General features: G+C 39.1%; 3 protein-coding genes, 2 long non-coding RNA genes and 2 pseudogenes across 47 annotated transcripts; 5 read left to right on the forward strand and 2 right to left on the reverse strand.

The window, feature by feature from the left end:
• The first annotated feature begins 120,929 nt into the window (after nt 1-120,929).
• AKT3 (AKT serine/threonine kinase 3) lies at nt 120,930-480,517 on the forward strand. Of its 10 annotated transcripts, none has more exons than XM_054550217.2 (17): nt 162,945-165,669; nt 174,334-174,512; nt 244,521-244,679; nt 268,840-268,980; nt 269,787-269,905; nt 283,887-284,012; nt 314,801-314,912; nt 329,776-329,920; nt 338,318-338,449; nt 368,249-368,314; nt 369,670-369,738; nt 410,458-410,580; nt 419,683-419,811; nt 430,584-430,798; nt 437,909-437,996; nt 469,559-469,661; nt 476,769-480,517. In XM_054550217.2, the coding sequence occupies exons 7-17, from the start codon at nt 314,812-314,814 to the stop codon at nt 476,852-476,854; spliced, it is 1,257 nt and encodes a 418-aa protein (XP_054406192.1). In that variant the 5' UTR covers nt 162,945-165,669; nt 174,334-174,512; nt 244,521-244,679; nt 268,840-268,980; nt 269,787-269,905; nt 283,887-284,012; nt 314,801-314,811; the 3' UTR covers nt 476,855-480,517. The 10 variants fall into 10 exon arrangements, with proteins under 10 accessions (XP_054406158.1, XP_024089813.1, XP_054406178.1 ...); XM_054550221.2 differs by lacking the exons at nt 162,945-165,669; nt 174,334-174,512 and adding exons at nt 237,833-237,867; nt 240,019-240,109; XM_054550183.2 differs by lacking the exons at nt 162,945-165,669; nt 174,334-174,512; nt 244,521-244,679; nt 268,840-268,980; nt 269,787-269,905 and adding exons at nt 120,930-120,948; nt 133,052-133,209.
• LOC129058220 (uncharacterized) lies at nt 174,506-193,625 on the forward strand. The gene is made up of 2 exons (XR_008523199.1): nt 174,506-191,210; nt 191,686-193,625. It is a non-coding gene; the product is annotated as an uncharacterized LOC129058220 (long non-coding RNA).
• On the reverse strand, nt 460,974-726,470 carry SDCCAG8 (SHH signaling and ciliogenesis regulator SDCCAG8). 4 transcript variants are annotated; one of them, XM_054550178.2, is made up of 18 exons: nt 726,199-726,470; nt 712,287-712,452; nt 711,483-711,568; nt 707,879-707,992; nt 696,161-696,286; nt 689,357-689,485; nt 677,982-678,046; nt 674,584-674,772; nt 665,878-666,016; nt 651,762-651,914; nt 641,642-641,776; nt 638,493-638,609; nt 604,771-604,913; nt 567,815-567,942; nt 565,568-565,676; nt 557,132-557,263; nt 493,073-493,199; nt 460,974-465,291 (listed from the first exon to the last, which is right to left on the reverse strand). In XM_054550178.2, exons 3-18 carry the CDS (start codon nt 711,492-711,494, stop codon nt 465,232-465,234), a joined length of 1,878 nt encoding a protein of 625 aa, XP_054406153.1. In that variant the 5' UTR covers nt 711,495-711,568; nt 712,287-712,452; nt 726,199-726,470; the 3' UTR covers nt 460,974-465,231. The 4 variants fall into 4 exon arrangements, with proteins under 4 accessions (XP_054406153.1, XP_054406148.1, XP_009246096.2 ...); XM_054550173.2 differs by having other exon boundaries at nt 460,979-465,291; nt 712,287-712,439; nt 726,199-726,467; XM_009247821.4 differs by lacking the exon at nt 460,974-465,291 and adding an exon at nt 482,171-482,506.
• Nucleotides 714,318-714,775, forward strand: LOC112129448 (rRNA-processing protein FCF1 homolog; annotated as a pseudogene).
• Nucleotides 726,471-726,538: 68 nt separating the features above from the next.
• Nucleotides 726,539-856,921, forward strand: CEP170 (centrosomal protein 170). 31 transcript variants are annotated; one of them, XM_063724385.1, is made up of 21 exons: nt 726,652-727,394; nt 755,599-755,744; nt 759,076-759,165; nt 769,219-769,297; nt 780,305-780,363; nt 780,460-780,622; nt 781,939-782,073; nt 789,730-790,206; nt 794,805-794,968; nt 795,155-795,448; nt 808,432-808,581; nt 811,533-811,659; nt 815,186-817,018; nt 824,967-825,093; nt 838,824-838,971; nt 841,189-841,359; nt 845,053-845,141; nt 851,842-851,935; nt 853,010-853,061; nt 854,608-854,733; nt 855,213-856,921. In XM_063724385.1, exons 2-21 carry the CDS (start codon nt 755,640-755,642, stop codon nt 855,221-855,223), a joined length of 4,494 nt encoding a protein of 1,497 aa, XP_063580455.1. In that variant the 5' UTR covers nt 726,652-727,394; nt 755,599-755,639; the 3' UTR covers nt 855,224-856,921. The 31 variants fall into 31 exon arrangements, with proteins under 31 accessions (XP_054406147.1, XP_063580469.1, XP_063580455.1 ...); XM_009247533.3 differs by having other exon boundaries at nt 727,206-727,394; nt 824,859-825,093; nt 838,824-839,001; XM_054550169.1 differs by having other exon boundaries at nt 727,206-727,394; nt 824,859-825,093.
• Nucleotides 856,922-901,128: 44,207 nt separating this feature from the next.
• LOC100449911 (uncharacterized) lies at nt 901,129-920,285 on the reverse strand (annotated as a pseudogene).
• A 5,749-nt stretch (nt 920,286-926,034) lies between these two features.
• Nucleotides 926,035-927,674, forward strand: LOC103892114 (uncharacterized). The gene is made up of 3 exons (XR_656345.2): nt 926,035-926,125; nt 926,821-927,087; nt 927,230-927,674. It is a non-coding gene; the product is annotated as an uncharacterized LOC103892114 (long non-coding RNA).
• The last annotated feature ends 216,688 nt before the right edge of the window (nt 927,675-1,144,362 follow it).

The raw sequence follows: 1,144,362 nt of genomic DNA on the forward strand, positions 1-1,144,362 counted from the left end.
TGAAGTCAGGAGTTCGAGACAAGCCCGACTAACATGGTGAAACTTGATCTCTACTAAAAATACAAAAATGAGCCAGGCATCGTGGTGCATGCCTGTAATCCCAGCTACTCGGAAGGCTAAGGCAGGAGAATCATTTGAACCCAGGAGGCGGAGGCTGCAGTGAGCTGAAACCGCACCACTGCACTCCAGCCTGGGCAACAGAGTGAGACTCCGTCTCAAAAAAAAAAAAAAAAAAAATTGGGGGGGCACATTCCATGTAGAAGCAACAGCAAGTACAAAGTTCCTAAGGCAAAGAAGACTATAATATTCAAGCCAGAGAAGGAGGGCAGGGGTACAGCACAGGATTGGAGATGTGGACAGCTGTCACATCACACAGGGCCTTGGGGACCATGGTAAGGAGGTTGCATTTGATGATGAAAACATGTCTAACATATCAGCAACTCACACCACAGTCTGGGCTCCCCACGAAGATCCTTCCTTCCTTTCATATGGCAGACACTTCCTCCAACTTTAACAATAATTGCCTACACCAGAATTTTTCAACAATGCTAAATTAAAGAAGAAAAAGCAGAGGAAGGAAGCAAGTTTTAAAGAAACTTTGCCAATCTAGATGGAAAGGGGAAAAAATACATCTTGAGTCCCTGTGCTCCTATTTTTAAAGCTGTGGTGACTCTCATCTGGTGTGTTAAAGATGACAAAGATTGGTCAGTGAACAGTAAATTCAGTTCCTTTGAGTAACAGTTTTAATTGCTTTAATGTGAATTCTGGGTATCAGAAAGAGAAAAGTTTATCTGTTACAGACCCATTCAAAATTCCAGACACAATTCATTAATTCTTTTAGATAAATAATGTAGTTTGTTCCTTGTTCCATGACCTGAACTTAAATTGAGATAAGACTGGGGTAGCTAATTTCTCTGTTATGCACTAAAAAATCAGAGTCCAGTGTTAAGAAGCAAAACCTAGAGTAAAAGGGCGGCATAAATCCCTTAGATAAACTAGATATTAAATGCTTCACTCTGTATAATTTGTTAATGTAGGCATTAAATATCATTGCCCCATTAAGAGAGTATCTATTTCTTCTAGATTGTGGTGCAAACTGTTATTTTAAATAGCTGATCAAATAGTACTTAGAAGAGGAATGCCATTTAGTTTTCAAGGTCTTTTATTATTTGCTTTAATTTATCTTAAGATCCTGCTCTGCTCTGTGTAACATTCAAAATGAAAAGGAAGACCACACAGGAACGTTCACTGTCCCCACCACAGTGAAGAGAGGAAAAAGAGAAACCCCTTGACTTAGGAATATGAACTTTCTCCCTGGCAGATTTAATTAAATATCTAAATGTTAATAAAGCATTTGTCAGTGGACTATTTAATTACTTTGAAAGCAATTCACTCCCCCACAATTCATTTTCAGATGAGAAAGTGGAGAATCACAATGATTTAGGAAATAATCTCTAGCACAATGCATTTTGTAATCTCTAGCCAGAAAGAAAACATCTTACTTTGTTTTCTTTCTTATAAAATTAATGCTAATCATTGTCCTTTCGCGTATTTGAAGGCTGGAAGTGAAGATCTCCTCAAATTTAGAGAAAAAAAAATCACTTTCCTAACAGCTCCTCTTAGAACAGGCTCCAAATTGCAAAATAAAAATTACAGCATATATCTCTTCTCTGTATTTATATCTTCTGTATTTACATCAGAAGTGAATTTTAATTTAAGAGGCACAGCAACTTGTATTTTAAGAACAAATTAGCCTCATTAGCTAGTGCAAAATGCTGCTCCTCCAGCTATCATTTTGAGATCCTTAAAAATTAGATTTATCTTCCCTTTGCCATCAGAAGCCAATCCTCGGATTAAATGACAGCCTTCAGCCACACATAGAGCTAATATTGGCAGATCAGTTGTTGCTTTTGGTCACTGCCTTTGCAGACATCCAAGTACTAAAAAGGAGGAAAAGCGAAGCCATCTGACACCAGCATTTGTCTGGGGAGCGTTACTAAAACCAAATTTTAAAATGGCTCCTTCTGAGAGGAACTTTGTAGAGGAACAAGCATCCAGGAAGCTTTCTGGGGTCCTGAGAGATGAGCAGTTCCACTGAATTCTTCAGTGTCGAAGGTCGTGGTCAGGGTAAATCTAACGGCTTTGGAATGAAAAGTATGATAACAATGTAAACTCATTTGTTTTTCAGCCGTGGCCCTTCTTTCACTCCCCTAAAAAGACACTTTAATAATCTCATAGCCAGTTTCCCTCCTTGCAAATTTTAGTTCTCCCTTGTAAACTACAGTATATACTTTCACTCTAATTACACTTCAATAATTCTTGAGTTTTCTAGAAAAAAGATCAGGAAAACACTCTTCCATTTCAATGCTCCATTCCTGTTACTTTTAGGCCCAATCACACAGTCCATTTTTCTCATAAATCAGCCCATCGTGTTAATCACTTTTGTTGCTTTATGCTGATTTCCCTCTAGTTCTTCCATGTCTGTCTGCTCCCAAGATACACAGATCTGAACACAATATTCCAGGTGTGTCTTTGCCAAATGCACTAAATTACTCCACCTTTCCCTCATGACATGATGTCTCTACACATATAGGCCCAAATCACATTAGCTTCTGTGGCATATTGCAAACTCGTCTAATTTGTTGTCCTGTCCAGTCTCCCCCAGTCCCTCTGGCATTACTGTGTTCTGGATTTTTCCCTCTCACTGGTTACCTTTACAGCTTTTCCCCTCTCTAAATCATTGAGGCTACACCTGTCTGACTTAATTCTCATTTCGTTTGATCCTTTCTATATTTTTAACCTCAGAAACCCGTGTAGCATTTCTCTTTATTCACTGGTGTGTTTCCAATACTTCCTGATTTAATTTCATCTGCAAATCTAATTAACATGCTGTTTACTACATTTTTTTTTCACGTTAGAAATGGACATGCTCAGAAAAAAAATAGCACTAACAGGGATTCCCGGGGCTCTTCTCAGCTCCTCTCCTACCGGGATAGCCTCAGAAAGTGCAATTAACTTTCTCCGGCCCAGGGGATGGCTGTTTCAGCCACTTTATACCATTTTGATGGACAGCTGTGTCTCTACCCTAATCAGCCAATTTGGAGATAGAACAATTACAAAAGACAGCAATTACGGAATGCAGTCTGTCATTGTGAAGATGGAGGTTGAGAGAAGGAAGAGGAAAGAAGAAATGACCCAAATTCAGAGTCAGATGCTAAAAAGATTTCAACCTACTGAGGGAGTGGACCCAAACAGGGGACTCTGAGAAGCAATGAAACTCCTAGATTCAGGGAGGGGAAAATGCAGACCTGCTTTTCTAGTAAACCTCCAGCCCATCTCCCAGATTTCCAGTAATCAAAGACCATTGATTGTTTTTTGTTGTTCTTAAAGATTCCAAGAGTTTCTTAAAATCGTGCTCTGCTATTTAAACAATTACTCTTAGGCCAGGGACAGTGGCTCACACCTTATAATCCCAGCACTTTGGGAGGCCAAGGCAGGTGGATCATCTGAAGTCAGAAGTTCAAGACCAGCCTGGCCAACATGGTGAAACCCCATCTCTACTAGAAATACAAAAATTAGCCAGGCGTGGTGGTGCGCACCTGTAATTCCAGCTACTCAGGAGTCTGAGGCAGGAGAATCACTTGAACCCGGGAGGCAGAGGTTGCAATGAGCCAAGATCATGCCATTGCACTCCAGCCTGGGTAACAAGAGTGAAACTCTGTCTCAAAACAACAACAACAACAAAACAATAAACAATTATTCTTAAGGTGTTGTGTTATATCTCTCTGATTTTTTGTTACCATGTAAGTATAATCCACTTTGTTTTTTAAAGTAAATAAATGACTGGCAAGATCTGTTTCAGAATGATTACAAATCATAGGGCTTTGAAGAGATGTCCTTTTACTGTTTCTTCTTTGGGCTCAGTACTTTCAAGTTCTTGATCTTTTGCTATTCACTTTAGCAATTGTCTCAAAAGCAACGCATACTTTCTCCATATCCAGTGAAAAGATCTAAAAGTGGGATACTAACCAATGAGAAAATATTATTTCCCAATTTTAATGGTTATAGTCTTATCAAAAGATTAGAAAAACATCATAAGAAACATAATATGTATCTCCATTTAAATATGTATTTAATTAGAATGCTTTCTAATTAAATGTATTTTTAACATGGAAGCAGAAGAAGAAAAAAGGCAATATGTTTTTTAAAATCAGGTCTCTGGAAGAAGTCATGTTGGAAACTTGTGGAGCTTAATAAAGAAATCCTTCCCAACATAGATTGTACAAACATCAGGAAGGAGAGAGAAATGAACTAAAAGGATTGGTTGCCAGGGAAAACTTTTTCATATTTTTGGGGGAGAAAATCACATTACAGGATCTAATGAATATTTTACAAAAGTCTTGTACCTTACTTCTCTCCAACTTTCTTCCCTTCTTATAAAATAAGGAAAATGAAGTAGGAAACTACTTAAAAATCCAGCTTTCCTGTGAGTATAGAAAAGGAAGAAAAGGGTTATAGACAAGAGATGCCCAAGACAGACAAGAATTATGAAGACAACCAAATGTTCTCTATCAGGTAAGCTGAAAACAGATTGTAGAAAACTTTTGACAGCAAACTTTCCTGGAACCCTGAAGCAAGTGAGTGTGCTCAAACCGGAAGCTTCCACAATGCCTTGGACAGACCCAGGCTTCAGAACATCTGTAGGTGAAAGGAAACTAAACATTTTATCAAGAACAAAATGAGGTAAGTCCAAATTACATTGAGCATTGACTGTGCTTACTGCCTTTGTCCTTTCTTGGACATAAGATAACTGCTCTCTTTCTATCTCAGCTTTCTCATCTGTTAAATCTACTCAAATATCCTCTCCCACTGGATTATAGTAATGATCAATTGAATTGATGGAAGTGAAACTTCAAACTTCGTACAGAAATAAGACATTTTTCCTAATCAAGATTTCACAAAAAAGCCGAGCACGGTGGCTCAAGCCTGTAATCCCAGCACTTTAGGAGGTTGAGGAGGGCTGATCTCCTGAGCTCAAGAATTTGAGACCAGCCTGGCCAACATGGCGAAACCCTGTCTCTACAAAAAATACAGAAGTTAGCCGGGTGTGGTGGTGTGTGCCTGTAATACCAGCTACTCAGGAGGCTGAGGCAGGAGAATTGCTTGAGCCTAGGAGGCAGAGGTTGCACTGAGCCGAGATGACGCCATTGCACTCCAGCCTGGGCAACAGGGCAAGACTTTGTCTCAAAAAAAAAAAAAAAAAGATTTCTCAAAAAATGGCCAGGCTTGACAGTTCATGCCTATAATGCCAGCAATTTAGGAGGCCAAGGCAGGAGGATGACTTGAGCCCAGGAGTTCAAGACCAGCCTGGGCAACACAGTGAGATCCTGTCTCTCCAGAAAAAAAAAAAAAAAAAAGCTAGGCATGGTGGCCCATAATCCCAGCTACTTGGGAGGCTGAGGTAGGAGCATAACGTGAGCCCAAGAGTTTGAAGTTGCAGTGAACTATGATCGTGCCACCGCACTTCAGCATGGGTGACAGAGTGAGATCCTGCCTCTTTAAAAAAAGAAAAAAAAAAAGATTTCACAACAACTTGAAATGTTTTATTGTTACTGAGAGTGTTTATGGTTACTATTAATCACCACTGGAAAAACATTCAATTCTGTATTTATTAATCCTAAACCAATGATATTAACACTTCCATTTTCAGACAAGGGAACAAATAAGGATTAAAAATATTTAAAATATTCAGAATGTCTATTTAATACTTCATTGCATATAATTCTGATTCTATTTATTCAGTAACAATCTGTTTGGAACAATCAAACTTAGTATGCATTTTTCGTAGGATTTCAATTATGAATGTTTATATTTTGGAATTATCCTATCATTTAACTGCTTCTAAGTAGTTTGCTATATTTCCATGTATTCTACTTCTTTTCTTTTCTTTTTTTCTTTTTTTTTTTTTTTGAGACGGAGTCTCGCTCTGTCACCCAGGCTGGAGTGCAGTGGCACCATCTTGGCTCACTGCAACCTCCACCTCCCAGGTTCAAGTGATTCTTGTGCCTCAGCCTTCTGATTAGCTGGGATTACAGGTGCCCACCACCATGACTCACTAATTTTTGTATTTCTAGTAGAGATGGGGTTTCACCATGTTGGCCAGGCTGGTCTCAAACTCCTGACCTCAGGTAATTCACCCACCTTGGCCTCCCAAAGCGCTGGGATTACAGGCGTGAAGCACCGCGCCTGGCCCATGTGTTCTATTTATGACCACATACTTATTACCAATGATGTGAAGTAAAGAGCAAGTCATGCAATACTGACTATATTGAAATTACCAAACATTTGATAGTCATAGTTGAACTGCCAAGCAATGAATGATATAGCAGTATAGTTAAGTTCATTTAGCCACTAGGATTCCTGCAACAACTGGATCAACCATTTTTAGACTGGTTACATATCAATGAACAGTTGATGAACTTTGGTTGCAAATATGACTAAAATTACCCAGACTACAAATATTTACTTTGATTCCTGCAATTGTTACTGATCATGTATTGATCTAACCTAGTATTCATTGGTTAACCTGAAAATGGTCATGCATTTAGACACACAAAGTGTGTTATAATTTAGTTTTAACCTCCAATGATATATAGGCAAGAAAAATACATGTAAAATGTGCTATGAAAAAATTCCAGATATATGTGTGTGTGTGTATGGAAAGCTGGTATTGCCCATTGGAAGTTTGCTAATAAAATGAATATCAAAGAATATTTGTTAACAATTGAAGGACTCCCTGGTGATTATACAAAGAGATTGAGATAAAATTAGCAATATCCATATGTGAAAAGAAGCTTGAAAACAGATGAATACAGTCTTAAGCATCAAAAATATATATCAGCTGAACTCACTGAGCAATCTTAGCACCACTAAACATGGGATGACTAGGTATTATTTGCCCCATAATGTGTTGCAATAGGAAATACACAGCACCAGCTATGAAGTATTCTTGCCTAAAAAATTGAACTTGAATCCTAACAAGCCTAGAGATCTAAATACCAATTCACAGGAAATACAGGAGATAAAAGACCAGGCTAAATGTCTTTACAAGCCAACAACAGGCCAAACTCAGAATGCAAGGCACTCTATGGACAAATGACCTGGTTTATCTAAATAATCAGTAAAAATAAAAAAAGGAGAGAAAATAAACCATAGAGCCATTATCAGAACCTCGTTCGGGTCCTGATTTGAACAAACTAACTGTACAAATGTACCACTGAGACAAACAGAGGACTCTGAGGCTAGACTAGGAATTAGATGATGTTGAAGAAATATTATTCTGGGTTGTTGTGTGTTTTTAATTGCCCTTGCCCATTAAAAATGAACATTGAAGTATTTCAGGGTAAAATGACATTTCAAATTTACTTAAAAACACTCCAGGAAAGTGGGGAGAAAATATGTGTGTGGATGGCAGGGAGAAAGATGAGACAAAGTTAGCAAAATGTTAGTAATGGTTAAACCTGCGTGATGGGTACCTGAGTCTGTCTACCATCTACTTCTTTAGTATGTCTTACATTTTTTCACACTGAAACATTTTTAAATGAGTAAATGAATCTACACTCCATTTAATTGTTTATTTACATAACACGGTGATAGATATCAGCACAGTAGTTTAGGGGAATAGATGGCAGCTTAAATCTTGATTTGCTTGCAAGTTCTAAATCATGAATCTTCAGTAAGTTCAATTTTAAACTGTAGTGAAACAATAGCCCAATAATCTCCATACAGGACTGCTCTGGTTTTCATTAAAAACAAAACAAAAAACACCGAATTCTTACCTATCTCTCTTTTCCTCTTTTCCCACTTCCAGCAGACTCAGAAGAATGAGTTGCTTTACAGCTACATGATTGTGTCTTCATAACCATCCCACAGCCCTCCTGGTGGGGCAAGGGAGGGAAAACAGTGCCTTAGCACAAACAAGCTCATTGCTAACACGCCTAGGGGCTATGTCTGATCCATGAATTGATGCTTTTCATTCAAAAAAGAGCTGGGGCTGGGGTCTTGTTAGGGGTCTGTAGCTGGTGCATGAGGAGAATGCAGAGAAAGCCGAAGAAGATGAGGTCTTAAAATTAATATATAAATTTCTCTTTAATTTTGTTTTGCTTTTGTAGATGGTTTTATTTTAGGTAAATAGGCTTTACTTTATTCACCACCTCTCCAACACAGTTATTTTTTAAGCCTAGGAAAAAAAATGTATTCCAGTTTACCATGGGCAGAAAAGACAAGCTGCCCCGTATGAAGGTGCCCCCGTTCACATCCCGTTCCCACAAATCCCAGCTCACAAAGTACTCAAAAGCCCTCCAGGGACAGCAGAGAGGTGTAATGCAGAGCAACCATTTGAAGGGTGGAAGAAAAGCACATCCTGATGTCTCAGAGCTAAGAGAAGGAAAAGGATATTTACACAAGATGAGACACCAATACATTGGGAAGTTCAATGTGCTTAGAAATAGACAGTGGCTGGGACAAGTATAGGGGAATCAAATTGCTCCAACAGATTGCATGTTTCACGTTTAATTTTCCTTTAATTCCTGAAGACGGCAGGCGCTCAAGGGAATGACTCACCCTCATCCTCATTCTTCAGAAAAACTTTTACTGACCCCTCAAACATCAAGGCCTAGAAATATCCTTATTTGCTCCCCTGGATTGATCATTTTCCATAAAGTACTTATTGATGAGGACAAGTGTTCATTTGAGATTCAGCCACAGAGTAGTGTTTCAGACCAAGGCAAGATGTACAGGGTGGACATGTCCAGCCTCTTCCTCTGAACTGATTTATCTCTCATCATCTTTGTGCCCTGAGGGAACAGGAAGCCCTCTCACCACCTCCTCCATCTCCTAGTTGATCTATGTCACAAAAGTACAATTAACAAATTAATGTATCTGTTTTAAGCAGAAACATTTTTGTCAGCTCAGTCAAGAAATGAAGTAAAGCCAAGTGATAGAACTGAAGTTCTGAATAATAAGAATAGTTTTGTTGGGTTCAACATGAGGTTATAACAAAGTAGAAGTAATGGAGAAACTACAATCAGATATGTTTAAATGCCTTTAACTTATTGGGTTTTTTTATTAAATAAGGTAATATATGCAGGGCCAACTGGAAATAAAGACAGCATGTTGTTAATGGTCAAGAACTTGACACCAGGGAGAATTAATTAACCTTTAATGCAGTGGTTCCCCAAGTCTCCAAATACATCTAAAACATTCACTGCACTGCAATGATCACGAATAGAAGCTGATTTATGGTGCTGATTTAGTTCAATATTAACTGGAAAATCTAAATAATTATGAATTTCCTTGGGGACATAGAGTAGGTGACATCCAACCAGTTTTTCTCATTTATAATTTCCCTTGGGGGAAAGAAGCTAGCTAAAATATATGTATAAAATTTAAGACTTTAAGGAAGACTGAGGCCTGATTTGTTTTGCTTCTTTCTAATAGAAGTTTAGTTATTATTGGTGAGGGTGATTTTTTTTAAATTCTGAACATTGATATTTCTTAGACCATAGGTTCATTTTTTCAACAAGAATTTGTGGGGTACCTACCATGTTCAAGAGCATGTGCTTCTAGATTTAAGAACCCATTATTTAATCCCTTGTTTTGTTTTTATAATTTTTTACAAGGTAATCGCTTTTAGCCTTCCTGTGACATGACTAGACTTTAGTGACAATAAAAATATTAGAATAATAATTTCTAGCCGCTAACAAAAAAGTTGCTTTGTTCTTTCAACTTTACATCTGATATTAAATGTCATTGCCCAAAAGATTATACTATATTGTATTTTTATTCAAGCCCAACTTACAGCACTTTAGAGGAAATTAGAGCCAAGTCCCATTGGTATTTGAAAGTGGCAATATCATGATTTCTCCATATTTTGTATTCCAGCATTTTTTCTCTTTTCCCAACCTGTTCTGCAGACAGGTTTCCAATTTTGTACCACATCTTCAAGTGTGATTCTACAGAAAATTTTATATAATTGGGGAATACTCATGATATTTCAGAAACAAATAACCCTCTAAGTTGATAACAAATAAATTTTGGTTTAAATGCAAAGTGTACTTTCATTTCCAAAAATCTGACCTTTATTTTTCACAAAACTCCTATGAAGAAGTCCCATTCATGAATTTTATGTATATCATAACAAAAATATCTAATTGCCTCTTCTATGAAATCTGTATTTATCAATTATGGCTTTCTCGGGGAAATTCTAATTTGCAAAAATGCTCCATATTCCAAGCTTTAACAGTTGGAGGTGGATGTCCTTAAGGATGGAGGGGAAAAAAGTTCTTTTTTAAATGGCACATTTACTAATTATAAAATGCTCTTATCTCTCTGTAGCCAAAGCCAAAATGAACATGTGCCTTGTACTAAGAAATCCCAGGATTGTCACAACTTGTGCCAGCTGTTGAGGTTGTGACACCTGTGCCAGCATCGCCAGCTCTGCCCACTGTCATCTGTTCCAACTGTTCCATCTGCACTGTTTGTACCAATTCTCCCATTTCTGCATCTGCACCTTCTGCAGAAACGTTTCCAACAATGCCAGCTGTGTCATTGGTGCCAAATACGCCAGATGTTCTATTTGTCCACCCTGGGCCAAATCAATGCAGTTTTGTGCTCATTAGTTTTAGCTGGTAGATTCTATTTTACAATTTTTTGATTTGTATTTTGATTGAATCCAGGCAAAATCCCCCTTTCAGCGATTTTGCATCTATCTATCCATCTTTTTGCAACCCCAACTTTATATCTGACAACATGAAGTTGGTCAATGTTATTCTGATCTTATTAAAACAGCTCAATATTAAGTGTGGTAGAGCATTTCCTACCGTGTAAGACTATATATTGCAAAAGCCATAAAACATAGGGATAAGTTGGCAAAGTAATTAAAAAAGAATACACTTGGTTCTGATAAACAAATTGAGAATGCTCAGAAATCAATATGTTGAGCCGATTAGAGTCATCTATGGCATAATGTCCTATTAAGCTGCCTGTTTATTGGTCTTTTAATTGACGGAGTTATACATGCGGATTAATGTTTATGTTACAGACTCCCATTTTCTGGGTTCTGCTCTAGAGAGTATTAACCAAGGGTGCACACAGGTGGTAGGGCCAGACCTCCTGCCCTTGCTGTTTCCTGGTAGAACTAAGCAAGCTCAAAATCTGGTCCTCCGGCTTGAAGCTAGCTTCTCTCTCCTCTCCCAAATGTCAACTCTGCTGCTGCCAGCACAAGCCATTCTTATTCATATGCTCTTCCAGCTTTACAGTTGAAAAAAAAAAGTACTTTCGTACTCACAACCCTAATATTCTCCATCACCACACACCAAAAAATAGCGTTTTTTTTCTTTTCCTTTTTCATTCAGGGAAGTCTTTTTAAGGCATCCTAACATTCATCTCTGAATTTTAACCCAAATTCTTTCTTCTCAAATCACTTGCAGATGTGGAGGCTGAGCCCAGCGTTTGCCATTTGAAAAGCAATGGCTTACCAGGAATGGGGGTTCCAGAGGACACAAGGCTACCTCCTATTTGCCCACCCTGGATCATTTAACTTGCTCTTTCCAATAATGAAAGTTGCATCCATACACTAATGCTTGAAAGTGTTAATGATAACATTCTTGACAACGGATAATAAGTCAGCTTACAATCATGTCCAAAGATTTGCACGGGGTTTATATACGTGATGACATGCAGTGAGGAAATATCTCAACAACTTCATTAGGTTTTCAAAATCCACACAGAAAACACTAAGTTTCAGACAGGTGCTGGCTCATGCCTGTAATCCCAACACTTTGGGAGACCTAGGCGGGTGGATCACCTGAGGTCAAGAGTTTGAGACCAGCCTGACCAAAATGGAGAAACCCTGTCTCTACTAAAAATACAAAAATTAGCCAGGCGTGGTGGCACCGCCTGTAATCCCAGTTACTGGGGAGGCTGAGGCAGGAGAATAGCTTGAACCCAGGAGGCGGAGGTTGCAGTGAGCTGAGATCAGGCCACTGCACTCCAGCCTGGGTGACAGAGTAAGACTCTGTCTCAAAAAAAAAAAAAAAAAAAAAAAAAAGAAAAAGAAAAAAGAAAAAAAAGAAAACACTGTTTCCACAGTGAATCCCCAAGTTCCTCTAAAACAAATGAATTTATCAAGGTCTTTGGCTAAAAAATCCCAGTGATAGCTTATCTTCCCAAACAAAGGTCTGTATGCTGAGGTGCCACCCCCACGTGGCAACTGTCTCAGCATGTGCCAGTATTCCTGTATGAGTCCAGCACCTTCCACTCAATCATACTCTTCCTTTATAGGGCCACTGATTATTTCTTTCTTTTTCTTTTTCTTTTTTGTTTTCCTTTTCTTTTTATTTTTTTTGAGATGGAGTTTCACTCTTGTTGCCCAGGCTGGCATGCAGTGGTGCGATCTCTGCTCACTGCAACCTCCACCTCCCGGGTTCAAGTCATTCTCCTGCCTCAGCCTCCCGGGTAGCTGGGATTACAGGCACCTGCCACCACGCCTGGCTAATTTTGTATTTTTAGTAGAGATGGGGTTTCTTCATGTTGATCAGACTGGTCTCGAACTCCCAACCTCAGGTGATCTGCCCGCCTCGGCCTCCCAAAGTGCTAGGATTACAGGTATGAGCCACCGCGCCCAGTCTCCGACTATTTCTTAATATACCGAGTCCTTCACTCTTCTCTCCAAGTTTTATCTGTTTCTGATCCTTTCACTTTGAACCTTTTCCTAATCTTCTCTGAATACGTAGAGGAGATTGACTAAATATCACTTAATTGAATTGGTGGCTCTCTATCAAAATGTGCCCAGCTCCTAACTTAAGAGATCCCATCTGAGCCTGCTGACCCTACTTCTAGAAATGCCACAGACGTTTCTATTCTAATTCCCTGCAGTACAAGATGCCAGGAGGCAACATCCTTATTTAGGATTAAAATAATTTGTAACTTGTTGGGAGGGCACCCTGTGCCTTCTTAGTACATTTTAATTAATATAACTTCTGCTCCCTGCTGACAAAGATGTTTCTGATGGTGTTTGGGTCCAACATATTCACCGCCTTCATTGATGTGAGTCACCTGAATCCTTGCAGGAATCCACAAACTTCCTGGTTTCATGGAAAATAGAGAATTGAGTGTTAGAAGTGCCAGGTAGGCATACAGAGCTGAGAATGTTCTTCTTCATCTATCTGGCCCCTTTTATATAAGCTCTTAATATGGTGACCATGAGAACCTTCTGATTTGCAGATAAAATAGAAAATCACACATTTTCAGGTTCCAGTGCAAAGCAGAAAAAGGCCCTGAATGTTTATAGAAATGTGAGATCATTATGTTTAGCTTCCCCTTTTAGATAGTTGTTTCTCTGGAATGAGTAAGTCACCGTGGAGAAAAAGACTGTCTATTGATCCTCTGGACATCTGGAGTAAACAGAGAACCTTAGTCCTCTTAAATTTCTCAAGTACTGTTCTACCTGCTTCCCTAATCTTGCTGTCCACACTTTCAAATCTGGAAAAGAATGGAAAATTTTAGCTTCTTCATTGCATCATTATTGGGTGTATTGGTATACTATAAATTTCATTCTTTGAATCACAAGTATAGTAGCTGCTCTATATTAACATTCGTGAAAATAATGTAAAATGTATTCATTAAAATAGTGTCAGCACAACAACTTACACTGGGTACCATGACCCAGCTGCTACTTCAGTTACTACGTGCTTCAGTTCAGTACTTCAGCTCATTTTCATCATTTTCTCACTCATTTCTATACTATTATTTTTTAAGGAAAATGACACTATTTGACTCACTAAAGTTCTAAGATTTGCATTTGGCTCCTAAATGGAAGTCCTCAAACTCCAATTCTGATGTACATAGATAAACTCTCTACCTCTAGAAATGAAACCTATCAAAATGTAGAAGATTCTCCAGATGTTTTTAATAAGGAAAAGAATGTAGAAGAGTTTGAAGGAAAAGAAACAGAGGTTAATAGAAAACAAAGTAGGGTAAGGACAGAAAAAGAATAAATCACTGCACCAAATCAATAGGATATATGGGCAGAAGTGGAATGTCCTGGTTAAATGAAACAGAGATCAGAGATCATTAGGAATGAATGACTCACAAAGTTACTGAACCATCGAGTAGAAAGGAGTTGAAGAAATGCACTAATCCAACCAGAAAACTGAGATCCTGAAAGGTTAAGTGGTGTATCCAAGCTCACATAGCTCATTAATGGCAAATCAAGCCTCGAAAGCATCTCTTTGTGCCTTAGTTTCTTGATCTGTAATGCACGGATGATAATAGTAGTACCTAACCCATAGAGTTGTTGTGAAGATTAAATGAGTTAATGGGAGTAAAGCACTTAGAATAGGGTCTGACAGATTGTAAACACTGTGCATTAGCTATCATCATCATCATCATCATTATCATTAGGATACTTCAACCTGTGTGATTTAACTTCTCTAGGCTCCTACTAACTGAATCTTGCAAATCTCAGCATCAATTTAAAGTCCTACTTTTGTCCTAGCTACTCAGAAGGCTGAGGCAGGAGGATGGCTTCAGCCCAGGAGTTCGAGGTTGCAGTGAGCTATGATGGCGCCACTGCACTCCAGCCTGAGCGACAGAGTGAGACCTTGTTTCTAAAAAATATTAAAATTAAATAAAGTCCGACGTTTATCTTGGGCTATAGGATCATCTTATTTGCATAGTTTTATTCTGACCATCAAATTTTGCATTATGAACAAAGAAGTTGGAATCTGAGTCTGGAAGTAAGCAATGGCCCCACCACTTGATTTCCTGTGTACTCTCTGGCACAGGACGCAGACATCCAACTGACGGAGGGGACTCAGAACTGTCCAAGTTCATGGAAGGAAGCAAAGTCACAATGAATCTAGACTGAGAAACGACACAACAGTATTATCTGGCTTTAGAAAGAAAGCACACTCTCCATCAGTAGCACCCTCGCACGTGCCCAGGAAGATACTTCTCAGTTACGTCTTCTGTGCCGGTCACAGGTATGTGGGTTCTTGCTGAGCAATAGAAAGAATGAGGCCACAGGGATTCCAGGAAAAATAAAACAAAAAACAAAAAAACTCCACTCAAAATGGAATGAGTTAACCATGTTGAGAAATTAAGAGAAGACAGAAAAGAAATTATAGTAGCATATCATAAAAATAATGTCTCATAATTGCAAAGCACTTTATACTTCCCAGTTGTTTACTATGAGCTTCTGATTCCAGGCTTCAGTATTTGCTAGCACACTAGAATCCCCTGGGTGGGCAGCCTCTGAAAAGTAGAATGCTGGACCAATTGACTCACAATCTCTTAGGGATGAAGACCACGTATCTGTGTTTGTCAGAAGCTCGCCAGGCTATTCTGATGCACCGAGAGGGTTGAGAAACCACTTTTCTAAGCTCAGTCTCTTCATGAGAGCGGCCTCCAAACAGATAAATTTCAATGCATTTAAATTAATTATTTAGAACTTCAGAAGTTTGAACTCCAAACATGAAATGTTGCTTCATTGAAAAGGTTGGTTTAAATTGGGTTAACTTTTCCTTTCTAGGCTCCTGTTCTCAGATTTTTCTTGCTTCATCTGAATCCATTCAAGTTGGACTGAATCTCAAAAGCAAGAGATAGAACATTAGCTCCTGAGTTAGCTCCATATGCTCCTGTAGGAGTTTGCATCTCTGTTAACCTTGTTACAACTCAAGATCCATTACAACAAGTCTTGTGATGAGTGATGATACAGACGGAAACGTGTTAGAGAGGCAAGCCATTGCACTGATATTCAGCACTATCACAAATACACAGTGATACCTAAACCTCATTCATAGCATCAAAGTAGGAATCCATAGTGTGTTGGACATATACTAGATAACTTTTCCAAGCAAATGTTTCAAATCATAATTAAAGCAGTTCATAGCACTTTTGTGCATGTAAGCAGAGTTTCCTAACCTGTGGACTGTGGCACACTTACGTGGCCCAGATGGCTCACGGGAGTGCCAAGATAGTAACCCCTTCATCCTGGGGACAGCCGGAGCTTCTGGGCTACTTACCTTCAGACATTAGCAGTCTCACTCCATTGGCCAAGTATTACCATCTTCTGTATGTGCCACGACGTGAAGAATGTTGGACCCCTGAATAGCGCAAGCCAACCACTGGAGCAGCACCCTCTAGACATCCAGATTCCTAGACCAGTAACATGTTTAGAAGAAGGAGGAGGAGAAAGAGGAAGAGGAGGAGGAGGCAGCAGCAGTAACAATGTGGGGTTCACACGTTTTTATTTTGGATATTAATACAAAGAAACTATCATCTATGACTATAATTCCATAAAAGAAAGAGGATTGTTGTGCTATTTCGAAAATGCTTTCGTTTTAAAGTACTTTACATCATGCAAGAGTCTGCAGCCCAAAGATATGGTACCGATAAAATATTTCACCAAGAGGAATTGAATCTTTTCCTCCCGAATTTTATTTTGAAAACTTCTAATCCTATTGAAAAGCTAAGATAATCACGATGAATATCAATAGCCCCCTTAGCTATATTCACACATCGTTTACATTTTTGCTTTATCTCCATCTAACTTTTCTTCCTAAAGAACAATTTGAAAGTTACAGAAGTCATGTCACTTCACCCCTAAATATTTTCTCATGCATCTCTAAAGAAAAGAATATTCTCCAAAACAATCACAATACTGTTGTCTCACCTAAGACAATTAGCATAAATTCTAATAATCTAATAGGCAGTTCATATTTGAATTTCCCCAGCTGTTTAGAAGTGTCCTTTATAGATCTTTTTCCTTCCAAGATTTAATCCAGTTCCATTTATTACACTTGGTTGTTATGTCTCCATAAGTCCTTCAGTCTGGAATCCTCCCTGCACATTTAAAAAAAAATGGTTTTCCATGACCTTGACTCTTTGAAGAAAGAGAAGTTGTCTTGTAGAATGCTCCAGCTCCACATTCTAAATTTGCCCATTTGCTCATTCAGGTAGAAAGAGCATTTTTAAAAACTCTGCAATAAAGAGGAAGGATACAATCTCAGACTAAGTGAATCCGTTGATTTTAATGGAGACATTCTCTCCATAGTCTCTCTTCTACTCCCTGTGAAGCGTCAATAACTTAGTCGCAGAATGGCACTTTCCACAGGCCAGCATTAGGCAACCTTCATCCTACAGAATAAAAATGACTCCACCACAGTCCATCTACCAGTCAGTGATATCCCTAGAATAAGCCCCCAGGTCTTCAGAGGACCGGCCTGAGTTCTGCCAAGGTTCACTTAGATATGCACTAGGGCAGTTGCTCCTTCCAATCAATCTAGTAGGCTAAGATGATTTCATCTTGCACTGGATGTTGTCTGTGCGCAAAGGAAAATGTTCTGGGGCTCAGGGTCTACTGAACAGTTAACTAAAGAGACTAGAATTCTGCATCGGCTGACTTGCCCACGAGCCCCATGCTTTAAAGAGGTGCAAGGCACCCGGGGTACTGCTGAGGACTGGAGCAAGGCTTGCAGATGCCACAGGGTGGAGAGGCTCACGGTGCTCTATCGCCCCCTCGCCTGCTTCCTGAACTTGCTTGGTGCCAGGAATGTCCGAATTATCATATGCCCCATTTATTGCAGATCTCTCAAGTCCTGGACGATAAAACAGAAACACTCAAGCATGAGTGAAGCTCTATCATGGCACCCTGACTTTCATCAAGGGACTTCTTTAGTGATGCTGATGAGGAGGACAGCGCATGCACACAGAATTCAGGACAGAGAACGACTCCAGGCAGGGCCATTGATTCCTCCTGGGACCCATCCACCAGTGTTTGTGGGGTGCCAGTTGTCTTCCTCTCAGGGGCAAGACTGCGGCCCCCCCAGATGCTGTTCTCCATGCCATCTGGAGCTTTCCCTGCATCCTGTAAGGTGCATTCCATGGCCAGGGAAGACAGAAGACTTGCAGCTGCTTCTGTTTCAATAGGTGGTCACTCTATTCCTGAAGCTGCACCTGCACCTTGCTGATGAGGACGGAATACGGTGAATACGTCAAGAACAGAGCTCACCTAAGTATCATAATTCAGGTGCCAATTTCTTTCAAATGGGCACTCATCTGCTTCTAAAAAAGACTTGCCGTGGATTACAACTGACATTGCCCACCTCAGGCCCTCCACTTCCAGCCAGCTGCTCTTGCGTCTGCTTTGTGCCATCCCTGAACTCAGTGCTTCTCCGAGGCCTTGGTGGCTGCATCTGAGGCTAGGTTCAGCCAGAGACGGCAGAGACTGCGCTTGGTGGCCCCATCGCCCTCCCCTCGGCCGGCATAGTGTCCTTTCATTGCTTTCATCAGCGTGTCCTCGTCATCCACCGTATCTCAACAGGCTGGAGACCGAGCACTGGGTATTTACAGGTGAATAAGACAGGGCTTCTGGTTGAGGGGTTTTAATCAGGCTGGGGAGACATATGATAATGACCATAGAAGCTCGTGAGAATTTTAATAGAGGGAGGAATTCGAGCTGCCTGGGGGAGGTGGGGAAGATTTCTGCTCAAGCCATGTGGTGGGGAAGCATCAGGCCTTCCCATTTCAGGCAAACTAGACAGTGTGTGCTTTTTATTTCAGGGAATTGTAAGCTTGATGAGCTTGATATGGTGATTGATGAGATATGCAGAGTATCAGAGGGAAGAATCATCAACTTAGAGGTTTCTAGCTTGCAAACATTAGTGCCATTCACTAATAAAGGAAATTCTGAGCAATTGGGTTTGGGGCAGGACAGATGAGCCATTTATTCATTTATCTTTCAAAAATATTTATTTTTTTGTTTGTCTGAGACAGAGTTTCACTCTTGTTGTCCAGGCTGGAGTGCAGTGGCGCCATCTCAGCTCAACGCAACCTCCACCTCCCAGGTTCAAGCGATTCTCCTGCCTCAATCTCCGGAGTAGCTGGGATTACAGGGGCCCGCCACCACACCCAGCTAATTTTTTTGTATCAAAAATATTTCTTTAGCACCTGCTGAACTGTGCTAGTTTGGGACATACTGGTTTTCAGTACCATCAGAATACCGAGATGAAATGTTAGTTTAACTCATCTTAAACATGAATCAAGCTCAAAAGGGCAATAGAGACGGAGATATCCATTAAGAAGTCATCAAGGCCAGACACGGCAGCTCAGGTATGGAATCACAGCAGCTCAGGTGTGGAATCCCGGCACTTTGGGAGGCCGAGGAGGGCGGGTCACTTGAGCTCAGGAGTTAGAAACCAGCCTGGGCAACATGGTGAAACTCCATCTCTGCTAAAAAATACAAAAATTAGCCGGGCGTGGTGGTGCACGCCTGTGGTCCCAGCTACTCAGGTGGCTGAGGCGGAAGGATTGCTTGAGCCTGGGAGGTCAAGACTGAAGTAAGCTAAGATTCTGCCACTGCACTCCAGCCTGGGTGGGAAAACAAAACAAAGCAAAAAAAAGTCATCAGTGTTTTTCCCAGGAACAAATTCTCCTTCTTCGAACCCTATTTTCTGTTTTGACCATATCCTTTCTGTGGACACATGGTCTCACTAGCTGGGCTAGTGAATATTTATTTAGCATAGTTAGTCACGGAATGGCCCCTGTTCTGTGGGTCTGGGAGAAAGCCTGCATCTTCCTATGATTCAACTTGATGTTCTGAGTTTTGGAGGTATCCCTTCCATCCCAGCCTATACTCTCCAAATTCATTCTGGAATTTTTTTTTTAAGAAGCGTCTGAGTACAAGACTGAGACTTAAATAACTACATAACGCTTAGAAATCTCCTATATAAAAAGATCAAACTGTACAGAGGAGTTTATTTTCTTATCACCTGCTATAAGATTATTCATTGTTGTTTTATGGCCAGTATGTTTATCTGGTTTGATAATGGCTATTTTGGCAAAATAAAATAAAATAAATAAAATGTGGTTGTCGTCTAGATCTTAGGCAAAACATATGAATTATTTCAGTGATGAGACAAGATGCCACCAGGCATCATGAGACAGCCTATCCGGATTGCGGGGGAGGCTCTTGCAGGGAGAAGGGGAGGCAAAAGAAATCTGACTACTGAAACTTGCAAACCACAAATTATAAAACAATAAAAACATATCAAATGCCACCACCTCCTTTATGGAACCCATTAAACCATGGTCAAAACAAGGAGCTACATTTCTTGAAGATAAACCAGGCAGCCTGTGTTGTCATCACTTAATTGAACTCAAATCCTTCATTGGTATCCCAAGATGATCAGATACCTTGTAATGGAAATTCCCCAGTTATTAACAGCACAGGAGCACTATTGTGAGCCTAAGTTCTCAACTTGGGTAACAAACAGCATTGCAATCCTCCCTGACTCATCTCTTGGGCTGTTTCACTAGGGCCCAGTAAACTGAGACTTTGGCTCTTGGCCGCTAACATTCCTCTGGGATTCTGTGTGTCCCACAAGACAAGAAGTCATTTGTAAGATCCAACATGCCTAGCTCAGAAATAAGCACGGGTGTTCACAAACCCTTCAAAAGGTAAACACTGTATTAGGGACCCAATATCTAATAGGTGAATTTAGGGGAAGCAAAGTGTGTTTGTTTCCTAGGTCTGCCACAATAAATGTGCCACTAACTGAGTGGTTTAAAACAACAGATATTTGACTGGGCGCCATGGCTCACGCCTGTAAACCCAGCACTTTGGGAGGCCAAGGCAGGTGGATCATGAGGTCAGGAGTTCAAGACCAGCCTGGCCAACATAGTGAAACCCCGTCTCTACTAAAAATACAAAAATCAGCTGTGCATGGTTGCACGTGCCTGTAGTCCCAGCTACTCTGGAGGCTGAGGCAGGAGAATCACTTGAACCCAGGAGGTGGAGGTTGCAGTGAGCTGAGATTGTGTCACTGCATTCCAGCCTGGGCAACAGAGTGAGACTCTATCTCAAAAAAAAAAAAAAAAAAAAAAAAAACACACACACATACACACCAGATATTTAACCTCTTACAATTCTGGAAGATTGAAGTCCTAATTCATAACCTGCAGGTGTCTGCCGGGCCATGCTTGTTCCAAAGGCTCCAAGGGAGGAGACTTCTTTGCCGTCCTAGCTTCTGGTGATTGCCCGCAATCTTTGGCATTCCTTCGTTTGCGGCCTTGTGTGTCTGTGTCCCTATGTCCAAATTTCCTTCTTCTTATAAGAACACCAGTCATTGGATTAGTGCCCACCTTAATCCAGGACAATCTCATTTTAACTTTATTTAACTTTCAAAGATCCTGTTTTAAAATAAGGTCACATTCACAGGTATCAGGGATTAGGACTTAAATCTTTCTGGGGGGACACATTTCAACCCACAATAGAAGTGAACTGCAGGTTTTTGGCCTTTGTTCTTTGTCACAAAAGACATAAAAAATTGTATTTTTTACAAATCCTGGAGGCTGCAAATTTTAAGAAAAAAACAGTTTCAAAGTTATGTGAAGCAGAGAGGTATTTTACCATAATTTTAAAATGCATTCTAAATAATTTTAAAAATCCACAAATTTGAAAATGTTATTAGCATTATTTAATTTTATTTTGAACTTTTAACATGTGAGTCAAACATGCTAATAGGACTGATGAAGACGTACAGAGACAGAACCCCCATAGGGTGGCAGTTGTTGGGATCACTGTGCAGACATGCACGCGGAAGTAAAAACAATTCTTTGAGCCCCCAAAGATTAGGAATTGGCAGTAATGCTTTTAGCACCTCCATATCCTATCAGTCATTTTAAACATCTAAGACTCCCATTGCAGAAACATGGCACACAGAGTCAGGAAACTAAGGTTATATAGATATTTGCAACCTGTAACTGTCCTAGTGTCAATCACAAGAAATTCAGTAGGTGCCTCACATAACTAAGCACTGACCATTGATACTAAGCCCAGACATGTGATCTAAATTAGCAAAGACACACTCCATGCTGCTTTGAAAAGAATCACCATAGATGTTATGCTTTTACATGGTCATCTCTTTCAGCAACACCAAATTGCTCTATCACCCTTCAATTCAGATCTCCACAGTAACATGTTTTTAAAGCAATTTGCAGCATTTCACTTTCTGTGGGCCACACCCTGCCTGGACAGTCCCTTTTATAATCATGACTTTCTCATGGAGTTAAACAGGTGAGGATCAGCCCCAGGATACTAGAATCTGGAACAAATGGATTTACAGCCACTCTAAAATTGCAGGTAGGCTCTGTCACTCCCACTAATATCTACAAGTCATTGCAAATAGAAAGGACAGCAGGACTGGCCAAATCTATCTTTGGCTTTCTAAAGTCAGTCTCACTGTGCACTGCTCTCTACCAGAGTAAGACTCAAGAATAAATGATTTTAGTGAATCAGTTTTTTAAAATAAATTAATGAATTAACAATTTAAAAAGAGTAAGTGAGCAGCCGTTTTTTTCTGCCATTCATCTGAGCTCCTGTGAAATAGTTCCAAGCAAGATTCTGCCCAGTTAAGAGGAGGAAGAGACCTCAGAAGTTGTCTGGACAGGCCAGGCATGGTGGTTGACACCTGTAATCCCAGCACTTTGGAAGGCTGAGGTGGGAGGATCACCTGAGGTCAGGAGTTCGAGACCAACCTGGCCAACATAGTGAAACCCCGTCTCTACAAAAATATAAAAATTAGCTGGGCATGATGGCAGGTGCCTGCAATCCCGGCTCCTGGGGAGGCTGAGGTGGGAGAATTGTTCGAACCCGGGAGATGGAGCTTGCAGTGAGCCGAGATCCAGCCATTGCACTCCAGCCTGGGCGACAGAATGAGACTCCATCTCAAAAACAAAACCAAGAACAAGAACAAAAACAAAACAAAACAAAACAAAAAAAAAACAGAAAAGACATTATCTGGACAAGGGCAGAAAATACTTAAGACTTGTGAACTAAGCCTCCCAAGTCAGTACCCAGTTGCACTCCAGCCTGGGTGACCGAGCGAGACTCCATCTCAAAAAAAAAAAAAAAAAAAAACAGGCTGGGCGCGGTGGCTCACGCCTGTAATCCCAGCACTTTGGGAGGCCGAGGCGGGCGGATCACGAGGTCAGGAGATCAAGACCATCCTGGCTAACATGCTGAAATCCCGTCTCTACTAAAAATACAAAAAGTTAGCCGGGCGTGGTGGCGGGTGCCTGTAGTCCCAGCTACTCGGGAGGCTGAGGCAGGAGAATGGCATGAACTCGGGAGGCGGAGCTTGCAGTGAGCTGAGATAGCACCACTGCACTCCGGCCTGGGTGAAAGAGCGAGACTCCATCTCAAAAAAAAAAAAAAAAAAAGAAAGAAAGAAAGAAAAAAAACAACAAAAACAAAGACATTGTCTGCCTGGACAGGGGCAGAAAATACTTAAGACTTGTGAACTAAGCTTCCCAAGTCAGTGCCCATCACGTTGATTGGCCACGCTGCACTAGGAGACTCTCCATAGGAGAGCATGTAGAGCACATGCTAAGGTTCTCTATCCTAGAGTAGACCCCTGCCAGCTGGAACTAGCATTTAAGTTTCTCAACAATTAACAGTCACCCTTGCTTTCTTTCCAGGACGCTCTTTCCAAATGCCCTGACTGCGCTCTGCACAGATCACTGAGTCTGCTTTTTCCTCTGGGTGACAGATTCCTCCAGGCAGGGACCTTCTCATAGTCACCCCTTAATTCAGTATCTGATGCATACTAAATGCTCAGTAAATTTTTGCTCAATGAAAAAAAAAACACTATTTCTAGAAAAGACAGTATATGAGGCCTACCTTTCCAATTTGAGTATAAATTCATTGTATTAGAGTTTAATCAAAGTAGTTAGTTCACAGATTACTAAGACAACGAGATGTGATTTGTGTGCTTATGTTTTCATAGGGACAGCAGGAGGAGTGGAGTTAAAGTTTAGGGATCTATTTTGGAAAATTATAGGTTTGACGGCAAACTAATTGCCAGCAGAGTAGGATGAGGGGTTGGAGTCGGGGTGGGTGAGCGCTAGGGGGCACTGGGGCCCTGGAAGCAAGCATTTCTCCACTTTCATAAATGACTTAGGCTGTTTCTACGGTTGCTCTTCTCAGAAGGTCAGGCCCGTTTAAGGGTAGCCTAAGGTATACCTCTCATGTGCTAATTACCAACAACAATGGCAATCTTTTTTTAGAGGTGAAGCTAGTAGAAGTTCCTAAGTGGAGAAAGCATCCCTGCTACCTGCAGCGGAGGCGGCGGAAGACTTGTCACCTGTCTGTCTTGCTTCCCTCTCGTCATCCTGTCCCTGCAGCAGGCAGCAGCTGTGTTCCAGTTTTGCCCTCATGGCCTCTGAGACACTTAACTCCAACCTATCTGGTTCTTTTTTCTCCCCACACTCTCTCTCCACCATCACAGCAGAGACTCAACGTGTGATCCAAGTTTAGTGCCTTTTTTCCATGCCAAGCAAAGTGAAGTCATTTGGCCTTGGATGAGGTGTCTGGTACACAGGCACAGGTAGCATGCAGCAAATGAGGTTTAAGATTCAGGGACCCTCACTTGAGGATTCTTCTGAGGCTCTGGGAGGGTGCTCAACAATGTTGTATTTCTCATCGTGTAAAGTTCTTCATACGTGTGTAGACACAGACATACATACATAGACACACGTTCTATAAACTTAGGCCCCCATGCCAGGATCCATCCCTGGTCTTGCATAAAAGCTCTTCTTGGACTAACACACTGTGAGGGCAGCCTGACCTGGACTAGAAAATTCCATTCTCCAAATCCAATCCCTTAGGCTCTTCCCAGGCCCCACCATCAGTAGCCCTCCGTGTCTCCCCATCTGTTTATCAGAGATTACAACTCCTCTCTGATCTCGCTGAGCTTTTCTTGACCAGAATCTGGGGTTGTGCAGATAAGAGCTTTGTGTCTGCCTTGGCTTGCTTCTTTGTTTTTTCTAAGACTTCCTTTTTCTAGTTTTTTGGTTTTTTTGCCATGGAGAATCCGCAGTTCTCTCCTGTTTTTAAAGGCACATGTCATGATACAAAATACAATTCCATTTGGTAGTAAAAATCACAGAACTACTGAAAGGTTTATTTTGTTTTGTTTTGTTTTGTTTTGTTTGAAGCAAGGTTTCATTCTGACACCCCGGCTGGAGTGCAGTGGTGCAATCCTAGCTCACTGCAGCCTTGACCTTTTGGACTCAAGCAATCCTCCTGCCTCAGCCTCCTGAGTAGCTAGGACTACAGATGCACACCACCATGCCTGGCTAGATTTGTGCGTGTGTGTATTTTTTTGTAGACGTAGGATCTCACTATGTTGCCCAGGCTGGTCTCAAGCTCCTGGCCTCAAGCAGTCCTCCCACCTTGGCCTCCCAAAGTGCTGGGATTACAGGCATGAGCCAGGGTGCCAGGCCTGAAAGTCTTAATGTAAAACTAGGCAGCAGGATTCAAGGGTAGCCTGGTTAAGACAGATTCCTGAGCATTTGTACCTCTCTTTGAAATGATAATTTGGATTAAACTTCAGATTACTAGTTACCATCAGTTACTCGATGAGTCCGTCTTCATCTGGGCATCTCTCCTTCCACTGGGTGGTATTCGGGAAGCAGCTCTTATGACGTCATCTCAGAGAAGCCTTCTCTAAGTTCATCAAAGGAGCAAGCTCTTTCCTACCCCAAGGCATTTGAACTCACTTTTCCCTCAGCCCAAAGTACTCTTATTCCACACTCATGAGTGGGCTGGTTCCTTCTCATCCATCACAACACACTATTAAACATCACTCTGGCTGGGCGCGGTGGCTTACCTCTGTAATGTCAGCATTTTGGGAGGCCGAGGCAGGCAGATCACGAGGTCAGGAATTCGAGACCAGCCTAGCCAACATGGTGAAACCCCATCTCTACTAAAAATACAAAAATTAGCAGGGCGTGGTGGTGCACACCTGTAATCTCAGTTACTCTGGAGGCTGAGGCAGGAGAATCGCTTGAACCCAGGAGGCGGAGGTTGCAGTGAGCCGAGATCGCGCCGCTGCACCCCAGCCTGGGCGACAGTGAAACTGTCTCAAAATAAATAAATAAATAAACGTCACTCTTTTGAGTGGTCTTACCTGTCTACAGTAAATTTGCTGTCATTCTCTCGGGCACATTTGTTTCCTTCCCAGACTACATAATTATATATGTATTTGTTTGTTTACTTCTCTTTTTTTCTGAGTCTTCCTTTATACCATAAGCTCCATGAAGGCAAGAATTGAGGCCATCTTTTCCTGCATTGTGTCCGCAGCACACACCACAGTCTCTAGCACAGCATACGGCGGGCTCTCCGTCGATGTCTGCGGAAGGGCTGCTATTGCCATGACGACAGGCCAGATCATTTCATTTGTCCTGGCTTTTTTAGTAATCCAGACAACAGAGGCGTAGCACATTTGTCCCAGGCTCGTAACAGAGCTCTCCCTAAATAGTCAGAAACAAGGGAACTCAGTTATTATCAGAGTCTCTTTCCGAGTTCAGGAGTTTTCCTTTGCGAGGTTCCTGGTGTTAGTGTGGCATCTCCAAGGCCTCTATTTTCTCTCCTACACACACCTTCCCCAACAAGCTGGCCTGCGTACTGACCCAGCAAGGGCAGGCCAAGGGAGATGCACAGCGTTCCGACTGAATGGTCTCACCACGTTCCACCGAGGGCTCCCTCCACTACCTGAGACGGTGGAGTTCCCAGAGACGCAGGCGTTATTTACGTAACTCTCCCCTGCAGAGGAGACAAGCAGCCGAGGTTTGCTTCAACACCAAGGACAGCTCTTCTGAAACGGGGGCAGGGAAACCTTGCGCCCTGGTGCTGAACAAGCTTCCCCGGACTCAGCCCTGTGCCCCACTCCTTCCTCTGTTAGGGTTCTGGGCCCCTCTTCCTCTGTCATAGCCTCAGAGGTTCAGAGGGCCACTAGAAGGTTATACTGGGTTCAACGCCAGGTTTCACTCAGCCCTGAGCTCAGGGACTCTCCCTTGGAATGCTGTATCTCAGACTTACACCTGAGTACACGGAGAATGGAGTATAGGCGGGGCCTAGGGGGATGGGTGGAGGAGGGGAATCCCAGCTTCTTCCATCAGGAATTTACAGTCTGGTCCAGTCTGTGTTAGTCTTGGCAAAATATTAACTTGGAAGTTATTTGTTCCGGCTGCCTTTTCCTTCTGTTCATTCCTACAGAATGGGGTGTTTATGTGAATGCTGGCTCAGATATCTCAGAAGCTAGAGCTTGCGTCTAAGATTAATGGGAAAAAAGTAGGGTCCTCGTATGTCTTGGGAAGCTCGAGGACCCCACTCCTCTATTAGCCATTAAGGGTATGGACATCCTCAGAGACTTGAATCAAAACATGGCTTGGAACCAGAGACTGTTCCCCTTGGAACTGTCCCCATGAGGCAGTCATGACATGGTTAGTGGCTCTGAGGCCAGTGTAACTCTGCAGTCCATTTGCCTCAAGAGAGCAATAGAGACAGTTCAGAGGGGGTGAACTCTCACACCCCTGCCTATGGCAGCTGGCAGGAGAAACTTCCAGCAAAGGGTCACATTGGGCAGAATGAACTGTTTCTTAGGAGTTTTGCCACTGCTGTCAGAGTGCTGCAACCCGAGGGAGCCGGCAGATCCGTGAGTGCTGGGCAGTGCAGACAACGACTGCAAAAGAGGCCTTGCTCAGATGTCAACACTGTGCTGTGTTGTACTTGGACTTTTGGCATCCATTGAGTGATTGAGAAGATATACAGTGACAAAAAGATGCTATGAATTCAGTAATGCTTTTAAATGGATCTCTATCTCATTAGATACAGAAGCATCTGTACACATTTTCAAAACATAATGAAGATATTTCTATAAGACATTCCACATATAAATCTTGGTGGATATGTAGATGCCTAAATTCTTTGCAATGCCCCTGCACTGTCCAGGCATCTACAGCCCTCATATTCTAACCATTGGTCCAACATACTATGTCAAAGGGCCTAGCCCTTCAGGTATGATGCAGCCAGCCATCAATATGCTTTATTCAATGTGGTGACAAACCCAGGCAGTAGCCATCCCCTCAGGAACCAGAGGCCAGGCAGAGGCTGAGACTGCTGACCTAGTGTTGGGGGTGGGCACAGGCCATGGATCAGCTCCAGGGAGGAAGGCTAGCGAGAGCCATGTACCATGCAAGAAATCCACCCGGGAGGCTGGGGCTCAGGTCAAGGACTCTGCTTAATAGGGGCTATTAGAGGTAGGGGTGCTAGAACAAGGCAGGCAGTCATCGACGGATGCAGCATCACAGGGCACAGTGGGATGCAGAAATTCAAGGGGCTTACAGGAGATCAGGGCTTACCCTTGGAGCTGGTTGGCAGCAAAGGACATTGGCAGGCATAGAAAGTTAGCAGACGTGGCACAGCGTGGCATTCTGAATCTGCAGGGGCATTTGATTGAATTCTCAGAGCTACTGGATGGGGAATCGGGCTGAGATTGCAGACATCTTTCTATCATCAGGATTGATTCTAGGACCTGGGGGCAGACGGAGCCAGCCAGCGAGGGTGTCAGAACAGTCAGCAAGGGGGACTGAAGACCGCGGCGTCGGAGGCCATCAGGCGCTGCTGGCAAGCCTGAGAAAATGGCAGAACACCTCAGCCTCATAAGACAGGATCACTCAGACTCAGAATGTATCAGCACATGCTCCCAAAGCTTCTGAGAACTCAAGTAAGTTATTCAGGGAAAAAAAATAGAGCTATGGAATAATTTCTGAGTTTCCCCTCTTTTTGCACTCTACATACATCATTGCATTCCGTGGGGGAAAACATTAATACTTGGGGCCTCACTTCCAAAAAAAGAAAATGAGAGTGAAACAGCTTTATGGGCAGAATCTTTGTGGGCTCTCTTGATTCAAATCCTTATTGTAATTCAGGAGCCAGAAGCTTTGCCACGCCGCCCCCACAACTCAGACTGAAGCTGCCTCTCCAGACTGGAAGAAACAGCTCCTAGAAACAGCCCTCTCCCCAAGCCCTATAGAAACAGTTCCACATCCTTTGTCTATGCATCAAAAACAGGATGATTAATGTAGATGATGGTGGTGCTTAAAAAAGGACCACTGAGACCTGGGGATGTTATCTAACAGCAAGTTTCTCAAAAACGCTTTTCACAAACCTCAAAGCACTCCCCGCATCAAACATAACTAATGGAGCAGCCATAGAAGGCCAGGAAAATACATTGAGATGAGTAGTGTTCAGAATAGTAAAAAGTTCTAGGGATGACCTAAAGTCAAGACAATGCACCATGGTGGGGAGGGAATTCTGCTCTGAGACTGGCATTCATGGATGTCATAAATAAAAACTTTAATAAGAAGGAAAAAGCACAGCCCAGGAGAAGGGCAAGCACATAGCTGGTCGGGAGTCTCATGGTTGCTCTGATAGGTGGCACACACTGCCAGTCCCATCTGAAAAGGACGACTTTTTGGCAAGAGAGGATTATAATTAATTCAAAAGGGAATTTTCTTAGCCAAGCAAGGTGGCATGCACCTGTAGTTCCAGCTGCTCCAGAGGCTGAGGCAGGAAGATCACTTGAGCCCAGGAGTTCAAGGCTGTAGTGAGCTAGGATTGCACCACTGCACTCCAGCCTGGGTGACAGGGTGAGACCCTGTCTCTACCAAACAAAACAAAACAAAAACAAAACAGAAAGGATTTTCAGGTGAAGCTCATAACCTTCCTTCTCTTTCATGCTAGCTCCAAAATCCCATTGAGGCAGTAAGGATTCCTACTCAGGCTAGAGTTCCCACACAGCTCGTGCCCTAAGATATGCACCTGCCTCCACCCTGGGCCTGGCACAGGTACGTCTTCTACAAATCAGATGGGGTGCCCTCCTTATTTTCTTTCCTGCTGGCCACTCTCATTATAGGATAAAGTTTCCATAGGCAAGAGGAGGCAAGGCTGGTCCCCTTCCCTCTTCATCCCCTCCCTCCCCAACACAGCTAAAGTTTAAAAGGTATAGTTAGTCCCACATGTCAGCAGGGCTTAACAAATAATAAGAATGGCCCCAAGGGCTGGTCATTTACCATCTGCTGCATACGGGCTCTGTGCCGTGTGCTTCACCTGGGAGATACTGCCTACTGGTTTCTTGTGTGAAGGATACATTTGGCTGCCCACCCGACCCATCCACTCCTCTCTTCTTTTCTCCTAAGGGAATCCTGACGAACCTCTCCCCCATGAAACTCAAGTGACACATGGGAAATGGACTCCGACCCATCTCCAGAGCGAGGTGCTGATGGGTCTAAATGAATCATAGTGAGCACGTTCTCCCTGCCAGAGATGAACTGGGGAATGCAGACACAAGCTTATGGCCTTCCTTACCAACTGTGCTAGCCTAGGGACAGGCACATGAGTATGAACCAAGTTGACCAATTGGCCTGAAGGACAGGACCCCTGATCCATGCTTTCTCTCACTCTCTCCATCTGGATGTAAACAGAGGAGCACATTCCCCCTGTTGCTGTTGGTGGTCATCTGGGTACCATGGGGGAAGCCGTTCTGAGAACACAGCTGACACATGGAGACAGGTTAGGTAAGGAATCATTGAGAAGCAGAGCCAGAGCCCTAATCATCTACACCTGGAGCCTGCCCTGCCTCGGAACTTCTTGATATGCGAGATGATAAATACCCAGATTATTTAAGCCAGTTTGAGTCAAATGTTACTTGCAGCCAAAAGCATTCAACTGTTGTATCTGGAGTAAAATCCTTCTCCCTCCATCCCTCTCTCTGTCGCTCCCTCTCTTCATTCCTTTCTTCTATCTCCCATCCTCCCTTCTCAGTCTAGCTTTTCTGCTTTTCCAGCTGTGTGACCTTGGGCAAATCCTTTAACCTCCTGGTTTTCAGTGTCCTCATATTGAATGAAGGAGCTGGACTAGAATAAACTGTAAGATCCCTTCAAACTCTAACATTTATAATAAAAAGATTATATCATATAATACTTCTATGAAAAAGACAAGTATCATTATTAAGTAGGTAAACCGCTGAGATTAGTTCAAACTAGTTCAAGCTGAAAGCAGAGAGTTGCCAAGGCAGAAAAAAAAAAAAAAAAAAAAAAAAAAAGATGGCTTGAGAAGATGTGAAGTAACCTCCCATAAACAGCAGGCTTCAAGTCAATGAACACAGAAAATCAATGAGACGAAAATCATGTACCCCTGAGAATGAATGAGGTGAAAATAAATTGACCACAAAATCGTATATTCCCTTTTATACTCAGCCAAATACAGTCACTCTGTTGTGCCTCCTGGCTCTGTCTACCCAAAGAAGATAAGGAGAAAGGGCCCCGAAGCCTTATTCATGAGAAAAGGACAGCAGAAAACACTGGAATGATTGGAGAAAGGAGTGTTATATGGGTCAAGAGCCTCTGAGAGTCCATCTCTGAGCCATTTTTTTCCCTTCTGCATTCACATGGATATTCTGCTCATTCTGAGTCTCTAGTATTGCATGCCGCAATGACGAAAGACTGTTTCAGCTCAGAATAGGTTTGCCCCAATAAATAACTGTTTGGGGAGGCTGCTGCCCCTACCTATCTACTGCTTTCAGTAGTAGGGATATAGTCAATAAATCATGAGTACAAGTAATTCGGGGATAAGAACAGGGAAACATTATCCTTAAGAACCCAGGGACAAGCAAGGCATTCTATGTCCCAGGTAGCAATGACAGTGAGAGTCTGGGAACAGCGCCTTTGGGATCCAAATAAGGAAGGAAAGAGAATGCTTAGTCATGCAGGAAGGAAAGAGAATGCTTAGTCATGCAGGAAGGAAAGAGAATGCTTAGTCATGCTATCTGGGATCCTCTAAAGAGGCCCTCCATCATGTAGCATGATTCTGGCATAAAAAGAAGTTCTACAAATAGTTGTTGCATTGATGACTAAATTGGGTAAAAATACATCTAAGTGAGTGGAGATACTTTATAGCAACCAGGTAGAGGGGAAATTGAACAAAGGCAGGAGTGGTTGGGGATTGTGTCTGAAAATAATAATGGAGGGGGTCCAGTGCAGCAGCAAAATAGTTATACTAGTGCTTCTCAACCCTGGTTGCCCTTAGAATCACCTGAGGAGATTGAAAAATAATAGCCATGATACTTGAACCCCAGCCCAAGTAATTTTTATTCAGCTGGTCTGCTGTGGGGCTCAAGTTCAGGACCTCTGGAGGAGGTAAAAACATGGTTTGAATCAGCTCTTACAATTGACTTTTCAAGCACAGAGTTTTCACAAGCAGCTGCTAGGGTGTTCAGTGTGATATGAGCATGTTTTTGCTTTTGTCTCTGCCCACCACCGAAGACCTCTCCTCCACAACCACATAGCATCCTCTTTACTTACAGGTTAAACATCCTGGAACACGGTGGAAGTGGTGGCTCACCCTGTAATCCCAGCACTTTGGGAGGCTGAGGTGGGAGGATCGCTTGAGCCCAGGAGTTTAAAACCGGCCTGGGCAACATAGTGAGACTCTGTCTCTACAAAAAAAAAAAAAAAATTTTTTTTAATTAGCTGGGTATGGTGGTGGGCATGTATAGTCCCAGCTACTCAGGAGGCTGAGACAGGAGCATCACTTAAGCTCAGGACTTTGAAGTTACATTGAGTCATGATTGCACCACTGCACTCCAGCACCTGCCGTCCAGAGACCCTGTCTGAAATAATAATAATGATAAGAATTCCGGAACAAATCAATGGCTTTCTTATGCCTTCCTTAGTTGCGATTCATCAACAGCAATGTCATCCTTCACAGTTTGACATGTCCCAGGGAAATTTCTGAACTCCAAAAATGATGATTAAAAAGAAAAAACAAAACTTTTCAGGAAATTGAGTCATGAGCACTTGTCAAAGTTTCCTTTCAAATTTGATTCAAAAGAAGAGTCCAGAAACAGACCAATTGAAAGGATTTCTCTCTTGGTAGACACATTTGTAGGGGCAAAGAGAGGTTTTTGGAAAAGAAGACCTGGTTCAAGATCATTAAATTCTTGGCTGACAGTCAATTGAGCGGGTAGAATGCTAATTTCTCAAAGGTAGGCTCTCTAAGCTCATTAAAGTCTATTTTAAAATTGCTTAAGCATTTTATCAGAAATTTTAGTTTCTTCCCAGAAGGAAATGGAGACATACATCATGAGAAAAGTTTTCCCCAGACCAGGTCTGGGACAATTTTTCCTCTAGAGTAAATATCTTGCAACTCTCAGACAAGAGGGCATTCCCCTTTTAAAGCAAAGGAAATCATTTGGCACTATCCTCTACTCAACCCTAACACCCATGAGCCATGTTTTCAGACTTTGTAGGAAAAAAAGTTGTCTGATCCAAGATTTCTATACCTGACAACAAATTTTTCATATGTGAGGGCAAACTAAAAATATTTTTGTTCTGCAGGGATTCTAAGTGTATTCCACTTTATTCTCTTTCTGTAAAACTCACGCAAGGAAGTACTCTAACAAAACAAAAATTAAATTGAAACAAATTTCTAGAAAGAGGGAAGCAACCTGTAAAATAATTACAATGAATAATTAAGTAAAATTTAGAGTTAAATAGGTGATGAAATGTTTTTGTAAAATATAAAATAAGACTCCTTAAAATAGAAACTGTTGTAAACAAACAACAGTAAAAAACAGCACCATCACCTCCAGTCTCTTCTGTGACATCTGTTCCCTGTCATGTGGCACGAGAAAGTATATACTTGAGAGGCCCATGAGTCTCCTGCCTGGTAGACTGAATTCTTTTTCACTAACTGATCTTGGCTTTTAGCAAAATGCCTCTTCCCTCAAGCAGCACCAAAGGTTGAGATGTTCTAAGCTCACTCCTAAGCATGGCGGTCCTTAGGAATAATCCTGAAAAGACTATGAATAAAACCAGAGATTATAGTAAGGGTATAAATACAAAAATGCCCTCCTAATCTCAACGCAGAGAGCAATTTTCAACTCCTCCAAAACAGCTTCTACAAAGAGGCCAGAAAAGCAATTGCCTAGTGCATAGTAGGCAATCCATATGTTTTTTTGAAGGGAATCAATAGAGTTTACCTGGCTGACTTACCTTTCCACTGCAGTGATGTAAAAGAATATATTGGTAAGTAGCATACAACCACAGTAAGAAATTGTAACGCTATCTTGTTATGTAATTTCTTATAAGTCAAATCATAAGATTTGAGGGCAATAACTTTATTCCTGACTACATGTCTACATGTTTGTGGGCTCCGGAAAGCTGTCATGAAGCCTGCAGATGCTCAATGAGCCAAAGGAAGAATGCTTCCCCAGATATTGTGCTGTGGAGGGTCAGGCGTGGCGTTTGATTCATGAGATTGTATTTTCAAATACATTCATTCAGCGGAACAAAGTACAGGTAGCCCCTTGTATCTGTGGGTTGCACATCCATAAATTCAACCAATTACAGATAAAAAATATTCGGGAAAAATGCGTACTGAACAGGTACAGACGTTTCTGTCATGTCATTACTCTCTAAACAACACAGTATAACATCTATTTATATAGCATTTACATGATATTAGATGTTATAAGTAACTAGAGATGATTTAAAGTGTACAGGAGGATGTGAATAGGTTATATGCAAATACCACTCTATTTTACATAAAGGAATTGAACATGCATAAATTTTGGTATTTGCAGGAAGTCCTGGAACGAATCCCCCACAGATACTGAGGGATGACTGTAGTGTGTGTTATTCAAACACAGTTTACTTAAACACTTATTGAGCCTTTAGGCAGTGCAAGCATAGTGTTGAGTACTTGGTCTCTACATTTTCTGAATTATTATTATGCCTTCTCATCTGACCGTCATAAAATCCTGGGAAGGAAGCATGGATGATTATCACCATTTTACAGAAGAGAGAACTGAGATCCTGCAGGGTCAACTCTCTGGTCCAGAGTTAAACTTTGTAGCACCAGGATTGAAAGGTGGATCTTTTGACATATAGTCCAAGGACTAGAAGGAAAAAACAAAGAATGCAAGATGCAGCTACCCAATGACCTAGAAGAGATGGCCATGAGCACATAAGGTAGGTGGTCCCACTGCAAAGCCCCAGCCCCTCACCATGCAGCCCTCCCAGCATCTGATTCTACTTAGTTCACATATACTATGTGTGAGGTACAATGCCAAGGAGTTACATGCACATTTTTTCATTTAAACTAATAATCTCTGTGAACCTGCATGGCTATCCTTTCTCTCCCTTGAATATTTCAAGCTTTTCCCCATCTTTAGACGTTTGTTCTCACATTTCCTTTCGTGGAATGCTCTTCCTCTGGGTCTCAACACTCCCCAGAAAGGCCTCCCTTGAATACCTCATTTCAAAGTTCTCAAATATTTTGACTATTTCTCAGGACTCTTTTTCTATCAAAAAGACAGAGGGATTTTGTTTATATGAGTTATATCCCATCAATATTTCCTTAATAAGAATTAAAACTGAGAAATTTTAAAAATTTTGTTAATCCACTTAAAATAACAACTTCATTACATGACAACATAAATCACATATTTTTATGAGAAATGAGTAGATTTGTCCAGAGCAGTTAGTGAGAAGAGTAGCATTGGTTTACAGTTTTGCAACTTTCTTTAATGTCTAGCCTAAGAGAAAACAACTCAATTCTCATCAGTATCTCTCTCATCATTCAGTCTGCTGGGATGCATTCTTTTGGTTGAAGTAATATGAAGAAAATTTGATCTTGCGCAGTTATATAATTGGAAAAAGGAGGAGTATGTTAATAGCTTTTTCAGATAGTTGTGTATATTTTTCTTTGATATTATACCAACATTTGATATGTGGGAGTTTCTAAAAGCTTAGTGGCAATGTGGAATCTGAAATTGTATCAATGAATGTTTCTACTCTATTACACTAAAATCCATTGGCACACATGCACTTAGAATGGATCTTTTTCCCATTTATGATTTTGTAACATTGTGCACTGATCATTTGAAAAATAGTAGTTGACTGAGCTATGGAGATCTCTCAAATGTTGACACATTGTATTACACAAAGTTTAAAAAACCATGTTCATTAATATCAACATTGATCTCATCAGAAAAGTATTTAAGCACTGAGATTCTGTCAAGTTCAAGGCGGAAGATATAAGATTTCTAAAATTCCAATTTTCACTTGTAAGTTCAAACTTTATTACTGGCAACAAATACTTTCAGTTATTATTTTTTTTTTTTGAGAAAATGTCTACCAGTTATCCAAGTCAGAATAACAATAATTTTTCTGTCAATCATCTTTTAAGTAAAAGTGGTATTCCATGATATAAGCAGCTAGTTTAGCTAGCAACTCAAACAATTGCACAAATGCTTTTCCTCAAGATAACTATAGTATTTTGGTATGTAGCAGAAATACTATATGCATACTTCCCATTTTCCTCCAGAATATTTTTAAATGCGTATTCAAGGGTTGAGATTTAATAAAATTTAAACACTTCAGTATTTCATCAAGAAAACTCATAAATGAAAGTGGCATACTATTTGTTTGTTTTTAAGAACGTATGGTGGTAAGAGGTACAATCGCTATTAGTACAGTTTGGTGGTATTGCTTCACTCTTGCTGAGGTGCAAGCAGTTTTACTCATTATGACTTTTATTTCATCAGTGCAAATGTAAATACAATGAAAAAAGGAGGCCAGGCATGGTGGCTTATGCCTGTAATCACGGCATTTTGGGAGGCTGAGGCAGGAGGATTGCTTGAGTCCAGCAATTTGAGACCAGCACTAGCAACATAGTAAGACTCTGTCTCTACAAAAAATTAATAAATAAATTAGCTGGGCATGGTGGCATGCACTTGTAGTCCCAGCTACTCAGGAGGCTGAGATGAGAGAATTGCTTGAGCCTAGGAGGTCGAGGCTGCAGTGAGCCATGATCATGCCACTGCACTCCAGCCTGGGCAACAGAGCAAAACTCTGTCTCAAAAAAAAGGAAAGGAAAGGGAGGGGAGGGGATGAGAGGGGAAGGGAGGGGAAGGAAGGGGAAGGGAAGGCAGGGGAAGGGAACGGGAGGGGAATGGAGGGAAGGGGAGGGGAGGGGAAGGGAGGGGAAGGGAGGGGAAGGGAGGGGAAGGGAGAGGAAGGGAAGGGGAGGGAAGAGGAGGGGAGGGGAGATAAAGGTAGGGGATGGGAGGGGAAGGGGAGGGGAAGGGAGGGGAGATGAAGGAAGGGGATGACAGGGGAAGGGAAGGGAAAGGGAGAGAAGGGGAGGGGAGGGGAGATGAAGGAAGAGGATAAGAGGGGAAGGGGAGGGGAGGGGAAGGGACAGGAGGGGAAGGGAGGGAAGGAGAGGGAAGGGGAGGGGAGGGGAGGGAGGGGAAGGGAGAGGAAGGGAGGGAGGGAGAGGGAAAAGAAGGGAGGGAGGGGGAGGGAGGGGAAGGGAATGGCAGGGGAGGGGAGGGGAAGGGGAAGGGGAGGAAAACATCTTAGCATTATTATAAAAATTATCTTGACTTTGTGGGCTCCCTGAAAGGGTTTCAACCTCTGCCACTACTCCCTGCTAAGAGTCTGCAGACCACATTTTGGAAAGTGCTTCTCTTTCTGAAAGGGTCACCTGTGATTGTGGCTCACCGTGGTCACTTTCGTCATCGTACTCACTATAATATGTAATTCTCATCGTGTCTCTTACCTAATATCTGTTTTCCCCATTTGAATATAAGTTCCATGTGAGAACTATGTCTCCAGGCTTAGTAATTGCCACGTTGTAAATTTTTAATTATTTTTGGTTGATCAATGCATTTTTCTCATTTTCCATATAAACAGGCCAACACTAGAGGGGTTAATGCCTTGTTCCAGGCTCATAGTAAGAGGAAAAGGTAGGACCAAAGTTTGAAAGTCAGTCTCCTGCTTACTCTTCTGGACTAGTCATCAAAAACCGTAAGTTAATTATTAAAAAAAAGCTTCCACAAAATCACATTTTATTCTTAGCTATAATAAAAAGAAGATTTCCATGTGTGCAAGACCTAAAGGATGTCTTTCTGACGTTTGTTTGGTCAGCTGGTTTTACTGTGGGAAATAATGCCATCATGCCGTTAGAACCCTGGTTTTTAGTGGGAGTGCGCTTCTGCCTATCTATGAGCTTGGGGCAGAGATGTTTGAGAGCGGAGGGCCAGGTGGCAAGGAATTGTTCATAGTTCATAGCATGGGGGGGGGGAGTTACATGCCCAGACAGAGACAGTTCAGTCCTAGCTATCCCCTACTGCCCATAGCTCACAATCTCCGGCCCTACCTTCTCTCTAGCCAAAGGGAATTTGAAATTCAGAGGACCCACGAGAATGCAGCAGTAGTGAGAGGTTACCAACTTCATACCACTCACAGACACGTAAAATGTTAAACTAAGAACCTAATTCAGACACACACATACCTTCTCTCTCACCTATCCACTCCCGTCCGGGTTCAGTACCCACTCCAATATTCTGAATTTTCCAAAGGCTACATGGACAGAGGCACAAAAGGACCTGAGGTCATGTGGCTCAGAGTGACCAGGCTTCAACCCACCTACTTTTGTTGTTGGTTGTTTTTTTGTTTCGTTTTGTTTTTCTTTTTGAGACAGAGTTTTGCTCTTGTTGCCCAGGCTGGAGTACAGTGGCACGATCTCATCTCACCACAACCTTCACCTCCCGGGTTCAAGTGATTCTCCTGCTTCAGCCTCCCGAGTAGCTGGGATTACAGTTGCCGGCCACCACACCCAGCTAACTTTTTTTGTACTTTTGGTAGAGACGGAGTTTTACCATGTTGGCCAGAATGGTCTCGAACTCCTGACCTCAGGTGCTCTACCCGCCTCAGCCTCCCAAAGTGCTGAGATTACAGGCGTGAGCCAACGTGCCCAGCCTGTTGTTGTTTTAAGAGACAGGCTGGAGTGAAATCCTAGCTCATTGCAGCCTTGAATCCCTGGGTTCAAGTGATCCTCCTGCCTCAGCCTCTGCAGTGGCTGGGACTACAGGTGCATCACCATGCCCTGCTACTTTTTAAATTTTTTATAGAGATGGGGTCTTGCTGTGTTGCCCAGGTTGGTCTCAAATTCCTGGCTCAAGCGATCCTCCTGCCTTCGTCTCCCAAAGTGCTGGGTGACCTACTTTAAAAGGCATAGTAGTAAGCCAGAGACCCGGGTTGTAATCCTAGTCATGTAGTCATTTTCTCCACCTCAGTCCTCTTACCTGTAAACTGATAGATTATGCACATAAAAGGCCAAGCATCAAATGTTTGTTCCGTTCTAAGATAAGTCACGGAAAGGTCTGCAGCAGAGTGAAATCCCTATGCCATCAGATCTGAATCTGCATTTTAAGAAAACTCCAGCGTATGCTTGGAGTTTTCTCTTTTGCACATCACCTACCTTTTTCATAAGCTGGCCCTCCTTAACCACCCCGCAGTTCCGCCGCATGCTGTGCAGCTGGCCCGGGCGGTAAGCAATCAGAAACAAGGAATGGGCACCGCGCTCCCCTCTATTTGGAATCACGAGGAGGGCCTGGGGCGGCTAACATGGACCGAGCTGCGGGGAATCACAGGCCCCTGGGCCTCCTGGAGCCTCCTGGATGCAGAGCCCGGTGCCCGCGGGGAGGGCGCAGCGGCTACAGGTGGGGCCTGCCAGGGGCCGCGGTGGTGCCCTACCGTCCACGGGATTGTGTTCCTGCGCCACTGGCTGCAGGGAAATCTTCAAAGGCATGAGCGGAATGAGCCGAGGCTGCAGTAGTGCATTATCAGCCGGCTCGCCCCCTTTCACAGCCAGGCCATAATCCCCTCTTTGTGCTCCCTGAGTCATTTATAATTCCTTTCCCTTTCTAGGTCCAAAGACGCGCAGGAGACCAGCCTCCTTCATTCGTTAAGTCCCTCTCTGTCATGCACGGGGTAGCTCTGGGCCCCGTGGCAGAGATTCCAGCGAGTTCCTCGACCCACAGCGTCCCAGGCAGCTCTTCCCACACTCTCCAGTCTGGGGGTGGTGGTGCATTCTGATGAGGGGAGGAAGCGGCCCGGCCGTAGCCTGGGGCCCGAGAGGGGGCCTTCCAACCCAGCCCTTTCAAGAAAACACTTTGGGGGCCCCTTAAAAGTTAAAGTGGCTGTGCTCAAACAAACCAACAACAACAACAACAAAAACGGAAGCCACACTAAGAGGTCCCAGGGGAAAGGATTAGAATTAGCCCTCTCTTTCAGACTCACTGGCTGCTCAGGATGGCAGGATCTGGTCCAAAATTGCAGGGTTAGGAGGAAAACAGGGCAGCTGGGACTGAATTTTCTACTCCTGGGATGACTATTGTCTCTAATATTCCACAGAATGCCACCGGGTAAAACTTAGAATAAGAAAGGCCTTCAAGAGAGAAGCAGAGAGAAAGATTCCAGCAGGGTGCGTGGTGGCTCACGCCTGTAATCCCAACACGTTGGGAGGCCTAGGTGGGTGCATCACTTGAGGTCAGGAGTTCGAGACCAGCCTGGCCAACATGGCAAAACCCCGTCTCTACCAAAAGTACAAAAATCAGCCAGGCATAGTGGCAGGTGCCTGTAATCCCAGCTACTCTGGAGGCCGAGGCAGGGGAATCGCTGGAACCCAGGAGGCGGAGGTTGCAGTGAGCTGAGATCCCACCACTGCACTTCAGCCTGGACAACAGAGCGAGACTCTGTAAGCAAGCAAGCAAGGAAGCAAGATTCAAAGGTGGAGGTTGGCAACCAGTAAGGAAAGAAACGAAGATAAAATGATAGCAAGCCTTCCTTGAACACTGTCTAGATCTAGATGCCAGGTACAGATAGGGTTCGAATTGCACCACATTCTCTGAGTGTGAGATAGATCATGTTATTCCCATTTTGCAGATGAGGACGCCAAAGCACAGAGGTATGTGTTAAACGAATTTGGGATTGAATGGAGGAACTCTGCTTAGTACCACTCCTTGTCTGTTTTGCAAAACCTGGCTAGTTGGCAGGCCCTCAGGAATTTAACGGTTTGAGGAAAATTCTAGCTCCAAAGCTTACACAGGCCACATAATCTCTTTGAGCTCCAGTTTCTTCATCAGAAATGAGGGTGATAATTGTTGACTTTTCAGGTATGTTGTGAAAATCAAATGAGATCATGTGTTTGCATGAACTTTGCAAAGTAGAAAGCATTTAGCAAATAGAAAATAATTTCCCATTATCCTAGTCCATCCCTGGAGGGAAGGCCTTAACCATATCTGCCGAGAAGGGCACCCATGTGTACTCATCATCCACCAGAGAAATTTCTACCTCCACCATTTGTTATATAGACATTGGAAAAGCCCCTTTTCCAAGGGGGCCTCCTTCTTTAACAGAATTCCTTCTTCAGCATGTTGAATGTACTACTGAATTTCAGTTGCCTCCCACAGGTATTTCCTTATAACTTAGAAGCAAATTAGCAGGCATCATGATGATTCTATGGTTAATGATGATTCTATGGATTTTAAGGGAAAAAAAACAAAAAAACAAAAAAACAAGCCTGGCTTTTTTAAGCCCGGGGGCTGAGCTAGGGAAGTCACTGACTATGTCTTTATTTGCTGCTCTGGTCACAGCTCTACGATAATTGGGGTGAGGTTTTCTCAGGCCCCCCCCTTCCTTTTAAATCCTGTATGAGGGCATGTCTGAGAAAATCAGTCAGGAAAGCTTGGTAGAGATGCTTCTGGAAAGAAAAAGGGAGCATGCAAGATTCTGCACATATCTGGACCGGAAAGGGAGTGTGTCTTCCGCAACATAGTTGAAGGCAAATGCTTCCCTAGAACTCTAGAACTGGCATACGAAGATCTAAGCCCATACAACAGAGTGGAAGAAATGGTTTCCGCAAGGTACACTGTGGCATGGGCTCAAGAGCACTTCAGACTTGTGGATATTGCTGTATGCACACAGCAGGAAGACTTTTAATGGATTTATTGGTAAAGTTATTGCCTGTTGCCTATTACATGAGTATCTGTGGCCTATGAAGGGCAAGCCAGGCTGGGTGTGGTGGCTCACGCCTGTAATCCCAGCCCTTTGGGAGGTGGGCAGATCACCTGAGGTCAGGAGTTTGAGACGAGCCTGGCCAACATGGTGAAACCCCGTCTCTACTAAAAGTACAAAACTTAGCCAGGCATGGTGGTGCACCCCTGCAATCCCAGCTATTCGGGAGGCTGAGGCAGGAGAATCACTGGAACTCAGGAGATGGAGGTTGCAGTGAGCCAAGATCATGCCATTGCACTCCAACCTGGGTGACAGAGCAAGAATCCATCTCAAAAAAAAAAAAAAAAAAAAAAGATGCAAGCCAGAACTCTTTTTTTTTTTTAAGACAGAGTTTCACTCTTGTTGCCCAGGCTGGAGTGCAATGGCACGATCTTGGCTCACTGCAACCTCCGCCTCCCAGGTTTAAGTGATTCTCCTGCCTCAACCTCCTGAGTAGCTGGGATTACAGGCTCATGCCACCACGCCTGGCTAATTTTGTATTTTTAGTAGAGACAGGGTTTCACCATGTTGGTCAGGCTGGTCTCAAACTCCTGACCTCAGGTGATCTGCCCGCCTCAGCCTCCCAAAGTGCTGGGATTACAGGCGTGAGCCACCGCACCTGGTCACAAGCCAGAACTCTTATGAAGACCTGAGAGTCAGGAAAAATTTGCATCTTTTTAAAGCGGCATGCTTTTTTCTGTATGAAAATTTGAATTCTGAAGTTGAGAATATGTTCCTTAATTTTACAGTTTACCATATTTCCCATTTTCCTCTGGTAACCAAGAAACTGAGTTCCAAATTTGTCAGTCCATTTTAGCAGAAGTGAAGATTTTATGATTTTTGGATTGTGGTCCTCCTATCCTATCCATATTTTCCATAGCCCTGATTCAATATTTTGTCCGGTACTATATAATATATATGGTAGATACTGTACCCAGACCATCACGGAATGTGGTAAAAAAAAAAAAAAAAAAAAAATATATATATATATATATATATATATAAAATAAATGTTTCTAGGACCATCTAAGTGGGACCCTGGGGTTAAGAAACATCTAAGAAGAGCTGGCTGGCACTGGGAGCCTGGCTCTTCCACTTACCCATGAAGGCATTGACTTTATAGGAATTCAGTGAGAATTAATGATGCAGCTGCTTCAGAGAACTGCAAGCTACTTTAGAAGCAGAGAACTTCTCAGTAAAGCCCCCAAACCAAAGAAGTTCATATTCTTCTGAATCCTCGTGATGGTCCAGCTCTTGATGAATGCGACCTTGCCTCAACCCCTGCCGTGCTCTGTTCCTTCCCATCCACCTCAGCCCCGTGGCTCCTGTTGCTTTGTTTTCACAAGGTGGTTTGTTTTTCATATAACTTACAAAATTGTCCCTTGGGCTTCTGAATTGAGAATGTCTAGGTGGCAAAGCAAAATCCAAATGATAAGATGCAATAGTATGTATTATTATCATTATTTGGTATATGAAAGAGTCTGCTTGTGTTTTGTAATGGAAGACTGGCAAGTAAGGTACTGCTGTCTGAATATTTCCCATTAAGGTGGCAGGAGATGAGAAGCACCAGGGTCAGTGCCACCTGAAGCTAAATTATCACTTAATATACATAGTGAGCAGCTGATGTCCAGAAGTGAGCATCAAGCTCCTTGCTAACATGATGAGCAATGACCATCTGTCCCCACAAAGCCAGGCAGCATGACCTTCAGTCCCAGGCGTTGCTAGCATCATTCTTTCCCATGATGAAGGACAAGAGAAAGAGCTGCTCTGGTAATTCTCTGTTATTAGCAACAAGAAAAACCAAAGTTCTTGTCCCTGTTTTTATTACATATTTTCTCCTAAAAAAAGAAACAGAGGGAGAATCAAATGGGAACCTGGACAGCAAGTTAAAGCTTAGAGCTGTATAATTCTATTTCCTTAGAAGGAAGACATATGCGTACACTTAATAAGCAATCAAAGAGCAAAGCAGCGCACATGCATTATACTGGAAATTCCTTCATGTTTTATTAATTTAACTACATGAAAATATCTAGCTGGAACAAAAGCCACAGCTCGAAACCTCAGGCCACTGAACCTCTATTGACAAACGGCGAGAGTCACTCTAATCTCTGACTACTGTTGTTGGCATAGAGAAAGTAAACAATAATAGAAGGAGGTGAGAACAAATCACTGCAAAGATATAACCTTGCCAGTGAGGGGTTTGTAATCTGGATTGACTCATTAAATTCTTATGTGAATTGAATGCATTCCCCCATTTGTGTCCTGCATTCTTTTCTGTGTCTGTCATACAAGGGATCGTTAGCATCATCAGAACAAAAAGTGAGGGAAAAGTAAGCGGCTGCTTCTCGGTGGGAATCCAGCATTTGACAGAGAGCAAGATAACCATGTCCAAGATCAACAACACCAGACATTAAAAAATGTTTCTCTAAGCCTGAGCAGTTCTCACAATATCAAGCAAATATGTATGCAGTGTGTTATTTTTGTAAAGAATTCTATTTTTCCATAACCTTTTACTTAGCTCTCAGGATTTTTTTAAGTTTTTTTTTTTTTTAAAGAAAAATGTAAGTCATTTCCTAAGAACTTGGTTTAATAGACCACTTAAAGAAATAGGAAACATATAATATAGGAGTTGCTTGGTGCATCCCCTTAGCATGTGTTAGATCAGGAGAAAAAAACAATTAGCCATGGCTTAACAGTAAGGATTATTCACTGTTGCCCTCACGAGAGTCTGGAGGGGTGGGTGGGTGCAGGGTAGTTCAGCAGCTCAAGGGTCCCCTCACGGGCCAGACTGTTCCTGTTCCTCTGTTCCACCATGCTCTGTGGATTGGTTTTTCATTCTAATATTTGTCAGCTCAGAATCCAAAGTTAGCTAACAAAGCTTCCGGTATCGTATTCTCTCACCGGCATCCCCAGCAAGTGAGAACTGGGCAGAGGCAAAAACATTTTGCCCTTGCTGGGCTCCCTTTGGATTCAGGAAGGGAAGCCCTCTGTAGACTTCTCTTTGCATCTTGTTGGCTGCACTGGGTCTCATGGCCATACCCAGATCAATCACTTAACACAACGAAAATAAGTTCAGGCCCATCATGACTCACTCCTGGAATAACATCTTTGCCCAATACCTGCTGGAGGTGGGGGGTGGCGGGGGAAATTATGGGCAAATGGCTATTACGTAGGCAGGGAACCCTATCCCGATGTCTATCTCAATAACCCAGGTTGCCTCCTCCTCATTCTCCAAAACCGTTCCATCCCATGGCACTTCCTTGAACCTTCTCAAGAATGGCTCATGTAAAGTAGCTGCACACAAGGTGGGATATTATATTTCAAATCTGTTTCCTTTATGTGTTTCCATATATTTTCCTATTATTTTTCATTCTTCTGTTGGTCTATGTATGTGTGTAATTTTGCTTCTGGCAGCATCTGTCTCTTACTCTTTTGTTTGTCTCTGAGCCTTCTCTCCTATCACCTCTCATGTTTAATAATATTTTACTTGTACATCTACTCATCCTATACTTCTGTTTCACTAAAAGTACAGAAATGCAGGTAAGTCTGCTTATGGCTCCTATATTCAGGATTATATTGTTAAAGCTGTGACTTCGGTCTCTGGGATCAGAGCTGCCAAGAGCAAGACAAGTTCCCTGGCCAAGCGCTCTCGAGGGCAACAGAGAGTGGGGCCAGAGGCCAGAGCTCAGCACTCTCTATGGGGGCTTGCGGCTGGGTTGGGAAGCCCAAGAGGGTCCCTTACTCATTTATCACCCATGAGCAACCGATACACTTAGTTGAGAAACACACACACACACACACACACACACACACACATAATCTTCTTTGAAAGAAGGGTTCCTATCAGACTGTCCAGTCAATAACGGCTACTTTTCTCCCCCTTCCCCTGCGCAGGGCGCAGCTCTGTACCAGGTCCCAAGAACAAACCTGACCTGAAGCAGGACAGGCTCAAACAGCTCAGCTCCCACACCCTGGCTCTTAGGGTTTGTCCAATCCCAATAGAACATAATAAGGAAACTGCTGATTTCCTTAAAAAAGAAAAAAAAAAAAAAAAAGAAAGAAATCCAAATCTGCTTAGGTTAACAAAGAAGGGAGGTTCTCCCTGTAGGAAGAGGCAGCAGGATTTTGAAGCCCAGATTATTGTTCTCTGCAAAGGCTCACTAATTATCAACCGCCCCACAGCCAAGGCTGGCCTTGCCGGGGCAGGTCGGCAGAGGGGCTGCAATCCCTCCCCTTGTGCCCATGTCATCTGCTTTTTGACCTCCTGGGTTACAGCTGAGGTGAGGTTGCAACACATAAACAAGAATTTTCTAAAGAGACAAGAAGATGGCAGTAAACAGAAACGACTTCAATTTAGCTTCCTGCAAGTCTCCTCAGGGTCTGCCTGCAGCCTGGCTCTAGCTCCCGTATATCAGAAGCCATCTACCACAGAATAACAAAAGGGGGCTCTGTGGAATGCCAAATGCCAAAAGCAGCTCAAGACACCACAGCAGTGCTCCTCAACCAGGAGCAATTTTGCCCTCCAAGAGGTATTTCACAATGTCTGGAGACATCCTTGGTTGTCACAACCGGAGGTGATACTACTGGAAATTAGTGAGCAGAGGCCAGGGATGTTGCTAAACATCCTGAAATGCACGGGGCAGGCCTCACAGCATGGAATTTTCTGGCCCCAAATGTCAGTAGGGCTGTGGTTGAGAAACGCTGCCCTGGAGGAAGACACTAGTTCACCTTTGTAAGAAAAACAGGGGACTGTGAACTGATTCTGCTAGCATGAGCCCAGCACCGTAACCAACCTGGAGGCTTCTAGGGGAGGAGAAGAAGGGCAAGAAGGACTGTGTATTAGAAAGTCACCAGTAATCACTGCAGCTCACAGGAGAGGAAGGGTGTGGTTGCCCCACATTAAGCCTGAGTAAGAGCAGACTTCAAGAAATCCATACCAGCAGCTTGACACGGGTCCTCTGGAATTTAGGAGAAAGAGGAGCTGGTAACCGGCTCTTCCAGGGTACACATCTAAACACAGGAGTCTGACTAGCATTGGCAGAGCAACCAGAGGAAAGGCTTCAGAGGAAGGAAGCTACACTTCTACCCACAGCACAAAAGGGCTGGGCTAGGGGTGCCATTAAAAAAAAAAAAAAAAGACTCTACCTACAAGGACCCTCTGGAGGAACAGACATCCCCCTGCACGGGGACAGATTGCTAGGATCCCAGGGGTTGAGCATGACCCACAAACACATAGCCAGAGGAAAAGCATTGCCAGAAACAGATTCCAAAAAGGAATTTTTTAAAGACATGGGGTCTTGCTCTGTTGCCCAGTCTGGAGTGCAGTGGTGCAATCATAACTCACTGCAGCTTTGACCTCCCAGGCTCAAGCAGTCCTGCCTCAGTCTCCCCAATAGCTGGAGAAAGGATTTCTGAGAAACTCGCAAAAGGCCTCAAGGAGAGAAAGTCATTTTGGACATAAGTCCCACCCAGAAGGGACCACTGCCAGACGTCAATGGTGTCCCTAACTCCTTGCACCCCACCCAGTGCCTGACCCTGGGGAGCCAAAGCAGCCAGCCAGTGAGCGTGAGATGAGGGAAAGCAAGGAGGGAGAATGAGCCAGCCGTGTCCCTCCCTGGCGGGTTTCTAAGTAGAAAGAAGGCCCAAGCTGCGGAGGAGAGAAGCTGTTGTATGATAAAAATATCACTTTGAAACTGCACCAGGCTGAACCAGAGACATATGATTGTCAGACTGGACTGGGATTTTGGTTCTCTGAGAATAACGATCCAGGAATGTAAAATGGCACAGCTTCGGTGGAAAACAGTATAGCGGTTTCTCAAAAAGTTAAAAATAGCATTACTATATGATTCAGCAATTCCACTTCTGGGTATACACCCAAAAGAATGGAAAGCAGGGAACTTGAATAAAGACATTTGCACACCCATGTTCACATCAGCAGGGTTCACAATAGCTGAAAGGTGGAAGCAACCAATGTATCCAACGACAGATCAAAGGACACACAAAATGTGGTACATACCTACAGTGAAATATGATTTGGCCTTAAAAAGGAAGGAAATTCCAACACACACTACAACATGGATGAGTCCTTAGGACGTTATGCTAAGTAGTATAAGCCAGTGACAAAAGGACAAACATTGTATGGTTCCATTTATATGAAGTACATGGTCAAATTCATAGAAACAAAGTAGAATGGTGGTTGCCGAGGGTTGGGGGAGGGGAGAATGGACAGCTAATGGGTCGTGGGTGCAGAGTTTCAGTTTGGGAAGATGGAAAGAGTTCTGAAGACAGGTGGTGGGGATGGCTGTACAATGATGTGAATCTACTTAAAAATGGTTAAAACGGTAAACTTTATGTTACACATATTTTACCACAATTTTTTTAAAAATTGGAAACAAAGAAACAAATAATAACCACCAAGGTTATGTGATCTGACCAAGACTTCTTCCAAAGAGCAAGTTAGAGTGAGGTCATAGAGTAAGTTCAATGGGATCACTGGGGTGAAAATGAAGTCTGTTTCCACTTGCCTCTTGAGAAGTTCTGACCTCTTTAATAAACTAGTTACTCCTCTTTAATTCTCTGCCATTTGACAACGCCCCAGACTCCAAGCATCTTTTTGCTGCCAGCCCCTCAACCTGTCTTCTGAGTGCTAATTTGTGACCAGGACCTCCATGTCCTTGGATACTTATCATTGGTGGTGTCAAGGAAAGGAAACCACATTTCCAGAGGGGCACACCTTTGCAGTGACCCAGCTGGGCTTTCTCTTTACATTAAGTAAAATTGACTCTTTTTTTTTTTTTTTTTTGGTACATAGTTCTGTGACTCTTAACACATGTGACAGCTTTGCTTTTAAAATCACAATTATACCAGAACCCCTCGTAGTTATGGAGTGAGGAATCAAGATTACCTTACAGTAACAAAGAAGAGCCCTGTATCCCAGTCCTATGGCTGAAGTTCCTAATACTTTCTCCCAGGACATTCAGGTGCAAAACCTTCACCTGCCTTGCCCCTTCTTCTACTCATTCCCACATTCAGGGCTGCAGCACACATCAGGTGGGTTGTAGGTGGGTTGTAGGGTGGGCACAATTTTCTGAGGGCTGGAGGGAGCTCCACCCTCTTCCCTCCCACAACAGAAAGCAAACACACTGGAATGCAAGTTCATGAGAGCGACTTTATGTAGGCATAGCCTTGAATCTGTCCTCACACATTTCAACGTTGGTGCCTTGTTATTTGTCATAAATTGTTTAATGGATATGCTACGCAACAGATATCAACAACCTGATGACTGAGAAGCAATGCCAGCTATTAGAGAGAACTTTGATCTGGTTTCATATCCTAGCTCTACCACTTCCTAGCAGGGCTTTGTCCTTGAAATCTTGGTGCTTCACAGTTTTCATCTGTAAAGTAGGTCTACAGTTGTTATGGGGATTAATAAGATAAAGCACTTCACACAGAATAGGTATTCAATAAATGACAGCCTTCTGTGCATGTAGGTGTGAACTAAAATGGAACCATGGAATTGCAACAAATAAAACTTCTCTCTACTTTTACTCGGGGTCTTATAGAAGAAAATTAAGAGACTCTTTCTGCTCCCATCACAAGACTAATGTACATGTCACAGTGCTTCCCTGGATTACATGTATCTGTTAGGGTGCTTTCAGTTACGAGAACAGAAAACACAGCTAAATGTACCCGAAACCATAGAGCAGGTACTATCTCGCACAGTAAGACTATAGGTGGAACAGTTTTAGGGTTAATCAGTGACTGGACCCACACCTATGCAATTAAGGGCCTGGAATCTTCCCTGCTTTCTCAGTGCAGTGACTTTTGTCTTCAGGATGGTTGCTGCATGGTCCCAGGATGTCTGCAATAGCTCCAAGGACTTTATCCTTATACAATAACACACAGGGTGAAGAAAAAGAGAAGTTTCTCTAATGTGTTCTTTTGAAAAACAAAAAAAATCCTTTCACAGAAGACCACCACTCAGCAATTTTCCTTTTATATCTAGTTGACCAGAATTGGGAAATGTATCACATGCCCCTGCTTAACCAATTACTAGCAAGGGGAATGAGACCAGCTGGAATGGCTTGGGCCAATCAAAATTCACCTCAGGAGTGAGGTGGGGCTTCTTCCCTGAGTAGGCCGGAGAATGAGTAGAAAAACAATTACCAAAAATAACATCTCTGAGGGCAGGGACCAAATCTAATGTTGCATTTTTGCTTAACAGAGGGCTGTTTAATAGATGCTCAATAGACGATAATTGACATAGCCATTCAGAGCCTTACAAAAGCAACAGACTGGTATAATGAAAGACTTTAAAAGCATAGGTATATCTCTGATTACTAATCACAGACAGCAAATGTTTGGTAAGTCCCCCCTACATCCCTTGGTAGAAAAGCATGTCTCCTGGCCTCTCAGAAGGAGTTACTGGTCTAAGGAAAGATGGTATTTCCAATTTATGAAAATCTGTAGTTATTCACTAATTTGGCAAATATTATTGAACAATTATATGTGCTAGATTTGAGGATACATTGTTGAACTTGATACATATGGTCTGCATCCTCAGGAGCTTAAGGGAGTGAAAAAGAGACATTAAACAACAAACACTATATTTATGGGCAATTCAGGAGAAGACTTGTAAGTGCTAATGAGGACCAGGATCCAAGAAAGGTCTAGGAATCAGAAAAGGTTTTACTGAGGAGCGGCTATTTAATGTAACAGCTGAAGAGGAAGTTCCCTTCATTCAATTAGAAAAAGTTCCACTGGAAGGTTAGATTTAAGGAAATCTTTGCATGCAGGTGTAGAGTTAAATGTTAATGCAGACAGAAGGAATGACTTATTTAAAACATTCAGCACTGAATTAAGAATAAGGAAGAAAAAATAACCAGAGGTGACATGTATTACCGTAGTGTTTGTCAGAAGACTTGAAGCTTTAATTATGAAACAGAAAATCAAGTTTGAATACCTCCTTAGTTGAGAAAATTTAATAAATCTCTCTATTCTCATACTTCAACACTTCATATCACTGGCTAGTTACAAGGCTTAAAATAGAAAGGGTCAGTTGCTTTACAATTCAGTTCTGTAAAATAACTTTTCCCCCACAAGCATCTCAAAGGCTTTTTTTTTCTGTCACAGCTGATTACATGGAAAGCCTTTATGACTACATATTTTATGATGCAGTTGCAAAATAATTATTTACTTATAAAATAAATATTCAGCCGTTAATCTAGTTTTTAAAAATAAGAATTCACCTTTTATGTAAGACTTTGTATGAGATATCTGGCAACTCTTAGAAAAACAGGTCTCTCTCATTATGGTAACTGGATACATTTCAGCAGTGTGTTTGTGTGTGCTTGTCTTGCTGGAGAGGGGCCCTAAATCAAGCCGGCAGGTCCTCAAATACCGTCATTTTATTCAACATCTTTTCAAAATAACATTGATGAGAAAGGCCAGGTGCGGTGGCTCATGCCTGTAATCCCAGCACTTTGGGAGGCCGAGGTGGGGGGGATTGCTGGAGGCTGGGAGTTTGAGACCAGCCTGGCCAACATGGCAAAACCCCGTCTCTACTAAAAATACAAAAATTAGCTAGGTGTGGTGACGTGCACCTGTAATCCAGCTACTGGGGAGGCCGAGGCATGAGAATCACTCAAGCCCCTGAGGTGGAGGTTGCAGTGAGCCGAGATCGCACCACTGCACTCCAGCCTGGGCAACAGAGTAAGACTCTGCCTCAAAAAAACACTGATGAGAAAAAAGAATTGCTTCCCCACCAGGGCCACCGTCTGTGTGAGTTTGCACATTCTTCCCATGTCTGTATGAGTCTTCTCCAGGTACTCGGTTTTCTCCCACATCCCAAAGATGTGCATGTTAGATAAATTGGTGTGTCTACAATATGCCAGTGTGAGTGTGGCTGTGTGTGTGAATGCACTCTGCAATGGGATGGCATCCCATCCAGGGTCCAGGGAGGGTTCCCAACTGCTGCTCTGAGCAACCAAGACGGGCTCTGGCCACACTCAATCCTGAACTGGAATAATCAGGTAAATAATTCTTACTTGTTTTTATTAATCTTTCTTAAGTGTGTCTATAGCTCGCATTTATTTCAATATTTAATATTAGAAGGGCGTTGAGTCTTTATTTAGAATTTTGGTAATGTTTTTGTGACCAGAAATATGCCGTAAGGACTTGCTTGTTTATATCATTTAGCCTATGGTAAATATTTTTGTTATACTTCGTTTCACTTAAAGTTGCAGTTTCCAAGAGCTATCGACCACGTTCAGACTTAACTGTACTGTAATGTGTGTTTTTTCTCCATTGATTCCTACTAGGGTAATAAAATTGTCAACCTAAGAGAACAAATAAATTCTAGAAGTAAAGGCTTTCTACGCAGTTGTTGCAGGAATACCAACCACAGGCTCTTGAGACGAATGGTTTAACAACTCACCATTGGCCAAATAAGGTCTCTCTCACCCCTGCTGTATTTGCACATGCTGTTCCATTAGCCCTAAACCATTCCTCTCACGCCACTGTTACTCACGCTTTCAATGGGACCAAAGGCTCAGCTGACCACCGTAGAGTCAGCGAAGTCGCTTGTGAAATACAAGTTCCCTGCCCTAGCTTCGGAGATTCTATTATAACTTGGTAGGGGAGGCGGGCAAAGAATGTGAATTTTTGTCCCCTCCCTAAGTACCTTCCAAAGCACGAGCAAATTGAGAACCAACGCTAACACCCTCTCCAAATACCACTTTCTCTGGAAATCTCACCCAATCCTCTCAGCTTCCTCTCTGTTCTCCTAAACATCATATACTTGTAACCCGACTTTGTCACTCCGCACACCCAACCATGTGCTTCCCTGCCTCTCCTCATCCTCTCCCCGTGAACCCCTCAAAAGTAGGTCCATCCGATTCCTCTTCCAATACTTAGCACAAGGCTCAGAATCTTTGACCCCTTCATACATGGTTATGGAATGAATCAGTAAATAAACAACTTAGGAAAAACACGTTCACTATTTCTTGAAGATAAACAGGTTTCGTTGGGGGCTGGTGCTTTGGTACTCAGGTGTGTCTGCCGGAACCCTCTAATGTTGCGCCTTTCGGGTGGGCTCTGTCTCCAGGAGCAGATCACCTCCCTGCGGCCCCACGGGGATAGCCCTTCTTCTGTGAGCTCTGACTTCAGGCTCAACTCCAGGATGCTTTCGCTTTCCTTTGACTAGGAGTGGAGTTAAAACAGTATTAAACTTTAACAACAGACGTTTAATTGCACAAATTGCAGCCTTGAGAGTCCAGGTTCTCAAAGGCATCAAATTTGAATGAAAGAGAAACATGTGTGATTTGGGGGAGAATTCTGAGTACATTTTAATAGGGTTCTACCAATTAATTTATCTCCTGGCTTCCACAAACACCATAATAAACTTGTCATTTTCTGAGAATTAACTCTTCGATTAGACGTGTCTGGACAATTGCATATTAACAATCTTCTGAACTCGTCGCCATAATAGGAGGGCAAAGTGGATGAATGCAGAAAGAAGAAACAAAACAGGGGCCGGCAGCGTTGGGGTGCGCTTCTGCGGCAGCGCTACAGCCGCGCTGCTGTGAGGGGACTGAATAAATGGGAGGCAACGCTGCCTCTTCCAAAAAACCCGAGAAAGCAACCGGAGGACTCAGCCGCTCAGGAATGCCTACGTCGTGATGCTTATTGACCATCGCAGAGCTTAAGTCTCGCTGCCTACGCGTTCACAATATAAACAGGAAGGATTAGGGTGACCCCACGTCCCCAAAGACTGAAGCAGTCCGGGAAAGCTCTGGTTACCTTGCATCCTGAGCAGCCTGCCCCTTGATGACAAATGTCCCAGATTCGGGCATTCTTTTGTGGTTCATGGGAAAGCACGGCTAATCCGTGCGAGCCCGCGCGCACACATCTCGGCTGCATTCAGCTCGCTCGCACAATGCGCTGGCGGAGCTCCCCGGCCTCAGGGGCCCGCGGGACGCCGGCTCCCCCCACCCACCCCCGGCCCCGACCTCGCCGCTGGGCTTGGCGTCACCTCCACGTGCGTGCGCGCCTCGAGGTTCTCGGTGCAGAAGCGGGTGGGTGTGGGCGTGCGGCGAGAGTGAGAAAGAAAAGTGCTGGCTGCATGGAGAAAAGGGGAAAGCAAGACGGATCAGGCTGGTGTTTTTCTTCCAACCTGTTCTTGCTCGCTTCTCTGTTCTACCCAGGCTCTCCCCCACTTTTTAAGCCCTCCCTTCCCCGCGCTTCTCTCCTTTTCCATTCTCTTCGCACTTTTCAATGCACCAGGCTATAACAGCCTTGCAGGGAGTGGCTGAATTGTAAAGACTCTGTGAAGTAGGTACATTTTGCAGATGAGGAAACTGAGGCACACACGAGCCCAGGGGGCACTGGATGTGGAACCAGGCCTCCAGAGCGTGCTTTCTCCACCACTAAGCTACAAGTTGCTGATGTCACTAGCAAGGACTTCCCTGTTACCTGCACTGTCACCCTGTCATAAACACATCTATGTTTCCATCTCAACGGCCTCATTTAGAGAGAGCAACGAGTTCACACGCCAGTCGAATGGAGAAGACGTGGAACAGACGGTTTCGTTTATTAAAGCATTTTCCACCAGCAAAACCTGGCCCGGGTGGAAGTTCTCTTGCTTCAATAAGGATGCAGTTTCAATGAGCGCTGTCACCTCTACCAGCTCCACTTTCCCCTCAAGGAACTGAGGAAGAAGGGGGTTTAAAAGCCAAGCTGTGAAAAACAGGGATGAAAGAGGGGGTTATTAATAGATGACAAATGATCTCCTTGGTATTCTGGAAAATACCGGAAATAATATGCTGCATACCTGGGAACCATGCAGTAATTCTGAAAACAACAAGGCAGGAAACAAAATCCGGAAAGTTCAGGGAGATTTGTAAAGATTTTGGAGCATGAGTCAGAAAACTGTGTTGAATATGTTGGAGCAGGGAGAGGGGGACGTTTCAATTTCATTACAGATTAAAGACATGAAACAGCACAGAGATAGCAGATTTCACCTATGAAACAGGGAGTGGAGATAAGATCTAATGATGTAGAATGTGCCATCTCATATGTTGCTGGTGGGAGTGCACTTCAGAGATGATTTGGAAATACTTATCAAATGCCTCAAAATATGTGTATTTTTGACCCAATAGTTCTATTTATGGAGTTTTATCCTAAGATCATAATTTACAATATGCCAGATAACTTGGATAGAAGAAGGGTCAATGTGCTGTTCTTAATACCAAAAGAATGGAAACAGATCCACATGCCCATCAACAGGAAACTGTTTAGAAATGTTGCAGTAATCCATACAAACGAAAACTATTGGCGATATATTGGTAACAGAAAGAAAGCGAATTTGCATATCTCAGTACCTTTTTTGAAAAAAAAAAAAGCATAAGGAAATATGTCTGGAAGAGCATGTAAAATGTTAGCTGTGCTTAAAGGCTGTGAATGAGTTTTATGTTGTCCTGTGTTTCCATATTTTCCAATGTATCATCAATGAATACCTATTATATGAGTAATAAAGAAAATTGAAATATTGATTTTTGAGGAAAACACAAATTTATCTTTCTCGTTAATAATTGATGAGAGCAGCCTCTGACTCGAAGGCAGGACAGTCCTCCAAGGAGGCAAGAATACTCATCCTGCTATGTGACTTTCATCATGGAATGAGAATCTTGCCACATGGGTGTCAGGTACCCATGCATAAGCATGTCCTTCAGTCAACAACAGAGAGTCCATGGGTCTTAGGTTCACATCGGGGAATTTAACTGAAAAGTGTTGTTATCCCATGCTTGGGCAATGCCTATCCAAGAGAAGTGATATTCACAGAAGACAGTCCAGGCGGTTTGCTGACCACTTGCTCCTGCAGGTGTGCTTAGCACAAACCTCATTCAACGAGCACTGCACAGAAATGCCTTTCCTGGGTTATGCTTTTATGTTTTACCCTTGACTTCCTTCTGGGTTTGAAATGAAGAGACCTTTTCTAATGGGTGCAGCACACCAACATGGCACATGTATACATATGTAACTAACCTGCACGTTGTGCACATGTACCCTAAAACTTAAAGTATAATAAAAAAAAAAAACTTCAAAAAAAAAAAAAAAGAAAAAGAAAAATACCTTTTCTATAAATCCCTTGCTGCAGAGGTTTTGAATGTTGTACACTGTCTCTGTGTATTGACCCTCCTGATAAAATCCCCCCAGAGCAGTGATGTTTAAACCGAGCTCCCAGAAGCTGCTGTGGGGGCTGAGGGACCAAGCTCCTTTTCCACCAGAGGACTCTACCTTTACTTGTTCCATCGCAGATGCCAAATACATGGCAACCACAGAGCTGCTTAGGAAAGACACAATCTGATACCACCTTGATCAGAGCTAGTTTGGGATGCTTTAAAAGAGGGAAAAGAAATTCAACACAGATTTAAGTCACTGCTTCTGGAGGTATGACCTCACAATTGGAAGATTCTAAATGTCACTGAAACAAGCCAAAGATCGTTTTTTTAAAAGAAACAATAAAATGGCCAGATGTGGTGGCTCACACCTTTTAATCCCAGCACTTTGGGAGGCCGAGGCAGGCGGATCACGAGGTCAGGAGATCAAGCCCATCCTGGCTAACATGGTGAAACCCCGTCTCCACTAAAAATACAAAAAATTAGCCAGGCATGGGGGTGGGCGCCTGTAGTCCCAGCTACTCGGGAGGCTGAGGCAGGAGAATGGCGTGAACCCAGGAGGCGGAGCTTGCAGTGAGCTGAGATCATGCCACTGCACTCCAGCCTGGGCAACAGAGCCAGACTCCATCTCAAAAAACAAAAAAACAAAACAAAAAAAAACAAACAAAAAAAGAAACAATAAAATAAGCCAGGCATGGTGGTGCACACCTGTAATCCCAGCACTTTGGGTGGCCAATGCTGGAGGATTACTTGAGCCCAGGAGTTTGAGACCAGCCCAGGAAACATGGTGAGACCTTAGTCTCTTTAAAAAATAAAAAGGAATAAAACAAATGATGTGAAAATCACAAATATATACTACATTTGTCTCCCAGGACTATAGTAACAAAGTACCACAAACTGGGTGGGTTAAAACAACAGAAATACATTGCCTCAAGATTCTGGAGGTTAGAAATCTGATGAAGGTGTTCACAGTGCCATGCTCCCCGACACAGATAGGGGAGAATCCTTCCTCGCATCTTTTAACTTCTGGTGTTGGTTGGCAGTCCCTGGCATTCCTTGGTTGGTCGATACATCATTTCAGTCTCTGGCTTCATCACCACATGCCTATCTTTTCCTCATGTGTTTCTCTGCTTTTCTTGTAAGGACACCAGCCATATTGGATTAAGGGTCCATCCTACTCTAGTATGACCTCACCTTAAGTAATTACAACTACAACAACCGTATTCCAAGTAAGGTCATATTTTGATGGGCTAGGGCTTAAGACTTCCACATATCTTTTAAGGGGACACAATTCAACCCATAACATTTTCCTACAGAGCTAACTTTTTTAAAACCAACTCTCTGGTCTTGTGTAAATGATATTTGTATCTTGAAATAAAATTCCAACCACTACATCATACATAGATTAAAAAGCTATATCCCAATGGCCAGGCGTGGTGGCTCACACCTGTAATCCCAGCACTTTGGGAGGCCGAGGCAGGTAGATCACCTGAGGTCAGGAGTTGGAGACCAGCCTGACCAACATGGAGAAACTCCATCTCTACTAAAAATACAAAATTAGCTGGGCATGGTGGCTCATGCCTGTAATCCCAGCTACTCCAGAGGCTGAGGCAGGAGAATTGCTTGAACCCGGGAGGCAGAGGTTGTGGTGAGCCAAGATTGCACCACTGCACTCCAGCCTGGGTGACAAGAGTGAAACCCCATCTCAAAAAAAAAAAAAAAAATCAATGTTTAGCTTCTTCATATCTAACCTGAACAGGGATGGACTAGAATAGAAAAAAAAAAATAGAGTGTGCTTCCAATGAAGCCATTAAAACAAACTCCAAAGCCATGACTATGAACAGAGGGGAGCCACTGTGGGACTGTGGGCCTCAGTATTTGGGGTCCTGGAGTGCATCGTCTGTCTGTGCAGTGGCTCACTGGGCACATCATCCACTGTGAGCACATCACCCACTACCATAAGCCTGCTCTTCCACTATTCTCCTTGACCCAAAATGGCACCACCATCTGCTAGGTTATTCAGACAAACCGTCTTGACTCCTTCCTATCCATCTCTTCTACCAAATTAATCTCCAAGACTTGCCAGTTCTCCCTTATAAGTATCTTTTGAATCGATGTGCTATTAAAAATAAAGATTGGAGACCAGCCTGACCAACATGGAGAAACTCCATCTCTACTAAAAATACAAAATTAGCTGGGCATGGTGGCTCATGCCTGTAATCCCAGCTACTCCAGAGGCTGAGGCAGGAGAATTGCTTGAACCCGGGAGGCAGAGGTTGTGGTGAGCCAAGATTGCACCACTGCACTCCAGCCTGGGTGACAAGAGTGAAACCCCATCTCAAAAAAAAAAAAAAAAAAATCAATGTTTAGCTTCTTCATATCTAACCTGAACAGGGATGGACTAGAATAGAAAAAAAAAAATAGAGTGTGCTTCCAATGAAGCCATTAAAACAAACTCCAAAGCCATGACTATGAACAGAGGGGAGCCACTGTGGGACTGTGGGCCTCAGTATTTGGGGTCCTGGAGTGCATCGTCTGTCTGTGCAGTGGCTCACTGGGCACATCATCCACTGTGAGCACATCACCCACTACCATAAGCCTGCTCTTCCACTATTCTCCTTGACCCAAAATGGCACCACCATCTGCTAGGTTATTCAGACAAACCGTCTTGACTCCTTCCTATCCATCTCTTCTACCAAATTAATCTCCAAGACTTGCCAGTTCTCCCTTATAAGTATCTTTTGAATCGATGTGCTATTAAAAATAAAGATTGGCATTTAATACACACTTAGCTCATCTCAGGCACAATTCAAGTGCTTGATTTGTATTAACTGTTTTAATTCTGAGTACAACTCTATGTAGTAGGTACAAAGACTATGTTGATTCTAAAGATGAGGACATGGAGGCACATAAGGTAATATTAAATAACATTCTCAATGTCATACAGTAAAAAAAAGACAGAGCCTGGATTCAAACCACAGATGACTGCCTTCTGAACCCATGCCTCTTCTTAATGACAGTCATGTACAGCCCGGAAAGCCTGTTACTCTTCCCTAAAGTTGGTATTCCCCATCAGAGTTGAGCGTTTTATACCTCCCATTACCCCTTTCCTCCCTCCCTACCCTCAGCTGATGACCTTGCTTTCCTAGAGAAACTAGAAGCCACCAAATCTATGAACTGGCGTTCGTCAGTTCCCAGCTTTTCTTTTCCTTTCTTTTCTTTTCCTTTCTTTCTTTCTTTCTTTCTTTCTTTCTTTCCTTCCTTCTTTCTTTCCTTCTTTCTTCTTTCTTTCTTTTCTCTTTTTCTTTCTTTCCTTTTCTCTCTCTTTCTTTCTTTTCTCTCTCCTTCCCACCTTCCTTCCTTCCTTCCTTCCTTCCTTCTTTCCTTCATAGAGACAGGGTCTGGCTCTGTCCCTTAGGCTGGAGTACAGTGGCACAAACTTGGCTCACTGTAGCTTCAAACTCCTGGCCTCTAGTGATCCTCCCACTTCAGCCTCCTGAGTAGCTAGGATTACAGGCGTGTGCCACCATGCCTGGCTAACTTTTGTTTGGGGTTATTTTTTGGGGGGATAGAGATGGGGGTCTCACTATGTTGCACAGGCTGGTCTTGAACTTCTGGGCTCAAGTGATCCTCCCACTTCGGCCTCCTAAAGTGCTAGGATTACAGGCCTGAGCCACTGTGCCCAGCCAGTTCCCGTCTTTTCTACCACCCCAGTTATAATGGAAGAAATATCTTTCCTTGCTCTTATAAAAGCCAGATTTTGATTTATTTATTTATTTATTTGTGATGAGGTTGGAACTGTCACACATTGAAGACTACATTTCTTTCTTTCTTTTTTTGTGCCGGGGCTAATCCTTTTATTACCGGTATAATATGGTTGAAGTTGTTTTTTTTTTTGTTTTTTTTTTTTTTAATTTTACTTTAAGTTCTGGGATACACGGGCAGAACATGCAGATTTGTTACATAGGTATACATGTGCCATGGTGGTTTGCTTCACCCATCAACCCTTCATCTAGGTTTTAAGCCCCACACGTATTAGGTATTTCTCCTAATGCTCTCTCTCCCCTTACCCCACACCTCCCTACAGGCCCCGGTGTGTGATGTTCCCCTCCCTGTGTCCATGGGTTCTCATTGTTCAACTCCCACTTATGAGTGAGGACATGCGGTGTTTGTTTTTCTGTTCCTGTGTTAGTTTACTAAAAGCAATAATAAAAGCCAGATTCTTAACCTGGGGTCCAGAGACCCACAAGAGGCTCACAGGGAGAATTCAAATGTTTTGTAAATTTCGGTGGGAAAAATATTACATCTCTATTTCCACTAATCCAACAAACCACAGTCATATTAGTAAGACTTTCACCTCTGAGCAATAGAAATCACAGATGTTTTGACATTACACTATAGTTTTATGGATATCTCCAAAGATCAAGTACATCACAATGCTCATCACAATTTCAAAATTATAGTAGTTATTAGACCCATACATATTACTATATATGGTTGTCTTTTGGGGGGGCTATTTTTACTATTAACCCCCTCCCCAATCTGTAGATTCATAAAGCCAACTCTCTCCTATCATCTCTAGTTGACTGTCTAATAAATATCTCAAAGTTAATCCATCCAAAATAGAGCTCTTGATTCTCCTCCCCAAACCTGCTGCCCATATCTCAGTATAGAGGTTCCATCATCCATTCAGTGTCTTACACCCAAACCTAGGAGTCATTCTTCATTTCTTCCTCCCTTTCTTTCATCCCCCATTAGCAAGTTCTGTATGTTACGGCTGCCAACTTCTTAGTCCACCCCCTTGGAACCTCCTGTGGCTCTGATCGCTCCACTCAGCCTCGCAGAACTCCTTTCTGTCCCCGAACTCTCCAGGCCTGCTGTCCCCTTGGGGTCATTGCACTCACTGTTGCTTCCTTTTGCCTCTCCAGATTCTCATGTGTCTTTCACTTCCTTATCCTCCGGGCCTCAGCTCAAACGTCATCGACAGCATATTTTCCAACCTGTCACTGTATTTCCACACAAGTCGCTTGCTTGTTTCTTGTCCGTTTCTCCCTGCTAGAATGTGAGCTCCATGAAGGCAAGAATCTTGTCTGTCTCATTCGTTGATCACATAAGAGACCATTAACAATGTGTTAAATGAATAAATACTTAACCAGCCACTTAATATGCAGTTCTTTTGAAGATTAATCAAAACAATGCAAGTTCATCCCTCAAACTGTCCCACCTCATGGCGAGTGCTCAGTCAGTTCTCCCCTGACAGAGTCCTCACTTTCTCATGATACCAGCACCACCATGGAGATGATCCATGCTTGGTCTGACAAATGCGTCCTCCTAGTGACACAAACACAAAACTGGAAATCAATTGAAGTCACAAAAGAGAATATGGCATGCACAAATAGAAATGCCTTTGGGGAATGCAGGGTCACTTTGCTAAAATAAATGCAGATCAGAAAGAATACAAATTTTGGAGGCAGGAGATCCTTTCTGGGTTCAAGTCCCTGTTCCTTTCCTTCCCACCATAGTATGTTAGCAATTTATTCAATGCCTCTGAGCCTCAATGTCCTAAGCTGTACACAAGGGTAACAATATGTACCTTACAGGTTGTGAATGCTGGGTGAGATAACAGACTTAGAGTACAATAGCAAACTCTCTCTATAGTATCATTTTCATTTACCACTATAGCGAATCCCCTAAAAAGAAGCAAGCACTTACAGTTGCAAGGAACCTTACAGAGCTCCTATTTTGTCTTATTTTATGGTATTTAATGTCAGAAATAATGAAGATTAAAAAAAAAAAAATCCATACACGGCCGGGCGCAGTGGCTCATGCCTGTAATCCCAGCACTTTGGGAGGCCGAGGCGGGCAGATCAAGAGGTCAGGAGATCGAGACCATCCTGGTTAACACAGTGAAACCCCCGTCTCTACTAAAAATACAAAAATTAGCCAGGCGTGGTGGCGGGCGCCTGTAGTCCCGGCTACTCGGGAGGCTGAGGCAGGAGAATGGCGTGAACCCGGGAGGCGGAGCTTGCAGTGAGCCGAGATCGGGCCACTGCACTCCAGCCTGGGTGACAGAGCAAGACTCCGTCTCAAAAAACAAAAACAAAAACAAAAAAAAACCCCAAAAAACAAAAACCTCCACACACTTTACAGAATAGGCAGTTGCAAACAAGGAATTTATGAAGAATTTTTTTAAGGCCGTAACAAACTTATTTCTTTCTTCCTAGCACTGCATTTGAACAAATCCTTTCCCCAGCAATCATGCTGACTTGGATTCATATCTGTATTCAGCTTAGACTCCCACTGTTCTTTATGGGTAATTTTCAAATCTTTCTACAAAAATCGACATGCAGTTCCCATTGATAAATAACAGCCTCAGAGCTTTTACCTCCTGCACACTATTTTGACACATCACCACCCTGAGGAAGACTTATGTTTAAAAAAAGTAATTTGTCTAAAGGAAGAGGGTATTTTCAAACCATACTTCTAAAAAATGTCAAATAACAGGAATAAAAGAAGAAATGAGCTTTCGAGTAAAAGAAAGCACCTGAATAAAATAAGTCTCAAAAAGAATAAAAAGATCAAGAGATAACATAAAAAGGAAAATTAGGATCTAAACATTTATTAGAAGTAGAAAATGAAAGTGTAGCTGCATTCTTCTCCAGTTGGGTCAAGTGACATGAAAATGTTCATGAAACAGGAAAAGCGACGATTTCAAACCAGTGGCTTTACCCTTTGAAAGACTCTCTCTCTCTCTCTTTTTTTTTTTTTTTTTTTTTTTTTAGAATTTCAGGATTATGAGAACAAATTGCTGGAGTTAATATGCAGATACAAGTCCTTCATTATAGGTGATTTCCATTAGTAACTTTAATAAAAGTTATTACAACTTCAAATAAATACAGGTAAGAAGTCAAGTTATAATCTAACCCTAACTACAAAATGTGAATCACTAAGGCATTCTATTCAGTGAAGAACCTAGTAATTTGAGGGTGCTCAAAGATAAAAATTGTAAGTGCCACCACAGTTATTCCTACACAATTTTGGCCCATAGTCGCCTTTTTTTCCTGGATAATAGGATTTTGTTAAAGAACCCCAAACAGCCGCTGATGTTAGAAGGGAATCTCTTATTGATCGAAGCCCTTGAAACCAGTTTCTTAATTAAAGGGAAAACTTTTTCCCCAAGAACTTATTACTTAGCAACACTTCATTGTTTATGTGAATCTATCCTGAAGTCTCTCATTTTAATTAAAAAGAAAAAATCATTTGCCATTCTATTCCTCAATGTTTGGTTCTGTTGCAAATACTGTTCCACGTTCCATCTCCCTGCCCTAAAAAATACATTCTTTTTTTGTTAGAAGCACCTTCACATGGGGCCAGGTATGGTGGCTCACGCCTGTAATCCCAGCACTTTGGGAGGCTGAGGCAGGCTGATCACTTGAGTCCAGGAGTTCAAGACCAGCCTGGCCAACATGGCGAAACCCCATCTGTACTAAAAATATATTTTAATAAACTAGCAGAGTGTGGTAGTGCATGCCTGTAATCACAGCTACTTGGGAGGCTGAGGCATGAGAATTGCTTGCACCTGGGAGGCGGAGGTTGCAGTGAGCCAAGATTGTGACTACACTCCAGCCTGGGCAACAGGGCAACAGAGCGAGATTCAGAAATAAAGAAAGAAAGAAAAAGAGAGAGAGAGAGAAAGAAAAAAAGAAAGGAGGGAGGGATGGAGGAAGGAAGGAAGGAAAGAAGAGAGGGAGGGAGGGAGGGAAAGAAGGAAGAAAGGAAGGAAGGAAAGGAGAGAAAGGAGGGAGGGAGGGAAGGAAAGAAGGAAGGAAGGGAGAGAAAGGAGGGAGGGAGGGAGGAAGGAAGGAAGGAAAGAAGAGAGGGAGGGAGGGAAAGAAGGAAGGAAGGAAGGAGGGAAGGAAGGAAGGAAGGAGGGAGGGAAGAAAGGAAGGAAGGAGGGAAGGAAGGAGGGAAGGAAGGAAGGAAGGAGGGAAGGAAGGAAGGAAGGAAGGAAGGAAGGAAGGAAGGAGGAAAGGAAGGAAGGAAGGAAGGAAGGAAGGAAGGAGGGAAGGAAGGAAGGAAGGAGGGAGGGACCCTTCACATGGGCAATAAGCTAGGACCTTCATTCCAATCAACCCGTTCCTGCAGCTGTTTAAATCTTCATGCTCTAGTTTTGTTTGTCCATATTAGGGCTTTTGCCCATCAAGCTCTTTTGGTTTGGTGGCTAGTTATAGAAAAGAGGTTAATTTGAGGGAAGACTATTGGGTACCCAATAAAACTGATATCCCTTTGGATGCTTCTAGGCTAACATTCTAGTTATTTTCCCTTAAGTCAAGGTACTTATACAACTTCCAAAAGGTTTGCACAACTTACTACTGGTATACAGATTATAGAATTAAGTAATATAGAAAAAAATAACAGTCATATCAAACCATAAAGCAATAATTTGGACTAAAGTTTGGATTTTTTTTTAAGTATTAAAAGATGCTGGCCAGATGCGGTGGCTCACACCTGTAATCCCAGCACTTTGGGAGGCTGAGGTGGGCACATTGCTTGAGCCCAGGAGTTTGAGACCAGCCTGGGCAACATGGTGAAAGCCTGTCTCTACAAAAAATACAAAAATTAGCCATGTGTGGTGGTATGTGCCTGTAGTGCCAACCACTCAGGAGGCTGAAGTAGGAGAATCACTTGAGCCCAGGAGGTTGAGGCTGCAGTGAGCTGTGTTCACACCTCACAGCACTGTACTCCAGTCTGGGTGACAGAGTGGGACCCTGCCAAGAAAGAAAGAAAAGAAAAGAAAAGAAGGAAAGAAAGAGAAAGAAAGAAAGAAAGCAAGAAAGAAAGAAAGAAAAGAAAAGAAAAGAAGGAAAGAAAGAGAAAGAAAGAAAGAAAGAAAGAAAGAAAGAAAGAAAGAAAGAAAGAAAGAAAGAAAAGAAAAGAAAAGAAAAGAGAAAATGATGTTAGCTTCACGTGAAAGATTATTATATTAATTATATGTCTGTGTCTGTCATGGTTCTCCATAACAAAATATCCCAAAAGACTAACATCTATTGGTTTAAGCTGATTTTGACAATAGACAGTACAAAGCACATTTGGTTTTGTTAGCTATAAAAAGATTGAGCTTGCATATAAGACACAAGTTCCTGAACAGAAAGGCACAAGAATAACGAGAGGCTACCACAGCCACCCCTGGAACAATGGTGAGCACTCAATTCTTTTCAGGAAACGTGAGAATCATAAATGGAGACATTTGCAAACAGGAGAGGCAAATTTAAATTCTGAATGTTAGGACCACACTAGCTAGTCACAGGAACTTGTAATAGGTGAATTTTTGAGGGTCCTCATACCTCAGCCTTCTACATCTGTATATATGTATTCTTAAATAAAGAGTTGTAATTTAAAAATTCAATCAGTCCTTATTATCTAGTCTGTATTTGAGATTTTAAAAAACAGGTATCTGGAAACCTCATTTAATGCCACGAAGAGAGAAAGAAATTATACTAGCCTGAAGCACTATAAGCCTGCCACCTTATAGAGCACTCATATTCTCAATTACTAAAATAATTTAAAATAAAGTTGGTCATTTTCTTCCCTGTTTGAGTAGCATATGTTACAGTCAAGAGATTTGCTCACAAGTTTTGCCATCTTTCTGAATTTTCCTGTCCTCATTATTTTTTAAACATGTCAATAAGAGCAAACATAGATTGTGCACTTTACTATGTCCTAGATACGATATGAAAACACTTCGTGTACACTCTTTCCCCTGCCATAGCGTCCATTTGACAGATAAGAAGCCTGAGGCATGTAAAGAATAAGTCACTTGCCCAAGGTTTTTCAAGGATGGATCTGGGATTTGGGTTTCTGGTGAAGCAGTCAAGATTCTTAGTGGCAAAAATAGAAACTGACTAGCTGGTTTTAGCGAAAAGAAAAAATTATTTAAAAGATGATATGGAATTTCCGGGAGGGCTACAAAAACAGCCATGAGAAAATGGACAGGAACGGCCAAGCAAGGTGGCTCACGTCTGTCATCCCAATACTTTGGGAGGCTGAGGTGGGCGGATCACAAGGTCAGGAGTTCGAGACCAGCTTGGCCAATATGGTGAAACCCCATCTCTACTAAAAATACAAAAATTAGCCGAGCGTGGTGGTGGGCACCTGTAGTCCCAGCTACTTGGGAGGCTAAGGCAGGAGAATTGCTTGAACCCCAGAGGTGGAGTTGCAGTGAGCCGAGATCGTACCACTGCACTCCAGCCTGGGCAACAGAGAGAGACGCCATCAAAAAAAAAAAAAAAAAAAAAAAAAAAAGTGGACAGGAACAAAGGGAAGCTATGTAGGAAGAATCACAGGCCCAATCATGCTACTAAACCAGCCTGGCTGATTCCACTGTGCAGTCACATTAGACATGAGTGGCAGCGACCTGCAGCCCCAACAATGCTAGCACTGGGCACTGGACATTGATGCCAGCACCACTGCTCTTCGATACCTTGGAAATTGGGTTTTGCAGCTACCACTGCTGCCACCAGAAAGAATCTTTCACTCTACCTACATTTTTGTATCACCAGATCCTAATCCGAAATCTGGAACAGGTGAGTCCAATTGGCTGAGTCTAGGTCATGGGCCAGATGCCAGCTGCAAGGAAGACTGAGAAATGAGTAGTCTTACCCTTTCAGCTTCTCAATAGTGAGGGTGGGATCTAACTTGCACCAAGATTCCCATGGTGAGAAATCTCCTCCTAAGAAGAAAAAGGCCAGGTTTTTTTGTTCATCACCATATCTTAACCCATTTATGCCTAGTATTCCATTATTGGAACTTTAAGCTTGTGGGAGTTATTTATATCCTACTGCTCAAGGTCATCGCCAAGGTCTGATTTTTCACAAAAAAATTTTGCAACCTCCAGCATAAGTGGGTTTTAAGCATTTAGCATAATACCTACCACTAAGTAGATGTTTAACTAATATATGTGAAATGAAGAAATGAATGTATGATCCAGTTATCTCTGGGAGGGACACAGGGAAAAGCAGGAAAACACTATCAATAGCTAATAACATGATTGACACGGGCAAACCAGAAAGCGCACGCAAGTGAAAGTTACAGGTAGTGGACGAGTTAGCATGGAGCCCCTCCTGCAGCACACGTGGAAACTACCAAGGCTAGCACTGGTCTGCTTCCTTACGCCCTGGGTATGTCACCTCTACTGGCGGTCCAGATCCCCACCCACAGCAAGAAGGCAAATCTGAAGAGCCCCAAACTCTCAGTACTGGAGACTACAGCTGTTGCCAAGCGGACCAGAAACAACTCTTTTGAAAGCATGGAGAAAGCAGTGAGTGCCGCCTAGGTACAAAAGGTTTTCCAGGCATTATCTCATGTAATCAGAACTTCAACATTGTGAAGTAGCTACTCTTTTTTTTTTTTTTTTTTTTTTTTTGAGACAGAGTCTCGCTCAGTCGCCCAGGCTGGAGTGCAGTGGGGCTATCTCAGCTCACTACAAGCTTCGCCTCCCGGGTTCACGCCATTCTCCTGCCTCAGCCTCCGGAGCGAGTAGCTGGGACTACAGGCACCCGCCACCACGCCCAGCTAATTTTTTGTATTTTTAGTAGAGACGGGGTTTCACCATGTTAGCCAGGATGATCTCGATTTCCTGACCTCGTGATCCGCCTGCCTCGGCCTCCCAAAGTGCTGGGATTATAGGCGTGAGCCACCGCGCCCAGCCGAAGTAGCTACTCTTTGCAGCTCCATTTTACAGACTAGAAGAGCTAAGGCTCGGGGAGATCAGCTTGCCCAACGTTATATAACTAGGAACTGGCAGAATCTGGCTTTGAGTCATATCTCATTGGCTCCACATCCATCCTCTTAAGCGCTACACAACACTATACAACGGAAACTTAAAACTATAAAAATAGGTCATTGCGGAAGGCATTTCTGTTACAGAATTTACTAGCTTCACTGTCAACTTATCTCATTATTTCTTATTTCACATTTTTACAGGAGAAATCAGCCTACACTTGAGCTGGCTCCAGTGAGGGAAATGGAGGGCTGCGCTTGATGCTCTCCAAGGTTCTGAAAACCAATGTTTGAAATTTAAAATTTAACTGCCAGAGTAAAGGTAGCATCATTTTATATTGGCTCTTCAATTTTTACACCCAGGGCAAAGCCATCTGTGAGCGGATGAAAATGAAATAATTATGAAATTTAGGCAGTTCTTAAGAAACTAAGTTTTCAACACACCCACATCCATTCACTAAAATTAAGGGATATGAACTCTGAAAACAGACTTCCTTTATACATTTTTGGCTTTTCTCCACAGTTATGAAAGTCAATCCATGCCAGTAATGTCTAAAATCACGATGGGAATTTTTTGAGTGCCGCAGTAAATATATTCTCTTGGATATGTATCATCAGTCCTGGAATGTTGCTGAGGCCAGAGTAAGCATCTGGAACCAGGGTACCTGGTGGCATAGGCAAGAAACAGCCACTGGGGTGAGGATCGGAATCAGAATTGGCAGCCAGAGAGTCTGGAATAAGAAAAGAAATCAAAAGGAAAGGAGGGGAGTAAAGATCTGAAATAAAGAAAAAAATACCCTAAAAGCTTGAAAGGGGCCAGGCAGAAAGGAGATGAGGCTGTGGCCAGTGGCAAGTCATGGCTTTCAATTCATGGGGAGAAAGGTATCATCTGCTGTCTCTTTACTCCTAATACCAACTGCAGCGATGCTGTTTCTTTCCAAGTCTTTCTACATAGCTCCACGGGGGTTGACATTGGGCTGGACTGACATCTGCTGCTACTTCTTGCTGCATTCTGTGCTATTTGGAGATATTCTATTGATATCATCCTTCTTTGACCTTGCTTCACTCTTCCCCCTCCCAACTCTCCTTCCGCTGTCCTATTTGTAGCAACCGCTTTAGTCCACTAACAAGGGCTCTTTTATCTATTGGTCCTGCTCTTGCTTTTGTTTCTCTTGTCTATTTGGAGTTAGCTTCTTGATAGAAAGCCAGCACGAATTCTCTCTTGTCCTTGAGAAACTGTTGAACATAGCTGACTTGTTATAACCAGCAGGTAAAAGGATAAGCTAATTCTATATTTCATAGTAGTCTGTTTAGCAGCCTTAAACTTTAGCTAAGCAAATAACCATTTTCCTTTGCAGAAATTGTCATCCTGCCCTTATAATAACAATCCCAAGCCACTGAGTTGCAGAGACCACATGTGTTTAGAATAAATAAATAAAAAGAACTGAGCTCCTGTCATATGGATTCTGGCTTAGGCTGTTTGGATCCTGCCACTGCAGCTGAAGATGGGTTGCTGCTTACAGAATACTAATTGCTATTACTATTCTGAACTGATCTCTCGTGAAAGAAAAAAATATGAGAGAAAGCTGATTCTGGGTTGGTCACTCGAAATCCTAATCTAAGTTGGGAGAAATTCTATGTGCCACCTATATACATGTACTCACATAGGTAGATAGATAGATAGATAGATATTACACACAGATGCAAATATAAATGTATAAACATATATATATATATATATATATATATATATATGTATCCAGAATTTTTACTGAGATTCTTTTGTGGGTTTGTACTAAGTCAGAAGTATCATGTCTTTATAGTTACAAGTTTTGTGTGCTAACTTTGTCACAGCAGCCTGTCAACAATATTTACTGTGAGCTCATGTGTACACAGAACAGTAGAGGGCTGATCTTATTGTTTGCTTGGCTCTATTTAGATAGAACAAATTGACCTGAAAGTCTGTTTACCAGAGATTTATCATTGATCATGTATTCTTTGATGTACCCTCTCTTTCGTGGATTTAACATCAGATGTTAGCAAACCTGAAGATAAGAGGAAAAGTATTTATCCTTGTACCTGGAGAGAGGTTTTTCTGGTTTGGTGGGAAAGCTAGGAATTTGGAATCAGGGGACCTGGGATTGAACCCTGGCCCTGCTACGTTGCTGGAGCATAGGCAAGTGACTGACTATTTTTGAGCTCTAGTTTACCACCTATAAAATAAAGGTAAAATCCCTCTCCTGACTATATCACAGGATTATCGTCAGGATTAAGTGAGACCATAATATGAACCAGCTTTGTAAACTAAAATACTCTACAAAGCAAGGGATTAGTAACTATGATAACAATTTAACACAGTGGCTATGAAATGGTACAAGCTGTCAAGATTAAGGATCACAGTTCAGAGGATAGCCACTTTAAATTACTGTCAACCTATTTTCCCAAGCACCAGTTAATACTATTATAATAAATTCAAAATACACTTCAATTTTCTCCTGCTGGGATTTCATTCCATCGGATGAATTGTTCAAAACTGAAAAATCATTAGAAGGGGAAGGAAGTAATTTGATTCAACAAAAATCTTTTCATTTTAACAATATTCTTTCTAATGCATATACGGTAAAGAGGATCATTAAAATAATCTAGAATATATCTGAAAAAGGCTTACCAAAAAATGAAACAGTTCTGCATATTTTCTGGTTAATTACCTCCTCTCAGGTACCAAATTTATAATAGGACCATTAGGGAGATTTCTAGAGAGATACATCCTCAGTGAAGAGTATTTGAGTACTTGAATGTTCTAAGAGACATTAAAGAGCATTCTGAGAGCATTCTCTTCAGAGGCATGCTCTTCAGGAGATGGTCCTTCCTCGTTTCTGGCAAAGACTAAATGAACTCACCACAGAAGAATGGAGGAGGGGGTTCAAATACTAGATCAAGGTTTGGGCTAGATCAGTAGTTACCATTTTAGGCTTGTCAACCTTTTCCCGCAAGTTAAAAAAAAATCATCAGCTATCACCATCGTTTCATTTTAAAAAATGCAGAGGGTATCTTAACACTGAAAAAGTGGAATAGGTATAATCACAGGATAAACAACAATCCTCCAAATACAGACAGTCCCTGATTTAACAATGGTTCCACTTCACAATGGTGTGACAGTGATACGCCGTTTGGTAGAAACCATACTTCGAGTACCCATACAACCATTCTTTTTTTCATAGTCAGTATAGTATTCAATAAATTGCATGAGTTGCTCAACACTTTGTCATTAAGTAGGCTTTGTGTTAGATGATTTTGTCCAATCATATGCTAATGTAAGTCTTCTGAGCATGTTTAAAGTAGGCTAAGCTAAGCTATGATCTTTGGTAGGCTGGGTGTATTAATGCATTTCCAACTTACAATATTCTCAACTTATGATGGGTTTATCAGGGTGTACCCCATCATACGTCAAGGAGCATCTGTATAATCATTTAGCTTTTATTGAAGAACTGACTACATTGTTCTTAGAGTTCTTGTTTTATTGTGAACCTGAAAAACTTCCTCTGAGGCCAGCGCCTGTTGTTGGGCTAATATTTGGTAGTAGTTGGGAAGTCCTTTCAACCTGAAGATACTATGATCACATAAACATATTTAAACAAAATTATTTACTATTTTTCTAGCACAAAATAACACTTTTCAATTAGAGTATGTGAGCAGCTATTTGTAAAGCTATGGATGACTTCAAATTTTGAGAGTCTCTGCCATCAGTGAGAGTTTTGATGAAAAACAGTTTGATACTTTCATCACTTAATTCTGGTTACTCACCATCATACAATGAATTCACTTAAATAGCTAACAGAAAGAAACTAGAAAAAAATCGATTGCAGATTGTTCTCTATTGATAAAATTGCACAAGCTGTTCAGATATTGTAACAGAGGACATTTGACATTTTCCCCCAGGTGTAAGGAGGTGGCAGGTTCAATTTCTCAGGATGTTGCACCGGTGATTTCAGTTGCTCTTTGCCAGCGGTGTGGAATTCATCTGCTGTTTTCTATTTCTATTAGCTGTGAGTTTCTCTGCATTCAAGTTCCATCTGAGAACCCGACTAAACTTAGCTCATTTTAGAGAGAACAGCTCCCACTGGGAAAGTGTCACTGGATAAAGTCTCATGACCTAGGTGTCTGAGAAATACAAGCTCTGCAGTTTCGTTCCTTAGGAAAGAGAAAAAAAATATGAAAATATCATCTTTGTTTTTCCTAGCCATCATCAGATATTTACTAGGCTGGGCCATTTTATACAGAAGCACAAGAATTATGATAAATTGTTTCTCAACAGAACAAAGAATTTTTTAAAACAACTGATGTGTTTCCTAAGTGGAATGAACAAGATTGTGGCTGTGTGATAATATTCAGAACTTTATAAATGTGCTATACATAGCCTTTTCATTTCGTGTTTTAGGCATTCTCTGCCCAGTAGAGTGGCTGAAATGCATAATAATTGTTTCTGTCTAAATCAGGTTTCCTTTTTTAAAGCTCCTGGAGGGACTGAGTTGATTTCTTGTCCTTATTTTCTCCCCGTATTACAGCCTATCCTGAACATCAGCAAATGTAGGATAATGAGTTCAGGGAAAATTAACCCATACTATACTAAGGCTCATACATTCATTCAATCATTTACTTGACCATCATTTGCTGCATGTCTACCCCAAGCAAGGCACTGTGCTAAATTCTGGGGTTACCAAGGTGAAAAAAAGATTTCACCGTGTGATGGGATCTAGGTTGGCATGTATCAATCCAAAAGTGGTCAGGCCAGTGTTTCTCAAAGTCGAAACTTTTTTTTAACCACAATCTACTGTAAGAAAAAAATTTAATATCTCAACCCTGTACTCGTATACACGCATATACACATCTTCATGCGCAGGTATTTGTACAAACACAGGCACACCACACACAACTGAAACAAAATCTTTACAAATCAAACTTCCTCTTTCTATCTGTGACACAGTGCATTATTTTCTCTTCTATTTCATTTAATTTGTTTTAAAGACTTATATGGCCAATTAAGTTGATTTTACAGCCCACTAATTAGTCACAATTTGCAATTTGAAAAACAGCAGTCTGGGAGTCTTTTGCTGTAGCTCCGTAAGCCACTAAAAATATCAAGAAGTATATTGGACATAAAAACAAAAGACATTACTGAATTATGTTAGAGTACTTCTCCTCATTTACCTTAAGAAAGATATTGCTCATCAGAAAATATGGGACATTCTTCGACGTGGAAGTGGTAAGCGTAGATCCAATTAGGTACCACTTTATAAAGGGTAGTTAAGGCCTTGATTATATAGCAAATGATGGTATATGTGGGAAGAAATGAACAGATAAAAATTCCTTAAATTTAATCTTTTGTTCTGTTTCCATTTGCCACACTTGCACACTACAAGTAAAAGATGCACACTACATCTTTTACAGTCTAAGGGGAAGATCAAAGTGATGCAAATATCTGACACAGTTAGAAGTTTTCAGACATATGTCCAAACATTGCATGAAGCAGCAGAGGAAAATCCAAGACATAAATGTGTTAATTTTTAAATACATTCAGAGACTAATTGATAAATTGCCTCATCAATGTCTAAAATATTAGTGTTATAACTGTTTCATATTTTTCTCAGATATAACTGCCTGGTTACTTCATCTCAGTCTCCATTGAATTGCCCACCGTGGCTTGCTCCCTGGATTGCTTTTTTTTTTTTTCCTGCATATTCTCTTTAGGGGATCCATCCATTCTCTTGCTTTGAACTTTCTCCTGAATGCTGAGGACGGGACAGCCAACCCAGATCTCCTCCAGACCCGTTAATCAACTGCCTATTAGGCTGATCAACCTGGGGGTTCTATAGATACCAGAAAACAAACATATCTGAAGCCAAACTGCCCTCTTCTCCCATGATAAATTATTGCTTCTTTCCCAGTGCTTCCTAACTCACTAAATATTACTAGATCAAATCAGCCTGTTTCTACCTAGGAGTCATCCTTTCTCAGGTCCCAAAGCCAATCAATCAAGTCCCTCAGTTCTGTCAATTCTGCCTTCTCAATATATGCTTTAATTCACCCCTTCTTCTTCACACACATTGCTGCTGTCAGTTCTGGCCCTTGCCACCTCTCACTGGTGCAAAAGTCTTCCAGTTAGTCTCCTGCCCCTGCCTAAGCCCCTGAGCCACACAAGCCAGGTGGAGGGTCTTTCAGCTCCACTGTCTTTGGGAAGCTTCAAAGTGCCTGCCATACCCACTACCCTCCTCCTAGGGCATTCTTAAGCCAAATTGCTTGTATGTTACCACAAGCCCCACACCTGGCCACAGCTGATGACGGAATCTGCCCCAGTAGTAGCTGATGGATCCCAGACCTAGGAGGAGATCCAGCATCAGAGACCTGCCCAAAAGTGGGTAGGGGTGGGTGATGTGATTTGGCTGTGTCCCCACCCAAATCTCGTCTTGAATTGTAGCTCCCATAATTCCTATTTGTCACGGGAGGGACCTAGTGGGAGGTAATTGAATCATGGGGGTGGGTCTTTCCTGTGCTGTTCTCATGATAGTGAATATGTCTCATGAGATCTGATGGTTTTATAAAGGGGAGTTCCCCTACACAAGCTCTCTTGCCTGCTGCCATGTAAGATGTGACCTTGCACCTCATTCTCCTTCAGCCATGATTGTGAGGCCTCCCAGCCACGTGGAACTGTGAGTCCATTAAACCTCTTTCCTTTATAAATTACCCAGTCTTGGGTATGTCTTTATTAGCAACATGAGAATAGACTAACACAGTGGGGATGCTTTGCACTGGATTAAAAGTGGCTGCCAACAAAATCCTCCCTCTTGGAGAGCTAAGACACACAAAGAAGCTGCAAAAAGCAGTTGCATCTCTGCATGAGGAGGCACCAGGGACTGCCCAAAGCTGAATGGGCAATAGGACAGCACAGGGGCCAGAGCTGTCTAAACAAGAAAAACGGGAACAACGTCATTCCTGTTTTTATGATGTCTAGCTGTGCAGAGACAGACATGGTTAGATGTCTTCCCTACTCTCCTCATGAATCCTTTCAATTATCCCCCATGAATTAAGCAAGGTTCTATTGCTTAAACCTCTAAGGAGCCCAACATTGCTTACCTCTTCCAATCCATCTCCTATGTGGCTGTAAATGAGTCTCCAAAATACAAACATGGGGTTCGTTCCTGCCTTACAATTCCTTAAAACTTCTCCTCCCTTACAGGACAAATATCTCGAGTCCTGAGCATGTCATACCATCTGGGCCTGGCTTTTCTCCCTGGCCCAAGGCTTCTGCCTACACTCCAGCCCAGATGAACTCTAGCCTATGCTGTGCTGTCTCACATGCCTGACTCTATGCACCCTTCCTTCGGCCTCAATCCACCCTCTTGTCCCCCTGATAAATTCATTTTTCAAGTTTCAGCTCACACACTCTTCCCTCAGTAACACCTTTCCCCCGGTAACACTGTTTCCCAGGCAGTGCCTTCTACAGACTCCCAAGAAAGCGATCATCATGTACATTGTAAACTTTCAAAAACTTGTAGTTAGTCTGATATTGCCTCCAGCTCCAGCCTCTGATATGCCTCCAGCTGGAATGGGAAAGCAGGGCTTTGTTTAGTAATTCCTAGCAGCCTTAATTCCCTCCCTTATTGAGCAAATATTTACTGGACACTTACATGCACAAGGCTTTGAGGATGCAACCATGAACAAGACAGGCACAGTCCTTGTTTTCCCAGAGCTACGGTGTGGCAGGGACAATCAGCATTCAATAACACAGTGTGGTGGGTGTTATGTCAAGAGCAAAAGACGGTATGTGGGAGGCAACAGCACAATTGGAGAAGGCTGTTGTAACCTACAGATATTCACATGAGACCTAAGTGAGGAGCAGGGCTCCACAGGAAAGTTTTGTCAAAAGAAGAAAAGGGGAAAAAACAAAGAAAGATGTCAGCAGAAAAGGAGGCAGCACACGTAAAACCATTAAGGTAAGAGAAAGCTTGGTACGTTCATATAAAAAAATAAGCTCTGTGGAGCTTAGAGTGTCCAAAGGTGAGTGGCAGGTGTCGAGTGGGAGAGAGGGCAGTAGTCAACCCACTGGAGGCATTTGGGTCATGCTCTTGACTTGGCATTTTATTCTAAGGGCCAGTGAAGGCTTTTAATCAGGGAATCTGATTTTACTTTTAATGATCAACTAACTTTTGTATCAGTTAGAGGTGAGGCAGGCAGGTGAGTTAGAGGGCCATTAGAATAACTTAGGTAATCTATGGTGGCAGTGGAGGTAAGGGAAGTGAATGAAATGGGGAGATGAAGGGGCTGAATGATCAGGACTTGGTGACTGGTTCAATGTAGGTGTGGTGGCCTTGTAATGTGTCCACTTGGCTGAGCTGAACTACCCATCCTGGAATTCCCTTCTGTGTATATTTCCCAAGAAGGTGGCCCATGAGAGAGATTCTGGTGGGAGACTTGGAGGATGGAAGTGAAGCGACAGCCGTCTTGTAACTCACACACACTTCATTGGTGGAGGTAGTGGCTGGGCCTGCTACTGCTCCACCCTCTCCTGGAGCCTTCAGCTCACACTACCACGATCAGAGGCAACAAGACCTGACCCGGATCTCACTCTGTCCGAGGGTGCTCCAGCTCACGTTTATGGGTTCCAGGTTATTTTTGTTGTCCTCTTTACATCTACCTTTCCCTTTTGACTGCCCATTTAGAGGACTTTAAGCTCCAACATCAAATGCAAAGAGAACAGCCTTTCAGAGATGCATAACCATAACACTATGTAAGATCAAGTCCCTGTAACAAGTCCTTTAAAACGTGTGTATGTACATGTGTGCTTTCTACTTAAATCTATCAATAAATTAATATATATGTAAAATACACACACACAAATCTTTTGGCAGTTCTGTTCTCTGATAGAACTCTGGCTGATGTAGTAGGGTTGAGAGATACTGGTATCAAGAATAATTTCTAGGTTTCAGATTTGGGCAACAGGGTGGATGGTGATGTTATTTTGAGAAAGAGAAATCTTGGGTAAAGAACATGTTTGAGGAGAAGACGAAGAATTCTCTTTTGGCCGGGGGAAGTATGAGGTACACGCAAGACATTCAATTCAGCAGGTGGTCAAACAAGGCAGGTCTGATCTTGAGACTTAAGCAAACAGCATCAAACATGCCCAGTCACAGTAACAAAATTTCAAAATAAAAAGAACCCAATGAAAAGCCTCTTTAATAAATTTTAATAATTCTGTACAATAAAACTCTAAGGCATCAGGGTTTCTTCTTATTCAGTATACAGTGAACATTAAAAAAAGTGTTGAATAGTTTAGAGGCAAATTTAGTGTTTTAGAACATGATAATAGCATGTGGCTTGCTAGTTGCTTATGGATAACCCAACTTTCTAATAGTTTTCGTAAGTTACTAGAACACAAGCTTCATTAAAATTATAAAAATTATATCCATTTTCTTTAATAAAGAGTAATAAAGATTCTCCTCCCTAGCTCCAATTAGGACTTTGATAGTCTCATGAGATTCCCACTCCCACTTTTCCCAGATTAAGAGATCACAAGCAACTGCTTTTACATATGTCCTCTAAAGATCCCTCCCAAAGGGAAATGCTCATGACAATGAAAAATGGAGTAGGAAGAGAAGGAGATGATGTATCTCAACTTCATTTATACCTACTAACCTATTTTCTCCCTATGATAATCTGTTTTTTTTAACTGACAAATAAAAATTGTGGCCGGGGCAGTGGCTCACGCCTGTAATCCCAGCACTTTGGGAAGCCAAAGTGGGCAGATCACAAGGTCAAGAAATTGAGACCATCGTGGCCAACATGGTGAAACCCTGTCTCTACTAAAATACAAAAAATTAGCCGGCCGTGGTGGCACATGCCTGTAGTCCCAGCTACTCAGGAGGCTGAGGCAGGAGAATCACTTGAACTCAGGAGGTGGAGCTTGCAGTGAGCCGAGATTGCGCCACTGCACTCCAGCCTGGGTGACAGAGCGAGACTCCGTCTCAAAAAAAACTGTATATATTTATGGTGTATACCCTGATATTCTGATATACTTACACATTGTGGAATGACTAAGTCAAAATAATTAACATATCCATCACCTCACATACTTATTTTTGTGCGTGTGATGAGAGCATTTAAAATCTCCTCTCAGCAGTTTTCAAGGATACAGTACATCATTATTAGCTACAGTCACTATGCTGTATGATAGATCTCTGGAACTTACTCTTCTAACTGAAACTTCCTACCCTTTGACCAACATCTCCCCATTCCCCGGGCACACTAACCTATTTTTATGATGTGTGTCTGATGCTATTTTTTAAAAATTGATTGTGTCCTGAATTCTTTCAGCTCTCAGGCCTTTAGATTATGGTGCTTCTTTTTCAAATGACAGCAATGACCTAGCAACCTATGCAAATTATTAAATCTTTCAAAATGTGCTCATTTTTCTAAGGGAATAATACATGTGTGGAGAGCCTGTCTTATTACAAAAATGCTCTTGAGATTCCTTCAACTGCTCTAAATAAATAGTTGCATGGCTCATATTTGCACAGACTCAGTTTCAATATCAGGATGCCACTATAAAAAGAACCCACCCAAAAATGCCTTTAATAAATTTTAAGAATTCTATATAATAAAAATCTGAAGCCTGGGCATGGTGGCTCATGTCTGTCATCCCAGCACTTTGGGAGGCTGAGGTGGGCGGATCACCTGAGGTCAGGAGTTCAAAGCCAGCCTGGCCAACATGGTGAAACCCCGTCTCTACTAAAAATACAAAAATTAGCTGGACGTGCTGGTGGGTGCCTGTAATCCTAGCTACTTGGGAGGCTGAGGCAGGAGGATTGCTTGAACCCTGGAGGCAGAAGTTACAGTGAGTCACGATCGCACCACTGCACTCCAGCCTGGGCAACAGAGTGAGATTCTATCTCAAATAAATAAATAAATAAATAAATCTGAAGCCTAAGGCTTTTATAGAGTAAAAATATCACATGATCTCCATATCCTTCATAATAGATCGTTAAGTTTCATTGCACTGTGTAAGACAGGTCAGTATTCAGTTCTCATTCTCTCCAGGGATGAAGGAATACACAGAAATCAGGTGACATGTGGTAACGTAGAAAGCAGCTGTGTCAAAACTAGAATTTACAACTTTTAATTCTTAATACTCAGGCTATTCAAACCACAGTCCTGCAAAGTCTGCTTTCCCGATAATAAATGTCGACTACATTATTTATCTGAATTGTAAAATGAAATCTACTATAGAATTCCATTTATTGTTTTAACTAGAAAATTGAAAAAATACAATCCGCGTGAATACAAATATTAAAACTGTAGATAATCTTTTTTTACAAATTGAAAACAGCTTAATTAAACCAACAGAGCAGGTAAGGCAATTCTGTTATTTAATGACAACCCTCATCTGTTTGAAATAACCACCTTAATAATCAATACCGTGTTGAGACTTTCACCTAGCATTTATTTTAAGGGATGTCTTGTTTTGAACAATCATTTTAAATCCTAGTAAACTGAAGAATTAATTAGCAAGCACGGAGGCTCAGCAAACTAATGCTTTAGTCTGTCAAACCATCTGCTCAGGAGCACCCTTCTCCAAATCTTGGCATTATTGAGGATGGGGGAGCACACTGCTTTCGATGCTTCTGCTGGTAGACAAGTTGCTCCTTGATATTTAACCATTCCATCTTCCAAATACACAGGAAGAAATTCAGTCTCAGAAAAGAGTTCATCAAAGTTCTGGCTCCCTTGGAACTCACAGTTAGAAAGACAGTAAAGCTAAGCTTTCTTTAAGGGCAGGGACTACATGTTAAGATAGCTTATCTATGCAAATGAGTATTGTCCCTCTCAAAGTAGGGTCTATTTTAATCCAACAATTCTTCTATTCGTGTCATTTTAAAAATTCCATTCTTGGAATTTTCTTTCACATTATTTTGCATATTTATTCTCAAACAGTGGGAAAGAATCCTAATCTATTTAATATGGTTGGGTATTTCATGGTAAAATGTTATGTAATTGTACACACCAACAAGACAAAATTTTATTTTATTGTTTTTAAACTGACTCAGGAGGCAATTCAAAAAAGGAGTTCCAAAAATACGTTGAGCCAAAGACAACATGATTTGAATAAACATATAGCTTCTTCTGGGGGCTGCTCATATTTGGGTGTAAAGAACTATCTCAAAAAAAAAAAAAGAGTTTCATGTCCCTAAATATACCCAAAATATTGACCAGTTGAAGTGTAAACCTGTTGCTTCCCTCTTCTGATAACAGTACACTGATCTCCTTTGAAAAAAGCCTCTCTCACCCACTCTCAGTGCATTTAGCTTGGGGAGGGCTGGGGCGAGGGCAAGGGAAGTGCACAACTCAGACCAGATCAACCAGACACGTTCCATCACCCATGGCTGCAATAATTGGTTCAGGGATGGGCCCTAACCCCTAGCTAGGCTAATGAAATTTAGTTCCAGGACTTTGGCTGAAATTATTGAAAGAGATAAACTTGCTTTCTTTTACATTCTTACCAAGTTAAGAATGTAAACCTGTAATTTCTATTATGGGGTTCATTATGGGGAGACCTTCCTGACAATGTAGCCAGTACAGAGTAAGGCGGAGCTGAAAGATGGAGAAAGAGAATCCTGATAACATCAAGTTGCTAGATCCAGCTCAGCCTGAAGCTAGCTCCCTGAGCTTTTCAATTATATGAGCCAACACATTTATTTTCTGGATTTATATCCACTTGTGCGTTTCCATGTGTATGGGTTCAGTCAAGGAAAAACCAAAATGTTGTAGCTTCTATGCACATATACAAACATAGTGTGGCTTATGTTGTGCCCACTTAACTTGTTATTGAGTTACTGCTATCTTTAAGCACTTGCGTGGTTCATTTTCCAATTTCATAGCTGCACGAAGTGTTTTTAATTTCTGATCTATTTTACAGTGCTGTAGATTTACTGGTGGGGATGGGGAAGAAAAGGTGGTTAATCTTTAAGGTAATTTTCATCAATGACCCCTTGTGTTTGAAATAAAATGATTTTGAGTAAGATCAAAATCAAAGCCAGCCATTTTAACTTACCAGGCTAAGAGAATTTAAACCAGAAATCAACCCTGACATCTTTTACTTTCCCTGTGTGTTACAGCCTTCCTTTTGCCACGCAGGTCAGCAGCCCTTCAAGTCTCTCTGGCAGGATAGTTCCTCGGCTATCATAAAAGACACTCCTGGTCTATGATATCTCAGCACAGTAAACCCATTACAGGCTGTTTTTCTGCAAGAATCTGATCAATAGATCCATTTCCCCAGGGGTAGAGAAAGAACTAACAGTGAGTTCTGATAAACCTTCTCTGGCATTGCTCATTTCCTCAAGTGCTATACATGGAACACACTTATTACTTCAGTCCTCTGCTATTAATAAGCCCTTCTTGAGGAAAAGCTAAAAGCTCTAATTCCATCCAGATGCAAGCAGTGTGCAACACCAAGCACCTCTTTCCTGAAGTTCTAGCAAAATTACTAAGAGTACATCATGACTCATGCGTTCTCAAGCATTCCTCTCTGCACTAAAATCTGAATCCAGGGAATTTGGAGCAAGTTGCCTCTTGGCAATGGACTTTTCAGAGACTGTAACTCACGCTGTGGCTCTGCAATATACGATCTCTCCTCACAGAGAAAGGCAGTTACCATTGAAAAATTCACTCAGGAGTTCAGTTGCACATCTTCAAAGTCCCTCAGAGAAAAAATGCAATGCGGCTCACTGCAAACCCACAGCATCTTCAAAAGATTTGTAAACAAGTCCTTTGCTGCAGACTCCATAATACCACCACTCCACATGCAAGGAGTCCAAAAAGCTTTCTTCTGTTAGATTCAGTGGAGATAAATAAGCATGCATCAAGCAGCCTTATGCATTGAACCGAACGCTCAGACACAATACAATTATGTGTCTAAAATTTCTACCTGTTCCTTTTTCTACCAGAAACCCAGTCTCTTGAGTACCTCACTTGCTCTGTGAAACTTGCCTCTCTGTCCTTTCTCTCTCTGTTCCTTTCCACAGTGATATTCTGGATAGTAAGTGCTTCTGAGAGGCAATAATAGTATTGGATAGCTTCAGTACAGTTTTCAAGAAGAATATTCTGGAATCTTTGTGATAGAACGTTTAGGAAAAAATATTTCAACTATCAAAACTTATATGAAGAGCTTTAACTAGAACCTACCCTACCCTACCCCATCTCACTCCCAAGTAAGGCTACGTTAAGGGGAATACCTGTTCAAAGGAAAAACAAGTATATGGGAAGCTATCGCCTCTGGCTTGGAATAAGTACTGCCTGTTTGCATAAAATTATAGCAGGGAGAGGAAGAAAGTAACCCCTAGGAAGTGTGAAAAGGGCAGGGTGTTTCTAGAATACTCTTTTTCCTATGAAGTCTATTTTGGGGAGGGCAGATAAGGGGAAGAGGTAAATGTTTTATTAAAAGTGTGGATGTTGATATACAACATTGTTAAGGAAAACACTACTTAGTCCAAAAGTTGCCTCTTATTCTTGGATTCATTTCAAATAAAACTTTCTGTTTAAGATCTTTGAAATAATTGTATTTATTTATTTATTTTGAGACAGGGTTTCACTCTGTAGCCCTGGCTCACCGAAAACTCAGGCTTCTGGGCTCCAACCAGCCTCCCGTGACAGCCTCCCAAGTAGCTGGGACTACAGTTGCACACCTCCACATCCAGCTGATTTTTCTTTTTCTTTTTTCTTTTTTTTTTTTTTTTTTGAGATAGTCTTGCTCTGTCGCCCAGGCTGGAGTGCAGTGGCATGATCTCGGCTCACTGCAACCTCCACCTCCCAGGTTCAAGCAATTATCCTGCCTCAGCCTCCTGAGTAGCTGAGATTACAGGTGTGTGCCACCACACCTGGCTAATTTTTGTATTTTTAGTAGAGACAGGGTTTCACCATGTTGGCCAGGCTGGTCTTGAACTCTTGACCTTGTGATTCACCCGCCTTGGCCTCCCAAAGTGCTGGGATTACAGGTGTGAGCCACTGTGCCCGGCCCACATCCAGCTAATTTTTAAATGTTTTGTAGAGATGGGGTCTTGCTATGTTGCGCAGGCTGGTCTCAAACTCCAGGCCTCAAGCAATCCTCCTGCCTCAGCCTCTCAAAATGCTGGGATTACAGGCGTAAGCCACCATGGCCAGGCTTTAAAAGAAATTTCTACACGTTACCCTAATAGTTGGTTTGAGTTTTCTTTTATTATTAGGTAATTTCCAACTTTGAGGAAACTACTAGTATTTATAGGTAGAATTCACAAATTACGCAAATTGAAAATATAAGAAATCTTTAGTTGCAACATTCACATCACCACCTAGAGTGACTAATTTTTCCAAATTAGTAAAGGAAGTTAGAACAATGAGTCAGTGAGTGGATCACCCTAATGAATAAAAATAAAATTTATGTTTTTCCCAGATAGGCTGTATTTTAAAAATATTTATTAAGGTTTATTAATTTTCTGCCTAGATCTTGTTAATAGTTTTTCTCCATATGTGATTCAACTCTTCAGTATGCTATAATATTTATACATGCACAATCCAATATTAAGTCATAGACATGGAATGGACCTTGATAGATAATCCAGACATACAAATAGTGAAGTATATTTTGATTTACTCAGGACTACAAACAGGCTAGCACCTTCTCTTGCCACACTTGAGAACCGTTTCAATATTTAACACAACCTTTAAGAAAGAAAGTCCGTGCTGCTTATCTAAATACCATCTACTACACTATAAATACAGTGAAACCATTTATATGTCTGTTTTTTAGACCTTGTCAAATTTTACACATAATTAGATTGGCGTAGCAGCTCTGACTCTATGTTAAGGAAATGCCCTTATTATAGACGGCAGCAAGTATATGAACACACTTAAGCATTGTTTCTTTCTTTATTCAAGAAGCAAAGCTTCTTGAGCACCTGCTATGTGTACAGCACTGTTGTAAGTGCTGTGGTGACTGAAGAAGACATGGTCTCCGTCTTCAGAGAGATGCATCAGTATAGAGGTGGCTGTGTAAACAGCATCACGGTAAAAGCTTTCCAAAAGCATGAGGGAATGGCTGTTGAGTGACTTGTGCACAAACTAGAAATTATAAGCCTCCAGTTTGTTTTTTGTTTGTTTGTTTGTTTTGAGATGGAGTCTCGCTCGGTCGCCCAGGCTGGAGTGCAGTGGCGCGATCTCAGCTCACTGCAAGCTCCGCCTCCTGGGTTCACGCCATTCTCCTGCCTCAGCCTCCCGAGTAGCTGGGACTACAGGTGCCCGCCACCACGCCCTGCTAATTTTTGTATCTTTAGTAGAGACGGGGTTTGCACCATATTGGGCAGTCTGGTCTCAAACTCCTGACCTTGTGATCCACCCGCCTCAGCCTCCCAAAGTGCTGGGATTACAGGCGTGACCACCGCGCCCAGCCGCCTCTAGTTTTAAGGGACGAAGAGTTAAGAACAAGAGAGGCAGCTGGGCTAACGATAAATAAACTTTTAGGTAAAAAACAAACAAACAAACAACAAAAAAACGCGAGGCGCGGTGGCTCACGCCTTTTAATCGCAGCACTTTGGGAGGCCGAGGCGGGCGGATCACGAGGTCAAGAGATCGAGACCATCCTGGCCAACACGGTGAAACCCCGTCTGTACTGAAAATACAAAAAATTAGCCGGGCGTGGTGGCGGGTGCCTGTAGTCCCAGCTACTCGGGAGGCTGAGGCAGGAGAATGGCATGAACCTGGGAGGCGGAGCTTGCAGTGAGCCGAGATCAGGCCACTGCACTCCAGCCCGGGCGACAGAACGAGACTCCATCTCAAAAAAAAAAAAAAGCACCAAAATTAGATTAATAGTGTGGCCATAATCTTTTCTTGAAGAGAAAAGTTGAAGTTTGAAGGGAAAGACGCTAAAAATCCTCAGGGAATCAGTTTAGTAGCAAAGCAATGTGGAGATTGAGAGCACACAACACGTGCTATGAAAGAGTCTACGGGACTCAAACATCAAAGTTCAGGAGCTGCGTAGAAGCCCAGGTATATTTCACACAAGCCTAAGCAGATGAGTGCGGTGGAATCAAAGAGAATAATAAAGTCCCCTCTTAATTAGAGTAGCTGAGTCTTGTAACCCAGAAACCTGTTAATGCCGACCTGGCTTAAAGTCTCAGAACTCTCCTAGAAGTGGTCTGACTCCAAAAGAGTTAAGGATCCTTGAGTTCGATTTCCTTCCTTCTATCGCTTGTTGCAAATTCTACAGGAAAATTGGGGCTGGAGGAAATCGTGATTACAAATAGATTAATTGTAAAGGTGCTATATTTGCCTAGATATTTATATTTCTTTACATTTTACTCTAGTGTAGTCCAACTGACTATACTATTCTTTAACACACGTGCAAAGCCCTTGCAATTAAGAAATATATTTGTATAAAAATATATGTGATTAAAATTAATAATGTTTTTAACTCAGTTAATTATGCTTATGGGATTCTTGGCTCTTCCGGGGCTGAAGTACCATAAATCTGCACCCCCTCCACACACACTCATACCTGTAAAGGCAGCTTATCTTAAACGCAGGCAAGATGAAATAACAGGAACAGCTAACATCCGTTGATTTTTGCTATATGGCAGACACTGTATTAATTATTTTGCATGTTGTATTTTAATTAATTCTCTCAACTACCTCAGAATCTAGGAACCATAATTATCATCATTTTATATCTCAGGAAACTAAAAGGAAATTTGCACGAGTTTGCACAGTTGGCAAGTAGCAGAGCCAGAATTCCAGGCCATGGGAGATCTGACCCCAGAGACCACTCTGTCCAGGATCACACGGTACAAATTTACCTCCTTTTTTGAAATATAAGCAGCAGGTAGGTACTGTCTTCCGAGGAGCAAAAAGGAAAGTAAACTAACATGGGTTAGAAATGTGAAAGTGGAAAATGAATGAAAGTTGTGAAGAACAGAGAGACAAAGAGCAGAGCTCAAACAAGACACATAGAGGCAGGGCATGGTAGTTCATACCTATAATCCCAGCACACTGGGAGACTGGGGCTGGAGGACTGCTTGAGGCCAGGAGGTGAAGACCAGCCTGGGCAACATAGTGAGACCCTCGTTTCTTAAAAAAAAAAAAGAAAGAAAAGAAGAAAAAGAAAGGAAAAGAAAGAAAGAAAATTTATAAAGGCAAATAACAAGAATGTCATTAAAAATAATTTTAGTGAGGTTAGCCAGGGTTCTCTAGAAAAGTAGAACCAATAGGAGATAGATAGACACATGATAGATAGATAGATAGATAGATAGATAGATAGATAGATAGATAAGATAGATGATAGATGAGATAGATAACAGAGAGATTAGATAGATAGATAGATAGAGATTTATTATGAGGGATTGGCTCAGGTGATTATGGGAGCTGATAAGTTCCACAATTTGCCATCTGTAAGCTGGAAGCCCAGGAATGTCAGTGGTATAGTTTGAATCCAAACCCAAAGCCCCAAGAACCAGGGCAGCCAATGTTTGTCCCAGTCCAAGTCCAATGCTAGAGAACCAGGAGCACCAATGTCCAAGGTTAGGAAACATGAATGTCCCAGCTCAAGAAAAGAGAGCAAATTCACTCTTTCTCCACTTTTTACTCTGTTGGGTCCTCAGTGAATTGGATAATGCCCACCTGCACCGGTGAGGGCAAATCTTCTTTACTCAGTCTACCAACTCAAATGCTGATCTCCTCCAGAAGCATCCTCATAGACGCACCCAGAAATAATGTTTGACCAGCTACCTGGGCATCCTTTCGCCCAGTCAAGTTGACACATAAAATTAATTGTTACATTCCATGACTACCTTGCTCCCTTCCTATCTTGTTCCACATTGTTGAACTCTATTTTATTCGAGATACCTATCACAGCTTGTATTTTTGCTTCTTTTTAATCTTGATCACTTCCCACACTGGTAGTTCTGTTTCCCCTCAGTGTACATATAGCACAAAGCTATACCTCGCACATAATCAGCACACAAGAAGCACTTATTGAATTAGCGATTGAATCAATTGACTAATGTAATTTTCAAAACTACAGGCTCTGTTCCCAATAATGTCTTTACCAGTCAACTATAATTTATGTTTGTTCTTCTCTAACAACAGGAGACACTACCTAGCACTTATTCTCATGGCTTTCATCTCTGCCTCTTGGGCTTGTAATTCATATTTGCATAGCAGTCAAGACCCAGGGCATATGGAAAGGAGGAGGTTGCACTTAAAGAGGGAAGTATGGATCTCATTGAGATCAAAGAGAGACTATTTTTGTTAGTAGCTTCTGTGCTACTTAAATTTGTTATTAAAATCATTTCAGAATCACCTCCTCAGAAGAGGTGAGCTTTTTTGAAGGAATACGTAGGAAAAAGGTGATGTCAGATGGATAAGAGAATTTTGTTGCCACCATCTAGGGCCATGTGGAAGCACACGAGGAGGTGGAAGTAGAAGGCAAGAGTGGGAGTGTTAAGCAGTTGTGATTTAAGAGCGTGGAGGTAGCAAATGTGGGAAGATGAGGGAATGACAGCACTCAGTTGAGCAGTGGGCTTAGCAATCTGGCAATAAACTGGGAGCTAACAAGGCCCACCTGGAGTGGTTAGTGACAAAAGAAACATTTGTAGCTCACCGAGAAGATTTAATTGAGGAGAAAATAATATGATGTTTGGCTAGCATGAAACTCATGCTGTATCTTGGACCCAACTTCTTTTGGAATTTTGAAACGGGCAAGAAATGACTGACATGTTTGTGCTTCTGGACTGAAAACTTGTTTCTTTGGTGATATTTTAGCACCCATGCCAGCATTATCGTTATTTGCTCCATACTGATTGTATCCTGATTTTCATGTTTCTTAACATGAGACATTTCATTATTACGATCTTTCTTATTAAAATTGTTTTATTTTATTATTCGATTAACTTCTTGGCACAGATGTACTTTTTATGCTAATCATAGATTTGTGCCTTTTTAACTTTTTATTTTCCATCTTTTTCATGATAGTTCAACTTTGCTTGGTTATTTTATTTTTTTGTTGAATACTTATAAAACCTGTCTTCCATATTTAGTCACAAAAGATTCATTCACCTTAGAGATTCCAATATTCATTTTTTTAGAAGCCTACAGTCCATCTGTTACCATCTCCTCAGATATTAAATTTTATTACCCTTTGTTGTTTCCTGCAACTTTTGGCAGAAGAGACTATTCTCCAATAAGCTCACTTACTTCATATGGCAAGAAATGTATCAAGTTTTTGTCAGAATTCACTATAGACAAATTATTAAGCATGTCCAAAAAATGTTTATATTTACCACTTTTTATGTCATGGGTGCAGTGTGTAGGGTGGGGGATAAGTAGATCACAGATACAAAGGAAAGTCATGGAAATTGGAGTGCTATATTGGTTTTCTATCACGCTGTAACAAATTACCACAACAATGGCTTAAAACAACATACATGTATTATCTCACAGTTTCTGTAGGTCAGGAGTCTGGCATAGCTTAGCTGAGTCATCTCCTCAGGGTCTAGGCTGCCATCAATGCATCGGGTGGGGTGCATTCCTTTCTGAAACTCAGGACCTTCTTCCAAGCTCATGTGGTTATTGGCACTCTCTTATCCTTTAAAGCTGTAGGACTGGGGCTGGCTTTCAGCAAACCCGCTCATAACTCCTAGAGACCATATACAGTTCCTTGCCATGTGGCCCCCTCACCGGCCTTTTCACGACATGATACCTTGCCTCTCAATGGCAGCAGGACACCTCATCCATTCTGATAAGGTAGAGTCCCATAAAACCTAATGCATACTCACAAGAGTAACCGTCCCCATCATCTTTGTGACACTAGGAGTCGATAAAGATCACCCTGACTCGGTGGAATGAGACGCTCCTCCCTTTCTCCTCTGGAGTTATGTCAGGGGAGGCCTAGAGGCCAGTAGAGGAGATTCAGGGCTTCCATGATCATCTATCATGCTATGGACTAAACTGTGTCCCCACAAAATTCCCATGTTGAGGCCCTAACACCCAAAGTGACTGTATTTGCAGATGAGACCCATAAAAAGGTAACTAGGGTTAAATGAGGTCATAATGGTGGGCCTCTGATATGATAGGATTAGTGTCCTTATAAAAAGGGACACCAAGCTGGGCGCAGTGGTTCACACCTGTAATCTCAGCAGTTGGGAAGGCTGAAGCAGGAGAATTGCTGGAGCCCAGGAGTTTGAGACCAGCCTGGGAAACCTAGGGAGATACTGTCTCTACAAAAAGAATCTGTTTTTTTTTTAATTAGCTAGGTTTGGTGGCACACCAAGCTGGTGGTACCAGCTACTTGGGAGACTGAGACTGGAGGATCACTTTAAGCCCAGGAGGTCGAGGCTGCAGCCTGGGCAACAGATCAAGACCCTGTCTCAAGAAAAAAAAGAAACGACATCAGAGAACTAGCACATGTGCATGTGTCCTGCCAAGTGTCAGGTTCCAGCCCATGCTGAGGTCCGAGGGGAGTGGGTGGATGGGTAGTGGATAGCTGAAAGAACACTCAAAGCGGGCATAGGCAGGTGAAATATGGCTTTTATTATGTTCTCTCTCTGCCAGCCTTTGTCTCGGCTGCCTGATCCAGCTGCAGCCCTTCTCAGCAGCTGGCTCTGCGGCTCTTGCCACCCCTACGGCTTTTCCTTACAGGGTTAGCAGCTTCACTCTCTCTCTCTGGGTGTGAGCCATATGTACAGTGTCAGCAGGGCAGTTATACCTTTTACAGACAACAGTGGCCCAGAGTAAGTATGAGCTTACACAAACAGGTTATATAATGAGTGGAGTTGGGCGCCTGTGCTCCAAACTTGCTGAGTCACACTGGCCCAGATGTCTGCCTTGACCTATTCTTGACTAAAGCACATCTATTTTCCTTACAGCATTCTCTTTCTCTCTCTCTCTCTCTGTATCTCCTTTACTCATGTATCTGACAAAGGACTAGTACCTAGAGTATATAAAGGACTATCAGTTCTTTAAAAACTCAACAGTTCAAAACCAAACAACAGCAAAAAATCCAATTAGAAAGTAGACAAAGGACAATACATTTCACTCAAGAGGATATGTGAATGGCAATATGTACATAAAAAGATGGTCAACATCACTAGCTGTTAGGGAAATGGAATCTAAGACCACAATGTGCTATCACTACATATCTATTAGACCAGCTAAAATGAAAAATAGTGACAACATCAAATGCTGACAAGGACACAGGGAAGATGGATCTTTCATACATTTACATTACTGATGGGAATGTAAAATAGGACAACCACTCTGGACAATACTTTAGCAGTTTCTTTAAAATCTAAATATACATTTACCCTGTGACTCAGCAATAGCACTCCTGAGCATTTATCTCAGAGAAATGAAAACTTATATCCACACAAAGACCTATACCTGATTATTCATAGCAACTGGATTTTTTAATAGCCCCAAACTGGAAACAATCAAAATGTTCTACAATAGGTAAAGAGTCAAATAAATTGTGATACATCCATACTATGGCGTACGATTCCACAATAAAAAGGAACAAACTATTAGCACATGCAACAACTTGGATAAATCTCAAAAGCATTATGCTGAGTGGGAAAAAAATAATCTCAAATGGAATACTTCATGATTCTATTCATGAAATATTCTCAAAATGAAAAAATATTATAGCAATGAAGAACAAATTAATGGTTGACAAGGGTTATGGATAGTTGGGAGGCAGGGTGTGTGTGTGACTATAAACCAGTAGCACAAAGGAGATCTTTATGGTGATGAAATAGATCTGCATCTTGATTGTGATGGTTGTTATATGAATCTACATATGTAATAAAATGACATAGAACTATACATGCACATTATGACAGTGTAAATTTCCTGGTTTTGCTGTGGTACTATTGTTACATAAGATGTAACCAATGGGGAAAACTGGGTGATGAATACAGAAGACCCCTCTGAACCATCATTGCAATTTGCTGTCACTCTACAATTATTCCAAAAATAAAAAGTTTCAAAATTTGAAAACACATGTGCGTTTATGTATGTATGTATGTATCTATTTACTGGTAAAATTACTACAACCTTTAGGTGTTTTGTTTTGTTTTAATGAATTTTGAAGCCACTAATTTAGGATAAGAATATTTCTGTACCTCTACTGTATTACCCAGTCTGTGTATTGGTGGGATGACCTTGAGTAAACTCCCTGAACTTCTGTTTCTGTAGTTGTAAAATTGGGATAGTTATACTTTACATGCCCACTGAGTTTTTCTAAGGGTCAAACAAGGTAATGTGAAAACCCCAACCCTCTACCTGATAAATGACAGACACTGAGTGAAAATTAATTTCTTTCCTTCCTTCTTGTTTTTCTTTCACTTTGTATTGCATTACTTGATGAATCCTTATTTTCACCTGGGTTTCAAGTACAATTCTGGCTCCATTATATCATAGTTTTCCCCTTTCTCTTTGATATGACACTTTTCTTTGGTCAAGGTACAGTGGCTTTAACTGAGAGAGTTTCTACAATTATGAAACTTCTTGAAGAGGACTTGCTTAGGTTTTGGGGGTTTTGTAAAATTCTTTTTTTTTCCCCTTTTTTGAAAATTTCAGATGGCTCTTTTCCAATGCTTTGCTTAGGTTTTTAAAGGAAATGATTTAGCTGGGTACAGTGGCTCATGCTCCTGTAATCCCAATACTTTGGGGGGCTGAGGCAGGAGGATTGCTTATGGCCAGGAGTTCAAGACCAGCCTGGGCAGCACAGTGAGACTCCATCTGTACAAAAAGTAAAAAAAAAAAAAAAATAGCCAAGTATGATGGTGCGTGCCCAGGAGCTTGAGGCTGTGGTGAGCTACGATTGCACTATTGCACTCAGGCTTGGGTGACAGAGCCAGACCGTGTCCACCCCCAACCCCTCCAAAAAAAATAAAAAATAAAGATAATGATTCATAGCTTAGATAGATAAACTAAAAGTCTGACGGATAAAAGGAATGGAAGCTCTTTGTAGAAATGTTCATTCAAAGACTGGAGCAGGCGATGACTAAGATAAGCCTTGAGTGTCCCTTTGTGCCATAAGGTAAGAAAATTATCCAGAACTAATGAGATCATGTCTAAAGGAAACAGAAGCCTAATCAAATGTATTTCCACAGGTTAAAAATGGCACAAATTGGGCATCAAAAAGAATTAGTAAGAAGGAGGCATCCAAGACAGTATAATCTCCTTAAATTCCCCGAAAAACATAAACAGCAACTAAGATAGCGAAACAGAAGACTCATGAGTGATCTCTCACAATAATTCTAGGTGACAAGTATTTTTGTGGTCCCCCAAGTACACAACACCCTCACCTACAGGATGTGAGCAGTATCAGTATTTGCATTGGAGGAAAAAAGTAATGACTAATGATCCTCTAATGGCCTTGAGATCATGACAGCAACAAAAGTCACCATGTGGTACTCACTACAACGTGCAAGTTCATCTGAGAACAATGGCTGAAACTGACAGGGGGGTCTGCAGGTTAAAACTTATGGGCAAATTCACAGGGATCATGTTGTAATCAGGCCTAATGATAGAAAAGATCAAATGGAGCAGTCGGGGTCTCATAAACTCTCAAAATTAACAAACTAAACCTCCTCTACAAGACAAAATTCTGCACTGAGGGCAAACTACTGAAAAGAGAATTCAGATTAGGCAGGATTTGAACTACAAGGGCAAATAAAGAGAAGATCTAGTTAAAAGTTGGAAAGCAAAGTAAGGAGAAGAAGGAAACAAATCTTAGAAATTACTCTTTGTCACTTTGGAGGAAAAAAACCCCACACAGATTTTTTAGATCTATAGAGCAAGAAAATCTCTTCTGCGCTTCTCCTAAAAGTATAGGAAAAAAGATTACAGTAAAATTTCATGCAAAGTTATTATAAGAAAAAAAGAAAACAAGGGTAGAATAACATGCCTGTAGATAATAAAATCATGCCAGAAAAACGAGCCCATAAAAAACCCATGAAAATTATAATTTAGTATTTTTAAAAACTAAAAAAAAAGCATGGTAAAAGTTATTAGATGACAACACATATCAAAATTAGCAAAATTGAAAAAATCAGATAATTATTGAAAACAAATATTTAAGAAAACAGGTGACAGAACTCAAGAAAGAATTAGAAAAAATAAAAATAATTTTAGAAATAAAAACAAAACCAGAAGGAACACACATATGCTTTAAGAGAAATAGAAAATGGAAATGTAAAAGTTTCAAAAAATAATAATAAAAAAACACATTAAGGAAAAGATAAGAATTTGAAAGAAAGACAAATATAGAAGATAAACAAAAGGCTAACATTCATGTAACAGGAACCTGAAAGAGAAAATCAAAACAATAGAACAGAATAAATATTAAAAATTGTAATTCAAGGCCCAGCACGGTGGCTCTTATCTGTAATCCCAGCACTTTGGGAGGCCAAGGCAGGAGGATCTCTTGAGGTCAGGAGTTCGAGACCAACCTGGCCAACATGGTGAAGCCCCATCTCTACTAAAAATACAAAAATTAGCCAGGCATGGTGGTGGGCGCCTGTAATCCCACCTACTCGGGAGGCTGAGGCAGGAGAATTGCTTGAACCCAGGAGGCAGAGGTTGCAGTGAGCTGAGATTGCACCACTGCACTCTAGCCTGGGCAACAAGAGTGAGACCCTGTCTCAAACAAAACAAAACAAAACAAAAGTTTTCTTTAATTCAAAAAAACTTTTTGAAATAAAAAATGACTTGAAACTATATATTGAAAGGGTACACAGCTAGTAAAAATGTTGGATTTTTTTTGTAAAAACAATGCTTCAGATATCAAACAAAAAACTAAGACTCTTGTAAGGAAGGATAAAAGGCAGATTGTCATCAGACTTTTCTACAGCAGAAAATGTAAATCATGGATTTAATATCCAGGCAAAATTAATTTCAAGTAGGAAGGTCACAGGTAAATTGCTACAAACAGGCAAGAACTTGCATAATACTATTCCCATAGGGACATCCAGAAAAATCTACCAGGGCTTCAAAAAATAAAAAAGACTAGAGAAACATCAAAACAAGAACTAGTGTTGAGCCCTATATAAGTAAATAGTCACATGAAGAACTGAGACCAAATGACAGGGTCTACAATCATGATCTTACAAGGTCAAATCCAGAATAAAATAGCATAAAAAGTGATGTTAAAAGCACTTTATAGTGTTAAAGGCTACAATCACAATGAAGATATAATAGTTATTGATAGTTATATACCTAATAAAATAGTACAAATTTTCACAGATCAGGAACACAGAAAAGAAAAGGAGAATTAACAAACATGCAAATAATAGAAAAATTTAGCAGATTCTTAAAAGAAAGAGATAGATATAGAAGATAGACAAAAGCCAATATACATATAATAGGAACCAAAAAGAGGAAACCGAAGCAATAGAACAGAGCAGAAAAGGCGAATTAAGAAACATACAAATTTTTGCAATCTACTCATCTGACAAAGGGCTAATATCCAGAATCTACAATGAACTCAAACAAATTTACAAGAAAAAAACAAACAACCCCATCAAAAAGTGGGCAAAGGATATGAACAGACACTTCTCAAAAGAAGACATTTATGCAGCCAAAAGACACATGAAAAAATGCTCATCACTGGCCATCAGAGAAATGGCCATCAGAGAAATGCAAATCAAAATCACAATGAGATACCATCTCACACCAGTTAGAATGGCGATCATTAAAAAGTCAAGAAACAACAGGTGCTGGAGAGGATGTGGAGAAATAGGAACACTTTTACACTGTTGGTGGGACTGTAAACTAGTTCAGCCATTGTGGAAGTCAGTGTGGCAATTCCTCAGGGATCTAGAACTAGAAATACTATTTGACCCAGCCATCCCATTACTGGGTACATACCCAAAGGATTATAAATCATGTTGCTATAAAGACACATGCACACGTATGTTTATTGTGGCACTATTCACAATAGCAAAGACTTGGAACCAATCCAAATGTCCAAGAATGATAGACTGGATTAAGAAAATGTGGCACATATATACCATGGAATACTATGCATCCATAAAAAAGGATGAGTTCATGTCCTTTGTAGGGACATGGATGAAGCTGGAAACCATCATTTTCAGCAAACTATCACAAGGACGAAAAACCAAACACCGCATGTTCTCACTCATAGGTGGGAATTGAACAATGAGAACACATGGACACAGGAAGGGGAACATCACACACCAGGGCCTGTGGTGGGGTAGGGGGATGGGGGAGGGATAGCATTAGAAGATATACCTAATGTTAAATGACGAGCTAATGGGTGCAGCACACCAACATGGCACATGTATACATATGTAACTAACCTGCACATTGTGCACATGTACCCTAAAACTTAAAGTATAATAAAAACAAAGAAACATACAAATAATAGAACATTTTAACATAGTTCTCAAACCAAGACAGATCACAGGGATAACAATGTTAGTGAAGCCACAGAAAACCTGAATACAAAAATCAATGAGGTAGATGTACAGGTATATATTGAGCTCTCAAGCCCAATACTAGAAACTACCTATTTCTTAAATTCTCATCAATGCTCATGAAAAATGATCATATCAGGCCATAAAGAAAACCTCAATAAATTCCAAAGAATTGTCTGACAATAATGCAATCCAACTAAAAAATAATGAAATTTAAAAAACCAGAAATCTCTTTCCTCCAGAAACATTCAGTTACAACATTTGATTCAAAGAAGACATACAGGCTGGACACGGTGGCTCAGGCCTGTAATCCCAGCACTTTGGGAGGATGAGGCAGGTGGAGCACTTGAGGTCAGGAGTTTGAGACCAGCCTGGCCAACATAGTGAAACCCTGTCTCTATGAAAAAATTAGCTGGGCATGGTGGCAGGAGCCTGTAATCCCAGCTACTCGGGAGGCTGAGGCACAAGAATCACTTGAACCCAGGAAGCGGAGGTTGCAGTGAGCCAAGATTACACCACTGCAGCCTGGGTGACAGAGCGAGACTCCATCTCAAAAGATAAAAATAAATAAATTAATTAAATAAAATAAGATAACAACACAAACAACATACTTTTTGGACAAATAACTATATTTTTCAAAACAAAAATATTTAGGGAGAATAACAACATCGTTTCACATTTTTGCAAACTTCTTTAATGTCTAGCTTAATGTAAGACAACTGGATACTCCTCTCTGTTTCTGCATTCAATTTGTTGCAATATGTTGTTTTGGTTGAGGTATGTGAAGATAATCTGGCTTCACACAGTTATGTAGGTGGAAAAAAGAGGAATATGTTAATATCTTTTTTGTATACATGTGGATATTCATCTTTGATACTATACTAAAACTTGGCAAGTGGTAGTTTCTTAAATGTTAGTTAAAATGTAATCAGATCAATTGAACTTCTCACTGTTAAGTCCATTAAGATCCAATTGTCTATCTAGCAATTTGAATGGTTTTTTACCGACATGGCATCATGCATTCATCATTTGGAAAGTATTGGCTCGCTGAGTTTTGTAGATACATTACGTTATACAATATTGAAAAAATATAGTTGTTCATATCACTACCGATCTCATCTATTGTAAGCTGTCAAGTTCATGGTGACAAGTGCAATTTTTCCAAACTTCGAATTTTTACTTGAGAGCTCAAATGTTACCATTGGCAAAAAATACAGCAGTTGTTTTCCTTGAAGTGTCAGGATCACTACATTGATTTTTGAGAAAATTGCTGCCATATATCCAAGTTTGAATTAACATATTTTGTTAGCTGTTCTTTCAAGTAAAAGTGGTATTCCATTTAAACATTTAAAAAGTGGCTAGTTCAGCTTGCAACTAAAATAATCCCACAAATGCTTTTACTTAGGACATTATACTTCAATATGCAGCAGAAGTGCCTTATATGTATTTCCAACTCAATAAATCGAATATTTAAGTGACATGTATTCAATAAAGTTAATATTTTACTCCTTGACCCAGAGATTTTTAAGTGAAATTTGAATTTTTTTTTTTTTTTTGCAAGTACACGTTGAATGGCACTGACTACACTACAGTTTGTTGTGAATGCCTTGATTTATGCTAAGGCAGTTTTCTCCACCATCACTTTTACACAATTAGTGCAAATGTCCCTACATGAACAAGGAAAATAAACTTCTAGTATTATTATGAAGATGGTTTTCATCTCACAAACACCCCTGAAAGGCCTTTGGATTTCCAGGGGTCCATAGACTACACATTAATGAGCACTGGCCTAAACTCTCCAATTAAAAGGCAGAGGCTATCATACAGAGTTAAAAAAAAAAAAAAAAAAAAGCAAGACCAAACTATATGCTGTCTACAAGAAAGACACTTTAAGTATAAAAACACAAATTGGTTAAGTAGATGAATAATAAAAATATGCCATACAAACACTGATCCTGAAGCAGCTGGAATGGCTATACTAATATCAGATGAAGTAGACATCATGAAAAAGTATATGCTCATTAGTAAAAAGGGACATTTCATAATGATAAAGGATCAATTTATTGAGAAGACATTATAATCCTGAATGTGTATGCTCCCAGTAACAATGATACTAAAGACATGAAGAAAATATGGCATAACTAAAAGGAGAAATGGTCAAATCCCCAATTATATTTGGAAATTTCAACAGCCCTCTCTCAGCAATTGATAAAAAAAGTAGATATAAAATTTGTAAAGCTATAGAAGCCTCAAATAACATTAACAACAAACCTGACCTAGCTGACATTTGCAAAACAATATATCCCACAACAGAAAATATTCTTTCTTTTGGCCAGGAGCTGTGGCTCATGCCTGTAATCCCAGCACTTTGGGAGGCTGAGGCAGGTGGATCACTTGAGGTCAGGACCCACCGGGTCTCTTCCACAACACGTGGGAATTATTGGAGTACAATTCAAGATGAGATTTGGGTAAGGACACAGAGCCAAACCATATCAGCTTCCATCTCAACAAACTGAAACAAATTAAACTCAAAGCAATTAGAAAGAAGAAAATAACGAAGACCAGACCAGAAATCAATAAAAATAGAAAATAGAAAAGCAATAGAGAAAATGAAGTCAAAAGATGGTTCTATACTTCTACGAAAATATTTAAAATATTTTTCTTTTTGTCTTTTAAAAACATAATATTTGTATTAAAATTAATAAACTTCTATCTTGACTGATTAAAAAATAAATGAGATTCAAATTACCAGTATCAGGAATGAAGGAAGGGCTATCGCTATAAACATATTGATTTTAGGAGGAGTGTAAAAGAATGTTATGATTAACTTTATGCCAATAAATCCAACAATTTACCTGAAATAGAAAAATTTACTAAAAGACATGAAATGCCAAAACTGACACAAGAAGAAACAGAAAATCTGAATACCTCCATATCCATTCAATAAACTGAATTTTTCAAAGCCTTCCCACAGAAAAAGAACTCCATGCCTACAGAGCTTTACTGGTGAATTCCATTAAATATTTGAGGTAGAAATAATACCATTTATACACAAGCTCTTTCAGAAAATAGAGTAAAAGGAACACTTTGCAATTCATTTTATGAGGACAAAATAACCCTGAAAACAAGACATTACAAGAAAAGAATACTACAGACCAATATCTTTTATGAACAGAGATGTAAAATTCTTTTAAAGAATAGCAACTCAAAACCAGCAATATATAGAAAGGATAATACATTGTGACCAAATGGGATTTATCCAGGGAATGCAACGTTGGTTTAACATTCAAAAATCAACTAACATAATTTACCAACTTAACAGAACAAAAGTAAAAACTAAATAAGTATCCCAATAGATGCAAAACAATGCTTCAAACAAAATTCAACATAAATTTATAATAAAAATTCGTAGCAAACTAGGAATAGAAGGAATTTTTCTCAACCTTATAAAAGTCCCCAACGAAAAAACTACAACTAACATTTTACTTAATGGTGAAATACCCCACCTCCCCTTACCATTTCTATTCAGCGTTATACTGGAGATTCTAACCAGAATAATGAGGTAAAGACATAAAAAGCATACTTATTTGAAAGAAACAATCAAATTGCCTATATTTGCAGATGACAAGATCATATACATATGGAGCTTACATAAAAGCTATTAGAAATTAATAAGTCATTTAGCAAAGTCTTATGATATAAGATCAATACACAAGTATCAATTCGATTTCTACATGCTGGCAACAAATTACCCGGAATTTTTTACTTTGTTAAAAAAGTACCATTTATAATAGCTTCAAAGACCATGGAATACTCAAGAATAAAATTAACAAGTATATGTAAGACCTGTAAATTGAAAACTAAAAAAAAAATTGTTAAGGAAAAATTTAAACTACCTAAATCAGTGAGATATGCCATCATTATGAATTAGAAATTCAATTTCTTTTTTTTCTAGAAATTTGATTTCTTTTTTGCTTTTTTTTTTGTTGTTGTTGTTTGTTTGTTTTTTGAGACACGGTCTCACTCTGTTACCTGGGCTAGAGTGCAGTAGCGCCATCTTGTCTCACTGCAACCTCCACCTCCCGAGCTCAAGTGATCTTCCCACCTCAGCCTCCTGAGTAGCTAGGACTACAGGTGTGCACCACTATGCCCAGTTAATTTTTCTGTTTGCAGAGACCAATCTGGGCAACATGGTGAAACCCCAGCTCTACAAAAAATACAAAAATTAACTGGGTGTGGTAAAGCAAGCCTGTAGTCCCAGCTACTCCAGAGGCAGAGGTGGGAGAATCACTTGAGCCTGGGAAGTCAAGGTTGCAGTGAGCTGTGATTGTGCCACTGCACTCCAGCCTGGGCGACAGAATGAAGTTAAGCAAATGGCCCATATAGTCCAGCTATTGCACTCCTAGGTATTTACTAAAGAGAAAAGAAAACATACTTCTACCCAAAGACCTGTATGGGAATATGCATAGTAGTTTTATTCATCATAACCAAAGTCTGGGAATAACTACAATGTCCATCAATAGATGAATAAACAAATTTTGGGATATCCACACCATGACTCCCAGCAGTATTATGGAATAAATAACTGACACACACAGCATGGTCGACTCTCAAGAACAGGATGCTCCGCAAAGAAAGCCAGATACAAAAGAGTACATACTGCATGATTCCCTTTACATGAAATTCCAGAAAGGGCAAAACAAAGCTATAGTTACTGAAAGCAGATAAATAGTTCCCTGGGACCAGTTTCCTGGTGAGAGGTTGACTGCAAAAAGGCACAAGGGAGCCTTGTTCGGTGGGTGGAAATGTTCTTTATTTTGACTATGGTCATTGTTACACAGGTCTATACATTTGTACAAATCTCTTGGGACTGTACATTTAAAATAGCCAGACATGGTGGCACTCACCTGTAGTCCCAACTACTTGGGAGGCTGAGGTGGGAGGATCACTGTAATCCAGGAGTTCGAGGCTGCAGGAGCTATGATTGCACCACTGCACTCCAGCCTGGGCGACAGAGTGAGACCCTGTCTCAAATAAATAAATAAATAAGATGTTGTATCTTATATAAATAATCCTTGAATAAAGTTGATTTTTTAAAAAGAAGCTAGAAATTCAAATTTTTAAACTATGACATTTGCTGGGTGTGGTAGCTCACACCTGTCATCCCAGCACTTTGGGAGGCTGAGGCAGGAGGATTGCTTATGGCCAGGAGTTTGAGACCAGCTTGGGCAACATAACAAGATGTCATCTCAACAGAAAAAAAATTAAAAATAAAATTAAAAGTTAAAAAAAAAGACACCTAATTCAAACTTAAAAAAAACCTTTTAAACTAAGGTCATATATCTGTGACCCAGAATTCTGCTCTACAGTTTACCAAGTGTAGTAGCCAAGGTTTTCCAGAGAAATAGAACCAATGGGAGATATAAAATATATATATATTATGTATAATATATACATATATATGTAAGATGTATAATGTATGTGTTTGTGTGTGTGTGTGTATATATATATACAGAGAGAGAGAGAGAGACAGAGACAGAGAGATTTATTATGAGGAATTGGTCCACATGATTATGGAGGCTGAGAAGTCCCACAATCTGCTGTCTGCAAGCTAGAGACCCAGGGAAGCCAGTCGTGTAATTTAGTCCAAATCCATGACCCTGAGAACCAGGGGAGTGGGTGGTGTACCTCCCAGTCAAGTCTGAAGGCGTGAGAAGGGGGTTTCAGGGCTGGGGAAGTGGAGTGTGGGGGATAGGAGCACTGGCATAAGTTCTGGAGTCCAAAGGCCTGACAACCAAGCACTCTGATGTCCCAGGGTGAGAGATGATGGATGACCCAGCTCAAGAAGAGTGAATTTGTCCTTCCTCCACCTTTTTGTTCTATCGGGTTTTCAACAGATTAAATGATGCTGTCCCACATTGGTGAGGGCAATTTTCTTTACTCAGTCTTCCAGAAACATCCTCACAGACACAGCCAGAAACAATGTGTTACTAGCTCTCTGGGCCTTCCGGAGCCCAGTTGTGACCCAGAAAATTAACAATCACACCAAGTTTTCTGACAAGTCTCTTATGTTAACTTTACAACAACTATTGATTTAAATACTATTATTATCTCAATTTTACAATGAAGTCTCATTACATATTTTTCCCAATTTCACATAACTCTTATATAGCAAAGCTGGGACTCAAACCAGAATCTCAACTTCTCAAATCCTTTGTCTGATCCATTCCATTTTATAGTTATTAACAGGTTTTTCTAAAAAAAAATTAAGAATCCTAAGTCTCTTCTTCCTTAACACAATGATGAAATTAATGAGCAAGTGATCTCGAGCTACATCTAATTTCCTTTTTTCCTATTGTTCAACAGGAATAGTCTTGTACTTAGCATCAGCATAGATCCCTTGAGTCCTTAACTTACTTAATACATTTTTAATGCAGTAAGTCTCTCCCCAGTTCAAGTTTCTCTTCTTAGGAATCTCTTATGACTTCCCTCATTTTGTACTCACAGTATTAGATCTCTTTTATATCGCATACTGTTAACAGGTGTAACATGGCAGCCGAAGTCCTAAACTCCATGATCTAACTAAAGAATAGAGAAACATAAAATATTATGTAATTAACATCTTTAGAAAAAAACACTGTTCCTCCACATTATATCAATGTAAGGTGGGCTACTGGAAAAGGGGTTATCAAATGGCAAAATAATATTTAATAATAAGACAAATATAACAATGTATCTATAAATAGTTATGCTTATAAATATGTACACACACATGTGCCTCAGAGTTCCTGTACTCAAAACGAATTTGGAACTTAATAAAATGTATATTAAAATTCTGAATGTATTTCTAAGTAGGAATTCTTAATCAACCTGGAACAAGAGACCCTCCTACGAAATACAAAGTAATAACAGGAATTCCTGTTTCCAGTTGTTGTGATACAAAAAAACACAAAGTGTTTTTCCTAGTCTTTCACTCAACAATCAACATGGAATATTTCTGTGACCTCGGTCGCCGAAATCTTTGGAGATTTCTCCCTACCAAGCAATCTTCATAGCCTCTCCTGTGGATACCAGCTGGGTGTCCTCTATTCAATTCAATTATGACTCTATCTACCTGGAGATAGCATTACATCCTATAGGTTGAGGGCTCAGTCCTACAAGACTTCCCCCAAATTCAGATGCTAATCATAAGTAGTAGGCTGTCACTTACTCTTCTAACTGGCTATAAATTGGGATTCTCACAGCCCCCTCCTTGCATTCTTAATTTGCTGGAGCAGTTCACAGAACTCAGGGAAACTTTTCACTAAGGAAAATATTAAGCAGTGCTCCTCAAAGTCAGGTCCATGGATTAATGTCAGCCTGTGAGGGTTTGCTTCCAGTGCAGAAGACAGAAGTCCAGGAACTGAAAGGAAGCATTCTGAAAACTTTACAACAATTTGACAGAGTACCTTTATGTCTGTCGAATCCAAAAATAAACATGTGGGGTTTGTATTTTGCATGTCTTTGTTTTTTTCATTTAATTTTTTCCCCTAGTAATTCATATTATTGTACTTTAAAAAAATACTGGGCTGTGATGATTAAAAGAAAAAAAAGACAAGTCTTTCACCACAGATACTTTAAGAAGCACTCTATTAAAGGAGGTACTTCCGGAAGGATGATCCAAGATGCATGAAATAATGGAGAGGAAAGAAAATGGTAACTATTTGTATAAACAAAACAATTAGTGACTGTATCAACATTAATAATAATATCTTGTGGGGATTTTAAAAAATGATATTTAAAGATACACTATTGCAAAAATATATTCAGTTGGTAGGTGTGGAGATAATAGGGTTCAAGCATTACGATTATGGAGACCAAAAAAGAATTTTTTTGTTGTTGGTTTTTATCCCTTCCATCACTGTAGGAAGAGGGTAAAGGTACTGATTACCTTTAGGCTTCAAAACTGTAATTGTGTGTGTTGTGATTTCTAAAGTCATTACTAAAATAATAGACAATGAGATTAGTTGCCAAATTCATAGAGGAAAGAAAATGACAAGAAGAAATCAGTCAAAAAAAAGGTAAGAACAGTGTCAGGCTAAGGGTCATACACACATGCACCACTAACAGGCCAGGACACAAATGCAAAGTCAGGTGTATTAGGGAAACTTGAAGGCAGAGAGCAGCTGTAAATACCACCCAGGCTCTCACTTCTCAGTATCACACAGGAAGGCACGCCTGAGGAGCAGAGCTCCAGCAGAAGGATCCTGTCCTCTGCAATTCTATGTACTCATGAGGGACATGGAAGGAGGCAGGGGTCACCAATGAGGCCCTCTAATAGTCAAGATTTCCTGGTCAAGAAAATGATTTTAGGTTGGGGGTTCTGGAACTCAGCTAATAGTATTTTCCAGAAACTTTATGTGCTTTTATTGAGCTAGTTTCTTCCAAATGAGCTGCTTGTTAAGCTACAGAAAGTGAAGGTGAAAATTAGGACCATCTCTTTTAAAAGGAGAGGAAAAGAAGTCTAGAATAGGCAGAACTAACAGAAACCGTCAAATAGGATAGTGATTTTTTAAAAACACAGTTTTGTCAATTGTTATATTAAATGTAAATGAACTAAACCCTCTGGTTAAAAGACAAAAATTTCAGACTTCACTTTAAAAATCCATACAAAGCATAAGTATATAAAAAGGTTTAAAATAAAAGGACAAAAAAGGGTGCTCTATGTAAATACTAACCAAATAAAAGCTGATATAGTCACACATACATACACACACACTCAGATATATATGTATATTACATGTATATACATATATGTATATATGTGTGTATATATATACTTATAACCATATATGTGTATATAGCTCTGTTGTGCTCTGTCTCTTCTCTCTATGCACACACACACACACACACATGTGTGCACACACAAACACACAGGAACACATGCACTCATGCATTGTTTAATGACAGGGATGTATTTTGAGAAATCTTTCATTAGTCAATTTTGTCATTGTGCAAACATCATAGAATGTACTTACACAAACCTAGATGGTATGGCCTACTATATACCTAGGCCTACTACACACCTATTGCTCCTATACTGCAAACCTGTACAGCATGTTACTGTGCTGAATACCATAGGCTTACTGGTAAGCATAACATAATGGTAAGTGTTTGTGTATCTAAACATAGAAAAGGTATAGTAAAAATACAGTATTATAATCTTATGGGACGACTGTCATATTTGTGGTCCATTATTGACCAAAATGTTATTATGTGGCACATGACTGTGTGTGTGTGCGTGTGTGTATATGTGTGTGTATAGTTTTCAACATGAGACGAAATAGATACTATGGTCAAAAGCATTATTAAAGAGGGTCTCTTCATAATAATAAAAGGTTCAATTCATCAGGAAGCCATAAGAATTCTAAATTTATATGTTTCTAATAACATTGCCTTAAAATACATAAATAAAAAATTGACAAAATGTCAAGAAAAATAGACAAATTCACATCAGAGTGAGAGATTTTAACATTCCTCTCTCAGTAATTGATAGATTATGGGGACCAAAAAAGATCAGTAAAGATATAAAAAATTTTAACAATATGCTTATAATTTTAAAAAAATGTTATAATGAACATATATAGAAAACAACACCCAACGGCTGCAGAATGCATATTCTTTTCAAGCATACACGTAGAATATTTACAAAAATTTACAAAAAGCTGGGACTGGGACACAAACCAAGCCTTAATAAATTTTAGGATTGAAATTGTGCAAAGTATATTCTCATATTTTGGAGAATTGAGAAATAAAATTCTAAGGAGAAATCATAACACAAAAATTTTTTTGAACTAAAAGATAATTAAAATATGACATCTCAAACATATAAGACGTCACTAAATAAGTTACTAGAGAAAAATGTATAGATGTACATCCATATGTTGAAAAAGAAGGTGGGCACGGTAGCTTACACTTGTAATCTCAGCACTTTGGGAGGCCAAGGCTGGAGGATTGTTTGAGAAGAAAGGCTGAAAGTGAATAAGCTATTCATCTATCTCAAGAAGTTAGAAAAAGAACAGCAAAATAAAACAAAGAAAGTAGAAGACAATAATAAAGACAGCAGCAATCAACGAATTACAAAACAAGTATAAAATAAAGATAGTCAACTAACCCCACATTTGCATTTTTTAAAACACTGGTAAAATTGACAAACCTCTGGTGAGAATCAACCAGGAGAAAGAGAAGGAGAAAGAGAGTGCATTAATAACCAATATCAGGAATGAAAAAGAGGATATTACAGATTCTTAGACATTAAAAAGAAAATAAGGAAGTATTATAAAATCGTTGTCAATAAATTTGAGTTTAAATGAAATAAATTCCTAAAATAATCATGATATATTCATTCAATAAAATATCATGTAGCAGTAAAATGAAAAAATACAGCCACTAACAATATAGATGAAACTTAAATACACATTATTGAGAACAAGGAGAAAATCAAAAATAAACTTACATATGAACTGATACATCAGAGGAAACACCATGATGAAAACTAAAGAAATGATTATCCCAAAGATGGGGGGAGTGGGTAGTGGTTACTCTTGAGGGGAGAGGGGCTATGATTGGAGAAGAGCACAGTGCATCCCGGAGTTCGGCTTATGCTGCTTTCTGGACCTGGGTGGTATTAATAGTTACATAGGTGTTTGCTTTAAAATGATTGGATTGGGCGGATCACGAGGTCAGGATATCGAGACCGTCCTGGCCAACATGGTGAAACCCCCTCTCTACTAAAAAAAACCAAAAAACAAAAAGAAAAAACCGGCCAGGCGCGGTGGTTCACGCCTGTAATCCCAGCACTTTGGGAGGCCGAGGCGGGTGGATCAAGAGGTCAGGAAATCGAGACCATCCTGGCTAACACTGTGAAACTCCGTCTCTACTAAAAATACAAAAGCATTAGCCGGGCGTAGTGTCGGGTGCCTGTAGTCCCAGCTACTCGGGAGGCTGAGGCAGGAGAATGGCTTGAACCCGGGAGGCGGAGCTTGCAGTGAGCGGAGATCGCACCACTGCACTCCAGCCTGGGTAACAGAGCAAGACTCTGTCTCAAACAAACAAACAAACAAACAAACAAACAAAACTAGCCAGGCTTGCTGGTGCGCACTTGTAGTCCCAGTTACTTGGGAGGCCGAAGCAGGGGAATCACTTGAACCTGGGAGGCGGAGGTTGCAGTGAGCCAAGATTGCACCACTGCACTCCAGCCTGGCAACAGAGCCGGACTCCATCTCAAAAAACAAAAACGAAACAAACAAAAAAAAACAACAAAAAAAGATATTTGCCAATCTACATACATGTTTTATATACTTTCTACATAAATATTACATTCCATAATTTTTTAAAAAATAATCAATACAGAACTAAAAAGAAAATCATGTGGGTACATTATTTCACTCATTAGTTCTCTCTCATTCAAACACAGTATGTTGCACACTCTAACAAAAGCATTCTTTTCAAAGTTATTAACACATGATTATGGAGGCTGAGACACCCCATGATTTGCCCTCTGCAAGCTGAAGACGGAGGAATGCCAGCGGTACAATTTGAAGGCCTGAGAACAGAGAACCAATGGTGTAGATCAAGCTTGTCCAACCTGCGGCCTGGGGGTGGAATGGGGCCCAGGGTGGCTTTGAAGGCATCTGAACACAAATTTGTAAACTTTCTTAAAGCATTATGAGATTTTTTTTCTTTTCTTTTCTTTTTTTTTTTTTTTTCTAGCTCATCAGCTATGATTAGTGTTAGCGTATTTTATGTCTGTGTGGCCCAAGACAATTCTTCTTCTTCCAGTGTGGCCCAGGGAAGTCAGAAGATTGGACACCCCTGTAGATTCTAGTCCTAGTCTGAAGGCCTGGGAACCAGGAGCACCAAGGGCAGTTCCAGCTCATCAGGCAGAGAGTGAGAGATTCCTCCCTTCCTCCACTTCTTGTTTTATTCAGGCCCTCTATGGGAGGGACTATGATCAAGCCACACCCAGGGAGGGCATGTGCTTTACTCAGTCTACTGATTGACATGCTAATAATCTCTTCCAGAAACCCCTTTACAGACACACCCAGAAAGAATGCTCACTAGATGTCTGGACGTCCTCTTAAACATAATTAGCTGAGGGTGGTGGTGCACACCTGTAGTCCAAGCTACTCAGGAGGCTGAGGTGGGAGGATCACCTGAGCTCAGGAGTTTAAGGCTGCAGTGAGCTATGATCATGCCACGGCACTCTGGCCTGGGCAACAGAGCCAGACCCTATCTCTAAAAAAAAATTGAAAATTAAAAGAAAACTCTTAGCCAATAGAATAGGGCTAAAATATAATCTCTTTTTGGAGTCTAGTCTGTGTAACTCTTCTCTTTTTGTCAAAGTTCTGCCAATGCTTTTCTAGTATCTCACACTTTTTTATTGGTCTATGCTTCTCTGCCACTTCCTCATGTTTGGTTCTTTATTATTATTTGTGAGAAATGCTCCGTGTTTCTGTGACTGCTCAAAGATTACTTCTTTTGAAAATCTTTTTGGAAGGAAAAAATAGCTTCTAACTGGAGAGTTAGGTAATGAAAATGCTTTTCTATTGGATATAAATGTTGCCAGCTGGTGCATCATTATCCAGCCTTTCTAGGGTTCCTATATCATGTCCACCATGTTATAGTCTCTACCACAGCACACTTAACTAACAATTTGGGGCTCGTTTTTACATGCATTAGTTAGATATTAAGTATCAGGTGAATGGGAGAAAAGCATCAGGTTAATTATGAAATAAATGGAGAGAAAATGTAAATGGATCTAAAAAGAGTTTTTGAATTTGAGTATGTTGTATTGTCGAGATATGTCCTTTAAGTCTGAATTGAAGGATGTGGCAAATAGGGGTGTGTTTTTTTTTTTTATTTCAAAGTCAGGACGTGAATCATGTAATTGGTAAATGGATTTAAAAAGCACTCTGGCGTCAGGATTTACGAAAGGCTTCTGGTGAACGTAGAAACAAAGGAAGATCAAGTGAGGGAAAAACCGAGTTCCATCTTAAAATCTGATGTTTTGGAAAAGAGCTGGGGGTAGCTGCAGGTGGCAACCCTTGAAACCGTCATTGGGCAGTCAGGGGTGGGAGTCTGAAGGCATGTTTTGAAAATTTAAAAGTAATTCTGGAATAAGGTATCTAATGGGAAACAGACTTGCTTCCTGTTGTTTCCCATGGCACAGGGATAATCATTTAAGAAGAATTGGCAATAGAATAATTGTTATTTAATTTATAATGATTTTCTTACAGTGATTTGGGTCGATATATTTAAAAATTTACCTCTTCCTCTTTCTGAAGTCATGATATTACGATTTGAAAAGACATTGAATTTGGGGCGGTCCTCAAACACGACTAGATTCAAAAGCTGAATAGATGGGTTGACAAATGAGGACACTGTTACCAGTTTAATCCCCATATGGGCCAATTAGTTTCACATAGAGAAGAACTCTGTTCCAAAGCCACAGATTGCACCATTAACCCCAGTCAGCCGTCTCCAAATTGAGTGTCATTGATCACAAGAGGCCCAGGTATGAGTGTCGATAGCTCAGCACAAACCCATCATCACCTCTGAGAGCAGAGCCCTCCTGTTATCTCATACATCCCTCATCCCAGACACGCCAGAGAATGTTACAGTAGGTTGGAGAAGTTGAAGGTCCCTCTGTGCCTCCACTTCCTGCACCCCACAATGTTACTATAAAAGGTGAAAAATTGTATTTACGTAGCTTCCACTTTTGCATGAAATCTACATGCTTTAGAGGAAATTGATAATAGCATTATTGATAAACAATATGACTGACAAGCAACAAATGATTTACGAATTCATTTCATTAACACTTAAGGGTACCTCAGAAATTCTACCATCGCCTCAAACAGCTGAGAAAAGCCAAATACATGTTTTATATTAGAACCTTATGACTTCTGGCTAGTTCGTAGAGTAATAAAATTTAATGTCAGGAGTAGAATTACATTAAATGTGAAATCTGTAAAAGATGACACCTAAAGCACTCGACTGGTCTAAAATGTAAATTTTTCTTAATCTTGTTTATTCTCAAAACAAACCAAATCATACCTAACTTCTTGCTACAGAAAAATTTCAGCGCCATCCTTAACTTGGGACTCAGCTCAGCCTGCAAAATCATCTCAAGGAGTAATTTGGGGTAAAATGAGGTCAAATTAAGGTAATTTAAAAATAGACATTAATAAAAATAGTGCATCCCTACCATCACTTCTACAAACCTATAACAGATGTTGTGATATGTGGATTCATTTAGCATACTTATCTTTTGGTAATAAAATGTAATTAACTTCATGATAAAACTGATTTTAGCAAAAAGCTGATGCAGTTTTTCTGTGTAACAGAGCCAATACGCTTGGTTTTTTTATGCATCTTTTGAACAAAGCCAAACATTTGGAGAATAAAGGAACAATGATTTAAATCCAATGGCTGGGGACCTGGGTAGATTTGTGATCCACTCCTTCTCAGGCAGGAATTACCTGCATACAGGACTAGAGTTCATGGATATTTTCTAAATGTTGAAACGACTGTATTTTTCTTTATCTTCTGTCTGTGTGATGTTTCTTTTTTGCATTCCTTGTCACTCTTGACTTGCTGTTTCTTATCCTAAAGAGACACCCAAACACTAAACAGTTTTCCCTCCCTTCCAAAAGTACTATAGTAAAGGTTTCAGAGAATTAAATAGCTAACCCTTTCTCCCCCTTGTAAATGTGGATCCCAATTGAGAAATACAATACAAAAAAAATGGACACTGGCAAAGAAAATAGCAGCTTGACATTAGTAAAAGCTGGATTGGAGGATGTGTATTAGGCCTACAGACAAATGGGCTTGCAAACACTTTCCCCTAGAACCAGAACAGTACATGCCACACCACAGGACAGGCCTCTTTTGGTATGAGGGAGCATTTGGGCCAACCTGTCTTCCAAACAGGGGACCCCAGAATGGGCTAAGTGCCCAGTACTTTCCCCCGGACTCCTCCATCGGATAAGTCTCTGGTGAGGCGGGAGTCAGGGATGACCCAGGCTAGGAATGTAACTTTCATCCACATGGAAACAAGAGGGCAGAAAGAAAGGAGATTGTCCCACCACACAGCTATTCGTTCTTTAAACTTGGATTTTCCCAAGGCATGATGGAGTTCCTTCCTACAGTACTGACTGTGATTCTGAGGGACCAGTGCTGTCATAAGGCTGATGTGTTTTCTCAAGTTGGATTCCCAGTGAGACAGACTCTGGGATGGAGACAGCATTGCAGGAAGTTTGTGGGGTGTGCTCTCACAATCAATGCCTATCGGGGGTGAAGGAGGCAGGATTAGGCAGGGGGAAAGTGCTGTGCAGTCACAACAAAGACTCCAGCTGATCTCCTGGTAGGGGCTGTGGGGATGGGAGAGACACGCCCAGTGTGCCCATCTATATAGGCCAGCAGACTCCTCCTGAACTGAGGCAAGGGGGCTGGACTTTCCACCTTCAGACCGTACGGTCACTGAGAAGGGGGTGTAATTTGTGGTAGAGTGGCTCTCTCAGTAGATGGCAATTCCTAGAAAAGGGGCTTAAGTGTCAGTGGCCAACAGTTCCAGCAGCTGGTGAAGTGGCTGCTTCCATCCTGAAAGGAGGGGGCTGCGGATCCCGGCAGTGACTGCAGCATCCACTACTTCATTGAAGGAAGTCGAACGCAAGACATATACCACCTAATGCTCAAGGAACTAAAATGTGTTATGGTTCTGTCTTCATCCTACGTTATTTCCAACAGGCATCCAACAAGCATTGCCACGTGGCCCTTTCTCCTCCATGCCATGAAGCATGAAACCTGTCACATTTCTCCCAGCTCTCTACAGAACTCTGTCTACGCACATCCTTTTCACATACACTCTTGTCTTCCAGAGGTGTACACCTTCCCTTCAAGGTGTATCCCTTTCTGTTGATTTTCCTCCCATATCCTTCAGAATCATTCCTTAGTATGTGATCTATTTTTCCTTCATTTTCAAGCTCTCCCTCTCAACTAGTTCTTTCCTTTCCCCCATTTATATTATCTAGTTTCTCTCATTCTTTTTTAAAAATTATTTAAAAAATTTTTAAAGAGATGGGGTCTCACTGTGTTGCCCAGGCTGGCCTCAAACTTATGGTCTCAAAGGATCCCCTCACCTCAGCCTCCCGAGTAGCTGGAACACCATGCCTGGCTCTTCATTCTTAATTTTTTTTAAAAAAGAAGTTTCATCACCTTGGATCCCTTTCTGGCTATCATTCATTTCCCAAATTCAGGTGTGTAGGAAATGTAACATTATTTCTAGAACTCAACTCCATTTCTATTTTGAGCCTCCATTTTGCCGCGTGGTTGGAAAGTTCCTATCTGCCTGGGATTGTGATGATGCTCTGGAGGGAAGGCAGTGGGGAGAGCGACTTGCATGGGAGCAATTCATCTAGACAGAGAAGGGCTACTTGTCTTCGTTGTCTGTTCATACTGTTGTCCTCTGAGATATTGGTCATCTTGATTGCCCCTTGATTGTCGGTCCTTAAAGTTACTTCTGATCTGTTCCTCTGTCCCCTCATTTCCATTTGCTGGTGTGCTGGAACCATGATGCTGATCCTGCACCATTGTAGGGCATGGAATCTCAGAAATCGTCCTAAAGCCTGTGCAAACTCAGAAATCCTGATCGCACAGGGATTACTGTGTTGCTGCCCAGGTTACACTGGGCCCCAGGATGCCCCGAGGGGCCATCAGGACATATCTACGTCTGGTCCTTCCTTCCATCCAGGCTTCCTTAAGGAAAGGAAGCACAACTTCCCTCTTCTTTGGGAATCCTGAAGCCTGTCAGGTTGTTGACTCACCCTCTTTCTTGTGCTGTCACCATGGGGCAGATAATAGAACCAACCCTTCCCCAGAGACCCATCCATCTACTCCTGTCCTCTCTTCCTCCTGCTAGACTGAAATTCTTTCTAGTGGCGGTGGTGGTGATGTGCACGAAACCTTGTTCTTACAGCATCACGTCTTCTCCCTCATCCACTGTTTTAAGCCCCAGAGTCATTTCTATTTCCCACTGAGGGCTAGGCTTCTGAAACTAAAAAGCCAGAAAAGGTCCTTTCCTCATCTCTCTGCTCTGTCATCTGCTTCCTGAGGCAAGGATCTTCTAGCTCACTCGACAGCCGGTAAGGGCCATGGGGAGTCAGAAACTAGGGAACAACAGTTAATATCCCAGACTACTGTAACGTGCAGCTACATGTAAGCAAAGTGCCGGCACAGAACTTGGCTCCCAGCAGGTTTCAATAAATATCGGTTTCTCCCCTCATCTCTCCTTGTTTCCCTCTTCCTCAATTTAAATGCAGTTCAACAAAGCTTTCAATCCCATTACACCATGAAATTACTTCAACCAAGGTAAGCAATGACTTCCCAATTGTAAAATTCAGTAGGCACTTATCAGAGTTGATCTTTTATTTCACCTCCGTGCAACATTCCCACTGCCAAATGCTGCCCTTTCTTGACATTCTGTCCCACCTTGGCTTTCATAACTCGTTTTGTTTCTCTTCCCACCTATTTGACTTTTTTTCCTCCACCTCCTTTTGCCCTCCAGTGTTAGTGCTTCCTAAGGTTTGGTTCTTATATCACATTGCTGTTCATAGCCACTTACCCCACGCTCTGATGCAAGCCTACATCCAGACCAAGTCTTTTAGTCAGATCCCTCCATTTCCATATTCAAAAATGCTTCTGATATTAAATCAGTAGAGTGCTCAGTGGAGCACTTGGCACAAAGTAAGAACTCAACCATGTTAGCTATAGTGTGGATTGCTCTGTCTACCTGGAAGTCTCACAGGTGCATTTGCATTTTAACATGTCCAAAATGACTCATCTTCTTTTCTCTTCATAACTCGGCCTCTTGCCAATCTTATTCTCCAAAATTAGCAACAATAACCATAGTGTGTGCATGTTTGTCCACACACACACAGTCCATTCCTCCTCCCAGTGCCAGGGAGGAGAGAATTCTGGGCATCATCCTTCACTCCTTCTTCTATTTACCACCCCTCTGCCCACCAACTGATCACTCATTCCTGTTGATTCTATACCATAAGTTATTTCAGAGTCTTCCTTCTCCCTCTCCACTGCTCCTGCATTCATATAGACAGCTCAAACTGGACTTGAATTATCGTATCACTCATGTCACTGAGACCTTCCCCCACCTATTTTATTTTCTTGGAGTCCCCGGTGTTATTCTCTTGTGCTTTTGGGGGTGCTCTTTTCACTGCAGGAATGTCCTCCTCCCTCCGCCTGATCAACTTTGGACCTCATTTTAATGCTCAGCTAAAATATCAGTAACCTGTCTTTAGGTTGACCTGACTTACTCCCTCTCATTTCACTATTAATTACTCCCAATGGTGTGTTCTCATATCGTTTTATACATATTTCTCTCATAGCACTTATTTGTTTTATAGTTACTTATTCATGTTGGTCTCCCTGGTAGCTGGAGCTTCTTGGAAGGAGACTCTGTGTTGAACTTAAATCTATCTCTAGACCTTTATCTATAGAGAGAGTCAAGAAACGTTTATGGAATTAAGTTGAAGTGAATGCCAAAATAGGAACTGTATGATCTAAGGCTTAAAGCATTTTATCAGGGAAGACAATGGGACTAGGTAAATATGCAAATAAGTTTTATGATACCCTGAGTGGAGATTTAAGAAAAAGAGGGTTATCATAACCATCATTAAGGAGAGAGTGCATAAAGAGTAATGAAAGTTGCAGTCTTTTTCCTCACTCTTCGTAAGTTTTCCCTTATGGATTATCTGAAGAAGCTTCTGCTCATAAATACGATTTCTAGATGTCACATAACTCAAAGACTTTCTCAGATATTTGGAAGAAGAAGACAGCTATAAGTAAGTAACTTTTCAGAAGATGAGGGGTGGAAAGAGACATGGTAGGCAAACATGACATGGGTATTTAGCGAATTGTTATTCTCTGAACATTGTTTACTCAAGGATCCCAATAGCACTTTGAAAGAAGCAAGAAAAAGTTAAGGAGTTTAAACTATGCCCCAAAGTCCAATATTTTCTCAATTTTTAATACCTTGATAAAGAACAAAGGAAGGCAAACCCTCTCTTTGGTAATCATAGATATTAAAGGGAAATCAAGGCAGTCTTACATTATTTTTAAAAATCTGGCCAGGTGTGATGGCTCATGCCTGTAATCCCAGCACTTTGGGAGGCCAAGGCGGGAGGATCACCTGAGGTCAGGAGTTCGAGACCAGCCTGGCCAACATGGCAAAACCCCCGTCTACTAAAAGTACAAAAAAAATTAGCCAGGCATGGTGGCACACACCTGTAGTCCCAGCTACTCGGGAGGCTGAGGCAGGAGAATCACTTGAACCTGGGAGGCGGAGGGTGCAGTGAGCCAAGAACGTGCCACTCCACTCCAGCCTAGGCAACAGAGCAAGACTCCATCTCAAAAAAAAGTATGTAAAAAATTCATCATTTATGATTCATGCCTGTATCTAGAGGTTTTCATAGCTCAGCATGACCTTTGTGCAAGTGACCGACTCTCATACAAATTGTACATTTATCCTTTTTTATACTTGATTTTGTGGCAGCTATATCATAGCATCTTCTGAGATAAAATTTCAAAGTGTTCAACTTTAAATTGCTTAATAAAAAATTTGAGAAATTAGCTAAGGGCAAGAGTCTCTAAAAATATTTAATAGTAACTTAGGTAATAATATATGAAAAAGGCAGTTTGTTGGAACATATTTATCAAACAGAAATACAAATATGTAGAGAAGACACTATTTTAATTAATTTTGTGCCTTGAACACCTGTTAAATAAATATCTTATTCAGTAATAGCTGATAATTTTTTAATACATGTGAGCACACATCTAAATAAGCAACAGAGAAAATAGTTATAGCACAGAGAAGATTTTTTTTTTTTCTTTTTTTGAGATAGAGACGTGCTCTGTCACCCAGGCTGCAGTGCAGTGGTGCAATCATAGCTCACTGCAGCCTCAACCACCCGGGCTCACGTTATCCTCTCACCTCAACCCCTTCAACCACCAATAGCTGGGACTACAGGCATGAACCACAATGCCTGGATAATTAAAAAAAATAACCTTGGTAGAGATAAGGTCTCGCTATGTAGTCCAGGCTAGTCTTGAACTCCTGAGCTCAAGTGATTCTCCTGCCTTGGCCTCCCAAAATGCTGGGATTACAGGCATGAGCCACCGCACTTTGAATGAAGCAAGAGAATATGCTTTTTAATAGGAATTTTAAATTGAAGTTTCAACTGAGATCTCAAGATACAAAAGTACGAAATTTCAAGCTTGGTCACTATTATGAAGGAAAGAATTCAAAACTGAATCTATGACTCAAATATTCTCATCCACTTAAAACATATACAATAGTGGAGAAAATTCGAGATAGGTTTGTGGAGGGGAGCCTTGCGCTCATCACCTCCTGTGCAGAGAAAATGGAGGATGTTTCTTCGGCTCATGCTGGGGGCTTCCACGGGTGTCTACGGATTGTGTGGAGAGCTTGGAATGTGTTTCCTGCAATGGGGGCTGGATGCAGGGCAGGGGCATTTTGTGGACTGGGATCTGACTCCCATTCAGAAAACTGGGAAACAGGCTGCCCAACTGCTTGGAAGAGAATGGCCTGCTGGGCAAAGGATGTTCCAATGTTTTCTGTAGCCCAGAGTCCTGTGGGAGGGAGAGAACTTGCCTGGAGCCATCTGGAGTTGCACCTATGAGACTTTCTCCCAGAGGGGTGAGAAGACTCCAATAGGACTGAAGAAACTAAAGCTGAGAGGCCATCAGGAGCGCCGGCTGAAGGTAAGGGTGCATTACCCACATCACAGAGATTGCAGTTAGGGTAGCCCAGAAGCAACTCTCTGAAAAGCCCCTGGACAGCTAGCATGAAGCACATGCCGGCAGACTCATGGGCGTGCTACCTGTATGGAATACAGGCTTGTGTACTTGGCTTAATGCTCTGCTCTCAAAGTTTTAAATTCTTAACTCTTCTCCAGCAAGGGGCCCAGCATTTTCATTATGCACTGGGCCTTGCAAATCGGGTAGCTGGTTCTGTGTGCTAGGCTGAGAGAGTGCAAAGCTGGCTGACAACAGTACCAGCTGGGTGAGAACTGTTTTGTCCTTCACCCAGAGACTGACTTGTGGAGTGGAAGAGGAAAATAAGATAGAGAAATAGAGAAGCTGAGCCCGCCTGCTTTCCCCACTACAAAGTTTGAATTCTAAATCAAATTCAGAGCTTTGATTCAAATCCAATTACTGAATCGAGATAGTGTTTGCAATTTAAAATGGTCATAGTTCTGTCTAGTCAACAGAAAAATTCTGAGACTGATTTTCTCCTACTATAAAAAGCCAGTATTATTTAACAAAATAGCACAGAATCAACAATTGAAGGACTTCATAGAGGGTTAAAATAGTGAGATGTAGATTTGAAACTTTTCAGTTAATTGTGAAAGTGTTTTGATTGGCAGAAGAAACTGTGTTTTAAAATGGATGGGGAAACTTTCTGGAACAGGACAGTATTTACATGAGATAACCGAGGAAGAAGTTGACGTAATTATCCAGGTGAAGGTTGGAAATTTACTGTTGTTATTTCACTGCTAGCTGTTGCATGGGAAAGTCCAATCCCCATAGAGCCGATTCAGAAACAACTAGAAATGCGCACCACTTCAGGAAGTTAACATTACATACTAAAATGAGGCTGTAGGATTCTAATATGTATTAATTTATCGCATACCACGATTCTGCTGCACAGCTAGGAATAATAATTGTGTATGCTTGTTGCTTTGGAATTAGAACATGAATTCTAGCTCAATGCTCCACAAGCAGTTATTTATTCGTGGTCAGTAACTTTTTGTGACCCAAGTGTCCTGAAATATTAAATGTAACGTCCAGAGACTGCTTAAGTTGCTAACAGATTTAGCTGTCTGACAATGAGAATATGAATGAAAAAAATTCATTCATACTCTAATAACACAGCAAAAAATAAAACCTAAGAACAAAATAAGAGGGAGGTTTCCACGGGGCTTTAAGTATCCCAGATTCACACAGCACCAGATTAGTGATATTTCTGGCCCTTGGCTACGCTCATATGTTCTTGTACTGGCAGCTGGCCTGTGCCTTAAGAAAGACATTAGGACTTTGGGAGGCTGAGGTGGGCGGATCACGAGGTCAGGAGATCGAGACCATCCTGGCCAACATGGAGAAACCCCATCTCTACTAAAAATACAAAAATTAGCTGGGCGTGGTGGCGGGCGCCTGTAATCCCAGCTACTCGGGAGGCTAAGGCAGGAGAATCGCTTGAACCCAGGAGGTGAAGGTTGCAGTGAGCCGAGATCATGCCACTGCACTCCAGCGTGGTGACAGAACAAGACTCTGTCTAAAAAAAACAGACAGACAGACAGACAGACATCAGGGAAAGGGAGAAAAAGACAATTAGCACTGATAACTATTGTAATAAACTGTATGCCTTAGTCAGTTCGGGATGCTATAAGAAAAATATCACAGACTGGGAGGCTTAACCAACAGAAATTTAAGCTATACTCTTTTAGAAATTGTTCTATTAATCATCTAGGATATATTCACTAATTACAGCTGTAGACTTAACGTGGTTATTTCAGAACCAACTGTGGCAGAGAGTGCCAATACAGATTTTTGTATTTGTTTGTAGCAGCTATTGTTAGTTTAACATAAATATATTCACATTTATGATAAAGGAATCTTAGCTTGCTGACCACTCACTGTGTTTTAGATACTAATATTTCATAAAATTTAATTCACATAAGTTGTTGAAGTAGTTGTAACTGCCATTTCACAAATAAGGAAATATAAGGCTTAGAAAAATTAAGCAACTTGCCTGAGATGAGACAAACTATGCAGAGAGAGGATTTGAACTCTGGTCTGCAAGTCTCCAAAGCACTTTTATGTTCTTTCCAACAAATCACTTTACATCCCAAGAGGAAAACTATATAAACTGTACATAGTACACAGATTTATTAGAGCCTTCATTAGAACATTAGAACATGCATTTCTTCCACAAACAGGTATTCTGTGTCTGCTTTGTTCCAGGCCCTCTCCTAGGATGACACACCCTTTCTATTAAGACAGAAGAGCAGTCACTTCATTTTTGTTATGTGATGCCCTGGTCTGAATTTTTGTGTTTCCCCAAATTCATAGATTGAAATCCTAACTTCCAAAGTGTGTTAGTAGATGGGGCCTTTGGGAGGTGATTAAGTCATGAGGGTTTGAGCCCTCAAGAATGGGATTAGTGCCCTTATAAAAGAGGCTCAAGATGGCTGGGAACATTAACTCATGCTTGTAGTCTCAGCTACTCAGGAGGCTGAGGCAGGAGGGTTGCCTGAGCCTAGGAGTTCCTGGCTACAGTGAGCTATGATCATGCCACTGCACTCCAGCCTGGGTGACAGAATGAGACCCTGTCTCTAAATAAATAAATAAAGAAAGAAAGAAAGAAAGAAAAAGAAAAAGAAAAAGAGGTCCAAGAGAGTTCCCTCACTCTTTCTAAAATGTGAAGACACAGCAAGAAGTCACCATCTACAAACCAGGAAACAGAACCCTCTTTAGACACCAAATCTGCTGGTGCCTTGATCTTGGACTTCCCAGCCTCCAGAACTGTGAGAAATAAATTTCTGTTCTTTATAAGCTACCTAGTTCATGGTATTTTGTTATAGTAGCCTGAATGGACTAAGACATTAGATGCTCTGAAATTCTAAATATCCTTCCAGTTTTAGTTACTCCCAAGAAATGGGGGAAGTACCAAGAAATAGCTCAGTATCAAACCTAGTCATTGGTAGTAAAGAAGAATGAACATTTTTCTTAAAATGCATAATAACTAATACTGAGAAATGTTAATCTTAAGAATATTTGGTGTAATAAAGAATGAAGGCTTTCTTTGCAAAATTTAGGAGGGACATTCCCAGGGATGAACATGCTGGCTGCACTCCATATTACTGGATGTGATGACAAAATAGGGAAGAAATCTAGCACACACTCTGTATGGAGTACCGACATACCACAATCGGCAGATTCTACCAAATTCATACCGGCATAGTCTAAGAGAAAGAACAACGTTATTTAAATAAATAATATCCCTAATTAACAGTAATTCAATAATAAAATCAAACAGGCTTTTATTATGGAAACTTATGAAACTACTATAGTCCACAAGCAAAAATAGAACAGAAATAAAAACTTATAATTCTTCAAATACATGAAGCCGAGAGTATATAATCCATTCTCACATACTGAATTTTAGGGTTTAATCCACCCAAGATTTAATGCAATCTGACCAGACTGGGAGAAATATTTTGAGGTAGTATGGCTCATAAGACACATTCAGTTCTTGTAAATATATTGATGTTAAATTTGGGAACAAATGAGCATCTCACTGATAAGAGATATCTAGTAATTCAGTAATTCCGGATACTCCAACTCTCAAAAGTCAAGTATTTAAAGTTTCAGACACTCTTTTTAGTGCTGGTGTCATAAGGGACTATTTTCTTAAAAACAAAAAGCAAGTTGGGGTACTATGGAATAAAAATATGACCCACTTTTGTGTTTTACAGCAAGAAACCTGTAACCCAATAATTTTACCAATAGTGACTGTGAGAGGTTTGATAATTATGGGAATACGTTATGTACATTTTATAGATAAAACGAAAATAGGACAGTCTGTTTATTCATCAGCTCATAGCATGCTGGGAAGTATGGCAAAAGGGGAAAGGCATGGTGCAGGACTTTCTCTCAGACGGACTGTGTTATCTTAAAATGGCAAATTTTGCTCCAGGGTGGTCAGGGAAACAAGTTTCCCTTACAAACGGAGAAAACTGACTTTTTAAAAAACCCTTTTATTTGGTTTCCTACTCCTGTCCACAATCCCAACAGATGCGCAGTTCATAAAAGATGTGAACCTGGAAGTATAAATATTAATACCACAGAGTATGTAAATACCAGGGGGCTACAGTATAAGAAAGTGACTACCATCAGAGAGTCGTCAAGACATAGAAAAGCAGAGAATGAAGTGCATGTCAGGAGGAACTCTTCTGCAGAAAGAAGACACAGACATTAACAAAAATGTTGCAATGGGAGAAAACAGGTACATCAACAAGGCTAGAGCCACGTGGCGGGATAATAGGGATGCTGGCCAGGTGTTTCCAGAAGCGACAAAACTTGTAAACTTTTATAATTTTCTGAAGTGCGCTGCATGGTAAAATATGGTCATTGTGCAAAAAAGTGTCCCCAATGCAGTCTCAGGAGTCACTGACTTCAAAATAAAGAAACGGTCTCTTCGTAGTAAATGTAGTACCTCGTGGCTTTCCCAAAGTCATTGAAAACGAATATCCCTAAAAAGGGTGTGATTTTAAGAGTGAATTACGATCCGCCCGCAATCTGTGTACCGTGTGTGGACGAATGCTTGCAGCGAGCGGTGCGGAAGGCTGTTTGGAGAGGTGTTCTTGGTCTGCCGTGGTCTCCTGGGATAGTCAGAAATGATTCGTGCTACGGACTGACCCGGGTTCCCTCTTCCCCGAGGTGCAGGGGGTGGGGTCGGCTCCTGGACGGCTCCGCGCTCTCCGGTTCCTTCCTCATTGGGCACCGCCCACCTCGTGGGCTTCCAGGTGCGAGCCCTCGCGCCGGGCCCATCTCCCCGAGGGGCCGCGGCGGGCTGGAGGAGACGCCTGGGGCCTGGCGGCGCGCGCGTCCGCGGCCAGGGCGGGTGGGTGGATGCGCCGAGGAAGCGGCTGGGCGAGGAGCCTCCGCTCCCGGGCCTCGGGTGCCCGCCAAGGGCCACGCGGGCGAGGGGGAAACCCAGAACTTCCCGCCCGGGAGCGACTGCCCCCGCTCCCGGCTCTGGCTGGCTAGGGGGATGTTCTCGCGAGAGGAGAGGGGGCGCGGGGCGCCGCGGGTTTGGGGGCGCGGGGAAGCCTGAGGACGAGGGCCGGGCAGGGAGGGGAGCAGAGGCGGCGGGCAGGGCCGGGGACGCGGGGAAGCCGCTCCCGCCAGTCGCCGAGAGCCAGCCCCTGACGTCAGGAGTTTTCCTCAAAGTCAACAACAAGCCCCGCGGCGGCGGCGAGAACCGATCGGCGGCGGCCCCGAGCGGGAGGAAGAAGGGGGCGGGGAGGCGGCGGGGGTCCCCTCAGCGAGGCGCAGCCCGGGAGGAGGCCGCAGACCCCCTTCCTGCGCCGGGCGCGCCCCGGGGCCCAGAGCCGCCGCCCCGCCGGCGTGACCCGGCCCCCGCCCGAGCGGTGTTTTCTGGTGATGAATTTGTAGCCGATATCCGATTCCCATGTAGAGTCTCCGCCTCCTCCTCTCCCCGCCGCCGCCCTCTCTCCTCCCTCCCCCTCCCGCCGCCGCCGCCGCCGCCGCCTCCCGCTCCAGCTCCGCGGCCCGGCCCGGCCGGCTCCCTCCCTCCCTCCCCTGCAGCCCTTCGATTGCCCTCCCGCCGGCCGCACCGGGCTCCAGGAGGCCAGAGGCTCTGTGGGGTGGGGGGAGGACAGGAGGGGAGGAGGAGGGAGGGGGGACCCCCGAGTCGCCCCCTCTCCTCCCCCCGCCCCCCCCGGCTCCATCCTCCGCCGCCGCCCGAGCAGCTGCGGGGCCGCAGCCGCCGCCGCCGCCGTTGCAGGTAACAGCCACCGCCCCCACTCTTGCCCCCTCCCCGCCTGGCCTCCACTCCCTCCGGGCCCCGGGCCCCGGTCCGCCCTCCCTGCCTCCCTCAGGCGGGGGATGGCGGCGGGGTGGGGTGAGGCGGGGGCTTCTGGGTTGTCACCGCGCCGGGGGCGTGGGCGGGGGCTGGGTCACCGGAGGCTTCGGGTGTGGGTGTGGAGGCCGGGGGATGCCCAGCGCGGTTGACACTGACACCCCCCGCTTTCCGGGGGAAGCTGGGGGGCGGCGGTGCGCAGCGGGCCGGGGGAGGGGTGTTCCCGGCCTAGCGGTACCGTCTGTGTCTGGGCTGCCCCGGCCCGGCGCCTGCTGTCTCTGCGCAACTCTCGCTCCTTCCCCTCGCCCCTCCCCGCCCGGGCCGCGCGGCATGGGGAGGGGGCGCCCGCCTGGACCGGGGGCGGCGGCGAGGTTATATAACGCGTGGAGCGCCGGTGTCAATGTGTTTGGGTTGGGGGGAGGGAGCCGTCTGTCGCGCGCCCTGGCGCTGAGGCTGTCTGCGCGTGGGGTGGGGTGAAGGCGAGGATGCACAGGCGTCCCCGGGGTCTCCTTCTTTCCCCCACCCTTCCCCGCCACTGGCGCGCAGGAAAAGACGGCACTGGTGGGGTGGGGGGTGTGTGTGGGAGGTGGGTAACGTGCTTGTCTGTGTTTTTAATAGTAGTGGGGTTTTGATCCGCTTGGGAGTTGTGTGCTAAGAATAGAAATGTGCGGAAGATGCTGGGTTTGGCTGATCCAGTGATGCTGTCGCTGCTGTCGGCGGCGGCAGCTCTGGCTGCAAGTAAACAAACCAGCCTCTTCCTTGTCCACCTCCTCCGGCGCATCGGTCCGCATCAGCCATGATGCCGGTGGGGCCCTTCAGAGCCCAAAGTTGAAGCCTAGCTGGTTGCTGTGTTGACCCTGACGCCGAGGCGGGGTCACCATCCCTTGTTTGGGATTTCCCGGGAATCTACAGTTAGCCTAGAGATAAAGAATCTCGTTGGGGCCAGGTTTTTCCAATACCGGTATTTACTGTTTATGTTCTGAAAGCAGGGGAAATGCTTACCCACAAGTCAAAGCTGGGATGCTCACATTTCTTCCATCAAAATAATGTTTTTATGAAAATAAAACCAACTCATTTCACCAATGTGGCATTTTGGTTGAAAGCCTGGTAGTTTGCAATTGATGAAGTTTCCAAATAGAAAGTCAACAGTGAAACCTATGTATCTATATTGGGTAATTTCTAGCTATAATAAAGTGTTCACACTTTGATTTTAGTTGAGGCTAAAGTATAAAATAATGGCTTTTTGTAGTTAATACATTGGCAGTTGTCTCAAGTCAACAGTTTAGACATGTGTTCCATATTTGATAAAGCATGGTCATATATATCTTTTAGTAGAACTATAAATCACTAGGCAACTACTGGGTTTTGTCAGTGTTTGAAGCTGACAAATGAGTGAAACTCATTGGTTTAGGTTATGTATTTACTTAGGAAACCGAAGGTGGAAGAGTAATTAATAAAGAAAAGATGGTGTAGGAAATGAAGATTAGTCTTCAGAACTTGAGTATCACTTGCAAAATATGTATAAACGAATACAAACATTCCAGGAGGTGGTTGTCTAAAACATGAAAATATTTTATAATTAAAATAGCAACTTATTACTGAGTTACTAGTTTTCCAAGGTTTATGACCTAATGCACAATTATATGCAAGATATATATCCAGACTGTAATTGTTTTCCTTTTGCCAGTACATTATCTTGACTTGGAAAGTTTACCAAGGAGATAGTACTTGAAAGTTTACAGGGAGATGGTACTTGAAGATCTTTTTGTTTTCCTTACTGGGGTTGACCCCAATATCTTTGATTGGCTTGAAGTTCCAGTTTTAAAGTGAGGGAGGACAAATATTACGTGAATGAGACAATGTTGAAATTTAGATGAATGTAGGGTTTTAGTTTTCAGTTGTGTGTTTGCATTGTGGATTTGCAGCATGTTTTCTTACAGCGTTTTAAAAATAGTCCAAAGTAATCCTGCAAAAATTGTGAAATTATTATTTGTATTCATTTGGTTTTCTTTCCATAATTATTACTGGAGTGAATTGTTTTCCCATTTAAAATTAATTTTTGGCTTAATAATCTTGACATCGACTCTAAGTTGTATATGTCAGAGTACTTTAAGGTTTTGCTTTGGACTTTTAAAAAATTAATTTTATAGCTGTAAAATATTTTAAATAAGATTATATTTAACAAATACTGGAGTGAACTGTGTGCTGGTTTAATTAAAAACTTTTAATATTTACATTTCATTCAGAAAATCGCTGTCAGAAGTAATTTGTTTTCAGAATCACTGCAAATCTAAATAAATGTGTTGATTAAACTTACTAGGGAGCAAATGAACTTAGCATAGAGACTTGTGGAAAGTAAGGACTTATTTTTTAAACTGTAGCTTTTGTTGTAAACATATGAGAAATTTTCTCATAAAAATTCAGTGGAAGTTTCCAGCTATCTGCGTTTCTTTAAAATGAGGAACCTGTTTTACAAATTGATTTTGTGGAAGTTTAGCCTTTACTTAAACTTTGTGTATTTTTGTGAAAAGATAGCTATGCTTTCTTTTGTTATGATATCTTTTAGTTCAAGAATTTGTCCTTGGGAAGATAAGGCAATCACTGTTAACAACTTGTTAGTTGGATGCTTAGCATGATTTGATAGGAGCTTGTCTTTATAGTGTGATTAAGTTTGAAGTGTTAAAAAGAAAAATTTAAAACTATCTTAGATTTGAGCAACAAAATGCAAGAACTGAAAAACCATTTTCATTTTGTTTTGAGCAAATCAGTCTTGTGATCTGACTGGCATTTTTATTTTTAAGTTAATATGCATTAATAATACAATTAATTTTTGTTAGAAGATTTGTGTTACTCCAGCTTTCAGCATGTGCATCAGTATTTTAAATCCTGGTCACACAGCATACCTTCTTTTGAAAGATAGTCTTGAATCTTCGACAACAAATACTTTGTCCTGATCTTTTACATGTGATAGGATTAGATTCAGTTTAGAGTTCATGCTAACCAATGCCTGGTAAGCAGTTGCCATGTGCCAGGCACTGTTCTATGTGCTTTACCTGTATTCATTTAATCTTTCAAACAACCCCTGCTACACTTTTGAAAGTGGTTTTCACATAAGAAAAACTTATTGTGGCATTCTAAAAATACCTTTTATTTAAACTTTCCTAATTCTGCAACATTTCTAGTGTTTTTCTTAACTTGTTTGTACCTATTATTAGAGTTAACAGTGACAATTCTAAATTTGCATAATTTGGTACAATAATTTCCATAGCATCAAGTTAATAAAAGTGTATTGACTGGCCCATTAACATCCCCTTTCATTTGTTTAAAATGCCAAATTAAATAACTCAAATGTTTACATATTTTATTATAGCATCATAGTCTTTCATCAAATTAGATGTAAACTCATTTTGTCTGCCAAGTAATCTTTGAATACTAATGGGTAGATAAAATTAATATATGCTTCTTGACTTGTTGATGTGTTTTTTAGTTCTGTTTCTTTTCAGTACTCTATCACCAACTACAGATATTTCTCATTTCTAAATATTATGAGGGGAAAGTAAAAAGATTTACTAGAAGAAAACACTAGAATTTCAAATGATAATTTTTCTTCCCTATATTAGATAATTCCTATATATATATGGATGGATTTAAACAAATTTATAATTAGGGAGATTCCCAAGACAGATTTTAGGAGGATTTTATGTGTATATTGGAATCTGTATTAGAAAGCCTCTGACTATATTTGGGGGACTAGGGGATGGGAGGGGAAGGAGGACAGTATTTTTCCAATAACGGAGCTTAGCCCAAATTTTGTCTTAGTTGAAATGCTGTTTGAATGTTTTATCTTCCAATTATCAAACTTTTGAGGACATGAACTATGTATGTATAATCATGTCTTTCACTTATGATGCCATCCGTAGATTTTAACTTGCAGAATCATAAATATTAGCTCTGGAAGAGCTATAAAGCTATTCAGAGTTCATCTAATGCTACACTTTCATTTTTATGGCTCCGGAAACTGAGGCACAGATAATTAAAGTGACCTTATACAGCATCACTCTGGGTGGGGCAGGGACTCAAGTTTCTTGGTCTTTCTGGTGCTCTTCCTAATACACCATTGTGATGAACCTTGTTATGGGATTCCATACCTGTTGGGTAGCTCAGTTTAATCTGGGGGTAAATTCTGTCAAGCTGATTCTTGGTGTTTCATGGACCGTATATCAATTGCATTTTATATGTATGGATGGATTTTTAAAAATTTATAATTAGGCTCCCAAGACAGATTTTAAAATGATTTTACATGTATATTAGAAAAATATGGCCAACTGTGCAACCAAATTCTTTTTCTTTTTCTTTTTTTTCTTTTGAGACAGGTTCTCACTGTGTCACCCAGGCATGGTCACCACTCAGCATAGCCTAGACTTCCTGGGCTCAGGTGATCCTCCCACCTCAGCCTCCTGAGTAGCTGGGACTACAGGTGCCTGCCACCACTCCCAGCTAATTTTTGTATTTTTTGTAGAGATGGGTTTTGCCATGTTGCCCAGGCTGGTTGTGAACTCCTGGGCTCAAGTGATCTGCCCGCTTCAGCCTCCCAAACTGCTAGGATTACAGGCGTGTGCCACTGTGCCTGGCCACCTGAAATTCTTTTAGTAGCAGTTCCCAACCTGTCCATGGTATTATAGATGCCTTCACATAGAGGCAGCCTACTCTTTACATGAGAAATGGAGGGAATAATTTATCAATAGCTTGTTCAGTGATTTAGGTAAAATAGGAATCTAATAAGCATTTTTCTATTAGTTTCAAATTAAAATGTTAAGTATATCATGCAGTGCAAGTTGCTTTTTTATTTTTAATAACGGACATGTTGATTGAAATGGCACTCAGATGCCCTAAACAGGAGTAGGGAAACGGCCAAGAAAATGCTTCATGTTTTTGTAGAAATGTTTTAAAGTTAATAAAATTGATTTTTCAGAATTGGCAGTTTGGAAGAACTGATAACGTTGTTTGAAAGTAGGAATTTTGCCTATTCAGGTATTTTGCCATATTCTGAACCTCAGTGAAGTTATCTATAGAAAGAGCTTTAAGAAAATCCCACAAAGTGCTCTTAAGAGAGAAAAGATATCCAAAGTATATAGTTTATGTGTCTCACTTTCTCTATATGATGTGTTTTTTAACAGGATAACAACTCTGAAAATAAGGACAGACTGCCTTGGAATTATTTGAAGTGTAGAGCAAATTGCCTTGAATTTCCTTTCCATTTCAGAATGTTTCTTGTCCCTCATATCCTTCTAAAAGTTTGATATAGCCCTGTGTATTTGTTATGGTACATATTAGTTTCACTTACTTCTTGAAATCAGAAAATGCCACAGAATTATATTGTGGTTACCCTTGACCATCATTTGTTTGCAACAGTCTGTTGTATTTGAACTTCAGATGTCCTTTACTAATTCACTTTGGCTATCATATATAAAGAATATTAAAAAATTGTGGGGAGCAAATACATTCTACATAGTATTAATTACACAGAGATTAGAGAAAGTTGTATTATTGAATTGTATTCTGGCTTTTAACTTAGAAATTAACTTATAGGAAACTATTAACCTATGAATTTTGTCCTTATTCATAAAAAACAGAGTTGTTGGGAGACTTAGCTTTATGTTAACCTACTTTTAGTCTTCTGTTATTTCATTTGTGATGCTTTAGTTATATTTAATTTTTAATTTATTTGAAAACATTTTACTTTTTGGACTTTTGAAAAATCTGATAAAAAATGTTCAGAACTATTTGCAAATGTTAATTACATGTTTTTGAGAGTTCATATTATGTTACTTGGTAGAAAGCATACCAAGTTGATAGAAGACTTGAAGGTAGTCACTTTTTTTTTTTACCTGTTGCTAACTTATTGTAACTAGGGGAAGTAATGTTATTATTAGTTGGTCACAGGTTCAAAATTGTGGCTGTAATAACTATGGCACAGATTTGTTTTTTAGAGTCAAATGAATTGATATATGTGAAAACTCTTTGATAAGTTACAAGTTTGGAAAAGATTTTTAAAGAAACCACTTAGTTTTACTTACCTCTGTAATAATCCTTCTCACAGAGTAGACAATCAATACATATTTATTGACTGAATAAGTATATGTATGTTACAAATTTTTTGAGTTAATATTTTCAAAAGATGTTTGAAGTAGTTTACTTTTTGCTTAAAATTGAATGGCTGGTTACTATAAGCAAACACGTATCTTTTACAAATTCTTAAAAGTATCATTAAGAAAATATGCCATTCTTTCCCATTTTTCTTCCCATAATTGATAATTTTGGTTAGATTAATGCTATAATATATATCGATATATTATAAACGTATCTTTTTTACCATTTTTTTTGAGATCAAGTTTCAACTTCAAACAAAACCACCATCAGTACTATAAATATATTATCAATATGTTATTATCAATATATTGATATGTATTTATAGTACTATATATTTATAGTACTGATGGTGGTTTTGTTTGAAGTTGAAACTTGATCTCAACAAAAATGGTGAAAAAGATACGTTTATTGTGTTCTAGTCCTTGTAATTAATGGAGGTCTGTAGGAAACATATCTTAAGGAATAGGGCAGAGTATTTATTATAATTTTAATTATAATTTCTATATAAGTGCTTTTTTAATGTTTAAATTCAGTTTTATTTTTAAGATGGCTTAAGACCATTCTCTCTGCTGATTTATATTTGTTTGCTTAGCCTGTTCTTTGTTAGTTATCTAAGGCTGCATCTTCATCATTCATCCACTCATTGATTTGTTCCATATTTGCCGGCATCGCGTAAGTGCTAGGCACTGTCAGATTGCTTTACTAAATTATAATGTGATTGAATGAAGTAAAATATGCAAAATGTTTTGTAAATTATAAAATGATGTTCAAATGCCATTACTATTATCATCAAATTCTCAAGCAGTCAGTTCTGAATGAAGATACCTTTAGTGTAATTGTTTTGTGTAAAATCTAAATGGAATCTGTCAAGAATTTTGTGTGAAACTTTATAAGAATGGGAAGAATTAAATTAGCAATGAAATGTTTAATGCAATAAGCTAAAAAGAGAAACCAAATTTTGTTATAGTTCGTTGGATGGAACACATTTGTAGAAAAGTTAGGACTGTAGAAGGAGGTGAACTTTTGTCTACCCTTGGAAACAGATGACAAAGTTCCAGCTCATCTTGTGGATTACTGTTTTTAGTTAATATGGAAGACTGAATGGGACAGTGTATATGCTGTGGTGCAGGAGTGTTGCTGCTGTAGGAAAATTAAAGAACATGGTTTGCTGCTTACTAGTCAATATAATTGTTTATTTCTAACTTATTGATCATAATTCCAGAGTAGTGTACCTGTGACATCTTTTAAGTTATTTTCAAAGAATGTATCATTTTAGCCGGTAAAGACCCAGGAGCAATTTTTAAAGCTGAAAATTATGGGTAATATTTGATAATAGTTTTAAGTGAAAATGGGTAAAGCCATCTCTATAACGTATGCTTGGGTTCACTGCCTCTGATGAAGATTGTAAATTCTGTCCTGTTGATTTAACATACATCTTAACAGTTTAATCTTACACATATGAGCACTGATAAAAAAAATTTATCTAAAGCACTAGTTTTTAGAAACAGTTTTGTTATAAAAGAAAATTCATTGATTTTTGGGTTGGTCTGGATATTTCAGTGTATCGTTTTATACTGAAGAAGTAATGTGAGTGTAAATAGCATATGCCTGGTTGTCTGGTCCTGGTTGGCCATTTGGTGACTGTTTGATCTTGGGCAAGTTACTTCATCTGTCTTGGTCTCTGTTTCTTCAGCTATAAAATGATGGTCCCTCCGGCTTTAATATTCTGATAATAAAATGTTCACTTCAAAATACAGAATCAATTTTGAAAATTTTTTAGTGTTCTTTAAAAAGATACTGTAATACAAGCCATTTTAATAGGAAAGCATGTATTTTGTATATGTTTATTGGATATGTATTATTTTTGTTGTTACTAAGTATTACCCTGACCTCTCTCTGCCGTTCCCACTCCAGGAGTGGAAAGACCTGAGTTGTGTCTTACTCATTTTATATAGTTTTTAGTACAAAACCAGGAATGCTCCTAATAGAGGTTGAGCCCCTTGCTCAACACCAGCAAAGTATTACCAAAGAGAAGGGCAGCAGTGCAGCTCTTCTGGAGATACCATGCACCAGTGTCTGCTGGTATTTAACTTATAATTCTTTATGCAGTGTAAGTAGTTAACCCTTTCATTTATCTAGCCCTATATTATGTAGGCAGTTGGCCATGTTGGATTCTTTAGGATGTTACATCAAATTAAAATGATGTTTAGATTCTTTATTGAAGGTTTTTTGGCTTTTTTTTTTTAACGTGTGTGGTGAAATGAGTCTTATTATGTGGCCATTTCCTATGACAGTAATAAATTTAGACTTTGCTGACATAAAGTTATACATATTTCTTTATTTTAGAACCTTTAATATGCCAATAGTGATGTTTCAAGAGAATATGATTTGTGGAATATCCCACTTACTAGCCCACAGAATTTCTCTTTTTCTTTATTTTCATTATTTTTCTAGAATTTCTCTAATTTAATATTCTGTCAAACAAATATATTTTGGGAAAATACATCCGGATTCTAATACCCCCTTTTTTTTTTTTTTTAAAGAAGAGACAGGGTCTTGCTCTGTTGCCCAGGCTGGAGTGTGGTGGTGCAATCATAGCTCACCGCAGCCTTAAACTTCTGGGCTCAAGTGATTTCTCCCACCTCAGCCTCCCAAGCAGCTGGGACTGCAGGTTCATGTCATGATGCCCAGCAAATTTTAAATTTTTTTTTTTTTTTTTTTTTTTTGTATGGACATAGTCTCACTTTGTTGCCCAGGCTGGCCTTGAACTCCTGGACATAAGCGATCCTCCTGCCCTGGCCTCCCAAAGTGCTGGGATTACAAGCTAATATCCCTTTTTGCACTCTACAGCAACAGACTCATGGTGATTTTGAGGAGTCTCAGCCTTACCTATAGGTTCTGCCTGTGACCTCATAATACATGAGGCTGGTGGTCTTGCATTCAGCTACGTAGCTTTTGTCAGGCTATTTAGTCAGGCTGTCTAGAGAATGTTTAGTCTTGATTCCTGACTGCTGAACTGCTAGGCTCCACACTTAATTTGCATTGAAGAAAGACCTGTAGTCTAATTTAGCACTAGGTTGGGAGTCTAACACTGAACTTAACTGCTATGTATCATTTATCACAACCCAAGTTGAGAGAGTATGTTTGTGTAGTCCATCTGTCCATTTTTCTAGTTATCTAAAATATATGATTCTTGACCACGTAACACTGGTGTACCTGGACCACATTTTTTGGTCCTCTTCTGTGCAAATGGATTTACTAATTTTATGTTGGCATTTTCCTTTTTAGTTTGAGAGTGACAATGAGCAATGCCCCTGTAAAACTCATTGCTGTATATGGGAGGATGTTTTTGAGGACTTTCCCGCACATCTTATGAAGAAGACCCATGGGATAAATTCGATTTTTGTCCCAGGAAAAGTTGTATTTCTTCTGAGGAACTTTTTTTGCTTTTTAAAAAAATTCGTGCAGCGTGGACAATATAGCGGGACCCCATCTCTACAAAATTTTTTTTAAAAAATTAGCTAGGCACGGTGTTGCCTGCCTGTAGTCCAGCTACTCAGGAGGCTGAGGTGGGAGGATTGCTTGAGCCCCATTGGAGGCTGCAGTGAGCTATGATTGTACCACTCTACTCTAGCCTGGATGATGGGGGGAAACCCCATCTCAAAAAAAATTTTTTTTTGGATACTGTAAATAGGAAAGCCTATTGTGTTTTCTTATTTGCATTGTCTTCCCAAGAGCTCCATGCCAAATTTGTGACGTATCTTTCCCAAATATGTATGCCTTTACTCTGACTTCTTTTTATCTTAAGGCAGTGTAGTTTTGGAATGCAGGCTCTGGAGTCAGACAGCCTGGGTTCAGATCTTGGCTCCACATTTAGGAGGTGTGTTGAAATCGAGCAAGTTGGTTTATCTGTGTGAGCCTCAGTTTCCTTATCTGTGAAATGGAATTAATAGTATCCTCATAAGGTCATCAAGATCACGTAAGAATAATAGATGGAATCACCTGTAACAGTTCTTGGCACATCTTGAATACTCAATTTTTTTTCTACTTTCATATTCCCTTTGTTTCACTTTACTTTATAATAAGTACATAATATGAAATCAATTATTTTTTAATCTCCTTAAAATATTTCTTGGAACAGGCAGAGTAAGAATACATAAATGATGATTTCTTGGTACATTGTATTTTATATCACTAAAAGTATTATGACTGGTTGTGGTGGTTCACTTCTGTAATCCCAGCACTTTGGGAGGCTGAGGCGGGTGGATCACGAGGTCAGGAGTTCGAGACCAGTCTGGCCAATATGGGGAAACCCCGTTTCTACTAAAAATACAAAAATTAGCAGGCCGTGGTGGCACACACCTGTAGTCCCAGCTGCTTGGGAGGCTGAGGCAGAAGAATCGCTTGAACCTGGGAGGTGGAGGTTGCAGTGAGCAGAGATCGCTCCACTGTACTCCAGCCTGGTGACAGAGTGAGACTCCGTTTCAAAAAAAAAAAAAAAAATTCACAATTGCTTCTGAAACTACAGGGATTTAGGGCAATTAACTTTCATTCTCTTCCCTCTTCACCTCAAATACACACCACCAAACAAATTTTCTGTATTATTTGGGTAGGCGTGACTGGTTTTCTTAAGACTTTTTTTGTTGCAGCCTCTTAGGTTAAAAGTTTCACTATCATTTGAAATTGGTCATAAGACTAGGGAAGTGCTTTCATTATAGAACTATTTAATAAATAAGTTCCCCAGTTTGAAGAGCCAGACTTTTATGTGAGGTCAGGCCAGTTGAAGACATTTACAAAGAATTAGTTGTTTGTTATTGCTCTGTGAGTTGCAAGAATGGAAAAAAAGAAATTCTTTCTTCAATACTTCCTTCCAGGCTGAGTCATCACTAGAGAGAGGGAAGGGCAGCAGCAGCAGAGAATCCCAACCCTAAAGCTGATATCACAAAGTACCATTTCTCCAAGCTGGGGGCTCAGAGGGGAGTCATCATGAGCGATGTTACCATTGTGAAAGAAGGTTGGGTTCAGAAGAGGGGTAAGTGCTCCACAAACCAAAAATAATACGGTTGGTAAGAGTGCTAGCAGTGAGTGGTGTCTTAGAAGTTGATCTTTTTTCTGATGCTGTTAAACTGTGACATGCTGTGTCTAGTAAGAGAGAAATGATATATTTAACATGTGTGTTAGGAATTTGCTTGTTATTAAGGGATTTCTTTGTAATTCTTGATTTTGAGCATTTATAGTCTAGTTAAGTTAGGTTTGACTTTCTGGTATGTTGTGTGTATGCATGTTACAGAAAGTGTTGTATTTTTCTGTGGTGTCTACAGGTTCTATAATCTGGAGAGATATCTTTAGAATCATTTAATATATGTAAAAGTACTATCCCATATGCATTTAATCACATGTAAATATATAAATAAGAGAATTAAGCCAGTTTGAATGGTTGTAGGGGAATGGCTTAAAGTAGAAAAGGGGAAAGGGTTCACCCACAAACTCATGGATTAATCCCATAAATTTGGTAAGTAAAGTCCTGACATAAAAGGCCAAATGAGGACAAGGATTTTTTGTGTGTGTATGTTTATGTTTAATGTCATATTTTTATTTTTCATTATCTAGGTTTAATATACCTTGTTCACTCCTACTTTAGATAAATAACTTAAGCACATTATTATTTTTTATTATTAAAGGAAGAACTCTTCGATGTAAAGCAGTTAATCATCTGAGATCACCTGCTTATGTGGTCAATGTATTTATTAGAAATTTAGTGTTTAGATTAGTTGCTAGGCAACTACTGTTTACCCACATGGCCACGTTGAGTAGGATGAGGACTGTTCCATTCTCAGAACCTTTTAGTTCCTGTATATCTACTTTATGGTTACAAGTTCCCTCCTAAATATTGATTTTAATATTTTTTGAAGGTCTGTAGTAAATACCTATGCTGAAAAGCTGTTGTTATAGTTAAATGTGATTATGGATTATTTTTAAAATGAGCCTTATTGAGTTGTAACCTACATAATAAAATTAAGCAATGTAAAGTTATAATTTGATGAGTTTTGCCAGAGATATACAGTAGTGTAACAAACACTGATCGCGATGTAGTGGTTATTTTCATTACCCCGAGAAGTTCCTTTGTTCTCCCTTGCAGCCAGTCCTCATCCCTTAACCCTGGCAACCACTTTATCTGCTGTTACTATAATTTTGCTTTTCTAGAATTTCATATAAATGGAATCGTGCAATACATGGTTTTTTTATGGCTGATTTCTTTTACATAGCATAATACTGTTAATATTCATCCATGTCTTGTATATCGTTAGCTTTTTTTTATGGTTGAGTAGTAGTTCATGGTCTGGATATATCACAATTTATCTGTTAATCACTCGTGGACATTGGGGCTGCTTCTAGCTTTTAGTTAGTACGAATAAAGAGTCTGGACGTTAGAGTGCATGTCTTTGTGTAATGTGTTTTCATTTGTCTTGGGTAATAACTTAGGAATGATATTGCTGGGTCATATGGTAAGTGTATGTTTAACTTTATGAGAAGTATGTTTAACAAACTGCCCAGCTGTTTTCCGATGTGCCTGACCATTTTTATTGTCAAGCGTAATTTCTTTCAATGTCATTCTCCTGTTGTAAATTACGAAAGCATTTTCAGATTTCAGTGCTTTATAAAGGCTTTTTTGGTTTACTTTTTAAACGTATTTATATTATTCTACTTTTTTTTGGAGGGGGATGGCAAATCACTTGAACCTTTTTGAGTTTTACTTTACTAATCTCTAAAATCTGCTTTCACAAGATGATTTTGAGGGTTAAATGAGATGATGGTTGTGGATGTATTTTGACAGTTCTAACACAGTGTAAGCTGTTGCTATCTCCACATATTTATCAAAGGTTTAGGATGATTCTTGAGTGTTTAATTAATTATATCTTTGAAATACCATAATAGAAAGTATTTAGTCCATGGACTATAGAAAAAAAGATGAATAAGAATTTCCCATCATTTTTCCTGTAGTAGTCAGGGAAAGTGTATGTGTTTATTTTGAGATGAATAGTTGCATAAACATAAGAATTTGAATAACACACAAAGGTATAAAATGAAAAATAAAAATCTCCCTATCTTTTCTACCTCCTTTGTCAGAGAGAATCATTTTAGAACTTTTTTCCTATTTTTAATCTTCTCATCATTATGCCAATTTTTTATATAATATACTAAACTTTAACCTTTAGTAACCTAATATCTCCCCATTGTGAAAAATAGAAGGATTTAACTTTTAATACTGATTCTGCCTTCTTCCTTTTATTTATTTTTTGGTTGCCTTTATGATTACACTTATATCTGTTTGACAGTTAACTTTAGAGTGTTCAGACATTGTCTCTAAACTTGCCACTTTATAAGTTGTAAAAAAAATTAGCTTTCCTCCTCATCTTTCCCTTGAATTCCTCACATTCCCTTTCCAGTTTTTCAGCTATAACATTTATTTTATATGTCAGGGTTTATAATAGTTACACTTGCTGATTCTGAAAAGCATTTAAAATATTACATTATATAAATAATATGGCTAAACAAAGTGGTATGATGAGATTCTTAGAGAGCAAATGGATTTATTTTATTTTACTTTAAGTTCTAGGATACATGTGCAGAATGTGCAGGTTTGTTACATAGGTATACATGTGCCATGGTGGTTTGCTGCACCTGTCAACCTGTCACCTAGGTTTTAAGCCCCCCATGCATTAGGTCCTAATGCTCTCCCTTACTTTGCCCCCAACCCCCGACAGGCCCTGGTGTGTGATGTTCCCCTCCTTGTGTCCATGTGTTCTCATTGGAGAACAAATGGATTTCTTACACTCTCTTTGTACTCCAGAGCTGCCATACTTTAATTTGGTTTCTAGTTTGGACTGTGGCTATTTTTCCTGGATTTTCTTTATTTTTATTTTATTTTATTTTATATTTTGAGACAGAGTCTCATTCTGTCACCCAGGCTGGAATGCAGTGGCATGATCTCGGCTCACTGCAACCTCTGCCTCCCAGGTTCAAGTGATTCCCCTGCCTCAGCCTCCCGAGTAGCTGGGATTACAGGCGCCTGCCACCATGCCGGGCTAATTTTTTGTATTTTCAGTAGAGACGAGATTTCATCGTGTTAGCCAGGATGGTGTCTATCTCCTGACCTCGTGATCTGCCTGCCTTGGCCTCCCAAAATGCTGGGATTACAGGTGTGAGCTACCGCACTGGTCCTTTTCCTGTATCTTCTGTTTTTTTTTTTTTTTTGAGATGGAGTCTTGTTCTGTTGCCCAGGCTGGAGTGCAGTGGTGCAATCTTGGCTCACATCCTGTATTTTCTAATTGCCACATTTACCCCCCGTTGGTGGAAGAGTTCATGCCTTCATTATGTCACCTGGTTATCCAGCTTTTTAATCATACTGTTTGTTGACATTCTAGTATGACGTTACTTCTTTTTGGATATGATGCTCAACTAACATCATGTTATTTGATTTAATTCTTGGACAAATTCTATACTTTCTTAGATCTTACATCTTTCCATTTTAGATTTGTTTTACCATTCTCTAGAGTACTTCCTGAAGTAACTTTTTCAGGAGGAATGTGTGTGGGTACTTGTCAATATAATGTTTGAAAACGTCTTCTCCTTAAGCTGATAAGCAACTTCAGCAAAGTCTCAGGATACAAAATCAATGTGCAAAAATCACAAGCATTCTTATACATAAATAACAGACAGACAGAGAGCCAAATCATGAGTGAACTCCCATTCACAATTGCTTCAAAGAGAATAAAATACCTAGGAATCCAACTTACAAGGGATGTGAAAGACCTCTTCAAGGAGAACTACAAACCACTGCTCAAGGAAATAAAAGAGGATACAAACAAATGGAAGAACATTCCATGCTCATGGGTAGGAAGAATCAATATCATGAAAATGGCCATCCTTCCCAAGGTAATTTACAGATTCAATGCCATCCCCATCAAGCTACCAATGACTTTCTTCACAGAATTGGAAAAAACTACTTTAAAGTTCATATGGAACCAAAAAAGAGCCCGCATTGCCAAGTCAGTCCTAAGCCAGAAGAACAAAGCTGGAGGCATCACACTACCTGACTTCAAACTATACTACAAGGCTACAGTAACCAAAACAGCATGGTACTGGTACCAAAACAGAGATATAGATCAATGGAACAGAACAGAGCCGTCAGAAATAATGCCACATATCTACAAGTATCTGATCTTTGACAAACCTGACAAAAACAAGAAATGGGGAAAGGATTCCCTATTTAATAAATGGTGCTGGGAAAACTGGCTAGCCATATGTAGAAAGCTGAAACTGGATCCCTTCCTTACACCTTATACAAAAATCAATTCAAGATGGATTAAAGACTTAAATGTTAGACCTAAAACCATAAAAACCCTAGAAGAAAACCTAGGCATTACCATTCAGGACATAGGCATGGGCAAGGACTTCATGTCTAAAACACCAAAAGCAATGGCAACAAAAGCCAAAATTGACAAATGGGATCTAATTAAACTCAAGAGCTTCTGTACAGCAAAAGAAACTACCATCAGAGTGAACAGGCAACCTACAAAATGGGAGAAAATTTTCGCAACCTACTCATCTGACAAAGGGCTAATATCCAGAATCTACAATGAACTCCAACAAATTTACAAGAAAAAAACAACCCCATCAAAAAGTGGGTGAAGGACATGAACAGACACTTCTCAAAAGAAGACATTTATGCAGCCAAAAAACACATGAAAAAATGCTCACCATCGCTGGCCATCAGAGAAATGCAAATCAAAACCACAATGAGATACCATCTCACACCAGTTAGAATGGCAATCATTAAAAAGTCAGGAAACAACAGGTGCTGGAGAGGATGTGGAGAAATAGGAACACTTTTACACTGTTGGTGGGGTTGTAAACTAGTTCAACCCTTGTGGAAGTCAGTGTGGCGATTCCTCAGGGATCTAGAACTAGAAATTCCATTTGACCCAGCCATCCCATTACTGGGTATATACCCAAAGGACTATAAATCATGCTGCTATAAAGACACATGCACACGTATGTTTATTGCCGCATTATTCACAATAGCAAAGACTTGGAACCAACCCAAATGTCCAACAATGATAGACTGGATTAAGAAAATGTGGCACATATACACCATGGAATACTATGCAGCCATAAAAAATGATGAGTTCATGTCCTTTGTAGGGACATGGATGAAATTGGAAATCATCATTCTCAGTAAACCATCGCAGGAACAAAAAACCAAACACCGCATATTCTCATTCATAGGTGGGAATTGAACAATGAGAACACATGGACACAGGAAGGGGAACATCACACTTCGGGGACTGTTGTGGGGTGGGGGGAGGGGGGAGGGATAGCATTGAGAGATATACCTAATGCTAGATGACGAGTTGGTGGGTGCAGCGCACCAGCATGGCACATGTATACATATGTAACTTACCTGCACATTGCGCACATGTACCATAAAACCTAAAGTATAATAATAATAATAATAATAAAAGAAAACAAAAAAAAACGTCTTTTTCACTTTCACACCTGATACATACATTGGCTGGGTATAGAATTAAAGTTTAAAATAATTCTCCTTCAGAATTTTGAAGGTTGCATTCCTTCCACTGCCTTTTAGTAATCGGTTTTACTGATAAGGGATTTGATGCTAATATGAACCATTTCTTTGTAGGTAACTTGTTTTTGTTCTCCAGAAGCTTTTTGTGTTGATGACTCCTTCTCCTTGGAATTATAAAATTTAAGGAGGATGAGTTACAGTCCTTTTTAAAATTGTTATTTATTTTTGAAATTAAAAATTTATTTTTTTAAAGATAGTCTTGCTATGTTGTCCAGACTGGATTTGAACCCCTGTGCCCAAGATCCTCCTGCCTCAGCCTCTCCGAGGTAGGACTACAGTCTGTAGTCCTTTTTATGTTCATCCTGTAAATGTTGGTGAACCCTTTGAATATGAAAGTTTAGGTTTTTCTTCCATTCTGGGAAATCTTCTATAATTCTTTGATTACTTCTTTCCTTGTATCTTCTCTGTATTTATTTATTTTTCTGGAGCTTCGGTATAATTTTTCTTTCATTTTCCATGTCTTTTCCTTCTCTCTCTTTTTTTAAGTGGGAGATTTCCTTGACTTTTTCTTCCAGCCCTTTACTGATTTGTTTATTTCAGCTGTTACTTTATATTTCTGGGAACTTTTTCTAGTCATAGTCACCTACTTTTATAGATGTAAGCTTTAATACTGGGACACTACATAGATTTCACATTTTTTTCTCCTCTTTGAATAACTCTTTCAATTTGTTATAGTTCTTTTTTGGGTGGTGTTTTCTTCAGATGTCTGGTAATCTCTGCCTGTACATTTATGAAAAGTACTAGATTTACTAGTAGTACCCTCTATTTTTTATTTTTCCCTGTATTTATAACAAGTCAGATTCACTGAATGAGGATTTGTGATGGTAGTAATTAATTGTACCCTTGAAAGCATTCATTGAAATACTAGGGGAAACTAAATTTGACATGTTTTTCCTCTACTATTTTTAATTTATTCCTTTAGAGATTTTCAGTATTATTTTAGCAATAATTTTTTATTTTAGTCAACGAAATTTGCCTATATAGTTAATTGTAATTTGGCTGAATTTTGGTTCAAAGAATTTCTCCCAGAATAGCATTATTAGTTACTGCCAATTTATCCTGGGCAGAATATTATCACCTGAACTTTGGTGTACTCATTTGAAAATAAATATGATAAAATCTGTCTTCTTTACCTCACAGTGTGGTTGTAAGCATTATGAGATAATGTGCATAGAGTGTTTTAAAATTATGTGCTCAATAAAAGATACTGATATAGGCCAGGCACGGTGGCTCATGCCTGTAATCCCTGCACTTTGGGAGGCTGAGGCGGGCAGATCACCAGGTCAGGAGATCGAGACCATCCTGGCTAACATGGTGAAACCCCGTCTCTACTAAAATACAGAAAAATTAGCTGGGCGTGGTGGCGGGCGCCTGTAGTCCCAGCTACTCGGGAGGCTGAGGCAGGAGAATGGCATGAACCCGCGAGGCAGAGCTTGCAGTGAGCCGAGATTGCGCCACTGCACTCCAGCCTGGGTGACAGAGCAAGACTCTGTCTCATCAACAACAACAACAAAAAATTGATATAATAAAGTTATAATATAGTTATTACTTTGAATATTAGTCTTTTTTCTTAAGACTATATGCATCAATTCTTGTTATCTCCAGATATAATCTGATTTGTGTTTTTAATGTGAATAAGTTGCTTTTCAGTAAATATCTTCTTGGAAAATAAAAAAAGGGCTGAAAGATAAATATTCATTATTATGTAGGGTAAATGCTTTCCTAACCTTGGTTATTAGTGATATATTAATAGTGAAATCCTATTTTTTACACTTTTCTGGACAGTTGAAAATGATAAGTATTAATTAACACATTACCATAGTATTGTTGGTGTTAGAAATGGCAATAAAAGAAACATCATGGAGCAAACATCAAATAAAGTATTGTCTGCGTTTTCCTCCTTGATGGATCCAGGACAGCTCCTTACAACTTGGTTGCATATCAGCATAGGAGGCATCTATGTATATATTAAATACTTATGAAATTATCTTACTCAAAGATGAGCCTGTAGGTATGTTCTGGGTGACTCTAAATCTCTAAATTCGATTTCAGCACTTCTCTTAATTTTTTCCCTTGTAGGTAGTGGTAATATTTACTATGAAGGTACTTAGTGTATTAATAAAGTAGGAAATTTAGCCAGTTTAAAAGGTCTAAATTATAGAATTAAATAAATTGCAATAGTATTAAGGGCTTATTATAATTTATTAACTTTCATTTGCTTAATAAAATTTCATAAAAACCTAAGTAGTCTTTTATAAATGTGGAAAGCTAGTTCCTTGATAATAAGTTAAAATATAATGTGTAACTAGTCAATTCATAATGTTACTGTTTTGAGATTGTCATAACTCTAAGAGGTGATTTTTATCATTAAAAGCATTTTGATGAAAATGCTGCATGCTCGTGTTACTTTATTCTACTTTTTGTATTAGTATCTAACAAATTGAACTTTCATGTTTTATTCTCTATGTGTAACCAGTTTTGGCTTTCACATAACTTTTTCCCTTAGTTTTCCTTGTACTGACATTATCCTTTGAATAATATTTTTCTTATATTCCATGAAATGGTTTATTTAGATGAACTACAGTGTTGGTATGTGGTAATTCCAGGGTAAAGATTTTGTGTCTATGAGTTGTCTCACAAGATAGCTTAGTTCTGCTGAGCAAAATATACTTTAGCAACATAAAGATTGTGAACTTGGTTATGCTGTAAGATGTGATTGTTGTTACCTAGTCAAATTTAACAAGTTGTTACAGACAACAATTTACATTTTTGAGTGTTTATCTAAGTCCAGGGGCCTTTTCTTCTCCTTTATTTTGTGCATGCATGTGTTTTTTTTTGTTCATTTTTTATTCACAAAATGACTTTAGAAATAAGTTATAAAATGATTAGGAGAAAGAAAATGACAGTATGATTTCCTGTTTACTACCCAGCAGTAAGCTTTTTCCATAGAGAGTAAAGAGCTGTGGTAGTGACTGTGTAAACCACATGGTACATTGGAGAAGTTCACTTTGACTGTTGAGGTTATACATGGAGAGTAAACATAAGAAAATTAAATTTATTTTCTAATGGTATTGAAACTCTGAGATTTAACTAATGTATTTACAATACTGTGAAATTAGCTTTTCTTAGAGTTTCAATATATTATTTTTGAAAGTTTCAACCAATAGAACCACATGGAGCAAACCATCAAATAAGCTTTCATATACATTTTAGAGTTATTTATAGAATTGTAAAGTTGCTGTTACACACACACTTGCTCCTTCTCAATCAACAATCAAGTTTTATGTATTGATTTTGTAAGTTGAAGTCTTAATGAAATTCACTTATTAATGTTAGTTTAAAGATTTTCTACATAGATGGTCAAGTTATCTGCAAACATCCACAGTTCTACTTTTTCCTTTCCAATCTTTATGCCTCTAATTTCTTTTTCTGATCATATTTCACTGGATAGGACCTCCAGTACATTGTTGAATAAAAGTGGTAAGAGTGGATATTTTGCTTTATTGCTCATCTTATTGGGAAAGCATTTATTTTACCACTTAAGTATTACATTAGCTGTTCCTTTTCTCTTGCTGCCCTTTATCAGGTTGAAAAAATTCCCTACTATTTCTAGTTCAGAGAGTTTTTATCATGAGTGGGTGGTCAGTTTTTTGTAAAGATTTTACTGCTTCTATTGAAATGGTCATTTGATTTTTTCCTTTTATTCTCTTAATATGGTGAATTACTTTCATTGCTGGAATAAATTCCATTTGGTCATGATGTATTTAAAAAAATATATTACCAATTTGGACTTACTGATATTTTGCTAAGGGTTTTTTTGCATTTACAAGAGTATTGATCTGTAAATTTCTTTTCAGTTTTGATATAATGGTTATACTGGATTCATAAAATAGGTTGGGAAGCACTTGTTTCTCATAAGGTGGATTGTATTTTTTCTTCAGTGTTTGACAAAATGTATCAGTGAAGCCATGTGGGTTGGAGCTTTCTTTGTGGGAAGATTTTTGATAATAAATGAGATTTCTTTAGATACAAGGCTATCCATATTTTCTATTTCCTCTTGTGTCATTTTTGGTAAATTGTATTTTTTAAGGATTTCCTTTTCATCCAAGATGTTCGTCTAAGTTACTGGGTATAAAGTTTTTAATATTCCCTTATCCTTATTTTTATTTTTTTAGTAGAGCCAAGATTTGCTCCATTGCCCAGGCTGACCTTGACGTCCCGGGCACAAGTGATCCTCCCACCTTGGCCTCCCCGAGTGCTGGGATTACAGGCTCCCTCATCTTTTGAATGTCTGTAAGATCTTAGCGATATCTCCTTATTAAATCCTGATATTGGTAAATTATGTACTTGCTCTCTTTTCCTTTGATAATCTTGCTAGGAGTTTATTCATTTTATGAAACCTTTTTTTTTTTTTTTTTTGAGATGGAGTCTCGCTCTGTCACCAAGCTGGAGTGCAGTGGCGCAATCTCAGCTCACTGCAACCTCTGCCTCCTGGATTCAAGCCAATTCTCCTGCCTCAGCCTCCTGAGTAGCTGGGATTTACAGTCATGTGCCACCATGCCCGGCTAATTTTCTACTTTTAGTAGAGACAGGGTTTCTCCATTTTGGTCAGGCTGGTCTTGAACTCCTGACCTCAGGTGATCCACCCACCTTGGCCTTCCAAAGTGCTGGGATTACAGGCGTGAGCCACTGCACCCGGCCAACTTTTTAATGATTTTTTAAATGATCCATTATGTGGTCTATCATTTGGTCTGTCTTTATTTTATTTTTTGGGGGTATAGTGTTATAAATATCTAGTCAAGATGATTGGTAATGGGTCATAGTCTTCTGTGTCTTTACTGACTGTTTTTTTTTTCCTCTAGTTCTGTGACTCAGTGTTATAGTCTCCAACTATGATTGTGAATTTATCTGTTTCTCTCTTTAGTCCTACCTTTTTAATTTTATATATTTTGAAGCTCTATTATTAGAGCCTTTATTGTTGTTATATCTTCTTGATGTATTGCTTCTTTTATCCTTATGAAATGTTCACCATTTTCTTAAGTGATACTCTTTATTTTGGAATTCAGTTTGTGTGATATTAATATAGTAACTCCTGATTTTTTATGATTAGTGTTTGCATCTTGTATCTTTTCAAATGTCCTATTATATTTAGTCTTTGTTTTGTATTTAAACTGTTTCTCTCGTAGACAGCATATGTTTGGGTCTTGTCTTTTTTAAAAAATCTAATTTGACAATCTTTACCTTTTAAATGGGAGTTTTTAGGCCAGTCATATTTAATGTAATTATTGATATGATTGAGTTTTCTGTTTGTGTCATGTGTTCTTTGTATCTTTTTCCTATTTTTTTGCCTTTGTTAGGATTTAGTATCTCTTCAATATCCTATTTTATCTCTCCTATTGGCTTGTTATTTATGTGTCTTATTTTAAAGCAATTTAAAAATTTATAGTTAATGTTATTGTTAGTGTGGTTGAACTTAGGCATATTGTTATTTTTTTAAAAAAAATTCCTCTCTTCATACTTTCTTATCTTCTTTTGAGTTAATTGAATTTTTTTCAGTATATTCCACTAACAGTATGCATTCTCAACAGGAGTGGTAATTCTCCTACAGGGCAATCATAGGTTCTTGGAAAAGGGTACAGAATATCCTTTTATATTACAATTGTTTGTGGCTCTCCAATCCCATTATATAAACAGATATATCTGTGGTATTAAAATTTCTTGGTGGGGACCGAAGTGATTTAGAGGGAGTTTTCTAAAGAGGCTCCTTAGGTGAGCCAAGGAAAAACCTTTGATAAACAGTTCTGTTGTCATTTTAGCTTGCATTGCTTTTTTAGGTATCGTTCCAAGGTAGCGGAATACAGAATACATGTACAGGTTTGTTATATGGGTAAATAACATGTTGTAGGGGTTTGGTATACAGATTATTTCATCATTCAGGTAATAAGCATAGTACCCTACAGGTAGTTTTAAGATCCTCACTTTTCTGCCACTCTCCACCCTCAAAATACATCCTCAGTGTATACTCTCTAAAGTACAACCAGGGTGATTTTGGTCCCCAGAGGACATTTGGCAATGTCTGGAGACATGTTTGAAATGATGTGGGGATGGGATTGCTGTTGGCATGTAGTGGGTAGAGGCCAGATATGCTGCTGAATGTTCTATAATGGATGGAACAGTATCCCATGACAAAAAATTTTCCAGTTCAAAATGTTAGTAGTGCTGAGGTTGAGAAACTCTATTCTTGAGATTACAATATTCATTCTTAATTTATTACAGTCTATATAGGGTTAGTATTTTACTACTCCATATAAAATATAAGACTCTTGCAATACTATATTTATTTTTGCACCCACTTCTGAGAGTGCCTTGTGCTGTTGTTCTCCTGTATAGTATATCACCATGTTATAAACTCTGTTATAATGTTATATATTTTTTGCTTTATTCATACGTCTTTTGAAAAAGAGCAGGAAAATATGGTCTTTTACACTAATATACCTGTTTACAGTTAAAAAATTTTTTTCGTATAGATTTCATTTTCTGTCTGATATTTTTTTTCACCTGAAGAACTTTTCCTTAGCATTTTTTTTAAACTTTTAGTTTCCAGAATACATTATTGGTTAGATGTTATATGGGTAAATTGCGTGTTGAGGGGGTTTGGTATACACACTGTTTTGTCATCTGGGTAATAAGCATAGTACCCTATAGGTAGTTTTAAGATCCTCACGTTTCTCCCACCCTCCACCCTCAAAATACACTCTCGGTGTATACTCTCTAAAGTAGTGTGTACTCAAATGTGTACTCAATGTGTACACAAAGTACACCCTCAGTGTGTACTTGAAACATTGAGTATACATTGTCCATGTGTACTCAGTGTTTACCTCCCATTTACAAGTGAGAACATGTAATATTTGGTTTTCTACTCCTTCATTAGTTTACTTACGTAATACCCTCCAGCTCCATCCATGTTGCTGCAAAGGACATGATCTCATTCTTTTTTATGGCTGCATAATATTCCATGGTGTGTATGTACCACATTTTCGTCTGCTGTTGTTGGGCATTTAGGTTGATTCTGTGTCTTTTCTGTTGTCAGTAGTGCTGTGATGAACATATGTGTACATGTGTCTTTATGATATATGTATGATTTATATTCCTTTGGTCATATTTTCAATAATGGAATTGCTGGGTTGAATGGTAGTTCTCTTTTAAGTTCATTGAGAAATTGCTGAACTGCTTTCCACAGCAGCTGAACTAATTTACATTCCGACCAGCTATCGAATTAGAATCCTATACAATTTAAAAAATCCTTCAAAAATGAAGATGAGCCCAGCCACAGTGGCTCAAATTAGAATCCAAACTATCAAATTAGAATCCTGTATACAGTTTTAAAAATCGTATATGTGCCCGGCTAATTTTGTAAATTTTTTTTTATAGAGCTGGAGTCTCAGTATGTTGTCCAGGCTGGTCTCAAACTCCTGACCTCAAGCGATCCTCCCACCTTTTCCTCTCAAAGTGCTAGGATTGCATGTGTGAGCCACTGTGGCATGGCTCATCTTCATTTTTGAAGGATTTTTTAAATTGTATATAGGATTCTAATTTGATAATTGTGGTTTTTTTTCATCATTTTAAATATGTCATTTCATTTTCTTCTGGCTGCCATTGTTTCTGATGAAAAGTCACCTGTTGTTATTTTGACTTGCTGTTTCCTTATATTGCCATTTATATGGTTAGGCTTTGTGTCCCCACCCAAATCTCATCTTAAAAATTGTAATCGCTACGGGTCAAGGGAGAGACCAGGCGGAGGTAATTGAATCATGGGGGCAGTTTCCCCCATGCTGTTCTCGTGTTACCGAGTTCTCATGAGATCTGATGGTTTCATAAGGGGTTCTTCCCCTTTAACCCGGCCTTCCTGCCGCCCTGTGAAGAAGGTGCCTTCTTCCCCTCACCTTATGCCATGATTGTAAGTTTCCTGAAGCCTCCCTAGCCATGCTGAACTATAAGTCAATTAAACTTCTTTCCTTTGTTAATTACCCAGTCTCTGGCAGGTTTTTTTTTTGTTTGTTTTTTGATATGGAGTCTTGCTCTGTCACCCAGGCTGAAATGCAGTGGTGTGATCTTGGCTCACTGCAGCCTCCGCCTTTCAGGTTCAAACAATTCTCCTGCCTCAGCCTCCCGTAGCTGGGACTACAGGTGTGTGCCACTGTGCCTGGCTAATTTTTGTATTTTCATTAGCGACGGGGTTTCACCGTGTTGGCCAGGCTGGTCTTGAACTCCTGACCTTAGGTGATCCACCCATCTCAGCCTCCCAAAGTGCTGGGTTTACAGGTGTGAGCCACTGCGTCCGGCCTCGGGCAGTTCTTTATAGCAGTATGAAAATGGACTAATATAGCCATATAATGATGTTTTGGTCCATAACAGATTGCTAATGATGGTGGTCCCATAAGATTATAATACCATATTTTTACTGTACCTTTTCTATGTTTAGATATGTTTAGATACACTAATCCTTAACATTATGTGTCAGCTGCCTACAGTATTCAGTACAGTAACGTGCTGTACTGAGATCTTCCTCTCACTTTCCAGCTATTTTGGCAGCTCTGAACTCTGTCCCTTCAAACTAGTAAGACTTTCTGAGTTCTCGCCATTCCACTCTAGTTACAAGGAATGGGAGAGCGCCTTGAGTAAAAAGCCGCATCAGTGCGAATCTCATTTGTAGCTCCCTTCTTTACAGTCAGTTTCCTTCAATTTTTGCCTGCTTTTGCAGCTTTTCTATTGCCTTCAAATTGTCGTTCTTTATATTTTATACAGAGTTTATAATTTTATATATAGGAAGGTTAGTCTGATACAAGTTACTATACTACTACTGGAAGTGAAATTTTGCTAGGTATGTGTTTTAATGTATAGATACACAAATTTATTTAAGCTTCATGATTCACATACTGCTGTATTCCAATTTAATGCTTAAATTATGAGGAGAAGTTTATGAGAAGTAGGAGTGCAGTTTATAAAAATTTATCAGAAATTATGAGTACTACAAGTTATGAGGCGTATGAAACTAATAGTTTAAATCAACTGAGGTTGAATCACTTATCTAGAAAGATAGCTTTTTCTTAAGCTCATATGTAGAATTTCAAGCTAGAAGTGACTTTAAAAGCTATCTAGTCTTTTTTTTTTTTTTTTAATTTTAGAGATGAGTCTTTTTATGTTGCTCAGGCTGGTCTCCAACTCCTGGCCTTCAAGAGTCCTCATGCCTCGGCCTCCCAAAATGTTGGGATTACAGGCAGGAGCCACTGTTGGTGGCCTCTCTAGTCTTATATCCATTCATCTGACAGACTTCAAAACTGAGGCCATATTTCAAGTTAGGTATAGAGCCAGGACTAGTACCTGAGATTTCTTTTTTGCTGATCTTAGATACTTCACATTTTGTTTCTTTCTTGACGTTTAGGAATAGATTGAATTTCTTCAAAAAATATTTTGTATCTTGTTGGGGAGGGGCTCAGAAGTTTTGGGTGGAAAGATTTAAAATCCTCTGAGTATGGAAAAGGGGGAGTATCTTCCACCTTGTGGAATCCTCACACTGTTTGAGTAATATTATTCACTGCTCTATTTCCCAGTGGAGAATGCAGAGAAGCTGCACCTCTTGAACTTGTGTTTTCTCTCTTTGAGTAACTGTTTCCATAGTTTCTATATCCTTTGACATAGAGAAACTTTCTTTAGTCTGTGTTCGCATTTTATAATCAATCACATTACCTTTTTGTGTGTGATAGCCATGCACCTACCACCAATTTTCTGTGTTTTTGGTTATGCTAGTTTTTCTGCTTGGCATGTTTTTTCCCCTCTGTCTTTTTAAGTGACAAATCTCCTGTGTCCTTCAAAGCTAAGTTATTTACCCAGATCATGGTCTTACAAAATTAGAATGATTTCTTTTGTCTGTATAATATTGCAACAGTTTCCTATCTTGGCCTCCTTATGACTTTCTATTGTCTTGTTATTACATAGATCTGTTATTTCTCCTTTCCACTGTAACCTCCTCGACAGCACTGTGTCCAATACAACTTTATATTTTGTACAGTTTTTAATTTTCCTTCTGAAATACAGTTCACCATTATTTTGAGCACAGTAGTCTTTTAATCAGTATGTGATACAAAAATGGGGAAGAAAATAATGATTCTAGAAGTTCAGATAACAGTATGTCACAGATATTAGGGCAAGGAACTAGAACTGGGACAGCTGAGGCAAGGTAGGAAACAGACTAGATCACAGTTATGAAAGCAGTCTAGTGTTCAGGAGAGGGTTTCGGTAAGGGCAGCACTGGAATTCTAGAACCATGTTATATATCTGTCAGGTTTTTGTGTAGCAAAACAGAACTGACTGTTTTGCTAGGATAGGTAGGAATTGGTAGATTTGACTGAATGGTTATTCCTGACAAAGATAGTGGGTTGTACCCTGATTGTCCCAGAATGGACTAGTAAATAAGGTGTCTAAATTAGGTAAGTAGAATAAAAGATTGGGAATATTGTAGTGTTTATGGTTTGGAAGATTAATGCATATTTTAAGGGTAATTTTTGCTTTACTCTTAGAACTGTAAAGTACCTCTGATTTCATGAAACCTAACTTTCTAAGCCTATAAGAAGAATCTTTTCTACTGTGTTTCTAATGGATCACTTATCTTAGATATTGTGGGCAACTAAAGTTGCACTATTATCTGTTTCATTATTTAACAGCTCTGAGCACTGGTGGTCTTTGTTTGCCCTCCTGAGCAATATAAAACAAGTTCTGTTTTCCAGTTTATAGGCCCTCGGATTTTTCGAGATTGCTATCCTGTCTTCCCGAAAATCCCTCTTTCTGAGCAAAGTGCTCTCAATTCTTTATTATGTTTATAATTATTATAAGACAGGGTTTGCAGCCCTCTCATACATGGTACAGTTGTCCCCCAGTATCCATGGGGGGTTGGTTCCAGGACTTCCTGGAGATACCAAAATCTGCCGATGCTCAAATCCCTTACATAAAATGGTGTAGTATTTGCATACAACCTGCACACACCCTCCTGTATGCTTTAAATCATCTTTAAATTACTTACAATACCTAATCCACTGCAAATGCTATGTAAAGATTCTATGTAAGTGGTTGTTACACTGTCCTGTTTAGGGAATAATGACAAGAAAAAAAGTCTGTTCAGTACAGATGATTTCTTTTTCCTGAATATTTTTGATCTGTGGTTGGTTGAATCCACAGATGGGGAACCCACAGATATGGAGGGCTGACTGTATTGGTGTCTTACTGTGGAAATAGCTCAGTTTGTCAATGCTTCTCTTACAACGTAGTGCCCAGAAGTGAATGTGTTATTGCAGATGTGATCGGTGCAGGGAAAAAGCACAGTGAGACTGTTAGCCTCTTTTCATAGTCTGTCACTGTAGTGGCCTTCAGTGCAATTAAAGGCTGCAGCCACTTTTTCTCAGTTTCACTCTTTAAGGAAACTTTTATTATGTTTTGATTATATAAATCATTTACAAAGTCAGTTTATTGTCCAGATGTTACCAGTTTACGTTCCTAGCGCTAATACGTGAAGGTTTCTACTTTCTTATACCGTAGCCATTGCTGGGTGTTATTCTTTCTAGTTTTTGCCATTTTATTGCTGTTTTATTTTACATTTCTTTGTTACTGAGGTTTAACGTTGCTTAAATGAATTATTATTCTTGTTCTTAGTTAAGTTTTAAATATGAGGCCTATCCTTAAACAGGTATAAATTTTATGTTCTTATTTATTGGTAAGAGCTTTTTGTGTATTGAGAATACTTTTATTTGATTAATCTTTTTTGTTGTGAATATTTTTCTAGTTTGAATATACCTTTTAATGTTACGGTATATTTTTGCCTTGTAAAATTTTTTAGTTGTTAAGTAGTTTAATATGTCAGACTTTTCCCATTCAAGGAGACCATTGAGGTCATACTTATAAACTGTTCACCTTTTTCCTTTGAGCATCATTATGATGAAAACATTTTGTATTATCTAAGTAATATATTCTCCTTTAAAAGAGCCAAGCAGTAAATATATAGGGTATGGTGTGATTCCTTTCTTCCATATTCTTTCTCAGAAATAACCACTGCCAAGTATGTCATGCCAAAATAAAGCTAAAATTTTTAAGAAGTACTTAAGAACTAGAAGAAAATGCCAAATTATAGGTAGTATTAGCCCTTGTCAAGAGATTCGGCAGGGACAGGAAGGGGGATAATTAAGAAAATGAGACTTTTACACTTTATTCTGTGTAAACATTGCATCTTTCTGTTTTGCCTCACATTACATAAATGATACCGTAATCACTTACTATGTCTTGGAGATTTATCCATGCCATGGGAACCTGGAACTCAAAAAAGAAAAAAGTGACTAGTTTGACTTAACCTGCTCTTAGTGAATCTATTCTTACTTCTTGTCCATCTGCAATTTCAAAGTACATCTGATGCTTGAAACAACACAGGAGTTAGGGGCACAGACCACCTGCACAGTCAAAAATGCGCATATCACTTTTGACTCCCTTACAACTTAACTATTAATAGCTTGCTGTTGACTGGAAGCCTCGCTGATAACATAAACAGTCTATTAACACACATTTTATATATAATGTACTGTATTTTTACAATGAAGTAAGAAAAAATGTTATTAAGAAAATGTATTTATTTTTCATCAAGGGGAAGTGGATCATCATAAAGGTCTTCATCCTTGATGTCTTCAAGTCAAGTAGGCTGAAGAGGAAGAGAAAGGGTTGGTATTGCTATCTCAGGAGTGGCTGAGGCAGAAGGAACAAATCCAGGTACAAGTGGAGTCATTCAGTTAAACCCATGTTATTAAGGGTCAGCTGTACCTATATATGTCATTTGAGCGTAATGGTTAAGAGGATGGGACTGAATTCCAAATCCTGGCTTTGCCATTTGTTAGTGTCTGTGGGCAAAATCCTTAATCTGTCTTAAATTTCTCATCTGTAAAATGGAGATGATAAAAGTGGCTACTTTATATGGGTGTAAGAATCCAAGCTCATAATGTGTGATTAGCTCTTATCAGACTGCATGGGACATATTAAATAGTAAATAACTAATCTGTAGAATATTACTAGTTTGACATCAACTTTACTAATATTTAGTATTTAACTCACCCATTGTTTACTTCTATATAGACAGTCAGGATACTTGCCCTTTTAAGTTTTTTTTTTGGTTGTTGTTGTTGTTGTTGTTTTTAAAAAATTATTCAAATGCTTTTACATTGATCAAAAATCACTGATGCTGACCGGAACTCAAAGTGATAATCTACTTGCTAACTATCAATATCAACGTTTTCATTATGATATTTCTCTTTGGAGAAGACCACTGTAAAAGAGGAGTTGATCAGTATTCCTTTCCTGTCAACTGACCTTCATGTTGTACTCTCTTCCTCAGGCTTCATCTTTCATAATTTAAAAACTCATGTTTGTCTGTAGTAATTACAAAAATTCATTATAGGATTTCCAAGTTCTAATAGTTGTTTTCTAGATTTGGTCTTCATTATGATACTGCTTCTATATTTTTCAACACTTTTTCTTAAATGAAATAGTACTAAAGCAACAAGTACATACATACATTTTTTTCCTCTCACTCAGGATTGGGTAAGGCCAAATAGTCATATTTTAATTCTTTGGTTAAACTTTATGATTAAAAATGCTTGCTGTATAAGAACACTAATTTCCTTATCTTACACAGTTAGGAGCTAAGACATTTCCATCTAAAATTCCTGGGTCAAGAAATAGAGGCTTAAGTGTATTTTTTTTAATGTAGAATACAAACCAGTAGAAAAGTTAAAAATGAAAATGAAAGTAACAAAAATTGGGAAGAAAGGGCAGAGGGTATCTTAATTTCTCAATCTTTATAGTAAGAAGTCAGTTGATGTGGTTAATAGGTGATAAATCAAGAAACATCCACAATGCCAAAAGTATTAAAAGTGGCTGTTTTTGAGAAGTGGAATGGAGAATGAGGGCTTGTGTATATGTGGTCCTGTGTGTATGGGAATGGTGGAAGAGATACTTTTATTTTTGAGTCTTACATGCTTTTATGTACTACTGAGTTATCACTTTCTACCTGTATTAGTTAATAAAACATCCTACAGGATTCCAGTTTATAAAGATAAAAGCATACTTTTATATGTTGATATATGTATAAAAATGAATTGGATGGAAATATACCAAAATATTATAAGTGGTTATTTCTGGGTATTGAGTTTTTTCCTTCCTTATATTATTTTGTATTTTGTAAAATTTCTAAAATGCATGTATTTTATTAATTTATATAAAAAATTATTAAGAGAAGTTATTTAGGACTTCCTAACATTTAATTTAATTTGTCCCGGGTTTAATTTGTCACACTTATTTGGCATTAGAATGTTTGCTTTTTATTTGTACAATTACTAGAACTTTTTTAAATTAAAGGAATTGTACATCATAGTCTTTGCATGCTTAGTAAGGTTGGCATTCTGCTGAAAATAACAGAAAACCTAGCGAACAGTAACAACAAAAAAGGACATTTTCTTTTTTTCCACTGAAGGGTATAGGTGGGCGGTTATAGTTAGCAGATCAGGATAGAATCATCAAAGATTGAAGCTATCTCTGGTCCATCACCGTTACCTTGTTTGCTTTTCATATACTTGTTGCTTCAAGGTTTCAAGATGGCTGTGGTAATGGGCATTACATCTCTGTTGAAGGCAGTCAAATGGGAGATGGCTGGCGTCAGCCACACTGTGGTCCCTTATGTTAGGAATGCAAAAGCTTTCTCCGAAGCTCGCTATCAGACTTACTTTTCCAGAACTAGGTTATGTGCCACTCCTAGCTGTTAGAAAGTGAATATTTGGCTTTCAATTTCTGTAGCAGGAGATGGCAAGAGTAAAGGGGTTTGGTAATTGATGTTGTGTTAGACAACCAGCAGTCTGCTACAAAAAGTTTTGGCAAATATAACTAATGTTTGTACTTCAGTTCTCAATCAGATACCCAGGAGAGACAGTAGCCTTTCTAGAGGTCAGATTGAAAATTTGACACACCAACATTCTCTAAAATTTACCCTTGTCGCGGGTTATTCTGAAATGTAGCCATATTGTCTGGTCCTAGGAGTACTAGGTTTATGCTCCTTTCTTTTTTTTTTTTTTTTTTTTTTTTTTTTTTGAGATGAAGTCTCGCTCTGTCGCCCGGGCTGGAGTGCAGAGGTGCGATCTCGGCTCACTGCAACCTTTGTCTCCCGGGTTCAAGTGATTCTCCTGCCTCAGCCTCCCAAGTACCTGGGATTACAGGCACCCGCCACAACACCTGGCTAATTTTTGTATTTTTAGTAGAGATGGGTTTCGCCATGTTGGCTAGGCTGACCTCGAACTCCTGACCTCAGGTGATCCGCCCGCCTTGGCCTCCCAAAGTGCTGGGTTTACAGGTGTGAGCCACCGCGCCTGGCTATGCTCCCTTCTTAAAAAAAAGATAGTTTTGGTATCCTGAAGTGATAATGAATTATGGGGTATGTTTGGTAAATTATTTCAATTAGTTTTATTCCCCTTGTAGAATCCAAATTCGTGTTTCTAGCCGGTAATCTGAGGATTGTGAATTTTTAATGTAACAAGTCAATTATGTAAGGGTTTTCATTTTTGTTTTTAAGTTACAGTATGCGATGAAACGGATAGTCACAGGTTTTATAGCTTATGACTCCACCTCTACCAACCCAAATAATGGTCAGCCAAAAATATCCAAATTACATAGTTTGAAGTATTAGGTGTTTTAGTTACTTGGATTGTCTTAAATCCACATATTTTAATGGTTATTATCCCTCATTTTCTTATTCCTCTGTCACTGACTCCTTTTAAAATACTTTATGATGCAGATTTGAATAGTTGTCATTGTGATTTTTTTTTTTTTTAAGTTCTGGGATGCATGTGCAGGACATGCAGGTTTGTAACATAAGTAAACGTGTGCCATGGTGGTTTGCTGCACCTGTCAACCCATCATTTAGGTATTAAGCCCAACATGCATTAGCTATTTATCCTGATGCTCTTTCTCCCCTCATCCCTGACAGGCCACAGTGTGTGTTGTTCCCCTCCCTGTGTCCATGTGTTCTCATTGTTCAGCTCCTACTTAGAAGTGAGAACATGTGGTATTTGGTTTTCTGTTCCTGTGTTAGTTTGCTGAGGATAATGGCTTCCTGCTCCATCCATGCCCCTGCAAAGGACATGATCTTGTTCCTTTTTAGGGCTATATAGTATTCCATGGTGTATATGTACCACATTTTCTTTATTCAGTCTATCATTGATGGCCATTTGGGTTGATTCCATGTCTTTGCTATCAGGAATAGTGCTGCAATGAACATACACCTGCATGTATCTTTATAATAGATTGATTTATATTCCTTTGGATATATACCCAGTAATGGGATTGCTGGGTCAAATGGTATTTCTGGTTCTAGGTCTTTGAGGAATAGCCACACTATCTTCCACAATGGTTGAACTAATTTGCTTTCCCACCAATGGTGTAAAAGTGTTCCTCTTTCTCCACAGCCTCACTAGCATCTGTTGTTTCTTGACATTTTAATAATTGCCATTCTAACTGGTGTGAGATGGTATCTCCTTGTGATTTTGATTTGAATTTCTCGAATGATCAGTGATGTTGAGCTTTTTTTTTCATGTTTGTTGGCTGCATGTATGCCTTCTTTTGAAAAGTGTCTGTTTATGTTCTTTGCCCACTTTCGAATAAGGTTTTTTTTGTCTTCTAAATTTGTTTAACGTCTTTGTAGATTCTGAATATTAGCTCTTTGTCAGGTGGATAGATTGCAAAAATTTTCTCCCTGTACGTTGTCTGTTCACTCTGATGATAGTTTCTTTTGCTGTGCAGAAGCTCTTTAGTTTAATTAGATCCCATTCATCAATTTTTGCTTTTGTTGCAATTGGTTTTGACGTTTTCATCATGAAAATTTTGCCCATGCCTATGTCCTGAATGGAATCGCCTAGATTTTCTTCTAGAGTTTTTATAGTTTTGGGTTTTATGTTTAAGTCTTTAAATCTGTATTGAGTTAATTTTTGTGTATGATGTAAGGAAGGGGCCCAGTTTCAATTTTCTGCATATGGCTAGCCAGTTCTCCTAGCATCATTTGTTAAATAGGGAATCCTTTCCCCATTGCTTGTTTTTGTCAGGTTTGTCAAAGATCAGATGGTTGTAGACCTGTGGTCTTATATCTGAGATTTCTATTTTGTTCCCTTGGTCTATGTGTCTGTTTCGGTACCAGTACCATGCTGTTATGGTTTCCGTAGCCATGTAGTATAGTTTGAAGTCAGGTAGTGTGATGCCTCCAGCTTTGTTCTTTTTGCTTAGGATTGTCTTGGCTATTCAGGCTCTTTTTTGGTTCCATATGAATTTTAAAGTAGTTTTTTCTTATTCTGTGAAGAAACTCAATGGTAGTTCAATGGGAATAGTATTGAACCTATAAATTATTTTGGGCAGTATGACCATTTTCACGATATTGATTCTTCTTATCCATGAGCATGGGATGTTTTTCTATTTGTTTGTGTCCTCTCTGATTTCCTTGAGTTCTCCTTGAAAAGATCCTTCACTTCCCTTATTAGCTCTATTCCTATGTATTTTATTCTCTTTGTAGCAATTATGAATGGGAGTTCCTTCATGATTTGGCTCTCTGCTTGTCTGTTGTTGGTGTACAGGAATGCTTGTGATTTTTACACATTGATTTTATATCCTGAGACTTTGCTGAAGTTGCTTATTAGCTTAAGAAGCTTTTAGGCTGAGATGATGGGATTTTCCAGATACAGGGTCATGTCATCTGCAAACAAGACAGTTTGACTTCCTCTCTTCCTGTTTGAATACACTTAATTTCTCTCTCTTGCATGATTGCCTTGGCCAGAACTTCCAATACTATGTTAAATAGGAATAGTGGGAGAGGGCATCCTTGTCTTGTGCCAGTTTTCAAGGGGAATGTTTCCAACTTTTGCCCATTCAGTAAGATACTGGCTGTGATTTTATCATAAATGGCTTGTATTATTTAGAGCTATGTTCCATAAATACCTAATTTATTGAGAGTTTTTAACATTAAGGAATGTTGAATTTTATTAAAGGCCTTTTCTGAGTCTTTTGAGATAATCATGTGGTTTTGTTTTTAGTTCTTTTGATGTAATGAATTATGTTTATTAATTTGCATATGTTGAACCAGCGTTGCATCCTGGGAATGAAGCTGACTTGATCGTGGTGAATAAGCTTTTTGATGTGCTGCTGGATTCACTTTGCCAGCGTTTTATTGAGGATTTTTGCATTAATGTTCATCAGGGATATTGGCTGAAGTTTTGTTTTTTGTTTCATCTCTCCTGGGTTTTGGTATCAGGTTGTTGCTGGCCTCATAAAATAAGTTAGGGAGAAGTCCTTCCTTTTCAATTGTTGGGAATAGTTTCAGAAGAAGTGGTACTAGCTCCTCTTTGTACCTCTGGTAGAATTCAGCTGTAAATCCATCTGGTCCTGGGCTTTTTTTGGTTAGTATGCCATTTATTACTGCCTCAATTTCAGAACCTGTATTGGTCTATTTCTGGATTCAACTTCTTCCTGGTTCAGTCTTGGGAGGGTGTATGTATCCAGGAATTTATCCATTTCTTCTAGACTTTCTAGTTTATTTGCATAGAGGTGTTTATAGTATTCTCTGATGGTAGTTTGTGTTTCTGTGGGGTCAGTGGTGATGTGGTGATATCCCCTTTATCATTTTTTATTGAATCTATTTGATTCTTCTCTCTTTTCTTCTTTATTAATCTAGCTGGCGTTCTATCTATTTTATGAATTTTTTCAAAAAACCAGCTCCTGGATTTGTTTTTTTTTTTTTTTGAAGGGTTTTTAGTGTCTCTGTCTCCTTCAGCTCTGCCCTGATCTCGGTTATTTCTTGTCTTCTGCTAGCTTTGTGGTTTGTTTGCTCTTGTTGCTCTAGTTCTTTTAGTTGTGATGTTAGGTTGTCAACTTGAGATCTTTCTAATATTTTGATGTGGTCATTTAGTGCTATAAATTTCCCTCTTAACACTGCTTTAGCTGCATCCCAGAGATTCTGGTACATTGTCTCTTTGTTCTCATTGATTTCAAGGAACTTCTTGATTTCTGCTTTAATTTCATCATTTACCCAGGAGTCATTCAGGAGCAAGTTATTCAATTTCCATGTAGTTGTGTGGTTTTGAGTGAGTTTCTTAATCTTGAGTTCTGATTTGATTGTGCTGTTGTCTGAGAGACTGTTAGGATTTCAGTTTTCCTGCATTTGCTTAGAAGTGTTTTACTTCCAATTATGTGATTGATTTTAGAGTACGTGCCATGTGGCACCAAGAAGAATGTATGTTCTGTTGTCTTTGGGTGGAGAGTTCTATAGATATCTATCAGGTCCAGTTGATCCAGAGCTGAGTTCAGGTCCTGAATATCCTTGTTAATTTTCTGTCTTGATGATCTATCTAATATTGATGGTGGGGTGTTAATAAAAGTCTCCCACTGTTATTGTATGGGAGTCTTAGTCTCTTTTTAGGTCTCTAAGAACTTGTTTTATGAATCTTGATGCTCCTATATTGGGTGCATATATATTTAGGATGGTTAGTTCTTCTTGTTGATTTAATCCCTTTAACATTATGTAATGTCCTTTGTCTTTTTTGATCTTTGTTGGTTTAAAGTCTGTTTTGTCAGAAACTAGGATTGCAACCTCTGCTTTTTACTGCTTTCCATTTGCTTGGTAAATTTTCCTCCACTCCTTTGTTTTGAGCTTATGTGTGTCTTTGCCCATGAGATGGGTCTCTTGAATACAGCACACTGATGGGTCTTGACTGTTTATGCAGCTAGCCATTCTGTGTCTTTTAATTGGGACATTTGGCCCATTTACATTTAAGGCTAATACTGTTATTTGTAAATTTGATTCTGTCATCACGATGTTAGCTGGTGGTTTTGCAGATGTGTTGATGTAGCTGTTTCGTAGTGTCATTGGTCTTTGTATTTCAGTGTATTTTTGCAGTGGCTGGTAATGGTTTTTCCTTTTCATATTTAGTCTTCCTTTAGGAGCTCTTGCAAAGCAGGCCTGGTGGTGGTGAATTCTCTCAGCATTTGCTTGTGTGAAAAGGATTTTATTTTTCCAAACTAAGCCTATGAAGCTTAGTTTGGCTGGACATGAAATTCTGGGTTGGAAATTTTTTTCTTAATGTTGAATATTGGTCCCCAATCTCTTTTAGCTTGTAGGGTTTCTGCTGAGAAGTCTGCTGTTTGTCTGATGGGCTTCCCTTGTAGGTGACCTGGCCTTTCTCTCTGGCTGCTTTTAACATTTTTTCTTTGATTTTTGACCTTGGAGAATCTGATGACTGTGTGTCTTGAGGTTGATCTTCTCATGGAGTATCTTACTGGAGTTCTCTGGATTTCCTGAATTTGAATGTTGGCCTGTCTTATTAGGTTGGGGAAGTTCTCCTGGATGATATCCTGAAGTATATATTCCAACTTGGTTCCATTTTCCCCATCTCTTTCAGGTACCCTAATCAGTCATAGATTTGGTCTTCTTACATAGTCCCATAGTTCTCAGAGGTTTTCTTTGTTCCTTTTCATTCCTTTTTCTCTAATCTTGGGAAGATAGTCTTCAAGCTCTGAAATTCTTTCCTCCGCTTGGTCTCTTTGGCTATTTGTACTTGTGGTTGCATTGTGAAGTTCTCGTGTTGTGTTTTTCAGTTCTATTGGGTCATTATGTTTCTCTCTAAACTGGTTATTCTGGTTAACAGCTCCTGTAATGTTTTATCATGGTTCATAGCTTCTTTGCATTGGGTTTGAACATGCTCCTTTAGCTCAGTGAAGTTTGTTATTACCCACCTTCTGAAGTCTACTTCTGTCAGTTCATCTAAGCGTTCATCTAGTTGTGTGCCCTTGCTAGAGAGGTGTTGTGATCATTTGGAGGAGAAGAGGCAGTCTGGATTTTGGGTTCTCGATGTTTTTTTTGTTGATTCTTTCTTATCTTCATGGGTTTATCCAGCTTCGATCTTTGAGGCTGCTGAGCTTTAGATGGCGTTTTTGTGGGGACTTTTTTGTTGATGCTGCTGTTGTTGCTTTCTGTTAGTTTCTCTTTTAACAGTTAGGGCTGGGTGTGATGGCTCACGCCTGTAATCCCAGCACTTTGGGAGGCCGAGGCAGGCGGATCATGAGATCAGGAGATCGAGACCATCCTGGCTAACACAGTGAAACCCTGTCTCTACTAAAAAATACAAAAAATTAGCTGGGCGTGGTGGCATGCGCATATAGTCCCAGCTACTCAGGAGGCTGAGGCAGGAGAATTGCTCGAACCTGGGAGGCGGAGGTTGCAGTGAGCCAAGATGGTGCCACTGCACTCCAGCCTGAGTGACAGAGCAAGACCCCATCTCAAAACAAAACAAAAACAGGCCTCTCTCCCATAGGGCTGCTGCAGTTTGCTGGGGGCCCATTCCAGACCCTATGCGCTTGGATCCCTCCCACACCTGGAGGTGTCACCAGTTGGGGCTGCAGAACAGCAAAGATGGCTGCCTACTCCTTCCTCTTTGATTTCTGTCCCAGAGGGGCACCGACCTGATGCCAGCAGGAATGCTCCTATATAAGGTGTCTGGTGACCCCTGTTGAGGCGGGGGGGTCTCTCTCAGTCAGGAGGCACAAGATCCAGGACCTGCTTGATGAAATCGTCCAGCTATCCCTTGGCGGAGGGGATGCACTGTGCTGGGGATTGTCGCACTCCTCTGGACTACCTGGATTCCTCAGAGCCAGCAGGGGGAAAGACTAAGTCTGCTGATCCACAGAGACAGCGACTGCCTCTCCCCGTAGGGGCTGAGTCCCAGGGAGAGCAGAGTTCTATTCCTAAACCCCTGCTGGAGTTGCTAAAATTCCTGCAGGGAGGCCCTGCCCAGTGAGGAAGGATGGGTCAGGATCTGGCCTAAAGAGGCAGTCTGGCCACAGTCTGCCACAGCCGGTGTCCTTTGCTGTGGGGAATTTCTCCTGGGTCCAAGCCGTCCAGTCTCCCTGGCACCAGCAGGGAAAAAACGGCGAACTGGAGCTACAGTGTTGGCTGCTGCCCTTCCGGAGCTCAGTCAGCTTAGGCAGCAGGCAGCTGCAGTGATGGCTGCTCTCCCTTCCCTGGGGAGCTTAGTCATCTTGGACAGCAGGCAGCCGCAGTGATGACGGTGGCCCCTTTCCCTGGGAATTCGGTAGTCTTAGGCGTTCTCCAGTTGAGTGGCCGCCAAGCATCTGCACAGCTCTGTGCTTGGGACCCAAGGCCCTGGTGGCATCAGCTCATGAGGGGGATATCCTGACCTGACCCACGGGTTGCACAGATCTGTGGAAAAAACATGGTTTCCCGGGTAGGGTAGCACAGTTACTCACTGCCTCCCTTGGCTGGGGGTGGGAGCTCCCCTTGCTCCATTGTGGCTCCCATGTGGGCCATTGCATCACCGTTCTTTTCCTCACTCTCCATGGGTCGCGCCAACTGCTTAGTCAGTCCCAGTGAGCGAACCTGGATACCTCTGTTGCTGGTGCAGGATTCACTGGCCGGTTTTGTTCTTGGTGGGAGCCTCTGGCCATAGCTGTTTCTAGTTGGCCATCTTGGCGCCTGTCATTGTGATTTTTATGGACTTCTGCATAACATATTGCTGAATAAAATTATCAAATTAGACTTGTTTAAAAAATTTAAGTCTTAATTGTTTTCATCAATTGTTGGGTAAACTTTATGTTAAGTTTTCTTACCAGTTAGAGATACTATATTTATTGAACCCAAGCCATTTTTTCTTAGTCCAAAAAAGTGTTATTGCCTTATACTCTTGAGGAGTAAAAAATTGTTCTTGTAAATGAGCATGTTTGTATCTAGTTTTTGGACAAACTAATTTCTTTATTTACTTCTAGCGAAATATGTGCCAGAAACTGGGATGTGTGAGATACTGAGATGAAGAAACACTTGCCCTCATGGAGTCTAGAGTCTAGTGGGGAAAAAAGACTTCAAGATGAGTCAGTTTCCTCATTGATAAAATGGGGGTAATAGTACCTATCTACCTCATGAAGGTTATTGTGAGGATTAACTGAATTAAATTATGTAATAATGACTTAGAATTTTGCCAGGTACGTAGTAAGTGTTCCATAAATGTTGGCTGCTGTTATTATTTCTGCAAAATCGAGATTTGTATAAAGTGCTGTGGAAGTGCACACTAAGCAGGTGTTGACTTACTAGAAAGTTAGGGGAGTGATCCCATTTTAATCTGCTCTCAATCCTACTTCATAGTTTCCTTGTGCATAGTAAGTCCTCAAAAACTGTTGGATGAATGAATGAAGCAAAGAATAAGAATATACTTACCTAAGTGGGATTGTTAAGACAGTTTCTTTAAACATCTTAAAATAGATGTCAATAAAATTTGAAGATGCAATATTACAATTTAGCATTTATCTTCCATGTCTGAGTTAATTCATGGATAGAATTTAGAATATTTTTTCAAGTAAGTAAATAATGGAAGATAGTTTAAGAAATAAAAAAGCTATTACTTTCAGCCAGGTTTTTGAAACAAGCTGGGTTTTCAAACTGTTTGTTTGTTTGCTTATTTATTTATTTGAGACAGAGTCTCACTCTATCACCCATTCTGGAGTGCAGTGGCGCAATCTCGGCTCACTGCAACCTCTGCCTTCTGGGTTGAAGCGATTCTCCTGTCTCAGCCTCCTCAGTAGCTGGGACTACAGCCATGGGCCACCACGCCTGGCTAATTTTTGCATTTTTAGTAGAGATGAGCTTTCACCATGTTGGCCAGGCTGGTCACAAACTCCTGAACTCAAGTGATTCGCCTGCCTCAGTTTCCCAAAGTGCCGGGATTACAGGCATGAGCCACCATGCCTGGCCTCAAACAGTTTAAAAGATTATTTTCTGGCAGGGTCTTGAAATACAAATATCTTATACTACAGACTACATATATTATTCATATATTTTGGCAGTGTCATGTTGTTGTAGATCATTATAGCTACATCAATTACCAGTGCTGTGTAATGGACTACCCCAATGTTTATTGCCTTAAAACAACAATTTATCCTTTTTTCATGATTCTGTGGTTTGAGTCCATGGTTCTCTGGGAGATGTCACCTAGAGTCATTCCTGTGGGTGCACTTAGAAGGGTAGCCGCACTGAATTGAAGGATGATAGAATGGTTTATTCCCATATTTGGGTCCTTGGTGCTTGAATGTTGGCTCATAGTGCCTCAGTTCTCCTCCATGTTGCCTCTCTCTAGCAGGACATCCTGGATGACTTTAGAGCATGTTACTAACTTCTAAAAATGGAAGCCACCAGTTCTTCTAAAGACTAGTTGCAGAAGTGGCAGATCATTGTTCCAATACATTTTATTCGTGCAACAAGTCACAAGATTCACCAGCTCAGATTCAAGAGGAGGAGAAATGGAGTCCATCTCCTCATAGGAAGAATGATAAGGAATATGTGGCCTCCTGTAATCCACCATGGTAGCATAGCACGTTATTATCTTTGATTAGACGTTTGTAGCCTATCCTCCTTATCTGTCCTTTCTCCCCTTGTAAGTTTTATGTTTTATCTTTTTGTCCTTAATTTTCCATGAATATTTATAGTTTGTCTTCTGTTTCACTGGTTCAGATTTCTATTCTCTTGATACAGTTTCTTTCTACAGTGGATTTTTGTTCTGCCTTTGTGTTGTTTTACTTTGCCTATATGCTTTTCTTATCTTTTCTAGTTTACTAGTCATGTATCCTACATTTTAGATGCCTTTTCTTGATATCATTTAATTTTAACTTTATGTAATCTATTTAAAAATTTTTCTCAGAATATAAATAATAGTTGCAGTGGTAGAACTAAAGGTAGTGTCAGAAACAGTAGGGTGGTGCCTACCATGTTATGTTAGTGACCCTGTGTCTTTGGTTTGGGGATCTAGTGGAACATGACCAGCTATCCCCTTTTGCCTGAGATACCCTCAGCTTTTGATCATCGCTACTGAGTTTTTACATGTTTTAGTGAAACTATGAATTACTCAAATGTTGTGATTTAAAATGTGGTAGATAAGCTGTTGATATGCTAGTTCAAAAAGCAATTCAAACTGCTGTGTGACCTAGAAAAACACCATCTTGACCCATCTAAAGGTGGAATGGCCATTAAGCTCCTATTCCCACCAGAAATGGAGTTATAAGCCAAAAACTATCTTGAACTTTTCCATCATGTGAGCAAGCCATAGTAGAAACCAAATAGGGTCTTCTGATGACTACATCCTTTGCTAACATATTGTCTGCAATTTCATGACCCTGGTGCAGAACCATCCAGCTAAGTCACTCCTTTCCCACAGAAACTGTATAATAAAACCTTATTGTATTGAAAATGCTAATTTTGGGGGTAATTATAGCAATAGATAATAGAGATTTTGAGCAGGGCACATTGGCACACAGCTGTAACCCCAGCACTTTGGGAGGCTGAGGTGGGTGGATCACTTGAGCTCAGGAGTTTAAGATCAGCATGGGCAAGATGGTCAAACCTCATCTCTACAAAAAAACAAACAAACAAAAAAACTAGCTGGGCGTGGTGGTGCACACCTGTGGTCCCAGCTACTTGGGAGATTGAGGTGGGAGGATCGCTATCTCTAAGTTCTTGAGCCTGGGAGGCGGGGGTTGCAGTGAGCTAAGATTGTGCTACTGCCCTCCATCCTGAGTGACAGAGTGAGATCCTGCCAAAAAAAAAAAAAAGCAATATAGATTTTGGCATCAGAGTGGTTTTGTTTTGTTGTAACAAAAATGTAGTACTGTCTTTTGAATTTGGAAGTGGCTACAGGCTTGAAGGATTTTGAAGCATTAGTGAAAGCATGTAGAGCCTTGAGTTGACTGTTAGTAGAAGTTTGATGTAGAAGTAGAAGCCTTTGAGAAGGCTTTGCTTGAGGCCTTAAAGGAAAGTGAGAAAAATATTAACGGAAACAGGAGGAAAGGGGATCCTTGTTCTGTGGTGGCAGAAAGTTTAGCAACTCTGTCATGTGCAATAAGATGGAAAATAGAAAAATGTAACCTATGAATGAAGTGATTTAGCTAAGGAGATTTCTTATCAGAATGTTGAAGAAGCTACCTGGTTTCTTCTTGCTACTTATATATAAAATGTAAAAGGAGAGAGATAAGCGAAATGAAATACTGTTAAAGAAAAAAGAGCAGGGAACTGTAGGGCTTGAAAATTCCCAGCCTCTTCAATATGATCATTGATACTAAAATTAAGAAATGGATTCTAGAAAAGATCCAATCTAGGACACTCATGGGAAAACATGATCTACAGATCAAGCTGAAGATGTGACTTTAATGTCCTTTAAGACCTTAGAAATATCCAGGTGTTTTGAAGTTGTGACTTTAAAGTCCTTTCAGATCTTAGAAAGATCCAAAGTGTTGCCTCAAAACACCTGCTGGATTTCAGAATTGCTGTGGGTCAGTGACTCCCACGCACCTCCTAATTGTCCTTTGTTTGAACAGGAGTGCTGATCATAGTTTTGCTATGCCTTTTGCATCACTGGTCTTGAATTCCTGACCCAACAGAAACTGTGAGATCATAAAGGCTTATTGTTATTTTAAAGCACTGAGTTTTGTGGTAATCTGTTATGCAGTGATAGATAGCTAATGGAGTGACAGTTAAGTTGAATTTGGGAGGCTGATAAGATGGCAGCCTTGCAACAGAGGCAGGTAGTGGGGTTGGGGGAGAACATCTGATGCAGAGTAAAAATAAGATCTCTGATTCCAAAGGTCATGAATTGTTAGATCATGGGATGACTGTGTATCATTGGAAGATGTAAGCTCAAGAATATTCATGAATATATGTTCTATTAAACATTGGTAAGAAGAGTTTTCTGACCAATAATTATTTCTAAGAACTACAAGATTTTATGTGTAGAATGAGGAAGAATTTTTTCCATTTGTTTTATACTTAGATTGTGAAGTTATGTTGGCATAGCTTATATTCTCAGGTTAGTTTATTTATTTTGTAAAAGTATTTAAAATAAATGTTAGATATAATAGGGTTCTATACTTAATCTAAACTAAATCTCTTCAAGATAAGCTCCTCTATCAATTTACTAATATTTACAGTGATTGGAAAGAAGAGAAAATTACTTTCACTTTTAACTTTTTATTTTGAAGATTTAAAAATATATAGAAAAGCTGAATGTATTGTGTTCATGAGCACAAAAATATCCTTAACATTTTGTCACATTTGCTTTACATATATTTAAAAATTTTATTTTGTGACCTGATCTCACTCTGTTGCTTAGGCTGGAGTGGATCAAAGCTCAGTGCAGCCTCTAACTCCTGGGCTCAAGCGATCCTCCTGTATGAGCCTCCCAAGTAGCTGGGACTACAGGTGTGCACCACCACCTGGCTAATGTTTTAATTTTTAAGAGATGAGGTCTCCCTAGATTGTCCAGGCTAATCTTGACCTCCTTGGCTCAAGTGATCCTCCTGCCTTGGCCTCCGAAAATGCTGGGATTACAGGTGTGAGCCACTGTTCCCAGTCCATATACTTTTTAAAATTTTTAATTGAATCATTTGAATGGAAGCTGTAGATATCACTTTATCTCTTAAGTTCTTCTAGCCTGAATTTCCAAGGGTAGGCTATTCATAATCACAGTATCATTAACACAACTAAGAAAAAACATATTTCATAATTATGCCTAATATGATAGTCCATAAAAGTTTATACATTTTTTAAAATCCAGGGTCCTTACAGTATATTTGGTTATGTCACCTGAGACTGTTTTATTCTAGAAAATAAAAATCTAACATTATATTGCTTTCTATGACATTGATTCTAATTTTTTTTTATTATGTACTTTTTTTCTTTTTTTAATTTCCATAGGCGTTTGGGGAACAGGTGGTATTTGGTTACACAAGTAAGCTCTTTAGTGGTGACTTGTGAGATTTTGGTACACCCATCACCCAAGCAATATACACTGAACCCGATTTTGATTCTAATTTTTTTGAGGATTTTATATCAGTTGTTTTGTGAATATACCACATTCTGAATTTGTCCAATTTTTCCTCATTGTTAGATTCAGGTTGAACCTTTTTTGGTGAGAATACTGCATACATGATACATACTTAATCAAGAAGGTGACTGCTGGATCTTTTCACTGTAAAGATATATATTTCTCTTTTTTTTTTATACTTTAAGTTCTAGGGTACATGTGCACAACGTGCAGGTTTGTTACATATGTATACATGTGCCATGTTGGTGTGCTGCACCCATTAACTCGTCATTTACATTAGGTATATCTCCTAATGCTATCCCTCCCCCCTCCCCCCACCCCACAACAGGCCCCGGTGTGTGATGTCCCCCTTCCTGTGTCCAAGTGTTCTCATCGTTCACTTCCCACCTATGCCACCTATGAGTGAGAACATGCGATGTTTGGTTTTTTGTCCTTGCGATAGTTTGCTGAGAATGATGGTTTCCAGCTTCATCCATGTCCCTACAAAGGACATGAACTCATCATTTTTTATGGCTGCATAGTATTCCATGGTGTATATGTGCCACATTTTCTTAATCCAGTCTATCATTGTTGGACATTTGGGTTGGTTCCAAGTCTTTGCTATTGTGAATAGTGCCACAATAAACATACGTGTGCATGTGTCTTTATAGCAGCATGATTTATAATCCTTTGGGTATGTACCCAGTAATGGGATGGCTGGGTCAAATGGTATTTCTAGTTCTAGATCCCTGAGGAATCGCCACACTGTCTTCCACAATGGTTGAGCCAGTTTACAGTGCCACCAACAGTGTAAAAGTGTTATTTCTCCACATCCTCTCCAGCACCTGTTGTTTCCTGACTTTTTAGTGATCGGCATTCTAACTGGTGTGAGATGGTATCACATTGTGGTTTTGATTTGCATTTCTCTGATGGCCAGTGATGATGAGCATTTTTTGATGTGTCTTTTGGCTGCATAAATGTCTTCTTTTGAGAAGTGTGTGTTCATATCCTTCGCCCACTTGTTGATGGGGTTGTTTGTTTTTTTCTTGTAAATTTGTTGGAGTTCATTGTAGATTCTGGATATTAGCCCTTTGTCAGATGAGTAGATTGCAAAAATTTTCTCCCATTCTGTAGGTTGCCTGTTCACTCTGATGGTAGTTTCTTTTGCTGTGCAGAAGCTCTTTAGTTTAATGAGATTCCATTTGTCAATTTTGGCTTTTGTTGCCATTGCTTTTGGTGTTTTAGACATGAAGTCCTTGCCCATGCCTATGTCCTGAATGGTATTGCCCAGGTTTTCTTGTAGGGTTTTTATGGTTTTAGGTCTAACATTTAAGTCTTTAATCCATTTTGAATTAATTTTTGTATAAGGCATAAGGAAGGGATCCAGTTTCAGCTTTCTACATATGGTTAGCCAGTTTTCCCAGCACCATTTGTTAAATAGGGAATCCTTTCCCCATTTCTTGTTTTTGTCAGGTTTGTCAAAGATCAGATGGTTGTAGATGTGTGGTATTATTTCTGAGGGCTCTATTCTGTTCCATTGGTCTGTATCTCTGTATTGGTACCAGTACCATGCTGTTTTGGTTACTGTAGCCTTGTAGTATAATTTGAAGACAGGTAGTATGATGCCTCCAGCTTTGTTCTTCTGGCTTAGGACTGACTTGGCAATGCGGGCTCTTTTTTGGTTCCATATGAACTTTAAAGTAGTTTTTTCCAATTCTGTAAAGAAAGTCATTGGTAGCTTGATGGGGATGGCATTGAATCTATAAATTACTTCAGGCAGTATGGCCATTTTCACTATATTGATTCTTCCTGTCCATGAGCATGGAATGTTCTTCCATTTGTTTGTATCCTCTCTTATTTCGTTGAGCTGTGGTTTGTAGTTCTCCTTGAAGGAGGTCCTTCACATCCCTTGTAAGTTGGATTCCTAGGTGTTTTATTCTCTTTGAAGCAATTGTGAATGGGAGTTCACTCATGATTTGGCTCTTTGTTAGTCTGTTATTGGTGTATAAGAATGCTTGTGATTTTTGCACATTGATTTTGTATTCTGAGACTTTGCTGAAGTTGCTTATCAGCTTAAGGAGAGTTTGGGCTGAGACGATGGGGTTTTCTAGATATACAATCATGTCATCTGCAAATAGGGACAATTTGACTTCCTCCTTTCCTAACTGAATACCCTTTATTTCTTTCTCCTGCCTGATTGCCCTGGCCAGAACTTCCAACACTATGTTGAATAGGAGTGGTGAGAGAGGGCATCCCTGTCTTGTGCCAGTTTTCAAAGGGAATGCTTCCAGTTTTTGCCCATTCAGTATGATATTGGCTGTGGGTTTGTCATAAATAGCTCTTACTATTTTGAGATACATCCCATCAATACCTAATTTATTGAGAGTTTTTAGCATGAAGGCTGTTGAATTTTGTCAAAGGCCTTTTCTGCATCTATTGAGATAATCATGTGGTTTTTGTCATTGGTTCTGTTTATATGCTGGATTACTTTTATTGATTGCATATGTTGAGCCAGCCTTGCATCCCAGGGATGAAGCCCACTTGATCATGGTGGATAAGCTTTTTGATGTGCTGCTGAATTCGGTTTGCCAGTATTTTATTGAGGATTTTTGCATCGATGTTCATCAGGGATATTGGTCTAAAATTCTCTTTTTTTTGTTGTGTCTCTGCCAGGCTTTGGTATCAGGATGATGCTGGCCTCATAAAATGAGTTAGGGAGGATTCCCTCTTTTTCTATTGATTGGAATAGTTTCAGAAAATGGTACCAGCTCCTCCTTGTACCTCTGGTAGAATTCGGCTGTGAATCCGTCTGGTCCTGGACTTTTTTTGGTTGGTAAGCTATTAATTATTGCCTCAATTTCAGAGCCTGTTATTGGTCTATTCAGAGATTCAACTTCTTCCTGGTTTAGTCTTGGGGGAGTGTATGTGTCGAGGAATTTATCCATTTCTTCTAGATTTTCTAGTTTATTTGTGTAGAGGTGTTTATAGTATTCTCTGATGGTAGTTTGTATTTCTGTGGGATCGGTGGTGATATCTCCTTTATCATGTTTTATTGTGTCTATTTGATTCTTCTCTCTTTTCTTCTTTATTAGTCTTGCTAGTGGTCTGTCAATTTTGTTGATCTTTTCAAAAAACCAGCTCCTGGATTCGTTGATGTTTTGAAGGGTTTTTTGTGTCTCTATCTCCTTCAGTTCTGCTCTGATCTTGGTTATTTCTTACCTTCTGCTAGCTTTTGAGTGTGTTTGCTCTTGCTTCTCTAGTTCTTTTAATTGTAATGTTAGGGTGTCAATTTTAGATCTTTCCTGTTTTCTCTTTTGGGCATTTAGTGCTATAAATTTCTCTCTACACACTGCTTTAAATGTGTCCCAGAGATTCTGGTATGTTGTGTCTTTGTTCTCATTGGTTTCAAAGAAGATCTTTATTTCTGCCTTCATTTCATTATGTACCCAGTAGTCATTCAGGAGCAGGTTGTTCAGTTTCCATGTAGTTGTGTGATTTTGAGTGAATTTCTTAATCCTGAGTTCTAGTTTGGTTGCACTGTGGTCTGAGAGACAGTTTGTTATAATTTCTGTTCTTTTACATTTGCTGAGGAGTGCTTTACTTCCAACTACGTGGTCAGTTTTGGAATAAGTGTGGTGTGGTGCTGAGAAGAATGTATAATCTGTTTATTTGGGGTGGAGAGTTCTGTAGATGTCTATTAGGTCCGCTTGGTGCAGAGCTGAGTTCGATTCCTGGATATCCTTGTTAACTTTCTGTCTCATTGATCTGTCTAATGTTGACAGTGGGGTGTTAGAGTCTCCCATTATTATTGTGTGGGAGTCTAAGTCTCTTTGTAGGTGTGTGAGGACTTGCTTTATGAATCTGGGTGCTCCTGTATTGGGTGCATGTATATTTAGGACAGTTAGCTCTTCTTGTTGAATTGATCCCTTTACCATTATGTAATGGCCTTCTTTGTCTCTTTTGATTTTTGTTGGTTTAAAGTCTGTTTTATCAGAGACTAGGATTGCAGCCCCTTCCTTTTTTTTATTTTCCATTTGCTTGGTAGATCTTCCTCCATCCCTTTATTTTGAGCCTATGTGTGTCTCTGCACGTGAGATGGGTTTCCTGAATACAGCACACTGATGGGTCTTGACTCTTTATCCAATTTGCCAGTCTGTGTCTTTTAATTGGAGCATTTAGCCCATTTACATTTAAGGTTAATACTGTTGTGTGTGCATTTGATCCTGTCATTATGATGTTATCTGGTTATTTTGCTTGTTAGTTGATGCAGTTTCTTCCTAGCCTCGATGGTCTTTACAATTTGGCATGTTTTTGCAGTGGCTGGTACCAGTTGTTCCTTTCCATGTTTAGTGCTTCCTTCAGGAGCTCTTTTAGGGCAGGCCTGGTGGTGACAAAATCTCTCAGCATTTGCTTGTCTGTAAAGTATTTTATTTCTCCTTCACTTATGAAGCTTAGTTTGGATGGATATGAAATTCTGGGTTGAAAATTCTTTTCTTTAAGAATGTTGAATATTGGCCCCTACACTCTTCTGGCTTATAGTGTTTCTGCTGAGAGATCAGCTGTTAGTCTGATGGGCTTCCCTTTTGTGGGTAACCCGACCTTTCTCTCTGGCTGCCCTTAACATTTTTTCGTTCATCTCAACTTTGGTGAATCTGACAATTATGTGTCTTGGAGTTGCTCTTCTCGAGGAGTATCTTTGTGGCGTTCTCTGTATTTCCTGAATCTGAATGTTGGCCTGCCTTGCTAGATTGGGGAAGTTCTCCTGGATAATATCCTGCAGAGTGTTTTCCAACTTGGTTCCATTCTCCCCGTCACTTTCAGGTACACCAATCAGACGTAGATTTGGTCTTTTCACATAGTCCCATATTTCTTGGAGGCTTTGTTCATTTCTTTTTTTTCTTTTTTCTCTAAACTTCTCTTCTCGCTTCATTTCATTCATTTGATCTTCCATCACTGATACCCTTTCTTCCAGTTGATTGAATTGGCTACTGAAGCTTGTGCGTTCGTCACGTAGTTCTCGTGCCATGGTTTTCAGCTCCATCAGGTCCTTTAAGGGCTTCTCTGCATTGGTTATTCTAGTTAGCCATTCGTCTAATCTTTTTTCAAGGTTTTTAACTTCTTTGTGTTGCGTTCGAACTTCCTCCTTTAGCTCTGAGAAGTTTGATTGTCTGAAGCCTTCTTCTCTCAACTCGTCAAAGTCATTTTCCGTCCAGCTTTGTTCTGTTCCTGGTGAGGAGCTGCGTTCCTTTGGAGGAGGAAGAGATGCGCTCTGATTTTTAGAATTTTCAGTTTTTCTGCTCTGTTTTTTCCCCATCTTTGTGGTTTTATCTGCCTTTGGTCTTTGATGATGGTGATGTACAGATGTGTTTTTGGTGTGGATGTCCTTTCTGTTTGTTAGTTTTCCTTCTAACAGTCAGGACCCTCAGCTGCAGGTCTGTTGGAGTTTGCTGGAGGTCCACTCTAGACCCTGTTTGCCTGGGTGTCAGCAGCAGAGGCTGCAGAACAGCGAATATTGGTGAACAGCAAATGTTGCTGCCTGATTGTTCCTCTGGAAGTTTCGTCTCAGAGGGGTGCCCGGCTGTGTGAGATGTCAGTCTGCCCCTGCTGGGGGTTGCCTCCCAGTTAGGCTACTCGGGGGTCAGGGACCCGCTTAAGGAGGCAGTCTGTCTGTTCTCAGATCTCAAGCTCCATGCTGGGAGAACCACTACTATCTTCCAAGCTGTCAGACAGGGACATTTAAGTATGCAGAGGTTTCTGCTGCCTTTTGTTTGGCTATGCCCTGCCCCCAGAGGTGGAGTCTACAGAGGCAGGCAGGTCTCCTTGAGCTGTGGTGGGCTCCACCCAGTTCGAGCTTCCCGGCTGCTTTGTTTACCTGCTCAAGCCTCAGCAATGGTGGGCGCCCCTCCCCCAGCCTTGCTGCCATGTTGCAGTTTGATCTCTGACTGCTGTGCTAGCAATGAGCGAGGCTCTGTGGTCATAGGACCCTCCCAGCCAGGCATGGGATATAATCTCCTGGTGTGCCATTTGCTAAGTCCATTGGAAAAGCACAGTATTAGGGTGGGAGTGACCCGATTTTCCAGGTGCTGTTTGTCACCCCTTCCCTTGGCTAGGAAAGGGAATTCCCTGACCCCTTGTGCTTCCTGGGTGAGGCGATGCCTCGCCTTGCTTCGGCTCACGCTTGGTGCGCTGCACCCACTCTCCTGCACCCACTGTCCGACAATCACCATTGAGATGAACCCGGTACCTCAGTTGGAAATGCAGAAATCACCTGTCTTCTGTGTCGCTCACACTGGGAGCTGTAGACTGGAGCTTTTCCTATTCGGCCGTCTTGGAACCGCTCCCTATTTTTCTCATTTATAAATCTGTGGGATGATAGTTCCCAATAGCCTTTTACCTCCATTGATGATATTGCCTGAATCAGTTTTTACGTTATGAATTATAGGGAAATTGCTTTTTAATGGCCATATGTAATCCATATTTGAGATCCATATTTGCAAGGAAAGATGCATTACTACCACTGAAAGAACCCACTCTTGTCTTTTCTTTTTAAAAGTTAATATATTATTTGGATAATGGATTTGAAGGTATTTGAGTTCCATGTATGCATATTTTCCTTAATGAGTAATTTTGAAAAACTTTGATTTAATTTAAGACAATAAGTTAATGACATCTCTCAGATAGTTTTAGAACTCCTAACAATGAGACACATCAAATAGCAATGTGATATTTATTGAGACCGTACTAAGGTACAAGGAATCACACTAGATAATATAATGTACTTAACATTAAAAGTTGTAGCCTGCAAGTACTTATCCATTTAAGAAGATAAGACACATATGCATGTAAAGATAGAAGTATATTTGTGGCAGGAAACCAAAATGCTGAATGACTGGTGTAGTCAGTTAATGCTTTTGGTATTCACAAAGCTAGCACTTTCAACTTTGACGCGTGCAAAGCACTGCAGGTATATGAAGTGTCTTGATTATGTTTCTGACATTCTGAACTGGGACCTTTCAAGCATTTTTTTTTCCCCTAATAAATACTTACCAAGTACATGCCTATCATGTTATAGCAACTAAAGAAACAAAAGGAATAAAACGTGCTCCTGGCACCTGGACATAGTTATTGGGTGAGATGAGAAACACAGCAACCTAAAATCATTTAAAAAGTGCTATAGTGAAGGTATCTACTTAGTGCCATGGTTCTATAGAAGGGAGAACTAGGAAGTCATGTTCATTGGGTGACGGGTGTGTGGCAGGAAAGGCTTCACAGATGAAGGGGTATTTGAGACTGATAGGAATTTTTTCGGGTTAGAAAGGAAGAAGGGTGTTCTAGGCAATAGAAAATAGGAAGCATGCTGAGGAGTGTGTGTGCGCATGCCATGGTTTTAGGGAAGACAAGTGATGCCATTTTCAGAAAATTTGGGAGTAGTCCTAATTTGGGAGGGAAAATGGTTATTCAGCCTTTTGTGTGTGTGTTGTAATTTTGCCTTATATTGGAGAACAACACAGTTTTAATGGTAGATATAATTTTTCAGAGAAAGCATATGGAAAATGAACATTGAAGAATGGACTGAAGAGTGAACATGAGAAACACACACTTTACTAAAAGGGAAGGAGAGGAAAAGGAGACCTCTTTAGAGAAGTACAAAAGCAAGAGAGCTAAAATGGATTATAATGTCATTGAACCAATGGGCAAGTTTTTACAAGAGGATAGGTAAATAACGCCACATACAGCAGTGTGCATGAGGAAATGAAACTAAAGGGATTGGATTTGACAATAAAAGAAATATCACGAATTCAGTTTCAGGGATTTGAGGGGAGGGAGGAAGCTAGACTTTTGGGGAATAAGGGAAGAGTGATGCTTAAATACCAGATTTAAACCATTCATTTGAAAAATCTGTCAGTGAAAAGTAGGAGAGCAATAAAGTGAGCAGCTTGGTCAAGTGAAATTTTTTTTTAAGTTAGAGAAAATTTTTGTATATGTGATGGCAGAGGGGAACGTGCTAGTGTGGTAGGAAATACTATAGCTGGCAGAGAAAGAATAAGATGGAGTGAAGGTTGGGAGGAGATGAGAACGTAGGTGACGGGGTTAATCTTTGAAAGGAGGAGAGGCAAACTCCCAGTTGGTCCAGAGGGAAGGTGAGCATGAGGGATGAGCAGAGGGAAGGAAGAATTACTGAGGAACAGAAGAGGGAAAAAGAGGAACTTCTCTGTGATGGTTGTGATGTTCTCTGTGAATTTGGAGAAGGCAGAATCATCACGGTTTTAGAACTTCCTCTTCTATTTATGTATCCCGGGAGTGTGAATGAAGAAATCTCTGCCCACCTGACGTAACCTATAGTTGGTGAGTGGTATGGCAGAAGTTTGAAAAGGCAAGGGAGTAAAGTTGTGGTATGTTCTACCATTAGAAAAATGTTAATACAAACAAAATATCAGGCAATGTAACACTCTAATACTATTTACAAATGCAGTTATTATACAGCATGGTAACTACAGTTAATAATGTGTATTGTATTCTTTTTTTGTTTGATTGTTTGTTTTTTTTTGAGATGGAGTCTCGCTCTGTCACGCAGGCTGGAGTGCAGTGGTGCGATCTCAGCTCACTGCAAGCTCCATCTCCCAGGTTCATGCCATTCTCCTGCCTCAGCCTCCCGAGTAGCTGGGACTACAGGCGCCTGCCACCACGCCCGGCTAATTTTTTGTATTTTTAGTAGAGACGGGGTTTCACTGTGTTAGCCAGGATGGTCTCGATCTCCTGACCTCGTGATCCACCCGCCTCGGCCTCCCAAAGTGCTGGGATTACAGGCATGAGCCACCGTGCCCGGCCATGTATATTGTATTCTTGAAAAATGCAGATATAGTGGATATTAAGTGTTCTCACCTCAAAAATGATAACTATGTGAGGTAATGCATTTGTTAGCTAGATTTAACTATTCTACAATGTGTATATACTTCAAAATATCATGTTGTACGTGGTAAATAAGTGCAATTATTGCTAATACATAAAGATTTAGAATAACCTTATTTAGGAACACTAAATGTATTACTAGTTTAATTTTAAAAGTTTTGTTACAGTAATTTAAAAGTATATTTTAGATAGACAAAATGATTAATTGACCTAATTTTAAAATGTTTCAAATTTTGCAGTGTAGTGTTATTTTTTAACTGAGGACTTCTCTCTGAGACTAGTCAGTACTATTAAAATTTTAAGCAGCACAAATCCAACTCAAGCAGTCAAGCAAAAAAGTAAAAGACAGTGGATATATTAGATTAAGTAAATGGGCATCCAAGATGGACTGATCTCAGGCATGCGTGGATCTAGAACCCTGATGATGATGTCAAGGTCCTCTTCTGCTGTGTGGGCTGGCTCTGTTTCCACCTGCTGTGGCTTCATTCTCAAGCAGGCTTCTGTTGTGTGGTTATAGCCTCAGGGCAACATCATCACGGCTCACTATCTGAAAGGAAGGAAGACTCCTTCTCACCAGTTATATGGTAAATTTCAGAGGTGACTCTGTGTTGCTCCTTATGTCAGTTTTTCATCCCTTAATGTATCACGGTAGCCAGGGGTCAGGGGGACGGCAAACTTGATTGTCTGGATCCTGGGTTATGTGCTCATTTCTTGAAGGAGGTCACTGTGGTTATGAGTTGTCGGGGAGTAGTGGCTTTTAACATTTTTGGCACATTTCCTTTCAGTCTTATGTATGTATGTCTGTGTGTGTGTGTGTATGTACATGTACATCTTTGTTCTGTAACAAACCAAGTGGTCAAATGAAAGCCTTGTGTTAAAATCACATTCCTTAGGAAGGAATTAATCTTTGATTGCTTATATAAGTGAGTCTTCACAACTTTTTTAGTTTATGTTTTCATAAAGATACAGTGGAAGCCTTTTCTTTTTTATAAGTAAAAGTGTTTTTCATGTACATAACCTAATATTTTTAAGTCCTTCACAAAAATGAAGTAACTCTACGTGGATAACTTCAGTAGTAACAAAAAGAAACAAAACAACCATCCTGTCCCCGACTTGCCCTACCAACCTGGATTTCTCCTTGGGATTATGAAAGCAGTATGATGGAAGGGAAGGTACAGCTGGCTTTGGAGGCAGATAGATCTGGACTTTTAATGTTGTTGGGAGGATTTGAGATTATTACATAGAATCTTTAATATAGTAGTGCTAGGCTCATAATAGGTGTTTGATAAGTGATAACTGTTATAATTTTTTAAAAAAATTTATTGAGACAGGGTCTCACTCTGTCACCCAGGTTGGAGTGCGATCATAGCGCACTGCAACCTTGAACTCCTGGGCTCAGGACATCCTCCTGCCACAGCCTCCCTAGTAGCTGGGACTACAGATGTATGCAACCATGCCTGCTAATTTTAAATTTTTTTGTAGAGATGGGGTCTTGCTGTGTTTCCCAGGTTGGTCTTAAACTCCTGGCCTCAAGCGATCCTCCCACCTTGGCCTCCGAAAGTGCCAGGATTATGGGCATGAGCCACCGTGCCTGGCCTGTTAAAATTCTTACTGATAAGCATTGACTTTTTTGTTTTGCTGAAAAGCACTGGATGTGAATCAAGTCCTGGGTTTTAGTCCTAACTCTTTTGGTAACCAAGTGTATGCAACCAAAGTATAAAACTACTTGACACACTGGGCCTTTGTTTTCTTGCCTGTAAAAATAAATGGATGGATTAGAAATTTTGTCTAGCTCAAATTTCTACTATTTAATAGAGTAATTTGGGTTACACAAAAATATAAAATAGAAGGAATCCTAGTATACTATAGGAAAATTAATGATCTTGGTTTTGATGTAAAACCAAGAATTCCAGCTTCTCTTCCCAAACTTGCCAAACTTTGTCTCTTTAAGAACAACAATAATGACTGGAAAGTTTACAGTAAAAATGCATCTTATTTATGTTCAGTAAAATTTTGTTTTGATTAGTGTCCCTAAAGTCTCTTCTAGTTCCAATATTTGATATTTCCTTTCCAATAAATTCTAGCCAGGAATATTACTTTAAATTATAAATGTATAGCTACTTTCGTCATAGCTGCCTGTCATGGTTTCATTTGCTACCATGTCGTGTAGCGTAGAGGGGTCATATGGAACTTTTCGTAACAGAATTTGACTCTACCTTACCAGTAGTTAGGCTTAATAGTGTATTGTGTTGGAGTATACCTGAGGAAAGAGAAATTATGCCAGCAGAAAAGTATACAAACTTACAAAAAGGAAGATTCTGACCAGGCATTTGGAAATGAGCTGTGGCCTTGGGGTCTGTTAAGATTCCTACAGTCAAGCGGGTATTATTTAAGATGATTGTGAAAACCAAAGGAAAGAATGTATGCAAACTTTTTAGCATAGTATTTTCCATATGTATGAGCCCCCACTATTGTTTTTATCCTATAGGAATATTTTTCCTCATAACAGATTTCAGGAACTAACGTAAGATCAGAAAGAATAAAATTATAGTTTGGGGTTTCGATTGGCCTTCTTCAGTTTTTGGATATAAGATTCCAGTAGCATCCATATAAAAATTGCATTAGATTTTCCCTTGGATATTTGCTGTTGACTAAATGTGGCTCGATAATTTTTGCAGGTCACTACTATAAGACTAGTGCTTCAGCTTTTTTGAAAGAGTTGATTAAATTGGTAAATATGCAAAACTGCACCTGGTTTTTTGATGCTCCCTTCTGCAAATTCTGCTTTATGGCTATCATGATCTGAATTTGTTTCTTTATTTCTAAGTAGCTCTTCTTGAACTCTGTTTCAAAGAGTTTCCCTAACCTCAGAATTCTCACACCTGGCCGATTGGCCTCTAGGGAGTATTCAGAAGGCAGTCTTTGCGCTATTATACTTTTTTGTTGGCTGGATAAACATCAGTAGTGTTTAAATAAAATATTTAATAACCCTGAAAAGATTTTTATTACTGTCTTTAAAACTTTATCCATGGCATGGCAAGTCCTGTTTCATCATTTACATATGAAATACATGGGTTGATGGAATTATTAGCTCAAAAATGGCTTTTAATGATTTTTAAGTAGTGAACAAGAAAATTTGAATTACCTTTTTTTCTTTTAAGGATTTCATTCTTTGTTACAATCTCCATATCTCTCATAGTTCAGAGATAATAGAAATTGTTTTTAGTATTCATTCATTCATTCATTCATTCATTCAAGAAATGTTTATTTAATACTCATTATGGGATAGGCCCTGAGGAATAACATAGATAACATACCTTATATTTTAAAAAGCTAGTAGCTCATTTTAATTTCATTTCAGAATAACTTTGTAGTTGCAAAATAAGACTAATTTAAGCTATAAAGTCAATTAGCACACCAGTGACTTTTGGGTAGGCTAGATGGTAAACTTCATCTTTCCAACATACTTAGCTTTATTTAACTTGATGTTTCTGAAGTGTTTTGACCTATTCAACCATCACCCCTACTGAACCCACTTTCAGAAATAATAGTTAAGTATTTGCTAGGTTTTCATTAACTGGAACTGAACATTATTAGGTTAATTATGTGATATTTATAGGACAGAAATGGTGCATATCATCGTATTTTATGGCTTATCCTAACTAGTTGGGTGATACTGTCTTAATTTGCCTGAGGTAGTTCTGGCTTACTCTTTTTGCTCCAGTGTGATTATTAATACATAAGCTCTTCTTTTTTTTTTTTTTTTTTTTTCTTGAGACTGAGTCTCATTCTGTCGCCGGGCTGGAGTGCAATGGCGCGATCTTGGCTCACTGCAACCTCTGCCTTGTGGGTTCAAGCAGTTCTCCTGCCTCAGCCTCCCGAGTAGCTGGGACTACAGGTGTGCGCCACTACACCCAGCTAATGTTTGTATTTTTAGTAGAGACGGGGTTTCACCATGTTGGCCAGGATGGTCTTGATCTCTTGACCTCATGATCCGCCCACCTTGGCCTCCCAAAGTGCTGGCATTACAGGTGTGAGCCACTGCACCTGGCCCATAATCTCTTCTTTAAATCTTAGAAGTGCCGTGGGTAAATTATATGGCCCTCTTATAGCTAACACTCTTAGTTAGAAAACGTATTATGTGCCAGGCAGCATTGTAAGCATTTGATATATATTAACTCAGTCCTCACAACAGCCCTGTAAGGTTGGCACTGCTTTATCCTTGATTTACAGATGAGTAGACTGAGGTACAGAAAAGTTAAGTAACTTGTCTAAGGTTGTACACCTAGCAAGTAGTAGGGTCAGGATTCAAACACAGGCACATTTGGTCCTAGAAGGTATACTCCTAAACAGTGTGCTTTTCTGCTACAGATGAGATTGCTCAGTGAACATGTTTAAGAGAAGGATGAGAGGATAGCACTCTGGAGAATACTGACATTTAAAGCAAGTAAAGGAAATAGAAACTTGGAAATAAGACAGAGAATAAGAGCTAAAAAAAAATGAACTTTAAGTTATATACAGAATTCAGTTACTTGGATCCCCCCACTCCCCAAGAATTGTCTTCATCGTTTTTTAACTAGAAAGAAATATTTTTCTTTTCACTATTTAATAAGTGCCCCAAAGTGCTAGATAGTTTTCCTTTGAAATATAGTAAAAGAGCATTTATTGAAAACAGCTTGTTTATGTGTGCTTTCTTTAAAAATTAGAGACATTTTATTTTTTCTTAAGTAACAGAAATCAGACTTTCAAAAAAGCTGTTTAAACCTAGAGTAACTTATTTATGACAATTTTGTCATATATTTGAAAGTTAATTTTAGGAAAATTACAGAGCCTTTTAACCACCCTATGGCCAGACTTCAGTGTTGTTCTTTTTATTTCTACCTCATTTCATGTTGAGTCTAACTTCGCTGTCTCTCTTTATCATCCCCTACCACCAGTCTGAATGTTGAAGAATGCTAAAGTATATTTTATTGCTTCATTGACTAAAACTATGTTTCTAAAACTATGAATTTGCTTAATGAGTCAGCAACTATAACTATAATTAACAGTATATTTTTTACAACCATAGCTTTGTGGTAAATGTGCAGTTCTCAGAATTTAAATGTAAACGTTCAATGAAATTAAACAAAACCCAAATCTTCATGCAATAGGTAGTATATATGTATTCAGTAAGAGTCACCAAACATTAATTGAGGTTCTATTATGGTTAACTTTTCTACTTTGTACTTAGGGATAAAAAGATGAGTAAAATTGTTTCCTGCATTTTTCCCCACCCATTCTCTCCCCATTTTCTTTCTTTCCTACCTTCCACAGCCCCATTGAGTGTCTGCTTAATGTGCCAAGCACACAGTATATAAAGATATAAAGAGCTCAAGGATGTAAAGATAAATGAGGATCTAGTGCCTGCCCTAGTTCAGTTATCCCTTAGGAAGACAGACCAGTCCTATGTCAGCCAGCTCAGAAAAGTGCAGTAACTGTTGAAGCTAGGGCCACACCCAGTCTTGTCTGGGTTCACTACCCCACTTTCCACTCATACTTTAAGGATGAACAGAATTTAAGTCATCTAAAAGGAGGAGCAAGATTAAAACAGTGAAGGAGGTATGATGAGTAACAGAAAGGAGCTCATTGGTGACTAATGAGAGAGCAACTGCTGTGTTAAGGGGTTGATGACCATGTTCGCCAGTGTGGAGTTGGGGGTTAAGGAGTGAATGGGAAATGAGAAAGTAGACTTCAAAAAAGCTGGATGTTGTGGAGAGGAATAGAGAAAATTAGAGGTTGAACATGTAGTAAGAGTGAGTGAATATTTTTTAGAATGGGGAGATACGTGTGTTTGTTTGCTGTCTAGGAGTGAGCTATAGAACTGTCCAGGTGAGATGGAAAGATAAGAGAGAGAAGATATGAGAACAAAATCCTGTAGGAAATTAGATAATATCAAGAACATAAATAGAAGGCTGGGCACAAAGTCTCATGCCTATGATCCCAGCACTTTGGGAGGCTGAGGCAGGCAGATTGCTTGAGCCCAGGAGTTTGAGACCAGCCTGTAACATAGCAAAACCACATCTCTACCAAAAAAAAAAAAAAAAAAAAAAAAAAAAAAATTAAAAATTAGGCAGGTGTAGTGGTGCATGCCTGTAGTCCCAGCTACATGGGAGATCAGGATGCTGAGGTGGGATAATCGCTTGAGTCCAGGAGGTCAGGCTGCAGTGAGCAGTGGTCATGCCACTGCAGCACTCCAGTCTGGGTGACACAGTGAGACCCTGTCTTAAAAAAAAAAAAAAAAAAAAAGTCCTGGCGCGGTGGCTCACGCCTGTAATCCCAGCACTTTGAGAGGCCTGTAATCCGAGCACTTTGGGAGGCCAAGGCAGGCGGATCACCAGGTCAGGAGATCGAGACCATCCTGGCTAACATGGTGAAACCCCGTCTCTACTAAAAATACAAAAAATTAGCCGGGCGTGGTGGTGGGTGCCTGTAGTCCCAGCTACTTGGGAGGCTGAGGCAGAAGAATGGCGTGAACCCAGGAGGCGGAGCTTTTAGTGAGCCAAGATCACACCACTGCACTCCAGCCTGGGTGACAGAGCGAGACTCCATCTCAAAAAAAAAACAAAAACAAAAACAAAAAAAAAAGAAAAACTGTTTTTTTTTCTATCCTAACTTTTGAATTACTTCATAAAGATGTTTAGTGATCTGTTTTATTATGTGGAAGCTCTTCTAATAGTTATACATGCTTAATCATTTAAGAAAAATTAAAGGAACTATATTGTCATGTTATGAGGCGTTCCTATATGAAAATGTTAGAAACTCCTCTTTCATCTATACCTTCCCCACTGTTTAACCCTCCAATCAAAAGCGCATATTTGTGGTAAAAACAGAGAATATCTATTTTAAAGGTCATTTGTGTCAAATTGTCCTAACAGCTGTTGGGATTGGGAGGTGCTGTTTGGGTCATAAATAACAAGTTTTCTCTCCCAATAAAGCAATGTCTGAGAATCCCAAGATTCCCATTTAGTGGATCTGGGTTGAGACCTAGAAGATAGTTAATTCATTTAGCCACCAAATGTGTATTGAGTGTCTTCCTATCATATATTGATTACCATATTGTGTAGGTAGTGTTAGAAGACATCCCAGGTGCCTACTCTGTAATTGGCAGACAGATAATAAACAAACAGGATAATTTTATATAGTGGTAAGTTCTAGGAAGAAAGTATATCATGATATGTGCCAGATAATTACCTGGCAGGGGAAAGGAGAGCGAGAGCTTTGCATAGAGTGATCTTGGGAGGTGTCTTTTGAAGAGATAACTCTTATTTTTTATCTTGCTTTTTTAAAAAAAGTATTTTTTAAGTTGTAGTAAAATATATATAACGTAAAATTTACCATTTTAACCATTTATAAGTGCGCGTTTCAGTGGCATCAAGTACATGCACATTGTTTTGCAACCATTCACCACCATCTGCCTCCAGAACTTTTTTCATGTTGTGAAACTGAAACTCTGCAGCCATTAAACAGTAATTTTTTGTTTTCTCTCTCCTCTCAGCCCCTAACAACAACCATTCTTTCTGCTTCTATAAATTTGACTGCTTTAGTGCCTCATGTAAGTGGATCGTACAATATTTGTGTGACTAGCTTATTTCACTTAGCGTAGTGTCTTCGAGGTTTATCCATGCTGTGGCACGTGTCCGCATCTCCTTCCTTTTTAAGGCTAAATAACACTCCATAATATGGATGTACCACATTTTGTCTGTCCACCTTGGAACTGAGATCTGAAGAATGAGAAGGGGCCATGCAAAGAACTAGAAGAAGAACATTACAAGCAGAGGAAAGAACATGTGCAAAGGCCCTGAGATAGCAATAAACTGGTTGGTGGTCTAGGAATAAGCAGAAGGCCAGTGTTGTCAGGATATATTAATAGTAGAGAAAAGTGGCTGGAAAGAATGGTATTAAATGGGATCAGAGATAGACAGACATTGGCCATATCATTTTAGGCTTTGAAAGACCTTGGCTTTTAAGTGGAGTGAGAAGCTGCTTATTAGGAAGTTTTAAGTGGGGGAGTGACTTAATCTGATTTCCATGTAACAGCAAAAGCAAAAATCACCCAGACTGCTGTGTGGACAAGCATCCTTGTGGATTCTAATGCAAGTCTGTGATCGGACTTTGAGAAATACTAATTTAGTCCTTAAGTCAGTATCCTGAGATAGCTGATTTCAAAAGAGCTCTCTCAGGGCTTCTGACCAAAAATGACAGATTGGCTACACCTGTACATCTCTTCTTATTTCCTAATCCCTGCCTAAATGGAAGAAAGAAAACAAAGAGACTGGGAGAGGTTACAAAAGGAGACAGAAGCTGCTATACCTCTTTCAAATGAGCAGATGGACAGGTAGTGACTGACTTTGCAGAGGAATCACACAGTACCTGTAAGTGCACAAAAATACCCGTAAGAAATGCAATACTGTGTCTGTCCAAAGCTCCCAAGAGGCTCAGCATTTGGAGGCACCAGATACTAAGGAAGATAGGGGTCAGAAATGGAGCTGAAAACAGGGAAGCTGGTTGGAAAATCTGTGTACACTGACAGGTGGAATCCTACGATTTTCTCCCTATGTGCCCTTGTGGGTAGGTGAGTCCCTTCACTACCAACTCCCTGGCCTCAGGAGAACAAGGTTTATTCTCTGCGAAATTAATGAAGAGCTGTCTGGACTTTGAAACCAGGAGCAGTGGATTGTTGCTTGGTTTAAAACAAGGAGATCAAGGGAAATCTACGCCTGAACTATAGAACTGTTAGCTCTCTTCCTCTGCTCTCCTTCCAGAACTGCACAGTCAAGCCTGTCCTATCCTCCTCCTGTGGAAGACTGAAGATAACAGCATCTTCAGATACTGATAGGCTTTCTGCTGAGAGTACCTTAAGTGAATTCTACCAATCGTTAAGCCCTGTTCTCCCACACAGATCTTTCAGTTAGTTGTTTTCAGGGGCTTATTCTTAAATATGAACGAACAGTCTAACACCATTGGTCATCTGGGGGAAGACTCCAACATTAAAAAAAAAATAGACATAGAGAGGTGGAGAGGGAGTGATACTTGGAACACTGGGAGAAAACAGGTACCATAAGGGATCAAAAGAAAACTTAAAAAATCTCCAGTATTATCAGAGAAGACATGTATTTCCCTCCCCACTCAAATGATAGTGAACACATATAAAAGCAGAAATCCATGAGGGTAAAGAGAACGAGATGAGAGATGACAGCAGGCAAACAACGTCAACTAAATATTGGAAGCTGAGAACCTGGTGCGTGAGTGGTAACAGAATTTAGCAGAGCTGAGAAAGCAGAAAGTCCTGTGGTGTGGGTAGTTGTGTAAAAACTGGTATTCTTTTAATTAATGATGTGCTTTGCTCTATTTGGACTGCTGGGTTCTTTTATTTGAGCAGTATGCTCTCTCCCAGTTGAAGCTGTTAATGGGCTGTCCACCAATGGAGAAATCAGAATGATTAAAATGTAGTTCTTGTATTTTTATGGTTCTCTTAAGCAGTCATGCATTATACTCTTCTTCTTGTGTCTGAGCCAACATTTCATAGGAGTAGATAACACCCATTTCTGGTGGCACTGACAGCAGGGTTGAAAAGAATGTTATAAAAGAAAATATGAATAACATTTAACTTAAGAATATGTTCCAAATTTTGTTTGTAAAGTAGTTGTTTAAAACTTGGTAGTTCTTTTTGATATAATGTTATAAATGGCAGTTATCATAGACCAAACTTTAAAAGATGTTTCATTAGCAATTAGATGGGCATTTGTAAGTTCCCAGGGAAACCTAACCGCATTGTATAGTATTTTTTAATGAAGAAACACTGGCTGGGTACAGTGGCTTACGCCTGTAATCCCAGCACTTTGGGAGGCCAAGGTAGATGAATAGCTTGAGTCCAGAAGTTTGAGACCAGCCTGGGCAACGTGGTGAAACCTCATCTCTACAAAAAAATACAGAAAAATTAGGTGGGCATGGTGGCTTGCACCTGTAGTCCCAGCTACTTGGGAGGCTGAGGCGAGAGGATCACCTACCCCTGGGAGGTTGAGGCTGCAATGCGCTGAGCTGTGATCGTGCTACTGCACTGCAGCCTGGGTGACAGAATGAGACCCTGTCTCAAAAAAAGAAAAAATGCTTTTTAATGGTAAAATGGCTACATGGATTTAGATTTAGACTTGAATTCAAATCCTACTTCTGCCATTTTTCTGCTATGTAACCATAAGTAAATTTTCTAGTGTTTCTGGGTCTCAGTAGAATGAGAATAATATCTAAGCAGAGGGTAGTTGTGATGATTAATGGATATTAAAGTAGATAAGCCACTCAGTCGAGCTCCTAGACCCTAGGGAGTCAATAAATAGTCGTTTTCTTCACCTCTTTTTTTTTTTGAGGCAGTTTTGCTGTGTTGTTCAGGCTGGAGTGCAGTGGTGCGATCATAGCTCACAGCAGCCTTGATCTTCTGGGCTCAAGGAATCCTCCCTTCTAAGCCTCCTGAGGAGCTAGGGCTACAGGTGTGCACCATTGTGTCTGGCTAATTTTATTTTTTTATAGATACAGGGTTTCACTATGTTGCCCAGGCTGGTCTTGAACCCCTGGCCTCAAGAGATCCTCTTACTTCAGCCTCCCATAGCATGTGGGATTATCGGTGTGAGCTACTGTGCCCAGCTGTTGTTTTAAATTTCACTCTTCTGTGGTATGTGGTAAGAGGGAGCATTTGTTTTTTAGAGCCTGCGGCATGTGTGGGTCAGTTGAAAATGTATAAAAATTTTGAGTTACGCATGGTGGCTTGTGCCTGTAATCCCAATACTTTGGGAGGCTGAGGAGGGAGGACTGCTTGCGCCAGGAGTTTAAGACTAGCCTGGGCAACATAGTGAGACCCTGTCCCTAAAAATATTTTAAAAAAATTTAAAAATAAAAATTTTGAAATGCAATTTGTATCTTAAAATTCTGCCTTATTTATTTGCAACGTGTGTTTCTTGTCATGTATTTGCTGCTGTATGCTGGTAGAAAAAGCATAGAGAGTGGACTCAGGCAGTCCAAGCTCTAGCCTCCTGTTCTACTCTGAACTAGATGTGTGACATTGTAAGTGCTGCTTCTTCACTTTGGGTGTTACTCCTGATTTGCACAGTGAAAAGAGTTTTATTACAAGATGATTTCTAGAAGTTTGTTTCTGTTCTAACATTAGATGACCAGTAATATGTGAAGCTTAAGACATCTTTTTTCATTACTGGGCTTATACGGGGTGTTGAGGCTTGTGATACATTTACTGTTATAAATTCATTTTAATGTGTTTGGAGGATTTGAGATGATTGGAGATTATTAGATTGATAGCTGATGTTTGGCTTTATTATTGGAAAATAATTCTAGCTACGAAACCTGTTTTTGAGTGAAAGTATGCTAGGAATGGCCATTGCTTTTCTTCCTACAGAGATAAGTGATCTCCTGGTGTTGCACACATGAAGCTCTCACCTTTATTTTTAAAGTCATGGATTTTACCTTGGCTCCTATAAACTCTTCTCCCCTCCTCCACGTAGCTGTAAGCATTCCTACTCCTAGGATGATTTGGAATGTGTGTTTCTCAAATCATGTTTAGTGATTGTAAGGCTAATCTCAGCTTAATTATCACTGCTAAAGGAATCCTCTGACCCCCAGGGCCAGATCATGTTGTTTGCTTTCATGGTATATTTTTCCCTTTTCATAGTCCGGGTTTTATATGTGTGTATATATATATATATATATATATAAAACTTCATAATATCTTGTCAGCAAAACTGGAAGCTCTGGGAGGGCAGTGACTGTATCTCTTTTGCTGACTTTTATCTGTAATGTCAGGCACATGATTAGCAGCATTGGGGACATATTTTTGAGTAAGTGAATAAATTGTTTCCCCACAAATAATAAATTGATAGAAATTTAATGGTAAATAAAAGCTCAGAATGTTTATTAGAATCATGATGGTAGTCTTTGTTATTACTGAACAGTGAATTTAAAAGGAAAGAATAACCAAGGTGTTTGTATAAATGATTTTTATTATTGTTTGTGCAAGAACAGTGAACGTTCCCTAGTACAGGAAGCAGCTTTAAAAAACTGCTGGCAGAACTAAGAAGTCAGACTGTCCTTGACCCCTAGATCAAATGTTTTTGAGCCTGAGTTTCCTTAAATCTTCTTCAGTTGAGAATAAACATTTTGACAAAATAGAAGATTTATTCTGTTAATTTTTGGTCTTCATAAACCTAACTAAATTTGCTAAAACAACAAAAACTTTCTAATTTTTACTAGTTTCATTTTTTAAAAAGTTTGTTTCCTTTTAAGTGCATAACACTTTAAAATGAGCTCAGCTATATTAGCAGATAAACATGTTGATTCATTTGGTCCAGAGCTACTGAATGAAGCTTGCAGGAGCACAGTTTGTTCTTTATGCCGCCCAGGGGCAGAATGTTTCTCTTCCTCTCCTCCTTATTGAGAGAAGGGGACTGGAATAAGTGACTCCCCTTATTTAGGTTTGTCCGAATTGTTTATGAGGGAAGGAGGCAAGATTTCTTCACCATTTATCCTTCGTCTCATTTAAATTCTGGTCATTAACATAAAGTATATACAGTCATACTGTAATATACATGTTGAATTATTAACTTAGTGTCATGTATTTACAGTTTTTACAAAACCATTTTACTTAATGCTCTGGTTTGAGTAATCTGTTGTTTAAAGGTATAATGAATCAGAGTTGTTTTTAGGCGTATTGTGTTTTTGAGGATGGACTTAATTTTGGAAGCAAAGAGAAGCATGTTCTATCCAGTGGAGTGGAGTTGAGATAATAGGTATGCAGTTCGCCTCTCATACCCGTCGTGGGTTCTGCATCTGTGGTTCTATCAATCGTGTGTCAAAAATACTTGAGGAAAAAAAAAAAAAGAATGGTTACGTTCATACTGAACATGTGTATACGTTTTTCCCTTATTTTCCCCTAAACGATACAGTGTGACAACTATTTATATAGTATCTACATTGTATTAGGTGTTTTAAATAATCTAGAGATGATTTAAAGTACAGGCCTACCTTGTTTTATTGCACTTTGCTAATACTGCATTTCTTACAAATTGAAGATTTGTGGCAACCTTGAGTTGAGGCAGTCTGTCAGTGCCATTTTTCCAAGAGCATGTGCTTATGTTGTGTCTCTGTGTCACATTTTGGGTAATTCTTGCAGTATTTCAACTTTTTCATTATTATTATACTGGTTATGGTGACCTATGATCAGTGATCTTTGATGTTACTGTTGGAATTGTTTTGGGGCACCATGAACTGTTACCCATGTGAGGTGATGAACTTAATAAATGTGTATGTTCTTAATGCTCCAGCAACTGGCTTGTACCCCTGTCTCTCTCACTCCTGAGGCACAACAATATTGAAATTAGTCCAGTCAGTAACTCTAAAATGGCCTCTACATGTTCAAGTGAAAGGAAGAGTCACACGTCTCTCTGGAAATGAAAAGCTAGAAATGATGAAGCATAGTGAGGAAGCGATGTTGAAAGCCAAGAGAGGTGAAAAGCTAGTCCTCTTGAGCCAAGTGAATGCAAAGGGAAATTTCTTGAAGGAAATGAAAAGTGCTATTCCAGTGAACCCATGAACGATAAGAAAGCGAAACAGCCATATTGCTGATAAGGAGAAAGTTTGAGTGGTCTGGACAGATCAAACCAGCCACAACATTTCCCTAAACCAAAGCCTGATCCAGAGGCAGGCCCTAACTCTCTTTAATTCTATGAAGAGAGGTGAGAAAGCTGCAGAAGAAAAGTTGGAAGCTAACAGAGGTTGATTCATGAGGTTTAAGGAAAGAAGCCGTCTCCGTAACATAAAAATGCAAGGTGAAGCAATCAGTGCTGATGTAGAAGCTGCAACAAGTTATCCAGAAGATCTAGCGAAGATCGTTGATGAAGGTGTTTACGCTAAACAATAGATTTTCAGTGTAAACAAAACACTCTTCTATTTGATGAAGAAGATGTTATCCAGGACTTCTATAGCTAGAGAGAAGTCAATGCCTGCCTTCAAAGCTTCAAAGGATAGTGACTTTCTTGGTCGTAGCTAATGCAGCTGGTGACTTTAAGTTGAAGTCAGTGCTCCTTTACCATTCCAAAAATCCTAGGGCCCTTAAGAATTACAGTAAATCTGTATTCTGCCTGTGCTCTATCAGTGGAAAAACAGAGCCTGGAAGCCAGCACATCTGTTCATAGCATGGTTTACTATTTTAAGCTTACTGTGGAGACCTACTGCTCAGAAAGATTCCTTTCAAAATATTACTGCTCATTGACAGTGGACCTGGTCACCCAAGAGCTCTGATAGAGATGGACAAGGAGATGAATGTTGTTTTCATGCCTGCTAACACAACATTTATTCTGCAGCCCAGGTATCAAGGACTAATTTCAACTTTCAAGTCTTATTATTTAAGAAATACATTTTCTAAGGGTATGGCTGCTGCCATAGGTAGCGATTCCTCTGATGGCCCTGAGCAAAGTCAATGAAAAACTTTCCGGAAAGGATTCACCATTCTAGATGCCATTAAGAACATTCATGAATCATGGGAGGAGGTCAGAATATCAACATTAACAAGAGTTTGGAAAAAGTTGAATTTCAACTCTCATGGATGACTTTGAGGGATTCAAGACTTTAAAGAAGGAAGTAACTGCAGATGTGGTGGAAATAGCAAGAGAACTAGAATTAGCAGTGGAGCCTGAAGATGGAACTGAATTGTTACAGTATTATGATAAAACATTAATGGATGAGGAGTTGCTGTTTTTTATCTGTTTATTAAAAAATTTTTTTTAGAGACAAAGTCTCATTCTGTTAGGCTGGAGCAGAATACAGTGGCATGATCCTAGCTCACTGCAGCCTTGAACTCCCTGGCTACAGCGATCCTCCCTTCTCAGCCTCCTAAGTAGCTAGGACCACAGTCACACATCACTGTGCCTGGCTGATTTTTTAAAAAAATTATCTTTTGTACATACAGGGTCTCGCTTTCTTGCCCAGGCTGTTTTCGAACTCCTAGCTTCAAGCGATCCTCCTGCGTCCGCCTCCCAGAGTGCTGGGAATACAGGTGTGAGCTACCACCCCTGGCCAGGCATTGCTTCTTATGGATGAGCAAAGTAGGTAGTTTCTTGAGATGGATTCTACTCCTTGAGAAGATGCTGTGAACATTGTTGAAATGACAACAAAAGGATTTAGAATATTACATAAACTTAATTGATACAGCAATGACATGGTGTGAGAGGATTAACTCAAATTTTGAAGAAAGTTTTACTGTGGATAAATAGTATGACACATTACAGAGATACATTTCATAAGGAAGAGTCAATTGATATGGCAAACTTTATTGTCTCATTTTAAGAAATTGCCACAGCCACTCTAACCTTCAGCAACTGCCACCCCAATCAGTCAGCAGCCGTCAAGGCAAGACCTTCTACCAGCAAAAAGATTATGACTTGCTGAAGGCTCAGATGATGCTTAATTAAGGTATGTGCATTTTAAAATCATAATGCTGTTACACAGAAGACTATAGTATAGTGTAAACATAACTGTCGTATGCACTGGGAATCCAAAAAATTTGTGTTACTCACTTTATTGTGGTGGTCTGGAACAGAACCTGCAATGTCTCAAGGTATGCCTGTATACAGGATAATGTGTGTAGGTTATATGCAAATACTATACCATTTGATATAAGAGACTTGAATATCTGTGGATTTTAGTATCCTTAGTGGGTCCCGGAATCAGTCCCCCCACGAATACCCAGGGATAGCTGCACTCACACATAATGAATTTATAGTGGAGATTCTATGAAATGTATATAGAGTTGTTATAATATACCTAGGATGATCATTGGTACTTTGAAATAGCTTTTAGAATATGACCAAGATATATGACATCTACTATTATATAAACCTGTGTTTGTTTCAGCATGTGTTTTTTCCTATGTTTTGTTCCATGTTAGATGTCATGAGTTTGCAAAGGATAATAAGCTATATTCCCTGCCTTCAAGTGGCTTACCATCCATGTACCATTTCCCAAAGTGTACATCATTAGCAGGTAGGTATTCCTCAAAAATAGATTATTGTCTCTGATTAAGTTTCAGAGATACCTGGATTAATCAAAATTGAAAGTTTTTTTAGAATAGGGTTCTCAAATATATACATTAGGGAATTCCAGAAAGCGACTGTATGTTGCAAGGTTTTCCAAGCTTTGTCGACACACTTTTTTTTTCCCATGAAACTTTTGTGGTGGGATCTGAGGGGAATGGAGGTGGGGGAGAGAGTGGCAGTGGTGTTTTTAGGAGGAAGATTAATGTAGGAGAGGAGTGGGTGGAACACCTAGGACAGTAGCTGTGTACCTGGCCCAGGTTCCTCAGTCCAGATGGTAGCAAGTCTGAAGACAGGGAGAGACTTCTTCCAGAAGATGAAATTGATAGAAACCTGAGGCAAATTGGTATACTCAAAGGAGCTTTGTCAGACTGGAGAGTCTGGGGTGAATTGGGATAAATATATAGTAGATAAGTATGTAGAAAACTAAATAAGTGGGAAACCCATTATTAATTGCAAGGGAAACAAAATGTTATGCAGGAAAAGAAAAGTAATTATTGTTTACTGCTTGGTTCAGCTCTGAATACACTGTGTAGTTATAATGACATAAGCCTCAAATATTGATCTAACCAAAGTTAGGATTGTGTTGAGATGTCGGGGGTGGGAAGTGTGGAGGATGCCAGGACCAGGAAACAGCTATATCTCAAACTTCCTCAACTGACAGTCACTGAATAAACTAAAGAAAGCTTTTGGGAAAAGGAAATATTGGAGAGGGAGCAGGGACTAGTTTTTCATAACGAGCCTTGTAGATCTAGTTAATTTAAAAAAATGTGCATGGGTAACATTTATTTTTACCTTTATCAGATATTTTTCTAGATCAAAATTTTTACACTTGTTTTAGCTTCTCATTGAAATGTTGTCTTACTAGGTTAAAGTTTCACAGTGTGTAATTGGATTTGAAAAATGTAAATTCACTTTGTCGTTGCCTTTATGATTTAGCTACAAAGATCTTACTTATGGATGAGATGATGACTGGCAGTTATTCCACACCAGCCACTCTGGGACCAAGGTTTTCTAGATTAACCTAATCCTACAGTCCTTTTATTCTGTGTTTCCCACTCCTAAATTTTAAACTTTGTATCTGTATTCTCTTATGTGCATGTTACATTACACACTGTGTTCTCAGGTCAGTTCTTACATGGGCCTCTTCCTTTTTGCCTTCTTTAATTTCCTTTTCTTCACAGCTTTTTTAGCATGTCAGTAGCAGGGCTGACTTTGTGTAGTGAGAAGCTACTGTGTGCTTCTCTCTTGACCCTTCTCCCCAAACATGGATGGGAGGGCAGAGCAAGAGACCTGTGGGTGAGTAGGAAGGACTGAGGAATGCCATCACCCTCCAGCATTTCTGGTTCAACAGCTTCTAATCATTTTTACCATCTCCACCGCGCACCCCCCCGCCCTGTGCTTTTAATAACTTCAGGGTTCATGATTGACTGGTTTACTTTTATTTGCTTATTACATACTTATTTGTTGGATTCAGAGCTCTTAATTGTTTGTAGAAATGAACTTACTATTTAACTTTTGCTAATTTAAGTATAAAAAGAATTAATTGAAGATATTTGTGGTCTCTTGAGCTGATGGAAAGGGCCAGGCTATTAAGATTGGGGCAGCACAGCTAGGAACAACAATACCACCATTCCTAAAATAGCTGTAGAACAACACTTAATAACTGACTATCCTGCTTTTAAAGACTGCTATTCTTTTTTTTTTACAAACTTGTAGGTTTGTAAAACCTACAAGTTTCTCTACAAGTAGAGAAATTATTACTTCTATTTTCAATTAGAAGTCTTTGGGAAAATTATGGGATGACTGGATTTGTGTATATCTATAATCCAGAGATAAGGAAAAAGAGGAAACCCAGATTTTCAGGAGATGGAAGCATAACTTTGTTCTACTTTGTGCTTGAATACCTCTTTTTGATCAGGGTTAGAGGATAACCTTAGGTCAGTGCATTTCCCTGTGTGTTTTTGTTAAAACATAGTTCAGATCCCTTGATTAAAACCCTCCACTGGTTTCTTGTCTCATGAAGAAGAAAAAATCTTAACTGTTCTTGATGATCTTTAAGGCTCAGAATGATCTGGACAGAGGTATTTACCTTGAAGCTCATAAAGCATAGGCCTTTCTCACTTGCAGAGTATCTTTCTGAAGCTGGACTAAATTGGTTAAGGCCATTGTAGTTTTCCACTTTGTCTTCTTTCCTGTCACACACCTTATCCTTTCAGGCTGTGTTGGGATGGACAAAGACAGTTCTGGAGTCCTAAGGAGAAGATGAGTGGGATATGTTTCTGTGACCTGCAGTCATTTTAAAGTTTAGCTGTTGCTAGCTGACTCCATGTAAGAATACCTTCCAGGAATTTGATGGCTGTGCACTCTGCCAGTGCAGCTGGCATGGTTATAGGATGCTTGGCCGAAGGTTTGCATAGCAATATGAATGCATCCTATGACACATCTAGCCAACACTGGAAGGCTGTGGGTAATGGACGAGAAACCAAGATTGACTTTTTGCAAGTTTTTAAAAATAATCTTCTAATCTTATAACTCACATGTGAAAGAAACATGAGAGTTTTTCACAAATTCAGTAATTTGAGACATTTACATAGCATCACCAATAGTTGTGAAGCTGAAACTTTTCTAAACTGTAAGTAGTAAAAAATAAACGTTGATTCTCTATTGTAAACAAAAGACTGAACTATTTTCTGTGTTCTCTCTGTAGAAAATTATATTATAAAATTGAGTTGGGACTGGGCGCGGTGGCTCACGCCTGTAATCCCAACACTTTGGGAGGCCGAGGCAGGCGGATCACAAGGTCAGGAGATCGAGACCATCCTGACTAACATGGTGAAACCCCGTCTCTACTAAAAACACAAGAAAAAAAAAAAATTAGCTGGGCATGGTGGCTGGCGCCTGTAGTCCCAGCTACTCACACCTGAGGCTGAGGCAGGAGAGTGGTGTGAACCCAGGAGGTGGAGCTTGCAGTGAGCTGAGATTGCACCACTGCCCTCCAGCCTGGGCGACAGAGCAAGACTCCATCTCAAAAAAAAAAAAAAAAAAAAAAAATTGAGTTGGACAGTGGCTTGCACCTGTAATCCCAGCTACGGGGGAGGCTGAGGCAGGAGGATCACTTAAGCCAGGAGTTCAAATCCAGTCTGGGCAATATCATGAGACTGTGTCTCTACAGAGATAATAATAAAAAATAGCTAGGCGTGGTGGTGCACTCCTGTAGTCCCGGCTACTCGGGAGGCTGAGGTAGGAGGATCCCTTGAGCCCAGGCCTTTGTGGCTGCAATGAGCTATGATTGCGCCACTGCACTCCAGCCTAGGGGTGGGAAGGGGAGCACAGGAGGCCGTGAGGGCCAGCCCTGCTGGCTGTGGCTACTGTGCATGGACCAAGAGCATGTGCAGCATGAGGGCTATGGTGGTGCCCAGAGAGCAGTGCCCAGCGTGAGGGAGATCGTGGTGGCTGGAGAGCTGGCAGTATCACCTGGCATGAGGGAGATGCTGGTGCACCGGCTGTGGGTGTGAGCTTGCCTGGTGCCAGAACTCGGAGGAGCCAGACTCTTATTTAGTATTTTTTGATGTAATTGGCAGCTTCTAAAAATTTGTAATTTGATATCGTTTTCTTTCTTATTCTGAATAAATATTCAGTTTAGGACCTAAATTTGTTTTTATAGTTTTGTGTTCCTTTTTTTTGAAGAGGGCTCTTCTCCCAATTTTATAAGCTTTAAAATTCCGTTAAAACCTGGATTCACCCCTGGATTTCCTTGTCTGCCTTTTTAATCTTGTCTCATACTCACGCCCTCATTCCCTGCAGTCTAGGCACTTTAATCTTTCTATTCCTCAAATGGATTATGTTTGTTCTCATGTCAGGATTTCTGCACTTGCCTGGTCTCCTCTTTCCTTAGCTTTTTGAAGGATTTTTCATTATGTACTTCTCAGGACAGGTGTCTTCTCAGACAGTCTTAGAACACCCAGTCTAAAGTATCTTTTCTCCCTCCCTCATCTCTGTCATGTCATCCATTTTGTTTTCATAGCATTTATCAGCATCTTACTTTTTTATTTGTTTATATTTTTGTTGGCTGTCTCTGCCTTTTAGAATATAAGTTCAGTCTATTAATATGAGAGCTGTATTGTTCACTGCTGTCTTCCCAGAGTCTAGCATAATGGCTGGACTTATTAGCACTCAACAGGTATTTTTTGGATGAAAAATTACTAAAGAGCTGGAATTTGTACATTTTCCCATGGGTTTATTTATAATACTAGCATAATTTCTTATTGTTAATTTTGTGTTTGTGTGTGGTACTGCTTTCTATGATCAATTGTATAAACTCGTTTGATCTTTTCTGCTGAAAGTGTTGACTAAGTTATTATTTACCATTCATTTTGTTTAAACATATTTTGTTATAGACTATTCAAGCAGCCAGAAGACTATAGAGAAGAATAAAGTGAGCACTAAAGTACCCATGTCCTAGCTTTGTCATACTTTGTCACCAGATTTTTTTTTAATTAAGAATTAAAAATTTTTTAAGTTAACTTTTCATTTACAAATTTTAAAATTTTTTTAAAAAATTCACCTTAATTAACTGAAGTTTATGCATTCTTCTCTCATCTTACTCCTCGTTTTTCCCTACTTACCCAGAGGTGTACCTAGTCCAGATGAAGATATAGGGTGAGGTACAGAAGGGGCCTGAGCACAGGAGCTTCTGTCCTGTGGAGTTAGGGTACGTCACCCTGCTGGCACATGGATGCCATCACTAACCCAGAAGTTCTTCAAGCCCCATGGTTTTGGCTTTTATGTGTAGACATGATTAATCAAATCATTGGCCATCGATGATCAACTCAATTTCTAGCTCCTCTTTCCTTCCCAGAGGTTGAGGGTGAGGTGAAGCTGAAAGTTCTAACCCTCTAATCATGCTTTATTTAGTCTTTCTAGTCACTGGCCATTATCCTGAACCGATCTAGGGGCCCCACTCACCAGTTGACTTCATTAATATACAAAGGACACTCTTGTCACTCCAGAAATTCTTAGAAGCTCTTGTTTTAGGAACTGGGGATTGAGATCAAATTTATAATAAAAGATGCTTTATCACTCCTATTACTCAGGAAGTGGGAAGAGTTTTAGGAGCTCTGTGCTAGGGACCCAGGAGCTTGGGAGAAAGATAAAAATATTTATTTCTTGTAATATTACAATATTACAGGCTTGAATACCAGGGTGTGAGGATCATTAGAAACCATCTTGGAGGGTAGCTACCAGAGTCTCATATATTTCCTTATAAAATACCTAAAGTTCTTTCACATTTACTGCTTCTTTAATCCACTCAGAATGGGGTGTGTATGTGTGCATGCGTGAGTGCCCATACATGTATTGTGTATGGTGTTAAAGGAATCTAATCTTTTATTCTTTCAAAGATATGCTTATCGTCCCAATTCCATTTGTTAAACAATTCATCAGCATTGTTCCATTTATATATGGGTTTGCTTCTGGGTTCTCTGTACTTCTCTGCTATGATCTGAATGTTTGTGCCTCCCTACCTCCCCAAATTCCTATGTCGAAACCTAATCCCGGATATGATAGTGTTAAGAAAAGGGGCTTTGGGTGAGGTGATTAGGTCATGAGGGCTCTGCCCTCATAAATGGGGGCAAGAAGGTACCCCAGTGAAGTAGTTAGCTGCTTCTTCTGTATGAGGACACAACAAGAAGAGTGCCATCTATGAAGAATGGGCCCTTCCCAATCATTGAATTTGCTGGTGCCTTGTACTTGGATTTCCAGCCTCCAGAACTATGAGAAATAAATAAGTTGTTTCCTATGTTTATAAGCTCCCTACTTTATGGCATTTTTGTTATAGTTGCCCAAGCAGACTTAAGATGTTTTCCTTTAGCCTATTTTTCTATTCTTATGCCAATACCGCTTTACAAGTGTTGATCTCTCTTAGGCAAGTCTCCCCTTTTTGTTCTTCATGTTTGGCTTGGTTCTCTTGTCTCCAAAGGGCCATTAAGAGAGACTAGTTGGCTGGGTGTAGTGGCTCACACCTGTAATCCCAGCACCTTGAGAGGCTAAGGTGGGCAGATCACTTAGCCCAGGAGTTTGAAACCAGGCTGAACAACATAGCAAGACTCCACTTCTACAAAAAATACAAAAATTAGCTGGGCATGGTGGTGTGCACTTGTAGTCCCAGCTGCTCAGAGGGTTGAGGTAGGAGGATTGCTTGGGCTCAGAAGGTCGAGGCTGCAGTGAGCTGTGATTGTGCCACTGTGCAGCAGCAGCCTGGGCGACTGAGCAAGACACTGTCTAAAAAAGGAATGATTAAATAAATCCATCAATCCATGTGAATTTTAGAATCAGTTTTCCAGGTTTCATCAAAAATCTTGTTGGAATTTTGCTTATTTTAAGGAATATAAAAATCTGACCTTTTTAACTTGTAATAGATACTTACTAAAGGTATTAGATACATTTAAAAAGCTGTTAAAAAAATCCATAGGTCTGTCACTCAAACATCAACATTATTGTGGCATTAGGAATCCATAAAGATTTGATATTGTAAAAGTGAAATCATCTCTACAACAAAAGATAGATACTGGGTAAAAAATAGGGTTAATATTCTTATACAATGTGTTTCTATAAGTCATTAAGAAAATGATAAATGACCCAATAGAAGAAAGGACAAAGAACGTGAAGAGGCATTCGACAGAGGAGGGAAGTACAAATGGCTAAGAACAAATAAAAAGAGGAGGAAAATGTGAAGTGAAACAAAATGAACCAACGCTTCCCCATTTTTACAGCATAGTATATGAAATGAAAAAAGTTAGAGACAGTCTTAAGTACTCACCAAAAGACGAATGGACAAATGCATTCATTAGTACTATGGAATTCTAACCAACCATTAAAAAAAGATTATGTGCTAACATGAAAGAATGTCTACGGTTAACTTTAAAAATGTAAAGTAAAACAATAGTTTATATATGTGGTATCATGTTTATAAAGAAAATTATATATACATAATTTTTTCCATAGAAAAAAATTTTAGAAGGCTGTATAGCTCTATTAACAGTAGTTACCAAGAGTGTAGGAGTATGCCAGAGAAGAGACTTTAACTCTATTATTTGGATTTTTTAAAAACAATTATGCCCTACTTTGCAATTAAAACACATTTAAAACATTTTTGGTGTAGTTCCTCTTAGTGTTTGTTTTTTTCCCTAGGCATAAGTTTATTTACTTATTTTTTTAAACAGTAGTAATCTATAGAAAGGAACAGTTGTGTTCTTAAAATTTTTCACTCAGTGGAAGGATTCATTCAAAGGAATATTTGAATGCAAATTGGAGTTAGAATCAATCTAGGTTATAATTCCAGATCTACTGAAAATTTTATCTTGACATAATTCAGCCCTATATAAAAGTTAGAACAATTACAAAGTTTGTATGCTCATTACTCAAATTTTAACATTTTTCCACAGTTATATTATCTTTCTTTTTTCCTCTTCTTCCTTTCTTCCCTCTGTTCCCTCTCTCTCTCTCCCCTTCTGTATGTATTTTAAATATATTTATATAGATTTTAAGCATATTTTTAAATACTTAAATATATTTATGTTCAAATACAGAATTTTTTCCTGAACCATTTTAGGGTAAATTTGAGACATGATGCCTCCTTTAGTCTTATATACTTAAGTGCATGTTTCCTGAAACAAAAGTGGTATCCTACATAATTATAGTTACCAAAATCAAGAAATTAACATTGATATAATATGGTTATGCAGATATTGCCAATAATTGCCTTTATAGCTCTCACTCTACAAAAAATAATCTTGAATCGTATGTTGAATTCAATTGCTGTGTCTTTCTAATCATCTTTAATCAGGAGGCACATCATATTGATTTGTCCTAGTCCTGGTAGTGTTAATTTTGATCACCTGGTTACAGTAGTGTTTACCAACTTTCTTCTTCATTATAAAGTTATTTTTCCTTCTTTATAATTAATAGGAATCTTGTAGTATGATTCTTTGAGATTATGTGAATATCTGGTTGCTCCTCAAACTTTGGCCCACCAATTTTGGCATCCATTTAGCGTTCTTACTTGAATACATTATTAATGATTTATGGTAATTTTCTAATTCTGACATTCCTTTTTCATTTTAGTTGGCTTTTTATTATAAGGAGGAAATTTCTTTCTCCCTCATGAATTCTGTCTTACTCAATTGGGTTATAATCTTTTACTATCATCATTTATTTTGAAATGCTTAAATGATTCTAGATTGGGCTCATGAAGGCACTTTCAGGCTAGCTCTTAAGTTCTTTTGACATGTCTCCATCAAGTTTTGAGGACTTGCTGGGACAACAAGTTATTCCAGGCTCGTCATATACTTTCCTAGCTCTAGAAGCAGCTCTCTAGGGAGCTCTGGTTCTTCTTAGTGGAGAATAGTATTAACTTTCCTTTATTTTTAATTCTTTTATTTACCTTTGTTCTTCATGCAGTATTTTTCTTTTCCTTATCCTGTCCTGATCCATTCTATTTTTGCATGAATACCATACTGTTTTAATCATTTAGGTTTTGTATTTTGGTTAATTATTTGTCTTATTAAATATTTCTATGTATTTGACACTGGTGAGAAACCACTCTTGCTTGTTCCCTGGAACCTCATGATCTCCTGTTTCTTTTTGATCTCTTTGAATGTTCTTCTCATTCTTCTTTTGAATTCTTCCTGGATGAGATTTTTAAAGGGTAGAGTTCCCTAGGATTCTCTTTTTGCTCTGGAAAACCAGGCATTGTCACTGCTCAGATATTGCTAGAGGAGAATCTACATTGTAGGAGTCCCTACAAACTTTAGAGACAGTTTGACAATATATATCAAACTTACAAATGTATCTTCTCATTTCTGGAAGTGGATCTTATAGGTAAACTTAGGAATGTTTGTTATGTGATATATACAAGGTGATTCGTACAACTATTGTGTGTAACAGCAAAAGATTTGAATATTATCAACAGTAATCCAAAAAGTTTGTTAACATTTTTCTCCCTTTTTCTATTCATATCTGCATAAGGCTGGATTTTCTTCATATATGCCAAGACAACATACAGCAGCAGAGTAGGGAAAAGCCCAAATGTCCATTAATAGGAAATTGGTTAAGTAAATCATGGTACAGCAATACAATGGAATATTACATAGTTGAAAAAGAATGGTAGGATGAGGTCCATTCAGTGACAAGAAAAAAAAAGAATAGGAAGAATAGTATTTATATGGAAAATCATGGAAAAATCACCTCAATTTATGTAAAGGGGAGGAAATAAGATGTTATAGTTGTATTTGCTTATATTGTCATAAACTCTGGAATGAAAAACAACTAATATTTTATCCAGAAAACAGGGTTAAACAGGCAGATGGATGGGTGTGATGAGACTTTTTACTGTATGCCTTTTTAATGTTTGATTTTTGACATATACATGTACAATCTGTTTAATTCAGTTTTAAAAAATGATTTCCAGTATAACTTAAACCTAGTTTTGACACAGCACACACTTATACTTTGTACCTCTAAACCATTGGCCTACAGCACAGTATTCTTAACACAGTATGGAAAGCCTTTTGTCTGTCTCTATAGGATGATACTCTGCCACTTCCAGCTTCATCCTTTACATTCTAGTGACACTGAATTTCTGGTAGTAGTTCCCCACATGTGGTACTGTTTTATATTTGTGTATGCTTTACGTATATCTTCTTCGAATCAGTTTGTGTCATCTTCTCTGGGAAGCTGGCCTCAACCTTTGCACGGCTTCGTTGAGTGATTCAGTCATAATACTCTGTATAGTTGTCTATTATTGCTCTTATATTGCATTGTAATGATTAGCTTTTTTATTGTACTTAGACACAGATAACCAAAGATTTGCTTTAGTGTATTTTTTTCACTGTATTCCTAGTAGAAAAGCATTAATGTATGTTATTTGATGTCTTTTTCTGCAGGGTAGTTGCCATGCCTGAAACAACTTACAGTCTTTAATGGAGACATGTAGGAATGCAACTAACATAAGAGGGAGTGTAATAAGCAAGGTCATAGGCAAGGTCATACTTTCAAAGGAAGCCAGTCTTTGAAATGAATCTTGAAGATGGTCCCAGAGTCCAGATGGAAACATTCTAACAGGGCCTATTTAGGAGCCCCAGATAATGTGGGGGTAGCTGCAGTATAAGGGATTCATGCCTCAAGGTGAGTCAGGGAGAAAAGGAAAAACAGGGACAGATTGTGAGAGGTCTAACATTCCATTCTAAGGAATTTGAATTTGAATATTATCTTGTGGGCGGAGTAGGATTGTTTAATGCTTTTGAACGAGGAATCAGTATCTGTACTTTCAGGGTGATTTTATGCTTTGTGTAATGTCTTCCAAAAAAGATGAGAGATGGGGCACCTGTTAATATATTTTATATTATAAAGTACAGTGTTGAATATGGGATCAAAAAAGGAACAGCCAGTCACATTTCCAAATCCCATGTTTTTGACCAGATAGTCCCTTCAACCTAGAATTATGTCTCATTCAAGCAGTGTGATTCTGTTCATCTCAAGTTGTCATGAGAAAGACAACGTATATGTTACTTCCACTAGTGATCCCTGATAAATTCCTTCCAAATGTTATTAATAACTGTATCCTGTTCTGACTGCATTGTATTTATTTCTGTTAGAATTTTTCTCATACCCTACCTGTTTTACAGTGCAGGGGTCCCCAACACCCGAGCTGTGGACCAGTACCAGTCCATGGCCTGTTAGGACCGCCCCGCCGCCGGGCCACATGGCAGGAGGTGTGCATTACCACCTGAGCTCCACCTCCTGTCAGATCAGCTGTGGTGTTAGATTCTCATAGGGATGCAAACCCTATTGTGAACTGTGCACGCGATGGATCTAGGTTGCGCGCTCCTTATGAGAATTTAATGATAAATGTAATGTGCTTGCATCATCCCCAAACCATCTTCACTCCCCACTGCCCCCGTCTCCCCCCAATCCCATGGAAAAATTGTCTTCCATGAAACCGGTCCCTGGTGCCAAAAAGGTTGAGGGCCGCTGTTAAAGTGTTTGCCTTAATCACAACCACAATTGCTTCCTCCTGGAAACCCTTGTTTTACTTTATTTAACACACTTGTATAACACTTATTACATTGTATTACTGTCTGATGGTTTTCTGTTTATTTCATCAAACATTTCTTAGATGCCAGACCTCAAGGAAGTCATTCTTTGTCAGTTCATGTGTTTGACTATATTACTTGATTATCATTAGATATACGAATTCCTTAAGGGCACCTTATCTTTTTTTATTGCACTTAGCACAACTCATGATACATTTAGGCACTCAATCATATCAGAGACATCAGCGGAACAGTACTGGTTAAAAGTTGGGTTTAAATTCTGGCCCTATCACTGTCTCTTAGATCCACTGTAGGGAGGTTATTTAGTCTCTGTAAGCTATAATTTTTTCTTCTGTAAAATGGGGGAAATAATAGTTTCCATCTGAATTAGTCTGTTCAACCTGCCATAACAAAATTTCATAGTCTAGGTGTTTTCTCACAGTTCTGGAGGCTGGATGTTTGAGATAAGATGCCAGCATGATGGGGTTCTGGTGAGGGCTCTCTTTGTGGCTTCTTGCTGTGCCTCACATGATGGAGAGTGAGCAAGCTCTCTTGGGTCTCTTCTGATAAGGGCACTAATCTTATGAGGGTGAGGGCCCCACCCTCCTGAACTTCATCTAACTCTAATCTTTTCCCAAAGGCCTCATTTCAAATATCACACTGGGGGTTAGCGTTTCAACATACGGATTTTGTTACAGTCTTCAGTGGAGACAAGCAGGATTAATTAATTTATGGAAAGCATTCAGCAGTGTGCCTCTAACATAAAAAATGTCTTATTTAACCTATCATCATCATCATCATTTTGACTTGGCCTAAAATTTCGCATATGGGATAGTGGAGAAAAATCAGAACTAATTTGGTGATTTTGCTCTCCATTGATGGAAAGTAAGTGATAACATTCATTAAGAACGGCAGTGTAGGAAGAAAGAGACAGTTGTAGGCATGCTGTGGAGAGATGCTTTCTTCACTGTATCAATAGAGAAGAAGATGGTTGTCAACCTCAGGTTTATGGATGAATCCTCAGTATGCTGTGAATAGAAGAAAAGAGATGCTTTAGTGTTCTTTATATTTATGTGGCCTTTAAAATACAGTCCTTTAATTTGTTTTTATTCAAATCTTTATTTTTTATTTTCTTTTCTCTGATTTAATTGATAGATTGGGTTTTTCAGTGAGCCTGGGAAAGCAGAAATACCATTTTTATCTTTGTCTATAAATAGTACTAAATTTATTTTGCTGGATTTTGTAAAGTTCTGTATTAAACATTTTGGATCTTAAATATATTTTGGTATTTTAAAATTAGAGTATAATCAGTTTCTGTTCTCTAGCCTTTGGATTTAGACTTTTTCTTCTCTAAGTTAATGAGTCCAGGACTGATTTTGTTAGCCTTTCTGGAGCTGTTAATAATTCCTATTCTTTCGTTTTTGGCAGTAATTGTCTCCACATTTGCTTTATAGAGTCCTCTTTGGTGGATCCCACAGGTTGGGAGGGGAGACAGGATTCATAAGATGGCCCGGTGGGTGAGTGACTTAGAATTTGGGTTAGAACTGGCCAGGTGCGGTGGCTCACGCCTGTAATCCCAGCACTTTGGGAGGCCGAGGTGGGCAGATCACGAGGTCAGGAGATCGAGACCATCCTGGCTAATAAGGTAAAACCCCATCTCTACTAAAAATACAAAAGATTAGCTGGGCGTGGTGGCAGGCGCCTGTAGTCCCAGCTACTCGGGAGGCTGAGGCAGGAGCATGGCGTGAACCCGGGAGGCAGAGCTTGCAGTGAGCTGAGATTGCGCCATTGCATTCTAGCCCAGGAGACAGTGTGAGACTCTGTCTCAAAACAAACAAACAAACAAATAATAGGAATAAGGACGGGTGTGGTAGCTCACGCTTGTAATGCTAACACTCTGGGAATTTGAGGCAGGAGGATTACTTGAGTCCAGAAGTGTGAGACCATACTGGGGAACATGACGAAACCTCGTCTTTACAAAAAATACAAAAATTAGCTAGGCATGATGGCACGTACCTGTAGTCCTAGCTGCTCAGGTGGCTGAGGTGGGAGGATCCCTTGAGCCTGGGAGGTCGAGGCTGCAGAGAGCCATATTTGCACCAATGCGTTCCAGCCTGGGTGACAGAGCAAGACCCTGTCTCAATATTAATAATAATGGGAATAAAATGTGAAATTTGGACATTACATTGTCTTGGTGAAATCTGTAAATACAATGTAATGGTTTTGAGTTTTTTCTTTATGTTAATTTTATTAATAATTTATATGGCAGAGCTATCATGCCGTCTGTATGTACTAGGATGTTACCAAAATACATGCAGTTAACAGTTTGGGGAAGCATAGAGCAAATAGTATACCCTAAGTAGATCTTTTCTTTGGCTGTAGTGGTTAAAAAGATATCCTTAAATTGTGGTTTGGGGCTTTTCTTTTTTTTAAACAACAAAAATTTCAACTCTTAATAAATACTATTTTACTTGTGATAAGAAGGCAGGTATGCTTCTGGAACCACAGAAATCAAACTTGAGAGAAAAAATACAAACAATTATAGAGAGAGAGTCTCTGATTAACATGAACATAAAATAACCATGAGGTGACAAACCTTTTCACAAGAAAAATGATCTGTGCCCAAAATCAATTTTATAGATATTAACTCAAAGCTGTGATTTTATACACAAAGCAGTATTGTAGCAATGGTATAAACACAGGAAAAATTCTTGTGAAAGGAGTGGAGCCTGCAAATGTGGAATTATGTGAAAAAGGGAAAAGTTTGTAGTATGTAGAACTATGGCAGGTGTTTATATTTCACAGTGTAAAAAATAAATTGATATACTGGTTTACTAATGAATTTATGAATTTTTGATGAATTTATGTAGAGGTTATTCTGTTAGATGGGACTAATAGTAAATACTACAAAGTAGGAAAAGTTTGTCTCTAGCACCCTTTTGTGACCTTTTTTTCCTTGCTCTTTCAAACTCCTCATGTAGTGGTCACCATCCATAGATCCTTCTCTGTTCACTCTGTTCAAAAGAGATCTCCAGGACCTGTAGGCTTTGTTAAGTTATCTTTAAAATGATGAATAAACACACTAAAGTATTGATGGATTGTTTCACATTTAATTGGGACTCTTGAAAGTCCAAACAGAATTTTCTTATGGTAAAATTCAAACATTGACATCTGTTAGGGGAGATATTTATAGAGAAGAGAACTTTTTGAGTCTGCCCCGTAATTTACAACCTGTTGTCAGTTGGGAAGGAAATTAACATTGTTAAATGCTTATTATATGCTAGTGTCTGGGTGTCTGTGCTAGGTCATACACAGTATAATTTGATTCTCACAATGAGCTTGTGAGTATGACATTCTTATTCTCATTTTTTAAAACTTTTTTTTTTGTGTGGGGTGTTGGGGTCTCACTATGTTGCCCAGGCTGGGGCGCAGTCACTATTCACAGGTGTGGTCATGGCTCACAGCAGCCTGGAACTCCTGGGCTCAAGCTATCTTCCCACCTCTCCCTCCCCAGTAGCTGGGACTACAGCTTATTCAAGTTTTATAAGAGATAAACTAAAAGAGGCACAGAAAGATGAAGTGACCTTCCTAAAGAGGTCACAGTGGAGGTAAATCATTACAATCAGGATTTCAGATTTCAAAGCCTCTACTTTTACCACCAAGCCAGTATTTCATAGTCATTTTACTCTTCTGTTTTACTCATACTCGGTGAACATGGCAGTATCTTTAATTACCCTCCAGAATTCCTTTACATGCCTCTGAAGAGATGATTCTTCAGTTTCTTTTTGTTTTTTATATATATATATATATTTTTTTTTAATTATACTTTAAGTTCTAGGGTACATGTGCACAATGTGCAGGTTTGTTACATATGTATACGTGTGCCATGTTGGTGTGCTGCACCCGTTAACTCGTCATTTACATTAGGTATATTTCCTAATGCTATCCCTCCCCGCTCCCCCCACCCTACAACAGCCCCCGGTGTGTGGTGTTCCCCTTCCTGTGTCCAAGTGTTCTCATTGTTCAATTCCCACCTATGAGTGAGAACATGCAGTGTTTGGTTTTTTGTCCTTGTGATAGTTTGCTGAGAATGATGGTTTCCAGCTTCATCCATGTCCCTACAAAGAACAAGAACTCATCATTTTTTATGGCTGCATAGTATTCCATGGTGTATATGTGCCACATTTTCTTAATCCAGTCTATCATTGTTGGACATTTGGGTTGGTTCCAAGTCTTTGCTGTTGTGAGTAGTGCTGCAATAAACATACGTATGCATGTGTCTTTATAGCAGCATGATTTATATTCCTTTGGGTATATACCCAGTAATGGGATGGCTGGGTCAAATGGTATTTCTAGTTCTAGATCCCTGAGGAATCGCCACACTGACTTCCAGAATGGTTGAACCAGTTTACAGTCCCACCAACAGTGTAAAAGTGTTCCTATTTCTCCACATCCTCTCCAGCACCTGTTGTTTCCTGACTTTTCAGTGATCGCCATTCTAACTGGTGTGAGATGATATCTCATTGTGGTTTTGATTTGCATTTCTCTGATAGCCAGTGATGGTGAGCATTTTTTAATGTGTCTTTTGCCTGCATAAGTGTCTTCTTTTGAGAAGTGTCTGTTCATATCCTTCGCCTGTTTTTTGATGGGATTGTTTTTTTCTTGTAAATTTGTTTGAGTTCTTTGTAGATTCTGGATATTAGCCCTTTGTCAGATGAGTAGATTGCAAAAATTTTCTCCCATTCTGTAGGTTGCCTTTTCACTCTGATGGTAGTTTCTTTTGCTGTGCAGAAGCTCTTTAGTTTAATGAGATTCCATTTGTCAATTTTGGCTTTTGTTGCCATTGCTTTTGGTGTTTTAGACATGAAGTCCTTGCCCATGCCTATGTCCTGAATGGTATTGCCTAGGTTTTCTTCTAGTGTTTTTATGGTTTTAGGTCTAACATGTAAGTCTTTAATCCATCTTGAATTAATTTTTGTATAAGGTGTAAGGAAGGGTTCCAGTTTCAGCTTTCTACATATGGCTAGCCAGTTTTCCCAGCACCATTTGTTAAATAGGGAATCCTTTCCCCATTTCTTGTTTTTGTCAGGTTTGTCAAAGATCAGATAGTTGTAGATGTGTGGTATTATTTCTGAGGGCTCTGTTTTGTTCCATTGGTCTATATCTCTGTTTTGGTACCAGTACCATGCTGTTTTGGTTACTGTAGCCTTGTAGTATAGTTTGAAGTCAGGTAGCGTGGCATCCAGTTTCTTTTTGAATCACCAGATGAGACCGTTCTGCTTGTCATTGATTAGTCTTACTTGAACCTTTTGTGGTATTTTTAGCTAAGAGTATATAGAAATGCCTTATTAGCAGAGATGACTGACAACTACAATATTCAGTTCTAAGTATATTGTTAGGTTTTTGTTTTGTTTTGCTTTTTGCAGATTAGCTAACTCTGAAGTTTGTACTTAGAGCAAGTAAGTATTGGCAAGTTATGTGTGAATAATGTTTGGAATTATTACAGCAAGAATTAACAAATTTCTTGTTATTAACACTTTAGAATAGATGTATTCAGTATCATAAGCAGTCTTAAAATATCCATTCAACAAAGAGTTACAAAGTACTTACATGTGCCAGGGCTGTGTTAGGTTCTGCACAGAATAGAACATGGAAAACACATGGTCTGTGCCCTCAGTGAGAACGTAGTTTAGGAGGGAGGCAAATATGATGTAATTAATAGAATACAGTCTAATAATCATAGTAATGGAGGTGTGTAGTAGGAAGAGTGGGAGCAATAGGAAAGGAATAGTTAACTGTGTTTGAGGGACTCTGGGAAAGATTCAGAGAAGAGGTTGTAGTTTCAACTGAGGCTTAAATATTTTGACTACAAGAAAATTCATGGTCTGCTTATACATTTTACATATACAACATTTGCACAAACAGCATTTCCCTCACATGTACATATGAATGCAGTATTTAGCTTGAACATCTAGCCTTTTCCTTTTTCCCTGAAATCATGCATGATCATGTAGATTCTCCTCCCCCCATATATCTTTTTAGAAGACTTCTGTCAGAGCTTCTCAGTTGTTTCCCTTTAGTTCTCTGCTCTCCAGCTTTTAAATTTCTCTGGCTTTTGGAAGCAGGCAGACTCTGTTTCTGCAGTCTTTAAAACATTAATGAATGAAGAATGACAACGGTGGTGGGAAATGTAGAAGAGAACAGAGTAATGGAACTAGGTCCCTGAATATTTCATCATTTTTGCTGTCACAAAAATGGTTTTCTTCTATTTAGAACAATCTCCAGGCTTAAAAGTGTGACTAGGTATCTCTAGGAAACAGCTGTCTGGAAAGGAACATTGTATTCTGTGGTATACTATTTTCTGGCACATTTTGGTTGTAAGGCTTTTTGGTGATACGAAGGATTCCACTCTGATTGAGCTTACATATACATGCCTATCTCTGTCTTCTCATGTACATGTAGCTTCTCCCAGACAGGCACATTGGTGGATGTTAAAGCAATTAGTTTTACTTGAAAAACAGCATGATATTATGGCAAGAGCTCTGGATTGGAATTGGGAGACTGAAATTCAGGTCCTACTTTGACCTATGATTTATTTGTTCTTTTTGAGTTAGTCAGTTAACCTCTCTTAGGTTTCAGTTTTCCTGTTTATTAAATAATGGGATAGGATAATACCCTCTAAGGCTTTTCCTACCCCAGAAATTCTATCATTTTATTATTGATGGAGTTGGCTGTTCAACTCACAAATCTGTATTGAGTGCTTCCCACCTTCAGGCCCCGTGCTAGGTGCAGTCAAAAAGAGACATAGAGGAGAGATGTAGATCAATGGAATATAATTGAGAATCTGGAATTTAAACCATACATATATGGCTAATTGGTATTCAACAAGGATGGCAAGGCGATTCAGTGTGGAAGAAGAGTCTTCAAGAAATGATGATGGGACAACCCGATTTCCACATACGAAAGAATGAATTTGGACTCCTTACCTCACACCATATATAAAAATTAATGCAATGTGTATTAAACACCTAAATTATAAGAACTAAAACTCTTAGAAGAAAACATAGGGGTGAATCTTTGTAATTTTGGATTGGGCAATGGTTTATTACATTTGACACCAAAAGCACAAGCAGTCAATGAAAAAGAAAGTATACTTCATCAAAATAAAAAACTTGTATGTCAAAGGCCACTGTCAAGAAAGTGAGAGGGTCTTCAGGAAACAACAATTTTTAAGAAAGTGAAAAGAATACAGTATGGGAGAAAATATTTGTAAATCATGAATCTGATAAGGGCCTAGTATCCAGAATATATTAGAAATTCTTATATCTCAACAATGAAAAGACAACCCAATTAACAAATCTGAATAGACAATCTGAATATTTTCTCCAAAGAAGATAATCAAATGGCCAGTAATACATGAAAAGTTGCTCGTCATTAGCCATCAGAGAAATGCAAATTAAAATCATGTGAGATATCAACTCACCTATTAGGATGTCTGTAAACAATGATAAAAAGTGTTGGTTAGGATATGGAAAATTGGAATCCCCATAAGCTGCTGGTAGGTTTGTAAAATGGTACAGCTGCTTTGGAAAACAGCAGTTCCTCAAAAACTTAAAACATAGAGTTATAGGTCTCAGCAGTCTACACCTGGGTGTATTTCTAAGGGCATCAAAGTCATATGGTTGTACAAAACTTGTATGTGAATGTTTGTAGTAGTAGTATTTGTAATTGCCTCCCAAACCACAAATGTCCAATCAACTGTAGAGTGGATAAGCAAATTATGATTATCCATAAAATGGAGCGTTATTCAGACAGAAAAGAAATGAAATAACCTTGAAAGGCTCGGCTAAGTGAAAAAAAAAAACTACACACAAAAGGCTACATATTGTATGATTCATTAATATGAAATGTCCAAAATAGGAAAATCCGTAGGGACAGAAAGTGGTTTCATGGTCAGGAGATGAGGGGACGAGGGAATGGAGAATGACTGCTAATGAGTTCTGGATTTATATTTGGGGTGATGAAAAGTTCTGGAATTAGTAGTGATAGTTGCACTGCCTTGTGAATATAATAAAAACTATGGCTTGTGTACTTTAAAATGGTGATTTTTATGGTATGTGAACTATCTCTCTCTCTTTTTTTTTTGGGGGGGCGGATCACTGTCTTGCCCAGGCTGTAGTACACAGGCGTGATCTTCGCTCACTGCAACCTCTGCCTCCCCGGTTCAAGCGATTCTCCTGCTTCAGCCTCCTGAGTAGCTGGGATTACAGGCACGTGCCTCTACACCCTGCTAATTTTTGTATTTTTAGTAGAGATGGAGTTTCACCATGTTGGACATGCTAGTCTCGAACTCCTGACCTGTGATCTGCCCACCTCTGCCTCCCAAAGTGCTGGGATTACAGACGTGAGCTACCACGCCCGGCCTATATCTCAGTTTTTTAAAAGATGTGGCACCTAACTAAAATGAACTATCTTTGGTAGGGATAGAGAAGGGTTCTGTAGGAGTATACAGAATGACATTTTGACCTACTGTGTGAAGTTGACAGCAAACTCCTGAAATAAGTAATATTTCAACAGAGAACTGAAAAATGAATTGGAGTTACTCATGTGAAAAAACTGTTAGCAATGGAAATGAGGAAACATCTAAGAATATATCAGTTAAAATTAACAGCCAAAAGCCAATTTTAGCTGTAACAGGTATAAGATCGTACTTCTGTCACTATGTAAGATTTTGTCAAAGACTTTTTGCCTTAAGTAATGTAATTATCCCATGGAGAACCATAGCAATATAATATTTGTTATAAAATATATATATATGTATCTATATGTATGTATATCTCCTAGCTTCTGGGGAAAACAGGGCATTTATTTTTTATTTTTTGATTCTAAATATTTTTAAATTATAGTATATGGCATTTTATAATTTTAAATATTCTTGAAGCCAGAACTAAATTCTAGAATCTGTTTATGCTTGATTTTTTCCCCCTCTCTATATATTTTATAAGGCAATTTTCTAAGCTTTGATCCTATAGAAATTTTACTGTTTTCATTACTTTTGACAGTTTGAGATTAGTTTCAGAACCCTGTAAGCAAATAGTAAATATAATTAGGGAAAATTAAAATATTTCTGTTTCTTGGTAGGCAATAAGACATTAAGAAAAAAATTCAAACTTATACCAAAGTAGAGAGGCAAGTATAATCAGCACCCATGTAATCATCACCAGCTTCAAAAATTTTCAACTCGTGACCAATCTTATTTTATCTATATATCCACTTACTTCTTTACCCACTGGATTATTTTGAAGCAAATCTCAGATATTGTATCATTTTATGTGTAAATTTTATTATCTCTAAATGACAAATCTTTTAAAAAATATATACTATTGGGTATTTTTTTTAACTTGAAGATACTTCTTTCTTGTGAAGAAGTATTAATTAAAAAGTTATAATACTCTGTATAATTTTTTATTTGCTTATATGTCCATTCTAATAAATATTAGGTATGTTTATAAAAATAATAAAATTGAGGTTATGAGAATGTGGTTCATATATTAGTCTATGCTCATCTTTGTGATTAATTATGATGAACAAAACCATAGGCATGATAAAACTCTTCTCTATAGCCACTGATTATCTCCTCGTATCATAACCAATGGCCTTAACTCTGTTTTGCCTTCTGGGTGTATCTATCATTTAATTTATTGATTGCCCCCTCCTCATTGAAACATTCGTCTCCCATGGCTTCCCTGATGTTTGGCTTTCCTGGTTCATCCCTGCATTGGCCTGTGCTCTTTTACTGACATACTTTCTTTTGATACCTACATAATGTGACTATATCCCATCCTTACTCTGTTCTTGAGCCTTTTCTGCCCTCTGCAAAGTCTTAGCTCTTCTGCTGTCATGGCTACAAATCTTCTTTGTGTATCAGTGAATTCCAGGTACTTATTAAAATAACAAATTGAAGAACTTCTCTTTAGTGTTGTAGTTGAAAAAAACTTCCCCATGGGTATGCCATTGTCATCATAAGTTCAGATTTTTTAAAACTGACAATATCTTCGTTTTCATTAATATCAGTTCCCTTTCAGCTTTCCTCTACTGACAAATCGCCAGACTAGAAACATTCATACCTTCTACCTACTTCAGTCCCCTGTGCACGTGCTGTTATCGTCTACTGTTAATTATTCCTTCAAAATACATGTTATTTATGTTTTATTGCCTATTCTAGGCATTTTCTTCTTCTAGGAAACTTTTCTTCACTACTCTGGTTGGCTAAATGTTCATCTCTGTGATTCCATAAAGTCTATGTGTTCTCCACAATCAAGATAATATTTTTATGTGTCTTTTACTCATTTGAATTCAAGCTCTTGAGTGGCTGAGATTGGAGATTGGGGGTTGTTTATATTTGTGCCATAGAACATGAGACATTTTAATGTTTGTTAAATGTTAATTGAACTCCTAATCTCTTTACCTGTATTACTGCAATATCTACCTAAGGTCTTGCCTTTCCCTGGCAGAACATTGTGTATAAAGTGATCTTAATTCTTTGTGAAGCCAATGAAGACAGTAGATTCTCTATTAAAGTACCCTGTACATTTCCATCATAGGACTAATTGCAATTTAAAATTATTGTTAATTTTCTTTCTCCCCCTGGGATGCCCTCTGTAATGGTAGCCTTACACACAGTAGGGCCTTAGTAAATGTTTATTGAATATGAATGGATGCCCCTCCTCACCAGTTGAGAGCAGTGCACATATACGTAATACAAATTATTTAACAGTGATTACAAACCTTAAGCCTTTGCTCTATTTGCTACCAGACTGATCTTTCTAAAATAGTGTTTTTAAAAGTTCACTCAAACTTACTCTGTGCCAGACTTACAATAAGTTTTGAGAATACAGGCACAAATAAAGACATAATTCCTGCATTTTATGGAATTTGGAAATAAAGAGGAAGAAATGCTTAAGTCTCCTTGGACAGGCCAAGAAAAATTTTGTAGAGGACACCTGATATCTTTAAGGTTCTTTTCAGCCAAAAAATTGTATAATTCACAGGTGCCCTTTTCTGTGGCAGTAGGTAAAAACCTTGGTAGCTGCAAAGAGAAAACAGATAGCTGCCAGCAGGGTGTTTTTGGCTGTTCTGAGGCTGCCCTCATTCTGATTAACTTGAACGTTTACTTCAGCCTGAGGAGTAACTTTGTAATTTAAATCTAATTCCTTACTAAATAGAGATTATTTTTAGATTATCCATTATTTTGTTAGCAGAGATAATTGAAAGGAGAATTTAGTAATGTTTTATGTGACTTTACTGAAGCCAGTTCAAGCTTTATTGTTTAATTTTTGTTTGGTTAACAAGGGAATCAGGAGACATTAGCACTTCCCACTAATACATCATGTAACTTATTTATCCTGTTAATTTTCCCTTTCAGTCCTGCTAGAATATAAACTCTATAAGAAGGGATTTTTGTTCTTTGCTCAATAAATATTTGTGAAATGAATACTTAGGAAGTCATTGGTAGCCTTACCAGGGTAGTTTAAATAAAGTGGTGGAGATGGAAGCTGGTTTTACATGGTTGAGGGTTGCCTGGGCTTGCGGTTCAAAATCAAACAGTAATAGTAGTACTTTTTCTTTTTCTTTTTCTTTTCCTTTTGAAAGTTTGGTGGTAAGGAAGATATTTATGAAAATTCTCTTCTTAGTCACTTCTATTTCTTTTTACTGCTGGTAACTTATAAAGGCTTTTAAAATTAACAAGTCGTCTTGTTTCTTTTTAAAATTTAAATAAGTTTTATACACATTAAATGTATTACTGTAAGCCATATAATCTCAAATACTTAGAACTTTTTAGATTTTTAGAAAAAGTAAAACTTTTAGGTATTTTTCTCTTTACCCTAAACACAGCTGTGAAATGATATATCAATAAGTGGTTTTGGATTATTTTTTAACATCAATAAATATGCACCAAAAGTAAATATATGTATAAATGAATTTACATTATTCAGAATTCTAGAATTAGACATCTGTCTAATGAATGCTGTTCTAAATGTTGCTAAATGATTAATAGTAATTAAAAGGTTAAATACAAGCTGAAGAAAGCTTTGAATTTTGAAATGTTTGCAACAGCTAGTAATCTGACTGATGCAGACGTTTTTGTCAAAGTTGAAAAAGTTAGAGCTAATTAATTTCTTGGGAGACATATGATGAGATTGTAGGTGTGATAACATATTTGAGTAACATATGGTAGTTATGGGGCACCTTTCTAATGACTGAGCAGCCAGTTAAATATAGACTTTTTTGGTTTTATTTATTTTATTACCATTCTTTGTACTGTGTATTTTTAAACCAATTTTGTTTTCTGTAATAGAGGTCAGTACTTGGGATTTTAACAATCTATACTTAAAATATTAATAGGAATACGATACTTCTCTTTGAAATTGAAACAAATTTTAGTGAAAGTTTTCTTAAAAATACAGCTATTTCCTACCAATGTATTTGTGTATTATACTTTTAAGATTAAATCAAATGTATAGGGAATTGTACTCTCAGTACACAGTGTTTCGCTGAGATTACTATTGAATGAGGACTTAAAAAATGTTACTTTTGATACACAGCACAAATGTATTTTTTTCCCATAAGGATTCATTATTTGCATGTTGACTAATTTTCTTCCAGCCCCTTTTACTTTATAGAGTTTTATTTCAGTTTCTGAATATTAATAATGACAAATGACAACAGATTAAAAGGGAATTAAAATTATTTTTATATCTGTTATTAAAATAGTATCTTAACACCTTGGTAGAGAAAATTTTGACATGAGAATTTTGCAAATAGAGGCATAAAGTAGCGACTTAGATGTTTTTATTTTTAAAGTTTGGAATTTTACCAAAATTTATGTGATTGTAATCTGTTGTATAAGCCCCAAATTTTCTGTCATTCAGAAATATCCACAGTGGAATCCGAGTTCAGGGTAAAAATGTTTCTGTTGTGCTGCAGAGCCAGCCACTGGAGGGTGTTCATGTTAACTTCTTAGTCTCAGTATTCTGCTGATTAGATTGATTAAAAAGTGAAGACTGTCCATTTACAAGTCTTTTGAAATTAAAGCAAAAGTACTATTTGTGTCTAAAATGGAAATAAACAGAAAAGGAATTTTAAACCTTAAAGGAAATATGATATTTAAATTCTAAAATTAGTAAGCAAATAACTTTCTTTTGCTTTTTACTCAAAGACACTGGTCAGTAATAACTGTAATTTTGAATATGCTTAAAAAATTATATGCAGTTATGAGGTTCTGATAAGTATAGAAACATCCCAAATTTATTTACTAAAGTTTTTTTGACATTGTTCTAATCGTTTTCATTTAAATTTGAGTATGCTATAGAATTTTGATGTGTACATCTGCTCTGTGACTCCTTCCTTATTTTAAATCTGTTGCAAAATTTTCCCCAATCAGTTGGCATGCTTTTAGCCAATAGTGATACACAGATATCCATGAAGGGCTGGTTGGTAGAGTCTGTTGTCCTGAATGGGTTTTGAGCTCAAGCCTAAAGGCAGATATTAAGGTGAACTTCCAAGTGATTCACAGTAAAGCACTAGCTTCTCATTCATTGAATACGATTGATAAAATTTATATTATTACATAGTTATGATAGGATTTTAAAGACAGCAGGATTCTCTGAAATATAGCTTACCAATTGGAAAATTACTTTAGGGTGATGTATTCTGAGGCTATAAAGTTTATATCATTTTTAATTGATAAAATTGTTCTTATTAGAATCTTGAGAAACAAAAATTCTACTGAGTAGGCTATTTATACACTTTTTAAAAGTGTATGCGAATTTCAGTAGAATAAAATGATGATTTAGAAATTGGTTTTAGTTTATTAGTTAACAGTAGTAAAATAAACTTTTTATCATTTTTCTTTATTAGAGAATAAGCCGTACAATTTTGTATAGCTAGTAGGCAATACTTAATGGAGAATGAGGGGATAATTTTTCATTCAGTAGAAAAATTTGATATTTGATTTCATAGTTGAGTAATTATACTTAGAAATATCAATTTTTTGCTTTCATAAGTTGTTAAAATATTTTCTACTCAGATAAGTCTGTCTTTATGTCATAAAGTAAGTAAATGACAGATATCAGATCCATAAGCCAACATTAAAATTCACTATAATATACTTGGCCCTAATCCTGAAAGCTCTGGTTCATTCTAGAAATGTTTCTGGAACAGTGAGTACATGATTTTGGGAGATTAGAAGATTTACATTTTAAATACAGTGTCAATGATCTTTACCTTGCCATGCATAAATTGTGTTGCCAGATGTGCTTAGGTCAATGTTTTAACCATTCACATATCTTATTTATTTTATGAAATTATTTCATGAGTCTTGAAGTGGGACTTATGATTGAAACGAAGGGTTTGAAAGAAAGTATTTTAATAGTCTTATTAATAGTACGGAAAACAGTCCGTTTGGAGCATGATGCACTCTGTCACATAGAAACAGTTTTTGGATGCTTTCATAGCCATCTGTAGAGGGTGGATCATTGATTATACATCAGTCAGATAAAAAAGATAATTTTGACATTATCTCTTCTTCCTGAAATACCTTGCTTCTGAAAAATGTGTGTTAGCTTGATCAAATTATTACAAAGGAGTTTCAAAGGGGGCATTTAATACACATATTACATAGCAAATTTATTGTCTATGATTTTTAGTATTTTCTGTTGACATAAATTTAGGAACAGATGATCAGCAATCTAAACAGAATAAATGATTATTTTTCCCCTCTAGGAATGAAAGATAACTTTAATAAACATAATTTAAGTATCCATTTCACATGATTTAGTCACTAAATACATGCCAGAAATTCTTAGACACTCAGAATTCCTAAGAAGATATTAAACGTATTCTTCAGAAATTTGGGGGTAACTGTAGATGTTTTTATTCATTTACAGTTGCCAGGTATCCTGACCAAAATGTGTTGTTTTGATTTAGAAATTGTTCTAGCATCCCAATTTTTTATGAGGTACTCAATTTGGATTAGTGACAGTGCAACGTTGAGACAAGAGAGATTCCAGGATAAAGGAATCAAAATTCTGTGCATTTTTGCTTCAGTAAGAAAATACTTATTATATTTCTTAAAATGTATACATATTTTTTAAAGTACATTCATCTTTCCTTAAAAAATTTAACATCATTAAGTTAATGGTATCTCTTCCCAGCTAACATTTACTTCTTATTAAATATCCAACATGGTGCTATGGGCTTTGCTTGCAGTTGTCATTTAATGTGTTTAAATGGTTAAGGATAAAGTAACTCATGTAAGTGGGATCATACAGTATTTTTCCCTTTGTGACTGGCCTATTTCATTTAGCTTAATGTCTTTAGGGTTCACCCATTTTGTACCATGTGTCAAAATTTCTTTTTTTAAGACTGAGTAATGTTCTATTGTATATATATGCCACATATTGTTTATCCATTTATCCATTGATAGTCTTTTAGTTTTTATTTGTGTGAAAATGCATTCATTTTTTCCATATTTTTAAAGGATGTTTTTACTGAGTAAGACCGTTCTAGGTCAGGGTTTATTTTCTTTTACTCACTGAAGATAACATTCCTCTATCTAAATTATGATATTTAGCTTGTCCATTGAGGCTTTATTTTTGGACATCGTATTTTTCAGTTCTCAAAATTTGTTTCTCTCCCAAATTAGACATGTCTCTTGTATAGTTTTATATTTCACTGAGGAAAATTTCAAGTTTGGCTTCTGTTTTCTTGTACATAGAGTAAATGTAGTTGTTTCATTTACACTCTGTGTCTGATACTTCCAGTATTTGAAGTCCCTGCTCTGGTGTCTTGGCTGATTAGGTGCTGGTTGTAAATACTGGCTATGCTGGTTATTATTCATGTTAGTTATGTTACATAAAGGGGCCACAGATACTGACCCATTGCTCTAGGTGAAATACAGGGCTGGGTTCTTGCAAGTCTCTGGTCACGTCTTCATCAGCTGATCAATTACATAACCTTGTTTTGTGTGTGTTTCTGTTTGAGGACATCTTATTTAATATTATTTATTCATTAACATTGAACTCATGGCCACGAACACTATAACTGATGCCTGAATGAAGCTTATTTAAACAAACATTTATTCTCTATAAGGCATATCATAGCCTTCTTTTGCTGAGAAACACTAGATGAGACTTCAACACTACCCATGAGGGCCATTAAACTGAAATCACCAACAGGAAGCACAAAAATGTGAAAAACATGGCACTAAATACCGTGAAAAGGACATTGTTTGTAATAGGAGAGCTGAAGGAAGAAGGCTGAGTGGCACCTTGTTCAGCCTCATGTGAGAACATGGGCATCGGTTTATTCAAATTTCTTTGCTGCTCTATGCCTGCAAATGACCCCTAAAGCACCCAGATTTTTTATCACAAATAATTTTAGGTGAGTAGGTGAATTTGCAAATACAGAATCCATGAATAATGAGGATTAAATGTGTTTGCTGGACATGGTATTTGAAAATTATTTGTAGAAATAATGAAGCCTTAGGTTGGACATGGTGGCTCCCATGGTAATCCCAGCACTTTGGGAGGCTGAAGCTGGAGGATCACTTGAGCCTAGGAGTTCAAGACTAGCCTGGGCAACATAGCAATATCCTGTCTCCATGAAAAAAAAAAAAAGCCAGATACAGAGGTACATGCCTGTAGTCCCAGCTATTTGAGAGGCTGAGATAGGAGGATGCTTGAGCCCAGGAGGTTGAGGCTGCAGTGGGCGAAGGCCACACCATTGTACTCCCGTCTGGGCAACAGAGGGAGACCCTGTCTCTAAAAAGACAAAAAGAAAATGAAGCCTTGAGTAAAGTTACCTTCATTTTGTATCTGCTGGATGCCTTGGATAGCAATCTAGGAGTAGCCTAACCCAAGTTTAAAGCCTAAAGTTTCCTGGTCCACTCAGTTGACATGAATCTAGGGTGCAGATCTGTGCAAGATTTAGTTTATTTTTTGGTTCCCCATTGACATTAACGATTAGCCATTTGTGATTCCCGCTTAATGTGGGAATTGACTTATCAGAGTCCTAATTTTGTCTTACATTTTAAATTGTTCTCAGTGGAGTATTCATCTGAATTATTCAATCTGATATTTACAGAAGCAGAACCTTCCTTTTATCCTTCTTAATTTTAATTTCTCCTGCCTTGTGATTTTCATATTACCATCTCCTCTTTTTCCGTCTTCTTTCCTAGGTTTGTGAAGCATTTACTACAGTTGTTATAAGATTAAATAACTGTTCTCATTTAAGTACATTTCTTAGACTTACACTAAGATGTGGCCTTCAGATTACTTTAATAATGTAAGAAATAAGTTCATTGATTTTAAAAAGAAATCTGGATGTTGGAACAAGACCTTGAATTTTTATTTTTATTTTTTCTTTTTAATTCCTAATAATATTCATTACCCATCATGTTATTTTGGAAAGGTATAGCATAAAATATGATTTAGTAATTTAGCTTTCACCTAAGTTTTTATTGTACTTTATAATATAGGACTGGCTGTCATGAAAAAGTTAAATTTGATGGACATTCTCTCATCAAATTTGTCCTTGTATTATTTAATTTAAATTTAAATTAAATTAAATTAAATTTTATTTTATTTTATTTTATTTTTTGGTGAGACAGGGTTTTACTCTATTGCTCAGGCTGGAGTGCAGTGCAGTGCTCCGATCATAGCTCACTTCAGCCTCGACCTCCTGGGCTCAAGCTCCCCTCCCACCTCAGTTTCCCGAGTATCTGGGACTACTGGTGCACACCACCACGCCCAGCTAATTTTTGTAGTTTTTTATAGAGATGAGGTTTTGGCATTTTGCCCAGGCTGGTCTTGAACTCCTGGACCCAAGTGATCCTCCTGCCTTGGCCTCCCAAAGTGCTGGGATTACAGGCATGAGCCACATCCCTTTATTCTGTTTTTCAGGGAGCAGCCCCACTGATCTTACTTAAGTCAGAATGATTTGACCCTTCTGCTCAGAAACCTCCTGTAGCATCCCATCTTAGTAAAAGCCAAAAGTCCTTTCAGGGATCTATAGGACTCTAGATGAGGTGTCCCCAACCCCCAGCCGGTGGACAAGTACTGGTCCCTGGCCTGTTAGGACCTGGGACACACAGCAAGAGGTGAGCGAGCATTACCACCTAAGCTCTGCCTCCTGTCAGATCAGATGCGACGTTAGATTCTCATAGGAGTGTGAACCCTATTATGAACTCTGCATGCGAGGGATCTAGGTTGCATGCTCCTTACTAAATCTGACTAATGAATCTAATGAAATCTAATGCCTGATGATCTGAGTGGAACAGTTTCAGCCCGACACCTTCTCCCCCTACCTCTTCCAAGGTCTATGGAAAAATTGTCTTCCATGAAACTGGTCCCTGGTGCTAAAAAGGTTGGGGACTGCTGCTGTAGATGATCTGGCTCCTCATTACCTCTCTGATCTCAGTTTCTACTACTTCCTCCCTTTGCTTCATGCTCTTATTGCAGCTTTTTTGTCTTCCTGGAACATGTCAGGCATTTTCCATCTTAAAGCCTTGCTATTCCCTATGTCAAGAAAGCTCTTTCCCACAGGTATCTATATCGAGCCTCCTCACATCGTTTTAATTTTCCTTAAAAGTTACCTTCTCAGTGAGACTTCCCTTGGTTACTTTAGTCTTCCCCAAAGTATTATATTCCCTCCTTTGCTATATTTTTCTCCTAGCATTTTTCATACTATATAACCTTTTTTCTCCCCCATGGAAATATAAACTCCATGAAAGCAGTGATTTTTGTCTACCGTCCTCCCAGTGCCTGTCAAATAGTCTGGCAGTTAGTATTTGTCAAGTGAATAACAAATGAATGAAATTTATTACCATAACCCATTTAAGAGCTTTAAGTATTAACTAGATAGCTGGGTGTGGTGGCTCATGCCCGTGATCCCAGCACTTTGGGAGGCTGAGGCGGGCGGATCACCTGAGGTCAGGAGTTCGAGAACAGCCTGGCCAACATGGCGAAACTCCGTCTCTACTAAAAATACAAAAAAATAAGCTGGGTGTGGTGGCGTGTACCTGTATTCCTAGCTATTCGGGACGCTGAAGCACCAGAATCGCTCAAACCTGAGAGGCAGAGGTTGCAGTGAGCCGAGATCGCGCCACTATACTCCAGCCTGGGTGAAAGAGCAAGACTCCATATGGAAAAAAAAAAAAGTATTAATTAGATAAATCTGTATCAAAAAGTAAGTAGAGACTACAAGTGTAAGAACTTTGACATTGCATTTATTTTTATTTTGAAATAATTTCAAACTTACAGAAAAGTTCTAAGAATAATGCTTTATCTTCTTTATCTTTTTTTCTGAGATGGAGTTTCGCTCTTTGCTGCCCGGGCTGGAGTGAAGTGGCACGATCTTGGCTCACTGCAGCGTCCGCCTCACGGGTTCAAGCGATTCTCATGTCTCAGCCTCCTGAGTAGCAGGGATTACATGTGCCTGATACCACGCCGGGCTAATTTTTGTATTTTTAGTAGAGATGGGGTTTCACCATGTTGGCCAGGCTGGTTTCAAAGTCCTGACCTCAGGTGATCCGCCCGCTTCAGCCTCCCAAAGTGCTGGGTTTACAGGCATGAGCCAGTGCACTGAGCCAATAATGCTTTTTCTAATGAACCATTTGAGAATGAGATGCTCCTTTACTGTTGATTACTTTGGTGCATTTTTGTAGCATTGACATTCTCTTATGTAAAAAGAGTATAACTATTAAAGCAAGATATTAATAGTGATATATCAGTCACTACCATCTGATCATCAGACCCCATTCAGATTTTGCCAATTCTTTCGATAATGTCTTTCATTGCAGAATTCTAACCCAGGATCTGTGCATTTGATTGTCAGGGCTCTTCAGTCTCTTCATGTGGAATGGCTTCATAGTCTTTCCTTTTATGACTTTTGTGCTTTTAAAGATTACATGCCAGTTATTTTGTAGAGCATCCCATAATTAGGGTTTGTCTAATGTTTCTTCCTGATTAGATGTAGGTTATACATTTTTGGCAGCAATATCACAAAAGTGATGTTTTGTTCTTACTGTATTTGGAATTGATACTCAATTTTGGTTTATTCCATTATTACTGATGTTAACTTTGATCACCTGAAGGTAGTGACTACTAGTTTTCTCCACTGTAGAGGTACTCTTTTGTCCTTTGTTATTATTTCCTAAGGAGGTAATTTGAGACTATGTAAATATTATGTTTCTCTTTGACTCATTAGTTTTAGCATTTATTGATGTTTCTTGCCTAACTTAGTTGTGACTAAGATGAATGTCAAGTGGTGACTTTCTAATTTGTTGTTTCTTCAACATTCATTAGTTGGGATTCTCTTGTAAGGAATCTCTCCATTCGTAGATTCATTATTTATTTTTATCAATATGGGCTCATGGATTCTTGTTTTATTCAACAAATGAGTCATAATGTTTTAGTATTATGTATTTTGATGTCCAGATTGTCTCAGATTTGGCCAGTGGGATTCCCTTCAAACTTCTATGCCCTTTAACATGTCTCCATCATTCTTTGAGCACCTTCTTACTCTGGCACAATAAGATGTTCCCAGCTCTGCTTGTGATATCTCTGCTTCAGCCCTGGAATCAGCAGTTTTCCAGAGACTCCTGATTCCTTTTTGTGTGGAGAATGGTATTTAGAACGCTAAATCTGGGTATTAATTGTGTTCCCTGTATTGAGTGTCACTGTTGTCAAGCTCTTTCATTAAAAATAAAATTAGGAAATAATTGTATGACATACTCACTTATGCTTATGATTTCTGCATCTGTATATTAAAAACTGAATTTGCATTATTTCAATTTCTATCTCACACCAAAGAGTTCATTCTAGCTTCATCCTTTTTATATTTGTAACTTCCAGTGAGAAACAGGGGTTCAGTTATCTACAATATATGACTTACATGGTTCATCTCCTGTATATAACCAATCTCTCAATCATGCTGGCCACTACTTCTTGTGGTCACTTCCTTGATTGGGCTTGACCCTTTCTCCTAGCTTCCCCCTACAGTACCAGCAGATTCTTACTTCCTTTGGCCATGCCTAAATACTTAAGAAAAGAAAGGCCTTCACATTTTAATGCATACTTTGGGGATTCCCGTATCCCACCAAAGCTTATGCTTTGATCTTTAGGTGGAATTGCTTTATGATAAAAGGGTTCTTTTACTGTCCATTTTGGATGATGTGGATGAGTCTTAGGGTTTTGTTCTGGTCTTTACAAATATGATTTGCTATTTTCTAAACTTATCTAATGACTAACTTAAGGCTTGTTATGATAAGGTTATAAGAAAACACTTTGGGGAATCTTGAGAGTTTTCTTTGTAATTTATTATAATTTATAATTCTGTAACATAGAGAACACGATTAACATGAAGTTCTAAATTTATCCAGTAGTTTTGCTTTCTTATCAGTGAATCTATCAGTATACTATACTAGTAGTAATTGGAGAATTTCAAAGATATGCTTACACTTTAAACCTCAATTTCCAGTGCTTCAGGTGGGTTTGCACATATGACAAGACAGGCAAGGAGTAAGAAGGAGCCAGTATAAGAATTAAAAAGGAGACTGGGCGCGGCGACTTATGCCTGTAATCCTGGCACTTTGGGTGGCCGAGGCAGGCAGATCACTTGGGCTCAGGAGTTCGAGACCACCCTGGGCAACATGGCTAAACCCTGTCTCTACTAAAAAAAAAAAAAAAAATTAACCAGGCGTGGTGTTGCCCACCTGTAATCCCCGCTGCTCTGGAGGCTGAGGCATGAGAATTGCTTGAACCTGGGAGGGGGAGGTGGCAGTGAGCCAAGATTGTGCCACTGCACTCCAGCCTGGGGGACACAGCAAGACTCTGTCTCCAAAAAAAACCAATAATAATTAAAAAGGACTTGAGTGATGCATTTATTAATTTGGCAAATATTTATTGATGATTTCATACATATCAAGCAGTTCTGCTGGAAGATTGTGAGTCAAAATAGGGTTCTTGACTTCATGGAATAGTTTTTTCACTTCAGCATTTTTGAACCAGATAATTCTTCTTCGTCATAGCAGGCTGTCCTGTGCATTATAAGATGTTTAGCAGCATCCCTGGCTTCTGCCCACGAGATCAGCTGTCTCCAGCCTTTTTGGCACCAGGGGCGGGTTTCATGGAAGACAGTTTTTCTATGAACCTGGGTGGTGTGTGTGGGGGGGATGGTTTTGGGATGAAACTGTTGCACTTCAGACCATCAGGCATTAATTAGGTTCTCAAAGGAGCATGCAACCTAGATCCCTCGCTTGCACAGTTCACAATGGGGTTCGTACTCCTATGAGAATCTATTGCCGCAGCTGATCTGATAGGAGGTGGAGCTCAGGTGGTAATGCTCGCTCACCTGCTGCTCACCTCTTGCTGCGTGGCCTGGTTCCTAACAGCCACCATCCGCGGCCCAGGCGTGGGGACCCTGCACTCGATAACAGCACCTCCTACCTCTCCATCCCTCAGCACATTGGCAGTAACCAAGAATGTCTCTATATGTTGTCAAATGTCCAGTGAGGGTGGGGAGCACATCACTACTCCTGGTTTTGAGTACCACTGCTCACGGTAAAATCAAATGCAGATACAGACATTCTACAGCTAATCATTCAATGTAATTATCAACCGTGGTAAATGCTAATTATGGAAAGTACAGAGGGCCATGAGACTGTAACCAATAAAATAATGACTCCATAATGAATTTGGAGTTCAGTCAAACAAATCAAAGTTTCTCTTGAGTATATAGTAGGTATTTGATGTGAGAAAAGAAACTCAAGACATGGTCTTTTACTTTAATGATAAGCTGGCTGTGTATCTTCCAAACCAGTACCCTTTTGAGAGTGAAAGAGTGCTCTATTAATAAGGAAACTGGGAAAATAAATAGAGATGAGGCAAATTGTACATAATCTACTTCCATGCTTTCATTATCTACCCAGAGAATAAGACCAGTATATGAAACACACAGAGAATAATTCAAGACAGTATATACATTAAGTGCTAACCTATGTCACATTATTAGAAGAGAGGATTCACTGTTACTTCTCCATCTTTGCTTTATAGAAGGCTTCATGGGAAAAGATGGGATTCTAGCTCTTCAATTTAGTTCTGGAGGTTTGCCATAAAATATCTCAATGTTCCTATTCAGTTATTTTACACTCTACTTCCTAAGCCCCTAACCTGTTCAAGAGTTGTGTTTGACATAGCAGACAATAGAGAACAACTGGAGAGTCTTGATGAGGAATATATTATGATGAAATGGTTACAACTCCTAGAAGAAACATTCATTTCTCTACCAACCTTGATCAGCATCGAGGTACAAAAGAACAGTATTATACAACTATCAGATGTACATACTGAAAGACCATTTCTTTCTTAAACCAAATTCTGGAAGTTTTTAATTGAAAACAGATTTCCTAGGATCATTTGTGTGTATATATATCTAAATGGACATTGTTGGCTTGTTTCTCTTTCAATTTTTAGGGTCAATTTTGAAGATACTAGATTTTGAGAAACTATGTTTAGGGGGAAAGGGGAAGAAACTGTAGGAAAGTGAAAAAGCATACACTTTTAGGTTAGTGCTAATCTGCTTACGTAGGAACTTTCTCCATCCAAATACCTTGCTTTATATTCCCTAGCTTTCTTTTTAAAATGTTGCTTTTACTTTAATTTTTTACACTGCTTAAGACCCCGTAGATTATACATTTATTTAAGTTCATAGTCATGGTACTTAATTACTTTTAAAAAGGTTTAGGCATGTTCATTCACTTACTCCTTAGAAGCAGTTCGCATTCTTTGTGCTGCCTGTGAAATTGGGTGGTGATGTAGGGCTTAAATTTTGAAATATGGGACATTTGGAGAACTTAAGGCAAATCAAAATGGCATAACATGATGGAGGAAGCATGAAAACCTTGCGACTGGTAGAAACAACAAAAGGATGTAGGAAAAGAATTTGTATTGGGAAAGGGGGTAGGAATTATGCCAAAGTTCCATTTGCCCACTTCAAATGTCTGCTTGGGACGAAGTCTGTGCCTGGGAAAAGGGATGAAAACTTTAACTTCCTTTCCCCCATGCTTTCATCCCAAGAGCCTAGAGTTAGAGCTGATTTAATGGTACTAACTAGTACTGTTAAACTAACTAGTACTGTTAATAGGCCTTTATGACAGCATCCTCAGAGTTAACTATTTATATAATTGTTCTCTGGAGCAAAGCATTCAGAGTTCCCAGAAGCTACAGTGAATTTCACACCACTTATAAACCAAGGGACTACCTGCAAAGTGTTTCTGTTATTTTAAAATCTAAAGTCTATTTGAATTTGAAAAAATAAAATGAAAAGTTGGAAATACCAAATCTAAGACTTGTGTGTAATTGAAATGAGGTTGTTTTAGAAAATTAAATTTGGCAAGTGATTAATGCTTAATAAGGAGTAATTGTTTTATCTATTTTAGGGAAAAATTAATTTAACAAACCTATTATTATGTGAAATTTAGGTAATGAACATGGGCAGTACATAATTTCCGTAACATTTATAGCATCGACCACAAAAAGGCTGAATTAGTGTCATCAAATACAAAGAATGTTCATTTCAGAATCAAAGCTGTTCGGAAAGCACTGCTCATGGTTACTATAATTAATTCAACATTTCAGGACTATTTAAAATTGTTATGTCATATCACTTTAATAGATATACCTTTCAGATGCATATATGCCTGATTTTGGATAAGTATATTTTTTGTACTTTTCAGTATAAACATTTTTTTCTTAGTTAAAAATGTTCTCTCATTTAATGATTTTTGGTTTTGTATCAAAAGCAAAGAAACTTTCAGTTATCTCTTAAATAATAAAACAGAGGTCGCCCAACTTGCACTGTTTTGGACCCTGTATACAGCATTAACCCAGCTCAACAGCTGGCTGTGATTGGCTAGCCAATCAGAGTGCCAATTCTGTAGTGTCCTCCACCTTTCCCTGAAGCTAGTAGAGTTTTGGTTGAGTGGGGTATAAATGTGAATAGCAGATTAGCTAATTAAAATGGTCCTAGATAGTCGTAGGCTCCAGTGCTGAAGTTCCTGGAGGATAATCCAACCTCCCTAAACTCTCTTGATACCAAAGAACTCACCTGGAATAGCTACAGCCTACTTTTCTGTCCCCCTCCCCACCTTCCCTGCAAGCTCTGTTCCCCTGTGGGCTGGGTCCTGTTTCAGCTCTTCCATGCATGTCTCAGGAACTATTCCTGTAGACAAAGGTCCATTCAGCAATAGAATGCTTTTTCCAGGCTGCATTTCTAAATCTGAGTCCCTATGTATCTTCCAGATCAAAGTGCCCCTCTCCCCACAGCAATGGACTAGATTTGCCAGGGCCTCATAGCAGAATATCCTGTCTGACTCTCTCTTCACTAGACTAAGGAGAAAAAGAAAATAACAAAACAAAAATGAAAAATTTATTTTAAAAGATGAATATAGCATTCCCCCCTCCCCTAAAAAGAAATGAGCAACTATTACTTACACAAAATGTAGATACAACTGTATTCCTTATAGGATTACTTAATAAAGCTTTCTTGATACGTAAATCTAAATCCAAGCGTTTGGCATGAATGTCTGCTTCATTTATCATTGCCTTGGATATGCTTTAAAGAGTCTGTCACAGCTGGTCTACAAATGGATTTTTGCACACACCAAAACTTGCCTTGTGGCAAATGTTTTATAAAAGTTGTATAGATGCTTCAAATATTGTTCTTCATGATTCTGTGCTGCTAATTTTCCAGAAGTCCTTCTCTTTCAGAGTCTCTTTTTTTTTTTTTTTTTGAGAAGCATGTAAGAAAATTATGTTGAGTTTGGTGTAAATTAGAGTTGTGACAAATTATAGAGCAGTTTTCACAAGTAAAATTGGGCCAGTTAGCTCAGAATTAGAAAATTAATCTTTTTCCAAAGCATTATCTCACTTTCTGTGTGTTTATAGTGTTTGTAGACTAATAGTATCAGTACCAACAGCTAAAACAAAAGTCAGTTTTTTTCTTTTAAAAAACATTATCATTTCTTTTTAATGAACAGTTATTGAAGTATTAGCCTTAATTGGCTAGGTGTGGTGGCTCATACCTGTAATCCCAGCACTTTGGGAGGCCAAGGCGGGCGGATCACCTGAGGTCAGGAGTTTGAGGTCAGCCTGCCCAACACAGTGAAACTCCGTCTCTACTAAAAATACCAAAATTAGCCAGGTGTGATGGCAGGCGCCTGTAGTCCCAGCTGCTCAAGAAGCTGAGGCAGGAGAATCGCTTGGACCCTGGAGGCAGAGGTTGCAGTGAGCTGAGATTGCGCCACTGCACTCCAGCCTGGGTGACAGAGCAAGACTCTGTCTCAAAAAAAAAAAAAAAAAAAAAAAAAAAAAGAAGATTAGCCTTAATCAACAAGCATTTACTAATAACTTACTGGTAAAGAGTAGTATATTCAGATTTAAAACATTTTGAAGAAATGCCCAGAAGTGGAGGACAAAGGCATTGAGTTTGCTGTCCTTGTAAAATACCGTGTGTGTGTGTGTGTACGTGCATGCATGTGAGAGGGGAGAGAAGGTGGGAGAAGGAGGCATACAGTAGTTGCAAGTTAACGTAATAGAGAATTTTTAAAACCTTAGGACACATCTAAAGATGATACAAAATGTATGTTAATGCAAGATAAAATTTGGTTTATTAGGGACAGTGAATTATGATTGGAAATAATTAGGGCAAATTTAACCAAGTAGGGTTAAAGCGTTCCTTTGAAGGAAAGGAGGGTAGTAAGCAGTACATAATTTTGAGCTAAATTCATAGGCAAATCAATTTCTATTTAGAAACTGAAGCACTTTCTTTATAAAAGCAAGACTTTGCCTCTTTATTTGCTCAAGTATATACGAGGCCATATTGCATTTAGCCTGTATGAGAAGGAGAAGAAAGCAGAGAAGGAGTTATGAGGGAGATTGGAAGAGAATAAAAAGATCACTGCACTTTACATCCCAAGCAAGAGCAATTATTACAGCATTATTTCAGGATTCAAGGACAACAGGCCTGTAAAGAGGCCACTGATAACCTCATTGGTGACTTTCTGGAGATCAGTAGTAGTGATGGTAAACAGCAAATTGGCAGGAGTTGAAGAGTGAATGGATATTGAAGAAATGGAGACAGTAATCATAGGTTTTTCTTCTGAGTTATTTTTTGATGAAAGAAAATAGATTACAGCAAGCCAAAGAAAGATGATTTTTGGATGGGGTGTTTTGAGCATGTTCATAGGTTGAAGGAATGGAGTCAAAATACAGAGGGAAATTCAGAAAGATCCAAGAGAGAGATTCATCATTTGACATAATCAAATCTTAGATGACAGTAAAGATGGGACACAAGAAAGAGGGGTTAGTTTTTAAAAACTAGAATGTATATGACTTCCTTTGTTATAAGTAAAGGGGGTATTCTGAATGTTTCAAGTAGAGAGCTGGGAAGTTGAAGTTATTCACATTTAATGGTTTCCCTGCTTTCTAGGAAGTAAGGATATTATAAAATGAGAAAGATGGGGTTGGGGGAGAGAGGTTTGAAGAGGGGTAAAGAAGATGTGGCATGATTCCTTTAGAAAACAATCATGATCAAGTCAACTAGAGATGAATGAAATAATTTCCCAGGTTTGCATGAATTATGATAGATTTATTTGGTTTAGTTTCATGATTTAGTATAGCAGCAGTCAGAAGAGTTCCACGTAAAATAGATTATATCATATACCTAGGATGGAGACTGATAAGATGTGTATAATGAAAGAAAAAGCGGATTAGAAAAATATAGAATGATCAGGGATTCCATAGAATGAGACAAGTAGAAGGGAACTTTTCAACTGAGAAAATAGGGAGAGAATGAAGGACTAGAAGTGGTAAGGAAAAGGAAGGAGGAAGTTGAGTAGAACTGAGGAAATTATAATATTAGCTTAAAATATTAAAGTATTCATGCAACAGTATGTGAGGGCCTGCCATATGCTAGGTACCGTTCATTTGTATTTACAACAGATGAAGTACCAAGTAGTACTTCAATGGAGTTGCCACTAGATGTCACTCTGATTCGTATGGTAAGGCTAACCTTGACACGTACTCAAGATTGGGGCTTTGAAAGTCAGACCTGTATAAACAGGCAATTTTTAATAGCCTATGCAGATCAATTATTATCCAGAAATCTTACTCATATAACTAAACTACTTTTGAGAGAATATTCTCATTAGAACAAAAACCCTCAAATTTGAAAACTTCAAGTGATGAATACTGTCTTTGCATTATTGATTTATTTTTATTATCTTAATCACACTAAATAGTATTTCTCAGTGAACTTTAACATTTTCTGAACTTCTACATTAAAGTTTGTGAATTTATTTTCTTTATATTGTTTTATTTACTTATCTGCTGAATTGGTTCTGGTTTTATAGGGACTAATGAATTTTTATAAGCACTAATAAAGCTGCTGCTTTCTAAGTGGTGAAGATTGTGCATGTGAACACCAAAGTTGTGAGTATAGTTTTACTCTGTGTGGCCTTCCTATCAACTGGAAGGAAGAACACTGTCTATCCAACTCTTTTTTTTTTTTAAGTCTCATTCTTGTTTTCTGTTCAATCAGTATAGCTTTGCCTCTTTATCTTCATGTTGAAATAAAGGGTCATGTTGAGAAAGCTTGTCAGAATTCCTGCCTACCCACAATTTTTTACAACTTGGTTCTTTCAAAACTCTGAACAATTTTGGATAGCTATGCAATATAAATATTAAACAAAACGCAAAAAACCAGACACACCAACAAACCACGTTGATTTCCCCAGAAACATATAAACAATACCCAGGCATACTACATGTTTTAAAAGATATATTTATGTTTGTGTATATTTTAATTTTTTCTTCATTTGACAGGGGAAAGATGTGAGATTATACAGCATTGCTAGAACCATTGGGCCTTAGTGTAAAACAATTTACAGGTCATTATGGTCGAAAAAGCATAGCATCACATTTTTTGCATGTGCTATGCCTAGGTATGTTCCAGTGCTTGCTTCAGACATCATTTCATTATTGACTCTTACCGATCCTTGTTATTCATTACGGTCTTAAGTAATTTTTAGCCATGTTTGCAAGAATCCTATACTGTGTCTTAAGTGAACTGTCTTACATTTATCCCTTTTGAATTTTTTTGTGATTATGGATAAAGTCAGTTTACAATAATGTGGTTTTCTATGGTAACTCCCAATGTAATACTAAGAGTTTGGAAAGGTACCTATTTACTAAGCATGTTGTTAGGTAACATTTTGGTCTGTTCATTGAAGATATCTCCCTTTAATCTCTTCATTGTCTCTTGGGAAAGAAGTCATTTTGCTTTAGACAAGTGAACGTGAACATGCTGCATTTGCTGGGCTGTACTGGGTAGAATACAAATACAAGAGAGAAGGTCAGTTAAAACTGAGCAGCAATGGCAATGTAATTTTACTTTCCCCAAATTTTGTTGAAGCAGTCATTAAGAATTACACTCTATAATAAAAAAAGATGAAAATATGATGCAAAAATCTCCGTTAATGAAATTCCTCTTGAAATTATCCTCTAATTCCCTTTTAATTCTCAAATTCACTTTGCCATATAACTTTCAAAATGAAACTTCTGACGTTTTTGTTTGTTCTTGGAAAAAGTGTTCATTTCTTTGCAGTTTTACGGTGAAAATAATATCCTATATTTCTTTTTAGGAATATATTCCTTTGTTATGCTAGGAACAATAAGTTTATTTAGATAATAGCCATCTACACTCTCTATCTCTAATCCCCAAAGGCCTTAACCTCCATTAGGAATAAATGTAGATTTTTGTTTGCTTGAAATAGCTTCCTGGGCATGTAAAAACCCCCTTGACATCATTATTTAGGGGCTCCCATCCTCCCAGTGGAATCACAGCCTAATACAAAAACTTTGCAGCTGGTGAGCTCCCAAAGCCCCTTTTGATGATTGTTGTTAAACTCAGCATGGCAGCTTGCAGTTGTTCCTTTCCTGTACTGCCCCCCACCCTCCATGTTCATGTTCTTCATGACGATAAGAATTCTCCAGAGGTAAAACACAGGGCTGAAAATTTCTGATGCCTCCTTCATCCTCTGTTTCTTCTCATTCATTTCCATTCTAAGTGTATTTATAAAGTTTAGTGGAGATTATCATGGGAAAGATTCGTTCTCTCTCTGTCTCTCTCATGCTTTACTGTCTCTAATAAACTAATTTCTTTAAAAACAAAACAAACAATTAAATATCAAAGCATTGAATATGCAGAGGTTATGAGACCCCTCATCTTTTCTGTAGAGCATGTTAGTTTCAGGTAAATTAGAAATCAGAGGTCCTGGCTGTGACTTAGTTAAAACTTGGAAGTTTCTTATGTCATACTATGTTCTTTATTGATAAAATGAGGGTACAATTAACCCAAGCAAGTGGTAATTAAATGATTTATTAACTCAGTGACACACTAATTGACCAGAAATTTTCTCTAAAGTTTTTGTTCTAACTTTAACTGGCTGTATCAAGTATAGGCTTATGTTGGTATTATTTAGGGGAAAAAATATTTATCGCTCAAGATAAAGCATGTTTAGCTCATTGAAATGTAAAGACAGAATACCTTTTAATAGACCAATTACATATGATATGATTTAGATATTATGAAAATAACAACCATAATTGAGAAAGATCTAAAAAGACCTGGGACTGATAGGCAAGTTAGAAATGGACGTTAAATTATTGAAAAAAATATACGGAGACAAACATGTTAGAAAATAAAGTACTCCCTATGTTTGAGTTTAGTAAAATAAGCATTAAAATAGGGCGAAATGGAAACAGAAACAAAGCAAAGTGAAAAATCATCGAATGAACCTGAAAGATCTTTTTGATTCCACATAGGGAATTTGTTTTTTTGAAGTTTTTGATACTTGCATTAAAGCTGTATTTCAGAGTTAATGTAGATTTTGCTATATTAATTTTTTTGAAGTTCTGAATGCATTGAGTTTTGGAAACTATTTTCAGGATGAATACTACGGGTACTGCGGATGCTCACTTTATATAATTATGTGTCTTGAATTAATTAAATCCAACTTCAAAGGCATGTATCGGAAATTCCTTTGCATAATAAAACCTCCATTCCTAGGGCCAGTGATAAAATGAGCAGCAGAATGGTTTAGCAGGGGTGTCCAGTCTTGTGACTTCCCTGGGACACATTGGAAGAAGAATTGTCTTGGGCCACACGATGAGCTAAAAAAAATTCAAAATAAATCCCATAATGTTTTAAGTTTGTGAATTGTGTTGAGGTGCATTCAAAGCTGTTCTGGGCTGCATGTGGCCTGAGGGTCACAGGTTGGACAAGCTTGGTTTAAAGGGAATAGGGACAAATTCTCATTCCAGAGAGCTGAGTACTGACTAATATCATCTATTACCACATACTTTTGTGACCCTGGGCAAATCACTTTTCCTGTTTCTGTAAAATAAGAAGGATTGATCAAAATCATCTCTAAATCCGTACATGTTTTTAGTATGCTCTGATCATTTTAAAATAAATAATTTTGATGTCATATCTCATTTTCTTAAAAATTGATATGCCCAATACTCTTATTTTATTTTTGAGACAGGATCTCCCTCTGTTGCCCAGGCTGGAGTGCGGTGGCATGATCTTAGCTCACTGCAGCCTCAACCTCCTGAGCTCAAGTAATCCTTCCACCTCAGCCTCTTGAGTAGCTGGGACTGTACAGGTGCACACCACCACGCCTGGCTAATTTTTAAATTTTTCGTAGAGGACGGGGTCACCATATTGCCCAGGCTGGTCTTGAACTCCTGGGCTCAAGTGATCTTCTTGCGTCAGCCTCCCCCCTCCCAAAAAAAATCCTGCTAGGATTACAGGCCTGAGCCACTGCCCCCAGCCTACTTTTATTTTAGAACTGAGAGCTTCAGTAAGATCATAACAGGAAAATTTAAAATCTCCCCCATTACTTGTAAAAGAACATCTTTTTGAGAAATTAAAACAATTTTTTTATTTTTTTTAATGAGCCAAGGACTCATGAATACAGTGATCACAAATGAGATCCCCTCATGGTGATGAGAATAGCCATTTCAGAAATTACCACTGAACATAGTAAAGAATACTGGAACTAATAGTTGGTGGTGTAAAATGTGATCAATCAGGAGAGTCTATTTCTGTTATGTATAATAATTTTTTAAGGTAAACTTTTTCTTAAAGTATGAGGTACATAAAAGTGAAAGAATCATAAGAATATGGCTCTGTAAATATTCATGAAGTAAGCACACCATGTAACACCTATATTTAAAAAAAAACAGAATATTACCACTACCTTATAAGCCTTCCCTTCCTCTACCCTTCCAGTCACTATGTCCCACCAAGCAAACAGGATGACTTCTACAGCATATATTAGTTTTGCCTGCTTTTGAGTGTGAAATCATATGGCGGCTTTTTCAAAATTTTATTTGTGAGATTTATTGATGTTGTTGTTTGTACTAACAGTTCATTCAGGCCCATTGCTGTATTATATTTCCACTACATGACTAGACCCCAGTTTATCTGTTCTATTTTTGGATTTGTTTTGTTTTTACATTTTGGCTGTATGTCTTTGGGTGTGCATACACACACATTTCTGTTGGCTATGTACCTAGAAGTGGGACTGCTGGATCATAGAACGTGCATATGTTCAACTTTTGTAGATGCTGCTAGATGCGTTCCTTAAGTGTTTATTCTTTATATTCCAGCAGCAGTTTGTAAGTTTCGTTTGTTCTATATCTTCACCAACACTTGGTGATATTTTTGGTAGAGATGCACCTCTCCCTATGGTTGCTGAGGCTGGTCTTAAACTCCTGGGTGTAAGCAATCCTTCCAAAGTGCTGGGATTACAGGCATGACAGGTGTAGCATCAACCCTGGCCAGTAATGTGGTTTTAATTTGTATTCCCCTGATAACTGATGAAGTGGAACTCTTTTTCATATATTTACTATTCATTTGGAGTACTAAAAAAATTTTATGACACTTGCATTTTAAAATATTAAACTTTCCTATGTTAAGAAGGGCTGTTGTAAATTAGTTATTTTCTAAAACATTTGGCATAATCCTTCGGTCTATCTCTGTATTTGATAAGTTGTGAAATTCTTTGAAAATATTTTTCTCCTTAATAAAACTATGTATTTCAAACCATGGAATTGATTTCAAATGCTACCTTCTAAGTGTTATTAAGACTATTTATTGATATTTTTGAAAACAAGACTAGAAAAAATGAAGTGGTTTAAACAAACAGTAGTTTTTCCTTCCAGAGAAGTCTTCTCCAGGGAATTTCTTTGCTGGGATGGTCAAGTCCCTTATATACAAAGTTTTTCCTTCCAGGGTAAAATTATTAGGCATTGTAGAGGGTATAATTAAAAGTTGATCTGCCTAATTTTAGGTTTACTGGCCAATTACAACCTTATCATTGAACACAGAGTTTGGAAGATTCTTGAGCAGTATTTTAGAGCTGTTTTTGAGATGGAGACCAACTTTTCTATGTGCTCCTACATTTTCGAGCCTTCCGTGCACTTCCTTTGGATCTATGTGACTAATTTCTGGCCAGTGGATTGGGAGTGAAAATAGTATGTGTCACTTTGGCCTGAGTCAGTTAAGAGCTACCTCCTTCTGACCTCTTCTGTTGCAGTGGTGAACATGTACATGTTCTAAAGTTTATGTATTAAGCCAGTGTTTGTTGTTGCAGTCAATGTTAAGTAACCTAATAGAGTTTCATTTTAGTAAATGGTCTACACATTAAAAAAAAAAAAAAAGATACCCTGGAGCCCCTGAAATATTTTTATGCCCATAATTTTTTGTGAGTAGAGTGCTGCTTTTAAAAAAAGACCACGGTTTGGAGAATATTCTTATGAGGAGAAATCGGTTTATGATGGGAAAATGAAAAAGGACAAACGTTTGTTTTATCATTCTACCAAACGAGAAGAAAACTTTCACAAAAAGAAATGTTTAAGGTTTCTGATTATCAGAGTTTTATTTATTTATTGAGATGGAGTCTCGCTCTGTCGCCCAGGCTGGCGTGCAGTGGTGCCATCTCAACTCACTGCAACCTCCACCTCCTGGGTTCAAGCGATTATCCTGCCTCAGCCTCCCAAGTAGCTGGAATTACAGACACCCAGCACCATGCCCGGCTAATTTTTGTATTTTTAGTAGAGACGGGGTTTCGCCATATTAGCCAGGCTGGTCTTGAACTCCTGACCTTAGGTGATCCGCCTGCCTCAGCTTCCCAAAGTGCTGGGATTACAGGTGTGAACCACCATGGCTGATCTCAGAGTATATTTGTTATTTACATAAAATCCGATTATTTTTATAACATTAAAATGATTTTAACTAGTTTTGCTTTTTAAAAAAAATTTTCAATTTAGCAAGGTGGTAACTATCAGAGAGGCATATGACACAGACATAGTGGCCCCTTGGTATCCACAGGGGATTGGTTCTAGGTCCCTTGCGGATACCAAATTCCAAGGATGCTCAAGTCCCTTATATACAATGGTGTAACATTTGCATATATTGTTCTATTGTTATTTTTTACTGTTTTTTTTTTTTTTTTTAAATTTTCTATCTGTAGTTGTTTGAATCTGTGCATGAGAAACTCATGGGTTCAGAATGGCCTATCACAAACTGACGATTATGGAAAAATACTGTAGTTTACAGGTATTTTTTTGAATACTGTTAATACACAGATTACTCATAGTCTAATTGGAATAAAAATACTGAGAAAAATAAAGTTCTTTTCATCTTTTTAATTTCTAATTCTTTGCACAAAAGTAATGTTTTGGAAAAGCTGTTTCTTATACTTGGTTTCATTTTAGAATTCCCAGCAACCAAAAGTAAGCCTGAGTTTGTACCAAGGTAGGAAGTATTTTATATTTTATCATGTCTGCTAGTCTTGTTCTATTAAATTTCTTAAGCAACTTTTTGTTATAGGAAATTTGGAAATGTGGGATGTTTAGCGCAAGGAAATGATCTTAAATGGAACAAAACTGGTTAAGAAATTGAAATGAATAAAAAGCATGTTATGAAAATATGCAACACTCTCATTGACCTAATTAAAATAGCTTATATAAGATTATTGTTGGACTCTGTCTTATAAACTTACAAGGGAAATCTTGATTCCCTCTCTTTAACTCCTTATAGTTATTGCCAAGATTAATATTCTTACATGTATATTTTTACAAATATGTATGATAGAATTGTCACTGTAAAAAAGTTTTATTTTTAAAAACATTGGCATGAGAAAAAGGTGAATGCTTCTTAATAAAGTATTGGAATAATTATTTATTAGTGTTACTGGATATGAGTGATTTAGTGTCACTTTTTGGGTAATGTGGATGTTTTGAGAGAGAAACAGAGAAACACTCAGGGAAACAAAAACAACAAAGACTAACAAAATTTCTGCAGAGAATACAGGTATGTGCTTGCATGAAACAAAGGTCCTATCATGAAAATACTAAAAGTCTTTGAAGAACTAGGCTGGAGTTTATACTGCTAGTGTTCTTTATTGACGATATAAGGAACATACAGTTATATATGTGATGAAGTTAACATTAATGATATAAATTTCCCAGATGTAGGGCTAACACTTCTTCAAAAATCAGATTTTCAGGTATTTCATAGCTTGAACAAATATTTGATGAGACCCCTCCCCTGAAATTTTATACCCTAGAACTTAATAAACATGCCTGGAAATTTTATGTAGATGAAGGATTGGGGTTTCTAGAGGTCATGGTGTAAGTCGTTCTTTCCTACCTGGCCTTCGTACAATACCAGATACAAAATGAAGAGTAAAGATAAGAGGCCAGAACGTACCTACTAATGATAAAAGTCCAAGTGGAGGTCTGAGTTTGAGAGCCAAATGACCTGCTGATTGAATTGCAGAACCAGGCCAACTTTTTCAAGCACTCTTCAGGTAATATAAATAAGACAGTGCCATAGAGCAGGGATCTTTATGGTTTTGGTTGCAATTGTAGCTACTCTGTGATTGTGATGCAAGAAAACAGCCATAGACAACAGGTAAGCTAATGAGTGTTCCAATAAAACTTTATTTAGAAAAATAGGCATCAGCCTTTTGTAGTTTGCTGCTCTCTTGCATAGAAGAAAAAGGCACATTTGCATTTTCTGCAGCCTCCTAGTTTCAACAGGAAGAAAAGGGGCCCAGCAGAATCCTGCATACCGAGGATTTTTCCTCACCAGTTTTTCACCAGATAAAATACTCCATCTTACCAGAATTAGAGGGAGTAAAGGGAGAGAAAGAAACCTGAAATAATACTAATGAGCTATCCTTGAAAGAAGTGGGGCAAACGCTTTTCTCACAAGTCCCTTGACACTAGAATTTACTCTGTTACTCAGGTATACTGCCCTTCCAGTGGACTAAAAAGAACCTATAAAACACAAAGTATTACTTTGTACTGCATTTTCCAGACTTGAGAGTCTAAGTGTTTTGGTGCTAATTTTGGCATAGTTTCTCTCATTTTTTGGTTAGTGATAGTAAAACCATGTAATGAGCTCCCAGGAAGACCCTTCTCTTCCGGCCACATGTGGTGACATGAGGACATGCCTTTGGCCTATTTTGGGCAGCTCAGATTACTCTGTGGATTGATTCATATTTTTTGAGTGCCTACAAAATATTAGGCATTTTGATAAATGCTGGGGATACAATAATGAGCAATAGTGATCCAGTTCTTACCCTCACAAGAGCTTGTGGTGTGTAACAGAAAGGGCTCTAAAAAGAAAAAGTGATTTCTAATTTGAAACCTGAGGGACTAGCAGCACATGCCAAAGGGGACAAAGTTCAGCATGTTCCGGGATTTGGAGAAAGCATTGTTTACCTGGGGAACAGAGAGTAAGGGGAAAGTGGAGACAGCTGAGGCTGGAAAAGGAGGAGGGAGCCTAGGTTGTAAAACCTGTGTAAGCACTTGGGTTTTGTCAGATCAGCGGGACGTGGTTGAGGGGCTTTAAAGCCATAAGATGATGTGAATGATCTCTATTTTTGAATATGTTTAGTCTAGGTTAGAAGAGGCAAAAATTGAAGACCTACATTTGTACTGTTCAACAAAGTAGCCATGGGCCAAAGTGGCTGTTGAGCACTTGAAAGGTAACTAGTGTGATGAGGAGTGAGTTTTTACATTTTCGTTAATTTTTATTTAAAAATTTAACTTAAAATTTTAAGCAATATGTTTTCCTTTAACTTTAGTATTTTGATTGGACTACATTTCACATAAGTTATTGAAAAATTAGAGTGCAAATTGACCTATATTATAGGTGTAAAATTCACACTGGATTTTGAGTTCAAGATATAAAAAACAAGAATGTAAAATATCTCAATTTTTTCTATTGGTTATATGTTGAAATGATCATATTTTGGATATATTTGGTAAAATATATTATTCAATTAAATTTTACTCTTTCTTTTTGCTCTTTTATGTATGGTTTTTAGAAAATTTAAAATTACATGTATATGTCACATTATGTGTCTTATTGGACTACTCTGGCCAGATTCCAGTTCAGAGGCTCTCATAAGAATCTAGATGAGAGATCACCGTGATCTGTGCTAGGGTTGTGGCAACAGGATAAAGTGGGTGAATTTGAGAGTGATCTAGGAAATAAAACATAGGATTTGCCATTTGATTAAATGAGAGATGGTGAATTCGTTATAAAGAAGGAAAAGGGAGCCTCCAAGCACAAAAATACAAGAAAATGTATGGTAGCGGAATGACAGATTCAGACATGTAAACAAGCAAAAACAATGCATGTTATTTTTTATTGACAAACTAAAATAATGTAGTTAAAACAATATTCTCCTGCCATTGGATTTTAGCATTTTTAATGTTTGCTTTTTAGTATATGCTACCTAATTGCTTCTTTAGAGTTATGTAGTTTTGCATTTCTTAGATTGTAACTGAACACTAAATTTTACAGTGTAATGGTTTACCATCTTTACTTCCGTGTCATTATCTATTCATCCTCAACCAGTACTAAGTGGGAAGTGGGACTGGAGACATTTATGTATACTTTTGAGCATATAAATCCTCTAAACATTTTCAAATTTGATAATATAAAATTTATTTACATTTTCTTTAAGATGAAGCTTATTCCTTCTTAAAAGAACAAGTACTTTATTTACATGTGAAGGTTTACTAGACCCCTCCTTAAAGTTGAAGCCCTAACAGTATCTGATGAATGTTAAACGTTTAATACTTTCCCCCATTGTCCTCCTAAGAAATAAGATGCATTTCTAGCTTCATTTTCCAGTCTCTTAAGCTTATGAAAGTAGTCGAGACAGTTTGTTGACCCTAAAGAGACCTTTTAGTCTCTGGCTTGTTAGACAACAGGGTCTGTACTCTTCATTGGCATTCAGATCACAGGCAGCCACTGGGCTCAGTGCAAAGCCAAGCACAGCTTTAGGATTTAGACAAAGCCAACCTGGCAAAGGAACCCAGTTGTCAGGGTAGCTGGCTGTATTGTAAAGAACTGTTGCATAATGGAGAAACCAAGTAGAACTATTAGGATGCAAATGTGAAAAAAATGGTGGAGCTAACCTGCAAAAACAAACATTTCTTTTTTGGTGAAGAGTCTAGTCATTGTTGCTTTCTTCTGTTTTAACTTCTCTGGGCCAGGGATGTAGTTGGTGCAATTTGAGTATATTAGTTATCTTCAGTCATAATGCTATCCTGTATTACTTTAAAATGAACAGTTAATTTGTAGGAAGAGACCATGTTTTGGAATCTTTTCATAATTTACAAGTGCATCCTACTTTAGTCTAGATCAATTTTATATGTGATTTTTATTCTAGATTAGATGGGAAATCCTTTTTGCTCTTGATTTTATTTCATCTGATTTATAACAAAATATTGTTCTAGTCATTGTCATCCAATGACTTCTCCCAGTGGATTCTCATAGTTGTCCTATTTATTGTAGAATTTTTGGCTCAAGAGGAAAGCTACTGAAATCCTTAAAACAAGAATTGCTTTATTTTACTAATGTCTTAAGGAAGTCTACCCTGTCCCTTTTCTCCTTTTCACTTTCTTTTGTTTGTTCATCCCTGTATTGAGTGGTCACTTTTTCTTTTGCTTTCTACTTCTTCCTTAGTTCTTTTCTTTCTACTTTTCATCTTTCTTAGCAAAACATTGTAGAACCCACACTTTGATAAATGCTGTGGTAGGGAAAGGGAAATAATACTAGTAAGAAGAAGAAAGAATAACAGAAGGGGCTCCTAGCCTGGATTTAGGAGTCAGGGAATAACAATTACACCCATGCCTTACTGAGCTGTTACTACATGCCAAGCACTATTTTAGGTGTTTTACCTGAATCAATCTCATTTAATTCTCATAGCAACCTTGTGAGGAAAGCGCTATCATACCTATTTTGCAGATGAGTATATGAGGCACAGAGAAATAAAGTGACTTGTCCAAACTCACATTTTGTGTATGATAGAGCCAAGAAAGGCTTTCTAGAAGTTTTGAGCGTGAAGCTGAGATCCAAAGGTAGAGTAAGAGTTGCCTGGTACACTGTGAATGGGAAGCAGGTTATGGGAAGAGGGACCAGCAAAAGTGTGACAGAAAGGACTCTTGCACCTTTCTGGAAGTGAAAGTAGATTAGTAGGGTTTGAGGGATTCTGTGAGAGAGGGACTAGTGAGAAATGATGCTGGAAAGATTACTCTGTGTTCAGATAATTTACATATGTTATTTGTATGTGATGGTTCATTTATTCAGCAAATACTTGTGTCTATGAAATGCCAGTTGTGTGGCTGTTATCTGTTGGGAAGGTGGAAAGAAAATAGCAAAATAGGGGTGGCATACATCTGCATGGAGTTACATGGACTTTGAGGTGTTTTAAAGTAGATGAATCTTAAGCAAAGTCTTAGTATGTCTGTTTTGTTTCAAATCAGCATATGCCTTGACTTTCTCATTTTGTTATGAGGCTTCCATTTCTTTATCTTTGAACTTAGTACTTGCAAGGCTCCTAATTTCTTTAAGATTGCTGTATAATACCACTCACTTCATTCTTGTTTTGATTTGCCTTTGAAATAGCTTTAAGAACAAAATACCTCTATAGCTGTGATTTTTCTGACTTTTAAACCTTTATTGGTAGAGTCGTTCTTTTTTCTAATTCTTGCTTCTCATTTTCTTCCGGGACTATGATTCCTTCAGCCTTCTTTAGTTCCTTTCTTTCTAGTAAATTCCATTAACATTGGGCATCAAGTACAGCCATTTAAGGCCTTTTATGTTTTTCTTGACCCCAGGTTTTTGGAATCTGAATATTGATCTATCACTACGACAATGATTGGCAATTGTAATTTCTAACATTGATTACTCACTATGGTATGTGCCAGGCACTATGCTAATTGATTTATATAAAATAACTTAAGCTTTATAACAACTTTCTGTGGTAGGTGTTACCAAATTATTATCATCCAGTTTTGTAGTGAAAGAAATGGGAGTTTCAGAGGGATTAATGTTATCCAGGTTACACTGATAATAAGTGGCAGAGCCAGGATTTGAATCCATGTATTTGACTACAAAGCATATACTTTTTACCCCCATCTCAAGCTTTCTGTCTAGCACTTGCATTTTCTTATTTTTACAGATTAAAAAAAGTATGTGGCAGATGGTTTAGGCTAAATATAACCAAAGCTAAATGCATCTCCCCCTAAATTACTTACCGCTGTACTTAATATTTATTTAGGATGTATTTTGTGTTTAGCACTAGCAAAAGGAAGAATAATTTTACTTTTTAATAATATTTGAAATACTTACTTTGAACTTCAAATTCATTCTCTCATTCTATTTATTCTTCCATGGCACTGTCTGAAATACCTGTCATTGGCTTCTCTCCTCTACAGTTTGACCCATTAGTTGGGTTTACATTGGTTTCCCACAGGTGATTGTGGTGAGCATGCACCCACTTTTGCAGCTATCTAATAAAAAGATGGAAATAGTTGGACAACTCGTATAAACTGTGAGAATGACTGGTGATGACTGATAGTAAGAGCTGGCTACTCAAGCTAATGTTTGTTGCTAGGTATGCTACAGTAGTCTCTAATAAAAATGGTGAAAAATGTTATGAGAGGAAACACAACGAAATATTTTTCTGGGTATAAAGTAATGTTACAAATTGCTTTTGGTATGAGTAGCCTGTTAAAGTTTCAAATATCATACTTAGATGATATTTTTAGAAACATCCTGAAAAATAGTCATGTGGTGCAGAATGATGTTTCAGTCAATGATGGATTGCATATATGACAGCGATCCCATAAGATTATAATGGAACTAAAAAATTCTTATTGCTTAGTGACGTAACATCATAGCACAATGCATTACGTTTTTATGGTGATGGTGGTGTAAACCAACCTATTGCATTGCCAGTTTTGTATAAAAGTATAGCACATACAATTATATACAGTACATAGTACTTGATAATAAATGACCATGTTACTGGTTTATGTATTTATTATACTGTTGTCATTTCAGAGTGTACTCTCTCTGCTTTTTTTTCTTTTTCAAAGGTTAACTGTAAACCAGTCTCATGCAGGTCCTTCAGGAGGTATTACAGAAGAAGGCGTTGTTACTGGAGATGACAGCCCCATGCACATTATTGCCCCCAAAAGCCCTCTGCTGGGACAGGATGTGGAGGAGGACAATGATATTGATGATCCTGACCCTGTGTAGGTCTAGGCTAATATATATGTTTATATCTAAGTTTTTAACAAAAAAGTAAAAAAAATTTAAGTAGAAAAAAGCTTATAGAATAAGGACCTAAAGAAAATACTTTTGTACAGCTGTACAGTGTATTTGTGCTTTAAGCTGTGTTATTACCAGAGTCAAAAAGCTATAAAATTTATTAAAAAGTTTATGAAGTAAAAAAGTTATAGTAAGCTAAGGTGAATTTATTATTGAAGAAAGAAAAATATTTTGTTATTGTAGCCTAAGTGTACAGTGTTTATGAAGTCCACAGTAGTCTACAGTAATATACTACACCTTCATAGTCACTCACCACTGATTCACCCAGAGTCACTTCTAGTCCTACAAGCCCCATTCGTGGTAAGTGCCCTATAGAGGTGCACCACTTTTTTTTTTTTTACCCTGTGTACTGTATTTTTACTGTACCTTCTCTATGTTTAGATTTGTCTAGATACACAGATACCATTGTGTTAGAGCTGCATATTCAGTACAGTAACATGTTCAGATTTGTAGCCTAAAAACTAGGTGTTTCTATGATGTTCAGTCAGTGAGGAAATTGCCTAATGATGCATTTCTCAGAATGTATCCCCATCATTAAGCAATGCATGACTGTAATGGAGTAATGTGACCTGGTATTCTTTTTCCTTTTTGTAGTTCACACTGTATATTTTTAAACAATACTTCAGTGTTTCAGTTTATTTGTGAACTTTGATTTGTGCACTCATTTACACATTCATACATGCATTCATTCACTCCTTCATAAATACTTTATTGATGAAATATTACTTACTGGAAGTGCCAGTGAGGTACAGGAGATACAGCAGTATACAGTGCTGAAATAGTCACAGCCCTCATGGACTTGACAGTCTGTTTATCATTGGATTGGATTTAAGAGAATTAGCTAATTTTTTTCTGTTGAGAGTTCATGCCATATTTGACTTTTGGATTTTCTGAGATTTAATACATTTGAAAATTTTGGTTTTAGAATTAGGCTAATGGTTACAGGTGCACCTCAGTTTATTGTGCTTTGTTTAATTGCACTTTGCACATACTGCATTTTGTACAAATTGAAGGTTTGTGGCAACTCTGTTGAGCAAGTCTATCTGTGTCATTTTTTCCAACAGCATATGCTCACTTCATTAGCATTTTTAGCAATAATGTTTTTAATTAAGATACATACTTTTTAAAAGACATGATGCTATTGCACATTTAATAGACTATAGTGTAGTGTAAATATAACTTTTATATGAGCTGGGAAACCAGAATTTCATATAACTTGTTTTATTGCCATATTTATTGTAGAGGTCTGTAACTGAACCCAAAAGTTCCCTGAGATATAACTTGTATATAGATTTTGATTTGGTCACTACATATGTTTATGATTGTTAGCTTATACTTATTGGCATTCTGAAATTTTCCTTTTTTCACTTAATATTGTTTTTGTGCTCTGTCCGTGTGCAATGTAGTTACAGCTGTAGCTAAAGCTATTGGTAGGTTATGCCTTTTAGCTGCTGTATAGTATTCCATTTTGAATATGTAGCACTACTTTTTATTTATTCTTTAATCGATAGACTTTTAGAATATTTCCCCTTTTCCTCTTCTAGTCAGTTAATACTACAATAATTGAGGTCTGTTATGAGTCAAAACTTTAAACAGCTTTGAAAAAGAGCTATCTTTTGTCTCATTAATGTAATTTTAAAATAGAAGTATTTGAATTTTGCCTTTAGTATTTTTGATATTTTGCAGAAAGTTCCAGTTGACTTAGTTTAAATGGAGTCTAGTTTGTGTGCTTTTCATACCTTACCAGTAAAAGTCCTGAACTGGTCATTTTACTTGGAGTGTATGAATTGGCACAGCACAGTACTGAACAGGTAAAAGGAAACAAAGTATAGGAAAGCAGCTAATTATAGTAATTGCAGCTGGTTTCAAAGTACTTCTAACAGTTTGTGCATAATGCTTACTTGAAAGCATCAAATGGGTGCTAGTTGTGAAATAGAACACCTGTTTGTTGTTGAGCATGTGTTTATGCAGATGATTGTTGTTGTCAAAGCACCTTGATGTAGAGTAGTCCTGTTTACATTTACATTCTCCCCAAAGGATTAACAGTGTTCTCTCAATAAATTTGCAGTCTATTCTCCTCTCAAAGGCTGCTGTTTGGAGGGTGGTGTGAAAGAGGCAACAAGTGCTTGCTAATCACTTGAATATACATAATTAGCTACAGTCTGGTGCACTGGATTCTTTGTGGAACCATAACAATACTGATTGGCAAATGCACATAACAATAGATATGTCACCATATAGTCCTTGAGAGTGCTTGTTGTTTGTTCATTGGTATTTATTACTTATTTTTCTCAACATGAGTTAAATTTTTATTATCAGTACACAAACTGTTTTCCTGTTCTTTTAAATGAACCAGTGTGTTATATAACAACTCTGTCATCACTAAGAAGCAGTGTTGTAAATTTCTAGACTACCTAGAGTCTGAGGGTATTATTTAAAAACACATTTGCTGTATTTAGTAATTCCAAAGATTGAGAAACATCCAATCAGCCACCATCTCTTCCCTTTGGTAGGCTCAGCAAGGGAGTGGAGAAGCTTTTTAATGGAAGAAAGAGGCAGCTTTAGGTATGCTGTGGTTGGAAGGCTATTGGCATGGGAAAGCTGGAGGTGTGGGTATCTTGTGTGACTGGTCTGGGGAGCATCTTAGCTTTTTCTGTTTGGTCCTTGGTTGTCATTGCCCAAGTCCTGACCGTTCTGGGCTCTTGGCTGCAGAGCTTGTGGTTTGCCATCCTGCGTTGGTTGCAAAGGTTGTGGCTCAGAGTTCTGTGGTTATACATGATCTCACTGTTGTCCATTTTATATTCAGCCTCTCAGTGGGTAGTGTTGTTAAGATGAGGCGAAATTTATTTAGAAAAAAATATGTAAATCTATATGAAGAACAATATTAAGTAAATAATGTAGATGGCATGTGAATATGACACAAATTGTGAAGGTGGTAAATGAAATTAGGAAGAAAGGAAAAACCGTTACATGGTAATTACATATGAGGCATTTCACTGAGTGTTTTCCCATTTTATTTCATCTTATCCTCTTCAAAACTCTGTAAGTACAATATCATAATCCTGAAATTATAAATGAGGATTCTGAGGGTTAGTGAAGTACATTGGTCCATGGTTGCGCAGCTAATAAACAGGAGCTAGAATTCCAACCCAGAGCTTACTGACCTGAGCTTACTGACTTTTGACTCAAAAGAGGCACAAACTATTAGTTTACAAATGTGATCATTCCGTGAACTGAGATCTTTCAGTGCTTCACTTCTAGTGCCTTCTATTTCTCTTCACAGAACACTCTTTTTGGATAAAGAGGGTTTAAAAAATAATCTCTCTATTGATTTTTAAATAGCTGCGGTGGCTAGCTTCCAAGTCTGCAACTATGTACTTCCTTGTTTCAAGTTGGCCTCACTATGTGCGTAGAGGACGCCTTGGCTTATCCTAGTTACTGTTGCTGTACTGAGACCATCCGGTAAGAGTGACTCAGAGCTTGCTCATTACCTCTTCTTGCCCCTTAGTTCTTGCTGTATATCAAAGCAACTGTTTTCTAAATTCTTGTAGACTCTTTGTTCTCTATTGCCTTATTATTGGTGATATTGCATGCCATTTATCTTAAAAGTATGGATGGTAGAAAACATGAACTGCTACAACAACATAATATATATCTACAGCAGGCTATTATATATTTTTTTGCTTTCATTTTGGCTTGTGGTAGATACTTACATATAAGAGTTTATGCTATGAGCAGAAATAATCGAAATGTCACGGGATCCTTCAGGTGTCACTTTGCCAGCCGGGAACCATTGTGGCCTGTGGCGCCCCTGCTTGAGTTTCACTCACTCCCACTGTGCTCGTTCCCCCCACTCAGCCCGGCAGGCTGCACTCAGTTCGCCCAACCCGGATCCCACGCCTGACGAGGGCAAGCCAGGCTCAGAGCAGTGAAGGGTGTGTGAGAGAGCTAACACAGCGTCCGGCCAGCTGTGGTGGGGCAGGCAGCTCTGGGTGCTGGCACAGGTGCCAGCTCCTTGCCAGGCTGCAGCTGGACCAGGCGTACTACACGCAGTTTCTGGTGCAGGTGCTGGTGTCTGGAAGAGGGGCATGCGGTGGCACCCAAAAACTTGGGGACGCCAGCAACTGCAGAGCCTCAAGGAGTGGGTGAGGCGTGCTCTCTCATTCTCGCCACCCGCGGCTCGGCGAGCAGGGGGAGCATGTTTCAGCTTGTATCAGTCCCACCACCTCACCCCAGCCCACGGCTCCCAGGCTGGCCCAGCTCCACTGCCACTTCCTGTCACATGGGGCAGCTGCCCAATGCAGGCAGAAGGCAGGAGGGCTATAGTGTTACCGCTCTGGCTTGGGAAATCCTGATATCTGGGCCCCCAGAAGTGTCACTGCTCTTCACTCCTGCAGTCCAGCAAATGGGAGCATGTCACCACCCACAGTTTGGTGAGCTGGCCAGGAAAGCATTGCAGCCCTTTTCATGCCCACTGTTGGGTGGGTCCCGAATTCTGGTCCTTTGTCCAGGAAGAATGAGGTTATGTGGACAACTGGAAGGTGAGCAAGGTGGAGAAGTTTTACTGAGTGGCAGAACAGCTCAGCAGAGAGGAGACCCAAAGTGGGCAGCTCCTAAGGGTAGTCTTGACTTACCTTGAGTCCAGCTGAAGCTGGGGTTTTTATGGGCTCAGAATGGAGGAAGTGCGTTCTGATTGGTCCCTGGGCAGGAGGAAGTGCGTGCTGAGTGGTCCATGGGTGGACCTGGAAAAAACACCATTTGATTGGCTGAAAGGCATAAAGGAAATTCTCCCTCCAGGTTGTGGATTCCACCTAGAACTGGCAGCCAGGTTTTCAGGCTTCATGCTGTGTGTGGCCTGAAGGTTGGGTTTCACTGGGGACCTGTCCCAATCTGCCTAGGAATTTGTCTGCTTCCTGCCACTATCACAGTTTTATTTCTGAAATACACAAATATTTAAAGCTGTTAGGAAGGTGTCAGTAGAGAGACTTGGAAAATGCAGGCAAGATGAAAGTAAATTATTCTGGTAATAAAATAACCCATTCTTATTAGGGAAAATGAAAAATATATATAAAGAAGAACACTGTAATTTATAATCTGTTGTCCAGAGATATTACTAATATTTTATGTCTCCTTAATCTTTTGTCTATGCACGTATTTTTATATTTTTAAAATACAACATTTGGAATTTTATATCTTTTTTCTCTTAATATTATAAACGTTTTCCCATATCATTAAGGACTTTTAATAGCATTTTATAATTATTTACCTAACAGTTCTCCCTGATCATTAGACAGTTAAGATAGATTTCAGATCTTTTTTTAAGGTAGATTTTTATGAGTGAAATTACTGGCTCAAAGGATATGGTTACTTTCATGTCTCTTTATAATCTATGAGGTACTTGATTTTTTTCCTGGAAAGGCTGTACCAATTTATGTTCTCACCATAGTCTCATGCTTTAAACTCAGTGCATATGCTCTTATTTTCACTAGTATGTTGAATTCCATCTTTTTAATCTTTTCGAAATCTCAAATCATTCCCTCTCTTGTATTACCAGTCTGTCCCTCTCTGCTTTATCATTCACACCAGCATATAAAGGTGCAATAGTATCTTCCATCCTAAAAAGAAAAGCCCCCTCTTAACATATTGCTTCCCATTCCACTACTGCCTCTATTTCTGCTTCTCTTTTAATAAAATTTATTGCATGGTTTGTCCACACTGGCATCTTTCATATTCTCACCTTGTAGTTAATTTTCTGCCCTAAACTCTAGTTTATTTGGATTTCTTACTCCTCTGAAGAGTCTAGCAAAAATCATTGACATCCGCGTGATGAACATTTTTCTCTTTCTTTTTCTCTATCTCTTAATATCATTCAGCACAAGTAGCAGCTCAATTCTTGAAACCCAGTCTTGGTTTCTCCTAACTCATTGGCTCTTCCTTTCTGATCTTGTATCAGTTCTTGATACACTACGTGATGCCTACTTATTGGAGGGCCATGTTGCTCCATGGAGGACTCCTTTCCCTAAGGAAAAACTAAGTTTCCCTGAAGTCCTTTTTGTCTCTAATAACTTTTTTCCTCTTCTGGGATGTCTGGCATATGACTCTTGCCTTAGAGTCCATAGACTGCAAATGAGTTTGTGCTTTTAGTGACATGTACTTTAAAACTCATTGATCTTAGTTTTATTAAGGCTTTAGATTTTTGAAAATTTTCTTTCAAGTGGTTATTCTTTGAAATCGTGAAGAACTGACAGCATATGACCAGACAGTTTTTCTACAAAAGCATTGGGATTGCCTGTCCTGTCCTATCTGTTCCCATAAAGTTTTAGGTGAAATACAAAGTTTTATGATCTAAATTCACAATTGCTAGTATGATGCATTAGCACGCCATGAGTTCACAAGAACTCTTTGCATTATATTCCTGAATGATTAAAACTTACAACTGGCATAGTATCAAGTGCTGGCTGCCCAAGTGTCTCCCTCACAACCTATAGATAGAGTTTATTGCCTGTCACAGAAAGGGAGTACACCACCTGGTTAGAACTTTGGCAGTTTCTTGGAGGGAAGAAAGCAAGAATAGTATGTACTGAGAATCAAAGTTTGGTTGAGGTTGAGTCAATACTGGGTGTGTGTGTGTTTGATTAAGATTGGATGATGACCATTATGCAACAGAAAGCAAGTCCAAGAATCTTTCATACTGTTGGAGCTTTCTATTGAATCGTTGATGCGTGTTTCAGGAGTTTGCTGTGATGAACAATCAAACCGTTTGCCAGGGTGAGGCTCTCCCTGAATAGTCAAGTCATGTTAACGTACACTATAAGTTGTTTAGGGAGTTGGTAGTTTTAGTCTTCAAGTTGTATGTGGTTTCCGTTAAACTATTAATGTCATAGGACTACAACATATTACTTCAAGCTCTTAGAATGTCTTTCACTTATTTTTGAGAGATGTAGCTGAGTGCTGCTTATAGGTAGGTCAATTCTTATAAAATGCCAACATCCCTCTATGCCTAAATATCAAATCAGTGTTATAATTATTTTTTTAAACTAAGATTATATCAAATTTTTTAGTTTGATACTTACAAAATAGTTATGATGCTTTTTTTTCTTGGTTCTCTTTTTTTGTTTGCTAGAAAGACTTTGAACTATAAGGGTGGAGGTTCCTTTTCTGTAGACTTAAGAAAGAGGATGTGAAACTTGGTTTCATGAGTTCTAAATACCTCAAGTTATTGTTGCAAGAATAGGGTTTTCAGTTTTGCAATTTCAGCCTATAAATTACAATGAAGAGTAAGAGTCCTTATAATAATAAACTTTTGGGGCTGGGAGCAGTGGCTCACACCTGTAATCCTGGCACTTTGGGAGGCTGAGGTGGGAGGATCATTTGAGGCCAAGAGTTCTAGACCTTCCTGGGCAACATAGCAAGACCGTATCTCCACAAAAAGTGAACAAAATTAGCCACGCATGGTAGTGCATGCCTGAAGTCGCAGCTACTTGGGAGGATTGCTTGAGTCAGGAGGTCAATGCTGTGTTGAGCTGAGATTGTACCATTGCACTCCAGCCTGGGCAACAGAGCAAGACCCTGTCTCAATCAAGCAATCAATCAATCAATCAACTAACTTACTTTTGGTATTGTATGCTGATTTGTGAAGGCTGAACCTAGGATTAAGTGTTGTTTTTTTGTCTGCCCTTTATTTTTCTTCCCTTAAGAGATGCCATGTTGAGCTGCCTTGTCCTGATTTTGACCCACAGTGTGTATTCAGCCTCAGCACTTATTATGTAGGTTAGGCTCCTTTTAAATGTTAATGTTTCACATTTATGCTTGTGTGAATTGCTCATTTTCTGTCATAACCTGGGGGTATGGAAGGAATCTGTTGAAGACCAAGGAGGTAGACTTTACCACAATACTGACATCTCTCTTCTCAGCTCAGGCAGGAAGCCTTGGCTAGGCCACCTATTGCCACTGCTTAAGTAGAAGGTGATTGGTAGAATCTTATCTGCTTTGCTTTGACTTTTCATTGCCAGAGTTTGTTGAAGGATGCCAGATGTTTGGGAAAACAAGTTTCTTTCTGCTTTCTATCCCTACTCTTGTCAAATTCTTACCTGTTTTTTCATGAGGATGCCCTGGCTTGCAAGAAAAAGCAAGAAAAATAAAAACATAAATTTGATTCTTAATTTGAGCATTCTGACCCATTTTCAGCTTTATATATCCTTGGTCCATTTTTCTTCCTGTTATTTTGACAACTCTCATGGCTGTGGGACTGAGTGCTTGTTCATAGATAAATTTTAACTTTCTTTTGGGTTGAAAAAGAGAATATTGGTTGATAAGTTGAGCAACCACAGACTGAGATTTTCAGAAAATTGATAACTTCTTTTGAGAATTTACTGTTGTAAGTTATAGAAACTGAACTTAAATATTACCAAACAACCATATTAAATATTTGCCATATTTTGGATTGTTCCCTGCATTAATTGAGTTCACTTTATAGGTGTAAAATATTTTTACATTTAGTAAGTAGATCAAATAATATTAACCCCACAATTTTTTCCCACACGTTAAAAAACACCTGACTCTTCATCCAGATAATTTTTCCCAATTTCACCACCGGAATTTACTTATACATCCTTTAATACCTAAATAATCAGTCTTGTTCTGTTATTACCTGCCTTTCGTAAATAATTGAAATGGATTTGGCTTACATATTGGGGCGTGGGTTAACCTCCAGTTGGAACTCTAAATTTATCAGACTTAAGATCCATTATAATGCCCAGCAGCAGAATAATTAAAACAGATTTGAAAAGATGAGTAGCACCCACCAGCATACTAGATATTAATGTTGGAGGTATGAAATTTCAGACATTAATGTTGGAGGCATGAAATTCCAGAGCTGCCTGCACTAGGCCTTTATGAGAACTAACCTTTTAAAAAGGCCAGTAGCTTTCCTAGTCTTCTACGAAGTGCCAGATAGATGAGTGAATGTGCATAAACACCTTTCTGTGTGTACTTTTTAGCTATTACTTTGAAAATTGTAACAACATATATATTGCTTATCCATTTTGAATCAACTGTGACATCTTTTAGCCATGTATATGTGGCATATGTATTGTTTTCATTAAATCATTGAAATTATATAAGCCAGTTACCACTTTCACTGATTTTTCTTGGCAATGGTGTTTTGGAAGAATTAAATATATTTGAACTGTATATTGAAGTAGTCAAAATGACCTTCAAAAGGAATGTAATGATCTTAAACATAATATTTTATCTTATTTAGTTGTCACAAGGACCTTATTTCTGTGGTTATGCCCCCGACCCTTAACCCTTGCAGTGAGCAGTGTTACTGCTGTAGTATATTATTCTTGTCTCTGAAGTAGAGACACAAAAAAGGCTGAGTTCTGTTCGGTTATTCTGCTAGATTGGTCACATATTCCTGGAGAGTGGTGTTATAATTTTTTTTTCCTGCATCTTTGCAGATAGCACGGTGCCCCCATGGAATACTTCATTCACTCTAGTCACTGGTGAAGTCCTACTCATCAACCCTTCAAGTTATAGCTCAAGTTTCACCTCTTGTATCTTGTCTTCCCTTGTCACCATTTGAAAGTAAACTCTTCCTTCAGAAACTGTCAACACTTTCCAGAACTTTTCTTACTGCCCTTATTGCAGTTTCATTTCTTTTTCTCTCTTTTTTTTTTTCTTTAAAGACAAGGCCTCGCTATATCTCTGAGGCTGGAATGCAGTGGCCTTATCATAGCTCACTGCATCCTCAAACTCCTGGGCTCAAGCTAACCTCCCGAGTAGCTAGAACTACGGGCATGCATCATCATGCCAGGCTAATTTAATTTTTTTTTTTTTTGGTCTAGACAAGGTCTTGCTATGTTGCCCAGGCTGGTCCTGGACTCCTGGCCTCAAGTGATCCTCCTGCCTCAGCCTCCCAAAGTTCTGGGATTATAGGTGTGAGCCACTGTGCCTAACCCTACTTTTGTTTCTTGTGTACCTGATTTTTCTTCTGTATTGTAGGATATTTTATAACAATAGTTGCCTTTTCTTCATCTTTTTTCCCTCAGAAACTGGAAAGTATTTTGTTGGCCAGAGATTTGAATGATTTAAGAATGATTTTAATTTAAAATTCAGTTTTTTCTCCCAGGAGATACTCAGCTCTTAAGTTAGTATTTCTTAAAGGGAGGGCAATAGTCCACCTGTATTAGAACCCCCTTAATCCTTTGTAAAAGTGTAGTTTTCCAGAAAATGAAATTAGTACTTGTAGGTCTGGATCCTAGAAGATTGATGCATTTGTATTAAGTGCCATGGTAAGTCATATTTACACGAAAACTTAAGATTCATTGCCTTAAATTATTATGGAAATAAATAAACATTAAGATACCATAAGTCTTACAATGTAGAAAAAAATTCCTTACTTTTGCATTTGAAAAAAGTATGCCTTTGAAAACTAAATTCCTTATTGATTCTCAGTTTTTGGTCTTGATTACTGATTTGCTCACCTAATAGTTCTCTAATGTATGTAGGTTTAAGGAACTAAAAATAAAGGTATTACTGACTGAACTAGTTGGTATGTAAAGTAGAAAATAGTACAACTGCATACTCAGTAACGGGTAGTCTTACCTTTTCTGGATTCTTTGTTTTTTCTTTTTTTCCTCAGTTTTTCTAGATTTTGGCCTACCTTGTATTATCTTATTTGTTTGTTTGGTGTAACTTCTTCTTTTGAGGACTGCAGGGATGACGTTCTTGTTTTCCTTCCTGTATCACACAGCATTGTTACAGTGGCTCAGAAAGGCATTTCTGAGTAACTTGAGGATTATTTATGTTTGTTATAAAATGAAATTTGTTGTTTCTGACTTGGAAAATAAGGATATAAATTTCATGGGAATTCATTTTAAATGAAGTTTCTTGAGAGAGACAGCTTTAACTTGAATTTTGCAGCAGCATCTAAAACGAAGCCAATAAAAACACCTTTTTTTCCCCAGGCAGATATTACTCTGTCTCCCAGGCTGGAGTGCACTGGTGCATTATGGCTCACGGTATCCTCCACTTCCTGTGCTCAAGTGATCTTCCATCTCAGACTCCCAAGTAGCTGGAACTGCTGACAGGTTCCACTATTCTTGGCTAATTTTTTTTGTATTTTTTGTAGAGACAGGATCTACCCAAGTCTCAAACTCGTGTCGTGTCCTCAAGCCCTCCCGCCTTGGCCCCTAGAGTGCTGAGATGACATGAATCACAGTGCCTGGCCTCAGTGGAGACACCTTATTCTTGATTGTGCCATTTTCCATAGGGATTGGTGGCTGGATTGTACTTTCTAGTGGTGAAAGTAACGGTGAGGTAATGGCTTTGAGTCTAGGGATCAGATCCTTGAATCAGTAGTACTATAAGTGAGAAGTATTAATATGACATAGTGAATTATCTATAATTTCTAGAGAACGTTTAACTTGCATTCTTAGATCTGGAGATGGAGGGCCGGTTGATTCAGACTACATTGGCTTCAAAGTGATAAATTCTATATTCGCCTCTACTAGGACATATAGAAAAAGAAAATAGCTTTGAAAGTATGGCTCTTTCTTTCTTCTTTTTCTGAATAGTGACAGGCATCTATGAATAGTGATGAATTCAGGAAAACTCCTAGGCTAGACGTTATCTTGACAGTTGGTGGACAGATGCTCCTGATTTGAGTGTGAGACTGAGGTATTCAGAAAGTACTTCAAAACACTCTCCTATGCCAGCTAACATTATTTTCGTTATATTGTGATTGAGTTTTTAGTTGCTTTGTAATAATCCCTCAGATAAAGGGCCTGGTGTGAGCTGGAAAAATATTTATCATTTATTTTGAGCATAACAGCATATAGTCATTTTTATAAATTGTTTTTCAGACCTTATTACTACTTATAAACTAATGTATTAAAACACATATTAACAATTTCACCTTGAACATTTTAAATGAAAATAATAAATGTTAATGTTTAAATGAAAAGTGTTTAAATTTCAGAATTGATAATTTTGAAAATGGGTGCCCAGACTTACTGCATTTCTCGAGAAAGATTAATTGCTTCCTAGACAAGGTTCTTATGGTGATAGTTGTTTTTACATTGCTCATGTCTAATATGATATTTGAGGTGTAATTTGCCATGGTATTTCTTTTTCTGAGTTAGTTGATGTTTTATTGAAGACATGAATCATTATGTGATTCTCTCCATTTAGGAAAAAATTTTCCATCTTTTTCAGTGGGGATTGGGCAGGTCACTCTCATCCAGGGTTCTCTAGTTTAGAATTTGTTCTTCTTAGTCTGAAGGAAGTTGTTGACTTTCTATGTGTATTATAAGGGCCTTTTTTAACTTCATGCATTGGTCTGGGGGTGTGATGATCATTAGAAATGGTGAAGTTATGTGATGGGGGAAATACCTTTTATAAAACAAATTTTGGCAATTATGTTGTTTTCCCCTTAGCATTTTATTCATATGCATGTACTCAGAAGCATGCACAGAATATTTAGACATGTTAAAATTTACGTGGAGCTGCTTTAATGGAACTTTATATCATAAAGTAAATTTAGGTTGTTGCTATTTTAATGTATATCTTTTTCTCTGAAGTTTTATAGTATAATGTTTCTTTTTTATGATAACCAGTTCAAATGTAAGCATAATATAATAAAACCTTAAGCTCGCAGTCTAGTCCTTGCAACACGAATATAGCAGATGTGTCAAAATATATGAATTGTTCTTAATGTTAAACTTTTGTTCGTGAGAATAACGTAACACCTGCTGTGACCTACTAAGCTGTGTAAATTTTAATGACTGTAAAACTAAAATGTATTCATAGCCAAAATGTGTTTGGAAATTATTTGGAATGTCTTATGCTTGGCTCCTTTAGAGATTTTATTATATAATATGTAGAAATTTAAGTCTGCTATAAAAGTTGAAAATTATTATAACGTCTATGTTACTTAAAAGTTACCTAGAAAATTATAATACCTAGGTTACTTTTATCTTTTCTTAAAAAAGTTATCTGTAGGGTAATCTCACCTCTGATGTGCCTTGCCTGGAAGCAACAGAAGTGTTATCTAATACTACACAAATTTGTTTCTTTTTAGCAGTGGCATTGTTTAATTCTACAAATATTTTGATACCTTCTAAAAGTAGGTAGGATTACATTGGCATAGTAAATTTCCCAGAGTTATTAACTCCTTTTTCTCTCCATTATGTAAAAAATAGTAAGACAACATAAGAATTATAAGGGTACTACTAGTTTATATTTGCCAGTATAGTAGTGGAAAGGGAATGATCCCTTTCCTCCTCGTCATAAGGGTTATGGCCAACACTCCTATAACAAAATACAGATTAATAAGAGAAAAGCATAACAAATCTATTTAATTATAGTTTTACATGACACAGGAGCCTTCAGCATGAAGACCCCAAACATATGGGACAACTATCCATTTTTCAGTGCTTAGGTTCAGTGAAAAATGGACAGCTATGTAGAAATAGGACTGGACAAAAAGGTTATGATCTAATATTAATAGACTGCATGTAAAAACTCACCAAGACCTGTCTGTTCAGATTCTTCTTGGCCTCTCTCTTGTAATGTTTCTTCCTCCCAGGTATGGGACAGGACCCCTCTGATGAGGGTCTTATGACCTGTATTATTGGGACAAGGGTAGGTCAGAGAATTTCTAGACAGAATTTCTGTCTAGGCCAGTTCCTAGACAGAAAGGTGAGGGGAAGGTTAGAGTAGTAATTGTAGTTTTTTTGGCTGGCTTTGGAGGAGAGAGTTCTAGTCTTTATTATCTGCCTTGGTGAGGAGGAGTTCTGGTGTCTGTACTTGCTTTGGGGGAGAATGAGGGGCAAGAGACAGGAGGGCAGGAGAAGATGAGAGAGATCTGGGTTCTGAGGCTGCTTCTGATGCCTTCCAGTGTCCTTTAGTGCAAAGTACTTTGTGTGCTGAAGTGCCATATTTTGGAGTATTGTTTTCTGAGCGCCAGCATTAACCCTATTTGCCAATGGAATATGGTGTGGCGGTGTGGCGAGTACTTTAAAAGAATGGTTTACATGCTTGTTTTCCCAAGAGTATATACCGAGAGCTTTTCGGAATAGTTGGACCATCTGGGAATACGTAAAAAATAAAAGGAAAAGGACAAGAGATTGTTGCATTTTGATTGGCTCCAAATTGCATTAACCCTTATTATTTATCTACTTTATAATTTTAAGATACTAATATTTGAGGAGATCTCTTTATTCAAATTACTGGTTTAAGATAATATTGTGATATTAACAAGTCTCTTTTTTTCTCCTCACATCTTTTAGACCAGAGCAGACAGGCCAAGTCAGGCTGAGATCCTATTTACGATAAAAATCATAGAACTCTGTGTAGTATTGATAAAACACATGAAGATTATATTATACTTAGCTTTTAATTATATTTTGACATTTGCTCATGTTTGATTTAGAACTTTTTTATTTTCTTTTTTACTATTTCTTTTGGTCTCATCAAAAAGATTTTAAGATCCTTTTTATTTTGGCAAAATATATGTAACATAAAATTTACCATTTTAACCATTTTTATTTTTATTTTATTTTTAATTTTTTTTGAGTTTGAGTTTTGTTCTTGTTGCCCAGGCTGGAGTGCAATGGCACGGTCTTGGCTCACTGCACCCTCACCTCCTGGGTTCAAGTGATTGTCCTCCCTCAGCCTCCCGAGTAGCTGGGATTACAGGCATGTGCCACCATGCCTGGGCAATTTTGTATTTTTAGTAGAGATGGGGTCAGGCTGGTCTCGACCTCCTGATCTCAGGTGATCTGCCCACTACGGCCTCCCAGAGTGCTGGGATTACAGGTGTGAGCCACCACGCCCAGCCACCATTTTTAGATATACAGTTGCTTTCATTTCTTACGTCTCTCTCTTAACACCAAGGTTATTAAGTAAGTATTTAAGAACATACAAGAGATGTTCAGTGTAGCAGAGATTGGCCAAATCCGTTTGCACATAATACACCTACTCTGCCCTAGCACCAGTCTAGACTGTTTTTTGCAGCTGTCTTGGAGTTAGGTGTGGCCATACGACTGCGTTCTGGCCACTCACATGTGAGCAGAATTCATGCATGCCTCCTCTAGGCTTGGGTCGTGAACATCTCTGTTCAGTGTTCTTTCTCTCTTCCCTTCTGATGGCAGTCATGAAACCAAGGAGATGGAAGAGCCTCTAAAAGGGAGGAGTCTAGGTCCTTCAGTCACTGCCATTGAAAGGAAACATTGTTTTGACCTTACATGAGCCAGAAACAAAGCTTTCATTGTAGTAAAGCACTAAGTTGTCATGATTTACCTCTCTCAGCAGCCGGCATTACCTTCAGTGATACACTCAACAGTGATTTGAGTACGTAATTTAGTTTACTCAAAGTATACTTCTCGTTTCTTAGCAATTGGAATTGGTAGTCAGGAAAACTAAAGTTGAACTGAGGAGCGAGAAATTGGGGTGTGACTCCAGTTGGAGGAAGACTTGGTGTGGAACTCGATGAGATGAATAAAAGATAGTGAGAACAATTTGGAATGTTTTGTTAGGGAATTGATACAAAAAACTTAGAGTTAGCGGAGAGTTATAGTATGAATAAATAAGAGTAATTTTGGGAGTTGTAGGAGTAGGGGGGCATTATGAAATAAGAAAAGTCTCTGAGAGTTGGGATAGGATTTAAACACTATCGGTTTTTTTAAAAAGGAATTTTGCCACATTCCACATGCAGCTTGCAAATGTTTTTGCAATGACTCTCTTGACATACGTGATACTCAGAAGAAGGTGGAATGTTTAAATGAATAGAACTGTATACCTATATATCTTGTTTGCTGGGAGTTAGATTCATTACTTGAATAATTTCCCTAATGAGTCATTCCCTTAGGGGAATTATCCATAAGGGAATTATCCCCTTAGGGAATGACTTATCCCATGAAAATAATTGGATTATGGCTTGTTTTGTGCACATATGAAATCCAGTTTGTTGGACTTCTACAACACCTAAATATAGGTGAAATTTACCTTGTGTTTTGGACAGGCAAAATATTGGATAGAATATTTAAAAAGAAAAAATTCATCAATTCATTTTGCTAGCGTTTACTCTTCATAATTGAAGCTGAGGCTGGGCGTGGTGGCTCATGCCTGTAATCCCAGCACTTTGGGAGGCCGAGGCGGGCAGATCACGAGGTCAGGAGATCGAGACCATCCTGGCTAACATGGTGAAACCCCGTCTCTACTAAAAAAAATACGAAAAAAAAAATTATCCGGGCGTGGTGGTGAGGGCCTGTAATCCCAGCTATAAGGGTAGCAGCCTCGGGAGGCTGAGGCAGGAGAATCACTTGAATCCAGAAGGCAGAGATCGCAGTGAGCCAAGGTCATGCCACTGCACTCCAGCCTGGGCGACAGAGCAAGACTCTGTCTGAAAAAAAAAAAAAAAAAAAAAACAGTAGATAGGTAAAATGTTTGTGGCTTTAGATAGCTTTTTTTTTAAAGAAAGCTTTAAAGTGAAGATTTAATAATTATAAATTAAAAATACACTACATGACTCACTTGATGTTTCCAATTTTCATCTCCTATGTAAATAACAATACAGAGAATGCATACAATCATTGACTTGTGGACACCCATGTCCCCAGTTGTGTGTATGTTGGAAATGGTTATAAGACATGGGGATTTTCTTACCTCCTGTTCATAATTGCTTCAGCTACAGATCAGATTCCCTTCTAAACAAATGGTAAGAGACCACCTCAACTGAGCCTTGGGTGGTGTTTTAGAAGCAATTGCTACCTCTAATTGAAGAGGAAAGGTCCTCTGTTTTCTTATGCATAGCATCCAATGTAAAATGAATGTAGCTCTCTTCTTTGACCTTACTCTTATTTGCATACTTTAATGGGTGTAATCATAGAAATGTTGCATATTCAGCATAACTGGATTCTAACTTATAATTTATTTTAAAAATAAAAGTCCTATTAAAAGGGATTTGAGATTCCAGGATTTCTTACAAGTATAATGTAGAATGTATGTTTTATGATCGAAATTAGCTGGACTTGAAGTCAAAAGAACTAGTTCAATAACATGTGTCTTAACCTGAAATCTTGGTTCCCTAATCTGTGAAATCACCAATATCCTAGAATCTTGGTGTTGAAAGTAACCTGTGGGGCAGTTTGATGCCACCTTTAACTCAGAACTCAAATTTCTTTAGTAACATCTTTGATATGTGGCCGTCCAATGATAGGGTGCTCAATGTCTCATTCTTTAATCAGGTGCTTGTAGCTTTGAAACTCTTGAGCATAGAATACTGATGATAATATTAATATCTGACTTGTCTCTCTCATATGAAGTAAGGAGAATGAAAGCAAATATTAAAGTAGCAAGTAGTATTTAGATATACAGTGCTTTTTTAACTAATGACATGTGGGAACTAGTTACCATTTGTATTAATAATTTTTTAAAATGATAAACTAAATTTGAAATCTCTGACAATGACCATTGGAACCCAGCCTGTTTATCAGGTGAAGTCTGCCAGTGCTTCCAGTATTTTTGATACTACCTAGTCCTTGAAAATTAAAAATCTTGACCCACAATTTAAAAGCCACTGGGTATGACTCTTGGGAAGACATTTCAATTACCTAGTATACAATAATAGTAACTAAAAGACTTTAATACAAATTGAAATTATATGGAAGTTACTTAAACATTTCTAAAGTAACACTAAACCACATTCTTTAATGTATTATGTGTCATCGGTAGCATTGCCTGTAAGAGGTAGCAGCAAGCTGAGTTTATGAAGGAAAAAAACTTCTGAGTGAGCTAAGGAGCTGGTGGGTAGAGTGTGGAAGATGGAGCAGACAGACTGAGATCCATCCAGGCCTGGGAGGGGAATGGGAGAGAGACCAGAGACGGAAGCCAGACTTGACACAATCCCTGAAGAAGATAAAACAAAGTGATTTAATCACCTTCCAGATCTTACTTGCAAAAGGGCTACCTATATTCTTTGGATGAAGTGTTAGTATTATTAGAATGACCCATTTTTACTTGTATTAGCTTCAGTGGATCTTTGTTCCTTGTAACTGAAAGAGCTCTAATAGAGCACTAAGGTTAAAGACAAGTATCAGGGGTAAATATTTGGCTGAGGCCTACTTCTGAATAGTATTCTAGACATGACCTCTCCTCTTTTCATTCCTTTTTCCACATCATCATTATAAAATATGAAGTAATCATTTTTAATTTCTTGTCTTTCTGAATTTAAAATTCTATGTTAGGTATTCTCATTGCTTGATTTGTGTTTATTATAGAAATGAAGAGTTTGTTTTAAACTATGCATTACTTGAATTTCTGCTGAGGAAGTCCATACGCATATGTTAGGTTTTTTGCATCCCAAAGTCTTGGATTAGGTTTTGCCATCATTGTTAGTGTATCAATAGACCACTGCATTATTTTCTTAGTGGTATGTCAGTCTTTGGCTTAATATTTGCAAGTATTTAATAATACCCCATACATTATAAATTAAATTGTATTTGGTACCTGCTAGACCTTATGAGAAATTATTCACATTTAATAAGAAAACAGCAACTTGTTACTTTTGTGGCAGATATGAGCTCTTAAAAGATGCAGCGTAGGTAAATAAAAATGAGAATGTTTACCAGACCCACTAGGATCATTTGGTTCTGTAATTCTTATTTATGAACATTTTCTTACAGCTTTGTTCTAATTTAATTATCCCTATTCCCCTTTAGGTAAAGGATATCAGAATTGTGATTATATGAAGAAGGGTTCTTCTTAAAAATCATGTATTCTTGGCAAATATTTCTTATTAGAAGCTTTTAAAACAGTCTTAATTTTTCCTTACAGACAAATTTTTCTGCAGTGTTGTCATTGATATAATCAAAATGGTTTCAGGTAGTTCAGAAATTGTTGACAGATTAACGAAGAAAAACTTTTGATCAAATGCTGTAACAACACCTTTCCTGGACAAAGTCATCATTATTCTGTTAAATTTTCAGATCTTATATTCACATCCCATTTACCCTAAGTATTATCACTAAATGGAGTATTCAGCTTACAGACATATCCCTCAACTTGATTTTCCTAAATGGAAACAATTTTTTTTTTCTCCACTAAGAATGGCTTTTTATTCATATGTGATAAAAAGATAAGTCATTTGGTAACACCTTTGAACCTGTTTTCAAAATAATGAAAATTTTCTCTTCTAAAAATACTTTTTTCTTTCCCTCATTTATTTAACAAGAAGAGTTATTATGTAATGTTTTTCTGCAAATTTTTAGAAAAAGAATGATCTCCCCCCACTTTGTAGAGAATGATCCCATTTTTTGTTTAACACCAGATAGTATCATGACATTGTTAATACAGTAGGATTCACCCAGTTTGAAAGTATACAGAATCAGACTTCTGTTGTTGGTCACATATTTCTCAATCAAAACATCTGTCTATGTCAAAACCAAAGTCAGCCCAGTATAATGAACTTTTAAGACCCATGTTAATATTTAAAAATATTTAGTAAACTGTAAAGCAGTATACAAAAGTGAATATTTTTATCCAAGGTGTAAATTGGTCATATGGCCCAATACCAGTAGCATAAAGGGAAGCCACTATACTAGTAGTGGGTGACAAAGTTTATTTCTGTTAAGCCAAAATGGAGATTTATTATAGAAAATTATTAGTGGTACTTTTTGGATGAAGCCATTCCTTCTTAATTTAATTACGCCCAATTTCCTGGGTAGAGTCACAGTCTTTCTTCTAAAGACAGATTACTTCAAGCTTTAGTAGGGACTCTTAGTTCTGTCTTGAACTAACAATACCTTAAAATATTCTGCTTTTTCATGTCCCCAAAATATTGATCAGAAGGATACTTGTGGTCAAATGGATGCTGTAGAAATTCAAACCAGTGATTTTACTCCACTTGAAATTTAAAGGATTCATATGAGTTCAGTTGAGTATGTCAGTTTTAGAACATAGTTTATATTGAGTAAACACAGAATATTTTACCTAAAAGGGGCACACAGATGTCATTACAGTGAATTTACTTCTGATTAAACTAATCTTGTTCCCTATATATTTTGATATATATTGTGCCATGATAACCAGTGTACTACTAGTGTTATTAAAGTCTTTCTTCAAATAGTAGACAGATTTTTATAGAATTTTGAAGTAGACAAAATAAAGTCAATTTATGTTTAGATTTTAAAAAAACGTGAAAGCTTTTCTATATTCTCCTCCCCATGCCAGCTAGGTGCTTGGCACATAGTACTTAATAACTATTTAATAAATGACAGAATTTCTTTTCCTAAAATTTTTAGGACATATGCAAGGAAATTCTCTTGTATCTAGGTTTACTGATGTGTGTGAGGAAGAGTTACATCTGCTTCAGTGAAATACAAAATTAAACCAGGTGATCTTTCTGAAAAATTATTCTTATGGTGACATATCAGAAATCTTATCAACAGCTGTAGTTTATTCTGTTGGAATTTTCAAAATATACTGTACCTTAACTTAGAAACACTCCAATGAACCTGTATTCATTAGTTTTTTGTTATGTTAAAGAAAAAATATTTTTACAAAGTGGACACATTGTTTAATTTTGTTTTGCATTTTACTAGATTGCAGTGCAAGGCCAATAAATTAAACCTAGGCAGTTCTGTTGCTAATTACACACAACTTCTCTTGAGTATCAGATATTCAAATCCATTTTATGAATATGGTAGAGAGAATAACAACTGTAAAACAAAGCAGTGTGCATGTAAGTGACTGTTAGCGTGCATTTCAGAAAGGATAAATGCTCACCATATGGTACAATTACTGTGTCCAAGTTTTCAAATTAGCTTCTCTCATCCTCCTTATTACTGTCTTTAAAAAGAGAGGAAAAAACCCAACATGATTTATCTACTCTGCAGCAGAACTCTTGACGCAAAACAGCAGCCCAGTTCTGTCCAGTTTTTTTTTCCCTTAGCATAATAGAGGCTGTCGGACTTTTTTATACTAATTACTGTGTGAGCCTCAGATGAACCCCCTTCAATTCACAGGGCTTTGTTAAGGGAGGAGCTGTCAATGTGTCTGCCCGTTTGCAGCTGTGCTGTGGCTTTAGCTTGCTTAACATTATGCTGCTTTTTAGACTTGACAGAAGGGAATTTTTTTTTTTTTTTTTTTTTTTTTTATTAAGGCAAAGCAGCCTTGTAGCGAAATGGTTTAAGCAGCTGCATTGTAGGGAAGCACAAAGAAGTTATTATTGTGTCTGTTTAGGGGGGTAGGATGGAGGGGGAGATATTCGGCTGCTGTTGATGCCGATTGTTGACTTGCCATCTGCCAGATAGGGAGAAGAAAAAAATGACAGCTCCAGCAGGGTGTTCAAGAGGTTGTTTGGAGAGACGCATAAACATGTGCAGATGTCGAACTGAATAATGGCTAGAACTTGAGACGGTTTATGATGCTGCTGATGTTTGTGCATATACAGAATGAATGTATGTGTGGATTTGGTTAACCAAGGGTACATACTAATTATCATTGTTTTCCTGCATCCCCCCTCCCTTATTTCGTTAATTAGTTTAGGGGTTTAATACTTCCTCTTCTCTCCCTTATTCATGTCTAGTTTTAGAAAGCAACTTCTTTAAATGGCAATACAAACTTTCTTATTGCTCCGTGTTGATGGTAGATAACCTGTTTGGCTAATGTTAGGTGTGTACTGCTAACTGACAAGAAGAGCTTTTGATTAAGGAATCAGTCAGGTGATTTGGTATGATCTTAATGCATACATGAAGGTTTTAACACTAGTCAGCACATAAACTATTTTAAACTGAATCGATTTGTTTTATAGCCTACCACTAGGGGTGAGGTAGAGAAGTACGCAGTTTATTTTGTAAGTAATTCCATAATACTTTGAACTTAAATGTCCTTAGTTGTGAAACAAAGTTATATAGTAACCTGGCCTTTTTGATGAGTATGTACTCTTTTTCTTGTGGTTGTCATGGATTCTATAAATGACAAGCATGCATTTTTATCAAGCATTAATGAGTTGGTCGTATATTTCCTTCTGGTATATTCTTGTCATTAGGTGTTAGAGATTTGATATATCTGGAATGTTTTCAAATGCTGTGATAACATTTATATTTAGATGGAAGTGAGTATGTTTACTTAAATGTCTGGTTTATTACTTTCACCTTAAATAATTGAAACAGTGACCCTAGGTAAAATTTTTCCATATTACTTATTTTCTAGAACACCAAAAATTTTTGTAACATTTCAGAACCAATCAATATGAATGGAATAACTAGAAAACAAAAAAGAGAAGCTCTGACTTTTCTCCTTTTTTCTTTTTTCCACCCAATGTGGACTTATATTTCAAAAAAAAATATGTGTGGAGAATTAAAAAGTGCTTATTTTGACTTTTGGAACTCATGCCTTCCTAAAACATTTAAGGTTTTGTTGCATAATTATCAAGCAGAAATTGCCTAAAGCATGGTTGAAAGGCCAATGTACTGACAGAGCTTTGTGTCCAGAGTAATGTCTTTCTGAAAGGATTAAAGGAAGGTTATCTGTTATTTTCTGCTTTTCATAAAGAAATAGAGGTCAGTTCTATCTAGAAAAACTTTCTCTCTCACCGTCAATTTTTACTCAAGTGACTCTAATCCGTGTTTGCTGAAAAGGCATAGAAAATCATCAGCCACCTTGACTTTTCCTTTGTCTCATGTCTTTATTTCTTTTATATAGGTGGCCATGAATATATCCATATTTGTGTGTAGGATTATGTCCATGTATTTATAGTTTCATAGTCAATCCTAATATCCCTACCAAGTTTGGAGGCGAGCAGTATGCCATTTTTTAAGTAGAAGGTGTTTGTTATTAAAGTGAGAGAGTATGGTTTGTCAGTGGCCAGGATATTAATGAGTGACTGGGAAAAGCAAGCTTGTACCAACTTTTATACACAAGCAAACTTTCGGGTCTATGCTTTATTAATCATATGTTACTTCTAATTCTTTCAGAGCCATTTGCTAAATTTTAGTAGTACAGGCAAGTATACATATTAAGGTGATTGAAATATTAGAGGCAGAATGTCTTTGAAGTTACAAAGACCAGATTTAAATATCACTTAACTTAGATGAGTGAATTTACTCATAGTCACTTAAACTATTTAAATGTGAATTTCTTCATCTTTTGAAAGAAGGAAACAATACTTGCTATTCAAGGATCTTGTGAAGACAAAATGAGATAATATATTTAGAATGTCTTGAATGAATTCAGTAGTAGCTGTTAGTATTTTTATTAGGTGTTGTGTGCAAGTCTAGAGCTCTGTAGCTATTACAATTGGAGTACTTATATAATGCTCTGACTATTATAAAATAAGAATACCAAGCTATAGAGGCTGTTTGAGAGAATGGTCACAGATAGAAGGTTGTTTCTTGGAACCTTATGTTTATTTAGGAATTTATGATTGTTTTATAAATATGGAGGGAAATAAATTATTTAAAGAAAATATAAAGAGAACAGTTGGATAAAAGTATTTTGGATATATGATATTAGTGGTTATTTAGTGATGATGATTTCAAATTTTGTTCTTTTGTTTGTTTGTTTTTGAGATGGAGTCTCACTCCATCACCCAGGCTGGAGTGCAATGGCATGGTCTGAGCTCCCTGCAACCTCCACCTCCTGGGTTCAAGGGGTTCAAGTGATTCTCCTGCCTCAGCCTCCCGAGTAGCTGGGACTACAGGCACGTGCCACCACACCTGGCTAATTTTTGTATTTTTAGTAGAGACGGGGTTTCACTTTGTTGGCGAGGCTTGTCTGTAACTCCTGACCTTGTGAACCACCCGCCTTGGCCTTCCAAAGTGCTGGGATTACAGGCGTGAGCCACTGTGCCTGGCCAGCTGATTTCACATTTTGTTATACAAAATTATTTTTCATACTTAAAAAAGTAACCTCAACTTATTTTGGAGCTGAACTTTTCTCTGCTACGGCCAATACATAAGCAGTATTTGGGTTATTATCTTTAAAATGAGACTTTGGAACACATAGCTAAAAATAATATTTCTTCTCCTCCTGGAGGTTTAAAGCATTATTTGATTGTCACAACTCTTTATTTTGCAGATGAAGAAACTAATCAAGCTCACATAGGGATGAAAGTGCTGAGATAAGCAGAAGTGTTTTCTTAGAGAAGTAAAGAGGATATGGCTTGGTCGACATGAGGAAGTCAGTAAACTCAAGAGTGTGATTAATTCCCATACAGATGTAGGTGGTGGTTCTTTACATTTTTCTTTTCAAATTGTTTTCGTCCGGCATTCCACGCTAGTAAATATTACTGAATAATTTTGGATGATGAGTCAAGGGATGTTGTACCTGGGAGAGCCACCTAATTTAGTATTTAAGAGTCTTTCATAGGACGGGGTATAGTGAGTAAGAACTTCTATTTTGGTTTAAAAGAATAAATTGGTTACACTAGAAAAATAACCCTCACTTTTGAATGGAGTGCTAGTAGCTTCATATAAGGATATTTTAATGTTTAATGGCACATGGTGATGGATGCCAGTATTTCTAGACAGATAGTTAAGTGTTACAGTCTAAATTTATAAACAAATAATTTTTGTTGTTTTTTATAAAAAACAAGTTATAGTACCAAAGATGTGGAAATATCCATAGCCTATGAAATATATCACAAATGAGGATGAAACTGTGAGGACATTTTCACAAGTAAATGAAACCATACTTGATATATTTTCAGGATAATTCAGAAAACTTCAGAAACTTCTAGCTTTAATGTATATTTCAATTGTGCCTTATCAAAATACTGCATGAATAGTAATTTTTAAAAATATTGGCCAGTATGTTGGAAACAGAGTATTTCACTGTCTGACATATTCTTTAAGGCATCTTGCTAAATGTTTTGGCTTAAATTTTTTAATGTGTTTTAGTTCAAAAAAATCTGATTAAAGATGTGGGTAAACGTGGTAGCACTTTTTAGAACAGAAGATGATTAAGATACAAAGGCAGGAAAAGCATAAATCGTGAAGTTTGTCTATTTTTTTTGGCCAAGCAAGTCACTTATTTGCTTGAGACTGGAACACAGCATCAAAGTTCATAATTTTATACTTCTAAGCAAGAACGCATAGAACAGCAGTTGTTGTTTCCTGGCATCTTTTTGAAGAGATATTTAAACGTAAGTATATATATTTATTATAGAAAAGAATTTTATCAAATGACCTTCTTTCCCTTCCCTGAATTTGTAGTATGTTCAACTGTTAAGCTAGTTCCTTTTACCTTCTGTTTTAGTAAAGAAGGATTTTAAATATAATTTAAAATTTTTTGATCTTAAAATATCCATGATATTATATACTTTAAAAAGAACAAAACTGTTTAGTAGTTCAAATTTAAAAAATCTAATTTACTCAAAGTTATGCTAAATAATGGCATAGTTCCTGAGTGGAGAACTACTATACTTTGAATTATAGAAGCAAGGACTTTTTTGAAAAAGTAAATACAAAACCTAAATAAAACACATTTTTGCTAAATGGCAATCAGTGTCATCCACCTGAGATCTTGCTGTGTGAAAGTAAATTTGCTGTTTACCTGCTTGTAATAATTTTTATCTTCCTTCAATAGAAGCTCTTTTTTTTTTTTTCTGTTAATGCTAGGTTTTGTTTTTTTTTTTCTATGTGGGAGAAGTGGTGGGACCTGGAAAGTTGGATAGTTACTAATTAACTTATATGTAAAACTCTGACATAAAGATTAGCACTTTTTATATTCTTAAATTAAAGGTCTATCATGCCACTGGATTATATAGGGTTAGTTACTCAGTGTTTTGTATATAAAAAAAAAACTTTGATAAGTGAATGCTAGAAAACTTTTCCTTTCTGTGAAATAGCAAAAGGAATAAAACACCCAGTGTACGTTGATTGACTTAGTTTCTAGAATGGATAATCCTTATGCTACGTAAAGATTCTTAGTGTAAGAATCAGTTATGAAAACTCAGTGGGTGCTTCAACTCCACATTGCCAATTTGTCATTTGCATTATATTTCATTAATAAATGAGTGATTTCTAACAAATGAGTGTATTGGTATTGGCTGCTTTTAAGAAGACACTTTGGAACTGAATTGTTATCCTCCTCAAATTACTTTGTCTTTACTGAAAGATTGTATATTTTGATGTCCTGCAGTTTTTAAAAACAAATTATTCTACAGAGAGCAAAATAGGAACTTAGACTATTTATGCAATGTAAAATTCTTATATACTTTTTTGTTTTATTGTATTTTGGATGACTTCAATGATACTGATGATTCCATGCATTTTCCTTCCTGATGCCTTGGTTTTAAGAAAATCTTTCCTTTCAAAGTCGCTGGAAACATTTGAAAACAGCATTATTATGCTTATTGAGGTGCAGATAATGATGAAGAAAGAAATATGTATGTATAATGAGCAAATATGCCCATTTCATTTTAAAAAATTTGTTTTTATTAGAATGATAGGTAAAGATTGTTTTCTGAAATTTCTATGTGTTAGGTAATACTGCCCTCAGAGGGCCAAGGTAAGTAAATTCATTTTTAACATTGAGAAGCAGCTTTTCTATTTATATTATCTATAAGCTTTCTTTGGGGAGTACTCTATTTATTTGAGTAATTGAATAGTGTTTGATTTGTGGTTGCATTTCTTTGATTTGTTGTGTTCTTTTAAAATGTTAGATATATCTGTGCCCTTCAATTCGACGATGTTATTTAAACATATTCAGTTCTATTCTAAGAAAATGTTAACATGACTGGCCATAAATTGTCAAATTAGATGGGTTCATAGAGAGTATAAGAAAATTACCTGGAAAAGTTAAGATGATTTTACTTGGCGGGTGCGTTTTACTTTTTGTGTCTTTGATAGCAGATATTCTAGTATTCAAAATTATTCGAAGCCACACTTTTGAATATAGAGCAGTATTCATTAAAATGGAAGCATAGATTCCCTTCAGTTTTAAAAACTTAAGCATAATCACATCTTTCAAATATAATATGAATCAAGAGTAATTTACTTTGCTGTATATGCAATGGCTATATATAAATATACTAGAAGTTGAAATATACTGTTATTCCTGTGCACTTATAAAAGCATACATTTTTAAAGTAGAGGTAAAGACCTAATATTGATGTATGGCTTAACACTTCTTTGAATTCAGAATACTGGGGATTAAATGATGATTAATTTTTGTAATAAGAAAGGAAGAGTGGGGAAGGCCTGATGTCAAAATAATGAGGTGTTCAGCATCATGCTGTATATCCATGTAACAGATCTGCACATGTACCTTCTGAATCTAAAATTTAAAACCAGAGTAATGAGGTGTGTCCTTTTTTCTTTTTGTATGGAGTAACTTTCTTATAATTTGAAAGAAACATTGCAATGTTTAGTAGTAAATTCAGTGGAACGCTTTTGATTTTTTTGCCCTATAGTTGCTTGTTATTGAGTTAAGAAAGATGATTTCTGTGACAGTTGGTATTGTCAGTTTTTCACTAGAGATTTCAATGAGTTAAACATAAGCGACACTCAGTTCATTATTCTTAGTAATAATGAGGGATGAAGACAGGACATAAGCAAAGTGAATAACAAAAATATAAATTTTATCCACAAAAAATCAATACCTCCTTTGCTCAGCTAATGTGCAATAGTGATAGTCTAGACAAATTAAATAAATTCCATTTTATTTTAAGCACTCTAGTTACTTTTGTGTAGTCTAACATATTGTACATATTAGGTACTCACTAAATCTCCTTTGATTGGTTTCCTTAGCCTTACTCTGAGATGTTTTATTCAGTTAACAAATGCTTACATAATGCTTGCTGTGAGCTAGATGTTGTTCTACATGCTTTACAAACTTTAATTTATTTCTCCATTATTATTGTCCCCATTTTCCAGAAGAGGAAGCTGAGACCCAGAGAGATTAAACAGCATTCACTGTCTCTCACACAGCTAGTGAGTGACAGAACTGGCATTTGAACCCAGGCAGTCCAGCTTGAGAGTGTGCTCTCCCAACCACTCTTTGAATCTTAACTCTGTCCTTTACTAGCTTGTCCCAGTGTCTCAGAGCCTCAGCATGGCTCTCTGTGAAAAGTGAGAATACTGCAGCACCAGTCTCAGTGTTGCTGTGAAGAGGGCTCTGTAAGTGAAGCCTGAGCACAGTGCCTGGCTGAGGACATTCATGTTTCCTTTTCTTCCTTGTTCTTACCTCTTCTTCCTTTCACCACTTAACATGCTGTGGTACAAGTCTCAATCAGTACATTGTCTAAGGAAAACAAAGCAGGGAAGAGAGGAGTTATGAAGGGCATGGATTCATCCTCAGAATAGTGGAGCTCTCGGTTTGATGCAGTGCCATTTTAGGGTCCATACTACAGATTTTTATTAGAGGAAAAACTGATTGGTAAGAGTCTAATAAAGTCCTATTAGTTTTTATTCTGTAGAGCATTGATGTTAGTATAGGAGTGGGATGGGTGGGTTGAACCACCTGAGAGTTTTTTCAGATGGCACAGGCCACCTCCTGATGAGCAAGCACTACAGCCTGCCTTCTCTGCAAACTCCCAATTACTGCTGTAGTGAGGCACCATTATTGTTATTTGTCATATCCATCAGGCATGTTCTAACAGAAAAGTGGATTGAACCATACGAGGTTGTGTTATAGAGAGACTTCTCTGTTTGAGAGAGCTTTTCTGACAGGAGTATAGTCTTTGTTTCAAATGGTGGTAGGTTTATTTAGTCATTGAATTAATGGTTATTGCTCACCTCTGTGGTAGTTTCTTGCATTATGGACTCACTGCTTCCATATTTGGTATTCATTAAGGTTATTTACTGCAGTGTATATACTACGTATGATATTATGTTTAGATAATATAAGGTGGTAAAATGGGAAATATTTACAATAAGGAAGTTTTAAAGTTTCTGATGAAATTATCTTTTTTAAATTGGTCTATATTTATAATACTTTAAAATTCTATGACTATACTTTTTGAAAATGGTGCAAGAATGACTTTGTGTTAAATCCGGTGTGTGGAACTGGAAACTTTGCTCTAATGCAGAAAACAGATTTTTAAAAAGAAAGCTCTGCTTTCACAGCCTACAAGCGCGCAAATGTAAGAAAAATAATAACTTAGCTCACACTTAACCCAGCAGGAGGCTGCGTACAGATTGAGTAATTCTCCACAACATATCTACTGCTATGTAAACTAAAGTCACGGTTTATTCTTCATTAAATTGCCAGGATGCTTTCTGTTGGCTAGTCTGTGTAGATGCTTTGTTCTCTGTGTCTCCACCCAATGCCCCTGTGCCTTCCTCACTCACCTTGCTTTTCTCTTAGAGTAAAACTGGGTACTATAACTCTATTAAGATGTTATTGTGTTTAAGAGAATAATTTAAAAGCATCGCTTTGGTTAAAAATGTAATGTTTCCTAAAAACAAGTAGAACAAGGATTTGATTAATCAATTTACCGAATATCATGAAACAAATACCAGGATACTTAAGGGTAGATGGTAATTATGCAGTTTTCTGGAAAACAAAAGAAAATTGTAAAGCAGATAAAAGTACTAACAAACCAGCCATACTGAGATCTTAGAGAAGTTGGCATTCTAACATCTTGTGGTTGGTATTCAATGCATAGGTATTTTTCTCGTCATCTCATCAGCTTCAAAGCAAAACATGGACCCCAGCTTTCTTTAGGAAGCCGATATGAAAACTGTACTTCACAATATTGCTTCTCGGACTTTTGGCTAAGATCAAGTGAAAACTATACTTAATGTAAAAATGACAAGTTCATGCATTATGCATTAGAATGAGAGTTTCTTGACTATAATATACTTTTCAAAATAATCATGAAGGAACATATGTGGCAAAGCAGAGGAATGTGGGTACATCTGGAAAGCCTTTAAGCCATCTCGGAAGCACAACACAAAATCACGAAAATTGTAAACACCTTCCATGTGGCCAGCTGCAGTGGCAACATTGACCAGTCCAAGAGCAGACAAACATCTCTATGACCCAGAGTTTACCGGGTGAAATAACCGTAAAGAGAAATTCAGGTGTTTAAAAATCTGACCTTATTAATCAGTATTATGCAGAAATCAGTGAGAAAGACAAGAATGGGCAATATCTTAAAACCTGAAATGTAAAGATGTGTTATTTATTATTCTAGATGAAAAGCATCGTAAGCCTATTGCCATGCTTTTGCTTGTATTATCGTGAGGCTTCAAGGAGGAATGGGTACAGTGCCTCATCTTGGAATCAACATAGCAGCAAATCGAAGAATCCTATGTTGTTATTCTTCCCAGTCCCTTCCCCACAGTTATACGTCAAACCAACAAATATCATCGACTACCTTTTTCTGAAGCCACATGAGATGCTATTTAGAAATGCCAAGGAATAGGGGCTATTGCCATCACCAGTATGACACTCTGGATCACTAAGAATGGTTAAAGAAATGGGAGAAATTTTCACTTAAAATTTTAATTAGTCAACTCATCCCCTTTTCTTCTCCACCTCTCACAGCTGCCTACTAGACTTAAAGCTCCACGAGGGCTGGGACTATGCTTGTATCATTTATTAAAGCTCCACGAGGGCTGGGACTATGCTTGTATCATTTATTGCTGCCTTCTTAGTACTTGTACATATTTTGACACTCACCGAGTATTTTTGATTGAATAACTATTAGCCCATTTTTCTGAAATCTAAGTAAAGATGTTTCAAGTGGCTTTTTTCATCTAGGTGCTCTTGAGCAGCAGCACCTTAAAATGAGTGAGCTGGGCAGGAGTTCATAATGCTTAGACATTGCTCAATTTTCACAGACTATCAACACACATCCAAAGCTGGTTGATGACAAGTGGTCAAAGACATTGCATAGACATCAGAATAGAATTTAACACTTTTAAGTTGACTGAGGGCAAGGAAAGAACATGTTTCAAGACTCAATAAAAGATAAATGATAACCTAAAAATTCAGGTTTTTAGGAGTTGGAAAATCTAATCAATATATATATTTAATAAGTACCTATAATATGCAAAATCACTTTAAAAAGTTACATTTCATATTGTCCCTGTGCAGTTGAAAACTTACGCTAGTTTATTGCAATGTAGATAATATAAACAAAATTCTTCAGGATTTTTTTTTTTTTTTTTTTTTTGAGACGGAGTCTTGCTGTGTTGCTGAGATTGGAGTGCAGTGGCACAATCTCAGCTCACTGCCACCTCCCGCTTCCCGGGTTCAAGCAATTCTCTTGCCTCAGCCTCCCGAGTAGCTGGGATTATTAGGGCCCGCCACAACGCCCGGCTAATTTTTATATTTTTAGTAGAGACGGTCTTGCCATGTTGGCCAGGCTGGGCCTCAAGTGATCTGCCTGCCTCAGCCTCTCAAAGTGCTGGGATTACAGGAGTGAGCCAACCACACCTGGCCCAGAATTATTTTTAAGACATCAATAAAACATGGTTATGATAAGTTGAGTGAGAAGCACATTTCTTTGACTCCCTAAGAGACATGAATAGGCTTCCACTCAGAACTAATTGTACTCCTCTGTATAAAACTGTAATCAGTAATTTTAAAGACTGCGGATGTCTTATTATATTTATCGTCATGCATTTCTTCAGTAACTATAATTGATTACTGATACTTAAGATGTATCACATAATTATGGACTATACAGTATTTTTTGTGCTAATATTTATTTATGAAATCCATTAGTAGAAAAGATTTTGCCATATTCTTCTCTAGGTAGTTCATATGTGAAAATTTGGTGTCTGTCAACAGGCAACTAAATATTTACTACATTGTGAATTATGAAATTAAATAGATTTTATGCTGAAATTAACATTATATCTGGTTTTTGTCTCAGGTAAAAATTGGCTCATGAAGACTTCTATTTAAGGAGTATTGCCAAAGATAGTTTTTTAAAGCATGTATATTTATTTTTACTGAAAACTGCCTTTTTTTTTGGTTTAAAGCTGCTCTTTGAAAATTCATAAAATGTTTGTATTTTTATGGCACTGTACATTTGTGTGTATCATTTATAAAAATTCAGAAGAATCTGACTTTTGCTCTTTTCTTTGGAAGACTAGTTTACCCCTCTGATATCCAAAAGAAGTAAAAGTATTAATCAAATTAATACTGTGTTTAGATGTTGGATAACCTCTTCATTTCTTTACATAAGATACATGTTTTATATACCTGACACTAGCCAAAGAGACTTAAAAAAATTAATTGTTACCTCATTTATGTAAATACTTCTGAATAAGTGCAATACTGATTAGTAGAAAATTTAATGTGTGGTTTGTAGTTGGATTATAAATTATATTATCATAAGTGGTATTAGTATTAGTATCACTTGATAGCAACCAAATCAAATGCTTGAAATATGCCAGGCAATGTTCTAAGGGCTTTTTACATTATGTCCTTACAAAAACCCTTTGGTGGATAAAAACTATGATTTCTGTTTTTCAGATGAGGACCCTGAGATGTAAAGAGGTTAGGTTCATGCATCTAATAAATGATGTGATTAGGATTCAAACCCAAGCTGTGTGACTCCAGAGTCCTTGCTCTTAACCATTACATTGTTCTACCTGGAGCATTTTAATGATGAGGTTGAGTGGGAAAGAAACTGAAGGCTAATTTGAGAAGTTTGTTGACCTCATATTGATCACAACAATTTGTTGTACCTTTTGTTACACAACATAGCATTTGTTTACATTAAAATTTCTTTTGTTCTGAAAATGTGACCACATGCTTTTCACATTGACAGTATGGCCAGCTTCTTTTTTTTTTTTTGCGTAAATTCTATGGCTCTCTCCCTCTGTAAATAATGAAGATTGTGAAAGAGGCTATTTTTTCATTAACACATGCATTAAGTATAGATGTAATCTATACATTTTTTTCCTCAGAGATGTATAAGGACAAATAATCATACATGGTAAAAACTTTGTGACTTTGCTTGTGATTAAACATGAAAATTAAATATTTAAAATACAGCATTCTGAGGAAAGCTAAGCTTATACTTGTTTCAGCTTTATGATGAAACAGTAACATCTATTCCTGACATACTTGTGAGGATGCTCCCACCATCTTCCTTATGCAGTGATTAGCTTTGAAGCCTATGTTACAACAAGTTTGAGTGAGCATTGGTATCTTAAAAAGCTAGCACCTGTATCAGAAAATTAGAATTTTTGTTTGTTATGCAACTCTTGATAATTAGGGTCTTTTTTTTTTTTTTTGCATTTTATCTTAGGTAAGAAGCATATTTTTAAAATGGTGATTGTGTTGTTTCTAATTGAATTCTAAATGAACTAAATGAATTTCAAATGAATTTTATGGGATTTGTGAAAAACAGTGCTATGGTTTTATAGATTTCTTTTCAATTGGATTGTATCTATATTTGTTGAATTACATCTCAGTGAATCTGCCCGATTGTGTTTTTAGCATAGTCCGTGACAGTTGAAGGTAGAGATGAGTATTTCTGCAGTATTCTCAACCAGTACCCAGCTCACCTCACATCTTTCTACCTTTCATGAAGTTAGGATTAGAACTAGGTTCTGGAACACGATGTAGCCTTAAAAAGGATCAGATATTCATCAACATGATCTGTTTGTGAGGTCACAAGGCTGAATTATTTCTGAAGGTCTTTTCCATTTGCATGTCTGAACAAATCTACATATTCCTTAGTTATTCTAGATGAAAGACTGTTTGCACATTTTAATCAATCACTGTTTAGTCCAGAGACGTACACTTCTAGCTTCTGCTTTGGCACTTACGACTTCAGCTTTTACACTTATGACTTAAGCTTTTAAAAAATCAAAATGTGATTCTCAGTAGAGTGTTGATGAATAATGAAATAAAATCTTTATATATGGACTAATTTAGGTTGAAGATTATTAAGTAAAAATACAGTTTGTTGTTATCAGGTGAATGGTAGGAAGTGAACACTGTCAACTTTTTGGTGAGCTCTGGTTTGAGAGTATATAATCTGTGATAAAGATGATTTATTTGAATATCCTATCCGGATCTTTTAGGTGGAAAGTGAGCATGAGTCTAAACTCATACCAGGTCCCATCTCAGGTTGTTATTAAAGACTAAGCCTGGCCGGGCGTGGTAGCTCACGCCTGTAATCCCACCACTTTGGGATGCCAAGGCAGGTGGATCATGAGGTCAAGGGATCGAGACCATCCTGGCCAACATGGTGAAACCCCGTCTCTACTAAAAATACAAAAAATGGGTGGGTGTGGTGGTGTGCACCTGTAATCCCAGCTACTCGGGAGGCTGAGGCAGGAGAATCGCTTGAACCTGGGAGGCAGAGGTTGCAGTGAGCCAAGATTGCACCACTGCACTCTAGCCTGGCGACAGAGCAAGACTGTGTCTCAAAAAAAAAAAAAAGACTAAGCCTGAGGTCCAAAATAATGCAGTATTTTTACTCAGCTGTGGAAATTCAGGATGTTTTCTATGGCCAAAATTTACTCAAAACCATTGAGATCGTTTGTTTTAACTACAGGGAATGTTATTAAGTGAGGTAAGAAAGGTGGCAAAGGTCCAGAATCTGAAGTTATTAGGACTAAGTAAAACCATGAATTCTAGCAGTTTTTTCCACCCTCATAATTCACAAATAGGATTCTCTACCATTTACAGTAGTGATGTGGATTTTCCTCTTTGCATTCAGAAGGTACTAACTGAATCTGTACATGTCCTATGCCAAGAACTCAATGAGTAAGTAGTAGTTTTTGGCTCCGTTAGCAAGCCATTGGTCATAGTGTTCAGGAGCTGGATTTCCTAGGACTGCTGTCACAAATTAATAAAAAGTGGGTGGCATAAAACAACAGAAATTTATTCTGCCACAATTCTGGAGGCCAGAAGTTAGAAATCAAGGTGTCAGCAGATTCACACTCCCTGAGAAGGCTCCAGGGGAGAACCCACTTGTTGTCTCTTCTTGCTTCTGGTGGCTCTAGGTGCTCCTTGGCTTTTGGCCCATAGTTCCAATCTTTGCTTCTGTGGCCATGTTCCCCCTTCCTTTTCTCTGTGTGTTCAGTTTACTCTTAAAAGGACATTTGTAATTGGATTTAGGGCTTACCCAGATAATTCTCCAGGGGAAAAGTCCCTCTTCTCAGAATCCTTAATTGTTAATCACATGTGTTGCCATACAAGGTAATAGTCATTCTTTTTTACCATAAGGTAATATTCGCAGGTTCCTGGGATTAGGGTGTATACATCATTCGAGGGTCCACCATTCACCTCACTACCGGAAGCCAGTATACCAGAATCCTTGTTGGGAAATGTATTTGTTTTGGTATTGATAACAGCATACTTTAACATAGATATAGCTTCCAGCCAAAGAATGTGAGAAAGAAGTGGAAGCACCCATGAAGATTATATATATATATAAAGTGGAAGAGGTTGGGTTGGAAGTCTTAACCAGTTGTGACTGCAGTGCTTGCTGAAGGTTTATCTTGACGATACATTTATTATTTGGATGTATATTGGTGGGTGTCCATTGAACAATCTCTTTGGGATACTTGGCACATCATAAATGCTTCTTTTTTGACAAGACTTTCCATTATAACCAGGTTGTGTTTTAAATTAGTTGAAACCTATGGGCCATAAACATAAAAGTACGATGCAATTTGGGTTTGATGCATCATGTGTAAACTTAGATGCAAATTCTGTGTTTAAAATAAAAGATTGACTTCTAGCAGTCTGTCTTAAAAGGATTGGTGGCAGGGAGGGTACTTTGTTCTGGGTACTTAGCCTCATAAAAGCTAGGACTTTCTGTCCATATTTTAGAACAACCTGACAACATGTGCCTTATCTGAACTCGCACTGCTTCAACTTCTGAGCTAGAGACGAAAGTGTTCAGTTCCTTTTTGAACAGCTAGGCACCTGAAATCTGGTATAATACTGGAATTAAGCTCTATTAAGTTGTCTTTTTTTTTTTTTTGGTCCAGCCTCTGTAACAAATTAATAATGAATGCATTCTAAGCATCTTCTCAGAAAGTTCATTCGTATTATAGATAAAAAATGACAAGAAAATAGATTTAGGAGTCTTTATTGGAAGTTAGAGATCTACTTCTGGCTTAGTATCACAGTATAATTGTTGATTAACCAAATCAATTTAAAATTATTTAAAAAGTTTGTGAGAAATAATACTTTTTTTAAGGAAGAAGGGAAATTCTTATTTTTAAATTTTTCTTCCATGTGAGTGAGTATATCACTATCTTGGTATACTGTATTATGTTTAAAGGATGCATAATACATTTATTTTTAAATAGCTTTTTGGCAACCAGAAGTCCTGCTACAGGTCACAGAAAATATTTTAAAAATTTAAAAATCTGCCTAATAAAAAAGATACAAGATTTATATAATGATGTTTTTGTGTTTTTCATCTGAGCATGTACGTAGAGGGAAATTATGCTTAGAATTGAAAATTTGATTTCTTTTAAGTTTACATTTCTTGAATAAGTGTATTCAGTACTATTTTAAAATAAGAAGAAATGGTGTTATTCTGTGTTTTCTATTTTTCAAATGGATTTGATTCATTTTATCTTTGGTATAATTATTAAACTATTGTGATTTACCTTGACAGAGTTACAGCATTTTGTACCAGTATAAATCTCTTATTGCTGTACAACAACATTTGAAGTCTAAATATGTCATTAATTGGAGAATTAATACCTAATGATTTTGAATTTTATATAGGAATAAATGAAATGGAAAAATAAAATAAGAGCAATTAAGGCATTATTTTATTTTTCAACATGGGAATTGTGTATTAGGCATTCTAGTTTTATAAATTGGCTTAAGTCATGTGCTTATTAATATTAGGGCCGTATTTTTTCAGTAAAATAAAGTGAAGAGCATCACTTTTTTTTCTTTTCTCTTTAAATTTCTTTTTTGCCCTTACATACTTATGTGGAAGATACTGATCTACATATCCTCTACTTATTCATTTGTTTAATAAATCATGATTGAGCATTAAGTGGTGGGCACCAGCTTGGGCATGTAGAGTATTATCGCTGCAAGGAAAACAACTGACAGTATATGCTATCAGTGATGGAAATTGAGCTTTTAAGCAAAGATTAAATTTGGGAAAACAGATCTCTCGTCATGAGCTTGTCAGCTTTCCAATGTTTACTTTTTTCATGAGACTGGTATTGATAACAAATGTGATTGTATAATGAAATGTGTCAACATTAGGAAGATCAGCGTAGCACGATAAGCCAGGGTTTTCTGTGTGACCAATGCATAATGTTATAAAATTATAGACAGTGTTAAAATATTCATTCAAAGTCCAATATAGATCAATGGATTTTCACATAATAGTACAGAAAGTTCATTGATAAAGTTTCAAGTTCTACATTGCAACTAACCTTTTAGAAACTATCCCTTGTTGAATTCTGGTGTAGTATCAAAGAATGATATCCATAACTATCTGAATATTCTTCCCTTTTTCAGCTTCATATCTGTTTAAGCCAGATTTTTTCCCCCTAAATTTAAACCAAAACAACATACTGCAGCAGGATGTTGAAGGCAGGAACAGCTAAGAAAATTCAGCTGTCTTCTATTAAGCCAGACATTAAATAGATTTGTAAAAATGGAAAGCAGTGCTGGTCTTTGCATTTTTCTTTCTTTTTCTTTTTTTTTTTTTAGAAAATAGTTATTTTTAATAAAAATATGTTATTTGTTATATGTTATATATAATAAATTTATTTTCAAATGAAGTAAAAAATTTATAAAATCTATTTTCAATTTCGAATACAGTAAACATAGATAAAAATCTACATAATTTGTTGGTGCTCTAAGTAATATTTAAGGGTATAAAGAGGTTCTAAGAAGTTTAAGAATTGCTGACTCAGAGGAATGATTCCACATCTGAAATACATGTTGGGGCGAGATTGCCTTTTATAGTAAAAGATTTGGATTACATTTTATGGTAAGAGACTGGACTTTACAGTAAGCAGTAAGGAGTCACAGGATATTTTGAGCAGAAAAGTGATAAAGTGGTACACACAAGATTAATCTGGAGGTGATAGATACATTAGGATGGAAGTGGGGAATGTGTGGAGTGGGGAAAAACAGTGTTAACAGAAGAGGAGATATAACATATTAAGGGTTCAGTTGATTGGGCTCAGTCAGAGAGACTTGTGATGACAGCACTGACCTAACTGTGATAAGGAGGGAACCGTCAGATGTTGGGTTTGAGTTTGGGCCACAAGAAGAAGCTGATTTGTAGGGAAAATAGAACTGTTTTCAATTTTTTTGTAATTCTTTGCCTAAGCATTTGAGATTTAATTAGCAGGTAGAAATAACCAGTAGAGAACGGAATCAATACCAGATAGCCTTCTAGCTCTTGTAGCATCATGGAGCACCTCTGTTGCTTAAAATTATAAGTTGTCCTTTAGTAGGTAGGCAAATTGTAATGTGGTTGCTAAAAATGTGTATTTTGGTCGCTAGGTGGTACCTTATGTTAAGTTCTAATAAAGTATACATTTATTGACTATTATGTACTTGACACTGTACCATATATTAATAGTTACTATGTTTGTGTATGTGTGAGTTTGCATATCGTTTAAAGCCCTGTTAACCCATGTTCTTTCGTTTTCTTAAGTACAGCATTGCAAAAAGGTTATTTTTCTATGAAGAACAATAAAGTGTTGCTTAAACAAGTTATAGTCAAGATTTATTAATGAAAATAGACTTTTTTCTTTCTTTTTTGGAAAAAAAAAGACACAATTAGTGGAAGAGAAACATCTATTTCTTTCCCCTCTTATGATAAATGTTTTTAATGGAAATTCATTGATACTGTGTGGATGATTTACCAAGGCTTTTTAAAACAGCTGAAAATATGCTCTAACAACCATCTGATAAAATGAAAAACTGAACAAAATGTGTACTCAGATGATTCTCTGAAGGAATAATTGTGCAAATGAATTATCAAAGTGTGAAATCATTAAAAACAAAACATGTTTGGGTTTTTATTGACTCTTAATTGTAGGCTTATGTATTTTCTTTTGTAAGCTAAGTTAAAAGAAAATTGCATAACTAAATTTTTGGAGGCCAGTGTTGTAGGACATATATTGTACCAAAATTTATTTTTTGCATAAAAGCTGCTGTTCATTTTTTTCAGCATTAACATGCGTGCTTTCCTCATGTAGGAGAATATATAAAAAACTGGAGGCCAAGATACTTCCTTTTGAAGACAGATGGCTCATTCATAGGATATAAAGAGAAACCTCAAGATGTGGATTTACCTTATCCCCTCAACAACTTTTCAGTGGCAAGTAAGTTAATTATAATTGTTGATTCACCTTGTATTTATTTATTTTTATGATTTTATGTGTCAGATATCTTAGGCTATATGAGAAACCTGTGAAAAAGTTTTGGTTTATATTTAATAGAGAAATTTTCAGCTTTGATAGAATTTTGATTCCTTAGCATAGAGGTTATCGATAATATTTGGTCTTATACAATGCAATAGAGTTTAATATTTTTATGTAGAACTTGAATGTGATAAATATAATTACCCAAATATATACTTCAAGTTTTTCTTTATAACATAAAAACAAGGACCTTTGAACTTGGTTGTTCGATTTAGCATGGTTATAAGATGTTGTGGTACTTAATGCATTTTAATCAGTTTCCTGTCATAATCTTAGCTCTTTTGATTGTGTGATGAGAAACAGGTGATTTATATTAGAAATCGTCTTCTGGGGAAGTTTTATGTTTGTAGTTAAATTTTTCTTCCTTGCAAATATCTAACAAAAATGTTTAAAACTTACTTAGAAATTTTGTATTTGCATGAACATAGGACAAAATAAACTGAAAGATGACAATGATGATAATGACAATGATTATTATTGTTATGTTATTACCAGGCTCTTCCAACTTTTCAAATATATTGATTAATCAATTAGAGAATCTTTGTGTTAATTCGGAAGTAAAGTGTTTTAAATTACGCTAAGTTAAATAAACTTGTCTAAGATCTAGCTAGTCTGTATTATTAAGCTAAAATCTTTAACGAGACAATATCCTTAATTTTGATTTTGATTATATGTTATCTATTAGCCATATTTGGGAAAAAAAGATATAAGGGAAATTTGAAGCTAAAAAATGCAATAATATAACAAAAAATTCAAGAAAATAAGTCTTTGAATGTTATAAATTTCATTTTACCATTATAAAAGCCGTGATCTTTTTTTACTCCTATTGTTTAATTCAGGTTAGCCCTTGTTAGTGGGTTAGAATGGCTACTGTATTTTTTTTTTTTTTTAAGAAAAAGATAAAACAATAAACCAAAGGTTTAAAAGATTTGTGAAGTCATTTGAACGATATGGATACTAACTTATAAAAAAGGCTTTCTCTGTTTATATTAGTGGATTCTTATATAGATATTTTTTAAATGAAATCACTATGAAGTATGTGTGTTAGTTAAGGAAAACATCTTTTTTCCTACCAAAATGCTCATTAGATAATAATGGTTTTCTTTCAATAGAAAATTGTTTTTTAAACCCTGTTGTCAACTGAAATAATGTGTTGTATTTTATATTGACTTAAGAACACATTTTCATTTTAAAGACTTTTTGGGTGAACATTTGCTTTAAAGTGATAGAAATTAGCTTTTAGAACATAAGCAGCATACATTATCTAAATGCCCTACCTAAAGCCAGTGTAGCTTTTTAGTTTATCCATTTTACTAGCAAATGTTATTGGTTTTTGTGAAATAATTTATAAAAGTACAGAATTCTTGTATCTGCTGATCAAAATGCAGCATTTTTTGACCTTATGAAATTTCACACCCCAACGAGTTTTAAAGACATACTGTATGTCACAGTCTGCCAACATCTGCTCCAACACTTCCACTGGCAGAGGCTGAAATAAATGCTGCACTCTTGGGGAAGGATCCTATTTAGTGACTGACAGTCAGCTTATTTATCCATGAAATAAATATTATTTGACATCTGTAATCTTGTATAATCAAGTAGCTGTAGGTAGTTGACTCAAACTAACAAGTAAGTTGTAGGTCAGCTCCTTAGTTTTAAAAAGTATTAGTAACATGGATCTTACACTAAATAATTTTTAAAAATTGATTATTACTAAAGCTTGACTTACTGCAATCTTAAATTCTGTAAATAACAATTATGTGAGGAAATAATGAGTCTACTGAAATGGGTACTAGTTGAAGAAGTAGTTCAAATTCCAACCTGGCCACAAGCTGCAAGTAATAGGACCTTGGGCAGATTATTCTCTGAAACCCTGACCTTTATTTGGTTTCTTCATCAGCATGTTAGAAACATTTGGATTCAGTGGATCTTTGTCCCTCATATTCTGTGATTCTGTGAGGTGGACTTTGAGCAGGTCCTTGAAGAGTGAGTAGGAGTTAAGCAAATTAAAACCGAGAAGAAGGGTATTCCAGGCAGAGGGCAATGAAGAATGTCTTTATGAGGAATTAAGGAAAGAACAGTTGGTGCAAGAGAGGGTTACTTCACCATTGCTTTTCCCTTTGCCCTAGCCCCCTTTAGTACATTTTTAAAAAGATAATTTTACAAGGTATTTCTAAGGTATGTTGGGAAATGTTATATATATATGTATCAAATTGTAGCTACCAAAGGGATATATATATCCCTTATTTTTCTGATAATTAAAGATATTACTTCATATTTAATCAATATGGGTTTCAATGAAATTTTACCAAAATAGGCTTTTTATCTATATGGAAAAAAACAGAGTATGAGAACTGTAAGGGGCTTGAGAACTTCCAATCTTAATTAAATTTTGAGTTGCTTCCCTCCTGATTTAAATTTTTCAAAAAGATAGTCTTATACTCATTGTTTCCACTTCGTATCCCACTGCAGTCTAGCTTCCTCCCTTACTCACTTGATTGAAACTACTTATAATAAATTATTGAGTGACCACTTAATTGCTAATGTAGGGGAAAACAAATATCTTTTCTTCCCATTTTAGGTTCATGGCTGAGGCTCCTATAACAAAAGGAAGACTAACAAGAGAAAAACACACAAATTTAAGTAATAAAACTTTTATGTGACAATTCAGCCTTTGGAATTGAAGACCCAAATGAACACATAAATTTTTTTTTTTTTAGACAGTCTCACTCTGTCGCCTGGGCTGGAGTGCAATGGCGCGACCTTGGCTCACTGCAACCTCCGCCTTCTGGGTTCAAGTGATTCTCCTGCCTCAGCCTCCCAAGTAGCTGGGATTATAGGCACACACCACCACGCCTGGCTAATTTTTGTATTTTTTTTTTTAGTAGAGATGGGGTTTCACCATGTTGGCCAGGCTGGTCTCAAACTCCTGACCTCGGGTGATCCACCTGCCTCAGCCTCTCAAAGTGCTGGAATTACAGGCATGAGCCACCATGCCTGGCCAAACTTGTGTATTTTTATGCTTAGGGATGATGAAGAGGTGGATAGTCATAGGGACTAAGGGGTTATAATGGTAATAAACTGAAGGGAACTTAGTAAGGCTTGTTTGTCAGATTCTTTTCTCTGTCCCTGTGTCTTCAGAAATAAGGATATTCCTTCCCTCTGGGTATAGGATGGGCATCTCTCATATGGGGATCTTACACCTATTTCAGGGGAAGGTCAAAAAATTCTTGCTAAGTTTTATGACCTGTCTCAGATGAGAAAGATGAGAGGAAGGTAAGAAAGGCCTTCCTGCTTTTGCTGTTTTCTCAAATGCTAAGGTGCTATCTTTTGGGAGATCATGTCATGAACCCTGTCAGTAAGTCTAGTAGATACCTTTCAGTTCTTATTTTTCCTGGATTTATAGCTGGGCTGCATTTTATACTGTTGATCACCATCTCCTTTTTGACCACTCCCACTGTGTTCTGGGATATACCTGTCTCCTGTTCCCCCCTACCCCTTAGGCTAATGCACAGTTCTGGTATTTAACAGGGTTCTGGTTGAAGACCCTTCACACTTTGTACCTTCTCTTGGGCGGACACGTTGACTTTTGGGGTTTCAGTTGCAACCTTGTATGCAGCTTACTCCCACACTTAAATCTCTAGGCTAGGCCTCTCTCCTGAGCATTAGGTTACTCTGTTCAATTGGCTGGACATCTCTACCTAGATATTTTTTGACCGGGTGTGTCCTAAGCTAAACTCAAGATAATTTTGTCTGTTTCTTCCTTTATACTCAGTATCTGAGTTCTGTCTCTGCCTGATCAAAAACATGGCTCCTTTCCATGCCTTTTTTTCTCCTTCACATCTTTACCCCACTCCCAATCCATTTCTAGTCCTGCTGATTCTGCATATTTCTTGAACCTGTGATCCTTTTCTATAATCACCCCAGAATGAGGCCTCATCATATCTGCTGTAGATTCTTAACTAGCTTCCCTGTTTCTAGTTTGTACCACTCATACTCTTTCTTCACGTGGGTATCAAAGTGGTCTTTCTTAAAATTATATCATAACTATGCCATTCCCCTGTGAAAGCCCTGCCTTGGATCATCATTGCCTACTGGATAAAGTTCAGCTTCCTTAATACATCATAGATCTCTTCAATCTGGCCACTACTTTCAACTCTTGCAAGATCTCTCTTCTGCTCTACAATTATGTATCAGCAATACTGAACTGTTTATAATTCTCTGTATAACCTATGCTGCTTTTCCACTCTGAGGCTTTGTTTATGCTCTTCCCTTTGATTGGAATGTCCTTTGGTCCTCTGTTTGCCTGGATAATTTTCTGTCTTCTAAGACTTAATTCAGATTTTAATTCCCATCCCTATTCCTTGCTAAATTAGTCCTCTCTGCCCTTCTTAAATCTATTATCTTCTGCTGTTAACACATTGTTTCTTGGTTATCTTGTTCCTGTGCATGTCTCATTCACTGATCAGTAAGTTATTTCAGGGTAAAGAGCTTAGTCTTATTTATCTTATATCTCCTAGTGCCTGTATTTTATGACTTAATAACTTTTTAAGTGAACATCTGAAACATCTAGTCTGGATTTCTCTTTTTTTAGGTGAGAAAAATGAAGGCTTTAGAAATTCAGTGATCTTTTTAAGGTTGCCTTACTAGGTAGTGGTAGTTAAGTATCAAGAATAAAACTCAAGTGTCTTTACTATCACTTAAATATTACTCCCCTCCCTCACCCCTATATTATAACATTTCCCCTAGATTTATGGTGATGAGACCTGATTTTGGGCCCCATTTCCAGCACTTAAATTGCTAGGTATCCTTTGACATGGAGCATGGAAACTCCACAAGCCCTATAGAATGTGGATAGCAATATTTGACATTCACCCTTCTTTGGGTGGATCACATATGAACTATTAATATATAGGTGCCAATGTAGTGCTATAGAAATGTAAGTAAAAATAAGGTTTTTCAAGCATAGTACATCTCTAATCAGAATTATGGTTTGATGGATTTCTAAGGATTGTAGATTGAGATAATCTGTATACAAGAAACATGCACTTTAAAAAATAATATAGGGTACATACATTGTCTCAGGGCTGCATTTTATTTTATTTTGAGTAAAACAGTTTGTCTGTCCAGGAGTCATGGTCTTGCTAACATTTTGACAATTTGTATGAACTTCTCTTGAGTTTACTAGCTTGCTCAGTTCCAGAGTGGGAATAGTTCCCACATGGAGGACGTGTGCATTTGCCCCTATGTCTTGGGCTTATCCTACTTCTGATCAATTCCTTCTTACTCTCTGTGGTGGGATGGGAGAAGTGCTAGCCTGTGTCCTAAGAAGCCTCTCCTAGAATTCTACCTTATTCTATGCTGCAAATATTGTCCCACCCTGACAATATGCTTTTCTTCTCTGAAACCTTTCTTCAGTCCCTTCTTAAAAAATAGGTCATTTCTGCATTTATAAGCACAATTTTAAAAGATGAAATGAAATATTTACTCTTTTTTTTCTTTTTTCTTTTTTGTTTTTTAAGACAAGATCTCACTCTGTCACTCAGGCTGGAGTACAGTGGCACAGTTACAGCTCTCTGTAGCCTCAATCTCCCAAGCTTAAGTGATCCTCCCACCTCAGCATCCTGAGTAGTGGGGACTACAGCTGCATGCCACCTCATCTGGCCAATTTTTTGTAGAGACAGGGTTTCACCATTTTGTTCAGGCTGGTCTTGAACTCCTGGGCTCATCAAGTGATCCACACCTTGACCTCCCAAAGTGCTAGGATTATAGGCATGAGCTACTGTGCATGACCAAAGTATTTACTCTCTAACCGACTTTTCTCTCTCTCTTTGAAAGTAAGGGAATTATGGGACTTAAACCTACTAATGAACATCTTTATCTCATCCCAGCTGCTTGGGTGGCTAAGGTGGGAGGATTGTTTCAGACCGGCCTGGGCAACATAGAGGGACCCTGTCTCTTTAAAAAAAAAAAAACTTTGAATAAATATTATATGCAGAGATTTTAAGTATTTAGAAAAATCAGTTGATTCCTATTAATGCTTCTAGTGGACATACATGGGGATAGAGAAAAAGCTTATGACTTGATTCTTAGTCGTGTGTAACAGATAATACAACCTAGAATAATAACCTTGTAATTCTAGAAAAACTATAGACTATGTAAATATATACTATATAAATGTATATGAGTTATGAGAGATCAGAATAATTCACCTTTGAAGTGTTGATTGATCATTATACCCATACCTGATAGTGAAAGGAGTATATAATAAAATTTTTATATGTAAGAATTTGTCATTGACTGTGGAAGACATTCACATAGAACATAGAGCAGTGGGAGGAAAAATAGGATTAATTGCCAAAATGAATTCTGTAGAAAGTAGCAGCTGTAGAAGTTGAGAGAAGCAATAGGTAAGTGTTAGCAAGGGTGACTAAGAATTTACTCATGAGATGGGGTTAACATGAGCCCTGAAGAAGAAGATTTGATTATGTTTTTGGAAGACAGAGGACATTCTCAGTGAGGTTAACGACATAAGCAAACAAATGAAGGCAAGTATTAAGGAGTAGCTTGTTTTGTGAATAGTATAGGCAATATCCTAGATGGATGGAGAATTTATGCTGGAGGAAAAAAAATGCTCAGATTAGAGAGTTAGTAATCAGATTATGGAAAGTCTTGAATATCAATGTGATGAAATTTTTGAACATCTGGTTTCCAAATCAGTATTCAATTTTTTTAAAAGGACGTACCTGGTTATAGTGTGCAGTGGAGGGGATACATCCTTAAACAAACAGGCTGTGAGTCAGTCAGCAAGATACAGTTTAGTCCTCATCCTTTTCAGTCTTACTGCTACCATCTCAGTGCTCCATCACTTCCTTTCTGGATTATGTTAAGTCTCCTAATCAAGCTGTTACCTTCAAATATTATCTTTTCTGGAATATTTGGAAACAATACATAGGATAGATTCATCTCCAAAAAAAGTTCCTTTGCAAATACTGTTCTCCTTGCTTAGAAAAATTTCAGATGTTCTCCATTTTTGACAAGGAAAAGCTGAATTATTTTTTAATATATATCCACAATTAAACACTTGCCCAAATAATAACTGTGTTTATACCCTATATCTTTTCATTCTTTTTTTTCTGTTACTCTTTAATGTTCTATACATTTTCTTTTTGACATACATTGCTATATTCTGGTCAGGTTTAATTACATACAAAATTCCTAACCCTGTGTTTGTTTTTAATGATTTTTAGATATGTAATCATTTGATCACTTGAAGATTTGGTGCTTTTTTTTCTTGATTTACTTTATTTAAAAAACATTTTAATTGATACATATTAGATGTACATATTTTCGGGTACATGTGATTATTTGATACATTCATATAATGAAATCAAGGTAATTGATAAATCTATCACCTTAGATACTTGTTTTTTTCTTTATGCTATCAAATTTTTAGACAAATGAAAAGTTATATCTGTTAACAGGTGTATCCACTGTAAGGAATAGCTGCCTTATCTTAAGAAGTGAATTACCATAAATTTAATCAAATTTTGCTTCTCGCTTCTATTTTCATAGGTGGTGTTACGTTCACATATTTGCAGAATTTAACCTTAAACCAAGTTTAGAATTGGGAATGGAGAAAACCTTTGTAAAAATTATTTTAAAATGAGATCATTTTTAAGAGAACTATAATGTAACAATGTCACATATTTCCTTCTTCAGGCTCCAATTCAAATCATACTCCAATTTGACAAGAACAGAAATTCCACAAAATGTTCATTCTTTCCTACTTTTTCCTTACATTATACAACAAATGTGGAAAGAAAAAAAAAAAAACAGAAAAAGTGTATCCCATCTTAATGAAAATGACTGCAGCAGTCAAGAGTTTCAAATCCAGCTGCTAGGGGTGAAAGCAACCCTCTGCATCTCTGAAAGATTTCATCAGTGTTATTTTCCTTTATAATCATAACTTTTCATGTGTATCATCTGAGTTTCGTATTAAATAATCTCACTGTTTTAATAATTCCTTCATTATAACACTACAGGTGACCTGATCAGATTTCTGTTTTAGAGCCTGCTTCCTCTTCTCTAGTAGCTTCCATGATCTCCCAGCCCTTTCCTGATTTGTATTCCCAACCCTATCATTTTAGTTACAGTCTTTACTTTCTGAACTTCTTTCATCAAAATATAAGGAATGTGGGGTCTTATTTAGAATCAAAGGGAATGGTAAACTTGTAGAAGACAGTGACCGCGCATACTCATTTTAAAAATGTCCCACAGTATTTATTACAATATCTGGTATACTGGAACATCATCGGACTTGTAGTCAGAAGACCTGACTTTGGGACTTGGTTCTACTGCTTTACTAGCTATGTGATCTTGGGCAAATCACATAACTTCTCTGATTTTCATTTTGCTCATCTTTGAACAATGGAGCTAATAATACCTTCTTCACAGGCTTACAGTGAGGATCAAGTAAGATCATATAGCCGGGTGGTGTGGCTCACGCTTGTAATCCCAGAACTTTGGGAGGCTGAGGTGGGTGAATCACTTGAGATCAGGAGTTTGAGACCAGCCTGGCCAACATGATGAAACCCCCATCTCTACTAAAAATACAAAGATTAGCTGGGCTTGGTGGGGCACACCTATAGTCCCAGCTACTGGGCTGAAGCAGGAGAATTGCTTGAACCCGGGAGGTGGAAGTTGCAGTGAGCCAAGACCATGCCACTGTACTCCAGCCTTGGCGACAGAGCAAGACTTTGTCTCAAAAAAAAAAAAAAAAATATATATATATATACGTATATATATGTATATATATGTATATAATATATATATAAAATATATGTATATATATGAAAACAATTCGTGTGTTGTAAAATGCTATCCAAATAGTATTAACATAAGATAGAAGGTACTTAGTAATGTTTGCTGAATTAACTGGCAGTCATTCCTCCTTTAGCTAAATTACATTGGAGTGAGGAGGAAACCACTTTACTGAGCTTTCTTTCAAGAGTCTTAAAGGTTTTAGAGAACTTGCTTACAACAGTCTGTTGCAGTTGAAGCCAAATACTATTGTTTGGTTGGAGGTAAATTTCTAGTTTCATTTAATGCCTAGGACTTTGATTAGTCAGGGCTGTTCTTTCTTAATGACTAAACAGAGTGAGGTACATTCCCAAACCCTGCTCATGGCCTCCTTCTGGCCAAAAAGGAAGACATCACTGTGGCTAAAGAAGTAACACCTAATTCTGTGAAGAAAGTCAGTGGTAGCTTGATGGGGATAGCATTGAACCTATAAATTACTTTGGGCAGTATGGCCATTTTCATGATATTGATCCTTTCTATCCATGAACATGGAATGTTTTTCCATTTGTTTGTGTCCTCTCTTATTTCCTTGAGCAGTGATTTGTAGCCTTCCGTGAAGAGGTCCTTCACATCCCTTGTAAGTTGTATTCCTAGGTATTTTGTTCTCTGTGTAGCAATTGTGAATAGGAGTTCACTCATGATTTGGCGCTCTGTTTGTCTGTTACTGGTGTGTAGGAATGCTTGTGATTTTTGCACATTGATTTTGTATCCTGAGACTTTACTGAAGTTGCTTATCAGCTTAAGGAGATCTGGGGCTGAGATGAAGGGTTTTTCTAAATATACAATCATGGCATCTGCAAACAGAGATAATTTGACTTCCTCTCTTCCTGTTTGAATACCCTTTATTTCTTTATCTTGCCTGATTTCCCTAGCCAGAACTTCCAATACTATGTTGAATAGGAGTGGTGAGAGAGGGCATCCTTGTCTTGTGCCGGTTTTCAAAGGGAATGCCAAGAAAGAGCCCATATAGCCAAAACAGTCCTAAGTGAAAAGAACAAAGCTGGAGGCATCACGCTGCCTGACTTCAAACTATACTACAAGGCTACAGTAACAAAAACAGCATGCTGCTGGTACCAAAACAGACATGTAGACCAATGGAACACAACAGAGGCCTCAGAAATAACACCACACATCTACAATCATCTGATCTTTGACAAACCTGACAAAAACAAGCAATGGGGAAAGGATTCTCTTATTTAATAAATGGTGTTGGGAAAACTGGCTAGCCATATGCAGAAAACTGAAACTGGACCCCTTCCTTACACTTTATACAAAAATTAACTCAAGAGGGATTAAAGACTTAAATGTAAGACCAAAAACCATAAAAACCCTAAAACTGTAAAACCATAAAAACCCTGGAAGAAAACTTAGGCAATACTATTCAGGACATAGGTATGGGCAAAGACTTCATGTCTAAAACACCAAAAGCAATGGCAACAAAAGCCAAAATTGACAAACGGGATTTAATTAAACTAAAGAGCTTCTGCACAGCGAAAGAAACTATCATTAGAGTGAACAGGCAGCCTACAGAATGGGAGAGAATTTTCGCAATCTATCCACCTGTCAAAGGGATAATATCCAGAATCTACAAGGAACTTAAACAAATCTACAGGAAAAAAGTACCCCATCAAAAAGTGGGCAAAGGATATGAACAAACACTATGCAAAAGAAGACATTTATGTGGCCAACCAATATATGAAAAAAAGCTCATCATCACTGGTCATTAGAGAAATACAAATCAAAACACAATGAGATACCATCCCATGCCAGTTAGAATGGCGATCAATTAAAAAGTCAGGAAACAACAGATGCTGGAGAGGATGTGGAGAAATAGGAATGCTTTTACACTGTTGGTGGAAGTGTAAATTAGTTCAACCATTGTGGAAGACAGTGTGGCGATTCCTCAAGGATCTAGAACTAGAAATACCATTTGACCCAGCAATTCCATTACTGGGTGTACACCCAAAGGATTATAAATCATGCTGCTATAAAGACACATGCACACGTATGTTTATTGCAGCACTATTCACAATAGCAAAGACTTGGAACCAACCCAAATGCCCATCAATGATAGACTGGATAAAGAAAGTGTGGCACATACACACCATGGAATACTATGCAGCCATAAAAAATGATGAGTTCATGTCCTTTGCAGGGACATGGATGAATCTGGAAACCATCATTCTGAGAAAACTGTCACAGGAACAGATAACCAAACACCGCATGTTCTCATTCATAAGTGGGAGTTGAACAATGAGAACACATGTACACAGGGAGGGAAACATCTCACACCGGGGCCTGTTGAGGGGTTGGGGGCTAGGGGAGGGATAGCATTAGGAGAAATACCTAATATAGATGACAGGTTGATGGGTACAGCAAGCCACCATGGCACGTGTATACCTTTGTAACAAACCTGCACGTTCTATACATGTACCTGAGGACTTAAAGTATAATTAAAAAATGTAAAAAACATTTATACAAAAAAAAGTATTCAATTAACATATATTGATTGCTAAAAAAAATAAATAAATAAGATCTAACACCATTGGATCAGAGACAAGAGTTTGGGTGAGGGCAAGAGGAACGGGGTATAGACCAAATTCTTCAAAACTTGGGCTTTGGAAGACAAAGCTGCTGCAGGCTGAGAAAGACCCGTGTGTGACTATTGTTATTCCCTTTTTAGTCAGAAGTTGTTTTTTTCTAAAAGTAATAAAATCCTTCAGTATTTTTCTGACTGGTTGAAGAGGATCCCATCCATTGGAGGAAAAATTAAAGGTAATTTGCTTCCTAGATTACTGCTTTATTGAAAGGTGGAGGATGCAATGGGGATTGTTTAAATTTAAAGGAAGGCAGGCAAGTAGTTATCAGCTTCAATAGTTTATACTGAGGACATAGAAGAGATTCCAGCATGACCACCTTCCTTTATTCCTTTCTTTTTCCCTCCTTCCTTTCCTCTGTATCTGCCTTCCCCCTTTTCTCTCTCACTCAACTTTTTCAAAGGTCAGCAATCAACTATTACTTGTCGATAGGTGCTTAAGTAAGGGAACACCCTACATATAATTAGTATCACTCAATTATTTTTAAATACTTCTGACTCCTTCCTTGATTTTCTTTTCTAGTCATCTCAAATAACAACCATTTGCACCTACTGTGTTTTGAAGTTTTCTACCTTGTGTGTATGTGTTTGACTCAAAGTAACACAATTTGGAAACATAGGAGCCATCAAAATTAATATTTAAATATATTTTTTAGGAAGTCTAAATTGTAATGAATATTTAGGAAGTTTTTATTGAGGGTTATTATGTTCTCAACATTGTACCAGGTACTGAGGGGAAAAAAGAAGGAAATAAGGAAACCAACCTTTCTTTGAGCGTTACTATGTATCAAGCCCTTTCACATATGTTTTCTCATTTTATCTTCACAACACGGTGAGGTAAGTATTATGCTCCCCATTTTAAAGGAACTCAGAGTGGTTATATGACTTGCTTAGGCCACTATTTGGCAAATGGCAGAGCCCACAGCATGAACCCATGTCTAACAGAGTGAACCTAGAGTTTTGTGTTCATTTTCTTATTCCATAGATACGAGATCTAGCCCTTGGCTTTGAAGAATTTATAGTCTAGTAGCAAAAATATGCCACAGACCCTTGGAATTGGTATTTTGAGATGTTTTATGGCTAAGTTTTGAAGTGAGTTTTGCAATTAATATATGCAGTTACAATTTAGGAAAAAGAGGTTTCATTAAAGATGGGATCATCAAGAAAAGCTTCTTTGGAAATTGAGATTGTTTGGAGAAATAGAAAGATTTCAGAAGATAAAGGTTACTTTCCAGGTAACAAGAATAGCATTAATTTGAAAAATTATTTCTGAGAAACTTTGGCTGAATTTCTTTTCATCTTGTCGAAGTAAGTGGGTATGAAATCTTCAGAAATGAATGAAAGCTCCAGATGGTATGTTATTTCCTTATCCCTGTATAGAGTGAAAAATATCAAATGAGGAAAAAGAATAAATGATAGGAATAAATATGGCATTTGAAATACTTAGCAGAATGCCCTAATCATGTCAGACATTGTTTTCTCAGGGCCACAGTTAGGCACTAGCTACCCTGTTTGTTAGCTTACCTCGTGTTTTATTTGTAGTTTCTGTAGTAACATTGCTGTTCATCTTCTCTCCTGGTAGAATATAAAATAATTTTACTGACAAATAAATACTCCATTTTAAAATCCTACCTACAGAGTTTTTAAAATTTAAGCTAAAAAGGTTATAAACTGTAGCTTGGAAAGGGGTACATTATCTCTTTATATATTTATTTTTAAAAAATTTGCCTTCTTTTATGTAGGGAAGTTGGAGTATTGTGGATGGGAAGTGGAGGGTGGGGTAGGAGGATCACCACCTGCAGCCTGTGTGTGATAAGGCAACTGTAGTGTATTTACTGTATAATTTTTTTATGACCTTATTAAATGTATAGATTATTTTGGTTAAGTTGAATGTAGATAACTACTTGATTTACTTGTTGAAATTTTTTTTTTTTGGTGTATCATTTTAAACTTAAATGTTTAGTTTCTAGAAAGAGGATTGTGTGTAATTAGTTTTTGAAATTGTAATTAGAAAGATGATGTTTGCCCATTATATTTGGTGTTTTAATCCCATTTTATAATTAATACATTGGAAATTAGGAGAGCAATTAAGGAAGTAAGGGAAGAAAATTAACATTTTTCAACAGCCTGCTTTTTACAAGGTGTTTTATTTGTGTAATTGCATTTTGTCATCACATGAAAAACATGAAATAAATATTATTACTTAAAGGAAAAAAAACTAGATAATCTGAGACCTAGAGAGACTGAAAAACTTTCCCAGAACCTCAAAGCAAGTACATTTCAGAACTGTGATTTGAACTCTCACCTGGTTTGAATGCATTTAATCATATATGGTGTTCAGAGATGACAACTCTCTTCAAGTAATACGTAGTCAGCACCCATAGAACTTTCGTGCTATGCCAAGTATCACCCAGTGGGTTAATAGTGGACTCTCATTGTTGTCAAGAGTTGTATTATATATAATAGCGATACTTCTTTCTGCTAGAGCAAAGGAACAAATATAGATGTTGTAGATGGGTGGCTGATAAATTTGATAAGAGTTTTATTATGTAATGTTGGGCCAGTCGCTTAACCATACTGGGACTCAGAATTTTGTCATCTGTAGAGTGAGGGAGTTAGAGTGAAGGATCTCTAAAGTCCTTTCTTCTAAATTCAGTGGTTTGCCTATCAGCAGCAGATAATTATGTCTTGAAATATTGAGTATATTGTGGAGTAGTATAGTAATAAATTACCACTTGTTGAGTACCTTCTGCCTCGTACTTTACATACATACATATATATGTACATACATACATATATGTACATACATACACATGTATATGTACATACATATATGTACATACATACACATGTATATGTACATACATACACATATATGTGTGTATTAGTAAGATATATTTAATCTTACTAACATCCTTGGAGGACAAACAGTCTATTTTATAGCTGTAGAAACTAGGCTCATGGAATTTCCCAGTGGCAAGGAATTCTTTCAGAGATGGAGCTGGGAGATAAACCCGCAGCTTTCAAGTTTCCAGACCAGTGCTTTTTCCATATTCCTACTTAACTAAAGGATCTCTGACTACCTTACATTAGGGCCTTGAGGTGAGAGGTTGTCTAGTGTGGGCAATTCAGAAGATATGGGTTTTCCATGCCTCTAGATTAGTCTGTCTGTCTGTATCATGGATCAGATCTTGTCATTCTTGACTAATACATGAAGATGTATTTGAGAACTTTTGGATAACATTTAGGGAAACAGCAGCTTAATGTAGATGATTCACTAGTATGTGAAGATTTCAACATTGCTTTTCCAGCTAAGTCATAGAAGCCATAGGGGAGACACTGATCTTTTTAGAGGCAGAATCATCTGAATATTTGCAGTAAGTTATATAATCATTGCATTTTTCACAAGTTGAACTTGAGGGACATGTTTTGTTGCTTCCTCTGAGTTGATACATGCTAAATTATTGGCTTTCTGATTTTTTCACCCCTATATCTTTATTTTAATTTAAAAGCATTTATTATACTTTGAGTAAAGTTAAATGAGGCCTAAGGCCACATTGGGAGGAAGGACCTTTAAGCCTTGGAATTTAGGAAAGATATAGAGGCGTTCTTTTGGGTTGGAAATAATACATAATCAAGCAGATGCTAATGAAAAAATGAAATGCAGGGGAAGAGAAAAGAGACTAGGGTGCCTGTTTGGAAGTTTTATAGAGGAGAGTACATTGCCCCTTTATTACAATAATGTTTCTGAACTATAATAAGGTCTTTCATTGCAAGTTCAGCTTTTTTCATTCATTTGTTTTGTGCTCTGCTTCCTCTGTTACTAATTGTCAGCACAATAGTCTTCCAACTATGAAGTCTCAATGTCCTTTTGGACCAATTTGTCATTGTCTTTCTCCCTCACCCCCCAACCCATGCACTCAGAATCTATTACTATGGTTGCATTTTTAGACATTTTTAATGTTTTAAAATGGCACTGCTGTTGAAACCTGCCAGAATAGTTCATGATAACTGAATCATCCAACCAGCAACAGTTATTGCTTCCAAAAGCACACTGATAAAGTTTCTGTCTCTGTAGGGTGTTCTTATAAGATAATTAAAAATAAACATGTAATAATCTTTGCAGCACTATTTCGTATGCATTGTTTCCTTTGAACTTCACGTTAGTCCTGTGTAACATTTTGTTAAAATATTTTTGTTAAACTGTATTATTTACAGATTTACTGTTTGCTTCATAAATTGTTTGATATTTCTATGCCTCTAGGAAGTTCCATCTCTCTTCTTTACCTATTGATGGGTCTTTATTTTTATAGACAGATTATTTTATTATGACTAAGGAATCACCAAAGTTGGCTTAGACTGACAAGCCTGAATAAATTACGATATTAGACTCCGGGCAACTTTAGTTACATGTTAATTCATGTTAGATTTTTAACATTTTGGCCAATGAACACTTTAAATGTGTTCTCAGCCTTGTTCCAATAATCTGATATTGACAGAAAGACATTATTTAAATACAACTTCTATAAAGAAGTCCTGAAGCAGTATAATATTACTTGACAGCTTATCTGTCACTTACAGAACTTTGTCTTATGTGATCAGAGCTTGTTGGGGCTTTTAAATATAATGTCAATGAGGATGGCAGTTATTTTTAATGCATGAATACTAAATAAAAGATTGGTCAGTTTTCTCTGGGAGAAAACATATTTCAGCTCTCTGTCACCTGTTTGTATCAATTTAATTCACATAAAACTAGAAAGTGAAATACAGTTGACCCTTGAGCAGTGCAAAGTTTAGGGGCTTCAACCCTTGTATAGTCAAACATCCTTGTTCTAACTTTTGACTCCCCCAAACTTAGCTACCAATATCCTACTCTTGCCCAGAAGCTTTACCAATAACCTAAACAGTTAATTGATACATAGTTTGTGTATTACATGTACTGTATACCATATTCTTATAATGTAAGCAAGAGAAAATGTTATTAAGAAAATCATAAGGAAGAGAAAATATATTTGCTATTCATTAAGTGGAAGTGGATCATCATAAAAGTCTTCATCTTCATTGTCTTCTTGTTGAGTAGGCTGAGGAGGAGGAGAAAGAGAAGGCGTTAGTCTTTCTGTCTTGGGTGGCAGAGATGAAGAGATATGGAGCAGGTGGAAGGAGAAGGCAGGAGAGATAGGCACACTTGGTGTACTATTACTGAAAAAAATCCATGTATAAGTGGAACTGCGCAGTTCAGACCTGTGTTTTCCGAGAGTCAACTGTGTATAAAGGTTATTAGAAAGAAAGAAAACTTTACTTCCTTTCATAAACAACCAACATCCTAAAAACAGTATGTGATACGAAAAGAGACATGAATTTAGAGCTAGAAAACCTGGATTTGAGACTCAGTTTTACCACATTAATGGCTTGAGGATTTTGAATAAGTGATTTAGACATTAAATAGCTTCCTTTTTAAAAAATTTGTGAACTGGAAATGACCATACTTTAGAACTCAGCTGAGAGGATTAAGTGAGGAATAATGTATATGAAATCTTAATGTTGTGAAGCAACTGATAATATGCTAAGATAATTACTTAGTAGTTACTATTTAAAAAATAAGTTTTGGAGAAAGATATAATAGAAAGCAAAATTTTCCTGCTGATTTAAATTGGCAGAGGTTTAAGATGAGATTTTCCCCCCGTTCTTCTAGAGATCAGTGAATGAGCTGATTCTTTTACTTTACTTCATATAGCTTGCTATCTATCAAACCAGATTTTAAAATAAAGTGTTTTTGTTGTTTTTGTTGTTGTTGCTGTAGTAAATACCCAAGAGGCCTTTTTATGTCTGTGGTTGGAACCATCTTTCAAAGCCAGGCTACCTTATTTGGAGTTAGAATTCCTAAATGCAAAGAAAACACATCTGTACCTTCCCCTTAAAGTTTAAAGAAGTTAGAGAGTGCTTTCCAAAGAGGTGGTATTCTGATAATGACTGATAGGCTATCTCTATATTTGACTTTTTTTGTTTGTTTGTGAGACAAGAGTCTCGCTCTGTTGCCCAGGCTGGAGTGGAATGGTGCGATCTTGGCTCACTGCAACCTTCACCTCCCGGGTTCAAGCATTTCTGCCTCAGCCTCCCAAGTAGATGGGATTACAGGCACCCGCCACCACGCCCAGCTAATTTTTTGTATTTTTAGTAGAGATGGGGTTTCTCCATGTTGGCCAGGCTGGTCTCGAACTCCTGACCTCAGGTAATCCACCTGCCTCAGTCTCCCAAAGTGCTGGGATTACAGGCATGAGCCACCGCACCTGCCCTCTATAGTTGATTTTAATGGAATTACTTGATTTGTTTATAATCCTCCACAATTCATTGTTTATTTGGACAGTGCTTTACTCAGGATAAGTAGACCTACCTTTTTATTTTTCTCCAAGGGGGAAAAATCCTTTATTCTTTACATCTAATCCTTTCAACTTTTCCTATGGAAAGAAAAATATCTCAAGTATTAGAGCTGTTGCTCCAAAATCAAGAATATGATTAGGATTCAAAAATATATATATTTTAAAAAATATATTTTTTGAAAAAATATTTTTTCATATATATGAAATATATAAATATATATTTTATATATAAATACAAATTTTATGAGAAAAAAATAAGTTGTGAGAAATTATATTGTTTCTGAAATGTTTCCTGAAGCTTTTCCTAGAATTCAGTCTGTATGTGCTTAGATTTTGATGAATAGAAAAGAACTATGAGAAGTATTCCAAATTCCCTGAAACTTATAGTTAAGGAGTTCCACTCAAAACAGTCAAATAAATCACAGCATATGATGAAGTACCACCATATGGGATACAAATAAGTGTAGTAGATCTTCAGGGATAGAGAGTATGAGTTGGAATAAGAGAAGATCTTGAGTGACTAGAATCTAAGTAAAAAGGAAGGGAGTATGTCAGGTGAGAGAAACAGCATGAGTTGTTAAATCCTGAAGTTAATAATAATCAGATAATTTTTAGGGGACAGTGAAGAGACATGTTTATTAGCAGAAAGTACTCATAGTTTGACAGTGAGGAATACAGTTTGAAACTTTTTGTTTTAATTAATGGGGCTTCCTTATGAATAGCTTTGAAAGTCAGGCTAAGAAATGTATTTGAACATTGTCCTGCAGACAGGAAAATATGTTTGAAAAGAATGAAATATAGTTTAAGAATTTGGGTAGGACTCATCTTACTAATAGTATGTAGGACAACTTAGGGAGAAGGGTAGAAAAGGGAGACCACCTGAGAGGTCATTTCAGTGATGAGGATTTTGATAATAAGTTCCCAGGTTGGGTGTCAGCAGTGGAAAAAAAAGGATGATTCCAAGAGTCATAATGAACAAACTGTTAACATGAATGAATGTTGGTGGGTTAGCCATGAGGGTTGAAAGAGAAGGACGAGTCAAAGATGACTGAGGAAGTGTTTCTTGGGTGATTAGGAAGATGATATGGAAATAAAATAGAAAAACTGTACTGGTACAGTGATTTTCAACTTGGAAGCTGAAACAAGCAAAAACAAAACCCTTTTGGATATCTTGAGGATGAGGCAGTATAGGGCATCAAAGGAGATGCTAGTTTTGCCATATGGGGATGGAGCTTGATGAGAAGGGCCGGGACTGAAGAAGCAGGTTTGAGAGTCATCAGCCATCAGGTGTCAGTTGATGCAGAGCTACTGGAGAGCCTATCTATAATTAAATCCAAAGTCCTTACCAACTCATTGAAGATCTTTCTAACCTCATCTCCTACCTTTTTTCCTAACTTACTTGACTCCAATTACACTGGGCTTCTTGCTGTTTCACAAATCCATCTGTGAAATCCCTCCAGCTGTGAGTCTGCACTTAATGTTCATTCTGTGTAACTTACTCTTCCCAAAGGTAATCTGCATCGGGCCTCTCATTTCGTTAGAGACACCCTTTTTAATTAATCTTTTGAAAATAGTATCACTTCCCTGTCACTTCAACTCGTTGACCTGCCTTATTTTTCTTCATATTGTTTACAAGCACCTACTATATTATAAATTAATTGTTTTGCTTGTTTATTGTTTGACTACTCGTCCCCTCAGTAAAATATAAGCTTTATGGAAAATAGGGACTTTGTTTTGTTCACTGCTATTCAATGCCTAGGTTATTGGCTGATATACTGTGGATACCTGACAAATATTTTGTAATTAATGTCTAGATTTACTGTGGGAAAAAATGTCAAAAATAAAAGCATAACAGAAAGGTCTGAGCCTTTGGAAGGTAAAGGTCTGAGCCTCTACTTTGGAAGTAGAGGCCCTAAGAAAAACTAATGCATGGTATGGGATGGTAGTAAAACCAGGCAAGGCAGTGTCATGGAGGTCAAGGAAAAGGAACTCAAAGGATAGGGAGCCAAGAACATCAAATGCTGCAAAGAAATGAAAATGAGAACAAGGAAAATATATCTGATGAAAAGGAGACTGCAGTAGAGTGGTGGAAACCAGAATTTAGCTAATTGGTTAAGGCATAGGTAACAGAGGCCAGCCTTGTAGATTATTTTGAGTGGTTTACCAGCAAAATGAAGGAGAGGAATGGGGCAGTTAGGGGGAAGAGGAGCAGCATTTAATACAAGTGCTTTAAAGAGTGACTTTGAGGCTGGGTGTGGTGGCTCACACCTGTAATCCCAGCACTTTGGGAAGTGGAGGCGGGCTGATCACCTGAGGTCAGGAGTTTGAGACCAGCCTGGCCAACATGGTGAAACCCCATCTCTACTAAAAATACAAAAAATTAGCTGGGCATGGTAGTGTGCGCCTGTAATCCCAGTTACACTCAGGAGGCTGAGGCAGGAGAATGGCGTGAGCCCAGGAGGCAGAGGTTGCAGTGAGCTGAGATTGTGCCACTGCACTCCATCATGGGTGACAAAGCAAGACTCCATCTCAAAAAAAAAAAGTGACTTTGAATCTGCATCTTGGTCTTTGTATATGTTTATTGTTTATTTCGCTGTGGTATGTGTGCACTGATAAGCTACTTTGAAGATACGTGAGTAGAAATTGTCTCATTGGTACAGATGGAAATCTTGAGGCATTTAAGTTGTAAGTTACTTCTAAGTGGGACCTATACAATTGGTACATATGGACATAAAGGTGGAAATAATAGACACTGGGGACTCCAAAAAGGAGAAGGGTGGGACAAGGACCAGAAAACTACCTGTTGAGTGCTATGGTCATTATTTGGGTGATGAGTTCACTAGAAGCCCATATCTCAGCTTTATACAATATACCCATATAACAAACCTGCACATGTACTTCATGAATTGAAAATTTTTTTAAAAAGCTGTATCACAATCACATCTAATAAAACTAATCTTTAGTATTACCAAGTACAAATTCATATTCAGATTTCCCGTTTGTTGCCTAAAACTGGTTTGTTTAGACCAGAATGCATTAAGGAAGACCACGCATTGCATGTGGTTTTTATAAATCTTTTAAGTCCCTACTAGTCCAGCAACGTATTAGACTACCTTCCTCACCCCTCTTTTGGGTACATTCACTTATTAAAGAGACTACGTCATTTGTCCTGTGAAAGTTCTGTCTTCTGGAATTCTCTGATTGTTTCTACAAGGTGTCATTTAACTTTTCCTTTACCTCTGTATTTACTGTAAAAGGAAGTTAGATCTAAGGATTCTATCAGATTCATACTCAGAATTTTTATCAAGATTGTTTCCTTGGTGAGTCTGTGTACTTCATATTGCGTTATGTCAAGAGGTACCTAGTATTTGGTTGACCAGCTGTTGGTAATGCTATCATTGTTCGCTGGATTACGGTGGTGACGGTGTCATCTCTTCATTATAAACTTAAGTTTCTCTCATGTGGTTACCAGATAATCTGTGGTTTGACATGTTGGCACTGTGCAATATTTAGTCTTAATTAGTTATTTACCAAATGATTTTACCATTGGTGATTTTTGTCTGAATTAATTGTTTTATTAGGGGTAGATTATCTTTTAGGTATTTTTTAATGTGATTTCAATTAGCCAAGGCACAGATAAATTGGGGCAGTGTGTTAGTCACTCTGTACTTATTTGAGACCAGCCCTTTTTAGGCATAGTACCAGAAATCAAATAGTATGGACCTTCCCCTAAGGGAATTTTCAATCTAATGTACATTCTTGTTGAATTGTTAAAAAATTTTGTTATCAAATCCCAGTTTCATCATGTTTCAAATATAAATAGCTTTTCTTAAAAATAGAACGGGCACAGTGGCTCACGCCTGTAATCCCAGCACTTTGGGAGGCTGAGGTGGGCGGATCATGAGGTCAAGAGACAGACCATCCTGGCCAACATGATGAAACACCGTCCCTACTAAAAATACGAAAATTAGCTGGGCCTAGTGGCGCACGCCTGTAGTCCCAGCTACTCCGGAGGCTGAGGCAGGAGATGCTTGAAATCCAGGCGTTGGAGGTTGCAGTGAGCCGAGATCGCACCACTGCACTCCAGCCTGGTGAAAGAGCAAGACTCCATCTCAAAAAAAAAAAAACATAATTATTTTTCAGATTTTACCATGTTATTCAGTAGCATGTTATGTAATGAATGGTTAAATATCCTGTGTACATCTGAGTAATTTACTTCTGTTTCGTGCATTATGACTATAAATAAACTGCTTATTCTGGTGTATGAGTACAATGGAGTTTTATGCCACTATTAAATATAATGATGTAGATCTTTATTTACTGAAATGGAAAATATCCAAAACATATAATATCATCAATAATGGTCTCATTTTTATTTTTAAAAAGTGCTTAGAAAAGGTCTAAAAATGTATATATTCAAACACTAATAATGGTTATACCTGAATGGTAGGATTATGAGTATTTTTATTTTGCCTATACTTATTTATGTATTTTTCTGTATTAAGCATGGATGATTTATACAGTGAAAGCAAATCAAGAAATATGTTTGAAAACCATCTTGCCCACACAACAATTTGAATTTAGTAATGTCACCAAGCTGTATACTTAAAATGGTTAAAATGGTACATTTTATGTTATGTATATTTTACTACATTTTTAAAAAGCCCATGACTGTTATACTGCAAAAACCAAAATCAAAGCCAAAAAACCAACATGCCTAATTCCTTGAGTCCACTAGATGTTTGCATGCCTCTTATAATTCTTTTAGTAAATGCCTTATGTCATTTTTATATTTTAACTATTGTCTCAAAATGACCACAGCATGTTTATTTGGAATTTCAAGTAGGCAGAAAGTATGCAAAGAACAGTTGTTCCAGAAGACTCTTGAGGTGTATGTTTGTTTAATTAGAGGCAGGATTCGGTGGGCAAACAAGATAGAGAGATGTTGATAGGGAAAATATTGGCTCTGTAAATGTGCTTTTGGTAAATGGTAGTATCTGTAGTGACCAAATTCAAAAAAGAAAAATGTGTTAGGAGAAGTTCACATTAACATATCGTGACTTCAAATTCAACTCAAGTTCGTAAATAGTATTTCATGTTAATTCCAAAGTGGTGGTTTATGATAATTAAAATGTCACAATTTGGAATGTGGATGATAAAGTGAAAAACATCTTCTAGAGGGAAGTGTAATGTTAGTAATCCAGTCTGACTCCCATTATTTATTGAACCCCTTGTATTATGGAATCAAATGTAAGAACTTTGTTTTCTCTCCTGTTTGCTTATGTGGAGAGAGATATGTTGAGTTTGGGTGATAAAACGCAAATGGTTCAGACAAAAATAAGTAGCAATGTGGAGCTGGATTCATGTGAGTCTGCAGATCACTTTTCCATTATTAGTAATTGAACTTTTTTTAATCATTAACTTCATTGGTATTGGAGAATGTGAGAGCCAGCAGTGAAAGAACCCAAAGGCTCTCTTGCCTTCCTTTCTGCTATCCTTACCACTTTCTTTCCCTTCAGCTTCTCATTCTAAACCACCTCCCATTACTCCTACCTGGAGAAACGAGATGTCAAGGATCAGCATCCTGCTAGGGGATAACCCTCATTCCTGTCCATCCCTACACTGTGGAGAGAACCAGATGCAAACACACTGGAGCCCTCTCCCGCTCAAACACTGTTATCAGTTGAAACTTATCCTGGATTTCCTTATATGACAAAAAGTGTCATAGATGGGAGAAGGGCCAAGCACAGGGAAGGTATAGAGAAGGTATAGAAGAGGGAACAGACAGTCCTATGGCTTTGACAGATGATTACTGATTTTTAAGGCACTTTTCCTAGCAGTGTATTCTGTTCAGAAGAGCATGGGATTGGGATTGAGGTAGACTTGGAATAAATCCTTATATAATGACTCACAGTTGTGTGTTTTGGGGCAAGTTATTTAGCTTGCCTGAGTCTTGTAAATTTGCCCATTTATAAAATGGAAGATAATAACACCTTTTAGGTTTTTCCTTTGCATTAAATGAGTAACATTTGTGCACCACTCTTTGTGCAGTGCCTGGAATGTAGTGATCGCTCAACAATTATCTGCTGCTGGAATTGCTCTCTACCAGGACACCTGCCTCACCTAAGTCACCTTCCGCTCATTGGATTAAATGAATCTCTTAAAGGTTGATGTATTGAGTCTTAAATAGGTATTATGCTTTTTTGCCCTTAGTGCAAACATTAAACAAAAGATAGAAATGCTTTTTGTCCCCTTCAAAGAACCTCCATGGTGTATCATATTTTTAAGACCTGAAAAATAAACTTGATTTATGGTCATCATAACTCACAGCCAGCATTATTTCATTATGTGATTTAATAAAAAACGGAATCTGGCCGGGCGCAGTGGCTCACGCCTGTAATCCCAGCACTTTGGGAGACCGAGGTGGGCGGATCATGAGGTCAGGAGATTGAGACCATCCTGGCTAACAAAGTGAAACCCCGCCTCTACTAAAAATAGAAGAAAATTAGCCGGGCATGGTGGTGGGCACCTGTAGTCCCAGCTACTCGGGAGGCTGAGGCAGGAGAATGGCATGAACCCGGGAGGTGGAGCTTGCATGAGCAGAGATTGTGCCATTGCACTCCAGCCCGGGCAACAGAGCGAGACTCTGTCTCAAAAAAAAAAAAAAAAAAGGAATCTATTATTATGCCTTTGTTTTTCACATTGGATATTATTTTAGAAAGAATAAAATTAGTGTTTAAATGGCTAAAGAGGTTGGTTGAAATGAAACCTTTAAACGTTTTAATCTAAACAGATGATCTCTATATTTTTTTGGTCTGACATGTTGCAGTCTCTCTAATTGGGTTTCAGGTTTGCAGAGTAATTACAGCTTTGTACAGACTTTGTCATCTGTGGCTCAGAATGGTGTAAAGTAAGCAGAACATTTAAAATTCAGCTTGTGGTTCATGTTGCTCAGGAGAGTTTAACTAGTTTATAACTATCTTAATATAAGTAACAGTGTAACAAATAACACTGAGAGTATATGTTATAATAAAAGTTAGCTACCTGGCATTTTGTATAAGCACACTTACTTTACTGATGCATATTAAATGATTCTAAAAATCATAGATAATCATTTGGTTAATAGCTTTTTAGAAGCTCTATCCAAAGTTTCTACTTCTGATTATTAAAATTTAAATTGCCCTACCTTGCTTTGGGAATCTTTACGTAACCAAAAGGAAAATATCCTTCTAAAGAAGTATTGGCTAATCCATTTATTAACCACCATTTCCTTTAAGAATCACGTGTTTCCGATTCCTTATTGCGAACATGCAAGAACTCAAAAGTTTTTCTATTTACTCGATCACTGGTTTTAACATGGTAATTTAGAGTTTTAACGTTTTTGAATTTGGATTCAGCTTTTTAAATTACATTTGTTTTGTACAGCAACAAACCATAAGACATTGTGATATTCTCTTGGTAGTGATCCAACTACCACTTGAATATTTTGGTGTAGAGATCAAATGTGTTTATAGAGTGTTTCATACTGAGACCTATAAAATATAGGTTTATTTCTATTATACTGTTTATTTGTAATTACACGTAACATTATTTTTGTTGGACTAGAGGGTTCATAGGACCTGATTAAATCCTTTATAGCATAAATGAAATACTGCTTTATAATTACATGGGCAGAATGATTAGTAGTATGGTGTGTGCCATGAGCTCATAGAGTTTCCTACTCATTTTTGTGTGCCCAGCATTTTGCATAGTGCCTGGTCCATAACTGACATTTCATATATGTCATTTGGTTCATGAATACAAGTTTAGTAAGTTTAGTAAGTTTAGCAAGAACAGTGAAGTTGTGCATAACTACTTAGTCATTATGTTACTATTTTAATATTTTTCCAAACCACTCCATACATAAATACAGGTATTTTATTCTTTTCTAAGCCATTCCTTTTCAGTGATCCTTTTCAGTGATCTGCTTGAGAATGGTAATTATAGTAATATCTTTTATTGTTTTTAGCAGCCTTATAAATTATAGTAATTGATATTTGGAATCTTATAACAGCACTTTGAGTAGCTTCTAACAGTCTAGTGTTGAGAAGTTCTTTAAATTATAGCATTTAAACTTCATTTAGGTATAGTGTTGAAAATATGCTTTTAATTCATGATAGTGCTTTTAAAGATGATGAACCTGAGGGCTTAGATATAAAGTACTTTCAAAAGGGTCACACAGCTGATTGTGTTAGAACCTGGATTTGAATTTCTTATTCTGATTGCAAAGTCGATTATCTTAATTACCTTGTCACCATAATGGGAACCTGAAGTAAAACTGAAGTAGTGAACCTCAGACCGGGCATTCTTTCTTTGCTTCTGTGCTGTATTTCTCTGTACCCCATAGTATTTCTCTTGGGCACGCCCCTCATTTAAGTGTCTGTCCTCCGTTCTTTACATTTAAAGCCAGCCAATCAGTTGCCCAATCATCAGGTATTTATTGTATACTCCTATGTCCTATCACTGTCCTAGGTGCTATAAGAAGAACTGTGCACGCAATTCCTAACTTTTAAGTAATTTAGCTCGTGAATTACTGGCTGGAAATTTAATAGGACTTTTGAAAAGAAGGATATGGGGAGGAACAGTTGGCTTCAAAGAGAATGAGACTGATGGGCAGTCAGTCATAGGAATTGGTTGGCTCTTTATTAGTATAAATTAGTATAATGTCTTTGGTATTTTAAAACTTACATCTTTCAAATGAACAATATTTTTGCTTATTTTTTATGGAATATATATTTTGTATTTTTTAACTTTCATATTTCAAAAAATATGTCATGCTGCTATACAAAGTTGAATTGTGATATAATAGATTTTATGACCTATTGATTCTACCACCTTTTCATTATCTTGTACATCCCCAGGTTCTCACTTTCCTCCATACCCATTTTAAGTTTCTTAGTTGAGTATCATAAATCACTCCCTTGCCTTGCATTCTCTATTCTTTTCTGTCTTCTTGCTTTGACAAACTTACTTGGTTAAAGTACAGCCTTGCTTAAATTCATTACTCTATGTTCCTCACCTGTACACATGCAGCTGAATATATCTGGGAGAAAATAAACAACCATGATCTCTGTTATTACTTTAAGTTCTTCATTATTAAATTCAGGTTGGTCCTTCATCCTTCTCGGCAGTCATGGTAGGTCTCCTTAGCCTATTTGTACTTTCATTTTCCCAGAGTGCTATTTCATATCTTTTTTTTCTTCAAAGCCTGATGGATCCTTTTGCAACCTTATTCCCGATGACTTTATATCCTAATTCACTGAAAAAAACAGAAGCAGTGAGAAAATAATTTCTATCAGCTCTTACTTGCTTCTGTACTTCTAATTGCATTTGGGCCCTTATATCTTCTCTCTTATTTCATTACTAAACTATTTATACTCCTGATTAGAGCTACCCCTTTACTTGTCCAGTAAATTTAATCTGTTCTTGCTTATATAGGAACATTGCTTTAGAAATTATCTTTTGGTAGCATCAAAATTACCTTCTTTGTTGGATTATTACTATCAGAATTCATTTGGAAAATATTTATTGAGTACCTACTATGTGTCTGGCATAGTTCTAAGTGCTAAGAATATGTGAATGGAGCTTACAATCTAGTTGAAAAGACAATAAGCAAAAAATATACTAAAAAACTTCATATCAAATGTTAGAAAATGGTAACATGCTATGGAAAATAAAAAATAGAGCAGGTAAGAGAAGATGGAGGGAGAGTCCTAGGTAAGGGGTGCAGACTGCAGTATTAAATAGGATGTTTAAGGTAGGCAGCTGTGCGGATGTGTGAGGGAGGAAAGAATGTTAGGCAGAGGGCAAAAAGCTCTAAAGCAGAAAGAGTGTAGTGCATTGTTGAGGAAATGCAGGGAAGCCAGGGTGGCTGGCAGAGCAGCCTGAAAGAGAGTACTAGGGAAGTAGGTCAGAAACTTCAGTGGGGTCAGTGGGAGGGTCAGATCACGTAGGACACCTGCTGATCACTTAAAGGCCTTACTCGTCTATTCTTAGTGAACTGAAACACTGCAGAGCTTTTGCAGATCTTCATTTTAAGAAGATTTCTGGCTGCTGTGTTGAGAACAGACTGCAATGAGGGGCAGGGAAAAGCTATTCTAAGGTTTTTGGAATCATCAGGTGAGAGACAATGATGGCTTAGTCTGAGGTAGTGGAGGTGGTGAGAAGTTATCAGAAGCTGGTTATGTTTTTAAAGTAGAAACACCAGGATTTGCAGGAGGAGTGAATGCGGTGTCAGAGAAGAGAGGACTCCAAGGGGATTCTTGGGTTTTCAGCTTGGGCAATTGAAAGGATGGAGGTGTCATGTCAGATAGAGGAAGCCACAGTAGAGGTTGGCAGAAGAAGGAGCACGGTTGAGAGAGGTCAAGAGTTCACGTTCAGACATGTTCAGATGTCTCCCAGAGCACAGTTTCTGTCTTTAACTTATATAGTCGCTCAGCATCTCTAAATAGGAAGCATCTCGTCTTAGGGCAGCCGGGAGGTTTAGGCATTGGGCACAAAGAATGTGAAGTAGAGTTACAGCAGTGGAAAACCAGTTACGAATGGTCTCCCATTTACCGTAGTTCAATGTAACGATGTCTTTTACTTTACCATGCTCCTGACAGCAGTACACACTCAATGGAAATTGTATTTCAAATTTTATCTTTTCCTGGGGTAGTGATTTGCTGTGTGATACTCCCTAGTGATGCTGGGCAGCAGCAGCAAATCACAGCTTGCAGTCAGCCACGTGATCACAACATGCACAGTAGATACTCTACAGTGTACTGTGTTGCCAGCATTTTTCTGGATGCTCTTAGTTTTTGTGTTTTCGCATCTCATCATGTCGACAAAACACCCATCTATATGTAGTATTCAATACTCTACTACAAAACAGGCTTTGTGTTAGATGATTTTTGTCCAACGCTAGGCTAATGGAAGTGTTCTGAGCATGTTTAGAGTAGGTCAGGCTAACCTATGATGTTGGGTAGTCTGGGTGTATTAAATGCATATTTGCCTTACAATATTTTTGACTTAACGATGGATGTATTGGAATGTAACACAGTCATAAGTCGAGCACCTGTAATGACAAATAGTACCAGTATCAAAAAGGAAGATCACTTTATGTTTCAGCCTGGGTGATGGAAAAATTATGAAAGCCAGGAGGAGGAATGAATTTTAGGGGGAAAATACTGAGTTTGGTTTTAGGGGTGGTCCAGTAATTCAACCAGCTAGAAATATTCACTATGTGTTTAGACATGTGTGTCTTAAAGTAGAACTGCAAGGTGAAAAAAGTTTGGATTTTGATATTGGTAACCAGAGATGATTGCTGAAAATATGAAAACTGTTAGAAAACTAAGCAGAGACCCTTGGGTGAATGATTTGTCTCAGTGTAAAGGGCCAATAAAGAGCTAATCTGGGGCTGGGCACGGTGGATCAATCCTGTAATCCCAGCACTTTGGGAGGCCGAGGCGGTTGGATCACTTGAGGTCAGGAGTTCGAGATCAGCTTGGCCAACATGGTGAAACCCCGTCTCTACTAAAATTAGAAAAAATAGCTGGGCGTGGTGGTGCACACCTGTAATCACAGCTACTTGGGTGGCTGAGGCATGACAATCACTTGAACCCAGCAGGCAGAGGTTACAGTGAGCCGAGATCGCACCACTGCACTCCAGCCTGGGTGACAGAGCGAGATTCTGTCTCAAACAAACAAACGAACAAAAACACAGCTAATCTGAGTAAAGAATTGGAACTATAAAGACATAGAAATGGTAGTTGATAGTTGCTAATGATGGAGATAGGACACAGCAGATAAGCACTAAGAAAAGACTTGAAGTTTTCAACGGAGATAAATTAGTTTCTTCCAAAAGAGCAGAGTCAGCAGACAACCCTACCCTGTTTTTTCTTGGTGTCCAATACCATTTATCCTTTAAAGCCCAGCTCAGATGTATGCCAAATAATAGTTAATGTTTGTTGAAAGCTTACAGGTCTCATATTATGCTAATATTACATGAACTTATTATTAATTCCTACATCAATTCTATGATGTAGATACTGTTTCCCACTTAACTGTTGAAGACTAGAGAGTTTAATTAATTTGTCCAAGTTTGTATAGTTAATGGTATGAAAAAATAATTGAATCCAGGCACACCAGTGTCAGAGAATCCATACTTTAGGCTCATATTTGTTGACATCTTCCTAGTTATTCACTAACAGAATTTAATCATGTTTAGACTGACTGGCTCTTGGGGCTGTGGATACTAAGAGTTACAGGCAGTTTATATTGTCAAAAGGCTTATAATCTAGGTAAGGATAAGTGATATTTGTCATTTTCTTAAAATGATAAGTAATACTGTAAGGTAGTCTATGGTAAGTGACACATGAGGGATATGGTAATAAGTAAAGAGAATAGAGAGGATGAAATGGTAAGTCTAGGGCCAGGTGTTACGGAAGGTTTCATGGAAGGAATAATATTTGATCTGGACCTTCAAGGATCAGTACTGTTGTGACTGCAGGTGATGCATATGGATAGAGGTAAAATAAGTGGGGAAAGTATTTTAGATAGCAAGAACAGCTGGAGCAAAGGCATAAATAAATGAAAGAGTAAGATGTGTTTGGGGAAAATTATATAGTCCAGTTGAGGTGGTTAATGTGGCCAGAATGGGTGAAGGATTGGAAAGGAAGACTAAGGTCAGGCTGTAAATAATCTTGAGTGGAGATCCATAGAAAGCTGTGAGTTCGCACTGGGTTTTGTTTAAAATAGAACTCTGTAGTTCTCAATTATTTACTTCTTGTTTTAAATATATCCATATTTAAAGAAACATTTTATTTTATTCTTAGAATGCCAGTTAATGAAAACAGAACGACCAAAGCCAAACACATTTATAATCAGATGTCTCCAATGGACCACTGTTATAGAGAGAACATTTCATGTAGATACTCCAGAGGAAAGGTAAGAAATTCATTTGTTTTCATTTTGTGAAAAAGCAACACTCAATCTAAAGATGTATTCGTATCTGACTTTATTATTTGTAAATACATATAAATATATTTTTTAAATGCTATAGTCTCTAAATTCTTGCTTCTGGCATAATACATGAATAACAGTGGCTTACAAAATAATATTTAATATATCAGAACCTCTGGGCATGCTAGAAGATATACTTTCAGAGAAACAGAACATTTAAAGGTTAAAATATAAATTTAAAAAGACATTTTTGGCCTGGTGTGGTGGCTCACGCCTGTAATCCCAGCACTCTGGGAGGCCGAGGTGGGTGGATCACAAGGTCAGGAGATCGAGACCGTCCTGGCTGACATGGTGAAACCCTGTCGCTACTAAAAAAATACAAAAAAAATCAGCCGGGCGTGGTGGCGGGCGCCTGTAGTCCCAGCTACTCAGGAGGCTGAGGCAGGAGAATGGCGTGAACCTGGGAGGTGGAGCTTGCATGAGCCGAGATTGCGCCACTGCACTCCAGCCTGGGCGACAGAGCGAGACTTCGTCTCAAAAAAAAAAAAAAAAGGCATTTTTATAGCCAAACTACCTTTTTAAAAAAATTGTATGATTGATTGTATTCATACTTGAAATTCCAAGGCTAGTGATAGTAAAAGATTTCAAGTAACATGCCATTCTAAATTAGTTGTAAGTGGCTGTCTGGAGCACTAAGTTGCTAAGGATTCTGAGATTGGGTCTAAGGAGCGGGAGAGAGGATTAATTAGCATTGACTGTCATTATTGCTAAAGTGGGTAGTGACAACACTGTAGTAATCAACTCATCAACTTCATCAGGTCCACATTTTTATCCTCCTGATCTATCAGTTTTTACAACCACTTCCCAATTCTTTATCTGCTCACTCTGATACTGAGTTAGGTCCAGCTAACAAAACCATCATCCTGCACATTATTATATTTGATCCTAATCAGCAACTTTGTTAAGTTAAATCTTATTAGCCTTATTTTCCAAATGAATACATTAAGTTTTAACATTCTTGTCTAAAATTTTAATAAAAGCAGAATGGTAAAGTATTATTTTAATAACACTTTTGATCAGTAGAGTAAATGGTAATGTATGATTGATTAAGAAATATAGAAAAGAATTAAACACTGATAATATTTTCTTTTGTGCACTTCCAATCTTACTCTGTGCAGATGTAATTAGGCCTTTCATATAGATACAGTTCTGGGTATGGGTCCCCCAACTCCTACCCTGCCTGCACACCCTCCCCTCCCTGCACACCCTCCCTCCCTGCACACCCTCCCCTCCCCACCATCAATCCTGGGCCTTTTCTCGCTTGATAATTAATACTGAGCTTTCAGTTTGTTGATGTGTCCACCCATAATCCATAACCACTGTGTTGGGCTAATTCCTATGTATCTTTTCAGATCTGAGCTTAAAATGTTATTTTTCCTACAAAACCTCTGACTCTTATAGACTAGGCAGGTTCCCCTGCTAGGTACTTAGATATTTTTCTTTGTACCTTTTCTATCAATTATATTATAACTGTAATCCTTGTTTGCCTTTCTCACTAAACTTTAAGATTCTTGACAGCAAAGATCATCGCTTCCTTGCTCATTTAAAAAATCTTTAGCACATAGTCCATGGCCCAACACAGTATTTATTGACTGGCTGGATGAATGGAACTTTTCCCATGTCAATATATATTCTTTGAAAATGTTATTCTTAGTGGATTTTTAACATCTATTGAAGCACAATTCATTTTGCCATTTGTGTTTACAAAGCTGGATTTCTGTCAGATCTTAAGACTCTAAAATCCCTCTGCTATTCCTGTAATAATACACTACTCTTCTGAACAATCAGTTTTCATTTGCATTTATAACTATAAGAAAAAATAGTATTAATACAAATGAAAAACAGCATACTCATATTTGCCATTGGTATGTGCATTTCTATATACCTCTAGAATTTGGTGTTTGGACATTCTATATGACTTTAGTGTACTATCATTGAAGACTTAGAGAGGGTTAGTGTGAGTTAGAAAAACTCTATTTTTAATATTCTGCCCAGTCTAAAATTTTTACCTGTCATAAACTAAATGTATATCTCTCACCTATCTTATATTTATTTCAGTACATGATATAAGGTTGGACTCTTACTTTTTTCTCAATGGCGAGCCCATTGTCTCATCTCCATTTATTAGATAATCCATTTTTTTCTCACTGATTGTGGATAACACATATACATATTTGGGCTTTTAGGATTTAGTCTTTTTTTCCCCTTTGACCTTTCTGTATTCTAGCATTAACACCACATGGCTTTAATTAGAGAAAACTATAAAATTTTTAACTGTTAATATAGCAACATATCCCTTTTTTTAATAAAAATGTTCTTAGCTACATTAGTGCATTCTTTTAAAAAATTATGGTAAAAATTACATAATGTGAAATCCTCTTTCATTTTTAAGGGTATAATAGAGTATTGTTAACTATGTGCATGTTGTTGTACAGCAGATCTCTAGAATGTTTTCATCTGGCATGACTGAACCTCTGTTCCCATTGAACAGCAGCTCTCCGTTCCTGTACCCCCAGCCCCTGGAAACCACCATTCTACTTTCTGCTTCTGTGAATTCGACTACTTTAGACACGTCACATAAGTGGAATCATACAGTGTTTGTCCTGTTACTGTCTTACTTCACTTAGTATAATGTCTTCAAAGTTAATCCATGTTGCAGCATATTAGAGGATTTTCTTTTTTAAGGCTGAATAATATTCCATTGTATGTATATAACATATTTGCCTTCTTTCTTTTTTTTGAGACAAGGTCTTGCTCTGTCAGCCAGGCTGGAGTGCAGTGGTGTGATCATGGCTTACTGCAGCCTGGAACTCAGGCCCAAGGGATCCTCCCAGCTTAGCCTCCCCAGTAGCTGGGACTACAGCCACACACGCAACTAATTTAATTTTTTTTTTTTTTTTTTTTTGTAGAGACAAGGTTTCTCTATGTTGCCAGGGCTTGTCTGGAACTCCTGGCCTCAAGCAATACTCCTCCCTTGGCTGGAATTACAGGCATGAGCCACACTGCCAGCCAATACATTTTCTTTATTCATTCATCTGCTGATAGATATTTAGATTGTTTCCACCTCTTGGCTATTGCGAATAATGCAACAATGAGCATGAGAGGGCAGATATTTATTTAAGTTCCTCATTTCACTTTGTTTGAATAAATATCCAGAAATGTGATTGCTGGTTCGTATAGTAGTTCTACTTTTAAGTTTTTGAAGAATCTCCATACTGTTTTCTATAGCAGCTACGTTATTTTACCTTCCCAACAATAGTGTACAAGGTTTTAATTTCTCCACATCCCTGCTGACACTTACTTATTTATTTTTTATGTTGTTGTTTTTTAAAAATAACAGCCATCCTGGCAGGTGTAAGGTGATATTTCATCATGGTTTTGATTTGTACTTCCCTGATAATTCGTAATGCTAAGCATTTTTCAAATACCTGTGTATCATTTGTCTGCTTTGAAGAAATGTCTATTCAAGTCTTTTGCCAAGTTTTTACTTGTGTTTCTGTTTTTTGTTTTCGCTATTGAGTTGTAGGAGTTCCTTATACATTTTGAATATTAAGCCCTTATCAGACATATGGTTTGGAAATATATTCTCTCATTCTGTAGTTTGTTGTTTTGTTCAGTTGTTTGCTGTGCAGAAGCTTTTTATTTTGATATATTTCTACTCATCTATTACTGCTTTTGTCAGCATCAAGAAATCATTTCTAAGGACCAAGTTATGAAGCTTTTCTCCTGTGTTTTTTTCTTAGGAGTTTGTAGTTTCATGTCTTATATTTATTCTTTGATCCATTTTGAGTTGGTTTTGTGTGTGGTGTAAAATAAGGCTCCACTTTTATTCTTTTGCATGTTGATACCCAGTTTTCCCAGCAGCATTATATTTCCACATTGTGTTAGTCGTGGCACCCTTGTCAAAGATCATTTGACTGTATATATATGGTTTTATTACCTGGGCTCTCTGTTCTGTTCCATTAGTCTATATGTCTTTATGCCAGTACCAATCTGTTTTAATTACTGAAGCTTTAGAATGCGTTTTGAAGTCAGGAGGTATGAAGCCCTCAGCTTTTTGCTTTCTCAAGATTGTTTCAGCTGTTTGGGATTCTTTATGGTTTCCATACGAATTTTAGGATTTTTTTTTTCTGTTTCTGCAAAAATGCTGTAGGATTTTGAAAAGGATTGCATTGAATCTGTAGCTTACTTTGTGGTATTGACATCTTAACAATATTAAACCTTCCAGTGCATGAACATGGGATGTCTTTCCATTTATTTGTGTCTCCTTTCATTTCTTTCAGCAATGTTTTGTAGTTTTCAGTGTACAGATCTTTCACCTTCTTGGTTAAGTTTATTCCTAAAGTACTTTATTCTTTTTGATGCTTTTGTAAATGGGATTTGCCTTAGTCCCTTTGGGCTGCTACAACAAAATATCATAAACCGAGTAGCTTATAAACAATAGAAATTCATTTCTCACAGTTCTGGAGGCCAGGTGTTTAAGTTCAAGGTGCTGGAAAACTCAGTGTCTAGAGAGGGGGCCCTCTTCACGGTTCATAGAAGGTGTCTTTTCCCTGTATTGTCACCTAGTAAAAGTGCCAGAGGAACTCTCTGAGGACTTTTCTATAAATGCACTAATTTAATTTATGAGTTCTATCATGACCTCACAAAGGCCCACTTCCTAATACCATCACCTCTGGGGTTAAGTAACCCAAAACATTTGTTCTTTGTAGACCTAGTATCTGCAGACAATAACAATTTTATCTCTTCATTTCTGATAGTTTTATGTATTATTTCTGTGTGTTTTTAAGCAATGTTTAATAATTTTGATCATAGCAATATACCTTTTTTTCTTAATTTATTGGATACACTTCACTAATTTACTGTTAAATATGATTTGTATATGTACTTTATTATGCTGCACGTGACCATCCACAATATAGACAAAGGTCATTTTTCTTTCTTAACAGCTAACTACTTTCACTGTCACAGCCATGGCCACTACACTCACACTCACATACAGAGACACATGTGCGCACACATATGCCTCACCCCCACCATGTTCCAGATACATTGAACTCCTTGTTGTTTCCCAAGTACTAATGCTATACTGTGCTCTTACATTACCTGTAGCTCTTTCCTTCTTGCCCTTTTGCCCCTACTGCTAGGAACACCTCATATCCTTTGCTTGTCTCTTGCTCATCCTGGTAAGTACCAATTCATTTTTCACATCTACATTCAAGAATTACCTTTCTTTTTTTGGGTTCCCATCACAAACTATTATTATTGTTAGGATACCACTGTACTTAGCGTATACTTGTATCATTTTGCCCATAACATTTTATTATACTTCCCTACAATACCAAGGCTCCCCCTATCAGACTGTAAGTTCTTCCTAAGCCATTCCTTTTTTAAACTTTAGTAGCACACATGTATTAGACATTTAATTAAATATTTATTAGTAAGTAAATTATCAGTTGGTGAAAATTGATTTCTGTATAAGTAGTATGTGTACTTTTAAAAGATTAATGTACTTGTTTCATAGGGATCTCCATTCTGTTTTTCAAATTAATTACATTTTTAAACATTACTTAGGAATTAAAAGATTGGATGCCCTCTTTCAATTAGTCAGGTACTTTGGCCTGATACTCTTTTGCAGGAATTACCTCCCCACACCCCTCCCACCCTCACCAAATGGTGTAGGGTTATAGTTTAAGTATCATGAATTATGGTGAATTAGGTAATTTGGGTCAGTAGTCCAGCTAACTACCACTAGTAAAGCTGGAAAAGACTTCTGTTTGTTTTTGTTTTTTAAAAAGACACCAGGGAGCTGATAAGGCTAAGATTTATTGGGCCAAAACTTTATTGAAGAAAGAAACCCAGAGAGTGAGCCTACTTTTCCTTTTGGGTTACCTGCTAGTTCTTGAAGTGGTATTGGAGATGGAGAGATTTTGAGTAGCTCCCAGAGCTGGGAGTGATATTTTGGAATCTAGGATCTGCCAAAGAGGAGACATGGTAAACCACTACATTTTGGTATTGGTAGCTTAAAGGACTGTACCCTATAAGAAAGAGTAAACTGGAAATAGATTTGCTTTGAGAGGATTGACATATAACTATAAATTATTTCAGTCCTGAAATTGAGTGAAGGTGATTCAACTTTGCTAGTTTTCTAGGGGCTTGCTAAAAGCAAATGTAAATTCTCTCTAACAGAAGATTATATCTTCCTAGACCTCACATTACCTCAATTTTCATGTGTTGTGTCCAGGACTTGTTAAAAAATGAGTACACAAAAGTTCGATGCAATGTGGCCAAAATAATAGAGGGAAAAAAAAAGACAATAGAATCATATTCATAGGAACTCTAGATAAAAGAACTATACATTAATTAGTATGTTCAAGTATGTTAAGATTGTTTGATTCTGCAGAGGGAAAGTATAAAAAAGAAACAAATGGATAATAGCTTTCATTTGTAATCAAGGTAAAATTAAAAAGAAAGAGCACCATAGAAATTCTAAAATTGAAAACAAAACATTTGGAATTATGAGTTCTAGCAGATGGCTTTAATAGCAAACTAGACCTCACATTAGAGAAAATTAGCGGACTCAAAAATACGTCAGAACAGAACGTTTATAGTGAAACATGCAAAGATAAGAGGATAGAAAATAAAAATAATTAAGAATAGAATGTAAGATAAAAACAATGTAGTGAGCATGTCTTACATATATTTAATTGGAGCCTTAGAGAGGAGAGAATAGAGCAAAAAGTATTTGAAAATATAATGATTGAAATTTTTTAAAAATGGCTAAAGATACCAAACCATAGTTTCAAAAGTCCTATAAATCTCAAGTAGGAAAAATATGAAGAAAATCCCTAATCTCATTAGACTATTAAAAAACAAAGATAGTGGGAAAATCCCCAATGTAGACAGAGAAAAAATGTTTGCTTTCAGAGCAGCAGCACATAGACCAAAAGGTAATGTCAATATGTGGGATGGAATAATAATGAAATATAATGGAATAATGTTCCCAAATAATGGAATATTTCCAAAGATGATGAAATGATATCCCCAAAGTTCTGAAAGAAAATGAGTGCTAAGAAACAACTATTTTCCATGAATAAAAGTAAAATGAAAATATTTTCAGTAAAAAGTTGATAGAGGCTGGGCATTGTGTCTTATGCCTATAATCCCAGCACCTTGAAAGGCTGAGGCAGGAGGATCACTTGAGCCCAGGAGCTCAAGACCAGCCTAGGCAACATAGTGAGATCCTGTCTCTACTCCCCTCACCCCCCAATAATTTGATAAGATTTGTCACTGGCACACCTGTAATAACTAACCTAGTATTCTTTAGACACAATAAGAATAATCTCAGATAAGAGGATAAGTATAGAATGGAATGAAAAACAAAATGCTTAAATAAACCAATAAATAAAAATAAGCCTTGATTTTTAAATAATTTATGTTGTGTTTTAATTATATAAGTGAAAAATATCTGAAGTAATAACATAAATTGAGATCCTGACAAAAATGGAGTTATTTTTTGTGAGGTTGCTGTATTTTCTGGTAAGAGTTAAAAATATGGACATTTTAGACTTTGCGAAGTCACAGTTAAATATTATAATTTAAGTTACAACTACTAAAAAGATAGTGAGAGTATGATGGCTACCAGGCTAATTGGAGGAGAAATGGAATTAGAAATTATTCTGGCATATATTACATAAGTGGACCATGTAAAGCTAAGGATATATATATAAATAATTGCAAAAAACGATGACTGAAAAGCCAACAGGAAAATTAAAATGGAATTCTGAAAAAGTGTAAAATAATTAAAAAACAGGCAGGAAAGGAGAAAAAGATAAAGATATAGGTTGAAAATAAATAGATTGAAAAAGATTGATCATGGAAACAGTAAGCATAAGAAGAATGGATTGCTGTATTATATCATTTCAAATTAAATGTATTACCATAGATTACTAGGATACTTTATAATGAGAAAAGTGTCTGTTGAACAGGATGATATAGCAGTCATCAACGCATATAACAGAATTAAAGGGATAAAAATGGGCAATTTCACAACCATATTTGGAGATTTAAAAATTCTCAGCACTTGGTAGAGGAGCTACACAAAAAACTAGCTAAGGCACAGAATAACACTATCAACCACCTTGATATACCTAATATTTATAGAACACTACACTCAAAAGTGGCAGAGGAGACATTATTTTCAGGTAAGCATGGTACATTGATCAGGATGGAACATATTCTTATCAGGATAATGCAGTCCTCATAAAATGAGTTAGGGAAGATTCCCTCTTTTTCTATTGTTTGGAATAGTTTCAGAAGGAATGGGACCAGCTCCTCTTTGTACCTCTGGTAAAATTCAGCTGTGAATCCGTCTGGTCTTGGACTTTTTCTGGTTGGTAGGCTGTTAATTGCGGCCTGCATTTCAGAACTTGTTGTTGGTCTATTCAGGGATTCAACTTCTTCCTGGTTTAGTCTTGGGAGGTTGTATGTGTCCAGGAATTTATCCATTTCTTCTAGATTTTCTAGTTTATTTGCATAGAAATATTTATAGTATTCTCTGATGGTAGTTTGTATTTCTGTGGGATCGATGGTGATATCCCCTTTATCATTTTTTATTGTGTCTATTTGATTTTTCTCTCTTTTCTTCTTTATTAGTCTGGCTAGAGGTCTATCTATTTTGTTGATCTTTTAAAAAAACCAGCTCCTGGATTCATTGATTTTTTTTTTTGAAGGGTTTTTTCGTGTCTCTTTCTCCTTCAGTTCTGCTCTGATCTTAGTTATTTCTTGCCTTCTGCTAGCTTTTGAATTTGTTTGCCGTTGTTTCTCTAGTTCTTCCAATTTTGATGTTAGGGTGTCAATTGTAGATCTTTCCTGCTTTCTTTTGTGGGCAGTTAGTGCTATAATTTTCTTTACACACTGCTTTAAATGTGTCCCAGAGATTCTGGTACATTGTGTCTTCATTTCTGCCTTCATTTCGTTACTTATCCAGTAGTCATTCAGGAGCAGGTTGTTCAGTTTCCATGTAGTTGAGCGGTTTTGAGTGAGTTTCTTAATCCTGAGTTCTAATTTGATTGCACTGTGTGGTCTGGGAGACTGTTTGTTATGGTTTTCATTCTTTTGCATTTGCTGAGGAGTATTTTACTTCCAATTATGTGGTCAATTTTAGAATAAGTGCGATGAGGCACTGAGAAGAATGTATTTTCTGTTGATTTGGGGTGAAGAGTTCTGTAGATGTCTATCAGGTTCACTTGGTCCAGAGCTGAGTTCTGTCTCATTGATCTGTCTAATATTGACAGTGGGGTGTTAAAGTCTCCCACTATTATTGTGTGGGAGTCTAAGTCTCTTTGTAGGTCTCTAAGAACTTGCTTTATGAATCTGAGTGCTCCTGTGTTGGATGCGTCTATATTTAGGATAGTTAGCTCTTCTTGTTGCATCGATCCCTTTACCATTATGTAATGCCTTTCTTTGTCTCTTATGATCTTTGTTGGTTTAAAGTCTGTTTTATCAGAGATTAGGATTGCAACTCCTGCTTTTTTTTTTTTGCTTTCTATTTGCTTGGTAAATATTCCTTCATCCCTTTATTTTGAGCCTGTGTGTGTCTGCACGAGAGATGGGTCTCCTGAATACAGCACATTGATGGGTCTTGACTCTTTATCCAGTTTGCCAGTCTGTGTCTTGTCATTGGGGCATTTAGCCCATTTACATTTAAGGTTAATATTGTTACCTGTGAATTTGATGCTTTATGATGCTAGCTGGTTAGTTTGCCTGTTAGTTGATGCAGTTTCTTCATAGTGTTGGTAGTCTTTTCAATTTGGCTGTTTTTGCAGTGGCTGGCATCAGTTGTTCCTTTGCATGTTTAGTGCCTTGTAGTGGTTACGAAATCTCTCAGCATTTGCTTGTCTGTAAAGCATTTTATTTCTACTTCACTTACGAAGCTTAGTTTGGCTGGATATGAAATTCTGGGTTGAAAATTCTTTTCTTGCCTGTAATCCCAGCACTTTGGGAGGCCAAGGAGGGTGGATCACCTGAGGTCAGGAGTTCGAGATCAGCCTGGCCAACATGGCAAAACTGCAACTCTACTAAAAATACAAAAAAAAATTAGCCAAGCATGGGGGCAGACACCTGTACTCTCAGCTACTCGGGAGGCTGAGGCAGAGAATCTCTTGAACCCAGGAGGCAGAGGTTGCAGTGAGCCAAGATTGCACTACTACATTCCAGCCTGGGCGACAGAGTGAGACTCCGTCTCAAAGAAAAAAAAAAAAAGAGAATTATTTTCTGTAAGGATGTTGAGTGTTGGCCCTCACTCTCTTTTGGCTTGTAGGGTTTCTGCAGAGAGATCCGCTGTTAGTCTGATGGGCTTCCCATTGTGGGAAACCCGACCTTTCTCTCTGGCTGCCGTCAACATTTTTTCCTTCATTTTAACCTTGGTGAAACCTGGCAGAGACACAACAAAAAAGGAAAATGTCAGGCCAGTATCCCTGATGAACATGGATGCAAAAATCCTCAGTAAAATACTGGCAAACCGAATCCAGCAGCACATCAAAAAGCTTATCCACCACGATCAAGTCAGCTTCATCCCTGGGATGCAAGGCTGGTGCAACATATGCAAATCAATAAATGTAATCCATCACATAAACAGAACCAATGACAAAAACCACATGATTATCTCAATAGATGCAGAAACGGCTTTCAACAAAACTCAACTCCCCTTCATGCTAAAAACTCTCAATAAACTAAGTATCGATGGAATGTATCTCAAAATAATAAGAGCTATTTAAGACAAACTTACAGCAAATACCATACTGAATGGGCAAAAACTGGAAGCATTCCCTTTGAAAACTGGCACAATACAAGGATGCCCTCTCTCACCACTCCTATTCAACATAGTATTGAAAGTTCTGGCCAGGGAAATCGGGCAAGAGAAAGAAATAAAGGATATTCAAATAGGAAGAGAGGAAGTCAAATTGTTTCTGTTTGCAGATGACATGATCGTAGTTTAGAAAACCCCATTGTCTCAGCCCCAAATCTCCTTAAGCTGATATGCAACTTCAGCAAAGTCTCAGGATACAAAATCAATGTGCAAAAATCACAAGCATTCCTATACACCAATAATAAACAGCCAAATCATGAGTGAACTCCCATTCACAATTGCTACAAAGAGAATAAAGTACCTAGGAATCCAAATTACAAGGTATGTGAAGGACCTCTTCAAGGAGAACTACAAACCACTGCTCAAGGAAATAAGAGGACACAAACAAATGGAAAAACATCCCATGCTCATGGATAGGAAGAATCAATATCAAGAAAATGGTCATACTGCCCAAAGTAATTTATAGGTTCAATGCTATCCCCATTAAGCTACCATTGACTTTTTTCACAGAACTGGAAAAAACTACTTTAAACTTCATATGGAACCAAAAAATAGCCCGCATAGCCAAGACAATCCTAAGCAAAAAGAACAAAGCTGGAGGCATCATGCTACCTGACTTCAAACTATACTACAAGGCTACAGTAACAAAAACAGCATGCTACTGGTACCAAAACAGATAGATAGACCAATGGAACAGAACAGAGGCCTCAGAAATAATACCACACATCTACAACCATCTGATCTTTGACAAACTTGACCAAAAAGCAATGGGGAAAGGATCCCCTATTTAATAAATGGTGTTGGGAAAACTGGCTAGCCATATGCAGAAAACTGAAACTGGACCCCTTACTGACACCTTATACAAAAATCAACCCAAGATGGATTAAAGACTTAAATGTAAGACCTAAAACCGTAAAAGTCCTAGAAGAAAACCTAGGCAGTACCATTAAGGACATAGGCATGGGCAAAGACTTCATGTCTAAAACACCAAAAGCAATGGCAACAAAAGCCAAAATTGACAAATGGGATTTAATTAAACTAAAGAGCTTCTGCACAGCGAAAGAAACTATCATCAGAGAGAACAGGCAACCTACAGAATGGGAGAAAATTTTTGCAATCTGTCCGTCTGACAAAGGGCTAATATCCAAAATCTACAAAGAACTTAAACAAATGTATAAGAAGAAAACAACCCCATCAAAAAGTGGGCAAAGGATATGAACAGGCACTTCTCAAAAGACATTTATGCAGCCGACAAACGTATGAAAAAATGCTCATCATCACTGGTCATTAGAGAAATGCAAATCAAAACACAATGAGATACCACCTCACGCCGGTTAGAATGGCAATCATTAAAAAGTCAGGAAACAACAGATGCTGGAGAGGATGTGGAGAAATAGGAATGCTTTTACACTATTGGTGGGAGTGTAAATTAGTTCAACCATTGTGGAAGACAGTGTGGCGATTCCTCAAGGATCTAGAACTAGAAATACCATTTGACCCAGAAATCCCGTTACTGGGTATATACCCAAAGGATTATAAGTCATTCTACCATAAAGACACATGCACATGTATGTTTATTGTGGCACTATTCACAGTAGCAAAGACTTGGAACCAACCCAAATGTCCATCAGTGATAGACTGGATAAAAAAAGTTTGGCACATATACACCATGGAATACTATGGTGGATGAAGCTGGAAACCATCATTCTCAACGAACTATCACAAGAATAGAAAACCAAACATCCCATGTTCTCACTCATAAGTGGGAGTTGAACAATGAGAATACATGGACACAGGGAGGGGAACATCACACACTGGGGCCTGTCAGGGAGTGGGGGGCTAGGGGAGGGATAGCATTAGCAGAAATACCTAATATAGGTGACGGGTTGATGGGCACAGCAAACCACCATGGCACGTGTATACCCATGTAAGAAAACTGCACGTTCTGCACATGTACCCCAGAACTTAAAGTGTGTATATATGTGTGTATGTGTGTATATATATATATATACACACACACAACATATATATATATATACATATACACATAACATATTCTTGGTCATAAAATAATTCTGAGTACATTTTGGAAGATGAAAGTTATACAGTGTATGTTCTGTAATCACGGTAGAATTAATTAGAAATCAATAACAATAAGACAATAGATGCCAATTACTGGAAATTAACATAATTTTTTATAATCATGGTGTCAAAAAACAAGAGCCATTAGAAAATAATTTTAAATGAACAATAATGAAAATAATACATATCAAAATTTGTGGGGTGTAGCTAAATGAATGCTTAGAAGGAAATTTGTAGCCTTAAATACCTGTATTTGAAAAGAAGAAAGTTCTCACATTGTTAACTTAAGCTTCTATCTTAAGAAACCAGAAAAATAAACCAAAAGAAAACAGAAAGAATAGCAATCAGAAATTAGTGAAATAGAAAACAGAAAAATAGTAGAGAATAATTAATAAAACCAAAAGTACTTCTTTGAAAAAAATTAATAGAATTGAAAAACGTTTTGGGGTATTGTTAAAGGAAAAAGAGGGAAGACACAAATTACTGACACCCAAGAAAACATTAGAAAACCCAATATCAGTGAATGGTAGTGACAATTGTAATGCAATGGTAAGTATTCATGTATCTAAACATATAAGCATAGGAAAGGTACAGTAAAAATACAGTGTAATAATCTTAGGGTAACGCCATCGTATATGCAGTCCATCATTGACTGAAACATTGTTATGTGGTGCATGATTGTATGTAGGAATAAATTCAGTTAAAGATGTGAAAGATCTTTACACAGAAAATTACAAACATTGCATTGAGAAATTAAAGACCTATATAAATGTAGAGCTATGCCATGTTCATGGATTGGAAGATTTAAATGATTAAGATGGTAGTTTTCCCAAAATTTATCTACAGATTTAATGTAATTCCAGTCAAAATCCAAATAGACTTTAAGAAGTAGACAAGCTGATTTTAAAATTCACATGGAAAAATAATGATCCTTGGTCTGATAGACACTATAAATGCTTGATATAAGTGCTCCTGAGACTGATTGTTCAAACTACAAGCTGTGTCCTTTTTTTTTTTTCCTAAGAAATTTACTATGATCTGGAAACAATGAAAGGTTTTGGCTTTGAAAACCTTTCCTTGGAATGTCTGTTGGACCTCATAGAAATCTTCAGGATGTCAATGATGGACTTAAAATCGCTAAGCAAAACACTTTTAAAAACTGCAGCAAACTTTTAGGGGGTCAGCTTAATAGTTAGGATTGGCCAAGTGTGATGGCTCATGCCTGTAATCCCAGCACTTTGGGAGGCCGTGGCGGATGGATCACTTGAGGTCAGGAGTTCGAGACCAGCCTGGCCAACATGGTGAAACCCCGTCTCTACTAAAAATACAAAAATTAGTCAGGCGTTGTGGCACATGCCTGTAATTTCGACTACTCAGGAGGCTGAGACAGGAGAATCGCTTGAACCCAGGAGGCGGAGGTTGCAGTGAGCTGGGATCATGCCATTGAACTCCAGCTCGGGCGACAGAGTGAGACCTTTTACAAAAAAAAAAAAAAAAAAAAAAGATATATATATATATATATATATACACACAGACAAACAAAATTTAACTTTTCATGTAAATGATTTTAACTCGAGTTTTCAACAATTTTTTTCTTCTCTTTTTTTCTTTAACATACTTCCAAAAAATGCTACTACAGACTTTAGGCGTGTGGTGAATGAAATGCTGTTAGGATTATTTTCACTTTGGGGTGATGGTGAGAGTGTATGCTCATGTGTGTTGAGTGTGTTTGATCTCTGAATAGATTTTATTTGTATTGATTTTGTATTTTATAAAAGGAAATATTTAAATCATTTACTATCTTCTATTAATGGGAAATTTTACTCATTTTTATAGGGAAGAATGGACAGAAGCTATCCAGGCTGTAGCGGACAGACTGCAGAGGCAAGAAGAGGAGAGAATGAATTGTAGTCCAACTTCACAAATTGATAATATAGGAGAGGAAGAGATGGATGCTTCTACAACCCATCATAAAAGAAAGGTAGAAAATAATAACTTACTCCCAGCACAGCATTCATTTGTCTGGAAGAAGCATATTAAAAGCTACCATTTGCGGAAAGATGTCAGCCAGTTTTCTTACAATATGTAAATATAGTGGTGGGTCTTATTCACATGAATCTGAAATACCTGTTGTTTAAAACCAAATAGGTGAACATCGTTTCAGTGATTCAGCACTTTAGCACTGAATGCTGATAGGGCTCATGTGTGACTGATGTGCCATCACACTACTTTATAATTTGCATTTTTTCCTTATTATTTTTAATACAATTTTAGAAACTTTGTAATAAAATGTTTTCCCTGATGATTTGTTCTTTTCCATTTCGCATTTCATATTCTCCCGAAAAGCACGAGCAGTAATGGCTCGGGTGTACTTCCTGATTGGTGCCCTCAGTCGTAGTAAAGTCAGCAGGAAAGTGAACAATCTTGGAAACAATAACTCTTATTTAATGGCTGCTTCTGAGTCAGTAGGGAAGTAGACTTTTCCTTCTCTCAGTGTTCCAGCATAATAAGTACCAGTTTATATTTTTATGTGAAATATAAATTTTGTTTTTCATTGCTATAGAAAATTGAAAAGCAATTTCCTTATTACAAAAATGATATTTTCATGATTAATCTAAAGATAGAGGTGTTGAGATAAGCTTGCCATTTATCACTTTAGAATATGTTTGATTTAATAGGTTGTAAATTAATCTTCAGGTAGGAAAACACAAATTTTCAAGGTATTATCCATGAAATTTGGTATTAGCACAGTGATTAAGAACTCTTTGGAGACAGACTGCCTAAGTTCATATCTTCCCTTTTCCACGTTAAACTTGTGGACTTGGTGAAGTTATACAGCCACAACATAAAGTTAATTATCCTTTCCTTATGTGAATAAGAATAATATTCTATACTTGATCTGGGCCAAATGTCTGAGATCCCTTTCTGTCTTCATTGTAAATTTCTTCTCTATTTGTTTGTTGAACTGAATCCCTCTTTTCTTTTATGTCAGTTTAATCTGCCTTGTTCCTCCATCATTGCAAAAAGAAAAACAAAGTCTAGCTACACCCACCTACCTACTCAGAGATAAGAAAGCTTCTTTTGTACATGTGTAAATTATTTCATTTAAAATGAAATGAAATGAAGAATAGTGTAAATCTGATATGGTTAAGTAATTGAACCCCAAATTCAAAATACTTCTATGAATTTTTCATTTTGGAGACTCAGTTGGAGTAAAAAAATTCCCAGAGAATCTGTTTTAGAGTGATGTTTATGTTTAATTATCTTTATGTGGACAAAGAATAGTAGCTAACTTTAATAGCTAATATTTATTGAGCACGTATTACATAAACAATTTAAACATTTTTTTTCATTTTGAACTTCCAACTATAAGTTGAGTACCATTATTATTCCTGTTTTATAGTTAAGGGAAATAAAGGATGGAAGGATTAAGAAATTTTCCCCTTAATTACACATGGGGTGGGAGCCAGTACTTAAACCCAGGCAGTAAGATCTGAACTCCTAACTTTCTAGCACTATGTTGTGATACTAAAGTTCTACTGATTTTTCCAAGAGTTTACAAGCTTTATTATCAGTTGAAATTAACTAATATCCAAATGTCATATAAGGACAACAGTTTTTCATATTTTGAGAAACAAGAGTATAGTCATAAGAGAATATCTGCATAATTTTATTTCTAATATAACTTCATTATAAGCATAAAAATTATAGAGATTAGAGAGGCTCAAGATATATGAACCAAGAAAAAGAAATAAGCTGTATATTGACATGTTACAGTATACAGTTAAAAGATCATATATGTTTGAGGTTCTGTTATCTTTTTTGAAATAATTTAAAATAGTTCTGAATTACTGCAGAAGTTAGGGCAGAAGAAGAACATTTGTACCACTACTAACTCTATAACGGTCCTAATGACTTAGCCTCACGTGGCAAAATATTACTGTCATTTTCATAAGATAAATGATTCTAGAGCTATACCCTTATGTATATCAATTATCATGCAAAGAATTGCAGAAGTTTGGATTATTTTTAAGACTATAACCACACATTGTGAAATAAGAATATTGTTCTAATAATTTATAGGATACATTTCCTTCTTTAATTTTTGCCAAATGGCAATAGGATTAAAAGAATAGGTACTGATTATGGTGGCTATGGTGAGAGTGGTCAGACTGCTATTTCTTGCATGAAATAGGGTTCATTACCTCCCTTAGTGGTAGACTATCACTACAGTGTCTGCACTGCCAGTTAAAAACTCAATTGGAAAGGAAGGATGTTGGGTAGTAAAGAGGCAAGGGCCTCACAGACAGATTTAAGTGCTCTTCTGTGTTTGAATTAAAAGAAAATGTGGTTCTATGTTTTAATTAAAAGATAGTGTTTCAGAGGAATTTGCTTCGAGAACCCAGCAGTGCCTAATCTTGGTCAGCCAAGCTGCCATTCTTGTATGCTTTGTCAAGTGTGCGAAGGACATAGCATAAAAGGGTGAAAAGCCAAGTGAGAGTCCAAGTTCTGCTTCATTTTTAAAGACTAGCGTAAGCTTCTCTGGGATCAACTGGCTATAATCTCATGATTTACGTTTAAAGTATAAGCAGTGCCTCCTGCTTTCCCAGTAAGTTTGACTCCAGTTCTTGGGATTGTATCACCTAATTCCTGGCTGCAGTAACTCATACCAGTGGCCAGTATCCAGAGAAAAAGAGAAGGAAAAAAAGAACAGACAATGGCCAGGCCTGCTGAAATCTAATGATTTCACACTGCATGAATCTGCTTATTTAAAAGGGAGAAGCGACGTAACCACTGTAGAAGTTGACTAATAACATTAGCTCCACCTCTTCCCGTGAGAAAGAGCACCAGGAGAAGTGGGCAGAGACGGAGGCAGAGGAGTGAACCTCGTCAGAGCTCTTCTCCTCTTTTTACTTACTTGGTTTTGCTATTACACTGTAAATGTATCTGGAATTTATCTTTTTTTGACCAAATATGCTAATACTGTGGTATTCTTAGAAGTTCTTTATGTTCCTCATTGATTATTTGTTTATTTTTAATCTAATTTGTGGGCTAGACAGTGTCTTATATTCTGGTGTGCCTGATTTGAACACATTTATTAAGCATTTGTTATATATGCCCATGTATCTCTTTACTTAAAACAGCTACGTAAACAGTAAAGGGAAGAGTGTAACTGTAAAGTATTTTCCCAATAAATTCTTAAGATCAGGCTTTGGTGGAGGATTATTTTTCTGGAGAGTATTCATACTCCTATATTTTTATTAAAGACTTAACTGTGGCTGGGCGTGGTGGCTCACGCCTGTAATCCCAGGACTTTGGGAGGCCAAGGCGAGCAGATCCACAAGGTCAGGAGATCGAGACCATCCTGGCTAACACGGTGAAACCCTGTCTCTACTAAAAATACAAAAAATTAGCCAGGCGTGGTGGCGGGTGCCTGTAGTCCCAGCTACTCAGGAGGCTGAGGCAGGAGAATGGCGTGATCCTGGGAGGCGGAGCTTGCAGTGAGCCTAGATCGCGCCACCGCACTCCAGCCTGGGCGACAGAGCGACACTCCGTCTCAAAACAAAACAAAACAAAAAAGGACTTACTGTATCTTTTTCCATAACATCATCCAGGAGAACAAAACATTTTGTAATAGCGAACATTTCTTTTGTAAAGACTACACAATTACTGTGTATACCATTCTGAACATGAGCATTTGATAGCAAAGATACCTTACCTTTTTAATTTCCTGAAGTTTTGTCAAAATAGATGGGAAATATGTTTCTGATTTTATCACATACAGTGCTTTTTAACTAATAATAATTTCCATGTAAATTATCTTTTTTTTAAAGATTGAGAGTCAAACTGACAAGCTGTGAAGTTCAGAGTGAAGGCTGTCATACTTTTTTTTAACCTCATTGTTCCTAAGAATTGCAATTTTACTATTTACTTATTTATTTATTTTCATTTGAGACAAGGTCTCACTCCTATCACTTAGGCTGGAGTGCAGTGGCACAATCGTGACTCACTGCAGCCTTGACTTCACAGGCTCAGGTAATCCTCCCAACTCAGCGTCCCAGGTAGCTGGGACTACAGGCACCTGCCACCGCACTTGGCTAATTTTTGTATTTTTTTGTAGAGACAGGGTTTTGCCATGTTGCCCAGACTGGTCTCAAACTCATGCACTCAAGTGATCCACCTGCCTTGGCCTTTCAAATTGTGGGATTACAGGTGTGAGCCACCACACCCAGCCAAGAATAAGGATTGCAATTCTTAAGGAATATAGTAGTATTTTATAATTAAATATTGTTTTTCGTCTGAAAATGTCATATAGCATTTTACAGATTGTTTTCTAATTTTTACCCCCCAATAATTCAAATTTCATTTTCTATGATATTTAGTAATAGGGCACAGCAAGTATTATTTTCTAGTGCTTTTAAATAAAAAAATGAGGAACATACTGTCCAAATGAAACTTTGAGCAATAAATTGACACTCTGACCTGGTTATGAAAATAATGTTTCTGAGTTACTTGCCATGTGTATTAGTCAGGTTTCTCTAGAGGGACAGAACTAATAGTATATATATGTGTGTATGTATGTATATATATATGTGTGTATGTATGTATATATGTGTTTATGCACATGCGTATACACGTGTATATATATACATGTGTGTATACATATATACACGTGCGTATATATACACATGTATACACGTGCGTATGTATACACGTGTATACACGTGCGTATGTGTGTATGTGTATACACGTGTGTATATATGTGTGTATGTACGTGAGTATATATATACACACTCATGTATATATATATGTGTGTATGTATGTGTGTATATATATACACACACGTATATATATATGTGTGTGTGTGTATATATATATATATGGAGTTTATTAAGGAGTATTAAACGCACGATCACAAGCTTCCACAATAGGCCATCTGCAAACTGAGGAGCAAGGAAGCCAGTTTGAGTCCTAGTGCTGAAGAACTTGGAGTTGATGTTCGAGGGCAGGGAGCATCCAGCACGGCAGAAAGACATAGGCTGGGAGGCTAAGCCAGTCTAGCCTTTTCATGTTTTTCTGCCTGCTTTATATTCTAGCCACACTGGCAGCTGATTAGATGGTGCCCACTTGGCTTAAGGGTGGGTATGCCTTTCCCAGCCCACTGACTCAAATATTAATCTCCTTTGGCAACACCCTCACAGATACACCCAGAATCAATATTTTGCATCTTTCAATACAATCAAATTGACACTTGGTATTAACCCTCACACTGTGGAACAAACTACCTGAAATTTAGTGTCTTAAAACAATAGCCTTGTAAATATCTCATGATTTTGTAGTTTGGGCCATTCTGTTGGTCTTGCATGCATGTCTCTCAAGTAGCTGCCTACAGCTTATACATGAGTGGGCTGGAAAATCCAACAAAACCTTCCTTACGTGTCTGGGGTCTTGGTGCTGACTGTTGGCTATGGTGTCTTGGTTCTCCTCCACTTGGTCTCTCTCGGAGTGGTAATTTATCTTCCAAGGTCTCTCCACATGGCCTCTCTCTCCAGCAGGATAATATGGACTAACTGACAGCATTAGAGCTGGCTTTCTAGGGCTTTCCAAGAGAGAGAATGCATAAACTGCCAGGCTTAGAGGCTTTGTCTGTTACTGGCATAGTATCAGTTTGATCATATTCTGTGTTCAAAGCAAGATACAGGGATAGCCCAGGGAGAGAGGAAGTTGACTCCACCACCCCTTCATGGGAAGAGTGGAATATGCATACAGGGAGAAATGGGAATTTGTGGCAGCCATCTTTGCAGACTACCTAGCACAAATAGCTTGTTATGTAGTATTCCCTGATTTTTTTCTACTCTATTAATGCAATTAAATCTAATATTACCTGTTATTTGTTCAGATGACACTAGCTGATTTACTATATTTGATATTTAGAGCTACATGTTTGATTTTTAGCTGAATTAATATATCTTATTTTCCCTGCTATCTCTTTGCTACTTTATCTTTGGACTAGAGATATTATTGAATGGAAGACACTCTAATTTGACATTTGGGGAAAATTATCAAAATTATGAGCAGCAAAAAATGTTGAAAGTGAACATAGGCATTAATTTATAAAATTTTAAGAATTTTTATGTAATATACATGAGAGATATTGGGATGTAGTTTTCTTGCATTGTTTTCCTCTCATTTTGGTATTGTCAAAAAATTGGGGTTCAGCCTGGGAGACCACATGGGTTCTTGGCTTCACACAAGAAGGAATTCAAGAGCAAGCAACAGAATAAAGTGAAAGCAAGTTTGTTAAGAAAGTAAAAGAATAAAAGGTGGCTACTCCATAGGCAGAGCAGCCCTGAAGGCTACTGGTTGGCTATTTTTGTGGTTATTTTTTAATCATATGCTAAACAAGGGGTGGATTACTCATGAGTTTTCTGGTGAAGGGGAAGGGAATTCCCAGAACTGACAGTTTCCCCCGTTTTCAGAGCATGCAGGGCAACTTCCTGATATGCCATGGCATTTGTAAACTGTCATGGCACTGATGGGAGGTTCCTTTGGCATGATAATATATTATAATTAATGTATAATGAGCAGTAGGGACAACCAGAGGTCACTTTCATCACCATCTTGGTTTTGGTGGGTTTTGACTGGCTTCTTTACTGTATCCTGTTTTACCAGGAGGGTCTTTGTGACCTGCATCTTGTGAAAGGAGACCTGCCAAACTCCTATCTCAGTATCAGGATGATGCTTGTCTCAGAATGAATGAGAAGTATTCCTTATTTTAATTTTCAGAAAGAATTTGTATAAAATTGGTGTCATTTCTTGTTTAAATGTCTGTAGAACTCACCAGTGAAACCATCTGGGCCTGGAGTTTTCTTTGATGAAAGGTATTTAACCACAAACTCAATTTTTCTTAATAAATATGGGGTTATCAAGTTATCTGTTTCTTCTTGGGTGAGCTTTCATAGCTTGAGACTTTCAAGCAATTTATTTCATCAAATGTGTCAATTTTATTGTCAAAATGCCATTTATAATAGTCTCTTAACGTTTCTTTTAATATCTGTAGAATCTGTATTGATGCCACCTCTGTCATTCTTGATATTGGTAATTTGTGTCTTCTCTATTTTTCTGACCAACTTGGCCAGAGGTTTATCAATTTTTATGATCTTTTAGAACTAGCTTTTGGTTTCACTGATTTTTTCTCTACTCTTTTTCTTTCTTTTAAAAATTTAATTGATTTCTGCTCTGATCTGTATCATTTTCTTCTAACTCTTTTGGGTTAACTTGCTTTTTTTCTAAGTTTGTTAAGGTGGAAGCTGAAGCAATTGATTTGAAATATTTCTCACGTTTACTTTAGATAAATGATAAACAGAAAAAAAAAGTTATAAAAGGCATTAAAATTTTCAATGACTTGTAATTTCAAGATAAAACCCAAATACTTACTTGATATTTATAAACCTCTAAACTGAGTTTAAATTTAAGTAAACTGATCATATACAATCACCTTCTCTTCTGTTCAAAAACCTATTAATATGAAAGTAAAGGAATTTCAAAAGGAGGCAAGTCCACAAAAATGAAAAGCTGGGTTGGGGAGGGGCATTAGGGCACAAATGCTTTCAAAAGTTTGGAAGTTTCTGGAAGAATGTTGATAGAGCACAGCAGGAAAAGAGTACACAGAGGGGACTGTAGAGAACAAGTGGCACGTGTGACTGGCAAAATCCTCAGAATTACCTGACTTAAGAAAGAGAAGTGAAACTGAAAACAGGCAGATTAATTAAAGATATTCTTCTTAGAGCTCCCTGCCTTGCTGTTCTGAATTGCATAAAGTACTCTCTCAGGAATAACAACTGCTTTCTTTGATTTATTTTAACTGAAATATATGAGGTTCTTGACATTTCTTATAAATATATCCTATATCTCTCTCTTTCTTGGATTTTATCTTTATTTTGCTAGGGTAAATTCTCAGATAGCTCCTTCCAAAGCACTGCTTTTTTAGGCATATTTGGAATGTTTGTGTGGAACATTTTTGATTGTCACATTTTCTGGGGGTAGCAGCACTACTAAATCCTTGAAAACTTGAGTCCTTAAAAATGAGTGAAAATAATTTTTTTCCTCCTTTGCCCTTTTACATAACTGATAATTTGGCTGAGGAATTCTAGGTTCAAAATCATTTTCTCCAACATCTGAGAACTGCTTAAATTATTTTCAGCATCCATGGTTGCTAATGAGACAGCCAATGCCAGTCTGATTCTTTTTTCATTTAAATGTGCTTATAAATTGGTAAAATTTGTTTTTGAGTGGATATTGCAAACACATACCTATATGCTAACAAATAAATTGCATCAAATTCTTCATTTTATATTTTTTAATTTGTATTTTTCAGACAATGAATGATTTTGACTATTTGAAACTACTAGGTAAAGGCACTTTTGGGAAAGTTATTTTGGTTCGAGAGAAGGCAAGTGGAAAATATTATGCTATGAAGATTCTGAAGAAAGAAGTCATTATTGCAAAGGTAACTGATTATTAAAGTTGATTACTAAATTTTTGTTTGCAGTGTGCATGTGTTTGTGGGCTCATGAATTTACATGCTAATGTATGCAAATTCCATTAAACAACCAAAATATGGTTGTAGACTACTGCTACAGTAAGTTTTTGTGTATTAATATTTGTAATTTTAAAAGTTTTCAGACATTCATAATATATGTGTATTACATACTAAAGCTATTCTCTTAAGGAAATAAAAATGTTTATGTTTGCATGTTTGGGAGAATGTTTTGTGATCTATATCATAATTATACTAGGATTGCTTTTTAATAATTTCTCCTATTGTTCTGAATTTCTTATTAAGATTGACTAGTGTAGATGATTTTTACTCATAAATTCTAAAGCTTATATAACATTGAATGGAAAAACATCCTAAATAGATTTGAAAATACTAGAATGGTGAAATTAAAATAAATTATTTTAGGAAGACTTACTTCCCACCCCCATACCTTTATTCAGCTTAGACCTTTTTAAATAAATAACATGTTAATGATGTCAGTTCTCACTCAGAGTTCTGAACGAAATCCCAATTCCCTCAGGAGATACACTTTACAAATTGGTCCATGCTTTATGTCTTACTTAATTCAACAAATGACATAAATTACTGTTATACTTTATAGACTATTTCAACTTCCAGTTATTTGCTACTGTAGTTTCCTCATCTGGACTGTATTGCCCCTTACACTTTGTGAAACTTTGTTTCCCTGTCTTTGTACATTTGTTTTGATCTCAACTCCTTTACAAGTCAGTGCCCCTATTGGAAAGAACATTGACTTTGGAATCATACACACCTAGGTTCACATCTCACCTAATAGTCTTTAACAATCAGTACTTTTTAAAGCAGTACTGTGGGGAAGTACTGGTCTCTTAGGGGCATTTGGAAATGTTTATGGGGGGCACATATTTGCTTATCACAGTAACTGAGGAGGAGGGATACTTCTGACAGTTACCAGGTAGAAGCCAAATGTGCTAAATATCTTGCAGTGTGTTGGGCAGCCAATCAGAGCCTTAGTTTTTTTCATTTAAATTGGTATAATAAAACCTCTGGACAGGAATATTTTGAGGATTGGGATATGTAAGGTATTTAGCATCCTAGCTGGCACTTATTATTAATTAAGCTGATATTTTCTGGGAGGCAGTATAATGTCAGGTAGGTTTTGCTGCTTAGTAAGTGATCCAACTTTTTATGCCTTTATTTTCTTATCTACAGAGTGGGGCTAATAGTAGTACCTGCCTCATATGGTTATTTTCGGGGTTAAATGAATAGATAAATATAATAGTACATGCCATCAGTATTAAATAAACTTAACAAATTAAATTACAAATCAAATGAAATTAAAATATGCTATTGTTATAAATATTTGCTATAATTATTATTACTATTATTACTACCAACTGTGTATTATTACTACCTACTGTGTATCAAGCATCAGTAAATATCTATTCCATTCTGTTTTTTCTTTTATATACTAGCCTCACTTGTATCCCATTATTTAATTTCTATTCATCAGACTGGGGAATATCCTGTTAGACACTGTCTTATCTCACTACTTACACTTTTCTGAGTAACCGTACAGAACTGCGTATATTTCACAAATGATAGACTATTCTGATTGATGTAGTGCCTTGCTGCTTTCTCCCAACAAATCTATTTATCGTTTCTTGAAAGAAAATATGCTCGTTTATAGCAAGATGATTAACACTATGAAGATTTGGGGTGTGACAAGACCTGGGGTTTGGTTCCTGCTGTGCCCTTCTCAGAGCAACATATCAGGGAAGAAATGATTTTGATATCTTTTTACTGGTGATGTTAACTTTGATTGCTTGACTACAGTGCTGTCTACTGTGTTTCTTCACTTTAAAGTTGCTATTTTTCCATTCATAACTAACCAGTATCTTAGAGGAAATACTCTGGGACTATATAAATAACCTGTTTTTTCTTAAACTTTTATGTACTAATTTTAACATCCATATCAGTGGATTTTGCCCATAATAATTATTACTGTTGTGTTCTAATGGTGATTTTCTATTTCATTCATTCCTTATACATTTATTCTTAGTCAATTAAGCTAAGGGTTTATCAATTTTGTTAATCTTTTCAAAGAACCAACTTTTGACTTTGTTGACTTTTCTCTGTTTTATCTGTCTTTGCTTTAATCTTTATTTATTTTTTCCTATTGCTTGCTTTGGGTTAATTTATTTTTTTCCTAGTTCCTTAAGTTATAAAGTTAGATTGTCGATTTGCGATCTCTCTTATTTAGTATAAGCATTTATGGCTTTAAATTTCTCCCTTAGCACTGCTTTTGTGGCATCCCATAAATTTTAGTCTGTCGTGTTTTTGTTTTCATTCATCTCAAAGTATTTCTAATTTCCTTTGTCATTGATTGTGTCTGTTGTTCAATTTCTACAAATTTTGGAATTTTCTTGTTTTCTTTATATTATTCTAACTTCATGTTGTAGTTGGAGAAGATGTTTGTATTTGTCTTTTAAAGTTTATTGAGACTGTATTTGTAATCCAACATATGATCTATCCTGGAGGATGTCCCCTGTGCACTTGAAAAGACTGTAGATTCTGTTGTTAGGTAGAGTATTTTGTGTATATTTAATAGAGCGTTTTGTGTATATGTCTTAGATTTAGTTGCTTTATTGAGTTGTTGAAGTCTTCTGTTGCTTTACGTATTTCTGTCTGGTTGTTGTATTCATTATTGAGAGTGTAGGGTGTGGAAATCTCCAACTATTATTGTAAAATGGTCATTGCTTTCTACAGTTCTTTCAATTTTTGCCTGATATATTTTGATGGTCTTGTTATTAGGTATGTAAGTGTTTATAATTGTTATATCTTGCTGTATTAACTCTTTTATTAATAATATCTTTTTTTGGTCTTTTCTGGCCTTTTCATTTAAAGTCTATTTTGTCTGATATTAGTATAGCCACCCCTTTTCTCTTTTGGTTACTATGGCAGTACCCCCTTTAGCTGCAGTTTTGCTTTTCATGGTTTGAGTTACCCCTAATCAACCACAGCCTAAATATAGATGAGTATAGTAAAATAAGATATTTTGAGAGAGAGACCACATGCATCACAATAACTTTTGTCACAATATATTGTTATACTTTTTCTATTTTATTATGGTTGTTAATTTACTTTTAATAGTAGCTGTTAATCTACTTTTAATATCCATTTATAAAGGATGTGCCTAACTTACAAATTAAACTTTATCATAGGTAGTATGTGTAGGAAAAAAACATGGTATATGCAGTTGGCTCTCTGTATTCCATATCCATGGGTTCAACCAATGTGGATTTAAAATACTCAAAAATAATAATACAACAATAAAAATAATAAAAATTAAAAAAACCAATGTAATGTAACAGCTATTTACATAACATTTACATTATATCTGATATTATAACTCATCTAGAGATGATTTAAAGTATATGGGAAGATGTGCATAGATTATATGCAAATACTATGCTATTTGATACTACGGACGTGAGCATTTGTGGATTTTGTTATCTGCAGGGGGATTTTGAAACCAGTCCCCCATGGATATCAAGGGATGACTTTATAGAGTTTGGTACTATCCATGGTTTTAGGCATCTACCAGGGTCTCAAAACATATCCTCCACTGATAAGGGGAACTGCTATATTTTCATGGAATAATTTTTTTCTCTTTCACTTTTACCCTGTTTGTGGCTTTTGGAGACAGCATGGAGTTGGATCATGCTTATTGTTTGTTTAATCGACTTTCTCAATCTCTTTCTTTTGATTGGAGAGTTTAATCCATTTACGTTTAAAGTGAGTCGTGATAAGAACTTACTTCTGTCCTTTTGCTATTTATTTTCTATATGCCTCATTGCTTTTTGTCCCTCCTTTTCTACATAAATGCCTTCTTTTGTGTTTAATTGATTTTTTAGTGGAACATTTTAATTCTCTTGTCATTTCCTGTTGTGTATATTCTATAGCTATTTTCTTTGTATAGGTTATATTTAATATCCTGAAGTTATAGTACTCTAATTTGAATTTATACCACCTTAACTTTAATAACCCTCAAAAACTCCACTTCTTTACAATTCTGTCCTTACTCCTTTCAATTGTTGGTGTTTTTAAATTGCATCTTTATGCATTGTGTGTCCCAAAATGAGACTACTAATTTTTTAATGTATGAGTCTCTTTAATCATGTAGAAAACAAAAAGTGGTATTACAACACAAGCTTAGAGTAATACTAGCTTTTATAATTTTTTATGTATTTAGCTTTACCAGATCTTTAATTCTTCATCTGACTTTAAGTGACTGTCTAATGTCCTTATATATTAAACCTGAAGGGACTCGCTATAGCTTTTCTTGTATGACAGGTCCAGTGCTAATGAACTCCCTCAGTTTCTGTTTACCTAGAAGTGTCTTGATACCTCCCTCATTTTTTGAAAGATAGTTTTGCTGGATTCTTGCTTTACTTTTTTTCCTTCAGCACTTTGAATGTATCAACCAGTTGCCTTCTGGCCTTCAATGTTTCTGATGAGAAATATTCGATAATCTTATTAGGGTTCCCTTGTATTTGATGATAAGCAAGCAAAACAGACTCATTGCTGATATGGAAAAAGTTCAAGTAGTCTTGATAGAAGATCAAACCAGCTGCAACATTCCCTTAAGCCAAAGCCTAATCCAGAGCAAGGCCTTGATTCTCCCAATTCTGTGAAGGGTGAGAGAGGTAAGGAAGCTGCAGAAGAACAGTTGGAAGCTAGGAAAGATTGGTGTGTGAGGTTTCAGGAAAGACACCATCTCTATAGCCTAAAAGTACAATGTGAAACCACAAGTGCTGACACAGAAGCTGCAGCAAGTTATCCAGATATCTAGCTAAATAATTGGTGAAGATGACTACACGAAACCACAGATTTTCCATGTAGATGAACCTAGGACTTTCTTAGAAAGGAGAAGTCAGTGCCTGGCTCTAAAGCTTCCAAGGGCAGATTGACTCTCTCAGTAGTGGCTATGCAGTTGGTGACTTTAAGTTGAAGTCATTGCTCCTTTACCATTTCAAAAATCCTAGGGCCCTTAAGAATTATGGTAACTCTACACTGCCTGTTCTCTATCAGTAAAGCAACAAAGCTTGGATGACAAGCACATCTGCATACAGTATGTTTTACTGAATATTTTAGACCCACTGTGGAGACCTGCTCAGAAAAAAAGATTCCTTTTTAAATATTACTGCTCATTGACAATGCACCAGATATGCAAGAGCTCTGATGGAGATATACAAGGAGATGAATGTTGTTTTCATGCCTGCTAACCCAGCGTCAGTTCTGCAGCTCATTATCAACGTGCATTCTACAGACCATTATTTCAACTTTCAAGTCTTATTATTTAAGAAATACATTTTGTAATAGATAGTAATTACTGCCATAGATAGTAATTCCTCTGCCGATAGATCCAAGGAAACTTAATTGAAAACCTTTTGGGAAAGATTCACCATTCTAGATGCCTTGAAAAACATTCAGGCTTCATGAATGTTCATGGAAGGAGGTCAGAATATCAACATTAATAGGAGTTTGTAAGGAGTTGATTCCAATCCTCATGGATGAGTTTGAGGGGTTCAAGACTCCAGTGGAGGAAGTAACTGCAGAGGTGGCAGAAATAGCAAGAGAACTAGAATTAGCAGTGGAGCCTGAAGATAGGACTAAATTTTATCAGGCCCATGATAAAACATGAACAAATGAGGATTTGCTCCTTATGGATGAGCAAAGAAACTGATTTCTTGAGATAGAATCTACTCTTTGAGAAGATGCCATGAACATTGCTGAAATAACAGCAAAGGATTTAGAAAATTACATAAACTTAGTTGATAAAGCAGTGGCAGGTTGTGAAAGGATTGACTCCAATTGTGAAGAAAGTTGTGTTGTGGATAAGCAGCATGGCATGCGAAAGAGAAACCTTTCTTGGAAGAAAAAGTCAATATGGCAAACTTCATTGTTTTCTCATTTTAAGAAATTGCCACGCTGGGCATGGTGGCTCATGTCTGTAATCCCAGCACTTTGGGAGGCCAAAGCAGGCAGATCGCTTGAGGTCAGGAGTTCAAGACCAGCCTGGCCAATATGGTGAAACCCTGTCTCTACTAAAAATACAAAAATTAGTTGGGTGTGATGGCAGGTGCCTGTAATCCCAGCTACTTGGGAGGCTGAGGCATGAGAATTGCTTGAATGCCAAGATCATGCCACTGCACTCCAGCCTGGGTGACAGAGCAAGACTTCGTCTCAAAAAAAAAGAAAGAAATTGCCACACCCACTCTCACCTTTGGCAACTGCCACCCTGTTCACTCAGCAGCCATCAACGTCAAGACAAGATCTTCTGCCAGCAAAAAGATAACGACTTGCTGAGGGCTCAGATGACCCTTAGCCTTTTTTGGCAGTCAAGTATTTTTCAATTAAGGTATGTACATTTCTTTAGACATAGTGCTGTTACACACTTAATAGACTACAGTATAGTGTAGTGTAAACATAACTTATATGCACTGGGACACCACAAAGTTAGTGTGACTCATTTTATTGCAATAGTTTTGTTGCAGTGGTCTGGAATGAAACCTGAAGTATGCCTGTATGGAAAAAAAAAAAAAAGAGGCTATTTGGTTGAGACATGAAACATTGGTTCTTGAGAAGCCCAGGTCTATTGATGTTGAGTAACCTTTCCTTCATTACAGGTCTGACCATACTATTTGATTGTCCCATGGATAATATTCATTTACTTATACCACTGCAAACACCAAATTGGTGTTCAGTTTTTAGAATTTATCAATAGACAAAGCACCAAAGACTTAAGTATAGTTACAGAACAGAATGAAAATATTATAAACCCTGTCAGTGTAAAAGAAATGGTATAGTTGATGGATGTCAGCTGAAAGCATGTTATAGTTTTTTTTTTAAAAAAAAAGCAAGAAGGAATTGGAGGCCAGAGACAGAGGGTGATGGAGCCACCAGGGTTGCAAAGGCAGAGGTTGATGGAGCCACCAGGGTTGCAAAGGCAGAGGGTGATGGAGCCACCAGGGTTGCAAAGGCAGAGGGTGATGGGGCCACCAGGGTTGCAAAGGCAGAGGGTGATGGGGCCACCAGGGTTGCAAAGGCGGAGAGTGATGGGGCCACCAGGGTTGCAAAGGCGGAGGGTGATGGGGCCACCAGGGTTGCAAAGGCGGAGGGTGATGGGGCCACCAGGGTTGCAAAGGCGGAGGGTGATGGGGCCACCAGGGTTGCAAAGGCGGAGGGTGATGGGGCCACCAGGGTTGCAAAGGCGGAGGGTGATGGGGCCACCAGGGTTGCAAAGGCGGAGGGTGATGGGGCCACCAGGGTTGCAAAGGCGGAGGGTGATGGGGCCACCAGGGTTGCAAAGGCGGAGGGTGATGGGGCCACCAGGGTTGCAAAGGCGGAGGGTGATGGGGCCACCAGGGTTGCAAAGGCGGAGGGTGATGGGGCCACCAGGGTTGCAAAGGCGGAGGGTGATGGGGCCACCAGGGTTGCAAAGGCGGAGGGTGATGGGGCCACCAGGGTTGCAAAGGCGGAGGGTGATGGGGCCACCAGGGTTGCAAAGGCGGAGGGTGATGGGGCCACCAGGGTTGCAAAGGCGGAGGGTGATGGGGCCACCAGGGTTGCAAAGGCGGAGGGTGATGGGGCCACCAGGGTTGCAAAGGCGGAGGGTGATGGGGCCACCAGGGTTGCAAAGGCGGAGGGTGATGGGGCCACCAGGGTTGCAAAGGCGGAGGGTGATGGGGCCACCAGGGTTGCAAAGGCGGAGGGTGATGGGGCCACCAGGGTTGCAAAGGCGGAGGGTGATGGGGCCACCAGGGTTGCAAAGGCGGAGGGTGATGGGGCCACCAGGGTTGCAAAGGCGGAGGGTGATGGGGCCACCAGGGTTGCAAAGGCGGAGGGTGATGGGGCCACCAGGGTTGCAAAGGCGGAGGGTGATGGGGCCACCAGGGTTGCAAAGGCGGAGGGTGATGGGGCCACCAGGGTTGCAAAGGCGGAGGGTGATGGGGCCACCAGGGTTGCAAAGGCGGAGGGTGATGGGGCCACCAGGGTTGCAAAGGCGGAGGGTGATGGGGCCACCAGGGTTGCAAAGGCGGAGGGTGATGGGGCCACCAGGGTTGCAAAGGCGGAGGGTGATGGGGCCACCAGGGTTGCAAAGGCGGAGGGTGATGGGGCCACCAGGGTTGCAAAGGCAGAGGGTGATGGGGCCACCATGGGCCTAGAGGACAGAAATACAAATTATCGAGGATTAGGTACAGACCTTGAAATCGAATTTCCCTTGCTGGATTTAGAACTTGCTTGGAATCAGTGATGTTTTTATGTCTTCCAATTTCTCCCTTTCTGAGTGGGAATATCTGTCCTAGGCCTTTTCTACCATTGCATTTTGGAAGCAGATAACTTGTTTTCTAGTGTGAGAAGGCCACAGATTTAGAGGAATTTTGCCCCAGGGTGGATTATGTACAGAGTCTCACCCATTCCTGATTTGGGTTATAACACTTGGGACTTTTGAGCTGATGATATTTAAATGAGATTTTGGACTTTGACTTGATACTGCGTTGGTTGAGACTTTTGGGGATATTGGGATGGGGTATGGGCTATAAAGTACGTTCTTTGGTCTGAAGACATGTAACTTGGTGAGAGTGCAGTACCTTCTGTTCCAGTCATCTTACAGTATTTTGAGCTTTTGTATCTACCATTGTGTATGCAAAGCCCAATCCACTGTAAATGTCTATTTCCAAGAATGACCATTTATAGCCTCCTGGGGATAGTGGCAGTAGCTCAGTGTAGTGTACTTGCCAACTATATATGGGAGTGGGGGGACTTTTTTCTGGGGAATATATGCCATAGTCATCTGCAGTCTCTTTCTCCCTTTCTGGCAGACAGGATGGCTCTTTCTGGAATTTTGTGCATCAGAGGGTACAAGAGGAATACATTAATGGCCAGCCCATCTCTGTCTGCATTGCTGCATATCTCCCATATCTTTTTTATTTTTATTTTTATCTTTATTTTTATTTTTGGAGACCAGAGTCTCACTCAGTCGCCCAGGCTGGAGTGCAGTGGTGCAATCTCGGCTCACTGCAAGCCCCGCCTCCTGGGTTCACGCCATTCTCCTGCCTCAGCCTCCCGAGTAGCTGGGACTACAGGTGCCCGCCACCACACCTGGCTAATTTTTTGTATTTTTAGTGGAGACAGGGTTTCACCGTGTTAGCCAGGATGGTCTCGGTCTCCTGACCTCATGATCCGCCTGCCCTTGGCCTCCCAAAGTGCTGGGATTACAGGCATGAGCCACCGTGCCCGGCCAGTATCTCCCATATCTACTCATTTTGGGGACCCAGATAGCCACCTCAAACAAGCATGCTGGGACATCCACTTGCTGGTTCCAATCATCTCCTGATCCTGAAGGAAGTTCTTTTGATGACCATCAACATGTCCTACTTTAATTCACCCCTTAAATTCCCATAATTATTCTCATAGAGCCATGCCTCATTAATCACCCATCCATTTATTATTTAGTTTATTTACTTATTTTTGGGATGGAGTTTTGCTCTTGTTGCTCAGGCTGGAATGCAATGGTGCAAACTCAGCTCACTGCAACCTCCGCCTCCCAGGTTCAAGAGATTCTCCTGCCTCAGCCTCCCAAGTAGCTGAGATTACAGGCATGCACCACCACACCTGACTAACTTTTTGTATTTAGTAGAGGCAGGGTTTCACCATGTTGGTCAGGCTGGTCTCAAACTCCTGACCTCAGGTGATCCACCTGCCTCGGTCTCCCAAAGTGCTGGGATTACAGGCGTGAGCCATCGTGCCCAGCACATCCATTTAATAGTCTAGTTTTTCACTGCCTATCAGCCTGACCATATGGCCAGGCAAATGGCCACAGCCCATTCATGGGTGTATATCCACACATCAAGGTTATGTTTGTTTAGTTCATCCATCATTGCAAGGAAAACAGTGTACAATTGAGCCCTTTGAGCTGATTTGTTGTTCTTCAGTCAGTTTCACATCAGTCAGTTATAGTGTGACAGTCTTCCAAACAGGATGCTGGCTGATTACCTTTGAACTTGCCATCATCTGTAAAACAAGCCACTTTTTGGTGGTCAGTGAGAGCTCTTTGTAAGACACTAGCATTTGAACAGTAGGATGTGGCAATAGGATCTGGTAGCTTTACAGATGGTTCCAAAGTTGGTCTGGAAGAAAAGAGGAGGCCAAGCGTGATGACTCATGGCTGCAGTCTCAACACTTTGGGAGGGCAAGGCAGGAGAATCTCATGAGTCCAGGAGTTCAGACTCAGACTCAGCCTGGGCAACATAGTGGGACCCCCATCTCTACAAAAAATAAAAATTAGCCAGGTGTGGTGGCATGCCTTTGGTGATACCAGCTACTCAGTTGGCTGAGATGCGGGATTGCTTGAGCCTGGGAGGTCAAGGCTGCAGTGAGTTGTGATTGCCCCCACTGTATTCAGCCTGGGTGACACAAAGTGAGACCCTGTCAAAAAAAAAAAAAAAAAAGGGTTTTCTTCTATTGAATATGCTAAGTGTCTTCTTGCATTCCTCAGCACATTCCTGTTAAGCCGTTTTCATTTTGTTATTGCTACTCGTTAGAGTGTTTCTCTGACATTACCCAAGACATGGATATTTTAGGTTTTAGGATTATGTTATGTCCTTTAGTCATAAAGACAGTTTCAGTTAATGCCCAGGAGCAAACCAATAATCATCTCTCTAATGATGTGTTCTATACTTTCTTGTCTGGCCCATGGTCCCAGTGGTTACTGCTGGACAGCATTCATGGGCTTTTTGCCATAAGCTCCAGTCTAAGTATGAATTGCAGATACTTCTAAAATCATATCTGAGTGTATATCGTAAGGACCCAAAGGCATTAATTGAGCCACTGCAACTTAGATAATAGCCTGCTGTTGTTTAGGTTTGCATTCATATGTGTCCTTTCAGGTAGTTTTATGGATTGGATTTAGCACGAGTCCCCAGATACAGAATTTTTCTTCTGCAAAACTCAAGCAAACCAGGTGCAGTGCATGCTTCTTGTTTACTTTCATGGTTATGTAATAAGAGCAATTTAATTTTAGTTGCCTGTAGAATGTTATGGGTGGTTCCTGCCCAGGTTATTCGTAAGAATTTCACAGTTTGGTTAGACGCTGGGGTATTTGCTGGATTTATCCTCTAGCCTGTGGTATTCCTGTGAGCCACCACTATTTTCAAGTCAGCCCTAGCTTGTTCTTAGGTTTCTGATACCATCATAATGTCATCAGTATAGTATATTATTGTATTCTGGACCTGTATCAAGTCAGAATCCCTTCGAAACAAATTATAATGGTAAGCTGATGAATGCAGATAAACCTGCAGCAGTGCAGTAAGTGTAAATTGGGATCATTCCCACTAGAAGGCAAAGTGCAGTTGTTTTTTTCCTGAGATTGGGACCAAGAAAAAAGTATTTTCAAGGTCTATCAGTATGTCTCTCTCTTTTTTTTTTTTTTAATTGAAACAGGGTCTCACAATGTTGTCCAGGCTAGTCTTGAACTCCTGGACTCAAGTGATCCTCCTGCCTTGGCCTCCCAAAGTGCTGGGATTACAGGTGTGAGCCACTATGTCTGGCTGAGTATGTCTCTTTTAGATTGTTTTATTTTGAGAACTTCTGAAACCATGTCAGAGACTGCTGATGCTGTAGATGACACTACATTATTCAAGTCTCGATTATCTGCTGTGTTTTCATGAATCATTCACCTTTTTCACGCACGACACAGAATTTGTTGGTAACAGCACTCCAGTGTTGAACATGTCATTAATTCATATGCTAAATCTCTTTTGGTCCACCATGATACTGTTTCATATTAACAACCTCTGTGAGCTGGGGAAGTTGCACAGATTCTCATTTAGCATGTTCTGACTGAAGGGAAAACTAACAAACTTTCTGCAGTATAGTAGCTGAAGTTTTCCCTGGTCAGACATAATATCCTTCCCCAAAACATATTCAGGTAATGTGGATGCAAGTACTTCACATGATTCATTCAAACATACTAATTTTCATCCAAATTTTAATTCTATCAGCCATTTCATCCTCATATCCTGTCTTTCTAGTTATTGCCCCTGCTAGGATTTTACCAATAGGTTTTGGAATCAGAGGCACTGAATTCTATGTCAGGAACCCCTGGAAGGTTTCTTTTTTACCTTCTATTGTACCTACAGGTGTGCATATGGCCTTCAGTCCCTACTAGGAGATTAGTTAAAAGAAAGCCCTGGTTCTGTGTCAGTCCTCATCCTGATTAATTTGGTAGCCCGTCACCTCTGATGATTTGAACTGAGGTTCTTCATTGTCATTTTTGCTTCCCAGCTTGGTGCATTCCTTGAAATTAGGGTACATAGAGTGTTTGTTTAGGGCCCTTCAGTGTTGGGGGACTAAGAGGAGCTCCCATTGGTAAACCTAACTTCTGATAGTGCAGCATTAAGACCTTTGTGTTAACATCAGTGTCCATTTTATTCATCCCATCTCTTAGTAACCGTTTAAAACTTCATCCTGCTTGGGACTTCCTTGACTATCTCTTTTGTGTTTACCCATTCACTTGTGATTCAGTCTTATTTTCTTAGCATCTGTAAGACCCATATTAAGAAGCTGAGACAACAAATCTGACACATTTCTTGGACCATTGATAGATTTTGCAGCAGTTATATCAGATGCCTGCCTAGAGGGGCCCCTTTAGTCACAGTATTTACCATGATTTAAAGGGCATATTAAGGATGAACAAACATCCTGATGACCATGAAGTTAATCCAGCATGGTTTGCATATGCAGCTTACTAGCTATGTCATCTATGGAGTGCCACTTGGCATTTAAAGGCGGGGAAGGACCATTTCCCTTTTCAGGGTAAACAAATTTTACAATGGCTTTTACCCAGTCCTCCAGACTAGCTGCCCCTTTAGGAACAATCTGTTGTTTGTTTGGATCATGTACAACCATCTATGATTGTTCAGTAATAAGGTTCCTGCAACAACCCCAAGCAGACCTCTTCATTCTGCAACATTCAGAATCAAAGATACTGCTCCCAAGTTAGTCACTCTCACAATCTATTTTCTTAAATGTTTTTCAGGAACCTGATGAATACCAGTTCACAAGGCGAGATAACTCCTTCACACATAACCCCTGCTTCCAGTACTATCTTGGTTTTGTCACCCACCATTTGGACAATGTTCCTGGTGGTCAAAGGCCATAGAAATACTGTCTGTTTTTTTCAGCATAATTTTCCATTGGGTTGTATCCTGGAGGCTAACAGCCATCACTCAAGCTAACCAAAATCCGAGCTTTTTGAGCATCAGGATTTCCTTAACATGCTCTTTTACTTTCATTTTAGCTGTTTTAAAATACAGCAGACTGGGCCAGATGCAGTGGCTCACATTTGTAATCCCAGTATGTTGGGAGGCCAAGACGGGCAGATCACTCGAGGCCAGGAGTTTGAGACCAGCCTGACCAACATGGTGAAACCCTGTCTCTACTAAAAATACAAAAAATAAGCTTGGCTTGGTGGTGTGCGCCTGTAATCCCAGCTACTTGAGGGGCTGAGGCAGGAGAATCACTGGAACCCAGGAGGCAGAGGTTGCAGTGATCCGAGATCATGCCACTGTACTCCAGCCTGGGAGACACAGCGAGACTCCCTCTCAAAAAAAAAACAAAAAACAACAACAAAAAAAACAGGCTGCAGTGGCAATAATACCAGAAGCTCCTCACTTCTGTCTCTAAAGTGGGGAAAGGGCAAGGATGGAGGAGGCTTTCTGTAATACCTGGAAGCTGACCGGTATTACATGATGATGAGTACATGAAGGCTCTAGGCATGGGCGTTGTCACTAGGCAGGTGGGAAATGTGGACAAACCAACAGTGATTATCAGTCAAGAAGGAGACAAAAGGTGGTGATCAAAGTATGTTCAATGATCAAGTATGATCAAAGGATTCAAAGTATGTTCAAGAACACAGTGGTTAGTTTCCATCTGGGAGAAGAGTTTGATGAAACCGCTACAGATGATAGAAACTGCAAGTTTGTTGTTAGTCTGGATAGAGACAAACTCATTCACATACAGAAATGGGATGACAAAGAAACATATTTTATAAGAGAAATTAAGTATGGTGAAATGGTTATGACTTACTTTTGGTGATGATGTGGTTGCCGTTCACCACTATAAGAAGGCATAAAAATGTTCATGGTTTGGAGCTGGAAGAGCTCTTTAGTTTTCCTCTTTACTCAAGTCTTGGTGCTATCCTGCTGTTACAGTATGGTTGATTAAATGGTTATTCTTGGTGTGGAGGTGGAAAATGGTGATTTAAGAGTTTGTTATTCCAAGCAGTTAGCCTAATTTTAACCTGGAAGTTTATCATGTTTTATAATTAAATTTTTGTCTTAAAAAAAGTGGATACATTTTATAATGTCCTTTGAAATGCAAATCAAATTGGAATAAAAATCTTACATGTGGGGAAAAAAGTACAAGTTACCAGTGGATTGTGTATTTAGCTTGTTTCTCATCATTTTGCATTTCTTTATGTATCCAGTGATCTAAGTCCTTGAGATTTTGGTCTGTCATTTCTAAATTCCATTGACAACTTCTATATGTAGTAACTTAGCACAGTACAGCTGCCGTCTCATGCCATTGGTGACTGTATACCCATTTAGGCATCAGAGTTTGTCATTGTCTGCCCCGTCATTCTTCCTTTTTTGAAACAATGTTTTTGCCGTGCTTTAATGAGTCCTACTTATAATGCCAACTGTGTCAGCTGTCCCTAAGACCACTCTCAAGCTCAGTGAGTCATGACTCATAAGACTCAGAAAAGACTCATGGTTATTGTTTATGATAGTGAAAAGTACAGATTAAAATCAGCAAAGGGAAAACCACATGGAGCAAAATCCTGGAGAAACCAAGTGCAGGCTTTAAGGTATCTTCTTCCAGTGGAGTCACATGGATGATGTGGTGAAGTCAAGGATCTCCAGAGAGACAGACACAATCGGATACATATACATATATGAGAGAGGATTCACTGGGAAATTGGCTCATGTGATTATGGAGGTTGAAAATTCCCAAGACAGGCCATCTGGAAGCTGGAGACGTTGGGATGCTGGTAACGTATCTCAGTCCAAGTTCTCTTGGAAGCTGATGGTATAATTCTTAGTCTGAGGCTAAGGGCCAGGAACCTGGGTTTTGGTGGGAAACTAGGGAGTTGCTGGTATAAATCCTGGAGTCCAAATGTCAGAGAGCCTAGAGTTCTGATGTCCAAGGACAGGAGAAGAAGAGTGTCCCCGTTCCAGGAGAGTGCCTTTTCTTTCTTTTTTTGGTCCTATTTGGGCTCTTAGTTGATTGAATGGTGTCTGCTGACATTGTGGGTGAATATTCCTCACTCAGTCCATCAATTCACATTCCAGTCTCCTCTGGAAACACAGAAACAGCTATTAGTAATGCTTTACCAGTTCTGTAGGTATTCCTTAATCCAGTCAAGTTGACACATAAAATTAACCATCACAGATGCACTTCATTCTCCCAGTAGTGAAATGTTGTCAACTAAAGAAGTTTACCTGAGCCTTGGTGTCCAGGGTTTTTACTGGAAGTCAGTCACATAGGCAAGCAGTACCTGCATGACTGCCCTGAGATGCTCAGATTCCAACCTCTCAGAGCAAAATCAGGCACAAAGTATTAATCATGCATGCTGTTGTTTGCATAAACTATCTAGTCAAACTGGTACCATGTAGCCCAAGATCGCCAGCATACAAAAATACTCTGACCAGGCAGAATATTTCAAAGGCTCAGAATTCATTTCCGTGGAGTTGGCCAAGGGCCAATTCTGAAGACTGACTGACTTGGGAATGTGTAGAGTTTGGGTAACCCAGGCCTGATGTGTTACCCTTTTTCTGCACGTAAGTACATTAAAATAACCCAATGCATTTGCTTGATTACTGGCATCTCTTTTTCCTTGGACTCTTAAGTTCTTACTGGTGGATCTTAACCAAAATCTCTTAACGTGATCAGCCAGTTACTTTGTTCTCTTATTTCATATTCTTTTGAACCTCTGTATTAAACATGGCATCAATGATTGTGGTTTATTGTAGGAAGCAGATAATGGTTTGATCTGCTATACCTTCATCAACTGTCATTGTTCTATTGGGAGTATGATTTCAGTGATTTATGTTCTAGAGTTATTTCATGCAGTTCATGTAGCTTCTATTCTTCAGCAGCATGTACCAAGGTTACTCATTATTTACTAGTTCATTCACTCATTATTTCAATAAATACATGTCGAACACCTAATTATTTGCTAGGTACTGCTCTAGGCACTGGGACTATTTGAATGAATAAAACTGACAGACTCCTCTCCTTTGGGAAATTGTATTCAAGTCAGCAATTAGAGAATAAATAATACACATAGTAAATAAATAAACCATAGAGTATGTAAGAAACTAATCCATACTACAGAGAAAAGTGGAGTAGGGAAATAAGGAATATTTCCTTATTAAGTAGTGATTTTTGGGACTTAATGCAGTTTTAAATAGCATGACTATGGAAGGCCTCACTGAAAGGTGAAATTTCAGCAAGCATTTGAAGGAGATCAGGAAGCAAGTCCTTTAGATATTTTGAAGGAAGAATGTTCCAGCAAGGGGAAATAGCAATTGAGAAGGCCCTGAGGAGGGAGCTTACTTAGTACATTCTAACACATTCTTTGAATAGCTAGGAGTCTAGCATGGTGTGGAACAAGAATGGTGTAGGATGTTTGTAAGGGTATTGGCTTTTACTGTGAATGAAGTGGGAAACCTTTTGAAATTTTTGAGGATATTCTTTTATTTATTTATTTATTTATTATTATTGTACTTTAAGTTTTAGGGTACATGTGCACAATGTGCAGGTTAGTTACATATGTATACATGTGCCATGCTGCTGTGCTGCACCCACTAACGCATCATCTAGCGTTAGGTATATCTCCCAATGCTATCCCTCCCCCTTCCCCCCACCCCACAACAGTCCCCAGAGTGTGATGTTCCCCTTCCTGTGTCCATGTGTTCTCATTGTTCAATTCCCACCTATGAGTGAGAATATGCGGTGTTTGGTTTTTTGTTCTTGCGATAGTTTACTGACAATGATGATTTCCACTTTCATCCATGTCCCTACAAAGGACATGAACTCATCATTTTTTATGGCTGCATAGTATTCCATGGTGTATATGTGCCACATTTTCTTAATCCAGTCTATCATTGTTGGACATTTGGGTTGGTTCCAAGACTTTGCTATTGTGAATAATGCTGCAATAAACATACGTGTGCATGTGTCTTTATAGCAGCATGATTTATAGTCCTTTGGGTATATACCCAGTAACGGGATGGCTGGGTCAAATGGTATTTCTAGTTCTAGATCCCTGAGGAATCGCCACACTGACTTCCACAATGGTTGAACTAGTTTACAGTCCCACCAACAGTGTAAAAGTGTTCCTATTTCTCCACATCCTCTCCAGCACCTGTTGTTTCCTGACTTTTTAATGATTGCCATTCTAACTGGTGTGAGATGGTATCTCATTGTGATTTTGATTTGCATTTCTCTGATGGCCAGTGATGGTGAGCATTTTTTCATGTGCTTTTTGGCTGCATAAATGTCTTCTTTTGAGAAGTGTCTGTTCATGTCCTTTGCCCACTTTTTGATGGGGTTTGTTTTTTTTCTTGTAAATTTGTTTGAGTTCATTGAGTTCATTGTAGATTCTGGATATTAGCCCTTTGTCAGATGAGTAGGTTGCGAAAATTTTCTCCCATTTTGTAGGTTGCCTGTTCACTCTGATGGTAGTTTCTTTTGCTGTGCAGAAGCTCTTTGGTTTAATGAGATCCCATTTGTCAATTTTGGCTTTTGTTGCCATTGCTTTTGGTGTTTTAGACATGAAGTCCTTGCCCATGCCTATGTCCTGAATGGTAATGGCTAGGTTTTCTTCTAGGGTTTTTATGGTTTTAGGTCTAACGTTTAAGTCTTTAATCCATCTTGAATTGACTTTTGTATAAGGCATAAGGAAGGGATCCAGTTTCAGCTTTCTACATATGGCTAGCCAGTTTTCCCAGCACCATTTATTAAATAGGGAATCCTTTCCCCATTGCTTGTTTTTCTCAGGTTTGTCAAAGATCAGATAGTTGTAGATATGCGGCGTTATTTCTGAGGGCTCCGTTCTGTTCCATTGATCTATATCTCTGTTTTGGTACCAGTACCATGCTGTTTTGGTTACTGTAGCCTTGTAGTATAGTTTGAAGTCAGGTAGTGTGATGCCTCCAGCTTTGTTCTTTTGGCTTAGGATTTACTTGGCGATGCGGGCTCTTTTTTGGTTCCATATGAACTTTAAAGTAGTTTTTTCCAATTCTGCGAAGAAAGTCATTGATAGCTTGATGGGGATGGCACTGAAACTGTAAATTACCTCGGGTAGTATGGCCATTTTCACGATATTGATTCTTCCTACCCATGAGCATGGAATGTTCTTCCATTTGTTTGTATCCTCTTTTATTTCCTTGAGCAGTGGTTTGTAGTTCTCCTTGAAGAGGTCCTTCACATCCCTTGTAAGTTGGATTCCTAGGTATTTTATTCTCTTTGAAGCAATTGTGAATGGGAGTTCACTAATGATTTGGCTCTCTGTTTATCTGTTGTTGGTGTATAAGAATGCTTGTGATTTTTGTACATTGATTTTGTATCCTGAGACTTTGCTGAAGTTGCTTATCAGCTTAAGGAGATTTTGGGCTGAGACAATGGGGTTTTCTAGATATATAATCATGTCATCTGCAAACAGGGACAATTTGACTTCTTCTTTTCCTAATTGAATACCCATTATTTCCTTCTCCTGCCTAATTGCCCTGGCCAGAACTTCCAACTCTATGTTGAATAGGAGTGGTGAGAGAGGGCATCCCTGTCTTGTGCCAGTTTTCAAAGGGAATGCTTCCAGTTTTTGCCCATTCAGTATGATATTGGCTGTGGGTTTGTCATAGATAGCCCTTATTATTTTGAGATACGTCCCATCAATACCTAATTTATTGAGAGTTTTTAGCATGAAGGGTTGTTGAATTTTGTCAAAGGCCTTTTCTGCATCTATTGAGATAATCATGTGGTTTTTGTGTTTGGTTCTGTTTATATGCTGGATTACATTTATTGATTTGCGTATATTGAACCAGCCTTGCATCCCAGGGATGAAGCCCACTTGATCATGGTGGATAAGCTTTTTGATGTGCTGCTGGATTCTGTTTGCCAGTATTTTATTGAGGATTTTTGCATCAATGTTCATCAGGCTATTGGTCTAAAATTCTCTTTTTTGGTTGTGTCTCTGCCTGGCTTTGGTATCAGGATGATGCTGGCCTCATAAAATGAGTTAGGGAGGATTCCGTCTTTTTTCTATTGATTGGAATAGTTTCAGAAGGAATGGTACCAGTTCCTCCTTGTACCTCTGGTAGAATTCAGCTGTGAATCCATCTGGTCCTGGACTCTTTTTGGTTGGTAAGCTATTGATTATTGCCACAATTTCAGCTCCTGTTATTGGTCTATTCAGAGATTCAACTTCTTCCTGGTTTAATCTTGGGAGGGTGTGTGTGTCGAGGAATTTATCCATTTCTTCTAGATTTTCTAGTTTATTTGCGTAGAGGTGTTTGTAGTGTTCTCTGATGGTAGTTTGTATTTCTGTGGGATCGGTGGTGATATCTCCTTTATCATTTTTTATTGTGTCTATTTGATTCTTCTCTCTTTTTTTCTTTATTAGTCTTGCTAGCGGTCTATTAATTTTGTTGATCCTTTCAAAAAACCAGCTCCTGGATTCATTAATTTTTTGAAGGGTTTTTTGTGTCTCTATTTCCTTCAGTTCTGCTCTGATTTTAGTTATTTCTTGCTTTCTGCTAGCTTTTGAATGTGTTTGCTCTTGCTTTTCTAGTTCTTTTAATTGTGATGTTAGGGTGTCAATTTTGGATCTTTCCTGCTTTCTCTTGTGGGCATTTAGTGCTATAACTTTCCCTCTACACACTGCTTTGAATGCATCCCAGAGATTCTGGTATTTTGTGTCTTGGTTCTCGTTGGTTTCAAAGAACATCTTTATTTCTGCCTTCATTTCGTTATGTACCCAGTAGTCATTCAGGAGCAGGTTGTTCACTTTCCATATACTTGAGCGGTTTTGAGTGAGATTCTTAATCCTGAGTTCTGGTTTGATTGCACTGTGATCTGAGAGATAGTTTGTTGTAATTTCTGTTCTTTTACATTTGCTGAGGAGAGCTTTACTTCCGAGTGTGTGGTCAATTTTGGAATAGGTGTGGTGTGGTGCTGAAAAAAATGTATATTCTGTTTATTTGGGGTGGAGAGTTCTGTAGATGTCTATTAGGTCTGCTTGGTGCAGAGCTGAGTTCAATTCGTGGGTATCCTTGTTGACTTTCTGTCTCGTTGATCTGTCTAATGTTGACAGTGGGGTGTTAAAGTCTCCCATTATTAATGTGTGGGAGTCTAAGTCTCCTTGTAGGTCAGTCAGGACTTGCTTTATGAATCTGGGTGCTCCTGTATTGGGTGCATATATATTTAGGATGGTTAGCTCTTCTTGTTGAGATCCCTTTACCATTATGTAATGGCCTTCTTTGTCTCTTTTGATTTTTGTTGGTTTAAAGTCTGTTTTATCAGAGACTAGGATTGCAACCCCTGCCTTTTTTTGTTTTCCATTTGCTTGGTAGATCTTCCTCCATCCTTTTATTTTGAGCCTATGTGTGTCTCTGCACATGAGATGGGTTTCCTGAATACAGCACACTGATGGGTCTTGAGTCTTTATCCAATTTGCCAGTCTGTGTCTTTTAATTGGAGCATTTAGTCCATTTACATTTAAAGTTAATATTGTTATGTGTGAATTTGATCCTGTCATTATGATGTTAGCTGGTTATTTTGCTCGTTAGTTGATGCAGTCAGTTTCTTCCTAGTCTCGATGGTCTTTACATTTTGGCATGATTTTGTAGCGGCTGGTACCGGTTGTTCCTTTCCATGTTTAGCGCTTCCTTCAGGAGCTCTTTTAGGGCAGGCCTGGTGGTGACAAAATCTCTCAGCATTTGCTTGTCTGTAAAGGATTTTATTTCTCCTTCACTTATGAAGCTTAGTTTGGCTGGATATGAAATTCTGGGTTGAAAATTCTTTTCTTTAAGAATGTTGAATATTGGCCCCCACTCTCTTCTGGCTTGTAGAGTTTCTGCCAAGAGATCCGCTGTTAGTCTGATGGGCTTCCCTTTGTGGGTAAGCTGACCTTTCTCTCTGGCTGCCCTTAACATTTTTTCCTTCATTTCAACTTTGGTGAATCTGACAATTATATGTCTTGGAGTTGCTCTTCTCGAGGAGTATCTTTGTGGCGTTCTCTGTATTTCCTGAATCTGAATGTTGGCCTGCCTTGCTAGATTGGGGGAAGTTCTCCTGGATAATATCCTGCAGAGTGTTTTCCAACTTGGTTCCATTCTCCCCGTCACTTTCAGGTACACCAATCAGACGCAGATTTGGTCTTTTCACATAGTCCCATATTTCTTGGAGGCTTTGCTCGTTTCTTTTTATTCTTTTTTCTCTAAACTTCCCTTCTCGCTTCATTTCATTCATTTCATCTTCCATCGCTGATACCCTTTCTTCCAGTTGATTGCATTGGCTCCTGAGGCTTCTGCATTCTTCACGTAGTTCTCGAGCCTTGGTTTTCAGTTCCATCAGCTCCTTTAAGCATTTCCCTGTATTGGTTATTCTAGTTATACATTCTTCTAAATTTTTTTCAAAGTTTTCAACTTCTTTGCCTTTGGTTTGAATATCCTCCCGTAGCTCGGAGTAATTTGATCGTGTGAAGCCTTCTTCTCTCAGCTCGTCAAAGTCATTCTCCGTCCAGGTTTGTTCCGTTGCTGGTGAGGAACTGCGCTCCTTTGGAGGAGGAGAGGCACTCTGCTTTTTAGAGTTTCCAGTTTTTCTGCTGTTTTTTCTCCATCTTTGTGGTTTTATCTACTTTTGGTCTTTGATTATGGTGATGTACAGATGGGTTTTTGGTGTGGATGTCCTTTCTGTTTGTTAGTTTTCCTTCTAACAGACAGGACCCTCAGCTGCAGGTCTGTTGGAGTACCTGGCTGGCCGTGTGAGGTGTCAGTCTGCCCCTGCTGGGATGTGCCTCCCAGTTAGGCTGCTCGGGGGTCAGGGGTCAGGGACCCACTTGAGGAGGCAGTCTGCCCGTTCTCAGATCTCCAGCTGTGTGCTTGGAGAACCACTGCTTTCTTCAAAGCTGTCAGACAGGGACATTTAAGTCTGCAGAGGTTACTGCTGTCTTTTTGTTTGTCTGTGCCCTGCTCCCAGAGGTGGAGCCTACAGAGGCAGGCAGGCCTCCTTGAGCTGTGGTGGGCTCCACCCAGTTCGAGCTTCCTGGCTGCTTTGTTTACCTAAGCAAGCCTGGGCAATGGCGGGCGCCCCTCCCCGAGTCTCACTGCCGCCTTGCAGTTTGATCTCAGACTGCTGTGGTAGCAATCGGTGAGACTCCGTGGGCGTAGGACCCTCTGAGCCAGGTGCGGGATATAATCTCCTGGTGTGCCGTTTTTTAAGCCCGTCGGAAAAGCGCAGTATTCGGGTGGGAGTGACCCACTTTTCCAGGTGCCGTCTGTCACCCCTTTCTTTGACTAGGAAAGGGAACTCCGTGACCCCATGCGCTTCCCGAGTGAGGCAAGGCCTCGCCCTTCTTTGGCTCGTGCACGGTGCGCGCACCCACTGACCTGCACCCACTGTCTGGCACTCCCTAGTGAGATGAACCCGGTACCTCAGATGGAAATGCAGAAATCACCCGTCTTCTGCGTTGCTCACACTGGGAGCTGTAGACTGGAGCTGTTCCTGTTCGGCCATCTTGGCTCCCCTCCCGCCTTTGGAAATTTTTATGCCGTGTAGTTATGCAATCTAGTTTTCAGTATCACTTTGGCTGCAGTGTTGACAAAAGACTGTGGATTGGAAGCAGATAGTTTGCTAATTGCAGAAGTAAGCAAGATAATTGATGATAGTGTCTTTTACTAGAGTAGTAGCAATGGAGGTAGTGATGATAATGAGACCTTGGGTGTATTTTGATGAAGAACCAACAGGATTGCTTGACATATTGAATGTAGGGTATGAGTGGAAAAAAAAGGAGTTGGAGATCATTGTTAAGATGTTTCGTCTAAGCAACTGAAAGCATGGTATTGCCACTCAGTACAGTGAAGTGGACTACAGGAGAAACTTTTCAAGGGGAGATTTGGAATTAGGTTTTAGACATGTCAAATTTGCTGTTTTTGTTAGATACTCCAGTTTATGTCATTGATTATACATCCATGCCAAGTAGGCATTTCTTAAGTTTAGGAAAGAAGTCTAGATTTGAGGTATAAATTTGGAAGTCTGTCAGCATATATCCTGTATTAGACCATAGTCTGAATGAGTTCACCAAAGGAAGAGTGTACCCAGTGAAGAGAATTCTGAGGACTGAGTCCTGGAGATGCTTACAGAATAAGGGTTTCAGAGCAAAGGAAGCAGCAAATGAGACTGAGGAAAGACAGCCACTTAAGAGGAGGAAGATGAAGAGATTAGGATGTCCTGGGACCCAAAAGAAGAACATGTTTTCAGGAGGAAGGAGTGATCAGATGTGTTAAATGTTACGTTTATGGCTTCTCTTCTGAGTAGGAAGTAAGATCGTATTTTGAAAGTGTGAACGAGTGAGATTGAGATAAAGAGAGATAAATAAATGAAAAGCTCCTGTGCTTGGGAGTCAGCACAGACAGACCTGGCTTCTAGTCTTAGCTTAGTAGCTTGACTAGGTAAGGGTTAGTGTGTACATTTAAGTATACCTACCAGGCAAGGAAGAAGGCCTGGGAAAGATTTGAAACAACCATCCTAAGAAATTGAAGAGTGACCTAAGTAGCGATGGATGAAAGAGGCCTCAGAAGATTCAACTGAGATTTTAGGAAGATTCCAATGGTGTTAGTCAATATGTTTGTGTAAATTTATCTTTAGATGTGAAATATAGAGTTAAGTGGGTAGAGATGGACTTGTCCCAATACCGCGAATGAGAGAGGCAGAAGAAAGACTGGAGTCCAAAGTGATTATATCATGACGGAAGTCAAAGGAGTTCATTTGGCCTTCATCTAAGGACTATTTGGAACAGGAGCATCAAGAACAAAATATCAAACACAATACTCGAGAAAGGTGCAATAATGTTTGTAGTTAACAGAGAACAACGGTGCTTTCATCTCCATCAAGGTGAGAAATCTTCAAAAAAAGGAATAGAAATCAAGGAACAGAAGACAGTCTGACAGTTGGAGAATGGAAGAAGTATTAGAAGTCATTATCTGGGCCAGTGCTCAAGTTTTCAAGAAACAAAAGTTAGAGCCCAAAATTTAGAGCTTGATAAGTGTGACATCTCTCCTCTGGCAGGAAAAAAAAAAGTATAGATTGCCAACATATAGCTTGTTGAGACAGTGGAAAAGTAAATAATAATCACTGGTAATCATTGTTTAATTTGTAAAAGTGTGTCATATCACCAATCATCAGGGAAATGCAAATCAAAACCACAATGTGATATCATCTGTATTAGTTCATTCTATAAAGAACTGCCCAAGACTGGGTAATTTATAAAGAAAAGAGGTTTATTTGACTCACGGTTCTGCATGGCTGGGGAGGCTTCAGGAAACTTACAGTCATGATTGAACGGGGAAGAGGCATGTTTTGTGTGGTGTCAGGCGAAGAAAGAGCGAGTGTGTGAAGAGGAACTGTCAGACACTTATAAAACCATCAGATCTCCTAAGAATTGACTCACTATCACAAGAACAGCATGGGGGACATTGCCCCCTGATCCAGTCACCTCCCAGCAGGTCTCTCCCTCGACATGTAGGGATTATGGGGATTACAATTCAAGATGAGACTTGGGTGGGGACCTAACCATATCATCATCTCACCCCAGTTACAATGGCTTTTATCAAAAAAACAAAAAAAATCACAGATGCTAAAGGGAACTCTCCTATGCTTTTGGTGGGAATGTAAATCAGTATAGCCACTATAGAAAACCATATGAAAGTTCCTCAAAAACTAAAAATAGAACTACCATATATATATATCCAAAACAAAGGAAATCATCATATCGAGGAGACATCTACACCCTTAGGTTTATTGCAGCACTATTCACAACAGCCAAAATATGTAATCAACCTAGGTGCCCATCAATGAATGAAAGGATAAATATGATATATGTACAGGGTGGAATATTATGTAGCCATAAAAAGAATGAAATGTCATTTGCAGCAACATTGATGGAAATGGAACCCATTATGTTAAGTGAAATAAGCCAGGCACAGAAAGACAAATATTGCACATTTTTGTTCTTATGTGGGAGCTAAAAAACAGGATTGCATCAAGATAGACAGTAGATTGGTTGTTCCTAGAGGCTGGGAATGGTAGGGGGATGGGGAGATGGAGTTGATTAATAGGTACAGAAGTACAGTTGTAATAAGACCTAGTGTTAGATAGTTCAGTAGGGTGACTATAGTTAACAACCATCTGCTGTGTATTTTAAAATAGCTGGAAGAGAAGAATTTGAATGTCTCCAGCATAAAGAAAAGTTAAAGGTTGGAGGTGATGAATATCCCCATTACCCTGATTTGGTCATTACACATATGGAATGTGTCAAAACAACACATGTACCCCGAAAATGTATACAACTATTATGTATCAAAAAAAACATGTGCCAAAGTAACATTTCTCTACCCTCTTCCCGTTTCCCCCACCTGATACATGTCTTCCTCTAGGTCTCATTTATAGCTCTGGGTGGATGGAGGAAATGGTTTAGACAGAATGTGTCTTGATTTCAACTAGCCTTGTGGTCAATTTGGAGAAAATAATGTGAGCAGAGTACCTAGTGAAGTAGATAGTAGGTTGTTTGAAGATGGGAGGCAGTTTTGTGAAGTAGAAATGACCTTTAGTATTGAACTTAGATGTGGGATCAGTTGGTGCAGGGATTAAAGGAGATGACACTCATGGTGTTCTTGATCATTAAGGGTAGAAATTTTCTTTTTCTCCTCTTGTTTGCCCTCTCCTACACCTCATTCCCTCAAATAACCTAATTACTACAAAACATTGAGAGGGTCAAATGAAAGGAGAACTTTAGATCATGTGTAGTAGAGGGTGAATGATAAATTGGAGAGGATTGGGAAAATAAAATATTAAAAAGACTATTCCTCTGCCTCAAGAAATAAAATCCCATTCCCAATTCTTCTTTCTATGAAAGAAATTAGATTTAAAAGTTCGTTATTTACTATTTTACCGTGGATAAATATATGTAAATTTGTATTTCAAAAGCTTTTCCATGGAAAAAAATACATTGTATCCCCAAGCATTTCTAGAACTCTTCATAATTATGATCAACAAATGGATTTTTTAAAAGGCATCACATTGTTTTAGTCACTGTTTTACTACTGTTATTTTTAAGTTTTTGTTTTGATATGTTGCTTTTAACTGTAATTAAAAATTATTGGCATCTGTGTTTACTTTTTAGCTTGCGCATACCTTATCTTCATAGCAGAAACTAATTAGTATGTGAAATACTGTACCATTAAATATGCATTAATGGGAAGAAATTCTAATCTGATCAGCTGTAAAATATGTTAGAAAATACATTTTGGTATGTACATGGTGTTCATTCCAGTTCCATTCTCATAACAAATACTGTTTTTGCTTTTGCCTCCATTCGTCTTTACTTGGTTCCTTGGATGTGGTCAGATTACAAATTTAGGGGGTAGAAAAGTCTTCCCTCATGAAAGTTACTAAGTGATTTAGAAAAATAACTATTATGTGTGATAAGCCTGTTTTAACAAAATGGAATGTAATATCCCACTGAAAATTTTCAAAGCACTAGAATATCTTTTCTATTTCCGAATAAATTTCATACATACTTTTCTTTAGTCTTTTCCTCATTTATTGACCCAGGTCACTTAACATCTTAAACCATAACAGGTAAATGTTATCTTCTGTGAATTTCTTTCTGAACTGCCTATAAAAATGTCTGTGATTCACTCTCATGTTGGAGGCATGTAACTTTTATATTATCACTGTTAACTTTATATCTCAGAACTATCCCCTTTTCTTGTTCCGTTGCCACCATAGTAGTCCAAGCCATCCTCACTTCTCTCTTGGGATACTGTAATGCTTTCCTAATTGATCCTTCTTAGAAGAACATGAGTAGACTTTTACAAACATTATGTCACCCCCACCCCATCACTTTCTCTGTGTCCCACACCATCACAATACCCAACTTACACTCTTCCAATAGCATTGGCTTTCCCTTACAGCCCCATTGACAATAGTGGATAACCTCCACTTTTTCCTTAATATCACTTATCAGAAAGAGTAATTATTTAAGTTGGATAATTTACTTGTTTGTGTTTTCCACTAGCCTGTGAACTCCATGAGCAATGGAGTCTTATCTTTTTTATTAAGTTACTTTATACCAGCACTGTTCTTAGCAATTAGTGAGTGCACATCAGCAGTTTTTTTTTTTAAGTGAATGGACTTGGTTCAGTATATCACAAAATAGCCACTTGTATAATGCTTAATTATGTGTTTCATATTCCCTCTGTGGTGCTCATTAACTGTAGTATCCCCTTCTCTGGTTTTTCCCATTAACACTGATCACCATGTAAGCAGGGTTACAGCTCCATGAGAGCAGAGAATTTTGTCTATTTGTTCAGTGTCCTGTCTCTGATATGCAGATGAATACCCAGAAGATACTTGTTGCATATGTGTTGAAGGAGTCGGTGGGTCGGTGGGTGGGTGGGTGGATGGATGGATGGATGGATGAATGAACTCTTGCACACTTGACACCTTGGAATTCTTTCCTATGATACACAATTCAGTTCAATAGACATTTATTAAGTATCTGCTGTCTGCTTACCATTATGTTAGGCACAGTGTATATGGAAATCGGTAAGTTCTGGTGTCATTTCTGATTTATTTTGTTTTACAATGTTTGCTATTCTAATTAATGTAGGAACTATAGTACGATATGACACTGGCTTTCAAATTGAGCACTGAAAACTGACTCCTATAAAACAAATAAGACTGAGATGATTTCATGTTTATGCTTTCCTTCACTTGTTGTTAATTATACTTTCTGTTCAGATACAATTGATCTGACCTTCGAATGGTTGTGGGATCTTAGCTTCTTTGATTAATCTAGTTATCATTATCTTTTGAGTTTAAGGTCAAATATTTTTATAAAGATAACAAATATAATGCAGTGTCCTGTTGTTTTGCTTTTCATGTCTTTCTTATATCTAATTTTGATTTTCTGACAGTGTTAAGAAATTGATTCAGCAAGGGCTTTATTTAAGATCTTGCCAGAAATGAAGAACAGAGATGCTGTGTTAGTTTCAGCAGTTGTCTTCCTTTCGTTTCTTCTTTAAGATAGTGTTACTTTTGAAATATGAAACATTATCTCCAGTTCTCCATATGTTGAAGAAAACACTAGTTTGCTTTTGATATCAATATGAGATTTATGCCCAAAGTTGGGAAAAACATTCTTAGTTTATTTTTGGTTTGAAATACACTTACATTTTAAAATGATCACCTACAGTAGGAGGGTTGTGAGCTTTTTTTTTAAAAAAAGGAGCACATTAAACCTGTAGTCTCTGGAGCTAAGCTATGAGGACGAAAAAGCAAAAGAAGGATACAGTGGACTTTGGGGAGTTGGGGGAAAGGATGGAAGCAGGGTGAGGGATAAAAGACTACACATTGGGTACAACATATGCTTCTCAGGTGATGGGTGCACCAAAATCTCAGAAATCACCACTAAAGAACTTACACATGTAACACCACCTGTTCCCCAAAAACCTATTGAAATAAAAAAAATGTGTAACACCCACGCCCCCAACCAAAGGAAAAAAAACAACCTGTAGTCTCTGCTACTTGGGAGTCTGAAGCGGGAGGATTCCTTGATTCTCAGGAGTTTGAGCTCAGCCTGGGCAACATAGCAAGACCCTATCTCTAAAAAAATACATAAGGAAGCATATAAGGCTGGGCATGGTGCCTCACTTCTGTAATCCCAGCTACTCAGGAGGTTGAGGCAGGAGTAATGCTTGAGTCCAGGAGTTCAAGGTTACAGTGAGCTGTGATTGTACCACTGTACTCTATCCTGGGCAACAGAGCAAGAACTTGTCTTTAAAAAATAAGAAGCAAATTAAAAAGCCACAAGCAGAAAGGTATATATTTTTATATTCTGTTCTAGTTCTAAAATGTGTAATTTAGAACTAAATATTGTGTGTGTATTCTGTGTTCTAATAACTATTTATTTAAAGTAGGAGACTTTTAAATTCTTTGATATTTATTGTGAAATATATCCTTTCATCCCCCTGAATAAAATGTATTACAAACATGGAGATATTAAATTACCTTATGCTGAAATATTAGTTGATAAATCATTCCCTTCAAGGAGAAAAGCTCAATATTTAATTTTCTGTGTCCCTGATAATTTTCTGACTGATTTTTGTATCATTATTGATATACTTTGATTAAGTATGAGTGAATTTATATGAACTTATACAGTCATCTGAATTAAATAATTTGAGTTTTTTTATATTTTGGTGGAGAGAATACTGAGTGGTAAAGGAAGCATGCCACTATGTTTTAAAATCTTTTTCGATCTCTGGGCTTAACCTCTTCTTATTTTAGAGAAATAGTGAAATTATTATTATCAGTGCTCAAAACATATATTGAAGGTTTGCTTTTTTTCTTTTGTAGGATGAAGTGGCACACACTCTAACTGAAAGCAGAGTATTAAAGAACACTAGACATCCCTTTTTAACAGTAAGTGACTAGAGGACAGATGTTATAATCGTAATATTTGAAATTTAAGGAATTTTGTATTAGAAATTAAATTGTGAAAAATACTATTCATTTAGATATCCCATTTTCTTTGTGGAAAGACCGTAAGTCAAATTTCTTATAACTTATTAGAATGTATGGATTTTTACAGTATGTATGCGTTGATAATTCCTCCCATTATGCATTTATTACTTTTTTGAGAATTTTTTTTCTCCCATGAATCTCTTGCCATTAAAAACCAAAACAAACCATAGAATTAATAGATTACCTCTGGCATTTTAAGGAGACTATTGAGGAAATGGCTGATTTTTAAAAATTTCTTAAATGTGAAGATTTTATGTTTGTTTTATTGGCTTCTGATAAATATTTTAATGATCAGAAGCATTTCTTCAAATATGGAAGGCAGAAATGTTTATTGAATATATTTTATAGAAATGAGACTTCTTTGAGGGATAGAGTACTTTAAGAAATATGGGAATGCCAAATACATTAGAGGTAGGATAAGCCATGCTACGTTTTTTTCACTAGACAAAGTATAAACTGATTATATGATATGCCTACAACTTAGTTGTCTTGAAAGAAACTGGATTTTTTAGTTGTGTTCTTAGATTCCTTGTAATATAGGGATAATTGGTAAAGTTTCTGTATTTTCCTGGTTCCAATGAACTATATTGAGATGAAAAATAATAGCTAGACTTTCCAAAGTGGAACCCTTTACACTGTTTGGAATATCTGAAATAGACATTTTCAGAGCTGTCAGTAGATACCTAGACTTACTTTGCTACCTTTTTTGGTGTGTTTATTGTCTAGTGTAATAAGATAGCATTTTGGTATTTTTTAATAACCTATATATAACCTACAAAATTATATAAACCAACTCTGTTGGGTTGGGTTCTGTTGTGCATCCAATATGCAAAAAGTTATGTTGTCATTGTATTAGAAACCTGAGTGTAACAGCCGTAGCTAGATTCCTAAGGAACTTCAACTAGTGTAATTTGTTGCCCACGCTGTGAGGTTGCATGGATGAGAACCTTGAGTACTAATGCAGCTTCAAATCAATGGCAAATTAGATTGAGAAGTGCTTGTTGCAATTAAGTTTACTTTTACTTGAAATTTTAATTTTAGTTTTTCTTGTAATAATACCTATTGTGAACTAAACATTTGTTCTATGTTTCTCATAAACTGTTAAGCACTTTTAAGTAGTAAATAAACTCTTAAACAATAACAATTCTTTTCATCTTTCATGCTTACTACTTCTAAGTGTTCTATTTTTAGTACTATTATAATTATAAGAATACAGGATTATAATATAACTTTTTTCTTTTTTTTATTTCAAGTCCTTGAAATATTCCTTCCAGACAAAAGACCGTTTGTGTTTTGTGATGGAATATGTTAATGGGGGCGAGGTGAGTCAAGAAGTAAATCCAGTATTTGCATGGTAGTATTTTCATTATTTTAAAAACATTACTTTAAAATACAAGTTACAATATAGCAGTTCTCCATTTCTTGATAGGAATTTGTGTAGCTCTTAATACTATTGAACAGATGGGAGCGAAATTATTTCTGATGAGATGTATGATTGTTTTTATATAACTACATTTATGTGTTGGAAAGCATAATCATATTCTTCTTTTTCCTGTGTTTTTAAATGTAAAAAGTTTTAACAGAAGTATGATTTTTGAAATCATGTTATTAAATTTTGAAAACTAGAAATACAAGATTTATTGTTTCACAAAGTTTCTTTTCAAGTAGGCTGTGAACATTGTGAAAAGTTATTTTACCCATTCTAAACTCAGTGGAACAATAGTCCATGGGCACATTATGGCTGAGTTTTCTTCTTTGTAGTAGAGTACTATGACTATATATATGTGTGTGTGTGTGTGTGTGTGTGTGTGTATATGTGTATATATATGTATGTATATATGTATATGTATATATATGGGTGTGTGTGTGTGTATATGTGTATATATATGTATGTATATATGTATATGTATATATATGGGTGTGTGTGTGTGTGTGGGTGTGGGTGTATATATATGTGTATATGTGTATATATATGTATGTATATATGTATATGTATATATATATGTGTGTGTGTGTGTGTGTGTGTGTGGGTGTATATATATGTGTATATGTGTATATATATGTATGTATATGTATATATATGGGGGTGTGTGTGTGTGTGTATATGTGTATATATATGTATGTATATATGTATATGTATATATATGGGTGTGTGTGTAAATATATATATGTATATATATATAATTTTTTTTTTTTTGAGACGGAGTTTCGCTGTGTCGCCAGGCTGGAGTGCAGCAGCACAATCTAAGCTTACTACCACCTCTGCCTCCCGGGTTCAAGCGATTCTCCTGCCTCAGCCCCCGAGTAGCTGGGACTACAGGCGCGCACCGCCACGCCCGGCTAACTTTTGTATTTTTAGTAGAGACGGGGTTTCACCATGTTGGCCAGGATGGTCTCGATCTCCTGACCTCGTGATCCGTCTGCCTCAGCCTCCCAAAGAGCTGGGATTACAGGCATGAGCCACCACGCCCGGCCCACCATGACTATATTTAAGAGACTGACAATATTTTGGAGATAAATTTAATATTTTTATTAGCACATTTCACTCATTCCTTTATTCCTTCTCCTTTCTCTTCCTTGGTTTGGTCACAGTCAATGTGAGGGAAAAGTAAATGTACTGGAAAAGCTAACTGGAAATATTTTTATTGTGGGCTTTCTGAAATAAATTTAATTATTATATAGGGTCTTGTGTCTCATGAACTTAAAATATTCTTATTTTCCAAAATAAATAATTAAATATCCTTTATGGAATTTTTTTCCTGTAGAATTATCTGATTTGCAGGAATTAATTTGTTGCAAAACTTCATTCATTCAGGGCTTGCGTGGTGGCTCACACTTGTAATCCCAGCACTTGGGGAGGCTGAGGCGGGTGGATCACTTGAGCTCAGGAGTTTGAAACCAGCCTGGGCAACATAGTGGGAGCCTGTCTCTGCAAAAAATAAAAAACTTACCTGGACATGGTGGCACACACCCAGCTCCTATACTCCCAGCTACTGAGGAGCTGAGGCGGGAGGATCACTTGAGCCTGGGAGGTCAAGGCTGCAGTGAGCCATGGTCATGCCACTGCACTTCAGCCTGGGTGACAGAGCATTACCTTGTCTCAAAAAAAAAAAAAAAAAAAAAAATCAAAACCCAAAACTTAATTCATTAATTTGGTAAAGACATTTTGAGTGCCTAGGCAGTATAGATTTATGAAAATGTGTTAAGATATTATCCTTGCTGTGAAGGAGTATATAACTTCCCTTAGTGTATTACAAATTAGAATGCATAGTGAAAGACCTAAGTTCTAATAAAGTCATAAAAGAAAATGCTTTATGGATGATCTAGCACTTAGAGGAGGCTTAATGAGATTTCACCCAGGGAATTGATGTAAGAAGTTGTTTCAGGCAGAGAGGATGGGATGGGCAGAATCACTGGTGGGTGATAGGACAAGATAATTAAATAATAATAACCCAGGCATACAGAACTGGGACCTTGCAGTAAGATGTCTGAGAAAATACGAAGAAAATGGATGTTGTGAAACTGTAGGATTGGTACATCTTTTCTTTTGAGATGGGGTCTGGCTCTGTCATTCAGGCTGGATTGTAGTGGTGCCATCTCTGCTCACTGCATCTTCCACCTCCTAAGCTTAAGGTATCCTCCCATCACAGCCTCCTGTGTAGCTGGGACTACAGGCATGCATCACCATGCCTGGCTAATTTCTGTATTTTTTTGTAGAGATAGGGTTTTGCCATGTTGCCTAGGCTGGTCTTGAACTGTTGGCCTCAAATGATGCACCCACCTCAGCCTTTCACAGGGCTGGGATTACAGACGTGAGCCATCACACCTGGCCATATTGTTACATCTTAATGACCAATTAATTAGATCTTGATAGAAACAAAAAGGTACGGTGAAAAGTGATTTTTGGTTGGAATTTGGGAGCCTTAGCAGATACAGTGCAATTATGAAGAACATGTTAACCTTATAAATTTGGTTTTAAAAAAGTTTTTCCTAAGCTTTTAAAGTAATATATGTGTGGAACTATGATGGAGAGTGGATAAAGAGTCAAAACTGTGGATGCAGTTTTGGCATCCATTCCCATAAAGATTATAATTTAAGTTATGGAGGTGGAAATGAAATTGATGAAACCTCTTATGTCAGTATCTATCAAAATTTAAAATGCGCTTATACTTGGACTGAGCAATTTCATTTCTAAGAATTTATCCTACAGACATACAGATGCACCACAGAATGATATATAGATAAGTATACTCATTGCAGCATTGTAGTACTTTAAATGAGTATTCAGTAAGGAGTCTGCTTAAATAAAGTTACATTCATGCAGTGGAATCTCTATATCCATCTGAAAGAATGAGGCAGCCCAATATGGGCATTTATAGAAGTTAAAAAAACTAGGTGCAGACAGAGTATAAAGCATACTTCTGTTGTGTTAAAATAAAATTAGACTGTAAACATGTGTATATATGTTTGTCTAGTGATCGAGTATCTCTGAAATTATGCACTGGATATTAGTGCTTGTCTTTGGGAAAATATACTGAGTGGCTGGGGATAAGATAGGAGGAAGATTTTTCATTTGTGTATTTTTCTGTATCTTTTGTGTTTTGTGCCACGTATATGTGTTATCTAATAGTTGAAAGTAGACAGACAAATAAATGGTTGGATGAATGGATGACCAAGGGAAACAGTAAGACAGATAAAACAGTCCGCAGACAAAAACTTGGAAAAACACTATTAAATATCTCTATTTTTTAAACGGTATTATGTATTCATGTCTATAGTAACAATTTTCACATTGTTTTACAATTACCTATTTACTTGTCTATCTTTCCCATCAAAGTGTTAGCTTTCTAAGAGGCCTGTTCACGGTATAACCCTAGCATCTTATTCACTACTTGTACATAGTTGGTGCTTGACAAATATTCATTGGATTATTTGAATGAATAAGTGAACAAATGGATGAACATTCCCTCAGGGATTAGGGATAAGAGAAGTTAGCTAAAAGTGGTAAAATAGGAACTACTGAGGAGTAGGAAGAAAAATAGAAAGTGATGTAGTATACAATATTTTGTTAAAAAAGCTGAAAGTGTAAATTTAGGAGAGGATATCTTTTTATTTATAAAATACATATGTATTAAGTCTTTGTGGAAGGCACTCTGGTAGATATCTAGGGCATAGAAATCTGAATTAAACATAGATCTTGCCCTCAAAGAGTTTATAGTCTACTGGAGAAAGGGTACAAAAACAATACTAAGTGTGAAATAATTATCACTTCTATCGTGACAGATAGATAGATTGTGGGACTTTGGTGGGATGAGGGAAAGCTTCCCAGAGGGTGCTCACTGGCATCTGCACTTCTTTTCTAAACCCAGAGTACTTAGAGATGAATTAATTGATGATTATTGAAAAAAATTTTACACTAAAAGCAGATTTTCAGATTAGCCAGATGATTTTCTTTAGCATTAATACTCCTACATTATTTTTCTTGTTCAGCATATCATTGTTTTTCTTCAGAATTTCTGTTGTGGATTGGGCTATAGATAAGTACTATATTATTTAATATTTTGAAGCAAGTGAACTGATTCTCTAGGGTCTCACTCCATCACCCTGTCTGGAGTACAGTGGTGCAATCTCGGCTCACTGCAACTTCTGCCTTCTGGGCTCAAGCAATCCCCATGCCTCAGTCTCCTTAGCAGCTAGGATTATAGGTGTGCGCCACCACACTTAGCTAATTTTTGTATTTTTAGTAGAAACGGGGTTTGGCCATGTTGGCCAGGCTAGTCTTGAACTCCTGGCCTGAAGTGATCTGCCGACCTCGGCCTGCCTGTATGTGGTGTATAATTTCAACATGCGTAGATAATTACAGTGTTGGTACACACACACACACAGAGAAAATGAAAAGTTATTTATATTTAATAACTTTAGTAGGAAATAGAATTTTATATACTTAACCACAATTTTTTATTTTTTTAGATTATCAGATGTATTTTAAAATAGTTATTTAATACTTGGAGTATAGTAGGGTTATTTTAATTCTTGGTTTATCATGACTGAGGAGGAAATCTATGCTTGATGTGTTTATCCTTGTGGCAACTTGTTTAATTTTGGTTTTGCTTTGGGTTCACCTTGCCATTTATGCTGCCCAGGGGTGCCTTATAAAAATGCAGAAAACGACCAGGCGTGGTGGCTCACACTTGTAATCCCAGCACTTTGGGAGGCTGAGGCGGGCAGATCACGAGGTCAGGAGTTCGAGACCAGCCTGGCCAACGTGATGAAACCCCATCTCTACTAAAAATACAAAATACAAAAAATTAGCGTGGTGGTGGGTGCTTGTAATCCCAGCTCCTTGGGAGGCTAAGGCAGGAGAATTGCTTGAACCCAGGAGGCGGAGGGTGCAGTGAGCCAAGATCACGCCACTGCACTCCAGCCTGGGTGACAGAGCAAGACTCCGTCTCAAAAAAAAAAAAAACAGAAAACTTAATTACTGTAGAAAAAGTATTAAACATAGTAGTTATATTTTTGAAATAGGATTAAAGTAAGGGAAAAAATAAACACACATAAACAATTCACACTAGCACAATCCACACATATACCAAGACTTAGCCAGTGGGGTAGGATCTGTGTGGCATCTAAGGACTTGAGCGTGAGAATACTGGCCTTTTGTAAGCAAGCTTTGGTAAGTTCATAATACCAAAATGGCAGCACACACAAATCTTTTTATATCAAGTTTTTGCCCTAAGATGAGCTGTTTTAGTGGCCTCGTTGAAATAACTTAGCCCAATTTTTACTCAATTTATGCTTATTGTTCACTGATTTTTAATTAGCAATAGCATCTTCTTCTTAGTCTATGCTCTAGAAAGTTTACCTTGAATTATAATTTGAGTTAGGGGTTTAGCATGCTCTTGATTATGCTTCTGATTTTTATGTGTTTGTCAATATTAGTCACATGCCACGTAGCAATGTTGAAGTCAATGATGGATAGCACAATGATAGTCCCATAAGACAAACATGCACAGGTAGCCTAGGAGCAATAGGCTATACCATATAGCCCAGGTGTGTAGTAGGCTATGTTGTCTAGGTTTGTGTAAGTCACTCTGTGATGTTCACACAATGATGAAATTGCCTGTATTAGTTCTCACACTGCTAAAAAGAACTGCCCCAGACGGGGTAATTTATAAAGGAAAGTGGTTTAATTGGCTCACAGTTCCGCAGGGCTTGGGAGTCCTCAGGAAACTTACAGTCATGGTGGAAGGGGAAGCAAACATTTCCTTCTTCACATGGTGACAGGAAGAAATGCTGAGCAAAGGGGGAAAAGCTCCTTATAAAACCATCTTGTGAGAACTCACTCACAATCACAAGAAAACATAGTGGTAACCACCCCCATAATTAAATTACCCACCAGGGCCCTCCCATGACATGGGGAGTTTGGGAGCTACAATTCAAGATGAGATTTGGGTGGGGACACAAACTATATCATTCTGCTCCTGGCCCCTCCCAAATCTCATATCCTCGCATTTCAAAACACAATCATGCCTTTCCAACAGTCCCTTAAAGTCTTAATTCATTTCAGCAATATCCCAAAAGTCCAAGTTCAAAGTCTCATCTGAGACAAGGCAAGTCTCTTCTGACTGTGAACCTGTAAAGTCAAAAGCAAGTTAGTTAATTCCTAGATAAAATGGGGGTACAGGCATTGGGTAAATACACCCATTCCAAATGGGAGAAATTGGCCAAAACAAAGGAGCTGTAGGCCCCATGCAAGTCTAAAGTCCAATAGTGCAGTCATTAAACCTTAAAGTTCCAAAATGATCTCCTTTAACTCCATGTCTCACATCTAGATCATGCTGATGCAAGAGGTGGGCTCCTATGGCCTTGAGCAGCACCACCCCTGTGGCTTTGCAGGGTACAACCCTCCTCCCAGCTACTTTCATGGGCTGGTGTTGAGTGTCTGTGGCTTTTCCAGGTGCACGGTGCAAGCTGTCAGTAGATTACCGTTCTGGGGTCTGGAGGACAGTGACCCCCTTCTTACAGCTCCACTAGACAGTGCCCCAGTGGGGAATCTTGTGTGGGGGATACAACACCACATTTCCCTTCTGCAGTGCCCTAGCAGAGGTTCTCCATGACTCTGCCCCTGCAGCAGACTGGTCATCCAGGTGTTTCCACACATCCTCTGAAATCTAGGTAAAGGTTCCCAAACCTTAATTCTTGTCTTCTGCACACCAGCAGGACCAGCACCACATGGAAGCTGCCAATGCTTGGGGCTTGCACCCTCTGAAGCAATAGACTGAGCTATACGTTGTTCCCTTTTAGCCACAGCTGGGACTGAAGCAGTTGGGATGCAGGGCACCATGTCCCAAGGCTGCACAGAGCAGGGGGGCCCTGCTTTTGGGCCCTGGCCCACAAAACTGTTTTTCCCTCCTAGGCCTCTGGGCCTATGATGGGAGGCGCTGCTGCAAGGGTCTCTGAAATGCCCTGAAGACATTTTCGCCTTTGTCTTGGTGATTAACATCTGGCTCCTTGTTACTTATGCCAACTTTTGCAGTGGGCTTGAATTTCTCCCCCCAAAATGGATTTTTCTTTTCTATTGTATTGTCAGGCTGCAAATTTTGCAAACTTTTCTTCTCTATGTTCTCTTCAATGCTTTGCCACTTAGAAATTTCTTGCGCCAGATACCCCAAATCATCTCCTTCAAGTTCAAAGTTCCACAGATCTCTAGGGCAGGGGCAAAATGCCACCATTCTCTTTGGTAAAGCATAGCAAGAGTCACCTTTACTCCACTTACCAGTAAGTTCCTCGTCTCCATCTGAGACCACCTCAGCCTGGACTTTATTGTCCATATCACTGTCAGCATTTTGGTCAAAGCTATTCAGGAAGTCTCTAGGAAGTTCCAGACTTTCTCATGTTTTTCTGTCTTCTTTTGAGCCCTCCAAACTGTTCCAACCTTGCCTGTTACCTGGTTGGAAAGCCGTTTTTACATTTTTGGGTACCTTTACAGCAGCACCACACTCTCTGTGGTACCAATGTACTGTATTAGTCCGTTCTCTCTTCTCATGCTGCCGTGAACTGCCCGAGACTGGGTAATTTATAAAGGAAAGAGGTTTAATTGACTCAGTTCTTCAGGGCTGGGGAGACTTTAGGAAACCTACAATCGTGGTGAAAGGGGAAGCAAACACGTCCTTCTTCACATAGGAGCAGGAGAGAGAAGTGCCAAGCAAAGGAGGAAAAGCCCCTTATAAAACCATCAGATTTCATCAGAACTCACTATCAGCAGAACAGCATGGAGGTAACCAGCCCTGTGATTCAATTACCTTCCACTGGATCCCTCCCACAACACATTGGGATTATGGGAACTACAGTTCAAAATGAGATTTGGGTGGGGACACAGCCGAACCATATCATTGCCTACCAGCAAGTTTCTCAGGCCATATCCCAGTTGTTAAGTAATGCATGACTGTGTTTGGAGCACTAAAAATTTTTGATGGAAGTGGATTGTGAGAGAAATGTTGGCTGTGAAAAATCAACCCTAACTTCTTACGATCGTATTGGTACAATGGAATTTCATCATAGTTGGATGTAATTTATATGAATTCAAAGAAGTGGGCTCAATAAGATATAGCTGAGACAGACAAGTTGATTTAAATGATGTGATTATTCTGCTCTTTTTCTCAATGAGTGTATTTACAGAGTGACCTTAGGATGAGAGATATAAATTTGCTATTCTTTACTCCTTGTTACTTCCTACTTTCCATGCATAGAGCTTCATGGAATATAAACTCTGGTGTTTTAAAATACAAAACTTACATAAAATATCATTGAGTGTATTGTAACTGCAGGTGTTCATTTAAAGAAACTATATTCTGGCCAGGCCTGGTGGCTCATGCTTGTAATTTTGGTGCTTTGGGCAGCTGAGATAGTAGGATTGCTTGAGGCCAGGAGTTTGAGACCAGCCTGGCCAACATAGTGAGATTCCCTGTCAAAAAAACAAAAAAGTTAGCCATGCATGGTGATGTGTACCTGTAGTCCTAGTAAATTAATCAGGAAAGCTGAAGTGGGAAGTTCACTTGAGCCCAGGAACTCAGGGTTATAGTGAGCCATGGTTGTGCTACTGCACTCCAGCGTGGGCAGCAGTGTGAGACCCTGTCTCTAAAGAAAATAAAAGAAAAAAGGCTATATTCTTGTACCAAAGATAGAAAACTGTCCTGGGTTTAACTATGTCGAGAGATGACAGTATGTCGGTCTCCAGTGTAATACCGTTCTAAGGAATGTTTGGGAGTGATTTGATTATTTTTGATACTTTAATCTAGTACATTATAGTTCATCCATCTATTAAATAATGAACAACTTCTGTGGGCTAGACCTCAGAAGATTCATAAATAAGGAAAACATAATATTTTTCCTTTGACGAGTGACTAACTGGAGAGATAGATGAGAAAATACTTGTATACACTGCTGTGACGTGGTTGCTCTGATAATACTGGTTACTGTGCATGGAGAGAGTGAGCACTTTAATGAATCTGAAGGAGCAGAGGAAAGGAAAGTAAAGGGTGCCAGGGTAGGAAACTCTTCTTAAAAAGTGGTTGCTAGGCTAAGATGTAAGAATAACTATACATTATATCACTAAGGTTGGGAAGGAGAGCATTCCTACACAGGTAAAATGGCATGTGTAGAGTACACAGGAGCAGACAGGTTCCCCCACCCCCTGAATACAGCACACTATGGATAATGCATAGAGTTCTGCAGAGGAAAGCCAGAGAGTCTGCACAGGTAGTCAGAATCACATTAAGACAGATCTTCACTCTCAAGTCATTTAGATGAAGGCAGTGGAGCATCATAGAAGAATTTCTTTGGGGAAATGTTTAGAAAGAATACTTAGCAGTATAAAGCTTGAAGTAGAGAGGACAGAAGTGGAAGCAAGGAAAATACTTGGGAGGTTGCTGCAGTTAGAAGGTTTTCAGTAATTCAATTATAAAAATGATAAGTTTGTCGGATGTGGTGGCTCATGCTTGGAATCCCAGCACTTTGGGAGGCCAAGGTGGGTGGATCACCTGAGGCCAGGAGTTTGAGACCAGCCTGACCAACAGTGGAGAAACCCCGTCTCTACTAAAAATACAAAATTAGCCAGGCCTGGTGGTGCATGCCAGTAATCCCAGCTACTTGGGAGGCTGAGGCAGGAGAATCGCTTGAACCTGGGAGGTGGAGGTTGTGGTGAGCCTAGATTGCGCCATTGTGCTCCAGCCTGGGCAACAAGAGCAAAACTCCATCTCAAAAAAAAAAAGATAAGATTATTAATTGAAGCAGTGTTAGAAGGAATCAAATTCTAGTAATATTTAGTTATTAGAATCACCAGGATTTAATGAATAAATACGCAGAGAAGTATCATACGATTTCGTGTTTGCTGCTTGGGGAATTGTGGATACTGGAGTATTTATAAAAATAGAAAACACAGGAAGAAGAATGAGTTCTTAAGCAGATCATGCTATATTTGAGGCACCTAGTGTGGCAGCTAAGGAGTGGGGAGAGTTAAATCAGAGATACAAATAGGCATCATGAGCGGTGTTAAAACCCGGGAAGTGAGGAAATATCCAATGTGAGGAAAGTATGTACAGTTAGAACATCAGTGGCCAAGGATGGTGCCTGGAAATGCCAGAGTAAGACATGCTGTAGACACAGCTGTAGATGCAGTGAGACTAGTGCACAGGTGTAGATGCAGAGAGAAGCCTAAGGAGGATCCTGGGCAGGAGGAGCCACACAAGAGAAGCCTTAGAAGTTAAGGAGAGATTAGGTACAACTGAGTATATTAAATCCTGTACGATGATAACTGAGAATTGTCCATTGGATTTGCCCTCTAATAGTTCCTATGGAGACTACCAGGGATTTTTCCTTTTCTGGTTTGGTACAAGGTATGCACCTTGGCTGTAGTACAGAGTGTAAAAGGATTGGTTTGGAGCCCAGTAGAACAAGGTTGTAAGAGTGAGTTCAGTGCAATTTCGGTGGGGCATTTGTAGAACTGATTGTAAAATCTCTCTAATAATATGACCAGTCACACTGCTAATATATCCAGGCAGCTCTCTTTTTATTCCTTAAATGTTACTAAATTTACATGAGAAGCAGAGAAATATCCTGGGAGAATAAAGCAGACAAAATTGACTAAGGAGGTGTTTTTGTTTCCTTTGGTTTAGGAAGTCTCCACTTAGGACTTGTTTCCAAAATCTTACTCATAGCGTCATTCATTTCAGGCTTATTTGTTGGACCTCTGCAAATCTCTCTCAAGTCTGAAATTTCTTGAAGTTAAAGATTCATTAGGGGAGTAAAGGAAAATCATTGTGTAGAAATGCTATTCATCTGATAAATTCTTCACATGCCTCTATTTTCTTTATGTAGGTTGTAATGAAGCTAACAGTTTCAGTTATGTACTACTATTTTTGTCCATACTTAGTTCATTGTAAACTCTATATTAATTTCTTTGATAACATGTATTTGATTTTTTTGCAATATGGCTTTCAGGTTCATGCCATTCTTGAGATTCTCATGCTTATTCAGATTTCTCATTTGGCTGGCATTTTGTTATCAGTGAACCAAAATTATCTCATTTAAATTCACATAAGACAAAAGCACTAGTAGTCAGCATTCTAGTTCTCCTTACTAATTTACGGAGGTGTGATCTGGGTGATTTTTAAATTAATTTAATTATCATTTCATATTCATAGTGATGATTTTTAAAATTTTACAAAGTTTTCAGGTATATAAACATCTTTATTGTCAGGTGTCTGACAAGCTAATTTCTTTGCTATTTTAGTTATTAATATATTATGTAGGTTATATCAGAATTTTGTCTTTCACCCATTGCTTTTTCAAAATTCCCAAGTCAAGAAGGATGCATTACAATGTTTACATTAGCATCTAAAGGCAATATAAAGTCGGGAAGCATTTTTAGTATATAATTTCATAATTCAAAGACATTTTAAAAAAATGAATGGTTAAACCAGTATCTCACTGCATTAAATGTAATTGAATGCATTGAATATAGTTATTAGGAGATGTGACAAGCCTCAACATGTAACATGTTTGCTTACAAATCTAAAATCTCAGATCAAGTGGCTAGAACTGCAGGGGCCTACCAGGCATCTGGGTATTTACATGATTCCTTTCCATGGGGTTATGGCAGAGCATGGCCATTTCAAGGTAGTCAAACTTCTTACACAAAGGCTGGCTTACCACAGAGTGGGTATTTCAAGGGAGGGAAAACAGAAGAAGCAACATATGCATAATTGGAAACCCTGAGGAGGAAAAACAGGGCAGTGACATAAAACAGTACTTAAATATGAAAAACTATAATCTGAAAACATACTTACAGGCTTTTGTGTTCTCCATTTTTCACTTAGCATAATACTTTTAAAATTTATAGATATTGTTCCATATATCAGTAGTTTGTTTCTTTTTATGGCTTTGCTCCGTTGTGTGATGTACAGTCATATGTTTATATAGTTGCCACTGGATAGACATTTGGGTTCTTTACATTTTGGGCCTATTAGAATAAAAGCTCGTGAATACTCCAGTACAAATCTATGTGTGAATATATATTTTTAATCTTCTTGGGTAAATACATAGAAATGCAATTTCTGTGTCATTTGTTATGATCAACTTCATTAAAAACTGCAAACTCTTTTCAAAATCAGCCATACCATTTTGCATTCCCAGGATGTTACTTGACAACATCACCACACTTGGCATGGTAGTCTTTTTAAATTTTACTCATTCTGGTGGATGTATAGTGGTATTTTAAAGCTTCAATTTGAATTTTTCAAATAACTAATGATATTGAACTTCTTTTCTTATTCTGATTTGCCATTTATACATCATCTTTTTTGAAGTATCTGTTAAAATCTTTTGTCTATTTTAAAAATTAGGTTGTTGTCTTAATATTGAGTTGTCAGATTTCTTTATTTCATGTAAGGGCTTTATCATATATATATTTTATAAATATTTTCTCCCATTTTATAGTTTGTCTTTTCATTTCATAATGGGGAATTGTTCCAAAATATATTTTTGTTGTAATCTATTGTAATCAGCATTTTAATGCATAGTTTGCATTCACTAAAATTTATCAATTTTGACTGTACAGTTTAGTGAGTTTTGACAGCTGTATAAAGCAGTTTCCCATCACCACAATCATGATCTAGAATGTTTCTATCACAACAGAGCCTCGCATGTCTCTTTATAGTCAATTCTCTCCCCTCACTCTCACCCTGAAAACCACTGATAGGCTTTCCAACCAGTATGAAGGGCAGACTTTTAAATGAGAGGAAACACAATTCATTGATTATTTTCTCTTATGATTTATACATTTTGTTTTTTAAACATCTTTTTCTAACTCAAATTTGTTAAGATTTTTTTCTAAAGTCAAAGCTAGACCTGTTGGGTGGCGGCAGGTCAGGGAGATTTTCTTTTATGCTTTCTTCTAGAAGTGTTAATAGTTTTAGCTCTTGCATTTAGGTCTATGAGCTATTTCCAGTTAATTTTAATGTATACTGCTACATAAGGGTCATGTTTCGTTTGTTTCTTGCAAAGTGATATCTAACTGTTCCGCATATTTGTTGAAAAGACTGTCTTTCTCCCATTGAATGATTTGGTACCCTTGTCAAAAATCAATCATATATGTGTGGGTTGATTTCTGGACTCTGCATTCTGTTGTATTGGTCTGTATCTATCCTGAAACCTATACCACACTGTCTTCACTATGCCACACACTTACTTTAGAATAAGTGTTAAAATCAGACAGCTTGAATCTTTCAATTGTGTTATTCTTTTTAAAAATTGGTTTTGCTATCCAATTTCCTTTGCATTTCCACATAAATTATAGAATAAGCTTGTTGAATTCTACGTAAAAGCCTACTGGATTTTAATTGTGATTGTGTTAAATCTGTTGATCAATTTGGGGAGAATTGACAGTTTCACAGTGTTGTCTTCTGATTCATAAATATGGTGTATGTTTTCCCATTATTTAAGTCTTTAATTTCTTTCAACAATATTATGTAGTTTTTAGTGTACAGGTCTTGAAAGCTTTAAAAATTTATCCTTAGGGATACTTTATAATTATTTTATGTTTTTATGTTATAAATGGTTTATCAGTCATTATTAAAAATTTCAATTTGTAATTGATTCTTGCTAATATATAGACATACAGTTGATGTTTACTTATTAGCCATACTAATATTAGTTTTAGTAGTCTTTTATTGTAAATATATTGGATTTCTCTATGTAGATGATCATGTCAGGTGAGAACAAAGACAGTTTTACTGCTATTTTCTAATATGTGTACATTTCCTTGCCTTATTAAGCTATCCAGGACGTTTAGAACAGTGTTAAAGAGCAGGATAAGAGCAAATATCCTTGCTTTATACCTGATTTTAGGGCAAAAACATTCATACTGTCACCATTAACCATGTTGTTAGCTGTAGATTTTTCGTAGATGCTCTTTATTAAAAGTTGAAGAATTTCTATTAGTAATTTGATGAGTTTAAATAATCTTAGTTTGATTAGCTCTGCTTCTTTATTCTGTTCTTATGGTGGTAGCTTTAGGGGTTAGAATATGTATCTTTTCTCATCACAGTAGACTTTCAAACAATATGCTGTGTCACTTTACTTGTACTATAAGAACCTTATAGCAGCATATGTCTATTTTCTTACCTTCTATCTGAACCTTAAAAGGCATACATCTGTTTCCCTGCCTTCTGTCTTTTCTGCGGTTGTTCTCAGAATTTTACTTCCATATATTTTTTAACCTTTACTATACACTGTTTTTGCTGTAAGCAATTATCTTTAAAATAATTTTTAATAGAAAAAATGTTTTATATTCATAAAGTAGTCATTTTAAGTGCTCTCTTTTCCTTTGTGTTGGTATACATTTTCATCTATTACATTTTCCTTTTGCATAAAAACTTCCTTTAGCATTTGTTTTTGTAGTGCAGGTCTGATAGCCATAACTTTTGTTAGCTTTTATTTGTGTGAGAAAATCTGCATTTTGTCTTAAGATGTCTCCCTTTCTCTAAAACAGTTTTACTGAGTTAATAACAAATTATAAATAATTTGTACATATTTAAAGTGTACAATCTGATAACTTTTGACCCATGAAATCATCACCACGATAAAAATAATGAACATCCCCACAAATGTTCTCCTACACAGGAGATTTTAGGAGGGAAGGTGCATTTGAACTAAATCTTCAAGGGCAGCTATGGTCCCCAAATAAGATTAGCTCATTCACTCAAAAGTATGTATTAAATGCTTACTGCGTTCGCTAAGATGAATAAAACAGTCATGATTTCTAGAAGGAGATGCATATTATAAAATAATAAAACAATATAAACCCAATAAATATAATGGTAACAGAGTGCTGTGGTATGAGAGAGAATAATGGAGAACCTACTATAAATTCAGTTATCTCTTTGAGGAAGTAGTATTAGGTTGACATTTGAAGGGTACGTGGGAAGGAACTTCCTGTGCTCTGATGAGAGAAGCCTGTTGAGCATGAGACTGTAGTGCACGGCTGTAGATGCAGTCATCTTTTTGCAAGGGTGGGTTGAATACCTGTCCACTTACTAAACCGTGGGAGTACAGCTACACTCTAGTGCAGTTCCTGTTAGGCTATTGTGAGAGAGAGTTATGGAGAAAATTTCTTCCTAATAGAATGATGAAATATGCTTGTATATTTAGTAGTTTGAGTTAATGCATTTACATTACTGTATTCCTGTAGCATGGCTAAGCTTAACAATAAAAAAAAAAACTATGTAGTCTTTGCCTTTATAAAGGAATTTAACTTGATAAAGATAAGCTCCCTATTTTAGCAGCAAATAACTCACTTTCCTTTTTGAACAAAGATAAGATTATTCAACTATTAGATATGATTTTTAATACTTCCAATGAAAATATTTTACCTCAAAAACCTTAAGGATGATTTTTCTTATAATTTTTTGAGAGGTATTTCTGAATTTAATTTAATTTTTTGCAATACATATTTGTGAAGAATATAATATGTGTCATATACTAGGCATGGTGCTGAAGATGCAAAGATGCAGTGTACTGTCATAATTTTCTCATTTTCCTATGCCTTTGCCAAGAAAAAAATAGAGCATTAAATTTATAATAAGCATAAATCAGTACATTAATTATTAGTACATTTATTTGAAACTTTTGAACAATTTTTTTCTATTACAAAAGTGATAATGTACGTTCATTACAGAGAACTTCAAAAAGCCAAAAAAATTATTTTAATTCTGTCAAAAAAGTACTTATTGAATGCTGCTATCTTCGAGGCAGGCACTGTACTATGTACTTAGTATACTACATGAGCAAGACAGATGGTCTCTGCATTTAAGAAGGGCATAGGCCAGGCCCAGTGGCTCATGCCCAGCACTTTGGGAGGCCAAGGCAGGAGGATCACTTGAACCCAAGAGTTCAAGACCAGCGTGAGCAACATAGGGAGACCCTGTATCTACCAAAATAGTTAAAAATTAGCCGGATGTGGTAGCCAGTGCCTGTGCTCCCAGCTACTCGAGAGACTGAAGTGGGAAGATTGAGTGAGCCCAAGAGGTTGAGGCTGCAGTGAGCCATCATGCCACTGCACTTCAGCCTTGGCAACAGAGTGAGACCCTGTCACCAAAAAAAAAAAAAAAAAAAATGCATAGTATTCTGGGGAATGGATATTAAATAATTACAAGTAATTTTTGAGGTATAAAACAGAAGATAAAAACCACTCTAAATCTTACCATCTAGAAATAATTGCTAATACCATGTTAATATATTTTCCTCTGTTTATACTGTACACATATTTTCAATTTTATCATTTTAAAATATGTTACTTGTTGCCTACTAATTATGTAGATATACTTTAACTTATTAAAACCTTCCCAAATCATTGAACATTTAGGTTGTTTTCATTTTTTAGTCAACTTAAGTATAATTTACATATAATGAAATGAACTCATTTTAAGTATATGATTAGATGACTTCTGACAAACATATATATGCATGTAGCCCCCATCACAATAAAAATAAAGAACATTCTCATTGCCTCAAAAAGTTCTGCCATGCCTCTTTGCAGTCAGTCTTCCCTGTACCCATAGTACATTGACACATGGCCCTAGGTAACCATTGGTCTGCTTTCAGACACTAAAGATTTGATTCATCTTTTAAAAAATGTCACAGAAATGAACTCATACAATATATACTGTCTTGTATTTACTTCTTTCATTCTGCATAATGTTTTTGAGATTCTTAACTTTGTTGCATTTCTCAGTCATTTATTTCTTTTATTATGAAGTCATTATCCTTTGCACAGCTATACCACCATTTGTTAATCTCTCCCACTGGTGACGTACATGCGGATTAATTCCAGTCATTGCCTAATATGAATAAAGCTGATAGGCCTGTTTCTTTTCTCTTTAATTAATACTGAAGAGTATGATTGTTGGATTTATGGTAAGCATATGCTTACATTTTACAAAAATTTAAAACTGTTGTGTCATTTTATATTCTCAGCATTAATGTAATGAGAATTTTAGGTGTTCTGCATCCTCACCAATGCTTGCTGTGGTCAGTGTTTTTCATTTTAGTCATTCTAGCGAGTATGTAGAAGTATGTTACTGTGGTTTTAAATTGCATTTCTCTTATGACTAATGATAGTAAATGTCTTTACTCATACTTTTTGCCATTTGCATATACTTTTGTGACCCGTCTATTCAAATATTTCACCTATTATTCGGTTGTTCATCTTCTTACTGAATTATAGGAGTTCTTTGGATGTTCTGGTTACAAATAGTTTGCCAAATATTTGTATTACAAATGGTTTCTTCCAGACTGTAGCTTGCCTTTTCATTTTCTCAGTGATGTCTTTTGAGGAACAGAAGTTTTTAATTTTGATGTCTTATTTATCAATTCTTGCCTTTTATGGTTTTCACTTTTTTTGTATACTGTCCAAGAAATGTTTGTGTACCCCAGGTCACACATCTTTCTCCTATTTGTTATGTGTCACATGCTATATAACAAGTTTCTGTCAACAGTGGGCCATATATATGACAATCCCATAAGATTATAATGTAGCTGAAAAATTCATATTGCCTAGTGACATAAATGTTGTAAGTCATACAGCAGTGCATTACTCACATGTTTTGGTGATGCTGGTGTAAGCAAACCTGTGCTGCTGGTTGTGTAGAAATATAGCACATGCAGTTATATACATAATACTTGATCGTGATAGTACATGACTATGTCACTTCTTTATGTATTTTATATATTATACTTTTCATTGTTTCTTAAAGTGTATTACTTTCACTTATTTTTAAAAAAATAGGTAACTTTAAAACAGCATCAGGTGGGTCCTTCAGGTGATATTCCAAAAGAAGGCATTGTTAGCATAGGAGATGACAGCTCGATGCCTGCTCCTAAAGACCTTACAGTGGGACAGGATGTGGAGGTGGAAGACAGTGATATTGATGATCCTGACTGTGTGTAGGTTTAGGCTAATGTATGTGCTGTGTTTTCATTTTTAACCAAAAGTTGAAGACGTTAAAAAAAATAGAAAAATGTTTATAGAATAAAGATGTAAAGAAACAATATTTTTGTATAGCTGTACAATGTGTTCATATTTTAAACTGTTATAAAAGAGTCAAGGTGTTTTTAAAAATCTTAAAGTTTATAAAGTGAAAAAGTTATAGAAAGCAAAGGTTAACTCATTACTGAAGAAAGAAAAATAATTTTAATAAATTATTTTATACATTATACAGTGTTCATAGTCTATAGTAATCACCTAGGCCTTCATATTCACTCGCCACTCACTCACTCAAAGCAGCTTCCAGTCCTACAAGTTTCATTCATGGTATTATAAATGCAATAGGCAGGTGTATCGTTTTTAAATTTTCTATATCATATTTTTACTGTACTTTTCTAGATGTGTTTAGATGTACAGATATCATTGTGCTACACCTGCCTAGAGTATTCAGGAGGGTAACATGCTGTACAGGTCTGTACCTAGGAGTAGTAGGCTATGCCATTTAAGTTTATGTAAGTAAACCCTAGGATGTTGTCACAATGATGAAATTGTCTAATTGCACATTTCTCAGAATGTATCCCCGTCATTAAGCAGTGCATGACTGTATTTTCTTCTAAAACTTTTAAGTTGTACCTGTTACATGTATAGATCTGTGATCCATTTTAGTTTTTATGTATGCTGTGAGCTAAGAGTTGAGGTTCATTTTTTTTTCCCCCTACAGACATCTTGTTCTTTCACTATCTTTCATTGAAAGGGCTGTCCTTTAGTCAGACATGGGGGCTTATACCTGTAATCCCAGCATTTTGGGAGGCTGAGGCAGGAGTTTGAGAACAGCCTGAGCAACACAACAGGACCCTGTCTCTACAAAATGAAAAATTTAAAAAATTAGCCCGGCCTGGTGGTGCAAGGCAGAACTGGGAGCATTGCTTGAGCCCAAGAGGTTGATGCTGCAGTGATCCATGTTCATACCACTGCATTGCAGACTGGACAACACAGCAAGACCCTGTCTCTGATTGTGTGACTTGGGTACCTCTGTTGAAAATCAGTTTGTCACACATATGGGTCTGTTTCTGCACTGTCTTATTCTGTTTAATTGGTCTTTGAGTTTCTCTTTACATCAGTACCACACTCACTTGATAATTGTTGCTTTGGGAGTATATTTTGAAATAGAGAAAAACTTTGTTCTTTTTTCAGAATTGTTTTGACTCTTCTGTGTCCTCTGCATTTTCATATAAATTTATTATCATGTCAATTTTTACAAAAAAGCCTGCAGTAACTTTCATTATGATTGCATTTAATCCGTAAATCTATTTAAGAATATTGAGTCTTCTAATCCATGGACACATACTCTGTTTGCTTATGGATTTCTCTAATGTCTGTTGAAACACTGTAGTTTTAGTGTATAGGTTTGTATAATTTTTCGTTTTTTCTTTACGTATTCCCATTTTTTCCCATTTACAATTGTTTGTTGTTAGCATATAAGAATATAGTTGGTTTTTATATATTAACCTTGTATTCCATGGCCTTCCTAAGCTCACTTACTAGTTCTAGAAACCCTTTTTCTAAATTTCTTTGAAATGTCTATGTAGATAGTCTTGCTCTTTGTAAATAATGGCAGTTTTACTTCCATTCTTGTTTGTATGGCATGTATATATTTGTCTGTTTAATTGTCTATCTGTCTATGCATCTTTCACTGCCTATGACTGCTAGTACAGTGTTGAACAGAAGTAGTGAACATTGTGTTTTTGTTCCTTGTCTCGGAAAAGACTCAGTCTTTTATTATTAAGTGTGATGTTAGTCATATATACCTTTTATTAGGTTAAGTTCTCTCCTATTCCTAGAAGATTTTACTATCAGTGGCCATTAACTTTTCTTTAAAGGTTTTTGTGCCTCCATTGAGGTGATCATATGGTTGTTTATTTAGACACGCAGTCTCACTCTATCGCCTAGGCTGGAGTGCAGTGGCATGATCTCGGCTCACTGCAACTTCCACCTCCCAGGTTTAAGTGATTCTCCTGCCTCAGTCTCCCAAGCAGCTGGGACTACAGGTGCCCACCATTGCACCCAGCTAATTTTTGTATTTTTATTAGAGATAGGGTTTCACTATGTTGGCCAGGTTGGTCTCAAACTCTTACCCTCAAGTGATCCACGCACCTAGGCCTCCCAAAGTGCTGGGATTATAGACACTGTGCCCGGCTTTCTTTTTAGTTTGTACATTTGATAAATTACATTGATATTCAAATGTTAAGCCAGTCTTCATTCTTGAGATTAACCATCTTTTATTCATAATGTATTATCATCCTTATATATTGTTGGAATTGAATTAGAGAAGTTTTGTTAAGATTTTACATCTATGATTTTGAGGGATATTGATCTGTACTCATCTTTTCATGTAATAGTTCTGTCTGGTTTTGTATTGTGGCAATGCTGGCCTCATGCAATGTGTTAATAACTGTTCTCTTATTTTCTGGAAATGTTGCTATGAAATTGTAATTATTTCTTCTTTAAAGGGGTGATGGAATTCATCAGTAACTTTTTGGGAGCACCAGTTTTTAGTGTGGGATGACTGTTAACTATAAACTCGTATTTAACTTTTTTTCCCGTTTTGTGTTCGCTTAGATTATACCATTTCACATATATCCTAAGATCCTTTCACTGGTGTACTTTTATTTCCTCCTTCAAGCCTTTGTGCTGTTGTTACAATACATTTTACATTTGTATGTGTTATAAATGCCACTATGCATTATTATTTTTGTTTTAAACCAGTGATTATCTTTTAAGGAAATTTAAAACAGAAGAAAAATTAATTTCTGTTCCCCGACACAGCTACTATTTCCAGTATTTTCTTTCCCGTGGGTAGATCCTGTTTTCCGAGTGGTGTCATTTTCCTTCATTCTGAAACATTTTCTTGAACAATTTCTAGTTCAGTGTCTCTGGTGGTGAGTTCTCTAACCTATATGTCTGATGATGGCTTTATTTTCCTCTGATTTTTGGAAAGATATTTAGCTATGTATAAAATTCTAATTTGCCATTTTTACATTTCATTACTATAAAGATGTCACTGTACTTTCTTCTGGCGTATCCAGTTTCTGTCAAGAAGTCTGCTTTGTTCCTCTGTGCTTCATGTGTCTTTTTTTCTGTGGTCGCTGTTAAGCTTTTTTGTTTATTATTTCCTTTCAGCTATTGATTATGATGTGCCCTGGTATGGTTTCCTTCACAGTTCTTTGGCTTAGGGTTTTTTTATGTTTTTTTTTGTTTTTTGTCTTTTTTTTTGAGACGGAGTCTTGCTCTGTTGCCCAGGCTGGAGTGCAGTGGCGCGATCTGGGTTCACTGCAAGCTCCGCCTCCCAGGTTCACGCCATTCTCCTGCCTCAGCCTCCTGAGTAGCTGGGATTACAGGCACGTGCCACCATGCCCAGCTAATTTTTTGTATTTTTAGTAGAGACGGGGTTTCACCATGTTAGCCAGGATGGTCTCGATCTCCTGGCCTCGTGATCCGCCCAGCTCAGCCTCCCAAAGTGCTGGGATTACAGGTGTGAGCTACCGCGCCCGGCCAGGCTTAGGGTGTTTTAAGCCTTGTGGATCTGTAAGCATATAGTTTTTATTCAATTTGGAAAGTTTTTGAATATCGTTCTTTAAGTATTTTGTTACTCATTTCTCTTGTTCCATCCTGAGAATCTACTTATTTACATGTTAGACATCTTGATGTTATCTCACTGTTTACTAATGGTCTCTTCTTTTTTTCAGTCTTTTCTCTGTCTTTAATTTTGGATTTTTCTGCCTGTGTCTTTAAGTTTACTAATACTTTCTTCTCCAGTGTCTAGTAACATCTAGTATATTTTTTATTTCAGACATTTTCATCTCTTGAAGTTTGATTTGGGACTTTTTTTTTTTTTCATCTTCACCTTATTGTGCTTCCCTCTACCTTTTGAACTTTTATATTTTCAACAGCTAATTTATTATGGTATTCGTGTAATTATATCTTATGTGTCATTTTCTCAGTCTGTTTCTATTCATTGATTATTCTGCTGATTATAGGTTATTATTTTCCTGTTTCTTTTTATGTCCGTTAATTTTTTATTGGATGCCAGACATTGAATTTTACATTGTCAGATGCTGGAAATTTGAGGATTAAAAAATATATTTAGGCATTATTCTTATGTATAAACAGTATGATCCTATCAGTGCTTGCTTTTAAGCTTAGTAAGAACTGGTCTGGAATATCTTTTGCTCTGGCACTAACACGGCTGCACTATTGAGGGAGTATTTTTTTAAAACTCTGTTAGATGCAGTAGTTTTTAGGAGATCTTTATATTTTGCCATGTGAGAACATGAAATATTTTTGCCTCTGTGTTAGCCTGGTGATTGTTTTCATCTGGTGCTTTTCAGTGGCTCTTTCCGTAGCCTTTCCCAACATACGGGTGCTGCTCAATGAGACTCCAAGGCAATCCATTGTAGATCTCTCGAGCTCTGTCTTTGGTACTGTCTTCTGTCTAGTCACCTGTCTCATGAATTCTAGATACCTTGGTCTCCCCAATCTCTGAACTCAGTATCATTAAATCAAGGATCCTTGTAGGCTCTTTTTGTTTTGTTTTGTTTTCCTCTCCCTGTGTTACAGCCTGGACATTGTTTCTAGGTAGCAAGCTGGAGTAATCATAACTATCAACTTATTCATTTCCCTTTTCTCCTGGGCAACTGTAGATCTGTGCATTTAGTTATTTATCCAATTTTAGAAAATTTCGGGCATTCTTTTTCAAATGTCTTTCTCCTTTCAGTAATTTATATTACACATGTGTTAGATTCCTTGATACTGTCCAACAGGTCACTGAGGCTTTTTTTTCCCAGTTGTAATTTATATCGATTCTTTTGCTATGATTTCCATTCATAAGTCCTTTCTCTTTCAGTTTCGAATCTGTTAATTCCATCTAGTGAATTTTTTATTTTAGATGTTGTTTGTTTTATCTCTACAGTCTCATTTGTTTCTATTTCCCTTTATTTCTTTTTTATGTTCATGTACTATTTTGAAGTCAGTATCTATTAATTCCATCATCTCTATCATTTTTAGGTGTGTTTCTAATGACTGATTTTTCTCTTGGTTATAGGTCATATTTTCTTGCTTCTTGTCATGTTTAGTAAATGTTGATTGGATGCTAAATCATTTGTTCTTGGGGGTTTCTTTTTTTAATTTGTTTCTTCTTGGCTTTATTGAGGTATAATGAACGAATAAAATTGTATAAATTTTAGGTATACAGTGTAGTGATTTGATGTGTGTGTATTGTGAAAGGACTGCCACAATTGAATTAGTGAATACATCTGTCACCTGTCAGTTACCTTTGTGTGTGTGTGATGAGAATACCTAAGACCTACTCTCTAGCAAATTTTAAATATACAGTACAGCATCATTAACTATAGTCACGATGCTGTACATTAGATCCCCAGAACTTACCCGTAACTGGAAGTTTGTACCATTTGACAAGTATCTCCCCATTTTACTTACCTCCCTACCCCAGCTCCTGGCAACCATCATTCTACTTTCTGTTTCTTTGAGTTTGATTCTTTTAGATTCCCCATATAAGTGGATCGTACAATATTTGTTGTCCCTGACTTATTTTACTTAACATAATGCCCTTGAGGTTCATCCATGTTGTCACAAATGGTAGGACTTCCTTCTTTTTATGGCTGAATAATATTCCATTGTATAAATATACCACATTTTCATTATCCATTTATCTGCTGATAGATGTTGCTTCTTCATATCCAAGAAATCTATATATATAGAGTGTTTCCATTCTTGGAATAGAGATACCTGCAGTCCTGCCTTAATTACAGTGAATAATGCTACAGTGTATGTGGGAGTGCAGATATCTGTTTGAAATATTGATGTCATTTCCTTCAGATAGATATATATATATACCTAGAAGTGGGATTGCAGGATTATATGATAGTTCTATTTTTCGTTTCTTGTGGAGCCTCCATACTGTTTTCCATAATGGCTATACCAGTTTACATTCCCACCAACAGTGCACAAGGGTTCCCTTTTCTCCACATCCTCACCAGCACTTGCTATCTCATCTTTTTTATAATAGCCATCCTAACAGGTGTGTAGTAATATCTCATTGTGGTTTTGATTTGCATTTCTCTGATGACTAGTGATCTATCTTGAGCACCTTTTCATGTATCTGCTGGCCACTTGTATATTTTCTTTGAAAAGTATATTCAGGTCCTTTCCCTATTTTTCGATCAGATTTTTTTTTCTTTTTTTCTTTTTTTTTTTTTTGAGATGGAGTTTTGCTTGTGTTGTCTAGGTTGGAGTGCAGTGGCACAATCTCGGCTCACTGCAACCTCTGCCTCCTGGGTTCAAGCGATTCTCCTGCCTCAGCTTTCCGAGTAGCTGGGATTACAGGCGCCTGCCACCATGCCTGGCTGATTTTTGTATTTTTAGTAGAGACGGGGTTTCACCATGTTGATCAGGCTGGTCTCAAATTCCTGACCTCATGATCTGTCCTCCTCAGCCTCCCAAAGTGCTGGGATTGCAGGCGTGAGCCACCGTGCCCAGCCAAGTTTTGTATATATTTGGGATATCGACCTCTTATCAGATATATTATTTGCAAGTATTTTCTCCCATTCCATAGGTTTTCGACTCTGTTGATTGTTTTCTTTGCTTCACATAAGCAAAGAGATAAATAGTAGTCCCACCTATTTATCTCTGCCTTTGTTGCTTGTGCTTTTGGTGTCATATTCAAGAAATACTTGCCAAGACCAATATCAAGGAGGTTTTTTTGGTATGTTTTCTTCTAGGAGTTTTATAGTTTTAGGTCTTATGTTTAAGTTTTTAATCCATTTTGAGTTGGTTTTTCGATATGATGAAAGATAAGACTCCATTACATTCTTTTGCATGTGTATATCCAGTTTTCCTAGCACTATTTATTGAAGAGATTGTTCTTTCTCCCTTATGTATTTTCAATACCCTTGTCAAATGTTGGTTGACCATATAGGCATGGATTTACTTTTGGCTTTTGATTCTCTTCATTGATTAGATAATTTGAGTTTTACGTGAGTTACTGGATTTTGTTTTCTTCCGTCAGAATGTTAGTTTTTATTCTGGAAGGCAGTATTTACAAATATGATTGATATTTCAGTATTGATGTTAGCTTTGTTTGTGTAAGTTCAGGTTTCACTCTGACTCTTGAGATATCTACTGAATGCCTGAGAGTTCACTAATGACTCTTCTCTGACTGCTTAGAAATTGAATGTCTCTCAGCTCAGTGTGAGCTCTAAGAACTACTACATATATACAGCTTTCCTTTCTTTTCTGCTTGTCCTCATAAAGTTAAACCCTACACATGCATTGCTTAATACTCAACCGCAGACTCAACTGTGCAGATTCTGTATAGCTTCCTCCTCACTAGTGTTCTGTCCTGCAAATGCCATCTACCTCATCATCCTCAAAATCTGATGTTTATCTTTTCAGCAGTGAAACCCTTGAATTAGGTTTGTGATTTTTCTTCCTCAATAATGTGTCAGAAAGTGCCCCCAGACAACAGGTGGATAATCATATGGCTCACCTCATTTGTTTCTGTTGTAACAGGTACCATCGTCATGCACTTCCTCTTGTCCAGTATCTAATGAGAATTCTATTACATATTTGCTCAGTTTTCATTTTCTGTTTTAGATATGCCCATCAAATGTTTAGGGCAGTTGGGTGAGTTCAGTCCCATTGACTTTTCACTCATATATTCTGGTTTTTAACTAGTAGTTAACTAAAACATATAAAAAAATTGAAATTTAAAATATTAAAAAATCTGAAATTTATCGTATTATATTGTGAGGTAAAAATCTAATTTTTCTTCAACCTGGTTGGAAGGCCGTTTTCACATTTTTCTCAATGTATGTACTTCTGAAAATATCCTTGTGTAGAAGATGGCTTCTATATTTTTATGTATGTATGTATTTATGTATGTGTTTTTGAGACGGAGTCTTGCTCTGTCGCCTGGGCTGGAGTGCAGTGGTGCAGTCTCGGCTTACTGCAAGCTCCACCTCCCGGGTTCAACCAATTCTTGTGCCTCAGCCTCCTGAGTAGCTGGGATTACGGCGCCCGCCACCACGCCCAGCTATTTTTGTGTGTTTTTGGTAGGGATGGGGTTTCGCTGTGTTGCCCAGGCTGGTTTCGAACTCTTGAGCTCAGGCAATCTGCCTGTCTCGGCCTCCCAAAGTGCTAGGATTACAGGCGTGAGCCACTGCACCCAGCGTATATTTTTATTTTTTAAGGAAATTTCTAGGAGAGCAACTACCGAACTTTAAAAAAATTATCTTGCTGTCTATTGCCAGATTGTTTTGCAAAGAGTATCTGTTTACATACTAGCCACCAGTGTATAAAGATGATTATCTCACCTCACTCTCACTGACAATGCTAATTTTTCATGGATTTAAAATTGTCCCTTTTTAAGTTTTGTCTCTGTTACATTGATTATTATAAGGTGGCTCATGTTCATATTCATTAATAATTTGTAGCCCTCTCAGGTTAATTGTACCTTTACCCAATTTTTTGTGTTTTAGTCTTTTAAATTTTTTATATATTAAGGATATGAGCTTTGTCACATGTTATAAATACTCCATTTTATTTCTATCTTTGCTACTTTATATGGCTAAATCTACTGGATTTTCCCTTTATTATTCCATTTCTTTTTTATTTTTTTCAACTTTTATTTTAAATTCAAGGAGGTACTTGTGCAGGTTTGTTACCTGGGTATATGGCCATGATGCTGAGGTTTGGCATACAAATGATCCCATGATCAGGTACTGAGCATAGTACCCAACAGTTAGTTTTTCCACCCTTTTTACCCCCTCCCCTCCTCTAGTAGTTTCCAGTTTCTGTAGTTACCATATTTATGTCCATGAGTACCAATTGATTAGCTCCTACTTATAAGTGAGAGCAAGCAGTATTTGATTTTCTGTTCTTGTGTTAATTCACTTCGGATAATGGCCTCCAGCTGCATCCATGTTGCTGTAAAGGACAGGATTTTGTTCTTTTTATGACTGCATAGTATTCCATGGCATATATATATACACCACATTTTCTTAATCCGGTCTATCCATGTCTTTGCTGTTGTGAATAGTTCTGCGATGAACATGCAAGTGCCTGTGTCTACTTTATAGAACAATTTGTTTTCTTTTGGGTACACACTCAGTAATGTGATTGCTGGGTCAAATGGTAGCTTTATTTTAAGTTCTTTGAAAAATCTCAAAATTGGTTTCCATAGTGGCTGAATTAATGTACATTCCCACCAACAGTGTTACAAGCATTCCCTTTTCTCTGCAGCCTTGTCAATATGTTATTGTACTATTAGACTGATTATTGTTTGACATTTTAATAGCAGCCATTCTGACTGGTATGGGATGATATCTCATTGTGGTTTTGATTTACATTTCCCTGAAGATTAGTGATGTGCAGCATTTTTTCATGTTTGGTGGCTCCTTGTATGTCTTCTTTTGAGAAATGTCTGTTCATGTCATTTGCTCATTTTTTATTGGGTTACTTGTGTTTAGCTTGTTCAATTGTTTAACTTTCTTATACATTTTGGATATTAGACCTTTGTCAGATAGTTTATGGATATTTTATCCCATTCTGTAGGTTTACCCTGTTGATAGTTTCTTTTGCTGTACAGATTCCCTTTAGTGTAATTAGGTCTCACTTGTCAATTTTCGGTTTTGTTCAATTGCTATTGAGAACTTAGTCATACAATTTTTTCCAATGCCGATGTCTAGAATGGTGTTTCTTAGATTTTCTTCTAGGATTCTTATAGTTTGAGGTTTTACATTTAAATCTTTAACCAATATTGAGTTAATTTTTGTATATGGTAAAAGACAGGGTCCAGTTTCATTCCTCTGTGTATGGCTCACCAGCTGTCGAAGCACCATATATTGAATAAGAAGTCCTTTCCCCATTGCTTATTTTTGTCAGCCTTGCCAAAGATTAGAAGATTGTAGGTGGCTGGCCTTATTTCTGGGCTCTCTGTTCTGTTCCATTGGCCTTTGTGTCTGTTTTTTGTACAGTACCATGCTGTTTTGGTTACTGTAGCCTTATAGTATAGTTTGAAGTCAAGTAATGTGATGCCTCCAGCTTTCTTCTTTTTGATTAGGATTGCTTTGGCTATTCTGGCTCTTTTTTGGTTTCTTGTTAATTTTGTAGTTTTTTTTTTCCAGTTCTGTGAAAAATAATGTTGGTAGTTTCATAGGTATAGCCTTGAATCTGTAGATTGCTTTGGGTGGGGAAATATGGCTATTTTACTGATATTGATTCTTCCAGTCCATGAGCATGGAATGTTTTTTTCATTTGTTTGTGTCATCTATGATTTCTTTTAACGGTGTTTTGTAGTTCTCCTTGCAATGATCTTTTACCTTCTTGGTTAGATGTATTCCTGGATTTTTTTTTTTTTGGCTATTGTAAATGATTTGGCTCTCAGCTTGGATGTTATCAGTATATAGAAATGCTACTGATTTTTGTACATTGATTTTCTCTCCTGAAACCTTACAAAAATCATTTAACAGTTCTAATAGCCTTTTGGTGGAGCCCTTAGGGTTTCCTGAGTATCGAATCATTATCAGTAAAGAGACATAGTTAGACTTTTTCTTTGCCTGTTAGGATGCCTTTTTATTTCTTTCTTTTGCCTGATTTTCTCTGGCTAGCACTTTCCAGTACTATATTGACTAGGAGTGGCGAGAGTGGGTATCCATATCTTGTTCCAGTTCTCAAGGGGAATGCTTCCAGTTTTTGCCTGTTCAGTATGATGTTGGCTGTTTGTTCGTCATAGGTGGCACTTATTATTTTCAGGTATGTTCCTTTGATGCCTAGTTTGTTGAGGGTTTTTATCATAAAGTGATGTTGGATTTTATTGAAAGCTAATTTGGTTTATGTGGTGAATCACATTTATTGATTTGTAAATGTTGAACCACCCTTGCATCCCAGGAATGACGCCTACTTGATCATGGTGAATTAACTTTTTGATGTGTTTTTCGATTCAGTTTGCTAGTATTTTGTTGAGGATTTTTGCACCTGTGTTCATCAGGGATATTGTCCTGTGATTTTCTTTCTTCATTGTGTCTTTGCCAGGTTTTGGTATCAGGATGTTACTGGCTTTGTAAAATCATCTTTTTGGAATAGTTTCAGTAGAATTTATACCACCTCTTCCTTGTACCTCGCATAGAATTCAACTGTGAATCCGTCTTGTTTGGGACTTTTTTGGTTGGTAGGTTTTTTTTTAATTACTGACTCAATTTTGGAACTCGATATTAGTCTGTACAGTGTGTCAATTTGTTCCTCATTCAGTCTTGGTAGATTGTGTGTTTCCAGGAATTTATCCATTTCCTCTAGATTTTCTTGTTTGTATGTATAGACACATAGCCACTGAGGACCTTTCATATTCCTGTGGGTTAAGTTGTAATGTAATCTTTGTCGTTTCTAATTGTGGTTATTTGTTATCTTCTCTCTTTTCCGCTGTTAATCTCACTAGCAGTCTAGCAATCTTCCTTATCCTTTCAAAGAACCAACTTTTGGCTTCATCATTTCATTATGTGGATTTTTAGGTCTTAATTTCGTTCCGTTCTGCTCTGATTTCAGTTATTTTTTTTCTTCTGCTAGCTTATGGGTTAGTTTGTTCTTGTTTTCCTGGTTCCTCTAAATGTGATGTTAGAGTATTAATTTGAGATCTTTCTAATGTTTTGAGGTAGGCATTTAGTACTTTCAACTTTCCTCTTAACACTGCTTTTGCTGCATCCCTGGAATTTTGGTGTGTTGTGTACCTATTTTCATTTATTTCAAATACTATTTTTATTTCTGCCTTGATTTTGTTGTTTACCCAGAAGACATTCAGGAGCAAGTTGTTTAATTTTCGTGTAACTGTGTGGTTTTGAGATACCTTCTTGGTATTGATTTCTGTTTTTATTCCACTGTGGTCCAAGATTATGGTTAGTATGATTTCAGGGTTTTTTTGTTTGTTTGTTTTTCTTTTTCTTTTTCTTTTTTTTTTTTTTTTTTTTTTACTTTTTTGAGACTTACTTTAAGGATGAGCATGTGGTCAGTCTTGGAGTATTGTTCCATGTGCACCTGAGAAGAATGTATATTCTGTGGTTGATGGGTAGAGTATTCTGTAGATGTTTTTCAGGTTCAGTTGGTCAAGTGTTGAGTTTAAGTCCAGAATATGTGAGTTTTCTGCCTGAATGATCTCACTTATGCTAGTAGAGTGTTGAAGTCCCCCACTATTATTGTGTTGCTGTCTATGTCTTTATGTAGATCTAGTAGTACTTGTTTTATGACTCTGGGTTCTCCAATATTGGGTGCATACATATATGTGAAATATATATATCGAAGATATATGTGTGTGTGTGTATATATATATACATGGAAGAGATATATATATATGTGGAAGATATATACATACATGGAAGATATATATATATGGAAGATATATATGTGATAGTTAAGTCTTCTTGTTGAATTGAACCCTTTATCATTATGTAATACTCTTCTTTGTCTTTTTTTTTTTTTTTTTTTTAACTGCTGTTAGTTTGAAATCTGTTTTATCAGATGAAAGAATAGTGATTCCTGCTCTTTTTTGTTTTCCATTAGCGTGGTAGCTCTTTCTCCAAACCTTTACTTTGAGCTTATGGGTGTCATTATATATAAGATGGGTCTCTTGAAGACAGCCAGATGGATGAGTCTTGTTTTTTTATCCAACATGCCACTCTGTGCCTTTTAAATGAGGTGTTTAGACCATTTACATTCAAAGCTAATACTGTTATGTGATGTTTTGATCCTATCATGAAGTTATTAGCTGGTTGCCTTACACTTTCTAGTGTGTGTTTTTGCTTTATAGGGTCTGTGGGCTATGTACTTACATGCATTTTTGTGGTGGCATTTATTTTTCTTTCGTTTCCATATTTAGAATTCCCTTAAGGATCTCTTATAAGGCTGGTCTAGTTGTAACAAATTCCTTTAGTGCTTGTTTGTCTGGAAAAGATTTTACTTCTTATTCACTTATGAAGCTTCGTTTGGCAGGTTATGAAATTCTTGGTTGGAATTTTTTTTTTTCTTAAGAATGCTAAAAATAGGTCCCCAGTCTCTCCTGGCTGGTAAGGTTTCTGCTGAGAAGTTGACTGTTGGCCTGATGACATTCCCTTTGATCTGCCCTTTTTCTCTAGCTGCTTTTAAGATATTTTTTTCTTTAGTGTTGACCTTGGACAGTCTGGTGATAATATCCTTGGTGATGTTTATTTTGTATAGTATTTCACAGTTGTACTCTGGATTTCTTGTATCTGGATATCTGTCTCCCTAACAAGATTACCAAAGTTTTCTTGAGTTATTTCCTCAAATATATTTTCCACATTGTTTACTTTTTCTTCTTCTCTCTCAGGAATACCAGTAATTGTAGGTTTTATCACTTTCTGTAATCCCATATTTCTTGAAGACTTTATTCATTTTTTAAAATTATTTTTTCTTTATTTTTGTCTGACTGGATTAGTTTGAAATACTGGTCTTCAGGCTCTGCAAGTCTTTCTTCTGCTTGGGCTGGTCTATTGTTAAAGCTTTCAATTGTATTTTGAAATTCCTTATGTGAATTTTTTCAATTCCAGAAAGTCTGATTGATTTCTCTTAAAGATGCTTATTTCTTCCTTCATTTCCTGGATTACTTCAGAAGTATTTTTTTGTTGATTTTCAACCTTGTCTTGGATCTCATTGGGCTTACTTGCAATCCATACTTTGAATTCTTTATCTGTCATTTCTGAGTTTTCATTTTGGTTAGGGACCATTTCTGTAGAGCTAGTGTGATCCTTTGGTGGTATCACTACATTCAGATTTTTCATAGTGCTAGAATTCTTACGCTGCTTTTTTCTTATCTGGAGACCCTAACACTTGTAACTTTTGTAATTATTTTCATGCGGGTAGGATTTTTTCTTTCTTTTTCTTTCCCTATAATGTTATTATATATTTTTTTCTCCTTTCCTTTTTCTTCCCCTCCCTTCAGGATGTGACTATAGAGAATTCTGGGTAGGGTCTTTGACTTTGTTTCTTTAGTCCTCTGTGCTTCTTTTGGCCAATTTTATTTTGGGCTGTGGCATTTGGCCTGCAAGCCTGTAGATGGTGCTTAGAGGTAAGAGCTAACTGCAGCCAACATAGCTTAGTATATACCTTGATACTTGTTTACTGGCAGAAGCTCTTTGTTGCCATAGGCTATGGCCAATTCATGGAATGTACCATGGTCTGAGCTCACTGCCCAGCCCCAGGGTCGGGGGTTGGCAGAGGGCAGAAATGGCAGGGCCAGACCTGACAGGTCCACCTACAGGTCCCCTGATGACAGACACAGGCACTAGTGCCAAGGGAGAATGCAGTGGGTGGCCACCAAGGGCCCAGAGATGTGCCTAGTAGTGTAGCTGGGAAACTTCCTCAGCCCCAAGTTCTCTGCACAGGGATAGGGGATGGTATAAACTTTTAGTCCAGGAGAGTAGGTGCTCAAGGTGCCTAGAGCATGGAGCAGAGACCCCCTGCACTAAGATCTCTGGATGGGAGGGGTGGGGTGACTCAAACTCCAGAAGCAGGCAAGGAGGTGCTCTGAATGCCTAGAGATCTTCCTGGGTATGGAGCAGAGAGAGCTCTGCTTCACCATAACATATGTCCAGGAGGAGTGCGGTGGCTCAGGCTGCTGAACTAGGCAAATGGTTACTCTGGATGCCAGAGATGTGCTTGGAGATGGAGCAGCAAGGGCCCTACTGCACCACGATCTCAGGAGAATAGAGTGGGTTACCCAGCAATGGCACATGCAAATCTGTTCCAGGTTGCCAAGCTGGTCGTGACTGCAAGTTTTGCAGCCCAGGAGAAACTGCAGCTGTAGTGGCTCTCCTGCTGCCCCAGGCTTGAAACTGGTGAAAGCACAATTCTAGCCCTGTTGTTGGGGCACTTTCCACAGTTTTGACTGTGAAGCCCCTATCCCACTCCAGAGCAGGTGTTTTGATCTCTGGTCCAAGACTGACATGCCTGTGCAGCCACACTGCTGGGTCACCAAGGAACGGCTGACTTTTTATGTGCCCAAATTTAAAACATTGTCCTGCTCTTTTTCCCGGGTCTGGAAAAATGCCTTCAGCTTTTTCCCTCACAGTGACTCCAGGCCACTCCCCAAGTTAGCTCCAGGATTGGGAGAAACAAAGTGCTCTCCCTTGGCCTGGGTTGCTTGGATCCCCAGTGGAAGGGTGAGTCACAGAGGGGGAGGCTCCTTGCCTGTCTCACGCACTGGGGCTTCACTTCACTTTTATCAGCTGGATGCCATCACTGGGGCTGTTTGCTGGCCTTCTCCTCTCTGGGATCTGGAGTGTACTTCATGATTCCAGTAGATCCCTGTTTTCCTTCTTGAATTAAAGCTCTCAGAGTTTATCTTTATCTGCTATCTTGCTATGTCCAAGTGGCTGAGGCGTGCAGAAAGCCTGTAACCCACCATCTTGGGGAAAAGCAAAAAGTCTATTTCTTCCATTTCTTTTATGCTTAGAAAATTCTTCTTCATCTTGAGACTAGATAACTACTTGTACGTATTTTCTAGTTTTTTAATTTTATATTTGACTAATACATAAAAATTTTATTTTGTTATGAGGTGAAAATTAAATTTTATGTTTCTTCAGAGTTAATTATTGTTGCTCTATTTGTCATTTTCCCATATACTTTATCATATATTGTCATGTTCGAGTATTGTGTATTAAATTTTTATAACCTAAAATAACCTGTTCCTTGCTTCATTATTTCTTTGGTGTTTCATTTGTGTACCTATTCCATATGAATTGTAGTTATATAAGTCAATTTCTTTAGACAAACCTTTTTCTTGAAGGCACTATTTAATATGTTGCACCAAAAGCCTTCTGGTTCGATAATACCTTGGCTCACCTCATTCATTGTTTTCTAAAGGGTGTATTATTTCTACCTTAACATTCTCCTTTCAGCCCCCCTACATATGACAGCTCACCTTTGAAAAGTAACAGATGACCTAATTCCTAAGTACAGCAAATGTTCCTGTCTTTCTGAAACTATTTTCCCTTCACTTCTTGTATTCTTGCTTCCTTTTTTTATATCTCTTAGTATTCCATCTGAATGTCCTGTTCTGCTTTTTTCTGTCCTATGTATAGTAGTACCCTAAGATTCTGCCTTCACTTATCTTTTCAGTTTTTACTGAATTCCTAGACTATTCTTTGCTTTCTTAGTCTTAACAATATCCTTTCTATGAATGATTCCCATAGCTACCTTCATGACCTTGCGAAGCTGTGTTATCAAATGCCTATTTAGATATCAGCATGTCAAAATAAAACCCATTGCTCCTCTGTCCCCATTCCCATTCTTTTCCTTTGTATCAGCATCTACTCAGTCAGCCATAGAAAAACCTCAACATTGTTCATTTCTCCCTTGACCCAAGTGGTAAAAGCTAGTTCCCGCTGGAATATTGATTCTCTTTATATGTCTGTTACTACTACCTTAGCTGATGTCCCTCAGAAGCTCTCTACGAGCTCAAATATAACTTCTGATATTTCCAAACACGCTTATTCTTTGTCTTTTCTGCTTTATAATAATTACCGTAACTTTGGTAGAAAAGTTTATGTATCTGGCTCTTGTAACCAGATAGTGATGTTCTTGCAGATTGGTTCGGTTTTCTCTCATTGTGTCTGCAGCTTTTCATAACAGTGGTGATCAATAACTTTTTGTTGTACTTTAAAAATTGTTTAGCAGTCTGTAGTCTCAGGCATTTTTAGTTGATTCTCTCATTGCTACCCGAATTGCCTTTTTAACATTATGCTAATTATTTTATTTTATTTTTAAGTTCCAGGGTACATGTGCAGGATGTGCAGGTTTGTTACATAGGTAAATGTGTACCATGGTGGTTTGCTGCACCTATCAACCCATCACCTAAGTATTAAGTTCAGCATGCATTAGCCATTTTTCCTGATGATCTCCCTCCCCTGGCTCTGCCCCACAAGCCCTAATGTGTGGTGTTGTTCTCCCTGTGACCATGTGTTCCCATTGTGCAGCTCCCACTTATGAGTGAGAACATGCGGTGTTTGGTTTTCTGTTCCTGCGTTAGTTTGCTTAGGATAATGGCTTCCAGCTCCATTCATGTCCCTGCAGAGGACATGAGCTCATTCCTTTTTATGGCTGCGTAGTATTCCTTGGGTTATATGTACCACATTTTCTTTATCCATCTATCATTGATGGGCACTTGGGTTGATTCCATGACTTTGCTATTGTGATAGTGCTGCAGTGAACATATGCATGCACGTATCTTTGTAGTAGAATGATTTGTATTCCTTTGGGTATATACCCAGTAATGGAATTGCTGGGTCAAAGGGTATTTCTGGTTCTGTGTCTTAGAGGAATTGCCACACTTGTCTTCCACAGTGGCTGAACTCATTTACATTCCCACCAACATTGTAAAAGTGTTCCCCTCTCTCTGTAGCCCCACTAGCATCTATTGTTTCATGACTTTTTAATAATCACCATTCTGACTAGTGTGAGATGCTATTTCATTGTGGTTTTGATTTGCATCCTCTAATGATCAGTGATGTTGAGCTTTTTTTCATGTGTTTGTTGGTCACATAAATATCTTTTGAGAAGTTGCTCACGTCCTTTGCCCACTTTTGAATGGGGTTTTTTTTTTCTTGTAAATTTGTTTAAGTTCCTTGTAGACTCTGGATATTAGACCTTTGTCAGATGGCTAGGTTGCAAAAATTTTCTCCCATTCTGTAGGTTGTCTGTTCACTCTGATGGTAGTTTCTTTTTCTGTGCAGAAGCTCTTTAATTAGATCCCACTTGTCAATTATTGCTTTTGTTGTAATTGCTTTTGATGTTTTCATCATGAAATATTGCCCGTACCTATGTCCTGAATGGTATTGCCTAGATTTTATTCTAGGGTTTTCATAGTTTGGGGTTTTACATTTGTCTTTAATCAATATTGAGTTAATTTTTGTATAAGGTATAAGGAAGGGGTACAGTTTCAGTTTTCTTTATATGGCTAGCTAGTTCTCCCAGCACCATTTATTAAATAGGGAGTGCTGGACAGATGCAGTGGCTCATGCCTGTAATCCCAGTGCTTTGAGAGGCTGAAATGGGCAGATCACTTGAGGTCAGGAGTTTGAGACCAGCCTGGCCAACATGGTGAAACCCCATCTCTACTAAAAATACAAAAATTAGCCCAGTGTGGTAGCACATGCCTGTAATCTCAGCTACTCAGGAGGCTGAGGCAGGAGAATTGCTTGAACTTGTGAGGTAGAGGTTTCTGTGAGCCAAGATCATGCCACTGCACTCCAGCCTGGGTGACAGGGCGAGACTCTGTCTCAATCAATCATTCAATCAATCAGTCAATAGGGAGTCCTTCCCTATTGCTTGTTTTTGTCAGGTTTGTTAAAAATCAAATGGTTGTAGATATTTGGTCTTATTTCTGAGTTCTCTATTCTGTTCCATTGGTTTATGTGTCTTTTTTTGTTACCAGTACCATGCTGTTTTGGTTACTGTAGCCTTGTAATATAGTTTGAAGTCAGGTAGTGTGATGGCTCCAGCTTTGTTCTTTTTGCTTAGGATTGTCTTGGCCTGTGGGTTCTTTTTTGGTCCCATATGAATTTTAAAATAGTTTTTTCTAATTCTGTGAAGAATTTCCATGGTAGTTTATTGTGAATAGCATTGAATCTATAAATTACTTTGGCCAGTATGGCCATTTTCCCAATATTGATTCTTCATATTCATTAGCCTAGAATGTTTTCCCATTTGTCTGTGTTCTCTCTTATTTCCTTGAGCCGTAGTTTGTAGTTTTCCTTGAAGAGGTCCTTCACTTCCCTTGTTAGCTGTATTTCTAGGTATTTTATTCTCTTTGTGGCAGTTGTGAATGAGAGTTCATAAATGATTTGGTTCTCTGTTGTTGTTGTATAGGAATGCTTATGACTTTTGCACACTGATTTTCTATCCTGAGCCTTTGCTGAATTTGCTTATCAACTTAAGAAGCTTTTGGACTGAGAGGATGGGATTTTCTAGATACAGGATCATGTCATCTGCAAACAAAGACAATTTTACTTCCTCTCTTCCTATTTGAATGCTCTTTATTTTTTTCTCTTGCCTGATTGCCCCGGCCAGCATTTCCAATACTATGTTGAGTAGGAGTGGTGAGAGAGGGCATCCTTGTCTTGTGCTGGTTTTCAAGGAGAATGCTTCTGGCTTTTGCCCATTCAGTGTGATATTTGCTGTGGGTTTGTCATAAATAGCTCTTACTATTTTGATGTATGTTCCTTCGATATCTAGTTTATTGAGAATTTTTAACATGAAGCGATGTTGAATTTTTTTGAAGGCTTTTTCTGTGTCTATTGAGATAATCGTGGTTTTTGTGTTTAGTTCTGTTTATATTATGAATTACATTCATTGATTTGCATATGTGGAACCAAATTATGCTAATTTTTAACCTAAAATTCTTTCATACTTATTATCTACAGAAAAAAAATTCATGCTCGTGTCATGTTAGTAAAGATCCTAACCAATCTGATCTCATCTTTTTTTTCCAGAAGTCCTATTATTTCTCTGATTGTATACTATTTTTTGGCTACATGTGTTCCCTACATGTGTTTTCTTGCCATTGCTGTTTTTCCTCTTTAGTATTAATGCTTTCTAAATTTTTATTAATCACCTCTTATGTGCAGGTACTGTCCTAGGCTGTGTTGGAAATACAAATGGATAAAACTTGAGTAGCACTTTTTTGGAGATTTTTCCCTTAAATTTTCCATTATGAAAAACCCATTCTTCAAAACTTAGGTAAAGCTTTTTCTTGTCTATCAAGTCTCCTTACATGATGCCAGCACAGGTTAATCCCTCTTTGCCTTCAAAGTACTTTTAATATCTGAGTTATAAAATTTATCACAACCCTCTTTTTTTAAAAATCAATACCTGTGTCCTCTTCATTCATATTGCTTAATGGCAGGAATTGTCTTTTGTTTAAACCACTTTATTGAGTTATGACTGATATGCACAATGCCGTATCTATTTAATAGAAACAACTTGATGGGTTTGGAGTTAAGTGTATACTCATGAGAATGTTACCACAATCAATGCTTGTAAACATAAGAGATTCTGTCTTATCACTGTATTCCCTCTTTTTCTTCTCCAGTGCCCAGCAGTGACTTTAAAGTAATTGATACTCACTAAGTGAATGCTGAATTGAAAAGTTGGTTCAGAGCCAAAGTAGAAACTGAGAAGGATTAGCCAGAGAGTTAGGAGGCAAATCAGGAGAGAGTCATGTTACCAAACCCCAGAAATGTGTTTCAAGAAAGAGGGCAGTAGGTGATGTCCTCAGTTTCAAAATTGGAAGAAGCAGTGCAGACTGTAAATAGATTATTGGATTTGGCGATTAAGAGTTTGTTGGTTATCTTAACAAGAATAAGTTCCATAAAGTAGTAAGGGTACACATCAGATAGCAGACTGAGAAGTAAATTCTTTCCCTTAAATATAATTTTTAGCTGATATATTTATAGAAATTGGCTGGAAGACACATTGAAGATACATAGTCTAAATAAAGATCTAGAATCTTGCATATATTATATTGATTTAAGGAGGATCCATATTTTTTGTAAAGTTAAATGAGTGGGTAAGTAGGCTTGACATTCTTTTAAGAAAATTTAGAAACCTAATCACTATTTTCATCTCATTAGAAGACTACCGCAACTCCACATAGAGATCACACGATCTTTTCATCAAAGTTAGTGATATTTTCCATGGCAGAAATTATTTTAACCTGGAAAACGTGGCTCCTTCTACTTTCTATCCTTGTTAGGCTGGTAATACATTGATAATATATATCTAACTATATGAAATGAATGAATTTTTAAAAATATCCCTGAGTAATTGTATAAATGACTTGATTTTTCACATACTGTATGATTATTTAGAAGACATACTTAACATTTCTGTAATCAGAATGCCTTTTAGAATAGATCATGTGTTATGGTTTTAACTGACAACCTTTTTTACCTTGGTGTTTTATAAAATGATGATGCAGTCCCAATTGGTAGCATATGAGATTTGATAAAATACAGTAATATAGTAGGAAGCATTAAAGTTTAGAGACTGCAAAATATTTTAGTTTTAATATAATTATTGTTGTGCTACACTTTTGGGGGCTATAGGTGATATTTTCTCTCTCTCTCTCTCTCTCTCTGTTTACTATGCCAATGGGTCATGCATAAAGCTTATCTTATAATACGCTGTTAAGCGAAGGTGGGGGTGGGAATGGGGAAGAATGAATTTGTAGGGAGCCTGTTTTATGTTACTTGAAATAATGACTTTGGTGTGTGCAGAACAAATCTTAGTTAACCATAATTTTCACCAATTTTGTAGAAACATTACGAGTCAATGATCCATGTAAGGGAATAATTGCTGATCTTGCAGCCAAGGATACATTGGCTGATTGGTTCATTTTTTCACACACATGTATTGTGTATCTATTAATAACCATGATACCTGGCAATATACTCAGCACTGTGAACAATCTTTCATTGTTCTAAGCATGTTTCAACAACAAAGATTGATAGTCAATTCACAGTGCCTGAAACCTGCTCTTTCTTCATGTATGTTGTCCAGTTGAGAGATAATATTTGTAGTCTCTTTAATGAAGAAGTGGCCTATTGGAGAGCTGGGTGCTTGGTCACAGTAAACACCCAGTGAATGTTTGTTGACTATCGAATGGTATATGTTTTAAGTAGTTGACTAGGAAATAGATGGGCTTATACTTTTAAGTGATTATATGAGAAAGGACTGGCATTGTAGCTAATTATTATTGAAAATAGAATATACATTGAGAACTGCAATGGGAATAATGGATGTTTCTCAGTTCATTTTGGGCGTTACTAAAATAAATTAAAAACGTAAAACCTTAAAGTTTCTCAGCATAGAAAATGTCAAATTATTGACATTTTCTATTTTCAATAATAATTTGACTTTGACTTTGAAAATATTTCTAGAGATATCACGATTAATCAAAAATTGTAGAATATAACAAGTTTGCGTAAATCAGTTTCAGCAAATTGACAGTCTTGTCTTTGAAATCAAATAATTAAGTAGAAAATATATCTATGCTTGTGTTCATTTATTTTAGTAATGTCTCAATACCTACTCCTTGAAGAGTGAAGCAACAGTATAGTGAGGGGGAAATTGCAATCTGATGATGCATACTTTTTTCCTCTGGTAACTGAAGGTTAAATGGGTAGCAAGCAGAATGCCTTAAACAAGATTGGTATATTGATTAAAACGCTGATTTAACAGCTCGCAGTTTCCCCTTGGAAACCTGGAAAAGATAAGCCAGCTGCTGTCTAAGAGTGCTCAGTGTCCACTGAGAGTACACTATCTATCATCACAATATGGTGATGAGAGGTGTTTTATGTTTGTGTTAATTTCCCCCACTAAATCAGTAATTATTACAATCCTGTCCCTGCTGTTTACCCTGCAGCTGTTTTTCCATTTGTCGAGAGAGCGGGTGTTCTCTGAGGACCGCACACGTTTCTATGGTGCAGAAATTGTCTCTGCCTTGGACTATCTACATTCCGGAAAGATTGTGTACCGTGATCTCAAGGTAAACAACAACAACAAAAAAAAAGTAATCAAAATTTGTTTTTGCAGAGACTATAGGGACAAACATAAAGTAATTACTATGTTATACAGTTTTGAGAAAAGCAGATTTAGTTGGGAAAAAAGCACTATGTTTAAAAATTTAGTTCACTACATTTGAAGGAAATTTTATTCACTAACATGTATGTAGTTGATTTATGTGTGAGTTTTTGATTTGCAAAGTAATTTCTGCTCGACTGCTTGGATCAAATAAAAATGTTAAACGTGATTAAGCCAAATAACTTCACAAGTTACATTTAAAACAAGTTTTATTATGTTTACAGAAATGTTTTATGAAGAAAGGTAGTAAGACTATTGGAAGGAACATATTCATTTTGATTTTAGCATTAACTTTGGGTGGTTTTAAATACCTGAAGCATTTTAATATAATAACCATTTATTAATGTGCCTCGTGTTTTATTTATGAAAGCACTTTATTTGTTCTGTTGGTAATAGTGTCTTGACTGCTCTAAGTTCCATTATGATGAGACCCTTAGGATAGCTCAGGATTGGCAAACTCTGTAAAGGGCAGATAAAATAATTTAGGCTTTGCTGTTCGTATAGTCTCTTTTGTAAACTACTCAACTCCATCATTGTAGGGTAAAAGCAGCCTCAGATAGTATGTAAATGAATATGTTTGGCTATATTCCAGTAAACAAAATAGGCGACGGGCTCAATTTAGTCCACAGGTTGTCATTTGTTGATCCCTGGAGTAACTCATACGAGGTAATAGTGATTCTCATGACAGTGTTATGAATTAGGTTGGCGACATTAAAGGAATTTGTACCACGACACATTTTGAATAAATTCTAGATGTTACAGTCTTACTTTTGTAAGAAGCAAATTGTGTATAAAATTTGACACAGAATTGCCTTATTGATCAAATACTATTTCATGTAACATAATGATTGGTAGAAACAGAAGTTGCATGAGGCTTTTATGAAATTCTGTTTTGTTTGAAATGAGGTGTATAGAAGCTATAAGATGTTGTATGTTGGAAAAACTGAACTATGTACCTATAAAACACCTAGATCAGAGATGACCAACTGTTTAAGTGCCAAAATGGGCTAAAGATTAATACAAATTAATAGTTCGATTGTATTTAGCCTGAATCTTTTTATAACTAGGAAATGTGGCAGAATTCAGCATTCATGTATCTGCATGGCCAGATAATCCTATACTGTCTAAATGTCTTAAATATCAATTTCTTTAAAGGAATTAGTTATGTGGCATGACAAAATGTGTTAACTTTCCAAATATACTTAGAAGTAGTTAGTTCTGCTCTTCCTGAGTCCACTTCTCGCATTCCCACTACATGTTTTATGAATCCTATTTGTAGGGGTGAAAAGGGGAAGGATAGAAACATGGAGGCTTAGATTTAAGGAAATTAGAACAATTTTGAAGTAATAGGTAACATCCAGAAAGCTTAAATTCAGAAGATTGAATTATTAGCTTAAAGACTGCTAAAGAAAAGAATGTTCATTTGATTGCAGAATTGATTATGGTCTTGGTCAGTATTTCTTCTTTAATCATTTCTCATCAAATGAATCAACATATTGGGGGGGCGGTGTGTGTGTGTGTTTTGAGATGGAGTCTCGCTCTGTCGCCAGGCTGGATTGCAGTGGTGCCATCTTGGCTCACTGCAACCTCCAACTCCCTGGTTCTGGTGATTCTCCTGCCTCAGCCTCCTGAGTAGCTGGGATTACAGGCATGTGCCACCACGCCCAGCTAATTTTTGTATTTTTAGTAGAGACAGGGTTTCACAGAGTTGGCCAGGATAGCCTCGATCTCCTGACCTCGTGACCTGCCTGCCTCGACCTTCCAAAGTGCTGGGATTACAGGCATGAGCCACCATCCCCAGCCAACATATTGGTATATTGAAGCTCATTAAGTGAGTTCCACTGCCCCATTCTTTCTGATGATGGAATTAGACTAAATTTGTCAAACTGCAATATAAAGTACCTACTTTATATATGAATATCAGTCAATTAGTTACCACATGCACAGTTCACCAAGTTTACTAGACAATTAAGTGGTCTCTGCTCCCTGAGTTTATTTCTTAAAAAATATAGCCTTAACTTAAAGATCTAAGTATATATTTAGCGTAGGACAGAAACTGTGAAGGTACACCTAGAAACATCCATGCAACATGAGAAATCAAACATCCAAAACTTACACGAATGTTATTTATATCCATAGTAACAGGATTATTTATAATACAATGACATATTTTAGGTAAGATCACAGAAATTTCGAGCTGTTCTTTAATTTATAGGTGATCTCCTTCAAACCTAGAAGCCTAGTATATGACTTACTAAAAGTAATGACCTAAGTTGATAGCAGTCAGGATTTTTGGAACTCATGAATCCTAGCTCCTTATTGAATGTTCTTGTCACTATATCATTCTGACTTGTAGAGTTGAAATGAAATTATAGAGGGGGGATGCATTGGATTAACTTTGGGAAATCTTTGTAAGCCTAAACTTCAAATTAAACTGCAGAAGGTAAGAGAATGAGTGTTTCAAATGTATTTATACCAGATGTATTAAAGAACATTATCATGAACTGATTTAGGTACCCACTTTGATCAGTCTCAGATTTGTCTCTGTTCTCATTACTAATAAGTTTGACTTTGTTCAAATGCAAATCCAATTGCTATGCCTACAGTAGCAGCACTTCTCAAGTAAATCCATACCCGTTTGCCGCTGTCTCATTCACATTGGAGGCAGAGCCGCCTTTTATGTGCAGGTTAACTTAAGATATTTTTATCAGTTCCAGTTTCCTAATAAATTGGTGTTTATAGCAACAGAAAAATTGTTGAAACCTTTGTTGTACTTTAGAAAGTAAGTTCATTTAATTTGTCAATATACATCATGTAATGAAGTTTTATTTTTATTAAGGACCCAAATTCCTTGTGATTACTTAAGGAAAACTGCTGTTGCTTCATGATTGCCCAAAAATTCGAAGAAATCTCTTCAAAGACTTCTTCAGTAGTGCAAATTATATGTTAAAATCTTCTTTTCTGCTTAGCTCTTATTTTACAAATACAACCAATGACCGTGGCCATCTAAGCACAGCGTAGGCTGAACAGGGACATTTGCAAAGGTGAATATAACTATATTGGAATTCATTAAGAATTAATTTCTTGCTAGTTTATGGGAGAAAATAATACATAAGTTGTTGCTATTTCCTATTTGTAGAACATCTAATCTTGTTTTCCACCTAATGTGAGAAAAGATAACCATTTACAGTATTAATATGAGAAAGCACCAAATAAATTTAGATACTTTCTAACACTCAGTAATGGCATGAAGGGGTGGCTTCAGACAGTTTTATCATAGCCCTCCTCGTCCTCATCAGCTCCCTGATGTTCACCTCAAATAAATGCAGTTTGGGTGGGGAAAGCATGCTTGCTTTCCTTGCTGAGTCTCAAGACACTTTCCCCAGCTCCCACTTCTAACCAGATGGTCACTGGATTTCCCCCATATAGAAATCTTAAGCCACTGCTCTTCATTCCTTCCACTTCTAAAATCAAATTGTACTGGTATCGGACTATGTTCCTTATTCGTAATAAATTTGTAAATAGCCTGGCAACCTATTTGGGGTCTCTTTACATGATGAGTCCTTTCCTGGATTAAGCGGTTGAAGTGAAGAAACGTTTTTCTTTTGGAATTTCAGCACTGTTTCCTCATTCCATGGTCATTCAGTTTCTGCAGGTCAGCTTGTGACATTGTGGCACTGGATGCCCATAAACTTAAACCTGCAACGCGCAGAGTAGGAGTTCCTTACTACCTTCTTGGGCCTGAGCGAGTCTTGGTGCCTAAAACTGAGTTTGATGTATGTGGGCAAAAATGTGGTGTTATGAGTGAGTGACAGGAATTGTTTATTGCTATTGCTGCAGTAGTCATCGGAGCCCTTAGGAACTGCTATTTTCATTCCTTTGTTTAATCACAATGTCAGTCATTTAATTAAAATGATACCATATATATGGTGTTTTTAAACTTTCAAATATTTAGTCTGGCCTACATTCAAGCATAGCTTCTCAGACTGGGTGCAATAAACAGGTTACAACCATGCCTCGGCCTGCAAAGTGTTCAGAGAAGCTTCCAGGCCAGTGAGTTCTGGTTTCAAGCATCTTTTCCAGTGAATCTGGTATGCCCCACAACTTTCAATTGTTATTTTACTGTGAAATGTAAAAGGTTGGAAAGCATTGTATTAAAGACAGCTAGGATTTTTAAAGTTTAATTTTATGCTAGCCATCAGCAAGAACAGGAGGAAACATAGTAATTTTTGTTACAATTTTGTGCCCACTAAGCACAGGAAAAAAGATTTTAAAATCTACCATTTCTTCATATACACACTGAATCAAGACCCTCTGTCAAGTAATGCCTGTCCACTTCAACTGGGCAAAAAATGTTGCCTTTTTTTTGATGGAAATTCTATGACATATTATGTCTAGTTTTTTTTTTTTTCTCTCTCCTCAAAAGCATGACCTTTTAGATAACAACCCTCTGATAGAAATAGTAAGCATTACTTAGATTTTTAATATACAATCTTGTTTCTTATGACTTCGTATTTGACTTCATCACTACTTTTGTTAGTGGATGCATCCATTAAGCATAAGCATGCTGCCCTACTCTCTATCTTGGAAACTAAGATTGGCTGTGAATATCAAACAGATGCATGTAAAGTTTCATAAATTTAGAGTACCTAAGCAGTCAGTGACAATATGCATTACATATTGTGTGGCTAACAAAGGGAAGAAGGAAAGTGATTTAGAAGAGAAGACTAAAGAAAGATCATTTGTAAATATGTTTCTTCCTCCTTTACACAGTAGAAAGATTCCTAAAAATGTATGACTACTGTAAACAATGTAAATACTACTTACATTATGTTAGTGTTAAATGAACCAAGACAGTGATTTCCAGATGTTATTGATATATCTAGGCCATTGATATGCTTTGGAAGGACTTACAGGTGTTTCTGTGCATTCTGCAGGTTTACAAATCACCCTACTAATGGTTCTTGTATTTTACAGAAACTCTGTTAATGCATCCTGAGTAAAATTATCATGTATTGTATAAAAGAAGTGGACATTTTATTATCTCCTGATTTATCTTTATACAAGATTAGATTTGGGGATATTATTTTTTAAGCTAATATTTTGGTGGACAAGTTTTAGTCATTCATGCTCAGCAAAACGACATTTTAGCATGGTGAGAGAAGACAAAGTAATTGATAGAAGAATGTGGACACTACTTCAAAATAACTAGGAAATTATGAGGCTGGGCACAGTAGCTCAAGCTTGTAATCCCAGCACTTTGGGAGGCAGAGGTGGGAGGACTGTTTGAACTCAGGAGTTCGGGACCAGCCTGGGCAACATGGCAAAATACTATCTCTTAAAGAAAAAAAAAAGGAAGAAACAAACAAAAACTAGCAGGGCGTGGTAGTGGTGCGTGCCTGTGTACTTAGGAGGCTGAGGTGGGAGGATCAATTGAGCCTGGGAGGTTGAGGCTGCAGTGAGCTGTGATTGTGCCACTGTACTCCAGCCTAGGCAACAGAGCGAGACCCTGTCTCAAAAATAAGAAAATGATAAAATATTTGTGTTCTGTTTTTTTGAGACAGGATTTCACTCTGTCACCCAGGCTGGAGTGCAGTGGCACCATCTCTGCATATTACAACCTCCCCACACACCTCAGGCTCAAGTAACCCTCCTGCTTCAGCCTCCAGAGTAGCTGGCACCACAAGCGCATTCACCACGCACAGCTAATTTTTTGGATTATTGGTAGAGACAGGGTTTCACCATGTTGCCCAGGCTGGTCTCGAACTCCTGAGCTCAAGCGATCTGCCTGCCTCAGCCTCTCAAATTGTTGGGATTACAGGCATGAGCCACAGTGCCTAGCCTGTGTTTTGTTACTTAAAATAAATTATTGCATATTGAAAAGTATTTTTAATGCAGTCATTGAGCCAACAGAAATGTTTTATGGGGTTCCACTCTTGAACTTTGTTCTTTTCTTTAAAATACAGTGTTGTTTAGAAGAGCCCACATCATGACAATTTACAAATAAGCCATTAAACTCTTCATGTTTTAAGAAAAGATGAGTTCATTTATTCAATTCTTATGGTATGTTAAGTTTGCATTTAGCATCTTATTTAATTCTCAAAAATGTCACATTGGATTGTTACTGTTATTTACTTTTGTTTTATAGATGAAATTGAAGCACATCGAAATTAATAATATGCCCAAGGTCACACAGTGAATAAGGGATAAAGCTCAAATTTTAATATGAACCCTCTGACTTGAACCCATAGTCTTATCCATTTTGCTCTCTACTGCCTCCCAGGCAGTATGCTACCATTCCCCATGGCTATGACCCTTACCCCATCTCTCTCAATCATCCCTTAGGCTTCTCTTAATTTCTTACTATATCATTGTAATTTTTAAAAAAGCTAATTTATAAAACAAGTAGGGTAACCAGCTGTCTTGGTTTGCCCAGGACCGCCCAGTTATAGCACTTACACGTCCTGCATTCTGAGAAACCCCTCAGTTCTGGGCAAACTGGGAGTTGGTCACCCTCAGCCTATTCCTTACCCAAACCTATCCTTGCATCTCATTTCATTCTTCTTCTCACAACCATGATCTGAGGCTCAGAGATGAGATACGAGGTTACAGAATTAGGTGCAAGTCAGAATTTTACACACACATACACACACACAGAGCTTGGTTTTAAAAAGCAGTGTTTATACATTTTGGTTTTTCTGTATCTAGCCACTTCAAAAATAGCTTTGTCAAAATGTGGAGAAATAGTGCATCCTGTCTGTCATGTTTCCATGAAGACTTTCCCGTGCATACAAAGCATGTGCGGAGTATTGGCACATTACACACCAAACTAGATGGGAATGGAATGCTGTAAAAAGTACATTCACATTTTGTTCAATATTATGTATTATTTGGAATTTTTACAAGAATTGTTAATGTATTAAATTAGTAAAAGAGTATTCACTAAAGATCTTCAGCATTTTATATATTATATTTATATATTAAACATATTTTTAAAAATTAATAACAGGGCATAGACATTTTTATTCAGTAAAACAACAGAAGCTTTAGTATATACTTAACGTTTCTCATTATGGCAAAGTGGGAGGGAGGAAGAAGAGAGGTTATTTGAAAGAGGTGGAAAAAAGAGAGAAACCAGAGGCTGAGATGAGACAGACCAAGGCAGAAAGAGAAAATAGGAGAGTTGAAGACTCTTGATGTTTCTGATTAGTTTCAATATGCGAGACTTATTGTCATTTGTGCAAATTGGGCTTGGTTTCTAGGTTCTGGCTGGTAGAGAAACAGGAAGATGCAAAATAACAGTTTGGATAAAATAAAAAATTTTAATTTGGTCGGGCATGGTGGCTCATGCCTGTAATCCCAGAACTTTGAGCGGCTGAGGTGGGTGGATTGCTTGAACCCAGGAGGTCAAGACCAACTTGGGCAGCAAAGTGAGACCTTGTCACAATAAAAAATTAAGAAATTAGCCAGGCATGGTGGCACGTGCCCGTGTTCCCAGCCATTCAGGAGGCTGAGGTGGCTTGAGCCTCGGAGGCAGAGGTTGTGGTGAGCTGTGATTGCACCACTGCACTCCAGTTTGGGTGGCAGAGTGAGACTCTGTCTCAAAAAGGAAAATTTTTTCTTTAAAGGTTCAGCAGTATATTTTATGGGTTCATTCAGCTTTCTGTAGAAAAAAATTGAAGCCAGACTTACCTCTGTGAGATATGCTATACATGAAATGTATATCAAGTGTTTGGTTTAGTTAGATGGCACATTGAAGTACTATAAAAAAGGACTTTTGTCTGTTCTGATCTTTGCTTCAGTGAACACAACTTGCCTAACTGTATTTAGTGTCTGGTTTATAAGACATTTGACAATATGGCAGAGAGTATGATAACATATTTTATGTGACTGATATGTTTATGTTCTTAAGTGGAGATCTGTTTTAAATTTGATATTAACTTCAAAGTCCAGGTACATTCTTTCAAATGTCATCACATTAAGGAGTAGAATAAGAATCTATTCCTTAAATAAAAGTTAACTATCATTTATCCTGTTAATATACTTTTCACATTTTGTATATTTTTTCAGTATGACAGAAGAAATACCTTTAGGTTGTGTCTACATGACTAGGCAAAGTTTGATGGGCCCTGAATACATAAGGCTGTATGATCACAACTCAGAACTCACCTGTATCTTTGTTTGATGATAATCATAATCTTAGGTTCAAATTAGCTCTAGGGGAACTGGCTGGTTACATTGTTATTTCTAATTGTGTTGGCTTTGCACAAATTCCTCCTCTCTTACATTTCATAGTTTTCCACTTGCGGCACATGATCCTGTTACTTGGTTAAATCTTTAAGATTTTCTTTGGTGTTTTGAATTAATGGGTTCAAAGAGGGTCCAACTTTATAACACTTATGCTATATATTTTTATTAACTGTTGAATGTTTGACTTTGATATTCTTTTTCTTTTTATGTTTAAAAGGGTTGGTATTTCTTTATTACAAAGAACTGCAAAAGAGGATATCGCCTTACCTTACAAAATAAGATTTAGGTTTGATTTACAAGCACCACCAAAAAACATTTCTGTAAGTGAATATTTTATAATAGCAATAGATTCCCAGGAGAAATTGTTGAAAACCATCTGTATATATCTAGAAGAAGATGCTCATCTCTTTGGGATTGTTTAGATCACATTTTCTTTTTTAAAAAAAGAGGATTGATGTTTGCTTTGAAAAGTTGATTAGGCTTTAATTTCAGAACTTACAAAATAATGGCTCTTAAAGCTATATCACTCATTCCCATCGGTTTAAAAATAGATAATTTTATCATTGTGAAGTATTTGATAAAACATGTTTCTTTTTACACGTGAAGCAACAGAGTTTGTAAGTACTGAACGTTCTATTAGCTACAACTGTGTCCCATTTCCAAAATACCTTACTCAACATTCAGTAGTTTTTCAAAATGGTATTTTCGTGTTGTTGAAGACTATAGAACAAATTATGTCATTTTTCTTAATACACAGTTGGAGAATCTAATGCTGGACAAAGATGGCCACATAAAAATTACAGATTTTGGACTTTGCAAAGAAGGGATCACAGATGCAGCCACTATGAAGACGTTCTGTGGCACTCCAGAATATCTGGCACCAGAGGTAGGCTTCGCTTCCGTTAATAGGAAAGTAACACTGACAGAAGGTTTTGCAAAGTAAACCATTTAAGCATTAAAAGTTAACTGTAGTACCTACTACTTTTATCTATATTTCAACCGGAATCAAAATTTTTTGGCTCTTAATTTGTTATAATGGGGTATTGTAGGATCAAGAATATACTGAAATTAAATTTTATAAACTATAAGCACAAAGGTACTAGCTATAGTCAGTTAAATCAATTTTTATTTCTTGGCCATATCCATTTTATCTTGGCTGTACCCATTTTGATTCATTTATTAAAATAGAATAATTGGTTTCAGCAAGAGTATTTATATTTATAAACCATCTTGGACTTTCCTTAGAAACAACAGTGATTTTTAATTTATAGTATTGTGGGTTTATTTAAAATTATTTTATTGGGAAAATTATTGAAATGACAGTAGCTACATTTTGGAATTCATGTCAGAGGAAGCTCCAAACTGATAACTTCCCTATGCTAAGGGTTCCACAATAATTTATTAATTTGTTTATTCATCAAATATTTATTGTGTATCTGCTGTATATCAGGTACTTTTCTGGATGATGTGGTTACAGGCGCAAGACAGAAAAGGATCCTAGTCTCAGGGAACTTAACTTTCAGTGGAGGGAGACAGAATAAAAATAAATAAATAACATAATGTCTTAAGTTTCATAAACAAACAAAAAAGCAAGATTAAATGTGAGGGTGTGGTGTGGCTGTTGTAGATGGTGTTCCAGTTACTAATGCTGTGTAACAAACCACCCTAATACTTAGCAGTGGAAAACAACCATTTTATATAAAATAATGGATTTTCTGAATCAGGAATGCAGATGGGCACAGCAAGGATAGCTAGTTGATGCTCCACTATGTATGAGGTCTCAGCTTGAAAGACTTTACAGTGAGAGCATGATTCTATGGCTGGAGACTGGAATCATCAGGAAGCATCTTCACTCACATGTCTGACAGTTCTGCTGGCTGTCCACTGGTACCTTATTTGGGCTGTTGGCAGGAGCACTTATATGTAGCCCTTCTCTCCATGGGTCTGGACTTCCTCATAATGACAATTTCAATGCAGTCAGACGACTTTGGCTCTGAGCCCTAAAAGCAAATGTGCTAGGGAACACGTCAGAAGCTGCATGGTGCCTTTGTTTCCACCTAGTAAACCATCAAGACTATTAACTTTTTAAAAACTTGATTTCACAGATATTTTTATAATTGGAGTACAATTCATATGCCATAAAACTTACTCTTTTAAAATACACACTTTGGTGATTTTTAGTATGTTCACAGAGTTGTACAACTATCATCGCTGTCCAATTCCAGAATATTTTCATCACTCCAGCAAGAAACCCCATACCTGTTAGCTCCTCATTCTTCCTTCCCCCACAGGCAACCACTGATCTGCTTTTTGTCTTTATAGATTTACCTATTGTAGACATTTCATACAAATGGAATTATACAGTATGGAGTCTTCTGTGACTGGCTTCTTTCACTTAGCATAAAATTCAGTGTTCCTCCCTGTTTTAGCATGTTATACTTATTTCATTCCTTTTTATGGCTGGATAATATTCCATTATATGGATATACCACATTTTGTTTATTTGTTCAGCAGCTGATGTACATTGGGTTGCATCCATTTTTTGGCTAACTATGAATAATGCTGCTGCTATGAACATTTGTTTATGCATCTCCTTTTATGGCCTATTTTCAGAAGTCACACAACATCATTTCTGTCATACCCTTACTCCCTGAAGCAGTTGTAAGCTTGCACAGGTTTAAGTGGTAGGATAGAGACCACACCTTTACATTATAGAAGAGCATGTGAGATGGGAGATACTGCCACAGCCATCTTTGAAAAATAACATCTTTCACAGATACTATGTTCAGGGAAAGTGATGGTTGATGGAAAGTGATGGTACCTATTGCAAAGGTAAAAGGGAAGAGCTTTCCAAAGAGAGCAGCTGGTGCTCCATTTCCCCTCAAACTCCAATACAGTTATTGTGGCTATAGGCAAATAGGGAGGTGTTAATATTTGATGTGTGAGGGTAACTATTTAATGAGCATCTACTATGTGCCACATGCTGTGTAAGTGCATTACATCTATTATTTCATTTAACATTTGGAATAATCTTTGATGATAGATAGCAAATACAATTTTTTAAAGGTGAGGGATCATAAGATCAGAATATTTAAATGTTATCTGTACACAACTAAGAGGTGGTAGAAGTGTAATGAAGATTCTAATTAGTGTGTCTGACCGTAAAGCCCACTTTTACTTTTTAAACTACATACGTCCTGGCCTCAAAAAATCCTAATTTGAAGACCACTTACAAATAAAAATAATCGTAATTTTTAAATGAATGTTTTGTAAATGTCCAACAGGAAAACGTAATCAAAATAAATTAGGAAGTAAAATAAATCCCCAATGATACTAGCATTCCTTAAACATAAAGTAACTCATGCTGGTCTATTATTCTAATAGTTCTTTTCAACTAGGGATTAAATTTACATTTCAACAATGTTAAGTTATTGTAAATAAGTGCTACTATTTAAAATACAACAAATTTCCTACTATTATTTGCTTGCCAAAAATATAATTTTCTGTCTTTAAAAATTTGTAGTTTAGAATTCTCTATTTTTGTGGTTGAATTAGGTGTAACTTTAGTAACACTGTTTCTTGTTTATTCAAATAAAATATTTTCTAGAATAGAATTGTTTTTATAAATGTCACAAAAAATTATTTGTTTCTCTGGAGTTCAGTTACCCCTGCTATAAATTTGCTATGGAAGAAGATATGCCATATTTAGAATAACAAAATTAATTGTGTCACAATTAGGGTAAATTATTTCTGAAGAAGATGAATACATCTCATTTAAAAAGCAGATGATCTGAGAAACAAAGATATTTCCTATGCAATGTCATCAACTGAAGAACAAATTAAGAATTTAATGCAGGAAGAGTCCACTTGTTTCTGAATGGAAAGTTTATAGTTCCCACAAAATTATCAGTTTCTCTTTAAAGACAAGAAAACATTTCTGTATACCTTTTTTTAATACTTCAAAAGTCTGGTCTTTAAAAACGGTTTATATACCCATCCTTGGTGGATACACATTGATTCATAATTCAAATTTAGATACCATGTTTTTATAGGGAAGAGTGATTATTGTTGTTATTATTTGAGTATGAGAAATCTTGAAACAACTTATGAAACTGTAACTTTTATATTTTAAATGTCGTGTCACATATTGCATTTTTAAACTTTGTGTTTACCCTTAAAAAAATAAGAATTTAATTCCTTTATTCTGGTCTTTGGCGTGGACCATTTTACTGAAGGACACTCATTCATTCATCAAAGAATTATTTATTGAATATTTATTAAGTATCAGGCATTACATTAGGTACTGGGAATACAACGATGGTAGAAAATGTTTTTGCCCTCAAGTGGCTTGCTGTTAAATAAGGTGATAAGATTTGGAAAACAGTTATTACTGTGCAGGATAATGCCTGCTTTGCTAGTTCCACACAGTGGAGTGGAAGGAAAAGGAAAAGTGCCTAAGCCTGCAGGGAGGGTCCGGCAGTGGATAAGGGGAAGCAAGAAGAGAGGAGGCTGGACACATAGATAGGGATTGAAATGTAACAGAGTTTTAGATTTGATCCTGTGGGCTAGGGAAAATCACTTGTGAATTGAGAGCAAGGCGATACTGTGATCAGATTTACATGGTCAGTGTTAGGGAGGGATTGGCAGGAGCTGAAGCCAGCCTCTTCCTTTACCTCAGATGGTGTCTCTCACTTTTTTTGGACCTTGAAATTTCTAGTACATTACCATTATTAATGCTGGGCTTTTTGTGACAGTACTAGAAGTAGTAGTTGTGTATCAAATCTGTAATACATTCTTGACTACTGCTTCTCTTGTGAATGACTCACTGTCAACATTTTCCCTTCTGTCTTTACAGAAGATTTGTTTACACATTATGTAGGAATCTTGCTGCAACCTATACTTCATCTAACAATAGTGTTCCTTCACCTTTTACGTTGTTTTAATCTGGTATAAAGACAGGTGAAGGGTATTTTGAAGATACTTCACAAAGAGTGTTAGAAATCAGTTTAAAACCAGTTTATTAAATGTCCAATGTCAGATACATGGCAGGTTTTAAAATAAACTTAAGTTTTAAGTGAACTTAATTTGTTTCTTATGGCAAATTAGGAAAACATAAAACAGTATAAATATGCCATTTGTTGAAAAAAGAATATTTTTAAGTTATTTGTTCTCTTATCTCTTTTGATGAAGAATGCAGCTTACAATGCAGTTTTCCAACTTGGGAAGCATTTAACAATACTGTTACTGTAGAAAAGGCTAGTTTTTGTTTTGTTTTGTGTTTGTAACAGGTTACAGTGGTTCAGTTCTAGCTGGCATATGCACTATGCATTTAGTGTGCTACATCCTGAAAACTGCATTTGTATGTATAGTTTTCAATGAATGTACTTTTGCTCTTTTGTACATTAGAAGGAAATAAACTTATAGTAAATTATGGACCATATGATGTCTTGAGGGGATTTTGCTTTTATAATCTGTGCTGTATTTTCACACCTAGAAATTATAAAAGAAATTAGAAATCACATATAAACTCTTACTGTTAAATTTTATTATTTGATTTGGCTCCTATTGAATCCAAACCATTTTATGCAGTGCTAATTATTTAGAGTCTCAGCTTTGCTCTTGAGTTAGCAGTACCTGATCAACTTTCCAACTGTAAAACAGTTTGAAAATCAAATGTAGCTTACATGCAAGACCCAACAAAATTAAAAGTGTTAAGTGCGTTTTGGCAGTTCACTTTTATTATGCCCAGTCCTCAAATGTACCAGCAGATAATCATCTGAATGTTAGTTATTTTTCACATGCTTATGTGATCACACAAAAAGTACATGCTAAAAAGAAGCAGATGGTGACAGATGGGGAAGGTTGAATAAGGTGGTTTTGGAAACCTAGAGAAATGCACTTCTGTAATAGTGTAAAAATAAAAATTATTTGATAATCAAGTTAGAACTAACAAAGATTACAAAAAATGACTTGATTGTTGGGAAATATATAATATCTAGCTGTGGTTGCTATTGAGAAAAAATGCATGTAATTTTATTTCATCTAAATGTAAAATGATTTGTTTTTCCAGTGGCTGAAGTGCAGTATTTGATGCATTCTTTTTAGTTTTTTAGAACCCCATTCTTAGAAAACATTTCGCTTGCTAAAATTTTCCTGATTTTTTCTTTGAAACCTACTATCTTTAATATCTTGCATATAATGTAACATTTTTAAAATAGCTGAAATAGATGAGAATATTTTCATAACTATTTTGATACAAAGATTTGCTCAAAGTCATTGTGTTAGCTCATAGTACAAATGGAGATTAAATTCTATATAAATTAAAAATCAAAGATATATATTAACTTCCACAAAAGGTAGTAAAGGCGGTGCCAGGGCGTGGACTAGTGTTGTAGGTGTGGGAAATAGAAGCTAACTTGCTTGAAATGTATTAAACAGAATTTTCTTTATTTTAAATCCAACAAAGAATAAATGTAAAATATGTCATTTGTGGGTGCTGCCAATGTTGTTTTTAGGAGATCTGAAGAGAAATGAATGAGGCTAAAGTTACATATGTTTGCACATTTAATCTGTAGGTAAAAATAGTAGCACATGTAGTTACATTCTGATTAGTCTTTGCACAAAGTTCTACTATATTCCAGCAGATTGTAAAACTAGTCTTAGAATCTCTATGCTTTTTGTGAAAAGAAAGAGTTGTTTTAGTAGCCTTTCTAAAATTGTGGACAACCCTAACATTTTATTTACTTATTAATAATTCATATGATATCTGTCCACCTGGGGTAATTTTGAAAACCTTCATCTTCCTGGGAATTCAGAAAAGGTCTCATCACCATGATTGAAGGGAACATGAAAGGAGTAGAGGGATGAGTTCAGATAGAAGCTGTCTGCTCTGTAGTTAGAATTCATGTTTAAGAACTTCTAACTCTCATATGAGTTGGCTTACTATTTAGTTGAATATATTTAATTTCCTTCTATAGTATGTTGCTATTTTATATGATTTTCTGGGTAATATTAAAAGCCATTCCATTTTATCTCATAATTGGACATTGTTTAAATATGAACTAAAATGGAATTAACGCCTCTCAATGTTTATAAGTGGCATCTTTTACTTACTTAGAGGTCTGTCAGTTCTTAACGTAGCTATTTTTCGCCCTAACTTCTTTTCAATGTTATATGGTCTTTTGGCTTTAACAGAATATTTGCATTCAGTACTTTGGTGTGATTCTAGTTTAAGCACAAAGTTTAATTTTAAATTCTCTGTACCATGAGAACATATACAAAACTAACCCTAACTGGAAACACTAGTGATTACCTATATAGTATTTTACAATGGCTATTGTTACTTGGGTTATGAAGGCTCAGTTTCTTGGAATCCCATAATGTCTATTGCTTCAGAATAAAAAAGAAGTATAGAAATCTCTTGGAAGATATGTGTAAGTATGATCTAATCATCATTATTGTATCCATTTAGCCTTTCTCTTGTCAAAGGATTTTTCCTGTGCTAGCCAGAGTTTGCTTTTGAAAGTATGATGTTAACTGTGTACAAGTATTTGTGTGTGCTAGGAGAGGTGGCCATAAAGCGTACAACATTCTAATTCATAGCAAATGGCATTGACGGTTGCTGTCACTTAAGAACTATTAAAACAGTTGAGAAATAGTTATAAAATATATATTTATGAAGAAAATACCAAGCAACTGTAGAATTTATAATCTTATGTATTGAAATGGATACTTTTCCTGAAGCTGCAGTTTACTTTAAAATCTGAATGAGAAGATTTATAGGTCTTTTTTTCTTAGCCCATACCTGTGATGTTAAGAATATCTGAAGGGCTCCCATAAATGATAAATGATATAGATGTATGTTTAGGTATAAAACACACATCTATCAGTTACCTGAAATGTAAGGCTACCAGAAAAAACATTTTTTTTTTTTTGAATTAGTGGTAAATTGGTTCATCCAAGTTCGCAGTTTACTTTCACAGCATAGGTGTGCAGACAGTTTGTTTAGATGTTTAATTTTTTCCCCCATCTGTTCTGTCAGGATTATTGTTTGAGCAGTAAGCCACTCCAGGGCATACATAGCCTCCTTATAATTGCTTGCCTTGGGTGCATTGTGTGGCCTGGTGGGCAAGCTGAGAGAGGGGTCCCTTTAACCTCCTAGTAAATCCTCCTGGTAAACGAATATTGGAATGAATAGGTTTTTTTTTTGTTTTGAAAAAGCCCATTAGCCAAATAAATATTTACATTAGTAACTTGAATTGGTAGTATCATTTAAAAATATATAGTTTCTCATTCAATATCATTCTTTGAAATTAATAACAATTCAAGAACTAATTGTTTTAACTCACCTGGCTGTTTTATAAATGTAAGTGTCTTCATCAAATATTGATCAAATATTTCCAGGATATTTAATGTTAATTTGTATCTGCTGTAACCTCTTTGAGTCTTAGGTTTTATCGTATCATAAAGTAAAGCAATTTCTGGCTCCTATTAGAAATACAGCCTTGTTTTCTAGAGTTTGTGCTCTGTTTAAGTTTTCAGTTGATGTGACCTCTCATCATTTTTTAACAATTACATTTTTTTGATGTTCCACATCTCCTCTTTCATCTCTGTTTGGGCATTTGTATTAAAGGTAGGTATAATGTACAACTACATCTGTGGTTACAAAGGACTGTAGGGGTACAGGAAATACCAAATGTCTGCTTTCCTATTTAAAGTTGGGTTTCATTTACAAGTCAGTAATGTTGGTTTTATGGAAAGGAGACAGAAGTTTATTTCTTCAAGATAAATCTTTCACTGGATTTTTTTCAGGAGAGTATTTTGTTCTGCATTTATATCCAAATTATATGAGAAATTACCTTTTAATGAAGTTGAAATATGCTCTACCATTGTTGTACCTGTCCGTTATACCACTGTTTATCATACCTTTCAGCCAGCCCTCACAATAACCATGAAATAAATTAGCCTTTTAGCTAGAAAAAAAATTATCAGAGGTAGCCAGAAAGAATTTGCAATCTTTAAGTTAAAAAAATGTAAATTTTATATGTTATGTATTTATAGAATAATAAGTGCTTTGAGTAGAGGGAGAAAAATTGTCTTCCTAAAATAATGTGAAAGAGGTTATTGGATTCGAATTGGTTAATTTGACTGTGGGATTTCCAGAGTATTTAAAAGTATTGTGTTTTGAAATAATTTAGATTCAGGAAAGAGAAAGGATGTTGTTTTAAAAGTGGGAACATATGTATCCACATGTGGGATACTGTAATCATTATTTATGTATGTTTCATCTTATAGCTGTTTGGAGATAGGATTTGGACAAAAATCTTTCTAATTGATAGTGAAGTCTCTCAGGTAAAGAGGGATTTTAGTTGTTAGGGTGTTTTCTCCTCAGCATTGCTTAAGTTTACATGTCAGGAAGACAATACGTTACGTCAGTTTTGTTCAATACAAAGTGATACGGCAAACAGTTCTATTTATAGCATTATGTATCTGTAGATCAATTAAGGCACGTATGTTCAGAGGCAAAATCACTTATTTTAAGAATCGATATTCATTTTACAAAGCTAAATAAAATGTATTTTATTTTATCAAACAGATTTTTTTACAATGCAGTTTTATTTTTCAGTTGCTTATTTCTCTTCAAAAATAAAACCTCCCTTTTTTATGTACTCACTTTCCCTTCTGGCTGCAAACCAGGTATTTAAACAAAAATAAAGGATTGCCAGTTTTGCCAGCTGGGGATGAGAACCCGGCTGGTGAATTGTGGGTTCGGGAGGCAGTTAATCCAGCTTTTATGCTTTTTATGGTTTTATGAAAAAAAAGAGGTTAAAAACCACATTTGGCTCCTTTTCGTATATGCCACTGTTGTGTTGGTGTTGTAGGAATGCAGTTAAAGGTTACTTAGATTTAAATTTTTGGTTGTTATTAGTTAAAATCTTGTGTCAATTAGATAAGGGCCCACAAACAGTGCATTGTACTAATTGGCCATGAGATAGATCCTTGAATCATCAAAAGTCAATGGTATTTTAAAATAATGTATGCAGCATTTCCTTTAACGTAAATATGAAGTAGAATTTCTTCTGCTTTTTTAGGTTATTTTTTTGTTTTCTATTTGTTCTCAAATTACTTATTTCAAACAAGTAAAAATATGACATTCTTTGCGCTAATGAGGAAAACTAGAATTTGTTGTTCTTCCAGAAAATGTTTTTTTGTTAGTTTGTGATTTACAAAACGTTTCTAGAAAAGCATAGGATCTAAACTTGTGTTCATATCTTACCAGTGAAGTTTTCAGTTTTTTAGCCATAAAACAAACATTGATATAATTGAATTAAAAATATTTTCATAATAGAAATGCTTATTGAATAGATCTTTTAAGTAACATATTTTTTCTTATAAATTATATCCTTTGTCTTTAAATATCCTACCAAAATGCCTTTCATAGTATTTTTAGGTAATCATAATGTAACTGTCAAAAATATCACCTGTAATTCTGTGAGATTATTGGTACATTTTAAATAAAAGTCATGTAAGAGTAATCTTCCAGAAAATATTTAATTCGAAGCAAGAAAGTTTGGAACACAAGTACTGCTTTGTCCTTATCAAATGTTCTCCTTTGTAATCAGTTATAAGTGTTTTTAAATTGATAAATTCATATATTTGGTTTTCCTGATCTGGTTTTCCAAAGCTGAGAGGATCAAATAAAATAAGCTTTAAGATTATCAAATATAGTTTTAAAATAAAATATTCAAAGTTGCCTATAGATGAGGAATATTCCATTGGATGAAGAACAAATCTGATAAAAAGGTAAAACCAAATTTTTCCTGGGGCAAATGGTAGGTTACCATGTTCCCATTTGAACAGGTTGCTCCAGCATAGGCAAACGGATATACTTTTGTATCATTTCTAACTAAATTTATTTTGCATGTAATATATTTTGGGAAAAATTTAAGGACATATACCACACAGATATTAAATCCATTTTTTTGCTGTAACAGAAATTTTTGTTGGGAGGTATAAAGCTGTGGCTATCAAAGTTTATTACAGCTCATACCATAAGCTTTTATATTCACTTTGTCTCTTAAATAGTTCTAGAAAGAGCTGAAACATATAGGGGCATCCAAAGGTTTTTCAAACTTACTTTAATGGTTGTCCTGCCCTGTAGACTTCTCCATTCCATTGCCTTTGTTTACTACTGTCTTTCACTGTTTAGTTTGTATTACTTAGTTCTTCCTAAGGCAAGAACGTGCAGTGCACGCTATGTGCTCTGTAATCAGCACACCCTAGCTCTGAGTCGTTACTTAAAGTCCACATGGGTGGAACCAGAATGAAAAAGTCAGTAGGCCTAAGAAAAAATATGTAAATATGCTAGCTAACGTTTTTCATTTGATCCTTATGTATATTCATGTACTTGGGATTTTTTTTTGTACGACCTGCCCCTTTTTTTGTACACTGGCCATTTCTGGATATATATTGAATATTTCACATATTTGATGTGATTTGTATTTTTTGTAGGATGCTTCACAGTTTAAATGTCAAGAACTCAGACTACCTAGGCTTCGAAAGTTAAGATTCATTTTTATGTAAAAATCTTATGTTTTATGAATAATGCTTTAAAAGTTAACATGTAATAATTAATCTCTTTACTGATTTCACTTTTAGGTGTTAGAAGATAACGACTATGGCCGAGCAGTAGACTGGTGGGGCCTAGGGGTTGTCATGTATGAAATGATGTGTGGGAGGCTACCTTTCTACAACCAGGACCATGAGAAACTTTTTGAATTAATATTAATGGAAGACATTAAATTTCCTCGAACACTCTCTTCAGATGCAAAATCATTGCTTTCAGGGCTCTTGATAAAGGATCCAAATAAACGGTAAGCCTCAAATAACGCTTAGTGAATTACTGATGAATGTGGTTAAAAATTGAGATATGGAAATTAATTCAAATATAACTAACTCCAAGAAGCAATGTATTTGGTGTAGACATCTTCCCACTGAGATCCTGACTTATTTTTAACTGCATAATATAGAACATTTAAAAATTTTTCTCAACTCTTTCCTAACTTGGAAATTTTATGCAGATTTACCAAATAAGGATTTTTGAGAGTTTCATTATCCATATTATGAGTGAAAATTTCTTAATTGCTCTGTTACTTGATCTTGTGGGGATAGGAGAATCCCCTTTCTTTCTTTCGGTCTCTGGGCCTTTTTATTTCTTATAAAAGGAATAGACCTATTTTTCAATACTCTCCTCCCACCCGCAACCTGTGTTAACATATCTAATTGCATTTTTATTTTTTTTTGAGATGGAGTCTCACTCTGCCACCCTGGCTGGAGTACAGTGGCTCAATCTTGACTCACTGCAACCTCCGCTTCCCAGGTTCAAGTGATTCTCCTGCCTCAGCCTCCTGAGTAGCTGGGACTACAGGCACCTCCACCACGCCTGGCTAATTTTTGTATTTTTAGTAGAGACGGGGTTTTGCCAAGTTGGCCAGGCTAGTCTTGAACTCTCGACCTCAAGTGATCCTCCCGCCTCGGCCTCCCAAAGTGCTGGGATTACAGTCGTGAGCCACCGCACCCAGCCTCTAACTGCTTTTTTGTCATTTGAAAGTAATCTTTTCTATGCAGAGCTGAAAGGGTTAATGGCGAAAAATAATTGTACACACTTTGTATTTCTGTTTTTGTAGCTACAGCTATGAACTGAAGAACCCTATGGCTCTTGCTGCTTTGTTCAATGAGCTACAGTATTTTTTATTCATGTTTATACATTCATTCATGTTTATAAATTCATAAATCATATGTGAAATGACTATTAATATTAAAATGTCTCTTAATATGTGTGTTTGTATATGTATATATCTGCCTTCCCATCTAGGTATCTATGCATATCAGTATTTCTCTGAGTCTGCTCATTTGAAGCATAGATGATTTCACATATTGTTGAATATTTTATAATACCTCACATAGAGTTTTATGAAAATGTTTTATTTATAGTTGATGCTCATATATATATTACACATATATGACTGGGTTAATGAGTGAATCCCAAAAAGTTGGATTTTTAAGTCTATCTGAGAAATGGTTTTCATTGCATTCTTCTAGCTTTTAACCTTGTAAGAAACATGGCTTTATCTTCAGCAGAAATAAGCAAACATAATAAAAGAGATATTGTCTTTTTGCTTTGTGAAGAATCATTCAAGAAACATTTTGTAATCCTAGCTACAGATATTATTTATATGTGTAAAGTGATTTTGTTTTCTTTTTCAGAGCACTTTCACATCTATTAATTCCCTTGCTTTTTCAGTAGCCTTGTTGGGTGGATAGTGGAGATACTATTCTCATTTCCATTTCACTGAGTTGAAAACAAAGGCCCAGAGAGGGTTAGGTGATTTTTCAAGGTCTCTCAGAACATTCATGCAGACCAAGAGTAGAAGTCAAGTTTCTTGGTGCCTATTTGGTATTTCTTATGTGTCTTATTTACAATGCAACAATTTCTCAGTTTAAGTTTTGAAATGTGTTCCGTTTAATAGCATTCTTTTACAATTAAGTAAGGAGCGGCACCCAATGATAGGTAACTTTAAACAGAGTGGTGACTTTTATCTTTTTTTTTTTTTTTTTGAGAGGGAGTCTCGCTCTGTTGTCTGGGCTGGAGTGCAGTGGCGCAATCTTGGCCCACTGCGACCTCCGCCTCCGCCTCCTGGGTTCACGCCATTCCCCTGCCTCAGCCTCCTGAGTAGCTGGGACTACAGGTGCCTGCCACCACACTGGCTTTTTTTTTTTTTTTTGGTATTTTAGTAGAGATGGGGTTTCACCATGTTGGCCAGGATGGTCTCCATCTCCTGACCTCGTGATTCACCCCCCTCGGCTTTCCAAAGTGCTGGGATTACAGGCGTGAGCCACCATGTCCAGCCGACTTTTATCTATTTCATTCTTTGGTCTAATACTTGGCTTGGTACTCAAGGCAGTGAATATTTATCTCATCCTTTTCTTATTCCTGCAGGCAACTTTGACCACCCTTTACTTTGTGGCCCTCTTTATATAAGTGGCTAGTAGAACAAAATATACTTGTGGTTTTCATGTGTATGTCTCATTCATTTTTTTTTATTTGTCAGCCCACTCCATGAATAGCACATAGTCGGTACTTAGGAACTATTGAATGAATGTAAGGCAAATTCTTAGAATGTTAACCGCCTGGTATGTATTAATAGAATAATTCCTAACTGTTTGTTCACCAGGAGGTTGATATTGATCTAATGAGAAGATGCAGTATTTTCAATGATCTAATAATTTCTTTTATAATAGATGTGTCAAGCCCCTCCACTGCTGCATCAAAATACAGGGAATACAAGGATAAGTGAGAGGAACCAGTCTCTGCTCTAGATGTTCATAGAATAATTTGGGGCACAAAACATATACTCACAGATGTTCAGGTCAAACTACGTACAAAGTACTGTTGAAATTATTGGCTTTGTCTAGGGGACTGGGGGACTTGAGCTGAATCAGAAAGGAGTTTGAATTTGCATTGGCACTCAAGCACAGAAATTTACATGTAGAGTATAGCTAGGATTGCAAAAGAACATGGCATTTGAGAAGTTCAGTGACTAGAGTGTAGAATATGAGTTGGGTAACATTGGGAAATGAAGCTGATATATTAGATTATAAGGATCTTAGGTTTCTTAGAAAATATTTAGTCTTCATTCAGAAGAGGGTGAGATACTGCTTAAGTGTTTAAAGCAAGGGATAGTATAATCAGATTTGTGTCATGAAAAGGTAACTCTGGCAGCTTTGTCATGGACAGATTAGATGAGTGAGGATCCAGGGGCAGGCAGAGCAGTTAAAAGTGTTTATGGGGCCGGGCACAGTGGCTCATGCCTGTAATCCCAGCACTTCGGGAGGCCGAGGCAAGAAGATCACTTGAGGTCGGGAGTTCAAGACCAACCTGGACAACATAGCAAGATTCATCTCTACTAAAAAAAAAATAAAATGCTGGGTGTGGTGGCACATGCTGTAGTCCCAGCTACTTGGGAGGCTGAGGTGGGGGAATCGCTGGAGCCCAGGAGGTCGAGACTGCAATGACCCAAGGTGACACCATTGCACTCCAGCCTGGGCAATAGAGTGAGTCCCTGTCTTTTTTTAAAAAAGAATATTTATGGAATTGTTCAGATAATAGATGGAGTCCTCCCTGAAGCAGTAGTACCCAAGTGATAGAGGTTATGATTAACTAGAAACTGTGAGGAAGTAGGAGGAGTTAGGAATCCCTCTGAGGTTTCCAGCTAGGGTGATTAACAGACAGGGTATGCAAACCAAGGAGGCTTGATGGGGCTAGATGTTGATAATAACTTTGGGTACACTGAGTCTGAAGTTTCTATATAAAACCAAGATGGAAATGTCAAGTGAGCAGCTGGAAATAATAGAATGAATGCTTAAAAGAAACACAGTAACTGACTACCTGGATTGGGAACCATAACTGCATCCAGGAGGTAGCTAGAGCTGAGGCAGTAGTGGCGAGGGTAGTGGATAAGGAGAAGAGGGCCTAGGACAGAATCTTAGGGAACCTCAGTTTCAAGTGTAGAAGGAAAAGAAAGCTAACAAGGACCTTGAAAAGCCTTTGGAAACATAAGTAATGATAGCATTATAATACACCTCTTCATTTTTTCTATGCAGCTATTTTAAATACTACTGGAATTTTTCTGGTGTTTCTTATTGAATTGCTGTTAGTTCTATCCAAGGGTCAACTATTATTTTGCTTTTATTTATTAGTCTCCATCCTTTATGTTCATTCTGTTAGCCCCTCCTTTATCTTCCTATGTGGAGTTGATAGGAAAAGCATGACCTCATGTATTCAGTAACATTAGGAAAATGTGAATTCTGTGATGTTCCTAATAGTAAAGGAATTCATAGTAGCTGAGGATTTAGTTTGGCATTCTGATACTGGAGTTTAGTATTCTAGACATAAATATCTTACTTCAAAGCATATTTTGTTATTATTTTTGAAGTCTTAAATTGTATATTAGAGAGTCATTGACACTGAAATTTTTGACAGTTTCACACATTGAGGAAGTGTGTTAAAGAATTTCTCCTAGCTTCTAAAATGGAAGTCTGATTGTATTCTCAGACTTTGCATAGTATTCATAGCTGATATTTTAGTTTTATATGTATTTGATAAATATAGAATAAATGCTGGCTATGTTCAAAACCAAAGTATTGCTAGAAAACTTGAGGAGTTACAAAAATGGATAACTAAAGCTAGATTAAAACATTTTATTTACAAAATGATTATGATTCTCCAACTCCCATCTCAAGTACAATTCAAATGAAAACAGTATTGAAATAAACTACAACATAAGTGTAAGAAAATGCCATGGAGCTTTGATGTTTCTCATGCAGACTATGTTGACACATGCTTGAAAATATTAAATGCTTTTCAGAAACGTGTTTTGGTGCTTTTGCTTCTCTGGTTCCCTAAGCACAAGCTTAGAATGCCTTTTGGATAATCCAGCACTGATCTTGCCTTCAAAGGAGTTTGCAGTCTCCTGGGAAAGAAACCTACACAACTGAAATAGAATGAAAAAGAGGGCAGGGTCTGAAATGCTGAGCTCTCACTGAATACAGAACTACCAGTCTGAAAATTCCAAATGCAAACATCGAACAGCACTATTATGATCAAACCTGAAAGTCCCGTCTCTGGGGTATAGTTCATTTAGAGAATTTTATAAGGATCTGGGAGTTGGAGACCCAGCTGGTGGGAATTATTTATCATCACTAAAGATATTCAGGTATCAGTTGACTGTTTTCCATTTTAACTGTGTGTCAAAGGATCCTAGGTCCTTCCCAGTCATGTGTTTCTTAGATCTAATAACCAGAATTCATTAGAATTATATAATTATAAATGATTTCTGACCTACGATGGCTTGACAATTTTTGATTTTATGATGGTGCGAAACTGATCGTATTTAGTATGCTCCTCAACTAATGATGGAATTGCATCCAGATAAACCCATCTTAAGTTGAAATGTGGGTTTATCTAGACATAACCCATCGTTAAGTTTAGGAGCATCTGTATTTGTTTTCTATGACCTATTTGGTTTTCTTCCAACCCAGTGGTGTGTTGGAGTTAGCATATACCAGCTCTCAAGAACCAACTGTTAAATTTTCACCAGTTTTGTGAGCTGGTTGTATATTATAGTCATTACTAAAAATTATATAAATTTACTAATTAAGAATAGGAAAGTCAAAGATCATAAATACTAAAAACTCATTACTCCTTAATTTGTTATGTTTCACTGTTATCTGTATTTTTGAGATTAGTTATGTCTGCTGTATCTGTATGGACATAATATATAATGGTTTGCTACTATGCATCTCTTCCTGCCCACATGTTCAGTGACATCTTATTTGTAGCTTGAAACTGGCCACGGCAGGAGAATTTATACCACCAGAATTGGCAAATACTATGAGTTGGGGCTGGACTTACTGTTTTGTTGACTGTTTAGACTTAAAATAAAATATTAATAATGCAGATTCATTACATTGTAAATAGCACCAAAAAATGAGTCTTCTTCCACTGTCCCAAAGTTACTAACCATTTAGCAAAGAAGTCACTCACATAGCTGACAAGTGAAGTTCTGAAGTCTCCATTGTATCACTTTCAGCTTTGACTTTAACATAAACAAAAATGTCAACCAATATTCATGTTGGAACTAATCGTAAGGTTCATCCATTAGTGGCTTTGGAGTACAGCAAAAATTAACAAGTTTTCTGTGAGAATCAGGTGACTAATTTACAATACACAACATCGCATGTTTTATGATCTTTGTAAATTTTGTGTTTTGCATTCTTTATATCAGTAAAATTTAAATTTATATGTCTGGGGTGTGGTGGTGGCTAGGTCAGGCAAGATTTGGTCCCAGCAGCTCCATGGCTGCTCTGCTCTGAGTACCTGGTATCTACTGTGCCCTTGAAAAAAAAAAAAAGAAAAAAAATTATATTTGTATAAATGCATGATTGCTCACATAGAGCTGGTTGTTAAGCACTTACCAGCACATATCATTTCTAATAATGAACAAGTCCAAATAAAGCCTACTATATTAAATTCAGATTTAAATAGGTTTATTTTATCTTCCTTTCCTTGTTCTTTTCCCCTCTTTTCCTCCTGTTCTTCCTATTTCTCACTTTTAGTTCTTTTATGCTTAGTAATATGTACTATATTAAACTGAATATGCCAGAAAACACTGAAATTTCTTTACCTATTATTGTATTAGTCCACTTTCATTCTGCTATGAAGAAATACCTGAGACCGCATAATTTATAAAGAAAAAGGGGTTTATTGGACTCACAGTTCCACATGGCTGGGGAGGCCTCACAATCATGGCAGAAGGTGAAGGAGGAGCAGAGGCACATCTTACATGGTGGCAGGCAAGGGCATGTGCAGGGGAGCTGCCCTTTATAAAACCATCAGATCTCATGAGACCTATTGACTATCATGAGAAAAGCATGGGAAAAACCTGCCCCAATGATTCAGTTACCTCCCACCTGGTCCCTCCCATGACACAAGGGGATTATGGGAGCTACAGTTCAAGATAAGATTTGGGTGGAGACACAGCCAAACCATATTCCTATGTTGTTTCTAACCCTTGCAGTGACCCACCAGCAAACGTTATCATTCCCCACTCTGCAGATTAGAAAACTGAGGTTAAGCCTCTTTTCTGTTGTCACACATCTCATAAGTGCCAGACATGATTGCCTCTTCCAGATTTATCTCTAAAGCCTCTGCTCTTTTCCAAATACCATACTGTTCTGAAGCTAGTTCTTATAAGTATATTAGGAAAAATAGATCTTATAGCAAAAGCTTTTTACTTTTAGAGCTATTTATCCCAAGAACTATTTATTACACAGAAAATTACACTTTCACAAAACCTTTTTTGTTATGCTTTGAGCTTATGTAAATGTTTTATACTTATTTAATTTTATTTCTGTTCTCATAGCCTTGGTGGAGGACCAGATGATGCAAAAGAAATTATGAGACACAGTTTCTTTTCTGGAGTAAACTGGCAAGATGTATATGATAAAAAGGTAAGATTTCTTTATGGCATAGTGTGTATATATTTTGGCTGCACTGCTAAAATGAATTTATAGCAAAAATATTTTAAGTGAATAAAAGTTAATGATGTAATGATACTTTCCATTTTACCGACATTTAAGTGATTATTGAACTTCTGTGCACAAAATTGTACTCATGATTTTGACTCCCCAAATGCTCTTGAGATTTTACTCAACATGATCACAGAATTTATTTTTCTATTTTTTCCCATAATAATTTGTTTGCCTCTCATTATTTCTTTAATTTTAATAAAGATACCAAGTGTTATTTTTTCTTTAAGAAAACTAGTGAAAAATTTTTAATTTGCCCTTATGTCTTTAATTTTGAAGTGAACACTTCAGATTCATTTATACAAATCCTTGTTTTAAAAGGAATTTAAAGAAATTTGTTTTTAATATTTAATGAAGATAGTAAACACAGTGTCTTATTTTGGACTTCTCTGTCATTTGAAACAGAACTTTATTGCCCACAAAACGAATACTACTAGGCCAGGCATGGTGGCTCATGCCTGTAATCCCAGCACTTTGGGAGGCTGAGGTGGGAGGATCACTTGAGGCCAGGAGTTTGAGACCAGCCTGGGCAACACAGTAAGACCCCATCTCTACAAGAAAAAAAAAAAAAATCAGCTGGGTGTGGTGGCGCACTCCTAAGAAGGCTGCTAAGGCAGGCAGGAGAATCGCTTGAGCACAGAAGGTTGAGGCTGCAGTGAGCTGTGATGACACCACTGTACTCCAGCCGGGATGACAGAGTGAGACCCAATCTCTTAAAAAAAAAACCCACTACTAATTATATATGTTTAGTTTTATTGTGATCTGCTTATTACTTTTTTTTAATTTATTTATTTTTTGAGGCAAGGTCTTTGTTGGCCAGGCTGGAGTGCAGTGGCACGGCACGATCACAGCTCAGCAGCCTCTACCTCCCCAGGCTCAGGTGATCCTCTCACCTCAGCCTACCAAGTAGCTTGGACTGCAGGCATGAGCCACCATACCTGCCTAAGTTTTTGGTACTTTTTGTAGGTTTTGCCGTGTTTCCCAGTATGGTACTGAATTCCTGGGCTCAAACAATCCTCTCTCCTTGGCCTCCCAAAGTGCTGGGATCACAGACGTGAACCACTGCACCCACCCTTCTTGTTTTTAATACTGCAACTTTTGCTTAAGTTCAGGAACAGGAAATTATGATGTCTGTCCCCCTCTCCCCCTGCTTTTTTTTTTTTTCCCTACCTCAGATATTGTTAGTACAGACAGGGATTTTGATATTTTGATTTTCAGATGCTTGTATAAAATGTTTACTATAAAATGTTTTTCCTTCAATAATTTACTCAGAATTTTTCTGTAATTATTTTTAGTTCATCCATTTCAGTTTATTCCAACATTTCATATTTTTATCTGAAACATTTATTAGTCAACAACATTTATTTGGGGTCTGTTATGTGCCAAGTGTTCTTCTCTGTTAAGCCTTAAGGTAAAGATAGAATTATGTCGTATGAATTAGATGAGTTAGGAGGAAGTAACACAAGCACTTCATGTCTGTATTATGTTATTGGTCACTGGGAGTATGGTGATTTTCTGTTTCTTGTAACTAGGAATTTAAAATAGGTGCATCATATTAGACACCTCTACTAGATTCAACTCACGTATCTTGAGTTTCTACTATGTATAAAGTACCATGTTAAGTCCTGAATCCTTCACAACCTTTATGAGAAGCACTTGAGCATTCTTAAATGTCCTAAATGTTTATTCACTTCTTATAGACAATTTTACATCCACTTTGTATCACTGAGGATGTTCCTTATGAGTGGCATGCATATATAGGAATGCCTCTAATGAGCTATGTACTGTTTTCATCATGTCAGTACACTACAAAAGAACCTGGAAGAGAGAAGGGCTTGCTGTGTCTCCCAGAAATCATGCATGGTTTTATTTTTAATAAATAGCTAGTAATAAGCTACAACTAAATATCATCCCTTCTAGACACCCTCTTCTAGGAGGACTTACTCCAAAAAAAAGAAGAGGAAAAGAACCATTTCTTTAAGAGACAATGGTTGAGGTACCAATATGGCCCTGTAAATTCAAGGAAGGGCCAAAATATGGACCTTCTTAGTCCTGTGAGGAAATGAGATTTGCTACAAAGTTTCCTTATCTCAGTGTTCAGCTATTCATGTTAAATAAGAGTTTGGCCCCACCTGGAGAAAGCTCTGAGAGCCCAAACAGTATACCAGTAAGGAAGCAAGGCCTATCCTATCTCAGCTCCACTGGGTTAGACATGCCCAGTGTAAAGGTGATAGTAAGACAGCCAGAACTACCACGTGAGAATGGAATTAGGGGAGCCAGCAGCTCTGGCAGGGAGGAGGACCTGCCTAAACACCTTCTGATGACGTATGTAGATAAATTCGTTCAAGTTGTTATAATTATTTTTTTTTAATGGGTGCCACTTAATTTGAGCAAAGGTGTTAAATATCTTGCATAAAGAAGCACAACCCAAAATGACTGTTTCTGTAAACAATAGATTGGTCGTGGATTGGTGCCATCTACAGGCTTACTCATGGTGTCCTGTGTGACCCGCGAGGCTCTGGTGTTCTCTGCCGCCCCATACATACTTGAAGGAGCAACTTTATTGTAGCAGCACTTTTAAATTTGAGTTTCTTTCTAAAAGGAAAATGTGATTGAGTCTATTTGGGTTTGTATCATATCACAGATGAACATGATATTAATTTTGAGAACCAGCCTGGGGGTTAGTAGCTGTTTTAATGAATTCAGTTAAAATTTCAGTGTTTTAATGTAAATTACTAAATAATTTATAAAATAAAACATTTTAATGGAGTCCTTGTATCTTTAAAATGTGTAATTTATTGTAAAAGTCAATTCATTCCTAAGATCAGGGATTATTGTTACATTTTTATTAAGTTTTGATAAATTTATTATTCTTAATTTATTATCACATAATTATTGGTTATTTTTCTACTTATTGCTGCACATCGAGAGGTGATGGCACATCTAGAGATTCTGGCATCTGTTGAGGAGATCTGAATCTCTTTCTAGGCAAAGCAAAAAGTGAAAGTAATCTTAATTACAAGTACCATGATGTACCACTCTAAAGAGCACAGTATCAAAACATGAAAGAACAAAGTTGGATCCTGGTCCTGGATTTGCTTCTTGCTTTCTTTGTGGAAATGGACAGGTCATTTACTCATGCAAAAGATATGATCCTTTAAGTACCTTCAAGCTTTTAAGATTCTCTAGCAGGGTGTTTTATAGCATGAATTTATCTAGATTAATGCCTATATAGATTTCTACGTAAATTTTACACTCAGTCTGCTAAGATTTTGTGTGAGATTGTGTTGAATCTTTAGATAAATTTAGGGAGAGCTGACATCTTAACAATGAGTCTTCAGATCCATGAATGCAATTTATTTCTCCATTTATTTAGGTGGTCTTTAATTTCTCACAGTAATGTTTTGTAATTTTCAATGTTTAAGTCTTACACAAATTTTGTTAGGTTTATCCTTATGTGGTTCATGTCTTCCAAGGGAAATGATATTTAAAATTTCATTTTCACTTTGTTTTACTGCCAGTATATAGAAATACAGTTGGTTTTTTCATATTGACCTTTTCTCCTGCAGGCTTGCAAGAATTAGTTGTAGTAACCTTTTTTGTAGATTACTTACAATTCTCTGCACAGACAATCATAACTTCTGTAAATAAAGTTTTACTTCATTTCTAATCTGTATGTATTTTCTTTCTTCTTTTGCCTTGCTGTATTGGCTAAGACCTTCATTATAATGTTGAATAGTGGTAAGAGTGAGCATCCTGACTTTGTTTCTAGTCTTAGGGAGAAAAGCACCTTTTACCATTAAATATGATGTTAATGAGCACATCTAGCAGCCAGATCTGGGTTTCTAAATATTATTCTCCAATAAAAGGAACCAAGGCTCCTTGAGGAAGTGACTGATTTCAGCACTAGTATAAGGGAAGAAAAAAAGATGAGCGTGGAGAATTTTGTGGTGTCAGAAAGTAAGGAGGGAGCCTTAAAAAAAAAAAGGCAAGACATAGAAAACAGCCCAACCTGAAGGGTCCTGTGGCAAAAGCTGAAACAATTTCAGTAACAAAATAAATATAGTGTTAGTTTATGATCCAAAGGTCTATATTGCATAAATAAGTGATTGATTGTCTGAATAAATAAAGTGTTGAGAGGGACATGTCTTCCTTACAGATGAATTCCAATTAGTGTAAAAGAGGTGAGGAAAGTAGAAAATCACCATTAGAACTCCAGAGTGAAAATTGCTCATTCAGAATTCACCTATGAATGCTAAAATTAGTAAGCAAAAGTTTAGGAAAGAAGATATTTCCATACTCTCAAGATATCTCCCTGTGAACATTTATCATTTACAAAGGTAAAATGACTAACTTTACAGTGGAGAGATCTGGAAAACACAGTTTTAACCAAGTGATCACGGTTAACATCACCAGTAAGTAAGATGTTGACTTCATGGAACCCATGATGAGATGCTCTGAGAAGGACACAGCACTTTTGAAGTGCTCTCCTCCAAAGATGCATAACCTCAGTATAATCATGAGGAAACCTGAAGAACTCACATGGAGGGACATTCCTCAAAATACCTGGCCTGATAACTTTAAAAGTGTCAGCCTCATGATAGACAAAGAATGATGATGGAACGCTCGTAGATTGGAGAGACTAAAGTGGCATGATGACTTAACTGCAATGTGGGATCCTGGGTTGGGTCCTGGACTAGGCAGGGGCATTGGTAGAAAAACTGGTGAAATTGAAATAAAGTTGGCAGTTTAGTTAATAGTATCGCACTGATGTTAATTTCTTTGTTTTGATATTCATACTATGGCTATACAAGATACTAACATTAGAGGAAGGTGGGTAAAGGGCATATGGTAACCATGTGTACTATATTTCTGTAAGTCTTCTCTAAGTCAAAATTATTTGAATATGTTATAAAAACATGATGTTATAATATAGGTGTTTTATACCTCCTTTATCAGATTGAGGAAGTTCTAGTCCTAGGTTACGGAGAGTTTTTAAAATCATGAATGGGTATTGAATTTTATTAAAGCTTTTTCTGCACTTACTGCAATGATCATATGGCTTTTCTCTTTTATATTCTGTTAAAATGGTGAATTAACATTGATTTTCCAAAGTTGAGTGAACCTTGCATTCCTGTTGAAAAAACCACTTGTTCATGATATGTTATTATATATTGCTAGCGTTGGTACATTGTATTTCTAAGGATATTTGCATCCTGAAATCCTGAGTGATATTACTATGTCATCTTCTTTTCCTAAAATGTCTTTGTATAATTTTCACTTCAGGATCATGTTTGCTTTTTAAAAACAAAAGGGGAAGTACTCCTCCTTTCTCTTTAATTTTATTGAATTGTTTGTATGGGATTTGTATTATTTATTAATGAAATATTTGGTGGGATTTACTAGTGAAGCTCTCCCTAGACCTGGAGTTTTGTCTTTGTTGGTAAGTTTTTCACTGTGAATTCAATTTATTTAATAGTTACAGGGCTGTTGTGGTTATCTGTTGTTACTCAGGTGAATTTTGCTCTTTGTGTCTTTCAAGGAATTTATCATTTAAGTTAAGTTTCTCTCTAAGGACTATTAGTCATGCTTTGCACATTTTGATGTGCTGTGTTTTTATTTCAAAAGAGTTTTAATTCCCCTTGTGATTCCTTCTTAAGGATTATTTGTAAGTGTGTTGATTAATTTCCAAATATATGGATTTTTCAGATATCTTTCTGTTACTGATTCCTAGCTTAATTCTCTTGTGGTTGGAGAACATATTTTATATGATTTTAATTGTTTTACACTTTAAAAGACTTGTTTTATGCCCCAGAAAATGGCTTATGTTGCTGTATGTTCTATATACACTTGAAAGAACCTATACATTGACCCTTGCGGGAGTTAGGGGCACCATGCTCAAAAACCCAGTAACTTTTGACTCCCTAGAAACTTAACTGTTAGTAGCCCACTGTTAACGAAGCCTTAATGAACAGTTGATTAACACACATTTTGTATGTTATTTGTATTATATACTGTATTTTTATAATATAGTAAGCACAGGAAAGGAAATATTAATAAAATCATAAGGAAGAGAAAATATATTTACTATTCATGAAGTGGAAGTGGATTATCGTAAAGGTCTTCCTCCTCATTGTCTTCATGTTAAGTAGGCTGAGGAAGAGGAGGAAGAGGAGGAAGAGGAGGGATTGGACTTGGCTGTCTCAAGAGGTGGCAGGTGCAGAAGAAAATCCGGGTGTACGTGGGCCCATGCAATTCAAACTCATGTTGTTCAAGGTTCAACTGTATTCTGCTTTTATTGCATAAATTGTTCTACCAGTGTTCATTAGGTCAAGACAGCTGGTAGTATTGTTCATGTCTTCTATATTCTTACTGATTTTCTGCCTACTTGTTCTATTGGTTTCTGAAAAAGATAGTTGATATCGTTAACTATAATCATGGCTTTATCTTTTAGGTTTTGCCTCATGTATTTTGAAGCCTCATTGTTAGTTGCATACATATTTAGATTAAAGATTGTTTTCTTGGTGAATTTACCTCATCTTTTTCTCTTTTTCTTTTTTTTTTTAAGAGATGGGGTCTTGCTATTTTGTCCAGGCTGGATTTGAACTCCTGGGCTCAAGCAGTCCTCTTGCCTCAGCCTTTTGAATAGCTGGGATTGCAGACATACATCACCATGCTCATCTTTACCTCCTTATCATTAGGAAATGTTCTTCTGTATAGATGGCAGCAATATTTGTTTTGAAATCTATATTTCATCTGATATTAATATAAGTACTCCACGTTTCTTTTGCTTTTGTGTAATATATCTTTTCCCATCATTATACCTTTAACCTATGCCAATTATATTTAAGTGGATATTCTTTTAGACAGCATATAGTCAATTCTTGTTTTTTTCTTATTCATTAGAAAATATGACTTAATGTAATGGGTAGCCCATTTTCATTTAGTGCCCTTAATGACATAGTTGGGTTTAAATATACCATCTTGCTGTTTGTTTTTTTTTTTCTTTGTTCCTTTTTTTCTCTTTGTCTGCCTTCTTTTGGATTTGTTGAATATTTTATGGTTCCATTTTATCACTGCTATTGTCTTCTTGTATGTCTGTTTTATTGTTTGGAGGTTGTTTCTAGAGTTTGCAGTACACATGTTTAACTTAGTATACCTTGAGTCATAACCAGTTCTCATACAACAGCATATTTCTGTTTCCTCCATCTATTCTTTAGGCTATTATTTTCTTACAGTTTACTTTCACATATGTTAATAAACACCACAATACATGGTAATGGTAATTAGATTTTGCTTTAGATAATTATATTTTAAAGTGGTTGAAAATGCTACACATTAACCATTCCTTTATATAGACTCTCCATTCCTTTATATAGACTATGCTTCTACCTGCCATCGTTTTCTTGATTGTTTTTCTTTATTATAAGGCTCCTTTAACTCCACTTCCACCTCCCTGGGTTTGGAAAAATTCATGGAAAAATGTGTTTGAAGGAATACAGGGTTGGGAAATGAAGGAAATGGGACATTTCAGAATGGGAAAACAATGTGAGAAAAAAAAGTAGTAACAAGAGAAGTGAATGAAGATATGCTGACTGGAGGAACTGGGAATCTGTGCTGGATAGAATCTGGATGTAAACAGCAGACAGGTGGCCTGTTAATACACTGCGGCTTCTTGAAAGTCGACCTTGTGTGTTTGCTTGATCCACTTACCAGAACTGTAGATGCTGAAGTAAGGAAATGACACGCGGCAATTCGATTTTTTCAAGTTTTGTTGGAATAGACTTTGAGAGAGAAGAGTCTGGAAAAGGGAATCTCATTAAGAGACTACTGCAGTAATACAGTGTTAAGTGACAGAGCCCTTACTAAAGCAGAACATAGGCAACGAAGGGAAAGGAAGTGTGAATTCCACAGAAATTATCAAGAAATTGAGGACTCCTATTTTAGTCTGACAATACTAGGGAAAATACTGGGAGAAAATTTAAGGAAGAGGATTATAGTTGGTTTTGGTAATTAATTTCAGATAGAATTGTCTAATGGCTAGAAATGTAGCACTAACTTTTGGGAGTGAAAATGGAAATAAATATGTCTGGAAATTCCGAGTTAAATTAGAGCTGTGGAAATGATTAAGGAGGAGAGGGCTAAGGAAATGGATAGGAGAGAGGGAAGACAAAATTTGAAAGGGAAGTCAAGAGGGAGGGAAGCAGTGAGAATGTGGAAGGTTGGGATTGAGTGCTGGAAAATATTCATGGTCAATAATGGAAGTTGGTTTGAGGACACATTTTTGCAAGGTGTATCAAGATCATTGGTGAAGCATCATGCCAGAGTTGAAGTGGAACTTTTCTGAGTTGTGACTTTCTACTTTCTGGTTGAGATATTTAGCCTGAAGAGCTCGGTGATTGATGGCGGTTACGCAGAGGATAATGATTGTAAGCTACTGCTTTTACAAGTGAAGCAAGGCCAGAGGAGTAGAACAGTGGAAGAGAGATGAAAGGCTGAAAATAGGTTTCTATTTGATACTTCCCTTATCACACTCAAATAATGGCCCACTTTTAAACTTTGGGTCAAAGAAAGATGTGTTCCAAATATCTGCTAGACATTCTGATGGCTAAGCCTTACAATTAGTGTCTTCTTTTGGTCATGAGGCATTGTACTTAGGATATAAAAACACAAACAGCTGTCAAAACCAGTATTATTTCTGGCATAAAATATATACAGTTAAAGCTTTAAAAGCCTTCAAATTGGCTTAGGAAATATAACTAGATGTTCCTTACAAAAAAATCTCACCTAGAATAAAATCACCCAGCAAACTGGAAAAAATAAGAATGAGGAGAAGCTTAATCATCAAATGACACAAAAAGTAAACAGAAGCAACAGTAATAATTTGGGGCTAAGCAGATTTCAGATATTAAATGTGATAAGTAGATCATTTGTAGTATAAATGAGAAACATATTATTTGTACCAAATAACAGCATCTACATGCACAAAACAAACACTATTAAAAATGCAAGAATTAACTCAAGATGGATTGGAGACATAAATGTAAGACCTGAAACCATAAAAAATTCTAGAAGAAAACCTATGAAAAATTCTTCTGGAGATTGATCTAGGCAAAGAATGTGTGACTTAAGTCCCAAAAGCAAATACAGTAAAAACAAAAATAAATAAATGTGGCTTAATTAAACTCACAAGCTTCTGCACAGCAAAAGAAATCAACAAAGTAAATAGACAACCTACAGTTTGGGAGGAAATATTTGCAAACTTTACTTCTGAAAAAGTACTAATACCCAGAATCTATAAAGAACTCAAGTCAGCAAGAAAAAAGTCAAATAATTCCATTAAAAAGTGGGCAAAGAGCATGAATATACATTTCTCGAAAGAAAATATATGCAAATGGCCAACAAACATGAGAAAAAATGTTCAACATCACAAATCATCAGGAAACTACAAAATAAAACCACAGTGAGATACCATTTTACCCCAATCAGAATGGTCATTTTTAAAGTCAAAAAACAATAGATGTTAATGTAGATGCGGTAAAAAGGGAATGCTTACATGCTGTTGGTGGGAATGTAAATTAGTACAACCTCCATGGAAAACAGTATGGAGATTTCTCAAAGAACTACTAGTAGATGTACCATTCGATCCAGGAATTCCACTAGTAAGTATCTACACAAAGGAAAGGAAGTCATTCTATACAAAAGGATACATATACTCATATGTTTATTGCAGCACAATTCACAATTGCAAAGATAGGGAATCAACCTAAGTCCTCATCAGCCAATGAGTGGATAAAGTAAATGGGACGCGCAGACACACAAACACACCTTGGAATATCACTAGCCATAAAAAAGAACAAAATAATGTATTTTGCAGCATTTAGATGGAACTGAAGGCCATTATCCTAAGTGAGGTAACTCAGGAACAGAAAATCAAATACTGCATGTTCTCACTCAGAAGTTGGAGCTAAGCTATGGGTATGCAGAGGTCTACAGAGTAGTAGAGTTGACACTGGAGACTCAGAGTGAGGGGGAGGATGGAAGAGGGAGGTGAGGAATGAAAAGTCACCTGTTGGGTACAACGTACACTGTTTGGGTGATGGGTACACTAAAGCCCAGAGTTGACCATTATACAATTCATCCATGTAACAAAAAACCGCTGTACCCCTAAAGCTATTGAAATTTTTAAATATATTTTAAAATTTTAATGCAAGGGAGCTGATAGAAATACACTTACTTAACATGTCTAGAGGTTCATCAGTTCATTGATATTTACAAAGATCTGGCTTTTGCTTTTGTTAGTTTTTCTCCATTGATTTTCTGTTCTCCGTTTCATTGATTTCTGCTCTAATTTTAATTATATCTTTTCTTCTCCTTACTTTGGATTTAATTTGCTCTTTTTCTAGTTTTCTAACCTGAAAGCTTAGATTATTTGTTTTCGATCTTTTCTAATTTGTGCATTCAATGCTATAAATTTTCCTCTAAGCATTATTTTAACTGTATCTCACACATTTTGATGTTTTATTTTCATTTAGTTACAAATAGTTTTAAGTTTTATTGAATTATTTAATATGTGTGTTGTTTAGAAATGTGTTGTTTAGTCTACAGGTATTTTGGAGCTTTCCAGCTATCTTTCTGTTACTGATTTCCAGTTTAATTTCATTGTGGTCTGAGAGCATAATTTTATATGATTTTTTAAAATTTGTTAAAGGTGCATTTTATGGCCCAGAACATGGTCTGTCATGATGAATGTTCTGTGTGAGAAGAGTTAAATATTCTGCTTTTCTTGGATAAAATATTCCATAATGTTGATATTAAATCCAGTTGATTGATGGTGCTGTTTAGTTCAGTTATGTCCTTAACTGACTGGGGGGACATGTTGATGTGTCTAACTATAATAGTAGAGTCATCTGTTTCTCCTTCCACTTCTATCAGTTTTTGCCTCGCGTATTTTGATTCTGTTGCTAGACACATACACATTAAGGACTGTTATGTTTTCTTGGAGAATTGGCCCAGGTATCATTATGTAATGCCCCTCTTTGTCTCTGATAGTTTTCCTTGCCCTACTTTGTCTTAAATTAATATAGCTCCTCCCACTTTCTTTAAATTACTGTGAGCATGCCTATCTTTTTCCATCCCTTTACTTTTAATCCATCAGTGTCTTTATATTTAAAGTGGGTTTCTTGTAGACCATATAGTTAGATCTTGTTTTTTTAATCTACTCTGACAGTCTCTGTCTTTTAGCTGATGTCTTTAGACCACTGACATTAAAAGTGATAATTGATACAGTTGGATTAATATCTACCATATTTCTTACAGTTTTTTTGTTTGTTTGTTTGTTTGTTTTTTGAGACGGAGTCTCGCTCTGTTGCCCAGGCTGGAGTGCAGTGGCACGATCTCGGCTCACTGCAAGCTCCGCCTCCCGGGTTCACCCCATTCTCCTGCCTCAGCCTCCCGAGTAGCTGGGACTACAGGCGCCCACCACCACCCCCGGCTAATTTTTTGTATTTTTAGTAGAGATGGGGTTTCACCATGTTAGCCAGGATGGTCTCGATCTCCTGACCTCGTGATCCGCCCGCCTCGGCCTCCCAAAGTGCTGGGATTACAGGCGTGAGCCACTGCGCCTGGCCTTCTTACAGTTTTTTATTCATTGCCCTTGCTCTTACTTTGTGTGTGTGTATCCCATTTTTATTCTGCCTTCTGTGGTTTAATTGAGCATTGTATAAGGCAACATTTTTCCCTCTAATAACATATGAATTGAATAAATTATACTTTTTAAACTTTTTTTAACTGCCAGCCCTTGAGTTTGAAGTATACATTTATAACTAATTCAAGTCCTCTTTTAAATAGCACCATATCATTTCACAGATAGTACAATTGCCATAGGTACCTTGTTCTTGTGTAGAATATTCTGTAAATGTCAGTGATAGAATTGGTTAATAGTGTTAAGTCTTCTGCATCTTTACTGATAGCTTAATGGCTTGCTTTTATCAGTTACTAAGAGAGAAGTGAAACCTTCAACTATGATTATGGCGTTGACTATTTCTGTTTATAGTTCTATCAGTTTTGACATTTTTTTGGTTCCATGTTTAGAGGCACCCAAATTGTAGTATTGTTATATCTTTTTGGTAGTTTTACCTCTTCATTATTTTGATTAACCAATTTATTGGTGTAAAGATTACAACATAAATAAATGAAATCGATAACTGAAAAGCAATAGAGAATAATGACCGAAACCGAAAGTTGGTTATTTGAAAAATCAACAAAACTGACAAAACTTTAAATGGATTGACTAAGGAGGAAAAAGAGGAAAATGAAATGCTGAATCAGAAATGAAAAAAGGACATTAATCCTGACTTTAGAGAAATAGAAAGGGTTATAAGATGATACTCTGAAGAACTGTATGCCACCAAGTTGAGTAACCTAGATGAAATGGACACATTCCTGGAAATACACAAATCACCAAAATGACTTAAGAATAAATTGAAAATCCAAATAGACCCCGTAACTCTTAAAGAAATCAAATCACTAATCACAAACCTCCCACCAAAAAAAAGCCTAGGGCCAGATGGCTTTACTGGGGAGGTCTACCCAACACTTAAAGAAAAATTAATGCCAGTCCTTCTCAAACTCTTCCAAAAATTTGAAGAGGAGTGAACACTCTCTCACTTGTTCTATGAAGGGAGCATTATCCTGATGTCAAAACCAGAGGCATTATAAGAAAAGAAAACTACAGACCAATGTCCCTAATGAATACAGATGCAAAATTTCTTAACAATACTAGCAAACCATTCAGCAGTATAATTAAAGGATTGTACACCTTAACCAAGTAGATTTATTCCAGGAATGCAAGGATGTTCAACGTATAGAAATTAATCAGTGTAATGTCCCACATTAATAGAATGAAGGAGAAAACCTGCATGATCATTTCAACTGATGGGCAGCATTTGACAAAATTCACTCCTTTATGATAAAAACACTAAAAAAAAAAAAAAACAACTAGAAATAGAAGGAAACTGCCACAACATGATAAAGGTCATATATGAAAAATTCTTGGAAAGACTGTCCTTAAAGGGATCATTTCTATAGTTTGGAAAACCCTCAGCTCACATTATATTCAATGGTGAAAGACTGAAAGTTTTTCCCCTGAGATAAGGAAGAAAACAAAGATACCCACTTTCAACACTTCTGTTAACATGACACTGGAAGCTGTAGCCAGAGGAGTTAAATAAGAGAAATAAAAAGCAATCAAATTTGCAAGGAAGAAATAAAACTACCCCTACTAATAGGTGACATAATCTTATATGTAGAAAACCCTAAAACATACACACACGCGCGCCACACTTGTGCTCTCTTAGAACTAATACATTCAGTAAAGTTGTAGGATGCAAAAGCAAGCTAGAAAATACATTGTATTTCTATATACTAGCTATCAACAATGTAAAAAGGAACTTAAGAAGATCAATTTCATTTAAAATAGCATAAAAAAGGTCTTAGGAATAAATTTAACCAAGGAGGCACAAGACTTATACACTGCCAACTACGAAACATTGCTGAAAGAAATAAAAGAAGACATAAATGAATGGAAAGACATCTCATGTTTATATATTGGATATTTAATTTAAGATGAGAGTACTCAAAATGGTAATAGAGATTCAGTGCAGTTTTTTCTTATTCTTATGGTAGAATACTATTCAAGAATAAAAAAACGAGTAACTCAAATTTATAAGTATCAATATTGATAAATCTCAAAAAACAAACACAGAAAAACAAATTACTGAGGATATTTACAGAATACCATACTACAAAAATTGAAAATGCACCATAAAAAGCATTGTATTTATGACCAAATATATATATGGGAGAAAAGTATAAAAACTTGCATGCAAATGATATGAAGTAACTTCAGGACAATATTTGCTTGAATCATAGGTGATTGCCATTCTCACAGGTTAAAATGGTTGCACATTTCCAGGTGCAGTGACTCCTTCCTGTGATCCCAGCATTTTGGGAGGCCAAGGTAGGAGGATTCCTTGAGCCCAGGAGTTCAAGACCAATGGCAAAACCCCGCCTTTACCAAAAATAACAAAAAATTAGCCGGGCATGGTGGTGCACAACTGTAGTCTCAGCTACTCAGGAGGCTGAGGTGGGAGAATCAGTTGAGCCCAGGAGATCAAGGCTGCAATGAGCTGTGATCACGCTACTTCTCTCCAAGCATGGGTGACAGATTGAGGCCTCATCTCAAAAGATAGAGGCAGAGAGGGATGGATAGATAGATAGATAGAATGGTTGAACATTAATGAGTAGGAAGAAGTAGATATTTAGCAGTAACTATTTTACATCTGAAAAAAACAGATGTTTGAAAATACATATAGTACAATGTTAACATCCGTTAGACTTGGTCATCTTATTTTCTATTCTTAATGCTTAAACTAGTTCTTTTTTTATTTTTAATTCAAGTGTAAGTTAAAAGAAATAGAACACCAAGCTTAGGCTACTCAAGAAAATTGAAGAGTAGTAATGTCCCCTTTGTCATTTCTGATTGTGTTTATTCGGATCATCTCTCTTTTTCAGTTATTCTAGCTAGCAGTCTATTTTGTTAATTCTTTCAAAAAAACCAACTCCTGGATTTGTTCATCTTTTGTACTTTTTCTGCATTTCAATTTCCTTCAATTCCGCTCTGATTTTGGTTATTTCTTGTCTTCTGCTAGCTTTGGGGTTGCTTTGCTCTTGTTTCTCTAGTTCTTCTAGTTGTGATGTTACATTGTTAATTTGAGATCTTTCTAACTTTTTATGTGGGCATTTAGTGCTATAAACTTCCTTCGTAACACTGCCTTAGCTGTGTCCCAGAGATTCTGGTATGTTGTATCGTTGTTCTCATTCGTTTCAAAGAATTTCTTGGTTTCTACCTTAATTTCATTATTTACCTAAAAGTAATTCAGGAACACGTTGTTTAATGTCCATGTAATTATATGGTTTTGAGAGAGTTTCTTAGTATTGAGTTCTGTTATTATTGTGCTGTGGTCTGAGAGTGTGGTTGGTATGATTTCAGGTTTTCAAAAATTTGCTGAAGTTAAACCATCCATGTTTGCAGACAGTATGGTTCTATATACCTAAACAACCCTATCTTCTCTGCCCAAAAGCGCTACAATCCAACAAACAACTTAAAAAAAAATTGACAAATTAACATAAGCAATATCTTAGGATACAAAATCAATGTACAAAAGTCAGGATTCCTATGCACCAACGGCATCTAAGCTGAGAGCAAAATCGAGAATGCAATCCTATTCACAATAGCCACAAAAATAATAACATACCTAGGAATACAGCTATCCAGGGAAGTGAAAGATCTTTACAATGAGAACTACATAACACTGGTCAAAGAAATCAGAGATGACACAAACAAATGGAAAAACATTCCATGCTCATGGTTAGGAAGAATCAATATTGTTGAAATGGCCATACTGCCCACAGCAATTTCACAGATTCAGTGCTATTCTTATTCAGACTACCAATGACGGTCTTCACAAAATTAGAAAAAAAAAAAACAAAACTATTTTTAAATCCATGTGGACCCAAAAAAGAACCTGAATAGCCAAGGCAATACTAAGCAAAAAGAACAAAGCCAGAGACATTACATTACCCAACTTTGAACTATACTGCAGGCTATAGTAACCAAAACAGGATGGAAATGGTACAAAAACAGACACATAGACCAATGGGACAGAATAAATAGCCCAGAAATGTCACACAGTTACAGACATCTGATCTCTGACAAAGTCAACAGTAAGAAGCAATAGGGAAAGGACTCCCTCTTCAATAAATGATATTGCGATAACTGGCTAGCCATATGCAGAGAAGGTGGAAACTGGACCCCTTCCTTACACCATATACAAAAATCAACTCTAAAGATAGATTAAAGACTTAAATGTAAAACCTAAAATTATAAAAAATACCATATAAGATAACCTAGGAAATACCATTCTGGACATAGACCTTGGCAAAGACTTCATGGCAAAGACTTCATGACAAAGACTCCAAAAGCAATTGCAACAAAAACAAAACTTGACCTAATTAAAGAGCTTCTGCACAGCAAAAGAGACTATCAGCAGAGTAAACAGACCTCTGCAGAATGGGAGAAAATATTTGCAAACTATGCATCTGACAAAGGTCTAATATTCAGAATCTATAAGGAATTTAAACAAATTTACAAAAGAAAAAGCTCCATTACAAAGTGGGCAAGGGACATGGACAGACACTTCCCAAAAGAAGGCATACATGTGGCCAACAGGCATATGAAAAAATGCCTAACATCACTAATCATTAGAGAAATATAAATTAAAACCACTGTGAGATACCATCTCACACCAGTCAGAATGGCCCTCATTACAAAGTCAAAAAATAACAGATGCTGGCAAGATTGTGAGAAATGGGAACACTTATACACTGCTGGTGCAAATGCAAATTAGCTCATCCACTGTGGAAAGCAGTTTGGCAATATCTCAACTCAAAGCAGAATTACCATTTGACTCAGCAGTCCCATTATTGGGAATGTAAATTCTTCTGCCATAAAGACACATGCACACATATGTTCATTACAACACTGTTCATAATAGCAAAGACATGGAATCAACCTAAATGCCCATCAATTACAGATTGGATAAAGAATGTAGTACAGATATACCATGGAATACTATGCAGTCATCAAAAAGAACAAGATCATGTCATTTGCAGCAAAACGGATGGAGCTGGAGGCCATAAGCCTAAACAAACTAACACAGTAACAGAAAACAAAATCCCACATGTTCTCACTTATAAGTGGGAGCTAAACATTGAGTACATATCAACACAAAGAGAGGAAGAGCAGACACCAAGGCCTACTTGAGGGTGGAGGGCAGGAGGAAGGTGAAGATCAAAAAGCGACCTACCAGGTACTGTGCTTATTATCTGGGTGATGGAACGACATGTACACCAAACTCCCCCATGACACACAGTTTTCCTGTATAACAAACCTATGTGTGTGCCACTCAACATAAAATTTAAAAAATAGAGAAAACTGAAGAGTTAAGAAAGGAGCTGTAGCTAAAGGGAACACATAGAATGGGTGTTATTTATTTCATATACTCAGGAGAATGATCCAAAAGGGAGTGTGAAATTGGAGCTACATAGAAAAAAAGTAATATTTAACATAAAAACATACAGATAGTAAGATGTAAAGTGAATAAATACAGAAAAAAAATGTAAGATCTCTGAAGCATAGCTAACCTATAGAAAGGAGGTGGGATACCCTTGTAGTGACATCAATTGGAAAGAAGTAAGATTGCCCACCAGAGATGTGTTTATAAGCATTTAGGCAGAAAGTTATGGTAGTTTCTGACTGAAGGCCTCAAATTCTCTCTCTCTCTCTCTCTCTCTCTCTCTGTGTGTGTGTGTGTGTGTGTTTTAAGAGATGGGGTCTTGCTGTAATGCCCAGGTTGGAGTGCAGTGGCATGATCACAGCTCGCTGCAGCCTCGAATTCCTGGCCTTAAGGGATCCTCCTGAATAGCTGGGACTACAGGTATAAGTCCCACCATCTTTATGGCAGAAGTTCTGCCTTCTTATTAAGAGTGAGAAGAATGTTTTATAGTTGATATTAGAAGTTTTAAGACAGTGACTGTCACATGTAGGGATAGGCTCAGAGGGAGCTAGAGAGAAACCCAAATAGGGACCTATAAAGAAGTACAGATTGCTGGAGGGCCCAGCTGAGGTTGAAAATCCCAAAGCCCAATTTTATGCTGACTGCTAAAGCTTTGTTCCTCGAAAGAAAAAATTATAATGATTATAAAACATAATTATATAAGTATTATATAAAGCACAACTTAGAAAAGATTTAAGAGGTATTCTAGGAAGATTGATTTAGAATGTTTGGATTATTTTGAAATGGATCTTAATACTTACTGCATTCCTACTTATCTTTCAGAGGTTTCCTTCAGAAAAGAAGAAAAAATCTTGCCTCTAGAGAGTAATTTAGGTACTTTATAGTTTATTTTGGTCACTTGGTTGATACTCATTTCAATAGGATGGCAACTGATTAAATAATATTTTTATCATGTGCAAGGCACAGAGAGGCCTCGATGAAATAATGTCTTCTCTGAAAGGGCCTAAGTGAATCTTCCAGACCTTACTATATTAATTTTAAGTGTTTCAGTTTATTCATTAAACATCTGTGTTTCTATTTGAAGATTAATCTTCTTATCTGTCCCAGATTCTAAGTTAGGACTCTTAGTATTTATTATTTTCTTAACGTATTTGCTATTTCCAGTGTTATTCTTTTGTTAATTTTTTACTGAGATAATTCACCCTTTAAAGTATACACTTCCATGGTTTTTAGGGTCTTGACAGACTTATGCAACCATCACCGCTGTCTAATTTCAGAACACTTTCATTTCTTCATTTTTTTTTCTTAAAGATCCATGTTTTCTTCTGAGTAATTCCCATTCAGTCTAAATTTTTTTTTTTTTTTTTTTTTTTGTTACCATTTTTTTGTAGTGCAGCTGGCAAAAAATTTGTTTTCTTTTATGGGATGATGTCTTTATTTTGCCTTCATTCTTAAAGGATATTTTTACTGAATATAAAAATTGTGGGTTGATAGTTTAGTGAGTACATATTTAAATATTTCTTCCTTGCAAGTTATGTGGTATATATCACTGGCTGTTTTCAAGATATTTTTGTTTGTGTGATGGCTTTGTAATATGTCAGCTGACTAGACTGAGCCACATTTCCCAGGATTCCTTTTGCTATTTAAGATTCTCATGGGAGATTTGGAGGATAGATGTGACGGAACAGCCATTTTGTAGCTCATTCATGTTGTCTGCTAGACCATCTTATTGGTACGTGGCAGTGGTCAGGCCTGCATCAGCTCCACCTCCTCCTGCATCCTGTTAGCCTTTGAGCCTACCTCTGGGCTGGAGTGTGTGTTTAGCTCCATGATGAAGGTCCCAGCTTTTGCAGGATATCCACACCGGCAAGGTCAGGCAGTACGAATTAACACGGGTTTCAGTCTGTCCTCCTGGGCTCCAGCTTGTGCTTCTAGATTCCATTTCATCTTTCCTCTCCTGGCTTGGCTTGCATCTTCCCTTCTCAACTTACTGTCCTATGGACGTCAAGCCCCAGCAGTGAACTTGGAGACAACAGCCTTACAGAGACAACATAACTAGCTCCCACAATCAGGTAAATTCAATTACCTGTAATCTCTTTACACACACACAGAGTAGTTCTGCTTCTCTCGTGGAACCGTGACAGACTCTGGTTTTAAGCCTTTTGACTATAATGTGTTTAGGTGAGGTTTTCTATTTATTCTGCTTAGAGTTGCCTGAGCTTTTTGAATCTCTTGCATATCCTTCTTTAACTTTGGAAAACTTTTAGCCATTATTTCTTGAAATATATTTTCTGTCTTATTATCTATCTCTCCTCCTCCTCCTCCCCCTCCCCCCTCCCCTCCCCTTCCCCCCGTCCCCCTCCCCTCCCCTCCCCCTCCTCCTCCTCCTCCCACTCCCCCTCCCCTCCCCCTCCCCCCTCCCCCTCCCCCTCCCCCTCCCCCTCCTCCTCCTCCTCCCCCTCCCCCTCCTCCTCCTCCTCCCCCTCCCCCTCCCCTCCCCTTCCCCCCTCCCCCTCCCCTCCCCCTCCCCCTCCCCCTCCCCCTCCCCTCTCCTTCCCCCTCCCCCTCCCCCTCCCCCTCCCCCCTCCTCCTCCCCCTCCCCCTCCTCCTCCCCCTCCCCCTCCTCCCCCTCCCCCTCCTCCCCCCTCCCCCTCCTCCCCCTCCCCCTCCTCCCCCTCCCCCTCCTCCCCCTCCTCCTCCTCCCCTCCTCCTCCTCCCCTCCTCCTCCCCTCCTCCTCCCCCTCCTCCTCCCCTCCCCCTCCCTTCTCCTCCCCCTCCCCCTCCCCTTCTCCTCCCCCTCCCCCTCCTCCCCCTCCCCGTCTTCCTCCCCTCCTCCTCCTCCCCGTCTTCCTCCCCTCCTCCTCCTCCCCCTCCTCCTCCCCTCCCCCTCCCCTTCTCCTCCCCCTCCCTGTCTTCCCCCTCCCCCCTCCTCCTCCCTCTCCCCCCTCCTCCTCCCTCTCCCCCCTCCTCCTCCCTCTCCCCGTCCTCCCCCTCCCCCCTCCATCCTCCCCCCCTCCATCCTCCCGCCCTCTCCGTCCTCCCCCTCCCTCTCTCCATCCTCCCCTCCTCTCCTCCTCTCCTCCTCCTCTTCTCCTCCTTCTCTTCTCCTCTTCTCCTCTTCTCCTTCTCCCCCTCTTCTCCTCTTCTCCTTCTCCCCTCCCCTCCCCTCCCCTCTTCCCTCTCCCTCCCTGCCTCTCTCTCTCTCTCTCTCTTTCTCTTTTTCTTTCTTTCTTCTTACTTTTGGAAGTTGTCCAACAGGTATGAAGTTCTGCTTGTTTTTTCACATTGTTTTCCTGTGCTATTCAAATTGGATAATAATCTCTGCTGGTATATCAAGTTTACTGACTCTTATATAATCTCCAATGTGCTCTAAGCCCATAGGGAGAATTTCTTATTTCAGATATTTTATTTTTTTTTTATTTTAGGTTTTTCCATTTGGTCCTTTTCCTAATAGTTTCTGTGTCTCTGCTGAGATTTTCAACCTTTTTACTCATGAACATATTTTACTTTACGTCATTGAAGATAATTATAAAGTTGCTTTAAAATCTTTGTCTACTAATTTCAACATGAGATCATCAGAGCATCAGTTTCCTTTGATGTCTTTTTCTAGTATATGGGTTCTGTTTCCTTTGTTTTTTTAATGCTGAGTCATTTGGGAATGTATCCTGGGCATTGTGACTGGTACGTTGTGCCTCTGAATTCGGTTAGGTTGCAGCAGAGAGTACTGAATTTTGTATTTTCTTAGGCCAGTTATCATGGATGAACTCAAACTGCAAACGCTTTCTTTTTTCCAGTGGGTTAAGACTTCAGGTTGGTTTATTTAGACTTCACTAGGGGGCTTGGAGCCTTCCCTGTGCATGTGTGGTTCAAGAGTCAGAGATCTGGGCAGACTTTATACTGAGATTTTAGGGCTTCTTCTCTTTGGCTGCCTCTTTTCTGGAATTTCACCTCCTTCACTTTAAAGCTGCTGTACTTGTTCAAGCTCTGTCCTCTGATTGTTCATGGCAGTAGAACTGTGGGTGTCTAATTTAAGATTTTTACCCTAAATGGCATAAGCTGGGGCCCACCTTCAGGCAAAAAGCCATAAAAATGAGAAATTCATTTGGTGCCATTCCTTATTCCTAGTGCCCACCTCCTCTTCAGTACCTGCCTGTTTTCAGTTGCTTCCCAGAACCTTTCATGTTTTTTTCCTGAGGTTACAGTTATATGGAGGAGGGTTAATCCAATCGGAGCTGCTTGACCATGATTGGAAGTGAAACGGAGTATTTGTTCTTAATTCTGCATTACTGCATGCCAGATGCACACCTTTTCTTCATGTGGCACAGCAGTGTTTTGTATTCATGCAAAGAAGTATCTCACAGATTCACGTTTGTGCAACCTTCTAAAGAGCTTGTGTGAGAGAGCTTATTTAAACCGTGTGAATTACCAGTGAATGTTATGGTTAGTTCAGTGCAGCCAAAACATAATTCATGGCTGTTCCCCTTCTCTTTTGTCCCAGTTCTCAGTAACAAATTCAGACCTCTTTTTAGAGAACGTGTAATTTCATTACCTTTTGACAGTGCCTTTTAGACTTCACTAGGGAGCTTGGAGGCTGCCCTGTGCATGCATGGTTCAGCAGTCAGCAGAGGCTGATGCCTGGTGAGTAGGCACCAGTGGCCGAAACACCAAAGAACCTTCTGTGAATATTTTCTTGTGTTTACTCACCAAATATTTAGTGCTTATCTATAAGTCATGCACAACATAACGTGCTTCAGTCAACACACCGCATATACCACAGTGGTTCTATAAGATTATAATAGCGTATTTTTACTGTACTTTTTCTACATTTAGATACACAAATACTTAACCATTGTGTTGCAGTTGCCTACCGTATTCAGCACTGTAATATGTACAGGGCTGTAGCCTGGGGGCAGTAGGCCATCCCATATGGCCTAGGTGTGTTGTAGGTTATACCATCTAGGCTTGTATATAAGTACTCTCTATGATGTTTGACAATGACACAATCACCTAACATGCATTTCTTAGAAGAGACCCCTGTCATTAAGTGACACATGACTGTAGTTTGTGGTAAGTATTGTGCCAACAGCTAGCCTTGCAAAGATAGCTAAGATAAAGTCCCTGTCTTCAAATGGTTGCTTACAGTTTAGTGGAAGAGACAGATAAATAAGCAGGTGATTTACATTTTCATGTGATGTGGGTTGTGTTTCAGAGGTGGTAGAAGTATTTCAGAGGTTGCCTGACCCAGATTTTAAGAGTAAAGGACCTGTTATAGAAGCTGCAGTTAGGATTGGATTAAAATTAATTGGGTGGTGGTTGATATTGTGATGCTTTAGGATGACTTTAGTATGAATATTTAGGGGCTCAGTGTTTTCATCTTAAAATGAGGGGATTGGACTAGATCTATAAGATTATTTTCAATGTGAATATTTTGTCAGTTTAAAGACACATTGAAGAGATGCTCAAAAAACATACTTCTTTTTTCTTTTTAGGGAATAGAGTATTTCAGATCATTTAAAGTCCTATTTGAGAGTTTACCAGGCTAACAGGAAGTACTCCTTGTGATTTCTTTGCCTGTTCTTGTTCTGATGTTTAGCTGCCCGGTACACACCTGCAAGGGGAGCCTTGGATATCCAACTGGTTTCTGAAAGCGGGGTGTGTGTGTGTGTGTGTGTGTGTGTGTGTGGATATCCAGCTGGTTTCTGAAAGCGGGGTTGTGTGTGTGTGTGTGTGTGTGTGTGTAAAACCTCATCTGCTCCCCTTGCTATTCTTTTACCCCTTTTTGGAGCCAGAGCTTCAAAACATAGCTTGCATCTTCTGTGTCCTTCATAAAATTCCAGTTGTTTTCCTGCATTCAGTTAATTAGTACAGCACCTGGGCATAGTAGCTCCGGATAAATACAGGTTCTTTTCCCCAATAGCTTCCTTGCCGAACATAGAAATTGCTGCCTGCCCCTGTGCCTCAAATTGAACTTCTACCTCTTCCTCCTCAGCTTTTAAAACCCCTATCTTTCCTTCTCACCACAAGTTCATCCCCCAACCCAAATCTTCCCTATCACTGGGTCTCTCCAGCATTCATCTGGTGAGGTATTAAGAGAGTGGCTGTGGCTGTCAGTGCTAGAACCTGGACAGAGAGAGAGAGAGGGTCTTGGTCACGTCATCTTTACAGAAATATAATATGAATTTCTCTATAAAAATAATAGATACTTGTTAGAAGCTTTAATGTTATATTTTTTATATATTTCTGGTTTAATAGACCTTAATGTTACTGCCTAGTAACCTACCTACATTATATAGCCTTTCTGTGTATGTGTGTGTATCTATTGAAACAGGTCCCAAGTTTTTTCCAGTTTATATGTAGGCTGCATTTTTCTTTCTTTTCTTTTCTTTTTTAAATTTTTGAGCCAGGGTCTCTCTCTGTCACCCAGGGGAGTGCAGTAGCGCAATCACAGCTCACTTCACCCTCAGCCTTCCACCTCAGCCTCCCAAGTAGCTGGGATCACAGGCATGTGCTACCATACCTGGGTAATTTTTAAATTTTTTTGTAGAGGTGGAGTCTCTCTATGTTACTCAGGCTAGTCTTGAACTCCTGGCCTCAAGTGATCTGCCCACCTTGGCCTCCCACATTGTTGGAATTATAGGCATGAGCCACTGTGCCCAGCCTTACATATATAGGCTTTTATAACAAAATTAGCTTGTAAGTTGGAAATTGCCTTTATGTCATTTCTCCCCAGTCTGCATACTTATTCAACTTTTGCTCATGTTCTTGAATATTTCTAAGAGAAATAGTGATTAATGGCTGCCACACTGCTGATGTTGGACAGAGCCTATAAAATCAGCTGAAGAAGGGAGAAAGTAGATTGTTTCACTAGGCTCTTAGTGAAGTTCCGACAGTTATAATAAATGCAACTTGTCCATTAACACTACTAGATGCAAAGTCTTTTTGTTACCCTCTCATGCCTTTTAAAAAGGCTCCCAGTGTTTTACTAATGAGATCCCTTTTGTTGTAATTTATAGGTGAATCCTTTCCAGGTATAACTGAGATCTTCAAATAATGTATCGTATCTATGGATGTTTGTGAATAACATCACCTGGACATAGACCTACAGTCAATAAAATGAGTGCTTATGAAGTTATTTTTGAATGAGAAAATTTATCACAGAAAAGAAAATACAAGTTCCAATTTCTGGGGATTACTTTTTAAAGTAATGCAGCTCATCCATATCATATGTTAACAAACCCCTCAGAATTCCAGCAAGGAAAGCAGATGTATTAATTAAACATTTAATGTCTTTTATAGTTAAAGTACTCATTTTGGCAGGTCTAATATTATAATACAATAGTGGTATATTAATTTGTTATATACCTTGGGCCCCTTGGTACATTTTATGTAGGCACAAGATTAACAGCATGAACTTCAATTATTACTGTGTAGTTTTGTAAAAATGAAATATAATTATTTTAGTTTCTAGTGTTATGTCAAGAAGAATTATTTGGTATGGCACAGCTTAGCATACAAAGTAACTAAATAATGTATGCCATATATCCATTAGTTTTGTTAGACATAAATCCTCTTTTATACTCCTGCTTTTCCAGTACATGCACACCTACATATACACAAAGTGTAAAGCCAGTATTTAATAGAGATTAAATAAACCAGAATCTCCACCTATGATTGACTACTTTCTCATGTTGTTTCAGAGAAGTGAAAATTACAGCACCAGATTACTGTCTCTGGGAAATCTAAACATGCAATAGTGTTGGCAATTCTTTACTGCAAACATCTATGTTCACTGGATTTTGGACCCTATATGCCAACACAAAGTGGTGGAAATAACCACAGTTGTTAAGGCAATTAAGAACCATAATCATGGTCTACATCAGCTGTCCCAGAAAGTTCCAAGTTCTCCAGTCTATTTCTTAAGCCCCTGGAAGGAACAATAGAAGAAAGAATATAGATATCTGATAGTAGCACGTGACCTGTTACCAAGAAAGGTCTGTGGAGTCTCTTACCTTCAGAGACCTTGGTGTTCATGCATACACTCATGTGATCATTCCAGCCATACCAGAAATACCAAATGTGACTTACTCGAACAACCTTCAGAAAATTATCTCTTTGTTCTTTCATTGACACTTTTAGGAAGATAGTAAATGGTAGAGTGATTTCATAACATTTAAAATTTGATAAAAGATCAGTGTGGAAAGGATTTAGGGAGCTTCAACGTTGCTGTCACCATATAGACTTGAAGTTGCATATTTTCAGTGAGATGAAATTGATGTCTTGAACCCAGAAACTTTATCCTCTTGTTTAAGATCACTGGATACTACATTTTCTGAAAGCAAATTGGTTTTCAAATAAAGATTTGTTTCAAGCTTAGTGCATTTGTCAGAAAAATACATTGTTTGCAGTTAATGACACTATAGCTGTTCATTGAGTTGATCCATAAAAGTAGCTGAGATTCACAGAAATATGACTATCTTTTCTAAATGGGAATTTACATTCAGTCACTTGATACAGAAATGTTTTGAGAGATGTGGTTAGAGAAAAAGAAGAGATGAAGATACTTGTTTAAAGCTGAAATAGGAAATTAATGTATTTATGTGCTAGGGCTGCTGTAACAAAATACCACAGACTGGGTGGTTTAAACAACAGAAATTCATTTTCTCATATTTCTGGAGAAGGTCCAAGATCAAGGTGCAGGCAGGGTTAGTTTTTTCTGAGGTGTCTATCCGTGGCTTGCGGATGGCCGTCTTTTCCCTGTGTCTTCATGTGGTTTTTCCTTAGTGTGTCTACTTGGGTGTCCAAATTTCCTCTTCTTATAAAGATACCAGATTGAGTTAAGACATATCCTGATATCTCGTTTTAATGCAGTTACTTTTTTAAAGACTTATCTCCAAATAGAGTCACATTCTGAGGTACTTGGGGTTAGGGCTTAAACATACTAACTTTGGAGGGACACATTTCAACCTATAATAATATAATATTTGAAATTTGTTCAGCTGTTGTTTAAAGTAAATATGAGGGAACTTCAAAATTTCATGGAAAATGGTATTAAAAGATAAAAACAGAAAATATAAACTTTATTTCTCAACATAAGCTCCATCAAGTTCAAGACACTTGTAAGCCATGATACCAGCTAGTTAGTTCATCCCTAAAGAGCTGAACGTCCTGGTAATTTACCTATGTCAGTGCAGTCTTTTTTTACATTATTAAGTGAAGAAAAGCTAATGCTCTTTAAAAGCTTTTTTAAGTTTAGGGGAAAAATAAGTCAGAAGGAGCCAAATCAGGACTGTAAGGTGGATGCCTAATGATTTCCCATGAAAGCTCTCACGAAATACCCCTGTTTAATGAGAGGGATTTAGCAGGAGCATTATCTTGGTGGTGGAGGACTCTCTGGTGAAGCTTTCCCGCTACCCAACAACATAAGAACACTTATTTTTCTCAAGGTCACAGATCATTTACCACAGTATACCATATGTTGAGCAAAACAACTCCATGAATTTTAAAGGATTCAAGTACTGTAAAACATTTTCTCTTTGAAGGAAATGAAATTAAAAAAACACAGATCTATGGAAAATCCCCAAATTCTTGGAAACTAAATATTAATCCATGGATCAAAGAAGAAATCAAAGGGAAATGAGAAAGTATTTTGAATGGACTGAAAACAAAAACACAATGTGTTTAGCTGTGATATACAGCTAAAGCAATACTTAAATTTATAGTACTAAATACAATTTATAGTACTAAAAGATATGTTTAAACATTAGAAAAGAAGAAAAGTGTAAAATTAATGACCTTAGCTTCTATCTTAAGAAACTAGGACTGGGCGCAGTAGCTTACAACTATAATCTCAGTACTTTTGAAGGCCAAGGTAGAGGAGTTCGAGACTAGTCTGGACAACATAGTGAGATCCCATCTCTAAATAACAAAATATTAGCTGGGCATACTGCTGTGCACCTGTGGTCATAGCTACTCAGGAGGCTGAGGCAGGAGCATTGCTTGGGGCCAGGAGTTTTGAGGCTTCAGTGAACTATGATCACATCACTGCACTCCAACCTGGGTGACAGAGCCAGATTTTGTCTCTAAAAAACAAGAAAAAGAAAAAGGAATTAGAAAAATAAGAACAAATTAAACACAGTGTAAGCAGAACAAAGGAAATAAAGATTGGGATAGCAATCAATGAAATAGAAAACAAAAAATCACAGAGAAAATTGATGAAAGGAAAACTGGGCTTTTGAGAAGATCATTAAAATTGATGTATTTCTCACCTGACTGAAAAGAAAAGTGAGAAGACAAATAATAAATGTTGACACTGCTACAGATTCTATTGGTATTAAGTGGATAATATGGAAACATTATGTATAACTTTATGCCAATAAATTCAACTATTTAGCTGAAATGGACACATATCTTGAAAGATACAAATTACCAAGAAGAAATAGATGTCATGAATAGCCTTGTACCTGCTAAAGAAATTATAGTTGTAGTTAAGATCCTTCTGACAAAGACACCAGACCCACATATTTTCACCAATGAAGTCTACCAAACATTTAAGGAATATTATCAGTTATATACAAATTATTCCAGAAAATTGAAGATGAGAGAATATTTCTCAATTCATTCTGTGAGGCAGGTATTAACTTGATATCAATATGCAAGAGATTTTTTTTTTTTTTTTTTTTTGAGATGGAGTCTCACTCTGTCGCCCAGGCTGGAGTGCAGTGACACAATCTCAGCTCATGGCAAGCTCTGCCTCCCGGGGTTTATGCCATTCTCCCGAGTAGCTGGGGCTACAGGCGTCCGCCACCACAACCGGCTAATTTTTTGTATTTTTAGTAGAGACAGGGGTTTTACCATGTTAGCCAGGATGGTCTTGATCTCCTGGTGATCTGCCTGCCTCGGCCTCCCAAAGCGCTGGGATTACAGGCGTGAGCCACCACACCTGGCCCGCAAATAGATTTTTAAAAGAATGCTATAGACGAATATTCTTAATGAACATATGTGCTAAAATGTTTAATTTAATTTTAGCAAATCAAACCTAACAATAGATACAAAGAATCACTACCAGTGTGGTCTATACTAGGAATAGAAGATTGATTTAACATTCAAAACCAATCACTATAGTTCACCTATTAACAGAGTAAGAAGGAAATGATTATATCAAATGATGCAAAGAAAAAACTAAGAAAAATCCATCCTTTTAAAAATTTATTTAAACAAAAAATGAAACGCTCTGAGTGAATTAGGAATTGGGATTTTTTTTTTTTTAACATGGTAAAGGAAAACAATTTGACAGTTTCTGGAAAAGTCAAATGTATACCTACCATATGGCCCGGCCATTCCACTCCTTAGTATTTGTCCTAAATAAATTAAATCATATGTCTGCACAAAGATGTGGACATAAAAGTTAATAGCAATTTTGTTTGTAATTGCCCCAAACTGGAAGCAGGCCCTATGTTCATTGACAGATGAGTGGGTCAATTGTGATACATCTGTGTACTGAAATATTACCCAGCAAAGTGGGTAAACTATTATAGATACATGTGGTGACATGGATGAATATCAAAGTAATCATGCTAAATGAACAAGACAGACAAAGAGTACATACTATATGATCCATTTGCATAAAATTCTTTAAAATACAAGCAAATCAGTCATGGCAGAAAGTATGTCAGTCATGGCAGAAAGTATGTCGGTCATGGCAGAAAGTATGTCGGTCGTGGCAGAAAGTATGTCGGTCGTGGCAGGAAGTATGTCGGTCGTGGCAGGAAGTATGTCGGTCGTGGCAGGAAGTATGTCGGTCGTGGCAGAAAGTATGTCGGTCGTGGCCTGCAGGGGTAGGAGGATGGAAGTACACATGGGTACAGGAAGACATTTGAAGTGGTAGATGTTTTCATCATCTTGATTTTGGTGACAGTTTCATGGGTATATACATATGTCAAAACGTATCAGTTGCATGTTTTTTGTTTGTTTGTTTGTTTTTTTGAGAGGGTTTTACTCTTTCGCCCAGGCTGGGTTAGAGTGCAATAGCATAATCTTGGCTCACTGCAACCTCTGCCTTCTGGGCTGAAGTGATCCTTCGACCTCAGCACCCAGCCCAAGTTGTATATTCTTAATGTGTGCTGTTTAGTGTATGTTAATTACGCATCAATAAACTTTTTTTTAAAGTCCTTGCCCTCGTGGAACTTATATTTTATTGGTGATGACACTGATAGTAACAAATACACGTATATCATATGTGTGTATGTATACGTGCCTGTGTATCAGATGTCGCAAAGTCTTGAAGAAAAAGCAATGTGAAGATAGGAAGTGAGGGGGAGGATAGCTGTTTAATGTAAGAAGGCGGTCAGGAAAGTCCTCAGTACACGTGGCATTTGAAACAGAGACTATTTTAAGCTCCCCTGTAATCTTTTGAAAACTGTGTTAAGATAGGTTTCAGTTTGTTAAAGTTACAGGTGATCATTCTCTCATCTAAAAGGACAAGTTTCCCCTAACTTGAAGGCAGATTTAAATTTTTGACATCACAAAGAACCAGATGAAAAGGATGGGGCAGAGGTGAGCAAACCTACTCCTAGTGCCCAAGAGAAGCCGATTCCAGCCACAGGAATTTCTTGTGGTTAACTTTTGATTGGAAGGATAAAGACCTATTTTGTGAACATCTGTAGAATAGTAAATCAGAAAAACCCAACCAGAATTCCAGTCTTCCCGTTTCCTGCCAGATAGGGGCAATTACCCCTTTGGTTTTCTAAAAAAAATAAAAAAAACAAAATTGTTCCAGCCTCTGTCACCTCTGGGGTTCCCTGTGCGTGTGCATGTGATATGTGAGGCTGGTGAAGAGAATGCGTTTAGCCTGAGAGTCACAGGGAGGGTTTCTAGCAGTGGAGTGACCGGCTTGCTCATGTCCAGGGTATCCAGCAGGGCAGCTAGAAAGAAATATGGTCTGGCACAATGGCAGGCTTCTCCTTGCCACTGGCGGAGGAGTTTGTTTCAGTTCAGGGATTAGTCGCCATCACCAGCTGATCAGTGGAACGTAGAGTTGGCTCATCCCAAAAGGAGTGCTTGCTAATCGTGAAGACAGAATAGCTGTGTGCTGGGGGTAAACAGGAAGAATTATAAAAAGAAGAGATTAAGAATGCTTTGTAGCATGTACCATAAACTGAAATGTCCTTTATTTTGAAAACCTGCTTTTAATTCTGCTCATCCCACGATTCTTAAAAATATAATTCTGTCTAGAGAATAATTTAAAGATTTTGCCTTATTATTTAACATAAATTTGGTGACAGAAAGAGTGGGAAAATGCACTGATCTCAAGCCAATTGTGTATTTGTTTCTGTAAAATTTTTATAAAACATGCTGATTTCTGTCATTCTGTTTGCCATGTTCCTATCCCCGTGAGAACTGTATACTAAAGCAGCATCCCCTGTTCTGAATGATACTCTGCAGAGCATGCACTCTGACCCTAATGCTCTGGGACTGGGCATCCTGTGCTAGAAGGAACCTGTGGGTTCCACCTATCCCTCAAGGCTAGAGCCCTGAGAAGCAGGAGCCTCGTGTTAGCTCCTCCCTCCCAACCAGTGGAGGTTCACAGGGCTCCAGCTCCTGAAACCTCCAGTAGCCCGAGACTTTCCTTCCACCCCTGCCTCCCCTAACCCCATGCCCGCCGCAGGTGCAGCGCGAATGAGATGATTCCTGCCCTGTCAATCCCAGGGGAGCTACTCGTAATCTCTTCTGGGTTGTGGTCCCCTTTGAGGATCTGATGAAAGCTCTGGGCAAGATTTTGCATGTAACGTCAGGGGCTGCCAAGAAACCCTTTTCCAGAGCAGGGCAGGCATCGATGCCCATCTCTTATCAGCAAATTCTTAGCAAAGTACAAAGTTGTAGTTCTTTACGAAGGGCAGAAGCAGCACTCTCATCTGTAACCTGGTGATAGCTGTATTATGAAGTTGTATTTTTATTAACTACCCTGTTCAGCTAGCACTAGAAAGAGGTTTCCCGAGGAAGAGCCCACATCCTGGCACACTGCTCCCCATCAATATGGTTTTGCATGTATGTTTGTTATTGGGGGAAAAAACCAGGACAGATTTTTCAATATCCCTCTCCCATCCTATTCTATGGTTTTCCTTTGTTGTTTTTCGTGATCCATTAGGTTTTATACAGAACCACCAATTACCCACCGGTTTGTTTAGACTGTTGACTGGGAAGCCAAATATCATGTCCCCCTTACACAGCGACTCAGCATTGTAGACTTTTGTTCTGTTCATTTAACTACGTGCTCTCTGCTTTTTTCCTAGAAAGGAATTTTCCTGAATTGAAATCAGTTAATAAAACTCTTTTTCTTTCTTTTTACAGCTTGTACCTCCTTTTAAACCTCAAGTAACATCTGAGACAGATACTAGATATTTTGATGAAGAATTTACAGCTCAGACTATTACAATAACACCACCTGAAAAATGTAAGTAAATTTAGAAGGCAATTGATAAATTTCTAATATAATTTCTCCTAATGTAATTGAAGAAAAGTCTTTTAAAAACTCATCTGATATTTTCAAGATCAAATTCCACAGTGACTTACTCCATTCTATTTAAGAATATTGAATATTGAATTGAATTTAAGAATATTGAGTTCCCAGTGGTAATATCAAAAGACTGCAAGAAATGCTTTTCTGGGTAGGACAAATTATATAGAGAGAAATTGTAGATGAAATTACAGACTAGCCCTTCCTTGCTGTTCTCCAATAGACTGTTTTGACACCAACTGAAAGGATTGTGAAATAGAGACTCCCCTCTTTCCTAGACTTCATTCATTCCCACATCACCTTCAGAATTTTGCCAATTCTGGCCTCTTACTTACTTAATAGTTTTAAAATTCATGTAGAGTCACTCCTTTTTACTTAGCCCTGTCTTAAATAGTATTATCTGTGAAGACATAATTTAGTTTGCTAGTACTTTTGGATACATATAAATTACATATTTATGAAAACTGTGTGTTCATGTACCACTTCAAGTCAATTCATATCCATTAGTATGTCTCACACTTAGAGAAATACCATAAATAAGTGGAGCTGTAATGAGGGAAAAGGTGATCAGACATAATTGATAAACGTTTTCATGCTGACAGAGGTCTGTGTGTATCATCATTAACTTAAGAATGTGGATAAGATTGCGTTTCAGGGCAATATTTGGATGGCTGCAAGAATGCTTCAAGTCCCACATCTTTGGGTTCACATCATAGTTTTTCTTTCCTTTTCTTTCTGATTCATTTCCTATATGTCTTCTCCTCTCATTCCTTTTTCGGAGGCGGATTCATCCATAGTGCTGATGTGGACTCAGTGTCCAGGAGAGGGGAGACTGGAGGCCAATGCTGTGCCAGACATAGTCACAGGCAACAGATTCTACTGTCACGAGGCAGATAAGGGGTCATGTGGGCCAAGAGGTCTTAATCTTGGGGCCATGGTCTGGCAACAGGGGACTGTGAACACCCTGAAAGTGAAGATATAATGACATGTGTGTGCTTTTCTTTCTTTAGATTCACATAAAGGTAAGGTGCTCCAGGTCCTGAAGTTGGGTCAGCCATAGCCAGAAGCAGGGCTTACCAACTTGACCGATGTCCAGGCTAAGTTGTGAAATACCAATACATTGAAGTGAGCTACTCATGGTCTATCCTGTGGTGAGGCAGAGTTTCCCTCAGTCTTGTGCCATTGCTAGAATTTTAGAATCACTAAGAGTCACAGACAATGTTGGAAAGCCTGTGGAGTCATGGGCAAGTAGCTCAGGGCTGAGTAGAAATAATGGGCATAGGCCTTGGCCTCTGTCCCCAGCATAGACTGTGGCATTAGAATTGTCCAAAATGCTGGGTAACACCAGTGAGTTTTTGGATCGGCCCAGGGGCAGTTCCTGCCATACAGCCTTTGCTAGGCCCCTTCATTTGGGTATAATCCTAACTGTAATCAGACCACATCATTCCTCTGCTTAAAACCTTCCGGTGCCATCCCATTGCACTCTAAATCCAAACTTGCTCACACTGGTTTGCACAGCACTGACTGATCTGGGCCCTGTCCACCTCTCTGACCTCTTCCTGTTCCATCTTCCCCCACTGTCCCTGGGTTCCAGCCACACCTTGAACATGCCACACGTCACCATGCCTTGGGCTCTGGGGACAGTATTTATGGTGTCCATTCCTGGAATGCTCTTCTTCCCTGATCTTACTTGGATGGCTCCTTCTTGTCCTTCAGCTCTAAGCTTACATGTCATTCCATCAGAGAACCTTCTTTGACCTCCAAGTCTGAAGAGCATCAGTCTGACAACACTCCCTCTCTCTCTTCATTCTCGACATTGGCACCTTTACTTGCTGGTATTTTTGTTTGTTTGGTTAGTGTCTATTTCCGCCACTAACATGCAGTGGGTTGGAGAGGAAGGATCTAGTTTGTCTCATTCGTTGTTAGCCCAAGCTCCTAGTTAGATGCCTGGCACAGTGTGCGCATTCAATAATACTTGTTAGGTGCATGAACACACACAATATGGTGAGGGCCTAGGAACTTCAGAGCCGGGAGGACAACCAGGCTTGCCTCCCCTCTGAATATCCAAAGCAGATATTGGGATAGGAAGGTCTTGATAGGAAGGTCTCTTTCCCCAGTCTCAGCCTCTTTGAGAAAGTTTCCATTCTTAAATAGAGCATTTGGCATTTGCATACCTTTAGAGCAAGTAAATATGTTATTTTGGAAGTCATAGAAATAAGAAGGCTCTAAAATGTCAAGCCAGGAGTAGATATTTTACTTCAGAAAGCTAAAAGTGAAATCCCAATTTGGGACATGGAGTGAGGTTGAAAAAGCCCAGGACTCAGACCTGGGGAACCTGCCTTGTGTCCTGCCTGTGCCCCTTACAGCTCTGGGCGATGGCCAGTCACTTTGTCCTCTGGAAAAGCAGGGAGCAGGGCTGATAGTCTCTCGGTGGCATTTTTGTCCTCCCGTGTGCCTGAGAAGCCGTCTCTTTAGGAGAGGCACTGAGAGTTCTGCCAATTTGAATCACCCTATTTTCAATTCTGCTCAAGCACCAGATTGGCTAGTCCATAGTGTTATTGTATGCTGTGGGCCAGTCCATTTAGGGGGATGATAGGCCCAATGCAGCAAGCACCTGGCTGCAGGAGTGGTGTAGTGGAGGGCCGGCGGACAGGGCTGACTAATGCGGTGCTCAGAAATGTGAGACTAGAAAGACCAGAGCAAATCAAAATGGATTTGGTTACAAATAAGGTCAATTAGAAACTGTTGTATATGCCTCTTAGCTAGTCAGTCATTTTTTCATGATTGACTTGAATTTCAAAGCCCTAGCTTTCAAGGACCAGAATCTCTTCAAAATTCATCAAAATGGATTTGGTTACAAATAAGGTCAATTAGAAACTGTTGTATATGCCTCTTAGCTAGTCAGTCATTTTTTCATGATTGACTTGAATTTCAAAGCCCTAGCTTTCAAGGACCAGAATCTCTTCGAAATTCATCTTACCTGCCTTATTCCTTACTCCACACCCACAGGGCACTTGTCCTGATGAGAATTTGTCATTAGTGTGCATTTTATTGCTCAATTTCTAGGACTTCTAAAATGAGACTGAAATGTTAGAAGGTGTTAGAAGTCCCCCAGCACAGTTTCTAGAACATAATTTGAACCTAGTTCCTTGGCTTCATTAATCAGCAATATAAAAGCCATCAAGAATGTTTTTCCTGGCATGTCATATTTTACCACTGACAGCAACTCTGTTCTTAAATAACATGTGTCATTTCAGACATGGATCCTGCTGTAAAAGCCCTACAACCTTGGTGTCTTTAAATGATAATAGGTTCACTTCTAGATTAAGACAGAGATACCTAGGAAGCCTGTACATTGTAGTAACTTTCAAGATGGTTATCAAAATCCACCTGCAATTGTAGGACCACAAAAGTCTAGCTTTTATCTAGGCGCAGTGGTGCACATCTGTAATCCCAGCACTTTGGGAGGCCAAGGCGGGCGGATCACTTGAGGTCAGGAGGAGTCTGAGACTAGCCTGGCCAACATGGTGAAACCCCCTCGCTACAAAAAAAAAATACAAAAATTAGCCAGACATGGTGGTGCATGCCTGTGATTCCAGCTACTCAGGAGGCTGAGGCAGGAGAATTGCTTGAACCTGGGAGGCGGAAGCTGCAGTGAGCTGAGATCACAACACTGCCCTCCAGTCTGGGTGACAGAGCAAGACTCTGTCTTTAAAAAAAAAAAAAAAGGTCTGGCTTTTGTGGGTGTCAGAAATGGAGTGTGGTCCTGCCCTGCTCCTGGGCCCTGGACAGTACGGAAATGAGAGCCCAGCAGTGTCATCTGTTTCTGACAGGGCACACCACAATTGAGGGGTGGGGAGGGCGCTGTGGACTTGCTGTGTTTTTCCCTATTCAGGACCTGTGTAGCAAGGAAAGTCAGATGAAAGAGCTCAGCAGAGTGTGCCCAGGCAAAGACTAGCATCGACACATCTGCAGGCACCTCTGTTCAGCAGCCTCTCCTGCTGTCTGTGTGGCGCGGCGCTCAGCACTGGGGGCCGTGGGGCCCTGGGCTTCCTGTCTTAGGGGAGCAGCCGTGATGGTGGTTAACGGCAGCTTCTGGGTTCTTCTAGGGCAAAGGGGCAATCTTTTTAGTTTGACTGTTCCTGGATATATCCCAGATTCCCTTAAGGAGCAGATAAAATGAGAATTAGTGAAACCTTGAACGGTGATTACACTGAACATAACCTTTTTCTTGCAGCTTTGAATAGTTTAACTGGTAGGAAACCGTTGCAGCTCCCTAACTGCTAACACACAGAGGTTTTGTTGATAAAAGCCCAGGGTAGTACCATTCGTTAGCAATTGTCTTCCCATTTGCCACCTTGCTTGTATAAAACAGAATACAGTTATTGTTTAGAATAAATCAGCAGTTAGAAAGGCAAAATGTTCCATTTTCTACAAACAGCTGTAGTGACATGCCAGGTTGTCCTCACCGGTGTTAATCATGGGACAGATTTGGGAATGTGTCATCTTCCGTTATCGCCATCGATGGTCCTCCGCCTTCCTCTTACAGAAAAACAGGGTTTCTTTGAGATCTGGTCGCTTTTACTGCCTTATAATGCCATTTGTTAAATGTTCTAAGAAAATCAGGCAACTGATATTCCTTGGATGCAGGGATTCAAGGGATGTAGCATGTAGAGTTGATCATTGTCTTCTTTTTCCAGATAAGTGTTTTTGAAAAACATAGTTCATGTTCATTATCATCACTATTCCCTATGCACAGCCTCTCACAGCAGGAACTAACTTGTGTACATTGACAGGCTCCGACTCAGAGTCAGCTGCCACTTCCTCCAGCTCCCCTCCCACCGCAGCCCCTGCCCAGGCCCTCAGCTCTTTCAGGACCATGAGCAGATGTTCACGCCTCACTGTTACCAAGCCTGACAACAGAAAGGGGCAGGAATGATGGAGGGACATCATTGGCTTTAAAGAATATCAAGGATTGGGGCCTTCAGGGATATCTGTGAAATGTCCTAGATTCAGAATTGTGATGAATGTGTTACTGAAGTGACAGAGTGAAGGCTGTCTCTCAATTCTTAGCTGACACCAGCAAGAGTCCCTCCTCTTCCAAAAAGGTGTCCAGCACCTGCCCCTGTTGAGCATCTGGCTAACCTGGGTGCTGAACCTCGCCGGGCTGGAATGAGTCCTGGCCGTGGCCCCAGGAGCCCAGGCAGCTCCTGCCCTTCCTGGCTGAGCAGGACAAGCACCAAGCTCCCCACTGCTGTCCAGAGCCAGCTGCATGTTTGCTGTGCAGAAACACTGAGCAAAATAAAGCTGTTGATGAGGAAAACTGTTTATTTGAAATGTGATTGGCACATGTCAGAATCTGAACATTAAGGTTTTAGCTGCCTGTATTCTCTAGAGAGTTTTTATACTCTGGGGCTCAACCACGGATACACCATCATTCCCAGCTCCTTCCGTTTTTACTGTAGCTAAAAATACTGCTGAAGGTATTTGATCTAAAAGATGCGTGTGACTTGCTTGGTACAAATATTGGAACCAATAACTTTATAAGGAGGTAGAGATTTCCCCAAATCTCAATACCTTCTAGAAATGCTGACTGCAGTTACAGTGGTCTATTTGCAGAAGGAGAGAGGGCTTCCGAGTTCAGTGTCTTACACAGAGCAGGGAGCCACAAATGCTTCTTGATGGATCAGTTCTCACCTAATACAAGGATATCTTCTGGTACATTAGGGGTCAGAAATTTTGGCTAATGCCAGCTTGATCCCATTTCTTAGAATCTTCTGCATTAAGAGTGGGATACAGAAAAGAAAAACAGTGATACAAGAATGGAAGTGTTTATTCTTCAGACAAAGGCAGAGCCCCCTCCTCTTCGGGGTGACAGAGTCAGAGCCTCAGTGCAGTGGGATCTGGCCTGTATGCTTTCTTTGTTTACACCCATGTCCAGCGGATGCTCCCTGGAGAGGTTAGAATATTTAAAAAAATTAGTAATGTACTTCCTATATGGGTTTGAGGACATTGAATTATTTTGCTTGAAGAGAAAAGGGTTGAGTATTAGAAAGATTCACTGATTTCCATTGCAGGACAGCATATGATTAAACAAGCTTAGAGGCGAGCATGGGGGATTTAAAATGGAGCACCTCCCTCTGGAGACTGTGAGGCCAGGGGGCCCTTGGGACTTTGTTCAGAGTTCTGCGGTCCATGGGCCTGACGGGTGCTCAGCCCAGAGCAGATGCCTGGGAGTGCATGTTGACTGAGTGGCTGACCATGTGGTCACATATCAGGAAGAGCTTCCAACAGCACAGGACTGTCATCACAGGACATTTATGAGAAGAGGGTGCTGATCATCTGTGATCTTTGAAATACAGGAAACCAGGAAAGCTGACAGGAAGGAACACTGTGATTGTAAGCGGCTTGTTTTGATGCTTTTCAAGTCTCTTCCATTGTTTTCTGATGAGCTAGGACTCAGATGTTGACATCCTTCCCTCTTTTTCTTTCACTTAGTCCCTTCATGCTAAAGTTTTATCATAGGGAAATTGGGAAAGGTGAGTTAAGCCAGATGCTAGATGTTGAATGAAATTTCATAAGAAGCTTTATTTTGCAGTTGCACTGAAAGCATCACAAAGAAAAAATATAAGCACTTGAAGACATTCGATGATGAATTCTATACAGACTTTGGATGCTGTGGATTTCACTGACTTGCAATTTTGATATATGTGGTTACATGAAATGAAAGGTTACTGAAGACTGCTCCTTCTTAAAAACTTCTGTTTTCTTCAACACCATTTTTTTTTCACTGTTTCATTAAGTCTTGAAATTTTGATGTCTTAGAGATGGTTCTATAGTATTATTTCTTCATAGACTATGTATTTATGAAAATCAGATGATTTTTGAAGTATAATTACTGTATAGCTTATTGATAAAAACAAGTTTATGGGAGCTATTGCCTCTGTTCATCTTTCCTATGTTCAGAGTTTAAAAAACATAGACTAGAGATAATGTTGCAAAAAATGAATGTGTAAAATTAAAATAGATGTTTCCTGCCCACAGATGATGAGGATGGTATGGACTGCATGGACAATGAGAGGCGGCCGCATTTCCCTCAATTTTCCTACTCTGCAAGTGGACGAGAATAAGTCTCTTTCATTCTGCTACTTCACTGTCATCTTCAATTTATTACTGAAAATGATTCCTGGACATCACCAGTCCTAGCTCTTACACATAGCAGGGGCACCTTCCAACATCCCAGACCAGCCAAGGGTCTTCACCCCTCGCCACCTTTCACCCTCATGAAAACACACATACACGCAAATACACTCCAGTTTTTGTTTTTGCATGAAATTGTATCTCAGTCTAAGGTCTCATGCTGTTGCTGCTACTGTCTTACTATTATAGCAACTTTAAGAAGTAATTTTCCAACCTTTGGAAGTCATGAGCCCACCATTGTTCATTTGTGCACCAATTATCATCTTTTGATCTTTTAGTTTTTCCCTCAGTGAAGGCTAAATGAGATACACTGATTCTAGGTACATTTTTTAACTTTCTAGAAGAGAAAAACTAACTAGACTAAGAAGATTTAGTTTATAAATTCAGAACAAGCAATTGTGGAAGGGTGGTGGCGTGCATATGTAAAGCACATCAGATCCATGCGTGAAGTAGGCATATATCACTAAGCTGTGGCTGGAATTGATTAGGAAGCATTTGGTGGAAGGACTGAACAACTGTTGGGATATATATATATATTTTTTTTAATTCCTGGTGGATACTGTAGAAGAAGCCCATATCACATGTGGATGTCGAGACTTCACGGGCAATCATGAGCAAGTGAACACTGTTCTACCAAGAAATGAAGGCATATGCACAGTCAAGGTCACTTAAAGGGTCTTATGAAACAATTTGAGCCAGAGAGCATCTTTCCCCTGTGCTTGGAAACCTTTTTTCCTTCTTGACATTTATCACCTCTGATGGCTGAAGAATGTAGACAGGTATAATGATACTGCTTTTCACCAAAATTTCTACACCAAGGTAAACAGGTGTTTGCCTTATTTAATTTTTTACTTTCAGTTCTACGTGAATTAGCTTTTTCTCAGATGTTAAAACTTTGAATGTCCTTTTATGATTTTGTTTATATTGCAGTAGTATTTATTTTTTAGTGATGAGAATTGTATGTCATGTTAGCAAACGCAGCTCCAACTTATATAAAATAGACTTACTGCAGTTACGTTTGACCCATGTGCAAGGATTGTACACGCTGATGAGAATCATGCACTTTTTCTCCTCTGTTAAAAAAAAAATGATAAGTCTCTGAAATGGAATATATTGGTTAGAATTTGGCTTTGGGAGAAGAGATGCTGCCATTTAACCCCTTGGTACCGAAAATGAGAAAATCCCCAACTATCCATGCCAAGGGGTTAATGAAACAAATAGCTGTTGACGTTTGCTCATTTAAGAATTGAAACGTTATGATGACCTGGCAACAAAAAGTAATGAAGAAAATTGAGACCTGAGTGAAGATAAGAAATAATCTTTACTTGGCAAAATGAACACATCTTGAGTATTTAGGAAGTGGGCAGTGAAGGCTAAGAACCTGGTGTGTTTCTTGGGATCATGGTACATTTATCACTGAATTAAGCCATCAGGGAAAAAACAACAAAAAAAGAGAACACCTCCAGCTTTTCTTTTTCTGTATATACTCATGTCCCCAGATTCCAACATTTCTCACTGAAAGGGGGCATGTATGCAAACCTCATCTTTCTCCTTCATTAATGATGATCTTCAGATTAAACCCTTTGGTGCTAGGAGCTGACAATTTCCAAAGCAGCCTGTGAAGTCCTAGGGGCTGGGGGCCATTCTTGCGGCAAGCAGAAGGCCATCCTACTCCTTGGAGTGATCATGGAAATGTATTTTAGTTAAACTCTGACAGCTCCCAAATGGAAGACTACAGCATGACGTAGTATTATGATTGCATTGTATGAAAGAGCAAGTGACTTTCTAAGTAGGATGAATCATATTCATATGCAGATGTCTTAGCCTCTTGATGCTGGAAGTGTGGATTTATAGCTATGAAACCACTGCTGGCAGTGGGTGGGCCACTGGGACTGACGGGGGTTAAAGGGCATTTTACTAAGGCAGCTAAGACATATTCAGACATCAACGTTATCCTTATTTTTCATATTTCTACCTGAGTGAAGTTCATCCTTAGTATTGAGTAGGAAGTTACAGTAAATGGTAGTTCATTCTTACTTACACACATAGCTAATCTTTTTTTTTTTTTTTCACTTGGAATTATGTTGAATGTTTCATTTTGACAAAAAAGTAGACTAGAAGGTATGTTCTTTAAGTTGTCTTGCATCCATTATATAAGAAAGAAACAGGTGAGAGGAAGAGCAGAAAGCTGAGACTGGCTGATGTTCAGAGCACTTACTCCTCTGGCGGGAAAGCATGACACCGTACACTAAGCACACAGCTGTTTGTTGTTTTGGTTTTTCCCCCCAAATCTTCAAGTGATCCCCATGACCTTGGCCAAGGACACTTCTTAAAGATTAATGACTGGCGCTGACATCGCCCCAGGCGGCCACTCCTCACACTGGCTCTCAGTCCCCAGCCAATGACTTGGCACTGACATCGCCCCAGGCGGCCACTCCTCACACTGGCTCTCAGTCCCCAGCCAATGACTGGCACTGACGTCGCCCCAGGTGGGCCACTCCTCACACTGGCTCTCAGTCCCCAGCCAATGACTGGCACTGACATCGCCCCAGGCGGCCACTCCTAACACTGGCTCTCAGTCCCCAGCCATGCCTGCGGCTCAGTCACTTCTATTCCACCCTCTGAGACCACTGGTTGTCACACAAGGTGTCTTCTTGGCTTTGATTTTGAGAATCCCCTATTTTCACTTCCAGATCTGTCAGCTGCCATGGAGGAAAAATAGAAAACCAGAAATGTGTGTAGAGGGAGATTTCTAAAACTTCCCTTGTGTCGCCCATAGTTGTAGTTTTGGGTTCTGGCAGGCGGAACACCCTGAAACCTGGAATCATTCTATGAGAATACAGTTCAGACTTTGCAGACTCTAGCCCATACTAACTGTCATGAAGCTTGACTTCTTGTCATAATGCAGCCATCTTGGAGGAAATTGGCCATTTCTGCTTGGATGGTTGGCAGGGTCGTGCTCAGCTTTGCTTTCTACACTAATTACATAGCATTATTCAAGTATTGTTTTCCATTTCCCATCCCTGATTTCCAGCTTCTTAAAGCTGACTGTTCTTGCAGGGGCCACTTGCTTCTCCTAGAGTACAAAAGTAAGGGCCTTCCTTACTAACTGCAGGGTCTCTATATTACACCTCAACGTACACACTTTGCTGCTACTGTTTGTACTGTCTACAGTAGAATTTCCTTATCTTGCTCCTGGTAGTGCATTACAGGCAAGCATGAAATGTAAAGTATTTATTTAAATAAAAAGAAAACCTCTAAATTGGTAATTGAATTACCTCCCTGTAGCTTTATAGTTTGTGACATTTCTTGACCTTGCTAGTTCTTTCATTAGATCTGCACAAGATCTAGTCATCTGGTTAAGGATTTTAAGCAGATGCAACTATAAACCCAAGAAACTGTATTACTATTACTGTTGGTCATACTAAAACTGTCTATTTCCTTAAGTATATGACCCACAAGGATGTGAACTAACTAGGAGAAACTGTTTTTGTACACTGTACATCCTTAGTATTTTTACACGTATATGATAGGGATGAACATGATTTTCCTTCGTACAGACAGCTTAAATAAAGCACTATGTCAATCTGCTACTTCTCTGTTTATTGTTGTTGGATGTGGTTCTATAATCCCCCCAAATTAAATCTTCTTTAATGAAAACAGACTTTTAATAGCCCCAGCTGGTATTAACCTACCTTGTATAAAATGTGACAGGAAAATGTATAAATTCCTTGTAGCTCACACACACATAGGGGATAATTTTTACTTCAGTGAAATGGCAGTAGTGCGGTTATGCAAACTTTGATGAAGGGCTGCTTCTGAGGGGAGACGCTGACCTCTCAGCACTGGATTTAGGATGGATGTACTGTGAAGCCAGGGAAGAAGGAGTTCTCAGACCTTGGGGACATTCAGACCCGAATCGTCTATACAACACATGGTTTGGACCCAGAATCTGAAGGAATGTAGCTTTTCATTAACGTCTTCCTGATAATGTACTGCTCTGCATACTTCCTTTCTTAGAGTGTATTTCTAACATGTCATGGCAAATTAACAGACCTAGACCTGGGTGATGTAGATGGGTAGGGTGGCTGGACTGCAGTCTGACTTCACGTTGAATCATTCTGGATGGGGCCTTTTTCTGATTTTACCTCATAAAGCTACTATTGTAGAAACTTGGCTTTGCTCCTGTGACGAAGCCAGACAGAGGAATGGCTTTTGGGACCAGAGTGAGTCAAGCATGTATGTGTATGTCACACGGCCAAATTTGAGGGCATTCTCACATGTGCTCTTCTCTCAAAACCACTGGGGTTGACAGATCCAGGAGGCTAAAATAAAGTGACCTCTATAATTCTTTAAAGGTGCTATTTTTAGAATATTGTATAATTTATTCACAGTATATCTAAAACAGAATTAAGGACAATTAAAATATCTTATGTGACAGCCTTTATGTCTAGCACATTTGATGAAATAAAAAACTTCTGAATCTGAATAGAAGTTCTACTGTTTCAGGCTTGAACCTTTTACATGCTCAAGAGATTCGAATGGTCTGTGTGTGTAGATCATGCCACCGCCTCCAAAGCCTAATCCACATCACTTCTGAGAGGCAAGGCTGAGCATATGGTGACATCAGCTCTGTGTTGAGATGGTGATGAGGATGATGGCCCGCTGGCCAGGCAGGGCAGCCGAAGGTCGGGGACCTGTCCTAACTAACTGCAGCCTTGCCTTTAGTGTTTGTCATTCTCAGATACAACACGGTATGTCCAGTGTCCATTTTTATTACTTTAAAGCATTTGAGGGCTTAATTGTGTATAGTAGAAATACTATTTTAGACAAATAATTATCTGTGTACAGATATTTGATATACTCTAAGTAAATTTTCTAATTTCACTAAGTACGTTTTTAGGCTCCTCTCAAATACTGCATATTGAAGAAAAAAATCTGACACCACCGAGCCAAAGATGCTTTTTTGTCTGTTTTCGTTGTTTAACAGAATGGAAAGAATAATGCATAGTGCTTCCTGGTGTCTCCTGATTGTGCACAAATTAGGACGATAAATAAAATGGAGTCTGATGGGACATTGATTAAAGGTGAAGGATGACTGATTGATAATATAGATCATGAAAAGTAAAATGAATGGCAGGAAAAAAAGTCTGGTCCTTAATATACTTTGGCCTAGTTAAAATATGTGCCTTTTTGGTGTGTTTTGTTCATCACTACAAGATAAAAAGGAAACATTACAACTCAAGTCTTTAAAAAGTTCATTTATTGAAAATCATATGTATAACCTAGCATACGAATGAGCAGATTTAAACACATAACTTCAAGCCATTTCTGAAAACATACACCAGGAGCTCTGCTCAGCTAGAGTCAGACTCCAGCTCCAGCCCGACTGCGTGCGGGGACAGCGCCCGCGTTGATGAGGACCAGCCCCACTGCAGGCTGAGGCGGTGTCACCCTGGGAAGGTCGTGGTGCGTTGTGGCATATTAAGTCTAAATCAGATGAATGTAAATATCTCTTTGTAAATCATTTATTTCACTCTGTTCCATCCAGGTCAGCAATCAGATTGTGGCATGCTGGGTAACTGGAAAAAATAATAAAAAGTAAGTTTCAATAGCTCATGTTCTTCAATGTGATTTGTCTTCTCATTTGCTGGTTTAGTCACCTTTTATGATGAAAACTGTTGGAGAAAAAAACCTGTTGCTAAAAATGTGGAAATTATATGAAAAGTTTGTGCCTCATCTTGTCCACATCAAAGCCCTTGTCACATATGAAATAAGGTTAACCGGTTTAATGGGTTAAATTTGAAGACAACCTAGACTACAGACACTCCTGCCTCTTAAATAAGGACAGTCTGGTGTGTGTTAGGACATGGCCAGAGAGCCATCTCTTCTGTCCGGGAAAGGACACATTGATTTGTGCCAGAATCTGTTTACTGAAAATTTATCTGACCTTACGGCAGGTAATTCTAGAACAAACACAGGGTGTAGGCCAAGTGCCCCTAAGAAATTCCTCGTGAAACAATACAAGCTGAAACACCTCCAAATTTGTAGCTGCAAACAATTTATTGTAACCTATAAAAAAGTATTTTCACATGGAAACCTCGCATGTGTTGGAAGAGGGGATTGGGTGTACTGAGGTCTCTTAGTTTTACACGGATACAAATGTTCCAAAGCCGCTTCATGCAAATCGGGTTGGGGGAGAATCACAAGTTCAGAAAGTATTGAATACTGTTCCTGGCCTCTGCTGCCAGGGCTGCCCAAATTAGTTGAAACCACATCAGGAACTCGAGTCAGAAGCCACTGGAAGTGGTTCCACTCCACAAAGCATGTCTGGAGTTTCTACCGTGCACTCTGTGGGAAGGCGACTGGGCCACAGTCCTCGCCCTCTAGGTTGTGAAGTCCGGAGAAAAGCCAGGATGGTATTTTCCAAATCCCGGTTTCTACGTCAGATAAATGGGAACGCACTGCAGGGCCAGGGGCCCAGTCTGGTCCCTCTTTTTAGTTAGGAACCATGTTCCAAAAAGAGAAGTGGGCCTGCCCCTCCCCAGTGAGGATTTTCCAAGCTGGACTCCAAGGGAGGACTCTTGTCAACCTAATTTAAGCCATCATTAGATGGGGATTTCCAAGACAGGACAATGAGTGAAAAAGAATCCGCATTCAAGAGAAATATGTGAACATCAGCCAGTTGCCTTTTATAAAAAAATGAGAAAAAGTAATGTTTACATTTCAAGTAGATTTCCCAGTGTGTGAGAGACCCTGAGGACAACTTTTTCTTGAACAGGTCTGTGAGTAGTGGGGTGGTCTCAGCAGGGTAGTTAGAGTAGGTGGGGGGCCTGGCCTCAGGCTGAATGCAGGTGGGGCTCCGGCAGGAGGCCTCACTCCTCCTAGTAAACCTGCCATCCCAGGCACGCAGCCCTCCCGCACCCGTGGAGCCAGGTGGACAATTTCCTGGGCCCACAGGATGCTTTGTTCTCCAGGCCCTGTCTGAGTGGCCCCTGAGGAGTCCACCCTGTGCACTATGCCCTAGAGCCCTGCCATTGCAGAGGGGACTCCCTTCTGTCCTCAGTGGGATACTCACAGCACGGAGACTGCCACCAATGCGATCTGATTGTCAAACGCAGGGTTTGCACCGAGCTGACCTGCCCTCCAGGCCAGGTGATTGAACTGACCCAGCACAGTCCTGCTAAATGACTGGTTTGAATGGCCCTCCACCCCTGCTCCATGGATTGGCCACGTAAGGCAGGTGGCCTGGTGGCCTCGCTCTTGACACAGTGCCTTCCCAACCTTAGAAATGCCAGCATGACTGAATACAAAAGGGATAAGCATAAATCCCAATTGATAACACTTCAAAAGAAAACCCAACTCTTGGCTGGGCACAGTGGCTCACACCTGTAATCCCAGCACTTTGGGAGGCTGAGGCAATAGGACTGCTTGAGTCCAGGAGTTCGAGACCAGCCTGGGCAACAGAGCGAGACCTCAGCTCTACAAAAAAATTGTAAAAATTAGCCATGTGTGGTGGCGCACACCTGTAGTTCCAGCGACTCAGAAGGCTGATGTAGGAGAATTGCTGTAGCCCAGAATTCAAGGCTGCAGTGATGAATTTTGGGTAGAAAACACACCCACATACACACAATACAGAATAGGCGTAAAAACCTGAAGTAAAAGTAAAATATGGAATTTTTTGATAAGCTCCAGGAAACAGGCATTTCTCATGATGAGTCTACATAATGCCTGTGGGCTCCCAGGCCACCTAGCAATTTAGCACTATCGGAGCTGTTCCAGAAACGGGTGACCTCCCAATTCCGTGGGCCTGCACGGGGATGGCACAGATGTGTGGGCCTCACCAGGAACCAATCAGAGTCAGCCTGATTCCTTCCTGCGGCAGATCGGCCGTGGCCGTCTGCATGGGCTTTGTATTTCCTGCGGTTCAGGTGAGAAGCCCCATATCCATCCCCACTTTCACACTGTCGAACTTACCGTTCACTGCTCAACCCCCCGTGCCTACGGCCGTGCCTGACCCATGGTGAGTGTTCAGTCAGCACTGGAGGGCTGGATAATTTGTCCTAGGAGGTCACCGTTTTGTCGCCTCCATTTGCTGACTCTTTGGTAACACACATTTCTCTGACCGAGACAGAAGCCTTAGTTACTGCCCACATCTGGCTTATCTGCCATTAGGGATGTCCACGATGCTTATTTCCAGAAAGTCCTGTCATCAACGCCAGTGATCATGGTCTCCAGGAGAGAAGCGCGTGCGTATGCCAGTGGGACATGAGCCCTCAGCCAGTGTCTCCCGTCCTTCTGCTGTTCCATTTGTCATCATGTGGCCCTCCTGAGGCTGTCTTGCTGCTCAGAGGGGGCCGACAGGGCGCCCTGGCCACTGCTCCCCTGCCGTGCTGTCCACAGGTGGTGGAAACGTGCCCCCATCTGCAGGCACACCACTGCTAACCCATTTTCTTTATTCTCATTTTAAATCCTATCGGAGTCTTCTCTCCACAAACCCTGCCTCTTTTATTTCTGAAGTCTGTTAAGTTCTGAGTGTAAGAAATCAGTTGCTCTGGGTGACCTGAACTGTTCCCCAGGCAACCACACTGTGGGGTCCAGCCAGCCTTTGCTGCTGCTTTGTTCCCAAGCCAGCCAGAAAGGCCAGAAGTGGCAGCCCGGGGAGATGGTGGCACCCCTCGCCCCTGCTCACGGGAGACCTGCCTGGGCTTTGCACTTCACTCTCGCCATGGGTGGCTCTAGCCAACCCTTCTGAAGGTAACATCCCCTTCCCCCCTGCTATCCGCTCTGCGCACTGGCACGCTGTCTCTGTTTGGCCAATCAGAACGTGGTCCTGTTCCTCGTGTGTCTGGCAATAAAGCATCCATTTGTAACTGGAGAGGGCAGGCCCCTCCCCCCACCTCCATCTGGGGCATTTCAAAGCTGGCCCTGAGTTGACAGAGCTCCAGGGCAGCCCCTGCCTCGCTTGGTGGCCTCCCGCCTCCGCCTCGTGTTCTGGGCACCAGGGCCAGGGCTCGGCAGCTGTTTCAGCCAGGCCCGGCTCCGCCCGCACCCGCTCGGGTACCTGCCCCCATCACACATCCTGTGGCCTGAGAAGAAGTTCATTTCCCTGCCCAGCCACTTCCCAATTCCATTCACTTCATTTCTCTGGGCCTTATTTTTCTATCTGTACAAAATGGTTATTTATCTCAAATGGCCCTTTCAAGCCCACAATGATCTCAGCACTAATCCTGTTGGTTTCATAATCATCTGTGCTGGGCTCTGGGTAATATGAGGCACTTCCTTTTAAAGGGAAGCTGGTTCTTTTTTCTTTTTTTCTGCCAGAAATCAAGTGGCATGAAAGCTAACACGTCTCTGAAGCGACGCAGAGCTGAGATTCGAACCCACGCAGTTTGACCTCAAAGTCCAGACTCTCCCATGCGAGGCTCTCCTGCTTGCTCTGGCAGATGAGGGGCAGCCAGTTTGATATCTACGGAATTAAGCTGCCAAATTGGGAAGGCAACCTGGATGAAATAAGCCACGTGAGCTCTGGCTCGCCACCAACGCACTGAGGAGAGAGGTGCCCTCAGCATGCTGGGCAGAACGTTGTGGAAACGCGGCCTTCGCGCAGGACCGCCCACCTGTTAGAAGGGAGCACTCCTCTACAGCCACCTTCAGGCCCCCGCGGCCCTGCTGTCCCCAGCACAGTGACTGAAGTTCTCGCTGAGGGGCCTCATCCCCTCCGGGTCAGGCCTTTCCAGGAACCTGGCTCTGCCAGCTGCAAAGCAGGCAGGGGCTCACGGTTAAGGCCATCGCAGGGCAGCGGCCATTCTTGCCTCCTGGCTGCCCGGCTGGGCCTCTGACAACAGCAGCCACACCACAGTCAAAGTTCAAAGCCCTCCTTCCCTTCCACCGCAGGGCTTGGCTTTGCTGCTTCTGGGATCCGAGAAAGGAACGGGGCCGTAGAAACCAGAGAAATGGAAAGGTATCCACAGAGAAGGCCGCCTTGCAGACATGAAGTGGGACTTTCCGTAAGAGAACATCTCGAGCTGGACTTGGCGGGGAGAGGGAGGCGGCCCCCGCACAGGCCAGGGAGGCCCCAGCACACACAAGGCCGGGGTGGAGGCCCTGGCTCTGCGGTGCCGCCTGTCCTCCCCAGGGCGCACCCAAGCCCAAGGGTTCCTTCCCAACCGTGGGGTCTGAGTTTGTCATCTTCCAGCTTTCTCAAGTCCCCTGAGTCATGAGAACTTCCTCTACACACAGGCAGGTCTGTGTTTTATATGAACCATGTTTCCATGGTAAATAGATTTTAAGAATTCCCAAAGGACAGACAGTGTCACCAACAGCAGAGAGTGGAGCCTCTGGCTGCCTCATGTTTGAAAGTGTTAAAAATAAAGACAACACTGACATTTGGGGTTGTAATGTGACGGAATTACAGTCTTTTAAAGGCAAGAACCACTTATCTACACTACATGTAATATTCAGTGTTTTGTTCACTTGTCTAATTGGATTAAAATATTTAGCTCCCTTTAAAATCTTGATTGTGAATTTATATTGTGAAATGTAATGTCTGACTCAGGAAGCAATAAGTAGAGCGAATGTATCTGAAGGAATATAAAATTCAATTGACTTTTCTCCCATGATTCTTATTCTGAAAGTACTCACTCTTGGACAAAGTGAACTGTTAACGGAAGAGCAAGTCTGGCTAAAATGAAGCCCTATGCGCTTTTCAATATTAATTATACACAGGGTGCTCAGTCAAAAAACAAAAAGTTTAACTGTCTGCTGTTGGAGGTGTTTGGGGAAGTTTCTCCGAAGGTCGCGAGATGCTTATGTTAGACATGCAGCACCCGGGGTCTCGTGTCATTTTTTAAAAACACTCAGGCAGCAGGGAGTTAATGACATTTTAGCTGCATATGTTCAAGTTTATTTAAAAAAATATGCAAGTCACTTTGGTTGACAGTGTCTTGTACACAGTTTTGAAAGAATCAGGGCAAACTTTAACAGAGTCAGTTTTTATTTGAAAAATATTTTCTGGGAATGTATCAGTGTTTATTTTTGAGACTGACAATTCGGGTGAAAATCAGGATAAAAACAAAAAAACAACAATTTGGTTGAAATCAAATTGTTTGTTTTCATCTATTTAGAATTCTTTCCAAAAAATCTTGGTTCAGGAGGAGGCTTTTTAATTTATTTTATTCAATGTATTTGCTGTTCTATTCAAGCACCATCTGTCTTACAGGTAGCTAACTTTGTGGTAGCTCCTAAGTCAGCTGGGCGAGGCCCCCAGGGCTCCTGGAAGGACCACAGTAAATTAGGTGACACCTCCAAGGCCTAACATGGGCAGCCTGCAGCAGCTCCGCCTTGCAGCCAGGCCTCCCTCAGCAGGGAGTCTTGCTGCCTGAGAGCTGTCACTTTTCTAGAGCCTCCCTTCTCCCTTTGCTTCCAGTTGCAATGGGCCTTTCCTCCCTTCATCATCTTCTGTGTCTCTGCGTCCCCTGCTTGTTTTCGGCTCTCTTCTATGAGTCCTTTGGTATAATGAGATAATGTCGATGATCTTGAATATAATCACATATGGCTGCTGGATCCATGCACAAGTTTAAATCAAATTAGAAAGTAAATTCACTGCCAAGAATGCTTAAAAGTCATAGGGCCAACTGATTAACCACTGACAAGTCAGTTTCCGACTCTGTTTTCTAAACTGTAAGTGATTCATATGAGGGGACTAAGAGGGAATCACTCCCCAGATTGAACACTGCAGACAGAACCAAGCAGCCTGCTCAGGATACGACGGCTACCAGAAAATGCAAGTCAGCCGAAACCGTATTCATTACCAAATAAGAAAGCAGACACAGAAAATCATCTTGATGGTTGAGACCATCCTCTAAGTGGACAGATAATTTCTGTTTTCCCCTGTCCCAGATGCCATTCTCCCCAAGACTCATGTTTCCTCACCAGCCGGCTCCAACCTTCCTAGCCAGATGTTAGAGCCCCCAGGCTCTGGGTCGCAGACCCCTGACCCTGCTCCAAGCTGTCAGGCCCCGCCCAAACTCCCCTGAGACCCACGGCCCTCACCCTGAATCCCCCTCCCCCCACCCCCACCACCAAGGTTTCGGCCTCCCACAGCCAGGGCCTGCTTCTCAAGAAAAGGCGAGAGTGCGACTACCCAGCCCAGTCTCAAACAAAAGACAGGCCGGGGTGTGTGTCTGGAGGCCCTGACCCTCTTGGAATACAGAGTGTGGGGAACTGCGTCTAGGCAAAGCTGGGCTAGTGCTTCAGTGTCTGTTTCTCCACAAGGACAAGTAAGAGCCATTTCATGACATTTAAAAGCTATTTTCTTGAAGTTGTTTCCCCCCCCAGGTGAGGCAGGAGATCAATAATGCCATTATCTGTAGTCACCCTAAACTAAGAACAAGCCAAGAGGCCAGGCAAAGTGGCTCACACCTGTAATGCCAGCACTTTGGGAGGCCAAGGTGGGCAGATCACTTGAGGTCAGGAGTTTGAGACCAGCCTGGCCCACATGGAGAAACCCCATCTCTACTAAAAATACAAAATTAGCCAGGCGTGGTGGCAGGCACCTGTAATCCCAGCTACTTGGGAGGCTGAGGCAGGAGAATCGCTTGAACCCAGGAGGCAGAGGTTACAGTGAGCCAAGACCATGCCATTGTACTCCAGCCTGGATGACAAGAACAAAACTCATCTCAAAAAAAAAGAAACACAGCTGGGTGCGGTGGCTCATGCCTATAATCCCAGCACTTTAGGAGGCTGAGGTGGGCGGATCATTTGAGGTCAGGAGTACGAGACCAGCCTGGCCAACATGGTGAAACCCCATTTCTATTAAAAATACAAAAAAATTAGCTGGGCATGGTGGTGGGTGCCTGTAATCCTAGCTACTTGGGAGCCTGAGGCAGGAGAATGACTTGAAGCCGGGAGGCGGAGGTTGCAGTGAGCAGAGATTGCACCACTGTACTCCGGTCCGGGTGATGGAGCAAGACTCCGTCTCAAAAAAAAAAAAAAAAAAAAAAAAAAAAGCCAAGAAACGAGCCGAGAGCTTGAGCCAGTGCCCTGAGGCCTGCCCACTGCAGACAGTCCCGGGGAGTGGGGAGGATGGGGGTTCTCGTGGCCAAAAGCATTCATGTGGCAGCTACCACTACCAGGGGCTCCCTCTGCCAGCCACGTTGTTGTGAGTGTTTCAGAATTCCAGCGGAAACAATTAGAACAATGAAGCCTGCTAACAGGCTAGACACTTCCTGTCGGAGGCCACAGGACAGCCTAAGCCCCACCACCAGGGGCAGCGGGGCTCAGGACCCAAGACAGGGAGTGAAGGAAAGGGGTGGACTTTGCTTTGGAACCACTGCCCGACCCATTCTCTTCTGGGTATTAAGTGGACAGAGATGTTTAGAGTTTGACATGCAAAATTAAGTTAAGCTTAACTCATCCAGGCTGAGAAAATGGAAGCCTTTAGTTAAACCATCTCTAATCCGGACAGGAGGGCAGCTCTAACCCTCAGCTGCCCAAGATCTGGACCCACAGGCCACTCCAGGAAAACAGAGAGGGTGGCTGAGCACTCCGGAGCCCTCAGGCGGCACCTCCTCCAAAATACCTGCTCCAACCTACAGCAGCCTCGCCCACATCACGGCTCAGCAGAAGCCTAACTCACAACTCAAGCTGATTCCATGACAAGAAGGCACCGCAGAGGCTGAAGCCCCCTGACAGCCCCTACCTAGAGGTGAAGGCCAGGCTTAGCCAGAAAAAGCGGGCTCTGGGTTTAGATATTCAGCAGAGAGCTTGCAAACCTGGATCCCTGCCTCCTCTGACCACTAGTATTTGCAACTGAAAGCCAACATTCCCTCTACCAAACTTCTTTTGTCATGTTCATATGAAAATAACTGCAAGTGTAATATTTGAATCTGAAAGGCCGCTTTAGAGATGAGCCAGATGGGCCAGTATCAGATAGCACAGGATGGGCAAATCATTGCTGTTGCTTCAGGCAAAAGAAGAAAGACCTGCTAGTTTTTCTGAGGATTTTTTGAGGTTTGGGGTTTTTTTAATGCGTTTTGTGAAAATGTTGCAACTCATTTGGCAATAACCAGATTTTTAAAGCCCTGGAAGAGGCTTCTAAGCATCGGTGATCCATGTTAAGATCTAAGTGTGCTGTAAAGCAGGCAGATGGGGAGTTAAAAGGCAAAGCCCACGTTCTCCTGATCTAGTCCAGAGCCCAAAGGAAGCTGCCATGTGCTCCAGCTTCCACGGAAGACTCCCCACAACCTGAGGTCTGACTGAGTTCTTGGCTTTAGAGGCCAAAGATTCACTCACGCCAGGAGTCACGGTCCCTCCCTCCTATGTGACAAGAGCCTAGTCAGCTGCCAGGAGACCTAGTGGCCCCAGTGGCCCTGATCTTTGGCTGGCTGTGCCTAAAGCAGGTGCTGCTGGGGCCCTCCTTGGGGACCTGCCCACAGGGCTGGGTCTGGTGAAGGATGGGGGGTCATCCTGAAAGCAGAGGGGAGGGGAGTGGCACTGGTCCCACGGCTGCTGCTCTGCAGGCCTCTGCCTTCCCTGAACCTCTCCCAGGACCCTCTGAAGACGAGGGAGAAAGGAAACACCCTCACATGTCCTCAGCCTGTGTGACCAAGGGCCTGTGGGGCATCCCGCCTGCACTCAGCACGCCCAGTAGCCCGTGAAGCCAGGCGTGCACCATGCTCTCTATGCAGAGGAGAAACTGAGGCTGGAAAAAGGCTTAAGTTACTTGTCCGAAGCGGGGGCAGGGGCTTCAGCACAGTGACACAGCCTGGAATAACTCTCTGTTCTTTCCAGCTCCAAACACTTCAAAGGTTTTCAAAATGTAGTGTCCTCCAGAATCATCCCAACAGCTTGGCAAAATTCAGGTTCCAGGGCCCTGCCATGGAGTGTGCCAGGTGAGGCCTCGCCTCCCAGATTAGCTGTGGCAGTGTGGCTGTGGCTCAGACCTTTGAGCGGCCCGCTCCCCCATGGTCCCTGGGAGCAGTCTCAGAAGCATGGGGACAGTAGAGGCGTTTCCACCTCCAGGCCTTAGCTCCGTGGTGCCTGGCTGTGCTCATTTACTATCTGTGAACACATGTTTTGCAGAGGGATTTTGGACCGAGTGGGAAAAGCCAGTACTTAACAGGTTCCTTGAGCACAGGGTCATTTTGTAAGGAGAATGAGACTCCTCTTTGTTTTCATTTCCAGATGCATTTTTCATATCAATCATTCCAAGCACTTACTGCCTGAAGTCCCCAGGGCACTCACAAAGCACCTGGGTGCAATCCTAATTAAAGGCGGAGGGCTTGGTCAGCCCACGGACCACCTCATTATCCTAACAAACTGCTTGATGGGGCAAAACGCACAGCCTCTCTGACAGGAAGAGAAGCGATTTAGAAAACAAGAGGTTTCATACTGTGTTCCAAACTCACCCAGACACTTTCCTTCCTCCCTTTTCCCACTGGCGGCCCCGGATCTAACCTGAATGGGGAAAGCCTGGGCTGTGGAGTCAGGCTTAGCTTCCGTTTGCGGTGTCCCTACTTGCCAGCTCTAATGCTTGTCTGGGCCTTAGTTTCCCTGTCTAAAACATGGAGACAATAAAGTCAGCATCGCCTGCTTGTTCAAGGGTAAAGGGAATTAATGCATGTTCTGTGTGTAACACTGCCGGGTGCTCTGCAAGCACTCCAGATATTAGCCCAGTAATCAGTCAGCTAATTTAGGACGAGATACCTGCATTCCATTCAAGACGACTTTGCTAATTGAGAACACCTCTTTCCTCAACCAGTTCAAACCATACAAGACCTTCAGAGGCAGCTCAAGGCCACCCTCCTCCAAAAAGCCTGTTCTGCCGCCCACGGCCGTCCTCCCGCTTCTCCCTGCTCTCGCACCCTCCGCGGCCTGCACGGCGCAACTTGGCACTCGGTGTGGTTCGTTGATTCGCGGGCCTGGGTCTGTTCACCTGCACGGACTTTAACTCCCTCACCAGGACGGGCCCATGGCTCCGCTTCTCTGGGTCTTGCACTGTGCCCAGCACAGTCTTCAGGATCTCCCTCCCAGCTTACTGCTAACCGATGTGATCCGTGAGAAAGCCCGCCCGATGAGGTGCATAAAAGACCCACCTGTAGACGCCCGCCCAAGGACTCCCACCTGCGCCGCGTTCTGCACAGTACCTGGGTCCGCAGCCGGTCCACCTCTTCCGACAGGCTCTGCCTCTCCAGGAGAAGCTGGTTCTGCTTGCTGAGGAGCTGCACCAGCTGCTGGGCTGTGGCCTGGCTGTGCTTATCCAGCTGCCTTAGCCTGGAGAAAAATCCAGCGCAGAATTAAAGAGGGATAACGTCAGCCTTTCAAAAGGCCCAGGGGCTGTGTGTATCTGAGGGAAGCCCCTGATAGGGAACCATGAGCAGGACGCCTAGGGTGACCCTGAGGTGCCAGGCTCTGGCTAGCAGTAGGCCCTTGGTACGCACTGTGTGAAGGTGAGTAACATTCTAGCAAATGTGCGTGGGAACTGGGAGCCATCTCAGTACACTATCAGTTAGAAAACACGCAGATAAGTGGGGTTAGTAGAAGAAAAAAGGAAACTTTGAACTCCCAAGCAGAGGTCAAAGATGAGGGGCCTAAATGCCGCCATTGTTCAGCTGGAAAGGTCTCTGGCAGGATGAGCAGACGACCGCCCCGGCTGGGGAAGTGGGTGAGGGCCGTGGAAACACTGAAGTAAGGGTTTTCCATTATTAATCACTCAGTCAATCACGAGCTCCGGCATCGCTGACCAGATGTCTTTAAAGATCCTAAATTTGTCATTCTGCTGATGGGCGCTCCTCTCCAGACTTGCTAATTCACTCAGACCATTATCCTCATCTGTCCACAGTCGGCTTCCTACAGCCAGCAGCACAGTCACCCATGGAACTGCTGGCTTTGGATTAAATTTGGAATTGAATGACTACCCAGAAGTGTTCGGGAAAGAAGCGAGATGTGTGGCCTGCCTCACCCATCAAAAGCACCAGCAGGCACGTTAACTCGGATTCTCACAGGGAAAAGGCCATTAAAGCGCAAGGTGCATTTCAAACTCCAGGCTACTGAGCCGAGGACCTCGTGGGCCGTTCTGCGGACACCAGCCTCTGGCTGCCCTCAGTTCGGGCTCTCCTGGGACTCCGAGCACAACTAAACATGTACACGGCCACATGTTTGGGCCTTCAGGTTGGGATAGGTTCCTTTACAAAAAAGGCCGCACATGCGGGCACAGGTACCACTGCCCTCTGGGAAACCCGGCGATGGTCGGTACCTGCCTCCCGCGCTGCTCGGCCCGCACCCTTCCATTTCCCCACGGCTCCCCCGGCCCTGCCCCACCGTCCTTCTCAGCCTCGGATGGATTTGGCTGGAGTCTTTGGTCAAGGGGCCCGAGCCCCCAGCCCTGGCTCTTCCCCAGAACGCACCATGACTCCCTGTTTTCAGCCACACCCAGCGTTGTCCGGGTCTGCGGGGCGCCCTGCCTGTGCCGGGGGAGGCGGGAGCAGCAGCCTAGGACCCCGCCCAGGCAGAGCCGGCACTACGCATGCTCCCAGGAAGCCCCGCCCCCCGGGGGGCGCCTCCGACTGCCACGCCCACAACTCCGCACCACCACCCCCCTCGCCTACCCCAACAAGGGCCTCCTGCTGCCCGCAGGTTCTGGAGAAAGTGTAAGTACTCAGGGACGCCCTGGCGCCTCTTTGGAGCCTGGGCAACAGCCAGGCCCTGCCCTGCCTCCAGGATCAGGCTGGCCTCAACAGAACAGCAAAGATCTTGCATCCAAGTAGGAGTGTTTCCCTGTGTGTGTGATGTATATATATGGTGATGCTCCAACACCCCACCCCATCCTTCCCTCTGATCTTGGAGGAAAAGTAGGTTTCGGCCATCGCTGCTTTGGGAAGCCTCATCGGCCCCTACCTGTCCCCATCACGCTGGGGCTGAGGCAGCCTTTCCTGGGAGCTACTCTCAAAGCCACCCAGTGGATCACAGAAGCTCTCCCGCAAGGCCCCGGAGGGAGGGCCCGGGCTGTCCTGAGCAGCGAGCGGCCGGGAGAGAGGAGGACGTCCCGGGCCAGCGTAGGCCGACCCTCTGACACAGGCAGGCAGCCACCATTCATCTGAGCACCTGCCCTGCTGTGGGGCCCAGGAGCGGGTCCAGTTGAAGAGACAGAGATGGTAACAGCTCTTTTCCTTGAGAAGCAGACAATCTGATGCTTTCGTATTTAAATCAGAGGGTGAAAAGCATCATTTGCCCTTGAGCTCTGGAACCCTAAAGTGGCTTTTCCCCTCCGATGAAGGCCTATCTGTGGAGAGAGCTACTGGCTAAGAGCAAATGAGGTAGTAGCCCCGTGGCTTCCTGCTTGCTCGAAAAGAATGGAACAGAAACGTGACAAATGACATCATGACATCGCTGCATGGCAAGGTGCCAGGAAACGTGACAAGTGACACCATGACATGGCTGCATGGCAAGAAAGTGCCACGAACAGCCATTTATTGTCCATGTGGTCCCTTGCCTTGTGCTTGGATCAAATGAGATGATGGTCCTTTGGACCGATGGGTTCAGTATGTGGTTTTGAACTCCTGAAAAGGGATGGCAGCCCATCCAGGGCAATGCGCAGGGCCAAAGCCGCTCTCACAGCATAAACGCCGGTCATGGCAGGCCACCCTGGCTCCACCTTCAGCGATGGGGCCGGTTCTGGCCTAGACCTTCCTCCTATGGAGCCCTCAGAACCTGGAGGAGGTTTAGTCCAGAGTGCTTTGCAACCTGGGGGCCTGGGAAGGCTATAGCGATTACTGGGGTGGGAAGGAGGAAGGAGACACCACCCAGACCCCGCTGAATCAAGTGCCTGGGTGTGAGCCCCACAAGACAGGAGGGGACCAAATGACCAGGATTTCCACACACAGAAGCACCCCTGCTGTGAGGAGTGAGATCCCTGAGAAGGGGCAGCTCTCCCTTCTCAGCTAAGAGCTGAGGATGGATTCCAATTGACTCAATTTTTAAATCAACTTGAAGACTCCCAATATTACAAATATTGGGAAAAGAGATTTGTTTTTGTTTTTTGTTTTTTTTTTTTTGGAGGTTTGGAGGCAGAGTTTTGCTCTTGTTGCCCAGGCTGGAGTACAATGGCACGATCTCGGCTCACCGCAACCTCCGCCTCCCGGGTTCAAACAATTCTCCTGTCTCAGCCTCTCGAGTAGAGTAGCTGGAATTACAGGCGTCTGCCACAACGGCGGCTAATTTTGTATTTTTAGTAGAGATGGGGTTTCTCCCTGTTGGTCAGGCTGGTCTCAAACTCCCGACCTCAGGTGATCCACTCGCCTCAGCCTCCCAAAGTGCTGGGATTACAGGCATGAGCCACCACGCCCGGCCGGAGATTGATTTTTTTTTTTTTCTTGATACGAAGTCTCGCTGTGTTGCCCAGGCTAGGGTGCAGTGGTGCTATGTCAGCTCACTGCAACCTCCGCCTCCAGGGTTCAAGCGATTCTCCTGCCTCAGCCTCCCGAGTAGCTGGGATTATAGGCTCCTGCCACCGTGCCCAGCTAATTTTTATATTTTTCGTAGAGACAGGGTTTCACCATCTTGGCCAGGCTTGTCTTGAACTCCTGACCTCATGATTCACCCACCTCAGCCTCCCAAAGTGCTGGGATTACAGGCATGTGCCACCGCGCCTGGCTGAGATTTTTTTAAAGTTATTTATTTTTGGAAAAGCCTCCAACCCTGCACAAACCAGCCTACCCTCTGTTAATGGCTATTTCATTGCCATCATTCAGAAGAGATTTCTTGGGGTGTCCTAGACACATAAGCTCTCTTTTGTTTTCCATGGTGGTTACTGCTCTGTCATATTTGTGGTCTTGAGTTCACCTCTTCATCCTCCCACAGTTTCAAATAGCACCGTTGATGACTGCTAACACCTTGAGCCCCTGGGCTCACTGCGCCACAATTACCTATGTAAATTTAATTAATCAATAAACTACCTGTTACATTCAATAATTATCTTAATTAAAAGTTCACTATAGTCCTAGGAGGTACATGCTAGTATCATCCCCATTTCACAGATGAGAAAACAAGCTGAGATGTTAATTAACTTGCACAAAGTCACACAAATAATCGGTAGAGCTTGGAGTCAAATCGAGCCAGCGCCCAGGTGTCCTTAACCATTGTTAATGGTGGTTAACTCACTGAGTTAATTCACCAAACAAACCAACCCTTGGTAAACACCTCTCTTCTTTTTTTTTTTTTTTTTTTGAGATGGAGTCTTGCTCTGTTGCCCAGGCTGGAGTGCAGTGGCATAATCTTGGCTCACTGCAACCTCTGCCTCCTGGGTTCAAGAAATTCTCCTGCCTCAGCCTCCCAAGTAGCTGGGACTAAAGGCGCGCACCACCACACCTGTCTAATTTTTGTATTTTTAGTACAGACGGGGTTTCACGATGTTGGTCAGGCTGGTCTCTAACTCCTGACCTCGTGATCTGCCCGCCTCGGCCTCCCAAAGTGCTGGGATTACAGGCGTGAGTCACCGCGCCCGGCCACCACCTCTTAAGGGTCAAGTACTAATTTAAGACATGGGGGTCCATCAAGAATGACAAATGCTCCCGGCTCTCGGGCGGTTCCTGGACAATGGAGGAGAGACTCACTTGTAAAGAAACACGCTCAACTCAAACAGGACACTGAGGCATGAAGAGAAATGGCCAATATTGCAGATGAGAAGCCTGGGAGGGCTTGCACCTGCTTAGACGTGGCTCATGATCATCATACGCTGGGCACTTACTATGTCGGGCACTATACTTATTGTTTATTTAGCACTCACAATTCCATGAGGCAGGAACTATTATGCCACTTTAAGGTTAAGGAAACTGAGGCACAGACGACATGAATTATTCATTCAAAGTCACTCAGCGGGCAAGCTGGGATGGGAAAGGATGAGTGGGTGCTGTTCTGGCCAGGGCCAGGGGCGGGGCCTTCCCACTTGGGGGCGGCACTGCAAAGGCCAATGCGTGTCTGGAAACTGCAAGCTGTACAGTGTGGCTGGACCAGAGGCTGCAGGCTGCTCAGAGGGAGGTGACGCTGGACTCTGTAACCAAACCAACAAGTATGGACTTCGTCCTGCAGGCAATGGCAGTGCCATTTACCAGACAGGATGGCAGGAGGGACCGGCCTGGAGTAGAAGAGAAGTTCTGGGGTCAGGGCGAGTCCGAGATACCTGTGGAACACGCACCCACCAGGCAGCTATGCAGCTTGGGGCTTAGGAAGGGCCGAGCTGGAGCTCTAGCTGAGTGGGCCAAACCTGCTGGGAGGCGAGGCCATGAACGTGGGGGCAAGATTTGCCTGGGAAAGGTTGGCAAAGATTGTCAGTGTGGGGAGTTTGTTAAAAATGCAGATATCCGGGCCCGCACGACCCCCCCTCCCCGGGCTGAGAAGCTCTTCTGCAGTGAGAGGGAAGGGCTCGCCCAAGGATAGGGGTTAAGGAACCGCCGCATTCAAGGGCTGGCAGTGGACAGGAATCCGGCAAGACACTGAGACTGGGATCCTGGAGGGAGGAAAACTGGGAGATGGAGGTCCAGGGAGGAGAGGGGTCAAGGCGGAGTGGCCGGTTTGTGGGAAATGCCACCTGGTGGCGGAGCGCCCTGCGGAGGCTCCTGGCTGGGGCAGAAGCCAGATTCCAGGGGCTGGAAGAGAGAGGCTCTTCTGGTGAGGGGCTGGGCTGGCGGGGAGGGGTGCACTCCGCAAGACGGGGTGCGGAGGGTGGGAGCCACCGGAGCCGCTGGGGAGGAGGCCCTGGAGGAGAGAGGGGCAATCTTCACGGCAGAGGACGGCGGACTTCCCGAGGGAGGAGGGCGCCTTAGGCAAAAGACTGAGACCCTCCCCCCCGAGGCAAGAGTGGAGGCGGGAGCAGGGGCGGGTCGCGGAGGGCGCTCGTGCTCAGCAGCCTCCAGGATCCCCCACGTAGAGGGCACCACTGTTTGCGCGAAAGGGGACGAGGCAGCGGGGTGGCGGCGGGGAAGCTGCTGCGGGGACGAGGGCGCCGGCGGGAGGCAGGGACACGCCGCCCAGCCCAGGGGGCGCGCTCTGAGGAAGACCCGGGCGCCCGCCGCCTCCTCACCCGGCTCCGCAGCCGCCGCCCCGCGCCCTCCACCTGCGACCTTCACCCCCCTCACCGTCGCCAGGGGCCTGGAAACCTCTTTCAGCCTTCCAGTTTCAGGGCAACTGTCGTTTTGAGAGAGTGCAATTTCTTGTTCTGTGTGTCTTGTTTTTAGACTTTTCTTCTAGGAGGCATTAAGTCATGAACGGGGCGAGGGGGTTTTGCCATCATGGGGCCTGCGGAGTCTGTTTAGGCAGCAGCCCCCGCTGCAAGAAGCACCCCACAGCCTCCGAACCACACACACCCTCCGAACCACACACACCCTCCGAACCACACACACCCTCCGAACCACACACACCCTCCGAACCACACACACCCTCCGAACCACACACACCCTCCGAACCACACACACCCTCCATGCGGCAGGAAACAGAATCGCCAGATTTCAGAGCTCAACCCCTAATTCAGACCCTTCTTTCCCCCGCCTTTATCTCATCTTTGCAACAGGCAGGGATTGCATCCAGGGCCCCCAGGATGTGGTTGCTATCTTCACTGTGCTGTCATGGAGCCCTGGGAGCTGTGGCCAGGCCCCATCAGGGGCAGGAAGCCAGTCCTCCTCCCAGGAAGCCCCCGTGCTCCCCGGCCCTCACAGCACAGGGTAGGGTCCGCGGGTCCATGAGGAAGGACACTTGAGGGAGCCTGCACCCAGGCTAGTGTGGCCGTCCTAATCTCAGGGACAGGGTCCATGTCCTTCAGGATCTGCAGATGTACAACTGCCACCCCTGCCTGCGTAGGACTGGGGACCCTGGGGGAGAAAAGCAGCTGCCCCATGCAGGGCTGGAATGGGCAGCACGGGCTCCCCTTCCACGCAAGGGCATCGCCAGGAATTTCAGGCGTGTCAGGGGCAGCAGTTACCATGGGAACTAACACGCCCGGGTTTCTAAAGGCAGATGCCGATGAAATCACAGGGGACTCATACGTGTGCTGGGCCCAGGCAGATCTCCATTGGTCCAACAGCGATCCTCTGAGCCACACCCTGCAAGCATGATCAGAACCAGCATTTAAAAAAATATGCAAGGCTTCAAGATAAGATGGAGCAAGTGGTGAAATACAAAACAACTTTATAGAGCTGAGTGGGCTGGGGAAAATATCTTATGCAAAACAGAAGCGGTGCAAGCTGCCAGCTCTGGTCCTATGCTTCAGACACTCATTTGCTATGAATACTGTGAAAGCAAGTGAATACATATATTTAAATTTTTTTATGTTGTATGTGATACATACAAAATATATGCAATGTATAAATAAGTTATAAGGTATAATAACCAAATGAACACTTCTGAACCTAGCACCAGCCCCACAGGGCCACTACCAATGGATTTCTTCTCCAGGCCAGCCCCTTCCTTCCCCAGGGGGGCCCATATCCTCATGCGTATATGTTTTTCAATGAGAGTTTTTTGCTTCACTGGACAATTCCCCCTGGGAGCTACCTACGGATTACAGTGGAAGGTTTTAGTTGTTTTGGGGTTTTGTTTTGGGTTTGGTTTTGGTGGTAGTGGTAAAATCCTTTGTTCTGAAACGTTTTCAGACCAGAGCCTCCTCCCTGTGGTCACTCTGACTACAGCTAAGATTGTCCTTCCTCTTAGATAAGTGTTCTCAAAGTGCTTAGACTCACTATTTCCCTGGAAGCAGCGTCTTCCTCATGGAAATGAAGAACATTTTTCAAACAACATATGGATTTCAAAGGTGCAAATACATGAACTGTAAAATATGCACTCACTTTTCTACTCCTCCCAGTGGCCTCCTCTAATGTTTACTGAGCATTTACTAAATGCCCAACATTGTAAGCATTTTGCGTTCCCTAATTTAATCCTCATAACAATACTACACGTTACTTTATCATCTGCATTTTATGCAGGAGAAGCAAGGTGCAGAGAAGCGATCATTTGCCGAAGCGCACACAAGGTAAGGCAGAGCCAGGATTACTTAAGCCACCAAGGCCACAGAGCAAGGCCCACAGTGTGACTCATCACTCTCCTTCTTAGACTCTGTCCAGGTCTCTCACTCCCCTTTGGTCCCTCTTCCTCCTCCATCAGACCTTCAAATGCTGGTGTGACCCAGGGCTGGGCTCAGTGCTCTCCTGACTGGAAATGTTCTGCCTGCATGATTTTTAAAATCTACACTCATGACTCCAAGTGGAGAGGCCAAGGATCCTGAGCACTTGATCTCAGCCTCGGGCCTCTCCCCTGCATTTCCAAGCCTACCTCAAACTTGCCACCTGACACAGTGGAGTCATCTCCTAATGCTCCTCTCTCTGTGACCCTCTCATGTGGGTGGGACCACCCCTAGTCACCATCCCCACAGCTCAGTCTCCTGGTTCCATAGATGAGCCCTCTAGGCCTTCTGAACCTCTCCCATCCCATCCCATCCCACCCACCCATCCATCCATCCATCCCACCCACCCATCCATCCATCCCACCCATCCATCCATCCACCCATCCATCCATCCACCCATCCATCCATCCCACCCATCCATCCATCCATTCCCCCATCCATCCATCCCCATTCATCCATCCCACCCATCCATCCATCCCACCCATCCACCCATCCCCCATTCACCCATCCCACCCATCCATCCATCCATCCCACCCATCCATCCATCCATCCCACCCATCCATCCATCTCACCCATCCACCCATCCCACCCATCCATCCATCCATTCATCCATCCCACCTATCCATCCATCCCACCCATCCATCCATCCATTCATCCATCCCACCCATCCATCCATCCCACCCATCCATCCATTCATCCATCCCACCCATCCACCCATCCCACCCATCCATCCATCCATTCATCCATCCCACCCATCCACCCATCCGACCTATCCATCCATCCATCCATCCATCCATCCACTCATCCATCCATCCCACCCATCCATCCATCCGTCCCACCCATCCATCCATCCACCCATCCATCGATCCCACCCACCCATCCCACCCATCCACCCATCCCACCCATCCATCCATTCATCCATCCCACCCATCCATCCATCCCACCCATCCACCCATCCCACCCATCCATCCATCCCACCCATCCATCCATCCATCCCACCCATCCATCCATCCACCCATCCATCCATCCATCCCACCCATCCATCCATCCACCCATCCCACCCATCCATCCATCCATCCCACCCACCCATCCATCCATCCACCCACCCATCCATCCATCCACCCATCCCACCCATCCATCCATCCACCCATCCATCCATCCATCCCACCCACCCATCCATCCATCCACCCATCCACCCTTCCATCCACCCATCCCACCCATCCATCCACCTATCCCACCCATCCATCCATCCCACCCATCCATCCATCCATCCCACCCATCCATCCATCCACCCATCCCACCCATCCATCCATCCGTCCCACCCATCCATCCATCTGTCCCACCCATCCATCCATCCGTCCCACCCATCCATCCCACCCATCCATCCATCCATCCATCCCACCCATCCCACCCATCCATCCATCCCACCCATCCATCCATCCACCCATCCATCCCACCCATCCATCCATCCCCCCATCCATCCATCTCCCATTCCTCCATCCCACCCATCCATCCATCCATCCCCCATTCCTCCATCCCACCCATCCATCCATCCATCCATCCATCCCACCCATCCATCCATCCCCCATTCATCCCATCCCACCCATCCATCCATCCATCCATCCATCCATCCCACCCATCCATCCATCCCCCATTCATCCCATCCCACCCATCCATCCATCCATCCATCCATCCATCCCACCCATCCATCCACCCACCCATCCATCCCACCCATCCATCCCTCCATCCATCCCACCCACCCATCCATCCCACCTATCCATCCATCCATCCATCCACCCATCCCACTCATCCATCCACCCATCTATCCATCCCACCCACCCATCCATCCCACCTATCCATCCATCCATCCATCCATCCACCCATCCCACTCATCCATCCACCCATCTATCCATCCCACCCACCCATCCATCCCACCTATCCATCCACCCATCCACCCATCCATCCATCCATCCATCCATCCATCCCACCCATCCACCCATCCCACTCATCCATCCACCCATCTATCCATCCCACCCACCCATCCATCCCACCTATCCATCCACCCATCCATCCATCCATCCATCCATCCATCCATCCATCCCACCCATCCATCCATCCCACTCATCCATCCACCCATCTATCCATCCCACCCACCCATCCATCCCACCTATCCATCCATCCATCCATCCATCCACCCATCCCACTCATCCATCCACCCATCTATCCATCCCACCCACCCATCCATCCCACCTATCCATCCACCCATCCATCCATCCACCCATCCACCCATCCATCCCACCCATCCATCCACCCACTCATCCATCCACCCATCCATTCCATGACCTTCACTCTTGAAGTCCAGCTGCCAGCACTTCACATCCAGGTTCCTGCACAGCCTTCTCATAGAGTTGTGTGCTTCCACATGGCCCTCTGGAATCCATACTCCCCACAACAGCTAGACTAGAAGGATCTCTCTAAACAAAACTCCAGCCCTGCCTCTCTGCTTGATGATTACCTGTAGCTCTAATCCTAATCCTGTGAGCGCTGAACTTGGAAACGGGGGACATGGGTTCGAAACCCTATCACAAGCTAGCTATTTTACCTTACGCCCAAAACTGAGTATCTCGCTCAACCTCAGGTTCTCCATCTGTAAAACAGAAAATAAGATCTCCAGACCTTCTGAACCATCAACTCTGAGGGTGGGGCCCAGCAGCATGTGTTTTAATAAGGCCCCTGGATGACTCTGATGAATTCTTAAGCATGAGAACCACTGGTACATTCTAATTCACAGTATTAATCACACATACAAAATGAGTTCTTCTGGAGAATAATTTTTGTGTGGCTTCAATTTTCATCATCAAAACAACCAACTGTCTACATGAAAACTCTCCTAGTCTGCTCCTAAAATACTCTGGCGTCAGTCATGAGAACTTAAGTAAATCCTGTGATCACTTTGAATCTCAGTTTCCTCACATGTGAAATGAGAGGAGAAAACTAGAAGTGAGGTCGGCAAACTTCAGACTACAGGCCACTGCCTGTTTCTGTATGATCTGCCAATTGAGAGTGATTTTTACATTTTAAAATGATTTTTAAAAATCAAAAGGAGTATAATATGTGAACACTGCATGAAATTCAACTTGCAGCGCTCCTAAATAAACTTTCATTGAAACCCAGCCATGCCCATTCATTCACGTTTTGTCTATGGCTGCTTTTGCACCATAACGGCCGAGTAGCTGCGACAGAGACCATATGGCCATGGAGCCTACAATATTTATTACCTGACCTTTTAAAGTTTGCCAGCCTCGGGGCTAGAAGATGACTACATTCTCTTCCAGCTCCATATTTCTACAATCCTATTACTTTACAGATTTTACTGTGTTCCTATCTTCAAATATCACTAGCTACTTACACAGCAATACACCTAGTCAGCAAGGTGAAGTTTTGAAATGCAATTACTCAAGGTGAAGTTTTGAAAATGCAATTACTGCTCTAGGTCATTAATTCTAGTGAATAAACCATGTTAATGTAAAGTTGTATTACTTTGTTCCAACACTTAACCATTGCTGCGGCATTTTACATAATTCCATCTCATGAACAAGGTCCTATCAGCGAGAACAAGCAGTGTGCTGAGGCTTCTGGAACACGCTCTAGCCCATTATCCTTGCTCAGAATATTAAGGCACTTTCTTTTTTTTTTGAGACAGAGTCTCACTCTGTGGCCAGGCTGGAGTGCAGTGGCACAATCTCGGCTCACTGCAGCCTCCGCCTCCCAGGTTCAAATGATTCTCCTGCCTCAGCCTCCCGAGTAGCTGGGACTACAGGCACACACCACCATGCCCAGCTAAATTTTTTTATTTTTTTTAATTTTTAGTGGAGTTGGGGTTTAACCACGTTGGCCAGGATGGTCTCGATCTCTTGATCTCATGATCCACCCACCTCAGCCTCCCAAAGTGCTGGGATTACAGGCGTGACATTAAGGCACTTTTAGTGGCTGGTTTGCTGTTTAAATTTCCTGTGCCTAAATCTACCCTATTCAATACTGGTTTCACTAGAGGAATTCTTCCTGAGGATCGTGCAGTGGGGAGGAGGTACCACCTTGAATGAAGAGAATGTATGTCCTGCACTGCCCCTTTCCTGGCTCATTCTCTCAGATTCCTAATTAGCCTTGGCTGCCTGCAGAGGAAGAACAGGGGGCTCCTTGGGGATGCCCCCAAGTGATGGGGGGATCAAGTCCTGCTCTTCTCATGAAAATAATCATATTATGTTAGGGCTGAGAGGCACCTTAGAGAACATTCAGTTCAGCCCATTATGGTGAAACCAAGAAAGTATAAGTGACTTGCCCAAGGTCAGGCAGCCTGTCTGTAGTAAATCTGGCGCTAGAGCCCACATCTCTTGACTCCAAATCCAGTGAGCTTTGCAGCATCTCAAAATCCTTTTTTGAAAGGCCCGACATTCTTCTATTCCATGTTAAACTTAAGAATTTAAGGGAAGGACCCTGAGAGAGAGAACACGCTGGGCAACCTTCTGGGCAGCAGCTGACACCAGCTCATTTTCCGAGGCCTGGGGGTGGAAGAAGAGAGAAATCCCTAGGCCGGGGCTTCTCCAATGAGCTCAGTGAGGAGAACAGATTTGATTTTAATTCTTTTAAAATTTCCAATCTATTGCAGACTAATGGTTTTGTGGAGTACAATAAAAAGGAGGAAGCAGTGTTTGATTGCTTTGAAAATTTCGGACTCAATTTCAGTTCTTGCCTCATCCCAGACCAGTAACAGTTTGAGGACCGTACTCTGGAAACCATACTCTGAGCCACAATGATCTCATCCACAGACTGGTGTTGGCACAAAGGATGCAAAAAAGGAGGCCAGAAGCTTGGAAGAGCACGTTGGGAAGCCCACAGTGCCACAGTGGCCCCCAGTGAATGGGCCCATGGCCAAGGGGACACTTTCAGCTCTTCAAGCTCCAGTACTGCTGCCTCTGACAGGAACCTAAAGCCTCTGACAATGTTACCGAGGCTCGTCAAAGACTAACTTCTTAAAACAGTGCTTCTACCAAAAAGGAGGCACAGCTTCATCTTAGGGCAATTAGATCTGTTGTATCACTACCTTGTACCCTTCTTAAAATACAAGTGCTATCTAACCAAGGCTGAGTTTGTAATACCTTTGGAAGACTGGGCAGGAATAAAGGATCCTGATACCATGAAACAGGAGTTGACACGTTATAAATCTTAGACTTTGAAGAACCTAGAAGACCATCTGCCTGAAGCAACAGTTACCTTAATCAACTTTGTCTCAAGCAAGAACAGAGTAATGGTGAGGACAGCCCCACTGTGCAAAGGAAATGGGACAGAGGAATGGAAATTGTTGAAAATCAGAATCTTTGCAGAGTAGTATCTATGCTGCACGTAGCTCAAGGCCATACAGAAGCACCAGCAGGAAAAACCACACTGCCACACACACTATACCCTGCCTCACCCTAAAGCCGTCCTTAAAAATGGGTTTAGTTGGAAATAATGTCAAACTTATAAAAAGTTGCAAGAATATTACAGAGAATACCAACATACCCTTTATTCAAATTCACCTACTGTAATAATTTTACCCCATCTGATTTATTATGCTCTCCTGCCTTTCTCTCCGTGTGTGTGTGTGTGTGTGTGTGTGTGTGTGTACAGAACCAGCTGACAGTAAGCTGCATGCACCATTGCCCTTTTATCTTATATGCTACAGTGTGTATTTACTAAGGATAAAGGCATTCTCTTACAGAACCACAGTATATCACCAACTACAGTCAATTTCGTGTTGATCTAATAGCTTCATCTAACCTACTGAATTGGATTCTAATCTTGTTGACTGGCCCAATAATGTTCCTTTCTTCCCGCTCCAGAAAAGATCTTTCATACTTAGTTGGCATGTCTCTATTTAGACTTCTTTAACCCAGAATGATGACAGGCCAGTTTTATTTTGTTGAATGCTATTTGCAATTAAATTACCAATAGTCTTAATGGAAGACATGGAACTATCAGACGCATGGAGGTCCTGTTCAGTTGCCATCTTGGGTTTGGGGGGCACACTGCTGTGTTTTCAGGAAGTTTCTGTTTGAATGGGGACTTCCTGGTGCTCCCAGAGACTAAAACCCTCCTGGTGTGGTCCCAGAGTATGTCACGTTCCACACTGTGGTGAGGTCTTCCTCAATTTCCTTCATATTTGACCATTCTTGGGACAGCCAAACTAGCCACAGAGGTGTGATGGCATAAGACTGGGCCCACGGCAGCTAAGTAACCAGATTCAATCACTACGGCGCACTTACTGGCACACATCTTAATTAGGTTTCAATGCAAGTAATTTGATAACAACTCCTGGCCATCCACTACAGAACTGTCAATGCTGAAAGCTTTTTATTTAGCTCCTCTTCTGTCTAAACCAAGGCAGCCTCCCCGCTGACCCTTGTCAAAGAACCCCATCTGCTGGTTGCCACGGTAACTGAAGGCGACCAATTGAGCTGAACAGAGTGACTCAGAAATAAAATCTGCAGCCAAAGGAATTCTGCAAAGAGCAATAAATCATTTAGTAAAAGGGGGTCCTCCACACAGTGATGAGTGTTGGGATAATATGATGGCATAACTCTTCCAGCTAGAAGGTCCATGACAGATCAGAGTGATTAGGCCTGCTGGAGGGCTCATTTGGTTTCTAGTGGGCTCCAGCAGCAGACGAGATGGAGCCTGCCCAGTTGTGTGCCACTGTGGGGGAGAAGGAATATGCGGAGTCAATTTTTAATATTTGGGCTGCAAAATTTTGCTTTTTGAGGAGTGGCAAGAGAACCAGTCTAGGCTTCCAACACTCCTTCCTCTATTTTTCAAAAGTAGCACACGTTCACAGAATGCCCCATTTTAGCCCAAAAAGCACCTTGAGCCTTGAGGAAGGTGACAAAGAACAAATACCAAGATTGCTTTGGAATATGCCAGTTTAGCACCATCTCTCTGTCATCAATCAACTTTTAGGTGTTCCAACCAGAAACCCTCTGTGTGCATAAGCCTTGGGTCCTCGCGAAAGCAGGGGAGAGCCTGGGATTCAACTCAGAGGCCCCAGAGGATCTCTGAGGATGGTCTGAGAGCAGGCAAGGGGTTTGTCTCTCCCCAGGACTGGGTCAGTGTTGCTTATGGAGCCCCATACACATCCTTCCCACATTAAGATTTCCTGAGTAAGAGGCGCCGGATGGAAGGGGGAGCAGGGGCCTTCTTCCAGGCTGCTCCGGGTGACAGTACACAGTGGCCCCTCACCCCTCACATCACAGGCCATGGGTCCCAGTCACAGCCCCCACTCCTGGTGAGCACCTGCTGGGTAGACTCGGAAACCCCTGCAGGCAATAGAAAGACCCCCGCCCCACACATGCTAAACCATCCAGACAGTATTCACTGCTATATGCCCGTCTCTTGGTTGTGTTGGGAGAAGCAAGGCTTAGTGGCAGCAGAACTGCCCTGTTAGCAATGACAACAGGAGAGGGGCTGTAGGACAGGGCTTAGGGTCTGTGCGTGTCCGGGAGGGGCTGCAGGACAGAGCTTGGGCCTGTGCGTGTCTGGGGGCGGCCTGCCCTGCCAGCTCGTCTCCTCCCAGGCTGAATGCCACCTTTTACAGAGGTGCATTGGCAGGATCCGGACATTCTCGCAATCCCTGACCCACATGGCAATGGGGTACCCTATTACTAAGTCATCCCTAGAGATACTTTTCTGCTTCAGAAGAGAGCAACTGCTAAACAGAAGGTAGATTTTTCCCCGATTCTAAATGCTGCCAATAAAATGCTTCAGTCTCGGAGTTGAGTGAAATTCCGTTGACGGAGTTAGGAGCGGCTGTGCACGTTCAGGACAAGCCTCCTCCCTTACTCAACCAGTCCGAGGAGCGCATCAACCCGAGCCCTCCGCTGCCACGCAGCGTCCCGGGAGCTCCCAGCCCGCCTTCCACCCCACGCTGGGCAATTGTGCCTCTGCAGGTGGAACAGACCGCAGGGCTCCACGTGCGCCTCCCGCACGCCAGCACCTGCTCTCGGGACACCGCGGAGCGCTCCAGGCAGGAGACACCCCTCTCACTCGCCGGGCAGGGTGGCCTAGGCAGCCAGGTCTCAGCGCTGCCGGGCGGTGCACCGTCCTCTCGGCCTGCCTGCCCACCCAGACCTCCCGGCGGCTGCTTCGCCTCTGGATACTAGGCCCGGGCTCGGCCGAGCCCCGAAGCCGCGCGAGAGGGCCTGGAGCCCGCACCTGGAGGGCAGCCGGCCGGGGCTTGGGGAGGCTGGGTGAGGAGCATCTGGCTCAGGCGACTCCACGGGGGCTCGCAGGGCCTCTGGACTTTGGCAGAAGGAGAGGATTAAACCGGGATGACGGTTGAGAGGAGGAGATGGGTGAAAGCTTCATTAACTCCATGCTCACGTCCCAAGTTCTTTCCCCTGAGAGGCAATGAGTAAAAAGGTTGATTTCCCCGCGATGGGAAAGGTGCTGCATGATTGCATTTGCTTTTCTTACCTTTTAATTCCTTATTTGTAAACCAATGAATCATCGTTTGTCAGTGATCATGAAGGACTCAAATTTTAATAAACAGGAAAAAAAATCTTGGCTAATAGGCCAAAGAAATACTGCAACCCGTTTACATTTCTATGTTAGTGATTAAGCTTCTCATGTGACTTAATTGAAACTGGCAAGGATCTTGAGAACTCAAAGAAGTATTTCTCCCCCTGTCAACTCTCCTCCAATAACCAAACTCATTTTTAAGACCCCTCCTAAAACGTGCCATGGAAAATGGAGCTTCCTGATTCCATAAAAATATTTTCAGTAAGTACTGCTTCATGACAGTTGTTCAGACTTGAATTCCCTTCCCCTCTTTACAAAGTTACCGTTTAGTTTCACTTCTGAGCCCTACTTCCAATTCTTTGTCTCTGCTCACTCTCCCGCTTTCTCCTCCATATTTCAATTCCCAGACACTCTTGAACTTTTGCACACGCTGCCAGTTTGAGCCTGCACAGAATAATCAGTATATTAATTCCACTCGGAGACAGTGAGATTTTTCTAACACAATCTGCCCAACCTGAACTCTTTCCTTCAGAAACACTTCGCCTTTAAAAAGAAACTTCCCAGCATGAACCTCATAAGAAGCGACATGTAACAGACAGTGCATGTGGCGCTGGGCATGCAGCTCAGAATCAAAAGAGAATTTTTTACTTTGTTTCTTCAGTGCCATGTGCATAATGTACATGTGGATGAAACTGACATCAGACATTTAAAGCAAGAAGGGGTGGGGGGAGGGGGATGTGATGGTGGCGGGAAAGAGAGAGAAAATATGTTGATAAAAACAGTAACTTCTGTTAATCTACATTTTTCAGTCACTGTCTTAATTAAGAATGTTAGGAAATATGTTGCAGTTTAATTGCATTGTTTCAAGAAATTCTAAGACTGACAAATTTGGGACCATGTACACTTGGAAGGTAAAAGAGATTAAAGTAGGATTTCTTCCAATTGGTGGATAACAATCAAAATTATGCTTTCTACAGACACACCCCCCACACCCCCGCACAGATCCTAAACTCGGAAGACAAAGTAAGAATATCCTAGCACTTAACATGTTCAGCATGAAATGAGCTCTGAAAATTTAAAAACGTGTTTTAAAACCTACGTATATGAGATAAATTTTAAATACAAAGAATTCACACAGGAGAAATAGTACTTTATCTGAAATTTCTGGCTGACATTTATGCTGGTAGAAAATATTTATGAAGGAATTTATGATTTTCAGATGACCTTGTTTAAGATAGCAAAAGTTGTTTCCTGGAGTCACAAGTCCATAAAAATAATAACAGTTTGAAGACACTTGAGATTTCTAGACTTGTGTCCTGTTCTCCTGCTGGAGTTCAGTCACACATTCTCCAGGTTTCATTTCTTTTTTTGAGGAAGCCTTTGCATTGTTCCACAGCAAATAAATTAGAATGTATTTTCATTGCTCGAAGTACCTTTGAGGGAAGCTGCAATAGGCATGACAGCTTCCTATTTCCCACAGTTGACCATAGGTGACTCATTTTCAACCTGGACACAGCTGACCATAGGTGAATTCATTTTTAACCTGGATGCTGCATTTCTTACTTGCTCCCGTTTTTGGGGTCCTGGGCAGTTGGGGTCATTGCCTGTGAGAAAGGAGGAAGGGCACTCTGCCCCCATGGTGTGCAGCACAAACCAGGTACTGACCTCTTTCTCCAGCCCTGGACTTAGAAACAGACAACCAAACAAAAACGCCCACCAGGTACTGACCACCTACTCTCAGGGACTCAAGCTGATGACTTAATTCAAACTGGTTGGATGATTTAGTCAGATAAATGGACAGGTTCTTTGACTGAATCAACTAGCCATTTTATCTTCCATTAAGCACAATGTATGACACTCCTGGAGCCTCAGGCTTCCTTATCTACCCCAGAGAGGAGGCAGACCTAACTATTTCAGCAACTAAAGACACTGCACTGCATGTGCCATGACCCTGAAACATCAACAAAACAAGATGTTTGCCCTAAAAGGCAGCTGAAAGGTCCAAAGAGCCTTTCTGAGAGAAGAAACTCACCAGATCTGTTCTAGCTGCGAGGTCTCACTGCTTCTCCCGCCTCCAGCCTCCCAAAATAAGAATGGCCTGAGAACCTGACCACAGTTGAAATACTGCCCATGTGTTGCCAGCCTCACAGTGTTTCAGTTCTCCAATTTACAGTATATTCATACAGTATTTAAATTACGTATTAGAGAGTAGAATCCTGAGGTCTCATATTGCTGAGTAAATGGCACCTGTGACCTAATAGTCCACTGCTTTCACTAGTATGAAATTAGAATAATTTTTTTAATGCCACACATGAGGTCCAAAATAGTGACGGTACATATTTCTCATGTGCTTAACACCTAGAACGACGTAAAACTCCCAGTTAACTTATTAAGAAATGAAAGATTTTCCATCTCCTGAGGCTTCTGGGAATTCTGATGGGTGGATACATCCTCCCTTCACCCCCCAACCCCTAATAGCAGGGCAGCCTCCTCCGAAAAGGCCTTTGTCAAGAGGCACGAAAGGCCAGCCTGCTGAGCCTGGACCCCCTGTGGAGGGCCAAGAGAGAGGACACAGAAGAGGACTGGGGCATTATTAATTACCAGATTAGGGAGAGAGTAGAGTTCAGGCAGACACAGAGGCAGACAGAACCCACGAGCGTAATAAGTTGAAAAGTTCCGAGTCAAGTCTCAGAGTTCGAAGAACATTAAATGAAGAATACGTAATACTGGGGGAAAAAAGGGAAGCAGTACCCGCCCGAGGGCCAATTGCCTCTCCAGCAGCGGCAAGGCTGTTCCTGGGCTCGCAGGACCATTTGTTCCATTACACAATCTCCTGAAGCCATTTAGAGAGAGCTCAAACAACTGCCTGTACCAACACGACACATGGCTTCCCATCCCGACTCTGCTAATCCAGACGCTCCAACCATCTTTCCTTAAGATGCCATATGGTTGGCAGAAGCCTGTAGATCTAGCAGCACATCTGCTTGTACGTTTCTTCTTCCCTCCATCCCCCCAACAAAAGAGGGATAGAGACAGACTGAGGGGAGAGCATGCTTGTGTACCTCTGCCTATACAGATATTTCTTCTTATGCACTCTAACAACAACAACAACAACAACAAAAACTATGAAAGAGATGACCAGGAAGTATTCAGGGCTCGATCATTTTTAACTAGAGAACATAGCGATTTCTCTTTTGCTTGCTGATGCTAGAAAAGAAGATGAGAAAAACAAAGGGTGGACAGCCTCCTTTCTCCCAAGGATGGTGACTTTAAAATCACTTCAAAGCTCGCTCTCTCTGGGAATCCTTGTGATGCTTTCTTGCCACAGGAGGGGGACAGCACCCTTGCCTGAATCTATTTCTTCTCTTCTTTTCGGTCAAGGAAGACAGACAAGCTGAGAAACTAGCAGATACCCAGAGCCTGCTTTGTTAGCAAGCACAGCACGGCTGTATGCTAATGAGTCGGCACCGACACAGGGCTTTTTTGGTGTGATGAGCAAAGATTGTTGACACCGTTGAAATCCTGGCTCTCCTGGCCTGTGAGTGCACGGGCTGCTTCCTTGGAATCCAGCCCCCAGTGAGACAGGCTGCAAAAAAAAAAAAAAAAAAGAAAAAGAAAAAGAAAAAAAAATTCTACTCTCCTAATGACTGAAATCTGGCCATTTGTAACTTAGAGCAGTTGGGAAAAGTGGAGGCATTAGAAAAATATTCCATCAGGCCAGGGATCAAAAAAACACAGGTGAAAAGTATGGGTTTCCTCTGAACTAGAAACGAAACCTGGTGAGCACATGTGAGTGATGATGGCCAGGATGCTTTAGGAGCAAAAACCCAAAAGGCAGACTGAGGGGGATTCTGAGGCCCCAGCCCCATCAGGGGCAGCTGGAGCACTTGCGCCACATCTGGGCAGAAGGCACTGCACACATGGGACAGCCTCGTTGGTGGCTTCATCTCAGTCAGGTGAAAGGCGAAGCATCTGATCTCCTTGTAAATCTGTTTAGACCTTGTGTTGTTGATCAGACATGGTTTTTCCTGTGTGTGGAACTAGGATCCAGTGAAAAAGCAAAGCAAATATTCTACTGTTGTTATACTTTTTTTTTTTTGGAACAAAGAAGGGTGGAAGGGGAAGTTACATGTTTTGAGTATGGGGCACGTTATCTGAAGTACCCCTTTACTTGCCAAGAAACTCTGAGAGATGGGTATTATTATTCCAGTTTAATAGATGAGGAGACTGAGGCTTAGAAGATTAAAAAAAAAAAAAAAACATTTTCACAAAGCCCTGTAGCTAGGAAGGGACCAAACTGAAAAGGCCATGCCTATCTCCCTACAATACGCTAGGTTCCAGATGCACACATGCACTCGCAGGCAGATACATTACCTCATGAATATGCCCAGGGTCCAATATGCCAATCTGAGCAGATCACTGTGAGCTGGTGAGCAATAAGCTAGTTATCATTAGTATGCAGGCAGGGGCATCAAATTGTAAATTCAGTTTACTTGTAATCCACAATATGAATGAAAATTCATGTAACTGAAATGTAAAAACATGAGGAGTGACTGAAAAAGCATTGAAAATTATAATAAAAATCAGAATTTATCCATTCAAAAAAGTATGCCCTTCAAATTATTCACCTTGAGGACAGCATGTATATTTCAACCACGCTGCCATTGCTTAGGACTCTGCTGACATGTTCTTTTATTTGGAACTGCCTTCACAGCCAAGGGCTTAGTGGTACAAATATCTTTTGTAGGTAGCTACATATGCAAGTTTGTGAGTGAGGATGTATTAAGTGCATTTCATCAAAATCATACATTTTAACAAAAAAAGCATGCCATGGGTGCTATACTACTCAAAAAAATGACAAATCAGCCTAAACTAGATAATATGAGTCCAATTCAACCATTAATAAAGTCAAGAAACTATTATTAGCAATTCTCAAGGTTATCATCATTGATATGTGGCTTTGTAGAAGGATAAATCTGAATTTAAAATAAACAGATCTGGGTTGAAATCTGAGCATGATCCTAAGCAAATCCTTGTAAGCCTGTTTCTTCATTTGCTATATAAAATAATACTATGTCTCTCACAAGATTGTTGTGAGAATTGGAGAGTATATAAAGTGACTGGTGCTTAGTAGATCCTCAGTAAATAAACATACAATCATTATTATTTTCACAGGGTGCTTCAGAGCATATACAAAGTACTTTTCACATACATTAGCTTAGTCAACTCTGAAACCCAGCTCTGTTATGTAGGAAGTATATCTTCTATCTAATGAATGAGGTAATTGTGATTCAATAATAAAAATAGCAAAAGCAATAAACAATATGTATTGAGCCCTTTCTATGTGCAGTTACTATGCTAAATGCTTTTTCAGCCATTTTATTTTTATTAATTAATTTTTTTAGAGACAGGGACTTCCTCTGTCATGCAGGCTGGAGTGCACTGGCATGATCACAGCTCACTGCAGCCTCAAACTCCTGGGCTCAAGTGATCCTCCCACCTTGATCTCCCAAAGCACCGAGTTTACAGGTATGAGCCATTGCACCTGGCCCCATTTTAAAATCTTAACATCAGGCCGGGCATGGTGGCTCATGCCTGTAATCCCAGGACTTTGGGAGGCTGAGGCAGGTGGATCACCTGAGGTCAGGAGTTCAAGACCAGCCTGACCAATATGGTGAAACCCCATCTCTACTAAAAATACAAAAATTAGCTGGGCATGGTGGTGGACGTCTGTAGTCCCAGCTACTGGGGACACTGAGACAGGAGAATTTCTTGAACCTGGGAGGCGGAGGTTGCAGTGAGCCAAGATCATACCACTGCACTTCAGCCTGGGTGACAGAGCTGACTCCGTCTCAAAAAAAAAAAAAACAACACTTAACATCAACCTTTTGAAGAAGGTATTATTGATAATATTATGATCCTCATTTTATGGACAGGGAAACTGAGGCTAAGAGATGCTACAATATCTTGCCTAAGTTCACACAGGGAGTAAGTGGTAAAGCTGGAACACAATCCCAGGTCTGTCTTCTAAACCCGTTATTTAGCAATGGCTGGAAAATCCTGTGCCCTTTTGTCCATACAACAAGGTCCTTGGGTGGAACTCACCTAAAGCTACTGGGCATTTGACAACGAAGTTTTGTAGCACAAAAATCCTTGTCCTTACCAAATTTCTGTGTATGCTACCAAACTTTACAGAGTTCATGGTTCAATCATCCTATGTATGTTGACATACACTCATACATGTGTATGAATGCTGGGTGCTCCCTACAGCATAGTTAAAAATTAAGGCAGTGTTCTTTATAAGATGGCAGGACGTGACATGCATTTCAATGCTTCACACACAAATACACACCAACAAAGCTGTCATTATATATGTGGAATCTGACTTAACATAACTAAAATTGTCAGAAATTTCTTATCAAGCGAATAGTCTTTCAGTAAAAATGAACTATCCAGAGAAGGCTTCTAAATCAAAATTATTTGCAAAAGATGCTAGAACATTTGGAGGTTCCTGATCAGATGCTGATATGAAGAAATGTAAACAGGTGGAACTCCAATGTGGATCTGTGGTGCACATATGTGCTTAACCAGACAACTCTCTCCGAATAAAACCACTGGGCTGCTCTTGTGAACTCTCCTCTTGTATCTGATGATAGATGAAAAGGATGCTGGAATCTCAGCTGGGTTATTCTCTACCATTCTGTTCACTCCCTCACTGGTGTCTCCTTTATCTGACTGGAGCTGGACTGACTGCCATAAGCCAAGTCTCTCTCACTGGTTCTCTCATCTGGTACCACAGCTTCCACACTCCTGATTTCACTGCTGACTTCAATCCAGTTCAAAGTGGAACATGGAACAGGATTTAAAAAGACAAACAAAAAAATGAAAGCCTTTGCTATCCCTCCAGTGCTTCCAGATTCATCAATCTTTGATCACATAATCAGTCAATGGCCAATAGCAGTGTCCAGGAGGGTCTATGCACAATAGGTTATGAATGGAGATGTGTTACTTGGAATTTAGTGCTGTTTGGGCACAAGGTGCCCTCCAGGTTTCCAACTTTAAGGGTATAAATCTTGAAGGCATCTAGAAAGGATTCTGGAATGCAGCATGAGGAAGCAGCACTCCTATCCCTCCAGAGTGGAGACCTGCATATTAACTGCTCCACCCAGGGTGAGACTTGGTTCCCCAATGGGAGACACTGCCAATTATTTGCCTCTCATTAATTTAATAGGCTGGAATAGTCCTGGGTTGTACCACAAAAACAGAAGTATTGTTATATTCTAACTTTGCTAACAGTATGGGCAGAATGAACTTTCCCTGCCGGACTTGAGCGCCTTCCTTAGTCAGCTTGTCTACTCTCAATAGGACCTGTGTAACATCACCTCCCAGGCATAATACAGGCTCATTTCCTATTACAGGCTGCCTCCTGTGCTGGACACTTTAAACAATTCACCTAGCTAATGTTTGTTGAGTACTTACTATGTGCCCTGCACTGTTCTTAACATTTCTGTGTAATAACTCATTCAATCCTTGAGAGAAGACTGTGACACAGGTAACACAACTGTCATAATTTTTCAGACGAAGAAGTTTACTCCCATGTTAAGTAGCTTGCCCTAAAATCGCATAGCACAGAAATAGTAGAGACAGGATTTGAACTTAAACTGTCTGGGTTCAGAACCCGCACTGTTAACTACTCTTCTCTCCAATGAATCTCAGAGGCATTAAGTAGGAAACAGTATGAGGCCCAGCCTACCAGCCATGGGAATCTATGACATCTAGCCTCTCTGGGCCTGAATTTCTTCAAAGTAAAATTTAATTTTAACAATACTTCTCCTACCTACGTCACAAGTTTGTTAGAAGATGACATATATCAAATAAATCAAATGTTGATATATATCAAATGCCAGTTCTCACCATCTTCATCAGGCCCTCAGAAATTTCCATCCTTTGGGTGTTAACTGGGGCCCTCAAAATGAAAACCAAAGTCCTTTGCTTTGCCAGTTAAATACAGGAGCAAAGACTTGCTCATACTGCATTGCTATTTCGACGCTTTTACCAAAATGGTCTCAGATGAATTGAATAGGTAATGAAATTAGCCAGCCTCACGAAGATAGTGAGAGTCTGCCCTAGAATTGGCTATGGAAAAATGAGTGGTATCTTCTCTTCAGAAAGCCCTGAGGTCATGCTAGTCATCTGCCTGTGGTACAGGATATTAAAAATAATACCAAGACAAGAGACTGAACACAGTTAACATGATGAAAAGGCAGATGAGACTATACATAAAAAAGAAATGCTGCCTTTCTGTTAGAGACAGAAAAAAGTGTTAATACAAATGAACAGCTGTTTGGGAAGAAAACATCATTTCCAAAACCCAGACAAAGCTCTATTTATTACATTTCAGAGACATTTAAATTATAGTGTCTGAAAAACGATCCTATCATGGGTATCTGTGACACCTAAATTATCTGAAAATCTGAAAGGTTAAGCCGAAACAGAGGCTGTGTGAAAGACTAACATACAGAAAGTTCTTTTTTCTCAAAGGATGAGGTGAATAAATCCTTTGCATGGGATAATTGAATGAGTACTAAGTTTCAGGAATAAACTTTTCGAATATCCAATAGAATATAGTACATTCAAAATTGATTTAAAGATGTTAATGTATGCTCTTCCAAAATTCTAAAAGCAAAATTCATGACTCCCATTGGCCTGTTGCTATTCCTGTGTTCACGTTGGTTCCCCTGGCACTCTACTGCCTCCAGCTCCAGACCTGTCTCAGATGCTCCACAGAAGGCCTGGTCAGCTCCCTCTGCTCACAGTGCCAGGCCAGGCCTGTCATGGGAGGTGTTGGGCATGGCAGCCACTGAGGCAGGCCTGGGCATGAATTTGTTCCCACCAGCCCCGACCCTCCCAAAAGAGACCATGACTTACCCATGCCTTTCCCATGTACCCAGCCATCTCTAGGCATTTCTAGAGAATAAACTGTCACACTTTAGTAAAAAAATTCTGGCTAAGGAAAAATAAAGGAAACTGTATTTAGTTGGCCCTAGGGAAAGTGAAACAATGATCAAATCATTGATCACACTGAGAGTCACTGTTACAGTCCAGTAGAGGTGGAATGCTGTATCTTTGTCCAGTCAATTCGATTAAAATACAGACATTAGAATGGAAAAACAACACATAGAAGAATACTCAAGTCTGTAATCACCTGTACCATGTACTGGAGCTTTCAATCTAGGTGTCCTCACAATGGGGTGACCAGGACTTGAATGCCAGTGGGTCATCCAGCAGGAGTCTTGCTCACCCTATGCAAGCACGCTTGCCTGCCTGCCTGCCTTTTCCCTTCATCGACTTCTTGTTTATTGTTCTACCTTACTTCCTACACACCTCACAGGGTGTTGTGCAGCTTAGTTAGTTTGCGAAGGCTTGAGATTTTTCTGATGAAAGGTGTTACGGTGTTATGTAAATACACAGTATTATTTTGTCTTTATTCCAGCAATACTGGTTTGAAATAGTTCAATGTGTGTAAATATGTGTAATAATGTGTATTAATTTGATTTTTTTTAGCAATTCCTTGGCATCCCAGTTAACTAAGTGCCAGCAACCTTACTTGCCTGATGAAATATTAAGTATAGTTGCAGAAAACTATTAACTGGTCTTTGTCCCTTTCAAATCAAATGCTAACTATATTAGTCTTCTAAGCACTTCTAATAATCTGCTTGAATACTAGACAGAATTACCAAGTTGTGACCTCCCATGAATAAAACAGAGGTATATGCAAAGGTTAAGGTTCATAACATAGCAACTAGCCCACCCCAGAGGACGAGAACAGGTGTGTAAGCTCCCCAAAAACAATTCATGTAACTGGAAAACCTAAGTGAACAACATTCAGAAAAAGCACCACCAACGCCACCACATGCTTCAAACTGTAATTTACAAAAATCACTTTTAGGATCAGGTGTCAAACAGGGCCATGTTAATCGTGATAGCCACTTGTGTTCCCCTCTAGGAACACCATTTCATCCAACCATGTTAACAATTTTGGGTCAAGAGGACATGAGCACAGCAACCCAACTTTCTACACAAGGCTCTGAATGAAGGGTTATTTTCAGCCTTCTCTCTAGCCAATGGCACCTACCCCTGCTGGCTCTCATGGGAACACTGAGAGTTCACATCCATCCCTTGGATGGGTATTTCCAAGAGATTTCATTATTTAAACAGTCTATGTGGCCATGTGCCCTACTGGCAGAATGGTCTCATTACCCTCCCTATCAAAAGATGTCGGAGTACCACCCATGCAAACAGAGTCGAAGGCACAGGCTCTGGACTCATCACAAAGACGGGGAGAAGATGTCAGTGGATTACTAAAAATCTCAAAAACCTAATCATATGGTGAATTTAATGAGCAATATTACCATGGATAACATTTTTGTCACATATATTATTTTTTCCCTCCCAAGATAAAAATCTGGCTTTAGACCCATACCGTGAGTGGACTGTGCTATATTAGGCATTATAGGAAGTGGCTTCTGTCAGGCTGGTCTTGGGGCTGGACAGACACAGGAGCAGCCCTGGCTGGCTGCCTGGGCAGTCAGGAGGTCCAGCAAGGCACAGAATCATGTCCTCATATTGGGGATGTCAGGGCTGTCAGCCAGAAGTCATGTGCTTCTCCTCATTTTGGGTCTTAAGTCTAAAATCGTTTTCTAAAGTGTGCAACCCAAAAAAATATTAGAAGAGAAAGGGCCTTATTCTCCTCTGCAAACACTGCCTCTCCCTAGCCATCAAGTGTTGCCACTCTACAGAGCCCCTCTTGGCCTCCTCATGCTTACCTGTTCCTTCTTCTGTACCCCACGCATGGCTCTTACCACAGTGCACTGTGCCTGTCGACCTCCTGCACTAAATGTTAGCTCCTTGAGAGTCAGGACTGAACCCTGCTGGTACCCATAGCATCCAGCACAGTGTCCAACACATGCAGCTGTTGAATGAAAGAATGCATTTTTAAGAACAGCATCAGTGGACTTGACTGTGTTTTGAAAGCTCCTATTGGCCGTGGATCAGATGTCCTCACAGGGTAAGGGGAAAGATTTATTTATCTTTTAAAATAAACGGCTTTCAAAGAACCACTGACAAAACCATTTCCACCTTTGGTGGAAGCAGAGAGTTGGTTGCATGTGTGGCAGTCATATACTTTTTTTGTCTTCCAAAGAGCCTAGGGTTGTTTTTTTTTCTTTGCCAAAAGAAAACTAGATGAGAGAAGGCAAATGTCTTGGTGCAGAAAAGGCCTTGGGGACTTTCTAGGTAAACAATTTCACTGGCAGCAGCTGGGGACCCAACAGCACTAATGATATTGCTAAAGCTGTTTAAATGCAGTGCACACATAGATGCTGGTGTCTTCTGGCTGTACAAAAGGTAGGAGTTTTAAGATAATGTGAAAAAAAATACAATGTAAATTTGTTCTACTATTCATGCATTCATTTTTGCTCAGCAAATATTTTCTGAGCACCTACAATGTCTTCTTTACTGGGCGTTGGGATACAGTGGAGAACAAGACAGCCAAGATTTCACTCCGAGGAGGTTGCATAGTTGTTAGCAAGATGACATTTGTGAAAAGGATGTGTGTATGACAGTGTTAGGAGGGAAACCTCACTGGTTACTGTCCTTACCTTCATAGCCACACAGCCCCTTACCTAAAAAGATATTGCTTTCTGTCATGTCTTTATATGCATGAGATGACTTTTGCTATCATTTGTTTATGGAGGGTTATTTTTAGAGGCAGGGATGATAGGAACGAGAACACTGGAGCTCACCACTCCACAGGTTCCTCCTCTTCTAGATCATGCATCCCAGCTCCTGCAGTTGGGTGAGCCAGGTGACTTGAGTTCTGGCAAATGGGGAAGGGAAGAAAGTAGTGGGCTCAATCCTCGGCCTGGCCTCCAAACCTTTCCTGCAGCCCCCTTCATTCCCTCTGTGCTACACTGATGCAGGGTTGAGAAGTGGTGGAGAGAGGGTAAGGTAAAGTGAAATCTTAGAGTAAAGAACCAATGGGATAAGATCTCATTCCAAAGATGTGTTTCACTTACCTGAAGTCCAAGTACCTCTTATGAGCTCTGATCACAGTGGCTACCAAAATATATTAGGTATTAGCCCTTCCCCTCAAAGAGGTCATGACCCATTTGGGCTTGGAAAAGACCTTTGCACATGGGAAAAAGCAGTAAATATGTGTGTGAGGGCTGTGGGCCAGGTGAAAGTGAATCTCCTTAGAATTCAGAAGAGGAATTCATTCAAGAAAACATCTCCCTTGACTCTAAAGCATTGTATAGTATTGAGTTTTAAAAATGTACCATGGTACATTTAGATGCACCAATAGTCCAGAAATAAGGAATGGGATGAAAATGAAACAGACTGCCTCAGTGGTAACAAAGGTTCCAATGAAATAAATGTCAGAACTCAGCAGAATGGTCATGTAGCTCAGCTCTGACTGTGCCAAGAAAGAGAAAACATCTCTCATCAGTGCAAATTTTTTGAAGATGAAGAAAATGGACTTCTAAAGCCTCTTAAAGACTCTGAAAGTCATGTCACAGACACAGTTACGAGGAACTGGTAACTCCTCAAAACCATGCTGCGGAATTAAAGCAAAGACTTCAGATGCTACTCTCCCCAAACAGAATTCATGGGGACCTCGAGGTCAGTGACACCTTTCAGAGCACAGACTGGAATAGTCAGAGTGGCCCAATGTACTCTCCCTTTGATCAACCTTATATTTGAGTGCATTTTAGTAAATTATCCATGTAGTTGTATTTTGACAGCTCTCTTTACAGCAGTAAAACAAAATGTGTGCATCGCAAATGGCAAAGATTCAAATTTCAGCTATGTTTATCCAAAATAGCACTGAACTGCTTCTGTACTTATGCTATACTGCCTACAGCTTTACGGAAGGGAAGACAGATGGGATGAATTTAGCAGGGAAACAGCTGTGGCTTGAAGAAGAGACAAGCAAAAGTTTTGCTATCAGGCTTCATTATGTATCAAGGTACCAGTAAAATGTGTATCCATGAGGCAGCCAAAAAAGTGTTTTTCATTTGACTAGTGATAATTACCTTTTCTCAACAGCTGACAATGTTCTAAGTAGCATTAAATAGGTATAATAATTAAGCAATAAGATACAAGCGTCAGTGCCTTACTGGGAATTGTGGTTTTCTTCAGGTGTGCTGGGAGGCACAGGCTAAGAGGCCACAGACTTCCACCACCTGAGAAAGGGAACAAGTCGAATATGCTGCCGTCAGGGATGCAACAAATAGAAAAAGGAGAAAAAGCTACACAGGGAAGAGGGAAGCTGGGGACTTATTGGTGTGGCCACAACATTACCGAAATAGAGTTAAGTCAAGGCCCATCTCCAGTATTTCCATCTCTTTCTTCACGATAAACATGCTTCAGTCACACTATGTTCCAGTCAGCTAGGGCTGCTCTACCTATAGCTTGTGAAAATGGAAAATTGGTCTTTTTGTCCTCTGAATCATCTTTATCCGTTTTTAAATGTCCAATCAGATGTTCTTCAAAATGAACCTGCTTCAACTTTCTGCGAACAGGAAATGTCCAGTTTTGACATGGCTGGCGTGGTGATCAGTCACACTGTGAGTTGGGTGGACTGTGAGTGACTGTTCCCTGCTGGCACCAATTCCATTCCTGCAGGTCGCCTCAGGGAAGTCTGACCAACGTGCCACCAGAATACTCCCATAGATCCTCCTAGAGAAAGTAGTGCTCACTACACACACTTTGTGTTTAAAATAAGAAATCATCCATTTTGTGAAAAAAAAATCCTGCCTCTTTATCTCAATAGAGATTTCTATATTGGGTGACCAAAAAATACTATAATGTATGAGCATTAACACCTGATAAATTGTTCTAATAAATAGATTCTTTACAAATCTAATGTATGTCACACTGGTGAATAACATCATGTTCCACTCAGATCAATAACATTAATATTGCCATGGTAACAGAAGGGAGAAAGGCAGAGAAAGCCTTAAAAAAGAACAAACAAAATAAGACCTATATGCAATAATCTCTTGAGTGACAGTGACATTTGGTAGTACAAATTTTTCTAAACAGCTTGGAATTACCACATCACCATTTATTACCATTGAGTGGTAATAAAAAAAAAAAAAAAAAGCATTAGCATACTCAGAAGCATGTGCAAACTGATTAGAAACTTACTAGCTTCTTGAGGCCTGGGCAGGAGGATCACTTGAGGCCAGGAGTTCAAGACCAGCCTGGGCAATGTAGTGAGACCTCATCACCAGAAAAAATAAAAATATCAGCTGAGGGTGTTGGTACGCCTGTAGTCCCAGCTACCCAAGAGGCTGAAGTGGGAGGATCGCTTCAGCACAGGAGTTAAGGCTGCCATGAGCTATGATTGTGCCACTGTACTCCAACCTGCACAACAGAGTTAAACCCTGTCTCTTAAAAAACAAAAACTTATTAGCTTTCTAAATATTTTAGTATCACCTTCCATTCCTACTCTTTGAAAAGGTTGTGTTTTCTTTCATTTTAGGTACAATTATTTCCACCCCCCACTCCCCAAGCCTTTCTGTAATACATCTCCATTCTTCAGTGACTTGTTTCTGGCAGCACGTGCTGAACCTCTTGCCTCCTCCATCTTATTGCATCTTGAAAAGCCCCATGTTAGCCACTGATTTTCCAGGTTCAACAGGACCATCTTCTCTTTAGAGGCAGAAAGATACTATGATCTTTCAGTGAGAGCACAAGCTTTCCAGTCAGGCAAATCTATTTAAATTCTAGCTTTCCCTCCTAGGACTGTGCAGCTGTGGCCACACTTCCTCCCTCCGAGCCTCCACTTCCTCAATCATAAATTGGAAGAAACCTTGAAAGACTATTGTAAAGACTATTGTAAAGTACAGTAATGTCTGAGTGAATTGTCAATAACTAGGGACTACTTTTTTCATTATGGGAAGGAAAGGCTTTACCAAATTGTCCTTTCTGTCACTCTTTTATTTCAAATTATTGCTCCTCTTCTTTTTCTTCTCACTCTCCATAATCTGCCTCAAATTTAAGGTAACATAAACACATTTGAAACTGGTAATATTTTACTATCTCCAACACATTTTTCTCCATCTATCAGAACACAAGAATTTCCCACATAGAGATATTCATGCAATAGCTTAAAGCACGTATCTTGGGACTCAATTCAGAAACTGATCAGATGTCCCTTGTAGGAAAACAGTGGCAGTTTAGTGGCAGGAATGCTGTTTAGAGATCACTGAGAATGGGAATATAAAACAATGCCATATCTGATTGGAATCGCAGGAAGCACTTCTAAAAATTTTTACTATTATGGGAGCTAAAATATTGCTAAGATTCTTCAAATCAGCATCCCTTCTTCCCAAAATTGGCAGCAACACTGCCCAGGTTCAAGTTTGGCATCTATCACATAGTAGCTGTGTGACCTTCAGCCTGTTACTTAACCTCACTGTGCCTCAGCTTCCTCATTGGTAAAATGGGGATATTGCTAGTACTCGCTTCATGTGGTGGTTATGAAAATTCAGTGGGTTTAAAAGGTAAGTGCTTAGAAGAGGAGCTGGTACATAGCAAGCACGCTCTAAAGTTAGCTGCTGCTACTACAGTGATAAGAATTACAATGATGATTATTATATATTTATTATATCTTACATAATTATATATTATATAATAGCAATTATTATTGCAAGGGGTGTCAGGAAATTTTTACATGGTAGCAAGAAGCTTAACACAACGTTCAGTGCTGTCAAACTGTGGAAATTAGGGAATCAAGGAAAGGGCCAGAACCGAGAATTCTTGAAACACAAAAGCAGAGGCCAGGGTCCCTGGCCAGGGAGGCTAAAGGATGTTTGAGCTTCTTACAGCAAAGACCTTAAGATTGTGTGTGCTGAGTAGTCAGGTGTCTTCACAAGAACACTTCTAAAATTAGTAACTCACTCTGACCCACACAAAAGTCAAGATGAGGACAGAACTGTATCTTGTGTCTTCGTCATTTTGGGATGGGTCCTGAAGCTTTCTGCAGGACCTCTATCCATAGCAGCACACCTGACAATTATATTTCTGCCAGAGAGTGATGCCTTACATATTATAGCCAAATTTTAAAATCTGTTTAGAAAAGAGAAGAAAACACATATTAACAGACTAGCAGCAATGCTGTCTCACAGTGTAAGTCAATAAAATCCCTGTCTCCTGGTTTCCTCATATTGTAAATGGTAATAACCACCCTTGATAACCACTTAACAGAGGGATTGGAGAGTGCCAGCTAAAATCTGCAAAGTACGCTTGAGGTTGCAATTATGTAAACATAGAAATGATCTCTCTTTTAAGAATCAATTTTGAGCGACTTAAATCAATGTGTTAAGGACAAAAGCTTCATGAAATGCATGAAAAATTGGACTTAGATACTATACTTTGAAATCAACCATCAGCATTACAAATGTCACGTATGCACAGACTGTTACCAGCAGAGAAGTTCAAAAGTAAATACACTGCATTTGAAAACCTAATCCTCAATGCGTGATGCTAGTCAATAATGGGAAGCCACTGCAAATATGGAAACTGACAGGCCAGGCAAAGCAAATATATTTTTACTTAAACGGTGAATTCTTTCTGTATATTTTCTACAGGGCTCCTATAAGTCATTTAAAATATTCAGTTCTGAATGACCACTTTAAACAGAAAGAATGATGCTTTGGATCTAAAACTGATGATTAAACAATGCGGACATTTACATGAATTATTTTTGGTTTTGTGATAATTTTCATTGTCGACATGACACTGAGAATGAAACTTCTTTTATGGCTTCCGGATCAGCAGAATAGACACATGCTATTCTGAATATGAATATTTATAAGATTTTTCCTTAAAGAAGAAAATATGAAATAATCAATAAACTATTTTTTTACTAAATAAGGTGCACTCAACCAAAAGAGAATCGAAGATCTGTTGATTCCTCAGAAAGCATCCATGTTTCTAGCATGCGTGATAAATACCTACGATTCTTCCGCCCATTTTCCTTTTTGGAAGTTTATCACTGTATATTCTGTGACAATCTGCTCCCCTAGAATTTGGAATTTGAATAAAACAGATTTGGTTGCTTTTTCCTCAGATGAATGCACAAAGACCCTTAAAAACAAATGTTCTTTAAAAGTGTGATGCCTGTATTTAACATTTATTAAAGATATAGCATCTACCAAAAGATTTTCAAGCTGAACTCTAGGTCTTCCATCCCAATTCTACAATAGAAAGTTAAATATGATCAGAATACGAGGTCCAGGAAAAGCACATCAAGAACGAAGAGATAAAGATGGAAGATTGCCCCCTAAATAAAATAAAATAAAAAATAATCCCCTACCCCTTTACCAAAACCAAGCCAATTGCCCTCCCTCTAACCCCCTTTTTAAATGCTGGGAATGACCCATTTTAGCCTAGGCATATTGGTATAAAAATGAAAGCAAAAAATCTAGCTTTCTTGATGTATTTATATGAAAATAAACATATAGGCACAGCTAATAGCTCACTCTGATTTCTCTCTAAGCAGAGCCTCTCATACAGGTTTACTATTACATTCAGAGGCATGCATTTTTAAAAAATACTATTTTCTCTGCCACTACATCTCCAAATTTGTCATCTGACTATATTTGTGCAGCTTCGTCAAACTAATCCCCAGAAGTGTCCCACGTCATTTAGCTTTTGATAACCCGAACAGCCCAGTGACCTTGGGTCATCTGCATGACCCAAGCCAGCCACAGAATTAATCAGTGAATTTCCCTACCAACCACGGCAGGATCAAGGATGAGAGCAGAATCCGATGACTCTTCTCAGACCTAATTATGTCAGGCTTTCCTGTTCAGTAAACCAAAACAGGGAGAGAAAACTGAGGAGAAAGGCTTTCCACCAAGATAAATTCTGCATGCTCCTGGTTCATTCGATGACACAAGGAGTTGGAAGATCCAGAAAACTAGGATGATGGAGACTGAACTGACTGGGCCCATGCTCTGAGCTCCCACAGCCTCTAGACCAGTGATCAGCCCACGCCAACAGTCCTTGCTCCTGCAACATGCATCCCTTCGGTCCAGAGGCCATTCTGACCCACTTGTTTGTTTCCTTAGGGGCCACAACAATGCCCAACCAAATATTTGGACAAATGAGAAACTAATTTGTTGAGTAACATTATCAAATGTACTTTGCACTTGAAATGTGGCACACACAGAGGGTTCTAATAAACTAAATCATGCGTATACGTATTACAAGGGGAACTTACTACAATGAATTATGTTGCTAAGTGAAGAATGACTACTTAACTAATCCATTTTGTAAATATGGATTAATATGTTGGGTTTGCTTAAAGTGAGATATATTGACAACAGTTTGGCTTTCTATCAAGCTGAATTTGGAGTAAGATATTTTGAATTAGGGTCATTTATTAAATTCCAGAGCCTCTAGTCTCTCAGCATGATCAAGTGTGATCAAGATAGATGGAAATAGGCCAGGCACGGTGGCTCTTGCCTGTAATCCCTGCACTTTGGGAGGCCAAGGCAGGCGGATCACTTGAGGTCAGGAGTTCGAGACCAGCCTAGCCAACATGGTGAAACCCAACTCTATTAAAAATACAAAAATTAGTTGGGCGTGGTAGCTGACACCTGTAATCCAAGCTACTTGGGAGGCTGAGGCAGGAGAATTGCTTGAACCCAGGAGGCAGAGGCTGCAGTGAGCTGACATAGCACCACTGCACCCTAGCCTGGGCAACACAGCAAGATTCCATCTCAAAAAATAAAAATAAAAATAAAGATAGATGGAAGTAAAGCAATTAATGTTTAGCAACTGGCCTACTTTTTCATGTTAGGGCAAAATAAAACTTCAAAATTCCCTAGGAATTTTTTGTTAAAGCTTTCAAAAGTTTTCATTTCTTCATTCTGAAATAGATTTCCTCCTTTCAAAATTATACTTTTCTTTTAAAATGTGCCCTAGATTTTCCTTGTCTTATGAATTACAGCATTTTAATCATAAGTAGTGTATATAATTTCAAAATTAATATTGATTTTGGTTATTGAAAACAAATGAACAGTTAGAAAATTACATGATGGTGGATTCGACTCGTTTTGTCAAGCAGTTTATTTCCACCGTATCTGGGAAGTTTTCTCTGATTACCCCAGACACCTACCACAGTGGATGGCACATCTGTTATGCTGACCAAAATCCTGACCAGGTGAACGGTCCACTCTTGCAAAATGCTATGCTGCTCACTAAACAAGATAACAGGGACAAACAGAAGACAGTACAGGAGCACGGGCTTTAGATATCTCAGTTGCTGAATAATTTAACTTCTCCAACTCTCCTTTTGCACCTTTGGAGAACACGATTATTATTATTATTAACAACAATATGTGAGATAACATATTCTCAGCTGGAGCCAAATTCCTATTAGCCACTCAAAACCTGCGACCTCTTCCCTTACTGGTACTTGTTCCAACATGCCCAAACGGGTACAATGATGTAGACTGTGGTGCACTGGGGCTGTGGGGTAAGGAAAGAAGTGCATTCAGAGTAGACGCATTACCTCCCAGAGTTCCAAGATAACCAAACGTGAGTGAACCAGGCCTCTCTGCCTGGCTGACGGGGTGTGAGTCCCGGGAAGAGGAAACTCTGATTTTAGGCCTGTGGAAATCAGTTCCCAGATGCTCTGCTTGGCCTCTGTGTCTCAGTTTCATAGTTTCAAAGGAAGACAATACTAATAATTCATCTTGCACAGTATATATGAAAAGAAGTATCTATTTCATGTTTTAAAGGTCATTGAATATATAACAGCTAGATAGTTAAAGCAAAATACCATATTCATCAGTGAAATAGAAAAGTTTAGCAGCATTCATCTGTTCTCATTTTAAATTTACCACAGTATGTAAATTAGAGGATTTAAAAAAGCATCAGGCAAAAATCTGAGCTAGGTGCGAATGAAAAGCACAATCAGAAGCAAATTTGTGACTGCTTGAAGTTAAGAGTTTGCCAAATGGGATGGTACTTAGATTTTACTACTAATCTGAGTTTATGTAAAGCCAATAGAAAGATCCCAATTATTGTTATATACCCAGAGTAGGAATTTGCTGCTAAACTGCTGGAGAATATCGGTCTCAGGTTGGCTTTTGTAAACATCTTATTTTATGCGCTGAAATTATCACAGGAATACTACACAACGAGCTGAACTTTAAACACTCAGTCCCAGTATTATATATACAGTCTGAAGAAAATAAACCAAATAAAATTTGGATTAGTGGCTGAATTACCTGATTGTAAAAATATTTTGCTGGAGTTGAGAGAATCTATTTAGCCAGGAACAGCAGTTATTCTATCAACTTAACATTTCAAAATACGATTGATGGCAAAATGAGATAACCTGATCATTCTTAACAGGATTTTCTTACATCCAGAACATTCACACTATATCAGAAATGTACAGAGGCGGGTTTGTGATTCACACTCTTGTAGAGCTCAGTGGGCCAATATGTTACATTGAGACATCAGCCTACTATTTAAACAACACCCTGTCTGGTTTCTATGGAACAAACTACCTTCAAAAACAAAATGAACCATATTAAATGAAGCCCAGGGAAAGTCAAGCTCAAGAGTGCTGCCATAGTCTCAACTCCGAGTCAGGAGACCTGGACTTTTATGTTGCACTGACCCTGCAGTCTTGGGCTGGGGCCTCGAGCCCACCAAGAAGAGTGTAATTTACAAGTGACTGCAGAGTACAGCCGGTGGGACGGAGACAGATGCCCACCTGAGTGCCAATCAAAACCTGCTCCAAATTTTGCGATCCCCAGTCTGAATTCCCAGAGTCCTAGAATACTGTTGATTACCTCCTGCACCCTCAAATAACATCATGACATCTCATCAACTCCGGAAAAGGAGAGTCATAAGATAAATGTATTTTCTACTTCACAATGCCTAATCATTCAGAACACTACACTTTTTGAGTGCCTACTATGTTCCAGGCACTATTCTAAGCAGCATGAAATCAGTGATGAACAAGACAGATGAAGTCCTTGCCTCATGGCGCTCACAGTCCAGAGAAGGAAAACAACAGAGTGAGAAGAGTCACTCAGTTCTTCAACGTTTTGAGAGGCTGCTAAAGGATCAGACCTAGAACCTTGCCTGGCACAACAAAAGCCCTCACGGAATAATTGCATCTGCTTCTCAGAAAAGAAATAAGTAAACATTAAGTTTTATATATATTTTCTGAAGGTTCACAGCCCATCTATGCATTTCAGTGTAAGAATCTCATTGCAGGCTGGGTGCGGTGGTTCACACCTGTAATCCCAGCACTTTGGGAGGGTGAGGCAGGAGGATCACTTGAGTCCAGGAGTTCAAAACCAACTTAGGCAACACAGTGGGACCCCATTTCTAAAAAATATATAGATAGATAGATAGATAGCCAGGTGTGATAGTGCACACTTACAGTCTCAGCTACTCAAAAAGCTGAGAGAGGAGGATCCCTACAGGCCAGGAGTTCGAGGCTGCAGTAAGCTGTGATTGCACCACTGCACTCCAGCTTGGGTAGCAGAGCCAGATACTGTCTCAAAAAAAAAAAAAAGAGAGATCATCTCAAGGTAGGGAGAAGTCAAAAAGGTATGACACGGAAAGAGATAGAGGAGTCTAACTGTTTGCAAGGGTTACTAGGGGAGGTAACGAAAAGGGGAAGACGAAAACCCTCAACTGAGCCTGTTACTGTTTGCATTTCCTTTTACACAATTAACACGTGCTTAGTGCAGAAAACTTAGAAATGGTCAGAAAGTGCAGTGGAAGAAGGCACACCAGTAATCCCAGAGAGCACTGCTGTATTCCTTTCTGGTGTGTGGCCTATTGTCTGTATGTGTGTGCACACATGGAAACGCCTGAGCATGTACTCGCAGGTGTAACGAGATGTAGCAAGAGGGAGATAATTTTATTCAGCAGCTGTGTGGTTGTTAAAAGGGCCTTTGATGGAAGGGTTTTTTAACTGTGGGTCATGACCATTTAGTGGGTTACAAAATTACTTTAGCAGGCCACAATCAACTTTTTATTTTATTTTTTGAGACAAAGTCTGGCTCTACTGCCCAGGCTGGAGTGCAGTGGCATGATCTCAGCTCACGGCAACCTCTGCCTCCTGGGCTCAAACAATCCTCCCACCTCAGCCTCCTGAGTAGCTGGGATTACAGGCACGCACCACCAAGCCTGGCTGGTTTTTGTATTTCTTTTTTTGTAAAGACGGGTTTCTCTATGTTGTCTAGGCTGATCTCGAACTTGTGAGCTCAAGTGAGCCACCCAACTTGGCCTCCCAAAGTGCTGGGATTACAGGCGTGAGCCATCGGGCCTGGCTTAAATTTCATTTAGTATATATATGTAAGTGTCTGTATGCACATGTGTACAATGTGTGCTTACTCAAGAAGCAGGCTACTCTGAATATGTACATTTAAGACAAGAGTTGCAGCAGAACTGAATGGTTCTGCATAATAGAAGGGGGTGAGAACATTTGGCTCCTAGAAATATGAGAAGGCAAAGAATTAGAAAGTTATAGGGTTAAGGAAAGCGGGAGATAGGAAAAAAAAAAGTTCCAAGTTGGGAATGCACCCAGGAAAGGACTATGGAGGGGAGAACTAAGTATTAATGGAGATTGTTATGTTGTTTCTAAGGGAGGTATGGCATGAATGTTTTCCATCTTCTTATAATATCTTCAGTAAAATCCATGCTAATCAGCAGTAAGTTTGTGCCTATGAAATCTTTTGGGAAACTCAAGGAGATGCTGAGCTCTATGTACAAACTGACATGGGGCAAAATTTGAGTCTACATGTGTGAGATACACAAGTTAGAGTATGAAGAAGATGTGACATTTGGGGTACTTATCCATCTATAGATCTATAATTATATATCTTCTATGTATGCAAAAGATGAAATAATGTATACTACTTTTATCCTATTTCCCCTTAGGGGATATATTTTGAACATTTTGTCATATCAATAAACACTTCTTTTTCAACAAGTGATTTTAGCAGCATTTTAGAATTAAACGCTATATTAATCCTAATGCCTGTAATCCCAGCATTTTGGGAGGCTGAGGTGGAAGGATCACCTGAGGTCGGGAGTTCAAGACCAGCCTGGCCAACATGGTGAAACCCTGTCTCTACTAAAAATACAAACATTAGCCGGGCGTGGTGGAGCACACCTATAATCCCAGCTACTCGGGAGGCTGAGGCAGAATTGCTTGAACCCGAGACGCGGAGGTTGCAGTGAGCCGAGATGGCGCCACTGTACTCCCAGCCTGGGCAACAGAGCAAGACTCTGTCTCAAAACAAACAAACAAACAAAACCAGGTTATATAACAAAACAAACAAACAAAAATAAACAGGTTATACATACCCTATGCTGTCCACGCATATCTCTACTAAAACAGGGGCTAGCAACGCTAGAATACATGCTTTCCCACCAGACGAGAATCCCCGGAAGTCAGTGATTGATTTATCTTCCATATCTCCAAGGTCTGCAGAATTCCTATCACGTAATAGGTATTCAATCACTTTTGTATTTTTCGCTGGTTTTCTGTTTCAAATGAACCAAACTATACAGTAGCTTAAAGGAGTTGTAAAATAGCTAATGAAGCCAGAGGAGTTCAAACCCTAATGGCGTGGTGGAAAGAACTGAGGACACATATGGAATCAGCCTATATTCATCCTAACCATTACCTAACAACTTTTAAATGAAAACAACGTCAGTTCCTAGAGAATCATTCATTAATTCAATACAGTTTCATATACTGGGACTTCAGAGATTGATAACACATGGTTCACACTGAAGACCCCACCATCTAATGAGGGGAGAAGGATGTCCAATGCCATGAATACAGTGATCTAAGTGCTAGAAAACAGAGACGTTTACCATAGGAACAAGGACTGACTAACTGCCTAGAATCAGGGAATGTTGGCCTCTAGAGAAAGCTCATGTTTTTAACCCTGCCCCTACCCAACCTCAAAAATCCCACCCTGAAAGAATAGTTCTGGTGAGAAATTTGGCAATCAGATCCAAACACGTTTTCAAGCTCTTCCTTGGAGCCATTTATTGAAGTGGAGAAGACAGAATCCCAAGATGGGAGTGTGGACCTAAGGAGAAAGGGCCAAGGGACTGCCCGAATTGCCACATTTGCAGTCACTGAGGCCTCCCTACTCTAGGCGAAAAGCCAAAAGGAGTCCAGGACTCCATGATCCAGTCAGGCCTAACAGGAGGTAACCCTGCTAGTGAACACAGAGGCATAATTCAAAATCAGAACTATGAAATGAAACACTAACACTATGTGTTAAGGGCCATGTGGAAAAACTGGGGCACTTCCAGAGATCGGTCACAAAAATAATGATTTTAAAGTGGAAGAGATACAGAAGTTAAGTATATTTGGTTTGAACAAGAAATGATAATGTGTTTCCAAGGATCGTCTTCCAAGGGCTGTTCTGCCTGGCTATGTGAAAGAAGAAACGTGTTTCCCAGCCTCAAGTCTATGCTATCTCCTTCATCTATGATACAGAAATCACTAGCAATATGTAAAAAGCCAAATTTAGCTGATTTTTTAAAAACAAAACTGTCACAAATTTTGCAACTTACCAATTATTCTTTAATGTATCAGCCACTGGGGAAACCAAAAGCTTGGAAAATATATAATTCATTCCAAATGGCTATCATAAAATTTGTAAAGTCAGAGTCATTTATGTAACTGCTAACAACCTTAGCAAGTCGCTCCATTAAGCATGACCTACAAACCTTGAAAAATAAGGATCAACTAATAACACAATGAGTTGTTAAATAGCCTAACTAAAGCAAGGGAGCCATTCCAGTTATAATGAGATCAAAGCATATTTAATAGTGTGATTAATACTTATTGAGTGTCCACTGGATGTGCATCATTATATAATAAAACTATAGATTTTTATTACTTAATAATAGTAATTAGACACACATATATTGAGTAGGTTTTCCAAACATGAAGATATACATGAGAGGTTATAAAATATTTTTTAAATGTTGCACATACACATCAAGTTCTGCTTTTGTCTAATTTTTACCCTTCTACAATTTTAGGAGATAAAAAAGATGATAAAAATATGATGATTTTAAAAAAGAAGATAAAAAGGACTACAAATTCATTTAGTAAATGCCTTCTAAGGGCCAGGATCTGAGCTATAGACAAGAGATACAAAGATGACCAGAGTATGGTTTCTGTCCTTAAGGAGTTCACAGTCTAAACAAGTCGGACAGTCAAAGAATAATTATAATGTCCTATATGTTTGAGCAAACTGCTGTCTGAACGAAGTACTGAGTAACACAGAGAGTGGCGTTAAGGAAGTCTGTACTGGAGATGATGGCTGACCTGGGTCTTGGGAAATAAGAGGTCTCTAGGCAGGGGAGGAAAAGGTCTTCCAGGCAAGAGCACCCAGACTGTGAATTCTCAGAGACAAGGGTTAAGTCTTACGTATCTTTTCAACCCCGAAGCCTACCACAGGCCCCTGTTACCATTGTTAGAACACAATTCATATCTGAAGAATGTATGTATCTAGAGTGAAAGAACTATAAATAAAATAAATACATGAACAAACACCAACCACCTCTCTACTTCTATTCACACATGATTCTAGATTGCTGAGAAGAAGGAAGAACAGAACAACAGAAAATCCCTTTTCAGAGTCCATGAACTATAAAGAAAAGATGTTTACTCTCCTTGTTTGCTACAGCCAGATTTAGTAATGGACATAACCAAGCCCTGGAGGACCTGTTTCTGTCTAAATCTATGCCTTGACAAGGCCTGGATGAACCACACCTCAAGCTTCACCTGTGGATGACACCTCCCATTGTTCAGCAATGCGGGCGCCTGCAGCAGCTACAGCCATGAGCAGCTCTCCCAACCCATGAGTTAGGAAGCAAGGACTCAGGAATCCTGCTGCACACTATGGTATAAGGGAAATAAAGCCAAAATAAAAGTCACAGTTGGGACAGGAAGGGTGAAATATGATCACAAGGCCACGCAGAGACTATTTAGCTCCTCTAAGAAATGCCACAGGGAACCATTTACATGCTTAGCTTGGTGACATGTCCCCAACAACCACCCCACAGGGAAGTCTGTAGCTCTTCACACCATATCCTCTTACCTTTCTTTGTAAAGTTTTAAATGTTTACAAATATTTTTATTTATATTATTTTAACTATAACAAATTTAAAAAACGGTTAATAATTCTGAAGACTTATCAATGCTTTTAATATCCTAATGTACATTTTGACTCTCTAAAAAGTAGATAGTTTATGCAGTATGTTCCAAAACTAAGATATCATGCAAACCTTTTTTCAAAGACTATCTGTGAAGGACGGATTGTCTATAAAACACATTTGCGAAAGTGCTGCTCCACCCCTTTGGGTCACAGTGTAGCAAAGGAGTAAACAGGCAGTTATGTAAGATAGTGTGTGTGTGTGTGTGTGTGTGTGTACACGCACACACACACTATAATCACCATCTTGATAGATACTAAGACCTAATTAAGGAAGAAAAATAGAATGGATGCTCAGATCCCCTTCCTCCCCCAAAATAAAAGGAAAAGTGGAAGGATTATAGTCACCCAATTTAGAGAGAGAATAGTTGTTCATTACCTATTGATTTGTTCATTCCTCATTTAGCAATGAGACTTAATGCATTCATAATGCCTTTTAAGAATGAGGCATGCTTTTTTTTTTTTTTTGAGACGAAGTCTTGTTCTGTCACCCAGGCTGGAGTGCTGTGGCGCCATCTCGGCTCACTGCAACCTCTGCCTCCTGAATTCAAGTGATTCTCCTGTCTCAGCCTCCGGAGTAGCTGGGATTACAGACACGTGCCACTGTGCCTGGCTAATTTTTGTATTTTTAGTAGAGACAGGGTTTCACTATGTTGGTCAGGCTGGTCTGAACTCCTGAACTCAGGTGGTCCGCCCACCTCAGCCTCCCAAAGTGCTGGGAGTACAGGCGTGAGACACGGTGCCCGGCCAAGCATGGGTTCTTAATCCAAGAGTTTCCTAAACCCATTTGAAGCTATTTGTATTTTCAGCCATACAGTCTCCTAAGAAAGTAGTCCTTCCATGACTTTTATGCAAGGAGTAGATGAGCTCCCCATCCGAGAAAGCATGGCTGCTCCCCCAAGCAGCACCAACTGGGCAGCAGGTCGCCTGAAAACCTGTAAATGAGGTATATTCTCCAGGCTGAACAGTGGCCACTGCTTTTATTGCCAAGTGGCTATGGATGGTTTGCTCAGTATATAAAAGCTCCACTGGCCCAGTTTCTGGGTGGGGTGAGGCTGATGTTCTTAAGCCAGGAACAGAGAAAGCAGAAAGGGAACAGATAAAGTTCCCTTTCTTCTGCCTCCAAGTTGGCTTTTCTCTGACACAAAGAAAAAAATTGGTCAGGTGCAGTGGCTCATGCCTATAATCCCATTGGGAGGCCAAGATGGGCAGAGGGCTTGAGCCCAGGAGTTCGAGACCAGCCTGGGCAACAAAGTGAGACCCTGTCTCTATAAAAAATATAAAAATTAGCTGGCGTGGTGGTGCAAGCCTGTAGTCCCAGCTACTCGGGAGGCTGAGGTGGAAGGATCAATTGAGCCCGGGATGTTGAGGCTGCAGTAAGCAGTGATAGTGCCACTGCACTCTAGCCTGGGCAAGAGAGTGAGACCCTGTCTTAAAAAAAGGAGGAAAGATAGTGCATGGAGAATGCAATGCAGATTCTTCTTAACCAGTTACTATGTTATACATCTTTACTTGTCTGATGCAGGTAGTTCCTTCCAAAGAACAGTAGAAGCTCTCTAAATGGAGTACCACTTACCCTGATCACCCAACAACTAACCCTTTCCTTTTCCCTCTGTCAAACACACGAATGATGTCCACGGCACAGTCAGTACTATGGCCAATGACTGCTGCTCTCCAGCACAAATGGGCGCTTGTGCTCCCACCAGTTGTGCTCTACTTCCTAAAGTCAGCCGTGTTTCTTCCCAAGCCTGTGTGTGCTGCTTACATAAACGTAATTCCATGTTTGCTGAATTCAGAAGTATGATTGTTAAAAAAAGAGTTGCTGATTGTATGAAAACGCAGTGGAATGATTTAGAAGCATTCAACAAAGCCAAATTTCCACCCCCCTACACAAAAAGTTTGTCCAATTAGGTGTGCCTGAAATAAATGTAAAAGATTTGGTGGGCAAGGGCCATTAAAATAGCAAATTCTGCATGAAGGCTGTTTCCCAAGTGTCTTTATGTCCTCACTCGGTTTGGAGAAATCAAAATTGGGTGCAATAAAAGATGTATTTTGGGTGTTGTTTATCCAGGGCAAATGACATGGCGTGCCAAATCAGGTGATCCTTATACACAAAAAATATGTCTCAGCTCCACATATCCATCACTTGTCATGTATTTTTTGACCTTCCAATTAACCATCCAACTTCTGGTCTCAAGGTCACTGGACAAAATAGCTTCTGGTAAATATCTGATTATTTATGTCCATTGTATATTTTCCTTTTCATCATTAGTACTAGTCCACCTCCCTATTTCTGGAAGCATATAAGTTATTGAGTGGGTACAGTAGAAAACACTAGACCTGATGCCAGAAAACAGACTGGAGTCATTACCTGATTCTTTGGGCTTCCGTTTTCTTATCTATAAAATGTGGTGCTGGGGATGGGGATGAGAATGGAGGGTGGCAGTAGACAATGAGAGGTGAAGTTGGACTAGATAATCTTTCAGGCCTCTTCTGATTCTATAAAATGCCATTCTACATAACCTGGGTCATATAAGACAGGCAGAGCTCCTTAAAAATTTATTAGTCTTTAGAAATACATTAGAAACTAATATTTGGAAAAATATATGTTTGTTATTAATGTGAGAATAAGTAAATTTACTTGAGATAAGTAGACTTTTTTTTAGGAATTTTAATTTAAAAGAAGAAAATACAAAAGTAACCACATATATAAATGATTAAAATAAGATTTAAGTTACCAACATAAAATAGAAATTGATACCCTTATAATTTGAGAATAAGAAAAGATCTAAAAGATGTTATATCTTAAATGTCCATGCTATCTATAACAACAAACAAACTTTTAGAAGAAACTATTCTTATTAATTTACAGTTCCAAAGTGGATTACAAAGTTGCATTTCTGAGAATACCACGCAGTATAAAATTAAATAATATCCAGTATTAACTTTAATTTCACTAACAATTATTGATTGGTGGAAATAAATTACCCAAAGAAACAAATGCCACTTTCTTTCAAATCTTTAGATCTGGCCAGGCGCCATGGCTCACGCCTGGGAGGCTGAGGCAGGTGGACTGCCTGAGCTCAGGAGTTTGGGACCAGCCTGAGACCAGCCTGGGCAACATGGTGAAACCCCATCTCTACTAAAATATAAAAAATCAGCTGGGCATGGCAGCATGGCCTGTAGTCCCAGCTACTCAGGTGGCTGAGGTAGAAGACTCGCTTGAACCTAGGAGCTGAAGGTTGCAGTGAGCCAAGATCGTGCGACTGCACTCCAGCCTGGGCAACAGAGTGAGACTCCGTCTCAAAAAAAAAAACAAAAAAAAACTTTACTGCTGCAACAGAACTAAAATAAAGTTAAGCCTACGACGTAATCTAAATCACGCTTGAATTCCTTTACTAGCAACGTGGCTTGTCAAAAATAAGTATTTCTAGATAAAAAGAAAATTATTGGAGCTCACTACCTAACACATTGTTTTGCTGTTTCTTTCATTTTAATTATTAATTAAAATGGTGTCTGAATTACCTTCTGTGCCACAAAAATTATACAAACTAGGCTCATATAGAAACATAAGAAGTTTAAATCTAAGTACACATGATCCTTTCAAATAACCATTTGCCATTTGTCAGTGGGAAGAATAAAAACAAGTGTAATTTTCAGTTTGTGTGCTGCCTTGGAGTCTGTATCAATTTCAAGTTTTCTTTTATGATTCAGCTATTCCAAGAGTTCCAAGAGTCTGAAAATATTTCATTAAAAATTAATGTGTTATCCACACAAATGGCAAATATTGAAAACTAGGAATATAAATAAAAAATAATAAAAATAGTAAGTCTACTAATACTGAAGAGGAAGGAAGACAGGAGGGGAGGAGAGCATGTGAAAAGGAGAGAGATTTTAAACATCCGGTTTCTATTCTGGACCGTTATGGAAACAGACAGACACAGCAAGCGGAAGCCAAATTTATTCTTGGGCTCTGACAGGATTTGTTTTCGATCTTGTCATTATTTTTACTATATTCTTCCTAATAATATTTCTCCAGTGTTCTAGATTTCCTGACCGACAATACCAGTCTCATTAAGAGCTTACAAATGAGAACTGTGGAGGATTCAGGCACACTGGTGGAGTCTAGCTGCCTTGCGAGGTTACATGCTGGGGGTTTAAAACTTTCCCAGGAACTCTTCAGCACTAAGGCACACAATTATGTGTGTGCACATGGCCCCCATCCTATGCAACCTTCCCAAGTCCCATTGAGTGATTTGCCTAGGACCTAACACACAACCTCTGGCAGAGCAACAACCACCTGGTCTATCATAAAAAGATGAAGATGAACAAAATGCCCATTTCACTAATACTGGTATAAAGGCAATAAATTCTCCATGCATCCTCTTTGCCCTTTTTGTAAGAATTATTCCAAGTTAAATAGCAAGCAAATACCTTCATTATTCTATCTCAAACCTTTCCCTTTACATGTCACTGAGAGAAAGTTACACTGCTTATCAAACATGCAGCCACGGACACACACTTGTTCCTACATCAAAATAAAACACAATAGAGCTCCTATACACAAAGATAATGAGGGAACTATTTTGAAAATATGAAAGATTTGTTTAATGCAGACTATAAAAACATCTCTTTGCATCAAAATAAGTGTCCCTCTTTATTGCATACTGATTATTTTCTATAGAATTTAAATTGTACATAAAATTATATTTGTGCCTTGTTTAATGTAAATTGATTGTCTCAATTATTGGGAAAGGACTTGAATTTTAATGGACTATTTTACTGGAGATATGCCAAGCAAATCAGCAAAAACTCTAATAGCTCTAGCTGGAGGTACACAGCCAAACATTTAAATCAGGAAGAAGATGTGGTTCCAAGAATTGACTAAAGTAGTCTGAAAAGGTTTGTAAGCTTTTCTCCATGAAGAAGAAATCAGCTTTAACCTCCAGTGCTGGAAGATTCTGTGACTGTGAGGCTGTCATTTGGTTTCTGTCTGAAAAATCTGGAAAGATCCACACATGAGTGGAAAGAACTTTTGTGGCTATACTTTTTTTTTTTAATGTTCTTTTTTCCTACAGATTAGGTTACCTATGAAAATCAGGGCTTTACCTTGAAGGCAGAACTGACGTAAAATCCAGAGGCATTGTGTCATGCAAGCGCTGAGACACACTTGAATGGGACGCTTCCCTGTCTTTGGGAAGGCCACACCAGGAGGTTGGCTGTAGATGCATCACAGCCACATGCCACGTAGTTACTGTTTGACATGTCTCCTTCTTATAATCCAGAGTCTACGACGTCAAACAAATCTCCTCCATTCTTACTATCACAGGCAAGAGCCGACCTTAGCCATCTTGCTACCCAGACGGTTGCAACATTTTTATTGTTCAATTACAACCAGTGATACCAGAGGTGCAGATATACATCTGCTGCAAATTGCCACCCTTCTACTAAAATCCTTTTCACAATTCCTCAATCTCAAGAAACACTGTTGATATAGATGTAAAAATCACCTCTTGGTGTAATATGATGATCTATTCACTTACACAGCAAAATTTACACCTCATTATTAACCAACATGAATTCATTTTGAATGCTACCAATTTGAGGTATTTTGTAAAAATACGAAGTTTTATTATAATAATTTCCATCTTTAAAGAGCTTCTTTTTGCCATAGAAAACTGACAGTACTAATATAGACACACATATAGATGTTGTAACAGCACAGAGTATAAACTAAGCTTTGGGCCAGTGAATAAAGATTTCTTCTGTTATTCATCAAACTTTTCTGAATGAATTTCTATGATGTTAAAGAATCAAGCTCAATATAAGGCATTTCTTTCTATAATAACATTCAGAAAGTCTAGAAAGGGCCATAAATTATGATCAATGACAGTTGTGACTCTTCCTATGTGCTGATCTGACTTGTATAAAACAATCTCAATGTTAAGATACTTCAAAGTCTGTATGATATATCTGTACCTATATTTACATATATATATTTTAACAAACCTAGAGTTTTCTGACAACTAGATTTTTGATTAAAATTCTTTGTTCCCTAATTAGTACATCTCAGATTTTAGATAATAAAATCTAGCCATATGAATTTGAATAAAATGCCACTCCTAGGCACACCATTTACCATTTTACTGTAGAAGAGCACAAATTCTGACCACATATTTCCTTCTAGAAATAAAGAGGGTATTCTAGAAATGAAGAACCAAAGCAACAGGACCGTGAAAAGAGAGCAGGAAAGTAATGTAAAATTGAGGGGAGTATCAGACAAAGAAAAAGATAAAGAAATAGCAGAGAAGTAGCATGGGCTGGTTAGAAAACAATTCAGCATGAACAGCACGTTTGGCATCTTAATACCCATCCATCCCCTGTATCCACATTTGCAGAGGACTGTGTGAGCTTCACTTAGCAGCCAGAGTCAGCAATACATCAGCTAGATGGATGCCTACTTTCTTTTAATGACACATTTGCCTAACATATAAATATTAAAATTTACATTTGTTGGAAACGAGTGACTCAAAAGCCACTTTAATGCTGTTTTTCTATATTCATACAAAATGCCTTTAAAATACCTGCTCCTTAAAGCTGAATATTTTCCATAGATAAGAAGGAGAAAATGGTTCTGCCCATGTTCATATACAAAATAAATTATTTTATGGATAATGGCCATTTTTAAACCAATTAATTTCTTGAAAACAAAAGCCCAGAAAATATCACCAAGAATATATCATCAAGATATTATCACAAAACCAAACATTCACTTTAATCTGCTAAATTCCCATCACCAGCAGACTGCATGCTACACGTGGCCAAAACAATGCACGAAATTGCTTTTCCCCCTTAAATATACACATTCAGCTCAACAAAGGAAAACACTTTCCAAAAGCACTAAATGCATTGCTTTCCTTATGTAATCACCTCAGAAGTAATTTTGTTCAAAATTACCAAAGAAATGTCAAAAAGCCATGGTATCCCACAAAGCAGTTAATTCATTATGTTTGATTGAGTCTAGATTTCAATCCTTTGTGTAACATCAAAAGTGCACAATTGGAACACTGCTGCCTACAGGGCCTTACACACAGCTCCAACCCCATGTCAATGCCTTCCAGTCATTTCCCAGAATTCCTGGAATTCTTCCTGGAACTGACCCATAGGCTCTCTGACAGGCAAAGTGAACTGCCCTTCCCAATTCAGGTGAAAAGTGTCTGCCTCGGAACAAAACCTCTCAAAGGCAGCCTGAAATTGAGTGTTTCCTGAGACAAAAGCAGGGTCCTGTCTAGCAGCAGAGCTTATTTAGTTTTAAAGGAAGACCTGCTAGTTAATGTTTTTCTTTTCCTTTGGTTTTTTTTTTTTAATTTAATAATGATATACTATTAAGTGTGAATTGCAGAACAAAACCAAATAACTTATTTTATTTAACAAAAACATACATTGTTTTGTACACGCCAGGCAAATGCGAAGCTCATTTAAGTCTCATAACCCTATGAGGTGGGACCTTTGCTGTTTTTCTCTCCTATAATGAAGACACTGACTTACCGAGGGGTGAAGTAACTTGCACAAGGCCAACAGCAGGTTCAGTGGTGGGACTGGCATTAGAAACCAGGCAGAAAGCTCCGGAAACTGCATATTATTAACCATTATGCACCATATGCTCCACTAGCTATTAAAAAGTCTTTTTAAAAGCTCGTTTAGTCTTGCTATAACCTGGGAAGCTTTCTAAGACATATTAGCCTGAAAGGCCCCTAGTAGAGAGGGAATTTGACTCTTAGATGTAACAAACACTGTCACTACCAAGTTGGGATGCGAAAATCTGCCAGAGCACTTCATGAACTGGGAGTCTGGGGCCTTGTAGTCCAAGCCCCGCTGAGAGGCTGGCTTGCTGATGAAACTCAGGTAGCTAAAAGCATGGGCTCTGACATCAGATAACCCTGCATTCCTAGACTAACAATGCCACATATTAGCTATGTGATGTTGGGTAAGTTCTATAACCTCTCAGAGCCTCAATTTCCCCCTCTAGAAACAGAAGGCAATACTACTATCTCTACAGAATAGCTCCAATGATCTGTGTGTGTGTGTGTGTGTGTGTGTGTGTGTGTGTGTGTGTGACGGAGTCTCACTCTTGTTGCCCAGGCTGGGGTGCAGTGGCATGATCTTGGCTCACTGCAACCTCCGCCTCCTGGCTTCAAGCATTTCTCCTGCCTCAGCCTCTGGAGTAGCTGGGATTACAGGCGCCCACCATCCCACCTGGTTAATTTTTTGTATTTTTAGTAGAGACAGGGTTTTACCATGTTGGCCAGGCTGGTCTTGAACTCCTGACCTCAGGTGATCCACCTGCCTTGGCCTCCCAAAGTGCTGAGATTACAGGCATGAGCTACTGCGCCTGGCCAGATGATTAAATTTAAAATGGTAAACTGGGTGCAGTGGCATGCACCTGAGGTCCCAGCTACCTGGGAGGCTGAGGTGGGAAGGTCACTTAAACCCAGGAGGTTGAGGCTGCAGTGAGCCATGACTGCACAACTGCACCCCAGCCTGGGTGCCAGAGTGAGACCCTGTCTCAAAAAATAAAAAATAAAATAAAAATAAAAGAAGCAGCAGTCACCAGTATTGTAACACATTATCACAGGCTGTTTTCCATTCTTTGATGCCTCACCTTCCGACCCCTCACTCTCACTGCCCAGGGATTGCAGCCAAAATAAACATTCATATTTAATCCTTGCGCAGGTTCTAAGACAGTAGGAATGAAGGAATTGGCGGAATCTTCATTGAAGTCACTCACTTGGTTAGTTAACATATCTTAAAACAGATATGGAAAGATACAAAGCAGAGGAATGTCATAGGAATGGAGGTAGTTGGATAATGCAAGCAAAATCACTGGGGAAAATGTCAATAAACTCAGAGATCAGAAACAAACTACAAAGTTAAAGATAGGCCATGATCAGCAGAAAGTTATCAGGAGCCACTCTGGCTCACCAAGTACGAGAAAAGCCTCATGGTACTGAAAACGCTAACATCACAGAAATGTCTTTCCCTTATTTAAAACCCTTCAAAGGCCCCTCTCGGAGTGCTCAGAAGAAATCCTAAACATTTCTACATGGTTCAAGAGAAAGACTCTTCCAGGTCTAACTTCTGAGGGGTCTACCTCCTACTAGGAGGTAGGCAGGTGCATGCGTGCATGCGTGCACACACACACACACACACAATCACTCCCACTCTTAACAATGAGCAAAAGCCAGATAATCTTCAAAATCATATTTTTTCTTGAGCCAATCAGAGAGCTGAGGTTGCAAGGTAACTAGCTGATGTAAATTCTAAAAGGTGACATGTCTCTCTGAAGACAGAACAATTGAACTGTTTTATCTTTGCCATAGCATGGAAAGGGGAAATGGCCACTGTAAAAGTAGATAAAAGGAAAGCAGCCAACCTTTTAATGGGATCTTAAGAGTGTGGGCTAGTGTGCCAGCCTGGAATCCCTGGGAGCCCCAAACACAAGAGGACAAGAGAAACCTGCACTCACTATTGAACACTTTTCCACAGCCTTTCTCCCCCTGGATGCACACAGGAAAGATTGGAGATGGGGCAAAAAAACCCGCGAGCAGCTTCCCCACTCCGAGGTGGAGCATGAGCACATCCACTGCCCACTGACTAGACTCTATGTTTTCATATGAAGCAAACGCCTCAAGCTCCTGGGCGAGGGGCAAGAAACCTTCTCAGGAAAAGGCCCACTGCCTCCAGGGGAAGGTGAGAGGCAAAAGCTGTCTTCCTCTGGGAAATGGGTGGCAACCTGTTGCCCCCATCCTAGGAAAAATGTGAACTGTCACTGAGGGAGGGCAAAAGCAAAATCCATCAGTGGTGTGATGGTAAATGTTTAAAAAACAGCTTTCTGGCCGGGTGCCGTGGCCCACGCCTGTAATCCCAGCACTTTGGGAGGCCAAGGCGGGCGGATCACGAAGTCAGGAGATTGACACCATCCTGGCTAACATGGTGAAACCCCGTCTCTACTAAAAATACAAAAAAAATTAGCCAGGCCTGGTGGCGGGCACCTGTAGTCCCAGCTACTCGGGAGGCTGAGGCAGGAGAATGGCGTGAACCCGGGAGGTGGGGCTTGCAGTGAGCCAAGATCATGCCACTGCACTCCAGCCTGGGCAACAGAGCGAGACTCCGCTTCAATACAAAAAAAAAAAAAAAAAAAAAAGAATTCTTCCATGTCATTTTAGGATTTGACGATAGATATTATTTCTCAAAAGAATTGTGCCCCGTACCTCCAAACCTAGGTGATATGCCAGTCTGATGTGCACACAGAGCATCCTGGGTTTACTCTTACCATAGTCTATTACACCTGTATGATTACCGTATACCTCCCGCACTGGATTAGAAGCTTCTAAAGGGTAAATATCATGTCTTTTTTCCTTTTGTACCTAGTGCTAAATGCATGTTAATAAATATAGGGATATATTAATAAGTTAGAAGGTGCAAAATAAAGCAAAAGCCAGGCAATCTAGTTTAGGTTTTCAAATTTAATATTCAATGTTTAAAATTATAAAGTCTAAGGCAAAGCAACAAACACAAGTACAGAAATGAAAAATCAGATTTAACTTAAAAGTTCTAAGTTAAATTTTAAGTCTTAAGAGTTAAGATAATGAAAATTCTAATCAGAAGTTCTAGATCTACCAAAAAAGATAAACCAAAGAGAGAAAATTAGCTTTAGAGAGTGAATTGACTGAAAGAGGTTTACATTGGATACAGGGAAGAAATTTTTCAGGGACTTTCAGCACTGAAAATGCACCTTTTTTCCCCTCTAATATAAAAACAGAAATTTACCTATTCTGTCTTTTTGGCAGAAGACCTGTCTCAAGATAGATGTTTAATACTCATAGCCTCTTGTGGTTCTTTGTACAATGCTAACATGTGTGAGGCAATTATTATTAATTTAATATTTTTGTATTATCCAGAGTTAATTGTAGAAAAAGCAAAAATAATAAACATTATAAAAATATTAAAATTGGCAGGTTATAGATGGTTTGTCAGAATTTTTGCCTCCAAACAGGCATTAGTTATTTCCTAGTACTAATATAAAATTTTCTCTCCCAGGAGTAGAAGTTAAACTCTGTTAGCCTTTTGTTTTTCTGTTCCTAAAGACTTAATGAAGTTACAATTGGGAATTTAAAAAGAATGTTCCTCTCATATAAATGTAGTTAACTGATCTTTGACAAACAGCAAAAGTAGTACAACAGAGCAAAGATACAGTTTTTAACAAATAGTGCTAAAACAACTAGATATCCATATGCAAAAAAAGAATGAATCTAGACACAGACTTTACACCCTTCACAAAACGTAACTTGAAATGGATCACAGATTTAACTGTAAAACACAAAACTATAAAATGTATAGAAAATAACATAGGAGAAAATCTAGGTGACCACAGGTAGGACAACAGCTACAACACCAAAGGTATGACCCATGAAAAAAAGTTGGGGCAACTCGCTGGGGACCCCTTCCATGCTGTGGAAGCTTTGTTCTTTTGCTTTCACAATAAACCTTGCCACTGCTCAAAAAAAAAAAAAGTTGACAAACATGATATGATATCATACAGAGCATGTTCAATGGTAGATATATATCATGTGTTCATCCAAACCATAGAATGTACAAAACCAAGGCTGAACCCTAACGTAAACCATGGCCTTTGGGTGATTATGATGTCCCAATGAAGGCTTAGCAATTGTAACAATTATACCACGCTGGTGGGGGATACTGATAATGGGGGAGGCTATGCATGTATGAGGTATATGGGAAATCTTTGTACCTTCCTTTCAATTTTGCTGTGAACCTAAAACTTGCGTAAAAAATTTTTTTAGAGTGTTCCTTATTCCTAACTATGCTGAAAATACAATTTTAAAAAAGCAACTAGATAGATGTATCCCTCTTGAAATTTTATTTGGGGCTCATACTGGAAATTTTCACCACCGAATAGAGGACACACACACACACACACACACACATTCACATGTTCACAAACACTTAGAACATCATAGGCATATCCCAAGTTGTGGTCCAAAATGTCGTTCCATAAATCAGTTGTTGAAAATTCAAAAGGCATTTTGCCTAAGAAATAACATTATGTAAACATGGTATTTTGGTTCACAGACTAACTCACAAGAGTCAATTTAACCTATAATATAAATAAACAACCATTTAGAATCTAAGTCTCTGAAGTTCCTGCTGCAATCCCAGAATCCAGAACAGAGCTCAGCATGTATTAAGGGCCTAATAAATATGTTGAATGAAGGATACGAATGAATAGCAATGTGAAACATTTGTTAAGCACTAACGTTGTGCCAGGAACTATTCTAAAGACCTTTTCGTGGATTATTTTAGGCAATTTTCATAACCCTACAAGGTAGCATTTTGGAGATCAAGAAAGTGAGGAAGATGAAGTTTAAGATTAAGGAATTAGCTCATGTAGCTACAAAGCAGCTACAAAGAAGTAAACTGAGGAAAGCCCGGAGAACTTGGTTTTAGGAAGGATGCTGTTAAGTACGATCCATACTATCTCTCTACTTTGGCTTTAGGTCTTAAAAACAAAGGACTAGATCTTGAAGGTAGCTCAAAGCATGTAAGTTCCATAAGGACAAGGCTGTCTACGTGTCCTTTGATGTATCCCAAGCACATCAGCAGTGTATAAGCACTCAGTAAATATTTGATGAATAAATCAAAGGGTGTCTTTTTCTTTTTCCCGGGTAGTGGGCCTATCCTAGGCAAAAGTGTAACTTATCATTTCTTTGGCATTGTCCCAACTTTGTTTTGTTGTCCCCTTTTCCCATTTAATGTTCTCCCCCGTAATCAGTTATAGCAGCTGCCTTGTCCCAACGAAGGTAACTGCACAGCCTGCTTTAAATAACTCATTATCCATTCCCAGATCAAAATTGTAACTCCCACAGAGTGGCAAAGCTCCCAACTTATTGGGAGGGCAGCAGTCTGATCTGGCCTTCCCACTACAGTATAAACAAATGTGTCTTCCAGTCCTCTCAGGGAGTTCTCAATGCATACAACTGGCTTATGATAAAGGGATTGTTTGAACCCCAATTGGCTTATAATTTTTGAATAATTTGAAAAAGGATAAACTTTTCTATGTGATTTCTAGTATTCGATTGTCTGTTGTTAGACCCCTTAGATGAGACAGCCTCCCTAATCCAAACATGTCAATGGTCCAGTGAAACAAACTCTAGGGATAACAGGAACATTTCAAAACAAACAAGATGTAATAAGATATTTTTCTAGCAACATATACATCTCTTACCATTTCTTCATAAGAGTATAATTTTATATTATAAAATAATGGCATATAAATCCAATTTTGTTAATTTGCTCTTAATAGCATGTTATCAGTTATTTAAAAACAAAGATTTGCAAGCAGCAAATCAAAGGAGTGCCTCTCTATAGCAAATTGCTGAGGTGGTGGCAGGAGGCAGGGATCATATATCTGCTTTAGCAAAAGAGATAATGGGTGATTCATTTCTGAATTACAAGTCATATGGGACTTAAAATGTAGTTATTGGGAAACCATTATACCGCTGATGCAAGTATGCAATACTGCACCGTAGAGGGTTAACAAAACAATCCAAAACCAACTAAATTATTGTGATGAAGCTAAATTAACAGCAATTTATAATTAAAAGCAAGAAGAGCAGCATTTGAAAACGAAGATGACCTCAGAACAACGCTGATAACCTAGTAATAATTAGAATCCTTTCCCCAAATCATCAAAAGTCAAACTAGCAGCGCTTACGTTACATCGCACAAGCTCTGCCGGGTGTGGAGGCGGCCAGTAGAATATTGCGTTAGCATTCTCAGTAAGTTGTTTTGGCTTATAAAAACCAAATTTCAGTACTTTAAAATTTTTTACTTAATAGATTTTGAAACTGTCCATAAGAATTGACAAAAACACCTATAACTCGGGGTGAGTCTTCTGGTCATCACTACTCAGGAAGCTTGGGTCTACACCCTGATCACTTTTCTAAGCAAAAGATGAACAACTCAAGACATTTCCCCAGGGGCAGTGGAACTTTTTGACCACACACCCCAAATCTCAATAACAGACCTTTAGGTTTATATAAAACAGAGAGAACAGGAGACTTAAACAAATAAACACTTTAAGGGCAGCCAACTCCTGTCTAGCCTGCCAAGGGAGGCTGGTTCCTCAGGAGAGACTTTCTTCTTGCATCTGGGTTTCTGGAGGCATGGCAGCAGGCAGGAATGACCTCCCAGGAGATGGCAGGTGCTGCCATGGCTACTCTGCACTGCAGGACTGCAATACTTAGGCCAGCCCAAACAGAGGAAGTCTGCAGCCACGAGAGTGAGGCAGAGTATATCTTTATTTATTTATTTTTTTTTTGAGACAGAGTCACACTCTGTTGCCCAGGCTGGAGTGCAGTGGCACTATCTCGGCTCACTGCAACCTCCGCCCTCCAAGTTCATGCAGTTCTCCGAGGCAGAGTATGTCTTTTACATCTTTGTGTCTCCAGACCTAGCACAGTGACTGGTACAAAACAGATGCCCAATAAACACAGAATAAACTAAGTCTGGCCTCAGGTTACCTTTCCAGCACCGTATCCATAAGCCTGCATTTATCAGCTCATATAATCTCTTCTGCTACAGCTGCTGCAGATGGCAACAGAGGAGGTGACCCTTTGCCCAGTCCACTATCATTTTCTGCTAAGTGCTTGGTATCCCAACCCACCTCTCTTCTCAGGAACCTTATACGCCGCACTTTGTCTACCTCAGTGTCTCCAAATTTCTTTTGACTCTCAAACCCCCTTCATAGAAACACATGGAATTTATTAAACCATCTCACTTTTAAGTAAAAGCATTTCATTTAAAATAAGCATAAGTTTGAACTTTATAACATAAAATTTTAATTTTCCTGTGCAATAAATAATGCCACTATTTCATTTACATAAATTAAATCCATAGTGAATTAATTATGAAAGAAAAAGGCACTATTGGCTAATAACATGTCTTCACACCAAAAGATACTCTAAAACACAGATTTGAAATTAAACACATGTTATAAAATCAATAACAGATAAAAACAATTTCATGATTTGTTTTGAAATGTTTGTCTTTTGAATATAAAATTCAACTGCTACTATTATAGCTTTCTCTCTTTTTTTTAATTTTCCCATTTTTTTAAACTTTTAAGTTCAGGGGTATACGTGCAGTATGTTATATAGGTAAACTTGCGTCATGGGAGATTGTGAAGAGATTGTAACTGTCACCCTAGTATTAAGCCGAGTACCCATTAGTTATTTGTCCTGATCCTCTCCTTTCTTCCACCTCCTCCCCTCCGGCAGGCTCCTGTGTCTTCTGTTCTCCTCTAAGTATCCATGTGTTCTCATCATGTAGCTCCCACTTACAATGACAACATACGGTATCTGTTTTTTTGTTCCTGCACTACTTTGAAGAATAATAGCCTCCAGCTCCATTCATGTTCCTGCAAAGGACTCTTATTCTTTTTAAATTATGAGATAAAGATTAAGATTTCAGGCTTCTATTTTCAAGCACTTTTCTGAAAATAGTAAATAGTGTTAATTCCCCAAATTAAAATGTCAAATTACATACAAATCAATATTATATTTTGTATTTTTAACACTGGCTTTTGAAGAATCAAATTTCTATGACAAACATAGGACTTATGGATTTGGTAAAGATCATCCTGAATCTAGTTTATAGAAGAATTACCTATTTTAAACTCATTACTAGATTGTTACACTTCGATCAGAAGCTGTATGTCTTTAGACAACGGTTTTTATGGATATACTTTAAACAACATATTACCGTACAAAAGGGGGAAAAAACTCCTGTAAAACTGTGTAACTGACGAAACCCCCGGGATTACTGGGAGCTGGTGACAGTGAACGCCCAGATGAGAGGACACAGGTGCTCAGCAGTGCTCCACTGGCTCTGGGGCTTGTCCACTCTGTATACACTGGGGGATTTTCACACAGCTCTATTTTCTAGGGAGAAATAGGTGAATTGATACTATTTAAAATAAAAACAGAAAAAAAAAAAAATGGCACTGCCATCTTTAACGTGAATTCCCTGGACTGCCTTTGTGGACACCAGGGGTTCCAAACCACCAGTTGAAAATTTAACTTTCTTCATTTTTACAACTTGAATGATCTTTACAATCATTTGAACATTACATTCAAGGCCAAAACGTAACGCTTGATCTCATCCCAAACCCAGGCCATCTCAACCGCAAATCAGCTTCTTTAGAGTGTTCCCTAGTTCTCAGTAAGTAGCAGCACTAGGCACCCATTGCTCAGGTCAGAAATATGGGTGTCATCCTTGATATGCTCCTCATCTCCACCCAGCACTGCTAATCAAGTAACTCCTGCTGGTTCTACTTCCTATACATTTCGCCAGTGTTTACTTCTGTCACCAATATTAGCATTCCTGTCCAAGCATCATCATTGCTTGACTAAGTCCAAAAGCTCCCTAATTGTTTTTCTGTTTGTTTGATTTTTTAGACAAAGTCTCACTCTATCACCCAGGCTTGAGTGCAGTGGCGCCATCTTGGCTCACTGCAACCTCCGCCTTCCGGGTTCAAGTGATTCTCCTGCCTCACCCTCTCGAGTAGCTGGGATTACAGGCGCTCGCCGCCACGCACAGCTATTTTTTGTATTTTTGGTAGAGACGGGGTTTCACCATGTTGGCCAGGCTGGTCTCGAACTCCTGACCTCGTGATCCACACACCTCGGCCTCTCAAAGGGCTGGGATTACAGGCGTGAGCCACCACGCCCGGCCCATAACTGGTCTTGAGTAAACATGATGGCTCTGTTCCAATCTGTTATCTATTGTGGAGCTAGAATACAATTTTTAAATGCAAATCTGATCACATCTCCTCTGTTTTTAAAAAACTCTTTTGATTTCTTCCCATTAGTAACAAGATAAAATAAAAGGTCCGTGATAAAAACATAAAGACCAGCCGGGTGCGGTAGCTCACGCCTGTAATCCCAGCACTTTGGGAGGCCGAGGCGGGTGGATCACGAGGTCAGAAGATCCGGATCACGAGGTCAGAAGATCCAGACCACGCTGGCCAACACGGTGAAACCCCGTCTCAAAAAAGTAGCCGGGCGTGGTGGCGGGCGCCTGCAGTCCCAGCTACTCAGGAGGCTGAGGCAGGAGAATGGCGTGAACCCGGGAGGCGGAGCTTGCAGTGAGCCGAGATCACGCCACTGCACCCCAGCCTGGGCGACAGAGCGAGACTCCGTCTCAAAAAATAAATAAATAAAATAAAATAAAAATAAAAACATAAAGACCCTGCCTTTAGGTCCAGCCTTTGCCTACCTCTCCGACCTCATTGTATGCCACACTTTCTTTTTTCCTTTATGTTGGACACACAGTTCTTGCTCTTCCTCGAGTACTATGCTTTCTTATCTCAGGAACTTCCATTTTATAGATTTTCTTTCTCTAGAACAGGAGTCAGTAAAATTTTTTAAGAGAGGGCCAGATAGTTCGCCAATTCCTGATCTAATCCCACTGCTTACCGATTCAAATGTCATGTTCTCATTGAAGCTTTTCTTAATCAATGTTAAGTGCCCTGCTGGGGACAGTGGCTAACACTTGTAATCACAGAGATTTGGAAGGCCGAGGCGGGAGGATGGTTTGAGGCGAGGAATTCAAGACCAGACCGGACAACATAGCAAGATCTAGTACCTACAAAAAGTTTTTAAAATTAGGCCAGGCACGGTGGCTCATGCCTGTAATCCCAGAGGAGGCCGAGGTAGGCGGATCACCTGAAGTCAGGAGTTTGAGACCAGCCTGGCCAACATGGGGAAACCCTGTCTCTACTAAAAAATACAAAAACTAGTTGGGCGTGGTGGCAGTCCCCTGTAATCCCAGCTACTCGGGAGGCTGAGGCAGGAGAATTGTTTGAACCCAGGAGGTGGAGGTTGCAGTGAGCCGAGATCGCGCCACTGCACTTCACCCTGGGCGACAGAGTGTGAGACTCTGTCTCAAAAAAAAAAAAAAAAAAAAAAAAAATTAGCAGAGCATGGTGGTATGTACCTGTAGCCCTACCTACTTGGAAGGCTGAGGAGGGAGGATCACTTGAGCCCAGGAGTTCAAGGTTACACTTCAGCCTGGGCGACAGAGATATTCTCTTAAAAATAATTTTTTAAAAAACAAGTTCCCTTATTAAATGTACTTGTACCACAAAATATATTTCTCCTTCATAGAACTGGTCATTATTGTACAGTTGGCCCTTGAGCAACATGGGGGTTAGGAGCATCAACCCCCGTACAGTAAAAAATCCATGCGTAACTTTTGACTCCTCTCAAATTCAACTACCAATAGCCTACTGTTGACCAGAAGCCTTATATTGATAACATAAATGGTTGATTAACACATATTTGTATGTTATATGTGTTATACACTATATTCTTACAATAAAGTAAGCTAGAGAAAATATTCAGAAAATCATAAGAGAAAATACCTTTACAGTACTGTACTGTTATATATTGATGCCGTAAGTTTATAATGTCTGTTTACAAGATGAATCATCTGAAATGACAGGCAGCTGCAGCTGCAAACTTCAATCTAAGCTACATATCCAGCAATGCAACTTTAGCTTGTAATGTCATGACTTTTCTCTGCTTCTTGAAAGTACTTCCAACATCACTAGTGGCACTTCGTATGGGTCCCACAGTGTTATTCAAGGTTTATGTATTGCACTAAACATGATGAAAAATACACAAGAGCTGCAACAGATCACTTGTTATTGCAATAAGCAATTTACTGGAGAGAGAAACTGTTCACATGCAGACAATTTAGTACACACAGTGTTTTCAGTGGATACTTACAATACTTGAGCTCCTCGCAATAGCAACAGGAGGTGGTTACAAAATTATCACAGTAGTACAGTGTGTACTACAGTTAATTTCATGCAGTTATGATTTAATACTGCATCTTCACATTTTACATTTCTCTCAATTGCAAATGGTACCATGTATGATCTGTGCTTGTGTGTGTAAGTTTTGATAAATTTTAACTTTTTATAATAGATTTGCATATATTTTATGGTAGTAAATGATAAAAACCAGTATCTACAGATATTTTATGTATTCATGACATACCTAAATTTAAAACTTCTTTTCATTATTTCTAGGCTACATGGTTTGTCTGCAGGCTTTTTCAAATTGTTGCAAATCTCCAAAAAATTTTCCAATAAATTTATTGAAAAGAATCTCTGTATAAATGGGCCCAGACAGTTCAAATCTGTGTTAAGGGTCAACTATAATTAATTAGACAGTTATGAAATTCTTTTGCTAATATCCATCTTCCCTATAAGGATGTATGCTCCATTAGAGTGGGAACTATATCTACTTTGCTATTTTATTCCAGCATGTGGTAGAAAATGTGACACATAGCAGCAATCAATCAATCAATCAATCAATGCTGAATGAACGAATCATGAATTTGCCACCTGACCTTCATTCAGCACGTTTGTCTTTCTTAGGCTTAGTTCTCCATCTGGAAATGGAGATGATAAATGCAGCTACTTTCAAGGTTGCTTCAAGATACATAAGGTAATATGTGTGAGAGCATTCTGGGAACTCTAAAGCAATACACAAATGTAAGAAAATAAATGGAAAGATGCCCCAGGTGCACAGGACTGGGGCAAAGGCTGGCCCAATGGCCAAATCCTCTGGCTCGTTTTGTTGGTCCTCTAGCTAAGAATGGTCTTTACTTTTTCAAAGGGTTGTAAAAAACACAAAACAAGGAAGACTATGCCACAGAGACCACGTGTGGCCTGCAAAGTCCGAAATATTCACTCTCTGGCCCTTCACAGAAAACGTTTGCAGACCCCTGGCCTACAGAAGTGCCTGGGCTTCAGTAAACATTTTAATAGTGAGTGAATAATTATTACTTTGCAAATATATCCATATTTTGGTATTTTGATAACTGACAAACAGTGCCATCATCTGACTGCCTGTCTTCATTCAATAAAGCAACTAATCAACGTAAAAATACCTCCCCCCGCCAGGCTAATATGTTTACTTTACATTTAAAAAAATACAAGGAGTCTATAAATATTTTCATTTCCTTCAATTATATCAAGAACTGTTTTTGAAACAGAGAAGGCATGGATGGCTGGGAAATGGTGTGGGGATGCAGAGCTGGAGGCCACGTGAACCGTGTCCACTGGAAGGGTGGCTGCTATCATTGTGCACACAGTTGTCATGTGAAGTCCAAGTCTACAGAAACCCATTCACTGTCTGCTGTGAAACACTGAGATTATTTTCTGCCCAGGGAATCCATTATCACACAGAAATGAGAAATGGCACATGGATAAAAAATAGTAAGAGGCTGTGTTTATTGCCAAAAAAAAAAAAAAAAATCCCCATTACTGCACAAAAAGAAAAGGATTTTGGAGTCAAAAGATCAAGATTCAAGTCTGAACTCTACCACTTATTCCATCTGTCACTTTGAGCAAACCTATTAGCCTCTCTGAGCCAAATTTCTTCATCTAGAAAAAGAGAATAATAATCATTGATGACATTGAGTGGGTGGCCTTTATGAGCCATGTGCTTTGCTATATTATATTTGATCTTTCTATCAAAATGCAAAGTAGATATGATTAGTGCCAATATATAGGTGAAGAAACAGTCACTCAGAGAACTTCAGTGACTTGCTCAAAGTAATGCCACCAGAAAGAAGTGAAGGTTTTGTTTGTAGTCAAGTTCTGACTCTAGCAATGCTATTAGTGCAACCTCTGATAAGATGTTTAACCTCTTTAGACCTACTATGTGCTTTACCTTACAAAAAGCATATAAAACCTAGTTTCTAGGAGAGATAATTTGAAATTCCTCCATATTACAATATTACCAACTTACACGTTAAAGGAAAATGGCTTTCCTTCATTCTTCCATGTTAAACCTAATTCTGTGTCTTCAGAGAATAACAAAAAGAGGATGTACTCTCCTCTTTGTGTATAATAAGAACAACCTAAATTAAGGAAGCATAAACACATAAAATAAAAGTATTAGATTTTGAGCATGTCACAAGTAGCATAATGATGATGAATTCTACTTATTCCACAGCAATTCCCCTCCTGTGTGTAAACCAAACACATTCAATACGTGACACAAGAGTTGACATGAAACCTTGATTACCTTTGCTTCATTGTCTCATGTACTCTCCCATGCTGGACACACTGTTCCTCCAATTCTTCATTTCTTCTCTGTAGCTTTCCCAATTTATCATATGTATACCTTTTTTCTTGACTGAGTTGAGCTATTTCAGATCTAGAGAAGTGAAAACACAAAAATAATAGATGTTAAAGGTTCTTATTACTAGGGCATATTGTTATTATATAACCTTAACATTATCTTAAACTGCATACTTTAACATAATAGTATAATGAAAACTATATCCTTTGCAAAAGAAAATATTTCAGAAATGGCAAGATACATTGTAGAGACTCACGTGTTAGACAGAAAAAGGAATAACAACTTATTCTAATAGAAATGGCTTCCCTAAGGAACAAGACAAAAATGATAATGATCAAATCTCTTTTTCAAAAGACTATTGTTCATTTAACAAATACTTACTGAGTGCTTGTTATAGGCCAAACACTATGCTGTCAAAGAAGAAACCCTAGGCCTAATTTCTGTAACAGAGTTTCTTTTAATTAACATAACCAGTTTAATGGCACACGGTTAAAATGAAAATAGTTCTTTACCGGTTAATTTTATGTGTCAACTTCGTTGGGCCATGGTGCCCAGACATTTGGCCAGACATTATTCTGGACATTTCTGTGAGGGTGTTTTTTAGATGATATTAACATTTAAATTAGTAGACTTTGAGAAAAGCAGATTGCCGTCAATGCAGGCGGGCTTCATCCAATCCACTGAAGAGCTTAATAGAAAAAAGATTGACCTCCCCTGAGCAAAATGGCAATATCCTATTTTTCGTGTCTTAGATGACAATCCAAGTCTCAAAATTTGAAGATCAGAAAGATGTTTATCCAAGAAAAGTTATATTCCTTTCCCTGTATTAAGTAAACTCTAAATTACTGCCTACTGCCACCATCTCCTCACCCACTAATGCCTCATCAGTTAGAATGGAAAGTATAAAACTCTTGTTATGTTATGAGTCGTTTTCACGTTAATGATTGGTTTGTTTTCCGAAGACTCCTGACATAAAATTAATTCCCTTTAAAGAAAGGATTCTTCTAGTAGGCAAGATAGCCTTTTCTTCCTGGTCAGGAAAGGATTTGGATTTGCTAAGGGAAATCTTACTTTACAAATTGTTCATCCCAAGGACCAGGCTGCTCAAGTGTATGGAACAAAAACTCTTTCTTTTAGTTCACCTCATTCTTCATTTTGTTTTCATCTTGGTTCAAATGTCATCCCAAAGGAGGCTCGCCCTGATTAATACCTTGCAGGTCTCAATATGTCAGCACGTTTTTTGAAGCTACCTCTAGCCTTTATGCATACATTAGCTTATAATTTATTCTTTTAAATTGTGCTCTGTGCCTTGTCTTTCCTACCAGATTCTGTATGAGAGCATGGATTATCTCATTTTCAAGTTCAGATCAAGTGCTCATTCTACATTTGCTTCTCCTAATAAGCATCCACCTATATTTGAAATAGTACAAAAGGAGTTAATAATGACTTAGGTTTCTCCTTTCAGAATCACATACAATACAAAAGAATTTAGAGGCAGTTATAATAAATTTTTGATCTGGTATCCCTTCCAAGATTAGTATCTCCTATCATACCATGCACTAAAATAAAATTCAAAAGAAGAAAAAAAATCCTTAAACCAGATTAGAAAAAATGCAGAACATTGATCTTTTCTCAGGCACTTTCCAAGCAAAAGGCACTTTTAAAAAGAAAAATCACAAAGAAAAAAATAGATTTTACAATATAAAAATACAAAACTTTTATGCATAAAAAAATCACATGTTTAAAATATATCATAGGTTTGTGTGAGAGTATTCATTGTAGCATTGTTTCTAGAAACAACCTTTCTTTGCAACCCATAATCTGGAAACTTAACCAAGAAATCTATCAACAGGAGCTTGGTTATGTTACTTATTATTCTGATAATGTGGCTATTTATAAGTGATATTTATTGATCTAAAACTGTGAAATATTGGTAAAAAAGAGAAAACATTAAAAGTCAGCATGTATAATGTGATTTCATTTTATAATTTAGAAAAATATTTTGACATGCATACCAACTATTAATATTGGTTATTGCTGGATGGTAGGATCAGGAATGTTTTCTCTGTTCTTTATTCATCCTTTTCCATACTTTCTAAATTTTTTAAATAGACATGTATTTTATTTTTTTTTAAATAAATTCATTCTGATTTTGAAAAAAATCATAATAAAACAAAATGTAGATGCCACTGGTGGGGGAGGTTCTGTGTGGAAGGAACAGGGAATATATGGGAGTTCTGTACTTTCTGTCCAGTTTTGCTGTGAACCTAAAACTGCTCTAAAAAATAAAGCTTATTAATTAAAATCAATGTAAACAACAGGAAATTATTTACAAAAATAAGACAAATAAACATTAAAAGCATCATTTAATGAAACACTAACTGCACTCTCCATCAAAATTCCAATTAAAAAGTATAAGAAATATTGAAAATATCTACAGAAGAAACACAAATGATCAATAACATTCATAACATATTCAATTTCACTATTATTCAAAAAATAGCACAACAAAACCAGATACTACCACCAAATATTTACTGCACGCCACCGTATAACAAACAGTGAAATCCATCCTTTACATTCATGATCTCAATTAATCCTATAAGGTAATTGTAAGGGTTTCTTTTCTTTTCTCTGTGAGGTAAACATGAAGTTGAATAATTTGCCTAAGGTCATCCAAGTAGCCAAGCCCAGATACCACTTAGTCCACCTCTAAAGGGGTGGTTCCACCCACTGTGCAATATTGCCTCTCATTCTTTTTTAAAAAAATCTCACTTCTTTGTAATGTTATTTACTAATATGGCTACATATACAGTGATTCGAAGTTAGTGTAGTACTTAAGCAAGGTAAAACACATTAATACCCTTAAAAGGATTCATCATCTTAGACCAGCAATTAAGGAAACAATCAAAAATTTAGATTTAGGTACAAAGTTTTTGTTGTATTATTATTAAAAAGTGGTTAAAAATTGGAAGCATCTTAAAAGCCTAATAATTCCCATACACGCAAATCATTTAATAAAGTTTTGTTTTCAGAGTATTTACTGATATAGAAAAATGTTCATTAGATATCAAATGAAAAAGCAGACACAAAACTGTATATATGGTATAATCTCAATCACACTATAAATGTACACAGACATACACATGAAACATGACTGAAGGGAAATATATGAGAGGTAAGAACAGTTATCTCTGGATGGTAGTGGCACAGGAAATTTTCCTTAATTCTTCTTTGTATTTTCCAAATTCCCTGCATTGAGGATGTCTTACATAATCCCAAAAATATAAATGTTATTTATAAAGTACATATCACTATCAAGTGTGTATTGCAACAATCCTTTCTTCTGCTTCGCATATTTTTGTTTTTTTCTTTATTTGTAATTGTAATTTGCCTACCAACTTCCATTTTTCAATAAAAATTTGACATATATGCCTGCACATCATCCTTTTTCTGTCCGGAGCTCATGATATGTTCCTAGAACTAGTAGTTTGCAAAGCTCAAAGAGTAAACTTACAAGTTTTCTGTTAGTTCAGAGATACATTTCTGGCATGATTATCCTGTGTCATATAAAAGGATAATTGACTCTAATCCATTTTCATAGAAAATTTAGGCAATTTCTGGCTTTACAGAAGCATGAACTTTCCCCTGTATTTTTATATACCAGTTATGTTGTATAATTGCATTTGCATGAAATATATTTTACTACTATAATTCGGATTAAAATGATAATTGCTTTCAAAGGGAAATACAATATCTTAATTTTTTATTCTTTTAGGTTCTAGTTTGACTTTTGGTAACAATTAGCAGAGGCCAACATCAGTCTCCTCTTGTAGAAAATATAATTTTTATAGTATCCCAACCTAACATCATCTAAACATGCAAAGGAAAAAAACAGTTCAACCGGGTGTGTGTTCTTCACCTCAATTAAACTCACACAGTTGGATACCTACTGTTGCCAAAACAGTAATATAATTTATACATTATAGTCCACACAGTAAAACTACACTAAAAGTCATTTAACAATATTTATAACACCATAAAGTATAGTGTTAAAATATATGAACTGCAATATGTACCAAAATTATAAAATTTGTTTCTCATCATCAGTGATTAAAACCAGGATCATTGCTCTAGCCTCAATACTCACAACCCTGGTGACAGATTAGAATTCAAATCTTAATGATCAATTTACAATTAACAAGATAGAAGTGAAACAAATTAAACCAACCATTATATATAACGAGACCCCATGGACTCCCATTGTTCCTCTTAATTACAAAACTCAAATCACAAATACACAATAGGCAGTGTTAGACATCAGTCCACAAGCCTCACAACCCAGAAAGTGACAATGACAGAAAAGAAAGAAGCAAAACCACATAGACCCTGGTTCTATGCTCTATCCTGTTCTTTTCAATGTGCAAGAGGTGGAAACTAAAACCTAGCACACACTTCTCTCCACTCTGTGGCTGGCAGAGGCTCACTCCTTGCCAGCACCCAATCCTTCCAAGCTCTCCCAGGCCAGGTGTTAGATAGCACTGCAAACCGCACTGCAACGTTTTACTGCTGATTCATCTAAGCGCGTGGGGAGAGAGAACACTTCCTTCACTTTGATAAAGAAAAATCACAGTTGTACCAAAGATATTTAAATAGCTCCGTTTACCTCCCTCAAAAAACAACCCCATAACTGTAATAAGCTCTCAGAGTACTGGGGAATACAGAAGGAAGGATAGCGAAAGTTTATGTGAGCTTCAACTAAAATCAGCCAGAATGTCTGCCTGGTGCCAATTAAAAGCAAAATGGAATTGATTGTCTTGCCTGATGGTGAAAAACAAGCTATATAAAATGCACAGAATCGGCAGTTCATTTTAAGTTTTAAAATGGGACGTGCCATTCACAAACCCCGGGGTTACAGACACCACTACGTGCAGTGTGGAGTACACACAGTGCGCAAACTACTGTGCTAATCATTATGGAGGCTTCCAGAAAACAGAAGCAGTCGTCACTGCCATAATGCGACTTACGGTCTACTTGGGGAGAAAACACATACAACAGACACACACACAGAGGTACCATTTCAAAACATTTTCACAGAGCAACAGAGCAGCCTAGCATGAAGCTGGGGCAGAGAGTAAGGGTGTACGTGCACGCCGAGCCCACGCTGTCAGCTTTCCCGTCATTCTGCATGGGCTTCAGTCAAATGACTAGATCTGTGAGTTTAAAATCTTGTTTTAAATGGTAGGAATCTATTTGTTTAGTTGGTATTTTGAAAAACAAGACTCTTAGAGTAATGTTGCTAGTAACAGAAGAGGGAAAAATATGTCTTAATTATTGCTCAATACAAAATAAATACACTTACTTTCAAGAAGAATTTTACTGTAATACTCTAAGGAAAAGCTGGACCAAAATTACCATATGAATTGCATAAGTATAAATTTGGAGACTGAGTTTCCACAATGACAAAACTTTAGAAACTCCAAGATTTTCCTTACCTCAAAGCACAGGGAAAATTATTTATCCCAATAGTTTGGCATGGGGTATGCAGAGGCACACTCCTGGAGGGCTTCTTCAGGGTTTACTACATTAATAATTTGTATTTTAAAAGAAGCAGTTTAAGCCCTTCAAGTTTTATAGGTGGATTCAAAGCAGAAGGTAACATCAAAATGGAATGTAAAACTTAACATGAATGAGTTATTGAAAATGTCATAGTAAGAAGCCAGGGAGAAATGAAACTGGAACTTAAAGAAATTAAGAACAACCCTAAAATCACAATTTGTCCTATTCACTACTTTCTTGTGAGGCGCACAAAATGCACTTTTCGTAAGTTTTAGGGGCGCTTGAGAGTTTTAAAAATAGTAAGTAACAATTTATCAAGTGTTTACTACTTGCCAGGCCTTGGTTGAGTCAAATTGTAAAGTTACAGTAGGTGCCTGCTTTAATTCATCAGAGTTACAAAATACAACTAGATCTACATTTTCCTGATCTGGCTGTTTTAAAAAGGCTTTCATTGTGGCATAGACTTATGTCCGTCAGAAAATGACAGTCAGACTTTCCCTGGCAAAGACAATGGCTATGTAAAATGATACCCAAATTACCAGTCAAGACCCTTAAAAATGCCACCAGTGAAAATAATAGCAGCTACTGTGTATTACTATGTGTCAGGCACTGTGCTAGGCACTTGATACGTGTATGTATGTGTATCTATATACACAATTCTAATTCCCATAACAATCCTTCAGTGTGGCTTTAGAAATGTTTTTACAGAAGGAGAAGCTGAGGCTTGGGGAGATGAGGCCAGGTACCCAAGGTTACAAAGCTCCAAGTGGGAGAGTGAGATTCAAACCTAGTTCCTCTGAATTGCCACGTGTTCTTTACTGCACACTGCCAGCCATCAACAATGGAACAGACTGGCATCAGAAGTCAGATCAGGAGGTGCGAATAGCACCACACCTATTTGTTTCATTCATTCATCATTTATTCATTAAGTGCCATCTATGTCAGATACAAAAGAATACATCCAGTTTACAAAGTAGTGTTCAGAAGCTGGAGGAATGAGAAGCAGGAGGAGCAATAGAGGTGCTGAGTTAGACCAGTACAGGCAAAGATGACAGATCTAGGGGAGGAAAAAGAGGGCCTAGGGGCACAGAGTAAGTTAACCGTTACATGCCAAGGACGCTTACTTCTCCACGGAAATTTAAAGGTTAATTTTTCCTTCCCAAAATACTGTAATTACCATAAGAAAGAACATATACTTTGGAACCAGAAATACCTATGTTAGAACCCTAGCTCTCCCACTCACCAGTTATTTAAACAGTTTTGGTTTCCTTATCTGGAAGATAATAATTCCTGCCTCAAGTTGTGGTGAGAATTAAATAACATATACCAAGCACCTTTTTGTCTCTTTTATATAATAAATTTCCCTAATTAGGTCTCCTTGGAGAGCAAGATCAGTAATCATTCACAAACCAATTTTAGACCTAACACATTTATATAAAACCCAGATTAATATCATTTTATCCCTAAATGACACAATCTTGTTTGTTTGCTTCTAACAAATTACTTTTGGATCTATGTGGTGCAAATCAAGTATTTCTGGTTAAGAATAGCTACTGTTGATATTTTATGGGTCTCTTTCATGACAAAATCATTTGGTTTTCTTGGTCAAATTTCCTTGAACTATCTGGTATTTTGGCACCTAGGTTTTCCCCTACCGAAATACAATCTTAGTATATGCTAGGAAGGTGCGCATGTCAGAGTTCATTCTTGGTGGTTACAGGAGCCTCTGCCTTCCTGTGAGCAGGGAGAGTTGGATGCACGAGCCCTCTGATTCCCCAAAAGATTCAGGGATGGGGGTTCTATCAGCTAAGACAGCTTGTTGATGCAGGACTCCAAGATGGAGCTCAGAGTGATCAGATATGCCCTGATCCTCCCAGAAATCCTTTCCGAATGAAACATCTAGGTCAGTAGTTTGTTTGCTGAGCCATATTTCCTGCTCTCAATAGATCTATGTGAGTTTCAGAAAAATGCAGAAGAGAAGACACACAGGCATTTTTTTCATTAAGTTATCATATAAAGTAGTATTTGACATCTTATCAGTTATGTGAATATTGCCTTCCATAGTTCAATTTAAAGCGATTCTGTCCAATGTCTTTCATTTACAAAAGAAGAAACCATAGTCCAAGTAGGTCAAATACATTTGTCCAAGATTATTCAGTTACTGTCGGAGCTGAGATGGGGAGTCGGGCTTCTTGCAGTTTAGAATATGAAATAATTTATTCATTGAGATAATCTGACTAGAAAGTGTAGAGAAAAAAGTCATTAAGATTCCGATCAATGGATTTATAAAAGAGTAGTATGCCTATAAAATGAATGATGGCTGTTCTATTAAAATATAACAATTTTAGGAGAAGGGAAGAATAGTTTTGGTTTATTTATTTCAAAGTACCATCTACTTTCATTTTTATATATACACATTTCATCTGTTATCATTTAACCTAAAGTCAGCTTTTGTGTTCATGGTGAATTGTAACAATAGATTAAAATGTGTTAACCATACCAATGTAAGATTTTATAACTGCTTGATTTATCTGCATCTTTATGTTATTACCATATTGATCCTTCTTTCCTGAAACTTCAGTTTTCAATTCTAAACATTAAAACGTCAAATAATAGTACATACACATAATCATGAAAAAACATAAAAGCGTATGGACAATTAAGAAAATGTCCATATGTAGAAAATATTTTCAAAGAAAACATCAGCAGATACCTAATTTTGACATTAAACTATAAAACAGTGCAAATGCTGTTTTTTAAGGAAAAATTAGAGTAATCACACAAACAGTGCTCTTGAAAGTATTCTATAACATCACCTACCTGGTTTTTTGAGAGATTTGTTCCAGTTTCTTGGCTAATGTACAGCATTCTTCCTTTAACTTTGTCAAAAATGTATTCTGGGAGGTCAGCAACAAATACTGCTCATTTTCTAGAAATAACAATAAACCCCCACCAACATAAGATGTTTATGGTTGTCACTCTGCAGTGCTTCCATACACAGAGTGGTAAAGTGCTTAGACCCCTACACATTTCCAATAAGCCACTAGATCACCTTCAATGTCCTAAGTCAAAGGACTTATCATCTGGAAAGACACTCAATCTTGGGAGTCATTTATTTTCAACATAATTATACACTAGAAACATTTTTCATCATACCAGCTTGGTGTAACATTTTAACATGTTAATAAAGTGTCAAATACCTCAAGTGGAAGAATAGATGCTTATATCTTTGCAATATGCAAGATATTATATTTTTATTTTGACAATTTTACTATAAACAGAGTGTCAAAAATTATCACAACCAGATAACTCAAAACTAAAATCATCGAGGAATTCTCTTCTACACTGTAATCCATGCTTTGTTTCATATTTGCACACATGGTTTACTACCACCACCACCCCCAGTCTTGCATACACTTCTCTAATTATGAAGGTAAAAATGTGTATTTTCTTCACAATTTTAATTTCATTGTCAACAGCATGAGCTTCAATGGAGATGTGGTCAAAGAAATTGAAAACAGTGTGATTTTGTGTATGTGTGTACAAGACAAAAGGAAATGTTCTTAAGGTGGTTTTAACAGTTAAATACACTCTAATCTAATGCTTAGATTCTGCCCAAGACTCTGATCACTAGGATCATGCTAGCAGTGGGGGCAAAAACAATAATTTATCCTACAATTTCCTCTTTTTGTTTTTAGAGGAAAAACATCTACTAAACCTGGTGAATTTTCGTTTCTTCTGGCCAAATGCTGTTGGAAGAAAATCTCTACTGAAAGTGCTAGAGGGAATTATGTGAGTCAATATGACATTTGCCTCTTCATAAGTAAATAGATTATTTAATGACTTGCCTGTTAGCAATTTTTCACCCACAGGATAAGAAATAATTTTTTACTGTGTCATCAAATACAATATATTAATACATTAAATCATATGAAAATTACCTCTAAGCATAAGTTTTAAGAGGCCTTTATTTCTTTTCAATTTTAGCCAATGATTGGCAAAAAGCATATAGCATACAAATCAAAATAAATCAAGGCACTAAAATTAAGCAACATTTTTCTGGAAGAGACAGGATCAATTAAACTTTTGTTTTAATAGTACAATCAGTGTGGAGTATGTGGTGTGGAATTATAATGACTGACACTGTCTTGTTTTGACTAACACTGTCTGTGAACACACAACTCAAAAGTGAAAGAAACTACATAATGCTCTGACTGAACAAATCAAACTGTCTATTTTCAAAGTGCATTTTACTTTCAAATTAAAGGTAAAGAGTTACTGGCCAACTCAGTCTGCAGAATAGTGCCAATGTGATGAAAGATGGCAATTTTTAGCCAAGCTGCCAGCTGTGGTCAATGCCTTGTATTAGTGAATTTTAACAGCAGTTGTGAGAACTTGAAGAATGCAAAGGATTAAACATCACTCTAGATTGGGTTGGGGGAGGTGGGGAAATCATACAAATGCTAAAAATGTTCGAAGCTGCAAAGATTAAATAAAGGAACATATCAATTTGGAGCCACTGAATTACATCCAGCTGCGACAGTGAATTAAGAACCGATTAATGGCTAAAGCTTTTCTCCAGTTTGGATGCTGAAGCAAACTCATTAGGCTTTTAGAGTAGCTATAATGTGTGTACTGTGGGAACTGTTCAATGCTATTCAGGAGACTCTAACTGTAAGCTCAGAGCATTTCCCGCAGAGCTTCTGATGCTATTTTCTTTATATAACATGTGTGCCTGAAAACCCAGCCAAAAACAAGCCCTTTGTTTTTCTACTTTGTTGTGGTCTCTCTCAGCTTTACGTTTCTTGAACACAGGTAAATAAACTCATAATCCAGATGGTGCAACAGATGTGAGAGCAGCACTCTGAAATCAACAGACAGTGGGCAATACTTTCCATTTTCTCTTTTAAACGCTAACTAATATGTAATTCGGAATCTCCGGTGTAGTTAGCATCTGCTCCCTTCGGCCAGCCAAAGGTTACAGGTGTTCCTGATGTCATTTCACAGTAAGGCGTGGGCCTGGCTTGTGAGCGAGTGCCCAGGCTCTAATCTTTCCCTACCACCTACCAGTTTTGTCATGCTGGGCCTCCATTTGCTGTATCTTCTGTGTCAGCTCCTGCTCTCTTTGCTGGGCCTGAAGGGCTTGGGCCTTTGCTTCCTTGCTAAAGCTCTGCTGAATGCTATCTTTTTCCTGTCTGCAAAACAGAGAGGAGACATACAGAAATTTAATCTGCAAATGCACAAACCCCCATCATGTCCCCTATAGACCAGAGAGAGCTGATACATAGTAAATTGTTAAGCATAAAAAGACAAGGACCTTTCTACTGACCCTCTCCCACTTTAGGGGGAAGATCCAAACAACCTTCCACACAATGTTAAATACGTGCCATGAATCCAAATGGACTAAAGTGTGCAGTGTCAAAACATCATAACAACTAAATAATGGTGTTTTGTAACTTTAAAACACAAACCTTTTTTCTCTAACATTCTTAATGTTTTACACTACCAATGAATGTTTCATCTTCTGGGTGGTCAATGTTTCCGAGATACTGGAACTCTAGGAACAAAACTTAAATTCTTAAAATTAAGCTTTGTAGACCACTTCTGTTTTCATTCTAAACTTAAAATGGAATCTTAAATATAATGCAGGAGCCTCTATCTAGAGGCAAGTAACTGATTCTGCAGTGCCACATGTTTTCACTAAATATCTTCACACATCAGGCCATATAATGGGAATATAAACACAAATATGAATATGAATAACTTCCCCCAGCACTTCATCATAAAATCCCTCTTGGGTCACGTTGAAAGAAGTTGCAGGATGAAAAGCTTCTGTAGTCAGACAACATCCCATCGTACTGTGATAGGACACTGACCTATCCCACTGGGTCAATAACCAAGCACGGTGGCTCCAAAGAGAGAAACTTCCTAAACAATTAGAACCTGGGGAATGCAAAGGACCTCAATGCCGGCAGCACTGTGGATACTGACAGTGTGTGTGTGTGCATGTACATGTGTGCGCACACACACACACACACATTAGGATAGTTCTTCAAACTCTAAATATGGGTAAGTGGTATGCGGGTTTCCTTCAATTAACTGACTTAGTTATTTCTAACTCCTGATCTCCTTGTGGGCATGTCTCATCCATGCTGCTTTAGTTTACTAATTGAGATATTTACTGCTTAGCCTTTGCCAAACTAAAAATAAACAATTCCATAAAGCTATCACTACTAGTCTATGTACCGCTGTGGAACTTCAATTCACTGGCTTCTAATTATAAAGCAACATAAGGAAAGCCTGTATTAAACTTGGTCAATGCATGTGGTAATGCTGTAGTGTAAAATTCTGGAATGAAAATACACCCACACCTCACTCAAATGGAATCATTGGGGGTCCATGCTAAATGTGAAATAAGGTCCTGTCTGGTACTTCTAATAACAACACCTCCCCCCGGGATGTGGTCCAAGGTCTTGCGTCGCACTCAGTTCCAAACTAGTATATACAACAAATGGATAGTCAGACTAGGCTACTCTTTGCCTCCCCAGTCACACCATGTCTTTTCTGGCCATGGATCACTGCACATGTCTCTTCCTCTTCCTGGAAAGCCCCGCCACCTGCCCACTCAATCCCCCTGTAAGATGTATACATACGACTGCCCCCTTCAGACCTAGCTCAAAATTCTTCCCCTCTCCTTCCTCTCTCCTGAATTAACTATTCTTCCCTCAATGACCTCAATATATGTTGTGTACCTCGTACAAAGATAGTATTGATCACACTTTAGTTATTGTTTTACATGTCTGCTTCCTTTGTCGTCTTTGTCTCTCTATACCCTCAGCCCAGCTCAGTGCTTGGCACACAGGAAGTGGGCAGTGAATATTTCATGATTGGATGTTGTTATACTCTTGTCATAGGGGAAAGGAAGGCTGCTATCTTTATGTGTAGCTGGAGAATCTGCTTAAGTCTTACAAGAGGAGGCAAAAACTTTTCAGACATGTTAGAAAAAGGTGCTTGGAAGAGAATGGTTCTAATGGCTCTGCCAGCTGGAGACCGTGCTGCTAAAGGAGTCAGCTAAAAAAAAAAAAAAGCCCTGTGGACTCTAACCATCCCCAAGTCAGACCCCCTGCTGGGACAGGAGACAGAGATAGAAACCTGGGGCTCTGCAACCCCTAACAATTGGCTGACATAAATGCATTCTCCAACACCAATACCCATCTGAGAGTGAAAGAGGCACCATTAATAATTATACCAAGATAACAGTCACAACTGAAACTACCCATCACAAATTGGCACTTAAGGTTCCCCAGTGTAAAGTGATTGTCAATCTCACCATCAATTTTTAGAATAAGCTGCCTAACTACCGATATTCTAAATTGACTACAGGCCAGGCACGGTGGCTCACATCTGCAATCCCAGCACTTTGGGAGGCTGAAGCGGGCAGATCACTTAATGCCAGGAGTTAGAGATCAGCCTGGCCAACAAGGCAAAACCCTATCTCTACTAAAAATACAAAAATTAGCTGGGCATGGTGGTGCATGCCTGTAATCCCAGCTACTCAGCAAGCTGAGGCAGCAGAATCACTTGAACCTGAAAGGTGGAGGATGCAGTGAGCCGAGATTGTGCCACTGAACTCCAGCCTGGGTGATAGAGTGAGATTCTGTCTCAAAATAAATAAATAAAAATAAAAAATAAATTGACTATAGAAAAGAACTACTGTCATAATTGAAGTCCTTTTTATAAAATAAAACAATTTAAAAGACTTCTACCAACAAATGTTGAGTTACACGTCAACTGATATTTCTTGAATCCTTCCCCAAATTTCCCTTTATTTGGGAAACTACACATTACGTTTCATTGCCTAGAAACATGACATAGTCTTGCTTTCCAACCTCCTTTCCCCTTCCACTTTCCTATGTTGCCTTCTCTCCTCTCTTGCAGGTTCTGACTTGGTAGGCTTTTTATAAATTCCCAGAATGTTAGAACTAAAAGGGAACCTCAAATGTGTTTCATCAAACCCTCTCACTTTACAGTTGGAAAAAAAAAAAAACCTACTAAAAAATCCCCAAGGGTCACAAAGAATTTGAAGTCTGCTTATAGAGTGCATAGTTAATGATTTAAAGGCAGAGGTAGGATTAAAATGTTTTTATTTAGGGAACCCTATAATACTCTAGAGCAGGGGTATGCCATCTTTTGGCTTCCCTGGGTCACACTGGGAGAATCGTCTTGGGCCACACATAAAATATACTAAAACTAACACTAACGACTGCTGATGAGCTGGGGGAAAAAAAGGAAAAGAAAAGAAAAGAAAATCACACACAAAAAATCTCATAATGTTTTAAGAAAGTTTACCGGTTTGTATCGGGCTGCATTCAAAGCTGTCCTGGGCCACCAGTTGGACAGCTTACTCAGCTTGCAGCCTGGATGGTTTTGAATGTGGCCCAACACAAATTCATAAACTTCCTTAAAACATTATGAGATTTATGCACGGGCCTTTTTGTTTTTTCCTTTTTAGCTCATCAGCTATCATGAATGTTAATGTCTTTTATGTGTGGCCCACAGTTCTTCTTCCAGTGTGGCCCAGGCAAGCCAAAAGATCAGACACACTGCTCTAGAGGTAATACAATAATGGATTGAAAAAATTATAAAAAGCACGTAGGCATTCAAGGAGCAACTAGAGAAGAATGTAAATCAATGCATTAAATATTTATCAGAACTCTCTTATGTGAAAGGCACTCTGCTAGGCACTGGGTCAAATAAAGATAAATAAGACATGCTCCTTGCCCCTAGCAGGGAGTTCAAAATGGCCAAACACAAAGTAGATGGTAAAATACTTCATAAGAAAGGTACAAGGGGAAAATTTACCAAAGCATAACAAAATGAGAGTCAAATCCAGCTGGGTGTGAAAGCCTGGTGAAGGATGGTCAAGCTAGTCTCTCCAATTGGTTTGCTTTAATTCCCACTCAAAACACTGAGTAAAAAAGAATTTCTTGGTAGTTATGGGGCTGAAAGATTTATTCACAATTGCTCAAAACAGGAAACAACTTAAATGTGCATCAACTGTTCAATGGATAAACTGTGGTATAGTCTAACCATGGCTAGGAAGAGTAGAAATAAAAAGGAACAATGCTACATACAGCACTTGGCTGAATCTCAAAAGCAGTACACGTAGTTTAAAAAGCCAGACACCAAAGACATGTATTATGATGTCATTCACAGGCCATTCAAGACAAGTAAACACTACGGGACAGAAAGTAGATCTATGTTGCCAGGATTTGGAAGTAGGAGAGGGGTACCAGGGAGCAAAAGGGCACAAGGACATGTTTTGGGTTGATATAAATGTTCTTCTATGTTATGACTATGATCTTTCCACAATTCTATATATTTGTCAAACCATATCTACCTGCACAGTTAGAAATTGGTGATATTTTATTATATTTAAATTTACCCCAATAAAGCTGATTTTTAAAAGGAGCAAATCAGTGGCTCACACCTGTAATCCCAGCACTTTGGGAAGCCAAGGCAGGTGGATCACTTGAGCCCAGGAGTTCGAGACCGGCCTGGGCAACCTGGTACAATCCATCTCTACAAAAAAATATACAAAAGTTAGTCAAATGCGGTGGTGTGTGCCTGTAGTGCCAGCTACTCAAGGAGCTGATACAGAAGGATCACTTGAGCCCAGGGAGGTCGAGGCTACAGTGAGCTGTAACTGCACCACTGCACTCCAGCCTGGGTGACAGAGTGAGACCCTGTCTCAAAAAATAAAAATAAATAAATAAATTAATTAATTAAAAGAGGAGCAAATGGTCTAGAATAGGAACATCCACCTTTATTCTCCAAGTTATTCACATCGCCTGTAATCCAGGCATATGTAGGCCATGTCAATGTTTTCTTCATAAAAATTCAGAATTAAAGGAGTGAACAAGTACTGGCTAGGCCTCAAACACAGACTACATATACATGGAAGCATAGTCATTCCTTTTTACCAATTATAGTTCTGGTTGATTGCATTTTCTAAAAATGGTCACAATGATATTTACCATCCCATTTTTTAGAAACGGGACTGAAGCATTAAGCTTATATTTTTGATACTCAACTTTTTCATATCATTTATTATTTTAAATCTTGCAATTTAAAAAATGTTCATGTCACAGAGCAAAAATGATTTGTTAAACAGATTTTTTAAAGTGCATTTTCTAATGATGTTAAATTTAGCTCAACAATGAGCCTGGGACAGAAAAAATGAAAGGCTCAAGTCTGGGAACAAGGACCTGGTAGTTGTGGGGTTGAGGCACCAATCCCACCTTCCATGTTCCTACTCACATTTTTACTGATGTCTGAAGTTCCAATGTAAGACATACAACTCTTTTGGCTAAAAGGTGTTTCCCTTCTAAGATAAAATTTTGTGAGCTTTGTGATAGTAGCATATTGGTATGAAAAAACTTGTGAGAATTTATAACATGCTTACTGGCTGAAAATCATTAAGGAATACAGATAGAAGGGGCAGGGAGGTGCTGGGTACTGATGTGAGTTTAGACAGAAAATGTACATTTGTCCCAATATTGGTGCTATTAGCTTTGATAGCTTGATTAACATCATTGGGGTGCCAGACGATTTTAACGACAGGCCTCCAGGGGACAGGAAATCCCTCTTTGGTAGTATTCACCAATTTTCAGTGTAGACACTTCCACCATGCTCTATTTTAAGCTACCAAAGTGACATCACTGAATACCAAGTTGGGAAGAAATACACATAATTGGCTCTCACGAGCTGGTACAAGTCAGACTCAGCAAAACAGCAGTTAGCTGAGCTCTCCCAGGCCTCTCTACTGTAAAGTTACTCTTTTCCTCGCTGTATCAGGTTGGCGCAAAAGTACTTTTAATGGCAAAAATCACAATACTTTTGCTCCAACCTAGTAAGTAAGAGGTAATTTGTTGGGAGATGCCAAGACTATGCAAACATCCTATTCTTCATCGAGCTCTCACCTAATAGTTTTACATCCAAAAATGACTTTTTTACTCCATCATTCTTTCTCTATTTTTTAGTTAACATTGTATTATAAGAAAGAGCTTTCCCTTCTCTCTCATTTATTAATTCATTAATATCAGCATGGAGTCATGGATTCATATCTTATTCAGTGGGTTATAATCCATTATGATTATTATTTTTATGCTCAATTTATCCTGGATTTGGCCAGGGGGAACCCTTTCAAGGTGGTTCCTATGTGACATGTCTGTATTGTTCATGTGGCTTTCTATTTCCACAAAATGTCGCAGGCTTATCTTGTAATGTCCTTGTACCAGTCTTGGAATCAGCATTTGACCAAGCAGCTGTTTTTGTGCCTTTAATGGAGAATGGTATTTAGAAACCAGGATCTGTCACTAGGTGGTGCTCATTGCTACTGCAAAATCATTGCTTCTAGGTCACCTTGGTGGACTAAGTCTGGATATGAATATACATTTAAGTGTATAAATGTGAATATAAATATAAATATTTGTCTGTATCCTATATAAATATATGCATACACATTCATACTGGTCTTTCCAATTACAACCCAACAACATACATAGAACCTTGTCTCCCTTTCTTCCATAATTGTAATTTTTTCCTCAATAGTAAGAAACTTGGTTTCTATTATTCTCGACATACTTGTTTGTTCAAACTTGGAATACACAGAAAGTAGTTTCAAAATTAATAATCTATGGAAAGCAAATCTACTAGTAACTAGATTTAAATATTTGCTTACAGTTTTGTTTTGTTTTGCCTTGTTTTTTAAACAAATGTATAGGTACTTTTTGAGTTTATTCTCTTTGTGCTCTGGGAAGATGACACCTTGAGAGGCAACAGAGTACAGCCAAACTCACAGAGCTAGAGGGTCAGAGTATGGCATCTACCACCTTATCACCTGTGTGACTACAGACTAATAACTTTCTTCCTTTAATCCTGGGGTTCTTCATTCAAGCAGAACAAAAAGAAAATCCAACCTTAAAGGACTAATCATTTTAAGAAGCTACTAATTACTAATGTTTACACATAAGCTAAGGTCTTTACATGCATTCTTTTATTTAATCCTCATACCAACCATATAAAGTAGGTTCTCTTAGTATCTTCACTTTATAGATAAGAAAATGGGGGCCTAGAGAGGTTATACAGTATGTCCAAGTTCTTTAGTTATTAAAGGTTATAGCCAGGAAATCCAGGGCTATCTGACTCCAAAGTCCACAGTGAATCACTGTGCTTCAATCTCTTCTTTTATCAGGGATGTAGAGAAATGAGAGAAGGTTGAAAGGATAACAAGTGTCTATTTCAATTATCTACATGGGAGTGTGCCATTTAATAGCCATATTATCCATCTTGACAGCCAAATCCCAAGCTAGTTCTCCTTCTTTTTTCCCTGTTGTCCCCTAAGCTATTGGATTATTTTCTCCTACAATGACACCATCAATTAGTTGTGTCCTTCTCGAAGACATATATTCACCTTTGCAAAAACACTGAAAGGTACCACAAACACATCTCCTGCCTCAAGTGGGCACAGACTCTAGAAAAGATAAGACATGTGCATCAGTCTGGAACGTAAATCCATGGAGAATAGGAACCTTTGTTTTGCTCACTAATTTATCCCGAAAATCTGGAATAGTGCCTGGTATACAGTTGTGTGGTCAATGAACATTTGATGAATGAATAAACGAATGAATGAATGATCAGCTACTAAAAGACGGAAAGTACTAAGTATCCTCACAGGTCTAAGTATCATCCTGTCTACTGACTACAGTCAGAGAATGTGATAAGATAATCTCTATTTTTGCAAGAATTTATTATTATTATTGAAAATAAAACAAAACAAAAACAATAATAAAATTGGTAGACAGCATGATGTCTTCCACGTTTGAGAAGAACCCAAAATTCTATGCTTATTTACAGCTAACAGGGGCTATATTCTCTTATTTGAGCAAATGTAGAACTACTGAGAAGAAGCAGAAAGGAAAACACAGGAATGAGATTAAGGAATCTCTACTTCCTTAAGTATGCAAAAGACTTAATGGCATATTTCCTGGAGTAAATTACTTCTATTTTCTTCACTGCAAAGTATGTCAGAACTTCAAGCACAATGTTGAAAGATGAGTTATCAGATCAGAGAATGAGTCACTTCTAGGGAAGAAAGCAGAAACAGAAAGGAGGTCAACTTCTTTCAAGGGAATATACACAAAAGAAAGGAAATATTTAACAGAAACATCTCTAAAAATAATTTTCCCTCCAAAAATATTCTTACAGTATCTCCAAAATAATTTGAAAACTTACCTTCAAGGCAAAAGACAGTATAGTAGACTAGCTATTGCCTGTTTCTATTACATATGCACAATTCCCATTTACTTTTTTTTTTTTTTTTTTTTTTACTGTTGACCTGTCACTGTTTATTATTTCAGCACTAAAACTGAGGAGCCTCAACTGCTGGCTCTTCTTCCCTTTGTATTTGTGTAAGGAGCACTGCACTCCCATAAAGGTTTTAAAATACAAAATGTACAAGAACACACAATTCCAAGTGCTGTAAACATAACTAAGCAAAACCGCAGACTCTTACTATCAACTCCAGTTACTATCGCATCACCCTTTGCATGTCTGTACTTTCTATTTTAAAAGGCACATTCAAATGCACCGACCTCTCTATTCTTCATAACATCTCTGTGGGGCAGAGAGATGGAACACATATTCCTGTTTGATAGATAAAGTGTCTCAAACTCGGGAATTAAGAGATTTTTCTCAAAGCCATGCAGCTAGTAAGTAGCAAAGCTGGAATCCAAATCTGTCTTCTCACTCCAAGTCCAGTGTTCTTTCCATTCCATGGCACTGCCTCACATGATGGGTTTGTTTAATCAAACAGTGGATTGCGCATCCATTCAACAAATACTTAAGCAACTACTTTGTGCCAAGCACAAAAGTATGGGGACGCATCAGTGTGCAAGATGTAGACCATGGCCTCAAAGAGTCTATGGTCTAGTGAACAAAATAAATGAGTTTTGGGGAAAAAAACAACCCATGGTATAGTAAATATTAAAGTAGGGCTAAATTCCTGCCATTATACAGGTGGAAAGGATAGGAATTGGGGAGTAGTTGGGGACAGGGAGGAAGGATTTCAGGAAGCTTAAAAAAAATCATAAGCTTAAAATATGAGTAGTAATCTGCCATACAAAGAATATAAAGAAGATTATTACAAGTGAAGTGGACAGTTTGTGCAAAGACACAGGGTGGAGAGATAACCAGGTGCCCTGAGAACACGGCAAACAGTTTTGGCATGACTGGATGCTGGAAGATATATGTTGTGGGGCAGCAGTGCACAGTTGGTGGAGGGGAGATTATTGAAGAAAGATGAGACTTGGAGATGTAGGCAGGAGCCAGAACATGAAGCTATTTTTAAGGCCCTCGTCCTGAGGGAAATAGGGAGCCAATGTAGGGTTTTAAGCAGTGGAGTGTTGTGATCACACTCGTGCTTTAGAAAGATCACTCTGGCTGCAGTGTGGGGAACAGATGGGGAAGGGACAACATTAGAATCAGGGAAAGCACTTATTACTACAGCAATAGTAAGAGCAATTTCTGTAATGGTTTCTTTAGATACGGTAGATACCATAGGTAGATACTGAGACTGAACAGCCTCAGCGCATTTGATAATGCACACTTCATTAATTTTCAGTCTTCAAATGTTTTCAATAGCTCAGGGTGCCCGATGCATTAAGTGATTGCATGGGGCAAAGATCCTGTGAGATAGTAAAGCACTACCGTATCCTATTGTACAACATCCTGTGCCCAATTCATCACCCTAAATAATAAGGCCAAATATGCTATTACCTAAAATAAATTCGATCGTGATTTTGCCTTTGTATCTTCATATTTTCAAAAATTCATAGTTTCCATTTCAATTTGTCTGTATAAACTAATGACTTTTATGCATTCTTGGCTTTCTTCTTTGAAAAATATCACTTGATCTACAAATTCCCAGTAACTAATCCCTCTGATGAGTAACTTCAAATCAGGTATCAGTAGGATCAATATGCATTCTAGTGGCGTTTCTATAACACGTCAATGGAAATGCGTTATTATCAAATTGTAGCATAATTAATTGAAAAGTTCCTATTCTATTATTAAAATGCTTTAGGAATTAATTTCTAGGACATAGTATTAAATGGGGAACATGTTGGTTCCCTTGTGGCTATAAAATTTATTCAGAAATATGTATAATAGTAAGAATTATAATTTATATATTTTTTATTATATTTTATCTCGTAAGTATGACAGAGTAATGCATCATTTATCTAGAATGTTGAGAATATGTTCCACATACGAGAATTTTCCAGGTATTAGATCCACAGAATTCTCACCATTTGCAGTAGAAATATGTCTAAAATGTGTTAATTATGTCTCTGCTTTCTTAAGCAAACTATACCAGATACAATAAGCTCTCCTTAATAATTAAGGTTCATAATTTAAAACAAGGTAGGCATACTTACTATTGCTATTCCTTCTGCTAGTAAGTGCCTACAGATCGTTGCTCATTGCCAGATCTTTAAGTGCTTAATAGAGTGGCTAGAAACAGAAGGCATTCAATATTTATTGCAAGAAAGGTCTCAGATGTTATTCTAAAGAACCAAAAGCATACTGGTCTTCTTATAATTTTTTATTGGTTGGTTTGCTGTGATTTGCTGCCATGTTTTTTTATTTTGTTTTTAATTTTTTTCCTTTTTGCTTTTTAACACCTAAAAGTGTGTTAGGATAGTTCCACAGATGCTGCACAGAAAAGTGCAAGGGCTTTGTTATAGTTACTTGCTTCTTAAAAGTGCGTTTTAATTTATACCTCAATTTACAGCCATATTTCAAACTAGCCAGAAGTCTAAGCTTGGGACAGGCGCGGTGGCTCACGCCTGTAATCCCAACACTTTGGGAGGCCGAGGCGGGCAGATCACCTGAGATCAGGAGTTCCAGACCAGCCTGGCCAACATGGTGAAACCCCGTCTCTACTAAAAATACAAAAATTAGCCGGGCATGGTGTGCGTGCCTGTAATCCCAGTTACTCAAGAGGCTGAGACAGGAGAATTGCTTCAATCCGGGAGGTGGAGGTTGTGGTGAGCCAAGATCGTGCCACTGCACTCCAGCCTGGGCGACAGAGTAAGACTCCGTCTCAAAACGTAAAAAAAAAAAAAAAAAGAAAAGAAGTCTAAGTTTGAGTAAGTGGGGAACTTCTGTAATATAGTAGAATTTTCATTATTGCTGAGATGGTGTGCCTTTGGTCAAACATCCAATGTGCATGTATACAGAAATTACAGCTGTATTCTATGGACTAGTAACCTTGACTTGGCAACAAGACCACTGTAGTCCATTTTTAGAGTTTGATTGAGAACTCTGTAACCTCTCCATCTTTGCACACAATTCTGGAAGTAAAAAGCACTACATTTACAGAAGAAAAAAACCGACCTGAGCCCAAGTTTTCTGATTCCTACTCCACTATTCTCATTCTTCTAAATAAGAAAATTCTTGTTCTTGATACAATAATTAAGTCAATTTCTTCATCAAAACATTTTGGCTTTCAGTCATTTTATGATTTAACATTATTTCTATTTGACTTTGTAATACTTGCTTGTAACTATTCTTATCTACATCTTTAATTATTTCCTCTGCTTCAATAACCTGTGTCTGCTGGATCTTTCTCTTCCTCTAGCCATTTCTTAGTCTTCATCCTCACCATTCCTGTAGCTACAGAGCTGCCCTTTCCATTCCTGGAAACCTGCTTCTTCCAGCCTTCTAAATCTATCTTCAAACTAATTTCCACAATGTAGCCTGCCCTGACTATATCCAAACCGAGGACTTTGTGTTCTGAGAAAATAAATATAAGCAACTGAAATCCTAAAATACCCCTAAAAACAGTAGGATACTTCCAGCTTTTATCCCTTCGCATGTAAGCTCCACTGCCAGCAGGGCATCTGTACACAAGGAGGCAGAAGTTCAGAGAACAGGCTTTGGTGTGTGCTAGACTTAGCATCAAAGCTGCAATTCCTCCACTTAGTAGCTGTGTGCCCTAAGTCAGTGGTCCCCAGCCTTTTTGGCACCAATGACTGGTTTCGTGGAAAACAATTTTTCCACAGACCAGGGTGGGGGGTGTGGGGATGATTCAACTGCATTCCATTTATTGGGCGCTTTATTTCTATTATTATTACACTGTAACATATAATGAAATAATTATAACACTTACCATAATGTAGAAACAGTGGGAGCCTTGAGCTTGTTTTCCTGCAACTACACAGTTCCATCAGGGGGTGATGGGAGACAGTGACAGATCATCAAGCATTAGATTCTCATAAAGAGTGTACAACCTAGATCCCTGGCATGTGCAGTTTACAATAGGGTTAGCGCCCTGATGCGAATCTAATGCTGCTGCTCTGACAGGAGGTGGAGCTCAGGTGGCCCCGGGTTGGGAACTCCTGCTCTAAGTAAGCCACATAACCTACGACTCAGTTTTCTTGAATGAAAAATAAGGTTAATAACAGTACCTCTCCTCATAGGACTATGAGGATATTACATATAAAATACTGTTAGTACAGCAGTGACATATAGTAAGTTAAAAATATTAATTAGTACTTATTATTATTATTGTTATCCTTATTGTTTCCTGGAAGACGACTACTCAAACTGAAACAATCAATATAATTATCTCAAAGACAGCCTTGAAGAAAGAATAAAAATTTTCCTCAATTTCCTGACATAAGCTACACAGGGGGAGGTAGCATTGCCCAGCATTGCACACACAGGGCTGGGCTTCAGCCCCGGCTCCACCATGTGCTAGCTGTGTCACGTCAAGGCAGAACCTCATCTCAATCTAAGCCTCTGTTTTCTCATTAATAAAATGATATTATTAGGATTATGTGAGAAGCTCCACATAAGGCAACCGGCAATGTCCAGCCCAGATCACCATTTGAAAGGTTCCTAAATTGTCTAAATCCAGTTAACAGATTGACATCTAGTTATTTAATTGTCAAATTTATTTTCAACAACTCTTCAACATATAAAGGCAAAGATGGGACAGTAAGATATAGAAGAACTTATTATAATGTGATGCTGGTATATTTAATCATTCATCTGCTCTTCAAGTAATGGCCAGTAAATGGTAGCTTCCTCTCTCTTCCTCCTCCTCCTCCTCAAAGTGGCGATTCTTCAGAAAAAGACTAATAAGTATGAGTCCTGGCTACTGCCTCCAAAATTCAAGAAAAAGATGACATGATTTTCTTGTTTTAATAAAATGGTTCCCATTTTTGTAGAAACAATTCAGGGTTTAAGCTCATGGGAATCTAACTGCATCTCTGCTGGGCACTGTGGGAAAGCTGGTAAACTGAGTAACAAAAATCTAGAGCTGTGACGTCTGGAGTGGCAGCCACTGGCCACGTGGGGTTAGTAAGCACTTGAAATATGGCTAGGTTGGATCAAGACATGCTGTAAGTGCAAAATACACAAAGGGGTGTGAAGACTTAGGAAAAAAATTAAAAATATGTCATTAATAATGTGTTATATAAATCACATGTTGAAATAATACTATTTTCTATACATTGGGTTAAATAAGTTGTTATTTAAATTAATTTCACCTGTTTCCGTTTGCTTTTTTTTTTTTTTTGAAATTGAGACGGAGTTTTGCTTGTTGCCCAGCTCACTGCAACCTCCGCCTCCCAGGTTCAAGCGATTCTCCTGTCTCAGCCTGCTGAGTAGCTGTGACTACAGGTGTGCGCCATCATGCCTGGCTAATTTTTTTGTATTTTTAGTTGAGACAAGGTTTCCCCACATTGGCCAGGCTGGTTTCGAACTCCTGACCTCAAATGATCTGCCTGCCTCGGCCTCCTAAAGTGTTGGGATTGCAGACGTGAGCTACCGCGCCCAGCCTCCTTTTACTTTTTAAAATGTGGTTATTTGAAAATTTTAAATGACATGTGTGGTTTACATTTTGTGGCTCCCTCTGTATTTCTACTGGACAGCACTGGTCTGAGTGCCACTCCTTTGTCTACCACCCTATAGCAAAGCAGCATTTTAAATCCTGATTCCACAAATAAAAATAACCAGGTGCCCAAAACTACTAAACATAAGTGCCTCATGAAGATATAAAAACTCATAATTTTCAAAAACTATTAAAATTACCTTTTTTAACCTTGATAAGTTTCTCATTTAATCCAGCCACTCACCTATGATTTGAAAGGAGAAACAAAGGAGAAGAATTCTGATAGAACACTAAGAACAACTGAAGCTGTATACCAAAATGATCCTCTTCTTCTTTTTTTTTTTCTGTAAATCAGATTTGGTTTGAGGCAACTCCCAAAAAACATATTCAAATTTAAAATTAAATTACAAAGCATTATGAAAAAGTTAATCCATACAGCCAAGCTGGCAAATTATTTTAAAAATGTTCACTTATGTACCTGGGTTGCAGACTCCTTCCTAATAAGTGAATGTAAATAAAATTGGAAAATCTTCATCATTGGATAGTCTTTCTATAATTTTTAAATGGCAAATAGATTCTCTGAAATGTTTCCCCATGGATTTCTTTACTCAATCTCTAGTAATCATCCTCATATCATTCATTACTTGTTTCTAGTAAGAAACGACTAGTTTCAAAGTTCATCGAGAGGACCTTGCAGTCATATTAGCTTGTCAATCAATGTGTCAGTCAGTTTAGTAAGCTATCCCACTGCCTGGGGATTTAATCTGCTGCCTTTGTAGTTTTCGCTTATTCCCAAACATTTTCTGCACCTTGAGGAATACAAATAAGCCAGTGAATGGTTTCAAACTTTTATAAAAATTGCTGGAGTTGATTTGTTGACGGAAATGTAATTTGAGAACCCGGAAAGTGGGGTGGGTGGGAAAGCTAGGAGCACACATAGTAAGTCTTCATGAGAATCACAATTCCAGTCGTTATCATTACAAGATGGTTATTTATAGAAAACCTCACCAGTAGAAACTGCTTGACATAATTATAAATTATAGGCACCTCGAAGTGTATTTACAGAAAAATTAGCACATTATGAGTGCTAAACTTCTCGACTTCCAGAGCTTATTGCCCATGAGTTGCTCTATTTCTTCCTAACAGAGGAAAGAATACACATAAAAGGGAGGAATATTGCCATATCGTGGGTTGAAGGAAAATAAAATCTAGTGCAGTCTGACTTAGGGGCCCATACTTCAAATCTGTGCCAATAATTCCTGGCAGGAGATTGTCTAAAACGTTTATACAGGAGAGCATCCACAATAACATCTTATTCTATGACATCTCATTCAAAGAGTCAGGCTTTAAAAGGTGTCTAACTTCAATGAACTGACTGGCAATCTAGTTATGTAATTGTCAAATTTGTTTTCTAGAATAAACACATAATTTAAAATAAATAGAATTATCACATAAAGGCAAAGTTGGGACAGTAAGATATGGAAGAACTTGGACTGTGACTCTGGCACAGCTAACTGTCCGGCTACTCTTGAAGTCTGGTCAAAGATGCTTCCCCACCCCACACCCCCATTTTAGAGAAATGACTAAATGAAAATTGAAAGTTACCAACCTATCTACTCTTTCCATGAACCGTGTGTGTTCTAATGAAAGTGAAGTTGCAGGGCAGGGTGGGATGGAGTAGGGTGTTGCAGAGGCACTGATGAGATACAATAACGAATAATCCCCAGATGATAGTTTTCAGCAGTCCTACTACAAATTAGTTTAGTTCAGTTTTTCCCCAAGTGTATTCCTAAAAACCTGATTCCTGGAAGATGTGTGGAGATTTAATAGAAAAGCTTCCATAAGTCATATAAATTTCGGAAACACTGAAAACTAAATTCCTTTCTAAGACAGTCACAGTGTGTACTAACATATTAGAAACGCTGAGAAGCCCTACTGTCAAGAAACCTGATTTAGCCTGTTGAATACAACTTTCCAAAAGGAGCTGGTGACAGAAGTTATTTTTCACAACATCCACCATCAGAGGCAATAGAGTGTAATGGATAAAATCGTAGTCAGGAGCCTAACTGCCTAGGCTTAAGTGCCTACTCCACCACTTAGTAGCGCTGTGACCTGGGTCAAGGTACTAACCTCTGAATACCTCAGTTTTCTTATCTGTAAAATGGGGCTTATGGCAGAGTCTACCTGGCAGGGTTATGTGGGGATTAAGTGAATGTGCCTGTTACAGGGTAAGCAGTGTTTATGCGGGAGGTTATCTTTACTACCACTCCCAGAAGTAGTTCCAAGAAACGGGCTGGGTGCCATGGCTCACGCCTGCAATCCCACCACTTTGGGAGGCTGAGGCGGGTGATTGCTTGAGCCCAGTCAGGAGCTTGAGATCAGTCTGGCCAATATGGTAAAATCTCGTCTCCACTAAAATTACAAAAATTAGCCGAGTGTGATGGTGCACGCCTGTAATCCCGGCTACTCGGGAGGCTGAGGCAGGAGAATCACTTGAAGCCGGGAGGCAGAGGTTGCAGTAAGCTGAGATCACGCCACTACAGTCCAGCCTGGGCGACAGAGTGAGACTCCAGCAAAAAAAATAAATAAATAAATAATAAAAAGTTCTAAGAAGTGAACTTGGTAATTACTGTTTGCAAGCTAAAGAACCTTTGTGTTTTGTTTGTTTCAAGAACCAGTAACCGTGTGCCAAAATCCAAAAATAATTTTTTTTTCCTTTCCAAAACAGGCTGTGAAAGACTTGCACTGAAGGATTTTAATGGGGTTTCTCAGACAAATCATATCATCAATGAGAACAAAGAAGTATAACGTGGGATGCAGGAAGAGCACTAGACTTAGAGAAAGGAAATTCAGACTCTACTTTTTGCTGTCACTCAACTACTGTTGGTATTAGGAAAATCACTTAGCTTCTCTCAACATTCTCACACATTATAAGTGTTGGGCTAGATGAGAGTTTCATTAATTCATTTAAGATGATCATGAGTCACAAATTTATATACTGTTTTCTAGATTTTACACACACACGTATGTGTATATGTAATTACATAAACCTTGTCTGGTAGGTTGTAGGATACTTGTGAAAAAGGATCATGGGCTCTTTATTTTGAAAATTTACATAGTGCCTGGTGTAGCTAGAACAGAACATGTGCTCAATAAACGTTGACTGAATACCTGCTTAGCAGCAATCAACTTGTTATCCCTTCATTCAAAAAAATTAAAGACTCATATCAGATAAGACACTTTACTAGGTACAACTAAATTTACATATTTCTGGGAAGCTATTGGTTCTACCTATAAGAAGTTTACAATTTAATTTGTGATATGACTATCAAACGATGACACTGATTGTTGCAGTTTCTTTTTACTATCTTTCAGTTTGAACCCCATAGTTTAGGCGAGTTTTATGTTATTATTTTACAAAGCAGCACCATGCTAGTAGCATTATTATATAAATAAATTTGATAATTATGATGGAAGAGATGGCAAAATCAGTACCCTATAATCAAAGCAAGGATACTCCAATCGATTTTATATAAAATTTTAGATTAATAAGAAGTTATTAGATAAAAATTCCTTAACAAGTGGGAGAAAAAAGTACATTTTGCAGATGATTTTAAAATACAGGTCATCAACTTCCTTTTACTAGAAGAAATCACTTACCATTTTTCCTTCAAAATATAGTTGTATACTGCCTCATCCAGATTTAAAAAAGAGACCAAAATTGATGATCTTGATATACAGCACAGGAGTAAATCAACATCTTCTATAACTGCTAATCTGATTTCAATTCTTTATATTTACTGACAAAAGCATGCCATGAATCACAGACATTCTCTCTAAACTCAAAACATCCCAAAACATCCAGCCTTAATCAAATGTAATCTATTTGATACAGGCAGTTCTGAGACAAGCAATGTCAATATAGTACTTATTTACTTTGTGTGTTTAATCTCTGTGAGCAGTGTGCAGAAACTTTTGTGGATTATTTACGAGATCTTTAAAACCTCAAAATAATTGTGCATTGTCATCATTTTTCCCAGTGATAGCTTCTTAATAGCTCCTCCTCTATTGGCGTCTCTTTGTCAGAAATGTAATGTAGTAAAATTTTCAAGGAAAACTGTGGTAGACAAGGGCCCACATAAGTGGTATGTATGAATTGACCACACAGAGCATTAGCAGGGCTATCTCTGGTTTGCAGTGGAGAAAGTTACATTTTAATAGGTCTTAGAAAACAAGAAAGTCCTCATTTCTTGCTCCACTGTATGCATACTGTTCCTTTTGTAAATTGTACTTAGGTTTGCAGGTGTCTGCCCAAAGGCAGGTCACTGAAAGTCAACGAAAATCAGGTCAACCTCAGCAGCAGAAATTAACCTGCAGATTGCGGCAGGCAAATGTGTATTTTAAAGAGCATTATTCCTACTGAAACAATCAAACCGGACTTCATAAAATGAACAGAGAATCCAAAACAACAAAAGCAACCAACAGCATCTATTCTAACATTGCAAATTTCTTAGATATTACAGATGTCACCCAACAGTGCATGCATTTGCTTCCCATATGTGAACAAAACTGAGGCATCACAAGATAAATTTGAATGGAATGTTAACCTTCACTTTAAATTTTTTTCTTTTCCTAGCTGACGACATAATTTTAGTATTATCATAATGGAGCTTCTGGCTGGAAAAAATTAAATTAATGGATGGATTTTAAAAAGCTTAGAAACTTGAAAAAAATAAACAACTTTCAAATATCTATACTTGACAGTGTCAAGAGCCAAGATGAATGTATTTCAATTGCAACTTCCAAACTAAACTCACAAATTACTACCATTATGCTAAGTGTTAGCTACCCCACTGTGCAGTTTTGCTTTGTGAATTTTTACCTTCCTCTATGAACACTTTTAGCCACTGATCGCACAGCCTTTCAATGTTTTCTGCCTTTTCCTTTAAATAAACTGGCTCTGGCTCCTTCCATCTGGTTCCCCTTCCGTCAGCAACCCTGCACCTGTTCACACCTCCTCTCCTGTTGGATTCCACTGAACATTTCCTCCTCTGCCAGGGCTATTCTGGCACTCGCAACCTTTCTGTCATTCAATCCATCTGTCAGAAGTGAACTTTGTTTACCGCAAGCTTCTGCTTTCTTCTTCAAGAAGCAAAGCCCCTCAAGGTCATTGTCAAATGAACTGTCGGCATGGATTTAAATCCTCTACTGCTAAGCAGCAGAAGATGAAGTTCTGTTGTGTAGTGTACTTGTGAAAATTCCTTTTGGGTTCAGGAAGACAATAATTTGGAGGCAAAGTAGTAAGACATGGGGTTTTAATGATCATTTGTAAAACCAGACAGCTGATATGTATTTTCTTCATGTGTGTCTGCACTTCTCATTATATTGAGTATGAACTATATGTCTAAGAAGCAAAATAAAAGTTTTAAAGTGAAATCAAAATATCATAAACAAGTTTACACTATATAAAAATTGCATCATACTATATAGCATTAACTTGAGGAATAAATATTTTCACTAATGAATTAGCCAAGGGAGAGAGTATTCCAATTAAGAAATTTTACACTGAAAGGCTTAAAATGTACAAATATGTACCATTTCAATTATAAGCTATATATTAACACACAGCTCCATTACTGCTTTGAAAAACTTAACCCATAATATACAAATCAATTCATGTATATTATAAATTCCATCATTTAAAAAATAAAGTTCTGTTTCAATAATGTTCAAATATATGCTGCCAGGCAAACACATAATCTATCCAAAGAAATGTAAGTTGTATCAATAGTCTAGTTCTGTGAAAAAAATAAACTCATAGAAATTAGGTGAAAATTATACTCTCAATTGAATTTATTTTGTGGCATCTATAGCTATCAAGTATTTACTCTCCCTTCATAAATCAGACATGAAATCACTCAATGTTGAATTATTTACTAGTATTTTAGATATCATATTCTTTAGGAAGAGGGCAAACCAATGACTCAATTCAAATTTCTTATAAGAAAATGGAAGATCATTTTTTAGGAGAAAATATATGGCAAAAAAGTAACACTGTTACAAATGTGAACTTAAACGTGAACCTAAATGGCACTTCATTCATAAGGCTGCTTTTATATTTTGAAGGATTATCCCAAGATTTAATCTTATGGCAGATGCTTGTATTAAGTAAAATCAATCAAGTCTGTAAAATTTTCTAAATTTTTAGAAAAAATAAAAATTAAATATTTTTTATTGATATAAAATTGAATGTCAATTTCATTAACAAAAGCAGTGGAGAAAACATTGAATTTAAAATTTAAATCTTAAAGTTCTGACTGATTAAACATTTATAATTTATGAATAGGATTTTATCAAAGCAGTTTTTCAGACATATTTTTAAAAATTGTGAGGCTAAATTAAAAACAAAAACAAAATCAAAAAGATAGGTTAAAATCTAAGTACTGAGACATGCTTCTTAGCTATAATTTCAATTTTATTGCTGACCTTCAAAATACCCAGTGTCATATAAATCATTCTCATGTAATATATAATGTAATTTAATATATGGATTTTATACTCAAAATATGAATTCTAGGAGGTGTTTTCTTCTTTATCTTCCTAAAATATCCTTTCTAAATAATTTCTCTTCACGTGGAAGAAATTTCAAAAATATTGCTTAAGTTTTCCCAGCAAGTTTTTTACTACTTTTCTGGATATTTTTCCTTTAGTGTAATCTGTGCTTGACAGTACTTTGGTCACCTGGATCCCTGCTTCTGAATAGCGGTGAAAGAATCCTGGTAATTTGATCACTTCCATGGTCTGATTTGCTATATAAAAGAAAGAAGCATTTGCAAGATGCTAGTTTAATAGAGGCTGCTTAAATCACCGTGAAGGAACTCTTCACTCTGAGTAAACTGCATTTCAAAAACACACTAGTAGCCTTCTTTTGGATAATTTGTATGATACGAACATAAATGAAAAGCACTCAGTTTTAACTCACTTCCAGTCACATACAGACACATAAATGTGATACACACATACACTTTTCCATAAACACTCAAGAAAAAGAAACGGGAAACGAAATCATTACTTTTATAAATGGACTAATTCAGGAACTCAGAGAACACCGTTAATATTTACCTGCTTAATGCGTCATTGCTTATCTTATCTTTCAAACAGAAAAACTAGGAAAAAATTTAGATAGTTTGATACTAACACCTGAAACACAAATTTTACAGGAGAAAAAAAAAAGAAAAAGAGGCATTGAAGCAATGTTGCCAGGTTACACTACCGAAGAGTAAAGCCGTTTCTAAGGGCACTGCTAGGTGAAGGCAAAGAGCTGATGTCACTCACATTCTTTAATATCAGTTTTCCTAAAACAGCATATGGACGTAGGATGGAAGGTAAAATATTTAAACTCCTTAATAAAGAACTGACCTTAATTTATCTACATTCTGAATGAGACTTGCAGTTCCGTTTTTCTAAGAACTGCAAATGATGAAAATACTGTAATTTTCTCTGGTTTATTTTTTTTTCTGCCTATATATTTATGAAGTCTTTTAACGACAGAGGATATTCATTTTTCCACCCCCTTCCTCAATTACCTTAAGGCAAGACCTTCTTTCAGATGTGGAAATATTTTCAGGGCTGCAGGACAAAGAACTGGGATATTTTCATAGAGTTGATCAAGGGGGAAAATGAATTTGCGAGATTCTGTTAAGAGTAAGAAGAGACTAAATGACAACTTTAAATCTGCCACAATCATTTACTAATGTGCTGCTATATCAAATAAGTCTAATTTTTTGACAGCACCAAATTAGATTTATTGCAGAAACTGCTGCATAAATAGCATATGGCTATGTTATACCACCTATTTCAAATCCTGTAATGTTTCCCCCTCCCCCTCCAAAATGAATAAATTGAGCCAAGCTATAAACCTTCTGCAAAAAAATAAATAGACAAGTTCAAAAGCAGATGTAGGAGATCTGGGTTTCTTTGTTAAAGTCGTCATTTTAATACAAACGTCCCAACTCTATACTTCAAGAACCACGACTCCTTAATAAGTTATCAAATTTTAACAGGTCAGTTTTCTCTTTTATTTGCAGAACGAGTTGGTTTGATTTTTGTTTTAAGGTTTTTGGCTCTGAATTATGCTTATATTTTGATGTTCAACCCACAGTTACATGGGGGAAAAAAGAAGGGCAAGTGACTCTGAATCAAACACAGCTTAAATGAGCTTATGAAAAATTATTAAGTAGAAATGCCTGTATCACATGGTTGTTTTTAGTTTTTCATTTTGTGAAAGACATATGTGGTAGAAAGCATATCAAAAAAATCTTTTCTAATTTTAACTATAGCCTTGATACTGCAAACTCTTTGATGCATAAAATGTATAAAGTGATCATCCCATGTGCTACACTGTATACGTTAGATTGGCAGAACCATACAAACAGCAAAAATCAAGGTTCCATGGTAGCTGGGACTGAAAACTCACAGGACAAATTCAGAGATGGACAATTCTGCCTTTCTCAGTCACTACCCCAATGCCCACCCCCACCCTCCAAGTTTGACATAATTCAACTCAATTTTCCTTTTTGAACAAAGTTTCAGTTCTTCTGTAGATGGGAAAGACATTGCAAGGTCTTATCTCAGACCAATGGGCACACCACTGCAAACATCATGGCACTCGGCTACCCCGCAGACTCCCTCTCTGTGGTCAGTCTTCCCAGCTGCCCTATCTGTTACTGTCTGATTAGTTCTGCTAAGGAGCCCCTCCCCTGCCAGCTTTCGGTGCCATCTGTTCTACACAAGATGGCTGCTGCCCAGCAACCTAACACTGCCCTCCTACCTGGCACCCGGCTACCATCCTTACCCCAAAGTGCTAACACAGGTTCTCACTGCTGGCAGAGTCAGGATTTCATTACTACTACTTTGACAAGTGCAGGGTTGTTTGTAATTTCTCTTTTATCCTGATTTTGATTGTACAACCACCTCCCACTGATTCAGTTTGCTTCAGTTTTGTTGCTCACAGATTTTACTCTCCACATTAATCTCCCTCTGGCATGTTACTGCATCTGTTCCCTTTTTTATTATTAATTTTCAAATTCCCACCATTTTTGACAAAAAGGAGGTAATCTACACTCTGTTTCTGCCCATTTCATTTTCTTTAATTTGGAAGATAAGTATGAAAGCATGCCAAAGAAGTTAATTCTCCGTTAACAGTTTATTTTCTGGCATCCCTCAGCCTTTGTATATGAAAAACAGAGAGGAATAAATGTTGACTGAATCACAACAACATAGTCCCAACCATTCCTGCATTTAATGAAAAGCAAACATATGAAACAGCATCTAAAAAGTTTATTAGTTACATGAGTTGTCTCATGCTGCCATCTTTTTCCCACTTTTAACAGATAATTCTTTGTGCAAATCAGTTTGAGTGCAGGATCTGAATTTGGGTTCCTCCACAGTTCTGATCTGGGCTCGATTTTCACTGTAGATGGATTTTATCATTCCTTCATATCATTATCATCTTTCCTCAAACCAAACATTGTTAACTAATTCAATAGTGAATGATTCCGAATAAATGCCTGACTTCGGAAATAGGCTAAGAATAGACAACTGCCATCAGTGCAACAAAGCACAACTTACAGAGCCCCTAGGGCACAGAGCTGCTTCCATTAGACATTGTTTTGACAAAGAGTTGATATCATGAATGGCAAGATAGTTTGCCCTCTAAAGACAAAGAGGATCATTTAAGATGTAGAAAGAACAATAAGTTAGATGTAGACAATATATTTAAGATGTAGAAAGAACAATATATTACTCTGTGCCCCAAATAGCCTTGCCATAAAGAGCTTCAGTCAGGTGGTCATGCCCTTAATTGCTCTAAAGTTTTCTAGACTGATCAATACACTGACTACTCATTAATTTATTTTACCTGAACTCATATTAAAATCATTGGAGTGCCTGAATAGATAAGCTTCAGATTTACAAAACACTGAATGAGTTAAAATGATTTTGCATACTCATATATATATCCTCATAAAATCACAGTTAAGGTCTGTAGGAAATCAAGTACAATAGGGGATTTTCCCCAAGGTGACAAAAAATAATCAGAAATAGAACTAGGACAAGTGTCAAGCTCAAGCAACGTCCAGCCTGGTGAACCACACTTCAGATGAGCTACTGGGCAAAGGGCAAATCTGGAACACTGCCCAAACCACTGCCCAAACCCACTCTGAGTGCTTCACCTTGACCGCCTACCACCCCCACCTCCTGCATACATTCCGATAGTGACTTGCTCTTTATTTTGTTTACCTCTTTTGTTCATATGGTTCTAATGGTTATATCCTCAACACTAGGTTCATTCTTTTGGTAAATCTCCTGGTCAGGAATAGGCTTCTTGAAGTTAGATACAGGAAAGGTGTCAAAGGGATACCCTGCTTATTCACTGGTGCCCACCCTGGGGAAGGAACCCCTTTGATATTCTGAAACCCAAGCAGCCTGTAGCTCTCCCTCCCTACCCCCCATGGCTTGGTCAAGGCAGGAGATGCTCAGCCCTATCACAGGTGACCCTGCCTGCTGGGGAGAGGCCACACAGAGCCAAGGCGGAGCACAGTCTTAGCTCAGCTAGATGGCAAGCTGCTTCCAAACATTTTCTGACCTGTTTGGTGCCTACTCTGAGCTCCCAAGATTGACTGCATCCTTTGCTTGGCGACTCTAACAGAGTTGCCACATAATAAAAATGTGTTTACTTGAAGTGGGCCCTGGTCTCCCATGAGACATGGCTTGGGAGAGGGCACTGAGCAGACTGAATATTTCCCAAGCCTCTTACTTGCTCAGGATCCTTAAAATGAGCTTTAATTCCAAGATTTATCAATCAACAAATCACCATGTACTTTGTGAGTATCACAGAAACATTAAATAACAAGGGAGTAATGCCTAATAACTTGATGTAAAGAACACATTCACTAGGAGGAGGTGTTTAAGAAGAAACTAAATATCAAAGGCGGGCCCAGTGGCACACACATGCCATCCCAGCTACTTGAAAGGCTCAGGCGGGAGTTCCGCTTGAGCCCAGGAGTTTGAAGCCAGGCTGGGCGATACAGCAAGACTGTGCCTCTAAAAATATATATAAAAGAATGTTAATTAATTTTAGAAATTTACCAGAAGAAATTAAACATCAAGGTGATGGGCTTTTGTTATATTCCTTTTACTTTAAAAATAATATTGGAGAGCAGAACTTTCTTTTAGAGACACACTCTGGCTTAGGGCTACTATGAGAACAATTCTATGTTTTGCTTTTTCTTTCCTATTTTCATTGAACCTGATGCTCATTGTTGTTGAGTCAGGCAAGTGGTGTGGGCAATACATTCTCGGTTTCCTCTAGGCTTCTTCAGGAAATGAGTTGGCTGCCGCTGCCACCATGCTCCAGGCTGTGGGCCTATGTAGCAGGGGAGACGAGTGCATCCCCAGTGGAGATTTTCATTGCATTCACATTTGGGCTTCACAGAACTGAGAGGAGCGAGCCAGGGAACGTTAAGTAGAACCTGCAAACACACATTTCCTGGCAGTGCCTGACTTTCGAACCTCTCCCGCCCCGGGCCACACTGAGACCAGGGTTCTGAGCCCTTCAAACAGGTGGAGCAGAGCAAGCTCAGGCAGTGTGGTGTCCACCAGAGCAAAATGAAATGCCTTTTCTTTCCTGGCTCTCTGACAGCCTGTTTTCTCTGATACTGGGTGGGGGAAGGAAAAGAGGACGCAATTTAAAACAGCACCAAGGCCATCTATTTCAAGCCTTGAAGATGTTGGTTGCACATATATCCATTTAAAATTATTTTTGACACATTCTCTGCTTAATTTATTCATGAAAGGAGTACAAGAAAAAAATGAGCTTAACTTTGAAATGGAAACTTTAGGCTAAAAATTCTTGAATAAAACTCAGGAGGAAAAAAAAGATAAAGTTCACTGTAAAATAGCAAGAATATACATCAATGTTATAATATCCTCTTCAAATAAACAGACAATGAGTTTGGCTTTTTGACCTCAGCTTGTTGTTATCTTAAGATGAGTTCCCCCCAACTTTTTTTTTAAATTTTCCCAATAATAAAGAGCAAAGGGAACTTTATTCAATGTTTATAGAAAACCTGCTAAACACTCAGTGCCTAACTTGGTGCTGGGGGCACAGAGATAAAAGAGACCTGGTTCCTGGTCTGGGTGCTGAGATTTTACAACACCAAAAGTATTTCTGTCTCAGTCTGAAACAAGCTTTTGCCCTTCATCCCCTGCCTACTATCCTCCCTCCTGGATGCCCAACCTCAAGCTTTATCTTCTGAGGCTTGGCTTCCTCATCTATAAAGGACTGTTTTTTCTTAGGCTTGCTGGAAGCAGTGAGAAAGAAGCATAGCATCTCAAGCTTCTTATGGTAAATGATCAGAATATTTGTTTTAATTTCTAATCTTTTGCAAATAGTTTTTCAAAACACAATAAAAACGAATTACTAGAAAAAAATTTAAAAGATACCCCCCCAAAAATGCTCATTGATCATGCGCTTGAAAATTGTGACAATTTAAAATTGATATAAAATTTGCCAAATACTTCTATAGATTTCGGTACTTATCTTGTCATAGACAATAACAGGCAGCCATCATGGGCCACAGCTGGAACAGCACTATGCAGAGACCAAGCACAATACATGTGCATGCTAGAGATTTAGCTGTGCTTCTTTCTTTTTATATTCTAAGAGTTTTCTAAGTAAAACAACAAAGAGACCCTGTTGTTGTGAAGAACTGATGATGCCTCTTTGGACTTATCACATGTTGACAATGGCGAATATCATTTTCCAACATACATGGACAAAAATGTGCTCTTCACTCCCCTCTCTCCACTTGAAACCATTTCTTAGAGGAAAAATCAGGGCTTGCATTTTTATTTATTATTATTATTCTTTATTATTTTTTTTTTTTTTTTGGGACAGAGTCTCGCTCTGTCGCCCAGGCTGGAGTGTGACGGCAATCAAAGCTCACTGTAGCCTTAAACTCCGAGGCTCAAGTAGTCTTCCCAAGTAGCCATGACTCAGGCACGCACCACCATGTAGCCTCCCAAATAGCCAGGTCTACAGGCATGCACCACCATGTAGCCTCCCAAACAGCTAGGACTCAGGCATGCACCACCACGTAGCCTCCCAAGCAGCCAGGACTCAGGCACGCACCACCATGTAGCCTTCCAAATAGCTAGGACTACAGGCATGCACCACCATGCCTGGCTAATTTTTTAATTTTTTTTTTTTTTTTTTTTGGTAAAGCTGGGGTCTCATTATGTTGCTCAGACTGGTCTTGACCTCCTGGCCTCAAGTGATCTTCCCACCTTGGCCTCCCAAAGTGCTGGGATTACAGGCGTGAGCCACGGCACCTGACCGGGGATTATATTTTTAAAAAGACAACAAGGGCAACAGTGCAGATACTTGGTGTTTTACTCACCCAGGATCCCTGACACCCTTCTCCTACTAAGAGCACCTCCCCTTACTTAGTGCAACTTTCTTCCCTTATTCCATGTGGTTCTGAAGAGGCTACCAGCCACAGCACCCAAAAGTGCATGTGTGTGCCCAAGGGTGATCCTAACCAAAGGTTTTGAAATTGGAAGTGAAGGAGCTAGGAAGTCACATTCTTACAGTTGAAATCAAGGGTATTTCCTTTATCATCAGTTTCAGAATGAAAGATGTTTTACTTCATGGTATGAAAGAATCTGAAAGAATTAGCAAAATTCAGACAGAAATTGAGCCCTGTTCTGGAAAGTTAGAATATGATAGCATGCTGGCTCCAGGAAACCCTGAGGCCAGCTGCACCTGGATTGTACATGGTCTGGTTATAAACATTTATCAATTTCTCCTTTTTGGATTTCAGTTCACCCAAAAAGTCCTGACTTGTATTGATAGGCTGGGAGGTCAAACAATTTACTTCAAGAAAATATCTGCACTAGAGGCTGGGCACAGTGGCTCACACCTGTAATCCTAGCACTTTGGGAGGCTAAGGCAGGCAGATCGCCAGAGGTCAGGAGTTTGAGACCAGTCTGGCCAACATGGTGAAACCCCATCTCTACTAAAAATACAAAAATTAGCCAGGCATGGTGGTGCCTACCTGTAATCCCAGCTACCTGGGAGGCTGAGACACGAGAATTGCTTGGACCCGGGAGGCAGAGGTTGTAGTGAGCCGAGAGCACACCACTACACTGCAGGCTGGGCAACAGAGCAAGACTTGCTTCAAATTAAAGAAACAAAAAAAGTATCTGTACTAGTTATATGTGGAAACTGAAAGCCCTGGAAAGGCAGCCTCTATCACTCTCCCCACATGATCTATCCAACATAACAGGTTAACCTAGTGACTGCTCTGCTGTACCTTTTTCTCACTTGCAAAAAGACACAAATCCTATAGGTCAAGTTGCTGTCTCTCTAGGTCACAGGTCAGATCTTCCCATTTGGATCACAAAAGTAGGTCACAGTATAATACCTGTTTGGTAGACTCTCACTTAGATTCCTGCTCTGAGAAATTCTTTGAAGTACATACATATTATTAAAAAGATCATTTATGTAAAAGGAGAAATAAGAATTTTTAAGGTTTTGTACTTAGGGCAATCCGAGTTCTAAATTCTCTGGATAATAAACAAAAGAAAGCTTCCTGCAGTAGTTCCCCTCAAGATCAGATACAAGAAAAAAAAATGCAGTATTTAAAAAAATGTGTTTCAGTACATGGGCAAAAGGTATGGAAAAGAATGTCTCAGTAAGCAGTTAATAAGAATCACATAAACGGTAAGAAGTGGTTGCTTTATTCAGCCATATCGTAAGTTAACCCAACCACGTGTGTGTAAATGGTAGTCATATGAGCAGCATAAGCCACCGTGCCTGGCCTAAGATGAATATATTCTTAACCTCCGAGGTGATACCTATAGCTCTTTACAGATATTTGGACATGTCAAAAATAAATACTTGAAAAATTTCTACTTTTTAATAAAAGCCTCTCTTTCTTCTTGGGTGAAAATTAAGTAAGTAAGTAAAGGAGAATGACAATTGCATTATAATATGTTTAAATGACAATGGCAAATAATGGGCCAAAGGAAGCTATGTTTCTTAGGAAAAATTCAAGCCAAAATTCACCGTCACGTGTCATGCATAAGGGAGCAGCTAACACTTCTTTTCTTTCTTTCTTTCTTTCTTTCTCTCTCTCTGGCTTTCTTTCTTTTTTGAGACGGAGTCTCGCTCTGTCACCCAGGCAGGAGTGCAGTGGCGCAATCTCGGCTTACTGCAACCTCCACTTCCCAGGTTCAAGAGATTCTCCTGCCTCAGCCTCCTGAGTAGCTGGGACTACGGACGCGTGCCATCACACCCAGCTAATTTTTTGTATTTTTACTGGAGACAGGTTTTCACCACGTTAGCCAGGATGGTCTTGATCTCCCGACCTTGTGATCCGCCCGTCTTGGCCTCCCAAAGTGCTGGGATTACAGGCGTGAGCCACCGCGCCCGGCCGGAAGCAGCTAACATTTATTTATATTATAAATTCATGTTACTGATTTTCTAAGTTGTCTTTTTCAGAACAACTGCATTAATCCATTTATCTAGTAATTTACATAGAATTACAGCTTAATGGATAAGGGTACAAGCTTTGCAGGCAACTTACTGGGGTTCAAAACCTGCTTCGATAACATATCAGCTGTGTAACCTTAGATGACTGCTTTCCTTCTCTGTGCCTTAGCTGCCTCAGCTGCAAATTAGAGAAAATAAGAGTCTGTACCTTATAGAGCTATTGGTAGGATTATATGAGAAGCTCTCAGCTTGGTTCCTGGAACAGCAGGGGCTCAGCAAATGTTAGCCACTGCTGTTAGCTACAACTCTATTATTTTTTAAAGAGCTGCTACATGTAGCATGGTACCACGCAGATACTAAGATGAATATGTTGTTGTTGTTGTTGTTGTTGTTTTTGAGATGGAGTTTCACTCTTGTTGCCCAGTCTGGAGTGCAATAGTGCAAACTCAGCTCACTGCAACCTCTGCCTCCTGGGCTCAAGTGATTCTCAAGCCTCGGCCTCCCGAGTAACTGGGATTACAGGCTTGCACCACCATGCCTGGCTAATTTTGTATTTTTAGTACAGACAGGGTTTCTCCATGTTGGTCAGGCTGGTCTCGAACTCCTGACCTCAGGTGATCCGCTCGCCTCAGCCTGCCAAACTGCTGGGATTACAGGCGTGAGCCACTGCGCCTGGCCTAAGATGAATATATTCTTAACCTCCGAGGTGATACTTGTTAGGTGTCTGTTTGATCGTTGTGTGTACTGTATTTAACTTACTCTTATGCATACATGCGCACCTCCCAAATACCATCGGTTCCCCTACACGGAATGCCCTTCATTCCCATTTTCCTACATCCAAATCCTACCAAAATCAGTAAGAAGTAATCTGTCTCTCTCCCTGTAATCCTTTTCTAGAACCTCCCTTCTGGATCTTATCATTTATCTTACCAACTACATGTGTATTTTCTTTTTCTTTAATTTTAGAGACAAGGGTCTTGCTCTGTTGCCCAGGCTGGAGTGCAGCGGTGCCATCACAGCTCACTGCAGCCTTGACCTCCTGGGCTTAAGCCATCCTCCCACCTCAGCCTCCAGAGCAGCTGGGACTACAGGCGTGCACCACCATGCCCAGCTAATGTTTGTATTTTTTGTGGAGATGGGGTTTCGCCACGTTGCCCAGGCTGGTCTCAAACTCCTGGGGCTCAAGTGACCTGCCCGCCTCAGCCTCCCAAAGTCCTGGGATTACAGGCGTGAGCCACCACACCCGATCTACTCATGTATTTTCTTCTCTTCCCCGCTAGCCTGTAAGCTTCTGAAGGGCAGCAGCTGAGGCCACTTTATCTTTCTATCTCCCATCATCCCTAGCACAGTGTCTTATGACAGAAAATGCTCCATGTAGAATGGGTGAATAAATGGACGAACATTTTTAAATGTACCTGAAAGTCTGTTATGGAAAAGGAAGAAGTTGTTTGAATAATATTAACAGTAATAACTGGAAGAAAGCAGCCTTGCTTTGTTTTCATACATGCTAGGCTAGACAAGTTTAGTGAACATGCTTACGAGGCACCTGTTTCAAACACTTGTCATTTTTTTTTTTTCCCCACAGAGATGTGGTCATGCTATGTTACCCAGGCTGGCCTTGAACTCCTGGGCTCAAGCGACCCTCCTACCTCAGCCTCCCAAGTATCTGGGCCTGCAGGTGTGCACCACAGTACATGGCTTCCACTGTCATCTTTTAATTATGGGGATCTCTAGTTTAAGAGTGTGTGTGTGTGTGTGTGTGTGTGTGTGGTTTTTAAACACGTACATGTAAGTGAGAGGCCTGGTGCACTTTACTAAACCTACTTGCATTGTTAGAATGATTATCATTTGATTCTGATATGCTTAAACATATATATTTACACAAAGTTAAAAATTAAAAAAAGTGATTACAAAATCATAATATAGTATCATAGGGACAAGTAAAATTACCAATAAAAAATTTTAGCCTTATCTCCTTCTTATACTTTGTACTCTGATATATGTGAGAAGATATTTATTTGTATAGCAGTACTGAGCTTGAAAGAAAGTCACACATTTGGAATATAGTCACCATTTTTATTAATGACTTATTGAGCTCCAACTCTTCGCAAAGTGATGAGCTAGGGGCTCTGAGAAATATAATACTGATAAGACCTCTCCTCCTACTTGAAGAATAACACAATCCAGAAGCAAAAAATCGCAAGTACACAAAAAACTTCCAAATATTAATTCTTTTTTTCCCCCAGATTTTGCTTTTTCCTCCTTTGAGTAATTCATTTACTCAAATGCCATCAGCTCAAAGCGGGAAGAAGGATTCAAGGGGAGAAGTGCTCCCTTCTGACAAGAATCAACGGGGAGGCCTAGGTAGAAAAATCAGGATTTCAGGGAGACCTTGGTAAGAAGGTAAGATTATAATAGAGCTAGAGAAGGTCAGAGGGGTATTCTAGATATAGAGAACAGCAAATGGAGGGGAAAAGGGGAGCTGTGTGTACTGACATTTGTCTGGAAATCAGCAGGTAAGAGGGTTTCATCTTGGATGAAATAAGACTGGAAGGTTGAGAGCCTATCAGGATGACCTCACATGCCATGCTGTCATTTGCCTTTCTCTAATAGAGTGGCACCATGGAAGGTTTTCAGAGTATAGCAACAGAGTCAAGGCAGAGGCTTATGAATATTCACTGGGCAATGGTCAGCAAAAGAGACTGGAAGGGTGTTGAGACAATTTTGATAACCTTTGTGAGAGGTCAGCAGAACCTAAGTTACAAAGAATTTAAGTGGTGGGTCCGAGGGTCATTTCAATGAACTTTCTGAAGTTCAAACTAAGGAAATACCTTAAACAAAAGATCATCCAAGCAATTTAAATGCCTAAGGTCCAGAAATAGGAACTTAATAATGGGTTGTCTTAAATCATTATTAGAATCATTGATTATCAGAACTAGAAGGAAACTTATAAATCATCTAGTCTCACCTCATTTTATAGGTACATAAGCAGGCCCAAAGAGTTAAGTAATTTGTCAAAAGTTGCAAAGAATGCCTGGAGTGAATGCCTACAGAAGATACTATAATTCAGGTTTCTTCAATCCTAGGCTGTCTGGGGACCTCCCCTAAGAAAAGCATATGGTTTTAATTGTTACCGCCCCCTGAAAATACTCTTTGAATCATTCTTCTTTATTCTTTTCTTATATATCCGAAGACCCCATTTCAGTCTTATTGGCTGGTGGCTGTTCTTCCACTGTACTTTAAAACATGATCCTTTCTATGTGCTTTTAACCACTCCCTTAGCTACAACGAATAGCTTTATGTAAAAGGGGATCCAGATCTAAGCCTCTAGTCACGACCTTTCTCCTCACACCAAGCCAACATTGGACATCTCCACTGGGGTTGCACAATGAAAAGTATTCTTTTCCTCTGCTACCTCTTTTAAGTTCCTCAGTTGGCTTAACAGATCCTCTAGTCAACTTGGGCTAGAAAACTTACAGTTACCTTTAATTGTGTCCTCTCTTATTCATGACTCCAAACACCCCCTGAAGATGCTACTTCCTTTCCACTTCACGAGACAGCCACAGCCAAGGGCTTCATTACTCTCCCCCTGGACTATGGTGCTTATATTCTAATTGGGGTCCCTGCCAGTCATCTCTTCTCAACCCATCCATTTTTCACAAAGCTCTTCAATTACCTTCTTTAAACACATATTTGAATCTGTCATTATTCCAGCCCTCTTGACTTCTTACTTGAACTAAACAGCCTCCTGAAGAGTTGGTACACTTTTTCTGTAAAGGGACAGATAGTAGATATTTTAGGCTTTGAGGACCATATTCAACTCAAGTGTGATCGTGCCATACATAATAAATGAAGGATAATGGTAGTGTTTTCCAATAAAACTTTATTTATGGATGTATAATCTTTATGTGTCAAAAAATATTGTTTTCCCTTTTTTTTATCCACTTAAAAATATAAAAACCATTCTTAGCTAATGGTCACACAAAAACAGATGATGGGTCAGACTTGACCCATGGGTTGCAATTGCTGACCTTGGGCTAACTGGTCTTCCTGTCTCCTAGATCAACTCTCAAAGCTCACTTTCCACAGTGCTGTCTGAGTCAAGCTCCCAATCCAGAAAGTCAATCATGTTGATGCCCCTGCCTAAAATGCATTAAGAGTAACTCAGAATGGGTGAAACTCCGGAGATGGCCCATAAGGCTCTTCTGCTGGTCCCTGCTCCCCTTTCCAGTCTTATCTCCTACCAAACACCTAATCTGATAGTAGAGTTTCTGTTTTCTCCCATCTTTATGTCTCTGTATATATTGGTATCTCTACCTGGGGTACCCAACCCACTTTCTTCCACTTTCAGAATTCTTACTCATGAACTCACTAATCAAGATTGCTGCCAAATATCTCCACCTCCCTGACTATCCCTTTTCACTGTCAGCTTTCCCCGATATCAGCTTTCTTTGACTATCACCTTCACCTCTGGTGTAGAATGGGTCAATCCCCCTCCCTATGTGCTCCTGTGGTAATCATCACTTTCATCATTGCACTGTTGTCACACTCTATTATATTTGCATATACAGATGTGGCTTCTTTATCAGAGTATGAGCAATCTAAGGGTAGAAACTGAGTTTTATTTTTTCTCTCTATGCCTAGGACCAAGCAAAGTACTTAAAAGATAGTAGGTGCTCAATAAATATTTGTTGACTAAGTGAAAGTTACACTCACCCATTTGGGTCCTTGAACTAGTGCTAAATGTCTATTTTCCTTTTATTTTATTTTATTTTTTTTTGAGACAGGGTCTTACTCTGTCACCCAAGTTGGAGTGTAGCGGCGCAATCACAGCTCACAGCAGCCTTGAACCTCAGGGCTCAAGTGATCCTCCATCCTCAGCCTCCTAATTGCTGGGTCTATAGGTGCACCACCATGCCTGACTAATATTTTTTGTTTTTTTTGTAGAGATGGGGTCTCATTGTGTTGCTCAGGATGATCACGAACTCTTAGCCTCAAGTGATTCCCCTGTCTTGGCCTCCCACAGTGTTGGAATTACAGGTGTGAGCACTGCGCCTGGCCTCTATTTACTGTTTTAAAATCCAATACGGAGAAACACCAAAAAAGTGGTAGGCTATTTTTCTTTTAGGTTGATGTACAGATTTCTACTACAGTTTTTAAATTTTCTTTGCCTCTAAAGATTTGGATCCTTATTTCATCATTACTTTAAACATGGTTTTCATATTCAATTTTAAACTTTGTTTAGAATATGCCATTTGAAGTGTTTAAGTTGAGACTGTGTGGTAAGGTGTTATCTGTGTGGGAGTTATGTATTTCAGCTGATCTACACTGAAAAAGAACGACACAACATTTCTCAGTCATACACCTGAGTATACTGAATCAATAAAGCATGGTGAGGGGTGGCAAACTCAAAAAAAAAAAAACCGAAAAAACAAAAAAGTACTATATATCAGAAATAGCCCAACAACCAAATCACATTGTCAGTGCAAAGGGGAGATATACACAGTTCCTTGCATTTCTAATTGTCATCTTTAAATTTATGAATGTGGATTTTATAAAACATGAACATAGACTAAGCATAAAATGCTTACAAAAGAGTACCGCACTTAGAAAATAATTTTTATTTCCTGTAAAACTACGTTTAAATTTTAGTAGAATTGGTTTAAATAAAGCTCAACAAAAAAAAGCTTTCTATGGAACCAAGCAAAACCGTTTTTCTTAAGAACAAAGGAATTAGTTACCACTCGTCCATTTTCAGCAGTTGCTGCATCTTAATATGCTCTACTTGCAAGAAATTGATCTTGTCAAACACTACAAATTGATACTACACGGGAAACCTCTCTACGGACTTTGACTTCAGAAATTAACTCTCTGAATAAGACAGAATGGCAAAAGGGGCAAAACCAGCATTAATATTTATTTACTGAAGCTCAGCCACACTGAGACGTTAAAAGCTGTCCTATTTCTGAGGTTTAGCAGTGCTTAGCACACAAATGGTTGGTTCTGAATAGAAGTCTGAGAGAAAAGAAAAACTATTAACATTACCATGATGAAGCTAAATTCTGAAACTTCTAAGATTAAATAACCACAGGAATTATGCTAACGTTATGTTCTCAGTTCTACAATGACAATACTTTAAATGAGCATTAAAAGAACAGTTATTATTCTGCAATATTAAGCAATTTTTTTCTCATATATGTGTTCCATCTATTAGGATTTTTTTCTAGATACCATACATGTATTAATAATTTATTTTCTTTCTTTGCTTTCTCTTTCTTTCCTCTTTCTTTTATTGTTTAAAAGGGAAGATGTCAAATCATTTGGAATATTATCATAACAAAATGTTTTATACAAGGTTTGATTTTAACAGAACCAGAGGCATCTTAACACTCACCCAAAACTTTGGGAGGTTCACCAACCTCTAGAATATTTTTTTTCTCCAAATGCAGGCTGTTCAAGTGGTGCTTTTCTCCATCTGTTAGCATACCGTGCTCAGAATTACATTGTCATATTTAATGTAAAAGGGATCAGTCCCCTTTCATAGTTTAAATTCAACATATTACTATGATTGGAAGACCAATGTTTTTCTAATTTATAAACCAAACCAAATATCATAAACTTACATGTTTATTTAAACAAAGTTCTCTCTAAAAACTGAAAAACTCTAAGAACTGAGCAACCCCAAAGGCTTGATGTGAACACTGAAAAATCATAATAAAACTCAAAGTGAAAAGAAACCACATATGATAAAGTGAAATATCTACTTTCTCTTTTGAATTTTTCTTTCTATGTGTGTATTTATGTGTGTGTGTGTGTGTGTGTGTGTGTGTTTCCAATGCAGCAAATTCACAATGCTTACAACCTAAAGAGTCTTACTGTAATTTAGGGCCGAGCTACATACTTACTAAAGTTGATGACAATGATGATCACATCACAAAATCTCATGATGGAAATGAAGTAATTTGAAACCTCGGTGGTGTAAGCCTGGTTATAATAATGATTTGAACATGAGCAGTGCCAATCTATTTCATCTTGAAATTTTACACCTCCTTAGGATGCAGATTCCTTATTTCGTATCAGTTCCATTTCAATTTGCATCTTACAATTTATTTACTTTGTCTCTCTCACCATTGACAGTATTTTATTATTTTCCTAAATAAATTCCTCACATCCTTCAGTTCAAGATTTTTATTAGACGTAGAATTAGCAGAAGAGGTAGTAGTGGTGGTAGGAGAAATATGTCATTTTGCTTATATTGATAGAGAATCACCTAAATATTTGAGCATTGTAGATGAAAGGTTTTGTAATCTATCAGTAATTCCCTGCCACACTTATCATTCACATGTCTGGGTGTTTTGCTTACCACATCTCCACTTTTCTTAATATGCCTGAAAGCTATGTGTGAATTGAATGACTAAGACTAACTCTAACAACTGTTTGGAAGCCTGTGGCAAAAATCAGTGGAATGAAATCGGTGCTATGGCGCATAATGGGATTAGGGAGTACCTGGTGAGGTGCAGTTGGTGCTCGGATTCGCCCAGCAGTTCTGTTAGTCTCAGGCACTCCTCTCTGGCCCGGGCTGCCTTCTGCTGCTCCTGTTCCAAGTGTTGTTTGCTTTCACCCAGTTCTATTCTCAATTTCTCTATTTCCTTAGGTAGAGAGAAGGGGGAAAAGCATCCATATAAATACATGCACTTGAATTCAAAATTAGCTCATTTTTATTTTTTGCCATGAATTTCAATGTGATAAAAAATTATTAGAAAATTTAGGCTAGCTTCCATTTTATGACAAAAGGAATTAGCACATCCAAAAATGCACATGAATGAGGTTTTATTGTGGATTGTAAAATGAAATCTGAAATCTAATTTTAAAAATGAAATGATTAAATGAGAGTAGTCAAAGTGGATAATTGCACTTTCATGCTAAGAGTCGTTCCCTTTAAAAAGTAATATTTACTTAAAATGCCACTACCTTTAAAATGTGACATTTTTGTGTGAGATTCAATCAGACACATGTAGTGATTTACATCAAGTATGTACTTTTGATTCTAAAAGATAAATGTATGGCTTCATTTGGGTGTTTCGAAACCCAAATTAAAGGTAAAATAAATAATTTAAGAGATATTTTAGAAAAATGTGAGGTGTAAAAAATGGCATGATTATGATGTTCAATATTACTTGGAAAAAATACTCCAGGAAAAAAAAACAGCATGAGAAATTTAAGCGTTGAGAGTGTATGAGATTTCTGAGCTAAAATAATATTTCCATTTAAATTTGCAATTTAAAAAGTCAACAAGAACACTTTAAGACTAATAAATATGAATATATAAAATTTCTGAAGGTTTATTTTTTGGTTTCAGGATGAAATTATCCTTATCTTACTGAAACTCAAATATTTCAAAGCAAAAATACCTTATATAGGCCACAATTTTAAATAATTTATATACTAAAGTAGAAATATTTATTTATCAATAGAACATCTGTAAAATTAAGCCAAAGAAAATAAAAGATGAACCTTTAAAAATATTTAGGCTATTAAAACAAGAAAAAAAAAGAAAGGGCAGAAACATTTTCAAATTCAGCAAAAAGCAAGAAGCAAATTTGATACAGAAAAAATTGCAACATCCTTTTGGAAAACAAAATCATGTGTAAGTAGAGGGATTTAAATTTAGTATTTAAATAAACTTCCAAATTTCCTCATGTCCTTATTCAATATTCTGAACAATCTCCAACTACCTTTGATACATCATGGAGGATAAATTAAATAATTCATTTACATTTTTTCTTGTATTCATAACAGTATAAATATTCAGTTTATCTCCATCAAAACCATACATTAACCAACAATATAATAACTTAGTACAGTTCTCAAATATTGGCTTATTTGAAAAACTATGAAATAATTGTATCATTTTCATTCAGTGTAGATTTTCTGTATTTTTCAAATTGGAATACTAAGTTAAACTGACTTATTTCTTTAAAATATTGTGTTATTAAAGTTATACCCATATATTTCCAATTTCATAATTAAATATAATTAAAGAGATAAAAATAATAAAGACTATTAAATTTGTATTGTTTAACATTTATAAAATTAACAAAAGCAAAGAAATACAGAATTGGAATTATATGTTAACTTTAAAACTTCAAAAATTTATTCATTAATTTTCTTACACAGCCCTATATGTAAGAAACTATACTACATAATATGATGAATTCAGAGTTCCCATCTCTCAACTCAGTAGTTAATAATTCATCTGGGTAAATGAGACATATATACACAAGAAGACTATCAAAATGCAAAGCATATAAAAACACCAACTGAGTTATGGAGAAAATTCATGCCTCAGTAGCCAGATGAGGGATATATTAGCATGAGCAAGAAAAGTGAGAAAGAAGTAAGGGCACGAAAGCTCTGGAGTGATACTTTAGATCACATTATGAAAGCTCTTTAACTGTAGATTAATAACGCTCCATTTTTCTTATAGATAACAGGGTGACATTAATGGTTTAAACAGATATGCAGTACGACAGAGGTTGAGCTTGAGAAAACTGCATGGATGTGCACAATCAGTTTAAGGTGGCAAAGGATGGCGGAAGGGAGACCATGAAAAGATAACTGCAGTATTCCAGACATGAGGAGTGGAGCGACTTAAAACAGAAATATAAAGAGAAAATGGTGATTTTATGGAAATAAAAGGAGAGGAATCGGAAGACCAAAGATGACTCCGGAATTTTGAATTGAGAGAAGACAAAAGAATGACAGTAACAGAAAATGTATAAAATTCCAAACTTTTTTAAAAAGAAAGGATACAATTTTTGTAAGCACTATGCAACAGTAACAACATATGTACCTTACACTGGTAATTAGGTTTTAAGTATAAATTAGCTGCTTTCTTTTCCTCATGTAATAAAAAGTCAAGGGTTGCACTGCAAGACAGTCCAAACACAGAGGTAAAGAACATGGGTCTAACAGCCAACACAAATCAGGCCTCCAGACACAGCTCTGGCACTTTTCTGTGACCTTGGACAAGTCATTAGACTATTATACAGTTTCTTCCTTCCAAAATCAGAGTGATAACAAGCTTCTAAAGCTGTTGTGAAGATTAAATTAGGCTAGGAATACTTAGCAGAGTGCCTAGCACATAGTAAAAGCTGAATACAAGACAGCGAATATCATTATTACTGATTTTTCCCTCTGTCTTTCAAGAACAGCAAAGTGACAAGAAAAAATGACCCACCTAAGAATATATGACTATCTCTAAAGAGTTCTCAATTTAATTCATAAAACTTCCCCCTTCTCAATAAAGCAGTATTTTGGTGAAAACTGAATAAAACTTCATCTATTGTAATTTCAAAATGTGAAATGCATTTTTGTTAGGAAGATGGAAAATTACTGCCTGCTTCTGATTATCCATGCCAGCAAAAGAGCTTATTGGTGCAGATAATCAAAATCAACAAATAATCTAACCAGCTGGACCAGGGCTCAACACCTACTCCCTGAGTCAGGAAAATCTGCCATGGCACCAAGTCCAACCGTTAGAAGAGAAATCTCTTGCCAGAAATGCCATGCTCCCACTGGCAGGATAACCCTTTGCCTCACCCAACTAGGTCAGGGCTGCTTCCCTGGCCGTATATAGTAGCTTGGGGATGAAAGACCAACAACAGCCATAGGCCAATTGTACATTACTCTCAAAGCACACTATTAACCTGCATGTCTACAGTGCAGTTTGATGTGGCCATCTTTTGGCTAACTGGGCAAAGGCAGGTCCAGATAGCTTTACACCTTATCAAAGGGTATCTTTCAAGTCATGACTATAACCACCAGAAAAACTCAAAGTAGAAACTGTTAAAAGTGGTCACTGCAAGAAAACAGTACTGGGGATCGAATTTGGAAAAGGGGAGACTTGATGCTGTTCATTTACATCCTTCCACACTGTAGGAAGTTTTTTTCTTAATCATGGGCATATGTTAACTTTCTTTTTATTGTTGATTAAATTTGCCCATCAAAGTAATGCACCTAATTTAAGTCATATAGTATTAAATGGCTCATAACAAGGAGCAGCAGGGCCCATGGTCTACCTCCCCGATTTGAAACCTAATCTCCAATGGCACACACCATTAGTTCTTCTGATGTTTATCTTCATATTTTTAAAAGACAAACTTATACTGCTATTTCTTAAGTTTTCAATATTAGACCTTCCTTATGTGAAGAAGGGTGACAATTTAGGTCTCGCACAACCCACCCTACATACCCACCTCATGCTCCCATATAATGATTTTGGTTAAAGCATTAGTCAGTAGTTCATTTACATTATAATGATTATGAAAAATTTGCTCACTGCTGAGACAAGCATTATCTTGTTTAGATTAATTTTCTTATGTATCATTTTATTATTTCTAGAATTGTCTAGTTTTTTAATAGTTTGTTTTTCTAGATAACTGACATTTTCCCCCAAATATTCAAACATATCTGTTAAACAACCATCAATAATATTTTTTTAAATAACCACACATATTAGATAAAGTGTATGTTCTTTTAAGAATTTTTTTCCTGGATATATCCTTCTTGGCACCTTATGGATGGCCTGGTTGATCTCTACATTGTGTCAAGCCTTCCCTATCCTCTTTTAGAGTTCTCTGTTTTCTCTGTCATAAGTCATCATGTTTCTCAATTTATTCCCTTTTTTGGTCGAAGTACAATCTCCAGGTAGCTTTAATAAGAAAAGGTACACGAAAAACACATTTTCGAGTATTCGCGTGCCTGAAAATGCTATTATTGTATGCATACACTTGATTGTTTGGCTGGGTATAAAACTCTATTTTGAAATTAGTTTTCATTCAGGATTTTTAAGAACTATTCCACTGTCTTCTAGATCCTAATAGCACAACTGAAAAACCCTAGGCCATTCTGATTCTTGGTATTTGGTCTATGATTTACATTTTTTTCTTTCTGGAAACTTTTACAGTCATCTCTTTTTCCTTGTCATTTTGAAATTTTGCAATGCTGAATCTTGGAATGGAGCTGTTTTTCATTCCTTGTGCGGAGTTTTCAGTGAGTCCTTTTCAATCTGAAGGCTTATTTTTTTCAGTTTGAGGATGTTTTCTTCTACTATTTTAAAATATTTTAATGCCATACACTTTAGCTTCAGGACATTAGTTGTTGGATTGATTATCTCATTTTCTTATATTTTCCATCTCTGTCTTCTGATTGTAACTTCTGGAAGATTTCTTTGACTGATGACACCTCATTTTGAACGTTAAGAAAATTTTCTACCCATTTTGTATTTCTATGAGCTATTTCTTGTTTTTATTGACACTTATTTACATAGCATGCTAATTTTAATCTATGAATATAATATTTTACCTATTAGAATATACAGTATTTAAATGTTTTCCTTTGCTTATTATATGTTGCCTCAGTTTCCTCCATGTTCCTTTCTTGTTTGTCTGATTTGGACTCTCCATTATGTTGTAGGTTTTCCTCAAATACAGGATAACACTTGGCTATCCTTTTATATTTAAGAATGAGGCAGTTAATAAACATATGGGTTTAATAAGTTTTGGGGTAATATGATAGTTTATTTAGACTGTTGTTCAGCAAATATTCACTCCCATCTCCCTTCCACTGAAAGTGGAATATATTATGTCTCCCCAGGGACTTTGGGCTTAGCCATATAATTTCATTTGGCCAGTGGAATTTGCATGGCTATAATGTAAGCAAAAATCATAAATATGTTTATGTTTAGCTCATGTTGTGGTGATTAACCATGAGAAGTGTATGCACTGGGTAGCCACTGCCCCTTCAGCTTAGACCACAGAAAGAATACATGGAGATAAGACCCAAACTCCAACCGTAGCCCAGACAATGCACAACCCACAATCTGAAGCAGAAACACCCAGTCAAATAGAGCACAGATCAGCCAAAGCTTACCTGACCTGCAGACTTATAAATATAAACATACATGATTGTTGGCGCAAGCCACTGAGTTTTGTCAATATAAAATTATTACTTGAAAGGAATAAGGAGTGTTACAACTATACATCACCTTAGAATTTTATTTGATCTTTGAAACAACTGCATGAAACATACAGGGCAGGTATCTCTGTTTATACATATAACAAATTTTGGGTCGAAGACATTGAAAATTGTCTAAAGCAGTACACTCAAGCCTTGAACCAGATCTTCTGACTTCACTGCCTTCACCACATCGTACAATAAATTATGCAGTTGCTTTCAAACATTTTTTTGGCCAAGATCCATAGTAAAAAATCCATTTTAAATCACAATTCAGAGACACACACACATATAAATGTAAGAAGCATTTCATGAAATAATATTAACTCTTACTATGTGTGATGTGCTCTGACATTTCCTATTCCATCTTATTTTATTCTACTTCTTTTATTTTATCTTATCTTTTATATATATATATATATATATATATATATATTTTTTTTTTTTTTTTTGAGACACTCTGGCACCCAGGCTGGAGTGCAGTGGTGTGATCACAGCTCACTGCATCTTTGACCTCCTGGGCTCAAGTGATCCTCCCACCTCAGGCTCCCAAGTAGCTGGGACTACAGGTATGTGTCACCATACCCAGATAATTTTTTTTTAATTGTTAGTAGAGACAAAGTCTCGCTATATGGCCCAGGCTGGTCTTGAACTCCTGAGTTCAAGCAATCCTCCCACCTCAGCCTCTCAAAGTGTTGGGATTATAGGCATTAGCCACTATGCCTGGCCAATTCCAGTTCTTAAAAAAAAAATTTCTTGCTTCAATCTATAAAATTGATTTCACAATCCTACAATTTGAGAAGCATTCTGTACTTCAGATAATTAAAATATATTTTTTACATAAATTAAGTAGAACCAAATAAAAAGTTTCATTAAAAGAAATTCTACTATACATTTTTCCTGATTTCCTAAGAAAAAATATCCAAAGAAATGAATGCAAAACCTATTTGAAAAATTATATAACATCTTAATTCAAAAGGATAAATTTGCCTAGAAAGAAAAAGAAGCATAAACTATAATACCTCAATGATAGTGATTTATTCCTGCTAGTAAACATTATGTGACTTAAAAATTATTTCACCATCTTTAATATAGGGTGACTTGTTTGTGTAACAGAAGATGAGAATGGGGAGAAGAAAAATTACAGAATAGTAAGAAGACTAGATTCAAAAATCCTCACAAGTTAAAAGAAGGAACTGGTGGATTTGAGGCTGACAAATTTTGACAATGTGAATTTATCACTCAGAAGCCAATGAATGAATTCAAAGAATATATTTCCAGAAGTAAGGTAGTACATAATACTGAAAATTGAAACATATAATCTATCACTTGGGAGAAAATAATCATTTATATAAAGTTCTGTGTGTGTAAAATACGTACTCATTGGAAATTTAGTATTTACCAGTTCATACTTTTATTAACTTATAGATGTTAAGATTGATTTTGTCAAATCATTAGTAAATTTTTGTCTAGAGCTGCACTAGTTTGCTTTGGCTATTTAAATTTAAGCTAATTAAAATAAAGAATTTAGTTCCTTACTTGCATTAACCATAGTATAAGTGCTTGGTATCCACATGATGATTCCATGGCTACCATATTGGAAAGTGCAGGTATAAAATATTTTCATCATCACAGAAAATTTTTTGGCATAGCACTGGTCTAGAATATAGCAAAATTTATTTCTAAGACTCATTCTCCAAGCTAGACACTTGGGGAACCAGCCTATGTGAACAAAAGGATATTATAAGTAGTAACTCATTTTAGAAACAGCCAAAAATGATTGCCCTCTTCACTGTAGCAGATGTAGAAGGTTGCTGATACCATTCTAGAAATCCTGTTCACGGTTACCATTGTTGATTGCACATAACGCTGACTTAATGCTTTTATTGTGGACTTAATAGTAACACTGATACCAGCTATCATTTTTGAGTGCTTACCATGTACCAGGCACTGTCTTAGCATTTTATATTTTAAAATTCCATTCTGTGTTCATGACAACCATATAAAAATAAGTATCCTATTCCTGTTTTACAGATGAGAAAACTGAAGCTCACAGATGTTAAGTAACTTACATAAGATTATACAGTGGCAGAGCTGAGATTCAAAACGGAGTTAGTCTGATTTCAAGTCCTATAATCTTTCTACTACACCATATTGTCTCCCTAAACAATCCTAGATATAACAGAAAATAAAGAGGAAATGACACAGTCTGCCTTCTAAAACCTCTTGGCCTATAATGTGACATAGGTGGAAGACACAAATAGCACAGAGACAAAGGAGAAGATACAACTCAGATGACATGGGTCAAATATCATGCTGCCAAACACAGGGATCTCAATGTGCAAAGCCCTGGGCCTGGTTGACTCTGAAGAAGCATTTCTGCCGGAGACTTTAGGGCTAGTGACTTGAAGACGTCCTGAGGTTTGGATTTGTTTAGCCTCAGGTCCCACTGTCTACACCTTTTACAACATGATGAACTCCACGCCAGCCTAAGAATCAACGTGCAACTTAACCTTTCAGCCTTCCCAATAAAATACGCAACATTTTTGTGGAACTTTTCAGTTTTCCAATTGCTTCCAATGTGGCTATTTAATCAATCCTTACTCTAAGCAAATATTCTTTAAGGAATTTTAAGAAACTTTTTTTTCTTTGCATAATGTTAACAGAAGTGGCATCAACTGATCACTTAAATTCAGAAGCACTTCCTCAGAGCTAACGTAGCTCTCAGCCAAAACAAGTGTTCAAAACAGATGAAATGGAACTGTGGCAAGAAAGAAGTGCCTTTCTAAAAGTGTGTGTCTAAAGAAGAGAAGAATTTAAGACATCTGATATAAAGCTGACTGTATTACATTGTGACAATACAGCAGACTTTTTGACTAAGCCAAGTTTACACCACTATTCTGTCATGCCAGGAGATTCAGTGGCAAAAGAATCATTACAACTCTGCGGTCAGTTTGCAAAAATGAGTTCAGGTGATATCTCTACTTTTTTGGGACAGGTTTAATAAAGACTTTACGTTGGCTAAAAATGAAAAAAAAAAACTTGCTTTGCACTCTTATGAATGTAAGTTTCTAATCATCATAAACAAAATATCAGGCCATTCATTAAATCTGCAATTTTTTTTCTTTAAAATAATATAGGGCCTTTTTGGCCCCTAATCCTATCATGCTTTTTCAGTGTTCTAAATGAGTAAAATATTAACAATGTTCAAGGTATTGTATGCTGACATATTTGCATACATAGATAGAGATCTTGACTTTTTATGTCTGCTGATGCTAGGAGCAGACATAAAAGGTGTAAAGGAACATTAAGATAGCCCTGGATGAGGGAAAAATCTGAAATAAGATGTGATTGTTGGAAAGCTATAAAAGAGAAGTGATACATTTTTCAAATGATGTATTGCAAAAGAGTTGTTAAGGTATTGTGAATATTATCAAGAGTAACTGGGAGAGGTAGATTCAGATTACAGATTGAAATGGATAAAGACAACCCGAAATTGTGAGTAAAAAGAGGTAAAGTGAAAAAAGACAATGTTGAAATAAATAGAAAAGTCTTAAAATAATGAAGTAGTCAAATATATAAATCTCCTAATTGTTGACCACACCAGTTATCATCTGTCAATGGTGTGGAGTTTTAAAACTGTCTGACAATAAGTTTTGCATTGGTTCAATACCAGAAAATGTATCAAGAGCTGAACTATAAAAGACAGCCATCAATCACAATGTTAAAAACCTACCACTTCAGAAGCACACTTGTCTCTTGCCTAGGTTGTATCCTTCATTTCTTACTTTTAAGGTCCCCTGTTTCTGCTCTTGAGTTTGATGTAAATGGCCCTCAAGAGATGCAATCTCTTATCACCCTGCTATGTGGTACATTTCATCCTTGTCTTCAAACATTATGATCATAAAATCAGATGGTTCATAGTTACTGCAATAGGAACATATAGTAGAGTTGCAACATGTAACAGAAAGAGATAAATGGAAGAAGTATGGGTGACTCCACCCACCATTCAACTCAATGAGTGAATGCCTTGGAGTGAGCATGAAGAGTGAGACATGAATCCACTGAGCCCTTGGTCGGTCACAGTACATGTGTACCTTTCATAGTATGACCATCTGACAACACTATGTGGTAATTTCATCTAAGAAACACGTACATTTTTCATACAAAGCACAAACATTGCCAAACACAAGTCAACTTGTTTATCGACTCCCCATTTGATTAAACAGCAATCTATCCCAACAATGAAAGTAAAATGATATGGGTTAAAATCTTTGAGACAGGGTATGAACGTCTCCAATGTGGCAGGAATATATGGCTCTAAATGCACATAAAATCAATACAGACAAATCTATGTAGACTATTAAATTATGAGGAATTTATGAGATTTTGTTAAAGTAATTTTGATCACATGCAATATTCAACTTTTTAGGCTGAACTTGGAACATAACCCCCTCCTGAAATGTCACTCCACTGGGAGGAAATACACTGAGTTTATCTTAGTAGTAGGATTTATTTCACTGGCTTCACAAATAATTTTTATTCCATGTTTATAAACATTCCAGAGGTTGAAGGGACCCGTTATACCTTACTACACTTACTAGGAGAAATTCATTGTTTTTGCCTTCACTTGTGAAGATCTTAGATTTGTCCCTACAAATATCAAGGGTCTGATATCACTGTAAAGATTTTGAAAGCGGCTTCCTAATACCGCTCTTCCCCCTCACTCAGCTGGGAGTTGCATGTTTTTAGTACCTGACTACTGGAGGACTACAATGTTTACTGTTTCTGTAGGAAAAACATCCCAGGAATGGTGCTCAATCACTTACAAATCCACCTAAATGAACTATCATCCAAGAGAATGTTTCTATGTTTTGTTCAGAGCTGTATCACAAGAGCTATGTCAACGAAGTTAATAAACTCAAAACATTTTGGATATTTGGCAGTTCCTTGTTTTGCAAAGCTGGTAATTCTATGGCATCTATTCTACTGCACATACTATAAAATGCTATATTGGAATACTTAAATATGATGGTCTTATAATGTTTGTGGAGAGAACATAACTAAAAAGACTATATTCCTTTGCTTGGTATACATATAAAAGGAATCCTTTAATATGCTATGACCACCCAAATGTTACGATTTCTAAAGAAAGAAAGGCTCAAAAAAGTAATAGCTTGGCCCTTCTTTTCTTTTCTCTTTTCTTTTTCTTTTTTTTTTTTTTTTTTTGAGACAGGGTCTCATTGTCTTAGTGTCACCCAGGCTGGTGAGATTACAGTTCACTTCAGCCTTAATCTCCCCAGCTCAAGAGATTCTCGTGCCTCAGTCTCCCAAGTAGCTGGGACTACATGTGTGTGTCACCATGCTGGGCTAATTTTTGTATTTTTTTTGTAGCGACGGGGTTTTGTCATGTTGCCCAGGCTGGTCTTGAACTCCTGGGCTTAAGCGATCCTCCTGCCTTGACCTCTCGAAGTGTTGGGATTACAGGCATAAGCCGCTGTGTCTAGCTGGCTTCTTATTTTCTAAAAGGAAATTATGTCAGCCATGTAGTTGACATTCCAATTTTATGAAAGAAAAAATCATTTTCCACTTAAAATGTTAATATATAAGACTAATTTTATACACATGTATATTTACATATAATATTTAGATATATACATCTATTTTAAGATATACATATAATATATTTATATATGAATGCATATATTAAATATATGTAATATATTCAAGTTGACTTATAATGCTATTTAATAAAATAGCCCTTGGTACATTAGTAAACAAAAGTACCAGGAAGAAACTGGGACTCCTTCCTTTCTTCCCTGAGACCAAGCCATGATCCCTTGGGAGAAAAGCAGGAAGAGGGTGACTGGTGAAGATCACCTCACTGTTTCTGAGGTGAAAGTCACCAGTGTAAAGGTACCTTTGACCTGTGTTTGCTAACAAATTGGCACAATTTTTAAAAATAGCAACTCTAAATTTACTTTATGTAAAAAAAAAATTACACCTAACCCTGACCTAATCCTTTTGAAAGCACTTCAAAAGGATTTTTTCTTGCTACACTAGCTGTATTCAAATAAAAAATAAACCTGGAGTTGTTTCTTTCAAAATGAACTGCAAAAAACCAGGAAAACAATCTTTTCTGGTGGGACATCTCCATATAAAAAAAGTAGTCTTTCCAATGGCGAATAAAAGCGAAAAATCTAAAAAGTATAAAAGCTGGTAGATAAAAGAATTACCAAAGAAAAATTATCTTTAAACAGTTACCCAAAATGCAGGAAAACATATCACAGCATAATAAAAGGAATATTCATTACAGTTATTGACTTTTATTACCATTTGAAAATAGTTTTTTTTGCCAACTGAGAAAATCATCCAAAGCAAAAATAAAATATAATAAAATAATTCCAGTTTAGGAAAGCAAACTGTTAATTTATTCCCTTAAACTATTCCTTCCCAAGCTCTCAATTCAATACAATAAATATTTTTGAGCACATACTATGTGCCTGCTATGTGCAATGTGCCAGACATTATTTTTATATATATATATATATATATATATGATCCAGATGGCCAGATAATTTTATATATATGTATATATATCTACATATACATATGTGCACATACATATACACACTATATATGAATAATATCCAAGTTATTTCACTCTTCACTTTCTTTTGTAACTATTAAAATATTAATTGATTCCCTATCATTTTGATAAAAAACAAGTGCAAGTCCAATGAGACATCTAAGGTACATCATTTCCTCCTCAAATTTACAATCATCTGGGCTACAGTAAATAACAGAAATTATTATAATACTCTTATTTAGTTTTCATAAAAATTTACAGCAGGAAATTATAAGTATTAATATTAGGGCTTCAGGACTCATTAAGTGAAGTCTAAACATCATTTTCACATTATGTTATTACATTTTGGGCTAATTATATTCACTTATGTCTAAACATTAAAGCTATTACTTACTCAATAGAGTAATTGCATTGATATTATATTGAAATATAAGATTAAAAAAACTTGGTCACATTGCCCACTACTAATTACAGTGGTGTAGCTCCTGCACCATTCCCTATGTGTAGAAATATGGCTAAACACAAGTAAAAAGCAAGACTAAATATAAAAACCACACTAAAGCAATTTTAATAAATAAGAGAATGACAGGCACTTTCAAATAAGATAAAGATGCTTTCACTATAAAAATAAAATAAATTTAAATGAACTGAAAATATTGCTATTCATAAAGTTATATATAACTGATTTTGCCTTAAGAAAACTTCATAAGTCAATTTAAACACAAGAAGTTTATTATTGACTTCAAGTTTAGAAAATATCTTTTTCATTATTAAATGTATCTACAATGCTCTCAGGTTCTCATCATGAGGTTAAAAATACTTAAAAACCAACAAGGATGCCATTCATAACCCTAAATTAAATAAAGTTTTTGAAACGGTTTGTTCAAAATTGACACTATTACCTTAAATGAAGAGCAGCCTAAAGGTCATTTCAAAACTGAATTTCAACAATTTTCTATACTTCTACATATGCTTCAGATGGAATATTTTCTCAGATACTAAAATTACAGGAAAACAAACATATATGCAGGCATACTTTTCAAAGCCAAAAACTTTTTAGTGTAGATATAAAAGTACTGACAACTACAAAAGTCACAATTTCCAAAGAAAGCTAGATAATTAGTCTGCTACTATTGCCATAGTAAATATAGTTCTTTAGATATGGTACCTGCTACTAAAACTTATTGTGTAAAAGAAATTGGCCCATTTATTCTTAACCAGAACAAAAGGCAATTTTTGGCAAAACTATTTTGTCTCTTAGATGGTGTACACATTTTTATTACTTTTCTACTATCACAAATTAAAACTCTTACACCAAATGGTACTCTTACAGAAACTGTCTAGAAAATAATAAAATACTCTGATTGCTAAAGGGAATATACAATGAAACTTTTGGGTTATTTTGTACCTAACTTTCAAGACTTCGATGTACAGTATTCACTTAGCAAATACAATTCTCCTTTAAATACTGTGCTGCTTATATTTTTTTCTAAAGTGTACTCCTATGTAAATGGTCCCAAAAACATTTGGGAGTAAACTCTCCTGTGAACATAAAACATTTTGTTTCATAAAAAACAAAATAGGCCTTTAGGAAAAAAACATGCAGTTAGGGACACAAGACACCTCAGTCATCATCTTAATCTATCGCCTCACTTTACAGGAGGGAACGTGGGATCCAGTGAAGTTAAACCACTCGCTAAGCCCACTCAGCTGCACTAGAACTCAAGCTCCAGACTCTTCGCTGATACCCATTTCCCTTCAAATGTGGAATAATGCCAAGCCACAACGCTAACTCAGTTACAAGCATAAATAAGCTTCTATTGGCAATAATTAACTTTTCAATGCAATAAAGAAAACATATCGTCTGTTTCTCCTCAGACAACTGTTAATCAACAAGAACTTTTTCATTTTGCTCTTTTATTCTCTTATTAGCTCTGTCAATCTCTGACAACTAGAACAAATGTAAGACTTATTCTTTTTTTTTTTTAAGCAGCATCTTAAAGCCATACATACTATTTCTTAATTTAGAGGGAAAAAATGCATTTTCTTAGGTTTGGTTTTTGTCAATATTACTGTTTGGTATAGGTGCTAGGACAAAAGAAAATGTTTATTTTCTCTCAAACCAAGAAAACCTCAAACATTTTTCCAGTTCAAACTAAATGATTTTGTTTTGTAGGAAACTGTATTTTAATTTTTCACTAAATGAACTTCAAACAACTGAGAAAAGGAAGTCATATTCTTGTAGTCTGGATCACTTAATAGTTCAGACCATGGAATACAGCTCCTCTTCTTGCCTATACAAACACACCGGCTCTAGCTGAGGTCACCTCTCTCTACCTACCTACCTACCCAGTTTCTGTTACTCCTTGGTGTACCTAATTACAGAGAACATCAGTATCAATGCTCTGGCTCCCAAATCCTAAAGAGAGTAGCAGAGGTAAAGTATTACTAAAAACATACCTAAAGCATTCTCACCTATAGGCTCTTACTAACATTTATGCTTGGATGCAAAATATTCTGACCACCCAAACAGCATGTCTGTGTTCAACTTACCTTTAAGCTGTTACTCTGCTTGTTGGTGACACAAAATAATTCTTCTTCCACTGGAAAACTGGACAATTTAACCTTATTTTGTTGGAAGGTTTTCACCAAAATTAATGAAATGTTCTTATGTGAAGAGGAAACAGCAATTTTAACAACAAAACTAGGTTTATTTATAGAGACATAACTGATTGAAAAAAAAATCCTTCTGTACTGAGACATGGTGTACGTGATCTCACCTTATGGGGAGTTTTTAGAAAACTCACTTTAGCTGTGGGTTATGTAAATATTTCTGTAAAATTCTATTTGAGGAACTTGAGAATTTATTGAACTTGGTTTTAACTCAAAAATAACCTATATTTTCTAACTAATTTTAGCAAGCAGCACCAAAATGTGAAGTAGATTTTTAGCTAATATTTTGAGTGTGTTATTTTAAATTAACAGCTTTCACATACAAAGGAGTAAACTCATCTCTTCAATTTATTGACCATCCATTCTATTCCTATGTATGTATACAGCTTTTCATAGTTTAGAAAACACTTTCATATACACTACTGAATTTATATGCTGTGATAATTAGAAAACTAGCAAAATTCCTGCTTTCACCCATTTTCATAAAGAAAAATAAAATAGGCATAGAACAGAGAGATATAGGGTAAATGATTACGACAAAACACTTTAAAATGGAGAATAAGTCAATAGAATGAATAGGAGAAATCTCAAAAAATGATTTTAAGACTCAAATTTCCAATTTATCCAATTTATCCCATTTATCCCATTTATCCAGGTTATCTAGATGAACAAAATGGAATTTCAGGCAGACCCATTTCAATTTTGCCCTCTTATTGGGAGTTTCCCAACACGGGTTTACATCCTGCCAAACTACAAATCTGCTCCATATTTACAAAGGCACTTTGATTTCTTAGCCATCCATGCCCAATTTCTTCATTACCCATCATCAATGCAAGCTTCTGTCACATGGTTCATTGGTATCTAAGCAAACTACTTATACACAGTAGGCATAAAAATAATTTTTTATTTGACTAGAATTATTTTGAAGAAGGCAATGGTCTGGTTCTTAAACAGAAAAATAAACATGATCTGGTTCTTAAAAATCAATTAGAACAAAGCATATGGAAGACAGAACAGCAAATATCAAATTATAAGGAAGCTACAGGTCACAGGCTCTGTGATGCTCTCTGTGCTATACTATTTAGACCACTAACTTTAATGAGGATGCCACCGACATGCTGATCAAATGTGTCTGTGGTATAAACCTGAGAGGAATAATTTATTATGGCAATATGCTGAAAAGAGGATCCAAGAGAGCTCGGACAAGCTGACACAACAGGCCCAAACGAAAATGACCAAGTTCCAGACAGGTAAATGCAAATGCCTATATTCACTGCCCAGTTGTAGGTCAGCAGATGCGTGCCATGAGGGGTTTTAATTGAATTTTAAGCTCAATAAGAATTTACAATGAGACATATTTGATAAACAATAAGGCAAATGATAGTTGGCTCTGACGCCAGATCAACGTAAGCTTAGGCAATAGCTCCACTGCTATGCACTGGGCAGTTCAAACCAGCAGTCTCATATTCAGTAATCATCACGACTCTGGAAAGGAATGTGATAAAATGGGACACAGATGGGAGAGAGATGAAAGTGGAAAAGGTAAGGATCACAGTATTAGTAAAACTGGTAATTATTAGTGTGTATTGAGCAATTATTACATGTCATGCATTGTACTATGAGGTTAACATAGATGACCTAAAATTTTACAAAATCCTGTAAGGTGGGCATTGTAGCGATCCTCATTTTACAAAGAAGAAAACTGAAGCTCGCACATTTTCAGTAACTTGCGCGGGTTTGTCAGGTAGTAGGTAGTAAAATGAGAAATTTACTTGAGGCAGTCACTTGGCCATCTCTGCACCCACCTATCCATCCGGTTACTGTGACCCTAATTGCAATCAGGGCACCGGGGCACTGAATACAAAAGAGAACAAGACAAGTAAAAGTCTCTGTCCTCAAACAACCTACATTCTAATGGAAGAAACTGATTGTTTAAAAGCAAATGAACAATAAAATAATAAAAAACTTATAATAAGCGCCATGAACGAGGGGAATGAGGTGCTGTGAGAGAATAAGAGTATACATTAGTAGCCAGTGAAGTAAAGACATTGAATTGGAAACCAAAAGAAAGAAAAAGAGCTGGTTAAGCAAAGGAAGAGTGGGAAAGAATATATGTGGAAGATGTTTGTCCGAAGGCCGTGGCATGTCTGAGAAGCTAAAGGCAAACCACGGAGGCTCCACTGAATGGAGAGGGGAAGGGTGGATGAGAAGAGGGTGGAAAGACAGGCAGTGGAGAGATTATGCAGGGCCTTGTAAACTGTAGAAAGGAGTTTGGACTCGTGTTTCTAAATGCAAATGGGAAGCCATTCCAAATTGCTAAATGAAAGAGCAATGCAATGCAATTCACATTTTGCTTTTGCAAATGTGCGGAGTATGAACTAAAGAGGGCATAACTTTATGAAGCTAAGGTTGCGTTGAGGAAAGATGATAATAAACAAATGAGTAAGATATGGAGTAAAATAAAGCAGAAAGGGGGCAGGAGTACTTGGAAACTGGTTTACAACGTAAAACAAGGTAGTCAGGAAAGTCTCACACAGATGATTTCAGCGATGACTTGAAGGGTTATTTTGTGATCCACAGGATATCCCAGAGAACCCGGCGAAGAGAAGAGGGAGTCCAAAGGCTCTGAAGTGGTTGTGGGGACAGACTGGTTAGCACCTTGTAGGTCACTGTTTGACTTTGCCTTTGACTGTTACTGAGGTAGGAACCACTGGATGGTTTCAGAAGGCTGACAAGATCAGACATAGGTTTTTGTTTGTTTTTTTTGTTTTGTTTTGTTTTGTTTTGAGATGGAGTCTCACTCTGTTGCCTAGGCTGGAGTGCAGTGGTGCAATCTCGGCTCACCGCAACCTCCGCCACCCAGGTTCAAGCAATTCTCCTGCCTCAGCCTCCCGAGTAGCTGGGACTATAGGCACCTGCCACCGCGCCTGGCTAATTTTTATATTTTTAGTAGAGACAGAGTTTCACCATCTTAGCCAGGCTGGTCTTGAACTCCTGACCTCCTGATCCACGTGCCTCGGCCTCCCAAAGTGCTGGGATTACAGGAGTGAGCCACCTCGCCTGGCTGATATAGGTTTAACAGACTTTCTCTGGTCCTTATGCTGTGAAAGGGCTAGATGAGGAGAAGCAGGGAGCCCCAGTTAAGAGACTGTTGCTGGCCGGGCATGGGGGCTCACGCCTGTAATCCCAGCATTTTGGGAGGCCGAAGTGGGCAGATCACAAGGTCAGGAGATCAAGACCATCCTGGCTAACACAGTGAAACCCCATTTCTACTAAAAATACAAATAAAAAAAAAAATTAGCCGGGCATAGTGGCGGGTGCCTGTAGTCCTAGATACTTGGGAGGCTGAGGCAGGAGAATGGCGTGAACCCGGGAGGCGGAGTTTGCAGTGAGCCGAGATCGCGCCACTGCACTCCAGCCTAGGTGACAGAGCGAGACACCAACTCAAAAAAAAAAAAAAAGAGACTGTTGCAATAACACAGCTGAAGACGACAGTACCTTGAACTAGACGGTAGCAGTGGACATATGTGAAGATATATGGACAGAAGAAAAGCATCTGAAAAAATGCTCAGTACCATTCATCACCAGGGAAATGAAAATTAAAAGCACAATGAGATACCATTACATACTTACTAGAACAACTAAATATAAAAAAGACTGATCAAACATTTTCAACACATACAACTGCTAAAATATGAATATCATTATAAAAGGAGTTATTCTCATCTTGATTCTAAAACTTTCCATCAGACATAGCACAACAAAGACTGACCTAGGAGTGAGAAGCTCAGTCATCTCATTTAGGTACTATCACTAAGTATTTAAGGTTTGTTCTTAGCTCACTATGCATTCACTCAATCAACAGATAAATATCTGCAGTAGGTCTCCTCTGTGCTGAGTACCGGACACATGATGAAGGGTAAGCTAAGACCCTGACTTTAAGGACCTTACAGCCACTTCTGGCATGTCATTTCAGTTTTGTGGGGCTCTGTCTTTCCCTCCTTATCTGTTGCACCCACTTGTGCCCTCCAGGTGCACACAGAACAGTGCCTTTGTGACTCTGTCCTCTTTGCCTGAATGGCCTTCACTTCCCATTCTCTTGCTCCCTCCAGACTGGGCTAAAATATGACTCGGATGATATCTTTTTTTTCTAAAATAACAACTTTATTAAGATCATCCACACACCATAGAATTCACCCACCGAAAGTATACAATTGAATGGTTTTTAGTACATTCACGGAGTTGTGCAACTATTACCACAATCGATTCTAGAACATTTTATCACCCCCAAAGAAACTCCATGCCCATCAGGAGTCCCTCCCATTTGTCCCCAATTTCAGACCTGGACAATCACTAATCTTTCTGTCTCTATAGATTTGCCCATTCTAAACATTTCATATAAATTGAATCATACAATATGTTGTCTTTTGTGACTGGCTTCTTTCATCTAACATGATGTTTTCAATTGTAAGTCTACCATGCTGTAGAATGCATCGTTACTTCATTCTTTTTTACTGCCATGTAATATGTATGTATATACACACACCCCACATTTTATTTATCCATTAATCAGTTGATAGACATTTGGGGTGTTGGCAGTTTTGGGCTACTATGAATAATGCTGCTATGAACATCCATGTAGAAGTTTTTGAGTAGCATGTTTTGATTTCTCTTGAGTATAGACCCAGGACTGGAATTGCTGGGTCATATGATATCTCTATGTTGAACGTTTTGAGAAACTGCCAGAATGTTTTTCAGCCTGTATGACTTTAAATTCTACCAGCAACTTATGGGGGGGTTTCAGTTTCTCTACATCCTCACCGACACTTGTTATTATCTGTCTTTTTTATTACACTTATCCAAAGTAGATGTGAAATGGCTTCTCATCTTGGTTTTGGTTTGCATTTTCCTGATAGCTAATGATGCTGAGCATCTTTTCACATGTTTATTAATCATTTGTTAATAATATAGTTATTATTAACATATCTTCTTTAAAAAAAGTCTATTTGGATCTTTTGCCCATTTAAAAATTGAGGTGTCTTTTTATTATTAAATTGTAAGTGTACCTTACATATCCTAGATACAAGTCTCTTATCAGATACATGAGTCACCAAAAATTTTCTCCCGTTCTGTGGGTTGTCTTTTTTCTTGATAATGTTCTTTAAAGGTCAAAAGTTTTTAATTTTGGTGACATTCAATTTATCTATTTTTTTCTATTGTTCTTTGTGCTTTTGGCGTCATACCTAAGAAACCATTACCTAATCCAAAGTCACTAAGATATATGCCTATGTTTTCTTCTAAGAGTTTTCTAAGTTTAGCTGTTACATTTAGTCTTTCATCCATTTTGAGTTAATTTTTGTCTACACTATGAGGTAGGAACCCAAGTTCTTTCTTTTACATGTGGGTATCAGGTTTTCCCAGCACCATTTACTGTAAAGTCTGTTCGCTCCCTATTGAGTTTTATTATCCTTGCTGAAAATCAATTGACTGTAAATGTGTAAAATCTTTCTGGACCCTCTCCTGCCACAGTAGGCCACACCCTTCGCCGAGCCCCCAGCACATTTAACTTCCTCACCAGACTATAAGAGTTGTTAAGAGCAGTAAATATATTTTTATTTTTCATTGCAACCCCTGTGCCTATTTGTTTGCAACACATAATAGGTTATCACTAACTATTAGTTAAATAAATGGCTGCATGGAAATAAGTTCATTACTCCCAGCTGACTCACAGTCTAATCATATACAGAACGGAGAAGGTGGACTAAGTTATTAAAGTCTTTTTGACCCTTAGTGCCCACCAAGCCATTGCTCTTTATTATCTGAGGCCCTTCCTTCCATCCTTTATATGTGGCCATTGAAATAGGAAAGACTAAAGACAAAAGTTACCTTCTTTTTTTTTTTTTTTCCTTGTTTTTTTGAGACAGAGTTTCGCTCTGTTGCCCAGGCTGGAGTGCAGTGGCACGATCTCAGCTCACTGCAACCTCCGTCTCCCAGGTTCAAGCGATTCTCTTGCCTCAGCCTCCGGGGTAGCTGGGACTACAGGCGTGTGCCACCACGCCTGGCTAATTTTGTGTATTTTTAGCAGAGACGGGGTTTCACCGTATTAGCCAGGATGGTCTCGATCTCCTGACCTCATGATCCGCCCACCTCGGCCTCTCAAAGTGCTGGGATTACAGGCATGAGCCACCACGCCCAGCCCAAAAGTTTCCTTCATAAATTCCATTGCTATGTGGATAAGAAGCATCTTCTGAAAAATGCCAAGGTACATAAAGTTATTATTATATATTATTATTACTTTTCAGACAGGGTCTTGCTCTGTTGCCCAGGCTGCAGTGCAGTGCATGAATGCAATTTATTGCAGCCTTGACCTTCTGGGTGTGAATGATCCTCCCACCTCAGCCTCCCATGTAGCTGGAACTACGGGCACATGACACCATACCTGGGTAATTTTTTGATTTTTTTTTTTTTTTTTTTTTTTTGTAGAGATGGGGTCACACCATGTTGGCTAGGCTGGTCTCAAACTCCTGGGCTCAACGATCCTCCTGCTTTGGGACTCCTGAAGTGCTAAGATTACAGGAGTAAGCCACCATGTCTGGCATGAAGTTATTTTCGACAATCAGCAGTGGTTGTAGGGGAAAAGGGATTTTCATACCAGTAATAGTTTTTTAAAATCCATTATTGTGGTTCCCTTCCGAAAATCCTGATGCATTATTATATTGATAGATAGGTGGTCATGTTTGCCTCTTCTAAGTTATAGTTTAAGGTGAAGCAGTATAAACAGGAAAAAAAAAAAAAAGCCCAATTCTTCTTAGTATAAATGCCTTTAGAATGTCTTCCTCTAACATCTTTCCCATTTTCTCTTCCCACTTCCCCCACCATCCCCCTCTGCCGCTACTTTTCTTTTCTCTTCTTGTTTTTATAACTAAAGATAATTCTAGCATCTTTCTTGCTCTCCTAGCCATTGAAGTAAGTCCATGGTATGTCAAATTCAGCACTGAGATACTTCAAACTTCAGGATCTGCTCAAGAAAAATCATCAATAAGTCACAGTAAGGTTATAGATTAATAAGATATATAGAAAGCTATATATCTACGTATATATTTAAAAATACATACAGATATTTGACCTATTCGTTAGTCTGTGTTGATGCTGCCTTTAAAATGAAACATGTCTGGTTCTTATTATATAAAACCTTGCATAGCTTAATTCGCTATACACATAGTGGACCTTCAGTAAATTAGGGAAGAAACACTGACCCTCCTACAGTTCTATGATAAATTTAGTTGAAAATGACACCCTAAAGTTTCTAATGCAAACTAGGATATGACAATCACCTCTCCATATGAGTGAATTCAGATTTCTTTGCAGAACATTCTAAGCAAGCTAAAGAAGAGTCCACACCAGGCGCAGTGGCCCAGGACTGCAGTCCCAGCACTTGGGAAGGCAGAGGTGGAGGGATGACTTGAGCTCAGGAGTTCGAAACCAGCCTGGGCAATATAGCAAGACCCTGACTCTACAAAAAAATACAAAAAGAATTAGCTGGGTGTGGTGGCATGCACCTGTGATCCCAGCTACTTGGGAGGTGGAGGCGGGAGGATCACTTGAACCCAGGAGGTCAAGGCTGCAATAAGCCGAGATTGTGCCACTGCACTCCAGCCTGGACAACAGAGTAAAACCCCAAATCCAAAAATAATAATATTAATAATAAAGAAAGAAAGAAAGAAGAGTCCAACAGAAAAGGTAGCATTTGAAATAATCTTTCGAGTAGAACAATTCTTTCTCTTCCATCTTAAGATCTCCTTAAAAGTTTATTTTTATCTCCCTTGTTTCCTTGGCGGCCACACTTTCTATAAAGATATGAGCATCCCCTTGCACTTTAATGGGAACTTTCAATGACAGCTTGACTCGTAAAGAAAGGCTAATACTACTACTTGTATAATTTATTAGCATTGAGAGAGGGTGGGGGACAGAGAGAGAGAGAGAGAGAGAAGGTATCAGGACTTCAGTTGTAAGTAGAGAGATTTTATACAAAGAATTTTCCATTCCTATAGGGAACTCCAGAAATTTTCAGGGATGGCAGAAGGCAGGCCAGAAATAAAGACCCTGCAGCTTTCTTGTCTTTTTCCTAAATGTAAGTGTAACGAATCCACTTAAGTACAGATGTTAACACCAAAAAGAGTTAAATTAACTTGACCATCTGTTAAGAAGAGTAATATGAAAACTCGAAACACCTTGCAACTCATTAACACTCATGAGCAGCCCAGAGTTAGATCAGGAATCTCTGTGTAGGGTGATCTGTCTCACACTGTGTGTCTAACACTCATGAGCAGCCTAGAGTTAGATCAGGAATCTCTGTGTAGGGTGATCCGTCTCACACTGTGTGTCTAACACTCATGAGCAGCCTAGAGTTAGATCAGGAATCTCTTTGTAGCGTGGTCTGTCTCACACTGAACTCCAGTGAGGGTCAGAAAAACATGCCAGGGATCTGTAAAACCTCTAAGACAATTGCAAAATTGTTTTTGGTTTCATTTTGATGATTTATTTTAAAAAGAACCCCCAGAGCAAAATCTTAAGATGATTATATTCTAGGTCATCTATGTCCAGAACTACCACAGCTTTTCATTCCATGCTTGCATTTATGAGGGCACCAAGTGAAAACAGAAAGTGAAAGCATTAACTATTAATGGTGCATTTCTCTAGTGGGAATCCACCAATGTATTCCTGATCATCATAAGTTCACATACCTAAGAAACTCTGGCCGAAGAGATTTACTTTCACAGGTCTTGCAAAAGCTGGCTACTCTCGCACAATACTACCTTTGACAGTTTGCCAGTGCCTCAGATCTTTCCAGTAGAACTGAAATTTTAATTCAGAGTGGGGCTTTAATCCTTGTTGCAAATTAGATGATGTCTGTCTTGTAAGTAAACTTAACTCTTTACAAGGCTAGACATTTTATGTTCTATTACCAATGATAACGAAAATATCTAAAATTGCAGATGACAGTCAAAATTCATTTTTATAATCTTAACAAAAGTGTCATGTTTATAAAGTGAGAGTGAATAACTGGAAAATACAGAATAAAACTGGAGGCTCCATGGAATTTCTATTGATTTTATGAATATTTAATTCACAATTAAGAGGGGCAAAGAAATATTTCCTGTGTTTCTAGAAATGTAAGAATTTAGAGCTAGAGAAAACTTTTGCTACCACTTGTCCAAGCTTCTCACTTCACTGGGAAATAAACTGAGGCTCTGAGAGGTTTGCTCAGGAAGTTAGCTGGAAAAGCCAAATCAGAAAGTCAAGTCTTTGTACGCATGGTCCTTAAGTAAAGTAGTACCCTGTATGATCTGTGTTTCACCTTTCATCAACAGTCATGTGCTAATCTTCCACAAATCAAGATAATTGTCAATTCTTTATTTCTAGGAAAACAATCCCATATGACTCTAACACTGTAAATAAAATGATGTTTTATTTATGTTATCTGAAATTTGAAAAGTCTTAAAATTTTTCCATTACATAAAAACTACTACAAAGCAAATGAAATACATATGCATACATTCCCAAACGACAACATGACTTCCATGCCTGACTGCAGGGCATACAGTATATTATAAGTAGACAATTATATTGGGATTCTGTTACTGAAACCCATTTTCTATGAGCAATCTATTACAACAGAGAAGTGGCACTTGAAATATGGAGGTCAGTTATACAAAAATGCTATGGAATCAAAAGACACATATGTTCTCGGATGCACCCTCCTTTCTCACCCCCATTCCTTTGCTCAAGCTGCCATGTTGAACCTTCTAACCAAATAAATTCCTTCTTCTATCCGTGCTGGGCAACATTCTTTTTTTTTTTTTTTTTTTTTTTTGAGATGGAGTCTTGTTCTGTTGCCCAGGCTGGAGTGCAGTGGCACAATCCCGGCTCACTGCAACCTCCGCTTCCTGGGTTCAAGCAATTCTCCTTCCTCAGCCTCCCGAGTAGCTGGGATTACAGGCGCCCGCCACCACACCTGGCTAATTTTTGTATTTTTAGTAGATGCAGGGTTTTACCACGTTGGCCAGGCTGGCCTCGAACTCCTGACCTCAAGTGATCTGCTTGCCTCGGCCTCCTAAAGTGCTGGGATTACAGGCATCAGCCACCATGGCTGGCCCTAGGCAACATTCTAACCATCCTGCAAGGATGTTATCTTTCCCCTCCCAAATTCCCATGCCTTTTGCATTTTGCTGATAGTTACTATATTCTCTTTGACATACATTTATTGGCATACCTGGTTTATATACTCCTTTCTTACATAAATTGATTATAGCCAAGTAGAGTGCACATAATATATGGTTATTGGATTAAAGTAACATATGAAGTTTAGGGCAAAAGGGCTCTAAATCTGTGATAGTGGCTGTTCTCAACATCTAACTTACTATCATTTTCCCTTACAGGTATATGTAAATGGCCACAGTAAAGTGATCACTATGAAGAATAAGGAGCAACACAGAAAAAATGCTTAAGATAATGTTAAATGAAAAAAGCAAAAACCAAAACTAGAATCTATTTATATTTGCAAATATTATAGATGCATATGTACAAAAAGTGGAAGGTAAAACAGAAAAATAAAAACAATTTGCACTGTTGCATGATGGAATTACTGGCTTCTGTTAATGTGCTTATGTTTATACAATAAATGTTTTTAAATGTATACATATGTAGTAATTAGTGATATTTATATTGGATATTGGTACTAATATTTCTGGACTATAAACAAAAAGAAAGCATATGTAGTTGTCTTATGTCTAATGTCTCTCAGCTTGTTGGGCTGCATGGACACATTTAAAGAACTGTCACTACCTGGTAGCTACCAGAAAGAATGGCAGAGTTGGTACCTGAGAAGGCACTTTGCAAGTTGGCAGTTGGCTGGTAAGTCAACTTTTACAGTCAAAACAAGCATGCAAAAAAACGTTCAAAGAACCAAAATACCTGTCATCCACTGAAACTGAAAATATAGCAAACATTATATTTCTTCAGGGCACACAGGAATATTCTTAGAGTCCAGTTTACAGTTTTATATTCCCATCCAAAGGCAAACATTTATTCTTAATGTTTCTCCTATAAGGCATGTTATTTCTAAGAAAGCCTGTTTTATTTCCTATTTGTACTCTTATCTTCTAAATATACCTAAATTGCTGCTATTTTCAGATGTGTTGTCTCTGCTTATATATTTGATTTTGTAAAATAAATTATTATGTTAAATCGCATTATCAGCTTTGTTGGAAAATCAAATAACAAGTAGAAATTAATAGATTCTTTTTTGAGCATGTTAATTGAAAACTCAGTGTTTCTATGAATGAGGTATACATACCCTGCCTCAGAAAACAACTGCCTAAATCATTAAGAAAGTGACTAAATGCTAAATGCCCCAATGATCTCCAACTCGGTATTATTCGCAGGATTGATCTGGAACTGCTTCTTTATGCAGAAAAATTGAATTGTATTTTTTTACTGCTAATTTTGTGATTTTACCAACATGATGATTTTAAATGAAGAAAGTAATTTGGTACAGCGTTTTAGAAAAATAAGTTCAATCAATAACTTAGACTTTTATTAAATGAACATATTTTAAATTATTTGCATAATCCAATAAATCCTACTTGTCCCATTCAAGCATCATCCAGGACAAGAACAAAAGAGGCTGATTTATTAGACATATGTGAGGCTGAAGAATTTTCTCAGAATTCTTGGTTAGGCTGTGATAAGAACACAAATTTATCTAAGTATGCTGAACAATGCTTTAGGGCATACTTAGAGAAGATGCTATAAAAAAGCTTTATTGCATCACACACATGGAACCAGATTCTCCCTCTCATGGGCTGTAGCCAGCATGAAGTTCACACTACATTAATTTGCACTTGTCGATATGCTGCTTTGCAAGTATTCTTAAGGCATGTTCGAATGTGTACTCTGACTCCTCAACTAGAATATAAACTCCCTAAGGGTAGGACCTGGGTCTCCCAGTTATTACCCCCCCAGTGTCTAGCATACTGGTCTGGGTAAGCCAAGCCCTCTGGAACTGCTGTTGTCTTCGTAGAGAGCAGGGACAAGAATGTGCTAAGCCTACAGACTGAAAGAGGGTGTGAAGAATACTGGAGAGCAACTCTGTCATCACCAGGACCGAGTGATTACATGTACCAAAGGCAGGCCCAAATGGCCCCTCTCCCAGTCATTTTGTAGAGGGAGAAGTGAGACTGCAGGTGGTAGTTGGATAAGTTTCTGAAGTCTGGCTCTTGAGAAGTCATCCATTATCTTAGCATATTCCCCAAAAACCTTCTGAGAAAGAGTACATAGCTTTACAGACATAAAGCAGAGAATAGAACGGAACAGGATTTTACTTTAATCTGTAAGTGCTAGGTTTCAAGTAGAAAAGACTAACACTGCTGTTATCTGCTTTTAAAAGATACAAGGATGTCTTTCTAGGACGCTTGCAGAATCAAATAGAAGACTGGACCTCAGAGGTCCATGAGCTGGGTCTTCAGGTAAATCATATTGCTGCTACTATTTAAAACTAAAACTTCCAGGGAAAAGGTTCCATGGCCTGTTGCAGCAATTTCAATCTTCTTACTGTCAGAAAATTCTTGTTTTAGGCTATTGTGATTTGTAGTTGCTGTAGTTAAATCCCTTTGTTCTTGTTCTGTCCACATTGAATACTCAAATCAGGTGTTTAACTTTTTCTTTGAAATAATCTGTCAAATCCTTGAAGATGTGAAGCAATGTTGAAGTCTTCTCTAAGTAAAAGGTACAATTCTTCAATGTTTCTTTATTGCTTTTACATTTCTCTAACTTTAAAAAGGACTGACATAGGCTGGGCGCAGTGGCTCACGTCTGTAATCCCAGCACTTTGGGAGGCCGAGGCAGGTGGATTGCCTGAGCTCAGGAGTTCAAGACCAGCCTGGGCAACACGGTAAAACCCTGTCCCTACTAAAAAACAACAACAACAAAATAGCTGGGCGTGGCAGCGTGCTCCCATAGTCCCAGTTACTTGGGAGGCTGAGGCAGGAGAATTGCTAGAACCTGGGAGGCAGAGGTTGCAGTGAACCGATATCGCACCACTGCACTCCAGCCTCGGCAACAGTATGAGACTCCGTCTCAAAAAAAAAAAAAAAAAGAAAGAAAAAAGGACTGACTTTTAGGGCTTGCAGGCAGGCCTTCTTCTTACACAAAGCCATACAATATAGATGCACTTCTTCCAACAGTCTAGTTAATTCAACTGAATTTAGGTGATAATTCCTGTGTCGTTATACTCCATCCTTAATGTCAATGTCCAAGTGCTGAATCACTGCTGTAGATATGAGCAACCCTCAAATCCTTTTTTGCCCTCATTTTTCCAGCCAAAATTTTCAGATCTATTTATTTTGCAGAGATACCCCACCCTAAATATTTGCTTTGATTGATCCATTAAAGTCATTTCAAACTTGATGTTTTCTACTCAATAGTAGCCACAACTCCAAAATTATAATTTATACAATACCGGTAAAAAAAAAAAAAAAAAAAAAAAAAAAAAAAAAAGCTTTCTATATCAGCCTTCTTATCTCTGAAAAATAAAATTGGAACCAACCTAAAAACAAAATTGTAAATATAAAATAATACTGTATTTACACTGCCATCCAAGCCACTAGTAAGTCATGTGCCACTAATAAGAGAATGCCATGATTATCAGTGATACACTCGCTTAGTAATGCCATTAGATTTTTAAGAGATTAAAGATGTGGCACATTTGTTGTACTGCAAAATACTCTAAAATCATTGTTATTATTTAAGATACATGGGTCTTCAAACTCAAAGCGCAGCATCCTAGTAAGTCAGATGCTTACTAGGTAAGCATCTGGTAGGGATTGGCAACTTTTTCTGTAACGGATCAGACAGTAAATATTTTAGGCTTTGTGGGCTATATGGTCTCTACAACAACTCCTCAACTCTGCTGTTGTTGCAGGAAGTAGCAATAGATGATACATAAATGAGTAGGTATGGCTGAGTTCTAATAAAACTTTATTTGTAACATAGACAGCAGGCCAGATTTGACCTATGAGCTGTAGTTGGCTAACGCTTTTTAATGAATACTGGGCACATTAGCATATTGAATATGCACATGTGTCTGTATATGTAAGTGGGGGTATATACACATATATTAGTATGCAAAATCTCCATTTGCCCATCCCCCTGGTCATGGCAGTTTCTTGGGCACGTGATCAGTGCAGTCACATATGTGCTGTTCAGAAGGGCCCTCACACTTGCAGGTTAATACTCTGTGGTCAATGTCTTGAAATTATTAGCAATTGTATCCTAGAATTGTGGTTTTTTTTTTTTTCGTTTCGCTTTGTTTGTTTGTTTTGTGTTTTTCCGAGACAGGGCTTCACTCTTGTTGTCCAGGCTGGAGTGCAGTGGCGCGATCTCGGCTCACCACAACCTCCGCCTCCCGGGTTCAAGCAATTCTCCTGCCTCACCCTCCTGAGTAGCTGGGATTACAGGCATGCGCCATCATGCCTGGCTAAATTTTTTTTGTGTGTTTTTAGTAGAGACGGGGTTTCTCCATGTTGGTCAGGCTGGTCTCAAACTCCCGACCTAAGGTGATCCGCCACCTCGGCCACCCAAAGTGCTGGGATTACAGGCGTGAGCCACTGTGGCCGGCTAGAATTGTGTTTTGTAGGTGTACTCTGATGGAACAATGGAGACTGAACTCCTATATGTGGTCTCATCTTTCCACTGCCCCACTGCAGCCCTAGGCAGTTCTCAGAAATATACTCCTCTCCAGCTTCCTCTATCCCGCCCTGCCCTGCTGCTGAGGTGGGGCCCTCCACCCAGGGTGGGACCAGGGCATGTCACTGGGGGAGGTGTGTATGTCACTGGGGGAGGTGTGTGTTCTGCTGTGTCTTTTGCCCCTGGCAGAATCCTGAATGTGTGTTTAGAGAGGATTGAGTCAAGTGTGCCCATCCCTGCCATCTTAGAGCAGGACAGGGAGGTAAGAATTCCCGCCCCAGGCCAGGCGCGGTGGCTCAGGCCTGTAATCCCAGCACTTTGCGGGGCCCAGGCAGGCGGATCACAAGGTCAGGAGATCGAGACCATCCTGGCTAACACGGTGAAACCCTGTCTCTACTAAAAATACAAAAAAAAAAATTAGTCGGGCGTGGTGGCGGGCGCCTGTGGTCCCAGCTACTCGGGAGGCTGAGGCAGGAGAATGGCGTGAACCTGGGAGGCGGAGCTTGCAGTGAGCCGAGATTTTGCCACTGCACTCCAGCCTGGGCGACAGAGGGAGACTCCGTCCTAAAAAAAAAAAAAAAAAAAAAAAGGCATGTCCAGCCTGGGTTGGTGAGGCAGGAAGGGCAAGGAGAGAGAGACTGAAGAAGAAAGGAAAATGTTTTATATTTTAGTTCTTTTTAATATCACTTCTTTCCTGCTTTCTGAACAAAAGGGTCCTGTATTTTCACTTTGCACTGGGCCCTAATCAAAGGTTAGCGGCTATAAAGAATCGTCTTCTGAGATTCATTTACCAAAAGGGAAGTTGACAAAAAAACTCTATTTATGCATCACTCATTTCAGGTCAGCTCATCCTTGTAATGTTAGGGCTTCCTGCAACATTTCCAAATCTTAAATACAAGGCTGTGAAATCAATGACGAATTTGGGGTTTCGGATGCTAGGAAGCTCCTTTTGGGATATGATTATCAGGAATGCTGCGTGGTAGCCATTTCCTTCACATACTTTGCTGTAGGATTAAATTTTACCTCTTTAGAATGACAATGAAGCATTTTATAAAAATAAAGCACAATCAAAACATTATGTACAAAATTTAACAGACAACAACAAAGAAAGATGAAATTGTTCTAAGAGTTCTGTTTATTTCCTATTAAAAAGGGTAACACCAGATAATTCTAACATACAAAAACATACTTGTTCTCCTAATTTGAATAAATCAACTGTAAAATAAACATTTTTGAGACAAAGAAATGTGAATATAGGCTGGGTGTTATTTGATATTAAAGAAGTATTGTTCCCATTGTTCGGTATGATAATGACATAGTATGTAAACATATCCTTCATAGATCCACACGGGTATTTATGAGTAAAATAACATAAGGTCTGAGATCCATTTAAAATACTTCTGCAAAAGAAGAAAAAGAGGTAGAGGAAGAAGATAGAAGAGGAAGAAGATGAAGATGAGAAGGTGGAGCAGAAAAAACATGATAAAGAAGATGAAGGTGACAATGAGGACAGAAATGGAGAGAAAAAAAGTGAGATAGATGGAATAGGATTGTGGAAGAAGACTGGCAAAACGATGAGTGTAGGTGATGGAAATGTGAGGACTCATTACAATATTCCCTATACCCTCATATATGTTTTTAAATTCCCCTGATCGAGTGTGTGTGTGTGTGTGTGTGTGTGTGTGTGTATAACCATTGCCTAAAAAAATTTCTAATAAAAATCAAAGTGCATATTTCACATTCTCCTCCATACCAAATGCCTCTTTTTCTGGTGCAAGAAGCATCCTCTGAGGCTGACAGGAATTCTCTAAGCTGAAGAGACACAAAGGAGTTGATGGGAAGGATAATCCGCCCATCGGTTCCTGACACAATATAAAGAAGAAAAGAAGAAAGTGGGTGGAAGAGGCTGCCATTGTTACTCTCCTAACCTTTCCTTCTAATTATGCCAGAGCCAAGGCTCAGGTCACAAGGAAAATTATTTTGGTGGTCAACCATTTGCCCTATTTTGTATACATCAAAAAAGCTCTTGTTCTCACACATTCCAATCTCACAGTTTCCCACCTACTTTAAAAATGTATCAAGTGGTCAGAAGAACTAAAATATGAATAAAATGACTGTATTATGAAGAACACCTTGTTTGCAAACCTACAGATAGCCTGCTTGTGATGCTGAATTGTAAGATACACAACACTTAAACATTTAATCTACTTTATATTATTGTAGGTATTTCAGATAAATGCTCAACATGCCCCGCTTTTAAAAGTTAAATGTAAATTTCTCTCTTGAGTGCAGATGGTGGCCAAGCAAAGTAGTTCTTTGGTCTCACAGACAGAAGGTCAGGTCATGGCTGAAAGACCAAAGAACAATTGCTGCTTTGCTACTCCAAATCATCCATGGAATGAGACACCACGACTTTCTTTTCTGAAACTGTCTGTTCAATACAAAATAGTTAAAAAGAGTACCTATAAGATTTCCTCACATTCTGTCTGGGAAAAAAAATGGTAACAAGCACATCACTTCACATCACATCACAAACATCTTGTAACTGTTCAGAGGTTTTATTCCTAAAGCTGTGACCTCCTAAAAAGGCTCATCTGTATCTAAAAACATACCACTAAACGTCATTATGAAAACTACTATTGTTTCACTATTATCAGAAAATGTTTACAAATGAAAACTGCTCCTTGTAAATCCTGCAACTTTAGCCTCCATACCATCACGGAGTCATTACAATGAGATTTAATACTGCAAATGCTTCTAAACAAGTTATTCCTTTACAAGTGATATTATACTCCTACTGTTCCTGATTTTTTTTTCCTCTAGAAAATTATAATGGAATTTTAAATAACTGAGACTCTTTCCTGATGTATTTTTGCAGTTAGTCCAAAATATTATGCTGTCAGAATGCTGTAGAATAATACAAAAGGCCAAAAGTATGCCAATATATTGATTCCTTTTAAAAAAATTACAATATATCAGGAAAGAAAAGTTATCTGTGATAAACTTAGTAGACCTAGGCCTTCAGTCCCTGACAGAAAGCATTTTCCATTCCACTATCAGGCACGCCCCCAACTGGATGAAATAAAATGTTTCATTATTTGCACATGTTAATAATTAAAAGTCTTCTGAAAATGTAAAACCCATTACAACACCAAATATAGTGGTACAAAAGCAGAATTTTACTTTGGTTGCCAGGATTTTAATTTAGTACTTAGGATTTCAGTTACGACTTGAAAAGCTTTTTGTTGTAATCTTCATTATCACTTTCATTTTCAATACTTTTCCCAATTGTCTTTGTATCATTTGTTGTAAAGACTTCATTGGCTCAAAAGAGAAAATATGTTGGAAAATATGATGAAAAACCTCGAACGAGAAACATATTTGAAAACACTTATTTGGAGTGACCTACTTCTAAATTCTAAAACAATTATTTTAAAATATTGACACTAAGAACCCAGTCTTATTATTTTAATCGAATAAACAACCTGCTTTCATTGAATATAAAGAATGAAAACCTTCAAGGTCCTGTACTGTAACATAAAAATAGAAAATCAAAAGTCAGCCTATTAGAACTGCCTCTCTAAAAACTTTATCCATGTTGTCAACTAAAATTGGAGTTATCTACTTCATCTCAATAAAGATATAACATAAAACATCTGTTCAAACTGAAATTAAAGTACGCAGCTTTTATCCACTAACATTTCTAATGTCACTGTATTTAGGCTTCATGAACAAACGTATTCATGGTTATCTTAGTTAAAACTGGTTTCACTCTGCCAACAATCAATTTGATTGACATATTTACATATCAACTCATCTCATCTTACGAATTTTAAACTTTTTCATTTAAAATTGGATTCAAGTTGGCATCTTTCAAGAACTTTATGTATGTATATTTTAGGTTCAAACTGTGCATTAGAACATTTCTTTTTACTTTTGTAAGTAATAGATACACATATCCAAATGTATATTTATGACCTGTCAGATTGGAATTTTATATGCATGCTGTTGTATTCTCACCATTTCATGTGAAAGGTGATAATTTTAGGCAACTATAAAAGAAATTTTCCTAACAGTGTAAACTAGATCATCCCATTAGTTAGAAACAATACAAATAAATAAATTAGGAATAAAACAACATCAACTTGAGAAAGAATGCTACTCATATCTGTAATTGCTGCAATTATGCTGTGTCCTCTCTTACCTGATCTTTAATTTCAAGATCCCTGTTAGTTTTTGCTCTGAACTCTCTGTGCTCCTTTTCTGCCTCATCCTTCTCCATGTTGGTTTTATTCAGCTGATAGCGCATTTCTCCACACACCTGTTAGATTGTAAAAAACTGGATGATTACCTGCTGGAATCTACCAGGCAATGCCTGCAATTAGATCTTTTGGTGCCCCCTAGAGGTCATATAGATAAAATACAGCAAAACTTTTCTAAGAATGCCATTTTCTATTAGAATATTCAACGTAGCTTGTTAAGATTCAGAAGCAACATCAGGGATTATTGATTCTAACAACTTGAAATTACAGATAAATGCATAACTAAGGAATTTAAGTAATATGCCCAATATTATTTTATATAACAGTTTCAATTGCATATTATCAACCAAAATGCACTATCATCTAACCTTTAAATAGGTAAAGCTAGTAGTTAAAATGTTAAGCTATGTTATTATTCATTCACATTGATACAGTTAAATATTCACTCTATATTACAAAGTTTTCTTCTAAAGACTTCATCAGTTATGCTCTTTAAAAGGAAATGTATAAAGGAAGTTTTGTCTGCTGATAGACATACTATTGATATTTAGGTCTGTAATATCCAGCATTGACTGCAAGGTTTGCAGATGTCATCTTATCATACACAATAAGAGGTATTCAAGTTAAGGAAGATTTTCTGGCAAAAGCCATAGACTGGAACTAAGCACACCATGCACTTACGACTGTAACATTCAATATAAAAGGAAAATACACATTTAAATGAAATAATTGTAATACAGCATCAATAATGAACATACATAGTATCTTAAAAGTGTTGTGTATCATCCTCTATACTTAACACTAAGAACTTTGTTTTATTTATTTTTTCGAATCTAGGACTGCTACAGAAATGGAAATATATTTGAAAAGTGTAATCAGTAGATAAATCTAAACAAGCAAATTATGGGCCTTTTGAGAGAACTGAGAACCTATAGAAAGTTCAATTAATGTACAAGTCAGCTAAGTTGGCTTCTAATTTACAAATATATGGCTCTTAATATATTATCTCATGGTTATGCTTTCTTGGAACTTTTCAAGTATTTGGTATTTCTCCAAAAATAATGATTTTGGAAACTTTAGAAATCAGTTTCATCATTACTGAGGTATTAGAACAGACTAAGGTATAAAACCTATACGCATTTAAGCTAGGCATGGTAGCGCATGCCTGTAGTTCCAGTTCCTCTGGAGGCTGAGGCAGAAGGATGGCTTCAGCCCAGGAGCTCAGGACTGCAGTGTACTGTGGTAGTGTCTGTGAATAGCTACTGCACTCCAGCCTGCGCAATACAACAAGATCCTGTCTCCAAACAAACAAAACAGAACCTTAAAAGTAATTTTAAAAATAAATTTAACCTACGTTTAAAAGCTACAGTGACAAGACAGAAGAAAAAGTCAACAGGCTTCTCCCCAGTAGCCCTCAGAAAGTTAGAACAATAATGAAGTTATTAAAAATTCTATTGGAAGTTCAAATGCCTTCAATGTGAGAGAGTTTATTCTTCCCATTTCAAAAATTATAAATGTATAAAAACTATTAATTTTAAACCTAAATAAAAATTACAAATTCAGAGTGACAGGAAAAAAATGAGGAGCCATACTCTATTTTCTTTCTCAATTGTTCACTATTACTATTTATGTCTATGAATAAAATGGAATAAAACCCCGAATTGATAACATCAGAAGATAATAATTATACAACCATGATGTTTAAAACCCAACACCAATACAAACTTGTTATGTAAAAACTGTTTAAGCATCAGGTCTTATTTAAAATTATTTTATCCCTTCATTTTACTCCTACGGTTCCCTGCTTTACTACTTTCAGTTCAGCATTTGCTATGTTTATCCACAGCACTCAAATTCTATTTCAAATAAATTAACACATTAAATTGAACCAGAACTATATTATCTCCACGTTGGAAGCAACTTCAAGGCGATTTAGTCCAATCGCTCTTCTGATGCATATGTCCTTTCAGCTAGTTCTTGAGACAGAGAACTCTCTCTCTGCTGTACTGATTTCAACAGAAAGCTGCCTCTCCATTAACAACTGAAAACTGTCTTATCATAGCTTTCACCTATAAATCTAGGTTAAGTATTCTCATCCTTCTGAACTAATTCCTTCGCTTCCACCCTATCTCCACACAAAAATTTGAGCTTCTTAAACTTCTACATTAGCTAACAGGAATTTCTAAAAGCAAATGGAGAATTATAGAAACTCAAGAAAAAGGGTAAAATGGCTCCCTTTCCTAATACATGTTAAAATTAATTTTAATTACTGAATTATAGAGCAACAATGGCATTACAAATATGTCAAAATTTAGGAAAATAGATTGAGGAATAAAAGGTAATATGCAAAGAGTATTTTAAGCAAATTACCTGTGTATTTAGTGGTAAAAAAAATTGATTTTATTAGTTTCTTAGTTTTAAAGCAATTAACTATTGAAATCTAGATGGACTTCTAGTATTTCTTACAATATGTATCTTAATCATTGCCAGTAAAGACCACTAAACATTTTAGTTCTTGATTCACAAACCAGTGATGCCCATAGCACAATGTAGTATTTTAAAGTATAAATTTAAGCACCAATAAGATCATGTAGTATTAGAATCTTTATTTTAATGACCAAGTCTGAAAAGGAAAAGGAAGTGGAAGATTTTTTATGTCAAGCACACCTTTTAAGTTGTCAATATATGTCTTTGGCAATTATTGTAAACACCAACCTTATGCTATCTATGGCAAAAACAAGGCACTCTTAATTAATTTAGAAAAACAAGGTTTATCAAATATTCAATAATTAAAGTAATATAACTCTTATTTATTTGTAAGTCTGTCTTTGCCACTTAACCCTTAAGCTCTTCAAGGCCATGACTGGTGTCTAATTCATCCTTGTACATGCAATACCCACTAAGGGGCTGCATACAGTAACTGAATGTTTGCTGAGTAACCATTAGGTGGCCTTTTATTATTCTTGAAATCACAAAACTTTTCTACTCCAAACTTCCTCCTGATAACAGTAAGAGTTTTGTACATTAGGAAAACATTGTTCAAATAAAATATTTCCTTAAGTAACGATTACACTAAAATCTCTTTCTGTACCTTTGTGACATCCATTTCCCGAGAAGCAAGCTGGCTTTGAATTTCCTCTAGTTGATTAATAGCTGAAATCTTTTCCTTTGTAACCTTTTCCACCTGGGCCTCCAGTTGGGCAATATTCTGAGACAAGATCAACATCTGTAAGGGAAAATATAAGTCCTAAACAATAATGTCATTTGACAAATCAAATACTAAAACTTTCTTGAATTAGTAGCATCTCAGCATAGTCACTGGGCTCTGTGAGCCATTTCTCTGTGGATTGGGTATGTTCATTTTTCTCCTTCGTCTGTTCGCCTATGCCCAGTGAACTGAAATATGTACTTCTCTTCTACTCAGTCCCCTGATCTCTAACCTCATTTTGAAAAATGTATAACAAGATGATAAAATCAAGGTTTTAGTTGAAACCCTAAAGTGACAGTTATCAAACACCCAATTAAGTTATGAAACAGAGTGCCATAAATAAATTCCGAGGAGATACAGGAGCATACAACTCTTAAACCCTTCTTCCATATGGAAGGTATGAAAGGACTGATGGGGAGAGTCAGGGAGGAAGTTCTTTAGAGAGAGCAACTGCTCTGCTATGGCTCCCACTCCCCTTCCCACAAACCAGCAAAGAAGAGGCTCTGTGCAGTGCCCTTTGCTGGCACAACTCCAGCTGCCCCTATTATCTAGTTCTCCCTCATTTCTCCTATAGGCTTCAGCTCAGCCATTATCTCCTCTCCTCTAGGAAGTGCTCCTTGACTCCAGTTCCCAGCACAAATAGGTGACCCTTCCCACGCTCAGGGCTGATATTCAGCTAGTGTGCACTGGGACAGTCATGACTGTTGTTTGTAGCCTGTGTCTACTCTCACTATTTCCTACACTGTAGAGATTAATATTTTGAATATCACTATGGCATGTGCTCCTACAATCTCAGTATATATACCTCCATCACACCACCACCTCTGTGTACCTCGACCACAGTACTCATCCCACTATTTTTAGTTGCCTGTTTCCTCATTAGAGTAGAAGTTCCTCAAGAGGTACCAAATATTTGATGAATGAATAAATAATTAGAATAAACGGCTTTCCAATGGACTCTATGGATATTAGGTTCTCAGCTTTTCTTCTCAAGATTAGAAATGCTTTCTCGAGCTTAGATTTATCCTTTATAGTTTTTGGTTTCCAATTATGTTTTGTTCTTTTCCAGGAAGTCACTCTTCTAGGCTCTTAATATCTTACTGTACTGGCAGTTTTTAAAATGTAGAAGCAGCAAAACATATAGGAATACCTATCAATTTTTATCTGTTAAAACAAGAACTGGTGACACATTTTAAATAATGATGCTTGAAATTTACCATTGTATGCTGACATGGGTGTGAATTCAGTTTTATAACTGAAATCAATTACTAAAATTCTATGATAAAAATCAACTTTGAACCAAAGTTTTAGTAAATTAAGGCCCTGACATCAATAAAACGAAGAAAGGTGTCTGCCTTTGAACTACAGAACTAGTTAAAGTTGACCCTATGAAAATAATTTAGGCAGATATATTAATTAACTTTTCTGAAGGTAGTAGAGAATTTTATATTTGACTTATGGTTGTTTACACGTCCCTATCATCAAAGGATTGTCTACAAATCTAATTTTCACATACAATTAGCTTTACTGATAACAAACTAAAAAATATTCTTGGGCACATTACAATATAAACCTAAGGTTGAAAAGAAGTTAAATATAACAAATCAAAAATATCAATTTCATTTCTTAATTTAAAATTTCGAGTTCATGAGCATATATATTATGAATGTGTAATTATAGCTCTTCTGGAACCATATGACAGCAACAAACTTTATCAGCTACTAAAAATCATATTTTGCTTATTTATGTGGACATACATAACTGATGGTAAACATCTTAACATTGTATGGTTTTTGAAGTAAATATACTGACACTTATTTTGCTAATTATAAATTCTAGTCCATTTCTCTTCTAAGGCATGTCACAAATCTCTCGCCTTCCTTAGGATTCCTCCCTCTGCCACCCATCATTTCCTTCCTTTGCCCACTACCTGTCTGCTACCTCCTGTCGCCCACTTTCTGAGGTCTCCCCTCCTGTTGTCACACCTTCTTTTTCCCCACGCCCACCATCTGGAAGTCAACATTACACGGCAGGAGCTTCTCCATCCACATCTGTTGCAGAGCCAGAAGTAACACAGACACAGCTGCAACACTGCTGGATGTCCAGGACGCTGACATCAGGTAAGTCCTTTAAACTTTGACAGGGGTAAGGAAGAGGCAAGGACACCCAGGTTGGGAGAGGCTGATAGAAATTTCTGCAGAGCAGTCCCTAGTGTATTGAACCTGGTATGAAGCTGTACTCCCTATGCAAGAGATACAAGAATTAAGGATTTTAACAATGGATACTGTCAAGGAAAGCAATTGAGAAAACGTGTGGACCTCAGGGGGTGCTCAATAAATAAATGATCAATGACTGAATGAACTAACAAAGCTGAGTGCTCAGTGCAACCAAGGACCATTATTGAAGATAACACACAAACTCACAGCAAGTACTGTTGATGGGGAATGATTCAAACCTGTCTAGGTAGAAGGCATCTGTTCTCCTACAGCTTCCCACACAAATGGAATTTTTTTTAAAAAAAAGAAAAGTAAGGGAGGAATTAAAAAAAAAACATAGAAAGAAAGAAAATCTATACATTTCACAAGTATTCCTACTGTTAGGAAAGCAGAGATTCTTGTTCTAGCACTAACTTTAACTACCTAGCACTTACAATGTTATGATTAATTGGTCAGTCATTATGTTCTGGTGCCAGGCAGTGTGATATGCATTCTCTCTTTAAATCCCCTTAGAAAGGCCGGGTGCTGTGGCTCATGCTTGGAATTCTACTGCTTTTGGAGGCTGAGGCAGGAGGACTGCCAGGAGTTCAAGACCAGCCTGGGCGACATAATGAGACCCCAATTCTACAGTTTTTTTTTTTTTTTAATTAGCCAGGCAAGATGGCACATGCCTGTAGTCCTAGCTACTTAGGAGGCTGAGGCAGGGGGATTGCTTGAGCCAAGTAGCTTGAGGATATGATGAGCTATGATCACACCACTGCACTCCAGCCTATGTGACAGTGAGACCCTGTCTCTAATAAATAAATAATTAAATCCCCTAGAGAAGGAATTATATAGACTTAATTTTCATTTGAAGAAATGAGATTCAGAAAACTAAGTAACTTGCTCAAGTTCATTCAAACTAATAAGTAAAAGGTAAAGCTGGGCTTTATATAAAAGTCTGTCTGCTTTTACTAACAGGAAGGGCCAAGAAATCTGTCCAATAAGGCTCCTTCTCTCTTTCTCTAAAACAACAGCCACAAGCTAAAATTTATTAAATGCCCACGGTAAGTCAGACATTATATTAGATATTTTCTAAACATTATCTCACTTAATCCTATCAATTCTTGATGTATTATTAATTTTATTTACTCCTCTGAAACTGAGAGAGGTTAAGTGAATTGTTCAAGGTCACAGAAAGGTCAAGCTGGATTCAACTCTAAATCCTTTTACTCCAAAACCACTTTCTGCCATTTCCTGGTGAGAGCTGGGACCTCAGTGCTAGGACCACTGTGAGCTCTTTATTCATACATCTTTATTTAGAGCAGGATCTTGAGATCAAATGTCAGCCAGGGCTTACTAGGGACAAAATCAACTTCAATGACTCTAGCTCAGAAATGTATGGTATTGAATAGAGACCCAGAAATAAAGCCACACACATACAGTCATCTGATCTTTGACAAACTTGACAAAAATGTGCAACGGGGAAAGGATTCCCTATTCAATAAATGGTGCTGGGATAGCTGGCTAGCCATATGCAGAAGAATGAAACTGGGCTCTTACCCTTTACCATATACAAAAATTAACCCTAGATGAATTGAAGATTTAAATGTAAGATATCAAACTATAAAAATCCTAGCTGAAAACCTAGGAAACACCATTCTGGGTGTTTCCTATATGGGCCTTGGGAAAGAACTTATGACTAAGTTCTCAAAAACAATTGCAACAAAACCCACAAATTGACAAGTGGGACCTAATTACACTAAAGAGCTTCTGCACAGCAAAAGAAACTATCAACAGAGTAAACAGATAACCTACAGAATGGGAGAAAGTACTTGCAAATTATGTATCAGACAAAGGCCTAATATCCAGAATCTATAAAGAAAGTAAACAATTGAACAAGCAGAAAAGAACCCCATTAAAAAATGAACAAAAGACATGAACAGACACTTCTCAAAAGAAGACATACAAATGGCCAACGAACATGAAAAAGTGCTCAAGATCACTCAGCAATGATATGGTTTGGACTTCTGCCCGCGCCCAAATATCACATCACACTGTAATCCCCGATGTTGGAGGGGGGCCTGGTGGGAGGTGATTGGATCGTTGGGGCGGTTTCCCCCTCGCTGTTCTCATGATAGTGAGTTCTTACAAGATCTGGCTGTTTAAAAGGGTGTAGCGCCTCCCCCTGCTCTCTCTTCCTCCTGCTCCAACCACAGAAGACATGCCTGCTTCCCTTCCACCACGACTGAAAGTTTCCTGAGGCCTCCCCAGCCATTCTTCCCGTTCAGCCTGCAGAACCAAGAGCCAATTAAACCTCTTTTCTTTATAAACCACCCAGTTTCAGGTATTTCTTTATAGCAGTGTGAGAACAGACTGAAACACTAATCATCATAGAAATGCAAATCAAAATCACAATGAGATCCCATTTCACACCAGTCAGAATGGCTGTTATTCAAAAGTCAAAAAACAACAGACCATGCAGAGAAAAGGACACTTCTGCTCTGTTGGTGGAATGTACATTAGTTCAGCCACAGTGGAAAGCAGTTTGGAAATTTCTCAAATAACTTAGAACTACCATTCTACCAGCAATCCCATCACTGGGTATATATTCAAAAGAAAACAAATTGTCTTACCAAAAAGACACATGTACTCACAAGTTCATTGCAGCACCATTCACAATAGCAAAGACATGGAATCAACCTAGGTGCCCATCAAGAATGGACTGGATAAAGAAAATGTGGTACATATACACCACTGAATACCATGCAGCCATAAAAAAGAATGGAATCAGGTCTTTGGCAGGAACATGGATGCAACTGAAGGCCGCAGTCCTAAGTGAATTAACGCAGGAACAGAAAATCAAATACTGCATGTTCTCACTTACAAGTGGGAGCTAAGCATTAGCTACTCACGGATAGAAAGATAGCAACAACAGAAACTGGGGATGACTAGAGAGGAGAGGGAGGGAGTGGGGTAGGGGTTGAAAAACTAACTACTGGGTACTATGCTTATGTAGGGGGTGACAAGATAATTTGTAATGCAAACCTCAGCATCATGCAATACACCCAAGTAAAAACCTGCACATGTACTCCCTCGAATCTAAAAGTTAAAAATAAATAAATAAACAAATGATACATAAAAAATGTGCTGCATTTCTGTCACCACCTTTATTCATGAAACAACTGTCAGTAAAAGAGAGAGGTTCTGTTACATATGAAGGCACCTGGAACACTGCCAGGCACACATCAGCCTTTGTTTTTCCTTTCTTATCAGGAATTCTCATCAACATACTTCTATACAGCAGAACTCAGCAAGGCAAATGGTTTCCAGCAAACAACCAAAAAATACAAATTTCCTAGGTGTGAACAATAGCTGGTGTTTGCTATTGATACCATTCTCTCTCACACAACACTGAATTCGCAACTTCATCTCCCTTCCATGTCTTATTCATATTGGTTACAAGTGGCGTTCCTTCCCCCATACCCTGCATTTCTAAACCGCATCTATTCTTGGAAGCTCAATTAAAACGCCATCTTTTCCCCAAAGCCTTCCACGATCTCTTGCAGACAATCAGTTCCGATGCTCTGAACTCTCAGCATTTTAGCCATAACTTCCCAATGGCATAGGGACTTTTTTCTTTTCCTTGTAATTCATTCCTTCATTCATCTAATATATACTGAGCATATTTTATATGAGAGGAATGTGCCAGGCATTGAGGATGTTACATGCAAGGGACTCACTGAACTAGGGGAGGCAAGCTATTCAACATGAATTTGTAATGAATTGAGTTATGGAAGCCCACAGGAGACAATCCCAATTCAGTTATGGGAGGCGCTGAGAGGACGTGGTACCAAGAAAAATTCCGGGCCAGGTGCAGTGGCTCATGCCTGTAATCCTAGCACATTGAGTGGCCAAGGAGGGTGCATTGCTTGACCCCAGGAGTTCGAGATCAGCCTGGGCAACATGGCAAAAACCTGTCTCTATAAAAAACACAAACAATTAGCCGGGCATGGTGGCACACCTATGTAGTCCCAGCTACCTGGGAAGCTGAGGTGGAAGGATTACCTGAGCTCGAGAGGTCGAGGCTAAGTGAGCTGTGAACACCCCACTGAGCTCCAGCCTGGGTGACAGAGTGAGACCCTGTCTCAAATACAAACAAACAAACAAACAAACAACTCTGAAGAATCAGTTAAAGAGGGCAGAGGAAGACTCCTCTAGCCAGGGAGCAAAGCACATGCAATATCCTGCACTGGAAAAAACAGTATGGAAGAGAGGCATATGTGCATGCTTGGGGAAGCACAAGTAGGTCAGTGTGGTGAGGGTGCAAAGAAGAAAAACGAAGGAACATAACACCGGAGAGCCAAAGAGAGGAACAATATTGTAGAGTCTTCATGCTATGACAAGGGATCCTAAATTTTATCCAAGGTTGCAGGTAGACGTGAAAGGATTTTTAAAGCAAGAGACTGACATGTTGAGAAAGATCATCCCAGCTGCAGTTTGGAGAACAGATAGGAAGGAGGTGAGACTGGAGGCAAGGACACCACAGGGGCTATAGGAACCATCCAAGGATGAGATATGGTTAGCAGTAGGATAGAGAGACAGGGCAATGTAAATGCTCAGGGACTTAAGTCTTAGAGCCTGGTGATGATGAGATGTGTGGGGTGAGAAAGACGGGGGAGAAAAGGGTGACAAGATTTCTGTGCTGGATAACTGGATAAATAGTAGGTCCACTGGGATAGGGAAGGTGGAAAGTAAAGCTGGTTTGGGAGCTCAGTATACAGTTAAGGATCTAGAAATCAAATAGCTTTAGTCTTGAAGCTTTAGGTCCTAAGGCTATATATACATGGAATTCAAGCTATAGTACTGCTAAAGACACCTAAATCTTTATCTCCCTGCTAAACTCCAGAACCTCCTATCAAGCTGCTTTCTGGATGTGTCTCCTTTATTGCCTCAAAGGCACTTTAAACTCAGAGTAATGTAAAAAGCACACATCATCATTCTCCCAAATCAAGAATATGAATTCAAAGAAATCATAAAAGGAAAGAGAATCCTCTAAGGAGAATAAGACTGAAAAAAAATCAGTAAATATAGTATAAACAGATCTTCAGTGAACATAGCAATGGTAATTTCATTGGCTGTAGCATGGAAGTTGAAATGCAGTGGGCTGAAGAGTAAGTGAGAGGTGACAAAATAAAGACAACATGTATGGACAAATCTTTCAAGAAACTCGACTATTAAAAGAAAGAGTCAAAGAGGGAGATGGAATTTCTGAAGTGGTTTCCAACCTTGGCTGCACGTTGGAATCACCTAGGTGAGTTTCAAACACACTGACACCTGGATGCTCCTCTCAGACATTTTGATGTAATGGGTGTGGGGTACTGTTTGGACAATCAGATTTTTAGAACTTCTTGCGTACCAAAAATTAAGAACCACAGATTACAGGAAAGATTGTTTCTTTCAACAGTAAGAGACATCTGAAAGTATTTTCCTGAGGATAAGGAAGAGACTGTAGTGAAGGAAAGATTGATTCAGAAGAGTGGAGCAAACAAACGGAATGAGCTCCTTGAGGGGGTGAAAGGAGACGAGGTCCATGGGAAGCGGAAAGGATTAGGAAGACGCCTTTCCCATTCAGACTGGGTTGGAATACAGGTGAAAATTTATTTTAAGGCATGGGCAAGATAAATAGTTGAGGCAGTCATCACCCAACGGCTTCAATTTTCTTTGTTAGGTAAGTAAGGCTCTCTGCTGAGAACAAGAGGAAAAGTGGTATTATAGAGAATCTGAGAAGAACAAGTGATTTGAAACAGTCTTTAAAGAAATGCATTTAAGATACCATCACTTCCCACCTGGACTACGATAATCACATCCAGACCAGGACCACGATAATCACCTCCAGACCAGGACCACGATAATCACCTCCAGACCTGGACCGAGAAAATCACCTCCAGACCTGGACTGCGATAATCACCTGCAGACCTGGACCGCGATAATCACCTCCAGACCTGGACTGCGAAAATCACCTCCAGACCTGGACTGTGATAGTCACCTCCAGACCTGGACTACCATAATCATCTCCAGCTGATCTCCAGGCATCTATTCTGTTTCTCCTTCCAATCCACTGACAAAATGATTTTTCTCAAATATAAATGGCATCGTGACACTGACAAATTCAAAGCCATTCAATGGCTTTCCATCCCTTTTTGGACAAAATTGAAAATCCTTCATATGCATTTTAAAGCCATTCATGATTCCATCCCAACATAATTCTCCAAACTCATTCCCACTACTCTGCTCCTCTCTCTCTATGCTCCAGCCATCAGGGCCTTCTCCAAATTCCTAGAAAGTGCGATGCTTTCCAGGTCCAGAGTCTTGGGTGTGTTATTTTCCTGGGCCTGAAACCCTCTTCCCCTCTTCACCCGACCACTCATCAATGCTTTCAGGTCTCATTTTCAACATCTCTTTCTCAGGAAAGTCTTTCGTGACTGCCTAGACGAGGTCAGATTCCTGTTACACATTCCCACGATATCCTAAACCGAACCTTATGGCTTTATCACAATGATGATCGAAAACTCACTTATGAAAATATTTGTGTAATGTCTACTTCTCCTACGAGTTTGTAAGCTTCATGAGGAAACTGCATCGTTCCTGTGACTACAACATTCCCAGCCCCTCTGGTTAATATCTGTTGAGTGTGGAATGAAGAAGAGAGAGGAAGGCATAAGAGGACTGCTGGAAAGCACTGAAAGGACCGTGGACACCGAAGACCTGGAGTCTACAGCCGTGTCATCTGCAAGGCTGTGTGATTTTTACCAGCTAAGATCACCAATCCAGGGCAGAGAAGGTAGGTAGTAGGGTTTTGACAGACACAATTTTTAAAAATGGATAAGAAGACAAGGACATTTACAGGAAATGCCTGAGTTTACTCTTATTAAGACTTAAAACTCACAGGGCAGAAGTTGTGATTTTTCTCTTTACATATCCTTAGGGCTCCACATTGCTTTGCACACAGCACATACTCAGTATATATTTATTGAATGAGTTAATTATCACACATTGGAATCTGATAACAACATAACATTTAGAGTACAAGCTCTGAGTCCACTTTTAAAAACAAACATGTAACACAGTTGTTTTGGTTACTTGATGGACCACAACTTGCTCGAGTCTAGTTAGCAATTTTAAAGCTAGGTCCCACTCAACTCTGTATTCTAGTTTGTGAACTCTTTTTCAAACTCTATTCTAGTTTGTGAAGTGTTTGAAAACATTTCATGTTATCTGTTCCTTTTGCCTTAAATCTCTCCCTTCATCTGGTTACCGTCATTATTCATCATGTAATTTGTCAGAACTGATTTCATACAGAGTGCATAATCACTTTTTCTTGGTTACTCAGTTCTTTACAAGTGTTTCATCTTCTGCATATTTAATTTAGGGGTAGGAGATAATGCAGGGAAGTCATCCCTCCTTGATTTAGCCAAGGTTGAAATAAATCTGGGTATCATAGCACGCCTCTGGGAAACATGAGAGAGGGAATCCAACAGAATGGCAGGATTTAAAGTAAATTTTGTAATTTCATTGTATGGAATGTAACTGATTATTTTATTTGAAAAGATCAGCATAAACTATTGAGAAATATATGAAAAGATAAAACATTTTTATGAATTCTAAATTATAGGAAATTTAACTACTTATATAATAACGATTTTAAAATTTAAAGTTCATTCAAGAACTCCAGCCTATGGAATCATCAATGGCATCATAAAAAACCTTTCTTCTGCAATGTGGATAACAGCAGAGTCCTTAAGTACCTTTGACCCCATGTACTCCCTTTCTTTCGTTATTTCCTTTTTCATCATGTCTTTCTCAATGGCCCTTTTCTCTTGCTGAGATGCAAGTTCTTTTTCAAGTCGCTCTGCCTGCCTCTCCAGCTCCTTCCTCAACTGGTCACACTGGATTAAAGCCTGCCAGGATAGAACAGATTGAAAGAGGAGTTTAGAATTGGGAAAAAATATGGGGAAAATGAGATAATTAAGCTTTAAGTATATTTAAAATAGTTAAAACTCACTATAAAGCCCATTAGAATAATTTTTTATTGTTTATCAATACCACTTATTGACCTAAAAGAGTATCCAAATGTTACATTTATTGACATATTTCAATTTTCATGATTAAAGCCATATTAATTAATCAATGACAAAATTCAGGTGATGAACCTTGAGGAGGGCTACAGATGAGTCAGAATTTTAAAACAGGGAACCAGAAACACCAAGTCCTCTAATATTTTCAATTATATATCATCTTTATACTACATGAAATATGTAAGTATCCAAGTCCTCTAACATTTTCAATCATATATCATCTTTATACTACACGAAATACGTAAGTATCCAAGTCCTCTAATATTTTCAATTATATATCATCTTTATACTACACGAAATACGTAAGTATCCAAGCCCTCTAATATTTTCAATCATATATCATCTTTATACTACACGAAATACGTAAGTATCCAAGTCCTCTAATATTTTCAATTATATATCATCTTTATACTACACGAAATACGTAAGCATCCAAGTCCTCTAACATTTTCAATCATATATCATCTTTATACTACACAAAATACGTAAGTATCCAAGTCCTCTAACATTTTCAGTTATATATCATGTTTATACTACACGAAATACCTAAGTATCCAAGTCCTCTAATATTTTCAATTATATATCATCTTTATACTACACGAAATACGTAAGTATCCAAGTCCTCTAATATTTTCAATTATATATCATCTTTATACTACACGAAATACGTAAGTATCCAAGTCCTCTAATATTTCAATTATATATCATGTTGATACTACACGAAATACGTAAGTATCCAATTTAACTGATTTCTTATTTGCTCATGGATAAAAATTATTGGAATACTTCAAATGATAGATCAAAATACTAAAATGAAATGTTGAATATATCATTACACACAGGCATCTTTTGTTTAATACTATATAATAATCAAGTTTCTTTAAATATAACTAAGAGAAAATTTAGCTCACTCTCCTTAAACATGCAACTGAAGTAAAAATTATGTAATAATCGTAAGTTAAATGGAAAGACTCAAGACAGTATTCACTACTTAGTTTTATAAGGATCTTCCATTTCTGGTAAAGTTCATTATTATTCTTTACTGTAAATTTCCCACTCTGCATTTCCAGAAATAAAAACTCTCTAACTTCATTTTGGCCACTTTTACAATATCTTTATTTATAACACCCAATAATAAAATATGACTTCAAAAATCCCAATTTGGGGAGGTCTTTTTTTGTATAAATGTATGGGGTACAAATGTAATTTAGTTACATACATAGATTGCATAGTAAAATCCCAATTTTTAAAAATCCTAATAAAAGTAAGGTACTATAGTATCTTATAGTCTTATTCCAGTGGCCCTTATGTACAATATCCACCTCACACAACCTCTCTTTTCTCCTGAAATGGTAGAAAGAACCCCAGGTCTCATATGACTTACATGCTGTGTGATTATAAATTTCATAGTCACATTTGACTTTAATGGAGATGGAAATGGCCTCAGTAAGCACTGTAAGTTTTATGCATAGTTATGCTTCCCTCTGGTGAAAGCTATAATAAATACAGACAATAAATATCTAGGATATGTGAATTTTCCTCTCTTCATCTGGAAAACATTAAACTCCAATTTCTTTTGGTCTCTTTTGAAAAGTTTCTATGCTCCCAGGCATAAAATATAAAGGTAAAATTCAATTGTCTCAGATTAACTAATAAACAAATACAATGAGTAAAAAATGATTCTTCTAGGGAGGTAGTCCCAAGTCCAAATTCCAGCTGAGAATGCCTGGAAAAGGAAATTTTAAATTAGATATTAAAATAAATGAAAAGGCATACTTTTTCTATAATTTAAGCCCTTGGAGCTTGAAATAGGAATGAGTTACTTTTGTGATTCAAAATGTAATTGCTCTTGTGAAAAGTATTTCACATGAATCTAGTAAATGTTCATAACTCTCCCTGATATAATGAATACTACTGGCATGAATACACAAAATGCTTACTTAATATAAACCAATATATCCAATCAGAAAGTTTTCAATTGAACAAAAACTCAGGAGTCATCATCATTAAGTATAGGAACAGGGGAAGAGACTGAAGATCTAAAACCAGGCTACCATGAAAGGCACCTACAGAATCAATTCAAATAATCAACTAAGGAACAAGCAACAGTAAATAATCCTGGCAGGATAAGAGGTGTAATGCCAAGATAGGATGATACAGTGAAAAGCACAAAGTGAGAAGCTGTAAAATCATGTAAACAAAGCCACTGCTGAGGCCTTGGTTTTGTGGATGGTCTTCTCTCTATTAGGACTGGCCACCACCAATGGTTGATGATGAGTAATGAGCAACAAAACACTGAATAAAAATATTAGGTTAAAAACTGGTTATTGGCTGGGTGCGATGGCTCACGCCTGTAATCCCAGCACTTTGGAAGGCTGAGGCGGGTGGATTGCTTGAGGTCAGGAGGTTGAGACCAGCCTGGCCAACATGGTGAAACCCCGTCCTACTGAAACATGAAAATTAGCTGAGCGTGGTGGTGCATGCCTGTAATCCCAGCTACAAGGGAGGCTGAGGCAGGAGAATCGCTTAAACCCAGGAGGCGGAGGTTGCAGTGAGCCGAGATTGTGCCACTGCACTCCAGCCTGGGCAACAGAGTGTGACTGCGTCCCCAAAAAACACACAAAACAAACAAACAAACAAACAAACAAACAAAAAACTGGTTACTAATGTCTCTTAGCATGTAACCAACGATTCCATATTATCAAATAGCTTCTAAGGCCGGGCACAGTGGCTCACATCTTTAATCCCAGCACTTTGGGAGGTTGAGGCAGGCGGATCATGAGGTTAGGAGATCGAGACCATTCTGGCTAACACGGTGAAACTCTGTCTCTATTAAAAATACAAAAAATTAGCCAGGCGTGGCGGCGGGCACCTGTAGTCCCAGCTACTCAGGAGGCTGAGGCAGGAGAATGGCGTGAACCCGGGAGGCAGAGATGGCAGTGAGCTGAGATCATGCCACAGCCTGGGCGACAGAGCAAGACTCCATCTCAAAAACAAACAAACAAACAAAAATAGCTTTTACTTTTATTTGCTTTGATTTTAACATATATGTCCGGTCACAATGAAGAAAATAGAAAAGCGTACTAACACTTGGAATCAGAAAAATGATTTATTCTTTCTAAAGATAACTCTCTCACACTGGACCGCACATACTAAAAGATTTGGGTCTAGTAAACAATTATTTATACACTATCTCCATTAAAGCTTTCTCTTAATTCTAGAGTTTCTTCTCCTATTTTCCAGAATCCCTATTGATTGAGTACCCCTATAACCACTCAGTAAAGACATAATAACCGACTTCTCAAAGGCTAGGTCAGTAAACAGTCAACTACCATCAAATGATTATAGTTTTAATTTATATAAAATTATAAATTATAATTTTATAGTAACTGAATGCTATAAACAGGCAATTACCATTAAATGATAGATCTTTACAGGTGACAAAGTTAATTTGGGGCCTGCGGCTGTTATTTCTCTCAGTAGTTCCCAAGTCCTGGCTTCTCTCCCTTTCCCTGAACACAGCCCTTTCCTTGGTGGAAATGGCTGTAGGTCTTGGGAAGTTGGGGAATTATACATTCCCCCCACCCAGCAGACTCATTCCTGAAGGTACCTTTTCTTCTCTGAGAATTTCTTTAGCTGTGGTCATTCTGTGTTGACATATTAACACTTTTTTTCAAACACAGTTTATTGGACTTGATATTCCCAGTCCTGGTTTTATTAAGCCAAAGGGTAGGCACTACTATCTTAGGCAGTCAAAATATTTTCGAAAACAAAATTTATATCTAGTCAGCTAAAATTTTAAAACAGGAAACCTATTGTAGATAATATAAAAGTACTTCCCAACTGCTAGGGTTAGTTTTCAAGAAATCTTTGTGACAGAATAATTCATAACTAAGGAATTAAGATCTTATGAAAAATACACAGCTCACACCTATGAACATGAACTTTAAAGCTTATAAACATTTTTATTTTTATGTAATAATAAAGCCCACAAAATTAAAAAGATTAACACATTTCAAGCATCTAACTTATGAATAATGCAAACTATTGATTTTAATTTATAAACCCTTGCTAACCAGAAATTTACCAATCTATTCCTATGTACCATTTTTCAAGATATTTATACTTTTCTTTTGTGACAGATAACGTGCAAATCAAGAAGCATTATTTTCTATACTTGTGACTATAACCAAATACTCAATGCTTTTCTGACTTTATTTTTAATCCAGGTTTCTAATTCCTGCCTTTCTGACTCCCTGTAATCCAAGAAACAGAATAATTTGGATATTTGAAAAGGGGGAAAAAGTCTTTGTAAATATTTGTTCAACCTACCAGGTTGCTATTTTAAAAACTAATCTTCAGAATATCACATGTAACCCACAAATATGTACAATTATTATGTATACACAATAATTAACTTTTTTTAAAAGTTCACACCACTTACCCACAAAGGTATGTATATGGCAGGATAGGTCTTAGCAAATTTGAAATACGTACTTTGTTCAAGTTGTTATGAGTAAAAAAGAAATTTTTTTTTCCTTAGAGGGTTATGTCATTACAGATATGCTTACGGTAACTTCATGCCACAGCCCTTGCCTTCAGGCCTTTCCACATACCTCTCAACAATTTCCCTTCCAACACAAGCAGGCAGGCCTAAGGCCTGGTTAACCTTTTCATCTGCTTTGCATAGCTTTATCAAGGTGTCTCGTAGCTTTATCAAGGTGTGACTGCAAAAGCCTCTACTTTTTCTCACCATTTAGTCCCAGGTGAATTTTTTTCCTCTTTTAAAATTATCACCAATTGAAATAACTTCCATTTTCAAACAAAAATATTTATTGAGCACCTACTATGCGCCAGATACTTTGCTAAGTGGCATATATGGATTATTTAACCCTCTCAATACATTTTAATTGGTTCTTATCACTCAATTGAAGAAACTGGTACTTTGAGACATTCAGTAACTTGCCCAAATCAGAGACCTAGAAAGTGGTGAGAGTAGGGAGTTTATCCAAGGTAGTGCCACAAAAGAATCTTTGCATGGCATTATATACTTCTCAAGTTATATATTTATTTTCTTATAAAATCCTCAGGCATTTTCACTGCCACAAAGAATGTAAATATGTAATTCCTTCTACTTAGCGTGTGATACCCAAATGCCACACTAGATGGCAACAAACGTCAAGGAACTAAACAAAGTAACCATTTCATCGCTCCATAATATAAGTAGTTGGGTTTTAAATTAAAATATGTATACCATCTGGCTTTTTAATGTGCTTAGAAAGCAAAAATTCTAATGTGTTTTAACATACCTTCTAGATAAAAATTACTAGACTTGCAATACATTTTGTCCTTGCATTCATTATTACTAATTTACTGAAAATGCTATAGATTCCTAATGGACAAGTGTTGCTTGCTCTCAGTTATCAATTTTTTTAAAAAAATTAATTACAAATTTCACATTAATAATAATTGTCTTCCACTGAACAAACATTTATTGTTAATTAAGACGTAAATGGTCATGTGTGAAATACAATGATAGATGTCACAGACCTGATTTCAAGGTCTTCTGGTGGAGAAAACTGTGTAAACAACTACCAAAATTATACACCACATCAATAGGAATACAGAGGAAAAAGAAGTTAATTCAAACAAGAAGGGGCTAGGGAAAACTTCAGGAAGACTGCCACTTGAGTTGAACCTCATAGATTGAATAGATATTTCATAGATTATTACAAGGCAGAAAAATATAGCATGAGCAAATCAATGAAAATGGCCAACTGTAAGTCATGTTCTGGAAACAGTGAAGGTGATATGAAAGAGCAGAGTGAAAGAGAAGACTAGCAAAGTTAGAATGGGGCCAGATTTGTCTTTTATTCTACTGCAAGAGGGGAGCTACCTAAACAGGGAGATTTATAACTTAGGAATTATAAATGTTATGAGAGCACTGTGAAAAGTATGCTGGAATTAGATGAAATTTGAGGGAAACCAATTAGAAAGCTATTGTAATTGTCTGCATACTCGGTATAAGAATACGTGAAGTATACCACCGGACACGGTGGCTCACACCTGTAATCCCAGCACTTTGGGGGGCCAAGGAGGGAGAATCAGTTAAGCTCAGGAGTGCAAGGCTGTAGTGAGATATGACCGCACCACCGAGCCTGGGTGACAGAGTGAGGCCCTGTCTCTGAAAAAAAAAAAAAAAAAAAAAAAAGCATGTGAAGATGTGAAGACTTGAACCAGGGCAGTGGTATAAGAATGAAAAGATAGGCATAGTTAAATAGAAATTTGACTCTGAAGAGAGAGAGCGAGCGAGCTTGGGAACTGATGGAATGTCAAGAGCAAGCATAGGGAAGAACCGAGATGTTTTAAAGAACGCAAGCCAGGACTGTGGTCAAGATGGTGATGCCTTTGTTTGAAGACGATCATAGAGAAAATGGTAGAAAGAAAAGGAGTGGTAGATGGGAAGGTGGAGCCAATGAACGGTTTGGTTGTGTAAAGTTTCAGATGCCAGCAGTGTATCATCCATAAAAAAAGATCTAGTAGCAGCAAAACATGTAGGGCTGGGGCTCAGAAGAGCAGTTAAAGCTAAAGGCATAATGTGGGCGTATTCACTGGTAATATTTGGCCACGTGAGGAGAAATGAATCCCAGGAAGTCAAGGCAACATGGGAGGAGGGCTGCGAACTAACTCTGAGGAACGTCCACACTTAAGACTTGTGGAAAACAAGAAACAAGTTAAAAGAGACTTAAGAGTAGACAAGAATGGTACAATGTGGACCCATGAGAGTAATATATCAGCTAAATCAAAGGAAAGAGATGGTATGTTATGATAGGATAGTTAACAGGGTTCCAAATCTATAGAGTTTAAGTCCAATGAGGATTGAGATGAGGTCACTGGGTTTGGTAATCAGGAAGTGACCAGTGATCATTAAGCGAGCACTTCAGTAACAAGAAATCAGGCTACAGTTTGTTCAAAGCCTGGCTACGATGTGCTCAGAAGTGAAAGGAAAGCTACCAGGGTGGACAACTGTTGTGAGATGTCTGCCAGTGAGATGAGGAATGGATGGTAATAAACAAAGTGAAAGATGATCACAGCAAAGCTGCTTTTTGTTTACTTAAACAAAGGCTATGGGAAGGATGAGGGGGAAAAACAGTGGAGAGAAAAGGATAAAGGATGCAAGAAAAATGTGATGACATAGAAGTGGGAGACATCAAAAACTGGGAGAAAGATGTTCATCTTGGGAAATAAGAGGGCCAGAAAAGAAAAGAGACATGAGGAGAGGAGACATTCGAGGGATGAGAAGATGCCGAGGAGGCTCTTGTCAGTTGGTCCTAATCTTAGTAAAGTGAGAAGTAGGTCATCCGATGAAAGTGAGGTGCCAGCAGTGGAGTTGGAAAAGTGAGGAAAGTGGAGTTCCTGGCTAGAGTATATAAGGTCTTCAACTGCAGAGAAAGGAATTGTTCAACAGTACCTACAACCACTGAAGGTGACTAGTATTACTCTTCAGTGGAACTCATTAAGTGGATGTTTTTTTTTAAGATGGAGTCTCACTCTGTTGCCAGGCTGGAGTGCAGTGACATGATCTCAGCTCACTGCAACCTCCACCTCCCGGGTTCAAGCGATTCTCCTGCCTCAGCCTCCCGAGTAGCTGGGACTACAGGCGTGCGCCACCACACCCAGCTAATTTTTGTATTTTTAGTAGAGACGGGGTTTCACCATGTTGGCCAGGATGGTCTCGATCTCTTGATCTCGTGATCCGCCTGCCTCAGCCTCCCAAAGGGCTGGGATTACAGGCATGAGCCACTGTGCCTGGCTATTAAGTGGCTTTGTTAAATGACTTCCTTCAGCAATGCTTGGGAGGCTCAAACTAGCCTTCAAAAAAAAAAAAAAAGTGTGATTGGGCCTAATTTTCACTGGGTACTTTTGCTGGCAAAGTAGGTAAGCTGGAAAGATAAGAATAAAGGAATTATAGAGTGCTAGTGAGAACTGAGTTGCAATTTCCTTCCTCAGTGGATATTTACTGAGTACCTATTTATTATGTGCTGAGATCTATGCCAGATGCTATGGATTTAACAGTGATCAGGATGGAGAAATTCCGTAATGCCAGAGATTTTGTCACCAAGGGACTAGCGCAGACTGATTAACCATTGTTTAAGTTGTTACAGATAGCACTAAGCCAAAATTGCAAGTCATGTAGTCCAGGCATGTGCACTGGGAAAAAGCTTTAACCTCCTAATTGTTTTTACTTTATTTTTAATTTTTGTTGAGTACATAGTAGATGCATATATTTGTGGGGTACATGAGATGTTTAACCTCCTCATTGTGAATACCAGCACCCTGGCAGACTGGCTGCACTGGTATCACCTGGGGCTACTTCGAAATGCCTCCGAGACCAATCTTCCTGACCTTGCCACAGGGTAAGGAGAGAGATTGGAGTGTGGCCTCTTGCCTCCTTGCCAGTCAACTTGCAACAAAGCCTTGTATTTTCTTAAAAGCCAGTGCCATAGCATTGGCTTCTATGTGCATAGGGAAGCAAGCCCTTGGCTTGGTGACAATTTTAAAGTTTAACAGAGATTTCTCAAAGAACTTAATATAGGGCTACCATTCAACACAGCAATCCCATTCCTGGGTATATACCCAAAGGGATATATATCATTATACCAAAAAGATACATCCACTCAAATGTTCATCACTGCATTATTCACAATAGCAAAGACATGGAGGCCGGGTATGGTGGCTCACGCCAGTAATCCCGGCACTTTGGGAGGCCGAGGCGGGTGGATCACTTGAGGTCAGGAGTTCAATACCAGCCTGGCCAACATGGCAAAATTCTGTCTTTACTAAAAATACAAAAATTAGCCAGGCGTAATGGTGCACACCTGTAATCCCAGCTACTTGGGAGGCTGAGACAGAAGACTCGCTTGAATCTGGAGGCAGAGGTTACAGTGAACCAAGATCACACCACTGCACTCCAGCTTGGGCGACAGAACAAGATTCCGTCTCAAAAAAATAAAAAATAAAAAAAAAAGACATGGAATCAACCTAGGTGCCCATCAATGGCAGATTAGATAAAGAAAATGTGGTACATATACACCAGGGAATGTATACATCCATAAAAAAGAATGAAACCATGTGCTTTGCAGCAACATAGATGGAGCTGGAAGCCATAATCCTAAGCAAGTTAATGCAGTAACAGAAAACCAAACACCGTATACTCTCATTTATAAATGGGAGCTAAACGTTGTGTACACATGGACATAAGCATGGGAGCAACAGACACTGCAGACAACTTGTGGGAGGAGAGCGGGGGCATGAGCTGGAAAAGTACCTACTGGGCACTATGCTCAATACCTGGGTCTACCATGTAACAATCCTACACATGTACCCCTGTATCGAAAATAAAAGCTGAAATATTTTTTTTGAAGTTTAATGAAGGATACAGACAAACAAGCAATAATAATACATTTGATAAATGCTATATAAGTAGTGGTTCTCAAATGGGGGTGAATTTGCCCTCCAGAGGACATTTGACAATGTCTGGAGACATCTTTGGTTGTCACAACTTGGGGGAGGAGGGTAAGCTACTGGCATTGAGTAGGTAGGGGCCAGGAATGCTTCTAAACATCCTACAATGTGCAGAACAGCATCCAAAACAAAGAGTTACATAGCCCGAAATGTCAATAGCGCCAAGGTTGAAAAACCCTGCTATAAAGGCATATAATGGGTACATCAAATCTAGACAGGGGAGATCAGAGGTTTCCTAGAGGGAGTACCATGTAGGCTAAGACAAGTAAGGCTAGAGTAATATACAGGCACTGGAGCAGAGAAGAATGCACATGGCACATACAAAGACTCAGAGGCTGGAGAGAGGATGGGATAATCAGCAGGGTTATCAACACCACTGCTATTTATTGAGAAAATAGTTTGTGCCTGCCTGGGTTTGTATAAGATAACCAATACACATTTTAAAATGCAGTACTCATGCACAATCCTAGGAGTCACACATTTCTGCATTTTACACATGAGGAAAAACTGGGACACAGAGAAGTTAAAGTAACTTGTCCGAGGTCACACAGCCAGTGAATGGTGGGGCCAGAAGTTGAATCTAGGTCTGGCTAACTCTAGTAGGCCCATGTTCACCCCCTAAACCCTCCTGCCTTTGATGATAGCTGAGTGTACTGGGAGACAGGCTGCGAGAGGAGGAAAGCAGCAGCAGCCTTGGAGGACAAAAGGCAGCCACATTATGACAGACCACGGGCATGGGAAAGAATGTGGAGACTGTCTTGAAGGCAGTGAAAATTCACCGAAGGATTTTAAATCAGAGTCACATGATCAAATGTGTCTTTAAGAAAGATGGCTTCCGGCTGCAGTGTAGGGAGTGGAACGAAGGAGGGAGGCAAGCTAGGAAGAAGTGTAATAGATACATCCAGAGATTACTTAGCTTCCATAAGAAAAGTGTTAATGAGGGAAAGAATTCAAGAAAACGTTAGAAACTCAGATCTGTACTTAGTGACTGGCTAAAAGTTAGGGGTGAAGGACAGGGTGAAATACAGTTTTCTGATCAGAGCATGTTAGTGGATAAAAGTGCCATCCAGTAAGAGAATACAGAAGGCGTAGCAGATTTGGGAGAGTGAATATGTGAGTTCAATTTGAGATGGTAAAATTTATATTTAAATGGGAAGAAAAGAAGACCAGCCTGGACACAACAGATAAAATGAGAGATAAAACGAAAGAATGCTGAAGAACTAGAGGCGAAAATGAAGACATGGAGTAGATTTAACTTTGATAGGGAGGAAAGAAGAGAAAAGGCCCTAGTCAGAGAGTGTGGTTTCAGAGTTTGAGATCTTAGGGGCACTTCAGTTCATGTGGGAGGTTAGCGTAGAAGTAGGGGATATAGTAGAGTTAAGGAAGCTGAAGAGTATTAGTGTTTTGTGTATCAACAACATGGAAATTCAAACATTTAAGGATGAAGAAAGAGATAGAATGAAGGGGAAAGGGTCAGATGTTAAAACTTTCAAAAAGGGGCCAGGTGCAGTGGCTCACGCCTGTAGTCCCAGCACTTTGGGAGGCCGAGATGTGTGCATCATCTGAGCTCAGGAGTTCGAGACCAGCCTGGCCAACATGGTGAAACCTTGTCTCTACTAAAAAAACAAAATTAGCCAGGCATGGTGGCGCATGCCTGTAATCCCAGCTACTTGGGAGGCTGAGGTGGGAGAATCACTTGATTCCAGGAAGCTGAGGTTACAGTGAGCTGAGATTGCGCCATTGCACTCCAGCCTGGGCAACAAGAATGAAACTCCATCTCAAAAAAAAGGATAATAAAAATAAAAATAAAATAAAATAGAAAGGGTCAAAAAGCGCCTTCTCAATTGAGAGATTTTATTGATTAGGGAGAAGAGAGACAACACTGATTTCAAAGAGGAGTGTGATATGGTTTGGATATCTGTCCTCTCCAAATCTCTCATGTTGAAATGTGACTTCCAGTGTTGGAGGTGGGGCCTGGTGGGAGGTGTTTGGGTCATGGTGGTGGATCCCTCATGAATGGCTTGGTGCCCTATTAGTTATCCTGAGGTCTGATTGTTAGAAAGAGCCTGGCCCCTCTCCTCCTCGCTCAGTCCTGCTCCCTTGTGAGGCTTGCTCCCCTCTGCCTGCTGTCAGAGAGAAAGCTTCCTGAGGCCTTACCAGAAGCATATGTTGGCACCATGCTTCATATGCAGCCTGCACAACATAAGCCAAAATAAACCACTTACTTCTCTTTATAAATTACTGGTCTCTGCTCTTTCTTTATAGCAATGCAAAACAGATTAACACAGAGTGGTAGCTTAATTTCAAAGAGGAATAGGACCTGAGAGTAAGTGCCAAAACAAAGCCCTGGAAATGGCAGTCAGGAGTGAAGTAACTGGGGTTTCCTCCATCACACCCACATAAGACGACTTGACTGACACAAGGGCCGTCACTGAAGGTTTTGAAAGTCATGGTATCGAGGGACAGCTAGAGCTCACAACAAATGAAGAAACAGGAGAGTTTGAAGAAACAGTATGTTGGGGAGTTTGGTCATAACTGAACCTAAGTTTCAGAAAGCAGGAGGGTCAAATGGGAAGAGTTATGGATGAACTGGATAAAGACAAATGGACATAGCAATGGCTGACAAGAGGCTTAATGCAGAATTGAATAGCCCTAATTTTTTTTTAACTTTTATTTTAGGTTCGGGGGTACATGTGAAGGTTTGTTACATAGGCAAACTCATGTCATGGGGTTTTGTTATACAGATTATTTTATCATCCAGGTATTAAGCCCAGTACCCAATAGTGATCTCTTCCGCTCCTCTCCCTCCTCCCACCCTATATCCTCAAGGAGATGCCACTGTCTGTGGTTTCCTACTTTGTGCTCGTAAGTTCTTATCATTTAGCTCCCACTTATAAGTAAGAATATGTAGTATCTGGCTTTCTGTTCCTGCGTTAGTTTGCTAAGGATAATTGTCTCCGGCTCCATGCACGTTCCTGCAAAAGATCTGATCTCACTCTTTTTATGGCTGCATACTATTCCATGGTGTCTGTGTTCCATATTTTCTTTAAACAATCTGTCAGTGATGAACATTTAGGTTGATTCCATCAATTCCATCATTTACGTTTGCTATTGTGAAGGGTGCTGCAATGACCATTCACGTGCATGTGTCTTTGCAGCAGAATGATTTATATTCCTCTGGGTATATACCCAGTAATGTAGCCCTAATATTTTAATAAAACACTGAGATTTGTATATGGTTTAGACCAGTGCTATCCAACAAAACTTTTCATGATAATGAAAATGCTCTATATCTGCACTGTCCAATATTTGCTACATGTGGCCATTAAGAACTTGAATTGTATGCTAGAGTGTCTAGGGAAAATACATGCAACTTTAACAGATTATGGTGTGGTCCCCAAATACAGTAATGAATCAACAGTAACCTCCTGTTCTTCAAAGTGCCTATAACACCGTCTGATCACTAAGTATAAACTGTTATTCTCATTAAGTATGTTTGAGTTATCTTACAGTAAGTCCAGACTCAAAGATGCTACTAAGACCGGGCGCGGTGGCTCACGTCTGTAATCTCAGCACTTTGGGAGGACGAGGTGGGCAGATCACCTGAGGTCATGAGTTCGAGACCAGCCTGGCTAACATGGTGAAACCCCATCTCTGCTAAAAATACAAAAATTAGCTGGGCATGATGGCCCGTGCCTGTAATCCCAGCTACTTGGGAGGCTGAGGCAGGAGAATCACTTGAACCCAGGAGGAAGAGGTTGCTGTGAGCCGCAATCGTGCCATTGCACTCCAGCCTGGGCAACAGGGCAAGAACCTGTCTCAAAAAAAAAAAAAAATGCTACTAAATATGTATATATTATTGTCTTTGGTATATTTGGATTTTCTCAAAACTTCCCAATTATTGAGGAAAAACATTGTCTTTAGTCATATACGAACATACACAAACTAATGCCTGGGTGTTAAGATTTTTGCAGCATTGCAAATTATCAGCAAATCAAAAGATTAAGCATATACGTCTCTCAAAGTATTATACTGTACTACATTCTCTGAACAGTGATACAACAACAGTATTTGCAGAGGAGTAAGAATTCTCCAAATAGCAAATTTGTTTAATTCAGAAAAGTCAACATTAACAGATTGATAATTCACTTTGTGTGTTTGAAAAACAGAGTTTAGTTATAGAAGAATAACCAAATAAATACTCAGAAGAAAAAAGAAAAAAAAAAGAAAGACACTTTTATTTGCATCTTATTAGACTTGCCTTGGTTTTTTCAAAATTGGCTTCCTCAGATATCTGCAAAACTTGTTTCACCTGTTCATAAGCACTTGCTTCTCTTTGCTGCGTATCTGCCAAGCTGCTCCTTACAGAAACTAGTGCAGACATCAAGTCATCTCTTTCTCTGTCAGCACAAAAAGAACATTCAAAACAAGAAATGATCAAACGATCATGTCCTCATAAGTCAGGGAGAAGAAAGTATTAATATGTATTAGAAGAGCCAGGGTAGGCCGGCTGAGCACATATTAAATAAAGCACACCCCAGAGAAAGACCCTCTGTCCTCACTTGGCGAGCGGCAGGCAGAGCAGCCAGAAAGGCTAAGAGCCTTTGTGGCAGGACTGCATCTGTGTGGGACAATCATCTGTTGTGGAGAGGGCTGCAGGGAAAGCCCAGAGAAGAGCAAATTAGTTTTTTAAAAATTGGGGGAGGTGCTGAAAAGGAAAAATGCAGCAAAATAGGGAAGGTACGAATTGTAAATCAAGGTAGCAGTCAACATTTTAAGGAAGGACTGAGGCTTTGTCCGTGCAGCAGATTCTCATTTACTTGAACAAATATATGTCCTTTCCTTTTTATCTTTCTCCACTATCCTCTTTTTTGCACTTCTCTTTCAATTACATTCTTTCAGTTACTTATGAACACTTGTTGTTGTTCAATGATTAGTACTGTTGAACTCCTCAAATCTCCTGGCTATGCATATAACATTCACAATTTAACACAATCTTATCCCACTGGGTTTGATCATTGCCAAGACCCACCCCTCTTCAGCAATTCTCAGAAGTACTCTATCCTAAGCTGTTTATTGGGAGTAGAAGTGAACCAAATGCCAAAATGCTCTGGCATGTAAAACAGCAAGGATACAATCTCATAGATTAAATAAGTCCCATATAAAATATTCTAGGATATTTGCAATTTATCAACTGAATAAAAATATCCAGTAGACAAAGAGAAAGTGAGGCAGGAAACTTTCAAGACACAACAAGCAAAAAATGTATGTTGGACTGTTACATATGGTATTCCCTGTTTTGTTAAAGAGTTGAAGACTAAACCACGGTTTCAAATTCAGTTGAAGTAAATGCTTGCAGTTTCCTTTTCATTGCCAAGTTCTAAACTATGAGAAAAGGGCCAACTATGATTTTTTTTTAAATTAGCAAGTTTTAAAGAGTCATAGTTTAGAGGATTATAAACTCTGCTTGAATTACTTTCAGAATTAACCAATGATTCAATTTAAAACATCTCTTAAAGGTAAAATAAACTATTTGTGGTATTTGGAAAGCAGCCACATTTGAAGAAACGTAATACTGAACAAAGTTACAATTATTAGCAGTTTCATAAAAGCTCTTTTTGTTTAAAAAAGAATAAGTTGCTGCAAATGTAAAATTCATGAAAGCAGAGTGATCTTCACTTTAGAATTTCCTGATTTGTTTTAAATTGATAAAAATAATTTTTCTTCCAAGGAAATGAAAAAAGAAGTAAATTGTTTTAATCGAATATAATCAAACACAATTACTATGTAACAAAGTGGAAGAATCAAGGCAAGATTAAATTATCCTAGTTAAGTAAAAAAATAAACACCAGCAAAATTGAATATATATGTCTATTTGCATTTCCATAAAAGTTCTATAATGTAAAAGAGGTCTAGCTTTATCAAGGATATGCAATCCATTTAGGATCTATGATTCCAAAAGAAAAGAAAAATTCACTCTTTAAGGACAGCAAGTCAATATAGGCATCTTACAGTCACCTTTCTTAAATCACTAAGACTTAATGAAGAGCAAAAGTTAACTATTCAGTGAGATTCTCATCTGTTCCTGATACCATGCAATCACCAAAGCCAAAGTTCCACAGAAAAAGAATGAACAACAAAGGCCAGGCGCAGTGGCTCACGCCTGTAATTCCAGCACTTTGGGAGGCCAAGGTGGGCGGATCACTTGAGGTCAGGAGTTCCAGACCAGCCTGACCAACATGCTGAAACTCTGTCTCTATTAAAAATACAAAAATTAGCTGGGTGTGGTAGTGCGCACCTGTAGTCCCAGCTACTTGGGAGGCTGAGGCACAAGAATTGCTTGAACCTGGGAGGTGGAAGTTGCTGTGAGCTGAGATCGTGCCACTGCACTCTAGCCTAGGTGACAGAGCAAGACTCCATCTCAAAAAAGAATGATCAAAAAAGCTCAGTGTTTATAAGTATGCAAACATACAGATCCACAACAGGATAAAAATCTAACAAACTTGCTGCTTATGGGAAACTTATGTTTAATAGACTTTATCTCTTTTCAGAATATCCTCTTGTCAAGAGTAGTGTTTGTCACACAGTAGATGCTCAACAGAATAAACAACAAGAAAACAAATAAATGAATAAACAGTCTGCTATAGGACAGTGTCAAAAGAGGTGAAGTAGAGCTCCCTCTCAGTTCTAACATTCATGGTCCAAGCTGCAAACATTACCTATTTTGAATTAGAAACTAGAGTTCAGTTGTTCTGGTTCAAAAGTGTTTCAGAATATTAACTCCCCAAATTTACACTATGGAACCACAGAAATTATCAAATATAAAACTCCAATATACAGATATCTTGTTAAGCCCATCATTCAACAGTGAGACCACAAAACGATTACACTCAAAACTCCATGTAACCACTGGGCTGACACACTCCACCTTTCTGTAAGGCAAATGCAACGCATGCTTCAAGGTAGCTTTGAGCCCACCTGGGAAGCTTGCAGGTAGGTAATCATTTTGGCATTTAGGATTATCTACTCATTCACTCAGGTGTTACTAAATCTTGGTTTTGGTTTGGTTTGGTTTTGACTCAGCCAGTCCACATAACAAATAGCAGCAAGCAACCCCACAAATAATTTTTTTAGAAAGAGCCCTGGGCTGGCAGTCCCCTCTCCTCAACACAAGGCCTTGCTTCCTACTCTATTCCTGTGTCCATCTGGCTTCATCTTGTCTGAGCTTTCACTTTTTAGCCCACTTATCCCCTGGGACTAACAGTGCTACTTATATAATCTGCCTTTCAGAAACAGCCGATTCCAGCCACCCAGGGTAACTGCCCAGTTAGCTACAGTCCTGCTCTAGGTCCCGCAGTCCACAGGGCCAGCCCAGAGCCACACCTGAATGAGGCTCTCACAATGGGAAGCTGTACAGATACATGTGGCATATCAATGTGAGAGTGAAAGGGCAGTTCTCCAAATTACCATCCTCCATGGCAAGTGTTCCGTGAGTGCTTGGAAACACCATGTGAATGTGTTGATGAATGTATTCAAGGAGCTTCTTGAAGCAAAGCCAGCAACACTGTGTTAACCCTGCACCATTCCATGATCCAGATGAAAGAGCAGCTGAGGCAGAAAGATGATGTAAAGATCATGAGTGTTCTGGGGTGAAAAGCACGTACTTACATGCACTAATGAGCATGTAATATTTAAGAAACTTAGCACAGCAATCAGGGCCAAAAGGACTGAGAAAGTCCCTTAACAATCTCAGCCAAGTGTTTAAGCAAAAGAGTTGGTCTACTGTATATGCATGAGCTTCACCTTGAAATGTGGAGTGGCTAAGAAATGTCTTATAATTTCTAAATTACTCCAGTTATTATTAATTTTAAGCATTATTAGGCATCACTAATAAGTGTTACTACACCGTTTTTAAAAAGAAAGTCTAGAAGGCTGACTACAACAGTTCTTTGTTCCTCATTTCTGGGAAGTTCCTGCTGTAGTCTTTTAAAGCCAACTATGCAGAGCAGGCCAATGATCCACTCCAAAATCACAACCTGGACTAAAGCCCCACAAAAGTACCCTTGGAATCATTTCTCTTTTTTGAAAAGTATAGTGAAACTTCTCCAAGGTACTGTGAGCTACAGAAAGGAATTTAAGCAGTTCCATCTTGATTACCATGTGAAGCTATTTCGATCATTAAGCAAGAAAAAGAGGCGACTGTTGCTCCTACCTCCCTCACGGCATAAAGAGGCCAAGTGAAAGGCGAAAGGTCAGAAACAATATGAAGACTTCAAATCAACGTCAAAATACATCCAATGTCATCAACAGTTGTTAAGTATATTCTCCAAAAAGTCCTTGAGTCCTAAGAAACCACAGAAACATATGGGTGGCCTAGTCTCCAAGTCATGCCTGATCCCCTCCTTGTCAACTGTATAAGCCATTCTTTTTTTTTTTTTTTTTTTTGGAGACAAGGTCTTTCTCTGTTGCCCAGGCTGGAGTGCAGTGGCGCAATCTTGGCTCACTGCAACCTCCGCCTCCCAGGTTCAAGCAATTCTCCTGCCTCAGCCTCCTAGGTAACTGGGATTACAGGCGTGCACCACCACATCCAGCTATTTTTGTATTTTTAGTAGAGATGGAGTTTCACCATGATGGCCAGGCTGGTCTCAAACTCCTGATCTCAAGTGATCCACCTGCCTCAGCCTCCCAAAGTGCTGGGATTACAGGTGTGAGCCACCATGCCCGGCCATCAAGCCATTCTTGTGTCATGAATATATATTCAAAATAGTAAATGCTAAAGGATGCAACAAAGGAGCTGAAAGCTGCTGTCACAATACCACATTTACAAGGAAATTTTTGATTTATCATATTTAAGGTATCATTTTTAAACATTCCATGTTAAAGTCATTCAGCTAATATGATAACAGTTTATGGAGGGGTCAGGCTTCCAACTATACATAAAACTAGAAATCCAAACCCAAAAGGTGCTGGACACTCTTCAAAGTTAGCATAGCACTCAATATTCAGCACTCTACATTAGTAAGTTAGGCCAAGAGAATGATACAGAAAAAGAATTCCCTGACAATAAAAGCAGAAACCGTTCAGTGTTAATAGGTTTAATATCCTTTCTGTCATTAAAGCAGAACATGAGACAGTGATATGCTGACAAGGCAGAAAATTGAACTAAGTAGGTTGACATTTACTTTAAGAGGCTAAAAGCTCAAATTTAGGATAGAGACAAAGGAATACATAACTGATCAAGAATCTTAATTTCTGAATGACTGCCAGGCTTGGAAGTAACCGAAACATTATAGCTTCCTTTAAAAATATTTTTTCATAATCTAGAAGGATAATATAAAAGGCAACATAATAATTTGTTATCTGTTGGTTGAGTTTTTTTTTTTTTTTAATTTTTAAATTTTTTGTAGAGACAGGGTTTCCCTATGTTGCCCAGACTGGTCTCAAACTCCTGGCCTCAAGTGATCCTCCTGCATCAGGCTCCCAAAATGCTGGGATTACAGGCATGAGCCATGGTGCCTGGCTTATTAGTTTTGCTAGACTACCTAGTTTTAAGCTCTGCCTCTTTTTATGTGCAACTTTTCATATGCTTTCTTCTTTCTAAAATTAATTTTTAAACGATATTCTCCTTGCAAAATTAGTTACCAATATTGTTAAAGGCCTATTTGACACCCTTTCAATTTCATTGCCTTCGTCCACCTCTCTAGTGGTAATCTCTGTTAAATATTTGGTGTTTACTCTTTCAAATATTTTTCTGTGCATATCTATGAACCTCGAAGGGGAAAAATGTAGTATGGTTGTATATGGACTTAAAAAATATAAAAGGTTTCATACTAGATGTATCTTTAGCCATTTTGTTTTGTTTTCTTGCAACAATATATTTTGGAGATTGTCCAACATTAATACACATAGAACTACTTTCGTTTTACACACTATGCACAAAATGTCATAGTTTATCTAAACCATGTTTAGTTACTCTCCTTTGAACGATATTTAGGTTGTTCACATAATTATAAACAATGCTGCAAAAAGCATTCCCTATACATACCCCATTATGCATGTACATGAGTTTTTTTCTTGAGGGTAGATTTTGAAAAGTGAAATGCACAATTTGAATATGAATGGACAGTACTAATTTACTTCCAAAGTATTTCCAATTTATGAACCCACCAGCAGTGTGAAAATACTTGTGTACTCATGACCTCCCCAACTCTTGAAATTATCAATCTTGTTCTATTTTGTCAGTCTGATGGGTTGTTCTTTTTTGATTGTATTTCCTCAAATACTAATAGAATAAATACATTCTCATATGCTGACATCTTCCTCTTTTATTGCTCCCTGATTTCTATTCTTTACCTACTTTGCAACTAGGCAGCTTGTCCTTTTTGTTTGTTTCAAAGGAAATTTATTCCATCGGTCTTTTGTCATGTATAGTACAAATATTTTTTCTCAGCCTTTTAACTGAATATGTAATGTTTTATTGTAAGGAATTTATTTTTTAATAGAAACAAATGTATCTTTTTTTCCCTTATGACTTCCACTTTTCACGTCATCCTTAGGACTATAACCCACAACTATAAGATATTTTTTATATTTATTTCTAAAGCTTTTATAGTCTGAATTACATCTGAACCTTTAAACTACCATGAATTTATTTTTGTAAGGTACAGTTCTGTTCTTGTTTTTCAAATATAAACAGGCAAATTTTTAACTTCTCTGAACCCCAATTTCCCTAGCTATAAAACGGGGGTAATAATATCTACCTCATGAATGCTTTAAGATTTTTAAAAATTATGTTCTTAAATTGTCTAGCACAGTCCTTGACATATAATAAATGTTTACTACATTTGTTCGTTGTATCTGAAAATAGTTAATACATATTTAATAGTTATATTGAGTATATATGAATAAATTAATAACATATTGAATACTTAAAATACTTAACAAAAACAGAACCAAGCAGTATAGATCATAAAAACTACTGGTCGGGCCGGGCGTGGTGGCTGGCACTTATAATTCCAGCACTTTGGGAGGCCAAGGCAGGTGGATCATGAGGTCAAGAGATCGAGACCATCCAGGACAACATGGTGAAACCCTGTATTTACTAAAAATACAAAAATTAGCCAGGCATCGTGGTGGGTGCCTATAGTCCCAGCTACTGGGGAGGCTGAGACAGGAAAATCACTTGAACCCAAGAAGCGGAGGTTGCAGAGAGCCGAGATTGCGCCACTGCACTCCAGCCTGGCAACAGAGAGAGACTCCATCTCAAAAAACAAAAACAAAACAAACAAACAAAAAAAACTACCAGTCAGTCTACACTGGAAATTCTATGTTCATATAACAATCAGTAGGTTAGGTCAGGTGTGGTGGCTTATGCCTGTAATCCCAATACTTTAAGCTGAGGTGGGAGGATTACTTGAAGCCAGGAGTTCAAGAACAGCCTGGGCAACACAGTGAGACCCCATCTCTACCAAAAAAAAATTTTTTAATTAGCTGGGTGTGGCGGCACATGTCTGCAGTTACTCAGGAGGCTGAGACAGGAGGATCACTTGAAGTTCAAAGTTGCAGTGAGCTATGATTGTCCCATTACATTCCAGCCTTGGCAATGGAGTGAGACCTCAACTCAAAAACAACAGCAACCCACCCCCCACCTGAGTGGGTCAGCCATGTGTGGAAACCACAGCTACAAGACATATTGATCATTCTTGGGAGTATGGAAGGTACAGAATGGTTTTAATATTTATTGAGCATTTACTATATGTCAGGAAGTGTTTTAAGCACTACATAGGTTTTCTCTAGTGACCCCTGAAGGTAACTCTGTGAGTTAGGTACTTATGTCACCATTTTAAAAATGAGAAAATTGAGGCACAAAAAGGTTAAGTAACTTTTGCAAGGTTCCATGGTAAGTTGGCAGTAGAACCAGAATATGAACCCAAGCAGTCAGTTTCAAAAGCAGTACTTCTGGTCACAGGCTAACCTGCCTTAGTAAAATCCCAGAAAGGTCTTAAATCTCAAGAAGCAGGTACTTTCCTCCAAACAACAGAAGATGCCAGGCTCAGAGAAGAAAAGGAATTTGTTGAAGGTCAGGACATGGAGCAAAATCGGTCTGATCTTAATGACCACAGAAGAAAGGAACCTAAGTCAGTTGAGGACAAAATGGGGCAGAGCTGGTGAGAGACTTCTTCTAAAAGGAAGTGGTCTGGGGTTATTTAAGTGAGCACAGGAGATAGAGAGAGGTGACACTGAGCACAGAGAAAAGTAGGGGACATGGAAGAACATACACTATAAACTGCCACTGGGTTCTATATTACATAATAATTCTCAATTTCCACTGAATAAAATTTTCACAGGAAAAGGTCTCCTCTGGAATAGTGAAAACAGAACAAAACAGATGTACAGAGAGAATTGTTTCACTCAGCTTAGATGAAAACTTGGACAACACAAAAGGTCATCTGTAACTTGTTCTCAGTTAACCCTCAAATATCAATAGTGGGATACAGTGGGTCCTTATAATATTCCTTACAACAGACACATGATGAAGATGTGGTAATAACTCATTCTACCTGAAGTACAGCAGAAAAATCCAAGATATGGCAAAACCAAAGGAATTTCTATTACATTCAGTTTTGTTAAGAATAGTATTAGATTTGTAATCATAGATTCATAGAACTGGACAGAATTGTAAGGAACTGTCTAGTTCAATTCTCTCACTGGAAGATGGACTGAAACCAAGAGATACTATTATCTGTTCAAAGTGGCATGGTTTCTGTTCAAAGTGACATGGTGACATGGCAGAACCTACCCATTTGTCTTCAAGGAAGCTACAATGAAGGAACCTTTTAAAATCCATTGTATTTGAAGATTAACAATAATCACATGTGACTTAGCATAGGGCTAAAAGAACACAATGCCCCTTTAAAGGCAGAATTTTCCATATTGCCAAAGTCTCCGTGCGTAGAAGCATACTTACTTAACCAGTCTTTCGATGGTCTGCATATGAACATTAGTATGGGTTTGGGAAAGAACAGCTTCGTGCTGAGCACATTTCAAACAAAGACCACCAACACGGTTACAAGTATTAGCAGCCAGAAGAAACTCTTTATGCTTTAGTTGCTCTTTAAGATCTTCACAAGTTCTCTGATATTCAGCTAAGTCGTTCCTAAAAAGAGGGTGAAAAAATTCTAGAAAATGGCCAGGTAAAATTACATGACTTTAAAATGAATCATCAAAATGTTAACTACTACTATCGCTTATGGGTGTTCACCTTATGCTTTAGTTTACATCCAATACCTTATTAATTTTTACCACGACCCTGAAACTTTGGTGTGGTGATTCTAATTGACACATTGAATATGATGAGACTTGAATAAATTACATAATTAGCTTAAGTTCTTGTAAGATTTTAATATAGATTAGAATCTGCCTGATACTGGCTCTCTTGTCCCAGGATCCAACCTCCATTAATGTTATATTAACCACAAAACAAAAATAAAATTCCAAATATAAATCCCAAATCATTTTCCTTAAAAAAGGGGTGGGGTAATATAAGACAACACACTTGAGGTGAGGAAAATACCCTATTTCAAGCATTAATCTCTTAAAATTTTTAGAGTGTCTTAAAAGTTTACATAAAAAAACATGGGATTTTATCCTTGACTAGTTTATTACTGCCCATTTTTCTTCAGGAGGAAAACATTACTGTTAGATAGATAATTATCTAACAACGAACTTCTACAAAGATCTGTTTCAAAAGAAAGTAAGTTACAGAAGGAAGTTACATAGAACTTGCCAGTCATACGATTTCAGGGGTAGTAGCTATTAGCTGGAAACATACAGACTGCTACAGAAAGGGCTGGGGAATGGTGGGGGTGGGGGTGGTGTGAGTGTGGGTGTGGGTGCAGTTTTTGTTTGTTTTTACTTTATCAGCTCACCTCTGGATGAGGTTTTTCTCCAAGGTGACTTTTTAAGGATTAAATGACTGGTACATGGATTGTATTTTCCTACCTTATCCCAGTAAAGCTGCGCTAAAGTCACCTTGGCAACTGAGCTTCCTTGCCTAGATGGTTCTTTTGTACTTTAAAAAAAAAAAAACAAAAAAAAAACTTTCTAGCTGAAAAATGAGACTACTGAAGGCAGGAACTTTATCTCCATCTCTGTCTACTCTCTGTTGTCATTGTCAGAGTCTCCATGCTCAGGGACTGTGGCCATCTTAACTGGCTCACTGTCACAGAGGAGAAGGCAACAGCCTGGCTGTCAGACAACCGTTGAGATTTTGGGGGATTTCAAGCAACCCAGGAGAGGCACAAAAGACTCACAGGCAATCTAAGGGTTAAAGAAAAAGTTTGGAATGGCATTCCAAAGTTGAGGGGAAGAAAAAGGAGCTGCTTCTACCCTATCCCCAAAATAATAACAGCAACATGATAAGTTTTCTTTTTCAGTATCATGTAGGGAACGTCTGACTTTCAAAGGCTTTATAAAAAGAACTTGGGAAGCACATTCCAAAGTCAAAGGGTCCCCATTACTAATTTTGGCCAGCTCCAAACTCAAAACACTCAAGTAGATTTGGTTACTAGAAATGGCAAAAGAGAAAGTTAAAAAGAAAAGTTGAAAAGAAGACTGATTTTATTTATTTATGAAAATGCCTCTTTAAATAATCTTAAATTATAGTAAAAGAAAATGAAGAAACAGAAGGATTCAGAGAACAAAGTCTAGTTCATTACAAGTTGGTATGTTAATGTAATTAAAGATGAAATATATGGATTCTGAATGAGACAAAATAAGTCACATTCCCTTCAGTACAATGATCTAGAAATACATCACTTTAAAAGCTGAAGAATCAAGTTGTAAAAAAAATCAAAATAAAATAAAATAGGACAAAAAGCATGAAAGCAAAAATTAGAGTATTTTTTAAATGTTAACGTTTCTTTGTAAAAAAGTAAAAATCTCTAGAGAAATCCTAAAACTAATCAGGGTAATCTATGAAAAACATAAGAATATTTAAAAAATAAACGAGCATGTACAGTGAAAGCTATGAGTTCTAGCTCTGTTTTTTTTTTTTTTTTTTTTTAGATAGAGTCTCCCTCTGTCACCCAGGCTGGAGTGCAGTGGCATGATCTTGGCTCACTGCAACCTCCGTCTCCTAGGTTCAAGTGATTCCTCCTCAGCCTCCTGAGTAGCTGGGACTACAGATGTGTGCCACCACACCCAGCTAATTTTTACATTTTTAGTAGAGACAGGGTTTTACCATATTGGCCAGACTAGTCTCGAACTCTTGACCTCAAATGATCCACCCGCCTTGGCTTCCCAAAGTGTTGGGATTACATGCGTGAGCCACCACAATCAGCTGAGTTCTGGCTCTTAGTATTACTCTAGTTATGTCTCTAGATAGGATATGGCCTGGAAGATTTTAAAATTTCAAATCGGACTTATTAAAATAAAATTATAAACAGTATTTCAAAGTTTATTTGATTTAAAATTACTTCATTACTACTATTTAAAAATAATCTTTAACAACAAAAATATTAATTCCTGCTTTTTCTACTCATTATACATAAATCACTAATGGTTAATCTATAATATATAGGTCTTACTGGGATGTCTAATAGATAGATTCTATAAAAAGTACATGAATATTTGTCATATATACTCAAATTCATCATGTATACAAATACTCAAACTATTATATTATCATTGCAATTTTAAAATTAGATGAAGACTACAGAGAAAAAATACTAATAATTTGAAAACTAAAGTGCTTTATTTTCATTATTTTTCTTGAATATCATAATTTCTACAAGAGCAGTTAGTGATTCTTATTTCTTTTTTTTTTTTTTCTTTTTTGAAATGGAGTCTCACTCTGTCGCCAGGCTGGAGTGCAGTGGCGTGGTCTCAGCTTACTGCAACCTCCGCCTCGCGGGTTCAAGCGATTCTCCTGCCTCAGCCTCCCAAGTAGCTGGGACTACAGGCGTGCGCCACCACGCTCAGCTAATTTTTGTATTTTTAGTAGAAACGGGGTTTCACCATGTTGGCCAGGATGGTCTCAATCTCTTGACCTCATGATTCGCCCGCTTCAGCCTCCCAAAGTGCTGGGATTACAGGCGTGAGCCACCGCGCCCGGCCGTGATTCTTATTTCTACAAGAAAACACAAATATTTTACAACTGATGAAGAAATGGGAATGTGATTTGGAAAAGAACTCAATTTTAGGCCCTTTTATCCTTTAATAATCTGAGGAAATTTTTTAAAGTGTATATAAAATGTCATCAAGTAAGTCTGATAATGACTAAAACTAGAAGTTCAGCAAACATTCAAATATATTTTAAGATCATTATGCTTTTGGTATGAATATAAATGGACGATTTCACTTTACCTCAAAAACTTCAGTTGGGATTCCTGAATTTCACACTTTTCCTCATAAGTAAGTTTTAGCTTCTCCTATAGAAAAGAAAAATAGAAGTACATTTTTCTCTATGTCCTGTATTTTATAAGTAAACTTTAATTTTTAATATTAAACTCAATTTTTTTCTTTTTACCCAACATGCGGGAAACATGTCTTCTTAGAAAATATTTTCCCTAGTCCACCTGAAATTTTCTATTTTTATTGTGTGAATGCCTGCAAAGAACTGCTGAGTCATAAAATTGATTTTCTTTGTCTTTCAAAATTGCATATATCAGGTCTTATCCCTAAAAGTGTGACTCTGGGGAAAAACAGTTGTAACCCATAAGGTCCACTAGGGCAAAGATCAAATCTTATTAGAATCCTTCATTGTGGCTGTTGAATATTTGACATATAATAAATATGTGCTAGATGAATGATCAAAAGTAAAGTTTTATATCACGTGATGATAGACTAACTCCTACAAGCCTCTGTTGGTATCCAGTTATTCTTTCATTCAACAAATATTTATTGTGTATCTAAGATGAAGGTGGCTTGAACTGCAAGGAACTTACTTATAAAATATCCCAGAAAGGAATAGAAAAATGAAGAATTTCAATCACAGTTGACCCTTAAATAACATGGAGGTTAGGGGCATTGACCCCTGTACAGTTGGAAATCCATGTATAACTTTTTTTCTTTTTTTTTTGAGACAGAGTCTCACTCTATCGCCAAGGCTGGAGTGCAGTGGCACAATCTCAGCTCACTGCAACCTCCACATGCTGCATTCAAGCTATTCTTGTGCCTCGGCCACCCAAGTAGCTGGGATTATAGGCGTGTGCCACCACGCCTGGCTAATTTTTGTATTTTTAGTAGAGATGGGGTTTCATCATGTTGGCTAGGCTGGTCTCGAACCCCTGGGCTCAAGTGATCTGCCCACCTCAGCTTCCCAAAGTGCTGGGGTTACAGGCGTGAGCCACTGTGCCTGGCCCCATGTATAACTTTTGACTCCCCCAAAACTTAATTACTAATAGCCTACTATTGACTAGAAGACTTAACAATAATATAAACAATTAACACATATTTTGTATGCTATATGTATTATATACTGTATTATTACAAGAAAGCAATCTAGAGAAAAGATAATGTTATTAGGAAAATCATAAGGAAAAGAAAATAGTATTTTCTATTCATTAAATGGAAGTGGATCATCATAAAGGCCTTCACCCTACCATCTTCACATTGAGTAGGCTGAGTTGGAGGAGGAAAAGGAGGGGTTGGTCTTGTCTTCTCAGGTATGGCAGAGGCAGAAGAGATGGAGGAGTTAGGAGGGAAGGCAGGAGAGGCAGGCAAACTTAGTTAACTTTATGGAAACACGTGGTAATTTCTGTCTCACTTTGTTACGCTCTTTAATTTCTCCAAAAATGTTTCTATATGATATCAATCCTTCTTCCATTTGCTTTAGTTTCAGTGCCTATATCATAGAAGGGTCCACGTCATAAAAGAAGTCAAAAGCAGTCTCGAATAATCAGAACCCTTCTGCCAAATTATCTCATGTCAATTTGTTTTCTGGAACTGCTTCTTCTATGTCTTCTTCCTCATTTTCTGGCACTGGTTCAGAAGCACTCATCTCCATCAAGTCATCTTCTGTTAATTCCTTTGTGGGGTGTCTATTAGCTCCCGAATTTCTCCAAGATCTCTATCTTGAAACCCTTCACTCCCAACCTCTTCCACCACATCCACAATCTCTTTCATGATTTCCTTGACAGACTGTTGTAAATCTTATAAAATCATGCACCACATTTGGACAAAGTTTTCTCCAGCAGGAATTCATTGTTATAGGTTTGATGACTTTCATGGCTTTTTCTACAACAATGACGGCATTTTCAATGCTGTAATCCTCTCACACTTTCATGATGTTCTTGCTACTGGGGTTCTCTTCCATTGTGTTGAAAATCCTTTCCATAGAGTACCCATGTGTAATAAGCCTTAAAGGTCCTTATGACTGCCTAGATCTTGAGGCTGAATTAGAGACATTGTGTTTGCAGGCAAGGAGACCACTTTGATGCCCTTAGTGTTGAACTCATGGGGTTCTGCGTGGCCAGAGCCATTGTGCAATATCAAAAAACTTTAAAAGGCAGTCTCTTACTGGCAAGGTACTTCCTAACTTCAGGGACAAAGTATCAATGAAATCAGTATAGAAAAGGGTTTCTCATTGTCCAGGCCTTCTTGTGGCACAACCAAAAGACTAGCAGTTGGTGTTTATCTTTTCCCTTCAAGTCTCGTGAGTTAGGAGCTTTATAGATAAGGGCAATCCTGATCATAAACCTGAGTACATTTGCACGAAACAGTAGAGTTAGCCTATCCCTTCCTGTATCAAATCCTGGTGCTCACTTCTCTTCCTTACTAATAAATGTCCTTTGTGACATTTTTTCCCCCAGAGTAGAGCACTTACATCTGCATTAAAAACCTATTCAGGCAGATATCATTTCTCCTAAATAATTTTCGTCCTTTTTTTTGTTTTGTTTTGTTTTTGAGACAGATTCTCACTCTGTCACCCAAGCTCGAATGCAATGGTGCAATCTTGGCTCACTGCAACCTCCACCTCCTGGGTTCAAGTGATTCTCGTGCCTCAGCCTCCCGAGTAGCTGGGATTACAGGCACGTGACCTCATGCCCAGCTAATTTTTGTATTTTTAGTAGGGACAGAGTTTCTCCATGTTGGCCAAGCTGGTCTTGAACTCCTGACCTCAGGTGATCCGCCCACCTCAGCCTCCCAAAGTGCTGGAATTACAAGTGTGAGCCACCACACCCAGCCTCTCCTAAATAATTTTCATAATGGCATCTTGGAACTTGTCTGCTGCCTCTTGGTCAACAGAAGCTGCTTCTCTTGTTATCTTGACATTGTTAAAGCCAAATCTCTTTCTAAAATTATCAAACCATCCTTTGCTGGCATTAAAATTTCCAGCTTTATACCTTTACTTTCCTTTTGTTTTAAGTTGTCATAAAATGACTTCTTTTTTTTCCTCAAATTATATTAGAGTCTACAGGTATGCTTTTCTTATAGAAATCCTGTACCCATATAAAATCTGCATTTTCCATGACAGATAAAAATACATTGTGCAAAAGTACAAAGTTTTTGTACAAAACTTTGTGCAAAACGTTGTGCAAACTTTGTACAAAACATTGTGCAAAAGTACAAAGTTTTTGTGCGTGTTGGCATGGCTGCAGTGATGGCTTTACAAATTTCCTTTTCTTTTTGTACAATGGTCCTTATATTGGATTAATTTATCTTGAAATGGGGCAACAGACTTGAAATGGGGCTGCAGACTTCAATCTATGGAACATATCAAGCAATGTAACTTTTTCCTGTAATGTCATGAATTTGCTTCATGGGAGCCCTTCCAGCATCACTAGTGGCACTTTGTATGGGCCTCATGGTGTTATTCAAGGTTTACAGCATTGCACTAAACATGATGAAAACTACATGAGAACCACCAAGAGATCACTTTTTATTGTGATATGCAATTTACTGGAAAGACAAACTGTTTATGCAGAGATTAACTGGTGTCACACGATGTTTTAAGCAGACACTCGAAATACTTGAACTCACCACAATAGCAATAGGAGGTGGTTATGAAATTATTATAGTAGTACAGTATGTACTACATTTAACTTTATGCTGTTATAATTTAATACTGCATCTTTATGTTTTTTGCATTCCTCCTGAGAATGACTCCATGTACAGTCTGTAAGTGACAGTGTACCTAAGTTTTGAAAAATTTTAACTTTTTACAATAGATTTGTGTATATTTTATGGTAGTAGATGATAAAATAGACTATTAGCTACATATATTTCATTCATTTATGACATACCTCTTTCTTAATTTTTTCTTATTTCTAGGCTACATGGTTCATCTGCAAGTTTTTTTAAATTGCCACAAATCTCAAAAAAAATTCTGATACATTTCTTGAAAAAAATACACATATAAGTGAACCCACACAATACAAACCTATATTATTCAAGGGTGAACTGTTCATAAATTGCTCTAGTGAAGTATATGGAAACTGAAAAATTTAGAGAGGAAGGAACTCCTAATCCAGCCAAAGAGAAGTAAAGAAGGCCTCACAGAGGAAATGTTAAGATTTGAAGGATAATTTCCAGTAGAGCAGAAGGCACAGAAGCTGTCCAAACCATGTTTGGAAAGTAAGTAGATCAGTATCGCTAGAATGTAAAATGTGAGGTGGAGAGGTGGTTGGAGATGGGCAAAATAGGTAAAGGTGGGCCACAAGGAGAATAAAAATATCAAGACTTTTATTTGGTACACATGTCTCCTGTACTTTCCCTCTAGAAGAAACACTGGTGGGCCACTCAAAACTTTTTATCAGAATTGAGTCTTAAATCATAATTGAAGTGTGAAGAAAGGGAAACCAGTAATTACAAATACATAGGTAAGAGATAAGCACATGAACAAAAGCAATCAAGCAGTAGGAATTAAAAAGAAAGGATTTAGTATAGACATATTTAAGAGAAAAACTGACAGAATTTTATGACAGAATAGATATAGGAGAGAAAAATACACTAAAAATAATCCTGGGTTTCTGAAGTGAGCAATCAAGTGAATACTGGTACTAAAGATTTTTTTCAGACCAACAAAAAAAAGCAAAAGGGAATCATAAAAATAATTAATTCATGGCCAGGCACAGTGGCTCACGCCTGTAATCCCAGCACTTTGGCAGGCTGAGGCGGGTGGATCACGAGGTCAGGAGTTCAAGACCAGCCTGGCAAACATAGTGAAACCCCGTCTCTACTACAAAAACAAAAATCTGCTGGGTGTGGTGGCATGCGCCTATAGTCCCAGCTACTCAGGAGGCTAAGACAGGAGAATTGCTTGAACCTGGGAGGCGGAGGTTGCAGTGAGTCAAGACCATGCCATTGCACTCCAGCCTGGGCGACAGAGTGAGACTCCATCTCAAAAAAAAAAAAAAAAAATTCAAAGAAGACAGAAAAAGAGATAAAGGGGAACAAATAAGAGATGGGTAAAGAAGAAGCCAAATAGCAAGATGGTGTATTTAAACTGAGTTGTATAAATAATCACAATAAATGTCAGTGGTCTAGATACCCAAATTAAAAAGCAAATATGGCCGGGCACGGTGGCTCATGCCTGTAATTCCAGCACTGTTGGAGGCCGAGGCAGGCGGATCACCTGAGGTTAGGAATTCGAGACCAGCCTGACCAATATGATGAAACCCCGTCTCTACTAAAAATACAAAAATTAGCCGAGCGTGGTGGCATGTGCCTGTAATCCCAGCTAATTGGGAGGCTGAGACAGGAGAATCACTTGAACCTGGGAGGCAGAGGTTGCAGTGAGCCAAGATCATGCCATTGCACTCCAGCCTGGGCAACAAAAGCGAAACCCTGCCTTTGGTGGGGGAGGGAGGAAAAAAAGCAAATATTGTCAGACTGGATAAAAAAGCAAAACCCAACTATATGCTTTCTATAAAAACTCACTTCAAAAAAGATACAAATAGGTTAAAAGTAAAAGGAGGGAAAAAATATACCATGCTAACACTAATCAAAAGAAAGTGACATTCAATCAAAATACAAAACTCATGTGTTTTTCTCTATACTAGCAATGAGGAGTTAGAAAATAAAAATTTGGAAGATATGTGTCCTTTATGATAGCATAAAAAGTAAAAAGTCAGGAATAACTCTAATGAAAGGTGTATGAAACCTTTACTCAGAAGACTATGAAAGGTTATTGACAAAAATTAAAGATGACTCAAATAAGTGGACTGATATGCAGTTTACAAGGATTAGATAATATCATAAAATGTTGATTCTCAAATGACCTATAATCTATAATTTAAAGCCATCTCAATCAAATTCCCAAAATGACTTTTGGAACTTCACAATTCTGAACTGTATTTGGAAATGCTAAAGGCCAAAGGATAAAGAACAATGTTGGAAGACTTGGTCTGCCAGATTTCAGGCTATAACAATCAAGACAGTATAGTATTAGTGCAATTAACTAAAACACAGTCCAGTAATAGACCCAAATATATATGGACAATTTATTTAGGAGAAAGGTACTATCATAAAGGCAAAGGACTACCTTTCCAAGAAATGGTGCTTGGATGTATAAACACATAGGAAAAAAACAAACTATGACCCTATATACAAAAATAAATTCCAGGTAGGTTGTAGATCTAAATGCAAAAAGTAAAACCATAGGCTGGGCATGGTGCTTACATCAGCACTTTGAGTGGCCGAGGCAGGTGTATCACTTGAGGTCAGGAGTTCAAGACCAGCCTGGCCAACGTGATGAAACACCGTCTCTACTAAAAATACAAAGTTAGCTGGCCGTGGTGGCATGTGCCTGTAATCCCAGCTACACGGGAGGCTGAGGCAGGAGAATCGCTTGAACCTGGGAGGCAAAGGCTGCAGTGAGCTGAGATTGTGCCATTGCACTCCAGCCTGGGCAAAAAAAGCGAAACTCTGTCTCAAAAAAAAAAAAAAAAAAAAAGGCAGGGTGCAGTGGCTTATGCCTGTAATCCCAGCACTTTGGGAGGCCAAAGCGGGTGGATTGCCTGAGGTCAGGAGTTCGAGACCAGTCTGGCCGACATGGTGAAACTCCATCTCTACTAAAAATACAAAAACATTAGTTGGGCATGGTGGCATGCGCCCGTAATCCCAGCTACTTGGAAGATTGAGACTGAGGAATTGCCTGAACCAAGGAGGTGGAGGTTGCAGTGAGCTGAGATCGCACCACTGCACTCCAGCCTGGGTGACAAAGTGAGACTCCATCTTAAAAAAAAAAAAAAAAAGTGAAACTTATAATTTCTAGAAGACTATGTAGAAGAATATCTTCATGACTGTAGTTGGAAAAAAACTTTTTTAAAAGGACATAAAAAACAACTGCATAATTAAGGAAAACAAACTGAAGTTCTAGCCATCAAAGCAACCAAGCAAGCAAACTATCAAGAGAGTTACAAGTGAAGCCACAGCGTAGGAATATATATTTATAATACATATACTGACAAAGGGCTTGCATTCAGAGTATATAAAGACCTCCCCAAATAAATATGTCAGATACATACCTCAATAAAAATAAGAAGAAGGATATCTGAATAGGCGGCTCACAAAAGAGGCATCAAATGGACAATAAATATATGAAACAATACTCAATCACACTAGTAGTTAGGGAAATGCAAATGAAAATCACAAGATAGCACTATAAGTTCCCCAGAAAAATCGACAATACTATATGATTAGTAAGGACATGGAGCAAAGGTATAACTCATGTACTACTGGTAGGAGTGTAAACTGATAAAACCCCTTGTATGGGTAGGAGTGTAAACTGATAAAACCCCTTGGAAGGCTGTCATTACCTACTCAAGTTGAACACAGACATATCCTGAGACCAAAAATTCCAATCCAACATACATATGCAACCTAAATTTGTGTCATACACACCAACAGATGAAAGAATGTTCATAGCAGCACTGCTCACAACAGCTGCAAACTGAAAACAACACAAACGTTCCTTGACAGCAGATGGATGAAGTCATACGTTCATATAGCAGACCCACCAAAGAAAATGAACAAACTTCGGCCAACGCAACAACATGGATGAATCTAACAAATATAATGGTGGACAACAGAAGCCAGATACAAAGAATACATACTATACAATTCCATTTATATAACATTGAAAAAACAGAACTCAAAAGTGTTTAACGATGCATTCTTGAGTATTTTTCAGAAAATTCAGGATCATGATTATCTTTAAAGGCATGAAGGGGCAGTAACTAGGAAGAAGCATAAAGTGGTGATAATTACATAGGTGTTCATTTACAGATAAATCTTTGAGCTGTAAATTTTTGTTTTGTGTACTTTACTGAATGTTATGTTAAATTGTGTCTTAGAAAATATAAAGGAGGAGGGTATAGTGAACAAATGTACATGTTATACAAAGCTGCTACTAGGTTTAGAGCAATGAGGACTGATAGCTGGAAGTCATTAATGACCTTAAAAAGAGCAGTTGGGGTGGACTACAGGGAGACGAAGCTCAACTGAAGCATACTGAAGCAAGAATAGGAGGTAAAGAAGTGGAGACATAAATATAGACAACTGCTTGGAAAAATTTTGGTATGAAAAGGAGAACGTAGACGTAGGGTGATAGTTGGAAGTGAATGTAGGGTCAGGAGAATATATTTTGGGTTTATTTGCTTTATGGGAGCTATTAAAGAACATATTCTGCTAAGAATAAACTATTGGCCGGGTGCAGTGGTTCACACCTGTAATCCCGGCAGTTTGGGAGGCTGAGGATGGTGGATTACTTGAGGCCAGGAGTTTGAGACTAGCTTGGGCAGCATGGCGAAACCCCATCTCTACCAAAAATACAAAAATTAGCCAGGTGTGGTAGCACATGACTGTAGTCTCAGATACTTGGGTGGCTGAGGCAGGCAAATTGCTTGAACCCAGGAGGCAGAGGTTGCAGTGAGCTGAGATTGAGCCACTGCACTCCACTCTGGGTGACAGAGCTAGATCCCATGTCAAAAAAATAAATAAATAAAAAGAATAAACCATTGAGAGGGAAAAGATACAAGAGAAAGAAAAGTCCCAGAATGAAACCCTTGGAAAAGTCCCAGAAAAGTCCCAGAATGAAACCCTTGGAAAAAGTGAAAAACATTTGTGAGGTAGAGCACCCAAATGCAGAAATTGACCTTTTTCACAAACAGGGAAAAAAGATGAGTATCCAATAGTCATAAACACAGTGCTAGGGGGAGGCATAAAAGAGAAAGGAATTCTAATGCAGAAAAGGGAAGAGAGAAGACATGCTAATCGGGAAAGCAGAATGAGAGGGCGCATTTCAACTACACCCCGAAGACTGGAAACATTTCAATAGGTAGAGGGTAAGAAGGGAACATTTTGGGGAGGGAGGACTGCATAAACCAAAGCCAGTTCTTCAAAGAGAAATGAAAGTGGATTATAAATTTATGAAGCAGCAACTGGTGAGTGGTCTGCATGCCTACAGATAAGATTTGTAAGAGTGACAGGAGAAGAGTGAGGCTGGGTACAGTGGCTCACACCTGTAATCCCAGCACTTTGGGAGGCCGAGGTTAGGAGTTTGAGACCAGTCTGGCCAACATAGTGAAACCCCGTCTCTACTAAAAATACAAAAATCAGCCGGGCATGGTGGTGCACGCCTGTAGTCCCAGCTACTTGGGGTGCTGAGGCAGGAGAATCTCTTGAACCCGGGAGGCCGAGGTTGTGGTGAGCTGAGATGGCACCATTGCACTCCAGCCTGGGCAACAGAGCAAGACTGTCTCAAAAAGAAACAAGAAACAAAAAACAAAAGACAGGAGAAGAGTGTGAAACTAGTCTCAAACATTAGTTTGACGCAAATTGTGGATGACTTGAGGCATTGGTCTTTATCCTGTAGGTATTAAGTAGCTACTGTAAATTATTCACATAGTGAAAAAAAGATACAATTTACTTAGTCTTTCCAATTTTCTTTTTTGAAGAAGGGTACTCTTTCCCAAGTAGAATGAAGCTTGGATTAGGGACTAAGACAGGAGAGCGCGACTGGGCAGAAGTAATGTTTAGAAAACTATAACATCTGTGGATGATAATGAGAACCTGAACTACGATTCATTCTATCTTCCCCTGGAACATTCCATTTACAGTGTTAATCTCACTCTTTCATCATCGTTGATCAACTCTGACATGTCAAATTTAATGCAAAGAAGACTTGAGGTTAGCAAGAGAAGAATAAACGTCTGTTACATACATCAAAGAATTGAAAAGTATTATTTGGTCTTAAAATAGAATTGTTTTTGACGCTTTGGGAAATTAGGACGTTCAAAAGCAGCTGTGTGGGGGGGAATTTAGAAAGTCACAGTATGCCTAGGAAAGATACACACTCAGAAACATCCTGAGAAGACTATAAGCTTTCACCTATGGCTGATCCTTAGGCTCAGAACAAGCCTGGTTAAATGGGAAAAGAATGTGCCAGCACAGAGTCAATCTAAAAAGACTGGGAGAGGTGGGTTATTCTCTCTCTCTCTCTTTCTCTCTCTCTCTCTCTCTCCCCCCCACCACCCCCACGTTTTGGGGGGAGTGGAGGGTGTTTGTTTTCAGCTCCTGGAATTCAAGGAAATCTCTGTCAAACATTAGCTGAACATGAGCTAATAGACGAAGACTTCAATAATCACACATGATGTGGAATAGTCTTCACAAAAATAGTATGGAAATGTCTCAAAACAAAAGGACTATTACAGCCTTCAACAGTAAAATAAGACAGCAAATTCTAGAAAAGAAGGAGTTAAAGATTTCCAGAGTTATCACATTATGATAGTGAAATGCTCAATTTTCAACAACACAATAACAAGGAATACAAGGAAACAGGAAAACATGCTCACTCAAAAGAATGGGATAAGCTGACAGAAACTATGCTTGAGAAACCACAGACATCAGACTTACTGGGGAAAGACTTTAAAATGACTGTGTTAAATACACTCAAAGAGCCAAGAGACAAACATGGACAAAGAACAAAAGAAAATCAGGAAAACACATTATAAAAAGGAACCAAACAGAAATTCTGGAGCTAAAAAGTATAATAACTGAAATAAAAAATTTATTAAAGGTATTCAAGAGCAGATTTGAGCAGGTAGAAAAAAGAATCGGTGAACTTTAAGAAACGACAATTAAAATGATCAAGTCTGAGGAGCAGAAAGAAAAAAGAATGAAGAATTACCATATGATCCAATAAGTCTATTTCTGGATATACACTTAAAATAATTGAAACAGGGACTCAAATAGATACTCGTATGCCAATGTTCACAGCAGAATTATTCATAACAGTCAAAAGATAGAAACAACCCCATTATCAGTCAACAGATGAATGGATAAAGTTTGGTAACATACATACAATGGAACATTATTCAGTCTTGAAATTTTGACACCTGCTACAACAAAATGAACCTTGAAAATATTATGCTAAGGGAAATAAGCGAGACACAAAAGGACAAGTATTGTTTAATTCCACTTATGTCAGGTATCTGAAATAGGCAAATTTATAAAGACAGAAAGTTGAAGAGAGGTCATTAGGGGTTGGCAGGGAGGGGAATGGAGATATTGTTTAATACGTACAGAGTTTCTGTTTGAGATGATCAAAAAGTTCTGAAAATGGATAATGTTTATGATTGAGTGACATTATGAATGTACTTAATGCAGATAAACTGTACACTTAAAAATGGTTATAATGGTAAATTTTGTTATATATATTTTACCAGAATTTAAGAAAAAGTACAAAAGAGAAAAAGAAAAAAAGATGTATAAGAGAAAAGCACCCAAATACTCACCAGTTCTAGCTGCTCACCAGCAGATGCAGCTTTGCCAATATCTGCATTGTCATGGGAAAATGGTCTGTTGGAGGTTTCGCCCACCCCAGAATCTTCACCTGTTGTAATCCAAGAATTCTGCATGTTTCCCTAAAATAAAATATGCCAGTAACTGCAATTGAATTCAACTTTAAATAAACATGCATATTTTACAAATAGAATACCGATTCTTACCTACGATGAAAAGAAAAAGCATATGCTTCTACACTACAGGTCAAGAATCACTTCACATTTTCAGGCTATTAGGGTCATATTCTACAAGTTGCAAAGTAAAATTCCTTCAGATACAGGCAGTAATCTAAATATGAGCAAAGAGGGCTAGATTTCAGTGCATTCAACAAATGGAATCATTCTTTACTCCTCTGAAGACATATACTCTTGAAGCACACACCTCTCTCTTAGTTTGTCTTTCATTTTCCATGTTTCATAAACGCATGGCTAATAATGATTTTTATCAAAATGCTGCTATGTTCCAGACCCCATTTTATGTATGTCATATATATTAACTCATTTAATCACTACAGTTCTATGGGATAGAGAGGTTACATTGTTGCCTCCATTTTACACAGGAGGAAACTGAGTCACATAGAGTAGCTGAGGGTCACAGAGGTAGGACGTGGCTAATAAGTGGCAGCACTAGAATCTGAAACCTGTCAATCTGAATCCAAATATATATGTGGTCTCTGTCCCTGGTTCCTGACACAGAACTCCTAAAACTCTGTAATTTCCTGAGTGACATGGGTGATAGGGGCATCTTTCGTTAAAATATTTGGTCTTAGTCCTGGGTTTCTGACACAAGTGCTTCTAAGACCCTTAGGATCTCCATGGTGATAAGAGTATCCTTTCGTATGCTAATAAGATGACTGGTGGCTGCAGTCCATGATTAGAAGACTAGAACTTACAGCCCCACTCCCCCACCTCAAGGGGGGAAAGGACTGGAGATTGACTTAATCGCCAACAGCCAATGATTTAACCAATCATGCCTGTGTAATAAAACCTCCATAAAAATCCTATATGATGAAGTTCAGAGAATTTCTGGGTTGGCGAATGCATCCACATGCCAAGAGGGTGGCGTACCAAACTCCACAGACAGAAGCTCTTCTACTTGGGACCAGCCTGGACCTTACCCTATGTGTCTTTTCGATTGGTTGTTCATTTATATCCTTTATATATTAATAAACCAGTAATAGCAAGCAAAGTGTTTCCCTGAATTTTGTGAGCCATTATAGCAGATTATCCCACATGAGGAAGGGATTGTAGGAACCCCCAATTTACAGACAAATCAGACAGAATTGTGGATAACCAAGAGACCTACTATTTGCAGTTGGTATCTAAAGTAGCAGGCAGTCATGTGGAACTGAACCCTTAACCTGTGGGTCTGATACTGTACAGTGAGTGTCAGAATTGAACTGAATCACTGGACACCTAGTTGGTATCTACAGAGAAACAGAGAATGGCCAGGTGTAGGAGAAAACAATCCCAAACATTTGGTGTCAGAAGCGTTACGAGAAAAAGGAACAGTTTTTTCCTTTAAAGTCCTTTATTATTATGATCTTCTGCCTTTCCAGAAAAATATTTATCTTCAGTAAAAAGAAACGGTGCATGTAGGGTGATAGAGTTGACATGCAGCCTGCATGCCAGGGATTCAAAAAGGAAGAATAGTAGGCTCTGTGACAAACCACAGAAATGTGTACCATCCAAAGGAAGCAGCCACTACTCAATTCCAGTCAATCACTGCCATGTGGGAGTGAAAATTCATATGACCAGATATCTGGTCCTTCATGTGAAACATTATTAAACACTGGCTCAAAACTGATCAAAAAAACCAAACATGCCTAAGTTGAATTTAGTGTACCCATTGTTAGTTGCAACCTCTGTCACCCTGTCAACATTCAATGTAGTAAGCAGCCCAACGATCTGGGGAATTTATGTGTACAACAAGGATTAAAATATGTATATTAATTTAATTCAACAAATAATTATTGAACACTTGCTAAGGGCCAAAGGATATGGTAGTAGTCACAAGACAGGACAGGTCCCCAGACACTGAACTATACTGCAGTGTCATATCATGCTAGAATGTGGTAAACTACATTCATCTTAAGTAGTACTCTGATATTCTATTTCATATTCTTCTGGAAGTTCAGTTTAGTGCAAACATTTGTGTAACACCTATGGTGTTCAGACACTGTGCTAAGAGCTTGGAGGACAAAAATGAGCAAGATCAATCTTAGCTCCAAGGAGTTTACAGTCTAATAAGGGAGACACACACCCAGGCAGGTAATTTCAATTTAATAATGTGAGTGCTAGGCCAAAGGTGTGAACAGGGGCCTCTGCCAAAACACAGGAGGGATACTAAGGGCACCCAGAAATCCAAGGAAGGTTTTCTAGAAAAAAATTGACACTGGTGTGATATCTTGAAGGATAAGTAAGGGTAAGCTAGATGGAAAGGGCATTCTAAGAAGAGAGAACCTCATGATAAACGTCACAGAGGTATGGAACAGCATGGTGCCTGCAGGGGGGTCTTAGACAATTCAGCATTACTAGAGGTCAAAATATAAGGTGATGAATGTCAGAAGATGAAGCTAAAGAATCAAGTAAGAGACTTGAGAGTATACCACACCATGGAATGAGTCTGCACTTGATTCTCTCGGTAGAATCAAATCCCCTAAGATATGATTGCATTTAAAGTTGTTTTTGAGATCAATGAAGGAGGGTGGTACTAATTTTCTATGGAGAAATTGGAGGAAGCATGTAGACCACAGATCACTGACTTATGATATAAAATATTATCATTCTTTGGAAAGAATTGCTAGTCTAATGGACATTTTGTTCTTTCACAGATAGTTTTAAAAAACTTGAATGCTACTTAACCAAGATGTTTTTAAAAATCTAAGTACGTTACATCCTTGAAGATCATTCAAAACCTTTGATTTCTTAATTGGGTGGCGGGGGATTGGGGGGCGGGAGCCATGGTGAGAGACGGGATGAAAACAAACGTGAAAAATATTGGCCGAGAAATTTTCTCCTTAAGAAAAAACTCCTGGATCTTTAAAGAAGGACGCATGACAAAATGTTGAATAAATAACATGTTTTCGTATTATTTTGATTTTGTGAACTCTAGAAAAAAGCTTTCCATGAGGAAATATTTTATGAGAAGGAAAAGTGATGAAAAATCAGGACAGGAATGAAATATACTTTTGAATGGCTTGCTTCTTTAACTTCTAGGTCATAAACTAGACCAAAAGTTGAAAGCCTTGCAGGCTACCATCCAAGTCCAGGGCTACAAGCAGGAGACAATAAAAAGGAGGTTCTTCTCTTTTCTGCCAGGGAAAACTTCTATCTTCTGCAAACAAAGATGGTTTGGTTCAATGTCGACAAGCTCTTCCTAACTTACGCAGAAAGGCGGTATAATTTAAGGTTCTACTGGGTGTATTTAGAGAATTAGATAGTCCTGGGTTTGAATCCTTGCTTTGCCATTATCTAGCTCTGTGACATTAGGCCAATTACTTAGGTTACTTAACAGCTGTGTACCTTAATTTACTCCTCTGAAAACAGAGATAATAACACCTGCCTTGTGTGGCTATTGCAAATCTGAAGTAATATAACGTAAATAAAGTGTTTGACACAGTGCCTGGCACATTATAACCATGTAGTCATCAATAAATGTTAGTTATTACTATATGAGATGGTTAATACTGAGTGTCAACTTAACTAGATTGAAGGATGCAAAGGATTGATCCTGGGTGTGTCTGTGAGGATGTTGCTAAAAGAGATTAACATTTGAGTCAGTGGGCTGGGGAAGGCAGACCCACCCTTAATCTGGGTGAGCACCAAGTAATCAGCTGCCAGCGAATATAAAGCAGGCAGAAAAACATGAAAAGGTTAGACTGGCTTAGCCTCCCAGCCTACATCTTTCTCCTGTGCTAGATGCTTCCTGTTCTTGTACATCAGACTGTGGGTTCTTCAGCTTTGGGACTCAGACTGGCTTCCTTGCTCCTCAGCTTGCAGATGGCCTGTTGTGGGACCTTGTGATTGTGTCAGTTAATACTACTTAATAAACCCCCCTTAATATATATATATAATATCCTATGAGTTCTGTCCTTTGAGAGAACCTAATACATCATATAAATATTTCAATTATATATATATATTTTTTTGAGATGGAGTCTCGCTCTGTCGCCCAGGCTGGAGTGCAGTGGCGCAATCTCAGCTCACTGCAAGCTCCGCCTCCCAGGTTCACACCATTCTCCTGCCTCAGCCTCCCAAGTAGCTGGGACTACAGGTGCCCACCACCACGCCCGGCTAATTTTTTGTATTTTTAGTAGAGTTGGGTTTCACCATGTTAGCCAGGATGGTCTCTATTTCCTGACCTCGTGATCCACCCACCTTGGTCTCCCAAACTGTTGGGATTACAGGCATGAGCCACTGCGCCTGGCCACCTCAATTATCTTTTTTAAAAGGCATTATGAAACACTGAAAATCTATATTGAAATCAGCAAATTTCAATATAGCAAGGGAAGATTTAGCACCAACATTTTAATTGACTCTTTACAAAAACCCCTTCCCCCCAAAAGAAGATATTTCTTGATTTTTTATATTTAAGATATCCTAAACATTTTTATTCATGTTACAATTTGTAACACAGCACCATGCATGTATTGCTGAAATGTCTGGTTTTTTGTTTGTCTTGTTTTTATTGAGGCAAGGTCTCACTCTGTTGCCCAGGCTGGAGTGCAGTGGCGTGATCAGGGCTTACTGCAGCCTTGACCTCCTGGGATCCTCTGACCTCAGTCTCCAAAGTAGTTGGGACCACAGGTGTACATCAGCATGCTCGGCTACATTTTTTTTTTTTTTTTTTAGAGAGATGGGGTCTCACTATGTTGCCCAGGCTTGTCTGAAACTCTTGGGCTCAAGTGATCCATCCGTTAGTGTGATCATCCTTCCAAACTGCTGAAATTGCATGCATAAGACACTGTATCTGGCCTTGAAATATTTCAATTCACTTACACAGGTAAAACGTGGGGGTAACAATTCAACAACAACAAATAACAGAAGACTACCATTAAAATAGATATCAAGGTCATCTGGCATATCTGCAGTAATCATTTCAATATCTGCATTACATTTAGCTCACATGAATGTTTAAAAAAACAACAAAACCTCTCTAAAACCTTATCCTTTCTATGATTCTAACTGTAGTTTTGTTTAGCACATTTTCTTTGCTCTTGCTGCAAGGAATGTGTGCTCTGACCATCATTTCCTTCCCCTTTTGCATTACTCATTTCTCTTGCCCTCTGATTCACTTGTCTGCCTAATTTCCTTTCTCACTTCACTTCCCCTTCTTCCACTTCTTTGGCATTACATAAATACTGAGGACTATGAATAATTGAATCATTGCTTGCTAAGTGACCACGTGTTTGGAAGAAAAGCAAATGAATATTTTTAAAATAAGCTACTTCTAAGTATTTTCTATATGGTGATATCTTCCTCAAATTGACATTAAAATCATAAGCAACTAAGATGGAGTTTTTACCACTAATAATTATACAAACCTTCAGGAAAAAGTTATACAGTGAGGAGAAAAGAACTGATCACAAACTTAAATGCAATTGCAGAAAATTAAACTGAAATACTAATTAGCCCACTTCATTTATCAGAGTTAATACACTCCTATACTTCTCAATAGCAAACCCTAACATATACAACTCAAGGATTATAAACCATCAATTCAAGTTAAAAAAAAACAACTTCAAAAACGAAAATTAGAGGATATCCCAATGAAACATCAAGACTTTCATGTTTTCTTGACAGCTGATTTACTAATGACGACAAAGTCAAAACCACCAAAGTAAACTGCAAAGTGAAGCTGGAATAGGCAAGTATGAAAACTTCCGCATGGAAAGTTGAATTTGTCCCAAAAAGCAGAACAAGCTGTGACTATATCTTATAGCAAAACAGTTAAAAAAAGTTTAAGACAAAAGTACTCTGATAAGTCTTAAGATTTAAGCACTATTTAAATGTCACCACAATAATTCTCTGTCACAGAATTATAGAGATAATCTGACCCCACGTTCTTCAAACTCTGGGCCACTGACATTAGAATCACTTAGGCAACTTGATAAAAGTTTAGATTCCTAGGAGCCAACCAGACCAAGTGAATCAGACTCACAGGGGATGGAGTCCAGGAATTTGCATTGAAAACTCCTGGTATAGGTTAATCCTCTCAAATTGCCAATAAAGAAATAAAGGACATATGGGATTAAGCTATGTAAAGCCTTCTAAAATTACTTGCTAAACACCAGCCTTCTTAGTGACAATGGGAAGACTAACATTTTGATTCTTGGATCCTAAGGCCAACATTTTTTCTGCTACATCATGCAGCTAATTAGACATTAGATTTCAGACCTCAAGGAAAATTTAGAGAAATTCAACAGAAATCTAAGTTAAGGTTCTGAACAGTTTCTAGACTTAGCAAAGTCCTTCCTGTATAACACACTTCCTGCTTTCAGACGGGCTCTTTCCATATGGTAAGGCAGAAATGGTATGCTCAGAGAGGAAACTGTAGCAAATATCACGAGATCATTTCATCTGAGGATTCATTCCGCCACAGTGAAGTTTGATATTTGAGGTCTCAAACAAATACCAACTTAGTACTTTGGCCACACTTCAGGGAGAAAATCTAAGCAGCTAAGAAGGCGAGGAGAGAGGGCAGAAGGGAATATTCACACTAAAATAAAATTTATGATTTAAAATAATGCTCACAGATGCTTCCAGAACTGTTTGTTCCCTCAGTGTCTCCTCTTGTCTTTGAGATTTCAGCTCTTGCTGGAGCCTTTCGTTTTCAAGCACAACTACTTGTATTTTATTTTTCATTCCAGAGAGTTCCTCCTATAATAAACAAAACCAAATACATTAAGCATTATTAAGCAGTGTTTTTATCTGTTGATTATTAGAGGACCCAGCATGATATAAAGTATGGAAGACTTATGTTCTCCTTTTCCTGAAATATAATTATATTCAGACAAACAAGGCAACCTAACCATTAGCTAGATAACAAAGAGAAGGCTGGGGTATAGTAATGGGCCTGCTGGTGGCATATCACAAAAGTGTGTCGTTTCTGATAATTTCCTTTTCTCCAAGGAATCGAGGCTCAAAGAAAAGCCTTAATTAAAAGGGTTATCCAAGAGATTTTAAAGAATGGAGTAGATTCTGAAAAATAAGATATATTATTACTCATGATCAAATACCATCAACTTGTTAAAAACTGATGGAAGATTAAATAGAGGGAGGCTCTGAGATAGAAAGGCATAGACGGGTGTGATGATTATCTATGAAATGATAGCCAAATAAGAGAGAATTGTAGTAAAACATTTCATGGAGAATTCTGAAAGAGTATTTCCTTGTCCTCACAGGGTGTAATATAAAGAATTACAAATCAATAACAATTAAAATTACAGGATGTAACATAAGAAATTACAGGTCAACAATAATTAGAATAGCTATTGAGTGGCACCTCAGTCTCTGGAAAAACATTTCAATAATATCAACATATCAATCATATAATACTTAACCTAATATTCACTATTAGTGTAATCAAAAGCTATTGTACAACATGTGAAAATTCCTCTCAATTATTATTTTTTAAAAACCCAAAGCTATAATAAAAAGCTGTAATTAAAAAAATATTGTGGACTTTCAATTTTCAGTCTGGAATGTAATGAGCTTGGAACACCTCACTCCCATCTTCCCAACAGGAAAAATGTTGAACGAACTGAAAATCAACTTTTCTTAGATCCATCAGAGAAGTGAAGTCATAGGGAAAACAGCTGCCCCAAAATTGAAGAGATGGGTGGACGCTGAGACACAGAATTTACAGGAGGAAATCAGAAACCTCTGTAGGAGGTAGAAAATCTAAACCATAATTGATGACTTGCTGGAAGCTCAGTGTCAGCAAGTTTGAGAGTTAAAAATTCCAGGCCGGGCGCAGTGGCTCATGCCTGTAATCCCAGCATTTGGGAGGCTGAGGTAGGCAGATCATGAGGTCAGGGGTTCAAGACCAGCCTGGCCAATACGGTGAAACCCCATCTCTACTAAAAATACAAAAATTAGCTGGGTGTGATGGCACACGCCTGTAGTCCCAGATACTCGGGAGGCTGAGGTAGGAGAATGGCTTGAACCTGGGAGGCTGAGGTTTCAGTGAACCGAGATCGCGCCACTGCACTCCAGCCTGGGTGACAGAGCGAGACTCCGTCTCAAAAAAAAAAAAAAAAAAAAAATTCCAGGAAGACCCAGTCATAGGAGGACTGCCCCACTTCCCCAATTTTATCTCCAGGACACTACCAGGTTTTCACAGTAAAAACTAGAGAAAAATCCCGTTATGCAACCTAAAGGAAGAAGAAAAGCAGCCAGTTTGAAATATGCTCGGCACGCTGTGTCCCTTGTAACAGGCCTGCCTCAAGGGAAACGACTTTACCAGAGTCTAAATGACTGGAGGGCTGCTGCCACCTAACCGGCCTAAAAAAAGAGAAATCCAACTCCAGCCCCCTCTTGCATTCCGTGTGGGAGAAGGGGCCTCCGGCTTCCTCTAGCTATCTCGTCTAACTTAAAGGGCAGGGGAGACTGAGAAGCACTTGTGAATGTCACAGCCCAAGGCAAAGGCTTTACTAAAAGACTTAGATCTAGTCATAGGACTATTGAATGCTTCCCTCTACTCCCACATCTAATGACCACATCACTAGGGCTCCCGTATACTAACACAGAAATTCAACAGAAAGAACTGCATATCTCAGACTATATTTAGGAAAAACTCACTAGGGTAATCCATAGACAACAGAAGAGACAAGACCAGGACACTGACGGAAATTTTAGCCTCTGACATGTACGGTGACAGCAAACACAGCCTAGCTTCTAGCCAGATAAACATAAAAGCTCATGCTAAAGGCCTACTTACCTCAGTTCCTTTTACCAAACATGTCATGTCCAGCATTCATCAAACAATTACAAGACATGCTAAAAGACTGAAACACAGTTTGAAAAGATTTAACAAGCATCAGAAACAGTCTCAGATAAGGCAGAGATGTTAAAATTATCAGACCAGGAATTTAAAATAATTATGACTAAGGCCAGGCACAGTGGCTCACACCTGTAATCCCAGCACTTTGGGAGGCCAAGGTGGGAGGATCACCTGAGGTCAGGAGTTTGAGACCAGCCTGACCAACATAGTGAAACCCCATCTCTACTAAAAATGCAAAAAAAATTAGCCGGGGGTGGTGGTGCATGCCTGTTATCCCCGCTACTTGGGAGGCTGAGGCAGGAGAATCGCTTGAACCCAGGAGGCAGAGGTTGCAGTAAGCCAAGATCACGCCACTGCACTTGAGCCTGGGCGACACAGTGAGACTCCATCTCAAAATAAATAAATAAATAAAATAATTATGATTACTATGTTAAGGTCTCTAATAGAAAAAATAGACTATATGCAAGAACAGTGGGGTAATACAAGCAGAGAGATGGAAACTCTATGAAAAGAAAATGCTCAAAATAAAAAACTATTAACAGACATGAAGAGTGCCTTTGAAAGGCTCATCAGTAGACTGGATATAGCTGAGGAATGCATTAGTAAACTTTAAGAATTGTCAATCAGAATTTCCAAAAAAAAAGTGCAATAAGGAAAAAAACTGAAGACAGAAAAATTATACAAGAACAGCAGTACAATTACAAATGGTGTAATGAATATATATAATGTGTGTGTGTGTATATATATATAAATAAACAGGAACACAAAAAAGGAAAGAAAGGGAAAGAAGAAACATTTCAGTCAATAATGATTGAAAAATTTCCTGAATTAATGACAGGCACCAAACCACAGATCTAGGAAGCTCACCGAACACCAAGCAGGATAAATACCCCCAAAAAATACACTGAGGAATATCATATTCATACTGCAGAAAATCAAAGACAAAGAGAAAAATCTTAAAATAAGCCAAAGTAAACAAACAAACAAACAAAACCCAAAAATCAGGCCAGGCGCGGTGGCTCATGCCTGTAATCCCAGCACTTTGGGAGGCCGAGGCAGGCGGATCACGTGAGGGTCAGGAGTTCGAAACCAGCCTGGCTAACATGGTGAAACCCTGTCTCTACTAAAAATACAAAAATTAGCCAAGTGTGGTGGCAGGCACCTGTAATCCCAGCTACTCGGGAGGCTGAGGCATGAGAATTGCTTGAACCCAGGAGGCAGAGGTTGCAGTGAGCCAAGACCTCGCCACTGCACTCCAGCCTGTGCGATAGAGCGAGACTCAGTCTCAAATAAATAATAATAATTTAAAAACAAAAATCAAACTAACAAAAAAACAAAAACCTTACCTATAAAGAAGCAAGGATAAGAATTACCTGGGAGTACTTTGCAGAAGCCATGCAAACAAGAAGAGAATAAAATGAATCTAATTTTTAAAGTGTTAAAAGAAAAAACCCACGAACCTAGAATTCTGGATTCAGCAAGATTAACCTTCAAAAGAGAAAGAAAAATATTTTCTTAGACAAACAAGAATTGATGGAATTTATTGCTAGCATATATGCCTTGCAAGAAATGCTAAAAAAGTTCTTCAGAAAGGAGAAAAGGTGATAAGGTCAGAAACTGCCATCTACATAAAGAAAAAAAGCGTATTAAAGAAGGAATAAGTGGATATAAGATAAAATATTTTCTTGTTAATTTGACAGATGACACTTTGTGTTCAACATCATAATTCCAATAGTGTTTGTAGTAATTTTAGTTTATGAATAACTGAAATTAATGACAGAAATGTTATAGAGGATGAGAGAGGGCTTGGGAATTCTGTTATAAGGAATGTACACGATTCAAGAAGTGGCATAGGGTTACTTGAAAGTAAACAAGTTAGTTATAAATATCTACTGCAAACAACAACAGCATCAATCAACTGGCTACCAGTAAAGAAAAAAAAAAAAAAGAAGAAGAAGTACAATTGATCAATTGATATGTTAAGACAGGAGAAAAATGCAATCATACAAAAATTAGCTGGTTGTGGTGGCTCACCTGTAGTCCTAGCTACTAGGAAGGCTGAGGCATGAGAATTGATTGAACCCAGGAAGCAGAAGTTGCAGTGGGCCAAGATGGCGTCACTGCACTACAGCCTAGGTGACTGAGAGAGACTCTGTCTCCAAAAATAAAAAATAAAATGCAATCATATAAAATGCTCAATCAAAGCCACAGAAGGAACAGGTGCAGTGGCTCACACCTCATAAGCCCAGCACTTTGGAAGGCTGAGGTGGGAGGATCACTTGGGGCCAGGAGTTCGACACCAGCCTGGGCAACATAGTGAGACCCCATCTCTGCAAAAAAACATGAAAATTAGCCAGGCATAGTGGTGCATGCCTGTAATCCTAGCTACTCAGCAGGCAGGAGGTAGGAGGACTGCTTGAGCCCAGGAGTGAGCTTTGATTACATCATTGCCTAGGTAACAGGGCAAGACTCTATCTCTAAAAAAAAAAAAAAAAAAAAAGCCAGAGAAGGTAGAAAAAGAGTGAAAAATTTTTTAAAGAAACAAAAAATAAAGGCAATGAAGATAATAGTAACAAATGTGTTATACATTGATCCAATCATAACAAGAATCTCTTTAAATATAACGGTCTGAATATACCAACTAAAAGAGACTGTCAGAATGGTTAAAAAAGAACAACAAACTATATGTTGTCTACAAGAAGCCTATAATAGCCAAGCAAGGTGGCTCACATCTGTAATCCCAGTTACTTAGGAGGCTTGAGATGGGAGGATCCCTTGAGCCCAGGAGTTCAAGACCAGCCTGAGCAATATCGTAAGACCCCATCTCTAACCAAAAAAAAAAAGAAATCTAAAAACAAAAAAAAGAAGCCAATTATAAATACAAAGACACAGATAGATTAAAAATAAATGAATGAAGAAAGACATATCATGTTAACCCTAATCAACAGAAAGTTGGAGTAGCAATATGAATTTTAGACAAAGCAGACTTCAGACCAATGAAAATGATCAGAGATAAAGAGGTACATTACATAATGATAAAGAGGTCCATTCACCAAGAAGACGTTACAAGTCTTAATGTATATGTGCCTAATAAAAGGGCATCAAAATGTATGAGGCAAAGGAAAACACATGAATCCACTATTACAGTTGGAAATTTCAACATCCCCTGTCAGAAATGATAAAAATCACAAAGGACACAATTGAAATGAACAACAGCATCAATCAACTGATCTAACTAGCATTTATAGACTACTTCATTCAAGAACAGCAGTACACACGTTTTCTTCAGGCTCACACAGAACATTCACCAAGACAGACTACAATGTACAAACCTTAACAAATTTTAAAGAATAGGAAAGTATGCTGTCAGACAACAATGGAATTAAACCAGAAATCAATAACAGAATGATAGCTGGGAAACTCCCCAAATACTTGATGATGACACAACACTCTTCTAAATGACACATATGAATCAAAGAAGTATCAAGATCTATTTAGAAATATTTTCAACTAAGTAAAAATTAAAATACGACTGATAAAAAGCTATATACTTATTAAAAGGATGCAGCAAAAAGGAGTGTAAAAAAATTAGAAAAGAAGAAATATTTCAAATAAATAATCTAAGCTTCTACTTTAGAAGTTGGAAAACCAATAGCAAATTAATTCCAGAGTAAGCAGAAAAGAACATATAATAAAAATTAGAGTGAAAATCAACGAAATTAAAAATAGAAAATCAATACAGAAAAACAACAAAATCAAAAGTTGGGTCTTTGAAAGAGGAATAAAATTGATAAGACTCTATACAGGTTAAGAAAAAAAAGAGAGAAAATACCAATTAGATTCTATCATATACTAAGATCAGAAGTGAAAACGGGGCTATCACTACTGATCCCATGAACATTAAAAGGATAATAAAGAAATGTTTAAAAAACAGGATAACAAAGAAATACTATGAACAACTCCATGATCATGAATTTAGTCACCTAGATGAAATGCACCAATTCTTTGTAAGACACAATCCATGAAAACTCACAGAGGGAGGAATAGATAATCTGAATAAACCTATATTTATCAAGAAAATTAAATCAATAATCAGCAACCTTTCAAAACAGAAAGCACCAGGCCTAGGTAAGTTCACTAGTGAATTGCACCAAATATTTAAGAAAGAAATTATACCAATTATCTATAATATATTTCATAAAATTCAAGAGGAAGTATTTCCTAACTCATTTTATGAGGCCAGCATTAACCTAATACCTGAACCAAGTGAAAACATTACAAGAGTGGAAAATTACAGATCAATATGTCTAATGAACATAGATGAAAAAATCCTCAACAAAATACTGGCAAATCAAATCCAACAATGTAAAAAATAATTATACACCAGGATAAAGTAAGATTTATTCTAATTACACAACATTGGTTCGACGTTTGAGGATCAGTTAATGTAATCCATCACATCAACAATGTTGAGAAGAAAAATCGTAATTTTAACAGAAGATGCAGGAAAAGCATTTGACAAAATGAGGCAGCCATCTATGATAAACACAGATGGTCCCTGACTTGTGATGGTTTGACTTATATTTTTTTGACTTTATTATGCTGCAAAAGCAATATGCATTCAGTAGAAACCATAATTCAAGTTTCAAATTTTGTTATTTTCCCAAGCTAGCAATATATAGTATAATATTCTCTCATGATGCTGGGCAGCAGCAGTGGCAGTGAGCTGTAGCTCCCAGTTAGCCATGCAATCACAGAGGTAAACAACCAATATTCTATAGTATATTCAATGCATTTTCAACTTACGACGAGTTTATCAGGACGCAATCCCATTTTAAGTCGTGAGGCATCTGTACTCTCAGTAACTAGGAATACAAGAAACATTCTCAACTTGATAAAGAACATCTACAAATAACCTATAGCTAATATACTTTATGGTAGGAAAGTAGTTTCCCACTAAGATCAGGAACAAGACAAAGATGGCCCCTCTCACAACCATTCAACATCATTCCAAAAGTCTTAGCTAATGCAATAAGACAATTAAAAAAATAAAATCTGGCTGGGCACATTTGCTAAAGCCTGTAATCTCAACACCTTGGGAAGCCCAGGCAGGAGGACTGTTTGAGCCCAGGAGTTCAAGACCAGCCTGGGCAACATGATGAGACCTCAATTCTACAAATAATAATAATAAAATAGCCAAGCATGGTGGTGTGCACCTGTGGTCCCAGCTACTAGGGAGGCTGCGGTAGGAGGATCACTGGAGCCCAGGATGTCAAGGCTACAGTGAGCCATGATCATGCCACTGCACTCCAGCCTGTGCACTCCAGCAAGACCCTTCCTCAAAAAATTTAATTAAAATAAATGAAAATGTAAAAAACACAAAATCTAAATATATTGGAAAGGAGAAAATAACGCTGCCTTTTGTTTGCAGATAATATGCTTGTCAATGAGGAAAATCCCAAAGAATCAACAAAAAATGCTGGAACTAATAAGTGACTTATACCAAGGTTGCAGAATACAAGGTCAATATACAAAGTCAATTGTTTTCTTCTATATTAGCAATAAATAATTGGAATTTGAAATTAAATACATAATACCATTTCTACTAAAAAATAAAATAGGTGGCTGGGCACAGTGGCTCATGCCTGTAATCCTAGTACTTTGGGAGACCAAGGCAGGTGGATCACGAGTTCAGGAGTTCAAGACCAGCCTGGCCAATATAGTGAAACCCCATCTCTATTAAAAATACAAAAATTAGCAAGGTGTGGTGGCACACACCTGTAGTCCCAGCTACTCGGGAGGCTGAGGCAGAAGAATTGTTTGAACCTGGGAGGCGGAGGTTGTAGTGAGCTAAGACTGCAACATTGCACTCCAGCCTGGGTGACAGAGCGAGACTCCACCTCAAAAATAAAATAAAATAGGTATAAATCTCACAAAATGTGTAGATCTATTTGAGGAAAACCATAACACTGATTAAAGAAATCAAAGAAGATCTAAGTAAATAGAGATATTCCATGTTCATGGATAGGAATACTCAATAGTATCAAAATGCCAGTTATTCCCAACTTGATCAATAGATCCAACACAATTCCAATCCAAATCCTATTTTGTGGGTATCAACAAACTGATTCTAAAGTTTACAGGGAGACGCAAAAGTCCCAGAATACTCATCACAATATTGAAGAAGAACAAAATTAGAGTACTGATATTACCCAACTTCAAGAGTTAATGTAAAGCTACAGTAATCAAGATAGAGTGATACTGGCCAAAGAATTGACAAGTAAATCAATAGAACAGGATAGCCCAGAAATAGACCCAAAAATATGGACAACTATCATTCAAACATGATCTAAATGTAAAATAAACGATTATAAAATACTAGAAGAAGAAAGGAGAAAATATAGTGAACTTGGATTTGGTAATAAATTTTTAAACACAAAGTTAAAAGTACAATCTATGAAAGAAAAAAATTGGTAAGTTAAACTTCATTAAAATTAAAAATTTCTGCTCATTGAAAGATACTGTTAAGAGAAGTAAATGCCAAGTCAAAGACTGGGAGAAAATACTTGAAAAAGACATATCTGATAAAGGATTGGCATCCAAAATACAGAAAGAATTGTTGAAACTCAACAATAAGAAAACGAATAACCTGATTTTAAAAATGGGTGAACGACCTGAACAGACACCTCACTCAAAGATGTTACATAGGTGGAATATAGGCATATGAAAAGATGCTCAGCATCATTTGTGATCAGGGAATTGAAATTAAAACAGCAATGAGGTTCCACTACACATCTATTTGAACAGCTAAAATCTAAAACACTGACAACACCAAATGCTAATGAGTATATGGAGTATTAGGAACTCTCATTTACTGCATAATGCATAATGGTACAACCACTTTAAAAAAGTTAGGCAATTTCTTACAAAGTTAAAATTAGTCTTACCATATGATGCAGAAATTGAGCTTCTTGGTATTTACTTTAAAGAGGTAAAAACGGATGTCCACACAAAAACTGACACACAAATGCTTATAGTAGCTTTATTAGCAATTGCCAAAACTTGGAAGCAATAAAGATGCCCTCCCATAGGTGCACAGATAAAAAAGCTATGGTATATTCATATAATTGAATATTACTTAATAATAAAAAGAAATGAGCTACCAAGTTATGAAAAGACAAGGAGGAGCCTTGAATTCATATTACTAAGTATAATAGGCCAGTCAGAAAAGGCTACATACAGAATAATTCCAAGTATATGACATTCTGCAAGTCAAAACTATGGAGAGAGTAAAAAGATCAATGGTTGCCAGGGGATGGGAGGGAAGGGGCGGAGGGGAAGAGGGACGAATAGGTGAAGCGCAAGGGGATGTTTCAGACAGTGAAACTATTCTATATGATACTGTAATGGTGGATGTATGTCATTATACACTTGTCAAATTCGTAGAATGTATAACACAAAGCTAACGCAAACTGGGAGATTTAGATAATAATAATTTAAAAATAGTGGTTCATCAGTTGTAACAAATGTGCCACATTGACGCAAGATGTCAATAACAGGGGAAACTATTAGGTGAGGGATGTCACTGAAAGGAGGATACAGGACTCTATGTGTTTGCCATTCAACCTTTCTTTAAACCTAAAACTGATCTAAAAAATAAAGTCCATTAACTAAATAAACAAAATCTTTCTAAGCCACTTAAACATTATTTTAATTCTATTCTTCTCTTACTAAAATGTATCAAATGTACACTCTGTCTGACAGTCAAGGCTTCCATAATCTTCCATTTTACCAGTTCAGGATTACTTTCATTATTTCTATGAGACATTCTCCATTGTAGGAAGATAAAGTAGATGCCTTATGGCCCCCACAAACCATATTCATCCTGAATACTGTGTTTCACTGTTGCCATTCTCTTTATGAAACTCATCTCCCTTCTGCTGATCTAAATGATCCTATTCCTTTAAGACTGGTTTAGGCCGGGCGTCGTCGCTCATACCTGTAATCCCAGCACTTTGGGAGACCAACGCAGACGGATCACGAGGTCAAGAGATCGAGACCATGCTGGCCAACATGGTGAAACCCTGTCTCTACAAAAAATACAAAAATTAGCTGGGCGTGGTGGCGCAGGACTGTAATCCCAGCTACTCGGGAGGCTGAGGCAGAAGAATAGCTTGAACCAGGGAGTCGGAGGTTGCAGTGAGTCAAGACTGTGACACCACACTCCAGCCTGGTGACAATGCGAGACTCCATAAAAAAAAAAAAAAAAAGATTGGTTCAAGATCTCTCTCTCCCATAGAAACATTCCCAAAGACAGTAGCTTTTCCTAACCTTCTTCTCTTATTATAATTATAGCTTATACCAAGAAGTAAAGGCCTATACTATTTTCTCTAATATGCTCCTTATGGTGTTAATAGGGAATAGTTCTGTCTTCTCAACTAGATGGTAAATTTATTCTGCTTTATATCTTTCAAGTTTTATCCACAACATCTTAGGGATTAATAGAGTCTTGTTAATGAAATAGTTCCTAGGATATTACTTCATCTTTACTGGTAATCCAAGACCATGTGTATATTAATGACTGTGTCCTCCAAGAACAAACAGGAAATTACATGTTAAGATCAGAAACTCCCTGGTAAAATCAGGACAGTGAAACATCTAAAGCCTCCTTAAGTTACATACTGGCCTTGCATCTTAAAATGTCAACAATATAATACATAATACCATATACTATATATAAAAACATGATGCAAGAGATATCAGTAATTCCTATCAAAATATCATACAATCTAATACACTGATACTAGAAAGAAAGAAAGAGGGAGGGAAAGAGAGAGAGAAAGAAATAGAAAAAAAAGAAGTAAAACACGACATACTTTGGGAAGATGAAAAGGCTCTATTAGCATTAATGACATTAGCAAACTGCACGCAGTTGAGCTTATAACCTTCTAGTGTCACAAGCTATATATGATGTGTTTGGTTTCTTGATCATTACTGTCAGTACCCTATGAACCATTCTCATTCAAAGTCAAAGTAAGAGCCTTAATACTGACAGTGGAGAAGAATTGGTCTACCAGTTTAGAATCCCTGATTGTTGTACCACTGCTCCAATAGGTTGACAAGTGTGGGAGAATGATTGGTATTTGTATTCCAAAACATTTGCCATTTGCTGGGCTACAGCAAGTGGGGTGAGAAGGAAAACTTCTGAAATATGAGAGCATTTTATGAAATCATTAGACATAGTAATGAACTACTGGGAAATCAAGCAATCAGAAGTGGTATGGTCAAGAGCATCATTCCCAAGTCTGACAAGCTCTTGTGACACATCAGTCTCTCAATCACGTAAGAATAGCAATTGTCAATGTATTGCTACAAACATGAAGATTTATAGTAGCAAATTTTAATACAATGTATAGTTAATATAAGCTTTAATTTATTTAGTTTTAAATTCTTAACGAGAAACTTACCTTGCAGAACTTAACTTCTGCCTCTAAATGATGAATATATTGAGACTGGTCATAAATAATATGAACAAGGTCGTGCATAGTAGGCATATTGGTTTCCTCATGTTCTAATGACCTCTATGACAATAAATAAATAAATAAATAGACAAACAAACAAATAAATAAATTTTAAAAAGCCAAATTAAGCATGTTTGGATTTAGCAAAGAATCAGTTGTTACCTTCTCCATACTCAATTTTGCACTGATGTGATAGAAACATACGATTGATCACAATGTAGCTTATAGTCTTGATACAGTTTGGATGTTTGTCCCCCACAAACCTCATGTTGAAATGTAGCCCCCAGCATTGGAGGTGGGGCCTGGGGGAGGTGTTTAGGTCATGATGAATGAATCCTGGTGCTATCCTCATGATAATGAGTTCTTGCTCTGAGTTTTGGTGAGATCTGGTTGTTTAAAAGAATGTGACACCTCTCCCCACTTCTTGCTCTGGCTCTCACCACATGAAATGCCTGCTCCCCTTTCACCTTCCACCATGACTGAAAGTTTCCTGAGGCCCTCACCAGAATGAGATGCCAGTATCACACTTCCTATACAGCCTGCAGAACCATGAGCTGATTAAACCTCTTTTTAAAATAAATTACCCAGCCTCAGGCATTTATTTTTAGCAACACGAGAATGGACTAATACAAATACTTGCTTCTCTATCCTATAAATTCCACAAATACACAAGATTCATGGATGTGAATATCATTTTTTTTTAAAGATGGATGGTGAAAGTGGTTATAAAAAGCACATATAGTGAATGGAAAAATGCTGGGGTAGCAGTAGTATAACTGGCTTGGAATAAACTATTTTAACAAATTGGAAAAACAACATTCCATTCAGTAATGCTGAGATACAAGGGACAACTCTCTCCAAGAAACTGCCATGGAAGAGGATTTGCTAGCTAAAACTGCAGCAGCTCCGTGAAGGAGAGATTCTTTAGGAAGCGTTTGATGCCAAGCCTGTGTCAATGCGATAAAATTCCATTTCAAAAAGGATACATTAGCAAAATGTAGTTTTTGATTTTTGACTCTAGTATTGAAGGCAATTGAAGTGTATGCTGTTCTGGAGCATAGAACCTCCAAGAGTAGAGCCCTAAAGTAGAGATACACTGCATTGAGGGGTCCAACAAAGAGATTTCAAAAAAACGCTAATGCTGTTTTAGCTCTGTAGCATTCCTGGAACTGATTGTTAATGTATAGTTTACCTTATCTTAAAATAGTTTGTAAAATCATATACCCATCACATGATTTTTTTTTTTAAAGGATGAGGAAATCAGGAAAAGGGAAAACAAGGGTCAACCAGTTAAACAAAGCCAGAGGAAAGCTTGAAATGAGGCACAGTGTCTGTTTCTCAGCCACTCTCTTTCTCAGCACAGCAGACATTTTAAATGATAATCAAGTACCAGCTATCATGGCAGAATAAAATAAAATAGAGCTTTGCTTTTTGGTATATTTAAGAAATTTAAAAACCAAAGTAACTCTAATTAAATGAATTATCTGTCATGAGTAGAAATCAAACAATTATAATCATCCTCCATTAATAGAAATAGGTTCAGAAGTTAGGCAAATATAAATTACTACTATGAGTATACAGGAGGAAGTCAATGGGAAAAATTAAAAGCTCAAGCTAATATTGTATGAAAAATGTTCACATGAAATTATTTGTGTCTACTTTGAAGGGCTTTAGTTTGGATATCTACATTTTAAGACAATAAGTAATAACTTTTTTTCCATCTCAACAGTGCCTCAGTTTTACTTTCAATATATGCATGTATTTCTAATATGTTATACTGGCTATGCAAGTGCATTCTAAAGGTATAATCTTAAAAAGCTAATTATTACTATTATGGTTTATAATTATTACATGTAGCCTGTATACATATAGAGTCTAAATTCCATTCTTTTACATAGCTCCATATAAATAAACTTGTGTATTTTAAAATGCACTCTGTATGTACTAAACTGATTCTCTTAGTGAAGGTCTTCCTGCCTGTCTGGATTCAATAAGCTCCATAATATCACTGCTCAGACTTTAAAAAGCAAATAAGCATGTCTGAGCATTCAACAGATAAAGCAACTTCATCTAGTAGACTTAAAAGCATTCCACCAGTCTGTGCTTAAGAGCATGCTAGAAACCAGATGTCAATAGTAATAAATTTATTAAATAATGAGAAGTTTTACTAACATTATAAAATCTGTATCTATAAATTTAGAATATGCATATGAAGTACATTTCTCTAAAGTGGGAATTAAGCTTAAAAGCATGTGTCAGCCTGGAATGAAGTGTTCGTATGGGAGTGATATTCTGATATTTCAGTGGTGAAGAAAAGAAAGTGACATGTCTCCATACTTTTCAGCATATAGGCATTGTATTGAACTATAAAACACATTGAAAATGTGAGGTGGTTACTTGCTGCTATGACATGTTATATTTATGTAACACTTCATAGGTTTCTAAAGAATTTTAAGTATGTAATCTTATCTCATTATTCCAAAAACTCCGTGAGACAGGCACAATATCTTAGAGAGTATGTGATAGACCCTAGATAGAACTAAGCCCTTGACTATTATTTTGTCCACTTAAATCTGGTCCACAGTTCTTTCACTCACATCTATCTCAGCCTTTAGCACATAAAATGCTTTAATCAGAAATAATACACTCTGCCAAAGCAATAACAAACAACTTCAGAAGAAATACAGCACCACTTCTTATATATCATACTATTTTATAACCATATATTTTAACATATAGAAGAACATTACATATTAAAACGTATTATTTTGAGGCCGGGCGCGGTGGCTCACACCTATAACCCTGGCACTTTGGGAGGCCGAGGCTGATGGATTTCCTGAGGTTCAGAGTTGGAGACCAGCCTAGCCAATATGGCGAAACCCCATCTCTACTAAAAATACAAAAAATTAGCCTGGTGTGGTAGTGCACATCTGTAATCCCAACTACTAGGGAGGCTGAGGCAGGAGAATCGCTTGAACCAGGGAGGCAGAGGTTGTAGTGAGCCGAGATCATGCCACTGCACTCCAGCCTGAGCAACAGAATGAGACTCTGTCTCAAAAAAATTAATTAATTAATTAAAAATAAAATGTATTATTTTGACACTCAAAATTTAAAAAATATTACAAAGGAGGGCTATAATTATAATTAAGTAACTTCTAAAAATGATCAACAATAGATATGACCCTCTAAAAAAGAAATTACTAAAATAATGACTATCTTTTACATATATTCTCCTGACTTATATAATTTATTGATTTATTATATATTATATATTTATATTACATATTTTGCTAACAGTTGCAAAATAAATTCTCCAAACTATTCCCTTGTTCCCATTTCCCAAGTGAATAATAAATTTAAAAAATCAAGATTCCTTCTGCCATGGAAATCTATTTTTCCAGCCAAAATAATCAGAGGGAAGAGAATTACTTTTAATGTTTTTTACTATTAGCATGCCATGCTTAAATTTTTTCTGCAACATGTACTACAAAATAACACAATACAGTAAAACATAGGAATGCTTTGTCAACTTGGAAAAGTTGATACTTACCAAGGGGGACATTTTTCTTCTTCTTGACGGAGATACTTCACTTTCCTTATCTGCTTGTTGGCGCAACAAATCTTTGAGCTGATTAACTATACAGCAAAAGCAGAGGGTTTATTAACCTTATTTGAGATCCATGGTTTCTTACCACCCATCCAACCTTCCAACTAATAAAAATTGCTGATATATTGTGCATCAAGAATTCTGCTATCAACTGGGGATACAAGACCAACATAAAAAAAAAAAGAATTTCTACCCCTTAAGAGCTAAGACTCTAGCAAGGAAGAGAGAGACACTAATAGATACAAAATAAGTTTGTATGTAGACCTAAAGCTATGCACAGTGCTACAAGAAGAGGAAGAACCTAACTGTGCTTGTTTTCACAGAGGAGATAACACTGCAAGGATGAACAGGAAGGAGTTCACCAAGCAGAAAAGGATAAGAAAAATTCCAATTAGAAGTCACTGCACATGTCAAAACATAAAAGCATAGAGAGGAGGTTATTATAATTAGAATATGAGTTGTGAGATGGATGACTAGCATGAGAAGTATACAAAGATGAGCCGAAGAGGCAGGTTGGAGCTATCTTAGGAAAACACTGTTATTTTATAACTAAGAATTTTGGGCTTTAGCCTATAAGCATTGGGAAGTCAAAGGAAAAAAAGATTAAGCGAGGGAATTAAATTATCTGATTTGTGTTTCAGGAATAACATCATAGCAGCAGAATGAAGAATGAATGGAGTTATTATGCTACGGAGTTTAAAAAATTCACTATGCATCATTCAGACTAGGATTGACATTCATACTCACCAGCATGGCTCTGTTGTAATTCGGGCCAGGCTGTCCTGGCATCCTTGTTTCCCACACTGGTGCTAAAAGAAAGATTTGGTGCATCTTCTCCAATAGTGACATCACCTTCTTTCAGGGCACATTTCAGTTGGTGAATGCTTCTACTGGCACGTTCTGCAAGAACAACCTGATGAAAGTTAGGATCAATGAAATTTGGTTGACCAAACGGACACTTGCTCAAGAAGGCGGTTTTTAAAAGTGAAATCATTATTTCTCGTACTTTATGGAAAAAATGCAGAGTTCTGTTTCTAGCTTGCTGAGGGATGTGCCAAAGATGGTGAGAGAAGGTTAACTTCATGGTTTAGAGGTAGGACTTGATGATCTCTAAGGCCCCTACCACTGTAGCAGTTGATTTCACTACATATAGCACCACCAGCGAGGAGGATTAAATGACAGGACTCTTCCCACCAGCTCCCATTAAACAATAACTTGCTAAGGGAAGTGCTCTCCTTCCCATCATGCCTGACTCCTTTACCAACCTGGAGACAGAGCGGGACAAGAGGAGCAGTGGGGAGGTGGGAAGAGCCAGCAAGAGGGACTGCGTCACACCCAGTTCCAACCTAGGGAAGCCTCATTGTCCCTGGGGACAGGAAATCCCTCCCCCCACCAAGAGACATCCACATGTCTGGCCTAGTTTTGATCAAAATTTGCATAGCTGAAGTGCTTATAGTGGCAGCCCCGGCAGTACAGCTCTTCCTATATACTGCTGGCTAACCACACCTCATAGATTCTTGGTTAGTGCAACTGACCACCCCTAGAACACACAAAAACTGTCTAAAATGAAGTATTTTAAGGTATATTACTGCGATAGTTCATCTCTAAAAATAGCCTCCAAGGGGCTGCGCTGAGATCGCACCACTGCACTCCAGCCTGGCAACAGAGCGACTGTTTCAAAAAAAATAGCCTCCAAGGAACCCAGCCTCATTCCCTTGTTCTCTTCTAATCTGAAACTGACTGGGCCTGTAATCTGCATTAACCAATAGAATGCAACAAAAGTTATACCATGTCAGACCCAAGCCTCATCTTTAAAAGGACTGGCAGCTTCTGCTTCCTCTTGGAATGTTTGCTTTTGGGAGCCCTAAGCCGCTATGTAAGATATCTGGCTACTCTGCTGGAGAGACCTGTGAAGAGCATACGTGGAGAGGAAGAGAGAGGCCCTGAGACCCCATGAAGAAAGAGAAAAACCCTCCCCGCACTGCACCCCGCTGCCCAACTCTGACAGCCCAGTCCTCCAGAGGACTCCAGCACCAGTGGCCCTGTAACTGCAATGGCACCAGAGACCTGATTCATTACCAATCATGTATGAAAATATATTTATAAACATATATTCTGTAGGACCTTGAAAAGCAGTTTCCATTTTCTCCAAGTGCACTGATTTCAAAGTTTGGAACAGAAACAAAAGCAATGTTAGTACTTAATAGAAAAAAATGTCTATGTTATACAATATCTAACACAGTTTCCTTACTTGCAGCAACTCATTTTCTACTTTGATAAAAGAAAACATGTATTTCAGGTCAGGGTTCGACAATGAAATTCTATTACTCAACTATGCAAGAGACACAGTTAATTTATCTCCATATTTTTCTCCATACCAGTCCTATGTCCACACAGATCTTTCTTTGAAATGAATTTGGCGCTGATTACTAATGAAAACTGGCCTCCTCTGACTCATCATGAGTTTAAGGAAGTTCAGATAAGATGCATTCCTGGTTTTGGGAATATATGAAACTGTGATAGTTTTACAATAACTTAGTATTAGAAAATAGAATAGAAAAGCGATTTGGTCACGGAAAAGGAAAATCAAAGTGTTACATGATAAGCAATTCAGTTCACGGAGCTTTAGATTTATACCCTTAAATCCACGAATAAAACACTTATCTTTATTGAATCTATTAGAAAGGAACGAGACCGTTTGACTAACATAAAAACGTATTCCAGGTAAAAGCATTGCGCCGTTGTTGATTACGGAAGAAAAAGGAGTGTGGCGTGACCATGAGGAAGAAAAAGAAAACAAGGAACTATGCAACCATGAAGCAAACGCTTAGTCTCAGAGATCAGAGGCTTAAAGAAAAGGATAGATTAAAACCTAAAGAGAAAGAAAAGAAGGATCCCAGCCCGTTAAAGGAAAGAGAAGTTCGCCAACACCCTTCCTGCTTATTTTGCCAATATAATACACAGCTGGGCCCACCCTACCACATCCTCGTTGATACCAACTTTATCAACTTTTCCATAAAAGCCAAACTGGACTTAGTGCAGTCAATGATGGACTGTTTGTATGTCAAGTGTATCCCTTGTATAACTGATTGTGTAATGGCTGAAATTGAGAAATTGGGGCAGAAGTATCGAGTGGCTCTAAGGATCACCAAGGATCCAAGATTTGGACGATTACCATGTACACACACAGGAACCTATGCACTGACTGCTTAGTGCAGAGAGTAACTCAGCCTTAAGTGTGTGTAAGTGTTACATTGTGCCCACAGTTGACCGGGACTTTTTTTTTTTTTCTTGAGAGGGAGTCTCGCTCTGTCACCCAGGCTGGAGTGCAGTGGTGCAATCTAGGCTCACCGCACCCTCCGCCTCTCGGGTTCAAGCGATTCTCCTGCCTCAGCCTCTCTAGTAGCTGGGATTACAGGCACCTGTCACCACGCCCGACTAATTCTGTATTTTTTTAGTAGAGATGGGGTTTCTCCATGTTGGTCAGGCTGGTCTCAAACTCCCGACCTCAGGTGAAATCCGCCCGTCTCAGCTTCCAAAAGTCTTGGGATTACAGGCGTAAGCCACCACGCCCGGTGACCGGGACCTTAAAAGAAGGATCCATAAGGTTCCTGGAATTCCTATCATGTATATTTCTTTTCTTTTCTCTTTTTTTTTTTTTTTTTAAGACGGAGTCTCGCTCTGTCGCCCAGGCTGGAGTGCAGTGGCGCGATCTCCACTCACTACAACCTCCGCCTCTCAGGTTCACGCCATTCTCCTGCCTCAGCCTCCCGAGAAACTGGGACTACAGTTAGGCGCCACCACGCCCAGCTAATTTTTGTACTTTTAGTAGAGACAGGGTTTCACCGTGTTAGCAAGGATGGTCTCGATCTCCTGACCTTGTGATCCGCCTGCCTCGGCCTCCCAAAGTGCTGGGGTTACAGGCGTGAGCCACCGCGCCCAGCCTTTTTTTTTTTTTTTTTTTTGAGACGAAGTTGCACTCTTGTTGCCCAGGCTGGAGTGCAAGTAGTGCAGTCTCAGCTCATTGTGGCTCTGCCTCCAGGGTTCAGATGGTTCTCCTTCCTCAGCCTCCTGAGTGGCTGGGATTGCAGGCATACGCCACAGTGCCCAGCTAATTTTTTTTTTGTGTGTGTGTGTATTTATAGTAGAGACAAATACTTTTGTATTTTTAGTACAGAAAAAAACACCTCGGCCTCCCAAAGTGCTGGGATTGCAGGCATGAGCCACCGTGCCTGGCCTACTCACTTTTTGATGCTGTTTTGAAATTGATATTTTGTCTCATAAAAATTTTAGTCCAGGCACAGTGGCTCACGTCTGTGGTCCCGGGACTTTGGGAGGCTAAGGTGGGCAGATCACCTGCTGTCAAGAGTTCAAGACCAGCCTGGACAACATGACAAAACCCCATCTGTACTAAAAATACAGAAAAGGTTGGCCGGGTGTGGTGTTGTGTGCCTGTGGTCCTGGCTGCTGGGGAGGCTGAGGCAACAGAGTTGCTTGAAGCCGGGGGGCGGAGGTTGCAGTGAGCCGAGATTACACCACTGCATTCCAGGCTGGGTGACAGTGAGACTGTTTCATTAAAAAAAAAAGAAAAAGAAAAAAAAATTTCAGTGATAGTCAAAGGGTACAAAATCTCAGACAGGAAGAATATGTTTTATACTTTTTTTGAGTTCTATTGTACAGTGTGGTGCATATACTTAATAACAGAGTATTACACATTTCAAAATTGATGTTCTCATCACAGAAATGTATTGGAAGTATTGGATATGTTAACTAGCTTTATTTAATTACTCCACATTGTATCCACAATTTATGACATCACTTTGTAACCCATAAATTTATATAATTATAAATTGTCAATTTACAATAAAAAATTTTTGTTGCGTTTTTAAAAAAGAAATGTATTCCATGGAGCTTTCAAATGACTTCACCTTTAAGGCAAGGGATAATTATTTATTTATACCTAGTCTGAGTAAAAGCTAATAAACTATATTAGGAAAAAGAAAAAAAATATGGAAAGAATTTACATAGTTAAAAGCCTCTGTAGGCAGAGTTCTTTCATCAGATTACAAGAAAGGCAGGATTTTTTTTTTTTTTTTTGAGATGAAGTCTCCCTGCTGTCCCCAGGCTGGAGTGCAATGGCGCGATCTTGGCTCACTGCAACCTCTGCCTCCCAGGTTCAAGCGTTTTTCCTGCCTCAGCCTCCCGAGTAGCTGGGATTACAGGCACGTGCCACCACACCTAATTTTTGTATTTTTGTATTTTTAGTAGAGACAGGATTTCACCGTGTTGGCCAGGCTGGTCTCGAACTCCTGACCTCAGGTGATCCACCCACCTTGGCCTCCCAAAGTGCTGGGATTACAGGAGTGAGCCACCATGCCTGGCCTAGGGCAGGATTTTAAGAGCACTTTTCATTCCTTTTCTAATGTTCTTGTTTAATCTATTAGAATTTATAACGTTCAAAGACTACATGTTAAATTGCACTATGAACATATTATGTGAAATAATGAGCTATTGAATTCAACAACTATCCCAAAGAAAAGTGACACACAAGGCTTTAGGGTTTGTTTGTTTGCAACTACTGACTTCAGAGTTACTAGAGTCAGAGAGGAAAAGCAGGAATTTGCAAGAACTGTGCCCTAAAACTAAAACTACAGAGTTGACATTTTAAAGTCATTTCAACTCTACATTTCAAAACATGCTAAGTGCTTTTCAAATACATAACAAAGCAGCATAATTATATACTATAACAGATAAACACAGTTAATCTGAAGAAGAACACTCAGATGATTCAGGACAGATGAAATCCCGTGGCTCTTCAACTGGAGCCATTGCAACTGAAGCCCCCATAATCCTTATTAAGAGCACTACTCCCCACATGCAGTTATCTGCTCCTTAAATTTAAGGAAACCAGATTAGACAGAAGGTTCCAGTTATCGTTTCCTATCCAACTGCTAATGGGACACAGCTTTATCTGTTTCTAACCAAGAGAGAGAACACACTCATTTCCTCTTCTCTCCTGAGAGGACAGTAAGGGTATTTCACAATGAATGCATCCTGATTTCTTTTCCCCAGCACCAACCAGGAACTGACTATAAACTTAACTATGACTACAGACACAAACAGGACCCCTGAGTCCTACAAATCACATGAACATAAGTGCAAGTAAATAATATTTCTGCTAATGCACTATCCAAACATCAATCAGTACAATGAGCACTTAAAAGGTACCTGAGCTAATGGCTGCTGGCTAATTTCAGTCTGTCTTGTCCATTTTCTTTCTTTTTTTTTTTTTTTTGAGATGGAGTTTTCGCTCTTGTTGCCCAGGCTGGAGTACAATGGTGCAATCTCCGCTCACTGAAACCTCCGCCTCCCAGGTTCAAGCGATTCTCCTGCCTCAGCCTCCTGAGTAGCTGGGATTACAGGCATGCACCACCACACCTGGGTAATTTTGTATTTTTGGTAGAGACAGGGTTTCTCCATGTTGGTCAGGCTGGTCTCAAAACCCCAACCTCAGGTGATCCGTCCGCCTCAGCCTCCCAAAGTGCTGGGATTACAGGCGTGAGCCACCCTGCCTGGCCTGTCTTGTCCATTTTCTTAGTAGAGTTTCCCTACTTCCTATGTTCTAACTCTTAGGTCACCACTGGGCCTCTCTTCATCAAGATGTTTTTGAACAAAATGCAAGTACATCTCAGTCTAGGAAGAATCACCACTTAAATACACACTATGAATTATTAATTTCTTCATTCTCCATCTGTCCTGGGAGATGTGAAAGAGAATTGCCCTGGTGACAGGGAGGGGGACCATTCCCTGTGAAGCGCCCAGCTGTCTCTGAGAAAATATGCAATGAACCATTCCTCCCGAGGCCAAGATATGAGATGCACTGCAGCTCCCAGCACAAGCTTCGATTAGGGCAGACATGCAGAAAAATGAAACCACAGTGAGATAAGAAATACATGTCTATCCACACTTGACTGGGCCTCAGCCTAGTTCAGAAGATTGCTGTCACTGTTTACTAGAGGACCAACAGGTAACACTACCAAGATATAAACAGCAGAATCGAAAAATCAGACAATGCTGGCTTTGTGAAAGGCAATTAGAATTGTGAAAGAGATTAGAAGTACTATGTAGAATACTTTTTTGTTTAAATCTCAAAGAAAATACTATCCTAAGACTCTAATAACTGAAAACATGCTAAAGTGGTTGGCGCCAGGAGTAAAAGATAATCTGATAAAGAATGTAAACATCTTAAGAAAGCAATGTCTGGAAGATCATTAAAGATATGTGGGTGTTGGCAAATCCAGGAGATTGGCTATATGCATTCTGAGGGATACACCTGGTATTTCTTTGGCACCAATGGAGAGGACTGATGCACCTGTCATTTTCCACTGATAAAAGAAGTAAACCTAGCCAGGCTGGCAAAGAACATAGGTAAAATCACCAGCAAATACAATCTGTATATCCTTGCTTGTAATTACTGTAAAGTAGGATTCTCGCAGAGCAAGGGCTACGAGCAAAGCCTGTACTTCTAGATCATGATTTCTCAACCTCAGCACTATTGACAGTTTGGACCTGATAATTCTCTTTTGGAAGGGGCTGTGTTGTGCCAGTTTAATAGCATCCCTGGCTTCTGCCTACTAGAGGCCAGCAGCACTCATCTCCACCCCCAATTGTGACAATAAAAAAAAATCAATAAAGCAAGACAGTTTTCAAGTCAATAAAACAAGATCAATAAAACAAGAGTTTTCAGTGTTGAGGGGAGACTTGCTATCACGCTGACCACATTACATTGTAACTGTTGCCGCCTCTTGATGGAAAATGAGCATGACAGTGAGCTATTCTGCCACAGGAGTGCTGGTGGGGAGGACACAGGCTGAGACCGACAGTGCCATGATGGGACACATCTGATCCAGGTGTCAGGAATAGGTGTTATATCCATCAGAAGCAAGAGCTCAGAATTCATATTTAGCTTAATTTTGTTTCAGGGCCTAAAAGCAATATTTGCCCTAAGGCCATCCCTTTAAGTATCCAGTGGGCTTTGATGAAGTTCTGCGATCATCAGGATTGCTTTAGCCAGTGCACAAGGGCATTTCTAGCTACCTTGTCTACTTTTGGACTCTGATAAGAGTTATCATCAAGTAAAATGGTGAAAATCTTAGCACAAACTGGCAATGTGATCAGATCATAAGTCTTTAAACATCCCAGGAGAGAATATTATTACTCTCAGTATCTCAATAGTTTGAAAAAAACTTACTCTATACCTATTTCTGACAAAGAACATGAAAAAGTACCCTTACAATCTCCTAACACTGAAACATAGCTTTGATTTAGATTATTCCAGGGATGACTATTTACTTGTAGAACATTCATTTCTTTTCTGGTTGCTAAATCCTGTCTTTTGCCGATTTTATCTCATCAGTGGTAGGAAAGAAAAATTGAGATTGTACTTTTAAGTTCTAGTAAAATAAAAGATCATAAAAGTTAAAGGCACTAAGAAGAGCCACATGAGGCCAGGCACAATGGCTCACGCCTGTAATCCCAGCACTTTGGGAGGTCAAGGCAGGTGGATCACTTGAGGCCAGGAGTTCCAGACCAGCCTGGGCAACATGGTGAAACCCTGCCTCTACTAAAAATAAAAAAATTAGCTGGGCGTGGTGGTGGCATCTGTAATCACAGCTACTCGGGAGGCTGAGGCAGGAGAATCGCTTGAACTCAGGAGACAGAAGTTGCAGTGAGCCAAGATCGCATCACTGCACTCCAGCCTGGGCAACAGAATAAGACCCTGTCTCAAAAGAAAAAAAAAAGCCAGGCACCGTGGCTCATGCCTGTAATCCCAGCACTTTGGGAGGCCAAGGCGGGAGGATCACCTGAGGTTGGGAGTTGGAGACCAGCCTGACCAATATGGAGAAACCCCGTCTCTACTAAAAATACAAAATTAGCCGGGTGTGTTGGCACGTGCCTGTAACCCAGCTACTCGGGAGGCTGAGGCAGGGCAGGAAAAACGCTTGAACCTGGGAGGTGGAAGTCGCAGTGAGCTGCGATTAAAAAAAAAAAAGAAAAAGAAAAGCCACATGAATATATAAAACAAAAAATGAATATGTATAATTTGAATTTTATCGGCAAAAAACCCCTCATGTTTATGTGTGTATATTCCTATATAGTGTATATGGCAAATAATATTTAAAAATCCAGAAAATATTTGAGAAAAGAAAAAAGAAATACAAGTTTTACAAGAAAACAGGAATACTTATTTGAGTTACACATATGTTTTCTTAAGACAGCCAGATGATATCACTGCTGGCTAATACACTGACCAAATTGTTGGCTAGTAAGACTAACACAGCCCTTCTACAATTGTGAGCCACTTTGCAGGATTTGGATAGATGTGCTAATCATATACAAGCAAAACATAGAAAGCCAACCTTATCTTTGGTTTTCTTGAACTACATCAATTCATAAAGACAAGGCCCATCCCTGAGATTATATATTTTCTTCCCATATTCATCCTCTCACTTTTTGTGTACCTGGTTCAACTCCTTACTCTCATTTCCATAAGACAATAACATAGCCCTTATCATTCATCTCGTCCAACCAAGTGCTGTTGGAAGGAACATTAATGATCAAAGGGTCAGAGAGTGGTGTCTAAAGGGGAATCAGGCTCTAGGTGTGTTTTGCTTGGCTTCCTTCTTGGAAGAAAAGAGGGAGGAAAAGAGGGAAAAAGAGAGAAGAAAAAAAAGGAAGCAAAGAGGGAGGGAGCAAGAAAGAAATTGAAATGTTTTTAGAAAAAGCAGAAACTGCCCAATTTGGCCATAAGCCTCATCATTTCCCTAATGTCTTCCACTGACTCCATCATACCTTTTGATCATTTGCTTGGCACCTAAAGGCAATAATTCTCACATCCAGTCCAAACTTTTCGTTTTACAGTTGAGGAAACGGGAATCCAAGAGCAGTTTCTTTCACTTGCCTAAGGTTACACAGATGGTTGTCAGCAAAGCAAAAGTAAGTTCAGTGACCTGGCTCCTAGTTCCACATTCTCTCCTCTGACTCCACCACACTCTTCCCATAAGTTCATCTAAAGGCTGAAACACCAAAACATTGAAAGAAAAAGGTAAAACCAGAATGCAAAATGTATGTAGAAAATTATGAGTTCCTGTCATACAGGAAATTTGTTTCATTTTTCCTTATACTCACTCAAGCAAAGGTGGCTAGGAATGAGGTGAATAGGTGAGTCATGTATATAGGTGTTGTTGGTAAAATTGTTATCTATTCCCAACGCTGCAGCAAGAGATGAGACATGATTCTGTTATTAAGGCTAAGATACTGCGTTTCTAGCAATCTTTCTCCTTTCTGATATCCCCTTACACTCAAGTGTGCAGTACTTAAAATAGAGCCTGGATTGCCTGTGATTGTGGCTTTTTTTCACCCTTTCTTGGCTATGAAATAGTTCATTTCATACCTCTTGGCTTTATACAACGATGTATTGAATTTAGAGAAGGGGCATGTGCTATCTTGCCCACTTACAAATGTAGTTCTCGGCCATTCTGTGGGTGTTGAATTATAACTACCCATAGAGTAAATGAACACCTAACCTTACTGCCAAGAGACCTCCCAAATCACTTCCAGTTCTAGATTAAATTCTGTGGTTCCCAGGATACCCAGGATATATACACTTTTAACCACACTGGAAACTTTCAGACCATTTACTATGTAGGAATAATACAACAGATCTGTGGGGGCAACAAAGCCTTCCGGTTTTTCTGCCAGAACTCTGGTTTTGAAGAAGAATCATTAAATGTCTTCAATATCTTGTAAAGGGGCATAGGCGACCCAAAGCAAGAGATATCTTTAGAGAAGTCAAACAGCAAATCCACTGAAAAGTGTAAGGGAATGGATGAAAGGTGAATGTGGAGCTGCTCCAAGATCATCAGGGTCAAAATGAGGCAAGGATCTCATTTTAAAAGCAAGAAAGTAAACGCTGACTCAGTTTTCACATTACAACTTCAAATTATTGATATACGATAACAGTACCAAAATTAAAGAAATGAGGAAAAGATCTTTTTTTGTTTGTTTTGGAGATAGGGTTTCACCCTTGTTGCGCAGGCTGGAGTGCAGTGGCACGATCTCAGCTCACTGCAACCTCCGCCCACTGCAACCTGAGCCTCCCAGGTTCAAGCAATTCTCCTGCCTCAGCCTCCCGAGTAGCTGGGGTTACACGTGCCTGCCACCACGTCTGGCTCATTTTGTATTTTTAGTAGGGACAGGGTTTCTCCATATTGCTCAGGCTATCCTCGAACTCCAGACGTCAGGTGATCCGCCAGCCTCGGCCTTCCGAAGTGCTGGGATTACAGGCGTGAGCCACCGCGCCCAACCTCATTTTAAAAACATGAAAGTAAATGGTGACTCAGTTTTCACATTATAACTTCAAATTTTGATATACCATAATAGTACCAACATTAAAGAAATAAGGAAATTTTTTTTTTTTTTTTTTTTTTTTTTGAGACGGAGTCTCGCTCTGTCGCCCAGGCTGGAGTGCAGTGGCGTGATCTCGGTTCACTGCAAGCTCCACCTCCCGGGTTCACGCCATTCTCCTGCCTCAGCCTCCCAAGTAGCTGGGACTACAGGCGCCCGCCACCACGCCCGGCTAATTTTTTGTATTTTTTTTAGTAGAGACAGGGTTTCACCGTGTTAGCCAGGATGATTTCCATCTCCTGACCTCTTGATCCGCTCGCCTCAGCCTCCCAAAGTGCTGGGATTACAGGCGTGAGCCACCGCGTCCGGCCCCAGGAAAAGATCTTTTTAAAATGGAAGTACGATCACGGAAAATAGGAAAAGCATTTTGCATTTTTATGCGGCTACTTCCTAGCTGAATATCAATGAAGGGATATTAGTACTGACTACATGTGCAGTTATTTACAAGCTAGAGGAATAACCGGTGAGGAAAGACCAAGACTGTTTATTAGGCTTCCATTAATCATAAACTACGCAAGGCATTTGGGGAAGTAATGGTGGGTAGACAAAACCAAACAAACCAACAAAACAAAGTAAGACATAGAACTTTAAACTGCATTTTATCTTACTACATAGTAATACAATTCTTAAATTATTAGGCACATTCAAAATAAGGAATTTCCACATAACTCCAGCATTGTTTATTAAGGAACAGAATACTTTAAAGGGAATTATCAGCCAGGTGTGGTGGCTCACGCCTATGATCCCAGACTTTGGGAGGCTGAAGTGGGCGGATCACTTGAAGTCAGGAGTTCGAGAGCAGCCTGACCAACATGGTGAAACCCAGTCTCTACTGAAAATACAAAAATTAGCCGGGCATGGTGGCGCGTGCCTGTAGTCCCAGCTACTTGGGAGGCTGAGGCCGGAGAGTTGCTTGAACCCAGGAGGCAGAGGCTGCAGTGAGCCGAGATGGTACCACTGCATTCCAGCCTGGATGACAGAGTGAGACTCCATCTCTAAATAAATAAATAAATAAATAAATAAATAAATTATACTACTCAAAAATAGCAATTTATATTTGTGAAGAACTTCTGACTGTACTTAAGTTCAGGGTTAATTCTGTTTTGTTTCCTTCCAGAAGCTGTTATATAAGCTAACATACAAAAATAAAAGTGCTACTAAATAAATGATATGTCCTGAAAAACCCGTAAACATTTCAGGTTACATTTCTTGATTCACTGTTAAAATTATGACTTTTTTTTAAAGTTGTTTAACTTTTTCTATCCCTTGTATTTGCTCTTGGTGAAATGTTTCCACTACCTTATTTTGTTATCACACTAAAGTTAAATTTTATTTCAAACTAATTTTAAAATGTATTATCCTTGAATGAAAACTCTTCCTTCTGTAATTATTGAAAGCAGTACCACTCGTATTAAACATATTACTATAACATTAATTTAAAATGAACCCCTTTACTGCATCAAAATGCCTAATGTTAAATAGCCTCCAACAATTATAAAAAGACTTAAAATAAGGTCAAAGGAAGAGAAGCATCAGGAAAAACTTTCAATGAAAACAAAAAATTTTTGCTAATCTTAAAAATTACAATTACTCATATCATTGTGCAAAGTATTTTTCTTGCTTCCAAATGAAAAGTTAGAAGTGCTTATTTTGTATCTAACAGATCTTGAAACATCAGTAGGTTGAGGAAGGTGTTCATTAAAAACCGATTTTTTTACTCCTGCAGTTTGAATACTGAGAATGTCGACAGTTTGTAACACAATTGACAGATGTAACAATACATAGTAACCCTTATAAAATCTAGAGTCATGAGAAGATAAACTTTCTAATATTGAAAAACCTTCACTTTGCTCTAAGTAACAAGTATAAATAACAATTAACATTTAATGAGTGCTTGTCTAGTAAGCACTGATCTTTACCCTTACTTTCTATCATAGTAATCTATAATTATTTTTTTTTTGTCTTTCTCCCCAACTAATCCAGAAGCTCCATGGGGATAGGAACTTTGTCTTGTTCCTTACTGCATGCCTAGCACCTAGTATGCTTAACACATAGTAGGAGGCACTGACACATAGTAGGCATATTATGCAGAACAACATATGCTTCATAACTTAGTATTCTAAATGTCGTAAACAGTCATGACCTAGAGCGTTATGAAAATGCAACAGAATAGAAAGCAGAGTTTATTACATTTAGTAGAATAAAAATTCTTCAGTGAAACTTACAGTTTATATGTACACATATGTCCCATATAAAATTTATTTCTTACTATAGGTAAACATTTTAAGAAGTCTTAAAATCACTGTTTATGGGGATTATTTCATTTGCTCCCTACAATAACCCTATGGACAATTCCATAACTTCCATTATAACAGAATAGAAATTTCTAGATGTTATATATGCTGTCCAAGGTGACAGCGCCATCTAAAAGTACAGACATTAAGTCCAACAGAGCTTAAAGGAAAATAAATACAGACATTACTTGTACAGATACTTGCTCATAGGGTAATGTGGTAAGAAAATCTAAATTAATAAGGTTTTGATAATAGTAATTATGGCTTGATTGCTAAAAACAAACATAGGCTTTGAAGGCAAGCCTGATAATACTTGGCTCTGCAACTAACCAGCTGTGTGGGCTCTGGCCTGTAATTCAACCTCTCTGAGCTTCGATTTCCCCATGTGTAAAATATTCATACGATTGGTGTAAGCTGCAGATGATTTACTGTATGTAAATAGCCTAGACCAATTAAAGGGGGGCTGTTGTGATTAAAATAATTATTAGTGTTTCCCCCCACTGATCCCATAAATCACATTCAATCCACTGTGCCATAATTTAAATGTGTAAAAACTGTGAATCAGACTTTTATTGGATTAAATAGCAACGCATGGGAACTGAACAAAAATGGCATAGAGCTATCCAAGAGTTTCTGCTGTCGCCGGTTAAGAAAGATGCCAAGTTAAGATCAAGGAGTTGATTCAGGTAACTACGGGAATCTGAGGAAACATCGTTGCTTAACTGTAAAAACTAAATCAAACTATTTCATCCTCCTCAAAAGACCACAGCAACATCCATCTTGCTCCTCTGTAGCCTGGACGGGGCAGAACCCAGGTGTTAGGAAACGCACCTGGTCTGCTCCCGCCCACTAGGCCCTGGGCACCTCGGGGCTAGGGACAGCGGTTTGGAGCAACTCACCCCGGAGACTCCGTTGATACTGCCCCAGAATCTCCTCCAGGGTAGAGTTCTCCGGGGACTTCGCCATGCACACACTCTAGGCCCAGAGCTGGGAGTTACGTGGGGAAATGCCCAGCTTTCTCCCTTCCGAGAACAACAGGCCTCTGGCCGGGGAGCGCCCGCCTGCTTCCTGCCGCGGCTGTCACAGGGGAGCCTAGAATCCCGCACAGAGCTCTTGGGGGCTCTTCCCACCCACTGGCCCTCGCCTTGCACGTCGGGAGTTGTAGTCCTCACGTTCAGAACCTGCAAGTTCCACAATTCTGAGAGCCTTCCAGCTACACTACAATTCCCAGAAACCACTGCGCTCCAGGCGCTAGCTTGGACGGTTTGGCTGCCAGAGCCTGCTGCCAAGAGACAGGCTTGCAGGCCCCGCCCTTTTCTTCCAACCCAGCAACCTGGTTTAGTCCCGCCACCATCCCACTCTTCGGCTGCCTGGACCACCCAAATGACAGAAAGGGCTCACTGAAGGCCTTGACGCTTCGAAATTTGCTAATATGCAGCAGTTGATCCCTAGGCTACTCAAGGACGCAGACAGTAAACTCTGAACCCTGCTTCAGTTGCGAGATTTTTTAAAACGGTCGAATAAATCTTCAAGAAGTAGAAGCTCTAAATCTTCCAAACAGCCTAGATTGTAAAGGCGGCCGACACTACAACTCCTAGCATGCCCAGCAACCGGACCTCCACTTGGAGTTGGCGCTCTGCCCGCTGGGAACTGTAGTCCTTGTTGGTTGCGGTCCCACCTAACGCCGAGGTCCTTCCTCTTCATTGTTCAAGCTGGTCTTTCGGGGCACGCCTGCGCAGTGGGCAAGCTGGAAAAGCGTGTGGGTGAGACCCTCGCACAACCCCTTTTCATTGTCTGTGTCTGGCGCCTGCGCAGTAAGGGATCGTTGGAACTGGCCAGGAGGAGGGGATAGGGTCCGGCTCCTCGCCCTTTCCCGAGGCGCCTGCGCACTAGGCAGTCGCTCTTTGCCGTTACCGCTATGTGTGGGGCGTGTGTGGAATAACGTTATTGCCCGGCGGAGCTGAGGGCCCCGGAGCTCGACCGCAGCGGCGGCGACGACGACGACGACGAGGTGGGGGGAGGACGGCGTGCGAGAGACTCACGGGACGCGACGCGCCCCGCCTCCCCCGTCCGGTCCCTCTCTCCACGGTAAGGGGTAAGTGATGCGATCGGCTGCTCGGTGTAGGCGCCGCCGCCGCCGCCGCGGCTGCTTTTCCACATCCTGCTCCTCGGGTTTGCGGCGAGGACTCGGGCGCGGCCCGCCGCGGGGCGGGGGTGCGGGGCTGGACCGCGAAGGGGGCGCTTCCCGGATGCTCCGCGCGGCGCCGCCACCCCCACCTTCTGCCCGCCTGGGACCCCGGGCTTGACGGGACCACCCTTCCCATCCCCCAACCCGCCGCCCCCGGGAGCTCCAGTCCTGCGGCCCCCCGGCTTTCCCGAGCCCCTTCCCGCCGCCTCCGCATCCCCTAAGTGCATTGAATCATTTTCAGCTTTCCCCTGGCTTTGTGCAGCCCTCCCCCCTCCGCCGTAGCAGTTTGCGAGGGGTGCGGGCGGAGCATTGGAGGGAATGGCTGCGCTGCCGCTGGGGAAGGGATTTTTCCCCGATTGGAGCAGCTCCCCGGGCCGATCCCTTTTGTGTGGTTGGTTTTGGGGTGTGAGGCTGTTGGCGAGGTCAGGCGAGCAGCCTTTTGGACGCGTTGGGAGGGCGTGGAAGACGCGGTGTCATGCACCCTGCCAGGCGACTGCACCCCGCGGAGGCTCTGGCTCGGTAGTAAACCCGGGGGAGGAGAGAGTGGCTTCCTGTCGGCTTCATTGTCCTAGGATTCAAATATAGGGTTTTGGTACGTTTCTCTTCCATTTTATGCAAGCGATGAAAAAATAACATTTGCAGCTGCCTAACACAGGGCGGGAAGACGTGGGATTTGTATACTAAGTCACAGAATCTCTGTTCGGTGGTGTTTCGTAGAGTTTTATTTATGTATTTATTTATTTATTTATTTATTTATTTTGAGGAATGTAAGGAAGACAGGGACTATGCTTGCTGGAGTCCAAGCACTGCCAAGGTGATCAATATAAAATTACTAGGTGACGTTGGAGCCTGGGCTACAGAGGGCCTGACAACGAAGCTGTTGTGTCAGGGAAATGAACCAGCAGAATTGTTTTTTCACTGGGCGGGTAATGCATTTATGTTCCTGAGGGAATAGATACATCTTTCCCTTTATTTTTTAAGCAAGTAAAACAAACAAAACAACTGGCCCAGTACATTTCTGTTTCCGAAGTTGTTAACTCATTTTTATTCTCTTAATGAGAATTCAGCCATTTGGGAGGATTTTGGCGAAGCAGATGATACATTTGATTGAAAATGCATCTTTTAAAAATATTTCATCCTTAAGCTTACAGTGCATACAGCCGTTTGCTGGCGTTGCTTCTTAAAACACACCAGAAGAGAGAATAAGCAGGATGGGGAGGAGCAGGTGGAGGAATAATGGGAGAGGACAGAGTGACATTATGACTATAGTATCTGGATCTTCACTGGTATAACCCTAACTGGGTATGCTTCAGAGACTTAGGAATTCAGCTCTGGAAACAGTACACTGATGAATAGCAACTTATGTATTTTTCTGTCATTATTTTTTAAAAAGTAAAACTAGGGCTGCCTTTAGCTCTTCCTAACTTTGCAGATAACACGGAAGAGCCCAAGTGCACTTGACAGAGGAAGACACTAAAACTCAGAAAGTTAACTGACTTGTCTGCCCAAGCCAGACTGTTAATGGAAGGCAGAGCCAAATGAAACTCAAGGTCCATTCTGCAGAGTGATCTTTCCTGTGTCCCCCTAGCCCTTTTACGTTGTGAAAATGTATAGAAAGCTTCTCTGTGTGCTCCTTGAGTAGGCTGTGACTATCACTGAACTTGATTCTCACGGTTATTAATCTAGTTCTTGCCTTTGTGATGTAAAGGTAGTAATTCTCCTGAAATGGACCTTTACTTTTATAAAGTAACTTACTAAATGAGGAAAGATGTCCTGACATGTGCTTTTCATAAAAACGAAGTGTTACAGTGTTTTCCCTACTACCTAATGGTAGCTACTTAACGGTAGGTTTTAATATTATTTCTTGAAAATCAATAGTATTTTATAATAGTATGATGATCAACTCTATAGGCTGTGATAAAAATAAAATTTCCGCATAACAAGAACCTATGATGTTTATTTTGCCACAGTTAATGAGTTGTAATCATTAATGAGTTATTAGTGATTATTTTCAACTTAAACTAGAATTTACATGTTAAGATATATTAACTTTATGTTTTATATTGGGTTGATTTTGTCATAAAGTGCTTTTTTCTTCCCTTATAATTTTAATCGTTTAATTTTACGTTGCATTTTAATAGACTTCTTTAAAGGATTTATTATTTATCTTAAATTTCAACTTTAAAAGTCTGTAACTAATTTTCGGTATGTGGAATTATATTCAATCATGCTTTAAATGTATTTTACTGGTAAATTTCATTGTGTTCTGAGATTATTTTGTATGGAAATAATCTGCCTGTTCCCTATTTTAACATTAGAATAGTGAAATTTATACTGTAAACCTTAGCATACATTCTGCATATTAATGCTGTTATGGCACTTTTTTAAATTCTGTGCTTCGTGATTTGTTTGATTTGTTCTAAGTATCAATTTCTTGTTCCTTTTTATCTACTGAAAAAAAGAACTAGTTTTATTATTGTATCTGATTGCAATTAGATAATGCTCATCTAGTACTAAATATTGTATATGCTTAAGCTTTTTTGTTAAAATGTTTTTTATTCAACAAAATTCTCTTCATGAAAAATATTTCTTCTATACTAATTAATAGGTAAAGACTTTTCTTTCTTATTTGTCCCAAACACTGGGATGTTAAGCAGTGTACTCTTCAACTAAGTATCTGACAGACAACCTGATATTTAATTGCTAACTAAAATATCTGTACAGTTGCAAATTATTCTGGAAGTATAACAAAAGAGCAGTTACGTGCCGTTTGAAGAATGCTGGGTGAGTAGATAATATTGACTGGAGCGTTCATTGTTGATCTGTTTCATTAAGAAATGGGATACTTTTGATGGGAAGAAATATCTTTATTTCATTAATAACCAAAATTTCGAATCAAATACCCTAGGTTTTGATTTACTTACTCAAAAATTTCATGAAGGATTGTTCAGCAGTGAGTTAGCCATCGTGAGAGATAAAAAACATCTGTCTGGTAGTGTGGTTGATTCAACTGGATATATTGTCCAGTTTAGCAGAAATGTTTTAGCCAAAGCCAGTGACATAGCCAATGTGTGTTACTGGTAAAGCCCACTTCTATATCAAATAAAGGTGGGAAAACAAAACAGCAAAAGCAAGGTTAAAGAAAACCTCATAAAATCTACTTACATGCAAACAGGAATTGCACAAAGTATAGAAGTGGAAAAGAATCCCAAGCATGCATTGTTGAGGTCTGAAAAACAAATGACACATAGCAGAGAACAAGTTATTTTTTAAGTATATCCATAATTAATAAATGATTAGAAAATATTACCCTTTGAAACACAGTATTTATTGAATCGTTGAATAATACCTACCAAATATTGAACATTTACTAAGTGCCAGGAAGTTTATGTGTGTGTGGTGTGTGTGTATTTAATTTATGCAACAAACTTCTAAATTAAGGTATTATTTTTACACATTGAAAAAATTTGAAGCATAGAGTTAGTGAATAACTTTGCCCTCTGTGTTGCACATTCCTAAGTGATAGGGCCTATAATTGAACCTTTGTCTTTTTGGCTAAAGCCAAAATTCATTCTACTCATCTTTTTTAGTAAGTTAAAGGGTACCACTTATTTCCTTACTCTGGTTCATAAAATTTTAGAGTTCAAGGGAACTTTAGAAGTCAACTCATACAATGTGCCACCCACTACTAATATCTCTGAGATGTTATTGGGTCCAGCTTCTCCACAAACCCTTCCCTGGACATAGGAAAACCTCTGTAGCTTCCAAAAAGTGTAATAGGAAAATCTCACTTAAATTGAGCTAGTAGTTGCTTTTACTATATAACTTCTTCCCATTGGTTGCAATTCAGTCTTTAGGAGTAAGATGAAGTAAGGTTTTTCTCAATATATTAGCTAGATTTTCTCATGTCTAAATGTTGAAACACCTCCAATTTCATATGGTTTCCTTTGCCATCTCTCACATCTCTCAGCTGGATTCAATCAGTTTTGTCAGTGCTGTTCTTTGTGTTCTGATCTTGTTTCCATATTTAATTCTGCAGTTATGGTCTGAATGCAAAGTGCAGTGAAATTGTCCCTTTCCTGATTTCAAGCCATACACTTGTGTTTAAAGTCTAAAATTGTATCAACTCTTTAACAACAGTCATCTCTGCTAATTCAAAGCAAAAAACAGAGAGAGAGAAATGTTACATGGCTTTTCAAGTTATATTTATGTAATTCAAGGGATTATTTTTCGAGATTTTGTTCTCCTTTTCTAATGTTCATAAATGGCCTTTATTAAAAATGATAGTGTTAGGAACACATATTAATTAATGATAGGTGTTGTTTCTTTTGATGTTGGTCATGGCGTTTTGTTCTCTTTTAGTGTTCCTAATGAACCAGTAAAAAGTTGGCAGCCTTATGTTGATTCTTAATTTGTTTTCTGAAAAATTGGTCTGGAAACCACTGATGTAGTCAACATAAATCAACATTTTTAAACTCAGCTAGATTTCTCCCATTGTGTATAAACACACAGATGATGTTTTTAAAGCAGTATTTTACCATTGCCCCCTATTAAATTTCATCTCCGTGAATGTAGCCATAGTTAAAACTTGAGATCTTCTTGAATCATGATTCTGTCATCCAAGGGATTAGCTTTCCTTCCTGGCTTTTTGACATTTATAAATTTAACAAGCCAAACTCTTATGTCTCCATCCTGGCCATATACTTAATATAGCCAAGGACGAAGCCATGCACATTTATAAATAGAATAAATGTTACATAAATAAAAGATGCTGGGAGGAAAGGTGACACAAAAATAATGAAAACCATTTGGATGGGTTTTTTTGTTTGTTTGTTTTTTGGGGCTTTTTGTTTGTTTTTGTTTTTGTTTTTGTGAGACAGAGTCTTGCTCTGTCGCCAGGCTGGAGTGCAGTGGCGCAATCTCCGCTTACTACAACGTCCACCTCCTGGATTCAAGCTATTCCCCTGCCTCAGCCTCCCGAGTAGCTGGGACTACAGGCACGCCCGGCTAATTTTTTGTATTTTAGTAAAGACAGGGTTTCACCATGTTGGCCAGGATGATCTTGATCTGACCTCATGATCCACTGCCTAGGCCTCCGAAAGTGCTGGGATTACAGGTGTGAGCCATGGCGCCTGGCCTTGTTTTGTTTTTTAAATTAAAGAGAAAACCATTATATCCTCCAGTAGTAAAGGAATTAGATGAAGTTTACAATATAACGGAGGATATGGATAATTCTTTTATGATATAAAGTCAAGTAAGGATAGATGCTATGAAGAAAAATTAATCAAGGTAAAGAGATAGTGATGGAGGACTGCTATTTTAAATTTGTTTTCAAGTGTTCATTCAGGTAGTTTTCAAATAATATTTTGAAAAGAAATAATATGAAAAACCTCTTCACCCTACATCTTATCTGCTGAGTTACCACTTTTGCCAATCCAGTAAGTAGCTATTTTTATTATTTCTTATGTATTCTTCAGTGAACTTTTTTTTATTTTTATTTATTTATTTTTGAGACAGAGTCTTGTTCTGTCGCCCAGGATGGGGTACAGGGGCAGGATCCCAGCTCATTGCAGCCTCGACCTGCTGGGCTTAAGCAATACTCCCACCTCAGCCTGTTGAGTAGCTGGGACTACAAGTGTGCGCCACCATGCCCAGCTAATTTTTTGTAGAGATGAGGTCTCACTATGTTGCCAAGGCTGGTCTTGAATTCCTGAGCTTAAGTGATCCTCTTTCCTCAGCCTCCCAAAGTTCTAGTATTACAGGCATGAACCACCACACCTGGCCATGAATTTTTCTTCACCTCAAGCAAATATAAATATATATTTTGTGTCCCCTCTATGACACAAAAAAATAGCCTCTTTATCCACTATGCTACACCTTGAGAACTATCTTAGAGTGGTTAGGGAATCCCTCTTTCTGAGGTGACATTTAGCAGAGAACTTGCATTAGGTAAGGAAGCAAGCCTTGTAGGTATCTGAGTGGAGAGTATTCTGCTCAGGTGCAGTGGTTCTGAGGCAGGAATGGGATAAGTGAATTTGGAGAACACTGTGGCTGAAGGTGAGTGAGGAAAAGGTGCTTATAGGAGGAAATGAGGTTGCATAGAGATTTTATTCGTTGATTTTAAGTGCTATGAGTGTTCGTTGGAGGATTTTGAGCAAAGCCAAAAAATTGGGTTATATTTTTAAAGAATGGCTCTGGGAATTCTTTAAAACACTGGGAACCATGAGATAAGCTAGGAAATGATTGGAATGATCTGGTTTAAGAGACATTAATGGCTTAGACTAGAGCGACAGTAGTGGCCATAGTGAAAGTTACTAGTTTCTGGCTTTAGAGAGTCAAATGTTTTGGATATGTTAAGTTTGAAGTGTCTGTTAAACACCCAAGTGGACACATCAGGTAGGCAGTTAGATATGTAAGTCAAGAATTCAGAGGAGAGGTTTGGACTGAAGATAGTTAAATGTTAAGCATCACCAGTGGACTTAAAGGGATCTCTTGGCTAGGGAGTTAGACTGAGAAGAGATCCAAGAATTGAGAATTGGTACTTCCACATGGAAAGCTGAGCAGAAGAGAAGGCGCCATCGAGGAGTATTGAAAAGTGGCCAGTGGGGTGTGAGGAAACTGAAGAGTGTGTTGTCCCACAAGCCAAGTAAAGGAAGTATTTTCAGAGATAAGGAGTGATCAGTCACCTGTATCACCTTTAATCACCTAAATACTTCATAAGAAATCAGGCAGTATCCTCTTTCTTTCTGAATGGTCTGTGAGAAAGCAATTTCCTTTCTTCAATCTGGTTTATCAACATGAATGTTCACAGTTATTCTCCCCTGGCAACTACTAAATCTAAAGCCCTGAACAAAGTTTTACTCATAAAGAGGCCAATGCTGTTTCCTACGTGGATGAGTATGGCAGCTGCTGCCTCCTCTGATGTTTGAACAGGAGAAGCGATGCTGTTTCATGGGAAGAATTTATCAGGAAGCTAGTGATAGTCCAGCTACCTCAGAGGTTTATTGTGGTAGCCAAATGAGGTAGATGTAAAAACCAAATGAAAGGTATAATTGCAGGTAGGGGTCTCCTTCCCTTATTGCCCCAAGTGTGGTACCAACTTGATAGTGTTAGATTTGAAGAACTATGTTGGCAAATAAAAATATTTTTCATTTTGAGTCTGTAGGAATAGTTTTTTACTTTCTATGCATTCTATCCCGGTAGGCAGTTTCGCACATCATTTTATAATATTCTTGAGGGTAGAAAAAAGGGCTTGATGCTAGAAAGAGGATAAAAACAACCAGGGCAGGCGCAGTGGCTCACGCCTGTAGTCCCAGCACTTCGGGAGGCCGAGGCGGGTGGATCACCTGAGGTCAGGAGTTCGAGACCAGCCTGGCCAACATGGTGAAACCTTGTCTCTACTAAAAATACAAAAACTAGCCAGGCGTGGTGGCGCAGGCCTGTAATCCCAGCTACTCAGGAGGCTGAGGAGGGAGAATCGCTTGAATCCAGGAAGCAGATGTTGTAGTGAGCTGAGATTGCTCCACTGCACTCCAGGCTGGGTGGCAGAGCGAGACTCTGTCTCAAAAAAAAAAAAAAGTAAACAACACTGTAATGGACATTTCTAACTCTGAATTTCTGTGCAAATCAATGTTTTTCTTTGATTTCAACAAATTATGGTTAAAATACAATGCAGATACAAATGCAGAATTCTACTAATTAAACCTTTTCTAACTTTTTAATAAAATTACCTCCTCCAGTTTATATCAGTTTATTCTTCTACCACTGGCATATGAAACTGTGTGTTTCTTCACCCCTTCATCAGTGCTGAATATTACATATCTTTTTTAAAATTTGCTTTCTTTTTTCTTTTTTTTGAGACAAAGTCCCGCTCTGTTACCCAGGCTAGAGTGGAGTAGTGTGATCATGGCTTGCTGCAGCCTTTACTTCCTGGGCTCAAGGGATCCTCCCCACTCAGCCTCCCAGGTAGCTGGGACTGTAGGCATGGGCTGCCATGCCCATCTAAGTTTTTTTTCACCATGTTGGTCAGGCTGGTCTCGAACTCCTGACCTTGTGATCCGCTCACCTCGGCCTCCCAAAGTGCTGGGATTACAGGCGTGAGCCACCGCACTGGCCAAGGTTTTTTATTTTTTTATAGAGACAAGGTCTCATTTTGTTGCCTAGACTGGTCTCAAACTCCTGGGCTCTAGCAGTCTTCCTGTCTCAGCGTCCCAAAGTGGTGGGGTTACAGACATGAGCCACCCAATCTGGACAGTTTTGCCACTTTGATGAACAACAACCAAAAAAAAAAAAAAACCTTACTTAAATTTCTCTTATCAATAACACTTAACATTTTTAAAAAGTATGCTTATTGGCCATGGTATTTCTGGTCTGAATTGCTTGTATGTGTGCCTTTTGCTTATTTTTCTAAAGGAATGTTCATCATTATATTCACTTGTAGCAGATTCTAGGATCACCATACTTCTGTTGTATCACCCTGCTACCCTCACTTGTAACAATTTTTGGGTAATAGATACTGTAAAATTTTTTCCCAGATTGTCATTGCCTTTTAAATTTGTTATTTTTACCCAACAAAGATTTTAACATGTATATAGTCAAATTTCTCATTTCCTTTTCCTTATGAAATAATCTCACTACATAAAATTTTATTAAATACATGCCTATTGTATTTGTGATTTGAATTTTTACATACAAGTGTGTTAATTGATTTTTTTTTTTTAGAATGTATTTAGTCATATATAGCCTGCTGTGTCAGTTTATTGTGTAACTCTCCAGAGTTTTTACTTTCTTTGTTTTTCTTTTTGTGAAACAGGGTTTCACTTTGTCCTCCAGGCTGGAGTGCAGTGGGGGGATCTCCGCTCACTGCAGCCTCGATCTCTTGGGCTCAAGCCATCCTCCCGCCTCAGTCCCCCAAGTAATTGGGAATACAGGGCACATGTCACCACGCCCAGTTACTTTTTTTGTGTTTTTGGTAAAGATGGGGTTTCACCGTGTCGCCCAGGCTGGTCTCAAGTTCCTGAGCTCAAGCTATCTGCCTGCCTGAGACTCCCAAAGTGCTGGGATTACAGGCGTGAGCCACGGGTCCTGGCCCAGAGTTTTTACTTTCTAAACTATTTGTTTTTTAGTTTCCTCTTTTCACTAGAGTTAAATTGGGATGTAAGTTTTTGAGGGTGTGTGTGTATGTGTGAGTGAGTGTGAGATACAAGGAGCTCTCTATTTTGGGCAGGGGGGTTATTCTAGATTTTTTTCTTTTTTTTGTAATGAAAATTCTCAAATGTACAGGACAGTTGAATTTCACAATGACTACTCATATACTCACCATTGTGATTCTACTAGGAACACGATAGCAGTTTTATCACATACCTAGCCATTTATTTATCATTCCATTCATCAGCGTATCTTGTATTTTGATGCATTTCAAAGTAAATTGCAGATATTAGTATTTGTGTGTGTTTAACTAAAGTGCTCTTAAATTAATTGAGGCTAATTATGTTTCAGTTTTACATTTTCCGAATGTACTATTGAAATATTTTCCAACCAATCACTATTATATTAAAAAAAAAAGATGGTTAAAAAATGAACATACTGTTTTTCACTCCAGTAGTATTGGTGAACTAGGTGTTTCTGTAAACAGGTAGCTAAATTGACACAGATGATATTGAGTTATTCCTTTTGGGGGTAGGGCATCTGTGTATGTGTGTATATGTGTGTGTGTGTGTGTGGTGTCTACTTTTAAAGAGGAATGATGGACGGGCGTGGTGGCTCCTGCCTGTAATCCCAATACTTTGGGAGGCTGAGGCAGGCGGATCACAAGGTCAGGAGTTCGAGACCAGCCTCGCCATCATGGTGAAACCCTGTCTCAACTTTAAAAAAATATAAAAATGAGCCGGGCATGGTGGTGCACACCTGTAGTCCCAGCTACTCGGGAGGCTGAGGCAGGAGAATCACTTGAACCTGGGAGGCAGAGGTTGCAGTGAGCCAAGATCGCCCCACTGGACTCCAGCCTGGGTGACAGAGCAAGACTCCGTCTCCAAAAAATAAGTAAATAAATAAATCAGAATGGTAAGTTGAATTTTGTTTTTGTTTTTTAAGCTAAAGAGCTATTTAGGGAAGCTTATATTGTTTCTCTGATCTAGAGGTTCTACCCTTTAGTGGCAAATCTGGGAGTAAATTATTCGTTCTAAATTTTATATCTTACTACATTCCACTTCCACTCTCCCTCTACCCTTCTTTACCTACATGAGGAATTCTGTGTTGGTCTATTTAGTAAAAAATGAGAGCCCTTGCTTTAAGTTTTACCCTATGACTCTTTCCTTCCTTCCTTTCTCCATCCCTCCCTCTCACTGTCGCCCAGGCTGGAGTGCAGTGGCGTGATCATAGCCTACTGCAGCCCCAAACTCCTGGGCTCAAGCGATCCTCCTGTCTCGGCCTCCCAAAGCACTGAGATGATAGGCATGAGCCACCACGCCTAGCCTTTTGTCTATGATTCTAAGTGGTGTATAACAAATTCCAGAATGTTAAGGATCTACTATAAAGAATCAACAATTCAAAATTTAGGACCAGGCACAGTGGCTTATGCCTGTAATGCTAGCACTTTGGCAGGCCGAGGAAGGCGGGTAACTTGAGGTCGGGAGTTCGAGACCAGCCTGACCAACATGGAGAAACCCCGTCTCTACTAAAAATACAAAATCAGCTGGGCGTGATGGCGCATGCCTGTAATCCTAGCTACTTGGGAGACTGTGGTACAAGAATTGCTTGAACCCGGGAGGCGGAGGTTGCAGTGAGCTGAGATTGCGCCACTGCACTCCAGCCTGGGTGATAGGGCAAAACTCCGTCTCGGAGAAAAAAAAAAAAAAGGATTCAAAATTCATGAATTGGAGAGGTATGAACAAATAGAATCCAAGTCGGTGAAAGGTAAATAAAGTAAAATTTAGAACTTTGGGGAGGGTACCATACCCTGCGGACAAGGGGATGGGACTGTTTGGTATCTGGCAGAAGCAGGTCTAGTGTTTATTGTGGGTAACATTTAGAACATAACTCATTGGCGGGGCGTGGTGGCTCACACCTGTAATCCCAGCACTTTGGGAGGCTGAGGCGGGTGGATCATGTGGTCAGGAGATCGAGACCATCCTGGCTAACACGGTGAAACCCTGTCTCTACTAAAAATATAAAAAATTAGCCAGGCGTGGTGGCGGGCGCCTGTAGTCCCAGCTACTCGGGAGGCTGAGGCAGGAGAATGGTGTGAACCCGGGAGGTGGAGCTTGTATTGAGCAGAGATCGCGCCACAGCACTCCAGCCTGGGCAACAGAGCGAGACTGTCCCGAAAAAAGAACATAACTCATCACTAGAATCTGGCACCTTTTCCTAGTGGATATTGGGTCGATTCCAAATTAACATCCTCTGCCCTTCAAATATAACAAGATGAGGGTAGGAATAGTTCATCAAAGAATGCTGTTTTGACAACCATTTGCTTTCATGTACTTCTCAGATGTCTGTTTTTGCCACTAGGATTTCTAATGTTTGACTTTCCTTTCTCTCTTGTTCTTGGGCCCAATTTGTAGTCTCCTCCTCCAGTCTGCATTCTAAATCAGTACATTGTGCTTTTCCTGTGCTCTAATACCTTTTCTATTTCTTTCTTTTTGATCTTCCTAGTCAACTTCATAGCCCACTCCCCCTACCCTCCTGTATTGTCACCCCATGCAGTCCAAGCTGAAGGAGTCCGTTTGAGAGATTAGAAATATATACTTTTTTTTTTTTTTTTTTTTTTTTTTAATGAGACAGAGTCTCGCTCTATCGCCCAGGGTGGAGTGCAGTGGCGAGATCTTGGCTTTCTGCAACCTCTGCCCCTCGGGTTCAAGGGATTCTCGTGCTTCAGCCACCCGATTAGCTGGGATTACAGGCGCCTGCCACCACGCCCAGCTAATTTTCATATTTTCAGTAGAGACGGTGTTTTGCCATGCTGGCCAGGCTAGTCTCAAACTCCTGACCTCAAGTGATCCACCCGCCTCGGCCTCCCAAAGTGCTAGGATTACAGACGTGAGCCGCCACTCCCGGCCTACATTTTCTTGATTTAGTTAAGATAATCTCTTTATAGCTCTCATCATATCATCACCTTCTTTTATATTTTAAAATACCTTTATAGAAGGTGAAGCATTCTTATCATGTTTTAATTCACAAAGCAATTATTTTAGTTATAATAGCATTTTGGTAAAGAAAGAGATGTTGTTAACATTGTTTTATAAGGCGATTAAATTGCTAGTGTCTGGTTTTTCTATTTTGCACATTCTAGTTTTGTAGTCTTAATGTGGAGCACACCTGTAGTTTTTGCAACACTTGGTCTGAACCGAATCTGTGATTCAAAATATTCATATTCCTTAGTACTTCTAAGTAATTCTTGCAAAAAGTTGTGTTTCATTAACTTTTCATTTTTATGTTCAGAGGCACCCTCCTACACAAAATGAAATTTGCCTTCTACAATTCTGTGTTCATTTAGATATTATTAAAACTTTGAACTTTGTTTTCATAGTGTGAAAATGGAACATTAAGCACTTTGTTGTTTGAATTAGTGCTTCTGGCTGGGCACGGTGGCTCACGCCTGTAATCCTAGCACTTTGGAAGGACGAAGCAGGAGGATCATCTGAGGTTAAGAGTTCAAGACCAGCCTGGCCAACATGGTGAAACCTCGTTTCTACTAAAAATACAAAAATTAGACAAGCATGGCGGCAGGCACCTGTAATCCCAGCTACTTGGGAGGCTGAGGCAGGAGAATCACTTGAACCCAGTAGGCAGAGGTAGCAGTGAGCTGAGATTGTGCCATTGCACTCCAGTCTGGGCAACAGAGCAAAAACTCTGTCTCAAAAATAAATAAATAAACAAATAAGTGCATCTTAATCTGTGCACAGTGAAATCTGCAGAATTTCAAAAAAAAATACAGGTACCCATACCTTACCAGTTACATTATAAGTTCAAGTCTTCAAGTATGAAGCCTAGACGTTGATAAATACATTTACACATAGAAGTGTTCTTGTGTGTAAAAATCTCCGCAAGTGATTCCAGGTCTAAGAGCCATTAGCTTAAGGTGATCTCCTTAACTAAGGGTTGTCTTCTAAGGAAATAAGGTGGAACGTCTAACCGTGGTGGTGAACGGCTTCACTTTCAAAGTGAGGAGATGAATCTTGAAACTGATCTTATGAATTGCTTATTGCAATTCTAGTCTGATTTATTTTGTATTAAATGGATTGTATTCTTTTTTTTTTTTTTTTTGAGATGGAGTTTCTTGTTGCCCAGGCTGGAGTGCAGTGGTGCGGTCTCAGCTCACTGCAACCTCCACCTCCCAGGTTCGAGCAATTCTCCTACCTCAGCCTCCTGAGTAGCTGGGATTACAGGCATGTGCCACCACGCCCGGTTAATTTTGTATTTGTAGTAGAGACGGGGTTTCACCATGTTGGCCAGACTGGTATCAAACTTCTGACTTCAGGTGATCCACCCTCCTCAGCCTCCCGAAGTGCTGGGATCACAGGGGTGAGCCATCACCACACCTGGCCAGATTGTATTCATATTACTAAGTAATCAGAAAATTCCCAGTGAATTTTATGTCAGATCTCTAGTATGGCTATTGGCCTATTGATAAAACTTCACCAGAAAAGTTTGTATTGTGCCGCTGTTACCTATTAATATTTGCTGAACATTTACTAAAGTTTCAGGCATCCATACAAGGTACAAGAGATACCAGGATTACGAAGTAATAGCCACTTTACTCAAGCAACTCAGTTTATAAGGGAAATAAACAAAAATAAATATATTCTGTACAAAGAAGTTTAGGAGTTGCTGTAGGTATATGTGAAGGGCAAGACGGGTGATCAGAATTGAGAGGCTGGGAATTCTATGGGTGTTTTTCTGGGGGCAGTGATTGCTGGGAAGCTCACTGTGAAGGGTCTTGGGACAGCATAGAGCTTTCATTTTCAAATTCAGTTGGACATGGAGCACAACGGAGGAGCAGAGTAACATGGGGAGATAACAGGGCTTCTTATTCAAAACTGAAGAGTTTGAATTCTATCTTGAACTCTACAGGGAGCTGTTGAAAATTGGGGTGTGAAATTATTACATCTACTTTTATAAATGTAATTTTGATAGCTGGAGAGAGGAAGGATTTGGAGAGTGGGAGGCTAGAGACAAGGGATTCAGGTAAAAGAGTTCTGCAGTAATTTACTGGTAAGAACCAGTGGAATAAGAGGAAAGGCACCAAAAAAGATATTTAGGATGTGGAATCAAAGGGACATAATGACTTACCTAAATAAAGCGGGAGTGGGAGAGAAGATATCTGGGCAGTTGGTGATGCCATTCACTAAGACAGGGAGAACAGGAAAAAAGGCACATTTCGTTAGATGAAAGGGATCTTTCTGTTTTTTAAAAATTAAATCTGAGGAGTCCGTGAGGACCTTGAACTGGAAATGACTCATAAGCAAAGGGAAGGTCTGATCTTGTAAAAAAGGTTTTGATTTGAAATTATATGTGTAACATTATAATAAGCAATATTGGAAGCCCAGGGTTTTCAAAGAAGTCCCAAAGGGATTATGTATAGGGAAGTAACCCCCTAAAAACAGAATTTAAAGAAAAAGTAGACACTTTCAAAGAGATTGAGGAGTGCCCACAGAAGTGAGAGGAAACCAGACTGATACTTGTAGAAGGCAAGAATGGTCAAAGATATTGAGAGGTAATTTAAGATAGCAATACTAGAGATCATTAGATTTAACAGGAGGACATTTTCAACCATGAACTATTAGCACCATAGTTCAAATTCCAAAAATTACTTTGACTTTGGAAATTCAAATTTACTAATATGTGGACTGAGTTCTGTTATAAAATTACTTTCTAATTAGATGATTTGATTTTTTCTTTAATACACGTATATATACCATACACTCTAGTACATTTGCTAAAAGAAAATTCAAATATAATGAGGAAAATTATACTTTTAAAAAATGTATCTACCATTAGGTTTTGGGTTACTTCCACTTGTTGGCTATTAATACCAATAATCTTTTATCTATGTTAGCTTCTTTTTACCCTCAAAATTGCAGAAGCTCTTCTCTAAATGAAATATATCACTATTTTTTTTTTTTTTCCAGGACAGTTCACTGTGTTGCCCCAGCTAGAGTGCAATGGCACAGTCTTGGCTCACTGCGTCCTTGACCTCCTGGGCCCAAGTGATCTTCCTATCTCAGCCTCCCTTGTAGCTGGGACCACAGTCGCACGTCACCACACCCGGCAATTTTTTTTATTTTTTCATTTGTTTGTAGAGACAGGGTGTCACTTTGTTGCCTAGGTTGGTCCTGAATTCCTCAGCTCAAGTGATCCTCCCACCTCGGCCTCCCAGTGTTCAGTGTTCTTTAGGCTGGCTGTGCCTAGCGATTCCTTCCCTTAAGAGAATTCTTCTATTTCACCTTCTCAGAAATAATCAAACTGCAGAACAATTCCATTGAACTGTTACATACCTCATGGCATTCTGGTAAAGATAAACCGAATCACTTTAAACATCCATAGCCTAAGAATTACAGTATATGAAAGAACAGTCTTGCCAATACAATGAATATTTTAAAATTTTAGACAAAAGATAAACCCAATTGTTTATATAATTTACTACTTTGTATGAAAGTCATAATGATGCTATCTTTTTTGAGATGGAGTCTCGTTCTGTTGCCCAGGCTGGAGTGCAGTGGCACGATCTCGGCCCACTGCGACCTCCACCTGCCAGGCTCAAGCAATTCTCCTGACTCAGCACCCCCAGTAGCTAGGATTACAGGCATCCGCCACAAGGCCCAGCTAATTTTTTATATTTTTAGTAGAGACGGGGGTTTCACCATATTGGACAGGTTGGTCTCGAACTCCTGACCTCAGGATGATCCACCCTCCTCGGCCTCCCAAAGTGCTGGGATTACAGGCATGAGCCACCATGCCTGGCCTATAGTGATACTATCTTAATTAAATTAAAATACAAAGCACTTTATTTTCTTTTGATTAGATTAAAATTTTCTTTTCCAGCATGCATTATTTTATCAACTATTCTGCATGTTTATATGCTATAAGTATGAGTTATTTAACGAAAGCGATCCTTAAGGTAAATAATAGTGTCATTTGTTAGTTTGAGAGCTGAACTAGCTAGAGTGCCACTAGCCATGTATGAATATGTAAATTTAAATAAATTAAAATTAAATGAAACTTAAAATTCATCTTTTTAGTTGTATTAGCTGTATTTCAAGTGCTCAATAGTTAACACATGGCTTGTGGCTAATGTATTAGACAGGAGTATTTCCATCATCACAGTCTGTTGCACAGTGCTGGTATAGAGATATTTGTAAAAATTATAATTTAACATGAAGATAAAAAGAAAAACTGCATAATTCAGGCTAGTAATTAGCAACTTACTGTTATACAGTAAAGTGTGTTAGTGATATATTCACTAAGTACATTCTTGCTTAAAATAGACTCTGAGATGTTTCAGTTTTCTACACTTTGAAGTTTCAATTCACTTTTCATATGTTATACTGATACTGCAGTGGAAATAATTCGTACCCACCTCCCAAATAGTTAATGTATAGTGAATCAGAAAAGGTATTGAAGATGAACAGAAACCACTTTTTAAGGGCACAAGAATTAGTGATATGCTAAAATTAATTGCAGACACATGGCAGAGAAATTGTTGTCATGCGTGAGCTAAGAACAGTGAATCAAAGCATTTGACTTTCAGGGTCTTAACAGACCCTTAACCCAGACTGCTTTCTTCCCATTGTCACTCCCTCCTGTAGACAGTTTCAGCTCTTTGAAACAGCTTTGTGTGTCTTTTCCTGCTCCTAGTACTCTATGATCTGACAGTTTTTTAGATTTATAGTTATTTAGTGAACTTGCAGATAGTTTACTATTCTTTCAGATTCTAGGTTTCTAATCCATGCTGTACCCCAGTTTACTAAATTTCCCTCATTTCTCTAGATTGATCCGCTGATTTTTGGCCAGCTGATTTTTGGTTTTTGGTTTTAATAAATGATTGATTCTTTCTTGTCTGTGAACTTCTCAAGGAGAGAATCTTGGAGCCTGCTGGTGGCCAAACAGGAGGCTGAGAAGGTTGAAAATAGGCTGAAATTTACATGAACTGTCAGCATTTATTGCCCAAACAGAGTGTTAGAGAACTCGTTGTTAAAATATATTGCATATCAGTCATACTCCAACTCTAGCCAAATCCGAGACTGGCAGAATCACCTGCATCATTTTAAGGTATATTTAAGAAAAATACAAAGGAGATAGTGATTTGTGGGAAAAGCCCCATATTTGGTAGCTGAAGGCCCAGATTTGAATCTAGGTGGTTCCTGTTTATACTGCGTTTGTAACCTTGAGTAAGCCTTTAACTTTAGTTTTCTTAAGGGAAAAATGTTTCTTGAATGCTTGTTTTGGGAGTTAAATGAAAGAATGCAAGTATTAATAGAAGCAGGTAGCACAATTACTGGCACAAAGGAGGTACTTGATAAATGTCTGAATCTAAGTCAATTGATTTTTTGGTGTAAAGCAACAAAAGTATGCTTTAGTGAGGGTAGTACAGTTCTACAAAAGCAAACAAGTCAGACTTTACATTTTTCATAAACTGGCAGGGAAAACTAGCAAGAATTTTTAATGCCTAGATAATTTATGGAAAAGTATAACTTGTTTTTTCTTAAGTATTTTCTTTAAGCACTTTATTGAATGTTTTTTTATGAAGAAATCTTTTATTAAATCACTGGCTTGCTAGCTTTTCCCATCAAATCTAAATCTTCTGTTAAAAATATATAATAAACTCAGACATAGAATATGTGGCTTGGTATTTGGAATGTCATTTTCACTTATTTTTATGAGAAGTTTTTTTTTTTTTTTTTTAGTTTTAATGCTATATCAGATTTAAGTTGCAGCTTATATTTTTTCTTTATACCTATTTGCTTTAATTGCCTTTCACAAAAGAATTAATAATGTATATGGCAGATGATAAAGGTAAAATTTAGAATAGTCATTCCAGAATAATCATGAGTGTATGAAAGCAGAAATTTTCCCAGTAATGAGTTTGTTCACATGAGCATGAAACAAGTATCTTGGTAAGTATCCAAAAAAAGCACAGCTGTGGATTTATCCTTTTGGAGTAACTATATAAATAAGGGTGGAGATTTTAAATACATGAATTTTTTCCAAGATTATATTTCATTATGTGTGCCACATCAAATTAATTATACAGCAGAGCTGAATTTTTGAATATGTTCTAAGCATATGTCAGTTTCTCAAAGATATTTCCGTAGACCACCCCAGCCTAAAGAGCACCACCCAAGTTATCCTGTCCTCTTTGTTTTTTCATGTTTCTTTCCTCCCACTGCCCCTGAAGTTTTCTTATTCATTTATTTAGCTATTTGTTTATTTTTGCTTCTATGAGATTAGGAACTTTTTCTATCTTGATCCATTCTCTTTCCCCAGTATCTTATAGTGCTTACTACTTGTGAATGAAGAAACAAACTGGGTTTTATTTTATAGTACTCTATAAAATGGGGTCCTCATGTGTAACAGTATATAATGTTTATGTCCATTTTCTAGAACTTGAAGAATTTTTGTAGCTAAAACCTATTATGTCTATATACACACCTATATGTGAAATTCTTAGAACAGTGCCTGACTCATATTAAGTAGTCAATAAATGCTACCAATTATGAATAAAACCATTTGCTTTTATAATATATGATTTGCATTTTACTTGATCCTGAGTTACTATGATGTATATTTGGACTTTATTTGATAATGAATCCTTAGTTGAAATGCCACCCCTAATTATTTCTTCATTTTCAGAAATACGTGGCATCAAAAGACAGACTTCTGGTGTTGAGGATATATTTTCTGTTAGGGACTTTTTAGGGGTGAAAATGTAAAATAGGATTCCTGAATTTATACATTTGTTTAAAATTGTATCTTTTAGATACTTGGTATGATGGGGTAAAATGACATGGCAAAATTACAGATGCCAGTTGATGCAGTGCCTTAGTGTGTTTATTTCAGTTGATAAGCTTTACTGCTGGTTCAGATTACAATTTTGTAAGGTAAAGTGTATCACTTTTAACTCCCCTTTGTTTAGATTTTCATTGATTTTATTAAGAAAACCAGATCATCTTTCTCCTACGATTTATTCTTTCAGGAAACAAAGCTAGGTCCTGGGCCAACCCTATGGAGAATATTGTCACCCTTTCACGCCTGTTGGTACCAAAAGAAAAGTTGTCACATGGATGCCTAAGTAGATAATATCTTATTAAAATGAGAAATGCATAGGCTAGAGAAAAGCATTTCCTACTGTGTAGACGATAGTCCTAAAGTGAGGCCAGCTATTTCTTTCTCTACTGTGTAGACCGATAGTCCTAATGTGAGGCCAGCTATTTCTTTCTCTGCAATAGCAGGAGTTGTGGGGTAAGAGGAGGTTTAATCTCTGTAAAGCCATCTGGTGATGAATCAGCCAGCCAATTGCCAGAGCATAAGGATAGACTGCCCTTAACATGTGTTTTAGCTCAAGTAATTGTATACACTATCATTTATAGAATAATGATTTTTTCTCAGGCTTAATAATCTGAGTAAACCAGTTTCTTTTTGTGGGTGATATGGTGCACTATTTTGTAGTTCTCTTGTAATACTGTCATATATCAAGTGCACTTATTTATTATTGCCTGTCTCAACTTAAGTATTATAGTAATTAACATCATTCAGAGCCCTCTTGCCATCATTCCTCAATTTGAATAATATGTGACTAGGAGCAACGTTTAAAAAAAAATATATATATATATATATATATATATTTTTTTTTTTTGAGATGGAGTCTTGCTCTGTTGCCCAATCTGGAGTACAGTGGCGTGATCTTGGCTCACTGTAAGCTCCGCCTCCTGGGTTCACACCATTCTTCTGCCTCAGCCTCCCAGTTAGCTGGGACTACAGGCGCCCACCACCATGATCGGCTAATTTTTTGTATTGTTAGTAGAGACGGGGTTTCACCGTGTTAGCCAGGATGGTCTTGATCTCCTGACCTCATGATCTGCCTGCCTTGGCCTCCCAAAGTGCTGGGATTACAGGCGTGAGTCACCGCGCCCGGCCTGAAATATTTTTAAAAAGCAGTAAAATGTATGTAATTTTGAAACCTGTGTAGTGAAGCTGTGTGCTGTGCTCAATAACTGCAGAGTTTTTCTTTGTTTCATGTTTATTTAGAATGTAAAACTTAGATATTAACATTTCAGTCCACTGAATCATGAAAAGAACTCAGATTTAGCAGGAAAGTCAGTTTTTAAAGTTAATGATAGCTTTAAATGTAAATGTAATGATAGTTCCATGTAAATAGAACTGTGATGCTGGCCCAGTGTTCACGTCCATCTGACACCCAAGTGTCTGAGCTTTCAACTTTTCTCAGATCGTTCGTGAAAACAGCTTTATGTGACAAAAAGATAAAGAATAAGAAAGAGACAATCAGAGAGGACTATAACTAGGATTTTTTAACGGCTAGATTGAATTGCTGTCAAAGGTTAGATGATTAATTTCACCTCCTGCCCCTGGAGATTTCTAGGTTATCCTCACTTCAAGACTTGTAGCAGCTCCAAAGCTACTCATTCATTGAAAAATAGCTTGTCAAATGCTCACTGTAGATGAAACATTGGGGTAGGCTCAAGGGATACAAAGATGAAAAAGTGTCTCTGTGCTGGTTTAGAATGATACCATCCCTACCATCACCATCCACGCCTGGAGTAATGACAACCTCCTGTTGTTCTAGGAACACCCTAGGTTTATCTCTGTCATGGCATCTACTACCATTCCCTGCAGTAGTGAGTTCCTTGAGGCAAGATATTTTTGTTTGTTTTATCTTTATGTGTCCTTGATCCTCAGTGTCTGGATTCTGCAGGCTTCTCAATAGCTGTTGAAAGAAGGGAGGAATGGAGGAAGACAGTTTTGTTGCCTTCAAAGAGCTCATCAACTTGAGGTGTAATCATATCATTACAGTATAGAATTATTAATACTAAAAATTATACTTTAAATTGTAGCATAATAAATGTTTGAACAAAATATTGTGGGACTACAGAGAAAAGTATGGCTAACTCTGCCCTGGGGGAATGGGAATAAACTTACCAAAAGGAAATGTTAGTTTTGTACTTTCTCATACTCTTTGAGATTTCCTAAATGCTGAAATTGATAAGCACAGAAGATAGAGACTGATATAATTTTGTATTATGTCTAGTCTGCTTTCAAGAACGAGTACTACAGTATTAGAAGAGACACTGAAGGCCAGGCATGTTGACTCACACCTGTAATCTCAGCACTTTGAGAGGCTGAAGTGGGTGGATTGCTTGAACTCATGAGTTCAAGACCAGCCTGGGCAACATGGCAAAACTCCATCTCTAAAAAAATGCAAAAATTAGCCGGGTGTGGTGCTGCACACCTGTAGTCCCCGTTACTCAAGAAGGTGAGGTGGGAGCCTGGAGCTTGAGCTTGGGAGGTGGAGGTTGCAGTGTGCTGAGATCTTGCCACTGAACTCCTGCCTGAGCAGTAGAGAGCCAGACCTTGTCTCAAAAAAAAAAAAAAAAAAAAAAGAAGAAGAAGAAGGAAAGACAATGAGGATTGCTGATGTGGAAAAATGGAAGAATTTGGGGGTTTGCTTTAGGTATATTATTAATCACTTTAAATGAAGTGCTGGAATTACAGGCATGAGCCACCGCACCCAGCATAAAGATGGTTTTAATTCTGTCATTGATCTGTTTGTCTTCTGTATGTTATGTGTTTTTTCTTTTATTCTTTTATTATTGTCTTTTTAAAAATTGAACTTTTTTGTAGTGTATCGTTTTGATTTCCCTTTCTTTTACTGTATATTTTTAATGTATTTTCTTAGTGGTTACCTTGGCGATTCCAATTAATATCTTAAACTTATAAACCTAGTTTGAATATATCAATTTAGTTTCAAGAGTATACAGATACTTTGCTTGTGCACATCTCCATTCCTCCCCCGTAATATAATTGTCACAAATTACACCTTTATACATTCCCTTTCCAGTAACATATTATAATTATTGCTTATGAACTTGTTTATTAAACCATATACGAAAAACAGAAGTTACAAACCATATGAAAAGTATGAAAACAGTGGATTTATATTTACCTTTATAGATACCTTTATCCGTGGTTTTAAAAATTTTTTTCACAGTTTTAAGTTACTGTCTAGTGTCCTTTCATTGCAGCCCAAATATCTTTCACATTTTTTGTAGGGCACTGTGCTGACAAAAAAAAAACTGTGTCAGCTATTGTTTAACTAGAAATATCTTAATTTCTGCTTGCTTAAAATAATAATAATAATAATAATAATAATAATAATAATAATGCTTGAAAGACAGTTTTGCTGGGTATAAAATTCTTGGTTGACAGTTGTTTTTTTTTCTTCTCTTTTCCCACTGCTATCCCACTGCTTTCTAGTCTCCATAGTTTCTGAGAAGAAATCTGCTGTTTATCTTACTGAGGCTCCTTTGTACATGAAGAGTCACTTCTGTCATTGTTTTCAAAATTCTTTCTATTTCTTTAGGTTCTGACAATTTGACTGTAATGTTTCTTGTGTGGAGCTCTTTGAGTTTATCTGCTGGTAGTTTATTGAGCTTCTAGGATGTGTGTATTGATGTCTTTTGAAAGTATTTTTCCATTAAGACTTCAAATACTTTTCTGTCATATTTCCTTCTGGGACACATAAATGTATATATTAGTATGTTTGATGATATCCTACTGGTGCCTCAGGCTCTGTTCATTTTACTTCATTTGTTTTTCTGCTTCTCATATTGAAGATAAGACAACCTCAGTGTTCTTATCTTCAGGTTCACCGAACCTTTCTAACTCCTGCTCATATCTGCTTTTGAGCCCCTCTAGTGAGTTTTTCTTACTTCAGTTAGTCTGCTTTTCAGCTCCAGAATCTGTTTGGTTCCTTTTCATAATTTCTGTCTTCCTACTGATATTCTCATTTTTCTCATACACTGTTTTGCTAATTTTTTTGTTGATGGTTTTCTTTAGCTCATTCAACATGTTTAAGACAGTAGATAGTTGATTTAACACCTTTGACTAATAACTACAATGGGCTTTAACGGGAGAGTTTCTGTCAGATCTTTTGTTGTTTATTTTCATTATGTTATTTTTTATTTTTTGAGAACTGTATTTTTTATCTTATTTTTATTTATTCATTTCTTTTGAGGCAGTGTTTCACTCTGTTGCCCAGACTGGAGTGCAGGGCATGATCATGGCTCACTGCAGCTTCAACCTCTTGGATGCCACCATGCCCAGCTATTTTTTTTTTAATTTTTCATAGATATGAGGTCTCATTATGTTGCCCAGGCTGGTCTTGAATTCCTGGGCTCAAGGAATCCTCCTGCCTCCACCTCCCAAAGTGGAGAGATTACATATGTGGGCTACCATGCCTGGTGAGAACTAGACCTTTTAAACATTATGTTGTGGTAGATCTGGAAATGTAATCCTTCCACTCTCCAGGGATTGCTGAATCTTACTTGTTGAGGGTTGAAGTGATGAACTGTTTGTGACTTTTGTAAACTGTTTGTGCAAGGTGTGTAGTATTTGTTATAATGTGGTTACTGAAGCTTCTTCTATTTCCTCTGTGGTCAGCTATTGACCTGATAAAGATTGCTTTCAATATCTGGCCTCAAAAAGGAGAAAGAAAAACAAACACACACACATTGTCTTTATATAATAAATTCCTTGGAAGTTTCTTAGGTCCGTGGGTATTGAAGTACTGGTGGCCAGCTTTTGTGTTGGTTTCTCAGTAATCAAAAGCAACAATGAGATCATGCAATCCAGTATTTGGAAGACTAGTTCCTTTTTGCGTACCCTGGCTCCAGGAAGCCACACTAGGAATGCAGGAGGCTGTCTCCAGGCTGCTTCTTGGAGCTGTTGGGATTGTGGCTGTGGAATGAGTGATAGCTGCTACCATGAAAGATGGAAATTCTATGACATTTATCACCCTCTTTTACTATACTCCAGAGTTCCAAAATAGTCACTTCAGATCATTTCTGTCAATTGCATCTTTAGATGCTATCTTCTTGTCCTTTTTTTTTTCCCCCTTACAAGCAGGATACCTGAAATGCAGAAACGTAATGTATATATTTTTGCAGTCATTTAGAAAGCATGAGGGACTGGTAATTTAATTCAGAAAGTCTATTCAAAAACCCATGTCTATTTGACTAATCCAGAAATTCTGGAAAGAAATATACCTGCTATCACATCTGGTTAAGACCTTGGTTGTGTTCTGTACAAGTTGCAAACCCAAAGGCTCCTTTCCCACCATTTAGCGGAACCTGAGTTGAATCACGTGCCTTGGCTACTGAAGAAACTACCAACCAGGTTTCAGTTTTATGCATGTGTGGGTGTTAGTAATATCCAATTAGTAGAAAAAGAGTATCTAGTACTGAGGGACTAGTCGGAAAGCTGTCTGACAGGGAGAAAGTCTCATATAAAAACAGACAGTAGCTTCCTGTTATATCACATTCCCACTCAGCAGAGAAGCTGTAAGTGGACTTAGAGTCATTCCCCAGCTCAAGAAATAAATATTCCACATCTTGAGTATTATGTGTTTTGTTTGTATTTTTCAGAAACTATGTATTGTTTTAAGTCTTATTAAAGTCAAGATGAAATATGTAAAAAGCCATTGTTTTTATTTTATTTTATCCAACTGTATAATTATTGTATGTTTATATTGTACAATTATATATTACATATTTATTTGTGTTTTATATAATTATGCTTGATATTATGTAAATACTTAAAGTATGTTTTTAGAGCATATGAATAATGCTTATTAACTCTGGGACTTTGCTATATTAAGAAACTTTCTGTTATCCGTATTTGGCTGTCATGTTTTAGTTTACTGTATGTAGGCTGGATTTATTTTCTTTTAACATGTCTTAATATTGGGTTTTGTTTCAGTTCCCTTGAGTAAACTTGTAACTGTTGACCTATTTATTCATGTTGTGTTTTAAAATCGTCCCCTGAAAATACAGTATGCAAATTATATACTATATTTAGATTGGAGGGCTTTTTTCTCCAGTAAAATTTGGATTCCCCTTTATAGACCTGGCCAGGAAGTATATATTCTGAACCAGGGAAAGAAATGCTAAAAACCAAATTGACAAAGTAGACAGATGGAAAACCAACAACATCTGCATTAAGGAGTTGAGTAAATGGGAGATTTAATAATCCACATAAATCTACTATATCAGATAAGCTGAGGAGGGAGTATGAGTTGATTGTTGTAGCTTTACAGAAAATTATTTACTTGCTTTGGTGAAACCCATTGTTTTTTCATGTGTGTATAGATAACATATGATATTCAAGATTTTACCTTAACATAAAGTTCTGCATTTTACAGGATTTTGGTTTAATATATAGAGATATATTTCTTATTGCAGAATATTTCATTTTACTGTAGTATAGTTTGCCTCTAACTCAAGTGTAGTAGAATATACCATTGAATGGGAAAATATTTACAAGTATTATTCTTTTGATTCATAAGAAAGAACTTGAGTGCAAACTGACATTATTCTTATTTTACTGAAGAAGAAACTAAGGGACATGGGATAAATAGCTAGTCTAAGGTCATGCAGAATAAAAAGTGGTAGAACCAGGATTCAGACTCATATCTGTCTATATGACTCCAGGGCTTATTCCCTTAATGACCAAGCCCCATTCTCTAGGATAACCGTTCTCAAAGCTCTCAGTCCACAGACCTTCGGTAAACCTTACAAGGGTCCACAGGGTCAAAACCTTTTTTGTAATGACATCAAAGCATTATTTGCCTTTTTTATTGTATTGACATTTGCCCTGACATTACAAAAACAATGGAAGTTTTTGACTCTTTAGCATAGATCAAAGTAGCGGCACCAAATTCTCCAAGGAGTAATTGTATTCATCATTGCTGTATACTCCTGAGTTTGTTTGTTTTTTAAGCCAGTTTCACTTAAGGATGTTCTCGATGAAATGGTAAAAGTTATTAATTTTGTTAAATCTGACCCTTGAGTCACATCTTTCAAATATTCTATGTGACTAAATAGAAGTATACATAGAGCACTTATGCTGTATACCAAAGTGCTGTGGTTTTCTGAAGGAGAAATTGTGTCCTTATATGAGTTGTCTGCAGAACTAGACGCTTGATTTAATAAAATACCACTTTACTTTAAACAAATGACTGAGAGACACATTTTGGTTATATAGACTTGGGTGTTTGACAGACAATGTGAGCTTGTCACTTCAAGGAATTTAAGTGACAGGATTTTTTGTTTTTTTTTTTTTTGACCAATGATAATATTTGAGCTGTCAAGAGGAAGTTAGAATTTTAGAAAACTTGATTCTGCCATCATGAGCTTCACAGCTGCCCTGTACTTAAAAGACTTTTATGGTAAGATAGGTGGTAATGTTAACGAGTGTGATGTTTTAAAATAGTATAATGAAACACGTCAACATTTGGAAGGTCTGCATTACTCAGGAAATGAATATTTTCCCAAGGACCAATACATGGTGTTACGAAATCCCATCAAAGTATAAGATGGTTTTTCTTTTTTTGTTTTTTTGAGACGGAGTTTCACTCCTGTTGCCCAGGATGAAGTGCAGTGGCGTGATCTCAGCTAACTGCAACTTCTGCCTCCCGGGTTCAAGTGATTCCCCTGCCTCACCCTCCCGAATAGCTGGGATTACAGGTGCACACCACCATGCCAGCTAATTTTGTATTTTTAGTAGAGTCGGGGTTTCTCCGTGTTGGTCAGACTGGTCTTGAACTCCTGACCTCAGGTGATCTGCCCGCCTCGGCCTCCCAAAATGCTGGGATTACCGGCGTGAGCCACCGTACCCAGCCATAAGATGGATTTTCCTATAACATTGTGTGAAAAGTTCATTAATGTGGTTTCAGATTCCATATTGCAAAAAACCTTCAAGAAATTACTGCTTATATAATTTTTATGTAGTATCAAAGAAATTACAAAATAATTACAATTATTTGAAAAGCCTATTAAAATACCTCTCTCTTTTCCACCTGTTTATGTGTATGAAGCCAGGTTTTCTTTATATAGTTCAAGTTAAGCAGTATATGGCAATGGATTAAATTCAAAGCTGATACCGGTTTTATTTTTTTAAGGTAGACATTAAAGAGATTTGCAAAATGTAAAATAGTGCTACTCTTCTCACTTATTTTTGTTTTGGAAAATATGGTTACTTTGTTATAGAAATGTTAGTAATTTTTAAATGAAATTGGGTTAATGTTATCTTAAATGAATTAATAAATACCAGTTTCATTTCTAATATGTAAACTATATATATACGTACATATATATGTGTATATATATGTACATGTCTATCTATATATATGTAGATATATATGTATATAGATATAGATATAGATATAGATAGATATGTATTGCCCATGTAAACAAATGCTCTTTGGAGTTCATTTTTTAAAGAGTATAAGAGGGTCCCAAGGACAGAATGTTTCAGAATTGCTCCTCTAGGAAAACGTATTAAGAAAATAAAGTACATGTGAGGAAAAAGAAATTGAAATTGTATTCTGTGGTTTACACCTGGTAGACAAAGGAGCAATTTATTTGGTCAACATAGTTCTTAATCAGGTATCTTATATACTTACTGAATTCATTGTGTCTTTCTCAGACCATTTGTACCTAAGACATTTATTGGTACAGTATTGCTATTTTTCTAATACTAACATGATGCTAACATGAGCATTTACTTGAGGATTATAGACCTTTATAAACTATGCTAAAAGGCTTTCAGAAGTATGAAAACTATAAAAGTTTGCTAGTTGAGCACCCACTTATTGCCTTAATCTCTTCCTTTTTAACTGGACTCTTAGTGGATTCTGTGGGCTTACTTCACTGATGAGAATTTAGTGTATATGTCATTTCCTGGGACCTGTGGACAGTTCATTTAATTAAGTATAAATGTTGATGAATGCAGTTCTATTCTTAGGCCTTCCAGTGTTTGGTGAATAGCCACTAAAGCTAAAAATATCTGAATGTATATTTTTCTTCATGTTTCTCTTCAGGATGACGTAGCTTTGCCAAAGACTTAGAAGCTAAGCAGAAAATGAGCTTAACATCCTGGTTTTTGGTGAGCAGTGGAGGCACTCGCCACAGGCTGCCACGAGAAATGATTTTTGTTGGAAGAGATGACTGTGAGCTCATGTTGCAGGTAATTGCATCAACCTTCTCTATATGTGTTTATTCAAAACTTGAAATTAGTGTAAAATCTTTTTCTACTCCTGTAGAAAACAGTGCTATTTAGATTTGAACTTTCTCTCCTTTTAGCTCCAGCTATCATTCTAATTAATTTTTTGCCCCCATGAATCATCTAAATAAAAGTTCTAAGTCTTGAGGATTCAATTTAGAAAAATAAGTTCTCAGAATAAAGAAGTTTATTAGTAAGCAGAAAGTTTCACATTATATGCTTTTAAAATAAGACATTGCAAAAATCAGCATAGCATGGAGTAAAACTGAATTTTGATCACTGATACTTCAGTGGTAATGGAAGTTAGTTTCATCACTTTTAGAGATGTTCATTATGATACCTGCCAGGAGTTCAAGCATAAGTAAAGATTATTGACAATTTTTAAAAGTAAATTTTATTGTGTATATTTAAGGTATGCAACGTGATGTTATGTGATACACACAAATAGTATAAAAGTTACTGTAAGTTACTCCAAGTAAAATGGATCCTCAAGAGTGCACAGTCTCAGGAAGAGGGTCTCTACAGGAGTAAGAATCAGATGGAGGAGGCATAGATTCTTACAGGGAAAACACTATAAAACAAGCTCATCCAACCTGAGGCCCAGGACGGCTTTGAATGCGGCCCAGCACAAATTCATAAACTTGCTTAAAATATTATGAGGTTTTTTTTTTTTAGTTCATCAGCTGTTGTTAGTGTATTTTATGTGTGGCCCAAGACAATTCTTCTTCTTCCAGTGTGGCCCAGGGAAGCCAAAAGATTGGACACCCTTGCTATAAAAGGACAGGGACTGGAGTCTTTCATTCTTACCAGAAGTTTAAGTAACAGGAAAAAAGGGCCTGGTCAAAATTGCCTGTCTTTGCAGTTTTAAGCTCAGATCAGCTAAGGTTTTCCCATTAGTATCAGAAACGTGATTAAGTTAGCAGTCTTTGTTAGGATTTAAATTATGTATTTCAGAGAGATTTTTATTAAATTTTCATTGAAATATCCAAACGGGTTGTGAACATCAAGTTGTCATGCACCTTCTGGTTCAGTTTAATCTAGAGGAAATGTGAATTTGATTATGTAGAAATGAAAACAGTTTAATGCTTAAGTGGTTAGATATCCATTACATATTCTTCCTATTCCCTCAGTTTTCCTTGACTCAGTCACTAGATCTGTATTATGTTCTGTAATCTTGGTCTTCTGCTTAATTCCTGTCATGGGTGCTGAAACACATTGATACTTTATATACACTTCATAATAACTAAAAACATAGGAATTTTTTTTCGTTGGCTGCTTTTTTAAAAAAATAGTTACACAAATGGGATTGTCTTGTTCTGTGAGTTCTTTGCCTTGAGTTCCTGACTACTCTTCTTGAATTGTTACTGTCTTTATTAAACAAACAAACGATGTATTCTTGTGATCCCACATAACAGGCCCACTCCTCACTCCCTAATCCCCAGAGTTGTAATGGCATCTCACTCTACTCAGTGGACTGTGTTGTTGTCTTAGGTCTTAAGTGTGCTCTATCTTTTGCTGTAGGTGTTTATGTACCATCAGTGTTCACCATAAGCAGTTGGAGGGCAGGGTACATTGTAGATTAAGGATATTCCAGATTTCAAACAAGTCGTAGACTTAGTGAAGCAGCCTGTCCTAAATTACTTCCTCCCCAAATCATTTTTTCTCAATATCCCTCATCTGTGTTTATCACACTCCTTCGAAAGCCACCATTCTCTGGCTCCATGAGTAGCCGTTTGACTCCTTTATTCCTATATCTAATGGTAACATTTCACTTTGCTTTGGAATTTGCCTTTTCTCAACTCTAATTTAGATTTTTTTCTTTGAATTTCAGTCCATTGTCCAAAGGATTTCTGCCCTTTTCCTATGTACTCTTTTCCTCAGAGAGAGATTATTTATGAGGATCCGTTCAGTATTTATTGAGAGCCTACATGTACTTGAAATCTCACTTCTCTTAACAACATTTGGAGGTTTTATCCTTAGACTAGATCAGCTTGATACATCAACAATATGGTGAAATTATTTTGCTGAGTGGTGCTTTGTTGCTTCTTGACAACTTAAGAACTGAATTTAGTATTTCATTAGTTTAACCAGAAGAATAAAAATTTAAAATAATGAAAACAAAAATGAATTTTAAGTAATATTTAGATTTAATGCAGGAGTTTAAAATCTCAAGTTGGTCCACCCTCAAGTCTCCAGCAATTAATCACTTCACCTTTAAGTTGTCCTACTGGTTGCTGTTTCTGGCGGAGGCTTCTGCTCCTGGCAAGCTGTGATTCTCTCTGTATTTGCTTGTCTCTCTACTTTTCAGGGTGGTAATTTGCCTTGTGACCTCAGGTCTCTGAAAAACTAAGATGAGTTTTTGGTTTTCAGTTTGTTCAACATTTTTCTTATTATGAAGATGGGAGTGATGACTTCAGATTCTTTCCATGTTGGACCAAAAATTGGAAGTCATGTCTGTTCCCCATTTTTCATACTCTCTTTGCTTTTAGTATACCAGGGTTCACACAGTAACCCCGTAATACATGGTGATCAAGTTCAGATTCACTGGTTCACAGACTGTTTCTTCTGTGACAATAATGATATTTCCTTTCAATGCCAATTTCCACAGGCTTATCGCTCTGCTTTTGGGTGCTTCCATCTGCAGACAACTTACTAAGCTCTGGAGAGAGACAGAGAGAGAGAAAACTTTAAAAGAAACTTAAAAGCAATTTTCAAAAACCACAGTTTGCCATTAAAATACCTTTTTTTTTACTTCCAGTCCCTTTCCCTCTTAGAGCTGTCCCGTGAATTCCAGTTTTAGAGCCCATATTTTAAGTGAAGATAATTTTGTTCTGAAACATGTCATATTGTGTCCCTTTTCCTCTAAATCTTTGGACTCTTTAAATAGTTTATGCTCATTTTTTGTTTTGAAAGAAGAAAATCCTACAAGGTAAATGTTTTTTACAATAAGATATGTAAAACATGGTAAAATTATAATTCACATGATTTCTCTATAACAGTTTTAAATTTAAAAAAATTAATACATTCAACGAAGTCAGCTGATGTAAATTCTTAATAGTAGAACATGTGAATTTAGTAGAAAAGAATATCTTTAAAAATTTATGCTTTCCTCTTTGGGGAGTGATGCTAAAAATTTTTGTTGTATAGTGGCACTATTTTAATCTCATTTAATCCACATTTACTTTGATAGTTCCCTGTATTTACTGTCCTATTAATATTAGGTATCTAGCCAAAATGTGACTGGTATTTATTCTAGTATTTTCTTGTATTTATTAACTGAAAACATTCCTTTCAGTCTCGTAGTGTGGATAAGCAACATGCTGTCATCAACTATGATGCGTCTACAGATGAGCATTTAGTGAAGGATTTGGGCAGCCTCAATGGGGTAAGTCAACGGTTTATTTTTTGTCTTGTTTGAACATTTGTTTAATATTGTAAGAAGAAAAATTAGATTACATTTCCTAGCTACATTTTCTTTTTCTTTACTTTGTATGTTATTTTTAAATGCTTATCAGGTACATAGCACTTTGGGGACCATCCAATGGAATATGAAACTAGCCCATATTCCAAAGAAACTGTATAGGCAGATGAATCCAGAAGGTGGTTGTCATTGTCTGTGATGGCTAAAGAAGACTTCTTTAAGGAGTTGGAACCTAAGCTTGACTTCACTATATGACTGTAATTTATGAGGGAAAACGGTAAAAAGTCATGGTAGTGAGAATGCAAAAAAGTACTCTCAGGGACAGAGAAGTAATGGTTAAGTTTAGAAAATAAAGATGGAGCCGGGGCCGGGTGCGGTGGCTCACGCCTGTAATCCCAGCCCTTTGGGAGGCCAAGGCGGGCGGATCACGAGGTCAGGAGATCGAGACCATTCTGGCTAACACGGTGAAACCCCGTCTCTACTAAAAATACAAAAAATTAGCCGGGCGTGGTAGTGGGCGCCTGTAGTCCCAGCTACTCAGGAGGCTGAGGCAGGAGAATGGCGTGAACCCGGGAGGCGGAGTTTGTATGAGCCGAGATCGCGCCACTGCACTCCAGCCTGGGCGACAGAGCGAGACTCTGTCTCAAAAAAAAAAAAAAAAAAAAAAAGATGGAGCCAGGGCTGGACGCGGTGGCTCACACCTGTAATCCCAGCACTTTGGGAGGCTGAGGCAGATGGTTTACCTGAGGTCAGGAGTTCGAGATCAGCCTGGCCAACATGGTGAAACCCCGTCTCTACTAAAAATACAAAAATTAGCTGGGCGTGGTGGCACGTGCCTGTAGTTCCAGCTACTCAGGAGGCTGAGGCAGGAGAATCACTTGAACCTGGGAGGCAGAGGTTGCAGTGAGCTGAGATGGCACCACTGACCTCCAGCCTGGGCGACAGAACAAGACTGCGTCTCAAAAAAAAAAGAAAAGAAAAGAAAGATGGAAAGGTGCCAGAGGGTAGACAACTTTCTCTGCTAGGGTAAAAAAGGTGAAACAACACAACCATTTGCCTTCACAAATATAGTACATTATCTAAACGCCATTGTTCATTATTCTTGGAATTCATACTTTAAATATATTTTTGTGTTACTGAAGTGAATTTTTTCTTGTTTCTTCATTTGGTCTGTCTACATTTGGCATATTATAAGTAGCCACAAACTAAAAAGAGTGCTGAAGAAAAACCATCATTTTCTTATGGTTCTGCTAATACAAGCAAATACTGTGTTGTTCCTATCTGTGCTGTTGAAATTCTTAAAATGAATTTAACAGAAATAAGTGCATCCCAACTGCTTCAGACTATTCATGCTTTTCAAATGTACATCAAACATTATGTACAAGAACATGCAGAAATTTGGCAAAGATGGTAATACATTTTTTTTACCAATTCTGAATTGGCCTGCTACTGAAGGACTTTTATATTTATTCTTTGAGATAAATACAAATTTTTTATAGGCATGTTTTCCTGTTGGTTTTATTCAAGCCTTTTTTTTTTTCTCTGTTGGTTTTATTCAAGCCTTTTTTTTTTCTCAAAGCACATAGAATTGAGTGTATGTTCTTCATGTTTGCCCTGAAAACTCTCACATTTAGCATTATCCGCCTTTCCAGATTGATGCTCCATCATTACATTTTCCCTTGCTCTTCTTCCGAAACAGTAGTCTTCCTGCTGTGCTATGTCTTTCTGCAAATAATTTTTTAGATTTTCTTCAGTCTACTATTTCTCCCATCTGCCTTGCCATTTATAAAAGTTTTACACATTTTTTAAAATAAAGCTCAAATTCTACTTCTTTTTGAAGAGATGAAACAGACGCCCATTTACTTAGGAATTTTAACCTGCTGATGTTGACATGTTGAAAGGATTAAAATTAACAGAGATAGGCAAAGTAGGTAGAAACTGTTGTAACATTAGGCATAAATGTTAGCAATTTTGATTCTCAACTCCTCTTTGCTAGAATTTCTCTCCTCCTTCTCCACACCCATAAGCCTTTGTGTCCTTGATCAGACTAGTATTAAATCTACTTTTATACCTCTGTAGCTATGCTGAATTATGAGCTCCTGAATAAGTTCATGTGCCTTCTGCTTCTGTGACCACAGTGCCTAGCAGAGGGCTCTGCACGGTGCATGAACCCAGTAAATCTTTCTTGAGTGGAATTGAATTAATTTTCTACTTGAAGAATTTATAGTGAAAAATTTTAACTTCTATATGTGGAATTTTTAACAATGTTATATTAAGTCTAGAAAGTTTCATCTTGACAACAGATGAACAGTGGTAGTCTGTATGTCTTTACATTGTTATTTTGGAAAACAATAAGCGGGAATTACATCAGGGTTTTAGTCTTTAAAAGCCTGTGATCAAATACGGAAATTACTTGGCGTTGGTTCCAAAAATAATCAGGTGAAACATGGCATTTTTCTAGGTTGGCCTTTCTTATAATTTGATTATACTCAATAATATTGTGAAAGATACTAACTCATGGAGAGCAACATCTGCATTTTGAGCTTGAAATCAGGACCAGGATTTGAAACTCAGATCTGTTATTTATCAGCAGTGTAACCTGGGACAAATCACTTAATCTCTCTGAAATTCAGTTTCCTCATATATACTACCTTCCAAAGTGTGTAAACATGTAATGAGTTGAAGTTTATGAAAGCAAAGATGCAGTGCAGAATCTTGCTTCAGCTATTAAATGATGAAATCATTCCCGCTCTGTAGTATTGTTATGAGGATTAAATGTAACAGTACATTTGAGTGTGCGCTTAGTATAGAACTTTAAAGCATTACATAAATGATAAATATACTGTTACCCAAATGACAGGCTAAGAAACATGCCACAAAGGTCTTTGGCAGCCAAAAAATGTCAAAAGTCTATGAACTACCAACTATCATGCATTTTAGTCATAAGAGAACTTGTAGACTATTATTCACAACCTATTTACTCTTATTATCCATATTATTCTAGAACTTTAAGTTAATCAGGTTAAAAGTAGTAATTTTGGAGGCAGGGGGACACAGTGTAGTGGTTATGAACCCAGCTTTGATGTCACCTTGGACAAATTACCTAAGTTCTCTATTCAATTTTTTAAAAAATAGAAATAATAAAATGGTACTCACAGGTTGTGTGAGTGTGTTGTATGTGTTGTGAAGATATAAATAAGCTAATAATTTTAAACAACAGTACATAGTAAGCATTCAGTAAATATAAGTTATTTTTATTATGGTAAGAAAAGCAGCAAAGACAAGTTTAGCAACCTGTAGACTGTATACTTTTCAAAGAATTCACTGTTACTGTTTAGAAAAATCACTTACCAACTAAATTCAACTTAAAAATGATCATTTCCACTCCTGTCCCCTTTCACCCTAGCCCAGAATACACTCCCAAGGGACCTAGATCTACAATTTACAGAATTGCCACCAGAAATGAGGTTGTTCTGCCTGAGAAAGCTACAATCGGTTCCGTTGCTGATATTTTAACGGGCCATTTTCCTGCAAACCCATTGAAGGTTCTTTTTCTTTGGGAACCCCTGTTTGCCTTCAGTTCCTCCTGCCTCCTGCACTGGGGCCCTTGCCCCTCTGGTAGCCACCATGGCGTCTGCCCTACCCCTCCTGTGCCATTGCAAACCTGCCATTTGTTACTGGACTGCCCCCATCGGCAGTCTGCGTTCCAGACACATTGTGTCCCCTTTGCACACTAGAGTTCCTGCCAGCATCACACCTGTGTGGTACAGCGTAGAGAATGGTCATCACTAAAGGTTGAAAGGAAAGCTTAGGGAAGGAGAGGAGGCTTTCGTAGCTGGCAGAGAGATTGAGGTGGTTGTGCTCTGTTCACTTTCCCAGATCATCAATGTAATGTATGCTGGCTATATGATTTTATACTATCAATTGTGTCATTTAGTTGTATGTAAATTAAATAGGTATTTATTTAAGTTTGGTTTACTTCTGTGGGGTTAGTGGTTTGAATGGAGGAATTTTGGGAGCTGGTTTAGCTTGGGCACCTAATCTTTCTTCATGTGGAACGCTCATAGGATTTGTAATTCAGAGACCTGAGTTCGAATCCCAACATTGCCACTTCTGGACTCCAACATCTTGATGGCTACTTCATTCACTTTGCCTCATTTTCCTCACCACCAGGTCTCTACCTGGTGTGTTGAAATGGCACTGACAAAGAAACAAAACTCATTTTTTTTTCCGTATCTAAGTTATTAAAATTTGATCTAGTTAAATGATTTTTCCTCTTGCTCTTTGAAATTTTCTCTTTTCCACTGGTAATTTTAGACCTTCAGGAGACTGTTTCCTCACAGATGTTTTCACTTGCATTTTTGTGAACTGAAATTTTGTGTCTGGCTCATATTTCCTAAGCCTTTTTAGACTTTAGGGAATAGTTCTGTCATAAATGGCAGCATGTAAAATTGTATGTTTCTCGATCTCTGAAAGTGCCTAGTACACATGTTCAACACACAACAGGTGCTTAATATTTAAGAGAGTTATGCAATCTTAAACTTAAATGGATCTTCTAGGTCATCACAGGCCTTTTGAGTAAATGTGGTGTTTTAGGTTATTAGAGACAAGTTTCAAATAAAATTGGCTCAGAACTTCAGAACTGTAGCACTCCTCTTCAATACTGTATCTAGTTGTTTATCTTTTGCCTACCAGACATTAGTAAATTAACATTTTCTTTCGTTCTTTGGCATCATTTTCCTCAGTTCTCCTGTTTTGTAATTACAGTCATGCATCCCATAATGGCAGACCACATACACGGCAGTGGTACCATAAGATTATAATGGAGCTGAAAAATTCCTATCTGTGTTACAATTGCATACAATATTCAGTATAGTAACATGCTGTATAGATTTGTAGCCCAGGAGCAATAGGATATACAGCCTGGGTGTGTAGTAGGCTATACTATCTAGGTGTGTGTAAGTACTGTAAACTCTATAATGTTCATACAGTGAAGTAAATCGCTTAGTGATGTGTTTCTCAGAATGTTGCCCCATTGTTAAGCAATGCATGACTGTATCCTCCGAATACTTTAGTAAACTCAAGACATAAGTTTTAAAACACTGAAATCTTCATTTTGGAAGTGAACCTGAAGTTAGAGTTTATAAGTCTCTGAAGCCTTTGAATTTTCTTTGTATTACAATTTCAACCTTTCTTTAAAACATGTTGGAAGCTTCTGATTTAGGATTACTCATAAATCATTCCAAGATATAATCTAGAGTCTTAATGATATTCCCCTGTCTCTCTATATATGCTTGAAACTAAGATTGTAACTTTTTCTAATTTCTTTTGTAGACTTAAAACTTATTTTATGGCATATTACAAAGAGCTATTTATGCATAGAAATATGAGAGTTTAATAACCTAATCCCTTTACGTATTTTACTGTAACTTCCTCATCATGGAAGGGCAGTCTTCTCAAATAAGCTATCATGGCCATCTCAAATCTAATAAAATAGAAGATGATAAAAACAAAAAAACCAAACACTGGATGTTCTCACTCATAGGTGGGAATTGAACAATGAGAACACATGGACACAGGAAGGGGAACATCACACTCTGGGGACTGTTGTGGGGTGGGGGAAGGGGGGAGGGATAGCATTAGGAGATACGCATAATGCTAAATGACGAGTTAATGGGTGCAGCACACCAGCATGGCACATGTATACATATGTAACTAACCTGCACATTGTGCACATGTACCCTAAAACTTAAAGTATAATAATAATAAAATAAAAGGAAAGAATAAAGTAATTTTTTAAATTTCAGTTTATCAAAGAAAAACTTGTTGGGTGTTTATTTGATGTCTGCATAGGCAGTTAACCATAACCTTTGTTCTGTGTTCTATAAATTTAGCAAATTCTAGGCCCTTAACTCTCAGTATGCCAGTAAAAATAGTCATCACCATTTACCATCTGTATCCAGTATCGGGGGAACCCATCCCCGATAATTCAACATTATTTCATGTAGGTTCTTTTCTATTTCTCTAAGTGTCAGCCGGTCTGAGAAATAAAGGGAAAGAGTACAAAAGAGAGAAATTTTAAAGCTGGGTATCCGGAGGAGACATCACATGTCGGCAGGTTCCGTGATGCCCCCCAAGCCGCAAAACCAGCAAGTTTTTATTAGTGATTTTCAGAAGGGGAGGGAGTATATGAATAGGGTGTGGGTCACAGAGGTGACATGCTTCACAAGGTAATAAAATATCACAAGGTAAATGGAGGCAGGGCGAGATCACAGGACCCAGGTGAAATTAAAAATGCTAATGAAGTATCATGTCCCACTGGGCACGCATTGTCATTGATAACATCTTTTCAGGAGACAGGGTTTGAGAGCAGACAACCGGTCTGACCAAAATTTATTAGGTGGGAATTTCCTCGTTCTAATAAGCCTGGGAGTGCTACGGGCAACTGGGGCTTATTTCATCCCTTATCTGCAACCGTAAAAGACAGACATTCCCAGAGTGGCCATTTCAGAGACCTCCCGCTAGGAACGCATTGTCTTTCTCAGGGCTGTTCCTTGTTGAGAAAAAGAATTCAGCGATATTTCTCCTATTTGCTTTTGAAAGAAGAGAAATATGGCTCTGTTCCGCCCAGCTCTCAGGCAGCCAGACCTAATGGTTATCTCCCTTGTTCCCTGAACATCGCTGTTATCCTGTTCTTTTTTCAAGGTGCCCAGATTTCATATTGTTTAAACAATTTGTGCAGTTAACACAATCATCACAGGGTCCTGAGGCGACATACATCCTCAGCTTACGAAGATGGCGGGATTAAGAGATTAAAGACAGGCATAGGAAATCACAAGAGTATTGATTGGGGAAGTGATAAATGTCCATGAAATCTTCACAATTTATGTTCAGAGACTGCAGTAAAGACAGGCATAAGAAATTATAAAAGTATTAATTTGGGGAACTAATAAATGTCCATGAAATCTTCACAATTATGTTCTTCTGCCATGGCTTCAGCTGGTCCCTCTGTTCAGGGTCGCTGACTTCCGGCAACAATCCAGTGGACCCTTTTTAAAAAAAATATTGTACAAATAATTTACAAAAGTAAAAATAAAAGGGTAATTAAAACAACTTGAAATTTTAATAAAAAATTAGACATGACAAACTCAAATTTTTATTCCATGTTTTCCTGGTGTTTAAATGTATATACTACCCAAAATGGGCAGTGTTGTTTGAATGTAACTAACTGCTCATCAGTTGACATGTATTCACCTGGAACATATATCCATCTTATAAATGTTGATTCCAGATCTCAAGTACTGTATGTCTTTAGTTAATTCTAGTGTATTATTTCTGGTTCTTCTTGTTCTTGCATGGTCAAAACACAGTGTTGTAAAAATTTTGGCTGGGCGCAGTAGCTCACCCCTGTAATCTCAGCACTTTGGGAAGCTGAGGCAGGTGAATCACCTGAGGTCAGGAGTTCAAGACCAGCTTGGCCAACCTGGTGAAACCCCATCTCTACTAAAAATACAAAAATAAGCCAGGCATGGTGGCAGGCGCCTGTAATCCCAGCTACTTGGGAGGCTGAGGCAGGAGAATCGCTTGAACCTGGGAGGCAGAAGTTGTAGTGAGCTGAGATCGCGCCATTGCACTCCAGCCTGGGCAACAAGAGCAAGACTCCATCTCAAAAAAAAAAAAAAAAAAAAAAAGACTTTACAGCTTATAATTTTGTTAATAGGATAGCCATCTTTTTTCTTCCATAAAGTGCAAAACACTTGTTATTTTTAGATTTATAAACAATAATTAGAAGCTCAATCCAATAATTTTATGTCTACATCATCTCTTCCAGTCACCTTTGTGTAGATACTTGTGTTGAGTATATGTCCACTTACATACTACATCAAATAAGTATTGGAACACAGATGGAAAAAAAGAAGGCTGTCAATATTTCTTTTAAAATATGACACTTCTTTTAAAATGAGGCTGGCCATGGTGGCTTATGCCTGTAATCCCAGCACTTTGGGAGACCAGTGCAAGAGGATTGCTTGAGCCCAGGAATTCAAGACCAACCTGGATGGCATAGTGAGACCCCATCTACAAAAAATTTAAAAATTAGCAGGGTGTGGTAGCACAAGCCTGTAGTCCCAGCTACCGAGGAGGCTGAGGTGGGAGAATCACCTGAGCCTGAGAGGTCGAGGCTTCAGAATGAGATGTGGTCCATGCCACTGCACTCCATCTTGGGTGACAGAGCGAGACCCTGTCTCAGAAAGAACCCCAAAAACGAAACCCCCACAAAACCCAAAATCATTCAGATTCTTTTTGAAAAATACTACGTGATTCTTACTGAATGACTAACTGGATGAAAATTTCTTTTTTTCCGTGGACACATTCTTTCTCATTGATTCTTGCATTGGAGAAAATGTGTCTGTGACTGTCTTCATCTGAAGACAGAGTCTGATAATTTTGCATATGCTGTCAGCTTTATCACCATTATCATAGTCTAGAATCCCGCTGTCGCTTGTATTTATCTTATAATTATGAAATATCTTCCTGTCTGTTTTCTTCTCTTTGCCTTTATGAATGTTAAATCAGAAATTCTGAATTTTCAACTGTGCTCTTTAATAGGTGAAAAAAGAAACCCCAAAATGTATAAAGATTATATCTCCAGATGTCTTTTATATCTTCTTGGAAAGATGAGGAATATTTTGGCCACTGCAGTAAGATAACTAAAGAATGATGAAATAGTGATTTATTTCACTATTGCATCATGCTTCTAGGTCTGTGCTTTTCACTACAGTAGCCACTAACCATGTGTGCCTGTTGAGCCCTTGAAATGTGGAGTAGTCTAAATTTTAAAGACATAGTACCAAAAAAAGAAAAAAAAAGAATGTGAAATATCTTGTTAGTTTTTATATTGGTACTTTACTGAAATGGTACTATTTTGGATATATTAGGTGAAACGTATAATATATTATTAAAACTAATCTCACCTCTATCTTGTTTCCTTTTTTATATGCCCACTAGAAAATATAATTTGGCCAGGCACGGTGGCTCACACCTATAATCCCAGCATTTTGGGAGGCCAAAGTGGGCATATCATTTGAGCCCAGGAGTTTGAGATCAGCCTGGGCAACATAGGGAGACCTTGTCTCTACAAAAAATACACAAAAATTAGCTGGGCATGGTGGCATGCACCTGTAGTCCAGCTACTCAGGAGGCTGAGGTAGGAAAATCACCTGAGCCCAGGAAATCAAGGCTGCAGTGCACCATGACTGCACCACCGCGACCCTGAAAGAGAGAGAGAGAGAAAAGAAAGAAAATATAATAGTAAATGTGGCTTACGATTTTTTTTGTTGGTTATTGCTTCTGTTATTCTTTTGTCTTATTATTTGGATCACTTTTAGCGTTGTTTGGAATAATTGATGAGTAAATATTAAATAGTTGCTAGGATGATAAAATAGCAGAATTTCAACATATCAGAAAAATAAGATCACTGAAACCTTATAATGTATCTCAGATTCCTAAAGGGATCCAAAGGACCCATATGAGAATTCCAAACTAAATTGAGTTTTATTCTATTTTCTTAAAGTAAATTTTCTTCTTCTTCTTTATAATAATTCCAAAAATAAAAGTAATGAGATGTCAATGCTTACACATAGACAGAATTTCTCAAAAAGCTAAAACTGGGTTGAGCAAACCCTGATGGCATATTAACAGTTAAATATTTTACCCTTTGTGGTTTGCCAGCTTTAGATTAGGAGCTTTTCTTGGCACCATTTTTAGGAACTATTCTAAGTGCCTAAATTCATCTTGGCAGCACTGGGTTCTTTGTGTGTTACCAGTAAGAGAGATAAAAGGCTTAGTATAAGATCATTTATGAGCCTACAGGTTGTGTGGCACATCTTATGATACTCAGGCTGTATTAGCCACCATATGATATGTGCTTTTAACTCTCAGATTTGAGAATTTGCTTATCTGAAATGTAAGAATTAATACCTCATATGTAACCTAACATCTTTTTTTATTTCCTTGTAGACTTTTGTGAATGATGTAAGGATTCCGGAACAGACTTATATCACCTTGAAACTTGAAGATAAGCTGAGATTTGGATATGATATCCTTAAATGGTTTTATGTACTTATTAAATTTATTCAAATATGTTTACTCTGGTGTAAATTAACATTTTTAAAACAATTCACAATATAGATATCCCAGAATTTCTATTTATTGGGTGCATTCCTATACTAAAATACATATATATTTTTAGTTATTATGCCTGTTCCTAAAAATAATCATGGAAAAGTTGGTGGACTCAGCTTTTTTTTTTCCTCTCTATTTGTATAGTTTCAGCATCAGTCTCACTGAAGTGCTATTGCATATATAATTTGAGCATCAAAGAATGTAACTGGGGAGAGGACAGGGGAATGTTTAATTTTAGTCCAGCCTAGGGATTGCTTTCAGGTGGAACATGATGCATGAATCAGCCTCCTGGGATGAATGTAAGAATTTAAACCTACTTTTCCTTCCATCCCTCCAGTTAACTGTTTTATGCATCACAGCTATACTGCCTATTAAATTCAAACTTTTCAATATCCTGTGTCTTCTAAGACCTACGCTCTCTGATTAATCCACATTATGCATTTAGTGTGTATTTAAAATTCTTATGTTTAAAATTAGGAATCTAATAATTGAACAAGGACATGACTGTATTAAACTGCATGGGGCAGCATGAAGAATCTGTAGTGAAGGGAAGGAGCATGATTGCAGAAGAAGAAAGACATTTCCATTCATAGTAGGCAAGAAGCTTTGTAAAAAGGATTTATGTACGTTTAATTAAAATACACCTATTCCACATTATGCTGAAGGTTTTTTTTTTTGAGTTTTAGTTTTTTGGAATTACTACCTTTATCGGGACTTTGGTAATAAAGAATGTATTAAGCATAGCAATTTGGGTGGACTTTTGTCACTGTAGCAGAAAAAGCATAGTCTCAGCAAAAAAGAGTAGATGCTCAAAGTAGATGTATTAACACTATAAAAGTGTTCCTTGACATTTACGAGAAATAGTCCAGGTGCTGTGGCTCACACCTGTAATCCCAGCACATCGGGAGGCCGAGGCGGGCGGATCACGAGGTCAGGAGTTCGAGACCAGCCTGACCAACATGGTGAAACCCCGTCTCTACTAAAAATACAAAAAAATTTTAAAATAAGCAGTCATGGTGGCACGCACCTGTAATCCCAGCTACTCCAGAGGCTGAGGCAGGAGAATCGCTTGAACCCAGGAGGCGGAGGTTGCAGTGAGCCAAGATCACACTACTGCACTCTAGCCTGGGCAACAGAGAGAGACTCCATCACCAAAAAAAAAAAAAAAAATGCGAAAAATAATATTACAGTTTTTTAAATTTTAAATCTAAAAGTTTTGTAGGATACTTTATAATGTTCACACTTGTAGAGCCAGAGGAATAAACAAAAAGCCAAACCATTAAATAGTAATGCTTGTATATATTTTAAGTCTTTAAAAAAAAATGCTTCACGCAAAATAATTAAGAATTGGCATTAAAGCCTTAATGAATGGGTGTCATTTTCTACCAGCCTAAGTTTCATCAAGAACAAATACAAGTATATTTTGAATTTAGATACCTCCTTTAATCCATTTGGCATCAACTGTTTCAAATCATGAGAAAATACTAGAAAATTCAAGTTTTAGTAAAACTCTGTCAACTTTGAATTTTATATCAAGAAGAAACTATTGAGCAAAAAACCTCATGCTTTTACACATAGTATACTATTTTCTTAACAGCAAACAGACATTTTGCTCTTATGTACCAGCTCATAATATGTCTGTCTAAAATTGTTGGTACAGATGTTTTGTCCCAAATACTTAGTGTTGAGCCATAACTACTGTCTGGATGCCCAGAGGAGGCTCATATAATTTTATTATTTTAAAATAGCATCTGTTAACCAGGCACGGTGGCTCACGCCTGTAATCCCAGCACGTGGGGAGGCTGAGGCAGGCGGATCATGAGGTCAGGAGGTCGAGACCATCCTGGCTAACACAATGAAACCCCATCTCTACTAAAAATACAAAAAATTGGCCGGGCATGGTGGCGGGCGCCTGTAGTCCCAGTAACTCAGGAGGCTGAGGTAGGAGAATGGTGTGAACCCGGGAGGCGGAGCTTGCAGTGAGCCGAGATCGTGCCACTGTACTCCAGCCTGGGCAACAGAGTGAGACTCCGTCTCAAAAAAAAAAGGTATCTGTTATGGTGGCAGAAATTGTATTATATACGTAATTTTAAAAGCAGATTTTATGTATTTACTTGTTTCTGTATTTAGCTATACTAGATTGAAGACATTTTTGTACTTTATTCTAATTAAAATTAATCTTAATAGGCAGTCTATAAACTGCTATACTTTGTAGAGGAAAACTATTTTAATTAAAATGCTATAGCAGGCCGGGCGCAGTGGCTCACACCTGTAATCCCAGCACTTTGGGAGGCCAAAGTGGGCAGATCAGTTGAGGTCAGGAGTTCAAGACCAGCCAGACCAACATGGCGAAATCCCGTCTCTACCAAAAAATACAAAAACTAGCCAGGCATGGTGGCAGGTGCCTGTAATCCCAGCTACTCAGGAGGCTGAGGTAGGGAGAATTGGTTGAACCTGGGAGGCGGAGGTTGCAGTGAGCCGAGATCGTGCCACTGCACTGCAGCCTGGGTGACAGAGGAAGACTCCGTCTAAAATAAATAAATAAATGAAATAAAATGCTACATCAATAGAAGGAGCAATTTAACATGGATTGAGACTAGAATTAGGCAACATAAGTCTTTTTTGTAACTGGAGAAATAAGTGATTTGGAAAAGCACATACTCAGTGAAATATACAAGCTTTTAAAATGACTGTAAACTCATAAGGAGTACTAAAATGCTGCAGTAATCAAGAAAAACTTCAAAAAGTGGTAATAAATCTTCAGGTAGCCAAAAATGAGGCTGATAAGGAAACCTAAGTTTATTCATTTCCTAATTATTTATTAAATGTCTCCTATGTGCCAGGCATAGTCCCAGTGGTTTGGGAAATATAATTGTGAATAAAATGGATCATAATCACTGTCCTCCTGTAGCCTACACTTTAATGGGGTTGAAGGGACTGACAGCACACACTAGAAGTGAGGGTATTAGAGGATGGTAAGTTCTATGGAAAAAAGTGAAAGTGGGAGGCAGAGAGCTAGTGTTGGTAAGTGGGAAGTTAGAGTTTTAAAAATAATATTCACGAAGACCTCAATGAGAAGCCAGCACTGGGGCAAAGATGTGAAGAAAGTAAAGAAGTTAGCCATATGGATATATGGAGATATTGTCCTGCAGACAGATGAGGGTATAGTACAAAGGACTTGAAGCAGAGACATGTTTGACATATTGGAGGAATAGCATTTAAAAGCCAGTGTGGTTGGAGCCAGCAAAGAACATGAGTATATTAGGGGTCAGAATATATCAGTTCTTGTAGGACATTATAAGGATTTTGACTTTTATTGTGAGTGAAATGGGTAGTCTTTGGAGGTGCTTTTTTTGTTTTGTTTTGTTTTGTTTTTTTTAAATCAGAGGAGTGATAAATGACATACATCTAAAAAGATCATCTGGCTACTCTTGTTCAAAGAAAACTAAGGGTGGAGCGGGCAGGGGTATGAAAAGAGAGACCAGTTAGGAGGCTATTGCAGTAGTTCAGGTGAGCAATAAAAGAGGTTTGGACCAGGGTGATATATCTGGAAGTAGAAATGAAAGGATTCTGTGTATATTTTGAAGATGTAGCCAATAAAATTTTCTGATTCGACTGGATGTAGAGTAAGAGAAAGAGTCAAGGATGAACCAGAATTTAGGCCTGAGCAATATGAAAAAGGAAGGCATCCTTTTAATAACTGATAGAGAATTCTGTAGGTAGAGCAAGTTTTGTGGAGAAAATGGGAAGAATCATCTCAAAATACTAGCCTTAGGCTTAACCAAGTTTTCACATTTTTCTGTTTTCTATTTGATTTCTGTTACCTTTATTCTAAACTTTTTTCTAGGTAGGAGCTGAGGTCATTCAGTTGAGACCTTTCTTTTCTAATACTGGTGTTTAGAGCTATAAATTTTCCCCCAATTACTACCTTAATGTTTCTAATTTCCTTTTTTATTTTCTTCTTTGAGTCATAGATTATAAGTTTGTTTAGTTTCCAAATATTTGGGGAGTTTTCCAGATATATTTCTGTTACTGATTTCTAATTCCATTTTGCTCAGAGAACATACTTTGTATGTCTCAAATCCTTTTGAATTTATTGAGACTTGTTCTGTGGCCCAGAATATGTTCTATCTTGGTAAATGTTCCATATGTACCTAAAAAGGATATGCATTCTGCTATTTGGGGGTTGGAATGTTCTATAAATGTTAGTTAGGCCAGGTTGGCTTGGTGGGTGTTCAGGTCTGCTGTATTTTACTGATTTATTGTCTTCTTACTCTTTCAATTATTAAGAAAGGGGTATTGAAATCTCAGGCTATAATTACGGGTTCGCCCCCTCCTCCTTGCACAGAACTTTTTGCTTTGTCATTTGCAGCTCTTTTATTAGTTGCATAGACAACCTGGATTATTATGCTATCTTGATGAATTATCCCCCTCTATCATTATGCAATGACCTGCTTTATCCATAATAAGATTCTTTGCTCTGAAATCTAGTTTGTCTTAATATTATAGTTGTTCCAACTTTCTTTTGTCTGTTTATACTTTTAATTTTTACCCTGTTTGTCTTTACATGTAAAGTAGGCAGCATATAGTTGTTCTTACTTTTTTATCTGATATGATAATTTTTGCTTTTATTTGGTGATGTAGGCCATTCACATTTAATGTGATAATTGATGTGGTTAGGTTTAAATCTATCATCTTGAAATTTGTGTCGTGTTTGACCCATTAGTTTTATGTTTTCTTTTTCCCCGTTTCTGATTTCATTTGAGTTATTTGAATAGTTTTTATTATTTCATTTTATCTCCTTTGTTGGCTTATTTGCAGTAATTTTTTGTTGTTGTTTTAGTGGTACCTTTAGGACTTATAATTTGTCTTTAATTTTGAGTTTTATCTTCAAGTAACATTATACCACTTTACATATTGTACAAGAACATTACAACAGTATACTTTCTTTTATCTTGACCTTTGTGCTATGATGTCATATATTTTATTTTTATGTGTGTCACAAACCCCATACTACATTGTTATTAGTAAAAAGTCAATTGTCATTTAAAGAGGTTTAAATAATTTTTAAAATCTTAAAATACATATTTTAAAATACATATTTTTATATCCGTTGTATTTATTTCTAAAACCCATGAACCTTCCATTTCTGGTATTCTTCATCCCTTTGTACAGATCCATATTTTCACATAATGTCAGTTTGTTTCTACCTGATGGACTTCCTTCAACATTTCTTGTACTATGGCTTTGCTGGTGATGAATTCTGTCAGCTTTTATATGTGTAGAAAAGTATTTCATCTTAGTTATTGAAAGATAATATTGGCCGGGCACGGTGGCCCACGCCTATAATCCCAGCACTTTGGGAGGCTGAGGCAAGCAGATCATGAGGTTGGGAGTTTGAGATCAGCCTGGCAAACATGGGGAAGCCCTGTCTCTACTAAAAATACAAAAATTAGCTGGGCGTGGTGGCACACACCTGTAATCCCAGCTACTCGGGATGCTGAGGCAGGAGAATCTCTTGAACTCAGAAGGCAGAGGTTGCAGTGAGCCAAGATTGTACCACTGCACTCCAGCCTGGGCAAAAGAGTGAGACTCCATCTCAAAAAAGAAAAAAAAAAAAAGTTACTATTGCTGGGTATAGAATTCGAAATTGGCTTTTTCTTATTTTTAGCACTTTAAAGATGTTGCTCCACTGTATTCTCACATTATTTTCCTTTGTCCCTGGCTTTGAACTGTTTGATTATGATGTGTCTTGGTGTAGCTTTCTTCTTCTTTCTTTTTTCTTCCTTCTTTCTTCTTCTTTCTTTTTTCTTCCTTCTTCTTCTTTCTTTTTGTTTGTTGTTTTTTTGTTACTCCCTTGGGGTTTGTTGACCTTCTAAAATCCTGTGGCTTTATAGTTTCAATCCAATTTGGAAAAAATCTCCACCATTATTTATTTTAAAATTTGTTCATCTCTTCTGGGTTAATTTCCATTGATTAATTTTTACATTCATAGTAATTTTTTATTAGATGGCGGGCATTGTGAATTTTACTTTGCTGAGTGTTATGTGCATATTTTAGTATTTATAGAAGTATTTTTGAGCATTCTTCTGGAATACAAGTTATTTGGAAACAGTTTTATCACTTTGAGTCTTTCCTTTAAGATTTGTTAGGCTTCTAAGATTATTCTGGGCTAATTATTCCCAACTACTGAGGCAAGACCTCTCTGTATGTATATTCTACTGTGGGGGGGTCAGTAAACTCATGGACCAAATCTGGTCCTCAGGCTGTTTTGTTGGAACATCGCTATGCCCATCTATTAACATATTTCTGTGGCCACTTTTGCTCTACCACTGCAGAGTTGAGTAGCTGAAGCAGAGATCATGTGGCCTGAGAAACCTGAAAGATTTACTATCTGGCCCTTTACAGAAAAAGTTTGCTGACTTGTGCTCTGCCCAGTGACTCATGAATCATGCATGAGGTTTTACAGTCTAGCTGTTGAGAGTAGGTACTATTCCTGGCCCTATGTGTGGGCACTGGGTACTATTATCTCTGATATTTTCCGGAGACTGAAAATCTCTGGAATTCTCTTTCTGTGCAGGCTTCTCTTCAGTCCTCAGTCCTGTGAATTCCAGCAATGTTGATTTGCTTGGACTTTTGACTTCATTTCCATCACAACTCAGGGAGTCTGCCAGGCTCTGTCTGGATTATTCTTCCTCGCAGTGTGACCTAGAAACTTTCACAGGGCAGTGAGTTGGGGCAGTGGTTGGACTCTTGCTTTGTTGCCCTTCTCTCGGAGATCATTGTCTTTTGTTGCCTGATGCCAATTGTCTTGTAAAACATTGTATCATGTGTTTTACCCATCTTTTAGTTGTTTAATGTAGGAGAATAAATCCAATTCTTTTTACTCCATCTTATCCAGAAGACTGAGAAGTTGATTTGGGGCATGTTGAATGTAAAGTTGAATCCAGGGGTGAAGTAGAAGCTGAAGATATGAATATGGGGATTTTTATTATATAAATAATATTTAAAACCGTAAGACTGAATGAGATCATTAAGGGAATGAATATAGCTTGATAAGAGGTTCAAGGACTGACACCTGGTACATTCCAATATTAAGAGATGAGTGAGATTAGGAACCAGTAAAAGAGACTAAGGAGAAACCACTAATGTGCTAGGAGGAAAAGCAGAGTATAGTATGGTTTCCACATTTTGTGGGAAATTATTTACACATTACTTAAACATCTTGAATCACAAGATCCACCCCCTAATCATTTTAATCATATAAGTCATCATAAGTAAGAACCCAGTACCTTCTACTTTAAAATTGTGATTTATATATTTTCCCAAAGAAGTTGTATATTCCTGCGTAATGGCCCACAAAATGATTGGGTTAGTCATATTAGAAACCAGGTTAAAGAAAACTCCAACACATCATGTCATAGCATCTAAAACTATAATTAACCTGTACTTCCAGCACTGTATGTACCACTGTTTGGTGGGCTGTCCAGATAACGGCTGCTGAAATGATCAAGGGGAAGTTAAACGTAAGCAAAAATTAAGAACTTTCATTCACAGAAGTTAAGATTTTTCCTTATTTATGTGGTTGATATCCGTAACAAAACATGAACATATTAATATTTTTCAAATTTCAAAAATAGAGGACATTTCTCAAAGCTTAAAAGAACTAAATTTTAAAAATTAATGGAAATGAGCTTTTTTGGATGAAAAAATGAAGTGATAGAGAAGTTTAAATCAGTTGTTTGAAAACTATGTTTTTAAAGAACAGGATCTTCTACAAGTTGGAAAGATAGTCATCTCCTAAAATAAAATGATACATTTTTTTGAAGGTATAGGCAAAATTAAGCAAATAGATACAATTTTCCCCTTAGAAAGTTTCCTGCTGTTAACTTTCTTTTAAACCCTTATTGTCTCCTAGGACCTACCTTACTAATGCTCTGTGGACTCTAATTTATCATAATTGTATGTTTTGTTATCAATTATTGTTAAGTGAGAGAACATTTCCATATTTTTAATGAAAAGGAAACATTTTTGGGTAACCTTAAGAATTTCTAGGGATAGCCTTACATATTTTTTAAAATCGCATGTATGAAATATATTAATTTTAAAAAATATGTTTTTCTGATCTTTCCTTGTATAAAATAATTTTATTCAAGTATTCTTATTTATCTGACATGATTTTTGAAAGATATGTTTACAGTGATATCTGACACTTCATATTTTAGGTCATACTCCTTGGAATGACTAACGTTGTTTAAAGTTTTGCTGTTTTTTATTTTGTTATTAAAATAAAAGAGTGGGAGGAACCGTATCTAAGAACACGTTACTAGTATTCAGGGGAGTTTCCACAGTCCTACTTTTAGATAAACATTTCTTGAATAAATTGACTTAGGTCAGTACAGGGGGATGGCTTAGAATAGCAATCATAGTTTTATATAAAGAAGTGGAGAAATAACCTGTCAAATTATGTTTTTTAATAAATAAGAATTCAAACTTTTTATAACTTACTGATACCATGCGTTATTCTACCTCAGTTTGTCATTTTTCTTGATTAGCAAGTTAATAGCTACATAGGCCTGCACCACTAAGAAGATGGTAGCCTTGGAGGGAAAAGCTGGGGCTAGAGCAGTCTCCAGATTTCACAGTTACACCAGAGTTCCCAGATGAATTAATGACCCAAACAAGAGGCTTCTTGAGGTCTTCTTCGTTTCCACACACAGAAACATTTTTGGAAGGTAAAATGTTTGAACCTGAGAAGGATGGCTCCTCTCAAGCTTTCCATGACATGAAGAGTGTCTAGGTTTAAAGAGGATACCCCAGATGAGCCCTGGGAAGTTGCCTTCAGGCACTCCCAGGAGGTAAGCTTGAAGCACCCGAAAACCCTCACAACAGGCTGAAATCACTTGTGTTTTCCATGGAAAAAATGGTAATGACTGTCCATTTTTAATGCCTTTTTTCATAGAAAAAGTAGGAATGCTATGAATTTTCTCTAGCTGTTTATGAGTTTTTTGCGGATAAAACAAAGTTACTAGACGGTATTATTATTATATTTAAAGCAAAGTTTTTACCATAATATTGCTTCAGGGAACTCACATCTGTAACCACATCAGATAAAAAGCAATTTTCAGAAAAGAATGAAAAACTTCAATAATATCTGCAGTAGTCGTGCCAGTGTTTTTCTATATTATATATATGTGTTTATATAAAATTCATATTATATAAATATGTGAATGTATGTATACTTATCAAATTCTAGGTTTTTTCTTATAATAGCTTAATCACATTTTTTGTCTTTTTAAAGGAATTTCACTGGCTTTAGGGGACAAGTGATTTTTTGGATACATGGATGAATTGTGCAAGGGTGAAGTCTGGGATTTTAGTGCACCCACCACCTGAGTAGCATACACTGTACCTCAATAGGTAGTTTTTCATCCCTCACCCCGCCTTCTGGCTTCCCCACTTCTGATTATCCAATGTCCATTATGCCACTCTGTATGCCTTTGTGTACCCATAGCTTAGGTCCCACTTGGAAGTGAGGACATGTGGTATTTGGGTTTTTGATTTCTGAGTTACTTTACTTAGAATAATAGCCTTCAGTTCCATACAAGTTGCTGCAAAAGACACTATTTCATTCTTTTTTATGGCTGAGTAGTACTCCATGGTGTATATATACCACATTTTCTTAATCCACTTATCAGCTGATGGGCATTTAGATTGATTCCACATGTTTGCAATTTAGACATTATATTTTATTAAATATACTTAGTTATGAGATGTGTACTTCCATATGTACCAGCAAATATACACCAGTGTGTGAATGTGACAAAAAGGAAAATTTTAATATTTCAAAGGTATAGGAAAAAGCAATGTAGAGTAATAGGAGAGCCCTGGCCTGGGATTCAGTTGACTAGACTCTTGTTTTGGTTTCTGTCCGTCCATTACCCAAGTTCTTTATTTATGAAACAGGAAGGATTAATGGAATTGAACAGAATATTTCCCAAAACTCTTTATATTTACAATTCTGAATTTTTATTATTTTAACAAGTAGAAACCTAGAATAAATACAAGTTTCCTACTTCCCTTATCCTTGGGAAGTCATCTTTTTCCCCCAAGTAGTCATGATAGTTAACAGCTTTCTGCCCTTGAAGTCATGAGTGCTCTGAACTGGTAAGGAATAGAACTTAGTACATGGTTATAAAAGTCCTTTCATTACAGAGTTAAGTAATGGTGGGAAATGTGGCCTCTACTCTTTAGTGAATAGATCTTTTTAATGTACAGAGGCATTGTTCTTTTTGGCTTAATAATGAAGGCATTCATTATATCTAGCACTTGGTTCTAATCTAATCTTGGTATAGAATCCATTGTTTGATAATGTAATATGACCTTGATTGCAGTTCATGGGGAACAATCACGGTTGTGGTTGCTGTAAGGACCCTAATTATAGCATTTCTTTTGCACTTGCAAAATGAACTTCATTTTTATCACTGCTTATGAAGTTTGAGTAATCAAATTCTTTTAGGAATTGCTGTTGGTTAATCATTGAAGAGATATTTCCTTACATTTTTGTGATTAGCTCTCAATATAATTTGATGCATGTACTTTTTCTTTGTAGTTATCTCATATTATTGTTAGTGAAAATTGAAAATGTCTCTGTGCTCTGATTAATTACCCAGTTGTTTGCTTCTTGAGGGCCACCATTACTTAAAATTAGAAAACTTGCTGGATCTTAAGATTTTTAGTATTTTAAAATGAAAATGTTTACATTGGTGACCATATTTTAATATTTAACTATTCAGGAGAAATATAATAATTCTGCTATAATTACCTGTTGAAATAGAACAATTTCTAAATTGCATTTGATGACGATTTTTAGCTCAATTACCAGAAATTTGAGGTTATATTCTTCCTTAGCCCCGTTTACATACAAATCTTTTCACTGTAGTACAAGGAGAAATGAGGGTCCCTGAAGAAGCTCTTAAGGTAACAGTTTTTACTTAACTTCTTTTGCAGATCTACTATTCACTACGGTTGATTTTACTTCTTGATGTTTCACTTCCATTTTTAAATGTTTTATAGCATGAGAAGTTTACCATTCAGCTTCAGTTGTCCCAAAAATCTTCAGAATCAGAATTATCCAAATCTGCAAGTGCCAAAAGCATAGATTCAAAGGTAGCAGACGCTGCTACTGAAGTGCAGCACAAAACTACTGAAGCACTGAAATCCGAGGAAAAAGCCATGGGTAAGCTGGCCTCTCTCGAAAGACCATCTTTATACTTGATCTTGAAGACACTGCATGCTTTGTTCTCAGAAAGTTGGCCATGTCCGTATAAAAATAATTTATAATAGTGATAATTTCAGAGTGTGTTTTAATGCTACCAGTGCTTTCATTAGGAAACATTATAAAACACATAATTATATATAGCAGTTGTATATAGGTGTACTTAATATGTTTAAATGTTTAAAGGAAGTAAATATAGTCATCCTTCAGTATCCATGGGGGACTGGTTTCAGGACTCCCATGAATACCAGAATTCACGATGCTCAAGTTCCTTATGTAAAATGGCATAGTATTTGCACATAACTTGTGCACATCCTCCTGTATACTTTAAATCATCTCTAGATCACTTATAATACCTAATACAATGCATACACCTCACTTCATTTGTTTAATAGTACTTGGCATAAGGCAAATTTAAGTCTTGCATTTTGGAATGTAGTGGAATTTTTTCCCCCAAAACATTTTTCATCTGCAGCTAATTGAACCCATGGATGCAGAACCTACAGATTCAGAGGGTTAACTGTGTAGTTTACCTTATAATATTTTTACTGTTTCATGTTTGTCTGCATTTTCTTCTGCAGCATAACAACGAAAACGAATTAAAAGGAAAATTTTTTAAATCAAATGTGGCTATATCACCATATAATAATTTACAATTGTAGGAACGTTATAAAATGCCTTACATAAATAATCCCATTCAAACAGAAACAAGTTTTTAAATGAATAGGCATTACTGCATTTGCTCAAACAAAAATATGTTCTGTTAAGAGCTAGTTTTTGTGCCCTTGGGCTGAAAAAAATTGGAAAATAGCTACTCGTGAAAATTTACTTTAGCTTTGTCTTTTACATTTAGCCTTAATGAGCCATTTCTGATCAAAGTGGTTTTGTTCTTTCCTAGTTGATTATTGGCTAGTTTCAACAAACTTGTTCTTCTGAGGTCACTTTCTGTCTAAATTCAAGTAAAATGCCATTTGTTACAAGCGGTTCAATTATATAGCAAACAACTCATAACACTTTAACAAAAAGCTACTGAGATATGTAGCACGTTGTGTTACTTAGATACCACCCAGTGGAAATCTTATTTATTTAGTCATGTCCAACATTGTATAAGATCTTCCACAAATACCAAGTTAATTCAGTATAGAGTACATTTTAGCCATCAAGACTGTACTTTGCTTTTTAATTTAATTAATCAAGCAGGCAGTTCTAGCATTCTGCGAAAGTGTATTCTTTTCTGTTTCATCTGCTTTAGACAGATTTTTCCCACCTCTTTCCAGATATTTCTGCTCTGCCCCGTGGTACTCCATTATATGGGCAGCCGTCATGGTGGGGGGACGATGAGGTGGATGAAAAAAGAGCTCTCAAGACAAACGGCAAACCTGAAGAAAAAAATCATGAAGCTGCAACATCAGGTAAAAAAATCTCAATCACTGCGACATTAAATGGATATTTTGGGAAGCATCTGTAATCTAAGCAAACAGCTGTTGACCATGAAAAGAGATGATCTAGTATTCTATACTTTGATTTTTTTAAATTGATGAATGTTTTAATGGCCTTGTTATTTTAATGTAAAATTTAAAATTATGTGTGATTATAAGTAAAGTATTAATTTTAATATCTTTATAAAGCACTTCTATTTAAAATATTTTTTACAGTTTAAAGGAGATGTTAAGATTTGGAAAGTAGATTAATGATATAACTAGGCATTTTAAGTATATAAAAATAATTATTAAAATATATCAATTAGACCAAAATAGTAGGCACTAATTTTGTGTTTTCATTAGATCCCCAGAATATAATCATATTTTTAAAATAAATTAGTTAATTTATTCTTTGAGATGGGATCACACTGTGTTGCCCAGGCTAGTCTTGAACTCCTGGACTCAAGCCATCTTCCCACTTCAGCCTCCCGAGAAGCTGAGATTATGGCACACACCATCTCATGTCCGGCTTAATCATATTTTTAAATGAACAATTCCCACTTTGTTCAGAAATGTGATATGAAATTACAAATTCTTCAAAACCTCAGTGTGCTCATTGTAATGAGAAATGGCAGCAACAAGATTAGTTGAGTTTGGCAGCCAGAATGAAAAAATAGTTCTGGGTCAGATTCTCAGATTAATAGTCAAGGAGCATATTTTTGATATTTCTGATATTGTTAATGGAGTGGTTCAGTCCATAAACCAGAAAATCAAGACTTCCAGGAAGCAAATGGAGGTGTCAGTTGCCACATAAGGACCTTGCAAAGACATGAGAACAGAAAGTTGGAGCAGCCAGTTTTTGAGATAACAGCAGACAAGGATCCAGAACTGGAGGAATTAAGTACAGGCATCTGGGCTCAGTATGGAAGACTAAGTCTGGCTCTGAAACAAGGATAAATTCCATGAGAACTCTTCTCACTTTTCTACTTTTCACCCTAATTCTACAAGATAAATAGGACATTTTTCTTAGCTGGAGAATAAGAACATTGGTTCTTTAGGTATGCTCTAATGGATACAAGTCTAGAAAAGCGAGCATTGTCAACTTGATCTTACAGTGCCCAAGGCTGAACTTGTCAACTTTGCAAATAAATTCCCATCCCAGCTTTATTGTTTCTGTCACCAGCAGTTTTCTTCATGCCTATGCACAGAAACAGTATTACTTAGCATGCTTTCAGATGTCAATAACAAATGCTGCCTGAGACTAAACAGGAAAGAAATTTACTGGCTCACATAACTGAACCCCATGAGGGTTGTTTACTTCAGCATCTCAACAATGTCGTCATCAGCTAGCTAGCTTCTCTCCGTCTCTCAGTCTTGCTCTTCATAGTGGTTGCAGACTGAGGAGTTTACCCTCACTCTCATAGGCTGCCTGCCAGTAGCAGGAAGGGGTACATGCTACTTTGATCACATCCAACAGGAAAGCGAAAACGTTACTTCCGGAAGACCTTCCAGAATTTGGAAGAACTTTGCCAAAAGTTCTTAACATCTCTCATCTCATTGGCCTCTCACAGGTTCAGGAGAGGGGCACCTGCTTATTTCTGAACCAGTCCTTGGCAAGGCAAGTTAGTTATCCTTAAACCAGTCTTGCTCACCTTGAAGCTGTGTGTGGTGTTAGTTTTCCCCTAAGCCACATGATCTATGTCAGGAAAGAGTGGATGCCAGAGATTTTTGGAGTCCTTTGAGGAGGAAAGAACAGGGAAAGGATATTGAAAGAAAACCAAGGATGTCTGCTTTATTTGTAAATTTTGTGTGTTCCCTTCCCTTCACCTTGTTTGTCTAATCCTTAGGTCTGTTGCCTTTCCCCACGCTGCCCCCCGTCCTGAGTCATGATTGGGCTACCAACCTCCTGGTTTCATCCCTCCTGCAGTTTATTTTGTATAACGCATCTAAATTGATATTTATTTTCTTTGTTCAAGAAACTACAATGACTGTCTTTTGCCTGCCAAATAGATTTTAAACTAAGTTGTTCATGTCAAAGTTTTCTAATTTTGTCCCAATTTCCATGGTCAGCCTTACATCCCATTACCGGTTGTTTGAGTGGTCTCTCCCAATGCATCCCCCATAAATTATGCTGATTCCTGCCTGCTCTTTTCCCACAGACATAAATACACACATACATTAAATGATAAAGAGATACATTCTAAATGATGTCTGTATATTTGTCGTCAGTACGTTACAGTTTCATTCACTATGTTGTGTGTGTGCCTCCTCCCCACAACTAAACTATACATGTCTTATTCAAGTAGCACGTAATATGCTATCACTGTGCCCTAGAGCCACCTAGTAGTACTGAGAGGGGGAAAGATTTACCAATTAGGTGATTAAGAAAACATAGCTGAATATAATTATCACCAAACTCTGAAAATCAGTATGATAGTAATTTTTATCTTGCCATTAAAATTTTAGCCCTCCCCTGTCACACACAAAACAGCTTTTGAAATCTGAAGCGCGTAACTTATACAATCAAGTGTATATGTAATTTTTGTACAGAAGGCACAACCATGATTTACAGTAATAGCTAACACTTCAATAGTGTTTACTTTATCCAACATTCTTCTAAGTGCTTTGTATGCATTTATTTAATCATCACAGCAATACCTAAAGGTGTAGTTACTGTGATTTTGTAGATAAAGAAACTGAGGCATACTGAAATTAATTTACTTGTCAAAGTCACCCAACTACAAATAATGGAGCTGGGATTTGAACTTAGATTGCCTGACTCCAGAGTCCACGCTCTTAACCATAAGAAGTTTTAATATTTCAGCCATCATTACTCTTGTAAACACAATCACTCTAAAAGGATATACTTCATAGGGTACAAAGATTTAAACAAACACTCCAAAATCAAATAGCCATAAAAATTGATCCCTCCTAGCTCAGCATAATAAAATAAATTTCAAATGTGAAGCATCCAGCAATGCTTTCATCTATATGAATGTAACTGAATTCTCAGCTTGTGTGCTCTTTCTGCTAGATGACCAAAAGCCGTCTCATAATCTTGGGATTCTTTTTGAGTAATAATTCAGTGATTTATGTCTTGTGTCAAATTCCTTAAAGTGCCCTGTCAGATACAGCTGATTAGTAATAGCCTTAAGAGACTCTCACTTGCTTTCTTATGTTAGTATGAGGATATTACTGTTTCAGATTTATCTTTTGCAGCTTTTTAAAATATAGGATGAGGAAAATAGTTTACTGTCTTGAAATAATTTATGAAGCCAGCAGAAATTGTAGAATCAGATTTGAAATGTATATCAAGTGTTCTTTAATGTGGTCATTTTGAAATTAAGGTATTTTTAAAAATTTAAACTTTTTTTTAAGTTTCAAATTGTGGAATATACGTGATTAGTTTAATAATTTATCCTATAAGCATACTCTTAGTGAAAGCAAAAAGTGATTTGCTTCTTCATTATTAATTTTTAGAGTTGCATTCCAGAAAGGATAATAGAGTGTTTACTACCTAGTAATTTTTAACGTTCCTCTCTGTGGGTTCATATATATCCAGAAACTCCTGAAGACTTGCCATATAGCTTAAAAAGCCCTGGTTTAAGCAAATATTTACTTTAGAGCAATTTCGTTCTCCAGAAATTGTGTGACTATTTTTAATCATATTAAGACAGAAAATTTGTCCTCAATTTATTTACAGCTATGCTTTTCTACCTCCTAACTTGGTCTCAACAATTAATTTAGGTTATAATTAAAGGCCTTTAACTGTTGCACACATTTTGAAATGGCATGTGCAACTGGGAATCGTAGATTTTTGGCTCTCTTATGTTGATTTTTAATCCAGCGAAACTAAATTTGGAAATTTTCAAGTCGTAGCTCCTTTTAAGCAAAAGGAGCTTATAATTATAGTCCTTGTCATCTCAAATAAGTTTAATATTTCATTGAATTTAGTACAGAAGAATGAAAAGAACATTTATTCTGGATGAAGTATAAGTATCCCTTATAACATATTGTGTTAAGGTAACACAGTCATAAAATACCTTAAGAACATAAGCAGATTATCACCAATTGCTTTTCTGATTTAGATGTATGGAATTAATTATGTCATAATCAATCATTAAATAATTTTTTAAATCTAGTAATTGAGATTAATAATATAATATTAGTCTAAACAAGTATTTACTATATTATTTAGTTTAATTTGGTATAACAAAATGAGTTTTGAAGATAGATGAATGTTAAATTTCTAAATTCCAGAATATGTTCTGTTAGTGTTCTGAGGGAGGAAAGGTGTTTTATTTTTCTATGTTGATTAGAAGACCCCTTATAGTTTTTCTATTAGGTACTTCTCAAGTGTAGTTGGACCACACTTCATCTGTTTTTGTCATCTTTAGAGAAATGAATCCTTCCACATAATGAATTTTCCAGATGATTGAACTTTACTTTTACAGTTGATAGTTTTTTTAAAGTTTAACCATTTCCTAAGTTTTTATTAAATTAATTACCCATATTACTACCTTGTTAAGTGGAGAAGGTTCAGTATAATTTAAAACTTTCTTATGACTCAGAATCATCAATCATCAATATCAGTATTACTATTATTATTCATATATATCAATAGCAATATCAATATTGATATAATCAATAATCAAATATATTAGTAATATAATAATACTGATACTGCCCTACAATAATGTCCTCAGGAGACTGTAGTATATAAGACTGTTTGCCCTACATATTCAATGGTACTGGACTACCATGTTTTGGGGGCCATTTGTCTGCTCTTGTTTTTCATCTTATCTCTACCACTTGGTGCAATTTGTCTGTCCTTAATCCTCACTTTTGTACCCTGCCCAAGCTTTGCTACATGTGATCTGAGTAAATAGTAAAAACCTCTCGGTGAAGATCTTAACTGTTAGTAATGTTTATGAATATTCAAGGATAGGCATTGTCATATTTGTCTTGGGTTTTTTAGAGTTAGGTTTTGGTATTAGCTTTTTGTCTTCCTGATTCTCAGCTGTTTTTGAAGTTTGAGGGAGAAGCATTTATTTGTGTACCTGCTTAGTTCTGGGTAACTTACATGATCTCACTTAATACTCATCTCACTAAATCTTCACAACAATCTTATGGGAAGTTACTGTTTTCTCACTTTATGATGAGGAAAATGAGGACTGCAGACTGATTAGGGATAAGATTTATCTGATTTCAGATCTTGTCTGGGCTTTGCACGAAACCAGGCTGCCTGGTTATGATCATCAGATCATAGCCTGCTGCCTTTCCACTCTATTGTGCTACTTGACATGGTTAGGTACTTGATATCTAGATGAATTAGTTATTAACTTGTATAAGTCTCAAGTTTCTAGCTTTGAATGAATGCGAGTTTGAAGTAGTACTAACGTGGGAATGGTGACCTTCAAAACAGTGCAGTGCAGTTGTTGATCTCAGCTGTTTTAATGCATGAAACATGTTAAAACATGTCAGTGTTAACTGTGAGCTTGTTTTGCAAGGGAGGAAAATTGAGATAATATTCCTTTGAATCATGAGCAACAAGTGGTTGATAAGTGCTATAACCCTGGCCAGCTTTTTTGTGTTACTTGCTTCATAGCTGAGCCACATCAGTTTTATTTGGCTGTCTGTATAGTGGATCAGTTTGATTTGGCTTTCTGTGTAGTGGGTCAGTTTGATTTGGCTCTCTGTGTAGTGGTATTAGAAACTACCACCTTGACATTGTTCTGTCACCTGAAGGATGAGCAAAGCAAAAACAAACTATATGTATATATCTATATGGGGGGAGGGAGAGAGGACAAGTTTATGAACCAGTTGTACTGTATGGACTTGATCAAGTACAGTACATTGTACATAGTAAAAAAATCAATGTCTGAAAAAATAGAAAAATAACATTAATGAACTATTAATATATGAGAAGCAGTTAATACATTTTATTCTAATGGAAATTTTAACTAACATGACTTCAGAGTAAACACTCAAAAGTCCAACTGAACATTTTATTTTTAAGAAAAAGATAAATTAACTCTTTAATCAAACATTTTTTTAAACTTAGGTCATGTCATATAAATGTATGATTATTTCTCTGATAATGTAGAGTTTTTCCAATACTTTCCTTTCATGTTCAATGATAGGAAAGCTGAGTAGATTTTAAAAGGGATAATTTTTCACAGTGAAAATTACAATATATTCTTTCATATTATATGTTCTCTTTGCCTTGTGTTTAGATTTTTTGGACAATTTATTATTATGATATTTATTGTGGAAATGGAGCTTGTTGTCTTCCGTGCCCTATCCCACATGCTTGATTATGAAAGAGAGATGTTACTATATCATTCTTCTGTAACCTAAAAGCAGTCAGGTTTTATATTATTTCATATTCAGACTGCTGTCAAGAAACCAATTATAGTACCTGACAGATCCCACTAAAATTTAATCTTTGAAAAGATGTTTCAAAAGACCAAATGCTTCACTTAATTAGAAAATGTTTGGAAACAACCTAGTCTCCCTGTATTGCCTTGTTTTCCTAATAAATTGTAAGTGATTTTTCTATTAATCTGTTTAAAAGCAGAATTTCTTTTTGAGCTTTAGGGAAATATGTCTCATTTCAACTTGCTCTTCATTTTGATAATGGACATGCTTTGCTTCTTCAACAACAGGACAATAGCATCTTTAATTTTTTATTTTGCATTTGCATACCGAAAACGTTTTAGTTGTCATTTTCATTTATGTATTTTATTCATAAATGCATCTATTTTTATACTTTTGTATTAGATTCTGAGGCAACAGAAGAATAGTGATAGTGTTCCAGAGTTGCTTGCTCCTTCTGCCAACTCATGTTAATCTGAGGTTTACAATTCAGCTTTCCTCCAAGGATTTTTGACACTTTTGCATATTCTGCTGTATGGAAATGTAAACTTCCAGAGTTATTGTCTGGAAACTGAATTTCCTATTTTAACCTTATTTCTTTCACACTGCTGCTTGGATTGCAAACCACGTGTTTTAGTCTTTATAAAATGTTTGTATCTTCTTGCAAGGATCGCACTTCAGCAATATCTTTGTCATTCTGAAAGTAGTGTTTCTGAATGTAATGGTGAAGAATGGTAAGTGGAATCATTACTTCCAGAAGATCACTTACATATTTACTTCATGTTTGTATTCTCATTTGAGTACCTATTCTCCTTTGGAGCACTACATGTGTTCATATATATTTCAGATATCTCATCTTGGTGACTTGAGAAGGGAGTTCATGGTTTTTCTGTCACTTTTTATATATACATTGAACATGCATCTCCATCTACATTTTATTTTAATTCTTTTGGACCTTGATGAATTCTAGATCCAAGTTGGAAAAAATACGGACCTAGCCATGCAAGATCCATTTCTTAACTGCTTTGCTCTCATTTGCCATTGCTGCTGCTTATCTTCCATCCCCTATTGGTAATCCAATAGCATGTTTACAATCAAGATTCTTTCTTCTCTGTGACATTTGTTCTGTGATATAAATGCCATTGGTTTTCATCCAGACTGTGATCTGCCTTCTGGTTCTCACGGAGTAGTACACATGGCCATTACCAGACTCCCTCAAGTGCCAGAAGCAATCAAATATTTTGAATTTTCTCTTATTTTTCTCATTAGGGTGCAGCATAGATGCCAAGCAAGTTGAGGAACAATCTGCAGCTGCAAATGAAGAAGTACTTTTTCCTTTCTGTAGGGAACCAAGTTATTTTGAAATCCCTACAAAAGAATTCCAGCAACCATCACAAATAACAGAAAGCACTATTCATGAAATCCCAACAAAAGACACACCAAGTTCCCATATAACAGGTGCAGGGCATGCTTCATTTACCATTGAATTTGATGACAGTACCCCAGGGAAGGTAACTATTAGAGACCATGTGACAAAGTTTACTTCTGATCAGCGCCACAAGTCCAAGAAGTCTTCTCCTGGAACTCAAGACTTGCCGGGGATTCAAACAGGAATGATGGCACCCGAAAACAAAGTCGCTGACTGGCTAGCACAAAACAACCCTCCTCAAATGCTATGGGAAAGAACAGAAGAGGATTCTAAAAGCATTAAAAGTGATGTTCCAGTGTACTTGAAAAGGTTGAAAGGTAAAGTGATTTGATCATTCAGAACTTCCTATTTTACGATAAAGAAAATCTGGTCTTCAGTTACTAGACTACTAGTAGATACTTACATGGTAGAAAACATTCTGCTTTTTTCAAAGGTTATATTTAGTCTTAAAACTCAACAGGAAGCCACACTGCCCATGTCCAACTTCCTCATTCAAAATAGTCTTTCTTCATTTTCTTGACAAAACCAGATTGGTTTTATGAGCTTATATTTATGCTGTAAAACATGTTTCTTTTTCTTCTAGAAATATAAAATTTATTAAGTTCACCAGTAGAGTTCCCTAGAAAACGAGTTCCATCATTTTCTTGATTTAAGGAAAAGATATATTCAATTCTGTTCTCTATTGAGATCAATATCTAGATCCTGAAAGAAATTTTAAGCCATTTGGTCTGAGCCAAAATTCCACTTGGGTAATGCAGTCACATCATTGATGGAGTGCTTCAAAGTATTCTCAGTGTTTACACATAAAACAAAGATTTTTGGTTTAGAAATATTTGGTAGGATCTATTAATCCAGTTTAAAAATTTTTTTAATATTAGGACTTGATGAAAATTAGAGCTGAATGTTCATTTTTGAAACAGTTATATATACTTCATTTGTGTAGAACTTAGCCAAAATTAGTAAAATTTGTATGTTTGTACATCGATATATCAGATAATCGTTTTTTCTCATTGGTTTTGCCAGTTAAATTTAGAATTCATTGAATATAGATTTATGTTACTCTATCTTTTATTTAATAAGCTAACTATAAGGAAAACGATTTTGAACAAATTGTGATTACATGTTTATCTGACCATTCTTTTACTATATTAGGAGTTTTTGTACTCCTAACACTTCATCTAGTACTCGAACATGTGATAGGTACTAATTTGAATAAACAATGGGTGACTTCTCTGTCAATGACAAGACTGGCCCTGATTTAATCTGTACCTTATGTCCTGGCATTCTGATCAAGTAATGAAGAAATAGTATTTGTACACTTATTTCTGATTTGCTTCTAAGACATTTCCTGACAGCGAGATGATGTGATTACCTAATTATTTGTTGGAGCCTATCACAATATTTAATTATAGTTACCAGCAGTTACCTGGCATATGTATTTTTGAGACATGATTGTGACCTTTTACTTCTAGACAATACGTAATTGAGACATTTCGTTTATATAGGTTAACACTCACAAATAAATAGGCTGTTTATGTGAATTGGATAAATAATATTCATATCCTAGTACAATATAAGAGGTAGCTGAACCTTGAGAATTTAGAAATAGCTTAGACTTTTTAAAACCACTCTTAATAAACAAAAACTGAGGTAAAATATCCTTTTAAAATATAATCATTTTAAAAATACCTTTATTAAACCCATTTATAACTTATTTTAGTCATTATAAGTATTTTCTGTATTGACTATTATTATTACTATTATTATTTATGTTTTTTTTTTTTTGAGGCAGAGTCTTGCTTTGTCGCCCAGGCTGGAGTGCAGTGGCGCGATCTCAGCTCACTGCAAGCTCCACCTCCCGAGTTCATGGCATTCTCCTGCCTCAGTCTCCCAAGTAGCTGGGACTACAGGCGCCTACCACCACGCCCGGCTAATTTTTTGTATTTTTAGTAGAGACGGGGTTTCACCATGTTAGCCAGGATGGTCTCGATCTCCTGACCTCGTGATCCGCCCGCCTCAACCTCCCAAAGTGCTGGGATTACAGGCGTGAGCCACCGTGCCCAGCCTGTATTGACTATTATTTTTAAGCCATTATTTTAAAACATTCTCTCTTCACGAGGCCCATTTGTGGGCCTAATTCCAAATAGAGGGATTAATGTCCACATGTATACTGTATCTGTATTTTAATGATTAGATCTTTTAAGCCCTTACTAGAAATTATGTAATCATTTTACTGTTGTCCTTCAAAGTTGATTTATAGGTAGACCTACATTCCAGTATGGTGCCAATGTGAGAACTCTTCTTTTGGATTTGCCTTCAGACCATTTTACAAGCCATTGAAGATAGTGTTTTTGTGAATATAACTCATTTTTGATCCAAGATAGACTGATTTTACTTTTCTGGACATGTGTATAAATGACATGTGAGTTTCTCCAAAAGTCAGAGCTTCCATCATTAAATAACAATTTTCCATGATGTAGGATATAAAAAGTATATAGCCAGACTCTAAATAAATGTAATTATAGCAAATAATAAAAATTTTACAAAAATTAGGTTTTCAGCAACTGTTTAAAGAATTGAAAGTAGGCAAAACAAAACTAAAACAAAAAACTTCGCTCCTACAAGAGTAAAGTGCAAGTGCTTTGGGACAGTGAGGAAAATAAACCCCATACACTTTAACCCTTTAGGAGAGTTGCCACTGCTTTAGGCCACACCACTGAGTTGTTACAGCTAACCTACCCTAAAAATATTAAAAGGACTTCAACGTATTTAGGCTTGGTTAATGATAAGCAAAGGAAAGTAAAGAACTTGGTGAGGACTGTTTCCTGGTGACTTTTTTATTGAGAAGAAACAGAAAATTGCAGCTGTTATGAGATGTTGACTGGTATAACCCTGACAAAATACAAGAGGGAATGGTAATTTTCCAAAAAAGAAAATGACTAATTTATAAGAAAAGTTTTGAACTACAAGTTATAGGAAAGATATTTGAAAGGGCCTGACACCACTAAGTGCCAGATTTTATGTATTGGAATCAGAATTAAATTCTGTGAAGATGATATTTTCATTAAAATTTTTCTGTATGTGCATGATCTGTTATTTGTTCTTATGGTACAGCGAATATTGGAATTTAGTTATTTTCAGCTCTTAGAAACTGGATTCCTTTTCAATAGAGCCAATACAACAATGAAATAGGTTGTAAAATCTAGTGTTTTTAATGAAGTCTATATTTGAACTAGTGAGTTTGTTTGGGCTTGCCTTTCATCTGCTATCTGTTATTCCTAGCTTGATTACCTGAGGCAGGGATTTCATTAATTAATCCCATTTTTTCTTTTCAGATTGCATTTTGAGTAGTCAACAATTTGAAGAAAGATCTTCAGATTTGTTGTCATATGATTTTTATAGTATTAATCACTATTTGATAGACGTGATCTCCAAATCACCTTCATTTTGATCTTACTTCCTTTGTTTCCCTTGCCTATTACTTTTCCAAGACATGACCCTTTTCTGTGTGTTCTGCAGTTCTCTCTTCTGTGTCTTCTCATTCCTTTTATGCACCACATTTTTATAACTAGTGTTTCTGTGTTAAATCATTGGGACCAGTTAGTAATCTCTAAATTCATTAGGAACAACCTATAAACATTAACACTCAACTTCCCTAGACATAGGTCATTTGCTTCTCCCACCCCCAAGTCTTTCATGTCTGATCATTATTTTGTTTGGTACCATATTATTCAGTGGGTGTTCAGATTAAAATTTGTAGCCCAGGTAAATTTAAAAATCAGATTTAGTCCTGGAAGCATTAGAATGTACCTTGTTGACTAAATTCATTTATAGCTAAAGAAGCTTAAAACTAATTTAAGCTCTGATTTGTGATTCCATTTAAAACATGCATAGAATAACTTGACTTTCTAATAATTTCATGCTATAATACAATATCATTTGATTATTTTTATCATATACTTATTATTTAGATAATGAGAATTTTTAAATCAGGAAAAAAATAATTTTTGTGTCATCACATCCAAAACCTAACAGAACCATTAAGGGTAACTATTTAGTGGCTTTTACTTGCTCTAAAATAGAAAAACCTTTGTTAAAGAGGTGATCTTTCAAAATTCAAATATATTCTAACCTGGTATGCTTCATGGGGAAAATAGCTGGTTATATTTAGCACCATGCTGTTTGCCCAGTGGTCCTTAGATCTAGGTGGAGATTTCATAGATGACCCTTTGCATTGATAGACCTCTCAGCATGCTTTCTTTAACTGTAAAGCCACTAGAGTTTCAAGTGCAAATGCAGTTTTCAAAAATTCTCATAGCTGGAAAGATATTTGGAAAAAATTTTGCAATAATTAGTGGGGACTACAAATTTGAATCTTTTTAATAAAAAGGAAAAATATGCTGAGCTTCTGAAAGTATTGAACATCAGTGAAGCTTAAGATTCATCACATTTTTACAATACTTGTGTTCTCATTTCCTGTGTAACAGTAAGCATTTCAGTGACATTACCCTTTTTCTTGTCTTTTTTCATCTCTAATGCTAGAGTCAAATTTTTTATTGCTAAATAAGGTGTATAATTTGAAGGCAGAATTAATGTTTATTGATGTTAGGAATACAAATATCGCAGAGATAGAGCATCGATTATCTATTAAGACATTGATGAAACATTATAAAGTTAAAATTTGGAGAAAGGCGATCCTATTCAGTTGTTCATAAAGGACCTCATTGTTAGTTGATAAAATTTGAATGTAACCATTGCAATTGAGCAAGTTTGCCGAGCCTGTTACTGAAGAGAACATATGACTTTGGATTGAAAAGGAGGAGGGGAGCAAAACAAATAGCACTTTTGTGTATGCTTCTAAATTTCTACATGGGACTTTTTCCTTCTCTATTGTGTGGTTTCTTTTTGTATCCAGGAAATAAACATGATGATGGTACGCAAAGTGATTCAGAGAACGCTGGGGCTCACAGGCGCTGTAGCAAACGTGCAACTCTTGAGGAACACTTAAGACGCCACCATTCAGAACACAAAAAGCTACAGAAGGTCCAGGCTACTGAAAACCATCAAGACCAAGCTGTTGTAAGTCAAACTGCTTTTATGATTGCATTCTTTGATGAAGACAATCCCAGAAAAAGAAGGTCATATTCTTTTACTCAAAGTGCGGGAATCTTGTGTCAGGAAACTACACATTCAACACCACATACAAAACTTGAGAAAGCAAAGTCTCCAACAGCAGATGCCAAAGTGGTTTCTTTGTCTTTACAGACTAGCTCTGCGCATCACAGAGGGGGGCATGGTGTTCCACATGGGAAATTGTTAAAACAGAAATCAGAGGAGCCATCGGTGTCAATACCCTTCCTACAAACTGCATTATTAAGAAGTTCAGGGAGTCTTGGGCACAGACCAAGCCAGGAGATGGATAAAATGTTAAAAAATCAAGCAACTTCTGCTACTTCTGAAAAGGATAATGATGATGACCAAAGTGACAAGGGTACTTATACCATTGAGTTAGAGAATCCCAACAGTGAGGAAGTGGAAGCAAGAAAAATGATTGACAAGGTAAATAATTGAAATTTGAGTGTGATCTTAGTTGTTGTGTGGTGTATTTGACTGGTGGAAATTATTGGAGAGTCAGCATGAGATGTTGTCATGCAGTCAGTGGTATGTGAATTTTAGGGTTTTGTTAGGGAACTGCAAGACTAACAGTAAGACCAACATGCTTTGTGATTTTATTTGCTGATATTCTGAATTTACCTGAGTTTCATACATAAAGCTCTGTACATTTAAAAGGTTTGGACCTTTGAAATTTGTGTAAATTAAAGATAGGTTTTTAAAATAGTATGCTTTGGACATTCTTGCTTTGCATTTATTTAAAAAATAAAAAGAAACAACCAACAAACATTGCTATAACTCTGTTAACATAAATGTAGATATTAGCCAAGAATAGTTAACCACAGATTTCCTGCCTGCTGATTTCATGTTGGAAGCAGATGAAAATACTTATTTTAGCTTTGTTCTTTGTCTGTATTTTTTCTTAATTTCTATTCACTGCTGTCATTGGTGATAGAGGAGAAGTATATGAAAACAAAATCAGTTGTTTATGATTTAGTTTACTAGTTTAGTCATGTATATGACCAGTCGTGATGGTTATCTACATTTCAAGTATGTTCTTTGATATTATTGGTTAGAGTGTATAAGGATTGTTGCATGGTTTAAAAAGTAATTTTTCTCAGTTTTGCCAATGGTCGTGAAAGGTTGACTTTAGAATCAGCTATCAAGGTTGCCATTGAAAGTAATGGCAAAAACCGCAGTGACTTTTGCACCAAGCTAATATTACCTCTTGCAAAATAGCAGTATCCGTTTGGCTAAACGTTAATCTTTTGTTTGAATTCTTGTTACTCAAATCCGCTCCATACTCAAATCCACTCTTGTTACTCAAATATGCTCCAAGCAGCATAAATATTACTTGGAAGCTTGTTAGAAATGCAGCTTCTCAGGCCCATCCTATATATACCAAGTCAAAATCTACATTAGAAATGAGATCTCCAGTTGACTAATGTGCACGTTAACATTTGAGATGCACGTATTTAGATGATGAGTTTCTGGAATGGCCTCTCAGGGAGGAGGGCGAGATAAGATAACCCTTCGGGATGCAGGAAAAATATCAGAACTTAATGTTTACTTTTATTTTCATATTTTTAATTTTTATTTTGGATTGTGTTCTATAGTGTATAAAATCTCTTACTACACTCTAAGAGAGTACATATAATTTCTAAACATACATTTATTGTGGAGTACGTGCTTAAAGTTTACCACTGAGCTGCTTAACTCCAAACTTTTGGAGACCCATTGTCTGGGAAATAGGTGAGCAATATTATAGTTGTTAATGTGAAAAGTATAGCGTTTAAGACACATCTAATGTTTCTTAATGACTGATCATAATGGCTGATGTCTTCCCATTAAAGGATTATTTTGCAGTAAAGGATTTTACATATATATATATAGAGAGAGAGAGAGAGAGAGAGTGCAGTTTAAGAACATGGACACTTGTAAGCAGACAGATCTGGGATTAAATATAAACTTTGCATGTGCTAGTGTGTGCCCTTGGGTAAAGTTACTTCTTTAAGCCTGTCTCTTTTATCTCTGAAACAGAGGAGATATCACTAGATTATAAAAAGAATTCAATAAAACATATAAAAGGCTTATCACAATACCTGTCTTATTATATTGCTTTATAAGTGTTGCTTTATCATTACTGTTATTAGGAGTTTCCACATTTGAATCTCTACATAAAGTATTGACAAATCCCAGAATGTTCTTTCAACACTGAAAGGGTTAAATATAAAACCACAGTGAAAGTGACAGTGTGAGGGGCTAGCTTGGCCAGGACAGCAGAAAGCCAAGAAAGAAGTCATTGTAACAGATGAAACTCTTCAGGAAACTGCTGGATAGAGAGAGTGGCCGCAAAACCTGTTTTACACCTGTTGCCTACAATTATCATAAGCATCATTTTTTATTCTCAGAGTCCATTTTGACAGCAAATTACATGGTCACGCTATGGATAGAGAAACCCAAGACTTTAGAGCAGGGGTCATTTAAAGGGGTAATGGTAGTATGTGACTGCGTACATAGTTCAGAGTCATTGTTAGTTTGTATAAACCAGAAAATGAAGCTGACACCATATTGCTGGGAAGAACAAAGCTCACTACATTATCTTGTGACTACCAAAGAAAAAAAGCTAAGATTCCATTAGCTTGAATCCACATAAAGCTTAAAGCCAGATTCGGGCTAATTAAAGTCAGGCTCTGGGAAAACAAAAGCATAGAAGCAGGAATCATATGTCTGAGTAAGATGAAGTAACCTGTGGGTATGAAGAGAACAAAGACCAACAACAGCCAGAAGGAAGGCAGAAAAAGCACTTTGGGAGGATAGGAGTAGATACAGGCATCATATCAAGTTGCCTGGATGAGTGTTGTCGTCCAGTTTCTCCACTTTGAAATTTGGGTGTGTGGGATGGAAGTTGGGGCCATCAGCTGTTGTTTGTCTGAATTTAAATGTTCTTTGGTCCTGGAAACGTTCATGTGGTCTAACTCTTCTTTTTCACGTCATCATTTGAGATGTGTTCTATTTCATTGATTCATTTATTTAGCAACTTTAATTCAACATTAACTATGTGCCAGGCTTTGTGTCTACGAGAAGGTGATTCATAATGAAAAGACTGAGCTCTTTCTCTCAAGAAATGGCTGTGTACTAGAATAGATATACACAGACGAAAACCAATACTTTAAAAATAAAGCTGTTGGAGGAAAGCTACCAATAGCTTCCAAGAGGAGATCTCAGGTCTTCAGAGGACATTCCTTCCTCAGAGAAGTCTTCAGTCATTCAGTTAAAAAAAAAAAAAAAAAGTAGTCACTGTCATCAACTTGTTTCATTTTAATCATAAGCTTTATTACTGCTTCACTAGTTCACTGATTATTCATTTGCCTCCCCACTCCCATTGGAGAGAGACACAAACAAATGTGGTAAACTCCATGACTGTAGGAACCTAGTGCCAGCATATAAAATGTCCTCAATAAATATTGCCAGCTGAGCTACTCATGAAACATACGTAATTAATCCCATAGCAGGCATTCTAGGTAGAGTTTTCCAGAAATATGGATAGCCTATTCGAAAGCACAGCATCACACATGAGTTCTTCAGAGGACCACAGTTACTATTGAAGAGATGAGATTGGACTCGATATTGAAGCTCATTATATATCATACTGAGGACTTTAATGCTGAAGGCAGTGGGGAATCATTGAAAACATTTAAGTAGGGCAATGACATGGTCGAGTCACTGTCAGAAGTATGAAGTATGGATTGAACATTGGACATGTCAGAAGCACAGAAGGCAATCTAAAAGCTGCTGTCATGTCCAGTAGTCAATCAGTTAATGAGTAGATCTTAGGTAAGAGGTCTCGGCTAAAAATACAGATCTGGGAATTATTAGACAATAGAGGGCAGCTGTCTTAGTATGTTTTGTGTTGCTATATCTGAGAGTGGGTAGCTTATCAAGAAAAGAGGTTTATTTAGCTCACAATTCTGTAGGCTGGGAAATTCTAGAGCATAGCTCCACATATGGCTGGCTTATGTTAAGGGCTACATGCTGGGTCAAAACATTGTAGAGAAAGTCAGAGGGGAAGTGGACATATGCAAAAAGGCAAAACAAGAGGGGCTGCCTTACTTTATAACAGTCTACTATGAAGGGAACAAATCCATTCCCATAAGAACAAGAACTCACAAGACAGCATTAATATATTCATGAGAGATCTGCCTTTTTGACCCAAACACTTCCCACTAGGCCTCACCTCCCAACACTGTCACACTGGCAATTAAACTTCTACGTGAGTTTTGGCAGGGACAAAGCACATCCAAACCATAGCAGTAATTGAATACAAAATAAGAGATGAGATCAATCAGAGAAAATGTATAGGGTGAGAGGAAATAAAGTATGAAAATCTCAGCAACACCAACATTGATGGACAAAGGAGAAGGGCGAACAAAGGAAACTGAAAAGTATGAAACAGGAATAAGAGAAAACCAAAGGAATATGTAGCATCTTGGAATCAAAAGCAGAGCCAAGAGAAGTCAGTAAGCAACAGTATCACATGACACTGATGTTAACTATGATGAGCACAGAATGCCTTTTCAGTTTTTCTCCAAAATACATTGTAATTCTTGGGCTAAAGAAGATGAGCAAACCATGTATTTGCATCTTACCTTGGGAAGAGTTGAATAACATTAAAATAGGATTTCTTTAAAGAGATGACCAAGCTAAACTGCTGTATCCTTATTTTTCTGTGCTGGTAGTAGTTAAAAGATAGTGAACTACCTACCCTCTTTTTCTGTCGCCAAGTTATGAGATTACAGCATTTGGGTTTGTATTTTGGGGCTGTCTCTCTCAATAGATCACCTTATTTTATGCATGTCCTCAAATTCACCTTTAAAATGTTAACACAAATACCTGATATTGATAAAGACCTCTTAAGTTTTACTTCTAAGTTTACGTGGAAATACACTATAAGAAAGTGCTGTTGACTGCCTAGATTAAAGGCATTTATCTCTCATAGTAGTAATTATCTCTCCCAACCCTCTCTCCCTTGGCCTCTCTGATAACTGCCTTCCCATCACAGTACCAGTTTCTTCTCTCCACTCTTCCATCAAAAGAGATAACCACTGAGGCAAGAGGAAGACCTTGTCAGGGTTACTCCCTAACCTCCTAAGCTAAATAGGAGAAACTTGTGGTAAGAACAGAAAGCTAAACATTAAAGGAACAAGAAAAAATGATCATTGTGGAGGGCTTGAGGAACTATCCTCTTGAAATATTTCTCCTCATAAATTTCATGCCATAGACCAACTCTGCCAGATACTTTTCTTGTCCTGAGTTTTGATTCTTGTTCATTGTATCAATATATCCCCCCCAACAAAGCCTCTTATTAGCATCTTTTCTTCCCTCATAGGGCCTGGTCACTGCTGGTTCTATAAGCAACAGTTGGTATGGAAGAATCTAGAGCCAGGAGACCTATAACAAAACTAGAAACACAGGAGGAAGAACATTTACAGTAGTGAGTCAAACAGCTCAAGAAAGTCAGTGCTGAGGATCTGGACCCTGTGAAAATATTCCAAACCCTGAAAGTCACAACTAGATTTAAGATGAGATCCAAGTAAGAGCTAGGGAAACGATGATAAACCAGAATCAAAATCTATGTAGACAGTGCTACATAGAACTCAGAGGAAGGCAGGATGTCCAAAGTCCACTCAAATAGAAAATTAGATGTGCATGGGAACTCAAGGAGTAGGAGATCAAGTAAGAGCCTTGGACAATAGGAGAAGACTTTGACAACAGAGTCAGCATTTTTATTTTTGACTGAGCAAATTTTTCTATATTGAGAATTTTTTCTTTTTAATTTCTACCAGGAGAGCTTACTTTTGGTTTCTCTGATTAGTTCTCCTCAACCCTTCTTAACCTCTGCTGCCTCCTTCCTGGGTTTAAGAAACCCTCTCCTGCTATGTTAATTTCCAAAGCTTCATGAGGGAACCCTCACCTTTTATTCAGCCAGAGGCCTAACATAGTAGGTTTGCCCTCATTTTCCTTTCTCTCTTATTGTATGAAATTCTATTTATTTTCCTCTTTGAGGAAATTGTGCCCTCAATCTAATAAGCTCTTCTTTGTGTTTTTGGCATGCCTAGCTTCTCATAATTCATTTTATTTATTCCTTCCATCTTTTTATTGTGGAAAATATATATAACATAAAATTTATCATCTTAGCTATTTTTAAGTGTAGAGTTTAGTGTTATTAAATACGTTTAAAATGTTGCACAACCATCACCACCATCCATCTCTGTAACTTTTTGTCTTGAAAAATGGAAACTCTATACCCATCTCATAAATTTCACTTTGAAGTGGCTTTTACTCACCACTCTATTTAAAGTAGCTGCATCATTCACTTCGTCTGTCTCTCCATCAGATTGTCATGTTCTGTTTTCTTTATAGAACTCACTTCCATCTGGTTTATTTTCTGTTTGTCCACTCTAAGATGATGTTATTTGTCTTGTTCACATCTGTATCCCTTGTGTCTAGAACAGTGTCTGGCATGTAATAGACACTCAATAAATATCTTTTGAATGTGAATGAATGAGAAAGAAAAATTTGTGACCTGCTTTTTCATTTGTTAGCATTTGTATATGATTCGTTGTATATTGGCTAACTTATTTCAATGAAGTTATAGATTAATTAAATCCAACCAGGCCCCCACAAAGAAATTTTTCTGCATTTTTATATGCTGAAACTAGTTTATATCTTTATTCCAAAATAACTTGTTAAAATATATAGTTTAAAACCTTGTATATATTATAAACTTAGCTTCATAATATTAAGTATGAAAGCTGCAAAGATAGTCTTAGAAGAAGAAATGTATACATTTCAGGGAGATGCTGTGATAAATAGACTAGACTTACCTTTGAGTTCCTAGCAATACCTACCTGACAGCTTCCAGCTGGAAAATCTGCTTGGCAAGGAAAGGGGAATATGATTATTGATGAACAGCCAGCTTATAGGGACTGTAAGAGGGGATGCGTGACCAGGGAATGAACCATAAAAAGGAGAGAAATTGGACATTTAAATTTTAGAGGAATTAGATGAGATCTAAGTATAATTTGAAGATAGGAAAGAAAGAGCAAATCGAGAAAGATGTAGGAAGTGATGGGAGGGAAGAGATTATGGATGTAAGACTTCTAAGTAATGGGGAGAATCAAGGACACAAGATAGGTTAAAAGGGAAAACAAAGATTTAAGAACATGTTTTCACCCAGACAGGGGAGCAAAGGAAGAAGATAGAGGCTGAGCGCAGTGACTCACGCCTGTAATCCCAGCACTTTGTGGGGCCAAGGCGGGTGGATCACGAGGTCAGGAGATTGACACCATCCTGGCTAACATGGTGAAACCCCCTCTCTACTAAAAATACAAAAAAAAAATAGCAGGGCATGGGGCATGAGCCTGCAATCCCAGCTACTCGGGAGGCTGAGGCAGGAGAATCGCTTGAACCCGGGAGGCGGAGGTTGCAGTGAGCCAAGATCGCGCCACTGCACTCCAGCCTGGGTGACAGAGCAAGACCCATATCAAAACAAAAAGAAGATAGAGTCCCATTTAAAGAAAATATGAGGTAAAATTCATATAATATAAAATTGACTATTTTAGCCATTTGGAGTGTACAATTCAGTGATTCACAAGCTTGTACAACCATCAGCACTATCTTAATTTCAGGGCATTTTCATCACTGCAAAACAAAATCTCATAATCATTAAGCAGTCGTTTCCCATTCTTTCCTCTCCCAGCCTCCTGGCAGCCACTAATCTACTTTTTGTCTCTATGGATTTGCTTATTCTAGACATTTTATATAAATGGAATCATATTATATGTGGCCTTTTGTGTCTGGCTACTTTCACTTGGAATAATGTTTTCAAGGTTCACATGTGTTGTAACCTGTATCAGTACTTCATTCCCTGTGTTTTTTTTTTTTTTATGAGACAGAGTCTCACTCTGTCGCCCAGGCTCGAGTGCAGTGGCTTGATCTCGGCTCACTGTAACCTCCACCTCCTGGATTCATGCGATTCTCCTGTCTCAGCCTCGCTAGTAGCTGGGACTACAGGCACATGCCACCACGCCTGGCTAATTTTCCTATTTTTAGTAGAGGTGGGTTTCGCCATGTTGGCCAGGCTGGTCTCAAACTCCTGACCTCAGGTGATCCACCCGCCTCGGCCTCCCAAAGTGCTGGAATTACAGGCATGAGCCACCACGCCCTGCCCATTCCTTTTTATGGATGAATAAATATCTTATTGCTTGCATAAACCACATTTTATTCATCTATTCATCCACAGATGGGTAATTGTGTTGTTTCTTCCTTTGGCTGTTGTAACACTGCTGTGAATGTGCATGTACACATATTTATTTGTGTACCAGGATAAATTATAAAATGTCTCTCCTGGCTACCTTTCTGTGCTCTTCTAATAATTTTGTCTGAATTTTAAATTTAAAAGTTGATGACAAATATGTGATAAAAATCACAGTGTTAAATATTCAGAATAACTTATTCCATTGAATTTTAAGGGATTTTTATTTTTAAAAGTAAAATTAGATTTTCATAGACAATTACAAAAATAAATTCTCCTCTTAAGTCATCCTGATTTAGTTCCTTGAAACTAGTGGCTAGAATTCTGCATAATTCTTAATTCTTAAAGTGTCAAATTATTTTCATGGGCCATGGGAACCTCTACTATTGATTTGATCCAACAGAGACCCTGCTCTCCTTACCCAAGAAGACTTTGCTCATTGAGGAGAAAGATGTTCTGGTTATCTGAGGTTGAAACTTGAAACTTGAGTACATTTTTACTTGGACACCTTAATGTGATATACTAATGCAATACTATTTTTCAGTTGTTACTTTAAAATAAGACTGTAGAAGTTAGATGTTTAATCTGCCATTATATTTTTCATTTCTGTGGGAATATGAATTCTGAATTCCTACTGATTTGGATATTTTTTAAACTGATAAATTAGCACTATTGCTATTGAATTATCATTTTGCTCTACATTGTATTACTATATTTTTATGCCTACATCTTACCCCATGGCGCTTCTCTTCTTTCACAATGGTCTCTATTTTCTGTCACAATCAGCAAGCTTCCTGTATCTGATGTTACTAAATGTAAATTTTCACCTCTCTGCAAATATTCAATAGGTAGGATATTTATCCCCGTGAAAGTTGACCCTGTATCCCCCATCCTCACCATTCTGATTTCAGAATTGGACACTGTGGATCTTTGCACAGACTGAGCTTTTAAACAATAATGACTGTGATCATAATATGCTAGTGAAAAAAATCAGTCAAACTTTTCATAGGTTTGGTTTGTATTGTACGAGTTTGTTATCTGGAGAATGTTTAGTCTCTTTAAACTTTAAAATCTAAAAATATAGTTTGGTTCTTATGGATATTTGGTTTTAATTACAGAATATTCCTGCATGGTTCTTTCAGGTGACAGCCTCTTCTTTTTATAAGCTCCTTTATCAGACCTAACCTTCTCAAAAGCAAAGACTGTCATACAGATTTTGTAATCCCCTGCAGTGGCTAGCCAAGTAGCCTGTGGAGAGTAAGTGCCGTTCCTCAGTAACAGGTTGTTAAAATTGTTTAGAGTAGCCACTGAGCTTTGGATTTGAAATCCCAAAGTGAAATGCCAAATATACAAATGTATTCAGAAGAAAAGATTGTTTCATGATTATTGGAGTGGGATAGGGAGGGAGGTACTGCCTTCTTACCCCAGACCTAAAGGCCATGGCAGAGGGATTGTGGCTCACTCCACAAATAGAGATGTATCTACTCGGATCGGGGGACCTGTAGGAGAGAATATGTGAAAGCCACTTCCTACGCCCAATATGAATGAGTTGTCTTTGAACATCTGCCAGGCCCAGACAGCTCTCCATGCAAGTGCAAGTTCACAAAGAAGTTTTCTACTCCTGTCCTATTCCCCCTTCCTTTGATCCTACTCTGGAAGAATTAGAAACTGGCAAACTTGGGATACAAGCATAAAAATTAGGTATCTCATCTCCCTCCCCACTGTGGACTTCTAGCCTACAGAAGTTCCTAGCTGAATGAAAGACCTGGATTTTGTACTATCTCGTGTCTGGAATTTGGATTGAGACCAGGCCAGAGAAGAGACTCATGAGCCTCGAGCTGAGATACTGTGTTGGAAATACCTTCGAGGCCGGGCGTTGTGGCTCACGCTTGTAATCCCAGCACTTTTGGAAGCCGAGGCGGGCGGATCATGAGGTTAGGAGATTGAGACCATCCTGGCTAACACGGTGAAATCCTGTCTCTACTAAAAGTACAAAAAATTAGCCGGGCGTGGTGGCGGGCGCCTGTAGTCCCAGCTACTCGGGAGGCTGAGGCAGGAGAATGGCGTGAACCCGGGAGGCGGAGCTTGCAGCGAGCCGAGATCGCGCCGCTGCACTCCAGCCTGGGCGACAGAGCAAGACTCCGTCTCAAAAAAAAAAAAAAAAAAAGAAATACCTTTGAGCCTTCCAGCAGGTGGGATGACAGTAAGCGACAGTCTATATAGTTGGTAATTGAAGTGAAGCCTTGCATGTTCCTAGGTGAAATCACCTGGGAACAGAATCTAAAATGAAAGGTGAGAGAACCTAGCATACTTGGTTTTGGTTTTGAGGAGCTCTCTAGTTCTGTACAATTATCAGCTCTTTTTTCAGATTGTAGGTACCTTTTTTATAAGTGTGAAAAGTACACTAACTTTAAGTATATAGACAGTATAAACTTTATATCTTTGTTTTCACATAAAAGTTGTCACAAGTGGATGTGTTTCTACTTAGAGGCAGAAACGCATAGATACGGATTTCAATCTGGATTGGTAGTCATTGCTATCATTAATTTGTCAAAACGCTGTCAAAACAGATGTGAAATTTGAAGGCTTCTTTCCCCACACTGTAGTAGGTCAGGCCCTACCACTTGTTTGGAGAAGAAATAATTGTTACTTAATAATGTATGTATAGCTGTCTCTAATGCTTTAAAAGGAATCTTTCGAACATCATCCAAGTATTTTCTGCCCTGCTTCAGCTCCCCTTCCTCACAGGATTAGTTCTTCGTGTGTTTTTTGTTGTCTGAATTTCAAAGTGGTGTCAGAAGTGATTTAGAGAGGTTCATGATATTTTATTTGAAACTGCTGGTGCTTAAAATGTTTGAGGAAATCAAGTTTTTAGTGTGGATTAGAATATTCATCAGAAAATCACTCAAGGTAATTTCTAAATTACATGTCAAAGAGAGGCAAAATGCAAGTACTCATGTGGTTATTTTAACTTTAAAACTTGAGTTAGATTTTTGTTAGTAATTATAAAATAAGGAAATAAACTTCAGTAAAATTGGAGTTCAGTGACTTGAGTTAGGAATGATTAATTTTTTTAAAGACGGACACAAATAACTTGAATAGCTATAATTTGCTTTCTTTACAAGTGGGGGTTAAAGGTAGAGGACACAGGTTATACTCTGGTTTTTTCACTGCTGTTAAACTTAATGCTAATGTTAAGCAAAATGAAGCAGTTTTTGTTTTTTCCCTTCTGTACATTGTGCTTCCATGTATTAAAATTCATATTTGATTTAAAATAAACAATATATAATTTGCTCTTAAAGCAAAGATATTTAAATATTGAGTTCAAGAGAATATTAAATCATAATTCTTGACAATTATAGTTATGTTAGAATTAAATATTAAGTAATAAGGCCATCTAGTGGTAAAATTTTCAAGTTTTAGTGAATGAGAAAGTCTGATATCTGTTTCACTAAGTATGAACTTTAGATACAGATAGCTGTACTATAAGACCATTAAAACTTTATGTCTAGAAAATAGTTTAGCCTGAGGTAGCTTCTCCTTATAGAAAATGAAGGCTCTCTGGTTATATCCTAAAGATCCTGTCTGCAAATTGCTCATTCAAATGCATGATATTTTTCTAGATTGTAATAATCAGAGCCACAAACAATAACTATAAAGAATAAAAATTGGGAACAGAGTGGAGATTTAATAGCAGAATAGAATGTTAAACTGTATATGCCTGAAATTTTTCCATTCCATTCTGTGGCATCCAGGGCCTATTGTGTGCCAGGGAATGAGTAAGACTCAGGTCCTGCCCGTAAAAGAAGCACGCCATTGTTGGTCTTTGTATTTAGAACTTTTCAGAAGTGTTGGACATTGACAACTTGCTTTTTGAAACAGTTAATCTTGAATAGGCTTGGAGTCTGCATTTCAAACAAAGGTCTTTAAGGGATTGTTAGGCAAATATAGTTTGAGAATTATGCTATCTACTATGTGGCAATTATACAATAAAATGGCATCTTAGAAAATTTTATGTGTAAATGTAACTCAGATATGTAAATGGTAAACATTTGCTAGGGAAGGAACAGATAAAATGAGCCACATGTTTATAGTTTTTCAACAAGTGTCACAAAAATAATAGAGCAAAGAAGCTGAAAAGAAACTGAGGAGATACTTTTTTCTAACTCTTTGCATTGTTGTAGTGTTTAACAGCATTATTACATCTTTTTTTTTTTTTTTTGAAACAGGGTCTCACTTTCTCCCCCAGGCTGGAATGCAGTGGCGTGATTTCAGCTCACTGTAACCTCCGCCTCCTGGGTTCAAGCTATTTTCTTGCCTCAGCCTCCCAAGTAGCTGGGACTATAGGTGCGTGGCACCACGCCCAGCTAATTTTTGTATTTTTAGTAGAAATGGGGTTTCACCATGTTGGCCAGGCTGGTCTGGAACTCCTGACCTCAAGTGATCTACTCGCCTCGGCCTCCCAAAGTGCTGGGATTACAGGTGTGTGCCACCATGCCCGGCCTATTAAATCTTTTAACAAATAAAATACGTCTTGAATATTTTTTTTTTAATCAAACAAGACATTTGCTAAATGTTAAAAAAGGGATAGTTACTTTCGGCCAGGCATGTTGGCTCATGCCTGTAATCCCAGCAGTTTGGGAGGCCGAGGCGGGCGGATCACCTGAGGTCGGGAGTTCGAGACCAGCCTGACCAACATGGAAAAACCCTGTCTCTACTGAAAATACAAAATTAGCCGGGCATGGTGGCGCATGCCTGTAATCCCAGCCACTTGGGAAGCTGAGACAGGAAAATCGCTTGAACCCGGGAGGCGGAGTTTGCGGTAAGCCGAGATCACGCCATTGTACTCCAGCCTGGGCAACAAGAGCGAAACTCCGTCTCAAAAAAAAAAAAAGGATAATTACTTTCACATAAGCTGTGACTGCCTGCTTTCGTTTCTAGCTATCACAGTTAGCTGTTACTGTCATTCAAGAAGTTTTCCTTTGTTTTGAAATTAACTATTAAAAATAATTTGGAATATTTTTATTTGCCTCTGAAGTTAATTATATTATTCACATATTAATCTTGTGTTCAGACTTTTCATTTTCATTTATAAAATAATTTTTCCCTCTAGGTGTTTGGAGTAGATGACAATCAGGATTATAATAGGCCTGTTATCAATGAAAAACATAAAGATCTAATAAAAGATTGGGCTCTCAGTTCTGCTGCAGCAGTAATGGAAGAAAGAAAACCACTGACTACATCTGGATTTCACCACTCAGAGGTATACATCTCTTCTGTGTACCTATTTGTATGCATAAAGTATGAATTCTTTTTTTTTTTTTTTGTATGAGACAGTTTCACTCTGTTGCCCAGGCTGGAGTGCAATGGCAGGATCTCAGCTCACTGCAGCCTCTGCCATCTGAGTTCAAGTGATTCTCCTGCTTCAGCGTCCCAAGTAGCTGTGATTACAGGCGTGCACCGCCATGCCTGGCTAATTTCGTATTTTTAGTAGAGACAGGGTTTCACCCTGTTGGTCAGGCTGGTCTCGAACTCCTGACCTCAAGTGACCTACCCGCCTCAGCCTCCCAAAGTGTGAGGATTACAGGCATGAGTCACCGCACTTGGCCTGAATTCTTATCATTTGTAAATTACATTATTTTAAGCAATTAATGTATCTCCTTGTAAAATGCTTCTAAAAGCTAAATTTTTTGAAATTTATTTTCTAATGAAAGCCTAAAGCAATTTTGCAGTAATTCAACTTCAATTTTTATTAGATTTTAGAAATATTCATTTGTCAATGAGGAAAATATTAGTTTTCAGTAAGCAGTTAATGAGCTATATGCTCATGGTTCTGATTGGCATTATGAGATAAAACAAGAAACATACGCTGTTTATACTTTCTTGGAAGTATGTTTCCTGTATATCATACCAGGAAACATGTAGGAGGGCACTACCTGATAGATACAATTTATATACCTCAGTAACTGCAAATACAGTACAGCCCAGGATATAATTAGAATAATATGAAATTAATTAAGGATTGCTTGGTTAAGATAATTACAGAGTCAGTATGCTTAGTAGAGCTAGAAAGATCTGACCCAGAGCTGCCACTTTTAGCTGAAAGCTTTTGAATCAGTCACTTCTCCCTAATCTTCTGTTTTCTCATCTACACAAATGGCATTTTTGATAAAATCTATTTACAGAGAATTTAATGAAGTATATAAAGCATCCAGCATAGTACTTGCCTGAGATTTATGCACTTAACAAATGTTTTTTACCTTTATCAGAAATGATATTAGAATTTCATACCACACTGGTGTGTCAAAAAGAAATGTAAAAAAAGTATCTAAGGCATAAGTACTAATTATTATTTATTCAGATAATAAGAGCTAACCTTCAATGGAAGCTTTCGTTCTCTGACTCATGCTATATTGTCTCTCAGGAAATGAACTAATTTGTAATATACAAATATAAATTAATAGAAAATAGAAAATAAAAGAAGAAAATAAAATATAAAAGAAGAAAATCAAGGTATAAATAAAGAAAATATAAATAAAATGTTACATTTGTATGAAGTATAAATAAGATTTGTTTTTTACATACAGGTAAATAGACCTATATGTTTGTTTATTAATGTTAAAATTGTTTCTTTTTATGGCCTATTTCCTGAAAACTGTCAAAGCAATTACTGTATTTTAGTGATCATTATTTCCCCGTGATTGGGAGAATTTTTATTCTGGTTTCTGTTTTATGAGATATTTAATTTACTTATTGAAAGCAGGTGATAGTTATTTGAGGCAATATGTTGCCATTCTGAGTAATTCAGGAATGGTTTTGGTAAATGTGAATTTAAATAGACTCTCTTCTTTCTTCTCTATTCCCTCAACCCCTGCCAAGCAAAAGCTATAGCCCTAGTAGGTTCCTTTGTAGGAATTACCTAACATTACCTAACAGGACATTTAGAACACTCTTCACAGAATGGTTTTACATAAGCGTGTGTCAGTGACACTGACACTGTTGGTATTCGTAGTATGGTCCACATGGCTCTGGTACCACCTTTGCTACTCAGAAATGTGGGCAGGTAACAGAAAACCTTGGATGGGATTAAGGATGCAGCAGGCTTTGGTATCCTTAGGAGGCTTCACTGTATGTGTGTCATTCTCTACACTTACTATTCTTTTTTTTTTTTTTTGAGACAGAGTCTCCTTCTGTCTCCCAGGCTGGAGTGCAGCGGTGCCATCTCGGCTCACTGCAACCTCTGCCTCCCGGGTTCACGTGATTCCCCTGCCTCAGCCTCACAAGTAGCTGGGACTACATGTGCATGCCACCATGCCTGGCTAATTTTTGTGTTTTTAGTAGAGACGAGGTTTTGCCATGTTGGCCAGGCTGGTCTCGAACTCCTGACCTCAGGTGATCCACCCGCCTTGGCCTCCCAAAATGCTGGGATTACAGGCAGGAGCAACCACACCTGGCCTATACTTACTATTCTTACCTACTATTCTTGAAATCTTATAGTGATTTATCTATTTGAAGTCTTCACTTCTTCAGTGTTTAGCTTGTCATTATTAATGTATTAAATCTGGCACTTTTTTTTTTCTTTTTGAGACAAAGTCTTGCTCTGTTGCCAGGCTGGAGTGCAGTGGCACGATCTCAGCTCACTGCAACCTCCATCTCCTGGGTTCAAGCAATTCTCCTGCCTCAGCCTCCTGAGTAGCTGGGATTACAGTCATACGCCACCATGCCCAGCTAATTTTTGTATTTTTAGTAGAGACAGGGTTTCACCATGTTGGCCAGGATGGTCTCGATCTCCTGACCTCGTTATCCACCTGCCTTGGCCTCCCAAAGTACTAGGATTACAGGCATCAACCACCACACCCGGCCCAAATCTGACACTCTTAATAAAATATTTGTTTTGACTAGTTCGTAATAAAGTTTCCATCATAGCTTTCCACTCCCTAGTTGTCATTATAGTTTTCATATGAAGCCTTGGCTTGTCTTGGATTTTCATTGAGTGGTGTCATTTTTAGTAACACAGTTTTTTTCAGAGAAAATCTTTATTTTCTAGAGAATTTTTATTTTATATAAGAGAAAATTTAATCAATGATAATATAGCAAGGTGAGGTTTAATTATGTGTTTGTATGACAAGTTAATGTGACTAAATGAAATTTTCTTTCATGAGACTCAGATATGACCAGGCTGCATGATTTTGTTTTCTTATTTTTCTCCTTTAGGAAGGCACATCTTCATCTGGAAGCAAACGCTGGGTTTCACAGTGGGCTAGTTTGGCTGCCAATCATACAAGGCATGATCAAGAAGAAAGGATAGTGGAATTTTCTGCATCTCTTCCTTTAGAGAATGGTATTCTCTTTCTCCCTTTCATTCTTTCTCCCTTTCATTCTTTATCCCTTTTTTCTTCTCTTTCTCCATTTCTCTCTCTTTCTCTTACTCTTCTCTGCTTTTTGTGAATCATATATCAGTTGTTATTATAAAAAACAAGCCAAATCTATATAGTAAGAAGTAAGTTAAACCTAAATGAACATATTCACATATTCTCATGCTGATAAATGAATTTATTTTATAAGTAAAAAGCTGATTTTTATTAGATATTGTATATTTTGAGGGATTTTAAGCAGGGGACAAATTCTAAGTGATAAAACTCTTTTTTGAGAAATTTTGTGGACTTCATAAGTTGAGACTTCCTAAGGACAGGTGGACAGACACCAGCTTGGATTTAATAGTTCATTCCGAGGCACTTTTAATTTTAGTTGTAAATTTCTGCTGTTGAAAATAAGAATGGTTTTTAAATTTTGTCTTTACTTTTAAATGAAAATTCTTCCTACTCTTTCTGATATGCTAATATCTTAAGATATGATTTTGACCAATGATGCAGCTATTATTAAAGTATAATCTTAACTGAAGATAAGGAAATAATTTGTAGATGAAGCATATATATGTGTGTGTATATATTACATATAAAGATGAAGCACATATATATTATATATGTAAGTTAAAATTTAAAAATAAGCTGAAGACAGGTCCAAACGATTTCATTCATAAATACAACAGATATTTATTGAGTGCCTACTTCATGTGGTACATTTAGTGAAAAAGAAATTAATAATCTTACAAATCTATGTAGTATGATTTTTATTACCTTTTATATTTCTCTGAACAGAAATATAAACGCTTTTTAAACAAAATGAAATTGTGTACCTTCAAGGATTTCATCATTATTTTTTGTTCATTAGTTTTCTAATTAACAATAAGACCCTGAAAGGAGGATGAGGAGATGAAGGTCAAAAGGTACAAAATCTCAGTTAGACAGGTGGAAGAAGCTTTTTTTTCCTGAGGTCTACTGCACAGCATGGTGAATATAGTTAATAATATAGTACTGTACATTTTAGATGTTCTCATCACAAAAAATGTTAACTCTTTGAGGTGATGAATATGCTAAGTAGCTTGATTTAATTATTTCACATTGTATTTATGGTCAACATTTTATACACCATAAACGTATTCCAATATAAATTGTCAACTTACAATAAAAAATTAAAATAAAAAACTTATCCAAGTTGAAAAATAAATACTTATAGTTAAAAAACAAAAAGACCCTCAATGAGATTTTGTATGTGGCTTTTATCTGTTTTCTTAATTTCATCCTGGTTGAAAATGGAAATTTGTTTTGTCTCAGGCTTGTGGCACCCCAAAAATCTGTTTTAAGAATTTTGTAAGTATTAGAAGTATTTGAGGAAGCTACATAGCAGTGTACTAGAAAAGCTACATCATTTATTTATATTAGAATCTAGGAGTTATTGATAGTGTTACCAGAAATTCTTTTGAGGGAACAGAGTCATTTGGTTCATATAAACTGTGTTTAGGAAACAAAGAAACCAGACAGAAGGCTAGATTAATTTACCAAAGAATCTGTTATAAAATTATTAAGTATTATCTGTGAAAAGCAAAGTTCTATCCTTGTTATAAAAAATAATAGATCACTTAGCTTTCATGATCTCATTTCTATTTCATCATATTTAAATGAACTTATTTACATAAGCTGATAAATCCACTTAAATAATAAAACGTTTTTGTTAAACATGTTGAATGTATATGAGGAGGGGGCAGTATGAGAAATACTAGAAAAATACAAATAAAGTAGCCATTACATTCTAGATGCTTCAGTTAGCACTAAGGAGATAAGATATATGAAAGAAGAAACAAAACAAGATATAACATGATTAATGACTAAATTAAAGTTAAATCTATCAGTTCAGTATGGATTTTCCTCCATAATAACCACTGTATTGATATGATATTTAAATACTAAACTTTTAGGATTATAAAGAGAAAAAAAAAGACCCACTGAAGCTATATCTAGTATCTTTTCTCCATTTATCCCTAAAAGATTAGGAAGCTTTATATGTTAATTTATATTTCCCTGAAAAGATGTTTCCGTTTTCTCAGAAATACATTCCATTTTTAATAGTCAGGAAAATCCTTAAATATTCTCAAATTCTCTCATGTGGAAAAATCAAAATATGTATTTTCTCATTGGCTTCTACTTGAAAAAAAAGAAAGGGATTTTGTATTTCCGTATGTGGCATTAATAACCAGAAGACTATAATTTAAAAATTCCTCAATTTATAAAATTTTGCTATGTCCTAACTATGAAAAGTCTGCTATTTAACATACTTACAATTTTTAAAATTCTTTTAATCAGCTATAGATTTTTTTTAAATGTTGTTAAAAGTTCTGCATTTTTCATTTTACTTAGGAAATCCAAAATTGTCATTCTTTCAAGTAGATAATACTTTTTAAAAACTAGATATGTTGTTCTTCTCTACTATGTAGTTGAAAATATAGAAAACAAACAATGTTTATTTGACATTCTCTGTATAAATCTACAATAGATTCTGGTTTTTTGAGTAAACCTCAAGGATGGAAAGTTACAAAAGTGAGAATGAACACAGTGAACTTCCCTTCTATAAAACACATTAAGAGGAAAGAAGAGCAATATATTTAGGTTTAAGATCAGATGACCCTTTTATACCATTATGACTATAGTTAATAACAATGCCTTGTATATTTGAAATAGCTGAAAGTAGATCTTAAATGTTGTCACCACAAAAAAGATAAGTACGTGAGGTAATAGATATATTAATTAGCTTGACTTAGCCATTCCATAATGGTATACATATATCAAAACATCATGTTATACACCACAAATATATATAATTTTTGTCAATTCATAAATAGAAAATTAAATATATGGAAGGAGAAAAATGATCAGATGACTCTAATTTTCATCTCATACAATTGGCCTTCCTGACTTCTCTAGGAATTGCTTATTTGTGCAGCTTGAAATTGTACTTAAACTACTTAGTCACAATGCTGGCTCATTTGTTTTGTATACTTAAGTCATTTTTAACTTACATCTCAAAATGTAATGTAATATAGCTGGCCCTCTCTATCTATAGGTTTTGTATTAGTGGGTTTTGCGTCTGTGAATTCAACTGAGGATTGAAAGTATTTGAGAGGGGAAAAAGAAATGATTGCATCCCCACCGAACGTGTATGGTCTTTATTTTTTTGTACTTATCCACTAAGCAATACAGTATAACAACTATTTACATAGCTTTTACATTGTATTAGGTATTATAAGTAATCTAAACATGATTTAAAGTATATGGGAGGGTGTGAGTAGGTTATATACACATACTATACCACTTTATATAAGGTACTCAAGCATCCTTGGGATTTGGTATCCTGGGGGAATAAGGGGCCTGGAAGCAGTCTTCATGGATACTGACAGACAGCTGTATGATGCTCCTTTTATTTGTATTTTTTTTGTCTTAATCAATTCCTTCTTTATGGTTTTTATTTGATAGAGACAGAGCTCAGTGAGTCTGGCATGACAGTGAGAAGTACTGGCTCTGCAACCTCCTTGGCTAGCCAGGGGGAGAGAAGGAGACGAACTCTTCCCCAGCTTCCAAATGAAGAAAAGTCTCTTGAGAGTCACAGAGCAAAGGTTGTAACACAGAGGTCAGAGATAGGAGAAAAACAAGACACAGAACTTCAGGAGAAGGAAACACCTACACAGGTATACCAGAAAGATAAACAAGATGCTGACAGACCCTTGAGTAAAATGAACAGGGCAGTAAATGGAGAGACTCTCAAAACTGGTGGAGATAATAAAACCCTACTTCACTTAGGCAGCTCTGCTCCTGGAAAGGAGAAAAGTGAAACTGATAAGGAAACTTCTTTGGTAAAGCAAACATTAGCAAAACTTCAACAACAAGAACAAAGGGAGGAGGCTCAGTGGACACCTACTAAATTGTCTTCCAAAAATGTTTCAGGTCAGACAGATAAATGTAGGGAGGAACCTTTTAAACAAGAATCACAACCTCCAGAAAAAAATTCAGGACATTCTACAAGCAAAGGAGACAGAGTGGCACAAAGTGAGAGCAAGAGAAGAAAAGCTGAGGAAATTCTGAAAAGTCAGACTCCAAAGGGAGGAGACAAGAAGGAATCCTCCAAGTCATTAGTGCGACAAGGGAGCTTCACTATAGAAAAACCCAGCCCAAACATACCCATAGAACTTATTCCCCATATAAATAAACAGACTTCCTCTACTCCTTCTTCTTTAGTATTAACATCTGCAAGTAGAATACGAGAAAGAAGTGAGTCTTTGGATCCTGATTCTAGTATGGACACAACCCTTATTCTAAAAGACACAGAAGCGGTAATGGCTTTTCTAGAAGCTAAACTACGTGAAGATAATAAAACTGATGAAGGACCAGATACTCCCAGTTATAATAGAGACAATTCTATTTCACCAGAATCTGATGTAGATACAGCTAGTACAATCAGTCTGGTTACTGGAGAAACTGAAAGAAAGTCAACCCAAAAGCGAAAGAGTTTCACTAGCCTCTATAAAGATAGGTGTTCCACAGGTTCTCCTTCCAAAGATGTTACAAAATCATCATCTTCAGGTGCTAGGGATAAAATGGAAAAGAAAACAAAAAGTCGTTCCACAGATGTGGGTTCAAGAGCAGATGGTCGTAAATTTGTTCAGTCCAGTGGGAGAATAAGACAGCCTTCAGTAGACTTAACAGATGATGACCAAACCTCTAGTGTACCTCATTCTGCCATCTCTGATATTATGTCATCTGATCAAGAAACTTACTCTTGTAAACCTCATGGACGGACTCCACTTACCTCAGCTGATGAGCATGTACATTCCAAACTGGAAGGAAGTAAAGTAACGAAATCTAAGACTTCTCCGGTGATATCTGGTTCATCCAGTAAATCAACCACCCTTCCAAGGCCACGACCTACCAGGACTTCCCTCTTGCGCAGAGCACGACTTGGTGAAGCTTCAGACAGTGAACTTGCCGATGCTGACAAAGCATCTGTTGCTTCTGAAGTATCCACAACAAGTTCTACATCAAAACCTCCCACAGGAAGGCGTAACATCTCTCGGATTGATTTATTGGCTCAGCCTCGTAGAACACGACTTGGCTCACTGTCAGCTCGTAGTGACTCTGAAGCAACAATTTCTAGAAGTAGTGCCTCTTCGAGGACCGCAGAAGCCATCATTAGAAGTGGAGCCAGATTAGTACCATCAGATAAATTTTCTCCTAGAATTAGAGCTAACAGTATCTCTCGACTCTCAGACTCCAAGGTCAAAAGCATGACCTCAGCTCATGGCTCTGCTTCAGGTAAATTGGATCCAGATTTCTAATAGCATTAGCATGTTGTATATTTGGGGGCTTCTTTTTTTAAAAAAAAAAAAAGTAAGGTTCTAGTTGTCCTCCCAAGATACTCATTCAAAACAAAAGTTATGATACACGGGGCAGCGGGTTGGGGGGTCTATAAAATAGTTTTATTTAGCATAGTAAATGGAAAAGTCAGAAGTTATACATACTTACAATTAGAGTCCTGGAGCAAAATAGTGATTTCAAAATTAGTAATTCATTGAGCTGATTTAGGAGTTTTAATTTTCCAGTTGGTGATATATTTGGATGTGTGTGTCAAAATTAAATTATCTGGAATTATCTGGTTTAAAGTATAGGAATTAACATTGTGCTTCTAAAAGCATATGTTTAACCTTTAAATATCCTCACATAATTCAAAGCCCTTACGAACTTGAAGAAAAGCAGTATATGCTTTATTACTCCTTTCAGAGTTAAATGAAATAATCAATGTTTTGTTCTTTTTTTTCCCTACCCATTTTGAAATGTCTCACATACTTTACCTATACTTTTTAAAGTTAAATCTGTTTATAGTTGGAGCAGGTGAAAACTAACCCTTAGTTTATTTCAGTGAAAGAAGATGGATTCATGGGGAATCACTCAGCATACATTGGCCAAACTGGGCTGTAGAAATTTAACTGGTTATGAGCATTATCTCACAAAGTGCTGTTATATCATTTAACTCTAGTAATTAGGTGTAATTGAATATAACAACTACAAAAACTACTTACTCTCCACCAGAATTTAACTGATGTTGTTATATTTGTTTGCTTATGTGCTTTGTATTCAGAGCTGAAGCCGTTGAGATACATGTGTGACCAAAGAGTAATGAGGTGGATATTTGTTTGTGTCCTATAAGCATGTTCTCATTACTTCATAATGAGCCTCATATGTGGGCGTGGCTGCAAAGGCCAGTGTGGGAGGCCAGCTGTTATAACAGACTTGAAGATGTGTGATTATTTTCAGTAGGCAGACATCTAAGTGAGCCCTAAGTCTTGAGTTAAGAGTGGAGGGGAAGTTGATATGAAATTTCATCTTTTTATTTTTGATTGGTTTACATCTACCACACTATATCCTACAAGACCCTAAAGGAACAGTACTTGGCATATGACACTTTTTTCACTTTTCTTCCTCTTTTCACTGCTGCTTTCCTCCACTCCATTCACCTGTCTCTCTTTGCTGGTCAGTGGGTTTGGTAATGATGGTCACTGCCTATGGTGGAAATGGATGTAGGCTGAAGCCAGATAACATATAATCATGATTCCAAAAAAAATAGACAACATTTTCCTTATTACCCCAGTTCTCATTTCCACACTTGAAGCTTTGGTTGGTGGTTCACAAATTTATTGCCAAATATTTTAAAACTACTATATTTTGGTTTATTTTCATTCTGTTTTTGCTTATGGCTCTACTTCTTCAGTTCACATTTCATCTGTGCTGCATTTCCTGATGAAATTTCTTCTGCTCTACTCCTTGTTTTATCACCTCATCTCCATTACGATATGTATGTATTTTCCTGTCTTAACATAATTTCTGTGTTACCAGGTAGCTTGGAGTACCTCTTAACACATGATGTGGTTTTATTCCTCGATATTTAGGATAAGGCTTGAGAGGCAAGCTAAATATGATTACTTCAGCAAGTCTAAGAAACAACTGTTAAGATGCTATATATAAAGATAAATTTTATTTTCCGCTTCTTTGAATACAGAACTTGATAAATATTCAGTTTTCTGTGTCCAAAAAGAACCTTGAATTGTGTATGAAATTCCCTAGGACAAATTGAGGTATATAATTTTGGTCTTTTCATACTTACTAGCAGTATATTAAATAATTAGAATCATGGAATTTAAGAGTTAGAAGGGTTATTATTCCCTTAAGGGAACCAAGGCCAAGAGAGGAAATAACCTGCCCTGGGCACATGGCAGTGGCAGAGGCGGAATGAGAATCAAAGACTTTTAATCCCCAGCCTGTTGTTTTTCTACCATATTTATTCTAGCTCTAAGAAATAGTTTGAGTGTTTACTTGTATGCAAGCTTCCAGAAGACAGCTAGAATCTACTGGATTATTATCAGGAGTATATGCAAGGTCAACATACAATATAAAGGTTTTGGTATTATTTACTAAAATCTTTGCAGTTCTGATGTTTTACCCAGTTTATATTCTCTATTCCACCTTATGAACGTAAAGCCACATTGTAATCTACGATTGTATATTCAGATTCTCTCAAGATACCCACTTATAGTATTACAGCTTACCTATGACAGTGGCCAGGATCTTTCATTCAGTGAGAACATACTATAATAGCTGTATGGAAAAGGTGGTCAAACAAACAAACCTGTTTGATTTTGCTAATTTAGGTGCCTTTGATATTATAACATTTCTGTTTAAGATAATTATAATATTTTGAATGGAAAAAGAAAAGAAAAATTTTAACTTTTGAAACATGATTTAAAAGAATGTTAAATCATGCCGATCAGTGTTGCTGTGCACAGTATAAACTTTAAAGACCTTGGAAATAATCTGAACCTAGCACTTGTGATATTGTCCCAATTGGATATGTAAAAATAATTCCGTAATGTTTCCAATTCTGTATTTTAGATGATGTCTTTAAAATATTTTTAGGCCAGCACAGTGTTTCATGCCTGTAATCCCAGTATTTTAGGGGAGGCCAAAGTTGGAGGATTACTTGAGCCCAGGAGTTCAAGGCTGCAGTGAGCTGTGATCACACTACTGCATTCCAGCCTGGGACAAGTGAGACCCTGTCTCCATTAAAAAAAAGTTTTTTTTTTTAAAGAAACGTATGTGATAAAAATAGAAGATTAGAAATCTCAGATTTAGCAATATTAAGAGAAGAGTTCTGTATGTTTCTCTGATGTAATTTGCAATTTGCTTCTAGGAGTTTAACTAGTTTTTTTTCCCCCAAAACATTCTTTCAATGATTCTTTTTTTTTTTTTTTTTTTTTTTGAGACGGAATCTTGCTCTTGTTGCCCAGGCTGGAGTGTAATGGCACAATCTCGGCTCACTGCAGTCTCTGCCTCCTGAATTCAAGTGATTCTCCTGCCTCAGCCTCCCAAGTAGCTGGGATTACAGGCGTGTGCCACCATGCCTGGCTAATTTTTGTATTTTTAGTAGAGGAGAGGTTTGACCATACTGGTCAGGCTGGTCTGTCCTCCCGTGTGCTGGCATTACAGGTGTGCTGGCATTACGGCCTCCCAAAGTGCTGGCATTACAGGCATGAGCCACTGCACCCGGTCTCCTTCAGTGATTCTTGATATCAAGTTGTAACTGAAATATCCAGATTTATTTTGGCAAGATATATTTAAATTTAAAGACCTTGAATTATCAAAATAAAGCACTTGGTTTTCATTATGTTTTAAGTGCACGTTTTAGAAAATAAAAACATTATATTAATATCCTTAGAAGTTTTTTAGACTGTTTGCTGTCCCTTTCTAATTCTAACCTTCAAAATTTATAGGCAGTAGAAATTTGCATTTCTAACATTTGTTAGACATGCATGGCTTGAATTAACTCTTTCTCCAGGTCAAAGGACAAAACAGAGCATTGTCAGCAGTTTTTCTCCCCAACTGATCTTATTGCTGAATGCTCATAAATATACATTCAAAACATGTTTGTGGTAATTTTCCACTAAAATATTCTTATATTGTATGAAGATGCAATGTGTGTTTTCTGAAGTGTGTTTGCAAAATCTATAGTTGTATGTTTTAATGCCAACAAAGAAATTGGAACATTCACAGAAATATGATACTAACAACTCTTTTTTTCCTTTTTAATTCTCTAGACATCATAAGTGATAGTATGTTTTTGTAGTGAATATAGTAGTTTAGTACTACAACACAAGAGGGAATGTTGCCTATTTTATAATTAAAAAATAAATTTTGTAATGAATGCTGTAGCTCTAGCTACAAGCTTAATCAAGCCCATCTTGGAACTTTCATTTTAATATATATGCTGTCTAGGCCTTTACTAACGAATAAGTCTCTTAGAGATAGGCATTTCAAACACCTTCAAATGCCTTAGTAATATCAACCCATCAAATGAGCCTAATAATATATTAAGAAAATCAAATTTATTTTTATAAATTGTTACTTAAGCTGAATAAAATTCAAGAGAAAGAAATAAAATTTTTCTTCAACACAGATAGAAATCAGAAAAACTATCATTACATGAGAAATTTAGGATGTCTTTTTAAAACAACTTGGCTGGGCACGGCAGCTCATGCCTATAATCCTAGGACTTTGGGAGGTTGAGGCAGATGGTTTACCTGAGGTCAGGAGTTCGAGATCAGCCTGGCCAACATGGTGAAACCCCGTCTCTACTAAAAATACAAAAATTAGCCAGACATGGTGGCAGATGCCTGTAATTCCAGCTACTCTGGAGGCTGAGGCAGGAGAATTGCTTGAGCCAAGATGGCGCCATTGCCCTCCAGCCTAGGTGACAGAGAGAGATTCCATCTCAAAAACACACACACACACACAAAAACCTTATTGGAAACAAAAATGTAGAATGTATACAATACTTGGAATATCAGAGAATTCGTTTTGAACTCTGGGAGTCCATAGACCTGGCTTATACTTTGATTTTAGCAAGGTAAGACCTCTCTGGGCCTGTTTCTTCTCTGTAAATGGAAGAATTTAGACTCATGTCAAAGGCCATTCTTCTAAAATTATATGAAATAAGTAGATGGGGGAAAATTTAAAATATTTTAACTTGAAGTTTATTTGGTGTTAATTAGCAGGTGATAGGGAACTTTCTTCAGAAAAAAATAAGGTTGGGTAGCTGCTATAGTTTGGAAGCAAATGTTAAGAAAGCAAAAAGTTTTGAAATAAATTCTTTGAGAAATAACAGGTTAGAGGGCCTAGCATTGAACTCCCTTTCCCAGTCCCTTCTCCACCAGTAGCCATCATTTCACTCAGTCTCAGCTCTGCTCTTTGTCGTTACACAGACTGTGTCCAGAGTTAACTGGAGCTTTTCTTCATAGCATCCCATGTGTGATATGTTTTCCACTGGCAAAGGGAGCTCTTAATTGCTTAATGATTTTTAATCACATTTTTATTTCTCTGCTGTATGCTGATTATTTTATCCAGTTTCCTCCTCAATTTTAAAGAACGTACCTAAAGATGTTACCTTTTACTTTTTAAAATATGCTGTATTCGTTTGATTTTTTTTCTTTTTGTTTTTGAGATGGAGTCTGGCTCTGTCACCAGGCCACAGTGCAGTGGTGCGATCTCAGCTCACTGCAACCTCCGACTCCAGGGTTCACGTGATTCTCCTGCCTTAGCCTCCCGAGTAGCTGGGATTACAGGCGCACACTACCACGCCTGGCTAATTTTTGTATTTTTAGTAGAGATGGGGTTTCACCATGTTGGCCAGGAGGGTCCCGATCTCTTGACCTTGTGATCCACCACCTCAGCCTCCCAAAGTGCTGGGATTACAGGCGTTAGCCACCGCGCCCGGCCCCGATTGCTTTTAAAAGATATTATTAGTAGCTTTACTATTCTTACTGACTTCTAGGTAGACCAGCCTATGAAAAGAGATGGAAAGTTTGTGAAAAGGAAGTTTTTCTCTTACTTTTTTCCTCAAAATGTAATTGCATTTTGATCCTAAGCTCAGACTATTAAAAGTTAATTCTAGCATGACTCTACTTATAGGTGGTCACATGACATTTAACATATATTAATAACACTTGGTACTCAATTTCTCATTCTGCTTTCATGTAGTCTGCCACGAAATATATCAGCCATCGATGCCATTCTTTCTAAGTTACCTCAAAATTAACTGTCTTAGTTTTATCATACTTATGTTTTCATGTGTTCTGCAGTTTATTAAAGCTCTTTGTTAATTGCTTTTCTTTTCTCTCTAGTTTCCAATCATATGTATAGTGACCATAGTTGCCTAATCAAAAATAAGGACATTTGATGTAACAAATGATTTTTTTCTTATTTATGAACACTATTGTAAGATAGCAAAATAAACACACATTTAGCATTTAATGAAATGCTTTTTTGAAAAGTACAAATTTGTTTACACTATTTCTGATTTTGCCTGCCATATTTCTTAATTTTTTTCTAAACCTCTTTACTCTTGTTCTAAACTTTTCCTAAAATTGGTTTCAAGTCTCAGGATCACTTCAACTCACGAAAGTTTTTATATCTAGAAATGAGTACATTATCACCATGGTAAAAGTATTATCTATGTTAATAAATTATCTTACAATGTTAAAATCAGAAATTATATTTAAGCTCCTCAAAAAAAGTCTATGACTAATTACCTAGTATATGTATTTGCATACACTTTTACCGAGAGCCATGAACTTTCTGCATATGTTCATTCTCTCATACCTATGAATGAATCTGGTTCCAAACATCAGGATCTCCAAATAGGGGTGTGAATAAGGACAAATTGATAAGCTCTAATTTATGGCATATTCCTCATTGTAGAGTTCTCTGTTTCTTAAGCCAGTTCTGGTGGCAATGTATGCCAGTTTTATCTGAGAGCAACCTCAGCCTTAGAGATCCCCAGCTGAAAATGTAGTTTTTGGAGGAAAAGACATAAAAGGCATAAAATTAGAGTGGAGGAATTTCTGGATTCTGTGCAGCTTAGGTCAGTTTCTGTTAAAAAGGAAGAAGATGCTAATGTTTTATCACTTTAAACACCAATAACATTTAATGCTTTTCACTGGGTTTCGGAAAAGTAAATGTTTATATCCAGGAATTCTTGCATTTTTTTCAAAAATATTTGTTAAACATTTGCTAGCCAACACTCAGCTAAGTGCTAGGTATACATTATTGGATTAAACAGACATTGTTCCTGCCCTTGTTAAGTTTACCAGGAATTAGCCATTATCTCTCTTTTTTACCTCTATTTATGCTTCACAAATTATTTGTATGTTTGATTCTCATATTAACAGTAGTAAAGTGTCTGCATTGTCTTCTGATTTTTTAAATGTGTGAGCAATACCATTTTTTTAATGTCTTTACTAACTGTAAATAAGAAAGTGATTGCCACTTTCTTTAATGTGACTCTTCACAGTATCTCCTGTGCCTTCAGTGTCAATGGTTGTGACAAAAGCTTGTACAGTTTTGCTTTTTGTAGATTTTATGCCATTGTCTATTTTCACCATATGCTTTCAGTGTCAAAGCAGCAGAGAGTTGTACTGAAGATGCTTTGTTGTGTTTTTTTACCACGTAAAAAGATTTTTTCCAACCATAGCGTAACAGGATATTGAATGACAGAGGTAATGTTTTTTTTTTTCTGCCATAAAGGCATAATTTCCACAGCCGGAATTATGCACATCTGTATGTTGGGAAAAGAGAGTTTTTACCATCTCCATGTTGAAAGTCCATGTGGCATGAGGAAATCTTTTCCCTTGTTTTTATTTGTGTTGTCGTTGATGTTGTTACTGTCTTTTTTTTAAAAAAAATTCATATTTTCACTCAAATAAGAAATATTTGCAATTGAAAAGTACTCCAGTTAAACATCGATGGATAGAGCTTGCTTAGTTGTTTATCATTAGTGAAATTTTTCATCTGAATGTTTACTCACCACACTGTGGAAAACATGGTCTTTCAATTGTTTTTGATTCTTCATTGTTTTTAATTCACCGAAGTGTAATGTTTCTATCTCTAAGGAGTAGTAGACTTATGGTTTTTGTGAGGTATGTGTACGTCAGTTATTGAAAATTGTGGTGTGTGTGCGCTCTCATGGTGTTTTGAAGTCATGACTTTTATTTTACCTCCTTTAAATGATAACATAATAATTCTTTTTTTAATAATTAAACTAATTTAGTAAATTCAAGATGGAGGCGCTTGCCTACTGATTATGCTTCCACCTCAGAAGATGAATTTGGATCAAACCGTAATTCCCCTAAACATACCCGTCTACGTACTTCTCCAGCCCTGAAAACCACTCGCTTGCAGAGCACTGGATCAGCAATGCCTACTAGTTCTTCATTCAAGCACCGGATTAAAGAGCAGGAAGACTACATCCGAGATTGGACTGCTCATCGAGAAGAGATAGCCAGGTTGGTTTTCAGGACTTATCTTTAAGAACTGAAAATTTCTATGAACATTACAACTTGGTAACAAAGTTTAGCTTGTACTTGATTTTTACTAAAAGTCTAAGAACTGAAATCCACAGCTAACTGTGAACTCCGTTTAGTCAGTAGTAGTACTCTCTATCCAGATTTTTTCCTTTTTTTTCTATGCCTGTACCACTAACATATTGTAGAATTAATTTATTTTGACCTTTTCTCTCTCCCCCCTCCTCCCTTTTTTAAGAATTTCTTTTAAAGATGGTGATAAGTAAGTATAACTTTGAAAGGTAGGCAGTATCAGATCTACATAATTAAGAACTGCAGGCAATTTATGGATTACTTTCCTTTAAACTTCCAAAGATGTAATAGTATACCTGTTAGAGATGTGGCTACTGCTCTCTGGAGAGAATTAGGGTAAGCAGATTTTCACTAATACTTTATGAGCTCATTAAGTGTGGTAAGTTCAACCCTTTGTAAGTAAAACAAACTATGACTATTTTGAAGATTAAATCTGTTTATAGTAACCTTTAGATTATGTACAAAAAAATTTATGCTGCAGATACGATTTTTAATTAATTACTTATGGAAATTAATAACTTACTATGGCTGAACTTTGAAGAGAGATTATACTCAAGCAGATATTATAGTAGTTAAAATATAAGGATTTTTTGTTTTAAGTTTGTGAGATGTTAAATTTTACTGCAGTATACCATATGTTACCTAAACATTTTCACTGTATACATACTAAGCTTACTTCTGTCTTTAAGACCTTAATCTTCAAGTTGTATACTTGAGAACATTATTAAAGAGTTTATACATAATATTTCATAGATGCTTTTAAAAAACAAGAAACTTTTACTCTATGTTAATGTTCATCTTTTTTGTTCTTTATTTCATTGACTTCTGTGAATTGTGTTTTTTCTGGCTCATTGGTTTGATGCAATGTTTAGTTTTTTATTTTTAAAGACTATTCACTTGTCATTGCTTTTATTCTTCGAGAGAACATGCCTTTCTAATCTCATTGTGCTGCTTAAAACATTTTTGCTTTATGATACAAATAGCTTTTTAGGAGAGTAATTACTGAAGCATTTTAAGCCAGTTCTAGTTAGAGGAAAGGCATATATGTGCTTTGGGATCCATGGATCATTATGGGCCAACACAATGCTTGTAGTGAGAGCATCTTGACATATTTTTTGTACTTCAGGCGCAGCTAGCAACAACAGGTCTTACTCTTGTCTCATCATTTTTCCCCTTCCCTTGAAAAAGATGTCCAGCTACACAAGATCCAGTGGTGCCTGTATGTCTAGATGCCTCCTGGCAGGAGGCCTCCTCTCTCAAGCTCCCTCTACCCCAAACTAGAAAGACTAAAAACCTTCTTCTGAGCCAAATACACTTCCCTACCCCCAAATAAAAAAACAGTTGTAATACAAAGAGAAAAGGGAATAAGGGCTATACACTGTATTTTCACTTGGTTCCATTTTGCTATGTGCATAGTGTTACTATTATCAATGTGTACTTTTTATTATCTATGGCAGGACTTTAAGACCAGGCTATTTATCCTACAGTGATGTTCATGCCTTATCCCTCTAGTTTGTCAGTAGCACTATGCTAATAAAACTTGACTTTGGGATTTTAATTTTTCAAGTTATACTTTCCAGCTATATATCTCAAAGCCAGAGAAGTGATTTTTTTGTTTGTTTTATGTGGAGAAAAAAGGAGGGTGGTGGAAGGAAGGAAAGATACAAAATATGGAAGGAAATGCTGATATTTAATGTTTCTATAGAGCAGTGATAAGTTTGCTTAGGGTGAGAAAATTTATTTTCAAATGGCTATGAATCACAAACTAAGTAGAATATGAGAAATAATTTTATTTATTTAAATGAACTACTGTCACCTAAAAGACTCCTGTGCTGAGAGCAATATTTAAAGAGTAATAGATAAAGACACTTTTATTTGAAAAATATAATAGTGATTTTTAATTTATTACAAAAATATTTTATGCTTTAGCATACTCTTTCTGTTTAGAATTTAGGACTATTTCACTTGATCAGCACTTTGTTAATCTGTACATAATAACTGTTTACCTGCATTTAAATTTAAAGCACAAAAGCAAGCTCCATTTAGAATATGAAGTATATAAGCGAGATATGGCAAATTTGGTCTTCAATTTGATGAGGGAAGGTTTCTTTCAGGTATCCCTGATGCATGTGCTTTGGTAGCTCCTGCCTCAGTTTCTCTGTTATGAAAACAGATATTGACTTCCATCTAGTAGGAATGTAAGACATGATGCAGGTTTTTATGAATATTAGGGTAAACAGAGCTACAATACCAGCTTTACAGATGACCAAATGAAATACATTCAACCTACAAATTATACTGGAAGATTATCTACAGTAACGCCTCGAAGATAGTGCAGGTTTGGTTTCAGACAGCTATAGTAAGGCAAATATCTCAAAGCAAGTCACACAATTTTTTTTTTCCTAGTGCATGGAAAAATTATGTTCACACTATGCTGTGTACAGTAACACTGCTTCTTAAAAAAATGTATATACCTAAACAAGTAAATATTTTATTGCTAAAAAACAGTAGTGATCATCTGAGCCTTCAGTAAGTCATCAGCTTTTTGTTGGCATAGGGTCTTACATCCCTGCTGATGACTGTGGACTTATTCGAGGGCAGTGGTTGCTGAAGGCTGGGATGACTGTGGTGATTTCTTAATTAAAAGAAGACAACAGTGAAGTCTGCCACGTTGATTGACTCTTCCTTTCATGAAAGATTTCCTCGTAGCAATGTGATGCTGTTTGACAGCATTTTACCCAGAGTAGAACTTCTTTCAAAACTGCAGTCAGTCCTCCCAGACCCTGCCGCCGGCTTATCGACTGAGTTTATGTAATATTCTGAATCCTTTGTTGTTATCTCAACAGTGCTCACAACAGCTTCACCAGTAGATTCTATTGCAAGATACCACTTTCTTTTCCCATTCATAAGAAGCAACTTCTCATCTGTTAATGTTTTATCACGAGATTGCAGCAATCCAGTCCCATATTCAGGCTCCACTTCTAACTCTAGTCTTTGTAGTTCTGTTGCTATTTCCACTGTATCTGCAGTGACTTCCTCCACTGAAGTCTTGAGCCCTCAAAGTCATCCATGAGGGTTGGAATCGGTTTCTTCCAAACTCCTGTTAATCTTGATATTTTTACCTCCTCCATGAATCACAAATGTCCTTAATGGCATGTAGAATGGTGAATACTTTCCAAAAGATTTTCAATTTACTTTGTCCAGATCTATTAGAGGAATCATTACCTACAACAGCTATGTCTTGCAAAATGTATTTCTTAAATAAAGGAATACATTTTCTGCTTAGAAGACAAAATGGGCCAGGCTCAGTGGCTCACGCCTGTAATCCCAGCACTTTGGGAGGCCGAGGCAGGCAGATCATGAGGTCAGGAGATAGAGACCATCCTGGCTAACACGGTGAAACCCCATCTCTACTAGAAATAGAAAAAATTAACTGGGCATGGTGGTACGTGCCTGTAGTCCCAGCTACTCGGGAGGCTGAGGCAGGAGAATTGTTTGAATCCAGGAGGCAGAGGTTGCAGTGAGCTGAGATTGTGCCACTGCACTCCAGCCTGGGCAACAGAGCGAGACTCTATCTCAAAAAAAAAAAAAAAAAAAATGGCTGGGCACGGTGGCTCACGCCTGTAATCCCAGCACTTTGGGAGGCCAAGGCAGGCAGATCATGAGGTCAGGAGATAGAGACCATCCTGGCTAACACGGTGAAACCCCATCTCTACTAAAAATACAAAAAATTAGCCGGGCGTGGTGGCGGGCGCCTGTAGTCCCAGCTACTCGGGAGGCTGAGGGAGGAAGGAGAATGGCGTGAACCCAGGAGGCGGAGCTTGCAGTGAGCCGAGATTGCGCCACTGCACTCCAGCCTGGGTGACAGAGCGAGACTCCGTCTCAAAAAAAAAAAAAAAAAGTCAAAATGGCTCCTTGATCCAGGGGCTGCAGAATGGATGTTACCAGGTATGAAAGCAACATTAATCACCTTGTACGTCTCCATCAGAGCTCTTAGGTAATCAGCTACATTGTCCGTGAGCAGTAATATTTTGCAAATAATCATTTTTTTCTGAGCAGTACGTCTCTACAGTGGTCTTAAAATATTTAGTAGACCACACTGTAAATATGCCGTAATCCAGGCTTTATTGTTCCATTTGTAGAGCACAAGCAGAGTAGATGTAGCATAATTCTTAAGGGCCCTATGACTTTTGGAATGGAAAATGAGCATTGGCTTCCAACATAAAGTCACCAGCTACATTAACCCCTAACAAGAGAGTCAGCCTGTCTTTTGAAGCTTTGAAGCTGGGCATTGCCTTCTCTCTGGCTATGAAAGTCCTAGATGGCATCTTCTTCCAATAAAAGGCTGTTTTATCAACATTGAAAATCAGTTGTTATTATAACCACCTTAATCAATTATCTTAGCTAGATCTTCTGGATAACTTGCTACAGCTTCTCTATCAGCACTTGCTGCTTCTCTGTGCACTTTCATGTTAGGGGGATGGTTTCGTTCCTTAAGCCTCATGAACTGACCTCTGCAAACTTTTCTTCTGCAGTTTCCTCACCTCTGTCAGCATTCACAGAATTGAAGAGAGTTCAGATTTTGCTCTGGATTAGTTTGGCTTAAGGGAATGTTGTGGCTGGTTTGATCTTCTATCCAGACCACTCAGACCTTGTGCATATCAGCATTAGGCTGTTTTGCTTTCTTATCATTCCTGTGTTCACTAGAGTAGCACTTTTAATTTACTTCAAGAACTTTTCCTTTGCATTCACAACTTGGCTGTATGGCACAAGAGGCCCAGCTTTTGATGATTGCCAGAATAGCAAGACAGAATTTAAAATGGTTCCATGGTTGATCAGATGGGAGATTGGTGGGAGTAGGGAACACAAAAGGCATGGGAAAAGAAGATAGGTTGTATTTTGGTCATACTGACACCAAGATGCCTAAAGGATAGTCCTGTGAAAAAATCTAGCGGACAGTTGAACTGTGGCTGTGAAACAGGAAGCCATGAGGGCCAGACTCATCGTTGTAGAGTCATTCGTAAAGAGTAAATACTTGGAGGCATTGTAGTAGATGGTATCACCAGAGAATGGTGAGGGAGCTGCAAATGCGGCTGAACTCTGAGATAACCTCAGGGACAGGGATGTGGTGTAGCTGAATGGTGAAGAATATGGACTCTGGACTCAGACCATATTCTTGGTCTGAGATTCAAACCCAACTTGACCACAAGGTCTGTGTGACCTAGGGTGAGTTAATTAACTGTGTTCTAGTGATCTCATCTGTAAAATGGACATAATGGTGCCAACCTGAGAGAGTTGACAAGTTGATGCACATACTTAACCTAGTGCTTGACGTATAGTCAGTAGTCAATAAATGATATATTTAAGAGGGATACAGAGAAAACAGTGGTTTATGATTGTAGTTAGAACTTTATTTGGAGCTTTTAATTTTGTATAGATCTCACATGTTTAAATTTATGAGAATCCAGATATAATTGGAATTTCAGAATCAGCATTACATTCTACAGTTTATAAAATGCTGGGCTTACCTTATTTGTGCTTAAGAATCTCAACCTATGTTCTGTTCAAATTTCCATCCAAACTTATTTATTAAAAAATTTTTTGTCCTCCTAGTAAAAACAGTAGGAGTTTGTTTTTTATTATTTATATAAGTAGTTTGTTTTTTATTATTAAAGTGATCGTTAAATAGCTGTGTTGGCTGGGCGGGGTGGCTCACGCCTGTAATCCCAGCATTTGGGAGGCCAAGGCAGGTGGATCACCTGAGGTCAGGAGTTCGAGACCAGCCTGGGCAACATAGTGAAACCCTGTCTCTACTAAAAATACAAAAATTTGCCAAGTGTGATGGCATGCACCTGTAATCCCAAGCTCTTGGGTGGCTGAGGCAGGAGAATCATTGAAACCCGGGAAGCGGAGGTTGCAGTGAGCCGAGATCGCGCCACTGCACTCCAACCAGGGTGACAGAGCGAGATTCTGTCTAAAAAATAGATGTATCACGGAACACCTATCAGTCCCGTTCCCCGATTTGTTGGCCCCAATGAAACTCACTTGGCATGGTAAGACAAAAAGCTTTTATTATTACTAAGTCTTTCACACATAATTTTATTAGTGAAATTCAAATAAAAAGAATACTGATCAAATATATTTGAAAATATTTTAAAATAGAACTATGGTTTATGTTTTTCAAGCCTAAAATATTTACAGTTAAAGTTATGAATGAGTGATAATCTTAACAGTAAAAAACCAAATTACTTGTAATTTTACTACATTATTAAAAGCTTTGTGCTTTTATTGTTTTGTTGGTAGGAACCAATTTAATTTAGTTGTCGGAATTCAGTGGTATGGGTTTTCTTATTGTCTGTAAGGTAATATAATGCTTTTCTGTGTATTGCAATTTAGCTAACAAGTCTTCAAATTACAATATAATTGAAGGATATACTACATTTTGGGTTGTGATTGGAGGTGAGCTTTGATAATACCAAAATGTTTTTTGTTTTGGAGAAAATACTATGGATATAAAAACTACCTTAATCAAGGAATAAGGCGTATCTGCCAAGTCAGTTTTAAGACATAATTTGTTGATTCATAATATCTAAAGTCTAGGCCCTGTTATTTTGTTGGGCTAGGTCAGATCCAAACAAGAGTGGGGAAATAAACCATCTGCCCACAGGTTCAGATGACAGTGATTCTTCAGTTTCTCTGTAGTTTTCCACATTTCCTAGAACTTCATTATTCCTTCCTCATAGTCTGTACCTGAGTCTCTAAAAATACTCTGGCTATCTCAGGTCTTGTTTATTGAGTAAATACTTTGCTGTCAGATGACGTCAGACCATCTTCTTTTAACTTGCCTGTTTTGTCTCTGGTGGAGATAGCATGGGTTTGCTAAAACATTTAAAGTTATCCTCTTAATTACCTCTTTATTTGTGACTTCCTCTGCTTATTTGAAGCATATTCATAAGTCTGGTTTCGAGACTAGAATCTTTCTACATTTTACCAAATGTAACTTATCTGTAGCGATAAACATTTCATTCACAATAATGGGAGATGCCTTTAAAAAAATTAAATCTCTATCTCTTTTGATGGCTAGAAGTAGACTCCATATACGTTATTCAAACTGCTTTTCTAATTAGGCCACTCATTAAATTGCTCTTGCTGCCCAAAAGAAACCTCCAATTTCAACTCATTATTATCCCATCCTAAATCTTTTGTGGCTCAGCGTAACTCTTTCCCAGTTCTCCATGCTTTTGTTGCATAAAGAATGGGGTTTGCCAAATTTTTTTCATTAAGGTCTTCTATTATTGAATCAAAATGCCACTAACATCTAACGAATTAACTGACAGTTTCCACTAATGGAAGAGAAAGATCTTTCCTTATCATTAGGAAACTTTTTTTTGTGAACCTTCTTTATAGTTGGTATGTAAGTCAAATGTATGAGTTAATCAATACATGAATTAAACTTTAAGCCTCTTGCCTGGACTTTTTATTCTTTACTGTACTGTGAGATCATGGAATCATTCCTAACTATTGCTTTGTAAATACTAAATAAATTTTTTAAATTATTTTATTTTATTTTGAGACAGAGTCTCACTCTGTCACCCAGGCTGAAGTGTAGTGGTGCGATCTCAGCTCACTGCAACCTCTGCCTCCCAGGTTCAAGCAATTCTCGTGCCTCAGCGTCCTGAGCAGCTGGGATTACAGGTGTACACCACCACGCCTTGCTAATTTTTTTTGTATTTTTAGTAGAGATGGGGTTTCACCATGTTGGCCAGGCTAGTCTCAAACTCCTGAGCTCAGGTGATCTGCCCACCTCGGCCTCCCAAAGTGCTAGGATTACAGGCATGGGCCACCACGCCCAGCTGATACTGATACCAAATAAATTTTGTTGAATAAATGATGCCTGGAGTCTTCCCAAATTTGTCTATGTCTCCTTTGTTTTTTGTTGTTGTTGCTTTGTTGGATTTTTTTTTTTTTTTTTTTGAGACAGAGTCTCACATTCTGTTGCCCAGGCTGGAGTATAGTGGCGTGATCTCGGCTCACTGCAACCTCCACCTCCCAAGTTCAAAAGATTCTCCTGCCTCAGCCTCCCGAGTAGCTGGGACTACAGGTGCATGCCACCATGCCTGGGTAATTTTTTGTATAAGTAGAGACAGGGTTTCACCATGCTGGCCAGACTGTTCTTGAACTCCTGACCTCAAGTGATCCACCTGCCTCAGCCTCCCAAAGTGCTGAGATTACAGGTGTGAGCCACTGTGCCCAGCCTCTTTTTTTTTTTAAAAAAAGATATCTAGCTCATTATCAGTAGGCTTTGAATAGTTTAAATGCTCAAGATTCCAAATTGAAAATTTTTAAGTCAAACTCTAAAAATTTTTACGTAGAAATTCCTTGTCTTAGCCCCATTTTTACCTAGCTACAGTTAATTTTTTTGGGAAAAAAATATTAGGATGTGAGAACTTGTATTTCTGTTTTATCATAATAGCATTATTCACTGTATAAGATACAATCATCCAGTAATGAAACATTTCAAGGAGCCATATATGGAAGTCAGTATTGCTTGTTTATATTCACACCTGCATATGTTGATTTCATTATACAATATTTTAGCTCATTTTGAAAGTCATGATTTAAAATACAGAACTCATATGAATCACATTTCTAGGAAACCTTAAGTGAATTTCTTAAGATCTGCTTGAGCTGTTTACAGTGGTAACACATCTGTATGAAAGGCATGTCAAGAAGAACTGAAGATGAGATATGGCTTCACAACAAGCCAAAGGCTGTATTAAAATTGTGTGCTGTCTAATAAAAAAGAAAGAAGAGATCCAGTTAACTGGCAGAATAGCATAAATGTGGTTATGTTCATTGCTTTTAACAGCTGAGAAAAATAATCTTGAATGATGGGCCAAAACCAGGAAAAGGCTTCAGGGGAAAATGTAGTTACAAGTATTTACAAGGCATGTACATTTTTTAAAATTATAGCCTAATCACATTAAAGCCACATCTGGGTACTTTTTTATATACTAATAAAAATACTGTATTTTTATTTGTAGGCAGTGTAGTAATAAGAATACTGTCTTTTATTTGGAGATAGTATTTCCAAGTATCTATTTGACCTTGCTAAGTATTCATGCTTCGTAGCCTATGATACTGAGCATTCCATCTGGATTGCCTCTAGATAGGGGATTCACAATTGGTCTTTACTGGTTAGGGAACATCTAGAACTTTTTGCTCATGCACAAAGTAAAAACCTTACATGTCCTGTTACATAAGTCCAGTTGGTGCCTGCATTCGTGTACTTTTTAACTTGACTTTTTACTGCCTCTGTGTGCTAGTATAGGGTCTCTTACAAGTGTACTTTTTCCTGCATTGTATAAGCAATGAGAATTTTAAATGAAGTGAAGTTAATTTGCTAATATCTCGGGGTTTTTTTTTTTTTCTTCCCATGCCTTGTAAACCTTAAACCACTATACTTGTTCTATTTGAGGTGCAGGGGAGAGCATGAGTGAGCTAATAACTTAGAAGGAAAAATACAAGCTAAACCAAATACTTAATGAAACAAAATTTGTTTTTACCTATGGAAATAAAAAAATGTTTTAGCCACATGCTTATGAATTTTTACTTTATACCTGCCTTTGAAATTTTGGGGCCTGATACAGGATCCTTGACTCTTCAAAAATAATATGGCTCTTCATTATTTGGCTGACTGGCTTTTATACCATTGCAAGGAATTGGGAAGGAGAGGGGTCGCTAGTCTCTTCTGCATTCTTCTTCCCGTATCTCATTGCCATGACCTCTGTTCAGTTTGAAAGTTTTCCTGGTGCATCCTGTTATAAACCATATTTTTAATGAATTGCTGACCATATTTGTCACAGTTGGGGAGGCAAATAAACCTAAAACACAGAGCCTGTGTTCCAAACGAGTTCATAATTTATACAAGGATTAAAAGCTAATTCATATCATTCTTACACCTTTGCATCCTCATAGCTTAGCTCCCACTTACAAGTGAGAACATGTGGTGTTTGATTTTCCATTCCTGAGTTACTTCACTTAGAATAATTGACGTTAGACTTTTTTTTCCTTATATTTTCTTTTTCCAGTTTTCCTGAGTACTTTTCAGCTGATATCCCCTCTTTCCTCTTACAAAACTTTTTTTGCTTACTAAACTCTTCCAGATAGTGTGGAAACCATGAGCTTTTCTGGAATGACCCTTAAATGTCTCTCCTTAAACTCATTTTACATTTTAACACTTCTGGTCATTTACAAACTAGACTTAAATTATTTCTTGAAAGCTGAGTCATTACAGTTATGATCTCTTAGCCAATGTTAAAGTAACAGGAGGTTTGACTTGCGGTCATAAGCTTTGGTTTTAGGATTCTAAAGCTAGTATACTTCATTAGTAGCCCACCAGTTGCTTTTTTCCAGTAATATCAAAGGAAACTTAATTCCAGAGGTTCATGTGTGTATCCTCTGGAAAGTTTTACATGTAAAAACGTTTGAAAACGAATGTGCTATTAAAAAATAGGGCAAATTTTTGGCTGGGCATAGTGGCTCACGCCTGTAATCCCAGCTCTTTGGGAGACCAAGGTGGGCGGATCACAAGGTCAAGAGATCAAGACCATCCTGGCCAACATGGTGAAACCCCATTGCTACCAAAAATACAAAAATTAGCCAGGCGTGGTGGTGCACGCCTGTAATCCTGGCTACTCGGTAGTCTGAGGCAGGAGAATCACTTGAATCCAGGAGGCAGAGGTTGCAGTGAGCTGAGGTTGCACCACTGCACTCCAACCTGGCAACAGAGTGAAGAGTCCACCTCAAAAAATAATAATAAGGCAAATTTTTAAATAGCTAGTTTAAAACAATGTTTTGTTGGCAGTTTAAATCAATAAAGTCTGATTGATTGTTTCTACTATAGTTGTAATAATATATAATCTTGCAAAGATTGTATGTTTAATTGGGTATACACATCACTAGAACTCTGATTTTTAATATATCCTTTAATCTTCCAATATACCCAAATGTACAATTATTTTTTCCAGTATACAACCCTGCAGTGAAAAAAAAGTGTTATGACTGAGATAATTTACATAGGAAAATTATAAACTTTATGACTTAAAGTACATTTCTCATGTTATCTCACCTTTTTTTCTTAAATAATGCATACTTATTTCTACAGAATTGTTGAAATTGAGTCAGTGGTTCTGACACTCGGGAAAACATAAAGACTAGGACTAATGTTAGAGAACTGAACCCTTAGCTTCTGTTTTGTTCCTTCAGCGCTATTTTCTTATCCATATTTTGTAATAAAATGGAATTAAATGTGAAAATATCTATTAGGTTTTCAAATCAACAATATATGTTGTGTATATGTTAAGAATTGCTCATTTTAATACATATTTTACTATATCACATGTGGAGATTGCTGTTGTCCATGTTTTTTCTAATTAATTTATACTGTTTTCGACAAATATTAGAAACTTCATTGTACAGATCGTCTGCATAAAAAACCATTAATGAAAAATAGAGTTTTGGATACAATGATGCTTATCTGTAGTTTATCTCATTAAGCTTGGTTATTCTGTTTCTTATTCTAGTTCATTTATTTTGGGGAATTGCAAGGATTTGCTATATTATATAAGGGAACACTTTAAACACATTTTCAAAAGAATCACATCAACAGTTAATATGTTTTAAAAAATTATATATGGAGCAATCATGTGAGATGTAGCATGACATAGTGAAAAGATCTAGTTATGGCACTTAACTGTGTGTGACCTTGGCCAAAAAAATGGTCGCACGTCTTCTCCTGTGCCTCGTTTTCCTCATCTGTGAAACCAGATGATTAATGCTTCTCCTACAGAGGGGCTGTGGGAATTAAATGAGCTGAGGACTATGAAGCTGCTTTACAATGTACTCATAATGGCGCCTTCTGTGTATTCTAAGCTTCATGGGGACAAGGACCCTGTCTGCTTCTTCATTGCTGTAGTCTTTAGGACTTAGCACAGTGCCTGGCACATCATAAGCAATCAGTAAATATTTGTTGGTGTTTTTCCTGCCTCTTTGTGTTGATAAATAAATGAGAAATTAACTGACGTTTCTTACAAAGTTTATATATTGACCATAAATTGGTTCTGTTGGTCCATAAACTTCAACTTAGTTCTCTTTTTAAATCTAAATTTTTATGTAATTACTAATGTGCTTGAAAGTCTTTCAAACTCACATTTTGCGTAAGTTAAAAAATGTTACTTTAAGCCAGGCACGTGTCTGTAATCTTAGCTAGTTGGGAGGCTGAGGTCAGAGGACTGCTAGAACTCAGGAGTTCGAGACCAGCCTGGGCAATATAGCCAGATCTCCTAGGCTCTTTTTTTTTTTTTTTTCTTTTTAAGTTACTTTGTATTTCCTTTGGATTTTGAAGCTGCAGAAACTTTGACATATACTTTTAATAATATTCTGTCATTCCAAAACCTTCCCTGTGGAAATAGCCACACTGAGTTTATGGGCAGTGGATGCAGCTTGGAAAACGTTAATGTCTTACTGAAATGAAATGTTTCTCAAAAAACAAGAATATCAGTGGTAGGTTTTGTAAGTTTCTCCCTCTTAAAAAAAATCTAAAAGAAAAATCTCTATTTTCACCTTTGATTATCACAGGTAACAGTTATTTAGTTCTTCGGTCCATGTAGGTAAAAATGCAAATGGCTTTATGGAAATGAGTACTAAAGCTTGGATCCAGTCCTGCCTTAGCTACATCTAAAGGTGTGATCATGGGCAAGCCATTCAGGTTCTCTGAGATTGTGATAAAGTCAGATAAATCCTACCTCAAAAGAACTTTGTGGGTCTCAAGTGACATAACATGTACTGGAAAGTGCTGTGCATAGTATAAAGTGCTCTATGAAAGAGTGCAGAGTTCTTAATTTCTTGGTACTGTAGACCCCTTTGGCCATTTTGTGAAGCTTGTAGGGTCCTTCTCAGGTGTAAACATAAACGAATTACAAAGAAATCCAATTATATTGAAATTCAGTTATCAAAATATTTGAAAGTAATAGAGTAATTTATGGTTCTTTATTAACATTAAATAAAATGTTGTTATGTGTTTAATGACTTCAGTAGTTTTGAAGTAGTGATGACCATAAATGATGTTTAAATATACATGTAGCAACTGTAATGTGATCTCTGTTGATGACAAAAATCACCAGTATTGCTAATACCACTGTGGTTTGTTGCCTGTATTTATAATTGAAAGAAATGCTAAGTGTCACTTAGAGGTTAGTGAATATATTGTTAATTGTTTTTTCTCATTTAAGTTCATGAACTCCTTGAATTCTATCCATTATTCCCCAAGTTTAAGAACCCCTGTGATATATTAATGCTAGTCATTAACACAGTGTATATTAAGGGCATATCTCTACTCAAGGGCATTTAAAGTACATTTGTCAAGGTGATATCTTGTAGGTTATTTGGAGTTTAGTTTCATTAATCTTAATTTTGGAATTAAGGTTTAAGACTTTGATTATCAAAATAGTTAATAGCTAATTTGGGGTACAAATATTTAATTAGATATACAACTTACATGACTGATTATCTCATAAATGATTGTTTCTAGAGCTGTTTATTTAAAAGGGATTAAACTTCTTTTCTAAAATTATTACCAGGATCAGCCAAGATCTTGCTCTCATTGCTCGGGAGATCAACGATGTAGCAGGAGAGATAGATTCAGTGACTTCATCAGGCACTGCCCCTAGTACCACAGTAAGCACTGCTGCCACCACCCCTGGCTCTGCCATAGACACTAGAGAAGAGGTAGGAGATCTTCATGGAGAAATGCATAAGGTTCTTTCTTTTCTTTATTTCTTTTGCTTTTAGCTTTTTGCTTAGTTTATTTTAGTTATGTCCACCCTCCCTGTTTGCATGAAGCTCTGCATTTTCCAACTTTGCTTTAACAGTTTATTTTATGTTTTTGTAACAAAACTAGTGAAGGCTAACATTTGGTCTACTATTAACATGAAGCTGGAAAATTCTTTAGAAACAGCATTTTGCCTGCTAATTCTTGGTCCATAACTTCACTTGAAACATGAATATAAATGGTATCTTGAAAAGCAACCCAAAATTTGATAAATGATTGTATAAAGTTTCTATACAGTTTGACTATGAAAATGCTCCAATTAAAAGTATTTTTATCACTAGTTAACTAGAAGATACTCTGATAACAAAGAGAAAAATCCTACAGTTTCACTGCTTTAATAATTCTGTTGATAAATACAAACACATACACATAAAGATATTTTGAAAAATTGAAATATATATGTAATATACACACATACAAATACATATTCAGAACATTTTTATAAAGTCTGGAATACAAGTTACCATGTATAGACTATTACCCATCCAATATCAGGGCCTCTTACAGTACAACTCCAGGAGGCACCATTTGCATAACATTGCTCCAGACAGCGCCTTTAACATATAATACAAAATTAATGGTATTCATTGGCCGTGTTGGCTGCTTTGATCTGGGGCAGAAATGTAAGCAAAGGATTGGCATTTAAGAGAATGAACTTCTGTGTTTGGAGCTTGGCAAACTGGCCTTGCTGCCAGTTTTAATACAGACCAAAGAACTAGGAATGGTTTTTACATTTTTGAATGGCAGGAAAAAACATCTAAAGAATACTAATTTGCAACATGAAAATTACATGAAATTCAAATTTTGGTGTTCATAAATAAAGTTTTATTAGAACACAGCCACACTCATTTGTTTAACTATCATCTGTGGCTGTTACTTTGCTACAGGGGCAGAACTGAGTAGTTGAGACAGAGATTGTATGGCTGCAAAGCCTGAGGTTTTACTATCTGTCTCTTTATAAATAAAGTTTGCCAGCCCCTGGTATTGATTATTCTGCTTCTTCAGTTTTACAAGATAATCCTAAATAGTAGGCAAAAAATGGCTAGCCTTTTTGACAAATTTAATTGTGGTAAACTGTGCCAATAATATTTTCTTCATTTGCTTTTTGTCACATTCTTTAATCTGATTCTTCAATGGTCACTTTTTTGTTTGTTTTCCTTCGGTGTGTTGTTTAACTTATTAAATGATACTTCATCAATCTGTGTAGAGTTTTGTTACCACATTGATCAAATGTAACTGTAAATGAAATCATCCTTATTGATGAAAACCTTAAGGATCGTCCTGGTGGCAAGACATACACAATTCTTCTGGTACATTTAAAATGATGAAGATACTATTTTCTCAGCTTTCTAACTAAATTTTACCTAACATGATTATACATTCACTCAGACCCAGTAAAATTACTTAAACATTTCATTGAATAAACTTCATTTTCTTTTTGTTTTATTTCAGAATATTGTACTAGGTTGATTCCCTCTTCAGTAAACCCGAGTTACTTAGTATTGTATGTCTGTGATTTGCACCGTAGATGGCAGTATATCATTTCTATTAGAATGTGCAACTTCTGTAGCATTGTTAAAAGTTTATTTGACTAAGATCAAAATATTTATTTTGTGGATTAAAAAAAATTTTCCTTTTGTAAACTTAATTGGAATTTGCGATTTGTGTATCTTGTGAAGAAATTTGACACCTGGATTTGGGGAGGAAAAAACAAGATAGGAAACTAAAAGAAAAAGAAACATTATTTTACACTGGTAAGGCAATGTGAGTAAAATGAACTCATTGTCCATCTACATGGCTCAGCTTTTTTTCTATTTACCATCTGTTTTCCATTTGGAGAAAATCTTATCCGTGGAAGAATTAAATTTAACATAGTTATATATTTTGGATTTTGAAAATAAAATAAAACCTATGTAGATGAACCTCGATTTTATAAAGGAAATACATTTGAAGTGCTTATAAAAAGAAAGAGTAATTGGTTTATTGAAGATGTCATGCCTCTGTTACTACTTGAGAATGGAATAACTTCTGTCTAATCATAAAAATTGTAATGCCAATATTGGTACTTTTTCAAATTACTGTGTTCTCATAAAGGTTTGCTTTTGTCCCATTAGTTGGTTGATCGTGTTTTTGATGAAAGCCTCAACTTCCGAAAGATTCCTCCATTAGTTCATTCTAAAACACCAGAAGGAAACAACGGTCGATCTGGTGATCCAAGACCTCAAGCAGCAGAGCCTCCTGATCACTTAACAATTACAAGGCGGAGAACCTGGAGCAGGGATGAAGTAAGTAAACTATAAATTTTAACATATGGCAGAAGAAGCATGTTCCGTAAGTGAGAAAAGGAGGAACCATTCAGTAAGTAGGGCTGGGGAAAAAGTGATTCTCCTTAATGAATGCAATGAAATTTCACCATGACATCACATCATATACAAATAATTATGTCACTTACAGGTTAGCGAAAATAATACTGTAATTGTTTTTTCTCATTTAAGTTCATGAATATGAGTTTAGTTCTTAAATTCATTCTCCAAATGAATTTAGAACATGAAGCATGTTCCGTAAGTGAGAAAAGGAGGAACCATTCAGTAAGTAGGGCTGGGGAGAAAGTGATTCTCCTTAATAAATGCAATGAAATTTCACCATGACATCACATCATATACAAATAATTATGTCACTTAGAGGTTAGTGAAAATAATATTGTAATTGCTTTTTCTCATTTAAGTTCATGAATATGAATTTAGTTCTTAAATAATGCATGAAAAACTGTAAAACTTTTACTTAAAAAATATAGACAAATATCTTTCAATATTGTACTAGGGAGTGATTTCTTAAGAGAAACACAAAGTTTTGGCCTTAGAAAATTGATACATTTGAGTATATTAAAATTAAGGACTTTTTCTTTATTAAAAAATAAGGTAGAAATACAAGTTACAAACTTTTGCAAAACATACAGCCTATGAAGGATTAGTATACAGTATATATAAAGAACTGCCTCCAATCAATTAAAAAACACAATAGAAAAATCTGCAAAAGACATGAACAACATTTCACCAAAGAGAAAATACCGAGGTGGGCAGATCACCTGAGGTCAGGAGTTTCAGACCAGCCTGGCCAACATGGTGAAACTCCATCTCTACTACAAATACGAAAATTAGCTGGGCGTGGTGGCATGTGCCTGTAATCCTAGCTACTCAGGAGGCTGAGGCAGGAGAATCACTTGAACCCGGGAGGCAGAGGTTGCAGTGAGCTGAACCCGCAGCACTGCACTCCAGCCTGGGCGACAGAGTGAGACTCTGTCTCCAAAAAAAAAGAAAAAGAAAAAGAAAATACTTAAGGCCTACAAAACATGAAGAGATGTTTAACTTAACGAGCATTCAGAGAAATGCATGTCAAGACTACAGTGAGATTATAGTCATTCAATTGTTGACATGTTAAAGTCTTAAAATGTTAAGTATTGGAGGAAAGGTAGATACATAGGCTTTCTTATGTGTCGCTGGTGGAGGTTAATTAAGTTGGTGCCGCAGCTCTGGAAAACAGTTTGACACTATCTCCTAAAGTTGAAAATAAAGACATCACATGATCTAGCAATTTTCTTGCTAGTATATGTACAAGAAAAACCCTTTCCCATTGACAGTAGAAGTTAAATTTATAGTAACATTGTTGACAGTATCAAAAACTTGGAAACTGTTTACATCAGCTGAAAAGTGAATGTATAAACTGGTATATTCCCAAATCGAACAATAATAGAGTAATAAAAAACTCAAAGATATAAAGGAGTTTCTTCATAAAAGAATGGTTATTTCAAATACTACTGTGGAAAGAGGTGATTTAGGAACAACACACAGAGGTGGTATAGGCTTAAGGGCTGGGTAGAGGAATAATGTAGAAAGAAACAGTTGACAAGAAGAGATTGATCATAGATTAATATTTGTGGATCCCTGGATTTAGGAATAAGATCTTGAGATTATTATGTAAGAATATGTATGTTTCTCGTGGTACTGAGTAGAAAAAGATCTACCTGGTGGAAAAGTATGCAACTAGCCTGGAAGTTACAATTGAAGTATACTAAAACGTTTTACAGCATACCTGATCTGTCCTGGCCTAATAATTGATTTGTTCTTGGTCTCAGGAAAAGGGCCTATTCTCTAAACTTACTCATACTCATTCTGTCCTGATGTCTAGGAAGACAAATTTCTCCAAACATAATAAAACTATGTGGAAGAAGTTTATGCTTTTAAAGAGAATGGAAACATCTAGATTGATAGTTATCTCAAGGTTGATATCAGGAATTTATTTAATACTTTGTGACAACAAACTAAACTTCATGAGCAAAGAAAAAAGAAATATCCTATTCTGTGTTGCAATCTTTCCTTAGACTCTCCTGCCCTTTCTCATGCCTTCCTAATTTGTATATGTCTTCCATCCTTATTTGATTGTTTTCTTAAGGCCCACAAAAACCATTTTGCTTATTTATCCTTTCCTTGACAATGTTATTTTTCACAACCTAAATAAAGTTTTATTACCCACTAAATTCAAATCCTTGTCATTCTGAAGTTAGTTCACGTTTTTCCATGATCACTTCCTTATTTATGCCACTCATCAATGAACTCTCTTTCATTAGAATTCTTTTTTTTTTTTTTTTGAATTTTGAGAAGGAGTCTCACTTTGTCACCAGGCTGGAGGGCAGTGGTGCTATCTCCGCCCACTGCAACCTCTGCCTCCCAGGTTCAAGCAATTCCCCTGCCTCAGCCTCCCAAGTAGCTGGGACTACAGGCACGCACCAGCACGCCCTGCTAATTTTTGTATTTTTAGTAGAGATGGGGTTTCACCATGTTGGCCAGGATGGTCTCAATCCCCCGACCTCGTGATCCACCCGCCCCAGCCTCCCAAAGTGCTGGGATTACAGGTGTGAGCCACTGCGCCCGGCCTCATTAGAATTCTTACAGCACTGAATCCCAAAATGTATATGAACGTCTCTTCTTGTTTTGTAGGCCTTAGGCTTTCTGATAAAACATGTAATCGTATTCCCTGTATATTACCGTCACCTCCCCCAGTGGCCTTTAAACCTTTTTGCCATCTAGGGCCTTATTTTCTGTTTTCTTTCAGACTCTGGATATAGTACTGACAATATAAGGAGCTCATTTTGAAACCCACGTCTAGACTCAAATTTTGTCCTTTTTCTACCATGCTTCATTAGCTTTCCCTTTCATGATTTGGCCTAGGGCTTGGCAAACTTCAGCCCATAGGCCAAATCCAACCTGTCACTTGTTTTGTAAAAGTTTTGTTACAACACAGCTATGTCCACATGCATAATTTGCTCATTATTTATGGCTGCTTTCACTCTGCAAAGGCAGAGTTGAGGAATTGTGGCAGAGACCCTACGTCCCTCAAAGACTAAAACCTTCACCCTCTGGCTCTTTACAGAGGTTGGTGACCCCTGGTTTTGCCCATGCATCTCAACTGGAGTAATACCAACACCCAGTATAAAAACTTACTGTTTTGTGTAAATTTTTTAAAATGTATCTTTCCCACTAGACTCTTTGCTGGAGAACAAGGATTGTACTCTTCTTGATTTCTGTATTCACATTACTTGGTGAAAGAATAAATAATAAATTTAGTACTGTAAGTTATTTGTATCTTCTCTTTTATAATTCAGTTGGAAGTAAGAGAGACAGGATCACAACAGTAATTGAAGATAAACTGAGGATAAAATGGATTGTGTTTGGAAACTGATATGACCAAAATAATACGGAAACTTTGACAAGTTATTTAATAATAAGAACTCCTTTGTTAATAGTGTTTCTTTCACTTTCTCATTTTAATTACATATTAATTATATTCTTCATTGGTTTATAATTAAAATAAGCATAAATACTAACTGCCCCTAACTATAGTGACTTGTGACTAGTGATCTCAGTAGTTATGCAATACAGGGGTAATATTTTAATATCTACTTTTTTCTTTGGCTGTTTCAGGTCATGGGAGATAATCTGCTGCTGTCATCCGTCTTTCAGTTCTCTAAGAAGATAAGACAATCTATAGATAAGACAGCTGGAAAGATCAGGTACATGTACATATAGCTTATGTTTTTTTTAACTTTAATATCACCTCACTTAGCTTTTTGTTGCTTTTTCTCAAGGTTAAAAACGTATCATCAGAATGAATATGTTTACCTTCAGAAAAATTTGTCCCAAAGTAAATTTATCTGTCCAGTACTACTTTATAACTTTAAATTTATTACTAATTCAAAATATAAATAGACTTACAGATTTTATTCAACAGTACTTCAGAAATCCATGCTGCTATTGCTTATTTCTGATTCCTATAATTAAAATTTAAAATGTAATGAAACAGTATTTGAACATGGTTTGTGAATTGTAATATTCCACACAAATATAATTCTATATTGCTTACATATTGAAATAATATATTTTATCAGCATTTGATGAGTACCAAGAAGCCATTAAATTTTTTCAAAAACAATTTCAAAAGCACCATTTAAAAATTGAAGTATTCTTAAAAACAGTCTATTTAACTTAAAACAATCTGTTTTAAGTTACTGTAAACGAAGTTTGCATCATCTTCTAGAAAAATTGAGAAATTCAGAAGGAAATATAGAAAGTTGGCCTATATAGGTAAATTTTACTTGGCATGTTAAGAAACAGAGCTTTCTTTTTATCTTGAGCCTGTATCTTAAAAATTTCTTAAAGGTGGCCAGGCGCAGTGGCTCATGCCTGTAATCCCAGCACTTTGGGAGGCCAAGGCGGGTGGATCATGAGGTCAGGAGATCAAGACCATCCTGGCTAACACAGTGAAACCCTGTCTCTATTAAAATTCAAAAAAATTAGCCGGGCGTGGTGGCAGGCGCCTGTAGTCTCAGTTACTCGGGAGGCTGAGGCAGGAGAATGGCGTGAACCCGGGAGGCAGAGCTTCCAGTGAGCCGAGATCGCACCACCGCGCTCCAGCCTGGGCAACAGAGCGAGACTCTGTCTCAAATAAATAAATAAATAATAATTTCTTAAAGGTGTACCAGACTTTCTCTTCACTTTATTGCCTCCTAAAAGAATATTAATTTAAAATTCCTTATGTTAAAAGTAATGTATTCTGCACTGTCTTGTCCCATTTTTCTATGTATTTTAGAATATGTAACTTTTTAGCAAAAGTAATACATGAACATGGTTAAAAAATATAAATATTCCAGAAAAATATATATTATATCTAATAGTGGGTGTGTTTCCCCACTCTGGGTTCATTTCTCAAAGGTTTATACAAATATGATCATATTTTATCTACTTTTGTACCTTGATCTTTTCTCTTAATTAGATCTTTACTTTCCCCAAAGAGTATGAGTGAAATGTATGGACAGACCCCTCCATATTTGATTGGCATATGAGGCATGCTGCCTTAGTGAAAAAACAGCTGAGTCTGGGTGCAGTGGCTCATGCTTGGTAATCCTAGCACTTTGGGAGGCCAAGGCAGGCGGATCATTTGAGCCTAGGACTTGGAGACCAGCCTGGGCCACAAAGCGAGATTTAAAAAAAAAAAAAAAAAAAAATTGGCTGGGCATGGTGGCACATGCCTGTAGTCCCAGCTATTTGAGAGGCTGAAATGGGAGGATCACTGGAGCTCATGAGTTCAGAGTTACAGTGAGCTGTGATCATGGCACTGCAGCACAGCCTGGGCGACAGAGCAAGACCCCATCTCAAAAAACAGCAATAGAATGTTTAACGTTTGGCTTTTCGTAAAGAGTACCTTGTACATATAAATAATGTTGAAGGTGTTTTTAATGACTACCATTACGTACCTATCCATTGTTTTTAAAGAGAATTTACCTTTATCAATTCCCATATATTCTTATGAATTTTAAATAGACTTAATTTTCTACAGAATAATATTTTAATATTTATTTGTTAACAAATAAGTATTAGGTACATTCTAGGCACTTTATAATTAGACATTGACAAAACAAAGACCCCTGTTCTCATGGAATTTATATTCTATATCATGTAAACCAGTCAGCTTGTATTAAGTTAGCTATTTCTGCTATCTACACATGATTTGACTTAATTTCATTATTTCACTTGAATATTACCTGTATTTTACTACTCACATTTTCTGTTTCCACTTGAAGCCCAATAACCTGCATCAACTTTTTCTTAATACTCAAATCACTGGTTACACGATGAGATAAAAAGTATAATAACAATATTAATTTCAGGTATAAATTGGAACCGTATTAACTAAAAAATTTTAAGGCTTATAATTGATTTTAGAGAAATTAAATTAGTTGCATGCTGTTTATAAATACCACATTTTATAAATCCTGATAGGGCTTATAAATGAGTCCATTGTTTTTCTTTTACTCACACTCAGTGATTAAGTAATTAGCACCCTATTATTGTCATACGTGAGATATAGTACATGTTTTCCCCTAGTGACTCCATCATTCCCAGGTTTACTTCTTTCATGAGTAAGAGAATCTCCTTCACCGTGCAACCCATTCACCTATGATTTGCTAATATATCCTACGGCCAGAGACAAATGAAGTCCACCATTCCCTGGGGTAAAGCCTAACTGAAATTTGTAGGGAAAAAATTTTAAGCTTAACTTATAGTTTTTACACATGAATAAACAAATCTGTAGGCCTCAATCACACAGCTGCTTATTAATATCATGATTTGGCTCAAGCATTCATTGTAGTTAAATGTAATATATAATTGTTATCATTTTTATTTTAGTTCCACTAAAATTATTTTCTAAAGCTGGGGCATTATGGAAGGATTGTTAACCAAAGAAATAAATAAATGAAATAAACATTGGTTAAGATCATCTTATATGGGAATAAAGTCTCCAGACTCATTCATTCATTGAATGATTTTTGACTGTATGTTATTTGTCTAGCACTGTTTTTGATGTCCTCACATTTGAGTGTAGAAGGCAGGTAAACAGGTAATTATAGTTCAGTGTGTTAAGGGAAATATAGGATGGTTACTATGGAAGCCCATAGCAAGGGCATTTGGGAAATTCAGAGAAGGGCGCTTAGAGAAATTGCCATGCAATTTAAGTCCTGAATGATGAGGAGAGGAGTTACTCAAAGGCTATGTGAAGTGAAAGGGCCAGAGTATGGTGAGAGATGACACTAGAGAGATGAGGATGAATCTGTTTTGGCAGAATTTGTTAAGGAGTTTGGATTTTATCATTAAAAACCATAGGAAGCTAGTATATCCAATATGGGTCCTCTTGATACACCAGTGCTATCTGTAAAAATATCATGAGAGTCTTGTATGGTCATGTGGCTTGCACCTGGAAAACCCTGGAGTCTCCTTACCTGTAAACAAGTATACCATGTTTTTTCATCCTACCTACTGAAATACAGGTCCATCCCTGATAACTGGATTCTTAACCACTCATTCATTTATTCAGCAGATGTTCACAGATTGCCTGCCCTGTACCATTCTCTTCCTTACCACGGAGCAGCTGTCCTACATTCTGTAGTCTCCCCCAAAGAAAAATATTTTTTGTAGCTTTGACATTGAACTAAAATTGAGAACAAAGAAGACATTGCTGATGGATTGATAAACTGTATTGTCTCAGAAAGTGACAGAATTTATAAAGTTTAAAAAAGGATGCATAAAAATGCCTCAATAAAGTTATACATAAATACAGAATGTTTAATGTATTTGAATTGCCTTCAGTTCGAGTGTTGAGTTTTACTATGCATAAAGCATTATGGCAGGCTTTATGGAAAGTAATGAGGATAAAACCATTTCTATTATTAAAGAGTTTCCAGTGTAGTTGGCAAGGTGAGGCACATATACAATCAACTATTGTACAAGATAGCATATAATAGATTAGTGCTCAGTTAGAGATATAAAGGCAAAGGAAGGATCACTTTCACCTAGGATGATTAGGGAAGGCTTTGGGAAGAAGATACTATTCAAAGGTAGGTCTGAGTTGTGATAACCAAACCTAAGGGGTAGAGACCTGGGCCTTCTGCATGGAAAGTGCCAGGGTAGTTTGAGAATCGACTGGTCTTTAAGCTTTGTGTCAGGAGTTATAACCTCAAATGTCTACTGGGGTTCATCCTAGAGGCACGCGTATTTACATTGTATGAACACTGTCTGTGGAATCAATTTTTAAATATTTATACAGGAACTCCTGTTGTACAGCATTCTCATTGCATTCCATGTGAAAATGACCCCCTTAGGTTGTGTAGCACGGCCTTGCATTGGTAGACTCTGAATTCGCAACTCCGCGTTCACATGTTTTAAGGGATAGTACTAGAGAATTGGTTATGGCTCATAGAATAGGAGCCTGAGACTTCTGTTTGTTTGTTTCCCTAAACCCAATGGCTTTATCAAAAGTATTTTAACTTAATTCTTAAATTATTGAATGAAATAAGCTTTGGAATTTTATGTATTTTCATGCTGAAGTTTAGCTTATTTTGAATCTATAATATAATCTGAATATCACTTTGAAAGCTATTATTTTTTCAGCTTAAAATTGATAAGGACCTTCAAACAAAAACAAGTTCTGATCATTATAGCCTGGTCTAAACTAATTTCTTGGTCTGATTTTCTGATTCTCTAGTATTTAAATATTAAATATTATAGTAAATATTATAGTAAAGTTTATTTCATAATGCCAAAATGATAAGTTTGACTTCTTAGATCTGTTCTATTATATATTACAAATTGTTTTTTGTTTTTTTGTTTTTTGTTTTTTTTTTTTGAGATGGGCTGGAGTGCAGTGGCATGTTCACAACTCACTCACTCAGTGCAGCCTCGACCTCCCTGGGCACAAGCAATCCTCCCTCCTCAGCCTTCTTAGTAGCTGGGACTACAGGCATGTGCAGCACACCTGGCTAATTTTTTTGTATTTTTTATAGAGACGAGGTCTCGCCATGTTGCCCAGGCTGGTCTCAATCTCCTGGCATCAAGTGATCCACCCACCTTGGTTTCCTAAAGTGCTAGGATTACAGGCATGAGTCATTGTGCCTGGCCAACAAACTGTATTTTAAAATAAACCATTTATTTCTTCAGGGGGGCATTTTTTTTTTCAGGGGCAACCCATGAAAAACCCATTTTCACCAAAGGTGAAATGTCTATAGTTTAACAGTTCTAGATCCACAAACACTATACTCAGTAGCCATCCTCTGGAAAAATTCACTGAATTTTTAGCACTGTGTGACTAAACAGAGTCTTTCTCTATTGTATAAGTCCATTACAGTTCTAAGTTGGTCCATGAAATAGTCATTATTTCCTTATTTTCCATCTGTCCTAATGCTGCAAGGACTCTTTTACAAGAACATAACAATTTAGAAAAGATGGCTGGCAAGGATGTTCATTTTTTTTGAGTTTAGAAAATTTAATAAGTAGGCCATAAGAATATTCATATACCAGATTCTAGACTCATTGCCACCTTAAGCAAATGTTCCAGACTTGATGTGATGTTAATGAATTTCATGTTTTTAAATAAGGTAAGTCTGGCATGTTGATCTTTGAAGAAATACCAGCACAAATATTAACTTAGTTTACTACTTAAATGCTGATCAGCTTGCAGTAGTAATAAATTTACATGGGGTTATATAGTGTTGTTTAAACTAGATTTCCAGACTTACTGAAAAAATTTTAAAAGAAACCAAAAAAGTAGCTAGTATTTACATCTTTCTAAAACTACTGAATCATGTCTGATAGATTCTAAAGTGTTAGAAAAGTGTCCCACATTTGAAAGACACATCAAAATTTTGTGGTCCTTTATTTTATAAGTTATTTGATGTTAGGGTAATGATAGGATAATTATCTTTATGGCAATTGTTTTTATCAAAAGGATAGCATCCTAATTCCTAATAGATTATTATGTGCAAGTATACTAACACGAATTAACAATTTTTAAAGAAAAGCACAGTAAGTACTCCCAATTTTTGGTCTTTAAAATAATATACACACTTTTCTTGATCAATAAGGTGCTTATTCTTATATAAAGAGGTCTTAACAGGCACAATTGTTTATACCTAATTCAACCTATTTTCATCTCACTTATTCCTATACTGCATATATTCTGTCTGAATAAAATTGCATTTTCTTTATAAGTGACAGTTACACAGTCTTTTCTCCTTATACCCAGGTGATACATGTTGTTCCAAGATACCCACTGGATGCCTGACACCACAGATAGTTCAAAAACCTAATATACTGTGTATTTTCCTACACATACATGGCTATGATAAAGTTTAATTTATAAATTAGGCACAGTAAGAGATTAACAATAGTAACTAATCATAAAATAGAACATTTATAACAATATACTGTAAAAAAAAGTTATGTGAATGTGGTCTTTTTTTTTCTCTCTCTCTCTCTCCCTCTCCCAAAATACTGTAATAGTTTTGGACCATGCTTGACTGCCACTAACTAAAACCATGGAAAGAGAAACCGTGGATAAGAGGGCATTACTGTATTGTAAATTATAAATATTAAAGTTTTGAGGTCATAACATCATTTACATTTGTTTTATATTTTGTTTTCAATAAAGAATAAGATAAACAGTAAAGAATTTATGCATGTATTCATAAGCATTCAATTGGAGCTCATACACATGAATTAATTGGTACTGTTGGCTTAGTATTTTAATTCTCAGTTTATGCAATGGTTGGTTTTTTTTCTTTGTGTACCTTTGAAAAGATACATTGCTTTGGTATTATTAACAAAAAAGTAATAGGTTTTTAAAATATAAAAAGTTATATGCTTATGTTTTTTGATTTATAGAATATTATTTAAAGACAAAGATCGGAATTGGGATGACATAGAAAGCAAATTAAGAGCCGAAAGTGAAGTCCCTATTGTGAAAACCTCAAGCATGGTATAGTAATTTTTCTTGAAGATTAAAACATTTTAATAGAGTTTTATTTTAAGGAAAAGACCCTTATTTTTGAGCTATTCGTTGATATGCTTTTTCAAAAGAAGATATAAATGCAAAGTTTTGGGAAATTTTATTTCTTCTACTGACTCACAGGTTTAAAATGTTGATTGTTTTAAAGTTGCAGAGGGTATGAAGGAGGAGCCTTTTGTGTTTCTTACTAGTATAGATTGTTCTTGTAATAATTGAACATTAGAACATGAAATTTTTAAAGAGAACCAAATTTAACATGAAAATATTAAGTTGACATAAGTTGTTTCCATTTACTTAATATAATGCTTATCTTCTTTTTAAAAGAATTTGAACAGATTTTCATTGCTCAGAATATATTTATAATATTGCGGTTGCAGTTTATATGTTTTTACAAAGATAATTTGAAGGCATTTTTACGTAGTCATTGCAAGGTTGATTAATAAAAATTTTAAAAAATCTTTGCAGCCGGGTACTGTGGCTCACGCCTGTAATCCCAGCACTTTGTGAGGCCAAGGAGGGTGGATCGCTTGAGGTCAGGAGTTGAAGACCAGCCTGGCCAATATGGCGAAACCTTGTCTTTACTAAAAATACAAAAATTAGCCAGGCATTGTGGCGGGCGCCTATCATCCCAACTCCTTGGGGGGCTGAGGCAAGAGAATTACTTGAACCTGGGAGGAGGAGGTTACAGTGAGCCAAGATTGTGCCATTGCACTCCAGTCTGGGTGACAGAGTGAGACTCGGTCTCAAAAAATAAAAAAATAAAAAAAAATCTTTGCTTAAATAGTAGTAAATGACTTTAAACTTTTCATCTGCTACAATCATCTCATTGAAAAAGTTATTCTATTTCATTTTAGTTTAAATATTTTAATTTGAATCTTGTTTACTAGATATCATAATTATTTCATATCATGTTGCTATTAATGTAGTAAGTACCATGTAGATAATATTAAGTGTTCCAAATAAAGTGACAGTGAAATTCATTGCTTGTAAAGTGATAACATTTAGCTAAAAGTAGGCTAATTTTTGTTATTGCTTTCTCTGCAGGAGATTTCTTCTATCTTACAGGAACTGAAAAGAGTAGAAAAGCAGCTACAAGGTAAATTTACTACTGAATTAAGTATAAAGAGCTAATAATTTAGAATAAGTGCCTTCTAAGTGATATTTCTTAAAATATTCTTATTGTTAGGATGTTATTTGATTAAATGTAATGACATACGTAAAATATAGAGTTCTACACATTCACATTACTCATAAAAAGGAATTTTTTTAAACCCAGTATAAAAATTTAAAATATAATAAAGATATATGTTGGGCATATTTTAGTTCATAGGTTTGACAATAGGCTAGATGTCATAAACTAATTGAAATTTTTTATGTATTACATATAAATAATATGTGAAAAATATATAATAAAGTTGTGTTAATTAGCATTATTTGTGTGATTTGACAATTCTTAAATTATGTTGGTGCTGTAACCTGAAGCAAACTTACATTCTAATAGAAATACTAGTTGTTTGGTTGACAAGAAATGAGTACATATTGGCCATAGAGAGCCGAAGAGAAAGGAGAGAAGAAAGTGAAAGAGGCTGCCCTCTAAACTTTGACAGGGACATTATTTGGTTTGTGTCAGAACTGGATTGTGCATTAATGCCTATATATGTCTTGACCTCGAAGTTCCCAGTGGTACAACAGGCAGGTTCCATAGTCAACTGCTAATTCTACTGAGTCTTTATTTATCGAATAATCATAGGTACATATGTGGATTCTATCAAAATGATTTTTAATCTTTATTTAGCCCCAACACACCTAATGGTTATGTATGGTACACCCCATGAGTAAAAGTGGCTTGCTAACACAGTGCTTGTTAGCTGGTAGACTGGGGGTATACTTTTAAAAGTCCCTTCTACATGATTCTTACGTCTGTGTTACTTCCTTCTCCCCACTCCCTACTGTGTCCAATGCCAAATTGAAAATCACAGCTGAGAACTTTCCATGTCAACCCAAAGATCTTTTGGACTGAAAGCTGACCTTTAACTGACTCCTCCCATACAGGCAGCAAGTCTGTTTGCCTTTGCAAGCTGCCCTGTGATATTAGTCTGTAGGCTCTGAGGGAACCCCTGTATCTCAGTGGTATATACAACTGATACCCTAGCACTCTGGCCAGGCTAAATGACTGTATTCTATGGTAGCATTCAAAGTATGCTGATGTTCTTCTGGCCTCTCCAGCCTTGAGGTTACTCTGAACCCTGACTTAGCAGCTAATACCTCAGTTATCTGAGTGATAAATAGGGTTTAGATGTTTATTAAAAATCATATTCAGTATTTTCTCTATCCTCTCACAATAATGAAGACAAATTTCAACAAGATTTTTCTTGAATTCCACATCTTCAAATACCAGACTTACAAGTCTCTGAAATGCCCCTAAGTGCCACATCAGAGGACCCAGAGAAAGTATTCAGGGCTGGGTAACTTACAGTACAGCTACAGAATAACTAAGAATGGAGTTTTAAATATAATATTGGAAGATTTGCCACATTTAAGATCACATACGCACTGATAGTTTAAATATTATCCAAATCATAAACAGTGTTTATATGTGAATGTAACTGCATCTAGAATTATTTCCTTTTCCCGCCCTTTAGCAATCAATGCTATGATTGATCCTGATGGAACTTTGGAGGCTCTGAACAACATGGGATTTCCCAGTGCTATGTTGCCATCTCCACCGAAACAGAAGTCCAGCCCTGTGAATAACCACCACAGCCCGGGTCAGACACCAACACTTGGCCAACCAGAAGCTAGGGCTCTTCATCCTGCTGCTGTTTCAGCCTCAGCTGAATTTGAGAATGCTGAATCTGAGGCTGATTTCAGTATACATTTCAATAGATTCAACCCCGATGGGGAAGAGGAAGATGTTACAGCACATGAATGACTTTCTCTTGATTGTTGAAAAATCATTACCTGTGGAATGACTAGGAATATTGGAAGCAGCATAGTGTTGACGTACACAAAACAAGACAGCTTGGTCAGCTACAATCTTGGAATCCCTGTCTTCTTAATTTTATTTATTTATTTTTGACATATAATGTAGTATATCAATCCTTTCAAACCATTTAGATAACCACTTGATGCACAAATAGGAAAAAGCAGATTGTGGCAGTGTCGCCTTTTGTGGTTTTATGATTTTCAAATTGAATTTAATGATTACACCCTTTCCCTTCATAGATCTTTTTTCTTTTTTTTTAAGCCATGCTGTGACCTACAAGCAAACTAAATAGCCAACATTTCTGAACCCCTGTGTCTCCTGTGCCAAGCTGCTCCCTGAAATGGACTTCTTCATCTGTACAGATTTGTTAAACCATTCTATTTGCTTCTTAATAATAGGATTTATATTAGTACTCATTACCATTGGACACAATGACATAAGTACTCTCCACAGTAAAGCAGACCTTTCACAACAGTCACTCTGTGTCCTAAAATTTTCCAACATAGATGTGATTTATATAACTTTGTTGATACGTAAATTGTCTTGGGGTTTACGGAAATTAACTATTATGTTTGCACTAAGATTTGCTGGGAGTGGTAGGTGGACATATCTATATATCAATAAGGACTAACCGTCTTTTTTGTACATAGGAGATTGATAATACTGTATTTGTTTTAACCCCACAGTGTTTTACTCCACTTTCAAAAAGATCAATTTGGCACTTTTTTTCATTTTTTTTTTAATGGAAATAAGATTTGGTCTCTCATTTTAGGTTAAATGATAACTAGAAAGATTAAACTAGACAGATAGTTTAGGTGGAGTATATTTTTAAAACTCAGAACATGTATATTGGTCCTGTGTTACCAAGTTTATATGTGACAGTTGAAAAAAAATTTCCCTTGAAATGATCATGAGGTTAAAATTTTCTTCATTAGGAGACTTGGAGAACCAGTAGTCATAAGATTAGTTGATAGTTTCACTCCCAAGCAATGAATTGCTTCTGTGTGTTTCCCTGTAGGACTCAATAGTCAATCCTGTCTGTCTTACACATTTATAAGGACCCTGCAAGACAACGACAAAGGCCTTTGGCCTGTGCTACTAAACAAGAAGCCTATGAAAAATTTCTTCTTTAAACTTGTTTTTTCTCTTTCCAGTAAGTTCACATTTGGATAATTTTAAAAAGAAATTACCTTTGTGTTTCCAGAACACTATAATTGGGGTGTATCTTAATTCAGTTAAATATTATTAGTAGACCTGGATTTTCCCCCTTGACCCCATCAGTCTATAAAGGTTAAACTGCAACTTTTATGAAACGGTCTTTAATATTTCCACAATAATCCTGTGCTATATTTGTTTTAAGAAACAAAGTAACTCCATATACTTCAAGACTTTACAGGATTTTTTAAATCTTGTATTGTTGGACCAATTAATAAAGATGCAAAAAAACTTTATAGAGATGTAAAAACAAAACTATAATGGATCTCCTATTTTTCTTTAAATTCAAAAAAGAAAAAGGTAAATGAACTATTCTCCTTGTAAAGCTAAATTCCCCATTCTGTCTAATAAAGGAAGACTGAAAAAAGGTTTTAAAGAACATAAATGGAAAGATACAAATGCTTTGAAGGAATAAACGAAACGTTAAAACAGGGTCAATCCATTTGAAGAAAAAGTTGGACAAAATAATCAGCATTGCTCCCTCTTTTATTTAATATTTGGGTACTGATTATATCCACATGGAAGTAGAAGGTAAGGAGTTTAGGAAACATTAGAATCTGCTCTGCTTACATTCTTGTTTAAGTGTTTACACAGTTTGGTTCAATTATAAACATTTGGCCTTTTACTATGTTATTTTTATTTTGTATGAATACATTATCCTCCTTATTTATTTTTGTTACATTTATTACTTATGTTATTTTGTTATGCATTTACAACTCCATTTTTAAATAAAGTGTTTCTGGAACTTTATACAATGATTGTATATTTTATTTCTTTTACCATCTTGCTTGCTAATACTTCATCAACTTATCAAATGATTATAAAGCATTTCCCAAGGCTTAGCAAAAGAAAGAATCCTCCAGTTCTATTAATATGTGGTTACTGTGAAATCTCTTATTAGTTTGACTATTTAAAGAAAAAATTTTCTTAGCAGATTATGATCGATATAATTCACTTAGCTTAGTGTCCTAAAGTAATGTGCATATACAAGGTCTTTATTTTTAAGCAGCTTTAGATCATCAGAAAGCTTTATGACAGTGATATATTTGGGAAATAAAGTAGAAATTTAAAATACCTTTGTCATCTTAAATTTGATAACTATCAATTTATACTGTTTTTTAATCCTATCACTCAAGCTCAAGAATCTTGAATGTCTCATTATTATTCAGAATTATAAGTTTCACAGCTTAACCTTTTAAGACTTCGTGTGTTCTGGCCCTTTTCTTATGTGCGTATCTATGTGTCCCATTATAGTTTCTACCACCATTTACAAGTTTCTTGACCACCATGAGCTTTTCATCCTTCTGTACCCTGCGTCTTCCTCCCCTTCCTGCTTCAAGGTCCCGCCAACCTCTTCATAAAGCTTCCTTCACTTGATCGCACCACACAGGGCTGTGCCACATACGTGCATTTTCTCTTCCCTTCCCCCATGACATATACACGTTTCTTCCCTGGTAACTAAAGTAATCTTCATTTCCTGGATAGTCCCTTTGCTTTGAAACATCTGTGCCATTTTGCCTCCTTCATCTCTCCTTGGATTTGCTTGCCACCTCTCTGCCTGAAAGGATTCTAACTTGGAAAGGAAATCAGACTTGGAAGTTTGAGATCCAGACCCACTCCCTTCTAGCTATCAGTGTGTTCCTCCCTCTCATCTGCAAAATTAGGACATTAGTGTTATTATCCAAGTCCCTTTTAGTCTAAGTTGTCTATGACTTTATGAAATGTTCTCCTTCAAAAAGCTTTTTCTGATTCTTTGTCATTTCAAATCTTCCTTTCATTGAGTTTGCATAATACAGAAATTTCTTAGAAACCAAAATAAAAATGTATTTAATTGAATCAGCATCAATTGAGATGTACGTATTTACTTTCAAGAAACAGTCTATTGGGAGATGGCTGTGTAAACAATTCACTCTAAGGTGAGGTAGAATGGGATCTCTACACATAGGAGACAAATGCAGGCTTTTTTTTTTTTGTCTTCTATGTTTAGGTAAGGGGAACAGGCGGGGGGCCAACAACCACAGACATCTGGCTGCCAGCAAGGGTTTGGGGGAGGTTTATGAAGTGTCTTTGTCTTTGCGTAATGGTGTCTCATGTGACAGTAGCCAAGCCTGCTTCTTCCTGTAAGTCTTTAACACAACATAGTTGTTTACATGCTTTAATCGCAGTTAGTTTCAAACACTACATGGTTGCTGTTTTTGTGTTTTACCCCCGTGCTCTAAAAGCATCCTAGCCTACGTGCAGAAATGGGTCAAAGCCTCTTAGGAGTAAATGGAATTGGTTACGTTAGTCCTTTTGCTATCTCACTATTACATTTGTTGCTGCTTTTCCTGAATCTTGACCATAAGGAAAAGTTCCCCGTCAGCCACATTCTGTCTCTAACACCTCACCACCTGGAACAGATTCTTGTTGAATATTTAGTTCTCTTTAACTCTTGTACATCCTACAATGTACAACAAACATTTTGTAGATTTTGTTAATTAAAATATTTTAGAGTTATTATTACCACTATAACTTACTACTGCTACTGTGAGGTCTAACCTTGAACTGAAGGATGAAAAATTCTTTCAATTTTGAGGCATAGTACATTAGCTCTAGAAATCCTCAACACTGGTTCAGCAACATCATATTTAGGGTAATTCAAACAAATATAACAAGGAGTGAGGGGCTGTTTTTTCTAGGCAGTATAATAAATGCTTTACCTGCACTGTCCCTTTTAATGCTCACGACTCATTAATAAGCTGTTACTCCTACATTAGAGAGGAAGGAACTGAGGCAGCGGCCCAGTTGGGATTTGATCAACACATATTTGACTTGGAAATCCAAACTGTTTATAACCATTCTCCACGGGCTGTCACCCAGCAAACAACTGGTAGAGCCTAGACAAACCAAGTGACTTGTATTCACCCTTTGCAGCTTTGTCTCGTGACCACAGACCCAAAGAGGTCACCAGGCCCTTCCTCTGCTTTTGAGTAGAACTTCTAGAGCTGGGGATCCTGACATTTCTCCTAGTAAACTTCTCTACTGATGACAAGCAATGACCAAATGCTAAGAATGTCTTTGTTATGTGAAACAGATTCTTTGAAAGAGATCATGAACTGTCTCCTTGAAAGCTGGATGTTGGGTGCTTCAGGAAGAATGCGATGAAGAACCATGTCGACTTATGAGCTGACTGTACTCTCCGCTTGTTTTAAAGAGGTGAAACCCAGGGCTGCCAATAGAAACTCCAGTGACTCCACATCAGAGCTATGTGACCAGTGGGCTGCCTCCCAAGCTATTTGTTACAACGCTTGTCTCTGAGCAAGGCCAAATAAAATGGAGTAAATAACCACCCCTTGGACTAACAGAGCATGACCATGGAAATTTCTCAAGACAAACAGTGACTGGAGTGTAGCAAGCAGAAAGCAGCATGGTCTTAACCTGACACTTAGAGATAAAACAATAAAAAGTGTAGGGGCTCCTATGCCAATTTGCAATAATGAGCAAGGGTAGTGACAGTTGGATTTTTCTTGAATGAGAAAAATTTCCATCAAATTTGAAACTAAATAAACACACAAAGTCTCTTTGTGCTATTTCCATGGTAATGTTTGCACCCAAGTCTCTGGAGCTCTGGCTTCTCACTTACTTTTCCATAGTGTCTACTCGGTGATGAAAAGCAGCATTTCATGGCCAAGACTTTCAGCTGTTTGGCAAAGACCATCATGTCCAGCATATGGAGGATCTGTGAACTTTGCCACGTCTGCTTCCTGTTACCAGTCTGTCTACGGTTATAGCCCAGAGTCTTCCCTTCGAGAGAAAAAAAAAATCAATTTACCCTAAATTTTTAATTGCCCTATAAGACTTCATAATATTAACAGCATTTTCAAAAAGGCACAAAGAAAAAATGGTACAACCACTTTGGAAAACTAGAAATTCCTTATTAATGTACACCTACCACACAACCCAGCCATTCCACTCCTAGGTATTTTACCCAAGTGAAATAAAATCATATGTCCACAAAAACACCTGTACACAATGCTTATAGAAGCCATATTTGTTATAGCTGGTAACTGGGAACATTCCAATGTTCACCAACAAGTGAATGGATCACAAATAGGATGTATCACAAATAGTGAAACATTCATAAAATGAGATTCCATTCAGCAATGGAAACAAACACGCTACTGACACACAATAACATGGGCCGATTTCAAAAACATGCTGAGCTAAAGCAACTGGCCCAAAAAAGGGCATGCTTTATGATTCAATTTATGTGAAATTCTAGAAAGTACAAAACACTGGTAGTGACTGAGAACAGATCAGTGCTAGTGGGGGTGGGAGGTAAGAGGAAATTGCCTACAAAAAAATCACAAGCAAGTTTTTTGGGCATGGCGGCAGTTATTCACAGGAGTGAGTACATGTCATGAAACTCACCAGGTACATTTAAAATGATCCTTTTTATCATATGTAAACTATTTCTCAATAAAGTTGATCCATGTTAAAATGGTATGGATAGTTCTCTATAACTTTGATGCACATAATTACTTCCTCAAACTGCTTTTTGGGGAGCACGTCACCTCTTTCTCCTGCATTGCTATACTGATTCTTAGCTCTCCAAAGCATCCTATTACTAGCAAGTGTCACTGTGACTTTTCCAAAGCTACTGCTTTCCTCTCCAGGGTCAATTTAGGAATCAAGCAGGCTTCAGAGGGAAGAAGTTGACTTTCACAGGACAAAAGCAAGCAATGGTCATTGTGAAGGGCCATCATTGAACTGTATTCCTTTTCATTTAGCTCCAGCAGGTGTAATAAAGTGTGCTAACAGACTGTGGTCAGCTTGGGTTCCGTAATCTTCTATTACCACTTGGAGAGATCCCTGGTTCCTCATCCACACCACCAAGAGACGAGCACTAGGCTGACTGCTGAACATATATGCGGTCATTTTTTCAAGTATCTCTATGATCAAGCATATTAGGTAATCATCATCTGTATATTCATAGGAATGAATACAGTCCTTGTCCTTAAGGAAGAGGAAGTTCAAACCCTACCACGAGAGGCAAATACATAATTTTAATACAATTTGTGAAAAAGTTTTCAGCCCAGATTGCTCCCTTCTACCTAGCACTAGGCTTAAAGACTGACCAAACTGGTATTGAATAAATGTTTATTGGATAGATGGATAGATGGATGGATGGATGGATGGATGGATGGATGGATGGATGGATGGATGGATGGATGGATGGATTAAAAGCAGCAAGCAGGCCGGGCACGGTAGCTCACGCCTGTAATCCCAGCACTTTGGGAGGCCGAGGCAGGCAGATCACGAGGTCAGGAGATCGAGACCATCCTGGCTAACACGATGAAACCCCTTTTCTACTAAAAATACAAAAAATTACCCAGGCGTGGTGGCAGGCACCTGTAGTCCTAGCTACTCGGGAGGCTGAGGCAGGAGAATGGCATGAACCCGGGAGGCAGAGCTTGCAGTGAGCCGAGATGGCGCCAGTGCACTCTAGCCTGGGTGACAGAGCAAGACTCCGTCTCAAAAGAAATAAATAAATAAATAAAAGGAGCAAGCAGAATTCTGATCTCAGTTGGGTCTGAACTAAGATTATGCACTTGGGGCTGGGCACGGTGGTTCACACCTGTAATCCCAGCACTTTGGGAGGCTGAGGCGGGTGGATCACTCAAGGTCTGGAGTTTGAGACCAGCCTGGTCAACATGGTAAAACCCCATCTCTACTAAAAATACAAAAATTAGCAGGGCGTGATGGTGGGTGCCTGTAATTCCAGCTACTCAGGAGCCTGAGGCAGGAGAATCACTTGAACCTGGAGGCAGAGGGTGTGGTGAGCCGAAATCATGCCACTGGACTGCAGCCTGGGCTGGGCAATACAGTGAGTCTCTGTCTCCAAAAAAAAAAGAAAAGAAAAGAAAAAGAAGATTATGCACTTAGTTTGAAGGAAAAGGCTTCAGGGAGCCCCCACTGTTAGAGATTCTGTGTACAAATCATATGGCCCTTTCCTTGGCCTCTTCTCTGGAAATGTAAACTTCCTGCAGAATCAGCAATTTCTTAGTAATTCAGTAATTTGGTCAGATGTTCCCTCATTGGAAGGAGTGGCAACAGCCCTGAAGGACACCAAGTGCTAGCAGGTAAAAGGGCAGACAACGGGTGAGCGGGAAGGTGGGGAGGCAAACTTAACTCATCCACAGCTTTCTGGGAACAGCTGAGGGGGTAAGAGGAGGTAAGAGGAGGTTAAGCTGCCTACTTTCTTTTGATATTTCTAAGCACATGCCCCCAGATCAGACCTCAGGTCACCGTATCAAATTATAATATTTGGCTGATGTTCTCTAGAGACTCCTTTGTTTTATATTGTTTTTCCAGACATGCAGTTCCAGAAGAGTCCACTGTGCTTGCCACCATGGAAAACTGGCCAATGGCCTGAGTGGGATTTACTTTTAGCCAGGTTGTGCTAAGCTGTATGAAAGCAAATATAAATTTCAAACAAAGAGCCAGAAGACAAAAGTACTGAACCTCATGGCTTGGATGCAGAAACTGATATTTGTGTCAGGAATCTGCTCTCATGGAGAGAAACTGAAAGCTGTAACCATTAGATCTCAGAGTTCTCCATATTTTGCTTCTCATGAAAGCACACTAAATGCAGTCAGTATTTTAAAATGAGCCACACAGTGGAATATTACTCAAATAGAAAAAGAAATGAAGCACCGATACATGATCCAACAACTACGAACCTTGAAAACAGTACGTCAAGTGAAAGAAGCCAGCCACAAAAGACCACAGATTGTGCGATTCCATTTATATGTAATGTCCATGAGAGAAAATCTATAGAAACAGGAAATAGACTATGGGCTGACTATGGCTGGGGGTGGGGGTAGAAGTGGGAGGTTAAGAGTTACGGTTAAAAGGCACAGAGTTTCCTTCTGGCATCATGAAAAGATTCAAAATTGATTGTGGTGATGGTTGCACCACGGTGTAAATACACTAAAAACCATTGAATTGGCCAGGCGTGGTGGGTGGCTCACGCCTGTAATCCCAGCACTTTGGGAGGCCGAGGTGGGCGGACCACAAGGTCAGGAGTTTGAGACCAGCCTGACCAATATGATAAAACTTCATCTCTACTAAAAATACAAAAATTAGCCAGGCGTGGTGGCAATCGCTTGTAATCCCAGCTACTCAGGAGGCAGAGGCAGGAGAATCCCTTGAACCCTGGAGGTGGAGGTTGCAGTGAGCCGAGATCGCACCACTGCATTCCAGCCTGGGTGATACAGCGAGACTCTGTCTCAAAGACACAAATAAAAAAAAACTCATTGAATTGTACAGTTACAACAGGTAAATTATTGCATATATATTTATAACAGGTATGTGAATTATCTCTCAATGAAGCTGTTAACAAAAAAAGAAAATAATGAATGATGCAACTTGATATGGTTTAGCTCTGTGTCCCCACCCAAATCTCACTTTGAATTGTAATCCCCATTATCCCCACGTGTCAAGGGCAGGACCAGGTGGAGGTCATCTGATCATGGGGGCAGTTCCCCTAAGCTGTTTCGTGGTAGTGGGTGAGTCTCACGAGATCGGATGGTTTTATAAGATTCTGGCAATTCTCCTGCTTGCACTCATTCTCGCTCCTGCCACCCTGTGAAGAGGTGCCTTCTGCCATGATTGTACGTTTCCTGAGGCTTCCCCAGCCATGCAGAACTGTGAGTCAATTAAGCCTCTTTTCTTAAAAATTACCCAGTCTCAGGTATTTCTTTATAACACTGTGAGGATGGATACATGTCAGGTGAAGACGCAACTGGTTACGGTGCTATGAAAGTGGCCAGTTTTGCATTTATTTGCATTCCTCCTTGCCTCCATGTCCTCTAGATTTTCCTCTGTATTGGTTTTAATGTATTATTGGTTTCGTCATTAATTAATGAGTTAAATAAAATCATGGATATGTGTTCTTTTTTTAAAAAAAAAAGCAAATGGGATATTTCTCATGAAGAGTTTTAGTTTATCAAAATGAAGCATACTGGAAGAACTGGAAAGAATCTTAATGTCACCACTCTAAAACAAGCAGCTACAATATGCTGACACTGTATTGGGTCCTTCAGTACCTCATTTAATCTTCACAACAACCCAGACTCTTACACAAGAATTCTTAGTCCTATGTTACAGAAGAAGTAGAGGCTAGAGCAAAATAAGAGACTCTAGGTTACAAAGTAAGTGAGAGAGTCAAAATCTGAACCCTGGTCCAACTGACTTCTTCAATGCTCTTTATTTTCAGTCATAAAAAGACAACATATTGTAATTATAGTAAAAAGCCAATTGGTGGAGTTAGGAATCTTGCAGCTAAACTTAATATGTTATTGGCTTTGTGCAAGTGCTTTCAGCTGTAGCCTCATTATTTGCAAAATGGGGTGGGGGCGATGTTGAGTAGTTGAGCTCTAAGGTATCTTCTTGCTGTATTAGTGGCTATTCTGCAGACTTCAGCTATTGTTCTCTTCGCTCTCTTCCCCCAGATTTCTGGAAGAAATGTTTTGTTAGTTCTTTGTCAGTAATGCTGCCTCTCTTTCTGTCCTGCTTAATGGGTGACTCACCAGGTTTTCACTCTTTCGTCCAGAAGTTATTTTTCTTTCAGCTGCTTCTTCCAGAAATGTTCAGTCCTATTGCTTCACCATAATGTTTTGCTCATTTCACTTCTGCCCACCTAAAGGCTGCCAGTGGTTTGGGCTGGATCAGTATATCCCAGTGATTATGGTATCATTTCCAGGAAAAGGGCCAAGCACTTACCGAACCCCTTCGTTATGGCAGGTGCTGTGTGGCCAGTGCAGTATTGTGAAAGTTTGTTTTCCCCATGTTTCTCCCTTTGGCCAACCCAATTGCTCATGTACTGTGAGGAGAGATGTGGCAGGGTAGAAAGCAAAACTCAACTGCAGTTCTCTCTGGTTTTGCGATTTTCAGGGCCAAAGCCCTTAGTAGAATGTGTATGAATTTTTTTGAGATGGAGTCTCACTCTGTCGCCAGACTGGAGTGCAGTGGTGCGGTCTCGGCTCACTGCAACTTCTGCCTCCAGGGTTCAAGCGATTCCCTTGCCTCAGTCTCCCAAGTAGCTGGGACTACAGGCGTGCACCACCACACCCAGCTGATTTTTTGTATTTTAGTAGAAACGGAGTTTCACCATGTTGGCCAGGATGGTCTCGATCACCTGACCTCGTGATCTGCCCGCCTCAGCCTCCCAAAGTGCTGGGATTACAGGCATGAGCCACCGCACCCGGCCTAGAATGTGTATGATTTTTTTAAGAGAAATGAAAAGGAAGCAGATTCTCAGGCTTTGATAGAATGTCTTAGCTGGATGTGAAGAAAGGATTTCTTCCGCACTAAACAATGAGGATCCCAGGTCCCCAGAGAGGCCACCGCACAGCCACTGCGGAGACAACGCCCCGAGGAAAAGCTGCAGCAGAGTGTGTCTGGGCAGCCGGGCTTGCGGGCATCCTGGGAAACAGGCCCCTTGATTTGATGTCCACATGGAAGCAGCAGGGACCCCTAGGACTTATGGGTCAGGCTCCTGGGACAACAGGCTCTCCAAGGTAACTCCTGTGCAGAGCTTGACACTGTGTGGGAGTTTGTAGCATATCTTGGAGGGGGCAGTGGAATACCTCGAAAAGACTGAGTTCAAGCATCTTCCCAGCCTGCTGTGAAGGGGAGTTTGAAATAAAAATTAAGCTGGTTTAGAGAAAATGTGATATTTCATGCATATCCAAGTTTATGGATTGTAGATTGATACATAAATATATATCCATATGTAAAGACAGATAGCTGTTTATATTTATATAGATCTATCTATAGCTATACCTCTCTCTGTATATATACATAGCTCTAAATATATATGTGTGTATATAGATAGATATACAGATATATGTGGAGAGAAAGAGAGCCTATATCTAGGTAATCTAACCTTAACCTTTAACAAAATACTGACGTAGTTCTTTTTCTTTTTTCTTTTTTTCTTTTTTTCTTTTTCTTCAGAGACAGGATCTGGCTCTGCCACCCAGGCTGGAGTGCAGTGGGGCGATCATAGCTCACTGTAGCCTCCGCCTTCCTGGGCTCAAATAATCCTCTCACCTCAGCTTTCAAGTAGCTGGGACTACAGGCATGAAACACCATGCCCATCTAATTTGATTTTTGTAGAAGTGGGGTCTCACTATGTTGCCCAGGCTGGTCTCAAACTCTGGAGCTCAAGCAATCCTCATGCCTTGGCCTCCCAGATTGCTGGGATTACAGGTGTGCACCACTGTACCTTGCCTCTGAGGCAGTTCTTATTGCCATTTTTTGGGGCGAGGAAACAAGCCCAGGCAGATTTGGTTATTTACTTCTCGCCCCACAGCCAGAAGAAGCAGAGCCAGGGTTTCAGCCAAGGTCACTTCCTCTGGGACAATCTGGCAAATGAAGGCCAGGCAAGGTGGCTCATACCAGTAACCCTAACATTTTGGGGGGGGTCTAGGCATCCAGATCACTTGAGTCTAGGAGTTTGAGACTATAGCCTGGGCAACATGGTGAAACCCCGTGTCTACAAAAAATACAAAAAAATTAGCTGGGTATGTTGTTACGCACCTGTAGTCCCAGCTACTTAGGAGGCTGAAGTAGGAGAGTCACCTGAGCTGGGAGGTCCAGGTGCAATGAGCCCTGATCACATCATTACATTCCAGCTGAGGCAAGAGTGAGATCCTGACTTAAAAAAAAAAAAAGAATAGTGCCCCACTTTCACTCCCCAAAGTGTTTGCATTTGGTTAACACATTTTAACTTCATCCCCATTTGATGACCACAGTGCTGTCCATCACTTCCTGCTGCCTCATTGTCGGAAGCCAAGAGAGGAGGAGGGAGCCCTGGTGCTGGGGCACCTGCCCTGTGTGGTGCATGCCCTTTACAAAGTCATGCGAGCTGCGGCTCCAGGAGTCACACACCCAGCAGCTTGGAGCATTTGGCTTCCTTCCTTTGCATGCCTGGAGCATTCGCAGAAAGCCTGCAGGCACAACACGAGAGAGAGTGCTGGGGAGGGTGGAAGCTGTTTGGATTAGGATCCCCAGGGGTTTTGTGGTTCAAAGGAGGTGGAGCACATTTTGAGGGCCTGATGATGTATACCATTTAGGAAGCCATTTAAAAGACAAAGAATACAAAAGTATGAAAACAAAATTTGGCAGTAAAGTGAATATTTAGAAAGAGACTAGAAGTCACAACAAACCAAAAGTTTCAAAAAGCCGGGTGCGGGGAGGGGTGGTGGGTAGGGAGAAAAGCCACATCACCAAATCCAGGAAAAATAAACCTCTACAATTTTTCATGGATTTAAAAAATTTTATTTTCAATTGACAAATTAAAATTCTGTATATTGTTGACAACATGTTGTTTTGAAATATGTATACATTGTAGAATGGTTATTAAATTGAACTAATTAACATATGCCTTACCTCACATACTTTTCATGTTTTTGTACTTCAAACATTTAATATCTACTCTTAGCAATCTTTAAGAATACAATTATGTTGGCTTTTTTTTTTTTTTTTTTTTTTTTTTGAGACGCAGTCTTACTCTGTCACCCAGTCTGGAGTGTAATGGCCCGATCTCGGCTCACTACAACCTCCACCTCCCAAGTCCAGGCAATTCTCTTGCCTCAGCCTCCCAAGTAACTGGGATTACAGACAAGCGCCATCAAGCCTGGATAATTTTCGTTTTTTTTTTTTTTTGTAGAGACACAGTTTTGCCATGTTGGCCAGGTTGGTCTCGAACCCCTGACCTCAGGTGATCTGCCTGCCTCGGCCTCCCAAAGTGCTGGGATTACAGGTGTGAGCCACTGTGCCTGGCCCAATATATTGTTATTAATCAGAATCAACATGTTTTACAATAGACCTCTTGAACTTATTTCTTCTATTTCACTGAAGTTTTGCATCCGTTAACCAACATCTCCCCAGCCACCCAGCCCCTGGTAACCACCACTCTACTTTGTTTCCATGCAATCGACATTTTTAGATTTCACATTGTATAACAGTGAAACAGCAAAAGAACATAACTAACTCCATTATTGTTTAGGGGGCCTTCACCCATTCCAGCACATAGGCTAGGGTAATTTTAGAGCACGAGATAAAACACAATAACAGCCATCTGAGATTAAAGAAGAAGTATGTAAACTATATTTTGTTAAAGATTTATAGGAGCGGGGCACAGTGACTCACACCTATACTCCCAGCACTTTGGGTGGGAGGATCACTTGAGTCCAGGAGTTCAAGACCAGTCTGGGAAACATAGTGAGACCCCATATTTACAAAAAAATGGAAAAATTAGCCACACATGGTGGTGTGTACCTATAGTCCCAGACACTGGGACTGAGGCAGGAGGATTGCTTGAGCCCAGGAACTTGAGGCTGCAGTGAGCCATGATCATGCCCCTGCATTCCAGCCTGAGTGACAGACCAAGAGCCTATTAACAATAAAAAATAAAAAGATTTATAGGAGCATTGTGATCTGACCAAAAGCTGAGACTTTCCCCACCTTCTAGGATCCTTACTGGCACCCAGATGTCTGTGGTCAACAGTCACCTATTGATCCCAGGCCCCTCCTCTTTCTTCTGCTCTTAACATAAAAAGAGACTGAAATTTGTCTTGACTTAAGGTGGCACTTTAGGGTGCTATTATCTTCTTGGTTTACTGGCTCTCTGAACAAATGTGGCTTTTGTCCCACCAACGCTTTTTTTTTTTTCGAGATGGAGTTTAGCTCTTGTTGCCGCCCAGGCTGGAGTGCAATGGCAAGATCTGATCTCTTGGCTTGCTGCAACCTCCACCTCCCAGGTTCAAGCAATTCTCCTGCCTCAGCCTCCCAAGCATCTGGGATTACAGGCACGTGCAACCACGCCTGACTAATTTCATATTTTTAGTAGAGATGCGGTTTCATCATATTGGTCAGGCTGGTCTCAAACTCCTGACCTCAAGTGATCCACCTGCCTCAGCCTCCCAAAGTGCTGGGATTACAGGTATGAGTCACCACACCCAGCCTGTCCCACCAACTCTTGTATCTCATGTTTGACTTTTGGTAAGTACCTGAACCTGGGTTTGGTTACAACACACAAATGAGATTGTGCGGTATTTGTCTTTTTGTGCTTGGCTTCTCTGACTTAGCATAATATCCTCCAGGTTCATCCATGTTGTCACAAATGACGGAATTTCCTTTTTTTAAGACCGAATAGCATTCCACTGTGTATATATGCCGTACGTCCCATGTTGTCTTTATCCACTCATCTGCTGCTGGACACTTAGGATGCTTCCATATCTTGGCTATTGTGAATAGTGCTGCAATGAACATGGGAGTGCAGATATCTTTTCAACATGCTGATTTCATTTCCTTTGGATAGATACCCAGTAGTGGGATTATTGTATCATGGCAGTTCTATTTTTAATTTTTTGAAGTATCGCCATACTGTTTTCCATAAGGGCTGTAGTCATTTATATTTCCAGCAATAGTGTTGAAATACAAATAACTATACAAACTTACAAATATAAATTGTCTCCACAACCTCTCCAACACTTGCTATCTTTCGTCTTTTTGATAATAGCCATTCTAACAGGTATGTGATGATATATTATTGTGGTTTTAATTTGCATTTCTTTGATGATTAGTGATGTTGAACTTTTTTTTTTTTTCATATAGCTATTGGCCATTTGTATGTCATCTTTTGAGAAATGTCATTTCCTGTATTGTCTGGCTATATTTTCTTTGCTGGCCCCAGCATGTGACAACAATTTTGTAATATCATTTTCCATGGAGAGAAGAGAAAGATACTCAGTCTTTCCTCCGGCACAGTTGATCAAGTTTATGTTTTTGATAGTTGAGGTGTACAAAATAAGACTTCACACATAGGTGTACTTGCTGTTTATTGTATTGCTATAAGTTTGTGCCAAAGAGGCACAGGAGTTCTGATGAATTCTATTTTCTTTTGCTATTCCCATCAGGAAAGAAAACTGATGAATGGTACATTTATAAATGTTTATGTTGCATTCACAAGCATATTCCTGGTGAAAAACTTACTTTTGATGAGGCATTAATAAAAGTCTGCTTCTCTGTTTACAATATTATGTCAGGTGATTGAAAGGTTATTTACCAAGAACTTCAACTAGACTTCTTAACAGCAACAAAAACTAGAATGCAGAGAACTAATATATATTGTTTATGGATGTATACTTATGCAGAAGAAGTATGAAAGAAGATGTGGGGATGATATACACTAATTTTTTTTTTTTTTTTGAGATGGAGTCTTGCTCTGTTGCCCAGGCTGGAGTGCAGTGGCACAATCTCGGCTCACTGCAACCTCCACCTCCCACGTTCAAACGATTCTCCTGCCTCAGCATCTCAAGTAGCTGGGATTAGACACACCCACCACCACGCCTTGCTAATTTTTTATTTTTAGTAGAGATGGAGTTTCACCATGTTGGCCATGCTGATCTTGATCTCCTGACCTCAAGTGATCCACCCTCCTTGGCCTCCTAAAGTGCTGGGATTACAGATGTGAGCCACTGTGCCCGGCCGATACACACTAATTTTTGAATAGAGTTATGTCCAGGGATGGAGGGAAAGAGAGGGTGATGCACACTGGGTGAGGCAGTAGCTGGACTGTAATATTTTGTTTATTAAGTAAATAGCATGTTTGTTTACTGAAAAGATGGGTTTGAAGCAAATAACATAAAATATTAATAGCTGTTTTATCTTGGTGGTATATCACACAATTTATCATTTACTGCTTTTTTTGTAGCCTGAATTGTTTCACATTTTTAAAAAATGTTTTAAGATCTATTTCCTTTTCCCCTTCATTATGTTTAAAGAATGCCAATCAGTTAAAGGACTGAAATTGAGAGTGAATTTCTGGTATTTCTGATGAAGGAGAGTAAATCGTTGGATCTACTTGTCATGAACTTGATGGAGATAAATGTAAAAAGAAAAAAATGACACTGAGCTTCTTTTCTGAAACTGAGCTAGCACTTCCGAAAAGAACAAAATCGCAGAACCCAGATCCATTAAGCTTATTCTTTGGCTCGTGCAATTACAGACACGAGTCTTACATCCAACATTCAGACCTCTGTATCTCCTGCTTTGCATTCAGGAACATTTATAGTCAATGAATATCTGAATACCTAATAGAATTACTAATGGTGATTTTGGAATTCCATTTTTCTAAGTTTTTTTGTTTGTTTCTTTTAATACAAAGTTCCTTTGGTCAATGACTTAGCTGTGGTCTCGCCTAGATACAGGGAATGGACTTCTCCAAGTCCCCAAATATCTCTTGTGAGCTCATCGCAGGGTTACATAACACATTTCCCTGGCTTACTGCCTTAATTGGCCTCCAGAATTTTCTAATTTGGGAAAGTGTTCCCAGAAAACAAGATAGAGGGATTGGGAAGAGTGACACAGGGAAGGAAGGAAGGCGAATGAGAGTGCAATCTCAGCTTGGTCACTCCTGGAGGCAGCTGGGGCATGACTGCCCAGGGGCTCCTAATGAGCCACGGAGTGACTTCAGAATGGACTGCCTGTGCGCCTGAAAGAGGGAGGGAGCCTTTATTCATCAGTTTCCAGCTCCGATTCTTCAAGGGGTGCTCTTGGGGCACAAATTCTCTTGTGCGTTGGGATGATGCTTGTGTGAGTGCTGGGCCGATTGCTGCAGGTGTTCCATGCTGTGGGGTCAAAATGCAAGAGATACGCTGAAGCAGAGGGGAGGTGCTGGAAGGTTACATCTGCTCGAAGCGGAAGCAGAGGGGAGGTGCTGGAAGGTTACATCTGCTCGAAGCTGCTTGCTCTAGCAATAGCTAGAGTAAGAGATGGACGAAGGGTATGAGCCAGGGCGTAAGATTTGTGCCATCCAGGTGATCCTGAGAAAATGGCAATCTCCTGGTTTGTGTGAGATGAAAACCTACTGCTCTACCCTTCTTCAGTCACACAAGAGAAGACAAATCCATGTGTTGTTCCCATCTCGTCGCTCAGGGGGCAAAACCGTACATCAGGGTTGCTGACTTTTAGCACTGAAAATTATTATTTTTTATTATTATGTGTTTGAATCAAACAATATTGTACGAAATAGGCCACGTCCTGGTTTTCAGAGAAAGCAGTAAATCCATTCCAGAGTCCCTCGGGAGTGTCCCGATGCAATGCATTTGGAGAAAATGCTCTTCATGAAAGGCCATTAGGGTTATTACATCCTTAATGAAATAAGCAAAAAGAAGGCATTTTCCCCCTTTACATTTTATGTTATAAGTGTGTGTTGGCCAGGCACGGTGGCTCACGCCTGTAATCCCAGCACTTTGGGAGGCTGAGGCAGGCGGATCACGAGGTCAGGAGATCGAGACCATCCTGTGAATGGTGAAACCCCGTCTCTACTAAAAATATAAAAAATTAGCTGGGTGTGGTGGCGGGCGCCTGTAGTCCCAGCTACTTGGGAGGCTGAGGCAGGAGAATGGCGTGAACCCGGGAGGCGGAGCTTGCAGTGAGCTGAGATTGCGCCACTGCACTCCGGCCTAGGCGACAGAGCGAGACTCCATCTCAAAAAAAAAAAAAAAAAAAAAATGTGTGTTATAAGGATAATGATGATGCAGGGGCTTCATTAGGACAAAATGTTGCCTAAACTGCCTTTTTTTTTTTTTTTTTTTTTTTTTTGAGACAGGGTCTCACTCCCATCACCCAGGCTCGAGTGCCGTGGTGTGAACATGGCTCACTGCAGCCTTGACTTCCCTTGGCTCACTTAGGTGATTCTCTCACCTCACCTCAGCCTCCCAAGTAGCTGAGATTACAGGCATGCACCACCACACCCAGCTAATTGTTCATAGTTTTGGTAGAAACTGGGACTCGCCATGTTGCAGATGCTAGTCTGAAACTCCTGACCTCAGGTGATCACCCTCCTCGGCCTTCCAAAGCGCTGAGATTACAGGCGTGAGCCACCATGCCTGGCCTAAACTGCATTATTTTTCTCGATTTTCAACTTTGGATTCTCTAAGTAGCCATGATTCACCCTCACTGGATTTGGAGAAAGCAAAAAAATACATGAAAATGTTTTTATCTTAGACTCTAAGATCATAATGAGAAGCTTATAATTAAGGCTGTCTTACAAACACCTGCGATAACCTGCTAGAAATGTCAAATATCAATATACAGGCCATGTCTGCACCTGTCTAGTTACAACTGTTGGCTGTACATCTGGGGAAACCAAGGAAGAATGCAGCGCAAAGTGAGGGGAGCCTGATGAGTTCACCAAACCCCGGGCTACCAGGAGGAAAGGAAATCCCTGGAGCCTTGAGTTAGGTGGTTTTTAAATAAAACAGTGGGCAGAATTATTTTATACTTCAACAGGAAATGTATGGGCATCCCCTCACCAAGAGGCTCTATGTAATCCTGCTGAATTGCTTGAAAAAAGAACCCAGGCAATGCACGCATAACAGAGTCATAATGTTTTGTGAGAGAAATGAAAAGGCATTTGGGGTGTGTTGGGATAGACATCTGGAAGGGAATCGCGTGCTGCTCCGTACTCTATTCCTATGACCCCCAAATCAGAGACGGTTGGCAGAAACAGACCACTCACCTAAGCCAGGGGCGGGGCCCGGAGAAGACAGCAGTCTGATATTTGTTGCTGAACACCCATCATGCGCCACGTAGTGAAGTGGAAAGTGGTTGCTCACCTCCAGGTCTGTCTGTCTCAAAGTGAGTGTCCCGCTGCTCCAAACCACGCAGGGTCCGGCTCCCAGCTACGCCCGCTGCTCTCCAGACATTGAACAGGGAGCTCGGCAGTCGCCAGGCCTCAGGGTCAGCCTGGTCCTGAGGGTCTCAGACTCAACCCCGGCAGCCAGCTGGGATCGCTTCCAGGCAAGGGTCACAGGACATTACGTACTGTCCAATTTTATCTGAGTCAGCAAAAGAGCTCATGTTGCTCAAGGAATTCTACAGAGATTTGCCCAGAGTGGAGTAGGCTGGAATGAAAAATTAGCACATCAAAGGAAGAAAAATAACTTCCGTGTTTCCAAATTGTGTTTCTGGATACCTGGGATCATGAGACTCCAGGAAAATGTGATCCACTTTTTGTTGTGTTTCATCCCAAAGCAGCCGGCTGACCTCTTGGATGAGACCATTACCACGAACCACAGCAGCAGCAGCCAGGCCATTTTCTATCCTATGTTTTAATTGGCAAAGTGCTGCCATATACTTATGTCACAGAATGCTCAGAATAACTCTGTTGGCATGTTTTACTGACCCACCGCACAGATGAGGAGAGATGGAGTGTACTAGTGGCCTCCCCACAGTCAGAGCTTCTTTGTGGTAAGGCCAGCATTACCACCTGGATCTGTTGACTCTGGCTCCAGGGGACATTCTGTGACACGGGAGAACCCGAGTTGAGACTGACTTCATCCAGGGTGCACTGGGAATCTGCCTGTGTATCCCACAGATGTTTTCAGGCTTACCGTGTTTTAAATTCAACCCCTGATCTCCCATCTTATACCAAGCCCACTCTACCTGCAGCCTTCCCCACCTCAGTTACAGCAATGCCATTCTTTTTTTTTTTTCATGTGTTTTTGATAAATCTATTCTCCCCCAGCCTTATTGAGCTATAACTGACAAATACAATTATATACATTTTAGGGGTACAATGTGATGATTTGATATGTTTATATATTGTGAAATGATTACCATAATCAAGTGAGTTAAGATGTCCCTTGCCTTCTGTGGTTATGTGAAAGGAAAATAAAATCTCTGGGACCTCAAACCCCCTATGGCAAAGGGAAAAGTTAAGTTTGGGAGCTGAGTCATGCAAAAAACAACAATAACAACAAAAAACAAAACCTGCTTTCCTTTTGTTCCTAAACTCATAGCTGCAGGATAGAAGGCCACATACCTCTCCAGGTGGCTTCCCTCACCCTGTGTATTAGTTCATTTTCATGCTGCTGATAAAGACACACCCGAGACTGGGCAATTTACAAAAGAAAGAGGTTTAATTGGACGTACAGTTCCACGTGGCTGAGGAAGCCTCACAATCATGGCGAAGGCAACAAGGAACAAGTCACATCTTACGTGGATGGCAGCAGGCAAAGAGAAAATTTGTGCAGGGGAAATCCTCTTTTTAAAACCACCAGATCTCGTGAGACTTATTCACTGTCAGGAGAAGAGCATGGGAAAGTCTTGCCCCCATGATTCAACCACCTTCCACCAGGTCCCTCCCACAACATGTGGGGAATTCAAGATGAGATTAGGGTGGGGACACAGCCAAACCAGATCACCCTGACAATGTAAAATAACTAACAGCTTATCTTCATGGGTATGGAACAAAGACAAGACTAGAAATCATCCGTCTGCCCACCCCAAAACAAATGAGTATTTGACTTCTTTCTCTACTCTATTTTTATCTTATGTAAAATGCAGATTTACTGAGCGTGACGAGAATGCGTAATTGACTGTTCCTCTACACCCTCCTTTCACATGTAACATGTGAATTCAGTAAGCACTAATGAAAGTTTCACAAGAATATAACCACTTATCTGGCTACCTACCCACTCTCTTTTCTTTCCTTTTTCCCCTCCTGCTGCTCTTTCCCCTTTAAATATTGAAGTCTTCAAAACCCTCTTTGGAAAATACATGGGCCACAGATTGTATGGTAACTTGTGTTTCTTTTTCCCGGTGCATCCTCAACCTTGGCAACATGAACCTCTAAATTGATCAAGGCCTGTCTCAGACACTTTTTGGTGTACAATTACCTTCTGTGTGTGTCTGTGTGTGGTGAGAACATTTAAGATCTGCTCTCTCTTAGCAAATCTCAAGTATATAATAATCAGTAACCATAGACACCACGCCGTACATTAGATTTCCAGAACTTATCTTCTATCTGAAAGTTTGTACCATTTGACCAACCTCTCTCCATTTCTCTCACTCCCCAGCCCCTGGCAACCACACCTCTAATCTCTGCTTCTGAGTTTGACTGTTTTAGATTCCAAATGAGTGTGGTCACCCGGTATTTCTTTCTCTGACTCTTTATTTCACTGAACATACTGTGCTCCAGGCTCATCTATGTTGTGTCAAATGATAGGATTTTCTTCTTTTAAGGCTGAATATTATTCTGTTGTGTATATACATACTCCATTTTCTGTATTCATCTGTTGACAGACAGGTTGATTCTACACCTTGGCTATTGTGAATAGTGCTGCCATGGACAAGGGAGTGCAGATACTTCTTTGAGATACTGATGTTGTTTCCTGTGGATATATATCAGAAGTGGGATTGGTGGATCTCATGGTAGTTCTATTTGTAATTTTTGGAGGAAGCTCCATATTGTTTTCCATAATGGGGTACTAGTTTATGTTTCCACTAACAGCTTAGAAGTGTTCACTTTTCTTCACATCCTCACCAACCCTTGTTATGGCTTGTCTTCTATAGTAGCCATCCTGACATGTATAAGGTGCTATCTCATTGTGTTTTTGATTTGCATTTCCTTGATGGTTCATGATGTTCAGCATCTTTTCATGTACTTGTGGGACATTTTGGTGTCTTCTTTGAAAAACGTCTTCAGGTCCTTAAGCCAACTTTGTTTTTTCAGTTACCCAAGTAAGCAAATAAACGAACAAACAAAATCCTTAGAGTCATCGTTGTCTCTATTTTTCTCTCACACCCACATCCGATTCGTCATGAAATGCCATGGACTTGAGCTTTAAAAATATCCAGAATTTGACCACTTCTCACCACCCTCACAGCTGTCACCCTGGTCTGAATCACCGTTGACATTTGCATGGATTCTTGCAATGGCCTCCTAATTGGTCTCCCTGCTTCTTCCCTTTGTCCCCAATATAATAGCCAGAGTTATCTTTTTTTTTTTTAGACAGGGTCTCCCTCTGTCACCCAGGCTGGAGTGCAGTAGCACCATCTCTGCTCACTGCAACTTTGCCTCCCCTGGTTCAAACGATCCTCCCACCTCAGCTTCTGGAGTAGCTGGAACCACAGGCAGGCACCAGCATGCCCAGCTATTTATTTTGTATTTTTTGTAGAGGCAGGGTTTCGCCATGTTGCTAGGCTGGTCTCAAACTCCTGGACTCAAGGCATCTGCCCACCTTGGCCTCCCAAAGTGTCGGAATTACGGGTGTGAGCCACCGCACACAGCCCAAGGTGTTTTTTTTTTATTTTTTTTATTTTTGAGATGGAGTTTGTGCCAGGCTGGAGTGCAGTGGCACAAACTTGGTTCACTGCAACCTCCACCCCCCAGGTTCAAGCGATTCTCCTGCCTCAGTCTCCTGAGTAGCTGGGACTACAGGTGCATGCCACCACACCCAGCTAATTTTTGTAGTTTTAGTACAGATGGGTTTTCACCATGTTGGCCAGGATGGTCTCTATCTCTTGACCTTGTGATCTGCCTGCCTCGGCCTCCTGAAGTGCTGGGATTACTTACAGGCGTGAGCCACTGCACCCATCCCAGAGTGATCTTTTAACAGGTGACTTAGATAATAAGTCTCTGCTCAGAACCCTGTACTAGCTCATTTCACTCAGCGTAAAAACTGAAGTTCTTACAATGATGACAAGGTCCTCTTTGTTTGTCCTACCCCATTGCTGTGATGACCTCCAGTAGGAGGAGTAGCTACTACGTGCTCCTAATCTACTCCAGCCACCCCGGCTTCCTTACCATTCCTCCGGCATCTCAGGCACGCTCTTACTCCAAGGTCTTTGCTCTAGATGTTCCATCTTCTTCAAATGCTCTTTCTTCATATTTTGCTTAGCCAACTCCCTCACCTCCTTCAAATCTTCTCAGGGTTTGAAGAACTGAGAACTGTTTAACACCACATCCTGCTCCATATCATTGCATTCCAATCCTGTATGCCCTATTCTTTTTTTCTACAACCCTTATTTCCTTCTATGTTACTATATATAGGTAACCGGTAAACTGTGCTATTATTCAAATACATACTCTAACCCTCTCAGGAGGATTATTCTTTCCCCACCCCATTGGCCTTGGACATGGCTACGTGACTGGGTCTGATTGCTGACATATAAGCAAAAGCATTGTTACTTGTAGGCAGAAGTTACAGGAGTCAGCATGTGGTTTACCATGTTCTTTATCCTGCCATAATGCCTTTTGCATTTGACTTCTTTCACTTAGCAGTAGTATTTTTGAGTTCACCCGTTTTTGAGTTTATGACACCTTGTTCCTTTTCATTGCTGAATAGTATTCCAAAATGTGACTGAACTACAATGTGTTTATTCAGAGTTGCAGATAATGGCTACTCCATCAGGCTGGGTCCTAGAAAGATGACAATCTGTGGCAGAGCTGTGATTAACCAGTAATGGTCAGGTCCCATGGGTCAGAAATGAACTATTGTGCTGGAAGCCGCTGAGATTTTGCAAACTAACCTAATTGATGCATATCTGTGTTTTCTGCTCATTGATGGATCAGAAGCATGTAGAAAGAGTTCGGAGTGTAGCAGGTCTTTAATAAATATTTGTTAAATGAATAGATGCTGAGGAATGTGATTTAAGGAATGGCAGGAATATTTCCAGTCTTGAAATATCCTTCCCTCTCTGCTTTCTGAAACTTGAAATTGTACTATTATAAATTTATCCTTTTAGGTTAAGTATTATTACTGATTTTTAACATTATTAGAAGTATGCCATAATTGTTTTAATTAGCATTTTTAGTATAAATGATGTGTTAAACATGATTTGGGACAAAGAAAACACATGCTAGTAATTGGAAAGAGTGCTAAAAAATTATCTATTTGTCAGATGACTTACAGATGAATAACTCTTGTTCTAGAAACTGAACCGTAAAAAAATTGGGCCCCTTTTTTAGTTTAATGAACCTACAGTCTTCCGCTCTCCCAACTGAGCTATCGAAGGACCTTGGCCCCTTTTTTAAAAATCATTACACAAACAATTTATCTCTGATTCTCAAACTTCTGTTATCATTAACATTATTTTTTAAGTTTTATAATTTTTTTTTTTTTTTGAGGCAGAGTCTCGCTCTATTGCCCAGGCTGGAGTGCAGTGGCGCAATCTCGGCTCACTGCAACCTCCGCCTCCCAGGTTCAAGCCATTCTCCTGCCTCAGCCTCCTGAGTAGCTGGGATTACAGGCGCATCTGCCTCAGTCTCCCAAGTAGCTGGGATTACAGGCGAGCGCCACCATGCCCAGCTAATTTTTGTATTTTTTAGTAGAGAAGGGGTTTCACCATGTTGGCCAGGCTGGTCTCAAACTCCTGATCTCAGGTGATCCACCTACCTCGCCTCCCAAAGCGCTGGGATTACAGGTGTGAGCCACCGTGCCCAGCCAAGTTTTATAATTTTAAAATAGCTTTATTGAGATACAATTTACATACAATAAAATTTACTAATTTCAGGTATACAGTTCGATGCCCTATAATAATTTTTTTTTACACAGAGTGTTGCTCTGTGGCCCAGGCTGGAGTGCAGTGGTGCGATCACAGCTCACTGCAACTTCTGCCTCCCGGGTTCAAGCGGTTCTTGCGCCTCAGCCTCCCAAGTAGCCAGGATTACATGCTGTGCCACCACGCCCAACTAATTTTTTTTGTATTTTTAGTAGAGACAGGGTTTTGCCATATTGGCCAGGGTGGTCTTGAACTCCTGTCCTCAAGCTACCCACCCACCTCGGCCTCCCAAAGTACTGCGATTACAGGCATGGGCCACTGTGCCTGGCCCAGTTAGATGACTTTTGATATTTGTGTGCAGTCATGTAACTTCTACTGCAATCAAAATACAGAATAGCACCTTATCCTTATAAAGTTTCGTTATAATTCTTTGCAATCAATCTTTTGCAAGCCCCAGCCAAGGGCAACCACTGATCTTCTGTCTCTATACTTTTGCCTTTCTCGAAGTTCATACAAATGGAATTATATAGTCTGAGGCTTTTGATTGCGACTTCTTTCACTTAGCAATAATGTTTTTGAGCTCATCTATGCTTTTGAGTAATATTTTGTTCCTTTTTTTTTTTTTTTTTTTTTAATTGCTGAGCAGTATTCCAAAGTGTGGATATGGGCCAGGTGTGGTGGTTCATGCCTGTAATCCCAGCACTTTTGGAGGCCAAGGCTGGCAGATCACTTGAGGCCAGGAGGTCAAGGCCAGCCTGGCCAATATGGTGAAACCCCATCTCTACTGAAAATACAAAAATTAGGCATGGTAGCACACACCTGTAATCCCAGCTACTTGGGAGGCTGAGGTAGGAGAATTGCTTGAACCTAGGAGGCAGAGGTTGCAGTGAGCTAAGATTGCGCCACTTCACCCCAGCCTGGGCAACAGAGCAAGACTCTGTCTCAAAAAAAAAAAAAAGTATGGATATGCTGAAAAATAAAAAATAATTCCCTAGTCCCCCGGTAACCTTTATTCTACTTTCTCTCCCTGTAAATATGACTACTCTTGGTCCATCACAACAGTGGAATCATCCAATCTTTGTCCTTTTGTGACTGGCCTATGTCACTTAGCATAGTGTCTTCGGTGTTCGACTATGAGGTATCAAATTCTCATTCTTTTTAAGGCTGAATAATGTTTCATTATGTTTGATTCAGGAGGCCAAGAGTTCAAGACTAGCCTGGGCAACATAGTGAGATCCTGTCTGAAAATAAAATTAAGAAAAAATTAGCCGGGCGTGGTGATGCACAGGTGTAGTCCCAGCTACTCGGGAGGCTGAGGTGGGATGATCACTTGAGCCCAGGAGTTCGAGCCTGCAGTGAGCTATGATTGCACCATTGCATTCCAATCTGGGTGACAGAGCAAATTTTCTAAAAAATAATAATAATAATAATAATTTTAATGCAATAAAACCTTAGCACATTGACTAGCATGTATTATGCTCTATATATTATGCATTAGAAATATTTCCAAGGCAGAAATTGAAGAAGAGAACTGGGCAGGACAAAGTATTTTAAGACACGAGTTATAGGTATCAGTGCCTAGGTGATCATTAGCAATCTTTGATAGAACAACAAGGTGAATATAATAATAATTAGAACTCCAAGACAGTAAAAATTGTGTTTTATTCAGTGCTGTTTTTTTCTGTTTGTTTTTGTTTTTTTTCTGTCTCCCAGGCTGGAGTGGCACAATCTTGGCTCACTGCTACCTCCACCTCTTGGGTTCAAGCGATTCTCCTGCGTCAGCCTTCTGAGTAGCTGGGATTACAGGTGCCCACCACCTTGCCTGGCTAATTTTTTGTATAGTTAGCAGAGACGGGGTTTTGCTCTGTTGGCCAGGCTGGTCTCGAACTCCTGACCTCAGGTAATCTGCCCACCTCGGCCTCCCACAGTGCCGGGATAACAGGCATGTGTCACCACACCCGGCCTATTCAGTGCTGTTTTTACAGTGCCATAACAGTACCTAGCACATGGAAGTTATTAAATAAATGCACAGATAGATGAATGAATGAAACAAGTTTCTGTCTTTTCCAACAGCTGGATGAGGGCATGTATTCTTTTCTCTCTCCTGTTACTAATCAATTTTTTCAAAGTCAACTTTTTATTATTTCAGAATAGCTTACGATGTATAGAAATGGTGTGAAGATGGTACAGAGAATTCCCATATACTCCCTCATCCAGTTTTCTCTGTTATTAACATCTTGTATTATCGTGGTGATACAGCTGTCAAAATTAAGAAACCAACACTGGTCCATTGTTATTAACTGAACTATAGACTTTATTTAGATTTTACCAGCTGTCCCATTTGCAACCTCTTTTTTTTTTTTTTATTTTATTTTATTTTTTTTATTTCTTTTTTTTTTCTTTTTTCTTTTTTTTCTTTTATTATTATTATTATTATTATTATTATTATTATTATACTTTAGGTTTTATGGTACATGTGCGCAATGTGCAGGTAAGTTACATATGTATACATGTGCCATGCTGGTGCGCTGCACCCACCAACTCGTCATCTAGCATTAGGTATATCTCCCAATGCTATCCCTCCCCCCTCCCCCCACCCCACAACAGTCCCCAGAGTGTGATGTTCCCCTTCCTGTGTCCATGTGTTCTCATTGTTCAAGCTCCAACTCCCAGGTTCATGCCATTCTCCTGCCTCAGCCTCCCGAGTAGCTGGGACTACAGGTGCCTGCCACCACACCCGACTAATTTTTTTTATATATTTTTAGTAGAGACGGGGTTTCATCATGTTAGCCAGGATGGTCTCAATCTCCTGACCTCGTGATCTGCACGCCTCGGCCTCCCAAAGTGCTGGGATTACAGGCATGAGCCACCGCGCCTGGCTTGTAACCTCTTTTGTTCCAGGATCCAATCCAGGATGCCACGTTACATGTAGGCATCATGTCTCTTCAGTTCCCTCCGGCCTATGACAGTTCCTTAGTCTTTCCTTGCTTTTTATGACCTTGGAAGTTGTGGTGATCATTCATTTTTGTGAATTAAATCTTGACAGATCTCTTCTCCCTCACTTTCATCACAGCCATATGGTCCCTTTGGCCTCAGGTGGGACTGCAGCAGATTCCTCCTCTACTTGCTGGTGTTTATATCAAGTGACACACTCACGCTAGTTTACTCATTTAAAGAAAAAGGTTGGGCTATGCAATGGTTGGCCTCCTGATCTTCCTTGTTCAGCCTTGTTTTGGGTTGTATACAATTGGCATGCATGGCCAGGCACAGTGCCTCACGCCTGTAATCTCAGCACTTTGAGAGGCTGAGGCAGGTGGATCATGATGTCAGGAGATGGAGACCATCCTGGCCAACATGGTGAAACCCTGTATCTACTAAAAATACAAAAATTAGCCAGCTGTAATCCCAATTAGTGCCTGTAATCCCAGCTACTTGGGAGGCTGAGGCAGGCTGAGGCAGGAGAATTGCTTGAACTTAGGAGGCAGAGGCTGCAGTGAGCCGAGATCACGCCACTGCACTCCAGCCTGGGTGACAGAGCACGACTCCGTATCATTAAAGGAAAATAAAAAAAGGAATCTTCAGTCATCAGAATGTATGTTCAGTTAACCATCTACTATGAGGATTGAAAAGTGCCTTAAAGGTCATATAAAGTACTCTCTAGGATAAATCATATCCACACACTATCCAAGCTGAGCCACTTATGCTGAAATTGTATCTGTAGTTTGTGTCTGACTCCTCTCACAGGTCGTCATTGATTAAATAGGTTTTTTGGAAAACCCACACATTTTATACTTGGGTTATAAGTCACATGAAACCATCAGATCTGAATGTTAAAAGTGCATGTTATATTTGCGGAAATACAAGACTGACTTACACAATGGCTATATTATTTAAATCTCAAAATGTAGGTGTGGAAAACTTGTTTAGATGCAAAAGGCTATATTGGTCAACTCAGGCTGCCATAGACTGGGTGATTTAAACAATAGACATTTATTTCTCACAGTTCTGGAGGGTGGAAATTCAAGATCAGGGTGCCGTTATGGTTGGATTCTGGTGAGGGCTTGCTTTCTTACAGTGGCCTCACTTGGCAGAGAGAGAGAGATTGGGAATGATTTACAGGCAAGCCCATGATAGGTGTTCAAAACGTACACTGAAGGCATGAATTATGTTAAGGTCATTTCACATTTAAAATTAAAGACCCACTCATTCTAATTCTTTTGTTTTTGTATTGTCAAAAAGGTTTTGAAATGCTTTTATTTTTGAAGAAGTAATAAGTTCACATAGGAAAAACAGCTCCATTTGGAATCATTATCTTTTATTTGTTTCTGTAATTGTCACCTGGGTGCTGGGATTTTAATGAAATCGGGGCTTTGCCCTGACTTCCAGTCTGGCTTGGGGGGATGGTTACTAACCTTGTGGATCAGTTCCCACCTGGATGGACCATTAGCTCTGTCAGGGTACTGCTTCTCCCCATCTCCTGCCCTCCTACCCTTGGTCTATGTACTACTGAATTCCTTTTCTGACAATGGCATTGAGGGAGATTAATATATGAGAGAGAGGCCGGGTGCGGTGGCTCACGCCTATAATCTCAACACTTTGAGGCCGGTGGATCACCAGAGATCAGGAGTTCAAGACCAGCCTGTCCAACATGGTGAAACCCTGTCTCTACTAAAAATACAAAAATTAGCCAGGCATGGTGGTGTGTACTTGTAATCCCAGCTACTGGGCTGAGGCAGGAGAATCACTTGAACTTGGGAGGTGGAAGTTGCAGTGAGCCCAGATCGCGTCATTTCACTCCAGCCTGGGCAACAGAGTGAGACTCTGTCTCAAAAAAACCAAATATATATATATATATATATAGAGTCATATATATATAGTCATATATATATAGAGTCATATATATATAGTCATATATATAGAGTCATATATAGTCATATATATAGAGTCATATATATATAGTCATATATATATAGTCACATATATATAGTCATATATATATATATATATATATATATATATGACAATGCTAGCTGTCCTAAAAAAAATTCTGGGCAATGTCATTTTAGATAATACCATCAATGGACCTGTCATTCTTGAACACAAGTTTAAACTCTTTTCAAAGTTGATTTAAGTGTCATCTTTTGATACCAAAGAGAGGCATATGTCACCTGGCTGCCACATTAAACAAAATAAATTGCACCCTCCAGATACTCATTTAATAAAAACAAGTGTCTGCTTTGTTCACAGCATGAGATAGGTGCTGACAGAATTCAATGATCAGGAAGGTCCATTCTAAAAGAGTGAACAGACTAGCCAGAGGTATAATAAAGTTACATAGAAATGCTAGAACAAATAAAAACTTACATGTGCCTTTAGAGAGGTATAGGAATGTGTTCTGTGCATCCATATGAAACTTTTATTGTCATCTATATATTTTAAGGCAATTTTTGATTTTACTAAAGAATCTGTCATAGGATTCCTCTAAATGACAACCTTCCTGATTGAATGAAAATGGTCAGGAGGCCGGGCAAGGTGGCTCACGCCTATAATCCCAGGACTTTGGGAGGCTGAGACAGGTGGATCATCCGAGGTCAGGGGTTTGAGGTCAGCCTGGCCAACATGGTAAAACCCTGTTTCTACTAAAAATACAAAAATTAGGCGTGCGTGGTGGCAGGTGCCTGTAATGCCAGTTACTCGGGAGGCTCAGGCAAGAGAGTCACTTAAACCCAGGAGGTGGAGGTTGCAGTGAGCCAAGATTGCGCCACTGCACTCCAGCCTGGGTGACAGAGTGAGATTCTGTCTCAAAAAAAAAAAACAAAAACAAAACACACCTGTCACTTGACCTACCACAAATGAATTTACATGCAGCCCTTTGGCTATGTGTTTACTGGCTAAAAGATGTCACTCCATAACCTCCTTTTATTTGTCTCCAAATTGCAATGAGTTTAAGTGATAATTAATGTTAAGCAGCATCTAAAAAAGGCAGAATCCCAAGGTTGGAGGGGGTCACTAAACAGAGACTTCCATTTAGAAAAACGAAACAAAAAAAATTCCTGTTCTCTATCTGAGAGCATCTCCTTAACATGCAGACCAGACCTGACCTCATTCTCTTGTGTGTCTTTTTTGAAAAACTTCCTTTGTGCTCAAGGATATTGTGAGAAATAGAATTACATCAGCGAGTTGGTTTCTAATCAGCATGTGAACACCAAGTTCCAGATGGCAACGCAGAGTTTTAATTTCACTATGTGCTGAAATTATTTATCGATCCCTATTAAATAGCCAGCAGCACCATATTCTGGACTAGACTTCAATAATTCTAAATGATTCAATCTGCTTTGTAAACATGGCTGCTGCACCCTGACTGTGACATTTCTGGGATGGCATTTGATTCTGTTTTGCCTCAGTGTATTCACAGGTGGCCAGTTCTTATTTACAGATAGAAACCTTCCACCTCTCTTCCTCCTTAAGATCTGTTAAGATGCGTTGAAGCTTTGAGAGTTCAGACCAGTCTCAATAATAGCAGAGACGCTGGTCTGGCAGCTGATGTCCCACTGGCTGTAGATCCCAATGAACATGAAGCTAAGAAAGTCACCCCTCAGTATTAGGGAAACAGAGAAAGACAAGGAGGTAGGGTGGATGTGGGGTGGAGGAGGAAGGAATGAGGACAGTTCAGAACTTTGGGACAGATCAGGGCAGCCAGCTCACAGCATCAGGCCAGTGCTCAGATCTGTAGCAGTCAGCGCTCAAGGACAGACAGGCAGGTGTCTGGATCCAGGTGGTGACAAGCTCATTAATTCATTTAAAAAACATTGGTTGGGCATTGTCTTAGTCCATTTGTGTGGTGATAAAGGAATACTTGAGGCTGGGTAATTTATTTAAAAAGAGGTTTATCTGGCTCACAATTCTGGTGGCTGGAAGACTGGGCTTCTGGTGAAAGCCTCAGGCTGCTTCCACTCATAGTGGAAGACAAAGGGGAGCAGGTGTGTGCAGAGATCACATGGCAAGACAGGAAGCAAGAGAGAGCAGGAAGGTGCCAGGCTCTTTTTCTTTTTCTTTTAATCTTGAAACAGTCTCACTCTATTGCCCAGGCTGGAGTGTAGTGGCGCGATCTTGCCTCACTGCAACCTCCACTTCCCAGGTTTAAGCAATTCTCCTTCCTCAGCCTCCCAAGTAGCTGGGACTACCGGCGTACGCCATCACGCCTGGCTGATTTTTGTATTTTTATTAGAGACAGGGTTTCACTATGTTAGCCAGGATGGTCTTGATCTCCTGACCTCGTGATCCACCTGCCTTGGCCTCCCAAAGTGCTGGGATTACAGGCATTAGCCACCGCGCCTGGCCTGGGCTCTTTTTTAATAACCAGTTCTCCTGGAAACTAATGGAGTGAGAACTCACTCCACCCCATGCCACATCCTGGGCATTAATCTATTCATGACGGATCTGCCTTCATGACCCAAACCTCTGTTAGGCCCCACCTCCAGCACTGGGATCAAATTTCAACAGGAGGTTTGGGAGGGTAAATAGCCAAACCATAATAGGCACCTACTAAGTTCAGAGAAATATCTAGAGTTCAGGCAGATCAAGTCAAGAGGCAGGGATCAGGAAACAAGGTTGCAGAAGTTAAAGAACAAGCCAAAGAGCTCTGCCAATAAATTCAGGATGAGGTCCCCGTAAATTCGTGTCAATTTCCATGGTAACTATCCCCAGGAAGCTTGCCATTTGAAGCAGGATTTCTCAAATAGTGGCCTCTAGATTTACAGCATCACAATTTTGCTGGGTAAAGGGAGAATAGTGAAGCATGAAAAAAACTGCAGATTCTAGTGTCACATCCCAGACAGACTGAATCAGAATCCCTGAGGATTCTGAATTTCCAAAGAAAATAAAGCCACTCACTTGCCATTGGGATTCTTTTGCAGCTTTTTGAGAACCACAGGTTTATAGGGATCTTTCAGTGACTTTGTTTTAGAAAATGAAAAAAAAAAAATATTTGAAAAAGCAGCTGCTGGAGTTTGGACAAAAGCCCAAATTTAATAAGAATTCCCATAACCTCTTCATTAGATTTCTCTGTCGGCACCACGGCAGTCATGGTTTATGTTGCTGACGCTGAACTTGCGAAATAAAGTGATGCTGGAAACGAGTCTGGAGCCCTGGCCCTCTGCACCCTCCTCCCAGTCAGAAGTACTTTGTTGTGAAGTGACACAATGTCCCGGTAAGATTGGCCCTTCCTGGAGGCAAGGACTTATGTTTTGCACATCTCTGTATGCCCTGCTCCTAACCCCTGGCTAGAATATCACAGATACTCAATCAATAATCAGTTAGCTCTGCTTTACAACCCATCCCAAAATTCAGTGGCTTAAAACAGCTGTCTTGCTTTTGCTCAGGAGCTGTGAGCCAGCTGGCGTGGGTTGATCTACACTTGGTTCAGCTGAGGTTAGCTGTCAGCCACAGGTTGGGTCCATCTCTGCTCCACGTGTCTTGCATTGCCCTTGAACTAGCAGGCCAGCTAGGGCGTGTTCTTCTCCTGGAAACGGCAGAAACCCAAGAGGGAAAATAAAATACATTGTAGCCTCTGAAAGTTTATGCACAGAACCAGGAAACCATCACTTTTGCCCCCATTCACTTAGGCAGAGGGAGTCACACGGCTAAGCCTGATGTTATGAGTAAGGGCAGTTTACATCTTGAGCAGAAGGAACGGCAAATTTACGTGGTAGAAATTATGGATTTAAGGAGGGATGAAAAATTGGGGACAATAGTTCAATCTACCACTGCTAGTAAATTTATGATCAAAAGCAACTTTTTATATTTGCTGAAGGGCAGAATTGGGAAAATGGGGATGCAGGACAGTTTCAAGGTGACAGTGAATTACCAGCATCATAGATTCATTAGGAGGCTTAATATAATACTAATTACCAGCTCTATGTGCTGATGAAGACTGCGTTTGATAATTCGTAACATTTGACATTCTTTCATAAGCCAAACACAAGAACATTGAAGGCCAATTGTAGTTTTACACACAGTAAGTAAACAAAAGAATACTCAGTCCTTACATTTTGCAACTCTGTGGGATTTGTGTGAGCAGTGAAAAGTTGTGGCTGCCCACAATCACACATCTCCCCTGGAGAATTGAAGTGAAATCCCAGCCCTCATGTAGTTATGCCTAGAAATTACCTGTTTGCGATTTAACGCTTGGTAAATGGCACTAAAACCTCATTAATCTTCAATTAGCCATAAATGGGCATCTCACATCTTACTACAGTTTCTTCATCCTGAGAAATCATTAGTCCTTTCCGGGCAAAGGCAATTATGTGAACAGGCAGAAAGCTCACTGCATAGCTTAAGTGCAGGTCTCTAGTCCATAATGGTACTTAAGACGTGGGCTGCCTGTGATTCTTGATTGATGCCGTGTGATGGCCTGGGCCTATTCCATCACGCCGTGATCCCCAGCACGCTTCCATCCCCAGGCTGCTTTTATCAGCTTGAGTGTTCCAAAAATCCCACTTCCTTGATTACTTCAGAGGACTGTTGCAAGGATAGAAAGGGTATGTCTGTTATTATTGGATCAGGAAGTGTTTGTGTGTGTTGGGGGGAGGGGGGCAGAAATCTCAGTCCCTGAATCCCCTGGAGATAAGAAATTGAAAACGCATATATATTCAGAATTTAAGGTATAGAAAGTATAACTCTCCTTTAATCCAGTAGCACAAAATCCTCAATGTTCCTTGCATCTCTTGTGAACTCAATGGCCTTTGAATGACCTAATACATGTCTTGGTCCATCTTTTGTTTTTTGAGATAGGATCTCTCTCTGTTACCCAGGTTGTAGTGCAGTGGCGTGACCACAGCTCATTGCAGCTTCAACCTCCTGGGCTGAAGTGATCCTCCTACCTCAGCAGGGAGTCCCTCAGCTACTCAGGAGGCTGAGGTAGGAGGAAGTTACATGGCCAAGCCCGATGCTATGAGTTGGGGCAGTTTACATCTTGAGTGGAAGGAACTGCAAATTTACACAGTAGAAATTATAGATTTAAGGAGGGATGAACAATTGGGGCCAATCCGGGACTCCCTGTAGTCCCTCAGCTACTCAGGAGTCTCAGGTGCTACAGATGTGCACCACCTCAGCCTGTAGGGACTACAGGCATGCGCCACCATGCCTGGCTAATTTTTATGTTTTTTTGTTGTAGAGAGAGGATCATCTTATGTTGCTCAGGCTGGTCTCAAACTCCTGGGCTCAAGCGATCCGCCTACCTCAGCCTCTCAATTGCTGGGACTGCAGGTGTGAGCCACTGCATCCGGCCCTTGTTCCATCTTTATGGCTTTTAAAAAATCTTCTGAACATTTAGAACTTGCAGCCCTTATTGTTACAGTGCCGCCTACCCCTTCAACGAAGGTGAAGGTGAAGGTGATGGTGATGGTGTGTGTGTGTGTGTGTGTGTGTTTGTGTGTGTTTCCTGCTTGGCTTCCAGAAACCCAGCTCCTAAAGAGAAGTCCCCCAGTCCCTTCTGCTGCCAGCTGTTCTCTGCTGCGGGCCTGTCTTCATCAGGTGTTCCATTGACAGATGCTGCTTTTCTCCCTTCAGACCACCAGGGATGGCTCTACAGTTGCATCCACTGGAGATCAATTGAAGTTGGTCTGGATCTCACAAATGCAGTCCCTTTACCACTGTGTCTATGAAGGATTCTGGCCGCTGCTTTCACCAGTTTTTAGCACCACTAAAACACTTTGGGTCCTAATTAAGCTGTTTCCAGGTCTTTCCTGTCTCACGATGGAAAATGACCTCTGGGCCATCCCTAGGAAAAAAATTTGTTACCACTGAGGTCTTTCCTGCATCAGACTACATTAACCTCGAGAGCTCATGCTTGGATCATCATCCTTTTAAGGCAACTAAAATTCAAGTTCATTAACTCTCCTGTTCTACTCTGGCTCATTCTGCAGTTGGTCCACCTTGTTCTTTCTTAAAGCAGATACCCTCACCTCTTTCCTTGTGACCTTGGGTATTGAGGGGAAGTTCTCTACAGATGGAATCTTTCTTTAGCATTATTTAGTGGGTTTTTATTCTCTTGTAAGTCTTTTTATCTCCTCTCCATTAAAAAGCAGCTTGAGCTATGTGTACGTGATAAATTCATCACAGTGTTCTGGCAGGATTTCCAAATACAGGGAAAGGTGATTATAAAACAATTCATTATGTGATAAACTTGGATAGACCACCCACAGACACATTTTTGATTGTCAATGCTAATTGGGAAAAGAAAGAACATGCGTAATTGAAATTCTCTGCTATCCCACAAATGCTATTTTAGTTGCTATGGTGGTTTTTTAATGTGTCAGTTTAGCTTGGTTGAATTACATTTCCCAAAATTACCTTTCCTATTGGTTTTTGGTTGGGATGGGCCACAGAACAGATTCTTCCAGGAATCTTTGCGGGGAGCAAGGAAAGTTGCAGCCATTGTGTAGCTCACACACCTCGTCACTCATCTCCTGGCTCACCTTGTTCGCATGAGGCAGGGGTCAGGCCTGCAACTGCTCCCCACTCCCAAGCCTGCCTCAGCTTCTCCCACTCCTGGGTATGTGTTGAGCTCTGGGATGGTGTTGGTTACTGCAGGACATCAAGGTCACCATCAAGCTCAGATGCAACAAGAACTGAAAGAGACTTCAGTCCATTTTTGTGGGCTCCAGCTCAGCTCCTGATTGTGGTTTCACGTTGCTCTTCCTCTTTTTTTCTTTTTTTTTTTTTTGAGATGGAGTCTCACTCTGTCACCCAGGCTGGAGTGCAGTGGCGCCATCTTGGCTCACTGCAACCTCTGCCTCCCAGGTTCAAGCAATTCTCTGTCTCAGCCTCCCAAGTAGCTGGGATTACAAGTGCCTGCCACCATGCCTGGCTAATTTTTGTATTTTTAGTAGAGATGGGCTTTCACCATCTTGGCCAGGTTGGTCTTGAACTCCTGACCTCACGATCCACCTGCCTCAGCCTCCCAAAGTGCTAGGATTAGGTGTGAGCCAGTGTGCCCGGCCTGCTCTCTTTTAATATCCATCTTTCCTTTCTGATATATTAATAGTTTGTATATTTGTCCCACCCAAATCTGATGTTGCATTGTAATCCCCAGTATTGGAGGTAGGGCCCGGTGGGAGGTAATTGAATCATGGGGGTGGAATTTTCATGAATGGTTTAGCACCATCCCCTTGGTGCTGTTCTCACAGTAGTGAGTTCTTGCAAAATCTAGTTAAAAGTGTGTGGCGCCTCCCCCCATCCTCTTGCTCCTACTTTCACCATGCAACATGCAAGCTCCTGCTTCGTCTGCCATGACTGTAAGCTTCCCGAGGCCTCCCCAGAAGCTGATACTGCAGCTATGTTTCCTGTACAGCCTACAGAAGTGTGAACAATTTAAACCTCTTTTCTTTATAAATTACCCAGTCTCAGGTATTTCTTTGTAGCAATGCAAGAACAGCCTAACACACTTCTCAACTGCCCACCCTATAGATGTCAACTTCCCTCAGACACAAAAACAGCTTTTCAGAGATGACTTAACCAGCTCCCACAGTTGCTTAAGGTTAAATACCTCTGTCAACCTAAATAACAGAGAGAAGCTCTCTAAAAGATACTTATTTGGGAATAAAGCACTGCAATGGAAATATGCATGCAACAGTAAACTATGTTGGTGTTCAGGGAGGTTAAAGGAAGACAAAGATTTTTAAAGGAAAAAATAAGAAGGATTACATAATTGTTTTTGAAATAATTATCCTGGGCTACAAAGAACAATAGCAAGGGTGATGCCCGTCTGAGAGTGTACAGGCAGTAGCTGGGCAGATGTCCTTGCAGGAGTATTTTTCATGTAAGGTTGTGACAGCCTTTGTGCAAAGTTGTAGTTTTTACTGTTTTTGATGGTCGTTTCTGTTAGCAGGCATGTAAGCATGAGAATCCTCTTCATGTCCTTCCCTGGCTCTATTTGTCAAGGTTATCTTAACATAAGCGACTCCATTTTGATTCTGACAACTTACATACCTGTAACAAAACCCTGTATATATCTATGTCTATCTCTATTATCCCTGTCTCTACCATCTCTATTTTAATCTCATCTCTATATTTCTTTTTCTATCTCTTATCTGTTTCTCTCATCTATCATTTCTATATCTCTAACACTTGTATCTATATCTCTATTTCTATCTTCTATAAAATCTAATGCTTCTGCTTCTGGTTGACCTTGACTGATACAGTTGCTATGGTCAAATGCCTCCCAACAAAGTAATGCCTCCCAACACCAAAATCAATTACATGCTAAGAAAGATGTAAGATGGCTTTCGATGTCCATAGGCCCCAACTTGAAATTTTTGTTGGCCAGGCGCGGTGGCTCAAGCCTGTAATTCCAGCACTTTGGGAGGCTGAGGCAGGCGGATCATGAGGTCAGGAGATCAAGACCATCCTGGCTAACACGGTGAAACCCCATCTCTACTAAAAATACAAAAAAATTAGCCAGGCGTGGTGGTGGGTGCCTGCAGTCCCAGCTACTCGGGAGGCTGAGGCAGGAGAATGGCATGAACCCAGGAGGCAGAGCTTGCAGTGAGCTGAGATCACGCCACTGCACTCCAGCCTGGGTGACAGAGCGAGACTCCGTCTCAAAAAAAAAAAAAAAAGAAATTTTTCTTATTATTTTCATTTACTATCATGATTACAAGTCATCGTAAATGTATATGTCTAACATGCACTTATACTGTTTTAATCTATTATGTATAGAAATTGTCAAGTTTTCTATAAGAATACATTTTTAAAATGTGCTCCAATGCTTAAGAATAAGTTGGTTTTAGTCACTATTGTGGAAACTTTTCTTAGTGATTGCCACAACAGAATATAGGTGGAGCAGTTTAGGTTCAATGTATGGGGTAAGACTAGTGATAGAAAGGTCAGGCACGGTGGCTCACGCTTGTAATCCCAGCACTTTGGGAGGCCAAGGCAGGCGGATCACGAGGTCAGGAGATCGAGACCATCCTGGCTAACAGGGCGAAACACCGTATCTACTAAAAAACACAAAAAATTAGCTGGGCATGGTGGCACATGCCTGTAATCCTAGCTACTTGGGAGACTGAGGCAGGAGAATCGCCTAAACTGTGGAGGTGGAGGTTACAGGGAGCCGAGATGGCACCACTACACTCCAGCCTGGGTGACAAAATGAGACTCTGTCTCAAAAAAAAAAAAAAAAAAAAAAAAGGTTATCAACCGTAAAATAATGAATAGCATCAACTCCTAATGCTGACATAGGCTTATTTCAAAAGTAGTACTGTAGAGGTTCAAGATTTTAAGTTTATTGCATCACTTTTCTCCACACCAGCATTTCCCAAATTGTCTTTAAGAAGACGTGCCAAACACAAGTTTCATGAGATGTTAACGTGTACTCTGTGGCTAAAAGAGGTTCTGGGAATAAATAAGTTTGGAAGAAACATTGAAAAAGCCTGCATATGATGTCTTATTCTTAAATATGCATAATATGCATAATGTACATAAATATTAAATGATCTGACAAGTCCTGCTTAATTTTGTTTAATCAAACATTTTATTAAACTTAATATTTCCTGAGGGAAAAGTGCTATTTGCAAAATCAGTCTGGGAAACCCTGTCTAGATGTTTAAAATATGTATAATAATCATGTGTCATTGTAATGATTATTTCTAGAACCTTACTATGGGCTGGACCCTTAAAATATTAAATGCTCCTATTTTGTCATTGTTCTAATGCTGCGCTGTGTAATATGTAGCCACTGGCTCCATGAGCCTATTATTTAACTTTTAATTAGTTAAAATTAAATAAAACTGAAAATTCAGTTCCTCAGTCAGACTAGCTACATTTTAAGTGCTCAATAACCAATGTGGCAAGGTGCTAATCACGTAAGGCATGATTCTGGTTTTTTCTGAGTTTTTTTGAGTCTAAAAATAAGTACTGTAGTAATGCAAATTATCATAAATTTCTAAAACAGTCAATGTAGACACTGCTATCCAGAGTTCTCAACCACCTTTGAAAACATCAATTTATTAATCTTCATAAAAGCTTTGTGAAGTAGAAAGTGTAATTCCTTCCGGGAGAGAGCAGCTCAGGTGCCTTTGTTTAAGGGACATTTTAGTTGCTGGATATAATTTAATTGCTCCATTAGTCATTTGTAGAAGTTCCCTGTGGTTTTCTGGATATGCCATAAGCAAAAGCAATGAATATAAAACAAAGCACATATTCTCACCGTTTATCATAGAAAGTTGGGGAGCCACATGCTTTCCAGATACCCTAACAGGTACAAGTAGGGATGGGCATGTGCCATTTGCTCCCAGCCTCTGGATGTAGCTGAACCTCTAGTACTTCTTTCAGGAGGGCACGGGCACTCTCCTGGCCCTGTGTTTTAGGAACTGTCCATACACCTACCCCAAACATCTCTTCTAGCCGGCGTAGCAAGAGTCAAAACTTTAACACCCATACTGTTTAGATGTGCAAAGGAAAACAGCTTCTTGATTTCTTTATATCTAATCCAATTAAACTTTCACAGGAATTCCTACCTGCAGGAGGGGGTGGGAAAAACAACTTTAAACTTGCTAATTACTGGTAACAAAATCTCTTCCTTTTTAGATGATCCTGTTAGGATAACATGGACTTTCAGATTTCTGCTCTCGGTCCCTCTCCAGGACGGTGTCTGCGTGTGTTTCCGGGACACCCGCGATGGTGGAGCAAGGAGGAGGAGGCTGTGGAGCCTCTGGGAGTTGTCAGATTTAGCAAATAAAATACAGGACACTCAGTTAAATTTGAATTTTAGATAAACGCCAAATAATTTTTAGCATAAGCATGGAACTAAATGAATATTTAAAAATTGTTTGCCTCTGGAAGGCCGAAGTGAGATGATTGCTTCAGCCCAGGAGTTACAGATTATAGTGAGGTGTGATTGCGCCACTGCACTCCAGCCTGGCTCGATAGAGCAAAACCTTGTCTCTAAAATAATAACAGTAATAATTGTTATTATTTGTTGTTTATCTGAAATTCAAACTTACCTGGGCATCCGGTATTGTGTCGGGTGACCCACAGCACTTCCGCATCCCCTCATGGCGGACTTCCGGCTCATCTGCTCACCATGTGGAAACCTGGAGTAGACCCGGGCAGCTCTCTAGTCAGCTCCCCGCCAGAAGCCTGCCCTCGCGCATTTGTGAGGCTGAACATGAGATTTCCAGAAGAGGCTAGGCTCTCTCCACCCACGAGCAGGGAAACAGACTGGTTTTCTTGGATGCTTTTCTAGCTACCTCACCGTTTCCTTAGCCCCATCCCCACGTGAGGTTCAAATCTTAGGGAAGTAAGGAAAGGAGACTGCTTATGTCTGACCTTGATCTTTCTCTACCTCCCGGTTCCTTTTTGCACTCCACAGGGTTCGGAAAAGAGCAAGGCTTACTTCCTCTATTCCATCTTCTCCTTCTTTCCGGTAACATGAGCATCATTCCATAGCTTAGTCTTTTTTTTTAAATGTGTTTTTATTTTTTAAATTTAATTTAAAAAAACTTTTGTGGATACATAGCAGGTGTGTATATTTATGGGGTACATGAGTTATTTTGACACAGGCGTACAATGCGATGCCTTAGGTTAAGGGCAGGCAGGGTACTTTTGTGACACTCAGGAAGAGATGATGACCCGGAAAGGCTAGATACAACTCTTATTATGGGACTATTTGAAACTAGGAACAACCGAAGATGAGAAAACATTGATTTTAAAAGAGGATACAGGCCGGGAGCGGTGGCTCACACCTGTAATCCCAGCATTTTGGGAGGCCGAGGCGCGTGGATCACCTGAGGTCAGGAGTTCGAGACCAGCCTGGCCAACATGGTGAAACTCCGTCTCTACTAAAAATACAAAAATAAGCCCGGCATGGTGGCGGGCACCTGTGATCCCAGCTACTCGGAAGGCTGAGGCAGAGAATTGCTTGAACCTGGGAGGCGGAGGTTGCAGTGAGTTGAGATTGCACCACTGCACTCCAGCCTGGGTGACAGGGAGAGACTGTCTCAAAAAAAAAAAAAAAATACAATCTGACCCTCATACAAATAGAAAATGGAGACACGAGGGAACCAGAAAGTTGTTACAAATTGTTCAAAGGAAAATCCAAACAGCAGACACAATTATAGTCTATTATTAAGCATGCTGAATGTATTTACATTAAGCACATGAGAAAAAAAAAAAAAACTGTCGTCCTCCACCTGAGGGAGGGAAGCCAACTGAACTTCCTTGGGACAGAATTTATCTTTGTATAGCAGAAATTATTTGATTACTAACATGTTTCTGCAGGTAACTTCTGTTTCCACAGGGTTGTACAATAGACTGGTCAATCACAGTGAAAGGTAGGAATAACCCAGATGGATGAGACAGTTAGGATGCCCACTAAATTTCAATCTTTCTTGATTTTTTTCTTACAATTTAATACATTATGAGCACTACCCTATTATAGGTGTTTTTCCACCCTCTTGAGTCACTTATAGCCCCTAATTTGACCTTGACCAATTGATTTTTCTGCAGAGAGACACAAGATAAGAATCTTTCCTGGGCCTGAAGTCGTGAAAATTTCTTGAATTCTAGAGTCAAATATATCTGAGTTCGAATCCTGGTCCCGCTTGTTCTAGCCGCGTGACTTTGGGAAAGTTGCATGATTTTGGAGACTCATATTTCCTCATTTGTTAAATGGGTATTATGAAACCTAATCTAGGTGGGTAAGAGTGTTAAATGAGATGACGTACATCAAGTTCCCAGCACAGTACCTAGAATACAGTGGGCTATCAACGAAGTTTGTTGGACTGAACTGCTAAAGGAGTTTGCTTCTGTGTCAAGGTTTTCTTGTTACTGGTTCCTTGTTCCACTCTGAGGACTGACAAGCCCCAGCATGCCCTCTTGCAGTGTTTCTGGATGCCAATTGACTGATGGATTCCTCTCCAATGCCAAAGATGCGGGGATTAAGGAACTTAGATCAATAAAGTTAATCCCCTAATTTTGCAAGAGACTGAGACCCAGAGAATAAACAAGTTGTCTGAGTCACCCAGATGGCAAAAGATAGCCTGGCACAAAGGAAAGGACAATGAGTGCTGATTCTAGTCTTGGCTCTAGCATTTGCTTGTCTGCCTTAGGGTAATATTAACAGTTACTGTTTACTGGCTGACTGCTGTTTGCTAGGTGTTGTGCTGGGCATATGCTATGGACGGAATGAACCCCCAAAATTCATGTGTTGAAGCCATAATCTCCAATGTGATGGTATTTGGAGGCAGGGCCTTTGGGAGGTCATTAGGTCATAAGGGCTCTGCCCTCATGAATGGGATTGGTGCCCTTATAAGAAGAGACATGAAAGAGAGCTCTCATTCTCTGCCATGTGATGAAACAGCAGGAAGCCATCTGTCTGCAAAGCAGAAAGAGGGCCCTCACCAGAACCAGATCATGCTAGCATCCTAATCTTGGGTTTCTAGCCCCAGGAACTGTGAAGTAAGTTTCAATTTAAGTCACCGTATGTATTTTGTTATGGCGGTCCAAGCCGACTAAGAGAGCGTGTTATAATCATCTAATTTCAGTCTCACAATGCTATGATATCAATCTGGACTCACTCACATCTCTTTGGCTCATAAACCAAAGGCACCACACTGCCTTCCCCTAGGTTTGTTGAAGAACTATGATTCTCCTCTTAATGGATCTCTTTGTCTCCAGTTCCCTAGAGACTACAGAAACATTGTCTACTTCCTCTACCATTTCCTTCAAACGTATACATCCCCATCCTTCCTTTCATCCTTTATTTGCCATCCCCTGGACTTGGAGAAGGGCTGTCTGTCTCTCCTCCTGGCCAAGATGAACCCCTCCACCCAGCTCTTAACTATCCCTCTTCTCACTTTCTCCAAAATGCTGCGCCATCATTGGTAGCCTTCCTGGTCTTTGAAACTTGTCCTTTCCACTGCCTCCATGCCCTTAGCAAATAAACCTGACTGGATCTCTGCGGCAAACATTATCCTCTAGCAGAAGTCTTATCTCCCTATTTTTCTTCCTGATTAAACTTATTGCAAAGTACTGTGGCTCTCGGTCCTTAATACCCCTCATCTTCTCACTCCTCAACCCATTGCATTGCTTAATCTTAAAAAACAAAACAGAACAAAACAAAAAAACTTCAGTTTAGATCTTCATTGAATGCATGAAGGTGTCTGTTCATAGGTAAATGCAAATACAAATTAAAAATAAGTGGCTTAATTTTTTGCTGTTGAAAATAGGGAAAGGAACTTCTCTCTCCATCCGTAGAGCATTTACTTCAGAAAATTTGTCATTATAAATTCTTCCTCCTGTCTTTGAAACGTATGTAAACCCTTTGGAAAACTAGCTAGCCCCTTTTGCAGCTTTATGGCCCAGGGGTAGGGTCTTTCTCAAATACATGGAAACAATCCCTTTGGAATTTAAACATCAAGGAAGAAAGGAAATAGCACCCCTGTCTCCCAGGTTCTGTGGAAGTGTATACACTTAGCTTGGGTGATAGTGGGTGCCTTGCTCCAACTTTCAAAACTACCTCCTGTCACAAAGATATGAAACATTTATTTTCCTTTGTATAAAGCAAATTAACTAACATAGATGGTAACCCCCATTGCCAGGTTAATCAAGGATAAACTATGTGACAAATGGTGCTGTCAATTCTTCTTGAGGATTAGTTATTGTTTATTTCAGAACATGTACGTAATAGGTTGTTTCTGCTTGGCGGTATAAAAGGGTGAGCTTGCTTTCTGTCTTTGTGGATTCTGAGTGTCTTAGGGGAATGCCTATAGTGCACATCACATTCTGGTTTAATGCTTCTTCAATAATGAACTGTTTTGTTTCTCTAATTGTTTGCAGAGAAAATTTTTGGGTTGAGAGATTTTGAATTTAATTGCGTTTCACCCACACATACTTGGGAGGGCTTGCCATAGATGACCCTCCCATTTGGCTCTGTCTGATCACTCTGCACTGTGTTTTGTCCTGGGTCTCTGGCATACCTTGGCCTCTTGCCCTAACTTACTTTGGCCCATCCCTTAAGCAATAGGTCCTCCCAGGTTCCTGCTCAATTTGTAGTCTTCTCTCTTTCTCTCTCTCTCTCTTTCTCTTTCTCTCTCTCTCTCTCTCCTTCTCTCCTTCTCTCTTTCTCTCTTTCACTCTTTCTTTCTCTTTTGAGACAGAGTTTTGCTCTTTTTGTCCAGGCTGGAGTGCAATGGTGCGATCTTGGCTCACTGCAACCTCCGCCTCCTAGGTTCAAGGGATTCTCCTACCTCAGCCTCCCAAGTACCTGGGATTACAGGCATGTGCCACCACACCTGGCTAATTTTTTGTATTTTTAGTAGAGATGGGGTTTCATCATGTTGGTCAGCTGGTCTCGAACTCCAGACCTCAGATGATCTACCCGCCTCAGCCTCCCAAAGTGCTGGGATTACAGGCGTGAGACACTGAGCCTGGCCAAGTTCTAGTCTTTTCTTAATATGAAAAATTTCAGCCATGCTAAGGTTTTCTACAACTGATTGCATGTGATGAGAGCTAATTTTTAAAAAAATCTTCAGTCCAGATTTCATTTCCAGATTTGAATTTTAATTGTCTACTGGACACCATCATAGAGCACCTTTTCCCATTAGCACCTAAAACTCACCATGACAGAGCAGTGGAGTAGAAATAAATAATTTTGGTTTGGTATAAAAAAAAAATCTTTGTTCACATACTAGAGCTGAGTTATAATTGTGACAATTAGCTCTGTGACCTTGGAAAAGTTATTTCTAACCTCTTCGAGCCTCACTTTTCCACCTGACAAATCAAAATAATTTAGTGTTAGTATGAGTATTATAAGAAATAATTTATAGAAATCAAGAAAACAATTCCATTTACTATATCAAAAAGAATAAAATTCTAGAAATAAATTTAACCAGGGAAGTGAAAGATCTGCACAATGAAAACTGTAGAAGACTGTTGAAATAAATTGAAGAAGACACAAGTGAATGGAAAGATATTTCATGTTCATGGATCGGGAGAATTAATAGTGTTAAAATGTCCATACTACCCAAAGCATTATATAGATTCAACACCATCCCTATCAAAATGTCAATGGCATTTCTCACAGAAATAGGAAAAACAATTCTGAAATTCATATGAAACCACAAAAGACCTGAAATGGCAAAAAAAAAAAAAAAAAAAAAAAATCTTTAGAGAAGAAAAACGAAGTTACAGGCATTACACATTCTGATTTCAAATTATATTACAAAGCTATAGTAATCAAAACACTGTGGCACTGGCAAGAAAAGGACATAAAGCAATGAAACAGAATAGAGAGCCCAGAAATAAACCCAAGCATATAAAACTCAACTAATTTTTGACAAGAACATCAAGAAAACACAATGGAGAAAGGAGAAAGAATAATTTCTTCAATAAATGGTGTTGGGAAAATTGGATATCCACCACTGGGGAGACTGGACCCTCATCTTACATCATACATAAAATTAAAGTGGATGAAAAATCTGAAACCATAAAATTTGTATAAGAAACATAGGGGAGGAAGTTTCTTGATATTGATCTTGACAATGATATTTTTGGATATCACACCAAAAGTTCAGGCAACAACAAGAATAAATAGGTAAGATTACATCAGACTACATCAAACTGAAAACCTTCTGCACATTGGCTGGGTGCGGTAATTCCCATCTGTAATCCCAGCACTTTGGGAGGCCAAGGTTGGAGCATCACTTGAGGCCAGGAGATCAAGGTCACCCTGGGCAACATAATGAGATCTGATGCTACAAAATAAATAAATAATAAAAAATTAAATGAAATAACAAAATGAAAAGACAGCCTACAGATTGAGGGAACATATGTGTATAAATTGGGACTTTCCTGGGCAAACCAAGATAAATGATTGCCTTACCTTTTTCTGGAAAAACTACTACCTGCCCTTGAGGCTGTGTTTTTGTCTTACCTAAGAATTTGCCAGTGGGTGCAACAGCATGCTGAGACAAAGCAAGAAGGTTGTATAGTTCTGATCATAAAGTGGAAAAAATCATCTTTGATGAGAAATGGAATTGAACTTGGTGCAGCTCTATCTTGACTGGGAGCCATAAAGGTAGAAATGTTGAAGACTTAATTATCACAGCCTTTGGGCATCTACAGCAGATTTTTGGGATTGAGTTGCCTGGACTTTAGGATTGCAGGTTTGGAGGTACTTTGAATAAAATGGATGTTCCTTTCCAATAAAATTCTGAAGCAACAAAGGAGGAAGTCCTTGGTAGAGGATAGTGAAGGATCCTTCCTATCAATGGAGTGAAATGTTTCATTGTATTTGCACTCTGAGGTGCAGAGATGTTTGGAGAAATCTGTTAGTGGCAGGATGAGAGGAATTGGTCTTGAGAGCTAGAAACTCCGAGGTCAAGTTTTATTGTGATATACCTAGGTATGATTTTTTTTTATTATACTATAAGTTTTAGGGTACATGTGCACAACATGCAGGTTAGTTACATATGTATACATGAGCCATGTTGGTGTACTGCACCCATTAACTCGTTATTTAACATTAGGTATATCTCCTAATGCTATCCCTCCCCCCTCCCCCCACCCCAAAACAGGCCCCAGTGTGTGATGTTCCCCTTCCTGTGTCCATGTGTTCTCATTGTTCAATTCCCACCTATGAGTGAGAACTAATCATGCATGGAGTTTATAGCACTTTGAATCTGTGGCTTGATATCTTTTGTTTGCTTTGGAAAATTCTTACTGTTTTGGAGGGGGCAATCTCAAACTTAAAGAAAATTGCAATAACAATACAAGGAACTATTTTTCTCTGTAGTGTTTATTGATAAGTGGCTGATATAATGCCCTGTCACCCTCAGTTAGTTTAATTCATATTACCTGTTGACTAGAACATTCTAAAAAACCAGAGTACAATGATCAAAGTGAGGAAATTAACTTGAGCTTACTACTACCAACAAATCTTCAGACCCCACTCAAATTTCATCAATAGTCTCAATACTGTTCTTTATATCAAAAAGATGACATCCAGAATTAATCATTTAGATTTCATGCCTCTTTAGTTTCCTTGAGTTTGGAAAAGATTGTCTGTTTTTCATGACTTTTATAACCTTGAAATTTTTGAAGATTACAGGACAATTTATTTGTAGAATATCCCTCAGTTTTGTTTTTTTTTCCTAATGTTTCCTCATTATTAGATTCATTTTTTGTAGGGTGTCACAGAAGTGATGCTTTGTTTTCTCATTGTATCCATCAAGTGGCTCATGATTTTGATTTACTCTGTTACTGATAATGCTCAACTAAACCTATTGATTAAAGTGGTTCTGCCAAGATTCTCACCTGCCAAGCTGTACTTTTCCCCTTTGTAAGTAATACGTAATTTGTGAGAAGATACCTTAAGACTACATAAATATCTAATTTCCCTTAATAAATTTCAATATTCAATTTTTATTTATATTAATATGATGTCATGAATTCCTACTTTCTTCAATGGGTTATAATTCTGTTACTGTCACTATTTTATTCTGATGTTCAAATTGTCCCATATTTGGCCTGTTGGAATCTTTTCAAGTTGGCTTCTCTGCTTTTTTTGGTCATGTCTCCATCATTCTTTGAGCATGGCCTTACTTTCTTGTACAAAAAGATATTCTGGGCTCATCTTATACCTTCTCTGCTCTAGCTTTGAAATTACCATTTCTTCAAAGAGCCCTGTTTTCTTTTAGAGGAGGATGGTTTTTAGAAACCAGGTTCTAGGTAGCAGGTGTGCTCGTTGCTGTTGAGGTGTTGCTGCTCCCAGGCCCTTTCCGTGAACAGAGCTAGGAAAGTTTGATTATATGTGTGTTAAACCTTTTACCATGTCTGATATGTCTCTTAAGCTCTTTTCTAAATTTGCATTCTATGCTTCTCAGTGCTTTTATTTTCTACTTCTTTCCATTTTTTGAGTATTCTTATTTTCTTACCAACTTTATGGAATTTGCTGTTAAACCTATCTGGTAATATCTTAATTTTAGTCATTGAAATTTTCAGTTTTATATATATATATATATATATATATATATTTTTTTTTTTTTTTTTTTTGAGATGGAGTCTTGCTCTGTTGCCCAGGCTGGAGTGCAGTGGCGGGATCTTGGCTCACTGCAAGCTCCGCCTCCCAGGTTCACGCCATTCTCCTGCCTCAGCCTCCCAAGTAGCTGGGACTACAGGCGCCCGCCACTACGCCCGGCTAATTTTTTTTTGTATTTTTAGTAGAGATGGGGTTTCACTGTTTTAGCCAGGATGGTCTCGATCTCCTGACCTCGTGATCCACCTGCCTCGGCCTCCCAAAGTTTCAGTTATAGAAAATCCATTTGACTCTTTCATAGAGTCATTAGTTTTCTGCCAAAATTTACCATCTTGTACTTTAATTTCTTGGCCATTCTTATCATTCCAGTATCTGAAGCTCCAGGGATCTATTTCTTCTGTTTAGTTTCTCTCTCTTTTGATTGACTGCTTATTCAGCAATCAACTAGGCTAAGGTAGGATCAGGATCAGGAATAGAGATTGTTTGAAGTTGAACTTTATTCCAGGTATAGGTCTTTGGGTTTCCAATCAAAATCTTGAGGTGTTTATCAGGACTGTCCTCATCAGGGGGCCCTGAACTCTGATTCTCGTGTTTTCAGCTCTGTGAAACTGCCAGTACCTCTGCTGTGTTCCTTTGCCTCTTGGCTGCTGCTTTTACTTTGGGAATCAACAGTTATAATGAGGTTTAAGGTGGCCCCAGACGCTTGATCTGACTTTGTGGATTCCTTCCTCTTCTGGATGTTAGCCCCTCCAAATTCTCACTGTCTTCATACATTTCTGAAACCTTGAAACAATTAGGGTTTTTGTTTTTTTTTTTAATCTCTGCCTAGAGTTTTTAGTTGTTCTGTGTCAGTGAACTGGTCTGAGACCACTAAATCAACCATTGACAGAGGGGGAATTTCTATTCCAGTTTGATAATTTTCTCCTGCTCACACCCAGGGTAGAGTGCAGTAGTGCCATCTCGGCTTACTGTAAACTCCGCCTACCAAGTTCAAGCGGTTCTCCTGCCTCAGCCTCCTGAGTAGCTGGGATTACAGGCGTGCACCACCACACCTGGCTAATTTTTGAATTTTTAGCAGAATTGGGGTTTCACCATGTTGGCCAGTCTGGTCTCAAACTCCTGGCCCAGGAGATCTGCCCACACTGGCCTCCCAAAGTGCTGGGATTACAGGTCTGCTTCTTTAATTTTCTGTTTGTCATTTTTTAGTGAGGGGACTTTTACAGGGCTAGCCTATCAGTTCAGTTTTCCTGTGGTGAGTGGAGTGGGGAGCTGTATTTGGGTGATGGTTGTATTTGTTAGATTGGCTCTATATAACAGAATCCCTACCTCTGCCTCCCAGAACAGACTATTATCTCTGGGTCTCATAAAATAAAAGTCTTGACATAGGTAGACCAGGGTTTGGAGGACAGTTTCATAGTCATCAGGGAATCAGGTTCCTTCTATCTTTTGTCCACTCTAGTATGTGACTTTACTCCCTGTGGTCACCTCAGGGTTCTTAATAGCTGTTAGGGTTCCAGCCATTACAGACTTCTTTGCGGTTTTCAAGGAAGATGAGGGAGGCCAAAGGGCAAAAGAGTACTTTTCCTAGATAAGCCAGATCCATAAAAGAGACTTCCTGGAAATCTCTCTCAACACTTCTGCTTGTGTGTCTTCAGTCGGAACTTATTCATAGGCCCTCACCTGACTGCAAGAGATCCTAGGAAATAAGTCTTTTATTCCAGATGTCAGTGTGCCCAGCTAAAATCAGGTTCGTGTTAGTAAGAAACGTGGGAGAATAGATACTGGGAAGCTACTAGTAGCCTCTGCCATCGTAGCTTTAAGAAACTCATATGAGGATTTCTCGGTGTATCCTGGAACATTACTTCCTAGTAAAATTTATGAAAATAGAAGAGATATTTATATAAATCACAAATTTAAGGCACTATGTCCAAAGTTTTTTAAAAGTAGTTTTAGGCCAGGCGTGGTGGCTCACGCCTGTAATCCCAGCACTTTGGGAGGCTGAGGCGGGCAGATCACCTGAGGTCGGGAATTTGAGACCAGTCTGGCCAACATGGTGAAACACTGTCTGTACTAAAAATACAAAAATTAGCTGGGCGTGGCGGCGGGCACCTGTAATCCCAGCTACTCGGGAGGCTGAGGCAAGAGAATCGCTTGAACCCCGGAGGCGGAGGTTGCAGTGAGCCGAGATCACACCATTGCACTACAGCCTGAGGGACAAGAGCGAGACTTCATCTCAAAAACAAACAAACAAACAGTTTCATAATTTTTAAATAAACAGGTCTCCTTTGAGTGCTTACAGAGTAGATAAGAGGTAAGGATGTGTGTATTGTGTTCCAGTATTGGTTGTTGATCTGCTATGTAACATTTGGGAAAGTCACTTTTAAATGCCTGTGTGCAGTCTCTTTATTGGTAGTAAACTATTCCTATATAAGGAGTCTTTGATAAGCGTGAATAAGAGAACTTCTCTCTAGGGCTAAAGATGTTCTCTCAGTAAACACATATTATGAACACATAATTATTTTTTTGTAGGTCACTAGGTTATGTTTAGTGGTGAATAGCTTTGTCAAATTGTATAAAATATACTTCATACTAGGGTGTTTAAGGTAAAACAAATATTAACCATTATTATTGAAGTGCGTTTCCATGGGTAAAAATGCGTCATTCTTCTCAACCATTAAATCGCTTAATAACACTTACCTCCCAGAATTATTGTAAGAATAAATTGTGACAGTATAAAACATGTGAATGCTTAAAAATCTACTCTCTTGGTAATTTTCAAGCATACAACATATTGTTATTAACTATAGTCACCATGATGTACAATAGATCTCTTGAACTTATTCCCCCCGTCTAACTGAAATTTGGTATCCTTTGACCAATGTGTCTCTGATCCCCTCACTCTCCAGCCTCTGGTAACCACAATTTTACTCTCTGCATATATGATAACACTAATTCTTGTTATTTGTAGGTACTTCTACATGGCTGTGTAAAGAACCATAATGGTGTCAGAGGGGGATTATCTTTGAAATGCTCTTTGTTTCTGTGATTGATTGGAAGTTTTGTCCATTTAAGTGATTCACTACTCTGATAAAATTTCACACAATGCAGCGATACTAAATAACTTTGTTGAAAAAATGTGGCTCCCAAGGTACAGCTATTTTTTATAAATAAGTTAACCTGAAAGAGGCATGTTCAGAGTGCTAAACATCTCCAGTGTGACCGTACCTCCCTTCAGCACCTTGCATTACTACCTGATAGCACATTCGATACTATGGAGATTCAGTTCATTATCTTTAAAGAATATTAGAAGGAAAAAGAGCTATAAAAGTTTCCTCTTGCCGGGCACGGTGGCTCATGCCTGTAATCCCAGCACTTTGGGAGGCCAAAGTGGGGGTGGATCACCTGAGGTCAGGAGTTCAAGACCAGCCTCGTCAACATGGTGAAACCTGGTCTCTACTAAAAACACAAAAATTAGCTGGGTGTGGTGGCAGGCACCTGTAATCCCAGCTACTCAGGAGGCTGAGGCAGGAGAATTGCTTGAACCTGGAAGGTGGAGGTTACAGTGAGCCGAGATCACACCACTGCACTCTAGTCTGAGCAACAGAGCAAGACTCCCCCTCAAAAAAAATAATAATAATTAAAAAAAAGTTTACTCTTAAAATGAATTAACACTGGGTCCTACTGGAACCATGTTCTAGCATTTTCAATGCCTTGGCCTTTCCTGCTGCTATTTGTGTAGTGTGTGAATTCTGGGGTTTATACGAGTCTACAAACCAAAAGCACTCTTTATGTCTCAGTTTCGTTGTGGTTAAAATGAGATAGATCCAGTTGAACTAAAACAGTAGGATTGTAAGAATAGGATTGTTCCTCTGGATGTTTGCTCTGTACTTGGTTTTCAACTTTACCTGAAAAGAATTTCAAAACTAAAAATACCATATGAATGAAAAAGGAGAGCCTGCAATTTTGAAAGTATTTCAGGCCCTGTGGAATCTGTAGGCATATTAACTTTATATAATCAGAGATGCAACGGAGAAACTACTTAGCCTTGCAAAATCAAAGTGATACAATTCTAATAGCACAATGGCATAAAAACATGATAAGATACCTGGAAAAATAATATACAACATATAAGAAGTAAAATTTATCTCAAAAGCATTGTCCTTGGGTGATCAAGCCCCAATATTTATAGAAAAGTTGCATATAAATATAGGAGTGAAAAAAAGAAGAAAAATATTAGGTTTTCAAAGAACAGAGGAAATTTGAGGGACAAACTTTTTTTATTTTTTTTAGACAAAGTCTCACTCTGTCGACAGGCTGGAGTGCAGTGGCGTGATCTCAGCTCAATGCAACCTCCACCTCATGGGTGCAAGCAAATCTCCCACTTCAGCCTCCTGAGTAGCTGTGACTACAGGTGTGCGCCACCACACCCAGCTAATTTTTGTATTTTTAGTAGAGACGGGGTTTCACCATGTTGGCCAGATGGACATGACCTCTTGACCTGGTGATCCACCCTTCTCGGACTCCAAAAGTGCTGGGATTACAGGCATGAGAAACCATGCCCAGCCTTCAGGGGCAAACCTTTAAATAAAAAAGAAAGCAATGTGACAGTAAAATCAAGTTAAAATGGAATGTTATGCTAATGAAAGGAACAAATCAACAGAAGTTATCCAGTCTTAAATTGGCCCTTTTTCAGGTTTTTGGAACAGAGGTGACCCCATTGACTGTATTTCTAGTTAAAGGAATACATATTCTTCCTGCCACCCAATAAACAAACCAAAACAGACAGAAGACGAGAAGCTAAGAGAGGGAGGAAAATACAAAAGTAAGAGGGGGAATAGAGGTATATACCAAACATCATAAAAGCTACATTCTTCAAGATTGGAGAAGGAAGTCCCTTGTCCCATCAGCAAATTCTCCACTGGGGCTTTTATGATGCCCTTGGCGATGTACCAAGGGCAGGTAGCATTGCTGATGCATAGTGATTTTTCAAAAGCCGACCCAATTTTACTCAGTGTCATAACTCTTTTTCAATTCTCTGCAGACAGTGCCTTCTTGCTTCCGTGGGGACTGACCGCTCCCTCCACCCTGCCTGTGGCACATCACTTGGTACCCTTGGGTTTTATAAAATGAGCCATTTTAAGTTATAATTGCATAAGGGAATTTGGTGAGCAGAGCGGAGTGTTGCTTCATTTCCAAAGGTAATTAATCGTGTGTGTATTAAAGGCCACTACTTTTCCCAGCTTGCTCTTTGTTCTCCATCATCTGTTGTGGGTCACTTGTGCTTTCTGTTTTTAACACCTATGTTGCTGAAGTCATTTCTCCAATTCATGATCCATGAAACTGCTTCAGCAGTGAAAATGGCACTCCTCAGCTTCAAATCAACATTTTTATATTTCCCTCTAGGTCAAGATCCAAGCTATGGAAGAAATCAGGATATGTCAATTTTCTAGAGCAGCCAAGTTTTCTAAAAGTCTACCTAGCCATGTAGTTATGTAGCCTCACTCTCGCTTAAATAAAGAAAATTAAAAAGCACACCAGAAAAGACTTTTCTTGTTAAAAACACATGTTTATTGTAGAAAATATAGTAAGGAAAAAGAAGAAAATATAAGGCAACTAGAATTTCTCTAGTTAGAGATAACTATTATTTATTTGAGAGTATGTGTATATATCTATATTTATATATAGACATTCAGCTCTTAGGGACTAGATACATATACTGTTTCATAAGCTTTTTTCACAGAATAGATTATAATCAGTTATCTTTGTTATCACCACAGCATTTTTTTCTCGAAGACCTTCTGGAATGAGGCATTTGCTTTTCTATCTAGAGACCCTATCCTTTCAAAAGGTCCTTTCTCTGTGGAAAGAGCTATTCTGGCCACAGTTACTGCCAAGAAACGAGGTGTTAGAAAAGGCCTAAAGTTAAGTGCAGAACTGCTGTGTTTTGATGAATATTCTGTTGTTTTGAGAGGAGGTAGAAGCATTCTCAGCTTCAGGATATTTGGTCACTACTCATTGGTCTCTCTGAGAAGTAGCAAACTTCAAAGATTAAATATGAAGGCATGAATTATGTAATGCCTAGATGTCAGTGGCGGAGAAGGTATCTGAGCAAATTCAGAATTTTATACCTGTCTCCACGGGCCTAGTGTGAAGAACAGTCATCTGTGTAAGTGGGTCTTTGTGTATATGGTACTGACATCAGGTCACTGAGTCAGAAACTTAGAGCTGTAAGGAAAGTGAGGTGCTCTCCCGTCCAGTGTTCTGGAATTTCTTCTGCAGTGGCCCCCAACAGCAGGTGGCAGCCTCGTCCATGATTGTATTCTAAGTGATATGGTATTACTCTTTCTATTGGCAATCCATTTCACTAATGGATAGTTCTAGAGATCTGAAATATTGAGATTTAGCTCAGTATTGTTTATATGAAGATAAATTCCGCTTTCCAACAACTCTCTTGCATGTGTCTAACATCTGCCGCATGGAGTGTCACAGGTTATGCTTCATACTTGTCTCCTTGAGTCTTTTTTTCCCAAACACCCTGAGTTTTTGAATGTTTGACATGCCAGCTGGCTTTCTCTGGATGTACTTCTCGTGTGTAAATTTCCTTCTCTGTGAGGTATTCATACTGAACATGACTTCCAAGTGTGTTTGGGTCTGTGCAGAAGACAATAGGACTGTGATTTCTGATGATTAAAACCTAGATTGTATGTTACTGTAATCAGATCCTGAGGTTGAGTTAGCATGTTTTACAGCATCTGAGTCGCTCTGTTGGAGGAAAGTGTATGTGATGGGCATTTGTTTGCTTCCCCACCAGATTCTCTACCTTCACCCTTCCTGCAAGATTCCCTAGGAAGCTGACTTCTGCTGAATGCACCACTGAGGTTCTCTGCTTTCTAGATTCCAGTTGAGTTTGGTTCATGGGAGGCCTTGGCAGAAATTTTGAAAGTAAGAGCAAATAATAACCATTACAAAAAAATAACATGAATGTGTCCTTCTATCTATGGCCTCAGCTCCTGTTGGGAAGCCTTGGTGCCAGTCCCTCGGTGCTTCACCATTTCTAATTAGTTCCTGTTTTAGTCTGCTTTTGTGTGCGTGCATGTGTGTATGTGTGTGTGTGTGTGTGTGTGTGTGTGTGTGTGGTTATAAAGGAATACCAGAGGCTGAGTAATTTTAAAGAAGAGAGATTTATTTGGTTCACACTTCTGAAGGTGTGCAAGAAGCATGGCGCCACCATCTGCTTCTGGTGAAGGCGTTAGGCTGTTTCCACTCATGGCAGAAGGGGAAGGGAAGCTGGCATGTGCAGAGATCACGTGGCGAGAGAGGAAGGGGTTTGTGCCAGGCTCTTGTTAACAACCAGCTCTTGTGGGAATTAAGAGAGCTAGAACTAGGTGGGCACGGTGGCTCACGCCTGTAATCCCAGCACTTTGGGAGGCTGAGGCAGGCGGATCACCTGAGGTGAGGAGTTTGAGACCAACCTGGCCAACATGGTGAAACCCTGTCTCTACCAAAAATACCAAAAATTAGCTAGGCATAGTGGCAGGCACCTGTAATCCCAGCTACTCAGGAGGCTGACACAGGAGAATGGGTTGAACCTGCGAGGTGGAGGTTGCAGTGAGCCAAGATCGCACCACTGCACGCCAACCTGGGCAGCAAGAGTGAAACTCCATCTCAAAAAGAAAAAAAAGAGAGAGTGAGCAAGAACTCACTTGGATGGCATGAAGACATTCACGAGAGGTCCACACTCAGGACCAAAACGCCTCCCATTAGGCGCCCCCTCCAACAATGGGGATCACATTTCAACATGAGTTTGGAGTGGTCAAATATCTAAACCCTAGCAGTTCCCTTAACCCTGGAAAGAGACCCTTCATTAAACTCTTTCTGCTTAATCCTATGAGAGTGCAACAATTTCCTGCTAGGACCCTGACAGATAGAGGGACTATACAGACGACTAAAATGCTGAGGAATTTTTCAAATGAACTGCACCCAACAGACTTCCCTGATTCTGAATATATCAAACTATTTTATTTTATTTTATTTATTTTTTTGAGATGGAATCTCGCTCTGTCGCCCAGGCTGGAGTGCAGTGGTGCAGTCTCGGCTCCCTGCAACCTCCGCCTCCTGGGTTCAAGCGATTCTCCTGCCTTAGCCTCCCGAGTAGCTGGGACTACAGGCGTCCACCAGCATGCCCAACTAATTTTTTATTTTTAGTAGAGATGGGGTTTCACCATGTTGACCAGGCTGGTCCTGAACTCCTGACTTTGTGATCCGCCCACCTCAGCTTCCCAAAGTGCTTGGATTACAGGTGTGAGCCGCTGCCCCCAGCCAAACTTTTTTAAAACCCCCAAATAGTACTTTGAACTTCACCTGCAGGGAGTTATTCAAGTTGGTTGTCAGCCAGTTATTTCAGGTTGTTAAGATCATCTGGCTCTTGATTTTATTAATCATCTTAGCCTTCCCTTCCAACAATTTGCCGACTTTGTGCAAATTTTATTAATATGTAATCTCTGTCTTTATCCATGAAGAGGCAGTATAGTATCATGAGGAAAAATAGACTTTGGAGTAGGCAGAAATTAGGTTTGAATTACTAGCCACAAGGCTTTGGAAACATTACTTAAACTCTATAAGCTTCAATTTCTTTATAAGGTAGGTATAAAACCTGAAAGTTTTGGCATGAGTTTAGTACAACTGTCTGTGAAGCCCTTATGGACTGCTTGGTCCACGTAGGCATTTGATAAATGGCGGTTTTATATAGAGGAGGGAAATGGAAGCTATCTCAAAAAGAAATCAGGGAAATAAGAATGCCATCTGAAATCTGTCATATGAGAATGAGAGGAGCATAGACTGGTTTTGAGTGTGGGGTGAGGAATAGGGGAGGGGAGGAGATAAGTGAACTGCCCCTCAGACGCCAGGAGGAGAAAAATGATGTCACTGGGAACTGCAGTCATTTGAAAAGATAACAATCAAGCATTTCTTTCAGAGCCCTGTTCATCTTTCAGTGGCTTTGCTTCTCCAGATGCTTTTGCTCCTTCAATTATCTCTGCCTTCTCCCATTTCCTCTCCAACCATCTCTTCCCTTCCTTAATTCAGAATTTTTCTCCCTCTTTTCAAGGCATAGTGTTTTGATTTATAAATTAGTTCTGTTTCTGTTTCCTAATTTATTAGTTTCTGATTTCTCATTTATTTATTTTGAGATGGTGTGTCACTCTGTGGCTCCAGTTGGAGTGCAGGCACAGTACCATGATCTCAGCTCACTGCAACCTCCGCCTCCTGGGTTCAAGAGATTCTCCTGCCTCAGCCTCCCAAGTAGCTGGAATTACAGGTGTGCACAACCACACCTGGCTAGTTTTTGTATTTGTAGTAGAGACAAGATTTCACCATGTTGGCCAGGCTGGTCTGGAACTCCTGACCTCAGGTGATCTGCCTGCCTCAGCCTCCCAAAGTGCTGGGACTACAGATGTGAGTCACCGTGCCTAGCCTTCCTTCATATTTATTAATACATTATTTCCAGTTTCCTAGGGATAGTTGTTCAACCTTTACTAGCTTTTTGTTGTTCATACTGAATACATTTATTTTTATTGTGGTATAGCTATTTCCCACATGTGATTTTTTTTTTTTTTTTGAGATAGGATCTTGCTCTGTTGCTGAGGCTGGAGTGCAGTGATATGATCATGGCTTGCTGAAGCCTTGAACTGCTGAGGTCAGGTGATTCTCCCACCTTAGCCTCCCAAGTGGCTGGGATTACAAGAAGTACCACTATACCTGGCTATTTAAAATTTTTTTTGCGTGTGTGGAGATGGAGTCTCCCTATGTTGTCCAGGCTGGTTGCGAACTCCTGGCCTCAACTGATCCTGCCACCTTGGCATCTCAAAATGCTGGGATTACACATGTGTAATATTTTTATTGTCACTATTTTCCACACATTCTGGAAATTTTATTTGGATTTCTTTTCTTTTTTTTTTTTTGACAGAGTCTTGCTGTGTCACCTAGGCTGGACTGCAGTGGTGCAATCTCAGCTCACCGCAACCTCCACTTTCTGGGTTCAAGGAATTCTCCTGCCTCAGCCTGCTGAGTAGCTGGGATTACAGGCATGTGCCACCAGGCCCAGTTAATTTTTGTATTTTTAGTAAAGACAGGGTGTCACCATGTTGATGAGGCTGGTCTTGAACTCCTGACCTCAAGTGACTTGCCCACCTTGGCCTCCCAAAGTACTGGAATTACAGGCGTGAGCCACTGTACCCAGCCTGGATTTCTTTTTGACATAGAATTATTTAAGAGAAAGCTTTTAAATTTCCTTGCTGTAATTTCTAGTTTTGTTGTGTCATAATCTGAGAATATAATCTGTAGCACTTCTACATTCTCTACTTTGCTTAGATGTTTTTGGGGCGGGATGTGTAATATGTACTCAATTTTGTAAACATTTTATGGACGTACAAATTTCAATGTTTACTTTTTCAGGCTATAGGCTTTGCTACATAATTTTTGTGTATTTTGTGGTCCTCATGTGGATTTTTTAATTATCTTTTTGCTGTGATAGAGATTAGAAGGGTAAATTAATGTCTCATTTACCATCATTTTTCTTTGTGTATCTCTTTTCATTTCCGGATTCTTTGGCTTTATGAAATCTTTATGTATAAAAGTTGTCCACACATATCTTTATGCACAATGTTTTGGATTTTACCCTTCATAATGAGCTTTTTTCGCTCCTTTGAATTTGACCTGGGCTGGTGTTAACAGCCCAGGTGTAAAATTCCAGTGAGAAAGAAGTCTGATGAGGAGTCAGTAGAATCTTCGGGTTGCTGAGAGCTGCTCAGGACCACGGACAGCTCCCTGCACTCCAGGGAACATCCTGATTTGGTGTCTTGAGTATTGTGAATCACAGTTAGAGCAGAAACATGGAGAATCACCTTAAAATGGTAAATTGGCTTCTGGTCTTGCATAAGACTTCATTGAGGCCTAATGGGCTATGCAGGTCTACTGTCCAAAGTAGAGAGGTTATTCCTAGTGTCTTTAATATTACTGTCCCTTTAGGCAATTATCCTTATGGTAAGGGAGACTGCATTAAGCTATTTTGGCTGAGGCATATTTTTATAAATTCATCCAATTAGCTTCCCTTGTTGTAGTTTTGGCTCACCAAACATTGTTCTGATTATAATTTAGCAACCCATATAATTTCATCTGCAGGGAGAGTCTGTACTAGGCATGACGATGCTTACATATCAGCCTGTGTGACTGCAAGAGTCTCAGTATAATTTGATAACATGGCACTCAGATTCTATACATTATTCTCTGTGTGTTTAGTGAGTGTGATGACATAACCTTCAGAAAGATTCATCCTTTCTCACGTATTGATAAATCAACTTTTGCATCTACATGGTTGAGAGCCAGAAATTAAAACCTTATTAATTCACTAAGGCATCCCTGTGACTGTAGTCTTCCAACTAGCTCCGTTCTGGGGCACTCTGACATCACTGTACACTTTCCAATAAAAGCAGGGAGTGTATGTGATTAAAGGGAGAGCCCTGTGGCACTCCTGAAAAATCTCCCCTCCCAGTTCACATTGACTTATTAACCAACACTCATGATCATGTGAAACTCTAGAACTGGATCTGGGTGCCTGGCAGGATGACATGGTGTGAGGCTCAAGCAGCACTGGGGAATTCACACATCTGTTTATTTCTGAGAGAAAAAGTTTAAAGCAAAATAATATCTTTTAACAAACGTTTGTATTTGACTAAAAAGGAAGGAAGCACTTAATTTATGAATTTGCTAATTGCTCTTCTCAGCTGAGAATATCTGTGTTGAATATTAGTCATTATCCAGATTTGGCACAGAATAATCCCGAGGGTTAAATGACATTGTTCCTACAGTGGGCACCTGAAGACTGGCTATAAAAGCAATCCGGGCCAGGGGCGGTGGCTCACGCCTGTAATCCCAGCACTTTGGGAGGCCAAGGTGGGTGGATCATGAGGTCAGGAGTTTGAGACCAGCCTGGCCAACATAGTGAAACCTCATCTCTACTAAAAACACAAAAAAATTAGCTAGGCATGGTGGCAGACACCTGTAATCCCAGCTACTTGGGAGGCTGAGGCAAGAGAATCACTTGAACCTGGGAGGCAGAGGTTGCAGTGAGTCCAGATTGCGCCAATGCACTCCAGCCCAGGTGACAGTGTGAGACTCTGTCCAAAAAAAAAAAAGGAAAAATAAATAAATAAAAGCAACCCTAACACTACTGAGGCTATTGACAGTGGCACTTTGCTCTTCTGTTAGGACCTTGGGAAAATTTTTTCCCGCTGAATACAGTACAATAAACTTGGTTCTTATTTCTCTTTCTTTCCCCCTCCCTTTTTCTTCCCTCCCCACCACCACATGCACACACACAAATAGACAGATTTGTTTATATTTGACTTTCTAAAAACCTGTTACTAGAAAGGCACATTAATACATTTCTCCTGTGCTGATAGTAATCAGGCAACTCTGGTTTCTATCTGAAGCAATTTCTTACATATTAAATGGCAGAAAAAGGGCATCCTTCTGTTTTTATAGAGAGCCTTTCTTTATGAAGACTAATGACCACATTAGTTAGTCAGTCAGTCAATAATACTTACCAAATGTCAGTAGAGCAGGAGTGAACACCAATAGAAAATCACATTTTACAAATGCAATTTACTTGGTATCCTGACATGCCATGTCATAATAATTATTGAGGCTTCTCTTCTCTGCTGCATTTGTCTAATGAATGTGGCTAGAGAAATATGGGTGTCCATGTAGCCTCCTGGAAGCACCTGTATGACTTTTCTAGAAGCGAGGTTCCTGGATAAAGATGAATTTTTAAAAGCTGTAATGAATGAGCAGCAATAGCAGAAGGAGAAAAGTGAGTGAGGGCTCTCCAAGAAGCCATCTGGCAGGCTAAGGGTTCTGAGGGAAGCTCTGGTTTCAGAAGCAACTCAGGAATTACTTCTGTCATATTAGGATGTGATGGTAGGAGATTGGGGACTCTGGGGACTAGAAGTTATTTAATTTCCTGTCTACAATCCTTAGAAGAGGTTTTGAGACTTGCAACCTAGGACCTTAACTAATTATCTTCCCTCAGTGTTGATAGAATTCTTTATTATACATGTTAATATCGGATTAGTCAGGATGGGCTAGATTATGCTGTGTTAACAGCCATTCCCTAAATCTCTGTGGCTCAACAGGGAGCTCTACCTGTCATGGTCACTTGGGACCCAGGCTTTGGGTATAAGGCTACAGCACATGGAAAATGTATGAATGTCTCTCAGATTCTTAAAGCTTCTGCTGGAAGTGATATGTCATTCTGCTCACAGTTCATTGGCTAAATGAGTCACATGGCTCTCTCTAACTTCAAGGATGGTATGAAATTGCAATCCTACCATGTTTCTAGAAGGAGAACCAGCCCTAATCACAATGCTACATGTTTATAGCTTGCCTCATAGAGTTTACTGTATTCTCCTGGTATAATTTTCTTACATGCTCAACTGGAGAGGAAGCTCTTAAATTAAAAAAAAATCACAGTAAATTTCCTTTAAAAGATTTATTTTACAACTCTGGCATGATGAAGCACAATGGAGTCCTTAGTAATTGACTCCATCTCTTCCATCAGATAAAATCTTGAGAACTGAAGTTAAAATTTGAATAATGAAGCCAAAGGAAAAAGATTAAATGAATTTTAAGATAATTGAGATAAGAACAACTGTGGCATCAGCATAATTCAATTTAATAATGTATTAAATATTTTGCAGAAAAGTGAAAACAAATTGATAGCCAAATCAATGCAGCAGTAAGCCACCATTTGGTCTAATTTCTTGCTGAATTAACAAAAAAAGCACTAGTTTAGTTATATAAACGTGTCTGATATTTATACAAACAACAGAATTTGCTGGTAGCATTATCACTGGAAAATAAGATGTGTACTTAATTCTTGCATGTTCTGAGCCCATCTAGGAAGAACATAAAAGATGAAGAACAAAGCAATCACAGGACGTTATCATGAAAATATCACCTTTGGCTGGAGTAAAGTTTTGGCTAAATGTGGCACTAGTATTTATTACAGCTCACCTTTTTATAATGAAAGGCTATGGACTGAACATTCTTATTATTTCCCATTTTCTTCCTACTCTATCCCAACACACATGCACATGCATGCACACGTGCACACACACACACTGGCACCCACACCCATGCATGTGGGACACACAGAGCAGCCCAGGCAATTTCAATTGTTGGCAGCTTTGCTTTTATTAGGTATTGGTCTACTGACTTGCTTTCTCTTTAGAGAGGCTAAATGAAACCAAACTCATTTCTACCCAGTTAGCCTGCTGGAACCTATAACAGTTACTGTAATGTTAAAAGCAGTAAAACAAAATAAAAACCAATCAGCTCACTTACTCCCGAAGTCTGCAGTTCGGTGTTTAGCTTTAAAACGTATGCTCTGGGCGTCCTGTGGTGGCTACCAGAGGCTTTGGTGAGTCATTGTCAACCTAGTGGCTAGAGAAGTGCTGGAATGCCCCTCTTAAATACAGAGCCACGTTTGTCCTTCAGAATGGCTGCTTGAACGAATTTATTGCTCAACTTGGAAGGCCGTTTTTTATAACCCACTGCAGTTGTGCTTCATGGGTTTCTCCACCTATCCTGTAAAGTGTATTGGGAAATTACTTTTGTAGATTTCCTCACACTGCAGTGACTAGGGAAATCACCCATTTGTTATTATCTAATGAGGAGAAAGTGGCAACATCTAGAAGCACTGCTCCCATCCTCCTCCCCAGCCCCCACAGACACCTACCTCAGGCCCTCCCAGTCTCAGGTGAGCAGAGGGCCCCACCTTCGGAGGTTGCCTCCCTTCCACCTTCACCAATCCTTTGACCAGATTATCCCCAAGGAAATGTCAATTTCCAGGCAGCAAGGGAATCATAAAGATAAGATCATTGAGAGATTTTTTTCCTCCGTGATTGGCAGTTTATATTTTCCTGGGGTCTACAAATCTGACAGCATTTATTAAATTTTCTAGTTTGATATTGACCTCTGTCTGATGCTGGGCTGTCACCATGCCCAAGACTGAGGGGACCCACCATCTAGCTAGAAGGCATGGATCAATTCCAACTGTCCTACCCCTAGCCTGTGGGCAGCAGAAAGCTCTCAGGCTCTGGCAGAGGAGTCCCAGGGGCGGAATGCATGATCTTCCACTGCGCTTCCCAGCCTTGCTGAGCAGCAAAACAGACCATGAGCAGGTCTCCCTTGAATTCATTTGCTTGATTTGTCCTTGAGTGTCCTTGGATGGGTTTGTTCCCTCCTTGTCCAGTATGTCTTGGTCATCCTGATTCCTGGGCTTGGCTCCCAGGTTGATTCTTTCCCTGACATAAAACAGGCACTATGGGCAAAGACACCTGCAGCCTTGGAGAGACCAGAGATGCTGGAAGTTTCCTGTTGGCACTCAGGAAAGCTGAGAGCATTTGATGAGCATCTTTTGGTCCATTAGTTAAAACCACACTGGGTTCTTTATAGTGGTTAGTTAGCTCTGGGCTATGGGATTGTGGAAGACATTTATTTCTTCTTTGGATTCACCTGGATTTTCTGCAATGGACATGTATCGATAAAATACATGGTGCTTTTCAGAAATTGCCCCATCATCATGTTGCTGTTGTTATTGATATTGTTGTTTCTGATGGATAGAGATCTAGGTCTGACACTCCAAGCAATGTGAACAGCATTTACCTTGATAAGCATTCTTACATCTTAACTCCTGGGAATTTTAAATAGAAGTGTTCCGTGTGATTAAATTAACAGGTTTAGAGATGGGTGTCTTGGTTATTTCCTTTGTTCTCCTCCTGGTAGCTGCCTGCACTCACAGCATGTTGGGAATGGTGATTATAAATGTAACCATGCTCTCTTCTTGTAAGTGGAGAGCCCAGGTACCTCTTATCCAGCATGTGACCCTCTCTCTACCTCAGGATAGTCATACTCTTAGGCTTCCTGGATTTATTCAGGGCCAAAGGAGTGGTCAAGGTCCTTTTTGTTTTGCCCTGTTCCCTTTGGAAAACATTTAGTTTATGCCCACGTTAGAGATTGCAAAATATAGGCACATATTCTCACTAATGTGGTCTGCATGTCCCTTTGCAAGGACATGCAATGTGACTTCACTACTCCTTTCATCAAGAAAAGGAGCCTCTTGGCCAGGTGCGGTGGCTCACTCATGTAGTCCCAGCACTTTGGGAGGCCAAGGCGGGCGGATCACGAGGTCAGGAGATCGAGACCATCCTGGCTAACACGGTGAAACCCCATCTCTACTAAAAAAATACAAAAAAAAAAAAAAAAAAAAAAAAAAGCCAGATGTGGTGGCAGGCGCCTGTAGTCCCAGATACTCGGGAGGCTGAGGCAGGAGAATGGCATGAACCCAGGAGGCAGAGCTTGCAGTGAGCCTAGATCGCACCACTGCACTCCAGCCTGGGCAACAGAGCGAGACTCCAACTCAAAAAGAAAAGAAAAGAAAAGGAGGCTCTTTACCCTAATCTGGGCAGGCCTTGCAACCTGATTTGCCAAAAAAAATATGAAGGAAGCAATGTGGTGTAATTTTCAAGGCTAGAACATAAGAAGCCTTGGAGCTTCTGCTTTTACTGTCTTCAGATGCTGCCTGAAACCACTGTAAGAAGCTCTAACCTACGAGGATAAGGGGTGAGCCCAAGAGCATCAAGGCTCCCATCAACAGCCAGTCCTGTGAGGGAGGCCATCTTGGACCTGCCAGCTCAGTAAACCCTTTTGCTGGACACAGCCCAGGGAAGGAACCCTGGCAAAATTAAATCATGTGGTCAGTTTGCGGGGTGGTTATTACACAGCAGTAGATGATTGAAAAGGCCCAGTGTCTTCTTGGGGACTGAAACACCCACCTCCTGTTCATGTTGATGATACACAGTGAGCAGAATATGGATGTGGGAGTGGTGTTGGTTGCAGGTGAGGTAGAGAAGCAGTGAACAGAGCACGAAGACCTGATGTTCCAGTGTCGGGAGTTTAGACTTGCTCCTAACAGCGGCCATAGGCAGATTTAGGCAAGAGAGTAACGTGGTCAGATTTTCATTTTGGAAAGTTACTCTGACATCCATGTGGAGAATGAACTTGAAGGTCACAAGGCTGATGGGGCCAGGAAGACAACTTGAGAGGTGATGGTAGTAATCTACTCAAGAGTTCATTATGAGCTGGGGAATGGGGAGGTGTTAGAGAAGAGAATATGGATTTGAAGAGCTGAGGGATGTTAAAAAGGCAAAACTGGGCCAGGGATGGTGGCTCACGCCTGTAATCCCAGCACTTTGGGAGGCCAAGGTGGGCAGATCATGAGGTCAAGAGATTGAGATCATCTGGGCCAATATGGTGAAACCCCCTCTCTACTAAAAATACAACAATTAGCTGGATGTAGTGGCACACACCTATAATCCCAGCTACTTGGGAAGCTGAGGCAGGAGAATTGCTTGAACCCAGGCAGCGGAGGTTGCAGTGAGCTGAGATTGCACCACCGCACACCAGCCCAGTGACAGAGCAAGACTCCGTCTAAAAAAAAAAAAAAGGAAAATTGTTGGGACTTGTAATTAATTGGGTGAGGAAACTGAGTGGCAAATGGTCTCAGCTCTACACATGGAGAGCCCTGGGGACATAGGGAGAGCACATTTGGAAGGAAAGATGATGATTTTAGTTCTTAAAATTGTGTTTGTGGAGGAGGCATTCAGACAGAGAATTCTGTTGGGCAGTTTTATGTAGAGAACTACATCTAAAGAGGTCAGAAGTGAACTTCAATAAAATTGAGGTGACCAATGATCACCAGTTTTAAAGAGGACATATTTTCTTTTTCTGTTAAAGGGAACACACCTATGAGTCAGAAAGCCAGACTTTTATTTTTTCTGGCCAAAGGTTATTGTACAACCTACAGAAGAGAATGTAAACACTGATCTTTAAGATGAATTGCAAAGCTCTAAAGAGGATAAGAAAAATGGTTTTTCGTGATTTATGATGGATAACATTTTAGAGTTGATTTCATAAGAGAATTCATTAAGCCAATAGACAGCCATGGCATTTTAACTGTAGTGTTTAAGTATCTTTAGCTCTGATTTTTTAATCAGCAGAAGCAAATAAAGAGAGCTTCGTTTTAACCGTGAGAAATCTCTCTTCTGTGCTTCATGTGACTAAATTTGTCCAGATGCTGCCATTCAAATAATCACAGTGATTGCCAACATAATGGTTAATTTCCTGAGAAGTAAGTTCATGCTTTGCCTCAGTTTGCTCCCCTGTAAGATCAGACAGAAAAAATAAGAATAAAACTGACTAATAGGTATTGATTGCCTCTGGAACAGCTATCAATATGAAGAGCCAGACAAAACACATAATAAAGAATTGCGTTAGTGCCAGAGAGACTTTAGAGATCATCTGCCCATCTCTTTACCTTCTCCCATTTCCTTCTGTCCTCCCACTCCCCCAACTCTGATACAGACACATAGGATACTAGTAAAGGACAGTATTTGTTGAGAGCCTTTTACGTATCAGGCACTGCTTCTAAACGTTGTATACATACTAGCTCATTCAATCTTCAAATCAATGCTATAGAGTAGGTACTCTTATTCTTTTTTTTTTAATTTTACAGCTGAGGGACTGAGATATAGAGAGGCTAGGTAACTTGTTCAAGGACACCAAGCCAGTCAGGGTGCCACTGGACCTAAGACGAGGTAACCTGGCTCTGAGACCAACCCCACAGAGAAGTATGTGGATGGTGACAACACCGTAGGAAGTTACAAGGAGCAAAAGAATAGCAGCCTCAGCCCTGAATTCCACTGTAAGTTTCCCTCTAATATTCCCTGCCTCACTCTCAATCAGATAAAGAGCTGATCAGGAAGCAACTATGCATGGTCTTCCCATCCACACCTCCAGCCCCAGCTCCCTTCCCCAGACTCGGTGCCAGCCTGTGCCAGCCCCCAAGATGGCAGTGTGGAGCCATGCGCTAGCTCTGCCGCACACCCAGCAGTCGGCTGTGGGTTCTTTGTGTCTGTCAGAGTCCCGGCAGGAAATGGTTTCATTCTCAAAGGGTTAACTAGGAAGAGTTTAGTGAAGGGTCTGTTTACAAGGTTAAGGAACTAACTAAAAATGGTGAAGCACCCAGGGACTGGCACCGGAGCGTCCCCACAGGAGCTGAGGCCAGAGAAGTATACATCATTGTTGTTTTAAAGAATGGTTAAGTATCTATTTGCTCTTACTTTCAACATTTCTGCTGGGGCCTTGCATTGAGCAAACTCAATCGTAATCCAGAGAGCAGGGACTCCTGAGTGGCACATTCAGTGGGAGTCAGCTTCCTAGGGAATCATTTATTTATTTATTCTTTATTTATGAGACAGTCTCACTCTGTAGCCCAGGCTGGAGTGCAGCGGTGCGATCTTGGCTCACTGCAACCTCCACCTCCCGGGTCCCTATTCAAGCAATTCTCCCGCCTCAGCCTCCTGAGTAGCTGGGATTACAGGCACGTGCCACCACGCCCAGCTAATTTTTGTATTTTTAGTAGAGATGGGGTTTCACCATGTTGGCCAAGCTGGTCTTGAACTCCCGACCTTGTGATCCAACCGCCTCGGACTCCCAAATTGCTGGGATTACAGGCGTGAGCCACTGAGCCCTGCCTTCCTAGGGAATCTTGTAGGAAGGACAAAGGTAGAGAATATGTCTGATGGCGGAAGCAAATGAACGCCCATCACATGCACTTTCCTCCAACGGAGCAACTCAGATGCTGTGAAACATGCTAAGGCAGTCTCAGTGTCTACTGCAGGAATAGTGTACATACTCTAGGTCTTAATCATAGGAATTACATGCCCATTGCCCTGTGCGCGGACCGGAGCGCACTTATGGGGGGCCCATAGTCCTCCTTTCAGACATCTTTTGTTTCTCTGCCCAAACAAGTGGCCTTCCCATAGAAGACTGCCCAGAGAACCCTACGGCAACCCTACCCTCTTATTCCACTTCATTTTTCTTCAAAGTGTTTATTACTCCCTGTTGTTATATTAGACTCTATATTTCTGTATTTTCTGTCCTCCAACTTAAGAACCTCTGAGAGGGGAGGGACTTTCCTGGTCACATTCACTTGTCCCAGCACCTACAATGGTGCCTGACATACCTCAGGGGCTCCTTAAATATTTGTTGCTTGACAATGGGTATCATGGCTCAGCCTCCTCTGGGGTTAGGAGGCTGGAGGAAAGAAACTTTAGCACGAGTGCAGTGGGAGTGAAAGAATTCAGCAGCTCTAATCAGGGAATGAATCTGGTGTGTAATAGGATCTCAAGGCTTGACTCCTAGTCTAAGACCATTTCTGGAGTTTGCTGACTTGATCTCCATCCTTCATCACTAGCACTTTGCAGGGAAGGAGCTGAGCGTGGATCTTGACTCTGGATTGGCTGGGGCATGTAAAACCGGGGGAACGCTTGGCGTTGCTCAGGCTCAGCTCTGCCTAGACACATGTGAGGGCCAAGATCTGGTCTGTGTTTCATGAGCTCTCCCAGGATGAAGACCCAGCCAGGCTGTCTGAAGAAGGGGTGTTCTTGAGTAGGAGGGAAGTTCTGCTCCAATACGAAAAATCCAACAATAGCATAGTCCTTAAGAGCTTGAGCTTTGAAGAGGGAGATCAGACCCATTTAAGGCATGAAAAATAAAGGAAACTCTTGAGTCCTTCCAGGGAAAATTCCAGTTGCCTGGCTAGCCTCAAGAAGTAGATGAGCACCCTGATAAGTAAGAAGGTAATAATAGCTTAAAACAATAGCCAAGAAAATTAGAGCCACAAACTAATCTTAAATGACGAGTTAATGGGTGCAGCACACCAACATGGCACATGTATACGTATGTAATAGACCTGCACGTTGTGCACATGTACCCTAAAACTTAAAGTATAATTAAAAAAAAGAAAATTAGAGCCACAAAATGTTTGTTTCCCTATAGAAACTACAGATAACATCTTAACATATGTCCCTGAGTTGTTTTGTAGAAACCCAGACCCGGCTAAATGGAAAATACCACCTGTTGGCTCGTAGATCTCAGATAAGGAGGAACTGAGGACTGAACTCTCACAACTGTTCTTTGTTCTAATTTTCTTCCTGAGGGACCAGGAGGCAGTCACACCCACAGGCCAGAGCAGAACATTCCTTTCTGCTGACCCAAGTTTGTAGCCAAAACTTAACCAATCACAAATCAGAAAATCTTTGGGTTTTTGTTTGTTTGAGACAGAGTCTCACTCTGCTGCCCAGGCTGGAGTGCAGTGGCACGATCTCAGCTCACTGAACCCTCTGCCTCCCAGGTTCAAGCGATTCTCATGCTTCAGCCCCCTGAGTAGCTGGGATTACAGGCGCACACCACCACGCCCAGATAATTTTTGTATTTTTAGTAGAGATGGTGTTTTGCCATGTTGGTCTGGCTGGTCTCAAATTCCTGGCCTCAAGTTATCCACCCACCTCAGCCTCCCAAAGCAGTGAGATTACAGGTGTGAACCACTGCAACTGGTCTCAAATCAGAAAATCTTTGAATTCATCTAATGGTCACCTATCCTGTGGGCCCTCACTTTGAGATGTTTTGCCTTTTTTGGCCAAACCAATACGTAGCCTCCATGTACTGTATGACCTTGCCTGCAACCTCTGCCTTCCCACCTTTAAAAACCCTTACACATATGCCATCAGGGAGATTAGGCTGTAAGCATCAGCTGCCTGATACTCTTGCTTGCTGCCTGCAATAAATGCCTCAACTTCTGTCTCACCAATGCTGATATCAGTGCTTGACTTTGATATGCTGGGTGGGTGGACCCAAATTTGGTTTGGTGACCCTTTGAGCTTAGATTCAAAATTCCAGTTTTGTCGCTCTGCAGTTTTGTGACCTTGAGCAAGTTACTTAACCTCTCCGAGCCTTGTTTGTCATGTGTAATGAAAAGAGCTATACTTACCTTGTGAGGTAGTCCTCAGGATTCAATGAGATAACAAGTACTCACTAAACAACACTTGTTATTACGAAAGAATCACTTTGTCTCTGAAGTGGGCAATTCAACCCATTTCTAGGAGATTTTAAACATGATTTTAGATATTTGGTGTGATTTTGTGAATGGGATTATGTTAATAGCTTTTGTGCTCCAGAATTTTCTTGAATAATAGGTTTTTGCAAAGTGCATTCCATGGAATACTCATTTGGGTGACGTTAATAGACCTCAAAAGCTGGGTGAATATTACAATGTTTACTTCATCTGTAACAAGCTGAGTGGCTACAGTACATATCTGAGAGGGAGCTCTAATTCTCAATATTTCCCAAACTTATTAGATCACAGACTTTTCTTTTAGTGAAGTGCATAATAAAACTTAAGTTCTTTGAAAAGTACTTTGAGAAATATTGCTTTAAAAAGAAAAAGATTGAGCCCTGTATCAGGGGAAATATCTAATATTATATTAAACAAAAAAGTCCCACTGAAGAAAATTATCTTATTGTTCATAGGCCTTAGTTTAAGTATTGGGGCCAAAGGACGGATGACCATTTCAAATGATCCAGGCTAAGCAAGGAGGAGAGCTCAAAGTCTGATCTGGTGAGTAAGTTGTGAAGGGAATATGATGAAAAAGTGCACTTCTATTGCAAAGAAATCATGAGCTAGGTTTATACGCTATGCTGTGTATGGCCAATAGATTATAAATTCAACAGTCTCCCTGTCACAGCTATGGTAATGATGACTGTTTAGGCCTTAGGGGAGCTTTAGGGAGAGCCAATTTCATGCTTAAGTCACACTGACTTAAAAAGTGAAATATTTGAAATCATTGTTGAAATCACGTGGAGGTCGTCAGCAAGCAGGTGAGGTTGGAATGCCTATCATTTTCCTCAAGCTCACGTCCTCTCATTTTCTTATTTGCAGATCTATTTGGCTTAGAAAGTACACCTAGGGTTAGTCAAAAATCACCTCCTGATGTTCCTTTTAAAGGAAGCTTCCAAGTTGTTTGAATAGCTTCCAAGTTATTCATCGAGAAACAAAGCAAATTCAAAGATTATGTCTGTAGGCACAAACTGGATTTTAAGAAATGCTGGCTGCATAAACAATTGTTTTATAGAAAAGAATTTCTGTTCCTCTTTTCCCTCCCCTTCTCAATCCTATTTGTTTCAGACCTGGGTTCAAACACTAGCTGTAGAGGCTATAAGCTATTGGAGGCACATTTGAGCCTGAAATAAACTGAACCTCTTTTGCCTTGGTTTTCTCACTTGTAAATGGGGATTTTAATGCTTACCTCAAAGGTATGTTGCAAGGATCGAGGGACAGAAAGTGCAGCAAGTGGCCAATGAATAGAAGTCTGGTTTTCTGAGCATCCTTGCAGCTGCGGGCTTCAGTCTACCAGAGAATGTGAGGTGTTATTCTTCTAGGGCAGTGGTTAGAAAAGAAAATGAAAGTAGAAGTACTCTTTTCCTAATGCAACCATAGATGGATGACCAGAATTTGTAATCCATAAGGTAGAAGCTGCTGTGCCTGAGGAAATAGAAAGTGGGCAGAGGTGGAGGGGCAAGGTAGGGAGTGGAGTGGAGTGGAAGGTAGGGAGAGTTTGATCCTAGCCCGCACTGCTCCTCAGAGGTACTTTAGCCCCTTTGGAACAGTATTAGAAAATCATGGCTCTATCAACTCATGTCTGAAAATCAATTGCTATTTCAGAGCAGGAGGTAACCAATCTTGGAAATAAGGAAGGGAGAGAGGCAGCCAAGCCAGCAGCTCCTAGGATTAGTCACTTTGCCCGGAGCCAGCTCTTGGAAGTTCCCCAGGAGCTGTCCAGCCTTATGTCATGTCTGGTCAGCAGAGTCCCAAAGAAGCTTGTCATTCTCTAGGCATTTGTGCTTACATTCTGATGGGCCTAATAGCAGGGAGATGACATGGAGCCCAGGCAGAATGGCTGAGATTTCTACTGGTCGTGACCTCCATCTTCTCCTTCATACCTTTCCTACCTTTCTTTTTCCATGCATTCAACAGACATTTATTACCCAATAAGTGCCAGGTAGTAAGCCAGGACCTGGGGAGAGCAGATGAATAAGACACCGTCTCTGTCTCTCAGGAACTCTCAGATTCTTAGGGGCACTGTACATCCTAATAAACACAGTGCATCTCATGAATGTGTAAGTTTAAATTATTGATATAGGCACACACAGAGGGACTTCATTCCTCGCAGGTTCTATGGTATCTCATGCCCACTTTCCTTTCTTCCCCTGCTGCTCACACCATCCTTCCTTCATGGAATTTGGGGGGATGGTAGACTGAAAGTGGCCCTTTCTGCATAATTCTTCTTGAAAATAAACATTTGCTCTCTTCTTAGAGGCTGACTATACTGAGAGCTACCACTTCTTGACTGCTTATTAGCCACTGGGTTATTGATAAGCCCTTTACATATGTTATATCATTTAATTGTATTGAATCTTCACCATAACACTTCAATGAAAATATTTTTCCAAATAAGGAAAAGTGAGATTCAAAGTAGTTGTATTAGTCTGCATTGCTATAAAGAACCACCTGAAACTGAGTAACTTAAAAAGAAAAGAGGTGGGCCAGGTGCGGTGGCTCATGCCTATAATCCTAGCACTTTGGGAGGCCGAGGTGGGCAGACCACGAGGTCGGGAGTTAGAGACCAGCCTGGCCAACATGGTGAAACCCCGTGTCTACTAAACACACACACACAAACACACACACACACACACACAAATTAGTTGGGTGTGGTGGCGCACACCTGTAATCCTAGCTACTCAGGAGGCTGAGGCAGGAGGATTGCTTGAATCCTGGAGGTGGAGGTTGCAGTGAGCCAAGATCACACCACTGCACTCCAGCCTGAGTGACAGAGTGAGACTCCATCTCCAAAAAAAAAAAAAAAGAAAGAAAGAAAGATGTTTAACTGACTCACAGTTCCACAGGCCATACAGGAAGCATGGCTTGGGAGGCCTCAGGAAACTTACAATCATGGCAGAAGGGGAAGGAGGCATGTCTTACTTGGCTGGAGAAGGAGGAAGAGAGCTAAAGCGGGAGTGCTATACACTTTTAAACAACCAGATCTCATGAGAACTCTATCATGAGACAGCACTAGGGGGATGGTGCTAAACCATTAGAAACCACCCCCATGATCCAATCACCTCCCATCAGGCTCCACATCCAACACTGGGGATTACAATTCAACATGAGATTTGGGTGGGGACACAGAGCCAAACCATGTCAGTAGCAAAGAGATTTTCCCACACAGCTAAAAAAAAAAAAAAAAAAAAATGGCAGAATCTGGATGTGTGCTTAGGTTTGTCTGATCCCCGGCACACTCCCCTATGCCATTTCTGATCTGCAAAGAACCTGATCCCGAAGCCTGATCCCAATATGATCCTAGAGCCAAGAGACAAGGCGTGAAGTAGCCACTTACTTTGTGTGCTTTCAAATCAGATATGGCAAGATTCTTTGAAAAATCAGTCATCTGGATTAAACAATGCCTAAGCATGGAAGGATTCTTACAGGAACTAAACCATTTCTTCATTTTGCTCCATGTTCTTTCTGTGGCTGTACCGAGTTTGTAGGTTAAGAGCAAGGCGTCAAAGCTTACTGAGTTTCTCTTTGACACTGAATTGACTGGTTGTCTCAAGAACAGGGAGTCATTGCCCTAGTCTCATCTCATAACATTTACGTTTCTTTCTTTCAACTAATGGAGGTGGTGCTCCCTGCTCACTCCAGGAGACCACAGGACCTAGATGATAATCTGCATCCCTAATCCTAAAGGGAGCCTAAGAGCAGTAATGATGGCCCTCTATTTGCAATAGATCCATTGGAGATAATGGTGACAATGATAATTTTATAATTGCACTTTGTACTTCTTATCTCCTCCTGGAATCACAAAAGGATTTGTACATGTCCTTACTCAAAATAGATCCATTAGTTAAACTATTATAAGATCAAAAGGCTACAGATAAAATGCTGCCCATTGAGGCCCAGAGGGGAGAGAGCCAAGTGGACTTAGAAATCCCCAGCCCGGAGCGGTGGCTCATGCCTGTAATCCCAGCACTTTGGGAGGCCAAGGCAGGTGGATTACCCTGAGGTCAGGAGTTTGAGACCAGCCTGGCCAACATGGTGAAACCCTGTCTCTACTAAAAGTACAAAAATTAGCTGGGTGTGGTGGTGGGCGCCTGTATTCCCAGCTACTCGGGAGGCTGAGGCAGGAGAATCACTTGAACCCAGGAGGCGGAGGTTGCAGTAAGCCAAGATCGTGCCACTGCACTCCAGCCTAGGTGACACAGTGAGACTCTGTCTCAAAAAAAAAAAAAAAAAAAAATCCCCATATCCCCATTCACTGTCCTTTTCTCCAGAAAAAACCCCATTTCATATAACTGTCTAAATGACGGTTTAAGGTCTACACAAGATTGTGAAGTGAACCTGCAGGATTAGGAGGGTAAGGATTCCCACCTAGGTGGCCTCACTTGCTCTGCCATACCTGGGTAGGATCCCAGCCTGCTTCTGTGATTGTCAGGAGGCACCGAAAAGGCTACCCTAGGTTTTCTGTCATTCGGCTAAAACATTTCCTCTGCTGGGCAAGTGTGGAAAAGAGGCATTAAACTGGTGCTCCCACAACTGAAAAGAAAGCAATTCTCTTTCGGTTGTGGTTCCTTCCTCTTTGGACTCTTTTCTTCCATTCCAGCCTATCCCCTTCTTGGAAAAGCTGCTCTACCAATAGCAGTGAAGAAACAGCCCTGTGTACCTGATATGCTACCCTGGGCACAGGCGATCGGACCAGGGATAGACACCTGAACTGATCTGCGCAGATGCCCTCTTCTGGCCATTGAGAATTGACAGCATCAGGCATCTAGAACATAATAGTATTTTTACATTCTGCAGGGACATCCACCAGGCTGAGGGGGACCAATTTTATTTTAAAAATGTATCCTAAACTTGGCCGGGCATGGTGGCTCATGCCTGTAATCCCAGCACTTTGAGAGGCCAAGGTGGCCACTTGAGGTCAGGAGTTTGAGACCAGCCTGGCCAACGTGGTGAAATCCTGTGTCTATTAAAAAATACAAAAATTAGCCAGATGTGGTGGTGTGTACCTGTAATCCCAGCTGCCGGGAAGGCTGAGGCAGGAGAATTGCTTGGACTGGGGAGGTGGAGGTTGCAGTGAGCTGAGATCACGCCACTGCATTCCAGCCTGGCCAACAAGAGCAAAATTCCATCTCAAAAAAAAAAAAAAAAAATTATCCCAAACTTGGAAGTAAAAATAGGATGACTGCACGTCTTTCTAATGCCATACTGGAAGGTTGCCTAACAAACCACCAAAGCTTTTTTTAACTCTCTAAGGGAATGAACTTTTGTTTGACTTACTATTTACTATTGATTAGGGCCCAGACTCTGCCAAGTTACATGTTAATTTTTGCTTGGTAGAGATACAAATGATTTTTGTCCTGTAAAAAGATTTTATTGCTCTACAGGACATTAACGAGTGAGGTTTCCAAATTAGCAAACTTATGTCAGCATGCTGTTTCTGATAGTCTATCCAAATCTTTCTCCTTCCAATTCTCTTTTCAAACAGCTTTACCATCCTCTGGTTCTTTCTTTTGTGAAGTAAACAGATCTTTACACACACTCCCTATAGACTTATATAAGAATCATGTTTTCACTTTTTGAAAATGATGCTTTGACAGTTCCACTGAACAGGCTGGGGAAAATTTTATGAGAATTGTTGGATCCTGGTCAGAAGCAAAAAGATAAAACCAGGCTACCCTCTATCATGGCTGATCTGAGGTTCATTCCCAGAAATGAGGGTCTTAGATCAGGGTCAAATATGTGGGTGGGGTGGGCTCAATTGCTGAGATACCCATCTCATGAGGAAGGATGGGACCCATATTATTGGAAACAAAACAGGAAGAATGAGAGTGAAAAGATTAATCCTTTCACTAAATTGGGAAAACAGTAGAAAGTGTTGTTGGATAAAGAAGGAACTTTAGCACAATGAGCAGAGACCAGATGGTAAATGTTCCTTATCCAGTAATCTCTGATGAAAGGCCAGTGCTCACATCATTAGTAATGTCCAGAACTAATAATATCAGTAGTAGTAATACTCACAATGTAAATAAGTAGCTCTCATGTTTTGATTGCCAATAGTGCTAGCAACCTTACATATATCACTCTGTTTACCCCAGCCCTGTTAATTGGTACTATGATGAAGAAAGAGACTCAAAGAAAATAAATGACTCACTCGCGTATTTTTACACAGCTAGAATTGCTACAGAAAGGATTAAAGCCAAGTCTATCCAACTCCACAGTCTATGTCCCTCCCTCCCTCCCTCCCTCCCTTCCTTCCTTACTTGCTCCTTCCCTCCCTCCCTTTCTGCCTGCCTCCCTTTCTGCCTCCCTCCCTCTCTCCCTCCCTCCCTCCCTATCTCAAACATCTATTGAGTGTCTACCATGTGCCAGGTACTGTGTCAGGCTCTTGGGATACAGCAATAAGCCAAGTCCTTGCTTTCAGAGAGTTTACATTCCAGTGAGAGGGACACAGAAACAAATGTATCTCTACAGCAGCAAATGCTATGAAGAAAATCAGCTTCATTTTTATTGTTTCACGCGCATCATGCAGGTTTCCCACAGTCCATCACCCCCCGCTCCACCCCCCACCCAATGTAGTGCTTTCCTCTGTCCTGGAGAAGCAGAAGGACTTCACAGCAACATCTGCAGTCCCTTTGTTTCAGCGACTTTGGCACAGAGAAGCGGACACAGTGGCAGACAAAGCTGCTGGAAGCTGTCAGGCTACTGGCAGCCAAAAGCTTAATCACACGTTCCAAAGGCAGTGTGTGTGTGATGTTGCATCTCTGGCCCTGGAAGGGAGACAGGGGTCACCTTCTTGGGAGTCAGAGTTGGCCCCTCAGCTCCCAGGGGTGCAGCTGAGCAGCTTCAGAGGACTGACTGCAGAGACCAGGAAGGGGCCATTCACTCTGATGGGAATTGGGAATCATTGATGCTTGAGCAGCAGCTGAGTTAAAATTCATGCTAGGAAATCAGCATTCACATGTGTACATATTTAAGTCAGGATCTCCGTGAAGAGGGCATGACAGCAGTGAAAACAGGTGCCAGACCTGAAGCAGGCTACCTTATGGTTGCTGCTTCACCTGTTGCTCTACACACACACACACGATTCCAGAAGCTTGTGGGACAGTAGCAATTTAAAGGCTCTGCCTGAAAAGCACTTGCTTAAAGTGTTGGGAATTTTTTGTTGGATTGTTGTTTCATTCATAGGGCTTCTAAATTTCACTTCTGCATTTTAACCATTTCAAGGAATTCCCCCTGATTTTGGGTGTGAATGGGTACAAAAGCCCAGGGGTTGTTCACCAAAAGCCTGGAGTATTCAGGTGAAAGGCTGTTCTGCAGGGAAGGAGGGAAAGCGAGCAGGGTGAGATGGACGGTCAACCTTGAAAGGCCTTACACAGTCCCTGCCAGGATAATCTTTGCCTCTCCCTTCTACTGGGGAAAAGTCTGGATTGCTAAGACCAGGGTCTCTATAGTGGCATCTCCAACACTCAGCCCCAGCTTCACATCTGGGTTCCTGTTTTTTCATTTGCTCATGCGCCTCAGTGGTATCATCTGACTCAGCTCCTTTCCCTCTTGTTGGGCCAATACTTACAGCGGGTCTCCTGATGAAGCTGAGGTCATAGGTTCCTGAGCCCAATTATCACCATGCTGACCGCACCACTAGCCTGGCTCCCTGTAGTTGCAAACTTGGCTGCACATTGGAATTCCTAGGGAGAGTTTTAAAAATCCCAATGACCAGGCTGCAATGAAATCAGAATCTCAGCGGTGGAATAGGACCGGTAATTTACAGAATCTCTCCAGCTGATTCCAATATTCAGACAAGTTAGAGCACCAGTGCCCTCAGTCCTGAGAGTGAGGGCTGGTCTTGTAAATCCATTCACACAGATGGAAGTGCATCCTCACAGGGGTCAGGCCTCACACAACATCAGGCACGTTGGTAGGCCTATGCCTAAGTTTCTGTGCAATGAATGCATGCCTTACTGGTGATGGGTCAAGAGCAAGGTGTTCAGGGGAAAGACTACCCTGCCTTGGTGCCTAGCATGAGACATGTATCCAGGACCATGTTTTTATTCCCATCTTATGGATGAGAAAACTGAGGCTCAGAAAGGGTAGGCAAAATCCCCTAGCTCACCAGGCTGGAAGGGGGCAGAACTTCCCTGTACGTGCTGAGAACACCACTGTTCGAGAGAGGGGAAACCTCTGCAAATTTCACTCTATGTTCAGTGGGTGACTTGCCAAAATGACTTGCCAAAGCCCTTTAGGGCCAATAAATTAGAGCGTTTGCATCAAATTTCCATGCAGAAGAGCCAACTCAAAACCTTAGATCCAATTCCATTGGTTCTCATAGCTCTGAAGTGGACAGATGCTAGTAATAAATCCTACAGGCTGATGGCAGGACTTTGATATATAGTATTAACTCTGATCTGATCTGCCCTTGGTGGTGGTCTGACTCAAGACAGATGGAATATTAAAACAGTAGTAACCCTTTTAAAAGTTATATGCACTTTTGCCCAGATATCAAGGGTCTCTGGCTGAGTCAGCCTTCAGAAGCAATTGTGCAGATTAAGTGATGTTGAACCATGAGAAAGTATCTTCCCTCTTAGCAAATCAAGGGTCCATGGGATGGAGAGAAAGGAGGGAATAGACTTTGTCACTTGGGCTGTACTGACCCCAGTGGTGATGTCTTCCCTTTGATTGGTGGTGTTGGGACAGCAAGGCAGTCATCATTTAGCCCACTAGTGCTAAGGTGGAAGGCAGCTGCAGTGCTGTGGTCTGGCATCCCCAGGCAAAGACAAGAGGATGGGCCCTGCAGAGTATTTTGGGTTAGAAACAAGCTGAGTGAACTGAGTGTTTCTTCAGGGAGCGCACTACAGATGAGCCAACAAATCCACGACAGTGGGGAGTGAGGTGAGGCAGGGACACAAATCCACGGCTGACTCACTCAGCACATTCCCACCTCCTCAGCATAGAAAACCACAGGGACAAACTGACCAGAAACCTATTCATCCGTGGGTCTATCCCGTGCCTTGATCAGTCTTCCTATATCCCACCTTTGCCAAAGTCACTCCAGTCTGTGAATTTTCCATGACTTCCTGATGCATACGGAAAGATGTTCAGACTCCCAATCTAAGGTCTAATGCTCTCCAGAATTCCATCTTTCCCTACCTTCCTGGAATCATTTCCCCTTGACTTGCCATCTACCTGGGCAAGCTGGAATGGCTGCTTTGGCTGTTTTCTGAAAATGCCCTGAGGTGTCTCTGCCCCAAGCCTGTCTCCTCTGCCCCCAGAGCTGCCCAGGACCCTGCTTCCTGCAGAGACCAGCGCACGGTCTTCTTGTCAGTGGTCATCTAACAGTGATCTTGTAAAAGCAGAGCAAGTTCCAATCTTATTTATAGCATTCAGCAGTTTTTTAAAATTAATTAATTAATTTTTTTAGAGCTGGTGTCTTGCTCTGTTGCCCAAGTTTGAGTGCAATGGCTCAATCATAGCTTCATTGCAGCCTTGAACTCCTGGGCCCTAGTGATCCTCCTCTTTCAGCCTCCTGAGTAGCTGGGACCACAGGCATGCACCACCATGCCCACCTAAACACAGTCTACCTTTACGTGTGCATGTGTCCATCCATCATCAGATGTTCATGGAAGGTAGGGCAGAAACATTTTGAAAAATAATTTTTCCCTTTGAAGAGTAATCTTAATGATAACCTAGTAGGCGCTCAGATACATCAGGTTGATTCACTTCCTATGGCTGTGTAACAAATTACCACAAACTTGGTGATTTAGAGCAATGCCCATTTATTATCTCGGGGTTTCTATAGGTCAGAAGTTTGGGTGTTGCATGGCTGGATTGTCTGTTTAGGATGTCACAGGGCTGAGATCGGGGTAGCCAAGGTTGCTTCTCATCTGGGGCTCCAAGTCCTCTTTGCAAGCTCACTGGTTGCCAGTAGAATTCAGTTCCTGTGGTTGTAGGACTGAGGTCCCCATATTCTTCTTGCTGTTTGTCAGTCTGGGGTGCTCCCAGTTCCTCAAGGCCACTCTCAGGTTGTTGACACAGGGTGCCAACATCTATCTTCAAAATCAGTAGGAGGATTTCTCTTGCACTGCATCTCTTTTGCATCTCTGACCTTCTCAGTCTCTGACTTCTAGATCCAGATTTAAAGGGTTCATTTGATTCTGTCAGACCCACTCAGGACAATTATTTTGTTGTGCGTCCCTTTTTCTGGGAAATGGGTCCACCAGTTTTATCAGGTTCTCAAAAGGGTCTGGGAATGTTCACCCATCACAGACATCCACACCAGGCCAGTTAAGTCAGAACTGCTGGAGATTCCACATTCTCCTGGGCAGCCTGGATGGAGAACCACCTATGTGGAAGGAACACTGGGCTCCAAAGATAAGGGACCTTGCGTTTTATCTCATTACCAGTGTCTATTGGCTCTGAGACCTTGCAGAAATCACTCAACTTCTCAGGGCCTCATTTGCAAACACGGATGATAATAGTAAGCTCCATCTCTCATGGTTGTTAGGAGGATTAAAAGTCTATAAAGATGCTTTGCAAGCTCTGAAGTATTAGCCAACCATCTTGTCAGTGTGAAGACACACTGAAAAGTGGGTGGGACACAGCATTTTAAGTGAAAAAGAAGGGAGAAACTTATCTTTATCAAAGTTAAATATTAGATACTGAGTACTTTGTAAAGTCTGTTGCTGCTGGGGATCAGGCAAATTGTTATAACCTTCCTGGAAGGCAATTTCCCATAATTATCAGCAGTTTAAAGAATATCCAAGCCATTTGACCCTAAGATAATATTTCTAGGGATTTCTCTTAAGGATTTAATCAAGGACACATACACAGATTATAGCAGTTCAAAATTGGAACCCATCTATTTAACAATAAGGGATTGTTTAATTACACATGAAATATTATTTAAACATGAACATTATATTGCCTTTAAATATTTGACATGGAAAGAAGCTTATAACTCAGTCCTATTTCCTTATCAATTTCTATCAACAAGGGGCAGGAGGTGTCACCTCCTTGGGAGTCAGAGTTGGCCCCTCAGGTAGGTGTTTGGAGCTTCCAGGTAGGTGCTAGGGACAAAGTGTGGATGGGGCACCTGCTGGACCTGTGGCGAGGTCGTCAGGGATTGCTATTGGCCTCAGCAAGGGAGTGAGGCTGACCAGTTCTCAGCTGCATTTCAGAGAAGGATGAAATGCCCTAATCAGAAGTCAGCTCCCCGCATGACCCTGGAGGGAATTCTGCCCACTCACAGACTCTTTCTTATTCTGGGCCTCTGCTGTTATCTGGGTATTGCTCCCTGTCACAGTCAGTTTGGGGACTGATCCTCCAGGAAGGTCCTGGGACCTCTCGGCGGGCTGAATGCTTCTCCTTTGTGACTCCCCTGCCATGGCGGTTGTGCCCCTTCTTACCTTCTACAGACATGACTTTTCATGGGCCTCTTCCTTTCTCCCCACCAGTAAATCACCACACTTCAAAGGCAGGAACTGTCTCTATTTCATCTTAGTATCCTACGGGCCTGGCCCAGAATAGATGCTCCGAAAAACTTGTCCTGAACTGAATGGGCATGAAGCCGGGGCCTGTTGCACTGTGTTGTGGTGGAGCGGGGTGATTTCCAACCACACTGGGAGCCATCTCCCTCTCTCATTCCAAGGGAAGAGTCAACAGCACAGATGGGCACATCCCAGTGTCAGGAGCTGACACTGTGATCAAAGAAAATCATTTGCATTGCTCCTGTAAACGAAAAGAGTCAAACTCAGTAAAATATTTGAAGAGATGTATTCTGAGCCAAATATGAGTGACCATGGCCCTTGCCATAGCCCTCAGGAGGGCCTGAGAACATGTGTCCAAGGTGGTCGGGGTACAGCTTGGTTTTATGCATTTTAGAAAGGCATGAGACATCAATCAAGGACATTTAAGAAATACACTGGTTTGGTCCAGAAAGGTGGAACCAAAGCAGGAAGAGAGGGGTACTTCCAGGCTATAGGTAAATTTCAGTGAGTTTGTCTAAAGACCTGGGATCCATAGAAAGGAAATTTTCAAGTTAAGATAAAAGATGGTGGAGACCAAGGTTCTTTTGAAGTCTTATAGAGGCTGTCTTCAGAGACAATAGATGACAAATGTTTGCTATTCAGATCTTTAAAAGGTGCTAGACTTGGCCAGGCATGGTGGGTCACGTTTGTAATCCCAGCACTTTGGGAGGCCCAGGGGGGTGTGGATCACAAGGGCAGGAGTTTGAGACCATCCTGGCCAATGTGGTTAAACCTCATCTCTACTAAAAATATAAAAATTAGCTGTGTGTGGTGGCGGGCATCTGTAGTCCCAGCTACTCAGGAGGCTGAAGCAGGAGAATCTCTTGAACCCGAGAGGCAGAGGTTGCAGTGAGCCAAGATCATGTCACTGCACTCCAGCCTGGGTGACAGAGTGAGACTCCGTCTCACAAAAAAAAAAAAAAAAAAAAAAGTGCTAGACTTTTAGTTAATCTCTTTAGGATTGGGAGGGCCTGGAAGAAAAATATCTAGCTATGTTAATAAAGATTCTTTACAGATACAAATTTTCCCCCACAAAGGACAGCTTTGCAGGGCCATTTCAAGATATGGACAAAAAAGCCCATGTTTTGGGGTAAAATATTTTGATTTTCTTCCTTGTCTCATAATGTTATGACAGAGTCAGGTTGGAAAGTAAGTCACGATATATAGGGTTAAATAAAATCCATCTGCTGAGAATTTATGGTTTGTAGGGCATCACTCCCCAGACCCTTTAGATAGGGAATTTGGGTAAGATAAAAAAAAAAAATCAGAGCTTAGTCCTCACTTGCAAGGGTGCCCCTGTCTTCCTCTACTCTCCATCCCCAAGCTGGGCTGGGATTTCTTGAGCCAGATGAGTTGAAGATGCTGCAAAGTTAAAATGGCCTTGCCTTCCTGTGCAGTCAGGTGGAGCACCCTCTTCCGTCATCTGGGCCTGCTGAGCAGGGTCTCACTGATCCCCACACTGTGTGTCCCTTAGACCTTTCCTGAGACCCAGCCTTTCCCCCAGTGGAAGGGAGAATTATTTGAAAAGTGTGGGGTTTGGTGTCAGACAGACTGGGACCCAGGTCTAGGCTACTGAACCAGTGAGCTTTGTGGCTTTGTGCATGCTATTTAGACACTCTGAGTTTTAATTTCCTAATCTCTAACTGCCAGATAGGTCAGTTGGGAGGAACAGCTTAGATTGACCTATGAAAACGTTTGTAGACTCGGAAGTGTTCACATGGCACTTTGGATCAAATCGTTGTTCCTGCTGCTTCAAACTGCTGTGTGATGAGTTTCCAAAAATCATTGCCTGTGATCTGCAGGCTCATTGTATGTCACAAATCACCAGATGTGACATTCCATTCCATGCTTGCTTCTGTAGTCCTGTTCTAAGCTCTGGCCTAATATTCTTCCCGCCCACGGAGCTCTTGCCACTGCCTCACTGCAGAGACTGGAACCCCGTCCTTTAACTCCCAGCTCAGAGTGTAGGGAAGTGTTTCTCAAAGTATTCTCTGTGTTATCTGCTTCCAAATTGCCTGGATATTGGTTAAAAACCAAACCTCTGGTTCCCCTTCCAGACTTAAGGATGAGAATTGGCTGTGGGAATGAGTGGGAATCTACGCTGTTGTAAAGTTCCCCACGGGGATCTCCTACATCTTAAGGCTCAAAGACCATGGACCTAGCCCCTGGATACTGGGCATAGGCGTCTCAGATGCTGTCTGTTTCTTCACTTCCCTGACTGGCCTGGGCTCTGGGGTTGGGCCCTCCCCATTTCTGGATTTGTGATACTTGTCTCGTATCCCCTTTCATCATAGTGTGCTTTTGCTTACAAGTGAACAAAAACCCAATCCAAAATGATTTAAACAAAAAGAGCACTTATTGTAAAAGTTCAGAATAACCTGCCTTCAGGCATGGCTTGATCCAGGGGCGCACACTGTGTTACCAGGAGGCAGTTTCTCTCTGCCTCCTCACTTGGCTACATTTTTCTCTCACTTGTGCATCCTGAGCCATTCACAGAGCTCAGGAGGATGAGTGCTCTGATGGAGCAGGGTAGGGTGGTGGTTAGTGCCATCAAAAATAGAATGAGATAATGATATGGCTCAGATGACTGGAGGAACACCAGGGTTCTTGGTCAAGCACACGTTTGGATAAAATGACACGGACACACCTGGAGTGGTTTTAAGGAGTGAAAAGTTTAATATACAAGAAAGAAGGAAGGAAGAAGAAAACAGCTCCCCAGTACAGAGACAGCGGGAGAGGGGATTTGAACAGGAGAAAACCCTGGTGGGGAGAGGGGATGTTGGGGGAGGGTGTGTGTGTGGTGTAATCAGCTAGTTATATGAGGAGGCTGGAGGAGGCGGTGCTGGCTTGCATAGGGCTCAGAGGATTGGTTTGACCGGGCATGTCATTCACATAGCCTGTGAAAAAACTGGCCCTCCCACTCTAGCCTTTTAAGATGCAAATACAGGGCGCCATGATGTTCTACACACGTAGGGATATGTGGGGGCGGCCGTGTTGCCAGCCACCTGTTGGGGCAAGGAAGAAAGCTGGAATCTCCATGTTTGGGTGGACTCAGTTTCCAGTGGCCTGCGTTTGCATATCAAAGCTTGCCGGTGGCTCTTAGAGCTGGGGCTCTCCTGTTAGACAAGAAAGGTTTCTAGACCTGCTTTTAAAGAAACAAAAACTTCCCAAGGACCTCTTTTCCTCTCTATCTGCCTAAAATAATTTCTTAATAACTCCTATAACAATAAGGGCGTGGTCCATTCCCACATGTAAATTGAGGCTTTTCCCGGAAATAGGGTGAATAGATGCTGAGTTACCCCAGTCAGCAAATGTCCATTTATCTCATTTGTGAACTCTGGACTCTGCACAGAGACTGTGGTGACACAGGCTGTCCTGTGACCCTGTGGCTGGGTCAGCTCCTGTGTCTGCGACAGGATGCCCTGAGTCCCCACGGATTCCTCAACCCCACACCCTGTCCTACTCTTAGCCAAGTCAGCCATGCCCCTCTGAGGGCTACACTGCTTCTATAGGCCTGGCTTCCTAAGTACCTTTCATTATCACCCGGGCTCATACCCAGAAGCAAAACAGAAATTTCTTTTGAGATCCAGGGTGGGAAATGATCAGTTGAATTGAGTTGTAACCAAAGGTGAGGAAACGTCTTTTATGAAAACCCATTTCCCTCTGTCAGAGGTGATTTCAGTCACATTTTCCAAGCTCAGGATAATTTACCCCCTACCAGGGTGCACCGCAGAAGGTCTGGCTGGAAGGCCCCGAGCGCAGGAGTTGATTTCTAGCTGCTAAGAGGCTGCGCTTTGTTCCCGAAGGAGAAAGCTGCAGGTTAAGAGAACATTCCCCACCTTGCCAGGGGTGACAAAGCAGGGGACTGCTTGAGGGCTGACACTGGAGTTAGAGATAATGAAAGGAGAGGAGCAAGAAGAAGCCAGGGCCTGGCTCTGCATCTCACTGCATTGGTGGGGAGAGGAGCCGTTCACCTTCTCACCTTTCACCTGTTGTTGGGCTGAGACAAATTTTCAGAGAGCAACGCCTCCTGGACCAGAGGCTCTTCCCCACAGGGCAAATGTAATTAGATGAGAGAAAAACAAAGCTCTGAAACCCTAATTAGGTGCAAAGCCCTCAGGCTTTATACATCTAAACAGCTAAGGAACAGAGGATAAGATTCTCCAGTAGGCGCTCCTTCGCCAGTCCTGGCTGAGCTAATGGTGAAAGTGAGAGCTGTGCCACAGATCCCATGGTTGGCTTTTTGTTGTTGTTGTTGTTTGAGACGGAGTTTCACTCACCACCAAGGCTGGAGTGCAGTGGTGCAATCTTCGCTCACCACAATCTCCGCCTCCTGGGTTCAAGTGATTCTCCTGCCTCAGCCTCCCGAGTAGCTGGGACTACCAGCGCCCAACACCATGCCTGGCTAATATTTTGTGGTTTTAATAGAGACGGAGTTTCACCATGTTGACCAGGCTGGTCTTGAACTCCGGACCTCAGGTGATCCGCCCACCTCAGCCTCCCAAAGTGCTGGGATTACAGGCGTGAGCCACTGCACCTGGCCCCGTGGTTGGCTTTTACTCCTTCCATTCTGCCACCCTGAAGCCGATCCTCTGGAATTTGTTTGTTTTTGGCATGTCCAGAAATGAAGGTCTATCAGTTCTTGAAATTGGATTGTTTTAAGTAACTGATGTGCCGGGATGACAGTGAAGAAGACAAGATAGGGATTCCTCTTCCTAAACTTTAGGGCCTGAAGGGACTCCTTATCGACAGCAGACGGGATTTTTAATTTCACTCTGGGATGGAGGAAGTGGAGAGGTGATCCAGGCTGGATTGAAATCTCTCAAGCCTGGGAGATTTTGCCCAAAGACTTGTGACATGGGAACAGCAGAAACATTGGGAAAATTGGACTTTCAGGTCAGCATTCCGGGAATTTGCCCAGTCTTCCCAGGGTGGGATCATCTGGCCCCAGTTATGGGAATAATTCCACATAAATAGAAGATGACTTGGGAAGTCAGGGCAGAGGTGGAGGACCACTGTTCTGATCAGCCTCCTTCAACCTCACAGTGGGGTTGGTCTTAGATGGTGCCCAGGAACCTGCCAGTAGTGGCACTTTGATGGCACAAAGATCGTGGGTGCAGGGACCCAGCTTTGCTTCCTATTCATGTCTCCCTAGCCACTGAAAAACAGAATATCTGTGAGAAATATCTTAGAGGGCTGCCTTTGGTCCTTTTGACAGAGAACCAATATCGGTTATGAACAATCGGGCCACATCTGGTGTGCGGAAAAATGAATATTTTAATAGTGCTTCATAGGGTATCGTAGCATCTTATAAAAAGTGGCCCATCAAATTATTGACTCAATCATTTAAAATGCATCAGCAGAGGATGCCTATCAGACTAAGACATCCGTGTTTCTGATCCAGTGAAAAGGGTCCAGGTAAGGAACACATATTAAGCCTCTTGGCATCCTTGTGTGAGCACAGGGCATGACGTGGCCGTCAGTATCATTGTTTTCTTTGAGTTTTTGCTTGAGTGCTGAGATGTGTGAGCGATGGAAGATCCTTGTTTGCTTCTAGTCCTGACCTACACTGTCCATTAGGGAAATAATTTGTTTTCTTGAACCCATCATATGAATTATTTTGTTTTTAATCAATAGAAACAAATAGTCTTTATTTAACTAACAGAAAAAATTCCAATGAGGCCAGGCCACAAAGGGGTTTCTGTAAATGTCATATCATTTCTGTTCTGTCCCCTCAGCTAAGGGTATATAAAGTTCAGGCTACCTGCAGGGGCTTTTGCCTACTTAAATAGTATTACTTAGAGATGAGCTAGTACTTTGTTTTAAAAGTAATTTTTTTTTTTTTTTTTGAGACGGAGTTTCGCTCTTGTCGCCCAGTCTGGAGTGCAATGGTGCAATCTCGGCTCACTGCAAGCTCTGCCTCCCGGGTTCAAGAGATTCTCCTGCCTCAGCCTCCCAAGTAGCTGGGATTACAGGTGCCTGCCACCATGCCTGGCTAATTTTTGTATTTCTAGTAGAGACGGGGTTTCACCATGTTGGGCAGGCTGGTTTCAAACTCCTGACCTCAGGTGATCCGCCTGACTGAGCCTCCCAAAGTGCTGTGATTACAGGTGTTAGCCACTGCTCCTGGCCCTAAAAGTAACATTTCTAAGCTTTGTACTTACGACACCAAAAACACACAGACTGACATCTAAGTAATTAAGTCAACCGTTAAGATGTTTAGTTATGTCATGCAAAATAACAATCTCCAGTGAGTCTCAAAGAATTCAGTAGTTTGATGTTATTGCCAGCACAGCCTTTACTGAGTCCTCTTATAAATCTTAAAGAAAAATTTAAGATTTTTAATTTTTAAAGATTTAAAAATTTTTAATTAAAAATTTTTTTTAGGGCTGGACCCTTGGTCTGTCGTCCAGGATAGAGGGCAGGGATGCCGTCACTATTCACTATAACCTCAAACTCCTGGGCTCAAGCAATCCTCCCACCGCAGCCTCCTGAGTAGCTGGGACTACAGCATGCCCCACCACATTCGGCTAATTTTTAAAATTTTTTTGTAGAGACAGGATCTCACTATGTTGTCCAGGCTGCTCTCGAAATCCTGGCCTAAAGTGATCCTCCTGCTTCAGCCTCCTGAGTAGCTGGGTTAGATCCTAGCAAATGAAAGGGCCCCCAACTTTGAACTACCTTTGGGGCAGATCTCACTGTGTTCCCTTTGGGGATTGAGGATGTGGTTCAAGAGAGAAGAGTGTACTCTAGGCAAACCTGCTAATTCTGTTCCTCAAAAGAAGGCAGGGAGAGGAGAGAAAATGCATTTCTGTTTGCTGCCTGAAGGTTTATTTGCTGGTATTCCTTTGGGAAATGGAATGACTGTGTGCCTGGGTTATAGTTGATGGAATAAAGCATCATTTTATGCTGTACCTGAGAAATAATATCTGAACCTACGTAAAAATAATAAAGTGGGTCAGCTCCCTCCGGGAATGTTCTGTGTCTGCCCCTGGACTCCCACTTCCATGAATATATATGGATAATGCCTGCCATTACTTTATAGTTATGGGCCTGTCAACCCTATGTGTATTAATACATCCCTAGGCTTTCTTGTAGTTCCATCAGGTAATAAAAACAGCTTTAACAGCAATGCCATATATCCAGTTGGACATATCTTAAAAACAAAACACACTGCTGAATTATAAACTGTTGCACAGGATAGAGGCTGTTTTGCAAGGGCCACCCCCTACCCGCCCCCACCCAGCCTGGCCCCCCTAGTATCAGGGCTTGAGCTGGGGCAGGACTGGCCAGTCCGTGATGCCTGTGAGTCTGAGTTCAGATGACTCTGGAATAATCCTTGCTTCTGAGTCTGAGTTCAGATGACTCTGGAATAATCCTTGCTTCTGAGTCTGAGTTCAGATGACTCTGGAATAATCCTTGCTTCTGAGTCTGAGTTCAGATGACTCTGGAATAATCCTTGCTTCTGAGTCTGAGTTCAGATGACTCTGGAATAATCCTTGCTTCTGAGTCTGAGTTCAGATGACTCTGGAATAATCCTTGCTTCTGAGTCTGAGTTCAGATGACTCTGGAATAATCCTTGCTTCTAGGGCCCGTTCTACACTGCTGAGTAGTTCCTGCCTGCCCACCTTTGTTATTCTTGCTTGATGACTTCGGGATGATTTTTTTTTTTTTTTTTTTTTTTTTTTTTGAGACAGAGTCTTGCTCTGTCCCCCAGGCTGCAGTGCAGGAGTACACAGGCATGATCCCAGCTCACTGCAACCTCCACCTCCTGAGTTCAAGTGATCCTCCCACCTCAGTTTCCCAAGTAGCTGGTATTACAGGCATGTGCCACCATGCCCGGCTAATTTTTGTATTTTTAGTAGAGGTGGGGTTTCTCTATGTTGGCCAGGCTGGTTTTGAACTTCTGACCTCCAGTGATCCACCCGCCTCAGCCTTCCAAAGTGCTGGGACTACAGGCGTGAGCCACTACGTCTGGCCTGAATTTTTTTTCTTGAGTCCTTGGTCTCAAATTGAAAAAAAAAGAAAAAAATAAAATAGTCATCACCCCATTGACCCTGAAAGGAATGGCTCTGTTAAGTATCCATTGTGTACCAGCCACTGCTGTTGGCACCTTATGTGTTTTAAGTCATGACATCCATCATCACAGTAACCCCAACGAGGCAGCTGCTGTCATTGTTTCTACTTTGCATGTGAAGAGGGTGAGGCACTGACAGGATAGGTCGTGTTCCCAAAAGCACATGATCAAGACAGAAGTCCAGGCGGTCTAGCTCCAGAACCTAGCCCTTCATACGCTAGCGCCTCCATCAGGGGCAGTTGCTTATAATATGTCTGGGACCCTTAGAAACACAAGACCAAGGAAGCTTCCTGGGTTCCAAGCTGCTATACTGCCTCTGTAGCTCCCTCAAAAGGCAATTTTATTCACTGAAACAAAACAAGGCCAGTTGCTGTGGCTCCAGCCTGTAATCCCAGCACTTTGTGAGGATGAGGTGAGAGGATCACTTGAGCTCAGGAGTTTGAGACCAGCCTGGCCAACATGGGGAGATCTGTCTCTTCCTAAATAAATAAATAAATAAATAAATAAATAAATAAATAAATATTAGCGGGATATGGCTGGCCAGCTAGTCAGGTCCCAGCTACACAGAGGCTGAGGCAGGAGGATCCCTTGAGCCCACGAGGTCGAGGCTGCAGTGAGGTGTGATAGTGCCACCACTACACTACACTCCAGCCTGGGCAACAGAGCGAGACTTCATCTCAAAAAACCAAACAGAAACAAAATTATAAAACAACTACTACTAAACAAACCCCCACTGAAATAAAGCCATTTCAAGTCTTCTATTTGCTCAGCTCAGTTGAGCCTTGGTGTCCCACATGCTGTTGCTGGGCAGAACACTTTGATTTACTTTCGTCCTCCCAGCTCAGAAAGCTTTCTTAGGCCCATAGGAGCCGTGCCCCATGACCAGCATGCGATTGTAAATGCTAAGACTGTAAAAATAGGAGGGGCTTTTTTGCTCAGGAGTTTCCCCTTTCTCCTTCCAGGCCAGTCACTCAATTTCTTTTTTTCCTTTTTTTTTTTTTTTTTTTTTTTGAGACGGAGTCTGGCTCTATCTCCCAGGCTGGAGTGCAGTGGTGTGATCTTGGCTCACTGCAAGCTCCGCCTCCCAGGTTCATACCATTCTCCTGCCTCAGCCTCCCAAGTAGCTGGGACTACAGGCAGCTGCCACCATGCCTGGCTAATTTTTGTATTTTTAGTTTCACCGTGTTAGCCAGGATGGTCTCGATCTCCTGACCTCGTGATCCGCCTGCCTCGGCCTCCCAAAGTGCTAGGATTATAGGCGTGAGCCACCACACCCGGCCCAGTCACTCAATTTCTTAACATATAGTTTCCATAAGTAAGTAGTGTCCCAGCCAGGCACGGTGGCTTACGCCTATAATTCCAGCAATTTGGGAGGCCGAGGCAGGCAGATCATCTGAGTTCAGGAGTTCAAGACCAGAGTGGGCAACATGGAGAAACTCCCTCTCTACTAAAAATACAAAAACTAGCTGGGCATGGTGGCATGTGCCTGTTGTCCCAGCTACCTAGGAGGCTTAGGCAGGAGGATGGCTTGAACCCAGGAGGTGGAGGTTGCAGTGAGCTGAGATTGCGCCTCTGCACTCCAGCCTGGGCGACAGAGTGAGACTCCATCTCAAAAAAAAAAAAAAAAAAAAAAAGGGAAGTGTCCTTATGAAGCCATCCAGTCAGACTTTTCCAAGCACAGAAATGCAGCACACAGACACACAGCAAGACACTAGTCAGGGCCCAAATCCTGGCACCACCACTGGGCGGCAGAATGACTTTCAGGAAGTGACTTAACTTCTGTAAACAGTTTCCTTACCTGTAAAATGTGGATGATATTAGTGCCTACTCCATAGTATTCTTAAGAGGAAGCATGCAAAAAAAGAAATGCTTAGCACACTTCCAGAAACACAGTAAGCACGGAATAAAGGAGGCTGTCATGGTTATTAAGGTAATCTCATCTTTGCTCAAATACTTTCACTGATGGGGAGCTACCAGCCTCCTAAGCTTGTTGGCAAGCTCTAGTTCAAGGAGTCTTAGGATTCTAGATATGGAAGGCCAATTAATCCAACTTCATGCGTTCCCTGGCAAGAAATCTGAGGCATGGAAAGATTAAATGATTTATCCAAGGATTTACCACTAGCCAAGGGCAGGGCCAACACTAGAACTTCAGAGCATCTGATGTCTGCTCCATGTCTTTTCCTTTCTTCAATTATGACCAAGTCTGCCTTCCTGTCATTTCCCCTACAGGTCCAACTTTCTTTCTTTTTTTTTTTTTTTTTGAGACAGAGTCTTGCTCTGTTGCCCAGGCTGGAGTGCAGTGGCACGATCTCAGCTCACTGCAAGCTCCACCTCCCAGGTTGACGCCATTCTCCTGCCTCAGCCTCCCGAGTAGCTGGGACTACAGGCGCCCACTACCCCACCACCACGCCCAGCTAATTTTGTTTTTGTATTTTTAGTAGAGACGGGGTTTCACCGTGTTAGCCAGGATGGTCTCCATCTCCTGACCTCATGATCTGCCCACCTTGGCCTCCCAAAGTGCTGGGATTACAGGCGTGAGCCACCGTGCCCAGCCCAGGTCCAACTTTCACCCTGTTATGGTCCCTGGCAGTACATCCTAGACACCCTAAAAACACGAGTGTTGAAGTGAGAGTTTGCATGGCCCATGACCAGACTGTCATAAATACTAGAATTCTTGCTTTTGTCTTGGCACTTCACAGATAGGAGATGGAACCAGAAGAGCTGTCCTTTGTTTTTGAATATGGCATGGCTCTGCTATTTCTTATATTTCCTTTTCACATTGTGTTGAAACAAGCTCTTGCTCTGTCACCTAGGGTGAGTGCAGTGGCATGATCATAACTCACTGTAACATCGAACTCCTGGGCTCAAGTGATCTTCTCAGCTCAGTCTCCCAAGTAGCTGGTACCATAGGTACTTGCCACCATGCCTAGCTAATTTTTTTTTTCTTTGTAGAAACAGGGTCTCACTATGTTGCCTAGGCCAGTCTTGAACTCCCAGGCTCAAGTGATCCTCTCTCCTTGGCCTCCCAAAGTGCTGGGATTACAGGCATGAGCCTTTGGGCCCAACCTTGTGTTCTATCAAAAAGTAGTCTTAACACACAATTCTCCATATTGTTTTACTTGGACTTGTTTTGAGTAACACTTTATTCATCCTTAAGTCTATCAATTTATCTCTTAAAATGAGTGTCTACTCTTTGCCAGACACCATGATATACAGAGGAAAAGACATGCTCTCTTCTCTCCAGATGCTAACACAGTAGTGGAATGACAGGCCCATAAATGATGGCAATTGAGCAATAATTAATATGATGGAGATAAGATGGGTGCAAGAATCTCCCTGCAGCAGAGAGGAAGGGGGTTCAATCTGTCTTGGGTTAGGGGTGCAGGTAAGAATGGAATGGGTTCTGGAGGGGAGACGGCTGAGGAGGTTATCTATGGCCGTGCAGGTGTAAGGGGTGCCATTTACTGTGGCAGAGACGGGCTAACTGTTCAAGCGTCTGTCTCCCCTTCTTCCTGTGCTTATCAGTGATCTTTGTGGTCAGGAGCCCAAGTGACTGAGGCTTAGACAAGAAAATCTGAGCAGAAGTGATGCCTGCGACTTCACTGCCTGGCTCACAGACTCTCTACCTTGCAATTCTTTGTGTGCCTTCTCTGTCTCCATGTGGACAAAGACAGCAGATGGGAAGCCATATGTCTGTCGCAAGATGGAAGGGTCTGGGTGCCTGGCTCAGATGAGCGCCTCCTACTGATCAAGGATGTGTGTTTTGGGCTTTATGTTCATGAGAAATAAACTTCTATTATGTTGAGAGCCATTCTACATTTTGGGGTTAATTTTGTTGTTGTTGAAGCAGTCAGTGTCACCTCTAATACTGTGATTACTAAACTCAGAAGTCTGGATTTATTTATGCCATGTTGAAACCAACCTAACTAACCATGCTGGCTTGGAAAGATACAACCAGTAACCCTGGCTTCTCAGTGTATTAGCCAGCAGACTAACTTGGGAGCTAGACTCACAATATGTTCCTTTCCTGGAAAATTCCATTTGAGATATATTGGGCTCTTTATCCTTAAGGAAATCATCTTAGCCCTGATTGAAATGTTCCTGTTTCTCCTAGATAACATGGCTTACTTTAGAGCAGGTTGCTGCTGCTAAAAATCTACAGCTTGCTTTTTTTTTTTTTCCCCTAAGCAAAAAGGAAGGAGCAGGGGAAGCAACTTTATTCTCTACAAGGAGGAGGAAAAGAGGACTTACAGCTTATGTATGAGTGTGGAGAAGACAAGACAGAGAATTTTGTCTCATGCCAGTGTGACTTTTCAGCATTTTCCCTCCAGTTTGCTAGACTTCTCACACGTCTTACTTGATCTTAATCAGATCATATCACATTTCATTATATTTTTATTGTTATTTTGACATCTCTACCACAAAATTACCCATGGAGTTGTATGTTTACTGACACAACCAAAAAAGGAATAAATTGGAGAACTGAAAAGAAAAAAAGATGTTTGGATATTGACACTCTTCGGGTACATAAATGTGCAACACATTTTCTATTCATTCATTTATGCATCTGTATTAGTTACTATTGCAGCATAACAAATCACTTCAAAACTTAGCGGCTTACAACCTCAATCATTTGTCTTCTTGTAAAGTTTCTAAAGGTCAGGAATGTGAGAATGGCTTAGCTGGGTGATTCTGGCTCAGGGTCTTCCATTAGGCTATAGTCAAGATGTTGGCTGGGAATGCCGCCATCTCAAGGCTTGCCTGTGGCTGGAGGATTTGCTCCACAAGGGTTCATGTACATGGCTGTTGGTTGGAGGCCTCAGTTCCTCATTATGTGGGCCTTGCCATAGGGCTGCTCACAATACATCAGCTGCTTCCACTCAGACCGAGAGATTCAAGACAGAGTGAGTAAGAAACTGTGGTGCATTTTGTGATCTAGTCCCTGAAATTGTATGTCTTCACTTCTGCTTTATGCTAATTTGTAATACTTTTTACCCTTTTGTTTTTGTAGAGATGAGGTCTTGCTACATTGCCTAGGCTGGTTTCGAATTTCTGGCCTTAAGCCATCCTCCTGCCTTGGCCTCCCCAAACTGGGATTACTGGTGTGGGCCACCATGCCCAGACACTTCGGCTTTGTTTTATTCATTAGAAATGAATCACTAAATCCAGCCTACACTTAAAGGGAGAGTAATTAAGTTCTATTTCTTGAAAGGAAAAGTGTCAAGGAATTTGTGTGTGTGTGTGTGTGTGTATATATATAGATATATATATACATATTTTTTGAGACAGAGTCTTGCTCTGTTACCAGGCTAGAGTGCAGTGGCGAGTGGCACTATCTCGGCTCACTGCAACCTCCAATTCCCTGGTTCAAGTGATTCTCCTGCCTTAGCCTCCCAAGTAGCTGGGGTTACAGGCATGTGCTACCACACCCAGCTAATTTTTGTATTTTTAGTAGAGACGGGATTTCACCATGTTGGCCAGGATAGTCTTGATCTTCTGACCTCATGATCCACCCACCTCGGCCTCCCAAAGTGCTGGGATTACAGGCGTGAGCCACCATGCCTGGCCTATATATATCGTGAAACCCCATCTCTACTAAAAATAGAATAATTAGCCAGGCATGGTGGTGGGTGCCTGTAACCCCAGCTACTTGAGAGGCTGAGGCAGGGCAATTACTTGAACCCAGGAGGCAGAGGCTGCAGTGAGCCAAGACTGCACCACTGCACTCCAGCCTGGGCAACAGAGTGAGACTCTGTCTCAAAAAAAAAAAAGAAAAAAGAAAAAAGAAAAAAAAATACACACACACACAAATTCCTTGACATCTTTCCTTTCAAGAAGTAGAACATAATTACTTTCCCTCTAAGTGTAGGCTGGATTTAGTGATTTAGCATAAAGCAGAACTGAAGGCATACAATTTCAGGGACTAGATCACAAAATGCACCACAGTTTCTTCTCCACTCTCTCTTGAATCTCTCAGTCTGAGTGACCGCACCCGACCTGTGGATGTGTTTGAAAGCCACGACAGCATCCAATATTGTTCTAGTAACTTTTTTATACCAGGCACTGTTCTAGGCATTGGAAACCCAGGAATAAAGAAAACAATGAGGTTAGGTGCAGTGGCTCATGCATGTAATCTCAGCACTTTGGGAGGTGAAGGCAGGAAGATCGCTTAAGCCCAGGAGTTCAAAACCAGCCTGGAGAACATAGGGAGACCCCATCTCTACAAAAAAATAAAAGCCAGACATGGTGGCATGTACCCGTAGTCCCAGCTACTTGGGAGGCTGGGGTGGGAGGATCACTTGAGTCTGGGAGATCATGGCTGCAGTGAGCTATGATTGTGCCACTGTACTCCATCCAGGGGGGCAGAACAAGATCCTGTCTTGAGGGGAAGGGAGGGGAGGGGAGGGGAGGGGAGGACAGGTCAGCTTGGAGATGTTTTCAGCCCTCTTTCTCCACTGTAGGGTATAATATCAATCAGTTATCTTTGCTGATTGTCTACTATGTCTCAAAATGGAAAGAAGGAAAATATTATCTATGGAATGTGGAGTTAAGGACACATCAGAATTATGTTTTTCACCTGATATTTCTCAATCATAAATATAACATACACATTTAGATGTGCTTCATGCTGTGTACTTATGAGCGTCAAAGAAACCTTTGTGCAAACAAAGATTTACGTTTTTCGCCACGAATTCTGTTTTCTAGCCAACATGCTTATTTATAAGTTGCAGATAGACTAAAAAGTAGAAAACAATGAAAGAAACATAACTTTTATGACATTGACACAATGAGCTACTTACGACTCACAATAAGAGTAAGTATAAAAAGTTACATTCTCACGGCCAGGCGTGGTGGCTCACGCCTGTAATCCCAGCACTTTGGGAGGCCGAGGCGGGCGGATCACGAGGTCAGGAGGAGACCACCCTGGCTAACACGGTGAAACCCCGTCTCTACTAAAAATACAAAAAATTAGCCGGGTGTGGTGGCGGGCACCTGTAGTCCCAGCTACTCTGGAGGCTGAGGCAGGAGAATGGCGTGAACCCAGGAGACAGAGCTTGCAGTGAGCTGAGATCGCACCACTGCACTCCAGCCTGGGCGACAGAGTGCGACTCTGTCTCAAAAAAAAAAAAAAAAATTACATACTCACTGTAGGATTGATTAATTCAGGTGAGTCTTTTAAAACTACAGTTGACTCTTGAACAACGCGGGTTTGAACTTCATGGGTCCACTTATAAGTGGATTTTTTTTTCAACCAAACTTGGATCAAAAATACAGTATTCCTGGACAAGAAACCCACGTATACAGAGGGCCAACTTTTTCTGTACACAGGGCTGAGTATAGGACTTGAGTATGGTCAATGAGGAATATGTGGGGATTCTAGAACCAATCTTCTGTGCAACAGAGGGAAGAATCTACCCCCTTTGATAAATGGATAAATGGATACATGGAATTAACCTTAGGTAACCTTGGATGCTCTGAGATGTACCAACCCTGACATCAGAGAAGTAATGCCCTAGACTTCTAGGAGCCAACTCTACATAACCTAGCAGCCCTAAGCAGGATGCAGGAGCTGAAATACCCATACCCACTGAAGACTCTTAGAATCACATGTCAGAGGTCGGAGGCAGAAAGGTCATTGAACATGTACTAGTCCAACCTCTCCATTTTACACTGTAGAGACAGGCTCAGAGAAGAGAGGGGACTCACTCTACATCACTCAGTGGTAGGCGGCAGATGTGAGATTGCAACCCGGATATCCTGGTTTCAATCCTGTCTTATTTCCCTAAAACCCACTTTGCCTCTTGCAGTAGCAGTCCCCAAGGGTGCTTACTGAGCAGGTGCAATGCCATGTTTCCAGAAGGAAAGGGAGTTGGCTGTCATTAACTTCCATAGCACTCCTATTCTAGGCAAATTGCCATCCAAACATTTTGTGCAATGTAAAGGTAACCAATATTTTTGATAACTTACTATTGCTAGGAACTGTTCTCAAACTCATTTAATTATCATAAAAACCCCATGAGGTTGGTATTACTACGATCCCCTTTTCATAACCAGGGAATCAAGGCACTGAGAGGTTATGGTAGAAAGTGGCAGAGCTGGTGCTCAAATCCTGACAATTTTTCTCCAGAGCTCATGCCCTTTAGTGCTAGGTTATAACTAATTCTAACTCCCTTGCTCACTGACAGTGTTTCTCCCCTATGCTGAGGCTGTTCCTGCTGGGATTCTTTGCTTCTGCTACAGATGGATTCCTCCTGTGTTTTCCTAATTAACCTTCAAGGCCTACAGCAACAGCCCAACCTCATCCAGGAAGTCTTTCTGGATTTCCTCCAGGTTGTGAGGCAATAATTTTGCGGCCAGATCCTTGAAATACTCCTTATTCAGCACTTTCCTGCCCCTCAGTGCAGCAGAAGCTCTCTTTCTACACAGGTGAATTACAGCCTAAGGCAATGGCACCAGGAGTGGGCTAGAAAAGGGAGCCCTGGGCTCTAGTCCCTGTTCTGCTACCATCCTGTCTAGTGACTCTGGAAAGTCTGTCAAACCGTCTGAGCTTTTGAATCTGTAAGAAGAACTGTTGGCCGTTCTGTAATCCCGTGAAATGATTGATTCCAGTAAGACTTGTCAGTCTTAGCAGTGTCTTACCAGACTTAGCAGTGTCTGCTAAAACATGAGGTGGGAAGATGCTGGGAGCAGGCTGTTTGTGTGCTTTCAATCTGTCACCCCACAGATTCCTTGCTCTGTACAAATGGAAAGCAAACCTTTCCTTTGGAGAGACCTGAGGTCACCATCTCAACTAAGAGGTTGAGCATCATTAAACAGGGGATGGTGTGAACTTGGGAGCCTCTTGATGTGACGCAATACAAAATGCATAGCAGCATCTATGAACATTTTCTTCTGACAGATTTATTTACGTATAATTCATATATCACACAATCCACCCATTTAAAGATACAATTCAAAGGCTTTTTATATTCACAGAGTTGTACCACCACCAGAATCTAATTTTAGAACATTTTCGTCACCCCCAAAAGAAGCCCCATAGCCATGAACAGTCATTTCTGTATCCCCCTCCTGCCACCCCCAGCCCTAGGCAACCACAAATCTACTTTCTTTTCTGTGTATTTTCTTACTATGAACATTTATATAAGTAGAATCATATATTATTAATATGTGGTCTTTTGTCACTGGCTTCTTTCACCCAGGATGTTTTCAACGTTCCTCAAGATATCAGCACTTTATTCCTTGTATAATATTCCATTGTATGAATATGCCACATTTTATCTTTTTTTGTTTTGGTTTTTTTTTTGAGACAGAGTCTTAACTCTCTCACCTAGGCTGGAGTGCAGTGGTGTGATCTTGGTTCACTGCAAACTTTGCCTCCTGGGTTAAGCGATTCTCATGCCTCAGCCTCCCGAGTAGCTGGGATTACAGGTGTGTGCCACCATGCCCAGCTAATTTTTGTATTTTTAGTAGAGGCAGGGTTTCAGCATGTTGGCCAGGCTGGTCTCGAATTCCTGACCTCAAGTGATCCACCCGCCTTGGCCTCCCAAAGTGCTGGGATTACAGGTGTGAGCCACCATACCAGTGAATTTGCCACATTTAAAAAATCTATTATTTAATGGACAGTTGAGTTGTTTTCCAGTTTTCGGCTATTATCAATAATGCTGCTATGAACGCTTGTTACAGCTTTTTGTTTGGATGTGTTTTCATTTTTCTTGGGTGTGTACCTCAGAGCGGAACTGCTGGATCAGGCGGGAACTCCATGCTTCGTATTTTGAGGAGCTTCCAGATTGTTTTCTAAAACTGCCGCACCGTCTCATATTTGTACTTAAGTTTTCTTGTCAAGCATGTTTAATCTGGTTAATCAAGACTTTTGACCTAATTTCTGGTTTATAGGAACACTGACAGAGAAAAACTTTAACGGATACCATGAGGGAGCAATGAAGCAAATCTATAAAGCAGGACATTCTATAACTGGCCTGAGCGCTTCAAAAAGTCAGGGTGCCGGTGTCCTGACAGAAGAGGAGTGGTGGTGACTGTTTTAGATTAAAAGATACTAAAGAGGCCGGGTGCAATGGCTCACGCCTGTAATCCCAGCAGTTTGAGGGGCCAAGGCAGGTGGATCACCTGAGGTCAGGAGTTCGAGACCAGCCTGGCTACCATGACAGAACCCTGTCTCTACTAAAAATGCAAAAATTAGCCAGGTGTGGTGGTGGGCGCCTGTAATCCCAGCTACTCTGGAGGCTGAGGCAGGAGAATCGCTTGAACCCGGGAGGCAAAGCTTGCAGTGAGCCGAGATTGTGCCACTGAACTCCAGCCTGGGCAACAGAGCGAGACTCTTGTCTCGAAAAAAAGGATATTAAAGAAACATGACAACCAAATCTAATGTGTAAACCTTAATTGCATTCTGGTTAGAACAAAACAGCACCAAAAGATGTTTTTGGGACAAGTTAGAATATTTGAATATATATGGGATATTAATGGTATTAGGGAGTTAAAAATTTTCTTAGATATAATAGTAGTACTCTGGTTAGATAGGAGAATGTTCTTATTTTTAAGAGATCTGGCTGAATTATTTAGGGGTTTTAAGTGTCATGATCTCTGCAACTTACTTTCAAGTTGTTCAAAAATACCACACACACACAGCGATAAAGCAAGTAATCGCAGCTGTTAGTTTTTTAATCGAAGGTGTATGTGGGTGCTCAGTATATTCCTTTAGCTTTTCTGACTGTTGACATTTTTCATAATAAAAAGTTGGAAAGAAAGGAGACCACATGCTCCATGATTGGTAATTTAGCCATCTCTCCCCAGTTAGACTACAAACCCCTGAAGGTCTAGGGCCTGACTCTGTACCTCCGTAGCCAAGCCTGGTGCTACTGCCTCAATACGGATGCCTGGTCCTTAACTAGAGGCAATAGAGAAATTTCGCATAGACCAGCAATTCAAAAAATGCGGCTGCAGTTGAAGAAGACTTTGTCATTCTTCACTCTTTATAGCCTTAGCTTGGAAAATGAGAGGGTGGTAATTGCAGTCATGTTCCCGATGCCTGCCAGCGAAAACAAACTTTTCTAACTTTGCTCTCAGAGCAGTTGATGCAAAAGAAAATAGAAATCAACCAGCCTCCCAATTAGCATCACTCATTTTAATTTGATTGCTGTTTCTGCCCAAGTGAAAGCAAGTTAGCTAAGTAAAATCCTGAAACAACACATAACCCCTGGGCTACTGCACTCATATGACTGTCCTAAAAGATACAGGCTTTGGAAAGGTCCTTGGCAGATATGCATCATTCTCATTACATAGGGGATGGTGACTGTTTTAGATTAAAAGATAGGGGGCATTTCAAAGACTAGCCCTGGTGGAGGGTATGATCCTGGGGATATTACAGAAAAGTTAGGGTCACCTGGGCCAACTAAGTGTAATCCTAATATAATATTATTTCAGCCTTCCATTTTCTCCCTGTCCCTCATAGGAGATGGGAAATAATTGTCCTCTGCCAGTATAGCTGCTTTCATTTTGAAACATAAATTGAGCCACTTTTTCTTTATAGTATTGGTTTTAGGATTATGGAGTGAGCGCTAGACATAGAACATGTACCTCGAGAGAAACTGAAAATCCAGTGCTTAAACTAGATAACTCTATGCAGCCATTTCTCATTCAAAGATAGCACATCTCAAACCTCTTAGAGACACCTAATTGCAAATGTTTTGCCTTGTTATGTCTATAAACTGATAAAATGTCCTAGACATTTCTTACATTTGGAATTAAATCTATATTTCTCAGATCGCTTACTTCTAGCCCCTTGCGATACAGAAATCCTATTTCATACAATATGTTCTATTGGTTTTTGGAAAGCATAGTCACTATGCAAGTTGTCACACAGCAAGAATGGGCTGTTTCCCTGGTAAAGAACAGCTTCATTTTATCCAAAAGCTTTATCACACGTGCTGAATTCTAAGAATAGTGCTGGATTAAATATTGTGCATTTTTGCTAAGTCATGTATTCAAACCATGTATCAATCCAACATATATTAAACTTTTATTTGCAGAAAATATGGTGGCCATTGCTCTACTCACATGCTGACTGTGTAACCATTCTTCTGAAACGATCCCTTCATTAACACAATTTAGGCTGTGTACATGTGAAACTGGTCTCCATTGAGATTTCTAGGAGGACAAAATGAACTCCATTAAATTTCACACAAGGAAAAGAAAACTGAGACAAAAATCTTTGCCCCTGGCAATATTTTCTAAGGTGTGTTTCAGAAAAAAATATTTATGTTCAAACTGATTTGGGGAAAGCTGCATACCAAGTGCCTCTGTTGAAGGTCTCAATGCACACTAATATATAGAAGGCTTAAGAAAGTCCTATAGTGAGAGGCTGGGCGCGGTGGCTCACGCCTGTAATCTCAGCACTTTGGGAAGCCGAGGCAGGCGGATCATGAGGTCAGGAGATCAAGACCATTCTGGCTAACATGGTGAAACCCCGTCTCTACTAAAAATACAAAAAATTAGCCGGGCGTGGTGGCGGGCGCCTGTAGTCCCAGCTACTCGGGAGGCTGAGGCAGGAGAATGGCGTGAACCCGGGAGGCAGAGCTTGCAGTGAGCCGAGATTGCGCCACTGCACTCCAGCCTGGGTGACAGAGCAAGACTGCGTCTCAAAAAAAAAAAAAAAAAAAAAAAGAAAAGAAAAAAGAAAGTCCTGCGGTGAGAAATCTGTTTAACTCTGTTTTACTTCAGTGTCCTCTAAATTTATTGGCCCACAAGATGTTTTTTAAGAATTGCATAACAACACTTAACATCTCAAGGAAGACACTTTGGGAAATGATAATCTTTAATTACGACAAAGAACAACATGATACTCAAAGTATAAAAAAAAGTTAGGACACAATCAGAGAAATTGGAATGCTAACTGAACATTTGATAGTAACAAGTTAATATTATTTTTTAAAAGTATAATAATGAGATTCTGGTTCTGTGGAATTTTTTCCTTGAGTTGTTAACACACGCTGAGTTATTTACACATGAAATGATTTAATATCTGGGGTTTGCTTAAAAATAATCCAAAGTGAGGCAGTTTAGGGTAGTTGGCTGTAGGAATTGAGATCAGACATCAGTTGACAACTGAGCATGAATTTTTGTAAAAGCATGAATTTTGTAAAAAAAAAAAAAATTTACAAATTTGTAAATTTGTAAAAATTTAATTTTTAAATTAAATTTAAAAATTTAAATTCAAAAATTTAAAAATTCATGTTTTTAAAAATTCTAACATTGAAGATCTGTGTGTCTGAGTTTTTTTTTTTTTTTTTCCAGCTAAAACAGCAGAAGAGGTGATTTATTATATGGTTGTTATACTTGGCCACAAATAAACACAGAAATAGTCCAGAATGTCACAGGTCCAGGGCAGAGGACCAACATGGGCAGTTTTGTTTATGAGCAAGGTGGGTCTCAGAGGTGATCGGCGATCAGAGGGCGATGAAGTTCTAGATCCACTGAGACAAGCTCTAGACAGTAGCATGTAGTCCCACAACTTGTACCAGCATCCCCAGCGTCTGGAATTCCATGTTTCTGCTCCTGTAGCCTCCACGGTGCAGCAAGCTAGCGGTTTACTTGGACCTCTGCCTCATCTTTCTTCTTTTGCGCTTCAGCCTGCGCATTCGCTTCTTCCTCCACTTGGCACTCATGGCGCAGAGGTTTCCAAGAAAATGGCGCTAAGGTTGAAAGCCTGAGTATTGTTTTGATGACAAGAACTTGCTTCAAAAAGTATCTCTAAGTAACTTCTAATTTATTGAATAATAGTAAAATGAGTATTTCTTCTTCTTATTATTTTTTAAGACAGAGTCTTGCTCTTTTGCCCAGGCTGGAGTGCAGCTATACAATCTTAGCTCACTGCAACCTCCACCTCCTGGATTCAAGTGGTTCTCCCACCTCAGCTTCCTGAGTGGCTGGGATTACAAGCATGCGCCACCATGCCTGGCTAATTTTTGTATTTTTAGTAGAGACAGGGCTTTACCATGCTGGTCAGGCTGGTCTCAAAATCCTGACCTCAAGTGATCTGCCCACCTTGACCTTCCGAAGTGCTGGGATTACAGGCGTAGCCACTGTGCCTGGCCCAGTAAAATGAGTATTTCTAAGCGATACTAAAAACCTGAAGTAGGAGCATTCCTTAGCATCCAGCTAAAGGCTGCCACCGTGCAATAAGCACTTGCTAATTAATACATTGACATGGTGGAGAAGTGAGGGGTATTCCAGTGCATTTTATGCATCCACACACTTTATTTCCATGGGTGGAATTTGTGAGAATCCAGAATCTTAAACCAGTAGACTAAAGGTCTCGTTTAACAAGTTATGACTAGGAGTCCAAGAGACTGTATATAATATGGTAAGCTCTAGTGGCTCAGAGGCAAAATGGAGGAAAGGACATGGCTTTGGAATCAGATTATTGGGTTTGCCTCCAGGTATTAATACTCTCTAGCTATGTGGTCCTGGGCAAGGCACTTTAGATCTTTTTGCTGTTTCCTCATCTATAAAGTTGGAATAACAACAATAATAATATCCTCCTAAGAAAGCTGTTGTGACTTTTAAACCAGATAACCTAACATAAAACACTTAGGGAATATTTATTTATTTACTTTTATTATCTATTTCTTTGAGACAGAGTCTCACTCTGTCACCCAGGCTGGAGTGTGGTGGTGTGATCTCAGCTCACTGCAACCTCTGCCCCTTGGGTTCAAGCAATTCTCGTGCCTCAGCCTCCCAAATGGCTGGGACTACAGGTGCCCACCACCACGCCCAGATAATTTTTGTATTTTTGGTAGAGACAGGGTTCCGCCATATTTCCTAGGCTGGTCTCAAACTCCTGGCCTCAAGTAATCTGCCCGTCTCGGCCTCCCAAAGTGCTGGGATTACAGGCGTGAGCCACTGTGCCAGCCACTTAGTGACTATTTCACAATTATCCATCATCATTGTCATTGCCATCAACATCATCTTTCTAGGTAGTTCATGGCAGGGATGGCTCATGTTCTGAGTAACTCTTAGTTAAGGCCTGTCATTACTGAGTAATCATGAGCTCACTGCCCAAGGTGCAGAGAGGCTAATATTGGACCAACTTTTGAGAAAAGAAAAGCTTTATTGTGAGTCACCTGGCAAGCAGACAGGAGGAAATACTCAAATCTGTCTCCCTGCGCTGGGGTTTGGGTTGGGTTTATAAGCATAAGGTGATGAGATGTGATCTGATTGGATCTTGCAATGAGATGATGCTGGGAGGTAGGATCTGTCTGGATCCTGCCATGGGGTGATGCCAGAGCTTGATCTAAGTAGACCCTGGATCCTACCATGTTGTATCCACTTCTTAATTCAGTCCCTTCCCGTCAGTCTGAGCTCTTAGGTTTCCCCCTGTGGTTGCACACTTGGTTCATCTGGGCATGCTCAGGTTATGTGACCTTCAATCTGTGCTTTATGACAACTGAAAAACAACTACAACATTGTGACATGAAAGCTGAGCCAGATTGGTCCAGTGTGGTTACACTCTGAGCCCGTGTTTCTCAGTGAAGAATGGGAAACTGTTATGAAACTAATGGAAATACGTAGCCAGAAAGAGTTTCAAAGAGACACAGAATACTCTTCTTTTTTTTTTGAGACGGGGTGTTGCACCATTGCCCAGGATGGAGTGTAGTGATGTGATCTCAGTTCACTGCGGCCTCTGTCTCCTGAGTTCAAGCAATTCTGCCACTTCGCCTCCTGAGTAGCTGGGATTACAGGGGCATGCCACCATGCCTGGCTAATTTTTGCATTTTTAGTAGAGACAGGGTTTCACCACGTTTGTCAGGCTGTTCTCGAACTCCTGACGTAGGTGATCCGTGCCTCGGCCTCCCAAAGTGCTGGGATTACAGGCATGGGCCACCACCGTGGCTGGCTGAGACACAGAATGCTCTTTTATCTATATTAGGAAGTATGTTTTCCCCTTTGAACAGCCTTTCTTTCAGCTTGTTTAAATGAGAAGGGCAAGTGATACCACCTCAGTCTAGAGTGTTGAAATAGAAATTGGGTTGAATTCTAAATATTAAGCCTTTATAAGTAGTGTGTTAAATATCATCGATGATGTAGATTATTCTAGTTTTAAATCATTGTAACATTCCTGAACAAAGCATGCATGGAATGAATATTTACATTTTAAATTCTAACTTTTATGATATCTTTTATAATAATTTCATAGCTATACCATCTAAGGAAAAAAAAGTCAAGAGTGATTATGCAATGAGGGGTTCAGGCATCTAAATATTTATTTCAAGCAACATTTAGTCTTTGCATATCTTTAATTTCCCTGCATAATTCGTTTGAGAATTTAAATAACTGTCAGCAAAATGTCAGGGGTTCGCTCTAGGTCCTATTGCTCTTCGCACAGAAAGCCAATCACTGGGGCCGAGCACAGTGGCTCACACCTTTAATCCCAGCACTTTGGGTGGCTGAGACAGGTGAATCGCTTGAGCCCAGGAGTTCAAGACCAGCCTGAGCAACATGGTGAAACCCTGTCTCTACCAAAAATACAAAAATCAGCCAGTCTCATAGCCCAGCCTCAAAATAAATAAATGAATAGATTAAAATAATAATGAAGAAAGCCAATCATGGAGACAATGAATATTGCCAAGGAAAAATACTTTAATTGATTGCTGCAGCCAAAAAGATGGGAAATCAGATTCAAATCCATTTCTGCAACTGACTAAAATTAGGGGTTTATACAGCAGCGAAGGAATTTAACTGCATGTAGAAGAATAGAATTAGAGAGGGGTAAGGAAGAGGATTTGGTCAACAGGAACTATGTGTAGGTGAACAGGAATTAGGGAGGGGTCTGGCATCTCATTGTCCAGATGCAGTGATCTAATAAGTTTCAGTTCTTTGATACTATCTGGGAGGCCTGATGGTGGGTTTCCTAAGAAAGGAACTCGGATAAGACAAATGTAAGTTTCTCAAGTTTTAAGACCAGAGGGGTCCATTTCTATGTTTATTTTTTTTTTTAACCCGTGAACTTCAGTTCTATGGGGCTATTGGGCTGGTTTCATGATCAATTCAGATGATTTGGGGCAGTTAAATTGAAAGCATGCATATGTTTTAAAACTTCAGGTTTTTGCATTTCCCTGGGAATGTCACAACGATTCCTTGGGACTTAAAAGAAAATCTGCCCCAGATATTCAGAAAATTTTAGCAATATAAGCACCTCCTGATTTGCATTCTGATCATGAACAGCAGTGGAAGAGTAGCCTGGTCTGGGCTAAAGGCTTTGTAAAATAGTTTCTGAGCAAATTATTTCACTTTTGCTAAGCCATGTGTTATTTATCTATTAAAAATTTTTCAATGGCAGTATTTGATTCAAGAGTTAGGAGGTATAATATATGAAGTTGAGCATATAACATGCTAAACACTAGTCATTATTATTATTTGTAAATAATTGTTAAGCAACTTATAGGGTTTTAAAATTTTTATTTTAGAGACAAAGTCTTTCTCTGTCACCAAGACTGGAGTGCGGTGGCACAATCATAGCTCACTGTAACCTCAAACTCCTAGACTCAAGGGATCCCCCTGCCTCAGCCTTCTGAGTAGCTGGGACTATAGGCACACATCACCACACCCAGCTAATTTTTTTTATTTTTTTATTTTTTGTAGAGACAGGTCTGCTGTCTTGCCCAGGCTGTTCTTGAACTCCCGGCCTCCAGTGATTCTCCCACCTTAGCCTTCCAAAGTACTGGGATTACAGGCATACACTATTGTTCCTGGCCATCTAATAGGCATTTTTAAATTGGTTTAGCTTGATAGGAAGTTTTGAAATGTTGATGAGACCTGTCAGGTTCTTCCCCATTTGGAGATTATGTCCACTTTTGGCCTACAAGTTGGGAATGAAAAGGTTGTACGTTCCTCTCTCTTTGGAGCAGCATGAGTTTAATTCAATATGTTACTTTATAATCTCAGCTCTCTGAGGACCTGAAAAATGTTATTCTCTTGAAGACCTTTTCACTTGTTCTGGTTGTGGAGGTGGTAATAACATTCTCTTGTGGCTTTCAATGTCCTAAACTAAAGTGGAGCATTGAGTGGTCAGTGCTACTCACCTGACCACTGCTGAGAAACTGTTATGGAAAAAGACATTAGACAGTGAAGTTGGACCATTGCCCAGCTACGTGAATCACCAAAAGAACTGATCATCTTTAAAAAAGATGTATTTTAAAGGTACCTTGGAAATATGTGGGTCAGCTTCTTCAACATTCACTCTATGGTTTCTGGCTAGTGATCAGGTTGTTGGATACATTTCCTAACAGAGCCCAAATCCAGGAATGCTTAGTTGCATAAAAATGTACATATCCAAGAAAAATATGGTCCTGTGGGCGTTGTGATCTGTATTTCAAAGAGCAGTGGGCTTTGCCTTTCTTCTCTCCTTTCCATTTCTCTTTTCTTTGTGATGAAAACAAGGAAAGAAATCTGCAAACCTTAATCAGAAAGCTTTTATTTCATTTAAAATGGCCAGTATAGGTAGATTTGTTTTCCCAGTTTTGCTTCGAAGCTGGCGCTTGCGGATATGGTTTGTTTTCTCAATTTTTAAGTAAATCATCCCATGTCATCGTAAAATGTGAATGAGTGACCGAGTCCACAGCCCTTTGATTGAAGACACACTCTTTATCTCTAAAGGAAATTTCCTAAGCTATTTAGTCCTTGAGATTGCTAGCTGTCCTTTAGGATATTAAATGTCAGGGAGTTTATGACACTTTTATTACTTTGTTAGAATGGCATTATATAATCTCAGCCACGTGTATTCTCTCTACCTCTTTGACCTCCTTATTCTTCTGAGCTCCAAATCTGATAATAAAAGGAATACTTAGATTAAAAATAAATAAATTTAACTAGTCTTTATGCTATTTGTTATTAATCTCCCACTTCCTGCCTCCAGAGGATGGCTCTTTATTCCTGTAATTTACCATTGAGAGTCAGGTTCTGCAGAGAATAAGTGGGAATTTAAAATGGTTTATGTCTGATGGTACAGTATTGTCAGAACTTGCTGGGGTAAGTTGAGAGCTGAATATCCTAATCTATCTCAGGCCCCAATTCTCTCCCCAGATATGGGAGCTGACATTCATTCAAATTGTTGAACTAGAGGGTAAAAATATTTGAATCAAATTAGGGTCAGAGAGAGGAGACCTACCCTTTTATTGAAAACACAGCAGTAGCTGATCATCAATGAACAGTAGTTACACTCATGTTCTTCCAGGCTCTAATCCATTTTTCTCTGCTCCATTGAGCGTGCAGAAATAAAGAGCTCTTGGCCAATGCAGGGACGACTTTAGCATTTCTGGTGTTTATTTATGATCATCTGGAGTCATTGGCTTAAGGCTAAGTAGATTTTTCCTGGTCCAGTCATGTAATTGAAGGGGATATGCACATTAGAGAGGCAAGGAAAACTATTGCAAGGAGTGGAGGGGGAATGCGAGAGACTTCTTTGGTTCTAAAGCGGATGCAGTTTGGAATATAGTCCCAGAAAAATAGGATCCACTTTGCATGACAAGGGAAGAGCTGAGGAATAAAGATGAGGTCAAGATAAGAGTGAGCAAGTCTCATTTGTTTAGTCCCAAAGAATCTCCTGATTGTGGGCACCAGCTGGACTGGATAACGGTTCTCAAACCACAAGGGAATCTGCATTCTCACAACTAACTAATAGGAAGGTCAGCCTAAAGAGCAATATCTTAGATGAGGCTAATTTGTATTTCATCATCCCCTTCACACTTGCTTGATGTCTTTAAGAATCACGAATATCTTAGTGTCCTTGGCTATTGGCACAATTGTATTTAACAGAGGAGCAAAGACTGCTGCAGTCTGGACACTGGAGCTATCTTTGAATAGCCAGAAACCAAGCAGGGAAATTAAGCTTGGCTAAGTGCCATATACTTACTATTAGTCTTGGGCCAACAGGCCAGGCCTATTTGTTACCCTTAATACTGAGTTGGAAATGTATCTGCAAATGCCAGTGAGAATCTTAATCTCTCTCTCTCTCTCTCTCTCTCTCACACACACACACACACACACACACTCACTCACATCCTGGAAAAGTTGTTTGAGCCAGGGCTGTCATTTAAACAGTTTGCTATATGCAGCTGTATAGGTACCTTTTTTGTCTCAGTTGGCTTGTATGCAACCCTGGCATGTGATTAAAGGAAGCATAGGATTAATGTCCTTCTTGACAAGACCATCAGTGGCATAAGACCAGGAAATAACTTATTTTTAAGAGCACTATCAATCTGAGCATGATTTGTGGCTGGCTTTCCAATTGGGCCACAACCCTCAGGAGAAGCTCCCCACTCCAGCCTGGCAACAAATACATTCCTCACCTTGATGAGTCTAAACCTCAGACAGCAGCCAGAAGCTGAAGAATCCCATTGCCTCCTCTGAAAGCAGGAGACTTTATGCACAGAAACATACAAGAGCAGGACCAAAGGCAGGGACCACATTGTGTCCACCACACCATCTCCAGCATCTAGCATCCAGCCTGGCATCTGGTGAGTACTCACCAACAGTTGGTAGCTAAATGATTCTAATAAATGATTGGATGAATGCATGTAAATTCTTTAAGTTTTAGCCTCAACTTTATTTGCAAGCTTATTGGTAAAGCTCAATCCAAATATTTATATATGACTTATCATATGCAGAATTTCCTTAGCAGGGGTAGGGGGATGGGGGAGAATTAATATGGAAGTGACAAGACACACTTTTTTCCCATGAAAACAATTATTAGTTTTTCCAGAAAGTCAAAAGCAGTGGTTCTCAAACCTTACTAATTACTAGAAACATTTGAGGAGATTTAGAGAAATACAGACTCACTAGATATTTCTAATTCATTGGTTTTTTTTTTTTTTTTGAGACAGAGTCTCGCTCTTTCACCCAGGCCAGACTGCAGTGGCGCTATCTCAGCTCACTGCAAGCTCCGCCTCCCAGGTTCATGCCATTCTCCTGCCTCAGCCTCCTGAGTAGCTGGGACTACAGGCACCCGCCACCGCGCCTGGCTAATTTTTTGTATTTTTAGTAGAGATGGGGTTTCACCGTGTTAGCCAGGATGGTCTCGATCTCCTGACCTCATCATCCACCCGCCTCAGCCTCCCAAAGTGCTGGGATTACAGGTGTGAGTCACCGTGCCCGGCCTCATTGGTATATGACTGAAACTGACCCAGTTGTCCCATCAAACTGATTTTTATGGTTTCTTTTGAATAAACATGGAAATTGACACTCCTAGTCTTGAAACTTGAGAAAGTTGCATTTGTCTTATCTGAGTTCCTTTCTCAGGAAACCAACTATTCAGCCTCTCAGATAGTATCGAGGAACTGAAACTTACCAGATCACTGCATCTGGACAATGAAATGACAGACCCCTCACCCTTCATGACTGCCTAACTGACTACCTGCTTCCTGTTGACCAACTGCTTGTTCTTACCTCTCCCTATTTCCTGCTTTCCTGCATGGTTAAATTTCTTCCCTGCTATATAAATACCTAATTTTAGTCAAAGAGATGGATTTGAGACTCATCTCCCATCTCCTTGGCTGCAGCACCTGATTAAAGCCTTCTTTTCTAGAAATACTCATTGTGTTAGTGATCGATTGGCTTTCTGTGTGGCAAGCAGTAGGACCTAGACTAAACCCCTAATATTTTGGTAACATGATGGGGCCCAGTAATCTAGATTAAAAAAAATTGATCCTAAGACCTTCTTTTGATGAGCCAGGTGTTGGGAGCTACTGGCTTCATGTGTCCTAGTGAATGTAAGCATGAGCTCATTGCTGCATCAGGTTTCTTTGTTTTTCTTTTCTGGGCAGTGGCATTTTAATATGAACAGGACTAAGGAGAGGGGACTAAGTTGATTTTAAAGTGAAAATTGTGAAATAAGGGCAATTTGTCTTCAATATTCTGCTTCCTCGCTGATATGGACTAAATTGTGTTCCCCCACAAATTCATATATCGAAGCCCCAACCCCTTACTAGGGGTTATTACTTCATAATGCAACCGTATTTGGAGACACGGTCTTCAAAGAGGTAATTAAGGTTAAGTGAGGTCATCAGGATGGGGCCTTATTTCAATATGACTGGTGTCCTTTTTAGAAGGGGAGATGAGGACATGAATACATATAGAAGGAAGACCATATGAAGACACAGGGAAAAAAATAACCCTTTGCAAGTCAAGGAGAGAGGTCTCAGAAGAAAGCAACCCTGCCAACACCTTGAACTCACTCTTCTACCCTCCAGAATAATGAGAAAACAAATGTCTGTTGTTTAAGTCCACCAGGCTGTGGTGCTTTGTTATAACAACCCCTGCATACTAATACATTCTTTCTGGAACCCTCTCTTCATGGGGCAGGCAAGGACTGTTTTGCATCTCTGAGGTCTCTTCACAGAATTGCTTCATCTGGGGCCATCTACTTCTAGATGCGTGCCTTTTATTCAATTTAGAGATCATCTATCAACTCATACCACCTAAAGTGCTGTTGCTGGACAGGCATGAGGGAGCCAAGAAGATGCTGTTTGAAGGTTCTCATTGCCCATCACGGTGGACCTGTCTGCAGGTCAGTCCCAATGGAGTTTGCTAGGTGACTTCTATAACCTGATCAACAAATTTCTGTCTGGATTATTGTAGATCTTCTAGTCTAAATGCTTTCTTTAAGAATGATCACCAGCCAGGCGTGGTGGCTCGCACCTGTAATCCCAGCATTTTGGGAGGCAGAGGTGGGTGGATTACCTGAGGTTGGGAGTTCAAGACTAGCCTGACCAACATGGAGAAAACCCATCTCTACTAAAAATGCAAAATTAGCCAGGCATGGTGGCACATGCCTGTAATCCCAGCTACTCGGAAGGCTGAGGCAGGAGAATCACTTGAACCTGGGAGGCAGGGGTTGTGGTGAGCTGAGATCACACCATTGTACTCCAGCCTGGGCAACAAGAGCGAAACTCCATCTCAAAACAAAACAAAATAACACCAAAAAAAGAATGATGATGAAAGAGGAGCACCTTGGGATCATCAATATTTTCTTATTTATTTTTGTATCTTCAACATCTAGTAGAGTAGTTAATACACAGGCAATGCCCAACACCCTCTTGTTTTCAGAATCAAGGGGATCACCTTGCTTCCTCTCAAACCCTGTTGGTGTCTGAGATCTCATTATGTATCGACATGGCAAGTTCCTTACTTAGCATAATGATTAGGGCATACAATTTAGAAATACATTATAATTAATTTATATTACAAATATATTGATTGTGATGCTAATAAGGAAATAAGAATTTCTTATTTATAGTGTTGGTACAGTCTTATTTCCATTGGTCTTAGCTCTGACCTATGAAAATCTCTCTTGCACTTGAAATCCATTTAGCGTCATGTAACTTTTTGCACCTTACCATGTGGTAGGCACTGGGTATACAGTGGTGAACAGATGTGATTCTCACCCTCATTTAGGTAGTCTAGTAGTGGGGACAGATTAAAATCTAAATACAAAAATACAACCACAGACTGAAAAATGCTCTGAAGCAAATGTATGTAAGATGCCATGAGAGAGGCCAACAGAGCTATTTTTTTGTAGAATGAAGACTCAGAGAAAGGAGCTTTGAAAAGTTGCATTTAAACTAACGTCTGACAAATGAGTAGCCATTACCCAAGGGAGAGAAAGGGAAAGAATATTCCACTTGAGGGTGCAGCATATGTGGAGACCCTGAAGTAGAACCTAGTCACATCCAGGAGCCAGAAGGTCCCAGTGTGGCTGGGGAGAGGGGTGTGTGGGATCGAGTAAGGGAGGGTGGTGAGCAGTGGCACTTTGTACATTTGAAATGATCATTAGCATTGTTGACCTTTTCCCCTCTAGTTTCACCTAAGTGGTGAACTACCACCTTAAGAGGATGTGGCTTCTTGTCCAGATACCTTTCTCAGTCCCTCTTTGCCCAGCTTGTGCTTGGCTTGAGCCCAGATGGACAATCCTTCCAGCAGCCCTAAGAACTTGTGTATGTATCCCTGGTAGCTTATCTTGTATGTCTTAGTATCTTCTTTTTTTTCATGTAGCCTTCAGACATAGGAGATGGGGTTCTCAACTAATAAGAATACATGAATAAACATATGCTAATCATAGGGGGCCAGGCATGGGGCTGATGCCTGTAATCCCAGTACTTTGGGAGGCCAAGGCAGGAGGATTGCTTGAGGCTAGGAGTTTGAGACCAGCCTCGGCAACATAGTGAGACCCTGTCTCTGCAAAGATATAAACATTAGCTGAGCATGTTGGTGGACGCCTGTAGTCCTAGCTACTCAGGAGACTGAGATCACTTGATCTCAGGAGTTCAGGGCTGCAGTGAGTTATGACTGCACCATTGCACACTCCAGCCTGGGTGACAGAGTGAGACTCTGAAAAAAAAAAAAAAAAAAAAGAAAAAGAAAAAGAAAAGAAAAAAGAGAAAAAATATGGTTTGGGTCATACCTTATTTCTTCCTTTGTTAGTTTGCTGCCCTAACAGGGTTTAATCAGGACTTCACTTTCTCCCTAAAATATTGTAGCTGTGTCTTCACTCCTATCCTAGAGCAGAAACTCCTGGAGCAGGATCCAGGGCTGCTCCAAGGCTGGGACCTTATCCCTGGGCTGTTTCCCTTCCTCTTATGAAAGTCCTCAGCTCTGCTGTACAATTGCTACAGAGTGGGCACAAGGCAAATGTTGGAACTAATAGTGGAAATCAGAAAAAAAAAAACCCACACAAATCTATGCTAAGTATGCATTTTGACCTAGAGGAGATTTTATTTTATGTTGCTTTCTGCCTTATTAAAGATATTAAATGGTTTGTGATACCCGGATCCAGGAATGGTATCTTTCTAGTCATGTTTTCGGTTAAAAAGACACAGATCAGCCAGTTGCAGTGGCGCACACCTATAATTCCAGCACTTTGGGAGGCCAAGGCAGGTGAATCACCTGAGGTGAGGAATTCAAGACCAGCCTGGGCAACATGGTAAAACCCTATCTCTACTAAAAATACAAAAGTTGGCCAGGTGTGGTAGCAGGTGCCTGTAGTCCCAGCTACTCGGGAGGCTGAGGTGGGAGAGTTGCTTGAACCTGGGAGGTGGAGGTTGCAGTGAGCCAAGATTGTGCCACTGTATTCCAGCCTGGGCAACAGAGTGAGACTCTGTCTCAAAAACAAAACAAAACAAATCGATTAAAAGAGTAGTTTGACACTTGATTTGAAGATTGCCAGGGACTTTGAGTCTTTGTGGAACATTGTTAATTAGTAAGTTGTGCCTTACAAGGGCTTTAGTGTATTTTGTAACAGTAATCTTGTGGTTTATAGTTTGCTTTGGTTCTTTCAGAAGTTTATCATTTTTGACAGAATTGCTTTCTTATTTGAGTTACTGAACTAAATGTATCCCTTTCAAAGGGAAAGGGTTGTGTCTCATTCAGTGTCGTGTTTTAACACTTGGCATAGTCCCTGGCACAAAGAGATGCTCATAGACATTTATTCACTTTATTATGGAATTCTGGGATGTGTAGACACTTCCTGAAATGTTCCTGTTTATATTATTATGTTAATTACATTGTATTGAAACTTTAAATGTAACTCATAACCTCAGGCCATCATAAAGTTTTTTTGTCCGGGTCCTCTGGTAGCATGAGGAGCTTAAACTGGGAGCAAGTACCTTGTCCTATATACTACACTGGACTGGGAGTTCCCCACAGAGTTCAGACTCTTGGAAAATAGAGTCTTTTCTTACTTAGCTTCGTAATTATTTGACACAGTCCTGGATATAGGGTAAGTGGTCACCAAATGTTTGTTGAAGGCTGTGAATGAATGTATTACCAGAGAAGGAATTGTACTGGTTCTGTGGTTGTGATCACTAGAACAGTGAATGGTCCATTCTGTAGAGATTCGCTTCTTCCTTAGAGTCGGCTTCTAAAGCTTCTGTTCTCAGGCACTGATGATAAGACTGTCTAGAAGAATCTTCCTAGAGCATTAAACCAACCTGTCAAAGGGGATCCTGTGGCTGTCTGGGGTTGAATTCTCTGCTGTGTCTTATATGGGGGGAAAAATCATGTTCTTTTGCTGGGGATGCAGTTTGAAGGGTTCCTCTCAGCCTCAGCAATCTCAGGGAGCATTGACCATCTCCAGAATCTGTGGCAGAGATACAGACGTCTTGTTTTGAATGCAAACATTCCTATAACCCCTGGGGGAAAACTGTATAGGGAAGGTCAGAACAAGTCCTGCCTGTAGTAGAAACTGTCAAGATGCTGTGATTAGAGTGATAAAGCAAGCCCTCGACACTCCACACACACCCAAGAATGCCTCCCCTATGCCGTAGAACCTGCAATCCTTATAACTTCTCAAAGACTGAGAAATCTAAGGAAGATGACACATTTACTAGTTTACACAGTAGCAGGGATTATTTTAGGTAAGGTACTCATATATTTTTTAAAATCCTGTATTAGATTGCAAGAGTAAGTGTCAACAGGGAGGCAGGGCAGTGATCAGGAGGTAGAGCTTAGAATTAGGAAGGAGAGAAAGAGCGAGAGGGAGAAAGAGGGAAAAAGAAAATGGGTATGTGTGGGGTGGGAAGAGAGGAAAAAGAGAAAGAGTAAGAGAGTTCATTTTATGCTAAATCCTAAATGGAGCCCATGGGAATCAGAATACTAAATTTATCTATGTCCTTATCTTATACTTATTTTGTTGTTATTAAATCTTAAGTTATCATGGGGAAGGGCAGAAATAAACTAAATATTCAAGTTTCAGGTATTGAAACAAAACCCTCAAAGTTGGCAAAAATGTTAGCCTTCTGAGGGTGGGGAACTTATTTACTACTGTATCCTTAGGGTATAGAACCTTGTACCTAGGAGACCCTGGACAAATATTTATGAATAAGAAAATGAATGGATCACTACCAAACATTTAAGGAAGAGTTAATATAAATTCTTCACAAACTGTTCCAAAAAGTAGAATAGGAGGGAACATTTCCCAGTTCATTCTATGGGTCTTGTATCACTGTAATACCAAGCCAAAGACATTGAAAGAAAAGAAAACCATAGATCAATATCTCTGATGGATATAAATGCAAACAACCTCAACAAAATTCTAGAAAAAACAGCAACATACAGAAAGAATTAAGCACATGGAGAAGTAGGATTTATCCTAAGGATGCAGGGTTGGTTTAACATTTGAAATCAATTAATGTAATACACCATATCAATATGATAAAAAAACAAAAACCATGTGATCATCTCAATAGAGAAAGTATTTGACAAAATCCAACATGCTTTCTTGATAAAAACAGTCAACAAATTAGGAACAGAAGGAACTTCCTCAACCAGATAAAGGACGTCCACAAAAACCCACAGGGATATATTGTTCTTATCATTTCTATTTAACATTGTGCTAGAGGTTCTAGCCAGGGAAATTCATCAAGAAAATGAAACAAATGGCATCCAGATAGGGAAGAAAGAAATAAAACTATCTCTAGTCACAGACAACCTAATTATGTATGTAGAAAATTTTTAGAAATCCTCTAAAACACTTTAAAAACTAATGCATGAGTTCATCAAGATTTCAGAATATAATATCAATATGTAAAGATTAATTATATTTCTATACACTTGCAACAAACAATATTAAATGGAAAGTAAAACAATTACATTTATAATAGCATCAAAAGGAATAAAATACTTAACAAAGAAGTGCAAAGCTTCTGTTCTCTGCAAACTACAAAAGATTGTTGAAATAAATTGAATAAGATTTCAGTAAATTGAAAGAGATTCCATAGACATAGACTGGAATATTGTTAAGATGGAAGTCCTCTCTAAATTGATCTACAGATTTAACACAATCCCAGCTAGCTTCTTTGTAGAAATTGACATACTGAGCCTAAATTTCAGAACTGCAAGGGACTCAGAATAGCTAAAATAATCTTGAAAAAGAACAAAGTAGGAAAACTCACACTTCTGATTTCAAACTTATTGTAAACTAATGGCAATCAAGAGAGTACTGCCATAACTGAGTAGAGTTGAGAGACCAGAAATTAAACCAATGCATCTATAGGTCATTGATTTTCAACAAGGGTGCCAAGACCATTCAATAAGGAAAGATGCTTATGGTGCTAGGGCAATTGGCTATCAACATGCAAAACAATGAAGTTGGACCCTCGCCTCACACTAGATACAAACATTAATTCAAAATGGATCAAAGACCTAGATGTAAGAGCTGAAATTATACAACTCTTAGAAGAGAACATAGAAGTAAATCTTCAAGACCTTCAATTTGGCAATGGCCAAATAGAGCAAAAGCACAAACAATCAAATAAAAAAAATCAATTGGGTTTTATCAATATTAAAAACCTTCATACTCCAAAGGACACTATCAAGAAATTGAAAAGACATCCCGGCCAGGTGCAGTGGCTCATGCCTGTAATCCCAGCACTTTGGGAGGCTGAGGCAGGCTAACCACGAGGTCAGGAGTTTGAGACCAGCCTGGCCAACATGGTGAAACCCCGTTTCTACTAAAAATACAAAAATTAGCCATGTGCTGTGGCATGTGCCTGTAGTCTCAGCTACTTGGGAGGCTGAGGTGGGAGAATCACTTGAACTCAGGAGGTGGAGGTTGCAGTGAGCCGAGACCATGCCATTGCACTCCAGCCTGGGTGACAAAGTGAGACTCCATCACAAAAAAAAAAAAAAAAAAAGACAACCCACGGTATGGGAGCCAATTTTTGAAAGTCATATATCTGATAAGGGAGTTGTATCTAGCACATATAAAAACCTTATACCACTCAAGAATAAAAAGAGAACCAACTCAATTAAATAATGGGCAGAGACATGAATAGACGTTTCTCTGTTATTTATGCAAATGGCCAGTAGCACATAAAGATGCTTGATACCATTAGTCATCATGGAAATACAAATCAAAACCCCAATGAATCACTTCATACACACTAGAATGGCTGTAACAAAAAAATCAGATACAAACAAGTGTTTGTGAAGATATGGGGAAATTGGAACCCTCATATGTTGCTGGTGGAAATGGGAAGTGGTGCAGCCACTTTGGAAAACAGTCTGACATCTCCTCAGAATGTTAAACATAGAGTTGCTCAAGGACTCTGCAATTCCAGGTATATATCCAGGAGGAATAAAAACATATGTCCACGTGAAAATGTATACCTGAATGTTCATAGCAGCATTACTTATCATAGCTGAAATAGCCAAATGTTGGAAACAACCCAAGTGCCCATCAATTGATGAATGAATAAAGCAAATGTGGTAGATCTGTACAATGGAATACTATGTGGCTAAAAAAGGTCCATAAACATCACTGATATGTACTACAACATGAATAAATCTTGAAAACATGATGCTTAGTGAAAGAAGTCAGTCATGAAAGACCACAAATTATCATTGTATTTGTATAAATGTCTATAACAGGTACTCTATAGAGACAGAAGGTAGATTACTGGTTGGCTATGGAAAAGGCTGATAGCAGGGTTCAGAGGTGATAGTGAAACACTATGAGATTTCTTTCTGGAGTGATGAAAATATTCTAAAATTGTGATAATGCTTGTACAACTCTGAATATACTAAAAAGCACTTAATTGTACACTTTAAATGGGTAAATTATACACTATGTGAATTATATCTCCATAAAGCTGTTACCAAAAAAGTTTATCAATAACTTGAGAGTTTGAGGATTTAAATAGTCTATTATAAAAAGAACTATATCAAGTATATCCCAAGTTCTAAAATTAATAAAATCTTTAGAAATCACAAAAGGTTTTACTTTTTCTTTTTTTAAATTAAGTTCATTAGGGTTGAGCATTCAGACTGCTTTGATTGACTCTGAAGTCCTACCCAGCTCTCAGATTCTGTGGAGCTATGTTTTAAGGAGGAACTTCTTATCAAGCAATGTTGAGACAAGTAAAACAACATGATGCATTTATATACATTTCTAGCTGGTAGAGTAGAACTGGATGAAACTGTGACAACCTTTCTAATTCCTATAAAGCTGAGCTCCCTGGTGGCCCAGGCTTAGCACAGTGTGGCATTCGCAAGAGCAGCAACCTGACATTCAGCAGCGATTTTTGAAAAGCAATTTTAATACTATGAATAATTCTCTAGATCATTCTCAATATGGAGCAAGCTTATTAAAATCTTTTTCCCACTTGCCTTTCTCAGCAACTCATGAACATGACAGTTACTCCTGTAGTTTTTTCCTCCATTATCTGAACTGAGCCCTCTTTCCTGCCCCACCCTCCCAGGCTTTTTTTTTTTGAGATGGAGTCTCGCCTCATCACCCAGGCTGGAGTGCAATGGCCTGATCTCGGCTCACTGCAACCTCCGCCTCCCAGGTTCAAGCAATTCTCCTGCCTCAGCCTCCCGAGTAGCTGGGATTACAGGCACACACCACCATGCCCGGCTAATTTTTTGTATCTTTAGTAGAGACAGGGTTTCACTTTGTTGGCCAGGCTGGTCTCAAACTCCTGACCTAGTGATCCACCCACCTCATCCTCCCAAAGTGCTGGGATTACAGGCGTGAGCCACCACGCCTAGCCTTTTTCCCCTTTCAAAACTCTTTCCAACTCTGTTCTGGTGGCTCCTTTTTTTTTTTTTTTTTTTTTTTTTTAAATACCATATTATCTTCTGTCTGTAGTCTATACTTATCGGCCCAAAATTATCTGCCATTTCCCATGTAAATAAACTCAGCCCACTTTGATGCCTTTTAACATCCCTCCTGTCACTTATTACCCCATTTTCAGACATCCAAGAAAGGTCACAAAGACACAATTCACCTTAATATGCAAAAGAGGGGAAGTCGCTGTAATGTTGCTTTTCTGGTGACACCGCACAAGACATCTACAAATTAAGAGGTGACAGGTCAAGACTGGAGGTGGAGGCACCTATGGGAAGAGGAAATGGGTATCACTCTGTGCTATCTGGAATCATCTATTTACCAGGGCAGCCAGAACATCAGTTGCAACTAGGAGAAAGATGGCTTAGTTCTCTGTGTACTCAGTGACTGTCAACCCAATTTGAAGAAAGATTATTTAAAATCATAGAAGCCATGGCTCCTCCATTCACATTCATCATCTTTGGTGGTCTGACCCCAAATCTTTAAGGTCCATGAAATTAAAAGGCATCTTAAAGATCTAGAAGAATCCAAAATGACTTATTTAAAACAGAGGCCTGAGGATGATGCTTCAAATGCCAACATAAAAACAGGCTGAAGGGGGATAAGAACTCATTAATTCCAGGAGCATTCAGACGGCTTTTCAGGTTATTTGTCAGTCAATAGCATTTATTGAGTGATTGTCCTCTGTGTATCAAGCACCAAACTAGCCTTTAAATTGCATGTTCTGCAAAGAGAACTCTCCCTTACCCCCCGACCACGAAGAGTATATCTTTCTCTGCAAACGAACTACTTCTGGGCTTTCTGTGGCATTTTGGATATCTCTGAACAGCAGTTAAAGAGATTGGTGCTCTAATTTCACGAAAATACAGGAGGCAGAGATTGATCTTCTTGGTTCCCCCGCTTATTCTCCTCTATGCTGGTTAAAAAAATTTGGTCAAAGATGAAATCCACACTGGGACGGCTCAGGTTGACTTTAGAAGATTTGCTTGATTAAAAATGATTTTTTTTTTTGAGACGGAGTCTCGTTCTGTCGCCCAGGCTGGAGTGCAGTGGCGTGAACTCAGCTCACTGCAAGCTCCGCCTCCCGGCTTCACGCCATTCTCCTGCCTCAGCCTCCTGAGTAGCTGGGACTACAGGTGCCCGCCCCCGCGCCCGGCTAATTTTTTGTATTTTTAGTAGAGACGGGGTTTCATCATATTAGCCAGGATGGTCTCGACCTCCTGACCTCTTGATCCACCCGCCTTGGCCTCCCAAAGTGCTGTGATTACAGGCGTGAGCCACTGCACCCGGCCTGAAAATGATTTTCTGATGTGCCATCTATTTCTTAGGTTTTTAAAGAGATATCGCTACTTTTTTTTTTTTTTTTTTGAGACAGAGTCTCGCTCTGTCGCCCAGGCTGGAGTGCAGTGGCACGATATTGGCTCACTGCAAGCTCCGCCTCCCGGGTTCACGCCATTCTCCTGCCTCAGCCTCCGGAGTATCTGGGACTACAGGCGCCCGCCACCACGCCCGGCTAATTTTTTGTATTTTTAGTAGAGACGGAGTTTCACCGTGTTAGCCAGGATGGTCTCGATCTCCTGACCTCGTGATCTGCCTGCCTCCAGCCTCCCAAAGTGCTGGGATTACAGGCGTGAGTGGTAACTTTCTTTGAGAAAATACAAGAAGTTTCCTGTGCAGATATGTGGGCATCACTGTTTGAAATGTCAGTGGAGTTCTCAAGGGAAGATGTCAGCAACGTGCAATCAGTTAATGAATCTAGAGTCATTTGGCATCTGCACTCATTGAGAGAATAACTTTTACAAGGGCCGAGGAACCAGCTATTCTGATTTGAACTCTTTTTTTTTTTTTTTTTTTGTCCTCGATTTTCTTTTTCCAGCTCACTTTTTGGCTATTTTTGAATTTGTTAGCACCAGTGAGTAAAGGTTAAAGGAGAGGAAAAGAGCAGTAAGTTTTGCTTAGTCATACTCAGCTGAAATGTTCTGGGGAGTCTGACATGAAACAAATAGCAGAGTTTCTAAAAAAGGATCTGTGACTTCTACACTTTCTGTGTGTAGATAATGAAGAGCAGTAACAAGTAGCAAGATGGAAGAGTCTGCCTTCTCATCTGCTTGTGGGTCCACGTGCACATGGCTGGCTGTTCCTCCCAGGCACCCTCTTTTACACTGAGTTTCCACTTCCATTCTTTGTAAATTGAAATGTACCTTGCTTGGCCTTGGCTAACTTTAGGAAGGCATGCTTGGCTGAAGATGACTTTCTGAGGAGGAGTCTTCACCATAACCCTTATGTTCAAGTCCAGTAGTCTTGTTTTCTTATCAAAATACAAGGCAAAGCCTTATCGGCAACCCAGGAGAGAGACTGACTTTATAGGTAGGATTCACAACTGCAGAGTAGATATCAAGTTCCATCTTTCCTTTGAAACTCCTCAGCTGCCTTAACAAGATAAGATTCTATATATTTGTAAACTCCAGGTCCAAGATAGGGGCTGGTAAATTGCACCTTTCTAAGATTGCCATGGATTTTGAGCTTGATTGGATGTATATCTAATGAATGAATGGCATTAAGTCTTCAGTTCTGAAAAAGTAGGTGCTGCAGGAAATAAATAGCAGAGAAAATAGGACATTCTTTTTTAATGGCCTTCAGCAATTTATTTGTGAAATGTGAGGATTCTAAAAGAAGAAACTTCTTAAATTCCTAAAATAAAAAGCACTATTACTTCTGGCAACTGAACAAAGAGTGCTCTGAATCAGGAGTTATCTGGGAGAGGTTGCACATGAATTCATTCTGCATCCAGTGGGGTATAAGCCGCACAGTCACCAGAAAGTGCGCTGCAATCATTGCACAATATCTGATGTTGCTATGGTGAGGATGATACCTTCTAATTAGTTTTTGTGTTGTGGGGGGTTAGGGGAAAGGAGGAAAGGTGGGAAGAGATAATGAAATGGTTGTGTCCGGGTGCAGTGGCTCAGCCTGTAATCCCAGCACTTTGGGAGGCCGAGGTAGGCGGATCACCTGAGGTCAGGAGTTTGAGACCAGCCTGGCGAACATGGCAGAACCCTGTCTCTACTAAAAGTAGAAAAACTAGCTGGGTGTGGTGGTGCATGCCTGTAATCCCAGCTACTCGGGAGGCTGAGGCAGGAGAATCACTTGAACCCTGGAGGTGGTGGTTGCAATGAACTGAGATCCTGCCATTGCACTCCAGCTTGGGAGACAGAGAGAGACTCCATCTCAAAAAAAAAAAAAAAGGAAAAAGAAATGGTTGTAAGCCTTTCAAATGTGTGGCTATTCACTATGGTTCAAATGTGTAGGGTTGCTACTGGGACGGCTGGAACAGAGGAGAAAACTTCACTGAAATTGTGACTGCCCCAGTGTGTTTCCCATCCCCATAATTGCCTGAATGTTCTGAAGCAATTTTTCATAAAACACACTGTGTCTGACAATTGCTATTTTAATTTTCCATCCTTTGCCTAGCATATGACTGCTAAGTTTGCTTAATAGCTACTTATTATTGCTAAGAATGAACAACATAGTGGACTCTCTACTACTTTCTGGATAGCCAAGAAATCTGATTCTTCTCAGTTTTATTATGGTTGTTGCCTGGATTCACTGTAGCCATTGGTTATGAATTCTTGAGCATTTACTTGGGAGATTACAATTAACAAGGTGTAGCCTGTGTTCTCAGGAGCTAGTCGTCTAGCAGGGAAGACAAAGAAATAGACACCTCACCAGAAAGCACTGGAGCAAATGCTGTGCTGGGAGTGTGGCTAAAGCACTACTAAAGGTAGAAGGCACAGAGGAGCAGGTACTCAAAGACCTTTATTCCTAGGAGGTTTAAGGACAGTTGTCCTCTGTAGAAAACCATCAAATGTGAATTCCAGGGTCTTCAGGAAGGGGTATTTCCACATCAGGAAACATAATGCTAGAATTTTAGCTTCCTTACGGAGGGTACCTTGGACTCAGATTTAAAGCGTGAAAAGATTATTGAGTCACCAATTATTTCAATACATGTTTGTTAGATACACTAACCATGTGCAAGAAGTTCTCTCCATACTCCAGAACCTTCCATTCTCCCCACTCAGCCACAGTGGGTTAATAACTTAAATACTCAGCACATAAGTACCACTGCATCAGTGATAGGTAGTATCCTGCCAAACCAAGAGTTATGATGAGTTGTGATCTTGCCGCTGGAGATGCTGTTTGATTTCTTCCACAGTGTCACTACTATAACTAGATGGTAGTGCTTTGATCAGTGCTGGCACAGCCTGAGGAGTTGGAATTGTATATGTAGATGCTGGAAGAAAGGAACTGATAGGTGACATATCAGTTGGAAAGCATCATCGGAGAGAGTTGCCCTGTCAATTAGAGGCTTTCCTAGATGTGCCCTTACCCGTGGATCATGGAGGGAGATGCTTATGGTGGGGGTTCAAGGAACAGCTGTGGGAATGGGCTGTTGAAAGTCCCACAGTAGCACAGAGGTGGCATTTTCAGTCATTCTAAACCTCTATTCTCAGATTTCCTTCCATCCCTGCAGTAGACCCCTTTTGAAACTCAGAGGTACCAAACCCTTCCTCCACATGCTCCTCTCCATTGCCATGGGCCCTACCTAGGGTGGGCAGGGGATTACTGAGCTGAAAAGAGCAGTCTCTAACTAAGCCAGGTTCTGGAGCATGTTCTCAAGAGTGTGGCATGATGACAGTGCCAAGGCAGAGGTTGTGAGGCTGGGAGAAGACTGGCCTTAGCCCTGATGCCAAGCAGAGGTTTAGAGCTAAGTTTGCAAGCAGCTGGGGATACTTGGTGGAAGCATCGTGTGTGTGGGTAGGGTGTGTGGGGGCACAAGGAAACAGACTCCATTCACTTTCAAGTATACCTGAAGAGGGTCTACCGCTGTTAAAATCAGAGAATTTATTTATTTGTTCTTCCTTTCTTTTTGTAAAAAAAATTTATTTTAAGTTCACTGGTACTTGTGTCGGTTTGTTACATGGGTAAACGCATGTCATGGGGGTTTGTTGTACAGATTATTTCATCATCCAGGTATTAAGTCTAGTACCTATTAGTTATTTTTCCTGATCGTCTCCCTCCTCCCACCCTCCACCCTGCACCCTCTAGTAGGCCCCAGTGTGTGTTGTTCTCCCCTATGTGCCCATGTATTTTCATCATTTAATGCCCACTTATAAGTGAGAATATGTGGCATTTGGTTTTCTGTTCCTGCATTAGTTTGCCAAGGATAATGGCCTCCAGCTCCATTTATATTCTTGCAAAGGACATGATCTCATTTTTTATGGCTGCATTGTATTCCATGGCATATATATACCACATTTTCTCTATCCAGTCTACCATTGACATTTAGGTGAATTTCATGTCTTTGCTATTGTGATTAATGCTACAATGAATATACGTGTACATGTGTCTTTATAATGGAATGATTTATATTCCTTTGGGTATATACCCAGTAATGAGATGGCTGGGTCAAATGGGGATTCTGTTTTTAGGTCTTTGAGGAAGTGCCACACTGTTTTCCACAATGGTTGAACTAATTTACACTCCCACCAACGGTTCAGAAGCATTCTTTTTCTTTTTCTTTTCTTTTCTTTTTTTTTTTTTTTTTGAGATGGAGTCTCGTTGTCGCCCAGGCTGGAGTGCAGTGGCGCGATCTCGGCTCACTGCAGGCTCCGCCCCCCGGGTTCACGCCATTCTCCTGCCTCAGCCTCCGGAGCAAGTAGCTGGGACTACAGGCGCCCACCACCTCGCCCGCCTAATTTTTTGTATTTTTAGTAGAGATGGAGTTTCACCGTGTTAGCCAGGAAGGTCTCGATCTCCTGACCTTGTGATCTGCCCGCCTCGGCCTCCCAAAGTGCTGGGGCAAGGAAGGCAAAACTTTCCTGTGCACACATGTGCTGACAAAGTGATGTGGGGGTTTGCCATGGATCCGGGGGAAGGCTGCAGTGTGGGGAGGGAGCAGGTGGGCTGGTGAGTGGCCATGGGGGCCACACTGCTGGAGCTGTCCACTGGACAGACAGGATCTGCCAGCACAGGAGTTATGATGTGAGCCTCCAGGGGACCTGAGGCTGCCCTGTAAGCAGGCATGGCCAGGCTGGGACCCTGGGAGAGGCCAGGGTCAGATCAGACTGGCCCCATTTGATATGCAAGACCACCATGCAGAGTTCAGGTCTGACAGTTCCCCTAGGGTTAAAGTCTCCTACCGGTGCAAATTGAGCCAAGAGAGACGGGCTTCCCTGGCTGTGTTGTGCTACACATACTCTTACAGCAAACCCTCTGGGCTCTATTTCAGCTACTATGCTGCTCCTACCACTTCTCTAAGAGCTCTCCCTGCCAACTCGGGTGTGCGTGGTGGTCAAGGGGTCTCCTCCTGCTAGGATTCCAGAGGCCTATGGTGAGAGTGGGTTGCTCCTTGCCAGTTCAACTCACTCATTCCCCCAGAGTTGTTGGGGGCCAGGAACGAGTCCCAGTGCATGGTAGCCCCATGCAGTGTTCCCAGCTTCCTCCTGCTTCAGCCCAGATTCTGTGTCTTCCCCCATGCCCCCAGTTCATTCTCAGTGCCTTCCCTCTGAAGGTCTTTTAGGACTGCGCCAGTCAACCCAGTCCCTTGGTGGCAGCTGTTCCACCTGGCTGTGTCTAGTTGGACATCTTGCCCTCTCTCCCTACTTATTTGTTTGTTCTTTCAACAAACACTTATTGAACAATGTCAGGCAGTGTAATGGTTAATTTTATGTGTTAACTTTACTGGACCACAGGGTGCTCAAATATTTGGTTAGACAATATTCATATATTTGGTTAGACAATATTCTTTTTTTTTTTTTTTTGAGATGGAGTCTCACTCTGTCACCCAGGCTGGAGTGCAGTGGTATGATCTCGGCTCACTGCAACCTCCACCTTCTGGGTTCAAGTGATTCTCCTGCCTCAGCCTCCCAAGAAGCTGGGACTACGGGAGCGTGCCACCACGCCCCGCTAATTTTTTGTATTTTTGGTAGAGACAGGGTTTCACTGTGTTATCCAGGATGGTCTCGATCTCCTGACCTTGTGATCCACCCAACTCGGCCTCCCAAAGTCCTGGGATTATAGGTGTGAGCCACCGCGCCTGGCTGGTTAGACAATATTCTAACCAAATATTGATGTTTCTCTGAGGGTGTTTCTGGATGAAATTAACATTTTTAAAAATTTAATTTAATTCTTATTTATTTTTACATTTCTATAAATATATGATGTACAAGTGTAATTTTGTTGTATGCGTAGATTGCGGAGTGGTGAAATCAGGGTTTTTAGGGTATCCATCACTCAAATAATGTACATTTTACCCAGTAAGTGGGATTACTATTTGAATAGGTAGACTGAAGAAAGTAAATTATTCCCCCGATGTGGATGGATCTTTTCTTAGCTGCCGAAAGACTACATGGAACAAAAGGTCTATAAGAAGAATTCTTTCTCTGTCTGATTGTCTTCCAGCTGGGATGTTAGTCTTCTCCTGCCTTCTGACTTAGGTTCTGACTGGAACTATCACCATCAGCTCTCCTGGGTCTGGACTTCTCATCCTTCATAATCATGTGAGCTAATTTCTTATAACAAATCTCTCTCTTTTTCTGTATGCACACACACACAGACACACACACACACACACAGCTTATTGGTTCTGTTTCTCTGAAAACCTTGACTAATACAAGAATTATTCTATGCACCAAGATAAAGTGAATAAGAAAATAAGGCCCCTGCTCTCACTGACCTTAAATTCTTATAATAAACACAGCAAACAAACAAATGAACAAGGATGATATCAAATCATGCACAAGCCTGTGCAGAGAATTAAAACAAGGTAATATGGTGGTAAGTGATTGGATGGCTCTTTTAGATTGGGTGGTCATGGAAAGTCTTTCTGAGGAGGTTACATTTACACTGAGATATGATGACAAAAGATTAGCGTGCTAGGGCTGGGCGTGGTAGCTCATGCCTGTAATCCCAGGACTTTGGGAGTCTGAGGTGGGCAGATCACAAGGTCAGGAGATCGAGACCATCCTGGCTAATGTGGTGAAACCCCGTTTCTACTAAAAATACAAAAAACTAGCCAGGCGTGGTGGCATGTGCCTGTAGTCCCAGCTTCTCGGGAGGCTGAGGCAGGAGAATCACTTGAACCTGGGAGGCGGAGGTTACAGTGAGCCGAGATCACACCACTGCACTCCAGTCTGGGCAAGAGGGTGAGTCTTCATCTCACAAAAAAAATAAATAAATAAATAAATAAATAAATAAATATTAGCCTGATGGAAGACCTGGGGGTAAAAGCTTCCCAATAGAGAGAACAGTAAGTGCAAAGGCTCTGAGGTGGGAACAGGCATGGCATGAGTAACAAAGGCCAAAGTGACTAGGATCTAGTGAAAAAGAGGCAAGGGGGTAGAAAATGAGACTAAAGATTTGTCAGAGCCCAGGTAATGTAGAGTTTTGTAAACTATAAGCCAGAGAGAGTTTGAATTTTATTGTAATGATAATGAAAAGCCACTGACAATTTGGTTTCCGGGTAGTAATAGGATCTAATGTGAATTTTAAAAATATCACTCTGGCTGCTGTGTAAGGACTGAATCATAGGACTTTCAAAATGACAGTGGGTCCATTTTCCCATTATGCTCTGCTTCTCCCCAACACCCTACTAAAATGACCATAAATTTAAATAAAAAGGTAAAACCTGTAAGTACAATGGGAATTAAAGAGGACATGATGGCAACACTAATTTAGAAGCTGAAAAACAGATGGGTGACTGGTATCTGATTTGTCAGCTCCAAGAAAGTACCTGACTTGTCAGGTATAAGGTTGACAATGGGAGAAGCAGAGATTCTGATTTATTCTGTAGATAACCCTCCTCTCCAAAGCTCTTGCAAAGGCTCAGGAATCACCAAGATCAGGTGCCTCTGGAAATGAGGTCGAGGTGAAGGTTGAAGCATTGGTTGATGGTCAGTTTAAGAAGAAAATAGACTTGCAAATTGATTCCCTCATTCCGTGCAGTTGGTGACTGTCCCTCCTGCCCCCTTCAGAAGACTGAAGATTCATTCTTTGAAGGGGTAAAAACTGAGGGTCTCTAGAGTTACCCAGGCACAGTGGGAGAAGGGGTACCAGAATAAAAACAGGTGAATTAAATGAAAGTTTACATAGCATATGACTTCTTAGAAAGTTGACAGCAAAACTTATAACCCTCGGGCAGGATATTAGAAAAGCTTTTTCTGGGGAAACTGTACTAGTCTAAGAAAAGAAGTTCAGATATTGACATGGGGATTCCCAAGGAAATAGTGTGAATAGATCACCTTGTGGGGAGGTCTACAGCTATGTGCACAGTCAGCCAGCTTTTTAGCACCTCACTTAAATATTCATAGACTGCCAAGGATCACCAGATATTTGGGCTCCATTGTTTATATTATAATATAAATTATTAAAGCCAGACAAATGCACAAACAGAACAAAGTGTCATGGAGATTTCCCTGTAAGAAAAAGAAAATGCAAAATCAGACAAAAAGTTATTTATACTAATTTCCCTGAAAAGATAAAATGCATCTATGGATCAGGGATAGAATGCTAGAAAATAGAAACATTTAGAAAACAAAAAGATCTTGGGACCTACTCCCACCGCCATAGCTGTGATTAAAAACATAACACAACAAAACAAAAATCAACTCAGTGGAATGATTCGAAGGAAAAGCTAAGGAAATCTTCCTGGAAATATAGCAAACAAAAAGATTAGGCTGGGTGCAGTAGCTCACACCTGTAATCCCAGCACTTTGGGAGGCTGAGGCAGGCAGATCACTTGAGGCCAAGAGTTTGAGACCAGCCTGACCATCATGGTGAAACCTCATCTCTACTAAAAATACAAAAATTAGCCATGCGTGGTGGTGTGTACCTGTAGTCCTAGCTATTTGGGAGGCTGAGGCATGAGAATTGCTTGAACCTAGGAGGTGGAGGTTGCAGTGAGCCAAGATTGCACCACTGCACTCCAGCCTGGGTGACAGAGCGAACTCTGTCTCAAAAAAAAAAAAAAAAAAAGAAAGAAAGATTAAAGACAAAAAGAAAAAAGTTACGAAAATTTGAGGACCAGGAATTTCAAAACTTAAATAGCATGAGTTAATCAAAGAAGTCAGGGAAAAGAGACAGAAAAAAAATCAAGAAACAGTTTTAGAAAATAATCCAGAACTAAAGTACAGAAATCTTCAGACTGAAAGGGTTCTCTGAATGCCCGACACTGTGGATGAAAACAGACTAACATACATTGTGAAATATCAGAATACTGAGGAACAAAGAGATGATTATGAAAGCTTTCAGAGGATAAAAACGAAAACATCAAGGCAATTGTTAACTCCAGGGAAAAGAAAAAGTTGCCCCAGAAAGAAAGGTAACCATTGTATATGCATAGATTAGCAGTAAATAGTGTTAACTGCTTCTCAGGAGGACTTATTGATATTTGGGGAATTTTTTGTGCAGCAGTGTTCTGCATATTGCAGAATTTATAGCATCCCTGACCCTCACCCACCAGATGCCACTGATCCAGTTTCTCCTCCTACCCCAGTACTCTGACAAACCAAAATGCTGCCCCACACTTCCAATTTCCTCTTAAGGGGCATTATTAAGCCAGATCTAAAAATCACTGGTTTACAGAGTAATAATAGTGTAAATCCTGATTATTAAATCAAAATTAGTGGATTGTGAAGATAGGGTAACTAGGAGGTGCACAGTCAGAGAACAAAAGCCACACCCTCATTCTCCACAGCAGCAAGTCAATAGATAATGCCAAAAACTGACTAGTCATGATTTATTCAGAGATACGGAGGTAAATACAACAGATTAATTAAACAAATTGAAGGTGGCTTTTTTCAGAGAGGGGGAAATAGGATGGTAAAGGAATGATTGGGGAATGCTATTGTTTCGTGAGAGGACTTACAGAATCATTTGATTTTTTAAAAAAGCATGGGAAAGTATAATTCTGATTAAATTGAAAATGAGATTGGGGGTAGCACTGGAAGCAGGAAGCTAGTTAGGACGATCAAATTTTATCTGTCATCTATCTATTATCTATCTACTTACCTCTCTCTCTCTCTCTTTTTTTTTTTTTTTTTTTTGAGATGGAATCTCACTCTGTCACCCAGGCTGGAGTACAGTGGTGTGATCGCAGCTCACTGCAACCTCTGCCTCCTAGGTTCAAGCGATTCTTGTGCCTCAGCCTCCTGAGTAGCTGGGATTACAGGCACACACTACCACACCCAACTAATTTTTGTATTTTTAGTAGAGATGGGGTTTCACCATGTTGGCCAGTGTGGTCTCGAACTCCTAGCCTCAAGTGATCCACCCACCTCAGCCTCCCAAAATGCTACCCACCTATCTCTATATCCATCCATCTATTCATCCATCTGTCCATCCGTCCGTCCATCCATCCATCCATACATCCATCCATCCAGTCATCCATCCATCCATCCATCCATCCATCCTTTTATCCACATGCCCATTTTACAAAAGGTGAAAATGTGGCTTAGCAGGCTTAGAGAGGTTAGTAAGTAGCTCCAGGTCTCAGTCAGCAGAGGGAGAAGCCAGACTCAGCTGAAGCAGTTCAACTCTAAAACCGAAGCCCTGATCCCTCTCATCTGTTGCATGTGAAAGGGCAAGTGAGAGGAAATGGTGAAAGAAGCAGGTAACAGACCTGAGGGAACATTAGGTATTCTCTGAAGATTGCTTCTACCTTTGAGACTGGTGTTGCATGGCTGACCCTGGCAGATGTGATGTAAAGAGCTCTCTGCTCACAGACCGCTGTAGAAAAGTGCATGATGGAGGGAACCCTGGTTCAAGCTGTTCTTGATGGGCACTCCCAGAGCTACTAAGAGAAGAAAGGGAGCTAGCACTGAGTCCCTGGATTTAAATGCCACCTTCTCAGAGGGCCTTTTATCAAAGGTTACATACTTCAAATGGCTGATCCCTGGGGATCTGTCTCCAATAGTATGTTTAGTGTATTTAGAACATCTTCCCTTGTCGTTTTCTTTTGTGTAACTTCAGAACTATCCTATATAGTGTCTCTCTACAAATTTATTTGAAAATAATCTCGAGAACAGTTTGGTTTTGTTTTTCAGCTTTTCTTTTCTTTTCTTGACACAAGGGAAATATCATCCCTTTCCCCAAGCACCTTGTTTTTAAACTCTATCCTATTTGTCACATCAGATTTTTATATAGACATTATTGTTATTTTATTTTATTTATTTATTTATTTTTGAGATGGAGTCTTGCTCTGTCACCCAGGCTGGAGTGCAATGGCGTGGTCTCAGCTCACTGCAACCACTGCCTCCTGGGTTCAAATGATTCTCCTGCCTCAGCCTCCCAAGTAGCTGGGATTACAGGTGCCCGTCACCACAGCTGGCTAATTTTTGTATTTTTAGTAGAGACAGGGTTTCACCATGTTGGCCAGGCTGGTCTCGAACTCCTGACCTCGAGGGATCCACCCGCCTTGCCCTCCCAAAGTGCTGGGATTACAGATGTGAGCCACCATGCCCGGCTGACATTGTTGTTATTTTTATAAAAATATAATATTTTCTCTTTGAAGAAAGTTGGAAAAAAGTTAGAAAATTACAAATAAGAAAACAAAAGCCACCCAAATTCTACCACCTGGAGACAACCACTACTTCTAACTATGTGGACGCGAGCCTCTTCATACACATGAGAACTCCTTGAGGGTGTGGTCAAGAGTTTCATCTACAATTTTCTAGCCCCAGTTAGGGCCCTGGCACAGCTGACACTCAAGACATGTTTGCTAAACTTCAGTTAGGCATGCAGTATTTAAGTAAAAAGTATATTTAAAAATGTAAAAAGAGCTGGCCCACTTGGGTAGAGAGATGAGGAGTCTTTGAAAAGTCCGTATGTCAATTTTAAATCACTAAGCACATTTTCAAGATCCTTTCACGGTCCTCCACCATATTGTTCCTTTTCAAGAACTTATTCCCTATGATGCACAACATTCTTTTTGGGTCTCATGCAGCATGAGCTCACTGGGCTCATTCCCACCTTTGAGGCTTCCCTTGTCTAGAATCCTCTTTCCTCATGCTATTTTGCATATCTACAGCCTATCCATTCTTCTAGTTTCAGCTCAAGTCCAATCTTCTCTCTACGCATCCCTATTACTTGGCTTCACTTATTTCTCTTTCTCTTCTGGATTCTGCAGCCCGTACAACTTATAGCTTAGCCCTTCTTTGTGGGCTGAGTTGAATCATCTACCATCATCATTGCACCTAGGTTTGCCTTCCTTCTTAGCAGAGGGCTAGGCACAAGGCAGATAGGCAACAAAAATAAACGTATATTTTATAGCATTTACTCAGAACCATTACAAACAGCTAATCCTAGGTTTGGGAGGTAGTTTTCTTTTCTTTTCTTCTCTTTTTTCCTTCCTTCCTTCCTTCTTTCCTTCCTTCCTTCCTTTCTTCTTTTTTGTTTTGTTTTTGTTTTTGTTTTTTTGAGATGGAGTCTCCCTCTGTCACCCAGTGCAATGGCGCAATCTCAGCTCGCTGCAACCTCCGCCTCCCAGGTTCAAGTGATTCTCCTGCCTCAGCCTCCTGAGTAGCTGGGATTACAGGTGCCTGCCACCACACCCGGCTAATTTTCTTTTTTAATTTTTTAATTTTTAGTAGAGACGGTGTTTCACCATGTTGGCCAGGCTGGTCTCAAACTCTGACCTCAGGTGATCTGCCTGCCTCGGCCTCCCAAAGTGTTGGGATTGCAGATGTGAGCCACTGCACCCAGCCGGAGGTAGTTTCTAGGTAATTCTGAGGTGGGGTCTAATAATGCTCTTTCAAGGAAGTGGAATTCAAGCTACTGGGCTTTGGGGTGACTTTTTGGATAGAGCACAAAAGAGACATGAAATAGAGAGCTGGATTCAGAAGGCTGAGGTGGGAGGATTGCTTGAGCCCAGGAATTCGAGACTGCAGTGAGCTATGATCCCATCACTGCACTCCAGCCTGGGCAACATAATGAGACCCTATCTCTACAAGAAATTTTCTGAAAATTAACCAGGCATGGTGACCCATGCCTATAATCCTAGCTACTTGGAAGACGGAGGTGGGATGATCACGTGAGCCCAGGAGTTCAAGGCTGCAGTGAATTATGATCGCATCACTGCACTCCAGCCAGGGCAACAGAGCAAGACCTTGTGTCTAAAATTAAAAAAAATGAAATACAGAGCTGGCTTATGTGGAGCCTGTGGACTAAGCACAGGGTAACACCTGTGTGAATTGGAAAGGGCAGCTCACCTGAGCACATGAGGATGAGAGTGCTGTCAAGTACGTGGGAGAAAAGCACAGTCATGCAATCTAATGTAAGAACTTTGCACACAGAAATGTTTCCTACAACTTCCACAAGAGCAGATATTTCATGATGAGTCTGTGAACTAGGGAGGTGTGCAGGGTGAGAAGAATGAGCCCACCTGCCTGGCAGGTCAGCCCTGACTTGCAGCTGGGTCATTCGCTCTTGTAAAATGGAAGACCTGGCCGGGCGTGGTGGCTCATGCCTGTAATCCCAGCACTTTGGAAGGCTGGGGCAGGCGGATCACCTGAAGTCAGGAGTTTTAGACCAGCCTGGTCAACGTGGTAAAACCCCATCTGTATTAAAAAAAAAAAAAAAAAAAGCCAGGCATGGTGGCACATACCTGTAATCCCAGCTACCCAGGAGGCTGAGGCAGGAGAATCACTTGAACCCGGGAGGCAGAGGTTGCAGTGAGCTGAGATCGTGCCACTGCACTCCAGCCTGGGCGACAGAACGAGACTCGTCTCAACAAATAAACAAACGCAAGACCTGACCACTAGGGAGAAAGCTGGCACCACTTCTTAGCTCCTCTTTGATTTTGCAATTATCCCTACAAATGGGTATGTAAATTTAACAGCAACACAATTAAGGGTGCCAGCTGAAGCCCAGGCTGCCTCCCCGGCTTGTTTTCAATCAGGGTTTATTGAACAGTTTCTCTCAAAAGCCCCATCCTCACTGCTCACTGACACTAATCTGTGGTGGTTTGAGTTAACGGGTTCTAAGAAGGTCTTTACTTATAATGCCTTTTCTTCTCCCACACTCCTTCTGTAAGATATTTCGCCTCCCAAAGTCGGTAGTTCGCTCCCGGGCCGATGCTCAGAGTGTGGAACTTGAGGAGCTGTGGTGACATCCTGCAGCCACACGGGAGGTGGCTCCTCAGGGGCGACTGCTGGCTGCGTCACCACCAGGGGACGCCGGGCACAGCTTGAAGCTTGGGGACAGGGAGCTGAGAGGCACCTGCGGTTAGAAAAGCATTTCCTATATCAAACTGGCTTCCCGGGAAATTACCGGAGTAAATGTGGTGAATTCTATTGATTCTACCGTAGGAGCTTCCTTCTGGTCTCTTTGTGTGTGCGTTTGAATGAGACAACAAATTAACTGTTCACGTATAAAGAGTCAACAGATAACTTATAAGATACCATATCACTATCTTTGGAAGAAGCTTCCAGAAACAATTGACTCCAAGACTCCTGCTGGCCTTCTGGCCTTGAGGGACGGAGCAGGAGCAGATACTGACCTCGACATTTTCTCTGAGCCTGTGGTGTGTTTGTGGTTGTTTGAAATCTCGGAATATCTGCCTCCTTCAATACCTACTTCTTGGTATTTCAATACCAAGTGCAGGGCACTGTCCTGGTGGTGACAGTGGTGGTGTGTGTGTTGGGATGGAGTCGGGGGAAGTAGAAAATGTATAAAATACCTCTGCCCTTGAGGACCTCAATTAGTAGGGGAGATGAGACACATCCAACCAGCTCTCATGCCAAGCAGAATTCATTTTGTGAGGTTTAGGGAGGTAAAGTGCTGTGGGATGTCTTAGGCAGTTTGGGCTGCTATAACAAAAATACCTTAGCTAGCTGTGGTGGCATGCCTGAAGTCCCAGCTACTCAGGAGCCTGAGCCTGGGGATCCCTTGAGCCCAGAAGTTTGAGACTAGCCTGGGCAACATAGCAAGACTCCATCTCTACAAAGAAAAAAGTAGAAAATTAACAAAATTAACAAAAGTATCTTAAACTGGGTGGCTTATAAAAAACAGACATTTATTTCTCACTTTTACAGACTGGGAAATCCAAGACCAAGGTGCCAGTAGAATTGGTGTTTGGTGGGGGCTCAATTTCTGGTTCATAGATGATGCCTTCTCTCTGTGTCCTCACATGGTGGAAGGGCCTCTTTGGGGTCTCTTTTATAAGGACACCAATCCCATTCACGAGGTCTCCGTCCTCAAGACCTAATTACCTCCTAAAGGCCGCACCTGCTAGTGCCATCACTTTGGGAGTCAGGATTGTAACATATGAATTTTGGGGGAGGGCACACACATTTGGGGGTGAGGAAGAGAGAGTGGTGCTGAGGCTGGAGAGTCTGGAAAAGGTGGCATTTGAGCATGGCTTTGAGGGGATTTCAAAAAGGTTTTGGGGATTGATGTGAACAAATCCAGGTCAAATAAAGCTCCAAGGTGTGAAACCCAGAACAACCTGTAGTTCTATCTAGCCAAAGAGGGTGCAGTGTAGAATAGTGGGTGAGGAACATGGACCCCGGAATCAGACAGCCTGGGTTCTGATTCTGCCTCTACCAACTCTGGCTGTGTGACTGTGAGCAGATCACTTAACATCTCTCGGCTAAACTGTCCTCATTTGTATGGAAACCCCTAACACTGCCCATAGTGTCTCACAGGTCATGTTCATGATTGGTTAGGAAACCATCTTGGCTTTGACAGATGATGGGTGCCTCAGCATCCACGGGATTCCCCTTCTTTCCCGATCAAGTTTCCAGGCTGGACTTCAGCAGTATTGGGGAGCCCCTTCTCTGTCTCCCTTCCTCCTCTGATCTTTTCTCTTCCTCGGTCCACTCTTTGCACCTCAGAGTCCCAGCTCCCTCTAGCGGGTGCCTCCCATCTTGATGACCAGTGTTTCTATATTCAGATACTGTAGGTCAGAGAGGCCTTAGGGCTTTTCCGTTCTGTAAATCAGAGCGTCTGCAAGATAAGCCAACTTTTCTTGCTGATGTTGGTCAGATCCTCACAGACATTAACATTCACAGAATCTGTCGCTATCATACTAAGTTAGACCCTGCTTCCACTCAGGGGTGAGGAAGGGGAGTGATGAAGGGAAACAGACTTGTGCTTTTCCACACATAAAATAGAGAGAAGGAAAGTACTTACCTTACAGAGGCTTTGTAGGAATCAAATGAGATAATGAAAGCAAAGCCCATAGTGCAGTGCCAAGCACAGAAGAATCTTTCAACAATGATTATTGTTAGTGGTATTATAGCTATATCCCGAGGGTCTACTCTATGGGGACTAGAGGACCTTGGATAGTTGTGAGGGTTCAGTGCTAAAATTTTTCTAGAATCTCTCCTGTACCTATGCTAGGCCCCTTGTTAGCAGCTTTACCTAAGCTATTTCTAAAAACCATAATGGTTAGTATTGCATTCATAAACATTTTATTATTTTTGTTTGCACACAATCTTATATGTTTGCAAACAACTTGACTCTGGCCAACTTTAGCCAGAGGCATTTTTTCAGGGAGCATTGAGGTCTCCCATAGAATCCTAACAGCTGGACCACAAGATTCAGGAAGGGTCAGAGCCTGGGCAACCCCAGGGACCTGAGCGGCAGGACTTTGTACATCTTCTCCCCAAAAGGTTACTATGAATGTGACTTCAGTTCCAACTTTCTGGTCCCAGTTTCCTCATCTGTAAGCAAAGGTGATAATATTACTAGTACATAGTACATAGATGTGTTCTGAGGATGTAAACAAGTTAATAGAAAAGAGTGCTTAGAACAGTGTTTGGTACACAGTAAACCCTATCTGTGTTTGCATTATTATTATTATTATTAATTGCACTAAAGACTCTCAGGTTTCTGCCTTTCAGTACAAACATCCAATTTCCAGGAAAGAGAATTGAGTTGTTTTATATTGGGCCAGGTGTCGCCTCGGGCTGAGTCAGGTTGTAGCATATGGGTGGTGATATGCTTAGGCTCTGTGTCCCCACTCGAATCTATCTTGAATTATAATCCCCATGCATCAAGGGAGAGACCAGGTGGAGGTAATTGGATTTTGGGGGCAGTTTGCCTCATGCTGTTCTCATGATAGTGAGTGAATTCTCTTGAGATCTAATGGTTTTATAAGCATTTGGTAGTTCTTCCTGCGTTCGTTCTCCTTCCTGCCACCCTGTGAAGAAGCTGCCTTGCTTCCCCTTCACCTTCTACCATGATTGTAGTTTCCTGAGGCCTCCCCAGCCATGCTGAATTGTGAGTCCATTAAACCCCTTTCCTTTATAAATCACCCAGTCTCGGGCAGTTCTTTACAGCAGTGTGAAAACAGACTAATACATAATACAGGTGGGAAGATTACTTGGTACACTCATGACCCCTTGGGACCCATACCTCTGTGTTTGCAGAGAGGGCAGCCCCCACAGAAGCTGTCTACTGCAGTCACTAGTCCCATTTTACAGATGAGGCAACTAAAGATCAGATATATCTGCCTTCATGCTCAAGGTCCCATTGAGTCATCAGTGAACTGTAGAATCTAGATTGAAATGGAAATTTCTGCGCCTCTGAAAGCCCACAACCTCCCCATCTGCAGTCTACTGTGTTCCCTTGTGTCCTTCTAAGCCATTGTAACCAAGTATCTTTGAATCAAACTCATGACGTGGCCAACTCACTTGGAGACACAGTAAGTGATGAAGGATAGCAAGAAGACCGTGATATGCTAATACGTACTTCACAGTAAACTGAAGAGAGAAAACCTGAAGTTCACTTTCCTATTTTAAATTAGGTTACACAGGCCATTAAGCCAGTAATAACAGAGTCTTAGATTTTTGAACAGAGTGTACAATAGCCAGAACTTATTGTTATGCAATGAAAGACAGACATTCAAGGTGAAATACCCTGGGTCCAACTTAAAACTAATCTTGTTGCCAACAACAGCCATATAAGGAAGGATGAAAAAACTTTTAGGCATTTATCTTGGCTTCATTTCACCATATAATTATCTTCTATATGCTGTCTATTTGTGATGAAACCATCTATTTAGTTTCTTAAAATAAAAAAAATTGTCAAGAAGGAGAAGTTGTCTTGGCTTTGAAGCTGGTACTAATGACGGGTCTTTTTTATTATGAAAATCGTTATCTCAGTGTAACTATGTCCCTTTCTTTTAATTATATAAACACAGCTCATCCAGTCTGATGGCGGCGTCACAGTGAACGGATTTTAGGAGGCTGTGTAGAAAATCCTGCGAGTTCTGGAGGTCCATGGGTTATTTTTTAATTTTTGGTTTTGCCAAAGAATATTCTTGAACAGCAAATCAGAAAAGAAAGGCATACGTCGTACATAGACTTGTGCTTCTCTAAACACCCTTTGCTTTACCAATCCACTGAACATTCCTCACGGGCGGAGATCGTGTCTCTGTTGCTTATGATTTTAGCCCCAGTGCCTGACCAAAAGTTATGTGCTCAGTCAGTATTTCTCAAAGTGAGTTGGATTCCAGGTACTTTGGCTTTATCATTGTCATCACTATCATGTGGATAAGTAGCCAGATAGGCCAGTCGTGATGATCAGTATTTTGGGGGGCATGTAAACTGAGGCTGAAAAAAGCCAATATACTTGTCCCCAAATTACAAAGTTTGGGCTCAGGTCTCCAAACTAGATAGTACTAGTCTCTCTTGGTCTCTGTTCCCCAATCTCTGACAGCAGGAACGGTATATGGGGTGCTTTGTTTCCACCCCCTACACCAGATGGGAGTGACGCCAAAAGTCTTGGAAAATGATATTTAGTCTGCATGAAATCCTCATAGGATTATTCCAATAGGAAAATATTTAAAAATTAATAATAAAAAGATATTTGGAGTAGATTAACATATCTAGATCTCAAATATTGCCTGTTCTCACTTATAAGTGGGGGCTAAATGATAAGAACTTACAAACACAAAGAAGGAAACAACATCCCACTTGAGGATGGAGGGTGGGAGGAGGGAGAGGAGCAGAAAAGATCACTATTGAGTATTGGGCTTAAAACCTGGCTGATGAAATAATCTCTCCAACAACCCCACATGACACGTGTTTACCTATGTAACAAACCTTCACATGTACTCCCAAACCTAAAATAAAGTAAAAAAAAAAAAAAAAAAAAAAAAAAAAGATACCTAGCTCCCCAAACCAAGCCAGCATTTATTTCCTAAACCCAGAGTACTGATATTCATTATGACTTCATGTTTTTTTTCTTTATGAGACATCATTAGGCTCCTGTTTTGTTTATAACTTTAAGATGATCAATAACAAACACCCCCGTGGTGCCTCCTAACCGTTTTGTCTATGGAATTGAATTCTGAACTCATGACAAATGTATCTAAACTCCAAACACTATCACATTGCTTAAGAAAATATTTATCCTTTGGCTGGGCGTGGTGGCTCACGCCTGTAATCCCAGCACTTTGAGAGGCTGAGGCGGGTGGATCACGAGGTCAGGAGATCAAGACCATCCTGGCTAACACAATGAAACCCTGTCTCTACTAAAAATACAAAAAATTAGCCAGGAGTGGTGGCGTTATACGCCTGCAGTCCCAGCTACTAAGGAGGCTGAGGCAGGAGAATGGCGTTAACCCGGGAGGTGGAGCTTGCAGTGAGCCGAGATCGTGCCACTGCACTCCAGCCTGGGCGACAGAGCAGCAAGACTCCATCTCAAAAAAAAGAAAAAAGAAAGAAAATATTTTTCCTTCCCAATCTCCAGCCCCACCTTCTTGAATTGTTTTGCCCTCTTCACGGAACATGTTTCTGATTCTCTTTCTGTCTTGATGTTATTTCCGTCCCTAATTCCTCTAAGTCTGGATTATATTTATGGCACCCTCAAGGAGCAGTTGTGTGCGTGCTAGAGATGCCTTATGTTGGCTTGCTAGAAACAATTGTTAAATTTTCAGGAATTTCGCAAGTTGGTTATGAAACCTAGCCATTATAAAAAGGTAAAATTGCTTAAATTTACAGCCTTTATATATTATTTGTACATGTTTATGTTATTTAACATATTAAAACAGGTAATAAATATGTAAAACATCACTTTTTAAAATTTTTATTTATTTTTATTTTTGAGATGGAGTCTCACTCCCTTGCCCAGGCTGGAGTGCAGTTGCGTGATCTCAGCTCATTGCAGTCTCGGCTTCCTGGATTCAGGCAATTCTCCCTGCCTCAGCCTCCTGAGTAGCTGGGATTACAGGGGCCTGCCACCACTCCTGGCTAATTTTTGTATTTTTAGTGGAGATGGGGTTTCGCCATGTTGGCCAGGCTGGTCTTGAACTCCTGACCTCAGGTGATCCATCCACCTCAGCCTCCCAAAGTGCTGGGATTACAGGCATGAGCCACCGTGCCAGGCCAAACTCATCACTTTCCAATGATTGGACTACATTTTATTGTCATCTATGCTCTTGGGTTTTTTGTCTATTGTATTGTATCTGTACGGTGGAATTACTCTACAAAGATGTGCTGCTGTCCATCCCTTCCCAGCTCTGTATTCAGTGATGTCACATTGGTAACTTGAAATTGGTCTTAGTAGGCGTATTTTCACTGTGGGAATTGGCACTGTACAAAGCAAGGATTTTGTCTTTGTAGAGCTGGTTGTTAAACATTTGTCAGCACACACTGCAGTGGTGAGGCTGTAGCCATTTAAGAATGATATGGTAGGCTCTGAGTCTCTGTCAAGCAGTCGTGTCACCTTGGGTAAATTGCCTAATCTCTCTGAACTGTAGTTTCCTTGTCTGTAAAATGGATTTGTTGTGAGAGTCAAACAGTAGAATGCCTATAAGACATATCAGAATTCTTTCTTCCCTCATCACATGGATTATGCTTAAAAACTTATTGCTATTGTACTTGTTAATACTGTAGCCTTCTCTTTATGTCGTGGGAAGAAAATATGTCTTTTCTGAGATAGCTGCGGCTGCTTTTGTCATCTGCAGAAGTCACGAACCTTGTTTTATGGGTAGATATTTCTATTGTTTAAGAATATGACTTGATGCAGCTTGAGGGGAACTTTTATGGACAGAAAAGTACAACGCCTCCTTGACACAACCTGTTTGGGTGACATTAAGTACAAGATAGAGCTGACTTTGTCTGCATGATAAAGGGAGAAGAATTTTGAGATTCCATGGGTAATTCAGGAAGTAGAACTGAAAGCAAAAGCAGAAACGTGAAGAGAATTAGAGAGCTCCGAGTAGAGTGTGTAGGCAGGGTAGGGAAAGGGGGCTACAAACAGGGAAGCAGATGAGGACTGCAGAGAAATCCATTCAAGGAGAAATTTTCCAAGGGTGGGGTGGGGCGGGATGTCCAACTGTCAAGGTGAAGTTATTCCTGGTCTTGGTTTTATCTTCTGCCATTACTGCCAAACCTAATAAAAGTGTGGGACAGGGCCAGGCGTGGGGCTCATGCCTGTAATCCCAGCACTTTGGGAGGCCAAGGTAGGCGGATCACGAGGTCAGGAGATGGAGACTATCCTGGCCAACATGGTGAAACCCTGTCTCCACTAAAATACAAAAAACTAGCCAGGCATTGTGGCGCGCATCTGTAGTCCCAGCTACTCAGGAGGCTGAGGCAGGGGAATCGCTTGAACCCGGGAGGCGGAGGTTGCAGTGAGCTGAGATCATGCCACTGCACTCTAGCCTGGTGACAGAGCAAGACTCCGTCTCAAAAACAAAAAACATAAAGTGTGGGACATTGTGTTAGTGGGGCTTTGGTGAGTCAGTACAAACCAATTAGAAAGGACATAGAAGATTCAATGGAAGGAAAAGTTGTAATAAACATAAGCTGCACTCCACACCCCTAATTTTCTGGGAATCTACAGAAATCTTAGTGGGAGCACTGGGTTTCCCGTAGAATATAATATTAGTTGAATATCATTATTCAAGAATTCAATAGATAGAATACTCCACCCATGGCTGGAGAGTCAAGGTCCAGGAGAGTTGATCTCAAATGGACTGCACATGGAAATTGGAGCCATTTTACTGAACTATTAAAGGAAAGTCTGGAAGGCTCAAAAGACATTGAGGCAGCATATTTTTTTTTTTTTTTTTTTTTTTTTTTTTTGAGATGGAGTCTCACTCTGTCACCCAGGCTGGAGTGCAGTGGCGCAATCTAGGCTCACTGCAACCCCCACCTCCTGGGTTCAAGCCATTTTTCTGCCTCAGCCTCCCGAGTAGCTGGGACTACAGGCACCTGCCACCACAGCCGGCTAATTTTTTGTATTTTTAGTAGAGACGGGGTTTCACCGTATTAGCCAGGATGGTCTCGATCTCCTGACCTCGTGATCCTCCAGCCTTAGCCTCCCAAAGTGCTGGGATTACAGGCGTGAGCCACTGCGCCCGGCCCAGGCAGCAGATTTATGGGTTGTGCAAGTATCAATCTCACCCAAATTATACACAGATATTTACCCAATCTGTATTTTTAGTCCTAATTTCTCTCAAGCTATATTCTACCTGTTCAACTGCCTGTCTTGTGGACCTCTCTACCTGCACCTCAAAATTAACACATGAAAATCAAGGTTGGTAACTCACCTCCAGAAACATGCTCCTCCACGTTGCTCATTTTTATGAATGTACCATTTCCCTCCAAGGCATTTGAGATAAACAAGTACTAGAAATATCAACATGACACTTCATGTCCCCATAACCCAGTACATCAATTAGAGGGGTTGCTATTGATTGATACCATTCCCTTTTCTCTAAAGGATTCTTGATAGTTATAAAGCATTTCTATCCAAACTCCCTCCCATGACTCAGACAATAACCTTGTAAACAACCAAATTTCTCCTTATTTTACAGATCAGGAAACCAGTACTTAGCAGAGAGGAGTGGTTTGCTCATTGTCATCCCATGACCAGGGCCTTGCTGGTTGTCTTCTTCCTGGGCCAGGTCCTCTAAGACCCATGGCTCTCCCCTTGCCTGAGGGCCAGCTCTACCAGGCCCCACCTCCACACGCAGGTTTTCATCGCTTTGCAGCATTGACTCTTTTTTTTTTTTGAGATGGAATGGAGTGCAGTTGTACGATCTCAGCTCACTGCAAGCTCTGCCTCCTGGGTTCACGCCATTCTCCTTCCTCAGCCTCCCAAGCAGCTGGGACTACAGGTGCCCACCACCACGCCCGGCTAATTTTTTTTTTGTATTTTTAGTAGAGATGGGGTTTCACCATGTTGGCCAGGCTGGTCTCAAACTCCTGACCTCAGGTGATCCACCCGCCTCGGCCTCCCAAAGTGCTGGGGTTACAGGCATGAGCCACTGCGCCCGGCCTGCAGCGTTGATTCTTACAGAAAGAGCTTCCCTGGTGGTTTTCACGTGGAGTCAATGTTGAGACTGTTCTAGATCTTGACTCTCCAGCCATGGGTATTCTATCTATTGAATTATTGAATAATGACGTTCAACTGTCATTTTCCTAAATGATAGAACTAATATCGTTTTCCTAAATGATATTAGTTGGCTACTACTGAACATGTACTAGGGATTCTAAAAAGAAAGAGCCATATTTATTACATTTAAGTTTTCCTTATTTCTGCCTGTGCCAGTGTGATTGCTGTTATGAGATTTAGTAATGGCTTATACACATTGCTGTCTGAGATGATGCCTCTATATTGTTTCCTACAAGTGTTTGGCATTTGGATGCTTTTCTTTTGGCAAGGGAAGCTTTAACATGAAGAATCAGAATGCTTTAAGAAAGGGTTTATTTTACTTGGAAGTGGAGTCAGGGAGAACAAAAAACAAGAGGCACCACTCATGGGATGACGATGAGCAAGCCGCTCCTCTCCGCTGAGTACTGATTTCCTGCTTAATTAAATGAGAGGTTCCCTGAAAGGGCAGGTGCATGATTCTCAATGTACAGAGACTAAGCCAAGTGTCTTAAGGACTTGGAGTGAGGCTTTGTCTGATGCTGGAACTACCAGGTGAGTGTCCAGTGTCTGACCCCATCGTTGTTGATCAGTGTTGGTTCCTTACGCCCTCTGTTTCCACCTGGTAAGCATCTATGCTTTTCTCAGTCCCACAGTAAATACCATTTCTCTTACCACCCTCTCTGAGAGGCCTTTCCTGACTCACTCAGGTTGGTAATTTCTCCATCACTGTGTTGCTGTAGCATCTCAAGAGACCTTCTTCTTTCACAGGTGTCGTGTTATTATGATAGTTTCGTACTTGTCTCCCCAGCTAGGCTCTGGGATTCTGGTGGGCAGAGATAATTCATTTTCATGGCCCAGGGTATGCCCAGCTTTTACCACATAGGAAGTGCCCACAAAATGCTTCTTGGAACGACTGGCTAAATGAATGGAAGGGTCAGCTAAGCAGGGTGGCAGGTGTGGGTAAGTAGAAGGGCCTGAGGAACACTGTCCAAGTAGCTAGGGGCTTATTGTCCTGATTGAAACTTTATTTAAAGAAATGATGTCTTTGAACGGAGAGTAGAGGGGAAAGCATGTGTCATCCAAATGGGCTCTTACATGCTGGTGAAATTGACTGAAAGCAGCGCATTAAATACAAGAGCTTTTCTGTAGGTGCATTAGATGTGACCCTGTTCTATGCTGGAATAGATCGAGAGAGCGTGGGCAGGAGTGCCAGGCATGGTATTCATTATCCAGAAATGTTGGCCACACGAGTGACACAAATACTCAGGACTCACTGCCCCCCCGTGATTGTCTCAGGTGACATCATGAGTGGTACATTTTCTAATCAAGAGATGTGTCCCTTTAAATGACCTGGGAAAGGAACAGAGATTGTGAATCCCCAGGCCAGCACGTTACTGCAAAGTAGCCAAGTTATCAGCCTCTCAGGTCTTCAGAGTTATTTTCACTTTTCAATGCCTCTTTAAGTACTAGCGATGAAGGGTGTGTCCGAGACAAGAAGTTAGTATGGTGAACTTCAGAAGACAGCCTTGCCCTAGCCTTCCAAAGGGCTGAGATCATTCTCATGGCAGGCCCAGAGTAATGAATGCCGTCTTTGAGGGCATGAGGGTTTACAAGATATCTGTATGTGCAATCTAGGAGTGAAGAAAGTTAATGGAGATGGTTTGCTGTTTTTCTCTTCTTCTTTGGAGGAATGATTTATTTATTTATTATTATGTTTTTTGAGACGGAGTCTCGCTCTCTCCCAGGCTGGAGTGCAGTGGCACGATCTTGGCTCACTGCAAGCTCTGCCTCCGGGGTTCATGCCATTCTCCTGCCTCAGCCTCCCGAGTAGCTGGGACTACAGGCACCCGCCACCACGCCCAGATAATTTTTTTATTTTTTTTAGTAGAGACAGGGTTTCACCATGTTAGCCAGGATGGTCTTGATCTCCTGACCTCGTGATCCACCCGCCTTGGCCTCCCAAAGTGCTGGGATTACAGGCGTGAGTCACCACGCCCAGCCTGGAGGAGTTTAATTAGGTGGCCTGGATTTGGAGAAGGACAGATGGAATGGCTTGCAACACTGATGGTTGTGTGTGTGTGTTTGTGTGAGAAGAGAGAGGGAAAAGGAGAGAGAGAGAAAGGAGAGAGGAGGCGGGGGAAGGGAGGGAAGGAAGATTATTCTCTGTTTTCCAGAAGAACAGAAGAAGGGCACTGTATAGGCAGAGTTAGGCAGATGTTAGGAAAGACTGTGAGGGTTGTATAATCCTGGAATTGTCACCCTGTGCAGGCATCTCTGGCAGAACTGGCTTATAGGTTACTGGCTTGTGGGTTACTAGACGGCTAGGTCAAAGACATCTTCCAAAGCTGCTTAACAGGAGGCGTGTTCTCAGGGTCTTTCTCAAGGCTCAGCAATGCTGTGCAGTCCTTCTTTCTTACATGGGTCCAGCAGGACATTTTCCTAAAGGCTCTGAGTCCTGAGAGAGCACAAAGACCATTGAGAAAGACGGTTTGCTGAGGCCTCATGTTTTAGGCCATAATAAGTCACCGAGGCCTCCCTTTGAGTGAATTTCCAGTCTTTTCCTGTGATCGAGTTGAACTTTACTTGCTTCTGGATTTGGCTCTGTGCCTGGGGGCTGCTCACTGTGGATATCCGGATAGCACAGCATGAGCCTGGCCAGACTCCAGGAGGTGGAGGTGGAGGTTGGGCTAACAGCTTCTTCTCCGTCCCGAGAGGGTTGTGTTAATATCCACCCACCATTTCCAACTAAATTGTACAGAACTGTTCCGCTAAGCTGCTCCCATGTCCCCTCACTTGGAATGAGAGTGCAGGAAATATATAGTAAATTACATCTTCTTTATTGCTGAGCAAGTGTGTTTGATTCATTTTCAGATTCTTAACAGTTACCTCTCTGCACATTAGAGGAGAAATAGACAACAATGTTTTTCAAAGACTGGCTCTTTTATCTTAGTTCTCGTCTGGTCTGAATTTGTCCTTTGATTTGAAATGCAGTTTTGCATGCCTTCTCACTGCCTTCCTCCCTCACCAGCAGCAGTTAGAAGTTGCAGTGAATGGTCTCACAGTCTAGAGAGGGATGAGGAGGGGCCAAGGTGCCCAAAAGGTCTCAAAGTTTGGTGAAAAATCAACTTGCCAAAGGCAGATTCAAAGGAGAAAAGGCATACACATTTATGTAATATGTATACAAGGGAGCCTTCAGAATGAAGACCAAAAAATGGAGAATAGTGTCCTTTTTTTTTTTTTTTTTTGAGACAGAGTCTCGCTCTGTCGCCCAGGCTGGAGTGCAGTGGCGCAATCTCGGCTCACTGCAAGCTCCGCCTCCCGGGTTCACGCCATTCTCCTGCCTCAGCCTCCCGAGTAGCTGAGACTACAGGCGCCCGCCACCACGCCCGGCTAATTTTTTGTATTTTTAGTAGAGACGGGGTTTCACCGTGTTAGTCAGGATGGTCTTGATCTCCTAACCTTGTGATCCGCCTGCCTCGGCCTCCCAAAGTGCTGGGATTACAGGCGTGAGCCACCGCGCCCGGCTGACAGTGTCCATTTTTATTCTTAGTTTCAACATAGTATGAACAGCCACGTAGAAATATGATTGGATAAAGAGGGAATGATCTAACGCTAACAGAGTGAGTGGGGAAACCTAGCAAGGCCTGTCTGTGTAGATTTATTTTGAGAAATGATGTCTTTGAGTTGAAACTAAAGGGGAAAGCATGTATCATCCACATGGGCTCTCACACGCTGGTGAAATGGACTGAAAGCAACGCATTAAACACACGGGCTGTTCTGTGAGTGCATTAGATGTGACCCTGTTCTGTGCTGGAATAGAAGGAGAGAGGATGGGCCTCTCTGAGTATACATTCCTTCCTTCTTGGCCTCTGTGTAGTCCTTCCTTCTGGGGTGTGGGGCAGGACCCTTTCTGCAATGGGGGTCTTATGACCTGCAGTCAAATAAGGTAGGTCAGATAATTTCTTCATGGACAGTTTTTTAACATGGAATGGTGGAGGGAAAGTTAGAGTAATATTTTTAGGTTTTATGGCTGGCTTTGGAGAAAAGGGATTCCGGTTTCTGTGACCTGCCTTGGGGAAGAGGGATTCTAGTTTCGATGGCCAACTCCGGGGAAGCTGTAGGGGCCAGAAACAGGAAGGGAGGAGGAGGTTAGAGAAAAACATCTGCTTCTGAGGCGCCTCCTCAGGCCTTCCTTTTGGAGTGGTCTCTGAGCCCCACGAACTCCACACTGGGATTGCGCTTTGGGTATGCTCTACGCTACCACTAACTAGTAGTACTTTTGTAAGTCATTTGCTCCTCAAAGCCTTAGTTTTTTCACCTGTCAAATGGGGGAAATGATAATTACTCACAGGGTGCTATGGAAGTTAAACGAGAAAACTGAACAAAATGGGCACTGACTTAATGTTGGCTGAATGAATACATTTGCAGATGAGTGAACCTTGAGCCTGGTTTAGTGGCAGAACCAGGAAATGTCCTCATGAACTTTTTTCTGATTGCCACGTTGTTTCTTTACACAGGTGGATTTTGGTTAAGAGACCAATTATCTGAATTCTTAATTGAAATGTTTTCTGGCCTCTAAGAAAGTTCTGCACGTATTAATGTGTGTATGAAATGAGTGTGTGTGTGTGTATGTGTATGTGTGTGTGTTTTCCAGAATGGTGTTTTGGGTCATCCAAACAGTTTCTATATGGAGAACAGATCACCAAATACTAGTCTTCTTCATAGAAACATATATTTCAAGCAATGCAAATTGGGACCATGTTTTGTGGTTATGTATTTATAGCACCATACTATATACTATAACCTATGTTTTCTGTTATAGTACATCATGGCACATCCAAAAGAATTAATGAGTAGGGAGCTGAAAGGGCATAGAGCAAGAAGTAGTGTCAGATGTGGTGTTTTAGGGCAGTTTAGGGAGATGAGATTAGAAATGGGTGGCTTAATCCTTAGATGCATAAAACATTTTGTATTTTTCAAAGTCCTCTCACTTGTGTCATTTCATTTGATTCTAACAGTGTCTCCTGGACATTAAAATCAATCGTCGTCTCCATTCTGTAGATTGTAAAACATAGACCCAGTTCCTTAGGTAAGTTTTGTAGCCAAGGCAGGATGCAAATCCAGGTAATCTGCCTGGAGTATCCTGTTTCACTAACTGGCCTCCCAGCTTCCATTTCTTCCTTCGGAATCATCTCCACACAGCAGCAAGAGTGATCCTTTAAAACGTAAATCAGATCGGCTGGGTGTGGTGGCTCACGCCTGTAATCCCAGGACTTTGGGAGGCCGAGGCAGGTGGATCACGAGGTCAGGAGTTCAAGACCAGCCTGGACAACTTGGTGAAACCCTGTCTCTATTAAAAATACAAAAAAATTAGCTGGGTGTGGTGGTGGGCACCTGTTACCCCAGCTACTCAGGAGGCTAAGGCAGATAATTGCTTGAACCCGGGAGGTGGAGGTTGCAGCAAGCTGAGGTGGTGCCATTGCACTCCAGCCTGGGTGACAGAGCGAGACTCCGTCTCAAAAAAAAAAAAAAAAAAATGTAAATCAGATCATGTCAGTCTCCTGATGAAAACCTTCCCGTGGCTCCCTGTTGCAATTCTGATCAAGCCCACGTCCTTGCAAGGCTTATGGGTCCCATAGCTGGCCTCTGGCACTCTCTCCCTTTCCTCACCTTCCATTCTGCGTCTTGCTTTCCCCAAACATGCCAAGTGCTTTCCTGCCTCAGGCATTTTGCATGTGCTCTTTCCTTTGCCTGGGATGCTCCTACCCCAGACTCACAGATCACAGGCATCTTCTCATTGTGACACCATCCCTATATGCTTTATAAAATTAATCAGGAAGAAGCAGGCGGGGGGCAGAGGGAATGAAAATAAACCCAGCTTGCAGCACACTCAGCATTCATCATGAGGCCAGCCTGCTCTCTCAACTGCTTCCTCAGAGCAGTTTGGTGCCTATTGTCCTAGAATCACAAAGACCCTAGATTGTAGCTCCCCTTAACTGCTCTATAGGTAACATTTTGAACATTACAAAATATTAGGTTTTCCCTTTGACGTATTCCTTCAGGTTCTGCATACCAGCGGCACTAATGACAGCTGGTCTGAAGGACCCCAGGAGAAGTGGACTCACCAAAGGATGCAGTTTCCACATCCTGAGGATTTCATCTGCCTTACCCCAACCAATCAATAACCCCAAATTTCCAGGTCCCTGCCTTCTATAATTCCCTTAAAAACCCCAGACCAGAACTCCTTAGGGAGATGGGTTTGAGGGTTTCCTCCCATCTCCCTCCTCCCCTCCCCTCCCCTCCCTCCCTCCCTCCATCCCTCCCCCTCTATCTTTCTCTCTTTCTTTCTTTCTTTCTTTCGACAGAGTCTCGCCCTGTAGCCCAGGCTGGAGTGCAATGGTGCAATCTCGGCTCGCTGCAACCTCCACCTCCCAAGTTCAAGCCATTCTCCTGCCTCAGCCTCCTGAGTAGCTGGGATTACAGGCATGCGCCACCACACCGGGCTAATTTTTGGTATCTTTAGTAGAGACGGGGTTTCCCCCTGTTGGCCAGGCTGGTCTTGAACTCCTGACCTCATGATCTGCCCGCCTCAGCCTCCCAAAGTGCTGGGATTACAGGCATGAGCCACTGCACCTGGCCTCCTCCCATCTCCTTTCTTGGTTGCCCAGTGAGCATTAAATTCTTTCTCTGCTGCAGACGCTTCTGTCTCAATGTAATTGGTCTGATACTATGCAGCGGACATATGATCTTGTTAATCCTGTAACAATCATTTGGGTCTCAGCTCAAGTGTCATCTCCTCAGAAAGGCCTTCCTTGAGAGTTCTATCTAACAGTTTAGTTACTGCCGTAATCGGCGTGCTGTTGGTGGGAAAAAAGGATGCTGCCACAGTGACCTCTCCACCCTAGGGAAGGCCTGGGGGAGCCGCTACCCACAGCCTATGTCTTTACTCCAGCGCTCTGTGGACATTATCAATTTTTATTTTATTTATTTATTTATTTGTTTATTTATTTATTTATTTATTGAGATGGAGTCTTGCTCTGTTGCCCGGGCTGGAGTGCAGTGGCGCTATCTCAGCTCACTGCAACCTCCGCCTCCTGGGTTCAAGCAATTCTCTTGCCTCAGCCTCCGGAGTAGCTGAGATTACAGGTACGCACCACCACACCCACCTAATATTTGTATTTTTAGTAGAGATGGGGTTCTACCATATTGGTCAGGCTGGTCTCAAACTCCTGACCTCAGGTGATCCACCTGCCTCAGCCTCCCACAGTGCTGGGATTACAGGTTTGAGCAACTGTGCCTGGCCCACTATCAATTGAACATGTTTGAGAATCACTGTAGGTATCATCCTATATTCCTTTTATCATAGCATTTGTGACTATCTGAAATTAACCAATTTTTTTGCTCATTTATTTCACTTCCCTTCACTGAATGAAACAGAGTTTATCTAATTTGTTTATCCTTTGTTTAAAGGATTTAGTGTTTAAAAATAACACCTGCCACATAATAGGTGCTTAATATTTATTTGTGAAAATATTGAGCCACCCCTATTGTCAAAAGAGCAGTGGCAGGGATAGGAAACTGTGTTAGGACTTGAGATGAAATTCAAGCATTGAGTGAGGAAATCATCCTACAGCGGTTGGCAGGGCACTTTAAACTTTAATTACTTTAAGGATTTAAGCTGCTACTAGAAGCCCAGAAATAGGATAAATGCAGTCATGTAACATTATTCTCCAAAAAAAACAAACTCATAGCAAAATCAGCAGATTTGAATGCAGGCTAAGTCTGAGGCTGTGCAAGTTTCTGCCAAAATCAGTATTTGTAAATTAATAATATTTATTTAATGTTTAATACTAAAACAAAACTGCAGAAATTTAGTGAGAGAATAACTTTCATTCTTTGGGGAATATAATAAAGCCAAGCTATAACAATAAGCTTCTCTTTTTATTATGAGTTTTTGCTTCCCATACATTTCAGCTTTTAGTCAGTACATAGGTGAATGAAGGTCAAACCTTATGGCATGAATGACCAAAACTGCTGCAGCTGTAATTCTGACAGCAAAACTGCTAATTTTCTCTTCTCTAGGAAAAAACATAGAGGTGCAAAAGGGGTTACCATTCTATGTAAAAGGTAAAGCTGTGCTAATAATAACAATTAGAATTTCATCAGGTGAATTTTATCTTCATGAGTTTTATCCTCACCATGCACACATACACAAAGTTTGCTTAGGGAGTCTTTTTTCTCCCTCCCTCTCTGCATTTTTTTTTTAATGACCCACCCACCCATTTCTTTTCTCTTTTCTTTTTTTTATTTTTGAGAGGGAGTCTTGCTTTTGTCGCCCAGGTTGGAGTCCAGTGCCGTGATATCAGCTCACTGCAACCTCCGCCTCCCAGGTTCAAGCGATTCTCCTGTCTCGTGGAGTCTCGCTTTGTCGCCCAGGCTAGAGTGCAATGGTGCGATCTCGGCTCACTGCAAACTCCGCCTCCTGGGTTCAAGTGATTCTCCTGCCTCAGCCTCCCGAGTAGCTGAGATTACAAGCACCCGCCACCACACACTGCACTCAGCTCATTTTTGTATTTTTAGTAGAGACAAGGTTTCACCATGTTGGCCAGGCTGGTCTCGAACTCCTGACCTAAGGTGATCTGCCCCCCAGGCCTCCTAAAGTGCTGGGATTACAGGCGTGAGCCACTGCACATGGCCAACCACCTACCCGTTTCTTAACTCACGCAGCACACACTTGGGTCTTGGACAGCATAGCTCTTTTTCATGTAAGGAACAAACACCATCTCTATTGCCAAGTTGGTAGGAAGTATTCTTACAGTGGTTTCTGTGACATGACTTCAGATAGAATCATTAGCTGGGGATGCTGGGTAGCCACAGATCCTATTTCAGATGCGATCAAGTTCCAAGTCTATCTGTACTTTGATCAGGCACTGTGTGTTGGGGAATATTCCGTAACTGTTCTTTTCATTTTTTGATATTGATTTCTTAGAAATAGGTTTCAGTATTCTGGAGACATTACCATGGTAGCAAAGAACAATCTTAAGCTGTGTCTACATGAGGTCTCTACAGTTGGTTTCATAGTGAAATATTCAGTCAACCAATCTCAGTCTTCAGATGTGGGAACTAAACAACCGACTTTACTGACTTGGCTCCACTGAAGATCTTAAATTTTGCCTTAATCGACCTGACGGTTTTAAACAGAGCAGCTTTTGCCTGCACTGTAAGTCAAGAAGAGGGGAAAAGAAATTGAGCAGTTAGACTGTGTAGCAGGTTTACCTGTAAGAAAATTCACTTGAGTTTTGTTTTGATTGAAATTCAAGCTTTCCTTTCCAGGCTTTTAAACTGCTAATGCCAGAGGCTAGTCTGGGTGATGGCGTGATTTGATAATGTACTCTGTGACTGCAGTTTGAGGTTTTTCGTCACCTTGATCTAGCTTTTGAGGCAGGTGGTCTCCTTACTGTCCTGCTAATAAGCGATCCTCACTTCTGCCACTGCCTTTGCCCACCCCGAGCCTGTCTTCTTTTGCCCTACACATCACGCAGATCGAGGGGGTCCTATGAATGCCAAAGTGAATGATCAGTCTCTTGGTTAGATGAGACGTCAGCTTTTGGTTAAAACGGGCATCTTTTAAATGATTTTCTATTGCTTACTGCAAGAGTTTTTAAATTAGAAGACCAGCTTTCTGAAATTTGCCTAAGGGTAAGAATAGCTACTGAATGTGATCCTTGGAGAATAGGGAGTGGGGGAAGGGGCTCGGGATCCTACAAATATTCCAGAGGGTTCTTATGTCAGGCAAGTTTGTCAAACTGAGCTGTACTGGGAGTTGGATGTGGGAGAGAATGTGTAAATGTGAGTCAAGTTCTTCAATGTCTAGCTGGTAAAATGGAATATGGATCATTGGCTCCCTCAGGTTCTCTGCGCTGAGCCACTTAAACCAGTCCTCAGGCTTGGGTTGGCCATCAGTCCAGAAGCATAGTTTTTATATCAAGGCACCTCGGAGCTAATGTTCTGCCTTAATATTACAGAGGAGGAAACCGAGTTTTCAATAGGTACTTTATAAAGTGTGAGGGGAAGAATCAAAATTACAGCCCAGATCACCCAACTCAGGGCTGTTTGCTTGGGCCTGTCTAGTCAAACAAGGCCAGGTGCTCCGAAGAGCTCTACCAGTGGAGTTTAATGATCTGACACCGTCTTGAAATTCCTTACAATTTTATCTTTGAATGTGTGTTTTGTAAGTGCAGTCTGATGGGACAATGGAGCATGAACCAAGGACAGATGCATAATACGCATGTCCACTGTTGTATGCTGCCATGTGAGCATATAGCGTTTGCAATACTGTGCGAGCATAGAACCACAGCTGACTTACGCAGCATGGCCGTTCATGAGACCCAAAGTGAGTACAAGGTAAATAGTTTCCACCTAAAGTCGAATAACACGCCAGAACTTAGAGAAATCACAGATCTGTTCTTGAACCTATGTGCTCAACCTGAGAGCACAGACTCAGCAGAGACTGAGACTATGTCCTAAAGTAGCTTAAATGAGGCACAGGGTACATATGACATTTTCTAACAGGGGGATATATGTAGCACCAAACGCAGATGGTGGAGCAACAGTTACGTTCTTGTGATTCTGATTGGTGCTCAGTGACTATATACATAAGATAAGGTAACTGTGTGTTTGAGTGGGTAGGGAGAAAGTTAATGACTGTGTAGGCATTTTAGGGTCTGGTGGAGGGTGATTGATTTCATCCGGTCTTTGTTCTACATCTGATAAACAGGATTACAACCAGTATCTGCCAGTGAAATATTTAATAAACTCCAATTATGTTGCTGATTGCCAGAGGTTCGGCCAAGATCTGGTTGCTTGCCTCACAGAAAGTCACTGAGACACTGTGTCTGTCTTTCTTTCTCCCTTTCTCTCTCTTTCTTTCTTTCTCCCTTTCTCTCTCTTTCTTTCTTTCTTTTCTTTCTTTCTTTCTTTCTTTCTTTCTTTCTTTCTTTCTTTCTTTCTTTTCTTTCTTTCTCTCTCTCTCTCTTTCTTTTCCTTCTTTCTTTCTCTTTCTTTCTTTCTCTTTCTCTCTTTCTTCTCTCTGTCTTTCTTTTTCTTTTCTTTTCCTTCCTTTCTTTTTTTTTTTTAATGGGATCTCACTCTGTCACCCAGGCTGGAGTGCAGTGGTGGAATCGTAGCTCACTGCAGCCTTGAACTCCTGAGCTCAAGCTGTCCTCCTGCCTTGGCCTCCCAATTGGCTGAGATTACAGACATGAGCCATGGTGTCTGGCCATATTTCCAGGGAAGAAAGGCTTTAATGCAGGTGACATCAGCCAGGAGATGGAGATAAATCTCAGATCTGTCTCTCTAATTGACTAAAATTTGGGGTTTGTAGAATGAGGAAGGAATGTAACTATGTATGGGAAACAGAAATTAGGGAGAGATAAGGAAGAGGAGTTGGTCAATGGGAAGCAGGTAGTCGGTTAGGCCATCGTGATGGGTGCGAAGTCTGGCATCTCATTGTCTGGATGCGGCGAGCTGGTAAGTTTCAGTTCTTTGATACTATCTGGAGGGCCTGATGGTCAATGTCCTGTGAAAGAAGCTCAGATAAGACAAGTGTAAGTTTCAGGTTTTCCGGGATGGGGTCAATTTCTATTTGTACTCAAAAAACCATAAATATTAGTTCTATGGAAAAATGGGCTGGTTTCAGTTATACAGGCGAGAGGTCAGCATTGGTTTGTAGGCCTAGGTTTAATTACTCATGTGCCCAACTGAAGCCATCTTGGGCCACGGTTTAAACTTTTTCTTTTGAATCTTCCTTTTTTTCTGACAGTGTGAAAGTCCATGACTCAGTGTCCCAAAAAGCCACACTTTCTGTTTGGACCAGAATTTACTTCCAATGGAGAAAGGAAATTGAGTTTTAGGAAACAAGCATGACAAGGGAGCCCTATCATGTTCTTACTTGCTTGTGTTATTTCCCAGTGTTAGTCAAACACCTGTGCTGAAAATGAGGACATGGAAGGAAAAGGCAATGTAGAGAAACCCACTGTTCCTTTTACTTTTAGTTCTTCCTTAACCATCAGTAAGTTGAAGATAGAGTGCATTGATAGAATATGTGCACGATCAATAGGTGGAAAAGAGACAGCTGAGTTGGCTTTGTGCAGCATTACCACCATCCTGGTAAGACAAAATACCTACGTATGTATGAGCCATAAAATAGAAATTGGGTAATTTCTGTGATTCTGCCTTAATTAAATGCTCTTATGTTCGCACATAAAACTGGCATTCTAAAGATGAACACTATAAAGGTGAATAGTAAAATCTTCTGTTTAATTGGAAATTTCAATTTTGTTCTACTTACAACAAAATTCAATTGCAAAGAAAAAGCATCATGACAAGTGAGAGAGAGAAAGACTGTGGAAGGAAAAGGAAAGTCTTTTAGCACCTTTAACAGCACTTTTGTCCTCCTTTTTGAACTGGGAGCCTGCGTTTTCATTTTGCACTGGGTCCCACAAATTATGTAGCTGGCCCTGCTCCCGTGGTGTCTGCATTCTCAGCTTCCAGCAAAGTGCCTGTTGCCCCCCTGAGAGAGTCGCAACAAGGGCAGTAGAGGGAAAAGGAGGCAGGAAGAGTACCCCTCAGGCATAAGGATGTCACCTGGCTGCTCCAAGAAAAATCTGTGTAGCAGCTTTACCTTGGTCTCTATGGAAACCAGTCATGTATTAAAAATGAAAAGTTAAAGCATCTTTCCACTGGCTGTCCCTCTAGGAAGGAATCTCCTTTAACTAAAATATGTTAATAGATGCAGGCTGCTACTGGCTCCTGCCAGACCTAAGGTGACATTGTTCTGTCCTTTAAAGCACAGGCTCCCTGAGGCAATTACCATTTTTCCCCCTTCCTTCAAGTCCAGTGAACAAGATAAGAGAAGAGCAGAACCAATCCATTGTATTCCAATGAGTTGTGGGCTTAGGACTTCTTTTAAGGCACATAAAATTGAGCTTTTCTGTTGCTTAGATTTCTGTTAGGTTGTAGCTTTCTATTTTCTTAGAACTGAAAGTCGAGACCTTTTAGAAGGGTTTGTTTACAGTTTGGTCTAAGTCCAACTCGGAAGACTGATCTCTTTCTCAAGACTGAGTTTACTTTGGGGAGGAGGTAGTGAGTTTCAATATTTCTATCCACTTGGAGCATCGGGGTGTCTTCTATGATCAAGAAAGAAAGCCACTCAGGGTGACAGTTGCTGACTTCTGCTTGGCCACTCTGATAGCTCTGGGAACACTGTGCACCTCTCTGGCTGTAATGGGGAAACTTTGCAAGTTGTTTCCGTAAGAGCATCAGGGAGATGCTACGTCATGACCCCTTGCTCCCCCAAAGAAATCCTCAAAGAACCCATCTCCATGAATTCAGTCAAGTTGGCCTCTGATTTTCAAGAATGATAATTACTTTACAGCGGAGTGAAGGGCTCTCAAAATCATCCATAGTGATTTTTTTTTTTTTTTTTTTTTTGAGATGGAGTCTTGCTCTGTCACCCAGGCTGGAGTACAGCAGCACCATCTCAGCTCACTGCAACCTCCGCCTCCCGGGTCCATGCCATTCTCCTGCCTCAGCCTCCCGAGTAGCTGGGACTACAGGCGCCCGCCACCATGCCCGGCTAATTTTTTTGTATTTTTAGTAGAGACGGGGTTTCACCGTGTTAGCCAGGATGGTCTCGATCTCCTGACCTCGTGATCCGCCCGCCTCAGCCTCCCAAAGTGATGGGATTACAGACGTGAGCCACCATGCCCGGGGCATAGTGATTTTTCCAACTACAGAACCCCTGTCCCTGAGATTTAGAGATCTCCCTTTACCCCAAATTCTCTTTATAGTAGAAATAGGTAAATTGAAGAGCAGCAATAGGTAGGGCTTTTTCATAAACTTTACTGTATGCTTACAGCATAAGCAATGTCATGCAAAAGAAAAAAACACGATACCCCCTCCCTAGTCCTCCAAACAAGAATACTGCTTTGCTCTGCAACTGGGGAGCCGTCTAGCTGGAGCTCTGGCCAGATTGCCCACAAACTCACCTGTGTTGCCTCCTTGATGGGAAAAGAAACAAGCGCACTAATAGTGCATTTCTGTGGAGAGGAGATAAGTGTCCTAATTAGGAAGGCTCTGAAAATGAGTGATTGAGGCATTATTGGATCTGATTTGGGGAGCACTACAGTCTAAAGCCTGAATGCATTAAACAAGAGTGAATTAGAGTCAGAGGGTGTGTTAGGCAGAAAGAAAAAAATGGAAAGTCTGTGGGGGAAGAAAATCCTTAATTGAGTTTTCTATTGAAATAACCAATAAATAGCTTGTTAGAAATAGGTCAAAGGAAAATATATATTTATATATTCATTCCCCATTTTTGTTTCATGTCTGGCTTGCTGTCCAGAAAGCTTTAATTCTATGGTCTGTTACCATAAGAACATTAATGTAAATAACAATGATGCCTGCAGAGCATCATTGTTAATGGCTTTCAACATGATAGAATTGTCTGAAGTGTAGTGTGCCGGGAAGTCAGGTTAATTCCTTTGCAGGGCTCTTACATTGTTCTTTACAATCTTGCTGGAAAATCAACTCATGGCAGAAGAATTCTAGGCTTTCCTGCCTTCCCTCCCTCTTATATCCCAACAGATTTAAAAAACTTTTAAAAAAATTACTACCTTTTGTTCTTGCTTCTATTATTGCAGTGACATAGTGCAGTAGAAAAGGCATGGGGAGCTTGGCACAGTGGCTTGCACCTGTAGTCCCAGCTACTCAGAAGGCTGAGGCGGGAGGATTGCTGGAGCTCAAGAGTTGGAGACCAGCCTGGGCAACATAGCAAGACCCTGTCTCTTAAAAAGCAAAGAAAAAAGCGTGGGGATACGTTAAGCAGGCCTGGGTGCAAAGTCCAGCTCTTTGCATAGAAGCTATGTGATTTTAGAAAAGCTGTAACTTTCAGATTCATCAGCTATAAAGCAGGGATGATGGTTATACCTACCTGAAACAGTTTTTATAAGATTTAAATGAAGTAATAAATATATATAGGATGCAGAATGTGCATTATTCAAGAATAAATGTCTAAGATAATTATTCAAGGCAGTAGTTCCCTGCACTCTTGAATAGCTTACAGTCGGCCAGGTGCAGTGGCTCATGCCTGTAATCCCAGCATTTTGGGAGGCCGAGGCGGGTGGATCACAAGGTCAGGAGTTCAAGACCAGCCTGGCTAACAGGGTGAAACCCCATCTCTACTAAAAATACAAAAAAATTAGCCAGGCATAGTGGTGGGCGCCTGTAGCCCCAGCTACTTGGGAGGCTGAGGCAGGAGAATGGTGTGTACCCGGGAGGTGGAGCTTGCAGTGAGCCGAGATCGCACCACTGCACTCCAGCCTGGGAGACAAAGCCAGACTCCGTCTCAAAAAAAAAAAAAAAAAAAAAAAAAAAAGAAATAGCTTACAATCCCTGGAACTTGTGAGTATGTTATCTTACATGGCAAAGGGACTTTGCAGAAGTGATTGAGTTAAAGGCCTTGAGATGGGTAGATTATTCTGGATGATTTGGCCGGCTCCAGTGTAATCACATGGGTCCTTAAAAGTAGAAGAGGGAGGCAGAAGAGAGGGCCAGAATGTTGAGAGGTCAGGACTTCACCCACCATTATTGCATCTGCAGATGGAGGCAGGGCCGGGAGCCAGGCATGTGGGTGGCTTTTGAGAGCTAGGAGAGGAAAGGAAGTGGATTTCCCTGTAGAGCACTCAGAAAAGAATGTGTCCCTGCCTACGCCCTAACTTTAGTGCAGTGAGATCCATGTCAAAATTTTAACTTTTAGAACTGTCAAGTAACAAATTTATATTGTTTTAAGCCACTACCACTTTGGTCATTTGTTAGATAGCAGCAATAGAAAAGGAATACACTCATCTCAAGTATCATTCTCCCTCCAACAACCAGAGGGGTCTTTCCAAAACCTTGGAAAATTCATGTGCCTTTTCTGCTTGCAACCCTCCAAATGCATCATTTTCACTCAGAGGACTCCAGAGTCCAACAATGGCCCTCAGGGCACTGTGGGATCTGGCTCTGCCACCTCTCTGGCCATAGCTCTGTAAATCTTCCCTCTTTTGCTCCGTGGCCATTCCTCAGACACGTCAAGCTGTCTCCTCACTACAGGGTCTTTGGCTCAACTCAGGTTCTCTCTACCTGAAATGATCCACCTTCAGAGAATTGGATGGTGAGTAAACACAATTAAAGAAGTTGTCCAGGCCTGGTGGCTCACGCCTGTAATCCCAACAGTTGGGGAGGCCGAGGCGGGCGGATCATCTGAGGTCAGGAGTTTGAGACCAGCCTGGCCAACATGGCAAAACCCTGTCTCTACTAAAAATACAAAAATTAGCCAGGCGTGGTGGTGTGTGCCAGTAATCCCAGCTACTTGGAAGGCTGAGGCAGGAGAATTGCTTGAACCTGGGAAGCAGAGGTTGCAGTGAGCTGAGATTGCACCACCGTACTCCAGCCTGGGTGACAGAGCAAGACTGTCTCAAAAAAAAAAGTTAATCCATGTGAACAATTTAGACTGTACTAGCTTCAGCTAGCAAGTAACTGTCTTGATAACTGTCTCAGCTCATCTGTGTGGCTCACTGCGACTTCCTGCCTCTGCTCAGCTTAGCACCGTCATTCTCCATCATTTATCACTTTTTCCGCTCTATACTTATCACTCTCTGATATGTTAAGTATTTATTGGCTAGTTTTTATTTTCTTCTCTAGTAGACTGTACACTCTATGAGAGCAGGAACTTTGTTTTGTCCACTGTTGAACTCTCAGCCCCTGGGAGACTGTATCGCACTGGTAGGCTCCTAGCGTTTGAGAATGAATTCATTCCCACCAGGAATGCTGAAGAGGGTACATCTACAGTGAATCTGAGCTTGAACTGAGACCTCTAAGGTTATTTTCATCTCAAAGTTGAAGACATTGCTAATTTTTTCTTTTCTTTTCTTTTTTTTTTTTTTTTTTGAGGCAGAGTTTGGCTCTGCCACCCAGGCTGGAGTGCAGTGGTGTGATCTTGGCTCACTGCACCCTCCACCTCCTGGGATCAAGTGATTCTCATGCCTCAGCCTCTCGAGCAGCTGGGATTACAGGTGTCCGCCACGACACCCAGCTAATTTTTTGTATTTTTACTAGAGACGGGGTTTCACCCTGTTGGCCAGGCTGGTCACAAACTCCTGACCTCAGATGATCCAGCCACCTCGGCTTCCCAAAGTGCTGGGATTATAGGTGTGAGCCATTGTGCCCGGCCATGTTGCTCATTTTCATAAAGCCAATAAGAGGTAGAACCAGCACTTGAATTTTGATTTTTTTGTTTGTTTAAGGCAAAGTTTGTCATAGGTACTTTGTCATGTTGCCTCCAGCTGATGCCTTTCCCAGCAGGGCTCTCCCATGGGACTTCTTGGTTTCTCCATGTTTCTACCTCTGGGAAACATACCGCACTTGCCTGATTCCTTAAGCACCTGCTTGCTGCCATGTGATAGTTGATACTCATGCCTTAATAAAACAATTACATACACTTAGGAAGCATGAGGCTCTAATGGAGCACAAAAGGTACATGGCCTCAGAACACCTCAAAAGGTACAAAATTTTGGCCATGAGATGAGGCTGGCAGGAGGGAACAGCTTGAAAGGAGTCTCTCCATATCGTATCACATAAAGAGTTGGCATTTGGAGCTCCTGACACTTGAGCTGTGATTTGTCAGTGGTTCTGTGGAAACTGCAAAACGTAGGATATGACCTATTTGAGATTGAAGTCCTGCAGTGGTATAGGCCATTGATAGCTATCTTATTGGAAGATATTTGTCCCTGGATCTTGGTGGTGTTTTGTTGCCACATGCAGACTTTGTGTACACAGAAATACTGGGTCAAGTATTTTGAATAAACTGACTTGCTTAGTCTCTTTTGTGTTGCTTTATATAAAGGAATACCTAGAGCTGGATAATGTATAAAGAAAACAGATTTATTTGGCTCATATTTCTGTAGGCTATATGAGAAGCATGGCACCAGCATCTGCTTCTTGTCAGGGCTTCAAACTGCTTCTACTCATGGTGGAAGGCAAACGGAAGCCAGAATATCATATGGCAAGAGAGGGAGCAATAGAGTAGGAAAGTGCTAGTCCCTTTTTAACAATCAGTTCTTGCAGTAACTAACAGAACAAGAAATCACTAAATATGCTGACGATAGCATCAAGCCTCTCACGAGTGATCTGTGTCCATGAGGCAACAGCTCCCACCAGATCCCAACTCCAAATTTGGGGATCAAATTTCAACATGAGGTTTGGAGGGAACAAATATCTAAACTATATCATTGACTATTCAGGCTATTGATAGATTTTTTTAAATAAAATAAATGATGGTGTATTTGATTGGATTAAGAAAATCAAGGCTGGGTGTGGTGACTCACACCTGTAATCCTACCACTTTGGGAGGCTGAGACAGGAGGATTGCTTGAGGCCAGGAGTTCAAGACCAGCCTGGGCAACATAGGGAGACTCCTATCTCTACAAAAAGGAGGAGAAGGAGGAGGAGGAAGGGGAGGAGAAGAAGGAGAGGAGGAGGGGGAGGAGAAGAAGGAGAGAAGGAGAGGACGAGGAGGAAGAAGGGGAAGGGAGGAGGGAAAGGGAATGGGGGATGGGGGAGGGAGCTAGGAGGAGGAGAAAAAAAGAGGAGGAAGAAGAAATGAAAAAAGAAAATCAACTGGTTGTCTAAAATGTCAATCAGCATTTTGGTGCAGATAATAAACACCACTTTTTAAAATATTTTCCTTCTTTTTATTGTGGTAAAATATACATAACATTTACCCATTTACCACTTTAATAATTTTAAAGCTTACAATTCAATAGCATTAAGTACATCTACAATGTTGTGCAGCCATCACCACTATTCATTTCCGGAACTTGTTCATCGTTTGAAACAGAAACTCTGTACCCATTAAGAAAAACTGCCCATGGCCCCCTCTTCCCAGCTCCTGGTACCCACCATTCTACTTTGTGTCTCTATGAATTTTCCTATTCTAGGTACTCTGTATAATGGGAATCATGCAGTATGGGTCCTATTGTGTCTGACTTACTTCACTTAATACACTGTTTTCAAGGTTCATTTATAGTGTAGTATGTATCTGAATTTCACTCATTTTAAAGACTGAATAATTTTCTGTTTATGTATAGATCACATTTTGTTGTCCACTCGCCTGTTGATGGACATTTGGATTTCCAATTTTTGGTATTGCAGGTAAAACTGCTATGAACATTGCTGTACAAGCATCCGTTTGAGCCATTGCTTTCAGTTCTTTTGGGTGTATACCTAGAAGTGGAAGTGCTGGATCATACAGTTTAACTTAACTCTATGTGTAACTTTTAAGGAACTGCCAAACAGTTTTCCACAGCAGCTGCACCACTTTCTGTTCCCAGCAGCAACGCACAAGTGTTCCAGTTTCACCACATCCTTGCAAGCACTTGTCATTATTATTTATTTATTTTTAGGATAATAGTCATCCTTAAGGGTCTGAAATGGTGCTTCATTGTGGTTTTGGTTATCATTTCCCTAACAGCTAGTGATGTTGAACATCTTTTCATGTGCTTACTTACCATTTGTATATCTTCTTGGAGAAATACCTGTAGAAGTCTTTTATCCATTTTTGAATTGAGTTATTTGGTTTTGGTTGTGTTTGTTCAGTTTTATGAGTACTTTGTATGTTCTGAATGTTAATCTTCTCAAAGTTTCATAGTTTTAGCTCTTACATTTAGGACTTTGATCTATATTTATTTATTTATGTATGTATGTATGTATTTATTTATTTATTTTTTGAGACAGAGTCTTGCTCTTTCTCCCAGGCTGGAGTGCAGTGGTGCGATCTCGGCTCACTGCAAGCTCCGCCTCCCAGGTTCACGCCATTCTCCTGCCTCAGCCTCTCGAGTAGCTGGGACTACAGGTGCCTGCCACCACGCCCGGCTAACTTTTTGTGTTTTTAGTAGAGACGGGGTTTCACCATGTTAGCCAGGATGGTCTTGATCTTCTGACCTTGTGATCCACCTGTCTCGGCCTCCTAAAGTGCTGGGATTACAGGTGTGAGCCACCGCACCCCGCCAGAATCATATTTTTGTATCCATTCTGCCAATCTCTGGCTTTCAATTGGAGAGTTTAATCCATTGAGATTTAAAATAGTTACTGATGAGAAAGTGTTCTCTTCTGCTATTTTATTATTTATTTTCTGTATGTCTTACAGATTCTTTGCCTGTTATTTTTTTATTATTTATTTATTTGTTTTTTGAGATGGAGTCTCACTCTGTCACCCAGGCTGGAGTGCAGTGTCACGATCTCGGCTCACTGCAAGCTCTGCCTCCCGGGTTCACGTCATTCTGCTGCTTCAGCCTCCTGAGTAGCTGGGACTACAGGTGCTCACCACCACACCCAGCTAATTTTTTTGTGTTTTTAGTAGAGATGGGGTTTCACCGTGTTAGCCAGGATTGTCTCGATCTCCTGACCTCATGATCCACCCACCTTGGTCTCCCAAAGTGCTGGGATTACAGGCATGAGACACCACGCCTAGCCTGCCTGTTATTTTTAAAATTACTGCCTTCTTTTGTTTTCAGTTGATTTTTGTGTAATATGTTCTGATTTTTTTTTTTTTAATTTTGAGATGGAGTCTTGCTCTGTCACCCAGGCTGGAGTGCAGTGACACCAATTTCAGCTCCCTGCAAACTCCGCCTCCTGGGTTCAAGCAATTCTCCTGTCTCAGCCTCTCAAGTAGCTGGGATTACAGGCACGTGCCACCATGCCCAGATAATTTTTTTGTATTTTTGGTAGAGATGGAGTTTTGCTGTGTTGGCCAGGCTGGTCTTGGACTCCTGACCTCAGGTGATTCACCTGCCTTGGCCTCCCAAAGTGCTGGGATTATAGGAATGAGCCACCGCGCCTGGCCTGATTTCTTTTTTATTTCCTCTTTTGTATATTCTGTGAATCCTTTATAGTTACTATGGGAATTAAATATAATATTCTATAGTTTTTCACAGCCTAATTTGAATTGATACCTAGTTAATTTAAATTGCCTACAAAAACTGCTGCTATATAGCTCTGTCCCCTCCTTTGTTATTGGTGTCACAAATTACATCTTTGTATACACTGTGTGCCCAATAACAAAGATTTAAAATAATTTTTATGCACTTGGCTTTTAAATCCGTAGAAAATAAACAGTGGAGTTACAAACCAAAATTACAAGCCAAAATTACTGGCTTTTATGTTTGCCTATAGATTTATCTTTACTAGAGATCTTAATATCTTCATTTGTCATTGAGTTGCTGTCTATCATGCATTTATTTCATCTCCTTTCTTACAGGGCAGGTTTATTGGTAATGAACACCCTAGCTTTTGTTTGGGAATGTCTAAATTTCTTCTTCATTTTTGAAGTACAGTTTTGCAGATACAGGTTTCTTATTTGACAGTTTTTTCTTTCATCACTTTAAACATATTATCCCACTGCCTTCACATCTGAAAGGTTTCTGCTGACAAATCTATTGCTAAATCTTTTTTAAAAAGAAATTTTATTTATTTAATTCACAAATAATGGTTGTGAATGTAAATATTAAATATAAATATATTTAAATATAAGGTACAATGGGATTTTTTAATCTATATATACATTGTAAAAAAAGATTAAATCAAGTAAATTATCATATCTATTACCTCACCAACTTTTCTTTTGCGGTAGGAATATTAACAATGTATTATTTTAGTAGTTTTGAAATATACAATTCATTATTATTAACTGTGGTTACCATGCAGTGTAATAGATTACTAAAACTTACTCCTGCAGTCTAACAGACACTTTGTACTTTGTCATCAACATCTTTCCTTTCCCCATCCTTCTCCCAACCCCAGCCTCTGGTAACTACCTTTCTACTCTGTTTCTATGAGATCAACATTTTTGGATTCCACATATATGGGAGATTATACAGTATTTGTCCTTGTGTGTCAGGCTTATTCCCCTAATCCCCAAACTCTTTCCTCTGTTCTCCATATTCAAACCAAACAGGAGGTCCTCTAGATTTACCTCTGTCCTATTTCTCAAATGTATCCTTTTCTCTCTATTCTTATGGCTACTTAGTTCATCATTTCTTGTTAGAATTACAATATTGCTTCTTACCATGTTTTCCTAATATGTGTTTGACTTTCTCCAGTACATTCTCCACATCCCATAACCGATCTGAAATGGTTACGAAAATGATATTCACCTTTTCACACAGTTATTCAATGGTTCCTTCTGGCCTTTAGCAAAGTTCAAACTCTGGCCATGACATGTAAGGTCCTTTAGCACAGTGTCCTTCAGGTCTATTCATGTTGTCACGAATGATAGGTTTTTCTTCTTTTTAAAGGTTGCATAGTATTCCAGTGTGTATATATACCACATTTTCTTTATCCATTCATCCATTGATGATAATCTTATTGATGATCTCTTGTATGCGATGAATTACACAACTGTAGGGATTGGGGAAATCTTTTCCTCACCGTTTGACAGGTTTGGCAGGTTTATGGCTGAGGCCTGTATGACAAAAGGCAGATTAACAAGAGAAAAGCATACAAATTCATTTAATATATATTTTATATGACATGAGAAACCTCATAAAGAAATGAAGACTCAAAGACACAGGTAAACCAGTGGCTTTTTTTTTTTTTTTTTTTTTTTTGAGACAGAGTCTCACTCTGTCACCCAGGCTGGAGTGCAGTGGTGTGATCCCAGCTCACTGTAACCTCTGCCTCCCAGGTTCAAGCAATTCTTGTGCCTCAGCCACCTGAGTAGCTGGGATTACAGGCGGGCACCATCACACCTTGCTAATTTTTGTATTTTTAGTAGAGATGGGGTTTCTCCATGTTGGCCAGGCTGGTCGCAATCTCCTGGCCTCAAATGATCTGCCTGTGTCGGCCTCCCAAAGTGCTGGGATTACAGGTGTGAGCCACCACGCCCAGCCAACCAGTGGCTTTTTAATGCTAGGTTTGATGAAGAAGTGGATAGCTGTGAAGAATGTTTGGAACAAAAAGTATGATCTAATGGTAACAAACTGGGGGAAACTTAGCAAGACCTGTTAGTTCCGATTCTTTTCTGTGTCCCTGTGCCTTCAGAGATAAGGATGTTCCTTTCCTCTGGGTCTAGAGAGGGCACCTCTTGAATGTGGATCTTATGACCTGCTTCAGGGGAGAAGGGTGGGAAAATGTCAGAGAATGACCTTCCTAGGTTTTATGACCAGCTTCAGGGGAGAAGGCGAGGGGGAAGGGAAAGTGATGTTCCTGCTTCTGCTATTTTCTCAAATACCAAGGTGCCATCTTTTAGGATAGTGTGATCCTGAACCCCGTCACCATCATCAATATTCCCCTAATCCCCAAACTCTTTCTTCTGTTCTCCATATTCAAACCAAACAGGAGGTCCTCTAGATTTACCTCTGTCCTATTTCTCAAATGTATCCTTTTCTCCCTATTCTGGCTACTTAGTTCATCATTTCTTGTTAGAATGACAATATTGCTTCTTACCATGCTTTCCTAATATGTTTGACTTTCTCCAATAGATTCTCCACATCCCGTAACTGATCTGAAACAATTATGCAAATGATATTCACCTTTTCACATAGTTGTTCTTTGGTTCCTCCTGGCCTTTAGCAAGGTTCAAACTCTGGCCATGACATGTAAGATCCTTTAGCACATGGGCCTCCTGTCTCAGTAGTCTGAACTGACTGGAGGTGTTTCTTCTTGCCTGTTGCCAAGCCTTCAAGCAGACTCATTCATGGATGACACAGCTGTCTGCAAGTGCCTACTGTTTTGTCTCAAAACTTGTAGTGACAGGTGTGTCTTGTCACTTTCTGGTGTACATTGCAGATCTGCCTTGTTTATCATTCCAAGATGAGCTCCGATGTGAGTGGCCCTGACAGTGCAGAGTATAATCGAATGCCCTTTGAACTGAGGGAGCACAATTTATTGCTGTTAACACATTTTACAGTTTATAAGGTTATCAGCCCCTTAACTCCTGAGTTTTTTTCAAGCTTGGCTTTGAATCTGTAAACACAACTGATTTATATCACAAAATTGACATAAAATATGATACTTATTGTTTCATTTTATAAATTCCTTACCTCATAAAGTATAATTAAAACAACAATTAATAATCTTATGTTTTCCCTTCCCTCATCCATCTCACTAAGAAATAGTATCGTAATTCTTCAACAGTGAATTTTCTGTATGGGAGAAAAAGATGTTTTGACATAAATTTAGCCCATTTTTTAATAATTACATTACAATTATAAATGCTTCTTGTAAACCAGACTCAACACTTCTTAGGGTTATCTATGAAAAATGAATAATAGATAAATAAAAATAAGACCTCATTTTGAAATACTATAGGAATTTCGTGTGTCCACTTTTAATTTTTAGCAACCATAATCTTTAACCTTTTTTTCTTGTATATGAAGAAACTTAAATTTTTAACACTAGAAACATGTTTCTGCTTAATTCCAGTCTGAAGATAGAGGTCTAAAGCAAGAAAAAGGTGCAAATAAATGGAGTCCAAGTCTTCAAGGACATCAGAAAAAGAATTTTAAAGTCTTTTTTTTTTTTTTGAGATGGAGTTTCACTCTTTCACCAAGGCTGGAGTGCAGTGGCGCGACCTTGGCTCACTGCAACCTCTGCCCCCCGGGTTCAAGTGATTCTCCTATCTCAGCCTCCCGAGTAGCTGTGATTATATGTGCCTGCCACCATGCCCAGCTAATTTTTGTATTTTTGGTAGAGATGGATTTCACCATGTTGGCCAGGCTAGTCTGGAGCTCCTGACCTCAGGTGATCCACCTGCCTCAGCTTCTCAAAGTGCTAGGATTACAGATGTGAGTCATTGTCAAATATTTTCTTGTAAAATCTAGCTGTTCAAGTTAGCTTACAATCATGTTGGTCTTTCTAAATAAAACTGCCTTTTTATAACAAAAAATTGTTTAAAATAAAATAAAATATTGGCTGTTTGTCAAGAGCATGTGCATTTTAATATAAGATTTGAAATTTAAATTAATGATTGATGAGACAAATTTTTTAAGCACAGGGAATTGAAAGTATTTTTAAATTCTGAGAAAAAGAAAAAAATGAAAATAAGTCACATTCATTCAATAACTTTATCTGAAAATAAAGTCAGTTGGAATTGAATTCATGATATATATTACTTAATCATACCATAGGACTCATTTGCTCAGGAAGAAGTTAGTTTACCTTAAACTCAATTGGGAGCACAACCCATTCCAGTACAATGGAATCTCCTCATTATAATGGCTGTTCAAAATTAAAGGTCCAATTACAAAATTTTCTGAACTTGTGCCATTGAATTATTGTCTTATTTTTAAGTATAGGATGAGCCCCAAACATGTAAAATGTGATGAAGCATGTGTACTTGGCAAGTGTATTGGTTATAAACAACAGAAACCAACTCTGACTAAGGGGAGCTAAACAGGACTTACAGGAAAGTCATCAGATAGCACAAATTTGGAGACATATTGGCAAATAAAGCTAGGAGAACAGGAAGGAACCAAGGGAATGTAGGTCACCAAGAGCCCAGGCCAGTTCAAATGCAACTGTGCAGGTACAGACACCATTGTATCCTCCCAGCTGAGCCTCTTGACTCTTAACTCCATTGCCTCCACACCTATAAAACATCTGCAGAGCAGCGTCAACCATAATAACCAGGCCTACTTCTTGACATTAGTGGATTCAGGCTCAAAGTCCCAGAGAGCAGGTGCCTCACATGGGTTTGGGGAGATCAATGCCATATTAGAAGCAAAGCTCCAAAGAGTTATGGGTTGAATTGTGTCTCCCCAAAATGTGTATGTAGAAGTCCTAATCCTGAGTACTTTAGAATGTGACTTTCTTTGGAAACAGGGTCATTGCAGACACAATTTTATATATATAATAACTGTTAAGATGAGGTCATGCTTGCGTAAGGTGGGCTCCTAATTCAATATGACTAGTGTCCTTATAAAAAGGGGAAATTTGGAGACAGACAAACACATAGAGAGAGTGCCATGTGAATTTCAAGGCAGAGATTGGGTGATTTATTTGCAGGCTAAATAATGCCAAAGATAGCAAACTACCAGAAGTTAGGGTAGAGGCATGAAGCAGAAAGAACCAACCCTTCCTATACATTGATCTTAGTCTTGTACCCTCCATAACTGTGAGACAATACTATTTCTTTTGTTCAAGCCATCAAGGTTTGGTACTTTGTTATGGCAGACTTAGCAAACTATTATAATACACCCATCTCCAGCCAAGACTCCAAAAGCAGCAAATTCTCCATTCTCGCCACTCCTATTCAACATAGCAATCAGTCAAATGAAATAAATAAAAGGCATCCACACTGGAAAAGGAAAACTCAAATCTCTGTTAGCTAATGACATGATCTTATACCTAGAAAACCCTAAAGATTCTGCTCAAAGATTCCTAGACCTGATAAATAACTTTAGTAAAGTTTCATGATACAAAACTAATGTACAAAAATAATTTGCATTTCTACACCAACAGTGCTCAAGCTGAGAACTAAATCCAGAGCTCAATCTCATTCATAATGGCCACACAAAAAATATTCTGTTTGTGCAAAAATAATTGCGGTTTTTGCCACTACTTTCAATGGCAGAAATGGCAATTAATTTTACACCAACCTAATAAAATACTTAGGAATACATTTATCCAAGGAGGTGAAGTACCTCCACAAGGAGAACTATAAAACACTGATGAGAAAAAAATGGAGATGAAACAAACAAATGGATAATGAAGCATTCCGTGCTCATGGGTTGGAAGAATCAATATTGTTAAAATGTCCGTACTGCCCAAAGCAATCTACAGATTCAATGCTATTTCTACTAAATTACCAACACCATTTTTTACAGAATTAGAATAAAAGCTATTCGAAAATTCATATGGAATCAGAGAAGAGCCAAATTGCCAAAGCAATCATGAGCAAAAAGAATAAAGCTGGAGGCATCACATTATCCAACTTCAAACTGTACTGCAAGGCTACAGTTACCAAGACATCATGATACTGGTACCAAAACAGACACATAGACTAACAGAACAGAGACCCCTGAAACAAAGCCACACATCTACAAGCAATTAATCTTCCTCAGAGTCCACAAACATAAACAATGGGCAAAGGATACCCTATTAAATAGTGCTGGGAAAACTGGCTAACCATATGCAGAATAATGAAATTGGATCCCTGCCTCTCATATACAAAATTAAACTCAAGATGGATTAAAGACTTAAATGTAAGACCTCAAACTATAACAATTCTAAAAGAAAACCTAGGAAATACTCTTCTAGACATTGGCCTAGGCAAAGAATTTATGACTAAGTCCTCAAAAGCAAATGCAAAAAGACAAAAATTGACAACTGAGATATAATTAAACCAAGGAGATTTTGCACAGCAAAAGAAACTATCAACAGAGTAAACAGACAACCTACAGAATGGGAGAAAATGTTCACAAACTATACATCTGCCAAATCACTAATATTCAGAATCTATAAAGAACTTAACAAGAATAATAACTTCATTAAAAAGTGGGTGAAGGACATAAGCAGACAATTCTCAAAAGAAGACATACAAGCCGCCATCAAACATATAAGAAAATGGTCACTATCACTGATCATCAGAGAAAAGCAAATCAAAACCGCAATGAAATACACCTTCACATCAGTCAAAACAGCTATTATTAAAAAATCAAGAAATAACAAATGATGGCGAAGTTGCAGAGAAAAGGGAACACTTATACACTGTTGATGGAAGTGTAAATTAGTTCAACCATTGTGGAAAACAGTATGGAGTTTCCTCAAGAAGCTAAAAGCAGAATTATTATGCCATTTGACTCAGCAATCCCATTACTGGGTATATACCCAGATGAATAGAAATTCTACCACATTCTACCACAAAGACCCAGGCATGCAAATGTTCACTGCAGCACTATTAACAATAGCAAAGACATGGAATCAACCTAAATGCCCATCAATGACAGATTGGATAAAGAAAATGTGGTACATATACACCATGGAATACTATGCAGCCATAAAAAAGAACAAGATCATATATTTTGAGGGAACATGGATGGAGCTAGAAGCTATTATCCTTAGCAAACTAACACAGGAGCAGAAAACCAAACACCACATGTTCTCGCTTGTAAAAGTGGGAGCTAAATGATGGGAACTCATGAACACAAAGAAGGGAATAATAGAAACGGGTCTACTTGGAGGGTGGAGGGTGGGAGATGGGAGAGGAGCAGAAAAGATAAATATTGGGTACTGGCTTAATACCTGGGTAATGATATAATCTGTACAACAAACCCCCATGATGCAGTTTACCTATTTAACCTTAACAGGTACCCCCGAACCTAAAATAAACTTTTTTTTTTAAGTCAAAAAATAACAGATGTTCATGAGGTTGTGAAGAAAAGGGAATGCTTATACACTACTGATGGGAGTGTAAATTAGTTTAGCCTCTGTGGAAAGCAGTTTGGAGATTTCTTAAAGACCTAAAAATAGAATTACTACTCGACCTAGCAATCCCATTACTGGGTAGATACTTGGAGGAAAATAAATAACTCTACCAGGAAGACACATGTACTCGTATGTTTATCACAGCACTATTCACAATAGCAAAGACCTGGAATCAACCTAGGTGCCCATCAGTGGTGGACTGGCTAAAGAAAATGTCATATATATACACCATGGAATACTATGCAGCCATAAAAGAATAAAATCATGTCTTTTGCGGCAACATGGATGCAGCTGGAGGCCACTATCCTAAGTGAATTAACACAGAAACAAAAAAACTAAATACTGCATGTTCTTATTTATAACTAGGAGCTAAACATTGGGTATACATGGACACAAAAATGGGAACAATGGACACTGGAGATCCTGAAAAGAGAGAGGAAAGGAGGGGAGCAAGGGTTGAAAAACTATCTGTTAGGTACTATCTTCACTATTTGGGCAACAGGATTATTAGAAGCGCAAACCTCAGCATCATGCGATATACCCATGTAACAAACCTGCACGTGTACCCCTGAATCTGAAATTAGCAAAAAATATTGATGCTCTGATCCTCAATGCAATGGTATTAGGAGATGAGAGGGAATTATCCTGATGATAGAACCCTCATGGTTGGCATTACTGGCTTTGTAAAAGGAACCTCAGAGAGCTCTTTCCTCCCTCTCTGCCAGGTGAGGATAATACCTGAAGTCTGAAGTCTGCAACTCAGAAGAGAGTCCTCACAAGAGCCTGACCATGTGGCGCTTTACACTAGGCCATGAGTATCTTTTGCACATTATCACTGTTTTTATTGTTTTATCTATCTACCGCAATTCTCTCGTGTAGCACAAAGCTCCATTGCCTCGGTAGACCTTCTCCAAACCTTAAAAACCGTCAGTCTAGGCTGGGTGTGGTGGCTCATGCCTGTAATCCCAGTGGGCAGATTGCCTGAGGTCAGGAGTTCGAGAGCAGCCTGGCCAACATGGTGAAACCCCGTCTCTACTAAAAATGCAAAAATTAGCTGGGCGCAGTGGCGGGTGCCTGTAATCCCAGCTACTCAGGAGGCTGAGGCAGGAGAATCTCTTGAATCAGGATGAAGGTTGCGGTGAGCTGAGATCGTGCAACTGCCCTCCAGCCTGGGAGACAGAGGCAGACTCTGTCTCAAAAAAAGCAAAAGCCATCAGTCTTGGCCGGGGAGGGTGGCTCCTGCCTGTCATCCCAGCACTTTGGGAGGCCAAGGCTGGCAGATTACTTGAGGTCAGGAGTTCGAGACTAGCCTGGCTAATGTGGTGAAACCCTGCCTCTACAAAAAATTACAAAAGTTAGCTGGGTGTGGTGGTGTGCACCTGTAGTCTCAGCTACTCGGGAGGCTGAGGCAGGAGAATCACTTGAACCCAGGAGGCAGAGGTTGCAGTGAGCCAAGATCATGCCAGTGCACTCCGACAAAGAACAAAAACAAATCATCAGTCTTACTAGGGAGTTTTTTTTTGTTTTTGTTTTTGTTTTACAAAAGGGGGACTTGTACACAAAAAGTGGGTGAAGCCACTGTATTTGTTTGTCTGCGATGTGTTGTCTCACAGAACACAGAGCCCCATTGGGCTGCAGGGAACATTCTATGTGTGTCTGAAGAGGCTGCAACAGTTTGCTAGAGCTCCCATAACACGGTATCACAGACTGAAGGGCTTTAACAACAGAAATTTAGTTTCTCACAGTTCTGGAAGCTAGAAATTTGACATCAAGCTCCTGGCTGGGGTGGTTTCTGTGAGGCCCCTCTCCCTGGCTTGTAAACAGCTGTCTTCTATTTCTGTGCTCACAAGGTCTTCTCTTGTGCCTCCCTGTGTCCTTGCTGCCTCTCTTTATAAGGACTCTCGTCATAGTGGATTAGGGCCCACCCCAATGAACCCACTTTTTTTTTCTTTTTTGAGATCGAGTCTCGCTCTATCACCCAGGCTGGAGTGCAGTGGCACGATCTCAGCTCACTGCAACCTCTGTCTTCTAAGTTCAAGCGATTTTCCTGCCTCAACCTCCCAAGTAGCTGGGATTTCAGGCGTGTGCCGCCACACCTGGCTGATTTTTTGTATTTTTAGTAGAGACGGGATTTCACCATGTTGGCCAAGCTGGTCTCGAACTCCTGACCTCAGGTGATCCACCTGCCTCGGCCTTTCAAAGTGCTGAGATTACAGGTGTGAGCGAGTAGTAGCCACACCTGGCCGTGTTAATTACCTCTTTAAGGAGCATATGTCCAAATAGTTAGATTCTGAGGCACTGAGTGTTAGTGCGTGAACATATGAATTTGTGGGAGGGAACACAATTCATCCTATAACATATAGTAACTCCCTCCAGAGTACACATATGTCAGATTTGTATAGCTACAGCCCGATAACTTTCCAAAAGGGCTGTAGCAGGTACATTGTCACCAGCAGTCCCTGAAGGTAGCTGGTTCCCTGCATTCAGCCTCCCCTGGAGGTTAACATTTCTTTTAATATTTTGCCAACCTGGTGTCTGTGTGGCAAATACAATCACGTTGTTGCTTTCATTCCCGTTTCCCAATGGATGTGTTTGTTGTCTTTCAGTTGTTTAATATCTGCTTGGGGCTTCTTTTCCCTGAGCCAAATGCTCAGATCCCCTAGGTCCTCTGATGAGCTTTCTCCCTGGAGTCTCCTGACATTTTCCCTTTTGCCAGGTGTAGGATTGTTTTAGCTGTTTCTCAAGACTCTCTTTAATGTTAAAGGAAGAAAAACAAATTATGTTGCTTTAAGTCCAAAGAGTTCTTCTAGAGTGTCTTGCCCTGTGCACTGTCTCTGAAAAGGAGAGGAAAGGAGGCTTCCCCAGGCCCTTCTCCTCCATGGCAGGAGCAGGCCGAGCCTCAGGTAGTTTAGAGGGAATTTCATGCAGCCTCCCTTGTGGATGATTCTTTGTTCTGACTCCTGTGCTGTTGAGCAGCTGTTTGACATCCAAAAGTCTGTGTCTTCTCATCTATACAATGAGTGCATTTTTTTTTGAGGACTCACTTGGATAGTGCTCTCCATACAGGCTGTTAATACAGGTGGGTGCTGTTGCTCCACAGTTGCCAAAATACTATGATGATGCCTTGAAGCTATTAATGATTTAATGGATATCTGTCCCCCCACCCCATCAAATTTTACATTGAAAGTCTAAAACCTTTTTCACCATGAACACCCATGTCCTCCACATGCACAAGTCCCTGAAGGGTTGAGGCTTCCTAGCCTGATCTCCAGATCCCAATTCCCTGGTGGCTCATGATGCTGTCACTGACTGTGTCCTTCCTGGTCCTCTCTAGTATGAAAATGAGCATACTCTGAACCTAGGGGAGATCTGTACTATGCGGAGGGACCCCCCAGCCAGGTAGAAGGGAGAGGCTGGTGGAATCCCTGGTTCCAGCCTTCCGGGGTCAAACCATCCCCTCCTTCAGGAGCTTCCTGGGCTCCTAGTGGGACTTCACCACCATCCTACAGTTCCTGTAAGGGAGGAGACCACCCCTCATATTGTCTTATGCCCAATTTCTGCCTCCAAAGAAAGAACAACTAAAAACTAAAAGGCAGAAATGAAATCCACAGGCAGACAGCCTGGTGCCACACCCTGGACCTGGCAGTTAAAGATCGACCCCTGACCTAATTGGTTATGTTATCTACAGATTACAGACATTGTATAGAAAAGCACTGTGAAAATCCCTGTCCTGTTCTGTTCCATTCTAATTGCTGGTGCATGCAGCCCCCAGTCACATACCCGTTGCTTGGTCAATGGATCATGACCCTCTCACGTGGACCCCCTTAGAGTTGTGAGCCCTTAAAAGGGACAGGAATTGCTCACTCGGGGAGCTCGGTTGTTGGAGACATGAGTCTTGCTGAAGCTCCCGGCCGAATAAAGCCCTTACTTCTTCAACTCAGTGTCTGAGGGGTTTTGTCTGCGGCTTGTCCTGCTACACCTGGAGCAGCTGTTCAGCAGGCGAGTGTCTGTTTCTTTCAAGGCACACCCTACTACCTACTAGCCGTGTCTGGTGATGCCACTGCAGCTTTCTGAGCCTCAACTTGCACCTCTGAAAAGTATAGTAGTAAGATGAATCTCAGTGAGGTTCTTGTAGGAACGAAATGGCCAAAGACATGACAGGTGGCTCCTGAGTGCCTGGCTCTGTGGAAAAGTTGCTGGACCTACTGTGGTTGTTCATATTTCTTATTTTTCTTTTCCCCCGTCTCAGAAGAAGCTGTTTTCATCATGTCCCAATGGCCCCTGTCTCTCTCTGTTTGGCAAAGCACATAGACAGCAAATCTGTTTTTGCATTTGTAAAGGAGGTTTGAGATTCCTTCTAGCTAATCTTTGTCCTCGATACAGACAGAACAGGAGGCCCTAGGTGCTGGGAGAGGAATCTGTCCTAAATCTGAAAGATTTGCAGTAACAGTTGATCAGATCACAATTCATTCATGGAAACATCCACAACAAAAAGAGGAAACTGTGGGAGATTTTCATGGTAGCTTCAACAATTCCATCTGATACCAGGGTGTTAAAGAAGGCATGAGAGTTTTAATTAAAAAGCCAAATTCTTTATTTAAAAGTTATAGAAATTTGAAGTAATAACAACATAAATAAGTCCTTGGGCAGGATGGGGGCAATGGTGACCCCAAGGCGCAGCTGCTAGGTCCTGCCTGGGCCTGTGCCCTTTGGAAAATACATTCCCACCTGCCTGCCAACCAGGAAGAGCCCGTCCTGGGCAGCACATCAGAGGCCCCCAGCTCAGACGCTCAGCTGAGGGCAGGTCCCAGTCGCTGGAGGAAGAGACCACGTCCTGATGCAGGAGGAGGTGTTGCTGGAATCCCGCCCCGTCCGCCCCCATGAGTGGCAGGCCAGGCAGGGACGTGGAGGGGACGAGCGGGTGGAGTTCGCGCCCATAGGCCGGGTGGCGGCTTGCAAGAAGCAGGCGTTGTTCAGGTCGTACTGGGGCTGAGCCTGGCCCGCGGGAAGCTCTTCAGCGAGGCCCAGGAGCCAGCCCGCCAGCCCTGCTCTCCGCCTGCGCGGCTGTCCCGGTGCCCAGGACCGAGAGCAGCGCGAGGCCTGCTGGCCGGAGCCCCGTTGGCCGTCGCCTCTCCGGGGGGCCTCTTCCAGCTCCAGGGCTGAGGCGAGTGGGGGCAACAGACACCACGATGTCAGGCAACGCCTCGCCGGGGCTGGCTCAGTCCCAGGACCGGGGCAGGAGGACTGTGGCTCTGGAGCTGGCCGTGGTGCTGGATCTATGTGTGGGAGGCCCAGGGCTGCAAGTGACTCTGGCTCAGGAGCAGCCAGCCCCTGTACCAGAGCCAGCACTGGAATTGCCTGTGTCTCTAGACATTAAGCAGGAGCTGGAAAAGGAGAATGAGTCACCAACATCAGTCACTTTCCACTGGCCTTTCTAAACACAGAAATGACCGCACAGATTTTAATGGAATTGGAGCCCCCAAACAACATCCCTGGAAAGTCTTCCAGGCTGCAGGCCTCCTCACTGTCTGCCTCTACCCCGATGGGCTCCAGAGGCTCCAGTTGCACAAAAGCAATGTGCACGTGATGCTGCAGGCCCCATCCAGGCCAACCGACCTGCACAGAGGCCGCCTAGGCTTGAATGAAGGACACTTAGACCTGCTCGTGGCTTTTTTTTTTTTTTTTTGACTCTCAGGCTTATTGTGGAAACAGGGATCATGTAGATTTATTTCTAAGTCAGATCAGTCACCTTTTGCCCTCAAGGTTTTAGCATCAGAGGTTCCAAAAATTATGAGTGCCAGTTGATGTGTCAGGTGTTTTCGCTCATCTGGGTTGCCAGAACAGAATACTATAGACCAGATAGCTTATATGCGACAGAAATGTGTTTCACACAGTTCTAGAGATAGTGAAGTCTGAGGTCAAGTGGTCTGGTGAGGGCTGGCTTCCTGGTTCAGAAATAGCCTTTTTTTTTTTTTTTTTTTTTTTTTTGAGGGGGGATGGAGTCTTGCTCTGTAGCCCAGGCTGGAGTACAGTGGCATGATCTTAGCTCACTGCAACCTCCGTCTCCCAGGTTCAAGCAATTCTCCTGCCTCAGCCTCCCGAGTAGCTGGGAATACAGGTGTGTGCCACCACAGCTGGCTAGTTTTTTGTATTTTTTGTAGAGATAAGGTTTCACCGTGTTAGCCAGGATGGTCTCGATCTCCTGACCTCGTGATCTGCCCACCTCAGCCTCCCAAAGTGCTGAGATTACAGGCATGAGCCACCGCGCCCAGCCAGAAACAGTTATTTATTTTTATTTTTTTACTGTGTCCTCACATTACAGAAGCTATGAGGGAGCCATCTTGGAGTCCCTTTTATAGGGACACCAATCCATTCATGTGGTCTCTGTCTTCATGACTTAATCATCTCCCAAGGCTCCACCTCCAGATGCATCACGTAAGGGTTTTGATTCCAACATGTGAATTGGAGGGGACAGAAACCTCTGGTCTACAGCATCAGGTTACCCTGAGCCTCTTGCACTCAGAGGATTCTATAATCTTCTATGAATATTTGCTGGTCTCCTCTGGAGTTTGCTAAACTTCTCTGGGTTTAGAAAAATCTTTAATTGTAGTTCTTGATTCAGCTGGGTCCCAGGTTTAAATTCTACAGTTGCTGGCAAAACTTGTTTATGGAACAGAAGAAACTTCAGAGGCAACTGGTCGTTTGGAGTTTTAGGAGAGTTGTTGGGGAGGGTCTGGGATCTGAATGAGAAGTAGAAGGAGGATAGGATGAAGGTGCAGAAGGAGAGAGATTAGGATGAGAAAGGGGAAGAAGGACACCTGGATATAAGGGTCAACTGGAGGGCAAGAAAGTGGGAGAGGGTTTACTAAGAAAATGAATCCATTGGGTTGGTGCAAAAGTAATTGTGGTTTTTGCAAAACCACTTTCGCACCAACCTAATAGTTTGTAGTTGCTTAAGTGTGTCAAGTTGTGTCTTAGGTTTGGCCAGAGAAGATTTAATGAAACGATTCTTGATTCAGAATAGCATTTGAAAGCTTCTGCTTACCAACCAAAATGTACTGCTCATTGGGCCTGAGAAATCTTATTCATTTTCTTTCTTAAGGAACCTCTCAAATGAGCAATGTTGTTGAAAGCAAATTTTCCCCAGAATGGTCACGGAAGGCCCGGTTCTTGATGAAGTAATGCTATTTAGAAAGGCCAGCACAAGAATGAGCATTGTAATGAAAGTACACACAAGGAGCAGGAGTTTTTCTGGGAAGCAGAGAGAACTCAGACTTAGCCCCATGGGAGCTGGTGGCAGGCAGTAGGAGAGTAATGCTTATGCACCTTGTGTCTTGGGTCCTCATCCTGACAGTTGGTCACTTCCAGATGAAAGCACAAAAATCTGTTCTGCTAGCAGGTGGAAAGCCAATAAATAAATAAATAAATAAATAAATAAATAAAATTACTCTCTGGATCACAACTGGAATGCACAGAACTAAGAAGGAAGTATAAAGGAGAACTTCATCCAATTTCATTGGTGACCCATAGCAAAATGTGTCCAAATGGATGTCTGACCAATGAGTACCACAATTCACCGGTGTGTGAGGCTGGCTTGAACAACAGCCTTCTCGGGCCTATGACTATGCTCCACCCTCTCATTTTTCTCCTTATGACAACACTTTTGGGTCACACAAGACAAAACAGTAACATACAGACAGCAAAATGAATGAGTGGGAAGACCAGATTCCACCAAGAATGTCAAAAAAGTAGGAACCAATAACAAAAACCAGGTATTTATTCTACCAAATGCAGAATAAATACCTAAGGAACTCGATGCAAAGACAGAGAGTTCAGAACCAGTGCTCATGTATCACATCAGTGCTGGTGTGGCAGCCATGAACAGAAGAAACAAGATGCCTTGGTGGGTGCTGGTCAAACTATAGGGTCCAAGGCAAAGGACAATGCAGGAGATACCTCAGTGGGACCTCCATAATAGCAGTGGAAATAATTGGAGACCACAAAAATGAAAACAAGAAAAGCTGTGTATCCCAGCTTTGCCCTAGCAAGGGAATTAGCCAGCATCACTTGTGTTTGTTGGAGACTCAAAGGCAAGAAGAGGAGTGGGAAAACTCCAGAGTGGAAAAAGAGGCAAGGCTCCGGATGTGTCCTGATTGGAGGCTCTTGACATGGGGAAGCTGCAGGAGGGCTTAGCAGAAGCTGAATATTCTATTTTCCTGGTAAGAGTGCATGTTTGGCCTTCTCAGTTTGGTCCTAAGTTGGAAGCAAAGGCAAAAGTTAGGTCAGCTGTCAGTTACTAATCAAGACTAGACTGTTGAGACTGATTGTTGTAGGTTGTGTTCAGAGTTCTCTTTTTATATGTAGACTGCTTGTTATCTATTTGCATGTTTATCTTTCAAAATGAAAGGACAAGTCACCAAAAGCAATAACATATTTGCAAATGATAAATCTGCTCATGAACTATTCAGACAAAAACATTTCATAGTACTCATTAACAAAAGATAAACTATTTAAAATGTAAAGTGGATTTCAATAGCATTTCTCCAAGGAAAATATACTATTCCAATATGTACAATATCATTAGTCATTACAGACATCCATACCGGCATCACAATGCAATACTTCATACTCACTAGAGTGGCTGTAATCAAACAATAGACAATAACAAGTGATGACAAGGAGAGGGAGAATAGGGACCCCCCAGACATTGCCTACAGAAATGCAAATGAATGCAGCCACTTTGTTAAGCAATTAGGTAGTTTCTCAGAGTGCCATATGTAGAATTACTATATGACTCAGCAGCTTCACTACCAGATAGGTACCCAGAATAAATGGAAACCTATGTCCACACAAAGACTCATGTGAAAGCTCATAGCAGCACTATCCGTAGTAACCCAAAGTGGAAACAACCCAAATACTCATCATCAACTAGCAAAAGGAAAAAAGAAAAGTATATCTATATAAGAGTACTATTCAACAATTAAAAAATTTAAATGGGCAATGCACTTGGCTCAGAAGGAGAAGCCATTTCAGCTTCATCAGCTCCCACAGCAAAGAAGTAGATTGAGGGCTAGTGGCAGGGGTCCTGTGGAGGCCATCATTGTGCCACGGCCAGCAGGAGCACATGGGATGAGTCTGGGGCCACCTCGTTGTTGCAGGCATCTCTGTGCATCAAGGACTCCAGGCCAGCTTGGCAGGAAGTCAGGGGAGCCCCCCATAGCCAAGCTTGGGCAATGGCATGGCCTCTCTGGGCCCAGGAAGTTCAGCAGCCAGGCAGGCAGGAAATGCAAGCAGCCCAAGTTAACTACCTCTTTTGTAGGGTTGGTAAGTAAACTATGAGTAAATATTTTAGTTAAACATTAAGAAAAAAAAAGCACTTTCAAAGCATACAGGACAAGTTGAATCACTTATAAAATAGGATCTCAGAAAGTCCAACAACAATGCAGCTTCAGTCGTCTTTTGCTTTTTAAAAGAAAAAAAATGCGTCATTTTGCATTCTGTGTATGATAAGAGAATGTTACTCATAAAGTACTTGAACTTCCTAAGCCTATGTGTCCACTTCTGCCATTAAAGTGGATTCAGGGGCTTGGCATGACTGTCACCAGACAGGCTTTCTTTAAATAATTGGTGGCAGTGGTCTTACTGCCTCATCGAACTATATCTGGATATACTCATGTTGCTTTTAAAGGAGTTTCATACAATTCCATGGTCTGCAGAACATGTGGGAGGTAGCTCATAGCTTCTTTGATTAATATAAACTACTTTCACTTTCTCCAATGACAGATTGCCCCAAATTAGGGTTTTTAGACTACTACAACTGCACCTGATGAGAAATTCATCTGTAGACCAGAGCTGTGTATTGTATTATTTTGTCCTACAATATTTTTTTCAACTTTTTAATTTAATTTTTTAATTTTTTTGAGATGGAGTTTCACTCTTGTAACCCAGGCTGGAGTGCAATGGTGTGATTTTGGCTCACTGCAACCTCTGCCTCCTGGGTTCAAGTGATTCTCCTGCCTCAGCCTGTCAAACAGCTGGAACTACAGGTGCGCACCGCCATGCCCAGCTGATTTTTTTTTTTTTGTACTTTTAGTAGAGATGGGGTTTCACCATGTTGGCCAGGCTGGTCTCGAATTCCTTGCCTCAGGTGATCCACCTGCCTCGGCCTCCCAAAGTGCTGGGATTACAGGCGTGAGCCCTCAACTTTTATTTTGGATTCAGTGGTTACATGTGCGGGTTTGTTACTTGAGTATATTTCATAATGCTAAGGTTTGAGGTATGAAAGATCCTGTTACTCAGGTACTGAGCATAGTACCCAATAGTTGTTTTTTTGACTTTTGCCCTCCTCCCTTTTCCTCCCTGCTCTAGCAGACCCCGGTGTCTATTGTTGCCGTCTTAATGTCAATGAGTACCCAATATTAAGCTCCCACTTATAAATGAGAACATGAGGTATGTAGTTTTCTATTCTTCCATCTGTTCTTGTTTGCTTAGGATAATGGCCTCCAGGCTGCATCCATGTTGCTGCAAAAGTTATGATTTCATTCTTTTTATGGCTGCATCATATTCTATGGTATAGGTGTTAGGCCGTTCTTGCATTGCTATAAAGAAATACCTGAAACTGGGTAATTTATTAAGAAAAGAGGTTTAATTGGCTTATGGGTCTGCAAACTGTGCAAGCATGGCACTGTCATCTCCTAGGCTTCTGAGGAGGCCCAAGGGAAATTTTACTCATGGCAGAAGGTGAAGCAGGAGCAAGAAAGAGAGTGGGCGATGTGCCCCACACTTAAACAACCATATCTCATGAGAACTCACTTGCTGTTGCAAGGACAACACCAAGCCATAAGGGATCCACCACCATGACCCAAATCTCTCCAACCAGGCCCTACCCCCAACATTGGGGGTTACATTTCAACATAAGATTTGAGTGGGGACAAATATCCAAACTATATGAGTGTATATGTACCACATTTTCTTTTTCCAATCTGTCATTGATGGGCATCTAGATTGATTCCATGTCTTTGCTATTGCCGATGGTGCCATGATGGACATGTGCGTGTGTGTGCTTTTTTGGGAGAATGATTTCTTTTCCTCTGGGTATATACCCAGTAATGGGATTGCTGGGTCGAGTGGTAGTTCTAAGTCCTTTGAGAAATCTCCAAACTGCTTTTCACAGTGGTTGAATTAATTTATGTTCCCACCAACAGTGTATAAGCACTCATTTTTCTCTGCAGCCGTGCCAACATCTGTGGTTTTTTAACTTTTAAATAATAGCCATTCTGACTGGCATAAGGTAGTATCTCATTGTGGTTTTGATTTGCATTTCCCTGGTGATTAGTGATGTGGAACATTTTTCTCATATGTTTTTTGGCCACTTGTATGTCTTATTTTGAAAAGTGTCTGTTCATGTCTTTTGTCCAGTTTTTAATGGAATTGTTTTTTGCTTGTTCAATTGATTAAGTTCCTTAAAGATTTTGGATGTTAGACTTTTGTCAGATGTGTAGTTTGTGAATATTTTCTCCCATTCTGCAGGTTGTATGTTTACTCCGTTGAGAGTTTCTTTTGCTGTGCAGAAGCTCTTTAGTTTAGTTAGGTCCCACTTGCCAATTTTATTTTTTTTGCAATTGCTTTTGATGACTTAGTCATAAATTCTTTCCAGAATGGCATTTCCTAGGTTTTCATCTAGGATTCTTATAGTTTGAGGTTGTACATTTAAATCTTTAATTCACCTTGAGTTAATTTTTGTATATGGTGACAGATAAGGATCCAGTTTCATTCTTCTGCATATGACTAGCCTGCTATCCCAGCACTATTTATTGAATAGGAAGTACTTTCCACATTCCTTTTTTTTTTTTTGACTTTGTCAAAAATTAGATGGCTGTAGGTGTGCATCTTTATTTCTGGGTTGTATATTTTGTTCCATTGGTCCATGTGTCTGTTTTTGTGCCAGTAACATCACAGCTATGTATTATTGCAAGCATTAGAAACCCTTTGGTGGCAAGGGAGGTGATTATTGACAATGCAAGGACCAAGTACTGCAGCAGCAGCAGCATCAAACAGTTGAACGAGAAGGAAAGCTTGGAACTTGAGGTGCTCCCTGCAGGAGCAAGCACCCAGCATGGCAGACCAGGTGGCCAACAAGGTGGGAAGCGTGGCTGTCATCATCATGGAGCCAAACACACCAAGGTGTGCAGCAAATATGAAGGTTCTAAGTGCAAATGGCAGCCTTGATTTTGAGAGCAACTGGCTGGGACTTGATTGGTTAAAAAAGTACTTACATAACAAGATGCTTACCATGATCCCCAGTCAGAATTTGTGGGTGTCCCATAGAAGTGGATGCCTGCTGGGGGTCCAGGTGCAGGCAGTGGTTTTGGGTACATGTGCTTCCTACAGTCCACTTATCACCACAGAAGGGAATCTGTGGAGTTGGAGTTGAAATGAAAAGGGGCAGCTGAAACATGGTGACACCAAGAAAGCTGAAGCCCCCAAACTTACAGAGGGTCCCAGTGCTGGGGTTACTGTGTCAGCAGCCTATGGGTGGAGCCACACCCCAGTGTTGCTGGAAGTGGGCACTGCATTTGCCTTTGGAAAGAACAAGATGCAGAATGTGGGGCTTGGTCGTCAGACAGATGCAGTTCCTAGCCCTGCGCAGAAGGTATACGAGGCCAGCCATTCACCAAAATGGCCCATGGGATTGAATTCAGTAGGATGATGGACTGCAAAAACCAAAACTAAAACCAAAACAAACCAAAACAAAAAATAAAAAAACCCAACCTTTATTCCTTTGGGAGCCCTGAATATGGTCACCTGGTATGCAACTTATGATGGGAAGTTCATGTCCCCACTGCTGTGGATAGAGTCCAGCTGGGAGCTGATGCCCAGGCGAGTGGCCGTCTTCATGGAGAAGGAGAAAGATTAGGAGATTTTGCCACTACCACACTTGGTTGTGCAGATGTGGTCTGTAGAGCTAACCACATGCTGGTCCTGGACTCCCAGAAGCACATCTTCTTCTGACGCGGTGGTGGTTATTGCTGGCTGGACCACGTGGAACAGAAAAACGAGATGGTCCACCTCCCCCAAGCGGTTTGGCTTTCCTGGAATGGGGTCCCCAGATCTATGCTGGTTATGCCTGGTCCTTTGCTGTCAGTGAAGAGAGTGGTGTGTTTTTCTGGGAGGCCACCAACACTTCCCATGAGTCTATCATGTAGCTGAAAGCAGTGCTGAACATCTGTGGCTGGAGAGTGTGGAGCGTGGCTCATGGGAAGAGCATCATGGTGGCTGCAGATCATCTGGGGCCAGTCCCTGATCTTTGGTGAACTGGGCAGAAGGGACTCACAAGCCCACATCTCCCACTGTGGCCCAAGACACAAAGACGCTGCATGGTGTCTTCTCAGAGCTGGCTGCCATGGGTTACTCCAGCTCCTTGGTGATGGTGGGAGATGAAAGCGATACCTACCCAGAAACTGCCAGAGTACAAACCCCTACCTTCCAATTCTCCCAGAAACTCCTCCAATTCCATATGTCACAGCAGCTGTCATTTCCATGTGCCCTGGGACATGAAGTCAAAGGAAGAATTTAAATATGATTATTCTGAAGTACATGCTTTAAACGACTTTTTGGATGTAGTAACATGATGATTGTTATTTAGAAATGCTTAGAAGTGATTCTTCATTATGGTACTGAAGACAAGAATCGGTGCTTTCAAAGAATCTGGCAAGTTGAACACATTGACAAAAATGACCTAAGCTTTTCTTATAAAGAGCATTTAAGTTATTTTGGCAACCCCAGGGATCCACTGGTATTTGGAGAGGGGGTTCAGATAAAAATAATGTCAGTCACAAGCACTCAGCTCTCCCAATGGTCTCAACGTCTGTGTAACATTTGCTGTTGCTGACGGAGGTTTGATCGGCAAAGTCCACTTTCAGCTCTGATTCAACCTTTGACTCTGAGGTCCAGAGCTGTTTTTCACACCTCAGAAATCCTAAAGATACTTAGAGGTTTATCCATGACTGACTGCTTAGGCTAACTAAAATGTCAGGTGCTTTTCCTTTAGCCTCGAATTGAATCTGCTCCGTGTAGGAACACTTTTGTGCTAGTTTGAAGTTAATTGCTAAAATCTGAACTAATTTTAAAAATGCAATTTTTCAAACATGCAGCTTGTTCAAACATAAATTTTCCACACCATTGCAACAAAGACTTCAGAGTATTTTTTCCTTTTGTTCTGTGAGGAAACGAGGACTATTTTAATTCCCCAGCTCTAAATTATTCTGTTTTCCTGTGTGTTGTTACTATTCAGATAAGTCTTTCTTTTTCATTCCTTTCTCTCACTTCAGTTATCTTCTGCATGTTTAAATAGCTAATTGGCATCAAATTACTTTTTTGAGGTTCAAGTTTGCCAACAATTTTAGGCTTTCATAATCTGCCAAAATCATTCATCTAAAGAGACTGTTTCTAACATTATTTATTTATTTATTTATTTTTATTATTATTATACTTTAAGTTTTAGGGTACATGTGCACAATGTGCAGGTTAGCTAAAACACTTTTGAATATAACATAATATACAAATACAAAAAATTTTGTAGTGTGATATTTTCATCGTGGCACAGGTAAGTAGGCTACACAGCTATAGTTATTGTTTCTTGTTGACATTTTAATTTAAATGATGAGGTAGCAAAGAACAATTCCAGGGAAAAACTGTAATACATAATCTCACAACACTAACATAAAATATTTTCATTTTGTATCTTATTCTGTAGTCCTTGTTTACATGCTTTATTAGGTTTTGCTTGTTTAGGACTGTTGAAATCATTGCGTGCATGTCATTTTGTTTTTGATAGTCTTTTACTAGAAGCTACATTATCAAAATAGTGGTTTACCCAAAACAGACAGGGTAAGAAGTCAAGAGTATAACAAGAAAAACTGGTATGCTGAGATAGAGAAGAGAGTGCTGATAGGAACAAAAACAATGAAAGCTTTGGAAGAAGTCAATACTTATGAATTTGACAATTATATTTTCATTCTTTAAAATAATATTTGGCATATACATGAGAATATAAATGATTGTATGTAAGTTTAAAGCATGAGTATATCACGCCTGTAATCCCAGCACTTTGGGAGGCTGAGGCAGGCAGATTGCCTGAGCTCAGGAGTTCGTGACCAGCCTGGGCAACACAGTGAAACCCTGTCTCTACTAAAATACAAAAAATTAGCCGGGTGTGGTGGTGTGTGCCTGTAGTCCCAGCTACTCGGGAGGCTGAGGCAGAAGAATTGGTTGAACCTGGGAGGCGGAGGTTGCAGTGAGCTGAGATCGCACCACTGCCCTCCAGCCTAGGCTACAGAGTGAGACTCCATCTCAAAATAAATAAATAAATAAATAATTAAAAAAAATAAAAAAATAAAAAAAGCAAGCATGAGTATAATGAGTGCCTGGAGCCCACCACCCAAACTTACGATATTGAACAAATATCCATAATTTGCGTTTACCTATGTGTTCCACTCTATGCCACCCTGCTGCCTACTCCCAAAGAAAACCACTCCCCTCAATTTTGTGTTATTTCTTTGCTTTTCCTCCTATGTCAGAAGTTGAGGTACTGAGTAATGCAACTTCAGACATAAAACTTAAATTTAGAAAGCCAAGCCCACAGAGAACCCAACAGCTTATAAAACTATCAAAATCCCAAAGAGAAAGCAAAGAAAAATAGAATAATGTAAAAAAAAAACCCCAAAAATACAAAAAAAACCAGTCATTACAAATATACAAGATGAAATGAATGACAACACTAAACTGACTTAACAGTAGAAGGGAGTGAACTCGCCTATTGAAAAAAAAATTCCTCAGAATGAACTTAAAAACAGACATCTAGCAAGATGCCATCTAAAGGAGGAACAGCTAAAATGAAGTAACTCAAAACCTCAAAAGGGAATGAAGACCAAAAGTTCCCCAGTTAAAATACTAAGTAAGAATATGAACTAGTCAAGAGGGCTATTGAAAATGAGGGGTTCAGCCCTCAATGAGTCTTTTAAAATAATGACATTTTACACATCGAATAGCAGAGTTTTGAAGTATAAAAAGCCAGTGAGTATCTTTGTAAATATAAGTAAAAATTGGTAGTAGCACAATAGTTGTGGTAGATAATATGCCTCTCAGTTTTTGATAGATCATGCAGACAAAAGAAAATGCAGAATATGAGTGATACTTGACACTTATTTTCAAAGATATATACCAAATCTAGGTCAGGCGTGGTGGCTCACACCTGTAGTCCCAGCATGTTGGGAGGCTGAGGCAGGTGGATCACTTAAGGTCGGGAATTTAAGATCTGCCTGGCCAACATGGTGAAACCCCATCTCTGCTAAAAATACAAAAATCAGCTGGGCGTGGTGGCAGGGGCCTGTAATCCCAGCTCCTCGGGAGGCTGAGGCAGGAGAATCGCTTGAACCTGGGAGGTGGAGGTTGCAGTGAGCTGAGATTGTGCCGCTGCACTCCAGCCTGGGCAACAGAGCGGGACTCCCTCAAAAAAAAAAAGAAGGAAAAATAAAAAATAAAAAAGATAAATACATATGTAATAGCAGCCATGAAAATTAAAAAACAATCAGAAAGTTATTGCTTGAAAAGAAATTAGGTAGATCTTCCAAACTTCCTGTAGTATTTAAGGAAGAAGTACTGATGAAGTCCAGAAAGTTATAGGAGATATTGTCTGCAGAAGATAAACCACAGGAAAGTATTTTTCCCATTAACTCCCTGTTCTCTCCCATGCCTGCTGTGAATCTGAACTGCTCGCAGATAGCAGCAGACAATCCCGGGCTGTCTCTGCTGCCTTAAGTGTAACCAGTTGTCTGGCTCACCTCCCTGCCACTCTCTTGCATACTAAGAATTGGAGGAACTATTGTGTCACAAGCTTAGATTAATCAATGAATAAGGGGCCAGAGACCATTTGAAATGACATCCTTTTAGTTCCCCACATGGTGGAATCACAGGGCCAGAGGCTGGATATGTGTGTGTTGCTCAGCTTTTGAGGTCCCCTTCCTAGTGCTCTGACAAATTCTAAGCCTCTAATGATAGTGCAGAGGTAGGGAAAACCACTGCTGGCCTGCAAACTAGGAGCAGTCTTTGGGGACAGGCATGGGATTCCTAACAAGTGTTTTCTTGTTTAAAAATAATAAATCCACTTTTGTTTAACCGACAGGTGGCCTAGAATTGTTACTTTCATTTTTAGAAAATCCATAAGTGGCTGTCTTAGTCCATTTGGCTGCTATCACAAAATATCATAAACTGGAAAGTTTATGAAGAACAGATATTTATTTCTCACCCTTCTGGAGGCGGGGAAGTCCAAAATCAAATTGCTGGCAGATTGGGTGTCTGGTAAGGGTCCACTTTCTGATTCAGCAAGATGACAAGATGACACCTTCTTGCTGTTACCTGGCATGGCAAGGGAGGTCTCTGGGAACTGCTTTGTAAGAGCACTAATCCCATTCATGAGGATTCAAGACCTCATCACTTACCAGAGGGCTCACCTCCTAATATCATCTCATTGGTGATTAGGTTTTCACTATATATATTTTGGGAGGACACCAACATTTGGACCATAGCCATGGAAAAGCAGACCTAGGTTTTGGACTTTGAACTGTTACTGTAAATAGAATGAGACTCTTGGGAACCCTGGTAGGAAGTGAATGTCTGTTGTATTTGGGAGAAACCTAAATCACTGGGCCAGAGGGTGGATGATGGTGAGCAGAATTGTGCTATGGCCCTCCAAAATCCTACCTCCTGAGGTGTACGTACCTTGTATAGTCCCCTCTCCTTAAGTGTGGGTGGAGCTAATGAAGATATGAGATGTGACTCTGTGATTAGGTTACCAATCAGTTGATTTTGGATTAATAAAAAATGAGATTATTCTAGGTGAACCTTCCCTAATCAGATGAGTCCTTAAAAGAGGTGGCACTGGGCACTTTCTGAAGTCAGAGTCAAAGCAGTACAGATAGTCTCTTGCTGGCCTTAAGAAATAAAGTGGGTATGAGTCCTACAACCACAAAGAACTGAATTCTGCCAAGAATCTGAATGAGCTTCAGGAAGGACCCTGAACTCCAAGTATGGGCACAGCCCAGTGGATACCTTGATGACAGCCTCTTGAGACCTGAGCTGAGAAGCTGGCTGAGCCCTGCCTGGCCTTCTGACCTACAGGACTGAGATAATAAGTGAGAGTTAGTTTAAGCCGCTGTTGGTGGAAGTTTGCTATGCAGCAGTAGACAATGAATGGAAGAAGAATGAGAAATGGCAGAGTTTTGTTTTTGTTTTGTTTCTTTTTAAAAAGTAAATGTATTTTTAGGTTTTTTGTGCCCATAGTAACGTTTTATTTCCAGTTTCTTTTCCCTTCTCCCTACCATCCTTCCCTCTCTTCCTGCTTCTCTTCTTCCCGCTACAAATTTTCCTTTGAAGCTTCTCTTTGCAAAAGTTATCAGAACCAAAATGAAGCCACTAATGTTAAGAAAACCCTGACAAACAGAGTCAAGGAAGGTCATGAAGAGAGGGCTCTCATGCTTATATGCCTGACAGCAAAAAAGACCCCACAAAAACCATAGCCTTGCACAAAGGCCATCATAAGCTTACACGAAAAATACTCTGCAGGGTCATTTTTCCAGCAACTGCCTGTCTAATCTCAGACTGGCATCACCCATGCTATTGATCTTTATTTTTTTTGAGACAGAGTCTCACTTTCTTGCCCAGGCTGGAGTGCAGTGGCCCGATCTCAGCTCACTGCAACCTCTGCCTCCTGGGTTCAAGCGATTCTCCTGCCTCAGCCTCCCGAGTAGCTGGGACTACAGGTGCCCGCCACCACTCTTGGCTAATTTTTATATTTTTAGTAGAGATGGGGTTTCACCATATTGGCCAGGCTGGTCTCGAACTCCTGACCTTGTGATCCGCCCACCTTGGCCTTCCAAAGTGCTGGGATTACCGGTGTGAGCCACCTTGCGTGGCCGCTATTGATCTTTTGATCTTTGTAGCCAAGGATCATTATTTAAAAATAATTATGTAATTGTTCTCATTTTGTTCTTTAAAAATATTTGTCTGCTTTTATTTCCTTGAATACACACATAATTTACCATGGCACAGATATTTCCATTGCAACACTCTATTTCCAAATAAATTTCTTTTAGAGAGCCTGTCTCTGCTTGTTATTTAAGTTGACATCTTCCTATTCAGACTTGATCTATGTGTCTGTCAGGATATGTGACTGTATCATAGCCAGATACCTGTGTAATCAGTGCAGTTGAAAGGGCACTGGCCTGGGAGTCACAGAGGGAGTGTTCCTCCCTTAGCTAACCCAGGGATTTGAGCAGCACACATATAACTCATTTGCAAATGAGGCCAGAAGATGTCTGGAGGCCCTATTTACACAAATGCTCTATGATTCTGTGAATGCTCACATCTGTGTGCGAAAAGGGTGGTGACACTGTCTCTGGGATGCTGTGGAGGATGGTATAAATGGGTGCAGTCAGTTTGTCTTGAACTTGCAGCCACATCCCCTGGAACAGGCTCATGATGTTCCTAAATCACACCACAGCCTCATTGGAGATCCTTATTTAAGCTATGAGGATGGAGCGCTCATCCTTGGCAGTCTCTGATTTACCTTTCCTGTGGCATTGTTCCACTTTTTTTTTTTTTTTTACCAATAACATAGAAGAAGTCTAAAATAAGTGTCAGAAAAATGAGGAAGAACTCCATGTGAGAGTAATTGTTTCTTGTGATCATCTCCTTTTGGGAATTAGAATTAGCCTCTAGCAATTCTACCGATGCATAATCAGCATTACTTGTTTTAAGTTCTAGAGATTAGAAGATGCAAAAATCAGACCCTCAAGTAGCTTACATTCTATTTGGGTAAGGTGTGTATCTGGCCCTAAACAACTGTACACAAATCAGATTTTAAAACCATAAGAGAAATATAAGCAATACAGGGGTTCAGAAGAAGGAGATGTTAGGGTTGAGAATTCACAGTGTTCCTAAACCTGTCACCAGCTTGTGGATGTGAAATAATTGAGAGTTGTTGGAGGAGGGAAGATAATTTTGGAGACAGCTGTTGGACAAAGTCAAAGTCACTATTCCTTAGCTATGGAAGGGTGTTTTTTTTTTTTTTTTAGACAGGGTCTCACTCTGTTACCCAGGCTGGAGTGTAGTGGCGCCATCATAGTTCACTACAGCCTTGACCTCCCAGGCCCAAGCGATCCTCCAACCTCAGCCTCTCAAGGAGCTGGGACTACAGGCATGTGCCACCATACCCAGCTAATTTAAAATTATTAATTATTTTTTGTAGAGATGGGGTTTCACCAGTGTTGCCCAGGCTAGTCTTGAACTCCTTGGCTCAAGCAATCCACCTGCTTTGGCTTCCCAAAGTGCTGGGATTATAGGTGTGAGCCACTGCCCCTGGCCTCATTTCCTAGCTATGGGAAGGTTGGGAGTGGTGCTGTCTCCTTCAAACTGTGAGCTTGAGGTGTCCCCTGCAGTTTGAGGGAATAGTGAATTAGTGTCTGGTTCACCCTGAGAAGCATAAAGGGGCAGAAACTGAGGTAGGCTGGTTTCCTTGCCACTGCAGAAAAGAAGAAATTACATAAGTATGACCTGCATTACTGACTAGTTGAGACAAAGCATTATTAATGGGTCAGACGTGGTCACACAAGGGGATGCAGCATTTTTTTTTATATCGTGTTCAAGGGAGCTACCTAGAAGGGAGACCTCATCTTGCAGAAAAAATTTGGAAGTTCTAAATGTTTAGGGCTAGGGAAGTGGTTCTCAATTGTTTTTCGTCTTAGGACATCTACACATTTAAAAATAACTGCAGACTCTAAAGAATTTTTGTTTATATGAGTCATAGCTATTAATTCTTCTTTTTTTTTTTTTGTTGAGATGAAGTTTCACTCTTGTTGCCCAGTCTGGGGTGCAATGGCACAATTTCAGCTCACTGCAACCTCCGCCTCCCAGGTTCAAGTGATTCTCCTGCCTCAGCCTCTCAAGTAGCTGGGATTACAGGCATGTGCCACCACGCCTGGCTAATTTTTTGTATTTTTAGTAGAGACGGAGTTTCTTCATGTTGGTCAGGCTGGTCTTAAACTCCCAACCTCTGGTGATCCACCTGACTCGGCCTCCCAGGTGTGATTACAGATGTGAGCCACCGCGCCCGGCCCTATTAATTCTTACTATGTTAAAATTAAAAACATTAAATGTTCATTTATTTATTTAAAATAGCAGCAATAAATTCATTCAATGCTAGCATAAATAACATTTATATATGAAAAATAACTAATCTCCCCAAACAAAAAAAATATTCCTAGAGAAGCGTGGTGTTGCTTTACATTTTGGCAAATCTCTTTATTGTCTGGCTCAGCAGAAGACTGCTGGATTCCGCTTCTGCCTTCAGTCTATTACAATATGTTGCTTTGGTTGAAGAACAGGAAGAAAGTTCACCCTCACAAAGATATGTTGTTAGAAAACAGAGGAGTATTTGAATGATCTTTTCAGATAATTCTGAATATATCATATAACCTCTGGAAAACATCACTGTTACACTTGTGAGAGAAAGAAAGTGAAAACGTCAAATGTTATCTTACTATGTTTATGAAAATAGTTTTGACTGTTTCATAATCCCTATTCAGGAAAACAACAGGATGTTTTAGAGGTAAGTAGTATTGGCACCAAACCCAATTAGTCTATCCTTTATTAATTCTGTCTTTTGAAGCTTGTCTCCATTCAAGATCTTCTTCCGTCTTGGGGAAGAGGATCTTGATTGGAGACAAGGTTGAAAAGACGGAATTGAGGTGATATTGAACAAGTCTGAGCTGTTCATGCTCAATTTGCTGGGCAGTGAGGACTGGTGAGCGCCATGTGAGTGGAATCTGCTTTAGGTAACATGGCTTTTCTCCTTTCCGTGGAGAGCAGACGCCATTCATAACAGAGACGGTCGAACAGGCAGCATGTTTAACAAAGCTTTTATCTTTTTCTCCAGGGGTATTTCTGAGCCTTTTGGCTCTACATAAAATTTGTCTTTCTACCCTGCCTTCAGATATTGGGGCTTACTCTCTCCAATTCTGTCCGTGGCAAACCTTGCCCCTGCAGGGCATGCAGAATACTGTCAGAAGGAAAGTCCACTGTGTGCTGAGATCCACCCTGGGGAAGGCAGCCTCTGATCACACTCCCAGAGTGTTTCTTTGTCCTTTTCATTCCGAGTCTGTGAATATGCTCTCTCCCTACCCACCTTTTCTTTACCTGCAATCACCTCCCAAATTTCAGGAGTCTGGAGCATGTGGAAACCTCATTAGAGCTGCTTCAGGGACCATCAGATCAGAGACAATAAATAGGCCCAGAGACACGCAAATTAAATTAGAGGCTTATTAGAGAGTCAGGGTGTAGTGTGTGCCTTGCCTCTTCCAATATCATCCTTGAAGAGAGATGCCTGGCTATTCCTGGACATGGCCAAAAAGACTTACGGGAATAAGCCATCCTGGCTCATTTGCAGAGAAGGGCTCATGTAACAAGTGCTGCACCTGAAAATGACCTGAAGAGCTCTGCTTCTTATGCAGAAAAAACTCTCTTATTAAGCCTGTTTATTAGTAAAGGAGTGGGTAGGCAGGAGGGTTTGCTAATGCTTATGCCAGGCACTATAGCAAATCATCTCATTTAGTCCTAAGCACAATCTGGGAGCTAGATTTTCTTATCCTCGTATTGCAGATGAGAAAAGTGCTGAGAGATTAAATGACTTGTCCAAGCCACACCACTAGTAAATGATAGAGCTGCACATATTGATGCAGGTCTCTTTGGAGCCAAAGGCCCTTCTTCCCATCATGCCACACTGCCTTTGCTTTACGGGTGTCATCACACTGCCCAAATGTGCAATATCCTCCACTGCTTTGTTGTTGATAAGTTTAGTGTCCTTATTAAGAAGAAACTACTTAACAAGAAGATCAGGTCAAGCTTATTTTTAAAGTTTTTATTTTTATTTTTTGGGACCGAGTCATGCTCTTGTTGCCCAGATTGGAGTGCAATGGCACGATCTCGGCTCACTGCAACCTCTGCCTGCCAGGTTTAAGCGATTCTCCTGCCTTAGCCTCCCAAGTAGGTGGGATTACAGGTGCCTGCCACAATGCCCAGCTAATTTTTGTGTGTTTTTTTTTTTTTTTTTTTTTTTTTTTTTTAGTAGAGATGGGTTTTTGCCATGTTGGCCAGGCTGGTCTTGAACTCCTGACCTCGTGATCCAACCGCCTCGGCCTCCCAAAGTGCTGGGATTACAGGCGTGAGCCACCATACCTGGCCTTTCTTAAAGTTTATTACTCTGCTTTTGGGGATGCTGCTTTTCATGTTTGTTTTTAAATATGGAAGGTGGTAGAGGAAGAAAAGCTGGGGTTGCTTATTTTTATAAATTGATTCAGAAAATTGTTTTCTCCTTTCAGGAAAAAGAAACGTGTGTGGAAAAAATAATTCCTTCCTTCCTTCCTTCCTTCCTTCCTTTTTCTTCCCTTCCTCCTTCCCTTCATCTCTCTTTCTTTCAGATTTAAGTTTTTTTTGTATTAAAAGTTTCAGAAAACACAGAAAAGTACAAATAATAATATAATGAATACCTGTGTAGCCACAAATTCTCCTTTCTAGATTAAAAACAAGTTAGCCCTAAGAATACTTTTTCCATGCCTTTTCTACTTGTCCCATAGAATAGAGGAATCATTTCCCAACTGCAGGTTTGAATTAAGTCTGATTTTAGCTCCTGCACTGGCAGACACTTAGTTTCTAATAAGATAAGCTCTTCCTGGTGTTTCAATTTCTTTTCCTCCATCCACTTACTTCCTTTTTATTCTGAAACATGGGAAAGCTCCTTGGTAGCCATCTTCATAGGGCTGTTTCGAGAATTAATGAGCTGAGAGAGATGCCGTCTTGAGCTGCTTTAGAGAAAAAAAAATTAACGCACAACCTATTTCTCCTGCTTCAATGTATTTTTAGAATGAGAAGCTGTCTTATTCTCTCACCCATACACATTCTCAACAGACACCACTCCAGGATTTATTGAGGGATAGAAACTGGGGCATAGTTTCTAATTGAATAATGATAATAAGAAAAGATTCAGGGCCATTCTTAAACATTAGAAAATATGAAGAATAATTAACTGATAATGAAAATAATGATAAAGCAGAACTAGTTATTTCCATTATCAACCAGCAAGCAAATAAAAGGCAATATAAAGTTATTTCTCACATCACCAGGCATTTCCTCCTTCACTTTTGGGCTTTGCAGAAAAATTTAATTATTTAATATGATGCTACAAAAGCAGTAAGAGGAAAGGCATCCCAGCTCCACCTTTATTAGCTGCATGACCTTAGGCAAGTTACTTCCACTTTCTAAGCCTTGCTTTCCTGCTGTGTTAACAGGGACAGAGTGAGGGTAGTCCCTCTATTGGGTGCTGTGAGAATCAAATGAAATAACTCATGCACAGAGCTGCAAACAGTGCCTGGCTCATGATTCACTGAACAGTGTGAGGTGAAGGGATGCTGTGGATTCTGCAGCTGATTACCACAGTTTTAGCAGTTGTTGTGGATGAAATTTACAAGTGGCCCTTCCACCAAGCTGCCCCATGGCCAGGAAGACCCCCCCATATGGGATTCCAGAGCAGCTTGACTCCTAGGACATGGGCCAGACAGGGAATGACTGCCTGGATTCCCCCTCCAACAAGGCTTGTTGTCCCAGCTGTGGGGAGCGTGGTTAGCGGTCACCCTTCAGCTGTCAGCTCTCTCAGGGTCTGCTCAGCTACCTGGACCTGCCTTGCCTGAGACTCCCCCTTCCAAGGACCACCTGCATCAGGTGACTGAATGACACAGGGGCTATTTTGGCCCAACATGGGACTATTCTGATGGGCACCAGTGGGCTCTGGAGCTCCCCATGGGTTTGTTGAGGACTTATGGGATTTGCACTAAGTGCTTTCTTAGTGACAAAAGGCAAGTGGAGGCCTTTGAAACTACTGTTCCTGGTTAAGAAAGTAAATTAAAACAGTATCTCCTTCTGGTGTTGGGTGGTGGGAGGGATGGAAGAAGTTAGTAGCAACCTTCAAGATGTAAAGGATGCAAGGGTGATCCCCACCATATCTCTGTTGAATTCATCAGTCTGGCCCTGCAGAAGCTAGATGGACCCTGCAAGCTCAACTGAGTCATAGCCCCAGTCCAAGCTGTCATTCTGAATGTGGCACCTCCACTGGAGCAGGTTAATACAGCCTTGGGTACTTTGTGGCTATTATGTGGCCAACGTATTTATTTTTGTCCCACTTATAAAAGACAATCTGAAATACTTTCAGATCTAATGGAATGGACCACTATATATATGGTATATTATACAGTATATATGTGTATATTTAGTTTGTATCATGACTATGCTCACTCTCCTGCCCTCTGCAATACAGACCTTGTTCATCCGGACACCCGTTATATGAAAAAGATGATGTCAACCAGTCTGGATAAGCAAGAGGTGGCTAACATGCTGGAGGCCCTTGTAAGATACATGTACTCCAGAGAGCGGGAGAGAAATCTAAGATTGAGGGGATGGCCATATTGGTTCCATTGTTAGGTGCCTGGGGTTCACAGGTACGTTGGAATATCCCCTGTAAACTAGAAGATAAATAATTAAATCTTGCATTTCTTATCAAGAAGCAGTGAGTAGAACACATAGTGGGCCTCTTTGTGTTTTAAAGGCAGCACAATCCATACCACACTGGGTGATACAAAGGTGTCAGCTTTGAGTATAGAGCCCAGGGCAGGAATGAGCTCTGTCACAGGTCAGGCTGTGATCGAGCAGTTCTGATGACAGGGCTGTCCATGTATCAGAGATGGAAAAAGATACTGTGTAGAGTCTGTGGCAAGCCTCAGAGAGAGCATCACAGTGCAGGCCCTCAGAGTTCTGGAATGTGGCTACACCATCTGCCAAAGAGAATCACACACCTTTCTGAAGAACAACTCCTGGCCTGCTGCTGGGCCCTAGAGATGGAGAATTGACCCTGACTGTGGGCACGAAATGACCATGTGGCCAGAATTGCTTGTCGGGAACTAGATCCTACCAGGCCTATGAAGTCACAAGGGGGAGTGGGTCCAGCAACAATATATTATAAGATGATGTGGTTCATTTGGTATCGAGCATGAGCAGGACCACAGGGCATGGGCAAGCTGCATGAGCAAGTACCCTGGACTCCCACAACATCCATTGCCGTGGTTCTAGCACCTCTCCCTTAGCTCACACCTGTGATTGTTGGGGCATTAATCTTACTGTTAACTGAAAAATCATGAGATCTATAAATTTGGAAAGGGGACTATTTCTTTTTCTTTCTTTTTTGTTTTTGAGACAGAGTCTGGCTCTGTTACCCAGGCTGGAGTGTAGTGGCATGATCTCGGCTCACTGTAACCTCCATCTCCTGGGTTCAAGTGATTCCCCTGCCTCAGCCTCCCGAGTAGCTGAGATTACAGGTGCCTGCCACCATGGCTGGCTATTTTTGTATTTTTAGTAGAGATGGGGTTTCACCATGTCGGCCAGGCTGGTCTTGAACTCCTGACCTCAGGTGATCCACCTGCCTCAGCCTCCCAAAGTGCTGGGATTACAGGCATGAGCCACCATGCCCGGCCTAGGAGACTACTTCTTATAAAGGGTTACAGCCTGCAACGTGGCTGTTTTTACAGGCTGGGAAGGATATCTCCAGCTGAAGCCAGAAATAGGCACTTTGAGGGATTAGAGGGTGGAACATGGGTTTATGCTGAACAGGTAGGCTAAACACACACATTTAACAGGTTATAGGAGCACCTATGAATATTCATGAATGAGTCCTTATGCATATGTATTGAACAAACATGTATGTTATATGCTGTGTGTCCTGTGTTTACTTTGGGGTGGAGACGTAACCTTTAAATGTATTATTATAATGAAGACTTTGACATTAAAAGGTGAAACAGGGATGTGAAAGCTGAAGTGTGCAGCCTCTATAAACCAGCCAGAATTAGCCTGTGGTCAGTTGTTTCTTTTTTTCTTTTTTTTAAAATTATACTTTAAGTTCTGGGATACATGCGCAGAACGTGCAGTTTTGTTACGTAGGTATACATGTGCCATCGTGGTTTGCACCCATCAACCCACCATCTACATTAGGTATTTCTCCTAATGCTATCCCTCCCCTAGCCCCCCACCCCCTGACAGGCCCCGGTGTGTGATGCTCCCCTCCCTGTGTTCATGTGTTCTCATTGTTCAACTCCCACTTATGAGTAAGAACATGCAGTGCTTGGTTTTCTGTCCCTGTGTTAGTTTGCTGAAGATGATGGTTTCCAGTTTCATCCATGTCCCTGCAAAGGACATGAATTCATCCTTTTTATGGCTGCATAGTATTCCGTGGTATGTATGTGCCACATTTTCTTTATCCAGTCTATCATTGATGGGCATTTGGGTTGGTTCCAAGTCTTTGCTATTGTGAATAGTGCTGCAATAAACATACGTGTGCATGTGACTTTCTAGTAGAATGATTTATAATCCTTTGGGTGTATACCCAGTAATGGGATTGCTGGGTCAAATGGTATTTCTGGTTCTAGATCCTTGAGGAATTGCCACACTGTCTTCCACAATGGTTGAACTAATTTACACTCCCACCAACAGTATAATAGCGTTCCTATTTCTCCATATCCTCTCTAGCATCTGTTGTTTCTTCACTTTTTAATGACTGCCATTCTAACTGGCGTGAGATGGTATCTCATTGTGGTTTTTGATTTGCATTTCTCTAGTGACCAGCGATGATGAGCTTTTTTTCATGTTTGTTGGCCACATAAATGTCTTCTTTTGAGAAGTGTCTGTTTATATCCTTCACACACTTTTTGATGGGGTTGTTTGTTTTTTTCTTGTACATTTATGTAAGTTTCTTGTAGATTCTGGATATTAGCCCTTTGTCAGATGGATAGATTGCAAAAATTTTCTCCATTCTGTAGGTTTCCTGTTCACTCTGATGATAGTATCTTTTGCTGTGCGGAAGCTCTTTAGTTTAATTAGATCCAATTTTTCAATTTTGACTTTTTTTGCCATTGCTTTTGGTGTTTTAGTCATGAAGTCTTTGCCCATGCCTATGTCCTGAATGGTATTGCCTAGGTTTCCTTCTAGGGTTTTTATGTTTTACGTTTAGGTCTTTAATCCATCTTGAGTTAATTTTTGTATAAGGTGTAAGGAAGGGATTCAGTTTCAGTTTTCTGCATATGGCTAGCCAGTTTTCCCAACACCATTTATTAAATAGGGAGTCTTTCCCCATTGCTTGTTTTTGTCAGGTTTGTCAAAAATCAGACAGTTGTAGATGTGCGGCGTTATTTCTGAGGCCTCTGTTCTGTTCCATTGGTCTATATACTTGTTTTGGTACCAGTACCATGCTGTTTTTATTATCGTAGCCTTGTAGTATAAAGTCAGGTAGTGTGATGCCTCTTGCTTTGTTCTTTTTGCTTAGGATTATCTTGGCAATATAGGCTCTTTTTTGGTTCCATATGAACTTTAAAGTAGTTTTTTCTAATTCTGTGAAGAAAGTCAATGGTAGCTTGATGGGGATAGCATTGAATCTATACATTACTTTGGGCAGTATGGCCATTTTCACGATATTGATTCTTCCTATTCATAAGCATTTGGGTATGTCTTTATAGCAGTGTGAAAATGGACTAATACAGCAGGAATTTGTTCTGCTGTGGCATCTACTAGCACCAATTATTTCCTCTCCTTTCCCATGCACTCCTTTTTCTCTCTGTTTAAATGACCTGTTGTGCCTTTGTGCTATATGTTAAAACTGTGAGCTGGCCTGAGGTTCTTCTGGAAGCACACAGTATATAAATCATCAAATAAATAAAGATAAGCCATCTTTCCTCCTTCTACTTCCTAAATAGAAAATAGCCAGAGTGGTTTATTTTAGAGATAAGGAAACTGAAAGATTTTGAGAAAAGAGAAATGAGCAAATTAGAGATAACTGCTGGCCTTCTGCAGATATCTCATTGTTTACAGTGTCCATAGGGGCTTGGCACTAAAAAAGAGGGATTCAAAGCACCCAACCCATTGCTAGTGTTGCCTCTGAGACAAAGAGGAACTATTTCCATCTGACATAAAAAGGGGTCCCCTTGTCTGCTTTTCTATTTTATTTTTATTTTTTTTGATCAGTTGAGCAAAAGACATGTCAGTACATACTCTGTATTTACCTCATTGTCTTTGACAGTGAAGTCTCTGAAAAAGAAGTATTTTTTGGCTAATTTTCCTCCTTGGCAGCAATCATAGTTATATTGATATGTCGATTTCCTCTGGTGAAAGAGTTTCTTTTTTAGGTATATAATTTTCAAAAGAAATGATAACTTGCCTTTCCCTTCCTGAGACTGTTAACATATTTGCATGGATAACTGGTGTTTGGGAGCCATCAGTTCAGGCTGTTTCCATATGTGGGCACGGGCCTCCATCCCAGAGTCTCCCTGTTCTGTTCCACAGTCACAGAGTTTGCCATAGGCCTAGGTAACCCTCTTGTTCACAACCAGGTGTGGGGCTGGGGGAGGAAAATACCCAGTTCTCTGAATTTGTGCTCAGAGTGATTCCAGGAACCTGAGGGCAGTCCTGCAAAGATGCAGTGAACATTTGAGTGGTTGGGAGCGAAGCACATAGGGGCAGGAGGGCAAGGGACACACAAAGGCAGCAAAAGGGGTCAAGGGGACCTGGGTGGAAGGCTGACGTCAGCCATCATAGTCCACCCCTTTTACTGCCGTGTTCACCACTCACATATCAACAAGTTCATTCAGTCCCATCACAAATTATCTAAGATGGCATTGGGACACACTTCCTGTGGGAAACTTTACAAGTGAAGTGTTAGTAGGTGTGTTATTTTGCTAGGGCTGCCATAACAAAATACCACAGCCCGGGTGGCTTCAACAGCAGAAGTGTATTTTATCACAGTTCTGGAGGCTAAGTCAAAGACCAGTGCATTGCAGGGTTGGCTCTTCTGCGGTCTCCCTCACTGGCTTGCCAATGGCCGTCTTCTTGATGTATTTTCATGTGGTTTTTCCTCTGTGTAGGTACATCCCTGGTGGCTCTCTGTGTCCTAATCTATCCTTTTTATAAGGACATCAGTCAGATTAGTGCCCATGCTAACAGATTCATTTTAACTTAATCACTCCCTTTTTTAAAAAAATTATTTCTTAACCCGATTAACTGGAAAATTAAAGAAAAATTTTTGTAGGGACAGGGTCTTGCTATGTTGCCCAGACTAGTCTCGAACTCCTGGGCTCAAGTGATCCTCCTGTCTCGGCCTCCCACAGTGCTGGGATTACAGGTGTGAACCACTGCACCTGGCCACCCCTTTAAAGGCCCTATACCACAATGCAGTCCAATTCTGAGGCACTGAGGGTTAGGAATTTGAGGGAGACACAAGTCAGCCCACAACAGTGAGAGAAGCTGCTACAGTTGTCCAAGGTGTTGTAACTGATATGAACCATTTCCTTTACCATCCATTCCAGTTTCCCCCACCACAGCTAGCATGTGTGCTGGTATAGATAGCTTGCCTAGTTGGGTGATCCAGACCTCCAGCCCTGAGGGCTCTGAGCACCTGCTTACCATAGCCCTGACAGGTGGTGGTTGCTTTAATTGCTTGTTCAAAGTTAAAACTAGGCATGAGAACACCAAGGTATGTCCTAGTGAATATCTGAATTCCAAATATATTCCTCTCACTCCCTGTTTGTAGCAGTAGCAGTAACTCTACGACTGGTCAGTTACCCTTGCTGATATCATAACTTCTCTGCCTAATGATCTACCAGAATACAAACCCTCAAATGGCCAGACAGTAACCATAACTTTATGTATAGAGAGACTTCTACTCTGTCTTATCCACTGGTACAGGGATAAGGCTCTTTGGACCATCAGAAACTAAATTTGTGGAGACTGGAACTATAGAGTCCTCCAGTGGAGCACTAGCAATGGCGGTGAGTGGGGGCACTTGTGCTTCCACCCCATTTGTTTCCAGACCCATGGAGTCTATCTACTGAGGATACAGAATCGTGTAAGGACCACTGGTTCGAAATATGTAGCACATCCTGAAGGACAGCATGTTGATGTTGGAGGACGTTATCGTCAGGCTAGCGGTGCAGCTGCACATGAAGTGACCATTCCATCAGTCTGTCAGGCTGGTAGGTTCTGTGTGGTGCAGTACTGTATGCTGCATAGCATATGCACCACTGCACTGCATAGCATAGTCAGGGACCACTGTTGCACGTGCTTTGCGGAAAAGCAGATCCCTTAGTCCAAGGTGGTGTTATGCCAAATCCTATGTGGTAATCAGACATTATTGTACCATAGTTGTGATGACTTGTGCTGCTATAGTTTGGATAAGCAGCTCTGGCACTGGGTAGATCAGCCTTGGTGAGAGGGAGCCCTTGGTGTTGGGCCCATCCATGGCTTCCTTCTGTAGCACTGAGGCCATGCTCTGCATTGACCCATTTTACAAGTCCTGGAGAAGCAAAGACAGAGTGTTACAAACATTTACTGGATGAGTCATCCCACCCACCTGCTTGTTTAGTGCCCCTCCTACAATGGATACTCTCTGATGGGCATTAATGTACAGCACAAAGAGTTGCACACTTAATTCCCATAATTCCATTCCCATAATTAATTTCACCCACATGTCTTTTGTTCAGATGTCTTTGTCTCTCATCTTACAATTTAGCTCATTACAGGCCTCTGACAAACCAGCTAAGCATTTTGCCAGTGGGCAGACATCTGCATATATTCTTTCTTTCTCCTAAAAAAAAAAGAGGAGGACCAGAGGCATTTCCTGAGGCTCTGTCCACTGGGAGTGTTTCTTCTCAGCACTGGGTTTAAGGCCCAGGCTTAAATAAAACCATAGTGCAACAGCAAGCTTTTATTTTTTTTTTCAGCTCACACCAACATATTAAACTGATCCGTGTAAACCAGCACTAGGATTTTTCCTCCTCTGACACCTGGTTGTAAAGAACTCCAGCATTAGGACATAGGTGAGAGAGGTCCAGCATAGGACAGAGAGGCACTGGTACAAGTGGGTAGGAAATTTTGGAACCTGGTCACTGGTTCATGCAGCTTACTTGTGCCTGATGGTCCTGCTTGTGCCAAAGCCTAGGTGTTCCTCCTCCATTGTACAAAGGATTGCTGCTATGCCTACTGATTTTATGACTTGATTGGTCTAATAGCTCAGCTCACGATGGGAAATTCTGGTTGCATGGTCACTTGGTGATCTAACGTCAGAGCTCAGTCTGTAGGAGAGGACCCCTTAGTCTTCTAGAAGATGATTTTCAAGTGGTCCAAAATCCTAGGATTCTACCCTGAAACTCTCCCATGGGAGTTGCCAGATCCCCAATTCAGTGTCTTTATCTACCACAGATACCACAAGCACCATGGGATCTTCTGGGCTGTTGCAGGGCTCTATTCTTGCTCTGGGCTCCATTCAAAATGGTCAGATTTCTGAATCTACTAATCAGTGAGCTGGAGTAGCATTCTCAAGTTTGGTATATGCTACCTGAAAATCCGAAAAAGCATCGCAAGAATTGTACTTCTTTCTTAGTGGTAGGAGGTGCAAGATGTAGTACTCATTCTTTATCTTGGAAGAGAAAATATCCTGGCATGCCCCGGACCACTGGATCCCCAAAAACTCATGAATGTGGGAGGTCTCTGAATCTTTATAGTGTTTATCTTCCACTCTCTGGATTGTATTTGTCTTAGTACATCCGGGGAACCTGTCACTTTCTGCCCATCCCATCCAACGAACATGATGTTATCAACATAGTGAGTCAGTATGCTGCTCTGTGGAATGTGTGGACAAAAAAATCTCCCTTTGGACAATGTTACTAAGAAAACAGGGGTGTTAACAGCCCTGGGATAAGACTATGAATGTAAACTGCTCCTGGTCCTCTTTCTTGATGGGGTATTGAACAGAACGAAATTACCAGATCAACAAACACATCCCACGTGAGATGCTGTGCTGATCTGTTCTAGAAAGGAGAACATTTCCAGCGCAGAAGCCACAATTGGGCTAATTTTTTTTTTTTTTTTTTTTGTCGGAGTCTTACTCTGTCGCCAAGGCTGGACGGCAGTGGTACGATCTCGGCTCGCTGCAACCTCTGCCTCCTGGGTTCACGCAATTCTCTGCCTTAGCTTCCCAAGTAGCTGGGATTACAGGCGCCTGCCACCATGTCCGGCTAATTTTTTGTATTTTTAGTACAGACGGGGTTTCACCATGTTGGCCAGGCTGGTCTTGAACTCCTGACCTTGTGATCCAACAACCTCGGCCTTGCAAAGTGCGGGGATTACAGGCATGAGCCACCGCACCCGGCCTGGGCTACTTCTTCATTAAGTTTGTGGATGCCTACCATGTTCCACCATAACCCATCTGTTTATTTAAGTGGCCAGACTGTGGAATTAAGTGGGGACAATGATGAGGTTCACCACCATTGCAAGCTTTATGACTTTGAGGGTGGCACTAATCTGTCATTCTGTTCAGAACATGGTATCACCACAATCTTGGTGGGATAGAGGAAGGGACAGTTTTGGGGGCTTCTTGGCTTTTCCTAATGACAGCTCTTATTTCATAGGTAAGGAACTCTGCCATTTGCCAAGTCCATCCTTTACATTCCTGTGCATTTGGAAACTGGGGAGATTACCACCATGAATGGGCCAGAGCCAGGACTCTGCTCATCACCTGCCCTCTATAGACTTTCAAGCTAATATAGGGAACTTGATGACTCTTTGGATCCTGGGGTGAAAGTCAGAGAAGATGCTGTATCCAGCAGGATAGGCCTGTTGGGGGAAAATAGAACATTAGAGGAATCACTTTGGTATAGATAGGCATTGCAGGTGAAATTGCTGTTACCTTAGTGAGTACAGGAAGTGCTTATTGAGTACGGAAACTGTTGTACCTTAGTGAGTACAGGAGTAAAACACAGGAATTCTGCTTCCAACTCACCAGAGCTACACCACTTCCATAGGAGGGCTCTATCTACTTCCCTTCTGTACTTATCCCTTTGTTGTGGCCAGTGTCAGTGTTTATGAGGAAGGAAGAGGAGAGCCACTGGAATTAGGCAGACAACTCACTATCTGCGACCCGGGGAATTATATTATTCTGAATGGTGAGTTTTTCAAGGTGGCTGAGAATTTAACACTGTACACCCCAAAACTTTAAAACAATTTTTAAAAGATTTATTGAAATCTTTCTAAATTACATTAGAGAACACCCATGTCTGTCCCCAAGGGACATCCTTCAGAGGAAAAAAGTGCTTGCATTCTTTTTCCTCTATAGCTCATTTTTACCAATTCTATTTTTTTAAATCACCTCTGTTGAGGTCCCTTTTGCCTTACGGAACACTAATGAGCTTAAATTTCCAGGTAGAGTTTAATCTGAAGTGTCTATTGCCATCTAAGCAGGTAAAACACAAAGCAAAACTGCTTTCTCATAATCTTTTCAGACCTCTGTTTGCTGATCTTTTCTACCATTATAAAGCTGTGTGCTAAGATAGAAAAGATTGTAAACAGAAAGTGATTCTAGAAGGACAGAAAAACAAAAAGAAATTGTCGTCTGGTAAGGAAAACTTCTGGTTCATACTGAAAGGCTCCTCAAATAGATGTGTGTCATAAGCCCAAAGAGCTTTTATTTATTTACTTAAAAAAATTTTTAGGGAGCTAACCCAACATTATGGCTTTATTATTTACACAAAATTTGTCGGCCGGGCACGGTGGCTCATGCCTGTAATTCCAGCACTTTGGGAGGCCAAGCCGGGCGGATCACAAGGTCAGGAGATCGAGACCATCCTGGCTAACACGGTGAAATACCGTCTCTACTAAAAATACAAAAAAATTAGCCAGGCGTGGTGGCGGGCACCTGTAGTCCCAGCTACTCAGGAGGCTGAGGCAAGAGAATGGTGTGAACCCGGGAGGCAGAGCTTGCAGTGAGCCGAGATCGTGCCACTGCACTCCAGCCTGGGCGACAGAGCCAGACTCCATCTCAGGGAAAAAAAAAAAAATATATATATATATATATAAAATTTATATAAAATTTGTCAAAGTAGCAATAGACAACAAAGAGATGATGTTGGCATATCCAATGCCATATTAGTTTTCTTTTCCTGCTATAACAAATTACCAAAAATTAGTATCTTAAAACAATGCAAAGAGGTCAGAAATTCAAATATGGGTCCCACTGGACTAAAATCAAGGTGTCGGTAGTGCTGAGTTCCTTCTGGAGGCTCTGGGGAAGAATCTGTTTCCTTGGCTTTTCCACCTTCCAGAAGCCACCCACAGTTCTTGGCTCCTGGCCTCCTCCTCCATCTTCAAAGTCAGGAATAATGGGTCAAGTCCTTTTTACATTGCATCTCCCTGAGCCTGTTTCCATCAGCACATCTCTCTCTGACTTGGCTAAAAAAGATTCTCCTCCTCTAAGGACTCAGGTGATTAGATTGGAACTACCCAGATAATACAGGATAATCTCCTCATCCCAAGGTCCTTATCTTAATCACATTTTTAGAGTCCCTTCTGACATGTAAGGGGACATATTCACAGGTTCCAGGGATTAGGACATGGGCATCTTTGGAGAGCTCTATTCTGTTCGCCACAAATACCTTCCAGTTCAGTCCTATTGGGGTATATCAGGCAAACGTCCTCATGATCTCTTAGAAGGGTCCTGTTCCCACGCTGTTTGGTGTCAGTCATGCTCAGCTAGAGAGAGAAATCTCTCCACAGCTAAATCATAAACTATCACCTCAGGGCAAACCCCTTAATGCCCCCTCCTCCTAACAAAGTTTGATCTGGTTTAATCATAATCACCTGACTAACTGCTCTCATCCAGATGTGTCAAGCTGACTCATTTTTATTTTTCTTTTATTTATTATTTATTTGTTTGTTTTGAGACCGAGTCTCACTCTGTCTCCCGGGCTGGAGTGCAGTGGCGCAATCTCAGTTCACTGCAAGCTCCACCTCCCAGGTTCACGCCATTCTCCTGCCTCAGACTCCCAAGTAGCTGGGATTACAGGCACCCGCCACCACGCCCAGCTAATTTTTTGTATTTTTAGTACAGACGGGGTTTCATCGTGTTGGTCAGGCTGGTCTCGAACTCCTGACCTCTGGTGATCCACCTGCCTTGGCCTTTCAAAGTGCTGGGATTACAGGCGTGAGCCGCCGTGCCCGGCCAAAACTGCAGTTACTTTTGCAGCAACCTAATACATTTATCCTGAACTTGTATCTAATCTTGGCAAAGTGGCTTCAGGATGAAACCTATGTTTGGAGAGATTTGGGTGGTTATTCATTGTAGATGAAATCTAGGTGGTTGATCTGTGAAATGAGCAAGGGTGTTCTTTTCATTAACTCATTCCACAAATATGTATTAAGAACCAGATTCCAATAGGCATGAGGGACTCATTAGATCAGACAGAGAGATCCCTGTCCTCCTGAAACATTTTTTTATAGAGGTGAAGACAGATAAAACATCACTACTAATGACATCTCATGAGTGTGGTGCGATATAGGAAAAGAAAGCAAGAGTCCAGCACTCGGGAGGGTTTGACTCAGCAGTGTCTCTGATGTTTGGGGGATCAACGAGTGGCAAAGAAATGCCATTTTACCAAGCCAGTTGTTCCATTAGTCTCTAAAATCTATGTCCCCATCCTGACTGTTTCCTCTGGGGACATGTGTGGGAGGTGGAGGTCTAGCACTGGTAGGAAATGAGACCTGGATGGGCGTGGCGGCTTATGCCTGTAATCCTAGCATTTTGGGAGGCCTAGGTGGGCGGATCACGAGGTCAGGAGTTCGAGAGCAGCCTGGCCAACATGGTGAAGCCCCATCTATATTAAGAATCCAAAAAAATTAGCTGGGCATGGTGGCATGCGCCTGTAATCCCAGCTACTCAGGAGGCTGAGACAGGAGAATCACTTGAAATCAGAAGGCAGAAGTTGCAGTGAGACGAGATCATGCCACTGCACTCCAGCCTGTGTGACAAGAGCGAAACTCCGCCTCAAAAAAAAAAAAATGAGAGACCAAAGGCAGATGGAGACCACGGATGTTCCTGTACCATCTCAATGGTGGGTGATAGGATTTGGCACTAGACCAGCTGACTTTGCCTGCAAGACTTTGCAGATATATTTCTTCCTTTTATCACATTCAGAAGAGCTCTACTTCCATTAAAAGATTTTTCTAACTCATATTTGAGACATCTGTATAAGTTTTGGGCCAATTTCTCCTCCCTCCATGATTTTAATTTATTAGTCCTGTGCTGCATTTCTTTCTGGATTTGCCACCTTGCCTGGTCTCATGGTTTCTGACCTTCTGGATTAATATTTCTTTAGGGCTCTATTCTTGGGTTTCAGCTTTGACTTTGCCTCATATACCATCTTTGGTTCTCTCTTGGCTCCACTTTCCACAGTCCTTAGCCTAGCTTAGTCCTAAGTCTGGCCCTTTTCCAGAACCTCTGCCAGGATCAACTCCCACAGCTCTCACACATAGCAGAGGGGTTTGAACAGTTTCAGCAGCATTTTACTCTCATTTTGCTGTAAAACAGAATCAGAGAAGCTAATTCACATTAAGCATTTAATGACTGGAAAAGGCACAGAATATAATCTATACCTTTTAACAGTGGCTAATACTTTAAATCAAAGCAATAATTTCAGACTGCATAAGCAACTAATGGAGGGTACATGTTAGTGCAACATGGTTATGTCCTTCCAGACTTGGTTACAATGGAAATGTCTTTATTTTTTCATATACAACTCCCCTTAATTTTAAAACTGCTTTTTTTTCCATAATCGTAATGGAAAGTTTTCAGCCATCAGTTCACATTTATAACAACTAGGTCATACCAAAGAATTGATCCACTCAGATACCCTTTAACCACGTGAAATTAGGATATGGTAGATGTTTATTCACTGACTTGGATTAATAACTATTTTTTCTTTTGGTAGGGAGACTGCTGGAGTATGTATATGTGGGTGTGGATGGAGGTGCATATTTATGTGGCAGGAAAGTGAGGAGAGTGATAGAAGCCAGGTGATAATACTTGGCAGATACAGCCATATCTCAGAAGGTGTTCATATTGATTCACCTGCTGGTCTATCCCCTTAGGCTCTTGAGTGGTCAAGGCTATATATACCCTGTCGTCTGTGATTTCCCCAGCCCCTGGCATGAGATCAGAACTCAGTAAATGTGTATAGATTGAATGAACTGGTGAGAACCGTAGAAATGTCACAGAGTTATATGGGCCCTAAATGATCATCTAGTTTATACCCCACATTTTGCAGAGAGGAAAGTGCAGCCAATAGATAGTGTGTATCCCACCACAGTGTGTTGGGGGCAGACCAGAGATCAAAATTAGATTTTCCAACTCCAAGTTTAATGCATGCTGTGTTTTCTCAGACTGCTCTGGGTCTGAAGAGTTTTAAAAAGGCAGTTTACAAAACTGTTAATCAGATAACATACAATATAATACAGTTTTATTTTTGTTTAATCTTTGGGGAGCCTAAAATTTTGGGATTTTTAAGCCATTGAAAACAAGTGCAATATTGAACATTACCTATTTTTTTCTAATAGAATCATTTTCTTAGGGAAGTATACTAGAAATAGGAGTGTTTTCTACCTGAAATTGATTCCTGGTAATGTTATATATTGCTTCCTAAATCCTGGAAGGTGGTTTAATGGATCTTGCATGACTTGACATTAACAGTTTTCTGTGACCCACTTTTATATAAAAGATCATGTTTGAGAGGGAAGAAAAGAACAGGCAGATATTTAAATGAAGAAATGTCTATTAATGGAAAAAAGAGATTTGAGCTTCTTTATTAGAAAATATATTAAAAGAGTTGTAAAACAAAATGAGAGAATGTGTAGTATCGTAAAGAAGAAAGCTGAATATAAATTAAAGTCATCTGAAAGACATTTCATGCTTTTCTGCTTGATGAAGTGACTTGGAATCATAGTCCTATAATATTTTCCTCAAGGTAAACCTCATTTTTCTCATATGTGGAAGACTGAATACAAGAGTGATTAATTTTGTGTGTGTGCACGTGTGTGTACGTGTGTGCATGTGTGTGCATGTGTGTGTGCATGTGTGTGTGCATGTGTGTGTGTGCATGCATGTGTGTGTGCATATGTGTGTGTGCATGTGTGTGTGTGCATGCATGTGAGTGCATGCATGTGATTAAGGATTAAAGTGAAATTTTATTTTCAGGTGTGTTCTTTAAAAACAAATGTTAATACCCTTAGGAAGAGTACAATGTTGAATTCTGGTCAACAAATCATTGTGTAACATTGTAAAGATAACCACACCCTAGTACTGGGTATCTACCTAGAGGAAAAGAATTCATCATATGAAGAAAACCTTGCACAGGTATGTTTATAGCAGCGCACTTCACAGTTGCAAAAATATGGAAGCAACTTAAATGCCCATCAGTCAACAAATGGACAAATAAAATGTGGTATATATATACCATGGAATACTACTCAGCCATAAAAAGGAACAAAATCATGGCATTCACAGCAACCTGGATGGAGCTGAAGACCATTATTCTAAGTGAAGTAACTCAGGAATGGAAAACCACACATTGTATGTTCTTATTTATAAGTGGGAGCAAAGCTATGAAGACACAAAGGCATAAGAATGACACAATGTACTCTGGGGACTTGGGGAGAAGGGTGGGAGGGAGGTGAGGGATGAAAGACTACATATTGGGTGCAGTGTACCCTCCTTGGGTGAGGGGTGCACCAAAATCTCGGAAATCACACCTAAAGAACTTGAAATCAAACACCACCTGTTCCCCAAAAAGCATTGAAATAATAATAATACTAAAAAAACTGTACTCATACCACATTCTCAACATTAGTTAGAGCATTATAGATTTTTGGTATATACTGGAGAAAGAGGGACAAGATGGTAGATGGGAAGCAGGACTAGATTGCAACTCCAATTCAGACAGAGCAGTGTGTGGAGGCTCACATTGTGAATCTGAGCTCCAGAACAATGGCAGGAATAAAGCAGGAAACCTGAAAGGACGCACAGACCCTCTGAAGGAAGTGGATTACTCCTGCAGGACCTGGGAAACGCCCCAAATACTATGAATGCCCAAACTGTGGAAGTGGGAAAGGAGATCCTCCGCCCCTGAACACATACCCCCACTGGGGAAACTGAAGGTCAAGTTTACGGGAGAAGATTCTGACCTTACCTGGAGCTGAATCAATTTAGAGAGTTGAACAAAATACAGGGATAGAGGAAGCAGCGGGAATGGCCCTGTGAGCTCACTGGGTCCCCAAGCAGGCCATTCCTGTCTGGCACCACAGGGATCCTTTGGGAGGGCAGCCAGAGGTGTGGGGAAAATGCCACAGGGAGAAGGAACTCTCTAGCTGAACTTTGTAACAATTTGAACTGGTCAAGAAGCCTCCTGGCCGGAAACTCATAGGAGGGCATGAATCCAGCATGCAGACTCTACAGGGATGCAGACTCTACATGCAGACCCACAGGTGGGAGGCAGGTAGCCTGGGGCAAGTTCTCAGCCCTGCTTACCAACTGCCTGGAAACAGACTTAGTGCTGTTAGATGGGGCACGGTGGGAGTAAGACCGGGCCTTTAGATTGTGTGGGAGCTGGGTGAGGACCGTGACTGCTGGCTTTCCCCTACTTCCCTGATGACTGCATGACTCAGCAGAGGCAGCCACAATCCTCCTAGGAACATAACTCCATTGACCTGGGAACCTCACCCCCATCCTTCATAGCAGCTGCAGCAAGACCTGCCCAAGAAGAGTCTGAGCTCTGACACACCTAGCCCTGTCCCCACCTGATGGACCTTCCCTACCCACCCTGGTATCTGAACACAAAGGGCATATACTCTTGGGAGTTCTGGGGCCCTGTTTAACACTGGTTCCTCTCTATACTACCACAGCTGATGCTCTCTGGAAAGTGGCACCTCCCGGCAGGAGGCCAACCAGCACAAAAATAGAGCCTTAAACCACCAAAGCTAAAAACCCTCACAGAGTCCATTTCACCCCCTGCCACCTCCACTGGAACAGCTGCTGGTATCCATGGCTGAGAGATCCATAGACAGTTCATATCACAGGACTCTGTGCAGAGAACCCCCAGTGCCAGCCCAGAGCCTGCTAGACTTGCTGGGTGGCTAGACCCAGAAAAGAGAAAACAATGACTACAGCTTGGCCCTCAGGAAACCACATCCATAGGAAAAGTGGGAGAGCACTACATCAAGGGAACACCTGGTGGGACAAAATAATCTGAACAACAGCCTTCAGCCCTAGACCTTCCCTCTGACAGAGCCTACCCAAATGAGAAGGAACCAGAAAACCAACTCTGGTAATATGACAAAACAAGGCTCTTCAACACCCTGAAAAAGTCACACTGTCTCACCAGCAATGGATTCAAACCAAGAAGAAATCACTGATTTACCTGAAAAAGAATTCAGGAGGTTAGTTATTAAGCTAATCAGGGAGGGACCAGAGAAAGGCAAAGCCCAATGCAAGGAAATCCAAAACATGATACATGAATGAAGGGAGAAATATTCAATGAAATAGATAGCATAAATAAAAAACAACCAAAACTTTAGGAAACACTGGACACACTTATAGAAATGGAAAATGCTCTGAAAAGTCTCAACAATAGAATTGAACAAGTAGAAGAAAGAAATTCAGAGCTTGAAGACAAGGTCTTAGAATTAACCCAATCCAAGAAAGACAAAGAAAAAAGAATAAGAAAATATGAACAAAGCCCCCAAGAAGTCTTGGATTATGTTAAATGACCAAACCTAAGAATAATCGGTGTTCCTGAGGAAGAAGAGAAATCTAAAAGTTTGGAAAACATATTTGGGGGAATAATTGAGGAAAACTTCCCCAGCCTTGCTAGAGACCTAGACATCCAAATACAAGAGGTACAAAGAACACCTGGAAAATCCATCACAAAAAGATCTTCACCTAGGCACATTGTCATCAGGTTATCCAAAGTTAAGATGAAGGAAAGAACCTTAAAAGCTGTGAGACAAAAGCACCAGGTAACCTATAAAGGAAATCCTATCAGATTAACAGCAGATTTCTCAGCAGAAACCCTAAAAGCTAGAAAGGATTGGGGTCCTATCTTCAGCCTCCTGAAACAAAACAATTATCAGCCAAGAATTTTGTATCCAATGAAACTAAGCATCGTATATGAAGGACAGATACAGTATTTTTCAGACAAACAAATGCTGAGACAATTAGTTACTACCAAGCCACCACTACAAGAATTGCTAGAAGGAGCTCTAAATCTTGAAACAAATCCTGGAAACACATCAAAACAGGACTTCTTTAAACATAAACCTCACAGGACCTATAAAACAAAAATAGAAGTTAAAAAACAAAGACAGAAAACAAAAAAACCCAAAGTACCCAGGCAACAAATAGCATGATGAATGTGATGGTACCTCATACCTCAATAGTAACATTGAATGTAAATGACCTAAATGCTCCACTTAAAAGACACAGAACAGCAGAATGGATAAGAACTCACCAATCAACTATCTGCTGCCTTCAATACAGTTACCTAACACATAAGGACTCACATGAAGGGGTGGAAAAAGGCATTTCATGCAAATGGGCACCAAAAGCAAGCAGGGGTAGCTATTCTTACATCAGTCAAAACAAACTTTAAAGCAACAGCAGTTAAAAGAGACAAAGAGGGATATTATATAATGGTAAAAGGCCTTGTCCAACAGGAAAATATCACAATCCTAAACATATATGCACCTAACACTGGAGCTTCCAGATTTATAAAACTATTACTAACAGACCTAAGAAATGAGATAGACAGCAACACAATAATAGTGGGGGACTTCAGTACTCCACTGACAGCACTAGACAGGTCATCAAGACAGAAAGTCAACAAAGAAACTATGGAGTTAAACTATGCCTTGGAACAAATGGACTTAACGGATATATACAGAACATTCCATCCAACAACAGCAGAATATATATTCTATTCAACAGCATGTGGAACATTCTCCAAGATAGACCATATGATAGGCCACAAAAGAGCCTCAATAAATTAAAGAAAATTGAAATTATGCCAAGCACTCTCTCAGACCACAGTGGAATAAAATTGTAAATCAACTCCAAATGGAAACTTCAAAACCATGCAAATACATGGAGCTTGAATAATCTGCTCCTGAATGATCCTTGGGTCAAAACGAAATCAAGATGGAAATAAAAAATTATTCAAACATAATGACAATACTGACACAGCCTATCAAAACCTCTGAGCTACAGCAAAGGTGATGCTAAGAGGAAAGTTTATAGCCCTAAGCGCCTATATCAAAAAGACTAAAAGAGCACAAACTGACAATCTAAGGTCACACTTTAAGGACCTAGAGAAACAAGAACAAATCAAACCAAAACCCAGCAGAAGAAAGGAAATAACCAAGATTGGAGCAGAATTAAATGAATTGAAACAAAAAAAATTACAAAAGATAAATGAAACAAAAAGCTTGTTCTTCAAAAAGATAAATAAAATTGATAGACCATTAGCAAGATTAACCAAGAAAAGAAGAGAGAAAATCCAAATAACCTCAATAAGAAATGAAACAAGAGATTTTACAACTGACACCACGGAAATACAAAAGATAATTTGAGGCCAGTATGAACACATTTACATGCATAAACTAGAAAACCTAGATGAGATGGATACATTCCTGGAAAAATACAACCTTCCTAGCTTAAATCAGGAAGAATTAGATACCCTGAACAGACCAATAACAAGCAGTGAGATTGAAATGATAATTTAAAAATTACCAACAAAAAAAATCTAGGACCAGATGGATTTGCAGCAGAATTCTACCAGACATTCAAAGAAGAATTGATACCAATCCTATTGACACTATTCCACAAGACAGAGAAAGAGGGAACTCTCCTTAACTCATTCTATGAAGCCAGCATCACCCTAATGCCAAAACTAGGAAAGAACCTAACCAAAAAAGAAAAGTATAGACTGATATCCGTGATGAACATAGATGCTAAAATCTTTAACAAAATACTAGCTAACTGAATCCAACAACATATCAAAAAGATAATTTACCACGATCATGTGGATTTCATACCACAGATGCAGAGATGGTTTGACATAAACAAGTCAATAAATGTGATACACCACATAAACAGAATTAAAAACAAAAGTCACATAATCATGTCAATAGATACAGAAAAATCATTTGACAAAATCCAGCATCACTTTATGATGAAAACTTTAAGCAAAATCAGAATACAAGGGACATACCTCAATGTAATAAAAGCCAAATATGACAAACCCACAGCCAACAGAATACTGAATGGGGAAAAGTCGAAAGCATTCACTCTGAGAACTGGAACAAGACAAGGATGCCCACTCTCACCACTCCTCTTCAACACAGTACTAGAAATCCTAGCCAGAGCAATCAGACAAGAGAAAGAAATAAAGAGCATACAAATAGATAAAAAGGAAGTCAAACTGTCACTGTTGATGATATGATAGCTTACCTCTAAAACCCTAAAGACTCCCCCAGAAAGCTCCTACAACTGACAAAAGAATACAGCAAAATTCCTGGATGCAAAATTAATGTATACAAATTAAGTAGCTCTTCTATACACCAACAGCAACCAAGCAGAGAATCAAATCAAGAATTCAACCCCTTCTACAATAGCTGCAAAAAAGAAAATGCTTGGGAATATACCTAACCAAGGAGGGTGAAAGACCTCTACAAGGAAAATTACAAAACACTGCTGAAAGAAATCATAGATGACACAAATGGAAACACATCCCATGCTCATGGATGGGTAAAATCAATATTGTGAAAATGACCATACTGTCAAAAGCAATCTATAAATTCAATGCAATCCCCATCAAAATACCACCATTATTCTTCACAGAATTAGAAAAAACAATCCTAAAATTCTTATGGAACCAAAAAAAACAGCCTGCACACCCAAAGCAAACCTAAGCAAAAGAACAAATCTGGAGGCATCATATTACCTGATTTCAAACTATACTATAAGGCCATAGCCACCCAAACAGTATGGTACCAGTATAAAAATAGGCACATAGACCAATGGAACAGAATAGAGAACCCAGAAATAAACCCAAATACTTACAGCCAAATGATCTTCAACAAAGCAAACAAAAACATAAAGTGAGGAAAGGACACTGTTTTCAACAAATGGTGCTGGGATAATTGGCTAGACACATGCAGGAGAAGGAAACTGTAACCTCATCTTTCACCTTATACAAAAATTAACTCAAGATGGATTAAGGACTTAAATATAAGTCCTGAAACTATAAAAATTCTAGAACATAACATTGGAAAAACCCTCTAGACATTGGCTTAGGGAAGGATTTCATGACCAAGAACCCAAAAGCAAATGCAATAAAAACAAAGATAAATAGCTGGGACATAATAACGCTAAAAAGCTTTTTCACAGCAAAAGGAACAGTCAGCAGAATAAACAAACAATCCGCAGAGTGGGAGAAAATCTTCAGAATCTATACATCAGACAAAGGACTAATATTCAGAATCCACAATGAACTCAAACAAATCATCAAGAAAAAAAACAAACAGTCCCATCAGAAAGTGGGCTAAGTACATGAATAGACAATTTTCAAAAGAAGGTATACAAATGGCCAACAAACATATGAAAAAATACTCAACATCACTAATGATTAGGGAAATGCAAATCAAAACCCCAGTGCGATATCACCTTACTCCTGCAAGAATGGCCATAATAAAAAATCAAAAACAGTAGATGTCAGTGTGGATGTGGTGAACAGGAAACACTTCTACGCTGCTGGTGGGAATGTAAACTAGTACAGCCACTATGGAAAACAATGTGGAGAGTCCTTAAAGAACTAAAAGTAGAACTACCATTTGATCCAGCAATCCCACTACTGAGTATCTACCCAGAAGAAAAGAAGTCGTTGTACCAAAAAGATACTTACACACGCATGTTTGTAGCAGCACAATTCACAATTGTGAAATCGTGGAACCAACCCAAATGCCCATCAATCAACAAGTAGGTAAACTGTGGCATATATATACACAATGGAATACTACAGAGTCATAAAAAGGAATGAATTAACAGCACTTGCAGTGACCTGGATGAGACTGGAGACTATTATTCTAAGAGAAGTAACTCAGGGATGGAAAACCAAACATCGTATGTTCTCACTAATCTGTGGGAGCTAAGCTATGAAGACACAAAGGCATAAGAATGATACAGTGGATTTTGGGGACCTGGGGGGAAGGGTGGGAGGGAGGTGAAGGATAAAAGACTACAAATAGGGTGCAGTATATACTGCTTGGTTGATGGGTGCACCAAAATCTCACAAATCACCACTAAAGAACTTATGTAACCAAACACTATCTGTACTCCAGTAGCCTATAGAAAAATAAAAAAGAAAAGAAAAAAATTTTTTGGTATATACCATAGCAGGCTCGCTATTTCTCTTTTTTCAAAAATGTTTTGTTGATTCTTACAACCTTTCTGTTTGATTGTTCATTTTTAAAAACATTCTTAAAATGAGATTTGCTTTCACTTTCAAATGAATTAGCTTTGTCAAGTTATGGGGAAAATCCTACTAGAAGTATTTCTTGGTATTAGACTAGATTTATAAGTTGATTGGGTGCAGTTGAAATCTTTAAAAACCACTATTAAATTTGTGGATTTAAGCCCAAAAGACCCTAAGTAGTAATCAGAAAAATCATGATGATTGCAAAACTTGGACTTTCTAGCATTTGTGCACTATACTCTATATGGTAGATATTCTCTTGGTGTCTTTATTATTGTAGTTAACTAATAACAAATCACCAATGTAGATTTAAACCTGAGAGTAAAAATTATTTTCCAAGGAATATAAAAATTATGCTGAATTATTATATATACTCCAAATGCATAAAATGCTATTTCTTATTTTCTTCTGATTTATGATTTCCTGAAACGTGGGTAAGACTGAAAAATAGTAACTTCATTTCTTTAAACCAGAATAGTTTCTAATGATTTTTTCTCATCAGTAGCTTAAAAATGAAGCTTCCATTTGTCTATTGATTCTTCCAAATTTAATGGCAGATTGGGGTATAATGATTTCAGATTCTCAGCACTCAGTAAAATCTGCCAAATAGGCTCCTTTCAATTGCAATTATGTTTTGTCAAATTTATAGGACGTTTCATACATGAGGGATGAAAAGATCCAAATTTTGCTTTATAGAAAAATTCTCTCTCTGATCAATAGGATTTGTGGAGTTGTACCCCATAAAGTTTAGTTGACAAGATGCCATTGGTTGAAATAAAATTATAAGACAGGAATAAAAATAATAATGTGTTTTGTATGTCAGATAAGACACTGGTTAAAAAGATTGAAATTATTCCCAGAAATTTGTTTTAATCATCAACCAATATTTGATAGGATGCTGCTGAAAAAGTTCACGGTTTCATAAAATAGTAAAGCAAGAAAGATTCTTAAAAATAACTATAAGTCCCTTCTTTTTTATATATTAATCAGGAAACTTAGATAATAAAGTTAAATAACTTGTGCAGTCTCCCAAACCTAACAAGTAGATAGGACAAGAAACTAAGTCTCCTACCTTCACAATAATAGTCTTTCCCAGTTATTTATTCTTAAAATAGTGAAGAATTAAAAACATAAAATAGTTAGGATACTCTGTCACTACATGAACTTCAGTAAACTCTACTCTCTCACTTACACATAGTTTTATAAACCTAAGATGAGGTTTATGGACAGGATACAAAGGCAAAAAAAAAAAAAAACTGATCAAAAGGCCAAAATTTGTCTGACTTGACTTTTTCATGTAGAAATTATTTCAGGCCAGGTCATTGAATAAGTAGATATTGATGGGAGAAGAATTAAAAATGGGGCCAGAGTGTAATACTGAGATGGGGGTGGGGGAATCAAATTAATAAACTTTAGATTTATATTTAAAACTCAGTATTGTTGGGCGAAGGCTTTCAAGATTTCAGCACTGGACAGCTCCTGCACTAAAAAATAGAACTTCAGTAAAGGAGTTATGCTGCTGAAGGCTGAATTGGAACTTTCTCTTTCCAGGATACCAAAAAGAAAAATTGTTTCCAGGGCAGAGCTTTTGTAAGTCCTGGTATGTAAGCAGGAATATGAAGTAACGCAGTTTAGAAATGTTAAATTAGCTAAGCATCTGGATTAATTAAATTTTTAGTAGAAGAGAGATGCACATAGACTGAATGGGCCATTTGAATGTACAGTGGGATTTAAAGCAAGATCTTTTGTGTCTTGAATTGGGAACTGGAAAACAATGTGTCAGGTGTTGAACATCATAAAAGTCTTTGTTTTTGGGGAAGACCCTAAAGGGGATAAAGGAGGGTATGCTAGGTGATATTGTGATCATCAGCAAAGCTACTGAGAATTCAAGCACAGAACAATGTACCTGCCACTAGCTAATATGAATAATTCACTGAGCTACTTATTTTGTCTTCAAAGAATGAAACAATCTGCTTAACTTTTATTTTTAATGTTTTGTCTGAATTAATTGTTACATTGGTGCTGGGTTGATATAATATGGCTTTATGCCTCAACGTGTACAGAGTTTCATACCTCAAAGTTGTGATTGGCCCAGGCTTTCTTTCTGAGGATGATATTGAGCTTCTGCAGTCTAAGTTCACTCTGGGAAGAACTCTCAAAAATTCTCTCTCAACCTGTACAACAAAAAATTATGACTGCATCATTGCTTAATTATCAAAAGATCAACATCATTTTTCTTTCTAAGGTTTTCAGTAAATAAAACAAAACTTGGGTTTTATGGTTTCTTTTCAATTTCAACTAAATTAAATATTTATTTATGAAAGATATGGAGTTTACAAAGTTTATATCTAACATTGCATGTGGAGTTAAGAAACCTCATTCCTTTTGGGCATAGAACTACGGTATTTAGGTTCTTTCTACTCCTAGAAAAGTGCTGAGCCAGAAAAATCAGGAGTATATCTATAAAGTTTACAACTCATGATGTACTCAGAAGCCCTAGTTGCCTGAATAACTTTTCCTTTCAATCTCTCATCTTTCCTACTGATATGTAATATGGCAACAAAAGATAAATTTCATGGTAACTGTTTGGTGCCCATTCTTCTTGCCTATGCCTTCTCCATCTTGAATGTCAAAAAGGAGTCCTGTCATGTAGACTCTCACAGAAAATTAGCTAAAAGGTGATATTTCAGCCCAGCTCTCTGAACTGGAACTGAGTCTACAGAGTTAGGTCCTGCTTTGTGGATGTTTGGCAGCACCGAAGTGTAAGAGAGCACTGGGTCACTCTACCAGGCTCTGGAATTATTATGTTAGTGCTTCCAGTGTGCACTCTGGAGCTGTAGTCTAGAAAAAGAGCAGCAGTTGTTTGCATCCCTGAATAGAAAATTTATGACAGGATGGCTTATATGCAGTATTACTGGCACACAGTCTTGATTGTAATCAATATCTGAAGTCCCATTTTGATTGCCAGCTCTACAAACATATATTAGGGCAGAAACTAGATATTCTTTTCTATCTTATTAAAACTGCAGTGGAAAGCTCATTTGTCCCTAAGATTTTCGTTGACATTCCCTTATACCATATGAAGATAACAATACACTCTTTCAAATGTTTTTAATAAACAGGCTGGTTAGATTAAGGAAGAAAGCTTAAAGTCAGTATTCATAAAACTATTAAAATGTTTCCTGATAAGGTGTTAATATCCAAAATATATAAGAAACTCCTGCAATTCAATAGCATAAAAACAAAAGCCCTATTAAAAATGGGCAAAGGACTTGAACAGACACAATGGCCAACAGGTATATAAAAAGGTGCTCAACATCACTAATTATCAGAGAAATGCAAATCAAAACCACAAGGAGATATCACTTTACACCTGTAATAATGGCTCTTATCTTTTTTTTAAAAGAAGAGAAGTGTTGGTGAGGATGTGGAAAAAAGGAAACCCTGGTACACTCTTTCTAGAAATGTAAATTGGCAGTCTTTATGGACAGTATGGGAGTTCCTCAAAAATTTAAAAATAGAACTACCATATGATCCAGCAATCTCACTCCTGGGTATTTAAAGAATTGGCATCAGAATCTTAAAGAGATAACTGCATTTTCATGTTTATTGCAGCACTATTCGCAATAACCAAGATATGGAAACAACCTAAATGTCTATCAGTGGACAAATAACTAAACAAAATGTAATATATACATACAATGGAACCAATAAAGAGAAAATTTTTCTATTTGCAACAATGTAGATGGACCTGGAGGACATAATGCTAAGTGAAAAAAGCCGGGAACAGAAAAACAAATACTGTAGGATCTCACTTATGTACAGAATCTAAAATAGTAAGACTCACAGAAATAGAGGGTCGAACCATAGTTGTCAGGGGTTGGGGAGTTGGGAGAAATGGGGAGATAATGATCAAAAGGTACATTTCAGTTATGAAAGACAAATTCTGAAGATCGAATAGACAGTATAGTGCCTGTAGTTAACAGTACTGTGCTGTATACTTAAAATTTGCTAGGAGGCTAGATCTTATGTTAAGCATTCTCACCATAAATAAAGAAATGGGTGAGAAGAAACTTTGGGAGGGGATAGATACATCCATGGCCTTGATGGTGGTGATTGTTTCAATGGTGTGTACTCATTTCCAAACTCATTGAGTTGTAAACGTAAAATATGTATAGCTTTGGGCATGTAAAAAGGAAAAAGAAAAATTGCTATACTGTGATTTTTAAAAACATACATTTTATGGTGTTAGGACATTCCAATGTAAAAAAAAAAAAAATCCTTCCAAGGCCTAGGGAACCCCCGGGGCGACTTTCATTCATGAAGATGAGTCTGAGTTTATAGTAACTGTATCAGTGATGCCTTCTCATTCATAATACCTTGTCTCTTTCCCATTTTATATAGAAAATACCCAGGGCTAGATGGCATACTGCTGAGGAATGACGTTTTAAAAATTCCATTAAAAAAATCAATTGAATGATTTGTTTGAAATCGGCAGGAGTAATCAAACTATCTTTGTAAGTAGTTAAAGTTTGGGCCCGTGTATTTTATGCCAGCTGTCCTTTTTGCTTGCGATCCTCTTTTCTATTTTGACTGCCTAGAAACTTCTCTTTATACTTCAATATCCAGTTTAGATGTGACCTCCTTGGGAAACCTACTCTGACCATCATAGATAGAAGAATGGTGAATATTCTGTTTCTTAGCCTGGCAACAAACTGCGCTCACACATATTGTAACACTTTCCAGAGGGGTATTTATGAAACCAACCCAATAGTTCCATAGACTTGTCTTTTTGATAAACATAGAAATTGATCTTTCTGCTGTTAAAGCTTGAAACTTGTATTTGTTTTATCTGAGTGCCTTCCTCAGAAAACAATCATCAGGCCTCTCAAAAAAAAAGTATCAAAGGGCTGGGTGTGGTGGTTCACGCCTGTAATCTCAGCATTTTGGGAGGCTGAGGCGGGCAGATCACCTGAGGTCAGGAATTTGAGACCAGCCTGGCCAACAAGGTGAAACACCATCTCTACTAAAAATACCAAAATTAGCCAGGCATGGTGGTGGGTGCCTGTAGTCTCAGCTACTGGGGAGGTCAAGGCAGGGAGAATTGCTTGAACCCAACAGGCAGAGGTTGCAGTGAGCCAAGATCGTGCCATTGCACTCCAGCCTGGGTGACAGAGCAAGACTCCATGTCAAAAAAAAAAAAAAAAAAAAAGTATCAAAGAACGGAAACTCAAACTCACCAGATTAGGGCACCAGATGCTTCCATTCCCCTCAGTGTTTTCTTTCTTACACACTGTTACATTTCTTCCCTGCTATATAAATCCCTACTTTTAGTTGGTCAGGGAGATAGATTTGAGACCGAGCTCCCATCTCCTTGGCTGCAGCACCCAATTAAAGCCGTCTTCCTTGGCAATACTCATTTCAGTGATTAGCTTTCTGTGTGGTGAGCCGCAGGACCTAGACCGAACCCTCGGTATTTCAGTAACATTTCCCCTTTGGTAAATGAGATGAAACACCTCACAGGATTGAAGTTACATGGCGAAAAAGTCCAGCTATTAGCAATCTGTGGCAGATACCGGTCAACTCTCCTTCGAGCCTACCATCTCCCCTGGAGACAATGTTAGGAATAATTTCTCTGGTTCTAGAGTCTGCATTCAGAATAGTGGTTTTCAGTCAGGGGTGGTACCCACTCAGAAGACATTTGGAAATGTCTGGAGATATTTTTGGTTGCCACAACTTGGGTGGTGCTCCTGTCATCTAGTGGGTAGAGGTCAAGGATGTTGCTAAACACCGTACAATGTATAGGCTGTTTCCTTCCCCAACAAAGAAGTATCTGACTCAAAATGTCAGTGTTGAGGTTGAGAAATCTTGGTTTAAAACAACAAAAAGGGTTTGAAATGAAAAAATGCTGGAGTAGATATTGGGATGCCTCAATCATATACAGTTTAATAATTGGAGGAAATTGGAGGGGAGCAGTGAGGTCATGTTAGGGGCCTGGCTGGCAACTAAAGCCAGGTCTCCTGGGCTGCTATGGCCTCACAAGGTCTTCAGAGTCTGTTTCTCTGCTTTGCAGTCCTGACCACAGCACTAAGAGGTGAAAGGGCTTTGGGGCACTGACACTAAGATAGATAAACACACGTGAAATTGACATATAAACCAAAACAATATACTACTTCGTAAGCAGAAATGTAATTGTTGAAGAGACTAGACACACAAATTGTCTTCTCAGGACAATCTCCTCCTGCAAGGACATTGACTGTGTTAAACATGTTATAATCAAAAGATTTCTTAGTGAACATATACTCAGAAAAAGAGGAGTTGGCTGGGCCAGTGACATATTCTGAGAGCTTTGTCTGTGAGTCCACTGCTAATTAAATACACGTGTCAAAGAGACAGAGTACTCTTGATGGGTGAGAGGAGGTTCAGTGGATGGAATTCTGGGCCTTCCACCCAAGGTGCCACTAGAACAGCTCTACCTTTATTGATTTTATTTATTGGGGTTTTGTTCAAGATTTCATTAGAAAAAAAAAAATGGTTCCACTATTTACAAAGTTAGAAAATCCTCCATGTAGTCCACTGACCCAAGCCCCTCTCTCACTGTTGCCAAATGTTTTCTGTCTGGCTGACCTTTCCTTGATTCTCTAGGCTGAATCCTGCTGTATTCACAAAGGTTTTCTTCAGATAAGGCACTCTGGATACAACGAATTACCATTTGGCTTACTAAACTTTACTACCCTGTTATGGGCTGAATAGTGTCCTCCCAAAACATGTTAAAGCCTGACCCCTAGTGCCTGTGAATGTGACCTTATTTGGGAATAGGGTCTTTGCTGATGATCAAGTTAAGATAATAATCTTAATGCAGTACAACCATGCCCTTATAAAAAAGGGGGAAGTTGGACACAGAGAAAAATATGCATGCAGGAGAACACTTTGTGAAGATGAAGGCAGAGATTGGGGTGATCCAATCTCCAAATCAAGGAATGCCAAGGATTGCCAGTAAACTTCACAAGCTAGGAGGGGGCATGGAACAAACTTGGCAGACCTCAGAAGGAACCAATCCTGCTGACACCTTGATGTCAGACTACACACAACTCTGAGAGAATAAATTTCCGTTGTTTAAGTTGCCCAGTTTACGACAATTATGACAACTCTAGGAAACTAATACAGTCCCTCATTTCATCCTTGAGATTAATTCCAGCCCTCATCAATTGCATGCTGACGGCTCATCTCTTCGATTATTTTTACCAGCAGAAAATCTCATTCATCAGGGGTGTCTTTTTTTTATTAGCTTTACTCTAAATCAGCCATCTTATTTCCAAATTCTTGTGGGAGTATAGGGTACATGTCTCACAAAATTTTCCTTGTACCAACAAAACATTATGCACCTTTTATTTTTTTGGTCTCTAAAATGATGAGCTGAGAGAACCAGTGAAAAACTAAGTGGGTAAGTGGGAAGCTCTTTGGGCTTATTAGAAAGGAAATGAGTCAGATCACAATGGGCTCATCCTACAAACAAGGTCACCTTAGCTTATTCTTTTTAAAAGCAGATATTATTATTATTATTATCAAAACATCAAGGGAACAGAAGGATCAGAAACTTCTTAATCATCTAATATCCCAGTCTTAAGTTGGAGAATGAGTTGGGAATACAGCCCTCGACAACAGCAAGCCGTTCAAGTAAGTTGGTGCAAGATTAATACAATTTCCATGTAAAAGTAGTTAATGCAATAAATGCTGGCACCCTGAGCTGAAGGCTTATTTGCATTGTTTGCTAAGACTCTTAGCAGTTTTGCAAATCATCAGATGTTTAAAAAAATCAGATAGTGACCTTGCAATAAATTTTGAGTGCCCTTATGCTGGGACTCAAAAACGGTCTCTTGCAAAAATACTAAACCTGACTCTAGAAATACTCCAGTAAGTCCACAGACAAACCCCAGAACCTTCTCGTGGTCCCCTTCCCAAAGAAACCTACCTTTAGGCTGGACCTATTTCAAGGTCTTTTGACTTAAAGTTTGACACCCCTTCCATCGAATTGCTCAGGGTCCTTAAAAACATCATCCTTGATTCCTCCCTCTCTGATACTCTCATAGCCAAGCCAAGACCAAGTGCTGTCATGTTTTGATCCTAAATAGCTATCAAATCCGTACACTTCTCCTGACTGCCACTACCATCTCCCAAACAAGCTATCATCATCTCTCATTGTAGGATTGTGATAACATCCTGATCGGTCTCCCTTCATTCCTTCTTGCTCTAGTCTCAACCCTCCAATCCACTGTGGCCCGAATAAATCTGATTGCATCCTACCTGCCTCAGATCCCTACTCTGCTTAAAAATGTTTCAGCTGCTTCTATTTGATTAGTCAAATATTGAGCTTCAACACTGTCAGGAGCTGAAGTGAACAAAAACAAAGACACAGTCCTTGACCCCATAGAGCTTAGCTTGGAAGTAGAATGACAGTGCGGGGAGGAAAGACATGCATTAAAGAATTACACAATTTTTTTTTAAACAAAAGGTAAAATTACAACAGAGATAAATGCTAAGGAGAGGTGCACGAGCTATGTGAACCTATACTGGAGGAACTGATCTCAGAGAAAGCTTCCTCCAGGAAGTGATGATTGAAAGAGGAGGATTAAAGCCAGTTGAAGAGGTAGATGGTGCCAGAGCCTATTAGGCAGACTGAATACTGCATTAAAAAAGCCCCTTGCAGAAGGGAGCATAGCTTTCTTTTCTTGGAGAAAAGAAAAGAAGTCAGTGTGGCCAGTGCAGATAGGAGAGGCAATGTTTAAAGCCAGGCATTTTGTCACATGAAGGCTTCTGATCTCTCTCCTAGGAGCAATGGGAACACAATGAAAGGTTTTATGGGTGAAGACTTACTGTGGCATATTGAATAACAGGAATTAGATCATGTTTGATTTTTGAAAAGATCTCTCTGGCTGTGGGGTAGCCCATAGATTTCAGGAGCAAAAGAGAATGTGGAGAGAATAGTTAGGAGACCACTACAGAAGTCCAGGCAAGAGATGAAAGAAAGTCATGTGGGCCAGAGGGCTGGTGCGGGAGACAGGAAAGTGGACAGCTTTGGTGGATAAAATTAATAGAACTTTCCATTGCTTTTATGAGAGAGCACGTAGGATGGGCCTCTATTCTGTCTCCTAAGATCCTGTCAAATTTCCCTTCGGAAGTGAATTTATGTGGAGACCTGAGATGTAAGTAGGGATGGCCCTTTTGAAAGGAGGTAGGAGTAGGCTAAGAACACAGAAGGTAACAAGGCTCAGATACCAGTCTTTGAGAGCAGTAGACACCATGGCCTTTAGCTCTGTATCTTCCCAGCTGGCATCTAGCATAGTGCCTGGCACATTCTCAACAGTAAATTGTGGTTGAGTAAATGTGAGTGAACTTAGGAACTGGAGTTTGAAGCCAGTTTGTCTGATGTCCAAGATCAAGCTCCTTCCTTGCTGCCATGCTGCTTCAGCAGGTATTTATATAATATTTCCATTTTCCTATGATAAGGAAATTGAAATTCAAGGAATCTCAAATCTAGCTGGAGAAAAAGCAACTTCCTCGCAGATTCAAAAGAAGATAATTAGGGAAAGGTAGATTTCCACCATCCACATGATGCAGGATTTTTCTCAGTCCCTTCTCTGAACTCACAGAAGAGGCACCCTGTCTACTTGGCCCACCGTGCTCAATCCCTTGCGGGAAGGAGCACATGAGCGAGCAAGTGCAGGATCTGGCTGGCTGCCCTGGACGCTGACACAGGAGCAAGCTCTGTGCAGGGCCTGGACCAGACCAGGCATATTGCCTCAAGGGGAATGCTGTGTCACCCAGGCAAGGGTGCCCGTGACCCTGAAGCCCCAGAGCGGGTGTTACAGTGCTCCTTTAGTTCCAACGTCTGTAGATGGCAGTGTGTTAGCAGCTCAGTTGGCACAATGGCAGCTGCCATCCACCAGCGAGGGCAAAGGGCTGGTGTAACAGCCTTTCTGGGTACCCACACTTTTGGGAGTCCTGAGCTCTTGTCTGGTGTCCAGGAAGAATGCAGTCACGTGGATGATTGAAGGATGGTGAAGCCAGATAATTTTTTTTTTTTTTGGTGGGCGGACACAGTTTCACTCTTGTTCTCTTGTTGCTCAGGCTGGAGTGCAATGGTGTGATCTTGGCTCATCACAACCTCCACCTACTGGATTCAAATGATTGTCCTGCCTCAGCCTTCTGAGTAGCTGGGATTACAGGCATGTGCCACCATGCCAGGCTAATTTTGTATTTTTAGTAGGGTTTCTCCATGTTGGTCAGGCTGGTCTTGAACTCCCGATCTCAGGTGATCCGCCCGCCTTGGCCTCCCAAAGTGCTAGGATTACAGGCGTGAGCCACCGTGCCTGGCAGAAGGCAGACAATTTCACTGAGCAATGAAGATGGCTCTCAGCAGAGAGGAGAGTTGGAGAGGGGACAGGAAAGGCAGGCCATCTTCCCCAAAGTCAGGTTGTCTGTTCCCTGAAGTCAGGCCACCTCCCCCTCTACCAACTGAGTTGGAGTTCTTTATAGGCACAGGTTGGGGAGTGCATGCTGATCGGTTTGTGAGTATGCAAAAGAGGTTAACGTGAAGGCACCACTCAAAGGTGGGCATGACAGTATAGAAAACCAATTAGCAAAGGGTAGGTATATGTAAAATAGGTGAAGGGTGGGGATCAATCATAGGAAAGCACGCCAAACAGGAAGACGAGTTGTCAGTCTGGTCGGAGGATTTAACTTGCGGCTTGGCTTTCAGGCTTTAAACTGTCTTTGGCTTGGAGGTGGGGCTTCACAGGGTACATGCCCCTATCTGCCTAGGCGTTTGTCTGCCTCTTGTTCCTATCAGTAACAAGACAAATCTGCATGTTAAAACAGAGCCAAAGGTAATTTATTGTTTATACTACATGCCCAGTGCTCTATATGACTTGGGATAACAGATACCTAGAAACCTCAACAAATGCCCTTTAAAACCAGAAGAAGAGAAAATAAAATACAACTAACAAGACTAGAGATTGATGCAGAGGCTTTGCTACACAGCACTTCCACCCACATCTCAATGCCCGGCCCTGTTTCACTTCTTGGGAGTTGGGAAGTGTAGTTTCCCATATACCCAGGAAGGAAATGAAAATGGGATATTTGATTAGCTAAAGAATCTTCTTATTGAGGTGATGTGTTTTCTGCCTTTTATGGATCCATGTACTACTGGCTCCATGCAAAGTATCTCCTTCGAATAAGGAATGAAATGTTCTCTATCTCACTTATAACTATAATAAAACCAGATAGATAATTGGTGCTAGGAATGAGAGGAGGTGGCAGTTATAGATTTTCTTTTTAGCACCTATGATGTGCCCAGCAGTATCCTTGGGCATTTATGCAGCTGAACTCACGTGGGAGGGAAGGAGCTTGTTCTGGTTTTTGTTCTTGGCCAGCATTGGTCTTTTTCAAGATGACTGCCTTCATGTCATAATTCCAGCATCACTTTCAACAGTGGGGAACCCCTTGTTTGGCAAACACAAACCAATTTAAAGCAAATACAGACCACTACTTCAGGGTAATATATTTTTAAAAAAATCACAAATTTGGAATATGTGTAAATTATAATATTTAAAGTAATTTTAAAATAAAATATTAAAATCTAAATAATGATTCCTAAAATACTTTAAAAATAGAGAAATATAATAAATATAATCTCACATCTTTGAGTGGGATGACATTTTCTTTTTTTTTTTTTTTTTTTCTTTTATTATTATTATTATTATTATTATTATACTTTAGGTTTTATGGTACATGTGCGCAATGTGCAGGTAAGTTACATATGTATACATGTGCCATGCTGGTGCGCTGCACCCACCAACTCGTCATCTAGCATTAGGTATATCTCCCAATGCTATCCCTCCCCCCTCCCCCCACCCCACAACAGTCCCCAGAGTGTGATGTTCCCCTTCCTGTGTCCATGTGTTCTCATTGTTCAATTCCCACCTATGAGTGAGAATATGCGGTGTTTGGTTTTTTGTTCTTGCGATAGTTTACTGAGAATGATGATTTCCAATTTCATCCATGTCCCTACAAAGGACGTGAACTCATCATTTTTTATGGCTGCATAGTATTCCATGGTGTATATGTGCCACATTTTCTTAATCCAGTCTATCATTGTTGGACATTTGGGTTGGTTCCAAGTCTTTGCTATTGTGAATAATGCCGCAATAAACATACGTGTGCATGTGTCTTTATAGCAGCATGATTTATAGTCCTTTGGGTATATATCCAGTAATGGGATGGCTGGGTCGAATGGAATTTCTAGTTCTAGATCCCTGAGGAATCGCCACACTGACTTCCACAAGGGTTGAACTAGTTTACAGTCCCACCAACAGTGTAAAAGTGTTCCTATTTCTCCACATCCTCTCCAGCACCTGTTGTTTCCTGACTTTTTAATGATTGCCATTCTAACTGGTGTGAGATGGTATCTCATTGTGGTTTTGATTTGCATTTCTCTGATGGCCAGTGATGGTGAGCATTTTTTCATGTGTTTTTTGGCTGCATAAATGTCTTCTTTTGAGAAGTGTCTGTTCATGTCCTTCGCCCACTTTTTGATGGGGTTGTTTGTTTTTTTCTTGTAAATTTGTTGGAGTTCATTGTAGATTCTGGATATTAGCCCTTTGTCAGATGAGTAGGTTGCGAAAATTTTCTCCCATTTTGTAGGTTGCCTGTTCACTCTGATGGTAGTTTCTTTTGCTGTGCAGAAGCTCTTGAGTTTAATTAGATCCCATTTGTCAATTTTGGCTTTTGTTGCCATTGCTTTTGGTGTTTTAGACATGAAGTCCTTGCCCATGCCTATGTCCTGAATGGTAATGCCTAGGTTTTCTTCTAGGGTTTTTATGGTTTTAGGTCTAACATTTAAGTCTTTAATCCATCTTGAATTGATTTTTGTGTAAGGTGTAAGGAAGGGATCCAGTTTCAGCTTTCTACATATGGCTAGCCAGTTTTCCCAGCACCATTTATTAAATAGGGAATCCTTTCCCCATTTCTTGTTTTTGTCAGGTTTGTCAAAGATCAGATACTTGTAGATATGTGGCATTATTTCTGACGGCTCTGTTCTGTTCCATTGATCTATATCTCTGTTTTGGTACCAGTACCATGCTGTTTTGGTTACTGTAGCCTTGTAGTATAGTTTGAAGTCAGGTAGTGTGATGCCTCCAGCTTTGTTCTTTTGGCTTAGGATTGACTTGGCGATGCGGGCTCTTTTTTGGTTCTAGAAGAAATGGATAAATTCCTCAACACATACACCCTCCCAAGACTAAACCAGGAAGAAGTTGAATCTCTGAATAGACCAATAACAGGAGCTGAAATTGTGGCAATAATCAATAGCTTACCAACCAAAAAAAGTCCAGGTCCAGATGGATTCACAGCCGAATTCTACCAGAGGTACAAGGAGGAGCTGGTACCATTCCTTCTGAAACTATTCCAATCAATAGAAAAAGAGGGAATCCTCCCTAACTCATTTTATGAGGCCAGCATCATCCTGATACCAAAGCCTGGCAGAGACACAACAAAAAAAGAGAATTTTAGACCAATATCCTTGATGAACATTGATGCAAAAATCCTCAATAAAATACTGGCAAACAGAATCCAGCAGCACATCAAAAAGCTTATCCACCATGATCAAGTGGGCTTCATCCCTGGGATGCAAGGCTGGTTCAATATACGCAAATCAATAAATGTAATCCAGCATATAAACAGAACCAAAGACAAAAAACACATGATTATCTCAATAGATGCAGAAAAGGCCTTTGACAAAATTCAACAACCCTTCATGCTAAAAACTCTCAATAAATTAGGAATTGATGGGACGTATCTCAAAATAATAAGAGCTATCTATGACAAACCCACAGCCAATATCATACTGAATGGGCAAAAACTGGAAGCATTCCCTTTGAAAACTGGCACAAGACAGGGATGCCCTCTCTCACCACTTCTATTCAACATAGTGTTGGAAGTTCTGGCCAGGGCAATTAGGCAGGAGAAGGAAATAAAGGGTATTCAATTAGGAAAAGAGGAAATCAAATTGTCCCTGTTTGCAGATGACATGATAGTATATCTAGAAAACCCCATTGTCTCAGCCCAAAATCTCCTTAAGCTGATAAGCAACTTCAGCAAGGTCTCAGGATACAAAATCAATGTGCAAAAATCACAAGCATTCTTATACATCAATAACAGACAAACAGAGAGCCAAATCATGAGTGAACTCCCATTCACAACTGCTTCAAAGAGAATAAAATACCTAGGAATCCAACTTACAAGGGATGTGAAAGACCTCTTCAAGGAGAACTACAAACCACTGCTCAAGGAAATAAAAGAGGATACAAACAAATGGAAGAACATTCCATGCTCATGGGTAGGAAGAATCAATATCATGAAAATGGCCATCCTTCCCAAGGTAATTTACAGATTCAATGCCATCCCCATCAAGCTACCAATGACTTTCTTCACAGAATTGGACATTTTCAACTTTGAACAAAGTAATTGTATCCAGCTAGAGGGTAGATAACTTGAGCCATAGAGTGGATTCCAAGCCAACTTCTTTTCTTACTTTTTGTTTCTACAAATTAGAAATGCTTAATTCACAATGATAAATTATCTGGAATGGTGGCAGGTGTTGGTGGTTTGGTTAGTGCTCAGAAGCGGACACAATGAAATCCTGGAAGATTCCAAACTATAACTTGGGAGACAGTGGAACATAGATTACTAATGAACTCACTGCTAACTTACAATTGTCCTGGACATTAAAAAATATTTTGTTCAAATAGTTGGATGTGATTTTACAGCTTTTCATGATCCATGGTTAATTTCCTCCTCTAGTGAGTGAAAGAAAATATCAACTATTGAGGCAGAGTTGAATTCTTAGCAATTCAGCTACTTAATTCATTAGATGGACTTTCTATAAATCTCTTTTTTTCTTTTTTAAGATGGAGTTTCACTCTGTTTCCCAGGCTGGAGTGCAGCGGCGCGATCTTGGCTCACTGCAACCTCCATCTCCTGGGTTCAAGCAATTTTCCTGCCTCAGCCTCTGGAGTAGCTGGGGCTACAGATGCCTGCCATCATGCCCAGCTAATTTTTGTATTTTTAGTACAGACAGGGTTTCACCATGTTGGCCAGGCTGGTCTCCAACTCCTGACCTCAAGTGACCTGAAGGACTCAGCCTCCCAAAGTGCTGGGATTACAGGCATGAGCCACTGCTCCCAGCCATAAATCTTGATTAAAATCATGACACTTGAGTCCCCATGGGATACATGCAGGTTATTTATGACCCTGCATATATTGCTGAGTTAATCTCTTCAATTAAGTCACTTGAAATCAGAGAAATAGTCTTTACTACAATTGCTATGTCATAATGAAATGTTTTCTTATTTCTCCGTTAACTTCAGAAACTCATATTGTGCATGTGAGTTTTTTCCCCCTGCAGATGGCAGGGTCTTATCCTTGCTGTCCATTTCTTTGCCCAGCATGTTCAAACATGTACACTAAGGAAAAATAAGTGCTTCAACAGTTTTCACTATTTTCTTCAACACTGAATCAAGGTCCAGAGGCACATCATTGACCCCCAGCTATCACCTGTGAATAAAGCAGTATAAAGATTTGTATTTAGGGGTTCCCATTCAGGAAGCTCACTTTTCCATGCTGGAGATTGGTGCTGTGTTAGTAATGATACCAACCACACATCTTTCCAATCTAAAAATCAGGCCAATGAATAATTGCTGCTATTTTAAAATAGTATTGATTTTTTAGTAATAAATAGATAGAAGTATCCCTCTTATGTGTAGTGTACATTTGCCAAGTGTGATTCATGCTTTGTGCATCATTCACAAAGCAAACTATTTTCTTTTTCTTGAGCTGGAGTCTCACTCTGTCAGCCAGGCTGGAGTGTGGTGGCACGATCTTGGCTGACTGCAACCTCTGCCTCCCAGGTTCAAGCAATTCTCCTGTCTCAGCCTCCTAACTAGCTAGAATTACAGGCATGCGCCAACAGGGTTGGCTAACGTTTTATTGGTATTTTTAGTACAGACAGGGTTTCACCATGTTGGTCAGGCTAGTCTTGAACTCCTGACCTTAAGCAGTCCACCCACCTCGGCCTCTCAAAGTGCTAGGATTACAGGCGTGAGCCACAGCGCCCGGCCAAATCAAATTATTTTCTTGTGCACACATACGTGACTGTTCCTCCCCATTAGAGGCCATTTCTTTGCTTGATGTTCCATTTCAGAAAGGATTTGTGCCAATAGCATGTTTTGCATTTTCTTTGGGCATCATTTCATAAACTCTGCTCCTATTTTATAAGACTTTTGGCAGTCATGTAACTTGTCCTATTTTTGCTGTAAGAAATGCAACTTAGAATGATGACGTTGTGGATTTGGTCTCTTCCTTACTTTTAGTGACTAAACTCATTACTTTTGTACTGAAAAGCATTATTTTACAGTTCTTCCAGGACAACTAAATTGGTTTACAAGTTAGGGGACTGCCTTTGCAAATTGATACACACTTATTCAGTGGTTTTCTGCCAATATTTGACAAAGTATAACAGGCAACACACTAGAAGCACTAGAAGCAAATACCCAAAGAAATGCAGTTTTTGTCTGTTCATTATTATATTTCCTGCTCATATGTTTATCAGCTGCTGCAAAATTCTGATTTGTCTCAGAACACACATTGTATTGGAATTCTTTTCCTTCTTAATATTTATTGTTAGTCTTAGTTGTAATTAGGTTCTATTTTCATCACTACTTTCATGCATCAGTGCACCATGTTTGAGCCAGTAATTCCTTTTTGTCATTTGGTGATGCAATGCATCAAAATAATAATGAGAAAAAATAAATGAAACAACATAAAACACGATATGCCAGTGACATGAAAATATATTAGCCAAGATGCCCTGGATCTAATAATTGCATGCTAACCAAGATAATGAGATTCACCCAGCCGTTTTAGCATACACAGATCATTTAGGAATGTAACCATTATTAAAAATACAAAAGATTTTTGTTAAAGTCCTAATTATTTTTACATTTCTAATGTAAAATATATATGGAATAAACTTTGTTTTCGTCTAAACTATTAAACCACCTGCAAACAATTTAATAGATTTCAAGGGGACTTCTGGAAACAGCCTGTTGTCAGTCTGACCTGGTATGGAAGGGTGGAAGCTGGTCGTCCACTGTCCAGATCTCCCTTTTAGAACTGAAGTTCTTACTTCCCCAGCTGATAGGTTGGTCAGCAGCTGATAGCTCTCAGCTGAGTCCCTCTCAGGGAATTGCCTGTGGCTGGAGAGAACCACCTTGCCCATGGGTACGGCCCTTCAAGTCCCAGGGATTAGGACTCAATATCTTTGGGTTGTTATTATTCAACCTACTACACTTTCTTCCCTTTATTTATTTTTTATTTTTGTTTTATTCCACTGTCTTGGAATAATAATGATGAAAGTTGAATAGATGTGATGATTGTCTTGTTCCTGACTATAGGGAGAATATGTATAATATTTTACCACTTTATTAAGTGAATACGTTTTCCTTATATTTCTAGTTTTCTGAAAGTTTTTATCTTACATGGTTGTTAAATTTTATTAAATACTTGTTTTGCATACTGAGATGGTTATAGGATTTTTCATATTTATTTTACTAATGAAATTAATTACATTGAATGACCTTCATGTGTTAAACTGACAGCACACACCTGGAGCTACCCCACTTGCTAACAATTTCTCATCCATTTTATATGTTTTTGGATTTGAATTTTTAACTATTTAGAGTTTTAAAAATTAGTATATTATTTATCTTTGCTAATATTTAAATGAATTGGGGAATTTCTCTCTATTCTCTGAAAGAGTATAAATTTGGTATCATTTCTTCATTAACAGTTTGGTGGTACTCACTAGTGAAGCCATCTGAACCTGTAGTTTTCTTTGTGGGAAGGTTTTAAATCATAAATTCAATTTTATTAACAGATGTTAGACAATTCAAATCTTCTACTTTTTCTCATGTTAATTTTAGCAAGTTTTGTTTTTCAAGACATTTAACCATTTTATCTAAGAAGTCAAATTTATTGGCATAAAAGATTGCTCATAATATTCATTTTCTAAATGTCTGTAAGATTTATAGATAATTGTTTAATTCTTGATATTGCTAACTTTACCTTCTTTTTTTCCTGATCAGTGTTGCTCAGTGTTTATCAATTATATTATTCTTATCAAAAAAACAGTTGAAAAATCATTCTGCTTCTGCTTCCTATTTCATCAATTTTTGTTTTTATTTTTATTATTCTTTATTATGTTCTTTATCATATTTTATTTGGGCTTCATTTGCTGATCTTTCATTCTTGCTTCTAATGATAAAATCTTAGATATTTGATTTTAAAACTTACTCTTTTTAAATATATGATCTAAACCTATAAAAATTTTTCCTCTAAGTACTGTCTTGATTGTTTGCCACTGTTTTGCTATGTTGAGTTTTCATTATTACTTCAGAATATTTTCTAATTTCCATTGTATTTTTTTCTTGACCCATTAATTATTTTTAAGAGTGTTGTTTTATTTTTAAATATTTGGAAATTTTTATAGTTATCTTTCTGTTATTTATTTTTAACTTAATTCTCCCCTGGTCATAAAACATACTCTGTTATTTTTATCCTTTAAGATGTGTTATGACTTCCTTTATGGCTTTTTATAGTCTATTTTGTTGTATATTCCTTATGTACTTCAAAAAATTACATATTCTGCTGTTGGATATAGTGTTTTATTAATTTCAGCTTGGTCAGTTTGGATATTTTTATGTTTGAAATCTCCTCTATCCTTATTGATATTTTGTCTACGTTTCTTATGCTTTTGAGAGAAGTGTGTTTACATTCCCAACTATCATTTTGAATTTGCCTCTTTCCATTTGTGAATTTTTACTCTTTATATTTAGAATTTGTGTTATTGGGTGCATATAGTTTTAGGACTATAGCTTCATGTCATGATTCTTTTATCACTATGTTGTACCCCTCTTTCTCTACTGTAGTACTTCTTAATGTGTACTTTGTTATCCAGTATAGTCACACCAACTGTCTTTTGGGTAAAGTCTTAATGCTGTATGTTTTTCCATTCCTTTAATTGAGGGGTATCCTTATTTAAAATTAATTAAAGGGTATCTTGTAAGCAGAATATTATTGGGCTTTAGTGGTTTTGTCCAGTCTGAATATTTTTATTTTTTAATTGGAATGTTTAATGCATTTCAATGTAATTGTAATTCTTAACATAGTTATATTTAGGTCCACCACATTGCAATTTGGTTTTTATTTGCCCCATTTGTTCTTTATTCCTTTGTTGCTTCCTTTTGTCTTCTTTTGTAATAAGTCTTTTCTCTTAAATTATTTATCTTTGTCTCATTTATCAGCTTTTAAATTATACCCTTGTTTGTATTTTCCTTTCAGCAGCTACTGCAGATTACAACATGCATTTTGACTTAATTTTATTAACTACCACTTCCTAAACAATATAGCATTCTTACAACAGTTAAATTTCATTTATCCTCTTGCCTCTGTGCTATTACCATCCTAGTTAACATAAGTAAAAGAGGATAAATAACTATTCTTCTAACTATTAATCTGAATGCCTCTAAATCCAATTTGTGTGTTACTGGATTTATGTTTCTCAGAAACCCTTTTGTAGTCAGCTCAAATCACAGCAATTAGTAGTTTACATTACTATACAGTGTATTAGTTTGTTAGGGCTACCACAACGAAGTACCACAGACTGTGTGGCTTAAAAGACATGTATTTGGAAGTCTGATATCAAGGTTTTGGCAGGGGTGGTTTTTTTCGAGGGCTGTATTCTTGTCTTCTTGGCTTGTATTATAGATGGCCATCTTCTCCTTGTGTCTTCACATAGTCCTCTCTCTGTGTTTGATTGTTTCCTAATCTCTCCTCTCCTTCTCTCCTTCCTTCCTTTCTTCCTTCCTTCTTTCCTTCCTTTCTTCCCTCCCTCCCTCCTTTCTTTCTCTTTCCTTCCATCTTCCTTCCTTCCTTTCTTCCTTCCTTCCTTCCTTTCTTTCTTTCTTTTCTTTCTTTCTTTCTTTCTTTCTTTCTTTCTTTCTTTCTTTCTTTCTTTCTTTCTTTCTTTCTTTCTTTCTTTCTTTCCTTCCTTCCTTCTCTCTGTCTCTCTCTCTTTCTCTCTATTTTCTTTCCTTTTTTTTCTTTTTCTTTTCTGTTTCAGAAATGGGGTCTTACTCTGTTGCCTAGACTAGAGTGCAGTGGCACAGTCATAGCTGACTGCATCCTTGAATTCCTGGCCTCAAGTGATCCTTTCTCCTTAGCATCCCAAAATACTGGTATTACAGGTGTGATCCACCACACCTGGCCAGTCTCCACTTCTTATAAGGACACTAGCAAAGATCACGTTTTAAATTTAATCATCTTTCTAAAAACCTTGTCTCCAAAATACAGTCACTTTCTCAGGTACTGGTGGTTAAGAATTCAATGTATGAATTTGGGGAGGCCAACATAATTCAGCTCACAACAGATATTCTCTGCTCTTGATGGGTGGTTTTAAATAATAGCAATTTTTTTTTCCCATAATATAGTACCTAGAAATGTAACTCCTTGGTATCAAATATTTGTATTCAGTCTGTTTCTGATGTGTAATAAACCAGAAAGGCAACAAGGGAGAGTGGTTAAGACCTGTATATTCCAGCCCCCAACTGCCAGCGCACAACTCTTACCTTCACCATGTTCTACCTGTGTGATCTTGGCAAGTCAGTTCAGCTCTCTTTCAATTTTTTCATCTGTAAAATGGGGTTAATAATACTTTGTATCTTATAATATTCAATTATTATGAGGATCAAATGAGTTAATATTTTAAAGCACTTAGAATGTTTCTCGAAAGAAGTATGAAAATTATAGTATCTTGAAATGTTTAAAGCCCTGCTGCTACAAAGCGTCTCTGCAGTCTTCACTCTGACCAGCTCCTCTTTGATATGTGGCTGCATTAAAGCCGTAGCAGCCCCCACTCCTTCTTTCCTTTTGTCTCCAATCTGCCTTTTCCTTCCTCATTATTCTATGCTATCCTCTATATCCTCATTATAAGCTATTCCATGTTACTTCTCATGGCCCTTCCTTGACCCTCTCTTCTTGGACTGTTGGCCATCTTTGCCCCTAATGACTCAGTTCCCTTCTCATTACTTTGCTCATTCCTCTTTCTTATAGTTGTATTTTCTGCTCCTGTCTTTACTTAAGTCTATCCAATAACATAATGCCATTTAAACCTCTCTTCTTTTGGAATCATGGGGTAACACAGCATGACTGATCATGCCTTTGGTTTGCATCTGTCAGAACTTGAATTAGACTTACAGTGATGTTTATTCCTTTGTTCTTGTCAACATGCAGTTTCATTCTCCTATTGCTCCCTCTGTTAGATTCCTCTGATTAACTATAAGTCAGTTGAAGAGCCAATCTGGCTACTTCTCCCATAGCTCTTGGGAGCTCTGGTTACAAATCTGCCTCTGAGAGTCAACAGAAGGTGAGAGTGTATCCTGAAGTTTTCTTTACTTTTCCTACCTCTCAGATGCTATAGTAGGCTACAGATTCTTTCCATTCCCCCATGAGAGCATTTTCCTTCTTGAAGACAGTGTTCGTCATTCTCTTTGCCCAACAGACAGGCTCTCATGAATGAATATTTGATTTCCCATGGAGAAGAAAGACCTGCCGGGGAAATGCCCAGTTTTGTGAGCGATGGAGTTTTAATCTTCCAAATGTCATCTGCATTTGCTTTCTTTGAAATATCCTTTCTCTTTACTGCATTTTTGCATGGGGTAGAGGAACAATTTTACATAAAGTTAAGGACCCAGGCTTCCAAAACAGGCACGCCCAAATGAATTTGAATCCCAGTTCTGTGTGACCTTGAGCAATTTCCTATGGCTATAAGCTGTAGTGCTTTATTTATAAAATGGAGCTAGAACTACCTACCTCAGGGGTTATTGTGTATTAAATGACCCAATGCTCCTAAAGTACCCAGGCAGTGAGATGTTCTCCATAAATGGTAGTTATTACCATGATTACTCAAAGCTTGAATGTTATTAACATACATTCTCTTGCATTTTGCAAAGAACAATCATGTGATTTATACTTTTCCTTCCTCCAAACCTCCTGGATGCTCCTGTGCCTCCCTAGGGCTTTGAAAGAAACGGTTGTACTAGAAGCAGCTCACTCATTGGGTGTTGCATGGCTATCCAATAATTGGTTTTAGAAAAGGTCCATATGCTCCTGGGAGAGTGGTGTGGGTCTTGCTCTTGACATGCTGTGAAGCTTTCGGGTGATTCTGATTCCTTTGATTATTATAGTCCTGCAAGGTAAGCTAAATGGTCGCTTACAGAGTTTCTTGGGGCTGTGGAGGGCTAATGTTGAATTTGACAAGAGTTACCCCCTACAAATTCTAGGATTTGAAAATGTTTCCACAGTTGCCAGTCTCCATCTTTCTCTTCCCCATAGATCTTGAGCAAATTTTGATCACTTGCTGCATTTTCTTTTCCCCAGTATATGATTTAGCTCATATCAAGCAAAAACTTCAATTATTTTTATATCAAGGTTGGCAAATAAATTTCATCTTTTGTAGCAACTTCTACTGATTGGTAATGGGGAATTGGAGTCCCGTGTTAAAAAAGATTCTGAGGCATGAGTTCCTGGTGGGAAGGAGTATTTAATGCCCAATCATTAGTATCTACAGTGGGCATGAGAATCAAGGTGGGATAGCATGCTTGTCTTGTGTCTGCTGAATTTTTACCCTTTTCCAAAGCCTAACTGCTTTGTTAGAGCCCTGTGGGGGTGAATCAGACATTCAGATTGCCTTTGTTCTGCCTGAGCATGAATGCCAAGAGTAATACAGCCATGCTCTCTGGCCTCGTCACAAAGACACAGCTGGGGAGGCTTTGCTTCAAGCCCAGGGAGACAAGGGAGAGTCTGTGACCAGCAAAACTGGATGAACAGTGACAGAGTTTTTTTCCAAATAACTTAAACAATTTTTTTATATGACACAAAATGACCTTAGTGGCAGATTTTCTTTTTTTCAATGTCATCAATGTCATGTTGACATGGGCCCAAATATCTTTTCTCTTTTTTTGGGAGAAATAATCAAGAGGCTGAAATATTAGCATTATCAAGACATTATGTGGTTGACAGGGACAAATAGAACAACCTACATAGAGGCCTTCTCTCCTCACTTAGTTTCTGACACCCAGTTCTATGCTGCCACCTGCCCCCCATCTATCCTCACGGGCATTTTCTTAGCCCCTTGGGTTTTCATGCGCTGTCAGACTTAACCTAGACATGGCCACCCTTTTCATTCTGCCTGGACCCCAATTCATGCCAGGCTTCCCTTGTGTGTGGATGCCCTCCTAATGCCCTCCAACTCACACTGATCATCCCCCTGGCGTAGACACACTCCTTACCATGCTTGGTCTCTGATTCCCAGTACTAGGCTGCCCTCTGCAGACATGCCCTTCTCATCTTGCTGGCACACTGACTCCTCATTCCCATGCCACCCCACCTCTCGAACAGCCTCTTTACCACTTGGGTTCCCATACCCCAGGCCAGGCATCCCTCCTGCATGCATGTCCTCTTCATCCCACATGGGCTTTGACACCTGTTTTGAGGCCCGGTGGCCTGTTCCATCCCTATTAGCCTGTCTTGCTCTACCTTAATAAATAGCTTGAGGATGCACTGTTCAGGAAGGAACAGGAAGGAACGGAAAAGTGGAACCACTGTAAAAATGTTCTTATATGTCCTGAATTATGTATTTACTGAAATGACATAAAAACAGAAAAAGCAAAAGATAGGAAACACAAGCTGATCACAACATGCAGAGATTCCCCAGTGATAATCCAGTGATTAATATTTTGCGGTACATTCTTTCTCTCCTTTTTCTGTGCCTACATATCTGTACCTAAAACTAATCTATATTCCTGTCTATATCTATTTTGTCTCTTTGTGAATGTTAGGTATTAGTCATACCTAAACCCAGAAAACAAAAAATGATACAGAGTTTTAGAGAAGGGGAGAGCTTGGCATTTTTAATGCTGAGGCTTTGTCTGTAGCAACAGAACTATTTTCTGTAGACAAAATCTGGAACTCCATCTGGGGTTTTTTTTTTTTTATGAGGACTTTAGTCAAGGGATTGGCACAGGAGTGAGTCAGCCTATCTCAGCTACTGTGTGTAGAGTCATCCCATCTGTAAAAAGAAGATAAAACTTGCATATTTGAAATGCTCATAAAATGCTCTAAAGGCATTTGATGAAAATGGTAAATGTTCAATAAATATTTAAATAAAACAAATGACTAATATACTTTTTTCTCATCATCTGGGGTCAGAGACATCTTAATAAGTATATAGTCAGCCTTCAGGCAAAGACAATTTAGGCAGCTTAAAACATATTTCAATTATGAATTTCACCACATTTTCATTAGAGTTCAAAAGATCCCCAAAAAATGTTTTCCAGGAAAGAAAATGGAAGTTCATAGCCAGGATTTTAATAATGAACTTAGGTCTGTTTTTCGTTTGTTTCCGTTGGGGTGTGTGTGTGTGTGTGTGTGTGTGTGTGTGTGTGTGTGTATAAATATTTAAACATATGGAGAATATATATAATGAGGAAGAAATGGAGTTCCTTTCTCCAGGTCTGTTGCTGCTCTTTTGAGTGGGACAGATGCTCTTGCTGCCTAGGGAGAGAGAGAATCAGATACAGCTCTGTTAGAAGCTAGCAAGAGGTGAGGCAGAGACCAGAACTGAGGGTTCTGACATCAGATCTGAGCCTGTAAAAAAAAAATGTTGGTCTAAAGCGCACACCTCGAGGATAAACTTCTAATGAAATTTCTGTCTGGCACAAATGCGTAGGAGAATGTTCGTTTCAGAATTGTGACTGGGGAAAATGATTCATAAATTCTGTGAGGAGACTCTCACACAATATCAAGCGTTTGCCAACTATAAACAATATAGGATGATAAAAAGAGCCAGCTCCCTAGCCCCTGCATTTCATGCAGGCTGTCGTCAGCAGGGTCTGCTGCCTGAGCACATCTCTGTGGCTTTGGGAGGCTCTGGGGAACCCCGTTTTTGAAAGCTGGTCTTGACATTCCTTTCAGGACACCTTGTTATCCAAATCAGTACATCTCTGTCCTTATTAGCTTCATAAATATTTATATTACTAAGTGTCAGAGCCTCGGGGCTCTTGTCACTCTGTCACCTTTATGATGCCTCTCCTGCACTCTCTGTGATGTTGCTTGAATGGATTATATGGCCAGGGGCCAGTGTAGAGTTCTGGATGGTCAGATGGTTGTCTGCACATTAGAAAAAGATGCTGTGTGCAAGAGTGGTAGACATAGGAAGGCAAAAAGAGCGCTACGTATGAGGGACAATGCAAAGACTGGGTAATAAGACCTATTTCTGCCTCCACCTCCAGGACCTCTGGAATGACCTCTCAGGGTGTCAGCTTTTCAGATGCTTTCCTTCTGTTTGTCCAATCATATTCCCCTCCTTCAAGTATTAGCTCAAGTTTATCTCCTTAAAATTAAATGATCTCCATCTCCTATCTGCCAGGCAACTCCTGACCTACTAGATAATTCTCTCCTTGTTATCATAATTCTTGCATTGCTAAAGGTTATATGTAGTTTAGGCCCAATGACTCACTCTATTATACTATAAGGAAGTTTAGGGGAAGGACTCTGTGTCTTAACCTAGGAACTAAACAGAACACGGCTCCAACATTCTGATTTTCTGGCAGGTAATATAAGAATCAGTAACAAATACTGACCCAGTTTTGTGATCTTTTTCTTTCTGAAAATAAAAATTTGGGGTAAGAGTATTTCTGTATTTATAGACATTTTCAAAAATGTGATAAAATATTTAGAATATTTAAAAGCCTTCTTTAGCGCATTGATTTTAAAAAGAAATATCATGCAAAATTAAAAACATTCTCTTCTAGAGAAATTCCCATTTCTTTTTCCTGCATTTTCTTCCTTCCTTTTAAATCTAAGACTAACACAGTGCATTTACGCACACGTTGCACCAAATGAAGCTAACTTATGCACCCCATTCCAGCCCATATTTTAGCTTTATTATTGTCTTTCTTCTTCTTCTAAATAAGTAATCTCTATGTCTGTGTGATAAGCTTACATTTTCAGAGAGATATGAGCCTGTTGCCAAGGAGTCAGCTCAGGGCCAAAGAGAAACTCCTGAATTCTTCTTGGTTTGACTCTGAGACTTCTAAGAGTGAGTGTCTAGGAGAAGAAACTTGGCACAGTTGAAAACAAGAGGACTGCCAGGTTTTTTATGCATATGTCCCTATTCCTGAGACAGGAATAGGACCACCTAGAGAATCTTTAGACATTATCAGAGGAGGTAGATGGAAACCAAGAACGAGATGCTGAACAGGAGGTGGGTGTGTACTCCAAGCAGGTTTTGCGCTTTACATATTTCCTGAAGGCCTTGGTTTGTTTGCAAATGCTTACATTTCATACTTTGATATTCAATCAGTTTGGAATCCCGATCAAAGCTGGATTAATCACAAAAGAGAGTTTATTGGCTCATATAATGGTACAGATGTAGACTTCAAGAGAGGCCAAGACCTCCTTTTTCTCCATCCATCTTAATTCCACTTGCTGGTGTTATCTGTAGGACTGAAGCACGTTCCCCTGGTGCCTGCCAGCAGCTTCTGGAGCCACTGGCATGTCAATCCTGGAGGCAGTCGCTGGTTGAGGTGAAGGGATGATGAAGGTTACCTTAAGCCCATCAGGGCCCATTCATGGATGTGGGGGAGGGAGGCATCAATTCCTTCTAAATTACATGAATCTTATACTGTGCAGTGGAAAAAGTATTATGCTTTCCCATAAAAAGTTATTGGTTCAAAGTCTGGACCCTTAATTCTAGTAGCTTCAGCTTCCTTTTGTTTCTCAGTTGGAGGTGATAATAATAGTTATGTCATAGGAGGATTGTTGGCAGGATTAAATGAGATAATCTATGTAAAGTGCTCAGTATACTGTTTGGTACACAGTAGGTTCTCCAATTTCCTTTCTCCTATTTGTCCAGACCAGCCGCTGAACCTGTGCCAAGACCACAAGACCTCTTTTGACAAAAATTCCATTCAGAAGCTTAGGAAGGTCTCAGTGAGCCTCTGACAGAAACTTGGGCCTCAGCATGTGCTAGCAATGGATGATTGTACAAAAGATTTCATTCCAATCTTTGAGGCCAGATAACCCCATATGCTTAACATTCTTGATTACATGTAAACATTGCAACCTTCTCTTTCTGTATAGGCACTCCCAAATAGCTTGGCCATTCCTGATCCCTGACTCATCCTTTCACCCTTGTCTTGCCTAGCAATAATTTTCTCCATTCTTCTGGCCCTGCCATTACTCATGTGAATGTGGGATTGGAACTAAATGACTTATCAAGTATCTTTGCAGATAGCCAACCTCTTCAGCCTCAAGATCCCCCATCTCTGGTGTGTATTGGAGATGAAGGATCTTGAGGCTGAAGGGGTTAACTGAGGACTCCCTGTATTCTATCCTTGTCCAGAGCTTTCTCATCACTGAAAATCTGAACTGCAACATCACGTTTTCTGATGACAATCTCACAAATATCCAACTCTTTCAATCTCATTTTCCACTGTCTGTTCTTCAACCTCATGCAAATTTTAATTCCGTAGTACCTCTTTTTTTCTTCCCAGTTAGTTAAAACTTTTAAATCTTCGCTTGTTTTTCTAGATCTGATGGTTTATCAGTTCAACCACTCTCATCTCTTTGATCTTCCACCATCCTTGGCTTAACCCCCAATTCTGAGGACCAGTCCCACCAGTTTGTCATCTCTGCTCCTATATCCATGTTGCTAAGGATTTCTGAGGAAAACTCAAAAATTGTTCAAATTGATGCCTTTATGATGCCATTGTCTCTGATGCCAGGTAAGTCCTCAACAATGCCTCGCAGCCTCTCAGGCAGGAGAGTCCTGGACAATTTTTTTTTTTCTTTTGATATGGAGTCTCACTCTGTCACCCAGGCCAGAGTGTAGTGGTGCGATCTCTGCTCACTGCAACCTCTGCCTCCCAGGTTCAAGCAACTCTCCTGCCTCAGTCCTTGAGTAGCTGAGACTACAGGCACCTGCCACCATGCTCAGCTAATTTTTGTATTTTTAGTAGAGACAGGTTTTCACCATGTTAGCCAGGATGGTCTCAATCTCTTGACCTCAGGATCTGTCCACCTCAGCCTTCCAAAGTGCTGTGATTGCAGGCTTGAGCCACCGCACCAGGTCTCTTTTTTTTTTTTCTTGAGACCGAGTCTCACTCTGTTGCTCAGGCTGGAGTGCAGTGGTGCAATCTTGGCTCACTGCAACCTCCGCCTCCAGGGTTCAAGCGATTCTCTTGCCTCAGCCTACTGAGTAGCTGAGATTACAGGCGCCCGCCACCACGCTCAGCTAATTTTTGTATTTTTAGTAGAGAGGGAGTTTCACCATGTTAGCTAGGCTGGTCTTGAACTCCTGACATCAGGTGATCTGCCCACCTCAGCCTCCCAAAATGCTGGGTTTATAGGCGTGAGCCACTGCACCCAGCCCAAAAGTTTGACTTTAAACATGGTAAATTTGAGATGCCTATTACACATTTAAGGAGATGCCTCTAAGATGCAATTGGATATAGGAGTCTGAAGTTCAGGGAAAAGTCTGGGTTAAAGATACAAATTGAAGTTTCATCAGTATTTGGAAGGCATTTATTTTAAAGTCATGAGACTGGATGAGCTCATCAGGATGATTAGTTTAGATAAAGAAGAGCGGGGGCCAGGGCGGTGGCTCACACCTGTAATCCCAGCACTTTGGGAGGCCGAGGCGGATGGATAACTAGGTCAGGAGATCGAGACCAGCCTGATCAGCATGGTGAAACCCCTTGTCTACTAAAAATACAAAAATTAGCCAGATGTGGTGGTGCATACCTGTTATCCCAGCTACTCAGGAGGCTGAGGCAGGAGAATTGCTTGAACCCGGGAGGTGGAGGTTGTAGTGAGCCGAGATCGCGCCACTGCACTCCAGCCTGGGTGACAGAGCGAAACTCCACCTCAAAAAAAAAAAAAAAAAAGGAATACAAGGACAGAGCCCTTGAGACAAATATATATGGGTTTGTACGTGTGTGTGTGTGTCAATAAGTGATTTTTCATAATTGTACTTTCATTGCCTAGAACATTGAGTGCATTCTGAGTAGGCACTTAATAAATTAGTAAATGAAAAAATTAATGAATGAATGACTATCAAACTTCTGCATAAATTTGCATTTGAAGAAAATGCTTTAATCACTTCTTTAGGTTTGCAAACCACTGTAGTACACACTGATATACACTTCCGTGTACATTGATGGTAATTCTAGATTTATTTGAAGAGTCATGATTTAATAAAATTGTATTCATATATTAGAACTACTTAGAACCAAAATATGCTGAAAAAATATTACTCCGTGGGATAAAGGAACCAGATCAAAATAAGAAATGGGTAATTTTGCCAGATGTCACAGAGTTCAAAATAAGAACTGAAAAATGTTTCCCTGAATCAGATAAATGGAAGTTTATTAATAATCTCAGCAAGACATATTTCCAATTAAACAAATGAGAACTCCTAAGAGTAAGCTAAAATTGGGAGAATCTTGGCTGTGACTATAAAGAGAAAAATCAGATCATGGCTAGATAGAACAAAGATCGTGTCTATATGCTGATGCGAATGAACAAGGAGAGAGAAGAGGCTACTGCCAGAGGAGAGGGAATAATTGATGTAGTTATTTGTTGTTGATGTGAGAGGGCATAGGTTCAGGTGATATTTGCTTTAGATGAGAGAAGGAAAGAATAAATTATAAATGCAGGATCAGGTGCATTTCTTTAAAGAGTGTATTTTCTCTATGATGTAGGAAGTGTCTGATGCAAGTCAGACGGTGAGAGTAGGAGAGGAGATTTGAAGAGAATGGTGGGTATTTTAAGCAGATTGTATAAGAAATTGTCATCCGGGCACTGTGGCTCATGCCTGTAATCCCAGCACTTTGGGAGGCCAAGGTGGGTGGTTCACCTGAGGTCAGGAGTTCAAGACCAGCCTGGCCAACATGGTGAAACCCCATCTCTACTAAAAATACAAAAACTAGCCAGGCATGGTAGTGGGCACCTGTAACCCCAGCTACTCGGTAGGCTGAGGTAGGAGAATCACTTGAACTCAGGAGATGGAAGTTGCAGTGAGCCAAGATCACGCCATTGCACTCCAGCTGGGCAACAGAGTGAGACTCTGTCTCAAAAACAAAAACAACAACAAAACACCATCAACAAAAAAACAAATTGACTGTACCAAGTTCTGCTCCCCTCTGCAATATCTAAAAATTCTTACGGCTATTCCTCCTTTCTGCATTCTATATCTTTTTTTCCCTGTTCTATTTTCTGGATAGACTACCGATCTTTCAGTTTTGAGGTGTAAAAATTATCTGTTTGGCTGTGTCTAATCTGCTTTTTAATTCACTATAGTTTACTTTATTTTATTTTATTTTATATTTGTTTATTTAGAGACAAGGTCTTGCTCGGACACCCAGGCTGAAGTGCAGTGGCATGACCTTGGCTTACTGCAGCCTCAACCTCCTGGGCTCAAGAAATCCTCCCATCTCAGCCTCCTGAGCAGCTGGGACTACAGGCACATGCCACCATGCAGGCTAATTTAATTTAATTTAATTTTTTTTTTTTTTTTTTTGTAGAGAGATGGGCCTCACTATGTTGCCCAGGGTGGTCTCAAACTCTGAGGCTCTAGTGATCCTCTCACCCTGGCCTCCCAAAGTGCTGGAATTATAAGTGTGAGCCACCATGCCCGGCTTTATCGTGATTGGTTTTTGATTTATTTATTTATTTTTGTTTTTTCCTCCTAAGTTTTTCATTTCTGGAAGTTTTGTCATTTCCTTTAAAATATGCTTTTTTCCCCCTTAAAAAGCCAATAGTTCCTTTCTTATGATTTGATTTATTTTTTAATAATGTGAAAATTATTTCTTTTCTATAACTTTTGTAAGTGCTTCGTTTTTGCAAGTCCTGAGGTTCTAATTTCACTGGTTGTTGCATGTGATTTTCATGCAGCTTGCTTGTTCATACCCATGATTTCATGATTGTGAGTACACCATATTTGTGGGAATTCTGTACTTCCTGTATCTGTCTTCTGGAGAGGTTTGCATCTGCTTCTGCCAGGAACCCCAGAACTTCATTTCTTTTTTTCTCTTTTTGTTCTATAGACTTCATATTTTTAGATCAACTTCAGGTTCACAGAAAAATTGAACAAAAAGTACAGAGTTTCCTCATAACCCTTGTCCCCACACATACACAGACTTCTCCACTGTTAGCACCAACCCCTGCCATCCACAGAGAATGCTACATTTCTTACAATTGATGAACCTACATCAGTACATCATCATCACTCAAAATCCATACTTTACATTACGGTTCACTTTTGGTGCCCGTTTCTTATTTAAAAATAGCTTTTTATTGTGAAAAACTTCAAACACATGGAAAAAAATGTTACAGCTTCATGCAAGAGTCTCTGTTTCAACTCTATGCCTTGCAGAAGTCCAAAGCCGCCTCTCCAATCTCCATAGGGCAGTTAATATCCAAACTGCTCAGTTCCTGAGACCAGTAAAAATGCCTTCACAGCAGAGAACCATTGCCACTTGTTCCCTCTGCTCATTTTTATCTTTTTTATTTCTATTAGTTTATTTTATTTTAATTTAGGGCAGAGTCCTACTCTGTCACCCAGGCTGGAGTGCAGTGATGCCATCAAAGCTCACTGCAGCATCAACTTCCTTGGCTCCAGTGATCCTCCTGCCTCAGCCTCCCAGATAGTTGGAACTACAGGCACATGCCACCATGCCTGGCTAATTAAAAAATATTTGGGAGATGAGGTCTTGCTAAGTTGTCTAGGCTGATCTCCAACTCCTGGCCTCAAGTGATCTTCCTGTCTCAGCCCCCCAAGTCGCTGGGATTAAAGGTGTGAGCCACCACACCTGGCTCCTATTTCTGTATTTGAATTTTCCTTAATTTATTAGAGGCTCAGCTATGTATTAGAAATATTTTTCGATATATTTTATATCACTTATCTAAGTGTTTTGTAACAGAAAGCTTTCAAGTGATCTACTTTGCTATATTTTCAGAATAGAATTATCTCGAGACTTTTCCACATTTAAATGCCTATTTCCTACTTCCCACTCTCCTTCAGGAGCTTCTCTTGTTTCTCCTGACCCTCAGATGTGCGTGGTTCCCTGGTTTCACTTCAGCACTCTTCTCTTCTTATCTATGTCCACGCCTTCAACTAAATTGATAATTCCCAAGTTAGGATTTCTAGTCAAGACCTAGCTCCTGACCATATACCTTGCTGCTTACTGAATGTTCCCACTTTGGTGTCCCCCAGTTAACTACTCACCTATGTAAGTTCAGACCTGATTTTATTATTGTTTCCCACTGACTGACTTTCTTCTTACTGTCCTGCAGATGGAACATTTCAAATCACAGTTCATGGAACAAATGCCATGATTGACTAACCTTTAGAGATGGCCATTTGAATACAGGTTCATGATGTCTGAGGGCCTGCTCTGTCAGGCTCAGCACCATGCAGGGCTTACAGTGGTGTCTTTACAGGAGGCAGAATTGAGTCCCAGAATCCAGGCTTTGCAGGCACATGACTGCCTCACCTTACCTGGGGAAATTGAGCTTTCAGAGTCAAATGACAACACATCTGACGAAGGGGCAATGCACACTGGTGGGAATTCTCTTCCTCAGTGTTACTGTCATCCAAACCGATGTAGCCTCAGCCCCTCTTTAACAATTGCATCGAGCCTCTTCGCTCTCACATCCATGGTTCAGAAATGGGGCTTACCGGTAATCTGCAGGGTTTTACCTTTTATCTGCCTGGGGAATGTGTAGCACATTGCTGACCTGTAGCAGACTTTTAAATTATAATACTTGTTGTGTTGAATTAAATGAATACAAATTCTCACTGCCACTTGGGAAAGGTAATCTGAAATAGAGTAAAAAAATATATAGTTTTCGTGGTGAGACATGAGTGGCTCTAATACATTCATAAACAGGAAAATACATCAAAACCACTTAACATGTCAGGAGGAAACATGGTTTTGGGTCTCGGTTTATAGACTTGCATACGGTTATTGTAGTATCTAAAATTTCGGTTTGCATACATTGACCTGTGATGAGTACATCAATGCAGATGCATATTTGCAAATGCAAGGTATTAAATGCAAGGTATTCTGTATCAAAAACAAGAAGAGATTAGCCAACAGTGAGACATCTTCTCTCAAGCACTGCGTTGAATAGCATATTAGATCACCTGAATGCTTTTCACAGTTTAGCAGTTTATTTCTTGCTTTTGCTTCTAGTTTGAAGCTCAAATTCTATTTGAGATAGATCATTCACACTCAGTTAATCTGCCACCAGGTTTTGATGGATACAGCAAGGTGCTCTTAAGACAGGAACATGAACATCTATAAATCTAAAACCTTGAGATATCGAGACATCAAAACCAAGTGTACTTGTCCTTACTAGGGTTGGGGCAAAGGGCTGAATCTGATCTATTTTTCCATTGCTCATCTTAGCCTTTCCCTCTTAATACTGAATATACCTTTTAAAAAGGAAATAACAAAATATAGCTATGATCTATTGAGTTCTTACTATATTCTAGGCACTGTACTATGTGTTTTACATAGACTATTTCATTTATGCTCAATATAACTGTATCAGATAGGCTCACTAGGTATGAGAAAATGGAATCTCAAAGAGTGTGTGCCTTCACCAGTCTCATGGATAGCCTGGCAGAAAAATGTCATGATTAAGACTGCTGGTTCTGGAACTGAACTATCTGGATTTCAATCCCTGCTCAGGCACTCAGTTTGTGACTATGAGTAATTAACTTAACCATCCATGTCCCATTCTTGCCGCAGGTTTATTGTAAAGATTTAATAAGTGAAACCAGGCATGGTGGCTCACGGCTGTAATCCCCACACTTTGGGAGGCTGGGGCAGGAGGACTGCTTGATCCCAGGAGTTCAAGATCAGCCTGGGCAATATAGGTAGACTCCGTCCCTACAAAAAAAAAAAAAAAGTATCCAGGCATGCATCTGTAGTCCCAGGTACTCAGGAAGCTGAGGCAGGGGAATCAATTGAGACTGGGAGGTTGAGGCTGTAGTGACTGTGATCATGCTAGTGCACTCCAACCTGGGCAACAGAATGAGATCCTGTCTCAAAAAAAAAAAAAAAAAAGATTTAATTAGTGAATATGAAGCATTCTGACTAGTACCCAGCCTAGTAGGCACTCAATCAACAGTAGCAAATATGAGGTGGAGCAAGGATTTCAAATCCAAGTCTGTTTGATTTCAAAACTCATGTTCCTAGTCATTATTCACTTTGCCTCCCCTCTAAATGTTTTTTGAAAAATGGAAACACTTGGGCTTAGGGGGCTTTTTAGAGGAATAGTGGAGCTCAAGGCCATTCATCCCTGTGTCATTTTGATAGAGGCAGGAAGCAGAGAACTCTCCTAGGCAGATAGGGGAGGGTCCCCAGAGAATCTCCGACCTGTCCCACACATATCTGCACCAGATGTTTTGTGCAGGTAAGGGAACCTGCACAGGGGGCTTGCCTAAACCTGCCTGTGGTGAAAAATTCCATCCATTAACACATGCACAGTCAGAGAAATAAATCAATATAGAGTGGCTCAGACTAAGGGCCTGCATGTGCACTAGAAGGATGGAGTGGAGCTCCCAGGAATTCATGCCTTATACAAGTAGGGAACCCAGCCCCATCAGTGGAATATAGAAGCCTTTGTATTCAAGTGTGAAGGGGGCAACCAAACCTGCTTTCAGGACCCCTCTTTTTGCTGAGTGCTTTCCTTTTCACTTAATAAATTCTACTCCACTCACTCTTTGATGTCCATGTACCTAATTTTTCCTGGTCGTGAGACAAGAACCCAGATCTAGCTGAGCTAAGGAGTTAAAAATCCTGGATCAATTCATTCAGTTATCCCACAGTCTCTCAGCCTGCCACACACTTACATGAGAAAGGGAAATGCGTGTCTTCCACTGGTAGCTCTATGGAGTGTTCTCCATTCTGAGGATCCTCTTTGTAAAAGCATCCATTGCATTTGGAGATGGTGTCTCCCCTTAGAAAATGCAGTAGAGTTTGAAATAGACATGATCTTGAAGATATTATTAGCATGGGGCGTGAGTAGGCACTAATGGCTTCTTTACATGCAATGCTGTCTTAGGTATCAGAAAGCGAGAATTATACACAGTGCTAAAACCTAAAACCTTAAACCTAAAACCTTAGGTGATCTTAGTGTATAAGATCACAGAGTAATCTCCTAAATATTGATCATTGATAACCTCCTAAATTCCATATCCATTGACCATCACTTCCTACAAATCCCAGAAAAATAAGTTGTTTATACCGTATTTAGTTTACCACATTTAGTCATATGATTATCTTAGTTTTCCAACTTTAAGTTGTTCTTCATTCATCACTGACCTGAGGTGATGTTAAAATTTGCTGCAGATATGCATGTAGATATACCTATACATCTATAAATCTATATCAATGTCTAGTACCTTGATTTATGATTACAAACATCTCAAATAAATTAACATCTCCACCTCAATGAATTCATGCTCATTCTCCTTGTACACCAATTTCTCTGTTTGTCTTTTTCTATATTGGTATTCCTGTGTAGTATTGTCATGTTATGTATACTCCTGGTGTGACCTTGCATGGTGTCAAACTTCCATTTTTGCATCAGTATCCTAAGCTTCGGACCCTTATATTCAACTTCCAGCTGAACAGCTTCATTAGTATGTTTCACAGCTTTCACAACCAGGTATGTACCAAACTAGATTTGTTACCTCTCCCTTTCCCTGACCCAAACCTATTTTGTGTTTCCAGTTTCAGTTGACCATGCCATCACCCACCTCAGTCATCTGAACCAGCGATCCGGAATCTTCTTAAATTCTGTCATCTGCCTCACTCCCCACCTTCAACCAGTCCCCGAGTCTTACTCATTCAGTGCTTTAGCTGGGAACATGATCCTTCACCTGAAGTGCCCCATCAGTCTCCTGATTAAGACCTTGGACTCCATTTGTCCTTCTTATTCATTCCCCATCTGGCTGCCCAACTACAGTTCCAAAAGCAAATTAGATGATTTTTCATCCTTACTTAAAATCCTTTAGTGACACCCCACAAAGATTTAGGAAGAAAGCTCTAACTTCTTGGTCCTACCAGAGATGAGCTTTCTGTTCCAAACATGTTAAACATTCCCATCTCCAGCTTTCCCTTCCCCTGGGCTAGCCTCCCCTTTTCCCTCTCCTTTACTTCCCACAGCTTCCCATGCTTCCCTCTGATCCAAAGCAAAGCTCATGCCTGAACATCATTGTTCTTTGACCTTCATATGCATAATCTGCTTCAGAGTTCAAGATTTGATTCAGGCATCACTTCTTCTGGGGAGTCTTTCCTGATTCTTCTAATCTGTGTCTGACCATTATTGATCCCTCACTGTGTATCAGAAATTTTATTTAAATTATTTAGTTCTCATCAAACTCCTGAGGCAGGTTCTTCTATTGTCCTTATTTTACTAAAGAGGAAAGAGTACCAAGAGATAAAGTTATTTGCATCTACTAGTAAGTGACAGAGTGGAGATTTGAATCCAGATGTCTGTGGAGGGCAGGGCTTGTGTATGAGTATTAGTGTTTAGCTAATTCTGGCTTGTGAATTGAATTAATTCTCAGGTTTGGTGCTAGACTCAATCTGAAGTAAGAAAATATATTTTGGAATTTAAAAAATACATGTTGGGGTTCTTTAGCCTTCTTCCCAGAACTCTAATTTCCCTACAATGTCTCAGTCCCCTCAATTCATATGAGAATAATTACTTCAGGTTTAGGGGGAACTGGTGAATTTTTACGTGCTCATGCTTTCTGGCTTCATTCGGGTGTAACACTGACTGAGGGGTCTCTGGAAGCACGTTGCCCTGGGATCCAATACCTCATGCTGGGGCAAGTTGAAGACAGGGGTTGGATTGGGGTATAAGCAAGGTTTGTGAAAAGATTTGGGAGAGATGAAAGAGTCTTCTAGAAAGACTCAAATATCACACTTTCCTTTCTTTTTCTTTTTTTTTTTTTGACAGAGTATCGCTCTGTCCCTCAGGCTGGAGTGCAGTGGTGTGATCTCGGCTCACTACAGCCTTCACCTCCCAGGTTCAAGTGATTCTCCTACCTCAGCCTCCTGAGTAGCTGGGATTAAAGGCGCATGCCACCATGTCTGGTTGATTTTTTTTTCTTGTATTTTTAGTAGAGGTGGGGTTTCACCATTTTGGCCAGGCTGGTCTTGAACTCCTGACCTCAGGTCATCTACTTGCCTCAGCTTCCAAAAGTGCTGAGATTATGGGCATGAGCCACCGTGCCTGGCCTCAAATCACACTTTCTATGTGACTTTTTCCTCAGAGGTAGAAACTGTTTGTTTTTTTATACAGAATCAACCAATAAGTTCAAAAAGGCACCAGTATAAGTTCAAGGTAAACAAACTTCCATAATATTTAATCAGAATTTTAAAAAATTACCAGAGGAAATGTGTACCCGAGTAAAGCAGTATTGGCTAACCACCAGCAAAATTTTAGACTCCAATTATTGTACTTATTTTTTAATCCAAGAAAGCAAATTTGTTTATTGGATTAAAAAGAGTAAAATAATATTTTTATGTGTTTGATATACCCATTATATGGTAAAAATCACACCAATTTAATGATCATATTGTTGATAATGACATATTTATTTTCGATAACTGGGTGACTAGAAGAGTCCCATCCACTCACTCCATGTTTAATGATGGATGAAGACTCACACTATAGAGGCATTTTAACCCCATCTGTAAACCCTGAAGCTGTGACCAAATAGTGTTTTCTTCAGATTAGTAGACAGCCTGGAAGTCTAGCCCTGGTTTCCTGACTCCAGTATAGTGCTTCTGATGTGCTGTGAATACAATTACACAGTCTCAATTAGCCTTGCTCTCTTTTATTAAATCCAAATAAGTTCCTTAATATAATTAGTATGACTAAGGTTTACGGTGGGTGCAAAAGTAATTGCAGTTTTAGCCATTACTTTTAAAACCACAATTAATTTTGCACTGACCTAATACCTTTAAAAAAAAAAAGAAGTGGAACTGAAACTTTTTGTTAATGAGAGAGAGAGGGAGAGAGAGATAGAGACTCAGAATCATCTGCTCCAACTTACCCCATGGATATCACTCACCACCCAGAGCCTCTGTGACGCCATTTCTTTCCATTTTGCAGCCATTCTTCCAGCCATGCCAAGTTTTTCCAGAGATTTTGAATTTTTGTCTTTTTTCCCTTTGCCTTGCATTCCACATTCAAGCTGATTTAATCTTTCATCTCATCCCCTCCTCCCTGCCGGGGAAACTTCTCCTGCTCCCCACCAAAGAGCTAGGCACTCCTGTCTTGAAGATTTCTCAACTTCTCTTTTGTTAGGGAGCTCCCTGTATTCTAATCATGTGAGGGCCCTGACTGTTCCCTGTCGGAGACTACAAGGTGCCTATGGAAGGAATAAATGGCCACTGGGCTTTCTCTAGAGTGTAGGTGTATGGTGCCTAATGCAAGGAGTGTTCAGGTCCTAATTCAGTAGAAAACGGAAATTGAAAGCAAGTGGGCTGCTATTATATTTCCTGTTTCACCCATTGGAGGGTTTTTAAGATGTCGGAACTAGGCCCCCCGTGGTGGCTCATGCCTGTAATCCCAGCACTTTGGGAGGCCGAGGCGGGCAGATAACGAGGTCAAGAGATCGAGACCATCCTGGCTAACATGGTGAAACCCCGTCTCTACTAAAAATACAAAAAAATTAGCCAGGCGTGGTGGCGGGCGCCCATAGTCCCAGCTACTCGGGAGGCTGAGGCAGGAGAATGGCGTGAACCCGGGAGGCAGAGCTTGTAGTGAGCTGAGATCGTGCCACTGCACTCCAGCCTGGGCGACAGAGCGAGACTCCATCAAAAAAAAAAAAAAAAAAAGATGTCAGAACTAGAGGAAAGGTAAAAAATAGTATTCATCATCTGGTAGTTTAATCTCTACAAAATGAAAATAAACTATTTGACTCTTTGCCTCTTTGATTGAATTATAGCCTCTATTTAGATTTAAGGTTTAGGGTGTGTGTATGTAGAGGAAATACTGTTTCAAAAAAAAAAAATGGAATCTCAATCTAAACACTTTTACATTTACTCAAAATGGATCATGGACTTAAATGTAAAACTATGAAACTTTTTGAAAAAAGGAGAAAAATCTTCGGGATCTAGGGCTAAGCAAAGAGATCTTAGACTTGACAACAAAAGCACAATCCATAAAAGGAAAAGTAGATAAATCGGGTCTCATTAAAACTGAAAGCTTGTTATCTGTGGAACATATGTGAAAAAGATGAAAAGACAGGTTGCAGACCGAGAGAAAATACTTGCAAATCACATATCCATCAAAGGACTAGTATTTAAAATATATAAAGAACTCTCAAAACTCAACATTAAAAAAAATCCAGTTAGAAAATGGGCAAAACACATAAACAGCTATTTCACCAAAGAGACTATACAGATAGAAAATAAGCACATAAAAAGAAGTTCAACATCATTGGACATCACGATAATGCAAATGAAACCACAATGAGTTGTCAATACACAGCTATTGGAATGGCTAAGATAAAAAATAGTGAGAAAACCAAACCTAGCAGGGATGCAGAAAAAAAAATGGAGCTTTTACATTCCTGGGAGGAATGATACAGCCACTTTGGAAAATAGTTTCACAGCTCTTATCCAGCTAAACATGCAATTACCATATGGCCCAGCAATTGTATTCTTAAGTATTTAACTCAGAGAAATAAAAATTTATGTTCACACAAAAACCTGCACACAAATGTTCATAGCAGCTTTATTCATAATATCTAAAAGCTGGAAATAGTTCAGAGGTCCTTCTACGGGTAAATGGTTAAAAAAACTGTGGTACATCCATGGAATAACCCAGTAATAAAACTCAGCAATAAAAAGGAACAAACTGTTGATACACACAGTGATGGATGAATCTTCAGAGAATTATGCTGAATGAAAAAAGCAACTCGGCAAATGTTTCATACTGTGTAATTGCATTTACGTAAAGCAGTCTTGAAATAACAAACCTTAGAAATGGACAACAGACAAGTGGTTGCCAGAGGTTAGGGGTGGGGAGGGGAGTTAGGAGGGACTTGGGTTGGGTTATAAAAGTGCAACATGAGGGATGCTTGTCATGTTGGAACTTCTCAGTATCTTGACTGTGCTGGTGGATGTATGAGCATACATGTGATAAAAGTAGATAGTACCTGATTCACACACACACACACACACACACACACACACACACAGAGTCATGAGTACAGCAGGTTCTCCAGTAACATCATTTCATTCAATGTCATTTTGTTATAACACTGATGAAAAAAAAAGATTCCTGGCCAGGGCCTGTCTGTGTTGAGTTTGCAGGTTCTCCGCATGCCTGTGTGGGTTTTCTCTGTGTGCCTTGGTTTCCTCCTACATTCCAAAGCTGTGCCCATTGGGTTCATTGGTATGTCTACCTGGTTCCAGTGGTGTGAGTCAGCATGGGTGTGTGAGTGCACCCTGGGATAAGATGGCATCCCATCCAGGGTTGGTTTCTACCTTGTGACCTGAGCTGCCTGGATGGGCTCCAGCCACCAATAACCCTTAACTGAAATAAGCAGATTAGAAAATGAATGAATGGATACAAATTATCATAAAATAAAATTTCATAAAGTCTATGATAACCATCCAAATGCATGACAATAAATGATGCCTGACAAAAGCGGCCATGTTGGTCTTCAAGGTGGCGGGAGGTGCCCCAGACAATGTTTGCTTGACAAACATTGGTTCTTTGAACTCACCACCAGACAACCACCATCATTCACAAATTCACCCAAAACTGGGTAATCAATTATCTTACCTGTTTTTATTAATCTGTCCTAAATGTGTGTATAGTTCACATTTATTCCAGTGCTTAATACTAATTAGGAGTGTTTTAGGTCTTTATTTAGAAGTTTGGCCATGTTTTGGGGACCAGAAATGTTCCCTAGGAATTTAACTCTTGTTTGTATCAATTAGTCTATGGTAAAATTGGTTTTATTATACTTGGTTTCACTTAAAGTTGCAGTTTTCAAGAAACTATATTCCACATTAAGTGAGGACTTACTGTACAAGTAAAACTGGGAAAGCTGGAAGAAGGTCTGTGGGTTGTATCAATGCCAACATGGTTGTGATGTTATACTATAGCTCTGCAAAATTTTACCCTTGGGGAAAACTGGTTAAAGTGCATATCGGGGCCGGGTGCAGTGGCTCACGCCTGTAATCCCAGCACTTTGGGAGGCCGAGGTGGGTGGATCACTTGAGGTCAGGAGTTTGAGATTAGCCTGGCCAACATGGTGAAACCCCATCTCTACTAAAAATACAAAAATTAGCCAGGCGTGGTGGCGGGCGCCTGTAATCCCAGCTACTCTGGAGGCTGAGGCACAAGAATCGCTTGAACCCAGGAGGCGGAGGTTGCAGTGAGCCGAGATCCCGCCACTGCACTCCAGCCTGGGTGACAGAGCGAGACTCCATCTCAAAAAAAAAAAAAACAAACAAAAAAAAAACGCTTTAAATAAATAAATAAAGTGCATATGGGATCTCTATGTATTATTTCTTCTAACTGTATGCAGATCTATTCTATAATTATCTCAGTAAAAATTTCAGTCAAGAAGGCAGGGGCTTATTTATACTCCTGGTCTTTTCCCTTCAGCAACTTCTGTTTTTTCAAAGAGAAATCCTGTCAAGGAAACTTTCAGAGAAGACTGTTTATCACAACTAAATTGGAAATCACGGCAGCTGAGGAGAATGGCACCAGTCAAAATTTGACTGAACTAAAATACAGAACTAAGGGAATGAGGTCATCTTTCTTGTTAAAACATCCTTTATCCGGCCTGGCGCGGTGGCTCACGCCTGTAATCCCAGCACTTTGAGAGGCCGAAGTGGGCAGATCACGAAGTCAGGAGATCGAGACCATCCTGGCTAACACGGTGAAAACCCATCTCTACTAAAAATACAAAAAATTAGCCGGGCATGGTGGCGGGCGCCTGTGGTCCCAGCTACCCGGGAGGCTGAGGTAGGAGAATGGCGTGAACCCAGGAGGCGGAGGTTGCAGTGAGCTGAGATTGTGCCACTGCACTCCATCCTGGGTGACAGAGCGAGACTCCGTCTCAAAAAAGCAAACAAAAAAAAAACATCCTTTATCCGTGGCTTTAGATCAGTAGTACAGACTTAATCTGTTTTATGTTTGTGTTACAGGCAGGACAATCCACGGTTTTAGAAAGATTTTTAAAAAGATAATTAGTTGTTCATGAAAAAAGTAGAACAATTACTCAAAGCTTAGGGTTTATTTTAGTTTAGAGAAATGTGCAACATACAGAAACACAGAAAAATGAATTACCCCCCAAATTAATATTTGCCTCAAAGTTCTTTTTCTTTTCCTGATTCCGTATATTTCACACCTGCCCAAGTTAGACATAATTGTGAATTTAGTGTGTATCTGGTCCATGTTTTTCTCATTTGACGATCTACAAACACACACACATAAACACATTAATGTTTTTTTAAAAATTACAGAAATATTATACCACATTTTATATTCTCCAGTTTTCATTCCTCACTAAAGATTCTGTTTTAGATATTTGTTTCTGTTGACATATTTGGATCCAGTTTTGTTTAGCAACTATAGAATACTGCGTATGCATGTATTACAGTTTATCTATTCTTCTGTTGATGAGCATATATTTGATCTCCAATTTTTTCCCATTGCAAGTATAAAAGAAGAAATTTGTACCTGCAGTAATCCTTTCTTAGGTTATATCAAACGAAATGCTGTTTCACTGACTAAGCATGGTGGCTCACGCCTGTAATCCCAGTACTTTGGGAGGCCGAGGTGAGTGGATCATTTGGGGTCAGGAGTTTGAGACTAGCCTGGCCAACATGGTGAAACTCCACCTCTACTAAAAATACAAAAATTAGCCAGGCATAATGGCGCGAGCCTGTAGTCCTAGCTACTCTGGAGGCTGAGGCAGGAGAATCACTTGAACCTGGGAGGTGGAGGTTGTAGTGAGCCGAGATTGTGCCACTGCACTCCAGCCTGAGCAAGACTCCATCTCAAAAAAAAAAAAAAAAAAAGAAAAGAAAAAAGAAAAAAAAAGAAAAGAAGTAATAAATAAACATTGGCACTGGTTTTAAATCTATTTAATCAGTGATAGGTCTGTAGCTATGATATTAAATAAATAGCAGCATTGTTTTTAAATCTCTTTATTAAATCAATGACAACTCACTTCAGTGAATACAGCCTCTGAAAGCTGCCGATCAGTGACAGCCTCATGCTTTGAAAGTCTACGAATCGGCATCAGATTCACTCCAGTTAATATGCTTCTAAGGCCGATGTATACTCCCATATCTGTAATTAACAAAAGGCATGCTTCTGTAGCCAACACAATCCATGCTTCTTAGACTAGCACCAACCCAGTCCTGCTTCTGTAACCATTACTACTCAACGTGAACTCTTCCCAAAGAACTTTCCCTATGAGATGAGAAGTTTGTTTAATGAGCTATATGACCAGCCTAGCTGTCTGCTTCTTGGTTTCAGATACTGAACGATGTTTTTCTCTTTCAACATTTACTACTAATTTATTTTAATCAACTCTGCATAGATATGTAGTCATTGTACCTTATCCAGGGCGCAAGCTTCAGTTTGTAATTAGCCTCCCTACCCCACCAGAGAAATACTCAGTTTCTTGATTTACCTGTCTTCTCTTATCTTGCAAGTAAATAAGTTCTTTTTTGGTCACTATAGTGGTCCTTATCTTTTTTTTAAATACAAATAATATTGCAACGAACAATCATTTACAAGTCTTCCTATCTAGAAGTAGAACAGTGGAGTAGAAAGTAACATAGCTTTACTAGACATTGCAAGATTGATCTCCAAAATAATATTCCTAATTTACAGACACACCATTGATAGGGATGTTCTTACCAACACTTTGTATTGTTAGATTAAAATTGTTGCCAATCAAATGAGTATGAAATGGTAGCTTAATATTCTCACTTTTTTTTTTCCTGATTACCCAAGTGTGGTTGAGCTCCTTTGGCTGTTGATTAGCAATTTGGTTTTTTTTTTCCTATGTGACTTACCTGTTCTTCAAAACCATTTTTCTATTGTATCATTCATCATTTTCTCATAAGTTTTAAGAGTTCTTTGTGAATTTTAGATACTAATTTTTGCCATATATACTGCAACTATTGTTACTTGTCTCAACTTTATTTTTCTTAAATCATAGCTGACAATTTAAATTGCTATACGATCAATTCCAACAGTGGTGTCCTTGTAATTTGTGCTTTCTGGGCTTGTTAAGAAATCCTTCCCTATTTTGGAGCTATAAATACATTCTTCTATATTTTTGACTGACAATTTTTTTCCATGTTTTGTTTCTTTTCTTTTCTTTTTTTTTTTTTTTTTTGAGTTGGAGTCTTGCACTGTTGCTCAGGCTGGAGTGCAGTGGCATGATCTCGGCTCACTGCAACCTCCACCTCCTGGATTCAAGCAATTCTCCTGCCTCAGCCTCCTGAGTATCTGGGATTACAGGCACCCACCACCATGCCCAGCTAATTTTTTGTATTTTAAGTAGAGACGGGGTTTCACTATCTTAGCCAAGCTAGTCTTGAACTCCTGACCTTGTGATCCGCTTGCCTCAGCCTCCCAAAGTGCTGGGATTACAGGCGTGAGCCACCGTGCCCAGCCCCAAGTTTTGTTTAAAAAAATCAATCTAGAGTTTATGTTTGCGTAGGGTGTGATATTATGAGATTTAAATTAATGTTTTTATATCGTAATATAATTTTTCTGTGAATGAACTGTAGCTCTGCACAACAGGAATGAATCTTACAAAGTTGATGCTGAATCAAAGGAGTAGGTCACAGAAAGTAACCTTGACAGAATTTGCTGATAGATTGGATTTTAAAAAACTAACAAATTAAGAGAAAAAAGAAAATATTTTGAGGGCCATATTACGCATATTACATCTTATCTAAAATGAACTGTAATATGGTTATCTTAGTAACACAATCCCTGTTTATTATAATACTTCAATTAAGGTAATGCATTACCATTTACAAAGCACTTTCACACGAATGATTGTATTTCAAAACAAGGCTTACCATAGTGATTCCCAAACCATGGGCCAGCAGCATCGGCATCACTTGGGAGCTTGTCAGAAGTGCAGAATCAAAAGCTCCAACCCAAACCTAAAGAAGCAGAATCTGAAGCTTAACAAAAGTCCCCTGGGGTTGTTATACACATTAAAGTCTGAGAAGCTATGGGCTGGGGAATTTATTTGTAAGAAGCTCTCAGATGCTCTTAACAATGGGCCAGGCTTCAAGACAACTGGCCCATAGCATCTTTCTTCCAGGAACTCCAAATATTTGCCATAAATACCATTAATCTTAATCTTCAAAACAGCTTCTTCTGCCTACTTTTCTCCTTTGTAGAAAATAAGGAGGCCATATCTACACACACACAAAGAAACTGGTGATGCTGAGATGCTCAGATGAAGAGTGATCAGGTTTCTATGGTCAACTCTTGCTTTCTACTAAGTCAGCTGTCATGGTCTTGGTGGAGGGAATACCCTTAACTGGGGAAGTATATATGGAAGTCAACTTCTTTGCCAGCTAACCCACACATAAAAATCCCCAACCAAGTGTTTCAAATTGGTTAGGATGCCTCTTGATACAGTATTTATAGGGTGGATTTTATTGATAAAATATTTGTAGTAACAAATCTGTGTAATTTGCAAACTCTGTAAAGGTCTAAAGACCCACCTCTTTAGCCAGAGAGCATTTTCATTCTTGCTTTCTCTGGTAGGGAAGATTTTTGATTGACAAATGCCTTGGGGTTGGACTAAATAGAAAAAAACAAACAGCTAATGAGTATCCTTCTGCTTTGGTTTGCTTATTCATTTTGCTACAGATCAATCCTCAACTAGACTCTCTATTCTAAAGCATCATTCACTGTGTTGGAAAATCATTAATTAATTGAACTTGGGCACCTCCTTATTACTAATTATTCTTCTGCCTAAAGAAGAGACCCATTATTTTCTCATCACTCCCAGGGCTGCATGTCAAAGAACATCCCATTTAACCAATTTTAAGCTATTAGCCAGAACTGATTTGCTAAAATGATGAAGCTAATGATATGTTGGGGTTGATGACTTACTGCCCATAGGAGATAGCACTTGCTTGATAATGAGGAAATGGAAATTCACTCCCTGGGCTATCACTGTGCCTAATTAATATCACATTATTTAGTGAATTGCACCTTAGAAAAGAGATGCTGAGTGAAAACTTGTAGTGAAATGCAAAAACCAACGTTAGGTAATTAAAGAACCAACTCTATTCTTATTTCTATTTTTATGATTGTCTAACCAACTCTGAATATGGGCCTTTATCCCTGTATCTAAAGCGTTCGTTAGCACATTTATTAAGTGTCTGCCTAGTTTCTCTTATCTACTACAACCATTTAATTTCTTCTCCAGGTTTAAAGAAAATGTTTTCATCAATTAGGCAAGAAATCAATTATTCAATGTTACCATTTTTAGAGCCTGTGCATCTTCTTTGTTTTTGACAGTGGAGAGAAATAAATGCCACATTTATAGTTTTAAAACAAAGACTTATAGCTTCTTGAGGTCAGGAGCCTATAGGCCTAGCTCAGGCAGAAAAATACAAGAAGAGTTCAAAAATATTGTTATGAATTGAGCTATGCCTTGGCTGCACGAAAAGCACCTTCCTCCTTTACTGTTTATATAAATGTCTAGGAAATGAAGTGGGTGAATGCATGACTTAATTTGATGAATAAGAGATATAATGTTTCATGATTAGTAATGCATTTTTCTTATTATAATTGCCCTAAAATGATCTTATTCTCTATCACCTCGGACAGGGTATTAAGACAGGAAACAATCAATACTTTAATGTGTGGGATATATTGGGTAAAGTGTGGCCATAACCTCCTGACTTATCTTTTACTGGATTATTTTTCATTCCTCAATTTAAAGTGTTTGAAGAGAAAGTTTATAAGGTAAAAAGTAAAATAGTCCTGGCCGGGCGCAGTGGCTCACGCCTGTAATCTCAGCACTCTGGGAGGGCGAGGCAGTTGGATCATGAGGTCAGGAGTTGAAGACCAGCCTGACCAATATGGTGAAACCCCGTCTCTACTAAAAATACAAAAATTAGCCAGGCACAGTGGCAGGTGCCTGTAATCTCAGCTACTCAGGAGGCCGAGGCAGGAGAATCACTTGAACCTGGGTGGCAGAGGTTGCAGTGAGCCGAGATCATGCCACTGCAACTCCAGCTTGGGCTACAGAATGAGACTCTGTATCAAACAAACAAAACAAAACAAAACAAACAAACAAAAAAGTAAAATAGTCCTTGCAACCCTTATATCTCATCCTGGAAGAGAGAATTTAGACTCCTCTGGATCAGCAATGATTTATAAGCATCCCATAGCAACACAAATTATGACTGAGTAGAGAAGCTTTGCCTTTGGCCTGCCTATATGATGTATAGCCAGTGATACGGCCACTTAACGGCACTCTGGTACCATAGAGTGAAACAGCACCAGGTATTTGTACCTGCTGCCACATGGATTTTGGGTTTGGTGCAACATTCTCTCATAGCTACACTTGAGGTTGGAATCTTGGTTTCTCTTCTAAGAGACTCTTAATTTAGAGATGAACCCAGACAAACTCCTGAGTCTAATCATGTGACAGTGAGGGGCAAGGGTTGACCCAGTTATGTTTTAGGACAATATTTCCAAGGTAGGGTTCTCAAACCTACTGCCTCAGAGTCCACAGAACTTTGAGAATGGCAAGTCTAATAAGCTCCCCATCGGACCCTAACGCACATTAAATTTTGAGAAGCGTTGCTTCAGGAAGTAAAGTGAATAGTCAGAGATCACCAATGGCCTAGGAGAGATGGCTACCCCCACCAAGGATGTATGAAACTTATGGGCATTAGCTGCTCGTCTGATGGACTCTGGATTCTGGTCACTGCCTCCGGATGATCCCATGCTATTCTTTTGGGGATTGCAGCAGGTGTGGTTTTTGGGGCTTGGATATTTGGCAAGTTCTATGGACTGAATGTTTGTGTCCCCCCCCAAAATTTGTATGTTGAAGCTCTAATCCCCAATGGGATAGTATGTGTAGGTGGAACCTTTGGGAGGCAATTAGGTCAGAGGGTGGACCCTCATGGATGGGATTAGTGTACTTATTAGAAGAGACATGAGAGAGATGATCTCTTTCACTGCCACATGAAGACACAATGGGAAGACAGCCTGTGTAAACCAGGAAAAGGGCCCTTGCTAGAATCTGATCATTCTGGCACCCTGATCTCAGACTTCCAGCCTCCAGACCTGTGAGAAATAAATTTCTGCTGTTTAAGCCATCAGTCTATGGTATTCTATTATAGCAGACTGAGCTGACTAAAACAGTAAGTAAACAACAAAACTGCACAAAAAGAAAAAAAATCTTTGGTATGTATGAGTGCATAGATTCAGATAAATCAATCAATCAATTAATCTATTGATCTATCATCTATCACCTATCTATTGATCTATTATCTAACCATCTATCTATCAATCATCTATCTATATCTTTCTAATATTTTTAGATAGATAGCTGTCTTTTCCTTATAACTCTGAAAACCAAGCTGTTCAGGTTTGCTTTAGATTTTAAGGCAGCTTAAATCTTAAATTGTGTATGTTTATACACGGAAGTCTGGAATTACGTAAAAAATCAGTGTTTTATGATTCTCTTCACTTTCTCTCTGTAGCCTTAGGACTAGAATTGTTCTAGTCTGCTTCATCTTAAGACCTAAGAAGAGTAGCTCTCTCCTCCCTGATCTACGTAAAATGACTGTCTGGAACAGACAGAGGTACAGCCCTACTCTCTGGAGCAACCTTCTGTGTTTGGTAGAGACTTCTCTTCTGTGGCTATCTGCCTGGAATCAGCTGTGAAATGACGAGTCTGGACTAGAGGAGACAAATTATTTTGTGAAGTTTTTACCCTGTCTGAACTTCTGAAAGGCCTTTGACTTTGGAGTTTCGTGTCATTCCATGACCCTATCCATGTGACTGCCTTAGGTTGTCACAGAATGAGTGATTCAACATAGAGACTTCCAGGAATCTGGACTCTCTGAGTATCATTTACATAGAAATACGTTTAAACCCTTTAGCCACAAGCATTACCGGGCCTATCAGTGGACGAATGGCCCTGCCCACTGTTAATCAATGAGCCAACGATGCCCTCTGTGAATCGGCCCCTAGGTTGTTTGTTTCTTCACTGGAGGTTGAGACCAATTATCTCAAAAGCTTTCTGGTGCCAAACTCAAATTTTAACACATCAAATTGTTTTAAACATAGCACACAGCAAGCAGATTTTTAGCCAGATACACTTTGCCTTTTTGCACACCCCATGAAACCTATCTTCTGCTTGCCATTGATAAACTAGAGCCTATGGCCATAAGATCCCAAGCTGCTACTGCCCTTAAGAGCTCTCTGACTCAGAGATGCCCTGCTGCACTGCTGAGCAACATCATCTAGTAAGTCCCCTCTCCCATCCCCTTTCCCCTGGGAATTCACTTGCCTTCCTCCTTGACTGGTGGCCCCCTTGCTGTGAACCTCAGGACAGTATTACGCCGTGGGAGACTTTCACTCTCATTCAATTCTGCCCAATAAAGCTTGTCATGCATTGCTCTCATATCCTTCTCCTTGATCGGTCAGGAAATCTCTTGAACCCTATACCTTGCTACCAGGGTTTGTGTTATAGGGCAACATGATCTATCCTGGGGAGCTGGGAAAAGCTTTCATAAAGAATAGACATTTGAGCTGTGATCAAGCTTTCTTAAAGAATAGATATTTGAATTGTGATCTAAGGGATGGGTAGGGCTTAATCAGGTTCAGGGGAGAGGAAATATTCCAGGCAGAAGATGATTTTATCCAAAGACCGTGAGCTGAGAATGGCTTCTTTGCTGGAAGGTGAAGTGTAAATAGGGAAAGTGTCAAAAGTCAAGGTCAGTGAGATGTCTGGATTATGCAGGATCTTGTCAACGAGTGAAGAACTGTACGTGTGTGCATCTCATACTTTGAAATGAGGAGGAGGTAGCAGCATTTACCTGTTGCCTCTGGAAACTATCTGGGGGCCCAGAGTCCTGGGAGCTCATCTGGATTTACTTTGGAGAGATTATTCAAATTTTAACCCAGAGAGACATATCAAGTTCTTTGATGAAAGAGCACGAAACCAAGTAGAGGTTGTTGTGAATTCATGGCGTATAGGGCCTAGCTGTCCCTAAGATGCATTTTGTTGAGTTATATGATATTATTAAAAAAGAAATTTGAATAGCTTGTTGTCATTAAGGAATTGGGACATTTCTTATAAAATATGAATATCTGGCTTCCTTTGAGAAATTAGAAATTTAGAAACACTGATATCACATTCTAGCATGAAACCAATTTGCTGGAGATGAATAATGGCAGTCACCTTACCTGGTGCCTGCTGAATTCATTTCTCTCAAGTCTCCCCATCTCCCTTAGAACCTTACTCATGCCATCTTCTTGGCCTGGTAGGCATTTGAGTTTATTACCTCAGAACTGGAGGGCCATCTTTTCCTTCTACTATTGAGGGCAGGGACCATGGTCTTTAAAAAATTTTTTTTTTCATATTTTTAGTAGAGACAGGGTTTTGCCATGTTGGCCAGGCTGGTCTCGAACTCCTGGCCTTAGATGATCCACCCACCTCGCCTCAGCTTCCCAAAGGGCTGGGATTACAGGCGTGAGCCAATGCCCCCGGCCGGGAACCATAGTTTTTTGCTGTCATATTCTTGGTGTCTAGCACTGTCCTTGGCACATTATAGATATTGATTAAAACGTGTGTAAAATCTAGGAAGTGAGCTAAAGGTTATGTGAGTTAACAGGAGGGCTCTAGCTCTCTAGTAGGCGTGGGATCAAGGCCAAATTCGTGGTGCCGTCAGGCTCATCTGTAGAGCTACTCAGTGAGGACTCGAAACTCTCAGTTCTCCCACTTGGCATTAAGGCGACCTGGAAAGAAGGTCATCTTAACCGAAGGTTTCAGTGCTGTAGTCAATTTACTTGTAACCTTGTAAAGAAATCTGACAGTTTTGCTGGGAAGTTACCAACATTAGTAGGGAAGGAAGGATGCTATGCACAGTAAGAAGTTTAAACAGGCTCCTTGCTCCAGATATCTTCTTAGGAAGAACCAAGACGGAATTACAACAAAAGGGAATTAAGATGTAACATCAGCATATGTTTTGAGTCTGTGGAAGCAGCATCATTGGAAGTATTTAAATATACAGAACCTAATGCTAAAGTGTAAATTATACAATACAGAATGAATATACTGGCTTTTTATGCAACTTCTTCTGTCATGTTATGTTTATGTAAATTTCCTATCCCACAGCAAAGCCAAAAAATGCATTACTTGGCTTTACAAAATGGATTGACTTAATCTGATTTTATTTGTAAAATGCGTTCATTATGAAATTTTGGTTTTACAAAGTATAAAGAAGAAATAAAAAATGACCACAAAAAAACATAGTCTAATGTAAGTGGTTAAGACTCTGGAGTCAAATTTTCTGGGTTAAAATCCTGGTTCTACCATCTAATAATTATGTGACCTTGTGCAAATCAATTAATTTGGGCCTCAGTTGAGTCATCTGTAAAACGGGTATCATGGTATGTATCTCATGGAGTTGTTATAAAGATTATTTGAATTAATATCTGTAAAGTACTTATAAAAAATAGTGTCTGCCATACAGTAAATAACATGTTTTTGTGAAACAGGTAGAAAAATAACAGGTAAAATTTTTGTTTACATAATTCCAGACTTCTGTGTATAAACAGATACAATTTACATGATCACATTCTTAAATTAATATGCTTGTTCCAAATAAAATTTTGTTACCTATATATTTTGGTAAGTTTATTTATAGCAGTTTTAATACACAGTCATTTTATAATAATTTAAAACATTTTGTTTTATATTATGAAATATTTTACTAAGGAACGTTTTAAATGCACATGTAAAGAATAAAAGAAAATGTAACAAAGTTAAAATTTTTTGATAAATGCTTTACATATCTTTGGTTAGGTTTGTTTCAAATTTTATCTTGCTTTTGTGTATGACAAACTAAAAATTACATTTCCTGACTATTAATGTAGTATAGAAATGCAATAAAGTTAACGTCGATCTTTAGATTTTTAGGTTTTGTTATTAACTGTTGACTTCTGTAGTGCTTCTTAGGATTTTCTATATAAACTATCATTTAATCTGTAAGAAAATTAGTTTTGTTTATTTCTGATCTTAATTTTTTTTTTGTTTTCTTATTGTACTACTAGGTCCTGTAGCATTTTGTTGAAGAGGGCATCTTTGTCTTTTGCTTTATTTATTTATTTATTTTTGAGACAGAGTCTCACTCTGTTGCCCAGGCTGGGATGCAGTCGCATGATCTCTGCTCACTGAAACCTCTGCCTCCCAGGCTCAAGTGACTCTCTTGCCTCAATCTCCTGAGTATCTGGGATTACAGGTGCTCACCACCACGCCCAGCTAATTTTTGTATTTTAAGTAGAGACGGGGTTTCACCATTTTGGTCAGGCTGGTCTTGAACTCCTGACTTCAAGTGATATGCCCGCCTCGGCCTCCCAAAGTACTGGGATTACAGGTGTGGGCCACCGTGCCCAGCCCCTACTTAATTTTTTTTAATTAACAGGACTGCTTTCAACATTTTAGCATTAAGCTGATCTTTGTTCTAGGTTTTTGGTAGATATCCTTTATTAGGTTTAGGAATTCCCCTAGGTTCCTAATTTGATAAGAGTTTTTTCTCTTCTATTCCCAGCATGCGTGAATGCATGCGGAATTTGTCATATGTATATTTTTCTTTATATGTGAGATAATCATGCCATTTTTCTCAGTCTGTTAATGTGATGGATTATATTTTTTCAAATGTTAATCCTAGCTTGCATTCTGGTCAAGTAACCACACTTGATCATCATGTATTATGATTTTTGCATGTCTTTATTGTCATGTAAACACATGCAAAGATCATAATACAAAATAAAAACTAATTTTTCTTTTATTTACAAATCTTGTTTTAATTAGGAATTAAGGATACATACCTGCATTGTAAAATAAATGTAAGGGTAGGCTCTCTTTATAGGTTTCTCTGAATTGTTTTTAAGGTCTGGGCGCACATGTTTCTATAACCTGTTTTGCTTAACTACTGTGCACCTCTCCCATATCTGGGTATATGTTTTTAAATTGTTCTTTTTAATGGAGGCATAATTATTCACTGATGGGATATCAATCTCATTGATCCCCAGTGTGAGAGACGAAACATTTCAGCTGATTTTTTTAATATTATAAACAAAAGTTCACCATTCCATGCTCTTGCTCCTCTGTTTTAGATGGTAATTTCTAAAGAATGAATCTATTTGACTTTCACATCTCTCAGATTAGTAAATAATGTATCTTTATCCCTCTGACAGATCACTCTGATTCTGAATGTTATCAAAGCAGAATGAGTGCAGAAGTGCAATTTCTGAATTTGTAATGAAATAGCCTCTGAATGAGGGAAAACCATTTATAACCTAGTATTCAAGTCCTAGCTTAGCCTATTGTCAGAGTAATTTATAACAGCCCAACCAACTCCCTGCCCTGCCAGTTGTAATTGCTATCATTGATGGTCTTCTGATTACTTCCCATTTTCTAGGCTGTGTTAAATTACAGTATCATTGGTATACCTAATTATAATATTTTCATTATTCCTCTCCTTTTCTTTTTAAATCTATCTATATCTACAGATCTATCTATCTATCTATCTATCTATCTATCTATCTATCTATGCATCCATCCATCCTATTTTGTGTAACAGAGTAGTGGAAAAGGATGTGAAGGAGTGGAAAAAAAGCAAAATATTTCCACATATCCTGAAATCCTATAGACAAAAAGAGTGATTAAGCTTAAGGAGCACCCAGTTTTAAAATGAAAAAAAAAAAAAAAAACAACTTCTGTAAACTTAAAAGCTATCAGTTATTCCCACATGGGGGTAAATTAATTGCTAAGTGAGTTCAGGCCCATCTGTATTGGCCCTTACCCTAGTGTCACTGGCAGACACAAAATCATCCTTCAACATCCAGTTCAAATGCCATCTCTTCTAGGATACCATCTCTGCTCATTGAAAGACTGGGTGTTTGGTGGAGGGGAAGAAGAAAGATTTGGGGAGCATGTGTACTAACTGGGTAGAGTCTGACACAATTGATGGACTCAGGTTCCTACATTGTTGAGGCCTGGTGAGAGGAGAGAAGAGAAATACAGGGGAGAAAGGGAAATCTAAAATTACAAACTTGAGCTACTCCAAAAACTTTTCTGGCATCAGCCCTGAACATGCCACTAGATCTTTGAAATCTTATGCTGCCCTTGGTAATAGCAGCTAACACCACCAAAGAGCACTGTAAATTGAGTGTCTCTCTAAATGGTCATGGAACACAGGAAAGATTCTAACTTAGGGAAGAGGGACAGAGTAAGTGGCTCTGAAAATGTTGTGGAGTGAAGACTGGAGTACATTTGGTAGGACTAAAGCACTCCAGAAAATTCACTCACACTCAACTCAGAGGAGGAGCAGACTTCACTCTCCATGCTCTTCAAAGTCAGCGAAAGGCTCTGGAGGACTTGCAAGTTAATAAATATAACACACACAACTAATAAGAGAAGCTGTCCTTTTTCCTTAGTTAGAAAAATCTCTTGAACCTCAAGCCTAATGTAGTGTTTGAACTCTCAAGATTTTTGCCATCTCATTGTAATTTGGGTTTGCCAAAGTGATGTTGGAAAGCGTAATTACACGAGGGAGGGCAGGCAAGAAAAGTTCTATACCTTTTATTGTTTAAGGTCTGAATGTGAGTGATGACAGAAAAATAGGTAGTCATAATGTTAGAAATTGTGATTTTAAACCACATTATTATGTTATGTTTTCCCAACATTAATGGGGGTCAGATCACTGCTAATCCTGTGTCCCCAGGAAAAGTGCCCAGCCCTCAGATTATCTTAGTGCTCAAAGGGCAGGTATTAAATAGCCCCTGAAAAATCCAATAATGTTGGATTTTATACTCATGGGTATAAAACTCAAGAAATTTATGAGCTTTTCTCATACTTGCAAGTTAAGCAAAATAAACTAGCTTTCCCTTTTATTTTTCAGAGTTGAAAAGTAAGTCAAACAACACATTTAGAGAACAGTATAGTGGAATAAACTCTGCTGTGGAGAGCTGTTGGGCTAAAAACAACAACAAACAGAAAACAAAAAAGAAACCCACAATTTTTAATTCATTTCAGGGCTTACAAGAAATTAAAGACATCTCTAAAATTCCCTACTTTCCCCACCAAAAAATGAGTTAACCAGAGAAAGAAGATATAAGCAATAAACAAAAATAAAGTTTTTTTTTAGAAAGATATGAGGTCTCACTGTATTGCCCAGGCTGGAATACAGTCAGTATTCACAGGAAGAATCATAGCACATTATGAGCTTCAAGCTCCTGAGCTCAAGTGGTCCTCCTGCCTCTGCCTCTGGAGTAGCTGAGACCACAGGTGCATGTCACCATGCCAGACTTAAATGATGAATTATTTTAGGGATAATTTCAATGTCATCCCTGTGACTAGGAGTCTAAGCCTTGGGGCAGCAGCAAAGCAGGGGAGCTAAGATAGAGAATTCCACATTAACCCTGAAACCTTAGAAGGAAGCTGAAATGATTGTAACTCAGTGATGCTCTCCTAGAGCCTGGGCAGAAGAAAACACAGATCCTTTTGGAGAGAAGGCCTCTAAGGTTTCCATGGACAAAATCAACCAAATATTACCTCACAGTCATTCATCAACAAACACACAGGGAAACAGCGTAAGAAGAACATAAAACATTTAGGTCTCAAAGACTTTGGATATTGGACTAACAAATACAGAATATAAGTTAATTATGTATAAAATATCTAAAGAAATACAAGATTGCATTATGAAAATAAGCAACAAACAAAAGGCTTTACAAAATGAGGAGGTGGACTGGAAAAATAACAAAATATAAAAATTTTAAAATAAAAATATAATTGTTGAAGTAAGACATTCAATTATTAGATTAGATACAGCCAAAAAATAATCGGTGAAATAAAAGACAGCTCTGAAGGACTTACCCAGAATGCAGCAGGGAGAGAAAAAGAAATACAAATATGAAACAGAGGTTGGGCAAGTATATGGCTCATGCCTATAATCCCAGCATTTTGGGAGGCCAAGGCTGGTGGATCACTTGAGATCAGGATTTTAAGACCAGCTTGGCCAACATGGTGAAACCCTATCTCTACTAAAATTACACACACACACACACAAATTAGCCAGGCACGGTGGCACGTGCCTGTAGTCCCAACTCCTCAGGAGGCTGAGGCACAGGAATCACTTGAACCCAGGAGGCGGAGGCTGCAGTGAGCCGAGATCATGTCAGTGCACTCCAGCCTAAGCAACAGAGGGAGGAGGCACTGTCTAAAGAAAGAGGTTAAGAGCTATGGAGGACAGAGTGGGAATATCTAACAGGCATCTCATCAAAGGAGGAAATAGCGAGAATGACAGAAGGGCAAAAATCTGAAATGTCAATAGCTGAAAAATTTCCAGAACAATATGCACACAGGAGAATAAAGAAAAACTCATGATTTGTAATGAAACACCAAAGACAAAGAGAAGAGCATAAAAGCAGATGGGGAGAAAAGACAGATGATGGAAATAGACTGCTAGAAGTGTTCTGCGCAGTAACAATGGAATCTTGAAAAGAATGGATTAATATGTTCAGTGTGCCAAGTGAAAATAACTACTAATCTCGAATTACATGCCCGGGAAATCACTTTCAGGACCTAGTGCAAAATGAAAACATTTTCAAAAATAGAAAAATATATTGAGTTTACCACCGACAGACTCTCACTAAAGGAAATTCCAAATGATGCTTTAGGAAGAAATCAAAGGATCTGAGGAAGAATTTTCTGAGATCCAAGGAGTATGGGTGCAAAGGAATTGTCAAACCTATAAGTAAATCTATACCAGCATTGTCAATATAATTTATAGAATTAAAAATGGAATGGACCAATATTCTTAAAAAGAACAGGGGAGGATATGATCATTAAAATTCAACAGGAAAGATATGAGAATTAAAAAGTTCTAAAAAATTATTGTGGAGGGTGGTTAGACATTAATTTTTATCTTGCTACAAGGAAGCATTTATGGTAAACATTTTAAAGAAAAACCATTAAAATAATAAAAACATATAAAGATACAAAATGGAAATATGCTGATCGAGTAGCTGCTTCACTAGCATGGGAAGAAAATTCCCCTTTCCCAAAAGAGGCCTTCATATATTTGTGATTTTCTATTTTTCCTCCTTAATCCCATAAAGGGAAAGGGATAAAAATTTAAAAAGTGAAAGGCCAGCCCTGCTTTAATAAAGCTAAGAGATGCAGAGAGTTAGATTTGAGAAAATAATTATTTATGCAAAAAATTATACTTCGTTTTACAGAAAAAAATAACCATGGAATTACTTCCTTAACCATGAATTAACATTGCTAGAAGTTAACTTCTATAAATTAACTTCTATAGATCAACTTCTACAAGGGCATTCTATAATGCACTTTATATGTTATATATTATATGTAATATATTATATATAAATACATAAAATATATTATATAAAAATATATTTATATTATATTTATATATTTTTAATATTTATATTTATATTTATATATGTATTATATATATTTTATATATAAAAGTATATATAAAGTATATATTAAATATCTATAATACATAATATATATTATATATTCAATATATAAAATATCTTAAATATATATTATATATACTTTATAGATATATACAGTATATATATTATATATAAATATATAATTTATATTTAAATTATATCTTTAAATATTTTATATATTTATGGATAATATATATTTAATATAATTAAATATATATAAATTAAATATAAATTAAAAAACATATTTTAAATTTTTAAATATTTTAAATTATTATATTATTATAATATGTATATATTATATTATATATAATATATAATGTATGTTATATATTAGATAATATATAATGTATATTATATATAATATATAAAAATATAATATAATATATATATTATATTTATATATATTTTTATATAATTATATAAAATTTATATAATTATATAATTATATTTATATATTTTTTATATAATTATATAAATTTTATATAATTATATAATTATATAAATTTTATATAATTATATAATTATATAAATTTTATATAATTATATAATTATATTTATATATATTTTTGTATAATTATATAAATTTTTATATAATTTATATAATTATATGTAATTATATAAATTTTTATATAATTATATATAATTATATAAATTTTTATATAATTATATATAATTATATAAATTTTTATATAAATTATATAATTATATATAATTATATAATTCATATAATTATATAATTATATAAATTTTTGTATAATTTATATAATTATATAAATTTTATATAATTATATAAATATATAATTATGTTTATATAGAAATATAGTTATAAATATAGTTATAAATATATAAAGATAATATATAATATAATATATATTATATATTATATATGTTTTATATATAATATATGTAATATAATATATAATATATTAAATTATATATTAAATTAAATTAAATATATTTTAAATTTTAAATATAAATTAAAATATAAATTAAAAAAATATATAATATATAATATATATTTTACATATAATATAAAAAATATATATAATATATAATATATAAAAAATATATCATATATAAAATATTATATATAATATATATTTCATATTATATATTATATATTTTATATTATATAATATATATATTTTTTTACCTAAGTTTTGCTTTCTAACAGTTGTGAAGTATAGATTGCAAAAAGTACATAAAAGCATATATGTGGGGTTTGAAGACCAATAATAAAACAAATATCATGTGCCTGCAAACAATGTTAGAAAATGAATTATCATACTGTAGGAGGTCTCTGTGTGCATTCTTCAATTGCATTATACTTCATATCCACCAGAGGTAGTAATTAGCTGAATTTTGTTCCCTGGTGTTTTCCACTGTTGTTACTATACATTTTTATACCCCTATGCAATATGTTGATTAATTCTGACTGAATTATAGAATTGCAATCAAACCTATGTAGTTTTTCTATAACTGCTTAATATGATGTTTTAAAAATTATCCATATTGATATTTGTGTTTATAATCCATTCATTTTCATTGCTGTATGTTGTTCAGTTTATGTATATAAAAGTTATTTATTTATTTCAACCTACAATTGGTGAGCATTTGAGCTGATTGCCATTTATTGCTGCAAATAATATTATTAACTAAAATACTTGTGCATGTTTCCTTAATGAACATGTGCAAGAATCTTTCTGATGTATGTATGAAACTGCTGTGTCATAGGGTGTACACATGTACAACTCAATGTCTTACTGTTATCAGGATTCGTTTATTACTCATGCTACATGTTCAGTACAAGTCAGTTTGGCAGGATTCTTAATGCTGTCTTCACATAAGGACTTTTATTCCATAACTTTCACGATCTGGAAAGTTACTTGCCAATGTGGAAGATAAAGGAAAAGTGGAAAATTATACCTTGCTTCTTAAATTTTAGTATCCAGAAATAAAATGTATCACTTCTGCTCACACTACATTGGCTTAAAGCAAGTTTCATGGTCACATCTAGTTTCATGGGAGCAGGGAGTTCTATTCCTATTGTTGGACTGGATGGAAGACAACTGGAAATATTGGTGGGGATCTCTAATATCTACCGTAGCCCACCATTCTAGACACCAAATATTTGGCTCAATCTCCTTCACTCATACAGAATACATAAATATCCTTCCTAAGGGAATCAACACAAAAGTCTTGTCCAGTCGTGGCACAGAGCTCAAAATTCATGATTTCTGGGTGACACGCAACAGTGCATATATGAGGGGTTATATTAGGGAGCGGAAGGTGGAAGGCGTTATCAGTTGAATTGTGTCCAGTAAAAAGATATGTTGAAATCCTAATCCCTGGTGCCTGTGAATGTGACCTTGTTTGGAAATAAGGTCGGTGCAGATGTAATCAAGTTGTGATGAGGCCATACTGAATTAGGGTGGTCCTAATCCAGTGACTGGTGTCCTTATAAGAAGAGTAGAAGAGATAGATGCAAGGGAAGAATGTCATGTGACAATAAAAGCAGAGATTAAAGTGCTGGGGCTGCAAGCCAAGGAATGCTGAAGCTCACTGGAAAACCATCAGAGCCAGAGAGGGAGAAGGGAGGATTCTCCCTCTAAGCTTCAGAGAGCACGTGGCCCTGCTGACCCTTGATTTCAGCTGTCTGGTGTCCAGAACAGTGAGACGGTACATATGTGTTGTTTTGAGCCACTCAGTTTGTGGTGCTTTGTCACAGCAGCCCTAAGAAACTAACACAAGTGGGTAATAAACATTTGTTTCTACATCAGGTCAGATGTAATTCCTCTTGAACTAGAAACGTATGAGCTGAAAAGATAGGCTCTCACTCCCTCCCCTACCACCAACACACATTTACCCCCTGTGCAGTGCTGGAGCAGAGACAGGACAGGGCAAGTGTGCTCTGCACGAGGAAGGAAGAACTGAGTATGTAGTGACCCGTGGGGTGGAATGTGGTAAACATGACCGCTTCACTGCTATCCAGCTTCCCTTTCCTTTCAGTGTCAGTGCATTAGGATTGTTTTTCATGTCTCTTTGAAGTGAGTCATAGTCATGGAACTGGTTCTAGCAAATGGGTTTGGGTGGAAATCATTGGTCCACGACTTTCCAGCTATCATGAAAACACTTTTTAAGATAAAGCCTTCATCAGACTGAGTCCCAGAGTGACTCTGATAAACAGAGCTCCCTTATCCACCCACATGAGCCATGCAAAATGAGTGGGAAATCTTTGTTGCTTTAAGCCACTGAGATTTGGGGTTGTTAGTCACCACGGCATAACCTAGCTGATGCAGACAGATGAAATGAACATGTAACTCAATGGTCTACTCTTATAATTACAGTTGATCCTTGAACAACGTGGGCTAGAACTGTGTGGGTCCACTAGCACATAGATTTTGTTCTGCCTCTGCCATCCCTGAGACAGCAAGACCAACCCCATCTCTTTCTCTTCAGCCTACTCAATGTGAAGATAATGAAGATGAAGACCTTTATGATGATCCACTTCCTCTTAATAACTAGTAAATATATTTTCTCTTCCCTCTGATTTTCTTAATAACATATTCTTTTCTTCAGCTTACTTTTTGTTAGAGTACAGTACATAATACACATAACATATAAAATGTGTATTACTTGACTATGTTATGAGTCAGGCTTCTAGTCAACAGTAGGTGATCAGTAGCTAAGCTTTCGGGGAGTCAAAAGTTATACATGGATTTTCACCTGCACAGGTAGCTGGTGTCCCTAACCTCTTGTTCAAGGGTCAACTGTATTGCATTTTATTATAATAAAATAAATTAGTATCTGAATCTGATTTCTATTATCTAAATCATAATATTACACCATTTATTCTTCAGAATGAACTTCTTTGGGCCAGAAATGTAATGACTTCCCATCTAACTTTCTGTTCAATTCACTGGGCTTTATTGTTACCATTATCACTTGCACCCATTCATATATTTATTGAGTGCTCACTATATGTCAGGCACTGTTTTAGACATTGGCATGTAAAGATTAAGAAATGGTTTTTTTTAAAGATTAAGAAGACATAGTCTCTGACCATAAGTAATTCACTGTTTAAAGAGGTAGACAAACACGCAAGCACTTTGCATCATTGCAGAATGAGAAGTTCTACATAAATCTTTTTACTGTCTATCCTACTGGGTCAATGGGTCATGCCTGCTGTGAGCTGCCTTTGGGGGCACGTTCCTAGTGTGAGAAGTCATTGTTGGGTGCAAATGGCCAGGGTCTTGGATGGATAACAAAGGAGGTCATAATACATGATTATTTTATAGAGACCCAATATTAGGAAAAAAGACTGCCATGAGAATCAAGAAACCAAACATTTTGAGTCTTGAACAGGCAAAATCACCCTAGGAGGCAGAGCCAGGTCTGAGCAAATGCAGTGGGCAGGGCAAGTTAGGTGTGGCCCAGCAAGCGATGCTGGAGAGAGGGACTGGGTACCAGCAGAGATTATTGAAGGAACCAAGGTGGGCTTGACACTTTCCCAAAGTGTTACAAAAGCTAAGAGGAAGTGAATTGCTGATGACTAGGGATTTCTCAGTAATCAAACAAACAGGATATATTTCCAGATGGATAAGTGATATGGTTTGGCTGTGTCCCCACCCAAATCTCATCTTGAATTGTAATTCCCATAATCCCCACATGTCGTGGGAGGGACCCAGTGGGAGGTAATTGAATCATAGCGGTTTCTCTCATGCTGTTGTCATGATAGTGAGTGAATTCTCACAAGATCTGATGGTTTTATAAGCGTCTGACATTTCCCCTGCTTGTACTCATTCTTTTCTGCTGCCCTGTGAAGAGGTGCCTTCTGTCATGATTCTAAGTTTCCTGAGGCCTTCCTAGCCATGTGGAATGTGAGTCAATGAAACCTCTTTTCTTTATAAATTACCCAGCCTCAGGTATTTCTTCATAGGAGTGTGAGAATGGACTAATTCAATAAGGAATGTCAAAAACCATGGTGGGCAGGAGAAAGGAACATGAAATAATCTCTAAGACTAAAGTAGAGTTTGTGGGGATGGCATGGGGGGAGCTAGAGATCCAGACAATTGCAAAGAACATTGTAAAAGAGGGCAAAGAGCTTGGACTTGATTTTACAGACAATAGGAAGCCAAATGAAGTTTTTAAGCAGTTGTGATCTGAGTTGTTCTTTTAGCTGGAGTAATTTCGCAGCCTCATGGAGAAGCAGCTGGTATGAGCGGGTCTGTGGCAGGACAGCTGGGAAGAGGGACCCTGCAGTATCCAGGAGGAGACAGTGAGGGGCTGGAGCAGGCAGTGGTTCCAGCACTGGGGAGGAAAGGCCAGAAAATAAATACATTGAAGATTTGATGCCTGGCTTAATGTGGGGATAAGGAAGACACTGGTAAATTATGCAGATCACCACTTCAAAAAATGATGATTAAAAACCAGGACTGGAAGTCAAATACCTCAGTTCCAATTCTAGTGCAGCAACGAACTGGCTGTTTGACATCAAGAAAATCACTTTACCTCTCTGAGTTTATTTATCAAAGGAAGGAGTTAGCTGGAAAAATCAAAATGTTCCTTCCAGATTGAAAATCCTATTTTAAGCTTTTTTCCCTTCACGATACTTAGTTCTAAAATCAGTGAGATGTGAATCCCCTGCTATTTTTCTCTAAAGTAAACTTTATATATATCTATATCTATATCTATATATACACATCTCACATTGTCTTGAAGACCCTGAGGGTCTAACATTTATTGAAAACGTTATGAGACAAACGTTGAAGCCGATGACTTGCCCATGGAATTTGACCTTGATAAAACAGCGCATCATAAACAGACTTAGGGAGAGGAGATGAGGGACGTTCAGAGATAAGCCAGGAAACATGAACCGAGCAAGATCGTTAAAAATTGGAAACAGTGTTTCTCGGTTGCTGTATTTGTGGAAAGCTTGTGGGTTACAGAAATATTGAACTTCAATGGTTGAACCAAACAGGTAATGAAACTAATTGGTTTTTAAGGTGTTTGGTCATGCATATCTTCCTCATCACTGAGAGAACTTCTAGAAGGTTCTAATTCCTTCTAGTGGATAGTTAATAAAATCTTTAAATACAGGCTTCATGATCTGAGGTGAGTTCCACAGTACAGTACAGTAAAAATGGCCACAAGCCACACATTTAATGGGACTGATTAGCAATTAAATAATGTAGCCATTTCTCTTCATCACGTTGCCAGCTGATCTCCTGATGAATGTTTTATGTTAATGTGTGGATGTTCTTTTTGGTCTGCCTCATTTAGTGAAGCAGCTTGAAAATTTTTCATCCCACATTTCAAATATTTTGTTCCAAGGATACTGAATAATGAAATGTGCTCCTCAGCATCTTAAATAATGAATCCATTTATTCATGAGGCAATTAATTTTGTAAACTTCATGTAATTTAGGTTTTTCCGATTTAATGTGAGATTTTTCCAAGAAAGAGGAAGGATATAGAGTAAATAGAATCTTGCCTTTTCCTTTTTATTTTCCTAAGGGTACTATTAAGCCTAAATACATCTGTCACACAGGCTCTTAAAATAACAAAATAACACTGAAAAATTGAATGTTTCACCCATAGGCCTTTAGGCTTCAGGCTTTAATATCCTTATAATCAACAATGGCCTTATGTCAGTGATGGAAGACAAATAGGCAATGACTTTTGGAGAAATAGTGTTTTACCTTCAGTGTGCAAGAACACATTCTAAAGCTTCCAGTGCTATGACATGGCCTTCAGGGATGTTAAGGAGAAAGAGGCAAAAATTTGGAGCACGTCTCCTGTGGCTCTGAGGAAAGGCAGAGAGAGAAAGCCTGTAATTACCACCTAAAAGTCACTGGGGCTCCGTCATGGGCATAATTTTGATTTGAGCTGGAATTTGTTTAGGGATAGGTAAGAGGAGCTATGTTATGCAGTTGGGGTTGGGATACTGGTAGCTGGCAAAAGTGAGGAAGTGAGGAGATTATTTACATCCATTCATTCATTCAATAAATGTTTGTCGAACGTAGCATTTTCTAGGCATTGCTGGGGATAGAGCACTAAACAATATAGACAAAAACCCCCTTGCCTTCAAGGAGCTTATATTTTAGTGAGGGAAGCAAGGCAATAAACAAAGAAACAAGCAAAAGTTACAGTATGTCAGAATGTGATAAGTGTTTATGGAGAAGAATAAAGCTGGAGAATGGGATAGAGTGTGCTGGTGGGCATAAGAGTACTATTTTGAACAGAGCAGTGGAGGAGGTCTCCCTGATAAGATGATATTTAAGAAGAGAAGGAGGTGAGAGAGAGAGCCAGCCATTGAGGAAGAGGGCATGTGCAAGGAAAAAGGCCTCCCAAGTAAGACGAAAAACAGCATGAGCAAAGAAAGGCCTGGAGACAGGAGTGCACTGGCTTGTTCAAGGAACCAGATGGTTAGAGGGAGCGACCCTAGGGAAATGGCAGGAGAGTTGTGTGCGGGATGTAGGGACTGTCCAGGGTGCGACGTAGGGCCTTGTAGATTCCCACTCTGCCTGAGATAGAAGCCACTGCAGAGTGCTGAGTTGAAGGGTTAAGGTGCTCTGACATGGAGTTCCAGATAATCACTCTGGTTGCTACATGGAGAGTAAACTATAGGCGAAGGCGGGGCCAAGGGAAAGGGTGAAGCAGGCGTGCACATCAGTGGAACTTTCAATAATCCAGATGAGAGATGATTGTGGCTTGAACCCGGGCGAAAGCAGTGGCAATGAGGCGTGGTTGGATCCTGAGTATATTTTGAAGTGAGAACCCACAGGACTTACTGATATGGATATGTTTTACAAGATAGAGGAGTCATAAGTGAAAAAATTAATTCTGTCTGAGCAGCTAGAAGAATGACGTTGCAAGATTGAGGAGACTGGGGGAAGTGTGAAGGAAAAGGTTAGGAATTTCTGGACATGTTGAATACAAAATGACTTCAAAGCATGGAGGAAAAACTAACAAAACCTGAGCCCCCTCAATTTTAATGTGTATTGTTTAGGAATACAGATAGGTGGGATAAAAACTTGATAAAATGGAAAGGAATGATAAACACAAAATATAAGGTAGTGGCTTTATCATTTGGAGAAGAAAAGGCAGAGTGATGGGGTAGAGAAGGAACACACAGGTTAATGCAATGACATTGGTGATGTTCCAATTTTTAAGTGGAGTAGAAGCTTCATTGGTGTTCATTTTATTATTATGCTTCATAATTTACAGATATCCTCTTGCATTAATCAAATGTTACATGGTAAGAATTTAAGAAGGGAATGAGAGCAGTTGAAAACATGGAGTGTGGACAGCTATTTTGAGGGGCGTTTCTGGGAAAGGAAGTAGAATTTTTTTTTTTTTTTTAAGATGGAGTCTCACTCTGTTGCCCAGGCTGGGGTACAGTGGTGCAATCTTGGCCCACTGCAAGCTCCACCTCCCGAGTTCAAGCGATTCCCCTGCCTCAGCCTCCTGAGTAGCTGGGATTACAGGCACACACCACCACGCCTGGCTAATTTTTGCGTTTTTAGTAGAGACGAGGTTTCATCATATTGACCAGGCTGGTCTCGAACTCCTGACCTTGTGATCTGCCCGCCTCAGCCTCCCAAAGTGCTGGGATTATAGGCGTGAGCCGCCGCGCCTGGCCAGGAAGTAGAAATACTGAGTTGAAGTGGGGTCAAGAAAGGGTGTTTTAAAATAGGAATAAATGAGAGGATGTGCATCTGCTGATGAGAATGATCCAGTAGTGAAGGTGATATTGACAGCACAGGAGGGAAAGTGTTTCCTTGCTACAGAGATATCATTGAGTAAGAGAGAGGGTGTAGGGGGTTTCTGGTCTCTTCTTGCTCATTTGAAGGAGTTCCCTTTATATTCTAGACACCGTTACTGGTTTTAGAAATTGAAAATACCTTATCCCATGGTCACTGTCGTTAGCATCCTCCATTAAACAGAAATTCCTATTTTGGATGTTATCAATTTACTTCATGTTTTGTTCAAGGTATTGTTTCTGAATTTTGTGTAAAGAAGTTTCTCCCTGCTCCTAAGTCATGGGGGTAGTCTTTTATGTCTTATTATATCAACTTTATAGCTTTACTTTTCAATTTTAGGCCTTTAATTCTTCTAGCATCTCCCTTTATTTGTAGCATTAGGCAGTGATCCAACTTCAAATTCTCAAAATGGTAAACTGGTTTTTCCAATACAATCTACCAAACAATCTACCTTTTCCCTAGTGGTTTATGGAAAAACAATTGTTTGCAAGGTTTTTTTTTTTTTTTTTTTTAATCCCCCTGAGTATTTGTTTTCTCCAAATTTCCTTTTTACTCTTGATATATTTTGACTCCTGCTTTTTTTTTTATTATTACAAATTATACTTCAGCATCTGGTGAGCCTCCCTGTGCATTCATATGTTTTAAAATCGTCACACTAAAAAGCTGATGCAGGTGGGGGAGGTTTGCCCATTGGCAGGCACATAGTAGGATGGGCTGGGAGGCGGAGAGCCTGTTTCCTTAGGGAATTCTCAATCTCAGTATATCTTAGTTTTTTCATTTAAGAGAAGGCTCTTCTAATATCTTGTCTGAAAGATACCCATTCAGCTCCATGCTGTTAGAAAGGGTGAGGAAAGCCCTGAGGTAAGGGATCGTGTTGAGGGAGATTTTCAAAGTAGAATAGACAAATTGTTTGCTTAAACCACCTGTGTTCCTTGGCACAGCCCCGGCTTACACCACACCTAGGTGTTTCTAATCCAAGAGACTCTCTATTTGATACTCTCAGAAAATAACATCCAGTCTTCTTTCTGCATTCTGATAGGGGCAGTAGTTTGGCTAACGGAACTTGAATAAGATATCTGTGGTTCTAGATTTTTGCTGAAACACGTGTGCCCAGTCTTCTTTAGGCAAAGACTTCTAGGCTTACTCCAAGCCTCTGATTCCCGAGACGCAAGAGCCCACATGACATCAGTCCTGTGGTTTCTTGGCTTGGGCCTCTGCTGGCTGGGATTCAGCTTCCGCATGACCACGAGAAAGGCATTTACCATTCCCTTGTCTATTTCTCAGATTCCAGAATTGTGATGCACTTGCTGCTGCTGCTTTTCTGTCTTTTGTGAGGCTGGAGACTTTCCACTCCCTCCTGTTCATCTTTCTTGGGAGAAGGTGCCATTTCTGCTCTCCTCGAAGACTAGGCATCTGGGCTGGAGCATCACCAGCCTCTTCAGCTGAGCACCCTGAGCGACTTGATATTTACATGATGGTCTCCCTGATAAGAGGAACTCAGTTCACCTGTTTATGAAGAAAAACAGAATAAAACCTCTAGTGCCCAGAAACTTACCAGGATAGGGCTCCCCACTCCCTTCCACTCTGCCTCCTCCTCTCTCCGTCTCCCTCCTAGTCCCACAAAGGTCTTTTTTGTTTGATGCAAACTGAGCCAACTCCTCTTTGAATTGAGCCTTGGTGAAGGTGGCAAATGTTATTATGTCCAAATGACCTTTTATTAAAGGGGACACAAACCCCTGGGTGTTCTAAAATAGCGAAACCAGGGAGTCCAGCCATGCAGCACCAAGCTGTGTGACACACGCTGTTTTGTAGAACGTGACACATGCTGTTTTGTAGAACTCCAACAGACCTGCCGGCAAATGCAGCTGGTTAGAAAACAAAAGGCCTTTGTCTCCCTTGTGTGCAATTGCACCCAGCATCCTGGCCAGGAAACAGGTGGCTGTATGTTCAGTGCTTTCTTTTGAGAAAGGAGAAGCAAGATATTTAGATCTCTGCTGAGAAGCAGCTGTTCTCCCCTGGCTTTGTGCTAAGACTTGAGCAACATTCTTCCTAGGACTATAAGATGCTTTCCAGGTTTGTATCATTTTTCTTCCAAAGAGCTTCAAAACATGTGCAAACACAGATTTCAATCCCATCCTCACCCCCAGGTTGTAAATGTAGAACCAGAGAGACATAGAAATTAAGCAACATGCCCACTCTAGCGCCACAAGTCAGAGACAGGACATGGAACAAAGTTTAAGCCATTTGTCTTTGTTGACTGTTACAGATACCTTTG

The sequence above is a fragment of the Pongo abelii genome, chromosome 1 (assembly GCF_028885655.2).
Source record: "Pongo abelii isolate AG06213 chromosome 1, NHGRI_mPonAbe1-v2.0_pri, whole genome shotgun sequence".
NCBI lineage: Eukaryota > Metazoa > Chordata > Mammalia > Primates > Hominidae > Pongo > Pongo abelii.

Excerpts from the sequence above, each read along its gene's own strand:
- AKT3 (XM_054550183.2), top strand. The coding sequence starts at position 133,164 with ATGAGCGATGTTACCATTGTGAAAGAAGGTTGGGTTCAGAAGAGGG. Across the intron at positions 284,013-314,800 it reads CAACAACTTTTCAGTGGCAA|AATGCCAGTTAATGAAAACA; the intron begins GTAAGTTAATTA and ends TTTTATTCTTAG. Across the intron at positions 329,921-338,317 it reads CAACCCATCATAAAAGAAAG|ACAATGAATGATTTTGACTA; the intron begins GTAGAAAATAAT and ends TGTATTTTTCAG.
- SDCCAG8 (XM_054550173.2), bottom strand. The coding sequence starts at position 726,265 with ATGGCGAAGTCCCCGGAGAACTCTACCCTGGAGGAGATTCTGGGGCAG. Across the intron at positions 696,287-707,878 it reads CAGAAGTTAAGTTCTGCAAG|GAGGAACTCTCTGGAATGAA; the intron begins GTAAGTTTCTCG and ends TGTTTATTATAG. Across the intron at positions 678,047-689,356 it reads CTGGTGAGCAGCTAGAACTG|GAGAAGCTAAAACTTACTTA; the intron begins GTGAGTATTTGG and ends TCTTTTCTATAG.
- CEP170 (XM_009247271.3), top strand. The coding sequence starts at position 755,640 with ATGAGCTTAACATCCTGGTTTTTGGTGAGCAGTGGAGGCACTCGCCAC. Across the intron at positions 790,207-794,804 it reads GTACTTGAAAAGGTTGAAAG|GAAATAAACATGATGATGGT; the intron begins GTAAAGTGATTT and ends TTTTGTATCCAG. Across the intron at positions 808,582-811,532 it reads CTGGATTTCACCACTCAGAG|GAAGGCACATCTTCATCTGG; the intron begins GTATACATCTCT and ends TTTCTCCTTTAG.